General features: G+C 42.6%; 1 protein-coding gene, 2 non-coding genes and 1 pseudogene across 6 annotated transcripts; 1 reads left to right on the top strand and 3 right to left on the bottom strand.

Moving 5' to 3' along the window:
• Window positions 1–269: 269 nt before the first annotated feature.
• LOC126359375 (uncharacterized) lies at window positions 270–662,146 on the bottom strand. Of its 4 annotated transcripts, none has more exons than XM_050007626.1 (27): window positions 662,033–662,146; window positions 610,871–610,960; window positions 504,867–504,927; window positions 332,839–332,958; window positions 300,796–300,844; window positions 202,765–202,818; window positions 130,880–130,925; window positions 103,379–103,471; window positions 93,951–94,176; window positions 89,785–89,901; window positions 81,385–81,543; window positions 72,310–72,422; window positions 71,900–72,219; window positions 67,722–67,953; window positions 65,572–65,736; window positions 60,521–60,674; window positions 46,632–46,812; window positions 43,027–43,242; window positions 39,040–39,290; window positions 38,775–38,954; window positions 32,458–32,667; window positions 28,965–29,157; window positions 28,500–28,671; window positions 23,501–23,654; window positions 23,294–23,406; window positions 10,649–10,856; window positions 270–6,956 (listed from the first exon to the last, which is right to left on the bottom strand). In XM_050007626.1, the coding sequence occupies exons 7-27, from the start codon at window positions 130,893–130,895 to the stop codon at window positions 6,596–6,598; spliced, it is 3,834 nt and encodes a 1,277-aa protein (XP_049863583.1). In that variant the 5' UTR covers window positions 130,896–130,925; window positions 202,765–202,818; window positions 300,796–300,844; window positions 332,839–332,958; window positions 504,867–504,927; window positions 610,871–610,960; window positions 662,033–662,146; the 3' UTR covers window positions 270–6,595. The 4 variants fall into 4 exon arrangements, with proteins under 4 accessions (XP_049863583.1, XP_049863581.1, XP_049863582.1 ...); XM_050007624.1 differs by having other exon boundaries at window positions 504,863–504,927; window positions 662,033–662,145; XM_050007625.1 differs by having other exon boundaries at window positions 504,863–504,927; window positions 662,037–662,145.
• On the top strand, window positions 148,420–148,493 carry Trnas-cga (transfer RNA serine (anticodon CGA)). The gene has a single exon. It is a non-coding gene; the product is annotated as a tRNA-Ser (tRNA).
• On the bottom strand, window positions 586,977–587,051 carry Trnas-uga (transfer RNA serine (anticodon UGA)). The gene has a single exon. It is a non-coding gene; the product is annotated as a tRNA-Ser (tRNA).
• LOC126289332 (5S ribosomal RNA) lies at window positions 599,291–599,408 on the bottom strand (annotated as a pseudogene).
• Window positions 662,147–850,786: the final 188,640 nt, after the last annotated feature.

Genomic DNA, 850,786 nt, shown 5'->3' with positions numbered 1-850,786 from the left:
AGAGCTTGAAAAAGAATTTGTCAGAAAGTTCACAGTCTCGTCTCTTTCCCTCTTAATGACTCAGTGCCTCTAATATTCAGTAATTTGTTACTTTTAATTTTCACAGTACTTTCCATACCTCCACCCTCCCTTTTCTTTTTATAAATATACACTCTCATTTATCTAGATTCTCCCTGACCCTGCTATTTTTCTTGTGATCAATATTTTCTACAAATGGAAATGTTGGCAAGAAAAGAACACTCAACAGTGTGGCACACTGTATCATTAACTAAGGTATTACGCATTTATTTGAGCTAAGAAACAAATACTTTGGTTACCAGTCACAATATGCAATATTTGACATAAATAGAATATACATGAATATTTCTTGGTCATTTGCTAAGGATACTATACAGAAAAGGATGACAAAAATTACATCATTTACAATTTGTACAAAAAAATGCCATTAGTAAAAATCATTAACAAAATAAAAAGTATCATACCAATAATGAATTTCAGTTGTGGCAAGAACAATGAGAAGGATGAGTCATATAGTCATCCACTCATCAAACTGTATTGAAGCAAGGAAATTAATTTTCATCTGCCATAAAAATGCTGTATCTTGATGCAAAGCCACATTTGTTTTGACCACTGCAACAAGTTTTGTATGTTGACAACCACTTCGCATTATTCCTTACAGAATTATATGCTTGACTGCATGTAACCTTTTTTTCACTTAAGGACTGGTATATTAGATTAGAGGTACAGAATGTATCTATTAATTCTACTTTTGCTTAAATAATACAGGAGATTCATAATCAACTTTTCACACTTTACAGCAACACATGTGCTTTAAGCAAATTTATCAGTGTGTAAATTAGGTACAAAAATGATGACACACAGGATGAGGACATGATAATCGAGATGAAGATGACAATAATAATAATAACAATAATAATAATAATAACAATAATAATAATAGTAATGACATATTAACTACATCAGGTACTTCATTGACATACAAATACAAATGTATGCATAAACATAATTATCATACCAGTACATTTTCAGCACATTGCAACTCAGTAATGGTGCATTAGTGACAAAAAGTAAACAACATCAAAATCACATCCATATGAAACTTGACACAAACCAGTTACATATCATACAAACAAGCATACATGTATCTTTTTAAATTTTATCTTAGCTGCGCAGCAGACCAGGAGAAATAGTAATAGATACAGATTGAAGTTACTTCATCTAAATGCTAAATATAGTAATAGCCACTGAAAGCTAATGAAAAATTAGCTACCAACTATATTTTCTCATTAGAGAGAATCAGACCAGTCCCCTTAATACAAATCATTGACATGAATCACTGAAAGTACTGAATGATGCGATTATTGCAAATCTGTACTGCAGTACTGACTGGTAAGAAAGAACAGTGAATGCATGAAGTGACACTTCACTGTAAATTAAAAGCTAGAACTGAATAACAAAGATGCAATATTAATTCAGAGTGTGTATAACGTTAAAGACTATAATGAAATAATAATTCATTGTACCTTAGACTTCCATTTACACTTAAAGTGCAAAATAAAGTAAGCTTTGAAGCATTGATAATTACCAGCTTTAAAATAGTATATTAATGTGAACACTCAAATGATAAGACTGAATACAAATACGGATAACACAAATTTCAGTCACTGAAATATATCTCACAAACATTTCAAATGCATCATAATTTACTCCATTCTCACCAAGTGTTGGGAAAGGGGAGGAGGACCAATTACTAACAAAATCACAAGAAACAAGAACAACAAATAAGACTCTAATAGAGAAATAATTTTGCTATTAAAATGCCTACATTTTCAGACTAAGAACCAAAACATAGAAAAATGGACTTTCATCTAAAATTACATTTCGTCTTTTTTTTTTTAAAAAAAAAAAAAAAAAAAAGCCACTGGAACTCTGCTCAAATGAACAGTGAATAAATCAAGTGCATGATAATGTGAAGGCAACAAACCTAAACATGTTAGACAAGGAACAGATCCTTGTATTATGGAAAGAGAAAAGGAACATGACTATAAATAAACCTTTTAATGATAGCTCCACAACAACACTGCCCACAAAATGATGTGACATAAAAAATAAATACAAAATATGCAAGAAAGGAAAAGTTCATACTCAATGGAAATATTTGAGATCGTGTTAGAGTCAACAAATAACTCACAAATAGATATGAAACTTATGGGCAATAAAACTTAACATGCCTCAAATGTACACATGAAGATATAGCAAATATGAATAAGTCACTGTCTACAAAATATGAATAGGAAAGTCACTGTCCATAAAGAACTAATGCACACAAACATTCACATTTGAGTTCTAGAAACCATGCTTTGTTTCTTCCTGGCTTTCTGTGATGCTTGGGAGGGCTGGAATCTGTGAACCTTGAAGTTTAAAATGTGCTGTTTAGCACTGTTTTGGGTGTTGGGCTAACTGTGTTTTTCGGTGTGCTGATTTGTGTTGCTTTCTGTATATTGTAACTTACATCTGATAATCTCAAACTTGACTAAATTATTTCAGTATTATGAAAAAGACAGTTGCTACTCACCACATAGCAGAGATGTTGAGTCACACATAGGCATAACAAAAAGACTGAAAACAAATAAACTTTTGGCCAAAAACTCCTTAATCATAATTAGACAAAACACACACATACAATGCAGATGCAACTCACACACAAGTGACCAAAATCGCTTGCTGCCAAGGCCGTGTCTGTGTGAGATATTTGTATGTGTGTACGTTGTCTAATTCTGATGAAGAGCTTTTTGGCTGAAAGATTACTTGTTTGACAGTCCTTTTGTTGTGTCTATCTGCGAGTCAGCATCTCCACTATATGGTGGGTAGCGGCTATCTTTTTCATAGTACTGTCATTATTTCATCTGTATTTTCCATTGTTTGACTAAATTATTTATATTAAATGAAAAACCTACAGTACAGAGTCAAGTTCACTCACGTTTCCTAGATGTTTGCACCACAGATTTATATCTGACTATTATTTATAAAAAGAGAAAGAAAAAACATTAGGATTCTATCATGATGGACACAAAAATCACATTTAATCTATCACTAATGCATATATTTAGAGTCTTTACCTGAATTGTTTGCCTCTTAGGAGTACCAAAAATAACCATGATCCTGTCACAAAACATATTTGATGACAACAGAAGCTTTTTAGTACAGTCTTTTCATTTATAAGGGACAGAATTTATATTTCACAAGCTTGTCTTGAAAGGAAGATGGAATATATTTGCTGGTAGCTTATAGAGTGATTTTGACCTGTTCTAAAGTATTCTTCTGGGTAATGGCATCCAGATGTTACAAAATTTCAATAAGCTGAGCTGATGGTTGAGTCATTCATTCATCAGCCTGCTGTCATATCACAAAATCTGGATGAAATTATCCAGCAGAATACATAACAGCATGTCAAAAACAACATATGCCAGGAAAACTAAATTGAGATTTCTGTGTATAGATCTCAACAATACTTCCAAGAATTTTCACTTATTTTGTTTCCTGGTAATATATTTTCTCAGATATTAAACTGTAAGCTCTTGACAGACTTCAAATACTTAGGAAGGTGTAAATGAGGCTACCCTTTGGGCATTGAAAAGCTGACAGCAGTTAAGTTAGGGAGCAAAACTATTGGTCTACTTATCCCCAAGTCAGATAACTGCAGTTAGATTTACTTTAATTATTTCAACAGCATGAACAGAAAAAAAGTAGATTTTATCAGTTGGAATAGACCAGTAATCTAAGATTTAGATTAATGCAGTAAGTTTGGCTGATGCTGTTGAAGCTTTTAATTGATTTGTGTGACATCCCTTCATGACAGTTAAATATCTGGGTACAAATTCTGAACTGGTACACAGAGTTAATTTGTCACACACAATTTACATAATATTTTATTTAATGCAACATTGACTGTAATAGAAAATATCTTAAAACCCTCACTCTCATTGCACATGCAGAAGCCAAGCTTGTTAACACCAATACCCAGGTTCTTCGCTCCAACTGTGTACCTTCTTAGTAGAATGCTTTAGATGCTCATTTCTAGCACACTTTCTTTGCAGCACATGTATATTTATCACTTAGCTTAAAATGGATAGTTCTTTGAACTACGCTTAGAAAATCTTGTATGAGTTTCTGAGTAATCTGACAACATTATGAGTTATTGACACCTGTGGAGTAAATAATTCCTCCTAAATTAAAGGGTCTGATGGTTCATTTTGATATGAGATCTAGATCTCCAAAGCTCATACTAGTCAACCCTTATCAGTGAAAACTACATTACCCACCATTGCAATTAAATAACCAGCATTAAATACTCTTAGAGACACTTCTGTGAAATTTGAGATTTATGTGATTACATTCAATTGTGATGAAACATGCTGTTTTGTTGTTGAAAGAGAGAATAAATTTTTCTATGTACCATAAAATAAAATACAAACACATATCATCTCAATACATGAGATGTGATTCCTAAACAAATACATAAAACAAGTAAACATGGTTTCTCCAGACAAAAAAACTGAGAAACCACTTTACAAAACAATATCAGTGGATAGCAACATGGTCAATTATTTCCAGTATATAAAAATGTTTTTCAATATTTGGAGATTCAGTTAAGTGGAGAATGCAATTTTATCATATTGTCCATGAAGGACATGCACTCTAATATTTGTTGCATGTTAAAGAACAGAAAATTTAATATGGCATTTCATCTGACACGAATTTATGCAGACAACATGTCAATAGTAATAAAGATGACTTTGCAACAAGTGTCTACATCTGATGTCCTGAATTTGTAATAAGTGAACTAATATAAAAAGAACATAATGTATGATAATAGTTTGCAGTTATATAATGCAACTTGTTTGTTTTAAATCCCTTTGCACTTGACATTTATGACCCTCTGCCATTACTGTGTTATTTTAAATAAACATCTCGAGTCACATATTACAAACATATTAAAAGATTTGAAAAATGTGAAACATAATTCCTGTCAACACACACACAAAAGAACCAATAAGTGTTTTACCTTTAAAACTGTAAAACAACTCCGTTATTCTTTTCTTATGGCTAATAAAGTTTGTTAAAGCATTTATATTACATACATTTGATGAAACTGAAAGTTCACTGTAATAAGATGCAAACATTTTGAATGAGGAATTGTGGTGAGACATTATAAAAGAAAGGAAATGTCACAGATAGTGTACTGCTCAGACAGTGGGACATACATTATCCATTGTGTGCCCACATAAGCTGTTTTACAACACAATCACTTGAATATAAAAAAAAGCATGTAGCACTACAAAAGACATTGGCCTCAAAATTTTTATTATGAACTAATGTAAATGAAAACCACCTAGTGTTAGAATTAAAAAACACACATTCCTGAGCTATGTGACTCTTGAAAAGAATTAGTTCATATAATCAGTAATATGTCTCAATTGTGTGGACAAAGAGAGATGAGAGACATTAAGTACAGTATTACTACAGAACTATAACTTAACCTTCTTTTATTCTTCTGATCAAGAATCTTGTCATGGATATTGGATAAAGAAGTGATCTTCATAAACATGTGACAAATAAATGTAAGGAATGTTTACAATTTGCCATGCTTCGATACACGCATGTATTTTAACCAAAAATTCAGTAAAAAAAAACATGGTGTTTGTGCATTTTTTGAAACCTTTTTTTCTCCAAAAGACTTTTGAAATCTTTTACATCAGTATCAGATAATCCTTACTATATAAGAGGTAATGAGAATGAGAAGTGCAGAGGTTTTGGATTCTGTCATCTAATTATAGACTCTGCAAGGATTCATAAACTTAAAACTGTGAATTCATCTAGAAACTTTTGTTGATGAATGGGAACATAAGTATATAAATAAGACTAGAGGAATAATTTGGTTACAATGGTTGGAATGAAACTGGCACTTTCTTACTTGCTCATATGCATAGGGTTTTGAACCACTTTCTCCACTGAATGCCTAAAAATAAAAAATTGTGTACTCAAAGGAATCGCCAGTTAAATTCATTAGTTGTAACAAAGAGTAATTATAAATATTTTGAAATATCTCATTACAGCTTTTATCTCTGACCTGCTGAGCAGCATATTTATTTAAGAGATATTGACTCTTTTTAAATTGTTTATTAAATCAACAGTTCACTAGAGTGCTTAGCACTTTTTCACTTTCTCACTGCAGGAAAAGAAATGTGTAGCTACAATCAGCCAGAAAAACAAATTTCATATAGTGAAATGGAACCACATAATAATTAACATCTATTAGAGAGGTATTTCACACAGCTGATGGCTAGTTAAAATTTTCCTGCAGCTTTATAATGCTTATATAGTGTGGCGTCATGACCATCACCATTAAACACTACTGCAGATGCAGATTTTGTATACACAGTACGCAACCAGACCACAATTTACTACTGTGGTTAACTTCACCGGTTACTGTAGGCGATAGTGCCAAATACTATAGCTACAGGAACACAATTTCTGTGGCACAGTTGGCTGGCTGTCCACTGAGTGTATGCTGTCAAAGAATGGAGTCCACTTGCTTAATTCCACCAGGTGGGTCATGGCCACAGTATTCATCTTCAAAGTCTTCATCATCTTGATGTGCTGTGATATACTTAGAGCTCAAAAGAGGTTCACGTACACAACCATTACTTAGTTCTGAGTTACTCTGCAACAATGAAGCTGTTAAGGAACATTTGCGAAACCTTTCTGGAAGATGCATTTCTAGTTGACCTGTATCTTCCATCTGTACTGAGGCTAATGGCATATCAAGGCATGGTGATAAGAGTCGTGGATTGTTGGCAAGAAATTCCACAATCTCAGATGCATTTGGCCTTCGCTTATAATCTTTATTCCAGCAGGATCGAATAAGAGCTTCCCTGTAAATAAATTACATAGTTCAAGAGTAACACAACTGATATTCCACAGAATGAAAGTTTGTAAATTATGACACTAAGAACACCAAATTAGTAGTAAGTACAGGAAGTTGTTAACTATTTGTTCATGATCTATTGCTAGGCACATCTGCCTTTATGTGAAAGCAATTTTCACATCTATTACACAAAGAAATTTGGTCACATCTTTCCTCATTCCTATTCACCTGCATCACTGCCTGGAGCAGGACAACATACTGAACACTGTCTCCATAGAATAATTTCAGTTGCAAAATCATTATATACTCCTATGTTTCCAGTATATTAAAGGATTGGTGCTAAAATAAAATGTTTCATACATTGTTCTTTCAGCATGTCTAATTTTTAACAATTATCAGTCATCTCTGAAATGTACAGTAGGCTGTCACCTTAACCAGTGTAGTAGTGTCTCAGAACAGAACAAATGGCATATTTTTGGATACAAGTATTCTGTAGAATGCACTTGACATGATACCACATTGTACAGAGGTAAAAAATGTCAAATCATACAGAATAGGTTCCCAGAAATGAATGGCTTGAAGAGTTCCAATGCTACAGAACTCAGGACATTGTCCTCAAAGGCAAAAGGTAATCAGAGACAAGGGTATCATCAGAAGTGCCCCAGGGAAGTTTGATAGCACTGCTATTATTCTCCATACGCCAAAATGATGTGACAGATAAGGTATGCGCCAATCTGTGACAGTTTATTGATTATGTTGTAATACAGGGGAACGTACTGCCATTGAGTGACTGGAGAAGGATACAGGATGACTTAGACTGAATTTCTATTGGTGTAATGAATTGTGGCTTGCTCTAAATGCAGAAAATTGTCAGTTACTGCAGATGAATAGGAAAAAAAATACTGTAGTGTTTGAAATAGTATTAGTGGTGTGCTGCTTGACACAGTCACATCAGTTAAATATCTAGGCTTCATTGCAAAGTGATATGAAATGGAACGGATATGTAAAGACAGTACTAAGGAAGTCAAAAGACCAACTTTGGTTTATTGGGAGATTTTTAGGAAAGTGTAGCTCATCTACAATGGAGGTGACATATAGAACACTTGTGTGGCCCATTCGTAAGTACTGCTCAAGTATATGTGATCTCCACCAGATTTAATTAAAGGAAGATACTCAAGTTATTCAAGATTGTGCAGCTAAATTTGTTACTTGTAGGCTATCATATGGTGATCAACAAATTAAAAGAAGTGTAATGGAATATAGTCAGATTAAATCAGATGATATAAGACAGGAAATGAGTTTTGTTACTTGGGGAGCTAAATAACTGATATTGTCTGATTGAATGTAACCGTAGGCTTCCGCGGCCGTTGTCAATGTCAATAAAATTCTTCTGGGTTAGAGACCGCATTGTCATTTATAAAATTCCAACGTTTCGGCGTCTGTTGCAAGACGCCTTCCTCAGGGTGTGTTGCTAACTGCTGAATGAGCGCAAGTGTGGGTACATATATACTATGGAAGAGTGTTGTGATTGGATGTGAGGATGAGGAGGAAGGGTACTAGGAGTTCATTTTATTGGTGTTTGCATTGCGTCTTGTTATTGGCGGAAATAGGCGTTTTCCATTGGAGTTTCCTTTACTGCCTGCCATTGGTGGAAATCGGCCAATAGGAGACTTAGCGGCGGCTGCAGCGTAGCGTTGTTTACTAACTGCCTAGTATCGACTAGGCCGCGTCAGCGCTCTGTGAACCATCCTCCGCTGTGGCCTACCGCACGCCTGTTGCTTTGCGCGAGCAGTCCTTCCGCAAAGCTGTCACAGCAGGCAGCCAAGACGCTGGGAGTCTGTACCCGTCTTCTCTGTTCATATTATCGGGTCGCTTGGCTATTTCTATAGCCTCTCTAATCTTCCTCCTCAAACTAAACAGCTGTTTCGCCAGTACTCGGGCCTCTCGAAATTCGATGTTCATCCTGCACTGCTCATGATGTTCTGACACCGCTGATTTGCTATATTGTTTGAGGCGGATATATCTCTCATGTTCAGTTAGCCTCGTGCTTATTGGACGCCCAGTCTCACCTACATACACCAGTCCACATTCACACTCGATTTCATAAACTCCGGCGGCATGAAACTTGTCAGTTGTATCTTTTGTCGAGCCCAGAATGTCTTTTATTTTGTTGTTGGTACGAAAAATGAGCTTAATACCTGCCCGACGGAGAATTTTGCCCAGACGTTCAGTAACCCCTTGTACATACGGTAGCATGGCGGTGTTCTGTGCTTCGTTCTGTATTTCCCTGTTGCCCTCCTCCTTCAGCGCCATGGTTTTGCGTATCAGCCTCATGTCATAGCCATTAGCTCCAAAAATGGTCCTGAGGTTCTGCAGTTCAGCTTGCAGGTTGTATTCATCGCTGATCCTGTAGGCTCTCTTAGTTAAAAGTTCGCAGGGCCGAATTCTTTTGCGTAGGATGGTGGTGGGAGGATGCATGCAGGTACCTGTCCGTGTTGGTGGGCTTCCTGTAAACTCTGTGTCCAAGCTTCCCGTCTGGCTTACGATAAACTTCTACGTCGAGAAAAGGCAATACCCCGTTCTTTTCAATCTCCATGGTAAAATGAATTTTGCTGTGCTGCTGGTTAAAGTCAGACTTGTAATAGCAAGAAAAGCTTTCTGAAGGAGATAAATTTGTTAATACCGAATATAAATTTAAGTCTAAGGAAGTCTTGTTGAAAGTATTAGTTCAGATAATAGTCTTCTACATTTGTGAAATGTGGGTTATAAATGGTATGGACAAGAAGAGAGTAGAGAATCTGAAATGTGATGATTCAGAAGAATGCTGAAGAGTAGATAAGTAACTTGGTTAAAGAATGTGGAGGCACTGAATAAAATGGCAAAAAAAGAAATTGATGGCACAAGTTAACTAAATAATTGGGCTGTGGACAGGATAAATCCTAGGGCACCAAGGAATGATTAATTATATCCAACAACACACTGTTGCCTTTCTGTAAACTATATGTTCTCAAATACATACATTGTAAGTAATAGGTATGTTTTATAAAGTGATTGTATCAGTATATTTGGTGAGTGGGAATAGTTCCTCAATAATTTCAAGTATTATTTTGTAAGCAATTTGTTTCATTTCCTCCACCCACAACATTAATGTAAGTGTCGAACTTGCTGCCCCCCCCCCCCCCCCCCCCCCCCCGTTCCCCTCAATCACCAGGTTAGGGTCTCAGATATACGTTCTCACATTCTCAGTAATAGGTGAAAACTAGGTTTTACATTGCAAATTATTCTAGCTTTTGGTCTTGCAATTAATACTAGAACCAGTAAATAATTATGTGAAAATGTCTATTACAGTCAAAATTATTTCATCAAATTAACCTCTATGTGCATAATAGCAATTTTTGAAACTGCAAGGTACTAACAGTGACTACATAATAATGTTGAATGGATGAATTTGTAATTTTAGTGATTGAAATGCATCCAGCATAAACACTAAATGCTTTTTTCTCACAAATAACTATGATATATCTTCTTCCTTCCTGACTAGAGTTTTAATAATGCAATTAAAAATCTATATGTATGGACACACACACACACACACACACACACACACACACACACACACACACACAAAATGAAATAATTATGGAGTTAAAAATCTACTAAGATAAATAATAAAACAAGAAATTAAAATTATGTACTTACAGCTGAGGTTTCACACCAGTTGGGATCTGAATAGTGTTTCCAGCTTTCACATGCTCTAACACTTGATTATTGCTCAGTCCTTGGAAGGGGAAACTTCCAAATGTAATGATTTCATACAGTAGCACTCCATAGGACCACACATCAGAGCTTGGTGTAAAAATACCCAGTTCCAAACTCTCAGGTGCCATCCATCGGACAGGAAGCATTCCTTCATAATACAATACAAAACGGAAAAAAATTAGTTTATAAAAAAGCATCTACTGTATTAAAAATAAACCCACATTAAAAATTAATCTATTTTTTCTATTCTGCTTTTAGATTTTAATTCACTGTTTTAAAGATTTCCTACTTCACCATTGTTGCTGTTTGTCTCAGTGCAAACAGCCCTGTTGCAATGTAAAAGGTAACAATGAATAGCTTCATATTTACATCATTCTTGTCATATTATTTAACTGTGAGAACTTTTTGAACTCTTTGTCCCTCCTGCCCTACTGCAACCCCCATTATCCTTTCTACCTCTTCTTTGATTTTATTCCTGTATATATATATATATATATATATATATATATATATATATATATATATATATATATATATATATATATATATATATATATATAAAAGATAAATCACTACTAACTTTTCTGAAACATATTGATGCATAAATGATCTAGCTTTTACTTATTTTTAACACAGAACTGGTAACATTCATGTGTTATCTTACACATCTGTATGATGCACGTCTAGTCTCATAATATGGCACATCTCTCCCATAAGTTGCTCACTTTCAGCAAGCTACTAAAGGATTATAAATATACACTTTTACCTACAGAGGGGGGAAGGAAGGAAGGAAGGTAAGAAGGAATGTTACGACTGACATCGAGGCCACACACTAACTCAGTCATGACCTGAAAGGGATTTAAGGGAAACACAAAAAATGTAAAACTAAATGGGTCAATGGTGTTTTAAAGCCACTCAACTGTGCCATCTGTGTGTGTGGCCAGTGTACATGGTTCAACTATGCTGTGTCAGTCATAGGAACAGTTCTGTAATGAATTAGTAGATACAGGTAAACAGAGAGATTTAATCTTCCAAGATCTCCAAAAGAACTGATTATTTTATACTGAATGGTAAATGTTTAAGAAAAATGAAAGTAATGTTAAGTGTGACATATGGAAGCATATGTTTGTCAGTGTATATGAGGAATGCTTCAGATAAGGTCACCAGCACTTTCACAACAGCAGCTATATTTTTACAAATTTACTGGATTAGAATTAGATGGGATATGTCTGAATAGCATTAATCAGCATAGTGATATTTTGTTATGAATAATACAAACAGATTAAGTTTCTATGATGCTTGTTGTCTCATGTTAATATATATCTTGATTTGCTCCACATCCCTACCAATTAACACAAGGCCTTTTAATCCATTGCATTTTTTTCCGTATTTCAATAGTTAACTGTAAATGCCTTGCTTTTAGTCAAGAAACAAAATTTGTAAATCATAAACTGTTTTAGCTTGACTACAGTCTTGGTTTGAAGAAAACGTGTTTGTTTCCTGGTGTAACATCTTATTTTTGTTCAAGTTAATCAAGTTTTTGAAGTGAGTTCAATTACATCAAAGATTTTCACTTCAAAAGTGGAATGATAAAATGTGTGCCAAACAAAGATTTTCAGTATGCATAAATTTGGTGCAAGAAATTTTCATGTATGTCCGAAGGAACAGCTTCAATTAAAATGTCTACCTTGTTCGGGAATACACTTAATGGATGTACGAAACAGGATGTTGGCACATCATTCACAACATATGGAAGTCTGGGTCTGGCCATTATTCGTAAGCAAATTGTAAGGCGACCGCTCGCAATAAGCGGGAAATCCGAGTTCGAGTCCAGGGAAGGCGCAAATTATCATTGTTGTCATTCCATTATACACCTTGTGGTAGTTCATATTCGTGACTGCGAATATATTTCATGTAATAGTGTTCTAAGATGGAGAAGGAAGGCAGAAAATGTCTCCCATTATATGTCACAATTTTCAGATTCCTATGAGAAGCCTGATACATAGTCACAGTCGAGAAACTGCATGCTTTGGAAATTATTTTTTGTGTGGAGAAATTGCTGGATGCTGTTGATGGAAGTAAAGTAGGACCAGTTGAAGGCAAAAATGTACAGAACTTGTGGGATTATCTTAATGCAAAATCAATGCTTCTTATTTCAACTGGTATGAAATTTGACCAGTTGCAAACTGTTCAGTCATGTGCTACAGCAAATGGTATGTGGAATCATCTTAAGATAATTTATGAACAGCAATCTGCAATGAATAAAGTAACATTCAAACAATAGTTCCATAATAATAAAACATTGCACTATTACACTATTGTGCAACATATTAGTAAAGCCGAAGTATTATCATTGTCTCTTGCAGGTGTTGGTGAGCCAGTGGGAGATGCAACAGGACTGTCCAAGTTTTAGATAGACTTCTGGCAAAATGTGGTTTTTTTGCTACAGTCTGTGTCTCCCCCTGTGATGAAAGCAGGCAGATTTTCCACAATTTAACAGCAAAGTTACTAAAAGAAGAACAATGTTTGTCACAGACAAGAAATTGCAACTGCATTCACTGCCATTAAAATTAATCACAAAAAAGAGCTGTGAACAAGAATTGTATTGAGCACCAGTATTGTCACAAGAAAGGTCATGATAAGGCTGAGTACAGCAAAAGACTGTTTAAATTTTCTAGAGAAAGTCAAGAACCTAAATATCAAGCTCTGAGTGCAGATATTAGAAACATTTTGCCTACTAATTTTATGTCGGACTTGCTGACAGTACTGCATCACTTCAAACAAAGGATGGTTTTCAATATTTAAACGTCTATAGAAGTTCAAAGTTTGTATTGCCTTCTTATGTATGGATTTTCCTATGAATTGGGATTCACATGAACATGTTACTGCCTGAGTTAATTATGGGCAAGAACAATTTACGAAAGACTTCACTGCAGACTATAATGAGCTGTAACATTCAAGAAACAAGAAATATGGCAGCAAATCACTCACCAAATAAATGTTTGTCAGTAACAACCAGTGAACAGATACACCACTGAGAACCACATCCCCACTATGGGATACAGAAGCCACTGATACACATGTATACTTCTGGTCACTACACATCACAGGACACTCCAATAAGCACGACTATTGGAATATTGTCACTGGATACTCAAAATTCAGAAAAAGGTTGCTGGGACTGATTGTTATATGTTGGTAGGTTATGAGTAGAATGAGAACCACACAAGATAAAGTGTTGTTCTTGCCAACAGAGCACCATTATTGGCAACTTGCTTTAAATGTGCAGAAAAGTAAAATTATGCACATAAAAAAATGAAAAAACTTAGTATCCTATGACTCTAAAATCAATGATTCAATGTTGGCCAACTAATACAAATACCTGGGTGTAACACTTTGTAGGGATATGAAATGGAATGATCACATAGGCTCAGTTGTGGGTAAATTAGGCGGAAGACTTTGATTTATTGGTAGAACACTGGGGAAATGAAATTAGTCTACAATGGAGATTGCTTACAAACCACTCACATGACCATTCTAGAATATTGTGCAAGTGTCGGGGGTCCATACTAAATAGGACTAATAGGGGATATTGAATGTACACCGAAAAGGGCAGCATGAATGGTCACAGGTTTGTTTGATCTGTGGGACAGTATCACAGAGATACTTGAAGAACTGAACTGGAAGACTCTTGAAGACAGATGTAAACTACCCCCAGAAAGTCTATTAACAAAGTTTCAAGAACTGGCTTTAAATGATGAGTCTAGGAACACACTTTAATCCCCTATGTATCACTCACATTGAAATCATGAGGAGCAGATTAGAATAATTACTGCACACACATAGGCATTCAAACAAACATTCTACCTGTGCTCCAACAGGAATTGAAGAGAAAGAAACACTAATAACTGTTACGATGGGATATACCCTCTGCTAGGTGGTATGCAAAGTATAGATGTAGATGTATATTCAAGATTGCAGTGGAATCCTGTGGAAGACATTTGAATGGGGTGCTTTCTTTTATTCAGGAAGCTTATTTACTTTAAGTCCAAATTTTTGGTTGCTATTCAACAAGAGAAAAGTGAACTCTCTCTCTAGGATCCTCTGTTCTATTTACGCGCCGCTTCCTACTCCTTCGGCCATCATTGTGTTCTATATGTAACTTTCCCTGCATGAAACAGTGATGCCCCATTCTTATAGGATTCCCTTCCCTGGCTCTGGCACTCCTCCTCCTCCCCCTCCCCCACTCCCCTCCAACCATCACCTCTCCTTATTCTTCTCATCTGCTCCATCCAATACTACTCCCATCCCCACTCCCAAAAATAAGACAATTAACGTTGGCATGGCCTTCACCTCAACAGGAAAGAGAAGCGTAAACTGGCAAGGAAAATAACAGGAAAGTTAAAGGGGGAGGCACTGTCATGAGTGATAAATTACCAGTGGTTATAGGGTTCATAAAAGACCCTTTTTTAGGGTAGGGAGGACAGAAAGAAACCAGGTTTTAAGAGGGGTTAGGATTGAGACAAACCTTCAGTTTGAGAAAGAAGCCAAAAAACATAATTCAAGCTTATTACATGGGCATAAACAGCTATTAGTTAAGAATTTTCGACAATCAGCAGAAATTTCAACTCTACCCAATTATAACTCAGTCATTGTGAAATGTCAGCTATCTTTATTGCATAAGAATATAAGAGGACTGAGAAATAAAATTAAAGAATTAATTATCTGCATAGATGAATCAGAGTCCTCAAACCTAGTTCACATAATCTGTCGCTCAGTACATCATGTGACCACTGGTATTGAACTTTTAAGTGTTACAGGATGCATGTTAGCATCTCACTTTTGTAGAGCAGAAATGGAAAAAGTAGGAGTTGCCACATTCATCAGGAACTGTCATAAATTTGAGAATATAGACATTCATAAATTTTGCCTAGACCATAATACGGAACCATACAGAAGTAGAATTTCACAAAAAATCCTTCATAATATTGAGTGGATATCGAGCACCTGCAGGTAATTTTAATCTATTCATAAACCACCTTGAAGCTATACTGGCCCATATAACAACCATAAACAAAGAAATAGTGGATGCTGGTGACTTCAGTGTAGAGTTCCTTAAAGTCTCTCCCAATAAGCACTTATTTGAGTTAGTAACACTATGATTCAACTTAATTCCCACTGTAAAGTTCCCCACTAGGGTAACCTATTGCTCACAAACAGCCATAGATAATATCTTTATAGAAAAGTCCAATGAACTAAATTATATCACAAAACCAATAGTTAATAGCCTCTCAGACCATGAGATGCAGTTACTTCTGTTAAATGTTAATACTGAACAGGATAAAAAATCTGTTAAATCTGAGCTCAAGAGGGTAATCAATACGCCAAAAATTGATAATTTTAGGAGACTCCTCAGAGACATTCACTGGAGTGATGTTTACAGTGCTCATGGCATTAATGAAAAATATAACACTTTTGCTAATAAAGTGCTTACCTTATTTGAACACTGTTTTTCCTCAAAACCAACCAATGTTAGAAAACTCTACAAAATAGCCATGGATTACACAAGGAATAGAGGTAGCTTGTAAAACAAAAAAGAAAACTGTATCTGCCAGTCCACAACAGTTCTGATGTTGATGCTATAGCACATTACAAGAAATACTGCAAAATATTAAAGACTGTAATATGGACATCAAAGCAAATATATTACAAAGAAAAGATAGTCATATCAGATAACAAAATAAAGACAATATGGGATATATTGAAGGAAGAGGCCGGTAGAACCAGATATGAAGAGGGACAAATAGCATTAAGAGTGAATGATACATTGGTGACAAATGTGTATAGTGTTGCAGAAATTTTTAACAAACATTTTATAACTGTTACTGAAACGATGGGGTTCTCAGGTTCTGTAGATGCTGCTATGGAATACCTCAGACGAGACATTTCAAGTAACTTCCATAATATGAATTTGACCCTCACTGCCCCAGCAGAAGTAATGTCCTTAATAAAAACTTTAAAATCAAAAACATCTAGTGGGTATGATGAAATATCAACAATGTTAATTAATGAATGTAATTCTGAGAAGTAACATATTAAGCTGTCTGTGTAACCATTTGTTCATCAGTGGAATATTTCTTGAATGGTTGAAATATGCTGCAGTTAAGCCACTGTTTAAGAAGGGAGATAAAGAAATAGCATCAAAGTTCTGTCCATTTTCACTTTTACCAGCATTCTCAAAATTGTAGAAAAGTAATGTACAATCCCGCTTTATAATCATCTTATCACAAATAACATACTGTCAAAGTCGCAGTTCGGATTTCTAAAGGGTTCTGATACTGAGAAGGCTATACACTTACAGTGAAAATGTACTTACTTCATTAAACAAAAAATTACAGGCAACTGGTTTGTGATCTGTCAAAGGCATCTGACTGTGTAAATCACAATATCCTCTTAAGTAAATTAGAATATTACGATGTAACAGGAAATTCTGCAAAATGGCTCAAATCTTATATCTCTGACAAGAAACAAAGGGTGTTATTAGGTAAGAGACATGTATTAAGCTATTAGGCATCATCCAACTGAGAACTAATTACATGTGGGGTCCTACAAGGATCCATCTTAGGGCCCTTACTTTTTCTTGTGTATATCAATGACCTTTCATCAGTAAAATTACCAGATGCCAAGTTTGTTTTGTTTGCCGATGGTACAAACATTGCAATAAATATCAAATCAAATGTATTCTTAGAAAGATTGACTAATAAAATATTTGTGGACATAAATCACTGGTTCCTAGCCAATTCTTTGTCACTAAACTTTGGAAAAGAAAAAAAAAAAGGAACACTACATGCACTTCAGAACTTGTAAGGGGTGTCCCATGTGTATAAGCCTAACATGCGATGACAAGCAGACAGAAGAAGTGGACAGTATTAAATTCTTGGGATTACAGCTTGATAATAAATTCAACTGTGAGGAGCACATGACAGAACTGCTGAAGTGTCTAACAAATCTCTATTTGCAATGCAAATTGTGTCAAACAAAAGGGATCTAAAAATGAGAAAGCTTGCATACTATGCTTACTTTCATTCAATAATGTCATATGGGATTATTTTTTGGGGTAATTCATCAAGCCAGTCTAAAGTTTTCCGGGCACAAAAATGTGCAATAAGAGTTATATGTGGTGTGAACTCAAGAACATCCTGCAGAGGCCTGTTTAGGGAACTAGGGATACATACTACTGCTTCCCAATATATTTATTCCTTAATTAAATTTGTCATTAAAAATATATCACTTTTTCAAACGAACAGCTCAATTCATGGAATCAATACTAGAAATAAGAACAATCGTCACAAGGATTTAAAGTCACTTACTCCTGTACAAAAAGGTATGCATTATTCAAGAACACAAATACTTGCCAGCAGCCATAAAAAGCTTAACAAACAATGAAATTCAATGTAAGATTAGCCTAAAGGATTTATTGGTGGACAACTCCTTTTACTCCATTGATAAATTTCTCGGTAGAACTAGCTGATTTGTGTGTGTGTGTGTGTGTGTGTGTGTGTGTGTGTGTGTGTGTGTGTGAGTGAGGGTGAATGCAATCTAACTTCTGCATCATTTCAGTGCAGGAATGTGTACCTTGTAAATAAGTATTGTAGTAGTTTTATTACATGTTTATTACCTTATAATTTTTTTAAAAAATGTGTTTTTTTTTTAATTTTAAATTCAGTGCATTAATGGGATCTTAGTAAATGAGTGTTTGTAAAATGATTCTTTCGTATAGTGTTCATTAAAAAGAAAAAAATGATGATCATTCCACTTGGGACCTGGGAAGGTACATTAGCTTATTTGTTTCCGTTGTAAATATTTATCATGTATTATTGTTTTTCTGACATGTTCTACATCCTGGAGGAACTCCTCAATACAGATCAATTGGAATGAATGTAAATCTAATCTAATCTAAGCTGTGTCTGTGTGTGTGTTGGGGGAAGGGGGGGGGGGGGGGGGGCAAGTGCGCAAGCACACACGTATGCATTTATTTGCTAGAATTTTGCTGGACATAGTTTGAAAGATAGTTGAAGTTAATTGCCTTTCTATTGATTGACACTATACTTTCTATAGTTTGTATCTCACCCACGAATTTCCAATACTGTACGTGTAATTTTGAGTATAATTTCATATGATCTGGAAACTCTTAGCATTGAGACAGACATTCAAAGTTGAATCAAAAACAAAAATAGAGCTCCAGAATCAATTTTTACTCTGAAGCAGAGTGTGATGATGATGTTTGGTTTGTGGGGCGCTCAACTGAGTGGTCATCAGAGCCCGTACAAAGTCCCAATTTTTATACAGTCCAATTTTGTACAAAATCCAATGTACCCACTATCACGAATGATGATAATGATGAAATGATGAGGACAACACAAACACCCAGTTCCCGGGCAGAGAAAATCCCCAACCTGGCTGGGAATTGAACCCGAGATCCCATGATCCAGAAGCAGCAATGCTAGCCACTAGACCATGAGCTGTGGACATACGAGTGTGTGCTGGTCTGATTCCTAACAGATTAAAACTGTGGGTCAGTTTGGGAGTCAAACTTGGAACCTTTGTCTTTTGCGACCAAATTCTCTATTGACTGAGCCGCTTCATCTCCTCTCTCCCCATCTCCACAGTAATTCTCCTGCATGTTGTTAACATCGAATATAGATTTAAGTGTCAGGAAGTCATTTCTGAAAATATTTGTTTGGAGTGTAGCCATGTATGGAAGTGAAACATGGACGATAACTAGTTTGGACAAGAAGAGAATAGAAGCTTTCGAAATGTGGTGCTACAGAAGAATACTGAAGATAAGGTGGATAGATCACGTAACTAATGAGGAGGTATTGAATAGGATTTGGGAGTAGAGAAGTTTGTGGCACAACTTGACTAGAAGAAGGGATCGTTTGGTAGGACATGTTTTGAGGCATCAAGGGATCACAAATTTAGCATTGGAGGGCAGCGTGGAGGGTAAAAATCGTAGAGGGAGACCGAGAGATGAGTACACTAAGCAAATTCAGAAGGATGTAGGTTGCAGTAGGTACTGGGAGATGAAGCAGCTTGCACAGGATAGAGTAGCATGGAGAGCTGCATCAAACCAGTCTCAGGACTGAAGACAACAACAACAACCTTGCATGACTAGCACTCCAGGAAGAACGGATACTGCAGAAAGATGTTTTAGAAAAATTGTTTCCAGATTAGATTTTTACTCTGCAGTGGACTGTGTATAGATTTGAAACTTCCTGGCAGATTAAATCTGTGTGCCAGCCCGGGACTCAACTTTAGAAAGTTGGAGATGAGGTGCTGGTGGAAATAAAGCTGTGAGTACTGGTTGAGAGCCATGCTTCAATAGTTCTGTCAGTACAGCAACATCCCACAGAAGGCGCAGCCCCTGGTTTCAGTCCTGGTCTGACATACACAGTTTTAATCTACCAGGAAGTTTCAAATGCAGACTTTTCTTAACAGTAGTCCCATGTGCCTATCAACAATTAGCATGAAAGAAAAAGACAGTTTTTCTATTTTGAAATTTGTGTGCTAAAAAATAAGACGATGATGCTGATGTACAAATGTTTTTTTATTGTGAAGGACTTGTTAGTTAGATTATGAACATGAAGGGCAGTGCACGGGAATATAAACTCAAGTTTCTTTGGTAGCTGAGAGATGCAGCGAGGAATAGACGGAAGGAAGATGAGTGTTTAACATCCCATGAACAGTGAAGCGATTATAGATGGCTCACATGCTAGGAGTGGGAAAAGAAATTAAAACTATACGGATGAAAATTAACACAAAAGCATTACTTAATTGTTCAAATCTTATCAGGCCTTTCTAAATGAAACTAATTCTCAGTGTTTCATAGATTATAATGGGTTGCATGCATGTTCAAACTTTTCCAGAACTCAAATTTGCTATCAAAAGCTTTAAAATATAATTTTGAAAAACACTCAAGAGCATGGTGAAGCAATTGACAAAAAGTCCTTTAAAAACAGAATGTATTAAATGCAGTTCCAGAACTGAAATAGTAATAAAATGTAGAAATAATAATAATGAATGATGATGATGATGATGATGAAGCTGTTGTTGTTGTTGTTGAGGTCTTCAGTCCTGAGACTGGTTTGCTGCAGCTCTCCATGATACTCTATCCTGTGCAAGCTTCTTCATCTCCCAGTACCTATTGCAATCTACATCCTTCTGTATCTGGTTAGTGCATTCATCTCTTGGTTTCCCTCTATGATTTATACCCTCCACACTGTCCTCCAATACTAAACTGGTGATCCCTCAATGCCTCAGAACATGTCCTACCAACCGATCCCTTCTTCTAGTGAAGTTGTGCCACAAACTTCTCTTCTCCCCAATCCTATTCAATACCTCCTCATTAGTTATATGATCTACCCATCTAATCTTCAGCATTTTTCTGTAGCACCACATTTCAAAAGCTACTATTCTCTTCTTGTCCAAACTATTTATCGTCCATGTTCCACTTCCATACATGGCTACACTCCATACAAATAGTTTCAGAAATGACTTCCTAACACTTAAATCTATACTCGATGTTAACAAATTTCTCTTCTTCAGAAACGCTTTCCTTGCCATTGCCAGTCTACATTTTATATCCTCTCTACTTTGACTGTCATCAGTTATTTTGCACCCCAAATAAACTCCTTCACTACTTTAAGGGTTTCATTTCCTAATCTAATTCCCTCAGCATCACCCGACTTAATTCGACTACATTCCATTATCCTTGTTTTGTTTTTGTTGATGTTCATCTTATACCCTCCTTTCAAGACACTATCCATTCCAAACTGCTCTTCCAAGTCCTTTGCTGTCTCTGACAGAATTACAATGTCATCGGAGAACCTCAATTTTTTTTATTTCTTCTCCATGGATTTTAATACCTACTCCAAATTTTTCTTTTGTTTCCTTCACTGCTTGCTCAATATACAGATTGAATAACATTGGGGAGAGACTAGAACCCTGTCTCACTCCCTTCCCAACCACTGCTTCCCTTTCATGCCCCTCGACTCTTATAACTGCCGTCTGGTTTCTGTACAAATTGTAAATAGCATTTCGCTCCCTGTATTTTACACCTGCCACCTTCAGAATTTGAAAGAGAGTATTCCAATTAACATTGTCAAAAGCTTTCTCTAAGTCTACAAATGCTAGAAACGAAGGTTTGCCTTTCCTTAATCTAGCTCCTAAGATAAGTCGTAGGGTCAGTATTGCCTCACGTGTTCAAATATTTCTACGGAATCCAAACTGATCTTCTCTGAGGTCGGCTTCTACCAGTTTCTCCATTATTCTGTAAAGAATTCGATTTAGTATTTTGCATCCATGACTTATTGAACTGATTGTTCGGTAATTTTCACATCTGTCAGCACCTGCTTTCTTTGGGATTGGAATTATTATATTCTTCTTGAAGTCTGAGGGTATTTTGCCTGTCTCAAACACCTTGCTCACCAGATGGTAGAGTTTTGTCAGGACTGGCTCTCCTAAGGCCGTCAGTAGTTCTAATGGAATGTGGTCTACTCCCGGGGCCTCGTTTTGACTCAGGTCTTGCAGTGCTCTGTCAAACTCTTCACACAGTATCGTATCTCCCATTTCATCTTCGTCTACATCCTCTTCCATTTCCATAATATTGTTCTCAAATACATTGCCCTTCTATAGACCCTCTATATACTCCTTCCACCTTTCTGCTTTCCCTTCTTTGCTTAGTACTGGGTTTCCATTTGAGCTCTTGATATTCATACAAGTGGTTCTCTTTTCTCGAAAGGTCTCTTTAATTTTCCTGTAGGCAGTATCTTTCTTACCCCTAGTGAGATAAGCCTCTACATCCTTACATTTGTTCTCTAGCCATCCCTGGTTAGCCATTTTGGCTTCCTGTCGATCTCATTTTTGAGACGTTTGTACTCCTTTTTGCCTGCTTCATTTACTGCATTTTTATATTTTCTCCTTTCATCAATTAAATTCAATATCTCTTCTGTTATGCAAGAGTTTCTACTAGCCCTCACCTTTTTACCTACTTGATCCTCTGCTGCCTTCACTACTTCATCTCTCAAAGTTATCCATTCTTCTTCTACTGTATTTCTTTGCCCCATTCCTGTCAATTGTTCCCTTATGCTCTCCCTGAAACTCTGTACAACCTCTGGTTCTTTCAGTTTATCCAGGTCCCATCTCCTTAAATTCCCACCTATGGTAAAGTAGTCTACTTAAAATTCTTTATATAGGACTTGAGCACTCTCTCCTATGCAAGGTATACATGATTTAGTAAAAGAACTGCTTGTTTTTCCTCTCCTCTCAATTGTGAATTTCTTCCATTTATAGCTACGTGACAAAAACAGATAAATCTTCATTTTTTCAGAAGTAAACCGTATGAGAAACAGAAAGCAATGTTATGTATAGCTAAAAAACAGACAACACTACAATTTTCCACTTCTCAAAACAATCTCTAAAACAAATTTCAGGTTCCTGGAAGCTCTGAACATTTCTTATCATCCAAGAAAAGTAGATAACACTAAATTCTCATTATATAAGTGTGAATATATCACACAGTCTTACCTTTTCTGTTGAATTTATAGTAATCATTTTCAAACATTGGCCTTGTCATTCCAAAGTCTCCAAGTTTCACCACACGAGCAGCATTGACAAGACAGTTCCGTGATGCGACATCACTAGTACAAACAAACAAAGGCATTTGTTAAGCAACAATTCCAATATTTTAAAAATTACATGAAAGTTGAATACACAGTTGTTGGTTGTACACACCGATGAACGAATTTCAAATCAGCAAGGTAGCTGAGTGCTCTTGCTACATCCAGAGCCATTGAAGTCAACTTTTTGCTTGATACTTCATCTGATTCTTCAGTAAGTCTGTCGTTTACTAAATGTCGCCGAGCCAGAAGAAATGTTTTCAGATCCCCTGTAATGGAAATATATGTTGATAAACCTGTACATCATCTGCTTCTTGGAAATGCACAAAAGACTCAAGTGCACTCAGTATGTAGAGTAAGCATGTGCTACATCAGGGTTGCCACAAATTACCACAAGTGAAATTCCCTGATATTTCCCTGATTCCCAGACACTTTTTAGCATTTTTCTCTGAAAAATTTTGGGATCTCAAGGGTAAGTAAAGACATTATCTGACAAGAAAATGTATGAACTTCTGTATTTCTAACCATGTGAGCAAAAATCTTAAGTTCTATCACCAGCCTCTATTGTAATGAACTGTTTTTAGGTGGAGGAAGCAAGCCAAATGGTATGTATGTTTCATTAAGACCACTGATGTCATTTTATTTCAATAAAACGAAATACATTTGAGGACAAAAATACACATTTCCTTGGAGTCACACAGCAGATTTAAAATACCTTTGCTGATTTCAGAGATATCCCCACAAAAAAGTAGGCCTCTTGAAAGAAGTGTCTAATGTGTGGAAGAGTTGTGTAAACCAACACAGTAGGTGATCACCAATAAAATGTTGGTTTTACTACATTTGTTATTGTCGGTTATTACTCACTGTGTTATGTCTATTCTTTTACAGGTACTGTGTGATCTTTCTTTCAAGAAGTACAGACTGCCAGCAACTGCCCCAATTTTCTACTTTTTAACATCCATGCTTTCTAAAACTATTTTAAAAGTGTCAAAAATGTACTAGAATAAATGAAATTCTATAAAAATCTGCTCTGTAAAATGTACTTGTGGTGAAACAGTCACAATTCCTGTAATCCATCACCGGCGGCCTCTGACCTGGCAAGGAGCACCACATTCCACAGATAAACCTCAAAAATCCACTGCATTACACCACACACAAACAAACTCAGGCTGCGGGCATATTGGTGAGGCTAGATCTGATGGGCAGGGCTTGCACGTTAGTGGGAAATGATGGGCTTCAGATTGGCAGGCCTGATCCGTTAAGAGAGACTGAAAGAAATTGCCTGCAGTTTCGGACCATCATGGATGTCCACTTGCATAGCCAGCTATTCATGTGTCACAGACACCATGCTGATGAAATGAGACCCAATGATTAATCCATGCAATGATAACTTGCCCAAATACTTGGGCAATCAATACTCATGGAAGCAGGTATCAACTCAACATGAAGATGATTGCTGAGCTGCAGATGGGCGACAGGCAAAGTATTGCAAAGAAATATATGATATACAATAAGGGGTGCCTTATCTGGTAATAGGTAAGGCTCCAAAACCACTCCTCTCACAATTCCAGCTCACAGATTTATGCCAAAGTGTGCCCGAAAGCTTGTGTTCCGACCAATAATGGCTGTCATGAAGGTTGAAAACAATGAGTGAAGCTAGATTCTTCAGCCCATATCATGTTATTTATAAAATATTCGTTATCTTTCACTTGGTGAAAAAGCCATTCAAAAAACAGTTTCCATCGAATGCGGTCTTCTGGCAACTGGTGTTGATTTACCGTATAGCGATATGGATGCAGTTCTTCACCGTGAAATACTTAAACAATCAGTTTGAGATATTTGAAACTGCCGTGCAATATCAGGGGTACTTTGCTGTGGCAATTGGTGAGCATTTTAAGAATTGCGTCCTCTGTGGAGTACGTCTAGTCATTGGACGACCTCTGCCCCTTAGTCGTGGACGAAGGTTACCGGTTTTCCGAAGGTGTTGCTCCAGGACGAAAAACTTTCTTATCAGGCTGGTGCCTTTGAGGGTACTGTGCAGCAAATGCATGAGCATCAGCAGCAGTGGCGTCGGCTTAGTTACTGCATGCACCCAGCACCAAAAGCATATCGACATATTCATCATTTGTGTACTCCATTGGGAAGCTGCATTCCATGAATGTAATGGGACCACTCATGGATTTGCACTGCGTAGTTTATTGACACATGCATGCAGTTTAATGCACCCCGCTGTTATGTGATAGGCTATTGTCATGTGATAAAATGCTGTCCTGCTTATAAACGACGAGAAATAATAGGGAGCGGACATCTTTGTTAAAAAAAAAATAGTAATCTTACAAGGATAAGAACCATAGCTCCATGGTGAATGAGAGTTTGATGTCCCAGCAGTCTACTCAGTGAGGTACGATGGCTGGTACGGTAATGTGGGGTACACATGTTCCTCTATACATTCTGATGCTCTGCACAGCGTGACAGTGTTGAAAGCTCCTCGTTTCCATACATATGTTTTCAAAATGTTCCCGATCTGTTCTGCTATAAAACTTTTCTCTTGAATCTGGGTGGATCGCACACTGATTTCCAAGTTTCTACATGCTATATATTAGATTTGAACAAAGCAAATACCTACTTATTGATGAACTGATATTAAAATTTGCACACCCACCTACATCTCGATCTAAAATTAAATAAATTTTTAGATACATGATATCTAAAGTGTGGGAGTCGAGGTCTGGGGTAAAAAACATTGCGCACACTTGTCTCTTCTTCAAAATAGTCTGTAGAATGTCCTGTACACTCATTTAGAGATGTAATTCCATTGGGATTGGTGACACATCAACTCTGACACTACGACTCCACATCCAATACTTAACACTGACTACTCACAACTAACTGAGAGAATGCACATTGTTGCTTGCAGTAGTTAGTTCAAGGTGTCGCACTAGTTACTGCACTGTCAAGACTTGTACACCAGGAATAAAATCGGTCTCGGAACTTTTTGGTCAGACAGAGTAAGGATTACACACTGAGGTGACAAAAGTCATACGATAGCTTACACAAGGTATGAAAGGGCAGTACATTGGCGGAGCTGTCATTTGTACTCAGGTGATTCATGTGAAAAGGTGTCTGACGTGATTATGGCCCCACAACGGGATTTGGCATACTTTGAATGCGGGGTGGTAGTTGGAGCTAGACACATGGGACATTCCATTTTCGAAATCTTTAGGTAATTCGGCCTTCCTAGATACACAGTGTGAAGATTCTGTCGAGAATACCAAATTTCAGGCATTACTTCTCACCACATACAAAAGGCAGTCACACAGCCATGCTTTTATCAGAAAATTAGAGCACACACACATTCACACAATCACTCAGACACATCTCATGCTCACATGATCTCCATCTCCAGCCACTTCACCAACAGTCTCTGAGAATCAGATCCAAACAAACCATTCCTCATGCCTCCCTGTCTCTTGCCAGCAGCTGCTAGGCTAGGGACAAGAAGTGGTGGCAGCATTGGTTGCAAACTGAGGGGAGTGGTAGAAAGGGGAGAAGCAGTTAAGAGTGAGGGAGTAGGGAAGCACCACATGTACGCAGCTGCACCCAGCCAGTGATGATGCATGACATCTCAATAAACAAACATCTTCACCTACTGAGACAAATACAAGACTTTTCTGGTTTTTTTCCAATTTACCTGACATTGCCAGATTTCCCTGGCACATTTGAAATTCCCTAATATTCCCTGATTCCTAGAACTTGTGGCAATCCTGTGCATGCAGGAAACAACTAGTAACATGCTACTTCATCTAGAATACAGATTTATTTCCTTCATGCTAGACAACAAATTGTGAATTTACATGTGTTTGCAAAAGGTAAATACAATTAGTAATCCATTCCAATACAGTCACAGCAAATATCTGACAATATAATGACAGGTTGACACTAATAAATAAGTAGATCAGATAAACTGAATTATAACCACTGTAAAAACATGTCAGATGTGATTTTGCAAATGCACAATTTTAAATACATTTCTTAACAAGATAATTCTGACAGTCACTTGACACCATTGTTCTGAATACAGAAGCCCAAATAACTATAATTATCTTAATTTACTGTTTATTAAGATTTTAAAATACCAACATTAGAAAATAAAGGGAACAAATGTGCAAGCAGACAAGGAAACCATTTCCACCATTTAGCATATTGCTGGATATTAATAAACTGTGAAGGGCAAGAGAGAGGAAAGATATATGAATACTGTGGACAAGAATTGGAAGAAGCCAGTGCACTATTTTCTTCACCATTTGCCTATATTTATCCTAAATGTTCATTGACCCCTCATGATATATTTCAAACTAGATTTTAACTTGGGATTTAATGGATCCCTGAAACTGGAAACAAGTAGTCTGGTACTTGAATATGATCTGCTTTACACCACTGATACCAATGATTATTTTCTGTAACTTGTCTCTCTTTTATGTGTACTTTCTTTGTCTTCCTATTACTCATTTCTCTTTTTCTATAGAATGAAAAACGTACTAAAAAGTTCTGTAAAGCAGAAATTAAAAACTTATCTTTTCATATGACAGAACTACTCTACTTCCTCACACTTCAGCTGCTAGTTTTACTAATTCCCCTATAATGAGACTTAATTTTTTTACATAAATGTTTCACACCCAATGAAGGTTCCTTACACTCAAATGACAATCGTTTTTGTGAACTTAGCACCTTCCCCCCCCCCCCTTTTTCTCCCCCCCCCCCATTCTTTCCACTTTTTCTCTCACCCCCCCCCCCCCTTGCACACACACACACACACACACACACACACACACACACACACACACACACACACACACACACACACACACACAAAGACTCACTTTTTGTATATATTTTACACTTGAAAGGCTCTCTCACAATGTTGTGTCAAGAAGGAAGTGAACCAAGAAAAAAACATTGCTGAAATGAATACAAAAATGGCTGTAGAAAATTCTGAAATTTGTTCCAATGTGATGCAGTTGAGGTGATGACATTTCAGTTTCTTATAATTTAGTTTGTTATCTAGAACTACAACCTTAGGTTTGTAATATATTATGCTAATATATATATCTCACCATACAGCATAAACTCCATAACAGTGTAGACAGGTTCATTTTTTGTACAGACACCCAATAGTTTTACGATGTTTTTGTGTTCAAAGCGTTTCATGACTTCAGCTTCACTTAAGAAATCCAGTTTTTCTTCTGTTGAAGAACCAACCTTCAATGTTTTGACAGCAACTGCAACCTAGAACATCACATGTACTTTTAATAGCATTGTCACAATCACTTTGAAAGAATTTGTAGCTGTAAACATAGATCCAGAATACTATCCAACTTATGTAAACATGACACAACCTCTTGAAATACTAAAATCTGAACAAAATTGCATCAAACTCAAATATTCCATACTAAATTTACATGCATCTACAGCAGCATGCATATTCTGCAAACTAGTGTGAAATGTGTGACATAGGGTGCTTAACACTGAATTATTGAGTGTTTAATGAACAAGCTTACTACAGTCTAGATCAGACATACCCATCCTTTCTCAGCAAAGTGGGCTTCTCCTCCATACACAGTGCCAAATGCTCCTTCTCCAAGCTTTCGGTTGATGACTACTCTATCACGTGGAATCTCCCATTTGTCAAGAGTTCCCAGATTTGACGCTGATAGCAAATCAATGCCAAGATGCTCCATGTATCTTTTGGTCAGCTGAACTTTCTTCTCATACCTGTTTACATCAATATAATATTCATAAAAAAGGTCCAAACATATTGCACTTTGATTGGATAAATCACTGTCATTAGACCATCGATCTAAGAAACTTAAAATTCAGTGGCAGGACAAGTAAAACTAACACACACACACACACACACACACACACACACACACACACAAATGCGTGCGCGCGCGCACGCGATGCCCAGTGCCATTGGAAAACATTGGTTTGCTTCCTATTACAAACAAAATCATCTTAATGTATAATTTTACGTTCCCTTAATATAGAGTTGTCCCAAATTAGACTAGTGATGTCCATTCTGTCAATACACATTAATAGCAACTTCAAAAAATGATGTATGTGGGACCAAATGTAATCTGGATAACTGAAAGTCTGGATAATCAAAAAATATTTGATCTGCACATAACTGGCAAACAATACTAATTTATGTTTCAATGCTGTCAGATTTTCTGATTTTCATACCAACATGAGAGGGATTTTTGTGTCTTCCAAATGCACTTATACATGCCATAATTATATATTGATCTATACACCTCCTATAACCCTTTCAAGTCATGTAATTTGGAAATCAGTGTCTTAGTGAGCATCATCTGATAAAAAAATCCAGTTTCATCTCCACTATAAACCTGGTGAGGATTTAAGTTTCTGAAGGAAATACTTCTTCAAATTCTTCATGGAAGTTTCCTACATCCACTGCAACCCCCAAAAAACTTAAGTCACTGAAACCTTACATGTGGCATGAGGAGCTTTCCATCTTTCCAAGCAACCTGGGCTGGCTGTGAAATTTAGATCATCAACGAATGGCTTCCTGCTTAAGTTTCTTGCCTTTTCCTGCAGGAGTGGACCAGGTATTGGAACAATGTGATCTCTTTTCTCACTGACCAATGTTCAGTGAATAATGCTTCATACAGTGTTTGATTTCCAGCTTTCTGTGCTGTATTGTTGTTCTGCAGACTGTCTTCACCCATCATTTTGAAGCTGAATCTTCAATTTCTTTTCAGTTTTTCTCCAGTCTGACAAGTGATGTCCCTACACCATTGTCTGTAGCTATGTTTCCCAGCAGTTCTCCTTTGTCTATTCTGTTTAGCGCTTCCAACTTTTTGTGCACTGAAATGACCACTTTCTTTTGCTTTGAAGTCATTTCACTCACACACACATTGAAAACATGAAATGAAAGAACAATACCAGCACAGCTGCTGAACTCTGTAAAGAACAGAATCACACTGAGCATAGCCACAGTAGCTGGAAGCATGGGACAAGTGATCTCCCTGCTATCTGCATTCCAAATCGAACAACTGTAAATACACTGTTCCGTACCAACTACACACCACACTTTGTTGTGTTAGAAAAGTATAAGAAAACAACAAACAAATCAGGACAAACTGGAAATCTGGATTTTATGAGGTCTTACATATTACATGCATTTCTGGCATTGCCTGATGAGAATCATGTAGACAGTATTTTACAAAGTTCATTATTATGACTGTCCTTTGTTTATATTTTTACAGTAACTTGGTACCTGTTAAGAGTAAAGTTCAGCAGGTTTAAGAACTTCTCAAGAATTTCAGTGCAATAAAACCTCATTAATCTGGACTAGGTGGGACGAGGGGGGTATATATATATATATATATATATATATATATATATATATATATATATATATATATATATATATATATATATATATATATATTAAAAACAAATATTCCAAGACTTACGAAGTGGGAAAGCGCCGGTAAACAGGCACAATAAAATAACACACAAACACACACATGCACTTCCTCACACACAAAGAAAGAAAATATATTACGTGGACATGTGTCTGGAAATGCCTACTTTCCATGTCAGAGCTCATTTTATTACTTCTCTTCAAATAACATTAATCATGGAATGGAAACACACAACAACACAACGTACCAGCGTGACTTCAAACACTTTCTTACAGGAAATGTTCAAAATGTCCTCCGTTAGCGGGGATACATGCATCCACCCTCCGTCGCATGGAATCGCTGATGCAGCCCTGGGGAATGGCATATTGTATCACAGCCGTCCACAAAACGAGCACGAAGAGTCTCTACATTTGGTACCAGGGTTGTATAGACAAGAGCTTTCAAATTCCCCCATAAATGAAAGTCAAGAGGGTTGAGATCAGGAGAGCATGGAGGCCATGGAATTAGTCTGCCTCTACCAATCCATCGGTTACCGAATCTGTTGTTGAGAAGCGTATGAACACTTCGACTGAAATGTGCAGGAGCTCCATCGTACATGAACCACTTGTTGTGTCGTACTTGTAAAGGCATATGTTCTAGCAGCACAGGTAGAGTATCCCATATGAAATTATGATAACAAGCTCAATTGGGCATAGGTGGAAGAACATGGGGCCCAATGAAGACATCACCAACAATGCCTGCCCAAACGTTCACAGAAATTCTGTGTTGATGATGTGATTGCACAATTGCGTGCGGATTCTCTTCAGCCCACACATGTTGATTGTGAAAATTTACAATTTGATCATGTTGGAATGTAGCCTCATCCGTAAAGAGAACGTTTGCACTGAAATGAGGATTGACACATTGTTGAATAAACCATTCGCAGAAGTGTACCCGTGGAGGCCAATAAGCTGCTGATGGTGCCTGCACACGCTGTACATGGTATGGAAACAACTGGTTCTCCCGTAGCACTCTCCATACAGTGACGTGGTCAACATTACCTTGTACAGCAGTAACTTCTCTGACGCTGACATTAGGGTTATCGTCAACTGCATGAAGAATTGCCTCATCCGTTGCACGTGTCCTCATCGTTCTAGGTCTTCCCCAGTCATGAGTCATAGGCTGGAATGTTCCGTGCTCCCTAAGATGCCGATTAGTTGCTTCAAACGGCTATTGCCCCGTGCTAATCCATACATCAAATGGGTGTCTGCCAACTCCGCATTTGTAAACATTGCACTGAATGCAAAACCACATTCATGATGAACACTAACATGTTGATGCTACGTATTAATGTGCTTGATGCTAGTACTGTACAGCAATGAGTCGCATGTCAACACAAGCACCGAAGTCAACATTACTTTCCTCCAATTGGGCCAACTGGCAGTGAATCGAGGAAGTACAGTACTTATTAACGAAACTAAAATGAGCTGTAACATCAAAATTAATCATTTCCAGACACATGTCCACATAACATCTTTTCTGTATATGTGTATGAGGAATGTTTCCTGAATGTTTGGCCGTACCTTTTTGTAACACCCTGTATATATATAAAAATCATGATAGGGTATACTTATTAACTCACCTTCTCTTTACAAAAATAAAGGCAATTATCAGCAATATCCCAAGAATGCTGAAGCCTATGACATTTGCCACTACAACAGCTATCTCACAAGTAACTCCAAGACCATCTGCAAGACCTTGAACATAACAGACTGATGGTGGTTCTGTACCATCACTGGGCAGCTTTCCATCAGGTGAAAGCCACACTACTGCAGATTCATTGAAATGTAAACTGTCATGCAAAAAAGAAAAATGGAGTGAATGAGTAAAACAGCTTTCACATCATTATGCAAATAACACTGAATTAGATCACGCACGGTAAACAGCAGTTTTAACATAATACCATAATGAGTAACTTAAGTATAAAAAGAAACTGTTAAGCAACTAAAACAACATGAAGATATGGTAGGAGAGCAACAATATGATTGTATTTAAATAAAGGATTACAGTTACTGAGAATGGAGAAATGTTGGATAGAAAGAGCTTCAACAACAATATGAAAAGACTAGATTGCTGCTCATCACATAGAGTAGGCACTGAGTTGCAGACAGGTGTAATGAAAAAGACTGTTAAATATTTAAGCTTTTGGACAAAAAAGTCCCTTCCAAAATAGAAAAAACACACACATTCACACAAAAACTACTCCGACACACATGGGCACTGAGTCCAGGTGCTAAGGCCACTGACTGCAGACTGTGATTGACCTTCTGGGGATGGGGGGGGGGGGGGGGGGGCAGTGGTAGTAAGGAGGAGGCACAGGATGGGGAGGTGGAGGGATAGCAGGGCAGGAGTGGGAGAAGATGTTGTGCTGCCTTTGGGAGCTTGCTGGGACATGGTGGGGACAGAACAGGGTTGCTAGGTGCAGAGTTGAAAAACTATGCTGAAGGACGGTGGGAGGGGGTGGGAGGAGAGAAGAGGAGAGAAAAGGAAAAGATTGGTAGGTGTACTGGTGGGATAGAAGGTGTGTGAACATGGAAAGGGATAGGTAAGAGGAAGACAGAGGGGTAGCAAAGGTTCACACCAGGAGGCTTACAGAAACAACGGATGTCTTGTAGGGAGTGTTATAACCTGCATGCTGTGAAGCAGTCACTGAAGTGAAGCACATCATGTTGAGCAGCAGGTTCAGCAACTGATGGTCCAAGTGTCTCCTGCCCTTAGTTAGATGGTGGCCATTCACATGGACAGACACCTTGTTAGTTGTCATGTATGTATAAAGGGGCACAGTAGTTGCAGCTTAGTTTGTAGAGCTAAGGGAACCCTGCCTTTAATGATATAGGAGATGACTGTGGCCAGAATAGAGCAGTTAGTGGCGAGAAGATGTGTGAGACAGGTCTCACATCTAGGTCTATTGCAGGGTTGTGCGCCATGAGATAAGGTTTGGAGCAGGAGTGAAGCACTCCTCTCATGACTCAGTACCAACCAGGGCAGGAGCAACAGAATCACATTGTCTGCCTGGTTTTCAACTACCTCTCATTGTACTGTTGAATGAGGAATATGCTCTTTACACCACCATCCTCACCACCATCCCCAAGTGGTATTCCAACACCCACCAAACAAATCTTTTTCCATCCCTAGTCCACTTCTGTTCCAATCCCCTTCCCTCAAGGCTCATATCCATGCAATAGGCCCACTACCACCTACTCTAATCTGGTCATCAGCATCTCCTATCCAATCAAGGGCAGGGCTACCTGTGAAAGCAACCATGTGCTCTATAACTCAAGCTGCAGCCCCAGTGCTGCTTTCATGTGGTCATGACAACTATCAGGTTGTCTGACTGCATGAACAGCCACTGCCAACTGCCCAAGAGACAGTTGGACTACCCACTTACTGAACAAACTGTCCAACACAATCTGCTTCACTTTAATGACTGTTTCATAGCCCATTTCATCAGGATTTTTCCTACCAAAACCAGCTTTTCTGAATTGTGCAGGTGTGAACTCTCCCTACAAGATATCCTTTGTTCCCATAAGCCCCCTAACCTCACCTTTGCTAGTCCCTGCCCTCCATCTACGTACCCCCTTCCAAGCTTCCACACCTGCACTACACATGCCTTCTGTACCACCAACACATTGTACTATGCTATTCCACTTCCCACTATATCCCCCCTCCCTTCCCTGCCTTGCCCCAGCACAAAACTTTGCACCTAACAGCCTTATCTAGTGAGCACCACAACACTGCATGCATCCAAAGGCAGAACAGTGTCTTTCCCCAAACCTACCCTACTATTCAGTGCCACATGCTTTCTTTCACCACCCATCCCAGCAGATCCCTGCTCAGATCACATGGACTCACAGTCTGCAGTCAAGCTCCAGCATCCAGACACAGTGGCCATTTGTGAGTGAATTGACCTTGTGTGAATATGTGTGTGTTTCAGAAGATGGACTTCTACATCCAAACACTTAAAGGTTTAGCAATGTTTTTCATTGTGCCAGTCTGCAACTCAGTACCTCCAATATGTGGTGAGTAATTACCTGCCATTTTCATATTATTGTTATTGCATCTGGGCATTTCCACTGTTTGACAGGAAGTCTTTTCATTTTCTGTGAAGTGAATAATAATCAATGTGCACACAGAATAGGGAAAAAATGACAAACACTTTGAGTTTCATAGTTTTAAAGTAATGTGAAAGAAAAGAACTGCATGCACAATGCTCTTGTTCAAAAGTTTATTGTTGCAAAATAATGCAGTCACGGAAAAAAGATGAGACAGAAGAGCGGGGAAAGAAACACTGCATAAAAGAGTGAAGACAAAAGGATAGCAAATGGTAAATTTTGGACTAGGAGATGTATTGTTTCTTCTTGTGGAAAGGAAAGAAACTGGTGACATTTTGAATGTTATTAATATTGATGATGGTCAAAAGTATGCAGTAAGAAGCTGAAAAACATATTCAACAAGGAAAGAGAAGGTAGCTTCTAATCCACAGCAATGTAAACTTAGGTCAATAAGAAATAGAGAGCTGACCTACAAGGAATTGTCTTATGTATAACAATAATAACAATAGAGGGGGGGGGGGCTGTTTTGTCATTCTTGTATTTTCTGAGAAAGCATTGCTCAAAATATCACAACAGTTGTACATAAAATAGAAAGAAACTTCCACATGGGAAAAATATATTAAAAACAAAGATTCCAGGACTTACCAAGCGGGAAAGCACTGGTAGACAGGCACAATAAAACAACACACAAACACACACACACAAAATCACGACAGTTGTACAGTTATTTACATCATGGAAGGTTAGGGGCAAGCAGATAGTGCAAGCTAGGTGATGCAGAGAATACACAAAGAAGATTATCTACTTCTTAATGTGCAGAGATCAATAATGATTGATGGTGATTTCGATTCCCATAAAAATTAAATACTTCAGGTTTCTGTTCAAACTCTGCATTGTGATTTGCAACTTACTAATTTGTAAATGTGTTGGTAAAGTGTAATGCAAGAGTTACCATGCTGGCAAGTTGCTCATAGCTGTTCAAGAAACTTTTTAATAGGCTGAATGATTCCCAGACAGGAAAACCATCAACTGAATGGGAGTAAGTGTTTCAAATATTTCTATGTACATAACAGATAATTTTAAATAAATTATAGTGATATATGGAATTTTTAAGGGGGGCAAGACATGGCTAATGTTAAATTAAAACAACGAAAGTAATGGATACAAAAAATGTCAGCCAAATGACTACCCTCACAAAAGTGAAAGTATAGTCATGAACACAGGAAAACAACCCAGCAAACACTGCCACACTGATGCTAAAGTATTTTTTTTTTTTTTTAAAGTGTGCACAGTAAGTAAATGAAAGAAATGAATCGTGTAAATCTCAGGAAAAAAGAAATGCATTAAAAGATTTATTTAAAATATAAATTAGTTTCAAAGATATGTATGGAAAGCACAGGAGAGTATGAATATTAATTTCAAATATAAATCGGTTTCAAATAGCACAAAAATTAATAATGAACTGTGCACAGTTAGTCCCTCAGTTGCTTGGACAGGAGCAGTTTCTGTCCTGCCCTTCAACAGAAACATCATATGAAGTACAACAATTAAAAAACATTGATCACAGGATCAAAACAAAGAAAGTAATACAAAGACTGTGAATAAACAACGGAACTATGTATAATGAAGGTAGTGATGTGCCAGTGAAAGACAGTATTAAAGCTGAGAGTGTTACAAGAGAGAGGGTTATGGAAAGAATTCTAGTCAATTGTCACAAAAATGTCTATAATTCAGCATTGTTTTGTGGCATGAGCATGATATGAGGCAGAACAGGTGTTTTGTTTGTAGAGTACGGACTCTAACGTATTACATCTGCATCTATGTGATTACTCTGCAATTCACACTTGAGTGATTGGTACAGGGTTCTTCGAAACACTTTCAGATTATTTCTTCACTGTTCCACTCTGTAACAGTGTGTGGGGAAAATGAACACTTAAATCTTTCCATACAAGCTCTGATTTTGCTTCTTTTATTATGATCATCATTTATCCCTATGTAGGATGGTGACAATATAACAATTTCATATTTAGAGAAGAAATTTGGTGATTTAAATTTTGTGAAAACATTTCACCCCAGCAAAAAATGCCTTTGTTGTAGTGACTGCCATCCCAACTTGCTTATAATTTCCATGGCACTCCCTCCCCTATTTCATGATGATAAAAATGAACTGCCCTTCACTGAACCTTTTTGATGTCCTCCTTCAATCATATTTGGTAACAATCTCATACAGCATAGCAGTACTCTAGCAGTGGATGATCAGGTGTAGTGTAGGCAGTCTTTGTAGTAGTTCTATTGCCTCTTCTAAGTTTTACGCCATTGAACAGCAGTCTTTAGTTTGCCTTTCTCACAACATTATCTATGTGATCATTCCAGCTTAACTTGTCTGTAATTATAGTTCATATGTATTTAGTCAAATTGACAGCCTTTAAATTTGTGTGATTTATTGTGTAACTGAAATTTAATGGATTTCCTTTTGTACTTGTGTGGATGACCTCTCAGTTTTCCTTATTGAAAGACAGTTGGCACTTTTCATGCCATTTACATATTTTGTGTAAGTCATTTTTAAGTTGGTTTTGATCTTCTGATGACTTTACTGCAAACAATCAAAGAGGGTTGCTCAGATTATCTCTAAATATTTTACGTGGATTAGGAACAGCAGAAAGCCGATAACACTTCCTTGGAGAGCACCAAATATCATTTCCATTTTATTCAGTGATCTGCCATTGATTACTACACAATGAAATTGTTCTGAGAGGAAATCGTGGATCCAGTTACACAACTGAAGTGATATTGAATAGGCATACAGTTTGATTAGAAGTCTCTTGTGAGGAATGTTACCAAAAGTATATGCACACATGGCTGCCAACTCCAGCACCTTGGGCCGGAATACATCACATGAGATGCAAGCAGCAGTCTGGAGAGGGTTAGTAGCGTACTGGTGAGGAGAGAGATGAACGCTGTCTGGTGAAGTGTGCAGGGACTAGACCCCAGCAGGCACAGTGTCAGGATGCTGTGGAGCAGGGAGGTGGGGATAAAGGAACAAAAAAGGAGAGGCACAGGAAAGACAGATGGATGTGTTGGCAGAGAGCTGCAATTAAACAGTGTGCAAGACGAGAATGGGGAGGAGATGATAGGACATAGGGGGTGGAAATTGTTGGGTGGAGGGTGTGGGAACAGTATTTTATCAAAGGTTGAGGCCCTTATAATTAGGGGATTGGAGGATGTGTTGCAAAGATAACTCCTTTCTCTATAGTCTTAATATCTCCCTTTGTTTTAGTTACTTTTATGTAATCTATCTCAGTCTCTATATCATTTTCACCATCTCATCCTTCCTGTTCCCCTCTCTTTTGCCCCAATAATAACCTGTTTCCACATTATGCGTTTGCTTCCTTTTCTTTCTTCTGAACTTTCTTCTTGTCAGCTGTCTTGCCCATTACAACACCTCTTCCAACAATCAACTGTGGGCTTCTATAAATGATCTGACACCATGAGTAATTTCTTGTCTTGTGAATTCTATCTTGTGGTAACTTAATGTTGACTTAATAAATCAGTAACATCATTTGGAACCAAGTGTACCTCTCATAATTCAGAGGTATAGAAGATGCCCTTATTCTGCTCATCTTTATGTACAGTGTATCAATTACTTATTCTTCACACGTTAAAGTGTAACCTATGACAAAAACTAAAGTATGAATTTAAATTTTGTCCTCCACTGGCTAGACCTTTCTAATCTGAAAATTATGACTATTACCATCTATTTGTGATTCAAATACTTAAAAATCCAGAATGGCACAAAAATCAGTTACTTTTCATTATCAGTTTATTGTAATCATATAAAATTACTTACGTTCCACCACGTGGCTTATTGTCTTCTGAGATATTAGGTTTAAATGAGCCAACAATGTACGTTGAATAATTACGCCACTGGACAATATTAACAGTTGTTATTCGAGAAGGTCTTCCCCTAAAGTTTATATGTCCTGATACACCATTAAAATCAGTCTCCCCAATGAGGTCTACAAAACGTCTGCAAAGAAACAGATTTTGTTATGTACCTGACAAGAAACACATAAAGAACATCAACAAAATATTTAACCAAAATCACAGATTACCTTGTGGTACTATCATTATGAATGTTAGAGAAATGTGACTGGTTCTCTTTCCACAGTTTGTCTAATGCAAGAGCATAGGTCCACACTGCATCATAGGCATAGCCTCCATAGTTTGACATCCTCTCTCCATTAGTTGTATTGCATGCATTTTTATATTGTTCCATCCACTGCCCAACTGTTTTATTCTCTTGCATGATACTGTCGTTAGGTGCAAAGTATGCATGACTAAGAGCTAAATGACCATTGATGGCCTAAACATGACAGATAACAATAAGATTAATCAAAGAGAATTGATGTATGGACTTGATTCATGTGTCAAAAATCTAATATATCATTAGCAGCTGTAACATAATATTTGACACTTGGGACAAAATAAAAGTTTAATTCGTACTTTAACACTTGTCCTTAGTTCTCATTGTCTGACATTTTATCAATAGGCTATTGAAAGAATGTATGTGGAAAGTAAACAATGAAATGATTGAAAACAGCCACTCATTTAATGTTTGAAAAGTGGGTAGGCTTACAACCAAGAAACTGGGTATTGAAGCTCATCTTTCAGATTTGTGATTTTCATTACAAGCAGGTACTGGCAGACAAATTTGTCCATGCACGTACGTACACACACACACACACACACACACACACACACACACACAAGGAGAGAGGGAGGAGGGAAGGGTAAGGGAGGGGGAGAGAAAAAAAGCTACTGAGTAAATGTGACAAACTTAATTCAAGTGAAGTGCACAGAAAAAAAGGAAAGGAACTGAGGCTGAGGTTGATGCAGGCCTGGGATGGTGAAAATGGAAGCAAAGACATCAGGACTGGAGGTGTTGGACTGACATTCACCACTCACACAGTTCAGAGAAGCTTGAATCAAAAAGGATAGGATTTGGAAGACATGGATTGTCAAGTGACCAACGAATCAATCATGTTGTACAAAGCATTATGTTCTGCAACTGGGTGGTCTAAATTTACCTTGGTGAAAATTTTGCAGTGATTTTGTATGGGTTAACACCTACATGATGGTCAAGCCATTTAAAAACCCACACAATGTTGCAGTAAAGTTGGCAGTACTGGTAACAAAGACAACTCATGCCAGTCACACCACGAACAAAGAGAATCTCTCTCTCTCTCTCTCTCTCTCTCTCTCTCTCTCTCTCTCTCTCTCTCTCTGTGTGTGTGTGTGTGTGTGTGTGTGTGTGTGTAGATGTGTTCATAAGAATAAAATAAGTTCTAAATCAGAAAAAAATTTAACTACTTGTTTATGGTTCATATACACTGGTCAGTGGTTGTCTTTATCCATTACACTGAATGAGTTAATATCAATTTTGTTGTTTCAGTGATGCAGTTTCTCCACATGCTTTAAGTTCAAATAACAGAAAACTAAACACAATCTACATGTCACAAAGTTCACCAGTGACAAATCTGCAAACATAATGCTACCAGATATCCCTTAAAATTTAGAGGTACTCACTATTTTATTGAAAGGCCAAAGCAGAAAAAAATTTAAGTATAATCAAATTCTGTGGTGGATCAAATAACTTTATGGTTTGTGAGACATCTACAAAGACAAATGAACATTTCACTTCTAATACACTCCTGGAAATTGAAATAAGAACACCGTGAATTCATTGTCCCAGGAAGGGGAAACTTTATTGACACATTCCTGGGGTCAGATACATCACATGATCACACTGACAGAACCACAGGCACATAGACACAGGCAACAGAGCATGCACAATGTTGGCACTAGTACAGTGTATATCCACCTTTCGCAGCAGTGCAGGCTGCTATTCTCCCATGGAGACGATCGTAGAGATGCTGGATGTAGTCCTGTGGAACGGCTTGCCATGCCATTTCCACCTGGCGCCTCAGTTGGAACAGCGTTCGTGCTGGACGTGCAGACCGCGTGAGACAACGCTTCATCCACTCCCAAACATGCTCAATGGGGGACAGATCCGGAGATCTTGCTGGCCAGGGTAGTTGACTTACACCTTTTAGAGCACGTTGGGTGGCACGGGATACATGCGGACGTGCATTGTCCTGTTGGAACAGCAAGTTCCCTTGCCGGTCTCGGAATGGTAGAACGATGGGTTCGATGACGGTTTGGATGTACCGTGCACTATTCAGTGTCCCCTCGATGATCACCAGAGGTGTACGGCCAGTGTAGGAGATCGCTCCCCACACCATGATGCCGGGTGTTGGCCCTGTGTGCCTCGGTCGTATGCAGTCCTGGTTGTGGCGCTCACCTGCACGGCGCCAAACACGCATACGACCATCATTGGCACCAAGGCAGAAGTGACTCTCATCGCTGAAGACGACACGTCTCCATTCGTCCCTCCATTCACGCCTGTCGCGACACCACTGGAGGCGGGCTGCACGATGTTGGGGCGTGAGCGGAAGATGGCCTAACGGTGTGCGGGACCGTAGCCCATATTCATGGAGACGGTTGCGAATGGTCCTCGCTGATACCCCAGGAGCCACAGTGTCCCTAATTTACTGGGAAGTGGCGGTGCGGTCCCCTACGGCACTGCGTAGGATCCTACGGTCTTGGCGTGCATCCGTGCGTCGCTGCGGTCCGGTCTCAGGTCGACGGGCACGTGCACCTTCCGCCGACCACTGGCGGCAACATCGATGTACTGTGGAGACCTCACGCCCCACGTGTTGAGAAATTCGGCGATACGTCCACCCGGCCTCCCGCATGCCCACTATACGCCCTAGCTTAAAGTCCGTCAACTGCACATACGGTTCACGTCCACGCTGTCGCGGCATGCTACCAGTGTTAAAGACTGCGATGGAGCTCCGTATGCCACGGCAAACTGGCTGACACTGACGGCGGCGGTACAAAAATGCTGCGCAGCTAGCGCCATTCAATGGCCAACACTGCGGTTCCTGGTGTGTCCGCTGTGCCGTGCGTGTGATCATTACTTGTACAGGCCTCTCGCAGTGTCCGGAGCAAGTATGGTGGGTCTGACACACTGGTGTCAATGTGTTCTTTTTTCCATTTCCAGGAGTGTACTTGTCATGGACTGTGCGGCTGGTCCCGGCAGAGGTTCGAGTCCTCCCTAGGGCATGGGTGTGTGTGTTTGTCATTAGAATAATTTAGGTTAAGTAGTGTGTAAGCTTAGAGACTGATGACCTTAGCAGTTAAGTCCCATAAGATTTCACACAAATTTGACATTTCTAATACTTGCTCTCAATTCCTTGCCACATGGATCATATGCCTGTGCAAGATCCCATCACAAGACCTGTCCTAAGAATCCATCCAGCACATACTTTGCCAGTCTCTTTAGAGACTACACTGTCAGAGACAGTACTAGTTTGTGAAAGCAACTGTCTCATTTACTAACACTGCTATAACTTTTCTACAGCCTTTTATGTTGTGATAGCCGCCAACTGTCTGCCCAAATGCATGGCTACTGCCAAACTGTGGACAAGAACAGAGTTTGCCACTCATAGGCAGAATACACTGTTGAGCACTATATGCTCACCTTCAATGGCTGCTGCACAATCCACGTATCGAGATCCCCCCCCTTCTCTATGCTATCTTTCTCGAACTAAGTAGATAGAAATAATCTTTGCAAAAATACTCTGATCACATGGTACTCCTGGCTTCAACATCCACTAGTTTCTGTGCCACATAACCCCTCCCCCCCTCCCCACCAATCCCATGCCCCTCACATCACTCATTCTTTACAAGGTCACCTCTACCTCTGTTATCTAACCTTCCCTCCCAGTCTTCTCCTTAAATTCATTGTATGACACACACAGTTCCCCTGCCTTCATCAGAGTGAACTCACTAGTGCTACATTTCTACCCCATCACTTGATATCTCTCTTTCCATCCATCAGTTACCCTTCCTCCACCCCTCTCTCCTCATTTCTACTTCCTTCCTCCTCTTATTCACTGTACCTGATGCACTACAGTATAATTTAATACATATTAAACAATATAATAAATTTCAATGAGAGGTAACATCCTACTTACCTGAACCATTTGTTCTTTAGTGCAAGTGAGATTCTCTTTTGGGTGTCTCTCTGTATCATACCAGTCAGGATCTAGCCACAGAGGAAGAAACCAAACATATCCCTGCTTTGCTGTCATTTCTTGCCGGTAAGCTTCACACATAAGAGATCTTGCAGCATGGTCATATACGTCTCCAATTATGATGCGAACATTCTTACTTTTAAATTCCAGCAAGTACTGAAAAATAAAATTCATATTTTAACATAGTAAGCATTTGTCGGAGCTACCTCATTGACTTTATTACACATACATATAATAAAAATGTAAGATATTTTCAATATTGCTGTAAACTTAAAAGTTAGTTCATGCGTATGCCTTGAGCAAAAGAAAATAAATAAATATTGGGTTGGTGCATAAGTTTGGCATGTTCTTCCACAAATATAATAAAGTGTTTCTCCATAAGTTTAATAAACACAACAGATACACATAACAGAGACTTCAATCATCAATAACATTTTCCCATTCACTATGTACAACACACTACCAATGCTGGGATAACTTTTTGATTCCATGACTGTAGAAATCTTGCAGTTTTGAGGCAAAGAGTGTGTCAACCCATGTTTTGGAGTGCATTTTTGTCCAGGAAGGAAATTCCTTGAGGGGTGTTTTAATAGAGAGTGGAGAAGATGAAAATCAGAGAGCACAAGATCAAGTGAATAATATGGGCAACGAATGACTTCCCAACTCAATTCCTGTATAGTGTTTTTTGTCAGTGTAGCAGAATGCAGATGGACATTATCATGGATTACCATTACTTGATGCAGTCTTCCCAGTCATTTTTATTGGATTGCATCTGTAACATGTGTCATTTGTTGACAGTCAATGTCAGCAGTGATGGTAAGACCTCGGAAAGCAATTTGTAGTAACACATCACACCATCGCTGTTACGCCAGGTACACAACATTATCTTTTGTGGACACGCACAGGTCTCTGTACGGGAAGTTACTGCTTTGTTTGAACTCAAACATTCCTTTCCTTTCCTTATGTTAGCATAAAGAGATCATTTCTTATCACCATTACTGATACAGGACAGGAATGGTTGTTGCTGTTCACAACCCAATTGACAATGAGCAAGCAGAGATGCACATATGGCCATCCACTGATCTTTGTGATTTTGGCTTAGAGCATGCAGTACCCACACACCTAGTTTTTAAATGCAAGTGTTGCGCTATGGCAGAAAGATCACAGTTCATCAGATTTGCCAGTTCTTAAGTACACCAATGTGGATCACTACGGATCAATGCATTTCAACGATCTTCATCAAACCCAGAAGGTCTTCCTGAATGTGGAGTCACTGTCAGAACAGTCCGTTCTGTGCCCAATGGCATTACCTCATACAAGCCGCAAATGTTTCTGGCTGCCTCTGCTGCTGTCACCCCTCCACTACACTCTAACACAAGAATATGTCAGAAGCGTTCTGATTTCTCCACTTGGCACTCTATTTCCTAACATCCACAGTTGCATTCACTACCTCCAAATGACAAAATGACAATATATAAACTCAAATAGCAACATCTATCTACAGATGAAAATGACAGTTGATAAATTAACCCACAGCAACTGGAATACCAACATGAAAAACAAAAATGCTATGAACTTAAGCAACAACATAATAAAAAAAAAATAATAATAAAAATTTAAAAAAATATTCTTTTCATTATGTGCCCACCTGTCTTTAATTTCAAAGCAATGGCTGCCTCAATGATGATCAAATATTGACAGATATTAGCTGCAATTGTAGCACAACAGTTAAAGAAAAAGCCATTAGATGAATTATTGTTAGTTGTAAACCCCTGGTGGAACACTTCATAGTTTTGTACATGTTTAATTTTTCCTCTTTTATATTTTTTAGTCAAGGTGAAGAAATATATCTACCTGTTCCAATAAAAAGTTTTAAATATAGTGTAAAATAAAATCCAAGGAAAAATAATGACCATGGAAAAGCAGAGCTGTATAGAGTCCTGGTCGAAAGAGTTGAGAAAATAATTACTTTATTACAGAACAGGAAAACTGAAAAAGACATTTTATCTGAACAGACAATGGAATGCAAAACCTGCACCAAATAGAGAAATTTGTAGAATTTGAACTCTATTTACTGCATTGATTCTGGAGGTACTGTTTACTGTTTAGGTGATAGCTAACAATTATTGTTAGGAGCTTTACAAGATTATGAATAAATGCATTATTGTAAAATACATCGTCTTTTTGATACTTCCTGGCAGATTAAAATTGTGCTTTGGACTAGTGCTCATCTAGCTTACTAGCCTTGTTGCAATAGTCCTGGGCTGTTTCTCTCTTTTCCATACTGAATTGATCAGCACCAGTCTCTGTATATATGAAATATCTGATGCCACTTTTGGTCATTTTTGCGTGATATGTGGTTTTTGCTGGGGAACTTGGTTTATCATTGTATGTATCTGTTATTACTATTTCTTTATCCTTCTTGATATTTGTGAGAATGTTCAGCATGCGTTTTATACAAGAATATGTTTACTACAGAGGCGTAGTCATCCTGGTATTTATTAAGATCCATTTAAATAAACAAGGATAAAGTTCTAGATCATGTAAAGTAAGAATAACCTAATGAAACAAAATTATTGCATCAATATAAAATTTTGTTGACAATACTGGTAAACACACAGAACATTTGAATCAAAGTAAACATCCAAATATGTATCTTTGGTATAAATTGTCTTTGGAAATGGACATGCTTCATTATGGATTGTAATTAAACTTGATTATAAGTTGTAATAGAAGTTGGACAAATTTTAAACAGACTAGTCAAAATTATAACTGCTGTAAGTTTTTGAGAATGAGGAATGATATTTTTTGAAAATTTTGGTTGTGAAACAATTGTTAATTTTACAAGTATTTAAATGAAGGTTAACATAATAAAATGTCAAGCTATCAAAGAGAAAACAGTGTTTCAGTAATAAAAAATAAAAAAACTCAAGCCTGAGTAATTGAATCAAATGTTTCATTCTACCACCCCTACCATCACATATCTATATTATTGATAAAAAAGTAGTTTTCACTTCAAGTGCAACACAAACTTTATTTCCCAGCTTGTGGTAGCTGGTGAAGTTACATGGTGCAACACACAGCCTGCTGACATTTTCCTACTTTCTAGACTTCAAAGCTCCCATAGATGCCTTGCAGGACTTTCACTCCTGAAAGAAAGGAAAAATTCTGGCCAAGAATGGCAAAGGTTCTAGATCACACCACAGTCTGGCACATGGTTTTAATCTATCAGGAATTTCTCTACACTACACACATTGCTGAAGAGTGAAAGCTTCATTCTGCATATCTACTTCTTGATTTAAAGTACTTTAAAACAAAAATCTCGTGATTAAAGGTATTCAAGTTTAAATTCAAAGGCAATTCTGCAAGCAGCACAATGAAATCTCATGAAAGGTAAACAGATATTTGTCACCTAAAAGACACAGGTATGGCCTAAGTGAATATGTATTTTTACATTCACACTTGTCAATGCACTGAAGATGGAGGTAAAACAAAGCATACCTGTAACAGCTTCAGCAGCTCCTGACTGCAAAAATATTACTTACTTTTGCCATTGCATCCTTGTTTCTATCACGCGGGAACTTTCTGTTTGTTACAAACTGAATGTCATTAGATTGTAACAAATCCTGTAAGTGGGATATATATTCAGTGTACTTTTGGCCATCCTCAGTCAATGCAGCAACCCTTGTCCAATTCAGTCTCTTAAATAAGCTCAGATATACATCACTGTAAAATAAATGATAATGATAATAATAATAATAATAATAATAATACATCAACACCAGTTACATCAATGTAATAATCTATCTGGAATATAATGTGTGTGCATGATGGCAAGTATATTTTCAACAAATAAAAAGGATGCTGTGCAACAAATAGACGTGTAGAAATTATGCAATGTACTTAACTTTCACACAAAGTGATCTAAAAAGATCTTTCCACACCCCTCTCAAAATGTTCCTCCCTTTTTCCACTTCACACCTGTTACATTTGACTGAAACAAAAACCTGCCTAGGCAACTGCTTAGGCCTTTATTCAAAGCCAACAGTAATTTCGTACATGTTTGTGTGTGGGGTGGGGACAGGGAAAGGGAGGAGGGCACAAGGATAAGGGGGAGAGGGTTGCTTGCATGTATGTCCCTACGCTATAATAATAGACTTCATCTATAAGCTAAGCAATTTAATGTCCTTGTTCTTTTTTGTGCCTCTTTGCTACTCAGTACCTCTTCTGTTTTGGTAATAGCTCTCTGCCATCTCATATATACCTTATTTTATCTGCTAGCTCACATGGCTTTAGAGACAGTCAAACATTCAAATCACAAGTGCAGGTACCTGCCCTTGTAATAGCAGACTTTCAATCTTCAACAGATCTAAGTTAACAGAAAAATGTACTATTATCTAGGAAACTTATTTTGAAATATTTTCTTGCATTGCCAAATGATTATCTCCCCAAATGACCAATGATAGTTTGAAGATCTTTGAGCTACTTTAGACCCTAAATTTTGAAATAAACACATTGGTCACTTGGTAAACATTCCTTCATTATTGTCACATTCTATAAGTTGTCAGTATTTCTATGTTAAATTCAGTAATATCTGTCTATAATATTGGTATGTCACATCCTGTAATACTATAATTCTAGTCACTGTCTGTGTTTGCAACACACAAATATATGCCAGGATGAGTGCCTGCCTGCCACTTCGCCCAGGAACAAGGCAGTGGACCAGTGTGATCACAGCCATAAAATCCCTAAAGGCTTTTGGCATTATTAAATATAAAATACTATATGCAACTCAAGTAATTACTTTTACTTTTTGTCCTGTGTTATATGTTCTCACTGTCATCTTTACAGTACTAATTAGAATCTTAAAATAATAATATTTTCTCATGTGGACTGCCCACTTCTTGTGTCCTCCCAAATACAAATCACCTAACTGCACATTCAACTCATATGTAATGTCTTCAAAATATAAGCAATTAGGTATTAATGGGAGGTCTGTATCTAACAGATCTAGTGGCTCTGCAGCTGTGTACTGTACTTTCAACATCAACCAGCACCACAGCAACATGAGATATCACTAATAGTAACATACAGTATATCTTCAGTAATAATTTCTTAGTAATAAAAGAACATAGTGATTTACCAGACATTACTGTAAACAGTAAGTTATTAGTAATAAGAGATAAAGATAAAATGTTAGTTATAACAGAAGATATTAAATTCACAGTAGTAATTAATTATTGTAAAATCACAGTGGTTGCAGATGATAGTGGCTTCTCAGCACTACAAGATGGTTGTAATTTCTTAGTAGTAACTGAATATCGCAAATTCTCAGTAGTAAAAGATAATGATAAACTCCAGTATAACAGAATCTGCTAAATGTTCAATAACGTTCTCAGTAGTAACAAATGACAGTAAGTTCTCAGAAGGAACAAATGGTAACAACATGTCATAGTATATGAATCTATTAACTGACCAGTGTTAATAGAATAAAGTGGCTTATAATCTATAAAACTGTCATTGTAATCAGTTTCACCACTACCAGAGTATACCATAACTGCCTGCAGTTCCATCAATTATGGTTCCTTTCATTTCTAATTCCTGTCACAGTTTCTACATTCTTATCTGTAACACATTCTAAAGTACTTCCAATATCTAGTATTCGGTTTTTATTTACTGGAACACACTGTACTGAACAAATAGCATCAGAAAGTTCAACATTGTTGTCAGTCTTTTCTTCCACTAAATCAAAACTATAATTGAAATGCTAAAACAAAACAAAAAATAGTTTCTCTGCTGTTTCTATTCTGATATTGCAGTGAGAACCTACCTCAACTATTGTTTTATCCATGTGAGAAAATCTATCTATTTTGAAAAATTGTTCATCTACTTGAGCAACTTTGAAGTTCATTTCTGCTATTATGTCTGTTGGCTAATTTAAAATTTCCTCTCTTAATTCTGTTGATTGCTGTGTAGTCATCTGTCCAATTGTTCCTACAGCAATATTCCCATCTTTAAGAGACATTGTGCTAATCTCCTAATGAATATTAATGTAAAGAATCACAACTGATATCGTAAAATGTTACTAATAATAGATTATTAAGTTTTTGTTTGCTTGTTTCTGTCATTTATGAACTAAATTCAATCAATTAGTTTTCTTTCTAAGTTTGAGCAGTGTTTGACAAACTGACTTTGTAACTGGATAGTCAGATAACCACTTCAATCTATCAACTGACAAAATCAACTGCGATTAAGAAATCACTTCACAGTGCTTCATATTTTCAAGTACTTCTACATCTATAAATACACTCTGCAAACCACATTGCTGCGTGTGGTAGAGGGTAACTTGTGTAATATTGTCACCTCCCCTCTTTCCTGTTCCAGTTATTGGTTAATTCACAGAAAGAACAATTGCCAGTAAGCCTCTGCATGGGCTCAAATCTCTCACATTTATGGTATGTATCCCACACTGATGAGCAATGTTAAGTGACTGAAACCACGATTGGAATGTCTTATACAGAGAGCTGACTGCATCTACTCATCTGCCAATGTCTTTCTCCCCAATGCTGCTTCTCTTCTGCTTTGCCAGTTCACCTCTGGCTGCTGTTGCTGTTTGCTGACCGGTCGCCGGCTTGTTGTTCATTATGTGCTTGCTACATGAAGACTGCTCTCTACACCAACTCACCGCTCCATGCAGAAGTTGCCGACAGTAAAATGCTGGATGCCATCTGGCATTAATTTAGTAAAGCAAGTCTACTGCATACTCTGCTGCTGCCTTCTACAAATAATCTTGTCACAGATTTAGTTTGTGTTCCAGGAAATTGTAGTGCAACATAATTTTCAGTATTTGAAAGAAATAAACTGCATTGTCTGTACAACACTTTTTATTGAAAGTCATGAACAGTTTTGTGTCATTAGAAGATGAATCCTCAGATGATAAAGATTCTTTCTACTAGGTCATTGTCAAAAGGTAACTGCCTTGCCTGCTGCCATTCAACCATCTTCCTGCTTGTGTCGCAGTTCTGCTTCCTCTTCATTTTAAATAAGGACTGCTGATTTTAGTGTGCTATTTGTTTAAAACATGCTGTGAATGCTGGGGAGTGGCTCCAGGGCAGTTATCTTTTGGTGATGATACAGTAAAAAGAATCTTTATCACCTGAGGATGCATCTTTTAGTGCCACGGAACTCGTCTTCTAGTGCCACGGAACTGGTTGTGGCTTTGAATAAAAAATATTCTACAGTCAATGCAGATTATTTCTTTCAATATGTGGAAGTTTGTCTGTGGTTGCCTGCAATTTATAAAAACATACTTCAGTATTTGCTTTTCACATACAATTTTCGATTAAATGTTCCATGAAGTTGTAATGCATAAGAATCTTCAGTATTTGCTTTTGATGTGCAATTTTTTATTAAATTCTTGTTAAAAATGACTTATAACTGCTTCATTGTATTTAAAATCTTCTTTATGGCTGCTATTTTATGCCAAAGTTGTTTGATAATGTGTGATGGTGAGTTTGTCTTCTTGTTGATCTACTTGACAACAGCTTATTGATTAATTTTATCAACATAATTTTGCTTCTGTTTCTTCTCTGCAGATATTAATAAGCATTTAAAATTATTTTAAATTCAAATACACCAAACTTAATAACTTACTGATGCAATAAGTAAACATTTATAGCACTTTCAACTATTGTTCGCTCTTCTGTGGTGTAAATTTTATATATATGTAAACCACACCACATAATCACAGTTTTTCAGTATTAATGTCAGTCTTTTTAATTCACTTCAGGTATGATGTAAAATCGAATATTTTATTGTGTTTTTCACTTGAAGTTATCACAAAGTACTTAGTTGGTTTTATTTCATGCATTGCCTATCCAAGTTCACTGTACTGAATTGCTCACATACATAATTACATTGTTTGCACTCCTTCCACAACTAATAAAATAATCTTCAATCATTTGTGATGAAATTGCTGTTCAGTAAGTCTCACAGCAGAACTGAAGTAACTTCTTCCTCCTTAGTCTTCAAATCTAACTACTTCACCTTAGGTTTGTATTTTTCTCCTTGGCCACCGCATGACAGGGTATGTACTGACCAAAAATGAAGTAAAGTCTTGAAGTAAAAATCTTCTTAGTAAGTTTTGTCTTGTATTTTAAATTTCAAGTCAAACTTCTTTCTTTACAGATTTGCATCTTACTCCAGGATCACCACTTGGGAGGATATATGACAATGAAAACTCAGTAAATGCTTGACACAAAAATGTAGTAAATTCTTGTTGCAAAATTGATTTTAATTAGTGTCATGGTCACCACATGATAGTGTTCTTGATGGCAAAATCATAAGAAAATAATCTTGAAGTATATTTAGTTTATAATATTATTTGTTTATCTCTTCTTCTAAAGTTTTGAGATTATCTTCAACTTGTTTGAACATTTTTTACATGAACATGTTCAATACGTTGTCAGTGTGGAAGCAGCCTTAATGCTGAACTAAAGTAAAATTTTTCTATGATTTGCAAGAATCTACTCTCCACTGATGATTTACAGAATCTCTTATTATGAGGAATGAGGAACCCCTTATGCAGTCTATGGGAAGTTGGAAGTGCCATGTCATACTTGCTGTGATGTAAAGGCATCTTCTGACAACATCCAACTGCCTCATGCTTCCCAAGGAGTACCTCAAATGTACAGTAACACAACCCAAACAAATACTTGCACCAACACGTAATACTAAATGAATAAAAATAGAAAATGCAAGGGGGCACTGTACAACTGCTTAAATTTCAACATAAACAACAAAGTACTCATTTACATACTATGAAATCCAGATAACTTCATGTGTCTAGCTCTTGAAGGAAAAATCCTGAATTTAACTAAGCAAAAATTCTGGACCCTCAAGAGTCACATTGGGTATGGTGGTCAACTAGACTATTATTTTTTATATGTAAGACTTAAGTCTAGTGAAATTTCTGCAGAATGGATCCAAAAGTGCAGAAGATTCAGTTAAATCTCAAAGAACATGAAAGGCTTGCCAGGTATAGTACAAGAAAAGATATTTGGGCCACTATCACACACAGTTGTAAGTAAATTCTACATAGAAGCATGTAGCACACCCTTTTGCTCTGGAGATAGCATGATACATCATGTCATGGACTCCTCAAGACAATGATAGTACTGGAGGTGCATCCACATCTGTGACTGCTCAATTGCCATCCACAGCTCATGGGTACCGGTCAGAGCTGTGCCCAAGGCAAGCCTATTTTGCTTGATGGCATTCAAAATGTGCTCATTGGTGTACAAATTGGGTGGTACTTCATCACCTTCATGTTTATGCAGTGTTCCTCAAACCACTGTCAGAAATCTGTGGTGATGGGGTGATGCAGTGTCACATGTCACAGGTCACATGTGAAATGCTCTTAAGTGAATAAACAGATTTACATGTTATGTCAATAGGTCCCTGTACCATTCTCTACCGACAGAGGGTGATAGACCTATTTGGGGCCCAGTTTCATTCTGTATAACATTATCCATGGTAGGGTGCTGTTGACAGGCACATAAGCAAGACTACATTTGTGGCTGAACTTTGAGCCTAATCACATTATACACTGATCTGTTCCACTCATTGTGTGACAGGAGTGTTTTGTCTCCACAGGAGTAGCTGAATGTAATTCATTTACTAACAATAGTATGTAGGCTGTCTGAAATCCTAAATTTACAAAGATGATATAACAACCTAAACTGAGTACCAATAGCCAGAAATGGATAGTTACTTTTTCACTGACATAAACAAGTTATACATTATAGAAACAACTTAGGCTCACTGCAACTTTACAGAGTTACAAGTGCCAGTCTCAGTGTATACTAATGTACCTGCACTCATGACATACGCGATTTCGGAGAGCACATGCTCATACAGGCCCACTTATAGGGGCCACCTGGGTCAGCCCCCTGGTGTGCTCTGGTGAGCTGCCAAAGAAATAACATTATTTAAGCAATTCATTAAATTGTATTACTGTTGTCCACTCTATGTGTTCAGTGCTATGCATGCACAACCCGTATCTTATGTGTTTCTCTATAAAGTACTACGTTCCACACATTGTGTTTGTTCTTGCTATAACAAACTTGGTGATGAGTGAGAATTATGTTTTCTCCACATGGTCAGTGGCAGTGCTAAGTCACCTGATAAACATCTCAATGGAAGAAACACTCTAACATCTCATTCCCAGCAGCAAGCTTTTGTGGAACAACAGCAGTCTCTCTCCACAGTTTGCAATCAAGTGGTGTCTGTGTGTTCATGGCAGGTTACGCACCTATCAGTGTGACCATCGCCCTTCATGGCTTATGATGAATCAGCTGAAGATTGGGACTCCTACGAAGCACAGGTTTTTCATGTTGATGATGCAAACCTGTGTAGGGCTTTCTTTCTTTCTTTCCTGGCTTCCGCCATGCGTGTATCAGTTACTGTGCTAACTTGTACCTTTGCAAGAATTAGCCAGCTTATAATTTGATGAACTGTGCAAGCTTCTCTCAACCTATTATTGTGACAGAACACGTGATTGTGACGTGTGTAGAATTTTACCATTGTCAGAAATTCCCAAACCAATCTTACAAAGGCTGGACTGCAGAATTACATGGGTTGAGCCATAATTGTGAGTTTTTCACCAGTAACCATCACAAATCCTATGCTCAACACATGGTATGTGATGTTGTTATTCATGTGGCGCTGGATAACAAAGTCCGTGAAAAAACACTTCAGTGTGAGAATGTGACTCTTACGGATGTGTTAATATCACACAGTCCTTTGAAGTGCCTGCAGGCAAACAGATTGCTGCATGAGGGGGGAAGGGGGGGAGGGGGGGGGGGGTAGATATCAGAAGTTGCTCACCACCATTAGGCAGCATGAGGGGTAAGCTGTTGCAGCAGTACAGCCTTCAACTCAGCATCACATGGTGCAGTGTCAGTTATGGTCACAGCAGCAATAGGCCATGTCGCAGTAACAGCCACATGCCCCCTCTTATGTCTTACTCATACTCTTTCACCCAACATGATTATGCTGCATGCCATAAGCATTGGGTGGTTTGTGTTGAAAGAAAGGCCACAGTACATCGGTGTGGAACTCTCCTCTCCAAACCTGATGGGCGCAGTGGTACCAATGGACATAAACTGTATCTCTAAAATGGCTTTTTCCCTGAACAAATTGTTTATTGACTTGCATGTTTAAAATAAACCACTACAAAAACAAGTGGACACAGGAGCTGAAGTGACTTTAATAAATGCACAAATGTATGTAGACTTGGGCTTCCCTCACCTAACACAGGTTTCATTGAAGTTGGTTAACTACAATAAACAGCAGGATCCAATACTAGGTCAGTTCTCCACTCCCATCCCCAACAAATCTGTTGTTTGCTCTCTCACTTTCCTTGTGGTGGATCATTCCCATACAACAGAGCTGTTCAGGTTAGATGCATTTAACATTTTTGGTTTCTCCATTGCCGATGAGATAAATTCCTGTTTGAGTTAGACGCATTTAATGCTTTCAGTTTCTCTATTGCCAATGAGATAAATTTAGAGTCAGATTAAGTTTCGTGTCAGCAGCTGTAGTCCCTCTGCTCTGAGTTTTCATCTCTTTTTGCCCTGCACTTGGTTAAGCTAGGGTTTCAGGCCCACATTACCATGAAACAGTTCGCCCACCCTCATTTCTTTTGGGTGCAACAGGTGCCTGTCACGTTGTGCTACTCTGTCAAAGCTGAATTAGATCATTTGATGTCATGTTATGTCATTTGGCCTATTTCTTCCAGTGAAGTGATTCTTACACCAAAGACCACCTTAGCAATCTCTGATCGTAATTTTATGTTTTGCAGTCTGCGGGTCTCAAGTGCAATCTTGCCTAATCTCAATTTTTTCAGTCGGTATTTGAGTATCTACATTTTCAGGTTCCTCACACAGGGGTCAAGCTGTTGCATCATCATGTTGATGCAATTGTGGCTTTGCTGTAGCTGACCTCCATTAAGGAACTGAAAGCTTTTCTAAGTTGCATATTACCAAAGTTATTGCTGAATGCATCCACTGTTTCTCAGCCATTGCATAGGCTTTTGTGTAAAACTGTGCAACTTTTCTGGTCCTCAGCATTTGCTTTGCTTAAATCTAAGCTTCAATCTGTACTATGTCTGGCCCACTTTCCAGCTGGGTCAGCATCTCTTGTTGGCTACAGATGCCTCCCAGCATAGTCTTGGTGCGATTTTGGTGCGCAAATACATGTACAGGCCAGAAGAATCCATTGCTTATGCTCGTAAGACTTTTACTCCCACCCAGTAGCAGTATTCCCAGATTGAAAAGGAGTCTTTAGTGATTGGATTAGCTGTTAGTAAATTTCATGTCTTCTTGTATAGTTCTAAATTCCTTTTAATGATGGACCATAAGCCATTGGTTGTTCTTTTTAACCCTTTGGCTTCCATGCCAAACAAGGCACTGCACTATTTGCTGAGGTTGGCTCTCTTCCTCTCCCGTTATCATTATCAGATCCATTACCAGTCAACTGTGCAGCACACCAATGGCAATGACATATCTCACCTTCTGATTAGACCAGACAAGGTGTTCAATCAGAATGAGTTGCTTTGTTTCTATTTAGATACTGAGAACCAGAATACAGTCAATGGTTTTCTCATCACTAGTGGCACACTAGCATCGGCCATTACCATAGATACTGTACTTAGTCGGATCTGCTCTTTTGTGCAGCACAGTTGGCTGGAAAAAACCTCCTGGCCATGCCTCAGATTCCTTGTGTAATTACTTCTCCTTACAGCACCACCTTTCTGTATTTGATGGGCTTCTCCTCTTAGCTACAGAAGTTGCTCCTCTCCAGCTTTGATTCCTGCTTCCTTACATCATAATGTACAGCAGCTTCTGTATGGCAACCATTGGACAACCTCTTGCACCAAAGCTTTGGCCTGCCAGCATGTGTAATGGCCGAGCATAGATGGGGATATTATGCAGCTTATCACCACTTGCATTTAATGTGTTCAGCAACAGGCAGTCTGCAGGCACCTTTTCCCCTGGCTGATGATGTGGAACCTAGGGGAGTATCTACTTGTTGATTTTGCTGGGAATTGCTAAACCAGTATTGGTGCATTATAGTGGCATGTTGTCCATCTGTGTCTGTGATGGCCACTGTCTCAGCTCTGTCTAACATTTTTGCAACTACGGGACTTCCATATACTGTGGTTACCGATAACAGCACCCACTTTATTTCTGGAAAAATTTGCACCTTTTTGTCAGGCTAGTGGTATTTGCCACCTCACTGCTCCTTCATTTCATCCTCAATCTAATCATGAGGCTAAATGCATGGTTCAGACATTTAAAACTCAGATGCAGAAGTATATATGTGGCAGGATCCCTAAAGCTGCTTTAGACCATTTTTTTGAGTTCCTGCTGTTTCATTCAAGTGGGGACAAGGGCCAGCCACAAACTGCTATGTGGATGCCAACCATGAACCCTCCTTCACCTGCTGCATCTAACACCATACCAGCTGATGTTGCCAGCTCTATGATGGTTCTGGCTGGGTGTGTCTGTCTGGGCTTGTGGCTTCAGCTGCCAAATGAACTGCCATCACTGAGCATCACCAGGGCTGGCACCTGTGTATCATCTGCACTCCTGACAGGCAGACATCCCTTCACTTCAACCAGCTGTGGCTGTGCATGGTGAGGTGTGTTCTCAAGGGTCCACTGCCTCCCCTGCCCCCACCACAGCAGATGCCTGTTCTTGTGTCACAGATGGTCCAGTGGGTTGCTGCCTGTGAGATTGCTGTCTGAGGTTCCTGCCTCCACCTCCCACTCCTCAATTGCTGCTGTTGCCAGTGCAGCCCCCACTGCACTTGATGCTGCAGGTGCCGCGATTCTGTTGCTGGGTGCTGTGTGCCATTGTCTCCGACACCCCTGCTGATGCTTCCAGCACTGACCACTGACCTCGACAAGGACGTTACTATAGAGATGCTATCCCAGTCCTGCTCTACAGCCTTTGAAGAGAGGAGGGACAGCACACCAACCTGGTCTCTCATCACTTCTGCCCCTACTCACTGGTGCCTGCCCGCTATGTGCCACAGAAGCCACTGTCATAGGGTGATGACACGGACGTCAGCCCTGTCATTGGTATTTGCTGTGGCTCGTAATCTCAGTGACTTGTGAAACCAATGCTTTTTTTTGGTAGAGCCTGCGCAAATTACTGTGTCCAGTAGATGCACAGTTAGCAGGGCATGCATGGGGAGAGCAATAGGGGTGGGGGACGTGGCAGATGCTGTAGGGGAAAAGCCGAGTGCTAGAGGGGGAGTGCCATTCTAAACTGAAGCCTACACTAACATTTTATTGTAAATATTTCACGAAGACCCCACCACACCCACACTTGTATGGTGACCATTCAAAAAATCTGTCACCTCTGCTTTAGTTAGACAACCATTTGTAACTTTCAGAGAAGCATCATGAGTTGTGAATTATGAGTAAAACCTACTCATTTCTCTTGTTGTCATGCTAAAATTTGCTTCTTTTGCCAAAACACAGTGGAGTTCACAAAGTGTCACCTCACTAGCAGGTTAGCAGAAGCACTCATGAGAGTAATCCGAAACAGTGGTTTATTTAAGTTTATTATGTGAGGACCTGAGGAAAAGTAAGGTCACTTATGAAAAGCCACATCCTTAGTACAGAATTAACATGTCATGTCTTCACTTATGTTGTTCCATACCCCACAGCATTTCTCATTTCACGAGCTATCGATGGCCTTAAAAATTACATTCTTTCATTGGAAAACTCTGCAGTTAGTGGAATAACATAGTAGCTGCTGAAGTTTTCCATAATAGCCACATGAAAAAATACTCTCCTCTTTGTATGCTATCATTTTCCTAAACCTCGTTTTGATATCTCCAACTGTTTATGAAATATGAGGAACAAATATTTTGGATATTTTACTCTGGCTTCATCACTGGTACGGCACAATCGCAAATGAGTGCGTTACATCAAACTAATTTTCTCAATATTGATGACAGAGAGAGACCTCCACTCAAGTCTAAGGAAAAATTTGATATATCAGCCAAATTTCATATGCAGCAACATATTATGTAATATGCATCAAATCCAAAATCATAGTGCCCCTCATTCTGCACTTTTTTGAATTTTGCAGAGTGTGTTACTTCCATGTAAACATCACAATAACTATCACCATTAATGAAATGTTGGGCTCATCATCATGAACCTGACAAATAAAGCAATAAGTATTGAATTTTTTTCCTCCCCACTGGCCGACGAAAGGTAGCAAAGTACTGTTGTGTCCCCCGCCCCCCCCCCCCCCCCCCTCCGTTCTGAACAAATAGATGAACTCACTCAATGCTTTGGACAAAAACTGTGCATTGGCCACCATACACCATATCCTACAGTACTTTTTTGTACCAGTGCTTTTTTCTGTAACATGCTTTTTTCTGTGCCTCATGTGTTTTGTGCATGTATGTATGTGGTTTCCCCACCCCCCTAGAAGGATGAGTGATGTATCTTCACTCATGATGCATGTGATTTCAGAGAGCGCATGACCATACAGTTCACAGGTTTTCTTATAGAGGCCTGGGTCAGCCCTCTGGCAGGCCCCAGTGAATTGCTAAAGAAACAGCATTATTTAAGCAATTAAAAATGATTGTTTGGCCTATTGTTTACGCTGTATTACTGTTTCCAGTCAATTTGTTCAGTGCTATGTGTAACATGTATTTTACATATTGCTCTATAAAATACTATCTTCCATAAATCGTGTTTGTTCTTGCTATAACACATGTGTTATAACACAATCCATTGATGGAACTGACTCTGGGTTCATAATCATTTGGAGTCATTGACAATTTTATAAGCTGGATGTTGCTCAATTAGTACTCTCCACACTGAATTTTCCAAAGTGTGCAAGTAATGAGCCAGCAGATTGGTGCCTAATAATGAATCATCTTAGGCACTATCTGCCACCATCTCCTCAAATTCTACTGTGTGCGTAATTCTTTGATGATAACTTCTATGTAGACAGAAGGTCCTGACTTCTCACATGTTTCTATCCATATCATTACATTTCTTCCAGTTTCTTAGAATGGTGAATATATTGCAATTTTTCCCTATACATTTGTTTGGCATTCCAGGTGCTACAACTTGCTGTGCCACAAATTAAATGAAAATTAGCTAATTTTTGTTTGAGTAAAGCTCCATCATCCACAACCAATCATGAATTGTGAACAATGATAAAGTCAATCCTAGATATATTACAGAGGGTTATGAATTGTATTTCAAGGTATTGCTGCCAATGTTGGTGCAGCAAGAGACAATCATACATATAAGTAAAAGCCAGTTATTGAGATGTTCTACAAAAACATCGAGCATTATATCCAAGTAAAATATAGGAGAAGAAACAACAATTTTTGGCATCTTTGTGATTTCAGTTTGTGGTCTAACACAGAGAAGAAGAATCAAGAATAAGTGTGAGACTAAAAAATACTCATAAAGTAAATTTGTTTTACTTCATTAAGATCCTCTGCTGAGTAGGTTATGAGAGTGAATGATTTTATCATGAACTATTTTCTATGTCAAGCAATGGAAAATCCAGGATGGAATGTAACAATATTATGAGCAAGAAAGGTGCTACTCACCATATAGCAGAGATGGTGAGTCACAGATAGGCACAATAAAAAGACTCTCACAATTATAGCTTTCGGCCATTAAGGCCTATGTCAACAATACACACACATACGCACATGCACACACACTCATACAAATACGGCTCACACACAACTGCAGTCTCAGGCCAAAACTGCGGTTGTGCATGTGAGTTGCATTTGCATGAGTGTGTGTGCGTGTGTGTATGTGTGTCTATTGTTAACAGAGGTCTTAATGGCCGAAAGCTATAATTGTGAGAGTCTCTTTGTTGTGACTGACTGTGGCTCAGCATCTCTACTGTATGGTGAATAGCAAACTTTTCCTTCTCATAATATTGTTACTGTTTTCTATGTGATATTCCATAATTTTACAGTGAGACAAACAGTGTGAAGAATTTAGTTTAAATGGTGTTATTGATGTACAGGATCAGAACATTTTTCACTTTCCATTGTTGCAAAGGCATTACAGATCAATAACAATCTAAAATAAAATAAACAATAAATACATCATAAACATATTTTTTTCAGAAATAGCAAAATAAGACTTGCTATGGCAATAATGAGCAATTTTACGACTGGATTTATCAGTCTGAATAATTTTTTGCAGCCACATATGAACAAAAATTGGAAATGGTGAGTGATTCCATAGCTTACAAAAATTATAAAAGAAATCCATTACCTAAAAGTGAACATTAGACTCAACAACTTCAAATTTAAAAAAGAGAGAGAGAGAGAGAAGGTTACACTAAATGTGTAACTAATTGCTTACGTATACTGCTGATTTTCACCAATTGTTCTGAAGAAATATGGATATTTAGTTCTGTCTGAAAAACTAGAGCCTTCTGCACTGTAGCTTATTACAACTGTTTTATAATACTTTGTGACTCCTGCCAGTGGTTCAACAGTATCAGAGCACGCTGGGCCTGTAGGTAAGAGAGAAAAATACATCACTGTTTGATCAACAAATATTCTGGAAGAAACTGAAGAATCATGTTAACAAACTGCTTTTCCTCAATACATAACATAATTTTCTTTTAAATATTACTGGAAAACTTGGTTACCTATGATTGTAAAGATGTTCCTTGTCACCAAAGGTTTATAGGTTTGATTCCCACAGTGGGCATGGTGGATTTTAAACCATTTGACTTTCATCAATTTCGTGTCATGTATTGTCTTCTGCTGGTGTCTATAGGGTATTGTGAATGCCTTATGTTCCACTGTGATAAATCCCAGTCACTGTGTTTGGTCTAATGTGCTCTACAAAACAACTGTAGTTAAACACCTCACAGGGGACAGTAATATGCTCTAAAAAAGGGAGTGAGAGAGGGTTGTAGCCTTCCCTGATGTTATTCAATCTGTATATTGAGTAAGCAGTGAAGGAAACAAAAGAAAAATTCGGAGTAGGTATTAAAATCCATGGAGAAGAAATAAAAACTTTGAGGTTTGCTGATGACATTGTAATTCTGTCAGAGACAGTAAAGGACTTGGAAGAGCAGTTGAACGGAATGGACAGTGTCTTGAAAGGAGGATATAAGATGAACATCAACAAAAGCAAAACGAGGATAATGGAATGTAGTCTAATTAAGTTGGGTGATGCTGAGGGAATTGGATTAGGAAATGAGACACTTAAAGTAGTAAAGGAGTTTTGCTATTTGGGGAGCAAAATAAATGATGATGGTCGAAATAGAGAGGATGTAAAATGTAGACTGGCATATCTGAAATGCCTTGGTTTAAAAGTAATATTACTAATGATACAAAAAATGGAAACTCCAAGCAGCAAGCAGGAACACACACACACAAAAACGCGCGCGCGCAAGCACACCTCACGCACACAGGACCGTCAACTCCAGCATCTTGGGCCAGAACACAATAACACATGGGATGCAAGCAGCCATCTAGATGGGGTGGGGGTGGGGAAGAGGAAGGAGAAGGGATAGTAGTGTATGAGTGGGGGGAGACATGAATACTGTCTGGTGCAATGTTTAGGGAATAGACTGCCAACAGGTGCAGCATCAGAATGTTGTGGGGGAGGGAGGTGGAGAAAAAAAGAAACAAAAAAGGAGAGGAATGGGGAAATACAGGCAGATGCATTGGCAGAGGGCTGCACATTAATAGGGTGGGAGAATGGGGAGGAGATGATGGAACGTAGGGGGTGGAAACTGTTGGGTGGCGGGTGTGGGGACAGTCTGTTGCTATATAGGTTGAGGCCCAGATAATTATAGGAGTGGAGAATATTTTATAAGGATAACTATAACTCCCATCTGTGCTGTGCAGGAAAGCTAGTGGTGGAGGGAAGGATACAGATGGCTCAGGTAGTGTAGGAGCCATTGAAATCAAGTGTGTTATATTCAGCTGCAAGTTGCACCACAAGGTGGTCTACTTTGTTCTTGGCCACAGTTCAGCAGTGGCTGTTCATTCTGCTGGACAGCTGGTTGGTAGTCATACCAATATAAAACCTGTGCAGTGATTCCAGCAGAGCTGGTAAATTACATGGCTGCTTTCACAAGTGGACTGGCCCCTGATGGGGTAGGATAAACCTATGACAGGACTGGAATAGAAAGTGCAGGGTGGGTGGATTGGGTAGGTTTTGCACGTGCTTCTTCCACAGGGGTTGAGATTGGGAGTGGCATGGGGATGGACTAGGATGTTGTGGAGGTTGGGTGGATGATGGAATGCCACTTTAGGAGAGGCGGCAAGTATCTCAGGTAGGATTATCCTCATTTCAAGGCACAATGAGAGGCAATCAAAGCCTTGGCAAATGATGTGGTTCTGCTGTTCCAGTGATGAAGGGACACTCCTTTGTGGCTTGTTTTTAGGGGCGGTGGGAGGACTGGGATTGTTAGGGGAAACGGTACAAGAGATCTGTTTGTGGACTAGGTCTGGGGGATAGTGCCTGTCTTTGGAGGCTTTGATGAGACCTTCAGCATAGCTGAGCAAGGGAATTTTTGTCACTGCAGATACACAGTCCCCGGGTAGCCATGCTATGTGGGAGGGACTTTTTGGTGTGAAAGAGATTACAGTTGTCAAAATGCTGGTACTGTCGATGTTTGGTGGGTTTAATTGGGACAGAGGTGTATATGGAGCCATCAGAGAGTAGGGGGTCAAAATCTAGGAAGATAGCACACAGTTGAGGTAGACCACATGGAGTGGATGGGATAGAAGCTGTTTGGGATGTGAAGGAATGAAGATAAGTTGTCTTGTCCCTGGATCCAGATCATGAAGATATCGTCAATGAACCTGAACCAGCTAGGGGTCCATAAAAAAAGTTTCGATAGGAGCATGCCATGTGGAGGCCATTGATTTATTTATGTACATACCCTCTGAATGAGAAATAGTTGAGGGTTCGGATAAAGTTAGTAAGATGTCTGAGGAATAAAGTAGTGGGCTTGGAGTCTGAAGGATGTTGGGAAAAGAAGTGTTCAATAGTGGTAACACCACAGGCATGAGGGAAGTTGGTGAATAGTGAGGCAGCATCGAAAACGATGAGTAGGGATCCAGGATGTACAGAGGTGGGTATGGTGGAGAGTCGGAGAAGGAAAGGATTGGGGTCTTTGATGTGGGAGGCTAGATTACAGGCAATTGGTTGGTGGTGTTGGTCAATGAGTACCAAAATTCTTTCAGCGATGGCACTATAACCAGCCACTATGGAGTGTCCAGTATTTTTGGGTTTGTGGATTTTGGGGAGCATGTAGAAGGAGGGTGTGCAGGGAGGGTGTGATGAGGGAAATGGATTCAGGGGAGATGTTCTAGGAAGGGCCTAAGGCTTTAAGTAGGGATTGGAGTTTGTGTTGGACTTCTAGGATGGGATCACTGTGGGAAAGTTTATAGGTGGAGGAGTCAGACAGTTGGCGGAGGCCTTCTGCAGGGTAGTCACTGCAGTTCATAACAACAGTGGTGGAACATTAGGATGACTACATCAGGATTTGTTTTGAGGTTGTCTATGGCTGTCCTTTTTTCTACTGAAAGGTTGGTGTTCTGAAGAAGGGATCTGGGGAAGGATGGTGAGACTAAGTTGGAGGCAACGAATTCCTAGAAGGTGACTAGCAGATGGTTAGGTGGGAGGTGAGGGGGATCACAGTTGAATCATGGTGCAAACTAGAAGAGGCAGGGTTCAATGTTGGAATTAGGGTGGTTTTGGTGGGAGGGATTGGTGGCAAAGAAGTGGTTCCATTCAGGTATCAGGAGAAGGAGAGAAGGTCTTTAACAAGTTCAGTATGGTTAAATTTGGCTGTAGGGCTAAAGGTGAGGCTTTTGGATACAACTGCAACTTCTGTGAAGCTGAGGGTTTTGGTGGAAAGGTTAACAACAATGTTATGGAAATGTTTTGGCTCTGGATTTGGTGGAGGGTTGATAGGGAGTTTTAGGGGATGAGGCAAGTTGAGAAGGTCAGCTAAACAGGGGTTAGCCACTATCAGGGGTGGATGAGGAGGAACACTGTGGGTATGATAGGGATTGGGTGGTGGTGCCCCACGGTGGCAGTAGGATGTCAGCAAGTTTATGGAGGTGGTGTCTGGAATGCTCCTCCAGGTGCTGGAGAGCAAGGGATTCGATTCAGAGATGTGCTGTATGGAGTAGGGATTGCAGAGTAATAATATCTTGCCATAAAAACCAGCCACAAAGAAGTGTCCCCTTCGTCACCCAGTACCACACCAGACTGGAACAGCTGAACCACATCCTTTGCCAGGGGTATTGTTACCTACCATCGTGCCCTGAAATGAGGGACATCCTATCCAAGATACTTCCCACCCCTGCTAAAGCAATGCTTCATTGCCCACCCAACCTCTAAAACTTTCTAGTCTATCCCCATGCCACTCAAAATACCAACCCCTTGACACAAGGATCATATCCCTATGGATGACCCAGGTGCAAAATCTGCCCATTGAATTCCCCCTGAACTTCCTATTCCAGTCCTGTCACAGGTTTATCCTATCCCATCATGGGCTGGGCCACCTGTGAAAGTAGCCATGTCATTTACCAGCTCTGCTGGAATCACTGCACAGTTTTTTATATTGGTATGACTACCAACCAGCTGTCCACCAGAATGAACAGCCACTGCCACACTGTGGCCAAGAGCAAAGCAGATCACACAGTGACACAACATGCAGCTGAGCATAACACACTTTATTTCAATAGCTCCTTTTCTACCTGAGCCATAGGGATCCTTCCCTCCACCACCAGCTTTTCTGAACTGCGCAAATGGGAGTTATCCTTATATCACATTCTCCATTCCCGTAATTATCCAAATCTCAACCTACAGTAATATAATGTCCCAAACCCTCCAACTAACTATTTCCATCCCCTCTGTCCTACTCTCTCCTCCCCTTCTCCTTCCTTGTTCACTTGCAGCTCTCTGCCAATGAATCTGCCAGTCATTCCCCACTCCTCTCCTTTTTTGTTCTTTTCTTCCCTAACTGCAAGCCTCACAACCTCCCGACACTGCGCCTGATGGCAGTCTAATCCCTGGTCTAATCCCTGCACACTCCACCAGACAGCATTAGTCTCTTCTCTTGCCACCCACACACTACTATCACTCCCTTTCCCCACACCCTCTAGATTGCTGCTTGCGCCCCACATGATGTTACATTCCGGACCAAGATGCTGGTTTTTGGGGTCGTGTGTGCATGAGGTGTGCTTGCTTTGTGTGTGTGTGTGTGTGTGTGTGTGTGTGTGAGAATGCTGTGCATGTGTCTCTCTTTACTGATGAAGGCTGTTGCTGAAAGCTATAAGTGAGTGTCTTAAGCTTGCCTATCTGCAATGTGTCGTGTCTTGTTATTAGCTTACCTATGGAAAATGAGAGTCATTAGGATGTAGAGAACTTACCTAGAATTCCTGCAAGTGTATTGTAGCTTCCATACAAAATATAATCTATGAATATTTTCATCACCTTGTCAGCAGCACACTGACCATCATTAAGAAGAGGTTGTAACACATAGTCCCTTAGCACACTTTCATTGCGATTTATGGCAACAAATGCCAACTGTACAGCTGTAACACAAAAATATTATTACTAAATATTATTAGAATTTCATTGCAATGAACTTTACATTATTTATTTCTGTTTATAATTTTCTTGTTTAGTATTGGCAAAAAACAGTGTAAAAATTCCTAAACTCAGAAATTGTGTTTTCGATCTGTAGCTTTCATTTTATATATATATAAAATAGAAAGAAACTTCCACATGGGAAAAATATATTAAAAACAAAGATTCCAAGACTTACCAAGCGGGAAAGCGCCGGCAGACAGGCACATGAACAAAACACACAAACACACACACAGAATTACGAGCTTTCGCAACTGGCAGTTGCTTCGTCAGGAAAGAGGGAAGGAGAGGGAAAAATGAAAGGATGTGGGTTTTAAGGGAGAGGGTAAGGGTCATTCCAATCCCGGGAGCGGAAAGACTTCCCTTAGGGGACAAAAAGGACAGGTGTACACTCGCACACACACATACACACACACACACACATATCCATCCGCACATACACAGTGTGTATGTGTGGATGGATATGTGTGTGTGTGTGTGCGAGTGTACACCTGTCCTTTTTGTCCCCTAAGGGAAGTCTTTCCGCTCCCGGGATTGGAATGACCCCATACACAGTGTGTATGTGCGGATGGATATGTGTGTGTGTGTGTGCGAGTGTACACCTGTCCTTTTTTTCCCCTAAGGGAAGTCTTTCCGCTCCTGGGATTGGAATGACCCCTTACCCTCTCCCTTAAAACCCACATCCTTTCATTTTTCCCTCTCCTTCCCTCTTTCCTGACGAAGCAACTGCCAGTTGCGAAAGCTCGTAATTCTGTGTGTGTGTTTGTGTGTTTTGTTCATGTGCCTGTCTGCCGGCGCTTTCCCGCTTGGTAAGTCTTGGAATCTTTGTTGAAGGAAGACAACTAAACAGATAGCCAATACTGGCTTTAAATTTGTTGTTCCATTACTTTTGGGACATGCATCCACATAAATCCTACTTCTTATTGCAATATTTCATGTGTTTATCATTCAGCCCTCTTAGGTGTGACCGTGACTTTAATGAGTGGCACTACAGCACCCTCTCTGTCCTTTTAACCTGGCAGACTGCACCACTACACATGCTGCCATGGATACACAGGCACCAAAGACATTGATTGGTAGCAAAGAATTACACGTATGCATGAATTACAGCTTAAGCTATGCAGTTGATCCATTATGCGAAATTGACATATCACTGTGAGCTGCATAGTGGTGACATCTTTGCAAGTTTATTAAAGAAAGCACTGGGTTCCATGGCTTATCCAAATTAAATTCATCATCAAATAAATTTCCATTGCTTCTTTCACCACCATGTCCAGAGAAGATGAAGCTGGCATAAGATTTTTGACATTTTGGTAGAATACTGAGTGACCAGCATCAATACAGTTCACTGCCACAGCCAATTTATTGGGCTGTAAGAGCTGGATGTACCTATCTTTCAAGGGCTGTATGAGTAATTTTTCTGCTTATGAAAGGCCACACTCACAGGGGATCTTGTAATCTCCAGGCTTCCAAAAATGGAAGCATCCCTCCTTTTCAATTTCCACTGTGAACTGGATTTGTCCATGAATGGAATTCATGATATTTTAAACATCCTTGTAATTCATGTTCACCATAGGGTCACACTAAAAATGTGTCATCAACATCTCCAACTTCACAGAGCACACATCACTACTGACAAGAGCAGTCTACACTAAAAGAGAGTTTTTGAACCCATTGAGTATTGTCCACAGCAGATAAGTAAGTGTGTATCTGTAAGTGCATGTGCAATGGCATGGTCTGCAAGATTATAAGGACAGAGCAAATTCTGTAGCATCAATAATTCAGGTCACTCAGAAGATGGCTGAATGGTATATGGCCAAAAATTGCAAGAAGGGGAATTTATGCAGCTGTGTTCCCTGGAAATTAATACACCTGTCATTGCACCACAAAACATAAAGAATCACACTTTAAATTTGTTGTCTGAACATACCTCTGACAATTCCTTTGGCAGAACTAGATGATGATGAAGATATAGGAAATATTCCTCCAATGTGAAGCACATTCTTATCTTCCAGCCTAGGTATCCATGATTCCCAAACCTCTTCATTCTGATGCATCCAGGCACAAGCAATACTGCTTATATTATGTTTGTTGCTAGTTTTTTTGTAAATTTTAAGAAGATTCTGGTAATCCTCTCTTGAAAATGTCATCTTGAGTAGTGCCTTTGAAGATTACAATGTTTATTATTTAATGAATTAAAACAAAGAGTACAGTGCAACTGAGAAGATATGTTACTCTGCTTTAAAACTTAATTACTGTATAGGCAGGCTATTAAGGGAGTCTTTAAGTGCATTTTTCACTAAACAACATGGCTCCCCAAAAGCCAATCATAACACTTCTAAATCAATCTGATAATGAAATCTCATTTTGAATCAACTTTTTCTGGATTCTGAATTACACCTATCATCAAATTTAATTGGCATATCAGCCTCTATTTCAAGGGCCACCTTGACCATGTCCTTTTCAACAGACACCAAAATGTAATGCAGATTTAATTCATGTGGAGGCTGGTTTTGAAAGACTCTGTTCACAAGTTTTATTATCTCACTAAACATTTCAAGAGTACTCTAGATTGATGAAGTGTTTATTTACACTGGAAGCAGTATTATCAAAACAAAAGATCTAAGAGTAGCCTTACACACAATTTTATTTATAAATGTATTTTGTTTGTACAGAGAGAAGTTATTGAAGAGGAACAGTGACTACCATATGATGTTGATGCTGCTAACAGTAACAGAAGGAACTATAGGCAGAAACACTGAAAAACAAGTAGGAGAAATAAAAAGAAAGAAAGAAAGGGTATTGGAAAAGAGACCACAGGCCTACAGAAAAATGCACCAATTTAGTTGCTGAGCTTTTTACAGGAATGATTCGGGATAAAAAAATTAAAAAAAAGATTTTTCTAATAACAAATTTACATAATTAACTTTTTAAAATTATAGATAAAATAATTTCAAAAAAGATGCCTCAGAATAAGTCTTTCACTGTGGAGGAGAAATCATGCTAATTTGAAGCTTTCTGGTCAATTAAAGCTATGTGCACCCACAGAAGAAAGATACTGCAGAGAAATTGCTTTCCCAGTCTTACGGTTGTGTTCAGAATGAATCTTTCACTCTGCAACAGTGTCTGCTAACCCAGAATGGTGTTAAGGAGAGTTTCTGTGAAATTTGGAAAGTAGGAGAGAGGTAATGGTAGAATTGAAACTGTGAGAGCAGGCTGTGAACCATGTATGGGTAGTTCGGTACATAGACAACTGCCTCTGGAAACCAAGCTTGTAGGTTCAACTGCTAGCTCAGGCCACAATTCAAACCTATCAGGAAGTTTCAAGGAGCTTTGAAGTAAAATTGTAGGCATGGAAAGGAAAAATGATAATAATCTAAAGGGGAGACAAGAAAGAGTTAAAAAATAGAATTAAACATTAACCGAGTAGTAATACAAAAGGATTGTTTTCACAAAGTATTATTGGTTTTCATGTTAGTGATAAGTATTTTGACATATATAAGAATTCCTATTCATAGACCGAATATAATTTTCTTCACAAATTGTAGAGAAGTATTTTACATTTTGGCTGCTTGTTTGCTAGGAGTTATGTTAACAGATGAGACTTTACTTTAAATTAGAAATCAGATGATAATCAAAATGAAAAAGGATTTGTCATTGGGATTAAATTAGAAACTCTATGTGAGGCTGCCACAGGAGGAATACTGAGTTTTAACTACATGTGGTCTCTCAGAGGTGTTCCATCCATTGGAAGCATAGGGTTTTGATGTTTGAAATGAAGTCCTAAACAGCATGAAGTTTACATTATGTGAAGTCTATAAGTGGAACTACGTCATAAGAAACTGAAACAACTAAAGAAATTGAGTGTGATTCAGTTGCCTGAGACTGCAGTCATGTATACGAGTTGCACTTGCGTCAGTGTGTGTACGTGTGTCTGTTATTGACAAAGGCCTTAATGGCCAAAAGCTATAATTGTAAGAATCTTTTTGTTGTGACTATCTCTGGCTCAGCGTCTCTGCTATATGGTGAGTAGCAACTTTCCTTCTCTAATACTGTTCCATTCCATCCTGGATTTTCCATTGTTTGAAACTAAAGAATATATTTTAGTGATTATTGGAATAGGATCCCTCTTGTTTTCTCAGCACAGTATGTAAAATGTTTACTGATGTCGTTTAGATTACTGGAAACCTTTCTCCAAAAAAGTATTGTGTTGATATAGCACACAATGATTACAGAAACTAAGGAAATGGAGAGGTTGAAACACAATGTCAATAAATTACCTTGAATACCACCAGTATGTCACTGAACTGAACTAACTCTCAAGCAGCTAGATTACCTCCAGCGATGCCACCTGTGTTAACTCGAAGTATTGCAGGGAGTATGGGTATACCAGTTACAACATGGATGAGTAGTAGGGCACCATCAGCTAACCTCTTCCCGATTAATTGCTGGTAATGAAAATTTCCTTCACCACCAGTGGCCAAGGCAACAGCTCTGGGCTGAGAGCCATTGCTATTTATAGAACTGATTATATGTACCTCAGATAGTTGGGATTATTATTATTTCATTTTACACATTTTTAAAGTGTGACTACTTTCCCAATCCAAGAAAACATTGATAACTAAAATAACACTTTATCTCTATCTTATTCACCACCATCACCTTCAGAATAGTCACTTTGAGACTGTATATAATGACCAAAAGTTCCCTAGAATGCATTTTCCATTAGATACTTTAGTACCAGTAGCCATTCTGCTTGAATTTCCTCAACTGTCTGAAATAATCTGCCTTTTAACTTGAGTTTCATTCTGGAGAATAAAGAAAGAGTTCACTCTGCACCAGGTTGAGAGAATAAGTTGAATGAGGGACAATTGTCAGTTTGTTTTTCACCAGAAATTCCAGGATGATCAATGCAATGAGTCACAGCACACTGTCATGATGGAGAAACCAATCATCCATGTGGCAGTTTTTTGCTCATTTTCCTCTTGTGTTCTCCATCGACCACCTCAGGACATCAAAGCAGAACAGCACACTGAGGGACTGAAGAGGAGAGACAAACACTTTATGGAAAATTGCTTCCATTATGCAGAAACAGATGAGCACAGATTTTACATTACTCTTCAATTACTATAATATCTCAAGATGGGGTGATGATGGACTTCTTCTTTGTGACAACTGCTACTTCATTTCAGAATTAGGCCCAAAAATCCAGCATTCATCACCAGTAATAGCATTCAAAAGAAAGTCTGGTTCACTTTTAAGCCTCTCTTGAAGTTCTCTGGTGCATGGACACTGATGAGAATTTTCAGGACAGACTGCAGCAAACTGTTGCATGTGCAGTTCATCAGACAAAACTCATTGACACAATCCATTAGACATCTCATGATATTGTGTATCTCCTGGGTGGCTGGCCTACAATCCTACAATACCATATTCCAAATGACAATTCCAGCCATATTCCAAATGAAGACCATCCTGAATGAGGATCATTGTTCAAACAATGTTCTGCCATCTTGAAAATGTTTAAATCTGTCATAAGTTTGACTGTGAGCTAAGGAATTTTCCTGAAATACTTGCATCAACATGTTAAGCATTCCTGGAACTATTTTCCCAAGTCTCAAACAAATGTATACACTCACATGTTGCCCCTGGACACCTGCCATCATCAATTTTGCATGACACACAACATGCAACAATGAGAAATGTACATAAAAAATAACCATGACCACCTAATAACATAAAGGCACTTGAGGCACCAACTCACAAAGGGTATATGAAGCACCACCTGGTGAAAATTCATCATATTAGGTAGATTTCATGAACTACATGTATATTCAAGGAGCTTATGAGTAACACATTTTAGTTTGGTAGCAAACAATAGTTGAAAAAAGATTTTATAAATGAACAAGAATTGTAAATGCAAAATTTTAAATCCTAAAATGTGCTGCATTAAAATGCATATAAATTCTTAAAGTTTATAATCAATATTTGACAGAACATCTAGTCAATGGAAAACTTAATTTGAGTGTGCAGCATTATAAATTTTGAGTTAGCTTGGATTATTTTTTTGATTTTCATACATACTTCAAAAGAAATTCTATCTTTTACCTGATAAGCAGGTGTTGCTCCATCTTTAATTTTTGACCAAGCAAATTTAGCGAGCCTGTGTAACTCATATTTGCAGCCAATTTCAGTATGGGATGAGAATGGATTGCATTCAGGAAATGTTACAAGTGTGAAATCATCATCATCAGCTGCAGTAATCAAACTCGGTGTCCAAGATAGAATAATAAGAGATTTTTTCACACCGCTTTTAACATAACTGTTTGTTAAAGTTTCAGTTACATTTTTCAAATTTGGGCCTAACCACGCTACTTTAACATATAAACGAAGTTCTCTTATATGATCCACCACAAATGCTGTTTGACCTGAAATACAATGAGAACCATGTGATACATATTTTCCACTGTACATACATTACATACATTAAGTACTCTAGTTTTTCCTTCCTGATTTACCTGGATATCCAGCCAACAAAAGAGCACAGTTTGCTGTGTTATTCTTTGTAGAGTCAGAACACCAATCAGGTGAATATATGCCATTCTCACAGAAGTCAGTTCGGCAGTAGTAACTGTTAACAGTATCAACCCAATATTAGAAAGTCACTCAAGTATACATTTATCATTTTATTCCAGCATAAAGAAATAAACTAAAACAACTGTGATAACAAACCTGTGAATACTTGATCTTACTTGCCTTTCTGCTAATTAACAATCATATTATTATTCATTATTAATGTCTTATGAAAACAATCAGAAGAACAAATATTAAAATTCCTAATAGGACTATTAACAAAAAGAGCTTACTGATTGCAACCTGTTTTTCCAGTATTTTCATATTAAGCAGAAGAACACTAACACTCATACAGTTCCAAACACACATCAATTATTCTTTTGTTTCTATGGACTTTTAAACAGCATCATTTAACTGACTAACATACTTGAGAAATCTCTCATAAGAGGAAACATTCTTTCACAATCTCCTGGAATTCTCAAATTCTAATCAGCAGCACTTTCACTGCAACAAGTACTCTAATCCTTTTACATCTCCTAACACATAAAAACATCATTTGAAGACTGTCATTGAAGAACCACTTTCACTGCAACAAGTACTCTAATCCTTTTACATCTCCTAACACATAAAAACATCATTTGAAGACTGTCATTGAAGAACCAAGAAAATTTAATCCAATGTGAAAATTCATGGCTGTAAAAATACTCCACCTCAGGAATAAAATTTTTAGGCCTGTAGATCCATGATAACTTAAAATGGCAAACACACATCAGCAAACTTACAGTAAGATGAAGAAAGCATGCTATGCCTCACATGTTCTTGCGTACTTCACCAACCCAGAGCTGTTCACACAATGCACTATACAACATTTCATATTGTAATGCAGTAAGGTATAATATTCTGGGGAAACTCTCCAAATGGGTCACACATTTTCCTCATTTGGAAAACAGCCATAAGGGTAATACACAAAGCAAAGCCTACATACAACTGCAGACATCCTCTTAATTTTACCTCTGGGAAGAATTTACATATTGGAAATACGTAAGTTTGTTATAAGTAACATTGCTAAATTCTGCAAAAGTGTTAATTTTTGTATTCATAGTACAATACATAAAATGAAACTCCTTGTTCAAACAAAGCATATCTTTCTGCCTTTAATAGTTTATTCATTTATGGAATATTTACATACTGGAAATATGTAAGATTGTTAAAAGTAATATTACTAAATTCATCAAAACTCGTTCCATAGTGCAATGAATAAATGAAACTCCATGTTCAAAGGAAGTGTACATCTCTGCCTTTAAAAATGCACAGTTCATCAAGGTACTGAACTTTGCAACTATCTGAGAAAAAAATAAAAATACATGAATTGTTCTCCGTCTCTAATGACCTTGTTGTCAACGGGACGTTAAACACTAACCACCACCACCACATGAATTGTTCACTAGGAATGTGATAGTTTTCTTGATTGAACATTGTTTGCGCACTGTATCTAAATTTATGGTCCATATCTGTACAAATATATATGAAGCTGACAGCAGGAATTACTTTTTGTAAAATATTCATACCAATACCAATTTTGTGTGTGTGTGTGTGTGTGTGTGTGTGTGTGTGTGTGCGTGTGTGTGCGTGTGTGTGTGTGTGTGTGTGTGTGTGAGAGAGAGAGAGAAAGAGAGAGAGAGAGAGAGAGAGAGAGAGAGAGGACATCATTGGCCCATACTGTAAAGTTGGGCAGTTTCTTGTTTACTGTTGAACTGTTCGGCTGACTTGTGAAATGTGTGACTTATAATAAAGCATTACTCAGTTAAAGTGGTGTTCGGATGTTATTTCACTATGAAGGCCACCCACACCCACACCAGTGACCACATGTTACATGTTTTTGAGTAATGCTGCATAAAAGTAACAAAGGACAATGTGGCCAATGACAATGACTGCTATGACACAGCAACAGACTTCATCCACCACATCATCACCCATGTCCATTTCTCCTGCTCTGATTTGCCACTATGGAGCTTTGAATCGTGTGAAATTTCCAGGGACATTTCCCATGATATTTTACACATCAATTTGCTTCACTGAGTGGCTTTTCAGTGCATTAACATTTTGTAATGTCGGGTGACCTGTTTGTTATATTTTCTCAGCCTAACCCATGACCCAGACCACCAGCTTCCCACCACAGTACCATGTTGCTGACATACACACATAACCTTGTCCAATTCAGTGACAATTCATACATGTTCAATCCAGTGCAACAGCAGTAGTGCATGATTTTCGCTGTTTCTGCTTCATCTGGTGCTCCTACATTGAGCATTTTTAGTGCACTTGAACCTGTAAACAATCCAGTGCACTAAGTTGTGCATTCTGAATTTTTTGATAACCACAGACATTTCTGACATGCCAGTTGTGTGTGCTACCATGCCTGCCATGCCAGTTTACATGCATGTACCTCAAGGACAGTATACAGTCAAGCGCCCACCAGCCTGTACAATCTTAATGCCTTCATCAGTGTTTGCTCCATCTGTTCTGCCATCTTTCATCACATTGATTACATCTATAGACTTACCAAGCGGGAAAGCGCCGGCAGACAGGCACAATGAACAAAACACACAAACACACACACACACAGAATTACTAGCTTTCGCAACCGATGGTTGCTTCTTCAGGAAGGAGAGGGAAAGAAGAAAGGATGTGGGTTTTAAGGGAGAGGGTAAGGAGTCATTCCAATCCCGGGAGCGGAAAGACTTCCCTTAGGGGAAAAAAAGGACAGGATGGATGTGTGTGTGTGTGTGTGTGTGTGTGTGTGTGTGTGTGTGTACACCTGTCCTTTTTTTCCCCTAAGGGAAGTCTTTCCGCTCCCGGGATTGGAATGACTCCTTACCCTCTCCCTTAAAACCCACATCCTTTCGTCTTTCCCTCTCCTTCCTGAAGAAGCAACCATCGGTTGCGAAAGCTAGTAATTCTGTGTGTGTGTTTGTGTGTTTTGTTCATTGTGCCTGTCTGCCGGCGCTTTCCCGCTTGGTAAGTCTTGGAATCTTTGTTTTTAATATATTTTTCCCATGTGGAAGTTTCTTTCTATTTTATTTACATCATCATTGATTACATCTATACATGGATTAGACATCTGATCTCATACTTGCGGCACCAACAAGAGACTGATACAGATATCCAAAATTTTCAATTCTTGAGTGACTGTCAAGATTCCCCACAAGAGGCAATTCATCACATAGTGCATGAAGTATTGCTTGGCCAGCTCACACCATCTCAAATTTGGCAAAAAACTAGAGCATTAATACACACTTAATTCCCATCAGATGAAATGCTGTGGTCACTCTGGAGTTTAACTAAAATACTGAAAGACCTCTGACTAAACTCTCTTTCCCATTCTATCAATCCACTAGAAAAACATTTAAGGCTGGCAGACAACACCTAAAAATTAATAAGACACGACCAGCTCATCTCTGTGCCAAGTTCATCGACACCACCGATGGTTGGCAAGCCTGTAAACACTTCATCATGCACATGCCCACAGGAAAACACACCAGCTGACAACCTCAATGATGGTGTTACCTGGTGGTGGCAGTAGTAAGCCTGCTGGCCCCACCACTCCTGCCTTACCCAGCCTCCAATACAGCCTCAATTGGTCCACCACTGCAATGACGGATGTCCCCTCTGGTTCACAGCCACACCCATGTATCCTGTGTGTTGGTACCACATCAGCTACTGGGACGTGGCTCAGAAGTGGTACTCACCCTGCTCACAGGAACCAAACTTACACTGCAGGATGAATTAGGTGCATCATCTCATGGGTATTCTACAGAGTGCCTACTTCAGGACCAGCCATCACATCACAAACAGCCACCTCCGAGCACAATTTACGTTCATGATCTCATCAGTGACATGCTCTTCCCAGTCAACACTGGCGCAGATACTAGTGTTATACCCCTGGCAGATTAGAGATTAGATTAATACTTGTTCCATAGATCATGAATACAACACATCGTAATGATGTGGAACATGTCAGGCATCATCTACTACACCACCGACACCTTCCACCATGACTCTGCAAAGTGGCTAACAACTCATCAGTCACTGTATATGGCTCTACTAATATCAAACTTAAATTCCACCACCAGTTTGTTTTGAATGGAATTTAACGTGGCTGATATGGATGAACCTGCGTTAGGCATAGACTTTCCAAGACACTATGACTCTCTTCAGACCTTTCGATGGCCATGCTGTTACAACATTCCTCCAGCTAATGCATCAAAGGTTCCTTCATCGCAATGCCTATGCATTTGAGAGTGAGAACTTCTGACTTGGTAAATTCATTGTGCAAACTGCTCAAGCAACAACACATTCCAGCTCTGTATGCAGCAAATGTGACACTGCATGCACTCATCAACAACACATCAGTGGATTTGGTACATGCATAGACAAACATTATTGCACTCACATCAAGGACACTCATTATTACAATATATGCTGTGCAGCAAATCCCACAACTACAGTCATGGCTGTCGCTGAGAAGGTTCATGTTGAACTGGCTTCTTGCTCACATGGAGAGAAAAATTCTTCTTCCACAACAGAGAACTTCAACACACATCTACCAAAGATGTAGACAACACCCCCTTTGCAACAGTCAGGCCAATGAGCTACGCAACTATTGCTACTGCTCTCGATGAGCCTGTACAAGCCTCTGCCACCACACCCAATGCCAATGGGAACCACACTCCTCTTGCTCAGTCACTGTGGCACATGACAGCGGATAGAGCCTCTGCACCCACAGCTGGTGCTGACCATCCATGTGCTGCACTCAACAGGAGGCAGTCTTCACAGCCTTCATGCTTCTTGCAGACATCACAAGTAGTGATTGTAGAAGACCAGAGCTCCAGGTTGACAAAGCTATTCCAACAAGCACACTTTACAAGGTTGTTTCCTACTGAAGACATTGCTGTCCTGCTGTAATCAACAAGTTGAGTTCCAGTGATCAATCTAAATGCTCAGTTGAACTATGGAGGTTCTGTTGACTCCAAAAGCTACTCAGGCTTGCAAAAGAAATCTACATGCCCATGTTAAAATAAGCATTGCAAGTGGTCAGGGACAATTTAGGGTCACTAACTATCATAAGTGACAACAATTCATTTCTAAAGCTATGTGAGTAAGTACAGCAAAACCAATGCGTGATGGACCACTTAGTGCCACTGATAGAGAACCATTTGTCACTTCCACTAGATGTAGTGAAGAGGAGGAGGCTGCTATCAAATGGTACATAGAATCTGGCCTAACCAAGGAACCACATTGGTCATTATTAATCATTCTGTGTCTATTGTCAGATACCTTCAAAAGAGGAGTGGAGAAGCAAAAGAACAAATGGTCCATGGTAAAATACCATACCAACACAAACTAACCAGTGCTATTATAAATGTCATCAGCTGAACAACAGAGGAAGTGGGGATTGCAATGTGACAGCATTGAAATTTCAGAATCCTTAGTCGTCTCCTGTAGTCCCTGTGAAGAAGAATAGCATTTCTTCATTGAATGCTGACAACTGAACAAAATCAGAAATAAGATATCTACCCATTGCCAAGCACTGATGACACCCTAGACTGCTTGAAAGGAGCAATATATTTCTCAACTATGGACATGCAAACAAGCTACTGGAAAATTAAATTTGATGAGGATAACAAGGAAAAGACAATCTTTATAACTCCTGATGGTATCTAAGAGTCCAAAATTACACTGTTTGAACTGTCTAATGCTCCAGCCCCCTTCAAACATATGATGTACAACCTGTTGTGACACCTTAAGTGGATGACATGTCTTGCCTATTTTGATGAGATTGGTGTTTCTTTGATGATACCGGAAGAATATCTAGGCTATCTGACAACTGTGTTGATGTGTGTTCTGCCTGCATATCTCCACCTGAAACCAAAAATGTGCCTCTTCATTCCAACTTGATACATAGAAGATAAGAGGAGTCACAGATTTTTCCAACTCCTTGGTACATTCATGATGTGAGAGGTTTTCTTGGAATGCGTCCATACTATCAGAGATTCATAAAGGACTTCTGTACAGAGGCACATCCCTTGCAAGAACCACTAGAGACAGGCACCAATTTTTCCTGGTATGAGATGCAGGAAAGACCTTCCCCTGTCCTTTAGGAGGCACTAATATCTACATTTTGAACACTGTATGATGAGAAAGCCAAACAGAACCTCACACTGATGCTAGCAGTTATGGGATAGGTATGTTCTAGTACAAGTTCAGGAAAGTGATAGCATATGCTTGCAGAGCACTCTTCAAAGTTGAGATGACAAATTTACTTCTTGAGAAAGAGTGCCTAGTTGTTTGGGTCATCAACAAGTTCTGGTCATATTTATTTGGCAAAACGTTCTCTAGGATGATTGATGAGCCTGAAGGAATCATCAGATCAATTGGCAAGATATGGACTGAGTCTTCAGAAGTATGACATCACAGTGGTAAACAAAAATGGACACAAAGATAAGAAAGCTGACTGGTTTTCAAGGAATCCTTTGGAGAACACAGCACTGTGGATGAAATCTCAGCCCTCACTGAATTAAATAACATTGCTCCTGAACAGAAGGAAGATCCAGCATTTGTGAAAACAATAAAAACTTTTAAGGAGAAGGACCTGATCAATGGAGACACTGTATAAGAAGGACTATGATCTGATTAGGTGGAAATAGTTGCTCATCATTCCTTCTCATTATGACCAACTATCCTGAAGTTTCCTGGGCCGGAAATGGTTCTCATCATTCGATCTCACCAACAGCCAATTATCCTGAAGTTTTTTCAAGACACTCCAATATCCGGTCACCTGGGATTCCCACAGACTCTAGACAGAATCAGACAAATGGTTCACTGGACAAGTCCTTAGTGAAGCATTAGATACTAAGTGAGTTGCAGTGAGGAAAGCCAGCAATAGAAGCATGTGCCACAGTTACTTCTGGGACATTTGGTACTACTTCTGCCTGCTGAGACACCATTCCACCCAACTTGAATCTATCTCTTGGAGAGGTTCACAAAATGAAAAAATGGGAATAGATGGATAATACTGTAAACTACTGCCTTATCCATCAAGCTGACACAAAATCTATGCCAATTACCAAAGCTTCATAAATTGCAATATTCCTCGTAGAAGACATAATTTAAAGCACAGAGCACTCTGTGTGATGATTTCTCACCCCTAAATAAATAAGTGTTTAATAAATATCAACAGCAATCTGAGACTTCAACATTTGAACAAACTTTAAGTAATCATCTGGTCATTGTTTTGGAGCAGTGTTTCTCATTACCTTTTGTACATAATTCCCTTTGAGATGAAAGTAGAAGGGGAAGAGAATGAAAACAAGACAGACAGAAAAAGGTAGGTAAACTGTTTATTATTTCAACAGTAATTGTCATAACTATTAATACATTCATCCCACTGTGAGGCAAGATGCTCAGTGCTTTCATGGTAAAATGTTTGCTGTAGCCTACAGAATCATGATTGTACCCAGGTGAACACTACTTCATTGAAAGCATATCAACAGCCACAAATGTTTTCTTCAGTGCATCAAAAATATGTAAATCACAATGGGGTAGATTGAGACTGCATGAGGGATATGTAAGCACAAAAAAAACTTGGCAATATGTGAGCCCACAAACCAGAAACATTTTTCCGTGAAGGCATTGATCATCTTGTCTCATAGTGGGATAAATGTGTTAATAGTTATGGGAATTTCCTTTGAAATAATAAAACGTTCACTCACAGAATACAGTAGCATGGAGAGCTGCATCAAACTAGTCTTCAGACTGAAGATCACAACAATAACATACAAAAATAGATTATTTTATCTGTATATCTACAATAATGCTATTCATTTCACATCCCTGAGGCTCTGGTTGGTTGATTTGGGGGAGGGGCCAAACAGCGAGGTCATCGATCCCATTGGGTTGGGGAAGAATTGGGAAGAAAATCAACTGTTTCCTTTCAAAGGAACCATCCCAGCATTTGCCTGAAGTGATTTAGGGAAATCGCAGAAAACCTAAATCAGGATGTCCACATGCAGGTTTGAACCACTGTCCTCCCGAATCCAAGATGAATTTGCTAACCACTGTGCCACATTGCTTGGTCCTGAGCCTCTCTCATTATGAATGGCTTTACAGAAAATGATGTGTGACCAAGTCAACAGATGTGTTTAATATTATGGAAAGTATTTTCATTTAAAAAAGAGCTATAAACAAAATTTACTATTTATATTATACACAGAAAGAAAACCTACTGATCTTAAACTTATAGTAAAAGGAAAGTAATAATAACAGCATTGCATTTTCAGTGATCTTTCATTATAGTACACATAACAATTTACAGCAATGCAAAATGTCAAAGATAAATTCACATGTTGAAACTATGTGAAACAGAAGGATAATACCAATCCACCAACTGCAACGACAGAGGCAATCACAGTAAAGCTGACACACACACCATACCTCTCTCTCTCTCTCTCTCTCTCTCTCTCTCTCTCTGTGTGTGTGTGTGTGTGTGTGTGTGTGTGTGTGAAGATGCTAAAGATGAAAAGAGTGTAATGGATAAACAGTATTGACAAATGTAAAATAAAGCCCAGGAAAATATAACAAACCATTTTAATAACAGACAGAAAACAACAGAATGTGTGAAAGAGAAAACAATCAGGAAAAAGTAGGGGGAAATGAGGGGAAATGAGTGTAACAAAACTGAGAAGAGCATTCGGGAAGTAAACATACGAGTTGAGTCAATGTGGAGGACAATGAAGGCCAAGTGGTGAACTAAAAGGCCTAGAGCCCACATTTTTATGTACGTGTACTCCAAAGTGGTTGATCTTGTGTCTGCAGCTGATAACTAGACAATTTTTAATTATTTCATATCACATTAGTACAGTCTTATGGCATACACATTAAATTATGTGAAAAGTATTTATATTGATATGATGTGAAAAGCCTCTACATGGAAGAATAGGAGTGATTAATTTTTGTTATACCTGTTTGCTGATTTATCCTTCATATGCTTTCGGATAAAATCCATATCTTTATCACCTTTAACATCAAATATGCTAACTTCTTTATGATTTGTGAAGAATTTCCAGTGGTCCATTCCAGGTGTCATATATGAGAGCTTCGATGGAATAAACCAACCAAATCTAAAATAATTAGAAGGTAAAAAAACAGGTGAGACATTTTATTGTATTTTTTTTGGACATTGCAACCAAGTAAATTTAAGAATACGGGGGATACTTCCTAAATTAGTAACAAATGTGCTTATTTATTCTTACTGTAATTTGCACGGTACTAAAAAATATACAAAATTATAGTATGATATATATTCACAGAAATACAGGTCCCAAAAACTTATGAAAAAAACAGAAACAAGAAATCAAAATTTGCTGTGAGTTATCTCATATGTTTAAATATTCCATCTCATAATTAAATAAAATCATTGTGTATTAATCAGATACTAGACAGATAGCCTAGCTACTATCTGCCAGCCGCAGCAGGTATAACAGAGGCAAGATAAAATTGTCGGTTCATATATATATATATATATATATATATATATATATATATATATATATATATATATAATAGAAAGAAACTTCCACATGGGAAAAATATATTAAAAACAAAGATTCCAAGACTTACCAAGCGGGAAAGCGCCGGCAGACAGGCACAATGAACAAAACACACAAACACACACACAGAATTACTAGCTTTCGCAACCGATGGTTGCTTCTTCAGGAAGGAGAGGGAAAGACGAAAGGGTGTGGGTTTTAAGGGAGAGGGTAAGGAGTCATTCCAATCCCGGGAGCGGAAAGACTTCCCTTAGGGGAAAAAAACGACAGGTGTACACTCGCACACACACACACACACACACACACACACACACACGCGAGTGTACACCTGTCCTTTTTTTCCCCTAAGGGAAGTCTTTCCGCTCCCGGGATTGGAATGACTCCTTACCCTCTCCCTTAAAACCCACACCCTTTCGTCTTTCCCTCTCCTTCCTGAAGAAGCAACCATCGGTTGCGAAAGCTAGTAATTCTGTGTGTGTGTTTGTGTGTTTTGTTCATGTGCCTGTCTGCCGGTGCTTTCCCGCTTGGTAAGTCTTGGAATCTTTGTTTTTAATATATTTTTCCCATGTGGAAGTTTCTTTCTATATATGAACCGACAATTTTATCTTGCCTCTGTTATACCTGCTGCGGCTGGCAGATAGTAGCTAGGCTATCTGTCTAGTATCTGATTAATACACAATGATTTTATTTAATTATGAGATGGAATATTTAAGAGAGAGAAAGAAGAAGAAGAAGAAGAAGAAGAAGAAGAAGGGCTGTAGCATTAATCTTGCAAAAAGTTTTCTCATTATTAATTCTTCATGTTGAAATGTACCATAGTCTTTCAACTTGTAGTTTCGGGAAGTTCTTCAGATGGCTGCCCACCAAGAGAAGCACACCCTTTTTTGAATTCAGATGCACATTTCTTAAATGTTGAAAATGTATGAACAGACTCCCTAGAAACCTTTGCTTACTGTAGATGAATCCTTACTGGTGATAAACTGTCCAAAACAACAAAATTTATAACTGTACCATATCCCACTTAATTCATCTACATCTACACTCTGCAACCAGTGTGAAGTGTATGGTTGCCGATTACTAGGGTCTTTTCATTTCATCAACAAGTGAAACATGGAAGAATGATTGCTTAAATGCCTGCCTCTGTGTCTGCTGTAAGTAGTCTTGCCTTTGTTCCCTACAGTAATGGTACTTGGGGGGGGGGGGGGGGGGGCAATCATTGATTATTCCTAGATTTCTCACTTAATGCTGGTTCTTGAAACTTCATAAGTAGGCTTTTGGAGGATAGGTGGCATCTATCTTGAAGTGTTTGCCAGTTTAAGTTTTACAGCATCTTCACAATGCCCTTCCATGGGTCAAATAAACCTAACAATTTCTGCTGTCCTTATTTGTAAATGTTCAATACCCCCATTAGTCCTATTTGGTATGAGCAATATTTTGCATGGGTGGTTTTCAGACAATCTTCTCTGAAAACAGACTAAATTTTCCCAGTATCCTATTAATGAACCAATGTCTACCACATACTTTTCCTGTGACTATGTGATTCATTTGAATGAAACAGACAACATGACCACTTTAAAATGTTGCCTAAACATAACTTTCCACAGATCAAGTTGATACTTGACTAATATTATTGTTCAATATGCACCCACCAACATAACAGAAACCACATTTCTTTGAGATCAGTGGTGCCTCTATCCTATGCCAACAATTTTTCCCCTTATCCTGTAAGAAGCAAATATTTCTTATTTGCAAACAAGACAAAAGGGCATAAAGAAATAGAACTATTACGACAATGGCTGGAAACATACCTCTGGTCATGGGAGAGACGGCAGTAGGATGAGCTGGAAATCTTCAACAAAGGAACAGATTGGATACAGAAGCATAGGTGAGAAAAAGACAGAATATTAAAGAAGGTAGCAGTACTTAGGAAGAAACCAAAAGAAAGGAAAATCAAATCCATTAAAATAAAAAAAAGAGGGTGAAAACCCAACAAATTTATTAGTCCAAAGGAGGGAAACACAATCCCCAATCACAGAACAGACATGGAGAGGAAACGAAAATAGAAATAAGACAGACAGCTACATGAGGATTTTGTAATTTCAGTTCAGATGTGTCACAGAAGCCAAGAACCAGCTGTGATGTACAACATGGTTTTCTCACAGCTGGTGCTTCCTTTAATAAAATAGCATGGCAGCTGGTAATGTCACAGGAAAATTATTGCTGCAAGGATAGTCCGAAAGATGTGAACCATAGAGTGAGCAGGTGTGCTGCACAGTGACTTATTGTCTGAAAGTAATTTTATTAAGAATGAGAGGCTAACACTGGTCCTGGTAGTTTCTGGAGAATACTATGGTGTGCTTTAGTTTCTGGAGAATACTATGGTGTGCTGTATTTCAATGCCTATGGGAAAAAAAACCTTATGGAGACATCGTATGAAATATTCCAAATCATGCCAGTATCATTTTATGAAAGACACAGTCCTTTATTGTATTATAATAGTCATCAGCTGGCTAAGTTAGCAAAGGCCCACTGTGAATCAGATGGATTTCCAATAGAAGGAAGTAAATGAATTTGAGAGATTGTTGTGTATTTATACTGCATCAGTGTTTGAACAGAAACATCTCCATGTGTGTAAGGTTGTGGACAAAGGAGTATGTCACATGCATATGATGGTAAATGTGAATAAAAAAATAATACTGATTGTTTGTGGAATGAACATGTTATCAAATATGGAGCTTGCTATCAGCAAGATGGAGACCAACATTAGGGCAGTGGCAATGAGGCTCTGGAAAAAACCTGCTGACTATAACATTTAAAAATAAATTCAGATATCATACAAAAATCCACAGTTCAGCTTCATCGTGGGTCCATATGGTGAAAATGGACTTAGATGAGGAACTGATTATCACTCAGCTTCTTGATACACCAAACTGATTTATGGGAAGATATAAGTAGGTACTTATTTTATATTTATTTGTCCTTTCAGATTCTGTCTCAAAGTAATTTAGGGAAACTATGTAGAGCCTTAAATTGGATGTCTGGATGGGAGCTTGAGCCCCACTACTTCCAAGTGCTGTTTTCAATTTTGCGTGTCTTCAACTATGACTTGTCCATATATCTTCCAAGAGGAAATAGTTACTAATATAGAAAAATGATTAAACTGAGAAGGAAGTGGTTCACACATCTGCTTTCAAGCTGATGCCAGTTAAGTGTATGTCCACCAAAGGGCAAGCCATGTAGACCTATGTGAGGAATATTAATGCAGAGGGAGGTGACATTAGTGGTATCAAGCATGGAGAGGGTCAATCCATTGCATGCATGTCGTGCTCTGGCACCACAGTATCTACCAGTTGGCAACTGACTCATAATGGTACCTGTATTGCTGCTACCAGCTGAAACTTGTCTATTAATTACTGAGTCCTTATTTGAAGACATCAGAACCATGGAGGTAGTACAAACCCTGGTCTGAGGGAAACATTCCATGTAGGAAACAAATATCTAAAAACAAAGATGCTGTAACTTACCAAGTGAAAGCGTTGGTATGTTGATAGAGACAATAACAAACACACACACACAAATTTCAAGCTTTCGCAACCCGCAGTTGCTTCATCAGGAAAGATGGAAGGAGAGGTAAAGATGAAAGGATGTGGGTTTTAAGGGAGAAGGTAAGGAGTCATTCCAGTCCCGTGAGCAGAAAGACTTACCTTAGGGGGGAAAAGGGACAGGTATACACTTGCACACACATACATATCCATCCACACATATACAGACACAAGCAGACATATGTAAAGGCAAAGAGTTTGGGCAGAGATGTCAGTTGAGGCGGAAGTACAGAGGCAAAGATGTTGTTGAATGACAGGTGAGGTATGAGTGATGGCAACTTGAAATTAGCAGAGGTTGAGGTCTGTTGGAAAACGGACCGCCCCCACCCCATACGGCAAATTATCTGTAGCAACGACCAACAGCTTATTGGGGTCAAAAGTAGCCAAACAAGGTGCTGATGTGAGGAGGCCCTTCAACGAGGTGAACGCTCGCTCGCATGCAGGCGACCAATCAAAAGGAACACCCTTGCGCAGAAGGCAGTGCAGGTGGCGGGCTATGGTGGAAGCCCTGGGAATGAACCGGTGGTAATAGGCAATCTTGCCTAAAAATTCTTGTAACTCTTTCAGTGAATCGGGCTGCAGAAGGTCGATGATACCTTGGACCAAAATTCCTAGCGGCTGGACGCCATGCCGAGAGATGGTGTAGCCCACATACTCAATGGACGTTGGTGCAAACTGTGTGGAGAGCAATGCCGGAAGCACTTTTTTCATGGTTGCCATGAGCTCCATCTGCTGCTCAGTCAAAATCCACACTATATCCTCCATGCCATGGATAAGCTGCGAAACCGGAACAACGATGCAACACGTGAAAGAACGAACCCACTCGTCGCCAATTGTGTAGTAACATGATTCACGTTTCCGTCGCACTTCACCTAGTGTAGACCGGGAACTGTCTGCTAGATGTGCCTGATGTCAACTGACTGGGAAAGGCCCGTGCTGCCTGAGTTGTTGTTCCACCAGCAGAGGGCATGGCCGAATTCTCGCGTGCCCTCTGGTGGACGGGTCTTTACTTGCGGCAATTACTGTCCATGACACGCCGTGCCGATGTGCGCTTCCTACAATCTTTCTGATGGCAACTATATATATAAAAACAAGGATGATGTGACTTACCAAACAAAAATGTCTGCTTGTATCTGTGTGTGTGCGGATGGATATGTGTGTGTGTGCGAGTGTATACCTGTTCTTTTTTCCCCCTAAGGTAAGTCTTTCCGCTCCCGGGATTGGAATGACTTTCATTTGGTAAGTCACATCATCTTTGTTTTTAGATATATTTTTCCCACGTGGAATGTTTCCCTCATGACTTACCAAGCGGGAAAGCGCTGGTAGATAGGCACAATAAAAAAACACACACACTGTATTTTTTTATTGTGCCTATCTACCGGCACTTTCCCACTTGGTAAGTCATGGAATCTTTGTTTTTAATATATTTTTCCCATGTGGAATGTTTATATATATAAATTCTTATCTTCTAGAATGTTCCATTTCTGAAAAGTGTTTATTTTCAGAATTCAGTTTTCTAGCCCCAATTTTTCTTATTACAAATATGCCCACTTGTGCTAGCAAAAGATGTTATTCTGACATGGAAAATTTAGTATTTTAGGCAACTTTGTCAGGAACTAGGAAGCCCCATGGAAGTATACATATTAATCACAAAATAATACCTATAAATTTGTCAATTTTTCCAGTGCTCAATTCGTAAGTAAACTAATTTGCTCTTTTGTTCATTATAATTTCATGTTCACTAATTTTGTTACGTTCCCTGTTATAAACTAAAACATAATAACTAATTTTAACAATTATTCATATGCACTTCTATATAGTCATACAAGTAACATGACAGTGCTTCAAGTAGTTCATGACTTGCATTTATTTTGTCAGCATCTCTGTCCTGAACTTCTATGTGTAACAGCTAGGCAGTCAACACCTGGTAACCAATTTGTTAACATCTATGTACACGTATCTTTGTGAAAATCCTTTGACTGAGTCTGCATGAGCCAGTCAGTTCAATAACATCATGTAGTTACTTGCATCAGTTGGAGAGCAGCTATTATTTTATGAATATCATTTAAGCCAGTGGGAGAATTTGCTGTAGCTCAGTACAGGCTTTTGTTGAAGTTTCGAGAACATACCTTCACCGAGGAATCAAGCAGTATATTGCTCCCTCTTACGTACATCTTGCGAAGAGACCATGAGGATAAAATCAGAGAGATTAGAGCCCACACAGAGGCATACCAACAATCTTTCTTTCCACGACAACTTTGTGTCATTAAGGATCAGTTAACTGCCTTGTCTTACAATGGTGAACATTTCAATCTCAAATATTTTCTTAACATAATTCAGTCTATTGATAATGAAAATTGAACAACATTCATGTGAGTGAACACGTAAATGAATCTAGCTTCACACCATGTTTCCATCAGGACTGTATACAGAAAGTGTACCAAAAATATGTTGCCACTGTCACATACCTTGTAGCTCAGTGTACATGCTGAACTGTATGACTGCAGGGTGATTTTTTTCCATCATGTACAAACTCTAGAAATTGACCGATGAGAGGATGTTGAACAAAAAAGGTGTGGTTAACTTACATCCAGAAATTCCATGCTAAGAGACCATTTACTCAGTCATACTTTGTAACAGACTGCTGTCTAATAAGACCACGCAGTGACAGTTACAGTATACAAGGCTTCCTGCTAGAGGGTGGTACTGTCCCTCATGTCATGCTCTAACACCCTCTCTGCTATAGTCATTGGTAATGTTGTGACTGATTCACTTCTCTTGCTCACTTACCACATAGTAGTTGTGATACAGCATTGTACACAATCTTTCTGTATTCGAATTGGGAGCTTGCTGACGATGTGTTTACTTGTGGAAAGGCAAATGGCAATGGGTGGTGGGCAACAAGGTTGTATCAGGTGACCTATCCCCACTGACAACACCACAGCATTCAGTTTTTGCAACAGTATTTCACCATTTGTCTAAGACAGGGTCATTTCAGGAAGCAGGAAATCATGAAGAACATATTTGAAATTTTTAGACACCAGTTTTGGAGGAAAATGTGATTACACAGTGGAAGGTGACTGCTGTGTCAGTACCAGGCAGTTGACCTGTCAGTACAGGGTAAGCCAGACAACGGTGTGACACATTCTCCACAACAATGTAAGTGTACAGGGTGTTCAGGGCTTACTGGTAACAGACTTTCCACATCTGGAGCAGTTTTGTCAGTGGTTTCTTCACCAGGCAGCCATGATTCTGGGAGTTGTGTCATCTATCCCATTCACAGATGAGGCCACCTATACATGAAGTAGTATATTCAACTTTTATATCAGTCACCAGTGGAATAGTTTGCAGAACTCCCATGGTATTGAAAGCGAATATTCAGCATCAATATTGGAATGTGTGGTCCAGGATAACTAGGGACCATATTTTGGGACCAGCCTTCCTTTCATGATGTCTAACAGGCTCGAACTATCAGCATTTATTGTGGGTGACTTTGCCTCCCCTGCTGGAAGAAGTGCCATTGATGATTTGAAGGGTTATGTGGCTGCTTCATGATGGTGCTCCAGCCCACTTCACCATTAACATCTGGATGCATCTAAATTGTGTTGATGAATCAGATGATGGGGTCCAGTTGCATGGCCTGCTCATTCATCAGATCTCAACCAGTGCAATTTCTGGTTATGGGGCCATCTGAAAAGTATTGTGTATGCAGAGCTCATTCCAGACACTGGAGGGGCATATTTGTGCTGCCTTTAACACTGTTTGGATGCAGCCCAGCAAATGTGAATGTGTGAGACAGAACATGCTACAGCAAGTACATGAATGCATTGAGGCACATGGAAACCATTTTCAACACATACTGTTACTGTGGCTGCCTAATACATTGTGTTTTAGACTGCAGTCTCTGTAACGATATATGACTGAATAAATGGTCTCTAGCATGGAAACCACGCATTTCCAGACATAGGTTCATTAGACCTTTTTTGTTCCATACCCTCTCATTGATCAATTGCCAGAGTTTGTACACTTTGAAAAAATAACCTGTGTAATGTTTCAACTATATAAAAGCTGATCATCATGTCAACGTGTGTGTCAATAAATTTGTAAAAGTATCATACTCATCACTAATCCAAGTTACAGCAAAATAAGCAGCAAAATTTGCATGCTACCAAGGTCCAGCAAACACAGGTTAGCCACATTACAAACTCACCTTCCAGGAGGTGCAATCAGACCACAGTCTTTCACTCCATAATATTCAGAATAATTGGCAGCATTGTATTGGGCTGGTAGCCATACTTCAACATTTATCATGGATGGTGGCAGTTGTCTGCAAGCAAATAAATGCATAATGTTGAAATAGATAATTTATTAGCCATCCACATAAAATTTGAGTCACACTGCTCATATGAACAGAAGAAAGATACAAACAATACTAGGGAAACAGCAGTTGAAACCAAATTCCTTGCCCTGTTGAAAAGTGAAATATCTGCAAATGATTCACCAATCATTTATTTATTTATTTGCATGGAGCCATCACAATGATGACGTCTGCAAACATCAGAAATAACAGCATGACAACAATTACACTTACAAAACATGTTACATACTACAAATGTTGCAGCTTGCATCTACTTCATGCATTTGTTGCTTTATAACTGATACACTAATTGTTCATATCACAAGCAATGTCTTAAAATTCACTGAATTGGTATTTTAATTTTAAGTTAAAATGGTTCATATCACAAGCAATGTCTTAAAATTCACTGAATTGGTATTTTAATTTTAAGTTAAAATCACTCCCCTTACATATTCTTAGCACTCCCCTTACATGTTCTTAGAGAGTTTGGTAACTTGTTCAACCAAAGAAAAGCGTTGGTGTATGGGCTTTGAACTGTCATTTTTAATTTTGTTCTTTTGCCAGAAATATTATATTTTGTCCTAGTGTTGTGATCATGTACATCACTGTATATCACTACACTTGCTAACTTCTCTTGGTATAAATCATAAATGTATAGCAAGAGAATTTATAGTTTAGATGAGTTCCTAATTAAAATTTGTGACAGACATGTAATGTAATTATATGGAAAGCAACAGCTTGCCAAAAATTATGTGTACTGTTATTAATACAATTATAAAGTATTTGTACAAATATATGGGACTATTTCTAATTCTGAACAATATGGCAAACAGAACATTAAAATTTCTGACCAACAGAAGCTTCTTCAGCTTTAGCTATATCCAAAATCTGTAAAATGGATAAGTGTATACTGCAGTTCAGTTTTATGCATTTACACTTTCATTAAGAGAAACATACAGGGTGACACAGAAAAACGGGAAAATTTCCACAATCCAATAAAACTAGAAGTGATTAACGAAAGAAATTGCATCCATAGTAATTGAAACTTTACAATTTTGCCATTTACAAAACATTGATGGCATTTTTCATTTTTAAAAAATTACGTCCTTTAGATGGTGTCCTCCTGTATGAAAACATTTGTAAAACCTGCTGTTGAGATCCCGCATTGATTGCTGCAGCATTTCAGCTGGGATATTGTGAATTGCATCCCAAAGTCTCTGTTTTAACTCATCCAGGGCTCTCAGTCACGTTATGTAGACTTTGCTCTTGAGGTAGTCCCACAAGAAAAAATCACAAATGGATAAATCTGGTGATCTAGGGGGCCAGGGAATGTTACCGAATTGTGAGATCACACAGTCGCCAAACAATTCTTGCACATATGCCATTGATTGCCATGCAGCGTGTGATGTCGCTCAGTCCTGTTGAAGCCAGGCTTCTTGAATGTTTGGAAAGTTGTTCAATGCAGGTATAATGAAAGTTCGTAACATCTCCACGTAGCAATTGGCAATGACAGTTACTGTGTTCCCTTGTTCATTTGCAAAAAAATACGCTCCAATAATCCCATGATATGAGATACCACACCATACTGTCACTTAACTAGCATGTAAAGTGTACTCATGAATGTGATTAGAATTTGTGTTTGCCCAGTAAATGTGAGATGAAAATGTGCCTAATCTGACATCCACAACTTGTTTAGATATTCATTGTCATTGTTTATTTTTGTTATCATTTGTTGGCAGAATCCTAATTGTAACCAGTAATCGTATGAAGAATTCTGCAAACACTCTCTCAGAACATTCCGACCACTGCTGCTTCCTTACAAATTGAACATTGTGGGTTCCGTATGACAGACTCACGTACAATATGAATGTTTGCTGGAGAACACACACTTCTTGGTCATCCTGTTTGTTTCTTCTTGAGGGCAGATCCAGTCTCTTAAAGGTTATTAATCCAACATTTTATTGCATGTTTCAATGGAATGGCATCATGATGTTCTAAATTGTTGGAATCCCTCTGCACTGCTACCAGACTATCTTTGTTTTTGTAAAAGAATTTTATGGCTAACACATTCTGTTGTCCATTCCATTGATCCATGATTACTGAAATGGCGGACTGTTACTCACTAACTGCCATGAACCCACAGTGCTGCCACCTGCCCATGGCTGCCACTACTCATATCAAACATTCCTGTTATTCTGTGTCACCCTGTACTTCTGTCACATCCACAGACATTCAACAGCCAATCCACATTATTTTCTATTTGTACCAGAGTGAAAAATCATTTAAGTAGCAGTGATTAACTTATCTGGAGTCACTACAAGGGAACATAAATTCATTTTAAAAGATCTAAATATGTCTAAGTAAATCACATTGTACTATAGATAACATTAGTAGGTTCCTCAGCAACTTATCAAGTATATAATTTTGACAGCCACCATTCGTCATATCTGTAGTGATGAGCAGTTCCTCATCAAATATGCCAAAGGTCTCACTGAGTCCTTCACAGAGCGAAATTATGCCTTCCAACCTTGTCCAGAAACAGATCTCCCATGCCTTCCCTCACCAGTCAAGTAACATCCTTCACATACCAACAGTCCAGCCACAAAAGAGCACTCCTCTTGTGACTCAGTACTAGCCAGGAGTGGAGCAACTGAATCACATTCTCCACCAGGCTTCTGACTATTTCCCATCCTGCCCTAAAATGAGAAATGTCCGCCCCACCACTCCCACAGTGGTATTCTGCCACCCATCCAACCCATGCAGTATCCTTGTCCAGCTCTATTCCACCCCTAATCCCAACTCCTTGACTTCCGTATCACCTCCCTGCAATAGATCCAGTTGCAAAACCTGCCACATACATCCTCCCACTACCAAAAACTCCTGTCCTGCCACAACTACCCCTTTCCCATCCAAGATAGGAGCAGATGTGAAAGCAACCAATTATTACAGACACACAAGCATTCTGCGTGGGCATGACCACCAAAAAATTGTCAGTCCACATGAATTTCCATTGCCAATCTGTGCCCAAGAGATAGTTGCTGATGCATCTAGCAGCCCTACCCTGTCCCCAACACATCCCTGCATCCTGCCACAGGTGACACTGGCATCTTACTCCACCCCTATCCTGCAATCCCATCCCCTCCGCATGCCTCCTCCTTACTCTCATCACTGACCTCAGCAGATTGCCGTTCACTTCAGATGCAATCAGCCCTTAGTGTGAAGATAGTAGCCATGTGTCTGTGAGTTGTTGAATGAATGTGTGATACTTCTACTTCTGAGGAAGGACTTTGTCTGAAAGTTCAAATATTTCCAGTTTTCTTTTTCACTGTGCCTTTCTGTGACTCAGTGCCTTGAGTAGCAATCTATCCTTCCTACATTGTTATTCCATCCTGAGTTTTCCCTGTTTTATACAAGAGAAAAGAAATGTCTACTTTAGCGGTGACATAGCAATCTATCCTTCCTACATTGTTATTCCATCCTGGGTTTTCCACTGTTTAATACAAGAGAAAAGAAATGTTCAGTTTAGAGGCGACATAACAAGCTGAGAACATTGTGTAAAAAGTGGCCATCCAAACCAAGTAAAAGGTGGAAGACTACATTAAAGAGTAACTAGATGTAGTATATAGAATAAATATCTAAATGGATATGAAAACATGATTTCTATCTTTCAGATTAAAGAACACCATACTCCTTGCTTCAGTCAATAAAAGCACACAGCAGAAATCTTAATATTAAATTCCTGCGAGAACATACTTTTAGTTGATCAAATACTGAAGATAGTAACATATGGCTGATTTTATAATTTGCCACAAAATAATTTCAGAATTGGTATGAATTATTGTTGCATATCTAATTAAGAGTTCAGATCACACTGAAGAACAATAAGTTAAATGTTATACTTGTAGTCTTCAGTGCTCTGTGCTGTATTTTTTAAACCACTTAGTTTACAAGTTTGTGGTAGTTTACAAGTTTATTTTAATAATTTTAGTAATGCAGTAAAAGTAATTTTATCAACTTACTGAGCAGGACTGCTGCCATTCAGAGGTACAGAAAGGTGTCCCAATATCTCAGTTTCATTGCTATATTCTTTCCCTTTCACTACAGACACATAAGCATATCCAAGTACTTCTTCTAAGAATATTTTGAAGATATGACTGGCCAGTTGGTGTGTTATCCTGTCTGAAGCTTCTAAACGTATGTCTGATGTTCGTCCTTGATAATACATGAAACGTTTCGGGCTCACTTCTGAGAAAAGACATAAAATAAAAGTTAAAACAACATTAAAAGTCACATAAATGGGTTATATACTGTAAAATAGTGTGTTATAATAAATGGACATCATAAGAAAATAAATAGAAGAATTATAAACTTTTGAAACTGGAGACACCCCTTTCCACAAGAATAAGGACAAGGAAAATATACAAAAGTATAACAAATGATAAGAATAAAGAATAAGTTACACAGAGTAGAACCACAGTACAAAAATCAAATGACAAATAAATATGAAGCTGGTTAAGTAAAACACATAAATCTATTTTAGCATGAGCTACTGTGGCAACTTTGATTAAATAAATACACAAGTGTAATTTTTCAAACAATAAATTTCCAAAGATAGGTGCATAAGAAAAGTGATCACAGTCTTTAAAATATTTTCTGTATTTTAACATTAAAGATACAAACTGGAGCAACAGATCTGTTCAGACATGAGCCAAAAACTCACAAGCATACACTTAGGGTTGAGAATTGCCAAAGTATCACTGTTGCTTGAATTTAGTTCATTGCAGCACTCCTGAGAGAACACATTGCAAAGACAGAGAAACATCTTTATCCAGAATGTAGACACTAATGATAAACTGTGTTCATATAATTCAGATTATACAGTTAAACATCTACATCTAGTCAAACAGCATTCAGAAAAGCCATAGCAAGATGAGACCTGTATATGTTAACAATATATTCTCTTGCTATATATTAAAAGGAGAGGGGAGGGGGGGATTGAGTGTTCTGAAATATTTCCAAGCCTACAAAAAGTAAGAAAGCAGAATCATACACTGATGAGCAAAAATATTAAGACCATCCTCTTAATAGCCTGTTGGTTCACTGCTGGAACACAATAGAGCAGTGATTCTGCTTGGCATGGATCTGACAATTCCTTGGGATGTCTCCAGAGGTTTGTGGCACCAGACATCATCACATAATTCCCGTTTGTTATGGACCAGTAGTTTGTGAACATGGAGCTGGCCCCCAGATGTGTTCCATGTTCCATCGATTTCTGATCAGACAAATCTGGTGGCTAAAACATCAATGTGAGCTCACTGTATGCCCCTCAAATAAATGTAGCGATATGCTGGTCTGGTGACATGGACAGTTTTCCTACTGGAACATGCCATTGCCAGCATGAAGAGATGCAAATGGCGCACAATAATGTTCACATAGCCCACATCTGTTGTGTTTGATTACTACCACAGGGCCTACAGAAGTGCAGCTGAATGTGCCTCACTGCAAAACACTGCCCCTGCCAGCCTATTCCATGGTGTGGTGCATATTGCACCTGGACTTTGACATATACAGGTATGAGCATTAACCTGATGTAACAAGAAATCAGATTCATCTGACCAAGAAACGGGTTTCCATTGATCCAATCTCAATGATTCCATGCCCATTGTAATCCTACTGACAGTGTTGTTGGGAACCTGTAGGGGTTATCTGATACAGAGCCCCAAGGTCAACAATTTATATGAAATGGTATGTTTTGAAACATTGGTGCCTGCACTAGCATTTCACTCATGTCATCATAATTGCCACAGATCACCACTTATTCTGCTTTACAGACCAGTGAAGCCTTTGATAAGGTGTACCCAACCAAAACTGTATCGCCTACTTGTGGTTTCACTGTGCCTCAAACCCCTTTCTGTATATGCTCATGAAAGTAACCTGTGAATGGCAGCCCAGCTTCTCTGTTTCCAAGATCCTTGTTTCACATGTACTGGGCCATAACAATCTGTCCTTTGTCAAAGTCACTAAGTCTGTGGATTTCATCTTTGGGTCACATTATTGTTGTTACAATTATTCCTTATTCATCTCTGCTCCACTTCTATACTTTCCTCACCATATCATGTGTGCACAATGCCAGCAGGCAGCATTCACTCATGCAGTAGGCCATGGACATAAAGGTACAGCTCATTAGTGTGACACACACTTGTGTTCTAAACATTTGTTCTTTCTAATCAGCACCACCTGCTAAACACACAGCCTAGTTCCTAACTTTCTGTAAATTATATCTTAACTCTAGCTGTCCTAGGAATGGAATCTCTGATTCTTACAGAATGCATCTTAAACCACTTTGTTTTTAAGATAGTAAGAAAATTCCAATGAAGTCAAATGCATTCTTGCAAAACAAAACCAAACAGCAGGAGACAAAAATATTCATTCATTCAATTCTCATCTTTCACAGATCCCATCATGAAAGGGAATCTTCATTGCGTGGAATCAGTAAAAGTATAAACTATTATAAAAGTAAGCAGTTCTTAGACTACATTAATAATTAGCTATTATTAAACTTCTAGAAATGGTCTCTAATGTAGTAAGATTATGAGATCACTGGATAAAATACACTGGCCACTTTGGCGCACTGGTCAGTGTAGAACTGAGGCCAGATGGTTGTGTAGCCCAATGCCACTAACAGAAGTTATAGCAATGAAGTGGTGTGTATGTGCCACTCATTTGTGTGGAATCAGCTCAACAAGACAGATTGGTGTGGTGATGTGAGAAAATAGCAGAAAGGAGATACCATGTTTGGATGTGCCCATTAACAGCTGCCTGAATTGTTGGTGTATCAACATGGACTACCTAAAGTGTCTACAAGGAATGGTGTAGCACCTGGTCTAGCAACACAGTGTAAGAACAATGGTGATGGAAAGGTCCTAACTTAAAGGGACTGGAGACACAAGTCACACCTTGTCAATGACAGTCAGCTTCAAAACCTGACAGGAGTATCTGCTGAAAATGAATAGAGATCCATATCATCCAGTTTCCAAGCTAATATTGTGAATGGAACTGTATGCAATGTATATTTGGAGTCAGGTACCTTGCATAAAACCATTTCTCACAGCAGCTAATAAAACTGCACATCTTTTATGGGTCCAACAAGGAAACTGGTCAATATTTGCCTGTAAGCATGTAGAACAGTCTGATGAGTCACAATTTTGCCTCCTTTCAATGTGAGTGCATTGACAGCCCAATGAGGGTGTATTTCAGGCCAGAGTTGATTCCCTAATGTTTTGGAGTTGAGTACACTGTGAACATTCCCCCCTTCCAAGGTGATAACAGCTGTGCTCCCAGAGCTGCAAGCATATGTTCCTGGTTGGATGAAAACTCAGGCATCCTTCCTCACCATGACTGGCCAACTAAATCATGCAATTTTAATCCTACAGAACGTGTCTGGGGTTATTTGGAACAATGGGTGTAATCAACATCACTTGTAATCTGGCACCACTACAGGACTTAAGCATTGATGCATGGTTTCTGCTAGATACGGCATAGCTAAAGACACTTGCAGACCCTCTTTCTCACTCAGTTAAGAGGGACTGGCCCATGAATACCAGGAGAAACCTCGAAAAACTTGTCAGTTTTCTGAACAGTGTAACTCAAAGAATAAGATTTGTAAGCCCACATAATGCTTACTATCTTTTAAGAACATTTTTATGTATGAACTACAGCTTCAGCTCTCACACTTTCTTTGAATTGTATTTTTTCCTGCAAGTGAAATAAACCATGCTAATTACTTATGTACATCATAGGTGTACATTACTCAAAATGCAAACAAAGTACAAGGTTTAATTGTTTCTGTAATTTCTTTGCACTACTATCTTTAAAGCAGACTATTGAAAACATGGTGCTGTCATAAAATTATGGTATAAAAAATATTTAATTATCAGTATCAAAATTTTTCGAAATGAATTCAGGATTTTTCTTCAAAAAAGCATTTTATTTTCAAAGTTAAGGTACAAGAGCACTCTACTTTTTAGTTAAGCATGTTTGAAGACAGTATACAAAATTTCAGCTCTCAGTCTTTAACAGTTTTTAGCCAAAGTGTACCAGAAAATGAAATAATTTAACTTTCAGGAAATTCAAGTTAAAGTTAAAGCTTGCTTTTGCTATTAAACCTGCATGGCACTAGTGAATCCTACATCCATATTCATCTTGTTGCCTGTGTTGGTCTTCCTCCCTTCTCCTTTTCACTTCTTCTCATTCTTGCTTCTTTGGTGGCTTCCAATAATGATTTTTCTGCTTTGAAGAGTCTCATTTGGTCAATGACTATTAGAGTTCTATGCACATTTAGAGCATCAGGCACTCCCATCAGTTCCATTACATTAAGCTTTGACACTGTGTCGTCATTGATGTCTGGCACACCTATTTTCAAAGTATTTAATCCTACTATAATACTTTTTGGTATCCGTTCCCATATACAATTGTTGAAACTTTCATTTGGATTATCATTTAAACATTTCTCTAATAATCTCGTGTTGCTATGATCCCTATGTATAGGTTTTATAACTTCCATTATAGCAAATGGAAAAGAAAGTTTGTGGTTGTAGGTCTCATCTTGAGTAACAGCCCTCTGGTAGCCACACCATGAATCACTACCAGATGGGTTGTCATCTGTGAAGGATTTATGAAAGCAGGTAGCCCACATTGCTTTTTTCATTTGCTCAAGTTGATTTTTATTTTGTCTTATGGTTTGTCCATAATAATACTGCAACTTGTCTATTTCTATGTAAGCCGACTATGTCCACTAATGCACTTTCCATCAGCTAATTTCTTTCCCTTCAAATTCCTCAATATTGTACCTAACATTTTCTGGAGAAGTCCAACACATTCCATTTTGTCAATCTTTGTGTCATTCACAAACCTTTTGGTATCCTTTTGAGTCTCCATCTCCTAGGTGAGATGTATACATCATACCATATTTCTCCATTGACCTGTGAAGTATCTTCGCAACACCTTCAGATTCCATATCCGTCCGCTATAACCACTAAAATTAATCAAACATTTATGATTTTCAGTTCCACTAGTACAGCCATGACAGTACTTGGTACTACATTCCACATCAATGACTTTACCATTGTCCAAGGAGGTAGCTGTCACTACACCATTTAGTGAACTACGACCTCTTCGCTGCCAGGTTTCATCCACGGCTGCAGACATACATGAATTGCTGTCATTCATATCTACACTTTCGTGAACAGCATTTTTCATATATCATCTGCTACATCTTCTAAAGTCTGTAGAATAATTTTATTGTACCTGTGAAATCTTGTAGGGGGAGGTAAGTCCATAAGGGCAAAGAAAATTTGTGCACTGCTGTACCCTTTGCCTATACACCTCATAGCATAAGCAAGTTTAATATTTGTGTTATACACTCTCTGTTTACTTATGTCACAAGTACAACCACAATCAGTTAAATCACAAAAATTACAAACAATTCTTAATTTTGTTACACAACCTCTCCCTAACTACCTTCACACAACTATTGCCACAGTCATTATTTATAGTTCAGATAGAGCAGAGAGTTCAACAATAACACAATATGAATCAATAATTGGTATCTCTATATTATCAGCATTAATACTGTCAAGCCAACTGTCCAAATATTTCAGTTTTAGCTTCAATTCACTTGGAGTAGTTGCAGCTCGTTCAAGTGCTGAATCATGTTGTGTTTCAGTATTGCCATAGTTAATCCATTTGGTGAACCAATTTCCATAAAATTTATTTCTTAATTCTTCTCATTGTTTTCAAGTGGAATAAGAAACTAACACACACAATTAGAAACTCACGTAAACAATTACTTCGCTGTAAACACAATATTTGCACCAAAACAACAGCAAACAATGACTCAACACTCTGTATAAACAAAAGATAAGCAACTGTAAAGCTTTCACGGGTTATCTAGCTTAAGATGACTAAAAAGTCATGAAACAAATCTTTATTTTTAATAGAGCTGACTGTGTGCCATGGGGATGTCATGGTGTGTGCAGACAATTTTAAATTCCTCTGATTTTGGTACTTCCTGTGTTCCATTTTCCTGGAAGTAAAATTTTTCCCGTTCCAAAAATATGGAGAATTTCTTAAGACAAAAATTAAACAATCTCTTTTTTGTCAGTTATTCACGTACAAGCCCCTTAAGGCGGTTATCAAGGCTAACAGCCACATTTCATGATATTAGCAAGGTATGTCCGTGAAGAGAGGGTAGGTGTCTAATTTTTTGTTCAGTTCACTTACTGTTGGGTTCAGAAAAATACTTACATAAAGCTATAGCTCCTAGTTTGCAAAATCTTGAGCGTGAAAGGTATTGAGATGCTTGAAATGTAGCTGCTATGAATCAATGTATTACTTTAAAAATTAATAGTGGCCATATTAAGTGATGATTGTGTGCAAGCAGGCTGATAGCTCTAAGTAGCGATACTTAGTGTACGGGTATATCTTTGGTTCATGGAAGTAAATAGATAACACCTGCTGAACATTAAGGAAGTGTTCCAATTTTTGATGTTACTAGTTTACATTTAGCTGACATAGGCACAGATAATATTAAGTAGAATAATGATTATTTATTGTAAATACTGTGTACAGATTACATTTCTGTGAGTTGATTTTTGTTAATTTATACCTTGGCTTGTTGCACATCTCCAAAGATTAACCTTCTCAATGTGATCTACAGAATATGATGAATGAAAGTACATGGGTCTAGTTGCAATTTTCAATAATTTAAGAAAACTCCGCAGACTTGTTTTGTGTAGTTTCTAACTTCCTGTAATCAGTCTTAGTCATAGCTTGGACAACTTCCTGCCAGTACCAAATGGTTTGAGTCTGAGGAATTACTGCTTGAATACCATTTCACTTTGCACATATTTGCAACAGTAGGAAACTGAAGATCATGAGACCTGCCCTCTTGCATTCAGAATGCAGTTTTTCACCATTTTCTGAGCTCCTTATTTCATTGACAGTAACACCCACCATCAGTGAATGGAAGGCAGTGAGTAAACTTCCATGTTCTGACAAACCATCATCCTCTCTGACTCACGTCCAAATCTTCTTTTTCTGAAATCTCCTTGATACCCACATATTTCGTGTTCACTGTTTGAGCTTGTTTAGTGAGGCCTTGAAAAATACTTTGTAAGAAAAGGGTTACAGCAAATTAACTTGAGAGCTGTTTAGGTCAGTTTTATCTACCATCTTATAGAATGGGTGTAAGGTAGCAGAAAGACATACAGCTTCAGGTAGGCTATCAATACATCTAATGCAGGTAGTGCTAGTATGGTTTCCAGTGATTTATTTGTGTCCTATAACCTCCTAAATAGTTAGCATATGATGGATGATAATAATTTCATTCATAGAATAGATGGAGAAGATTACAGAAGCTTTTTGAAAATACAATAAAAAATAAGAACAAATATTGGTATGGTCAAGTGAACAGCTGTATGAAAATCTTGAGAGTTTGCAACATTCTCCAACAAATCACTTTCGAGATCTTACTCTAGTATGTAGGCCAATCACTCACCTTCATAGTCCTGCCAGGAACATTTATATTAACCAAACAACAGAAATCCAGGATGGAATAATGACATTTTATGAAAAGGATAGTTGCTACTCACTACATAGTGGAGATGCAGAGTCACAGGGCACAACAGAAAGACTGTCATCAAGTAAGCTTTCAGCCAGAAAGGCCTTCTTCAGAACTATACAATACACACACACACACACACACACACACACACACACACACACACAAATGCAACTCATACACATATGGCCACAGTCTCTGGTGTGGTGAGTATCAATTGTCCTTTTCATGTCATTACTCCATCCTGAATTTTCACTGTTTGATTTTGTCTAACGGCTTCCCTCCCATTCTGCAACCCAGTGCTGTTTTTCTCCTTTGTTACTATTTTCTGAGACATTACTATACTCAGTGCCTGTCCTTATTCCTCTTCTTTCCTGTGTTTCACTTGTCACATTCCAAAGATGCACTGCACACTCTACTTACGAGCTATGTTGCATCAACTGCTTTGACCATGCACAACAGACAGCTGCAAGCTTCTTCCATGTGCTGCTACCCACAGTGTGGCTCAACAGATGGAGACTGTGGCCATGTGTGTGTGTGTGTGTGTGTGTGTGTGTGTGTGTGTGTGTGTGTGTGTGTGTGTGTTTGTTTGTTGTCAACTTCTGATGGAGACCTTTTGGCTGAAAGCTTACTTGCTAACAGTCCTTTTGTTGTGCCTATCCGCAACTCAGCGTCTCCAGCATGTTATTTATATCAGTCATACACTTATGAGTTATCTCAAGACTGTAGGTTTTACAAGATGAAAGATCTAACATACTCCAATGTATTTCAGCACTTCTGTACTTTCTGAACCAACATTTACAACAATTATACACTCTTGAGTTGTCTGAAAGTACTGTGTTAGAAATATATCTCTGCACAGTTTGTTTGGTTTCTGAAATTTAATTTATTTTTGACACAATTCATATTTTACAACAAGTGCACCTGATTGTTGAGACATGCAAAAATGAATCAATCATCATATCTAAAAACAAAGTTGATGTGACTTACCAAACAAAAGCGCTGACAGGTCGATAGATACACAAACAAACACAAACATACACACAAAATTCAAGCTTTTGCAACCAACGGTTGCTTCTTCAGGAAAGAGGGAAGGAGAGGGAAAGACGAAAGGATGTGGGTTTCAAGGGAGAGGGTAAGGAGTCATTCCAATCCCGGTAGCGGAAAGACTTACATTAAGGGGAAAAAAGGACAGGTATACACTCGCACACACACACACATATCCATCTGCACATACACAGACACAATGTCTGCTTGGGTCTATGTATGTGCGGATGGATATGTGTGTGTGTTCGAGCGTATACCTGTCCTTTTTTCCCCTTAAGGTAAGTCTTTCCGCTCCCGGGACTGGAATGACTCCTTACCCTCTCCCTTAAAACCCACATCCTTTCGTCTTTCTCTCTCCTTCCCTCTTTCCTGAAGAAACAACTGTTGGTTCTGAAAGCTTGAATTTTGTGTGTATGTTTGTGTTTGTTTGTGTATCTATCGACCTACCAGCGCTTTTGTTTGGTAAGTCACATCAACTTTGTTTTTAGATATATTTTTCCCACGTGGAATGGTTCCCTCTATTCGATTCATTTATCAGAGAGACATATAGGGCCTATTGTAGTCAATGTGCGAAAAGGTCAAATGCCACTACACATGCGGTCTATTTCTGGCTTTATACAAATTTATTGGTATTAATTCAGAAAGTTGGATACTTTCTGACCACTCATTAAGGTTTCAATGCAGTAAGTAAAAAGACATTCAAATCTAATTTTAACAACAGCATTAATTACCAACAAAATAAAAAACACTGAGGGACACTGAAGTAAATCATTTACTTACCTTTTCTATTTGTTAGACACCAGTTGGCTTCCATGTATGGAAGCATAACAAGCAGCAAAGACAGCCTTATCAACATCATTTTGTTTGAAAAATCTGAAAAAGAAAGCAGAAAGATTTTTTAAAAAATCTAGAAGAGCTTTGTATCATGAATACTGCCATGTGGTATGATGACAATGTGTTTTTGCAGTATGGCTAAATGGAAATGAAATATAATGAAGATGGGAATATAAGAATATATAAATTAGATAAAATGGTAAAGTACTAAGCTAGTGCCTTAGACAAAATTAAGAATTTACTGAAATGATAAGTGAGGGAACAGAGGGAAAACTGGAGGCAGGGGAGCTGGTAGACAAGGAGAAAGAGAAGAGGAGTGGGAGATGAACATAGGATGAATATTACATCTATAGACATATAAAAATGAAAAAGCAGGTACAATCCAAATAATAGCAATGTAATACCATGTACAATAAATGTAGCGAAGTTGGTGAAGTTTTAAGAGATTTTTTGGAAATCAGAAGAACATTTGCTACTAAAACAGCAAAATTACACCATCATCTGAACTATGATAGTTTTTATAATCTTAGCATGCAACCCCCATACACATGCCCATACCAACAGTTACAGTTACACAGACTATTCATGAGCAGTTTCCATAGCACAAGGATAGGCGTTGTGTGTGTGTCGGGGGTGGGGGCTACTTGAAAAGGAGGAGTCAACCAGTAATAAGAGACAATAAAGAGGGAGGCAGGTGGTTCTCAGCAGCAGTGACAAAGTCAGCATGGTAAGGAGGGAATAGGAGGTTTAGACCAGGGGAAGTGCACAACTGCAGTAAGCCAGAAGAGGGGGAGTGGGAAATTCAAATGCCATAGGTACTGACACACCTACTGAACTCACTGATGTGGTGGTCCACAGCAAGTAATCAAGTTTACAGTAAGCTACTGTTTCATGGTAGCCAATCATCTGGACAACCAACTGGTTACTTGTTATTGCCACACAGAATGCTTCATAGTAACTGCAGCACTGCTGGTAAATAACATGGCTGTCTTTAAAAAATAGCCTATATTTGACTGGAAAGGAAATCTAATGGCCATATTTCAAACAGTGATCAATGTATACTGACATCTATGGGCAAAGCATGACTGTTAATGAACAATGGTGAAATTTTAGGTTCGCCTTGAAGGGATAGTGAATTTCCCTCACTGACAATGTATTCATCTCTTGCTCATCATATGCACACATCACTGTTCGCAATAACCTTAAGTACCAGATTGTTCACCGTAAGAGGGTGCACCGGGAACAGCACAAGAGTCTCAGTCAGCTCAAATTGACATGAAATATCTTTGAAGTGAAATTGTGTCACTGCTTTGACCCAGACCTGGCATTGAAACACTCAAAAACCAATACTGATCAATCTCTGAATCATTGTTGGTGAAATGTCAACTCACTACATACATACAATAATACTTGTTCCATAGCTCATGAATACGACATTTCATAATGATGTGGAATATGCTACTTTAATGTTTGTTTTCTTTACACAAAATCATTAATTATTTCATTTATTTATTAATTTATTTATTTTTAATTTTTTCCTCAGTTGCCATTCAGAAATTCTTTTAATTTGCTTTTAAATGTTGGTGGCTATCTGTAAGACTTTTAATGATATCTGGCAAATGACCAAAGATTTTGTGGCAGCATAATTCACCCCTTTCTGTGCCAAAGTAAGATTTAATCCAGAATAGTGAAGATCATCCTTTCTTCTAGTGTTGTAGCTATGCACTTCACTTTTCAAACTGGGATGAGTTATTAATAAAAAAAATTTAATGAATATATGTATTGTAAAAGTACTTTGGATATCCAGAGTTCCTTAAATAAATGTTTGCAAGGTGGTGTTGGGAGGGCTCCAACTATTATTCTCATTACACACTTTTGTGCAATGAATACTTTCTCTCTTAAGGATGAAGTGCCCCAAAATATAATGCCATATGAAAGCAGTGAAAGCAGTGAATGAAAATAGGCATAGGTGGCTCATTTACTGATGTTTATCACCAAAATGTTCAATAACCCTCATAGTGTAAGTAGCTGAACCTAACCGTTTCAGCAGATCATCTATGTGTTTCTTCCAATTCAATTTCTCACCAGTCCACACACCCATAAATTTTGAATATTCTGCCTTAGCAACAGATTTCTGTCCATAGTCTATATTTAAAAATGGTGTTATGCCATTTACTGGACAGAATTGTATAGACTGTGTTTTCTCAAAACTCCATACATTACTCTAGGAGTTATTAAATTAATTAAATATGTAATGTAATTATGATGTTATATTTATGATGTTGGGCATTTGAATTCTTTCTCCCCCTAGTGTCAGACTGTATATTTGTTCATGATACCAATGTAAAAATATAATCAAAGAATAAATAACTGCAATAACAAAATACAAATAATGCAATGGAGCTTTTAACCATTGGCTCAAGTATCAGCTGGCCTTTCTCCATGGATAAAATTCGTCATCTAGCCAAACAATCTGACACATACCTCAAAAGCTCAAGTTATTTTTTTCTATGTAGGCTAGACATTGCAGTATATCCTGCCTAGTTTATCTATTCATCAGTTTTTACTTCTTCTTAGGACTTCCTAATTTGCTTCATCTGAAGATATTCTGTATAAATAAAGATTGCAGATTATCTGAAACTCTGGTCATGCCAGTCAAGACCTGTTCTCAATACACTATACAAAATTTTGTGCTAGGATTGGTGTTAAGACACTCAAAAATCCCCCATACCCACCCTACAGGCAAGGATGAGTAGGTAGTAGTCCAACATAATTCCCTTCAATCATAGATTTTACAAACTGATATTTTTTTTAAATGTACAGAGAAGAGATATGATCAAATATTTGATGTGGCATTTGTTGGGGGTGATGTGAGTGCTCTTGGTAGTTAGGGATAAGATTGATGCAGATGCTTTCCGCAGGAGGTCATGTATGTGAATGGAAAGTATCAAATGTGTAGGATTGGTGTTAGACTGTGGGAGGGTTTGAAAAGTTTTTAGATCAATAATGCAGCTGTAATTACTAAATAAAATATGGGATATGTGGTCATGTCAAAGAGTGGACTGAGAGCTCCCTGATGAACAGAAAGCAACAGGTTTTTCCGAATGTAGAAACACTCCTAGATACAAAGGAAATTTTGGATGTACCCCATAAAAGTGTGATAGTCATTGCTCAAATCTGTTAATGATTTAGTGCTTAGTCTACATTCTTGTCTATGAAGGAGGAGACCATGACAAAATATTAGCCAATTATTGAAACTGACCACTACATCACACACCAAAAGAATTTTGTCGAAACTGTCTTTGGCAGGGAAAACTTGCATACATATTTGTCAGAAGAAGCCATTAATCTGGTTTTCCTATTTAAACGTTCAATGGACATGTAAATGGACTACTGAACTGGGCTCAACTGAAGGAGGAAACATATTGCTTGCGTATGGTAGTGTGAGTACTTTACAGTTTTTTCAATATCCACTCCACCCTCCTGCAAGACTGTAACAAGAGGTGAAAGACCTGTCAGTGGATGTAAGATTGTAGGTATCAACAGCATGCTATAAAAGATCAGCTTTCTGCACAAAATATTTGTTAGCTGAAAAACAGAATATGTGCTAGAGCAACTCTCACATACATGAAAGACTTCAGGGATTTAACTGTGCCAGAAAAAGTTTATTACAATGAATCTACAAAGCAGAACTGTCCTATGCATCTAGTTACTGACTCGTTAACATCGTAGTGCTAACAGCATCATAGCGCTAACAATGACAAGCATCATCAGCTGAGATTACCATTGTGACATTGTCACTAATAGTTAATAGTGGCCCTAAATCTATTTCATTTAGAGTGTTTGATCTCCATAATTAATTTCTTTTGTTAATGTACATACTTGGATCTGAATTATAAAATGAAATGACAAACAAGTGGACAACTGAACCACAAATGTGCAACCACAGTATTGACATATTCCAAATAAAACAGGTTCAAAATTTAAACTCGCATAAAACAACAGCCCTGCCTGGAAGATATCAATGCTGTAGGGCACAACTGCTGTGGAGTTAACTGCATATTTGTGATTACCACAAGTTATTACAAAGATCTGAGCATGTTTATCACTGAACGAAACAACGTAGGACTTTTCACAAAAAATGTAATCAAAGATTGTGAATAAAATAGTTTGAACAAGACTTTTGCTAAAAATTATAATAAGATTTAGGTAGCTTCTAAAACACTTGAAATGAGGCATTGCATCACATTATAGCATTAAATCATTAGAATTTCAAAGGTGTGAAGAGGGAGAATGTACTGAATGTTGCCCATTTAAAGGCTATGTTGAACGCATATAGAATGAAAAGTTATGAATGAACAATGATCATTCTGTATCATTGTCTTCTGCCAGCATTTAACATTGCATTGAAAGATAACTACACATAACAGATGCAAAGTTTGAGTTACAAGATGGAATCAAAGCCCCCAACTGTTGACCATTGTGAATGCTGTCCGTCATGTGAAGTTGTAGTCATTGCAAGAAGTAATTCCGTTAAGTATAAAAAGCTGGGTGTTACAGTTTTTACGGATTAAAAACAAACAATGAAAAATCATTGATGGAATGTAAAGATGGAATGTAAAGATATTATGAGAAGGAAAGTTGCCACTCACCATATAGCAGAGATGCTGAGTCGCAGCTGGGCACAGCAAAAAAAATTCACATTTAAAGCTTTCAGCCAATGGCCAATGGCCTTTTTCAACAATAGACACACACACACACACACACACACACACACACACACATACACACACACACATATTCACTCACGAAAATGCAACTCACACACACGACTGCTGTCTCAGGCAACTGTGTGGTTTTAGTTGCCTGAGATTGCAGTCGTGTCTGTGAGTTGCATTTTCGTGAATGTGTGTGTGTGTGTGTGTGTGTGTGTGTGTGTGTGTGTGTGTGTGTGTGTGTGTGTGTGTGTGTGTGTGCATCTATTGTTGACAAAGGCCATTGGCCGAAAGCTTTAAGTGTGAAATCTTTTTGTTGTGCCTATCTGCGACTCAGCATCTCCACTATATGCTGAGTGGTAACTTTCCTTCTCATAATATAGCTTTTCAGGATATGATCATATAAGCTCAGTTCATTGTCAGGATACTCTGAAAATGTAGAGTACAAAGTGGTGCTAGCAAAATACTTGTGCAACTTGTCACAGAAAAATGGATCGATGTGTTGAGACCCATATACTGGTGTTAACTTGGATATGGCGGCTGGGGTGCCATATCTCCTGAAGAGTAATTTGGTAACAGACAAAAACAAATGAGGAAGGGCAAAAGGGAAGGGAAAGAGGAAACGTGAGGTTTCAAGATGGGAGAGGGGTAAAAAAAGAAGAAGAAGATCAAGAACAAGAAGGGAATCAATTGGAGAGCACTAAACTGGGAAGGTAGCAGAAATGTATGGAAAGGAATCTTGAGGATGTTCTGAGGGTACTGTGTAAAACAACAGTTTCATGACACTTACCTTGTTTTCAGCTACTGTATGGGACTATTCTCGTCATTCCTAGTGCAAACACAACTAAAGTGTACACAATATATTTTCCATTTGTTAGGTTTTGTGTTTCATGTCCACATTGATGTAGTGAAACAATGGAAAACTAAACGCATTATTATTGTGCAAGTAGTGACAGTGTGGACTGTGTGATTTTCCATGTTTTGAACTGTTTCACATAAAAAATAATAACTGAAGTTGGTACATTTTACTTCATTATAAAATAATGTAGACCTCAATAAATGAATAAAAGTCCAAGCAGTGACAAATATTGGACAAGATATGGTGAAGTCGAAGTTACCGACATTGCACCCCTGCAAGATTATTATGCCACTGGACCCAAGTCATGTAGACATAACAGGGGATATTGGATGTACACACCATGTGATCAAAAGTATGTGGACACCTATTAGTGGACATTAAGATGTGGTGCTACCACCCTTCACCTCCATGACAGCTTGTGGTCTGCTAGGGACACTTTGCATGAGGTGCCTTAACATTGTGGAGGAATAGCAGCCCACGCTTCCTCAAGAGCCAAAACTAGAGAAGGTATTGGCACTGCAGTCTGGAGCAAAGTTAACGTTGCAGCTCATCCCAAATGTGTTCCATTGGGTTCTGATCGGGTCTCTGGCCAGGCCAGTTCATTTTAGTAATGTTGTCCACAAACCATTGCCTCACAGACGCTGCTTTATGATACGGTGCATTGTCATGCCGATACAAACAGTCGTCCTCTCCTAAGTGTTTCTCTACTGTACGTGGTACACAATACTGTTAAATGTGGTTCACATCCTGTATTTGAGATTGAATTATTTCAGTCCAAATACAGCTGACATCGGTACCTCCTTGAAATATTGTTCATATCCTTTAGCATTTACTTTTCTTAAGCACAAGGAAGAGACTACACCCTAACTGTGACAAACAGCCCTTCACCGAACCAACTTCTCCTACAAACTTCACAGCTGGCACCACATATGACGGCAGGTAACTTTATCCAGGCATTTGCCAAACCCAAAACCTTCCATCAGAGTGCCTCAGACTGAAGCGTGATCCAGCACTCCAAATCAGTCGTTTTCAATCATTCACTTTCTAGTGGCATCGCTCCTTAAAACATCTCGAGTGTTGCTCATCACTGCCCAATGTCGGCCAGTTACCGTTTGCTAATGTGCTACAGCATACTTGATCCGTCGCACTAAAATTATGCCATTTCTCTTCGTATGCATGCCAGAAATCACACTAAAATTACACCTTTCTATGCCGTAATAACTAGAAACCAGTATCGAGTGCTGAAATGATGGTCAGCCCCACTACGATCAAATGAGAGAAGTGCCGCAGCTGTCTATTTTCGACTGCACATCTTTGATGTGACATCATCGCTACCGGCACTAGGCACCGTTGTTCACAGTACCAATTTATCATTTTTTCATATTAATTGCATGTGTGCAAGCTTAGAGTACAAGGGGTATATTAGGAGTGGCTGAAGTAAAGGCTCTGTGAGCAAACAGATGCCGGCATTGTAGCTCTGCGTGTTCGGTCCGAGGGTTAGCGGCCCTTTGTTATACGAGGGTGGTTTGAAAAGTTCTCGGAATCACCACGAGAGGTCAGCGCTAGCGCAACGAGTTGTTCATGTGATATTCATTGGACTGTTGCCTGTAAACACGTGCCACTTCCCTGCTCTTGGAAGAGACTGTGGCGGTGATAACAGTATTGTTACCGCATAGTGATTTGCGAATATGGAAAAAATCGATACTCGCGCAGTGATTAAGAACTTCGTAAAAAAAGGTTTGAAAGCAAAGCACATTCATGCCGATTTCCAGAATACACTGGGAGACTGTGCTCCTTCATATTCAGCTGTTGTCAATTGACAAATGAATTTAAATTTGGTCGGTAGAGCTTAGACGATGATCTGCGCAGTGGTCAACCAGAAATTATTGCAAAAGTGCCCAAATCGGTCATGGAGGATCACAGATTCAAAGTGTGTGAAAATGCTCATGGTTGCCAGACGTCATCTGAAGGGGTATATCACATTTTAACTGAAGAATTGGAAATGAGAAAATAATCTGCAAGATGGGTGCCGTAGCTCTTGACGCTGGGTCAAAAACGCATGAGAATGGACATACAGGAACAACGATTGGCCTGTTTTACTAGAAACGAATAAGATTTGTTGTGCAGGTTTGTGACTGAAGATGAAATTTGGGTGCACTATTCCCCAGGGACAAAAAAAACTGTCAAAGCAGTGGAAACATGCTAATTCTCTGCCATTAAAGAAAGCAAACACAATTCCTTTGGTGGAAAAGCCCATGGCATCAATGTTCTGGGATGCGAAGGGGATTCTGTTTGTAGATTGTCTTCACGCTGTGCAAATAAATTACTAGACAATACTATGCCAACCTCCTGGACAAATTGCAACAAAAGACACACGGAAAAAGGCCAGGCTTAGCAAGGAAGAAAGTCATCTTCCATCACAACAATGCACAACCGCACACATGTGGAGTCGCCTTGGCAAAATTACACGAACTAAGGTGTGAATTGTTGCCACACCCACCTTATTCACCTGATATGGCACTGTCAGACCACCATCTGAAAATTTTTCTTGGTGGCCAAAGATTCACTTCAAAAGGAAAATTGATAGTCGGAGTTTACAACTATTTTGCAGGCCTGGAGGAAACTCATTTTCAAGGTGGGATCAGGGCACTGGAACATCGTTGGACCAAGTGCATTAATCTACAAGGAGACAACAATGAAAAATAAAAAAGTTTCATGATGTAAGTACTTTTTTCTATTTCTTTCCAAGAACTTTTCAAACCACCCTCGTAAACATACTGAGTGCATGGATCAACAACGAACGTCACAGGTGTCAGGGGACATCTGCACTGAACAAATGCAACAAACAATAAGAATCTAAATGACATAAAAAAGTAGTTGGCCAAGGTGACTTGTAATGCGTTGAACCAAGCTTGAGTTCTACTGTTACCAATATTTTTTTCCATCATTTTATTTTATTACTCACGATGTTAAACAATTATAAAATTGAAATATATCTAAACAGTTCAATATTTATGTGCATAAAAGTAATATATTCAGTTTCGTTACGATTATTACCCTTGTAAGTAAAAAAGCTATAGATGGTCGTAAAAAAGAGAAAATATATGAGCAGATTTAGAATGAAAGCTTTTTTCCCATAGTGATGAATGTATTAAAAGAAGGTGGTATTTTCTACTTTTACCGTATTAATTTTATTTTTCCTGTCTACCTTCAGCCTTCTAGGGCTATCTCAGATGATCTTGTGGTTCTCCTGTAGGAAACTGAAATGTCAGCTTCTTCAAATCTGTCTTTTCTATTTATTTCATTTTTTTTTATCATTCCAAACCTTGGTAAACGCCATGCTGTTAACCCAATAAGACAGCATTTGTAAATCAAAACGGATAGAAAACACAAATTTATAGGCGCTGACAGAAGGCTTAGTTATGTTCTAAACTTTGCAGTTGAGTGGTCGACTATCTTGTTCTGGATCAGTCAAACTGCTGACTGTCGTAGGGGACAGCGGGACACACTGGCACAGCAGCACGATTGCCAGTTGCTTCTATTCGTTAAACTGGCGTTAGACAATACCGTCATCTTTCCCCAAACGCATTTAGATCAGTGGTCGTCAAACTTACTTGCTCAAGAGCCAATATTGACATTGTGGGGCAGCACCTTGGGCTCCGTATGTATCAATCTTATTATTAACTGGTAACCTACATAAATTAGTATCTTATGAGCCACCAATAGACTAGCTGTAGTAACGGTGCAGTAAGTTGGCCTGAGCAGTGATCATCAGAACTTGGCAGCATTCGAACACTTCGTGTCGACTGCTCTGTTTCAGCTTCGTGCCGCCCTCACCGACACCAAAGTTGTGGCACTGTATTTGCCTGACGAAGTGTTGTTCTGTTGTCTGTGTGAGCGGATGAATAACTTATTAGTAACAATACCTGTAATTATCTTTAAATGCATTATGCGGTATGACGAGTCCCGCTCGTTCATGTGTTTTCAGCACTGGCAGACAAACAAAGCAATATCCCACCTTTCACATGCTGCAGTGGCGTCGCTACTTGCCCCTAAGTAAGCAAAATTAAGCACATATTAAAATACACGATCTAGTCATATTACTGTGACCATCGCCTGCTTTCGATGTAAGCTTGCAATAACCACTTACAGACGGCAGGTAGCAGTACAAGGGGTGAAGGGTACGTAAAGTACGCCGCTGTGATTGGGGGTTTAGTTTATTCATCGCAATGTTAAACAATTATAAAATTCAAATATATTTAAACAGTTCACTATTTATGTGCATAAAATAATATATTCAATTTAGTTACGATTACTACCCTTGTAAGTAAAAAAGCTATAGAAGGTCGTAAAAAAGAAGCAAGTATATGAGCAGATTTAGAATGAAAGTTTTTTCCCATACTGGGGACCACAGTAATGAATGTATTAAAAGAAGGAGGCATTTTCTTCTTTTACCGTATTAAGTTCATTTGTTCCCGTCTACCTTCAGCCTTCTGGGGCAATCTCAGGTGATCTTGTGCTTCTGCTGTAGGAAACTATATCTTGCACACTCAAATGTCAGCTTATTTAAATTTGTGCTTTCTGTTTGTTTTTGCTCCAAAAGTTTATGGATGTCATGCTGTCAAACCGACAGGACAGTATTTGTAGATCAAACTGAATAGAAAACACACACGATTACATATATTTACTAAATGTTTTAATGCCATTTTTCTTCTACTCTTAGCGTTGTACGGTATTATAGCAGCCTAAATGTAATTTCATATCCGTTGCTACAAATATATACAGCATTTGAGATGAATATACAGGGTGGTCCATTGATAGTGACCGGGCCAAATATCTCACGAAATAAGCATGAAAAGAAAAAATTACAAAGAACGAAACTCGTCTAGCTTGAAGGGGGAAACCAGATGGAGCTATGGTTGGCCCGCTAGATGGCGCTGCCATAGGTCATACTGATATCAACTGTGTTTTTTTTAAATAGGAACCTCCATTTTTATTACATATTCGTCTAGTGCATAAAAAATAAGAATGTTTTAGTTGGACCACTTTTTCGCTTTGTGATAGATGGCGCTGTAATAGTCACAAACGTATAAATACGTGGCATCACGTAACATTCCACCAGTGCACACGGTATTTGCTTCGTGATACATTACCCGTGTTAAAATGGACCGTTTACCAATTGCGGAAAAGGTCGATATCGTGTTGATGTATGGCAATTGTGATCAAAATGCCCAACGGTCGTGTGCTATGTATACCGCTCGGTAACATGGACGACATCATCCAAGTGTCCTGACCGTTCGCCGAATAGTTACGTTATTTAAGAAAACAGGAAGTGTTCAGCCACATGTGAAACGTCAACCACGACCTACAACAAATGATGATGCCCAAGTAGGTGTTTCAGCTGCTGTCGCGCTAATCTGCACATCTTAATTCCTTTGCGTGTTTTTGGTACTTGCATTGTTTAATTCATAAATTTCGGGCGTATTATGGTATTTGAGAGTGTAGCAACGCGTTTTAGTACCTGAATAGTGTAAAATCGCGTAGTCTCCTTCCGCCGCCGAGCAGTGTGTCAGCAGTGCGCAAGTAGCAGCATTGCAGGATCTATTAGGCAATCTTGTATTTTATTAACCGTTTAAATTTTGTGACGAATTGTTTGTGCTCTCTGTAGATTAGTTCAGACGTTCTTTGCACAACAGTTTTTAGCATGGATAGGGGCTGCAACTGCTGTGTTCGGATGCAGGCTCAGTTGGCATCCCTTCGCACCCAGCTTCATGCTGTGTTGGCTTGGGTCACACAGCTTGAGGCTGTTGCCAATGGGCATCACTGTGGGGGTCCGTATGTGGGTTTGTTGGGGACGGCCACCTCGTCCCACGCATCCCCCGATCGGACTACGACTGTGGCTGCCCGGGATACTGCCCACATTGAGGCTGATCCCTCACCTGTGTTAGAGTGGGAGGTCGTCTCAAGGTGTGGCAGGGGGCGAAAGACATTCCGGTGGGCTCAACGGAAGGCCTCTGCAGTTTGTCTGACGAACCAGTTTCAGGCTCTGTCTCAGGCTGATACTGAACTTCGGCCGTTCCAGAAGTTGCCCCTCAGTCTGCAAGATCCGGGCGGTTGCAGAGGGTGGACTTACTGGTAGTTAGGATCTCCAACGTCAGGCGCGTAATGGGGCCTCTTAGGGATATGGCAGCAAGAGAGGGGAAGAAAACCAATGTGCACTCCGTGTGCATACCGGGGGGAGTCATTCCAGATGTGGGAAGGGTCCTTCCGGATGCCATGAAGGTTACAGAGTGCACCCATCTGCAGGTGGTCGCTCATATCGACACCAATGATGTGTGTCGCTATGGATCGGAGGAATCCTCTCTGGCTTCCGCCGGCTATCTGATTTGGTGAAGACTGCCAATCTCGCTAGCGGGATGAAAGCAGAGCTCACCATCTGCAGCATCGTCGACAAGACTGACTGCGGACCTTTGGTACAGAACCGAGTGGAGGGTCTGAATCAGAGGCTGAGACGGTTCTGCGACCGTGTGGGCTGCAGATTCCTCGACTTGCGCCATAGGGTGATGGGGTTTCGGGTTCCGCTGGATAGGTCAGGAGTCCACTACACGCAGCAAGCGGCTGCACGGGTAGCAGGGGTTGTGTGGCGTGGACTGGGAGTTTTTTTTTAGGTTAGATGGCCTCGGGCAAGTACAGAAAGGGCAACAGCCTCAAAGGGTGCTGGACAAAGTCAGGACATGCGGGGACCAAGCAGCAATCGGTATTGTAATTGTAAACTGTCGAAGCTTCATTGGTAAAGTACTGGAATTTCAAGCGCTGATAGGAAGCACCGAAGCTGAAATCGTTATAGGCACAGAAAGCTGGCTGAAGCCAGAGATAAATTCTGCCGAAATTTTTACAAAGGCACAGACGGTGTTTAGAAAGGATAGATTGCATGCAACCGGTGGTGGCGTGTTTGTCGCTGTTAGTAGTAGTTTAACCTGTAGTAAAGTAGAAGTGGATAGTTCCTGTGAATTATTATGGGTGGAGGTTACACTCAACAACCGAGCAAGGTTAATAGTTGGCTCCTTTTACCGACCTCCCGACTCAGCAACATTAGTGGCAGAACAACTGAGAGAAAATTTGGAATACATTTCACACAAATTTTCTCAGCATGTTATAGTCTTATGTGGAGACTTCAATTTACCAGATATAGACTGGGACACTCAGATGTTTAGGACGAGTGGTAGGGACAGAGCATCGAGTACATTATACTGAGTGCACTATCCGAAAATTACCTCGAGGAATTAAACAGAGAACCGACTCGTGAAGATAACATCTTGGACCTACTGATAACAAACAGACTCGAACTTTTCGACTCTGTAAGTGCAGAACAGGGAATCAGCATCCCTGAATATGGGAGTTAATAGGAATATAAAAAGAGGGAGAAAGGTTTATCTGTTTAGCAAGAGTAATAGAATCAGATCTCAGATTACCTAACAGATCAAAACGAAAATTGCTGTTACGACACTGACAATGTTGAGTGTTATGGAAAAAGTTCAAGGCAATCGTAAAATGCGTTTTAGACAGGTACGTGCTGAGTAAAACAGTCAGGGACGGGAAAAACCCACCGTGGTTCAACAACAAAGTTAGGAAACTACTGCGAAAGCAAAGAGAGCTTCACTCCAAGTTTAAAGGCAGCCAAAACCTCTCAGACAAACAGAAGCTAAACAATGTCAAAGTTAGCGTAAGGAAAGCTATGCGTGAAGCGTTCAGTGAATTCGAAAGTAAAATTCTGTGTACCGACTTCACAGAAAATCCTAGGAAGTTCTGGTTTTACGTTAAATCAGTAAGTGGCTCGAAACAGCATATCCAGACACTCCGGGATGATGATGGCATTGAAACAGAGGATGACACGCGTAAAGCTGAAATACTAAACACCTTTTTCCAAAGCTGTTTCACAGAGGAAGACCGCACGGCAGTTCCTTCTCCAGATCCTCGCACAAACGAAAAAATGGCTGACATCGAAATAAGTGTCCAAGGAATAGAAAAGCAACTGGAATCACTCAACAGAGGAAAGTCCACTGGACCTGACGGGATACCAATTCGATTCTACACAGAGTACGCAAAAGAACTTGGCCCCCCTTCTAACAGCCGTGTACCGCAAGTCTCTAGAGGAACGGAAGGTTCCAAATGATTGGAAAAGAGCACATATAGTCCCAGTCTTCAAGAAGGGTCGTCGAGCAGATGCGCAAAACTATAGACCTATATCTCTGACGTCGATCTGTTGTAGAATTTTAGAACAAGTTTTTTGCTCGCGTATCATGTCGTTTTTGGAAACCCAGAATCTACTCTGTAGGAATCAACATGGATTCCGGAAACAGCGATCGTGTGAGACTCAACTCGCTTTATTTGTTCATGAGACTCAGAAAATATTAGATACAGGCTCCCAGGTAGATGCTATTTTCCTGGACTTCTGGAAGGCATTCGATACAGTTCCGCACTGTCGCCTGATAAACAAAGTAAGAGCCTACGGAATATCAGACCAGCTGTGTGGCTGGATTGAAGAGTATTTAGCAAACAGAACACAGCATGTTGTTACCAATGGAGAGACGTCTACAGACGTTAAGGTAACCTCCGGCGTGCCACAGGGGAGTGTTATGAGACCATTGCTTTCCACAGTATATATAAATGACCTAGTAGATAGTGTCGGAAGTTCCATGCGGCTTTTCGTGGATGATGCTGTAGTATACAGAGAAGTTGCAGCATTAGAAATTTGTAGCGAAATGCAGGAGCATCTGCAGCGGATAGGCACTTGGTGCAGGGAATGGCAACTGACCCTTAACATAGATAAATGGAATGTATTGCGAATACATGGAAGGAAGGATCCTTTATTGTATGATTTTATGATAGCGGAACAAACACTGGTAGCAGTTACTTCTGTAAAATAGCTGGGAGTATGCGTGCGAAACGATTTGAAGTGGAATGATCACATAAAAGTAATTGTTGGTAAGTCGGGTACCAGGTTGAGATTCATTGGGAGAGTCCATAGAAAATGTAGTCCATCAACAAAGGAGGTGGCTTACAAAACACTCGTTCGACCTATACTTGAGTATTGCTCATTAGTGTGGGATCCGTACCAGATCGGGTTGACGGAGGAGATAGAGAAGATCCAAAGAAGAGCGGCGCGTTTCGTCACAGGGTTATTTGGTAACCGTGATAGCGTTACGGAGATGTTTAGCAAACTCAAGTGGCAGACGCTGCAAGAGAGGCGCTCTGCATCGCAGTGTAGCTTGCTGTCCAGGTTTCGACAGGGTGCGCTTCTGGATGAAGTATCGAATATATTGCTTCCCCCTACTTATACCTCCCGAGGTGATCACGAATGTAAAATTAGAGAGATTCGTGCGCGCACGGAGACTTTCAGACTGTCGTTCTTCCCGCGAACCATACGCGACTTTAACAGAAAAGGGAGGTAATGACAGTGGCACGTAAAGTGCCCTCCGCCACACACCGTTGGGTGGCTTGCGGAGTATAAATGTAGATGTAGATAAATTGCGCGAGAATCGGAAATCTCAAAAACGTCGGTGTTGAGGATGCTACAACAACATCCATTGCACCCGTACCATATTTCTATGCATCAGGAATTGCATGGCGACGACTTTGAACGTCGTGTACAGTTCTGCCACTGGGCACAAGAGAAATTACGGGACGATGACAGATTTTTTGCACGCGTTCTATTTAGCGACGAAGCGTCATTCACCAACAGCGGTAACGTAAACCGGCATAATAAGCACTACTGGGCAACGGAAAATCCACGATGGCTGCGACAAATGGAACATCAGCGATCTTGGCAGGTTAATGTATCGTGCGGCATTATAGGAGGAAGGATAATTGGCCCCCATTTTATCGATGGCAATCTAAATGGTGCAATGTATGCTGATTTCCTACGTCTACATCTACATCCATACTCCGCAAGCGAAGGGTACCCTGAGTACCTCTATCGGTTCTCCCATCTATTCCAGTCTCGTATTGTACGTGGAAAGAAGGATTGTCGGTATGCTTCTGTGTGGGCTCTGATCTCTCTGATTTTATCCTCATGCTCTCTTCGCGAGATATACGTAGGAGTGAGCAATATACTGCTTGACTCTTCGGTGAAGGTATGTTCTTGAAACTTCAACAAAAGCCCGTACCGAGCTACTGAGCGTCTCTTCTGCAGTCTTCCACTGGAGTTTATCTATCATCTCTGTAACGCTTTTGCGATTACTAAATGATACTGTAATGAAGCACGCTGCTCTCCGTTGGATCTTCTCTATCTCTTCTATCAACCCTATCTGGTACGGATCCCACACTGCTGAGCAGTATTCAAGCAGTGGGCGAACAAGCGTACTGTAACCTACTTCCTTCGTTTTCGGATTGCATTTCCTTAGGATTCTTCCAATGAATCTCTGTCTGGCATCTGCTTTACCAATGATCAACTTTATATGATCATTCCATTTTAAATCACTCCTAATGCGTACTCCCAGATAATGTATGGAATTAACTGCTTCCAGTTGCTGACCTGCTATTTTGTAGCTAAATGATAAGGGACCTATCTTTCTATGTATTGGCATCACATTACACTTGTCTACATTGAGATTCAATTGCCATTCCGTGCACCATGCGTCAATTCTCTGCAGATCCTCCTGCATTTCAGTACAATTTTCCATTGTTGCAACCTCTCGATACACCACAGCATCATCTGCAAAAAGCCTCAGTGAACTTCCGATGTCATCCACCAGGTCATTTATGTATATTGTGAATAGCAACGGTCCTATGACACTCCCCTGCGGCACACCTGAAATCACGTAATGTTCTACCGATGTTCCTACAAGATGTCTCACTGCATGACAGAATGGCGATGTACTTCCAACATGATGGACGTCCGGCACATAGCTTGCATGCGGTGGAAGCGGTACTAAATAGCATATTTCATGACAGGTGGATTGGTCGTTGAAGCACCATACAATGGCCCGCACGTTCACCGGATCTGACGTACCCGGATATCTTTCTGTGGGGAAAGATGAAGGATATTGTATCGTGATCCACCGACAACGCCTGACAACACGAGTCAGCATATTGTCAATGCATGTGCGAACATTACGGAAGGCGAACTACTCGCTGTTGAGAGGAATGTCGTTACACGTATTGCCAAATGCACTGAGGTTGACGGACATAATTTGAGCAATTATTGCACTAATGTGGTACTTACAGGTAATCACGCTGTAACAGCATGCGTTCTCAGAAATAATTAGCTCACAATGGTTCATGTATCACACTGGAACAACCGAAATGAAAAGTTCAAACGTACCTACGTTCTGTATTTTAATTTTAAAAAAACCTACCTGTTACCAACTGTTCGTCTACAATTGTGAGCCATATGTTTGTGACTATTACAGCGTCATCTATCACAAAGTGAAAAAAGTGATCTAACTAAAATATTCATATTTCTTTATGTACTACACGAATATGTAATAAATAATGGGGGTTCCTATTTTAAAAAACGCAGTTGATATCCGTTTGACCTATGGCAGCGCCATCTAGCGCGCCAACCATAGCGACATCTGGTTTCCCCCTTCAAGCTAGACAATTTTCGTTCTTTGTAGTTTTTTCGTTTGACGCTAATTTCGTGAGATATTCGTCGATGAATGTCAATAGGTTTCACACCTTCACTACGGAAAAACCGAATAACAGAACGCTGTTCTTCCTTGGTGCAAGTCGCAAGTGGGGCGGCCATCTTTATACTGATACTGCCACGGTATGTGTGCATCTGCACTATGCTGCCACCTACAGGGCATTCTGCGCGCTGTTTGTAGCACGCTTACCAACTTACAGGATAACGGAGCGAAAGTTCGATTTTTATTACAAATTTAAAGTTTTCATTTGACTCACCCTCGTAGAACTAACTCTTTAAGTATATTTAAATTTTATAATTAATCATTTAACATTACGAGGAATAATAAAAAGAAAAAAATTGAGCCATTGTGAATCGACCACAGCGCCGACGCAACTGTTGTACTCACGGGCTATAGGTGACGTGGCTGAATGATGGCTGCGGAGATGAGTACGGACAAATAGACGTGCAACTGTTGAGCAACCGCCCGCCCACATGAACTAAGGGGCAACCGACAGTGTCTCCTCAACGACCGTTTAGCAAATATTGCTGCGTTTGGGCCCCGCAGCAGGCGCCTGGCTCATCGGCTGACGCCAGTACTGCAATTCGACGTCCACTAAGAGGCAACAACTAGCCTTTTCATGTGAATCATGTTTCATGCTCCGAATCGTCTGAAAACAAAGGGCCTGCAACAATCGTCTGAAGGGGTCCAAGCCCAAGGAGGGACCGTTGAGATCTGGGGAATGTTTTCGTGGCATAACCTGGGTGATTTCGTCATTCTGAAAGGCACAATAGATCAACACAAGTACGCATCTACCCTTAGGGACCATGTCCACCCCTGCATGCTACTTGTTTCCTCGGCACGACATCATCTACCTATCGTACGATGCAAATAGTTTGTAGTTTTCGTGCGCCAGGATGAGCTTACCTTACTCCCCTGGCCACCAGAGTCCCCGGATTAAAACTCAATCTACAATATGTGGAACCACCTCGATCGAGCTGAGTCCTCAGCCGAGGAACCTAGCGCAACTGACCACGGCACTGGAGTCAGTATGGCTCCACATCTATGTCCGTCTCTTCCAGAACCTGACTCACTCTCCTCCTGCACGTCTCGCATCGCAAAAGGTAATGACTATTCAGGCTTCGAACGGGTCGTTACATCAGTGTGACCCAACATGGTATTACTGTCTCTTTTGTTTCTTACTGAACAGGAAGCTGCACTCTAAACAACTTCTTAACGTTAGTTGGCGTTTTGCGATTCGACTGTTACATTCTGTGTGCATATTATTATAAACTACGGCTGATAAAAAAATGGTTCAAATGGCTCTGAGCACTATGGGACTCAACTTTTGAGGTCATCAGTCCCCTAGTACTTAGAACTACTTAAACCTAACTAACCTAAGACCATCACACACAGCCATGCCCGAGGCACGATTCGAACCTGCGACCGTAGCGGTCACGCGGTTCCAGACTGTAGCGCCTAGAACTGCTCGACCACAGCGGCCGGCAAATTTTTATGACCTAGACTTTGGCTACGCTGTGCCTGTTACGGTTAATAAGATTACATACTTACAAAATGACAGCAGGGCACGTTAGCCTCTATCGGCTCTATCGCCATACTGGAAAAAGTTTTAAACATTTATTGCATGTTGTTGTTGTTGTTGTTGTTGTTGTGGTCTTCAGTCCTGAGACTGGTTTGATGCAGCTCTCCATGCTAATCTATCTTGTGCAAGCTTCTTCATCCCCCAGTACCTACTGCAACCTACATCCTTCTGAATCTCCTTAGTGTATTCAGCTCTTTGTCTCTATCTACGATTTTTACCCTCCACGTTGCCCTCCAATACTAAATTTGTGATCCCTTGATGCCTCAGGACTTGTCTTACCAACCGATCCCTTCTTCTAGTCAAGTTGTGAAACAAACTTCTCTTCTCCCCAATCCTATTCAATACTTCCTCATTAGTTACGTGATCTATCCACCTTATCTTCAGCATTCTTCTGTAGCACCACATTTCGAAAGCTTCTATTCTCTTCTTGTCGAAACTAGTTATCGTCCATGTTTCACTTCCATACATGGCTACACTCCATATAAATACTTTCAGAAACGACTTCCTGATACATAAATCTAGATTCGATGTTAACAAATTTCTCTTCTTCAGAAATGCTTTCCTTGCCATTGCCAGTCTACATTTTATATCCTCTCTACTTCCACCATCATCAGTTATTTTACTTCCTAAATAGCAAAATTCCTTTACTACTTTAAGTGTCTCATTTCCTAATCTAATTCCCTCAGCATCACCCAATTTAATTTGACTACATTCCATTATCCTCGTTTTGCTTTTGTTGATGTTCATCTTATATCCTCCTTTCAAGACACAGTCCATTCCGTTCAACTGCTGTTCCAAGTCCTTTGCCGTCTCTGACAGAATTACCATGTCATCGGCGAACCTCATGGTTTTTACTTCTTCTCCGTGAATTTTAATACCTACTCCATATTTTTCTTTTGTTTCCTTTACTGCTTGCTCAATATACAGATTGAATAACATCGGGGAGAGGCTACAACCCTGTCTCACTCCCTTCCCAACCACTGCTTCCCTTTCGTGTCCCTCAACTCTTATAACTGCCATCTGGTTTCTGTACAAATTGTAAATAGCCTTTCGCTCCCTGCATTTTACCCCTGCCACCTTCAGAATTTGAAAGAGAGTATTCCAGTCAACATTGTCAAAAGCTTTCTCTAAGTCTACAAATGCTAGAAACGTAGGTTTGCCTTTTCTTAATCTTTCTTCTAAGATAAGTCGTAAGGTCAGTATTGCCTCACGTGTTCCAACATTTCTCCGGAATCCAAACTGATCTTCTCCGAGGTCGGCTTCTACCAGTTTTTCCATTCGTCTGTAAAGAATTCGCGTTAGTATTTTGCAGCTATGACTTATTAAACTGATAGTTCGGTAATTTTCACATCTGTCAACAACTGCTTTCTTTGGGATTGGAGCCGGCCGCGGTGGTCTAGCGGTTCTAGGCGCTCAGTCCGGAACCGCGCGACTGCTACGGTCGCAGGTTCGAATCCTGCCTCGGGCATGGATGTGTGTGATGTCCTTAGGTTAGTTAGGTTTAATTAGTTCTAAGTTCTTGGGGACTGATGACCACAGCAGTTAAGTCCCATAGTGCTCAGAGCCATTTTTTTTTGGGATTGGAATTATTATATTCTTCTTGAAGTCTGAGGGTATTTCGCCTGTCTCATACATCTTGCTCACCAGATGGTAGAGTTTTGTCAGGACTGGCTCTCCCAAGGCCGTCAGTAGTTCCAATGGAATGTTGTCTACTCCGGGGGCCTTGTCTCGACTCAGGTCTTTCAGTGCTCTGTCAAACTCTTCACGCAGTATCTTATCTCCCATTTCATCTTCATCTACATCCCCTTCCGTTTCCATAATATTGTCCTCAAGTACATCGCCCTTGTGTAGACCTTCTATATACTCCTTCCACCTTTCTGCTTTCCCTTCTTTGCTTAGAACTGGGTTTCCATCTGCGCTCTTGATATTCATACAAGTGGTTCTCTTTTCTCCAAAGGTCTCTTTAATTTTCCTGTAGGCAGTATCTATCTTACCCCTAGTGAGATAAGCTTCTACATCCTTACATTTGTCCTCTAGCCATCCCTGCTTAGCCATTTTGCACTTCCTGTCGATCTCATTTTTGAGACGTCTGTATTCCTTTTTGCCTGCTTCATTTACTGCATTTTTATATTTTCTCCTTTCATCAATTAAATTCAATATTTCTTCTGTTACCCAAGGATTTCTACTAGCCTTCATCTTTTTACCTATTTGATCCTCTGCTGCCTTCACTACTTCATCCCTCAAAGCTACCCATTCTTCTTCTACCGTATTTCTTTCCCCCATTCCTGTCAATTGCTCCCTTATGCTCTCCCTGAAACTCTGTACAACCTCTGGTTCTTTTAGTTTATGCAGGTCCCATCTCCTTAAATTCCCACCTTTTTGCAGTTTCTTTAGTTTTAATCTACAGGTCATAACCAATAGATTGTGGTCAGAGTCCACATCTGCCCCTGGAAATGTCTTACAATTTAGAACCTGGTTCCTAAATCTCTGTCTTACCATTATATAATCTATCTGAAACCTGTCAGTATCTCCAGGCTTCTTCCATGTATACAGCCTCTTTTATGGTTCTTGAACCAAGTGTTAGCTATGATTAAGTTGTGCTCTGTGCAAAATTCTACCAGGCGGCTTCCTCTTTCATTTCTTATCCCCAATCCATATTCACCTACTACGTTTCCTTCTCTCCCTTTTCCTACTACCGAATTCCAGTCACCCATGACTATAATCTTTATTGCATATACAGTGTCAAAATAATCCTTAATATATGGACTTGAGTCGCTGTAGTCCCTTCTGTAGTAAGAATATTGTCTTGGAGTACACAACAAAATATCTTGAGCAAACAAATTCGGTCGAGTTCTTGACATGATGAGGGCAGTGACCCACGAGTGGTTTTAACCGCTGTGCTAGGTGCTTGGCTACCCCATACGTCGGAGAATTTATGGTGTTCAGTATGGGACGTAGAGGGACATTCTCCTTATGAATCTTCGGGAGGCCATACAGTCGCGGTGGAGCCGGTGCCCGAGGGTAAAGCTTCCTGGTGGTGTTTCTGTCGAGTCCTGAGCTGTTGAGAAGATCAATGGTCTTGCGTGTAACAGAAGCAGTCGCATCTTTCCCCACTTCTTTGTATGCTGGATCTTGTAGTAGCGTGTCGATCTTCTGCCAGTAATCTTCTGACTTCAGAAGGACCGTCGCATTACCTTTGTCTGCTGCTAAGACCACTGTATCTTTGTCATCGCGAAGGTTCAACAGCGCCCTGCGCTCTTCTGCCGTAATGTTGTTCTTTGGCATTCTTGCTTTCTCGAGTACCCTACTGGTCTCCCTCCTCACTTCCTCGGCTGCTCTCAGAGGGAGTCCACGTATAGCTCCACAAGAAGAAAGATACCAACAAACAGTGCGATAAGTTCCTCAGACTTCCGGGCGGACGTCAACAGGAGGAGAAAGCCAGCAAGACTAAGACCGTCATCAACTTGACAGGAAGAGCACTGGATGAGCCAACGATCTCCGTGCTGTCGAAAGGTCTGAACTTTGCTCCGGTTCCTAGGACGTTACCAAAACGTGACATCATCAGCAACGTCGAGCAAGCTATACGTGGACTCCCTCTGAGAGCAGCCGAGGAAGTGAGGAGGGAGACCAGTAGGGTACTCGAGAAAGCAAGAATGCCAAAGAACAACATTACGGCAGAAGAGCGCAGGGCGCTGTTGAACCTTCGCGATGACAAAGATACAGTGGTCTTAGCAGCAGACAAAGGTAATGCGACGGTCCTTCTGAAGTCAGAAGATTACTGGCAGAAGATCGACACGCTACTACAAGATCCAGCATACAAAGAAGTGGGGAAAGATGCGACTGCTTCTGTTACACGCAAGACCATTGATCTTCTCAACAGCTCAGGACTCGACAGAAACACCACCAGGAAGCTTTACCCTCGGGCACCGGCTCCACCGCGACTGTATGGCCTCCCGAAGATTCATAAGGAGAATGTCCCTCTACGTCCCATACTGAACACCATAAATTCTCCGACGTATGGGGTAGCCAAGCACCTAGCACAGCGGTTAAAACCACTCGTGGGTCACTGCCCTCATCATGTCAAGAACTCGACCGAATTTGTTAAGGTACTCCAAGAGTTACGCCTGGAAGAGAATGATCTACTAGTCCAGCTTTGATGTCACTTCTCTCTTCACCCGGGTGCCACTAGAGGATTCCTTGGCTTTACTCGAAGATCACTTTGATGAAGACACACTCAGACTCTTTCGTCACGTGTTAACGACAACGTACTTCAAATGTGGCGGGAGATTCTATGAGCAAACAGATGGTGTTGCCATGGGTTCTCCCCTGGCCCCAGGTATTGCCAACTTATACATGGAATACTTTGAAGAGGTGGCACTGAACACCGCCTGCCACAAACCGAAGGTGTTCTACAGATACGTTGATGACACTTTTGTGGTGTGGCCTCACGGCAAGGAACATCTACAAGGGTTCCTACGCCATCTCAATGGCATACATGACAGCATCAAATTCACCATGGAGGTAGAAGAGAATGGTTGCCTCCCCTTCTTGGATATTTTGATCAAGAAAAATCCGGACGGTACGTTGGGACACTCGGTTTACAGGAAGAAGACGCACACGGATTTATATCTGAATGCTCGGAGCTGCCACCATCCGGCACAACGTAACTCGGTACTAACCACCTTAGTACAAAGAGCCAGGTCCATCTGTGACAGTGAGAGTTTGCCGCGTGAGCTAGCACATCTACGGGAAACTTTCCGTAAGAACGGCTACACCGAGACACAAATAGGACGGGCCTTGCGTGCGGACAAGAGGCGGGAGGAGACACCAGTAGAAGACGAAGAAAAACGTGTAGCTTTCCTGCCGTTTGCCGGACCGGCGACAGCCAAGATCGCGAGAATATTAAAAAAGCACGAAATAACGACCATCTTTCATGCACCGCGGAAAGTTAAAGATATTCTTGGCTCAACCAAGGACCACCTGGGCTTACAGACGCCAGGAATCTACAGTATTGGGTGCGAATGTGGGATGGAATACATCGGGCAGACACAACGATGTATCTCCCAGCGCTGTGCTGAACACATCAGAAACGTACGACTGGGACAGACTAACAAGTCCTCGGTAGCAGAACACAGCATTACCGAGGGACACACCTTCGAATTCGAAAACACGAAGAAGCTGTGTAGCGCCAACGGTTTCTGGGACTCCATCTTCAAAGAGGCAGTGGAGATTCGTCTGCACAACAATTTAGTAAACAGAGACAGCGGATTTCAGCTTAGCGCAGCGTGGAACCCCACACTTGACATGATACGTCAGGAACGCTCCGATCGGAAGGCAGCAGCGCCCGCAGACAGAATGGATAGCCACCGGGCCTCGACGCCAGGGCCGCACCGCGGCCCCCCACCACCGGCCGCGACGGGTTCCCCCACCACTGACGCGGCACTCCCTTCCGGAGAAGCGTGATTGGCCGGCCTACAGAGACGGACAACGGTCTAGCAACTATATAGATAGGTGGAACACAGCATCCCGACACTTCGCCAGAAGATGATGGGTACGAAACTCATCGAAACGTTGCGACAAGACGACGCCACCACTCGGCTGATAACCCGAGAAGATTTCATCAATCTATGGCATTACCAGTGACAGACTAGGCGCGCAGTCCGGAACCGCGCGACTGCTACGGTTGCAGGTTCGAATCCTGCTTCGGGCATGGATGTGTGTGGTGTTCTTAGGTTAGTTAGGTTTAAGTAGTTGTAAGTTCTAGGGGACTGATGACCGCAGATGTTAAGTCCCATAGTGCTCAGGGCCATTTGAACCAGTGACAGGACGCGGATAACAAAACACTACAGACGGAAAAGAAAACACTTCAAGAGGAAAATGGATGCTCTGCTACGAAACCTTTTGTCTGCAGAATGGCCGTGGTCAAACTAAATGACATGATAAAACTCCTCAAATAAGCGCAGAAAGAAAGTCGGCTTCCTAAGAAGATTCTGCAAGATCTGGATGAGGATGCCCTGTGTCTTAAGTTTCTTAAACAATTTCCTCGCAGCAATCCAGGTAACGAATGGACTCAATGCACAAGTTGTAAGTGATGGGCACATCTCTCATTTGTTAAAAATTATGTGAACCGACTTTTTTATGGTTGTCTGAAATGTGAAGGTCCTATCACGAAATCAGACAAAGACTGATAAAAATTTTGGACACACTTGTCTGTCAAACTGTTATTATAACATTGATAACACAGTTTATTATTGTAGTTTTTATGATAAAGCTGCAGGAATTTGTTTTAAAATAAACTTGTGAGTATTAAAATCGATGTATTTTCAGTTAAATAACCTATATCATGAGTAAATTAAATGATAAAATCATGTGCGTCAGTTTTCCCCAAGTGCCTCGTGGGTAGGGCAGGTCGGTCCAGTTGATCAATATAGCAACGTTTCCACATAAAGAGATCAATGGCCAACGTGATCCAGTGTCCCCAACATTCAGATACGTGGGAAAATGCGGGCCAGTTTTTATCCTATTCTATTTAAGCCTACACCGAACCATGTAGTTCGTAATTCTACCAACCTTTTCTCTTAGCCCAATGCTCTCTCATCCTGGAACTACGGGGGATTTTATGTTTCTTAACCCATTTCACTCCGATTCCCAAACCCACGCTTACTGCTGTTAGTGACCAGAAAGAATAAAAAATCCTTGTAAGCATTCTGTACTGATCTCCTCTGTGTACTTTTCTGAGGTCAATTTAAAGCTGCTCAAGGTATTTGCAAATTACGCAGTCTTATCCACTTGACCATGGTCAATTTCCTCAAGACACAGTGCTGGAGATTCTTGCCGTAAGTCTCCAGTTATCCACCATAACCACAACTGTAGAAGATTAACTTACTGTTCCTCACAGCTGTTCTAATGCTCTCTTCTAAATGTTGATAGAATCCTTGTTGTGTTTGACACCTACTTTGATGGAGCCAATGATTTTTGCTCAGAATCTTTCTATCCTTTAGTTCTAGTTTCCTCAGTTCTTCCTTCTCGGCCCTCTGGACGCATACTGTACTGAAAGTCTCACTACAGGGTTGTAGTGTCGGAGTTTTAAGTTGAGCGAAAGGGAATTATACCTGTAAACGTTCAAAAAGAGATGATATGCTCACTCAAGTTCGGCGCACATATAATTTGTGGTCATATCTTCCTTGATTTCCGTATTTATCGATTCTCCAAGGAAAGTGAAAGAGCTTATTTACCATATTATTGTGTTAGCTAATTGACTGTGTCTGGAGCAACTCTGATTAACGCTGTCTTGTTGTGGCGATCTCTTCAGTCTGCTTTAATTCTTATATTTTTATGAGAGGAGAAGTGGTAAATAATGTCTTCTACGATCGACGCTGAGAGTGTGAGGTCACCTGTGAAGGCTGAGAACTGACTAGTAATTTGTTCTTTTAATGACCAATTATCGGCCGGCCGGGGTGGCCTAGCGGTTCTAGGCGCTATAGTCTGGAAACGTGCGACCAATACGGTCGCAGGTTCGAAACCTGCCTCGGACATGGATGTGTGTGATGTCCTTAGGTTAGTTAGGTTCAAGTAGTTCTCAGATCTAGGGGAGAGATGACTTCAGAAGTTAAGTCCCATAGTGCACAGAGCCATTTAAGCCATTTGACCAATCATCAGTCCAGAGTCATCTGTGTCTTCGTCCGTTCACGAATAGCTTTCTCCCCCCAGACAGTCGTAGGGAATTGGGAATAGGCTGTCTCCTCATCTAACACCAGTTCTGACAACATGTTCTCTGACAGTTCTCCTCTGCATTCACTTTGGACGTCGGATGGGTAAGCAGCGCTTTCAAAGATACAAGGCTTGTTCAGGCTCAGATTGGTTGGTGTCTGGAAAAGGCTGTATCTCTTCTGCACATGGTCTTACTTCCTATATCCGACTTGGCACTTTTATATGCCGGATTCTAGTTGACACCCTATCCTCGTGACTGAGGCCTTGTAGAAGACCTTGTAGGTCACTGAGAAGAATGACCATTTTATAGTATGCTGTGTTCTACTTTATGTACGAAATCTTTGTTTTGACAGTTGGTGTTTGTTCCCTATAAACACGTAGTAGGGTCTCCGGTAGATACACTAATATTGTGAGCTACAAAATGGTCAATCCACGAAAGCAATGCTGGGCTAGAACGAATGAAAGTACAGTAAACAAAACAAGGCTCTCGTTAGAGGCACTTAAGAAAACTAAAATTTGCAGTCAGAATTTGTAATGTATTTTTCAAAGCCAGTTTTAACTTGATCTGTTCATAATAGCCACTATATACTGACCTAATCTAATAGTTTGCAATTACCCGAAGACTAAGTAAATATATCCTAATTTTTAAATCAATCAGGAAACCTTAAAACATTACCAGCAGACGAATTTTCACACGAGAAATATTCATGCTGAATGTGTCTCATTAGCTTAAATCGGAGAACTGTAAAAGTCTAATTAAAAGCGATGTTTTTGCTGTGAATTCTTTACATGGGACTCACAGTAGCTATACCCTTCATGCTTATGAAACCGAATTTCAAGGTCATCTGAAGTGAAAGATCACCCACTAACATTAAGTTTAAATTTGGCTAAGCTGCCATCTATAAACTACAAAAATTGTTTGAATACACCTACCGTTAATAAGCGTCATCTGCAACTATTGTCCTTGACTCCTCCGTACCTGTAAATAAACAAAATCGTGAGAGAACTCTGGAATAAAATGACACTTCAGGAGTTTGCTTAGGTTCCTCTGATTTCTCGTGTGAGAGTTAAGTACAACTCTTAAATATTGTTTTATTCAGAGACAAAAACCATTGACAGCAGGGCGGTTGGAATTTTGCTAAACATCTTAATTTGATTAAACTAGTTGGGAGACTTATTGCACAGCAAGGGGCCGGCAAGTATGCTAATTACGTAAGGCATCCTCCACGACACCCGTTTATTTACAGATTACGCCTGAGTTATCTTGCTTTGTTTTCTTTTTGTTTAACTGCCCGATGTCAGACGCACAGGCCATGCGCCAGAGAGGTTATCTGCGGTTAACTGTAATTATTCAAGAGATAAAAGTTGTTGTGAACGAGAGTGATTCTCATATTCTGGTGAGTTAGAGGAACCAGAGGGTGGCAAAGCGCACGCGATCCCTGTGCTGCGTTCTGCACTGACAGCAACGTTCTTTACTCGGAACTGTAGACCGATAAAAACGCATCTGGAAGCCGACGCGATGGTACACTGATGGGCCACCACGGTCAAGCGTCCGAGTAGCGGCCAACAACACGGCAACATCAAAGAAGAGGTATCAAGACTTTTTTTTATTTATAGGGTCGGATTTTGATGCCGTGATGGTTCAGAGTAAAAACTGTCTGGAACAAAAGCATCCTCACGACGTTCCTCTGAATGCAAAAGCACTTCGCTTTGTGTGTATGGTGGGCTCTGCAATACTAATTTCAATACAGACAAAATGTGTGTTTACATTTGAAATGTTCAAATGGTTCAAATGGCTTTGAGCACTATGGGACTTAACATATGAGGTCATCAGTCCCCTAGAACTTAGAACTACTTAAACCTAACTAACCTAAGGACATCACACACATCCATGCCCGAGGCAGGATTCCAACCTGCGACCGCAGCGGTCGCGCGGTTCCAGACTGTAGCGCCTAGAACCGCTCGGCCACCCCGGCCGGCCATTTGACAGGTTCAATAGGCATAAAACTGACAGTTTTATTTGGTTGGTGCAGAAGTTCGTAGCCTTTTTCCGTACGTTTAATAAACACATCAGATAAACATAACAGAGACTTCAGTCAGCAATAATACATTCTCCTTTACTATTTACAAAAGTCTGCCAACGCTGGGGCAACTTTTCGATTCCACGACTGCAGAAATCACATGGTTTTGAGACGATGAACTCGTCGAGGCATGTCTGAGCGCATTTTCACCCGGAAAGGAAATTCTATGAAGGTTATTTCATAGAAAATGGGAAAGGTGAAATAAGAGGGCGCAAGATGAGGTGAATTAGGTGCGCGAGTAACGACTTCCCCGCAGTGGCCGAGTTGTTCTGAGCGCTTCAGTCTGGAACCGCGCTGCTGCTACTGTCTCAGGTTCGAATCGTGCCTCGGACATGGATGTGTGTGATGTCCTTAAGTTAGTTAGGTTTAAGTAGTACTAAGTTCTAGGGGACTGATGACCGCAGATGTTAAGTCCCATAGTACTTAAAGCCACATGAACCATCTGAATGACTTTCCAACCCAACTCCTATGTCGTGCTTTTTGTCAGTCCAGTAGAATGCCGGCGGGCATTATCGTGGAGTAGCATCTTTCCACACAGTCTTCCTGGTCGTTAATCTCGCACTGCATCTGCAAGACGTCTCACTTGTTGACAATAAATGTCAGCAGCGATAGTTACACCTCGAGAAAGCAGTTCATAGCAAACTACACTGTCGCTGTTCTACCAGCTGCATAAGATTATCTTTTGTGGACGTGCGCAGGTCTTTGTACGGCGAGTTGCTACTTTGTTTGGGCTCAACCATTCATTTCTTTTCCTTATGTTACCAAAAACACACCTTTTCTCGTCGTCAGTAAAGATAAAGGATACGAATGGTCGGTTCTGTTAACGAGCCACTAATCAGGAGCAAGTAGAGATAGATACAGATACAAGTATGACCACTCATTGATTTTTGTGATTTTGCCTTAGAGCATGCGGTACTACACACCCAATGTTTGAAACTTCGCCACTGCATGCGAATGTCGCAAGATGGTGGAATGGTCACAGTTCCATCACGTTGGCCATTTCTCGACTACACTGACCTGACTCACTGTGAATTAATGCGTTTAAATTACCCTTATCAAGCCCCGAAGGTCTTCCTGAACGTGGAGAGTCACTGATGGCAAAACAATCCTCCTTAAAAGGAGAAAACTATTTTCTTGCCGTGCTGTGCCCAATGGCATTACCCCAGACACGGCGCAAATGTTTTTGCTGTCACAGCTCTACTGAACTCACAGAAGAATATATCAGATATGTTCTGATTTCTCCACTTGGCACTCCATCTTTTAGCATCCACAGCTCCACTCACTATCTCCAAATGACAAAATAACAATATTTAAACTCAAAAAGAAATATTGAATTACAAAAAAAGGGGACAACTGATAAATAAACCACCATCAATCGGAATACTAACATGCACAACTAAAACGCTACGAACTTATACACCAACTAATAATAGCGGGTATTATAGTTTTTTCCTCTAGAATTGTAGAGAAGAACAACATTGTTCTTCTCAAATTGTGATGGATTATTTATGACGAATTTCATTTGAGAATATATGTATTGTGACGATGCAGTTACAATGCCTGATTTCTTGAAGGAAGGACTATTAGAGTTTAACATTCAATCGCCATCGAGGTCATTAGAGCTCGGATTGTTTCAAGGATGGGGAAGGAAATCGGCCATGCCCTTTGGAAGGAGACATCCTGGCATTTGCCTGGAGCGATTTAGGGAAATCACGGAAAATCTAAGTCTGGATGGTCAGACGCGGATTTGAACCGTCGTCGTCCCGAATGCAACTTCAGTGTAGTAACAACTACGCCACTTCGCTCTGTAAATCCTTGAAGACGTACCTACATGACGGCAGTGGGTGAACATCACATACTATTCTTATTTCTCGCTTCTGTGCAATCAATACTTAGTTCTAAGTGGTGAGTTACACCAGAAAATTTTTCTCAAGAGATGGGCACGGAAGAAGTCGTGGTGGGCCGCATAAAATCAATCAGATAACTGACAACAATGAAAATGTGTAAATAAATAAAAATGTGTGGTGAGCATTGACTTACAGATATCTCCTACTATGCAACAGACCACAGAAGAGGCCTGGGAGCAGCGTAGTGGGCGAGGCTTGTGAGGCTGGTTCCCAAGGGAGCGACGATAAGGCTATTTGTGAGCGGTCACCCCTGCTATCTATAGCATACACGTGTGCCGGAGGGTTGTTGCCCAAGCCAGGCACACCACAGCCTACCTACCACGCCCCTCTGCCTATCACACGCGCGAACTGTAACCAGGCGGACTCACAAACACCCCCTCCACCACCCTCCTCGGTTTCACTGGAATAGATACACTTAATAGCCCCTGGATACAATCTTCATATCCTACAAGTTCATCAATACAGCAAACTGCTAACAGAACGACGAACGACGGGCACAGTAGTGGACACTTAGGTATGCCCGAAATGTGACCATAGCTTGTACACAGTTCATCCTCCTCGTGTGGACAGATGTGATAGAACAGCCAAAAAATTTCAAATAAAACTTGTTTTGTAAAAAGCTTCCAAAATAGAAGTTTTACTGTCCAGATCGCAGTTGGTACATATCCTAACTACAGGTTTCAGCAAAAATGTATTGCAATCTTCTGATCATCATCTATGTGAATTATAAAGCTACTATGTGTGGCAGATTGCCATCTGGCCATTAAAACATGCAGGTAAACTTACAGAAAAGACAATCCCATGCAACACTAAGTACATTAAAATAAAAGCCATAACTGTATCAGCAAGGCACAGGGGTGTCATATACATCAGACAGAACGCACCCACTGCTGCCAGATGTGTGCATGTTGACAACCGGCACGGTACGGCGTAGGCTCTACCAAAACTACGGCTCAGTGGTTTTCCTACAGTACATAAATGACTTAATAAATGGTACTATTACCGGTAGTATTGGGAACATTAGTAGGGAAAGAAACATAAATTATAGTGTGGAAGAGGAACTGAGAGCCAACAACTTCTCTTTGTTTATTCCTTGGTTTCTTTTGTTCATAATTAGAACGTACATCGTTAAGTGTTGGTCCATTATGTATTTTAAACCCTTTAGAAAATATTAATTACATTTTGTAATTATCTGCTCGGGCATCTTCTGCGCTTTCATGTAACCAAAGAAATTGTTTCTGATGCAAAGACAGTTTACTTTCACAAACGTAAAGAATATATATAATTATTGTCGTCATTTTATCACAATAGCACGTTCTTCAAAAATGGTTCAAATTGCTCTGAGCACTATTGGACTTAACTTCGGAGGTCATCAGCCCCCTAGAACTTATAACCACTTAAACCTAACTAACCTAAAGACAACACACACATCCATGCCCGCGGCAGGATTCGAATCTGCGACCGTAGCGGTCGCGCGGTTCCAGACTGTAGCGCCTAGAAACGCTCGGCCACTCCGGCCGACAACAGCACGTTCTTCATCACGATTAAAGGCAGATATTTGATGTTATTATTGATAAGCGTGATAGTTGTTTAGCAATAACAGAAACATTTTTATATAAGCTAGGCGAGGTAGTGATGCGATGTCTAATATGTTTCTTAGGCGTTTTTTAAATTACATTTTTTGAGGAAATTGTGTTTTCTAGCGCTGTATGATAAATCCGTATTTTTTAAAAATTTTCACTACAACAACCCTCCGTTTCATGTTGAAAATTAGCAACTTTCGAACAACACGTGTATCTCAAATCTCCATTTATTCGCTGGATGTATTCCGATCCCTGTCTTCCACTACCGTTTACCGTCTATTTTTATGGGTTATCCCTAATGTATTACATTTTACCATACTGTTCATGCTTCTTGTCAGTGTTTTCCACATGTTCCTTTCTTCGCTGATTCTCCAGTAGACCTCCCCATTCTTTATCTTTTTGTTTCACCTAATTTTCAACATCCTTCTATAGCACCACAGTTCAAACGCTTTGGTTCTGTTCCGTACAGGTTTCCTCACAGTCCATGATCTGCTACCATGCAATGCTATGCTCTAAAAGTACATTCTCAGAAATTTCTTCGTCATATTAAGCCAGATGTTTGATACTAACTGACTTCTCCTGGCCAGGAATGTAGCCTTCGTCTTTGTTAATCTGCTTTTTATGTCCTTCCATCGTCCGTCATGTGTTGTTACGGTTCCAATCTTGCAGAATTACTTAACTTCATCTACGTCGTGGTCTACAACTTAGATATTATGTTTATTGCTAATCTCATTTCTGACACTCTTCATTGCTTTCATATTTCTTCAGTTTACTCTCAGTCCATATTCTGTACTCATTACACCGAACATTGCATTCAATACGTCCTGCTATTCTTCTTCTCTTTCACTGAGGACAGCAATGTCATAAGCGAATCTTCTCACTGATAACCTTTCACCCTGAATTTATTTACACTTCTGAACCTTTCTTTTATTTTCGTCACTGTTTATTCGATGTATTCGATGTATAGATTGAACAGTACGGGCGAGGAGGGCAGGAATACTACATCCCTGGCTTAACCCTTTTTAATCTGCGTACTTCGTTCTTGGTCTTCCATTCTTATTTTTCCCTCTTGCTTCTTGTACATATTGTATATTGCCCGTCTTTCCTTTACTCCTATTTTTCTCATCATTTCGGATATCTTGTACTAATTTACATCCTTGAACTTTTTTGCGGGCTAACAAATCCTATGAACTTTTCTTGATTTTTCTACGGTCTTTCTTTCATTATTATCAAATGCGTCGTCAGAATTGTCTCTCCGTTGCCCTCACCTTTCCGAAAGCCAAAATGATCGTCTTATAACAGGTCCTTTGTTTTAATTCGGAAATCAATTATATTTTCGCCATAGCATAACTGTATCAGAGAGTAGCTCGTCGTTTTATACGGATGTTTCTGGCAGATGAAGTACATTATGAAAAAAGTACCACCAGTGAGCGCTACAGACTGAGAACTTTTTTGATAACCATAGCAATTTAGAAAATTTTCATTCTACAGAAACATTTTCAAATTAAACTAAACTTTTCTATTAAATATTAACGTTATTAATACTGATTCAAGCATGTTTGTCTAACAATAATCATGCAACTTTACACAGGGGTCCAGAAAAATGTAGACACTAGGATAGTTAATATCTTCCAAATAAAATGACACATCGCTGCGATTTTGCGCGGTAGCGTAGTCCACTGTTCCCTCAACAGATCTTGGCGCGTTTTCCAGCAAATGACAGTACAGCAATGAATGAAGCAAGATCTTCGTCTGAACAACGTAAAGTACTGGAAGCACGAAAAAATGATGAAGAAAAATGATGAAGGTGCAACAGCAATGACGTAATATGTACGGAACTCAGCTACCAATTCATATAACAATTTATAGTATTCGGGATGGTTATCTGGTCGGACGAGGCGCAGTTCAAACTGAACGGTACTATATACCGCCACAACTGCGTGTTGTGCTCCTGAAAATCCTTACGTTCACTTGGACAAGGATGTTAATCTGTCTGGTGTTAATGTGTAGTATGGCCTACCATCGTGAGGTTTGATTGGCTTATTCTTCTTTGAAGGTACCGTAACTGGTGAGGTATGTCTCCATCTGCTTCAAACATCGACTCTACCTGCCATCCGAGAGGTGTGGCCCTCCGCCTCACTACCACAGAGATATCAGAGCCTGCGTGGATGAAAATCTACCTGAACGATTAATAGGTCGAAGAGGAGCTGTTGACCACCCACCACAATCTCCAGATCTTACATGTCTTGACTTCTACCTTTGGGGGACACTGAAAAATGAAGTTTATCGACGGAAACCAGCTACAGTGGACAAGTTACGAGAAACAATCCGAATGTCCTGTGCGGCTGTAACACTGGCAACACTGGCAGCCATGGTGCGCTCAACAGTTCAGCAGTATCGACATTGTTTGGCTGCTAAAGAGAGTCACTTTGAACACATAAAATAATCTTGTCCCCGTGCAAGAATCTATGCTCGAAAACTATCATAGCTATTATCTATTCAGCTGATAAATTAGTCTCCCGCTGTCACAAAATATGGAAACAATGTTACGTGGCAACACACAGTATAAGATAAGAAGGGAGTGTCCAGTCGGTGACAGTCCGCATTTTGGGCTGTGCACAACAGCAGCGACAGAAAAATAACAAATGAATCCAGAACTTCCAAGTCACTGTTCACTCCTTACCTTTCTCCTGATAACTTTCTTTCAAACAAAATGGTACATCCTTTTAACGTTTTTCGTTCGTAGCAATTAATTGTCCATAGTTTAAGAAACGTCACGCCTGCGTCTTCCTGTACACGTTCAGTTTCTCCTGAACACTCCCCATAGTATGTCGACATGTTTTTCAAAGTCAGTAACTGTTCAGTATTTTCTTCTCTCTATAAGTAGAGACCTTGTATTTTCTGTAAACACGCGACTTGAGATTTATAATTACGATAAACAGTGCCCTTCTCCTCGTGTATCCTGTCTCAGACGTCTCTCGCGGCTTATTCAGTTGCCACTCAACAGGTTATCCTGTCGCTCTTGCCCAACTCGATTCAAGAAAAGCAACATTGTACTCGCCTCCACACTTTGCAGGTTAAAATATCTGCACTGTTCCTAACCTTTCGTTTTGTCTTCCTTATTTTGTGACTATCAGACTGTATGTAGTAACAGACGTTTCTATAAGTAGCTCCTGCTTCCATTGGGCACATAAGCCGTAAGTCTAAACAACATACTACCTTTTGAAGAAAACTGTATCATTTCTGGACGAGCTGGATACTTGAGGAAGAAAGACGTTGTTCTCAGACGCGAGAGCTTTTCCGGCCGTTTCGGGTGTCCTTTTCCCAACTGCCAACCTTAACCGCAGCCTGTCTTACGTTGGTGGTGTTTCTCCTTATTTCGCTTTAATGCACGGAATTCGGATGGCAGTCTCAGCTTGGCGTAGATTGTTCTGGAGTTGATACAAATAGCAGCGCCTTCTATGCTAATCTCGGCCTTTGTGATGGTTTCTACTCTTGTAGGTGAGTCAGGTCGTATGATTGCTCCTTTTCACGGAGAAGTTGCAATGAGAGGCGTTATCGTGGCAGTCAGGGGGGAGGCAGTACGCCAGGTGACCACATCTCCTGTCACGAAAACTGACAATGGCCGAGAAAACGATGTGCCGACCACATGCCCCTCCATGTCCGCATTCAGTGACGCATATCGCTTGAGGATGTCACGGCAGTCGGTTGGTGTTGTTGGGTCTTTCGAGGGCTGTTCGAACGGAGACAGTTTTTTTTTTTTTTTTTTTTTTTTTTTTTTTTTTTTTTTTTTATGGGAATCAATGAGGAGACTTGCTTAAGCCAGCCTTTTACATGAACAGTGACCGCTTGGAACACTTGTAATGTGTTTGTCCTCAGGTGCACATCTGCAGTTTGTACGAGTTGTTCATGTACTCAGTCGTAAAGCGTGGTATCGGGGAAACGATTGGTTTCCGCATCTAGGTTTATTAGGTTTATTTTCTTGTTTCATATTCTTCACTCGCCCTTACGTTTGTACCTATGATAAACACTCTGAATAAGAGGAACAAAGAATAATACGAGCAGCGTGTTTGAAACATCAACAGACGTAAACGATTCTGGTAAAACACAGATTGTTATTCTCTGGAGCCGGGTAGCAAGCATCTCGGACACGCGAAGCTGCTCGGCTATTCGCACGCTACTGAAGGGAGCATCTGTGGAAAGTTATTGAAGAAAGACGAAATCGTGACAAGACGGAAAAGCGTTGGACGACGCCGCCTCATCACGGGAATGTGGGAGACGTTTCTCGCCGTACATACCGATACACAAAGTGAAGCCAAATTCGCGCACTCGGTCTTCGCATCGCAACTCCTCACGTGCTAGTGATGAAAAAATGTCTCTCACACAATTTCGTCCGGTGAGTACATCCGGCAGAAAATAGACGTTAAGCAGTGGTTATCTGGTAACACTGCAACTACGTGTAAGGTAACTACTTCTGTCAGCGGACAGTCCTTGTGCTGTACAGTTGGTGCAGTGAATAGTTTTGGGTTAGCATGCAGCAGGTCGATGGTTCGATCGTCGGTTGACCCCCATGTTTTTTTATTTGGTAAATGTAGTGCAGGGTATCTGGCATCTTAATCATCAATAGAGATTGCAGCTGCTCCTCTAGAAAACACTTGCACTTACATTCTACAGTCGTACAAATGGAAGATAGGTCAGCTTTGAAAGAAGCCCTTTTGATGTCATGGAATTTCATAGTTACCTCAGTCCACGAGATACGAAACCTGTTTTCTTTGTATCCTTCCTCAATGGTCCCAGAGATTAGTAGCAACTGTTATTCTTGCCGCGTCTAGGTCCATGCATTTCGTTAGGGCCTTACGTTACCAATAGGACTATCAATGTGCTTTGCGAATAATGTTCAAACTCGGTTACTATTTGTATGTGTTAGCACCATGGTTCCATGCCTTTGAACACTAAGTCTGGTAAACGCAAGCTATTTAGTACATATTTCAATGCATTATTACAATTATTATTATTACTATTATTATTATTACTATTATTATTAGTCTATCGATGGGATTGTGGAAACATCACGTCTATTACCGTTATGGACACAGTGTAATTCGAAAGAGAACATTTCACAATTAGCGATGTTGGTATGAATCATGCAAAACCATATCTGTCAGAAGGGTAATGAGCATTACATGGAACAGGTGCATCTTTAGCATCTCGAAATTGATATTGTTTTTGTACTTATTCTGTCTCATGAGAGGTCATTTGCTTCAACTGTCTATTTCTTATTTGTCTAACCACGGATTTGTTACGTTCAGAGTTACAAAATGTTGTAAATTTAGGATAAATGTGACGTAAGAAACAGCGTATATTACAGTATGAAATGTCAGAATGAAATTAGCAAATAAAATCAAATGCGCCCCATCCCAAGATCGAACCCACGACTTCCTGCATGCTAACTCAAAACTCTATCCACTGCAGCAGCTGTGCAGAACGACTAACATGTGCTGACAAAGATAGTTACCATACATGTCGTTACAGTGTTGCCAGATTGCCACTCTTTAACGTCCATTTTCTGCTGGATGCAGTCGCCGGACGAAATTTTGCGACAAACATTTTTGTACCGCTGGCATATGAGCAATCGCGCTGCGAAGCCCGAGTGCGCGAATTTCGCTTCACCTTGTATACCCATGCTATGAAGCCGAAAAGTTGATCCAAGGCAGAATGCTACCCACCATCAAAACAGCAGCCGTCCACTCTACATACTGCAGACCATAGTCAAAACTTCTCCGATCATTGCCTGCCGTTAAAATGGGTACAGATACTATACTAATAGAGACTTCCACGCGCAGGAAGGTAAACTATTCGTGTTTATTGGGCGGTGAGCTATGTGATTGCAGCACGTCGATTGGCCTTCTAGCCCCAGAATCGTTGGTGTTTAAATCTGACATCAGAGGCACATGGAGTGTTGCTCGCAGTAGCGTCATTAGTGCACTCCCGAAAGAGGCTAGATCATGAAACTTCCTGGCAGATTAAAACTGTGTGCCCGACCGAGACTCGAACTCGGGACCTTTGCCTAGGAGAGCTTCTGCAAAGTTTGGAAGGTAGGAGACGGATACTGGCAGAAGTACAGCTGTGAGTACCGGGCGTGAGTCGTGCTTCGGTATCTCATATGGTAGAGCACTTGCCCGCGAAAGGCAAAGGTCCCGAGTTCGAGTCTCGGTCGGGCACACAGTTTTAATCTGCCAGGAACTTTCATATCAGCGCACACTCCGCTGCAGAGTGAAAATCTCATTCTGGAGGCTAGATCACTTTTCTTTCTTGTAACCGAATCGCATGCTGTCATTTAACTTATAGTATCCACAGGGAGGTATACGAAAATACTACAAACACAAATCATTACTGGGTCTAAAACGGTGCGGAAAACGGGTTGCCATTCAAAACAGCTTCCAGTCGTTGCGGAATGGACAATACTTGTCCTGTGAGGTTTTCAAGGGTGTTATACAATTCCACCTGCAAAACAGTGGCAATTTCAGATAACCACGATGAAGGCGGACAGAGGTCAGGCACCCTCTCTCAAAGACTCAATAATATTGAGATCTGGTGATTGCGGCGGCCACGGGGGATGTGACAGTTCATCCTGGTGCTCACAAAACCAGTCCTGGACGAAGCAAGCTGTGTGAACAGTGGCCCTGTCGTCTTAGAACACGGCAGTACCATCGGGGAACAAATATTGTACCATTTGATGGACCTGTTCAGTCAAAATAGTCACAAACGCCTGGCAATAATGCGACCTTTTCATAGTAACCATGGGGCCCACGGGACTCCATGACATGGCTGCCCAAACCATCACCGAAACCTCGACATGCTTCACTCTTGGGTTGCGAACTCCGCCAGAAGCTGGAAACAAAACGAAATAATAGTCACCCGACTAAAATAGTCTCTTCCACTATTCCACAGAGCATGTTTTATACACTATTGGCCATTAAAATTGATACATCACGAAGATGACGTGCTACAGACGTTAAATTTAACCGACAGGAAGAAGATGCTGTGATATACAAATGATCAGCTTTTCAGAGCTTTCACACAAGGTTGATGTCGGTGGCGACACCTACAATGTGCTGATATGAGGATAGTTTCCAACCGATTTCTCATACACAAACAGCAGTTGACCGCCGTTGGCTGGTGAAACGTTCTTGTGATGTCTCATGTAAGGAGCAGAAATGCGTACCATCACGTTTCCGACTTTGATAAAGGTCGGATTGTAGCCTATCGCGATTGCGGTTTATCGTATCGCGACATTGCTGCTCGCGTTGGTCATGATTCTATGACTGTTAGCAGAATATGGAATCGGTGGGTTCAGGAGGGTAATACGGAACGCCGTGCTGGATCCCAACGGCCTCGTATCACTAGCAGTCGAGATGACAGTCATCTTATCCGCATGGCGGTAACGGATTGTGCAGCCATGTCTCGATCGCTGAGTCAACAGATGAGACGTTTGCAAGACAACAACCATCTGCACGAACACATCGACGACGTTTGCAGCAGCTCGGAGACCATGGCTGGGTTTACCCTTGACGCTGCATCACAGACAGGAGCGCCGGCGATGGTGTACTCAACGACGAACCTAGGTGTACGAATGGCAAAACGTCATTTTTTCGGATGAATCCAGGTTCTGTTTACAGCATCATGATGGTCGCATCCGTGTTTGGTGACATCGCGGTGAACGCACATTGGAAGCGTGTATTCGTCATCGCCATACTGGCGTGTCAACCGGCGTGATGGTATGGGTGCCGCTGGTTACACGTCTCGGTCACCTCTTGTTCGCATTGACAGCACTTTGAAAAGTGGACCTTACATTTCAGATTTGGCTCTACCCTTCATTCGATCACTGCAAAACCCTACATTTCAGCAGGATAATGCACGACCGCATGTAGCAGGTCCTGTACGGGCCTTTCTGGTTACAGGAAATGTTGGACTGCTGCCCTAGCCAGCACATTCTCCAGATCTCTCACCAATTGAAAAGATCTGGTCAATGGTGACTGAGCAACTGGCTCGTCACAATACGCCAGTCACTACTCTTGATGAACTGTGGTATCGTGTTGAAGCGGCATGGACAGCTGTACCTGTACACGCCATCCAAGCTCTGTTTGACTCAATGCCCAGGTGTATCAAGGTTGTTATTACGGCCAGAGGTGGTTGTTCTGGGTACTAATTTTTCAGGATCTATGCACCCAAACTGGGTGAAAATATAATCACATTTCCGTTCTAGTATAAAATATTTCTCCAATGAATACCCGTTTGTCATCTGCATTGCTTCTTGGTGTAGCAGTTTTAATGGCCAGCAGTGTAGCTTCGGCAGCATATTTTTCAAGTTAGGGGCATTTGCATTATTGATAAGTGGCTCTGGAATTCCAGCTAGCCCTGCAGTCCCCTGCTTATGAAGCTCTATTCGTGTTATTTTCATGCTGACAGGGTTTGCGAGTGCGATATTCAGTTCTGCAGCGACTTTTGCAGCTGTCGTCCTCTTCTTTTTCGCTTCAATCCTCTTCAATTACCATTTGTCACGATCATTCGACACAAGTCCGTTTTGTGACTTAGCGGATGATGTTCTCCGCTTTCCCTGTGTGTGATATACAGGGTGTTTCAAAAATGACCGGTATATTTGAAACGGCAATACAAACTAAACGAGCAGCGATAGAAATACACCGTTTGTTGCAATATACTTGGGACAACAGTACATTTTCAGGCAGACAAACTTTCGAAATTACAGTAGTTACAATTGTCAACAACAGATGGCGCTGCGGTCTGGGAAACTCTATAGTACGATATTTTCCACATATCCACCATGCGTAGCAATAATATGGCGTAGTCTCTGAATGATATTACCCGAAACCTTTGACAACGTGTCTGGCGGAATGGCTTCACGTGCAGATGAGATGTACTGCTTCAGCTGTTCAATTGTTTCTGGATTCTGGCGGTACACCTGGTCTTTCAAGTGTCCCCACAGAAAGAAGTCACAGGGGTTCACGTCTGGCGAATAGGGAGGCCAATCCACGCCGCCTCCTGTATGTTTCGGATAGCCCAAAGCAATCACACGATCATCGAAATATTCATTCAGGAAATTAAAGACGTCGGCCGTGCGATGTGGCCGGGCACCATCTTGCATAAACCACGAGGTGTTCGCAGTGTTGTCTAAGGCAGTTTGTACCGCCACAAATTCACGAAGAATGTCCAGATGGCGTGATGCAATAATCGTTTCGGATCTGAAAAATGGGCCAATGATTCCTTTGGAAGAAATGGCGGCCCAGACCGGTACTTTTTGAGGATGCAGGGACGATGGGACTGCAACATGGGGCTTTTCGGTTCCCCGTATGCGCCAGCTCTGTTTATTGACGAAGCCGTCCAGGCAAAAATAAGCTTCGTTAGTAAACCAAATGCTGCCCACATGCATATCGCCGTCATCAATCCTGTGCACTATATCGTTAGCGAATGTCTCTCGTGCAGCAATGGTAGTGGCGCTGAGGGGTTGCCGCATTTGAATTTTGTATGGATAGAGGTGTAAACTCTGGCGCATGAGACGATATGTGGACGTTGGCGTCATTTGGACCGCAGCTACAACACGGCGAACGGAAACCCGAGGCCGCTGTTGGATCACCTGCTGCACTAGCTGCGCGTTGCCCTCTTGGTTGCCGTATGTTGTCGCCCTACCTTTCCAGCACGTTAATCCGTCATGTTCCCAGTCCGTTGAAATTTTTCAAACAGAGCCTTTATTGTATCGCTTTTCGATCCTTTGGTTACATTAAACCTCCGTTGAAAACTTCGTCTTGTTGCAACAACACTGTGTTCTAGGCGTTGGAATTCCAACACCAGAAAAATCCTCTGTTCTAAGGAATAAACCATGTTGTCCACAGCACACTTGCACGTTGTGAACAGCACACGCTTACAGCAGAAAGACGACGTAAAGAATGGCGCACCCACAGACTGCGTTGTCTTTCACATCACTTGCAGCGCCATCTGTTGTTGAAAATTGTAACTAATTTCGAAAGTTTGTCCGCCTGAAAATGTACTGTTGTCCCAAGCATATTGCAACAAACGGTGTATTTCTATCGCTGCTCGTTTAGTTTTTATTGCCGTTTCAAATATACCGGTCATTTTTAAAACACCCTGTAAATCGTCGCTACAGAGCGTCTTTACACACCAAACACTCTGGCTGCTTTGGTTCCGGAAGCGCTCACCGTACGATCATCAACAATTTGTCCGCATTGTTGTTGTTGTTGTTGTGGTCTTCAGTCCTGAGACTGGTTTGATGCAGCTCTCCATGCTACTCTATCCTGTGCAAGCTTCTTCATCTCCCAGTACCTACTGCAACCTACATCCTTCTGAATCTGTTTAGTGTACTCATCTCTCGGTCTCCCTCTACGATTTTTACCCTCCACACTGCCCTCCAATGCTAAATTTGTGATCCCTTGATGCCTCAAAACATGTCCTACCAACCGATCCCTTCTTCTAGTCAAGTTGTGCCACAAACTTCTCTTCTCCCCAATCCTATTCAATACCTCCTCATTAGTTACGTGATCTATCCACCTTATCTTCAGTATTCTTCTGTAGCACCACATTTCGAAAGCTTCTATTCTCTTCTTGTCCAAACTAGTTATCGTCCATGTTTCACTTCCATACATGGCTACACTCCAAACAAATATTTTCAGAAATGACTTCCTGACACTTAAATCTATATTCGATGTTAACAAATTTCTCTTCTTCAGAAACGCTTTCCTTGCCATTGCCAGTCTACATTTTATATCCTCTCTACTTCGACCATCATCAGTTATTTTACTTCCTAAATAGCAAAACTCCTTTACTACTTTAAGTGTCTCATTTCCTAATCTAATTCCCTCAGCATCACCCGATTTAATTGGACTACATTCCATTATCCTCGTTTTGCTTTTGTTGATGTTCATCTTATATCCTCCTTTCAAGACACTGTCCATTCCGTTCAACTGCTCTTCCAAGTCCTTTGCCGTCTCTGACAGAATTACAATGTCATCGGCGAACCTCAAAGTTTTTACTTCGTCTCCATGAATTTTAATACCTACTCCAAATTTTTCTTTTGTTTCCTTTACTGCTTGCTCAATATACAGATTGAATAACATCGGGGAGAGGCTACAACCCTGTCTCACTCCTTTCCCAACCACTGCTTCCCTTTCATGCCCCTCGAGTCTTATGACTGCCATCTGGTTTCTGTACAAATTGTAAATAGCCTTTCGCTCCCTGTATTTTACCCCTGCCACCTTTAGAATTTGAAAAAGAGTATTCCAGTCAACATTGTCAAAAGCTTTCTCTAAGTCTACAAATGCTAGAAACGTAGGTTTCCCTTTTCTTAATCTTTCTTCTAAGATAAGTCGTAAGGTCAGTATTGCCTCACGTGTTCCAACATTTCGACGGAATCCAAACTGATCCTCCCCGAGGTCCGCATCTACCAGTTTTTCCATTCGTCTGTAAAGAATTCGCGTTAGTATTTTGCAGCTGTGACTTATTAAACTTATTGTTCGGTAATTTTCACATCTGTCAGCACCTGCTTTCTTTGGGATTGGAATTATTATATTCTTCTTGAAGTCTGAGGGTATTTCGCCTGTCTCATACATCTTGCTCACCAGCTCGTAGAGTTTTGTCATGACTGGCTCTCCGCGTTAGAATTCACTAACTCCGACATAATGAACTCTTAGCTAGACACAACACTGTTTTGATCAAGACTGGTTCGTGTCCAAATTCAACAGTGTAACCTGAATTCGTGGGTAGTGTCTGTACTTATGTTCAGGTTTGCATTTATCGCGGCGATTCCATACTTTTGTCTAACTCCTGCATTTTTCCAGTGGACATCACGAGGCGTACGACGTAAACTACCTGTTACAGTAGTGTGAATTGACAGTGTTGTTGTGACGCCTCATTAGAGACAGGGCAACGAATGTTGATGTTCTGAACGAGGACGGCACCTGGAGATTCAGTGGAGAAAGGAAATGATATACTCTCGAGAGTGCCATTAATGGCGGCTGTTGCAGAAAGTGTTGGAGAGTTCTTACGGCGGAGGGGCAGAGGCATCCGTTGAGCGCGGCTGCGGCGACATCCTGTTTACTCGCTACGGTCAGAAAAACTCGGTAATTGGGCCTCGGGTGTGGTGAACACGGCTCTATTAATAGCCGCGACAGTCGCGGCGGCACGCGGCGGCCACCCTACACAGTCAGCGGCCACGCCTCGTGTCACTGAACCATGCTCAGGTGCGCCGGCGACGCACCAGTTGTCCATGGTCTGGCAGCCACAATCTAGCGTTGCAAAACTATCGTAGGTTACTGTAAAACATCACAAGTAGAGTTGTGGAACTATCGTCAGCTACTGTAGACTGTCGTAAGTAACCGTAGACTACGGTAGTTTTCATAGTAGCATTGTTCTGTTAAAGTCATGCCCACGTTACCTGCACGTTAGGACGTTACCTCAAACGATCGCTTTCTTTATGTGCACTCAGTCCCTTACTAGATTCCCCTAAGAATGAGAAGCAATGAACCACCCAGAAACGGAGTGGGGATAAATAAAGTGTCAGGTAAACTGTAACATTTCTGTTCTAGTACCGTTGACTTAAAAGTGAACGACACTTACAGCAAAATTGAATCTATCAGCTTTCAACCCAAGTTTAAATCGAAAATCGTTGATTTGTGGATGCAGAGGGATGGTGTAGTAAAAATAAAGAAAACAATACAGATGTATCATATAGTCCCGAAAATATTATTTCCTAAAAAAATGGTAAAATAATAAAAAAACGAAAATATCTTAAACAACGCTTCAGTGCTTCGTCGAACTTATGTAAAACATGTTTCTGCTTCTAGAATGAAGCTGTGAGGACGGGGCTTGAGTCGTGCTTGGTAGCTTAGTTGGTAGAGCACTTGCCCTCGAAAGGCAATGGTCCCGAGTTCGAGTCTCGGTCCGGCACACAGTTTTAATCTGCCAGGATGTTTCATGTTTCTGCTATTCATAAACAACTTCCGCATTTATCAATGACACGAAATTCTTGCTTTTGATCAGGAAGAAGAACATTCTATTGAGCACAAAATAACAATAATAATTATACATATTTTTTGTTTGTGCATATATACTGTATTTGAATCAGAAGTAGCTGCTTTCATTACACAAAAGCGCGGAAATTTCGTATCAAATAATTTTTATCTACCAATACTACCGGTAAGTCTACCATTTTGTGCCTCATTTACGCAGTGCATCAAAACCACCGAACCTGCATACGTTTCTGAACAATCACACCTTGAAGCAACTGGAGAAATGGCTTAGCCGCAGCCGGAAGATTCATCCTGTGTCTTGGTAGCTGTGCCGTTAGCGCGACGGATTGCTCACTGAAAGAGCCCGGGTTGGATTCCAGCCGGTTCGAAGATTTTCTCCGTTCGGTAACTGGCTGTTGTGTTGTTCTTACGTTCATTCATTCTGTAAATGTTATCGGTTGCTCCAGGCCACAGCCAAACCGATCCAAACATAGATGTATGAAAACCGTTAGCCACAGTAATGACTTGCTAACTAATTTCCACGATAGTTTAATATTAATATTGCCGCGTGGTGTACGTTGGCCGCTGATGATTAGGGGCTATAGTACATGGTTCGCTGACGAGGTGCAGGTTTAATATTCCTATTTCCGCATTTTCCAATTATGTATCATAAATTTGTAAATTTCTGGGACTGACTGACCCTAATAACCAGTGTGCTGGTGGCGGGAATGTGCGGCTTAACTTATTTTTTTGGTAGCTTTTTTACCACATTTGATATTAACTTTTGTTTTATGATTATGTTTCATAATCATTGGTGTAATATGTTTTTTCTTTCTTTACGTGTTTTTAGCTATAAATTAGTAACTTGTATAGCGTAACTTTTTGAAGACATTGTGTCGATTGAGCCCGTTTTAGCTATCAAGTGAACAGTTTTAATAAACACACAAACACAAAACATTTATTTATACATTATTTAATAGAATATAAGTAGAATTATGAGCATTCTCATACCTGCCACTTAAAAAAAAAATCGGGATTTACCGTTTTAGAAATCTGGAGGTACCGATGACTAGAGTCCGTAGCTCTTTTTCAGTATAATCTCGAAACAACTGATTTGAGGGTTTCCAAGTAACGCAAAGCTATATAATAACTATATAAAAAAGCAAATGAAAACCCTCGAACTACCCGAAACGTTGATTCGTAAACTAAGGTAGAGACAACCATTTACATATCGTGGGTTGCTGCATGGTGCACAGTTACACGTAAAAGAAAACATTTAACCTACGTTTTACCTCATTTATAATACTTCAAGACAGTCATTTCAACTTTATCTTCTTGAAATGGCCCCCCTCTGTAATAAGTGCCTTACTAAAGCTCCATGTTATCTGGACAGAGTGAGGATGAGTGGAGGGGAGTGGGATCTGCCCCATTTCGAACATTCAATTCCAGTAATTTTTACATTTTCTCCACTGCCGACTTGTGCTGCCCAGCTTGACTGTTAGGCGATCATCCATGTTTATTTACAACCGCACTGCACGATCGCGCATGTTTCCTTCGACTCTATAATGCACGGAAATTGTTCCGAATATTACTTCAACAAAAGAGCGTTACATTTTTTTTATTGTAATGAGAAACAAAACATCGAATCAAAACACTATGAATATGACGAGTAAGCTACATGTCCAATAACCGCTTCCACAAAAATAAAGCCTTTCAGGGATTCCGGTAATAAAGTAACATTAACTTTAACTCCAAAGATCTATCATGATAATAAAAAAAAGTTGATTAAAAAACGACATCAAAAATGGCTCTGAGCACTATGGGATTTAAGATCTGAGGTCATCAGTCGCCTAGAACTACTTAAACCTAACTAATCTAAGGACATCACGCACATCCATGCCCGAGGTAGGATTCGAGCCTGCGACCGTAGCGGTCGCGTGGTCCCAGACTGAAACGCCTTGAACCGCTTGGCCACACCGGCCGCTAAAAAGCGGCTTCACTTGAACACAACGACAAGACACAAACACGAGTCCAAACAGGGCGCAACACTGAGCAATACGAGTGAACATTCAACAAAATGCGCTGGAATGAACAAAAATAACTATCGATGTACAGGTCGCGCTCAACTCCTTGGTTTTTATAAACTTCTATATGTACATCGATTAAAAACGACTAACCAGCGAATAACTTCCGACCAGTGGTCAAAAAAACCTGAAATCGCGCGTTTCCGAAATAAACGTATTATGTTTGACGATAATTAGCTAAAAATCCGGAGAAATAATGGAATAATCGGGAGGCGGGAGAAAAAACTGGAAATCAGAAGTTCGCCTCCTATGTCTGGAGATTTGGCTGGTATACATTACAGCTGCGTCTCTACGTTCATATGTGCTCACTAAACATGCTTTAAATATTAGTTTTTGTTGAGTACCCTGCTATCGTAGGTTGTACTTGATCCCGAAATCTGCGTGACAGTATTTCGTTACACCGACATTACAGCGTACATTTTCGACGAAAGCATTATGCAGAGATGATTATTTTACCTTAGAGCAATAGATACATTTCCTTTTGGACATCCAGAAGCTGTTACGAAGCGTAGTACTCTAAGCATTTACATACGTTCCATTCTTCGTAAGTGCTCCTTTGTTTCAGCTCAGATCTGTCCTCGGTCAACAGAAATAGACACGGGTGCACTCCCGGCACAACAAGGTCATAATTTCAGGAAGACGTGACGAGAGCAGCACGAGTGCAGTGGCTCGGCGCCCTCCCGTAAACGTTCCAACAGGGCGGGCAGATGCATTATTCAGTGGCGGCCGACCTCTCGTGCTGGCCCGAGGGGCGTAAATCGCTTTGCAGGTTATTTACACCGGAGGTGTAGAGGCATCGCGCTGCGAGCGGCGATCGTCAGCTAGTGCAGGAGAACGGTCGCCGCCGGCGAGGAATGCGCGCTATTTTGGTAGAGCTGCGTGCCATTTGCCACGGGACGTCGTCCCAAGTGCGAGGTCAGCCAATAAGGGGCGAAACCAGCGCCATTTCGAATTAACATTGCTGGCTACTAGTATTTTACCGAGACCGCACGAATTAGACAGAGGTAATGACATCTAGATTCTGAATAAATTATTACCTAGTGGGTTTCTCATTCACAAACTGCATTTGAATATTAGTTGTTCGTGATATGCTTGAGTTGTGTCTCGTGTAACAAGGAGAACCGTAGATAAGTGCATTTTGTTCTCGACTGCCCGCAATTGTGATGTGTAAACTGCGGTTTATCGTTTCACGCTGTTGCCTCTCGTGTTGGTATGTCATGCTAATATGGAATCGACGGGTTCGAGAGGGTCACACGCAGCGTCACGCAGGATCCGAACAGTCCCAAGCGACTAGCGCCCGACGGGACTGCCATTCCTCGTTCTGCCATGCAGGATCTTTCACCAACGTCACATACTTTCAACTATGAAATGAGCTTGACTGCTGCAGTGCAGGTGTCCTTAAGGACAGTGTGATGACTTCTGGAGCCCCACAAACTGCCGGCAGGATGACCCCTATTCCTTCCCTTAATTTGCCAACAGTGAGAGGCACGCCAACAGCAGTTCACCTGATGCACCACCACACAGGATCTCAACGGTCTTACGCGACTAGTACCTGAAAGAACTGACATTGTTTGCTGTGATCCATGAAATGGGCTTGTCTGAGCCATTACAAGCACCCACATGGACAGTGGGACTATGTGTGGAACACCAAAGCTGTCAGAACGGCGTCCACTGTTCCTGCCCTTAACTCGGCAACAGAGAGAGATGCGTAGACAGTAGTGCATTGGACACGAGAGTGGCAGCACGTCCTCTTTGTAGACGAGTCTCATTTCTGCAGACAGCATCACAGTGGTGGATTCGAGGAGAATTGCGGTTGTCAGAGTAGGGCCCAGCACATGGTACGGGCTGTTGTTGGAAACATTGCATCGTCACCTCTGGTTCGCACTGTCAATAATTTAGACCAAGCGAGATGGCGCAGTGGTTAGCGCACAGGACTCGCGTTCAGTGAGACAACAGTCCAAATCCCGGGAAGTCCCCATCCGGCCATCGACATTTAGGTTTTCGTGATTGCCCTAAATCGCATATGGCAAATGCCAGGATGGTTTGTTTGAAAAGCGCACGGTCGATTTCCTTCCCCATCCTTTAGTAATCCGAGCTTGTGCTCCGTCTATAATGACCATGCTAACGGCGGGACGTTAAGCTTAGATCTCCCTTGCTTACCGGTATTCTGGGCTTCAAATGTTCCGTTTTTGATATGTTAAGGTCAGTGACTGTTTGGAGCATGTGTAAGGGATTTCCAGCAAAAATTCTGCAGCTTAGTTGAAACATAAGGGTGGGCTCACATGTTGCTAAGATTGTTTCGATTATGCTGCAGAAGTTTCGCTGATAATCCCTTTCACATCCTCCATACAATCCCTAATCTCTCTCTACTTGCGGATTTCCTATTTTTGGAGGCCTGAAGTAATACATTCACAGCTGTCAGTTTGCTTCGGATGAAGAGGAGCACTCTTGGGTACAATCACGGTTCCGTAGGCAACTACAAATATTTTTCTATGAAGGCATTGACCGTATTGCCTCACAGTGGTGTGAATATGTTAACACTTGTGTCGATTAATTTTGAAATAATAAACAGTTTACCTACGTTTTATGCATCCACCTCATTTCCATTTCACTGCCTCTTACAGTTTCCAAAGACAACTTGACCGGCGTTGACACTGAAGACGGTTCCTGCGGCTTGGGACAAACGACGCTGCGAGATCACCTGGCGCTAAGGTTGGAGAATCTGTCTTCGCGCCAGGACAGCGACCACGGAAGGAACTCGTCCATATACGCGACGGCGAAATTTGAACGCAGTGGATCCGCATTTTCCCGATTTACACCATCTCGTGGCTTCCTGATTGAAGGATATCAAAAGTGATCCTTTTCCATCACAGAGGGTGCAGATGTCTGAGGAAAATTGATATTGTTGTATTAATTTGCCGATTAAGTTTATAGACTTGTCAGTTAACTATGCGGTAGGCCTATGATCACTGGAATCGTCATTAACTGTAGAGTATTAACCTTTGGTGCGATTATCACACAGTTAAACTCTCTTTCTTTGTATGGAACCAACTGCACAAATGCTGAGGGTTCTCGACGAGTATCATGCATCACAGAAAAATCTCTGGGTTACAATTTCTTACGTTATTTTCGATCTGCTGGCGAAGTCAACACCTTAAGCTCACCGTCAAGATTTGTACACGATCGAGTTTCCAGGTCTTTCCTGTATATATATAACACGACTACAGAGAGGCCAACGAACAATCAGTGTGAGGGATTTCCTGTGTGTTATATGGATTAAAAACTGTTTCGGAACTCTGTAATTACGGGAGCTACCTGCCTCTAATGTGACAACGGCTTAAGTATCTTGCCATTAGTACGCGAGAATGGGGCGGCCACCAAAGAGTTCCAGTTTGCTGTCGCTGGATACTTAAATATAACATTGCTTTACCGGGGGTCTTGCACTGTAAGGCATGCGGGCTCCAGGGCAGAATTGTTTGATAAGTATTGAAATGGATATAATTTTGATTTATGATAACCAGAAACACAACGGTGCAACATTCGTATGAGAGGAATATACTGCTACCGATTTACAGCATATATCGAATTGTGATTGACCCTTTGACTTTATTGAGGTTGTTTCATTAGAGTGCTTGCTTGACTGAAGTTTTACACTTTCTTTCCTCTTTCTTACTTTCACTTGCGCCTTTGTCCCGCAATGTTCGCAGGGTCGGCGTGGTTACAACGGATTTGGCAAGTTTAATTTAAAGGGGTGGCCGGATGTCCTTCCTGCCGCCATCACATACCCTCCCAAGACGGAATCAGTGTACCCCAGCTGTCTGCGTCTAGTGTAAACCATGAAATAGTGCGGAAGTGTTACAAATGTCTGCGTGTCGTGTAACTGAAGCGGGATGTAGGGACCAGCCCGGTATTCACCTAGCGGGATGTGTAAAACCGCCTAAAAACCACAGCCAGGCTTGCCGGACACACTGGCCCACGTCGTTAATCCGCCGGGCGGATTCGATCCAGGGCCGGCGCGCCTCCCCTGTCCAGGAAGCAGCGCATTTTTAGCAATCGCGGCAATCGTGCTTTCTCGCGAGCCTGAGATGCGGAGTCAGATAATTCAAATATTTCAGGGCTTCGTTAACCAATATACACTGAGGTGACAAAACGTATGGACTATCTCCTCATATCGTGTCGGACCTCCTTTCGCCCAGCCTAGTGCTGCAACTCGACGTGGCTTGGACTAAACAAGTCGTTGAAAGTTCCCTGCAGAAATGCAGCCATGCTGCCTTTATAGAGTTCGTGATTGCGGAAGTGTTGCCAGAGCTGAATATTCTGCACGGACTGATATCTCGATTCTCCCATAAATGTTCGATGGGATTCACGTCGGGCGATATGCGTTGCCAAAGCAATCGCTCTAAATGTCCAGAATGTCCCTTAAATCAATTGAGGCCCGGTGGCATAGCACACTGTCGTCCATAAAGTTCCATCGTTGTTGGGAACATGAAGTCCATGAACGGCTGCAATTGTCTCCAAGTAGTCGAACATAGAGGACCCAATCCATTATGTGTGAGCACAGCTCAGGCCATTTTGGAGCCCCCACCGGCTTGCACAGTGCTTTGTTGGCAACCTACGCCTCTCTAACCTTACCAACTGAAATCGGGACTCATCTCACCAGGCCACGGTTTTCTTGTCGTCTACAGTCCAAACGATATGGTAACGCTCCAATGAGAGGCGCTGCGAGCTATGTCGTGCTGTTAGGAAAGGGACTTGAGTCGGTCATCTGCTGCCATAGCCCATCAACGCCAAATTTCGCCTCTCTGTCCTAACGGATACGTTCTTCGTACGTCTCATATTGATTTTTGCGGTTATTTCACGCGGTGTTGCTTGTTTGTTAGCACTGACAGCTATACGCAAACGCCGCTGCTCTCGGTCGTTGAGTGAAAGCCGTCGGCCACTGCGTTGTCCATGGTGGGAGGCAACGCCTGAAATTTGGTATTTCCGGCACACTCTTGACATTGTGGGTCTCGGAATATTGAATTCCCTGAAGATTTCCGAAATGGAATTTTACATGTGTCTAACGTATTTTAGTTCCCGTCGTGAGGCCAAAACCACGACTGTCTCCTCATCACAAGAGTCAACTGATTTCAAATGACAGTTCCACCAATGCACCGCCCTTGTAACTTGTATATACAGTACTACTGCCATCTGTAAATGTGCATGTCGCCATCCCATGACTTGTCACCTCAGTGTAGTTAGCTGTTACTAGGGGATTGAGCTCAGGTCCCTCTTGTGTGACACCTTCTCCGGTTCATGTACGCCCTTGGTGGACTAAGTTCCTAATCACCTAGAATACGGTACAGCCACTTGATACAAGATTCCCCAGATTGTTACCAGCGGCACTTCTATTGACTTTTCTTATCAATTTCCAAATTTCTCAGCTGACTTTCAGAGACCATGAAAATGGCAAGGATTTATAGAAAATTGCAAGCTATGTTTATCACAGCAGACTTCGGTTGCTTGTTTCAGGGCTTGCCCAAGTGGATGGGCTGATAGCTAAAAGATATCATTCCGGCCTGGTACAGCGGTGATTCACAGGCTCGACATACCCGCCGCCAACATCAAATCTGACAAGATTCGCGAGTCCACAGATGGAGCTGGCACGGATAGAAAGCTCCTACAACGAAAAAAAAAAGAAAAAAGAAAAAAAACAGCGGAAGGACTAAATTTTATGAACGTAGGCAGAAAGAAACTAAACTGCATTTTCCCCATTTACAAGCTCACACAGTCGTAATCTGCAAACCTATCTTCAAATGAAAGTGCTAATGCAAATAATGGTAATGGTGAGTGCACACTTTGATTTTATATATGGATTACTGCATATCAAAGTTTCTATTGTTACTACTGGCGCTATACTTTTAAAATTAATTGTATGTCACATATACTGCTCAGATTTTCGGACAATTGCTTTTCAAGTTCTCTAAGCCACTGAACTGTAATTTCTTGCAAGGTGTGCTAAAGCAATGCACTGAAATGAAATGATGGTATGGCCTCAAGGGGCCGGGAGACTCCGTCTGGGTTTGTTTCGCCGCCTGATGGGAAGTCATTCCATTTGACGACAGTTCGGCGATTTGCGCATGATGAAGATAAGGACAACAAAGACACCCAGTCCCGATGAAGAAAATCTTGATCAAGGATCGAATCCGGGTGCTCGCAAACCTAGAGGTAACGACGCTATTCACCAGACCACAGATACTGCTGTAAACAAATTATTATTATCTTAAAATTTTTATATATTTTATTGTTGTTACAACAACAGATTTATTTCAACATATTCTGAGTCCACTTGACAGGAAACAGAAAACTTGAGGGCTCCTCTTGGACTTTTCTAAAGCATTTAACTGCGTGAATCATTCTAAGCTAACGGAAAAACTTTCTCGGTACGGGATTCGAGGAAAATGCTATGACATAATTAATCGTACATTACAAATAGGAGACAGCCCACATAAATCAACCATACCAGTGATAGAAATTTAATTATAGATCTGAGTTATAAACTGTCAGGCACGGTGTGCCACAAGCTTCTCTTCCCGGACCAACTCTATTTATTCTCAGTGTAAATGATTTCCCAGATTATACAAGTCAGAAACTTATAATTTATGTCGATGACACAACAGTTACCTGTACAGCTGAGACGAAGGAGGAATTTTAAATGCAAATACGTATCTCAAACAAAATATTATTATATATATAACAGTCAAAAACAATGTGTGTAGTATATGTAAATTGAAAATGGAGAGGGGAAGAAAGGAAAGGGGAGTGCTGTCAGTTGCATCGAGACATTACGCGGAATCAGCGGCAACGAGTGAAAATATGTGCTGGACCGGGATTCGAACCCGACATCTCCTACTTCCTAGGCAGCTGCGTTAACCACTGCACCACCCGGGACACAGCGTTATCGCAACTCCACCGACTACCCCGGCACGCCTCACGGCCGGCCGGCCAGAGTGGCCGAGCGGTTCTAGACGCTACAGTCTGGAACCGCGCGACCGCTACGGTCACAGGTTCGAATTCTGCCTCGGGCATGGATGTGTGTGATGTCCTTAGGTTAGTTAGGTTTAAGTAGTTCTAAGTTCTAGGGGACTGATGACCTCAGAAGTTAAGTCCCATAGTGCTCAGAGCCATTTGAATAATTTTTTAGCCTCACGGCAGATTCACACTCCGCACCGAGCGCCACCTATTCTATCACAGCTGCGGATTCTGCGTGTTGTCTGTTATTTCCGGCATGTACGAAAGAAAAGACACCACGCATTCATGTACGTAGTGTTTCAAACAAAACACAGTGAAATGTAAATATAAAAATAAATAGAGGGGCAATTACAGACGTCAGCGGTTTATGCTGCACATTGTATTTATGACTTGATTTAACGTTACAAAACAGTACATCAATCATGAATGTACCTGTTTTTGCTCCTGTACTCCTTCTTGGAGCTATGGATAGTTTATTTAGCAAATTTTATATATCTGCCAAACTAGTGTCGAGCTCTATGTTATAACTGAAGCATTTTACCAGTAGGTCGACTAAACTGAGATGCAATTATATTTCCGGGAGACATGGGAATCTGAGGATGAGAGTTACTGTCGAAAACGGTCATGATATAAACAATTTCACGTCAAGCGAGTTTCGCTTCTAATTTTATAAATTAATTTACTACGATACGATTTACGCTATGATATTGTCAAAAACATAGAGAATAAGATTAACAAATATCAATCAATACGTAGAACGTATAACAAAACATTCCAGAACAAAATATGAAAGGAAACAAAGTTAAAATTTATAAAACCATAGATGCACTGGTATTTCTACACGGAAGTGAATCACGGATCCGTAAAAAACGTGACAGATGTAAACTATAATCAGCAGAAATGACGTTTCTGAGGAAAGTGAGAGGTGTTGCTAGGGAACACCATAAAAGAAATTAAAACAGTAGAACCCAACTAGATATGTATAGTATTAATGAAAAGATTGGAGAAAATAAACCACTGTCGAAACATCAACGATAGAGATTAAGTGTAGAGAGAATCCCACGTCAGGCAGTACTGTACCAGCGAAGAGGAAGAGGGGGCGCACGAATAGCCAGAACGAGGTGGCAATGAAAAGTGAAGACGGAACAGACGCAAATGCCTAAACCTTGAAGGAGGAGAACTAAAATCCTAAGCACTTGTGGCACAAAAGTGTTGTTGTTGTTGTGGTCTTCAGTCCTGAGACTGGTTTGATGCACCTCTCCATGCTAATCTATCCTGTGCAAGCTCCTTCATGTCCCAGTACCTACTGCAACCTACATCCTTCTGAATCTGCTTAGTGTATTCATCTCTTTGTCTCCATCTACGTTTTTTACCCTCCACGTTGCCCTCCAATACTAAATTTGTAATCCCTTTATGCCGCAGGACATGTCCTACCAACTGATCCCTTCTTCTAGTCAAACTTCTCTTCTCCCCAATCCTATTCAATACCTCCTAATTAGTTACGTGATCTACCCACCTTATGTTCAACATTTTTCTGTAGCACCACATTTCGAAAGCTTCTATTCTCTTCTTGTCCAAACTATTTATTGTCCACGTTTCACTTCCATACATGGCTACACTCCATACAAATACTTTCAGAAACGACTTCCTGACATTTAAATCTATACCCCATGTTAACAAATTTCTCTTCTTAAGAAACGCTTTCCTTGCCATTGCCAGTCTACATTTTATATCCTCTCTACTTCGACCATCATCAGTTATTTTGCTCCCCAAATAGCAAACCACATTTACTACTTTAAGTGCCTCATTTCCTAATCTAATTCCCTCAGCATCACCCGATTTAATTTGACTACATTCCATTATCCTCGTTTTACTTTTTTTGATATTCATCTTATATCCTCCTTTCCAGACACTGTCCATTCCGTTCAACTGCTCTTCCAAGTCCTTTGCTGTCTCTGACAGAATTACAATGTCATCGGCGAACCTCAAAGTTTTTATTTCTTCTCCCTGGATTTTAATACCTACTCCGAATTTTTCTTTTGTTTCCTTTACTGCTTGCTCAATATACAGATTGAATAACATTGGGGAGAGGCTACAACCCTGTCTCACTCCCTTCCCAACCACTGCTTACCTTTCATGCCCCTCGACTCTTATAACTGCCATCTGGTTTCTGTACAAATTGCAAATAGACTTTCGCTCCCTGTATTTTACCCCTGCGACCTTCAGAATTTGAAAGAGACTATTCCAGTCAACATTTTCAAAAGCTTTCTGTAAGTCTAAAAATGCTAGACACGTAGGTTTGCCTTTGCTTAATCTTTCTTCTAAGATAAGTCGTAAGGTCAGTATTGCCTCACGTGTTCCAACATTTCTACGGAATCCAAACTGATCTTTCCCGAGGTCGGCTTCTACCAGTTGTTCCATTCGTCTGTAAATAATTCGCGTTAGTATTTTGCAGCTGTGGCTTATTAAACAAAAGTAGGAATGAGAAAATTCTATATGGCGAGGAGTGAGGGGCCATAACAAACTATGCTGTCCACCAGAACTGAACCCTGGATCCTTGCCTGGTGGACAGAATGCTTGAGATTTGTAGAGGTGCAGCAAGGGAGGCGCTCCTCTTGCAGTGAGTGACGCGTCCCAGCACGCCTCCGTCTGCTCGGGCTGCCAGAATGTCGCGCCGGATTTGTAAACGGCCTTGGTGGTGGTGACTACGTGGGGAAAGCTGTGCTGGGAAGTTACTGCGCAGTTGCCACGGGGACAACGACCCCGCGCAGGAGTGGCCGTCGCCTCGTGTGCAATATCTAGACTCTGGACGGCGTGACGTCACCCTCTGCCGCCGGAAACAATTGCGAATCTGCGGGGCCCAGTATCGAAACGCTGGTGCCCATTCTGTAGAATGGTTCACTAACTGGAAATAACGTGTCCTGGTACCAATCTTCGCTATAAGTAAAGGGTGTTTGAAAAAGCACTCCATATTTTGAGAGATGGTAACGTGAATCAAACGAAGACAAAACACTCGGGTAAACACGGGTGGGCTCTTTAGATGGGTATGACTACCTGTCCTTCTTTGCTGCCGTGCAACATATCTCTTCTACTGCAAGCTCTTTGCTATTACCAGCCGCGCGGGGTTGTCGTGCGGTCTCAGGCGCCTTGCCACGGTTCCCGCAGCTCCCTCCGTCGGAGGTTCGGGTCTTCCCTCGGGCATGGGTGTGTATGTTGTACTTCTTGGCGTAAGGTAGGTTAAATAGTGTGTAAGCCTAGGGACCCACGACTCAGCAGTTTGGTCTCACAGGAACTTACCACAAATTTCCAAATGCTATTACCTTTAGAATGCAGTAAACAAATGAGTATACGAATGAAATAATGTTATCCTTTTACCGTCAAACAGCAGAGCTTCTAATGCAATCTGCTCGCTATTACATACGACCCGCACTTGTGAGTCATCGCTAAAGGAAATGCTCCGCACAGTGCCCATTCATAGTAAAGAATGCTTTCGTCCGATGTGAGAAATCACACACGCTCTCAAAAATTCCATGCTGGCCACGAATGTGGTGACAGGTCACCGATAACAGGCTCCTGTACTGTTTGTAAATCATTAATACGACTTGCAGACACCACAGTGTACAAGTGCCCCCACAGCCAAAAATCCAAGGGACGATAATCGGGGGAACGAGACAGTCAACGTATTGGACATCCTCAACCAATCGATCGATCATGTGTGAGGTTTTCTTGTACATTTCGGAGAAAATGGGTTACTGCTCCTTCACACATTAACTACATCTCCAACCGTTGCTGGTATGGTATTTCGTCTAGCAGGTCAGGCAAGTCTTTTCAGAGGAACTGAAGGTACCTTGCAGCAGCCAACCTGTTTGGTAGTGCGTAAAGTTACATTAGTCATCGCCAATAATTCGTGTCTATACATTAAATAAAATTGGGCGCTTCTTCAACTGTGTGTGGATTTGCATCAGATGATTACTGCGTGCTGTACACGTGGTCAATAAGAAGAGGGGTATGTCTTCACTTGTTTACTGTGTTATATAAGTCGTTCGTAATAGCAAAGAGTTTGCAGTAGAAGAGATGTGTTCCACAGTAGCGAAGATAATTGTTTTAGCTGTTAGGGTATGCATTTTAGACCGCATGTTTACTAGAAGTTTTTGTCGTGTTTTAGTCCGTACCTCTCAGAATACGGAATACTTCTTTTTACATCCTGTACAAGTTTATGCGGATAAGAAATATGCTATACCCATTCGCAAGCGGAACGACAAATATTTTATCCGTATCCAAGGGAAAAAATGTTCCAAACTACTTTAACCCATTCGGTATGCTGCAGTTCTGGGGGTAGGCTTGCACCTTGCCTCAATTTTGGTCTGCTGAAGTGGGACTTCATGATCACGTTCCATTTATTAATAATCTGCAGGTCGGTCATAACCACAGTTTAATACACCACTGTTTGTAGTACTACTGATAAATTTTCTTAAAAATCTGTGTCGTAAGAACTGAAATGGATTTTGTGAAATTTCTGTAGATTATTTCCTAACACTGTGAAGTCATACGCTTTTACAAGCTGTCACTACAACTTCCATGCTGTTAAAAGTTTACCATGCAGTTCTTGTATCGAATGTCCTTTAGTCCACCGTAATGCTAAATTAAGTTATCGTGCTACATTTCTCAATGTAGTAAGTCTTGAATGGGTTCTAGTAAACGATTTTAAGGGAAACGTCGATGCCATTACTGATTTTACTCTGTAAATCATTTATCTCGAATATTATACACAAATAGGAGTCAGACGATGAAGCAAAGCTTCTAATGGATGGACTTCCCTAGAACAGTCTTCGTTCGCTTCGCAACATCTTATCGTAATTACGTAAGACACCTCTGCTAATGTAAAAGAAACAGGAATGACTCAGGCATAAGGTAGCTACTGGCCCGACTGGAGCAGGATGTGCACGTAAATGCACGAAGAAACAGGAAGCCTTCGCATATGTCAATAACGCATCTGCCGTCCCGTGATTCTGTGCTTATCGTCAATATAGCGGATTTTTTTTTCCCAAACGGGCAACAGTAGTGGCTTAAAGAATCATAATTACTATCGACAGCTTGAAATTCAAAAACAGACGAAAATGTTGGTATTGACGTTGTTGTTTAACTTTTGACCACAAAGGTATTATTATTGCAGACATCTGCATAAGTACCCGAAGGCATCCACATGGACGTAGATATTCATCCGCAAAGTCGATATTACTGCTGATATATCTGCATCTGCGCAGATCTGTAGCAATAAAATGGTAACGTTTCAGACCATTTGCCTAATTCGTTAGGATTAAGGATAAACCGAAGAATCATGAAATTAAGGGGGAGCAACATTAAGTTATTAGCAATAAAGTTATCAATATCGGTGAAAATGAAATAGATTAAGATAATGAATTCTGCTACCTTGGAAGCAAAATTATACACGACGGCCCGCATCTCGTGGTCGTGCGGTAGCGTTCTCGCTTCCCACGCCCGGGTTCCCGGGCTCGATTCCCGGCGGGGTCAGGGATTTTCTCTGCCTCGTGATGGTTGGGTGTTGTGTGCTGCCCTTAGGTTAGTTAGGTTTAAGTAGTTCTAAGTTCTAGGGGACTGATGACCATAGATGTTAAGTCCCATAGTACTCAGAGCCATTTGAACCATTTTTATACACGACGGATTGAGGAAGGAGAACATGAAAAGGAGACAGCATTGCATGGAAGCGAATCATGGATTGTGTCATGTATCTCACATACCACTATCTATTATACATTTCATTAATCGCACTATCTCATCTGAAAAATGGGGAAGGAAAAGCCCGTGTCCTAATCAGAGGAACAATCTATCCGCCAGGCGTGAATTAGGTACACCACAGGGAACTGGGTGACAAGGTTTAAACCCCTCTCCTCCGAAATGCGAGTCGGATCTGTTAGTCAGAGTGACACATCATTGGGCAAAGACGTTCTACGTACAGATACTTGACGTCTGCAAGTCACATTTGTATTAACATAGACGTCACCATTAGTTTCTTCCGAAAAGAAAATTCGAATGCTCAAGAATTTATTTTGCGTGTTACTTTTGTTAGTGAAATTACAGTAACGGTGAACGGGGTGTATTTTCCGTACTGAGGACAGCTGTCTCAAAACACCACTGTAAGCAATACTGGTAGACGGTACCGGACACTCTCGCTGGGGAAGGGTAGATATATTTTCACTGGATCAGTAATACGAGGAGAGGGCTGTAAAGTGACAGAGCAGTTGCGAAATGCGGTCAGGTGACAGGACAGGCAACGCTGGCATTTTTGCACGGGGGCCTGGTAGGGTGTGCTAGTCCGCTAGTCGATTACGTAACTGTCTAGTTTACCGGCAACATAAGGAACCGACAAAACAGGTCCGCTACCTGTGCGCCCTGTTTCCGCAGCTCCGCCTTGAACTTATCAGATGATAAGGACGGTTTTGCTTCTATACCATTTTCTCTGTCGTATACTATGTCCGTTATCATTCACCGCTGCTATAGGATCTAAAAACCCAAAGTTCGGCCTGAAGATCGCAGTCATTTCTTAGGCATGCTGCTGTGGAGGAATTACGGCCTAGCCTTCCACCGATCTTCGAACTGACTTATCCAACAAGTTATAGGGTGAGCCACCTAGATTATTATGAGTAAATACGTCTGCCACACACCGTACACATGCTAGCGGTGTGTAGGATGTAGAAGACCCAGACAAAACGGCATCTTTTAGGATTCGTGTGAGGGGAAACAAGCAAATGCATTAGGTTGTGGCTGCAGAAAAAGCGTTTTTCATAAGACTTCCTTTAACGTGTGTTCCACATCCTTTACGTACATAACGAATGGCATTTAGCAGTAAAAGCGGCCATAGATTGCTATTGTAGGATATTTTATCCCGGACTAGTATCGGTTATGACTGTCACTTGGCTGACTTGTGTGTAGTAGGGTACTTACTTTGGAATGTTTCTTCGCTAGGAGTCTACATAAACTACTCCAGAAACAAAAGATTGTCCTAAAAGAGCCGTCTGTGGAGGTTTCGCGGCAAGCCGTCATTCATTAGTGTATTACATCTGGCATCGGTGGCCAAGATGGAGGTTAAGCAGGTACCCGTGTACTGCCAGGCCCGCCCTGTTACATTTGTATAAGCAGCGAGCTGCTCGCTTATGCAGCAGAGGGCTAAAATAACTCACCGAGGTAGTACGTTACGAAACAGATTCATGTAACATTCATATCTTTTTAGGATGGTTTGTCTTTCAGCTCTAACAAAAGACCTCACTCCCAGGGCCTCTGTTTCATCCCGTTTCTCAGGACAAACTTGACGCGCATACACGTTCACATCATTCTCAAGACCACAGTTCTTAAACAGGTGTTCCTGGTGTACCGAAGAAAAGATCTCGACAGTTATCTTCCCAAATCGTGAAGCAGATGTTAAAAATAATTAATACGGTAGAAGACACATGCTTACGTGGTTACCTTAGTGATAAAAGCCACGGGTGCAGTTGAACAGGCCAGACTTTGATTAGAAACGGACCTAGGAATGCGTTTAATCAACAGGTAATCAAATTAAACTTAGATAATTGTGCAGAAGTGTCCGTAGCTGGTATCTCTCTTTCGCAGTTTAACATCAGTTGCTCGCGAGTGCGTTACATGTTGAGCAGTGTCTTGGTGTCGATACGAAAACAAGTAGGAATGCAATATGAGAAGAGACAGTAATTCAGAAAACGGAAATAATGTTCTTGATACACGTCTTATACTATTTCTTGCTATGCCCACATGTAAGGCCCTCCATGAAAATTTTCATGCTGCTTGGATCATCCCATATTTCTTATTGTCATAATACCTCTTGATTGCCTATTATTTCCATTATGTCAAGGATTGACAGTTTCTGAAATACATTCCTAATTCCATCATTACAGTGACGGAAATGGCGTGTTACACCATGAACACTGACAAACCGAACGCTGACAAACTAATGCACCACTATTTCCCTGCGCGAGATTATTTTCAGTACATAAAACGTTATTCCTACGGATAAACAATCGGGTGGCGATAGTAACTTAGCATGGTCATAGGACGTCCATTTACAGCTTACCGTCATCTTTCGGGCTTTGCCCCAAGATGACTGCCGTTTGCTTCCATCTCACAATGAATGCAAGAGTGTATTCGTGCCGCCGGAGGGGCGGAGGTGGGGGGGGGGGGGGAGGGGGAGGCATCTCATACTGATGTTCATTACGAAGATTAGTTGCGGATGGAGTGAAACTTTTACTATTTCATACCCGTTACGGGATGAACATATCCCAAAGTCTGATACATATCGGACAGCTGTTTCATTACGTAACACTTTCCACCTCCGCCAATGTGTTTCTTTCTTAGGTTGTCATCTATATTGTCCCAGAAAATGAATTTCACTGCTTTATATAAGTGAAAAATTTGATTTTGCTAGCATTCCCGTCTCACTTCCATACAAAAAAATTGTGTCACCTATGATTTATTAAATTTCAGTAGGATTCTTTTCGGATTATTTTGCAGCGCTTTTTCTTCTCTTGACATCGATTACTTGCCATTTTAACTCCTATGAAGCTTTAATTAACCCGCCAGTAAAATGTTTCATTATTTTATGTGTAAATCAGACTTTCAATCATAAGAGCGAGACATATGCCTCCTTTGCTCAATGAACCACAATAAATTTGTCTCATGTTGCACGCTTCTTACCGGGAGCTTGTTTGCCTATAATGAAGTGCAAATAAAAAATAAATTAGTTGAATACAAGATCTTACGAAGAATGGACCTACATAAAACTGAAGTCGATATGCAAAAAGTTAGTTAACTGAACTTTGAACCCAGCTATCTTCGTGTGTTTTTCGCGAACACAGAAAACTGATGCCACACTGGGAGCGTATTAATTACCTATCAGTTATCAAAAACCCGCTGTGCATATTTTATGTTAATGGCATTTCCTTTTCCTTGCTACTGCAAACAGGACAATAGACGTTGCTGACACTGAAGTACGGTGACCAGCAGAACAACAGTAACAAATTTTAGTCCAGCTGCATTGTTTGACGATATATGTTTTCCGGATTTTTTTTTACGACTTGAGGTCAAATGAGGATCTCACGTGTCAGAGGTGCAAACTACAGTGATAAAAAGAATTTCTAGTAACAACACCATAACTCATTTAGCTTCCATGCAGATTCAAATATGTTGTAAGTGCGGTGTTCATTCTATCTCATAAAAAGACAGTTACTTTTCCCACGGTTGTCCTCGCTTGTTTCGTAGTTTCATCATACAACAACTTACGGCCACAGCTGTTGGTTGAAACTGCCCCTGAAGATGTTTTGCAATGTGGAAGGTAAACTCTGCAGATGCTATCCCTAGCCTCAACGTGTCAAGGAATGCGACTGGGGCCCTTTGGGAGCCAGCCATGTAACGCGGGTTGCATCAGGCTGCACTGCAGGGGACCAGACACCCAGGCGCATACGGAGTTCATGTGGCATCATTTCACCGTACAGAATTAAAGGTTTTTGCATTGCCTTATGCATGCAAATGTTGCGTTACTCTACGAGCGCAAAAAAATATTATCGAGCTGCCAGCAACTGACTCAGTTGCACCTAACGCACGAAGACTGATCGTTCAAATGCCTTATTGGTCAAATTCGATATCACTATGCCGCCAGACGTTGAAGAGAAGGTGAAACCTTCAGTTTTCACCCGTATGACACTAGAAAAAGCTGTGTGGTGTGCTGGTTGTATAAATCTACAGGTGGACTATTAATCAGAAACAACTGTCTCTTCTTATATCCCTCACATTCCATAAGCGCAGGAAAACATTGGTAGATAGCTACAGTGCTCCAGTGCAGTGCACGTATATATTTAACAGAAACTTCCATCCATAAACTACTGCTCAGCTGCTTTGCAAAATCATACTGCCTTCACGGACGGGAATACGTAACAGGATGGAAAATACCAACCGCGTAAAAAAGTAACAGGAAATCCTTAGAATCTCTTACGTGTTACTGACTCAACGACGACAATCTTATGACAGCATTTCGCCTGAATTTAATAAATTCGCAGTCGATATGAAAGTCATTACTACAGTTTCAAGTGTTAACGACAGCAGTTTCAATGCTGATTATCCATAATTAAAAAAATTACAGCTCAGGCAGAAATCCACTCAAAAAGAAGTTTCCGTTTGTCCTCAGCATCAGCTGTCTGCGACGACGTATATATGGCCACTACAGTACGTGTTCAGAAACATATCGTCACCTGTAGCACTGCACGTTTTCGAAAAACAGGCAACAACCGAAAAATCTTCGAAAGTATATTTAATTTCTAGAAAATATACGAGGTATAAAAAAATTATCACGAATTATAATCTCCAAGAATACCACCAATTTCTTGGAAATTTTAACGTCATCTCTGCCTCTAACGGTAGAAACGACGATAACAAGCCCTACGCAATTAAGGCGCGTTAATTCTGAGCAAACAGTATAGTGTAGTCTTGCAACTGTTGACCGAGTGGAAGACAGAATTGGCCTCGCCGGTTACGCAAGTCCATATTATTCGCCACTCTGTACGCGATGCTTACGTAAGGCGGACGATACTCTGCGACGATAGGCGGCGCTGTTTGTTATTTCCGTTCCTGCGCGCCCAGCAAAACGTCGCACGTCACAACTACGTCGCTGCTTTTTAATCCCGGCAACGCGTCAGAGTACGTAACGAGCGTTTCGGGAAGAAAACAGGAGCTCGTGCAGAAAAAAGTCGTCCTTAAAATACGTATTTTTCGACGTACCACGTAACGATAAAAATAGCATAATAAAAACCTTGTAGTGCTGACATCGTAAAATTAGTATTTTTATGTTCTATACGACATATTTGCGATATCTCGCTATCAAGTGGAACACATACGTGGTTAACAAACATAATACATTTTATAGACGAATGCTGTACGCAAATGTTAGTGACCTGCACGTTTATCTCTGGGGACGATCGGTCTGGATTCCAGAGAAATGTAGAACCACGAAAAGCTACACTAACACAACGACTGATCTTGCAAGATAGATTAAGGAAAGCCAAACCTGCATTTTTAAACCTTTAATTTCAGAGAAGGCTTCACTCTTTGAAATTCTGATGATAGAAGGGTTAAAATACGGGGAGCGAAATGATAGTTACAGAATGTACAGACGACAGACTGTAGTTACAAGAGTCAAAAGGAAGATGTAATTGCAGGGGAGTGAAACACGTTTGTACCCTACCTCGATGTTACAGAGTCTATATATTGAACAAAAGTAAAATAAAGGAACTAAAGTTTAGGAGGAAGAAAAAAAACAACATAAAAGACGTTTGCTGATGACATTATAATACTGTCAGACAAGGGAAAGGACTAAGAAGATCAACTGAATGGAGTGAGTAGCCTCTTGAAAAAAGGTTCTAGGGATCAAATAAAAAAGTACAACAATGGTACGACAATGTAGTCGGACGAAACCAGGTGATGCTGGCAGAAAACCCAGTTGATAAGGTTCGTCATTAGGAGCAGAAAAATAAATGAGAAGATGAAAAATACCGACTGGTATTAGCACAAAAAAAAAAAAAAGCGTTACCGCAAAGAAGTAGCTTCGACAGGCTTTAGAAAGTATTTTCCGAAGGTATAAGGTTGGTGCATAATTTTTTTAGCGTTTGTCCATTAGTTTAATAAAACAACAGATGCAGATAGCAGAGACTTCAGTCGCCAAAAATATATTCTCCTTCACTATGTACGCTAAGTGATCAAAAGTATCCGCCGGCCGCGGTGGTCTCGCGGCTCGAGGCGCACAGTCCGGAGCCGTGCGACTGCTACGGTCGCAGGTTCGAACCCTGCCTCGGGCATGGATGTATGTGATGTCCTTAGGTTAGTTAGGTTTAATTAGTTCTAAGTTCTAGGGGACTGATGACCACAGCTGTTAAGTCCCATAGTGCTCAGAGCCATTTGAACCATCAAAAGTATCCAGACACGCCCGGAAACACACGTTTTTCATGTTAGGTGCATTGAGCTGTCACCAACTGCCAGGTACTCCATATCAACGACCTCAGTATTCGTTAGACATCGTGAGAGAGTAGGGTGAGGCGCTCCGTGGAACTCACGGACTTCGAACGTGGTCAGGTGATTGAGTGTCACTTGTGTCATTCTCTGTACGCGAGATTTCCACACCCCTCAACATCTCTTGGTCCACTATTTATGATGTGATAGTGAATTGGAAACGTGAAGGGACACGTACAGCACAAAAGCGTACAAGCCGACTTCGTCTGTTGACTGACAGAGACCGCCGACAGTTGAAGAGGCTCATAATGTGTAATAGGCAGACATCTATCCAGACCATCACACATAAATTCCAAACTACATCAGGATCCATCGCAAGTACTATGACAGTCAGACGGGAGGCGAGAAAACTTGGATTTCATGGTCCAGCAGCTGCTCATAAGCCAAAACATCACGCCGGTAAATTCCAAACGACTTCTCGCTTGGTGTAAGGAGCGTAAACATTGGACAATTGAACAGTGGAAAAACGTTGTATGGAATGACGATCACGGTACACACGTGTCGATCCGATGGCAGGGTGTGGGTATGACGAATGCTCGGTGAACGTCATCTGCCAGCGTGTGTAGTGCGAAAAGTAAAATTCGGAGGCAGTGGTGTTATGGTGTGGTTGTGTTTTTCATGGAGGGGGCTTGCACCCCTTGTTGTTTTGCGTGGCACTATCAGAGCACAGGCCTCCATTGGTGTTTTAAGCACCTTATTGCTTCCCCCTGTTGAAGAGCAATTCGGGGATGGTGATTGCACCTTTCAACACGATCGAGCACCTGTCCATAATGCACGGCCTGTGGCGGAGTGGTTACACGACAATAACATCCCTGTAATGGACTGGCCTACCCACAGTCCTGACATGAATCCTATAGAACACCTCTGGGATGTTTTGGAACACCTACTTCGTGCCAGGCCTCACCGACATTGATATCTCTCGTCTGTGCAGCACTCCGTGAAGAATGGGCTGCCATTCCCCAAGAAACCTTCCAGCATCCGATTGAAAGTATGCCTGCGTGAGTGTAAGCTGTCATCAAGACTAAGGGTAGGCCAATACCATACTGAATTCCAGCAATATCTATGGAGGGCGCCACGAACTTTTAAGTCATTTTCAGTCAGGTATTCGGACACTTTTGATCAAATAGTGTACAACAGGCTGCCAAGGCTGGTCAACGTTTCGATTCCGCGACTGTAGAAATCGAGTGCTTTTAAGCCGAAGAACTCGTCGTTCGGAGACCATTTTCATCCAGAACGGAAGTTCATTGAAAGTTCGATAGAGAGTGGAGAAAGGTGAAAATCTCAGGGTGCAACGTCAGGAAAAGAAGGTGGGTGAGAAATGACTTCTCAAACCAACTGCTGTACAGTGATTTTTGTCCGTCTAGGAGAATGCGAGCGAGCGACATCGTGGAGTAGCATAACTTCTCGGAGACTTTCAGATCGTTGTTCTTGGGTTGCGTCTGCAAAACGTCTCGGTTGTTGACACCTAAGGGGCGCCCATGCCGACGCGGTGTGCTAGTTAAGAAAATGGTAATACATGAAGAGGCACGCTGGAAGAGCCGCGCGGGATGGTTCTAGCAAACGTTAACAACTACAGTGACATTCGAAACGGGCTAATACCTCTTAACCGAGGAAGGTCTGGACCGGAAGGACCGTGGGTAACTTTGCAACCTTTGATCGATGGGAAAGACAGCTTCAATGGCGCGCTTTGCGGCAAAGGAGCGCCAAAACGTCCGGGGACAGGATAGTAATGAATCGGCCTAGTAGTTCTGGCGCGCATTGCACTTTACTGCACTATTTCCACTACGCTGGACGCAGTATTCCCATTGCGTTTGTCATCAGGCTTTGTACTCCTGTAGTCAGTAGAACAGCCTCGAAAAGACGCAGGAAGGTGGCACGGAAAAAACGCGGTAGCACTCCAACGGCGACGAGCTTGGGATAAGAGTTCTGCGGTTCGCGCATATCCCGTCAAAATGTAGCATACGACGATGCAGGCCACGTGGCACTGCGAGGGCGCTCCCGAGAGCAGGGCCGGGGATGCTGCCGTGTCAGAGCGGAAGTAGAGACTGCTCCACAGAGATGGAAAAATATAACGCAACTAATAGAAATAACCGGTCTACATGTACATCTACATTTATACTCCGCAAGGCACCCAACGGTGTGTGGCGGAGGGCTCTTTACGTGCCACTGTCATTACCTCTCTTTCCTGTTCCAGTCTCCTATGGTTCGCGGGAAGAACGACTGTCTGAAAGCCTCCGTGCGCGCTCTGATCTCTCTAATTTTACATTCGTGATCTCCTCGGGAGGTATAAGTAGGGGGAAGCAATACATTCGATACCTCATCCAAAAATGCACTTTCTCGAAACCTGGCGAGCAAGCTACACCGCGATGCAGAGCGCCTCTCTTGCAGAGTTTGCCACTTGAGTTTGTTAAACATCTCCGTAACGCTATCACGGTTACCAAATAACCCTGTGACGAAACGCGCCGCTCTTCTTTGGATCTTCTCTATCTCTTCCGTCAACCCGATCTGGTACGGATCCCACACTGATGAGCAAACTCTAGTATAGGTCGAACGAGTGCTCTGTAAGCCACCTCCTTTGTTGATGGACTACATGTTCTAAGGACTCTCCCAATGAATCTCAACCTGGTACCCGCCTTACCAACAATTAATTTTATATAATCAAGGAGTAGAAATTACTATGGCAACCGCTCATCCGATTCTAGCAGTTATTTCAATAACTGCCAACAGTGCCTCGTGCCATCTGTTTACAGATGATCTTATTACGCTTTCGCCTCAACTCATCTGAGATTGAGAGGGATAGACCATCTGGAAGGTTTATATATGCCACGAAAATGTGAGACAGCGCGCCATCTGCTGATGGAACTGTGTACTATTTCGTGGCTCTTACTACTTCCAGCACAAACAATTAAATAAAATTAACGTCAGAGCGGTGGCTGATAGGAGCGACCGTAAAGGCATTGCACTTGTACGGTCGTTCCCTGGAGTCACCGCTCTGTGGCCGGCCGGTGTGGCCGTGCGGTTCTAGGCGCTTCAGTCTGGAACCGCGTGACCGCTACGATTGCAGGTTTGAATCCTGCCTCGGGCATGGATGTGTGTGATGTCCTTAGGTTAGTTAGGTATAAGTAGTTCTAAGTTCTAGGGGACTGATGACCACAGATGTTAAGTCCCATAGTGCTCAGAGCCATTTTTGAACCGCTCTGTGTGTCAAATTAGTTTGGACGGGTAGTACGAATAGTTACCATGAGGAATTCGAGCGACTATGGAAATAACTGTCAGAGGCCGGTTTTTCTTTCTGACAGTTACCGTATTCGCTCAGAGTTATTTTCCTCTGGCAGTTAACGGGCTGCCATTATAGGTAACCTGGAAGTTGATAACTTCGTTCCTGACTCCAGTTAAAGGTCTTAAAACTATGTGGTATTTCCAGAGAGGTTAGCTACTGGAGTGAACAAAATATTTTTTGTACTGCTACGGAAATAACAGCTGGCCATCGGGGGTTCCGAAGAGTTGACAAATAATGAGTTTCTATTCTCTCCATTTCTTGTAGTTCCAAAACGGGTGTCACTCTTTTTCTGGCCTTCACTCGAAAAAATTGCCTACCTAACAAATTGCAGTAAATTAACAATTCCAGTGAAATAAATTTGTACTTGCCGAGACAGATAAAGAACGGCTTGAAGACGTATTACATATGGAAACTGATACAGAAACAGAGTGAAAGACGGGATTTTTATTTGTAACAAGGATACATGTAAAGTACACAGGCAACCGCAATAAAAAATAAATAAGTATTGGAAAATGGAGAAACAGAAAGGAACCGACAGCGTGGGAAGTAATGGAAAACTGGCACGATTAAGAGAAGCTTTGTAGAAGGGAAATATTGAGCTCTGTTTGATCATTTAGTATTAAATCAGGACGGTGGGCCAGACGTTTGCTGATTTCCATGGCTTGCAATAGGCTGTGTTTTTGGCGTTTGTTTGCTAATTGAAGGACGTGGGACTATGACTGCTAGTTGTAAGCCTCACTTGGTACATTCTGAGCAAATGTGAAATCATAATTCTGCAACTGTGTTGCTATGTCTCTCCCTGATCGGCCGATATAAAAGATCACAATCAGGATAAGTAATTTTGTATACCCCACTGTTGGCTAGTTATTAGGTCTACATTTTCTACTGAAACGGCTGTGGTGTTCTTCACATAGCAGGAAATTCTATAGATGCAGGATTTCAGTGATTTTGCTACACTCTGTGCTAACTATTCTATGGTATGTACACCACTCCTGCAGGTAGTGCAAGGAACAGCAGAGGGGGCATCTGCTTTGAAATCTTCTGACATGGAAACAGGTATGAGAGGTGCGCTGCTGACTGGAAAGCTGCATGTTTGTGTGTGACTGGCTGTTGTGAGCAAGAAGATATCACTGTGTCCTCAGTGGACTTGCCATATACTAATTTATTTTATTGGGATTCTCAAATCAATGAAAATTGTAAGAAAGAAAACATTATCCACATAAGCTGTAATATATTTATTGTCCATGCTATTAGGTAATTTGGAGTGTCAGCATTTTCAGGCACTTGTGGTAAGTGCTGAAAATGACTAATAGTCGAAACTGGCTAATAGCACGAACAATAAATTAAGGACTATTTAGATCAAGTTTTCTTTCTTAAAACATAGCGAGGGTGTGAACCCTCACACGAACAAAACTGCAATGCTCATTATATTATATGTATGCTGTTTATTCGAGTTCAGTGCTAGTGTATTTCCTCGTTTGCTCCCCTTAAATTCATTTAATGTTCAACTTTTTACCTTTTAAATTGCATTACCACCGCACTGTCAAAGACAACCTTTACTGTGTGTATGTGCTTCAGTCTAGATGAGTAACACCTCTTCAAATGTCAAATGTTTACGAAGTTCCAGCACGCTGGAGTAGTTTTGGTCAGGAACTTTGTTAATCAGTAGAACGAATAAACAGTCCCCAAGTTGCAAATTTTTACTTTTTATTCATTCGATGACTGGTTTCGGGCTGAGACACATTTTCAAATCATCATAACATAGTCCGAAGATATCAAAAATGTGAAATGGACATTTACAGTGCATACAGAGTTATCTGTATCATCGAAGGAATAAAAAGTAAAAATTTGCAATTTAGACTTTTTTTCTACTGATTTTCAAATCTTGTTTACAAATATCGTAACTTCTTTACGACGATAGCCAGTTAAAGCCCGATGATGGCCTTGTACGCTGAAAACAGGTTAACTAAATAAATAAATCCTGTAGAGAGTGCATAATATTGTGCTTGTCATTTATTATTTGTTCAAGTATGTTTCTAGCCCGTTCACCTTATTTTAACCCGGTTGAGTCAATATATTGTAAACACGATGTGTATATGATCAGAACTACCAACGTCATTTGGATGCTCTAGAATATCTGCATAATTGTCGGCAGAATAGCTTAAAGTTACATTTACGCTTAACCTGAGTCGTGAGACACGCCGTAATTCTAACGCAGCGCTTGTCTGACATCATGAGAATGACATCACTGACCACTAGATTATAAGCAGCAGCCTCAGGTTAAGGGTTGGCTGTTTTTGTGAGAGTACTGGCATCCTATCGACACCTATACAAGTTCAAGATGACGCTGTACTGTCTTTCAGCGTGAGGTTAGTTTTTTTGTCATTATAAACACACTTCAATGAAAATGTAAAAGTGGTCTCCTGGATATGCAGCTCTTGACAACAAAAGGGAGTTCTCAATTTGGGGGGCCGCGGTGGTCTAGCGGTTCAGGCGCTCAGTCCGGAACCGCGCGACTGCTACGGTCGCAGGTTCGAATGCTGTCTCGGGCATGGATTTGTGTGATGTCCTTAGGTTAGTTAGGTTTAAGTAGTTCTAAGTTCTAGGGGACTGATGACCACAGATGTTAAGTCCCATAGTGCTCAGAGCCATTTGAACCATTTCAATTTGGGGATCGCCATTACTAGTGGGGGCTCGAACTAATACCATGTACATAAGCTTTATGTTGATCTGATATGCAACCAGACGACTTTTTTTTAATTTGGTGTCCTACTGACTAGTTGCAGAACCACTGCTGGTTCATCATAAGGTGGAGGTGTTATAGGACCATTACTTTCCCGATCGCGTGCAGCTAGGCGCTAGTAACATGTTGCTGGCGCAGATGACAGACTTTAGGCATGAGCTAACGAAATTTTACGAAACTAAGAAATCGTTCTGTTTTAAGGTTGTTACACTGTAATGTCTCGTGGTATCCATGGCAAAATCTAATCAGATGTACAATTATCGGAACGACTTATTTGTGATACCACGACACAGTGCAGTGTAAGTATTCTAAAACGTAACGATCTTTTCGTTTCGTAAACATTTAGTTAATTTAGTATATGCCTAAATTTCGGTTATTTCCGCGAGCCCCACGATCCCACCATCTAGCTGTACAGGGTCCAGAAAATGATGATCCTGTAGCACCCACTGCAGTGGCTCGAGAAATGCTCAATGGTTCAAAAATGGCTCTGAGCAGTATGGGACTTAACATCTGAGGTCATCAGTCCCCTAGAACTTAGAACTACTTAAACCTAACTAACCTAAGGACATCACACACATCCATGCCCGAGGCACGATTCGAACCTGCGACCGTAGCGGTCACGCGGTTCCAGACTGAAGCGCCTAGAATCGCTCGGCCACACCGGCCGGCTAAATGCTCAAAAGTACAATAAATAGCACCAAACTCAAAAAGCGACTGGTTGATTATCATACCTGCACAAAACGCCGATTTAAATCATAGCTGCAGCGCATCGCCCGCGTGATTGTGAGACCACGTGAAACTGTAGGTCCCCCTACAACTGGCTCGGTCTGTCAGTTCATAGGTCGGGGGAAGGAAACGGCATAACCACCGCTAATAGCGCCATGCCTTATAAATCACAGTCGGGTTCAAACCAGTCTTCGGGCTGATGAGAGGTTTACTTAGACTGTCTCCAGAAGGACTTACACGACCGATGCGTTCTTTCCTCGAAAGAAAAAATTTAGGAAGACACGCCCTAAACATTGGAGAAACAAGGCCGGCGCGTGAACTGGTGGTCCATTTAGTAGCGGTGCTGGCCACTCGTGAGCGCCGAGTTTTCGCGGCGGCGGTGTAGCGGGTGAAAGCACGGGCCGGCTGACATTTATCTGTTGTTTACCAGCGACGGCCTGCGCATAGTTTTTGAAGGTCACTGCAAAACTCGCGATAAACAGGCTCCGCATGTCTTCGTTACGCGTCTTATTGCTCCGCAGCACTGAATCCTGCTGTATTCACAGCTCGATACCCTGCGCGTGGTCCTGGAAGCTTATTCCTGATCGCAGACCTCTACGAATATTCCTGATCGCAGACCTCTACGAACAGAAGAGGTGCGACAAAACTGCGGTGTAGGGAGTACCGAAGTCACCGGTGCTCCGCTATAATTTACAATTACAGCTGCGTCAGGCGCCACTAAAGCGAAACTTTTGTGTGTTTAGGGTGGTTATGGACTCTGTCGGTACACTTTCAGAGACTGCTTGCGGTTGTTTCGAAGCAAAGAATATAGGGTCTTCAGGACTCATTGCCGGACAATCTAACAGCGATTTGTTGCACATATAATGACTAAGGCAGTGACAGAATTTTACATACAAAAAACTCTGTTATATCTGTGTCTCACTGTCGTTTCAACAGTATTCAGTAGCTGAAGAAGAGTATTTCCGAAGCTTATTCCAGCACCAGACCGAAACATTGAAGCGAACAATATTTGATGAACTGAGTATTGTGTAACGACGGCCGCGAGAGGTCTAACGCCATGTACATCGAACATAAACTTGGTTTTATTACGGTCTGATAATTATTCTGTTATTGCCTCAAGATTTCAAAGAGTCGACCAAGGCCGCATTGTCGATGGGCCGTTGACCTGTATCCTTTCCTCAGTGTGGTTACGAATTATGGACTGTCAACCAAGACGTATCTTTCCTGTTAAGTGCAAATCTGCGAGATGTATGTGTCAAAATACACTACTGGCGATTAAAATTGCTACACCACGAAGATGTTCTCGCTTCCCACGCCCGGGTTCCAGGGTTCGATTCCCAGCGGGGTCAGGGATTTTCTCTGCCTCGTAATTTCTGGATGTTGTGTGATGTCCTTAGGTTAGTTAAGTTTAAGTAGTTCTAAGTTCTAGGGGACTGATGACCATAGATGTTAAGTCCCATAGTGCTCAGAGCCACCACGAAGATGACGTGCTACAGACACGAAATTTAACCGACAGGAAGAAGATGCTGTGATATGCAAATGATTAGCTTTTCAGAGCATTCACACAAGGTTGAAGCCGGTGGCGACACCTACCCCGTGCTAACATGATGAAAGTTTCCAACCGATTTCTCATATACAAACAGCAATTGACCGGCGTTGCCTGGTGAAATGTTGTTGTGATGCCTCGTGTAAGGAGGAGAAATGCGTACCATCACGTTTCTGACTTTGATAAATGTCGGATTGTAGCCTATCGCGATTGCGGTTTATCGTATCGCGACATTGCCGCCCGCGTTGGTCGAGATCCAATGACTGTCAGCAGAATATGGAATCGGTGGGTTCAGGAGGGTAATACGGAACGCAGTGCTGGATCCCAACGGCCTCGTATCACTAGCAGTCGAGATGACAGGCATCTTATCCGCATGGCTGTAACGGATTGTGCAGCCATGTCTCGATCGCTGAGTCAACAGATGAGACGTTTGCAAGACAACAACCATCTGCACGAACACATCGACGACGTTCGCAGCAGCTCGGAGACCATGGCTGGGTTTACCCTTGACGCTGCATCACAGACAGGAGCACCGGCGATGGTGTACTCAACGACGAACCTGGGTGCACGAATGGCAAAACGTCATTTTTTCGGATGAATCCAGGTTCTGTTTACAGCATCATTATGGTTGCATCCGTGTTTGGCGACATGGCGGTGTACGCACATTGGAAGCGTGTATTCGTCATAGCCGTACTGACGTATCACCCGTCGAGATGGTATGGGGTGCCATTCGTTGCACGTCTCGGTCACCTCTTGTTCGCAATGACGGCACTTTGAACAGTGGACATTGCATTTCAGATGTGTTACGACCCGTGGCTCTACCCTTCATTCGATCCCTGCCAAACCCTACATTTCAGCAGGATAATGCACGACCGCATGTTGCAGGTCCTGTACGCGCCTTTCTGGATTCAGAAAATGTTCGACTGCTGCCCTGGCCAGCACATTCTCCAGATCTCTCACCAATTGAAAACGTCTGGGCAATGGTGGCCGAGCAACTGGCTCGTCACAATACTCCAGTCACTACTTTTGATGAGCTGCGGTATCGTGTTGAAGCTGCATGGGCAGCTGTACCTGTACACGTCATCCAAACTCTGTTTAACTCAATGCCTAGGCGTATCAAGGCCTTTATTACGGCCAGAGGTGGTTGTTCTGGGTACTGATTTCTCAGGATCTATGCACCCAAATTGTGTGAAAATGTAATCATATGTCAGTTCCTGTATAATATATTTGTCCAATGAATACCCGTTTATCATCTGAATTTCTTCTTGGTGTAGCAATTTTAATGGCCAGTAGTGTAAATTCCCTCTTTATCTGTTAATGACTTTTTATTCCATTTGATATCTTTCGGCTGTTGTCGTCGCTGTATTGAAAAGTAAAAAAGCATAATGAAGCTTACATGTCAAACGACTGTAACTTCCGTATCAGCCACATGTGTTAAGTCTGATGCGAAGAGTTTTCTAAGCGTGGAAAACAAAGTGCGTTTCAAGTAGCACATGTTGAAGGGGACGAAACACGTCACCCAAAAAATCGTGCAAGGAAGACTACGATATTCGGCAGTACATCCGACAACCCAAGACTCAGCGAATCGCCAGGAAAGCCTGAAGAATTACAAATTGTGTCGAGACTCATCAACACTTCGTACATTTCGGAACTTATGTTAGTTCACCTTCTCCCTTAAAATATATCGAACCGAACAACGTGCTGTAAATTTCATGCAGCATTCCATTTCTCACTGCGGATGAAAAGAACTAAAAATGTGACACATCAGGCAAAAATTAAACCCATGCATTTATGAGCTGAAAAAATAGGTGGAGAGGGAAATTAGTGGAATATGAAATTGCACAGGCAAGAAAGGCATAATAGATGAACACATGGAACCAGAATTTTTTTTTTCAAGAAAATATGTTTAGTTGTGTGATAGATGGCTCAGAAATTAAAAAGAATTCCACGAAACTGCAAATATGAAGTACAGATCTCTCTGTAAGTGAAGCGTGGAGAGTGCGGAAAAAAGGAAAGTAGAAGCTGGTTCAAATGGCTCTGAGCACTATGTCACTTAACATCTGAGGTTATCAGTCCCGTATAACTTAGAACTACTTAAACCTAACTAACCTAGGGACATCACACACATCCATGCCCGAGGCAGGATTCGAACCTGCGACCGTAGCAGTCGAGCTGTTTCGGACTGAAGCACCTAAAACCGCTCTGCCACAGCGACCGGCAAGGAAAGTAGAAGCCAACAGTACCGAAGGAAATGTGTTTGTAATATAAATAAGTAAAAAATTTATGTCTTTTGCAACTGAATGAGTTTTTTACGTCTACCAAACATACTTCGCCTATTTATGCTATTCATTGTGAGTGGTATTCATTTTTGTGTCCTTTTCATCTACCCATATGTTCTCCTATATGTACCTGATGCATATACTATAGGTTTTCTCTTGATAGGTCACATTTAGTGTACATTTCACTGTACATGGGGTCTTGTTCACTGCTGTAGAACAGCGTGAGGAATCATGGGAGCTGTAGATGGTGAGAATCCACTAGGATGTTGGAATGGAAATGAAGGGAAGGTAGGTAGAGCTGAATTATGTATAATATGAATGAAGAGAGGGTGGGTAGTGGTGAATTCCTCCTGCACTTCACTCCCATCCCATGTGTGTGTGTGTGTGTGTGTGTGTGTGTGTGTGTGTGTGTGTGTGTGTTTTATGGTGAATGTGAATTTCGAATTAATGAGAATATTGTCCTCCTGCTATGGTCTTCTTCGTCATTTAGTATATTTTCGCTTTTATTTATGGTTTTCTGTGTGAAATATTCTTCTGGCAGAGTGCTAATTCCCTTCTTTTGCTGTTAAGGTCTACACTCCGTCACGCATGTGAGCAAGCCCAAGAGCAATGTGACGTGTGGGTTAATGTATAAATGTGACCTATCAAGTGGAAACTTGTACTAAGTGCGTTTGGTGTATGCAGGAGTCTACACTGGTAAATGAAAAGAACATAAAAATGAATACCACCAAAGACGCCTACAACGAATAGGCGAAACGTATTTGGAAGACACAAATACAACATTCAATTGCAAAAGAAAATTTTTTCTTATCTATATGATGTACCATTACGGAAGCAGTAACTGAAGAAAACTGCCTACAAATACAAACAATATTTTGTAAGGTACATATGTTGTGCTGTGGGGGCGATCAATATGTTCGGCAAACCTGGGAGAGCAATGCTGGGCGCCAATGTGCATGGATGATTGTATGCCTTTTACGCTCTGATGTCATGTAATATAAGGTGGCAGTTTTATAACAAGTTCCACAAGATCAAACGATGGCAGCATAAGACGGTTGAAACCGGTCATCTTCGAACAAATAAAAATGTCTACACTGCGATCTCAGCGTACGAAGTGTATTTTCCATTTCCATTAACCGTATTAGTATTGAAGGATGTGAACATACATAATGTGAAGCGATAAGGTATTAGACTAAGGGAGAAGAATAATGTGAAGAATTCTTGGCAGAAAGATAAACAGTGTGTTGAAAAATATGCAGATGCATTCATGGATGGTTAATCTAAAGATGGCGACGCAACGAAAGGGAAAGACTGTACAGAACGGCGAAGGTTGGAATATGTAACAATGATTATTTTGTGAGCTGACAAAGAAATTGGCAAAGAATGGTAAGTAACTGTGGGCCACATGAATCCATTCGCAAGATTTATCGCAGTAGAAAGAAAATTCTTTGACTGAATATTTATTATAGTTCTCTAGTCCACTTCGTAACGGTTCATAAAGAAAGAAACTGTTGCCTTTTATCAACTGATTGCACTCCTTCGTGCCAGCGGAGAAGAAATGGTGGTATCGGTACGCCGTCGTTAGGAGGTAACCCGTCCACTGTTGGAACAGTTAGTGGCGCCATAAACATGTTGGCCGGTATCTTTTACGCTGCCGGCCTGAGCGATGTCCGCATGCAAATGTGGCGGCCGCGCTTAGGCCGCTGACGTACGACTATTTACCTGTTCTGCTCGGCCTGTGACCGTTAGCATTAAGGTCGCCCCGTCCTTGAACTAACATCGCGGAGAAAAACAGGCGACCGACTCGCTCAGTATAGTTCGACTAGTTTCAACGAATATAATCTGGAATCAATATTTACGTCTCATTAACGAGCAATGAACAGAGAAGTATACTGTACGGAAATCAAATGGTGAAACAATAGGGAAGCTCAGGTTTGCGGATGGCAATCAGTGATAACTCCAGACGAAAGATTTCCGAAGAAATAAGTAATGGATGTAAAACAAATGAATATAAAATGGAAATTAACGAAAAAAGACAAATATATTTCTGTGCTCTTCGCAAAGAGAAGAAAAGACATCGAAATTATAGAAAATAAATTAAAATAAACAACAAGGGAGTAAAATAACAGAAGACGAAAAAGCAAAGCAGGTATAAAACATAAAATTACAGAAGCAAATGAACTGTTCCTGAATAACAACATAAATACTGAAGTGATGGAAAGGTGATTACGGCTGCATTTGGAGCGTAGCATTGTATGGCTATGAAACGAGGACGATAGCCGAAAATGCCCCTCCCTCCAAGAATCATGGACCTTGCCGTTGGTGAGGAGGCTTGCGTGCCTCAGCGATACAGATAGCCGTACCGTAGGTGCAACAACAACGGAGGCGTATCTTTTGAGAGGCCAGACAAACGTGTGGTTCCTGAAGAGGGGCAGCAGCCTTTTCAGTAGTTGCAGGAGCAACGGTCTGGATGATTGACTGATCTGGCTTTGTAACACTAACCAAAACGGCCTTGCTGTGCTGGTACTGCGAACGGCTGAAAGCAAGGGGAAACTACAGCGTAATTTTTCCCGAGGGCATGCAGCTTTACTGTATGGTTAACTGATGGCGTCCTCTTGGGTAAAATATTCCGGAGGTAAAATAGTCCCCCATTCGGATCTCCGGGCGGGGACTACTCAAGAGGGTGTCGTTATCAGGAGAAAGAAAACTGGCGTTCTACGGATCGGAGCGTGGAATGTCAGATCCCTTAATCGGGCAGGTAGGTTGGAAAATTTAAAAAGGGAAATGGATAGGTTAAAGTTAGATATAGTGGGAATTAGTGAAGTTCGGTGGAAGGAGGAACAAGACTTCTGGTCAGGTGACTACAGGGTTATAAACACAAAATCAAATAGGGGTAATGCAGGAGTAGGTTTAATAATGAATAGGAAAATAGGAATGCCGGTAAGCTACTACGAACAGCATAGTGAACGCATTATTGTGGCCAAGATAGATACGAAGCCCGCGCCTACTACAGTAGTACTAGTTTATATGCCAACTAGCTCTGCATATGACGAAGAAATTGAAGAAATGTATGATGAAATAAAAGAAATTATTCAGATAGAGAAGGGAGACGAAAATTTAATAGTAATGGGTGACTGGAATTCGGCAGTAGGAAAAGGGAGAGAAGGAAACTTAGTAGGTGAATATGGATTGGGGGTAAGAAATGAAAGAGGAATTCGCCTGATAGAATTTTGCACAGAGCACAACTTAATCATAGCTAACACTTGGTTCAAGAATCATAAAAGAAGGTTGTATACATGGAAGAAGCCTGGAGATACTGACAGTTTCAGATAGATTATATAATGGTAAGACAGAGATTTAGGAACCAGGTCTTAAATTGTAGGACATTTCCAGGGGCAGATGTGGACTCTGACCACAATCTATTGGTTATGAACTGTAGATTAAAACTGAAGAAACTGCAAAAAGGTGGGAATTTAAGGAGATGGGACCTGGATAAACTGACTAAACCAGAGGTTGTACAGAGTTTCAGGAAGAGCATAAGGGAACAACTGACAGGAATGGGGGAAAGAAATACAGTAGAAGAAGAAGGGGTAGCTTTGAGAGATGAAGTAGTGTAAGCAACAGAGGATCTAGTAGGTAAAACGACGAGGGCTAGTAGAAATCCTTGGGTAACAGAAGAAATATTGAATTTAATTGATGAATCGAGCAAATATAAAAATGCAGTAAATAAAGCAGGAAAAAAGGAATACAAATGTCTCAAAAATGAGATCGACAGGAAGTGCAAAGTGGCTAAGCAGGGATGGCTAGAGGACAAACGTAAGGATGTAGAGGCTTATCTCACTAGGGGTAAGATAGATACTGCCTACAGGAAAATTAAAGAGACCTTTGGAGAAAAGGGAACCACTTGTGTGAATATCAAGAGCTCAGATGGAAACCCAGTTCTAAGCAAAGAAGGGAAAGCAGAAAGATGGAAGGAGTATATAGAGAGTCTATACAAGGGCAGTGTACTTGAGGACAATATTATGGAAATGAAAGAGGATGTAGATGAAAATGAAATTGGAGATACGATACAGCGTGAAGAGTTTGACAGAGCAATGAAAGACCTGATTCGAAACAACGCCCCGAGAGTAGACAACATTCCATTAGAACTACTGACGGCCTTGGGAGAGCCAGTGCTGACAAAACTCTACCATCTGGTGAGCAAGATGTATGAGACAGGCGAAATACCTTCAGACTTCAAGAAGAATATCATAATTCCAATCCCAAAGAAAGCATATGCTGACAGATGTGAAAATTACCAAACTATAAGTTTAATAAGTCACAGCTGCAAAATACTAACGCGAATTCTTTACAGACGAATGGAAAAACTGGAAGAAGCCGACCTCGGGGAAGATCAGTTTGGATTCCGTAGAAATATTGGAACACGTGAGGCAATACTGACCCTACGACTTATCTTCAAATGGTTCAAATGGCTCTGAGCACTATGGGACTTAACATCTATGGTCATCAGTCCCCTAGAACTTAGAACTACTTAAACCTAAGGACATCACACAACACCCAGCCATCACGAGGCAGAGAAAATCCCTTACCCCTCCGGGAATCGAACCCGGGAACCGGGGCGTGGGAAGCGAGAACGCTACCGCACGATCACAAGATGCGGGCTACTTATCTTAGAAGCTAGATTAAGGAAAGGCAAACCTACGTTTCTAGCGTTTGTAGACTTAGAGGAAGCTTTGGACAATGTTGACTGGAATACTCTATTTCAAATCTGAAGTTGACAGGAGTAAAATACAGGGAGCGAAAGGCTATTTACAATTTGTACAGAAACCAGATGGCAGTCATAAGAGTCGAGGGGCATGAAAGGGAAGCAGTGGTTGGGAAGGGAGTGACACAGGGCTGTAGCCTATCCCCGATGTTATTCCATCTGTATATTGTGCAAGCAGTGAAGGAAACAGAAGAAAAATTCGGAATAGGTACTAAAATCCATGGAGAAGAAATAAAAACTTTGAGGTTTGCTGATGACATTGTAATTCTGTCAGAGACAGCAAAGAACTTGCAAGAGCAGTTGAACGGAATGGACAGTGTCTTGAAAGGGAGGTATAAGATGAACATCAACAAAAGAAAAACGAGGATAATGGAATGTAGTCGAATTAAGTCGGGTGATGCTGAGGGAATTAGATTGGGAAATGAGACACTTAAAGTAGTAAATGAGTTTTGCTATTTGGGGAGCAAAATAACTGATGATGGCCGAAGTAGAGAGGATATAAAATGTAGACTGGCAATGGCAACGAAAGCGTTTCTGAAGAAGAGAAATTTGTTAACATGGAGTATAGATTTAAGTGTCAGGAAGTCATTTCTGAAAGTATTTGTATGGAGTGTAGCCATGTATGGAAGTGAAACATGGACCATAATTACTTTGGACAAGGAGAGAATAGAAGCTTTCGAAATGTGGTGCTACAGAAGAATGCTGAAGATTAGATGGGTAGATCATATAACTAATGAGGAGGTATTGAATAGGATTGGGGAGAAGAGAAGTTTGTGGCACAACTTGACTAGAAGAAGGGATCGGTTGGTAGGACATGTTCTGAGGCATCAAGGGATCACCATTTTAGTATTGGAGGGCAGCGTGGAGGGTAAGAATCGTAGAGGGAGACCAAGAGATGAATACTCTAAACAGATTCAGAAGGATGTAGGTTGCAGTAGGGACTGGGAGATGAAGAAGCTTGCACAGGATAGAGTAGCATGGAGATCTGCATCAAACCAGTCTCAGGACTGAAGACCACAACAACAACAACAATAGGCGAAAATGAAATGAAATGTCTGGAGGCTTTCGAGGCACGTTGCTGGAGAGGTCTGTTTCAGTGGTCGGATAAAACCACCAAACCCAGGTAGTCCTGCAAAGAATTGTGGGAGACAGGTAATTTAAGAGAACAGCAGAACGATAGGACACGAGTGGACTGTTTACATAATATGACACAATCGATTTCTTGTACACGTCCTAAAAGGAACATTACAAAGGAAAGATAACCCGTGGAAGATCTAGCCTAAACTTTTCAAACAAGTTATACAAATGCAGGTGTCTTTAATTTGGCAAAAATGAAGAAATTAGCTTTTAACAGGTCCAAGTGGAGAGCTGCCAAGTAATCGAAGGATTGATAATGAAAAATGTACAAGCACACGTTTGCAATTATTTTAATGTGATAGTTGTAAGTGAAAGCCAAAACCAAACGCGAGATTTTCATATTTTCTCGCCCGCTACCAGAACATTAGTCCTACAGAACAAATGAAAAAGACCTGTTTGTAGGAAATTTAAAGCACTTAAATTTTGTTCTGTTATACGTTTTAGCTGGTAGCCACGGTTTTCGAGTTATTCAAGAGAAACGCTCAAAAATGATCTTCGAATCACCCTCAGAGTCATCCCTCATCAGTCAGGATTGCTAATATATTTTTCGAAGTATTCCCTCCTACCACTGTCCGAAGATTTCCCACTGTACGAACTATACCCAACGTAGGATCTTTGGTGGACTATAAAATTACCGGTATAGCAGGCTACATCATTAACATCGTTAATTTAAACCTGCCTGTGAGGGTAATGATAGAAAAACGACTTTTGTAAACGTTACGCCGAAACTAATTACGGTGGCAATTCGATCCAAACCTAACCCTTACAAGCGCAGTAGTTTCGTAGTTCGAAGCTCTGTCGAATACAACGATGTAATTGTTTATTTTAAGCTGTTAAAATTCAAAAAATTGTTAGGTAAAATATACACACACGCCAGTCTTACAATTTATAAGTGCTCGACTAAGTAGGTGGCGTAAAAAGGCTGGTCAATGAAGACCGAGAAAGGTCGGCTGTGGGAAAGTAATTCGTTCAGTCGTAAATTTTTGTACAGTGGTAGGAGGAAGTGTCATGAACAACATACTAGAAATCCTGACCGTTGGGAGCTAACTGTGGGAGTGAGTGTGCGTTTGAAGGCCACTTTTGTACGTTTTTCTTGAACAACTCGTAAACTACGCTCTCTATCGAAAAGGTATCGCAGTACAAAATTTCCCTCTATGGGACTAAAATTTGCACACAACGAACGTGAAAATTTTCTGCGTTGTTTTTTAAAGCCAGCTTTGATATAGTGGGTTGCATAAATGATAAATCATCATGTATATTTGAGTTATCTGCTGTTTTTGTGATTTTACTTAATTCAAAGTTAATGTGGTTATGTGTAGATCGTTTAATTCAGTTCTCGAAATTTTCACTGAGCGTAATAATGCATGATTGTAATTTAATGCTATGTTCACGTTGTATACGTCAGAAGCGGAGTACATGTGCAGATTTGTCTTCATCTACATTTACACTCCCAAAGCCATCGCAAATGGAAATGAACTTTTGGCGCCATTAGCCGGGAGGCCAAGTTTATGGCAAAGCGTAGTTCCTTTGAACGTTAGAAATCCTTTGTCTTAACCTGCAAATGGGACGAAGGAAAAAGACGAGCTCTAATACTTCTTGAAATTTAAAAATATACTCTCAAAAGGCTGCTGTGAAACTTTATTTTGCTAGTTTTGATGCTTTCGACGAGTAGACTTTAAAGCTCAAAGTGGTATACCATATGTCCTTAATTACAAAGTGTGTTCAGTATTTGTGGACACGTGATATGTTCACTTTTGAAACTGAACACTTTGTAGGTGACATTTCGAAGGTGTCTGATGACGTTGCGTAGCAGCTGTTATACAAATTCTTTTGTCAGAACTGTGGAGCACACCTTAAAGACCTAATATTTCTTCCTATTATTTACATGAACCAAGTGTGAGATGTACAGCTAAGGTGCAATGTATCTCTAATACCGGTTTTCTATATTTACCCAATAGGTCGGTGGGAGAATAAGATCGCGGTTCACTCAGACATTTGAGGTCCCTGAGATCACACTGCTGTAGGCTATACGATCTGTGACGATTCTGCCAGCGTTTCTCAGAATTCGATGTACTTTGTTAACATGATACGGACTGCAAACGCAGCACTTGCCCAGAAGCGGAACAGCAAATCCATGTCTCCCCTTTGCCTTTCATAATACTAATTTCATACGTTTGTTTCATTTCGTATCAACTGATATTATTACGCCTACGTTTGTGATAACCGCACAGTATAGAAGCTTTGTAGTAAACTTTTGGAAGCGATAGTACTGGTAATCTTATACTCTTGATATTTAAGGAGCAACCAAAAAGTTTCCATTCGAAGGGAGTACTGTCCAGAATAGTCATGCCCATCAGGCAATCATCTGCAGACGCACCAGGTTGAAGAAACCCGTTTCATACAACACCGTGTCCTGTTGTGTGAGGAATTCTGTAACTGCCTGCTGTACGTTTCCGTCCGACCGGAATCGTTGATCCCTCAGGGCCTTTTTTTAAGGGACCGAATGCGTGATAATCGCATGGGGAGAGATCAGGACTGTAGGGCGGTTTCTCGACTGGCATAACTTCTGCGTTACATTTGCGATGTGGGGCCACGAAGCAGCACCACCCCTTGACCACAACGGCGGTTTTCGACAGACATGCTGCCCCACACACATTCTTCATTCTCCGATGGATGTCTACCGATGTTTGATCTTCGGCAGCCAAGGAAAGATCAACATCACGTTGGTCCTGTGTGCACGCATTTCGTAATAACGTCGCCATGGTTCACGTTTCCACATTTACCGCACGCACGTCGGAAGGAGACGAATACTGCACTAATCCCTTGCTTACATACATACTCTCACCGGAGTCACGCTATGTAGCATACACGCTGCAGCAACGCCCTCAAGCGGAAACTTTTTGATCGCCTCTTGTATTATAGCGTTCATTTGATTGGGTCTGGAGAAGAACATCTGCTGTCGCTTGTTTAAGAAGACGTGTGGGTATTCGCATTGAGTTACTGAAGCAAAATGCAGGAAATCGAAGTAAGGATAGAGGGACGGAATTTCTATCCCTCACTCTGCACCAATACATTATACATATGTGGTAAGTTGAGACTCGTACAAAAATTAGGGTTGACCGGGTTCCCGGGTTCGATTCCCGGCGGGGTCAGGGATTTTCTCTGCCTCGTGATGACTGGGTGTTGTGTGCTGTCCTTAGGTTAGTTAGGTTTAAGTAGTTCTAAGTTCTAGGGGACTGATGACCATAGATGTTAAGTCCCATAGTGCTCAGAGCCATTTGAACCAAAAATTAGGGTTGCCGTACAGGAAGAACACATCGCATAAAGGTCCAACACACTGGGCGCAATAATTTATGTTATCTGCTGTCACTGCTTTTATATGCCAAACTTCTTGCTCGCTTGAAAGATAAGTTGAAGAAAGTAAAAACGGATAAATCATTTATACCTGCCTTGATTGTTCGGTTTTTCACTCTGTGCGCAAGACACTCTGTGGACTCTTGAACTCATTCACGTATGTCGCACATCTGAATCTGAAATTATTTTCACATTTATCTCACTCATATTGCAATAAGTTTCTCTTGTCTGTATACGACTCGCAGTAAGCTATTGGTCTACTCGGTGTGTACATGTTGTGCCCGTAAAATTGCATATTTGTTTCAAAACAGAGACAAGATTTTCGGCAAGCGAAAGCACTCGAGAGCGTTTTGTAGTAAGGTGAACACCTTTCATTTCAACAAAAGGACAAGCTGTGAACCCTGAAATGAATTTTTTTGTAACAGATGCATTTATTTTTCAATATATCCTGCATTAAAGTCCACATAATGTTGTCCAATATTCATCTCTAGAGTTAGTTACAATCCTCAAGTACAAATTCAGCGTGAGGACGTCGCAGAAATCCTAAAAGAAGTACAGAAGGAGGCTTTACGAGATTTTTTAAAAATAGTAAGGGCTTTTTAATGCCATTATCAGGTACAATGCTGAAAGTTGTTAGACCATTATTATCTGATATCTGTTAAGGCAGTTCAAAGCAGGTACTGCCTTAACAGATGTGAAATAACAATGTTCTAACAACTTTTAGCATTGTTCTTGATAAGGGCATGAAGCCGAAATCTAGATAGTACAGAAGATAAATATAGTAATACGCAGTCAAATGGCGGTTTACTCTTTTAAAAAGTATTGCATAACTGCGGCTCAACACCAGAAAAAACTCTTTACAAGAACGGCGTTGTGCATCGCATGCAACCTTACTTACAGGATTCCAAGAGCCTATGTTCCAATATCAGTCATACATATAATAAGGCCCTCAAAACTCTGAAATGAAGCGGTTGGTACAGAAGAGGAAATCGTAGTGGGCTGCATTAAGCCAGCCACAAGACCCACGACGAAAAAATATAATTGTTTAATGGACAGTCAGAAAATTCTGTCTCATATGGAACAGAAAGTGGCATAACGACACAGACTGTGTACCATCCGCCGCTCACTGTTGCTAGCTTGCGGAGTACAGCTATAAATGCAGAGTGTATAGGATTCATCTGCTGCTGTCATAACCTCTGCAAAACAATCAAAGCATCTTCGACCTAAAAGTCCCTTAGTTCCCCCACTACATCGGCAAATTTCAAAGAAGGTGCATGGCCATGACGTATTTTTCACCTTTTCCACCCATAAAAACGCTGGCCACAACTTTTCGGACATATGAATCTACTTCGCCTTGTGTGCTGAGGGATAAAACGGATTACACCTACAGCATTGATTCTTGTTTCCCCTTGGGCTTGTGGGTCCAAGTCGCAAACTCAGAACCAAATCGGAGTACAAACTCGGTTGGATTCTTTGGAAACAGCACAAACATTGCAAGAAAATTCGTTTCTGCACTTGCATTCAATCACAAATCGGAAGATATCTTGGTCAAGCTTTATCGTATTCAATTCTTACTGAAAATGGGTTGTATTCTCGTCTTATAATTCTATTAAACCAATTATTTCATACAGTTTCCATTGCCAATCATCCATTACCGTTTATGGTTACAGTTTTGGGACGTATTTCACGTGGCGTATATTTATGAGAAATATGAAGCATTTGACTCCATTCTGAGCTGTAAAAAATGGAAATGAAGATTATTTGTAAGAGATCATAAACTTTGGAGAAATTTTCGATTATGATAAACCGTCCAAATAAAAGCTGTTATAGCGGGGTGACATTCCAGCGCATCCATTTGAATGAGACACATAACACAGCAACTTTATAAAGTCCAAACTATCTCACAGATTACATTGACATTTAATATAGCTCCGTATTTACAAACACTGAAGAACTAAATTTTATTGATATAAAAGATATCTTTACACCAGGCCGAGAATTGCTTCATATTGGCCTTGGGCCTATGCCTATTTTTTGCTTCTCCCTGAAACAAATTAATTTACTTTAAAAGTGAGTCAAAACAGAAATGTTATAGAAGATGTTCGCGTTTAAGTTGGAAAAAGCAACACAGCCAAACAGTAGCAAAAATGAACTAACAAGAAACAACGGAAACATTAAAATTAAACAGAAAAAGGGGGCAGGTGAGAAGTAAAATCATCAGCTCCAGTCAATTAGGTAAGAAGCGAGGCGACAAACAGTTACCTGCTCGTATTGTCGACGGACACGCTCATTTATTGATTGCAAGCAACCGACGCAAGAGGAAGCCGCACAGGAGGAGTGTGCACTAATTTTAACGCCAGACTACCGTAGGCCGGCAGCGTGTGCAGCCTAGATACAGGGGCGCCCGCTGTCTGGGGTGCAGGCTCCGCCCACCAGCAAGGCGTACCCCGTACCCCCACCACCTCCTTAGGTACCCGCGGATCGCTAACCCACTGCGTGAACACGATTGATTACGGCTCTCACGCTCTGGTAGTATGCACTAACGTTAGAGTCGCTTTACGGAGCTGCGCGTGTAAAACGGTCGCCAACCCAAAGTTGGACAATGTTCAGGCGTCGATACAAGGTATGGGATGTATCATAGGGATCATGGTCTGGCCCCATCTCCCAAACATTTTGTTAAAACAATTGATATTTTATTTACATTAATTACCGAGTTTTTTAACCAGCTTTCACAGAATATACTATATTAGCATGAAAACAGCGTTTCCAAACTACTAAGAAATGCTAAAAATTACAAGTCTCGTCTACGGAGGATACATCACGGTTGCTTTCCCGAGGTCTCGACCACTTTAATTGGTTAGGGGCCTGACAAGATGCTTAAAACATTGCAACCACATAGGGGCACCCATTCACTCAATGACTGTTCTTGCTGCCAACAACAAATATGAGACGGTTCAATATATGTGAATACTGACTTTACTGCACGTGAGTGGAAACCATAAAAATATTCGGAATCCTCCCATTTATATGCTGACACAGTACAGGCTGTAGATTTATGTCCACAATGTGAATTACTGATAACGCTGAGGGCAGATTTCGATTTTATGCCTCATACAGTGTGATTCGAAATTGCTATTACAGGTTTCTAAGGGTTGTAGAGGGGGATTCCTACTACTAGCTTGTAGGTGTTGTAGAGGAGACGTAGAACGTGACGTTTTGATATGGGACACATGCCCGGAAATGTGCCGTTTGGATGTGAAATCAATTTGAAGATTGGATCACTTCCAAATCTCCCGCTTCAGGGTAGGTACACAAGCTGAAAAGTGGGTGCCGCCGTCATTACGTCCTAAACTAGGGGGTTGCTGTGGCACTGCACTCTCGATATGAAGACATCCTTCGCCACGTAGCAGAGAACCCGAGGACAAGTACTGGAGACATTGCCCATGCCACGTGCTCCTGCAGCGCACAGGTCAGAGTTTATTGTCTCCGCTGTGTGCGTACCGCGAAGCGGAAGATTTGAAAGTGATCCGATCCTCAAACGGATTTCACATCCAAGCGGAACACTTCCAGACATGAGTTCCTTATCAAAACTTCACCTGTTACGTCCCCTCTACAACCCCTAGAAGCTAGTAATAGGAATTTTGAGTCATTCTGTGTGCTATAAAGTTGATGACGTTGTGAAAGATCGTTGTTATATTTCGTAGTGTTCCCCCCTGGATAAGCACTGACAGTGGTTCACTGAGTACAGTCCTATTGGAGGGAGTGGAAGGTGCCTGCTGACGGATATTGCCTTGCTTTGGCCTGTAAACCATCTGTTATTTGTCGTGAATACGACACTGAAATAATTTGAAAATGCGAAGGCAGGGATAACTAGTAACGACAAAATTTAGAATCTACGGCTCTGATCTGAGCGAAAATCTAATTAACGTCATCCAGCCATCATCTCGTAATGTATTCGCTACAAATAGCCATCCGTCGTGATGATCACTATTCCTCGATTTTCAACTGCGTTTCTCTACCTCGTGATGACTGGGTGTTGTGTGATGTCCTTAGGTTAGTTAGGTTTAAGTAGTTCTAAGTTCTAGGGGACTGATGACCATAGATGTTAAGTCCCATAGTGCTCAGAGCCATTTGAACCATTTTTTTTTTTTTCAACTGCGTTATAAAATTCGACGTGCGTGAATGTTTCGTCAATAAACGGCTGCATCATGAGGGCTGCGACTGTAGCTAATATAAATAAAAGAGTTTACTGCGTTAGTCACTTATTCGTTCTTGGAAAAAGAAGTGGCTGACGCAGTAAATTTTGTTTTAATTGAATTCAACCAACATACTTATTTCAGTTGTGGCATTTGCAGGAATTTAACGCCAACGAGCACAGGTACAGTACGCACTAAATAACTTGGGCCGTAGCTGTGCAGACGGCTCCGTGGTGAATGACTACCACTCTTTTTTTGTCTCATTTTGTTCGTTATTGGTCGCCTTATTTGTTCGGGGTGGATGTCCCACAACGCTTGTTCAAGTCCATCACTCATCCATTCACTCAGTTTTTCTTATTACAGAGGGCAGCTAACCCTCTGAGCGAACACGCTGAGTTACTGTGCCGGCACAGTTAAAGCCTACGCACAACCGCGTACCTCGCGCAACTTGTAAGTTACAGCTGACAAGTCTGCAAAAGGTCGTATTAGCAGGCGCGACTAATAATCCGACAAATACAGACGTTCATAAGTCAACAGTTTCCCAATAGAGCACCAGAAAAGAAATAGCCGCATAAAGAAAGTTCAACAAAAACAAAACAAGTCCAATCACTGGCTGCCAGAAGGAAATCTCATAAGAGAAGGATACTGAAAATCTAAAATAAAAAAAAATGTGCCACGCGGAAATTGTGTCAGTCACCTGAAAACCTATTCAGCAATGCAAGCTAAGAATAAACTTTTCTTCTTCTTCCGCGTGTTTCCAATGTAGTGAAGCCTTGGAAAACACTGTTCTTCTCCTACTTACTTTTTCTCTTTATTGTGCGATTGGAATAGGTAGTTTTTGATGATCTTTTTTTCTCGTTTGCCTCATGCGAAAATGAAACAGCATTACATATAACAGCACCTGCATGATTCTAAAGTACTTTCCCTGCTCCTGTGCTGTATCTGTCTTTTATCTGACTCGTTGAGGATCCCAAACATCCGAACAGTACCCAAGAATGGGCCGCATAATTGTTCTATACGCAGTCTCCTTTATAAACGTGTTACACTTTCCTAGAATTCTCCCAATAAACCGAAGTCGACCATTCGCCTTCCCAAATACAGACTTAAAGCGGTCGTTCCACTTAATATCACTTTGCAACTGCGTCAAACAGCACACGTCTAATACTGTATTCGAACTTTACAGGATTGTTATTCCTACTCATCTGCATTAACTTACATTTTTCTGCATTTACAGCAAGTTGCCATTGATAACAGCACATAGGTATTCCGCAAAGTCATCTTGTATCCTTCTATAATCGCTCAACAACATTTTCCCGTACGCTACAGCTCCATCAGCAAATAGCGGCAGATTGATCTTAGTCCTATCCGTCGGCTGCTTCAAGTATATAGAGACCAAGAGAGGTCCTACCACAATTCCGCGGGGAACTCCTGACGATGCCCCTGTCTCCGTGTCCAGGACAAATACTGGGTAAGTCTTCGCGCCAGTCACATACCTTGGAACATAAACGGTATGCTCGGACCTTCGTCAACAGTATGCAGCAGGGTACTGCGTCGAACTCTAACCGTAAATCTACAACTATGGAGGCTGCCTCATGCCCTTCATCCATGGTTCGGAGGATACCGTGCGAGAAATGGACGGACTGAGTTACGCACGAGCGATGCTTTCTAAAAATGTGCTGATATGCGGAAAAATTTGTCTCTGTCTAAAGGAAATTTATTATCTTAGAAATCCGAATACGAATATGTTCAAGGATTCTGCAGCAAACTGATGTTAAGGAAACTGAACTGGTCTGTACGTTTGTGGGGCTGTCCCATTATATGTTATTACATATAGGATCCATCTGCAGTTGTTTCCAGTCGCTTGGGACATTGCACCCAGCGAGAGATCAACGGTAAATGTAAGCTTACAAGACCTGACTAAATGGAGAAGGCAACAAATCAGATTCATAACTAATTAAATTGCTGCAATTACAAGTTACAACAGTTTTCGGAGATCTTAAAACAAGTGATCGTCAGACTGTGCCGCAAGAAACTAAATTGTACGATGATACCTCTAGTTAGACTACATCCACTTACAGCGAAATGAGTACCGGCCGAAACGTGACAGCAAACCGGGTCTAGATGTTGCTGACATATTGAGACTTCCGGCACAACTACTTACCCTACAGGCAAACACAATACTCTTTTTGTATTTCCTTCTGGCGATACTAGATCCCCTCCCAATGCCCTCAGCGACATGCAGCGTTACTTCAGTTAAAAAATTATCCGAAGTACAATTGTTGTACAGCTGATACCTGGTTCTACATTTCGTCACAGTCTTTGGAGAGTTTAGTTTCGTACCTCCTGGAGATTGATATAAAGATAACGTGAAGACATGGGACTTCATGGACGAGGGACAGGTCAATTTTGGATTTAGCTTGATTTAGACGACAGTGCACACGACCAAATAACAACTATGTATAGTTGGGCGTATCCAGATATTCAGAGGGGCATTGAAGAATAGTTCAGTTGGATTCAAGAGATAGTAAAAAACTGCAAAGTCTGAACACATACTAGTAAAAAGTAGGAGAAAGACAACTATTAACTTCCAAGAACTACTTACAAAGGTTAGGGATCGGGTTTGCAGTGAAGTTGCAGGCTGTGGATCATGAGAGTACACTTAGAAATCTGTTTCTAACGAGAATTCGTTTGCCGGTAGTATTTTTGCAGCCTGTGCCGGCGCTGCAGGGTGAGTGAAACTTTGGCTGGCGTCTCCCCAGCGGCGGGTCGGTGATGCAAGCGTGGAAAATTCCTCCCCGGGAGGTCCGTATGGGTCGACCTGCGACAGCGATAAATATCGAGCGCTCGGAGACAGTGACACAGTGATAATGGTGTAAACAACGGCTCGCTCAAGCTCCTTTGTATCAACCCGCGTCCATTATCACGCCAGAAGGGCAGATTTAGATACGGCGCGACGGATGGAAGAGCGGTGCGTAACGGCGGAACGGCTCGCCGACGGGACAAATTAAGCGCCCTTGCCTTCTGTGTTTTCTTCCGTTATTTACATCCGGAGACTGCCTGACTGAATCGGGTAAGATCTGACAGGGCACAGGGTGCCTTCGATGCAGCAGTGGTAAGACTGACAACTCTCGCCGAACGAGAAGTCGCTTTTAACACGGAAGGGCGTATGTTACGTCGCATCATTGGCTTCATCCAACAAGTTCACTGTTACAGTCGTAATTTGTTTTATTTCCACTACGCGGTTCTGAGTTTTAAACATACATCATCAGGTGGATTTATGTGTTCTAATACGACAGTGTATGTTGTGTGTACCACATTGGGGTGAATGCGGCCCAGGGCAGGTAGCCAGAATAATGAAGTAGACTTAATTTTACAGTAACAGTCCGCAGTGTTTAAATTGTGCGTCTATCAGCTCCATGTAGTTACTGTTTATCCAAACAGGGCTGCAACATACCGTCGGGAGTATACAAAGCCAAGGGCTGATGATTATAAGGTCGAACCTGCAGCAGCCTATGTTGTGCCACGTAATATTTGCCGAATATTACTTCTAGGCCTCAATTCAGCTACAGTCTTTCTTAGACGCTGATTAAATAACAGCATTCTGTCAAGTATAATTTCAAAGCACCCCTGATATTTGTTAAGTGCCAGGCGATTACTCTCCAAAAAGTTTCTGACAAGAATAGAATACAGAAAAATGGAAAAGAAAATTGAGGATGTGTTAGATGACGATCAGTTTGGCTTTAGGAAAGATAAAGGCATGAGAGAGGCAGTTCTGACGTCGCGGCTGATTGTGGAAGCAAGACTAAAGAAAAGTCAAGACACATTCTTAGGATCTGTCCACAAGTAAAAAGCGTTCGATAATGTAAAATGGTACAAGAAGTTCGAAATTATGAGGAAAATATGGGTAACCTATAAAGAGAGACGGGTAATGGACAACATTTAGAAGTTTAAAGAAGGAATATTAGGAGTAGAAGACCAAGAAAGGAGTGCTCGGATTAAAAAGGCTGTAAGGCAGAAATGTAGTTTTTCACCTCTACTGTTCATGTATCGAAGAAGAAATGTTGGAAATAAAAGAAAGATCGAGAGTGGAATTAAAATCAAAGGTGAAAGGATATCAGTGGTAAGATTCGCCGATGACATTACTATCCTCAGTGAAAGTGATGAATTACAAGATCTGTTGAATGCATTGAACGGTCTGTTAAGTCTGCAACGAACAGTCTGAGGCCTTGAGGAAGAATTTTCTGAAAATGTACGTTTGGAGCACAGCATTGTATAGTAGTGAAACATGGAATGTGGGGAAAACCAGAACAGAAAATAATCGAAGCATTTGAGATGGCGTGCTACAGACGAATGTTGAAAATTACGTGGACTGATAAGGTAAGGAATGAAGAGCTTCTGCGCAGAATCGGAGAGGAAAGAAATGTTGGAAAACACTCGAAGAAGAAGGAACAAGATGACAGGATATATGTTAAGATGTCAGGGAATAGGTTCCACAGTACTAGATAAAGCTGTAGAGAGAAAAACCTGTAGAGAAAGACAGAGACTGGAATATATGCAGCGAATACTTGAGGACTTACAAGTGGTACTCTGAGATGAAGAGGTTGGCACAGGAGAGGAATTCGTGGCGGGCCGCATCAAACCAGTCAGAAGACTGATGACTTAGAAAAACATCGTAGCCAACCGTGAACTTGGATGCATGAACTGTTAAGCTAATTGTACCATAATTCCCGCATTTGTCAGCTCTTGCAGTCTTGTGAGGATGATATTTTGCCGAAAGTCAGAAGGTATGTCGCGAGACTCATGTATTCTACACACCAACGTGAATGGTCGTTTGGTTTCTATTTCACCAATGATTTTAGTAATTCTGAAGGAATGTTATCTATCTCCTCTGCCTTATTTGATCTTAGGTCCTCTTAAATTCTGATCCAAATACTGGGTCCCTCATCTCTTTTACATCTACTGCGTACGAGCCCTAATTTCTCTTATCTTCGTGGTCCTTACGCGAATTGTGCGTTGGTGGCAGTACAATCGTTCTGCAGTCGACTTCAAATACAGGTTCTCTCAATTTTCTCGATAGTATTCCGCGGAAAGAACGTCGCCTTCCCTTCAGGCGTTCCTATTGGAGTTCACGAACCATCTCCGTAATACATGCGTGCTGATGAATGTAATGAATGTAGGTCACCTCTGAAGTGTTTCGATGTCTTCCTTCTTGTCAGTGTTTTCTATATTTTTCTTTCTTCTTCGATTCTGCGCTGTACCTCCTTACTTTTATATCAGTCTACCAGTCCAGTAACTTAGCACCATGTTATTTCGTCGAACATTGACATAATGAGGCCACCTCTTTTCAAACTAAAAATAATGACAACAATAGGTGCGGTAACTATGTTGTTCATTGAAAACAGTGAAAGTTTTACCTTGAGACGTCTGTTCAAACGGCTCTGAGCACTATGGGACTTAACATCTGACGTCATCAGTCCGCTAGAACTGAGAACTACTTAAACCTAACTAACCTAGGGACATTACACACTTCCATGCCCGAGGCAGGATTCGAAAATGCGACCGTAGCGGTCGCCCGGTTCCAGACTGAAGCGCCTAGAATCGAGATGTCGGTTCACATTTATATCATTTACACATTGGTGTCACGTTGGCGATGTGACGTTGGTTTCTAGCTGTGATGATAGTTTCTTAAGATGATGGTGTCCTATGGCAAAACCTGATTGTAAAACGTTTCCGTTAAAGCAGAGGTGATGCATTCCAGTAACGTCTACAGTCAGGAGTTTGTAGCTAATGTAGTAATCTCTATATTTCTTTACGAGTTTCTATCTTTTTGAAACAAGTCAAATAAATCAGCTCTCATTGTGCTGTAATGTGGATATTTGATACGATGGAAGACGAAGAGATGGTCAGACAACTTACATTTTATGTTGATATCTGGAGTAGCAGTTTGAAAGCATGTGGCTGAGATAAATTATTTCAGAATAAGCAAGACACCAGATAATGCCGTAGTTATTTTAAAAAAATGGCTCTGACCACTATGGGACTTAACATATATGTTCATCAGTCCCCTAGAACTTAGAACTACTTAAACCTAACACACACCCTGCCATCACGATGCAGAGAAAATCCTTGACCCCGCCGGGAATCGAACCCGGGAACCCGGGCGTGGGAAGAGAGAACGCTACCGCACGACCACGAGCTGCGGACGTAGTTTTTTTAGTTTCCACATACAAACTAAAGACATCTTCACTACAACTGCGTGTGTTGAATGAGCATGACGTACGCTCAAGTAAGAGGATTGTCACGAAACGTAAGAGAACGGCAGCCGTCAAAGTCACTGAAGAACTGAATGTCGCACTCGCGAACTCTGTAAGCACCAAAACAACACGAAGGGTGTTCCGGAAGCAGGGAATTGCACGGTGAGGTGGGATTCCAGAAATCACTCATCAGGTATGCAATTGTGGTCGGACGACACTGTTTCCAACTTCTGATCGAGTTTGAATCACGGAGGGAGTTCAATGATGATTGCTCAGCCATATTGTGGTATTCCATCGGCCCTATGGGTACTGCCAAAGGTTATGTGACCATTTTGGCCAATCACGTTTATCTCATGATATAATGCTTATGCTGTGTTCCAAGATGACAGGGCCCCCTTTCACACAGCTCGCTTCGTTCACGATTGGTTTTGTGAGCACGAGAATGAATTGCCGCATCTTCGCTGGCCACTAGCCACCGGATCTCCATATAACTGAATCTTTGTTGTCTACTTCGGAGAGAACGGTGCGTGATCGCTATCTTGTAGGAAGAATGGTTTTAGATGCCCTTGTAAACCGTAGGGACCTGTATTTACCCATTCCGAGAAGACTTTAAGTTGTTTTGATTGCCAACGGGTTTACCATACCGTATTACGCATGGTAATCTGTTTATGGTGTTTCCGTGTTTTTGTCCTTGCCCTGTACATACTCTAGAAACCACAGTGGAGTACATCGCATGAAACCAAGTGTTAGGATGCCCTCCACTTTGAATCGTCTACGGAGCGCACACCTGTGCGTGCTGTAATAAGTCTACACTGAGATGGCAAAAGTCATGGGATGCCTCCTAATATCGTGTCGGATCTCTTTTAGCCAGGCGTCGTGCAGCAGCTCGACGTGGCATGGCCTCAACAAGCTGTTCGAAGCCCCTGCAGAAAAACTGGACCATGCTGCCTCTACAGCCGTCCATATTTGCGAGTGTATTGCCGGTGCATGAGGCTGTGCACGAACTGACCCATAAATGTGCCATGAATGTTCAATTGGATTCATATCGGGCGATCTGGGAGACCAAATCATTCGCTCTAATTGTCGAAAATGTTCTCCAAACCGACCGTGAACAGTTGTGCCCTAGTAAGAAGTCCTTCGTTATTTGAGAACATGAAGTTCATGATGGTTGCAACCCGAACATACTCATTTCATACCCTGGACCAGGCGACTCAGTACATTTCATGTATACGTAACCAACATAAATATGGAGCCACCTGCTTGCGCAGCGTCATACTGACAACTTGAGTCCATAGCTTCTGCGCCACACCCGTATCTCACCATCGGCTCTTATCAACTGAAATCTCGACTCCTCTGACCAGGCCTCGGTTTTCCAATCATCTAGGGTCCATTTAACGTGGTCACGACCCCAGAAGAGGCGCTATAGGTGATGTGCTGTTAGCAAAAGAAATCACGTCGATCGTCTGCTGCCGTAGCCCACTAACGGCAAATTTCGCCGCACTGTCCTAACGGATACATTCGCTGTACATCCCACATTCATTTCTGCGCTCATTTCCTGCAGTGTTGCTAGTGTGTTAGCACTGACAACTGTATGCGAACGCCGCCGCTCGCAGTCGTTAAGTGAAGGCTGTCGGCTACTGCGTTTCCCAAGGTGAGAGGAATACCTAAAAATATGGTATTTTCGGCATTCTCTTGACACTCTGGATCTGGAAATATTGACTTCCCTAACAATCTCCGAAATGGAATGTTCCATGCGTGCATCTCCAACTGCCATTCCGCGTTCAACGTCTGTTAGTTCCCGTCGTCTGGCCACACGTTGGAAACCATTTCACATGCTCTACTAGGCACTGCCCCATGTACGCGATACCGCCATCCGTGTATGTGCATTTTGCTACTCTATGACTTTTATTACCTCAGTGTAATCTTGTCTTTCTCGTTGCTATGGGAGTAATACATCGATCTGAAGAATATCTCTAGATTTTTCACTTGGCACTGAGTGTTCATATTTTGCAAAGCAGATTTTCTCGCGGGATAATTTGTGTCTATCTTCAAGAGTCTGCCAGTCCATGTTTTTCGAAATTTTTATGACACACTCCCATCAGTTAAACAAATCTGTGACCATTTGTGCTGCCCTCCTTTGCATACCCTGAATGGCCCCCATTATTAGTCCTATTTGGTGTGTCTCACAAGTGTTCAGTCAGCACTATTCCTCTGGCCTCCAACGTCCACCGAGTCTGGAAGGCTACTTTTACTAGAACATTAACAAGAATGTCCAAGTGGTAGATTCTATGTTAACGTAGTGGCAGAAGGAGCCGAATTGTTCGTTGATAGACCTTTAGATTGTCCGGGAGAACTGAAGAAGCGGTACGGTTAGTCCATAGACCATATGACAGAAAATGGCGCGCATGCATTCTAATAACAGATAAGTTCTGCAAGGAGAGCAATAACATTTTGTTACAAACGGTGACCTCGACGCTAGTTTAGTGGCGTAATATCAGTTAACGCTTATTGCGCGAAATCTTTAATCGTGCCCAGTTATGTCTTTGACCATGACGCTATTTTATAAATTAATTCGACCAACGAAAGACTTTTTGAAGAAATTCCGCAAGAATTTGTCTTTGACAGTCAATAATTTGCATCATACCAATCGCAACGCGACTAATATGAAAAACAAAAAGACTTGGCTCACGCGTGGACGTGCTTGGAAGATAAAACTGTGTACACCGAAATAGTAAAACCAAGCGAGAGACTTACCTTCTCAGCGAAAAGAGACAGATGGTGATGTCCTGCTCCTGGAGCTCTGTCAACCTGAAACAACAGCCTTTGTAAGTGGTACGAAAGAAGAAAGCCAAACCACTGGAGGACATAGGAGTAACAGACAAGCTGAAAAAGTATGATTAGGCATGTTAACTACTTCTAAGGGCAAAAATTTATAGCATACATTTTGTTATTTGTATGCCTTCTTTTTGGAATAAGCAGGCACTACCAGGCTCAATTTTCATAACCTTTAAATGGTAAAGGATAAGGATTATGAAAGGATTTAATGCTCAGTTTTTGGTGTCAACTTTATAAAGTTCTATTGCTAAAAGGTTGTAGCTACTGAATCGGAATTATTCTAAAACGGCTGATATTTCCCGAAGGAAACAAAAAAACAGAACAACATTACAAAATGTAAAAAAAAGTAATTTATATTCTTCTTCTTCTTCTTCTTCTAGTACTACTGCGTCTACCTTATGATTTTGTATTACAGCACTAAGCAACGCAACATGAAAATATCAATGAAGTGCATGATTTAGGGGTGAAACATTAAGAACAAGAGTGTATGATCCATAATAAGAGGGTGTATGAAGTCGACGTTGAAATTATCCTTTCATTCTCCTAAAATTAAATAAGACACCGACAGCTTTGTTGTACAAAATGAAAGAATACTACTTCGCTGTATGCAAAATAACGCGTGACGCACGAAGCAAGGATGATATGAGAAGGAAACACACTCACCGAGAGCATTCCTAGTAAAAAGAAATCTACTGGTATCAAACATAGGGCTTAATTTGAGAAATAAAATACGTTATTGTATGGAAGTGAATTAAGGGCCACATGTGGGGTTACAGATGGATGCTGAAAATTGATCGTTGAAGTAATAAACGAGCGAGGAGAGGAATAGGAGGTAAAAAATAACGAGAGGTTGGAAGAGGATGGTAGGACACTTCTACGGCTGTGTATGGAGGCGCACAAGCAAAAACTATTAGTGAGGACAGAGATTGAAATATAAACAACAAATAACTGAGAACGTCGAATGTATGTCTACTTCGAGCTGAGCAGATTGTCAGAGGACTGAAAATTGCTGTCACCCGTATAAAATCAGACATGTGATGGACGGAAAAAAAATAAACACGGCTCATTCTAAGCCGATTTATCGCAGTACGTGAAGTTTCATCAAATAGCTTTTTTGTACATTTTTTAAAAATCTGTTTCTGACTGTTCTAATGTAGCCCGCCACGAATTCCTGTTGCGCTAAGTTCTTCGTTTCCGAGTAACACTTTCACACTACACCCTCAGTTATTTGTTGTATATTTTTCATTGCTTGTCTTCCTTTACAGATTTGACTCTCTGCAGTTTTCTCAAGTAGTACACCCTACCGCTCCCTGAAGTACTACTGTAGTTACTCCCACATGTCCCAACACGTGTGCTGTCATTCTGTCCCTTCTTCATCTCAAGTTTACAACACGTTTCTCTTCTCTCCGATTCCTCCGAGATCCTCATTTTTTTCCAGTCCAATTATTTTTCAACAACCTTCTGTAGCACCACGTCTCAAACGCGTCGACTCCCTTCTGTTCCGGTTTTCCTACAGTCCATGTTTCACTACCATGCAATTCTGTGCTCCAAACGAACAGCATCAGAATTTTTTCTCAAAATTAGGCCTATGTTACATCCTACTAGACTTCATTTTGGTCAGCAATGCCGTTTTTGCCTGCCTTGTATGCTTATCATGTAATCCTCACTTCGTCCTTCACATGTTATTTTGTTCCCAAGGCAGCAGACTTCCTTCACTTTTTCTGCTTCGTAGTGTCCCAATTTTGTTGCAAAACTTTATCACTAATCTCATTTGCGCTTCCCCTAGAGTATCGTCTTCTTCGGTTTACTCACAATGCGTAATATGTACTCCTCACACTGTTCATTCCATTCAACAGGCCCTGCATTTCTTCCTCACTTTTACTGAGTGTAACGATATCATCAACGAAACTTATCATTGATGATTTTTCACCATGAATTTTAACCCATTCCTGATCTATTTTATTATTTTCAAAATTTATTCTTTTCATTCCGTCACTGTGCCTCAAATACGAACCATGTATCACGCACTCAATATCATTGTTTCATTGATTTTCGTAATTTTCACAGGCATTAACTTCGTCTCCAGAAGAGCAGCTGACCATTAAAAAAAAAAAAAAAAAAAAAACACTGCGTGACATTCCTCCTGGGAGCTATATAAGACAAACATGTGGCGTAGCCACAAATTTATCGGCAGTTTGCCCGCCACTCGGCCAAACACTGGCAGAGATACTGGCAAGTGTGCAAATACGAGGCGACTGCGCTGCCTGGTGAACCACTTCAGTCTCGATGTGGTCCACGTGTTAAAGCAGACACGTGGAAATGAGCGATCCATGTACTGCTCTAAGTGCAAACGCCCAGAGCAGCCCAAGTAGGCGACGGCTCTCGTCAGGAACTCTGTGTGTGTGTGTGTGTGTGTGTGTGTGTGTGTGTGTGTGCGTGCGTGCGTGCGTGCGTGCGTGCGTGCGTGTTTGTAGGTCCACCGTAATCCAGAAGCGTATTTCGTCAGCCGCGAGAGCGTATATCGGCTGCGCAGCGCGTGGCACAGAAACGGCGCGAGTTAAGGCTGTTGACGCGAAGGAGAGTGGATGGCAGCGGACAGGCGACTGCGGCAGTCGCTGCACCTCACGGCCGGCCCACATTCTGCGGCACGTCGTACGAACAGGACAGTGCGGCAGAACGACGCCCAACACCATCTGCCCGGAGAGCAACTTCTGGATGCGTACACTGCCACTTCTTTTTCAGACACATTCATGGAATATGATCGCAGTCGTTACCGGTTTCGGCCATAGGTCGACCCACTTTAGACTATATACGTCACTTGACAAACAAGCCATGTCGTGACCACTTTGTTACCTAAACGCTGCCTATGACCTAGAAATGTGAATATGTTCAACGTACACTACCCGATTACCAGTATCCGGACATACTTATATAATGCGGATTTGAGTACTAATGTCACGACAGGCCGACCCGCAGGGGAAAATGATGTGAGGAGTACTGTGTTGTCAACAGAGAAACATTAACACCAGAATGAGTCGGTTAGGAGTGCTCAGTGACGTCGAACGTGGATTCGTCATTGGAAGTCACCTGAGTAACTAATCCATCAGGGACATTCCAATCCTTCTGAAGCTGCCCGACTCGACTGTTAGTTATGTGAGTGTGAAATGGAAACGAGAGAGAACAATTAAAGCTAAAGAATACCAGGCAAAAAACTCGCAGTGGCTGACAACGACCGTCGAACACTGCGGGGGGCCGTTGTAAAAAAGTCGCCATGAAAATCATTGCGAGGAGTCACTCGTGAGTTCCAAAGTGCTACCAGCAGTCCAGCTAACGCAATGGCTGTGCGTAGGGACTTAAAACAATCAGATACAGTCGTTGAACATCGAGCAGCCCCACATAATCTGCACGGAATTCAGTGTTAAGTGACGCCTGAAGTGGTGTAAACAGCGGCACCAGTGGACAGTGGATGATTGGAAACGAGTGATTTGAAAGCATGAATCACGCTGTAGCCCGTGACAAGGGAAGAGTTTGGGTTTGGAGAATGTGTTGGTTCAAATGGCTCTGAGCACTATGGGACTTAAACATCTGTGGTCATCAGTGCGCTAGAACATAGAACTACGTAAACCTAACTAATCTAAGGACATCACACACATCCATGCCCGAGGCAGAATTCGAACCTGCGACCGTAGCGGTCACGCGGTTCCAGACTGAAGCGCGTAGAACCGCAAGGCCACACCGGCCAGCGGGGAATCTGTCCTCACGTCTAGTGTGAACAGTGAAGTACAGGAAACTGGTGTTATGGTATGGATATGTTTTTCGCGGTTAAGGTGTAGTGCACTTATTGCGCTTAAAAAGACGCTGAATGTAGAAGGATAGGGACACATTTTACAGCATTCTGTACTGTTATGTAAAGAAACAATTCGGAAACGATCATTCATTGCATCAGCATTACAACGCAGCCTGTCATAAAGCACTATCTGTGAAGCAATCGTCTGTGGCCAATAATATTACTGAAGTGGACTGGCATGTCCAGAATCACAACCTAAACCCAATGGAACGTCGAGTTCGCTCCCAGACTTCTCTGGTTTCAGCACCTGAGGATGTGTCCTAATGCTCTTCGAAGGGATCAGCTAAATTTCTTTGTTTTTGTATTGCAAAATACAAAAGGAAACTTGTATCGAATCTTAAGCACTCTATATTGGTCCAATTTCTGCTGAAGCACTACAAAAGAGTAAGGACTAAAGACGTCCTGGGTAAAAACAACTTAACCCTTTGACTACCATTGGGAAGTATGTGTACCACAATAGCCGGCCGGAATGGCCGAGCGGTTCTAGGCGCTACAGTCTGGAACCGCGCGACCGCTACGGTCGCAGGTTCGAATCCTGCCTAGGGCATGGATGTGTGTGCTGTCCTTACGTTAGTTGGATTTAAGTAGTTCTAAGTTCTAGGCGACTAATGACCTCAGACGTTAAGTCCCATAGTGCTCAGAGCCATTTAAACCATTTTTTGTACCACAATACATGCTGTATATTATTGCAATGTATCAATGCCCCACTGGTAAAGGAAGCCTGGTAAGAGTTTGCAGAATTTTTTCAATTACAGCTTGCATCTATAAATTGTGCTATCTTCAATCTTCATTGTTAATCCTCTGCACCGTAATGTCGCATCGAAATAGTTTGCATATACAGATAGGTAAGCCCAGGAACAGACTTGCATAGCGGACTGTTACTACATGTTGAAGAGATGTTCTATCCGCTGGTGTATGTTCGTTTTGAGTAAGTTGGCAGTTTTTGCTCAGTCATCGTTTGAAGTCTAAGAGATACCTATGAATAATCCTGTTTGCGCCACCCCTCAGCGCGTTGGAAAACGAAACGGCGAGATTGTTCCTCATACTATTACTTCTGGCTACGACATTAAATGAAATAATATATTAATGTCGTTCATTCTAAAAAAAAAAAATAAAAAAAAAAAAAAAAAAAAAAAAAAAATTTCGAGATTCATCTCTGTCCCTCCCCTCATATACATCGTTATGTCGGCCATTACCGTTATTTTACAGCCTATCAGAGAATCTCCAAAGGCGAAATAGCTACGTTTCTTCATTACACCAACGATATGACGGCCTAAGCCTCCGACCATGACAGGGGAACCGTCATTATGCGATGTAGTGCGTTGTATCAAAATACAAGAGAAAGTTCTTGTTAAATATGTTAAACCTGGACACTGTGCCTTGAGTTTGTTAACCATGTGCGTTTTTCGTGGAAGTGACACGTCATAAATATGTCGAGATATGAAGCGCTGGGAGCCACAGTGGTGTAACTCAAGTGTTCGCATTTCTTACAAATGAAAAATATTGAGTTTCGTTGAAATGTACAAATGAAATATTATAATTAAGTTTACTAGAGACATTTTAGTTACTTGTACATTAAATTCCTTTTTATAGCATCTAAAACTTGGAGCACCACTTTTCATCTCAGAAATTTACTTACAGTGAGAGGCAAATTGGTATAAAACAAGAGTTGTATCCCTTTTGTTACAAACGTTTTGATTATGCTGAATACCTGAGAAGGCATGCGCTGTCTTTTAATCCCCACAACTGCACTTTATTTGTAAAACATAAACACAGTACGATACAGTACATAGTCTGTACGTATTGCTCCCGTTTTGCACTTTTCTCTCACAGGTTGAGTTAAAATAATTGCATTATTGTTCTTCATTGCTAGAATGCCACCTACTGAGTCGATCTAATAGTTCAGCAGTGTGTTCATCTACGTATTATAAATAAATAGTGGTTTCCTAATGTCAAAATTTCTTAAAATGCAGTTCTTGTCATGCTGATATTTCAAGAGGTTTTATAATGGTGTGTGTCTGTTTATTCTGTTTCACCATCAACGTCATCTTCCTCCGCCAAAGTGTCAACATGTCCAGGTCCGGATTTCTGAGCTGAACTTGCAGTGGTCAGTTGGTTGAAGACGGTGGTGCACCGGAGGGATGTATGGGAGAAGTGTCACCACGTCTTTCCATTTTTCCTCGGTGACAGGTCGCACACCATTGTTGAAAGGGAAGAGTTTTATGGATTATGTGTTTAATGTATGACATCACTTCCTGACTCGTGTAGGCCTTAACCCAGACTTCATCATGGAGTGCAAACTTCCCTTACAAAGACAATTTCTGCTTTAATAACACCTGGACTTCTAATGAAAGAAAACAATGCTAATATTTACTAGCACTGTTACAATAACTTTTAGATTTTAGAGCGTAAATAAACACGCAAGACATCACAGGATAAATCGACCAGCGCCGCTTGCTGCTTGGCTTATACCACTATTCCCGCGAACGCACTTCACTCTGGCGTGAGAGGGAGGATGCATTTGGAACTCTCAAGTGGCGCCAGTGGGAGTTATCGTTATGCCAATTCTCCACAACAAATTTCCGTGAAGTAAACTAGGTGGTATAACTTAAAACCTAATTTTCTTTTATATAGTAATGTCGAGATGAGATTATGCTCTGATTAAACAAGCAAGGGACTAGCTTAACGATCGTGACCTTTTTTGAAGGGAACCTCCATAGCAGTAGCCTGAACTGATATGCAGAAAACATCTGAACAGATACATTTCTAAGAACACAACGTGGTAGTTAAGCACAAAGATTTCTATGTTTAATGATGACAACTGAGAACGCTTGCGTTCTTATGTGCGAAATAAAATAAAGTGGCCTTAAAGGACGTCGTTACAGTAGGGATGCAGTTCAGTAGTAATAAAGAATATAATTAGACGTGAAACAAGCTGCTAATGAGGTTGTGCAACATTCACTGTTTTACATTAAGTTGTGCATCAGTATGCTCTCCAATTCCTTTCCGCTCTCCACAACTTTCTCCCTTTGTTCTGTAATTTATGGCGCCCATTGTTCATCCGCATTATGCGTGTTGGATGTATGGCCTAGAAACACACTGTTAGGATCACTAGCTCTTAACTAGTGTACTAAACACCCGTGTGACATCATTACAAAAAGGGTGATAATTACGTGTTTAACGACAGAAAGTGTGAGGGCCATTCGAAAAGTAGGATCCGATAGGTGCGGAATGGAGGCGACAGTGAAAATCCGATGAAGCTTTGCACATATGTATTAAGCAGTGTCTGTAGTACGCCTGTCGATCGCGTCACATCGCTCTTTTCAGTTCTGAGCACACGGTGATCACGTAAAGACGCCTAGAACAATAGCGTCTCCTGCCAAGTAAGGTGGCACAATGAGAGGTTCCACCAGATTCCATGCAGCCCCACATAACGTACCTGTCATGTAGCTGTGTTTACTTCTTCGCGACAGTTCTCGGCCGCACACCGTAGGGGTAATGAGGACGCTCCTGCAGCGTTTTCGATGATAAGTGTTTGATCACCCACCATTCAGCCTGGTCGTAGTTCCCTCTGGTGACAATCTCTGCTCAGTGAACCGCTGACTACGAAGACAACATTTCGACAAGACAACGAAGTGCAGATCAGTGTAAAGGATAGGCGGAAAGCACAGGCGGCTGCCTTCTACGACAAGGCTATTGGAAAGTTGGTACAACACTACAATGGATGTCTCACTCGGACTATGTGGAGAAGAATCTGTTGCAAATAAAACAGTTGTGATTTTTTACTGCGGCTTCCATTTCCGACCGATAGGACACAAACTGGGACGGAAGATCAAGTCGAGGCGGGTCACATTGAACCAGTCGGAACTGTGATTGGAAAAAGTTTTTGGACGCAACGATAAACCGTAGGTATCTCAACAATTGGTTCATCAACAGCCACTTCACATTCTCCGGTAGGTAAAGATTTTCATGCACTCTATCGCAGTTTTCAGTTAAGCGCATCCATGTCGCCCACGCACGTGTTCCAATGCCATTCAGCCGCCTTCCATTAGATCGGTATATTTTGTTATCTATTTGTATCCACCCAAAAACTTCATTGGTCCATCTACCATTCAGTTGTCTGGTTACACATCCCACCCTCGTCCGCTTCATATTCACTAACATCATAATTATCTCTTCCGTGCTGGTCTGCTCTCTGCTGCATTTGTTTGCGTTCCCATCTCCCCTAGTAATTCCGAACATGCAGCTCCCCATTGCTCTCTGAATGGTTTTCGCATTAAAAGTCTCTGTGTACAAGCTATAATTGGCTGCTTACATACGTTTACAGGCAGCAATAAGAAATGGGCACACGACATCCACTCGTGCCATACCTAATAAAGGTTTCTATTGCAAAGAGCCACCCTTTTATTTACGACCGCTGTTCCTGTACAGTCAGTCATTGACTTTGTCCACAGTTGATATAGTAATCTGCTCCGAAATAACTAAAGAATAGGAAAAGGTCTTGTAATACCTGATTTCTTCATGATGTCCATTATTTTAGAAGAATATTGCTGCTCTATCTAGCCCAAGAATTTTATATGTTAATACCTACCCGACTACGCCATTTTCCGGAAACAACAGTTCCACGACTACGCCTCACTGTTTTTATCTCATTTAAAATTGTACCATTGCGACTCGTCCTTGAGAGCTCCTGAAGATAATACTTAAAGAATGAGTCTCAGGGTAACGATACAAATTTCGGTAAATTACTTCATAAGAGCATTATATTGGCATTAATATATGTAATACGTATTACTGTAGCTATCTGTAACCTAAGCTATATATAATGACGGTAGGGTTTAAGGTCCTATTGGGTATTACACAAGTTACTAGCAGTAGTGTTCTGTAATGTAATTAACCAAAACTTGTATCTCTATACTGCTCATTTCATATGCAAAACTACTGGTACACTGCCTCAGTCAGTTTTATTTTTATTTTAACACCAGCATGTATTTCGACCGTCATGCCACCAGCTTCAGGAGGATTATTGTTACTTTTACGTTGTTGAATTTGTTTGTGACGTACACGTGTTATCTATTTCGTAGACAGCGCTGTGGCGGGGACGTTTTGCATCCTCTTGCACTGCCGTTGAAGCTGCGGACAACACTGAATGTATTTACGCACTTTTCTGAATGTATGTGGCTGCTGTACCTACTTAATATCCGGTCGAATATATTTCCAGCATAATCACCATGTGTTTTCACTTTATACTTCACAGTGCTACAATATTTACAAGTCTACAGTTCAAAGATGTTTGCTTTCACAAATAGTCTTGTCATAAGGCAAGACTTGCTTAGGGAATATGGAGATACGTGTATATTAACCTTACGTAAGTTTAGTTACGCAATATTTCTGTAATATAAAGTTAGATATTTTAATTTAAAAAATGAAAAAACCAGAAAATATGCAATTTTGATCCGCTGACTTTGACAAGTTCACATTAATGCATCATGAAGTTAATCTACTTATAACTTTATTTCGTGTGCATTACAAATTGAGGTGGCCTATATATTATTCGTGCAAGTACATCTTATGACCTTTCTGTGAGTTATGCATCATTAATAGGTTATTTCTATCCTTTCGAATTTGTGAGCTGTACATACAGTAACGTTAAAAGTCTCTTTATTCTAACAGTGCGATAGTATGGTAATACACCTTCATCGAAACACTTAGCCGTGTAAAAATAGAAAGTGACCGAAGCAGTATACCAATAATTTGATTGTATTAGATCAGTTGCGGCCTTTAACTAGCAGTCCATTAGGCACATATTCATTCTTTTCGTATTATTTTTATACAGGAACGTTTCTAAATGGATCTGTGATCGCGAAACCAGTCGCAAAGAAATAAATGTAAATAAATGAAACAAAAAAAACAAAAATCTAACTTTTCCTTGACGTCATGAGAAACTATAATTGTTTGGCAGACGTTTGCTTGCATCCCAATACCCATTGATTTTTCAGCATGATTTGAGTATATCTATCAAATACGGTTAAATTACACTGAACGTTGCACTTTGAGGTATTGTGAGACAACGACAACCGAAGGAATCACTCTGGTATAGACGTGAATTCATTTACGGAAAATCTGGATAGCCGGATGGGAACTTGAACCGCTGTTCTAAATATGGATCCATAGCCACAAACGCAATGAGACCTGGCTTGCTTCCACGCAGTGCAACCTTTCTCCTGCTCAGTTGGTCCTTTGAGCAGCTGTGTTTTGAGATGCTCCCCGCGATCTGGCTCTAGCACGGCCAACCAATTGCGCTGACGGGCGATATTTTATCGTCAGCCGGCGCCTAGGAGAAGCCTTACATAACGGCGTGCCTCGGTCGCCGTTTCGAAGCACAACGATGCACGGCGGTGGGTCCGCGGATCGGGTACACAGGGGAGGCCGGCAGAATGCTGGGTGTGATTCAGAGGGCTCCGAAAATAATGTGCACTTGCGCCAGCGGGCCCCGAGCCGCGTGCCAAGCTCATTAACGGCGCGCTCCTAGCCGGGACTGCGTGAGGCGACACACGCACCGGGCGCCGCCGCCGCCGCCGCTGCACACAAGCTGCCGCCCACGTGCCCGCCTTCGTAAACAAGTCCTGGCCCGGTTCCAGCAGCCTCTGAGCTCACTTTGCCGCTGCCCGTACACTCAAATGTGCACTCGTGGCAGGCCAAAACGTGCCGCCCAATCCGATTTCGTGCTCTTCCAACTGAGCCGCCCGAGTTCACCAAACAGACGAGATTCGGGAGCGCCACTACCTGTTCCCTTCTCTCAGTAGCTTCAAGTCTGCGCGGCTCCAGAAGGTTGAATGGGTTAGGCTGGGAGGGAGAAGTGGTTCATAATCTTGGCTCACTCGGAAGTAACGTCAGAATGAGGTGTACATGTCCGGCTTGGTGCCCACGAGAAGTACGTCCCCCCCTCCTCCCAGCCCAAATGAACTTCTAACGCTATACTACCCGGCTTGTCCGCCACACTTCGCCAAAGCTCGCCTACGTGTAAGGCCCAACGAAAAACAATCTTTTTTTTTTCAATCATGGCAGTTATAAGAGTCGAGGGGCATGAAAGGAAATCAGTGGTTGAGGAGGGAGTGAGACATGGTTGTAGCCTCTACCCGATGCTATTCAACCTGTATATTGAGCGAGCAGTAAAGGAAACAAAAGAAAAGTTCGGAGTAGGTATTAAAATCCTTGGAGAAGAAATAAAAACTTTTAGGTTCGCCGATGACATTGTTATTCTGTCAGAGATAGAAAAGGACTTGGAAGAGCAGTTGAACGGAATGGACAGCGCCTTGAACGGAGGGTATAAAACGAACATCAACAAAAGCAAAACGAGGATAATGGAATGTTGTCGAATTAAGTCGGGTGATGCTGAGGGAATTAGATTGGGAAATGAGACACTTAAAGTAGTGAAGGAGTTTTGCTATTTGGGGAGCAAAATAACTGATGATGGTCGAAGTAGAGAGCATATAAAATGTAGACTGGCAATGGCAAGGAAAGCGATTCTGAAGAAGAGATATTTGTTAACATGGAGTATAGATTTAAGTGTCAGGAAGTCGTTTCTGAAAGTATTTGTATGTAGTGTAGCTATGTATGGAAGTGAAACATGGACAATAAATAGTTTGGACAAGAAGAGAATAGAAGCTTTCGAAATGTGGTGCTACAGAAAAATGTTGAAGATAAGGTGGATAGATCACGTAACTAATGAGGAGGTATTGAATAGGATTGGGGAGAAGAGAAGTTTGTTTCACAACTTGACCAGAAGAAGGGATCGGTTGGTAGGACATGTCCTGCGGCATCAAGGGACCACAAATTTAGTATTGGAGGGCAGCGTGGAGGGTAAAAATCGTAGAGGGAGACCAAGAGATGAATACACTAAGCAGATTCAGAAGGATGTAGGCTGCAGTAGGTACTGGGAGATGAAGAAGCTTGCACAGGATAGAGTAGCATGGAGAGCTGCATCAAACCAGTCTCAGTACTGAAGACTACAACAACAACAACAACAACAACAACAACAGTCTTCTCTTCCGCCAACTTCTTCATCTCAGGGTAGCACTTGCAACCTACGTCCTCACTTCTTTGCTGGATGTATTCCAATCTCTGTCTTCCTCTAGAGTTTCTACCATCTACGGCTCCCTCTAGTACCTTGAAACTTATTCCCTGACGTCTTAACAGATATCCTGTCATTCTGCTTCTTCTTCTTCTTGTCAGTTTTTGCTGCGTATATACCTTTTCTTTCCGATTCTATGCATAACTTCCTCATTCCTTACCTTATCAGTCCATCTAATTTTCAAGTCTTCTGTAGCACTACATCTCAAGTGCATCCATTCTCGCCTGTTACTATTTTATCACAGTCCCTGTTTCACTACCATACAATGCAGTTCTCCAAGGGTAAATTCTTAGAAATTTCTTCCTCAAATTAAGGCCTACGTTTGATACTAGTAGATGCCCTTTTTAGATCCTCCTTCCTCCGTCCATCATGGATTATTTTGCTGCCTGTATAGAATACCTTAACTTCACCTACTTCGTGATCATCAATCCCGATGTTAAGGGGCGCGCTGTTCTCATTTCTGTAACTTTTCATTACTTACTTATTTCAATCCATATTCTGCAATCAACACTCTTCATTGCATTCAGCGGATCCTGTAATTCCTCACTTTCACTGAGGATAGCAATGTCATCAGTGAATCTTATCATTGATACCCTCTCACCTTGAATTTTAATTCCAATCTCGACCTTTCTTTCATTTCCATCACTGCTTCTTAGATATATGAACAGTAGGGGTGAAAAACAACATCCCTATCTTACATCCTTTTTAATTCGAGCACTTCGTTCTTTGTTTTCCACTCTTCTTGTTCCCTCTTGACTCTTCTACATGTTGCATATTACCCGTTTCTCGCTATAGGTTACCTCTGCTTTCCTCAGAATTCCGCACATCTTGCACCATTTTTTTGAATGTAGAAAAGTCCTACGTACGTTTCATGACTTTTCTTTAGTCTTGCTTCCACTATTAGCCGCAATGTCAGAGCTGCCTCTCTGGTGCCTTTATCTTTCCTAAAGCCAAACTGATGGTCATCTAACACGTCCTCAGTTTTCTTTTTCATTCTTCTGTGTATTATTCTCGTCAGTAATTTGGATGTATGAGCTGTTAAGCTGATTGAGCGATAATTCTCGCTCTTGTCAGCTCTTTAGTCTTCGGAATTGTGTGGATGATATTTTTCCGAAGATCGGATGGTAGGTCGCCAGACTCCTACATACTACACGCCAACGTGAATAGTGATTTGGCTGCCACTTTCCCCAATGATTTTAGTAATTCTGATGGAATCTTATCAATCCCAACTGCCTTATTTGATCTTATGTCTCCCAAACCTCTTTTAAATTCTTATTCTAATACTGGATGACCTATCTCTTTTGTATCGACTCTGGTTTCTCCTTCTATCACATCCTCCTTCCCCTTCATAGAGGCCTTCAATGTACTCTTTCCGCCTACCCCCTCTCTCCTGCATATAACCTTGGAGTTCCCATCCTCGCTTTTAATTTCACCGAAGATTGTTTATACTTCCTTGCTCGCTGAGTCAGTCGTTCCGACAATCATTCCTTTTCCGATTTCTTCACATTTTGTTTATTTATTTATTTACACGTCAAGTTCCATAGGACCAAATTGAGGAGCAAATCTCCAACGTCATGGAACGTGTCAGTACATGAAATTACAACATAAAAGTAATAACAGATAACAATAAAATGTTTATGAACCCGAGAGAAGTCAGTGAATAAGTTTCAGTAAACACAATCAACAATACAACAAGAATCAGCTTACTTTTTCAAGAAACTCCTCAACAGAACACAAGCAGTGACCGATGACGAAACTCTTCAGTTTCGATTTGAAAGCGCGTGGATTATTGCTAAGATTTTTGAATTCGGGTGGTAGCTTATTGAAAATGGGTGCAGAAGTATACTGCACTGCAAGAGTTAAGGAAGTCCGATCCAAATGCAGGTTTGATTTCTGCAGAGTATTAACTGAGTGAAAGCTGCTTATTCTTGGGAATAAGCTAATATTGTTAACAAGAAATGACAGTAAGGAATATGTATATTGAGAAGCCAATGTCACAATACCAAGACTCGTGAAGAGAGATCGACAAGCGGTTCGTGAACTTACACCACTTACTGCCCGAACCGGCCGTTTCTGAGCCAAAAATATCCTTTTAGAATGAGAAGAGTTACCCCAGAATATAATACCATACGACGAAGGCGAATGAAAATCCGCAAAGTAGACAAATTTTACTGTCGAACGATCACTCACTTCAGATACCTTTCGAATAGTAAAAATGGCAGCATTAGGTCTTAGTACAAGATCCTAAACATGGACATTCCATGTCAGTTTACTATCTGAACACCTAGAAATTTGAACTGTTCAGTTTCACTAATCATATGCCCATTCTGGGAAATTAAAACGTCAGGTTTTGTCGAATTGTGTGTTAGAAACTGTAAAAACTGAGTCTTACTGTGATTTAGCGCTAGTTTATTTTCTACAGGCCATGAACTTTGGTCACGAACTGCACTATTTGAAACCGAGCCAAAGTTCACACAACGTCCTTTACTACTGTCGTCAGCTAACAGAAATATTTTAGAGTTACCCGTGATACTAGAGGGCATATCATGTATATAAATAAGGAACAGGAGTGGCACCAACACTGATCCCTGGGGCACCTCCCACTTGACTGTACTCCACTCAGACCCCACATCGAAGCCATTCTCAACATGGAATAATGACCTTTTGCTGTCTGTTGCTAAAGTAAGAGGTGAACCAATTGTGAGGTACTCCCCGTATTTCGTAATGGTCCAACTTCTAGAGCAATATTTTGTGATCAACACAATCAAACGCCTTAGTTTAAAAAAAAATATGCCTAGCATTCGAAACATATTGTTTAACCCATCCAGTACCTCACAGAGGAAAGAGGATATAGCATTGTCAGTTGTTAAACGACTTCTAAAGCCGAACTGGACGTTTGATAGCAAATCGTGTGATATAAAATGATTGGTTATCCTTACATACACAGCCTTTTCAATAACTTTAGCAAATACTGATGGCACAGAAATAGGTCCAAAATTGTCTACATTATCTCTTTCTCCTTTTTTTAGAAAGCAGCTATGCTACTGAGTAGTTCAGTCGTTCAGGAATCTGACCATTGGTAAAGTAAATATGGCTAAATACAGGGCTAAGTACTTTAATATTCTGCTAGGCACTCCATCATAACCATGAGAGTCCTTAGTCTTTAGTGATTTAATAATTGACTCACTGTCCCCCTTGTCTGTATCAAAGAGGAGTATTTCAGACATCAATCTAGGAAAGGCATTTGCCAAGAAAGTTATATGATTCCCTGTAGAAACTAAAGTTTTGTCTAATTCACCAGCAATGCTCAGAAAATGATTGTTAAATACTGTACATATATCTGAAATCAGTAACAGAAATATTTTTATTACGAACTGTCTCTATATCGCTGATCTTGTGCTGCTGACCTGTCACTTCCTTCACAACTAACCATATGGTTTTAATTTTATCCTGTAAATTAGCTATTCTATTTGCATACCATATACTCTTTGCCTTCCTAATAACATTTTTAAGCGCCTTACAGTATCGTTTGTAATGGGCTACTGGAGCTTGATTGTGATTACTTCTAACATTTTAATATAATTTCCGCTTTGTTCTACATGATATCCTTATCACTCTAGTAAGCCACCCGGGCTGCCTTTTACTGCTAGTATCCCGTTTATCACGTTCTAATGGAAAGCAACTCTCAAACAGCATGAGAAATGTGTTAAGGAAAGCATTATATTTATCATCTACACTCCTGGAAATGGAAAAAAGAACACATTGACACCGGTGTGTCAGACCCACCATACTTGCTCCGGACACTGCGAGAGGGCTGTACAAGCAATGATCACACGCACGGCACAGCGGACACACCAGGAACCGCGGTGTTGGCCGTCGAATGGCGCTAGCTGCGCAGCATTTGTGCACCGCCGCCGTCAGTGTCAGCCAGTTTGCCGTGGCATACGGAGCTCCATCGCAGTCTTTAACACTGGTAGCATGCCGCGACAGCGTGGACGTGAACCGTATGTGCAGTTGACGGACTTTGAGCGAGGGCGCATAGTGGGCATGCGGGAGGCCGGGTGGACGTACCTCCGAATTGCTCAACACGTGGGGCGTGAGGTCTCCACAGTACATCGATGTTGTCGCCAGTGGTCGGCGGGAGGTGCACGTGCCCGTCGACCTGGGATCGGACCGCAGCGACGCACGGATGCACGCCAAGACCGTAGGATCCTACGCAGTGCCGTAGGGGACCGCACCGCCACTTCCCAGCAAATTAGGGACACTGTTGCTCCTGGGGTATCGGCGAGGACCATTCGCAACCCTCTCCATGAAGCTGGGCTACGGTCCCGCACACCGTTAGGCCGTCTTCCGCTCACGCCCCAACATCGTACAGCCCGCCTCCAGTGGTGTCGCGACAGGCGTGAATGGAGGGACGAATGGAGACGTGTCGTCTTCAGCGAGGAGAGTCGCTTCTGCCTTGGTGCCAATGATGGTCGTATGCGTGTTTGGCGCCGTGCAGGTGAGCGCCACAATCAGGACTGCATACGACCGAGGCACACAGGGCCAACATCCGGCATCATGGTGTGGGGAGCGATCTCCTACACTGGCCGTACACCTCTGGTTATCGTCGAGGGGACACTGAATAGTGCACGGTACATCCAAACAGTCATCGAACCCATCGTTCTACCATTCCTAGACCGGCAAGGGAACTTGCTGTTCCAACAGGACAATGCACGTCCGCATGTATCCCGTGCCACCCAACGTGCTCTAGAAGGTGTAAGTCAACTACCCTGGCCAGCAAGATCTCCGGATCTGTCCCCCATTGAGCATGTTTGGGACTGGATGAAGCGTCGTCTCACGCGGTCTGCACGTGCAGCACGAACGCTGGTCCAACTGAGGCGCCAGGTGGAAATGACATGGCAAGCCGTTCCACAGGACTACATCCAGCATTTCTACGATCGTCTCCATGGGAGAATAGCAGCCTGCATTGCTGCGAAAGGTGGATTTACACTGTACTAGTGCCGACATTGTGCATGCTCTGTTGCCTGTGTCTATGTGCCTGTGGTTCTGTCAGTGTGATCATGTGATGTATCTGACCCCAGGAATGTGTCAATAAAGTTTCCCCTTCCTGGGACAATGAATTCACGGTGTTCTTATTTCAATTTCCAGGAGTGTATATTATTGGCACTATAAACATTCTGCCACTCTTATTCCTTGACAAGGTTTAAAAAAACTCTCTATTGCTGTTGGATTAACTTTCCTACATAGTTTACAGTTACATGTGACATTTGTTTGAGTACAAAAACCTTTTAGTGTTAAAATTTGTGGATCATGGTCTGAAAGGCCATTCACCCTTTTACTAACAGAATACCCATCTGGTAATGAAGAATGAATAAAAATGTTGTCTATGGTTGTGCTACTGTTCCCCTGCACCGTAGTTCGAAAAAACACAGTCTGCATCAGATCATATGAATGTAGGAGATCGACCAACATCCTTTTCCTCCACCATCATACACAAAATTTATATTAAAGTCATCCCATATAATTAATTTCTGGTACTTCCTACAAAGTGAATCAAGAACCCCCTCTAGCTTGAGCAAAACTGCTCTCAAGTCAGAGTTAGGTGTCCTACAAACAGAAACAATTAGAAGTTTGGTTTCACTAAATTCAACTGTCCCTGCACAGCATTCAATTATCAGTTCAGTGCAGTGCCGTGATAGGTCTATGGACTCAAATGGAATACTGTTTTTTTACGTACATAGCCACTCTCCCAACCCGCAAGGAACTCCTTGAAAACCGGTCAGCTAATCTCTATCCGGGTAAAGGAAGCCTCTGAAATATCAAATTATTTAAGTGGTGCTCCGACATACCAATAATTTCAGAGTCAACATCTATAAGTAGTTCACTAACTTTGTCTCTAATACCTCTTATATTTTGATGAAATATGCTAATTCCTTCTCTACTTCGAAACATGGCATCCTCTGAAGGTGAGTCCATAGTTAGGGGGAATTTCCTTTAAGCAGGTATACCTATCAGCTGTCTTCAATCTAAAAAAAGGTTCACCTCTAACTCCAACTACTACAGCAATTTTTCCATGAATGATCCCACTACCACCCACTACACTGTCACCTATAAACTTTGCCAGCCTACCCTTCCCATACCTAATTGAGGTGCAGGCCATGCCTAGTAAAACTTTATCTACTGATAGACCCAACTGGCACCACTGAAGTGCCAACAATTCCCTTTGCCATCAACGCCCTCCCCAGGCCCATGTTAACGCGCCTAATAGCCTCATGAAGATGAGGCCCATCATGACGCTGAAACAGTTGCACGAAATGCATATTAGTGCCATCAGTTTGAGTAACTATCTGTTTTTCATGCAGCCATTTCGTCTTTGCTTCCCTGCACTTCCTATTTATTTCGTTCCAAAGCGACCTGGATTCCCGAATTTCTCTGAATATCATTGTACTTCCTTCTTTCATCCTCCAGCTGAAGTATTCTGTTCGTATGTGAGATATGCTAGCGGCATGACACAACCAATGCCTTTTCTGTGTGAGAGCAATGGAAATATTATCAACGACAGTACTGTGAAAGCAGAGCTACTAAACACAGACTTCCGAAATTCCTTCGCCAAAGAAGACAAAGTAAATATTCCAGAATTTGATTCAAGGGCAGCTGCCAACGTGAGTAACTTTGAAGTAGGTATCCTCGTAATAGTGAAGCAACTTAAATCACTCAATAAAAGTAAGTCTTCTGGTCCAGACTGTATATCAATTATGTTGCTTTCAGAGTACGGTGATGCGATAGCTCAATACTTAACTATTATATACAATCACTCGCTCTACGAAAGATCAGTACCCAAAAACTGAAAAGTTACGCAGGTCACATCAATATTGAAGAACGGTAGGAGTGATCCACTACATTACAGGCCCATATCATTAACGTCGATGTGCAGCAGGATTCTGGAATACATATTGTGTTCGAACATTATGAATTACCTCGAAGAGAACTGTCTATTGACACACAGTCAATACTGATTTAGAAAGCATAGTTGTTGTGAAACACAACCAGCTCTTTACACACACGAAGTGCTGAGTGTTATTGACAAGGTATTTCAGATTGATTTCGTATTTCTAGATTTCCGGAAACCTTTTGAAACTATACCATACAAGCGGCTTGAAATTGCGTGCTTATGGAATATCGTCTCAGTTACGTAACTAGATTCGTGATTTCCCGACAGAGGCGCCCAAGTTCGTAGTAACTGATGGGAAGTCTTCGAGTAAAACTGAAGTGATTCCTGGCGTTCCCCAAGGGGGTGTTATAGGCCCTCTGCTGCCCCTTATCTATGTAAACGATCTGGGTTGTTTTCAGATGATGCTGTAGTTTATCGTCTAGTGAATCATCAGAAGATCAAAACAAATTGCAATGCTATTTAGAAAAGATATCTATATGGTAAAAAAAATGGCAATTGACCCTAAATAACGGAAAGTGTGAAGTCATCCACATGAGTGCTAAAAGGAATACGTTAAACTTCGTTTATACGATAAATGAGTCAAATCTAAAGGCCGTAAATTCAACTAAATACCAAGGAATTACAATTACGAACAACGTAAACTGGAAATAACACATATAAAATGTTGTGGTGAAGGCAAACCAAAGACTGTGTTTTATTGGCAGGATACTTAGAAAATGTAACAGATATACTAAAGAGACTGTTTACACCACGCTTGTTCGGCCTCTTTTGGAATACTGCTGCGTGGTGTGGGATATTTACCAGATAGGATTATATGGAGAAACCTCATAGAAGGGCAGCACGTTTTGTATTATTGCGAAATAAGGGAGAGAGAGCCACTGACATAATACAGGATATTGGGTGGACATCATTAAAACAAAGACATTTTTCGTTGCGGTGGAGTCTTCTTACAAAATTTCAACCATCAACTTTCTCCTCGGTATGAGAAAACATTTTGTTGCCGCCGACCTAGTAGGGAGTAATAGAGAATTATTATGAAGGTGGTTCGATGAACTCTTTGCCAGGCACTTAAGTGTGATTTGCAGAGTATTCGTGTAGTGCAGATGTAGACGTGGATGTATTATGTTAGCCATGGTTTCTTCGCAGTTACCTTCTTTATGCCTATGTTTTCTTTTTAGAAATGTCCATTCCTTCTCCGACTGAGGCATTTCTTATCGCAGTCTCTATAGCCTTAAAGCGTATCTCTTCATTCCTTAGCACTTTCGTATCCCACTTTTTTGCGGATTGATCTTCCTACTAATTCTTAAACTATAGCTTGCTCTTCATCACTTCTAAATTGCGGTATGAGTCTATTCGTATATCTGCTCCTGGGTAAGCCTTACAATTCAGTGTCTGATTTCCGAATCTCTGTCTGACCATCATGTAATCTAATTGAAATCTTCCCACATCTACCTGCTTTTTATGAGTATATCTGCTCCTCTTGTGAGCATTGAACGGGGTATTCGCTATTACTAGCTCATATTTATTGCGGAATTCAATTAGTCTTTCTCCTGTCTCATTCATACTACCAAGCCCATATTCTCCCTTAACCCTTTATTTTACTCCTTTCCGTACAACAGCCTTCTAGTCCCCATGACAAATTTTCATCTCCCGTGACGTACCGGTCCTGAATTACCCGTTCAATATTCTCATATACTTTCTCTATCTCTTCATCTTCGTCTTGCGATGTCGGCATGTGCGGTCGAACTATCGTTGTCGGTGTTGGTTTGCTGTCAAGTCTGATGCGAACAATCCTATCACTGAACAGTAACTCATTCTGTCCTTCCTTCCTATTCCACTTATACCATTTTCTGCTGATTTTGATAATATGCAATGCTCATCTGACCAGAAATCCTTGTTTCCTTCACTTCACCCACCCCTACTATATCTAGATTGAGCCTTTGCACTTCCATTTTCAGGCTTTCTGGCTTCAATGCCACTTCAGACTTTCCTCTCCGCGACTCGTAGAATGTTATCCGTTCGTCGGTTACTCAATCATCAATCTTTTTGTAATTGTCACCTCCTTCTTGGCAGTCCCCTCCCGGAGATCAGAATGGTTTACCATTCCGGAATCTTTTACCAACGGAGAGGTCATCATGACACTTTTTCTGTTACAGGCCACATGTTCTGTGGATGCACGATATGTGTCTTTAATGCAATGGTTTAGATTGCCTGCTGCATCCTCGTGCCATTGATCATGCTGATTCTTCCGTCTTTAGGAACTGTTTCCCACCCCGAGGTATGTGCTTCACCTCCAACCTCTTTGACAACGCCGTAGGTGGTGATTCTGTATGAAACCACCAATGCGCATCTGACAAGCGCTGCATTCTCATGGGTATTTCGGATGCCTCTAAAGCGCCCCGATTTTTTATGTTTATCTTTCATCTGTAAACTTATTCAGGCATTAAGGGGTCAACTTTTTTCGTATTCTATCAGGAGCTTTCATGGATTTAAATGTGCAGTCGCGAATTATCGCTGGCCACTGCTTTCTCCAGTCTTTTGGACAGCATACGAATCCCGCGACGGCAGAACTGCGCTCCTTTTCAGAAGATCGATGAATCGATCTAATTTATCACTCGTGCTGGAGTTGTTCGACTAAGGTTGTAGGCTGGGAGAGCAATGTCTGGAGGGGAAGGACTTCCGATTTCAACGTTTCCAAGTATGTTTTGAGTGGTTTTGCAACACAGGGCCCAGCATTGTCATGCTGCAGAATCACCTTTTAATATCTATCGCTGTATTGTCGCCGTCTGCCTTACAGTGATCGGCTCAAACGCTTCAGTTGCTTTCGACAACGATCTCTTATGATTGTTTCCATCGGTTCTCTCTTGCACCGCTATAACGGTCTTCGATGTCAAAATCACCGTTATTGAAGCTTTGAAACCATTGTCTGAACGTTCTTTCACTAATAAGTGCCTCGACTTAGATCTTACCCAGCATTTTATGAGCCTCAGAGCAGATTTCTTCATGTTAAAGCAGAAATTAAAGCGTTCCGCAAATGAAGAGAACAGGGCTCGTAAGTTGACGTCTTCAGCCGGAAAAAGGTTTACGACATATTTACAAATTAACTAAAATATTGATCGCATTATGTTTACAAATGCCGAAGCTTATTGTATGACATTTACGTCCTACCACCTGCACCAGCACTAGCCGCTACTGCCATCTATTGCAAAACGGCGGAAGCAAAGTTTTGAACCTAATACGAGGGTTGCCCAGGAAGTAATGCATTACATTTTTTTTTCTCTGCCGAAAACAATCCTACGAACGCGAAACGTTAAGTATGTATTATTTGAAGTGTCTTGAGTGAGCGCGCCAAGTTTCCGTCACTTCCGACAGATAGCGTAGCGTAGCTGTAGGACAGTTTCAAAATGGCGTCTGTAGGTGATGTACGTTACAAGCAACGCGCCGTCATTGAATCTCTCACTGCAGAGAAAGAAACTGTGGGGAATATTCACACACGCTTGTACAAAGTTCTATGGAGCATCTGCTGTCAGCAGAAGTACAGTTAGTCGCTGGGCACGGTCGTCAGAAGATTCGTCGGAGCTCCACGATTTGCACTGGTCGGGGAGAGCATCCACGGCTATCACACCTACATGTTGCAGCGAGCTGATGTTGTCATTCATTAAATGATGCCATCCGTGGAAGGTATTTTGAGGGCGATGAGGAGATGATTCACACAGTGAAGCACTGGCTCCGCCATCAGGACAATGATTGATACTATCGAGGCATACACACCCCAGTTTCACACTGGCGGAAGGCCACCATAGAATGGAATGGAGAGTACGTGGAAAAATAGGATGTGTAGAAAAAATACCATTCTTTCGTGTGAGTAATTCTCATTATGTTCAATAAAGAATTCTCGAACAAAAAATGTGGTGCATTATTTTCTGGGCAACCCTCGTACATCGGTATAGTGGAAATGCCGGCTTTAACAATAAGTTTTCAAGTGTATTGTTGTGAAAAGACACTTTAGGCACTTTAAGAAACACATCAGAAGTAATATATATGGGAGAACTGTCAGACCCTTTTGAAATAAAATCAGTAGTAACTGCGAACTAGAGAATGTACTGAGAGAATAGAGGAACTCCAGCAATACTAAGTGGGTTCAGTTAGGGGATGAACAAAATAAAATCATCAAAGATTGTCTAGCTTTTGCAGATGTTATGGCATTAATTATGAACTCACTGGATCAAAGAACAAATAACAGAACTACAGAAACAGGCAGACAAAATAGGACTAAAAAATAGTTTGAAAAACAGATTTCATCAAATATCAATGATGGCCCTTCAAATCTTAAAATCCACAACAACACAATACCTAAAACAAACTGTTTTAAATACCTAGGAGAATGGATAAAAAGCAGCACGAAAGAAAAGATAGCCATAGAAAAAGAGCAAATAAAACGGAAAGGGCGTTCTGAATAACAAAAAAACATATGTAACAAAAGAACTTTGTCCTGGAACACAAAACTAAGACAGTATCAACCAACGATAAGGCCTGAAACACTACATGCAACAGAAACACTTAAACTAACAATATTTGGAGATCTTGAAAAATTGGAAAAAATTGAAAGATGAATTCTAAAGAAAATACTGAGACCTAGAAGCAACATAAAGTTCCATTTGAAAATGGAAAAGCTAAGTGATGTAATGAGGATAGAAAGATTACAGTTTCATGAGCACATATACTGAACCAATACTAACAGGCTAACTAAGTAGATCTTCAGTTTACTAAACAGCTATAAATCCAATTCCACATGGTTCACCGAAATTGACAAAAATACGAAAAAGACAGGAATTAGAATGGACATAATAGATAATAGAATACCTTTTAGAGAAGCAACACGAAAGGCAGAATTTCAAGAAAGAAAGTAGTGTGCAAGCAGGCAGAAACTGGACACGGGAAGAAAAGGAACGACACTCTCGAAGGATGAAGGAGGTCTGGGAGTAACGAAAGCTGATTTATCGAATCCTCCAAAAGCGTTATCCGAATAAATAAATACACCGAAGAGCCAAAGCAACTGGTACACCTGCCTAATATCGTGTAGGACCCCCGTAAGCACGCAGAAGTGGCACAACACGACGTGACATGGACTCGACTAATGTCTGAAGTAGTGCTGGAGGAAACTGACACCATGAATCCTACAGGGCTGCCGATAAATCTATAAAAGTACGAGGGTTGGAGATCTCTTCTGAACAGCACGTTGCAAGGCATCCCAGATATGCACAATAGTGTTCATGTGTGGGGAGTTTGGTGGCCAGCGGAATTGCTTAAACTCAAAAGAGTGTTCCTGGAGCCACTCTGTAGCAGTTCTGATGTGTGGGGTGTCGCATTGTCCTGCTGGAATTATCCAAGTCCGTCGGAATGCACAATGGGCATGAATGGATGCAGGTGATCAGGCAGGATGCTTACATACGTGTCACCTGTCAAAGTCTTATCTAAACGTATCACGGGTCCACATCGCTCCAACAGCACACACCTCACACCATTGCACAGTCTTCACCAGCTTGAACAGTCCCATGCTGACAAGCAGGGTCGAAGGGTATGGTCTCCGTACCCGTGGACGTCCATCCGCTCGATACAATTTGAAACGAGACTCGTCTGACCACGCAACATATTTCCAGTCATCTACAGTCCAATGTCGGTGTTTGAAGGGCTCAGGCGAGGCGTAAAGCTTTGTGTCGTGCAGTCATCGAAGGTACACGAGTGACACTTCGGATCCGAAAGCCCATATGGATGATGTTTCGTTGAATGGTTCGCACGCTGATATTTGTTGATGGCCCAGCACTGAAATCAGCAGCAATTTGCGACAGGGTTGCACTTCTGTTACGTTGAACGATTCTCTTCAGTCGTCGTCAGTCCCGTTCTTGCAGGATCTTTCTCCGGCGGCAGCGATGACGGCTATTTGATGTTTTACCGGATTCCTGATATTCACGTACACTCGTGAAATGGTCGTACGGGAAAATCCCCACTTCATCACTACCTCGGAGATTCTGTCTCCCATCGCTAGAGCGCCGGTTATAACATCACGTTCAAACTGACTTAAATCTTGATAGCCTGCCACTGTAGCAGCAGTAACCGATGTAAAAACTGCGCCCGACACTTGTTGTCTTGATGGTGTTGGGACAGCAACCAGCCACAAATTTACTTTCAGTTCTCTTATTCAAAGGGTACCGTTACCGGTTTGGAATCTTTGTGATTCATCTTCAGACGGTTTACACGCTTCCCTTATGACACGTGTTTTTTTTTTTTTTTTTTTTTTTTTTTAAAAAGATTAATTGTCGTGAAACGTCGGTTTGGAGTGTTTGTTTTCGTAACATTCGTCCAACAAAAATGGTTCAAATGGTTCTGAGCACCATAGGACTTAACTGCTGACGTCATCAGTACCCTAGAACTACTTAAACCTAACTAACCTAAGGACATCACACACATCCATGCCCAAGGCAGGATTCGAACCTGCGACCGTAATGGTCGATCGGTTCCAGACTGTAGCGCCTAGACCCGCTCGGCCACTCCGGCCGGCTTCGTCCAACAGATGTGAATACATTCCCACTACATTCTTATTGTTGCACATGTAAATTTTTCTCACTGAACACTTTAGATTTAGGAAAGCGTGTGAATCACAACGATTCGAAACCGGTACTGAAGTAAATTTGTGGTTGGTTGCTGTCCCAACACCATCAACATTTGTCTTCAGATAACAGCCACGGTCTCCATCATGTCATCATATGACAAAATTGCGCTTGTCTTATACAGGCGTTGCTGAACGCAGCATCTATTCTGCCTGTTGAAATATCTCTGAATTTCAATACGCAATCCTATGCCACTTTCTTTGACGCTTCACTTCCATAAATGCCGAAATGTGAAAGCTTCTACCGCAGACAGCCTACGAATCACCAGCGACACTGTTGCAAAATTTCAGGGGGGGAAATATGCGCCCGAAATGGGCAGGGCCGTAGCGAGCACACAAAGCGACGAGTCGTGCCCCCTAGCGGTGAATGCCGCCACGGGTGGTTCCGCCTCGCAAGTGTTTGCGCGGAGCGGCGGCAGGTTTGCCGAAGGGTGGAGGGGGGGGGGGGCGGGTCTGGCGTCGGTGGCCGGCCTTGGCGGCGACCCTGGACCCTGGCGGCCGCCGCGGCTGGCGCACTGGCGGACGGCTCATTGTCCGCTTGCAGGCCCGGCCCAGACACAAAGGACGCACCGGGCCCGTATCCGGTACGCTGCCAGTGGGGAGGGGGTCACGACCCTACGTCTCCTGCCCCCCCCCCTCCCACCGTCGTCAGTCGACGATTGAGAGAAGGCAGCAACTGTATACGAGTAATTTAAGATACCGTTATTCTCATTTATTATTCCGTCTCTTGTCGCACGCTCTTTTAATTTGATTACATGTTTCGATCTCTCTGGATCATCTTCAGGTCAAAATAGCAGCATCTGCAACCCGTCTTGTCCACTCAGAACAACATTTCTGAGTGCAGTCGTAACACATATCAGGGGTTAGTACTCTGATGCGTCGTCACGAGCAGACAAGACGCGTTGCAGATACACTTGCTTAAACTGAAGGTGGTACAGAGTGACTGAAACATATAATCGCATTAAAAGAGTGTCAGAACAACATTTCAGAGTACCGTCGTAATGTATCAGTGGGTAGTACTCTAATACGTTGTTATGAGTAGACAGCCGGCCACGGTGGCCGTGCGGTTCTAGACGCTGCAGTCCGGAATCGCGGGACTGCTACGGTCGCAGCTTCGGATTCTGCTTCGGGCATGGATGTGTGTGGTGTCCTTAGGTTAGTTAGATTTAAGTAGTTCTAAGTTCTAGGGGACTGATGACCTAAGATGTTAAGTCCCATAGTGCTCAGAGCCATTTGAACCATTTCAACCAATGAGTAGACAAGACGGGTTGCAGATGCGCTTGCTTAGACTGAAGATGCTCCAGAGAGACCGAAACATGTAACGTAATTCCTCTTACGAACTTTAAAATTTCTCAGCTATCTTTGCCCGGCCGAGGCGGGCGAGCAGTTCTAGGCGCTACAGTCTGGATCCGCGCGACCGCTACGGTCGCAGGTTCGAATCCTGCCTCGGGCATGGATGTGTGTGATGTCCTTAGGCTAGTTAGGTTTAAGTAGCTCTAAGTTCTAGGGGATTAATGACCTCAGGAGTTAAGTCCCATACTGTTGAGAGCCATTTGAACCATTTTTTGAGCTATTTTTGAGAGGATGAAATAATATGGAAACAAAGAGTCTCCAGAACCAAACCGTGAACCCGTGGCTGCCTATAGAAACAGCAAGACATTTTAACATCCTTCTGTAAGATACGACGATAACGTTTTAGTTTTATTTATTAAACAACACGTTTTTATTAGAATATTTGCTGGCGTGACACCTTTCGGCAGCATGCTGCCATCATCAGGTGTCCGTTATTTATGTAAAAGTTATCACGCTACACATTCCTGTGAAGCGCGAAACACATTTTTGAAGAAGATGGATCGACATACCTCCATCAGTTCACTTTCTTACTTTTTTTAAAAAAAATATAAGGAGCGATCAGATAGTTTTCGTTGGCGTTGCTGCAGCGTATATGCATCGTAGAGCGACTCCGATGCAGGCATACAGGGTGTTCGGAAAGCTTGTAGGACTTGTAGAGAGGAGTCAGTACAAAATATTTTGAACAGGAATCGGTATCCGGAAACTACCGTTTGAAAATATGTTTGTTAGGTAGGTACACAAGAGGTTAGGCATGGTGCGGAGTCGTACGTCGTATCGGCTGTTCTTATTTGACGCCTGTCCTACCTCTCTGGCCTGCTTCGAGCCTTACTGACGTGTCTGTGTTAGAACAACGTTTCTGAGAAAACGTTTCAGAATAAACCGACATGATCCTTCTGAATGGCGAAGCTCACGGTAATGAAAGAGCTGCTCGTCGCCTGTATCACGATAGTTCTCCACAGTGTCCGACTCCACTGCATACCTTTTTCGCCACAATTACGCAACGGCTTCCAGAAAGGGTACCTTCATAGTCAGCAGGCCTGACTGTGGTACTCCACGGGGACACCGCACACCCGTTTTGGAAGAAGACTTACTGCATTACTTTGAAGATAACCCGTCAAGAAGCGCACGAACAATTTCTTTGGCTATTAATGAGTGGAGTTGTAAAAGAAGTGATGTATTCGGTCACGCCTAATCAGTTACTTGCAAAAGTGGCTGCAATACCAACATGTTGTCAAATGGTCAGGCAGGGTTTCCAATCCAAAATATTATCTATTCACTTCCCTAAAAGTTATAAAAGTTTGGAAAAGGCGTTTCCGAATACCCTGTATAAGCACCTACACGTAGGCATTGGATCGGTGTGGCGTGGTGTTCGTGTCTTTCCGACGTGCGTACTGTAAATTCGGAAAGGTGAACTGTGGCGACCTTATTATCAAACGTGTCCAAACAGGACCCACCTGATGTTACTATTTTCTTGGCTGGCGAAGGATAAACACCTGCTAGATCCATCGCAGAATGAACCGTGTGCATGGGGCAGCATGTCTGTCGAAACCCACCGTTGTGAAATGATGCGTCAAGGTGTGCTGATGTCTCATGGCAAAGCAAGTCCGCATATCGCAAATGTCATTCGCTCCGTTCAAGAGGGCCTCGAAGAGTCGACGATCCCTTTCGAACGAGGATATACAGCAGGTAGTACAGGCTAGTTGACACAGCACGATGGGGTGTATTACGAAACTCGTATCTTCAACCTGGTGCGTCGGTGGAATGATTGCCTTAATGCTGATACGATATTGCCCGATTAGTATACCGATTCTGGACTGTACGGTCATCGAACTGAAACTGTTTGATCGCTCCTTATATATATATATATATATATATATATATATATATATATATATATATATGAGATGTTGTAAGGTTTTAATTAACACCTCGAAAAAATAAAATTGTGTGGTTAATGTTTCGTTTTTTTGCTGGTACAACTGAGCAACAACGGTGCACATAACAATCCACGCGCCATGCATTACGGTAGCAGAGCGAAAACCAACTAGCGCAGCGCATCCGCACTTTACCAATAGGCTGCGCGTGTTGTTTCAGGTTCTGCAGCGGCGTGTGAACTGTAATGTCTACTTCTCGTACATACTTCACTTAGTCAATGGGCCGTTCTTTTTTGCGCTCCTATAGAGATGTACTACACAAATGTAGTGTGAGGATTTCAATATGCGCCAGGACTGCAAACAATTAAAATTATATTTATTGACTTCGTTTTTCTTCGCGGTGACAATTAAAACTTTGAGGTAACCTCTCGGTTCTTTACTCTGGAGTGCCCTAAAGATTCTTCCACTGTTAATGTTATACTTTTACAAATGCTATGGGTACAGTTTTTTTTGTATCAGCATATTTACAGTATGACATAACTTAAAGAGTGGTTTTCAGTATTTCTTTCATTAATACGATCTGATTTTTTATTTGGTGCACACTAACATAAATTTATCTCCTTCAGTGACTTTTAACATTATTGATTCATAAAATCTACTATTGCAGTTCCATCCTTTTAGCCATTTTCAACTGGAATATAGAGAAATCTAAAATTAGAATGTACGTACAGTATGTAATCACTTACAAGTGCAAGTGCAATGTACATGGAAGTTACATTACAAAACGACACATTACTCACATTTTGTAGTGTGCCCGTTTTATAACTTTAACTGTCACGTACATTGCGCTTGCAAGTGAAACGATTCAATTATCTATGTAGACTCTGTTTTTGTATTTCGCTGTTTTTCATTTGTCATCTGGTTTCTTGATATCTGTTCAAAAATTGCTCCGAGCACTATGGGACTTAACATCTATGTTCATCAGTCCCCTAGAACTTAGAACTACTTAAACCTAACTAACCTAAGGACATCACACAACGCCCACTCATCATGAGGTAGAGAACTCCCTGACCCCGCCGGGAATCGAACCCGGGAACCCGGGCGTGGGAAGCGAGAACGCTACCGCACGACCACGAGCTGCGGACTGATATTTGTAATAAGAGAGTATTACTATGAGGGTTCAATATAATATGATACTGCCCGACTGTTTTAGGGCCAGATATTTTCAATCACAATAGGCTGCAGAGCAGAAAATGTAAGTAGTGTCCTGAAAGTCAGTCTTGAAACAACAGATACATTGAGATGGAATCTACTATTTAAATAAGCAGAATGATCACGTTTGGAAATCGTAGTCATTACTTACGTGCAGCAGAAACGAGGACTATCTCGCCAACACTCGTTGCGACAGGTATAAGTGCACACTCAGTGTGCAGGATGACATTCTTTGCGCATTAGTGTCCGTGGTCCGCGGTTTACTCACCAGGTACTATCACACTTGATTATTTAGCGATATTTGCCACGCAGAATTTTTTTTAAACATATCACTTACTAGTTTGTACAGTTATAACGAATAACACCTCACGTAGAACTAGGTTTGCTAACGAGGATTTGGAACATAGTTTTATGGTTTTTTTAAAAAAAAAATGGAAATCGACCTATAGCAACAACGGCTGCGTTTGCATAAAATAAACTATACTATCACCTCTTGTCGCTTCCACGTAACACGAAGAGTTCCAGTTGGTTCAGTTTTTAGTAAAATTCATTATCGGTATCATGTAGCTCTTGGCCTTACTTTCGTAATCCTTGTTCTACGAACCGTTGCAAGTCCCTTCTCGTCCACACGTCTCGTTTGCCTGAAGCTGCGAACAAAGTGTGTTAGGCAGGGCGGAGCAGTGCAACTGCAAGAAAGTTGACAACGCTGCGCACAGAAACGCAGGAGGGCGAAACGGGATCGGGAATGGAAACCAGTCCTCCGACGGCGGCGGTCGGTGCTATTCTGCACGGAGCCCGCCAGGATGTGCACCGACGACCTTGGGCAACGGAATCGCTCGCCGGCTGTCCCGCCTAGCCGCACGGGTTCACGGCCGACTGGACACTGGATGCGACCATCAACGCACCAACACCCTGGAGGTCCGCGGCCGGAACTGCGCGATTGGCGGCTACGTGATCCTCTGCGATGCTGCCACCTGCCGAGGACACTGCTAGTGAATCCATCGAGCCGACAACATGATCACTCAGCCGGTGACCTCGACGAGAATCAACACATCTGCAACCTGGACTCCTGGATATATTGTCACACTTGCTGGTGGGGTGATATATTATTCCGTGCAGCATACCACCCTAACTTTTTTCGCGTGTTTCAGATCAACACCAGAGAAGATGGTTAGAAGAGAAGCCGAAAGTCCCGCATCGTACATACACGGTGAGGATGTACCGATCTTTTAGGGGCTTCATGACAAGTCTACCCGCAGATACACGAGGAGGGACATTGTGGTCTTCAGCTTCTCCAAATTTATTAATTTATTATTTCTGTTTTTACCTTTAAGTCAATTTTTGAAGAATGAAGTTGGATGAAAAGAGAGTAGGCTTGACAATGGCACGGAATTCCACTTTTAAGTTGCTTATGTGAGGGCTAGCAAATGAGAATGAACTCACAGCTTAACTGGCTACAGAACACATCCCAGCCAGCTACGACCTGAGTGGCTACAGGACACATCCTAGCCAGCTAATGGCGGCCATGCACAGGCTGCCAAAAATAAATTCTGCATATTCCCGAGACCCAGTAAGTGGAATAAGGAAAGACTGGGGAATGTCACCCACTAAGAAAATAAGAACAGAAAGGCAGACCTCTCCTAAATGTACACGGAGAAGGCTGAAGAGTCAGCATTCACCACATTTACAGGCTAATATATCTACAGCCTGCAGATGTGTAAATAGTAGCGCTTACCGCCTCCATAGCCGAGGTAGCAGTGGCGTTCGACTCGGAAGTACGCAAGTTCGGTGGACGAAACTTTCAGTGTTTGGCCTGCAAGGAATGAACGGGTGGTAGCGTTTAGTTATCACCAGTCTTTGCTTCATTGTCGTGGATGAAATTTTATACCTCTCTCCAGTGTCTGATGAAGTGACCCACAGACCCACAGATGGTGAATCGTCTATCAGATGACGACGTTAAGCTCAGCGGAACGCTTGGTGCTATTCAAGAGGAGTGCGCTACGTGACGTCATTCAGTTTCCCAGTGTTCCTACTCTTATCACCTACATATAACACGAACATAACAGTGCTTAAATACTTATTCATTACGCTTACCTACACTGCGCATTTCCGGCAGGAAAGCAGCCAGCAAGAACAAATTTCCAGGTAGGCGGCTGAACTCAACCTGTGGGATTTCTCAGCTAACAATATCGTATCAGATTTAATTTTTTAATCGTTGCGATGCTTAAAGTGCTGATAATTCTGACTGTACACTTCGACTTTATATCGTGTAAATTATGATGTTGCCAAAGTTATGAAAGTTTGCTGCTATTATGGTTCTTAGATCAATTGCACAAGACATGAGTGCGTCAAATGTTGTGATGAGGGCTTGTGGAATGCTGTATTTCTCTAAAGTTATGCTATGCCGATGTTCTGAAGCCAATAACTTATTAATAACACCAATTTATATAATTTACTGTTATTCTTATCATAATAAACATGTAGGCACTTATGGCATCGTAGAACTTGGGACAACGGCAAGTTACATTTGAAGGGAAGGATTGGCGGAGGAGTGTAGATGATGAAGAGACACACGTTATGAACGTGTCTAATCTACAGTAATGATAGTAACATACACCCTGAATAGAGACAAAAATAGTCTGGAGGTGGTTTAGGCATCGCTGTCATCCCCCCTCCACCCAAAAGAGACACAAAAGATGAAACATTCTGGAAATAGCACTGAATGACGAGCAAAATGTGACCCTAGCCAGAACTGATCCTTGAATCCGCAGCTGGACACGGCGCACAAACGTTACGCGAAATGCCGCATGCTCAGACTTTTAGCCATTGGTAACAATTCGAAAGTTCAGAAATATGTTTCTTATAACTCGATGTTGTGCCAGGAGGTCGTGATCAACCGATGAACTAAAGAGACTCTTTAGTGCAAGCCCGAAAACACTCAGCCACGTGGCTTCCATGTGCGTCACTTCGCTACCATCTAAACAGTATGCTTCTGCGTGTCCCCCACCCACTTTTCGCCCCCTTCCCCCTCCACTTCATTGGTCATGATATGCCTTGGATCACCAATTAATATTTCATCCAGTGCCAGTGAATGCCCTTCCTGTCCCCCCACTCTTTCGTTTCGTGCTTTCGTTTGTAATAGGCGCGTGAGTTTTAGTTGTGTGCACAACGCCAGTCAGCCTTCGCAGTTCATTCAATCAGTGGAAACGAAGTTGGAAAGTAATGTATAGAATATGTATCTATTTATTATTTTTATTTTCATTAAGTGCATTTTGAATGAAACCACATCTAAATTACACATATTAAGGTTAAAGAAACCTGAATCATACAATTCTTTTCGTGTGTGTATTTCGAGATATTTTCTTGCAGGCGAATTGTGAGTCACTGATGATTTTTTTTTTTTTTTTTTTTTTGCAAAATTTCAACAGTAAATCCCCTGTAGCATCTGCCACTGGCATTTGTTAACCATCTCCGTTAGGCACTCCCGCCAATTATGTGATTCCGTTAACGAAACACGCCGCTCTTCGTTGGAATTTCAGTATTTCTTCTGTTAATTCAATCTGGTAAGCGTCGCAGACTGATGAGCAATACTCAATAATCGGTCGAACAAGTGTTTCCGATGAAACACATTTCCTTACTCTCCTTACTTATGGGCAACTTAATTTGTTCCTCCCACAAACGGGAAACGAATGCCACGTGAACATAGGTAAATAGTGTCCCACGATAGTAGAAGCGAAACATTGTTTGTACTAAAAATCAAAATTCTCTGCTTCCAACAGCGGGGACACAGGCTACTACTCCTTGTAGGAACAGCGCACTAATAAGGTTGTCACCAGATTGTCGCCGGCCAGAGTGGCCGAGTGGCTCTAGGCGCTACAGTCTGAAACCGCGCGACCGCTAACGTCGCAGGTTCGAATCCTGCCTCGGGCATGGATGTGTGTGATGTCCTTAGGTTAGTTAGGTTTAAGTAGTTCTAAGTTCTAGGGGACTGATGACCACAGAAGTTAAGTCCCATAGTGCTCAGAGCCATTTGAACCATTTTGAACCAGATTGTCCGCTTACGGTAGTAGCTGTAAGAACCTGAACAGATTTCTTTGGGAATCAGCTCCACAAATCGAAAATACTGCGATTTCTTCTTGCAATTCTGTTAACGCCAATGGACATTTACCTCCTCAGCTCCTAAGCCAGAACAGCCATTTCCGGTATCCAGAAAATTCCATGAGTGATGAAGCAGTAGACCATATAGCTAATTTCGTGGTATGATGTAGCAGCCACAAGGCAAATAAACAAGCGACTCTCGTGAAAAATTATTTTCGTGTCATTGCACAACAATCTGATGCAACAAGCCTGCTTATTTCACTATTTACGCATGCGGAAATTCTCTGGCATCTCTAGAACAGAAACAAGCAGGAGGTTGGGGAGGGCGGGGGTAATGTTTACATCTTTATAAACGAGAAAGAAGTAATAGGACAAATACGGAATCTCGTAAATGGAGTAATCAACTCCGAGGCTACCTGTCAGAGTGAAACTACCGCTTCCAGGGAAGACTTCATTACCAGCGCACTGGTCCACAGCAAGAAAGTCGCAGTATCCACCTACCTTTAGCGTTGAGATACGCCTATAGCTGCCTTCCAATTAAGCCATTTAAGTAACAGTAGTTATAGTGTTTCTAAGAAAAGGTAGCAGAAGACCACTCTGATTTTAACTCAAGGTAATTGCCCTTTTTGTTTTGCTACCTATATTTCAGTTCACCACCTATTCTCTATACAACCAGACAATTTTCATGTATGAAAATAAAGCATTTGATTTTTTAACGTTAGGCTTCTAATAAGCGTGATGCAGATGCCTTGCACTTCAAGGATGCATACAGGCGGATTACACGCTTGACGCTTGCTGGAGAGCACATAAATGAGGATCTGATAAAGTAAAATAATAGCACCACATATAACCGTTTGCGTAAGCGGAGTTCCAATGTATTCTTTGTCAGTAGCCAAGGTAGGAGAACAAGGTCGCGGTATACCGGGATCGTCCAGAACGTTCCTTGGCATAGTTTCCCAGTACGTCCTGTACTGTGTACATACACGTTGAATCTCATCATGTAACTGGGTACGTCAGTTAAAAGAAAACACCGTCTCCTCGGAATGCTCCTTTTGTGTAAAACACGCTTACGCATTTAACAACGTGTCACTACAGGGAAAAACAAGTATGTACTAATTAGTTGTTAAAGATATCTCCGTTTAATGACAACAATTTAAAAATTTGTAGAGGTAATTACTACAGCTGTGAGATATTCACAGAAAAGCGTTTTTATTTTTCATCAGCTATACATATTACACTTCTGGTCATTAAAATTGCTACACCACGAAGATGACGTGCTATAGATGCGAAACTTAACCATCAGGAAGAAAATGCTGTGATAGGCAAATGATTAGCTTTTCAGTGCATTCACACAAGGTTGGCGCCGGTGGCGAAACCTACAACATGCTGACATGAGGAAAGTTTCCAACTGATTTCTCATACACAAACAGCTGTTGACCGGCGTTGCCTGGTGAAACGTTGTTGTCATGCCTCGTGTAAGGACTTTGATAAATGTCGGATTGTAGCTTATCGCGATTGCGGTTTATAGCATTGCGACATTGCTGCTCGCGTTTGTCGAGATCCAATGACTGTTAGCAGAATATGGAATCGTTGGGTTCAGGAGGGTAACACGGAACGCCGTGCTGGATCCCAACGACCTCGTATCACTAGCAGTCGAAATGACAGGCATCTTATCCACATGACTGTAACAGATCGTGCAGTCAACAGATGGGGACGTTTGAAGACAACAACCATCTGCACGAACAGTTCGACGATGTTTGCAGCAGCACGGACTATCAGCTCGGAGACCATGGATGCTGTTACCTTTGACGCTGCATCACAGACAGCCTGCGATGATGTACTCAACACGAACCTGGCGGTACGAATGGCAAAAGATATTTTTTCGGATGAATCAAGGTTCTGTTTACAGCATCATGATGGTCGCATCGGTGTTTGGCGACATCGCAGTGAACGCACATTGGGAGCGTGTTTTCGTCATCGCCATACTGGCGTATCACCCGGCGCGATGGTATGGGGTGCCATTGGTTACACGTCTCGGTCACCTCTTGTTCGCATTGACGGCACTTTGAACAGTGGACGTTACATTTCAGATGTGTTACGAGACGTGGCTCCACCATTCATTCGATCTCTGCGAAACCCTACATTTCAGCAGGATAAAGCACGACTTCATGTTGCAGGTCCTGTACGGGCCTTTCTGGATACAGAAAAGTTCGAATGTTGCCCTGGCCAGCACATTCTCCAGATCTCTCAGCAATTGAAAACGTCTGGTTAATGGTGGCCGAGCAACTGGCTCGTCACAATACACCAGTCACTACTCTTGATGAGCTGTGGTATCGTGTTGAAGCTGCATGGGCAGCTGTACCTGTACACGCCATCCAAGCTCTGTTTGACTCAATGCCCAGGAGTATCAAGCCCCTTATTACGGCCAGAGCTGGTTGTTGTGGGTACTGATTTCTCAGGATCTATGCACCCAAATTGCGTGAAAATGTAATCACATGTCAGTTCTAGTATAATATATTAGTCCAATGAATACCCGTTTATCATCTGCATTTTTTCTTGGTGTAGCAATTTTAATGGCCAGTAGTGTACACATACCAAAAATTCAAAATACAAAATTTGTACTTCTGAACATCGACGTCTATGTAGCACTTCTAAAATTGTAACATACACGTTTGCCATTGCGTCAACTTGGGGGGGGGGGGGGGGGGGAGGGTTGATCTGAAACTTATATTATTCTTGAAGAATCAAATTAGACAAATCGCTAGCACTTCTTTTTTTTTATCAGATGTTCCCTGCCATGTTTTATTCGACGCAACAACACTGTATTACTTTCAGTGTTGTAACGTGCAATTAACAATGTTTCAGGATCCGATTATGACAGTTTAGATCTGTCGAAACCGGTTACGGGAATGAAAAGAATTGCCATCGGTCTTGGCTACTTGATTCTTCAAGATAAAAATAAAATTGTACCATCTGTTGGTTTAAAAATTTATATCTCTCATAGAAGACACTTTCGCATACCCAATGTAACGATGGCAAGACGAGGAATGCGATATAACCAGATTTTGTACAATATCTTGAAAAATTTCGTTAAGTTGAAGATAGCCTTCTCACAGTTAATAGGCGACTGCAGTCGCAGGTCTATGTAACCTCAGACCAAAGAGTCTCCTATGCCAGAGTAAAAGCAAAAGAAGATGTAGAACACAATCGCTGATAAAAAGTGCTCTGTAACGCTTCATTATAGGTCTTTGTCACTAACCAGCTCGTATTTCCATTTGTACACAATTTTATTCTGTTGATGTCATTTGTTTATATAATTGACACAATGATTTAGAAATGATATTTCTGCATCTATTACCACTTAGATACTTCTATTGTCATCATTAATGTTATGTGGATACTGATGTTACAGCTGTAGCCCGTGGTCTAGGTTTTATGTTATTGGTAGCCCGATATCTTATTTTCAAGTCAGTTGCCGCACTATGTCTATGTTGGCTACATTCATCTCTTATTGATTTGTAATGTATGAGTCTTATTTAATATATATTTTACTGCCTGCCCTGTTTATACAATTGAATAGTAATTTCTTGCACTATAGATACAATAGTTTGACCTCAATATTTTTGTGCACTCGATGTCTAAGATGAATACAAATATGTTTGTAACCCAGACATCTCTTCACTGAATGATAAGCTCGATTACCGTAATTACTATTTACAAGTGTCGTTTATGCAACGCCATTATTACACTATTATATGGCTCTTACAAAATATTATTTTTATACGAACATTTTACGTGACTGACGTGTTTTGCAAGTTAGGGCAGTTTAGCCTTCATTTTGCTGTTGCTACATTCAGAGAATGTTGTTTGTTGATAGAAACCACGTTGTGCCAATATTGAAATTTGTCTTGTTAACTGGTGTTCCCTCTGACTTATACTCAGTGTACAGCAATTCGGCGCATACTGATTTGTATCGAAGCGGCTAGAGTATTTGTCACCCAGTCCAGAAGAGAGCGGTTTTAAATACTTGGACACAAAGGAAAAACTGCCTCTACTGAGGACCACTTGGATTCCAAAATTAATGATCTGAAGTGCACGCTCCAAAAGAACGGCTACTGTTCACGTGATATGAAGTCTGCCTTCTGCAAAAAAATGAGACGTGAAAATGTTTAACACTCACTTGATGACCACCGGTTGTATTCTTTCCTTTCTGCGGCGTTACATCCAGCAAAATAGGTAGAGTCCTATGAAGAAGAGGTATAAGACCTATTTTCCGACCTGCTAAAAAGATAAAGCAGATACTACTCCTTGTTAAGGATAGTCTAGGACTTAGGATCCCGGAATTTATAATAGCCTTTGCGAGTGCCGAAGGAATTATAGCGGACATTCCATCCTTAACGTTCCCGGCCGCTGTGCAGAACATCAACGGTATATTAAACATCTAGAACTCGAGAAATCTGCAGTCGCTGAGCACAACCTGCGAACAAACACAAAATACTGTTTGAGGAAACAAAAGTTTGGCCCCAGGCTCTACATGCTGTGATTCTGCAATTAAAGCGGCTGTAGAAATAAGAATGACGGAGGACTTCAACCGTAACAGCGGATATAATCTCAGTATTGCATGGAAGCGAGCTCTCGACGTTTAGAAGAGACAGAGATATTCGTCGCAATGTTTACGTTACTATGCGAGCTGCGGCGGTACCAGCGCAGTCGTTGACATCATCTGCGACAGCATTATGTAGTTAGCGACCAATCAGAAAACGTTAACGGGATACGTAATGCCACCACCGCAACTGTTTTGACAGTCACGTGCTCCTGACGAAGACGATGGGGGTAATCATCAAAAGAATTGTATTTACGTGGCAATTGTCGTCGCCAAAAACTATGTTGTCATGGTCTCCCAATATCCATCAACTAAGCTAATGCTCTGCCCCTAATGATGTCGATGTTGGCGGGCCGTTAAACATTAACAATGGCTTTTATCAAGAACTTTCAAACGATTGTGTAAAATGGCCGTAAACCTCCAATACCAAATTTCTCTCCGTCGGATGATGAATGAAATGGGTAAAGTTGGGTTTTGTATTTGAGCCCCAGTGGCGCCTTTCAGTGAGCACTTTCTGCTGTTGGTAACATGCAGCCTACACAATTTGCCTCTAGCAACGAGTAATAACATAGTAAGATTGGGCGGTGCTGTACTTGGGACTTACTACGCAGTTGGCTGTGCTGCGCGCGTCCGCTGGTGCGTCTGTCGCTGTTTGGATGTGTGAGCCACTAAGCGGCCAATGACGCGCAAGCAAATGTCCGTGTCAAGGACAATAAAGGCAATTGATTCGGCTGTTGCGAATAACATTAATGGCCGACTCAATAGAGAGCAGCGCCTCTAGCGGCCGCACCGCTGCCACACTGCCCGCGCTCGGACCTACGCGTTTCAAACACTTCAGGATCGGCACACGTCTGTTATGGACTAGGCGCATAAGCTCAGATTTGGCAGGGATGGGGAAGGGAAATCTACCGCACCCTTTCAAAGGACCGATCCCGGTATTTGATTTACGGAAATCAAGGCAAACCGAAGTCTCGTCAGACGGGGTTCTGAATTGTACTTTCGAATAAGAGTACAGGTTCCTACATCGCCATCCGCGACAGTTCGTGACGAAACTGGCGAGTAAAATAATGCCGAAAGTAGAAGTATTTCGGGAGCTGCCACTAATTACAGGTTTTTGTGTATCTCTTTGAAAAGTGGTCGGCTGTAACGATGAAAAAGATGTCAACGAAGTCATTCTATAATTTCCTATACGTTGAGTTCCACTTTGCTGTCTTTTACATTATTGTTGCGTCAGCTAGTTCATATAGCACAGATAGATAAGTTTTAGACTGACAATAAAGGAACTGCCACTCGAAGCACATGTCTACTCACGTACACGTATTTACCAGTCCATTGAGGTATCAAGAAATAGTCAATTTGGTAACGTAGGGAAGTGTAGAGAGGATTAAAACTGTAGCGGGAATCACGGCTTGACCGCAGCGAGCGGTTTCAAACGAATGTAGTGTGCAGTAGGAATGCAGAGATGAAGAGGTTTGCACAGAGTAGACCAGAGCAAAGATCGGTACCGAACTTGCATTCGGACTGAGAACCCCAACAACAATAATACAGAATCCTGGTGACATGACGTACGGGTGGAAGTATAGCTATGGTCGTTCTTGGATAGCTGAGTCTGTAGCGCACTTGCTCGTGGAAGGTAAAAGTCCCAGGTTAGAGTACCAATCCGGCACAAAATTTTTATCTTCCCGGACGTTTCAACAACTGCATCCTTTCCCAATACGAACTCGTCCTCCATCTCTACTATCCTTGTCGACGGGAAATCCAGCGCATATTTCATCTTTTTTCGCAAATGAATGTCAAAGGCGTATGAAATAAATACGCACGATCTCCAGTGCTAATAAACGAAACGAACGAATTTTGAAGCGTCTCCTTACGCCCGTATCACACTGTTAAGAGTTCTTTGACAAATCGTTTATAGAAGCTAGGAACACGCTCTAACTTTTATAAAGGGTACAGTAAATGTACCACAGTTCACAATCAAAATATTGTAGAACATCTTTTGTAAAAGATGTGTGTGGCCAAGTTATTTTAAAGAGTACTGAGGGCCTTACCAGTGGGGCAGACGGGCGGTCGTTTGCGCAGCGGCTGGCTAGCCCACAGCAGTTCCATTCAGCGATATCGCCGCCGCGTGGCGCATGGCGGCGTTTGACCTTTCTTTCGGTCTGCCGCCAACCGCCGGCGGACGTCTTTAGCTCTTTACTGCCAGCTTCCGCTTATCGGTCCACACTAAACGCAGGGTGTGCGGGGGGCGTATTGTCGACAACTGAATGTGGCAGTAAGAGCCGCCAGCGAGCCACAAGCAGGAAGCTCTTCTCACGTACGAAAAATATTTCATTCATCATCTCATGCAGTGAGCCTGGTATCGCACGTTTACGGCCAGTTTACACAACTTATTGATAGCTCTTTGATAAGAGCCAAGGTTAAAGGTTAACGGCCTCTCGATTTGACGTCATTAGAGATGGAGCATAGCTCTGTTGGTGGAGACTGGGAGAAGCGTCTGCCATGAACCTTCTGAGTATCAGTCCCAGCATTCCCCTGTAGTACAGAGAACAGATTTTTATATTCTCTCCGCCGCGCGGGATTAGCCGAGCGGTCCAGGCGCTGCAGTCATGGACTGTGCGGCTCGTCCCGGCGGAGGTTCGAGCCCTCCCTCGGGCATGGGTGTGTGTGTGTTTGTCCGCAGGATAATTTAGGTTAAGCAGTGTGTAAGCTTAGCAGTTAAGTCCCATAACATTTCACACAGATTTGAACATTTTTGATTTTCTCTCCACGATTATGCTTCTTAACGAATGGTAATATTTCAATCCTGGAAACAGTTTTTCGAATTAAGAATTACTTATGTTTTGTTTAGTTAGTTACTTATTCCCCTCTGATAGGTAAAAAGCAAAAGACGTCCTTTGCTAAGCGATTGGATTGAACATTGCATTGTTTTAGTAGGCTAGGTCCAGTTCTAGGTGTTATACTCTCACATTTCTCCACCGTTTAGACTTGCGGTTCCAGCAAGTTATAGTGGGACAGTTTTTATCCACAGAAAATGTCTGCGACTATTTAGAATAACGGGTAAAACGTACCAATCATCGGCGAAGTTTGGTAGCTGTAAGGATTTATATTCATCAATTAGTAGCTTTAATTGGATATGGTATACCTGAAGAAACTTGTGAGCACTCTGCTTCGGAGAATTTAGGCTGTTAGTAAGGCCTTTTACACGGCATTAGCGTCGTGTCTCCGGGACGTGGCTAATTTCTTGATCGATGTGCTTGCAATAACCTAACACCAAACAGATATTAAGCGTTCTTGTTGATAATCTGTAAACGCAATATATTGTTTATTGCATATGACGAGGAGTGCAAGCTCGCAGCGCATTGAGCAGTTCCAAACAACAACAACAATAATAATAATAATAAAATGTTCTGACTAGTAATTTTCCTCTTGGACGCTTTTACCGGTGATAAGGGCTTCCAGAAGCGCCATTAATGTTAAAAATGGACATAGTACTAATCAAAGTTGCACTGGGGCGGATCCACAATTTTGGTCGCGGGGGAAGGGGGGGGGGGGACGCAGGGAGGGGGGTGCTGAAGATATAAAAATATTGTGTCATGTAGACGGTACTTTCGTAACCCTTTTGCTGTCTTATTTTGTAGTGGTGCGTGCTTAAAAAAGTCATATATTTTTGTACTATCACCCAGCATTCTCTTTAAATTGCCAAATACCATGCCTTACAGATCTGAAAAAGTACAACTTACCCACAAAAGAATGTAGGTAATTATGGTTTACACAGATATTTATAGTCCTTCACTTTAAATTGTTATGACACACCAACTGAAAAGTATCTCTTAGAAAATATAGATTTAATTTTTTTCCCTCTTCCTCATACTGCACTTAATTTCAAGAAGAATCACTAATGTCCATAACATCTACATAAAGTTCTGAGTAAAATGACATAAGGAAAACTGTAATTATTGTTCCCTTTTAGAGATATAATAAATACAATACCTGGAGAGTACGTTACAAACCGTCCCGAGTATGCACTTCCGTGATACATAACATTTGTGCTTAAGAAAACCTTGAATCATTAAAAATATCAGCAAGAACATCATTTTAACTGCCCGAACTGCTGCTGCTGCCGCTTTCATTAAGATGCTCTACTATTAAATTTTACAACAGCTCGTGAATTTTATTGTCTACGACCTCTACTTGAGATTGGATTGGACTCATTTTTTTTAAAAATACATATAACATAGTTAAATTAAGCCTGTTGTGACTCTGATAACAACTCATTTGATTGCTGATATTTTCAGTAGCAGTAACTACTCCGAGGTCTGCGGACTTATATACGAAAATGGTCAGAAATATTTGAAATAAAAAAATACGTGGTTGAAGCATTTAACACTGTGGTTAGGAAAGATAGTAATTGGGTATAACACACCAAATTAAATTAAATATAGTGTAATGCAATAAACATTATAGTGCTGTGGTTGACAGCAGTCGAAAACTCGAAAAGTATCGACTTCCACCGATATGGAGCTGATAAACAATAAGGGGCAGAGTACGGCCGCCTATATTGGAGGAGACCGCGGACAGAATATACTTCAAAAAATGGCTCTGATCACTATGGGACTCAACATCTTAGGTCATAAGCCCCCTAGAACTTAGAACTAATTAAACCTAACTAACCTAAGGACATCACACACACCCATGCCCGAGGCAGGATTCGAACCTGCGACCGTAGCAGCCCCGCGGTTCCGGGCTGCAGCGCCAGAACCGCACGGCCACCGCGGCCGGCACAGAGTATACTGCCCTGATACTTACTTAGCCTTAAGCAAATACATGCTCGGCAGATGATCAGCGAGCATAAGAACTTGTCATGTAAGAAAGCCATGTCAACACATTACTTTTTTTTAAGAGGTGGGGGTGGGAGATCACGTCTCTGTCGGGAGGGGCGGGGAGAAGGGATGGGGTGGTCAGCAGCCCAGCAGTTCACCCTCCCCCTTGGATATGTCACTGCAATTGCATCAACAGAAACAAAAAGAGAGATACTGTTGTTACTAAGGCGCTTCACTGATCCCTGATATAAATGTAATTTCCCCTTCTCGTTTAATATCCGACATGTGCGTGAAATGTAGAATCTCGAAGAACTTCCGATGAAATTAACGAACAAAATTCCGCGGTCTCTTAATCACACATCAGCAAAAGCGTGTTCTGAGCTATTTAGCACTGTTCATAGCTCCCCAGAACGTGGACTGGGAAATCTGCAAGATCAAACGTTACACTGTGTACGTGAACAGTTTGATTCTTGAGGCGGCTCGTATAGAATTACGTAAAGCGTGAAGTAAAAACGCAACATTGTTTCAGTATCAGAAAGGACGCTTGCCGTAAGCATTTCTGTTTATGATACCACAGTGAGGAAATATTGCCTCTTGTCACTCATAGAGGCCAGGACAGGCACTCTGATGCTAATCATTCACGAAGAAATGAGATCACTTGACGTTAAAAGACTCTGCTACAGTTGAAAAGGATAGTTTCTTTTTTTACTTTTTTTTAACTGCCACTAAGCGTCAGTTCTACCTCTGACAAAGTGTTGCGTGTGTGAAACTTACGTAGCCGCGACGTGCCTGGGAAATGCAATTTGTATGCCGATTAAGCCAGTTTTGGTTGACAGACCCTAGCAGTTTAATGATACAGTCTTTTCATCATAACCACGCGCAATGAAGTGAGGTGTGTTGCCGGGAACCAACCTTGAGAATGATTGCTGTTTTACATTTTTAGCTCTTGTTCCAAACGATACATGGCTATTACGAAAAATGCCTGCGACCTATCGGTGTGCGTTACACTAGGTCTCAAGGAGTCTCAGCTCAGAAGTGTAGCTCGACCAAGAACCTGTGGGAATAGCTGTGCTCTATGAACTATGTCCTTTTCTGGATCCGAGGAGCTGTGTGTACGAAGAATGGCTCCATAAAGCGCACACCAGGAATAACAATGCCTCATTAACTCTGCTCTTTTACTGTGCAGCGGTGTAAGAAATACCTCAATGAAGTTAGCAGCGAAAATAGCAGCTCTGGGTGAACTGCAAGCTATTTTATGGAATCCATAAATGGCTCATGAAAGCTGCACAAGTGACGTTCCTAGTAGAGACAGGTCTGTCTATTCAGCTGTTCTTCCACTTGCAAAGAAAATAAATCAAAATGGTTCAAATGGCTCTGAGCACTATGCGACTTAACTTCTGAGGTCATCAGTCGCCTAGAATCTAAGTAACCTATGGACACACACACATCCATGCCCGAGGCAGGATTCGAACCTGCGACTGTAGCGCCTAGAACCGCTCGGCCACTCCGGCCGGCAAGGAAATAATTACGCGGTTGTTGCTGGACTAGGCTTGGTGCACATACGCTAATTGCTGAACAGCGAGACACAGCTATAATTTATCTGGCAGACCACGACAGCCATAGTGAATGTCCAAGCATTCTGTACGCATTTGTAATTTGTCGTGTATCTTTGACAGATAGAAAGGTTCGGTTACTTCGCTTAAAGAGCAATGCAAACAATTTAGAAATTCGCATTTGCATCATAAAAATAATATTAAAATTATAAATAATAATTCACAGAATTAATTGAGGCCTTTCCGCATTAAATGTTTTGAGGACATTGGACAGCCTTTTTCTAAATAGCAGATTTAGCACGGTAAAGACAGTTGGAAATAATACTGACGTGGTGATTTGTTTGTCATCCTCCACAGTTATACAGAGTTACTTGAGTCTGAAAGCAGCTGCAGCAGGCTCCATCCTGTTATGGTAGCTTTTGATTTTCCTGTCCCATTCACGGACATCCACACTAGCTTGTTGCTATGTGGTAACACTCCTGTCGGATTCCTTCCCTTTTGCTGGTTTATTAAATACAGCTCTACATAGTGCAAGCCTGCTAGGTTTATTAATTGTAAAAGCTTTCCTTGAGTCTTGTTCTCTTTCCAGGCGGCTGACGATTATGCGTTGAGTACCTCTATTGTCTAGCCTAGCTTTTCTGTATTTGCGGCCGCTTCTTGTTCTATACCAGAAGGTGTGATTCCAATAAGTTGGCTACATACGAAGGCTTCGATAACTACAGCGCCATATTTTTTTTCTCGGCCGAATTTGTTGAAAAAAAATGCGGAATTTGCTGTGGGACACGGTGGAATATTCCTCCTTGAGCCCTTGTAGGTTCATGAAGTTCCGATATGTGGCAGCGCTATACGTAGACTTCAAAATGGGGTCTGTAACAGGGGTGTATTTCAAGCAGAGAGTCTTCATTGAGTTTTTTTGGAGGAAATCCAGAAAATTGCCGATATTCATAGGTGCTTCCAGAATGTCTACGGATACCTGGCAGTGAACAAAAGTATGGTGCATTATTGCAACAAGGTCACGCAAACCTGTTCGATCTCCCGCGTGCTGGCCGGCGGGACCAGCGGTGACTTCTGAAAAGTTTGAACATGTGGACACTCTCACTGGAGGTGATCACAAGCACCTCTCTGCACAAACGGACGTCTCTGTTGGTAGTGCTGACACACTTGTACTACTTGCAGTACTCAGAGGTGTGTGCCCGCTGGTAGCATGAGCGCTATACAGGTCTTCCCATTAAGGTAGCGTAGCCCTCGCCCTGAACGGAGATTATGTTTTTGTAGCCATCAGAGTGGGGAATAAAATGGTGCACTGGAACCCTGAATAAAACAAACCCGCTTTTATAAAAAAAGTTGTTGTATTTCTTATTGAGCGCACCTCGTAGATTTCGGTAAATTGATAATATAATCTACAGGTCTTAATCAAGATAACATCGATGTTCCTGTGTGTCGGCTTTTGATGAATGCAGGGAAACATCCAAAGAGTGGAAACGCAGATGATCGTAACATATGATTTATTGGAATGAAACAATGTACCAATCGTTTTTAGATCACCAGCTGGGTCCCCCACATGGAAATTAGTCGGGCTGACCACTCAGCTACAGAGGCGGAGTAACATGAGGAATACGTGATTAAATTTGTAGCTGAATTGGGATAAGCAGGGTGTGCAGTACACACAGCTGCCACCGCTGGCAACAACAATAGATCCAACACAACCGGGCCTCGGGTCGAACTGACAAAGTTAGGTGAAGATGCGTGTACGTCATTCCAAGCATCAGTTCTATGCCAGAGTTGATCAGTGGCACTGGCTGACGATAGCGGCGTGCTAGGCTCTCACCAACCAATGACCAGGTGTTTTCAGTGGGCGAGAAATATGGAGAACGTGATGGTCAGGGCAACAGTCGAACGTCCCCTGTATTGAGGTAGAACAGCAAGATTTTCCGTTTTATGTTGAAAGACATCGTCACAAGATCTTGAAAATGGGCACAAACATCGGCCTTAATACGTCGTAGACGTAATAGCTGCTGTGCGAATTATAGGCTATGTAAACCTGAGGTGATTATCTTGTGTACCGAATGGCACTCGTTCATGAAACATTGTGCTGGGCCTATGTGACAAGTCCCGATTCAAGTACGGGACGGGGATGTTCGATCCTGCAAGGCGGAGACAACAAGATGTATGTCATCTCCGGTGCTTGTCACAAGGAACTACTGAGACATTGAGTATGTCTTTTCATAACCCTTATGTCCCGGTGTTGTATGTCAGTCGCGGACCGAACCATTGTGGATAGCAATACCGCGGAACGACAAACTGTAATCTCGATAGGCTAAGATTCTGCCGCTGTCGAACTGCGCCACAGGGTGATAGATGTTTCTTATTCTTGTCCGATCGTCTCACAAATGACCAACATGCAATTGTAATTTCTGACGAGATAGCAACAGCCTGATGGTTCCTTATATACAGAATGTAGATGCTGTTCTTCCTGCCTACTTTTATGCGGTTGCAACGAAATGCTGATCATTTCCTTACTGTAGCATGTAGCTACATTTTATGCCAACTTCACGCTTGTTTTTAACACCAGCTGGGGATTTTTTTATATGTCCTACTTACAAACTGACGGGCCTGCAGTCTAGTGGTAAAGTGCGATCCCGGAAACTGCAAGGCTGCAGGATCGGGTTCCAAGCTGACTACGGAATATTTCAGTCCGTCTCTAACCAAACCTTCACCTCTCAAAGTCGTGAAGACTAGCCAGAAACGACCACTCGGTTCGGATTCCACATTAAACTGTAGGGTCGCTTTCCCCATATACTGGGGTTTCTTGGGGGCGCGCAAGTCGCCAAAGTGTCGTCCGATTCTAAGACTTGCAGCACGCCACTGAGCCACGTGGAACTATTATTATTATTATTATTATTATTATTATTATTATTACTTTTGATGCAAGTACAGTGTAAATCCACAAACATAAAAACCTGTAAATTATTGCTGTTACTTGGTGCGCAATAGAACGTTCTTCATAATGATCAAAGGTAAGAGTTTCCTTTCATTATTGACGAATACACAAGTTGTCTATGAATAACAGAAACATGTTTTATGTAAGCTCGACAAGTACTGAAGCAATGTTTGATATTGAGAAAATAGAGTTTTTTTAGCGCTATACGATAAATCGTTTAATTTTTACAACAATGTCGCTTTGTTTCACTTTACAAATCCACAATTTTCGAAATAACCACGAAAATTTTAGTTTCACTGTAAGTACTAATTGTTTTGAGTGACAGATAGGACGATAGCTATAAAGAAGAAAAATTCTCCGTAGGCCACGTGGCCCTTTACTCGGTCTCTAGACAGTTCATCGCTTTCAGGTTACAGGCGCACTCTAGTAAGACACAGATCACATATGTCAAGAAAGCGATCGATATACAGTAACAATCAATTGGTATGCAACACCACTAACGTAGAAGTAATGCAGGTACGATCTTAACTGACCAAAGCTACTAGTAAAACTACCGTAATTTACGCATACTTACTAAAGTCTAAGGTAGTTTTAAAACTCTAGCGATATCTTACTCTGTCAGAACGGGTAACGCTCAGGCGCAGGATTGCCACTGGAAATTCGTCTGCACCGGCCTCCCTCAAGAACAAGAAGGGTATAGGCGTGAGGTAGGGGCCAGCAGGAATGTACTGGCAGTTGAATAATACTGGTAATTTTGTACCTGGTAATTTTATACATTTTTAGATCACATTTACAAGGACATTGGAAATGACGCGGTATTACAGTGTACGAACAGTAAGGGTAACCAGTTCGTATATACACTCATTTACATACTTACAGGTCTAGTCTGACAAGCGTCGGACCGATAGCTCGCCATGGCCTTAAAGTAGGAATCATCCCAGCATTCGTCTGAAGTAATTTAGGGGGACATCAGAAAACGTAACCGAGTCTGGCTGAATGAAGAATGGAGCCTCCACCCTCCCGCACAAAAGGCCACTCTTTTTAAAACAGTGCTGTCCCTAGCAAATAAAGTATTTAATAAAGTAAAATGCTAGTGCTACAATTTTTATTCATTTATCATTTGCTATCGTTGCTCATACTAACTACAAATTATTTCAAAATGTAACACTCATTGCACACATTGGCTTGGAAAACTGAGTCAGTCTGCTTCTATGATGAGCTGCTGAGATCAGAAAGAGGATAAGATATTAGCATTATCGATTGCATAGTCCTGGGAGTAAAGTTTTCCAGAAAAAAGGGGAAAAGGTAAAACAGGATTTGGAAGAGTTATGTATAACGACAGATGTTTTATAATCACTATTATTATTAATTTGTGCTACGTTTTATTAACAAACGTCTTCTTTATGTTATCATAATAATTCATTGCTATATAGAATGTATTGCTTAACAGGTACTTTTCAACTGCTTTTTTAAATAAGTTACTTTTAGTAATCTCTTCAGTCTCCTTAGGCAATTGACTGTGCAGTTTTATTCCTTGGTAGGAAATGCTATTTCGAGCTTTTTGTTTGTGTTTTATTGGTTAAGAGGAAGTGCATGCAAGATTTTGTTGCCTGATGATGGGCACACATGTTTTATGTTGTCATCATCAATGTTATTTCTGATGTGTACAACTGACTTACAAAAGTACTTACATGGTGTTAAAATCTCCAGTATTTTGAACAGATATTTACAACGAGCTCGAATAATCTATTTTTTATTCTTATGATTATTTTCTGTAGTTTGAGAACTGTATTCATATAATGTGAGTAAAGACTGTTTCACCCTTGGTATCAACGGAACCGAACGGCAGGCGACTTCACCGTCAAACCGTAATGTGTTCACATTAGTCGGAACGCCGACGCAACGCCACTTAACTTGGTACCGAATGGTGAAAGATACGCTCTCAGATCTACATCTACATCATACTTCGCACGCCACTTAATGGTGTGTGGCGGAGGATACCTTTTGTACCACTAACTGAGCCCTCCAAACGTTTTCCACTGGCGAAGGGAGCAATATACTGCTTGACTCTTCGGTGAAGGTATGTTCTCGAAACTTTAACAAAAGCCCATACCGAGCTACTGAGCACCTCTCCTGCAGAATCTTCCACTGGTGTTTATCTATCAACTCCGTAACGCTTTCACGATTGCTAAATGATCCTGTAACGAAGCGCACTGCTCTCTGTTGGATCTTCTCTATCTCTTTTATCAACCCTATCTGGTACAGATCCCACACAGCTGAGCAGTATTCAAGCAGTGGGCGAACAAGCGTACTGTAACCTACTTCCTTCGTTTTCGGATTGCATTTCCTTAGGATTCTTCCAATGAATCTCAGTCTGGCATCTGCTTTACCGACGATCAACTTTATATGATCATTCCATTTTAAATCACTCCTGATGCATACTCCCAGATAATTTATGGAATTAACTGCTTCCAGTTGCTGACCTGCTATTTTGTAGCTAAATGATAAGCGACCTATCTTTCTATGTATTCGCATCACATTACACTTGTCTACATTGAGATTCAATTGCCATTCCGTGTACCATGCGTCAATTCGCTTCAGATCCTCCTGCATTTCAGTACAATTTTCCATTGTTGCAACCTCTCGATACACCACAGCATCATCTGCAAAAAGCCTCAGTGAACTTCCGATGTCATCCACCAGGTCATTTATGTATATTGTGAATAGCAACGGTCCTATGACACTCCCCTGCGGCACACCTGAAATCACTCTTACTTCGGAAGACTTCTCTCCATTGAGAATGACATGCTGCGTTCTGTTATCTAGGAACTCCTCAATCCAATCACACAATTGATCTGATAGTCCGTATGCTCTTACTTTGTTCATTAAACGACTGTGGGGAACTGTGTCAAACGCCTTGCGGAAGTCAAGAAACACGGCATCTACCTGTGAACCCGTGTCTAAGGCCCTCTGAGTCTCGTGGATGAATAGCGCGAGCTGGGTTTCACACGACCGTCTTTTTCGAAACCCATGCTGATTCCTACAGAGTAGATTTCTAGTCTCCAGAAAAGACATTATACTCGAACATAATACATGTTCCAAAATTCTACAATACGAGACTGGAATAGAAGGGAGAACCGATAGAGGTACTCAAGGTACCCTCCGCCACACACCGTCAGGTGACTTGCGGAGTATGGATGTAGATGTAGATGTAGATGGAGAAAGAATCTAATTTCCGAATTTTCTCCTCGTGGTAGACGTACGTAAGGGGAAGTGCTCTCTCGAAATTCCAGTAGTAAATCTCTCCGTGATGCACAACGCCTCTATTGGAACGTTTGCCAATGGAGTTTGTTGAGCGTCTCCGTAACACTGTCGTGCCGACAAAAGGACCCCGTGACGAAACGTGCCGTTATTCGTTGGATCTTCTCTATCTCTTCTATCAGTCGTATCTGGTAGGGTTCCCTAACAGTTGAACAATACTCAAGCACCTTATAAGCCACTTCCTTCGTGGATGAGTTACATTACCTTAAGATTTGCCCTATGAATCTGAATCCAGAATCTGCTTTTCCCACTATTTGTTTTATATGCTCATTCCACTTAAGGTCGCTCCGGATAGTTACTCCTACATATTTTGCTGCAGACACTATTTCCAGCGCTTTGTTATCAGTAGTGTAGTTATACAGGAGTAGATTTCTTTCCCTGTATGGTTCAAAAAATTGGAATATAACATCAGAATTAAGGGAGTAGCAATGATAAACTTCACTAATGGCCAACGCAAACTCCATAAAGAATGCTCTTGATAATGCTCGGAGAACAAACTGCCGAGAAGTAAAGAGCAGAAAACCATCGTCCAAACATTTCAAAATATCAATATTTATTTCCTAGCTAAAATATTTACACTCAAAGAATTCATTCCGCCAGCGCAATCTGACGATTGCGGCGAATGTCCACCGAAATATCGTGGACCTTCGACGCTTCGATCCGGCATTACAACCGAGAACCCTGGAAGTACCGGGTGATGAAAAAGTCAGTATAAATTTGAAATACTGAATAAATCACGGAATAATGTAGATAGAGAGGTACAAATTGACACACATGCTTGGAATGACATGGGGTTTTATTAGAACCAACAAAATACAAAAGTTCAAAAAATGTCCTACAGATGGCGCTTCATCTGATCAGAATAGCAATAATTAGCATAACAAAATAAGACAAAGCAAAGATAATGTTCTTTGCAGGAAATGCTCAATATGTACACCGTCATTCCTCAACAATAGCTGTAGTCGAGGAATAATGTTGTTAATAGCACTGTAAAGCATGCCCGGCGTTATGGTGAGGTATTGGCGTCGGATGTTGTCTTTCAGAATCCCTAGAGATGTTGGTCGATCACGATGCACTTGCGACTTGAGGTAACCCCAAAGCCAATAATCGCACGACTGTGGTCTGGGGACCTGGGAGGCCAAGCGTGACGAAAGTGGCGGCTGAGCACACGATCATCACCAAACGACGCTCGCAAGAGATCTTTCACGCAACAATATGGGGTGGTTCTAATAAAACCCCATTTCATTCCAAGCATGTGTGTCAAGTTTTACCTCTGTGTCAACATTATTCCGTGGTTTATTAAGTTTTCAAATTTATACTGATTCTTTGATCACCCGGTACATCAAACAGTATTTCTAAGGCGAGCGTGTTTATCTTATTGTTTATTATTTTTGCTTTCTGTGTGCCAAATAAAGTCAAAAACATTTGTAGTTTCCTCCTTCAACATATCTTTTGTGCTGTTGAAAAAGGTTATTTAATGAAATTACTTTATTATCATTTTGTGTTCTTATTTACACACTTTGTCGGTATCGTAAAAACCAAATCAGTTTTCCGTTTCAGACATCTGGCTTCTCTTTGAGAAGAGAACCCAGTGGAAAAATACATCCAACTCGTCATGGGACACTTGCATTACCTCACGAAAGCAAAACAAAATTAATAAAATAAAGATGAAAAAACGCAACAGCGTGAAGTCCACTGCTTTAGCATGAATGAGCCTTGCAAGAATAGGTTAACAACTTATTTTAGGAGACACCCTCAACGTTACAACTTTCTTCGCTGACGGTCCTGTTCCTGTTCGCCGGCCGATGTGGCAGAGCGGTTCTAGGCGCTTCAGTCTGGAATCGCGCGACCGCTACGGTCGCAGGTTCGAATCCTGCCTGGGGCATGGGTGTGTGTGATGTCCTTAGGTTAGTTAGGTGGAAGTAGTTCCAAGTTCTAGGGGTCTGATGACCTCAGATATTAAGTCGCATAGTGCTCAGAGCCGTTTGAACCATTTGTTCCTGGTCATTGACAGTCTGCACGCAGCGATTTGAAATGCCTTGAGGAATATTTTGGCGTCCCGCTCGGTTAAGTGCGAATCGTCGGAAAATTCCGGCGGGGCGGCGCGAGGCCGCTAGGCCACGCCCTGGCTGCTGCCTCCGCGCCGGCCTTGCCAGCTCGCGGCGGTGTCCGGCCTCCGTGTCCGCCTCCGCCCGCGCTACTGGAGCCGCACCGTTATACTGCCGGCCACTGGCGGGGGTTCCCCGCCTCCTGCATCAGGACTGCCAACACGCGAGTCCCACAGACTGTTTTCTCGTTCTTCACACCTCACGTTACGTGGTAGCCTCTTACACAATCTTTGGTCTTTCGCGTCTTCCATTTTCTCTTTATTTCCACTGTCCCCATATCCTTCCCCACTCAACTCTCTACCCCGTCACATGCTCTAGTGCACCGAGCCTACCCAAATGCTGCACCAATTTACGAATTTCGAGGCCAATAGCCAAGCTTACGAGGCAGTATCACATTTGAGAACCGATCAACAACTTATGAACGGTTTTGAAGAACGACTTTTTTCCACCAGACTGATTATATTTTGTTTTTATTTTCCCCACTACTGGTTTCGAACACTGCCCATTCTAAAGTGTGTCTGAAAACATAAGAACACGCCTACCAAAAAGCAGCTGAACACAAATCATGTAATTAACTGGGTGTACCATTATAAAAATGGCTCTGAGCACTATGGGACTTAACATCTTAGGTCATCAGTCCCCTATAACTTAGAACTACTTAAACCTAACTAACCGAAGGACATCACACACATCCATGCCCGAGGCAGGATTCGAACCTGCGACCGTAGCGGTCCCGCGGTTCCGACTGAAGCGCCTAGAACCGTACGGCCACCGCGGCCGGCTGTACCATTATACAAAGATAATATTTACTTGTACTAACATATATGGCAACATCGTCGTCATTAATTTAAAAATCATGTTCCATGCGTAACTGTGCACAGCAGTCGTTAACGTCCTCATAAAAATATATGCAGGTGCATGACGTGAAAGTGCTCGTGAGAACAGAGGTATTACCATTTTATTTAACTTAGTATACTAGTACTTTATTATAACTCTGGCACACTATGTTGTTTTATACTTTCATTTTTGTACCAGTACAATTTTGTGATACTGAAAGACACAAATTTCTTTTGTTTCAAAGTGACTGTATTCTTCAAGTGGGCAGACTTCTTTCAAATTTATGTTCATGCTGGGGTAAGGATTATCTCTTTTAATCATCTCAATTACATAATTTTTCAAATAATGATCATACTGTAACAGACGGTTGTTCTCTGCTACCGACGCCCATGAACAGTTACACACAAGCCCATAGACGCACACTGTGCAGTAGAAAATATATTTCATGAACAACATCGTATGCATACTTAAATCTTAACGTTATTTGTTTTCACCTTACATCCACCGTCACTAAATTATCTTAATTATACATTGTATGGGCACGGTTATTTATGTCATCTAACTTGTTTGTTTTGCCCACAATTAATTCCTAACGTCGTTTTTCCATGTTTGTCACATGTTGTAATTGTGAACACTTTATTTTGCACTAAAGATGTGAACTTTTTTTCCTTCATTGTAGGGATGCGCTGTTAGCGGATACAATCTGCCGCTCTTCAGCCACATGAGAGAAAAATAAAAAAAAGCCATAATATAAGAACTGGACATGGTGTTCGGAAAAAAACTGTATAATAAAAAATGGATAGAACGTCTGCCATGTAAGCAGGAGATCCCGGGTTCGAGTCCCGGTTGGGGCACTCATTTTCAGCTCCCCCCATCGAGGCATATCATCAACACCTGTCGGCAGCTGAGGGTTTCAATTAATTATCATTTATTCTAGAGAAGCTGCACGGTCATCGGTGGTATCTGTTCTTTCGAGAATAGTTACTATCTCCATATACAATAAAAACACAGGTCTGGAGTTGCGTAAGTTCAAACACGTAAGGTTGATTTGGTGATTAATTAAATAGAAAATGAGTGTCGCACACGAATATATAAAAAGAGACAGGCAGTTGCAGAAACTAAAACGGAAAGGCTAATGCGGAACTTATTAAAAGACGTACATGGAGGAGTGAAGACATGCGTGGAAGTAGACTGTCACGGACGTGGGTAGCAGGGGAACGTAGCATTTAAAGGTAGTGACTAGGGGGGGGGGGGGGAGGGGGGGGTAGGTGGATGTTTGGAGAATGGATAAGAATGGAGCGGGATGCGGTTCCGAACCAAGACTTAGTTGAATGGAGAGGATTAAAGGGAAAGGGAGACCTGACAAGGGGTGGGTGGTAGCGATATCCTAGATCTGGTAGTACGGATACATATCGGGGCGGATTTCATGGTCAAGTAAGGGAAAGCGATTAAAGTTTCGCTAGGAGAGGGTGTGGAGGATATGGAGGTGCACTGTTTGGGGAATGTAGTGGTAGAGGCGCCGCAGAGTACCAGGATCGGCGAGGTGGGGAAGCTAGGGGACGGGTACTGTCGAGATTACAGGTAACGTAGGATACTCAAAAAGTGTTCAAGACGAAAGTGTAGGCTGGCGAGTTTGATAATTTGATAGAGGGTGCGAGTGGTGGGAGGATACGTCGATCCGAAAAGCTAGGCGGGACGCATGGCGTTCGAGGATCTGTAGTGCGCGATAAAATGAGGGTAGAGTGGATGCCCACGCCACATTGTCATAACAGAGGATGGGTCAGATTAATAGGTGTGGAGGATTATGGAAGGGTGCAATCCCCCTGTTAAGCCGATTAGTAGTTTGATGTGGATACATTTTCACATATTTTTCTGCTTAACGTAGTAAGATACTACATTTGAGATTCGACGTTGTATTACATCGCTTAACAATACTATACTGAATATATACAATGTATAGTCTTCCGTCAGACCATGAAGAACGCCTCGACATATGTACTAAAGATTATGTAACGGTGCTTATGTTCGACACCGATTTATTATACAATACGTTTTCATATAGCTGATACTAAGGAAGAGATATTTTTGAAAACGTATTGGTAGTTGCAAGATCTTTGTATTTTTATTCTCTGACGGGCAGTTAAAAATTTCCCAAGCCAACTGCACATGTAACAGTTGGCTGAGTGAATGCATACAGAATGTTTCGTAGGAAATATTGCAAGGCTTGTTTACGTAGTGCTTCTGCCTGGATGAACGCTTCAGTAGCGTACTCATGAGAACTTTCATGTCACGCACTTTTGTGTTTTAGATGAGGAGGTTTGGCAACTGCATTTTGCACAATTACGCACGGCACGCGATGTTTAAATTACTGACGACCATGTAGCCAAGTATGTTACTAGAGGTAAACATTATCATTGTGTAATAGTACGTCCAGTTACTTGATTTGTGTTTAGCTGTTATTGCTACAGTGTATTGCTATGTTTTCAGACAAACTTGAGAATAGGCAATGCTCGAAACTGGTAGTGTGAAAAATAAACAATTCCGTCACAGTGTGGTAGAAAAATTTTGTTCTTAAATGTATTGAGTCTGTGGGACACACGCAGAAGAAAGTAACTTATGTGGCGTAGTCATTAACTCTTTACCAAATAAAAAAAAAAAATAAGCTGCAACCATGAAGCTTGGCGTTATCACATAATTTCTTACTCACCCTTCAATGCTAGATGACCGTTCCATCAGTACGAGTTGATCTGCACTTCTATCTTAAAAAAAATTATGATGATTAATTATTACTAATTTGACGTCCCCTCTTCTTTTTTCACACTCCGCAACTCTCATTTGTAATTACTTAACCTTTATATTAGAGGTGCATTCGTAAAAAGAGCTGTAGGCATTATTCACTGGAAGTAGGGGAGCATCTAGCTCGCAGCTCTTGTTTGATGCAGAAAACAACCGAAAGGATTAGATTAGTATATAGTTATTCTTACAGAAACAAATTAACAGTTCGTGCAATATAGAATACTGACACAGCCCTTGCACGCTACATAGTATGATGACACTGAATAGACATTCACGGACAATTTTGTGATAGAGTTACCAACTCTATGAAAATTTGAGGCTGTAACAATCTACATCAACGTCTACAAGGCTACTTCTATTCAACACACAATTTTGGGCAGAGGGTTCGTAGATCACTTTCAGATTATTTCTGTCCGTTCCATTATCAAATACCACGTGGAAAAAATTTGAACACTTAAATCTTTTTATGCGATCTATGATTTCCCATATGTAATAATGATGGTCAAGTCTCCTTATAAACGTGGGAGCCAACAAAATAGGTGACGTTCGGAGGAGAACTTTGGTGATAAAAATTCCGTCAAAAGATTTCGTCGCAACGAAATACGTCTTTTTTTTCATGATAACCACCTCAACCTGCTTATCAAAGCTGTGGAACTCGCTTTCCTATTGCGCTATGATGCAAATCGAGCTCCCTTCTTTGAATTTTTTCGACGTTCTCCGTCAGTTCTCGCTGGTAATAATATCATGCAACACAGCAATACTGAGGGAAGGAAAAAAAAGGCGTAGTATACGCAGTTTCTTTAGTATAAGGGGCATTCAAATGAAACCCGGTCACTAGTGTAAAGTAACGGTAACGATTTTATTAACTCAAAAATGTAGTTATACACAGTACACATACTCAAAAATAGTCGCCAAACACTGTTTGCACATTTATCCCACTGCGACACTAGCTGGTCGATTCCATCTCAGGAAAACCTAGTAGGCTGCTATCGGATCCAGGCCTGGGCCCAGTCACACATTTGGTCCGTTGCGAATCGATGTCCGCGAATAGTGTGTTTTAGAGGTCCATGCACATGCAAGTCACACAGTGAAAGGTTGGTAGTATACGGTGGATGTTCCAGCTTTTCCCACCGAAACTGCTGCAATTTCGTCTTCACCGGGCATTATCATGCAGGAGGGTAACGCCATTGGACAACATGCCTCGGCATTTCGACTTGGTGCCTCGTCTAAGGTTCTGTGAAGTGGCTTGATAACGCTCGGCATTGACGGTGGTTCCAGGAACTCCATAAACAGTGGGCCCTTATGATAAAAAAAGAAGGGCATCACGACCTTACCAGGACTGGTGTGTACGGCCTTTGATTTCTTTGGAGGGGCTGAAGTCGTAAGTTCCACTGTTTGCTCTGACGCTTGCTTTCCGGTTCAAAATGATGACACCATGTTTCGTCACCTGTGATAACACGAGACAGAAAGTCGTATTCCTTCTGATGCAGATGACTGAAAGACAGCGGCATTGGAGTATTGCGCTGTTCGGCGGTCAGTTAGTGGAGAACTCACTGCGCACAGATTTTTCGAAGGTTCAAGTGTTTATGTAATATGGTGTGAGCTGTGCCCACGCTAATACCCAGTAACCGATGAATCTCGTCCACGGTGATTCTGCGGTTTTCCAAAACTAAAGCATTCACTTCCGCTAACATTTCCGGTGTTCCACTGACTCGCGCCCCTTAAGGAACCGTCTGCACCATTCCACAACACTTGAACGACTCAGACCTTACCGTACACACCCTTCACCCTTCAATACATTCACGGCCTCTAACACCCACCGCCGCCAAAAATCGAATCACTCCTCGTTGTTCCTGCTTACTCGCCAGCATGTTCGGTAGTGGACGGTAACTTTTGTGACCAGCTTCTCTTCGGCGTGAAACCACACCGGCGCTATGCAACATCAAACGGTGCGTACGCGTCAATCTTAATACCAATGGCGCCACCATACCCGCAATTAGGTGGTGCCATCTTACTTGTAAGGCAAAGGTAGACGCACTGGCCGGGTTTCATTTGAATTAACCTCATACATTTGTTACATCTTCTGAGTGTTCAGCCAACAAAACGCTGTCTTCGGTTCGCATTCCCCACGTTATTTTCTGTGTGATGATTCAAATGGCTCTGAGCACTAAGCGAGTTAACTTCTGAGGTCGTCAGTCGCCTAGAACTTAGAACTAATTAAACCTAACCAACCTAAGGACATCACACACATCCATACCCGAGGCAGGATTCGAACCTGCGACGGTAGCGGTCGCTCGGTTCCAGACTGCAGCGCCTATAACCTTCTGTGTGATGGTTCCAACTGAAGTTGTTTATAATTGTAACCCCTAGATAATTAATTAAATCGACAACCTTTAAATCTGTGTGATTTATAGTCTCACTGAAATTTAACGGAATTTATTTAGTATTCATGTGGAGTGCCCCACGCTTTTATTGTTTAGGGTCAATTGCCACTTTTTGCAATAGGCAGATCTGTTGTCTAAATAACTGTGCAGTTGGTTTTTATCTTCTGGTGACTTTACTAGACAGTAAACAACACTATTGTCTCCTAAATCGTTTATATAGATTAAGACCAGTAAAGGGCCTACAGCACTTCTTTGGGGAACTTTGGTTTCACTAGATGACTTACCGTTAATTACTTCGAACTCTGACCTTTCTGACAGGAAATCTCAATTGCAGTCGCACAACGCATGGGCATGCAATTTGGTCAGAAATTGCTCCTTAGTAAGTGTGTCAGAAACCTTCTGGAAATCTATAAATATGGATTTAACTTGAGATCTCTTGTGTAGAACATAATAGCACACTGTGCCAATCTCCCACAATCTCCGGCGGTGTTGGAAAGCCCTCATCTATCCTACTAACGCAATGGATAAAAGTAAACTCTCAAAACGATACATCAGTAAGATTTTGAATACCTGAAATCGCGAGGCAGAATTCGGATTATCCGCAGCTGGGATAGCAGTTGTCAAGAAGGGCGGGTGGGAGCGTGGGAAGGGAGGGAGCCCGCATGTATCGCTGTCCCTTTGCCGGGGCCTACCCTAACCACTTAGGCTATTATGCCAGAGCCCCCACTTCAACGGCCGCCACAAAGGAACGCCAAACGAAACGACGCAGCGCCGCGAAACAGCATCAGCTCTGAAACTGGTGCCCTAATGTCACTTCATTCGGACTCACGACCGTTGAATAATTAATGTATTATTATGAGAAATTTCTCCAAGTAAGAAAATCTCAATATCGACAAACCGATAGAGCATCGACGAGTTACTCCCCATGTTGGGGAGTGTTTATCTGAATGACATCGAGATGAATATCGGCCTGATTGTCCAGTATCGTGGCAGGGTGTATTTACCCCATTTTCCATCTGAGCGGGGGCTCTTTAATGAAATTAGTCTCAATATAGCACTGCTTCTAAAAATAACGAGTAAAACAGCTGGCTATTGTCCCAGCGTCTCTGCTAATCAAATCGGATTGTACTTGTGAACACTTGCTGGGCGACACCTCGGAATTCTACAACTGTAGCTGTGAGCAATTGCTCGGCGATAGCTTGGAATTCTACAGTTGATCCTGCTGTGACTACCTAAGGCTGCGTTCACAGTGGCACCGACAACGTTTACCAGACACCGTCGCCAGAAGTCGCCGGATAACATCGGCCGACAGCGTGATCATAGCGCGTCCGATCTCCTTCGTCAGTTTTTGGTAGGGTCAAGAGTAAGAATCTATTTTAAGTATGAAGTAGGTTAGATTTTAACCTCTTAGGGTGATGTGGATACCACGACGCTTCTGTGTTTGGATACGAGTGCTGCATAGCGGCTTCTGCTATTAAAGAGACGCTGAACCCATCTGAATGAGCTTTCCCGTCTCGTAAAGAACGCGGCGAGTACACTCTGTCCTCAGGTATCAGAATAACGAGACATGTTTTACGAATATATGAGTTGATGGGAGAAACGTTCTGTTACATATTCGAGATACTTCTTGGTGACCTTAAAAAGCAGTATTTATTTAAATTTGTACCGACGTACGCCAGTTAACCTTAAGTGACTGACATTTAGCACACGAGTGAAAGACAAGCATAAAGTGTAGCATAATGTATTCTGAAAATCAAAAGCATTAAGTGGGAATACATACTACATTTGCAAACCACTTCATATTAACAGTATCACTACCCTACTGGCATAAAACCCGCCAGGAAGCAGTAATAATAATTTGTACACAATGACAACCTACTACCAAAAAGATCCAGTACAGTAACTATAAGCATACAAGATAGGCCACCTTCTTTATTTGAATAAATTAATTATTGAGGTTATAATCTATGCCCAAGGTTTCGAATAAACCTTTTACCTATATGAGTTTCGAATAAACTTGCGATTTCAATCCATAGATTCCGAACTATATCCCGATTATAATATTTTCATCCTAAGGATGCCACAAACTCACTATTTCTTGGATTAAACTTACCAGTTTCCCACGCTCCATGTTTCGTGTGCCAGAAAGTCAGTCGCTTTGAGCGAAAAAAAACAAACTGATTTTCACTGATTGTGTAAGTAGGCTGTTTAGGTTTTTTTTATTGGTAACGCCGCCGCCTTGTAGGGCTCTGCATGAAAATCACTGGCTGTGCCGTGTGCAGTCTGTGGCTGGTATGCATTGTTGTCCGCCACTGTAGTGTTGGGCAGCTGGATGTTAACAGCGCGTAGCGTTGCGCAGTTGGAGGTGAGCCGCCAGCAGTGGTGGATGTGGGAAGAGAGATGGCGGAGTTTTGAAATTTGTAAGACTGGGTCTCATGAACTGATATATATATATTATGACTCTTAAGGTAAATACACTGTTTGTTCTGTATTAAAATCTTTCATTCACTAACTATACCTATCAGTAGTTAGTGCCTTCCGTAGTTTGAATCTTTTATTTAGCTGGCAGTAGTGGCGCTCGCTGTATTGCGGTAGTTCGAGTAACGAAGATTTTTGGTGAGGTAAGTGATTTGTGAAAGGTATAGGTAAATGTTAGTCTGGGCCATTCTTTTGTAGGGATTTTTGAAAGTCAGATTGCGGTGCGCAAAAAAATATTGTGTGTCAGTTTAAGCATAGTCTTGTATAAATTTTTCTGAAGGGGATGTTTCAATTGTCGTCGGAAGTCTGTACGTTAGGGAGACAGGATCGGCTATAGTGTTACCACACACGTAGTGGCGAACTGATTTGGAAAAAAAAAAATTGTCCGTCTCCTGCCGATGTCGGTCGTCGGCGGAATCCACCGATATCGAAGCCACTGTCGTCGCAGCCTAAGGGTCACCAGTGTTCGCAGAGTCTTAAGGCCAAACCGTTGTCGGCAACCCGCGATGCAATGGTGTAAATAGCGCCAACACGTCTCTACCAAATTTAGATACGAGAGCCATTTGGAAAGTAAGTTCCGCCCTGTCACCAAATGGAAACCGTTGTGAAAATCAAAAATGTTTTATTTGCAATAGTTAGCTGAGCCAGGCAGGTACTTCTCTTCATAGTCGCAGCTCCGACTTACACATTTGTTGTGAAAGTGGACCAACTTTTCAGTACATTCGTCGTAGACGACAACCGTCTGCGCTTTCCTCCGATTATCCACCCTCGTCCACAGCTCGTTGTCTGTAACAAAACGTCTTCATAGCCAGCGGTTCGTGGGAGCAGAGATGAAACTCCGGACGGGCCAATTTCGGTCTGATTCGTGGGTGATCAAACACGTCCCATCGAAGACGGTGCACAAGCATCTCCATCGGCCTTTCAGAGGCGGCCAATAATTCTCATGAAGAAGGAAGTACATGACAGGTACGTTACGTGGGTTGCACGACATGACGCGAAATCTCTCACCAAGTCCTCATACTTGGCGGGAGACACTATTTTCCGTGCATCTTTAGGTGCTCACTGTGAGCTCAGAACTGTGAAGAGCAATGTGACGCGATCGACGCGCATACTAGACACACTATCCAATGCATCTGTGCAAAACCTTATCAGATTTTCATTTCGCGGCAGATCAAAACTTACTTTCCAAATACCCCTGGTATCTTGAGACAATTTATTTCACAGTCCACAGCGTGAAGTAGTTTGTTGCAATATACAGGTAATTATACAGCGTTTTAGTTTGCTTTTGCTAGCCTTCATATATTTTCCCGTTTCTATAACAACGTAACATCGTTCACGTTTGACTCCTTTCCCAGGTCAAGCCTCAAGTGTGTCTTGGAAATCCTGATAATGGCTCTTTTGCCCCGAAGTTCGTATCGAATATAAAAACCGAAATACAGACAGTAGACGGATTTTTATTCGTAAAAAGCACTATATATCTTTTACACAAAGTGCAATTACGGAAAAGTCTTGACCGCCCAATTCTTTATTAAATGTTACGCATTGCTGCACTAATAATTAAAATTATGTATGTTATAAGTGACATCCTATGTATGTATATGAATCCCATGAAGTTAAATAGTTTTTACCTATGCTGTTGCTGTTATATTAAGATGTACATTTTATTTTCATTCAACTTTTATCTGTGTCATTGTTATATTTCGATGCTCATTTTATTATTTCACTTCTATCCAACGACGGCATTTAGAATATCTTCTTTCATAAAAGTTCTTACGTCGTTTGCAGAAAAAGTGATTTAGTATATTTACTCGTTGATGCGAACTGTCTTTAGTTAATGCTTCGTGGTCGTGCGGTAGCGTTCTCCCTTCCCACGCCCGGGTTCCCGGGTTCGATTCCCGGCGGGGTCAGGGATTTTCTCTGCCTCGTGATGGCTGGGTGTTGTGTGATGTCCTGAGGTTAGTTAGGTTTAAGTAGTTCTAAGTTCTAGGGGACTGATGACCATAGATGTTAAGTCCCATAGTGCTCAGAGCCATTTGAACCATTTAGTTAATGCTTACTCCATCTCTCGGTGTGGTTTACTTCTTTGATAGCTTAACATGCTACAGCATTTGACACCAGCAGTCATTCATCAAATTCACAATTGTACTACCGTATCCAGCCTTTATGAAATGAGAATCGTACATTACATAAATGTAAATGTCGTGTGATTAGGGCCCCTCCCGTCGGTTCGACCGTTCGCCGGGTGCAGGTCTTTCGATTTGATGCCACTTCGGCGTACGCCACTTCGGCGACTAGCGTGTCGATGGGGGTGAAATTATGTTGATTAGGACAACACAACACCCAATCCTTGAGCGGAGAAAATCTCCGCCTCAGCCAGGAATCGAAGCCGGGCCCGTAGTATTGACATTCTGTCGCGCTGACCATTTTTTTTGCATTTTGTTCATTGTTGATCGTTGTGTTTGGTCGTTGTGGATGTCACATGGCATCCGTTCAAGTTCTTTGTTGATCCTTTCACTCAGTTTTTTATTACAGAGGCCAACCAGGTCTCTGACCGAACTCGCTGAGCTACCGTACCGGCACTATTCAGCTACTGAGGGCAGACATTATACATTACTGTACACAGTCGATGTGCTCAATTTGTCGAGGCTAAAACTAGATGTGCTTGCCAAGTACTGAAATAATTCCGCATAAAGTGTTTGTCACAATCATGCAATATACTGGTAAGTGTTACTTATTTTTTATGCTTCTGCTTGTAAAGAATACGATGGACGATTTCCAAAGAACAGAGTATCAGGTTCAAATGTGTTTCCATTAAATTGCATGAGACTGGTGTAGAGCAGTAAAATTTCATGTGAACGTGCAAATGAATAGAGTGTGGCTGAAGTAGAAGTCATTATTCAGTCGATAGAACGAAGCTCTTCAACAAGCACAAGCACACACAGAATTTTTATACGTATCGGTGTTTCACATACAAATATACGACGGACATTGCACATGCACGGTGCTATCGTTAACATTTACAGCAGATCCAACGACTTCGAGAAGGAGATCGAGGTAGACGATTGGAATTTTGTCGTTGGGTAGTTCCAAATCACCAAGTAATTCCATTAACATTGTTTAATGATGAAGCCATTTTCACTTGTGACGATATCAATAACACTAATAACTCAGATTGTAAAGAGTTTATTTCGTTTTGGTTTTTGTGTGTTGTCTAGAGGGAGCAAGTTACGTTACTGTTAAACAATCTTGTCGTGGCGCAGTCTTTTCCTCTGCACTATCTGATAGTCGAAGAGTGGTAGGTGATGGACGTATTCAGTAGCGCAGCGTAGACTTGTGATGGTATCTGTTAGATAAAGAAATATTTGTTGCAAAGGACAGAAAGAATGAATAAGATGTGTAAACTAGAAAGCGAAGAGAATGTAGAGAAAGTAATGTTATTAGAGAAGAAGCTTGAGGTAAGACTGCAGCACTGCACAGCCAGTTTACCGGAATGACTGTTAACGTCGTTCACTCGATCAGAGGTGAAGGAGAGGCCATCCCCCTTCTCTGAATCATGCTTTAACATATTAACTGATTACGCTGTTTGATTTTTATAGAAATTTCCTGTTAACATTGTACCCTCTTTAAAACATTGTCCATTTTGTTAAGCATAGTATTGTTAAGTGTGAAGGTCAGGCGAAGTTTCACTCTGTCACTTTTGAATATATACCTCATTCTAAAATCTTTGTCTTGGAATACCATTTCATAGGGATAGTCACTCTCCCCACCCCACTGTTTATCATTACACATTACCATGTGCAACAGGTTGAATGTGTATTTATAAACAGAAATCTAGCTTAGCCGCCGCCTACTTGCTGTTTACTGTGGTGTTTTCGAGACATCTGCAACAATTTTGTCAAGAAGCGAGGTAAGCGGAAATTTTGATTAGGGCCAGACAATTGTTTTACTTCCGTTGCGCATTTAATATAAAGACAAGCTGCATTCAGGTCAGTTAGATTTCAGTTTAAATTAGGTTCTGCTTAGTTAAACGTTTGTACACGAGTTTAAGTTGGATAACAGTTTGTGGGTACAGAGTTTTGGTTCAAATGGCTCTGAACACTATGGGACTTATCTGCTGAGGTCATCAGTCCCCTAGAACTTAGAACTACTTAAACCTAACTAACCAAAGGACATCACACACATCCATGCCCGAGGCAGGATTCGAACCTGCGAACGTAGCGGTCGCGCGGTTCCGGACTGTAGCGCATAGAACGGCTCGGCCACCCCGGCAGGCCAGAGTTTGGTAATACGAGGACTTATACAGAGTGGGGGGCAAAGTATGACTAAATTTCATACAGAAACAAATACAGGGGAAGTAGTCAATGAAAACCTGCATTGAGGAGACAAATTTTCGAGGACTCTTCTCTGTAATAATCTGGTATGATATGACAGAAAGTCAGTTGACTGGACTTCCTTCGGAACACGACTTCGGAATTTCTTAAATTACTGTGAGAAATGGCAGTCATCCGACTATTCAGGTTCGTGTATAGAATTGATGAGACTGGCGAGTGCCGTCAGACTTACGGAAAAATATCATTTACACAATTCAGAATAATCGTACATCAGCTTAATAGCTCATGCATCCAAACTGCTGACAAGAATAATATTCAAAAGAATGGAAAAGAAAATTGAGCATCTATTGATGTCAATCAGTTTGGCTTCAGGGAAGGTAAAGACACCGGAGAGGCAGTTCTCACGTTGCGCTTGATTATGGAAGCAAATCTGAAGAAAAATCAAGATACACTCATAGGAGGATTTTTCGACCTAGAAAAAGTGTTCAACAATGTAAAATGGTGCAAGGTATTCCAAATTCTGAGAAATAGAAGTAATCAAAGGGAAAGAAGACTGGCAGTATACAGTATGTACAAGAACCAAGAAGGCACGCTAAGAATGGAAGAGCAAGAACGAAGTGTTCGGATTAAGAGGAGGGGGGAGGGGGGGGGGGGGGGAGACAGAGATGTAGTCTTTCGCCCCTGCTATTCAATCTGTATGTCGAAGAAACAATGACAGAAATAAAAGAAAGCTTCAAATATACGGTTAAAATTCAGGGTCAAAGGATATCAATGATACGATGCGCTAATGACATTGCTGAGTGAAAGTGAAGAAGATTTACGGGATATATAGAACGAAATGAATAGTCTAAGACTAGAGAAGATGGACAGAGCGTAAAGTAGAAAGACGGAAGTAATGACTGGCAGCAGAAATTAGCTACAAATTCAGCTTCGAAGTCGGTGATCACAAAGTAAACAACGTTAAGGAATTCTAGTACCTGAAAACAAAACAGCACATGAGGGACGAAGAAAGGAGAACATAAAAAGCAGACAAAAATAAGGAATCACATCGTTTAAATGTGGTGTTATTGAAGGGTGTTGATATGTGGACTGAAAAAACAAGGAATGAGGAGGTTCTCCTCAGAATCAGCGAAGAAAGCGGAAAACTCTGCTAAGAACGGAATAGATGTTAGAACATAAAGGGAATAACTTCCATGGAACTAGAGAGAGCTGCAGAGGGTAAAAAGTGTAGTGGAAGATAGAGGCTGGAATACATACGACAAATAGCAGACGGTGCAGGACGCACGTGCTACTCTGAGTTGGAAAGGTTGGCACAAGAAAGGGATTAGTGGTGGGCCACATAAAATCTGTCAGAAGGCTGATGACCAAAAAAAATCTAGACTCCCTTGAAAACAATCTTCTAGTATCACTGGATGGGCGTGGTTTTTCAGCATTACGGGACGCATGCCAATTCTAGTCGTCGTTTGACGTTTTATCTAAACTTAATATTCTACGGAAGATGGAAAGGCAGAAATTTAGATTTTTGCCCATAAAGATGGTTGAAATACGAAGTGTACAAGGAGTAAATAAACACAAGATATGAATTAATAGTCCGCGTTATGAATGATGACACACTCATGAAACAACGCCAAGACGACTTCAGAAGAGCTACGTTTAGTATTGTCATTAGAATTCGAAAGTGGACTGAAGTGGATTGGGGTGAAATTCATAAAAATCTACTTGGAACTGAATCATTTGGCTTTGCTTAACAACTCCTTTGAGTATTTGTTTGGGTTACATTCTAACAGCTGTAGCTCTGAAACCAGTGAGAACTGGACACATGTTATATGGAATATTTTATTCAAATTAGTCTACATTAACATCTTCTGGAATATCTGTATAACAGGTTTACATTTTTCACCCAGAATACTTTTCGACATAATTGTAAAGTCGTCTCAGTTATCAGCGACCTGTACTTTACGCTTCATATATCGTCTCCTTTTCAATAACTTATTTCTTTTTTTTTTTTTTGTCATTGTGAACTTAACATCGTTTTAATAAATTGACATGGTTAATAGTTAAGCTTAAGTAGTGTTCACCATTCAAATGCAAAACTTTGCTAATCATTATCCACATCCTGATTCAGTTCACATTATTGATTACCTATATCACAGATTTTTGTTAACAACGAAAGCGCTATCTGCAGTCATTATGAAATGAAAAGATATCCGTATGTTGTACTTGCATGCGAAATTGTTACAGGCGTTGCTGCGATAACAATTTTTGTGTCAACTGCTTGATGATTTTGTGAGTTACAGTTTTTTATGGCTCCCCAGTGGAGAATAAGATAAATGTTCCGGGCAATGACGAAATAGCAATCTGTCCTCTTTGAAACTATAGTAGGTGTACACTACGTAAATAACTTATTTTATGTAGTGCATGAGAGTTCGAGATTCATTGCAACACATTAACACGGCTTTCATTCATCGTCCCATTCTCTCCGCATGTGGCAAAGAAGCAATCAGCACAGTACGTCAAAAAGACAGAAAAGGCAACGCGTGAGTTTTTTAGCTGATGAGATAAGTTCGCAGTCTTGCCTTGCGTAAGGGTAACTGCCCACGTGGGATCACACCACAGCTTCGTCAGTATTTGGTAAATTCGGCGCGCAGCAGAAGGCACGCACGCGTGTTTGCACCCGAGAGCTTGCATCAGCGGTACAGCCAGGAGGCACTGACCCCCAGATAAAGCCAGCGAGCACGGCCGCTGTTGTTTACGAAGGAAACAGCCGTACACCGAGGAAAACCGTGGACTGCTCTAAGCCAATTGGGAGCAATGACAATCGTCCATTACCATTGCAGTCAGTGCATTCACGTTCTTCCTCCGCATGGAATGGATAGCCTACAGGAAGGCGAAATTGGAAGATCACGACGCATTCATTCCAGCGGAAAACATAGGCTGAGTGGAGGTAAAGGAATAGGTGAGAGTTCAGATACAGACATCCAGAAAACAATATGTGCTACGTTTTGTATTTGGTGAATACCCCCGAGTGAGAACATAAGCATAAATACGCACGCAGCTGGGAAACGAAAATAAATTAAAGCCAGATACAAAAAACACGCAGTTATCGTTGTTAATTGAGCGTTTCTACGGATTAAGAGAACGAAAAACAACCTTACAGAAGGCAGCAGCAAATTGGCCGACATTTTCATTAGAAACACCCATCATTCTCACGTAGACCAAATATTGTTTCGCATTTTGTGTAAGCACACGCCGACTTCCTCAGGACTTTAAACAGTGTAACAGCATCTATTGAAATACTTTGACTTCTTAGTTTCCTATGAAATATTGCATACTTCGACGAAGGTGTTACTTTACTTTATGGAGCAATAATAAAAAGAAAAATGTTCTGAGTGGCTGAGTAATATTCTCCTGCTCAAGATAAATCATGCCAGTATGAATATTAAGTGAGACAGTGATTCTTTCTTACTGCATCTGATAGCTATTGCTTAAGCTGTAATGCAAATGTGAAATGTGGGGATGGACTAACATGCGGTCTTTCGAAAGATATGATAACAAATGAAAAAGTGTTTAGGCGAGTAACAACTGTCTAGTATTTGGTATTAAAAGCGAGTGCGAACAGCAAAGTAATCAAGTCAATTATTGATGTACAAGTAGCAAAATATGCTTCCCTAAAATTCGGAACACGTCCAAATCCATCCCCAACGACACCCATTCTCTGTTTTCACGATATTACTAAATAATTCAATACAATTTCCATTCATCGTAAATTATTCTCCGGCTTCTTCCAGCTACAGATGCAATAATTATAACTTTTCAACGGCAAAACTGGCGACATTGGCATTACATTTCTTAAAGAAAGATTTGGGTAAAGGATATTTCGGCATTTTGATTGTTGGACGATTGTTGTTAAATATTCTCATTTGATCAGATGGCCGGGGAAGACACTATTCGGAATGATAATCGCTAAGAACAAAAGGTAGACACACACACACACACACACACACACACACACACACACACACACACACACACACACACACATGCACGCATACAGCCACGCACACCAAGTTTCAAGAAATGGCTATTAAGAAGGGTAAACTTCCTCACATAAAAACTGAAGATTTAATAGAAGACTGGTGTAACCGTATGACAACAAACGAAAACGCTTGTAACATATTACGAAGAGATCGTACGCGTGTCCGAGAGTCTCAGGGACAAATATCATAGTGCAGACATTACGTTTACGCAGGTTGAACCTTCAGCCGGTCGACATTTATGTACTCGTAAAGCATTCTTATCGGGTTGCGCTAGCTAGTGTCGCAGGCCTTGTACTACAAAGTTGTCTGCCCTGGTTGAGTGCACTGTGGCTCGTGTACATGCTTCCTCGGCGTTAATTCATTTGACAGAACTTATACGTGGTACACAAAGGAATTACAGACATTGGCAGTAAGCAGCCATATATATACAGTATATGCTGCCTGTTCTTCGGGCAGAGTTGATGGTTGATGACACAACATCGTTTTTACAGGTAGTCTGCGAAGACTAGTTCATAGATGTTAGCGATTAAGGAATCGTCTATACAATTGAAATTAACCCCTTCAGTGTCAGTTAAGGCCTGAAGAGGGTGTGCTGAAAGCACCGAAACTGGTAGCCGTATAATAAATAGCATATTAAGGACGGCTGTAGGTGCTCCATTTTATTACATAGCCAACATCTTGCCGCATCAACAGCCTCCCTATCATCCAAGTACTGCTCCCCGCGGAGCCAAACAGATGGGACAGGGAAGAATGTGCGAGATCCAGCCTGTAGGCTGGATGACGAAGCACAGTCCAGTGAAGTTTGCGAGCTCCTGTCTGGTGCGCAAACTTGTGTGAGGCCTCGCGTTGGGATAGAAAAGGACGATAAGCCTCTTAACGCGCAAGCAATTCCGCACATGTGCTCCTTCTTTACTCTGTGTCGTCTTCCCTAGGTGACGAGGAACGCAGCGGTCATAAACCTTTTGAGTACCCCAACTGGTGGATGAATGTGTCAGCACTACCAACAGAAGTCCAGTTGTGCAGCGAGGCGTTTGATTGTGATTTGTCGATTGTCTCGAATGAGAGCGTTCTCACGTTCCTACATTGCAGGAGTCGCAGCTGTGTGCGGCCGTCTGGCACACGAGAGATCGGTCAAGTTTGCGCGACCTAGTTGCAGTGATAATAGATGCATCGTCCAACGACTCGCCGTGCTTTTGTTCACTGCCAGGTCTCTGTAGACATTCTGCCGGCTCAATGAATATCTGAAATGCTCTGGTTTTTCGCCAAAAGAAACGCAATTACAACTCTCTGCTTGGAACGCACTTCCGTTACAGACGCCACGCTGATGGGTATGTTTAGCGTCGCCACCGAACAGAATGTCATTAAGCTTTAGGGGCTGAAGCGGGAATATTGAACGATGTCCCACACCAAATTCCGCATTTTGTCTGAAGAAATTGGCCGGGAGAAAAGAAAGAGACGAATGGGGAAGCACTGTAGGGTTCACAAAGGAAAATCCTTGGACATAAGCGACTTAGACAAAAGGCAGCTGGTTATGGTCAGGAGCTTGGGAACGAGCATTTCGGCAGGGGCGAAGTTTGTCGGCTGTTCGCTTTCTACTGTCGTGAGCATCTATGGGAAGTGGTTGAGGGCGGTGAAACATGAGTAAGCGATGTGTTGGACGTTCGCGCCTAAGAACGTGTTGGTCGGAGTCTTTCAGGATTGGTGTCGATTCAACAACAGAGTACAATGCCGGTTCAGGCTCAAGTATTTTAAAAACCAATGTCCAACGCACATTCTTGAACGTAGGACCCTGCAGCAGACGACGCCTACGAGTTCCCATTTTCTCTTAACGACATCGTCAATTATGATTACAGTGGGATCATTGAGATTTGATCGTGAGTCAATGGGAACTTGTCACCTGGTCGAATGAATGGCGTATTTTGTTACACCATGTCAATGGTCTTGTCCAGACGAACGGCCATGGACGCAAATCTACTGTTCTATGTGGGAATTTGCCAACCAGCCATCTCTTCATGCTTGATGTCTTCCCCAACGGCTATGGCATCTTCGAGCAGGATAAATGTCCCTGTCACAAGGCCAGAGATCATGCCACAGTGGCTTCAGGTGCACAACAGTTAACTGCCGTTGATATGTTGGCCACAATTTCGTCCGATCTGAACCGGATCGTACACTTCTGGGACATCCGTGCCCACAAACCACCCATAATTTGTGTACATACGTAATGCTACACGCCTCTGGAAACCTATCGCAGGCTTGCCGAATCCATACCACGGAAAACTGTTTTACGTACTTAAAGGTGGACTAACAGGCATTTAAGCAAGAGGTCATAATGATTTGCCTCTGAAGTGTATGTGGTCTCTCTTCATCTAGATGATTATAAAGAGGTGGCGCAATGGTTGGCACACTGGGCTCGCATTCTGGAGGACGACAGTTCAAACCCGTATCCAGCCATCCAGATTTAGGTTTTCTGTGATTTCTCCAAATCGCATCAGGATGGGTCATTTGAATGGTCACAGCCGGCTTACTTCCTCACCCTCCCCTAATCCGATGGAACCGATGGCCTCGCTGTTTGGTCCCCTCCCTCGAATCAACTAACCTATAAAACACAGAAGTTGCTTAATCACTGAGATGCAGGTATTAACTTTTTTAGTGGATGTGGTATGTTTTTGCACCATAATAACATATATCTATGGAACAAATTCAGTAATATAACTCCGTTGTAGGCCTGAAAAGAAATTAGGGAGTTTGGTTTGGTTTGTGGGGGTTAAAGGGACCAGACTACTACGGTCATCGGCCCCTTTTTCCAAATACTAAAAACACCCACAGAGAATAAAAACGATCAACAGACGATAAGACAGACGACACAGAACAAGAAAAACGTAGACAAAGACCAGACAAGACGAACTAAAATCACACAGAGTGTGACGGTGGTTGGCCGAACATACAAAAAAAAGGGAAAAGCCAACCACCGAGAAACACATGAAAAAAAAAAAATCAGACAAATCGTAGGCCATAGGCCAGAATCAACACAAAAACTCACACACTTACATTAAGCGATAAAATCCCCCTGCCCGAATAGAACGTAGCACTATGTCCGCTATGGAAGAGTCGTCAGATAAAAGCGCAGAGAGCGTATCAGGCAGCGCAAAACTCTGCCTGAGCACAGTTAAAAGGGGGCACTCCAACAGAATATGGACCACCGTCAAGGACGCCCCACAACGACAAAGAGGGGGATCCTCATGACACAGTAAATAACTGTGCGTGAGTCGGGTGTGGCCAATGCGGAGTCGACAAAGGACGACTGATTCCCTGCGGTTGGCTCGTATGGATGACCGCCACACAGTAGTCGTCTCCTTGATACGGCGGAGTTTGTTTGGAACGGGTAGGTTGCGCCAATCAGTGTCCCATAAATCGAAAACTTTGCGGCGTAATAGTGCCCGCAAATCAGTCGCTGGGAGGCCAATCAGAGATGGTGCACTAGTGGCCTCTTTCGCCAGGCGGTCAACAGTTTCATTTCCGGGTATCCCAACATGGCCCGGGGTCCAAACAAAGACCACAGATCTGCCGCAACGGGCAAGAGTATGCAGGGACTCCTGGATAGCCATCACCAGACGAGAACGAGGGAAACACTGGTCGAGAGCTCGTAAACCGCTCAGGGAATCGCTACAGATAACGAAGGACTCACCTGAGCAGGAGCGGATATACTCTAGGGCACGAAAGATGGCGACCAGCTCTGCAGTGTCAGCCAGCCGGCAACGAACGTTGTTCAGAATGGTCCCCTAGAGTTAGTGCATAACCGGCCCGACCAGCAACCATCGAACCGTCTGTATAGACAACGCCAGAGCCCTGATACGTGGCCAGGATGGAATAAAAGCGGCGTCGGAAGGCCACCGGAAGGGCTGAGTCCTTCGGGCCCTGTGCCAAGTTGAGCCAAAGGCAAGGGCGAGGCACACACCATGGGGTGTACGCAGAGGGGCCCGGAAAGGAGGTGGTACAGGGAAACACCCAAGCCCGTAGAGAAGCTGTTTGACGCGTACGGCGATCGGACAACCCGACCGGGGCCGACGTTCTGGCAGACTGACGACTGACTATGGGAACAGGACACGACAATTTGGATGCCCGGGCGAGCTAAAAACATGGGCAGCATAAGCAGCCAGTAATTGTTGGCGTCGTAACCGAAGTGGAGGGACACATGCCTCCACAAGTATGCTGTCCACAGGGCTGGTCCGGAAGGCACCAGTGGCAAGGCGTATCTCGCTGTGGAGGATTGGGTCCAGCAGTCGCAACGCAGATGGGGATGCTGAGCCATAAGCCAGACTCCCATAGTCCAGACGGGACTGGATTAACGCCTGGTAAAGCCGTAGGAGAGTAGATCGGTCGGCGCCCCACCTGGTGTGACTCAGGCATCGCAGAGCATTTAGATGCCGCCAACACGCCTGTTTAAGCTGCCGAATATGAGGCAGCCAAGTCAACCGGGCATCAAACACCACCCCCAAAAACCTATGTGACTCCACCACTGTAAGAAGCTCGCCGTCAAGATAAAGCCGCGGCTCCGGGTGAACAGTGCGTCGCCGGCAGAAATGCATAACGCAGGTCTTGGCTGCCGAAAACTGAAAACCATGCGCTACAGCCCAAGACTGCGCCTTGCGGATTGCGCCCTGTAGCTGACGTTCAGCAGCTGCAATTCCAATAGAGCTGTAGTAAAGGCAGAAGTCGTCAGCATACAGGGAAGCGGAGACAGAATTTCCCACGGCCGCAGCGAGCCCGTTTACGGCTATTAAAAATAGACAGACACTTAGAACAGAACCCTGTGGCACACCTTTCTCCTGGACTTGGGAGGAACTATATGAGGCCGCGATGTGCACGCGGAAGGTACGGTACGACAGAAAATTGCGGATATAGATCGGCAGAGGGGCCCGAAGGCCCCATCCATGAAGCGTAGAAAGGATGTGATGACGCCATGTTGTATCATACGCCTTCCGCATGTCGAAAAAGACAGCGACCAAATGCTGACGGCGGGCAAAGGCAGTACGGATTGCCGACTCCAGGCTCACCAGATTGTCGGCGGCGGAGCGGCCTTTACGGAACCCACCCTGAGACGGAGCCAGAAGGCCCCGAGATTCCAGTACCCAATTCAAGCGCCGGCTCACCATCCGTTCAAGCAACTTGCAAAGAACGTTGGTGAGGCTAATGGGACGTTAGCTGTCCACCTCCAAAGGGTTCTTCCCCGGTTTCAGAATGGGGACAACAATAATTTCCCGCCATTGCGAAGGAAACTCACCCTCGACCCAAATTAGGGAGTGAAAATGTGGTGCCCAAGGGGATTTTTGTGCTGTTTTTGTGGCCATTTGAGTGGTTCGTCGTACTCTCTAGGGGAACTACTGCCAAGGAGGCAAGCCGTACTTGATGTTTGCGCCGACCTCGGCGGAATAAGGGAGATAGAGTTTTCTTCCAGACGGCGCACCACTCGAACTGCGGCAGCACCAGTACAAAGACTTCCGTACTCATGTATTTGTATTCCCTTGTTTCTCGTTCGATATCACTGAATTTGCGTGACGGAGATCTTCCTTATGATTCTCATTAACTTGAGTCTACTCTTAATCACTAAACTGGGTTATGGATACGTCCTACAGTTCAATATCTGACCTCGGAATATCTGTCTCACCATGATATAATCCATATGGTATGATTCCGTATCTCTAGGCGTTTCGCAAATACATCTCTCCGTCACCTGATTCTTGCGTAGTGTATTCGCTGTTATCATGTGAAATTTGTTGCAGAACACATCTTTCTCATTCCTACTACCGAGCCCATGTTCTCCCGCAATCTTTTGTTCTTTTCTCAACTATTGTTCCTGGATCTCGGTAATTAAAAAAGTTGTGACAGCACGTTGGCCTCTGTCTTAATTTTCTGCTTGTGACGGCCGAATGTTTTCCCGAATTACTGTTGCTTGCGTTGGTTTGTCGCCGCTTACGATTGGAATAATCCGACCACTGCACTGTTCACAGCAATTCACTCTATGCTCCATATTTCTATTCGGAACAAACCTATTCGAGTTATACCATTTCCTGCTGCTTTTGATATTATACTATATTCATCTACAAATCTTCATTGTTTCCGTTTTACTTCACTGACTTCTTCTATATCTAGATCTAGAATTTTTATCGGCCGCTGTGGCCGAGCGGTTCTAGGCGCTTCAGTCTGGAACCGCGCGATCGCTACGGTTGCAGGTTCGAATCCTGCCTCAGGCATGGATGTGTGTGATGGCCTTGGGTTAGTTACGTTTAATTGGTTCTAAGTTCAAGGGGACTGATGACCTCAGATGTTAAGTCCCATAGTGCTCAGGGCCAACTGAACCAGAGCCATCAGAATTTTCATTTCCGTTTCACTGGTTTCTCAATATTTCTCTCAAAACCCCCTCTCTCTAAGCAGTCCCCTTCGGGAGATCTGAATAGGGGACTGGCGCTAGAGAGATCATCACGACACCTTTTTAATTACAAGCCACTGGATGCACAATATGCACCTTTAATACAGGGGTTTTTCTGGACTTTGAGGCAGTAGCCCAGCGCAAGGGCACGAGGGTGCACTGAAACTCTACTCGCTCCTCCGCCCTCTGTGACAATGCCCTTTGATAGAATGAAAATAATTCCTCACACCGGTACTCTTCGGCCACTAAGGCTGACTATTTTCATTCAAAATCACTAACCAGGGTTCCAGGAGGTTTTGATTCGTAGTCAAAGTTGTTATCCCAGAACAGCAAAAGAAATTCACTTAAAAAGAAGGTTGGGCCTGGATCTCGGTGATCAAGAAACTCGCGAAAACCCGTTGGTCTTTGTCTAACGAGACGCTTGTCATTATTCGTCTACACAAGTGGTCGTCAAACTTTTTTTGCTCAAGAGCCACTACTGAATTTTGGGGAGCCACTCGGGACGCATATTAATAATTGGTAACCTATATAAATCAGTATGTAATGAGCCCCCAGTAGACCAGGCATGATAAGTTGGCCATCGGCACCCAAGTACTTATCATTAAAAGTTGGCACCATTCGGAACAGGTCTGTGTTCCAGATTGCTGCCAACCTCAGCGATCTAACAACTGTGAAATGTTGTTGGCGAAATGTTGTTGATTTTAATAAGCGTGCGAATGACATAACAGTGTTGTTTCTACTTATATTGAAATGCACTACCGAGTGTGAGACACAATCACAAAACTTTGATAAAAGATTTAAATGCCTGTTTACTTTTACTCACGTCATTGTATTAGAACAGCAGCACTTAATTTAACGTTCCTGAGCCGTGGCGGGGTTGCCGACGTCGCCTTTCGAATTCCTGGCGCCACTAGCTCTTCTGTCGTGTGATGTCCCTCTGGTTTGAGGCCACTAAGATCTTTGCTTTAGGTTGTTGACGGGGGCGGGGAGTGTTGTTTCGTGAGAGTTGAGAGACGATGAGAGGTCTGCCCGGCCAGGTGGAAGTGTGCTGGGCCCGTAACCCAGAGGACCCTGGATCGAAACCACTCTCTGCTACTAGTTGGAACCTACAATTATGGATAAAGGGACCTAAGGCGAAAGGGCCCATGTACCATCATGTGTTATTTTCTGTTACCTGTGAAGCAGGTAGGCCTTTGGTAATCACGATTCAGTTAATTACAACACAGATTGAGTAAGATATCAGATCTTCAATAACAGGGCAATAAAACAGGTAGGCCTTGATTAATAAGATTTGCAGCTAACTCACAATATGAAATAGCTCTTGATTTAATTAAAAGGGAACAGGCAGACCTTCAATAAATACAGCTTCAATTAAGTAAAATTCCCAAATAGAAAACCGGTATGCCTACTTTAATGCCATTGCAATTGCACATCTGACCAAAATCTTCAACTGGTTTGGACCCCCTAAGCCTCTTATTAGCGATAACGCTCCGCCATTTGTTTCCGATCAGTTTAAGCAGTTTTGCTTTCGTAATGCTATTAAGCACCTAATCACCACGTCATACTATCACCAGGCATCTTTTAGCGAGAGAGTGAATCGAAACCTTAAGAGAGCTTTAATCATTTACCGTCAAAAGGCTCCGAGAAAGTGGGATTCCCCCTTGCCTTGGCTCAATTTTGCGTTTAAAACCGTGCAGCACGAAGCATCCAAGCCAGGTCCTGCTGCTGTCTTGTTTGCATATCCCATCACTTCCCCTCTATCAAACTTGTGGGATATCAACAACCTCCTGCCTTCGTCCGTTACTCCTGAAGAGTTTAGGGAACATTGGAAAAGGGACAGGAATAACATTTGGTTAGCCCACCGCCGCATGGCGATATAATAGGAATAGACGCTCCTATCGGGCCAAGGTAGAGATGAGGTTTTCGTGAAGAGCTGTGCCAGTAGGGTTGAGGGGTCGTGCCAAGCTCGGGAAATTCGCTCCTCGTTTCATAGGCCCATGCTCTGTTATCAAAATTCTGGTCCCAGTTAACTTGCTTTTCAGGCATCTGGCCACTGGTAAAGCACTCAGGATGCACCTTAATCAACTTAAGCCCTTTAATTAACTTGCCCCATCTTTTCTGTAGGCTGGACTGGAGTTCATTGGTTTAAGGGGGCAGGTTGAACAAGCGGGGTTGCTGCTGTCGCGTTTCGAATTCCTGGCGCCATTAGCGCGATCTGTCGTGTGATGTCCGTCTGGTTTGAGGCCGCTAAGATCTTTGCTCGGGATTGTTGAAGGGGACGGGGCATGTTGTGACGTGAGGTTTGGGAAGTGGTAACGGAGTGAGAGGGATGATGAGGGGTCAGCCGGGAGGGTAATGCGAGCACTTGCGCATACGTCTTGGGCTCGGAGCCTGGGGAGTGATTGCTGGACACATTTGTAGGCCGATTTGAATCCGTCGCTGACTTCCGAGTGTCGTCTTCGTGCGTAACCTGGCCAGCCAGCTGTGCGACGTGACACACTGATGAGAGAGTGGAAGCCAGTTTTGTTGTGCTGAATTCGGGCCTCCTTTGGAATCGGCAAAATAGACTTCGATTCGTGAACTTCAGTGAAGTTTTGGATTTTGAGGTCTTGACTGTTATTTCCCTATTGATATCTACAGGTCTGTTGCGATCACCTGTTGGCTCCTTGGATTGTGGCTGTTGTTTGTTAACAGAATATGTTTAACTGTGTTTCCTGAGACATAGCGCTAACGTGTTTCTTTTCTTCTATGCTCTAAAAGACCCTCCCCCCCCCCCCCCCCCTTCCGACGTCAGGCAGTACCTGGGTGGGTTGGGTTTTAACCGACCTCCCTGCCAAATGTCTTCGAATACCAGATAAGTACCTTTATCTTGTAACGCGGCCGGGTGCCGGTTTCAAAATACATCTGTTAATTCCCTTATCCATAATTGTAGATTCCAGTTCCTTGTTACAAATAAGCACCTCGCTTGAAGATGGCCGTCTCTGCAATGCGCATTCACGAATCCATGTCATTTCTATGTCAAAATTTAAACCATAGCACCTGGTCGGTTCGAGTGGAACACCTCTGTGAGTTACGCAACTCACCCGACTGCCCCTAGGCTAGGCGACCACCTTTACTTACAAGGGAAACTCCCCATCACACTCTCTTCAGATTTAGTGGTAAGATGGCCCAATGAATGTCCCGACAATAACTGATAGCAGATCAAGCTTGAAAACAGGAAGGTGTACTGAACTACGAGAAAATAAACAAAAAAGGAACAGTGAACGGTCCAAACTCAAGATCTGCAACATCGACCGAAAGTGATTAGCCATGGTGGCTTGGATGTGCAGTTACTGTGTTGGACTGCGAAGGAGGAGATCCGTATTCAAACCTCCCTCGAACCTTCCTTTTTCCACAAAATTAAGTGTCCGTTCAGTCATTGACGTGTTTGTTCGCTGTATTCAAATTTGTGTTTGTGTTGTCGTGTAACGTCCGTTTGCAACAGTGAGGTGTAACAAAGGAACCTCCAGACGTACGCACTTCCTATTTGTTCTACACAAGTACCACATGTTATGACTCTTACGTTCCGTTTTGGAACTTTGGCTCTTGAATTCATTTATTGCACCTCAATTCACACCCGTATATTTGTTGTTTTCATTTCTGTGAGAGGTTTATACGGCATCTCGTCTGCCCTCACTATTCATTACATTTACTTGCGATGGTGATATATTTATGATTCACCTTCTATAACCAGTGAATAGTATAACTGCCAAGACCACAGAAGGAGAACAGACGCTTCAGTGACCGGAAGGGCAGTTCACAAATTTGTGAAACTGGGGCAGGTGGGAGATTTGAACACGGAAGTCACGCTTGGCAATCCAACACCGTGACCACACGACCATGACGCTATGGTTCTCATAATAGGCTTGATATTGCATGTCTTGAGCTCGGACAGTTCAGTGTTCCTATTTTGGTTCATTTTTCACATTTCTGCACACCTTCATATGTTCATGGTTGATCTGTGTCCAGATTTTGACGGACTATTCAATGGGCCATTTTACCACTAAATCTACGGGGTTGTGATGCGGAGTTTCCCTTCTTAGGTCATGGCCGAAATCACCAATGTGAATTAATATTAAGCACATATTACAATACTACTGTCTTTGCGTCTCTGTAAGTATTTACGAGCGAGAAAACTACACTCTTAACGTTAGTCCGGCTGTTAGTTGCTAGACGCTTGTTGTTACAACTTATAGCTGAGTACCGCGGGCCGGACGAATACGTCGGATCGCAGTTTGACTACCAACGATCTGGACGCAAAGAAATTAAACATTCTCAGTGAGCAAAATGTTACCCGAGCTGCAAACGTTAGGTACCTCACCCTGTATTACTCTTACTGGGTTATACAAACGTCTTCAGTGACAGTGTCGTAATTGGGCGGTGCTAGCCGCTTGTCTACAGTCGGCACGTGTCGGAACAGAGGACCAGGCAGCCCCTGAGGACGACGCTGGCTCTGGGGCTGCAACATTGTACGTACTGCTGCTTACAAAGAGGCGCGCGCATTTGTACAAACAAGCGGGCGCCACTCAGCGGCGTAACGGCGCTAGTGGGCGGCGCGTAAACATGTGCCCACGTTGCCTCCCAGAACACAGCGGCGGCCAGCGGGTCTCGCACGGCGACAGCTGCCGTCCGTCGTCTACGGCCTCTCTCCTCTTTGTAGCGCGGCACAGTTCGCTTTTCGAAACAGACCTTGGGGAGGAGATGAACGGCGGAAGTAATACGTCTCTGATTTCGTAAACCTGTTTCTTGCTGGATCCGGTCGAAAGAAGGCTAGTAAACACACAATATCGTGAAAGTTGAATCTCTTCTTCTTCTGACTAGGGTTGCCCCTGTTTGTCTGCTTCATTTTGTGGATGTAATGGACCAACTGCTATCCTATCTCTTGGGTTGTCGACTGGGTGCTCGTTCCCCTTGTCCTCGTCTATGTTTACAAATTTTCGCTAGTCTTGAAAGGTCCATCCTTTCTACATGATCTTTCTAAAAGTTTTGTATTCCACACTGTTCCCTTATCGACGCATTTGTTCCTTTTTCCCCACGTGGTTACTCCTTGCATCTGTCTTAGTGCCATCATTTCCACTGCCGTTAACGTATGTTTTATCTGTTTCGTTTTGTAAGTAGGCTGTTCAGGTTTTTATGCTGGTAACGCCATGTAGTGCTCTGTACGAAAATCACTGACTGTGCTGTGTGCAGTATGTGGCTGATTTGCATTGTTGTAATATTTGCTATTGTAATGTTGGGCAGCTGATTGTGAACAGCGCGAAGCGTTGCGCAGTTGGAGGTGAGCCGCCAGCAGTGGTGGATGTGGGGGGAGAGATGGCAGAATTTTGAGAGCGGAAGATCTGGACGTGTGTCCGCCAGAAAAAGGAAATTTGTAAGACTGGTTGTATATATATATATATATATATATATATATATATATATATATATATATATATATATATATATATATATATATATATAATGACTTTTGAACACTATTAACGTAAATACATTGTTTGTCCTCCATCAAAATCTTTCATTTGCTGACTATGCCTATCAGTAATTAGTGCCTTCAGTAGTTAGAATCTTTTATTTAGCTGGCAGTATTGGCGCTCACTGTATTGCAGTAGTTCGAGTAACGAAGATTTTTGTGAAGTAAGTGATTCATGAAAGGTATAGGTTATTGTTAGTCACGGCCATTCTTTTGTAGGGATTATTGAAAGTCAGACTGCGCTGCGCTAAAAGTATTGTGTGTCAGTTTAGTGATGATCAGAATAAGTAAAGAGAGAAGTGTCTGAGTACGTTCAGTTTTGCTCAGTTGTTTGAAAATCAAATAACGTAAGAGGTTTACTAGCACCGTAATTCATAAATTTTTCTAAGGGGACGTTTCAGTTCCTGCTCTAGTTTCTCCTGCCCCCTCAGTTGTCACACAGTTGTTTCTCCATACAATGTTTTTCATGCATTCGGCTACCCTTACCGCCTTTGTCACTTGATCTTTCACTTCCATGGTTACTTCTTTGTAGCTGGTGATAACAATTCCTAGATAATTAAAGCTCATCACCTGTTCAACTGACTCATCATCTACTTCTGGTTTACATCGTACATATGCTTGTGGTACTACCACACTCTTAATTCTTTTAGATGAGATTTCCTGTTTTATTAAATTGCAGAAATATCCTTTGTAAATTATCCTTATCATTTGCTATCAGTGCAGCATCAGCAGCATAACATATTTACTTCTTTATTTCTCATTTTTGACCTAGTTTCTTTCTTATGACATTAATGATGTTGTCCATCGTTAAGTCGAATAGGAGTGGGCTTAATGAGTCTCCTTGTCTCATTCCTTTATCTAGTTTAATTTCATCTGAGAATCCTTCGTGTGTTTTAATTCTACTTTTATTACCTATATATACACTGAACCACCAAGGAAACTGGTATAGGCACGCGTAATCAGGTACAGAGATATGCAAATAGGCAAAATACGGCGCTGCGATCGGAAACTCCTATATAACAAGTGTCTGGCGCAGTCGTTAGTTCGGTTACTGTTGGTACAATGGCAGGTTATCAATATTTAAGTGAGTTTGAACGTGGTGTTATTCACAGCGCACGAGTGAAGGGAACGGCATCTCCGAGGTAGCGACGAAGTGGGGATTTTCCCGTACGACCATTTCACGAATGTAACGTGAATATCAGGAATCCGTTAAAACATCAAATCTCTGAAATCGCTGCGACAGGAGAAAGCTGCTACAAGAACGGGACCAATGACGACTGAAGAGAATCGTTCAACGTGACAGAAGTGCAACCCTTCCGCAAATTGCTACTGATTTCAATGCTGGACAATCAACAAACGTCAGCGTGCGAACCATTCAACGAAACATCCTCGATATGGGCTTTTGGAGCCGAAGGCCCACTAGTGTACCCTTGATGACTGCACGACACAAAACTTACGCCTCGCCTGGGTCCGTCAGCACCGACATTGAGCTGTTGATAACTGGAAACATGTTGCCTGGTCGCCTAGTAGAACGAGTCTCGTTTCAAATTGTATCGAGCGGATGAACGTATACGGGTATGGGACAACCTCATTAATCCATGGACCCTGCATGTCAGCAGGGGACGGTTCAAGAGCTGGTGTAGGCTCTGTAATGGTGTGGAGGAGGAGGAGGAGGAAATTAGTTTTTGACGTCCTGTCGACCACGAGGTCATTAGAGACGGAGCACAACATAGGTTGAGGGAAGGATGGGGTAGGAAATCAGACGTGCCCTTTCAAAGGAACTATCCCGGCATTTGCCTGAAGCGATTTAGGGAAATCACGGAAAACCTAAATCAGGATGGCGGGAGACGGAATTGAACCGTCGTCCTCCCGAATGCGACTCCAGTGTGCTAACCACTAATGGTGTGGAGCGTGTGCAGTTGGAGTGATATGGGACCCCTGATACGTCTATATACGACTCTGACAGGCGACACGTACGTAACCATCCTGTCTGATCGCCTGCATCCACTTATGTCCAATGCGCATTCCGATGAACTTTGGCAATTCCAGCAGAACAATGCAACACCGCGCACGTCCAGAATTGCTACAGAGTGGCTCCAGGAACACTCTTCTGAGTTTAAACACTTCCGCTGGGCACCAAACTTTCTATACATGAGCATTATTGAACATATCTGGGATGCCATGCAACGTGCTGTTCAGAAAATATCTCAACCTCCGTCGTACTCTTATGGATTTATGGACAGCCCTGCAGGATTCGTGGTGTCAGTTCTCTCCATCACTACTTCAGACACTTGTTGAGTCCATGCCACGTCGTGTTGCGGCATTTCTACGTGCTCGCAGAGGTTCTACACGATATTAGGCAGGTGTAATAGTTTCTTTCGCTCTTTCAGTGAATATCTTCTACGATTTTCACTAAAACCACTGGTACTCTCGCGGAGGTTCTACACGATATTAGGCAGGTGTACCAGTACCCAGATTGAATTAGCAAGTGGCCTTATACACAGAAAGGGAGGGTTTTCCGGAAATTCTGCTTGTAATCCCTCCCTGATCAAACAACAGAGACTTAACGCCACTTGGTCACTAGCTGGTAATTTTCACTATCAATAACTTATGTTGTTTGTTCATTGGTGGTTGTCCTGTAGCGCTAGCTATTTACGGTGTGTGTTGTCTCTCCACATACGCTGTAGTATGGTTACGCTTACCAAGAGCTTAAATTTCTTCACATATCGCTCTCTCGTTGCACTCTTGCCTTGAAAATGAAGGGGACTTCACCTATCGAAATATCGGCGGTTGTCGAAGAAGTCATCCAGTTGCATTCGCGTAAGTTGTTCGAACATCTAACGTCGTATTTCACAAACCCTGACATCGAAAACATCTCGGATTATCTGCATCTATACCTACACTCCGCAATTTACTATGCAGTGTGTGGGGGAAGATAATTTTCCCACCGTTATCATTTGGTCCACTTCTCTGGTCCACTAGTGCATTGTGTGTCGGGAGAAGGACGGTAAACCTCCGTATTAGCATTAATTTTTTCGTCATGGTCATTTCGCGATACGCATCTTCTTTTGAAGGTACGTTCACGGACTTTAAACAAAAAATGCCTCAGTGATGCACGATGGCTCTGTTGTAGCCACTGTCACTGGAGTCTGTTGAGTATCTCCGTTAACTGTCTCGGGCTTACTAAACAATCTCGTGACGAACTTTGCTGCTCTTTTTTGTATGTTCTTTTCCCCCTGCATTTATATAGCAATTTAATGGTCACAGCCTGATGAGCAGTACTCAAGAACTGATCGAACGAGTGTTTTGCAAGCCACTTCTATAGTGTATGAATACATTTCCTTATCATTGACCTAATGAATCTCAGGCTGGCGTATGTTTCTCCTGCAACTAGTTTTGTGTGGTGATTTCACTTAATGTCGTTACAAAAGGTTACTCTTATATGTTTTATGCTTGATACTGTTTCCAGTAATTTCTCGCCAATAGCGTAATTGAACAGTAGTCGATCTCTCCGCCTGTTTATGCTCAATACGTTACATTATTTACGTTCAGGTTCGGTCGCCAATTCCCGCGCCAGTCATTGATCCTCTGCAGGTCTTCATGTATTTCGTTAGCATAGCGGTCCCCTCCGTTGCTGAATGGTCAGCGCAGGTGACTACCATGTGTGGGACCCGTGTTCAATTCCCAGTACTCCCAAGGATTTTTTTTATTCGTGAGAGGACTGCTACGGGGTGCAATCCGCCTCGTATGCCCACTGAGGAGCTACGTGTATGGAAAGTAGCAGCTCCAAGGCGGGGGCAGTGCTGACAACGGGACCATCCACACTGCATCCGCATTACGCCTAATGGTAGAGGATGGCACTGCAGCCAATCGACATCCCTTGGGCCTTCAGGGCCTGGTGAGGATTTCGTTAAGCTGTTTCGGCATTGCGGTTTCCATATACACAACACCACTGACTGCGATCAGACCTGCGGTGTTTCCAGCGTTATCCACTGGATAGTATTTTGCAATAAGCCTCTACTGTCAGCAAGTAGGACAGTCAGATACTGTCGGAGAGATTCAGAGGTGCACCGCTATCGTAGGTGGAGCTGTAATAGCAGGAAGCCTAAATGAGAACTACTGCAATAAATGTGACATTTTTTTCGCGAAAACGTGTTCGTTAAAGTTGAAGAATCAGCGCTCGAGATAGGTTATGCAACAGTCTTGCTGTCTCCATTACATGGATCATGAGAATAGGATAGATTAGGTAGGGTGTGGTAGTCGCAGCCGTTCCTCCCTTGCTCCACATGTGCAGAGAGTAGCACTGATAGTGGATAATATTTGTGCGCCACCAATGCACTTCACAGTAGCGCGGAAGCCAGACATGCATGCAGATCGGACTATAAATGAACAGGTTGATAGAGAAGTTTTAAGAGTAACAAAGCACGTGATTTTTAAACCTATCTGCTTGCGTTGTCTCGAAGTGGCGTTGTAGCGTCGTCAAAAGGAAGTTGGATTTAAGTCAGACGTATGGGATGGGATAATTATACAGCGACGATAACGTAGGTTCAGCTACGTCAGCTTTCTGGAAAACTGCGAATTATCTTTGCCAGAGACAGCTTATGAAATCCTTGTACGACAGCTAGAGTGCTTGGAATCAGTATCAAGTTGAACTACTAGATTACATCGAGCGTGTGGAAAAATAATAATAAAAAAAAGGTTTCACAGATGCTTATATTCACATCTGAATTACAAGACAATGACATCAGATTATTATGAAATGATGGGTAGTCTAAAAATACGCTAAATATTATTCTGTGAAAAAACTAAGAAATGATTTGCTGTGAGGAATCATAAGAAAGTAAGACTAATGGTTATCGTCGTGCAGACGACGACGCTATGTGAGAGACGAGGCCCAACAGATACGGCGTGTGATCCATCATGTCCTTTACAAAGGAACCATTGCGGAATTCACTTTGAGCGATTTGGAAGAGCGGGTTAAAACATAAATGTGAATGGCAAAAGGGGGATTTGGACTTTGTTTCCGCCGGAAGTAAGTAAAATGGCGTCAATCCTAGGAATGATAAACGAAAAATAAGGCGCAGTTCACACAGTGACGCATATAAGCAACTAGTCATCACGCTCCACTAGTGATTGTAATGGGAAAGAGTTTTATGATACAAAAAAAAAAAACAGTGGCGGTCACATACTAGTCGCTCGAGACAAGAACGGCGACGCTGGATTGTTGTGCTGGACAAGGTGCAAAATGATATGGTTCCCCGATGACTCCTGTTGTCGCGTTATGAAGTGTAAAGAATGTATTCTATCGAATGGAATACTGTTTCTGTAGTCCGTCTATGTGGTGCTCTGGATGAGAGCAGAAAAAATGGGGTAACCCGACAACACATACCCCCCTCTTCTGTGTCTTTCGCCCGACACACGGGACATCGCCGTTCGCACTGCACCAGATATCTGAATTTATTATCGCTCGAGACTCGCCAGCTAGAGCGTAATGCGGATCGTATTTCCAAGCTGCGCACGACTGTTTAAATATTCGCTTACTGATCTGTAATTGGCCAACGGCCGTGCCGCAGTGGTAACACCGGTTCCCGTCAGATCACCCAAGTTAAGCACTGCCAGGCTTAGTTACCACTTAGACAGGTGACCGTCCGGTCTGCCGAGTGCTGTTGGCAAGCAGGGTGCACTTAACCCTTGTGAGGCAAACTGAGGAGCTGCTTGTTTCAAAAGTAGCGGCTCCGGTCACGAAAACTAAGAACGGCCGGGAGAGCGGTGTGCTGACCACACGCCCCCTCCGTTTCGGCATCTGCTGACGCCTATGAGTTAAGGATGACAAGACGGTCGGCCAGTACCGTTAGGACCTTCCGACACCTATTCGGACGGAGTTTTAGCAAACCACTCAGAAACCTTAACCCATAGTACTACATTTATTGATCATCTTCATTGCAGTCGCAGAAGATGGATTAGTGATAGCTCCTGTTCTTAACCGCTAGGGCACCTCGGAGTTAAGGAAGTAATGTTGCTCAGGAAGCTCCTTTTGCGGAATTTTACTTCTATGACCTATGCTAACATTATTTCCGTCTGTGCGAGAAACTTCCCAATTGTTGGGAACAAGATACTAGCCACTAGAACGAGAATTCCAGGAAACGGGAAACACAAACCCACCGCGCGTCAGCCTTGACTAAGAACCGCGACTGAGCTAGTGCAGTCGCATTGAGGTTAACCGAGGGGTGGGGGGGGTGGGGGGGGGGGGGGTTAACGGAATGCCCCCCCCCTCCTACCCCGCCAGTGCATGTTCTTGCTGGGACGCCCAGGTAAGTCACAAGTTGCCATTAGTTCTGTAGGCTCTGCATCAGGCGCCACGTTATTGACCACATATGCTCTCATTCTGGTCGTCCTCAGAGTAGCAGTTAATTCCGGCGTCGGTGAACCTTCGGTGACACTCACAGCACTCAGAGTATTCACTTTAACACAGTCACGTACAATCGGATTTCACTTAAAGCGCCTGTATTTTCTAAATATTTTCTCATTTCTCTGCCAGATATCTTATTTGCTACTTCGTTCACCAGGTGCTATTTGTCATTTCTCTAAAAGTGATTTTTACTGGAGTCCGCAGATCTTCAGATGCAGAGCACTCTTGTGAGTTATGGTCTGGTGAACCAATGGCGTCACACGCATATACACTAACTGATCAAAGTACCGGACACCTGTTAGTGGACATTACAATGGGATGTGTCCACCGTTCGCCTTTATGAGGTCTTGAATGGTGGTACACATTCAGTGAGATGTCTGAACGTCTGTGGAGGAATAGCACCCGTTCTTCCTCACGAGTCAAAACCAGAAAAGCTACTGATGTTGGACGCTGAGGTCTGGAGTGAAGTCCTAGCTCATTCCAATGGTTTTTCACGAGCTACTGGTCGAGACTCTGTCCAGGTCAGTCCGTTTGAGCACTCTTATTGCCCATAAAACATGGTCTCACAAATGATGCTTTATGACAAAGTTGCATTGTCCTGCAGATACAATCGTTTTCTCCGGATTGTTCCTCCACTGTACGTAGTACACGGAAATATAAACTGTGTTAATTTGCTTTCACATTTAGCGTTTGCTTAAGTGTGATAGAAGGGTCCACAGCCTAACCACGGAAGACACCACCTCCACCGTACTTCACAAAACATGATAGTAAATAACGTTAGCACTCTTCCATCGGTCTGCCATAGGTACAGCAAAATAAAGCATTCCAAATCAAACGTTTCCACTTATCCTCTGTTCAGTGCCGTTGGTCGTTACACCACCTCAATCGTCGCTTAGCACTGACTATACAGATGTGGCTTACGAGGAGCGGATCGAGGTGCCTAATTGTTTTTAACTTCCCAAGTACAGTCATCGTGGTCGCTGGACTGCTGGTAGAACTTTTGAACTCATCAATGATTCCGTTCGTTGATTTCACGCGATTCTTTCCAGCTGCCGTCTGCAATGCTCGAAGGTCTCTGTTCGTTCAGGGGTGAAATGTCCCTGGCGGATTTACTGCTCAAGTGACATCCAATGTCCACATTCGAGGTCGCTGAGTTCTTGAAAAAGAGGCGTTCTACTGTTACAACTTCTCTATAGACAACCAAATATCCCACACCTCCTTTTATTTCGGTGGGCTCGCCTTTCGTAAAATCTAGTGGTAATATCACATTACACAGGATATCTGGGTACTTTTGGTCACATAGTGCACAGTCATATGCTGCTCTCGACCGCCAAATACAGCCGGCATTCGTGTCGACAACCTCAGAGGAGAACACCACTGCAGTGGTGCACGTGAAGGACTAAATACACACGGCTGGACTAGTGATATTCTCTGTGAGACACTTTCCGAAAGTGGACGTTGGTAGCACGAGAAGCGGGAAGTCAGTAGGCGCAAGCGGAGAGGAACTTACCTCCGGAGCAGCAGGGTGTTGCCGGCAGCGGCGGCAGTCCTTCTGCGAGGTCGCCGGTTGGCTCGGCGCGTGTACGCGACCGCACGTGCCGTTTACGAGCGCGCGCCGTCGGACGTGGAGTCGACGTCACAGCGGCGGCGTGTCTTGCCAGCACTTTACGACTGCGGCCAGCGGCCGCCGCCTACCGCAAGCCGTGACGTCGTGCTCCGCCGCCGGCGCGCCCACGCCCCCCCCCCCCCCCCCCCCCCCCCTCCCACAGCCACGCCGAACGGCGCCAGCTTTTAGTCTCGTCGGCTTCGGAAACTATACCGTACGAGGCACTTAGCGCTGCAGTCATAGACAGTGCGGCTGGTCCCGACGGAGGTTCGAGTCCTCCCTCGGGCATGGGTGTGTGTGTTTGTCCTTAGGATAATTTAGGTTAAGTAGTGTGTAAGCTTAGGGACTGACGATCTTAGCAGTTAAGTCCCATAATATTTCACACACATTTCGACATGATTATAAAGGCACAGGCTATGTTGAGAAATCAGCAAGAGTTCGTCTTTCTGCCAGGTATGCATTTTGCAGCTCATTTTAAACTAACTTCCCGATGAACTAGTGACTTGAAAATATAAACGAAATTCAGAACCGGTCGTCAGTGCAGTATTAACTACCTTTGTTGTCGGTCTGTTCGATAGGGGTGGGGGTGAGGAGTGAAAAAGGCTGGCAACGACTGACATCTCGACTGCCCTGCAGGACCGGCGTCTCGTGTGGGTAGTACTGCAGTGCGTGTCTGGCGGTATGCGTGTAGGCAGGCACAGCTGAGCAGAGAGAAGGGCACGAGGAGATATGTGCAAATTACGTGGGTAAAAAGCTAGTCTATATTAATATTAATTTAAATAAAAATATAACGTCATCAAAATGTTTAAAATTTAAATCTCACATATACAAGACTAAAAAGCAAAAAATAATTATTTCAATTGAAATAGGTCTTTTAAAATCAATCATGATTTTAAATTGGACTGAAAAGTATAAAATAATTTCTCCTAGTTCTATACAGAACCCCAACCTCATGCAGATAGTCGGGAAATTTGTGTTTCTGGATTTTTAATAACTACGATAAGGTTTGGGAGATTTATGAGGAAAAGCTTGGGGCCAATACAACAGACAATAGTCAAGAGATGAACTTACTCATAAATCAATTATGCATTGCATGTGCCCCACATTTTACGTTATAAATCTCACAAGTGTTGTCATAGCTATTAAAAATTCAGAAGCACAAACTTTCAGGACTATCTGCATACGTTTAAGCATCTGTACAGGGAAAGAAGATATTACTTTATCCCTTTTAGTTCGATTTAAAAACGTGTTAAGTTAAACATTTATTTTTATTACATTTATATTTATTTAAACATTTTCTGCAACAGCATCGTCCGTGACAAGCAAGTAATGTTTTTAGTCGCAACTATATACATTTCTTCGTGCTTTTGCTGCGACTAAAAACACTACATGCTGGTGTACCAGTTACCACGAGCACCCCAGCAGAAGAGACTGCGCCACGACGGAACGGAGCGAGGCAGACGGGCGAACGAGAGGGTGTTCCTTTTCCGGCTGGAGGGCAGCGCGCCGTTCACCGTTGGCGGCCTGGCGGCTTGTGCAAGGCGCGAGTGTGGCAAGGTCGGCCTATCTGCGCGCCGCGGGTTCAGGGACGGACGGCGCGTGGGGCCGCGCCACATGTCGCCACACTACCGCTGCGGCTGCGGCTGCCGTTAGCCCACCGCAAAGCAGCCGCTCTGGCCACAGCCTGCCAGCGATTGCCTATCAATACAAACCTGCCTCGTTAAGGAATACGGATCGGATAGCTGTAAGATTTTACAGGGATTAAGCAAAAGAACAAGCTTCCCTACTACCAGCACTTTATCGTAGGTCGCTGGAGCAACGAATGGTACCTTCTTCCTTTCTTTCTTTTTTATCAGTCTTCTGACTCGTTTTATGCGGTCCGCCACGAATTCCTCTCCTGTGCCAACCTCTTCATCTCAGAGTAGCACTTGCAACCTACGTCCTCAATTATTTGCTGGATGTATTCCACACTCTGTCTTCCTCTACAGATTTGGCCCTCTACAGATCCCCCAAGTACCATGGACGTCATTCCCTCTTGTCTCAACAGCTGTCCTATCATTCTGTCCCTTCTCCTTATCAGTGTTTTCCACATGTTCCTGTCCTCTCCTTTCTGCGCAGAATTTCCTAATTCCTTACCTTATCAGTCCACCCTCTTCCGTAGCGCGCGCAGACAAAAGAGGTCAGTGGTCCAGCGGCTGTATAAATATGCAGAGCACAGCATCACGACACTTCGCCTGAAGATGATGGGTACGAAACTCAACGAAATGTTGCGACAAGACGACGCCATCACTCACGTGATCACCGCAAAGATTTTATGACTTCATATTTACCTCTCATACAATTTGTAGGAGGCTGAGGTGATCTGGCGTGTATAGCACTTGATTCCTTCTACGGAGGTCGCAGGTTCATTCCCGAGTAGGGACGAGGATTTTCCTCGTTCCAGTCCCTGCTGGAAGGGCCCAGGTCCACTCAGACTCCTATGAATTGAGCACCGGAGATATCTCCCAGCGGTAATAGGCGGCCGGTGCGATGGGCTCGCTACGCTACCCCTTCTCGTGCCGCTGTGAAGGAAGCCAGTCTGTCACGTCTCTACCCGTTCGCGGGCTGCGTGCCACTGGCTTTATCTTTTCATATGGTCTTTGTTTGTGGAATGCAAGCTGATTCATACAACGCAGATTTTTGATGTCCAGAAAATTTATAATACGCCACTATAAACCATGCTGCAGAATTCTGCAACGTACATACACCGAAGCTGCGAGCGATTAGCCGAGCGGTCTCAGGCACTGCAGTCATCGACTGTCGGGTAGTTCCGGCGGACCCTCGGGCATGGGTCTGTGTGTGTTTGTCCTTAGGATAATTTAGGTTAAGTAGTGTGTAAGCTTAGGGACTGATGACCTTAGCACTTAAGTCCCATAAGATTTGACACACATTTGATTTTTGAACATACACCGAAGATGCAGGTCTGCAGTTTTGTGCGGCTTGTCGACGGCCCTTCTTGAAAAATGCGCTGGCATGTGGTTTTCATTGATCACCAGGAACGCTTTGCTCCTCTAGCACCCTGCGGTACACGGCTGCTAGAACAGGAGCAAATTCTTTTGGTTACTCTGTATAGAATCGTACTAGTATCCCAGCAGATCCAGCGGCCATTCCTCTGTCAACGATTTGGCTTGCTTTACTGTCCTGTCGCCACTTATTTCTGACACTGTCATTTTGACATTCGTGCGATGATTTAAAGGACGGGAACAGAATCTTTCTCACTAAAACAAACTGGAAAAAAGTAGTTTATTTTTCAAAAAAGTAGTATTTCCATGCGTGACAGATAGCTTCTATCCGTTTACAGTTTTAACGTGAGACCAAAAGTTTTTTTCTGTGAAGGACTATCTTGCGGATGCCGATAGCTTATATGCATTTACAATAGTAATCCGCAAGCCCCCTGAGGGTGAGCTTCGGAGAGTATTTTCGATGCTCCTATGTACTTTCGACGCCCCTATGTTATCCTCCCTTCCCTGTGCCTTTCGCGAATGGCGCGTGGGAAGAATGATTATTGGTAAACTTCTATATTAGCTCTAATTTCTGGAGAAATTCAGTAAGGGGGAAGCAACCTGTTGCGCTGCTCTTCCCGAAAAATGCTCTCTCGATATTTCAATAAGAAACTAGTGCACGATGCGCAACGCCTCTCTTGTAGCTTCTGCCACTGGCATTTGTTGAACATTTCTAAAACGCTCTTTCTGCGACTGAACAACCTTGTCACGAAACGCTAAGCCTCTTCTTTCGTGGATGAGCTACATTTCCTTAAGATTCCTCCTATGGATCTGCTTCTTTCTTTCTTTTTTTTGCTTGTGCCACTTTCCCGCAATGACGTAGGTCGGCATGGTTAATCGGATTTGGCAAGGTTAATTTAAGTGGTGGCTGGATGCACTTTCTGCCGTCCCCCCACCGTACCACCCGGGTCGGAATGAGTGTACCCCAACTGTCTGTGTCTAGTGTAATCCATGTGGAAAACTGCGAATGCGTTCAGATGTCTGCGAGCCGTGTAACTGAGGCGGGACGTGGGGACCAGCCCGGTATTCACCTAGTGGGATGTGGGAAACCACCTAAACCACATCCAGGCTGGCCGGCACAGCGGCCTCCGTCGTTAAGCCGCCTGGCGGATTCGATCCGGTGCCGGCGCGCCTACCCGAGTCCAGGAAGCAGCGCATTAGCGCTCTCAGCTAACCTGGCGGGTAGCCTAACATCATCTTCTCCTATTATTTATTTTACGTTGTGATTCCCCTTCAAGTTTCTTCGGATAGATACTCCTGGATATTTTACTGTAGATGTTGTTCCCAGGAATTTGTCATCAATTACGTAGTTGTGTAGCAGTGGATTTATTCTTCTGGGAGTTACTTTTATGTACGTTCAGGTTAAGCTGCCAGTTCCTGTAAACATTCGTCAATCCTCGGCAGGATTTTTCGCAAATAGTTACCGTCTTCTTATAGACAAACGCATCAACTGCGAGCAGCCTTAAAAAGCTGCCGACGCTTTCTATTGTATCATTTACATTCATGGTAAACAATAACTGTACTCGTAAAATTACGTTTACATTTGTCGATTTTACCCCGTTAGGAGCGACGTATTGAGTACTATACTCCAGGAAGTCTTGAATTCACACACAAGTCTTTTCACTAAACGGCAGTGTCCTCATCAAAGTGTCCCTCAAGTGACGTCGTTTACTGTTGATTTGCCAGGGCTGAGTAAGCATCGGTTGTGGCAGTCAGGGAAAGCAGCCCAGCGCGGCAGGCGCAGCACATAAACACGGCAGCCATGTGCCGCGTCGCCTGCGACCGTGACGTACGGTGACGGCGGCGCGGCGGCTCGGACAGGCGAAGCCGCTATTGTGGGCCGCGGCGGCAGTTTGGCGCTCTAAGTATAGCCCGTCCGTTGCCCAGTAGAGCCAGGCCGTACGTCTGCCAGCCGCTAACCAGCGGGACGGCGTCTGTAGGAAATACCGCGGCTCGGCGGCGAACCGTCACCCGCCCTCTGCCTCTGGTCACGAACGGACTCCACGGAAGAGGGCCGGCATGCGTCCACGCTGGACGTCACCGAATGGAATGAAACATCAAAACATACCACTTCAGCTGACCTGAAAACGATTCTAGTGCCTTTATGCCCGCTCCACCACGCACGGTAATTCTGTAACAAGAACTTCCAGCATGCTGGAGTAGCTGTGGTTCAACGATTTCTGTTAATCAGTACAGTGCAAAACCAGTCCAAAGCTGCAAATTTTTCTTTTGTTATTCGCACGATGTCTAGTTTCAGGCCGAGACCTGTTTTCCAATCATCCTGCAGGACAGAAAACCAAATTTTCACTCATGTGTAATACAGGTATTCACAATTTTTTAATCATATGCCAAAAATAAAGAACATATAGTGTCACTTACGTAATATAGTCAAATGGTTCAAATGGCTCTGAGCACTATGGGACTCATCTGAGGTTATCAGTCCCATAGACTTAGAACTACTTAAACCTAACTAACCTAAGGACAGCACACACATCCATGCCCGAGGCAGGATTGAACCTGCGACCGTAGCAGCAGCGCGGTTCCAGACTGAAGCGCCCAGAACTGCTCGGCCACAACGGGCGGCCGTAACATAGTCAAAAACGGCATTTCCGAAGATGTGAACACCACGTGAAAATCATGCCAAAAATGTGCATCGAACGGTTACAGCGCATACAGATAACTGGCAGTTTATTCCTTCTGCTGTCCAACCAGGATACAGGGAACCTTTTTTTATTTATTACAACGTCCCCAACCGCCAAGAATATAACAAGTAATACAAAATCATACAAGTCAACAGTAAAATTAATAGTTTTTAAAATCTTTACCAGAAACAGTCAAACACTTCAAATCACTATGTTACTTAAGTCTTGAAACGATATGTTCTGTATTTTTGGCATATGATTTAAAAGTACACACCTCGTGATCTAGTGGCTAGCGTTGCTACTTCTGGATCACAGGGTCCCGGATTCGATTCCCGGTGAAGTTGGGTAGTTTCTCTACCCGGGGACTGGGTGTTGGTGTTGTCCTCATCATTCCATCATCATTCATGAAAGTGGCTAGACTGGACTGTGTACAGATTAGGAACGTGTACGGGCGCTGATGGCGGCGCAGTTGAGCGCCCCACAAACCAAACATCATCATCATCATCATCATATAATTAAAAATTTGGAAATACCTATATTATACATGAGTTGAAATTTGGTTTTCTACCCTGTGGGATGATTTGAAAATGGGTCTCAACCATAAATCTCGGCCCGAAACTAGTCATCGAATGAATAAAAAAGGAAAAATTTGTAACTTTGGGTGATTTTTCTTTGTACTGATCGTGCAACAGTCCGTCCTGCAAGCGTTGTGTGCAAAACGTTAAGGTTGAAAGTAACTTTCATATCAGTGTCACTCCAAGTAACATAATAACAACGTGGCATCAGATCCTACAGAACATCAATATGTCACATTCAGAGCTAGTGACATGCATCGACGCTACCTCTGAACGTGATACTCACCTTCCAACGTTATTGTTACCCAATACTCTTTCCCCATGTATGCCTTACCAGGAGTGCATTAAGCTCTGACTCCATTCTTATGGCGAAGTCTTGAAACAAGAGAATATTAAGTAAATGGAGTGGCCTGCAAATTCCCTCCATTTAAACCCCACCTAGCACGTGTGAGATTCATTGGCGAGACGTACTGTGGCGTGTCCACACGCACTAACATGGTGTTGTAATTCTAATGAGCAGCTGTATAATAAGAAACGAACTACGGTGAGTATTGTGAATTTCACATTAATTTCCCGAGGATAATATCTAATGACAAACGATAGCGTCGTGAATAAACGGTATTCTGACTGTGTTAGCTAAACGGTAACGTTTATCACATACAACAACGGCTCTGTGACAATGTAAAGTGCATTCCTCAAAGTGGATTCCACGCATTTTTTAATTGTCATTTGATCATTACCGGGTGCATCTGAAATATCATTGTTAACAGATATACTACTAGACATTTCATTTGCCATATTATTTTAGTTCTAAAAGGAGAGTGAAGGAAACAGGATTCTCTGGAAATTGTTGTATTCGCTTCGAGCGATTAATAGAAACCACAAAACACGTAAATCTTGGTGGTATGGCAGGGATATGCACTCCTGGCGTCCCGAACGCGGTACTTTCCAGTGTACCCCAAGTTTGTTTTCTCCGGATAACAGTTATTGCAATTACTGCTACTAGCGATTACAGGTGCAAAATGCAGAGAACCCTGTTCTTCACAAGAAAAGATAAAATAATATAGTTTTGAAGGATTCGATAGAGCACAACCGGATATCAACTGTGGGACAAGAGTCTTATCTTCAAAACAGTATTTTTTATTCTTGAGTCTACAGCTTCCTTAGATGCGCTACGCCATGCATAAATGCTGAAGGCAGACAAAAATCTGTTCGGATGCCAGCACTTATTACTTAGATGAAGCACGCTTGGAAAGTATAAAAACCAGGGAAAGCAATAAGAAATCACGTTAATGCTTGTTTTTTATATCACGCCAGTAAATTTTAAACATTAATGTCGATAAAGTTAAATATAGTTGTAATTTTGATTTAAAAATTCTCAAAAGTACTCACATTTCTGGTCCATCCACCTGGGTGGCGTCCTTCTGCGGCGCTGGCACTCCTGGAACAAGATGCCACTGGTTTTAGTCGTTTCACAGTCTTGAGCATAGTATGGGTTAAGGAGTTTGCAGTCAACGCTAGCGTCGTATCAAGCACAGCTACTACCCTGTCAGGTGAGGCAGGACGGCAGTGTGCCTGTGGATGTCTGCAGGACTGCTGGTTACTGATGTGTCAGCAGGTCTTTGCCGTTAAGGCGATGTAGTGGACACCGTGTGTACACAGAAGCTACCCAAGCCCAGCAGCAGACGGAGCGCGTAAACAGTCACGCCGACAGACGACAGCAGCTGGTCGAGGGGCGGGCAACGCCCCTGCGGAAGCAAGGCCGCAACCCGCGCAACGAAGCACGCGCCTATCGAATACTGCCGCCTACTTGCACGTTTATGCTCCATGTCTGCGCTTCATTCACTACGAGGTTCATTTACATTTATCTGAGCCACAACCCCAAATTTATACCGAAGAATCAATTTGTGGCCTTCCCAGTGGCAGCAAGAAACTTTCATAATCACGTCAACAGGCTTGGACAACACAAGGTAAAATCGCTATATTAAATCGCTCAGTGCGATGGAGAAGTTAAATTATATATTCACAAGCTAGACAAACGTGTAGTTTTGAAACATCCGTACGTCATACATGTCGGATTTATTGAGTTAGGAGCACATATACAACTGAATTAAGAAAATTACAAGCAAATGTAATTCTAGCTGTTGCAATGCTCTCGCCTACAAGACTAAAATCCCATCGTTCGAGTCGGCCATCTCTTTGTTAAGGAATATTGTTGACAAAAGGGGAGGCTATACTAATTCAAGAAGCTGCATTCTTTATTCAATACTCATCCATTTAGAACGTCGCTGCAGCGCTCTCCATTCACATATATTAGAATTTTGAAATATTGTACAGATCTATCTTCAATAGAGTAGTTTGCAAACCATTCTCTTCTTAATGAGGCCTGCTTCGAATAATTATTGCTGCTAATGTTAATAATGATTACTGTTAATGTTACTAATTATTGGTGTTAATGAAATAGCATCATTACCAAAACTAAAACTGTATCTTATAGCATGCCGAGTGTTATCGATTCTAATGCACGCAATATGACACGTAATTTTAGTTCTGGCGAAAGTGCTTTATGAATTACAGTACCTTTATTCCTTATCGCATAATTAACTCTCTTTAGAAGAAACGTGAACAGTTCTGGTGACATTCTAAGATACTTAAAACAACTTCTTGGATCTTCCGTTATAAATTATTTCATCAAGGATGCTGAGCAACCGAGCTGACGTATTTTCTTCATCCAGTCACGAATCGAAACACGCTTCTTACTTTTTTCTTATGCAGCGATTCCGCGCAACAAGCTTTAACTCCATCACAAGTCGTGCGACGTTGCGACGTGCAGCTGCCAAAGCTTTAATTTCAGACACGACTCACTGAAGTGTGTACCGGTGTCGCCGTGTCTACAGTCATATACGAAATCACTTGCGTTCAACTCATTCCACGCAGCGAGTGGCGCAACCAAATGTCGTTGCGTAAACTGAGCTTAACAGCGGGCGCGCAGAATACCCGTTAACGGAGGCGCGACGTCAGAAAGACGGTCGTTGCTGTGTTTATTAGCGTAGGCCACAACGACTCTCGGTATGACAGTTGCGAGCGCACACACACACAAGCACGGACACCGGCCGAGGGAGATAAAGCTCACCTCCTTCGCATATGAGTGCCGTTTCACCGAACATACGGAAAAACAATGTATGACAGGAAATACTCCATCTTCACTTACAAGGGGTAGCGTGAACTATCCCTTCGAAAAAAATAGGATTACGTAATTAATTGTTTGTTTATTTGCAGATATGTGTCTGCAGTCCTTGTGAACAAGTTTTTCACTCGTTGCTAGCAGAGATTATAATAGAAAATGGCTATTAGGAACCTGTTTTTCCTTTTGCTGCATATGTATACACTTCACATTACTTTTGAAAAAATTCATGCAAGACGTCTTCAATGAAATTTTACTGTGACTTCACATGTACTGCGTTTAGTACTTTGTTTTTGAGTCAGATGAATGCAAAATAGATGAAGCCGTGGTAATATGCTTCGTATTTATTTTGACCACCCCGAATATCTTGTCCAGAACAAAATAAAAAATACGGGTCGGGTCAAAAGAAATTTTAGAAATTTGAAACGATATAGAAATCTATTGAGACAACTTACAGAATCGGAAGATGTGTCATTTTGTAACAAACAATCTCAACTTTCACATAAAACTGTCAAGCGTCGTTTTGGTTCCATGTGACTACCACTTATGATGCGGCAAACATCCCACCGATAGTAAATTTCGTCCCACACTCGTTGCAGCAAATCGGGAGTAAATTGTGAAATGGCAGCATAGATTCGATTTCTTAGGTCGGCTAAACTGTTTGGTAGGGGAGGAACATTCAGATTGTCTTTAATAAAATCCCGCAGAAAGAAAGTCTGGGGAGCGATGTCGCCATTTGGTTGTCCCTTCGTGGCCAGTTCATCGACCTGGGAAGAGATTATCGAGGAAACGAACTTCAGTGAGGAAATGAGGTGACGAACCGTCGTGCTGGTACTAAACCATCCCATCTCGGTCATTTTCATCGATTTGTGGAATTAAAAACTTTTCAACCTTAACCAGATACATAATACCAGTGACAGGTTTCTCCATGAAGGAGAAAAGGCCGTACACTTCCAATTTACTCTGGGCACTGTTGTGCTGGCAGAAGAGCCAACACCGTGTTACGAGTGGAGGCCGAAATGCACGCGTTTAGCTCACGAAGGCTGGCGTGAGGAGGGAAGGACTCTACTGATGTGAGGTCTGGAACATGACAAGGAATTAGAATTCAGAAAGCGGGCGTAATTAGTTTGATACTTAACTTTAATCCATTAATGATGAACGTCGCTCTTGACGGTACATGATTCACAATATTATCTGTTCAGAGTACATTCTTGAAGAACCATCGCTAGCAAAGTCGGCTGTACAACTGGGCGAGTGCTAGGAAGTCTTTCTAGACCTGTCGTGTGGAGCCGCTCGGTCTGCAATCACTGATAGTGGCGACACGCGTGTCCGACGTATACTAACGGACCGCGGCCGATTTAAAGGCTACCACCTAGCAAGTGTGGTGTCTGCCGGTGATACCACAGGCACAGAACGCATTACCTCTGAAACTGTCACGACTATGTTCCTGGGTTGCATGTGGATTGTGGCTGCCCCATGTTTACACAGAACAATTGCTGAAACCCCACACCCAGCGAGTACGCTCCGCGGCAATGTAAGTAGCCACTTTACCAGTGCACAACACTGGTGATCCTGGTGGCGGAATGTAACAAGGTTGTCTGCTACAAAACGACACGTCAACCGATTCTGTAAGCTATCTCAATAAATTTATAGATCATTCAAAAGCTGTAAAGCCCTTATTGACTCACCCTGTATATCAAGCAAATGTTGCTTAGCTGCCAGTGGGATAAGAACCCATCTTCCCGACCTCCGTGCGAGCCTTGGGCTGGAATTTCCTGTTTTCTGAAGCGTCACAACAGGACCAGACAACTTACGTCGGGAAGCTGGGTTCTTGTCAGGATTTCGCTCTCTGTAGAGTAGCATTAGGCCTACTTTCAACTACAGTACAGTAAAAATAATTATACTGCAGTTTTTTAATAAAGGGCTGAGTGGCATTACTGTACACAACATGTCATTTAAAAGTATTACAATACTTTACTACATGCATCCGCGTTGTGAACAAAAAAAAACATTATTGCAATTATTGTTCTGCTAATTTACTTTTACCATAAATGAGTAGCATTTATACCTTCTTTTCGATCGTGTGGATTGTATTCACTCGCGTCTTTAACTTAAGATGGTTGACTGAATGATTGGTGGGCATTTTTCTTGGTTTTCAATGTGTTTACTGTCAACTACGGCACGTGAATGAATTACTGTACTCTTGCTAATACGGGAGAATCAGTTTTGCGTTAGGTCTGCAATAATGTAGGGATAATCAGTTTTGTTTTACGTTTTTAATAATGTCATGTTTATGTGAATGGTACACTGTAATACCTTTCCAACACGTCTTGAGGAGAAAGTGGATTGATGTTTAAAAAAGACGTACTGCTGACCATATCTTCTTAACTAATAAAGATATAGAAAGGCAATCACGCTACTTAATGCTCTCCCGCCCCCCCCCCTCCCCGGTATAGCTAAAAAACTAACTGGTCATATTTTTTATTTTGCTTCATGGCAAGGAGTTATTTTGTGTGGTTAAGATAGATGAGACACATTGTGTATACCTACTGGATGATGGGCAGTGCAACGTGAATTTAAATGTACACTGTAGGATTACATACAAATCGTTGGTACAGAAACGAATTTGGACAGAAACGACACTTATGCTTAAAGAGAGAGAGTGAAAATCTACAAATACAATGATTGTCAGCACCCAATCAAATACTTCCTTTTCTTTCTTTCTCAGATATAACGCTTATCAATATGTTGAACATTTACTGTACTTTATCACGAGGAGCAAATTTCCAAGTATAAAGACGGAGGAACCACTAGCTCACCGGACACGCTATGAACCGTCATAGCATTAGCCTAAGTGGTTAACGGAGATTGGAAAATTATTATCAAGAAGGCTAAATCGGGTTTTGGACTAATTAAGGTGCCTCCCCCCTCCCGACCTCTCTCATAAGAATCCGTGTCGTAATCAGTTTGGTCCATATATAATATAGTTGCTTAAATTCGGTATTTCTGTTACGCAGCTTGACTTTCAACTACTCCTTAGTAATCACTCGTGTTTATGCTGTACCTTAAAAATAATCATTAATTTGCAGGCAGTTTATCATAATGTATGACAAATTAAATTTTAACATAAAAACAATGTAGATTTATTCGAGTCCGTTCACTGCAAATATAGATGCTTGTTGGAAAATCTTGTTAACTAGGCTTTAGTGGGTAACTTCCGCTAGCGTAGGCTGGCTCAGTGGCTCCATGCGCTTTACTCACTTACTGAAGTGTTCGTTGCTGATTTCAGTTTATGGAGCAAAAATAAACAGGATTAGGAACGAAGATAATGTGCGAGCGTCGTTCACGAAGTAAAGCAACATATTTTTTTCTCGTTAAATTTTGGTTGAAACAAAATGCGGAACTTTTATGGGACATCGCGAAATATTTCCGTTTCAGCCCCTATAGTTTCTCGGAGCTCCGATGTGTGGCGGCACTATACCTAGGCTTCGAAAAAAATTGTTCAAATGGCTCTGAGCACTATGGGACTTAACATCTGAGGTCATCAGTCCCCTAGAACTTAGAACTACTTAAACCTAACTAATCTAAGGACATCACACACATCCATGCCCGACGCAGGATTCGAACCTGCGACTGTAGAGGTCGCGCGATTTAAGACTGAGGCGCCGAGAACCCCTCGGCGACACCGACTGGCGTAGCCTTCGAAACGGCATCTGTAACGGAGGCGCGTTCCAAGTAAAGAGCTGTCATGGAGTTTGTTTTGGGGGAAAACCATAGCATCTCAGATACTCATACAGATTTGCTGAATGTCTACCTGTGCGGAGATCTGGCAGCGAACAAAACCATGGTCAGTCGTTGGGCGAGGCGCCCATAATTATAGGAACAAAGTCGCACAAAGCTGTTTGCCAGCCTCACACAGCTGTGATCCCCGAAGTGTGGATATGTGGGAACACTTTAATTCGAGATGATCGACGGACATCTCGCTGCTGAAGTGGACGCCGTTGCTGGCAGTGGCGGCTCACTCGTCTACCAGTTGGGGTACCTAAAGGGGTGTGGCCGCTGGGTTCCTAGTCCCCTAACAAAAGTCCATAGAGAGGAAAGAAGAAATATTTGTGCGGAGTTGCTTGCGGGATAGGTCGATGGCGATAATTTTTTGTCGAACATCGTCACAGGCGATGAAACGTGCGTTAATGACATCGAACCGGAAAGAAAACAGCAATTCATGGAGTAGCGCCACACCGCCTCTCCTCTGAAGAAAATGTTCGATGCCGCACTCTCAGCCGCTAAAGTCATGGCGACGGTGTTTTGGGGCTCTGAAGGGGTTGTTCTGTGTGATGTCCTCCCTCATGGTGCAACAATCAATTCAGAATATTGTGTTACACTCAGGAAATTGAAGAAACGACTTCAGCGTGTTCGTCGCCACAAAAATGCAAACGAATTTGTCCTTCTCAGCGACAACCAAGGCGTCAGACAAGTGTGCACACGGAAAAGGTGCTCACAAAACTTCACTGGACTGTTCTTCCGCCGGCTTGGTGGCCGAGCGGTTCTAGGTGCGAAGTCCGGAACCGCGCGACTGCTACGGTCGCAGGTTCGAATCCTGCCTTGGGCGTGGATGTGTGTGATGTCCTTAAGCTAGTTAGGTTTAAGAAGTTCTAAGTTCTGACCTCAGATGTTAAGTCCCATAGTCCTCAGAGCCATTTGAACTGTTCTTCCTCATCCTCCCTGTAGACCGGATCCCGCATTTTCCATCTGTTTAGCCCAGTGAAGAATGCACTCCGCAGAAAGCAGTACGTGGATGACTGGGAGGTTATTGATGCAGCACGACGTTGGTTCCGAGATGGACTTCTCGAGTGATCATGCGGGCATACAGGCCCTTCCAGTAAGGTGGCGTAAGGCTGTCGCACTGAACGGAGATAACGTAGAAAAACAGAGTTTTGTAGCTGGGGAATAATATAGTGTATTGGACTCGTGAATAAAAGTAACGTGCTTACAGAAAAAAATGTATTGCATTACTTATTTAACGCCCCTTGTATTAACCAAGAGAATCTAATTTAATTTTCACATCATTATAGGTAGTTTTCTATGAGAAATATTTTAAAACATGATTCCACACAGAGTGTTACTTCGTACTCTGCACACCAATAAGATGGCTCTTTTCGAAGACCTCTTTTCGAGCATACTCAACACTTCCTTGTTGGTCTTTTCCTCGTCGTGATTGGTCGAAATTCTGCACTCAGCGTGACTATAAGATGAGCCGCTTTTGGTGTTCAAGGTGGACGTTCAATTGACGTTGTCGTGGAGAGGACATGGTTAATTGTAACGTGAGACAACTCATGACTTCCAATCTTGTCTTGTATAATGCTATTGTAAAGTTGTTATTAATACACAATTGCTGCATCAGTGGCGGAATACATGTGGTTTCTACCTCCAGCTTTGCCCTCGAGCTTAGTGAGACAGCTACCCAATAGTCGTCCGCGTACGACACACCGTCTACAACGTCCTTCCAATAAGGCATGCCCAGCAAAGGGCTCAGTGGTTAGGTTTAAAAAAGAAAAACGAGAAAGAGGGCGACGTATGTAGCCTTGATGGTAGTATTTGGTAATCCATTTGATGACCTTTAGCTATTAAGCATGCCATTTAACATTACGTCCTCTACAGTACTCCACCAGACTATTGTACTCGCGTTTTGTAGTTTGGAGATCTCTTAAGCGGGCGAAGGCGCCTGCTATGACCACGCCGGCCGCTGTGGCCGAGCAGTTCTAGACGCTTCAGTTTGGAGCCGCGCGACCGCTACGGTCGCAGGTTCGAATCCTGCCTCGGGCATGGATGTGTTTAAGTTAAGTAGTTCTAAGTTCTAGGGGACTGATGACCTCAGATGTTAAGTCCCATAGTGCTCAGAGCCATTTGAGCCATTTTTTTGCTATGACCACCGCTGTAGATATCGCATTTCTTAGAGGCGCTTGTGGTTTCATTGACTGCGTAGTGCCCACTTGTTACGAGCGCAGCTGGAACATTGTGCTACTCGTTTTGCACCGCGGCTTTTGTGCAGCGTCACGGCGCTCCGACCCGACCTGCCTCACAGTGTCCCGCTGCGGGAAGGCGACGCTCAGCACTCGTGGCGCCGCAGGCGGGCCGTTAGCACAGATTAATACATTAGCTTGGCGCTGAACGCGGTACGACCGTGCACATAGAGTGCGAGACGATGTGGCCGCCCACATCACAGGTGCCGGGCTGTGCACTCGCTGCCGTAGCACTGGTTTATAGTGTGTTCGGGATGATTTGAGAAAGCCGTCACCGCTATAGTGCCGTAGGCGGCGACGTATTGATCAAAGCATACTATCTGCTTTGATCAGTTGTCTAACATGCTGGGTCGTAATTACCTGTGAGTCTACAGAGCCCTCAGACTTGATTTTATACTGTTTCTCAGAGGTGTTCCGTGCAGAAACACAGACAACCGCACCGATGACAGTAAATAAAACAAAGAACGTGAAAGCATGGCTTCTTTACTGTAGTATGTCATCGAGATCGACATTCATCCCGCTGTGCCGAGCTAACACTACCTGAACAAGCGTGTTTACGCCACATTGCGGCCATGATTTATTTTATCGCGTCAGACTCCTTACGCAACTGTAGCTATTTAGCCGGTAGTAACGAGAGGTTACAAACTCTACAAGTGACAGACGGTCATGCCATTGGGCAGGGAGTGTGGGATGGGAGAGCTGTGTGAGAACGGCGAGTTCTCCTTCGGCGTCGACAAAGAGTCCCCTATTCGATTTGGCGTCAAGGCGAAAAACTTCTAGTATTAACATTTCATTTCGAAAATACTGAAGAGTTTGTCCACACTGATTTGTATATAATTACAGTTTAAATAATTCAAAAGTAATAAGAGAATTTAATGCTGCGAATGATTGGCGGACTTAACCTAGCAATCACGAAAGCGCCCAGCGCGAGCGGGCAGAAAAAGAATAGCTCGGTACCGAATCTAAGACTAGCCTTCACGCAGGCAATGTGTGTGCACTAATTAAAAGTGAGTTTAAGTTTAACTTTGCCCCGGAAAATGTTTGTACTCAGTCTAGTACTGCAATCGAGATTGTGTATTCGCATAGGTCGCGAACGTTTATACTCGCTTATGGAAGTAGCTAACTTGAGGTTTTGTGCTGACTAGTGCGACGATTAGAACAGAAGATACAAGGATAGGGTGTATTGTTTTGTGAACACTGTGGTGCTCGAAAGGTTATATTGAGACAGTCTTATCATTACAGCGATTAATAATTTCAGACTGGATCTCAGAGAGGGTTGACTGAGAAAACGCATTTTCCTCATTTTTCAAAAATGGTTTAGATAGCTCTGAGCTCTGTGGGACTTAACATCTGAGGTCATCAGTCCCTTAGAACATAGAATTACTTAAACCTAACTAACCTAAGGACACCACACACATCCAGGATTCGAACCTGCGACCGTAGCGGTCGCTCGGTTCCAGACTGTAGCGCCTAGAACCGCTAGGCCACAGCGACCGGCTCCTCATTTTTGTTTGAATTAATAAATGAGGTGACATCTCATGTATTCACACTTTATTGTTGCGTCTTAGTCGCATTCCTGAAAGCAACTCCAAAATTCACCGTCCTTCGATGGCATTGCAAGCCGCAACCTACAAATATTAAATTCAATGGGGACATCGAGACAACTTTAGAAGAGAAGATCTAAGAAAGCTTCCCCACGATGATCTAGGGAAGAATCTAGTGAAATTTGCTAGAATTTACCTTCGCAGTTCATTTAACGTAGCCTTCCACACGCAATGTTTCGCAAACTACAACCTGCGCGTCTAAGCCAGGTTTTCCTAGGAGCAGGAATTTTGTGCCGCGCGAACAGGGCTGGGCGTTGTCTGCCGGCAGCGACGCATAAACTTAAATACGTTGCGCATTTGTGTTTTCCCAGAAAACGATGCCGCAGGCGCATTAACTACTCAATGTAGCTTGCTGTCAGACGGTTCAAACAAAGTGTTGTTATTTTAAACACGCTTTTAATGTACTGTACAGCGCTGATGGATGGCATAGGAGAAAAGAAAATGGAACTTTTGTGCTTCCTAATAGCAAAACATAATGGACGACAAAGAGGAGGATTATTTACTCCACGCTTATTCGAAGCGCAGAAAAACTGCGAGAAATACGTTTTTCACAGTGCATCAGTTAACAGTTAACCTTCCTCGGCACTGAATCGCACTTGTAGCGTTTTAGCACACTTCGTAGCCGTTTTTCACACGAACTTTACTGAACTGCAGCAGCTGCTTCTTTGGAACGCAAGCAGCGTACAACGCATTAGACTCGTCCAGAAGCAGTTGGCCTGTCAAGCCTGACGTAATGCGCTGGCGCACTGTCGGAAACCACCTTTTCTATTTTGTCATTGTCAAACGGACGACGCACTACACCGGGCGCATTACGTACTACGCGGCACAAAATTTTTGCTTGCAGGAAAATCCGATTTTAGTGTGTCCGCCAACATACTGAGTCACATTTCTTCTCGTTCTTTTATTGGACAGGATAGGAAACGCTACAAGGATCACAGTTTGAGGTATGGAGATGGTGATTGTTTCGTAGTCAGTGGTAATACACTTAGGTCAGGAACAAGTTGTTTTGGCGACGTTGTGTTGGGCTGCAGTGACTTCTGGACGCGGCTTCACGTGGCGTTGCTCTTCTCCGAGGCGCCTTGTGCTGACCGTAGCTTTGTGCTCTCTGCAACTACAGATTCCATTTTTCGCTCCAGTAGCTTTCAATTCCGTACGGCAGAGACACTCACTGCAGAGCAGAGGGTCGGCGCTGAGGCTGAAAGAAGCCATCTGAATTGCTTAGACAAGTAACACATTCAAGTAACCTAGTACGAGGAAGCAAGGTTTGGTTTTAAAGCTTGGTAGGCAGTGAGGTGTTTATAGGCAGAGCTCCGACACAGTTGAACAAGGATAGGAGTATCAGTTGGACAAAGACGAGGAAAAAAAAAACAGGCCTCAGCTTTGTTGCATATTCTTCAAATATATTTACAACGCGTCCATGTAAGATAAATGTGGAGGCCCGGTTTTGGATCCCGGCCGAAATTTGTCACAATTATTTTTCCCCCAGTTCAGTAACAGCAAAGTACATGTGGTGAAGTCGAACTCTGAACTCTGCACTGTATCCAATGGCGTTGGACGTCCACGGCTCATCTCACAACGTGGAATTCGGAGACTTGCCGGCTCTGTAAAGCAGGACAGCCGGCGATCCTTGGCACACACACTACAATGATGGTGCACGGAAAGTTGTTTCGCAGGATACCGTTCAGTGTACATTGTTGAACGGAGGTCTCCGCGACAGATGACATCTACGTGTTGCTATGTTGGCACTACGACGTGGTCAGTTATGACTGAATTGGGTACAAGATCATCGAGATTGGACCGTCGATCAACTGAAATGTGTTGCCTGGTCCGATGTATCACGTTTCTAGCTGCATCATGTCGTTGGTAGCGTCTGGATACGCCGTCGTCCGGACGAAGGGCTACTCGAAACATGTTCAGAGCCTCGACGTAGACCGTTGGTGGAATATTGTGCCATGGGAGACATAAAGATGAGATCTGTCGTTGTACTCGAAAGTAACATGAGACATGTGGACTACATGAACATATCGTGCAGTGCTCTCCAGGCCTGCACAAATGGACCTGCTACACGCCAACGGTTCCTGAATCCATCAAGGAATGTAAGATCTGACGATGATATTCAAGAAGATTGAAACCGGTCATCTGAAGATATAAACAACTTAAATGTGATCACGTCTGTGTGTACTGGAATAAGTTGCAATATTATAAAGATAGCTGTTTGTCCTATAACAATGATCCAAAATATGTTGGATCTAACATTATGCCTAGAGCAAAGAGATAGAACGGTACAGTGTCTCAGTGCAAGAGAAGCACTCACGCTGTATATTTTGGGAGTACTGCGAAGAACCGATATAAAATGGGACTATCACGTAAAATCAATATTTTGCCAGACGAGCCGAACACTTAGATTTGTTGGGCATCTCTAAACAAAATCTCATACAAAGCTGCAGTGCGGCCAATTCTGCAATACTTTTCCAGACTTTGGACACATCAGATAGACGTGATAACAGACATCGAACGAATTCAGAGACGCGTTGCTAGATCGGTGTAGCTCATACGTAAATGGTAACAGAAATGCTCGCGGAACTTACAAGGGAGTCGTTGAAAGGAAGACAACGTAATTCTCGCGGAAACATTTTGGATAATTTTAGAAAGCCTATACTGGAAGATGACTGTGTGACCATTATGCTGCCACCAACGTACTTCAAGAGTAGAGAGTAGAGGTAATAAAATAAATAAATAAATAAAAAGGAGAGAGAGAGAGAGAGAGTCATTTTTCCTTCACTCGGTGTGAGAATGGAATAAGAAAGAAGGATTCTGCAACATACAGGTACAATGGCTTGCTGAATATACGTGTAGGTGTAGAATATAGAATGTAATCTAATCAATACAATGAAACATTAGGATTCCTAGGATACCGACAGGTGTCGATATCTTCGTTTACACAAGGAGCAGTTAATATAAAAACTGTGTCGATAAAAATTATTTATTTCACACGTGAATATTTGTATTTCGTGTATTTAGAACAAAGCTGAAGTTTGAACATAAAATTTTGCAAATTCATTTATATTAAATTTTGCTAAACATGTATCAACGGTTGTCTCTGAAAAAGATGTAAACTCTTGGTTCTTCTCCATCGTGTTCAGACTTGGCGGGAAGTGGTGGTGATGTTGTCAAGCCTTTGTGTGTGGAGTGCAGAAAGCAGAGTTATTGCTCGATTTGTTAGTTCCTTGTGTGAGAAGTTTCAGAACACAAATGTTTCAGAGTTCAGATACTTTACTCCATTTTCTAATTTAAAAACTACCATATTTTCACATTCCTTTCGTGAGTTAATTTTCTATGTACTAGATCAAAATGTCGACGTTACCATGCCTCTAAAGACGACAACGAAGCCAGTATCAAGACAGTCAGCTAAGTAAAATCATTATAACCTTGAATGTGAATATGCCCTTAGATTTAGCTCACTTCAAAACATTGCATACTACGAGATGTACGAGGTGTGTGAGAAAAGTAATGAGACTGACAACAGTGTGAATGATCTAGTAATGCTATCTTCTCTACTTGTGAGGACAGGGGTGCATACCCTTTTGGAATGCCCAGTACGGCCGGCCGTTGTTGCTGAACGGTTGTAGGCGCTTCAGTCCGGAACCGCGCTACTGCCACGGTCGCAGGTTCGAATCGAGCCTCGGGCATGGGTGTGTGTGATGTCCTTAGGTTAGTTAGGTTTAAGTAGTTGTAAGTTCTAGGGGACTGGTGACCTCATATGGTAAGTCCCATAGTGCTCAGAGCCATTTGAACCATTTTTTTCTCAGTAGGGGTTTCAGCTCCGTTCAGTCATCATGTGATTTTTCGAGAGTTGCCAAGGCTGAGAATAACGACTACGCCGGTGTGTAGCTGCCGAACGGGACAAAAAATGGTTCAAATGGCTCTGAGCACTATGGGACTCAACTGGTGTGGTCATTAGTCCCCTAGAACTTAGAACTACTTAAACCTTACTAACCTAAGGACATCACACACATCCATGCCCGAGGCAGGATTCGAACCTGCGACCGTAGCAGTCGCACGGTTCCGGACTGCGCGCCTAGAACCGCGAGACCACCGCGGCCGGCCCGAAGGGGACAATTTTGCTGTTTGGAAAAAGTTTTGATACATAAAAAAGCTAAGTCTCATTACTTTCCTGGCACAACTCGTGGGCCTGAGGCGCAATTTAAGCTTGTAACAGCTGTTCATCGCAGCGTGTTCTGCTTAATGGTAGAGCTTGTAATCTCGTTCTGTGGTGGTTTTATTCGTTTGCGCTTGATGTCGCACTGAAGAAAAGTGGACGAGAGCGCGTAGCGTGGTCTGAAACGTAACGCACCAGAGCCCAGTGACAGACAGAGGTATCGATTGCAGGGCAGAGCGCGCCTGGGCGGTCAGCGGCCTGTGTTCGGCGCCCGCCTGTCGCCTACACGCACCACTGCCCTCCTGCGTGCAGCGGCAGCCCCGCGTCGCTACCCCATCGCGGGAGCTCAGCGTCCTACTGGCACACACGGCACAGATGTTAAGCAAACCTAACAAGTCAGCCTACTAGTTTGACACGCATTTGGCCGAACTTAGCAGTGACTACAGCTATCCTAACAGTATCAAATTTAATCGACTGCGGCAACAAGTTTACTGTTATTAGTCACAGTATGTTTTATTTCCACTACTCGTTTCAGAGGTTCAAATCTCCATCATCAGGTGGATTTATGTCTATTAGTACGACTTGTATGTGTTATTTCTACGACGTTGGGATAGCCCTTGGCGCTGTATAGTGGTAAAAGACAGCCGGTCGCAGTGGACGAGCGGTTCTAGGCGCTTTAGTCTGGAACCGCGCTACCGCTACGATCGCAGGTTCGAATCCTGCCTCGGTCATGGATGTGTGTGATGTCCTCAGGTTAGTTAGGTTGAAGTAGTTTCAAGTTTTAGGGGACTGATGACCTCAGCAGTTAAGTCCCATAGTGCTCAGAGCCATTTGAACTATTTGAATATCATATAAAACTCACACACACGTTTTAAACACTTAAGTAAAACATGGCAGCTAGAATCCAATGCTGCAAAGAACATGTGGCACAATAAAGTTACCTTCAGTACCAAAAACGTGAAACTATTTCAGAACAAAATTTTTGTGATCAAAAATGGCTCTGAGCACTATGGGACTTAACATCTGAGGTCATCAGTCGCCTAGAACTTAGAACTAATTAAACCTAACTAACCTAAGGACATCACACACATCCATGCCCGAGGCAGGATTCGAACCTGCGAGCGTAGCAGTCACGCGGTTCCAGACTAAAGCGCCTAGAACCGCTCGACCACAGCGGCCGGCAAATTTTTATGTTTTTTATACGTTTATGTAAGCACGGACGGCATATTAGAGGCTTTAAGCTTAAAGAATATATAAAACAATTATGTTTCCAATAATGGCAAATTTGTTTATTAATTTTACGTATTATTACTATGTTATGCTGATGGTTATGTGTGCTAATGTGTGTGGATGTGTTACGTCAATAATTTTTATAACATGTAATAGACGCAAGCTTAATAACTAGAGCTCTGTCACACCAAAAACTGAGCATTTTTATCCCCGCTCCCTTGTTCCCTTTCACCCTTTTTCTCGCAACCCTCGCCCAGACCCCTCCTCCTGCATACACATTATCTGTCTTACATAACAACAAATTAAAATTCGTATGGCCACTGTCGGCAACATAATTACTTCATAATTGCTTGCTTAAATACAAAGTATGCGATGTTTAAGCACGTCAGAAAAGTAATCTGTTATCACTGAAAATATTTAATCTCTATTCATTTTTCCTATCGAAGACCTTTAAAGCGCTTTGAAACTTATTACAAATTAGAGTTTCGCTTTTGCAATTGTTGGTAACATTATTATTTTATATGCATTTTGCACGTATTGCGTTCCTGACTCCATCTTTGCGTACATCGTTTTTTACAAACAACATGTGACGCTGTATGTAACGAAACACAGCTTAAAAAGGAAAGGGCCCCTGATCTTTTTTATATATTTTTCTCCTATTTGCAGTCAAATATCTCCATAAAACTTTCAGCAGTGGACTAAAATACTGTTCTGTTTTGCCTTCTGCTAGTAGAAAGTGCCACAGGGTACCCCAAAGTCGTTCACACAACACATACACGTCACATTAATTCACATAAATCCACCTGGTGATGGAGTGGATACAATTCATGCAACAAACAATAGTTGTATCCTTTGGGCGACTTAGCTTTCAAAAGTAGGATGTCAAAAAGCAAACACGTTATCATACTGCATTCTTCTATTATTTATCAGTTACCATTTCCTTCCTATTGTGTCAACTATATTTCTTACTGAGCTTAGAATGACACAGACTGTAGAAGGTTTCACTGAGTCGTCTTGCGCTTTTAATCTGCGAGCTGCTGTTGGCAGTAGTTTTATTTCAGCATTCTCTGTTCTCATTTCATTACATAATCACACAATTTCCAGTTTCTTACGCTCCAGTGTTCTTTTTACTGAAACTACTGCTGTGTCCGGCACTGATTCGTTATGTGTATTTTCTTGGACGGAAGAAATACTGGCACCCTTCACAACTTTTTCTGCTTTACAATATTCTGTGCAACAACTTCTCTTTTGTGGGTGTACTACAGGTAACTTTCTTTTTTGTAGTATTTTAAATATATGTTATGGTAAATAAGGACATAATCGGTGAACAACTCCGGCTTTTAGAGGCAGTCCTCTCGACCTGGAATTTCAACTTCTTTACCGCCGACGATAAACATGTCCGTTTTTGTAATAAGGTCCTCGACGAAGCTTGAGGCGTGCACTAGTCAATTTTGAGTCAGACCTCTGTATTTTAGAGGAACTGATCTCAGTAATTTTAAAAATTCTACTCCCTTTTTTGGGTATCTAAAATATATTCGCCTTTACTTCTTCTGTAACCAGGCCCGTACGCTGGGACTGACATGTGGGTTTTCTTTCTGTCTTTCTTTTTTCTTTTTTTTTCTTCTCATTTAAATACGAGTAAACAGGTACTAATACCACTTTATAACAGCAGACTGCAACTCTTCAACGTCTCCCATACAACACCGTAACCAAAGCAACAAAATAAACACACAAAATACACAGTGCTATACAGAAACGCGCCAAGCGACTGTTCTGCTCGTAGTTCGGGGCACGCCACCTGCTCTGTAACATCTGTGTTAATGAGCGGGGAGTGAACAAACTTTCACTTCTACTCGCTACGCCATCAGAAAAAAACCCTAATGGACGTAGCCTAAAGGTGTTGTTTGCTTTGAAAGTTGGTTACGAAGTTTACTTATTACAGTTCAGTTTTAATGAATTCTCTTATTCTTTGTAGGTATTTCGTCCATCTCTGTCTCTTCGAGAAGAGCTTATGGCTATTGCAGAGTGTTAGTACAAGTATTTATGGAGTAGAAATTTAAAAGTTACAGATAGTGTTTCTTGAAGCTGTAGAATGATGTGTTGTATAGTCGTAAGATGAAATTTCGTATCTTTCAATTGCTGTCATTTCGGCGATGATTGACCTTGTCTTGGCCTTACTTGCAATGTGGACAATGTCGCAAGGTAATGAATCGTTTAAAACGTACAAAATCGTTAATCTGTGTTCCACAACTTCGAGAAATCGCGTAAAACCCTTCTTCTATCACCAGAAAGCTACTATTAAATAATTATTTTCAACTAGTTTCGACACGACTGTCATCACCTGTTGAAGTCGGTCAGATGGTGTCGAGATTCGTTGCAGCTTTTTAGTTGCGTAAGAACTTCTTTCGTAAGGTCTTTTGTAGTGGTACTGCACGGCAGACGACACGCTGGCACCAATTTCACTTATATATCGAATGAAGGTGTTGTATCTCGGTCCGCTAAAGCGAGTTTTTACGATTCATCGTTGTCCATATTTACGATTATTTCGACAGTACAAGTAATTATCTAGTACTATGACTAGATACTCGGCGAATCGGATGCGCTGCATTTCTTTACGCCATGATGTCGCTGTTATGTCTGTTGCTTTTTAGATGGTGGAGCTATGCGAAATAGACAAGGCGAACGAAAAGCAGCTGGGTTGTTGAAGTGTCAAAATTCGAGAGGGTTAAGAAAACATCGAGTTACGGCATGCTTGTAAGACAATGACTCGTCAGGAAGCGCAGACTCCGGCGACACGTGGGGCCGGTGCCTCACGGGTGACATCAGTGTGCGTCAGGTGGCCGGTAGCACAAAGGCTGCCTATGTTTCCCTGGTCGCCGTGCCCTATCTCGCTAGCTTAAATGTCAAGCAGCACGGTGTCACCCTCGTGTTCACCAAAATTAAAACTATGATGTCATGCAGTGACATATGGCAACGTGAACCTTCTCGCCATCCAACAAGCTGTTCGTACATTCCGAAATACAACCTATAGGTCGTTATTGGTTTACTATAACGTGCAGTGAAACGAAATCAAAGCGACACAAATGGAAGAAATTAAGTAAACAGTTTATTACTTCAAAAGTAACCGTCATAATGTTAATACATTAGACAAGACGGTCAGTACTTTAACCCCGCATTACTACTGGTGTGTCTCCCGTACCCTGACTTGTGTGAGCGATTTGTTTTCGTTAGGTTCACAACACTGCACACGAGCAGCGTTCCTTGTAGCTTCCTACCGTACACAGCTGTGCCATTTGCTCGTCAAGTGACGGCGGAAGTCCACTGTCTAGGAGTGCTCGTAGCGTGTTTGCGTCTGCCAGACCGACCATAGCAAGTTGGGGCTGTAGGAGTCAGAGTAGCAATTATGGTATCGTTTGTCCCAACACATTCAAATTGCTGAACCAGCCTATTTCTTTCAGACGAGGGCTGTAATGGATGTAACAGAAGATCTGTGTAACGATGCACTGCGAAATGAAATCGTTAGTGACGAATCAGGTGACGGAGGTGGAGACGTGAACGTCGAACTATGTAGTGAACTCGATACGGAAAGCGAAGAAAGTGGGGATGAAAGTGATAGATATCAGAACAATAAGAAATATTTTGTTGGTAAGGACAAAAGTACTAAATGGATGAAACACACGCCTACTCCTCGTATCTGAACGAGGTCACATAATATTGTGTCACATACTCCTGGTGTGAAAGGAATGGCGAAGAATAAAAGGACAGATGTAGAAATATGGCGGCTGTTTTTCACGGATGAAATAATGGATGAAGTAGTGATACAAACTAACCAATGTATCGAATGCGCTAAGTCGAGATACTCTTCGTCTTAGACCTTCATTCATGAGACAGATAAGGCATTTCTTGGTCCGTTGTATTTGGGTGGAATCTACAAGGTTGGTAGAGTTAATTAAGAAGAACTCTGGGACAGAGATGGAACAGGATTGGAATTATTCTACTCTACAATGACCCTACAGAGATTCAGATTTCTGGCACAGTGTCTGAGATTTGACGATAAGTCAACGAGGTCCGACAGGCGAAAAGGGGATAAATTGGCTCCTATACTAAATATATTTGATTTGTTCATCAAGAACTGCATAGCACACTATTCTCTTGGAGAATATGTCACTGTAGATGAAATGCTTATCAAATTTCGAGGACGATGTATTTTCGAATGTACATTCCTTCCAAACCTGGCAAATATGGAATAAAAGTGTTCAATCTAGCCGATGCAAATTTTGAAGTTTATTTAGGTGAGCAGCCAGGTGGACCGTATAAGTGGAGTAATCGTGCACCTGATGTCGTCAAAAGGTTGTGTAATCATATTTCCAAAACGTCAAGGAACATGACGATGGATAACTGGTTTACGAGCTATGAACTGGCCCTGTCACTTCTGAAAGACCATAAATTAACACTTTTTGGAACAGTAACGAAGAACAAGACGAAAATTCCCGCAGAATTCGTGAACACAAGAGGTAAAAATGCTTTTACAACTATCTTTGGCTTTCAGAAGACGTGCACATTATTGGGTTAGGTACCAAAGAACAGCAGGTGCCTACTTCTAATGAGTAATATGCAGCACGACAACAAAATAGATGCAACAACTGGGGAAGAAATGAAGAAGGAGATGATAACTCCGTATAATGTACTAAGAGTGGGGTAGATGTACTAGATCAGATGTGTACCACCTATGATGTAGTAAGAACAACTGGAAGGTGGCCGTTGACCTTATTCTTTTGCTTACTGAAGGTAGCAGCATAAATAGTCTCGTTATCTTCAGAGCTAACAGCCAGGGGGAGACCACGAGGAGAGGCTTTCTGAAATCGCCTGGGAAGGCTCTTGTCAGAGGCCAATTACTACTCAGGGCTGGCAGTAAGTATATCAACCGACCTCTCAAAAGATCTGTCAAGAGACTGGCGAGGGTCGAACAGTAAGGCGATGGGATTGTGAACCAGAGTACGGTGCCTAAGAGAGTACGGTGCTATGGGTGGGAAGATAGCAAAACGCAATATATCTGTTACAAATGTTCTAAGTTTGTGTATCTCAAAAAACACTCAAGTTTAATTTGTAAGGACTCCATGTAGTGGCCTGGTGCGGTAAAACAACATGTGGAAACATTACGTTCAAAAGACATTCTGAAGACTCTCGATTTACTTACAACGTTTTCGTACATGTTTTCTACTTATCTGTTCATACCTGAGTTTGGTTTCCTTAGCTTTCATTGCTCTACTTTGTGCGCTATGACACAAGACAGTTACATTGTGTAAACATTTTTGTCCTGTTCGGTATGTAAATGTTAGAATCGTGTTTAATTTGCTTACGTAGTAATACAGGACAACAATTTCCTCAAACCCAGATCAAAACGTGTTTTGTTTACTTCATCTAGACAACATATGTGAATCTGAAGTCCTTTTATGCTCCCTATCCTTAACAAATCAGACTGATATGCAGGTCGGGTCTGTGAGACCCCTCTAGCAACGGTGGTACAAACGAGCACAGTAGCAACGCAGGGTTAATGGAATGTTTTTCGATTACCTACGGAACCGTATGGAGGATGTGTAACGGCTTTCCAGCGAAACTTCTGGAGCGTGCTCGAAACAACCTTGGCAACAGTCGGTGGATGAAATATTGAACTTTGGTTCTCCCAACTGCGTATTCAGTGTCTTAACAGCTGTGCCAAATATTTCGGCGACTGACCAGCAGAGGATGTCTTCAGACGGAAGAGCGATTTGATGCTGCTCTCCACTCTAGTATATCCCGTGCAAGGCTCTTTATAGCCAAATAGCTACTACAGACTGCTTCCATTTGAACCTGCTTACTGTATTCAAATCTTGATCTTCGTATACAATAATTTTTGCCTCCACACTTTCTTAATTCCTTAGGATGCGTCCAATCAAAATAGTGAATGGGTGTGTATTGTGCTCCGAGCCTCATGGGATCTATTTTTGGCCTTCGATTATATATGGCACAGAATAAAACAAGTGCACTAGTATTCCATCGTGAGGTACAAGAAACAACTTACTGCCTTTGTAAAATCATTTCGTCTCGTCACAGCATCATCAAACAGCAGAACGCAAAACACTGTCCGACGAACGATGAAAGATGGCGGTCGCTCCAGCAGGGTCAACGAACTGCGTTCAAGGGGCGTCGCTACGTTATCTGCGCTGATTTGTTTACCAGTGGCGAATTTTTATCAGCGATCAAACAACTTTCACCTATATTGTACTTTTATCAGAACAGGGACCGCATTACACGCAAGAAATCTAAAGCTGCCGCGTGGTGCAAAGCTGAGACGAGTGAAGTTTCAGGCGAGGTGCAGAAGGAATGGATGTAGCCTTCTATCATAGCGCCCGACGATGCAGACGAATGGATGCCCCAGTAACCCACCTTCGGCCTGTTCTACTTAATGAATATTTACCAGTAGTGTTTCAGAAGCCCTTCAGCAATTTACGCCTTATTGTCTATGATATTTGCATAAGAAACAAATATAGAAGATTTTCGTACAGCGCTAAAAAGGACATATAATTTATGCATTGACTCGAATCTACAGATTAAAACTTGACATGTTTATTCAGGCATCGTAAAATCGGTTTCTCATTCGCATTTAGTCGAAAATCTGAATATACGATTAAATGAAGAAGATGGCTGATCATGGATTCACGTGTAAACTACAATGTCTGTATTATATTAGGTGCGACATGGAGAAGAAAGTCCACAACGTCGGTGTCACAGATCTTTATGTCTCACGAACGGTGTTCAGGCCCTGTTTGCCAAGTCCTTCCATCCCCAAGACAATGAAGCGGCAGACCGCGGTGCAGTAAGTTTTACGTAAAAGACTTGCCACATTTTCTCGCTTTTCGAGCGACTTGTTGGGACGAATTTTTTCAGTGAATAATAAGTTACAACAAGATTAACCTGTCACCTGGTGCTCAGCACCTGAATGGATGGTAGTCAATTCGAAATCTCGGTGCGCGTTTTTACCCCATGCGGGGCTTTGCACCAACCTACCCGACGCTTTACGAATATGTAGTGCTTCTAATATCAGGCTGCACAGTTCTCGCAACATCACTGCTATAGCCTCACCCGCAGAGATTGGTAGCGGAAGTTGCAGCGTAGGAGACAGATCACCCCCCACTCAACGTCCGTCTAACAGACTGCTGCTGCCCTGCGGTAACTGGCGCTTTTGTTGCGACTGCGGTTCTCCGCGTGCACTACAAATGCAGCTCCAAGTCACCGCAGAGGCATAAATGTCGCAACTCATTCAGCGAGTAAATGGAGTACGCACATGTACCTCCATTGAGTCGGCGTTACGCTACGATCACGCCGGCTGCAGCGCGTAGCCGCTGCCGATTCCATTCATCTGTCAGACAATGGACCTCCGCCCACGAGCCGCTTATCTCGTCCGAGACGTGCGCTGATGGATGTGCTGCCAGCGCGGCTTCGCGCGCCCGCCAGAATGCAAAGTGGCCGCTCCGCGTCGCCGATAGAAGCGACCGCAGTGGGAACCAGGCAGCCGATCTGCTCGGGCTGTGCCTGCACGCGCTGTAGCGGGGTGAATCGTTTGCCTCCCGCGCACTGCTGACAAAGTGGATCTCCTGCCAGTCTGTTGAAATTGCAACGCTTATTTCACAATGGGAATAGTTCCAGCTTGGACACAACGGTGACGCTACGAACGAACGCCTCCAACGAAGGCAAAGGAAGTTAATCGAATGTTGTAATGACATGCGGCTTTTACTTACTTCCTCAGGGTACAAACTGCTTACAAATTATGTACGTCTGCCTTGGGCTACACCTATAAGTATGTTGCCAGGGCTTTGTCTTCCTCGAAAGTTCCTGTCAGCGATAAAGTACCTGTATTTGAGAAAAAGTTGTTGTCGTGGTCTTCAGTCCGAAGACTGGTTTGATGCATCTCTTCACGCCAGTGCAAAATTTTACCCACGTGCTACAATGTATTGGCCTACAGTCATCTGACTTGCAAGGGTAGTAACCGTAACTACAGTGGTGGAAATCAGTATAATGGCATGGGTATGTGAAGGAAAAACAACATTGTCGACTGGAATAGCTGTGAAGAGCGTATACGCGATAGTATGAAACCCAGTATGTAGACAAATGCATTTGTGGTCAGTAGTACAGTGTATAACAAGACATTTACGATTCGGGTGGTAGTGGATGGAACTCGGATTAAAGGCAGTCAGCTCTGAGCCGTATTAGTGTGAGCTTACGTGCCTTTACTGTAGATAGAAAACAGACACCATTAGTGACAGTGTGTGTTGTGTACATAAACCACGATTGTGACAGGGCCACGAGGAAAACTATTATCACGTGACGAAAAAGTAAAAATCGGTGCATACAAGAAAATTGGTCTGTATGACAGTCAGATCGCCGAGAGCTTGAACCGTTTAAGTACAGTGATCTATAATTTCGCTATATTGGGCCCACGATGTAGTCAGAACGGAGAATATGCTCAAAGCAGAAAATAATCTGAGGCACCGAAACGGTCACTTTCGCGCAAAGTAAATTCCACAAACAGTTACTCTCCTTAACTTGTTGCCAGTAACTGTCAGGCTTGTGCGACAAATTTTATCAAATAACAGTCACCTCATATTTAAGAAAAGACTGCAGAAACCTGATTGAACACTCAGACATGAACAGACTATATAGAAGTTTGCGGAAAAGCATATGTCATTAAATTCAGAATGGGACAAAGTGTTCTCCAGTGACGAGAAGAAGTTTAATTTGGTTGGGGCTAATGGATTTCAGCCTTATTAGCGTGATATGAGAACAGTCCAGCAGTTAAGAATGAGCATAAATTTTGGTGGTGAAAGTGTTACGATTAGCCTACCGCACTAAATGATAGAGACAGAATTGGTTAGACTAGGAGACGAAAGTCTTAATGTTGCAACACGATAATGCGCCTGTGCGTGTTTCTGCTATAACCAAAAAGTGGTTAGAAGGTAAAGATAACGACGTCTTGCCCTGGCCTGCACTTAGCCAGGATCTGAAACCCCGAGGAAAAACTTTTGGAGATACTTGCAAGGCGTGTTTATAGGGATGGAAGGCAGTCTGAGGCCGTATGTGAGCTGAAAAGAGCGACACAGGCCACCAAATCTTCAGAATTTTATCTTTTCCTACGTCTCAATCAGATGAAATATTCTACAATCGTGAAAGTGGCATTTACCTCTTCGGTTAACATAGTTTAGTCAAATCAGTGAGCCTCATCCCACGCGCTCCTGTTCTTAGATTCACATTCGGAAAAGATCTACGTAATTCTTTATATCTCATTTTCTCCTCCCGTGATGTACTGGAAAAGGACCTCTTTACCAGAACATCTATAGAAAACATTTTCTTACTAAAGGAAGGTGCCATGTCCACTTTTGCTGTTGTTCACAGCTAGTTTCAGCCTTCTAGGCCATTCTCCAGTGATTTTGCAGTTCTGCGAGAGGAAACTACACCTTATATATTGAAATGTCACATTATTTAAATTTGATTTCTATTTGTTTTGCTTCAGAGATGCTGTCTTGTTGGTTTGACCGCTTGACGTTTACAAAGGCATTTCAATATCTATGGCATGGTTTTCTATTATAGAATCACACAATCATTTGAGAATGGCCTAGAAGGCTGAAACTAGCCATGAACAAACAAAATTAATACCGGTATAGCGAAAATGGAAAATGCCAGCTTCTTTTAATAAATTCACTGCTGTGGAATCTGCTATGAAAAGAATAAACTTTCCTACCAGATTTGCTCATATAGTCTCATTTTTTACAGCCATCTATAGCCTTTTGACTTATAAACGTAGTAATGGTAACTAAATTTTACGTATGAAAATTGAACTATTGAAATATATCTAAATTTTATAATTAATTGTTTAACATTGCTAGGAATAAAAATGGAGAAAATTTAGTAGCAGCAGGAATCGAACCAGTGCCCACGAATATCAATCACCACTGCTAAACACAACCAAGGAGCCACCACGTCAACCCCTCCTCAGAGCTCTCGTGTACCTTATACTTGCACAACATGTTCTACGCTATCTGAAAGAAAATTACTGACTTGCTGCTACGGGCAATGTAGCACTCGTGGTGCAGAAAGGGATGATGTTAAACCAGAGCACGTGCAGTGGAAAACAGACAACAAGGTCACTTCTCTGAGTTGATCCCAGAGGGCTGACCGTTTCAGCGCTTCGCATTGGTTTCTACTTATCGCGGAGACAGCGTTACGAAACATGTTTTCGTCCGTTTTATTTGCAAATCGGCTCCCATTCGACGAGAAACAGTGTAATTTTAGTACGATTTTCGGCTCACACTTGAAGAGAAACGCCGTAACATTACTGCGATATTTATGTTGTAGTGCAGCACATCAGCACATGATAACCGGCCGCCACTGCTTCACGCTAGGCTCTCCTGTGCCAGAGTAGCAGCACCGCAAGTCATAAGCCGCGCGGAGTGGCCAGAGACGTCATGTCACTAATTGCTCGGCCCCTCCCGCCGGAGGTTCGAGTCCTCCTTCGAGCATGGGTGTGTATGTTGTCCATAGCGTAAGTTAGTTTAGGTTAAGTAGTGTGTAAGTCTAGAGACCGATGACCTCAGCATTTTACTCCCTTAGAAATTCACACACATTTTAACATTTTGCAGACTACACACATCAAAAAAAAGGTTTTACATCACCTCCGCTCCGAGAGTTCCGGAACCTGTACAGAAAATTGGAAAAGATATCAACATAATCAACATTTCTGCCTTTTTCAATGCTCATGAAAACCACACATTGCATTTTGTGCCTTCAGAGGTGGCAGTCCAGATTGCTGTACACAGCTACCTCTAATACCCAGCAGCACGTCTCTTGCATTAACGCATGCCTGTATTTGTCGTGGCTTTCTATCCACAAGTTCATCAAGACACTGTTGGTCCCTATTGTCCCACCCCTCAATGGCGATTCGGCGTAGATCCCTCAGAGTGGTTGGTGGGTCACGTCGTCCATAAACAGCCCTTTTTAGTCTATGCCAGGCATGTTCGATACGGTTCATGTCTGAAGAACATGCTGGCCATTCTAGTCGAGCGATGTTGTTATACTCAAGGAAGTCATTCACTAGTGTACGATGGGGACGGAATTGTCGTCCATGAAGACCAATGCCTCCCCGATATGCTGCCGATACGGTTGCACTATCGGTCGGAGGATTGCATTCACGTCTCGTACAACCGTTACGGCGCCTTCCATGACCACCAGCGGTGTACGTCGGCCCCACATAATGCCACCCCAAAACAGCAGTGAATCTCCACGTTGCTGCACTCGCTGTACAGTGTGTCTCTGGCGTTCAGCCTTATCGGGTTGCCTCCAAACACATCTTCGACGATTGTCTATTGAAGACATATGCGACACCCACTGGCATGTTGTTGGGCCCATCTGCACCGTGCTGCATGGTATCGTGGTTGCGAAGATGGACCTCGTCGTGGACGTCGGAAGTGAAGTTGTGCACCATGCAGCCTATTGCGTATAGTATCAGTCGTAACATGACGTCCTGTGGCTGCACGAAAAGCATTATTCAACATGGGAGCGTTGCTGTCAGGGTTCCTCCGAGCCATAATCCATAGGCAGCGGTCATTCACTGCAATAGTAGCCCTTGGGCGGCCTGAGAGAGGCATGTCATCGACAGTTCCTGTCTCTCTGTGTGAACAACATCGCTTTGGTTCACTTCGAGATGCCTGGACATTTCCCTTGTTGAGAGTTCTTCCTGGCACAAAGCAACAATGCGGACGCGATCGAACGGCGGTACTGACCGTCTACGGATTGTTGAACTACAGACAACACGAGCCGTGTAGCTCCATCCTGGTGGAATGACTGGAACTGATCGGCCGTTGGACCCCCTCCGACTAATAGACGCTGATCATGCATGGTTGTTTACATATTTGGGCGGGTTTAGTGATATCTCTGTACAGTCAAAGGGTTGTGTCTGTGATACAATATCCACAGTCAACGACTATCTTGAGGAGTTCTGGGGATGGGGGTGACGCAAAACTTTTTTGATGTGTGTATAACAGCTTGAACCTTCCTGGGCTCGATCTTTCTCTACAATCAGCCCCCCCCCCCCCCCCCCGTCCCTGCCTCCGCCCTCGATCTCCACCACCGACGTTTCCCACCGCTACCAATTTAACCATTCCTTGTTGCCTCTGTTTGTTTCCTTTTAACCTAACCTTTCTTCTAATCAGATTGCCCCATAAAGCTCTTTTCTCTCCAGTTTGATGCAGTACCTCTTCATTAATTATTCGGTCTTGAACAAATGCTTCATGGGGTTCTTGCTGTGTCAGATTTGTCACCCTCAAGCTTTCGACGGCTTCCTCCGTCCTGATCCTCGGAAATATTTCCGTAGATATTTTAGTTAGCCGAATTATGTCGTGGAGGCGACACAGACCCATGGAACTTCCATATGGTACAACAGATTATGTCGATGCCTGTGATTGAAGAACACTGGTAGCGATGCTGACTTCGATGGATCGACGATGATTTCACCTGATTTCTCTGCTGCCTTTCAGCATTAAGTGACTGTTCCATGCACTACTCAAGATGTAGTCACTGCCTCGGTTAAAGTTATTGTTACACACACTGATTTCAACGGCTTCTTTGATAACAGAATCCCAGTACGTAGGCGCCTTTGACACTAAAAACACAAATACACACATGCAAAAGAAGGAACTTCACAAATTCAGCAAGTCAAAACGCGGTGGGCTACCTCTGGCCGTTTATTCAAGCGGTTATTCGGCTTGTTGAATGTCATCGTGAGGGATATCGTACCAAATTCTATCCAATTGGCGAGTTAGATCGTCAAAATCCTGAAGTGGTTGCATGGTCCTACCCATAACGCATTCAACTGGGAAAAGATCCGCCAACCTTGCCGACCATAGTAGGGTTTACTAAACACGAAGACAAGCAGTAGAGATTCACAGAGTGCGGGTGAACGTTACCTTGCTGAAACGTAAGCCCAGGATGGCTTGCCGTGAACGGTAACAGAACAGGGAGTAGAAAATCGTCGACGAACCGTTGTGCTGTAAGGGAGCCACGGATAACAACCAAAGGGGTCCTTCTATGAGAAGAAATGGCAGCTCATATCATCACTCCAGGTTTTCGGGTCAGATGGAGGACAACTCCGTCGCTGGTCATCGGGACTCAGTTCGAAGCAGGACTCACCACTGAAGACAATTATACTCCAGTCGGATTCCAGACTGAAGGCAAGTCGCATAAGAGGAGCATCAAAAATTTTAATTCCGGTGGCGTGAATCGAACCTGGGCATCCCGCTTGTGTGCACAGTATGCTAGCCTCATCTTTTTCTGACTTTCCTTTTTAACGTCTCCAGCAGCTCTCCTCCTGACAATCTCCAGTTAATTACCTTTCTGGCAAGCTTCATGAGCTTAAACGAAAATTGTCGCCGTTTCTAGAGATACATATTGCCATTTCTGTAGACGCCCCGAGCGTGGCTGGCATACCAACCTGACTGTCGCCCGCCATATGGCCCGACAACCACTGCGATGGTCTGGAATGCGTTTTCCTAGGAGGGCTCATTATGTCATTCGCGGCGTCCTAACAGCACAGCGGTACGTCGACGATATTCTACTCTCCGCTTTGTTGCTCTTCATGGCAAGCCGTCCACGACTTACATTTCGGCAAGATAATGCCCGCACTGCTTGTCTTGGTGGTTGCAGTAACGTCGCCGAGTCTCATCCCAGCTGAGAACGTTTGGAGCATTTTGGGGAGGACAGTCAATCTAACGGGTGGTTTTGACAATATAGCACGCAAATTGGACATAATTTGGCACGATATCCCTCAGGAGGACGTACAACAACTCTGTCAATCAATGCCAAGCCGAATAAGTGTTTGCGTAGAGGCCAGAGATAGACAGAAGCTTTTTAACTTTCTCAATATGTGAAGCTCGTTCTCTTAAACAACTCTTCAACTTTTTATTTTTCTGTACACGTCTCATTAAACTTAACTGTATGTTTGTTTATGAGCCTGTATTTGGTAGCAGTAGAATTGTTGAAATAGCGATATTTAATGTGGCGTCTGTGCTCCGTGCAGCTTTTTGAAGTCATTTTTGTAGATTGACCGTTGTAGCAGCTACAACGTGATCAATCAGTAAGAAAGATCTCAGAAAGCTGCATGGAGCACCGATGCCATATTGAATACCGTGATTTCTGCAACTCTACAGCTGCTGAACTCAGCCTTGTGAACAATCAAACACTTGCGTTTAACGAAAGAGGTATATTATCCCATGCATCCAGGTACTGAGATTCTGTCATTAAGAAGCCTCTGAAATCATAACATGTAACAATACCTACACCGTGGAAACGGACACTTGATGCTGAGAAGCAACAGGAAATCAGCTGAATCATCCACCAACTACCGAAATCAGAATCTCTACCAATGTTCGTCAGTCACAGACCTCAACATAATCGCTAGTAGTATACGGATGTTCCCTGCTTCTATGACGTCTCCATTTCAGAATTTGGCCAACTAAAGTACCTAACGGTCTATCGAGGTATCTCCTGACGATGAGGGAAGAAGTCGTCGAACTCTCGACACTGACAACTCCATGAAGCGTTTATTCAAGACTGTCTCCGCGAAAAATTACGTTCTCAGTTATTCGATCTACCTATCTAATCTTCAGTAGTATTCCGTAACATCACATTTCAAAATCTCAAAATCTTCTATTATTTTTTTGTTTACATTGTTTATTGTCGATATTCCACTTCCATACAAGATCACACTCCAGGAAAAGACTTTCTGACACTTAAATTTATATTCAATGTTAGTAAATTTCTCTTTTGCTGAAGAGCTTTTCTTGTTACTGCCAGACCGCATTTTACATCTTCTGTATTTCGGCCAGTAACTTTGCTGCCCAAACAGTGAAACTAGTCTGTTACTTCCTGAGTCTCATTTCCTAATTTAATTCACTTCCAATCATCTGATTTTATTCGATACTCCATTACCATTGTTTGTTGATGTTATTATACTCTTTACGATACATTATTCATTTCCAAGACCACTGTATCGTACTTCATACTCTATTCTGTTTTTTTTCATGCCCTTCGTCTCATAATAGGCGTCCTTTTTTTTACCTTTTTTTATTCATTACTCCCGATTTTCAAAGAGTGTATTCCAGTCAGCCAATCACTATCCACTACATTACACTACACTGACATTCAAATGCTTTCATTATTCATTGCCATGACACGTTTCGAACATTCAGAGACCTCCTCATAAGCGTATATGAGCATATGGTGCTCCATTCGGTGTTTCAGATGAAACTTTTGTAACCGTGTGCACTAGTGGGACACTACTACGAGAGGTTTTTCGTCCTTTCATTTAAGCATTACAATATTGCAGTTTCTATGTTACATTGAGACTTTATGTACAATTACCTCAGTTTAAAACGTCTTTCAGTGCGCTCCGTGGTTCATAGCCCCAACCATTATTTTCATTTTTTGATTTCATTATTTAAAATTTTCATGCACACCACTCAAAAGCTGCCAAATATATTATTATGTTTCAACTAATTTCGACAATTTATGTCATAATCTGAAAACTTATAAAACCTGTGGAGCACAACCTTCATCATTTTATTCTTTGAATTTATTTTATTTTGCAGGGCACTGTGACACAAAATCACGTACAAGAAACGGCCAGGAATGTCGTTGCATGCTTATAGATCTATAAGAAGTCTAAACCGATGTTGACAAAGAACAATAAATCATTTCAGTATTTAGTTATTACTACAGTAATTGTTCCGGATATCAAACTACGGAACTGTAGTCACTCTCAGCATGTCACCTACTGGCAAAACAGTTTATTTTATTTCGTTTTCCTTACTTTTTTCTTCGATTTCCTCAGATATTTCCTTATCAATCATGTCAATTTTAGAGCGCGCTCATAAATAGTTCCTGAAATTTGTTATGGAACCATTACTGTACTTCGGTGGCAGAGAGAGATTTCTTTGTTCAGAGAGGGCGACGGCTAAACACCAGCTGAATCTGAGCACAGAAGACGTTCACTATCACTAAAATAACTGCTGCATCAACCACGACACTGGGCTGCCGACAACAACCAGAAATGTGCGAGAAACTACGTTAAGGCTCATTTCCTCTCTTCACTGAAGGATCACGCAGCAGGCGGAGCAAGTTAGCGGGATAATGTGCTAGTGATTAGCAAGAATCAGATTTCAAACCGCGACTTAGGTTTCCCGATGTTTTCATAAATCATCTGAGGTGAATGCGAGGATGGTCCAGACGACAAAACCACGGTAATTTTTTTTTTCATCACTGTCCATGTCGAGGCAGCACTACGCTTCTAATGAAATCGACGACAACGGAGCTTTAATCCTTTCTAAAATCATGCACTCACTAATATAAAGAAAAACTGCCGAATAAAATAACTCCTGCTTTCATTTATTCCGTGTTACGGTATGCTGTAAGAATCTGGCGGAACGCATTTATAGACTATATCGATTTCTGCATGGTTTTTGTCACTCGTATTTGTGGGAAGGGTACAGAGGTGCAAGTATCAGAAATATTATGTAGACAGTAATCTGTGTAATCTCAGGATTTGTTTTCTCATATACTGAGGAACGTTACAGTATTTTGTTAGGCTTTGCTTCTAATCTTTGTAGAATTTTGGTTGTGCTTCTGCAACGAGGGTGACTGTAACTGTGGACAAGATGAGGGAAGAGGATATCTCTCCGCCACGTATGTCGTTCATACACGTTGTCTCTGTCACTATGCGTAGGGAGAGTAAGGAATGTGGAATAGTAAGTACACTTAAAACCCAAGAGAAGAAGACACATTTCCTGCTAGTTTGTATGAGGTTACGATAGTTTAGTTTCCATGACGTGGTATTCATTAATAAGACTTTATTAATGCAGATGTACTGTCAAGGGCGGACGACCGATTTTAAAATTATCTCACCGAGCTCAAAGCGTAGAGCAGGTTTCACGATAGGTGGTATAATAGTTCATAGCTTCTCAGTATATTTTCATGCGTGTTGTGTACTATTAAATTCTACTGCAGATGAAAAGAAGCATAAGACGTTACAGAATCCACAAATTATTATTAAGCAATCGAAAATACCTGTAACCTCATCTTAAAAATATAAGCAACTGCAAGAAAATCGTAAACAAAAATCAATTTGTAATTCAAATTGTAAAAGTAACAACTCACTTCTGTATCGTTGAGTGGCGTAACTTTAGTACAGTGTCACGGTGGAAGGTAAATGAAATTCCACAGACGTCGAATTCAGATATTTTTCACACACGGCTGACGTCCGCCTACTCTGCTGAACTGGAACAGAAAGTAAACGCATTTTGTAGTCGCACAGCAGTGTAAACTATTACATTCGGTAACCGCTATCTATAAATGTAACAAACTATTGTTGGTACAACATAAATCCAATTATGATTAAATCATTAAGCGCTCTTTTGTGTGTGTGTGTGTGTGTGTGTGTGTGTGTGTGTGCGTGTCTTTGTTCGATACGAAAAACAAAACCTACTGTAAATGACAACTATTTATTTTTCTCTTTCAGCTCGAGTGCGCTATAATTACACTATTTAGATTTCAACAATTACAAAAAAAACTTAATTTTTGAAATATATAAGTGAACATATTACTATGTTACTTTAAAATAACTACAAAATATTTCTTCACCAGTAAAAGAAGGAAAATTTTTAAACGAAGAAGCAACAATTAAATTTTTCTCTACAAGAAATGTTTACAAAAGTTTTGAAGCCACTTTTCTTTGAGATACACACAATTTTTTAATCAATCACTAAAAATTGGGCTACATCTTTCGTATAGGTCTGTGGTCAAATTTTAAAATTCCTAACTAAAATAAATCTTATCAGACAGCTAATAACAGCATTCTGATTCTTTAATAAAAGGCCGGTACTGTTTGTAAGGAGCGCTACCCCAAGCTTTCTCAATTGTGCAAGGAATTATTCTCCATGTTACTTGAATCTCCAACAAACGATGCTGCAGTATGACCATAGATGGTCTGACAACACGTGTGCCTGAATTTCTTAATTGTAAGCGATACGAATAAGACTGAAATCCCATCCCAGTGACTGTAGAGATAGCTCTACGATGTAATTACACGTTACGAAACCAAGGTGAGGTTGAATGCAACCGTAATAGTTTTCTCTAGTTACGTTTGGTGTTTCCCATTCCTCTTTCCAGCGGGACCCAGCTATAAGTGACAACTATTCCGTCCTTTAATTACGTCGTCGTAGTAACTGATGAACTATTCACACAGACGTTTATTACCCACACTTCATGCTATAGACCACTAACTCAGTGCAATCGGACTAATTAATCACCGTGACGGAAGTCTGTATGTAGTTGAACGCAGTTGATGGCCACTGTTTACAAGTTTCAATTACAGTTCCCTGAAGCGAGGGAACGTCGTAAAAGTGACATCAAAACGCGCTGATGGTGTCGGGCCGACACGCCTCTGAAGCGCAAACAGAAATAAGACGTCCAAGTGGTCTGACAACTCAGGCAGTAACTCTCCCAGGGTCTGCCGCGCTGCGAGAAATCACATCGTAGCGTAGCCATCTCTTATGCTTGAATGTTAACGTTCGACCCTTCAGATCTGAGAGATTTCCTTAGCTATAAGCTAGTCAAACAGCAATGCTCTTTAACGGTTTTCGAATTTAATCTTCGTAAATCGTTCATACATTTCACAAATACCTATTTTGGCGACAGATATTCTGCTCTCTTGTGACATTCCTTCTGAAGATACGTCAATTCAGAAGACAAAAACCCTTGTTTCTCGTAATAGAGAGGAATCTAATCCAGAGAGCCTATTTCAAGCTTTCTACGATTTTCTGCGATCAATCTAAAAAAGTATCCAAATATTTTCTTTGACATTGCCGTTCTTCCATTCTTCTCGTATCTTAGTTTACCTTATCGTCTGGCTCTCGAGAGGATATAGAGCCATTATAAGATGAAAAAAAAAACAACGAATTTGATATTTTCCGTAATGTGTAATCAAGTATTGGTGAAAGCTCGTGAAACATCTTTCACGGTGACGTAAATTTTAGAGCGTTGTGGATGAACTGTTTCGCTAATACAGATACTTCTATATCCATACTTTGCAAACCACTGTCAAGTACCTGGAAGAGGGTACTTTCCTTTGTAAAACGTGCGGAACGTTGACTGTACGATCGTCAAAATGTGTGATGGCGGTTGTTGCCACATTGGTCTGTTGCACCTGTTGCATAGAATGTCCCATTTATCTTGACAATCCCAAATAATTTTTTCCCGGAAGCAAAATATATATCTCAAGTAAATGTTGCTTAGCTATCAGAGGAACATTAAGCAGCAAGACTGCCTTTCTTGTAAATATCTTTTAAACAGCAGCCTATATTTTTTACTTTCTAATCCACTTCCTCTCCTCAATACCTGTTCAAAAATATAGGTCACAGGGTATCATACTTGTAAACATAAAGTTTTAACCCTCCAGTACCACTGGGGTCAATATGACCCTTTAAGCACGTTGGAAATATGTCTCTACGTTATTTATGGGTTCTTTCGTTACTTCTTGGTAGAACGATTCCATATTTAAGGTTGAATAACAAGCAGAACAAAACAGTGTACCTGTTATTCAATCTTGTATGTATCTGCCATGCTTTCAAGAGTATTATTTTCAAAATATAAGACTTTATCCCTCGGAGTCAATTGTATCCTATTATATTTCGTTCATTTTCATATTTACAACACATTAAAACTTATTCAGGTTTTTTTCGCTAATTATTACTGGGTTCAATATGACCCAACTGAAATTTCTTTTTGTTTCTTGAACGATATATTTATGAACATAGAATCATTACTGTTGCACTGAACATGTTAGTTCATTATGAAATTACCACTATATGAAGTGCAAGTTATTTGGGGTCTGTGTGACCCCAGTGGTACCCTGTGTGAGGGGAAAAAAAAAAAAAAAAAAAAACTGGCAGTAGGAAGGTTACAGACATAACACAAAACAGAATTTCTCTTTCCTGTAATAAAACACACAGTGCATAATTCGATTTCTTGCTGGAGTTGACAGCGAAAAAAAAAAACACACACAAGGAAAATTGAAACTTACATTGTCCACAGATAGTAGCATTAATACCTTTCCTTCGTTGCTGTGCATTGCATTCATTTAAAACTTCATTCGAAGACCGTTGACTGAATGACCGGTGTACATTTTACGAATATTTGTCGAACACAGTATTACTACAACTGGGAATGAGGGCGATGCAGTGCGCTGATCGTGAGTCAGCGCGTAATCGTGGTTGACAGTACTCGTACAGCCACAACTGACCTGACAGCACTAACAGTGCCATGAGTTTTCCTTAGTCAACACTGTATCTGTTTACCGTAACGTCACCGCGTGCTTCCGATAAAGCCTAAGTGTTATAATATTGCAGCTGAGTAGCACTTGTGTTTACAGTCAACTTCAGCAAACAGACTAGTTACGTTACCTGCGGTGTGTTTTAGTACTGGAGAGTCAGAGTCAGTTTTGTTTTGCGTTTTTAACCCTTAACCGGCGTTGCGGACTCTCTGGGACAGCAGGAAAGTATGAAGTTGTAGTAACTTTCGTATTTATTGTTCCGTACCTTGCTACAGTGCGGATACACGTCGCGTACTCAGGCGACTGCAGTCTGTTATCAAGACAAGCATTGTAAACAACCAACTTACAGTAACCGGGACTGCATGACACAGTTAATGTAATGCTTTCAGATTCGTGATTATGTTCAAATGGTTCAAATGGCTCTGAGCACTATGGGACTCAACCGCTGTGGTTATCAGTCCCCTAGAACTTAGAACTACTTAAACCTAACTAACCTAAGGACATCACACACGCCCAGCCATCACGATGCAGAGAAAATCCCTGACCCCCCCCCCCCCCCCCCCCCCGGGAATCGAACCCGGGAACCCGGGCGTGGGAAGCGAGAACGCTACCGCACGACCACGAGATGCGGGCTCGTGATTATGTCTCCGAACCGAAAAAGGTTAACACTACAGATCCTAACTTCGAGGAACGTGTAGTAAGATAGGTAGATGAATGTGATGCTCACTGTTCATATCAAAATGACGATCCCGAGAGCAACATTACAATCGAAAATTCTATTCCAAGTGATCACGAAACAGCAAGTGAACTGTCCGGGGATAAATCTGATGAAGATGAGGTGTAGGTTACTGAAAGTGAATACGGAAAGTGTTCAATGCATTGTAAATCTACTACAGTCCTAAATACTACCTCTTTTTACATCCGTGTTTGGAACGTTGTCAGTGTTTTACAGTTTTCCTATAGAAGTAAATATATGTTCTTTTCTTATACTTTAGATCTTAGTAAATGTGTATTCACATATGCCTGACATTATCAAGTTAAGGGGCGATCTCGATTAATGTAGAAACAGAAGTGCATCTTCAAAGAATTAAGATCACTGTTGTACAGCATTTATTGTGATGACCCGTGTCAGCAAAATTCGTTGCCACCATCAGATCTGTAAAGCAAAGATCATCATTTTCAAGCACTCTGGTATCAGATGTAAAGGGACGTAATGCAATTTTAAATAAACATTGAATATAAGATCTCTCTTGCAGTATATTCCACTGAATCTTGATCAAATGCATATTATACCGTCTCATACCACAGACCGATACTTCATGAACATCAGAACAATAGTTTACCAGCAAATCAAGCATAAATTATTACATAAAACAGAGTGAAGACTGAGACTGTTAGTTAAACGTCATAGATGTTATAACAAAAAAATCAGTTGGCACTGTGGTAGTAATTACAAACAAGAGTACGTCGTGTCATATAAAACAAACGAGCCATCTACATCTACATCTAGATGGATACTCTGCAAATCACATTTAAGTGCCTGGCACAGGGTTCATCGAACCACCTTCACAATCGAAGAATATTACACTGCTGACGTACAATAAATAATTAATCCAATTCACAATACGTTACACTTATTTTTTTAATAATTATAATTAATACTATATAAAAGTTAAAACCATCTTAGAAAACATAATAGAAATAACTGTACCTTCAATATACAGAGATGTCCAAAAAAGTGTGTCCACTGTTTAAAAGTCCATAACTGGCAAACTAATTGACGGAGTTGTCTCATCTTTTGTGCTGTATTGGTTTGTAGTTCCGGCAATCGCCACACAAGCGTTGTATTGCGTTGTTTTGTTTCGTCAGATGACAGTCGCCAGATAGTGTTTTGTTCTTAGCTGCACCTAGTTACTCGAGCAAACGTGGCTGGCGCAAGGCTTACATTCGATGAAAGGAAGACAGTTTTGAAGTGGTATTTTAAATACGAAAACATTAATGAGATTCAACGGCAATGGCGAAATGAGTATCAAACAGAGCCATCGACACGTTTAACGATCCGTCACATTCGAGACAAATTTGAAGCCGAAGGCTGTGTGAAGGATGTACACAAACAACGATCTGGACGACTTGTAACAATAACTAGTCCAGCTAACTCCCGTAATGTGTTACAACAATTCACTCGCTCACCACAGAAGTCTATGAGACAGTGTTCCCGTGAAACTGGAGTGAGTCGCTCAAGTGTTCGCCGAATTTTGAAGACACGATTGCTACACGCAATGAACGAGGACGACCCAGACCGTAGAATGGAGTACTGCGAGTGGTTTACTAACATGGCGCACAACGATGAAGAGTTTGCAGAGATGATTGTGCGGTCTGATGAGGCACAGCTCAAACTCAATTGCATCTATTGAGCCACCAAAAATCCGAAAGTTCATGTAGACAAAGCCGTGAATTTGGCAGGAGTAAATGTGTGGTGTGGGTTGTCTTAGCGGGGCTTGATTGGGCCATTCTTCTTTGACGGCACAGTTACCCGTGAGCTGTACCTTCAGAAGCTTCAGACATCCATTTTACCGGCCATCCGAGACTTGTATGGAGACAGAGGAGTTTACTTTCAACAAGATGGTGCCCCAGCCAGCAAAATCGTGTTAGGGCGTATCTCGATGAAAATCTACCAGGAAGATGGATAGGCCGTAGAGGTGCTGTGGAGTATCCACCACGTTCCCCAGACCTAACTCCTCTGAACTTATACCTATGGGGAACACTAAAGGACGTCGTTTATCGACAAAAGCCACGCACATTGGATGAACTTCGAGAATCCATCGTACATTCATGTTCAAATATCCAACTGAACACGTTGCAGTCAGTAGTTCGTGCTGCAGTTCGGCGGCATCGTTTGTGTGTGGATGTTAATGGTGACTATTTCGAACACCTACAGTGATGTCTTTAAGTTTGACCCTAAGTTACACGTTCCCCAAAAATAAGACAACTCCCGTCAATTACTTTGCAAGTTACGGACTTTTAAACAGTGGATACAATTTTTTGGACCCCTCTGTATATACACAATAATACTCAAGTAGTGAAGCCAGACATGGGGCGCGTTCGTATTATAAAAACAAGTGGAATAAAAATATACGTGTCATAATGTTTAGGTAGCATAAAGCGTCGACAGTCACACACTTTTGTTCGGTATTTCGGTGAAGTTGAAACGTCCCCTTAGAAAAACTATACAAGATTGTGCTTTTTAGCGCAACGCAATCTGACTTTCAAACATCCCTACAAAAGAATGGCCCTGACTAACATTAACCTATACCTTTCACGAATCACTTACCTCACCAAAAATCTTCGTTACTCTAACTACTGCAATATAGCGAGCGCCACTACTGCCAGCTAAATAAAAGATTCAAACTACTGAAGGCACTAACTACTGTAGGCATAGTTAGCAAATGAAAGATTTCGATAGAGAACAAACAATATATTTACCTCAATAGCGTTCAAAAGTCATAATGTATATAGCAGTTCATGACATCCGGTCTTACAAATTTCAAAACTCCGCCATCTCTCTCCCGACATCCACCACTGCTGGCGGCTCACCTCCAACTGCGCAGCGCTACGCGCTGTTAACATCCATCTGCCCAACACTACAATGGCAGACAACAATGCAAACTAGCCACAGACTGCACACAGCACAGCCAGTGATTTTTCATAAAGAGTGCTATGTGGTGTTACCAATAAGAAAACCTAAACAGCCTACTTACAAAGTTAAGCAAACTTGAAGGAACTACAAAAGAGAACATCCAGTGTTCCACTCTTAACTACCACACACACGTCATTACAAGTACAGTAACCACACTGCTTAGCTGGCTTTATACAAATCCTGTAGCTCGACGTTTAGATACTAGCACACTGAGATCTCGAGTACGATGCTTCTAGCTCCAACTACCATTTCGCGTTCAAAGTCCGTTAATTCCCATCGTGCGGCAACAATGACTGCTGAAACCTTTTCACAGTAATTACCCGAGTACGAAAGAACAGCTCACCAGTGTCCTGCTCTTTCATACCTTGTGTAGCGATACTACCGCCTTCTGCATATTTATATATCGCTAACCAGTGACTTCTGGCACTCTGGGGGAATGTTGCTGACGATCACGTCCAGAAACTGCAGACCCTGCAAAATCGAGCCCTCCGGCTTGCACTCCACGTGGATCGCAACTTCCCTTCGGGGGTTGCACACCAGAAGGCCGGAGTACACCGACTGCGCGCGCGTTTCCGCGAGACAGCGCAACTCTTCTATCAGAAGACGCAAGTTTCTCACAATCCGAAAATACGGGCGCTTGTGAGAAAAATTCACTTTCTAGCGTCCACCCGATGGCCAGACCTGCTAGTCGACAGGATCGGTTAGCCAGTGACGACCTCCACTGAGGGACCGGCCAGAAGACAATCCTACCACGACTCCTTATCTCTCAGCAATACAGACTCGGAAGGAGAAGCAGCAAGGCTGGACTCTCCTTAAACACACAGGTTGAAGTCCACCCCCACTGAAGATCCGTGGCGAGACTTCTGGCGCCTCAGTGTGGCCGGCCGGTGTGGCCGAGCGGTTCTAGGCGCTTCAGTCTGGAACCGCGCGACCGCTACTGTCGCAGGTTCGAATCCTGCCCCGGGCATGGATGTCTGTGACGTCCTTATGTTAGTTAGGTTTAAGTAGTTCTACGTTTTAGGGGACTGATGACCTCAGATGTCCGATAGTGCTTAGAGCCATTAGAACTATTTGAGCCTCAGTGTGGTAGCCTGTGCAGTAGTCACAAGTAGCAGAATCTCTCACACGGAGAAAGGCAGTGGAGAAGGGGAGAAACAGAGTGGTGAGTCGAAATGCGGCTGGAACGTAGGTGAAGACGCAGTACCCGTGGCAGCGGTGCGCGCTGGTGGAGAGACGTCCTTGAGGCCAGGCTGCGCAGTAGCGGCGGTGCCGCCGTCTGGCCCTGGTGGCGGGCCGCGTTTTGGCAGCCCGGGGGCCTCGGCGCCGCCTGCGCCCACGCGGCCGCACTGCAGCAGGCAGCTGCGGCTGGCGCCCGGGGTCTGCGGTGGTCCCGCTCGCTCCTGGTACAGTGCGTGGCGGGCCTCGCGTAAACAGATCGAGGCACCCGTCCATGACTTACCACAATCTTTAACTTATTTAGCAACGCAGCCACTCTTAACTGTACATTTCTAGGCGGTTTCATAAGTCGTAATTTTCCACGAAGAATGCGCCTTCTTGGTTGGTAAGCTTCATTATTCCAAAGAGCATATGAGGGTTGGATTGTTTGAGGAAGGAGACCAGAGAGCAAGGTCATCGGTCTCATCGGATTAGGGAAGGACGGGGAAGGAAAGCGGCCGTGCCCTTTCAAAGGAAACATCCCGGCATTTGCCTGGAGCGATTTAGGGAATCACGGAAAACCTAAATCAAGATGGCCGGACACTGGGATTGAACCGTCGTCCTCCCGAATGCGAGTCCAGTGTCTAACCACTGCGCCGCCTCGCTCGGTCCAAAGATCATATAAGGAATTTCAACAATGCGCAGGGTATAGTTCTCACAAGCTGCGACATCGTCGCGAGAAAACACAGTGGCCCGTATATGTAATAAGATGCTCATTAAAGACCAAAACCAGTAATCTGTTAAACCATATCTGATGATGGTCATTATAGACCGAAACCGGCAAACTGTTAAACCAGATCTGATGATGTTCAATAAAGACCGAAACCGGTAATCTGTTAAACAGAAAAGATTGTGACCATAGACGTAAATTAAAGGAAACTTATTAGGGTATAGTTCTTTTTTTACTGCTGTCTGAATTGGTCAATGTGTCGACTGCCGTTACTAAACATTTTTATTTGAAGGGTTGGTGTGACGCACAAATCGGAACAGAACTAAATTAAGTTCACGCGGACTCTGCAATATTTTTCAAGACTATTTACTTTTGGATTATGGAATTTAAACGCGGTCGGACAAGCACCGAAGACGAAGCATACTCCGGCCGTCCAGTTTAGGCCACCACAAAGGAAATCATCGACAGATTTCATGATGCGGTATTGCAAGACCGCAGATATTGCTGAGACCGTAAGCATCTCGACGGTGCGAATGAATAATATCTTACACGGAAAATTGCCTATAGAGAAGCTGTGTGCGAATTGGGTGCCGCGATTGCTCTGTCAGCAAAAGGCAAATTCGGCGCAACATTCCAGCGCAATGTCTGGCGATATTTAATCGCAATCCGTAAGACTGTTTGTGCCTACTTGTCTCTGTTAATGAAACATAGATCTATGATTACACAACAGAGTCAAAACCGGCAGACAACACAATGGACAAATGTTGGTGAATGTGCAGTGAAGAAAGCAAAAGCCATTTTGCCAGCTGGTAAGGTGATGGAATTCACAAGGAATAATGCTCTTAGACTACTTGAAAAACGGCAGAACCATAACTAGACCCTATTGTACTTCATTGTTGGATCGTTGGAAACATACGGTGGGTGAAAAAAAGACTAACGTTGGCACGCGAAAAGTGCTCTTTCATCAGGGTAATGGACCATCTCACAGATAATCGAAAACACTGAACAAAGTGTAGGAAATGGGCTTCGAGATGATTCCTCATCCACCCTGTTCGTCAGATTCTGATGCAAAAAGAGACATCCCGATCTGCAACTAAGATGGATGTTAATTTGGTCGGTGACCGATTTCGAGCTACGTCTATTCTCTAACCAACCAATGTTTGCCAATTAAAATGTCTGTCCAACAAAATAGCAAACAAAGTAGGTACATATGTTTTTGGTTTCATTTTATTTATTGCTATTTTGTTAGACGGCCATTTTACTTGGCAAACATTTCTTAGTTTGAGAATGGGCGCAGCCCCAAACCAGTCACCGACTAAATGAACATCCATTGTAGTTGCAGCTCGGGATGTCTCTTTTTGCATCAGAATCTAAAATGAATTGCTGACTCAATATATCCAGCACGCTGGGAGTTATGCTACTCCTTATACTTATCCCCTAATGACTTCTTCCTATTCCAGAAATTGAAACTCTGGATTTCTGGGAAGAAATTTTCATCAAATCAGGAAGCCGCGCGGGGTAGCTACGTGGTCTAGGGCATCCTTGACATGGTTCGTGCGGCTCCCCCCGTCGGAGGTTCCGAGTCCTCCCTCGGACAAGAGTGTGTGTGTTGTCCTTAGCGTACGTTAGTTTAAGTTAAATTAAGTAGTGTGTAAGCCTAGGGACCGATGACCTCAGCAGTTTGGTCCCATAGTAATTTATCACAAATTTCCAAATTTCAAATGAGGAAACGGTAGTTGTAGTCAACGTATATTTTGCAGAGTTTGACACAACCTGTTTTTCCGAGGGAATGAAAAAGCTGTAAGATCGCAGGACCAAGTGTATACCCGTCAAAGGTGATAAGTCGAGAAGTAAGGTGAGTTGGTAACGACACAAACATATTTTTTTTTTTACCAGAGTTATCAAACCACTCTCGTACTGTACCCTCGTAAATTTTACATTTGCATTAGGGCACAAAACAGGGCATTTAGTACTTAATTTAGTATGTAATATACCATTGGAGACCTAATGATTGTAATTAACTAAAGCATAGCTTATAAATTTTAACTTCGTTTGAATAAAATGTGGAGGAGTAAACTTCGCGATGGTTTAGAAACGATGTTACATTTCACCTTCAGTGTTCTAGCGTTAAACAGTATTACTCGTGAAAGTAACAGAAGTCCTGATCTTTTGATAGCATTGGACACACGGAGCTCTGGCAGTGACAGCGCACACTCGAGTATTCACTCACGTGGAGCACTGACTGTTTACAAACGTTCTGCACACTCCTCGCACACTATCCTTTTAACAACATTAATTCATAGTGTCATGTGTACGAATAAATCACTTTCCGCTTTAATCCTCATCGTTCATTCTTTCCGCAAAAATCTAATGCAACTTGCCTTTTTATGGGTTCCATAACTCAGTGGGTGAAAACGGAACTCTTGTAGGATTACTTTGTTGTCAGTCTGGGTCCGTCTGTTAAGACCCCTTCTTCTCAGTAAAGGATAGGGTATCAAGTAGAAATTTATCTCAAATATTAAGATCTATGGTCCCTTGGCGGTGTAAAAACTTTAAGCATCCAAGCTGATGCAATAAAAAGACAAGGCCAATTATGTCACGTAGTCTGATAATCGGAAACTCACAAACCAATACTTATAGATGAAACAGCTGTAATTATACATAACTGAGTTTCTACGGTACCCTCAGAGCGCGAGTCCTGCTAATATTTTTCCACTTTTTTAAATTAGGCCGTCTCCTTCGCACAAGATAACTTGTTTATTCTTTCACCTTTTAAAATGAACTCCCATACACACAACAATTTTTCAAAAAATTTCCTCACTAATCTTAACTTTCAATTCTATTCAACTAAAGGTGTGAAGTCTGCAGAAAGCAGATGTTTTTCTGTATCGCTTATAATAAACGGAACTTGCTGCATGGCAAATCATTTATCCATATTGTCTTGAGATTTTTATTACGTTCGCTTTGCTTTTTCTTTGGTTCTAGATACTTGAATCCCACTCCGCTCTGCATCTTGCCCTCCCTCCGTAATTTCCCCCAACGTCAGTTTTAATATTTTGCTTTCATGTTCCGTCTGCTATTTCTTCATCAGTGTCACTCCTTCACCTTCTCATCGTCAATAAATGTCATGAGGTTACCAGCGAGCGTGCGCGACTGACCGTGAAAGCCTTCCGCTATCGCCTTTCTTATTTGCACTGCTAAGTAACAACGTGCACTATTTTGAACTGGAACATTTGGCTGTACTTAATGTGGCGACTGGATCTATGGTTAGCTTTGTCGACTATCAGGCACTAGCAGCGCAGTATTAAAACCTTGCTCTCTTCTTTTTCCTTTATGGATGTGGCTCTGTAGATCACTGTCAGCTACCACTCGAAAGGTTTGGGGTTCAGTGCCCAGTCAGCAAAAGGACTTTGTCACTTAAAAATTCTTTAGCATATGGCAATGAATTGTTAATATGAAATGCCAAGTTTCACCGCGGTCCCCATATAACTGGCACGATAAGTCAGTTACAAGGTCTGAGAGAAGTGAAATCAAAAAGCAAAATTCTGCCTAGTAAAAACAATACGGTGTTCAGCGCAACCTTTGGATATGAGTCATCTTTACCTTAGTATTTTGAAGCTTTCTATACAGTATTTATCGGATGATTAATGGGCTTCATTTTGTAGCCATACACGCTGGTTGTCGTAATAGATGGTATAAGGCAGTAAGCGTAAAGAGTGTGAGCTGTATTTACTTACCAGTTTCGTAATCCACTGAGGATAATAGTACCCCCCCATTGGACTTCTAAGTTAGGTAGAGCCCCATACTCTCGTTAGGAGACAAAGAGTAGTTCATTGTCACATGCGACAAATTATTCACACATTAGTATTCATACCAATGATACATTTTGCGTAATAGTCCATTACTTTAAGTTTGTATGAAGGAGTTGCATTGGTAAACGGAATCACATTTTCAGCCGCGAGCCATTGACGTTAGGTATACCATACAGGTTCTTAATGTTGATGGACTTCCAGATTATGCAAGGGAAGCCGATGAAATTGTTTTAGAAAATGGTTCAAATGGATCTGAGCACTATGGGACTCAACTGCTGTGGTCGTTAGTCCCCTAGAACTTAGAACTACTTAAACCTAACTAACCTAAGGACATCACACACATCCATGCCCGAGGCAGGATTCGAACCTGCGACCGTAGCAGTCGCACGGTTCCGGACTGCGTGCCAAGAACCGCGAGACCACCGCGGCCGGCAATTGTTTTAGAATGTGTTTGCATTTTGTGTATAATATTTTTGAGGATATGACATACTGCAAGTTGCCACTATTGGCATAAGTGTTGCTTAGTTATCTGTACTGCATAGCAGAATAATTTATCAACGGTCGACCGGTCTGTAGCCTCAAAGTGGTCCTTCGTGTGTGTAATACGACCTGCGGAGTTTTCAAAGTAAGGAATGTATGCACTCTAACGTGCCTGGATATATTTGTATTATGTGTTATTTCTGTACATCAGAATGATTCAGCTACTTTTTTACTGGGTTTTGTGCAACCCACAACGGTTTCCAAAACCACGCACAAACTTATATTCTCTCGCTCGCTACATGGGAGCTACTAGTCCTACAGAAAAAAATAAAGAGGACCTTTTTGTAGGAAATTTAATGTAGTTAAATTTTGTACTGGGATACTTTTTCGCTGGAGGCCACGGTTTCCGAGATATTCAAGGAAAACGCATTAACAGGTCACTTTGTACGTTTTTCTCGAATAATTCGAAAATGTATCACAGTACAAAATTTAAATACACTAAATTTTCTACAAGAAGGTCCTGTTAATTTCTTCTGTATGACCAATAGATTGTGTATAGCAAGCGAGAGAATACGAAAATCTCGCACGTGGTTCTCGAAGACATTGCGGGTTGCATAAAACTCAGCTGAATCACCCTAGGTATAAACATGTCAGAGCCACCTGTGACGCAAGTAACGGAGAAGTAGCAGATTTAACGGTACTCAGAATCTGTGTCAACACAGGTTTTCCATTTATTCAAATACAATATTAGCATCAGGAATATCTACAGCCAGTTAGGATTCTAGTCCGATTTGCCCTATTGTTTTTATCCGTATGGGAATCTGCAGGACTCAATTGTTTTGCTTTTAAAATTCATATGTAATTACCTCCGACAATGGAGGGTGAAGCTTTGACAATGCCAGCCACTCGTGCTGGCGAAACGTCAGCAAAATCATCACACGAACGTCGGCCGAAGAACCCGAGACAGAAGCAAATAAGCAGTTTGTCATATGTAATTACTATTTAATTTACCGTATCGTTCACTTTTACGTAAGAAAACGAATGCAAAGTTTGAAATATATCCAAATCATGTAATAAAACAAGAAATTCTGCGAAGGTATTAAAACTGGTGTAGCTTACTAAGTCGCCCGAAGTCATCCTAAATTCCACAGTTGTAGTTCGCTACAACCCCATAAGCGCATTTTCGTGTCACCGAGATCATTTCCCAAGCAGATCTAAATCCAGGTAAATACCGACGACACAACTAAAAATGAAAGTGTCCCACTACGTAAATTATTACTTCATTTTTACTTCCTTCATAAGCGGCATAGTAAGGCTTTTTCGACAGTATTCCATACACACCACATGGCGGTTAACACGTTGCCCACAACGGCCACAGAGGTTAGTCGTAAACAGCAAGAGGCCTTAAAAGCAGAAGTCTTTATATTCTGTAAAGTAAAAAGCAAGCTGCGCTTGTAGTGGAGGAATTGGCTTTTCCTGGAAGAACGCCACAACTACTATACAGTTCCACCAAGAATAAGTTTCCAGTCTCTTGTGTAAAGCCTGTCCTTGATCGTCTCTTGCGTTAGTTGTGTTTTAGTTACTAATATCTATTTTTCCTGTAGTACTCACGCATTTAGAGAAAAATAAACAGATTCCAGACACGAGTGTGCATTGCGGCGCCACTGATTTAAAAGACGCATTGCGGAAGGATCGGTATAGCCTTGTAAAACAGCCTGTTGGGTCTCCTTGTGACGTAACGGGTAGAGATAACGAGGACTTGCCTGCTCATTCTTGGGTTTACAGAAATTAAAAGATGTTTACAAGGTGGCTCTTTCTCTAGCAACGTATCATTGCTCGAGACGAAACTGCCCGGAGAAATAATTTTGTGAAAATTACTGCCGTCGGCACTGTTTACTATCGAAAAGACAAACAATGTCTTCAACGAAAGCGTCTACGAATGCAAAATAAAGCTTACAATTGTTACCTGCCAGCGTTTACGTGTTGAACCCAACGGCGGGATGTTCCAAGCAACTTTTCCAGTCATTTTCATTCCTTACGATGGCGCAAGCTGTTTATGTTGTTTGCGTTGCGTAGTGTTTGTGATAAGAGGACGGCTGCTACCTCTTAGTGGTCAGACTACGAACTGTCGCTATCTCCATATAGTCTGACGAAGTAATATAACTGGAACATGAATGCATCTTATACGAGTGGTGTTCAATTAGTAATGCAACACATTTTTTCTCGGCCAATTTCGGTTGAACAAATGAGGAATTTTTTCTGTGACACCAGGGAATATTCTTGATTCAGCTCCTACAGTTTTTATAAAACTATACGGACTGAAGCGGGGCTGTTCCACGTCGTTCCAATATGTGACGGCGCTATACTAAGCTTCAAATTGTCCCTTGTAAGAGAAGTGCGTTCCAAGCAGGGAGCTGAGTTTCTTTTGGCGAAAACCCAGAGCAGAATGTCTTCGGAGACCTGGCATTGGACAAAAGACGGTAAGTCTTTGGGCGAGGCATCTGTCATCATCGCAACGAGGTCGCGCAAACCTGTCCAACTCCCGAGAGCCGGCCGGCCGCACAGCTGTGATTCTTGCAATGGCGGAACGAGCGGACATTCTCGTGCGCTGTGATCAACGGATCACAATCAAAAACGATGCTGCCCAACTGGACGCGTCTGTTGATAGTGCTGACACACTCGTGCATCAGTTGGGGTACTCAAAGGCGTGTGCCCTTTGTGTTCCTAGGTGTAAGCGTATTGTCATATCGCTGGCTTAGTTGTGGAGTATCTTTGAGGGCAGCCGCGTCTGTGTGAGTCGAGCGCGGGACACCGAACTGTTATGTTGTGTTGTGGATAACTCTGCATGTAAGAAGCATTGTTAGTATGGAAGTTGAAGTGTTGGTACAAGTGCTATTACAGTAAAGTGATGAAATATGGAAAGCACTCAGAGGAAAGTGCGTCAAGAAGTAATTAAAAATGAGCAGTGCCGCCGATAACGTATTTGTGTATCCTTTCGTTGCGTGTCGCACCGTACAGTATCAATCATCCGCGCCGTGTTCGGTCTCCCAGAATGAACTGATGTGAATCAGTAGAAATTAGTTACCATAAAAGAGTGCAGTCAAGTGCCAGCGTCTTGTAACGAGCGTGAGAACGGTCGTTCGATCATCACGTTTCCGCATTATTAACAAACAGCCGCGCCGCGACTGTTACGCGCACGGTCGTACAAGTGAGAACTGAGAACTGAAAAATTAACTTTACGGGCATTGTTATATCATTACTAGTGTCAAGGAAGACTGGTACCAAAAGAAATCTGTGTATGCGTGGCGAGCGTAAGAACTTTCGTTCGATTACTCAGCTTTCGCATCATCAACAATCATCCGCGCCGTGCAAGTGATATTGTGGACAGATAATCGTCAAGATTGTTAATTGGGATAAGCATTTACGAATTAGAATGTAAACAGTGCAACCTACGATTCTCTTTTATCGTCTCAGAATATTGCTGTTCATACCACACGTAGTGTTGTGTTTTAACGTTGAGTCGCTCCCCTAAACCCGCTTGCGTATTTCGATAGATAATTTCAGGCAAGCCAGCAGCAATGTGGAGCAGAACAGTACGACCGCCGCGGGATTACCAGGTACGTGGTGTGGACAGCGCGCACGGTCAAGAATTGGAGAAAACAGTATAAGGTACCCCACCCATTTGTACCCCCGGGCGCGTTACATAGGTGCCTAACAGAAGATCACAAGGAGCAGCGAAGGACCACCTATGCGGAATTGCGTGCGCGTTACGAGGCTGACCGTAATAATTTTTTGTCGAACATCGTCACAGGCGACGAAATATGAGTACATCACTTCTAACCGGAAACAAAACGACACTCAATGGAGTGGCGCCACACCACCTCTCCTCCGAAGAAAAAGTTCAAAGCCGCACCTCAAGCAGCCAAAGTCATGCCGGAGGTCTTCTGGAACTCTAAAGGGGTTATTCTATTTGACGTCCTCCCTCGGGGTGCAACGATCAACTCGTAAATGTATTGTGCCACCCTCAGGAAAATGGAGAAACAACTTCATAGTGTTCGTCGCCACAAAAATGCAAACAGACTTGTCCTACTTCATGACAATGCAAGGCCTCACACACGTCTGTACACTCGACAGAAGCTCACAAAACTTCACTGGACTGTTCTTCCTCATCCACCCTACAGCCCTGATCTCGCACCTTCCGACTTCCACCTGTTTGTCTCAATGAAGGATGCCCTCCGCGGGAAGCAGGACGTGGATAATGGGGAGTTCTTGATGCAGAAAGACTTTGACTCCGACATCGAATTGTAGATTGGTGTCATGGGGCATACGGATACAGGACTCCCAATAAGGTGGCTTAAGGCCGTCCCATTGAACGGAGATTATGTTGAAAATTAGAGTATTGTAGCAAAAACGGTGGAGACAATGTGGTGTACTGGAACCCTGAATAAAAACAACCTACTTTTAGAAAAAAAGCGTCGTACTACTTATTGAAGCCCCCTCGTACTTTGTAGTGGAGTATGCACTGCGCATATGAATATTGCCTAGAAAGAACCTCTAGGCTGTGGCTACGCCATTTCTTCGGGATTTTCTTCCTTTCAAGAGTGGTTCCACAATTTAGAAAGGCGTGGGAAGGAGGGAGGGGTTGGGGCAGAGGTGTCGACAGTACTGAAATTGTGAGGATGTGTCGTGAGTGGAAGATGAATAACTCGGTAATACCTGTATGGAGGGGATATACTGGAGGGGATACTAACAAGGGAGACTGTAGACAGAGCCAAGCGATTCGGATTGGCAGGTGACATAATCGACTCAAAATTAACGAGATCCATAAATAATTGAGCATTTCTTGTCATCATATGTGGGGGCTGGAACCGCATATTTTCTTGGAAATCGGGGACAAAAACTGTTACGACTACCAGCTATGTACTCATAAGATAAACGCTGTTCAACGGAAGCGCAGCTTGAGTAGCGATCAAGAAATGGCGCCGGGGAGAAGAGGACACGTTTTCGATTCCCGAATGTATTCTGCAGTTGTGTCTCGAATGTATTTCCTACCCTATCGAAATAGAGTGTTAATAAGGCGACCATTAAGGAACAATAATAACGTGGGCAATTAAACTTTTCGAGCGACTTGGATTAATTAAGAATTAAAATGTTAGTCGTGATTGCCTAACAACGGTCTTACACTCTGTTGCATGTCCTCACTTTCCTTCGAACAGCTACATGGATGGCACGTGTCATACAATCATACGAAGAAAATATACTCGCGCCACGAATAACATCTAATGAATGTAATGTTCGTGCGACTACACGGTTTGGCGGAAAACAGCCTTGCTTCAAATTAAAAATTATTTCTTTTTCGGAAATTGCATCCTACGCAGACGATAACGTTTAACGTTAGCTGAAAAACCGTGCTTAAAGTTGATCGTGAATTATGCGATGAATTGTTGTTGCACCTGCGCGGATGTGCAATTCCCGCTGGCTTTCTAGAAGCACACTGTAATTCAAATAAACGTCTGTACCACGCCTCGCTCCATCAAGCATCGCGCGATCGGCTGTCTTCCGTTCCTCGTGACGACTTCGCAGCCATATTATCCTGAAATGATTTTATACAACGAGGCTTAAAATTTTGATTCTTTACCAATCCAAACCGATATAGTAATTTACTTGCCTACCTTGTTATTTTTCCTTGCTGATTACCTCATTAACCACCAAATTCCTACCAATTTCGATAGGGAAAAAAACGCAATTAAAAAACACTGCAGACACATGTTACCTGCTCCCCAGCCATTCAGGCGCACGGCGCTTTCTTTTAACAGCGGCTGACTACATTATGGGTACACAAGCGGCAGTCGAAAAATATGCGTATTTGGACCCCATACAAGCATACACGGTAATGAAAAATGCTCCCTTTTCAATAGCCCATCGATCCGATCAATCTTGATTCGATTGCAAGTCATGGACTTTAGGAGTGGTTTTCTAAAAACCGGAGGGGTGTTGAGCCAAAATATTTTTGAGTCTTTCATATCAGGTCGTACGCAGGTGACCTGCCAAATACGAGTATAAGCCGAATCGGATGGCTGTGTCCGAGGCGTTCGTTTGATTACTGGAGCCATTCAGGCGCTTACGTATTAATTTTAATGTGTTGCATCCAAGGTGTGTGCATTCCTAGATATCGATTTGTGCAAGGTAAGTCAAATATTTCGCTTGGTCTCTCGTCTTTTTTGAGCCCAGAGTGTGATTTCTGCTGCGTCAGAATGTTGTTCACTGTAACCACCTTTATGTCGATGCTTAAAAAATATTAGTTGTGCTTTTTAGGGGTCGTTACGATTTGGGAAAATTTCCCATTTTTAATTCTTGTAACCATATTTTCACTTTGTTGAGACAAGTGCATTGTTGCATTGGTGCTCGGCGAGTGCCACCAATACAGTGCCTTTCATTCCATCCCGTTGATTGCCGAATGTCTGCTATACACATACAGGAGGGGTGAGATTCGCCCCTTGCGGAACTCCATTTTTTTTTGGAGGGGGACATGTAAGACGACGCAACGTTCACATGCGCATAGGAACGTCTAATGTCTAAGATATTTACAATTAGACTAGAAAATGTTGGTGTAACACATCTTTTGATTAGTTCATAATACACACACCTGTCGAATGCGCTTTCCGTGTCCAAAAGTAGGCCACCTGAGTATTCTGCAATGTGAAGCGATTTCAAGATACCACTATAGACTCTTAGGATCGGGTTTACTGTTCCGTTCCTAACAGTCTCTGGTATCACAAAAGAGTTTGGCATTGCTAAATGCTCGAGTGCCCTATTTCTGGACTCAGAAAGGGAATTCGACAGGGCGTCTTGTAATGGAGAGATACTACATAAGAGTATGTCCCATATTATAAATCGGAGGGAAACAAAGTCGATGCGAGTGCCATTCCACCGTTGGCGCCAATGCAATCTCTACTCGCAGTGGGCACTGTCACATCTATATGACGGGTACCTCTGAAATTCAGCCGCTTTTCTGAGGGAGGCAATGGTGGCTTCTATCGGAAGCTCGGAATTTCATAGTGAACTAACGCAACAAGGACACTAAAATTAGTTTATAAAATTTCGGCGTACGTCACAACTAAATAATACATTTACGCTGAGTATCACACTTAAGACTTCCATTCACGCAAGAACAGCGTTCTCGATCAATGACGAAACAGCGGGAACACAACGATATGAAGATGAGAAGCTGACGGCCTGACTGAGAACTTGTGTACGAGGACTGTGCGTGAGGTGGTGAGGTGGTGCGGTGGCAAGACACTGGACGAGCATCCGGGCGGATGTCGTTTCCTAGCCCCGACCAGTCCATACAGATTTACGTTTCCCGTGGTTTCCCTAAACTGCTTCCGGCAAATGCTACAATAGTACGAAACGCATACTTTTGTGATAATAGTCCATCACAGCTGCTTTTTTTATATTTCACCTATTCCCTATCTTTCCTTAGTCCCAGTTTGAGTTCTACGTCTAATTACCTAGTCCTTGACGGCAAATTTCTTCATTTTTCTAGAATATGGTGTTTGAAATACGAATACAAAATAAATAATAAATCGGATTTCTTAGTAACTTTTAATTTGAGATGATATGCAAGGAAGATTAGCTAACTCGATCTCGGAAAATAACAAAAAACTAATCGAAGGCGTGGCGTGGCGGGCATGGTGCATTATTTGAAGTATAATTATAATGATCAGTATTAACGTTACTGACGAGTTATTCCGAAGAGAAATTAACAATCAATTTATTTATACTGAAGGATTTCGTTCCATATTAGATGCACGTGTTACGTTCACAACAAAGTTGAGCAAAACTGCAAATCAGAAAAGAAAGAGCGGCCTACGCCCACATGTGTACAGACTAAAGAGAAAGAACACCTTTGAAGAGTAAGTACAGAATGCTGTGAAGTGTTTGCAGAGTGATACAGCTGGAAATCGCAGGGACATCCCCTGCAAGCTTGCAGCGTCATCTGTGCACTCAGGTAATCAGCGATAGTATGCGAATTCTTTTCAACAGTGACTCCTGTGCTTTCCCCATCTCATTCAGTAGGCGTCCTAGCCTTCACGATAACATCTTTCCTCAAAATGTAATAAACGAAGCGCGATTTACGAAGCAGCGTGCGAGAGTAATGTGAAAAGTTTCCTGCCTCGTCGTAAACATAACAGCACTCGTCAACAATAGTTGTAGAATTTGTTTGCACATACGTAGTAAGACACACATCGAAATTTCTGCCATTTAGGACGCGCAGTTGTTGTTGATATTCTTTTTAGTGAGCTGATACGCGACTTTCTGCGAGAGCGGCCAAAATCGAGCATCGAGCTGTCATTGGATTTTTGTTTTTGAAAGATATGCCTATCCAAATTAAACACGAGTTTGACACTGTTCACGAGAACTCTGCGCCATCATTTGCCACAGCGAAATTTATGGCGCTGAATTTAAATATGGCCATACAAGCTATGGTAACGATGAACGTTCGGGACGTCCAAAAACTCTTTTACTGACAGTAACATCGCACAAGTTCACCAAAAAATGCTACAGAAACGTCGAATTAAGGTGAGAGAGATAGCACAGGCTATTAGCATATCTAAATAGCGTGTTTGTCACATACTGACTGAAAATTTTGGGATGAGAAAGCTGACCACACGCTGTGTGCCACAACTGCTCATTCTGCGCCGTCTTACACCTCAGCGGTGGCCATGGCGAGAACCCACGAATTGCGGTTTCAGCTGCTTGACTGCCCTTCTTACTCACCAGATCTTGCCTCAAGCGATATTTCATTTTCTTTTTTTCCCTTAGGCTTAAAACTGAGCTACAAGGACAGAAACATCCGTCGAATGAGAAAGACTTCGCCTTCGAAAACGACTATTTCCCAGGGAAAGACTATTTTTTTGGAGTGGCTAAAGAAATGCTAGCATCGCTGGGCGAATTGCATAGATCTACAAGGAGACTATGTCGAAAAATAAATTTAAAGAAAAAATGTATAATTTCTTTGCTAGATAGGAAGCTTTCCAGACCACCCTCGTGTACTTACCAGCAGGACCGAGACTCGTGATTTAATATTTCTGCCAGCACGCCTTTTTTTCTGAGAGTGGCAAAGGAGTTAAATAACAGGTATTTTCAGTCGATATTCCTAACTGTTATGGGCCAAGACTGAATCCGTTTCGTTAGTTCGCTTGGTTCAGTTCAGGCCCCAGTTCCGATCCTCCCCTACCTTGTCCCTTGTTTATATTTACTATATAGTTTTAGTGTTAGTTATACCTACGTTTTCTCGCATCTAAATATTTATTAACTATAAATAAGAATGAGCTTTTTCGTTTTTACAGGCCTTGTCAGATTAAAAAGCAGATAAACGCTCTTGGTGATAACAAGAATAATTTACTCGTGTTATTTAGCTTTTACACGGCATCCAAAGAAAAGTCTTGCGTTAAAACTCAGTGCGTTCAGCGTATTGTAACTAAAACATTGCATGTAAAAAGGTTCTTAGAAAAATATGCACTAAGTTTGTTCCTAAAGGTGATTCAATTTTTGTACGCAATAAAATTTTGCCTCTTATTAATTTAAAAGTGTTTCTAAGTGCACTTATTTATTGGTATTTTAACTATAAAAATACGCTATGCAGTTCATGTTCATTTGAACGTGTTCATCCATGACTTGAGTAAGGATAAGTATCTCAAAAATAATGATTCCGTAAAACGAACGACTCTGCTCAACTCTAGTGCACACGTATATTACGGCTCTACAGTACTATACGTTGTTTTGCTACTTACTGGCATCGTGAGCAAGTTATAAATTTGAAGGTTTTCAGGACTTGGACTACCTAGGTACGCCTCTGCTACTACTTCAAGATTACGTCTCTCTATCGTTCAATCGGAAGTTCTGTATTTAAACATGACAAGATAAATTCGAGCGACTCCTAAAATTTGAGTTTGGCAGTACAGAAGGAGACACGACAATTCGCAGCGCTGGTCTACAGGAAAACCGTTTCCTTCGTTGCCTGTTACGTCAGAGGAATGCAGGTTACCTCTCCTGTCCTCCATTTGCAGTCAGGTAATGCGATTTTAACGACTTGCAGGCATATGGAAAGTTGTCTTTCATTGAGTTTCCAAACCAGTCTTCTTGGATATGGGTTTACGACGACTGCTTCATGAGAAGAGGAAAACGTTTACATTTGGCAAACGCTGGAATGAAATTCTCTCTATAAGACATCACACATTCGCCAAATACGCTTCTCCAATGCTCCCTGTCCTCTAGATCTAACGCTCTTAGCCTAGAGGTGACATATATGCAACTGGAAATCGTGTAGTGTCATTTCTGAACGAAAGTTTCTGGAGTGCTGTATTCAGCGATATAAATCATATGGACAGAACAAATTGATGGTCACATCGTGAGTACTTTCTTTTAGGGAAACTCGTTCAGCAGAGGACAGCTTTTCATTTTCAGTGAGAACAGTTATGTCGCCTGCGAGCATTTTCAAAAAGTATTGTTCACCTTGTATTTTCATACCTGTTCCATCATTTTCTTCCCCTTCATTTAGTTTTATTGATGGTCTGTCTATGATCTCCCTAACACGAGAATCGGTCATCTCATGCAAGTACCTGGCTATAATAGTTTTTAGGGATATGAAATGAGAAGATGACATAGATACAGTCTAAGTAAAGCAGTGCCACACCGGTTCACTGGCAGAATATTGATGAAACGCAATCACTCTTCAAAGGAGAACCATCCTAGCATACTGCTTAAGTGTGTGGGACGAGGACAGTACAAATGCTCGCAGGTTTGTTTGACGCAGAGGAGAATGTCATGGGGATACTGCAGAACAAGTAATTGGCAATTGCTTTTAAGATACAAGCAAACTATCCTGAAAAAGCGTATTTACAAAGGCTCAAGAACTAGCTTTATGTGTTGAACCTAGGAATTAACTACTTTTCGCTCTAATGGGAATCTTGAGGACAAGGTTAGACTAATTATAGCGCATACAGAGGCTTCTAAGCAATCATTCGTATCGCACTCCGTACTTGAATGGAGCGGGAAAAATACCTCGTAACAGCTACAATGATACGCAGCCTGTGCCACGCATTTTACAGAAGTTTGCACAGTACAGATGTAGATGTAACGTCATTCTACTCTTTAGAATTCCACTTACATGTTGTAAATTTATACGTTGTCCAAACCCTAAAAAGAACATCGGACGTCCTAATGCAGGTTATATTTTCAACGGGTTTGTAAAGTTTTTCTTGTTAGCTACAAACAAACATTTATTCTGTATTTGAGTAATGTCTCTCCTCCATTACTATACGATTTATTATGTTTCACAGCTTCATAACTACCCTTGTATCTCTTCGAAGCAGAAATTTTTGAAACTTTTGACGCGTTTCATGACAGATCTGTCGTATATAATAAAAATCAGTTGGAAACGGCTTTATTACTGATGACTGTCGGAGACGCACATGGCAGATTAATGCTACGACGGAACAACTTAAAGATGCCATGCATATCGACCAAGCCGAGTTGTAAAAGGAGACAGAGGTTTCTGCTTGAACTCTGCGCAGAATCCTGCACTCTCCCTTGTCAAAAAACAGAGGGTCAGAGTTAATGCTACCTCAACCGTTGGTTAGTAATTTTCACTATCCACAGTTTCTGGCGTCGGTCATCTTTAGAATTATATTAATAACTTCAGCTGCTGCTGGGCGTTAATATATATCAAAGGGGACAGGTGAAAATGTGTGTCCCGACCGGGACTCGAACCCGGGATCTCCTGCCTACATGGCAGACGCTCTATCCAGCTGAGCCACCAAGGGCACAGAAGATAGTGTGAGTGCAGGGACTATCTTGTGCACGCTTCCCGCGAGACCCACATCCTCACCTTGTATGTCCACACACTACATTCGTAGTGTCCCACCCCAACACACCCGTTACTCGTGGAATACATTCTTACCAAGTCCCGCAAGAGTTCGGGCAATATGTGTGCTACTGCACAGAAGAAGGAGGTCATGACCGGTATTGTCAGAACTATATAGTTATATGGATATGGGAACAGACACCATATCCACATAAGTGTATCGGCCGTCTTTGGTCGTGTGGTAGCGCTACTGTTTACAATGTATGTGTGTGTGTGTGTGTGTGTGTGTGTGTGTGTGTGTGTCTTGTCTTTCCTGAATTGCTCTGCAAAATATTTTTAAATTCACTTCGACAGTGCTTAATTGTTATAGTTTTGCCTTGAAAATGACAGGGTGCTCAGCAATCGAAATATCGGCGCTTGTCGGCTACGTCACCCAATTGCATTCCCGTAAGTTATCTGAACACCTGGTTTTGAACTGCCACATCACATCTGGTCGGTTATTAAAAGAACAGTAATCAGCACTGGAAAGTGTGCCGACTCTTGGCACAAGTGGAAGAAAATCATTTCTCCAACCTGTAACTGTTGTTGTTGTTGTTGTGGTTTGCAGTCCATAGACTGGTTTGGTGCAGCTCTCCATGCTACTCTATCCTGTGCAAGCTTCTTCATCTCCCAGTACCTTTTGAATCTGCTTAGTGTATTCATATCTTGTTCTCGCTCTACGATTTTTACCCTCCACGCTGCCCTCCAGTACCAAATTGGTGATCCCTTGATGCCTCAGAACATGTCCAACCAACCGATCCCTTCTTCTACTCAAGTTGTGCCACAAACTCCTCTTCTCCCAAATTCTATTCAATACCTCCTCATTAGTTATGTGATCAACCCATCTAATCTTCAGCATTCTTCTGTAGCACCACATTTCGAAAGCTTCTGTTCTGTTCTTGTCTAAACTATTTATCGTCCGCGTTTCACTTCCATACATTGCTACACTCCATACAAATACTTTCAGAAACCACTTCCTCACACTTAAATCAATACTCGACGTTAAATTTCTCTTCTTCAGAAACGCTTTCCTTGCCATTGCCAGTCTACATTTTATATCCTCTCTACTTCAACCATCATCAGTTATTTTGCTCCCCAAATAGCAAAACTCCTTTACTACTTTAAGTGTCTCATTTCCTAATCTAATTCCCTCAGCATCGCGCGATTTAATTCGACTACGTTCCATTATCCTCGTTTTGCTTTTGTTGATGTTCATCTTATACCCTCCTTCCAAGACACTGTCCGTTCAGTTCAACTGCTCTTCCGGGTCCTTTGCTGTCTCTGGCAGAATTACAACATCATCGGCAAACCTTAAAGTTTTTATTTCTTCTCTATGGATTTTAATACCTACTCCGAACTTTTCTTTTGTTTCCTTTACTGCTTGCTCAATAAGCTGTAACAACGGCTCTGAAAAGCCGTGTGTCCGTGACGTAATTCAAGAATGTCTTTTGAGATCATCCTCTGGCGATCTTGCAGAGCGAGATCTATAGTATACAGGGTGTTACAAAAAGGTACGGCCGAACTTTCAGGAAACATTCCTCACACACAAATAAAGAAAAGATGTTATGTGGACATGTGTCCGAAAACGCTTAATTTCCATGTTAGAGCTCATTTTAGTTTCGTCAGTATGTACTGTACTTCGTCGATTCACCGCCATGATTTCATAAGGGATACTCTACCTGTGCTGCTGGAAGATGTGCCTTTACAAGTACGACACAACATGTGGTTCATGCACGATGGAGCTCCTGCACATTTCAGTCGAAGGGTTCGTACGCTTCTCAACAACAGATTGGGTGACAGATAGATTGGTAGAGTCGGACCAATTCCATGGGCTTCACGCTCTCCTGATCTCAACCTTTTCTTTTTTGGAGGCATTTGAAAGCTCTTGTTTACGCAACCCCGGTACCAAATGTAGGACTCTTCGTGCTCGTATTGTGGACGGCTGTGATACAATACGCCATTCTTCAGGGCTGAATCAGCGCATCAGGGATTCCATGCGACGGAGGGTGGATGCATGTATCTTCGCTAACGGAGGACATTTTGAACATTTCCTGTAACAAAGTGTTTGAAGCCACGCTGGTACGTTCTGTTGCTGTGTGTTTCCATTCCATGATTAATTTGATTTGAAGAGAAGTAATAAAATGAGCTCTAACATGGAAAGTAAGCGTTTCCGGACACATGTCTACATAACATATTTTCTTTCTTTGTGTGTGAGGAATGTTTCCTGAAAGTGTGGCCGTACGTTTTTGTAACAGCCTGTATAGTGGTGGCCTTGATATTAGTTTGTAGTCTGACATAATTGTAATATTATTTTTTGTGATGTGGCCATACGCTAAATAAAATAAATAAATAAGTGGATCTAACACCGAGACCAGAGGTATCTTCTGCAATAAAGTCCCCCGCACACACACGCCATTTGTCCCAGCTACAACCAGATGCACAGCCTCTTTGACGGTAAAGTAAAAAGAACTTCCTTTGGCTCTCCAGTACATATACGCAAACATAGCGAGCACCTCCCGTTATGAACCTCACGCCAGCCGGCCTACGGCTGTGATGTGCACAGCGGCGTACATAGCTGGCGCCAGCGGCGATAGCAGCGTGGAACTTTCCGAGCGGCGCGGTTTCCACACGCGGCGGGTCGCGGGGTCGCGCGCCCGCCCGAAAACAAACCTTTGGTCGTCGGCGATGCCCCTGGGCCGCCGCCGCCGCAGTCTGCCGCAGCGGCCGCCGAAGCCGCAGCCGCCATTCACGCTGCGGTGGGCGGCGCACGTAGGGGACCGCCGGCATTCCCACGGGCGCCGACCCTTGCACTTGCTCTGATTAACCTCTGACATCGGCTCCGTTTGGTACCGGGCCCGCTGCGTCGCCTCCGTGCACTGCCCACAGCAGCAGGCAAATCTTCGTCTGCGCACTCGGCTCTCGTGTCTAGCTTTACGCGTCCTGCCGTATCGGCGGACGGTCCTGACACCATTGATTTGACGACGGTAGCAGATAGATTGCTGGCGATGTAACCTGAGGATCTCCGCAGTCGAAATCAGTAACGTATTCAGGTATAGTCTGAAGTTACAAACCAGAAGTAGCTGCTCCGAAGCCTAGTGTTCAGATCAGTATTCCGGTAATGTGAGGGGAGGTAGTTTTATCAAGTAAGAATCGGTGTTAGTGTGAGACATTCACCAGCTTCAATAGAAGAGGTTGAGAAGAAAAATGGTTCAAATGGCTCTGAGCACTATGGGACTTAACATCGATGGTCATCAGTCCCCTTAGAACTACTTAAACCTAACTAACGTAAGGACATCACATAACACCCAGTCATCACGAGGCAGAGAAAATCCCTGACCCCGCCGGGAATCGAACCCGAGAACCCGGGCGTGGGCAGCGAGAACGCTACCGCACGACCACGAGCTGTGGACGGTAGAGAAGATCAAGCACATTACAAAGACAAGCGTTCTGAAGCAGGATATCATATAACTCCGTCCCACGCGGTCTCACGTAATGGCCACAACGAGGAAATCAGAAAATGTGAAACTCATAATTAGGTTTAACGCCAATCTTTATTCCCAGGAGCTATTCCCGAACGGGAAAAGAGGCAAAAGACAGTCGTACCAGAAGTACCCTCCGACTTATACCGTAAGGTGGCTGGCAGCGTACGGTTGTAGATGCAGATGTAGACACTGAAGCAGATGAGAACTTCACAATTCTCGTCATGCTATTTCAGAGTAACTGGTGAAGTGCCGCTTTTATGTACATTTCACTTGATAATGGAAGACACGTTCACCGAATTTGTTTGCCAAGAAGAAAGATCAACGATGTAAAATATTGCAAGATGTTCAAAACTCTTAGGAAAATATCTGTAAGCTATAGGGAAAAAATGAGTAATATGAGCCAAGAGTATGTTAAGTGCTCTTACTGCGCAGTATACAAGACAGGGATGTAGTCTTTCGCCCATAGTGATCAACTAAACACCGAAGAAGCAATGACGGAAATGAAGAAAAGAAGTGGGATTAAAAGAAAGTCAGGGTGGGCGTTCAATGATAAGATTCGGTGACAGCTTTGTTATCCTCTGTGAAAGTGAGGAAGAATTGCAGGACCTGCGAATGGAATCAACGGTGAAATGAGCACGCACTAAGGACTGGGAGTAGAGCGAATAAAGTAAAAAGTAATGAGTAGCACCAGGAACAGTTTTTTTTCTTATGAGTGGGCACCACAGGTTTGATAAATTTGAGGAGAAGCATCAATCCACCGGGCATTATTTTAAAATGATACTTTGTTTACCACTATCACATTGGTGTCCGAAACGTAAGGACGAAAGTACCTGTCTCGTGATGTGCCACTGCCAAGTAATATAGCTCGATGAAACTTGATACTGGTTGCATTACGTATTCCCGTCTCTCGCAAAGTGATGGTACGTCCAGCATTATCCGATAAGATCGTTTTGGTGGTCCAACTGTTACGGTGTGTGCAGGCATAATGATGCGTGGGCGTTCTGACTTTAGATCTTTGAACATGGTACACTTACCAGTCAATATTATTACGACGCTGTACTGCTACGCCATGTGCAACTTTTCAGGGGTACATCTGACCCTGACTTTGTTATTACGGATGACAATGAGTGACAGTACATGTGGTGGAGCTCTTTCAACGAGAGAATGCCCGGTGAATGGAGTGGCCTTCGCGCTCCCCTGATTTAAATCCCATCGAGCACTTGTGGAATGCGGTGGGGAGGTGTATTACAGAACGTCCAAACGGATCAACGACCAATCAACAACTGTCAGTCACACAGGTTGAGGAACGAAATGCCCTACCATAGGAACTCCCTACCAACCCTGTGTCCAGTATGGAAGCGGGTTGCAGACCATGCATTGCCGTCCGTGGTTATCACACAACCTATTAGGAAACAAGTCCCGCCTTTCGTAATGTTCAGGGGATCATCATGAATCGCGGTGACTTCACTGCGATTATTGTCTTTGAATAAAAGTGTCATTTCTGTTCGTGTCGTTGCGTATTTCTTTCGGTTGCCTTCCGTAGAATAGTGTAACACTCCTTTCTGTGTGTAGTACAAGTTTTATCGAGCTGTGTTACTTGACAGTGACACATCATGCGAACGTTGCTTTCAACCTTTAGTGTTGCACTCCTGTGTGGTTTCGGGGACGGCCCATTTTCAAGTGCATAGTTTTACGTTTCTAAATGCTGTTGACAAAGCGCCACGACCGAAAATGGCGCTGCTGAATAAGTACGATTTTAAAATACAGCTCGGTGGAATGATGTCTTTCCTCTAGTAGAAATGAGATAGCGATTAACTTATCAAAATTGGTTACATGGATATGGTGTCTGTTCTTTCGGACATGTCCGAAAAGAACAGACACCATATCCATTTAACTATACGGTTCTGGCAATACCGGCCGTGACCTTCCTCTTCTGAGCAGATGCACACATATTACCCGAACTGTTACGGGACTTGGTAAGAATGTCTTCCACGAGTAATGAATGTGTTGGGTAGGGACACTACGAATGTAGAGTGTGGCCATAAAAGGTGAGAGTGTGGATCTCGCGGGAGGCGTGCGCCAGATAGTCTCCGCAGTCGCACTATCCTCTGTGCCCTCGGTGGCTCAGATGGATTAGCCGGCACGGGAGTTCAGCGTGTTCGGTCGGAGGGTTATCATCCCTCTGTCATAAAAAAAACTGAGTGAATGGATCACTAACGAACTTCACCGGGTGTGATGGGACGCCCGCCCCCTCCCTCCCCCCCCCCCCTTAAAAAAAAAGAGAGTGTCTTGTAAGCAGGAGATCTCGGGTTCGAGTCCCGGTCGGGGCACACATTTTCACCTGTCCCCGTTGATATATATCAACGCCGGTCAGCAGCTGAAGGTGTTAATATATAATTCTAATTTATTAAAATTGGGGACAACGAAGTATAGGAAGTGAAGGGATTTTGATACCTCGGAAGCAAAATAAGACATGACTGACGAACCAATGAGAATAAAAACCAGACTATAACATAGGCAAAGATTGCATTTATGAAAAATTCGAATCTACTAGTATAAGACAACAGCTTTAATTTTAGGAAATCATTTCTGGACACCGCAGAATGTAAGTGGATCGTGGACGGTGCGAAGATCTGAACAGAAGAGGCATTTGGGACGTGGTGCTATGGAGAAACTTTGAAAATAAGGTTGACTGATAAGGTAAGGAACGAGGAGGTTTATCTCAGAATGGATGAGGGGAGGAATATATGCAAAACATCGACAAGAAGAATAGGCGGGGTAATAGGAAACGTATTAAGGCAACAAGGAGTATCTTTCATGCAAGTAGAGGGTTATGCACACGGTAAAATCTGTAGGCCAAGAAAGAGATTGGAATATAGCAAACAAATAACTGACAAGGGTGGGCGCAAGTGCTACTCTGAAACGAAAAGGAAGTCCCCTAGTGCTCAGAGCCATTTGAACCATTTTTGAAAAGGTTGGCACATGGGAGGAATTTGTGTCAAGTCGCATCAAACTAGTCAGAAGGCCGATGAACAAAAAATAGTTCACGGTTTGACGTCGTATCGATGGTGAGGGAGCTCAAACAAACACAGAAAAAAATCTATCATGCCCTTTTTAAGGAAAAATACCGGCTTCGCCTTTAGCAGTTTAGGGAAACCACGGAAAACGTAAATCTGGATGGCCGGAAGTGGCTTATAACTCCGATCGACTAGAATGCGAGTCCATTTCCTTACCAACATTGCCACCTTGCTTGCTCTTTTTGCTACAGTGAACAGCATCGACCAGCTGAATGTTTTCCCTTCCGACGCTCGGTCTGAAAGTCAACATTGTTGCTTCTCTCTGCCTTGCGGGTTGCTGCTTTTTAGCTTCCATTAAACTTGTTACTTTTGTACTATTTTTAAATTTGTATCAGATGTTATCACTTTACTCCGCACTTGTTGGTGACCACAGCATGAGGTCTTTCTTTCCCCTTCCCGTAAGTTTTTCAAAATCTGATTTCATCTTTTTGTTTTCAGCTACATGCAGTTTCATGGCCGTAGTTCTGTGTTTTTCCTATCTTTACATTTGAATTTTTTCTAATCGAAATCTCTCAATCAGCATTTTTTCTGCTACGCAAATAATGATATTCTTTATGAGAATCGCGAATGCATTTTCCGTTACGTGGCAGTTTCACCAAAGACTGTAATCAGATCGCGAACAAGAGTGTACAGTTAAAAGCTTCTTCTCTACTGTCATCTTTTTTTTTTTTTTTATTTATCAACAGCTTTTCACCTCCGTACTTGTTTTGAACACTAGCACTGTGGCATAGTGCGTGCTCCACAAACTGCTGGGGAGCTGATAGACAGCGATGATTTTCGTTGAAGGTCACTACGCAGTTGAAGCTGACGGTTAATATGTCTTTGAAATGAAATATTATAAGGCAACACGTTAACGCAACAGTCGAGTTCGAAAAGCGTCTGTTAAATTCCATCATTACTCCAGCTGCTAAATTATAGAAATATTTACTTCACGTTCGCGGGAGGCGTTTCCATTCAGCGTATATTATGTGAACGAGAACTAACAAGTTTCTGTTGCTTTTTGCTCTCTGATGTGTGTTAGTTCCAGCACCAAAGTACCTTTTTTTTCTATACGTCAGTTTTTATGCGAACTCAGATTTCCTCATTCTGTGGTTCATGCGCAGAAGCTCATTTTGTAGAAGGAAACACTTGTAAACATTGTGTGAGAACATGTTCACGTCAACGATTTAGCCGTAAGGGAACAGAAGCAACTCGTAGCGTGTAATGTCGACAGCTACTGAACACCTGCCAGTCACAGAATTTTGAACTCTGACTCGATTAGTCTGCTTATTAGACTCCATTTTATATACGAAATGAAAGTAATTAATTCTGAACCGATCTTGAATCACGGGATCAAAGCCTGATTCTTGTGTTACGCACAGGAACGCGAGAGAAGCCTTACTGCGGTATCGCCCATTTGAGACGCGGTGAAGCGGTCACACATCACGCCATTCATGCGCGACAGGAGCAGTCGGTGACTCAGAGATCTGACCTATGGGGCAAAGTCCAGCGGCTCGCGGCTGTAACAGTTTGTAGACGATAAACTTTTAATACCGAAACACTGCTAAATGACAGCCTATTCAGTTCTACGGAACTAATTCGACATTTAAGTGGGTTGTAATAATTTTTTTTGCCGCATTTTGCGCTCACGTACTTCTTGGGCAGTCCTTTGAATATCATTTGGCGCTGCTGCAGATTACGGCCGTGGGGCCGTGATTTAACGATCCCAAACGCTCCACCTGGTGTCCTCGGCTACGAGAACACTTCGATCGCGCTTTTCCGACTCTGTTGTAGATATGTGTAGTCTCCTAAAAGCTGAATAGGTCCGTCAGCCAACATCCAGTTTTGCGCCGTGGTGTCTTCGACCACAGTCTCCCCCACTACTGATTTATGCCAGTCGTTCAACAGCGTTCGCCGCCTGTTATGGTGTGCCCTCGACGGCAGCCTTCTTTCCGTGTAGTTTCGTGCGCTGCTGTACACTGTGAGTAATGGAAATAATTTGGGCGCAGTGTCTTCTGAGAGTTGGTCATCGCTAGTGGGTGCTCAGAAATGTGATAAGTATGCGAACCGATTGTGCGTTAGTTCCGAACAGAGTAAGCGCACAGGCCGTTTAAAAATTACAAGTGGCGCAATCATGGTTGAACAGCAGTATTATTTCACACCTAACGAAACAGATGAGCATATTAAAACAGGGAACGCTTAACTGTAGGAAGACTGTCCGTGAAGAAAAGACAGCGACTGTTTCCCAAATTCCAGGATTCGAAAGATAACGGTTTAGATTCCTTGCAAATGTGCCACACTCTGAGAACACCCAAGACATTGTGTAGGATAAGAAGAGGATCTCTACTCAGAACCCTGGTTCTAGTTCGGAGATTCAACTGAGTGAAGGCATTTTGAAATTACTATGTGCGTAGCGAGTCCTAATCCTGGATAAAGTGTAAATGGATGTTCTTACTGCCAGAACGGTAGGAAAATCCAGTGCTACCATAATTGTGGTCTAAAATACCACGTCGCATATGTCATGGTCGGAAAGTATACGACACCGCGTGCTCACTCTCAGATCGAAAAATCCAGTGGACCATGTAAATGAAGCACGTTTACTGTGTGATGTACATTCCAAAATTTTGTTTTTAATCTTATGCGTACGGTTCCGAGGGGCTATACGAGCCACAAGTCACGAGTCATAATCATAGGATGTGCAGAAGCTACATTTACAAAGTTGGAGGGATGGCCGGCCGGAGATGCAGTGCGGTTCTAGGCGCTACAGTTGGAACCGAGCGACCGCTACGGTCGCAGATTCTAATCCTGCCTCGGGCATGGATGTGTCTGATGTCCTTAGGTTAGTTAGGTTTAATTAGTTCTAAATGTTAAGCCGCTGATGACCTCAGAAGTTAAGTCGCAGAGTGCTCAGAGCCCTTTTTTTTGGGAGGAGTGATAGGGGAAATCGGAATATACAACTTCAGATAAGAAAGTTTCGGAAGAAAAAACTTAGTTAATCTCTATAGGCAGTACTTCTTGGATGTTAATTGGGGCTGAAAGGAGCAGATATGACATCTGTACAGAGATGCAGCAATTTAATGTAGGTGATTACTGCTTTAGCCATTATGGGCCGCCTTCAGAGTCTTTGAGATAAATTTCAGTTAAGAAGCCAACTCAGTCGCCGTCTGTGGCTACCTCAGCATTAAAATACAGAGACAGCGTCTGGTGTTTCAGCGGCTTTTGAAATTGTCAGCCGAAAATCATCAGAGGAACTTTCTGCGGAAACGCAGAAGGTTGAAATATAAACCATTACGATTTGTAACAACCTGACTACAGTGTATAGTAGTTCACCTTTGACAGTTTGGTCTGAAAATAAAATATTAAAAATTTCTGCTCCATACAAGATAGAGTAGCATGGAGAGCTGCATCAAACCAGTCTCAGAACTGAAGAACACCACAACAACAACAACTTAGATGAAGAGTTTTTCACAGGATAGACTAGTGTGGATCACTGCAAGAATCCATTCTTCGGAATGAAGACCACAATAATATCCATACCATATGTGGATCGCTTTGAGGGTTGGAGTCACTTCCTGAAGTCTGTAAAAACAGCTCTTTGCGGCATGCACGATGTTCACAGAATCCAAACACTAGTACCATTGTAGAAAATAAATCATAGGCAAATTGGTGTGCAAAACGAGGATTCTATCTGTATCTGTCTTTTCTTCCACAAACGAATACGGAAGTATTCATGGCAGATACTGAAAATTAAGTCTAAATGTTGTGAACAATTTTTTTGTGTCATGTCTCCCATCTGGCTTAATGTGGTGTGGAACGATTTCCTCTCCTTCAATTACCAAACTACTTCTCTGGTGCCTTTATCTTTTTTTAAAAGAAAACTGATCGTTATCTCATAGATCCTAAATTTTCTACTTCATTTTTCTGCATTTAATTATTGTCAGCAACTTGGTTGCATGAGAAGTTAAGCTAATAGTGCGATAGGTTGAAACTCATCTGCCCTTGCTCTCTTTAGCATTTTGTGAATGATATTCTTCCGGAAGTCTGGTGGTATATATTTCGACTATGGATTCTACAGTCGAACTTGAACAGTCGTTTGGTTACCGCTTCCCCAAATATTTTAGCAATTCCGAAGAGATGTTATCTATGATTTTCACCTTATTTGATCGCGAACAGAGCGAGGCGGCGCAGTGGTTAACACACTGGACTCGCATTCTGGAAGACGACGATTCAAACCCTCGTCCAGCCATCCATATTTAGGTTTTCCGTAATTCCTCTAAATAGTTCCAGGAAAATGCCGAGACGGTTCCTTTGAGACGGCACTGGCGATTTCCTTCCCCATCCTTGACACAACCCGAGCTTGTGCTCAGTCTCGACCTCGATGCCGACGGGACGTTAATCCCAATCTTCTCTTTCTTATTTGATCGCAAATCTTCCAACGCTCTTTCTCCAGCACTGGATCCCCCACGTCTTCCATGTCGATTTCCATTACTTCCCAGTATCTCCCGCTCGGAGAAGCCTTCCACCTAACTGGTCTCTTCTCTGTGTTTAACAGCGGAATTCCTCTTGCGAGCCGGCCAGCGTGGCCGAGCGGTTCTAGGCGCTTCACTCTGGAAACGCGCGAGCGCTACGGTCGCAGCTTCGAATCCTGCCTTAGGCATGGATGTGTGTGATGTCCGTAGGTGAGTTAGGTTTAAGTAGTTGTAAATTCTAGGGGACTGATGACCTTAGGTGTTAAGTCCCATAGCGCTCAGAGCCAGCCTCTTGCGATCTTAATATTGACGCCTTTGTTTTTAATTTCTCCCAAGCTTACTTTGACGTTCTTGTATGATGTAACGTCCTTCCGACGAGCATTTCTTTTTGGATCTGTTCGCATTTTCCCGCAGCCAAATACTAGCATTTAGTCTTGGCTTCCCTGGAATTACTATTTATGTCATTCCTAAGTGGTGTATACTGCTGTGTTCCTGTTAAATGGCTCTAAAGACTCTAAGGCTTACGGTACTTAACGTCTGAGATCATCAGTTCCCTAGACTTAGAACTACTTAAACCTAACTAATCTAAGGACATCACACACATTCATGGCCGAGGCAGGATTTGAACCTGCGACAGTAGTAGCAGCGCGGTTCCAGACTGAAGCGCCTAGAACCGCTCGGCCATTATAAATGGAAGTATTTATGCTGTACCGTATTTACACTGTAACCAGGGTTTTACGCACCTGCCTTCCTTATAGCCAAACTTGTCTGTCCAACTACAGCATTTGCCTCTTTACAGATGACCATTCCTCTTTAGCTGAAGTGCCCAGAGTAGTATTCATTATCGTAGAACATAGAGCCTTAGAGAACTTCAAACGCACATCACCCTTAGTACCCCATGTCTTTCCATTCTGATTCTTCCGGACGGTTCAGTTAAACTTCAGTCTACTTTTCGATTCAGTGCCAGGTAAGAACATCCGTGGCCCTTGGTACAAGTCTGCCACGAGCTACAACGGCGGGCTGTCACCGGTTATCTCTGTGAGACGCTACTGTGAAATACAGTTTGTATCACGGCCACGTTTCGCCACGGCTGGTGATAACAAGGCACAGCTGGCACGCGGTGTCACTGCTTAGATGGCGCTCGCGCTAGTGCTCGCGCGTGTGACACCATCTTGCCAAATGTGGATCACCTCGTCATCGTTCACGTCATTTCATCTATTACTAAATTCCTACGCTGCCATGTGAAATGAAACTGAAAATACATTGGTGAGGCAAAAGACTGACCACTGCCCACCGCATGACTGAATGCTGCCTGGTGGCGCTGCGGACACTGCACCAGCTAAGGAAAGTATGCATTGAGGTGACATATATACAGATGGCGGTAATTCGCGTACACGAGATGTAAAAAGGCAGTGCATTGTGCCATTGGCGGAACTCACGGTTGTACTCAGGTAACTTACGTGAAAAGGCTTCCAATAGGACTATGAACGCACGACGGGAAATAACAGGGTATGGTAGTTGAAGTTACATGCGTGGGAATTTCTTTTCGAAAATCGTTATGAAATTCAGTATTCCGAGATCCACACTGTCAAGAGTGTGCCGAGAGTAAAAAATCACGCAGTGGCCGAAGGCTTTCACTTAACGATCGAAAGCAGCGGCGTTAAAGTTGTCAGTGTTAACAGGCGAGCAACACTGCGTGAAATAACAGCGGAAATCAATGTAGGACGTACGACGAACGTATCAGTTGGGACCGTGCAGTGAAATTGGCGTTAATGGCAATGGCAGCAGGTGACATACGCGAGTGCCTTTGCTAACAGCACATGGCGTGGTGGCCCCTCCTGGGCTCGTGACCTTATCGGTTGGACCCTAGACGATAGGAAACCATAGCCTGGTCAGGTGAGGCACAATTTCAGTTGGTAAGAGCTGATGGTAGGGTTCGAGTGTGGCGCAGATTAGGTCCTCTGGTGCAACTGAAGCGATCTTTGACTCGAAATGGTTATGGTTGGCTGCAAGGAGACCATTCGCAGCCGTTTACGGTCTCCATGCTCCCAAACAACAGTGGAATTTTTGTGGACGACAATGCGCCATGTCACAGGCGTGATTGATTTGAAGAACATTTTGGACAATTGGGGCGAATGGTCCGGCCACCCAGGTCGCCTGATATTGATCCCATGCCACATTTATGGGACACAATCGATAGGTCAGTTCGTGTACAAAATTCTGCAGCGGAAACGTTTTCCGGATAATAGACTGCTGCAGAAGCAGCATGGCTCGGCATCTGTGCAGGGGATTTCCAACGCCTTGTCGAGTCCACGCCACGTCCAGTTGCTGCACTTTGCCGGGCAGGAGGAGCTCCGACTCGATACTGCGAGAAATCCCTTGACTTTTGTCACCTCAGTGTACTGTGTACGTGCGTATCGCTATTCCACGACTTCCACCTCAATACAAGCGGAGCAGAGACGAACGGGCAATCACTCTAGCGACGAGACGGACCAAAAATGGGAAAATGCACTGACTTATGCAAATAGAGCAATGGATAAGACTGTTACGACTCGGCGGCAGGAAGCAAGCATCTCGCCTGCTACCGTCGTGTGCAACTGTAGAACGGGATTGAAAGGTGGCAAAACCAGGAACAGGAATCAAGATGTTGGGCGTCCAAGCCAGAGGTCAAAGACTTTGTTGTTCTGTAAAGCATGATGGGCGGCGGTCTGTGGCAGATCTCGCGACAGAGTGCAGTGATAGTGCAGGCATGTTTCGGCGCACACGTTGCAGTGCATACTGCTGAAAATTGGGCTCTGCAGGAAACGACCTGTACGTGTTCCATTGCTGACCCAACGACATCGTCATTTACGATTGCGGTGGGCACAGGACATCGAGAAGGTACCGTGAATCAATTGAAACGTGTTGCCTGTTCGGGTCAATCACCTTTCTTGTTACACTCGGGACGTGGGTCATGTCTGGATAAGCCGTCACGCAGGCGAAGGGCTATTCGAAATACGTACCGTGCCACAGATGCAGACCCATGGCGGCAGTGTCACTCTGTGCGAGTCATTCGCCTGAGATTCCGTGAGATCTGTGTCGGCAATCGAAAGCACCATGACAGATGTGGACTACATGGACATTATTGCGGACCACCTGGTTCCCTATAAGCTTGATATCTTTCCCGACGGCCATGCCATTTTCCAGCAGGACAACTGCACGTCTTACGTGGCCAGAATCGCGTTGCAGTGAGTTGAGGGGTACAATAGTGAACTCAAGTTGTCTTAGCCACCAAAGTCGCGTAATACGATCTAAGTGAAATATAAGGGGGACGCTATCGAGCGCCAGTTCCGCGCCCACAAATTATCGGCCCTGACCACTGCGTAAACATCTGGTTGTACATGCCTCCGGAACCTACCACGGAAGAGTCGAATCTGTGCCACGCAGAATCGCTGTTGTATTGCGTTTCATAGATGGACCGAAACGCTATTTAACAGTTCACCAATAATGTTTTGGCTCATTGGTTTACCCTCGAAACTGGGCAATGATTTTCTTTTATGTCTACTCTTAGCAGCAGTCTGCACATTAATGTAGTATTCATTCACACTCCTTTTTCTGCAAAATGATAGCCGCAGTATACGCGGTTTACTGAGTTATTGCTCGCATCTCCGTAGAATGAGCAAAACGTTTATTTTAAAACTTCCTTCTTTTCTGTCTGTGTGTTATCGTTTCCTTTCTCTTCTAAAAGCATCCGATGTCCCGTCGGCTTCCTACTACCGTGTCTGAAACCGTCAGCATAGCGGCAGATCATACTATTTTTGTGTCACAACTGTATCCCTCATTTTACCATGTTTCTGTACTATACGGTGGCCTGCGGAATAAAAATGCAGTGTATAATCTAACAACTAATAAATAGATTAGGAAATTAATCACGTCATATTTGTCTAGGGACCAGATAGTTAATCGAAAACACATGTCACGTAATTTTTATCACTCAAAAATAAGAAGTAACTGCTACTTCCACGACGAGGTCACTGGACCCAGAGCACGAACTTGGACCGGACAAGATCGCGGAAGATATTGGTCATGTTCTTTTTAAGAAAACTATTTTGGCATTTAGTTGTTAGTCGATTTAGGGAAAGCATTGAAAAAACTAAATCTAGATGGCCAATGTGAATGCCATTCGGCCCGAATACAAGTCCAATAAGTAGTTGAGGTGCGCTCTCGTAGGTAGGAGAACAATGTTTACATTGTCACAATGTACAACTTGTAATCACTTTGATGTTCACGCGCCAAATATCATTCGCTACTACAGCTTCCCTACAACCCACAACTGAGCCATATAAAGCAGGAAATGTTGAAATTTTATCTGTGTTTGCGACACATAGTTGGCCTAACAAGCTGAAGTCGGTTCGAGACCACGAAAAGAATATTTTTCAGAACATTAGCAGAGTGTTTCCTATTTAATATTGTTGTCATGTTCTAGCAAGCACCGACGGAAAATTTAGTTAATGATACAAGCTGACATTTTAAAAATGTTTAATCCAAGACATCCAACCAAATATTATTCGTTTATCAAGAGCATGGAAGAGTTTCTATAGTGCCTGCTACCAATATATCGTATGAAACTCTTGAACGCCACGATATGGAGGCGTTAGTCAGATGGTGGAAATCCGTGAGCAAAGGAACTTAAGTTTAGAATAAAGCCAGAGGCAGTTCTTGTCGCGAGAACTGCTTGTGAAGTAGTATCCGCAGAATCAACTGCAGGGAGGCGAGCCCCGGGCACCTACACCGTCTTCTCCTGTGCTGCCTCCCGCGAACTTTAGCCGTGCAATCCACTTATGCATGAGTTCCAAGAACAATGCCAGCCCGGAATAACGACGCAGCGAATGCATGTAACAAGGACGATTGCCCGCGGGCGCGTCCGTAAGCAGCTACCCACTGTGGGCGCCGCTCTCCGCACCGGTCTGCAGTCAACATCGATACGTCTCACAGCCACGTACAGAACGCGATCACGTACTGCAAGTTTTCTCTGCAAATGAACTAGCCGTGTGCGAATGCAACATGACATCTGGATAAAACCTCAGAGGTTTATGACTGAAACAGCAACCAGGCACAAGCATAGTTTAACAAGGTTTATTTATATCAAATTTATGACCAGTTCCGGATTTTTTACAAATCCATCTTCAGATGGTTCGTTATTAGCTAGCTTTGGCCTCGTTTTATATCCGTTATTAGTTTTCTGCACCAGGACAGACAAAAATTTTGTTGTTCACTGTTTGGTCAAGTTTACGGTAGCTTTAGTTCTTACGACATCTATCAAAACGTTTTGAAAAGCTTGTAAAGTTACTGAAGCGTTGACTGTCGTGAAATCTTACATGCTGTATCACTCTGTGCGACATTTCACGTTTTAGTAACTTCAAAACCTTTTTGTAGATGCTTTGATAGAAGTCATAACTATACTGGTTGCTCTTTCGATTATAAATCGTATAGCATTACAGCCACAGTTATTAAAATGTCAATTTTCGACAAAACAACGAAAATACTCATTCAAAGCAATTCTAGCGGTGGCACCTACCACACTATAAAATTTAACTATTCGACGGGCTTTACTAGTCTGTCATTGAATATCGAGGAACTAACCTTAACGCGATGTTTCGAAACCTGCGACATAGAAATCCATCGCCGTCTTGGCTTCACATGCAAGTCAATTATCTATAAAGTTACCTTACTGCAGACAGCAAAAACAGGATGTAGGAGCGACTGTTATGCGCCTCAGTTTTAAAACATAACGGCTGCAGTCTGTTCTTTTTTTCTTCGTAGCAATGTCGGTCGGTAAGTTTGAGAATATATACGAGGTGGCACGTTCGTTTGAATGGTAATTCTGTCGCAGTAGCTGCTGAAATTATCTGCAGAATAAATTTTCTTATATGTTCTATAACGCGATACACTTTTCGTTTTGTGAACTGTGAGCTACTGCAGTAGACATTGTATACATTAACGTTCCTTATGTTTTAATTATAGTTAATGAACCCATTCATACAGAAGCACAGTAGGCGTTACACGGGTCTGCATCCTTGCCGTGTGCTGATGTCCGTTGTCTGATCAGCACAAGTGTGGGTTACCGGACATTTATAGGTAAATACTGAGTTCTTTCTCCATCTCAAGCTTGAAAACACAATACCCAAATATTTTTAATACGATTGCAGATTGAACAAGTTTTACAAGATGCTCGGTGTAACTGAAGATCGTGGTGATAATCTGGATATCCTAATACCGACTAAAAAGAAAAAAGAAAGAATCAATTCAGTTTCACTGGGCTATTTACGACTATTAGTGTGCACTGTCATCGCAAGAAATTTCTGTCGTAAAAATGAAAAGGAATTATAGTTGAAAGAAGTACTTACACTGGTTTTTCTTCCAGTAGCCTCTACTGTTGTCCTTTTACATTTGTTGTCGCACCGGCGGAATTAGAAGTCGAGTTTTCATCTCGTGACAATTTGTTATCTTGCAATTCGTGAGCCTCTTCGGTTTTCCTGTGCAAATTTGACCGAATGCTCTGGCTGCAATAGCACTGGACCTTCCACGCTGTAAACTTAAAACTGTTCTTTCTTTCGGAACTGTTATCGTCTTTTGCATTGTTGTTGACGTTGTGTGTTGTCATTTGCGTACTGTCTGCTGGTGATGCCAACTTCAAGAGCGTTTATTACCTCCACGTTTTCTCATCTCTTACGTCTTTCCTGAACTTCTTTGAATAAAACATTGAATCTGTTTTTGTATCTATAGCCGTGAACTTTTTGTGAAAAATGATGAGCTACTTATGGCGAAAATGAATCTTAAATGAAACTATTTTTCACGTTAGCCACATTTATTTTAATCTTGGTTACTTCAGTATGTAGTCTTGCCACCACAGAGGGAAAATTTCATCTAAAAGAAATGAAGGCAATGTAATATTACAAGCACACTGACGAGCACATCAACGCCATTTTTCTAAAGGGCGCCCAAATTTCGTTTTCTCCTGAAATTATGCTGGAAAACAATCTTAGTAATTCTATTCTCCTCGCTAAAAACGATCCCTTTTGTTCCATGTAAGACCTATGACACCACAACTAATTCATGTCTAATAATATCATTCTTATGATCTAGGAGTGCGTAATCGGCTATATAGCGGAAGTAAAATCATTTCAGACGATTGAATTTGTCTTATGTGGTGAGATCTTTCGCAGCCATACAACAATGGAAGAGCTACGAACTTGAATAGTTTGAGTGGAGAGTCCATTCGAAGGTCACATTATGCCACGGAAGTGCCTAAATCTTTGAAGCTTCAACATCACTTCATTTCATATATCTACATCTACATCCATACTCCGCAAGCCACCTGACGGTGTGTTTCGGAGGGTACCCTGATTACCTCTATCGGTTCTCCCTTCTATTCCAATCTAGTATTGTTCGTGGAAAGAAGGATAGTCGGTATGATTCTCTGTGGGCTCTAATCTCTCTGATTTTATCCTCATGGTCTCTTCGCGAGATATACGTAGGAGGGAGCAATATACTGCTTGACTCTTCGGTGAAGGTATGTTCTCGAAACTTTAACAAAAGCCAGTACCGAGCAACTAAGCGCCTCTCCTGCAGAGTCTTCCACTGGAGTTTATCTATCATCTCCGTAACGCTTTCGCGATTACTAAATGGTCCTGTAACGAAGCGCGCTGCTCTCCGTTGGATCTTCTCTATCTCTTCTATCAACCCTACCTGGTACGGATCCCACACTGCTGAGCAGTATTCAAGCAGTGGGTGAACAAGTGTACTGTAACCTACTTCCTTTGTTGTCGGATTGCATTTCCTTAGGATTCTTCCAATGAATCTCAGTCTGGCATCTGCTTTACCGACGATCAACTTTATATGATCATTCCATTTTAAATCACTCCTAATGCCTGCTCCCAGATAATTTATGGAATTAACTAATTCCAGTTGCTGACCTGCTATTTTGTAGCTAAATGTTAAGGGATCTATCTTTCTATGTATTCGCAGCACATTACACTTGTCTACATTGAGATTTAATTGCCATTCCCTGCACCATGCGTCAATTCGCTGCAGATCCTCCTGCGTTTCAGTACTATTTTCCATTGTTACAACCTCTCGATACACCACAGCATCATCTGCAAAAAGCCTCAGTGAACTTCCGATGTCATCCACCAGGTCATTTATGTATATTGTGAATAGCAACGGTCCTATGACACTCCCCTGCGGCACACCTGAAATCACTCTTACTTCGGAAGACTTCTCTCCATTGAGAATAACATGTTGCGTTCTGTTATCTAGGAACTCCTCAATCCAATCACACAATTGGTCTGGTAGTCCATATGCTCTTACTTTGTTCATTAAACGATTTTGGGGAACTGTATCGAACGCCCTGCGGAAGTCAAGAAACACAGCATCCACCTGTTTATGTTTGCTGTGAAGTTCCCTTTGCTTCCGCGGCAGTTTTCTAACTCGGTTATTGCTTGGCGCATACTCATCTAACGCACATTGTACGATGGTTTTGAAATTTGTCCACTGATCCTCAACACTATCTGTACTTGAGACAAAATTTTTGTGTTGAGCCATCAGGTACTCCGTAATCTGCTTTTTGTCACTTTTGCCAAACAGAAAAATCTTCCTACCTTTTTTAATATTTCTATTTACGGCTGAAATCATCGATGCAGTAACCGCTTTATGATCGCTGATCCCCTGTTCTGCATTAACTGTTTCAAATAGTTCGGGTCTGTTTGTCACCAGGTGGTCTAATATGTTATCGCCACGAGTCGGTTCTCTGTTTAACTGCTCAAGGTAGTTTTCAGATAAAGCACTAAAAAAAAATCACTGGATTCTTTGTCCCTGCCACCCGTTATGAACGTTTGAGTCTCCCAGTCTATATCCGGCAAATTAAAATCTCCACCCAGAACTATAACATGGTGGGGAAATCTACTCGAAGTATTTTCCAAATTATTCTTCAGGTGCTCAGCCACAACAGCTGCTGAGCCCGGGGGCCTATAGAGACATCCAATATACTTGATGAAGAGACTGACGGTATACCGTCAGACTTCCGGGAAAACATAATCCACAAAGTTTCGAAGTATGGAAGAGACAACAAGCTCGAGAATTATTGAACAATCAGCTTAATATTTCATACATCAATGTTGCTGACACAATTATATGCAGAAGAATGGAAAAGAAAACAGTATGTGTTAGACGACGATCAGTTTGGTTTTAAGAAAGGTAAAGGCAACAGAGATGAAGTACTCACGCTGCGGTTGATCAATGGAAGCAAGACTGAAGAAAATCAAGACACTATCATAGGATTTGTTGACCTGGATAAAGCGTCAAATGGTGCAACACATTCGAAATTCCGAGAAAATTAGTGGTAAGCTGTAGTGAAAGACAGGTGGTATATAATATGTACGGGAACAACAAGAGTGGAGACCCAATAACGAAGTGCTCGGATTAAAAAGATTGTAAGACAGGGATGTAGCCTTTCGCCCGCACTGTTCAATCTATATATCTAAGAAGCAATGACAGAAATAAAAGAAGAGTGAGATTAAAATTGAAGGTGAAAGGATATCAATGATAAGATTTGTTGATGACATTGCTACCCTCAGCGTAAATGTAGAAGAATTACAAGATGTGTTGAACAGGACGAACAGTATAATGAGCTCAAGGCCTGTGATAAAATACCGATATATGTCGTCGACATCCCTATTTTCGACACATCGATATCGAAATGGCAATTGCGAGCGCTGATATTTTTATTTTATATTACATTTTCTTCGAAGTGTTTGGTAAATATTTGTTGTTTTGAAATTGTTGTAGAACGTAATTTCATCACGTCCAGTCTTTTTCTTTGACTGTGTGAAGCAAGTATAGCAAGGAAGAAGTTTGATTACATTGTGAGGCGCGGGGGGGGGGGGGGGGGGGGGGTGGTAGGGGATGCTATTTCTTCACACTGACATTCTTCAAGAACAGTAGATGAAAATAATGAACAAAAATCTAAATGACAGGCTTGGTCTTTGCGGTAAACGGAGACATGTGAGGAGAAATGCTGACGTAATCGGCGTTCGGCGCTACTAACAGAAACTATGACATTTAACTTCACTACTCAATTTTGACACTTCAATTGCTAGGCCGCTGGCGTTGGTAGAAATGAAAAAAACAGGGAGACCGACATGAAGTGTTTCAGACAAATCGATATGACGGACCCATCAGACACCTTTTATTGTGCCAATGTCACTATTTTGACAAATTGGTTATCGCCGAGCGTGAACGTGAATTGTTTCCCCTCCAGTTCTTGATGTAAGGGGGATAGACAAGCTGCTAGCTTCTTAATGTACAGAATTTCTAATAATAAATCTATACTTAAACATACAACTCTAAAGCTGGCAGTATATTTATAAGGTACAGTCGACATTTTTAAAGTCCGGTACGTCGATACTTTATCGGTCATACATCGAATATCGATATGCCGATTGTGTATCTTACATATCGAGGGGCGACAATGATGTATGCTTAAACATCGATGTATTGGATACTCGATATTTTTTTAAAATATCAACAACCCTAATGAGTACGCAATAAAGAGTAAGAGTAAAGTGAGGCAGAAGAAGTGGGAAGAGTGAGAAACTTAAAATCAAAATGGCTCTTGACGAAGTAGATGAAGTTAAGGAATTTTGCTACCTCTGCAGCAAATTGACCCATGATTGACAGAGCAAGGAGGATATACAAAGGAGACTGGGAGGAGCAAAGGGGCATTCCTAGCCTAGAGACGTCAACTAGTACTAAACATTAATTTGAGGAAGAAATTTCTGGGAATGTACGTTTGAAGCTGCTTTGAATGGCAGCGAAACATGGACTGTGGGGAAAACGGAACGGAAGAGAATCTAAGCATTTGATAGGTGATGCTACAGAAAAAGAGTTGAAAATTAGATGGATTGATATAGTAAGGAATATGGAGGTTCTCTGCAGAACAAGCGGAAACACTGATAATAGGGGACAGGATGAGATTCCAGTAAGTGGTAAGACATCAGGGAATAACCTCCTTGGTTCTAGATGGAGTTGTGAACTACTTAAACCTAACTAACCTAAGGACATCACACACATCCATGCCCGGGGCAGGATTCGAACCTGCGACCGTAGCGGTCGCGCGGTTCCAAACTGAAGCACTTAGAACCGCTCGGCCACTTCGGCTGGCGATTGGAATATATCCCGCGAATAATTGAGTACGTAGGTCGATATGAAGAGATTGTCTCAAGAGAGGAATTCGTAGTGGGGGTCATCATACCAGTCAAAAGATTCATTAAAAAAGGTTTGAATTTGATTATTGGTTCGATTATTTGTCCACTCATTACAGTTAGTGTACTTATTGGCTCTAATCCTTGAATTGCCACCACTTCAGTTTTAATTCATATTGAGAAAACTTTGGAGCATGTGGTCAAGCTAGTAGCACCTAGTTAGGGTCTCTTGTCAAAGTTACCCCAAAGTTACTGCAATGGTCTACGAGTCGACGTGGGGCCAAGTGCTCATCAGGAGGGCAACAAACACTGCTGCGGCTGGTATCGAGAGAGGCTGTGCCCGATGTCTAAGAGGCGGAAGAGCCTCCGCAGTTATTACCTCGCGCAGCGCTCGTACCGCGGACAGAGGAAGATTAATCGAGTCTCTCAAGACACGTTTCATGTGAGATTCAATTACCCTTTAAAGAGCGATCGATAATGGACTAAATATCTGGGGCCGGAAGACCGGTGGACCGCCCGCAGAGGCCCAGCACAGGCTGGGATGAATCACCGGGAGAAAGCGCACGGTTGGTCACCTACAGACCTGTTCTGCGGTGTGGCCTACCAGCGACTTGTCTCTCTCACAGCCGCGGTCATTGGGAGTAAATATGTGACGACTTGGAGCACACAGTGTACCAGAAAAAAACCGCAGGGAGTTTGCGAAGAAATCTGCATCAGCTGCCATTTCACTCTTCTGTCTCGAGTGAACCTGTAATTGATCCACAGATATTCTCCCCTGGCGACATAAGAACAGTAAAAATTTCCAGGCTATTAATAATTGTTTTCAACTTATGCTGGAAATGCTTAACATAGGCGTGCCTACAAAACTTTGAATGTCACCCCGTTTTTCCCCTTCAAACTGTTAGGAGACACTGATTCAGTATCATTTCTATTGTAGGCTACTGTAACTCTTGCCAAGTGTTCCGGCGGTTTGAGGATACCATTTTCCTACACTATATTTCCGAATTCTGAGATCGCTGGATTCATAGGTACTAGGCTGAGTTAAATGAAAACCTTAAATTTGTAATAACAAATCGAAATATCGCGCCAATATCCTGTAAGTTGGTAAGCGTGTTACAAACAGCGTGCAGAATGGCATGTAGTTGGCAGCATAGTGCAGATTCACACATACCGTCGCAGTATCAGTATAAAGATGGCCGCCCCACTTGCGACTTGCACCAGGGAAGAACAGCGCTCTGTTATTCAGTTTTTGCGTAGTGAAGGTGTGAAACCTATTTAAATTCATCGAAAAATGAAGAATCAGTACGGTGATGCATGTTTGTCACAGTAGCAAGTCTACGAATGGAGTAGAAGTTCGCAAATGGTGTGACTTCAGTGGAAGATGCTACTCGTCCAGGTCAGACATAACGAGTTATGACTCCACAGAACATTGCAGAAGTTGAAGCCGTAGTGAAAGAAAACCGCCGTGTGACACTGAATGACATTGCAGCATGTTTACAGAGTAGTCATGGGTCAGCACACCACATTGTGCATGATGTGCTCCAGTTCCACAAAGTGTCTGTAAGATGGGTGCCACGGCAGCTGACTCCTGAAATGACAGAACGACGTGTTGATGCTTGTGAAGAACTTCTTCGGCGCTTTGAACGAGAAGGTGATGACTTCCTTGCAAGAATCATTACTGGGCACGAAACCTGGGTTCACTTCCATCAACCGGAAACGAAGAGAGTGAGCAAGAAATGGCGCCATTCCTCATCACCAAAACCAAAGAAGTTTCGAACAGAACCATCAGCAGGGAAGGTTATGCTGACTCTCTTTTTGGACGAAAAAGGCGTCATTTTGGAGCATTACATGTCTAGAGGAACCACTGTCACCAGTGCATCATACACAGATCTCATAAAAAAAAAGCATCTGCCGCCTGTAATCAAATCAAAGCGACGTGTATTGCTGTCAGCAGGTGTCCTTTTGCAACATGACAATGCAAGGCCCCACACTACCCGTACAACAGTTGCAACAATCACAGACCCGCATTTTGAGAGTCTTCCTCATCCACCATACTCACCAGACCTTGCCCCAAGTGATTTCCATATGTTTGGACCACTCAAAGACGCAGTGGGAGGAAAGAAGTTCCGTTCTGATGAAGAGGTACGCCACGAGGTCCATAGTGGTTGAGCGGACTACCAAAAGAATTTTTTTCTAGAGGAATTTATGCACTTCGTAAGAGGCGGAGGACTTGCATTGGGCGTGAGGGAGATTATTTTGAAAAGTGACACAGCTTTGTACCACTTCTGCACAATAAATAATATTTTAAAAATATTTAAGGTTTTCATTTGACTCACCCTCGACATACGTTGTGGTTCCCAGTCTGAATATATTTTTCTGCTACAGACTGTACAAAGACGGTCGATCGCAGTCACAATGAAGAAGACATGGCCGCAAGAGAGTGCGTGCGAACACGTGACTGCGCCACCACTAATGAAACTAACAACGATTAACTGAATGGTGCGATATGACACGAAATAAATCGAAAACTGTAAGAAAAATTTAGGCTTAGGTATAAACAGCTGTTCTCTGAAAACTCGGTTTACTTCACTGCAAGGAAACAAGCGATCAATAACACCATTTAGAAAGCTCAACCACATTTTATTTACTATTCACATGCGTAGATTGCACTTATTTTGAATGTACTGATCATCAGTTGGTGATATGAAACAAGCTTTCCTTTCGAAACTGAATCTTGTGGTGGCTGTGTATAATGAGCGAGCAATATTTTGAGAGCCAGTACAATTTGCTGTTTGGAATGGACTCTACTGCTTACGCCTCACAATGTGCTTTGTGACATAATTTGCATTAGGAACAGAGGATGATTCTTAGCAACTGGAACCGGTTTTCAGACTGTTTCTTATACATTACGATCGAGATAAATAAATGATAACACTGCTGACATTTGACTGTTTGCTTTTTGTTATTTCCTCTATCGCGATTTTGGCTTTTGAGATTTTGGCTTCAGAGACATTACCAAGTGCAACTGGAAAAGATACCAGAACATCTCAGACATGTCTACATCACACGTCGTCGTCGTCAAAATATTGTAATTCATATCTGTATTGTATAAACCAGACATCTAGTCATAAAATGCAGATATCATGCACAGGGGCTACATTTAGCATCGTACGCAGCAGATGCTCTTTTAGGTCCTGTAAATACCGTTGCCCAGTATTTACTAACATTAATACAGTACAGGGCGTAAAAGTGTGTCCGCTGTGTACAATTATAAAGGTAACACTTGTGTATGATTAACTGTCATATTTTTTGAGGAGACATATACTGTTATGTTACCCAGTATTATCATTTAAAAATCTCTTATCCTTTTTTCCCTGTGGGTCATTTTCCTTCTATTGTCCACACTATGGCAGTAGCAAGACTGCAGAAACGCGATATATTTGTTTAACTACGACAGTACAACAACTAAAAGTAAAATTACTTATTTATATAACGAAGTGAGTGAAATAAAACAGCTCTCGCGGACCAAACACTCAACCTCTATGGTTCACAACCATAGTTGTAATTCGGAGCTTGCTCCATCCAAGGCTCAATGCCTTCGATAGTCAAATATGGACGGAAATCTTTTAAGAAAATCTCCACCGCTTGGTACTACCCAAGGAAGACTGCACTCGGATACGGTGGGCAGTCACTTAAAAGATAAGTTGGATGAGTCGGAGCATCTAGAAATACCCAAGACAGACCAAAGACCGAAACAGAAATTAAAAATGAAACAAATAAATTATTTAGCAACATTTAACATTAACTCCCTGGCACAAGTAGGAAAATTGAAAATTCTAACTAATGAACTAGACAAACAAGGGATCCTAATAGCAGGACTACAAGAGATGAGGAATTCGGACCAGGTGCCCAGGGAATCTCAAGGTTATAGAATATACAAAGGCATCCTGGGAGAAAGAGTGATGAAAAATTGTCCACAATTTGGTACGGGATTCATAGTCAACTTAAAAATAATTGATTCGATAACAGATTTCCAGGCCCAATCTCCTAGGCTCTCGACGCTGACAGTAAAAGCATCAAATAAAATCTATACAATAATTAACACCCATGCTCCTACGAATGATAAAAACAATAGGAGAAAAACAGAGAAGAGACGGATGAATTCTGGGACCTACTAGATCAAATTGTGACAAATATAAACAAAAATCATAGTAAAATTTTAATACGTGATTTCAATGCACAACTGGGCAATGAAAAGAGATACAGAGACATAATAGGAAAATGGCCGGCTCAAAAACGAACCAATAAAAATGGTATAAGATTAGTAGAATTCTGTAGAAATCATAACATGATATCAAAATCGACCTATTTTATTAGAAAACCCAATAAACTAAAGACATGGAAACACCCAGATTGGAAAAAGGGGGAATAGCAATTGATCACGTCTGTATGGACAAAAATTACCATAAAGAAATCCAAAATGTTAAAGTATTTAGAGGAATAGACATGGGGTCAGACCATTACATGGTGAAAATCAAATGTAAATTCACACCTGCAAAGAAACCAAAATCCAAATTTAAAATGAGAAAAATATATGACCCTCATAAACTAATAAACAATGATCAATATAAAGAACTAACTCAAAAAAATTGAGAAAACTGATAAATTAGAAGAGATAGTCCTGAAACTAAAAGAAATAGCCGAAAAAATTGCCCCACCAAACCCAAGGAAAAAGCATCAATGGTGGAATGAGGAATGCGATAAAGCATTTGAAAATAGACACCAAGCATGGTTAAATCATCAAAGCCAGAAAACAGAGAAATCACATGAAGAATTGACTAAACAAAGAAAACTAACTCAAAAAACAATCAGAAGTACTAAAAGACAATATCAAAAGAGCATTATTCAACAAATAGAAATAAATCATAAAAAGACAAATTCAAGGGATTATTATAAAATATTTAGTAAACTACTTCAAAAATATGAACCACCAACACTCATGCTAAAAGATACAACCGCAAAAATAGCACACAACAATAAAGATAATGCCCAAATTCTAGCAGATGCATTCGATCAACTACTGTATGGTGAAGAACCAAAAGAACGGCTTCATATAAACACAGAAACGCCCATTAAAACTTCAACAGAATACATTGGTCCACCAAACATTAATGAAGTAAATCAAGCCATTAAAGAATTGAAAAATTATAAAGCTAGTGGCGAAGACCAAACATTTGCAGAGCTGTGGGAAAATGCATCAGAATCAAGTAAAGAATGACTTCACCAAAGTTTAATTAAAATGTGGAATGATGAAACATTGCCGGAACATTGGACAACAACAGTAATACACCCTCTACACAAGAAAGGAGATAGAACTAATCCGGACAACTATAGAGGAATCTCTCTCTTGGATTGTACATATAAAATATTTTCTAGAATAATTTATAATCGATGCAAAGGTGATCTGGAAAAAGAATTAGGGGATTACCAAGGAGGATTTCGACCATGGCGCAGCTGTCCGGAACAAATCATAACACTAAAATTGGTAATGGATATTTACAAAAGAAGACAGAAACAAATGATTATAACTTCCGAGGACTTTAAAAAAGCGTATGATAGTATTTATAGACCTTCAATGTTGAAAATACTACGAAAACTTGGATTACATCCTAAACTAGTGAAGATGATATGCTTAACTTTAACAAATACTAAATCAAAGGTGAAGTTCAGAAGCGAAATGTCTGAACCCTTCACAATTAAAACAGTACTAAGACAAGGTGATGTATTATCACTCCTTCCGTTCAACTGTTCTCTGGAATATTTAATGAGAGAATGGTATAAAGAAAGAAATATATAAATATTGGGTACAATAAAGACAGAATTAGCCTAAATTGTTTGGGATTTGCAGATGATCTGGCACTACTAGCCAACAACATTGAAGAGGCTAGGGAATATTGCAGGAAAAGTAGGATTAACAGTTTCATTTGAAAAAACAAAAATAATGGCAACAGACCCCCTTGTAGTAAATAGTGTACAGATGTGTGGGACTGATATAGAAATTGTAAAACAATTTAAGTACCTTGGAGAAAATATAACCTATAACTTAAATGAAAAAATGTCCTGAACAGGGAGAACTAATAAATTATCAAGGGCCCAAAAAGTATCCAGAAACACATACAACAAAAAATGTTTGTCAATAAATACAAAATTAAAACATTACAAGACTGTTGTCCAACCAGAAATAACCTATGGAAGTGAAACCCTGTTTAAGCTAAATCAAAAGAACAACACAGACAAAATTCTAAAAATAGAAAGAAGAATAATAAGGACATGCATCAATAAAAAGTACCAAAAAGCAGGAGAATGGCGTATTGTCCCAAATGCAGTAGTATATCAGGAGATAGAACCAGTAACGGATACCATGAGAAAGAAGAGAATATCATTTTTTGGCCATCTATTGAGAGCACCTGAAGACAGATTAATACGCAAAATATTGGAGAAACTCTGGAAACATAAACAACAACCTGTCTGGATAAAGGAAATAAAAGAAGACATGAAAGAACTAGACATAACGCTGGAGGACTTGAAAACCAAATCAAAACAAGTAAATAAATTAAAAATAGAAATATTAGATTCTTGCCAAAAATTGATAAAAGAGAAACAACTAAAAGGGTATTTTCAGAAGAGGAACGAAAATAAAGATCGGATAGAATGAAGAAATACTGGAAAGCCAAGAAGGAAAAAACAATGAGAAATCTTAGGAAGACCGGAAAGAAATTGACTGAAGTGGTCCAATGAGGCCGTAAAAGCACAATAATAATATAACGAAATATTGTAATACATAAATAACCGTAACATGAAGTAAAAAAAATTAAATACAAGACTACGAGGACAGTTACAACGCTTGGCAGAAGAAAATGGAATCATCATCCTGAATGATAAGTTTTCTGTAAATACCGGAGGGAATCTACATCACCAAACGATTAACGACCTATCACCAAATCCCAGTTGCAGGTTGCCTATCTAAGGGCTTCCAGGCTTCTGACGTCGAAGGTTTAACGCAGTGAGACAAGAATTTCAGTTAGAAACTGTGTCTACGTAGAGGATAATCAGAAACAACATGAAAAGTTTGTAAGAATGTTGCAGGGAAGTGTTTGCTGGTAAATAATTGTTTCGAAAAATATTCGATACGTTGCGCAGATTCCGAATTATGAAGCACTGAAGTCTGGCAATCACGTCATCGCTCGCCAAGTTCAAGCAGCCTGTCAGATGCGGTTTCGTCAAAAGCATTCATCGTTTGGTTTACTCAAACCGAAAGAAACGTAACTTGTGCTCACCTAACTTAAATTTATCACATCCGAAAAAGCCACATTTAACTGGCAATGAGCATTCTGTCGCTGACCCTCAACATAAATAGACGAAAAGAAAAAATATTTATCGCTTACTACAGGTTGCTGATCAAACAGCAAAATTTCAGCATTACAAACGACGTTTCAATTTATTACTTCTTCGCTGCTACACCTGTTCCAATGGCTCTGAGTACCATGGGAGTTAACTTCTGAGGTCATCAGTCCCCTAGAACTTAGAACTACTTAAACCTAACTAACCTAAGGACATCACAGACATCCACACCCGAAGCACGATTCGAACCTGCCACCGTAGCGGTCACGCGGTTCCAGACTGTAGCGTACATCTGTTCGCAACACGTTTTGCATACGGGATGGACATATACTCTACTGGCCATTAAAATTGCTACACCGAGAAGAAATGCAGATGACAAACGGGTATTCATTGGACAAATATATTGTACTAGAACTGACATGCGAATGCATTTTCACGCAATTTGGGTGCATAGATCCTGAGAAATCAGTACCCAGAACAACCACCTCTGGCCGTAATAACGGCCTTGATACGCCTAGGCATTGAGTCAAACAGAGCTTGGATGGCGTGTACAGGTACAGCTGCCCATGCAGCTTCAACACGATGCCACAGTTCATCAAGTGTAGTGACTGGCGTATTGTGACGAGTCAGTTGCTCGAGCACCATTGACCAGACGTTTTCTGATGAGAGATCTGGAGAATGTGCTGGCCAGGGCAGCAGTCGAACATTTTCTGTATCCAGAAAGGGCCGTACAAGACCTGCAACATGCGGTAGTGCTATTATCCTGCTGAAATGTAGGGTTTCGCAGGGATCGAATGAGGGGTAGATCCACGGGTCGTAACACATCTGAAATGTAAGGTCCAGTGTTCAAGTGCCGTCAATGAGATCAAGAGGTGACCGAGACGTGTAACCAATGGCACTCCATGCCATCAAAAATGACTTTGACCGCTATGGGACTTAACATCTGAGGTCATCAGTCCCCTAGACCTTAGAACTACTTAAATCTAACTAACCTAAGGACATCACACACATCCATGCCCGAGGCAGGATTCGAACCTGCGACCGTAGCGGTCGCGCGGTTCCAGACTGTAGCAGCTAGAGCCGCTCTGCCACCTCGGCCGGCCCCATACCATCACGCCGGATGACACGCCAGTATGGCGATGACTAATACACGCTTCCAATGTGCGTTCACCCCGATGTCGCCAAACAAGGACGCGACCATCATGAGGCTGTAAACAGAACCTGGAGTCATCCGAAAAAATGACTTTTTGCCATTCATGCACCCAGGTTCGTCGTTGAGTACACCATCGCAGGCGCTCCTGTCTGTGATGCAGCGTCAAGGGTAACCGTAACGATGGTCTCCGACCTGATAGTCCATGCTGCTGCAAACGTCGTATAACTGTTCGTGCAGATAGTTGTTGTCTTGCAAACGTCCCCATCTGTTGACTCAGGGATCGAGTCGTGGCTGCACGATCCTTTACAGACATGCGGATAAGATGCCTGTCATCTCGACTGCTACTGATACGAGGCCGTTGGGATCCAGCACGGCGTTCCATATTACCCTCCTGAACCCACCGATTCCACATTCTGCTAACAGTCATTGGATCTCGACCAACGGGAGCAGCAATGTCGCGATACGATAAACCGCAATCGCGATAGTCTACAATCCGACCTTTATCAATGTCGGAAACGTGATGGTACGCATTTCTCCTCCTTACACGAGGCATAACAACAACGTTTTACCAGGTAACGGCCGTCAACTGCTGTTTGTGTATGAGAAATCGGTTGGAAACTTTCCCCATGTCAGCACGTTGTAGGTGTCGCCACCGGCGCCAACCTTGTGTGAATGCTCTGAAAAGATAATCATTTGCTTATCACAGCATCTTCTTCCTGTCGGTTAAATTTCGCGTGTGTAGCACGTCATATTCGTGGTGTAGCAATTTTAATGGCCAGTAGTGTATTATGTACTGACTCCCCTCTACAAGTCCTAGAAGTTTGTAACGGGAATTTCGGAACACCCTGTACATGGCCGTTTGATTCGTTGTTGAATCAGGGGTCGGTGGTTTATTTGTACCTTGTGATCCACAGTGAAGTGTTTGCCGGGAGGGTTGGGCTGGAAGTGCAGAACGCGCACAGAGGGCAGAGCGTGGGTGCGTGTTTACCGGTGGCAGGCAGTATCAGCACTCAACGTTGGCTGCCCGGGCGTCGCGCCGCTTGCTAGACGAGCCCGCGCTCGGCTTGTTTACCGTGTTGTTGTTTTTTATTTTGTGAGGAGCGGCGGGCGCTCCTGGAGCGTGTGACGCGTGTTTACAGAGACGGCGGCACGCACCGATTGTGGCCCGCGATGGCCTACTTGCGGCCACAACTGGGACAAGACGCGGCCACGTGCCCGCCGGCCCTCTCATTCACACCGGATGCCGCCCACGCTCTCCGGAAGAGAGAGACCGTCGAAGAGCATCTGATTCACTAAGTAGCATACAAACTTCATAGGTGCGACCAGATTGGATATCAAATGAAATCTGTATTCATGAACAGAGCGAGGTAGGGCACTATTTAGACAGTGGACTCATATTCGGACTTCCAGAATTATGTTTAACGTGATTTTCATAAACTGCCAGAAAAAAAATGGTTCAAATGGCTCTGAGCACTATGGGACTCAACTGCTGTGGTCATTAGTCCCCTAGAACTTAGAACTACTTAAACCTAACTAACCTAAGGACATCACACACATCCATGCCCGAGGCAGGATTCGAACCTGCGACCGTAGCAGTCGCACGGTTCCGGACTGCGCGCCTAGAACCGCGAGACCACCGCGGCCGGCAAACTGCCAGAAGTTCTCTCGATAAGACATGGCCGATTTCCTCCGTGCCTGAGCTCTGTTTCCAATGACGTTGTCGTCGACGGCAAATTAAACCCTAATATTCCTACTGTATTGGTAATCTCTTGACGGAGAGGGTGAATCATGTTAACTTTGAATGGAGAGTCGCCAACCGAGGTAGAAGTAACTTCAGGCGTGCCCCAGGAAAATAGTTCACATATTCCACTGCCAGAGGTATCAGAACCATTTTCGCTTAAACTTCCGAGTCGCTCGTTTCCGTACCAGGGAGCCTTTGCTCAAACTGATGCCATCATTGAAAATGGCTATATTACCAGGGAGTCACCTTGTATACTAATGATCTAGCACACAGTAGTAACACACACACTTTTCGCAGGCGATGCCTTTATCTACAATGAAGTATCGTCTGAAAAACGCTACATCTACATCTACATGATTACTCTGCAATTCTCATTTAAGTGCTTGGCAGAGGGTTCATCGAACCACAATCATACTATCTCTCTACCATTCCACTTCTGAACAGCGCGCGTGGAAAACGAAAACCTAAACATTTCTGTTTGAGCTCTGATTTCTCTTATTTTATTTTGATGATCATTCATACCTATGTAGGTTTGGCTCAACAAAATATTTTCGTATTCGGAAGAGAAAGTTGGTGACTGAAATTTCGTAAATAGATCTCGCCGCGACGAAAAACGTCTTTGCTTTAATGACTTGCATCCCAACTCGCGTAACATACCTGTCTGGTAAGGATGCCACACCGCGCAGCAATATTCTAACAGAGGGCGAACGAGTGTAGTGTAAGCTGTCTCTTTAGTGAACTTGTAGCATCTTCTAAGTGTCCTGCCAATGAAACGCAACCTTTGGCCCGCCTTCCCCACAATATTATCTATGTGGTCTTTCCAACTGAAGTTGTTCGTAATTTTAACACCCCGGTACTTAGTTGAACTGACAGCTTTGAGAATTGTACTATTTATCGAGTAATCGAATTCCAACGGATTTCTTTTGGAACTCATGTGGATCACCTCACACTTTTCGTTATTTAGCGCCAACTGCCACCTGCCACACCATACAGCAATCTTTTCTAAATCGCTTTGCAACTGATACTGGTCTTCGGTTGACCGTACTAGATGGTAAATTACAGCATCATCTGTGAACAACCTAAGAGAACTGCTCAGATTATCACCCAGGTCATTTATATAGATCAGGAACAGCAGAGGTCCCAGAACGCTTCCCTGGGGAGCACCTGATATCACTTCAGTTTTACTCGATAATTTGCCGTCTATTACTACGAACTGCGACCTTCGTGACAGGAAATCACGAATCCAGTCGCACAACTGAGACGATACCCCATGGCCCGCAGCTTGATTAGAAGTCGCTTGTGAGGAACGGTGTCAAAAGCTGTCCGCAGCTCATGGTCGTGCGGTAGCGTTCTCGCTTCCCGCGCCCGGGTTCGATTCCCGGCGGGGTCAGGGATTTTCTCTGCCTCGTGATGACTGGGTGCTGTGTGATGTCCTTAGGTTACTTAGGTTTAAGTAGTTCTACGTTCTAGGGGACTTACGACCATAGACGTTGAGTCCCATAGTGCTCAGAGCCATTTGAACCATTTGTCAAAAGCTTTCCGGAAATCTATAAATACGGAATCAACTTGAGATCCCCTGTCGATAGCGGCCATTACTTCGTGCGAATAAAGAGCTAGCTGCGTTGCACAAGAACGATATTTTCTTAAACCATGCTGATTACGTATCAATAAGTCGTTCCTTCGAGGTGATTCATAATGTTTGAATACAGTATATGCCCCAAAACCCTACTGCAAACCGACGTCAATGATATAGGTCTGTATTTTGATGGATTACTCCTACTACCCTTCTTATACACTGGTGCGACCTGCGCAATTTTCCGATCTGTAGGTACAAATCTATCGGTGAGCGATCGGTTGTATATGATGGCTAAGTAGGGAGCTATTGTATCAGCGTCTGAAAAAAGTTACCCATCTCGATAAGATTTCAAAGTGATGGAAAGAGTGACAATTTGCTTTACATATCCAAACATGCAAAATTGCGGACTTGACAAAACGCACAAACATGGTATACTTTGATTACAGTATCACTGAGTCGCAACTGTAATCACTCAACTCGTATAAATACCAGGATGTAACAACTTGTATGGATCTCAAATGGCACGATCGCTTAGGTTCAGTCACAGGTAAAGCAGGTGGTAAGATACGGCAAATGCAGTTAGTGTACAAATGAAATTCCTTAACGAATATTTGTGCGATCCACCTAGAATATTCCTCAAGTGCATGACATCCATAACAAATAGGACTAACAGGGCATACTGAAGCATACTTTAAGTTCAAACATGGTAAATTAACTTGGGGGAGAAAAGTTTCTGTTCACATATAAGCACGGATTTAGAAAGTATCAGTCATGCGAAAATCAGCTTGCCATTTTTCGGACGATATATTGCGAACAATGGATAAGGCTACTAGCAAACTGTATGTTCACATATTTCCGGAAAGCACTTGACACAGCGCCACACTGCAGACTGTCAACGACGGTCCGAGCGTACGGAAAAAGTTCCCAGATATGTTAGTGGTTTGACAATTTTTTTAAGTAATACAACCCAGTACGTTGCCTTAGACGGCGAGTGTTCATCACGGAATAACATTTGAAGTCTTCGGGGGAAAGGTAACAGCACCGCTCTTATTCTCCATGTCCATAAAGGATGTGTCCGATAGGGTGAGTAGAAATGACGCTGTAGTGCACAAGAAAGAGTCGTCGCCGACTGTAGGTTAATACAGATGAGTAGGAAAAGCAATCCTGTAATGTTGAAATACAGTATTAGCGCTGTGCTACTTGAAGCATTCACGCCGTATAAATATACTGAAGCGCCAAAGAAATTGATATAAGCATACGTATTCAAATATAGAGGTATGTAAACAGGCAAAATATGGCGCAGCGTCGGCAACGCTTATTAAGACAAGTGTCCGGTGCAGTTCTTAGATTGGTTACTGCTGCTACAATGGCAAGTTATCAAGATATAAGTGAGTTTGGCGCACGGGTGATGGGACACAGCATCTCCGAGGTAGCGATGAAGTGGGGATTTTCCCGTACGACGATTTCACTGGTATACAGTGGTTATTAGGAATCCGGTAAAACATCAAATATTTGACATCGCTGCGACCGGAAAAAGCTCCTGCAAGAACGGGACCAACGAAGAGAATCGTTCAATCTCACAGAAGTGCAAGCCTTCCGCAAATTGCTGCAGATTTCAATGCTGGGTCGTCAACAAGTGTTAGCGTACGAGCCATTCAACGAACCATCGATATGGGCTTTCGGAGCCAAAGGCGTACTCGTGTACCCTTGATGACTGCACGACATTAAACTGTTGATGGCTGGAATCATGTTACGTGGTCGGACGAGCCTCATTTCTGATTATATCGAGCGGAGAAACGTGGACAGGTATGGAGACCTCCTATGAATCCATGGACCCTGCATGTCAGCAGGGGGCTGTTCAACCTGGTGGAGGCTGTGTAATGGTGTGGGGCGTGTGCAGTTGGAGTTATAAGGGACCCCTGATACGTCTGTATAGGACTCTGACACGTGATACGTACGTAAGCATCCTGCCTGTCCACTTGCATCCATTCATGTCCATTGTGCATTCCGACGGACTTGGGCAATTCCAGCAGGATAATGCGACAGACCACACGTCCAAAATTGCTACAGAGTGGCTCCAGGAACACTCTTCTGAGTTTAAACACTTCCGTTGGCCTCAAACTCCCCAAACACGAACATTTTGCGCATGTCTTGGATGCCTTGCTACGTGGTGTTCAGAAGAGATCTCCACCCTCTCGTACTCTTAAGGATTTATGGACAGCCCTGCACAATTGATGGTGTCAGTTCCTTCCAGCACTACTTCAGACATTAGTCGAGTCCATGCCACCTCGCGTTGTAGCACTTCTGCGTGCTCGCGGGGGCCGTATAAGATATTACGCCGGTGTACCACTTTCTTCCGCCCTTCAGTGTACTGGGCGTAATGCTGCAAAGCGACATGAAATGGAAAGAGCACTTACGGTCGGTAGTAAACAACGCGAATGGTTCGATTTATTGGGAGAATTCTAGGAAAGTATAGCAAAGCTATAAAGGATATCCCGTACAGAACACTTGTGCAACCGATTTTAATATACTGCTCCAGTGTTTGGGATCTCAAGTCGGAATAAAGGAATACAGCAGAGGCCTACTGCTAGATTTATTTTTTGATCAACACACGAGTATTACGAAAACGATTCGTGAACTCAAATGGGGACCCCTGCAATAATGAAGACGTTCGTTTAGCGAAACACTACTGAGAAGTATCTGCGAGAGACTGCGCTTTAATGCCGTTCAGATTTTAGCAAACACGCTCCGCAAATATCCGATGTCGCCAGGTGAATATGTGGAGAACTTGTTCGCCACGCTCTACTACCTACCTAAATACTGTTGGCTCCCAATTAATCCAGAACCTTCTTCACCCTATGATGTGCCGTGCAGAAAACAAGTCGAATCATTTTCTTCACTAAACATTATTGTGTACCGATGAAAGTGAGTTTAAGCCTCATTTATATAATATGTGTAATCTGTATAATAGTTTAAAAAAGTATCAGTCACTAATATGGAAGTTTTACGACGTCCGATTTTGTTTGTTATGTGCACCTATCATGTTCTATATGCGTTCCTTAATAGAGTTAATACACTGCAAGTCACGAATATTGGATTCAGACAGAAGTCCAGGAAAGCAGAACTCAGACTTGCAGTCCAGTGAATATCAGTACTGCTGTCAACAATATACACCAACGAGCCTCTAGTGTGTATACGTGTAAGACGACGTTAATATGGAGTAGGCCAAGAATAACTGGTTGCGCCAGAAGAGATAAAGCCGCGCGCTCCGGTTTTCTGGAGTATTCCTGGTCAAGTGCGAGCACTGAACACTCGTGCCGAAGGTGCGGGGAGGCAGTGGCATAAACCGAGTACTTGACGGTACCAAAATGGGACACCTACGATCCTTAACTCAGCGCACGCCCTACTAACCACTGACTGAATGCAGGACAGTGCAGTGGGCGCCCCGCGAAGATCAAATAAAAATTCTGGTTATAGTATTTTGAAGTCAAAGAGAGGCCGCCGTGCCCCAGCCTGTCACAAAACGTATCGTATCCACCAGCAGGATGCTACAAATGTTGTGTCGCATGAGCATCGACTTCATCGGATTCAGACTTTCGGGGCAGCTGGAGAAGTAAGACAAAAGTTACCGAATGAGACATTGTTTTATATCCCTGCAGAAATATATGTGAGGAAATCATACGCAGTAGGATATACTTATTACGGTGTCCAGGTATACAGCTGGCTCTCGATGCCAGTGGTACACTAGGTATCTTCATTCACACGTCATAAGGTAACTTTGGAGTGTAGATGTAGATCAGACTGCTATTGGATTTTGTTGAATCTTTGTTCAGTATTTGCGTAAAATAATGTGATTAACTGATCCTGCCTTCTAGCAAAACTTGACCGTCGTGGAAACCTCAGTGGGCACATACTTATTTTTCTGCAAATATAAAAAAAAGAGCATCAGTCGAGTACACATTAAACATTAACAAACAAAATCTTGAGGCAAGTATTACCCCGACTAATGCGATTTGAACTCATGTTTTTATTTAGGTTACCGGAATGATAACATTCCAAGATGACGCGAAATGTTCTTACGTAATATGAGTGTAAAGTTGCGTGTTTGATATATGACACCAGCTTATTGCTACTAAGAAGTACTATAAATTTCTATCATATTTTCAGGGAAGGTCAAGAAACATCCATTGTTTGTGACTGGGCGTAAGCTGAAAAGTGCTCTTGGTGATATCAATCAAAGAACTCCTTCAATCTAAGAACTCTTCAGTCTTTCCCGACGATCCGTTGACATTTTGAAGTGTCAAATGTTCCGCCAGATATCAGTGTGCTCGCTTATATGCACGATTTTTTGCCCGTGAAGGTAACACAGTCATGAATCAATACTTATGGATTTTATATAATTATGTCAATACAACACGCCTTTCAGTATTTAAATTTTGAATAGACGGTGTAGACGAGGATGACGCTCCATTTTAGAACCGATATTCATTTTTTTTAAAAAACTAACAAATATATTTAAAAATTTTACTTTAGACGTTTATAGTACACTCTTCAGATTGTATTTCTACTTTTCAAGTACAAAACTTGCACCCAGAAGACACTATATGATATCGACGACAAATCTTCGCGGAGTGCGTGGGCGGTTTGTGGGAGCTCTGAACGCCGTAATTTTCATCCTAGAACAAAATTTCAAAAACTGCTTTGAAATGATGATGTTGTCGATCGTAGTACGTAGGGATATCCTTAAAAAATGCTTTCTAACAAAATGGCAACAGTCTGAAATAAACGCCAATTTTTCGACAGTAAAGTCATTACAAAAGCGTGCACCAAAACTCGAAATTAAGCTATATCGAAACAGTCCTTCGTACTACAGTAGAAAACACGCCGTATCACACGCCACAAAATGATGTAACGCAACTGTATGTATATTTGAAGACTTATAGCTAGCGCCAACTTGAAAAATGTTAGTTTGAAAAAACAAGCAGTTCAGGTTTAAACTGTTATTTTTCTTTTTTTTTGTATTTAAACTGAACAAGCCTTTAACCGTAAATTCCAGTAACGGACGGTTGGCCTTTTTTTCGAAGATGTCGAAACATTCTCATTTTGATGAAAATAATATCGATTAACTGGCTTCCGGTTACCGTCGAAGCCACTTTTTCCACAAATGAGATTACTTTTCGAAACTTTTCTATCCGTATAAAAACGTTCGTTTTCAAGCGTTTATGTTACATAAAACAAGCGATGTGACAACCAGACGCGAGACAAGCACGTGTTTTCAGACTGTTCACCATAAACGAATCATGTTACGAAGAGAAATCTCGTTGAGAATTGTATTTTAGTTGATACTAATGCCCTCTGTGATACTATCCGAAACTAACAGGATGATATTCCGTCAGTAACTACACACATCAAAAATAGTTTTGCATCACCTCGGTTCCGAGAGTTCCCGAACCTGTACAGAAAATTGGAATAGAGATCAACATAAACATCATTTCCGCCCTTTTTATTGCTCATGAAAACCATACATTTCATGTTGTACGACCATACAGCGAGACCTCCAGAGTTGGTGTCCTGACTGCTGTACATACCGGTGCCTCTAATATCCAGTAGCACGTTCTATTGCGTTGATGCATGCCTGTATTCGTCGTGGCATACTATCCACAAGTTCATCAAGGCACTGTTGGTCGAGATTGTCCCACTCCTAAACGGCGATTCTGCGTAGATCCCTCAGAGTGGTTGGTGGGTCACGTCGTCCTTAAACAGCCCTTTTCAATTTATCCCAGTCATGTTCGATACGGTTGATGTCTGGAGAATATACTGGCCACTCTAATCAAGCGACGTCGTCATCCAGAAGGAAGTCATTCACAAGATCTGCACTATAGGGGCGCAAATTGTCGTCCGTGATAAGACGAATGCCTCGCCAATATGCTGCCTGTATGGTTGCACTATCGATCGGAGGATGGCATTCACGTAACGTACAGCCGTTATGTCGCCTTCCATGACCACCAGCGCGTTAAGTCAGCCCCACATAATGCCACCCCGGAACAGCAGGGAACATGCACCAAGCTGCACTCGCTGGACAGTATGTCTAAGGCGTTCAGCCCGACAGGGTTGCCTCCGAACATGTCTCCGACGATTGTCTGGTTGAAGGCACATGCGACACTCTTCGGTAAAGAGAAAGTGATGTCAATCCTGAGCAGTCCTTCGGTAAGTTGTTGGGCTCATCTGTTCCTCGCTGCATGTTGTCGTGGTTGCAAAGTTGGACGTCGCCATGGACGTCGGGAGTGAAGTTGCGCATCATGCAGCCTACTGCGCACAGTTTGAGTCGTAACAGGACGTCCTGTGGCTGCACGAAAAGCACTATTCAGCATTGTGGCGTTGCTGCCGGGGTTCCTCTGAGCCATAATCCTTAGGTAGCGGTCATCCACTGCAGTAGTAGCCCTTGGGCGGCCTGATCAAGGTACGTCATCGATACTTCCTGTCAATCTGTATCACCTCCATGTCCGAACAACATCGCTTTGGTTCACTCCGAGACGTCTAGATACTTTTGTTGAGGGCACTTCCTGGCACAAAGCAACAATGCGAACGCAATCGAACCGCAGTATTGACGCTCTAGGCATCGTTGAACTACAGACAACACGAGCCGTGCATCTCCTTCATGGTGGAATGACGAACTGATCGGCTGTCGGACCCCCTCCGTCTAATAGACGCTGCTCATGCATGGTTGTTTACATCTTTGGGCGGGATTAGCGACATCTCTGAACAGTCAAAGGGACTGTGTCTGTGATACAATATCCACAGTCAACGTCTATCTTCAGTTCTGGGAACCGGGGTGATGCTAAACTTTTTTTGATGTGTGTATTATACATTACATCGGTTGCATTCGAGCGCTCGGATGAGCCAGACACCGATGAAGTAAATCATCGTTTTAATATATTTAACATTTATGGGGCACTTTATACGAATGAATAGGTTCTCTGAGGGAATATCTTGAGCCAATACAAAAGTCGGCTAAGAAAATTTCTATCATGGTCTACCCCCCTTAACGAGTTTCGAAACGGCTTTATGGAATCATACTACCAATAAGAAATCAGTTCGCCGGAGATTCTCGTGTATCTCCACGGTACAGACAAGTAATGTAAACCATACCCTGAAATCCGTTCGGGGACTAAGCTTGAAAATGGCAATGGCATTAGTCTATTAAATCAAGTGGAGAGGGCAAATAGTGCTATCAAAAAATTATTTCTTTTCCCGGTGTAGTCATAGTCATGCTTTTCTAGTTTTCGGTAAATATTGCAACTACTAGTTGCATCCATCTAGTGTTCTCTGTCTTACTTTTAACTTACTCTGTTAACAGTAGACGTTTATGGAAATTTTTGTTTATTCCGTTGGTGGCATTTTTTCTCGATAGAAAATACTTTCAATCTCCAGGAGAAAAAAAGCATTCGTTGGTGACTGCAACGCATTCAGCAGTGGGCTGGGAAGGGCCGTTGTTAATTTCATAATTTCACTCAATAATCTGCGATTACTATCTAGGTTAGATGCATCGATAAAAGACGAAAACTTACTAGAAATAGCAGAAATTTTCGTGGAGCCGTCTACGTACCGAGTATCGATAGGGCTTTGAGCTATTATTTATTCCAATAAAAGTCAGTTTCTTTAGAGCTGTACTTTCTACTATATTTTGATGTTTACTCTTGTATGTACAGTCGATTTCAAGACAATATTGTCTTATCCTCAGATAACTGTTATGTGTACTGCAAGAATCCGATGGCGACAATTACAGTACTTACGGCATTTTTTTCATGAAGGAGTCCCAACGGGTACCTGCAAACGAGATCCTACTGTCTTGAAATCGGTTCTACGTATATGAGACAAACATCAAAATAAATAAAAAATACAGCTGTAAGGAAATTGACTTGTTGGAGTAAAGATTCGCCGAGTTTCAACGTATCAATGCCGGAATCCTCGGCTAGCAGTCTGACAGTAAGTGTACATGTAGTGGCTGCGCGTCGGTTGAATCACCGAACACGAAAGCGGCTTTCCAGTCACCGCAGCGCTGTTTCCAGGGAAAATTAAGATTGGCTGCTCAGTAAACGGCAGCTTCCTGCATTAGCGAGCGGCAGGTGGCAGAAATGGAAGCCAGGCAGCGACCCCAGGTGGGGTCACCGGCACGCAGCTCGCATTACCGCCTTCCTCACGACTTAATCAGCTCCACACTGGAGCTGGACGATCGACTGCCAACGTAAAATTCTTCAGGAGGCAGAATGTAGTCTCCTAGAACACATACACTACTGCCTAAAATCGCTTGACCGCAACATCGTAAACATTTGTATATTCTAGAATTATACCTTCAACTTTTGTAGTCCTGTCTTCTTCAGTGGCGTGTAATATCACGGTATATTGTTAATTTTTATTTGTTGACCATCTAACTACAACTGAATGAAACACAATTTTCGTGCCATACTCGTTTCACCTTCATTCTCTGCAATGCATCTTCAGTTTATAACCTATATACACATTGTCCCGAAATGTAAACCAAATAGTAAAAATGCGTACATATTCCAGGCTCCTGAAGATGCCTGGCAGAGAATAATGGCGAAACGCATGTGGCACGAAAATTGTGTTTCATTCAGTTGTAGTTAGACGGTCAAGAAATCCAGAATTATATGTTGATAAATACTGTGATGTTTATTTATTTCCTTTTTACAGTATTTAGTACGTTTACTTCTCAACAGCCGGATTAACAAGGTATTTCTCTTTTATTATAAAATTATTCTACGAAAATTTGCCTTTCTATTTACTAGTAAGTACCTCTTTTTGTACATAATTCTTTTGACTCATACCCGGTTGTCCAACACTGGTATCAAGCTGTCAGCCTCCAATTTTTAAGAAATAGCTGCACTGTTTTTTTCCAGTAGTTACTCATCATCATTCAGCGGTTCTTAATCCATATACAACCATTGTCCATCAATTTGAGTATATCTATGTTTTGTTATTGTATTGCTAATTTAAAGTTCTTTTCATGTACCTCTCTAATTTATATGCTATATCATATATACAATATTACAGTTTTGAAGGTCTAAAGATGATCATGTGAATATGGAAAAAGATGATTTTATACTAAATATGCCTTTGCGAACTTCACTGTCTTTATGTATATACAGAGAGTTTCAGAAGTGGTGGTCAATAAAAGTAGCTGAAAAGCTCCAATAAATATCAGTCCACAAATCAACCGTTGTCGAGAGGCAATATTTTTTGTTTTACGGTTCATCGGTGTCTAGAAACACATGGCACCACCAAACGTTAAAGTAAGTATTCGAAGTGTTGTCCATGCGTCCGAATGCAACATTGAACTCGTCTATGAAATGAGTTGCGAATCCTCTCAGGCAGTCCTGGGGAATTCTGTAAATGCTGAAAGGCTGCTTCAATCCGCAAGCATAATTCCTCAAGAGGGTTGACCTCGGTAGCGTAGACCAGGCTTTTGACACGACCCCATATATGGGATTTAAATGTGGAGACCTTGGAGGTCATGGCACAGTCCTTCCTCTACCTGTCCAATGTTGATCATACGTCCGAGTTAGAAGCAGGCGCACTCGTAAATGAAAATGTGTTGGAGCACTATCATGCATGAACCATATGCTCAGGTGTTAGTTCAGTGGAGCATCATCACGTATATCAGGAAGAACAGTCCGCGGAAACCGCATGTACTGCTGTCCACTTAGTCTCTGTAGTAGGAAGTGTGGTCCAATTATGCGGTCTCCGGGCAGTACTGCCCAGATATTCAGTGAGTAATGCTGCTGACGTCGTGAAACGTATGTTGCATTACGACTGACATCAGCCCAAATGTGACAGTTATGGTAGTTAAAAATATCGTCATGGGTAAATCCAGTGTCATCCGTGAACAGAATAATGCTTACAGGCAGGGGATTCAGGGTACACTGTTATTGCATCCATTGGCAGAAATTTTCTATTGGAGGGAAGTCTGCAATGTTGAGAGCTTGCACTTGCTGGAGATGATATGGATGCAGTACTTACCGATGTAAAATTTTCCAAACGCTGCTATGACTCAGAACAAGCTCTTGGGGAACAATCCTCCTTGTTGAAGTACTCGGATGTCTGTTTACAATGCGTAACACGCTTTCCTCAGCATGGGGTATTATGGATCTGGGTCGTCCTTCTCGTACATGCGTTCGAAACTCCCGGTTTCTCTAAGGAGCTGATACAACTGGTTAAGTGAACGGCTGGCGGGATGCGTGCGGAGAGGGAAAGCTTCTTCATACAATCGTGCAGCCTCAAGGGCACTGCCATTCGCTTTGCCGTACATTAAGTGCATGTCAGCGTACTTTTTATTGGTGTAACCTTTGTCCATGGTGCCTTCACGTTCGTAACTGATTTGTGAGGCGGGTACGGCGCAATGAACGGATGGGAAAGGGAAGTAGTTGCGTGTGCACAAACAGATGATCGATGCCAAATCTTGAGATACCAACGTAAATGATGCGGTATCCGGCTTGAGGGTTACTAAAACCTTTGTTCGTGCCCTTCTACATCAAGACTGGATCTATGAGGAGGCGACTCGGAACATGCTCACGGCAGATGTTGGGGGAGGGGAGGGGTGAGGGGAGAGGTTCACGACACCCCCTTCTCCAAATTGTTGTAGTGGAATCGTTTATATTTTTACATATAATAGTTTCCAAGATTTCACAGCTGACTACATTAAAAAAAAACATTGCATGGGACCGAAGAGTGTCTGGAATGGCAAGGAGTTCTAGGACGAAGCTACGTTTAGCACAGGGTACTTTTCGCTTGCGAATAGTCTTGCTGCTCGACGGACAACATAACAGTCAGGTACAGGCGCACTGTCACAAACTCACTTTACAGACAGCCAAGAAGAAATCTAACGCAGTTCATCAATCCACAGGTCAATCCGGCGTATCACAGCAATTAAAGCGATGAAAAACAGAAGAGAGGGGGAGGGGGGAGGGAGAGGAGCAGAATGCCCTCCACTAAGGGAAAAGAGAACCTGATTTCCTGAACGTAGGCAGAAACAACTGCCACCACCAGTACTTGATTGACAAGGGTAAGAGAGATGGTATACAGTTCTAGATCACCAGATTTGGTGCCAGTGTTCTTGATTAAATTCCAAATCACCCTGCAGTCTTTTGCGGAGTGAGGACATGCGAAACTTGTGAAGGGGATGCGCCGCTCAAATGGGAACGTGCAGATCGGTGTTCCCCTTGGCGCTATTCGAGGGAAGTAGGCTATCTTGTGGCACCAGCTTTCAAATTCTGCTTCCCCTCAACGATTACGACCCAAAAGCAACGCTGCACCACACTGCTTTGCTTTCATGAAAAGCCAGACGACGTAGGCACTATTTAAAACTTGCACTTTGTATCAGTTAGAGGAAGGTCGTGGCGAATTGGTCTTACCTATGATGGTCTCAAAATGGTTCAAATCGCTCTGAACACTATGGAACTTAACATCTGAGGTCTTCAGTCCTCTAGAACTTAGAACTACTCACACCTAACTAACCTAAGGACATCAGATGCATCCATGCCCGAGGCAGGATTCGAACCTGCGACCGTAGCGGTCGCGCGGTTCCAGACTGAAGCGCCTAGAACCGCTCGGCCACAGCAGCCGGCCTATGATGGCCTCACCTATGATGGCAATGCTGAAGTCGTACATCCGAACCCACCGCTCAGTTGCCGAGCAAGGGAATTTATTTTTAACAAGTGTTACAGTGAAGATGGTATATATTTCTTTACTAGGATAATTAAATAATATTATCTAACTAGTTCACATATATACATTCGATGAAGATGGGGTTGAAAAAACTAAAATTTTTGCTGCACTTATCACATCACTTTCACAGAGTGAAGTATCAACATTAAGATAATGTTTCTATCACAAATGTCTTCACATCTGATCACTAATGGAAACGTCGTAAAACCGAGTAGCTTCGTGACAGGTTTTCCGAGGTTACTAGTTTTTCGGAGAGCTTGCTGACACCTATAAACGACGTCATGCTTCCGCCAGCTTAATGCGCACAGGTGAGTGTTACGCAACAGCCGTGCGGAGGAAGGGTCATGCTGTGGATACGAGGGCACAAGCCCTCCCTTGTGTCTACGACGCACGTTCCCTAGCACGCACGTCGGCTAGTTACGCAAGCACGCACGCTCCGCAGCTGTGGCGTCTAACACAAAATTTTGAGCCCACTGCGACCGGTTGGTCTCTCTCGTTCAGGCCCCCAACATATAAATCCATTCATATGGACAGAAAAACATGTTGTATTCCAGAACAAACTTCCATGTGCAGCAGAATTTAAACTGTATTGAAGTTTGCCCGATAGGTTAATATTGTCTGCCGGATGCAACTCGAGCTTGGAGCTTGACCGTATGATTTCACGGACGAAGTTGAGTACCTAAACCTGTTTCCTTGCGAGAGGCTGAAGCCCGGATCGGAACCGCGGTCTGCTATTACTGTCTTGGGTAGTTTCAGACTTTTGCAACGTTAAATAACAGGGAGGCCGTGACAACACTGAGATTTGATTAGCTACGTCTCTTGACAGTCATCCTACGCAAAGCATTTTTACTGCTGTTAGGTGTGAATATGGCCGATCAGTATAATAAGTGATGGTTGCAAATAAACGACAGGAATTATTTCCAGAAGAATGGAATAAAGTGGTAGACGCCGACCTCGGGGAAGATCAGTCTGGGTTTCGGATAAATGAAAGAAAATGCGAGGGAGCACTAACCCTACGACTTATCTTAGAACCTACACTGAAGAAAGGCAAATTTGCAGATTCAGAGAAAACTTCTGAGAACATGTATTCCCAACACTGCGTTGGCATAAAGAACTCATTGAAATAACAGTTGACAATGTTGACTGGAATACGTTCTTTGAACTTCTGAAGGCAGCAGGATAAAAAAGAGGGAGTGAAAGGCTATTTACAACATGTGCAGCAACCAGACAGCAGATTTAGAGAGTCGAAGGACATGAAAGGGAAGCAACACTTGAGAAGTGAGTGAGGCAGGGTTGTAGCCTTTGGCCTTATATATTTTTCAATCTCATTTTGTTCGTTATTGTTCATTTCAATTGTTCGTGGCGGACGTCACCAGTCGCTCGTTGAAGTTCGTTATTGATCCATTCACTCAGTTTTTTTTTAATTACAGAGGGGAGCTAACCCTCTGACCGAACACGCTGAGCCACCGTGCCGGCAATATTAATCGTACACTGAGCAAGCAGCAATGGAAATCAAGAGGGAACTTAAGAAGCTGATTAAAGTACACGGAGAATAAATAAAAACTTATCGATTTATCGACGATAAAGCATTTCTGTCTGATACCGCTAAGGACTTGGACAAGTAGCTGTACGGAATGGATTATGGCTTGAAAAGAGTTTATGTTTTCGATATGACGACTCACTGAACATTATTTCATGATTACCCTCTCGGTAAACATTTTTTACTATGGCCGATTCATTCGTACGTCTCAGGAGGCAATTCTTGTTGTGTTCAGCAAGACGAGTGTTAACATTTCTTTTCGTGGTAACAGTATAAACCAGTCCACAATCGCAACGAATTTTACGTGGAACCGCTGTAGCCAAAGGATGTCGTATATCCTTTGGCGAACTTAAATATTCTTTTGTCTTCCTGGTGGGTCTGAAGACCACACCATGCTTGCTCAACGCCTTCCCAATGCGATCTGTAATCTTATTAATCAACGGAAATAAAACTTTCCCCTTGGGCGGCCGGTGTTCCTCGTTGACTCTGATTTTCTCCCTAGGGCGAAGTGCTCGATCTATATCCTTGTTAGATAATCATTCTTCTTGAATGTCGACCGAAGATGTGTTCAATCTCGTCTTTTAAATAAGTCGGTTCACAAATATTGTGCGCCCTGTCTACCAGGGTTTTAATGACACGTTTTGACTGGCGTGGTGGTTAGAATCCGGTTTTTCTACTTGAACACAAAAGCCACATGCGGATGAATCAGGCGAGCATCATATCGAAAACATCGCACTATCATGCGAGCGTGTGTAAAGAAGCTATTGCGATTTATAAACACCGCAATAATTTTAACAGAAAAGAGAACGGTGAAACTTCCTGGCAGATTAAAACAGTGTGCCGGAACGAGACTCGAACTCGGGACCTTTGCCTTTCGTGGGCAAGTACTTTATCAGCTGAGCTACCCAAGCACGACTCACGCCCCGTCCTCACAGTTTTACTTCTACTAGTACCTCGTCTCCTACCTTTCTAAAGAGAACGGTGTGAAATCAGATAAAAAATGGTTACCAACGTTGCGCCGTAAGAATGACGATCAATTACTTTCAGTCTAGAACGTTGAATTACCAGAGATAATCTCGTAGCCGACGTCATATGATGGACTGTGGAGTCCTCTACACCGCCTAAATATTCGGCCCTCTCTCGAGTTCTGGTTGCAGTTCGTCACTTTATCTCTGAAGATGTCTCCGGTGCCAGAGATGAAACACTAGGAGGAAGTTTTATGCATGCAGTTCGCCACTTTATCTCTGAAGATCGCTTCCGCAGGTGGGAGATGAAAAATTAGGAGAAAGTTTCATGCATCGACCACGACCTATCAGCCCATAAGTTTCAAGTAAAGTCAGTACTGACCATGAAAGCCTACATTGTGTGATCAGTAGTAGATGATATTTGCTATTTGGGTAGCAAAATAACAGATGATGGCCGAAGTAAAGAGGATACGAAATGGAGACTGCCATTAGACAGAAAACCATATTTGAAAAATAGAATTTGTTAATATCTAATAAAAATTTAAGTGTTTCGAAGACTTTTCTGAATCTTTGTGAATGGAGGTAGCCTTATACGGAAGTGAGACGTAGTTTACACGAGAAAAGAATAGAAGCTTTTGAAATATAGTGATATTGGTCAGATGGATACATCGAGGAGCTTATGAGGACATACAGAATCAAAACTGGGAAAAAAGAAATTTGTGGCAGAATTTGACTACAAGAAGGGGTCAGTTGACAGGACAAATGTCAGCCGCGGTAGCCGAGGGGTTCCAAGCGCTTCAGTCCGGAACCGCGCGACTGCTACGGTCGCAGGTTAGAATCCTGCCTCGGGCATGGATGTGTGTGATGTCCTTCGGTTAGTTAGGTTTAAGTAGTTCTAAGTTCTAGGTGACTGATGACCTCAGATGTTATGTCCCATAATGCTCAGAGCCTTTTGAACCATTTTGAACAGGACAAATCCGGAGGCGTCAAGGAATAGTCACTGTGGTAATGGAGGGGGAAAACATTGTAGAGGCAGACCATTGCGTGAATATAATAGCAGGATCAAACAGATGTAGAGTGCAATAGCTATTTGGATATGAAGAAGTTTGCACAGCATGTAATGCTGCATCAAACCAGTGTTCGGAGTGTATATGTGTACTGATCATTTCGTTGATTTAATGGGATGAAGAAGCACATTAGCACCTTGTACCAATTAGTTATTTGCTGGATGAAAATATGTTATTCAGGTTTGCCTTTGCCAGACACAATTATTTACCGTACACGGGAATCGCCTACACTGACACAGTGACCTTTAGCATGTAACATAAAGACAACCGCCACATGTGTTGACATCAAGCGACGAATATCCTAACAATTCTTGCTGGCAGAGGGCAACTAGTAATCAAAAAGCAAATTATATGCTTCCTGTAGTGGTTTGTCTTCACATTAATTGACAACTATTTCGATTCAAATGCGCCATCATCATAGAGTGGTCTGAAATTTTATTCCAGAAAACGTTTGTAAGACTACAATTGCTACTTCACGTCCGAAAACTGAATACTGCCAAAAGCTTAAGTATGTAACTATACCGGTGTCTCAGAAGTCTTTCCCTGATACAAACATTCATTAGGCATAAAATATGACAAGTAGACAAATATTTTTTATCTTGCATTTCCTGTGACATATTCAAGTTTCTGTGTACATATATACTTACTGTTGATCTGTTTGCTACATAGCCCAGTGACGTAACAACAGCGGAATCGGACACCGTTTGTGAACAACATGTACTCAAAGCAGGAGGAAACACAATGTGTCCTCTGGTGTCACGAGATGCAGCCACCAAAAACAGTCCAGAGAAAATTCCAGACAGCATAACACAGGCAGCCAACAGGTGTTAAAAACATCAAGACGTGGTATGTGAAGTTCATGAAACAGGGACGTCTATGATCTCCGGTACAACAGACAGGCCTGCACCTAGAGCAAATCAGCGAGAGGTTCCGAAGACATCAGTGCTCCATAGCATACATAAATGAATTCTTTTACGTGTGAACAAAGTCCAGATCATGGAGTCCCTCCAACCAATGGATTACAGTGTTCTTTATGACTTGGATGTTGCCGTTCTGGCTGAGACTGAGGAGATAGTGACTATCTGATAGCCGTCCTTTTTTATATGAGGCAACATTTCACTTGAGCAATGATTTTAACTGACACAAGGCTAGGACTTGGGAGTCTGAGAACCTCCGCGCTGTGTTTGAGACAATCAAAATTGGAAATTTTTGGTAAGGTCTTATGGGACCAAACTGCTGAGGTCATCGGTCCCTAAGCTTACGCACTACTTAATTTAACTTAAACTAATTTACACTAAGAACAACACACACCCACGCCCGAGGGAGGACTCTAACCTCCGCCGGGGGCAGCAGCCCGGACCGTTACATGACGCCTGAGACCGCGCGACTACCCAGCGTGAGACCGTCAGAAACAGCCCCAAATTAAACATGTGGCGCGGTCTCAAGCGCAATAAAATCATAGGACCTTTTCTTCTTCAGTGAAACAACAATCACAGTCAACACCTATCTTAATATGTTGCAGTTCCTTGTTGTACCATAGATTTAGGACATCCCGGACTTAACTTTTCAATACGATGTGCGCCACCTCATTTCAGGTTAGATGTTCGTGCCTATTTCGGTGCAACAGTTCAGAGGAGATGGATCGAGCGTGGCCGACCCGTCAACTGGCCTCCGCGATCACCGGACACAACACCACTGGATTTATTCATTTGCAGTTATTCGAGGATCGTGTTAACAGAAAACCAGTGAACAACATCGCAGCATTACGGCGCATTGTTGACGTCATAACATTCATTCCTCACGAAATGTTGATCAACACATGTGTGTAATTGGAATATCGCCAGGATATCTAAAGGACCACACGTCGAATTTTATTAAGTGTGTGTGTGTACATAAAAACTTGAATATGTTATCCGCACTTCAAGATAAAAGGTTTGTGTCCATGTGTCACGTTTTCTGCCTTACGGATGTTTGTGATCACTCTGGGAAATGCAGTATTATAAATAATGACTCAATCTCCTTTACATGTGCACGGGAACAGCTAGAACAATAACACCTACTCCAGATGACTGGATTAAAATAAAATAAACTATGAGAAAAGTTCAAAACTGGAGAATTTATACTTAGAGTTATCTCTACATTACTAACAGTATCGATGTATTGTTGTTGATTTTTGCATTAACATTTGAGAGAAAAGTTTCAAGAAGAGAGTCCTTCTGTTCGGCAAGTATGTCAGTCGACAGATGCTGTCTGCGATTTCATTTGCTTACTGAAAACATATGCTGCTTGACAGTTGCTAAGGAACAGAAACGACCATATATTGTATGTAGCCTTTTCCACAAGGCTGTTTGGAGTTTTGTACATATATGCTGCCCGTTGGTGTTCTTATCTGCATCTTCGGCCAGTGGCTGCCTGGTTCTTTCTGCAGGGCTAAATCAGCACTGGTAAGATGCGCTACTGAAAAAGCAGCCCGCAACGAGGAACATTAGAAAGAAAAATCTTGCGAAAAATTAATGGGCCCGTGAGAGAGGCAAAGGGTTGGAGAGTAAGATAGAGCCATGAAACACACGGGCTTATATAAGGTAAAAATGTAGTGAAGTTTGTTAAATCTGAAAGAATAGACTGGTTAGGACATATGGAGAGTATGAAAGATGACGGGATGCCCAAACAAATAACCAAAGGCAGATTGTATTCCACCAGAAGGAGGGGTCGACCAAGAACTAGATGGCTGGGCAATGTGTTGGCTGACCTTAGCAAGATCGAAATCTCAGGCTGGAAGAGAAAAGCAGAGAACAGAGATGTACGGAGGAAGATTGTCGAGTAGGCCAAGGCAGATCAAGGGATGTAATACGGAAGAAGAAGAAGAGAACAAATGTGGCAGCCTGGAATCAATCAGCGGCCGGGGGTTGTGTGTATCCATAGCGCTATTAACCTATCTCTAGCGATTTTTAATATTTTCGACATGTTGCTTACGATTTCGCTGCACAGGAAGAATATAGGTGGCTTTTATTTCGATGCTTTCGTTTTTCTTCTAAGAAGCCGTTGTCCTACTTGTGTATTCATTTTTTTAACTATCTACACGATGCTTTTTAACACCTACATAATCATCACCAGCAGGTGAATCGATTTGTCTAGGTCGGCAGCTGCCATGAAAGTATCTGCGTTCTTCTTTCTTCTTAAAATTTTATTATTGTTTAATTAATAGCAAGGTCATAATTTCTTCTATCGAGGTATTGACAGGGTGTTTCAAAAAGAATGATTATAGACGGTAATAATTACAAAACATGGGATGTGCCGGTAAGTAAATTTGTGTCGTTTCAATGGACTTGGCCTACAGTTTCAGAAAAATCGCCGTTAGATGTCAGTCAATGCCTCTTCTCAGTTTGCAGTCAGTCAGAAGTAAAATGGCGCCGCTCAACTGAAGGCGTTTTGTGTGCTAGAGTTTGGAAAGAGTGAGTCAGTGACTTTGCTCCAGCGTGGTTTCCGTCGGCGTTTTGGCTTTCAGCAGAACGCAAAAACATTCGTCGTTGACATCGCCAATTTGAAGGGAGAGCATGCTTCAGCGAAGTTAAGTGTGCAGGTCAACCTGGCACGGGAAAACGCAACGATTGGAATGAATAGACTTCAAATGCTGCAGAACTGGCGTTTTCCACAACTTCAGGAGGAACACCACACTAGCAGGACAACGTTCGTCTGTCTCTCAATGACACACTGCCTCAACGCTGGACGCACATGGGACCCTGATACACCGCCCTGTATTCTTGGCCTCCAAGATCGTCAGACATGATCCCACGCGATTTTTTCTGTGAGGCTATTTGAAGGAAAGTATGTTCATCTCCCCTTTACCTCATGACACAGAAGAGCTGAAGAACAAATTAACACCCGGCAAAACTAGATGTTGTTCGTGGTGCTGTTGGTGGCCACAGAGAGCATTTGTAATAGCACAGCTGAAACTTAACTATTTTGTATTTTGCAATTTATCCCAGGTTTGTAGTACGTTTGTGTCAATACACCCTGTATTTCGTGGGACCTGCCGGTAAAGACAAATGCTAGCTGCGCAAGCGAATGGTAGAAATATGCGACATTCTACTGCCTTGTCTTTTATCGTTCAGATGTTTTAACGGCTCGCTCGAGCCTGGGGCTGTGGGACGCTGATAAACTGAGCCAAGAGCCTTACAGTTTGTTTACGAGGTTCGCAAGAGAAATACACAGGAGCGTAATGCACGCCCGTCGCCAGGAGACGTGCCTCTCAGTGGAGGATAAATCTGCGATGCAAATGTGTTGGAGCTGGAGACAACGGAACGGCGCGGTGCCCGCACCCGGCGACCGTGCTGCCGTGCTGCCCCTCCCACCGGGCGCTCCTTCACCTTCGTATAAATAGTGCGCCGCTGCCGCCGACGCCCGCCAGCCGAGTTATAAACGGGCAGAGCCGGTCGCGCCCAGTATTAATAGACGACTCCGTCGATTGACCCGCCGGCGCTCAACTGTACTATTAGTCCGGACTCGGGGTAGCAGGCGAAATGCAGCCATTAACTCCACCTCTAAATTAGGGCATCCTCAAGCGGCAACGGATAAGCATCTGTCCAACTTGGTACTATCAATCAGTAGTGGTGTGTCCGCCCCCGGTAGCTGAGTGCTGCCGGCTCGGTAGCTCAGCGTGTTCGGTCAGAGGGTTAGCTACCCTCTGTAATAAAAAAAACTGACTAAATGGATCAATAACGAACTTCAATGGGCGTCAGGGGACATCCGCCACGAACAATTGCAACGAACTATAACGAACAAAATGAGATTGAAAAAAAAAATGGTCAGCGCGGCAGAATGTCAATCCTAAGGGCCCGGGTTCGATTCCCGACTGGGTCGGAGATTTTCTCCGCTCAGGGACTGGGTGTTGTGTTGTCATCATCATCATCTCATCCTCATCGTCGCGCAAGTCGCGGAAGTGGCGTCAAATCGAAAGACTTGCACCCGGCGAACGGTCTACCAGACGGGAGGCCCTAGTCACACGACGTAGTGGTGTGTAGGGTTGCGGTATACCACTTATGAGCAATTTCTATAATTAATTGATGGATCGCATCTCACACTACATTGAAAATACAGAAAGCTGCAAGAGTCACTTTTTTAAATAGTTGTTTATTCCGTACAGTCTCATTTTTATACGGTGCACATGAGATTACATGACTATTTGAAAGCGTAAATAATACTGGGTGCTTGCTTGCGACAGAATGAGCGGGTTTGATTTAAGTATCCATCTGCCAGTTCTCATTGTGATGCATAGTTGGTAGCACATTCCTCACTTTTCACAGGATATGTATGAATATACTCTGTAGTTATGAAACTTTGCCAGCATTCAACAACTGTTGAATATGCTGGATGGTGGCAAAGTTCGGAAATGTACATACACATCCTGTGAAAACTGAGTGATGTTACCAATTGTGAGTGTTAAAATTTCACTACCTCAGCTGCACCCATAACAACACACGGTTCACTATGGAACTAGAGGAAGATGATTGCGTGCCTTTCTTGGGTGTTTCGCTTAAACGAAAGAATGATGGATCTCTGCAGCACTCAGTTCATCCTAAGCCCAATCCCACTTATTTGTATCTGCAAGATCCAAGTTGTCATAGCCCGTTGCAAACTATGAGTGGGCTTAAAACACTCGTACACAGAGCTCACGCTGTCTCAGGTTTACACAATTTACCAAAACAGCTTAAAGACAGTGTTCAGAAGAAATGGCCATTCCGTCCAGCACATTACCAGAGTAATGTCAGTTAAAAACAAGAATCCCGATTTAGACAACGAGGAGAACACGTCGGCAAAGTCTTTAGCTTTTGTTCCTTTCGTGGGTAATATTTCGATTAAAACAGAAACAGTACTCTGTAAATTTCAGGTGAAAGTGATTTTCCGTCCACCATCTAAAATTGTAGACCTTTTGGGTTCAGTGAAAGACAACTTGTTATTGTGGAAGCCGGAACTTATAAAATACCTTGTCGAGGAGGTATGGCTTACGTAGGGCAGACCATACGCACTGTGAAAGAACACTGCGCTGAACGTGACAGACAACACGCAATGTGAGAAAAAGTTGCACTCAACATCAACGTTAAACTCTTCTTTTATATCCACGGAAGTCCGCTATTGCCGAACACCGTGTTTCCACTGGACATTCAACGTAGTATGATAGAACTATGATTCTGACCACACAGACATCTTTTTGGGACTCCATTATTAAAGAATCCGTGGAAGCATACAGGCGAAAAAAATCTGATGAAACGTGACAGAGGCTACCAGTTGGACAGTGCATAGAACGCTATCATCTCCACGATTTGTTGTAATTGAAGACGGCAGAGTGCGCCAAAGGCCACGGCAAGTCGTAATGTAGAGGAAACTGAGATCTGGTGTTCCATCAGCAAGGGTGCTGCCTTCGGGAAGTGTGGTCTGTCTGTCAACTTGATTTTGAAGCATTCGCGGAATAGTCGCAGAGCGCTATATTTTGCGGAACAGACCAGCTCTTCGTCGGTCTTCGAAGGCTCACTTGAAGATGAATGGCAGGTGCCCAGTCGAAAAGCGTGTGATGAAATAAACGACTACCGGCTCCAACCTGAAACTTGTTTGAACATTATTTCTTTTTTTTTAACTATGGGACTTAACTGCTGAGGTCATCAGTTCCCTAGAACTTAAAACTACTTAAACCTAACGACATCACACGCATCCATGCCCGAGACAGGATTCGAATCTGCGACCGTAGCAGCAGCGCGGTTCCAGACTGTAACACCTAGAACCGCTCGGCCACCCCGGCCAGCTGAACATTATCACCATCTGTCCGTCACAATGGAAGCTGTTAGATGGATATTAAAAACAAAGCCGCCCATACTGTAGCGAGCCAGCACCAGCATTGCGCATTGAATAATCATGTAATCATTTGAGCACCATCTGATGCTGAGCTTGAAAAGGCTCGAAACCCCGTTTATGGGATAAATAACTACTTCGGAAAAATGACGGGTTGCGGTTTTCTGTATTTATATTACATAAACAGTAGCGGGTACCAAAACATACGTAATGGACCAGCTTACACTACTTTGTGGTGCCAGGTAGTTGCTAAGGCACATCGGTATAGTGTTACAAGTGTGTTTTCACAACTTTAATTCAGCATAGAATTTCGTGAGGCGCTGACGAACCAAGTTTGAGGAATGGTCACGCTGCATCAGAGCTGCAAGGAGATGAAAATGATGAAGGTAAAATCAGTTACAGTCATCTGGAAAAAGATGAGACGACTAAATGAAGGAAAAAAAACTGTAACGATGCATCATGAAAATGTCCTTTGCATAATGGTGTTGTGGTACTTTATGTACATAAAACATATTTGTTGGTTGTAACCTCAGTTACTTCAATACAAAAGCTTGGGACACAAAAACGTTGATTTCAGGATTGAACAAATCAATATTTGTAGCTATTAAGTCACTAATAATTAATAAATAAAATTCCATTTTATTATTGTCATTGTATATTAAAAATATATAGTAACAATAACCCATAGTAGTAATTAATGACATGTGATTAAACGACTAATTTCATTGTTAAAAAATCAAAATATGAGAAAATCCATATGGAGTTAAAACCCCATATACCACTAGTGTAAGAATTCCAGGCCACACCATTGCGGCCATTTTGCAGCAACGCTCTTGGACAGGACTTTCCACTGCCGAATTCTTGTGGAGGAGAAAAACAGAGGTCGCTAGTTAGTCCTGCTTCATCACGATTTCGGCGACTGTTCACAGCAATCAGAAAAGGGAACGATACAAAAGAGTAGATACGTGTGTGAACAGTGAAAACAGGGCAACGGAGAAAAAAACAAACGAATAAAAAATAATCCTTTCAACTCAATGCGTGGATAACTTTCCAAATGCCAATTTTTAAAAACAAGAAAAAATTATTCTTGTCTTCTTCATCTCCACTTCCTTGTTTTAATTTCCAATTTTCTCTTTGTGTGCTACATTCCCATTTTTCCATTTTGATTAGATACACTTTAGCTTGCTTGGCAATCTTCTTAGACTCAGTTCATGCACCTTACAATTCATACTAGCTTCTCTGCCTTTTTCTTGCTTCTGCAACTCTTATCAATTCTTTCGTAACCCTGAGAAATTTTAATACCAACTTAAAATATATCTTTCTGGTTTTCTACTTAAAACCACCACTCTTCAGTACACAAACTGCTGACGTCGACCATTTAAGGAACAGCAAGACTAATACAAAATTTTAAACTTGTTTGTTTTCATGTATCGTTTTTATATATGCCTCCCAAACATATCACGTTACATACCTTCACTTTCTTTTGCATCTCTCAATCGTAATCGTTGCACAATCTAGGTAATTCACATATTTCTCTTGTTGTAGTCTTTAATTATTAACAAGTACAGTTAGAGCAGTATTTTGTCTCAGAAAGCTATCATAATGAGTAAAACCTGTGCTTTCGAAGACAGCTGAGTCAATTTGTCACCGTACATAAAAAATGATCATTGGTAGCAATGGATCTGTTATTTCTTCGAGAGGTCAATTTTTATCTCTTTGCTGCTTCCCAGGGTGCTTCTGGTGCGTTACTGAGTCTCCTGAGAAAACGTATTATCGGCGTCTCCCTCTTCTTGTTTTGCGTATCACGACGCCGACAGACAGCAATCTAGTGTCTCTGTGGACCGAAGTTCGGTTGTGGTACTTTACTGTAGGATCTAATGGCCGAGATTTGATGTACATGAATTATTATCAGAGATAGATACAGCAGAGTTGCTTCTTAGATGCGACCACATTATTGAACCGTTCTTGCAACACGGGTCATAGTTACGTTTCGCCTTCAACCTCACCAGCTACCATTCTTCCGATTTCTGTTATCTGGGAGATAAGACTTAGCGTGGGGCAACTCAGAAAATGACGTGACTTCTTTGTGAGGCCTAATGACCAGACAGCTGTAAAATCATTAGAGGTGAACTGACGCAACTGTAGCTGGCAGATACGTTTTTAGCTGTTCCGGTAACATGATGTAGTGTTGTGACTCGTGTCTTATATCGCGTGAATACGTAAGTGCGACAGAATGGATAGTGTAATGAAATGTGTAAACTCCCGTTAAAGGACGGTGTAATGCAAGAAAAAGTTATTTTACATTATTTTTGTGTACTGCGAAGGTGCCACACACTAACACACAATCCATTGGTTTTAATATCATCAAACTAACAAGTACGGCAGTGGAACAGACAATCATATGTTATACAATGTACCAAAACGTTAAAATATTTTAGATGTTGTATAGGAATTCAAAAGGTAGGCAGCGACTTGATGGACACTTAGAAAGCAATCTCCCAACGTCCATCTTCCGATAGATTATGAGACGACAGCTTTTGATATATCTTTGTGTAGTACAGATGACACCTTCATCTGTTTTTATAGGTCTTCTTTTAGTTTCAGTCTGTTTTCATGTTAGATATACCATAAGCAGGCCCCTATATGATAACAGGTGATCATGTGAATATTGGATAATCGTCATTACACTGTTACACCTCACAGACGCTACAAAAAGTCTGTGTTCGCTATACTGAATACCTATTCCTGCTTATGGTACAAAATTTCGTTGCAGATTCGACGATTGTGTGAAGGAAAACACTTGTGCTTGTTCATGGGAGATGATACTGTACGTGAAGAGAACAGGTTGGTAGTTTCGACAGAGCCCGAGGGACATGAAGAGGACCGATTTTAATGTAAGACAGATACTGTTTATTCTTATGCTTTAGTGACTAACGTTCGTTAACTTCCAATACGTAACGATTTAAGTGCGTCTGAGTTGAGGATAAGAACTTGAATAGCGTCGTTTGGTGCCGATTTTATCACTAGCTGTATTTGTCGAGGCTAAATACGCCCCCAATTATAAGGGAAAAATCAAACTGACTGCGTAGCCGTAAGATCTGGGAAGGGCGCGTTACTTGGCGCGGCCGACCTCCCATTGTGGCCCCCGAGGTTTTCGGAATCTGCCCCCGCTTCCGGTTCTGCGGCCGTTGCTCGCGTGGGACGCATGCGGGCGATTCGTACTGCGCGCATTTGCCAAAATTCAGCAGCGTGTGCGGAGCGTCCAGTTCGAGAATCACTTTCTGCACTAGTTATATTACAAGCAGCTGCCTGGTGGAATGCAAGGATTGACGCGATTCCGAGGCCTTCTCTACAACTGCTGTCTATATTCTACACGCTCACTGTCGGTTTTAATTTGTTTTACACTGTTAATCAAGTATTAAATATCAATGGACGTACAGGAAGGAACACAGATGAGAACCTCGATACCTTGATTGTTGGAGGAACTAGATATATCTGTTTACTCAGGTGGGGACCCAAGGGGGAAAGGGCGGGTGGGGATCAATTTTTAATTTCACAGCTGATTTTCATAGATTCAAGTAGCACAAAAACTAATAAGAAACTCGGAAATGACGAGGGATTCTCCACAACACAAGCTACGTTTAACACAGACCGCTTTTCTATTCTCTGTAAGTCCATCTTTAAACAGAGCACTTGCGGGATCTCGGCTGTTCAAAATAAAATTTCTAATCAAAACTCCTTCAGCCGTCTAAGCTTCCAGTTTTATCTTTGTCACCAGTTTTAGCGTTACACTACTCCATCTTCGGGCCCCCTGGGATGTGTAGGAAAAATCCCACCTTTTGTACAATGGAACAGGGACCAGCTTACAGTCAGTGGCATTCGCAGACTTCTTCTCAACACAGCGACGCCTACGATCATGACTTTTTTGGTCTCCCCTGCCTACGTCCCGTTCCTATTCTATTACATACGGAAATCTTTCTATACGTCCTTCTTGCATTCACAGCGCTACATTTGCACATGGTGGCGAAAATGGGAACTAAAATTTTTTCAGCGTAAATCGGTTCCGCATTAACGCATTAGAATAACTGACAAGTCTGGAAGTACAAACGTTGAAACTGTAGCAAAAATACAACAATATTGGAAATTTAGATGGCTGGACGTGTTGTGACGTGAAATTCGGTTTTTCAATTTCTTTACATGAAGGCTGGCTCATGTAGATGGACTTGCGGGCTGATGATGAGTATGAGTTAAAATATACTGAACATCTGTAGTCATCAGTACATATAAATTCAACAGATGAAGCACATAAGAACTCACATGCAGCATTCGTCAATCAGTATACCTAGTACAAACATGCAGGAACTTGAAAATAAGATATTCAAAACACATCAGTCGTCAAAAAAGTGACAGCTCCCATTGTACTTTTGCTGGTCACTTACCAGCCCACAATCACCAGCTATACACAATAGAAATATTAAACTCGAACCACAGCCGTTACTGTAAAGTAAGAATAGGAGAAAAGATCCATAGATACAGGAAAAATACAAAAAGCAAGCCGGCCGCTGTGGCTGAGTGGTTCTAGGCGTTTTAGTCCGGAACCGCGCTGCTGCTACGGTCGCAGGTTCGAGTGCTGCCTTGGGCATGGACGTGTGTGATGCACTTAGGTTACTTAGGTTTAAGTAGTTCTAAGTTTAGGGGATTGCTGACCTCAGATGTTAAGTCCCATAGTGCTTAGAGACATTTGAAACATTTGAACAAAAGGTAGACAGGCTATAGGCGAATGCACTACACTACACTCTGTAAAGGCTCGCTATTTAACACATTAAAGAAATTATACACAAAATACAACAAGAACAACTAAAAAGCGCGCGCGCGCGCACACACACACACACACACACACACACACACACACACACACACAAATTTCACAGAAAGAGAAAGGCAGAAAGTAAATAAAATCCAAATTCGGCACCAAACTCACTTGAGAATAAATGAGCGCCAAGTAGGTTGGGAAACACAACAGCAACATTTACTTTGTGTTTTGGCGACGTAAAAAGTGTACGTTATATACAAAATTCTGCAAAATATGAGTATTGTGTGAGTGTGGTTCTCAATAACTTATGAGAACGCAAAAGGAAAACGATATGCCAAAGCAGAACGCCAGTAACAGCACACATATGCGCGAGGTATCTCGATACAACAAAATTACGTTTAAATATAAAGTGATGTGGTAACTCGCCAACACAGTTCACGTTAACGTCGTTTGGTTGCAGATGCCAAGTTACCATCCTAGGATAATGTGCAAATGGTCGTGCATAACATTACGTAAAATTAAGGTAATGACAAAACAAATAGAAACTCTCTTTAGGTCTAAATTTTCGTAGATTAGTTATCACCTAAAACATGTGCACATTACAAAGACTCGAATAAAGAAATCTCGCTAATGACGGCACGATGTAGCTGTAACATGTTTCGGTCACACGAAAAACAGTGTTCTGCGTAACAGGTGGACCTTATGTCCAATAAAATAATAGACAAAATGACAAATGCAATAGCATAAAATCGAAATGATGAATATATGCCCATCAGTCTCTTATTCACTCCCACCCCATGACGGAATGTGTGTACCTAGAGATGCGCTCTACCAAAACTATGGTTCGATTGTTATAGTAAAGTACACAAAAAGCGTAGTAAAGGGTGGACTTACCGGTGATATTGATAGCATTGGTAGAGGAAGAAACATAAATATATGTGTAAGAGAGAAGCAGTGACACAACTAAGTTTTTTACACATATTTAGAACCGCACTTCATTCAGTGTTACATTTTATACGTGAACCATGCACCTTGCCGTTGGTGGGGACGCTTGAGTGCTTCAGCGATACAGATAACCGTACCGTAGGTGCAACCACAAGGAAGGGGGTCTGTTGAAAGGCTAGACAAACGCGTGGTTCCTGAAGAGGGGCAGCAACCTTTTCAGGAGTTGCAAGGGAAAGAGTCTGCATGATTGATCTGGCCATGTAATATTAACCAAAACGGCCAAAATGGCTGAAAGCATGGGGAAACTACAGCCGTAATTTTTCCCGAGGGTATGCAGCTTTACCATACGGTTAAACGATGATGGCGTCCTCTTGAGTAAAATATTCCGGAGATAAAATAGTCCCCCATTCGGATTTCCGGGCGGGGACTACTTAGGAGGACGTCGTTATCAGGAGAAACGAAAGTGTCGTTCTACGGATCGGAGAGTGGAATGTCAGATCCCTTAATTGGGCGGGTAGTCTAGAAAATTTAAAAAGGGAAATGGATAAAGTTAAGTATAGTGGGAATAAGTGAAGTGCAGTGGCAGGAGGAACTAGACATCAGGTCAGTTGAATGCAGGGTTATAAATACAAAATCAAACATGGTTAACGCAGGAGTAGGTTTAATAAAGAATAAACAATAGGAACACAGATAACCTACAACGAAGAGCATACTGAACGGATTATTGTAACCAAGATAGACACGAAGCCCACGCCTGCCTCAGTAGTACAAGTTTATATGCCGACTATTCCGCATATGATGAAGAGATGTATCATTAGATAATGGAAATTATTAAGATAGTTAAGGGAGACGAAAATTTAACAGCCTTGGGGAACTGGAATTCGATAGTAGGAAAAAGTAGAGAAGGAAAAGTAGCAGGTGAATATGGACTAGAGGTAAGGAATGAAAGGGGAGCCACCTGGTAGATTTTTGTACAGAGCATAACTTAATCACATCTAACAATTGGTTTAAGAATCATGAAAGAAGGTTGTATACATAAAAGAGGCCTGGAGGCACTGGAAGGCTTCAGACAGATTATATAATGGGAAGACAGAGATTTAGGAACCAGGTTCTAAATTGTAAAACATTTTCAGCGGCAGATGTGGACACTGACCATAATTTAATGGTTATGAACTGTACATTAAAACTGAAGAAACTGGAAAATCTAGAAACTTTAGAAGATAGAACCTGGTTAAACTGAAAGTAAGAGAGGGTGTAGGGAGTTTCAGAGAGGGCATTATAGAGCGATTGAGAAGATCAGCGGAACGAAATACGGTATACGAAGAATGGGCTTTGAGACATGAAACTGAGAAGGCAACAGAGGATCAACTAGGTAAAAACACGAGGGGTAACAGAAATGTTTGGGTAACAGAAGAGATACTGAATTTAATTGATGAAAGGAGAAAATATAAAAATGCAGTAAATGAAGCAGGTGAAAAGCAATAAAAACGTTTCAAATATGAGATCGACAGGAAATGCAAAATGGCTTAGCAGGAATGGCTGGAGAACAAATGTAAGGATGTAGAATCTTATGTCACTATGCATAAGATAGATACTACGTACAGGAAAATTACAGAGATCTTTGTAGAAAAGAGAACCACCTGTACGAATATCAAGGGCTCACAGGGACAACCAGTCCTAAGCAAAGACGGGATAGCAAAAAGGTGGAAGGAGTATGTAGAGGGTCTATAAAAGAGCGATGCACTTGAGAGCAATATTATGGAAATGGAAGAGGACGTAGATGAAGATTAAATGGGAGATATGATACTGCGCCAAGGGTTTGACAGAGCACTGAAAGACCTAAGTCGAAACAAGGCCCCGGGAGTAGTCAACATTCCGTTAGAGCTACTGACAGCTTTGGGAGAGTCAACCATGACAGATCTCTATCATCTGGTGAACAAGATGTGTGATACAGGCGAAATACCCTCAGACTTCAAGAAAAGCATAATAATTCCAATCCCAAAGAAAGCAGATGTTGACAGGTGTGAAAATTTACGAACTGTCAGTTTAATAAGTCACGGCAGCAAAATATTAACACGAATACGAAACTGGTAGGAACCGGCGTCGGGGAAGATCAGTTTGAATTTCGTAGAAATGTTGGAACACACGAGGCAATACTGACCCTACAGCTTTTCTTAGAAGATAGATTAAGGAAACGCAAACCTCCGTTTCTAGCATTTGTGGGCTTGGAGAAAGCTTTTGATAATGTTGACTGGAATACTCTCTTTCTGAAGGTGGCATGGGTAAAACGCAGGGAGTGAAAGGCTATTTACAATTTGTACAGAAACCAGATGGCAGTTATAAGAGTCGAGGGGCATGAAAGGGAGGCAGTGACTGAGAAGGGTGCCTGTCCCCGATGTTGTTGAATCCGTATATTGCGCAAGCAGTACAGGACCAAAAGAAAAATTTGTAGTAGTAATTAAAATCCATGGAGAAGAAATAAAAACTTGGAGGTTTGCCGACGACATTGTAATCCTGTCAGAGACAGCAATGGACCTGGAAGAGCACTTGAGCTATATGGACATTGCCTTGAGAGGAGGATATATGACGAACATCAACAAATGCAAAACGAGGATGATGGATTGTAGTCGAATGAAATAAGGTGATGCTGAGGTAACTAGATTGCGAAATGAGACACTGAAAGTAGTAAATGAGTTTTGCTATTTGGGACGGAAAGTAACTGACAATGGTCGAAGTAGAGAGGATATAAAATATAAATTGTCTATGGCAAGGAAATCGCTTTTGTAGAAGAGAATTTTGTTTACATCGAGTGTAGATTTTAGTGTCAGGAAGTTCTTCTGAAAGTATTTGTATAGGGTGTAGTCATCTCTGGAAGTTAAACATAGACAATAAATAGTTTAGACAAGAAGAGAACAGAAGCTTTCCAAACGTGGTGCTACAGATGAATGCTGAAGATCACATGGGTAGATCATGACGAGGTACTGAACAAAATTGGGGAGAAGAGGAATTTGCAAATTTGCAACTTAACTAGAAGAAGGGATCGGTTTGTAGAACACGTTCTCAGGCACCACGGGGTCTCCACTTTAGTACTTGAGGGAAGCGTGGAGGGTAAAAATCGTGGAGGGAGACAAGAGATGAACACAGTAAACAGATTCAGATGGATGTAGGTTGCAGTAGGTACTGGGAGATGATGAAGCTTGCGAAGGATAGAGCAGCATGTAGAGCTGCATCAAACCAGTCTCTGGACTGAAGACCACAAAAACAGCACATAAGAAAAACTAGCTGATCGCGTAACTTCTGCGCTTTTATGTAAACAAAGTAATTACTTTTGATACAAGACAGTTTACATACAGAACTACAAAAAATCTATTTAATTGTTGTTGTTATTTTGTACTCAACCGAACGTTCTTCATTATGATCAAAGGCAAGAGTTTCCTGTTATTATCGATACACGCGACAATTGTTTAGTGCTACATAAGCTCGAAGAAGTATTGATGCGATTTTTTTAGCAAATTGCGTTTCATAGCGCTATATGATAAACCTGTTAAGTTTTTTTTGTATTTTTATTAGAACATTCCTTTTCTCACTTTACAAATCAACAATTTTTGAAAAATAACGTGGATTAACTTCGACAGTTTCAATTTCGCTATAAATACTGTTTATTTTTAAGTAACAGACAGAAGGGTAAATGTGTAGAAAAAAAAATGTTCCTCCTTAGATTACGTGGTCCTTTATACTCGTATCCTCACTCAATTTCTAGCCGGTTCCCCGCTTCCGGTTCCTAGGGGACTCTAGTAAACATCTGATCGCTTACCTCAAGAAAAGGAGGACGTGAGGTAAATCCCGATTGGTATGCAACACACCCAACGTATAGATAATGCAGGTACGACCTTAAACGAGCAAAGCTACTAGGAAAACTACCATAGTGTTGGGTTCTACGCTTGCTTAGATAGTCTGGGGTACCCCACCGTAGCTGTACAGTTTTATGTGTGCTCCGTCTGTCTGCATCTAGAGTAAATGTCACTTAGAAGTGTGAGAACGCTTTCGAAATGTTTGCATATCATGTATCTGAGGCGGGACGAGGGGACCAGTGCGGCTTTCACTTAGACGGAGGTGGGGAACCGCCTAAAAACCAAATCCAGACTGGCTAACACAATAGCCCCCGTTCGATCAGGATCGGCTCCGCGTGTTCTGGAAGCGAAGCTATAACGCTCGGCTGCTGCTATCCGGATAGGTGGTTGCCAGTAACACTCTAGAAATGCAGACGACGCGTTCAGAGGCTGCTTGTGCCTGCTCGCCGACAACAAACGCTACACGGACAGAATCAGCAAACCACAGCAAGCCGAGTAAGGGAAGGCAGAAAGGGAATGACCGTCCAATACAGGAAAAAGATTCGTTTCGTAAAAGACTGAAAGTTCCAGCATTCATCTCATAAAAATGCCCAAACATGCTACTGGTTTGGGGAATACTGATAATGATGCGTGCACACTTCGATTTTATGTCGTGTAAATTATGACACTGTCGAAGTTGTGATACTCTGTTGCTGTTGTAATTCTTAAATTAATGGCATCATAGATGAAATTCTCAAATTTTTCGGTCGTAACTTTCCAAACTATAGATATATCTTAATTACATTTCTTGGGCATTATACTAAAGCGATATACTATGCACTGATGCTGGGAGCTGTTACTATTATTGCATTAAAACATTTTCTCCATTTTATTAATGATTTTATTTATTTATTTATTAATGATTCGACCCGTCCTAATAGCCTTGCATATTAAAGCGCCACTTCCGGGCTGTGGAAGCGAGCCGTTCTCAGTGAATTAACGACGAGGGCAGCCGACCCGATGACCAGGATGTGGTTGTTAGGCGGTTTCTTACATCCGACTAGCTAAATGTCGTGCTTGTACACAAGTCCAACCACAGTTACACGATTCACAAACATTTAGTAGTCTGTACACCACACGCAGACGTTTGGGGTACAGACATTCCGTCCCGAGGGTGAGAGGGGAGGGGGTAGTAAGGTAGCAACAGAAAGGGCACACAGTCACCCTTTACATGACCATTCCAAATCCGTTAACAACCATGACTACTTTGCGCCGATGCGGGACAAAGGCACTAGAAAACAGAAGATGTTAGTAAATAAATTATCAGTGTGATACTGAAACACTGTATATTTCGTTCTTGCTATCATAACCACAAACATCGGTGCCACATTGAAAGAGGAGATAACGTCTGGGTACATTTGGTGGGGTACAGGGTCGGGAGCGGGGGATGGAGATGGTTAGATACAGTGACAAACTGTGAAGTGTCCCCTCCCCATGCATCCTCAAACCGAACCCAGAATCGCCATTGGGATTGCACTTCCTACAGCACCCCATCGCGCAGATAAAAATTGTTCTTAGAAGTCCCAGCATTCTTTATATATCTTTGTGTATGTGTATGTTTTACTATCGAATCGAATGAAAATGTACATATTAATACTTTTAGTTTGCTGTTGTCAACTCAAAGATTTGTCTGTACTCCACAACGCATTATTAGGCATGACCCTATTGGATGTGATATACCCTTGCTTTCCTCCAACATTTCAACAAAGACAGCCAACTGTAGAGGGACATATATGTGGACTTCGAACCATGGGGCAGCTTGGTGTTATAAACATAGATAAATCTTTGCTAGAGGTGCAAGAAGCGATTAATGACAAGAAAAAGTCCTGTCAGGTAACTGGATTTGTAACCTGACACTTACACACTTAACTGCCGAACCATACCAAGATCAGGATGTAGAAGTTGCTTAAGAACGACGTCTTGTAATCCCCCCTCCGTACTAATTCCAGTTATATTCCACATTAAGCAAAGTCTTCTATGACAAATTTGAAAGGAGCGAAGATTAACAATAAACTTTCTAGTGTGCTTAGCTTTTCGTGTAGAGTTGGGTTCAGCTCTTCTTGTCTAGGGGTCTGATTTTTGAAGCTGAAATTCTCATGGTTGAATTAATCTAAATAAATTTGAAGATTTTTGTTGCAGAATTTTTGTTGTTACGTTAATATATTTTGTCATATTTTAGTATATCATACAGTCTTTTGAATTTTTATATTAACAAAGCCGACATTACATTGTTACTCAAAATACAAAAATACGTCCGATGACATCACAGGCATGCTTACTACTACTTCACTCTGCGGTAATAACCGTCCAAAGCCTTTACGATTTCTATTACCTGAATGAATTTCTATTAATTTCTAATATTATTTCATAAATGAATCCAGAAATAAACATAGCAAACAGTGCTAGATCGCGTAATTAATAATAGAAATTTTAAAATTGCCAAATTATTCGTAATTTCTAAAGTTTCGAAAAAGTAATTTTAACTGTACATTCAGAGCGAGTACCTGTCGATTGTAACATTGAAATTAAATTAATTGCTTTTCATAAATTTTAGTTTTAAGTATAACATGTTGTGTATGAAATTATATGAAAGTTTTCAGAAAAGCTGCTAAGATAGTACTGACCTGTCCAAAATTATCAAAATAGTACTGGTATCGACAACTACTATTGAGGAAAAGTAATGCTAGGGGAGTGTGTCCCGTTACAGTCTGAAGTACGATCCGTCATGCTGCAAGGAAAGGCTTGCTTTGGCGGAAGGTGGCTTTCATTTGTCATTATACTTTACTTAAGTTGCATAGAGAATCAATTCAACAACTTTATCACAGCAATAATGTCTTAACAAGATGAAGCATCGACAAGTGCTCAGCAATCAGTTCGTGGCCTACCTAATGCTCTGGAGTGGCTACTAAGATTAACAGCTCTGAAAAGTGGAAAAGGTTTTAAATTCGTGTTATGGTTTGAACTTAATTTCATCCATTGGCAGGATAAGAACAGTAAAAAACGTGGAAACCACTGTCCTCTATAGCTTCTGAACTCGTGATACACACAGCTTGAACAACACCCCCCACCGAGAAACTTTCAGAGATAACTTCTGAGTATTTTGGTCTCGTTGCCGCAGTCACTGCACCTCGTTTGGTTTCTTACCCCAAATTACAGTAGCTTTGTATCTGTATTGGACTGAAAATAGTGCACAAGAATCCAGATTTGTCGTGTTTTGTACATTTTGGTTAATGCATATTTCAGGTTTCTTCACTGTTGTGACAGTATTTTCACAGGAACACGTGTGACTGCGCTGACGAACCGAATAAATGGCTCTGAGCACTATGGGACTCAACTGCTGTGGTCATTAGTCCCCTAGAACTTAGAACTACTTAAACCTAACTAACCTAAGGACATCACACACATCCATGCCCGAGGCAGGATTCTAACCTGCGACCGTAGCAGTCGCACGGTTCCGGACTGCGCGCCTAGAACCGCGAGACCACCGCGGCCGGCTGAACCGAATAAATCACTGTTACATTAGTACTCTGCAACGAGCAGCCTGAGACTACTGGTCCCCGACACGAAACTGCACAAAATATATCCCCGCTCCACCTCTGAAAGTTTGGCTTCGGAGTTAGGGCGTCGTGTTGCTACTTTGAAATGTAAAGCATGGCAAGGGAGAGGAATTTCCGGTGGGCTGCTTCAAACCAGTCAGAAGACAGATGACTGAAAGAAAAAAATCCAGCCAAGCAGTTAGATAAAGTTTATTGTAGAAAGCCTTGACCAGGTTCTGTACATAGACACTGGTTGTCCCTCCTTTGCCGCGCGGGGTAATGGCGCGGCCAGGCGTCCAGTAGCGGTCCGTGCGGCTCCCTCCGTCGAGGTTCGAGTCCTCCCTCGGGCATGGGTGTGTGTGTCGTCCTTAGCGTAAGTTAGTCTAAGTTATAACAAGTAGGGTGTAAGCTTAGGGACCGATGAGTTCAGCAGTTTGGTCACATAAGACCTTATCACAAATTTCAAAATTTTTTGCTCGAACAGTCCACGGGTGTACTGCCAGTCCATAGTGTCCAACAGGCACAATATTTTGGCGATCAGACATGTCGCCATCGTCAGGTGCGCTGACTCACTGAGCTCTTGAGGGCGGGCGGCCGTCCTCAATCCCCTTCCCCCACGAGGCGTTCTCTCCGCGGTCCGCGCCCGCGTTCGCTCGTCGGCTGGCGTCGGCGTCTGTGGTGGCGTCGGTGTAACTGCCTTTTCCGCCCTGTCCGATAGCCGACATATTGTGCCCGTTGGGCACTATGGACCGGCAGTACACCAATGGACTGACGCCGGGAAAAGTTGAAGAATCACTTCGAAAGTTTTAGTTCCTCCTTTGATTCGCCAGGCGCATTTTCTCTGCAAGTTCATCTTTGCAACGTGGAGTCAGTCCAAACAAAACCTGCTCGCCATGTATTTTATGCGAAGCCCAGTATCCATAGGCAGCGCCGGTTTGTTTCCGGTTACGAACAAAATGAATTTTAAAACGCAATTTCACGTGCACGTCTCGTAGAGCGTTCCGAATTAATCTAGTGCGATATTTGTTTTATAGGTATGCATTAACGGGGACAGTAAAACAGAAGCGAGTGAGCTGCGCTGCAGTTATCATGGTCCAGGGCGGTGCCGTCACTGCTGGGGTACTGGTTATTCTTCCTGTTGTACTGTCCCTGCCAATACATATCGTTAAAACGAATGTCGCACCACACTGACTTGTACCGCTCTGCCGCACGGACAAGTAAAATTTGGCTTTAAAAATAAATTTATGAATAACGGAAAATAAACCGGCTCTGGTCATCTACACTGGACGTCGCATCGAAGACGCGATGAGCAGTATTTGTTTGACCTGACTCCAGCCACAAATTGCAAAGACTACATTGCAAATATACGCCAAAACCTCACAGAAAACTGCGCCGGACGACTCTTAGGAAAGACACGCTATAGGCTGTATGCACCTACACCATCATAAACAGTAATGTTTCCGTTTAGTTTCACGTGAGATTAAGTGTTTCATGATGATATTCCTCGGGTAGAATGCTATAAAAAAAGAAGTATTACATATATTTCGAGGCGTTATTGTTACATACTCTAAACTGTAACTTTATCTTTGAATAAATAGGTTAGTTCTTCACACAAATCCACCTTCTGCATGCCTCTGCATTTCTTAATCGAATCTCGGTATATTACTACTGTAAAAAATTTTAGAGATTAATCTCTATCACTGCTTGGTGACATCGCCATTTGGTGACGACGTTCCACAATAAAAAGAAAAGTCACACTCTAAAAGGTAGGAAAGAAATGTGTTGGCGCACGTAGGCAGACACAAATTCTGTGAACAACATAAATACCTACAGTCATGAAACTACGGGGGAAATGAGACTTTTTAGTTCTACTTTCATTCTTGCTTCACAAAAATAGTTTCCTTACAGCTTTCGACTTGAAAGCAAGCCATCATAAGATGGTCTGTTAAAAACGAAAGAAAAAGAGGTTAGCAATGTAGTATTACGTACATACCAGCAGCTTTCAGTTTCAACAATCAGAGAGCAGAGATGATCACGTTCTGAGCGCCTTTCTTGACCATTTCACCTGACAAGTTACTATTTAAGGTATCCATGTCCCTATAGATGCGTATAAAAGTAAGTTTGTCCTGTAATTTAGTTTTCCAGTATTTCACCACATCCACGTTTCTTTCGAGATTGTGATTAGTTTCAAGATGTCGAAAAAGGCAATGAAACTATTTGTCTCACACGAAGCTGAAAACTACAATTAGAAAATTTGTTACAAATCAATTACTATGTCTCTCTCAGTAGACATTCGTGTGTAAATCTGTTGTTGCACACGTTCCATACATAAACGGGTACTTGGAAACGTTACCTATGTTCCTTCCTAGTGCTGTTAGCACTGAATTCACAATTCGCATTATTTTTGTGAGAGACGAACTTGCTACATAATTTATTGAAAAGTCGTTTTCTAGGCCCTCAGTCTGGGACCGCGCCACTGCTACGGTCGCAGGTTCGAATCCTGCCTCGGGCATGGATGTGTGTGATGTCCTTAGGTTAGTTAGGTTTAAGTAGTTCTAAGTTCTAGGGGACTGATGACCACAGATGTTAAGTCCCATAGTGCTCAGAGCCATTTGAACCATTTTGAAAAGTCGTTTGTAACTAGCTTCTCACTAGAACACCTTATAAAGCGTGCGCCTACTACACACCGTCGTTCAGCGCTCCATAACCTTCTCAAGCTAGTAGGGAAGACAGGTGGGGTTTCTTCCATCGCCCTGTACGTTCCAAACTTATCTCACCCTTACACACAAGTGTTCTGACAATATTTCTGTACAATATACCGACAGACAAGTGTTTTGTTCAATGTATGTAACATTCCTGTTGTGGTTTCCAAGTATATCAATAATGAAGCGAAGTCTTGTATTTGTTTCTCGTACAGTTAAGCATAAGTGATCATTTAATGTTTTCTTTGTCTTTTTGGTACTGTTAGTATAGGTATTAACAAAGCGAACACGAACCATTTTACACTGGTAACGGCATTACAGAAAGACTGAATCGATACTTTCCAAGCTAATGAGCTCGTGTCTTCTCTCCTAAGGTTTTTCACAGACATCAGTACCAGTTGCGTTAAAAATGTCTGTTACTCTAAAAGTATCGAATAGTGAATATTGATGCAATTAGGTTGTGTAATTAACTGCAAAATTCTAAATTTTCTGTCTGAAATAAACTACACACGTCTTTCTTCGCCATATTCTCTAAAACAAGAATAATGGATCGCTCTTTTATCTTTGATGTGCCACGTTTCCCGTTTGTAAGTGTTCATTGAGGAGATTATTTCCAGTGGGATCATGAATGGTAGTACGAGCTCTTAGCCTTTTCATAAAAGCACGCCATACATCTCAAGCAGTGTCTGTTTTTGCCCCATGAAGCTGGCTTCTGCAAAAGCAGCCTGTATTAATGCGCAAGATACACCACCGTTGCACAGAATACAATTTACTTCACTCTTGAGCAATCCAGAGAAACAAAAAGTTCTCTTCCAAGTGAAAGGAGAACTTGATGGGAAAAGCTGATAACATCTTTCCTGCTTATTGAGCAGTAAGTCAGTGTCCTCAGATAATGAGTAAAATGTGCTTAGCTGACTTAGAATAACCTTTCTAACGAGAAAATTTAGTATTCAAAGCAAATTCCCGAACAGTTCCTTCAATCCAAGGCCTCAGTCGATTTTTTCGGCCATTACAGATCAACCTTAATGTCCATTGCACGTAATATTGTAGCCTAGCTAATGAAAGGGGTTTATCCGCGCTCCTTATATTTAAATGTCGAAGTACATGACCTCTTTTGTGTCGCAAGAAGACATTAAAAATATGTTAAAGTTTTAATACGGTAATTTTAAAAAATCGTTAACAATACAACAGAAATGTGTAGAAATTCTTACATACTTTTTAGAGTAAGTGTTCAAAATCGATGTTAGGAATATTATTGTCTCCTATGGATTCGGAGCAGAGTAGGAACGTTCAAACTAAATATCTCCTTCGACAGTTCACGATTTTTCCACAGATAGTAGTCTTGAACATACCAGTACACCGAGGACATTAATCGGTGCGTACATTTGCAAGACCGAGGCCGCCAGGGTCCAGTAATTACGATACAGTGTAATAGCCGGGGTGTTAGTCGGGTGTACTAATATGGCCGATCAAGGTTGAACGAGCGGCAGCATAGTTAGTGCTACGCAAAAATCGGTACGTAAAAGCCATATTCGTAATAGAGGGTGTAATTGAAGTTTCGTAAATCTAGACGTCTATATTTGAAATAGTGCATGGTAATTTTGCATCACATTTGCCAACAGAGGAATAGAAACCACGTTATTTCTTCAAGGAAAGGTGTTTTATTAACACGTAGTAGCATTCTGCTTCAGTCACACGCAATAGTATCGATTTAACGTACGCTCTAATCCTGACATCAGGTGAAGAAACTACACTGACTGACTGCACTCGATTCTCAATTTCATAAATAACTATTTCCTCAGCAATTTGGCCGGCGAAGGTGTAAGCGTTTACACATTGATGCGTATTGCCATGTGCTATGACAGTGAAGCCACATGTAATACTATTTCAAATGGTTCAAATGGCTCTAAGCACTATGGGACATAACACATGACGTCATCAGTCCCCTAGAACTTAGAACTACTTACACCCAACTAACCTAAGAACATCACACACATACATGCCCGAGGCAGGATTCCAACCTGCGACCGTAGCGGTCGCGCGGTTCCAGACTGAAGCGCCTAGAACAACTCGGCCACAACGGCCCGCAATACTACTTCGACAGTAATCGTCCAGCGCGCGCGCGCGCGTGTGTGTGCGTGTATGTGTGTGTGCGTGTGTGTGTGTGTGTGTGTGTTTATTCCGTTTTATTAGAAACTTAATTACATGTTATTTACCATTAAATACAATGTGGATTGTAAGGGTTAACTGGTCTATCTAAACGTCAACCTCATCTGCGCTTAATATACCTTGCTCCAGTCTGACAAGGCTGTGGCGACAGAATGACTCCAGGGATACGGAGACCCGCTCTACCATGCCAACGACTCTATAGGAAGTGCTGGAGAGCTGTTACCAGCTTATCTGCTAAGGCACTTTTTTGTTTTTGGGACGCGAAACTTTCCTTAAAAGCGGATTATCCACTTACAATCAACGGCATATAAACTTCCCAACGGTGAGAGGGCTCCGGTGACTAGGAGTCCTTCAATTGTCTGGCATCTGCTTCCCGTGGAACATAGTTCCTAGATCATCGAGGAAACTGCGTTTGTCGAAGTGCTGCAACACTCTCGCCCTAAAAGATCAACCACAGCAGTCTTCCAACAGTATATTGGCTCTCCTCCAAAAGCACTATATTGAGCAAGACGTTTTGACGGGGGCATGATTGTGAGGTCTGAAGTCTTTAGTGGTAGCTGGACAGGTAAGCTGTAAATGTGTAACAGGTTGCCTTTTTTAGGGACGTGTGGCTGTAGAGTAATTCGACTGATGCATATACGACTGGGCAGTTACATTTAGAGTCCACTATGCTCATCTGATACGGGGCTAAAGAAGGTGCTTTTAACATAGTTAACCAATTTTTATTAGCGATTGGATAAATGTGTCCAGTGGTACCACCTCATTGCGATTGAGCAGCTAAGACATTATATTTTGCAACATGGAATGTAAAAATACTCAATAATTACCCTGCAAATGACAGACCCGTAAAAATAATAGTCATTCCGGGTGGAGAGTTAAGAAGACCTAACAAAGACATAGCACCACTCTAGGTAACCGTCTTGCTGAAGAAGGTCAATTGAATGAACTAGGCGCGGGATATAGTTTCTTCAGTAAGGAAGAAGCTACCGATCAGCATTTAATATCTGGAGTAGGCTCTCCTATCAAGAATAAGCTGCCCATGGACATATCGGAACTTCTGAATAGGCATAATGAACGCCTCGTGACACTAAGACTTTGATTGGCTGGGAACCCGTATGCCACAGTAATCAGCGCATATGTCCCAACTCTACATTCTGATGGTGACGTCAAAGAAACACTCTAATCCGATCTGGATGACATCTTGTCAAACATCAGTCACTAAGACAAAGTTATCTTAATCGGTGATTTTGAGGAGACACCACGAAGTGTGGTGTGGCGTCATTGACGTGGAGGGAGCTGGCAGCGAAAACGCCAATGCTATCAGACTCAGAATGCGATGAACATGAATTAATAATTAGCTGTGTCATCTTTCATCAAAAGGATCACTTGAAAATATCACGCCGGCACTCTGGATCGAAGCACTGGCCACGTAACTGTCCGCAAGGAAGGTCTACAAGATGTTGATGACTGTTGGCTACATCAACGACTTATTAGATGCGTCAAGCATTTGTGACTATCCGTCCAGAGGAAAAGAAACACACATTTCATACTGCGAAGGAATGTCATCGTGATGTAATACAACGCTGGGAGAGCTTGAAGATCAATATACGTATCAACACTGGGATTACTTGAAAACCATTATTCTGGATGTCTGAAAAAAAAGCTTTACGATACTAGAACAGGAAACGTTAAGGATGGTGTGGCGAAAATGATGAAGAAACTGAAACATTTGTCTCGCAGAAGAAGAGAACTTACAAGCATGGTAAAGGGGCGTCAAGCGAATGTATAAAGGACTACCCGTGCGCTGAATAATGCCAAGTTAAAGTAGAAAATTATATGCGATAGTTCCTACAAGCCACAAAAACAATTTACGGTCCATCCACCAACTATTGATCAACGGGCATACGACGTAATAGAACAAGCACCCACCAAAGAATAACTTAGCTCCCACAAACAATAGATGAAGTTAAGTGTGCTGTCAATTTGAAACGTCCCCTTAGAAAAATTATACATAACTGTGCTTAATCAGACACAAATTATTTTTAGCGCAACGCAATCTAACTTTCAAAAATCCCTACAAAAGAATGGCCCTGACTAACATTAACCTATACGTTTCACATATCACTTACCTCACAAAAATCTTGGTTACTCGAACTATTGCAATACAGCGAGACAGCGAGCACCACTACTGCCAGCTAAATAAAAGAATCAAACTACGGAAGGCACTAACTACTGATAGGCATAGTTAGCAAATGAAAGATTTTGATAGAGAACAAACAATGTATTTACCTTAATAGTCATAATATATATATATATATATATATATATATATATATATATATATATATATATATAGCAGTTCATGACACCCAGTCTTACAAATTTCAAAACTCCGCCATCTCTCTCCCCACATCCACCACTGCTGGCGGCTCACCTCCAACTGCGCAACGCTACGCGCTGTTAACATCCAGCTGCCCAACGCTACAATAGCAGGCAACAATGCAAACTAGCCACAGACTGCACACAGCACAGCCAGTGATTTTTATACAGAGCGCTACGTGGCGTTACCAATATAAAAACCTAAACAGCCTACTTACAAATTAATAAAAGCAACACAATTGCACAGGCCTTGATCATATACCAACGGAATCACTGAAATAAGGTGGTGACGAACTCAAAAAACATACATGTGAAATGATTGTTAAAAATTGGAACACTGAAAAAGTGCCTCCAGTTCCAGAAATAGTATTGTGATTGCTGTACTTACGAAAGAGATCACATAAACTGCAACAGCTACCGCAGGATATCATTGCTGTTTAGTCATACAATGTAGGCTTTCACGGCCAGTGTTGTTAGGTGGAAATTTTATATATCGACCACGACCTCTCAGCCCGGAAGTTTCAACTGAAGGATTGCTGTTTAGCTTGGGAAAGTTCATTACTCGAATTTTAGCAAATCTTTCTATGCACTTCGTGGAGGAAAGGCTGCAGAAAGTCAGGGGGATACAGGTGTTTTAGCACAACAGATATGATATTCACATCTCGTCAGCTCAGGGAAAACTCGGGGAATGAAGCAGGCCTCATTATATTGCCTTCATTGACTTCAGTAACACATCTGACTTGGCAAACTTTGAAGCCTTGTGGAAGATTTTAGCTGTTTATGGGTTTCCACAGAAATTAATTGCCACCTCGATATTACTCTACACAGATACGACAGTAACTGGCATTGGTGATGACTCGGTTGGTGAGCCATTCCATATTAACACCGGCGTTAAGCAAGTACATGTCTTTGCCTCCACATCATTTTCACCGAATGTTGCCACTGTCAAGCAGTTAGTCACAAATAATATCCAGGAATACAATTAACTTGCTAGATCGATGAGAAACTATTTCATTTAAGCCGTTTTAAAGCAAGTTCTCCAACATTTTCTGTCTGTAACAATATTAAGTTACAGTACGCTAGCGGCAAAACACCTGTAGCCTAGTTCGAAGAAAACTAGGGTTCATCCAAAGGTCTTCTCCACAGCAAATAAAAATAGATTTTTCTCTAACTGAATACCAGTAAAACACCGATCTTTCATATCAGTAACAATAACGAAACATCAGTGTTACCGTCGACACAGTGAGTTTCAAATAGTTAACAATTTTCCGCATCAATTCTTCTCATCATGTGCAAAGATTGATTGACAAATCCAGTGCACAATTAACATTGCTGGGGCATCCATCGTCAGACTAAGGCCTCGTGTATTTGTCAGGCTTAATTTCGATGTTACAGCAAATACATTTGTATAAAGTTCACTTATAATTTTCGGCCTGCCGGCCGCGGTGGTCTCGCGGTTCTAGGCGCGCAGTCCGGAACCGTGCGACTGCTACGGTCGCAGGCTCGAATCCTGCCTCGGGCATGGATGTGTGTGATGTCCTTCGTTTAGTTACGTTTAAGTAGTTCTAAGTTATAGGAGACTAATGACCACAGTAGTTGAGTCCCATAGTGCTCAGAGCTATTTGAACCATTTTTTTTTCGCCCTGCATTATGGACCCGAAACGTGGACGTGTTACAGATGACATGTTAAAAAGCTGGAACAATATTACCAGCAATGCCTCAGGAGGATTCTGCATATAATATGTGAAGACAAATGAATCCTTGAAAAGGCATATTGATACTGTTCTCTGAATCATCAGTGTTCTGAATGGATCAATTTGGTCCGGCACGAATTCCTCTATTTGCCAATCTCTTCATCTAAGAGTAGCACTTGCTTCAATTATTTGTTGGGTGGATTCCAATCTCTGCCATTCCCTACAATTATACCTTCTACAGCTCCCTTACCTGATGTCGTAACACATGCCGTATTATCCTGAGTCACCTTATGTCAGTTTCTTCCTTATGCGCCCCTCCTCGCCTACTCTGCGGCGAACTTCCTCATTGTTTATGAGTCCACCTAATTTTCAACATTCTCCTGTAGCACCTCGTCTCAAATGCTTCGATTCTCTTCTTTTCAAGAGTACATTCTCAGGCATTTCCTTCTCAGATTACGGCATACATTTGATACCAGCAGATTTCTTCTCTTGGCTAGGAATGGCTTCTTTGCCTGTGCTGATCAGCTTTTTATGTCCTCTTTGGATCGTTCGCCATGGGTTATTTTGTATCCAAGATAACAGAATTCCTTGACTTCATGGTCACCGATTTTGATATTAACATTATTTCTGCTACTCCTCATTATTTTGGTCTTTCTTAAGTTTACTCTCAAGCCATATTACACACATAAAAAAGTTTTGCATCATCTCGGTTCCGAGAACCTGTACAGAAAATTGGAATAGAGAACAACATAAACATCATTTCTGCCCTTTTTATTGCTCATGAAAACCACACATTGCATGTAGTACCACCAAACAACGAGACCTTCAGAGGTGGTGGTCCAAGTTGCTGCACACACCGGTACCTCTAATACCCAGTAGCATGTCCTCTTGCATTGATGCATGCCTGTATTCCTCTCGGCATACTATCCACAAGTTTATCAAGCCATTGTTGATCCAGATTATCCCACTCCTCACGGCGATTCGGTGTGGATCCCTCAGAGTGGTTGGAGGGTCACGTCGTCCAGAAACAGCCCTTTTCAATCTATCCCAGGCATGTTCGATAGGGTTCATGTCCGGAGAACATGCTGGCCACACTAGTCGAGCGATGTCATTACCCTGAAGGAAGTCATTCACAAGATGCGCACGATGGGGGCGAGAATTGTCGTCCATGAAGACGAAGGTCTCGCCAATATGCTGCGATATGGTTGCACTATCGGTCGGAGGACAGCATTCACGTATAGTACAGCCGTTATAGCGGTTTCCATAACCGCCAGCTGCGTAACTCGGCCCCACATAATGCCACCCTACAACGGCAGGGGACCTTCACCTTGCTGCACACGTTGGACAGTGTGTCTAACGCGATCTGCCTGACCGGGTTGCCTCGAAACATGTCTCCGACGATAGTGTGGTTGAAGGCTTGTACGACACTCTTCGGTGAAGAGAACATGATGCCAATCCTGAGCGGCCCATTCGGCATGTTGTTGGGCCCATCTGTACCGCGTTGCATAGTGTCGTGGTTGCAAACATGGACGTTGAGCGTGAAGCATCGCATCATGCAGCCTACTGCGCACAGTTTGAGTCGTAACACGACGTCCTGTGGCTGCACGAAAAGCACTATTCAGCATTGTGGCGTGGCTGTCAGGGTTCTTCCGAGCCATAATCCGTAGGTTGCGGTCATCCACTGCAGTAGTAGGCATTGGGCTGCCTGAGCGAGGTATGTCATCGACAGTTCCTAGCTCTCTGTATCTCCTCCATGTGCGAACGACATTGCTTTGATACACCCCGAGACGCCTGGACACTTCCCTTGATGAGAGGCCTCCCTGGCACAAAGTAACAATGCGGACGGGATCGAACCGCGATACTGACCGTCTAGGCACGTTTGAACTACAGACAACACGAGCCATGTACCTCCTTCATGGCGGAGTGACGAAATGATCGGCTGTCGGGCCCCCTCCGTCTAATAGACGCTGCTTATGCATGGTTGTTCACATATTTGGGCGTTTTTAGTGACATCTCTGAACAGTCAAAGGGACTTTGTCTGTGATACAATATCCACAGTCAACGTCTATCTTCAGGAGTTCTGGGAACCAGGATGATGTAAAACTTTTTTGATGTGGGTTTTATACTCATTACATTGTTAATTCAATTTAATGTGTCATGTTATCCTTCATCTCTTTTGCTGAGTATGGCAATGTTATGAGCGAATCTTATTATTGATATCTTTCGCCCTGATTTTTAATCGCTTGTATTTTCGTAACTGCTTCTTTGATGTACAGGTTGAGCATCTTCCTCTTCCATTTTTATTGTTTCGTCTTTAGTGCATATTATATGTTGCCTTCTTTCCCTATAACTTCCTCTTATTTTTATAAGAATTTCAAACATTATGCATCGGTTTGCGCTGTCTAACGCTTTTTCGAGTTGGCAAATCCTATGAACGTGTCTTGAGACGTCTTAAGTCTGCTTTCACTCTCAGTCACAGCACCGGAACTGCCTGTCCGGTGCCTTTAATATCCCTTCCATTCTTCCACATACACCCAGAATAGAAACGATGGTTTTACGATCGCCGTTACGATGTGGCGAGCATGTAGTTCTCATGCACAATAATCGCATTCACAAATGTGTTGCTCTGAGTTAACAGTAGGCAAAAGCTGTGTGGATGATCAGAGGAAACAATCTAAAGCTGTAATTGAGGCTAACCTCATTATTTGCCACATTGATCTTAACGACTGGAAGGCCTCAGCTCTTGATCGTGCACTTGCTCACCACGGGGTACTTCTTTTTGAAGAAGGCAGGCGAGAAACAGCGATCGATAAGGGTTAGCGTAAAAAACGAAGCGATGAGACGGAATGGAAGGATAGAAGCTGCTCCTCCCGGGACCAGCTGTCATCACACCGTCAAACAATCTATGTACCTCTCGCATGGGACTATACAATCACCTGCAGACTCACAGATGGTCGGAAAACAAATCTACGTGACTACGAGTGTTTGCTATGATGATTAACGATCTCACTGAAATACGTGTTCTAAATTCCTCAGAAACTGTGGAAAAGATACATACATGCCTTGAAAGGTTTTTTTTTCTCGGGCATTTTGGTTGAGAAAATGGAGAATTGATTGTGGGACATTATGGAATATTGGCACTCCAGTCCCTATAGTTTCATGAACTTCCGATAGGCGGCAGCGCAATATAACGCCTTCTGCAACGGTGCGTTCCAAGCAGAGATCTGTTGTTGAGTTTCTTTTGGCGGAAAACCAGGGCACTGCAGATATCCACGAAGACTTGCAGAATATCTAGGAAGCCAGGTCTTGAACAAAACCACGGTGAGTCGTTAGGCGAGCCGTGTGCCATCACTGCTACAAAGAAACATGTCCCATCTCTCACGTGCCAGCCGACCGCACAAAGATGTGTCTCTCGCAATATTGGAACGTGAGGACGTTCTCGTCCGAAGTGATGAACAGAACACAACCAAACACCTCGCTACACAACTGGACGTCTCTATTGGTAGTGCTGACACACTCGTCCACCAGCTGGGATACAAGGCGCGTACCGCTGAGTTCCTCGCCGTCTAACATAAGTTCATAAAAACAACGAAGCACCATCTGTGCGGAATTGCTTGTGTGTTATGAGGATGATCGTGACAATTTATTGTCGAACATCGTCACAGTGATGAGACATGGCTTCATTACTTTGAACCGTAAATAAAACGGCAATCCATGGACTGGCGCCACACCACCTCTTCTCCGAAGAAAACGTTCAAAGCCGCAGTCAGTTGATAGCCATGGCGATGGTCTTCTGGGTTATACTGTTTGACGTCCTCTCTCATGGTGCAACGATCAGTGTACTGTGCTACACTTAAGAAAATGAAGAAAGGAGTTGAGCGTGTTCGTCGCCACAAAAATGCAAACGAACTTCCCCTTCTCCTTGACAAGGCCTCAGAAAAATCTGCGCACCCGAGATGAGGTCACAAAATTTCATTGGACCGTTCTTCCTCATCCACCCTACAACCCGGATCTCGCACCTTCCCAATTCCATCTGTTTGGCCGAATGAAGAATGCACTGCACATGAAGCAGTGCGTGGATGATGGGGAGGTTACTGATGCAGCAAGACGTTGGTTCCGACGTCGACCACTAGAGTGGTACCCTGAGGGCACATAGGTACAGGCCTCCAGTAAGGTGGCGTAAGGCCGTCGCATTGAACAGAGGTTAGGCAAAAGAGTGGGGAATAATATGGTGTATTGGATTCCTGAATCAAACGAACCTGTTTTAACGAAAAAATGTGTTGCATTAATTACTGAACGCCCCTCGTATTTGGAGTGGTTGTATTGGTGCACCTAGAGGCTAGTAAAAAAAAAAAAAGAGAAAAATTATTGTGGTTTTCCAAGAACGACAGTCTTCACACTGACATCATTTCCAGCTCCTCCGTTTGTTTGTCTGCCATATTCTGTTGTAACAACATACGCTGCAGGAAAGTTACACTTGTTATAGTCACGTCCGCGATGTAGTTAAACAGATGCGCTTTTTCTTAGCATCGGCAACCAGCCTTCACTAGAACCACTATGTGGGGTTGATCCGTCTCTCGCCGACAAGTGTTTAACTACATTATAAATTTTATACTGCCATTTTGGTTCGTGTAATCGAATCCCCGACCCTTGACACAGGTACATTCCTATGGAAGCAACCAGCCTATTACGACGTTAACCAGCTATCCCGAAACGTGCGAAGCGGCATCGTGTCAATAAAGTCGCGTTTGAAAGAGACTGTGGAGGATTACATTAACGAAAGCTGTTTCTGGTTACACAGAGGCCGCGCGGAAGGACCCGCGTTTGCAAATCGCAGAGCCTCGTTGGAACGGCAACACGTAAAGTGAGCAGCAATTCGCGGGATAAGCGCGAGCGGAACCCGTTAGCGGTGTTTATGCGGAGAAAGAACTGGTTTGGCGGCGCGGCTCGGCTCGGCGCTTTCTCACAGAGGGCCGACTTGTTTACAATGTTGCGGCCAGCACGCGCATTCCACCGCTGTGCCCAGAGGCCCCGGCGGGGCTGCGACGCACGCGCCAAACGGCTGCACGGCGCACGCACCGACCGACCTAAGCTGCCTATATTCGTCCCAAGAGAGGCGAGTGGTAAAAAAAGAAAATCAAAATCTGGCTGCTCCTCCCGACATCCGCGACAGCCGGCGTGCTTTTTGGCTAAATCTTCTTCGTGCGATCGACGTCTCACTGTAGCAAGGTCCGCTTTTCCGGATGTCAGAACGCCACTTCTCTCGATGTATCGCGTCCACTGGGTCCGGGTCAACGATCTTCAAATTTTTGAATATGACATCCTGCTACCTCAGCTTAGGCCGCCCACGTGTTCGTCAGTCACTATTTTAAGTGCGAATGTAGTTCCGGCCACTGCTTGCTGATGCTGGATGCAATTTTCTTGAAAAAAAATTAAAAAGCTACCATTGAAAATTGTTACTATGTTAAGTGCTAATGTTTCAAAAATTTCAACAAAATTCCCATTGCGATAGTTACAAGATTAAAAAAACAAACCCTTCCATACATTCTCAATATAACGTACGTAACAAAAATATTATAGTTGAAATTTACTCCTTAATAGATAGGATCTTCTTCTAATGGAAGTATCAAGAACAGACACTGGATATACTGCACATCGATTTAGAGAAAGCCTACGATAAAATAAGCTATCAGTAGGTATGGAATGTGCTGCTACACTTCTGACCATAACCTCTGTTTTCTTATGTAAACATGTTAGATGTGACTTTTTCTGAAGCTATTAACATGTACTTTATCAAAGGTATTATACGGAAGCACCAATATTTAACATGATGTGTAATGTGTGTCAAAGTGTAAAAAATCGAAGTATTTTTCTAAAAATCGTGAAGAATGTAGCGCGGGAAAGATATACTGGTAGATACTCCAGCTGTATTATCTCCAACACAGAACACTGAAACATTAACTGAATGGAAATCTACCTGAATAGGGCACAACCCTTAAACCGGTAGTGCATTAAATAAAATCACCTATTGTGACTGGCAGCGGTCATAATTCCTATACAGGAACAGTCAGGAGTTCAACTGCGTGTCTCATGGATAAAATTCGCTTAATTTCGGATTTCCACATGCAACAATAGATTTACTTGACGAAAGAGAAATTCCTACATCAGCTGCGATCGGGCACGGAAACAAATCCAATGGCGACAGGTAAAAATTTGTCCAGGAGCAAGACTCAAACCCGGATTTCCCGCTTATCGCGAGCGGTCGCCGTAACAACTTCGGCTATCCGAGCACGCTTCGCATTCGGCCCAAATTCCCTACGTCCCACAGTACATACGTAGTGTCCGCTCTGAAGGTATATCATTATTTAACGTCAAGGGCATATATTTGCACATGTGGTGTACGAACTTTTATGTTCTCAGATTACCGGTTTCGGTTTATAATGATCTGCAGCAAAATACGAGAAAAACGCAAATACAACTAGCACATTGTCTACAGCTTAAAACAATAAAATAGACCATGATGCGAAGTATTACTGATACACATGTGCTTTTATGCGCTTTAAATATGACGAGGCACACCTGTTTCATAAAAGCATGTTATATACTGGAGCCATAGTGGCATTGTCAAATGCTAAACACAAAATAAGCGCCAGCATCGTCAAACATATATAAATAATAGTACACATAAAATAGTCCTATTGACAGCAGCACTACTGTTCAAGACGAACTGCCGTACAGTAGCCACAGAATGCTTGTGTTGCAAGTTCGCCAGATGTCGCTACTGTAGGCGTACACATCTTTTTCAATAATAATTGTGCTATGTAAAATAAAGGGGGATACAATCAGTAAAGTCTGTAATGGGCTTATAAGGTGTAAAAGGCATTACTGTAACAAACAGCAGTGAAACGAAACACGACAAAAGTTAGATTGTTAAAAAGGAAAAAAAATTAGTAGACGGTAACTGTCACTCGCTCAAGTGGCGATATTTTGGATGACACAAGTAATTAATAGCTTTTCGAGTACACAGAATTATATAAACTACAAAACAAATAGTTAAAGAAGCCCAATGAATGAAAACAGACTGCCACACGTAATCAGCGCCGTCTGCTAGCGCTGACGCCATAACGTCGCATAGGTGAGAAATGGTTATAGCAGCGTGACCACCAGAGGGCCCCTCGTACCCTGAGGTACGCCATACCAAGAAAACAATTATAAAACCCCGTACCAGAGCATGAGGAAGATTATCTAGTTAATCAAGCATATCAAATAAACAGAGAAGGAACAAGAAAACACTAAAGTCGCGCACACAACTTAAGGAAACGAAGTAAATATACAAGGTGAAACTTTCACCAAGATATATGAAACATAGGTGCTAACCCAACATTCTGGCAGAGAGGGTTATCCCTTATCAATGCACCGATCGTCGTCTATTTAGAACCATCAGTCAGGACCTCCATCTCAGGATGACACGTTGGTGCAAAACGATTCACTGTTAAAGCCTACGATGGATGTTAGAATTGTAATTATAGAGCCCCCAAGACATCGTAAAAGTATCAGAAATAATGGACAACTGTAAAGCAGCAGCAGTGGTAACGATAAACAAGAACAAAACACAGTTGAGGCTAATTGCACGTGCTCATCGCATGCCATATTCTTCACCGAATTTATTGAAATGGAAGTGCCAAGAGTAAAATTACGGAGAAACACCATAGAGTTCAAACAGTTTACGGAAATGCAGCCAGGTGACGTCAGCGACAACCACCGATACTTCGACAGGTGATCAACGTATTATTTTCAAGGCAAAACTGCAGCTTGGGAATTTAAATCCTTGGTTTGCAGAAAAATTGCGGAAAGATCTCTCTCTCTCTCTCTCTCTCTCTCTCTCTCTCTCACACACACACACACACACACACACACACACACACACACACACACACACAAAAGCGCGCGTACCTTCAAAGATGATCCCCGCCAGAAGTTATCTACACTGACAATTGCTAAACAATGGGTGAGATGGCATTAACACAGTTCCTCTATTTTTGACGAGGGAGAGAGTGGGATTCCACGCAGAGTTTAAGCAAAAACCTTTATCTCTATTTACAAGGTTCCTCGCTACTTTAACCTCAACCGCTTCCTTAAAACACTACCCAAAGCACTGGAATTGTATGCCAGAATCTCCGTATCGTGCTGTAATCAATTTGCTCGGCTGTTGTAAGCTTGTGTAATGCTTATCCTCAGTACATCGGTCCTCCACGACCACGATAATCTGACCAATATAAGACATAGCTCAACTGCAGGGAATAAAATAGAGAATCCTACATTATGCAAACCAAGATCATTCTTAGCGGAACCTAAAAGGACCCTAATTTTAGTTGGAGATCGGAAAACACATTTCCGCAAAATGCACCCAGTCTTGTTGGCCATGCTCCCTGCGTAAGGTTGAAAGTTCGTAGACCTTGATGTCACCTCGGTATTATCAACACTCATGTGCTGCGCGGTTGGTCGATAGCGCAACGCACGTCTGATCTGTCTTTCACCATTTCCATTCTGTTGGAAGGTGACCTCATGATGGATTAACTCGGCATGTCATATATTGGTCAGACTATCAGGACCGTGGAGGACCGGTATATTGAGCGTAAACGTCACACACACCAACAACAACCGAGCAAATCGGCTATTGCAGAAACTGTCTTGGCACCTGTCATTCTGTGGAATAGATCAACTTGGAGATTCTGGCATGCACTTCCAGATATTGAGATAGTGTTATTAAGGAAGCAGTTGAGATCAAATTAGCGAGTACCCTTGTAAATAGAGATGGGGGCAAACTTAAATTCTGCGTGGATTCCTGCTGTCACGTTTGGTCGTGAGGTGGCGCTAGTGTGTATGTGTGTGTGTGTGTGTGTGTGTGTGTGTTTTAAATTCCTTTCACGGAGCTTACTTGCTGCAGTTTTCCTTGAAAATGATAGGGTGGTCGCCTATCGAAATTTCGACAGCTGGCGACGATGTCACCCGGCTGCATTCCCGTAAGTTATTTGAACATTGTATACGCCGGGAGAAACTCTGGTCTCACACAAACGAGTTACTTGACGTTATTGCCTAAGGAATGGTAGAAAAAGTAAGAGGTGCCCTGACAGCGAATAGTGCATGAAAATTAAACATCATTTGTCTCACACAAATCGTACCCATAGGTATAAAATATTTCGCACAAATGCGCTTTGTTTGGAAAGGCATGTATTTTTCGAGTAGACGGGTCAGATGACGAAACCGTCTATCGGCTGTGGCCTAGCCATTCCAGACTGTGAGGCAAAATTTTCAGCCTTTCTAGTGTCAAATTTCATAAATTAGCTCAAATTATCAGCAAGTTGCTCGGACTTCCTAAACGCTAGGTAGGGTTACAGAGAATAGAGGTGAGAGGAGGACGTCAGCAAGCCTAATTCCTGTCTTACCAACCGCAACATACGTTTCACAGAAGACTTCAGTGTTTGTACACGACAAAGCAAATAATCGAAACGACTGGGGAAAGAGCTCAATGTCATTCAGTAAATCAGAGGAACAGAAATACTTAAACTAGAAGACAGTCTGGCCTAATTTTCAAAACAAATCCGTAAGTCCAAGGTTGCGCTCAGCAGCCTACATGTTTATGAACGAGTTAATACCGACAGCTGCTTGACGCCACAGAATAAACCTGACTAGTCACCTGTACTACACGTACTGTATAGGACAGTACGTTACTCGAAAATTAAAGGTCTGTGGAAAAGCGTAAAATTTAAATCAGCGAGTTTCCTGTCAAAGAAATACAGAGCAATAAAGTAATGTATATGACGTCAAAGTGTGTTTCCAACACTAAGCCAACAACACTTAAATGGTTTACACATTGTTCTACGAAGTGCGCGGTCAACAAAGAATGAAAGTTTATAAACGACTTTAAACAACACGTGATGAACGAAAAACATTAAATCCATGACAATAAATGGAAAGGAGAAAAGTTGTCACCATTTATAAATTTTATGTAAGTGCTGTCTTTAAACTCAGTGTAAGCGGTTTTTAATACCGGCTATTGAATAAGTCAATATTTGTGGTAAAATGTGGGCAGCGTATAAGTTTAGTAACTGCAAAGTCACGGATTCGATTTTCGCTACTAATTTTTTTTACGTTTATTTGAATTCTACATTTATTATCAAATAGAATTATTAATTAACAACGATTGAATCAATTTTTAAAATAAAAGTAACATATGTTACATTCAATTAGCACATGAATATGCAAGTAGGCATTCACAGTAAATTAAAATTTGATAAAAATATGTGGAGCGTCAAATAGAAAATGGAATACTTTTTATTCCTGGAGACTGTACTGCACTTAATAATGAGGTACTTTGTATGCCTGATCAAATTTTAATTTCCTTGCATGCCATTGGAGTGTTTCGTATTTGAAATGGCTTGGAAATAATTTGAGTCAGTTCTTTATTATTTATTTACTGAGATTTGCGTCGCATTGTGTTAGGAAACTGATGTCCGGGCACTGCCTTCAAATCATTTAAGTACGAAGAAAACCGAAGAGACCCAGATCAGTGCTGCAAAGGGCGAACGGTCGTCATGTATATCTAGACTTTTGGGCATGTTATTATTTGAAAATAAATTATTTTGTGGTTAGATTGCGTCATATTCCTCTTCAGTTTCTTCTCCAGACTTGGCGCTACGACCCGACTGAAGCCACGCGGGATTAGCCGAGCGGTCTTAGGCGCTGCTGTAATGGACTATGCAGCTGATCCCAGTGGAGGTTCGAGTCCTCCCTCTGGCATGGGTGTGTGTGTTTGTCCTTAGGATAATTTAGGTTAAGTAGTGTGTAAGCTTAGGCGCTGATGACCTTAGCATAAGATTTCACACACATTTGAACCTTTTTGTCCCGACTAGTGGTATCTTCCGCAGGTATCTGCTGTTGTCTCTTCAGCCGGCTGACGACGCCAGAAAACTCTTGAGCTAGATCCCGCCAGAAGGATATACGTGTCGAGTTTGGGAAAGAAGATGACGGGAATGTGACGCAGCCTAATCAGCGATAAGATATTGCCTTCAATAATAACGGCCACGGAAGGCCTGCAGACTTACAGGACTCACAGAGCACATGGGTAAGCTTCTGACATAGCATCCATGCTGTTTGCAACAACGTAGTTCCTTCCTCAGCGCTGATGCTTGAATAAGGAATGAAACGCACTTCACATTCTAGTGTCCGCCTCTTTATCTTAAAGAGAACGGCGCGTTTGGCTGCCAAGCAGAGCATCCGTGTTTCACTACCGCTACTGCCCTCGGTTTTTCCTTGGTGGGAGGACTGGAATTGTTAGGTTCATGCCATTCCAGATTGCTTTCATACATTTTAGCACGCTTTTGTACCCACAATGTGTCTTGAGTCCTACTGAGGAGCTACTGGGATGAAAAGTAGGGACTCCAAGGTTCGGATCCGCAGCTCGTGGTCTCGCGGTCGCGTTCTCGCTTCCCGACCACTGGGTCCCGGGTACGATTCCCGGCGGGGTCAGGGATTTTCACCTGCCTCGAGATGACTGGGTGTTTGTGTTGTCCTCATCATTTCATTATCATTCATGAAAGTGGCGAGATTGGGCTGAGCAAAGGTTGGGAATTTAAACGGGCGCTGATAACTGCGCAGTTGAGCGCCCCACAAACCAAACATCATCATCATCATCATCATCAAAGGTTCAGAAATCTGTCAGTTATTGGGAGGCAGTGGGCTGAGAGTATGGTTGATGCTGATTGTAAGGAATTTCTGCGAAGTGCTGTGTGCCTATGTCACTTCAAACATTAAAAAAATATTTATTATTGATGAAGAAACATGTTATACAATTCACAGTAACATTGTTTACCATTTATTCACAAAACACTATTGAAAATGTACTTAAGGTCACCATGGGCAAACAAATATATTCCAATACTCACTATCTTGCATAAAAAATAGAAATACAGTTCAGAGCAATAAATAGTTTGTATTTTTCGGCGGGAGGGTGGGAAGTTTGTTTTGTAGACAACACGCAAGGGTCGTGCATTAGTTTAGTGGTACCGTCTGAAATAAATATGTTGCATAATTTGCATTTACAGGGTGTATCAAAAAGAATCATCCGGTTTTAAAAAATCATAATTATTATGTTATTTGAGACAAGTGCGTGAACAACGTAGTGTGAAAAGAGCAAGCTCTCGAATTTTACATGGTTCCCGCTAGGTAGCAGCAGTGTGCTCCCACTTTAGTTATAGTAAAAACGGTGTCGGGACAACAGAGCGCGTTTTGTGTTCTACGTTTTGCGCAGTGCGGGTCAGTAATAACTGTTCAGCATGACTTTGGTACTAGGTATGGTGTGGATCCTCCTACAGCACAGAGCATTAGATTATGGCATCAACAGTTCTGAGATACAGGCTGTTTGTGTGAAGACAAATCGCCGGGCAGTCCCCGAGTATCTGACACAGGAGTCGAAAGCATCCACCATAGTTTCACAGGGAGTCCGCAGAAATCCGTTCGTCGTGCAGATCGACAGCTCAACATTTGCCCGATGTCTTCAGTGTTTAGTGACGAGGCAACATTCCATTTAAATGGAAAAGTGAACCGTCATAATGTGAGAATATGGGGAACAACCACATACAGTTTTACAACATGAGAGGGACTCCCCAAAATTTGATGTGTTTTGTGCAGTCTCATGGTAAAAGGTGCATGGTCCATTTATGTTTGCCGAGAACGCTGTTACAGGAAGCATATATCTCGACATGCTTGTCAACTTTCTTTTCCCACAGGTGGACACTGATTCGAACGACTCGATTAACCAACAGAATGGGGCACCGCCACACTGGCATCTGGAAGTGTGGAAATTTTTAAATCAAAGCATTTCTGAATAAGAGATCGGTCGCACTGGACCAGATGATTCAGCCTTACATTACTGGCCTCCTAGGTCACCGGACCTGACTGTACGTAATTATTTCTTGTGGGGGTTTATAAAAGCCTTCGTTATGTGCCTCCGTTAGCAATAACAATGAATGAACTGAGACATCGCATAACAGCAGCTGTGGAAGCTGCATCTCAAGACATGCTCGCTTCAGTGGGAACAATTTGAATACTGCACTAATATATGCCGTGCATCAGAAGAGGGGCATATTGAATACTAACGAAAATTTATGAAAAAAACTTTTTGACTTTCCCGTTCATCAAAAAACAGTATTCATTGTATATGTTTATCAGTTTCAGGAATATAGACGTTCCAAGTCGGATGATTATTTTTGATACACCCTATACATTTCTTCGCACATTATACGCAACATTTGATCGTTTTCTCACATAATTACATCACTACATCTTATACTATAGAAAACGGTTGCGTAAGTCAGTAGTAAGGCTTTGACAAATTGTTCATGCCCACTGTGCTTACAGAGAGCGCACCAAAATAGTTGACGTGAAACGGAACATATGAAAGCATTTGTAAGGGTGGAATGATGTAGCTTTTGTGCTTAATGCTGTTACGACAACAGTTCAAGAGGCTCATAGGTCAGTCGTTTAATGAATGTATCTTTGTGCGGGTGATAGGTCGTCTGAAGACGGCGGACTGTTCTAAATACAGGTAAAGACGCCGGCACGTTTCCACCTCACACGACCAACTTTGCCGAATGAGTTAGAACAGTGCAAGGGACGGAAGCATCTCACCGCAACGAATGGTGATCGTACGAGCTGGCACTGTTGCCCTTAGTGTGTGTGGTAGCGTTTTGTTTTGCATTATGTTTACAGATACTCAAAAAGGTTTACATGTGGTGAACGAGAAGAACCTATTGCAGGTTGTATGTGTTAGGTGTTTCTTACCAGCGAGACCTGGAGGGTAAGCTGTTTGATGTTCAGAGAACTTCGGTTTTCGTACAGACCTGTTAAATATCTATTAGAATACGGCTATCGTTTATGTGACGGAAGATGCTCATCTGTCTGTCTGCAGTTCCTCACGTGATTGATGCAATTCTCCTAGCCGCTTTGTATTCTTAGTATACTACTGACCCAGTGATCAATTTAACTGGTTTCGTCGCTCTGTGATGTACAGACCTTTTTACAAAGTCCATATCACTGTGTTTGAAAGCAGTTTAGTTGCCTGGAATTTCTGTTGGACAGCAATGAAAGAAACCCAACATTCAATCGTATTCGGATTATCAATAAATCACATGAAAGCGATCCCAGCGGACAACGATTCTTAGTGGCTAGCCGCGTCTGCCTGCAACGTATATCGCGGAGCACCCATTGAAAATAAATTTACTATGAAACTTAGTGGCGGAAATAAAATGATCGCCCGATCTCGTCGTCGTGCGGTAGCGTTCTCGCTTCCCGCGTCCGGGTTCCCGGGTTCGATTCCCGGCGGGGTCAGAGATTTTCTCTGCCTCGTGATGGCTGGGTGTTGTGTGTTGTCGTTAGGTTTAAGTAGTTCTAAGTTCTAGGGACTGATGACCATAGATGTTAAGTCCCATAGTGCTCAGAGCCATTTGAACCTCTTTTTTTTTTTTTTTTTTTTTTTTTTTTTTTTTTTTTTTTTTTTTTTTTGAAATGATCGTGTGTAATGGATGTCGGCCGCCGAGTTGCAAGTCTTATTTCAGGTGACGCCACAATGGGCGAACTGCGGTCAGTTATGATGAAATGATGATGAGCACTACAGAACACGCAATCCGCGAGAGGAGAAAATCTCCACCCGGCTAGGAATTGAACCCGGGCCTGCTGCATAGTAGGCAAACACGTTACCACTCAGCTCTTTTCTTTAAGAAAATCTCATTTCATTCGTTACTGTTCATACTATTTGTGCAGGATGCACGTCCCATGACGCTTGTTCAATTTCATCGTCGACCCATTAACAGTTTTTTTTTTTTTTTTTTTTTTTTTTTTTTTTTTTTTTTTTTTTTTTTGTACTAGCTGCCCTGAGAGGAGACTGATTTATTGACAGGCTAAGACTTGCTTGGGCATAGGGAGCTTGGATTAAACATTAAGTGTAGCCTCATGGAGTGTCCAGGCAGCCTCCAGGTTCGAATTTAGCCTTACCCATTCAGATCTGCCAGTGCATCATTATTCCTAAACTGTAGTGAGTAATCAGATTAATGAAAAGTCTGAACAAACTCTTACCACATCTTGCTAAGATACTCTACCAGGCAATTCCGCTAAAAGCCTCCCAGTTCACGCCTCCTTGCGACTGGATTCAAAATTTCCTTGCAAACAGAACTGAACACATCGCTCTTAACGGAACAAAACTGACAGATGTAAATATGATTTCCGGAGTAACCCACGGAAGTGTCATAGAACAGTTACTGTTTACACTGTGTATAAACGATCACGACGGAAACACTTTAAGACTATTCGCAGATGAGGTGGTTGTCTCTAAGAAAATAGCCAAAGCCAGAAGGAGTTATCGATTTGTAGAATGACCTGAAGAGGATTGGTGAATGTAGCAGACTCTGGGAACTGACCCTGAACGTAGATAAATGTAACATATTGCCCATACAAAGGAAAAAAAAAACACAACTGCAAATTTACACTAATGACGACAAACTGCTGGAAACAGTATCTACCGCAAAATATCCAGAGCGACGAGAAGAGGAATGACTACAGAAAACAAATGCTAGTTAAAGTAGATGCCAGAATGATATTCCTAGAATAATTTTAGTAAATTGTACAGGTGAAATGTGAGCAATCAAGAGAAGCAGCTCTTAACTCGTGATACGCTAACCCAAGTGAGAGTCGACGGACGTAGGTTTAGCATCGTAACAAGAGCCTCCTCTTGTTTTGAATAACTGATTATGCAAAAATGTAACTTTGTGTAACAATGATTTATGGAAATGACGCTGAGGTCGGAGGAAGATGTCACCCCGGAACACGCTCAAGTTTCTCCATTTCCAATGGATAGTGAACGGTGACAGCTAACAGCTGCGACGTGTAACAGTTGCCGTAAGCTATACGACTACACAGGACATTTATAGTGCTAAAACCTGTGGTGTGACCAACGGCAGTCTACGGAAGAGAACTGGTTTGCAGAGGAATTCTAATAACTGAACTTGAAGAGGACGATTAGGAGGAACGGCCCAAGCTCCTCGCAATACGTTGTCGTTATGGCTAAGTGCGCGACGAGGTTCGTGGGAAACGGCCTTAGTTAATTAACATCCAATAAAGCACAAAATAGGCTTATTAAAAATTAGATTACAAATGTATTTTGCATTATTTCACACGGGTAGCAATAAATGGTGAATCTGTCTCGATACCGAAACATAAATTACAAAATATTTAGCTATAATTTGCCAAATGTGAATAAAACTTAGTGCTGTTACCGAATTTTGAACTGTGCTAACGTCGTTTTACAGCTTATGCACCGTAGTTCTCATAGGGATGCCGATGAGAACCACTTACTGCCCATTTTCGCATTAATCAGTATCGAACGACTTGTTCGGGGGCAGAAAATTGGGCCATGACGTTATTGTCAATGCTACGCCACTCGAAGAGTCTTTTATACTGTGCTCTTCTTAGAGGGTTGTTAACAAATGAAATAAATTCCCTAAATGAATCTGCGACAATTATGAATTTTAGTGAACAAAATTGTCTAGATCACTTAAAATATATTCATTTATGACGGTATTTCGGCTACTGCCAACATATCAAAACTTAGAACTTCTCAGACAACAATGTTCAGGATCAGCTCCAACAGAAACTAGGCCCCTCTTAGGGGCTAAAACTGAACTTCTGTCTTAAGAGTTATGAGTATTGATATGATGATAACAGTAGCCGAAAATCATAATAAATGAAAATATATTAAGTATCGAGGTGACTTTATGCGCATAAAGAATTTTCAGACGATATTAAATCTGGCTCCTGAGTTCGTTGCTCCAGTCGACTTTGCCAAATCGTGACCTCTCTGACTTCAGAGCTGTTTGCAATTAGATACAGAATATTATTAGGTTTTCATACAAATATAAATACAAATGGAAAAATAATACGAAAAATAGATTGAAGTATACAGTGTATCTTGTAAGGTGTCAGGCAAATCCAACACCTTCCATGAAAACCCTGACATGATAAGGAAATCCAGTAGTATGTCACATAGCTCTGAATAAATCGTGACATCAAATTAACCAAAGTAATACGAGTAACGAGTGAGCAAATGGAATACCACAGACTAACACAAGAATGCCTAAATGCATGTCATAAATTCCCACAGTGAGACAGACACAGTTCTGAGGGGAGAAACGAGAACAGAAGCCGAGAGCAGAACTGTGTTAAGCTAGAAGGCCCTACGATAAGGGACGGACTGGACACCCACTTACTCAGCTAACCACTAGGACCACCCCAGCTGTAAGTTTTAGCATGACACTTTTTCGCATCTCTGTTATGTCAGGACCACACCCCCCCCCCCAGCCCATGCTAAAAGCTAGAGCCCTCCAGAAGAACAGTAAAGATCTTACGATAACACAAAAAAGGCCAGACCCCAGCTGCAAGTTTTAGCGTGAGACTTTTTCGCGTCTCTGTTATGTCAGGACCACCCCCCAGCCCATGTTAAAAGATAGAGCACTCCAGAAGAACAGTATAGATCTTATGGTAGCACTAAAAGGACCACACCAGCTGCAAGTTTTAGCGTTGCAAACTTTAAAAAACATTGCCTCACCACGAAAAGTATAACGTTTCTCATTGGATAGACAGAATTTTTGTAGGCGGAGCTTAAGGTTAACATTCAGACCCGGATTGGTCAGATGAAAACACAGCCAGATAGTGTTTTTAAACCAACTTCGGTAAATTGTAGTAAGGATAAGTTAGGGAGGAGTTGCTTCCGAGACAGAGAGGTGAGCGGAGCTGTGCTGCCCGCCGCCCCCTGACGAACACCGACAAGGTAATGGACGCACGCGATGCCGCATAAAAGCGCATAAAGCTTCACTCAGAACTGCAGAAGACTCATGTATTACACCCCCTTTTTGCGTAATACTAGTGTCGATCGTCAATTAAAGCTCATGGTGTTCACATTTGCCACTCGAAATAAAAATCTGAAACGCGATGATTTTTCTGTTATATAGTTGTTGAGAAGCCATATCAGCCACTGTAATTTACGACAAGTTAGATAAGTAATTAAAGATAATTGAGGGTCACTGTAGACCATTTTGATAGTTTTCTCTTATGTGAAACTTCATTTAAACCTAGATTATAGATGTGATATGGCATAGGTCATCCTTCGATCCATTGTAGAGCTTGGAAACCCATTCAGGGAATATTCGTTCACATTTTTGGTGAACGCAGTTGGTTTTTACCATCCTGTATTAAAACATTTCCTTTTGTCAATAGTGCAATTTATAAACTATGTTTTTGTGAGTAGAATAAAATTTCCAATTGTAAACTTAACTGCTTTTTCGACGTTATTTTACCAGCTAACTAAAAATAGGAAAGCCTTGAATGCCTTCCACTAAATTTAGTTAGTGTTAACATTCTTTTACAGGGAGTGCAGTGGAGCTGACGTTGAAATCATTAAGTATTTGATTATATCATCGCTAGTCTCACTGAACTCTTCTGAATTCTACATGTCATGTGTGGTCTGACGTCTCCTTACCAGCAACAGGTCCCAGGTTCAAACTAGTCAATTCCCTAAAAAAAAAAAAAAAAAAACACGCTCAGAGCGTCGCTGCGCAAAAGTGGTGGGGAGACACGATATAGAGCAAACAGACACCACGCAGAATTTTAGAATCTTACAAATATAAATGGAAATGGTAAAATAATACGGAAAATACTTTGAATTATATAAAGTTGCGGACATTAACAGCGTCGGCCACTATAAAGGAACCAGGTGATTATGCTGTCTGGCACTGGCACTGGCACTGGCACTTTTTTTATCTAATTTGTCTGATAGGTGAAAGAATGAACGGCTATAGTTTAATAGCAAACATAATTCAAATGCTTATAAAAGTACAGTATACACACACTCTAAGACAAAAACAAAATGTCCCACCACTAAAGAATTATCCGAACGACACGAAAGTTGTAGATGTGATGTTCATGTACAGACAAACAAATACTTTCAGAAAAACTGGATGATTTGTTCAAGAGAAGGAACATCACAAATTTAGCAAGTCATTAACACGTTGGTCTACCTCTGGCCCTTATGCAAGCAGTTATTCGGCTTTGCATTGACTGACACAGTTGCTAGCTGTCCTCCTGAGGGATACCGTGCCGAGTTCTATTCAACCGGTGCATTATATCGTCAAAACCCCGAGCTGGATGGAGGGCCCTGCCCTTATTGCTGCAAACGTTCTCAGATGGGGAGAGATTCGGCGACGTTGCTGGTCAAGGCATGGTCTGGAAAGCACGAAGACAAGCAGCAGAAACTCTCGCTGTGTACGTGTAGGCATTGCCTTGTTGCCATGTAAGCCCAGGATGGCTTTCCAAGAAGGACTATAAAACAGAGCTTAGAATATCGTCGACCTGTCGTTGTGCTGTAAGGGTGCCGCGAATGACAGGCAAAGGGGTCCTGCTGTGGAAACAAATACACACATTACAAAAAGTTTCGCTTCACCACGGTTCCCACAACTCCTGAAGATAGACGTTGACTGTGGGTATTATATCACACACACAGTCCATTTGACTGTTCAGAGATGTCACTAAACCCGCGTAAAGGTGTGAACAACCATGCATATGAGCAGCGCCTATGGGACAGAGGGGGTCCGATAGCCGATCAGTTCCAGTCATTCCACCAAGAAGGAGGTACACGGCTCGTGTTGTCTGCAGTTCAACAATGCATAGAGGGTTAATACCGCGGTTCGATCGCGTCCGCATTGCTACTTCGTGCCAGAAGGGCTCTCAGCGAGGGAAATGTCCAGCCGTGAACCAAAGCGATGTTGCTCGGACATGGAGAAGATAAAGAGAGAGACATGAACTGTCGATAACATGCGTCGCTCAGGCCGCCCAAAGGCTACTACTGCAGTGGACGACCGCTAGCTACAGATTATTGCTCGGAGGAACCCTGACAGCAACGCCACCATGTTGAATAATGCTTTTCGTGCAGCCACAGGACGTCGTGTTACGACTCAATCTGTGCGCAGTAGGCTGCATGATGCGCAGGTTCACTCTCGACGTCCATGTTTGCAACCACGACACCATCCAGCGCGGTACAGATGGGCCCAACAACATGCCGAAGGACCGCTCAGGATTGGCATCACGTTCTCGTCACCGATGAGAGTGGCATACGCCTTCAACCAGGTCAGGCTGAACGCTTTACACACACTGTCCAACGAGTGCAGCAAGGTAGAGGTTACCTGCTGTTTAGGGGTGGCATTATGTAGAGTCGACGTACGCCGCTGGTGGTCATGGAAGGCGCCGTAACGGCTGTACGATATGTGAATGCCATCCTCCGACCGATAGTGCAACCATATCGGCAGCATACTGGCGAGGCCTTCGTCTTCATGGACGACAATTCGCGCCCCTATCTTGCACATCTTGCGAATGACTTCCTTCAGGATAACGACATCCCTCGAATAGAGTGGACAGCATGTTCTCCGGACATGAACCCTATCTAAAATGCCTGTGATGGATTGAAAAGGGCTGTTTATGGACGACGTGAGCCACCAACCATTCTGAGGGATCTACGTCAATCACTTTTGAGGGGTGGGACAATCTGGACCAACAGCGAAGTGTTGAACTTATGGACAGTATGCCACGACTAATACAGGCATGCATCAATGCAAGAGGACGTGCTGCTGGGTATTAGAGGTACCGGTGTGTATAGCAGTCTAGACCACCACCTCTTAAGGTCTCGCTGTATGGTGGTACAACATGGATTGCGTGGTTTTCATGAGCAGTAAAAAGGGCGGAATGATGTCTTGTTGATCTCTATTCCAATTTTCTGTAAAGGTTCCGGAACTCTCGGAACCGAGGTGATGTAAAACTTTTTTTGATGTGTGTAGCAATCTATACCATCGCTCCCTGGTTGTTGGGCCGTTCGGCGGGCGACATTCACGTTGGTAACCCACCGCTGTCCTGGCCGTTTCCAGACACGTCTTTGGCCAAGAATCTCACTGACTTGAGTAGAATTGACTTCAGTGATGAATCCTGCAGCGAATTAAGCCCCGATGAGCAGTCTTACAAGTATCAAGTTCGAAAGAGACTGGTACAGTCGTTCCAGAGCTATTCTGATGGGTCAAATTCTCGCACCCGCACAAGTGGGAATGCTAGGATATCTTAGCCCATTGTAATTGTCTCCGGGTACTAAGTGACATGTGTATCTAATTTGCTTGAAATTTCGTCAGACGTTCCAGTGCTATGCTTGAATACGCTGACACATAAGCACGCACACTGAAAAGTTTCTTTTAGATTCGTTTCATGTTATTTAATTTGTACTACATGTTGTCACGCTCAATCATTTGTTATTTAGTTTTGTACTTCGTGTTTGTACCAATTCAGGGGTATAGCATTACATTAAAGTATCAATTTTTTCAAGTAATGCCTAATCATATGTATAAAGATGAAGTTCCAAATTTCCTTGCTCTCTTCATCCTCTCTATGAATGAGGGAGAGAGTGTGTATGTTGAATTTGTCTTTTATATGGTGTCAGTGCAGCTTATGGCTGTCTACTGTGCTAGCAACAGTGTGGACAACGTAGCTTTCTCGGAGCTTTCGAGGTGGCGGAAACGACCCCTCTGGTCTGGGGAAGTTCGTTGGAGGGAGAACGTGCTCTCAGCACTCGGGACCGGACGTTGGGTGAGTGAAGGCGGTAGTCGTAAGAGTGACTTGGCGCCGGTGAGAATGTTAATGTGTTTTGGTGTGTAGCTGTTCTAACTGGTGTAAATGTTTGATTTGTTTCTTCATTTTTAAGGTCGGTACTCGAATACTTATGTTATTCAGGGTATAGTCACCAGTATATTTTTGTATTTAGTAAGTTTTTTCGGTCCTTGTATTGCGTAACCAAAACACGTGGTGTAGGAGGTTCATTACTCCAGCACAGGTTTAAAATTCAGCTGTCTGACTTTTCTTTTAACTGTAATATATGTGTGAACTTTTCTCATATGTATGTGTTTCATTTCGTCTGTTTTTCATTCCGTTTTAGGACTGTGTAGCTTTGCTCATACCATGTGGTGGTAATTTCACCGTGTGTAATTTCAGTACCAACTTGAATAAGGTATATTTGAAATTGATGAACAATAGTTTATTCAAAATAATCTCTATTAGCATTTATACATTTCTCCTACCTCTCCGGCAAGCTACGAATGTCACGCCAAAAAACTGTTCGTTCTTCTTTTGTAGTGAACCAGTCTCCGAGCCATTTTCGTACCTTTTCATACCAATTGAAGCGTTGTTCAGCAAGAGCGTGTCCCAGCGATGCAAATACGTAGATGATAATCGAATGGAGCCAAGTCGGGAGAATAAGCTGCCTGTCCTAGTATTTCCAAACTGAACACCTCAATCGTTTCCCCCACCCGTTTTGCTGCGTGTGAGTGTGATGGCGCGTTATCATGGAGCTATATGACTTTGTGTTGCCCTTTTTCCATATTCCCATCGTTCTTCACGTAATGCTCTATTTAAAGCTGGCATTTGCTGTTGGCATCGATCAGTGTTAACGGTTTCACCAAGTTTTAGCAGTTCATAATAGATGGCATACTTCTGATCCCACCAAACACGGAGCATTGTTCTCTTTCCAAAGCGATTTGGTCTTGCAGTGTATGTCGATGGTTTGCCTGGATTCACCCATGATTTACGATGCTAAGGATTCTCAGAATATATCAATTTTTCATCACCTGTCACTATTCGATAAAAGAACGACTTTCTTTTGTATCTGGCGAGCAGCATTTCACAAGTCGTCTTTCAATTTGCTTGCTGTCTTTCATTCAGTTCATTCGGAATCCATTTTCCCACTTTATGCACCTTTACCGTGGCTTTCAATGGAAGAGAAACGGCTTTATGCGTCACATTCAACTGTTCCCCGATTTGATGTTGAGTCTGAGTATCACCTTCATCCATTATGGCCTGGAACTCATTGTCTTCAAACTTTTTCGGTGGATTACGCGCTTATCGTTTCTCACGTCAAAATCTCCACTTCTGAACTTTTTAAACCACTCGAAACACTGTTTTTTTCCAAGATCAGTTCGCCGCAAGCTTTGCAAGCATTCGATGCGGTTCTGCAGTAGTTTTCTTCAATGATAGCAAAAAACCAATGCTGTCCGCAAATTGTAATTTGTAGGCACAAAACTCGACATGTTTACGGGTTTGAAACAAATACCAATGTATGGAACTTGTGTTACTGTGTGTTGACATTCGTCGTCAGCCGTTACGGGAAGAAGACGACGCTGCAGACGCGATCTCACGGGCCCTACACTGACTGCTAGCACCATCTATAGGGAAATTTCAGTTTCATACTCCCACACCCGGTAGTATGAAAAGCGGGAACGTGTTTTAGTGGTTCCACACCGAGCGAGGTGGCGCAGTTGTAAAGCACTAGAAGCTTATTCGGGTGGACTGCGGTTTCAATTCCCGTTCATGGATCGTGATTTGGATTTTATTTCCTGTAAATCACTTAGGCTCAAATGGTTCTGAGCACTATGGGACTTTACTTCTGAGGTCATCAGTCCCCTAGAACTTAGAACTACTTAAACCTAACTAACCTAATGACATCACACACATCCAAGCCCGAGGCAGCATTCGAACCTGCGACCGTAGCGGTCACGCGGTTCCAGACTGTAGCGCCTAGAACCGCTCGGCCACCCTGGCCGGCCATATCACTTAGGTAAATGTCAGGATGATCCGTTTGAAAGGTAACAGCCGATTCCGTTTCCTGTTCCTTCAATCCCACGTCGTGCACATTCTCTAATGACCTCGTCGTCGATGGTGCGTTAAGCCTTAATCTTCTTTCCTTTGTTTTCTTTGTGGCTGCACGGAATCTGTTACCGAGGCAGCACCTTTCGAGGAACTGACGCTCATAGCAGTTCCGAAGAGCATTTCGGTTTGACTCAGGGTTACGTCAGTGGTTTTAAGGAACACAAAGAGCAGCTCTGCTACGCTTGAAAAACACTTCCCAGAATTCTCGCTGACTTCGAATTTCGCCCAGCGTCCTCCCAACAAACAAGCAACTAGAACCTGCATGACGCGACACGGCGTGTCAACAGCAATAAAACAAAATGTGTCGAGCTGTGAGGGCTGCTCGATAGCCCACCTTCCTGCGGCGCTGAAAGAATGGAGAGGAAGCGACTTCTTATCCTGATGGCGGTTCCTATTCCGGACCCTCGCCAGGTAAGAATGGCATCTGGCATTGACGCAAGAGGCGTGTGACGTCAGAGGCACCACCAAGGCCGGCTCGGTCCCATATCTGATTGTTTATGCAGGTAGGCTCGTTGTGTTTGCGTCGCAGCAAATTCGTCATCCTCAAGGCGGCCTCCACCGGGGCACCTACAGCAACGGGGGAGCAGGCGATAGGGTAAAGAGCCCCCTCACCACTGTCTGAGGCGCACTTAACCACTGTAAATAACTTGCAACGCTTGTGTTTAATTTCAGTCCGATGTACATGTTCTGCTGAACTATTTAGACTTAACATTTTCTTTCTACTTCTGAACTGCGTATTAAGTTGCGCCTGCCTCGGTTTGCACTACATTATCTAATTTTGTTTGGTAATATATACCATCAGGACAGTAATATTTCAGAGTCTCCACGAACAATAAATAGAATATTAAATAAAACTAAGGGAACGCAAATGAAATTCTGTAAGACACTTTACGGATCTGAGGCTTGGATAGCACACAACGAAGACCTAAATCGAGTAGTGATTTCGGAAATGAAATTCTTCCGATCATTTAAAGGATGTAAGGTAGGAAATAGATTAAGAAAAGAAGATATTATAAATGAGCTTAAGATATTGGCAACAACAGGAAAAATCTATACATTAAGTAGAAATGGAAGCACCATGTAGACAGAATGCATCAAGACAGATATCCCAATAAAGTTTTGCAGTACATACCATAAGGTCGGAAACACGTAGGTCGATCCAGCTACGAAGCTGAATCTGGAACAGATTCCTCGAACTTAATCCGTCACGATTATGATCATCGTGACATATACAGTGAAGGATTAATTAGATAAATGGTTCAAATGGCTCTGAGCACTATGGGACTTAACTCCTGAGGTCATCAGTCCCCTAGAACTTTGAACTACTTAAACCTAACCAACCTAAGGACATCACACACACCCATGCCCGAGGCAGGATTCGAACCTGCGACCGTAGCGGTCGCGCAGTTCCAGACTGTAGCGCCAAGAACCGCTCAGCCACACTGGCCGGCTTAATTAGATAACACGTAGTATGAGGCTGATAAAAAATTTAGCACAAGTAAATAATAACAATGATAAAATACCTCTGCCAATTCACACAACACTTTCACACTACAACGTTCGCTTTTTCTCCGTTTCTGTAAAACCTTCCTCCCAAAAGTTTTCAATGTGTAATATTAACAACAGCCTCTTCCCGACCTCAACATCTCAATCATTATGGAGAGACGCTGGCTCAATTCCTCAGGCAAGCAAATGGGAAGTGGCGGCACACACAACTGAAACCAGATATCGTCGCTTTGGTCCTGATGTCAGCTGACATTGTGTCTAGTGTCGCACTGTGAAATACAGTCTGTCCAGTGACAGGTAGCGAGGAAAGAATGGAGAATGTAGCACTAGCTTTTTACATTATTAGGTATTTTATTTTTAAAACGCTATTGTACAGTAGGGATAAACCGAATGAGGTAGTGCTATTTTAAACATACTGACCTTGTGTTCAGGAGGATGGAGCCTCCGGTCTCCATTCGGCCATGCTTATTTACATTTCTGTGTTTCCCTAAATTACTTCAGGCTAAATCCGTCCTACTGCTTGTTCCATCTTTGTCGACGTGGACGTGTAAATATGAAAATGCCTAAATAGGGTGATTCAGCTGAACCTACCGATTCATATTATGCAACCCACGCTATGTCTGCGTCAGGAATGGTATCCATACAGGCGACAGCCACGTAACCGACATGAGTTCCCTCTCAGAACTTTGGGAGATTGTTAGCAAACGGAATCTTCACTTAAAAAATACGAGTGAGGATTGACCATGAGATACATGGTATTTTTGGACCAAGATATACCTTATTTCTGCCATGCAGATCTAAGTGTCTCCAACAAACGATTGTACTTACTACGACTTGCAGGGGCAGGGATTTTCTCTGCCTCGTGATGACTAGGTGTTGTGTGCTGTCCTTAGGTTAGTTAGGCTTAAGTAGTTCTAAGTTCTAGGGGACTGATGACCATAGATGTTAAGTCCCATAGTGCTCAGAGTCATTGATTTTTTATTAGCCTCCGCATACAGAATTTGTTCAATGCCAGCAACGGAGACGTCGACGAGGTGCTATACAGCGCCAGATTTGCACCTGGTGGCAAAACTGGGATTATTTTTTTTCCCAGCGTAAATCAATTGCACATTAACGAACTAGCGTACCAACCAAGCCTCGCGGCCGTACAACAGCCCACACTAAACACCCGTGGGTAGCTGCACTTTAATTATAAACACCTGGTACATAGCTTGCGAGAGATACACCGCATTGGACTGTCGGTACAACAACAAATTATGTCACATAATTTCCAGTGTCGTTGCCAAACAACAGCCCCGTTCAGAACCTCTGACATCCATATCGACCCATCTTTCTGAGCTGATTCCATGCAATCGACAGGCACGCTCCTCAGCCATGAATTATGACGGCAGTAGAGAGTCACGTCAGTTCTACAACACTCCTAAGCGGCCAGTGTCCTCTTTCACATAGGTTTAGCGTCGGGGACGGCGCGCTGTTTGGCCAGTGGGACACGACGGGCAGCGCAGGAGGCGTCGCCGCAACCGCCCCGTCCCGTCGGTGCCGGCCTGTGACGGCCGCGCGTTCTGCGCCGAAGGCTCTTATCGAGGCCCGCGAAACTCGACTCCCAGTTTTCGGTATCACAGGATGTGCGACGTCACACGGCTACTACCGATAGCTAAGGTCCGCTCAAGAACCACTCGGATGTGGCAAATACACGGTATCCGGTCACTAATGTGACCACCAACTACGAGGGGCGGTTGAAAAGTCCGTGCAAAAATAAAAACTACATACGTGTTTGGGATGAACCTTTTTTATTTTTCGGTATAGTCTCCTTTTGGACTTATTCACTTTGTCCAACTATGTTCTAATTTGTTGATCCCTTCCGAACGATAGGAATTGTCCAAGTCTGCAAAATAGCTGTTAGTTGCTTCAATCGCCTCCTCGTTTGAATAAAATCTTTGTTCCGCTAGCCATTTCTTCAAATTGGGAAAGAAATAGTAGTCCCAGGGAGCCAAGTCTGGAGAATTTGAAACGAATTGTAATTCTATTTCCATTAATTTCGCTACCACAACTGCTGAGGTGTGTGCTGGTGCACTGTCGTCATGGAAACGACTTTTTTGCGGTCCAATCTCCGGCGTTTTTCCTGCATCTAGGTTTTCAAACGGTCCAATAACGATGAATAATATTCACCAGTAATAGTTTTACCCTTTTCCAGATGGTTAATGAGGATTGTCCCTTGCGAATCTCAAAAGACAGTCGACATTACCTTTCCGGCCGAAGGAATGGTCTTCGCCTTTTTTGGTGGAGATTCTCCCTTGGTTACCCATTGTTTAGATTGTTGTTTGGTCTCAGGAGTATAGTAATGTATCCATGTTCCATCCACAGTGACGAAACGACGCTTAAAATCCAACGGATTATTCCTGAACAGCTGCAAACCATCTTTGCAACACTTCACACGATTCCGTTTTTGGTCAAGCGTGAACAATCGCGGAACCCATCTTGTGGATAGCTATCTCATGTCCAAATGTTTATGCAAAATATTATGTACTCATTCATTCGAGATGCCCACAGCACTAGCAATCTCACGCACTGTAACTCTTCTGTCATCCATCACCATATCGCGGCTTTTATCAATGATTTCTGGAGTCGTAATGTCCACGGGGCGTCCAGAACGTTCAGCATCACTTGTGTCCACATGGCCACTCCGAAAATTTTGAAACCACTTATAAACTATTATAATCGAAGGTGCAGAGTCACCGCAATATTTATCAAGTTTCTCTTTAGTCTCCTGGCCGGCCGGTGTGGCCGCGGGGTTCTAGGCGCTTCAGTCTGGAACCGCGAGACCACTACGGTCGCAGGTTCGAATCCTGCCTTGGGATGGATGTGTGTGATGTCCTTAGGTTAGTTAGGTTTAAGTAGTTCTAAGTTCTAGGGGACTGATGACCTCAGATGTTAAGTCCCATAGTGCTCAGAGCCATTTGACCCATTTTAGTCTTCTGATGCGTTTTGCCTTTTTTAAATTAATTTTTAATCACCACACGAAATTCTTATTCGTCCATTTTTTATTCAATCACTTGACTACCTTCATTCACGCGAATGCCAAATACAAAGAAATAGACCAATATGGCTGAAACTTGGTGTGCGTTCTTTCCAAAGATGCTACTAACTAAACATGACCTCGATACACGCCGGTGGTGCCATCTGTCGGACTTTGCACGGAATTTTCAAACGCCCCTCGTACATTAACGTCAGCATGCAATAACCACGCACAGTCGGCAGGTGACAGCACTAGGAGTAGCCGGTATACAAAGTGTGCGTGGATCGCGGGAAGCAGAGCAGTCGTCGTCGTAATGTGGAAACCAAATGCGCGTAGCGGGGAACCATTTTCGAAACGGCTAAGTTTGTACATTGTTCGCGTGCCGCCGTGGTTGAAGTTCATCGTGCATGCAAAATAACGCTGTCCAAAACTGGCGCCGAGGCTACAGGTACGGCTGCGGAGACGTGTGCGGGCGAATAGACTTGCAACTGTCGAGCAACTGACTGCTCAGAGAACCCTGGGGCTACCAACCGTGTCTCCACAACGACCTTTCAACGAACGTTGCTGCGTATATCTCTCAACACCTCGTGCCTTATTCATGCACCCATGCTGACTGCTCTTCATAGACGACGAAGGCTGGAATGTGCACGCCGATACTACGACTGGATGCCTGCTGAGTGTCGACAGGTGCCCTTTGCAGACGAATCACTTCTAATGCTCCGTCGGACAGATGGCCGTTGGCGTGCACGGTGTGAAACGTCTGAAGGCAAACACCCTTCAACGATAGTCGGCATCACCATTCTGGAAGGCACAATGAATCAACAGAAGTAAGCACCAATCCTTGGGGGGCATGTACATTCCTACATACGGTTTGTTTTTCTTCGGCACTATGGCATCTACCAGCAGGACAATGCAACGTGCCACACAGCTCGCTGTGTACGTGCGTGGTTCGTATCGTACTCCTGTGACCACCAAACTCCCCGGATTATAAACCAAATCGAGAGCATGTGGGACCATCTTGATCAGGCCTTTCGCAGCATGGATCCTCAACTCAGAAACCTAGCGCAGCTGGTCACAGCATTGTTGGTACCTCCATGTCATTGACTCTTCCTCACGTCTCGCATTGATCTGTGCTTCAAAAGTTATTCAGGTTTTTGACAGGTGGTCACATTAATGTCACTGGACTCTGTAGTAATCACCATAAAAATTTTAAAATTGAGTAGGTAGAAGATAAAGTATAATTTTAATAGCAAACGCTACTTGCATCTCTTTCGCCGATGGGTATGTTGGCAGTAGTGCCATACAGTCTTCATTAGATAGCAAGGGAAATATAGTTCCATGGCAAGTGCGATCGCCGTATCTCAGTCCTTCAGAATTGTCTCGTTGTGTCACTAGAAGTGTTCGTGTACGGAAACCCAGTACAAACTGAAGGGAAACCCGATGGTGGTATCTCGGCCACCTGTCCTATTAACTGACAGGAATATATGAGAGAGTGCGGTAAAATTTTATATACCGCTATAATGCCTACATTGAGACTTGCGTTCATTACTTTGAAAAGTTTGCTACAAAGTTAAGTTGATGCTGTGAATACAATGTGTAAGGTGTTAGACAAACCAAGGACGTTACTCCTTGATGTGGGAACACATGTTCTGTCGTCCTGTCCCTTCTTCCGGTTATATGGAGATCCTCCTCGTTTGTCACTCCACTCAGTGTTCAATATCCTTCCAAAGCACCACACCTTTTACAGTTCTCTCACCGTTAATGATTCATTTCCGTACAATACTGAGTCCAAAATGAAGATTTCCGGAAATTTCTTTATCAAATTAATGCCTATGTTTGATATTAGTAGACTTCTTTTGGCCACAAGTGCTTTCTTTGATTCTAACTGACTGCTATTTATGTCTTCCTTGCTTCGTCCCCCATGTGTTATTTTGTTTCCAGGGTAACACAGTTCCTTCACATATTCGTGTTTCCCAATTTTTATAAGATTATGGCTAATCTGCTACTCCTCACCATTCTCGTCTTTCTTCTATACTCATTAGACTGGTCATTCTATTCGACAGGTCCTGCCATTCTTCGTCACTTCAACTGAAGATAGGAATGTTATCACCGGATCCTATCACTGAAATTTTGTCCTGGATTTTAATCTCATATGTGAGCATATCCATCATTATTCCTTAGATGTACAGACTGAAGCGTTGTAGCGAAAGACTACATTCCTGCCTTTTACCGTTTCTAGTCCGAGCTCTTAATTTTCCATTTTGTTTTTTCCTATATACCGTATATTAAACGGACTTCCATATAGCATGCACCTATTTTGCTGAAGGTATGGACCATTTTGTACCGTTTTACATTGTCTACCGTATTTTCTATGGTCGATGAATGCTCTGAATGCGTCTTTATTTTTCTTGCGACTTGTTTCTATTACCAAACCCCACTTCGGAAATGCCTCTCCGCTGTACATCTGTATAATGTTGGCCCTAAATCTATGTACATCATGTTCATCAAAGGAGAATCCAACCAACAATACCTCAGATGATAACAAGCTAATCAGTGAAGGAATGGTATGTAACGATCAGTTAGGAGCCTCACTTTATAACTTTCAATTTTTTCCATCCATCATGCGTTGAGCATCCACAATATCGTATATTTGTATACTGGTACTGTTTACTGCGTTTATGGCTTAAAGAGACTAAGCTCTACATATGCAAATAACGACCAGAGAATGCTGTTGGTAGATATGTCAGGTACATTCAGCTTCAGTAGGTAAAATCTATTGCGTTTTAAAGTCGAATTAAGAACTGGTTTCGACGTATGATACTGCTCGCTCCAGCCGCTGACATACAATTCGCAACTCTGTCTTCAGTTTCATAGTGAGCACACTCAGAATACTACCAGAAGAACGCTGCTCTTCTAATAGTTTAATTAATGCGTCTATAAAAAAAACACCTAGTGGCGTCGTAACCTCTGGCCATTAACGCCTCTGTGTCTCGTTCAAGATTGTCTCTGGCAATGGAATGCGGCCAGTTAGCGCTCCACGACTCGTCAGCCAACCTTCAGTGTCGCCCACAGCCTTCTTCATTACGCTGCAACTGCCAGTTCAGGCCGTTCATTCTCTGAGTAGCTGTGTGATGTTCTTCTGAGTTTACCCACAAATAACTAACCCGTTTTAAATCTTTACTGTTCCTGTCGCTCTTGTGGATTACCCCAGAAGAATTTTGGGATAATCACTCCAGCGGAGACACGACAGTTTACGAGAGGCATTAATGCTAAAATGAGTCTAAGGCTGAATTTCTAATGACGTTGTCTATTGACCTTAAGAGCATCAAGAAAAACTCACTCATTGTTTCTGATACAGGGAATATCTCAAGTTTCTGATCGACATTAGGAATACAAATACATCGAACCAATACATAAAAATCTGTAGTTTTACTTGTTTGTGGACTAAATAGCACGAAAAGTGACTAGTGTGCCCACACAAACATAGCTGGAAGGATCCACAATAGCTAAAAACCACACGACATGACTGGGCCCAATACAGCGTACCACAAAAATTAAGATGACAAATTTAAAAGAAATACGAGCTAACGGAATGTAGATTAACAACGCAAAAGATTCCAGCTCCAAACTAGAGAATATCGAAGATTTCTATCTCGCTCTACACTAATGGAATGGAAAAATGAACGCCCTGAAGCGACGGCCAACGTGCCTAAAGTCTTTCCCACACAGAACTCATGGTATGCACCATATGTGGTCATAGATCGGTATGCAAACTGTCTGGGAAAAGCGATTTCAGCATACAGGATAGCTCCTTTAGTAACAACGCAGACTTGAATCGAGCACAGAGACTACGACGCAGGTGTCGGATGGATCTTGGAAGGTAATGTGTCATGCTACTCCCACCTGAAAATCATACCGGTCAGTGATCGTGTTGACCTGGGGATGGAAATTTAGGGATCCCATTGGGAAAAGCGAGAAACGTGCTGCAGCAAGAACGCACCAAGCTGAATTTGGTGGATCGACAACAATATGGGCATTAGATGCTCTAGATTAGGCCTGCTGTCACTTAAATCACCGACCTTCGGAAAGCCCGCACATTTGGGTCAAACCGAATTATGTTTCTGTGCACACCCTGTTTGTCGAGGCTAAGATGGCCTACGACGCCTGCGTGTGCGCGCCTCGTACCAACCGGTAGCTGTGATTTTTATGATACACTTAAGTAACAAGCCGACGACTTCAGCGTAAGAAGTGTCCCTCATTCTAGCAACGGGTTGTCAAAGAGGGCGGAGGAAATGAAAAAGGTTCCAGGCACTCTCTTGTCCTTGGTGTGGGAAACTGCCCCTAAAGGCAGTAACCATCAACAGTATGAGGATGCAGAAGGCAATGGAAACCATTGCATTAACGATACATAACGTGTGTCCAGAGGACATGTGGCCCGCAGTTGAAAAAGTGTCATGATGATCTCTCCATTGGCAAAAGATTCCGGAATAGTCCCCCATTTTGATCTCTGGGAGGGAACTGCCAAGGGGGAGGTTACCATGAGAAAAAGATTGAATAATCAACGAAAGGATAATGTTCTACGAGTCGGGGCGTGGAATGTCAGAATCTTGAAGGTGGTAGGGAAGTTAGAAAAGCTGAAAAGGAAAATGCAATGGCTCAATCTAGATACAGTAGGGGTCAGTGAAGTGAAATGAAAAGAAGACAAGGATTTCTGGTCAGATGAGTATAGGGTAATACCAACAGCAGAAGAAAATGGTATAACGGGTGCAGGATTCGTTATGAATAGGAAGGTAGGGCAGAGAATGTGTTACTGTGAACAGTTCAGTGACAGGGTTGTTTTTATCAGAACCGACAGCAAGCCAACATCGACAACGATAGTTCAGGTATACATGACAAGTCGCAAGATGAAGATGAATAGCTTGACAAGTATACTCGGGTATTGAAAGGGTAATACAATACGTAAAGGGAGGTGAATAAATAACAGTCATGGCGGACTGGAATGCAATTGTAGGGAAAGGAGTAGAAGAAAAGGTTACTCGAGAATATGGGCTTGGGACAAGGAGAGACAGAGGAGAAAGACTAATTGAGTTCTGTAATAAAGTTCAGCTAGTAATAGCGAATACTCTGTTCAAGAACCACAAGAGGAAGAGTTATACTTGGAAAAAGCCGGGTGATACGGGAAGATTTCAGTTAGATACATCATCGTCAGACAGAGATTCCAAAATCAGATACTGGATTGTAAGGCGTACCCAGGGGCAGGTATAGAATCAGATTACAATTTAGTAGTGATGACAAGTAGGCTGAATTTTATAGGATTAATGTGGAACAATCTATACACAAAGAAGTGGGATACGGAAGCACTAAGGAATGACAAGATACGCTTGAAGTTCTCTAAGGCTACAGATACAGCAATAAGGAATAGCTCAGTAGTCAGTACAGTTGAAGAGGTATGGCCATCTCAAAAAAGGACATCCACAGAAGGTGTAAAGAAAAACATAGGTAAAGAAGGTAGCTGCGAAAAAACCGTGGGTAACAGAACAAATACTTCCGTTTGTCGATGAAAGAAGTAAATACAAAATGTTCGGGGAAATTCAGGAGTGCAGAAACACAGATTGTTGAGGAATGAAATAAACATGAAGTGCAGGGAAGCCAAGACGAAATGTCTGCATGAAAAATCTGCATGAAAAATGAGAACAAATCGAAAAAGAAATGATTGTTGGAAGGACTGACTCAGCTTACAGGGGAGTCAACACTACCTTCGGTGAAACTAAAAGCAAGGACGGTAACATTAAGAGTGCAACGGGAATTCCACTGTTAAATGCAAAGTATAGAGCTGATAAGTGGAAAGAGTACATTGATGGCATCTATGAGGGAGAAGATTTGTCTAATGCGATAGAAGAAGAAACAGGGAATCCAGTATTAGAATCAGAATTTAAGACAGCTTTGGAGGACTTAAGATCAGATAAAACAGAAGGGATTCCATGAGAATTTCTAAAATCGTTAGGCGAAGTGGCAACACAATGACTATTCACATTGGTATGTAGAATGTATGAGTCTGATAATATACCGTCTGACTTTCGGAAAAATATCCACACAATGCAAGAGTTGACAAGTGTGAGAATTATCTCGCAATCAGCTTAACAACTCATGCATCCTAGTTGCTGGCTCACAAGAATAATGTACAGAAGAATGGAAAAGAAAATTGAGGATGTGTTAGATGACGAACAGTTTTGGTTTAGGAAAAGTAAAGGCCTTAAGAGGCAATTCTGACGTTGCGGTTGATAATGGAACCAGGAATAAATAAAAATCAAGACGCGTTCATAGGTTCTGTCGATGTGGAAAAAGCGTTCGACAATGTAAAATGGTGCAAGATGTTCGAAAACCTCAGAAAAACAAGGGTAAGTTATAGGGAGAGACAGGTAATATACAATATGTACAGGAGCCAAGAGGGAAAAATAAGAGTGAACTTCCAAGAACGAAGTGCTACGGTTAAAAAGGGGATAAGACAGAGATGTTTTTCGCCCCTACTGTTCAATCTGTACAGCGTAGAAGCAATGATTGAAATAAAAGAAAGGTTTAGGAGTGGAATTAAAATTCAAGGTGAAAGGATAATCAAAGATAAGATTTGCTGATGACATTGCTATCCTGAGTGAAAGTGAAGAACAATTACATAATCTGCCGAATGGAATCAACAGTCTAATGAGTACAGACTATGGATTAAGAGTAAATCGAGGAAAGACGAAAGTAATGAGAAGTAGTAGAAACGATAACAGCGAGAAACTTACCATCAGGATTGATCGTCGTCAATTAGATGAAGTTAAAGAATTCTAGTACCTAGGCAGCAAAATATACAACGATAGACGGAGCAAGGAGGACACCAAAAGTAGATTAGCATTGGCAAAAAGGGCCTTCCTGGCCAAGAGAAGTCTACTACTAGCACACGTAGGCCTTAACTGGAGGAAGAAAGTTCTGAGAATGTACGTTTCGAGAACAGCATTGTATAGTAGTGAAACATGGATTGTGGGGAAAATCAGAACAGAAGAGAATTGAAGCATTTGAAATGTGTTACTACAGACGAACGTTGAAGATTAGGTGGAGTGATAAGGTAAGGAATGAGGAGGTTCTGCGCAGAATCATAAGGAAACGAATATATATAGAACACTCAGGAGAAGGGACAGGATGAGAGGACATTTGCTAAGACATCAGGGTATGACTTCCATGGTACTAGAGGGAGCTGTAGAGGACAAAAACTGTAGAAGAAGACAGAGATTGGAATACATAATTGAGGACGTAGGTTGCAAGCGCTACTCCGAGGTGAAGAGGTTGGCATTGGAGAGAAAATCATGGCGGGACGCATCAAACCAGTCAGAAGACTGATGACTCAAGAAAAAAAAGATAACAAGCATCTGTGAAAGCGCGTTATAAACACGTTCGTGTTGATAGTCGGCGGCCTTGCATTGTTCTCCTAAGTAAAGAAGTACTGAAAATCTCAGTGTAGGAAAGCTTCTAAGTGTGCCTGCCGCTGGCTTTTTAAAACGAACGAAACTACCTCGCCAGTCCTCATTTAGTGAATTGATTCCAGATAATCGTATTTCGCGAGAAACGTAAAATTTCTGGGATTATCCCGGGCGATTGTATAAAAAGAAATACCAGGAGCCCACGACACCGTCAAAATAAGGCAAATACGGGAAAACCCGGACGTGTGGGTCCCCTACTCAGAATATATCTTGCGGTGCTCCATTAGCAAACACCAAAAGTCGCTGGTCATTGGAGGCCATTTCCGTCCACAGGATGATGCTGGGAGTTATGTCCTGTATTGAGCTTATACAGACCGGGACGGCACCGCACGTCGTTGTCGCTCATCACTGACGTCGACGCAGAATCTGGCTTCATCATACATTCTCATTGCTTCAGTGATGCCTTGCGCTACGCCATCAGAAACGGGATGTACAGTGACGTATGACGCGCAGCCCCGGTAGGGCTTGATTTTTCTGTAACCTATCATACTGCAAACGGCAAATATTTTCGTTGTACAGTTGGTCTTAACTCGAAGAGGAATTTAAGTGTGACCATCAATGGCCTCTCATCTGCTGGGCGCCACAATGTGCGTTTGTACGCCACTTATCAGAACGAACAAGGTGTGCACATTACGCGGATCACAGACACCAACAATCATGCACAGACGGCACCTTACGTGCTATGCATTTTACAGATCATCGTAAAGATACTCCAGTCTCCCACAGACCAATGATGCAACCCTGTAACAGTGTTCACTAAACAAGTACGGGGCCCGAAACAGCAGGTCATTATTTCAGCGAGGACCACACACTTGCCCTGGAATCAGAGCTATCATGCTCGGTAAGGGGTTCCTACCAAGCTTTGAATCATTGGTTATACTGTGATCTCATAACGGGATGATGGAATACCATGTTGGAGAAAGAAAGCAAATACATGCTTCAAAGGGGCTGATTTGAGTAAACGTGGTACATAGTCGGGCGAAGAGAAGAGGCGATAAAATTTGATAAAACAATTTTAGAGGCCTCAAGATACTTTTTCTTTCTTTTCCAAAAGTGGAATTAGTAGCATCAGTTTGCAACCTCCGAAATGCTACCAGCAGTGTTTTCCTTGATCGCTATAATGCTGTATCATCTTGATGTAGGCGAGTAGGCCCAATTTTGTCCTTAGGTCACACTGCGGGGAAAACGAACTAACGGAGAAGAACCAACATTACCAATATTGATATAAGAAGCTGGTAAAGACGGCACGTTTGAGGATGAATCAACGAAATCCAGATTCTCATACGTGAGGGTGGAAATCATGTTGGAGCCACACAACCTGCTTATGCGGCGATATTGAAAAGCCTCGAACCACATACTGCGTCGTAATTTATTTTCTCCGGAACGCCCGTGAACTTACCACGAAAGGGGTTCAGTGACGAAGTTGTCATTAATATTCGAGTAGCGTCGTCTGCCGTTAGCTAGTAAGTAATTTATAAGTAATTTATATTTTTCTCTAGTTTTTTCCTGAAATACTGTTTTACATGTACCTGTCTCGTAAGTATGTAAGGTTGCGATCTGATGCTACTAATTCCACTTTTGGAAAAGAAAGAAAAAGTATCTTGAGGCCCCTAAAAAATTGTTTTATCACATTTTCTCACCTCTTCTCTGCTATCGTGGAACACTTGTTAGCGATACGGGCTATCAATACCTAATTTTGCCGAGTAATTGGCGATATCTCGCTGAAGGAACACCAGTGGCACTCCCCAACTCCTGTGACGTGATCGATATCGTGTGTGACGACAGCGGAAAGCGGAACATGGTATGCACGATCTGTCTTGGTATGCAGTTTTTCTTTCTGAAGGAGAAAGGTAATATTTGGAAGCAGAAAGAGCGATGTCATGCCTGTAAGTATCTTCGCTTGCGTTACCCCTCACTTTTGGGCTCTACCAGTAATTTGGGTAAGCTCTGATGAACACCAGCTACAGCATATTCTTCTGTTGTGAGGCTGTTTGTCGCTCTAGAAGCATCAGCTGATAACTTTACTTCGCGGACTTGGCAGTCGGGCGCTGTCGCCCACAACCACGCGACCAATGGCAGCGCGCTGCGTAGTAGAATTCGGAGCCCAGCCAGTTCGAAGCGTGCGTACAAAACACAAGCACACAAATAAGTCGGCCGCCAAAATGTGATACCGCGACGTGGCTGCTATAAAGCAGCTCGTGCATTTTTAATTCAAGTACTCTTTGTCTAAGGGTTTCAGAGCACCGCAGCGTAGCAAAGTGTCTTCTTGGAAAACAAGACACAAAGAAGAGACCAACAGAACGAAAGTTGCAAATATTTTATTGTTTATTCGTGGCTAGTTTCGGTCCGAGACCCGTTTTCAAATCAACATAACAAAATCGAAAATGGCATTTACGAAGGTGTCAACAAAATGTGTAATGTACATTCACAGTGCATACAGATAACTATTCACAAAGAATAGATACAATAGAAACCGAGACTTCATAGTTTGAAAAACACAGTGCATTACTTCCGTACTCTTCACATATTTGTAACGAAATCTGGAAACTGTGCTCTTCAGGGGGCATTAGTTAATCCCATTTCTCAATGTCAATGAATACACGCAAACACCTTCTATAAGGAATAAAATCTTAGCAAACACATTTATCTGCTGGTTAAACAACTTCACTAGCTGTTTCTTTATAGATGAGAATCTTTTGGTACAAAAGTTAAGCCTCATATATGTGTGCCAGTTGGTTTTTTAAGACGCCAGTCTGTTGTTCGTGTTGATGCCGTTCTCAATTTATTCATTTCTACCGCAAATGTCTTCACTACTACTCAGCTACATACCCAACACTATCTGTAATCCGTTTTACATACTTACTTAGTTTCTGATCCAAGAGTTTCCTCCTCTACTGGGCCTTCCAGGAGCAACTTTACTGATCCCAAAGGCCGTAGCAGATAGCCCACTAACCTGTCCCTTTCCTTAGTAAGTGTTTCCCAAAGACTTCATCATGTGTCCTTTTTACTGCCTCTTCATTACGAAGTAAGTCAGTCCCCTGAATTTTAGTTTTCGTACAGAGCGAAGCAGCCTTTCAGTTTATACTCCACTAGATTTCTCACGGTACACATCTCACTCCCATTTGTACTCTGCACTTCAGACGTACCAATTCAACAGCTTCTTCTTCACTTACATTTCTGTATTTGGATCCAATGCGTTCTTTCGTAAACATTTTCTTTGCCACCATCAGTCAACTGATTTATTTTTTTCCTTCGACTGTCCTCTGCAATTTTGCTTGCTAAACAAAAGAATTCTTCACTCTGAGTCGCTTGACCGGTCATGAACGGCATTACATGCACCTACTTGAAGACGCATTGCGGAGAGGTTTGGGAATTAATTCTGGACATCGCCGCAAAGACTGGTGATCATGATCTTTACGCAACCATCTCTCCTCCTCTTGCCAAGTTCTGGCGGTGAAATTTTTGCACAACCAAAATTCGAACCGGATTACTTCGCAGTCTAGACCCCGATGTCGAAGGGGCGTTGTACCCTAATCTTCATTCCTTCATTTTCTCCGGTTGAGTGGAACCACACAGTCGTGCGTTATTGGTCTCGCTACGGAAGCAGGTAAGTACATTTAACGAAGAATCAGTTGTAAATATACCGCTCAAGAAGTGGAGTAGCTAATGCTATTTTGCAAACAATCGCTGCGGCATCCGAAATGTAGACGATTTGTTAACCTGTGCTAATTAACACACTACTGGCCATTAAAATCGCTACATCAAGAAGAAATGCAGATGATTAACAGGTATTCCTTGGACAAATATATTATACTAGAACTGACATGTAATTACATTTTAACGCAATTTGGGTGCATAGATCCTGAGAAATCAGTACCCAGAACAATCACCTCTGGCCGTAATAACGGCCTTGATACGCCTTGGATGGCGTGTACAGGTACAGCTGCCCATGCAGCTTCAAAACGATACCACAGTTCATCAAGAGCAGTGACTGGAGTATTGTGACGACCCAGTTGCTCGACCACCATAGACCAGACATTTTCGATTGGTGAGAGATCTGGAGAATGTGCTGGTCAGGGCAACAGCCGAACATTTTCTGTATCCAGAAAGGGCCGTACAGGACCTGCAACATGCGGTCGTGCATTATCCTGCTGAAATGTAGGTTTTTGCAGGGATCGAATGAAGGGTAGAGTCATGGGTCGTAACACATCTGAAATGTATCGTCCACTGTTCAATGTGCCGTCAATGCGAAAAAGAGGTGACCGAGACGTGTAACCAATGGCACCCCATACCATCACGCCGGGTGATAAGCCAGTACGGCGATGACGAATACACGCTTCCAGTGTGCGTTCACCGCGATGTCGCCAAACACGGATGCGACCATCATGATGCTGTAAACAGAACCTGGATTCATCCGAAAAAAATGACGTTTTGCCATTCGTGCACTCAGGTTCGCCGTTGAGTACACCATCGCAGGCGCTCCTGTCTGTGATGCAGCGTCAAGGGTAACCGCAGCCATGGTCTCCGAGCTGATAGTCTATGCTACTGCAAATGTCGTCGAACTGTTCGTGCAGATGGTTGTTGTATTGCAAACGTCCCCATCTGTTGACTCAGGGATCGAGACGTGGCTGCACGATCCTTTACAGACATGCGGATAAGATGCCTGTCATCTCGACTGCTAGTGATACGAGGTCGTTCGTATTACACTCCTGAACCCACCGATTCCATATTCTGCTAACATTGGATCTCGACCAGCAATGTTGCGACACGATAAACTGCAATCGCGATAGGCTACAATCCGACTTTTATCAAAGTCGGAAACGTGATGGTACGCATTTCTCCTCCTTACACGAGGCATCACAACAACGTTTCACCAGGCAACGCCGGTGAGCTGCTCTATCTGTATGAGAAATCGGTTGGAAACTTTCCTCGTGTGAGCACGTTTTAGGTGTCGCCACCGGCGCCAACCTTTTGTGAATGCTCTGAAAAGCTAATCATTTGAATATCACAACATCATCTTCCTGCCGGTTCAATTACGCGTCTGTAGCACGTCATCTTCGTGGTGTAGCAATTTTAATGGCCAGTAGTGTATTTAAAATGTATTACGTTAATTGACAAAGAGCGAAAGCAGGTAACACATACTGGGATCAATACAAATAAATAAAATGGTGTTGGTTGCTGTATTCCTTAAAGTAATATAATCCACCACCAAGGAGCAGTGCCACCAGTGAAATAGATAAACTAAGAAGCTGCAATACTAACACGTTTGCCTCCTAATTTCCACTTCCGTATTTTATTTGTCAGTGTGAGTGATGACTAATAATGTCTCTGGTCAACTTGAAATCTTTGATACTGTAGTTATATTGCAATCTTTGGCTTGTTTATAATGTGTAAATCCTGTATTCGTATCTGTGGCTAAGTGTGTTCAGCGATTATTACGAAAAACAAGATATATGTTTCCAACAGTGCCTCATAAAAGTAATATACATCCAGAGAAAGTTTTAACTTGTGAAATTGTGAAAAACAAGAACAACAATGGTTTCAAGAATACCTCCTAAAAGAGATATATATACCTGCAGAAAGATTTATCTGTAAGTAACACCTCAAAACGTAAATTAAACTGTAAATATTTCGTGTAACTGTACCACATGTAGTGATTATTTGCTCTTATACGTTAAACATAAATTATGCTGTAAATATTTCGTGTTACTGTACCACATGTAGCGATTATTTGTTCTCGTTTCTGTCTAGCCACAGATACTCAACCACCCACACAATGGGTACAAAAAAGCACTGAATGTATATACCATCTGATGATGAGTTGCTAGGCAGCTCGAAACCGGTCATGGTTAAATAAAATACATCTACATAAAAGGTGACTGGTTGCAGTAATTTCTGAAAACCTTATTTGTTTTCTGCAGATGTGGCCACTTGCCTGCCTCTGCAATTTGCCGCCACTCGTCTCGTGAACACCTTATGCTGGCTTTGTCCACGCTGTATATTCTGCCAAGGTATCTCGATTTTTTTTTTTTTTTGAGAACCCGGTGAAACGTCATTCTAACGAGTAATACTGGTGAAACACTTAAAAGGGCAGATAATCACACCGAATGCAGAGCCTACTCTCAGTCTAGAAGATAGTGATAAGAAACAAAGTGAACGAACGTCAACCAAACTGACAGACAATTATGTGATGGGCGTAACACTGACACATTGCTACATGATGGCAAGATTGGTCCGCGTCTTGCAGCTCAGCGTGGGCAGGAGAGGGTTACAGCAACTGCGGCAAGCTCGTAGCCTTTCCACGCAGCACTGTTTCGTCCGCGGAGAGATCGTTGACCGTGCGAGGAAGCACGCCAGCTGCTCTGGCAGCGAATTCCTCACGCGGCGCACATCAGCGTTCATTCACTTTCGTGAAGACCACAAAATGGTGAGCCGAGGAGTGCCCGTGCGCTACCAAATAATGTCTGTTGGTTATATTGTGCCCCACAGCTGGAAAGTATTTGGAAAACGTCATTTCTCAAACCCACTAAGAGCTTCTAATAAAATAATTCTTTATTTACAACGGGTTTCGACTTTGTGGCCATCATAAGGTATCATAAAATTGTTCACAACAGCCTACGATGCAATTTTTTTAAGGTGACAAAGTAAAAATCCTGCGCCTCTTTGTCAATGGTAAAATACTTTGTACAGTCAGAATTGCAGTAAATATTCCAAAAAATGAATCAAGAACTGCAGCAAAGAAGAGTATCTTACAAGTAGATATTCTCGTGTAGCGAAGCAACGAAGCAACTAAAATCACTTAAAAAAAGCCAAGTCTTCCTCTCGAGACTGCACACTAATTGGGTTCCTTTCAGAGTATGCTGACGTAACAGCTTCACAGTAAATGACTTACAACCGTTCGCTCGACGGAAGATACGAACCAAAAGATTGGAAAGGTGCACGGGCGACACCAATATTCAAGAAAGGAAATGAATTACAGACCCAAATCACTAACGTCGATTTGCTGTAGAATTTTGGAACATATACTGTGCTCGAACACTGTGAATTACCTCGAAGAAAACGACTTACTGACAAATACCCAACATGGAAACAGAAAATATTGCTCTTCTGAAACACATCTAATTCTTTATTCTCACGAGGTGACGAGTGCTATCGACAGTAAACGTCAAATTGCTTCCATAGTTTAGATTTTCAGAAGGCTTTTGACACCATTCCTCACAAGTTTCTTTCGCGCTCCAGTGTAAATGATTTAGGAAACAATCTGCACAGTCTTAGACCGTCATACCATCTAGTAAATTCAAGAGAACATCACAAACAATTGCAAAATGATTTAGACAAAATATCCGTATGGTGCAAAAATTGGCAATTGACCCTAAAGCATGAAAAGTGTGAGGTTATGCACATTAGTATTGAAAGGAATCCGTTAAAATTAAATTGTGGTTACATAATAAATCACACAAATCTAAAAGCAGCAAATTCGTTTGAGTACCTGGGGATAACAATAAATTACGAACAACTTAAACTGGAATTGTAACGTCGTAATATTGTGGAGAACGCGAACCAAAGACTGCGTTTTATTGGCAGAACAATTCGAAGATGCAACAGGTCTGCTAAGAGACTGCGTACACAATGCTTGTCCGTCCTCTTCTTGAGTATTGTTGCGTGGTATGGGAACCGCACTACGTAGAATTGACGGAGGACACTGAAAAATTCAAAGAAGGGTAATTCGTTTATATTTTCGCGAAATGGGAGACAGAATGTAACGGATAATGATTAGCTACTTGGGATAGCAATCATTAAAACAAAGGCGTTCTTCGTTGCGGCGAGATATTTTCACGAAATTTCAAACTAACTTTCCCACCGCATGCGAAAATATTTTTTTGACGTCCACCTTTATACGGAGTAATGATCATCACAATAACATAAGGTAATACAGTACTCGCACTATTCGTTTCTCCTGCGCGGTATGCGAGAGAGGAACGGTAGAGAAGTAGTGTGAAAGTAATTTCCATGAACCCTCTTCCGAGCACTTAATTGGTAAATGCAAAGTAGTCATGTATATGTAGATGAGTAGTCAAATGTACTAATACAGCTGATCAATCTTCATATATTGTCAACCACATTCTGCCTTCTCGTGTGAAGGCGCTTAGGAGTTACTTTACTATTTATAATTTTAGAAGTCAAGATCGTTTGATGTGAAGTAGTTTATTGCATGACCAGTTTGGACAGCAACCAGCTGTTATCCTCAGATTCTCAGATCTCCCAGAAATATAATTACATATCAGCTTCGTCGATACACTAAGAATATCCTCTAATTATACACTGGTTTGCCAAATATATAAAAATTGTTAAATAAAATAAACACAGCACAAATAACGAGTACAGGAGCAAAAACAGGTACATCAGTAAACATGATGCGTCGACAATTCAGGAAGACTCAAGAAAACTTCGCTTCTAATATTATAAATTACAAAGATAGATCTCCCAACAATGTGTGTAAATCATATTACTTTATCAGCAGATTTTGACTAATTTGAAATATGATCTACTTCATGCCTCTGTTATGCTTCATAACGATTTGCAGCTTCTACTAGACGTCCTCGTGACTGTCAATAAGATGCCAAATCAGTGTGTATGACATTCTTTCGGAGCAAATTACTTATCTCACTTGCATTTTCCATCCATAAGACGAAAATAGTGCGTTTTCCGTGCAGATTTTCGAACTGTGATGAGCAAGTGTAAGGCAGGTTTAAGAGCCCTTGTCCAACGGGTGGATTCTTAGCAATAATGTCTGTTGCACTCACCTATAGAGCACTATGGAGAGATTACAAATCTCATTCAGGACATCGATTCTCAGTCTGGAGGCCAGGAGCTGTAATTGACGTTTCCCATATCATCGCCGATATTCAGTCAGTGAGCAATCGCCACCAGTGAAGCGTAACGGCATCACAGCGTTTCTGTTAGCACGGCGGAGAAAGTGAAAAAAAAAATCTACGCTCACAATTGTCGCAATTCATTAACTGTGTTGCAGCTCCACAAAACAACCACTGACGTTATTAATGAGTACTGATAGGGGCAGAGACTTGGAAGCCCAGTTAGGAGAAATTCCAAAGTTTTTTTGCATTGGAAGACAATTTCCGAGGGAGAAGAATTACATAGGACGGGTAATGCGCGAAATAATATCATAGAGCACGTACGGGAACAGGGGCAGGGGTCGGAAATGGTACTGCCACTTGCAGAGGATATGCGAAAGTAGATTGCCGAATAGGCTTGCAAAAGGATTCCAGGGAAAGTAATCAAAGATATTCATCTAAAAGTTCGTAAGAAAACTTTGGAATGAAATGACTCTAAGCGGACTACATGACGGAGATAAACAACAGAGGGTGGAAGTAAAAATAATGTCAGTTCAGCTACCCACTGACACCGAGTTTGGCATAGGCGGATGTGTCTTAGTCAGCATGATATGAATTATTCCATTACAAAAACTACAACCGACGAAAGTCATAAACTTTTTTCTTTTTCTTTTTTTTTTTCTCAGAAGTGAGCAAATTATAGATTTATTTCTGTCATCGTACACATTATTTTAATGTTACGTGAACTCACTGTTAAATGGTTAATATGCACCTATACTTAAATAACCATTCAATTAAATACTCGGTAAACTGTTGCATAAAATAAAGCGACGTGGAATAAAGCTATATGTATAGTTTTATCTAGACAGTAAATTTGTACAAAATATCCCATTGACTCTGTATCCAAATAACTGTAAGTAGAAGGAGCGAAAATACAGACACGTTTCCCTTGTAATGATCCTCATTTTTTGAAAAGCTTTGATTGAATTTACATCTCACATTTGTCCATACAGTCAGAAAAAGTTTTCTGGCGAACTATCGCTTCTTCAACACCTTTTTGACTCACATATCAATATTTCTTGTTCACACCACTACGCAAAGTATCCCATTTATAATCGCATATATCATTAAAAATACAAAAAAATGGGTGTAGGGGAACAGCTGAAATTTATTTCGAAGTTGGCGTTTGGAGTGTGAAGTACAAGTCAGATGCATGCAATGAGATATCGCGTCAGCCTCCATCTACTTTCTAGCCTGACAAAGCAATCTACAAATACAACAGTTTGCGTAGACTGTTATACATCCGCCCCGTCGATGACCGTAATTGTTATTTACAATAACCAACAGTTTTCTAACACTTTCAATAACCTGTGACACTTCTCTCAACAAAGAGGAATGAACATGAACTCGGACAATGCTCAATAAAAGTTGACTTTTTCCATGTTACTGCTGTATCAAGTCATTGCACGCGCATGCTTGATTTCCCAGATACTGATACTGAAATTTGTATGAAAGATGTAGCTTCATGGAGGAAGATTAGTCTGTTCTTGAAATAGGTTTCCTCCATGTTGAACGGCACTGTGGGCTGAAGTTCCATTTTTCGTTTTATCTTTCCTTCAAAGTGACTACACCAACGGCAGCTAGTACCGTTGAAGGCACAAGAACAAACGCAACTCCTATCACACCTTTGTTTTTGACGTGTCTCATTCACTAATCGTTTTAGTCATTGACGTGCCGGGGATTTCATTGGAACGCCTCTGCGCTCTTACCACGATTACAGCAGGTACACGAGGTCAACCAGGACTTTTCCTCTTACACAACTGCAGCTTTCCAAAAATAGACAAATAGTCGATACCAGCTATTGTGTTATTTTTTCCGAGCTGGTTTGTTCATCCTATCGCGAAACTCACAGCCTTCGAAACTGGAATACACAAAAGAAAGAAATGTATCCTGTGCCCATCTCGATAATTAGTCCTGTAACACCAGAAGAAACGTGAGAGACAAGTTACTGCTAGCTTCTCAGAAATTCGGCATTTGCCGTAATGACAGTGTATGCTACAGCAATGTTAGACTACAAACGTTGGACTAGCTTGGGAGACGGGGAGGTGCGAAGGACCCTGCAACGAATCCACGTGCCGGATTGACGAACGTTGATCCCGTGGCCTGGCATGATTTAATAGCAGTTTTTCCCACACCCACATAGATAAAAAAAATTATGTTTTACCCTCCCGTCTAGGACAATGTCGTTATGGGTAGAACATAAGCTCGGATTTTGTCAAGGAGGGGGAGGAAATTGCTCTTGTGCTATTCCAAAAAACTATCCCGACATTCGCCATAAATGGCTTAGGAAACCGCTGAAAATCTATGTTACTGAGCGGGGATTTGAAACGAGAGTGGACCCATTGTGGTAATCAAAGCTCTATCTCGTCTTAGATGAATTACGGAATGGTTCATATCTGCCTGAAAAAATAACAACACACCTACAAATAAAACTTAAACACACGTAAAACAGACTGCTTTAATGTAACGTTGTGCCCTGATGACGATCATGTAATCGCAGAAACAACTGTCTGTCAGTCCAAGAGCAAAGACAGTTATTGTCCTGCAATAAATAAAGGAATAACCCTTAGAAGACAGGAAAGAAATTGTTATTTGAAACAGCACTATTCTTTTGTGTATGTCCTTTATGTATTTTTTTTTTTTCAGCATTACGAGAGAAAGAGCAGATTTTTCATACTAGCAGCGAAATCCATGTTTAACAAGTAAAAAGATGCACTCAATTTTCGAAAGCAGTCCCATACATTTTGTCCAGCGTTTTTCCAATGAGTAGATTAAATCTTTAACACACTATCCATGAAAGTCTGCAAATTTCCTTCTAGGGCTGCTACAACTTCTAAACATTTCCCAGCTAGAAATTTCTTTAGATGGAATATCGTTAAGTGGGGTTGATGCACTAACAATTCTCACTTGCAGGCCTTAATTTTTCCCAATGTCAAGCAAGTTTGTTGGTGGTCCAGACCGTTGGCTATAAATCGACTAAAACAAGGAAATTTCTGGCAGCACTGTACTGCAGGTTACCTATTTGAACGAAACACATTCTTTCCTTAAAAAACTGTATAAATAAGGGAATTCCACAGATCAAGTCGACTCTTGACTTATTGTGCAACATAACAAAAAAATAATAATTTAATCATAGCAGCACTATTTCTGTGCCAGACGAATAGTTTTCTCTTTGCTCTCATAGTTCAGTACTGTTTCCTTCTCTTTTTTTTTTTTATTTCATTGCAATATACAGCAACTTCGTCGCATTTCATCAACACTGGCGACTAAATACATTCGCACAACTGGCAAAGCTCATTACTGTGATCCATGAATATCATCTTTACATACTACGTGAGGACCTAATTCATTGTGATACCGAGACTAGCTTTGAAAATACGATGTTTCAGATTACAGACACCGTGACGTAGACTCGACACTTTGTCGCGCGTCTGACACCTATATTAAAGACCTCAGTGAGACACTAGACGCAGCATATCTCCGTAGAAAGCAGGTGTGTATTACGCTCTCTCTATACACGTAGTAACCTCACTGATGATGCACAATTATGCGCAATTACAATACTGTTCATTCACCGTTCGGAAGTGCACTTGATACAGCGTATTCAAAAGTAAACAAGGGTCTCCAATATTCTGAGAAGTTCTCCGACAAGACGGTCAGCTGACGTGTTGCCTTGTACAGTGCCGCTAGACGAAAAAAGCAAAACACAAAAACATGGTTAAAATTACACATAATAAGCATTTGCGAAAACCTCTGTCGACAGCCTTGCTTTATTTTCCCAGTTACGTAACACACTGGAATAACTATCTCGGTTGATGTCGCAATAACCTGTACAGACGACTCCAGTTAGGAAGGACAAGTTTAGCGATTACCGCTAAAGGCAGGACCTGAGCGATTAGTAAAACGAGACAGAGGAGAGGTCGAGTTGCTTAAATAAACGAAGCACGCTGACATGCGGATATTTGGATATATGGTAACTGCAACACAGAGGAGTGATAAGAACTCAAACTGCGTCAGAGGAAAAATAGCTTGGTGCTTCACCGTCCAGACTGAGGATTTCGCTACCTATCATATCTGACACTGATTAATTGTGAATCACCACCGAAGCTTCTTCAGTGATTGTCTAACAGTTAGCCGTCTTGTGTTACAAGCAATACGAAAATTTTCCTTTCAGTAAATCGGTCGTGAAAATACAAGCTTTATTATGCAAATGCAGCTGACATGTGATCAACTGACAACATCTGAAGATACTCAGTCTTCGAGTTAAGAATATGTTGGTCAAGTAAATGAAGTCGACATTTTCCACGATGATTTTAATACAGTACTACTGCATCAGTTTTTATCGACGACAAATGATGTGCAGTCCAGCAGTTACTAAAACTGGGAGCTCTGACGACGTATGATATTCGCTGACTCATAATGCGCATCAGTGACATTGTACAACGTAAATCACAGAATTTGATTCAGTTTTGAGGGAAGCTGAATATCAGAAGAATAAACTTGTGAAAGTAGATAATACATTTGCAGTTTGATATGACAAAACCATCGGCAGCTATGGCAATACTTTATCAAGTCCCCCCCGCCCCCCAACCTCCCCTCCCATCCTCACTTTCCTATTTATCCTCTCTAAAGCGTAATCCTAGAATCGAATGAATTTATTGGTACATGAGCTAGCACCATAATGTTCTCTTGAAATTAAACCACATAACGTGAGGTACGGAAAAATTTATCTTGGATGATTACCTCTTTTGGTAAAAATTAATTTGAAGATAAAAACGAAAGAAGTTAATTCATTCGTCTGCGCCAGTTGAGACTGTGGTTCTTCTTAGTAAGCGTAGCAAACAGCCTAACAAAATCGACGATTCTAGTTACGACGTGGTCTGGGCCGTTATGCAAGACTGTCAACCATACTGCCATGGATGCTGACATTAACGCTCCCTTCTGAAGAGGAAGACGTGCACCATTTGCAGCAGGGCATTTGCCTAACCAGAAACAAGATAAAACGACGAAGTGCTGTCCAGGGTTTGATTTCTAGATGGGCCACATACCCTTACAGAGGAATGTTTGCTGCCCAGTATCCTAAACTAAACACCCACATCGAAACAGAGAATGCTGTGGACTCATGTCATTTCTAAAGACTTCGGTAAGGACGGAACAACATTTTCTTTCAAATTTTTGTCTTCTGGCTCCTGTTACAAGATTACCTTTGGTTCCCAAGATATCTTGAAGGAACCGATGTTTTTAAGACAACACCACAACATTACCCACAACATTAATCTTACACAATATTTACAGACAAATAGGTACGCATTAGTAGCATTACCCAATGAACAAAACACTTAGACTGGAGCTACTTTGAAGACACACGCTTCACATAAAAAATCAAGTGCAGTTTCAAAAATATATGATGTGCTTCTGTCTTATACTGTAGAAAAGGAAACAATTTTTTATTATTTATCTCATTTATGCTTTCACAATTATATCTTTGCTCTTTGGTAAGTAAAGTGAGCCACTTATTTAGTCACATACGCGATATTAATACATCCACATTTACGGCATCTATATCTGCGTGATTACTCTGCTATTCACAATAAAATGCCTGGCAGAGGGTTCAATGAACCACCTTCAAGCTCTCCCTCCTGCCGTTCCACTCTCGAAAAACAAGCACTTAAATTTTTCTTTGCGAGGCCTCATTTCTCTTATTTTATCCTGATGGTCGTTTCTTCCTATGTAGGTGGGTGCCAAAAAAATGTTTTCTCAATCGAAGGAGAAAATTGGTGATTGATGGTCATGAGAAAATCCCGTCGCAACGAAAATCGCCTTTGTTTTAATGATTGCCGCTCCAATTTACAAGTCAGGTCTGTGTCACCATCTCCCGTATTTCGCGATAATACAAAACGAGCTGACCTTCTTTGTACTTTTTCGATGTAATCCGTCAGTCCCATCTGATGCGGATCGCACACCGCACTGCAGTACCCAAAATAGGGTGGACAAGTGTGGTGAAAGCAGTCTCTTTAGTAGACCTGTTGCTCCTTCTAAGTGTCCTGTCAATGAATTGCTGTCTTTGGTTTGCTCTACCCACAACATTATCTGTGAGATCGTTCCAATTTACGTTATTTGTAATTGCAACCCCTAAGTATTTACTTGAATTACAGCCTTCAGATATGTGTGACTCATCGTGTAATAGAAATTTAGCGGATTTCTTTTAGTACTCATGTGAATAACTATACACTTTTCGCATCATACTGATTTCTTATCTAAATCGTTTTGCAATTCGTTTTGGTCATCTGATGACTTTATATGACGGTAAATGACTGCATCATCTGCAAAAAAAAGTAAGACAACTACTCAGATTGTCTCCTATGTCGTTAATATAGGTAAGGAACAATAGAGGGCCTATAACGTTTCCTTGGGGAATATTACTTCTGTTTTACTCGATGACTTTCCGTCTGATACTACGAACTGTGACAGGAAACCACGAATCCATTCACACAACTGAGGCGATATTCCATAGGCACGCAGTTTGGCTAGAAGACACTTGTAAGGAACGGTGTCGAAAGACTTCTGGAAATCGACAAATATGGAATCAATTTGACATCCCCTGTCGATAGCACTCATTATTTCATGAGCATAATGAGGTAGTTGTGTTTCACAAGAAAGATATTTTCTGAATTCGTGCTATGTATCAATAAATAGTTTTCTTCGAGGTACTTCATAATGTTCGAACACAATATGTGTTCCAAACCCTGCTGCAAATCGACGTTAGTGATATGGGTCTGTATTTCAGCGGATTACTCCTACATCTCTTTGTGGATATTGTTGTGACTTGGGCAATTTTCCAGTCTTTAGGTGCGGATCTTTCTGTAAGCGAGCGGTTGTATATAACTGCTAAATATGGAGTTATTGTATCAGCATACCCTGAAAGGAACCTGACTGGTATACAATCTGGATCGGAGGCCTTGCCTTTATTAAGTGATTTAAGCTACTTTGCTACACCGAGGGCATCTACTTCTGTGTTTCTCATCTTGGCAGTTGTTCCTGATTGGAATTCAGGAATATTTACTTCGTCTTCTTTGGTAAAGGAGTTTCGGAAAACCGTGTTTAATAACTCTGTTGTAGTGGCTTCACCGTTGTTATCGCACAGTGAACGTATTGACTGCGTCTTGCCACTGGTGTGCTTTATGTATGATCAGAATCTTTTTGGGTTTTCTGGCAGATTCAGAGACAGAGTTTCGTTGTGGAAATTATTTAAAGCATCTCTCATTGAAGTACGGGCTATATTTCTAACTTCTGCAAAATTCTGCCCATCTTGGGGATTTTGCATTCTTTTAAATTTAGCATGCTTGTCTTTACGATGAAACATTACACAGACGTTCGAGGATCCTAAACTGAATGTTTTAATTTAAGAATCAAATTGTCGGAAACGAATATTTCAAACGCTACGAGGTGTTCAGTGAGCAACAAGTGTCAGAAACGTGTTTCTTAAACTTATGTTTCATCAGACATTGGTGGTACTATGTTGAAGAACAATACAAAATCGCCTCTTGTGTCCACGGCACAGCTAATCTCTGTTTACATCTCTGATCGTAGGGGATGAAGCATTACCCGAGGTGAACTTACAGAACGTACAGTGCACCAGACTGTTGTGTAAAGAAAGTAAACAGATTGTTTAGCAACAGAGGCTCTCCAAACTGCAAAATAAATTTTGTTGGGCACGAAAACTTACAACATACTTGGTCGTAGAAGCCACGGGTAGTTGGAGTAGGTTCTCGACAAAGAACTATTGACACACTATATAAACAGCCGTCAACTTGTTCATGAAATAATCTCTTCAGTTACTGTAGCGTTCAACTTTTAGAGCACTGATTGCACCCCTGTCGAAACGCGCGTATGGTCACAACGGTGCTGCATGGCTTTGAACCCAGAGTTCATCTCTTTCAACAGACTGCCCAGCGCACTACTGCAGTACAGAACTTCTTGTGGTTTGTTCACCGATGGATTATGCTGCAATGCATCCAGTAAGATTGGTTGTCGCCACTTTAAACAGTTGCTGTGACAGTAAGTTGTTGCTAGGAGATGGTTAGTTCCTTGTCTGGCAGGTACTCATTTGAGAATCCTCGGCCAAGTGTATAATTTTCGCCTGTAATGGTTTGGGACACCGTGTAAAGTTTATTACTGTTCGCTACACGCGACTACTGCTAGCATCGTTATTACTGCAACCACTAATATTCCAAGGTTTCTAGATGCCAATTAGTTTACTTAGACTATTGCAGTTTTATACCGCCACTGGGCCCTCCCTGAAAATACTCTGCCCATATCCCACTACGGGGTTTCTTGCACACGGGAGCAAACGTCGATCGCGTTTCCACCTTTTCATTCGATATGGAAGTTCAGTGCACCGCTGCCGCACCACTTAATGTCGACCGACAGCCACTAGTACATTAATCTGACACTGGACTGCATTATGGAGGGTGCATGTGGTTAGCACACCAACCTATGATCCCTAGTTCAGACTTCGGAACTGAAGCCTCTGATTCTGATTAGATCTCGTTCCTGCCATCCTCTCAACGAAACGTCCTTCGTAGCGACGAGTTCCTAGTGAGTGGAAAAATGTACAGATAGTTTCCATTTATAAGAAGGTTTATCGAACAGGAACACATTTTATGCTCGTGTATACTTTTCGGTAGGGATCAACACGGATTCCGCAAACAACGATCTCGTGAAACCCCGGTCGCTCTGTTCGTCCCTGAGGCTTAGAAGGCGGTTTTCAGACGAATATCGCGACTGTGGTGAACAGCTCCCAGTACACTGAACACAGCATGTCATTCTTGACGGGGAGAAATCTTCTTACGCGAAAGCAACTTCGGACGTACCATAAAGGAATTATTACCGTTCACCAAAAAATGACAGAGTGGATAACACAGGAAGTTCCCTGAGGATTGTCGCAGGTAATATTGTTGTGTATAGGGAAGACGAACTACTAGAAAATTCCAGCGAAATGGAGGAAGATCTGCAAATGATCGACGCTTGTTGCAGGGATCAGCAGTTGACCCTCACCATAAACAAGTGTTTCGTAATGGATAATGCCAGGTTTAATTAGTACTGTATCTACTTTACTACAAGCTACTTTCGGCTATAGCGCCATTCTCAAGTAAACATCTGGGTGGAATAGACGTCCATATTGTATCAGCGAATAAACGACTGTGTACATGTTGCCAGATTGTTCAGTAGTATAGAATCTTTTTCGTGAAACACCTTTGACAGCTAGAATAAACTGTCATTAAAGCTGCCAAAAGTATTTAACGAAAATATTCTATACAAATAGGACTTACGTGACTTACAACAATCAAGCAACATATAGACAGTCGACAGTTTAAGAGGAGGAGGGAATTAGCGTTTAACGTCCCGTCGACAACGAGGTCATTAGAGACGGAGCACAAGCTCGGATTAGGGAAGGATTGGCAAGGAAATCGGCCGTGCCCTTTCAAAGGAATCATACCGACATTTGCCTGAAACGATTTAGGGAAATCACGGAAAACCTAAATCAGGATGGCCGGAGACGGGATGGAACCGTCGTCCTCCCGAATGCGAGTCCAGCGTGCTAATCACTGCGCCACCTCGATCGGTGTCGACAGTTTATTCACAGATGCACTATGACCGTCTGTTCCAACTAGATGTTTACTTAAGAATGGCGCTGTAGCCGAAATTAGTTTACAGTACTAACTAAATTATCCGTAACTTACTTGCAATTATTCATTGTGCAATGTCATATTATGACGTATTGTGCTCTGTGGGCCCGGCCGCAAAGAAAATATACACAAATGTAACACCCAGAGGATAAATAGACGTGAATCCTCGTCATTGAATGGCTACACGATGACCGTACAATAACCGGAAGCAGTTATACCCATTATATCTATGGAGTATAAATACGGAGCGACAGAAAGTGGAACAACCACTAATCGTAGGAAAGACGGGTACCGCGCTGAGATTCATTCGAAAAATCTTTGAAAAGAGTATTCTACCAACGAAGGCAGTACCTGCAAATTTTCTATCTATCTTTATCCTTTTAAAAATACAGAGGTTCAAATTTACCCCACTTGTACACGTAAAATATGCACCTGAAATACGGCGTGAGGCGAAAACGTAGTTTACAAAGTGACATAGCACGGTGAAATATGCTGTAAAGTCTCTCTGCTCTCATTACACAGTTTGTGGGAACCGCTTGTCATAGTACTGAAGCATATGCAAAATATTGTTGCACATATAATCTGGTTTGAGCTGTAAAATTAGTTTTCAATTATTTCAGTTTCACATAAATAAATTACCAAAACTTTGCCGGCCAATAGATTTCTTTTCATACGAGTGTCACGCTCGGCTGCAGCAAGGAAAAATGGGAACCAGCGGGAAAAAGCTCTTCCTAGCGTCTTGAAAAATTTTCTCAAAACTTTTGGTATGCGAATATATTTGTGCTTTTTTATGCTGAGAGAAAAGGAGACAGTGGTGGGAATGGAACGGAAGAATAATAAATACTGGTTGTGGTATAGGAAGAGCGAAGGGGATAATGGAAGTGTGAGAAAGAGGATGACACTGTGGCAGTGCAACATAGTTGATAGTGAAAGAACAGTGTTAGGAAAAGAGTGAAGGAGGCATACCAGTGGTGGAGGAAGAAAGAGAAAGACAAAATGGATGTGATCGAGAGCCAGTGACAGTGCGAAACAATCTATGACAATGACAACGAGGAAGAGACAGGTTGTAGCAGTGGGAATGAATGAATGCGATGGTAGAGAGAGCAAGAAGGAGACAGTGATAGAGGAGACAGTATTAGTAGGACAGAACGTGTGAGAAGAGACAGTGGCGGCTGGAGACGCACATAAGAGACGACAATGAATGAGCCGAATGAGTGAGTGAGAACGGGCAGTTTGGAGTGGATGGGCAACTGGGAGTGGATGGGCATGAGAGGCGCACAGCGATGGACTCGTGAGTGTGAATAAGTAACATTTAGGAGAGCTTGGGTGAGGGGTGAGCTGCATGTTACAAAAGAGCGCGAGTATGTTCGCATTCAGACGGTACCCCCGTTTTCCAGTCAGAGCAGGAATATATGCCCATTTTTTGTGCACCAATAGGAGCATTTTTCCCACTGGTATTGTATCCTCCTAGGCCCGTATCTCACTGTAAGACCATGATGGTAAAGTCGGATGGACCTGTGCTCAAACGGACAGTTACCAACAATCGTTCTTCCAGCGCACTTTGCGGCTGGAGCAGGAAAGAGCGAAAGTGACAGTCACACACAAACAATCCTCCATCAGAAACCATAACGTGGCTTTCGACTATGGATGTAGAGAGAGGCACCTAGCTCTACCGAGTGGCAGTTATACGCTCTGACCGCGCAGCTCTTGCTTTTCTCGTCATCATCATCATCATCATCATCATCATAAGTTGAGACTGATTATGCGTTTCAGCTTTCAGTCTGGAGCATAGACCCCCTTATAAATTTCCTCCATGATCCCCTATTCAGTGCTACCATTGGTGCCTCTTCTGATGTTAAGCCTATTACTTCTAAATCAGTGTTAACCGAATCGAGGTACCTTCTCCTTGGTCTACACCGACTCCTCCTACCCTCTACTGCTGAACCCATGAGTCTCTTGGGTAACCTTGCTTCTCCCATGCGTGTAACATGACCCCACCATCTAAGCCTGTTCGCCCTGACTGCTACATCTATAGGGTTCATTCCCAGTTTTTCTTTGATTTCCTCATCGTGGACACCCTCCTGCCATTGTTCCCAGCTACTAGTACCTGCAATCATCCTAGCTACTTTCATATCCGTAAGATAAGGTAACCTGAATCCACCCAGTTTTCGCTCCCATACAACAAAGTTGGTCTAAAGATTGAACGGCGCACTGATAACTTAGTCTTGGTACTGACTTCCTTCTTGCAGAAGAGAGTAGATCGTAGCTGAGCGATCACTGCATTAGCTTTGCTACACCTCGCTTCCAGTTCTTTCACTATGTTGCCATCCTGTGAGAATATGGATCCTAAGTACTTGAAACCGTCCACCTGTTCTAACTTTGTTTCTCCTACTTGGCACTCAATCCGTTTATATCTCTTTCCCACTGACATTACTTTCGCTTTGGAAATGATAATCTCCATACCATATTCCTTACATTTCTGATATAGCTCTGAAATATTACTTTGCAAACTTTCAATCGAATCTGTCATCCGCATATGCGAGACTGCTTATTTTGTGTTAACATATCTTAATCTCACCCAGCCAGTCTATTCTTTTCAAAATATGATCCATAAATAACATGAACAACAGTGGAGATAGGTTGCAGCCTTGTCTTACCCCTGAACCATGAACTCAATTTACCGTCAACTCTAACTGCTGCCTGCCTTTTCCACGTAGAGAATCATGTACAGGGAACCGATATCGTGAACCGCAGTTCCTTCGCAACCGCTACTGCAACTTGCGCGAATTCGAATGTGGGTCAAGGCAGCGGGTCCCCGTGTCTGGCGGCGAGGACAGAGCAGGCTAGGTCGGGGAAGCCTGGAGCCGGCGCCCGCGCTGCGCCGCCTGCCGGCTTGGCCTACATTTCCCGAGCGGCGGCACGCTGACAGCTGTGGGGAGACCCGCCGCCCCTCCACACGCACCACCCACATCCAGTAGCCAGCTGCCGAGAGGCCTCACAACCCGGTGGCGGCGTTCTCGGAAGCGCGAAAGCAGGCATTCCCCATTTCGCACTCACTGAATTAGCACAGCCGGTACCCGCAGCAGAAAATATACAGTGACGCAAATGCACCACGTGGCTGCTTTCACCATCGACCGGGCGCTCGCCAGGCCCTCTGGGTTTTCCGCCTGCGCCATATGCTGCCGATGGAATGGCGGCTCCTACATCGCTGCAGTGGTCGCTGTTCACTAACTAGACACCACCCACCCACATATACAGGGTGTTACAAAAAGGTACGGCCAAACTTTCAGGAAACAGTCCTCACACACAAATATGGAAAAGATGTTATGTGGAGATGTGTCCGGAAACGCTTAATTTCCATGTTAGAGTTCATTTTACTTTCGTCAGTATGTGCTGTACTTCCTGGGTCACCGCCAGTTGGCCCAATTGAAGGAAGGTAATGTTGACTTCAATGCTTGTGTTGACATGCGACTCATTGCCCTACAGTACTAGCATCAACCACATTGGTACGTAGCATCAACAGGTTAGTGTTCATCACGAACGGGGTTTTGCAGTCAGTGCAATGTTTACAAATGCGGAGTTGGCAGATGCCCATTTGATGTATGGATTAGCACGGGGCAATAACCGTGGCGCGGTACGTTTGTATCGAGACAGATTTCCAGAACGAAGGTGTCCCGACAGGAAAACGTTCGAAGAAATTGATCGGCGTCTTAGGGAGCACGGAACATTCCAGCCTATGACTCGCGACTGGGGAAGACCTAGAACGACGAGGACATCTGCAATGGACGAGGCAATTCTTCGTGCAGTTGACGATAACCTTAAATGTCAGCCCGCAGCTCGTGGTCGTGCGGTAGCGTTCTCGCTGCCCGCGCCCGGGTTCCCGGGTTCGATTCCCGGCGGGGTCAGGGATTTTCTCTGCCTCGTGATGACTGGGTGTTGTGTGATGTCCTTCGGTGAGTTAGGTTTAAGTAGTTCTAAGTTCTAGGGGACTGATGACCATAGATGTTAAGTCCCATAGTGCTCAGAGCCATTTGAACCACTTGAACCCTAATGTCAGCGTCAGAGAAATTGCTGCTATACAAGGTAACGTTGACCACGTCACTGTATGGAGAGTGCTAAGGGAGAACCAGTTGTTTCCGTACCATGTACAGCGTGTGCAGACACTATCAGCAGCTGATTGGCCTCCACGAGTACACTTCTGCGAATGGTGCATCCAACAATGTGTCAATCCTCATTTCAGTGCAAATGTTCTCTTTACGGATGAGGCTTCATTCCAACGTGATCAAATTGTAAATTTTCACAATCAACATGTGTAGGCTGACGAGAATCCGCACGTGATTGTGCAATCACGTCATCAACATACATTTTCTGTGAACGTTTGCGCAGGCATTGTTGGTGATATCTTGAGTGGGCCCCATGTGCTTCCACCTACGCTCAATGGAGCACCTTATCATGATTTCATACCGGATACTCTACCTGTGCTGCTAGAACAAGTGCCTTTACAAGTACGACACAACATGTGGTTCATGCACGATGGAGCTCCTGCACATTTCAGTCGAAGTGTCGTACGCTTCTCAGCAACAGATTATGTGACCGATGGATTGGTAGAGGCGGACCAATCCCATGGCCTCCACGCTCTTCTGACCTCAACCCTCTTGACTTTTATTTATGGGGGCATTTGAAAGCTCTTGTCTACGCAACCCCGGTACCAAATGTAGAAACTCTTCGTGCTCGTATTGTGGACGGCTGTGATACAATACGCCATTCTCCAGGGGTGCATCAGCGCATCAGGGATTCCATGCGACGGAGGGTGGATGCATGTATCCTCGCTAGCGGAGGACATTTTGAGCATTTCCTGTAACAAAGTGTTTGAAGTCACGCTGGTACGTTCTGTTGCTCTGTGTTTCCATCCATGTTTAATGTGATTTGAAGAGAAGTAATAAAATGAGCTCTAACATGGAAAGTAAGCGTTTCTGGACACATGTCCACATAACATGTTTTCTTTCTTTGTGTGTGAGGAATGTTTCCTGAAGGTTTGGCCGTACCTTTTTGTAGCACCATATATATCCGTGGCTGCCGTGATAACCAGGGTGGTGGGCACGTATTTTGCTGCCCGAAGCGAGAATTGAGAAACGACGTTCCTTTTTTTTACTACCATCGGTCTCCCCGACACTCTGCCCCACTTTCCACCACAATCAACACCCAACAATGAAAATCTCCTATCATACTTTTAATAATTAAACTACGGCGTCCATATTTGCTCATTTTCTAGGGACGGTCGTCAGTTTTCATGTTTCGCCCCCTTTGGTTCCTTCAAAACTGACTGAAGATAACAAATATCCACAATTTTTGAAATTTCCAAAAGTAACTGAAATAGGAAGAATGCGCCGAACATTTAAAACTCAATTGAACATAACGGTGCAGCCAAATTTGGCACCAATCATAAACTCTATTTTATTTCAAGTAAATGGGCTAATAAAGGTGTGCGAATGACTTTTTCCTTGAATTTAGAAGTTATTCTGTGGTGATGGGAGACATATCGAAGCATCAAATTATGTCATTTGGATAATCCTCCTGTTATTTCGTTACTGTTTTAACTGAAATATTTTTAGAATAAGGAATAAATCACATCTTTTCCAGCATCCACTACCTTGCGATTAAATGACGCCTTGTTTGATTTTCTATTAAGAGTTATACAGTTTTTACTAGCCGCCCCGATGGCGCAATGGACTATGGGTCTTCCGTTTCGTACTCAGTAACAGGTGCTTCAGTTCTGATTTGGGCTGAGACAATGTGTTGACTGTCGTTAAACTAAGTAAGGACTTCATTAGCAGCTGCTCCACATGGTTTTGAAAACAATTCTGTGTTTTAATGTTTCTTCTTTTCCATTTTTCTCCTCATTTGCTAAATTTTTATTGCTCTGTGATTTGAAATTAAGTTTTTCCACCCTTTGCCGTCCCGAAAATTTTGCCGCCCCAGGAGCCCGCCTAGTCTCGCCTAATGGTAGGAAAGGCCCTGTTGATAACCTCAGCGTGGATACACAGCAGGGCCCGAGCCTGTTGTGGGCGTACAGGGCTCGCCGAGCAAGTAGGTGAATGGACAGAGGACGCTACTAGGGTATGTCGAGTCGACAATTTGGGTCAAACGGGTTGCGTGTCCTGATGGTCGACGCGGTTAAGGCAACGGTTCGCGTTAAGGGACAGATCCGGGTTCGAGTCCCGCTCTGGCACAAATTTTCAGCTTTCACCGAAGAATTATTTCGATGCCCGATTGCGGCTGGCGTCGGTATTCCTTTCGAAATGTAACGAGACCACTGCCTTCCAGTAGCGGCTCGTGTTTTCCGTAGTTGGAAGGCCGCGAATCTATTGTCAATGTATTCAAACTCTCGAATGCCCGGGAGTTGTTTGTCCCTTTCTATTATCAAAATACGTGTTTCAGGCATTTCCATTTATCGCATGCTTCGCAGAAATCGTCAAAATATGTCTCACGATACAAGAAGAAACTTGAAACTGTTAGCAAGCATTTCTATTTATTACCAGTTAAAAGTAAAAGATTCCAGTTTCGTGTCCTTGTTTCATTAAATGTCCGTGAAACTTTCGGTAGATAGACTGCCGTGGTAGCTGAGCGGTCAGCGCGGAAGACGGGTAAGCGGAAGGTGCCTGGTTCGCTTCCTAACCGGATCGGAGATTCTTTTTCTCCGCATGGGGACTGGGTGTTGTGTTGTCCTTACTCTCGTATCGTCATGATTGACATTACTATTGAGATGGCTCAATGGACACGGCCCGAAAGCCAATAAGCTGAACATTTCTGTCACTGTATACTAGTGCACTCTAGTGAGACATTTATTTACAAACTTAGACTGCATTTACTACAGTGGATAAAATTTCCAATGCCAGAAGGAAAAACTCTCTTTAATACCATCAAAACATTAACATTAAAAGGTCAAGTACCAGAGCATAACAGAAAGCAATTCAGGAGTAAAGATTCTACCACAATCGTATGGAAATTGGTATAATTCACTTAGTCTTCTTAATCGTCCAAGATGACTGTAAAAACTGTACTCCGTAGCAACCACTACCTCAAAGCCCTGCTACCTGGAGTTAATCGGATAAGGTTGCGCCTGCTGCCCGTAAATACGAAAATATTCCGCAGTCTCTATTGAATGTTGTAACTTAGCTGCAGAGAATTTTGCATTAACTCGAGCGTCTACGTCCTGTATGCCCTATCAAATACAAAACACTGACAACACGCCCAAGGAAAATGCTTCCTCATCGTTGGGTGGGAAGATAACTTATCAAGCCTCCGGCACTTCCACAACTCTGTAACTTACTAAATGTAAAAACACAGTCGGAGAGGCAAAGAACATGCTCGAAACGCAATACAACGCTACAAGTAAGAAATGGAAAGCTTTCCATTTTCTGTCTCTTACCTACAAGGTTCAGCCACTATTTCCGATAACTCCAAAGTTGACCACACAATGAACTCGTATGTCAACGAGCACAGTAACATAATAGCTACAACAAACAAACTACAACAGCTTCTTCAGGAATGTCTCCCACCATTACAGAAATTCTTGCAGTCCTCTGTAACACTACCTATTCTGAACTAAGGAAGAGCACGAAAATTCTTGTTTTAGAACCCAATAAATCTTCTAGTGGTACCCCTTCCCACACTCAATTAACTTCCGTCCCAACTTTTGGTCAGGCTATCAACGTCTGCGCATATTTGTAAAAGACGCATTATACAAACAAATCAACAAGCAACAAGCTCAAAATGGTTCAAATGGCTCTGAGCACTATGGGACTTAACTTCTGAGGTCATCAGTCCCCTAGAACTTAGAACTACTTAAACCTAACTAACCTAAGGACATCACACACATCCATGCCCGAGGCAGGATTCGAACCTGCGACGGTAGCGATCGCACAGTTCCAGACCGTAGCGCCTAGAACCGCTCGGCCACTCTGGCCGGCAAGCAACAAGCACTAACCTCTCTTCTTCCCATTTCTAGGCTCTGAAAAAGTCTTCGACCGTAACGGTATACGGCCTCCAACCTCCACTGGCATGCTCTTCCAATCAATTACATCCTTCCTAATTGCTTTCTACAACCACTACCTCATTTTCCACCTAATTACAGTCTTGCTCCAAGGCTCTGTCCTGTCACAACGCCTTTCTTCTGGTCCCAAAGCTACCCATTCCCGTGTAGCTACTACAGAACACTAACGATACGTCCTTTCGTGCCGACCAGCCTACCGCCAGTTCATCCCAGTGTTCCGTACAACTTTATCTCAACAATCATATCACTTAGTGTAAGCAGTGGCACCTTTCCATCAACAGTGTGGCAAACAGTGTAAGTTCCAAGACAGACTGACACCGGCAGGGTTCGTAGAGTTTGACGGTTTTTGAGCTACAAAATATAATTACCGGAAAAAAAATTAGTACACATGTAAAGACGAAGTCGAATTTGATCCAATGACGGCATATGCCACCCGGGGCATAGTAGATGTAGCGTAGTGGCATAGCTACCAGAGTGTCTAACCTTTAATAGGGAATGCTGATAGCCAAAGGTTCAGTGTGACGCAAACGTATGGAGCAAGCAGCCAGTCATACCACGGAGCCGCAGCCAAGCTTCCAACAGCCAACTGAGCGAGTTTGAAAGATATCAAATTGTGGTCCTTTCAGAAAATTTCGCAAGAATTTGACGCGTTGCATCAGTTATGCAACAGTGCTGGTATCTGTGGTCACGCGAACGTTCTGCACTTCCAAACAGCACAGACGCCCGCCAGGATCGACGTATTGTAGGGGCAGCAGTGGCAGCACGTACAGCTACCACAGCATAGGCTAGAGGGGCTGTGAACCCAGATGGGTCAACACGAACTGTTCTGAACTGGTTATTAGCAGTGGGACTACCGGCACGCACACCTCCAGCCCGCCTTCCACTCACGCCACAGCATTCGGCGTGAGCGGCTCGGCTGGTGACGTCCGAGGACCACTTGGAAGACGGGATGACGCGCCGTCGTCTTCAGCGATGAAAGCAGATCTGCCTGCACCCAGGAGACGGTCGTTTGCGCGTGCGATGTAGTTCTGCTCAGCGTTGCCGTTGTAGGGAGCATTCATCCAAGACACACTGGCCCCACACGTGGCTTAAAGGTTTGGGGAGTGACATGCTACAACTCTCGTTCACCTTTGGTGTTTCTGGAAGGGACGCTAACCATCGCTCGGTACACGCGGAATGTTGCTAGACTCGTTCTTTTGCCTTTCTTGCAACAGGAACGTCACGTGTTGTTTCAGCAGAATAATTTTCGCTCACACACTGTGCGTAAAATACAATGTGCTCTGCAAGACGTTCATCAACTTCCTTGGGAAGCACGATCTCCGGACTTGTCCCCAGTCGAGCACGAGTGGGATATGATGGGACGAGAAGTGACTCATCCCTTTTTCCCAGGAAAAGGTAGAGGTATCTAATTGGTCTCATGCTGGGGCCTACGGTCCCTTGACGGTGTTGAAAACTTAAGCTTCTAAGTCAATGCAATGAACAGATACGACCAAATATGTTACAAATTTTGGTACTCGCAGACTCAAAAAACCTATAGATTAATGCGTTATGTAGATGTGCGTCTAGCGGTAGAGCGCATGCCTGAAAACTGAGAGGCCGCGGGATCGTATCTCGGTCGGACCACGGATTTTTCTGTCTACGTTTTAACCCTGCCTTTACCTTTAAACGATGTGATGGAATCGCCAGGTACAACATGTGGTTCGAATATCACGTTATACAGTATGTTCCCTTTCCCCATTTGGATAAATGGCGTAGTTTAGGGACACGCAAGTCGCCGAAGTGGCGTCCAATAGAAATACTTCCACCAGGGCGTGAGCCACACGAAATTATTATTATCTGTGTGCATAATTAAGTTCGTGTAGACCCCTCACAACATTTTTTTCTAATAGTTTTCATGTGGCAATACTTGCGGAGATGCTGAGATTGCACAGCGTCACTTAAAATTATTATTCTTATTTGCTTTTGTCAGGTATAATTGACCAAAACTCGTAATATTATTCAACATACGAATATTTAAGCGCACAGGAGAAAAATTTGTATTTTGAAATAAATCAAATTATCGGTATGTATAATGCGTGTCTGGGGCTATTTAGTTGTTATCTATGTACTACCACACGAGAATTAAGAAACTGTTAACCACAAACGCCGTCTTGAGTCATATACAGCGACGACACGATGTATCCCGTCTATTTCTCGTATTTCCAATGTCTGACCAGTTCCCAATAAGAAGATCACTCTTTTTAGTTCTTCACTAAGAACACTTTACGAAAAATTGAATATCATCAGCTATTTTACAACAAAAATAAGAAAACCTACGATGATAACGAGAAAAGTTAAGTACAATTAGCAAAAGGGAAAATCTATTAAACGGCTGTAATGTAACTAACACTAACCGGACCCATCTAATCTATGAAAACGAAGTACCACATGTGACATTCCTGGAGTAAATAGTGCCACAAACAATTTGCTTGGGTGACTAAATAATTCATACGATAAGCTCGCGTCCTCTGGCTAAGAAGCTACTAATATCGACATGACACACGGCGTCTTATGTAGGCAGGAAACTAGCAGGTGATGTTTCCCCAGTCAGTAGTCTGTAGTCTGATTTGAAGATACGCCCATCTGCTTAACTCCTGGACAACTCCCCAGTATATGCAGAGTAAACAGTAGCAAGCGTCTTCAGTAATTTGTGCCACATGTTACTAATGTAACCCTGTTCTGGTTGACCCACCACATGTCAGTAACCAGTTTCTGTTTTACACACATTTATATCCTCAATGTATCTGACTCATCTGGGCATTTTATATGCCACTAAACTTTCGACGCTTTCCTTTAACATCACATTTCGAATGTCCTACCGTCATTTCGATCACACTGTGTAAAGGCGGTTAACAAGGGCACGCAGCCAAGTAATTATTCTTGCAAAAAATGTCAATTTTCATCGTCTAAGACTTATTGCAGTATTATAGGTTCCATCTGGGTCATCAGGCGACTGCACTCACTGTTCTACCTGCACAAAAAAAAGTTAAAATGCTTCGAATATGTGATCCCATACTTCAGTTTTATTTCGAACGAAGCAAGTTTCCTCCGTGTAATGAACATCAATGCGTGCACCATCTGTAGACTGGTAACGGCGTAATAAGTAGGTGATTTTTCGAGATTTAGACTAACTGCAGCATGGTTGTTTCCTCACATCATACGAGTAACAGTCGTTACACCCACACACACACATACAAAGTCGCAAGGTGAGAATTGGTGCTCATGGAGGACAAAAACAGTGAACAAGACACTGCTGTTAAGATAATGCCGCACTTCCGGGTGAAAGTGAGGCGGGGATGGACAAAAAATTAGAGCATTGGAATGTTCATTGAAGTTGAGAAAATTTTGCAGCAAGTCCAGGTATGACAGTCCTGTCGCCGTTTCCTCCGTAAAAAATAAATATCCATTTTACTACAAACAAACAACAGTGAAGCTGCATCAAAGCTTTGAACCTTTCTCTATCCATTGACATGTGCAATGTGTTTCTATAATTTATAGTTCGCCTGTAACAAACAGCTGAAATCTGTTCTTTCTGGAATCACCCTTTATGTAAACATATAGCTTGTTGTCGTAACATCAAGATATCCAAATAGCTGATATCTCAGATCACTATTGGTGTATAATTTTTATGTCAGGTGGTTTATTCACTTACGAAATTTTTTATCAACAATCCATCTATGTTTGAGAGTAACGGAGAGATTCAGAAGTACAATACTAGAAGGAAAAATGATCTGTATTACCCTTTAATAAACCTAACTTTGGCACAGAAAGGAGTGAAATATACAGCTATAAAACAATCTACACATGTCTGACAGATAGAAGTGTTTTCAACTGTAAATGCCGATGTTTCTCCGCAGCAATTCCTATAATATAGAGGAATTCTTGAGTAAAAGTCATTTTTAAAGAAAATAACCTGGAAATGGTCATATTTATTATTTTCTAAATTGTATATAAGTGCTGTTGAGTTCTGTTGAGACGTTGCACATCATAACGTTGATCTTGAATTTGGTCTATGGACCAAGTAGCCAATTACAGAAAAGAAAACGTCATAATTATGAGGTTGTTGGTCGGAATATCCCAAAGGGTAGGTTCATGCACCAAATGGGAATGAGTTTCCTTTCTCCGTGCACAGCGGCCTCCTACCTCGCGGCGTATGAGACTCTTTTAATTCTATTGCTGTGTCGTATTTGGATAGTATGAGAGAAGGCGAAACACGGTGCCGCCATATAGCAGACCCACGTTAACGTTCCATTACTGATAAAGAAACATTTGGTAAACAAACACGTTTTCTTGTCAGAAATATGAGGAGCCATATAACTGGTCATATTTGTTTGGTACACTGCCTTACTAAAATAGCACTGCGTGATAATGCGGGCACTGGCAACAGGTGCGCCATGCTTCAGAATCCGTCGCGACCGTACGTTTGCCGTTTTTAGCTCCAGCGGTCGTACGGCGTACTCCAAACACGCGAGCGGCCCCGGCGCCCGGGCACGCTACAACGCCCCCCACTACCTCTCCTCCTTGCGTACACGCCGCCTCCCAGGCAGGCCATTCATAAGCAAGGCCGGCCAGCGACGCCGACGGGAACCGGCATGCACTCTGCTGCGCATGCGCACAGGCGAAGCAGGGCTGCCATCAGCCGAAGAAACACCCTGACGCTTCTACTGCGGCAACCAATGAAGCGTTCTAGAAATACGAGTCAAAACTCCGCTGTAAATCATATCACCATTGACCAGCTTAACATTATAAAGAATTATACTATTTATCTGATAACCTGTCTGCTCACATCCTCTTTATACAGTGTTTTTTTTTTTTTTCCTCGCAACACTAGAGCTTTACCGTTATATAAACGCAATGTTTGTAACAAAAATGGGCCATAGAGTTACAATAGGAATATTGGTTTGTGTTCTATGTTACTGATGATGCAGTGTGTTCTACCTGATGTAGGCGCTCCAAATACTACGCCCACTCCATGAAGACTAGACGAGGTACGTGTTGAGCGTGATGAGAGTAGCTGACTCGGTAGGTAATTCTTTCCAGTTGTTACCAACATTGGTTACCAGGTAACTCACTGCTTAACCTATTTAAAATGTCAATAATTATTCAAAACGTAATTAAACGTAACAAGTCGCTTCTATAGTCGTTTATTTAGGGGTCAGTTAATCGTTGGCGGTGACCAGAAGGATTAATACCGATCGATGCCACTCCATTTTCTCCGTTCTTAATGATTCAGCTAATCCCATCGGCTAAACAGTCTTCTTGAAGTGCGTGTATAGTGTTAAACAATCTACTCGACGTACTGAAACAAGTAAGGGATGGAAAGGGCGAGATATTTTGCTGCACATTTATTTTTGTATTTAGCGATACACTGAAACAACAATTCTGAGGGGGAAAAAAAATTAAAAATTGGTTTATGTCACGACCATGCTTTGCGTCACAACCAGCCAACTGAATCGCCTACATAAAAAAAACAGATTGTTTTTATGCGCAGTTTACTAGCACAGTACTCTCTTAAAATATTACTCATTGTGACTTAACTAGCAAATCTCTTTACTACTCAACAAACTGACTTAAATACTAAGTGATAACATAACGAAAACAACAGAAATTGTCTTGCCAACTTTATGGTCTAAGGCATAAGAAAATAAGACAAATTCGGAAAGCATGGGGTCACAAGACAGTGGCTTCCTCTTTGCTCTCAATAATTAGACATAAATTTTGTCCCCAACCTTTGTCAGCATACCACACCAGCCCACCACGTGCGGTTTTCCGCGGCACGAAACTTCTGCACACTCACGGCAACGTGGAGCTGTTTAGTGACAATGCTTTTAGGAAAAAAGCGACAACCAGTTTCTCGTTTTCTTTGTTTGCCTGTCAGACTCGTGTCGCTTCTTTCCTCGACGTTGCGCCGACGAAGCGGAACAACACGATCTCATCAAATAGCTGACTCAGTCTGTCTGACCAGATGCAGCCAGGCGTGGGTAACAGCAGACATGATTACAGCAGATCCTCTGACCACATCGAGCACTAAAGAAATGGGAACCAAGGGAAAAGAAAAGGCAGTTGGACAAGAACAGAAATCTATCTGACATCTTACCTACCAAGCGAGCGTCCTCTCTGCCTGTTGGATGTCACACCGGCACTATGGGCAGGAACAGCGAACTGAAAATAGAGAAAGAAAATTGTGTGAGGTATGCATGTACACATATATATCGAGAGTAGCAACAAGTGTACACTGAGTTGTCGCTATTGTCACATTCAACAACATACGAAAATTTGTCCTTCTGTTAACATTTCCATGCGCTGGCGGTTATGTCACTCAAAAATTAACTGGATTTTCCATCGGTGCTTGGCATAACATGGGAACAACATTTCATTGGGAACACTTTCCTAATGTTCTACAAAATATTACTTATTTCATCACGAATCAGCGTTCGGCTTCATAGGCCGTCGTCAGGTGACAACTGCATGTCACAAACACAGATAAAATGGAGTGCGAATTACGCAGATATTACTTATCCAGGAAATACAAAAGTGATTCCTCATAGAAAGTTTACAAAGGAAAGTATTACTACATCACCTTTGCGGAATAGTTTTAAACAGAAAACCACCTACACGATGTACACGTAGATCGCGACCTTTTACCGTAAAGAAAGAAGAAAGTTTACCCTCCTGGAAATTCTTGAAATCAATAAATACATGGTGCAAAACGTCAGCTAAGTTTTAAATGCCTAAACTCAATTTTCGTTTCCCCACTCTGTTAAATTAAGTTTCAGTTATACAGATGCTAAATTACAATTGCAAATTCAACTTCGTTTTTCATCTGTTGTTAAATATAACGAAATCCACTTAAAAAGGTCTGTTTTTTTATTTTTAGTTTACGGTAATATTCTGTTTTTGCATGATGTAAAAACGTATGTTTTTCCTTTGTGAATACATATATCATAACTTTTTTTCTGTGTATCGTCCGTATAAGTAACATCTATGCAAGTCGCACGTCATTTGACCTGTGTATGCGACATTCACTTGTCACTTGACGATGACCTAAGAATCCTAGAGGGATTACGTTACGAAATAAATAATATTTTCCAGCACATCAGAAAAATTTTCTCAGTTAATGTCACTTTAGAATATTAACCAGCAAACAAATATTTAATTACGTTGGAGTGTATCTACAAAACATCTACTGCATCCTTACAGTTTCGTGCTAAATATCACAATATTAATAAAGATAACAACTGCTGCAAGGTCATTGACATTGCTCTTGCTGAGCGATTCAGTCCAATGGCCCTTTTCTGTAACAAAGGAAGCCCTGACTGAAGGTGAAAAAAGATGCAAACAAAAATTACATATAGAGTAACATATAGGAAGCCATCTAAAAATTACAGCCACAGTAACAGAAAGAAATAAAGATAAGAAACAAGTACTATTATACAAATTGTAAACTTAACTCGATGTTCAGAATAGAAAAAAATTAAGGAAATGTAGAATGGATTAGCATGAAACTTCACACGTATGTTATTTTATATGTAAAGGTACATAGTAATCATCATGAAAGTAGAGTATTACAAATAAACAAACAAATTATAGATAAATTACTTGGGCACGACAGTCGACAAGTCTTACGTCGCCATTGCGCCCACTATCCAAACTCCACAGACTCTCTTGCTTATTTGGACCGACTATCACCCCTGGGATAAAAGATATGGCGGTAAGTGATGTAGCCACAGTCTGTGGTTTGTTTCCAGACTGAATCTCTCACTGTACAGCTAAGTGTGCGGTATTTCGATACTTTCTGACGACTGAAATTATGTGCTGGACCAGAATGCGAGCCAGCCGCGGTGTCCGAGCGGTTCTAGGCGCTTCCGTCCGGAACCGCTCTGCTGCTACGGTCGCAGGTTCGAATCCTACCTCGGGCATAGATGTGCGTGATGTCTTTAGGTTAGTTAGGTTCAAGTAGTTCTAAGTCTAGGGGACTGATGACCTCAGATGATAAGTCCCATAGTGTTTACAGCCATTTGGACCATGTTGAACCAAAAGGCGAACACGAAACTTATATAATAAATAGAAGCAGTGGGTGTCGCGTTTCGATAGCCCATCTGTTGACCACTGCCCGTTAAATCAAGGGGCCGGATTCAAGTGACGAACGGGAACAGAGTTTTAATATATAATCTTACGTGCCATTACATAGCGAAATACCTGCCACTGATGAATAAATTTATTTGCAAATTAAGACTTACAAAATCATCTACACGACTGTAACAATATAATGTCACAAATTGATGCAAAACACCTTGTTATTCGTTTATTTCTTTATTATCCCTAACTAGTTTCGGCGACAAATATAAAATAAACTTTTTTATTTTAAATTCAGTGCATTAGTATTTGTAAAATGACTCTTTCATATAGTCTTCATTAAAAAATTATGATCATTCCACTTGGGACCTGTGGAATGGTACATTAGCTTATTTGTTTTAGTTGTAAATATTTGTCATGTATTGTTGTTTTTCTGACATGTTTAACATCCTGGAGGACCTCCTCACTACGGATCAATTGGAATGAAAGTAAATCTAATCTAATCATCATCAGTGGGGTTTTGTAATATAAAAACATGCAGAAAATAGCATGGTTATACACAAACAGTAAAACATTATTGCATTTTTACTATTCGTCTTTTTAAATACACAGGGTGTTTCAAAAATGACCGGTATGTTTGAAACGGCAATAAAAACTAAACGAGCAGCGATAGAAATACACCGTTTTTTGCAAGATGCTTGGGACAACAGTACATTTTCAGGCGGACAAACTTTCGAAATTACAGTAGTTACAATTTTCAACAACAGATGGCGCTGCAAGTGATGTGAAAGATATAGAAGACAACGCAGTCTGTGGGTGCGCCATTCTGTACGTCGTGTTTCTGCTGTAAGCGTGTGCTGTTCACAACGTGCAAGTGTGCTGTGGACAACATGGTTTATTCCTTAGAACAGAGGATTTTTCTGGTGTTGGAATTCCACCGCCTAGAACACAGTGTTGTTGCAACAAGACGAAGTTTTCAACGGAGGTTTAATGTAACCAAAGGACCGAAAAGCGACACAATAAAGGATCTGTTTGAAAAATTTCAACGGACTGGGAACGTGACAGATGAACGTGCTGGAAAGGTAGGGCGACCGCGTACGGCAACCACAGAGGGCAACGCGCAGCTAGTGCAGCAGGTGATCCAACAGCGGCCTCGGGTTTCCGTTCGCCGTGTTGCAGCTGCGGTCCAAATGACGCCAACGTCCACGTATCGTCTCATACGCCAGAGTTTACACCTCTATCCATACTAAAATTCCAACGCGGCAACCCCTCAGCGCCGCTACCATTGCTGCACGAGAGACATTCGCTAACGATATAGTGCACAGGATTGATGGCGGCGATATGCATGTGGGCGGCATTTGGTTTACTGACGAAGCTTATTTTTACCTGGACGGCTTCGTCAATAAACAGAACTGGCGCATATGGGGAACCGAAAAGCCCCATGTTGCAGTCCCATTGTCCCTGCATCCTCAAAAAGTAGTGGTCTGAGCCGCCATTTCTTCCAAAGGAATCATTGGCCCATTTTTCAGATCCGAAACGATTACTGCATCACGCTATCTGGACATTCTTCGTGAATTTGTGGCGGTACAAACTGTCTTAGACGACACTGCGAACACCTCTTGGTTTATGCAAGATGGTGCCCGGCCACATAGCACGGCCGACGTCTTTAATTTCCTGAATGAATATTTCGATGATCGTGTGATTGCTTTGGGCTATCCGAAACATACAGGAGACGGCGTGGATTGGCCTCCCTGTTCGCCAGACATGAACCCCTGTGACTTCTTTCTGTGGGGACACTTGCAAGACCAGGTGTACCGCCAGAAACAATTGAACAGGTGAAGCAGTACATCTCATCTGCATTTGAAGCCATTCCGCCAGACACGTTGTCAAAGGTTTCGGGTAATTTCATTCAGAGACTACGCCATATTATTGCTACGCATGGTGGATATGTGGAAAATATCGTACTATAGAGTTTCCCAGACCGCAGCGCCATCTGTTGTTGACAATTGTAACTACTGTAATTTCGAAAGTTTGTCTGCCTGAAAATGTACTGTTGTCCCAAGTATATTGCAACAAACGGTGTATTTCTATCGCTGCTCGTTTAGTTTGTACTGCCGTTTCAAATATACCGCTCATTTTTGAAACACCCTGTAGTTTTCTATGGATACCTTCATACTACCTTATTTATTGTATGTTACAGCATGTTTCGAGCAATTATTGGCGCTGTTTGCGACATATTTTCTGCTCTCTTTTTTTCTGTTGTCGTTTTTTACTTAGCGAACATCACGTCATCTGCAACCATGTGAGCGGCTGTTAGCAAACAAAATAGTTTGGGATAGTAAAGAAATAAACGAATAACAAGGTTTTTTGCATCAAGGGTGACTCAATTTTTGATATTACTGTTTTTTCTATGCAAACATGGACCAAATGGAAGAGTTCCAAGATAAAATCATTGTACACGACTGTAATTCACATCGTGTTTTGAAGAGAGTGCATAGAACTGCTTTCTTTTGATTGCTTCTCTACGATCCCACTTTCGAACAGACATGGAAAAATGGAACACCTAACTCTTCCGCGAGGGCTTTGTCTTTTCTTATTTATCACGGTGGTCATTGTTCCGGATGAGAGTGTGGTGCAAAGCTCCTGTAACAGTGTAATTAAGGTTCCGGAAAACTCAGTACACATGGACAGAAGCTTGAGTTCGAAGAAGGCTTCGGATCGAGCACTCAACTTATTAATATCTCGCCGGTCGTGTCATCCACCACAGCCAAAAGAATATGCGTTTCATTGGCTCTGCGTTTCACAGCGCAGTCTCTGAATAAAAAAGACCATCAAAGGGCGTAGCGGGCGCCGAGAGTTGAATTCGGGTATAAATAACACCACGATACTGTTAATATTTCACAGTCTCCTTGGAGACCAGGAAGGAATTAGACATAACAAAGTTTGCAGCATCGGAAGGAGCCGTCAAGGGGGTTGGTCGTCGAAATATTTCGCATAAAAAATGGAACCAACAGCTCGTCTGTACACCCAAAAGTGTACCATTTATCAGTCATGCCGGAAATCTCCGAGATATAATAAATGTATTCTTTATGGTTGACACAAAACGTGCAAAAGCAATGAGATCATTTCGTGGTGGGAAAAAAACTGCTGCTTTATCGACTATTCATCACTAACAGTTCAGAAGTTTTAGCAGCGTTTGCTTTTAATTTACAGACAGGAAACGAAGCAGACAGCTGTTGTAGCTCTCAAGTCAGATTACCAAGCAGTAACCTCGAGTCTGTAGCGTAGGAGTACGTCCGCGCCACCTTTAATAGCTGTAGTGTTCCATCTTAGTTTTAATGAAGGCTTTTATATTTCGACACACAAAAACGGTCAAGCGCGTCGGACAAATATTCCTAGATGTGCTGCAAGGAAGTGATATTGAATTAAGCTCGCATTAGCAAACATCAGGTTGTTAGTTACAACGTACAAAAAAGCAGGATGTGAAATTTCTGCGAAGTATGTGATGATCGTGGTTCCTGACAGTAAGTGAGACACAGTTCTGTCGATAAGCATGCAGCAGATATGTAAGAAGTGATTCGGCTGCGCCGCGGTGGCCGAGCAGTTCTAGGCGCTTCAGTCCGGAACCGCGCGATGTAGATGTAGACTGCTACGGTCGCAGGTTCGAATCCTGCCTCGGGCATGGATGTGTGTATGTCCTTAGGTTAATTAGGTTTAAGTAGTTCTAAGTTCTAGGGGACTGATGACCTCAGATGTTAAGTCCCATAGTGCTCAGAGCCATTTGAACCATTTTTTTGATTCGGCTGCACGACGCAATCATCATGTCCCCTGCTGCTATCTCTCTGTCTCTCTCACACACACACACACACACACACACACACATACACACATCTCTCTGAACTTGACACCACACCATCTGCACAAAGTGACACCCGTCATTTAAAATTAGACATCTACGATAGATGTCTTATAACCGTAAGTTTTAATTCAAATTGGTCAAATATTTGTATATTTCTTGATACACACTGAAGCCAATATTAGCCAGCTCCGATAGGGGATTGGATGTGGTCCTTATGCTCGGATCGTAGTAACTGACAAGTATATCGTCTCCATTACGTTACCGTATCGTCCTCCGATTACTCAAATGGCTGAATGAGCCCAACCTGAAAGCCAATAAATTGAATTTTTTTTAAAAATCGTGGTCAATAACGTTTCTCTTTGGGTCATCTTCCTTGTGGTTCTGTAATTGCAGCGAAGCATAATACACCCATTTCTTCTTCCTGCCCGCGAGAGCTGTTAGGTCTATGTGAGACACCAACCCAGAGGAAGTGTTTGTTCTAATATCCGTGATTCGCCTCACTTGCCTACAAGCAACACTTAGATAGAAAAATTCGAATGCCTACACAGTTTTTACAGTATTTGCCAGTGATGGTCGTCATATTGCATTTGTAGTGCAATGGTAGGTTTCAGTTCAGTTTTGTATTTTTTTTAACATCGAGATATTCCCAAACAAAAATATTTCCAAGCAACGGGTTCATGTGTTGTGTACACAAATCAGCAACCTAAATAATTGTTTATCTTTTTCAAACTTGTACTGAATCGACAAATTTTCCTTCATGACCATCCCGTCCTCATTAGTTGCTACCGGTCAAACGGGGAGCGGTTTAAAGAACATAGACGTACCAATGTCATCGATATTATTTAGTCTACCACTTGTGACAACCTACTGCTCAATGGAAATCTACCACGAAAACTTCTTAACTTTCTGTATCTCCGACACCTAAAGTTATTACGTCCCCCTGTTTTGCGAGTTAATAAGCTCTCGTGTCTTAGCACCCGTACCTCCTCATAACGGAGCTCTTCTGCAAAAATATTCCTCCCTTCGTTTCTGACTTGTCTAGTGTTCCGCAGCAGTACGCGTGAAATTCATCTCACGTTCCCAGAGTTCTGGTGTCACGCCGGTAAGGAACGCCGTCATTCAGCCACGTTGTTTCCAGACAGTGAGAAAGCAGGAGACAGCTCAGCAAATGCGTCACTGAGCCACCTGACAGCAGGTGCTGAGTCGGAAGAAAGCGTCGCCTTCTCCGATTCACGGACTCCAAGCCAGGGTCATGTCCGTTCAGTCACGCGAATCTGTCCCGTAGAAGAGGCACATTTCGCTGCAAATCTTACGACTCGATGAGTCTGGAGTCTCAGGGAAAAAATCCTCGACGAAAATGTGGAGATCGCCGTTTCGGCTCCTGGAAGCTGCGGAATTACGTTTATGAAGGGACTCCGTGAAGAACAGTCTATGTTGAATAACCCTGTGTCATACATCGTGAACGAAGTCATTGTATGCTCTACGTAAGGGCTAGCCTGTGTGGCCAGCCCTAGGCTCTGCTAGTAGCTGACAGCTTTCCAACGTATCGTCATAGAACCTCACGCGGCTCTTTGCAATCCATTCCATCCTCTCCTGATTTCAAAGTCCCTAGCGGCAGAGGGAATCAAAAAATGGTTCAAATGACTCCGAGCACTATGGGACTTAACATCTGAGGTCATCAGTCCCCTAGAACTTAGAACTACTTAAACCTAACTAACCTAAGGACATCACACATATCCATGTCCGAGGCAAGATTCTAAATTGCTACCGTAGCGGTCGCGCGGTTCCAGACTGTAGTGCCCAGAACCGCTCGGCCGTACCGGCAGGCGGGAGAGGGAATCGAACAGATGACTTGCACTGACGGATCAGCCATGCAACGAGCATGTCTACTCCCCAGATGTTTTTAATTAAATGTATAGTTAAAATGCCTTTCTTTAGAGATGAACGAGGAGGGAGGTTCAATTAGTAATACAACACATCATTTTCTCGGCCAATTTCGGTTGCAAAGATGCGGAATTTGTTGTGGAATATCGTGGAATATTTCCGCTTCAGTCCCTATAATTCATGAAGTTCCGGTATTCGCCACTATACGCGTATACGTAGTCTTCAAACTGGCGTTCGTAACGAAGATGCGTTCCAAGCAGAGCGCTGTCACTGAGTTCCTTTCGGCAGAAAACAAGAGCATCGCAGATATCTATGGGCGGGCAAACATGTCCGATTTGCCGTGCTCCGGCCAGCGGCGCACAGCTGTGACTCCTGAAATGTTGCAGCGTGCGGACACTCTCATTGGAGGTGATCGACAGATCACAATCAACAAACACATCGCTGCACGACCGGACGTCTCTGTTGGTGGTGCTGACACACGCATTCACCTGTCGTGGTACTCACAGATGTAGATGTGTGAACGCTGACTTCCTCGCTGCCTAACACAAGACCATTTAGGGCAACGAAGGACCATCAGTGGCGATTTGCTTGCGCGTTACGAGGCTGATAGTGGCAATTTTTTCTTTTTCTTTTTTTGGTCCAACATCGTCTAGCAGACGCGACGCACTGATAAATTTTACATATTCAAAGTTCATTTCTCATCCAAATGCATCTTGACGATGAAACATGGGTTAATCACCGGCAATCCATGGAGTGGCACCACACTACCACTGCTCCGAAGAAAAAGTTAAAAGCCACACTCTCAGCCGGTAGAGTAACGGCGACGGTCTTATGGGTTGATGTCCTCCTTAACATCAGACGTTTATACTAGGCAGAATTAAGTGTCTCTGAACACTCAGTGCACCGTATACTTCTCGTAACGATGGGCCTCCACAGCCGAAGATCCATGCAAGTGCCAAAGGTAATGTCAGCAGCTACGGCTGAAAGAGCACGTCACCATCGGAACTGGACGTTGGCGCAGTGGCAGAAAGTTTCATGATCTGATGAACTCCGATACCCTGTTCATCATGCCGATGGGTTCACGCGAATCCGTCGTCTTCCATGGGAACAGCTCCTTGACACATGTACTGTAGGACGAAGACAAGGTGGTGGCTGCATTATGCTCTCGGGAAAATTCACGTCTGCATCCATAGGTCGAGTGGAGCTCGTGCAAGGCACCATGAAAGCCAAGAAGTATCGTACACTGGTTGCAGACTACGCACACCCCTGTATGATGATCATGTTTTCCGCCTTCAGTGGCATTTTTAACAAGATACTGCGACATGTCACAAGGCCACGAGTATGATGGGAGTGGTTCGAGGAACACAGTGGTGAGTTCTAATTGATGATCTAGCCCCCCAACTCACCAGATCTGAACCCGATCGATCACATCTGGGCTGTGATTGAACGTGGCGCCCGAGTTCAAGGCTCCCCCTCTCCGGATTTTACGGAAATTAAATGACTTGTGTGTGCAGGTGTGGTTCCCACTTCCTCCAGTGAACAGTCAAAGCTTCATTGCTTCCACGCCACGCCGCGCCGCGCCGCCGCTACTGTCCGTGCCAAAGGAGGATATAGAGGCTACCAGGTTGGTGGTGAACATGTTCTGGCTGATATGTGTATATCCGAAAGTGTGTGGTGAAATAGAAACAAAACATCGAACATAAAGGAAAAAGTCCATATCTTTGTGCGTATTTGAAATCAAAACCTGCTCCATTTCATAGACTGTAATATGCTTGGGTCCTCCTTGACAAGTTGATCCTGCTATTCATGCATCTCCCCACTCTTCGACGGCACTTCTGAGTTTGCCAGGTATGTGATCAGACTTCCTTCCATGACGCTCTCCAAATTTTGACCCGTCCCTCAGTCACGTTTATATCAGGCAATAATGCACGCAACCACACTGAGAATGCAGGTGGGGCGTACCGAGTTTTTCTGTGGTCGAAAGAGTGTTGAGAAAATGTTTGCTTTCGGCCATAAAATTTATCTAGATGTTTTTTATCATTTCTTACGATGCTTTAATCAGATCAAAATAAGAAGGGGTATGAATATATTTATCTATTCGTAGTGTGATGGGTTGACGTGTTGCATTACCACCCTCATTACAATGATAGGTGGAATATTATCACTTACCACTGTACTGTTGATTACATTTGTTGACAATATACTTTGTATCTATCCTTTCTACATCCGATGACAGCTATGACCATAACGCCTCATAAAAAAATAAAAAATACATTGCGATCTAGACACATTTTGTGTGAACGTGCGAAGAATGATCGCGAACCTCTATAATGGTTTCCTATCCCATGTAGAAGATCCCGAAACATTTAAAAAAAAATAAAAACCGTGTAAGTAATGGGAGTGCTTGCGGTTGCGCCACTAGGGGCAGTTTCTGAAGGAAGTCACAGTTTCTCCCTCCCCCCCCCCCCCCCCCGTTTCTCCTTATCTATGCCTAAGATTTTAAAAACAATAACAGTACGTCATTATTAATATATTATAGCATTTTATATAATTTGTTTACGTCTGTAGTACACCGCTTCTTCACGACTTCGAATAAATTGCAGTTCACATAAATACTTACCCAAAAAGCGCTTGGCCATTAATTTGAGAAGTGCCTGTGTTGTGCAGTTGCTTTAAGGGTTGTAACAACAAACAAGCTTTCAGTCTTTGACAAAGTCAGAATTTATACGGATAATCGAAGGGGGGACCTGCTACTATTACGATTTCACTTAGCTCTAGTACGATGAACAAAGGTCTACAGTTATGCGAGCATATAACTGGGGGAATTGATGTATCATTCTGTAGTTTACACCTACGTAAGGGGAAGTCACTCTTCCTGTTATTTTTTTCTTAGCGGAACATCTGTCCTGCTTGCTGCTTGCATGTGGCGAAATATTTCGCAGAGACAGTGTATTTGTGGAAAGTCAAGCATGCCGAAAGTAGCCAGCTCCAACTCATTTCTGATTCGTCTGTGGTTACAAGAATTTCTTGATTTCTCTACAGACGGAAGAGTTATTCAGTGCACTGTGTGCAACGAAGACGTAAGTAAAATGTTAACCTCTTATCTACTATGCCCACTCAGAGAGCAGTGATGCCATTGTTTTTCCAGAGTTAACCTGGACCAGACACATGAAAATGCAAAAATATTGTTTCCAAACCCGTAATGGAGGTTAATTTGCTAAGTAGATCTCGTACGTAAATTCATCCACAAAGTATTTCTGATTTCTTCTTGTTTTTAGGTACGTTATGAACAGACGACGCATTTAAGTCAGCATGTTGCACGCATTAAACACTAGGGAAATAAAAAAAAAATCAAACTTGACACAAACGTTTGTAACTAAATCAAACAAAAACGAATTTCATCTTGACGTGTGTATCGAGCCATTGTTTCAGCAAACATACCATTCAGCGCAGTTGAAAATAGACAGTTCAAAAGTGTTGTACAGAAATACTATCACTGCAGCATTTCATCAGAAAACACACTGAGCAAGAACTATTTAGATACTTTATATGAATATAAATTGAGCAGGACAGAGGGAGATATAGGTGATTTATACATGTGGATCCCTGTCGATGAGACAACTGACAAACAAGGTCGGTATGTGGCTAATTCGATTGTTGGAAAGTTAGATCCTGACACTCGTTCTGTATCTCATCTCATCTGCATCAAGGAGATAAAAAAGACTAACCAGGAAACAATTGCTCGCTTTGTTAATAAAGCCCTCAAATTACTTTTCCCCTACAGTCTAAATGAAAATAAAGTACTTGTAATCTACACTGATGCAGCCACATACTTGACTGCTGCTTTTAGACTGTTGAAAGTATTTTACCCAGCCTTGCTCCATATCATATGTCTGACCCCTGCCATGAATCGTGCAGCTGAGACGATACGTCTCGAATTTCCGCATATAAATAAGCTAGTTTCAACCATCAATAATGTTTATTGTTTCTATTAAAGCACCAGCAAGAATACAGTTATTTCGAGAGGAGCTTCCCAACGTACCACCTCCACCAGAACCCATACTTACCCGCTGGGGAACGTGGCTGGAGGCCGTGGAATATTACAGCGAGCATTTTGAAGACATTAAGGACATTGTTCTTAAATTGCAGGAAGAGGAGGCAGTGAGCATTACTTCAGCTAAAGATCATCTAAAGTACCCAACAATTTCCAGCTTCACTGCATGCATAAAATCTCATTATATGTTTTTGATCCCTATTATTAAAGCTCTAGAGTGTTCAGGGAAGCCAATCTACACGCAACTGCGATTGACAGAGGAGGTGACAGATAAAGTCAACTTGTTCAAAAATGTTCAAATGCGTGTCAATTCCTAAGGGACCAAACTGCTGAGGTTATCGGTCCTTATACTGACACACTAGTTAAACTAACTTATTCTGAGAACAACACACACACCCACGCCCGAGGGAGGACTCGAACCTGCGGAGGGAGGGGCCGCGCAATCCGTGACAGCGCTTCAAACTGCGTAACCACTCCGCGCGTCGATATCAACTTGGTCTCAGTTCTATTCGTATGAAAGTTAGTACGTTGCGCCTAATACCGTCATTTAAGTAAGCACCGGTGACATCTGTTGACGTGGAAGGCCCACTCTCGGCATATATGATGCTATTAACAAACAAGAGGTACATGCAGTTTCTCATCGGAAAATCTGGAGAAAGTGTCAGTTATTTACTGTGACTGTAATAATGGACATGGACAATAATATAATGTGGGTTTTTATCAATCTATTTATCTTTCGAGACAGCAAAATGTCAGATTTTGGTCACCTATTTTATGAGTTCTATAACCTATTCTTGTAAGTTATAGAACCTATTTTAGGTATCTAATTTAATATTTTTAGAACCTAAAAGTCGCAGGTGAGTGTTCATCGGAGGTGAGGGTATCATCTGGAGTGCCCCAGGGAAGTGTGGTAGGTCCGCTGTTGTCCGCTGTTGTTTTCTATCAACATAAATGATCTTTTGGATAGGGTGGATAGCAATGTGAAGCTGTTTGCTGATGAGGCTGTGGTCTACGGGAAGGTATCGTCGTTGAGTGACTGTAGGAGGATACAAGATGACTTGGACAGAATTTGTGATTGGTGTAAAGAATGCCAGCTAACTCTAAATGCAGATAAATGTAAATTAGCCGGCCGGAGTGGCCGTGCGGTTGTAGGTGCTACAGTGTGGAGCCGTGCGACAGCAACGGTCGCAGGTTCGAATCCTGCCTCGGGCATGGATGTGGGTGATGTCCTTAGGTTAGTTAGGTTTAATGGGTTCTAAGTTCTAGGCGACTGATGACCTCAGAAGTTAAGTCGCATAGTGCTAAGATCCATTTGAACCAATGTAAATTAATGCAGATGAATAGGAAAAGAATCCTGTAATGTTTGAATTAGTAGTGTAGCGCTGGACACAGTCACGGCGATTAAATATTTGGCCGTAACAGTGCAGAGCAATATGAAGTGGGACAAGCATGTAATGGCAGCTGTGGGGAAGGCGGATGGTCGTCTTCGGTTCAGTGGTAGAATTTTGGGAATATTTGGTTCATCTGTATAGGAGACAGCTTATAGAACGCTGGTGCGACCTATTCTTGAGTACCGCTCAAGCGTTTGGGATCCCTATCAGGTCGGATTGAGCGAGGACATAGAAGAAATTCAGAGGCGGGCTGCTAGATTTGTTACTGGTAGGTGTGAACATCACGCGAGTTTTACGGAAATGCTTCAGGAACTCGGGTAGGAGCCTCTAGAGGAAAGGAGGCGTTCTTTTCGTGAATTGCTACTGACAAGGAAACCTCCCCATCGCACCCCTCTCAGATTTAGTTATAAGTTGACACAGTGGATAGGCCTTGAAAAACTGAACACAGATCAATCGAGAAAACAGGAAGAAGTTGTATGAAACCTTGAAAAAAGGAGTAAAATATACAAACTGAGTAGTCTATGCGAACATAGGCAACATCAAGGACAATGGGAGTTACGGAGGGTCGTGGCCTCGTGGTTAGCGAGAGCAGCTACGGAACGAGAGGTCCTAGGTTCAAGTCTTCCCTCCAGTGAAAAGTTTAATTTTTTATTTTCAGTTTATGTGACAAACTCTTATGTTTTCATCACTTTTTTGGGAGTGATTATCACATCCACAAGAAAACCTAAATCGGGCAAGGTAGAAGAACCTTTTTACCCATTCGCTAAGTGTACAAGTTAGATGGGTCGATAACATATTCCTGTCATGTGGCGCACATGCTTTCACCAGTGTCGTATAGAATATATCAGACGTGTTTTTCTGTGGAGGAATCGGTTGACCTATGACCTTGCGATCAAATGTTTTCGGTTCCAATTGGAGAGGCAACGTCCTTTCGTCTACTAATCGCACGGTTTTGCGGTGCGGTCGCAAAACACAGACAGTAAACTTATTACAGTGAACAGAGACGTCAATGAACGAACGGACAGATCATAACTTCGCGAAAATAAAGTTCTCAGTCGAGGGAAGACTTGAACCAAGGACCTCTCGTTCCGCATCTACTCACGCTAATCAAGGGACCACGGCGCTCCTGGGCACACAAACTCGTTTAGGTTGCTAATCTTGCGCATGGACTACACAGTTTGTATATTTTGCTTATTTTTTTCATAGTTCCACACAACTTCTTCCTGTTTTCTCGATTGATCTGTGTTCAGTTTTTCAAGGCCTATCCACTGTGGCAACTTATAACTAAATCTGAGGGGGGTGAGATGGGGAGGTTCCCTTGTGAGGAAATTTAGAGAACCAGCATTTGAGGCTGACTGCAGTACAATTTTATTGCCGCCAACTTACATTTCGCGGAAAGACCACAAAGGTAAGGAGATTAGGGCTCGTACAGAGGCATATAGGCAGTCATTTTTCCCTCGTTCTGTTTGGAAGTGGAACAGGGAGAGAAGTTGCTAGTTGTGGTACGAGGTACCCTCCGCCACGCACCGTATGGTGGATTGCGGAGTATGTATGTAGATGTAGATGTACATATCAATACGGAGAATCAGTGATGCATTTCGTTCCGAAGACGGACAAAAATTAATGGAATTGTGTAGTAGGTGATTGACTGCCCGCCATTGGTGAGCCTTGCTAGGCTGAAGAAAAAATTAAATTAGACACGCTAGGTGAGGTAAGAGAGGCAGCGGAAGACGTGGCGGAGGTAGCCAGTGGTGAATGAACGGAGCGGCGACAGTGATGACTGCGAGACGGTGACGAATGACGCAAAAAGAGCAGCGCCGGCTGGCAGCGAGTGCGCGCTGCCGGTGGAGTCGCTGCGGCAGCCTCGCAGCGGCGCGTCACGTGTTTGGGCGGCTCCTTCCGGAGGCGGCGCCACAAAAAGCGCCCGGAATGCGGCCCTGCCCGCCGCTCCCCATTCACACGACAGCGCCGAGCGCAGAGGCTGCCTCTGAGGGACGGCCGCTCTGCGAGACGAGGCTCGGCGCTGCGCCACGTGCCCCGTGCAGAGGCCCTGCAACTGCCTCACCTCTCGGCTGCTTTCCAGAGTCCCGAGCGGGCGCCGGCGGCCGTGACATTCGTGGTATGCACTCGGCACACATCCAGCAAATTTCTTCTCCGTTGGAGGGGTGCTCTTAAGAGCAGACACATCCCCAGTTTAACCACCTGGACACAGTGGTTCATCATGTTGTTGTTGTTGTTGTTGTTTTCTTCAGTCCTGAGACTGGTTTGATGTAGCTCCCCATGCTACTCTATCCTGTGGAAGCTTCTTCATCTCCCAGTACCTACTGCAACCTACATCCTTCTGAATCAGTTTAGTGTATTCATCTCTTGGTCTTCCTCTACGATTTTTACCCTCCACGCTACCCTCCAATCCCTTGCTGCCTCAGAATATATCCTACCAACCGATCCCTTCTTCTAGTCAAGTTGTGCCACAAACTCCTCCCTAATTCTGTTCAATACCTCCTCATTAGTTATGTGATCTACCCACCTAATCTTCAGAATTCTTCTGTAGCACCATATTTCGAAAGCTTCTATTCCCTTCTTGTCCAAACTATTTACCGTCCACGTTTCATACAAATACTTTCAGAAATGACTTCCTGCCACTTAAATCTATACTCGATGTTAACAAATTTATCTTCCTACATTATATATCCTCTCTACTTCGACCATCGTCAGTTATTTTGCTCCCCAAACAACAAAACTCCTTTACTACTTTAAGTGTCTCATTCCCTAATCTAATTCCCTAAGCATCACCCGAGTTAACTCGACTACATTCCATTATCCTCGTTTTGCTTTTGTTGATGTTCATCTTATATCCTCCTTTCAAGACACTGTTCATTCCGTTCAACTGCTCTTCCAAGTCCTTTGCTGTCTCTGACAGAATTACAATGTCATCGGCGAACGTCAAAATTTTAATTTCTTCTCCATGGATTTTAATACCTACTCCGGATTTTTCTTTTGTTTCCTTTATTGCTTGATCAATATACAGATTGAATAACATCGGGGAGAGGCTACAACCCTGTCTCAAACCCTTCCCAACCACTGCTTCCCTTTCATGTCCCTCGACTCTTATAACTGCCATCTGATTTCTGTAAAAATTGTAAATAGCCTTTCGCTCACTGTACTTTACCCCTGTCACCTTCAGAATTTGAAAGAAAGTATTCCAATCAACATTGTCAACAAATGCTAGAAACGTGCGGTTCATCATAAACTTAAAAAAAAAAATAAGAGGAAAGGAAAGAAAGATAGAAAAGCATCGTATTCGCCGCCTACTGTACCATTTATTCCAATTTCCACGAGTGCAATTTCTACCTTAGATGTTTAAATGTGCTCTTTCTTTCACCATTACTCATTACTGTCTCCCTATCTCTTCGTTTCAAATATTTAATTAATACGTTTTCTTTTTGCTCGCTTTTGTCTAGATGTAATGTGTAATAAGTTAAGCAGTATACCACTTTTAAATTGTGAAATGTATATTAGGCACCACATAGTGACAAAGCGGAAACACTTTTTGCTTTTCGTGCTATTAAATATCAAATGCCATTAATTGGTCCTTATGTTACCAATTTTTTTTTCTTTCACTTTCTTGTACGTCGTAAAAGGTTGCTGTGCTCAACCTAATCGTCGTTGGTTTTCAGCGTGTGCTTTTCGTTTTTGTGTGTCTGAATATAACGTGTTCTTTTTTTTTTTTGTATGGACATAATATGTAAGTAAGTAAAATAGTAGACCATTGTAAACTCTCATACTGACAGTAACATATAATGTCAAACAGAAAATATAGTGAATCCAAGCGCTAGCAAACCTTATCACAACAATGCTAAGAAGAGAAATTCGTCCATGCCACATCAGAGAAAAAAATTGAGTTTACTTCCATGTATGCATGCTGCAAAAATAAAACATAAACGCCATAAAATGTCGCTTATTCAACGTAATCATGACTGTCAATTTTTTAAAAAAAATTGCTTTTTTCCTTTCATTTCAGTGTGTCCTTCCTCCATTCTTTTGCATGTCAGAATGTAACTTCCACTCTCATAAGAACTTAAAGTAATGTAGTAGATCTCAAGAGCAAGCACCAACAAACTCAGTTAGAGGACAGCCGCAAAAGAAACAGACGTTGATAACAAAAGCTGTGGATATTACACCGAAAATAATTTTTTTTCTCAAACGTCAATTATATAAAGTGTTATTACCATTGTAATTGTTAATATATAAATAAAAGTGTATATATGCTTTTTTTTAAAAAAAAATAGGTTCGATTCCCGTTCGAAATGGGGATTCTCTGTGCTTGGGACTGGGTATGTGTGTTGTCTTTATCATCACTGACGCGCAGTTCACCGAGGCGTTAGGTAAAAAGGCATCCTCCAGGCGGCCGGACCCTACAGAAGGGCTCTCTAGGCCTAAATTGCCATTTCATTTCATTTTTCCTGAAAACACAGCAGTTGTCAACACCTTTAACCATTTGCAAACGACCTAAGGTCGAAATTCGAATCGTGGAAATTGGAATAAATAGTACACTCGACGGCCAATGTAGTACAATGCAATACGAATCAACGAAATTACTATCTCATAGCGAAAACAATTGCACCCCCTCAACAACAACAAAAATATAACAGGCGTGGGTCCAAGAGAGCGACCTGCATGTGGTTCGTGACCGTTCTCCAACAATAGTTTACTAAAACCGTTTATATCTTTGCACCCGCACTAATTAAAAGAAAACTTCCTATAACTACATGTGAGAAAGACAATAGCGGTCGATATGTAGACCGTATTACCTATGAGTGATGAGGGAGGATTCCAAAAGATGTCACAGTAAATTACCGCAATACACATACGTGGCCACATCCAAATCCTGCAACAATAGTGGAGATGAGGTGACTGGATCTCTTCAGTTTCAGTATATGGACAGGCATTATCGGTGACAGACTGATAGGCCTATACAATTAACCAAAGACATTAACAGGTGTTGTACTTCAGCGATTTCAGTGCGATGAATTACCAGCACTGTTGGAGAATGTTACCCGACGAAAAATACACTGTAATGAAAAAAAAGGAATTGGGATCACGAAGTAATTAAACGATTGTGCGAAAATCGGTGCATCACATTTATAGACAAACAAATAGTTACTGTCTCTGAAAAATTATGTGTTTTATTAAAGAGAAAGAGATTCATAAATTGAGCAAGTCAATCACGCTTAGGTCCACCTCTGGCCCTTCTACAAGCAGATATTCGGCGCGACATTTACTGATAGAGTTGTTGCATGTCCTTCTTAGCCGGCCTGTGTGGACGAGTGGTTCTAGGCGCTTCAGTCTGGAACCGCGCGACCGCTACGCTCGTAGGTTCGAATCCTGCCCCGGGCATGGATGTGTGTGATGTCCTTAGGTTAGTTAGGTATAAGTAGTTCTAAGTCTAGGGGACTGATGACCTCAAATGTTAAGTCCCGTAGTGCTCAGAACCATTTGAACTGTTGCACATCTATAAGTATTACATGTGAAAACAAAACTGTAATATTCCAGAAAATATCCACTGATGATACCTTTAATACAAAAGGCAGAACGCATCTGGAACATAAATTGTTATACTGCTGCAAGAAAAAGCTCTCTATCTTAACAGAACGAACGTTTGAATACTCCATCTCATGTGTCACATTTCGGCATTTCTAAAATTATCATTCTTTCTATTTTATGTTCGTAACAAGCTTGTTAAGGCGCGAAAGTTTCCTGATGCTTAAGATAATTTGCCCAAACTAAACATAATACAAAAAATATGAGCGTCTGGCAAGGCTTCCACTGCTAATCAGCTGATCTGCAGAGGAACTGTATACAGTACTCCCATTATAGGATGACACAACACACTGCACCACAAAAATTAGATCTCCACAAATATAAGTGGATAATGCAAAATTAAATAATGCTATGCCTTGCAACGACACACATCTCGTTTTGTTACGAACAACAGACTGTTTCCAGTGACCTCACGAGACGATTTGCAACAAAGCAGAAATTAGTACGCTCAAATAAAGCAGTTCTCTGTCCACGGTGGCAATGCAACGTACGTGCCAAACTGACCAGAGAGCACGGCGCCACACAGGGAATGCTAGCTCGCAAGCCAGGACGGTGGGTAGAACCGGATCGAAACCGTGCGCCAGCAGTTGATCTGATATACTGGACAGCGCGGGTGCGGTTTTCCGGGAATTTTCCATGCTACAGGTGACGGGCTGGTTGCCAATATGCAAACGCGCGAAAGAGAAATTATCTTATCCACGACAAATCGGTAGGAATTAGAGACTATCTCTGGATTGCGTGATGTATAATGACAACATATAGCCACCGATGCCGTGCGGGATACAGCGCCAAGATGTTTTACAAGTAACAACTGGACTATATCCGGAATGAAACTTTTACTTTGCAGCGGAGAGTTCGTTGTTTTGAAACTTTCGACAGATTGAAGCTGTGTGCTGGATAAGAACTCTAACGCGGTACCTTGGCTATCACGGGCAGTATTCTTACTGAGCCATTCAAATATATTTACATCTACATATATATTGCGTATTATAATTAAAGGCGTAAACGCAAACAGCTGAAAGTACGCGATACTAGAGATAAAGAAAAGTCTCAGTAAACAAGGGCTCTAAAAGGCGTACCATGAGAACTACAAACACTTCTTCATCTTCGATACTATGAAACAAATCTCTTCTACTGCAAAGTGCGTACCTTCAAGCTACCGTCAGTTGTTCAGTAGAAGGGAAGTCTTTCACAATAACACAGGTGAAAAAACGCTCCTGGCACTTAAGGGAGGTAGGACGTCAAACGGGCCGACTTGGAGCAGGAGAGGCACCACAGGACCTTTTTTTTCTACTGTCTATACTTTTACAAATAAATTCATAAAAATTTGTCAGCATGACGAGTCAGGATTCAGGATTCACACTCATAGCAGTGGAAGTGCAAAAACATAACAAAATAATTTTTTTTAGATATGAAATGTCATCATTTCTTCACTTACTGTTGGCTGCATTTGTTGCTATAGGTTCATTTTTCTTCACAAGTAAGAGAGATTCTTTGATGAATTTTGCACAGCATACAAACCGTACTTACAGGTGTATGAAACTCTAGAATTTTCCAAATCTATTAAAAACTGTGGTAAAAATTGAGATAATTAACTACAAAGTTTGATTTTTTTCTAAACATAAAGTTTAAAACGTAACAGCTCATTCATTTTTTCATAAATTAAATAGATTCTACAGTGTCAGACACCTGTAAGTATGTTTTTTATGGTGTGCAAAATTCATCGAACAGTTTCTCTTACTTATGAAGAAAAGTGCACCTATATCAACAAATGCAGCCAATACTAAGTGAAAAAATGATGAAATTTCACATGTAAAAAAATTTTGTTATGTTTTTGAACTTCCGCTGCTACGAGTGTGAAATTCTGAATCCTTCCTGGTCATGCTGACAAAGTTTTATGAATTTACTTGTAAAAGTATAGACAGTGAAAATTAAAATGTCCTGTGGTGCCTCTCCTGCTCCAAGCCGGCCCGTTTGACGTCATACCCCCCTTAAAGTATGCACTTTTGAGTCCATGTTTACTGGAACTTTTCCCCTTGTTTTCGTCCATACTCTACCTCTCAAAATTTGAAAGGAAATGAGCTTGCCGTTGAAGAAATTTGTTTCACAGTATCGAAGAGATGCCCGGAGATCTTCAGGTACGCACTTTAGAGCCCGTGTGTACTAAGCCATTCTTGCTTCTAGTATCGTGTACTTTCAATTGTATGGCTTTACGCCATTAATTATGATGCACCCTGTACACTCTGATCTTTTCCCGCTCTGAGCACTATGGAACTCAACTGCTGTGGTCATTAGTCCCCTAGAACTTAGAACTACTTAAACCTTACTAACCTAAGGACATCACACACATCCATGCCCGAGGCAGGATTCGAACCTGCGACCGTAGCAGTCGCACGGTTCCGGACTGCGCGCCTAGAACCGCGAGACCACCGCGGCAGCTTCCAGTCGTCTCGATATGGATAAATACAGGTCCCGTATAGTTTTCAAGGGAATCTTGTAGCATTCTTCCTACAAAATAGCAAAAAGTTCAAGTAAGGACGACGCAGGTAGATAGCGATCCCGCAACTTCCTCTCGAATGTAGAGCACAAACATTCACTTAGATTGAGATGTGATGACTGTGGTGACCAGGAGAGATGCGACAATTCACGCGCATGTTCACAAAACCAGTCGTAGTCGATGCAAACTGTGTGAACAGAGTCGCTGTCATCTTCGAACACAGCATCACCATTTTGGAACAAACATTGTAGCATGGGGTGCACCTGATCAGCCACAATGATGATCACATCATCCTTGCCAGTAATGCGAGCAATGGGACCCACGGAATACCACAATATGCCTGCAAGAATCATTTGCGAATGTCCGCATATTTCACTCTTGCGACGTAGTACCTCTCAGAAGCTGGAAACAATGTGCAGCAAGACTCATCCAACCAAACGTCGGTCTTCCACTGCTTGACAGTCCAGGTTTTATTGCTTCGGCACAACGTTTCCCAGTTATGGACTTTACCATAACAGATGAGAGGTTCTAGAATTCCAGCACGCACTGCACTTGCCTGCTTTGCAGTGACTTTTGCAGTTGTCCTCTCACTCTTTGTCACAATCTTCTTCAGTGGCTATCTGCCACGATCATTCAACGAATACTTTCGTCCGCATTGTGACTAAGCGGATGATGTTTTTCAGCTTTCACTGTATGCGGTATAAACCATCGATACGGTGCCTCTGGAAACACAAGACATTTCGGCTACCTCCTTTACGGAAGAAGCCACTGTGCGAGCACCAACAGTTTGCCCACAGTAGTATTAACTTAGTTCCGATACAACGCACTCGGAACGACACAGAAAGATGTTCTGACTTCGACTAAGACTTACAGCATATTGAGGACACTGCACAGGTGCCGTTTGTTGCCAAATACAACAGCGCAACATGCAGGCTGGACTAGGATGTGCATTTATGCTCAGGCAGGCATTTCTACGGTGTTTCCAAACTTTTGTCCACCCCTGTATACTACGATTCGCTCACTCTTTTCTTTCTAATTGTTCATGTGCAGCTGAAGAACAGAAAGTTAAATGTTAACTGATTCCCTTTAGGGCTGCAGTTACATACATGTAGAGGACTGCCTTAAGCGTCTGATCCGTATCCACAAGCGCCTTATCCGGAAGAGTTTGATCTGCATCGCTGCATATTAAAGTATAAAAACGAGCCGGAGACATAATTACAGAAACTAGTACCTGTATGTTAGAAGTATAGAAGTATCGACCCTGGCTGTTGAAACACTTGCCCCACTGTGACACAAGGCGGTGAATGGCTGCCTCATAAAATTCCCGGGGCTGCGATGTTCACCAGTTCCGCACGTACCGCTGGACGTCGTCGTACGAGGTGAATCTTTTACCCCTCAGAGCTTTTTCAAGGGGATCAAAAATGGTGTCATCACAGGGAGAGGTCCGGACTGTATGGAAGGTGACCGAGAACCTCCTATTCGAATTTCTGAAGGAGCGCCGCGACTGTGTTGGCCGTTTGAGGCTTTGCTTTGTCGTGGAGAATGATCCTACGAGTGAGATTTCGAGTAACGCTGGGCATTCACTGTTGCCCCGCGCTGCTGGAAGTGAATCAGAAGGGGGTCATCTCGGTCTCCTTATAAGATTCTGAGAGGCAAACGATCCACCTCGGACGACGAAGTCCAGCTGTACGTGCGGAACTGGTGAACATCGCAGGCTGGGAATTTTATGAGACAGCTATTCACCTCCTTGTGTCACAGTGGGGCAAGTGTTTCAATAACCAGGGTCAAAACTTCTAACATACTGATACTGGTTTCTGTAATTATGCCTCCGGTTCGTTTCTTTTTGAACGCCCCTTATATTCTGCACGATGTGAAAATTCACTTTTATACCCGCAAAACGAGCAACTACATCTCTCACTTTCTTTTTGTTATGATCGTATCTTGGTTAGTGTCGAAGATGTGTTATAGTGTGGAACGCCTTTGGCAAATCTGGGAAGACGAAGTCTACCTGTTTTACCTGTGTCTTCTGTTTGCAAGATGTTGTGTATGAGTAAAGTAAGCTGTGCTTCACAAAATTTTTTTTTTTCTTTCTCGAAATCGAACTGATACTTTGGGAGATGCATGTTTTCCTCTCCGAACGTCACGATGTTTGTGCTTAGAATATAGTTTAGGGTTCACGGCTCATCCTCACAGCTTCAAACCTGCCAGTATTCCTCTCCAAATGTAACTGACCCCTAATATTATTCTAATTCTTTTTTTTTTTTTTGAACAAGGATGTTATGGAACCTTCTCTTCTGGGTCTTCTTGAGCGTCAGCTAAAAATTCATCGCAACTGAGAGATACGTGAGCCAGTTAAACAACATGTCCGCGTTTCTTTGGATGACGGGCGAAGATTACTTCAGATATTGCCGGATAGTGAAGGACAGGAATCGCCGTAAAGTAAATTGAATCTTTACAATAACTATGACTTCAATGATATTTCGGAATTGCAGCCGAATCATGTTGACTTCTTGCCACAATATTTCGGCTGTCAATTGTCCAGTCATCTTCACCTGAAGGCTGGACGGTTGCCAGCCGAAATATTGTGGCAAGAAGTCAACATGATCCGGCTGCAATCTAGAAAACCTCACAGAATATTCAGTACGCCGGAAAACTTCAAGGATCACATTATTTCAGTCAGAAGTTAGACTTACATTCGTTAGAACAAAGGCGGCAATCGTACAGACTAGTATAAGATAAGATCAGATAAGATAATGCACTGATAATGGACGAATCATTGTCGTGTAATAGCATACAGTATTTAGAAAAACATGAAACACACCACACCGCTTGCTTATTCTTAGACAAAAATGAGACAAATTATTAACACTCGACGCTACATTTATTTTCTTATGTACGTAAAATGGCTTGTAAAATGACTATCGTCTCTAAATTTTTTAACAATTCTAAAAGATGTGCCAACATTAATTTCCAAACTTCACAGACTGGCTTTAGCATACCTGGTGGGAGTAGCACTTCTGGATCAAATAATATTACATAGAAATTTCTTAACTCGAACCGAGTGTCGGCCCGCTGTAGAGCGAGGAGTGCCACTGGGAGAAAGCTGCTGACATAGTTCAAGTCTTTACGAAGTACGATATAATTATCGTGTGGAGGCTTCAGTGTTTATCGAACTTGTTCAAACACCTCTCATTTCCTGACAAACTCACGTCTACATTTTATCATTACCGCCATCAACCCTATAACAACTACCGACACGGTCCTCAACGAGAATAAGACTATCGTACTGCTTTTTAAAGATAACCGTTTGATGACACATTGTTCAACGTTATGCGGCCCCTGGAAGGTCAATAATATTATGCAACATTATTGACGTTGTTTCTAGGCTGCCCCACAACATTGCCAATAATATTTTGGAGTAATACCGTGGTTCGGAATAATGGATGAAAAAGACGCTGCTGCTTTCATAATTGCTCTATTTTGTTGCAAGTATAAAAAATGGTGGACGAAAAATTGATTCGAGGAGTGTCAAATATGACTTTCGGAAACTTGTTGTGAGGACTAAAGTTGAACAAGAAAAAAGAGTATCATATATTTTTGTGTGTTGATGATGTAATTACTGTAAATGGTCCTTCCCATTCACTGGCGGATACGAGGCTCAGATGGATAGAGCGTCTGCCATGTAAGCAGGAGATCCCGGTTTCAATTCCCGGTCGGGGCCCACAATTTTCAACATGTCCCCAATGAAGTATATCAACGCCTCTTTGCAGCTAGGGTGTCCATTTAATTAGCTTTTAATTCTTAAATACTAGTTCGGTGAACAACGATTCCTTGGATTACATTCACAAGTAACCTGGATGTTATCAAGCCCACTTACAGGTGTCTGGCCGATTCTGAATTTCTAAAGAAGGGTATTCATGGCAATACCCAGGATCCAAATGAGCCTATAAATTCACGCGTATGGAAGCGATTCCCTAAAACCACATTGCGATCTGCTACAGTTGTCAGAAATTTCATTCAAAACGTTTTGAGAGAAACAGATTTTTGTGCGCCTCTCTGCGGCTGAGAAGTCAGTTGAAGACCTGGTAACGGGAAGAAGACAAAAAACAAAAAGCCAGAAGACTAGCCTTGAAGGGAAAGATGGCCCTGAATACAAATCTGAGACCCTCTGAAGAGGTGACACAAGAAAAACATTACGTTGAACTTTAAATTGCATTCTCTGAAAATTTTGTTTCTGGAAGTTTACGTAGGTCTACCTTTTCCTCAAAATCTATGAAGGCTAGAAATAAGAAATTTTGCACACTTATTTATATACACCCACATAAATGTTGTCCCAGGAGTAAATTACGAAATTCTGAGTGTAAACTGAGATAAGCGGTAAAGTGCTTGGAATACTGCATGAATTTTATATTGTAATTACATCATTATAATTAAAAAATTATTAAAATTTTCCCATATGCAAGAGATTAAACAGAGGAAATTTTGTTTCAATTTGTGTGTGTGTGTGTGTGTGTGTGTGTGTGTGTGTGTGTGTGTGTGTATGTGTGTGTGTGTGAGTGTTTTAATTTCATGTACGTATTTTATTGAATCAGTCAGCGTAGCTTATTCATTTTGAGAGATGTCTGCATATCGTCATCTAACATCACGTACAACGTCAGCGAACCAACAATTGAATCAATACCTCGCCCCAAGTACCGCCACCTTACACTAATTTTTCATTAACAAGGGAACCTGAAAACGACATTTCAAGCAATATCCCCCACCTTTCTAAGATTTTGTCGGGAACAGATGGCGAACCTCCAAAATGAAATACAGAACTGCGAATCGAATCTCGGCAACCTGCCCTAGTTGCATTTTGCACGGCTGCACATGGCCTGGATAAAGGCATGCCGTTACTCATGCACGTGCTTTTCTGCGGGATCCCGCATCGACCCCAAGGTCTGCAGAATGGCTGGCACACGCTACAACGCGGATATCTTTTCCGCCAGGGCTACAGAGGCCACCACTCTTAAGCGTACCAAAATTGTTTCTGTTAAAATATAGAAGTTAAAGGTAAATTTTCTTAGCGCTGTAACAGCTGATTTGCGAGGCTTTTGTGACAGTTTTTCTCAAGGAGAAGCGACGTGGAAATATTGTTCTTACACAAAACAGTCTCTTATATGTTTCATAAGGGGCAATCAAAGGAAAACAAGACAGGTGGAAAAAGTAACTGGTCAATATAATTACCATAACTGTTAACGCATTCATCTCACTGTGAGACAAGTGGGCCAATCGAAAAATGTTTGCTATTTTCGCAAACTACAAGCACTCTAGGATATACTGCAACCAGCCACAAGTTTTTTGAAATGATTTGCTTGTACCATTACTAGTTTCGGACCTGAGCCATCCTCAGACGGCAGCGTTGGCTTCTTTGCCATATTTACATTCGTGTCTTCCTGAAAAGTCCTCTTTTATAAGACAGAAGTTTGATTTTCTTTTACAATCCATTCTTATGAATGAGCTGAACTAAAAACAATGTGGCAGATATATTTTCTTACATAAAATATTTAAATCGAATGTATCTGCCATCTTGTTTTAAGTTCAATTCATTGATAAGCATGAAAAAAGAATATCAAACCTCTGTCTTATAAAGGAGAGCTTTTCAGGAAGACACAAGTGTAGAACTTGCAAAGAAGTCAATGCTACCATCTGAGGAAGGCCTCACATCTGAAACTAGCAATGGTACAATAAAATCATTTCAAAAAACTTAGGTCTGCTTGCAATATTTCCTACAGCATAATGTTCGCAATTATCTACGAAACCTTATTGTACCCAGGCGCGTACATTTTGGTCCGAAGCAAATCGAAGGCCAAAAATGTCTCTCTTCGGGGCTCCAAAACTATGGAAATCGCATAGGGGAGAGAAACTATGCTGTGCAAAAATTTAAGCGCAACATCGAATTCAAACCCCTAGAAATGTTGCAGAACGATATAATACTGTTGCAAGACAATGTCCGCCCATGTGTTGCTAATGTTGTTTCGATTGTTTGAATTTGCTTCGGACGAAGAAATGCACGCCTCGGTACAATCACGCTTCTGTAGGCAACAGCAAACATTTTTCCATGAAGTCACCCACTGTCTTCTCTCACAGTGGAATGACTATATTAAAAGTTATGGCGATTACTTTTCAAATAATAAACATTTCATTTTCCCATCCGTCTCTTTTTCATTTGACTGCCTCTTCTATTTGAAATAATGGTGTTGGCGCTTTCGGTGAGTAGACAATCATCATACAACTTTTAAGGCAGCGACCATGTGGGTTTCGGGATAAAACCGAATGGTATCAGTCACATGTAAAGCTGGATCTAAATGTTGTCTGGTGTTCGTTTGCTGACTGAAAGTGTTACCAGCATTATTAAATAAAGCCGACTGAGAATGTCTTTTACAATAAACACACAGCAGTCGCTGTAACTTCTATCGGAACTGGTCAACCATTAACTTTCAGTATTTAATGAACAACTCAATTCATGCGTAATTTGAAGACACGATCCAGTAAAACTAAACTGGCGATTTCACATTTCTTACAGTCTGAATGACATAAATAAAATAGCTGCGTGTGTTTATATACGGTACATACATTTATACAGGAGTCTAATATTTATTAACTTTTCAAAAATCTGGATTATGTATGAAAGTTATTGAAAAAATGTTATCTAACATAATTACACTAGAATTTATTGACACTGAAATTGCTAATTATGGGCAGAAAACAAGAAGCTATCTTCAGAGAAAATTATCGGTAAATAATACATTTGTTTGTATAAAAGACTTTCTTTGACATATGCTTTATCCATGTCCGTTTATCTACTCGCAAGTTGACAGAAGTGAGTTACGGAAGCCATTTCTTTTTGTGCTGTATTGAAAATTACACTGAAGTGCCAAAGAAAATGGTATACGCATGCCTATTCAAATACAGAGATATGTAAATAAATGTCGTGTGACTAGGGCCTCGGACGGATAGACCGTTCGCCGGGTGCAAGTCTAAGATTTGATGCCTCTTCGGCGACTTGCGCGTCTATGAGGATGAAATGATGATGATAAGGACAACACAATACCCAGTGCCTGAGCGGAGAAAAATCTCCGAACCAAACAGGAATCGAACTCGGGCCCTTAGGGTTGACAACTCTGTCGCGCTGACCACATTTTTTTTTTTTTAATCTCATTTTGTTCGTTTGGGTTCGTTGTATCTGCTCGGGGCGGACGTCGTAAGACACCCGCTTAAGTTCGTCGTTGATCCATTAAATCAGTTTGTTTTTTATTGCAGAGGCAGCTAACCCTCTGGCCGAACATGCTGAGCTACCATGCGGGCATAACATCAGCCTGGAATCAAACCCATGATCTTTACTGCACACGTAACTATGAACCACATACGCTACCGCTGCACCACAGCTAGCTACTGACCACTCAGCTACCGGGGGCGGAAACAAAGATATATAAACAGGCAGAACACGGCGCTGCGGTTGGCAACGCCTATGTAAGATATCAAGTGTCTGGCACAGTTGTTAGATCGGTTACTGCTGCTACAGTGGCAGGTTATCACTATTTAAGTGAGTTTGAACGTGGTGTTATACTCGGCGCACGAGCGATGATACACAGCAGCTCCAAGGTAGCGATGAAGTGGGAATTTTCCCGTGCGACCATTTCACGCGTCTACAGTGAATATCAGAAATCCGCTAAAACATTAAATCTCCGACATCGCTGCGGCCGGGAGAAGATCCTGCAAGAACGAGATCAACGACGACTGAAGAGAATCGTTCAAAGTGACAGAAGTGCAACCCTTCCGCAAATTGCTGCAGATTTCAGTGCTGGGCCTCCAACAAGTGTCAGCGTGAGAACGATTCAACGAAACATCATCCATATGGGCTTTCGGAGCCGAAGGCCCACTCGTGTACTCTTGATGACTGCACGACACAAAGCTGCGTCCGTCAACGTCAACATTGGACTGTTGATGATTGGAAACATGTTGCCTGGTCGGAAGGGTCTCGTTTCAAATTGTATCTAGCGGATAGACGTGTTTGGGTATGGAGAGAACCTCATGAATCCATGAACCCTGCATGTTAGCAGGAGACTATTCAAGCTGGTGGAGGTTGTGTAATGGTGTGTGCAATTGGAGTGATACGGGATCACTGATACATCTGGGTACGACTGTCATGTATCACGTATGTAAGCATCCTGTCTTATCACCTGCATCCATCCATGTCCATTGTGCATTCCGACGGACTTGGGCAATTCCAGCAGGACAATGCGACAGAGACACTCTTCTGAGCTTAACACTTCCGGTGATCACCAAACTCCCCAGACATGTACATTATTGAGCACATCTGGGATGCCTTACAACGTGCTATTCAGAAAAGATCTCCACCACCTCGGATTTATGGACAACCCTGCAGGATTCATGGTGTCAGTTCACTCCAGCGCTACTTCACACATTAGCCGAGTTCATGCCACGTCGTGTTGCGGCACTTCTCCGTGCTCGCGGAGGCCCTACACGATGTTAGCTAGGTGTCCCAGTTTCTTTGGCTCTTCAGTTTACATCTATTGATTTTTTGCTAAGGATATTTTCTTGAACTATGTCATCGGGAATTTGGAAATAAAACTGTTGAAAGATCTATACAAACATCTGCTACTTTTCATTCCAAGTAACACATCGGCGAGAATGAATTCAACGTCGTTTTGCTCTATTCAGGAGTAATTTACTTCAAAATGCTGTAACGACAGTGGAAAATATAACGGACATCGTCGAGCAAGATGAGTTAATATAATTATCTACAGCACTCATACTGAAATTAAAATTAAAGTTCTAGCCGTCACCTCTTTCCTTCAGTTATTCAGGCAGCTGAAGTACACTGAGTCAAACCATTTCACTGATGGGGCAAGTGAGATTTGAAAGAAACATAATTTTCAATATTACTACATGAACATAGAGAGGTGTAATGGCAATCAGAAGTTCTAGAAACATTAGGTTTAATAGGCAGGTACTAGTCCCATACTCAGGAAATGAGTGTAGATGGAGCAGGTGCACCGTCATTCATGGAAAGGTCCTAGTGGACGTTGTTCCGTTACGTTAAAAATGTTCTAATGTGTGTGAAATCTTATGGGACTTAACTGCTAAGGTTATCAGTCCCTAAGCTTACACACTACTTAACCTAAATTATCCTAAGGACAAACACACACACCCATGCCCGAGGGGGGACTCGAGCCTCCGGGAGGACCAGCCGCACAGACCATGACTGCAGCGCCTAAGACCGCTCGGCTAATCCCGCTCGGCACCGTTGCGTTCCTTCGACCTGTTATGAAGTGTTAAGTACGCAGCTGTGTTACATGGATGGCTGTGGTGAGTGTTTCTATAGTGTGGTGTTAGGTTTGTGTTGTTACAGATGAAGGGAAGGCAGAGGGTGAAAGCCGACGCCGGCACGTGGCCTGCTCGCGCGAACAGCAGCGAGGGCCGCCGAGCGTAAAGTCCCCATCCCACAGACGGATCGCCATCAACAGCTTCACATGCTCTCACTTTACCAGCTACTGGGGACAGGGCTGCAGTTGTTTAACTCAGGACCTCTCCTCTCTCAGCCGGCTAAATACTGGCAGTAAACATTTCATCCACATCTTGGATTCGAACCAACTTACCTCCGTGTCGAGTGACACCGCTCACAGGTTTCGGTTTAAATTAATGTAGAATTATTTGTTTGCTGCCGGCCGGTGTGGCCGAGCGGTTCTAGGCGCTTCAGTCTGGAACCGTGCGACTGCTACGGTCGCAGGTTCGAATCCTGCCTCGGTCATGGATGTGTGTGGTGTCCTGAGGTTAGTTAGGTTTAAGTGGTTCTAAGTTCTAGGGAACTGATGTCCTCAGCAGTTAAGTCTCATAGTGCTCAAAGCCATTTGAACCATTTGTTTGTTGCTGTCTTTAGTGACTGGTTCTCTGTGTCTCATACAAATTAATATGCTATTTTTTCTGTTCCTTGACCGTTTGTCTCGCCTTTGGTAAGGTATTACGCAGTTTTACAGTGTCAGAAATACTAAACTAAAAGATAGTTAGGTTGCGTAATAAAATTTTATTTTTGCAAAAAAAAAAATTACAACCGTATCGATCATCCGTCTTACGCAGTCTCTGCTGCATTAAATTATGGAGAAATTTCTGATCTTCATTTCCCATGTAATAAGCACAGCTCGTGTTGGGATAGCGAGACAGCAAAAAAAAATATTTATAAAGCTTTCCTTCAGATTATCTCGAAACATTTACACAGGAATAATGCGTGTATGACCTATTCTGACAAGTAGTCTTTATTTTTCTCTTTACATGATTAATATGTCTTCAAGCTGCCCAGTCAGTCACCTGTAGAGGCAACTGCCACACTCTCTATTCTTCAACGTATTCGGACTGCGCGATCACTCCCCCTCCCTCCGTTTCCCCGTAAACACATACAGACACATACACCTGGTACCTAATTGTATCAAGAGACTACGCCACCCAGCCACAAGCTTTAGCTTTATAGAGAACGCTGACGGTTGCCATGAATCAGTTTACGCCATTATTCCTTCCTTACTCACATTCTGTTCATTCTGTCATGTCTCTATAGATTGTCAAAACATACCCGTTGAATCTTCATGACACTCAGACGACAACGCCATTACCTCAAACGTATACACTTTTAGACATACTAGAGTTGGCTGTATTCTGTAAAGTTAATAATTTCCATTATATGCAGGATACACATTTAACGTAGCCACATATGTATGAAAAATGTACACTCTGATGCTTAAATTATAGCTGGGTCGTGCATAATGATCTTATAAGGAACTATGCTGACTCTGTCGGTGAAGTTAAGGGTTCTTGGTTTTGGTACTGCGGCAATCATATCAGAACCTCCAAACCCTTCATGTCGACGAGTGAAGCCAATATATCGACAAGTGCAGCCAGTACCAGGAATAAAAACTCACAAAGGAGGTCGAAATACGAATTGGAATATTCTTGCAAAAATTACGAATTACGCGGTACCAAAACCCATTTCGACTTCGACGAAAAGAAGGCCAAATGTATGGTGCTGCATTTCCGATTAAAGGTTTGCATGAAAAAAGACAATCTGACACTCCGAAGAGTTTTTTTTTTTTTTTTTTTTTTTGCAAAATATCATTTTTCAAGTTGGGGGTAGCTATAACTCATGAACTATAAACTACATTATACCTTTTTGTAAATTGGGAGTCGGTGTTTTTTCAACCGTAATACGGAGGATTTTTGCGACATATTTTAATTTCGATTTGGGATGCAAGTTTTTATGTCAAAGTTTTTGTCGAGAAAGTGACTTATTTCCGAGTACAGCCATTTTGTTACAAAACCATTTTTAAAAAATATTCCGATGTACTACGTTAGACAATATCAGTAGTTTCAAATCAGTTTCTGAAATTTTCTTCTAGGTTGAAAATTTTGGCGATCAAGGCTACCGCTAACCCCCTCGCACTCCGCGTGTAGTGTCCTCTGTGTGAAAGTTTTTTACTTAAATAGATACACAAAACAAACTGAAGTGTGTACAATAGAGGTCTAAAGTCAGCTTGTAATTTTTTGTTATTTTCTGATCTAGGTACATTTGAATTCAAATGACAAGTCCCGTTATCCAGGAAGGTTTTGAGTACAACATTTTCTAAATGTTGACAAGCTTCGTAGTCTCTACTAATACGTAACATACCATGAAGATGTATGTTTTCTTTTATGCGCTAACTCCCAGAATGCGTGAAATAATTCTCCTACGTGACGGTGAGACAAACATAATTGCTTCGTTGGTACTTTGTGTCTTCCGTGGTAGCAGTACAATGGACTGTGTTATTTCTGCCTCTCGACTAATGTACGACGGGAAAATTTGCGCAGCAGAAGCGCTGATAAATTATCACCTCTTGGTGGGAGTTTCTACTACACGCTGGCAAGTGCCCAGAAAGCTTCGCTGTGCCTTCTCAAGTGCACGCAGCACGTTACGGCTATCGTGACACAACGTAATTCGGCTACGAATTGTCAGAGCGGCCACCTGTCGAAGACACGACATGATCATAATGCTTCTGTAGGTGACTTCTCGAGTCGCCTTTCTCACGCCATCACACAATCTACTTTCCTGTACAGGATGATGATGGTCTGTATTCGTCAGGATATAGCCAGTGCCATGAAATGTGTAGTTATGGACAGGTAGAAGGTGTAGAGGGCTAAGTGAGACTGCTTATTATCCACTGTGCAAGCCTAGGAAGGAGCAATGTAGTATTTCTTTCTCTGGTCAGTTTTAAGTTCGGTGAACAATCAATCTTGTAAATGCAGTTCTCCATTCATTAGACTCTGTACATGTAACTTCTATATTAATTTTAATTATTATCTGACCCGCTCGTTCATTTCATTAATTCTGAATCACACGATTCGTTTTGTTTTTATTCATGATAAGAAAGTATAAAGATACTAAATTTGATATTTTTTGGCGTTATTATGTCCTATATAGTAGCTAGCTTCAATTTAATCATCTCAAATGTTTCCTTAATTTTGTATTTGGTTGTATGGATCATTGACTGAACCGATTAATAAGATAGAAAACGCTAAGCCTGCTATTGGCAGAGTCATTAGTGAGAAACATTTTCATATAACGGGGGCTGGGCAGCGGGAAATGTTTCAGGCGTCTGACCGACAATTTTCCGCAGAGCATATACACATTTATATATTAATGCAATCATGATATTCACTCTGTCTCCCTCCTATTCATAGCTAGTGCGGAATTGGTCTTAGAAGCTGAGAAACCTGGCACTGCTCGGGTATTTATTTACAGCTGTGCCCTAAACTTCGTACGCATGGAACTTAATTTTTACTTATGAAGCTTCTTTGTATACAACGTTTGAAGTAGTGTGATTTGATAAATGAGCGAAGAACTTGTTTGCTTCACTAACACGATAGAAATCCACGTCGAGCTTTCGTACGAAAAGCAACGTGCAACACTCAGCACCTGGCCTTGTGCTTTGTTGATGGTCATGGCATAACTTAACCTCATCGGAATTTGTTCATGTTTAAAGAGAAATGATTTGTTCACGGGATTGATCGGGTTTTGGGGTACAAAAATTCGTTTGCCTACACCGATTCCCATCAAAATTTCCACTTCTATGGTGATGTGTTGGAGGGAAGTAACTTTAATGCACTGTGAATGAAGAGGTCTGAGGAGGGACATAATGGATGACACTCTCGGCCAGAGTTACATAGCGTCTCGCTTTCAGAACGAATTTCCAAAGAGCAAATTAAAGACTGATGTTCACACATCGTAGTAAGTCTCACCTCACGAACTTCATTGAATTCTTGAGACCACGTAGTCCTCAGTCTTTTAGCCGTTCTAGTATAGTCAGGAAGACTCGACTGCTTTCGAGGCATTTTTATTCGTAAACAAAATGAAATCAAAATGAAATGAATAGACACCCACATCACAAAGAAAACTTAAGAAATTCGTTTATCTTAGCAAATAATGTAAACAAAACCCATCGAAAGAAGCAAAGCAAAGTCGTTAAATTTTTAATACACAAAGTGATATTAGTTAAATTCAGTTTTAGTTTATATCCATAATGATAAGATTGTGGCGCTTGTTTTTGTCATTGATGTAACTTCAGAAAATACAGTTGTCAAAAACTAAAACTCCGCCCGAACAGGCGGCCTTGGTAGGCCCAACGGTGCCGTCAGGCCGCCGTGTCATCCCAGCGCACAGGGCCGGCCCTGGTGGCCGAGCGGTTCTAGGCGCTTCAGTCCGGAACCGCGCGACTGCTACGGTCGCAGGTTCGATTCCTGCCTCGGGCATGGATGTGTGTGATGTCCTTAGGTTAGTTAGGTTTAAGTAGTTCTAAGTCTAGGGGACTGATGACCTCACATGTTAAGTCCCATAGTGCTCAGAGCCAGCCAGCCCACAGGCGCCACTGGATGCGCATATGGAGGGGCATGTGGTCAGCACACCACGGTCTCTGAGTTAAGAAACACTAACTGCGTCATCTATTGGATCTCTGATGTACTACGAAGCTAACGGCTCCATCTATTGGTTCTTTTGTGTATTACGCAGTGATGATTAAATACATGATCTACTAAGCTGAGCAGAGGATCTCAGATAAAACTTTGGATTAAGCAGCCGAACTACTAAGCTAAGCAGGAGATAAAACTTTAAATTAGAATATCTTTCTTTCCGTTTTCCGATTTTGATAAAATGAAGCTTATTCGTTTCACCAAGCTAAGCTCAAGTTACCTGTGGAAACCCCATGAAAATTCGTCTAGTATCCTTGGAGACTAGCGTGGAGACACATTACGATTTTACAGTTTTGTTATTAGATTATAGATATAGAAGTAGATGACTATAAACTGTTAGTGTAGTTTTCATTCTTCTCTTAAAACTTACATTTCTCGCCTTTTAGCCAATACATATGCATGCAGTCTCTCAAATAATACTGTTACTGACACGTAATGCATTTACGAATGTATACCTGCCATTACTTTATTATTATTATTATGATGAGACACAATTTTGTAATTAATCAGAAGATGTAATAACGTCAAAAAATGTTAAAGACACGACCTATCACATAAATAAGGAAGCAATAAAAATAAATAGAATAAATGAATATCCGTCGCAGGAAGACATTGCGGGCTTGTTAACTGACTTCGTAGTTCGAGTGGAGGGTCTGTAGCTGGTTGTTTGCGTAATGGTTTGTCGTTAGCGAGGCAGCCAACAGGTTAATGAGAGGGGGGGGGGGGGGGGGGGGGGGGGCAGCGAGTCACTAAGCTCGACGAATCGCAGTCAGCGAACCTCCGTGGATCCAACGAGTAGTTTGCAGCTCATTCTGTGGCCGCATCCAGCGACATATACTCCTGTTCCGCCAGAGGTAACTACAAGCTCTGCTAATCAACTGGCACTAATCTAGCTGTAGTCGATAACGTAGTGGATAACCGATGCAGAGGATAGTTCCACAACAGTACTTCTTGAGGGGTAATATGAAATTTTCTGAGAGGTAAAAAAAAAAAAAAAAAAAAAAAAAGATTTCTATTGTGTATCAGTTACTATTATCACAACTTCGTAAGATTGTAATACTGATTGCACAAGTTACTAATAACTATACATATTTTTGCCAAGTACTAGTATTTAACGGAATACTCACTATAACTATGTAATGGCTACTACATTACTATGAGGCCTACGTATTTTATTATTATTATTTTATTAGTGACAGTCTCCAGACACAAAGCATTGACAGCCTGAAGTCTTCCAATTTATGTCATTTCAGAAATAATGAATTTAGTAATCAAGTGGCTTTCAAATAGTAAGTGTAGTGCACACATGTTAACTTGGTTGATTTTAAGTGGATAAATAAGGATGTGGGTAAAGCAACTATGGAGAGGGATGGCGCAGGGGAAACATATATTGTAACAGGTGTCACTATCTTTTATGAGAAGTAGTTGCAGGTAATGCTCGCGATGCATGAAAATTGCTTCATCATTCAATAAAAAAAATTTGTTGCTATAAACAGTACGAGTTGTCTCTCTTGGTGTAGAATAATAGCCGCTACCAGCCACAATAGAATGTAAACACGTTGGATGTTGTGATTACATGTGCTTTTGAACTTCCTAACACCTAAAGTAGCACTGCTTTATCAAAAACGTAATATGGAAGCAGCAATAATTATCATGGTGACAAACATACAGTTAACGTATAAGAAATGAAATATCTTTGTAAAAAAAAAAAAAAAAAGAATGTAATAGATGTGATGTGAAAATGATGTGGATACAGCAGTTAGATGTAACTAATATAATATTTTACAAGACATGTTTCATTTGTGTGTATTTAGTCATCATCATATTAAGTGCTTTTAATTTAAACAGTGGCTCCAACACTGAGTATGGAAACATGTACATGAATGTAAACCACCTGAAGATGGGCACAAGCCCGAAACCGATCGCGTGTTAAATAAAATCACCTTCTGTTGTGATTGGTGGTAGCTGCATTAGTTCGTGGTCTAGTAAAACATCGACAAAAACTAAATGTCATTACTCTTACGTCATCTTAAAAGTAAAATTGTTTAAGGAAAATTCTATTTCATTCTGAAACTTAGTCAGGCACTAACGTTGATGATGGTGATTTGGAAGCTTACAAACAGCAAGTTTGAGAACCGCTGTTCGAAAACGTCGCCCGCAACTGAAAATGGTTCAAATGGCTCTGAGCACTATGGGACTTAACATCTGAGGTCATCAGTCCCCTAGAACTTAGAACTACTTAAACTGAAATAACCTAAGGACATCACACAACACCCAGGCAGATAACTCAAAGTAAAAACGGAGAGGACAACACACACATCCATGCCCGAGGCAGGATTCAAACCTGCGACCGTAGCGGTCGCGCGGTTCCAGACTGAAGCGCTTAGAACCGTTCGGCCACACTGGCCGACTCGCAACTGAAAGCTACGATATCAACACTGCCGAATATTAGGCGAAAACATTTTAGGAAGCACAGGTTTTGCGAAGATGTATTTTGGAACCCGCGTCTTAGCCATGGAGAGAGGAAGTAAATTAGTTGAGAAGAAATAAATTGGGCAGCGGAATTGCAGGCAGGAGAAAGAGGCCGGCGTGAGGCGCGGTGCCCGGTGTTTACGTCAACCTGTTGCTGCAGCCGCGGCTGCGTTTCACAACGGCCGAACACTGCGTGACGTAACGGGCCGCCACGACAGCCGCCTACAGTTCTCCGCCGGGGAAAAGGCTCCCAATTCGCCAAGAAACAGCGCCGTTTACCGATGTAAGCGGCTTAGTATCTGGCGGAACGACAAATCATTAACACTTTGTTACAAGCATCGGGGAAACGAGGGCGACAATAATGCAAATTTTATCGGAAACTACGCATCTAGTGGCTGCCACAAGAACTAAGTGAAAATCTTCATATACAACGCACAGACGACTTCACACTTCGTAAGAAATTTGTTTTTCAATTATAAATAAAGCTGTAAACTTCGTTTCGATGTTAACTTATCACCCTGCGGTGCATAACATTACCTTAATATTGGACCTTTTCATTCGGCGAGAATTCCAAGCGGAGGTGTTCCCCAAGGAAGCGACCTGGGACCTCTGCTGTTCCTGATCCATATAAATGACCTGGGTGACAATCTGAGCAGTTCTCTTAGGTTGTTCGCAGATGATGCTGTAATTTACCGTCTAGTAAGGACATCCGAAGACCAGTATCAGTTGCAAAGCGATTTAGAAAAGATTGTTGTATGGTGTGTCAGGTGGCAGTTGACGCTAAATAACGAAAAGTGTGAGATGATCCACATGAGTTCCAAAAGAAATCCGTTGGAATTCGATTACTCGATAAATAGTACAATTCTCAAGGCTGTCAATTCAACTAAGTACCTGGGTGTTAAAATTACGAACAACTTCAGTTGGAAGGACCACATAGATAATATTGTCGGGAAGGCGAGCCAAAGGTTGCGTTTCATTGGCAGGACACTTAGAAGATGCAACAAGTCCACTAAAGAGACAGCTTACACTACACTCGTTCGTCCTCTGTTAGAAAATTGCTGCGCGATGTGGGATCCTTACCAGGTGGGATTGACGGAGGACATCGAAAGGGTGCAAAAAAAGGGCAGCTCGTTTTCTATTATCAGCTAATAGGGGAGAGAGAGTGGCAGATATGATACGCGAGTTGGGATGCGAGTCATTAAAGCAAAGACGTTTTTCGTCGCGGCTAGATCTATTTACGAAATTTCAGTCACCAACTTTCTCTTCCGAATGCGAAAATATTTTGTTGAGGCCAATCTACATAGGTAGGAATGATTATCAAAATAAAATAAGAGAAATCAGAGCTCGTACAGAAAGGTTTAGCGGTTCGTTTTTCCCGCGCGCTGTTCAGGAGTGGAATGGTAGAGAGATAGTATGATTGTGGTTCGATGAACCCTCTGCCAAGCACTTAAACGTGAATTGCAGAGTAATCATGTAGATGTAAATGTAGAGAAGACAAAAAATAAGCCACACCTCCAACTATAGGAAAAGCTTTAGTATAAACTTTATAAACACTATTTCCCCTCGCACTGTGTGAATAAAGTACACCTGCGTGAACAGTAAACAAGGTATCTCTCCTAAGAGTAAAAAATGGTTCAAATGTCTCTGAGGACATCAGTCCCCTAGAACTTAGAACTACTTAAACCTAACTAACCTACGGACATCTCAAACATCGATGCCCGAGGCAGGATTCGAACCTGCGACCGTATCGGTCGTACGGTTCCAGACTGTAGCGCCTAGAACTCTCGGACACCCCGGCCGGCGCTAGGAGCATTTGCTCTAGGGTTTCGGCAGATATTTGCCATTTGTTTTTTGAATTGTGTAACGGGAGTCAGCCCAAACAAATAGTGCTCATCAAGTCTTTCAATCGACGGCCAGTGTCGTAGAAAGCACCCGTTTGCTTCCCGTTACAAACAAAATGATTTTTAAAATGGAATTTTACGTGTCCAAAAAAATGTTCAAATGTGTGTGAATTTCTAAGGGACCAACTGCTGAGGTCATCAGTCCTTAGACTTACACACTACTTAAAGTAACGTAAACTAACTTATGCTAAGAACAACACACACACCCATGCCCGAAGGGGGATTCCAACCTCCGGGTGAGGGACCGCGCAATACATGGCATGGCGCCTCAAACCACGCGGCTATTCCGCCCGGCTTTACGTGTCCATTCGATACCGCGGTCCACTATTAGTCTAGTAAAATATTCGGTTTATCGCTCCGTATTGACAGGGACAGTAAAACATGGAGAATAATCAGCACTCTAACAGCGCCAGCACTGGCCCAGCCCGCGCTGATTGCTGCCGCCAAACAGTAGCAGCGCTGCCCTGTCGCTGCATGATTACTGTTAATTGTTCGTGTTGTGCAATCCCTGTTAATACGTACCGATAAAACGAATATCGGACCAGACTAATTTGGGAGTGCTCTATCGAATAGACGTGCAATGTCACGATTTAAAAATCATTTTGTTTGTAATGGGAAACAAACCTACGCTTTCTGTTGACCATGGGCGTCGCATGAAAAACGTGACGAGCAGGAAATGTTTCGGCTCTCTCCAGTGACACAACGCAAAATCTCAACTGCAACCATTTGCCGAAACACGAGAGAGAGTGCGCCTGACGGCTCTTAGGCAGAGATCCGGCATAAGGCGTCCCCACCATCAAGTGTATACCCTGTTATTTTGTAAACGGATCGAAATATCCGTCAGGGACAATATGCAAATGGGTAAGTATTTAGCTATGTAGCGATTGCTTGTAGGTTTTTCTGTCTATATATCATAGCAGGTAAAATACATTTATAATAAAACGAAGCATTACCGGTGTAGGAGACTTCGTGGACAGTGCCGCCGCACGTCAGTGGTCACATTTCGCAGAAACAGTCTGGAAAAGAGCTAATTGACCACCCGAAGTCACCCATCACATTCCAGCTTTTGCCCTGTAGAACTATATTCATACATGACTTGAAATGAAGCCGAGTTAAACTTATTTCGTCTGAGAAGGACTGTTCTAGGCGCTACAGTCTGGAACCGCGCGATCACTACAGTCGCAGGTTCGAATCCTGCCTCGGGCATGGATGTGTGTGATGTCCTTAGGTTGGTTAGGTTTAAGTAGTTCTAGGTTCTAGGGGACTGATGACCTGAGAAGTTAAGTCCCATAGTGCTCAGAGTCATTTGAGTAGGACTGTTTGGAAATCCGTGACTCTTAATGATGTGAGGTAAGTAATTTGCGTCAATCGCAGTTATATTAATAGTCACTACGCATATTTGTTTTTTAGAGCAGGTAGTGGTATGATTTCATTTAACAACACAATACTATATAATACGTTCAGGCACAAGCTGTGAACAATAAGAACGGAAGACCAAGGGCGAAGAGCTCGGATTAGAAAGTGCGTCAAATAAGCTGCATGTTTCACCCCTACTGCTCAGTCTATACATCGAAGAAGGAATGAAGAAAATTGAAGAAAGATTTACGAGTGGAATTAAAATTCAGTTCGAAAGAATATGAATGATAAGATGTGCTGAAGACTTAGTGTCCTCAGTGAAAGTAATGGATTGCAGGAATTGTCGAATGGAATGGACAGTCTAATGGATACAGAATATGGACCGACAGTAAACCAAAGAAAGATGAAAGTAATGAAAAGCAGCAGAAATGAGTCAGCGAAAAACTTAACACCAATATTGGAGAACAAGAGGTAGATTCTTTCGAATCATAAGAATACATGACCGACGAAACAAGGAAAACATGAAAAGCAAATCAGCAGAGTCAAAGAGATCATTCCTGGTCAAGACTATGATCAAACATCGGCCTAATTTGGTGGACAAATCTGTGAGAATTTTCAATTGGAATACAGGCGTGTTTGGTTGTGAATCTTGGACTGTGGGAAAACTGTAAAAGAAGAGGAAGCGGTTGAGACGTGGTGCTATGAAAGGATGGGGAAGTTAAGGTGGACTGGCGAGCGAGGTGAGGAATGAAGAGATTTTTCGTAGAATCGTCGAAGACAGAAATATTTGGAAAAGACTGAGTGGTGCAAGGTTATAGGACATCTGTTAAAAAGATCGGGAGATAGTTTCCATGGTACTAGAGGGGGCTGTAGAGTGTAAAAACTGAAGCGGAAGACGGAGATTGGTATGTTGTTGTTGTGGTCTCTAGTTCAAAGACTGATTTGATGCAGCTCTCCTTGCTATTCTATCACGCGCAAGCCGCTTTATCTCCCAATAACTACTGCAACTTAGATCATTCGGAATATGCTTACTGTATTCATCTCTTGGTCTCCCTCTACAATTTTTACTCCCCACACTTCCCTCCAACAATAAATTGGTAATCTCTTGATGTTTTAGAATGTGTCCTACCAACCGATCCCTCCTCTTAGTCAACTTTTGCCGAAAATTTCTTTTCTCCCTAATTCAGTACCTCCTCTTTCGTTACCCGATCTACTCATCTAATCATCAGTATTCTTGTACAGTACCACATTTCTGAAGCTTCTCTTCTTGTTGAAACTGCTTATCATCCATGTGTCTCTTACATGCATGGCTACACTCCAGACAAATACCCAGAAAAGACTTTCTAACCTTTGAATTTTTATTAGCTGTCTCTTCCTTTACAGAAACGATATTTTCGGAATATATCCAAGAAATAAGTGATGACGTAGGGTGCAAGTGCTACTCTGAGTTGAATAGATTGGTACAAGAAAGAAATCAGTGGCGGACCGCATCCAACCGATCAGAAAACCAGCGACAAAACAAGAGAGAGAGAGAGAGAGAGAGAGAGAGAGAGAGAGAGAGGAAGAGAGAGAAGGCGGTAGGGGAGAAGGAGAGAAAAATCAATTCCACTGGTTGTTCTAAAGCAATACACGGCATGTAAGTGTCACATAAATCCACATGACGATGGTTTGTACATTAGGAACGCCTAATAGAGGATCTCCCACCAGTCGCTACTACAGAACATTTCTAACAAACCATCCCGGTAGGAAGAGTGAAGGTGCGAGTCACGCAACGGCGTGGCAGGAAGTGTGCGCCGACCGGCCTGAATACGGTGTGTAAGGTAAACAGCGGCGTGGGACGACAACACGGGCTGTGATGACGCGAGGCGCCTCGCCTGCGGCCAGCACCCATCCGTATGCATGCCACGCTTTCGCCGGTCGCGGCCGCGTGCGGAAGCTCAATGGCCGCGGAATTCTTCGGCCGCTGCCGCCCACGGCACCCGAGTCACACGCCGCGCCACTGCTCGTTCAGTTCTCAGTACAGATAGCCGCACTAGGTCACTGGGACTCGCAACAGACACTAACTACTTGCTACATTGCAAGCAGTGATTTCTTTCCATAGCTTGCTATGATAGCCGCGCTTTTGAGGTAAATTACCGATAGCAAAAAGGTAGCGAGGTTCGACGTCTGTTATATGGATATAAATGTTGCCCTTCCCTCCCACTCTCCCTCCCCCTCCACCCTCTCCCTCACCCCGACCGATAACCGAAGGGGCCCGGACTCGATTCCCGGCGGTGTCTGAGATTTTGTCTGTTCGGGGACTGGGGTTTGTGCTGTCCTCACGTTCGTATGTCGTAACTGACTTCCCACTATTGCGATGGCTGTATGGACACGCCCCGAAAGCCAATAAAATAAAAAAATGAATTGCCATGTCGAAACCAAACTGCAGTCCAATTCCGAAGGCAGGGTCGTCGATGAAGTACAAAACATACAACTGGAATCAGGTTTACCACTGACACCGTGGTATAGCGAGGACTGATCTACCTGGAGAGTGAAGTTATTAATACCAACAATGAATATTTTAGAAACCAAGTACTTATATAACCACCGTCCGCCCCCGGTAGCTCAGTGGTGCCCGCATCTCGTGGTCGTGCGGTAGTGTTCTCGCTTCCCACGCCCGGGTTCCCGGGTTCGATTCCCGGGGGGTCAGGGATTTTCTCTGCCTCGTGATGACTGGGTGTTGTGTGATGTCCTTAGGTTAGTTAGGTTTAAGTAGTTCTAAGTTCTAGGGGACTGATGACCATAGATGTTAAGTCCCATAGTGCTCAGAGCCATTTGAACCATAATATTTACAAAATGGTTCAAATGGCTCTGAGCACTATGCGACTAAACTTCTCAGGTCATCAGTCGCCTAGAACTTAGAACTAATTAAACCTAACTAACCTAAGGACATCACACACATCCATGCCTAAGGCAGGATTCGAACCTGCGACCGTAGCGGTCGCGCGGTTCCGGACTGCGCGCCTAGAACCACTAGACCACCGCGGCCGGCATATTTACATAGTACTGCATCATTTAAAAGTTCTGTCAGAGAGCTGGTTGGCCTCTGTAATAAAAAAACTGAGTGAAAAGATCAACAAACGAACTTAACCGGATGTCATGTGACGTCTGAAACGAATATACACAACGATCAACAACGATCAAAATGGAGAGAGAGAGAAACAAAATAAAGTGGTCAGCGCGACAGACTGTCAATCAAAAGGGCCCGAGTTCGATTCCCGGCTGGGTCGGAGATTTTCTCCGCTCAGAGGCTGGGTGTTGTGTTGTCCTAATCATCATCATTTCATCCCCATCGACGCGCAAGTCGCCGAAGTGACGTCAAATCGGAAGACTTGCACCAGGCGAACAGTCTATCCGACGGGAGGCCCTCGTCACACGACATTTCATTTCATTTTTATACAACCACCGAGTATTTGAGATTTACAAACGTTACAAACGTAAGATGTTTCATGGACCTTCCATAACTGATAAATGTGAAGTGACAAATAACGGCTAATGGTTGAGTTGAAACCGAGGATCTGCAGCACGCTAGTCTCTGTACCATACTGATCGTACTACAGCTCATGGCACTTTTCCAGAAAAGAGCGAAAAGTAACAAAACCCAGTTGGGTAAAAACAACGTCGAGTGACACGAACTGAGTACTTTGCTACTACACTAAATCTATACAGAAGAAATGCATGTTAGTTGTCAAGTCTTGACTACGCCTACGACGCGCAATTGCGTAGAGATAACAGCACTACAATACTATTCAAGACGACCTTATTCGACTCGGCCTTGCACGTTTTCCACGGTTTAGCTAAATCAATTGAGGTATTTACCGCAATAGTTCCGTCGATTCGGACACGCCAGATTTCCTTCCCAATCCTAGACCAAACTGAGGTTGTGCTGTCTCTGAAAAGAAGAAATATACAGGGTGACTGAGCTGCCCCTACCAAAAGCTTTTATGCATCCCACAATGCCTTCAAAAACCACGAGCAAGATTTTCATATTCTCTCGCTTGCTATGCGCAAACTATTACTCCTACACAAAAAGTGAAGAGGACCTTTCTGTAAGAAATTTAATATAGTTACATTTTGTACTGAGATATCTTGTTGCTGAAGCCAGTTTTCTAGGGATTCAAGAAAACTCGAAAACTCTGGCCTCTAGCGAAAATGTATCCCATTACTAACTTAAATTAGCCACAGAAATCCACCCGGCAGTTGTGGTCGAGCGGTTCTAGGCGCCTCAGTCTGGAACAGCGCGACTGCTACGGTCGCAGGTTCGAATCCTGCCTCGGGCATGGATGTGTGTGACGTCCTTAGGTTAGTTAGGTTTAAGTAGTTCTAAGTTCTGGGGGGCTGATGACCTCAGAAATTAAGTCGCATAGTGCTCAGAGTCATTTGAGCCAACTTCGTTTCCCAAATCCATTACCATTGCGTGATACGCGAAAGGTAGCGCGCAATGTTGTACTGCGTAGCAATCGTGGGTCCCCGTTCCCTGTCAACATCCACTCAGTGCCAGGTAGCCAGGTTCCGTACACACAGATGTATTCACTCCGCCGCAACCGCAGCTGTTGTCTCGCTGACGTCTAATTTCACACAGACGCCATGCGTTTGCCTCGCTGCAGGTGGATGTCTCCACTATAGTATAGCAGATCGCACTGAACCAGACGTTGGCCGTCGTCTACAAGGTCCCCCCCCCCCCCTCCCGTCCCTCCCACTGTCTCTCTCTCTCTCTCTCTCTCTCTCACGTACATCACAGTGGAATCTGCGTCCACATCACGCTATGCCTTTATGAGATAGGCACACCACAACCACTCCTCGAGCGGAGAAAATATCAGACTCGGTCGGGAATCGAACCCGGACCCTTCGGTTAGGATTCTGCTGTTCTGATCGTGCACCTACCAAGATGGACAGGCACCATTCCCTTTAAAATCTTCCCACTATTATGAGATTCAAAATAGCGCTGTCAGTAGGTGGCACTGATACTATGCTACTATTAGGTCTTTCGTTCTGATTGTGAAAGAATCTCTCTCCGTTAAATGTGATTAAGACAATGCTTGTTAAATCATAGACTTTTTTTAAAGCTTATTTTCTCAATAATTGCATTATTAATACAATGACAGAAAAACGAAAAACACAGAGATATTCTACAATATTTTACCAGCCGGTTTTCTACTGTTACGCCATCGTCAGATATAAAGATAAATATGTGTGGCTGCGAAATATTTGTGCGATCAAACGTTTTACACTAGATGCGTTAACAGAGCATCTCAGATGGTTTTTAGAGATGACAATGTTTGATTTGGGAGTAAAACGAGAGAAATTACTTCAGTAAAATGCGATGTAAAGCTTTTTAGCTTCGTTAAATACGTGACACATTAAATAACGAACTATATCACAAATTACGATAATTTTTCTGAGAAGAAAATTCAAACAACATATAGTATAAATTGGTGACATGTCCATAGGGGTCACTGAACAAGATAGTCATATCGTTTATAGATCCAAAAAAAATAGGTAAGTGAAAAAAACTGTAGTTATGTAAAGTAAAATAGTAAAAATTGTAGACCGAAAACTGGATCGTAAAATAATAAATATTATAGACCGAAAACAGGCATCTAAAATAATAGATATTGTAGAACATTAGACCAGTGTCGTTTTTTTCCCAAGAGACAACGAAACAATACAATGGGAGAAACTGCGCAATGTGTACAAGGATTGTACAGCCTTGTGTCATTTTGGGGTTCGCCTGGCATCATTATAAAGTCAATGAAACACAAATCAAACTTTGCAGCCTATATTCAAAACAAATTCTTCCTGTTAACAGGCCAAACAAGGTCCAAAAGCAAGGAGAAAAACATCAGGGACTATTTAAAGAACACTAGTCACTTACTCTGATTGTTGTTCGAAACCCACCCAAAACGGGTCCACCTGACGCATTGCTAGCAAATAATTATCTAGGTCATTTCTACCGTGACGGCGGAACGCAATTTAGCAGCGACAGACGTTAGATAGCACGCGGGTGTTTTCAGTACGATTGCGTCGGCCCCCTGCAATAAGAGAAAGTAGTAGCCGGTCAGGGCCCGTGGGTTTGCTGTGCTCGCAATCAAGAGAATTGGCGGCTCCTCGCGAAGGTCACCGCGAACACCAAACACGGCCGGCGTGGCGGACACGTGGCCCGGCGATGCGCGTAGTGGCTGGCCGACGTCAGCGGCGGACCGCCCCCACCAGCTCGCTGGCCGCTGTCAGCGCGAGTCGGCCGCCTCTCTCCCAAGGTCGCGGGCGCTACGGGCGGAAATCAACGCCGACGTCCTACTTTGTAAGATCTGAAACATCGTTTTTTTTGTTTTTTTTTTTTTTTCAAGACTGGACCGGTAGTTTCAATGAACTTTTGTTAACTAGTACAAAGGGACAAACGTGTGCATTGGCATTATCTATACCACCTTAAAATGCGTCACGGAAGGTGTCTCCAGTTTCTCTTATTTTACTCGTAAGTGCTACCTCCTTTGAAGGCTGGACTACTCATTCGCAGTACTCATAATCATTTCAGCATTTGTCAGATGTTAACAGGATGTTGGGCTCCAGCCCTGTTACAGTGTTGTGGTTTTGGTTGTTTCTTACTTCTCTTGTTTCTTGTTTCTCGTGGAACTCTTATGCGGTGCCTTCGTTTGGGATTGGCTGTTCGCGTATATTTCAGACGTTATGAACTTAGTCTGAGATTTTCAACTTTCTGAAGCAATTTTTTTGGTACGTTGTTTAATCGACTCGTCTATCATGAGTATGTCCGTTATGCAGGTCTCTGGTTCTAGTCCATCGGCGTGCGTTTAAAATGAGTCTCAAGCATCTGTTTTCAGTCACTCGAAGAATTTTTATGTTTGTCTGGCACGCTGTGCCCAAGGAAAAACTTCCGTACCTCATGGTCGGGATCATGAGTGCTTTATTACGTCTTACTTTTGTGCTGTCGTCCATGGTGTCGCTTCATAGTGAGGGTAACAAGGCATGAATTAGTCTGAGCAACTCCTCTTTCCTCGCTTGGCTGTGTGACTTTAAGTTTATTGTCAGGCTTCCCCGACTGGGACCTCTCGGCCATTAATGCCATACGATCATTTCATTTTTTCTGATTTTATTGTCGAGGTCGCTTCACGAGACATATGTATGAGGAAATAACAGTTGATCAACTCGTCCCCGAACGTATGCTCTCGGAATTTTGGCCATAAACTCCTTCACGTTGACACAATGCATCTCGATTGAAACAACGAGTTCACAGTTACTTCATTTCTTCCACGCGTTTCAGAAATTTAAACCTTCACCGTCAGGCAGATTAATGTCCGTATCGTGTGTATGACTTGTGGGTAATCTGTGGCGTTATCTCGAGTGGTCGTTGGCTTCTTTCTCTGTCGTTCCACACATTTACATTGTGAACATTTAAGTGAGTGCTAATTTCAGTGTGTACAAAATACGTCTGGTGTAATACGACTGGAAGGGGCCTGTGACCGTTGGTGGCAATGCCACACGTTACCCCATAGTCATACACATTACACAGACACATCATTTTAATCCACATAAATCCATCGGACGATGAATGTTTAGACTTCAGAAACGTGTAATGGAATTAAATAAATTGTGATTGGTGGCAGCATATTCGTTGTTCCAGCTGACGTCAGTAACAGTCACGGTAAAATTCTAATCCAACATGGTCGCATTTAAAACTACAATGCCTCTCTTGTAGCGTCTTCCACTAGAGTTTGTTAATCATCTACATTCACGAATTATGTTCGAGTTAACTGTTCCCGCTTCAGCGTCTTAGCTCCATCTTTTCCTGGGCCGAACTACATCCCTTAATACTTGGGTATATACTACAAAAGTATTTTTAAGCTATGTGCCTTGTCATATTCTGCCTGCATGTTGCTTCCATTTCTGCTTAAAAAACGTCGATTTTTTTCTGTTATAGCATACAGTTAATCTCATTTCTAATATCTTCATTTCTTATTGTATCTTCTAGTTTACATCCTTTAACTGATCTGAGGAATTTCATTTCTGACGTCACTATTCGATTTATTTCTTCCTTGTTTCCTATCCACGTCTCATATCCGCAAAGTAACAGTTGAAGATCTACGAATTTATAGAATTTCAGTTGCGCTTCTTTAGTTGTCGTTTTGTTTGATGATCTCTTTATTGCTCCACAAATACGCTGAAATTTTGCTGTGTTATTCTTTATACCTTTATCGTAATCACTCTTTTTGATTGCACCTTTTATTTTCCTCGGAATGCAGTTACTTTTGTCTTTTCTACAGAGATTTTGACATTATAATTTTGGCCAGTTTCGCTGGTCATCTCTGTAATGCTCTAGGGCGTACTAAAAGTACCTGTGACGAAAGTTGCCGCTGTGCGTTGTATCTTATTTATCTTAACCTATGCAATAGTACCAGACTGAAGAGCAATAACGAGAAATGGTTGAACGAATGTTTTGTAAACCACTTCTTTCGTGGACGAATTACATTTCCGCACGATTATTCCCATGAATAACATCTGGCCCAATACCGAGATATCTTATTCATCTTTGTATTTAACAAGGAATCTCTGCCATAATAATCAGTGTAGAGTGTAGTGAATAAGCTGGTCAACAGAATTATTGTTGATACGGGTTGTGGTACCCTGCGTTCGTTTCCCATTCTATGATGCCACCAGTTCTCTAACATTGTACGCTGACGTTGCTGTCCCGTAAAATAAAGTAGACCCCTCGACAGAGGTCGGAGGTTCGAGTCCCACCAGTTCTCTAACATTGTACGCTGACGTTGCTGTCCCGTAAAATAAAGTAGACCTCTCGACAGAGGTCGGAGGTTCGAGTCCCCCCTCGGGCGTGTGTATGTGTATGTGTGTGTGTGTGTGTGTGTGTGTGTGTGTGTGTGTGTGTGTGTGTGTGCGTGTGCGTGTGCGTGTGCGTGTGTGCGTGTGTGTGTGTGCGTGTGTGTGTGTGCGTGTGCGTGTGTGTGTGCGTGTGCGTGTGTGTCGTGGTCCTTAGCGTAGGTTAGTTTAAGTTACATTAAGTAGTGTATAAGCCTAGGGACCGACGACCCCAGCAGCTTCGTCCCACAGGAATTTACCACCACCATCACCATTCCGTCCACGAGCTCTCTTCATATAAGCCAACACACATAAGGCAAAGGTGATAAGTTGTTACAGTCAACAACAATTTTTTAATTAATTCGTCCGAACCTAATTAATTGTAACTATTCTGGCAAGACGAAGCTCCTCTTCCAGTAAATTAGCTTACAGGGAGCACATACTACCTGTACTTGGGTAGAAAAATGGTCCCTGCTTTCTATAAGTCAGTATGTCCTCATTCTTAACAGAGACTTGTACAAATTTGTATAGAAGCAACTGTACCCTATTTATTGAGAAACAGGATATTTCTGTACAAATGCACCTCGTGTTTAATTATGTCAAATTCCAGCAGTATTGAAGTCCAGTCCACAGTTTAGCGAAACCACAAAAGTATTTTACTGGATTTTAATTTTGCAACGTGACAGAAGATACAAGTACTTCAAGAATTGCATTTGTTCGAGGCGCTATAAATTTGAATGTGTAGAAATTAAGTGAATGAGGGAACGAACCTGTCAGAAATAACAATTCCCAGATACTCTAACGCTACGCTGCGCTATACTGAGCGTATAGTGCGGCGCTGGTTTTCTGAATGGAACCGTCCTGATCTTCAGGTGAACTGATTTAGAAAAACGTCAATTAATACGGGCGGTCGCCTATATCCTGACTGTTGTGTCACAGGCAATCTTTTTCTGGCAAAGTTAACACGTTCTTCAAATGATGTGCTTTCAAACGCACAAGCAGCCATAAAAAATTAACGGAAGAGGGTACTGCCGCAGAGAGAAATAAAGGTAAACACAAGAAAACGCTAAAGCTTCTAAGTTCCGAAACTGTGTTCAAAACCTCATTGCTCAGGTTTCAGATCGGCATTCGGCTGCGCGAAGCACGAGACGACAATGACACAGCTTGTTTCTGAGGCGAGATAAGTGACGTAGTTGTTGTTCGGCGTCTCGGCTTGGGTGAGGATTTCTTTACGAGTCTGGTTTGCAGACGTCCTTGAGTTGGCTTTCGTCACTTCCGTGAAGAACTGGAAGCGCAATGCTCCAACAACTAAGCACTTCAGGAGAATGCGATGATACAATAGCTGCCGGAGCCAAGTAATTTACGATTCATCAGCTTCTCTACATCGAAGATGAGACTGGTTTTATAAACCCTTATCTTCATCTGCACGTGACTACACATTGCAGTGCGATTTAACGATCAGGTAAGATATACTAGGCGAAACACTGGAACATCTGCATAGGTACTCGGTCACATACACAGCAAAGAGTCATCTTATGTTAGTCAAAACACCGCAGGCATTTCATACTCAATTCGATATATCATTATAGTTATTTCGGTAAATAGCGACAAACAAAAGGAAGCTCATGTCAATATCTACATCTGTACTTTAAGAATAATAAAACTGGAGCTAACTAATGTATGAAGACGAAGCCAGCTGACAGAGCTTTGTCCCTTTCCCTAGCGTCCGATCTCTAAGACAAGTTCGTTTCTAATGATCTCTACGTGGCGGAACATGAAGTGAGTTTATTCCAGTGAAAGTATTTTACTTTGTCAGTCACTATATTTGTTTCCTCTTTTTTGGTGGGATTACTAGTTTAGAGTGCACTCCAAGAGCATCACATACCTTTGCATTAAATCACAATCACACGGTTGCTATAGCTATGTTTGTTCGTGTTCAGCGGCATAACGCCATTCTGGATTGTTCATATGCGCGTCTTAGTTAATTCCTAAGCAAAGAAGTAACAACTTTCTTACAGGACTTAGGCAGACCAGACATTGCCCTTCTATGCGCAAGACTAAGTAGATATGTGGCAAATAAAGAACTGTTGAAGATAAAAGGATCGCCAGGATAACGGCGACAGCTTCTTGAGGCGTTAGCGAACGGTGCTACTGGAAAATTATAACGTCAAAACGATATAAAGAGCAGCACGAGATCGACCATTGGTGGGATGGCGGTTCACCCTCGGCATAAATAAATGTAATACTTTAAGCATAAAATATACACAAATGGGGATCAAGTAGTGGAAGGAGATGCAACCAATCGTCCGAAACGACCTGAAGTGCAATAACCACATGAAACTAGTTAAATTCATGATTTCATTGTAATTCGCCTCAACAGATGTGTGTTATAAAATTTTCGGTTCTTTTATAGTCCTCTCGGTTCAGAACTATAATCAAGTATGTTTAATATAGGAAATAGAGAAGTTGCAAAGGGTGGTGGTTAGTGTTTAACGTTCCGTCGACAACGAGGTCATTAGAGACGGAGCGCAAGCTCGGGTTAGGGAAGGATTGGGAAGGAAATCGGCCGTGCCCTTTCAAAGGAACCATCCCGGCATTTGCCTGAAACGATTTAGGGAAATCACGGAAAACCTAAATTAGGATGGCCGGAGACGGGATTGAACCGTCGTCCTCCCGAATGCGAGTCCAGTGTGCTAACCACTGCGCCACCTCGCTCGGTGAAGTTGCAAAGGGGTCAACACGTATCCGCTTAATTACGGCGATAGCGACACGGAAACGTTCGTCCACCGTCAGTGCTAGACGCTACAAGGGACAGACAAATTTACTGTTTCGAGAGCGCACATTTCAAGATGATTCATAACTACTTCCTGTCACAAGCTCCTCGCAAATGGCTTCGATGAGGAAAGCTGAGAAACTGGAGGTAATACGTACGCTTACCAGCAGTCATGCTTTCAGTGCACCTTCCGCTAATGTAACAGGAACGGGAAGAATGGATAGAGATATCCAAAGTACCCTCTACCACACAAACAAACGTTCCTTATGCTGTACGGATGTAAACAGACATGAATTACTCGTTAGAGCCAGGTACGGGATCCAGAAACTAAGCTTGGTCAGGTGACAAAGTGAAGTCACATTGGCAAGCAGTGTGCGCTTAAGTATAGTAAACGATAACAGAAAACGTGTTCGTGGGCATGTGCGATGGCATCCTCTTGACGCTACTGATGTCTCTGCAGTGTCTCAAGGAGTGAAGGCATGTGATATTGTTGACGGCAATTTTTCTGCTCTACGGGAACATACAGCTTAGCTACCCACTTGGGGCAGGCTATGTACCTGCCGCGGATTTTATCATCTCCCCATTTTGTTTAATCGACATTAAAACTCTACACGACGTACAATACACATACATTTCAATACATACATTTCACAACAACACCCACACTTCGTGAAAGTAAGGTCTCACTGCACGCAAGAGACGAAAGCCTTCCTAAAAAGGCACTCCCTGGCAACAACTTTCTCTCGTTCTGTCTTTGAATAGCTCGGAACGAGTTTAAGGCAGTGAATGTGACAGATGGTTACAAAAAACAGTCACAATATACCCGCAATTTGTAAGTTACCCACTATGTGTTTCTGTACGAAATTTAGCCAAATTTACCTCCCACTCTATAAAAAGTCTACGTATTACCAAAACTATGTATCCACAAACTGTTATCGAATTTAAATTCGTATGCTAACCTTTGACTAAACAGAACCTAATTCGAATTTAACTGTAACGGGTCATGCAACTTGCACTCCATCTTCAAGCCACAAGTGGCCTATCGGGACCATCCGACCGCCGTGTCATCCTCAGCTGAGTATGCGTATAGGAGTGGCGTGTGGTCAGCACACCGCCCTCCCGGTCGTTATGATGGTTTTCTTTGACTGGAGCCGCTACTATTCGGTCGAGTAGCTCCTCAGTTGGCATCACGAGGCTGAGTGCAACAGCGCATGGCAGCCCGGATGGTCACCCATCCAAGTGCCGGCCACGCCAGACAGCGCTTAACTTCGGTGATCTGACGGGAACCTGTGTATCCACTGCGACAAGGCCGTTGCCTGAGTACAGCTTGTTTTTATATTAAATGCGCAACTGAAGTGAGGTAATTATCTGGTTCTAATCAAAATTTCCACTTGCTTCGCGACTTGACAATCTTATTGCAGATTTCTCGATAACACAACAGCAAACAGAAGGCAGGTAGCGGGTACGCTAGATTACTCATAGTATTTTTAAATTTCATTTCCCAACAATATTCAAAATGTTGCATACCAAAGATTGCAATGTGTAATGCGTAATGATAAACATTACTTAAACAGTGAGGTGGAGAGAGTAACTATTCCTATGAAATGATATTCATAGCCAATGATTTTAGAATAAAGTATGTATTCATAAAGACAGAGTAAAACTTCGCGTGATCTTCACACGTAACATTGATCTGAACAATACTATGCGTAACAAAGTGAATAATTATTTAAAAAGGGTACAACTTTAACAAAGAATTTCTATAAAAACCAAACAGCTTAATCAGTATACATGTTAATGCATCACTCAGGGAAGTGGGATGATCTTTCTCTCCGCCCTTGTCCGACCTCTTTTGGAGTACTGCTGCGCAGTCTGGGATCCTTACCATATAGGATTAACGGAGTACATCGAGAAAGTTCAAAGAGGAGCAGCAACCTTTTGTATTATAGAGAAATAGGGGAGAGAGGGTCACTGAAATGATACAGGATTTGGGGTGGACATCATTAAAACAAAGGCGTTCTTGACTGCAGCGGAGTCTTCTCGCGAAATTTCAATCGCCAACTTTGTCCTCCTAATGAGAAAATATTTTGTTGACGCCGACACACATAGGATGAAACGATCATCATAATAAAATAAGGGAAATCAGAGCTCGCACGGAAAGATATTGGTTTTCGTTTCAGGTTGGAATAATAGGGAATTATTGTGAATGTGGTTCTATGAACCCTGTGCCAGGCACTTCAGTGTGATTAGCAGAGTATCCACGCAGATGTAGATGAGAAAGTGAACAAAGTTAACCAGCTGAGAATAATCACGCCGACAAACTAGCTGCGCAGTGCTACAGTCTAGCCTCACAAAAAAAAAAAAAAAAAAAAAACCATTTCGCCTTTCAATGTATTCATCATATTCACCCTTGCTATCCATTCCGATAAACCTTTCTTCACCTAACAGATAAAATCATAAGTCAGCACTTCGTCCATCTCCTACGATTCGCCGACCGCGGTGGCCGTGCGGTTCTAGGCCCTCCAGTCCGGAGGCGCTCTGCTGCTACGGTCGCAGGTTCGAATCCTGCCTCGGGCATGGGTGTGTGTGATGTCCTTAGGTTAGTTAGGTTTAAGTAGTTCTAAGTTCTAGGAGACTGATGACCACAGCAGTTGACTCCCATAGAGCTCAGAGCCATTTTTTTTTCCCTACGATTCTTCCACTAAGAATGTATGCGAATGCGCCGAAGCAAAGACTATGCCACAACAAGACCGCCGGCCGGGGTAGCCGAGCGGTTCTAGACGCTACAGTCTTGAACCGCGCGACCCTACGGTCGCAGGTTCGAATCCTGCCTCGGGCATGGATGTGTGTGATGTCCTTAGATTAGTTAGAGGACTTATGATCACAGCAGTTAAGTCCCATAGTGCACAGAGCCATTTGAACCATTTTTGAACAGGACCAAAGATTGTTTGCTCTCTCTAACATGCACATCGGTAAGTTACAAAAACTAAAATGACATACCCACGTTATAATTTAATGCAAATGCCTCTAAAGATTCATGATAACGATGGTTTATATCACGTAACAGATGAGCAATGTCATTAACATACATTGTCGAACCTTATGACCTCTGGCCGCTGCGAGACTGGAAGTCACTGTCTGGTGGCGTTGCAGGCACGTGACGTAAGGTACCAGAGATGAGTAGCAGAGATTAGTAGCGACGAAACGGGCTGTAGATGGGGATATCCACTGACAAAAGCGACTTTTGCAAAGAGCAGATTGTTATGGTCCAGCACCTGGGAGCGAGGAGCTCGGAAACGGCCGAAGCCCGTCTATCGCTCGCTTGCCACGGCAGCGAACATCTGTTGAAAGTGGCTGAAGGACGGCGAAACCACGAGCAGGTGACAACGTGCTGCACGGGTACGCCCCGCCGAATAACGTGGAGGTCGGACACTTGAACGCCTGCAAAGCTGCGTTTTCCTAGCTGCGGAAACGCCCCGCAATGTGCTTGCGAGACAGCGCTCCCCACTCGGACAACGTAAACAAGCCAGGCCGTTTTCCTAGTGTGCGAGCAACGCAGTACCGCTGCGAGCTCTGCCTGAGGGGAGCGCTTGCCTGCTTCTGGAGGAGTCTGGCCTGCCGGTTGCAGTGATTTGATTGGATGGAAGAGTGCGAGAAGTCGAACTGAGGGGCATGGTTTGCTAGCAGACAGCTGCAATATTTAACAATGAAATTCGTCAACAGCAGTAGCCTACAGTTGCAATGTTATCTTATTTCATTTTTACTGCCCCACATGCATCTCTCAAAAATACGCGTCGTTGGCATACTCGACCATATGTTCCTGGATGTCGTGAATTCCAAACCATATCCCGAGTGCTTCCTTCGAAGACCTGATTTCAGTGGGCCTGGAAATCGTCAATCGCTACGTCAGAATTGCCTCGCTGGTACCTTTTTACCTTTCCTACAGCCAAACTGATCATCATCTAACACATCCTCAATTTACTTTCCATTGTTCTGTATATTATTCTTGTAAGCAACTTGGGTGCATGAGCTGTTAAGGTGTTTGTGCGATAACGCTCGCATTTGTCGGCTGTTGCAGCCTTTGGAATTGTGTGGACGATGTTTTTTCGAAAGTCAGATGGTACGTCGCCAGACTCATACATACTACACACCCGACGTGAATAGTCGTTTTGTTGCCACTTCCCCCAATGCTTTTAGAAATTCTGATGAAATGTTATTACCCCTTCTGCCTTATTTGATCTTAAGTCGTCCAAACCTTTTAAATTCTGATTCTAATACTTGATCCTCTCTGTCTTCTATATCGACTCCTGTTTCTTCCTCTATCACATCATTTTCTCTGGCTCGTGATGACAGGGTGTTGTGTGATGTCCTTAGGTTAGTTAGGTTTAAGTAGTTCTAAGTTCTAGGGGACTGATGACCATGTTAAGTCCCATTTGAACCATTTTCTATCACATCAAACAACCCCCCCCCCCCTCCTCATATAGGCCTTCAATGTACCCTTTCCATCTACCAGTTCTCTCCTCTGCACTTAACAGTACAATTCCCTTTGCACTCTTAATGTCACCACCCTTGCTTTTACTTTCATCAAAGGTTGTTTTGACTTTCCTACTTGCTACGTCAGTCCTTCCGACAATTATTTCTTTTTCGGTTTCTTCACACTTTTCATGCAGACATTTCGTCTTAGCTTCCCTACACTTCCTATTTATTTCATTCCTGAGAGACTTGTATTTCTGTATTCCTGAATTTCCCTGGACAATTTTCAGACCTTCAGACTCAATAATAGCGACATTTAAATCGGAAAATCGTTCTAGGCATACCCACTGATTCAACCAACGTACTTTGTAGTAATATATGAAGTCTCCATACTTTTCGTTCAGTTCCATTGAAAACTGTTGCAACTGACAGTGGCATAAAGCGTACTGCTTCAGAAATGTTACTGCTCCTACCGTCAGTTTCTTTACGCTCTCCATGCCTGCAAACTTTTGGTGTACTGAACAATGAATCCTATCTGTCCATCGTTGCAACTTTTTTCTCTTTCATTGTCAATAAATCTTTAAATTCTTTCTGTATAGTATTGTAATGTCGTTTCATAGCAAATATACAGTACTCGAAGCTTATACGACTTGTGAACTGCCATCCTTCTCCCCTATCACTGCCATCCATTTTCTTTTTCGCGGCAGTTGTTGTTGGAACCATGCTACAGTAGCCTGTTTTTGTCGCCAGTCGCGCTGCAAACAGGAGTTTTAGTGTATTCTGGTCCGTCAATGTAATGCGTAATGAATGTTGTCGTCCCGATGGATCGTTTGGACAGCGAACTAATAACATAAATTTTCTTCTGAGTGTAACTTTGTGTCTTTCTTCTGTGAGCCAGTTTTAATGCTAAAAAAAAATTCCTTTAGAATGATACAGGCATACGGCAATACTGAAGAATTTCTCCGGATAATGCCTGAGTTTCTAGTGTAACAACAAATACTTCCCTTCCATTGGATGATGCATAATAATTGCATGAATCCACCATTTTCGTAGGCGGTAACGTCTCCTGCGAAGACGAACATAAACCTAGTGCAGCTAAATATTTATACTGTAATTACAGCTCAAGATGTGTCTCCTAGACTGGTTGTAGCACCACTGCAAAAACAAATTTTTGTTGGAAGCCAGACATCTAGTTTGGCGCAACTTCATCCGCTGCTATACCGTGATCATAATCGTTTCAAGCGTTGCACCATTCGCCGACTATTTCAACCACGAATGTTATCAAATGTGGACAATCGCTTAGTGCGACAGGATAGACGGTAATCTGTAGCACATCTGGTGACAGAGTACAATGCTGTTTCAAGCACTTTTCGGAACAGACGCCTTACGTTTTCCATGTCGGCCAAACGAAGTCGTCAGTTAAGATTGCAGTAGCTTCGGGGGTCGTCGATATTGGCCTATGGATCAATGGAAACGTCTCGTCCGTTTGGATTTATCACGTTTTCTTACACCATATCGATGGTCGTATTCGGAGAAGTTGCCATGCTGCCGGGTGTCAACTCAAAACGTGCACCGCGCCTTTGACGCAGGCCTGTAGGATAGTATTATGTTGTGAGAAACATTCATCAGGGCACTCATGGGGTCTGTGGTAATATTCGAGAACTGGGCACTACGTCAACATTATTACGAGCCACCTGCATCGTTCTCGAAAAGTGTGATCCCAAGCAAGACATGAAATGTAAAGAGGGACTGACACAGTGAAATATTTTCATTCACTGGAATACACAGCCAACACCTCATAGCCTATACACGAACAATGGATCCTATTCGAATGAGATAATCAAATTGCAGGTTCTAAACTGGAAACTGGCAGCGGTGTATCGTTTCACAGCGGCAGAGAGCAGCAGACGGCGTGCTCCAGTTGTGCCCAGCGCGCGAGCCTCTGTGTGTGTGTGTGTGTGTGTGTGTGTGTGTGTGCTGGCGGTCTCCCAGCCGCCGACGCTCGCTGTAAACAAACCACCGGTCGGCCTTGCCGCGGGTCCCGGCTGCACGCTACTCTCCGCCAGCGGCTGCTCCTCAACACTGCTCAGATAGATGCACCGACTGTAGGATGGCTACTACTGACCACTGCGTTTGCATAAACACCTTGTCCACGGTACCTCTTGCAACACTCGTTACTGTTCAACCGCTGTACACTCCTAGGTCTAATTTTGCTTACCACGTGTCTGCAGAAAACACTGTGGAGACTGCACGGCATCCTGATGTAAAGCGTTATTCCATCCTTACACGTTCCCGAAAAAGTTTCTCTTCGTTGTTGAAAAATCGATAGGATCTAGCAATTAGGAACAGTATTAATGTGCTTTACGATCACCGTAACACTAATATTGACCACCGAGTGTACAAAGTGCAGGAATTCTCCTACCTTGGAAGCAAGATTACGCATGATGGAAGCAGTAAGGAATGTGTAAGAAGCAGAATATCGAGGGCTAAGAGAGCATTTCTTGCTATCATACAGCTAATATTACCAAGTGTAGGCCTTAAATTGAGAAAGAAATGTCTGAAAATTGTGTTTGGAGCAGAGCATTGGAAAGAATTGAATCGTGCAATGAAAAAAAAAAAAAAACTGGAAAAAAGAGAAACGAAAGGTCTAATAATTGAGGAAGTGTCCTGCAGATTTGATGAGGAGAAGAATATGTGAAAAACTGTGAGTAAGAATGTGAAAGGATGACAGGACAGGCTTTATATCAGCCAATAACTCCCATGGCACTAGAAAGAGATAACTGTAGGGGGAGATGGACATTGGAATATATCCAACAAATAACTGGAGACGTTGGTGTGACTATGAGATGAAGAATTTGGCATAGGAGAGGAAGTCATGCCAGGTCGCATCAGATTTTTAAGGAGACTGGGAACCAAAAAGGAAAATGTTGTAGGACAGGCTTGGCCAAGAGATCGGCTCGCGGGCCACGTCCTGACACGAGGGCCCAAGTGCTCAGCCTTGCTGCTCATTTCCCCCACCACCATCCCAAGCTGAGTGTGAGGAGGGGGAAGAGTGAATAACTGGGAATGTGCCATATTTCAATGGCACTGTATATGACTTGGTTTTATCACATTTCCCAACGACATAGCTCATAAACAAAACAAATTTTCAGTACTATTTATTTTTGGCGTGCTGGAGACAGAAAATAATATTTATTCGGCACAAACTGTCTGCCTAGCACAGACGCAGACAGTTTCACTGAATTCTGCATTTAAGATGCAATGCAATCGTAACTTACCTAGTTTCATAATCGAAACAGTGTTCTTCACACAAATATGTCGATTGCAATATTGTATCACTTTTGCAACCTCACTATGGAGACTCAGAAACACTACCTGAGGAAAGCTATGTAAATGTTCTGGACAGTTTTAAAATAAAAAGATTTGTCAGTAAAACTAGTATTGCCTTGCAGATCAATCAGTTACATCTGCACATGCACAGGGGCGCTTTCAGCTGAAACAGCAAACGGTCTCCAAGACAGATGTAAGGATGACAAGTCCTCAAAACCTGTGTAAAACTATCCTTGTAATTTTTTCAAAGCCACAGTGAATCTTCAAACCCTGCGTTTTCTTCAACACCAGTGAGCTTAGGGAACTGGACTGACTGCCAGAAAGTGTCCCATCCATAAATCGATTTTGTATTTAAATATGTCCCCATTAAATCAGAAAGTTACATTGCAATTTCCCGCTGTGGGCAGGTGTGCAGTCAAGTCCACCTAAAATGTGAAGTCTGAAATCTGTACTGGATGTCCTATTTTTCGTTCCTGCACTCCTTTTTCCTTCATAGATTTAATAATAGCAAGCTTTAAATCGAAAAATCCTTCCAGGTATGCTCATTCATTTAACCAACGCACTTTGTAGTAATATATGAAGTCTCATCATCGTAATTTTCTGTGGGCCTTTGTCCCATTGCGACGCAGGGTCGGCCCTGTTACTATGGAGTTGGCAGTGGTGCTTGCGGAGGATGGCCGGATGCACTTCCTGTCGCCAACCTGAACCCCCCAGAACAGAATCAGAGTACCCCAATATGCGTCTAGTGTAAGCCATGAAATAGTGCGAATGTTGTCAAGTGTCTGCGAGTAAGTAACTGAGGCGGAAAGTGGGGACCAGCCCGCCATTCACCTAACGCGATGTGGAAAACCGCCAAAAACCACATCCAGGCTGGCCACCAAACCGGCCCTCGTAGTTAATCGATCGGGCCGATTCGATCCGGTGCCGGCGCGCATACCCGAGTCCAGGAAGCAGCGCATTACCTCTCTCAGCTACGCTGGCGGGTCAAATATTTGAAGTCTCCATACTCTTAATTCAGTTCCATTGAAAACTGTTGCAACTGACAGTGAAATGATACATATGACTTCAGAAATTTTTGTTTCTGTACCATTAGTTTCATCACGTGCTCCATGCTTGTAAATTTAACACAAAGTGCTTCTTGGTGCTCTTTCATTATCAACTAAATCTTTCAGTTCTTCTGTGCGGTATCGTAATGTCATTTCATAGCAAATATGCAGTACTCTCCGCTTATGCGACTCGAGAGTTGTCATCCCTCTCTTCTATCACTGCGATCCATTTTAAAACATTGTCACGATAGATCGCTAGACAGCCTCTTTTTGTGCCAACAGCCACTTGATCTGTGAAGTGTCTCATACCATGAACAAATAGCGAAGGGTAAACAGCACTGACACCACGATTCTGTCGAACTCAGAGTTGTGCCAACCAAAAAAAAAAAAAAAATGCCGCACCGCGATGCTAAACTAAATGTCGCGCTGTGCCGGGCGCCTCCGAGAAGGGCCGGGCTAAGGCGAGTGAAAGGCCGGGTCTTCCCCCGGCCACGGCCTTCACACGCTGCGCGCGTGGAGTTTGGCATGACGTGGCCGGCCCTGTTCTGGGGCATTAGCATTGCTTCCTTAACTTCTCGCATTGATTTGAAAAAACAATGTGAGTATGTGGGTAACACCAGTTTGCGGTCGCAGGTTTGAAGTCAGGTTAGTTAGGTTTAAGTAGTTCTAAGTTCTAGGGGACTGATTACCTCAGAAGTTAAGTCCCTTAGTGCTCAGAGCCATTTGAACCAACCAGTTTGCACTGTGGGTTGTAGTCTCCTGTTCGTAGGTTAGCCTAAAGGGCACCTCGGTGTTCTAGTGGTTTGCACGGAATCAATTCCCAGTGGCTACCTCATCGTTTTTTATCCTAGAAATGTCTGAAATGCGGCTCAATCAAATAAGGCCAAACGAGTAGCCACTTGTTACAACAAGAAGCAAAACTGATATCCACGACACCGAAGAAGCGTAAAGTACATACGCTTGCATCAGCCTGGTAGCCCTCTCAAAAGGCACTAGGTAAGTCTTTTTTGGAAAATTGGAAATTTGTGGCAAGGTCTTACGGGACCAAACGGCAGAGGTCATCGGTCCCTAAGACTACACACTACTTAATCTAACTTAAACCAACTTACGCTATGCATAACACACACACCCATGTCCGAGGGAGGACTCGAACCTCCGACGGGGGGAGCTCTACTGACCGTGACAAGACGCCTCAGACCGCGTGGCGTTAAGCCTTTTAACAGACGAAAGCAACGCCTACTTGCAACAGCTCATGTGCTGTAAAGCATTGTGGTTTTCTAACCACATTCGATTCTGCGTAGCGTGGATTGCACAAGTCCTTGCTACCAAGTATTTATGCACAATGGTTTGTGAGCGCGGAGCTGTCGGTGATAGCGCTCCAGATGTGTTCAGTCGGATTCAGGTCAGGCCAGTCTGGTGGAAGTCGTCAACGTGAATTCACTGTAATATTTCTTGGGCCACAGCAATACCATTATGACCGTCTAAAACGGGCTTATCCTGCTGGATGATGGCGTTGCCGTTAGAAAGGACACAAAGCATGAAGGTATGTATGTGGACCGTAATAATATTCACGTAATCCATAGCTGTCACGGTGCTACCACAGATCTCACGAAAGCCCAGATAAGTGTCCCTCATAGCATAATATTGCCCCCACCGCCCCGCGCTCTGGCACGGTTCATGTTTAGAGCAGCCTTTCGCCTATATGACGGCGTATCCGGACACGACCATCGACCTGGTGGAACAACGAACCTGATTCATCCGACGAGGGGACACGTTTCATCGATCGACTGTCCAATCTAAAACGTAAAAGAAGATGTCATTTGGTCACTATGAGAATTCGTCTGCTGCGGAGTCATGTTCAACTATGTAACGATGTGTGCTAAACAGAATGGTCCTAAACATGCTCTCATACTTCTGAACGAGGGCTACCCATTCGAAATAGATGAATGTCCTATAAAGCAAAAAAAGAAGAAAAAAACAAGGTAACAAGATCTTGCATGAAAATAAGGACGTACTGATGGTGAGACATAGCCCTATGTGTTGAAGCATGTTGGGGCACTAAGGTTAAGATGTATTTGTGTTCTGCAAAACCAGAGGAAATATAGCTCTACAGTACCCGGTGGTTCAAAAAAATTTAATCTTCTTCTTTGTCGCATGAAACAAGATAGGGCGAAAGACCTTCCATGAAAAATCTGCAAGGAAAAACTATCAAAAAGGAATGCTACCAGGTCTTTCGTCACTCTCCTGAGGCTATGGGCGTAAATGATCGGATTTGTGGGCAGCAAAAATTTGGCAGCTCCATCATGACAACGATCTCGCTCATTCTGTGCATCTGAATCAGACATTGCTCGCCGAACCCAACATTCCTGTGGTTAGTGAGCCTCCTTACTCCCTGACACCGTTGATCATCGTTCCAAATGACGCGTTCTCCAAGCTTCAACAGTGGCGGTAGCGTTAGGAGAATTGTGTGCATTACCAAGCAGACTACTTTGAAGGGGATTAGTGTTCTATATCTATAAATCGATGAATATATTTCTGACAACAAACCAAATGTTCCATACTTTTTGAACGCGCCTCATATACAACAATACCTTTAATCATTTTCATTCACTAAAGAAAACACCTTTTTAATGCAGGCGTCCTTTCTTGCCTTCTGTTCCATTTGGTTGGAACTGTAACTAGTAACACTTAGCACTACGTGTGTTCTGAATCAGTCTCTATCGTTTCTTCAAAAGGACTTCCTCCATAGAATTTAGATATTTTCCACGGACGGACTGTAAAAAGCTGGAAAAATTCACTTTGTAGTGCACAGAAGGGACCCCACCTTTCGACAACGACAAAAAAAATTGCCACGGTATTGCTAACCACAGTCGCCACTGCTATCATTAAAACTTGGATCAGTGTGGAAGATTGCACTTTATGGCCGTTTTAGTACAGCAGTTATTAATAAATGGCAGGTAGGAAAAGGAGATAAGTAGCAGTTTATTTTTATTTTTCTATCTTGCTACACCGGCATCCGTACTGTGAAACACCCTGCACTTTTTTTAAAGGCAAAAAACCTCGGGTGAAAGGAGGTGGTCAGAAAAAAAAATCAGGTAGTGGACGAGGCGGCCCTACCTGTGCCTCATGCTGGAAGCGGATCTGCAGCGATGCCGCCGATTCCTGTAAGTAGGCTATCGCTGCACGGGATCGCTGAGGCGTCCACTCGTCGCCCCGCCTCTCTCCTTTTGGGAGGTTCCGTTGGTTGCCGCCGTCTCGTCAGGCGCGTGCCTCTGTTGTTGGACGATGGTGATCCTCTGGTCCTCTTCTTTCGTATTTTGACTTTAAGACAGAGACCGGAACGCAGCCGACAAGTAATTGATGACATAGGCTGCAATGTGATACTCTGGTATGAGGAGGTTGGCATAAGAAAGTAATTGGTATGTTCGTAGGAGCCGCATCAAGCCAGTCAGAAGACTGAGGGAAATAAGGCTTCGTTGTAATAAGGTAGCACGAACGGCGATACAACAACCAAGGGATATGGTTGTACCATAACCCAGAAGTAAAACAGGTAACTGTGAATTGTTAACCTCTTATTGTGTGGAGACAACGTTTTCAGAAAAAGAAAAAAAAGAAAAATGAAACAGGTGTATGGCATCTTTGGCCGGGAGGCCCCATTCGGGGAAGTTCGGCTACCAAGTGCAAATCTTATTTCATTCGACGCCACATTGGGCGATCGTGCGCCAGCGATGAGGATGAAATGATGATGAGGACAACACAACACCCAAACCACGAGCGGGGAAAATCTCCAACCGGGCCGGGAATGGAACCCGGCCCGCTTGCATAGAAGGCAAGCACGCTAACACCCAGCGAATCAGGCGGGCTGACGTTTTGAGATAAAATATGCAATACCAGTTGCCGTTGTGGTATTTAGACATAATCTCTTTACTTCGGTTTCTGTAGGAATCTATTAATTATGATAGCACTAAAAAAGTTAAGCATACATTTTAATACTGACGGTCGCAGTTTCGAATCCTGCCTCGGGCATGGATGTGTGTGATGTCCTTAGGTTAGTTAGGTTTAAGTTCTAGGGGACTGATGACCTCAGAAGTTAAGTCCCATAGTGCTTAGAGCCTTTTGAACCATTTAATACTAACGTTTTGAGATAAAATATGCAATACCAGTTGCCGTTGTGGTGTTTAGTCATATTCTTTTTACTTCGTTTTCTCTAGGAATCTATAAATTATAATAGTACTAAAAAAAGGTGAAGCATACATTTTAATACTAGGCATACCCACTGCAGTCCACTGAGTTATGACTATCTTCTAAGAATACAGTCTATTAGACACGATGCATCGGTCAACAGTAGATCTCAATACAGACAGCAAAAGATTTGGAAGAGCAGTTGAAATGAATGGAGTTTCAAATTCACGACGTATCTCGGTTACTTTTGCGAAAGATTTTAATTCTAGTTCATAAGCGTTGTGTCGCTGTACTAGTCTTTTCAACAACTTTCAAACTACATTAAACAAGTGTATCGTTCCAGCCGGCCATTGTAGCCGAGCGGTTCTAGGCACTTCAGTCTGGAACCGCGAAGCCGTTACGGTCGCAGGTTCGAATCCTGCCTAGGGCATGGATGTGTGTGATGTCCTTGCGTTAGTTAGGTTTAAGTAGTTTTGAGTTCTAGGGGACTGATGACCTCAGATATTAAGTACCATAGTACCCAGAACCATTTTTTTGTATCGTTCCACTAAAATAGGATAAATAATTTCAGCAGCTCGGTTGATTACGTGCCCATCATATGTTGAAAACATCGATATCTTCAACCGTTCACGAAATAAACGCCTAATGCGACTCGTATAACTGGCCAAATATCTGTAGCTATGCATTACTTCAGAAGAGGTTAAGAACAAATATTCCTGTTTCGGGAGCTCTTTTGTAAGATGGTCTCATGAACTGTGCTGAGTCTATAACTGGTCTGCTGTGACGATATGGGTTGCCGTGATGTAACAAGAATTACGAGTTTCACAATAAGGGCAAACGCGGAGCTAGTCATCTGCTCTTTCGCGTTATGCATTCAATGACGGGTGAGCAAATGCCGCCCACGGTCATTTCCATGGCGGAGGGCGTTGTGAATGCTGAGGCGGCGCACCTGGGACGGCGACGGTGGCCGTGAACCGTGGCAGCGACCGCCTGTCTGCGAAACCACCGGCTCGCTTCGGCGTTGCCAAGGCGTAAGTCGCGCCAGCGGCCGGGACCACCTCGCCGCACCTCGGCAGACACGCGACTCTAAAATTACCTGCGGCCGGCCCTTACTAGAGCGTGACCGTGTTTTCGTGCCCGCGCGCCGCTCCGCGCACACATTCTGTTTGGCACAGGGGCGCAGGTGCTGTCCCCCATATCGACTCGAGTGCAAAATGTCATTCTCGTCTTACGTGCTCCGCTGCCGTCCTCGGCCTTCACAGGATGGTTCTTCGGCCTTTCTTTACTTGCAAAATTTTCGCGTCCCACTTCTCTATAACTCGCTCGGTGCGAACTTTTGCGCTGGATTTTGTTACTCGGTTGTCAGCATACCGGATATTGGACTACATTTGCGACTTGATACGGGACTTCTTCGCAGACAGGACTCAACACGTCACTGGTAATGGTACATAATCTACATCTACATCTACATCTACATCCATACTCCGCAAGCCACCTGACGGTGTGTGGCGGAGGGTACCCTGAGTACCTCTATCGGTTCTCCCTTCTATTCCAGTCTCGTATTGTACGTGGAAAGAAGGATTGTCGGTATGCTTCTGTGTGGGCTCTAATCTCTCTGATTTTATCCTCATGGTCTCTTCGCGAGATATACGTAGGAGGAAGCAATATACTGCTTGACTCTTCGGTGAAGGTATGTTCTCGAAACTTTAACAAAAGCCCGTACCGAGCTACTGAGCGTCTCTCCTGCAGAGTCTTCCACTGGAGTTTATCTATCATCTCCGTAACGCTTTCGCAATTACTAAATGATCCTGTAACGAAGCGCGCTGCTCTCCGTTGGATCTTCTCTATCTCTTCTATCAACCCTACCTGGTGCGGATCCCACACTGCTGAGCAGTATTCAAGCATTGGGCGAACAAGCGTACTGTAACCAACTTCCTTTGTTGTCGGATTGCATTTCCTTAAGATTCTTCCAATGAATCTCAGTCTGGCATCTGCTTTACCGACGATCAGCTTTATATGATCATTCCATTTTAAATCACTCCTAATGAGTACTCCCAGATAATTTATGGAATTAACTACTTCCAGTTGCTGACCTGCTATTTTGTAGCTAAATGATAAGGGACCTATCTTTCTATGTATTCGCATCACATTACACTTGTCTACATTGAGATTCAATTGCCATTCCCTGCACCATGCGTCAATTCGCTGCAGATCCTCCTGCATTTCAGTACAATTTTCCATTGTTGCAACCTCTCGATACACCACAGCATCATCTGCAAAAAGCCTCAGTGAACTTCCGATGTCATCCACCAGGTCATTTATGTATATTGTGAATAGCAACGGTCCTATGACACTCCCCTGCGGCACACCTGAAATCACTCTTACTTCGGAAGACTTCTCTCCATTGAGAATGACATGCTGAGTTCTGTTATCTAGGAACTCCTCAATCCAATCACACAATTGATCTGATAGTCCGTATGCTCTTACTTTGTTCATTAAACGACTGTGGGGAACCGTGTCAAACGCCTTGCGGAAGTCAAGAAACACGGCATCTACCTGTGAACCCGTTTCTAAGGCCCTCTGAGTCTCGTGGACGAATAGCGAGAGCTGGGTTTCACACGACCGTCTTTTTCGATACCCATGCTGATTCCTACAGAGTAGATTTCTAGTCTCCAGAAAAGACATTATACTCGAACATAATACGTGTTCCAAAATTCTACAACTGATCGACGTTAGAGATATAGGTCTATAGTTCTGCACATCTGTTTGACGTCCCTTCTTGAAAACGGGGATGACCTGTGCCCTTTTCCAATCCTTTGGAACGCTTCGCTCTTCTAGAGACCTACGGTACACCGCTGCAAGAAGGGGGGCAAGTTCCTTCGCGTACTCTGTGTAAAATCGAACTGGTATTCCATCAGGACCAGCGGCCTTTCCTCTTTTGAGCGATTTTAATTGTTTCTCTATCCCTCTGTCGTCTATTTCGATATCTACCATTTTGTCAACTGTGCGACAATCTAGAGAAGGAACTTCCTCAACAGCCGAAACCAGAGAAAGTACTGATGTTGGACGCTTGCGTCCGGAGCGAAATCAACGTTTCAACTAGGCCCATAGGTGCTCCATTGGGATGAGCTCAAGTTTATTTAAGTAACGTTATTCTCCATAAACCATTCCCTCCCAGATTCTGTTTTATAACAGGTTCAAATGGTTCAAATGGCTCTGAGCACTATGGGACTTAACATCTAATCGGCAGATCTGAAGGAAATTTCAGTATTACCCCAATGAAGTGTGACGGGACCGTTACCATTTATAACACATACACTATCTGATCAGATGTATCCGGACACCTATTACCAAACATTGATATGTTCTGTCTCCACCGCCTTTATGACGGCTTGAACTCTGCTGGGAAGGTGTCTGAATGTCTGTCGGGGAATGGCAGCCCATTCTTCCTCAACAGCCGAAACCAGAGAAAGTACTGATGTTGGACGCTTGCGTCCGGAGCGAAATCAACGTTTCAACTAGGCCCATAGGTGCTCCATTGGGATGAGCTCAAGTTTATTTAAGTAACGTTATTCTCCATAAACCATTCCCTCCCAGATTCTGTTTTATAACAGGTTCAAATGGTTCAAATGGCTCTGAGCACTATGGGACTTAACATCTATGGTCATCAGTCCCCTAGAACGTAGAACTACTTAAACCTAACTAACCTACGGACGTCACACACATCCATGCCCGAGACAGGATTCGAACCTGCGACCGTAGCAGTCGCGCGGTTCCGGGCTGAGCGCCTAGAACCGAGAGACCACCGCGGCCCGCTTTTATAACAGGGTGAATGGTCATGCTGATACAATCATCGTCTACGAACAGTTCCTCTGCTGTACGTAGAACACAATGCTGTTAATGAATGTTGATTTTCTTTTGTAAAATTTTTGTTAGCTAAGATCGCACACAGGAAAGTTTGTAACCGGTATCGACAGTTACCGGTCATCTGTAGGTCAAAATATCCACAGCAGCGTCTAAGATTGGTTATTACCAATTCAAGTCAACTGACAAAGTGGTTTGTTATATACTGCAGTGCATACTTCGATCTGGAGTTATCAAATTTTTTGTATGCGATCTTAACTAATAAAAAATTTAAAAAATAAAAAATCAACCTCAGTGAAATAATAGCTTCCGTCTGGTAACTACAGCTGTACAATGTGTCCATATCCTTCCGCATTTTGCATTTTCTTAAGCGCAATAAGAGGACCGCACCCTAGCCACTAAAAACACCTCCATACCGCAACACCATCTCCTCCGGACTTCACTGTTGGCCCCAACACATGATACAGCACTTCAAATTAATAATATTAATAAGGAGCCACCACAGCTGCATTAAGGTATATTTATTGTGTCACAATCGGTATCGTTCAATGAACCTCATCAGGTGACACTGCCAGCATTCTTCGATACGTATCCTCAAATTATTTTGCCAAAATCACGATTCAAGAAATCTAAGAGTCTCACATAACGTTGGAGATCATCAAAATAATCTCGATTATCTCGTTCAGACTCCTCATTTAATTTATGGGACAATTCTCCGTTTTACATTTTTTTTTTTTTTGAGTTATATGGTTTCCAAGTAATTGCAACATGCTGCCACTGAGTTGTAGACAAAATAATATACCCAGGGGAAGCCAGGGCTTGACACACACACAAACACACACACACACACACACACACACACACACACACACACACAGCTCATCGGAAAGCCGCCAACTGCGACCATATCCACAGAGGAGGGTAGGTGTCCGTTCTAATCTGCTTCAAGAGTTCGAAACGAATAATGACAGTCTTCACGCATAACGATTTGTCGACTTCCACGGCGAAAGCGAATTTGAAGAAATGAATACAATAATTTCTATTATTTTCTGTACAGAACTCGATTGTGAACATGTAGATTTATTGTGTGTTTGTAACCATTACCAGCTGCTTGGTGATTTTTTTTACTTGTATCATTTTTCCGCAAATAAAAAAACACATTCCCCTCATAACGCTACGATAGATACAAGCTGCGTTTAAAAATCTGAATGAATGGCATCGTGAACCAAATGAATTGGAAGTTACAAACAAAATAACATTGTTCGCTTTCATTGTAATCTCCATTAACCACAATTTTAAAAAAAATCGTATCGTTCACAATGCTAGTAAGAACCGAAAAAACATTGATCTCACACGTCATTGCCAGTAATGCAGCCAATTGTACACTGATGATTATTTAAGCAACGCCAAATCGAAATGGAAACTACAGGTCTCATCATGCCTTATAATTGTCTATAGAAAAGATTGTTGTCACACGTGATACTCGATTCTCCACCAGTTGGCAACCATGTTCCTCCTGCTCCTAAGATAATCTTTATGGCACAAATCACGGAAAAATCTCCCGCTTGCGCTAGACAATGACAGACTGACAACTGCCTTTGTTAATCCCTCGTGTCTCCCCGCTCAATTCCGTATATCCTCAATGATTCTGTGCCGGAATTCGTCTCACTTATTCTGTGTTATTACGATTGTTTAAAGTCGGTCCGGCCGTAAGATACCATTAAGAATTTTCTTTCCACAGCGAAGGACGTAAACACGTTCTCTGCTCACGGCTTCTGTTCCGGATATACGCATCAGTACCACACGAAACTGCGTCACTGTACTTTTCACAGCTCATAACAAATCTGAAGCAGAAACATTGTTTTCGTGAAATTTCTAAATGAGATGGACGCTCTGGATCATTAGAACTCTTCCTCCCCAAGTCCAGATCCATGGAGATTTCAAGGAAGATCATTAGGACACGCAGACTAAATAGTTTTAAGAGTCCATTACCACTGAAACAGTCTGAGGTAACTTTCCACCATGAGGCTCACATTAAGAATAAAACTTTGGCGCAGTTTTTTAAGACAGTACCCAGATTTTGTCTGTACTGACGGCTCCGAAACCAGTGACTGTCGGAAGCGCGTGTTGCGTACCATGTTTGCACAAGTGTGGGCAACTCAGATATTACCAGCAGAGGCAACGAAGATGACCACGAACCCATTGTGATACTAGACGCCGTTTGTTTCTGCTCGCGGATGACAGCATCTCTATACTTCCTACTCAGTGACTATTGATCTGCTCTGACAGTAGTCAAAAATTTTAGAACCTGTTCGAATGAAAACGGCACTCAATGCATGATTATAGAAGTGTTTTGAAACGATGTGTCAAGAAGGCCATTCCGTAAATTTCGAATTGGTGAAACCACACTTTGGGATTAACAGCGATGAAGCCGTTCAACACTTAGCCAAAGTAGATTATGTGAAAGGGCACACTACCTAGGCTTCAGTCCCAAGTTTGGATTACTGATATGTCCCACGCAGAAGCACGATAGAAGACTGTCAACGGGATTGGGAGGAAACAACAAGATACTGGCAAGAAGTACCCAACAATTCACCAGTCGGTCCCCTATTCCACGAAATCTCATAAGCATTCAATACCAAGCCACCTTGTCTGTTTAACAGACAGACTCAAATTTAACCACGAATGTTTCCGTAAATATCTTGACAGGCTGCTGTACACAGCACTTTCTGCTCTTGTGGAACAGAAGAGAACGCAGATAACCTTTTCTTTGACTGCCATGAAAGAACTAAAATTGTGACGTGCGCGCGATGTGTATCGATAGTGTCTATGCCATCCCATTGCTTGGAGACCAGAGGACGCTTCGCCGCAAGATTGAGCACGTAAATAGCAGCGGAGGGGATCTAAGACCGCCACGGGCAATCAAGAGCGCTGTGGTCGCCCATATTGCGTACGCACAACCGGCGATACAGAACACTACTGCTGTAAACAGAGTGTCGGCGACCCAGGCGCTTCTGAGAGTGCTGCCTCGATGTTGTGATGAAGGCTGCCTCGATGTTGTGGTGAGACAGCAGTTCGAGAAGGGCTGTTACACTCAGGGTTCGGTAATGGGTCTTTAGGGCTGCATACCCGAACCAACAAGAGGAGACCGACGCTGTTTGCCGACGCAGGGCGAAAGGCTGACGGCGCTACCGACGCCTTGCCACTGAGGAAGTTGCTGGGCTTCCCCGTGAGGGCAGGAACTTGCCCGTCCGGCGTGGGCTCTCACCCCCCCAGTGCTTCAAGTGGCAGGGCGTGGTACACGTATCGAAGTACTGCCGCAATGCAGCGCGGTGTGTCAAGTGAGAGGGCGAGCACGACACCCGCACCTGCGACCGCGGCACAGAATCTCTGCCGACCGGTGCTCAGTGCGGCGGGCCACACGTCGCCAGCTGAAGTGGCTGTCCGCTTCTGCAAACCAAAGCCGGGCAAAATGCTATTTGGTGGTCGCGGCCGCACCGATGCACTGGAGGATAAGACGGCGACGACAACGATGATCTAACACCGGTCCGGCACAGCAGAGGAACGGCACGTGGGCATCCCTCCGCCAAAAGCGGGGACGACCGCCCAAAGGCGGACAGTCTGCGACGAGAGCAGCGGCGGCGACCTTTACGATGTCGCGAAGGAAGCGACAGAGGCCCTTAGAGCCGTCATGGCGGCAGAGAGGGCCGCCTTAGCAACAATCCTGGCTGCGGAAAGGGAGGAGGCCCGGAGGCAAGTGAGTGAAGTCCTCGCCCAAGGCCTACGATCTTCAAATGCCGGCGAACGCTCCTGCACGCACGCAGAGGAGCTTCACCGACAACTAGAAGATTGTAAAGGTGATTGACCCTGCAACCGCTTCTGCAGCGACGCAGGAGTGGGGCGCCACGAGACATCCGTCGCCCCAACGGCAATGGCGGCGTCGCCGAAAGCCACAGGGGGTTACCAGCGCCAAGGCAGAAGAAAGGAAAGCAGCATTCATCACCAGAGCGCGAGAGAAAGGCCTGCAGCTCTCCCAAGAACCAACAGCACAGTTCGTGGAGCAAGCAGACCTGCTCGAGGATCAGCTGCAGCCAAACTGCGCCTTGCCGTTAACAGGAGCCGTCGCACAACAGCGAGCTGCCGCCGTTCAACGTCGGCCTGATGCCGGGCCAGTCACCACCGACACGGCGCAGCAGAAGGCTCCCAACAGCGCACTGCGCTACTGCACTTGATTTCTCTCACCAGAACGATCTTTGGCTCTGTTTCAGTGCCGAAGCATGATACCCACTACTAACATAGCGTATCTTTGCGTGATATGTCGCAGGGAGCAACAAATCCGCAACTGTTCTTATTAACGGTCCAGATTACCGCCGAGATTTTTCTCCCTTGCGCTTGCCTTGGCACCTGCCCCCCCTCCCCTTCTCCCTCCCCCCTGCCCTTAAACCCGATACCCTCCGTTCGCTTTTCGTCCACTATCTATCTCCTCGAAGCGACCATATTAATGGGTAATCCTAGCCAGACGTACAGATAACATCACGGCTCCACATCTGTATACTCCTCGGTAGTAATTAACGGAAGTGATAGTAGATCCTTTGTAATAATCACCACGTTGGCGTGGGCGTGGAGAGGCTCCACGCTTTAAAATTAAAAAATAAGATCTATAGGTGAATAGTTCGCAGCAGTGCGCCGCTTCGGCGACTTGCTCGTCGATGAGGATGATAATGGTGATTAGGACAACACAACTCTCAGTCCCTGAGCGGAGAAGATCTCCAACCCAGCCGGGAATTGAACCCGGGCTCTTAGGACTGACATTCTGTCGCGCTGACCACTTTTTTCTGATCTCATTTTGTTCTATATTGTTCGTTGAATTTTTTCGTGGCGGACGTCGTAAGACACCCGTTTAAGTTGATCGATTAACTCAGTTTTTTTATTACAAAGGGCAGCTAACCCCCTGACCGAACACGCTGAGCTGCCGTGCCGGCATCCACTCAGCTATCGCGGGCGTACAACATTACTGGAGGGCCGCCGCTTCTCCTGAGGAGTGTTATCGGCGCCGCCACGCCTGTTGGGGACTTTAGTGTCGTCTACCGAACCACTGAAGAAAGGGAGCCTGCTTAAGGACCGTGGACTGGTAAGGCCTTTTGTAACAGACGTTAAATTTGTAGCATCCTGATTTCCTCTGCGCCTACTTGGTATTTGTGTCATTATCCCGGTCGGATATTGTGAGCTAAAGGCGCTCTTTGGTGTTTCGATACTGACTGTGGCGAACGTGCATTGACTTGAAGATTTATAATCCATCCTCCTTATTATTGAGCAGCGTGGCTGTCTTTCGATGAGCGTTAACATGCGCTTTCCGTTAAATTATTTTGTAGATTACCTGCCCTGTGCTTTTGTCTTCTTTGCCACTGTTTTTAAGGCCTTTGGTATTTTGTTAGGCATTTACTATTTAGATTAGCTGTAATTTGCTTGCCTCACATATTGCCTAGTGCCTTACATTTTATGAAAATTCAGTTTATTTTACTAGTGCTTTCAGTGCTTGTTAAATTTATTTTACGCATTGGTTTTAAGACTGAATAGTGTTTAATTCTGTCTATGTGTGTACTTAACGCTTTATTTATCACGGACTTCACGGTACAGTCACCAAACAGATGTTGTAATACGTCTTTCAGAATACATTTTCATAAAACAACTGGCCAGATGAGTATATTAAATCCACATCACTTCCCAGTTGCCGTTTTTTGAACTATTCCTCTATCTGTTTATTTTTTTGCCAGTTGTTTACTTTGTCATGCTGCCCATTGGTTCATACTACCCTGCCTGTATATCTGAGCAGCCAGTTTTTTTTTTTTTTTTAACGAGCGTCTTTAAACCTTTGCGTAAATCTAAATAACGTGGCCTTTTAATATAAGTTCAGGCTACCGTTTTGTTTGGTCACTGGGCGGCAGGAAACTGTTATACAATTACTTTTGGACATCTCGTATTTTCACCACATTTCAGGGGAAATCCTAAGGCATCTTCGCCAATTATCAACTTGTAGCCGGCCGTTAATTGTGTCTATATCTTTCTTTTAAAATAATGTTTAAGTTCCTTGTAAAAACTTAAGATTTGGCTCTGGCTATAATTTTAGTTTCAATAATTAAGTTCCTAATCTGTAATCATCCTTGGCTACCACATTGCAACAGCTAATTTCCCTTGAATTTTTCTGTTACCTACATTGTACGTGATTATGTAATTTTTTTAAATGTATAAGTAAAGAAACCCTGCTTAGCGGCGACCGGTAATATAAGTTCGGCCTATTGTTTTCTCGAGCATTGTGCGCAAATCTCATTTCGACCACTAATGGACTCTTTGCATTTCAGGAGAACTTCAGACAAACCTTAAGGTGCCTTCGGCGATTGTAAACGTACTTACGAGGCCGCTTGGCGTTAATTCAGTACATATCTTTCTTTTAAAACACTGTTAAAGTTTCTCGTTACAGAAATTTTAGGATTTGATTCTGGCTATAATTTTAGTTTTGTATTTACGTTCTTAATTTGTAATTGTTCTCGGTATTCTCACTCTCATCACTTACTTCATTGTGATAAACCGTTGGTGCACTTGCTAACAACAATTTTGATTTTGTGTTGCACTGTTACTTTGTTAACTGTATTCTACTTCGCCTATGTATAACTTAAAGTTCACAGTCTTGTCAATGAAAGCTACCTTTAATTTGAGCTTAAGTTAGTTTAGCAGTTGCTACATTTGTCAAACTATTTCAGTCACTATTGAGTAACTGTGGTTTAATTGGGCTTAATTTATAATTCATTTGTACTAAATCGTGGAAACACTTGTTATTTGACGTTAAGCCGTTTTCTTTTTATTATTCTTGACTTTCGCTTTGGTGATAAGGATGTACCACAACATTTTTTAACTTAAACATTTTTCGTTTCTTGTCATTCCATTGTTGGTGTATTTTTCTATTGTAAATATTGTGACTTTTTAATACATTGTTGTTGCACTCCGAAACCAGCTTCCTATCGCTTCAACAATACTTTTACAAGAACTGCTGAAGATTTATCATCCGTTGCCAATTTGCGTTACGGCTCTGTTAGCAACAAAGGATCATAGATTTTTTCATGTGATCTACAGATTCACCGTTGCCACAGATTTCCGCATCTAAGACCAACATATCACAGACGGAATGCGCAAAAGTATTCGATAAAATTTGATTATACACTGATCATACGGAGTAGACCCATCAGTAACTATGTGTGTTCTGTGCACAGCGTGTGTGTGTGCGGGCGAACAAGCAAACATTTTGACATTAATTCTCTGTCAATACCAGTGTATTTTATGTAAGTACGAGCTGGCTGTGTGGTGTAATCTAAAGAGCAATAAATTCAAATAAAGAAAGCCGTGGAGCGAAAGAAGAATAAATTACGACAGAACGCAGCCAGATCGAAATATGAATTTATTTCCACAACAAGTGACAGCTATGCAGCAATGGAGCATGAACATAACTTACGTTGTGTGATGCTTCGTTGCAGTATGACAAAAGGATTCGGCTGGGTGCATCAGACATAATTATTCGTTGCAGGAGACTATGAGAGACGCAACGTGGTTATTTTGGAAAAATCTCTTCAAGCCCACGAGCATGCAAGCATTTTAACGCATGTTGGCATTGCTTTCCTGCATGCGTTCTGTATATGTGATAACCTACGGAATTTCTAATTCTGTGAGGTCATATATCTTCCTAATCTCGAAAACTAAAATTTGTGATATTTTCAAACGACTTATTTTATTTTTTTGGGGGGGGTGGGGGGGGGGGGGAGAGTGGGAGGTTGGAGGGTTACAATAATTAAATGTTGTGTATCGGTGAGTATCGAACGAATTGAAATTAAAAATGAACAATTCGGATGCATGAACAAAAAGATTAGAAAAGGGAGAGAAATAATCTGGTCAGTTTGTGAAGGTATTAAAAGACACATGTTGTATGTCTGTGGGCAGAAAAAATCAGCATTCGCAGAGAAGATGAGCATTTCATGTGCGAGGGCGAACACACACTCCAAAGCCTCATTTAAAAAAATGGTTTGGCAATCTTTTCCGAATATATTAGCCGAGTCAAAGCAAGTGTCATCTCACTAAGACTAGAGATCTCCATGCAAGAAACGGCACCCAGGAAGTTAAGACAACCTTGCAGTACCTTACCGACCCTGTACGTTTCGAGGATATCTTAACACGAAAGAAAAAAAATCCAGAATTCCTTTGGGTAACAGTGGAGGAGTAGGAGCAGGAGGGGGTGATTAACGTCCGTCGACAACGAGGTCATTAGAGACGGAGCACAAGCTCGGATTAGGGAAGGATGGGGAGGGAAATCGGAGTACCCTCTCGAAAGAACCATCCCAGCATTTGCCTAAAGCGATTTAGAGAAATCACGGAAAACCTAAATCAGGATGGCTGGACGCGGGTTGGAGTCCAGTGAGCTGAACGCTGCGCCATCTCGCTGGATGTAACAGTGCTGGAAGCGTCAAAGATGTGCTATTTGGAGCATCACAGCTGCAGAAGTTCCGACGCGATCAGCATCAGCTGCTGTAGCCGGACTGTGAATCAGGATGGAGCTGCTTCCTTATTCATGCAGCTTGTGCGCCGCTTCGTGGCGCTGACTGGCTCACAGTGCACCGGAAAAATCCGGCCGCTCCCTGCTCTGCTTCCAATCACAGGCAGTCAGGTGTAGCTATGGCACAAGCAACTTCTTGTGAGGGAGTTGTAACCTTCAAATTCCGTTTCAGAAACTCAACACAAGGTTTTTCTTTTCATGACAGATACGGGGTCTTGTGTTGTCTCAGGACGTCAGAATACAGGCGTAGATAAAAATATAGAAAAACCAAAAACACAACACATCACCGTGCCTAACAAGATGCATGAAACCCACTGGCATTCAAACGAGCTTCCAGTCATCTGAAAATGGATAAATATAGGTCCTGTGCGGTTTTCCAAGGGAATATTATACCATTCTTTCTGCAAAATAGTCGCAAGTTTAGATAGGACTGGCTAGCGATCACAGACCCTTCCCTCCAAAGTAGATCACAAAGGCCCAACAATAAAGCGATTTAGTGACTATAGTGGCCAGGGCACATGCAACAGTTCAGCTTTCCACTCACAAAACCAGCCCTGGACGATGTGAGATGTGTGAACAGGGGTGATCTCGGCTTGGAATGCAGCATCGCCAGTGAAGAACAAACACTGAACCATGGGATGGACTTAATCAGCCAGAATGGTTACATAATTCTTGGCACAAATTCGACTTTACAGAACACACATGGGGCCATGGAATACGGTTGTCCAACTCTTGACTGAATCCAGTCCGCAGCTCGTGGTCTAGTGGCCATCGTTGCTGCCTCTGGATCATGGGGTCCCAGGTTCGATTTCCAGTCGGGTTGGGGATTTTCTCTGTGAGGAGACTGGGTGTTTGTGTTGTCCTCATCATTTCATCAACAACATCATCATCGTCGTCATCATTATCCGTGACAGTGGCTTGATTCGACTGCGTAAAAAAAAATTGGACTGTGTAAAAATTCGGAGTTTGTATTGGCGCTGATGACCACACGCAGCTGAGCGCCCCACAAACCAAACATCATCATCATCTTGACCGAATAGCCCCCACGTTTCACTCTTAGGACGTAAACTCGGTCAGACGTTGGAGACAATATGATATAAGACTCATCCAGCCAAATGACTTTCTGGCATTGCTCGTAAGTACAAGTGCTAGGCTTCAGTACCACATCTTCCTGTTACGGACATTTGCATCACTGATGAGTGTTTTCAAATTCTAACTCGCCCTATAATTCCCTATTTATGGATCCCTCTCCATGTTATTTTGGTGCAGACTGTGTTCGCAGATGTGACATTCCGTTCTGCAGCGACTTTTGCAGCTGTCGATCTCTTATTTTTCGTCGCAATCCTCTTCAATGATCGTCTGTCAGCGTTTCCCTAGTGTTGAGACAGTGGACGATGTTTTGGCGTTTTCCATGTATGCTGTATAAATGTTTGGTACTGACCTCTCGAAACATCAAACACTTCGGTTCCCTTGGTTACAGAAGCAGCCACTATGCGAGCACCAAGAGGTTCAAAGTCAGTTACTGCCGACATAACGCACTCATAAAATAAAAAAAAAAAGAAGCACACTGTTCTGGCCACTATTGATGCTTGCAAGTGTTGAGGCCATTGCACAGTTGCCTTTCTTGGTCAAATACAACAACACAAGCTGTATGCTTGGCTACCTTGAGCATTTATATTCAAGCATATATTTCTGGAGGTGTACTGGCGTAACCTGTAGCCAGCACACCAGACGGAAAGGAGGTTGCTAGAATATCGATAGTAGGGGCAAGCAACGCCTATCAGGAGATAGGACAAAAACACACTAGCAAGCAATGTGCCGCCAACGCCTTCTCGACCGCCAGTGTTTAGATCGCTGCCGTTGATTGGAGGGCCCAGTCAGTCATCCAGTGAGTCATCGAGATGAGTCGCAGACAGCACATAGAAACCAGATTAGTGTATATAGCGGACCTGTACTTCACCAGCAGTGAGGCTAACGTGGACTATTATTGAAGAACTTGTACCACAACAACTTACCTAAAGTAAGTAACCTCTTGTTTTTGTTAATAAAGGATCCTGTTAATACATGCGTGCAGTTTTGGTACAGAAATAGGATACCAGCCACCAAACAACATCCTCTCCTTGCTTCCCATGGCACAAGCCTACAGTGACAACAAGACGACACAAAACTGGCGACGAGTGTAATTCAGTGCAGATTTTGCTTGCTTGTCTTGTGTTTCAGCTTGCAGGGGTGGTCATTTCTCCTTGCTAATTTGTTGTTGTGTTCTTGCATGTATACAAGGAGGGGAGCCGCAGAACTAATCAAATTTCTCTTTTTAGAGGCTTTGCTTGCTTTTTGCTATAACTTGTTTGTGTAAACCATGGCTACCACGTCCCCTCCACCTCCTGCACCCGCTCCTCTGCCGCAGACGGCCAATGTGATGCAAGCAAGCTTTTCAGTTCCAGAACCAACAATTTGCTGGCCTACTAACGACCGTACAACAATTACTACAAAATTGTTGAAGCTTTCGTGGCCAGTTGTTGGCAAACTGCCTATTGGCTTGTGTATTGGGTTCTTCGCCACACGTTCATCTGTTTACTGACGTTTCGCCAGCACGAGTGGCTGTCATTGTCAAATCTTCACCCTCCATTGCTGGTGGTGAACGACGACACTTCACGACAACGGTGCGTCTTTTCGGGTTGGGGGGGGGGGGGAGGGGGGGAGGGGGGGAGGAATGTGCTGGCGTAAGCTGTCGCCAGCACACCAGGAGGCAAAGTGGTTGGAGAAGATCGACACTAGGCGCATTCAACGCGGGTATCAGGAGAGAGGCCAAAGACTCGAAAGCAACACGCTGCCAATGCGCTCTCGACCGCCATTATTTAGAACGCCGCGGTGGACCGGGGGGCCCACTCAGTCACCCAGTGAGTCGCCGAGTCAAGTCACATGCAGTCGCAGACAGCTGCAGTCGCGATCAGGGTTTCAGTCTCAGGCAACACATAGAGACCACAATAGTGTACATAGAGGACTTGTACTTCACCAGCAGTGAGGCTAACGTGGACTATTACGGAAGAGCTTGTACCATAACAACTTGCCTAAGATAAATAACTTCCACTCACTTCACAGCATCAACATGCACGGGTCGACTGGTGCCGTCAGAGGATCACTTGGAAGATGGAATGACGCTCGTTGCTAACAACTATGAGAGCAGAATCTGGCTACTCGCAAGTGATTGTCGTTTTCGCGTACGACGCAGACCTGATGAGCGCTGCCCCGTAGAGTGCATTCGTCCAAGATACACTGGCCCCAACCCAGGCCATTTGGTAAGGGGTGCGATAAGGTACAACCCTCGTTCACCTTTGGTGTTTCTGGAGGAGACACTAACCAGCGCTCGGTATGTGCAGAACATAGTTAGACCCGTTCGTATGCCGTTCTTATATCATGAAGGTGATGCGTTGTTCCGACAGGCCAATGCTCGTCCACACACTGCCCGTGAAACTCAACGTGCTCTGCAACACGTGCAGCAACTTACCTGGCCAGCACCATCTCCTTTGTGTGCAATTGAGCACGTGTGGGATATGATGGGAAGATAAGTGATTCGTGCAACTCGTCAACCACAACTCTTACAGAACTACGTGAACAGGTCGAACAGGAATGCCATAACGTATCCAAAAGGGATATTCGCCATCTGTACAATCGACTGGATGCCGGAGTCAGCTCCTGCAGTATCGACCGTGACGGCTACGTCACGTACTAATACGGGTGTTTCAGCATTGGTCGATACCTGGCATCTCAGAACCGCCTATGCAACTGACATGTAATCATTTCATGAACTACATATCCACTGTTGCAACAATGAATCTTGAGTAAATTGGAAACCTCTATTTCTTTTCCTGCAGTAAAATACTTAGTTTCCGGACCTAACAAGCAATGCAGTTTCGAAACTTCCTGCCAGATTAAAACTGTGTGCCCGACCGAGACTCGAACTCGGGACCTTTGCCTTTCACGGGCAAGTGCTCTACCAACTGAGCTACCGAAGCACGACTCACGCCCGGTACTCACAGCTTTACTTCTGCCAGTACCTCGTCTCCTACCTTCCAAACTTTACAGAAGCTCTCCTGCGAGAAGTAAAGCTTTGAGTACCGGGCGTGAGTCGTGCTTCGGTAGCTCAGTTGGTAGAGCACTTGCCCGCGAAAGGCAAAGGTCCCGAGTTCGAGTCTCGGTCGGGCACACAGTTTTAATCTGCCAGGAAGTTTCATATCAGCGCACACTCCGCTGCAGAGTGAAAATCTCATTCTCGAAACATCCCCCAGGCTGTGGCTAAGCCATGTCTCCACAGTATCCTTTCTTTCAGGAGTGCTAGTTCTGCATGTCTCGCAGAAGAGCTTCTGTAAAGTTTGGAAGGTAGGAGACGGATACTGGCAGTAGTAAAGCTGTGAGTACCGGGCGTGAGTCGTGCTTCGGTAGCTCAGTTGGTAGAGCACTTGCCCGCGAAAGGCAAAGGTCCCGAGTTCGAGTCTCGGTCGGGCACACAGTTTTAATCTGCCAGGAAGTTTCATATCAGCGCACACTCCGCTGCAGAGTGAAAATCTCATTCTGGAAACATCCCCCAGGCTGTGGCTAAGCCATGTCTCCACAGTATCCTTTCTTTCAGGAGTGCTAGTTCTGCATGTCTCGCAGAAGAGCTTCTGTAAAGTTTGGAAGGTAGGAGACGGATACTGGCAGAAGTAAAGCTGTGAGTACCGGGCGTGAGTCGTGCTTCGGTAGCTCAGTTGGTAGAGCACTTGCCCGCGAAAGGCAAAGGTCCCGAGTTCGAGTCTCGGTCGGGCACACAGTTTTAATCTGCCAGGAAGTTTCATACCAGCGCGCACTCCGCTGCAGAGTGAAAATCTCATTCTGGAAACATCCCCCAGGCTGTGGCTAAGCCAGGTCTCCACAGTATCCTTTCTTTCAGGAGTGCTAGTTCTGCATGTCTCGCAGAAGAGCTTCTGTAAAGTTTGGAAGGTAGGAGACAGATACTGGCAGAAGTAAAGCTGTGAGTACTGGGCGTGAGTCGTGCTTCGGTAGCTCAGTTGGTAGAGCACTTGCCCGCGAAAGGCAAAGGTCCCGAGTTCGAGTCTCGGTCGGGCACACAGTTTTAACTGGCCAGGAAGTTTCATATCAGCGCACACTCCGCTGCAGAGTGAAAATCTCATTCTGGAAACATCCCCCAGGCTGTGGCTAAGCCATGTCTCCACAGTATCCTTTCTTTCAGGAGTGCTAGTTCTGCATGTCTCGCAGAAGAGCTTCTGTAAAGTTTGGAAGGTAGGAGACGGATACTGGCAGTAGTAAAGCTGTGAGTACCGGGCGTGAGTCGTGCTTCGGTAGCTCAGTTGGTAGAGCACTTGCCCGCGAAAGGCAAAGGTCCCGAGTTCGAGTCTCGGTCGGGCACACAGTTTTAACTGGCCAGGAAGTTTCATATCAGCGCACACTCCGCTGCAGAGTGAAAATCTCATTCTGGAAACATCCCCCAGGCTGTGGCTAAGCCATGTCTCCACAGTATCCTTTCTTTCAAGAGTGCTAGTTCTGCATGTCTCGCAGAAGAGCTTCTGTAAAGTTTGGAAGGTAGGAGACAGATACTGGCAGAAGTAAAGCTGTGAGTACCGGGCGTGAGTCGTGCTTCGGTAGCTCAGTTGGTAGACCACTTGCCCGCGAAAGGCAAAGGTCCCGAGTTCGAGTCTCGGTCAGGCACAAAGTTTTAATCTGCCAGGAAATTTCATATCAGCGCACACTCCGCTGCAGACTGAAAATCTCATTCTGGAAACATCCCCCAGGCTGTGGCTAAGCCATGTCTCCACAGTATCCTTTCTTTCAGGAGTGCTAGTTCTGCATGTCAGAGCTTCTGTAAAGTTTGGAAGGTAGGAGACGGATACTGGCAGAAGTAAAACTGTGAGTACCGGGCGTGAGTCGTGCTTCGGTAGCTCAGTTGGTAGAGCACTTGCCCGCGATAGGCAAAGGTCCCAAGTTCGAGTCTCAGTCGGGCACACAGTTTTAATCTGCCAGGAAGTTTCATATCAGCGCACACTCCGCTGCAGAGTGAAAATCTCATTCTGGAAACATCCCCCAGGCTGTGGCTAAGCCATGTCTCCACAGTATCCTTTCTTTCAGGAGTGCTAGTTCTGCATGTCTCGCAGAAGAGCTTCTGTAAAGTTTGGAAGGTAGGAGACGGGTACTGGCAGAAGTAAAGTTGTGAGTACCGGGCGTGAGTCGTGCTTCGGTAGCTCAGTTGGTAGAGCACTTGCCCGCGAAAGGCAAAGGTCCCGAGTTCGAGTCTCGGTCGGGCACACAGTTTTAATCTGCCAGGAAGTTTCATATCAGCGCACACTCCGCTGCAGAGTGAAAATCTCATTCTGGAAACATCCCCCAGGCTGTGGCTAAGCCATGTCTCCACAGTATCCTTTCTTTCAGGAGTGCTAGTTCTGCATGTCTCGCAGAAGAGCTTCTGTAAAGTTTGGAAGGTAGGAGACGGATACTGGCAGGAGTAAAGCTGTGAGTACCGGGCGTGAGTCGTGCTTCGGTAGCTCAGTTGGTAGAGCACTTGCCCGCGAAAGGCAAAGGTCCCGAGTTCGAGTCTCGGTCGGGCACACAGTTTTAACTGGCCAGGAAGTTTCATATCAGCGCACACTCCGCTGCAGAGTGAAAATCTCATTCTGGAAACATCCCCCAGGCTGTGGCTAAGCCATGTCTCCACAGTATCCTTCCTTCAGGAGTGCTAGTTCTGCATGTCTCGCAGAAGAGCTTCTGTAAAGTTTGGAAGGTAGGAGACGGATACTGGCAGAAGTAAAGCTGTGAGTACCGGGCGTGAGTCGTGCTTCGGTAGCTCAGTTGGTAGAGCACTTGCCCGCGAAAGGCAAAGGTCCCGAGTTCGAGTCTCGGTCGGGCACACAGTTTTAATCTGCTAGGAAGTTTCATATCAGCGCACACTCCGCTGCAGAGTGAAAATCTCATTCTGAATGCAGTTTCGATTCTCTGTAATCTTGAGTTTCTGCTGCTGCGTCTTTCAGAAGGCATAAGCTCTGAGGTCTATGGCACTTAACATCTGAGGTCATCAGTCCCCTAGAACCTAGAACTACTTAAACCTAACTGTCCTAAGGACATCACACACATCCATGCCCGAGACAGGATTCGACCGTAGCGGTCTTGATGTCCCAGACTGAAGCGCCTAGAACCGCTCGGCCACACCGGCCGGCAGGCGTAAGCAATTTTATATCAGCAAAAATGAGTTACAGAAAAGGTGCAGTTAACAATTGGCTGCAGCTGTACCTCCAAGAAAAAAAAAAGTAAATGGGACAGACATCAACGTCTTCCGAATGAAATAACGGCATGTATCTTCTGAATATATCACTTCTCGCGGCGAACGGCCGACACGAAATTTATAGACGGGTGCCCCTCAGAAGTTACTTTTTACCCAACCGTTGGCTCGATCTCGCAGAAGACGGGAGACGAACGCAAAGGATCGTGTCTTGAAAAGGTGGGAATTCCCAGTGGCTGGCGGCGGTCACGGAGGAGCGCGCGGGCTCACCTCCAGCGCCGCCTGCCTGCCTGAAGCAGAGGTGTCCGCAGCCATTGAGAGGGAACGGACGCGTCGCCAGGTTTCCCACAAAAAGTCGCGCTCAGGAGCGACAACCTCACTGTCTGATCATCACCACTTTATCTCGCAGTATAGTTGTATTCATACAGAGCTACACTGTCGTGCTGATTTCGTACGAATAGCAGGCTTCTGGCGCTTTCCGCCATGCACGAAAATTTGTTTCGCCCTAGGAAAAATATGTGTACCAGGCGTCGACTGAAAAGGGGGAGGGGGAGGCAGAGAGAGGTGTCTCTCCCGGAAAAAAACATTTTATTAATATGTATATCAATTTCCAAGTTTCTCAGATAATTTTAGGAAAAACAAGGTAATACGAAAACAACAAAAATGGCAAGGAGTTCTACAAAATTACAGACTGTGTTTATTGCGAGACACTTTCCAGTTAATCGGATCAGCTTGCCCGAGTGATCGGCTGTAGAGAACGTTCTAGCCAGGAAAGGGCGCACATTCGCTGACTGGCCCCGCCCGCTGTCAAAAACAAATCTGACACGTTGCGTGAGAACTGGCAGTCCATTGCAAGTTGAATGTGGCAAGTCAGAAAGGAATAGGCTTTCCACTAAGGAAAAAGTATCGGAAACACAGAATTTCCTGCCGTGGGCTGAGGTGGCTGAAAGAAACAGCATTCCTCCCATTTACATGCTGGGATAGCCACGACATGCAGCCCTAAGTAAGTGATGATACTGTTGGGCGCGCACTTAGATTTTATCTCGTGTAAGTTATTATGCTTGTTATGCTAAAGCGACGCACTAAGCGTTAATGTATGCAAGTTATTATTATTACATTAGAACATTTTATAGATGCTACTCTTATTATTGTTAAATCCTATGCCTATCTGGTACGCTGAAAGTGAAAGTGACAGCAAATCACGTTTTGGGTGAGAGGGAAGTAAGAAACTATGATTTACTGTCCGCTCCCTACCCACCTACAACAACACCTAAACGTTTAGGTTGCGCTGCCTACAACCCTGGTGGTACCCAATCCTTTATCCTCGCTGGGGATGGTAAACCAACCGATTGAAACGCATACTGGTATTCTAGTTTTGAATGGCCGGTATTTTACGATGTTGATCTCGGTTATAACAGGTGTTTCCTTACCTTTCACTAAAAACCGAGTGAAAAAACCGAAACGTTGAGTAGCCATAGCAACAGTGCTAAAAGTTTTAGTTTTTAAATAAATCTTTCCTTAAAAAAGAAGCAAATTTTATTCGTTAATTTGCGTTGGTTTGCAATGTTGCTTTAAAGTAGAAAACTGGAAAAGTGATCATTGCTATTGTAATATCAGTGCCGCCAGAAGCGAGCAACAAACCCATGGCATAACGACCGGTACAGCATTGCTGAGACAATGTGGCTATAGGTGTGTGTCGTGGCTTGAGGTGTAGGTGTACGTGTAGTACTGGAGAACGGCTCCAACCCTAGTCTGAAAATATTTTTAAGAAGTTACGTAGCAATGAAGTGCAACACTTCATTTGCTTTAAAACAGTAAAGATTTGTCTGCCATTTCTACGAAATAATAAAAGAGGAATGAAATTACGGTAACAGTAATAAATTAAAAACTTAACAATAATTCACTGATAGTACACAATAAAAAAACAAAAAATAACTGATCTGCTGCTTATGTCTCTATTTGCTTTTAGCCATTGAAGACGGACAAATTAGCACGAAAATCATAGTTCTTCAGCCTCAGGTTTCACCCTTCAGTGCTGACTACTCGTAATGTCCGAAGAATGGTATGATCACCGATTACAACATGATTTTTAAGCAGACTTTCGGAAAATTAGAGCAGTAGGAGAATACCGGCGATAATTTTTTTTTTTTTTTTGCACCCAACTACTTATCACTTTAAAAGAAATACAGTGAACGTTAGTCGGACTAAGTTTCTTTTATTTGCCTGTTTAATTTAATATTTTGATTCTATCTGGAAACTGAGAGAGTAAACGTTATTCAGTATTTCTTCGATTTCCGCGTTTATCACAGGAAATAATATGAATTTAAAAAAATCGAAAAACGGTTATTTCAGAAACCAGCTATTTTGAGCGGTATTAATAGTCAGGCAAAACTGACTCAGGAAAAAAACATATAACCGAAAACCAGTTGTTTCAGGGATAACCGCCGTCCCTAATCCATGTTTGATATGTACATTGAGTTCTTCCTGTACAGCCGTGTTGGCAAAATTTCAAGTCGGGGTGACGCTACCAGAGTTGCTATTGTAGGGTCACGTTACTTATACGCTACTTTTACAAGAAGAATAAAGAAAAAAAATCACCGGAGACCTGATGGGAGCAACTTGGGCGAGCAAGCAAATTACTGATTCCCAACTCCAAGAGAACTTACTTCTACGAGTGATGTGTTGCCTACACCACAGCAAACTACGAGGTACCATCACACCAACTAGGTTACGGACAACGACGTTTCAAGGACAACGACAGTTCAAGCTCCTTCCGAATACACAACCAGCTAACTCTGAAAACAAATTTGATGCAATTCGCCACGCTAATATAACCACTGCAAGACTCATCATCTCGGCTCCAACGTACATCCCTCTGTTGGTGCTTATTGTAGTCAAGCTTTGATTTCCCCTCTACACTCCCCACACTTCCTTCCGTTACCAAATCATCTATTTTTCTATGCATCAGAATGCGCTGTCTGACCGGCCCTTCTGTTAGGCAACTTGTGGCACTCTGCTGCTTCCTCCCTGATTCGATACAGAAACTCTTCACTAGCTCTCCGCTGCACCTATTGGATCTACAGCATTCTTCTCCAAAGTTAAAAGCTTCTACCTACTCTCTTACGACCATATATTCCTGGTATGGCCAGTCTGAGGACGATCTGCAATGTATGATTACTGAACAAAACTTTAAAATTTTTCCAGCACTGTTGGACAATATGTTGCAAAAATGTTAAAGCATTAGATCCGGTGATGACAGCGTTACTCTGCCGAAACCGGTATTCAATCAAATGCTTTTTTTTAGTGACCTTGGTTTGCGATGTTTTCTTCAGTTACCTTACGCAGATGTTAAACTGCTGTCCAAAGAATCGGTGGTTAGCAAGATCACTGCTGGCCAGAACATGTGCTGTCTATACGCATGAACTGCCTTCTAGGACTGCGTGTCTAACAACCACGTATAACATAAGAATAATGTATGAATACGTCCTCTCGTGCATGTCTGCCACGAGTGTAGGTTGTTCGACAGAGAACTTTTATTCCAGAATATACGCCATGAAAGACTAAATTACCGCCACGGAAAATCTGCTCCCAATTCATCTTAATGGAACTAAAAACTATTTATCTTCAAAAAACGCAGTGGAGCTTACAATGAAGCCCAGCGAAGACAGGCGAGTTGGAAGCACAGTTCACACAGTTCACATTCTCGTTCGGGATTAGCTTCGCCACTCTAGCCTCCTAAAGATGCCGCATTTGAAACATTTTAAGCTTCTCGTGGAAAGGACGAGTGAATCATGATTCCAGCAACGTCACTTCTCTTAGGTTCACAAAGTGTTGCAAATCACTTATTACAGTTTATAGAATCATTGTTAAGTACTCCGTTAGCCAGAAGAGCTCCTTTCATCCATCAGACTGTCCAATTCATGATGAGATGAAACTAATGTGTTTATCCAGTTTCCTCTGTTTAGGCGCATTATCGTTTTATACGTCAGTTTTAATGCATTTTGACATTCAATGCACGAAGAAAAGTTCAGAAAGTTTCTCCTCAATTCAGCCCTAATTACGTTTTGATAAAATCGTACTTTATGCAGAAGCGTTTCGATTAACGTTCCGAGCACGCTATTCATTTAGCTGTCAAGACGATAGAAAGCGTGTTCAAAATCCAAGAGGTCAACTGCAAGTGACATTTTCCTGAAGCACGAAACGTCGTCATCTGAGCAAGTGTTCCAACAAGCGGAGAACAGGTCGGCGACAGACCTTTACGTATCCGAACGAATTATGTGATCCCGTAGTTAATACTTCGCGCTTGCCGGCTTCGCTTGAAAGAACCCTAATGACATTCACTCCGACAAGGCGGTTAAGCGACTACTACTCAAACGAAGCCCCGGGGCAGTGTAACCTATTATTCGTACTCTGCTGCTATAACATTTGTGTTCCAATGGTCACAACGTCAACTCTCCACTAAAAATATATGTCGTTGCCTTTCTCTAAGGCACAGACAGTTATGTAACATGCAGCTAATTGAAGCACAGACAGCAGTCTTTTGTCTTTAGCTGCACAAATACACTTGCAGATATGCATTTTCAACTTTGAGAAAACTGTATGTATATTCAGGGATGAAGCTGCGGAGAAACAGCAGAAGCCGACAACATTTCAATGTCGCGCCTCATCGTCATCAACTGCGAAGCAAAAATTTCAACATCTGTGACGTACCTTGAAGCTACATGCAATAATAGTGGTACAGCTTTGCAACGCTGTGAATTCAAGGTGAGAGATATTGTGAGCACTAATAAATCCAGTTATTTCAGTAACAAGCACTCTAACATAGAAAGCAAAGGAGAATTAAACCAATATCAAATATATTGAAAACCGTGTTTCCTACACGCGATACGACACATGGAACGACAAAAAATTCCAGAGGTGTCATTAAGGTATAAAAACAATTTCTGTAAGTATGTGAACATTGGAGCAGTGAAGCCGATGCTAAAACCGCTATCCTCTTTTTTCTTTGAGTAATTCCTTTTCACAAGAACGTACGAGCCTATGTAAATGTAAGTGAATGAGTTTGATAAATTTTACACCATGTTTCACTTTGAAACTGACGACTAAATGAAAGTGATGATGGTCAATGGAATTAAACACTAAGAAATTTCTGCAGCATTTTTCCGCAACCCATGTACCTCAGTTTACCTGAAAATTAGTTTTGGTACGAATAAGAAGGTGCGGCGCTATGGCGCGGAATGTGGTAAAATTACAATGACAGAAATTAGAGCTAACTTCGAATCTACACAGAGAAAGGAAGTATAACAAGCTATTCCATACTTAAGACCTTCAGGATTGGTTGCCGGTCCAAGCCTAAAGTATTCAGCAAAGCGCTATGTGCGTGAGGCGAGAGAAGTTATTATCGTGTGAGTATACTGTGGGAGTCTCCCACGATGTAGGAAAGTGAAAATAAAAATCGTTTTAGATGTTGAACGATAACACGAACTGAGAAGTCTTCTGCTTGTTATTGTTTTTTAAATAATAACTAATGAAAACAGGAGCAAACGGATGAGAACTTAAAAGAAGAGAAAGAGTAGAATCGCTGAAAAGAAAAGGAGCTTCGTACGTACGTAATAACTAAAAGAAAACATATAAACCGACGTACGACCTACCCAGGGAGATTTAAACGTGGTTCTTCCACGATGTATGGTGTAGTGGGGAGCAGACATAAAAATTTTCTTGCTATTCTATAACGGAACAATCAAACGTACTGAGATATTAACGCAGCCATACGTCAAGAAAAGACAAATCGTGCTATTTTAAAATCTAATTTCGTAGTGGCTATTTACGCTTTCTCCTAAGTACAGCATGTTGTTCGCAGAATAACAGAGAAGCATGGGACTGTTGCCAACTTTTTCGAGCGTTCACAACAAGGTCATCAGATACAGACCGTTCAGAAAGGACGAAGCACAGTGAGAGATTCAGTCTAAATTCGCCTTAAGCATTGTCTTACGTAATTCATGGAAACTTCGGAGATTTGTTGTGCTTTAGTCTATCATTGCTGTTCCACACGTTTATTCGTCTGGGGCGTTGTAAATGCGGATTTCTGAGGTGAAAATTGCACGAAGTTATGAGTAAGATGAAAGATTTTATCCTTTTTGTAAAATGTCTTGGGGGTGAATCGGTTGTGAAATTCGCTTATACTGACCACGAAATGTTTGAAACCAGTTTTATGGAGATTAATCGCCGATGTCAGTGAAATATTTTAAAATTAAAACCGTCTTGATCGCAATAGAAAGTTTATTACAAATGTTCCGTTGCGATCAAAACTATTTTAATATTAATGATGTGAAAAATTTAAAAAAAAATGAGGAGCACTCTTACGTTGTACTACCCACATTTGCGAAGTCACCGCGGAAGACGCATACAGTGGATACTGTTACCACATTCAAACCGTTTTTACAATACGTGGCAAGAAAAATCTGTGTTGGACCAGGACTCATACCCGGTTACCTGCATTTTCTGCACAACGCTCAATCAATTGTACGTCGCACGATCGTGTCTCACGAACGGATCGAAGCTACAACCTGCCACAGGATTTTGCCCGTTCCTTCCAAACTCCGCTGAAGTGCTATCATAAAGATGTAACGAGCAGCACCTGCGGGGGAATCTGGCTTCTTGGCGACCTTGGTTTTGTTTCTGTGGGAATTTTCCGCTTTCCTGCTGACTGCAGCGTATTTTCATCGAGTGTGGCAGGGAAACGGAAAGAAGCCGGGGACGAAAGCTATAATTTAGTTCGTGGAGCGTTTAGGGCTAGCGCCATTGGCAGTTTGCTGTCCTCTATAGGCGTACGTTTGGCTCTTAAGAGGGGAGGGGGATTAGTTTAGCTTTCCGTCAACTTTGAGTTGGAACACTGGGCACAAGCTCGACAGGCGATCGGTTGCGACCTTTTGAGGTGAATCAGTCCACTGGTCGTATCAAGTGAACCACGGAAAACCAAAATTTGTGTGGCGGGGGTCAGTAACTCAGAAGTGTTGTACCCCCTGACGGTAAGGATTTTTATCTGTAGTTTAGAGTCTAAAGCATGTCGACAGACTTTCGGAAAAAGTGTCATCCACACAATCCTGGAGGTAATAAGTGCGAGAATCATCGCACAGTTGGTTTATGCGTCACAGTTGCTGCTGGCAAGAAAATAAACAGAAAAGAAAGAATTAAATTGAGGACCTCTTTGGTAACGATAGTTTGACTTTACGAAAGGTAAAGACATGAGAGTGACAGTTCTGATATTTGTTGTTTATAATGGCAGCAAGACTTAACGAAAATCAAGGCATACTCATAGGATATCTTGACATGGAATAAGCGATCGACAATATAATCAATAAAATAATGCAAGATGGACGAAATTCTCAGAGAAATGGTGTAAGCTCTAGGAAAAGACGTGTAACATCTACTATGCACAAGATCAAGGAAGGAATAAGAAGAATGGATGACCAAGAAAGGAGTGCAAGGACTAGAAAGGTTGTACTACAGGGATGCACTCTCTTCCGCTAACATTCAATCTGTAGATCGAAGAAGCAGTGACAGAAAAAAACATAGATTCATTATTTCAATTCACGTTGTGAGGATATCAATGACGAGAATAATGGCTGATGACAATGCTATTCTCAGTGGAAAGGAGGAAGAATCAGAGTACATATTGAATGGAGTGAGCGGTCTACTGAACACAGAACGTGGGTTGAGAGAAAACCGATGAAAGTAATCAGGAGTTCGAGAAATGAGACTGGCTGCGATTTGCATAAAAATGCTGTGAGACGAAGCGGCTATTTGGATGCATTTTAATAACTTTTCTTAGTCCTGACCAAGGCTACAAAATGCAACACAAAACTCGTGTCAGAAGATATGAAAATATGATACACTTCACAATTGGTAATAGACAACATACAACCACTCGAATATGGCGTCCTAGCTTACCAATGTTATGTCAGTCATATAAAATTGTTCATTAGATACACTGTATCACGTCAACATTCTCAATCACGAGACAAGTGCAAACTGGAACCAAGCGAAAATTTTTGGAAGCCAACTTCATTAAACCGAAGCCAAGTGGAGTAAATCGCTTGGCGGCGCTGGGTACGTGTTACACGATGCAATTTGTTTCGTTTACAACTACAATTTTCATCGTTACACAGTATAAAACAATTTCGCCACAAAACGTGGAATCACTACCAAAATTTTCCCTTGGTAGCATTTTGCACAGACAGCGTCCGTAGCGTTAATGTTATGGGGTAACGAACCGATATGAATTGCTCCCCTTTGCCAACACGTCACGCCAACAATTAATTCACCAAAACACGCGTTTTTGAGAGTACGTTTATTTTACATTCACCCCTTCTACAGATGTTTACATTTATTTACGCATCGTAAGCATTGTGTCTATACTTACGACACTTTCAAATAGCTGCTTAAAAACTTCTGTTGCAAAATTCCGCAGCCCTCGCTCTCTCCCCCTGAGAATATCTTCTACGGACCGGACTGAAACCAACTGCGGTTGCCTGCCCGTGTTATAGAGGATAAAAACTGCCGAAAGAAATACTGAAGTATACCCAACAAATAATTGAGGACGTTGAGTGTACTGGTGGCGGACCGCCTCAAACTAGCCAGAGGACTGATAAAAAAAAAAAAAAAAAACAAAAAAAAAAAACGATGTCGCTTCTTCCACCTTCGGCAATGTTTATTAATGTGAAAAATGCCAAGTTGCGCCGTCGTTCGGAATCCACGTCATAACTGTACATTTCCCCTACATCTAACTAAACTAAACTAAACTCCGTCCGAACAGACCTTGGATAGCCCAACGGTACCGACCGGCTGCCATGTTATCCTCAGACCATGTGCGTCACTGGATGTGGATTTGGAGGGGCATGAGTCATCACACCGCTCTCCCGGCCGTATGTCAGTTTACGGGAGCGGAGCCGCTACTTCTCAATCAAGTAGCTCCTCAGTGCACCCCGTTTGCCAACAGCGCTCGGTATACCGGATGGTCACCCATGCAAGTGCTAGCCCAGCCCGACAGCGCTTAACTTCGGTGATCTGATGGGAACTGGTGTTACCACTGAGGCAAGGCTTTTGCCCCTATAACTGACTAGGTACGTCTGTTCACAGGACACAACAGAGCAATGACATAGCACCTTCAACATGACCATGCATAGCAAACATTCTGGTATTCAGACACACCTTCGTGTCGATGACAACATTACTTAAATAAACAGTTCCGGGTGCAAGTCTAGTTTCCTGACCACTATATGTCCGAGTACCGGTACGGCACACCTTTCAGATTGTCGCCCCCTGTCGGCACAGTGTGTTGGTTGTTTATGGGAGTATTCTACCCCTGTATAAGAATTACAAGGGGCACTGAATAAATAATGCAACACTTCTTTTATCTGTGAGTTTCCGTTGAAAAAAATGCGGAATTCATTGCGGTACATCCTGGAACATCCCTGCTTCAGCCGCTACAGTTCCATCAAGTTCCGATAGGTGACGGTGCTATACGTAGCCTTCAAAATGGCGTCTGTGACGGAGGCGCGTTCCAAGCTGAGCGTTGTCGTTGAATCTTTTTTTGGAGGAAAACTAGAGCATCGCAGATATTGACAGGCGATTGCACAATGTCTGCGGAGACCTGGTAGTGAATAAGAGCACAGAGAGTTGTTGGGCGAGGCGTTGTCATCATCGCAACCAGGCCGCGCAAACCTCTCCGACCTCCGCGTGCCGGCCAGCCGTACGCGCATGTGACTCCTGCGTTATTGAAACGAGCGGACACGTGCATTCGAGGTGACTGGCGCATCACAATGAAATAACTCGTTACACAACTCCACGTTCTTGTTGGTAGTGCAGAAATACTCGTCCACCAGTTGGGGTACTCAAAGGTGTGTGCCCACTGGGTTCGTAGCCGCCTAACAGGAGATCACAAAGAGCAACGAAGGACCACCTGTGCCAAACTGCTTGCGCGCTACGAGGCCCATCGCGACAATTTTTTGTCGAACATCGTCACAGGCGATGAGACATGAGTTCATCTCTTGGACCGGAAACAAAACGGCAATCCATGGAGTGGTGCTACACCACTTCTCCTCCGAAGAACTATTCCAGGCCGGAAGAAGTGGCCGAGCGGTTCTAGGCGCTACAGTCTGGAACTGCGAGAGCGCTACGGTCGCAGGTTCGAATCCTGCCTCGGGCATGGATGTGTGTGATGTCCTTGGGTTAGTTAGGTTTAAGTAGTTCTAAGATCTAGGGAACTGATGACCATAGATGTTAAGTCCCATAGTGCTCAGAGCCATTTGAACCACTTTTTATTCCAAGCCTTTCCTTAACCGTTAAAGTGGTGGCTGTGATCCTCTCGAACTCTGAAGGGGATTTTCTGTTCTATTGTATTCCTCATGGTGCAATGATCACCTCTCAAGTGTATTGTGCTATCCTCAGGAAAATGAAGAAACGACTTTGCGTGTTCGTCTCCAAAGAAATGCAAATAAACTCCTTCTCCATGACAAAACAAGGCCTGAAACAAGTCTGCGAACTCCATTGGACTGTTCTTCCTCATACACCGTATACTACCTTCCGACTTCCATCCGTTTAGCCTACTGAAGGATGCACTCTGCGGGATGGAGTACTTGATGCAGCAAGACGTCGCTTTGTAGTCGATCACTAGATTAGCACCATGCGAGCATCAGGCCTTCCCAGTAAGGTGATGTAAGGTCGTAGCACTGAACGGAGATTATGTTGAAAAACAGGATTTTGTAGCCAAAAGAAAAAAAAATGGCTCTGAACACTATGAGACTTAACATCTATGGTCATCAGTCCCCTAGAACTTAGAACTACTTAAACCTAACTAACCTAAGGACATCACACAACACGTAGCCAAAAAGAGTGGAGAATAGTATGGCATATTGGAATCTTGAGTAAAACCAACCTGCGTTACTTATTGAACGCCTCCTCGTAGAAACGGTATAACTTCGGGGACACATGTGGCTAGGACGCTGCATGCTTCAACCACGCAAGTTCGTATAAGATTGGGTAAAGAAGCAGTACCGTTACTCTTCTTTGTTAGTCCTTTTGACTCGAGACAAACTATTTGCGAGAACTGTGCTAGACTGATAAGGAGCAAGCGTTGGTAGTAGTCGCGCAGGGCACATAGCGAGAGCCAGGCGGGAGGTTGTGCTAGGCGACAAGTCTGGAGCGTGCCGGCGGCGGCGCTGACCGCGTTATCGCCGGGTTCAAGGATGCCGAGCCGCTCCGGCTCCCCAGCACACCAGGCCGCCTAGCAAATCGCCGGGCCTGCTACAGTCACAACATGCGCGTCCTGCAGCGGTCTGCGAGAAACCCCTGTGACAGCGCTGCGGATCCCAGTATCGTCGCGATTATGGTGGTGAGCTCCTCTCCGTGAAAACCCTTGACATTTTCAAGGAGCGAGGGCACCAAATTAGGCGAACACCCTTACATCACCATAATGATCACTGACATAGCAAATGTGTTAGGATAGGTACCTAACACCGCGTGGGGCCTCCTCTGGTCCTGGGGACTGCAGTGCGAGGCCGTGGAAGTAAGTCTACAAGTTTCTGGTACTCCTCTGGAAGCAGCTGACACCAAATCGTTGGCAGATCAGCAGCCAATTCTGGTCTGTTCGCGGGTGCAGAACTCCTCGCACGGAACTTGCGTTCCATGACCTTGCCGATATGCTCGACGGGATTCAAATCTGGGTTCCAGGGCGACCATCCCAATCTTTGGACCTACTCTGCATGTTGTTGGAACCACTCACGGGTGACGTGAGAGCGATGTTGAGGCGTATTATCATCTTGAAACACCTATGAACCGTCACGGTGTTGGAAGATAAAAAATGAGTGTAGATGGTTCCCGAGCAGCTCAACATACCGCAGATCGCTTCCAGAATAACTAGGTAGCCCTTTCCATACCAGGAAAATGCAGCCCAGACCATAACAGAGACACAACCGCGTTTGCCCACACCTTGGTTCATATGGTCTGCGCCACACACGGCATAGGCATGTAGGAGTGAAACCGTGTTTCACCCAACCACATCACATAACGACATTGTTCCTGAGTCAATCCCTGGTGATTGGCGACAAATGCAAGCCGTTGTGCCCGACGACGTTGGGTTAACAGTGGCATCGGCGTGCGGCACCGCCTCCCACATCTCATGGAATCCATCTTCCTATGGATTGGCCACTGGGAGACGTCTCTGGCACGTCCCTGTTGAACTGAGCCGTGATTTGTTGCACTGTTGCCCTTCTATCACTATTGACGATTCGTCTCAGATGTCGCCGGCCACGGTCATCGAGGGTGGCTAGGCGGCCGGTAGTTCGTCTGTTGCGACACCCTCACTCAACCGCTCACAGTAAACCCTGGACATGGTTGTACGACTGAAGCCGATTTCCTGCACCACTGCCGACATAGAAATTCCACCACATCCCGTTCCGACGTCATCAGCTTACGATGACGTTGCATGTTACACAAATCACTTACACAAACGCTTACAGAACGTCTCCTATACAAATGTAGCTAGGATGGGGGAGTGTGGTGCGCTTACAGCACGCCTGCGCCATCTGTGGCCCCCTATCCCATGGTGCGTCAGTGTAGGTCTGCTCTAGCCATTAAAACGATAGCAATCAACGAAATTTTACTTATTGCACGTATAAGCATCCCAGACAAAAAATTAGTCACTACTACAGAAATCATAACAAGCATCATTTAAGGCCATGTGATTCCATCCATGCACTTGATAATCGCCTGGATCTGGTTAGGAAGTGAGTCCTCAAGGTTGTGCAGGCACGTCGCATCCAGGTTAGGCCACTTGCTGAGGATCTGATCGCGCAGTTCCACCAAATTGTGCGTCTGTTGGTGTTTACATGCTGCTCCATGTCCCAGAGATTTTCTGTGGGGTATAATTCAGATGAATTTACAAGCCAATCGAGATGCCATAGGGTCCTGATAAACCGGTTCAAAAAATGGTTCAAATGGCTCTGAGCACTATGGGACTTAACATCTGAGGTCATCAGTCCCCTAGACTTAGAACTACTTAAACCTAACTAACCTAAGGACATCACACACATCCATGCCCGAGGCAGGATTCGAACCTGCGACCGTAGCGCTCTCGCAGTTCCAGACTGTAGCACCTAGAACCGCTCGGCCACTTCTTCCGGCCTGGAATAGTTCTTCGGAGGAGAAGTGGTGTAGCACCACTCCATGTGCCTGTGTGAGCAATCGCCTCTTGCGAACCGACTCCAAATGTTCACTGGATGCGTTTCCTGTAGCAATGTTCTCTCGCTAAGAAACTGGGATAGACTGACCTTCATTCACTGTCTGCAGCAATCCCTGCGGGGTTTGGAAGCGATTTTAACGCACAGGCCTTGATGCACATCCCTGTCAGGATCTTTTCTTACCCGAAGTTCTGATGCCGCGCTTCGTGGCGGTGCTTGTTGACAGGCTGAACAGTGCGCCACGAAACGCCAACAAATCCAGCTACTTCACACATCGTACGGCCATGGGCACGGCAAAACACGATTGCCACTTTGTCACGGCCTCACATTTACCCATGTTTACTCCCCGTCCTCACATTTATCCACGTTTACGTACAATGACCAGTTGAAACATAAATGTCTCACCGACCGCTGCTGCCTTATGCTTACGCTAAGGCAGTGCGCGCGCGGTTGAGCACGAGATTCAATCGGTGCACCATCTGTAAAGGTTTCCCGTTTCATCTGTGCGTACACACGGGGTTGACTATTTTTTTGTCAGGTGATCCTTACCAGGGCCTGAAGATCATGCAACAATCAACCGACCGCCGTGTCATCCACAGTTATTCATCGTCGGACGCGGTGTGGAGATGCATGGTGTTAGTACACCGCACTTTCGGCCGCTGTCGACTTTTCGACATTCAAGCCGCTACCTCTCAATCACGTAGCTCCTCCACTGGCACCTCGAGGCTGAGTGTACACTGGTCCAGTGCTCCCTTTAAGAAAAAATGCCTGAAGGTACCAGGAATCGAACCCGGATCCCCCACATAAGGGTCTGATGAGGAGCTGGGGAAATGAATTTGTGTCTGATATCCAACGGGGTATCTTTTCGGATCATCTGTCTTCTTTGTGGTTAGATGCGGCCCGCCACGAATTCCTCTCCTGTTGAACCGGCTCAGCTCATGCTAGTACTTGCACCCAACGTACTCAGTTCTCTGTTGGATGCATTCCAATCCGGTCTGTTCCCCTAATTGATTGGTCAGTGCAGATGGCTGCCGTGTGAAGGACCTGGCTTCGATTCCCGCTACTGCCGAGGATTTTGCGGGGGGACTGTAAAGGGATGTACTCAGGCTCGTACTGCCAACTGAGGGCCCACTGTCTAGAAAGTCTGCAAAACACCCCTTAGAATGGTATTTTGACCACATGCCGTTCCATACCACACAAGCACGACGCCTCAAGGGCCGGCCGGAATGGCCGTGCGGTTCTAGGCGCTACAGTTTGGAACCGGGCGACCGCTACGGTCGCAGGTTCGAATCTTGCCTCGGGCATGGATGTGTGTGTGATGTCCTTAAGTTAGTTAGGCTTAATTAGTTCTAAGTTATAGGCGACTGATGACCTCAGAAGTTAAGTCGCATAGTGCTCAGAGCCATTTGACGCCTCAAGTCGGGCCGTAGATATTCTGAGTCTTGGACGGGGAGCTCGTTTTCATATATTCCAATTCCGGGCTTTCCATACAGCTCTCTTAAGCATTATGGAAGTTATTCGCTGATGTTTTAACACACATCCTATCATCCTGTCCCTTCTTCTCGTCAGTGTTCTTTTGCTCATTGATTCTACGGAGAATTTCCACTTGACGCTTGAGGAAGCTCATCACATAACGTCTGTTCTGTTCTCTCTCACCTTTCCATCAACTGAATGTCATGCCTAACGGCCCGGGTTCGATTCCAGGCTGGGTCGGAGATTTTCTCCGCTCAGGGACTGGGTGCTGTGTTGTCCTTATCATCATCATTTCATACCCATCGACACGCAAGTCGCCGAAGTGGCGTCAACTCGAAAGACTTGCACCAGGCGAACGGTCTACCCGACTGGAGGCCTCAGCCACGCGGCATTTCCAATTCCATCAACTTTCTCCAAGAAATCGTTAGAAATGACTGAAAGTTAAGAACTGTGCTTACGCAATTTTTACAGAAAGTTTAAAGTATCGAAAGTAATGCTGAGGTGGCAGATTTCTACGAGGATGGTTGTACGATGCGATAAGCGTATTGGTATTGGTAGGAATTACGTAGAAAAGTGGAGCAACGTACGGTTTTCATGTAAAAATAAAATTTCTATGAAAAGTCTACACGTTTGATTTTTATTTCAAAACATTATTTACTTAAAAAAAACACGCCTCATATACTTGCAGAACGATCAGTGATGCTTTGTAGATGACAGCAAAACGTTTCCGGTGGAAAACAGCCTACTGTACGCTTAAGATAAAAATTCCTCCAGAACAAGGCTTGGAAGCCCAATGGTTCCTCCTCAGCCGACAGGCGTCACTGGATGCAGATCTGATGTCCTGGATGTTTTCAGTTTTCGTGACTGGAGCCGCTACATCCCTGCACAACCTTGTGGACTCACTTGGCATTTATCTCATTTCAGACCCAGACGGATCGCAATGCTGACAATCAAATTCGCCACTGTCATGTGCACGGTGGTCCTTCTGTATCTCTTCCCCCAGATTCACGGATCCCGAGGGCTCAGTGCGCTTCTGTTTGCCAAAAGTGCTCGACAGATCCGGACGGTGGCCCATCCAAGTGCTGGCCAAGCCCCACGGTGCTTAACTTTGGTTATCCGACGGGCAATAATTTTGGCTTACGCTTAAGAAGGAAAATATAAACAATAATTGGGATACTGCGGTGCTTTTTCGTTTTGTTGCATATGTTATCTAGCAGACATTTTCAGTTCAAAACAACGCTGGTAAATACTGAGAACCCAGGCATACTTGGTAAATTATTCAGCTGGCACGTGTTACTGCCGGTGGGGAACGCTCGCATTATGTTCATAGGTGCTGCAGGTTTGCTGGAATGCGAGACACGGAGTGTGAGGTGGGAGGAGGGGGCGGTGCTACGGTGATTCCAGCAACCTTGGCGCGGGTCACGCGTTCCCTTGACATTCGCTCCCTGCCTCTGCAGCAAGCCGAGGATTAAAACCTCGTCGTACAATTAAGAGGTGCCCGGCAGGCGGCGCTAAAATTAGAAGCCGGCCACGGCCGGATGCGCCTAATAGAGTCCGCAGCGTAGCGCAGCTCGTCACCACACAGCAGAGCGTCGCTCCTGATTACAAGGCACGCCTGGCGGGGCGCTACGTCACAGCACGCGCCGCGCCGTACCTGGCCAACTCGCAAACCACACTGACAGGAAAACAAAATTCAGCACCAAGAAGGAATTGTGCGACATAAACGAAAGGTGGTACGCGTTTTTCTATATCCGATAGATGATGTCTATTTCAATTTCGCGCCAGTCGCCTCAACCCGTGGGCTGTCGAACGTTAACGTTGAGCGTGCCAAGTTCAAAGTGCTGCTGAACGCTGAGGAACGATGCCACTTGTGTATACGGTACGTGGGCTCCAACGTGATATATGCGATCGCAACGCACTAGTTGAGGGATGTTTCTAGTTCGTAAATCACACTGTTTGCTCAACGGGCGCGCGTAAAATGCCCACGTTGCCTCTATTAAAACGTACATTTCCTCCATCGTCCACGAAAAGGAAAGCACCATGTGCAATCAATAAGGACAGAGATATATAAACGTTCCATTACAAACAGTGCGGTACAAATTTGGAATACTTCTCCGCACAAGATAAACATTATTTCTTCATTCCCACATTTTAGTAAAACTCCAAGGTCTGTCTTATTTAATCACTGTTCCTACCCAGTGGCAGAATCTTTGCAACATGGGAATTACGAACCGAAAAGAAAAAGGAGCAAAATATCCTTATCCAAGTAGCGCAAGCTGTCCTGTAGATTAAGCCAATCGAACGAAGTCACCCCTCAAAAAAAGGTGAACTTATATTTACATAACATCAAGTATTATACTATATACTTATATATTTAATTATAACAAATTGTACAACGAACAATGCTGTGTCGCTGCCTTCAAATAGCCTACTCTCATAATACGCAAGTTATAATAATTCTTTTGCCATGAATATGGTGTTTCTCTTTATTTTATTGAAACGAATCACACAGTTAACAAGGGTTTTCCAGTGATTCTGAATTTGCTGGGGCTCAGTAACGGCATGTATACATTTAAGCTTGGAATGAATACCAATATGGCGCCTCACAACTCTGTACTGAAGGGAGACGGCGTGCGTGTGACGTAGGTGGCGCTGTGCCATCTCATTGGTCAACGCTCAGACGCACGCTCAGAATATCTGACATGCCAGATATTGATTGCTCTGCACGTTCGGAAAGACTCCCGAACGAGCTATTCCACGCTATGACGTCAGAAATTCGGCACGCTCAACGTTCGGATGCACGGTCCGTGTGCCGACGGCTTAAGAGTGGCACTACTATGAGGTTTGCTTCGTATACACGCTTAACGGTCTTGAGCGTTAGCTACAGTTGAGACTGGACCTGGTGAGTTGATGTAAGTAAGAACGTATTTATGGAGGATAATATGCCAGTATCAATACCTCACTGAATTTCAAGAAGATCGTGTAATAGGGCTACGAGAAGCTGGGTGTTCCTTCTGCTGTATTGCAGAAAGGCTTAGCAAGAATGTAGCCACCGTACATGATTTCTGGCAGCGGTGTTCACGACGTAAGAACACCGGGCTCCAGACGGCCATCAGGCACTATCGTGACGGAAGACCATCGTGTTCGGCGTTCATCTTTGGCACATCGAGCTGCACCTGCAACAGGGATCTGAGCAGCAGTTGACGCCAAGGGGAAACGACGAACTGTTACAAATAGACTACTTCAAGGACATCTCCAAGCCAGATGCCCTGTACCGTTCATTCCACTGACCCCGAACCAACGCCATTTGCGCCTTCAATGGTGTCAAACGAGAGCTCATTGGAGCGCACTGTGGACGTCTGTCGTGTTTTCTGATGAAATCTGGGTCTGCTTGGGTGCCAGTGATGGCCGTGTGATGGTTAGGAGGACGTCAATTGAGTGTCTGCAACCAACTGGTCTGCATGCTAGACACTCTGGACTTACACCTGGAGTTATAGTCTGAGATGCGATTTCGTACGACAGCAGGAGCACTCTCGTGGTTATCCCAAGCACCCTGACTGCAAAACTGTTCGTCAATCTGGTGATTCGACCTGTCGTGCTGCCATTCATGTACAGCATTCCCCGGGGTTCAAAAATGGCTCTGAGCACTATGGGACTTAACTTCTGAGGTCATCAGTCCCCTAGAACTTAAAACTACTTAAACCTAACTAACCTAGGTACAGCACACACATCCATGCCCGAGGCAAGATTCGAACCTGCGACCGTAGCGGTTGCGCGGTTCCAGACTGCAGCGCCTAGAACCGCTCGGCCACTCCGGCCGCTTCCACGGGGTGTTTTCCAACTGGATAACACTCGCCTACATACCACTGTTGTAACACGAAGTGCTCTACAGAGTGTCGACATGTTTCCTTGATCTGCATGATGATCAGATCTGTCTCCACTAGAGCACATGTGGGACACCATCGGACGAAAACTCCACCATCATCCACAAACAGCATTAACCGTCCCTGTATTGACCGACCAAGTGCAAACTACGTGGAACTTCATCCCACAAACTTACATCCGGCACCTGTACAATAAAATAAATGTATTTTTGCATGGTTGTGTTCAACAATACGGCGGTTACACCGTTATCAGTGTACCAGCATTTCACATTTGCGATGGCTTGTCTCGCGCTTACATTAATCTGTGAGCTTGCAAAGTTAATCACTTAAATATATTGCCTTGACAAATATATTCCCGAAACTTCCTTACTCTAAATTAATTTTTTGGTGTTGCGATTTTATTTCCGCCAGGGGTACCACACGGGTGAAACAGCACTGTACGTCCGGTAGCCAGAGAGGCCGACTGCTCCGACTTAGTGTGAGAAAGGTTTGGATTGGCCACTAAAACCGTATATTCCAGAAAAAAGTAGGATAGGTTGTCATCTCCTACCGGTCATCTAGAAAATCACTTGGTTCTTCATCATTCAAAATTATATCACCGCTATGGAAACACTTGCGCCACCTACTATAAGCAGTGTGTCGTGTAATGGTGCATTGTTGCTGCGTGAAAATGAAATGAAATGAAATAAACATTGAACATTCTATACCGAACACATTATAATTTTACGAAGTACGAACTTCATTAACGTCTTTCGTAATCCGTAGGCACCTGTTTTTCACCGTATGGACCCGTCAATAAATGTCGGTATATTCTCAAAAAGCTAGCTTTGTTTTTCCCCTCTGAAATATGGCTGCTGTTATGGGGTATCTTAAGACAGGGTCACAACTGGACTGGTTCACAGGAGGGACAACAGGAGTCAGTATTTTCTCTCGGTCACACAATTAGTAAACACCAAATGAATCCACGGGGAAACTTGGAATTAAAAATTCAGGGACAACAAATAAATGTACAAGTTAATAACAAATTCCGTTAACTGACTTTACTTTCGTTCGTACTACGCTAGTATGTATTTCGAAATCACAGCTTCTTCATCAGGGCTTTTCCTTTTCGGTAAGGACTTCACTGCGTTGTCGGCACGCTGTAATTTTTTACGTACAGCGTGCTTATAATTAAGCGTTCACTACCTGCGAGGGCCCCCACGAAAAACGAGTGATCGTAGGACAATGAAACTTGGTCGAAATATTTACAAGGAGATGCGGAAGAGAAATAAAGGATAACCACTGAAAGAAACGTTTGTTAATTGCGTACCATGTTACCGTTCCAGTGACGACCATCTGCAGCCACGACAGGAGATTCTCTACTGCTGGGCGAAACATCACAGGTTGTATCGCGACGCAGCTCCTCCACTGCTTGAAGGACGTTTTCAACAAAGAGGAGCTCCCCGTACTCCTTTAATGCGCCGACATTCGCGAAGAGCAGCAGCACCATTGCCGTTTTTTTTTTAATTTTTTTTTAGACAGTTATACGATTAAGGCCCTGCTCATCCTGTCCAGATCCACGTTGACTGTCTGCAGCTGTGAAGCCCACTGCTGCTTATGTTTCAAACCAGCGTCGCAGTACCAGTACCGGTGGCTAGCGGCAAGCATGCCACTAACACAAATCCTGCAGCGCACAGTCCAAACGTCATTCCAATAACACTGGGTAGCCATAAGGTAAATAGTTTTTCGTCTACACTGGGTCAACTAGCCAAAGTTTATTTATAACCTCCTTGTACATATCACCGTGCAGCAACTCCCACGTGTTCAGCATATAACGCGTGTGTTACAGAATAATACTTTTAAATTATTAGGCGAAATTCGCTACTTGGGCGGAAAAATAATTTAGAATGTTTGGAGAGGGTACAAAATGTAGACTGACAACAACAAGAAATAGACAGTTTAAGTATTCTAGAATATCAAACGCAAAATGCTTACTGTCACTGTCTTCGTCGAAGGAAAGTACAGGTGTGAAGAAGTCCAGTCTCGGAAAAGAAGAAATTAGCCGCCACAGCAGTCCTCTTCTACCTGCAACGTGCACAGAAAACATAACATTAAGTTCTGCAAGTAATGATGACACTCATAACATCCCTCTCAATGCAAGACGGTAAGTGGGAGAAGGCGCTTAAGCGGATCCTGCTTACTTTACTACGAAAGTTATCTAAGTAGGTCCGCGGCTTACGACGTACGCTTCGTTCCGATGACCTCGACGCAGCCTCCAAGGCACTGTGATCGCCCTGCGTGAAAAGAAAAACTTGAGGGTCAATACGGCCCCTGAGCTGTCATCCAAGGGCGCGTGTAGTGCCACCCTCCAGCTACAGTAATGTTGTGCAATCGCTCCTGCGCATTTGTGGCACACTGTAATCAGCTCGGAAATGCTTTTATACACGACGGGTGTCGGAGCCGTACCCCACTCAATGCCCCGAGTTCCACTTTGCGTTTCCCCTCGTAAAAGCTTCCCTGATTTCCATTGTTACACTGAGAAAAAGCTATAACTTATCACAGGCTAAGCATACTGCCTAAGTGGAATGATGCGACCGCCTTCTAAGGAAATAATTTTTTTGTTTTCTCAGCCTCGGGGTCACACAAATAGTATCGAGACCAATTTCGCTGCCTTAATAACTTATTTTCAAATGATTGTTGAAATAGAAAGATAAAACAGTAGAAAACTAAAAAGCTAAATTACAAACACAGAAAACTTTTATAAATAACATATACGTTCTTGAATCTGTTACACAGTAAATCATCAACTGAACACATCTGGAGAAGCGCTTAGAATGTCAACAAATCTGCACTCTGACTGTTGGAACTGAAGGCGACAGTTAACTGCGTATTATTGAAGGGATAAAACAAACACCGTTCGAATAGGCCTTTAACCTCCAACAGTACCGACCGACTTAAGCGTCACAGGATGAGGATACGGAGGGGCATGTGGTCAGCACACTGCCCTGCTGGCCGTTGTTATTTCTCGTGACCGGTGTCGATTCATCTCAGTCAAGTAGTTCCTTAATTGGCCTCATGAGGGCTGAGTTCGCCCCCTTGCCCACAGCATTCGGCAGATCCGGACGGTAACCATCCAAGCTTTAGCCAAGACCAACAGCGCTAAACATTTCACCAAACTGTGTCATATTATGGAACACAAAAGATGTTTAGAAGTATTATTCTGAGAGCTAGAGTTTAGCATACAGTTCTGTTCAATCGTAGCTGAGCTCGTTTCTACACCGTCCATCCAAATAGTTCCGAGATTGATTTTATTCCTGGCGTACAAGCGACGTCAGTGTGGTAAATACGATGGCAGCTTGAACTAACCGTTGCAGACAGCATCGAGAATTCGACAGTGGTGAGCAAGCAGCGTTAAGTAGAGGACGTGCGACTGACTGTAAAGTGTCAGTGCTGTTGCGGTACAAATCGCAAGGCAGCAACATCTCGAAGTCACACGTTCTGCAAAATGTTTCTGAGAACTAGGAAAGTGTGTGCGAAGTTTGTCTCACACAGCTGACCTCCGGAAAAAAAAAATAACGACTCGTGGACACCTCTCACGACTTCATTGAAATGCAAATCGCGCACGATTCTTTTGTATAAAAAAGTGGCTGGCCAGAAATTGATGTCCAGTGATGCCTTGTCCTGGTGTGGGGCTGTTGGGTTGGGTTGTTTGAGGAAAGAGACCAAACTGCGAGGTCATCGGTCTCATCGGATTAGGGAAGGACGGGAAGGAAGTCGGCCTTGCCCTTTCAAAGGAACCATCCCGGCATTTGCCTGGAGCGATTCAGGGAAATCACGGAAAACCTAAGTGAGGATGGCTGGACGCGGGATTGAACCGTCGTCCTCCCGAATGCGAGTCCTGTGGGGCTGTGTCTCGTTGTTTATGAAAACTGACACGACAGCGATTTTGACGTCTCAAATGGCCTGTCACTGCCCCCCTCCCCTCCCTCCAAATACTTCCATAGCTACAGCAGCAGCGACCAATAAACAAAAAATCTCCTGTATGTAGAAACGCCTGGTGATAAGCAGAACATGCTCGAAACGCGTTACAGTATATTAAATTAAATATAAAAACAAACAAAAGCGACTGTTAGCAAAAAATATAAATAATTAATTATTCCACCCTGCCAAGTTTCCCTAACGCAATAACTAAAGTATTAAAGCCACTGTCTTAACGTTTCTCTGTTGTTGTTTTTTTTTTTTTTTGTACTCCAGTCTCGAAACTTTTTGGACTGACGAGGTATTTCGTATAAAGCAGGACCAAGAGGGAAAATGTTTTTTTTTTTTTTGTATTAGAGGACTGTCTTCTTGCTACACATCACCGAAACTGGCAGGAGAAAACCACTTTACAATGGAACAGTCAATTTGCACTGCCTTGCGTTTCAACTTTAGCGCTGTTCTCGAATACTTTCATAAAAAGTTTCGACGGCAACATTGATAACAGTCATATCACAGTCTTGTCTACACACCGTTAAAAAACATACATCGTTCCATTTAAGAAAGCGTACTTGCTTCATATCTCGGTTCATACAAGAGTTAAAAGTATTGCCAAAGTAAAAGATTTACGTGCTACTGTCCCTATTATCCCTTGCCGAAAACCGATGTCTTGCGCCGTTCACCTGTATTGGATACATGGATTTTGGAAAGGATGACTGTAATTACCCCAAAAAATAAACAGAAACTGTTTGCAGTTGACTGCTGTTTGCCGGAAGAGGATCTACATCTTTCACAAGCTGTACCTTGAGGGGTTTATTGTCCCTGTTTATGTACGTATGTACGTGTACGTTAGCAAAGGGCACTCTTTCTCTGAAGATATGTGAAGGATCCCTCTGTTCTAGGCGCGCAGTCCGGAACCGCACGACTGCTACGGTCGCAGGTTCGAATCCTGCCTCGGTCATGGATGTGTGTGATGTCCTTAGGTTATTTAGGTTTAAGTAGTTCTAAGTTCTAGGGGACTGATGACCACAGATGTTAAGTCCCATAGTGCTCAGAGCCATTTTTGATCCCTCTGTGTTCTTGGAAATGATTTAATGAAAACGTAGGAAACGTCCTATGACAAACATATTTGACAGAAGGTTGCTGCCGTTTACTACGAAGTGTTTCGATACTAGAATGTCGCATTTGTCTCTGTGGTTGCATTAAAAATGAAGAGCGCGGCATCATCATTTTTTTTTTTAAAAAAAGAGTGGTTAATGCTAGGTCCATTCATCCATCGCTTATCAGATACAGTGAGTGGCAAATGCGTACAGACAGTCTTTCATCAGCCTTTTTCGTATCTGCAAGCGGCTTGTAAGACAAACGTAAATTGTCTCACCAAACAATACGTACATGATCAGAGATGATGGATACGGGCAACTTAGGCATGAGAACTGTCGCTACTGCGTCAGTTTTATTCGTCATAAAGAGACAGACGAGCTGATAACACAGTGCGAAGCCGCCACTACGCCTAACTGCAGTGAGATCCTACGCATTCCGGAGTAGAAAGTACTTTATGTCAGCAGCAACAGCGGCAGAGTTTTTCATGAAGTAGGTTGAAGAAATCGGCGAACTACTGTGCAGTTCCCTCCATCGTTTCCCAGTAAAGTCTCCCTGCTGTTTTCGAGCTAAAGATGTGAGAAACGCTATTCTTGCAAGGTCTTCGTTATCGCAAAATTGTTTGCCAGGAGACAATGCAGCCTTGACGAATACATTGTGCGGGGCTTTCTTTCGGCAGACAGGTCTCCGATCCACCCACGCTGCCGCTGTGTACAAAAGACGGCTCTCCTTGTGTGTATATACCTGGTGGGACCCGGCTTTGTTCAGAATACTTCCCAACGAACCCCCTCTCCCCCCCCCCCCCTCACGACGTCAACATCTTCATGTCCACTGGGTTCCACAATGAGTGCCAGCCTGGGAAGGCAGATTTTGGGTCGAGGGAGAAGGGGAGGATGGCGGAATGTCGGGCAAGGGCGGGAGAACTTTCATAGGCAGTGGACTCTCGTTCCTGCTCAGAAACAAGAAGACCCGACTGTCAAAAATTTTCTTCAGTCAACCTCAAACCGTTTCCGTTTCTTTTTTTGATAATTACAATCAGTCCTTTCAAACTTCAAGTATCCAATACAGTACAGGGCGATTCATCTACAACAAATGCCCATTTTACTTTTTGAACGGCACAAGACATCGAAACGAGGTTTTCGGCAAGTGATAGTAGGGCAGTGGCACGTAATTCTGTTATTTTGATAATACTCTTTAACTCTTACAACAATCGAGATAATGAAGTAACTACGTTTTTTAAATGGAAAAGTATTTGTTTTTTTGTCCCCACCACGTGGTCTTGCGGTAGCGTTCTCGCTTCCTGCGCACGGGGTCCCGGGTTCGATTCCCGGCGTGGTCAGGAATTTTTCCTGCCTCGAGATGACTGGGTGTTGTTGTGTCGTCTTCATCATCATCATTCATCCCCATTACGGTCGGAGGAAGGCAATGGGAAACCACCTCCACTAGGACCTTGCCTAGTACAGCGGTGCGGGTTTCCCACATCGTCCCCTACGCTCCTCGGAGTATGGGACATCATCATCATCATCATCATCATATTTTTTTAAGGGCGTATAGACGAGACTGTGATGTGACGCTTGAAAATGCTTCCGTCGAAACTTTTCGTAAAAGTACTTAAGTGAAGTTGTTAGTAGTTCACCCTGGATACTGGTTTGGAGTGTTTGAAAGTCCATTACCCAGAAGTTAACACCATCATTGTCGAGTACAACATTGCATCCCACTAATGTTCAACGCCAAAATGTATCGTTGCTAATGCGGATTTGGCATTAAAAGAAAGTATCAGCTCTGCACTCATTATTCCAACAGCGTTGAAACAGTAAGCATCGCACAGTTTTATAGAAATTACTATTTCATGGTACGATGCACTGAGGTGACAAAGGTCATGGGATACCTCCTAATATTGTATCGGGCTTCCTTTTGCTCGGAGTAGTATTGCAACTCGATGTGGCATGGACTCGACAAGTGGTTGGAAGTCCTCTGCAAAAGTATTGAGCTATACTGCCTCTACAGCAGTCCATAATTATGAAAGTGTTACCGGTTCAGGATCTCGTGCACGAACCGACCTCTCGACTATGTCACATAAATGTTCAATGGGATTCATGTCGGGCGACCTAGGTGGTCAAGTCATTCGCTCGAACTCTACAGAATATTCTTCAAAACAATCGTAAACGTTTGTGGCCTGGTGACATGGCGCATTGTCATCCATTAAAATTCCATCGTTGTTTGGGAACACGAATGGCTGCAAATGATCTCCGAGCAGACGAACATAACCATTTCCAGTCAGTGATTGGATCAGTTGGACCAGAGGACTCTGCCCATTCAATGTAAACATAGCCCACATCACTATGGAGCCACCACCAGCTTGCATACGACTTGTGAACAACATAGGTCCGTGGCTTCGCAGTGTCTGCGCCTCACTCGAACAGAACCATCAGCTGATATCGGAACTCATCTCACCAGGCCACGATTTTCCAGTCGTTTAGGTTCCAACCGATATTGTCACAAGCCCAGGAGAGGCGCTCCAGACTGCATCATTCTGTTAACAAAGGCACTCCCGTCAGTAGTGTGCTGGCTAACGGATAGTGTTAGCGCTGACAACTCTACGAAAACGCTGCTGCTCTCCGTCGTTAAGTGAAGGACATCGGCCACAGCTGTGTCCGTGGTGAGAGGCGCTGTCTGAATCTTGGTAGTCTCGGCACACTGTTAACACTGTGGATCTCGGAATGTTGAATTTGCTTACCATTTCCGAAAAGGAATGTCCCATGCGACTAATTCCAATTAACATTCCGCGTTCAAAGTCTGCTAATTTCCGTCTAACTTTTTTTCACACGAATACAGGAATCACCCGAGTGCAAACCACAGCTCTGCCAAAGCGCTGCCTTTTTTTACCTCGATTACGCGATACTACCGCCATCTGTATCGCTATCCCATGACTTTTTTCACCTCAGGATGTATTGAATGATCGTTGTCCCAGGACAGCCACATGAGAGATCCGTTGCAAGAGCCAACACGCAATAAGATGATTCCAATACTAATGACTTGCGAAATTTTGTCAAGTTCCTGAGCATGCAGGAATTTGTTTTATTTTCCTTTCAGGAAAAAAAATGATTTTGGGTGGTCAGTAACGAAAGACCTCTTTTTATCAGTTCTCTGACTGGTTTCACGCGGCCCGCAAGGAATTCCTCTCCTGTGCCAGTCTTTTCATCTCAGAGTAGCAACTGCAGCCTACGTTCTCAGTTATTTTCTCGGTGTATTGCAGTCTCATCCTCTACAGTTTTTACCCTCTACAGCTCCTTCTAGTACCATGGAAGTTATTCCCTGACGTCGTAACAGATGTCCTACCACTCTGTCCCTTCTTCTTGTTAGTATTTTCCATATATTGTTTTTCTCGTTAATTCTGCGCAGAATCTCCTCATTCCTTACCCTATCAGCTCGACAAATTTTCAACCTTCCTTGTAGTACCACATCTCAAATGCTTCGATTCTCATCCTCTCGTTTTCCCACAGTTGAACTTCTACTACCATACAATGCCGTGCTCCAAACGTGCTTTCCCAGAAATTTCTTCAAGTTAAGGCCTCTGTTTGATACTAGTAGACGTCTGTTGGCCACGAATACCAATTGCCAGCGCTAGTCTGTTTTTAACGTCCTTCTTGCTCCGTCTGTCATTGGTTACTTTGCTGCCTAAGTAGAAGAATTCCTTAATTTCGTCTGCTTCATGATCTCAAATTATGATGTTAAGTTTCTCCCTGATCTCTTTTCTGCTACATCTCATTACTTCCGTCTTCCTTCGATTTACTCATTCATTTCAAAATATCCTATAATACTTCACTTTCACTAAGGGTAGCAATGTCATCAACGAATCTAATCATTGGTATCCTGTCACTCCCAATATTAATTCCACTCTTGAACCTTTGTTTTATTTCTGTCAATGCTTCGTCGATGTATAGAGTGAACAGTGGGGGCGGAGGACCCTTTTTAATACGAGCACTGCATTCTTGGTTTCTTATCGTACGATGGCTATTCGGAAAGTGAGAAACGAACGGTAACTAAACGGAAACCACAGTGAAGATCCAACGAAGCTTTATACACACTTATTGGATAGTGTCTCTATTATCTCCATACATAGGGGCCGGCCAGGGTGGCCGTGAGGTTCTAGGCGCTTCAGTCTGGAACCGCGTGACCGCTACGGTCGCAGGTACGAATCCTGCCTCGGGCATGGATTTGTGTGATGTCCTTAGGTTAGTTGGGTTTAAGTAGTTCTAAGTTCTAGGGGACTAATGACCTCAGATGTTAAGTCCCATAGTGCTCAGAGCCAAGCCACACATAGGGTCGCGTCACTCTTCTTAGTTCTGAGGGCACACTGATCGCGTAAACATGAGTAGAAAATAGTGTCTCCCGCCAAGTATGGGCCTCTACCGAGAGCCCAATGTCATGCAACCTGACATAACATTCCTGTCCTTCTTCATGACAGATTTCGGCCGTACACTGCAGGGGCGATGAGGACGCTCCTCCAGCGTTTTCGACGGGAAATGTTTGATCACCCACCATACAGCTCGGCCTTGAATCCCTCTTCTCACATGAACCGCTGGGTATGAAAACAACATTCTGGTGCAGACAGTGGGCTGTAGTCCGGGGTAGAAAATTGTCGGAAAGCACATGAGGCTGCCTTCTACACTACTGGCCATTAAAATTGCTACACCACGAAGGTGACGTGCTACAGACGCGAAATTTAACCGACAGGAAGAAGATGCTGTGATATGCAAATGATTAGCTTTTCAGAGCATTCACACAAGGCTGGGCGCCGGTGACGACACCTACAACGTGCTGACAGGAGAAAAGTTTCCAACCGATTTCTCATACACAAACAGCAGGTGACCGGCGTTGCCTGGTGAAACGTTGTTGTGATGCCTCGTGTGAGGAGGAGAAATGCGTACCATCACGTTTCCGACTTTGATAAAAGTCGGATGGTAGCCTATCGCGACTGCAGTTTATCGTATCGCGACATTGCTGCTCGCGTTTGTCGAGATTCAATGACTGTAAGCAGATTATGGAATCGCCGCGCGGGATTAGCCGGGGGGTCTAAGGCGCTGCAGTCGTGGACTGTGCGATTGATCACGGCGGAGGTTCGAGTCCTCCCTCGGGCATGGGTATGTGTGTTTATCCTTAGGATAATTTAGGTTACGTAGTGTGTAAGCTTAGGGACTGATGACCTTGGCAGTCAAGTGTCATAAGATTTAAAAAAAAAAAATTAAAAATATGGAATCGGTGGGTTCAGGAGGGTAATACGGAACGCCGTGATGGATCACAACGGCCTCGTACCGCTAGCAGTCGAGATGACAGGCATTTTATGTGCATGGCTGTAATGGATCGTGCAGCCACGTCTCGATCCCTGAAGATGGGGACATTTGCAAGACAACAACCATCTGCACGAACAGTTCGACGACGTTTGCAGCAGCATGAACTGTCAGCTCCGAGACCATGGCTGCAGTTACCCTTGACGCTGCATCACAGACAGGAGCGCCTGCGATGGTGTACTCAACGACGAACCTGGGTCCACGAATGGCAGAACATCATTTTTTTTCGGATGAATCCAGGTTCTGTTTACAGCATCGTGGTGAACGCACGTTGGAAGCGTCTATTCGTCATCGCCATACTGGCGTATCATCCGGCTTGATGGTATGGGGTGCCATTGGTCGCACGTCTCGGTCACCTCTTTTTACATTTTTTACATTCCAGATGTGTTACGACTCGTGGCTCTACTCTTCGTTCGATCCCTGCGAAACCCTACATTTCAACAGGATAATGCACGACCGCATGTTGCAGGTCCTGTACGGGCCTTTCTGGATATAGGAAATGTTCCACTGCTGCCCTGGCCAGCACTTTCTCCGGATCTCTCACCAACTGAAAACGTCTGGTCAATTGTGGCCGAGCAACTGGCTCGTCACAATACGCCAGTCACTACTCTTGATGAACTGTGGTATCGTGTTGAAGCTGCATGGACAGCTGTACCTGTACACGCCATCCAAGCTCTGTTTGACTCAATGCCCAGGCGTATCAAGGCCGTTATTACGACCAGAGGTGGTTATTCTGGGTACTGATTTCTCAGCATCTATGCACCCAAATTGTAATCACATGTCAGTTCTAGTATAATATATTTGTCCAATGAATACCCGTTTATCACTGCATTTCTTGTTGGTGCAGCAATTTTAATGGCCAGTAGTGTATTATGTGGCTGTTGAAAAGTTGGTACAACGCTACAACAGAAGTCTAAATGCAGAGGAGTAGCTGAAAGGCGTAACTAACTGTTGCAAGTAAAACAGTTTTGACTTTCATTGTGGCTTCCATTTCGCGCATTCGTTCCTTACTTTACGAATAGCTCTAATACACTATCCACCTTTCCCTATTGCTTATCCCTAATTTTCTCAGAATTTCGAACATCTTGCACCATTTTACACTCACGAATGCTTTTCCAGATCGAGAAATCCTAGGAACGTGATTTTTCTTCAGTCTTGCTTCAGCTACCAACCGCAGCGACAGAACTGTCTTTCGGGTATCTTTACCTTTCCTAAAGCCAAACTGATTGTATCCAATACATCCTGAATTTTCATTTCCTTTCTTATGTGTATTATTCAAATGGTTCAAATGGCTCACATCTGAGGTCATCAGTCCCCTAGAACTTGGAACTACTTAAACCTAACTAACCTAAGGTCATCACATACACCCATGGGCGAGGCAGGATTAGAACCTGCGACCGTAGCGGCCGAGCGGTTCCAGACTGTACCGCCTGGAACCGCTCGGCCACCCCGGCCGGCTGTACATTATTCGTGTCAGCGACTGCTTGCGTGATTGTTTTCGCACTTATCTGCTCTTTATCTGTATACAAACATCGTCTCGGTCAGACCCGCCGAGACAGTTGAGAGCAAGGTAGTATTTGAGTGTGCGCTTACAAAAAAAAAGGCGGCTGCCGGAGATAGTACGTGTCTGCTTGCTATCGCAGCATACCGTCTTTCGGGAGAGGCGCCAGACTCACTTCCGGCGGCGACGGCGTTCTGTTTACACGGTGCGTATCACGCCGCAGATGTGGGACCCGATAAAAGACGGCGACGGCAACGCAGACGGAGCGACGGGAGCCGGTACAAGGCGGGCCTCGCTCTGAGCACGCGGTTGCCGTGACGTCACGCGTGCTGACGTGCGCACGGGCAGCTGCCGCGAGCCGAAGGGGAGGAAAGAACGAGGGGGCGCGGCGCTTCCTACACGGTCCTCTTCCACGAGACGGCGCCGCCTCAGCCGCCGATTCCGGAAGTTGAACAACTACCGTGGGCTACCGCAGACTGTCACTGATGAGCAGCGACTAGTAGTCAGTTAACATCGTAGCTGGTTCAAATGGCTCTGAGCACTATGGGACTTACATATGTGGTCATCAGTCCCCCAGAACTTAGAACTACTTAAACCTAACTAACCTAAGGACATCACACACATCCATGCCCGAGGCAGGATTCGAACCTGCGACCGTAGCGGCTGCACGGTTTCAGACTGTAACATTGTAGCCACCTTATCTGTACGTTAGGTGTGTTACATACCAATCAAGCTTTACCGCATATTGATCAATTTCTCGATGTATGCGAGCAGTGTCTTACTAGAGTTCCCGAGAAACCGGAAACGGAGAACTGTCTAGAAACTGACAGAGGATATATGTAAAGGGCCGCGAAACTTACGGAGCATTTATTTTCCTACATAGCTATTCTCGTCTCTGTTACTTAAAAATAAACAGTATTTATAGCAAAACTTAAATTTTCACTGTTCAATCAAAGCTTTATACGAAAATTGTTGATTCGCAGCGTGAAACAAAGGGATGTTGTAGTAAAAATTTGAAAAAATAATGCAGATTTATCATATAGAATTAGAAAATGCTATTTCCTAAAAAAGATAAACAATAAAGCCGCAAAACAAAAATATACGAAACATTGCTTCAATACTTCGCCGAGCCTATATAAATTATGTTTCTGTTATTCATAAGCAATTTGAAAATATCTCGACAGAAACAAGAAACTGTCGACTTTGATCATGATGAAGAATGTTCTGTTGAGTAAAAAATAATAACAATAATTATATGGATTTCTTATGTTTGTGCATGTAAACTGTACTGACATCAAAAGTTAATGTTTTGCTTACATAAAAGCGCTGAAGTTATGCGATCAACTAATTTTTGTTACTTATAAAATGCGCTTTATATTCTGTAAGGATATAAAATACACAATAGACGAACGCGGTGCTAATTATTCCTAAAACAAACAAAAACAACAACAAAAAAGAGGAGTCGTCGTTTCCCTGTTCCTGTATTACACATTTATTTATGTAGCTTTCCCTACCAATACTATCACCGGTAGTCCCACTATTTACTACGTCATTTATGTACAGTATCAAAACTACTGAACCATAGTTTCGGTAGAAGGCTAAATGGCTCTGAGAACTATGCGACTTAACTTGTGAGGTCATCAGTCGCCTAGAACTTAGAATTAATTAAACCTAACTAACCTAAGGACATCACACACATCCATGACCGAGGCAGGATTCGAACCTGCGACCGTAGCGGTCGCTCGGCTCCAGACTGTAGCGCCTAGAGCCGCACGGCCACTCCGGCCGGCGATAGAAGGCTACTCCACTACTACGCACTCCACGCACTTTAATGTCTTACGCTCTGTGAGCTCAAAAGTCAGAACACGTTACAGTCCAGATACTGACGCCAACCGTTTTTTTTTTGCTTGTTATGTTCTTCAGTCCGTAGATTCCCCCCTAGATTTTTGGAAAGTTTGGAGCAGTGCGACACTGCAGACTGTTATCGAAGGTCCGATCCTACGGAGTAGTTTCTCAACTATGTGGGTAGCTCGTTCTTAAGTGATAAAACCTACTACGCTGTCCTTGTGCCGCCCACTATTGAGTATTGTCCGAGTATTTTGGGATCCCCATCAGACCAGATTACAGGAAGACGTCGAAGCGACCAGATGTGTACTGCCAGATTTGTTGCCGGTAGGTCCGATCAACAAGCACTACAGAAATGCTCCATAAACTGAAATGAGGATTCCTGATCAGAAGAAAATTTTTTTTTGTTTTTTTTGTTTTTTCGAGAAACCCTATTGAAGAGATTTAGAGTACCGGCATTTGCGACAGACTTGCGGAACGATTCTGCAACTACCAACATAACGGTCTTGCCCCGAAAACTGTACAGGAAGACAGAGGCTGTACATTCAGACAATAATGGAGGACGAGGTTGGAATTCCTACTTAGAATGCAAAGGTTGGAACAGGAGTGGAATTCGAGGCGGGCCACATCATAACCAGTCAGAAGACTGAAGACACGTAAAAAAAAAAAAAAAAAAAAAAAAGAAATAAAATAAAACAGAGGAATAGAGACGGACCCTTTTACTTCGCACCATTTGCGAGTGGAACGGGATAGGAGGCTAGCAATGGTGCAACGCACCCACCGCTATGCAACATATGGTGTCTTCCAGACTAGTATGTTTATGTACAGAAAGGACACTGGTTTGAAACTGTTCTCCATCGCTGTCTGTCCTATACGAGGCTGTTCTGTCAACTGAAGACATGAAATTTGTAAACGAATCCACGATCATGATTGACATTTTATTCATAAATGTCCGTATCGATTACATATAACTGTATAATTCACAATTACCGGTTTCAATTTATTTCCATTAGTTTACAACGTTCTCGACAAACCTCATCTGAATTTTCCAGATTCATCCTTAGGTAACACGTGCGGACCGAATATGGTGAGTAATATCTTATAACCCTGTCTCACTCCTTTCTCAATGACTCACTCTTTTATATCCTTGTACTCTAAAAGCCTTCTGCTCACCAATAACATCTCGCTAACGTCCACAGAGGAACACTTGACACGGAACAACATGAAATTTGGAAATTTGTGGGAAGTTCGTATGGGACCAAACTGCTAAGGTCATAGGTCTCTAGCTTTACACACTAGTTAATCTAACTTCAACTAACTTACGCTAAGGACAACACACAACCATGCTCGAGGGAGGACTAACCCTCGCAACGAAACAACAGGAATGTACGGACATGTATTTGCACATTGAGAAAGACTGCCACGTTCCAAACTTACTAAAAGGCCCCTGTCAACACAAAGGACCGATTGGATAGAAGCTATCACAAAAGACGCCATTTTCAAAATTTATTGTGAGATCCATACGTATACTCTCTTTAAAACTCTCTTTATAGTATTTGATCTACTATTATGGCTATCTTAAAACTGTAGACATGAACACTTAAACAGGAGTACGAAGAGGCGTTGATTACTGTGTGCGAGCTTTTGGTGGAATGGCAACAGAAGAAAGGTGTGATGTACGAAGTTTCGGCTCGGATGTTACTGATGTTTGCTGCCTCTTGAAGTCCACAACACAGCTGCCATTTTCTGTTAATATTTCAGTCTTTTCTCATTTGTGCGACACCTCTGTATGTTCTGCTGCTGCTGCTGTTACGCCAAGTCCACGTAAGAAAACCACGTTGGATCTTCAGTAATGTTGTACGCTTTTATATGAAGACATCGAATCACCGAAACTAATGTGGCACTGCGGGACTTTATTTCTGAAGCAATTTAAATTCCTTATTCGTATTCTTCAGAAGATCCTTACACATTGATACTACACTGACTACGTATAGTTGAAGCATGCTTAGTTTACTAAACGGACTCTTTTATAATAACATCGGAAAATAGCACTATATAATTACAACACCTGATATATTCTATATTGATTTCGTTAACATCGAATACGAAGTGTATTTATTTTGCTAAAGTCTCGTGATACCATGAAAGATGGCAGCCACTCCTATGTTGCAAAGTACGTACTATAAAATAACCTGATCTGTATCATCAACGAAGTTACAAATTACTCCGATCCCAAAACTAAACCTATTGCTTGTATATTCTGAAGCAACGGTTGCTCTCCTATTATTATTTACTGAATCTATACACAATAAAATCTGCAATCTTGAGGTTGTTAGTCTCTTAAACTTGCTAGTTCCTTACCTCTCCTTTTCTTCCTTCTTTCTTTCTATGTTTTCCTCTCTTTGAAAAGTTTGATGATTTTGCGGTCACTATATTAGAAGGAAGACAGATATTATAACGTAAACAATTTATATACTGTCAAATATTGTCTTCAGTTTGTCGAATAAAAGTAAGAAAGTTTACAACATGAACTGTATACCGTCTCGTCTGGAGAAGGGAGACAGGTCTCCGGCCCTAACGTAGTTTGGGTAAGCAAGGGAAGAAACAAATCAAATAATGTCGCAGTCGCATGCAGATGAGAGTTGGATAGCCGGTCACGATTCACAGTAAACTTCTGGTGCCATACGAATCCTGTCAACATTTGGAAGAACGTGTCGATAAGAATTTACCAGGAATGCGAACACGACGCCACGTTGTTTTATTGAGCTACGTTTAAGCGACTATCGCAAGTGGCTTTCATGACGGTGGAGTATTTACACGGTTCCAAGTAGCCGGAAAGTTAGTTTAGTCTCGATAACATCGCGACCACGAGCTCACATACAAGGAAAATTTTTATCGAAGATGACAACGGCCGCGGTAGCCAACGCTCGCACATTTGCTCGCCGTGTACAGCAAGAAAAATGCTGCGTCGACCATTAGCCATACGCATACCTAGTCACGAAAGAGACGATAATTCTATTTTTGTTTCTACGCACTACGCAACACGAACTGCTGACATTAGATAACAATAAATACCATCTTAAGATACGTGCTACAATTAATCTAATCTCCATGTGACCAGCCAGTAGGTACATGAAGATACGTAAATTAATTTAGTCTCTATGTGACTGATATGTAGGTGACTACAGGGTATTCATTAAGTACTCACTAAACACCGAGTACCGAACTTCAGGTAGCAGAAGTTTTTCAAATCACAGGCGTTTTTCTTTATGTACGTGCAAATTTACGTATTCATCATTTCTTCAACACGCTGTCATTTCGGTGACATCTGCACAGCCATTTGTGCATACATTGTATGTCTACCATTAATCCAGATTCAGACCCTCTCCGTACTCACGAGTACTATTCCTATAAGACTTACCTAAGTTGTGAAGTACTCTCGGGGCAACTGGTCTTCAACAGCCTTCAACTTGCTTTAAGCTTGAACTTCCGAAAAAGTTCCTCTTATTTCTTCTATTTGTTTTTACTGCTCTTAACCGCGCATTACTTCCCGAAGAACGTATAATCCCAAAAACTGTTATACTGTGGGCGTCACTTACACGTTTAACAGAAACTGTGGTATGTGATAGCTAATGCTAACGTTTTATGATGATGGCATAATCAAGGACAGAACAAGTATCGTTCTTGCGTTCTCGGAAGGAGTGAGGTTTCGTAATGATGTAAATTCCTGCAGTACTCTTGTTTCACGCTGATCAGACAGTACATAGTAGAACGACGAGAGAGTTGTAAAAAAGAAGTTTAAACAACTTATGAATTCGAATGTAAAAACGCAGGATCAGGAGAGACAACAGCGATATACCGTGTCTTGTGACTTTCCTACAACTCCTGAGATTGTAATTATGTGGGCTGAAGGTTTCTCGTGGCTGAGTATGCAAATCCAACGTGGTATTATTCTAAGAGTGAGTTACTGTTAGACACTGTTCTCTGTAAATATATTCGCTCGATATCATAAATTGTAATTCGCAAAAACAGTATCGCTCCTTTCTATCACAAATTACAGATAACTGAAATAGTATTTTGTACTAAAAATTTCAGGATTCCGTAACTCCCACGTCGTATCGCTATGAGTTGACAAAAGTAATGCACATGTACAGATGGCAGTAGTATTGCTTACACAAGGTACAAAAGGGCAGCGGAATGGTAGATCTATCATTTGTACTCAGGTGATTCTTGTGAAAAGGTTTCCGACGTTGGAGTTAAACGTATGGGATATTCCATTTCGGAAATCTTTAGGGAATTCAATACTCAAGAGTCCACAGTGTCAAGAGTGTGACTAGGATACCAAATTTCAGGCATTACCGCTCACCATGGACAACGCAATGACTGACGGTCTTCACTTAACGACACGAGAGAAGAAGCGTTTGTGTAGAGTTGTCAATGCTAACAGACAAGCAATGAAGCGTGAAATAACGGGACGTACGGCGAATATATCCGTTAACACAGTGCGACGACGTTTGGCGTTAATAGACCATGGCAGCAAGTGCCTTTGTTGACAGAACGACATCGCCTGCAGCGCATCTCCTAGGCTCATTACAGTATCGGTTGCATTCTAGACGACTGAAAAATGGTAGCCTGACCAGATGAGTCCCAGTTTTAGTTGGTAAGAGCTGATGGTAGCATTGTCAACAAGGAGCCGTGCAAGCCAGTGGTGGCTCCATAATGGCGTGAGCTAGGTTTACAAGGAATGGGCTACGTTTTCTGGTCCAACTGAAACGATTATTGAGTGGAAATAATGAAGTTCGACTACTTGGAGACACTTTGTAGCCATTCGCGGAGTTCATGCTCCCAAACAACGATGGAATTGTAATGGATGGCAATGCGCCATGTCACCGGGCCACAATTATTCGCGGTTGGTTAGAAGAACATGCTGGACAATTCGAACGAATGATGTAGCCACGCCGGCCGCTGTGGACGAGCGGTTCTAGGAGCTTCAGTCCGGAAGCGCGCTGCTGCTGCGGTCGCAGATTCGAATCCTACCCCGGGCATGGATGTGTGTGATGTCCTTAGGTTTAAGTAGTTCTAAGTCTAGGGGACTGATGACCTCAGATGTTAAGTCCCATAGAACTCAGAGCCAGTTGAACCATTTTTTGATGTGGCCACCCAGACCACCCGACATGACTCCCATCGAACAATCATTAGACATGATCGAGAGGTCAGTTCGTGTACAAAATCCTGGACCGGCAGCACTTTCGCAATTATGGACTGCTATAGAAGCAGCATTGCTCAATATTTTTACAGGGAACTACCAACGATTTGTTGGACCATGCCGCAACAGTTTGCTGCACTATGCCGGGCAAAAGGAGGTCACATGACTTTTGTCACCTCAGTGTATGATATTTGTCTTCTCTGCGAGTTGGTTCGCTGAATAAATTAAGGGTAACCAAACTTTTATTACTTTTAAAAAATTCCTGTGCATGTCCAGCCATAAAGACGCTGGTCAGTATTTTCTATAGTCCTGTCAAGGGCTGTCCGTCTGAATTATGAATCCCATTTCGTCCTGATGACACGTAGGCTGGTGCACCCAATTCTCGTCTTGCAGATGCTTGGCACGACGTCAATTCGAACATGTTGCTCGCGTTGTAGTGTAAGTGTAGTACCGCTTCAACTTATTACTTACTGCTGCCCGCTTATTGTACTGCACGTGCAGTCTAGCCTCGTCGTACGCTTCCGCCTGATTCTGCATCGTCTGGCGCCATCAGTTCGACGCACTGCGATCCGTTTTATCTGTGGACTGCCCTGCTTGCAGCGACACAATGTTCCGCTTGAGTCCTTCATTGTTCGCCAGCATTCCTCTTCTCTCTTCTGTAGCTCGACTTAGAAATATCTTTCTAGACGAGTTATAAATTAAAACCAATATTCATAGAAGAAATTGCTGATGCTATTAGTCCATTTTGTTATATACACCGAGGAAAAAACATCTCAGCACTAAGAAGGAATTGTGTGACATAAACGAAAGTTGGTAGGAGTGTTCCTACGCCTGAAATGTGATGTCTGTTTAAATTTCACGCCTGTCGCATAAGGGTGGCGCTAGTAGCGTCAATATGGGGATGCGAAAGTGGTTAGTTTTAAATACACGCTGTAACGGTCCTGACGTCAGTTATCTTTGAGATTGGACGTGGTGAGTTGATGTTAGTCAAGAATGCCCTTAAGGCGACAAAGACGCCATCATCAGTACCTCACTGAGTTTGAACGATATTGTGTATTAGGGCTACCAGAAGCTGGACTTTCCTTCTGTGATACTGCAGAAAGTCTTGGCAGGAATGGAGCCACTGTACATGATTACTGGCAGCGGTGGAGATGAGAATCAACGGTTGCAAGAAAACTGGGCTCTGGCACTACAGAGCGGGAAAACCATCGTGTTCGGTGTATCGATCTGGCGCATCGTATTGCATCTGCAGAAGTAATATGAGCAGCAGATGACCCCGCAGTTACACAACGAACTGTTACAGATCGCTTACTGCAAGGACAGCTCCGAGCCAGACGGCTCGAAGCGTGCATTCCACTGACCGCAAACCACCACCGTTTGCGACTTCAGCTGTGCCAAGCGAGAGCTCATTGGAGGAGAGGATGGAGGTCTGTCGTGCTTTATGATGAATGCTGGTGATGCCCGTGTCTGGGTTAGAAGGAGGTCAGCTGAGGGTCTGCAACCAACCTGTCTGTATGCTAGACACGCTGCACCTACAGCTGGAGTTATGGTGTGGGGTGTATTTCGTATGACATCAGGGACGCTCTTTTGCTTATCCCACGCACCCTGACTGCAAACCTATGCGACAGTCTCGTGTTTCGACCTGCCATGTCGCCATTCATTAACAGCACTCCAGGGTGGTGTTTTCCGACAGGATAAAGCTCACTCACATAACGTTGTTTTACCCCAACATGCTCTGTCGACATGTTGCCTAGGTCTCTCGATCACAAGATCTGTCTTCAATCGAGCAAATATGGGACATCATCGGACAACAACTCGAGCGCCGTCCACATTAACCTATCCTGTATTGACCGACCAAGTGCAACAGGCGTGGAACTCCATCGCACAAACCGACATCCGGCATCACAACAACACAATGCATGCACGTTTGGGTGCTTGCATTCAACATTCAGGCAGTTACGCCGGTTGATAATGTACCATCGTTTCAGATTTTCAACTGCTTATCCCGCGCTTACATTAACTTGTAATCTTGCAATATGAATCACTTAACCCTTCCAGACCCTCTGGCTACAATTGTGTACATTAAGGATTTGCTGTGTATTAGCTGCAACAGAAATATTTTTCCTGAATGGAAACCTCACGTACACATTTGTGAATGTTCAGTCTTTTCACTATGCTCAAGTAGTGTCGCCTGTTGGGCATAACTATAAAGATATCAACAAGTGAATGTAGCAGTAGCTTGTGGGCGCCCAGAGTACACCGAACTGGTTGGTTAGTTATATTCCACTGCATAGCTGAATATTATTATTGTTATTTTGCATGGTACTTACTGAATGATCAGTTTATTTATTACAACAGTGAATATTTAAAAATTAATTATTTTAGTCCAAAAAAAACGAAGACAATTTGCAAAGCATATTTTGAAGACGATTTCGTATGTGTATAAACCTTGCATCCTAAATCATTAAAAAGTCACCTAAAAGCATTAGAGCATAAAGAAAAATTTCCCTTCCTCCAGAAAAAATTCAGGTCTGAAATGGTTAAATATGTTATCTAGACAAATGTGTTCCCAAAATTTCATCATTCTACATTAAATATTTTTTTTGCGATTTATTTTCCGTCGTAGTTTTAGACATTCAGCAGAGCCCGCGTCAACTAGTTTCGATGTTGGATTGTGTATACCCGTAACGTTTCGTGGACTGATAACAGTTAAAAACTGATTATTAGCGATGTGTGGACCACAGTCGAATATTTTTATTGCATTCAAGTAGGTCCCATGGCTAGTAATTACGTTCATTATTGTTACGGTCTTCAGTCCGAAGACTGGTTTGATGCAATCTTCCACGCCAGTCTATCCTGTGCAAGCGTCTTCATCTCTCTGTTACTCCTGGGACCTATATCCATTTTTACCTGCCATTTGCACTCAAGGCTTGGTCTCCGTCCAAATTTACCCCATACGCTCCTTTTTCAGTCAAAATAATCTCGACAGTTACGACTTCTCATTCCCAGGGATAATCACAAATGTATTGCGATAATTAAATGACCGTGATATCTTAGTAAACCAATCAGTTTGCATGCAGCCTAGATGAATGCTTATTAGATATTCCCTTGTCATTTTTTTAGAAGGTACACACCTAGCTCGTTTACGTAAAGGCAGCTCTTATTGCATTTGTGATCACTAGTAAATCACGTGCCCTGTAGACCGTGATATATGCCGTGAGAGCGCTAGAACAATGGTTTACCGGCTCGTGTCGCCGCTGCAGCCGCCGCTTGTCGAGGGAACACACTATTGTGAAGCAGCGACTAGAATCGTGGAGTCGCCTGGATTAGCCCCAACTGAGACCTAATGCTTCAATGCTACGAAATAGTTTTCTCAGTCTTTTATATAACTGCCAGAAGGTACCACTATCGTCCTCCAGAAAAATAATTTTTACTTTTAAATAATATTGTACATTTTAATGTTAGAACTGGTGATGGCAGTGACTGAAATAAGTTAATGACAAACAATGCTGCAATTCTATTAGTTTATTTCCTCACATATTCAAAGTTCGGCTGAGAAAACCAAGATAATATTGCGAGCCCGTCGATTGTTTACTCGACGCTCCGACTGTCACAGATAAACGTCGGTTGGCGCGCAGATAAAAGCAACATTCGAGGAAACACTTGCGCGTTTGTCAAGTGGTTTACAATTTATCACCCGAGGAGTGGAATTTGTGGTAGAATAACAGGAATGCGTATATCGTAACTTCGCCTGTGTGCTTACTCGCTAGGAATTTGCAAGATGTGATCATGGAGAAAAATATTGCCCAAAACTGCAACTGCGCTCTTTCCATTACTCCCTACCGTTTCTTAACCTCTTTCCTACGAATAACAAAGACCAATTCTCTTGTGGAGAATAACTAGTCGGGATGCGCAGTGCTCATAAATGCCAACTGCCCGGAGCAGTGGCCGGACTGCACACGTTTTCGATGCCAGAAGGGGAGGGCTTTCACACAGCTTCCGTGGGACTGTAGGCCGATTAGCAGCCACCCTAACCGGCCAGATGTTTCAGGCACTCACCGTAAGAATTCTGGGACCTTTTGTCCGTTTCGAAAGCAAGAATCTGCAGTACATGGAACAAAGCTTACAAGATCACACGTTAATTCCCCGACCTTATTCTCTATACGCCCGCAGCTTAATGATAAGGCCAGACTGAAGTTAAAATGAGTCAAACTTCGATACCCATTCCTATTTCCACTGATTTAAAAATAAAACAAAATGTTACCAGTCAACAGGAATGAAACTAAACTAAAGAGTAAATCATCCAGAACAGTATAATTACATCAATGCTTAGTATCAGGAAGGTATTTATGTTCGAGCTTCGAAGCTGTTTGCTGTACATAATAGACGTGTCGAAGTGGTACAGCATTAGTAATGTTAATGCCTATATATGATGCCGAACGATGGTGCCTTAAATCGTAATAGCCGGCCGCGGTGGCCGAGCTGTTCTAGGCGCTTCAGTCCGGAACCACGAGACCGCTACGGCCGCAGGTTCGAATCCTGCCTCTGGCATGGATGTATGTGATGTCCTTAGTTTGGTTAGGTTTAAGTAGTTCTAAGTTCTAGGGGACTGATGACCTCAGATGTTAAGTCTCATAGTGCTCAGAGCCATTTGAACCATTTTTTGAAATCGCATATGACACGAATGTCATTCTCATTGCAAAACTGTTTTCAGACAGGCAAGTGTCTTCTACGGGCTTTACGTCACATGATCGAACATACTACTCTGGTCGTGATTTCTTGGAGTGGTTGCTATTGAACGTAGTCATCAACTAGGCTAGCCAGTTTGGTCGAGCGATATTTTCTTGCACTGTGAAATGTTCGTCTGCTGTTTCGACTAAAAGTGGTCCATAAGCGTAGGACATATACCTTTTACACGAGAGGATATAAATGTAAACATGGAGGAATGGAGGACCACTGCTTCGTCCAATTTTCATAGCTCACTGGTGGACGGCAGTGGGTGTCGTCTTCTCCTCGTGTCAAAATATGTCTGCTGTTACTTTACGCGCTACGTAGGGATTCACGCATGACAAGGACGGTCTTCAAGTCTTGGGTAGACGAGCGTACACTTTGGAGAGGTCACTGATGAACGGTCAGCCACGTGTCGACCGCTGAGGGGTAAACGGGGATACATGTCAGTAGTTCTAGGTCGCAGGGCGCCGGCTTCGATTCTCGGCCGGGTCATAAGACTTTCCTCGCTCGGGACTGAATTAAAGAACATCGTGACTGTGTCATATATTATAGACTAACCGAAAAGTCTTTCTCAGCAATACAAAATATATCAAAAGCGCAAACCGCAACTGTTCACAGCTGTTGGGCGAACCTCGCGCAAGCAGAATTTATGCTTAGAAATTGTTACAGCAGTCCATTTGATGACAAAGCACGAAAATTATACACCTGGCAACATCTGAATTTACCCTGCCTACACATGTCTACGGTCATTCATCGTAGTTCATCTCGTAAAGGCGTAAGTTTTCTAGCTTATTCTGATATTCAATGAAAGTGATATGAACACTCGTTTAATTCGATGCGTCATACTTTATATCTGAACACCGGATATTTTTCAAACGCAAGTGTTCAATAATAGATCCACTACGTCACAGAGGTTCTGAGTGCAAGCAAAGGGATCTTTAGTTGTCAGTAGTGTTGTCGTTGGCAGTGGAGCATTCAATGAAAAGTAAGGGTGGGAGTCGGGTAATGGTCACGCTGCTGAGTGGTCTGGAAAACAGCTAGCGGAACACAGAGAGGCAAACGTTGGGGATGTTCCTTATTGGAAACAGGATCTTGTAAAGACCGGCTGGAAAAGTGTGAAGATGCTCAGGTTACGTTGTCGCTGCACTGCTTGCTTGTGCATAATTTATCGTGAGTTTGAGAAACGCAAATTTTTAGGATTATTTGTCTTTATTGGTTCGGGTTAATTAGTTTGATAGTCGAGATGTGATTAAACGAAGCTATCTGCTCACATGACCTGCAGTCAGAGCTACAGTATCATCAGTGTTTCACCATGGTATTAACTAATTTCTTGTCACAGTGATATTTGTTTGTAAGAAGTGATTTTTGTACAGATGGTTACAATTCTTAAGGTATGAACTTTGGCTGCTAGTGTCTTTTCAGTCATTCAGTAAGTTTAGTTTCTTTCTCCGTCTCCTAAAGAAAATTTAAGTTTGTGATATTGGTTTGCTGCTTTGCACTTATAAGAACACGGTTGCTCGAAACATAGAGCACGCTGTGGTTAGCATAGTTGCCTTTCCTTTCATAAAACTTGGGTAAGGTTTCTTTTCGTTAGCTGGTTTGCTGCGCTGCATATTAACATCATCAATTTCGAGCCGTACCAAGTTTCTGCTGCTACAAGGTAAGTCATGACAGTCGGTTTAACATTACAGCCAGGAAAAAGTAATATTATTCATAGTTATGCATTGCATTTCAGAATTATCTTCAGAGTCAGTTTAGGAAAAGATGAGTTTGTAATTTTATGCAGGAATTTTATTCTCTTATTTTTGTGTGTTGGAACTGCAAGACACGTACTGTGACGTCAAGTACTGTAGCACTGTGTACTGTAAAACACAATACAGAATTTCACAGGACAGCTTATTTAGTATACAGTTTAAGGTTTTCCACTTATTCTGTGTAAAAGCTAATTATAATGTAGTTACATAACTTCAGTTAGATATAGCGACTCTTTTTATCAGACAGAGTTTACGTGAGTACATCACTTGCATTGTACAGGTTCCCATTACAACACAGACATACACGAAGGTTTAGGAATAGGATACCAGTTTGTGTACACAACAAAACAGTTACAAATATTGTCTAGCTGTTATTCAAGTGATTTGCTTATCGTAGCTGCCGTGTCTAGCTCTCACAAGATGAAGAAAGTTGTAACTCTCAAAGAGGCAACTTTGGTTTGCAAACCGAGCGAGGTGGCGCAGTGGTCAGATACTGAACTGATGTCCTTACTCATTTTCAAGAGATTCACAGCGCCGTTGGTTTGTATCTAGTAATTGCTTGCAGCGCTACGGTTCCAGTAACATACATCGTTTTGCCATCAGTTGCTTTACGTGCGCCCTAGACGTTGCTGTTAGTGCAATTTTTTTTCCAAAGATTAGGATTTAGTGTCCCTTCGACAAGGAGGGCGTTAGGGATGGAGCACAAGCACCATTCCAGAACTTGAAGATTTTTTGGGGAGGTAACGGAAAATCTAAATCTAGAGGGCCTGACGTGTTTTGAATCGTCGCCCTCCCGAAAACGAATCAAATGACTTTGGACTGCTCTACCTCACTCGGTAACTAGAGCACCAGGGAGAGCTACAGTAGCGTTAGTCGTACGACCAACTAACCCACCGCAGGCAGAAATATAAAAGAAGGAAGCGTCTAGTCGGGATTGATGTCATTGCAAATTGAATCCTGTTCTGATGAACAAAGACTGGAGATGAAGTCGGCATTCCCGAATACAAGAAGTTGTAACCAGTACGTCCCATCGTCTAGTAACTGGAAAACGTGTTGCAGAGAAAGACTCCCGTGAATACAGAGGTTAAAACTACGCTGCGGCATTGATCTCTTAAATTCTCAAGGAATAGAAAAAAGACATTTTGAGCATTATCTGGAGAGGATACCAATCGAGCTAACACACTTATATACAGCAGTATGCGTACTGTGTAAGTTACTCTGGTATTTAGAGCGATCGTACATCCTACCAGAACTTCACAGTGGCGAGCACATCGAAGGACAAGTTCTCAAAACAATGTATTTTTTTCCTTCTACCTGAAGTTGTTGCTTTCATCGGCGTAGTATATATCCGTATCGGTGCTGCAGCTACGACTGGATAACATTTTTTTTTTTACAACCATTTTAGATTCTTCTAAACGAGGGACAGACTAAGTATGAGACAACGGAAACAGTTTCGTTGAATAATAATAATACAGGTGTTGTGAACTTTACTTGGCAACAGTAAAAACTGTACGTACATCTATGCAAACAGACTTACAAGCAGATATACACGCTAAAGTCTCTTAAATAATCATTATGACCCCTTTGTCTACAGCCAAAATTGTGATCCTTGATAGATCCTTGCTGATCCTTGATAGAAAACAGTAGGATCTTCTTACTTATCAGACATTCCTCCTCAAGATTTTACCATTAATGTGGTCCCTTACGAATTACCTGTTTACATGGTAACAACTGCAATTGTCGTCTACTCATATACAGACATTCAATTTTTATCTCTATGTTATACTTTTTCAAATAACCCGTGGTATGTTCTTAAATAATGTAAGAACGAATTACAGACCACTCATCATCTCCATATATATATAAAAGTAAGTGTCGTGACTGACAGACTCATCGTGGCCCAACCCAAACCAAACCAAACCAAATTTAGAGAGGGTGTTGATCTTATACTACAGGCATCGAAATTCAACCCCTAAGGGGATGAAATAAGTGGTGAAGGCACTTTTGAAGCTATAACTACGAAAATTAGTATTCGGTTTCTTCGACAAAAATTAAAACAAAAATTGTATCAAGGGCGTGAAATAGCTGAGAAATGTCTTTTTTTAAAATAAATAATCATAAAAGAACTACTAAAGCACTTTTTAAAGCTACATCGGTGAAAAATTGGTATTTGCCTCTCAGAAAACACGTGTTTCAGTGTTTTGGAAGTTCAGCACCTAAGGGGATCAAATAGGGCTGACTCATCATCGCCCAGCTAGGGACAGAAACTTGGAATCTGGAAAGCGCGTTGGTCTTATATTGAAAAAGGGTTGTTTCTAAATTCTACCTTAAGGAGTGATCCCTGAAAATAAGTCTCTATTAACGCAATTTTGAAGCTAGAACTACGAAAATTAATGTTTGGTTTTATAGTATTTGTGCACTGTGGGTTGATTTATACATGAACAATAAACTAAACTTCGTCCGAACAGACCATGAAGGCCCAACGGTACCGTCCGGTCGCCGTGTCATCCTCAGCCCACAGGCGTCACTGGATGCGGATATGGAGGAGCATGTGGTCAGCACACCGCTCTCCGGCCGTATGTCAGTTTACGACACCGGAGCCACTACTTCCCAATCAAGTAGCTCCTCAGTTTGCCTCACAAGAGCTGAGTGCAGGCCGCTTGCCAACAGCGCTCGGCAGTCTAGATGGTCACCCATCCAAGTGCTAGCCCAGTTGGACAGCGCTTAACTTCGGTGATCTGACGAGAACCGATGTTACCACTGCGGCAAGGCCATCGGCATACATGAACAATGGGCGAAACAAAAAAAAACACGATTAAATAAAAAGAAAAGAAATGTGCAGACCATAAAATCAACGCGAGCGAAGCGTCGGGCACTGAGCTAGTTTCATGTAATATCTTTCGGGGCTTAATACCTCATCATAAAATACACATCTGCTTTTCCCAATGTAGGCATGAAAGTAGGGCAGACTAGGCACGACGAGCCTCCATGTTGTCTCGTTTCAAACGATGGAAGGCGTCGAGAGCACCGACAGCACGGCTCGCAGTTTGTGGAGGGTTTGGTTCAGGTCTGAGGCTCTATTGAGATGTTTTCGGGGTACTTTTATTAACATGATTTGGACTCACTTATTTTACAGTGAGCATGAACAAACACGTTTATTTCAACCTTCTCGCTGAAGTGTTGCCGTCTCTTCTACGCCTTCATGGTGAGTAGGACCTATACCGTGGATACTCCCGTGTCCCGAGATGGCAAAAGCTGTGTTTTTAAGGCGGCTCGCATATTTTCCCGGTTTGACCGACTCTCAGGCACTCTAGCGTACCTCGACTACCCATCAAATTACCCGATCTTAGTCAGGTAAAATGCCTGCGACTATTTGGATCAGCAGATCGGCGCCGTACGGAGGACGTGGCGAGGTCCCCCTCCACCCTCCCTTTCGCCTAGAAGGGCCCGGCACAGAAGAGCGCAAAAAGATAACACAGATTTCAGGTGAATAAGCCGTAAGTTTGTGCCGAAACGTAAATTAATTTTATTACCTTTGTATGGAGTCCTGCCGGTACGACACACGCTGGTGTTGTTTTTACAGCTGCTGGGGATATTCCGGGTCGGCTTCGACAATGACACCTCGTCAGTCGCAAACTACAATAGCTACATGTAACAGTTATGTGAGTGAGTCCGCAACAAGCCAGTATATGTTCAGAACCATTATGCAACACTAGCCTCTTGTCGGAGGCTCATAATGCAACTATTAATCAGACTGGTACACTGGTTTGTCAGATTCCAATTTCATATGTTTTTAAAACATTATTTAGCCCTCAAATAATTGATTCCCACTATGTAAATACTTTCTGCTGTAATAACAGTATTGGTATCTTTTTTTATACAGAGATGCACCAGAAAGTGATATACACTCCTGGAAATTGAAATAAGAACACCGTGAATTCATTGTCCCAGGAAGAGGAAACTTTATTGACACATTCCTGGGGTCAGATACATCACATGATCACACTGACAGAACCACAGGCACACAGACACAGGCAACAGAGCATGCACAATGTCGCCACTAGTACAGTGTATATCCACCTTTCGCAGCAATGCAGGCTGCTATTCTCCCATGGAGACGATCGTAGAGATGCTGGATGTAGTCCTGTGGAACGGCTTGCCATGCCATTTCCACCTGGCGCCTCAGTTGGACCAGCGTTCGTGCTGGACGTGCAGACCGCGTGAGACGACGCTTCATCCAGTCCCAAACATGCTCAATGGGGGACAGAGCCGGAGATCTTGCTGGCCAGGGTAGTTAACTTACACCTTCTAGAGCACGTTGGGTGGCACGGGATACATGCGGACGTGCATTGTCCTGTTGGAACAGCAAGTTCCCTTGCCGGTCTAGGAATGGTAGAACGATGGGTTCGATGACGGTTTGGATGTACCGTGCACTATTCAGTGTCCCCTCGACGGTCACCAGAGGTGTACGGCCAGTGTAGGAGATAGCTCCCCACACCATGATGCCGGGTGTTGGCCCTGTGTGCCTCGGTCGTATGCAGTCCTGATTGTGGCGCTCACCTGCACGGCGCCAAACACGCGTACGACCATCATTGGCACCAAGGCAGAAGCGACTCTCGTCGCTGAAAACGACACGTCTCCATTCGTCCCTCCATTCACGCCTGTCGCGACACCACTGGAGGTGGGCTGCACGATGTTGGGGCGTGAGCGGAAGACGGCCTAACGGTGTGCGGGACCGTAGCCCAGCTTCATGGAGACGGTTGCGAATGGTCCTCGCCGATACCCCAGGAGAAACAGTGTCCCTAATTTGCTGGGAAGTGGCGGTGCGGTCCCCTACGGCACTGCGTAGGATCCTACGGTCTTGGCGTGCATCCGTGCGTCGCTGCGGTCCGGTCCCAGGTCGACGGGCACGTGCACCTTCCTCCGACCACTGGCGACAACATCGATGTACTGTGGAGACCTCACGCCCCACGTGTTGAGCAATTCGGCGGTACGTCCACCCGGCCTCCCACATGCCCACTATACGCCCTCGCTCAAAGTCCGTCAACTGCACATACGGTTCACGTCCACGCTGTCGCGGCATGCTACCAGTGTTAAAGACTGCGATGGAACTCCGTATGCCACGGCAAACTGGCTGACACTGACGGCGGCGGTGCACAAATGCTGCGCAGCTAGCGCCATTCGACGGCCTACACCCCGGTTCCTGGTGTGTCCGCTGTGCCGTGCGTGTGATCATTGCTTGTACAGCCCTCTCGCAGTGTCCGGAGCAAGTATGGTGGGCCTGACACACCGGTGTCAATGTGTTCTTTTTTCCATTTCCAGGAGTGTATGTTCATCACTTTTATTCATTTTATTTACTGCTTGAAAGTACCGAACACTATGTATAAGTATTTTAGCTGTGGTTGTTCATGGCTTAAAATTAACTTTTGACACACACTACACTGACGACACGTTGAGAACAACTGATGCTGGCGACCAATGCCAACTGCCGGTTTACAGCGCCTGTGAAATTCGCAGTGGTCGGTGAGCTAGAGGGGACAACAAGAGGCGAGGAACGTTGTTCAAATATCTGGGATTGTAACTATGAACTACAAACGTACAACACATTTAAAGAAAGTTTGTTGCTAGGCATGATTTATTGATGACATTTCTACGGCCAAATGAATATTTTTAATAAATTTTTATGACTTGTTATTTAATGATGTTCTGTACGAGTAAACTGAAAAAAACCATAATAATACACAGACACGATATGAACCCGGAACACCAGTGGGTCATTCGTGAACCTTAGCCGGCGCACGCCGCTCGCCGGCCGAAACGTGCCTGATGTTACGGGTGTAGGAGGTACGCACAAAACGTCAGCACCGATTTTCTCAGGGCCCGTCGCATGATAAGCCGCTACCACTGTACTCAGGACAAGTCCCTTTACAACATACCTAAAGCCGTGGCTAACAGGTCTGATAACACCTTGTCGGTCAGCAGTCCGTTTCGCTGTACTTCATGTTTATTAACTACATCTACATGGATACTCTGTAAATCACATTTAAGTGCCTGGAAGAGCTTCCATCGAACCACCTTCACCATAATTCTCTATTGTTCCACTCTCGAATAGAGCGCGGTAAAAACGAATACCTACATCTTTCCGTGCGAATTCTGACTTCCAATATTTTATTATGATGATCGTTTCTCTTATGTAGATCGGCGTCAACAAGATATTTTCGCATTCGGAGGAGGAAGATGATGACTGAAAATTCGTGAGGAGATCCCGCCGCAACGAGAAACGCATTTGTTTTAATGACGTCCGCCTCAAATCCAGTATCATGCCCGTGACACTCTCTCCCCTGTTTCTCCATAATATACAATGTGCCGCTCTTCTTCGAACTTTCTCGATGTACTCCATTAATCCTATCTGGTAAGGATCCCAGACCGTGCAGCAGTACTCCAAAAGAGGACCGACAATCGTAGTGTAGGCAGTCTCTAGATCTGTTGCATCTTCTACCAATAAATGGCACGTTTAGTTCACCTTCCCCACATTTTCTAAACGCTCTTTCCAGTTTAAGCTGTTCGTAATTGTAAATGGTTCAAATGGTTCAAATGGCTCTGAGCACTATGGGACTCAACTGCTATGGTCATCAGTCTCCTAGAACTTAGAACTAATTAAACCTAACTAACCTAAGGACATCACACACATCCATGCCCGAGGCAGGATTCGAACCTGCGACCGTAGCAATCGCACGGTTCCGGACTGCGCGCCTAGAACCGCGAGACCACCGCGGCCGGCTAATTGTAAATCCTAGGTATTTAGTTGAATTTACGGCCGTTACATTTGATTGCCTGCATTACAAAAATTAAGAATTGCAGAAAGAGTTTTCTCGGAGGGGAGTGCCGGGGGGGGGGGGGGGGGGGGCTAATAATTGGTAGTTCTGCCAGGATCACAAGATCTGTTGGGAACAGTTCTGTGGTGAACCGTAGCAATCAATATTCCCGCAATTTGCTAGCTCTACTAGATACAATTTTCAAATAATGTATTCAGCTAGACATGGCTGAGCTGAATAAACTTGTGGAGGCCATTATCACGGTTACGCGGCTACTGCCGGTTTTGCTCAGCATTAGTGCGATGTCTTCTGGGAGTGATTTGAATAAACAAGATCGCTGCGACTGTTAGAAATCTTTATTGGAGAACACGACCGGTTACACAGATTAAATTTGCATCTTCAGGTGCTTCACTGTATACAAAACGATAAAAGAACTTCTCAGAAATTTAGCCGTGCCAAGAAACGAACAAATAAAAGCGATAAAGTCCTTGTCTGCTTACACTCAAACGATTAAAAGCTCTCTTTAAACCGGATAAAGCAATTCCCAACATTTTTATCCAGGTATAAAAGCCTTCTGACTCACGAATATTCGAACATTTATGAAAGAATGTACTAAGAGTTAAGGCCAACCCCAACCTCTGAAAGAACCGAATAAAAACTCAAAGTAAAATTGTTCAAATGGCTCTGAGCACTATGGGACTTAACATCTATGGTCATCAGTCCTCTAGAACTTAGAACTACTTAAACCTAACTAACCTAAGGACATCACACAACACCCAGTCATCACGAGGCAGATAACTCAAAGTAAAAACGGAGAAGCTATTAAAATAATTTATAATAAAAAACAAGCAGTTGTCAATAGTGTCACACTTTACCTCCATTGTAGACAGCCTGGGAGGAAGCATAGCTACTGCCGGCGCCAACTAACCGCTATCTGTTTGGAGGCCCCCGGGGACTGGGTGTTTGTGTTGTCCTCACCATTTCTTCTTCATCATCATCCGTGACAGTGGCTAGACCGGACTGTGTAAGAAATTGGACAGCGATAAAGCTGGGACTTTGTACGGGCGCTGATGAGCGCGCAGTTGAGCGACCCACAAACAAAACATTATCAACATCATCTGTTGCGAGGCCTACGCGTAAACCCGCGCATGCGCAGTGTCGCAAACATTAAGTAACCAGATACCTCGACTGAAATGTTGGGGCTGGCTGCGCATTTTAACTTACCAAACTGTAATAATCAGAAATAATACACTCTGCTTATGAGTCGCATAAGGCATGGTTACTGTTACAACTAATTTCAAAAGGCTTGCTGATACCATCCACCGTCCTATATGCCAACAGTATCCGGTGCAGTGTCCTTACAATTAATAAAAATTGTTTTCGCAAATGAAAAGCGTTTTACATTAATAAAAACCTATGGTAAATAATCAAAATTGGGTAGGACGTATCTGTGACGTCAATCTGTCTGGGAGTTGAGCGTAAATCTCAAATTCTTGTAAAATATTCAGAACATTACCCTTATTCTTCCGGTGAAGTATTTGAAGACTGGTTGCACGAGCAAAAACTGTGTGCCCCGTCTCCGGCAAGTGAGCACTCAAAGCTGAGTTTTTACTGGAATTATCAGTACGCTCCCTAAATCTTACATTAAAACTTCTCCCCGTCTGGCCTATGTATTTTCAGGGACAGCTGTCACAAGAAATACAGTACACCTTCAGAGCTTTAAATACCTACCTTTTTGATTCCTCTCTATACCTACATTTTAGACCGCTGTTTTCGGGGATAAAATAGGCTGGTGTTGCACCCTTTACAGCTAGGTGTTTAAATATTTTCTTGGATATGCTTCCACAGTAAGGAAAGAGATAGTATTTCATATCTTTAACAACAACATCACGTAGAGCGATCTGGGTAGTATACTCGCCATGTAATCATTGCGCTACATTTGAGAGAATTCTAACAGTCGCAGCGGTCTTGTTTATTCAAATCATGGAATATTTCGGATGCTGTTGCCCTACATATAAAGTGGTGTCTTTCGGGAGTGACTCAATTTTTTGTCCGGTTTTCTAGTTTATATGTATAATTGGCTCTATCTGCCCAAACTGTCCGCGCACCTCGGATCTTCACAGAGGTCGCAACCGCAGACTGGGTGTGAGCGGGAAGACGAAGGGAGCGGTGCATATTAATGAACTTCCTAGGACCTCCGGAAAGCACAGCACAGGATGCAGGAGACAACCAGCGGGGCGGCGGCAGGTAAGGAGCCTGCGCTCCCAGCCAGCAGATGCGGCCGCGGCCGCGGCAGCTGCAGTCGGCCTGCCGTTGGTGTGCAGGTGGTGGGTGCCGTATTGCTCCACCGTGCAGAGCTCTCTGCTCAGTGCCGGTGACCCACACATCCAGCCGCCGCCACACTCCTGTCCCCATACTTGGACCACCCTCATCTCCAGATCCACGTCTGTCGGGCAGCAGGTGAGGTTCATCGTCCGCACGTTAATACCGTGTGGCTATAATTATAGCTACTCACCGGGCTCCAGCGTGGTCCGTAATTATCATAAGGCAGCGAAACGTGGCAGGTATTCTAATGCGTTACTGCAGAACCGATTTACGCTAGAAAAACTTAGTTCACATTTTCCCCACCAGGTGCATATGTGGTGCTGTACAGCATCACGTCAATGTCTCCGGTGATAATATTGAACAAATTGTGTAAGTGGCGGCTAATAATAAAATCAACATTATGCCTTTCTCACTTGTTTTGCCTTTCCTACTTACGTTCCGTTCCAAATCTATTACATATGGTAACACGTCTATACGTCTTCCTAGTATTCACAGCGCCAGATTTGCATCTGGTGGCCAAAACTGGAACTACTTTCTCCACCGTGAATCGGTTCCGCATTAACGCATTAGAATATATTTAACGTTTCGCTTACATACGATAATTATAGACCACACTGGATCTCTGTGAATAGCTGCACTTTAATAATAATCACACATTACATTTTTATATATCAGCAACAGTGCTGAAATTGTAATTCGAGGTTTTAACGAGACAAAAACTGACGTAATGTCCACGGAGAAGAGTCGCAATTATTTGTTGTAAAAACGATTTTTTATTGTCCGTCTAGACTACTTAAGACAAAAACGAGGGAAAAAGAACAAACTGTCTTCGGAAAAGGTCGCAATGGATCATCTACAGGTTGTCAACCTAGCTATAGAAACTAGAACTGAAAATCAGTTGGCACTTTGTACAGTGTTGGTGAACTACAAGTTATCGTTCCATTCTGTCACAATAAAATGTGAGCTGGCAGCAGCTGACAACCAAGGAAATGAATCATAACAAGAGAGAGCGACGTGCAAGTGCAGTATCACAGTGAATATAAAAAGGAAACCTATAAAAATGATATACAGTAAAAGAATAGTAGTATGCAAAGTACAGAATGTTGCAGAGACAACAACACGTCTAAAACAAACCCCCTGACAAAGCTGTGACTTCAGCGAAACACATCTGAGTTAAAAAAAAAAAAAAATGTGGACACAAGAGTGAGCTTCAACCTCAAGGTAACTAACTGTATCAGTTTGTTGAGGGATATATAGACTACGTCTACAGAGCGAAAAGTTCAAAATTGAGAAAACATGTGGGTAATGCGATACCATTTCCACAAAACTATTTTCTGCAATCCTGGAAGAGTCCACCAATTCATTAAGCTGATATGAAGGAGGAATAAGCATAAACAGTTCTTATCCCAAACGCCTTCAGTTTGCACATGGTATCTTTCAAAGTTTCGTTTGTTTCGGATCCAGAAGAACTTCATCAAAGGATGGAGAAACTGAACACAGAATGTACGGCAGTACGATTGAAGGTTAGTTATAACCAGACTTCGAAACTGTACAGTCAGCATGCCCATAAATAAATATTAAAGAGTAGTAATGAAGACATAGAAACACCTGACGAATTTTTATACTTAGGACAGCTGTAAACAACAAGTGGATCTTCAGTTAAGAAATAAACAGGGGGATAAAAATGGTTTCTCGAAAAAAGCTGCGATGCCCACAACCGCTCACTTTCGTAAACTGCTGCAAAATTAAATATTTCACGGAACCAGTCTGTAGCTGCTATCTGCCTACTCTGTTTACATTTTATTTTTACGCTGCTACGTTCTTCACCAAGAAACTAGGAGCAGTGCTCGAGCAGAGATAATGCCCGGGAACACGTCGAATGAAACGCTACTGTATAATACAGCCTTGTTTTACGCATGTACTTGAAAATTCAGATTTAATGTGGGATGTTTTGAAATGGAAACTGTTTATGGATCTGAATCGAAGGCCGCGTTATTTCAGGATAGGACCATGGCGCAGACTTCGGCTATGTTTGCTAGCGCTCCAGGTACGACCAAGGAATACCAGGTGACGGATTCTGTTATCTGACACACAAGTTCTATGATCGCCTTACCTATACTAATCTTTAATTCTACGAGTTATTTATTTTGTGTACTGGAAATTGCAGAAGAAAGTATCAACCAACGAGTTTCAGAACAAGTATTACAGTGAAAATAAGATCTATAACATCGCCATTAACTCCCCAACTGTTTTAATTCCATAGAATAATCGCACGAATAATAGCTACGGAAGTCCACAAACTGCAAATCACTTTCGGTGCAACAATCTTTGTGGCAAGAAACAGGAGAGAAGCCTAAGTTTTGTAGAATGTATGTAGCTTGGTGCCGATTAAGACTACTTCCGAGGTTACATCTAGCAACTACAGCACGTAGACACGACGGTTAGTTTTCTTTGCTTTCGTTAAGCATAGGCCGTATCATAACGAATCACTCCAATTCACGGGGGGGGGGGGGGGGGGGGGGGAACAAAATAGTGAAAGAATTCTGGTAAGATTATCATTGATGTAGAAGCACCCGCATTTAGCAAACTGTGACAAGCGTCCAATCCTCATCAAGAATCTGCTCAGTATTGGATTGGATTGGATTGGATTGGCGGATTAGGGAAGGACGGGGAAGGAAGTCGGCCGTGCCCTTTCAAAGGAACCATCCCGGCATTTGCCTGGAGCGATTTAGGGAAATCACGGGAAACCTAAATCAGGATGGCCGAACGCGGGATTGAATCGTCGTCCTCCCGAATACGAGTCCAGTGTGCTAGCCACTGCGCCACCTCATTTGGAATGCTTAGTATTAGTTTCCGCAGTAGCACCGTTTAATATTGTAAAATAGGTCCAAAATATAGGTCCGAAGTGTAGAATCCTCCACATATGTCTATAGACACGTCTTCGATCTGGAATATCATTGATTAGAGTGCAACAGTCTTCAGTGACGAGTACCTACCGCTTCGAATTGATCACCGATAATCAGGTTCAAATGGTTCAAATGGCTCTGAGCACTATTGGACTTAACTACTGTGGTCATCAGTCCCCTAGAACTTAGAACTACTTAAACCTAACTAACCTAAAGACATCACACAACACCCAGCCATCACGAGGCAGAGAAAATTCCTGACCCCGCCGGGAATCGAACCCGGGCGTAGGAAGCGAGAACGCTACCGCACGACCACGAGATGCGGGCGATAATCAGGGAAGACGTGCGTGGAGATGCTCCGGACAGCGACGGGATGCCAACCCGATTGTCGCCCGCCAACCAGGAGCGATGTTCTGGTTCAAATGGCTCTGAGCACTATGGGACTCAACTGCTGTGGTCATCAGTCCCCTAGAACTTAGAACTACTTAAACCTAACTAAAATAAAGACATCACACACATCCATGCCCGAGGCAGGATTCGAACCTGCGAGCGTAGCAGTCGCACTGTTCCGGACTGCGCGCCTAGAGATGTTCTGGGGTACGATTTCTTTCCATGACGCCCTTACAGCACAGCGATACTTCGACGATATTCTACACCCTGCTATGTTGTCGTTCTTGGGAGGCCACACTGGGCTTACATTTCAGCAAGATAATAACGACCCGTTCACACACGGCGAGTTTCGACTGCTTGTCCTCGTACTTGCCATACACTATCTTGGTCCGCGAGGTAGCTGTATCTTTCCCCAGCTGAGGACATTTCGAGCATTATGGACAGGGACTTCCCAACCATCTCGGCATTTGATGATCTAACGCGCCAATTGGACGGAATATCTCTCAGGAGGACATACGAAAACACCATCAATCAATGCCAATCCGAATAATTGCTTGCATAAGGACCAGAGGTGGGCCAACGCCTTACTGTCTTCTTCAATTTGTGAAGCTCTTTCCCTTGAATAAATCGTCCATTTTTAACTTGTAGTCATTTGTTTGTCTGTACATCATTTGTTTGTCTGTACATGTACATCACATCCGTCGATTTCAGTCCCATTCGGTTATTTCTTCGTGGTGCTCTATTTTTTTTATATGTGTGTCTTAGAGTGCATTTTTAAGAATCGAATTGCTCGAAGTAATTCCAAATCACACTTCTCTTAGGCTTGCGTAAAATCACTTTTAGGCTAAAGACCCACTCAAACGGAGACTGGAGTAAATGAAATGAACACGAAAGACTACACTTAAACACTGATTTTACAGACTGCCTTTACATGAAAGCCGTTTCTGAGATGTTTCCTTTTCTTTGTACCGCATTATCTGTTGCAGAAGCATCCTTAGGAGTGTGTCCACTAGCAAGTAACTTATCAAGCGACATTTGCAAGTATTTGTAGACGATTGTACATTATAACAAAAAGTTGCACGAGTTTACTTCTTCGTGTGGCTTGGGCGTACTGATTTCAGGAAGGTGCTGCAAGTACTTTGAGAGATGTTTTCGCTATAGTGGTGCAGCTTGAGATAGGCAAGTAGAAGCTTTAAGTGTTGGACTTAATAACAGCAGCTGCCACAATGATTGCAATATAATGCTTATTATTGTTATTATTATTATTATTATTATTATTATTATTACAGAAAAATAGTGAAGACAAAATGTTAAGAAAAACAAAAAACATAGAGACGAACAAATATGACTTTTCAAGAAACATTTTATTAATTTCTTGTCTTCAGTGAGCCGGAAAATTGTGAATTTTTTAGCATATTTCGGCGTATCTTATCTCAAAATATAGCGCAATATTTTCTGTTGAGTCCTGCTTTATAACCCTATTCTGAAAATCGCTGGGCCGGCCGCGGTAGCCGACCGGTCTAGACGCTTCAGTCCGGAATCGCGCGACTGATACGGTCGCAGGTTCGAATTCTGCCTCGGGCACGGATGTGTGTGATGTCCTTAGGTTAGTTAGGTTTAAGTAGTTCTATGTTCTAGGGGACTGATGACCTCAGATGTTAAGTCCCATAGTGCTCAGAGCCATTTCAACCATTCTGAAAATCAGTGTGTTTCGTGCCCCACAACAGAGGAGAGCACTCCACTTTCTGAATTAACGATTGCGTTCTTTCACTGGACCTCAAGTATTTATCTTTTCGACACTGACATTCTCGTATCGGTATTGAGCACACTGGCAAGTTCGGCTAGTAATTGCGGTAAGATGCAAAGAACTGTTAACATTAACTTGCGGAAGCTACTTCTGAAAGTAGAAATTTGCTGAAGTTAACTACCTGCGATGATTACACGTCAAATGACTTGCAAAAGCAATTTGTACAGGCGACTTGCGGAATTATACTTGATAGTGGACACACGTCTTCAGGAAATTGCATTACTATTCCTCACAGCGGATGTACTGCTCAACCATTATTGCTCTTGACTTCCCAAGTGCACTGGTGATTAAGGAAAACGCATCGCAATGTGAATGCTTTCAGTACAGTTCTGCTTATTCAGGGTGTCCTCATGAAATATCACGATAAGCCGACAAAAGTACCCTCACACCCAAGTACAATAATATTTTGGTCGACTAAGTCTAAGGCGATTGGTTATGAGTAGCATTTCTTTGTTGCGCACCGAGGCAACTCGGTAGACAACACCCCCTTTCGTCCGTCAGGGGTATGCGGGTGCCAATGTTGTTGCTATAGTCTGACGTTTTGTTTTTAAAGTCTGAACTTTACCTTCGGTAGAACGTCAAGTTTCAGAATCACCGCAGTCAGAGCTGAAATTTCAATACGAATTTACGAGCTTCCGATGTCGGAGCCCCAGCGCGGTGTAGGGATCAGTGCCTGAGGACGGAGCCGGGGGGCGGCGAGGTGCCGGGCGTACGTGTGGCGGGCGCGCACGTGGTCCCGCGTCCGGAAGCGAGTGGCCAGCCACGTGGGGCGACCTACTTCTCGGCGCGCGGTTCACGGGCAGCCAGTGTTCACCCGGACCGCCATGTTAGCGGCGTTATTTTCAGGTGGCACTGCTTTCTCCCGGGTCGCGCTCGAGACCCGGCGCTGTCTCTGCCGGTCTCGAAACTTCACCACTGGCAGAACACTTTCACACTAGCAACTTCCAAGTGGCAGCGTGGCTTCCGAGAACGCCAATCAATGCGAAACCTAACGCACACCTGGCGCGGATACAGCGTTTGGATCTGGGAAGGTTGTTAAACTTGGTTGCTATCTCCCCCCCCCCCCCCCCCCAAGTTATTACTTGCAGTCATCCGCGCTTTTAACGTAACCCCCCCACCCCTACTGAGACACACACAACGTTTAAAAACACCAGAAGCGACGTAGATAACGCTGAGACACCTTTTGTAAATGTAATCTGTTGTAAACGTAGAAGTTACAAAATTATGGGCCTGGCTGTAACAAAGTAAAAGCTGTTCTTATTTTGTGTTTCCTTCTCTTTGTCCCTTCGTTTCTTGCTTACAGGAGTTATTTAGTAACGAGAACGTAGGTCATTTACTGGCAACGACGGAGTTTGGAAGCTAAATTACTTGTAATGCAATACGATAAGTTTCTGTTATACTCTAGTTTGCAATAAACTAGCGCAGACCACGAGACCGGTAACAAAAAAAAAGATATATATGTTACCTCAATGTTAACACATAACGGTCTACCTCAATGAAAAATACGTGGCCGTGCAGTTCTAGGCGCTTCAGTCTGGAACCGCGCGACTTCTACGGTCGCAGGTTCGAATCCTGCCTCGGGCGTGGATGTGTGTGTTGTCCTTAGGTTAGTTCGGAACCATGAACCTTGCTGTTGGTGGGGAGGCTTGCGTGCCTCAGCGATACAGATAGCCGTACCGTAGGTGCAACCACAACGGAGGGGTATCTGTTGAGAGGACAGGCAAACGTGTGGTTCCTGAAGAGGGGCAGCATCCTTTTCAGTAGTTTCAGGGGCAACAGTCTGGATGATTGACTGATCTGGCCTTGTAACACTAACCACAACGGCCTTGCTGTGATGGTATTGCGAACGGCTGAAAGTAAGGGGAAACTACAGCCGTAATTTTTCCCGAGGGCATGCAGCTTTACTGTATGCTTTTCCGTAGAAATATTGGAGCACGTGACCCTACGACGTATCTTAGAAAAAAGATTAAGGAAAGCCAAACCTACGTTTCTAGTATTCGTAGACTTAGAGAAAGACTTTAAAAATGTTGACTGGAATACTCTCTTTCAAATTCTAAAGGTGGCAGAGGTAAAATACAGGGAGCGAAAGGCTATTTACAATTTGTACAGAAACGAGATGGCAGTTATAAGAGTCGAGGGACATGAAAGGGAAGCAGTGGTTGGGAAGGGAGTAAGACAGGGTTGTAGCCTATCCCCGATGTTATTCAATCTGTATATTGAGCAAGCAGTAAAGGAAACAAAAGAAAAATTCGGAGTAGGTGTTAAAATCCACAGAGAAGAAGTAAAAACTTTGAAGTTCGCCGATGACATTGTAATTCTGTCAGAGATAGCAAAGAACTTGGAAGATCAGTTGAACGGAATGAACAGTGTCTTGAAAGGAGAATATAAGATGAACATCAACAAAAGCAAAACGAGGATAATGGAATGTAGTCGAATTAAGTGGGGTGATGCTGAGGGAGTTAGATTAGGAAATGTGACACTTAAAGTAGTAAAGGAGTTTTGCTGTTTGGGGAGAAAAATAGCTGATGATGGTCGAAATAGAGAGGATGTAAAATGTAGACTGGCAATGACAAGGAAAGCGTTTCTAAAGAAGAGAAATTTGTTAACATCGAGTATAGATTTAAATGTCAGGAAGTCGTTTCTGAAAGTATTTGTATGGAGTGTAGCTATGTATGGAAGCGAAACATGGACGATAAATTGTTTGGACAAGAAGAGAATAGAAGCTTTTGAAATGTGGTGCTACAGAAGAAAGCTGAAGATTAGATGGGTATATCACATAACTAATGAGGAGGTATTGAATAGAATTGGGGAGAAGAGGAGTTTGTGGCACAAATTGACTAGAAGAAGGGATCGGTTGGTAGGACATGTTCTGAGGCATCAACGAATCATCAATTTAGTACTGGAGGGCAACATGGAGGGTAAAAATCGTAGAGGGAGACCAAGAGATGAATACACTAAGAAATTCCAAAGGATTTAGGTTGCAGTACGCACTGGGAGATGAAGAAGCTTGCACAGGATAAAGTAGCTGCATCAAACCAGTCTCAGGACTGAAGACGTCAACAACAACAACAACAACAAGTAGTTCTAAATTCTAGGGGACTGATTACCTCAGATGTTAAGTCCCATAGTGATCAGAGCCATTTGAACCATTTTTTGATAAGTATGTCTGCCAAACACGAGACTCGAACCCTGAGCCCCACGCCCTAAATTCGCGCATGTCAACCCACAGCCACACCGACGTAAATACTTGACGTGGTCAGGTGCGACAAACCGATAGGTTTAGTCTACGTTGGCCCAGGTACCATTGGGACTCCGTTCGCTGACCTGACATTGCACTTACATATGGACTCTTTACACGTTTCTGTTTTCAGTTTCCATTTGTGCTTTATCTACGTCAAGTTTGGCTTGTTGGGTTTATGATGTTCTGGGATGACCCCTTGTATATAAGAATTCTGTTGGGGAGTTTGTTGGTGTAGGCCGCTGATTTACCTTTAACACTTCAACCTTTTATTTCTGTCTTTATCTGCTGCTAGGTTTGAAATTCTCCGTGGCTTTCGTAGGGGGCAATCTTTATCCTCCTTCAATCAGCTTTAGGGCGAAAATTTTTCTTATGATTTTTCGTTCTTCTTTCCGTACGGTTTAAAATCGCTCTGAGCACTATGGGACTTAACATCTGAGGTAATCAGTCCTCTAGCCTTAGAACTACTTCATTTTTGTGCAGTAGAGCCTTCTGTGAGAAATTCTCTCCACCTGTAGGTTCAGATATTTCATCTAGGTATTTGAAATTTGCTGTTTCTCCGTTATTGCAGAATATAGATAGCTCATCTGCAAAAGGTACGTTTTTAGATTCCTTCAGAAATTAATTTGCGTGGGTTATCTATATACAGCACATGCTAGATGCCGGTAAAGTACCGCTATCACAGTGTAAATGCTTACATATTGTGTAAACGTGTGTGAAGTGATGTACCAATTGGCTACCACAATCGAAACAGACAGATGGACATTAACACAAAAAGCCGCCCATACAGTCGCAAGCCAGCTTCAGCATTACGCTGCAAATAAATATGCAACTTCCGGTAAACCATCTCGAGATGAACCTGAAAAGGCTCGAATAATGGTTCATGGAAAAAGTGACTGGTTGCAGTTTTATCGATTTACATTCTCAAATACAGTATTTTCCTGAATTAAAATTTCTTGGAAAATGATGAAGTAAGTTCTGGGCACTGGTGTAAAGAATTATTATTACTTAGTTAAAATATTTCATATTAATTAAATTTATTATTATTGTATTTAAATATTTGCAGTCATAGGTAGAAAAAAGTGGGAGTGACGGTATTTTATTTATGGGGGAGAGGAGGGAGATGTCTTAAAACTGGCGGCTCGCCCCCAACCCCAGAATCGAACACTGACATTCGTGCCTTACATCCAGTCAGGTTTCCGACTGCACTAAAAACTTCTTATTCACTGGCAGAATGTGGCACTTTGTCTTCGCCGAACGTCCATCGATATAAACGTGAGGAAATACAGGTGTTCACGAGAGACCTGTAAGACGAAACGCCCTTAGACAATTTCTGGACACTGGAAAGAGTATGACATATATGGTAGAGGATAGAGCAATAATCAGGCAGAGAAAGGCGGCTTAAAATTACTTTCGCCGCCCAACAAAATCAATTCAACATGTTGCCCAGGGAGTTTATGTGCCATGGATAACAGCGTTTGTCCTCAGAAAGCGCCGAGGCAATATACATACAATGTACAGATCCAGCCATATGCGTCTGCTAGCCCAGCATCTACGATATTTCCGAATTGCACGAAAAACCTGATAGTGTCTCCGCCCTCGCCCACCCCCCCTCGAGCATTTCAGGAAGGGCGTCAGCAATTAAAAAAAATAATTTTTCAAATTTATGTTTATTTTGTAGCACATATCTTTTGATATATAAAACATATATGTTAGAGGAAATGTAAGAATGTTATTTAGTCCTAAGTGTGCCAAAGTGCAGTGCCACGCGTCTTCACACAGCATTCTTCTGCCGCACGTCGCTGTATTTCGCTCTGTGGAATTCAAAAGGGGATATATATTTTTGGAAGCCGTCAAGGATCCTATATTCAGAACAATGGAATATGAAATGTCCTGTGGTGCCTCTCCTGCCTAGTCGGCCAGTTTGGCATCCTATACCCTTAAAAAGACTCACAATTAATACTGGATGAGATTATTTGTGACCAGGAGAATAAGAAATCTTCATAAAATTTGCACTCTTTATTACCCATTAACTAATAACTTTCTCTTTTGAGTGACACAACAATTAAATATAGGAAACATAAAACCAGAAAAGGTAAGAGACAAGCAAGACAGTACACATTTCTTCAACTCTTAGGTCCCAGCACATTTTTTTCTCTCTAATCTTGCTACAGCTTTACAGGACGTGCTTTCCTTTCTGCGAAAGAATCTATTACCACGTCAAAGTTCGTCAGACATTTTGCTACATGAAAAATCAAAATATCGTTCTCTAATTCTGAAAACGATCTTAACACGAATAGTACCCCAAGACGTGTGGTTTCTTGATTTGATTGTGTCTATTTCACCACTGTCTGCTAGATGAAACGAAATAGGGCTTTCTAATATTGCAGCAACTCTACGAGGAACACACGCCAAATAAGCGAGTCTGATTTGGCACAAACGGTCATTTTTATGCACCTCATTAACATAAATTAGGGGACAGAACATAATTCTCGAAGTATCAATATCAAATGCCTATTAGGCCTACTATAAGCAAAAAGTTTTATGTTCGAAAATAGTTTCACATTTCATTCGTAGGTTCCAGGTTCTCAAGCATGAGATCGAAAAGAACTAGTACGACATATAAATTTGGAATCGTCATATTCTCTCACATAATTTGTATGATGTATCCGTTTCTTCTCCTTCCGCGGTCTAATAACCTTGTCGTCACTAATTCTTCCTGTCACTGCCAAAACTTAATCTCCTGTTAACTTCAATGACCCTACCAGAATAACCGGTTCAGTTATCGCTCGTATACTCCCCGGTTAGGTGCTATTACGTGTTCGTACAACAGCATTCAAAAATCAACTTATGATTCGTTCAGAAACCAATTTAGAATATGTTCAAAAACCAACTGGGATGCGTTCCAAAGTCATATGAATAATCGATAGACCAATGTGCACTGGATACTAGGTGATTTGTGAAACAAAGTGTTTTTTCTTGAAGAATATGAATTTGGCGTCCCCTGAAATTGCCGCCCGGGACAGATACCCCATCGCCCCCCCCCCTCCCCCAACCCCCCCCCCCCCAAACCCCAGCGTGTCGTCCACGATGGAAGGTAGGGTGGGGGGGGGTGACACTTGCCCCCCCTCCTTTCCTCACAATCCCTATACCGGAATCATGAGTACGGAGTTCACATATTATTCATAGATTCGTCTACAGTAAATGCGATATGTTGCTGGAGTCAGCCCAAATATTGCTCAGCACCTCTTTGATGTACGGCAGGATGGAATGCCTCATGCGTCGGTTTGTTTCTATAGCAAGCAAAATGATTTTTAAAGGGGAATTTTAACATGCCCATTCGATATTGCAAACGCACCATGCACAGTCACTAATATAATGTAGTTATTATGGCATGCTATATCTCGAAACTGACCGGCTTATTTAGACCTGTATAAAAGTTACAGTTTGTAAGAGACCTTCTGTGGAAAAATTTCTGCGGACGCCCATGGGCGTTGAATCACACTGTTGAAAATATAATTCTGGGAAATATTTCTAAGATGCTATATTTCAAATTTCGGGAAGACGTAGCAGGTATAACGTTCGAGTATAGGCTCCTAAGTATCCATATAACGTTCGGAAACTCGTGCGGAATACCTCCAAGTGTGCAGAGAATCATGAGATGATAATAGGCGAAGACCATCACAATGGGTGTATCGATCGAACATGGTTTGCCACTGCTCGCACATCTGCAGTAGCACTCCTGGTCCTAACAAAGCGCTGCAATAGAGCATCGGGTGTCTGGAAGTGAGTAGCGCTTTTGACGAAACATTTCAACGGAGATGCGCCCACCACGGTCCCAGACATAGAGACCCTCGAATTTTTCTTGTAGGAGAACTACAAGTTCACATTTACGTCACAGAAATGCGTGATCGCCAGTGCCTCAGAGTGTGGCTTGCTGGACAATCACTACCATCAGTCCACAGACGTCGGAGCGAATTTGGGTGGAAACAGAAGGCAGACCAAACATCCTTCCTGCAGTCAAAGGAGCTACGAAAGTAAATGAAGTACACTTTTAGCGCCTCTGCACTGCAACGTAAGTCAATTCAGAGCTCACGAATACCTTCTAATTGCGCAGAATACGCAGCACATTCGAGAAGTCGAGGAATAGCTTCTGCCACTCAACAGGCCTGACACTACTGTAGCTGATGGAAAGTAGAACTCAGTGCCAGAAAATAAAATACCCTCTCTGTGTGACCCATGTAAATTAAAATATTCTCCCAGAATATAGCGAAGAATCACACGTTTAACTGTCCAGTTACATTAGCAAAATTTTGCTGTTGGTCGAATTTCTACATCTACATGACTACTCTGCAATTCACATTTAAGTGCTTGGCAGAGGGTTCATCGAACCACAATCATACTATCTCTCTACTATTCCACTCCCGAACAGCGAGCGGGAAAAACGAACACCTAAACCTTTCTGTTCGAGCTCTGATTTCTCTTATTTTATTTTGATGATCATTCCTACCTATGTAGGTTGGGCTCAACAAAATATTTTCGCATTCGGAAGAGAAAGTTGGTGACTGAAATTTCGTAAAAAGGTCTCGCCGCGACGAAAAACGTCTATGCTGTAATGACTTCCATCCCAACTCGTGTATCATATCTGCCACACTCTCCCCTATAACGCGATAATACAAAACGAGCTGCCCTTCTTTGCACCCTCTCGATGTCCTCCGTCAATCCCACCTGGTAAGGATCCCACACCGCGCAGCAATATTCTAACAGAGGACGAACGAGTGTAGTGTAAGCTGTCTCTTTAGTGGACTTGTTGCATCTTCTAAGTGTCCTGCCAATGAAACGCAACCTTCGGCTCGCCTTCCCGACAATATTATCTATGTGGTCCTTCCAACTGAAGTTGTTCGTAATTTTAACACCCAGGTACTTAGTTGAATTGACAGCCTTGAGAATTGTACTATTTATCGAGTAATCGAATTCCAACGGATTTCTTTTGGAACTCATGTGGATCATCTCACACTTTTCGTTATTTAGCGTCAACTGCCACCTGACACACCATACAGCAATCTTTTCTAAATCGCTTTGCAGCTGATACTGGTCTTCGGATGACCTTACTAGACGGTATTCATATCACCATATTCCGCGGTCGCGCCCAGCACACAGCCAACAAATGATAGGAATTCCAAAATGTACGCAATAAATTCCAAAATTTGATCTGGTCAATAAATGACATCAGTTTCAATTTGTTAAACATTACGAGTAAGCATTACACATTTTTGGTAGCTAGTTTCCGTGACTATATTTCAAATATAAATAAATAAAATAAAATAAATAAAAATAAAAAATAAATAAAAGCACGACGTAGCCAGTTGCTATATTTTATGTTTCTTTTATTTATGTTAAGTTTCGAAGGCTTTGCTGCACTATCATATGGCAGCTCTGGTGTTTAGCAATGTACCTGATGAAGCAATAAAGCCTCCGAAACCTGTCGCAAAAACAGGAAAATATAAATTTTTACTAACTATCACCGTTATTTTTATTTACACGTAACGACTAAGCGTCACACAGTAATTTATGCATGTATGAGATTATCTGTCAACACATTAGGTAATTTCTGATAGATGATAATGACAGGATAATGACCGCATGTAGTACAGTTAAATTCATAGGCTTCAGCAACAGGAGCCGCACTTGCACCCTCCAGGAATCATTGCTAAAATTGTGAGGATTCCTAAGAGTCGCCAGGTGCATTTTCTCTAATGTTTCGGAACTAATTTGCATTTTCGTTTTTGCAATGTGTGGCTGGAGCCAAGCCAACGCTGACAAATACTGCCCATCATGTCTTTCAAGCGACACCCATTGTCGATAAGCGTCGGTTTTTGTCCCATTACAAACAAAATAATTTTAAGGCGGAATTTTAACTGGCTGTTAGATAGAGCGGTCCCGAATTAGTTTAGTGGTGCATCCGATTTATCGATATGTGTTAACAGGGTCAGTAAAACACGAAGGAAATCTATTACCCAGGCAGCAACAGCAGGCCCTGGCCCGCGCTGAACGCTACCGCCTTTCCTCAGCGTTGCTCAACCGCTGCTGGAGTACCGGTTATTCTTCCTGTTCGACTAACGTTGTTAATGCATATCGGTAAAACAGTATCGTACTAGACAATTCAGGACCACTTTATCGAATCGGCAGGTAAAATTCCGTTTTCAAAATCATTTTGCTTGCAATGGAAAGCAAACCGAGGCATTCCGTCTTGCCGTCCATCAAAGGCGTGATGAGCAGTAGTTTGGACTGACTCCAGCTACATATCGCAAAAATGAAATTTCCAATATCTGCCGAAGCATCAGTGAACGTGTGCCTGTCCACTTTTATGGGGGACACCCGGTACGTATGCACGATGTCTCAGAGTTTTTGTATCAAATGTCTAGGGGTGATAGATCACGTCATGGGAAGCAATGTTTGTGACACAAAATGTAGCCTGACGCACCCTGCGACGTTAGGCAGCCTTTTTTACTGGTCATGTCCCCTGGACACAGCAGAACATAGGCATTCTGCAGCGTGTGTATGCCTTACGTGTTGTCTTTAATTAAGTCACCTGCTCCATGTGAAATGGAGAATTAAAGTTCCTGACTGCTTCTAAAAGATATTTCTCCCCTGAGAGACATTAATTCTTAAGATTTTCTTGTTCAAAATCACTATGAACTTGTTGGGATTGGTAGTCTGCAGCACATTTAGTTAGTAGACATTGCTAATTCGGTTAAATCGAGTATCAGCGCCTCCAAATACTAAAACACGCCTAGCGTCGTTGGGAAGCGTCAGCGAAAATTTTGTGTCTAACAATTTTTTCCCTATGACGTCATCTATCACCTCCAAATGTTAAATACCGATGGTAAGCAATGAAATATTAACGATGATTTCCTGCGTGCCTACTTTCCATGATAGGAAAGACCATAGTCGTTGTAAAATTTATTAATTTGGAATTTATTCTTGTTGTTTCTGTGTTGCGTTTTTCCTCCGTCATTTTGGGATTTACCTATTTCAGATTTTTAATTTTCAGTGACAACGTTATTAATATATTAATGAAAATATTTCTTGAATACCCTAGAATTAATCATAAGAAATGTAATTTCTGATCGTTAAAACAAATTGGTGGCTTTCATATTCACATTAATATATAGTGATGTATACCTTGCTCATACAGATAAATATGTTTACCTTTTTTGCTGTCAAAATATTCCACCTAAAAGACATAGAATGGATATCTATTAACCGTTTAAGATACAACAAGTTACGTATTTCTTGTCAAATTTAGTCCTTCGGGCAATACGCGTTGTCAAACTGTATGAGCTACAATATAAAAAGTAGCAGTTTTAGAATATTACCCTCTTGTGCAGACGCCTGTGGTGAATTTGTAATACTGGTACATTTGTCTATGTGAACTTCCGTAACAATTCTATATTGATTTGCAGGTCGACAGTCGACGTTCGCCAATTGTGTCCTTGTATGCCAACGGAGGTGAATCAGATTTTTTGCATTGAATTTATAAGCGGCACCTATTACCGCATTGTCGTATCTGTTATAAAAATATAGTGAGTTGCGAGGTGACAGTGGAAACGTACTGGTTTGTTTCATTAATTTGTGCCGTATCAACGGCAAAATATTACCCAAGGTACTGTGCAGCTTCCTGCAACACCACAATACTTCTTAGTAACCGTCGAAACTGTGTTACGTGCTGCATTATTACCAAATCCGACACCTTTCTTATATCTATTGTGTAGCTGTTTCTGTTATTTCGTCACATAACACCCTATGAAGAAGAACTTGGTCACTTTGAGTGCGATTTTCCTCTACTCATTCGATACGTTTGTCTCAGTGGCACTATTCTCCACTTTAAAAAAACCAAAGATATTGTACTTAGTTCCTGCTAGCTCTTTGAAACTGCTCTGGCCTTTGACATGATTTTCTAAGCGTTATGTATGTGAGGAAATGATAGTTAGTTGCTTGCTATAATTATCACGTCAGGCACTTAATTCTCTTGCGGTTATGATGTAAATACGATTGTACATTAGACTATGTTATCCACATAAGGTTGGCCCCGGTTGAACGGTGGTTAAATACTATACGACGGATTAAAGATATTGGGGTAGATTCCCGACCAGATTTAGGATATTTGTGTGTCATTTATCGCTTCTTTCATTCATGAAAATGTTGATTAACGAATAAAATGCCGAATTTCTCCATCGTTAGGAGCCCACATTAAACTGTTACTTCCTCTACAATTGGCTGGGTGTCAGTTCAAAGATCGGAGGAAGGTTGAGGCACACCTAGTAGAGCGATGTGGTGTTTAAACATCAATCCTCAGGTAGATGACACTTTAGCTTTAAGATTTCATCACAACTGATGACTGCCAAACGTCAAAAATCAACTAATATTGTCTGACAGATAGTTAAGACCTGATACTAACGGCAACGGTCTCGTCGTCGATACTTAACTCTCCGAAAGTCACGTTCATGTCTGTTATCATCTTTAGACATCTGTGTAAAATATTTTAATTTGTAAAATGTTCTAGACCGGTACAAAAGATCATCGTACATCTTGTGTCTTCATCCATGTGCTGGTTGCTTATCAAATTCGGAGCAAAAAAAGAAAAAAAGTGCTTCAGTTCACAAATAATACACTATTTCAGTAATTAAGATGTAAGAAAAGAATTTGGGGACAAGAGTAAACCAACTGGCTCGTACTGAATGCCGCTCGCAACCAGCATCTTCAGAGTATATAATTACGCTAGAAGCTAATTACTGCTCTTTCATTTGCCATATGCTGGCCAGTCCCAAGAGCACGAACGCTTTATAAGGACATTTTTCGCTGTTTTCTTTTTCTCCTCATTAATATGTTTCAAATGTAAACGCCGTCCCCACACGTCACACCACAAACAGCCATTTCACGTGTAAACCCACAGTCGAGGTAGAAATGAAGAGAGCACTATGTTTCTCTGTCCAAGAATCACACAGTTCTGGGTGTTGCTGTCTCACTTTCAAGTAAGATCTGATTGAGTCAGACGCACTTGAACGAAGATATAGAATTTGCTGAAAAGAACTTTTTTTTAATGTTCCTCACCATCTGTCTCCATGATGTGACACTTCGATAACAAGTTCTTCCCATCTTATTTAATACAAATCTTCAGCGATGAAAGTCGTTAAACGTACTTGATGCAGAAAGACGAATTAGAACCGAAAAAATGAAAATACTGATCAGCGAAGTGCACGCTCTCGAGAAAGAAGAAACACCAACCAAATTTCCACGGATAAAAACACAATTTCCTGTGTGCTGTGTAGCAAGTTATCTTACTTTTAGCAACAAGTATAATTTTATACATCTATAGTAGCTTTCTTTGATGGTTAATAGAATGCTTAGTTGTTTATGGTCCACGTCAAACTATATCCAAATGGTTAAGACAATTCAAAGGCTGAAGGACAATGAGGGCATATCACATCACTACGGTGTTGGGTTGGGGAGGGCTTTACTTTCTTTCTGGCTTTCTTTTTGGCTATGCCTCTTTTCATCCCGCTAATAAGCAGAAATATTGTCAGCGATATGCAGTTATTATAGGAACACAATTCTGGGAGCTCTGATAACATCATTGTTCCTGAGCATGTGAGGATGCTTCGGATGAGTAATTTGAAAAAGCAAATGTGGAAGAATGTTAATAATCATAAAATTATTCTTCGGTGTTAAGCAGTGTAGGCACCCAAAAACTGGATGTAATAAATAAGACGTGATTTTTTTTCAGTTAAAAGCGAATCAGGAGACGAAAATATAGTATATCACTATCGAATCTCAATATCATAGGTCTGCTAACGAAACGACGTAGCGCATCGGCAAGACGATGAGAAAACAGTTGTTATGCAATGTTTAAGTACACATATCAAGTCAGATACAGCAGTAACATTCATTTGGTGTCTGGAAACGAAATTTGGCACTTCTGAACAATATCTCTAACTATTTGTGAAGAGAATAGTCTGTACTGACAAATAAAAGATTTAACATCAGCATCACGAATGCAAAGCAGTTTTTACCACGATTGTAACCTGTAAATCGCGTCTACCAGAATGATGTACTCTACGCAACTTCGCTCAAAATAGGTCAAATTTAGTTGCAAGCGACTTATTACGAATGGATCGCTGGACAGAATACTAGCAAACGATATTATGCACTTACGTACGAGATGGAGCAGACCCCCGCTTGGCGCGGACGCGACGTAAACATAAAAGAGTGGCAAATCACACTGCGCACCTCTGTGAAGCGCACTCACTGGGGAACGCGAACACACTGGCCACGTCCCGCCAGCACTCGACTTGGCCGCCGCGAGCCGCCATGGCTGCCAACGTTGCAAAGGCACACGGCACTGCCGCGCCGAACGCCGCACGGGTCTGTGTCCAGATAAATGAGGGGATACGGCGTATAAATAGTAAGCTGTGATCTCGTTCTGTTTTATTCCTGCCTAACTGCTGCGGATATGGACATCTTAAGATTATTGTGTGATTGCGGTTATCAAGAAAACACGATATCATCATTTCATGGCGTGGATCTCATAGTGGTTGGTAGCAATGACACACATCATATCTCTCCCGACCGGGAAAATGTAAAGTCAGTTCCCGTTATTTATCGGTTTCTTTGTAAAGGAAATTTAATTTCTTCTCCTTTAGAGAACGCAGTAGCATACTTGGTTGTTTGCGCGCACTAAGAGAAAACCTTCTTGGCACAAGTTTGTTTGCACAAGGCCATTAAACCTATGTAAATGCAGAATTTGGGAGAGGGGAGTGAGTGCTCAGATGCACATAAAATGTGAAAAATTCATAATTCAGAAAAATCTGCCGGCAACGAAATGAAGATTTACATAATAATAAGGAAAGACATGAGATGCTCAATTGAGTTAACACTTCAAAAGCACACATCTCGTGGTCGTGCGGTAGCGTTCTCGCTTCCCGCGCCCGGGTTCCCGGGTTCGATTCCCGGCGGGGTCAGGGATTTTCTCTGCCTCGTGATGGCTGGGTGTTGTGTGTTGTCCTTAGGTTAGTTAGGTTTAAGTAGTTCTAAGTTCTAGGGGACTGATGACCATCGATGTTAAGTCCCATAGTGCTCAGAGCCATTTGAACCAACACTTCAAAATAGACATCCGATTTGTGACGGACCAATGACAGCGTGGCCTCGCAGCGAGGCCCGTCAAATAGTGGACCAATGAAAATATGACCTCACTATGAGAGGAACAAAAAATTGAGTTTACAAACTGTAACTCAAGCAATTAAAGTTCACTTCCTACCTTCCATCATCAGTTATTCTTCTTCCTACGAATGGTTTGAATGAAATATTATGTAAACATACCGTTACTGAAATGAGCAATTCTGGTTATATATCTACTATTGTTTTGTTTTGTTGTCGACTGGTAAATGAAATCAAATCACAAAATCATACACTCCTGGAAATTGAAATAAGAACACCGTGAATTCATTGTCCCAGGAAGGGGAAACTTTATTGACACATTCCTGGGGTCAGATACATCACATGATCACACTGACAGAACCACAGGCACATAGACACAGGCAACAGAGCATGCACAATGTCAGCACTAGTACAGTGTATATCCACCTTTCGCAGCAATGCAGGCTGCTATTCTCCCCTTGAGACGATCGTAGAGATGCTGTATGTAGTCCTGTGAAACGGCTTTCCATGCCATTTCCACCTGGCGCCTCAGTTGGACCAGCGTTCGTGCTGGACGTGCAGACCGCGTGAGACGACGCTTCATCCAGTCCCAAACATGCTCAATGGGGGACAGATCCGGAGATCTTGCTGGCCAGGGTAGTTGACTTACACCTTCTAGAGCACGTTGGGTGGCACAGGATACATGCGGACGTGCATTGTCCTGTTGGAACAGCAAGTTCCCTTGCCGGTCTAGGAATGGTAGAATGATGGGTTCGATGACGGTTTGGATGTACCGTGCACTATTCAGTGTCCCCTCGACGATCACCAGAGGTGTACGGCCAGTGTAGGAGATCGCTCCCCACACCATGATGCCGGGTGTTGGCCCTGTGTGCCTCGGTCGTATGCAGTCCTGATTGTGGCGCTCACCTGCACGGCGCCAAACACGCATACGACCATCATTGGCACCAAGGCAGAAGCGACTCTCATCGCTGAAGACGACACGTCTCCATTCGTCCCTCCATTCACGCCTGTCGCGACACCACTGGAGGCGGGCTGCACGATGTTGGGGCGTGAGCGGAAGACGGCCTAACGGTGTGCGGGACCGTAGCCCAGCTTCATGGAGACGGTTGCGAATGGTCGTCGCAGATGCCCCAGGAGCAACAGTGTCCCTAATTTGCTGGGAAGTGGCGGTGCGGTCCCCTACGGCACTGCGTAGGATCCTACGGTCTTGGCGTGCATCCGTGCGTCGCTGCGGTCTGGTCCCAGGTCGACGGGCACGTGCACCTTCCGCCGACCACTGGCGACAACATCGATGTACTGTGGAGACCTCACGCCCCACGTGTTGAGCAATTCGGCGGTACGTCCACCCGGCCTCCCGCATGCCCACTAAACGCCCTCGCTCAAAGTCCATCAACTGCACATACGGTTCACGTCCACGCTGTCGCGGCATGCTACCAGTGTTAAAGACTGCGATGGAGCTGCGTATGCCACGGCAAACTGGCTGACACTGGCGGCGGCGGTGCACAAATGCTGCGCAGCTAGCGCCATTCGACGGCCAACACCGCGGTTCCTGGTGTGTCCGCTGTGCCGTGCGTGTGATCATTGCTTGTACAGCCCTCTCGCAGTGTCCGGAGCAAATATGGTGGGTCTGACACACCGGTGGCAATGTGTCCTTTTTTCCATTTCCAGGAGTGTAGATGCAATGGACCACACAACAGAGCAGTGAAATACTGAAACTGTATACAGATAGACACATAGGAATTAATAACGTTAGATGCTAGTAGGCATTCATTTAAATCAATGGGAAAAGTTGAAAACTTTAGTTGCACTTGGATATAACCTCATGTCTCCTGATTATGAGGCAGATGTGCTGACTGCTGCACCACCCAGCCACAGAGCTCATTGCAACTGCACGGACTACCCTAGCACACTCCTTGTCAGACCCAAAATCTCGACTTATCCACACACTACTGGTATAATGTCCCTTTCCATTATCGGCATTACTAGCGGCATCCCATAAAAGTTCGAGGGTGGTGTGCACACGCGTCCATATGGCGCAGTGGTCAGTGCATCTGCCCAGTAAGCAGGAGACGAGGGCTCGAATCCCGGTCCTGTTTAAATTTTCAGCTTTCCCCATTAATTTAAATCAATGCCCACTGGCACCTAATGTAAATAAGTCCTTTGTGTCTTGATTCATAGTGACTGCAGGATCAAACTGGTGCCTGTTGTTTCGGGCATGTCCGAAATAACGCACACCACATACATGTATACGGGCAGCAGCGCAGAGAAAATGGTGACTCAGCCAAACAACATTAAAGGGAAAAGCATTTTTTGTAGCTGAGCATAGGCGTATGTTTCTTCCCAAGACAGAGATGCAGTAACATATACACGCCTCTGTTACGTAAAATTAATTATCTATTCCTTGTGAAAAGTAAAAAATATGCAATAATTTATAAGTTAAAATATAACACTAAACAGAAATAGTAACTTCTAACTTAGCCAGTGCCAGTCCAAAGAACCGATCCAAAATAAAGATGTACCTTAGTTCATCTCATTTGTGTCGAGTACGCGTCACCTTAGCTAAATCGCTAACACACGCTTTTGGGGTGGCGCTTAATGCGGAGGTACACCGGTTTGAATCCACATGGAGAAAGTTTTTCACTGCCATTATTAGGGGAGGAGAACTGGTCGTGTGAAGTTGCTGATCACCAGTATCTGCGACAATGTCACAGATTAAATACCAAACCTCTCCCCTGTGTGTCATGAAATGAGGTTTTCCGTTCGTCAGATGGAGACGTTATGTTCAGCTGCCGCCTTGGTGCTATGTGCCAGCACCGGGTTTCAACCTCTCCCTTCCCTTCAGCTACAAGCACTAGTCACAATCACCCTTAGGGCACAATATAGGGAAGGAACAAGAAAGGAAGGCAACGGCAAACCACTTCCACTACGACCTTGCCTAGAACGACAGCTGCTCAGACTAGTCTCGTGTCGCGTGACCGTCCCCTGACGCCTTACAGCGGAGCTAGCTCGCGCGGACGATTCCGTAGCACGTGAGACCACAGCGGCTACCACTGGCGCTCAAGGATTAAATCCACTGAAAGTAAATGAGTGCATTCTGTGGGAATGGAGTCAATGAAATGAAATGACATCAACAAAGGTTCTTCAGAAGTGCTCAACCTCATTGGGAAGAATATACACGATCCAATCAAATTAATGTGACTGTGGCCTAAGTTCGACGTCAACGTGCAATAACCACTCACAGGCTCTAGCACGAGAGTGTATGTACAGGGTGATTACAATTAAACTTTCAAACCGCTGTAGAAATAACACCACTGGTCATAATGAAGTCAAGTGCAACGCAATATTATCGGAGAAGGGGGAAAACGTATAGCAGAAGAAAAATAAATACACTCCTGAAAATTGAAATAAGAACACCGTGAATTCATTGTCCCAGGAAGGGGTAACTTTATTGACACATTCCTGGGGTCAGATACATCACATGATCACACTGACAGAACCACAGGCACATAGACACAGGCAACAGAGCATGCACAATGTCGGCACTAGTACAGTGTATATCCACCTTTCGCAGCAATGCAGGCTGCTATTCTCCCATGGAGACGATCGTAGAGATGCTGGATGTAGTCCTGTGGAACGGCTTGCCATGCCATTTCCACCTGGCGCCTCAGTTGGACCAGCGTTCGTGCTGGACGTGCAGACCGCGTGAGACGACGCTTCATCCAGTCCCAAACATGCTCAATGGGGGACAGATCCGGAGATCTTGCTGGCCAGGGTAGTTGACTTACACCTTCTAGAGCACGTTGGGTGGCACGGGATACATGCGGACGTGCATTGTCCTGTTGGAACAGCAAGTTCCCTTGCCGGTCTAGGAATGGTAGAACGATGGGTTCGGTGACGGTTTGGATGTACCGTGCACTATTCAGTGTCCCCTCGACGATCACCAGAGGTGTACGGCCAGTGTAGGAGATCGCTCCCCACACCATGATGCCGGGTGTTGGCCCTGTGTGCCTCGGTCGTATGCAATCCTGATTGTGGCGCTCACCTGCACGGCGCCAAACACGCATACGACCATCATTGGCACCAAGGCAGAAGCGACTCTCATCGCTGAAGACGACACGTCTCCATTCGTCCCTCCATTCACCCCTGTCGCGACACCACTGGAGGCGGGCTGCACGATGTTGGGGCGTGAGCGGAAGACGGCCTAACGGTGTGCGGGACCGTAGCTGAGCTTCATGGAGACGGTTGCGAATGGTCCTCGCCGATACAGTGTCCCTAATTTGCTGGGAAGTGGCGGTGCGGTCCCCTACGGCATTGCGTAGGATCCTACGGTCTTGGCGTGAATCCGTGAGGCGCTGCGGTCTGGTCCCAGGTCAACGGGCACGTGCACCTTCCGCCGACCACTGGCGACAACATCGATGTACTGTGGAGACCTCACGCCCCACGTGTTGAGCAATTCGGCGGTACGTTCACCCGGCCTCCCGCATGCCCACTATACGGCCTCGCTCAAAGTCCGTCAACTGCACATACGGTTCACGTCCACGCTGTCGCGGCATGCTACCAGTGTTAAAGACTGCGATGGAGCTCCGTATGCCACGGCAAACTGGCTGACACTGACGGCGGCGGTGCACAAATGCTGCGCAGCTAGCGCCATTCGACGGCCAACACCGCGGTTCCTGGTGTGTCCTCTGTGCCGTGCGTGTGATCATTGCTTGTACTGCCCTCTCGCAGTGTCCGGAGCAAGTATGGTGGGTCTGACACACCGGTGTCAATGTGTTCTTTTTTCCATTTCCAGAAGTGTAGTTACAAAATGTAGCAGTAGATGGTGCTGTATGCGTCATAATTTAATAGTGGTGGACTACAAATGACAAGTAAATCATACAACAATGCGTAATGTGTGCGTTTGACGTTAAACAAACTGTACTACTCAGTGTGCATGTGTGTACAGGTATGATACTGTTAGTTGCATAAGCCCATCCACCACGGCAAGGTCATATCCATCGGATGGGAAAAATCTGTTTTTAATTGTCCTGAGGCCAAAAACAGCATAAAAAGCATCAATCACATCGGTTTTTAATTGACCTGAGGCCAAAACCGCGAAAAAAGCATCAACCAAAATAACATCGGATTATTAATTTCCGTGTGACTGGTGCAAAACGTGTTCAGTATGGTGCCACTGCTTCCTGCAACAAGTTGAAATTGAGAAACACCATGTTCCACAACTGATCGAAGTGTTTCCGGAGTCACGTTCAGAATGTGTTGCGCAATGTGTGCCTTCAATGCAGTTTACAGTCGGCACAGTGAACACAACATCTTTCAGATAGCCCCACAGCCAGGAGCCACACGGATTAAGTTCAGGTGACCGGACGGGCAGGCTGTAGGGAAATGGCGACTGATAATTCTAGCATTTCCGAAATGGCACTTCAGCAGCTGCTTAACTGGATTTGCAATATGCGGAAGTGCGCCATCTTGCTGCAAAATGATCCCATCCACACATCCACGCTGTTGGAGAGCTGGAATGACGTGGTTGCGCAAAAGACACTCATAGCGCTTACCAGTGACAGTACCCGTAACAAGATCGGAAGAGCTTGTCTCTTCGAAAAAATGTGGCCCTATGATAAATGATGCCACAAACCCACAGCACACAGTGACCGTTTCAGGATGAACTCGTACTGGTTGATTTGCATGTGGATTTTCCGTTGCCCAAATTCGACCATTCGGGCTTCGTCTGTCCACAAAATCTTCCACGGCCAGTCATTGTCAACTTCAATGCGAACAAGAAATTCTAAAGCAAAGGTCTCTCTTGCTGGCAGGTCAACAAGATGCAACCTGTGCACATGGGTAATTTTGAGTGAATAGCAAAGAAGGATGTTTCGTAGGATTTTACGCACCGTGCTTACTGGTTTGTCCAATGAGCGGGTAATTCTCCGTGCACGTTTGAAAACCACCACTCATCTCCTCCTGCACTGCTGTGGCAAGTTCTTCCACTGATGTCGAATCAGTTCGTTTCCTCTGCCTACCAGGTTGCTCACCAAAAGAACCCGTCTTTTCGAATTTCCGAATCATTTTCTCCAGACCTACGGCAGTCATCGGACGAACGCCTTTTTTCAAACCCTTCACTGTCCGAAACTTCTTTACTCTTGTAATGCAGCTTTACAAGCAGAGCGCGATCCTGCATTGAGACAGTTATGGCAACGTCGCACACGATAAAGGAGAAAAAGCCGTGTTGCCGGCGTGTTTATTCCAACTTTAATTGGTCGTGCGCATGACAGGTGTTTTCATTTGTGTATTGTGACACATACAGCGCCATCTATTGTTCAATTTTCACACTTTTTTTTTCTTCTGCCATACGTTTTTCCCCTTCTTCGATAGTATTCCGTTGTAATTTGCTGTCATTCTGACCAGTGGTGTTATTTATGCAGCGTTCTGAAAGTTTTACTTTAATTATAATCACCCTGGATATAAAGCGTGTCGACCAGAAAACCTTGTAGTCGCTGTTATAATGCGCGAACGAAGCGATTTATTTGACCTCCAAAAGGGCATCACCATTATCATTAGCTTCCGTGCCAAGGAGGGAAGCACTTCCGAAAAGGCTAAGTTTGTAAGCTGTTCTCGTCCTACCGTGTTTACAGTATACCGTGCATGGCAAATTGGCGGCATCCAAAGCCAGCACCGTGGCAACTGTCGTGCACCACAGAACATAGATGACAGCAGTGAACGATGGCTGCAGAGACGTGTACTAGAAGTGCAACTTTTGAGCAACTAACTGCAGAGATGAACGAAGGGGCTACCGACAGATTCTCCTCAAAGACCGTTCGGTGAATGTTGCTGCGTATGGGCCTTTGGACAAGGTGCGCGGTTCATGCGCCCATGCTGACTCTTACTCATCGGCGACGAAGGCTGGAATTTGTACGCCAATACAACTACTGGACGTCCATTGTATGGCGCCAGGTAGTCTCTTCGGGTGAATTCCCTGGGTGATCTCGTCTTTCAGGAAGACACAATGGCTCAACACATGTAGACGCCTGTCCTTGGGGACTATGTCCACCCCTTACATGCAGTTTGATTTTTCTCGCCACGATGGTATCTACCAGCAGGGCAATGCAACAGCTTGCAGTGTATGCACGTGGTTCATTGAGCACCAGGGTGAGTTAAACGTACCCCCTTGGCCACTGAACTCGCCGGATTAAAACCCGATCGAGAATCTATAGGACCACCTCGATCATTCTCTTCGTGCCGTGGATCCTCAAAAAAAGAAACCTAGCGTAGGTGGCCACGGTAATGAAGTCGGCATGGCTCCACATCCCCGTTCATACCTTCAGAACCTCACTGACACTCTACCTGCAAGTCGCGCAGCGGTCCGTACTGAAAAATGTGCTCATTCAGGCAGTCGTCACATTAATGTGGCTGGACAGTGTCTCCTAGCCAACAAAACTTGCACAGTTTCTCTCTATAAGATAAATTCATTGCCAAATAACTTATATTCTCTATTGAAGAGTTTTTATAGTGGCGTGGTACAACTCAAAGTTAGTTGCATTCGACATTCTCTTCGTCAGTCCCCATAGTTTCCTATTCGTATCAACCGGAAATTCTGTTCAGTTGGAAGGAGGAGCAGCTTCAGAGCTATTGCACACCAAACGTCAGTTAAAACGAAAACTTTTCTATAAATTGTTAATAGTTCACTACTTAAAAGTCCCATTTCTTCATGTGCTTTTCTGCAAAACTCGCAGTACACTAATTCGAAATATTTTCAGTTACTGATTTTTCTCAACTGCAGTTCGTAAGAGGTGTCGAGAAACACCTGAACAAATATGGGCCAGTTCAGCGCAAAAGACTTATACCTAGCCAATTCTCTGTCAAAAGTGAGTAAACGTTCCTTCTCTTCTGACACAGTTGTCAACTACACATCAAAAATGTTTCGCGAAGAATAGTGTAAAGCGAGTGGCAACTCGCTGCCTTTCTTACTCAAAACGAAGACTCTTTGCGCACTGAAAGGCGCTAACGTAATTCTAAATATTACAGGTTATTTACAATTATAAAAGTTGGTTTTCAGAAGCGTGACTGTTCACCCACTTACAGTATCACAATCAACAGCTAAACAATTTTTGTAAGAAACCAGAATTATTTGTGATCGAAAAATCAAAGTCCTGTAGTAATACCGTAAATGAGATTTAGACGTCACATACGTACAAAGATCGTGATATGTACAAATTTCTGATAACAATAATTAAATATTCAAACATCTACGAGCGATTCAGTTTTACACCTGCCTGATCTGCCCGACACAGCTGTGGAAACAGAGAACTCCTTAGGAGCCATTGCTGCTTAACTAAGCTATGCAACGAAATTTGATAAAAAGCGGTTAGCTATGAGGCTCTGAGTGCTGTACCCCGAGTGGGTCTCAGTTAACTTTCTATAACTCCTACTTAAACACACGGTTTTCATTAACTGCAAGTGAAAAATCAGAAAAATAGATAGGTGATATGATTATCCAGTGCAGGAGGCGATTTATAATTTTGTACTGTAGTCTTCTTTTGAAAATCAATTCATTTACCTTGATCGCTATCCCAACACAAGTACTGGATTGATAGTTTCGGCAATATGTATTGCCATTCTCAGAACATTCTACTACTTCATTTTTTCTGCCTCGTGATGACTGGCTGTTGTGTGATGTCCTTAGGTTAGTTAGGTTTAAGTAGTTCTAAGTTCTAGGGGACTGATGACCATAGATGTTAAGTCCCATAGTGCTCAGAGCCATTTGAACCATCTTATGATCTGAGGATAGCAATGTATATTACCGAAAGTATTAATTCAGTAATTGTGTTAGCATAGAGATTTGGTAAACAAATCGACTACAGTACAAAATGCATTTATAATTTCGTCCACAGCAGCCATATTGAAAACTGAAGGGATTAGACGTTCATTGCTAACAGTTCCGATTCAAGTAGTACATAAGTCGTCACGTTAATGGCAGCAACTAATAGTTGGAAAAGTTCTGGAACGTATGGGAGCAGCAATTTGGTTACGACGATTCATTATCATTGTTATTAAACTGTATTATAAGTATGCAGTGTTTCCAAGGGGCAGCAGCTGAAGACAAGCATATTGAAACGTCTTTGTTTAATTCGTATGAATGTATGAATGAGAGAGTGATTGTTTATGTTGAATCTATCTTTTATATTGTTACAATAGAGCATCTGGGTGTCTGCTGTGGTAGCAACTGTGTAGCCTACGTAGCTCCCTCAGCCAAGGCAGAGAGTGTTGTACTCTTTCGGTTGTGATCCGACAGTAGTTAAGTTGGTGGCGGAATGGTCCTCTGGTCTCTTCCGGCTACCTGGGGGAATTTCATTGCAGGGAGAGTGCGCTATCGGCATTTGGGACTGGATCATTTTCAGTGAAGATATCTTTCGAGCGACTTGGCGCTGGTGAGTGTGTTACTGTGTGATGGTGTGTAGCTCTTCTACACGTTTGGTCTGCTAGTTCGGCAGTGGAATTCTTACATTTTTTAGAGTGTGGTCACGAACAGAGGCGTGCACCGAGCCGAGCCGCAGCGGGGCCCGCCGGGCAGTGTTCTGGCCCGCCACAACCTGAGTCAGCCCAGCCGACTGCCACGCATCTCGTTGTCGCGGTCGTGAAACGAAACCTCTGCGTCCCGTTTGCAAGCAGTTTTTTACTTCGCACAGTAATTAACGACGCAGTACTTCACCTCCGCTCTTATATTAAAGTAACTGAGACTGTAATATCAACAACAAGATGATTTCTAAAAGCTCCATTGTTGCTTGTAATTATTAACCCCTTGACTGTTGTTGACGAGTTTATTCGTCACACTGCCTGTCTCTTCCGGGCGCTAGTGACGCGTTTCGTCACGCCCGTCGGTTTTACCCTGAGCGCTGTTGATGAGCTAAGTCGCACCCGTTTGCCGGTCTCTGAGCGCTGATGACGAGTATAGACGCGCAGCTACCTTAGTGCGACATACGTTGCACGGCGGACTCCCGCCACATGTCTCAGAAGCTTTTCGCAGTTCTGGCCTCTTAGTCGTCCGATTCTTTGTATGTTGTGAGCCTAGGCTTCGCACAACAGTTCACTGTTCCACGGAATCTACAGCAGTGTTTTTTTTTTATTTTACAAAGAAAATTGAGAGATTTCGTAGATGCACTGGGGGAGAAATCAAAGATTCTTACGAGGAGCGACAATGAATTATTTGATTTTGACGAAAGTGATAGCTCCTAGACAGAATCGGAAAGCTGTAGTCATAAACCTTCCAGGTCATCAAGGCTGTCAATGCAGTCTAATGTTTCAAGAAGAGATGTATGTTGTTTTGAATCTGAAGAATCAGAAAGTGATAGTAAAACGCCTACGAGGAAATCACGCCTTAGCGATCAATCTGGCTGGAAGGAAAATGATTTTCGGCCATTTAATCACGCATTTGATGATACGCTATCGGGACATGTGTTTCAAATAGGGAATGAGCCAAGTATCCTGTCAGTTTTCGTATTATTCTTTTCGGAAGACTTGATGAATTATGTAGATGACTAAACGAATCGGTTTTATTTATTCACCAAGGAAAATACTCCGGAATGAGAGCATTCTCGTATATCAAAGTGAAAAAATACTGGGTTTGAAGAAATGTATTCTTTCATAGCTTTTTGTCTTCTGATACCTCGCGTGAAGAAATTGAAAATTAGCGGCTGCTGGACCACAAATGTTCTCCAACGTTTAGTGAATTTATGTCAAGAGACCGCTTTTTGTTGCTTACGAGAATGACACATTCTAGTGACAACTCTGCCAATACTGGAGGAGACAGATTCTTCGAAATTAGGAACATTGTCGTACAGATTTTCTTTGTGCATTTAATCCAGATCAGAAACTGTGCACTTGTCAAACTTTGCTAAGGACGCTTATCTTTCAGACAATTTATTCCATCGAAACGGAGTAGATTCGGAATAAAAACATGTGTGTTACGTGTTTTTAAGACTGGCTAAGTCTTAGACTTCATTGTTTATACAGGGACATCAAAAGAAGCTGAGCTCAGCAATTTGGGGAAACGTAGTAATGTAGTGGTACATGTATAAAGCTCTGTTTAGATCGTGGACATAACCTCTACCTCGATAACTGGTACTCAATCCCAGACTTATTTTCCTGGATTCACAGTCAAGCGATGAACGCATGTGGTACTGTCCGTAAAAACAGATGCAACATGGCGAAATTTCAGAAGAAACTGAAACGAGGTGATTTATGTTTACTAATATAATGCTTGCTATAAAGTAGTGTGACAACTTGGAAGTGTGGGTGTCGAGCACTTGTAGCTCCACGAAAATGGTTGACACAGGAAAGACTGACAGGAATACTTGAGAGAAAATTAACAAACCGCAAAGCATTGTGGACTATAACTTGTATATGGGAGCAGTTGGCTGCTCTGATGTGCTACATAGCTCCGTCGGACGTATACGGAAAACAATGAAGTTGTGTGAGAAGTTCTTTCTTCAACTTCTCGATCTGTGTGTTTTAAACGCTCATGTCACCAACACTTCGTAAAATGTCGAGCAGAGTTTCATCTGTCGCTGGTAAGGGAACATACGGAAAAAAATGCATCACAGAGCAAAAAAAGCTATCAGGAGAAGGTGTCCTGACGATAATCCTCTACGGTTTGTGTGAAGGCATTTTCCAAAAATTATAACTAGTGAGCATTTCAAGAAAAGTACGCTAACGCGTAGACGCATTGTTTGCTGGAAACAGAAAGTGGGTCGAGAAAACAGGTACGAATTTAAAACATACAAGGTACTTGAAAATTAACTAAAAAAAGGGAATTACTAATCGCAGCACAGAATGAATACAACAATGTTATAAGAAAAAAAAATTTCGAAAACTAAAAAGAAATTATAAAAAGTAAGAAAACATAATTTAAAAATACTTATAACTTCACCAGTGCCGGTGTAAAGTAGCAGATTTTGCACTTTACATGATGCTAAATCAGTTCTAATACACCGAATAATAATTGATAATTGGACCGCCGGTAGGAGAGAATGGACACAGAAAACGAAGTTGTGTGTGTGTCATGTCAGACTAACGAGATGAGCTCAGAGGCTGGAACACGGCCGGAACCCCTAAGGAAGGTGTTTATGTCACGTCAAACTAACGGGATGGCCGCGACCGGAACCCTTTGTCGGCTGGCACTTCAGACCACCAAAGACGTTCGGAGAGACTGGGCCATCACAACAAGAAGCTAGAAGGAGCTATATGCGAAAGACAGAAAGACGATTTCGCGCCATAGTGGAAAATTTGCGGAAGACTGTGACGGGACTGGCGCAGAGTGCGTAGAGATACGTGTTAAAAGTTTGGCGGCAACACTAACCGCGGGAGAATTCTGTATCGTGGTTGGGTACAAACGCGCACGGATACATGGAAGTCTGTGTCGTGATTGGCTACCAACGCATACGGATCCATGCGGCGAAGAACGGCCAGGTTTGCAAAAACTCTGAAGGATGACTCTGGGGTCGGCTGTGGAGGAGAGCAGTCGCGGTGTCTGGCTGCCCTGCTTGGAGAGCGTGGAGAGAATTAGGTTGGAGAAGTTACCGGCATTGAGTTCAGTGGTTATTGAATAGTTTGGAGCATACGACTCCACACACGTAGCATTATCTGCTCCTCTGAGGAGAGAAACAGAAGTGTACTGACTTGTAGTGTTCATATGCAATCTGAAGTGTACCTTTGCTGCCGCGCACTTGAGTCGACCAACTACTCTTGTCATATGTGCAAGTAGCTTGAGTATTGACTAGTGACGGACTCCGCAATTGAACACTTGCGTACAGGAGTTTACGGACGCAAACCACGTCCACATTGGAGATTAAAGCCAAGCTTGCTCACGGGAAAGACGGCATCACGGCCGTCGTAATCATCACGGAGAATTACGGTGATAATAGCAATCATCAGCCAAAGTAGGGCACTGTAATTCTAAATGAGTTCGTGTTCCGCTAGCTCTTTGACTGGCGCTCTCTGAGTCTGTGTCAGTTCAGGCAGAACTTCAATAGAGTCACCTGCGGGTTCAGTGTTGACTTAAGTAGTTAGAAAAAGAGGATGCATTGTGCCAATGATAGGCTAGTTAGGTTAGCGAGTGTATTGTATTGTCACGTTAGGCTAGAAATATTGCTCATCCTGTTCTGAATAAATCTTAATTTGGTATCATATGCTAATCACCGTATTATTGATTTCGTAGCTAGTAATCACCATATTTTTGTTTAATAATTAGAGTGAAATGATAATTTCGATGCAAATGATACTGGGGGCATAACCGCGCGTTTAAACAGAGCCAACTTAAGTCAGATAGCAACTCATGGTCGACTAAGACTACCAATAGATATTTTTCAATATATCGATAATTTTACAATAAACCCCCCGTACGTCGCACCGATCCAAACCTCGGATCAAAAATTATGATGGAAAAGACACTGAAGAGCATAAGAAACTGGTGCAGCTGCCAAATATCGTGTTGGGCCCCCGCGAGCAGGCAGACGCGCCGCAACACGATGTGGTATGGACTAATGTCTGAAGTAATGCTGGAAGGAACTGAGACCATGAATCCTGCAGGGCTGTCCATAAATCCGTAAGAGTAGTAGGAGATGGAGTTCTCCTCTCAACAGCATGTTGCAGAGCATCCCAGATATGTTCAATAATGTTCATGTCTGGGGAGTTGGTGGCTAGCGGAAGTGTTTAAACTCAAAAGAGTATTGTTGGAGCCACTCTGTAGCAATTTTAGACATTTGGAGTGTCGAATTGTCTTGCTAGAATTGCCAAATACGTCGGAATGCACAACTGACGTGAGTGGATGCAGGGGATCAGACGGGATCGTTCCGCACGGGTCAGCTGTCAGAGTCGTACCTAGAAGTTTCTGGGGTCCCCCATATCACACTGTAAGTAGGCTGTTTAGGTTTTTTTATTGGTAACGCCGCCGCCACGTAGCGCTCTGTATGAAAATCACTGGCTGTGCCATGTGCAGTCTGTGGCTGGTTTGCATTGTTGTCTGCCATTGTAGTGTTGGGCAGCGGCAGCTGGATGCTAACAGCGCGTAGCGTTGCGCAGTTGGAGGTGAGCCGCCAGCAGTGGTGGACGTGGGGAGAGAGATGGCGGAGTTTTGAAATTTGTAAGACTGGATGTCATGAACTGCTATATATATTTTGACTATTAAGGTAAATACATTGTTTGTTCTGTATTAAAATCTTTCATTTGCTAACTATGCCTATCAGTAGTTAGTGCCTTCCGTAGTTTGAATCTTTTATTTAGCTGGCAGTAGTGGCGCTCGCTGTATTGCAGTAGCTTGAGTAACGAAGATTTTTGTGAGGTAAGTGATTTGTGAAACGTATAGGTTAATGTTAGTCAGGGCCATTCTTTCGTAGAGATTTTTGGAAGTCAGATTGCGTTGCGCTAAAAATATTGTGTGTCAGTTTAAGCACAGTCTTGTATAATTTTTCAATGGGGACGTTTCAACACCAACTGCACACGCCTAACACTATCACAGAGTCTCCACCAGCTTGAACAGTCCCCTGCTGACATGGAGCATCAAGGAATTCATGAGGTTGCCTCCATATCCGTACACGTCCATCTGCTCGATATGATTTGACACGAGACTCGCCCAACCAGGCAACATGTTTCCAGCCATCAACAGTCCAATGTCGGTGGTTACGGGCCCAGGCGAGTCATAACGCTTTGTGTCATGCAGTCATCAAGGGTACATGAGTGGGTATTCGGCTCCGAGGGCCCATATAGATGTTTCGTTGAATGGTTCTCGCGCTGACGCATGTTGATAACCCAGCATTGAAATCTGCAGTAGTTAGTGGAAGGAATGCACTTCTCTCACGTTAAACGATTCTCTTGAGTCGTCGTTGGTCTCGTTCTTGCAGGATCTTTTTCCTGCCTCAGCGACGTCGGAGATATGATGTTATACCGGATTCCTGATATTCACAGTACACTCGTCAAACGGTCGTACGGGAAAATCCCCACTTCATCGCTACCTCGTAGATGCTGTGTCCCATCGCTCGTGCACTGAATATAACATCACTTTCAAACTCACTTAAGTCTTGATGACCTGCCATTGCTGCAGCAATAACTGATCTAACAATTGCACCAGACACTTGTTGTCTTATACGTGCGTTGGCGACTGCAGCGCCTTATTCTGCCTGTTTACGTTATCTCTGTATTTGAATACGCACACCTATACCAGTTTCTTTGGCGCTTCAGTGTATATTCATGAAATGTGAAAGGAACTCCTGAATTTGCAGTTTATGGCTTTGGATCTTCTCTATATGTGAATTTACTGTGCTAACAAAAAGACAGAGACTGCACAGCTTTCAAATATTGGAAAAACTGTTGAGTATTTATGTGCAACAATGAAAATCATGGCACAAGAAAAAAGATCTGTGGCAGACAATCAATCATTTCCGGCGATTTCAAATTTTACCAGCACTGATTACCTTCTGCAAAGGACGGCTGCATCTGTGCCTCGACGGAACACTTTACACAGTGTAGCCTACGTATTACAGGTAAGGAATCTGACTGTGGATGACTAAGCACTCAGTTTGCTGTATTCTGAGCAACACAGAGTAGGACATGTGAAATTTACAAACACATCACAAAACAAGTTTAACGAAGTGGAGAAAAATTGTTCTTATCGTTGCTCTCATTACACTCCGATACTGTAACGCGATATGAAATACGATCTGTATGTCGCGTTCTCCGACAAACGATGTAATACGACGTTCTGAACAACAAAAACAGCGTGCAGTAATCTTTAAACTAAGCCTTATTTAATTTGTTCTTCAGTCAGTACTGTGAGGTGTTATAAACGGGTATGCAAGAAAGAACAGTAAACTATTGAGGTAAATCTAACGAATCAAGTTACTTTCGGCATAAGCTACAACAATAGTGTAAAAAAGCTACTAGCAAGATGTAATTCTTAGTTGCGGAAAATATTTTTAATGATGTGATTCTTGAGTTTCTCCCGGCGTATTTGATAATCAAAATATCCACGGGTGTACTGCCGGTCTATAGTGTCCAACGGGCACAATATTTCGGCGATCAAACATGTCGCCATCATCAGGTGAACTGACGGACTGAGCTCCTGTGAACGTGCCGGCACGGAGATCCGTACGCTATGGCTGCTCAGGGGGAACTGGGTTCGGTCGCGGCGGCGGCCGATTTAAATACCCTCCGCCCGCGGCGCGCTCCCTCCGCCGTCCGCGCCCCGCGCCACGGTCTCGCGGTGGAACAGATTGCGACGGCGTCTGAGATGACGTCGGTGTGATGGCTCTGTCCGCCGTGGTCGTCACAACTATGCGTTTGCTTTTTTAATGATTCAGTTTGATTCTGCTCTAATTCGTCTACAGAGAAACTATGTAGTGAGAGCACTTATTTTGTATCAGCCGTGCGAGGGCACAGTGCTTCGCCTGGAGTTGCAGTCACACTAGAAATATTCAGCACAGGGTGGGTGGGACAGCGACTCGAGGAACCGGCACTTAGCGCAGGTACCGGATTACGCCGCAGCGCCTCAGAGCGCCAAGCATATGGTACGCCCCCAGCAGTCAAAGGGTTAGATCAACTTATTGATTAGGTACATGTGAAAAATTCCTGTATCTTACGATGCAGTGAAAATAGTTAATTTTATTAATGGTCATCCTACTGATCAGCGAGTTTATGCAGTAACAACCTAGGTATTTTTAAAGTTTTTATTGAGTGGCACAGATGTAAGATGGTTATACCACAGCGGAACTGTTTACATACTGTGTGATGTTTTGTAAATAATAGATTCCAGCTATCAGTCTTCATTTTCATCTTTTTTATTGGCAGATCTGCCGGCCGGAGCGGCCGAGAGGTTCTAGGCGCTACAGTCTAGAACCGCTCGAACACTACGGTCGCAGGTTAGAATTCTGCCTCGGGCATGGAAGTGTGTGATGTCCTTAGGTTAGTTAGGTTTAAGTAGTTCTAGGTTCTAGAGGACCGATGACCTCAGAAGTTAAGTCGCATAGTGCTGAGAGCCATTTGAACCATTGGAAGATCTAGATTTCAGCTAGAAACTAGCCATTCTCAATGCACTATCATTTTTGACAAAGCATGTAATGCAGGTTGGTCGAGCTTCATCCGCAGTTCATTGAAAATGATAGTGAACTGAGAATGGCTAGTTTCTAGCTGAAATCTAGATCTGCCAATAAGAAAGATCAAAAGGACGACTGATAGCTAGAATCTATTTTTTTACAAGTCAATAACAGTCGCTGCGTGCAACAGCCTTTGAATTGAGGATAACTTGATATATGATTATTTTTTTCTCACCAGGTAACTCTCTCCTTAGGCAAAGTCTGGCTTCCAACTGTAGCCTATTTGACGGGAATTTTGCTAAAAAATCGACCGTTTAAATTTATTGCTTCACGGACCAAACAAAGCTCTATATCGTTCAAGACCATACGAATTTTTCTTTAAAGGCCTTGCAGTTTGGGAAATCTGTCTAAATTCCTGACAAATTGAGTGCTTCGAAATCCTTCACGATTTCGTAGTAGAAATTCAACTTACTTCGGGGGAAAATGTCAAGAATAAAATTAGGGAAGATTTTTAAGGGATTTGGAAAAATTTCAACCACGATTTTCCTGCTCTATCTAGTCACAACAACTGGATTCGCAATTGCTTTGAAAAAACAATAATTTTGGAATTAATATGAAGTGTGGATTGAAACAAGCAGCTACTCGAGACTTCCAGTGACTAAGTTACAGGAAATAAATCTTTTTCCTGTCTCTGGTTAAGCTTAAACACGCAGTTTCCAATGCTACAACATAAAGTGATGACAAGTTTATAACATGTCTTGTCCATATATCTATGCGAAAAGGCTTTTCCTTGTTACACGTATATAAAAAATAAATCCAGGAACCAACTTCACAGCGAAAGCACTCTGAAACTGTCTTTACCTTTCGTTGTTCCTAATTTCAAAGTTATGTCACATGCAAAGAAGGTGGATCCTCCTCGACGAATTCCGACTAAGTGTTTGAAACGTGGGGCTTATGGAAAGGCAGGAAAGGTGTAGACGGGGCCTAATCAGTTACCGTTGGTTGTACAGAAAACACATACACTTTATTTTTTTAAAAAGCAAAATTCTCAACAACCATTCGTAAAAAGATTTCTCTACACTGGCGGCTGAAAGCCTTATTAGAAGAATTGCAGGTTATAGTCGGCTGAAGGCCACAAGCAACGCTACAAACGAACAACGGATGAATGCCAGAATTACAAGTGGGGAAGGCAATAACATGTTAAAACATGAGGGTAAAATTTAAACAGTTATGACAACTTTTGCAAATAAGACGGAGTGATTCCCAGACTGTGCCCCCTGAATCGACCTGAGGTAGGAGACTTACAGCTGTGTAATCGGTGAGACAGGCAGCCAAGAGCTGTACTCACGTAACAGGATGGCAGCTCACACTAGGGGTAGCTTAAGCGCCTACCGACCGACTAACCAATCCGCCTAACGTCCGATCACCGGTACAACGATGGAATATTTTTAGGCAAAGGTGAAGAGACGGACAGCACCACGTCTTCAGAGACACACCCAAGGCCGAAGAGCCGGCCGCGGTGGTCTAGCGGTTCTAGGCGCGCAGTCAGGACCCGCGCGACTGCTACGGTCGCAGGTTCGAATCCTGCCCCGGGCATGGCTGTGTGTGATGTCCTTAGGTTAGTTAGGTTTAAGTAGTTCTAAGTTCTAGGGGACTGATGACCAGAGTAGTTAAGTCCCATAGTGCTCAGAGCCATTTTGAACCAAGGCCGAAGGAAACACTAGAACCGAGGTAGACCTCCAAAAAACATATGCACAGTACAATTCAAGAGGCTGTCGAAGTACACCCCGTTTCGGACAGCATCAACACGACGAGGAAAAGTACACTGCCGGAAAAGTACGCTAACCTCCATGGCAGGTAACTGGGGCGTTAGCGGCCACAAAGCAGAAAATACCGCTGATTGCACTTCACTAATAAGAATAATACTAAATCCAAACTAACATCAAGAAGTAGAAGGCGGCTAATAGCTTCCGCCAAACTGACAGACTCCACTCGTTGCGGCTGGTCTCACCGACCCTGGGAGCAGCCACACACAAACAGCGAGATCTCAAACAGTCGAGGTTTCAGTACTGGACACGGTTCACTCAACTTCAAACGCCTCTTAGTCCGACAGTGCCTGACCTCGCGCTGTGGGCCTCCTCGCTGCTCCATCTGAAGCCGAGCTACTGACGCCAGAACGCAGGTAGCATTTAAGTAACGCGATGTTAAAAACCACACAAGATACACACGAACCCGCAAAGACAATTCCACCATGTCTCAAATCCAGTCACTGAGAAACAACACGGACGAATTTTAGGTCGGCATAAACACAGAGAAGCGATCGGAAAACCAAATGCACGTCGTCCGCTGCGACGACCGACCGAACGGCCAACCAACAGTCGTCGCCACTCAAGTCAGGCACGGAAAAGATCCCAATATAAATCGAGGACTGACAACTTATTGCCATGAGGGCACTTCGACGGCCCGGTCCTTGACGTGGTGGTGCACCCTCTCGACCACACCCTCCCGTCGGACAGTGCATGCGTGTCGCCAGTGGTCGAGCGAGTACTGGCTGTCCGGCCCTCACTGCCGCTCCGTCCCACCTCCACTCGCTCGACACACGACGACCCGGAAATGCTAAAGGCCGCTCCAGAGATGGTACCACAGCACGCGCTATCGATAAGCGCTAGTGCTGCTACTCACGGACAGACAAGGCGAGGAAACATAGTGTCGCCAGTGAACACACTAAGAAGACGAGACGCCACTATCGATATTACCTACAAGATGCCAAGCTATGAACGGCATCAACGCAAGCCGCAGACGGCTCAGGGTTGAGTCAGTCATTTCCACAATGAAATCTTTTAGATTAGAGAAGAGTGTACAATACGTTCATATTGCATATACGACCTAGTCATTGTACGAAAGCTTCTTCAGCCCTTTTGATGTGGTACACGTGACATGCAAAGCATTATAAAAGCATTAGGGCTACTAAACCATTGGTAGTCACGAAAAACTGCAACCAGTCACTTTTATGATACTGTTATTTACTCATTCCATGAACCGGTTTTCGAACCTTTTCAGTCTCATATTCGGATGGTATATAGGGCGTTACATGGCTATTCCAATCATAATTCTGGGTGCTAGCTCTGTCTCAGGAAGATGGAACATGCTTTAGTGCACCTTCATGAGTATTGTTTATGTGCCAACTTGCTTCCAAAATTTAGTTTTGTCTTACTGCGAGGGTATAGGTGGTTTTCATAATTAATATCCATCTGCTTTCTTCCATTGCGACGTCCAGTTGGTACCAACAAAAACCGCCCATACAGCCGCAGTTAGTACAAAACTAAATTTTGGAGCGGATTTGGCAGCTAAAAAATACTCACGGCGATGCACTAAACAATGCTCCATCTTCTTATCACAGATCCACCACCCAGCATTATGACTGAAATAGCTACACAACGTCCTTTACACCATCTGAAAATGAGCCTGAAAAGGTTCGAAAACCGTTTTATGGAATGAATGAGTAACTGTTTCAGAAAAGTGAATGGTTACAGTTTTGTGAATTTACGTTGAACAAACAGTCACGGGTTCTCTAAGTTCCGTAATGGATAAGCTTAGATAAACCATCTTCTTTGAATTCAGTTGTATTTTATCGCATTGTATGGAACTGGTGACCTACAAACGACGGAGAGGCCTCGTCCCCACTGCAGCCCGCAGTGGTACACAATCGCGCAATAGGCTACAGCAGTCAACTCACCCCACCGCAGCTCCACACCGAACCTAGGGTTAGTGTGCTGCCGCGATTTGTTTATGTTGGCTGAACGTGGACACTGCAGCAGACGCTTCGCCATAAACAGAAAGAAATCACCTTGGATCTGACTACAGTGAGGGGTCATCACTGCCTGCATATTCTTATAGTAACCAATATGAGAGTCTACATTGACCATTATGAAATGGCCACTCTGTTTGAAATAGAAACCCTCTCACAAAGTAATGTGAGGTGATATCAAAATTTATCCAACACACAAAAATTAATTGCAGAGCTTTCATGCACGCAGTAGTGGTACGCAAGGAAATATTATGTCTGGAAGCGCATACTTCATTTCCTCCTCTCACACAAACGCCCTTGTTTTAGTATGAAGTGAAAAAAAATAAACGTTTAGGGTTCTGAAGCATAATATGACACCACATTCTTATCGTAGGCCCTAATTCTGCAGTGAATTGCTTGACAAATATTACTGTCAGCTATGCAGCTGAAATGATTCACTACGCAGGTACTGTATGTTGCACTAGGTTGAGTGATCAGCTCGCTGCAATCCTGGTTTTACTGTTCGTAAATACTTGTATACTGACCATTCGTTATTTGACTAAATATGCGATGCACTCTGATTCGCATTTGTATGACATGGGTTAGCTCCATCACAAAGCAATGACTAAGGAATGGGTGCCGTTGAAGCCCCGTTACATTGATAGCAAGACAAATGCTCGCAAATCACTGTATTGCCTAAAAAAACAATTGCATCTTAATTATCGAAGGACAGACGTCCACAATGTCACAGGGCGCTGAAATACAGCAACTGCGGAAGATGGAAATTTGTGCCCGACCGGGGTTCGAACCGGGACCTCCTGCTTACTAGGCAGGCGCGCTGACTATTGTTTTTTTTTTTTTTAAGGAAACTAGGAAACTTCCCGGTGCCCAACGGGAGTTGGGGGGCCGAAGTTGGTAACCCGAGACCTGGCCACGATGTCCCATCTTCTAGAAACCAACGAAAGCCTAGGGAACGTGGTGTAGAGGTACAATTAACATCCTTTATTCATTTATTTTTCTTATCGTTATTTCATTATATGTACAGGGTGTAACAAAAAGGTACGGCCAAAGTTTCAGGAAACATTCCTCACACACAAAGAAATAAAATATGTTATGTGGACATGTATCCGGAAACGCTTACTTTCCATGTTAGAGCTCATTTTATTACTTCTCTTCAAATCACATTCATCATGGAATGGATACACACAGCAACAGAACGTACCAGCGTGACTTCAAACACTTTGTTACAGGAAATGTTCAAAATGTCCTCCGTTAACGAGGATACATGCATCCACCCTCCGTCGCATGGAATCCCTGATGCGCTGATGCACCCCTGGAGAATGGCGTATTGTATCACAGCCGTCCACAATACGAGCACGAAGAGTCTCTACATTTGGTACCGGGGTTGCGTAGACAACAGCTTTCAAATGCCCCCGTAAATGAAAGTCAAGAGGGTTGAGGTCAGGAGAACGTGGAGGCCATGGAATTGGTCCGCCTCTATCAATCCATCGGTCACCGAATCTGTTGTTGAGAAGCGTACGAACACTTCGACTGAAATGTGCAGGAGCTCCATCGTGCATGAACCACATGTTGTGTCGTACTTGTAAAGGCACAGGTTCTAGCAGCACAGGTAGAGTATCCCGTATGAAATCATGGCGGTGAATCGACGAAGTACAGTACATACTGACGAAACTAAAATGTGCTCTAACATGGAAATTAAGAATTTCCGGACACATGTCCACATAACATCTTTTCTTTATTTGTGTGTGAGGAATGTTTCCTGAAAGTTTGGTCATACCTTTTTGTAACACCCTAATATATATAATTTTATTTATTTAGTTTTGGCATTAATACCACCGAAAATATCAGGAAAGCAGCATCACGTGAAGAGGACGACGTAGCAAGACGTCAGACTAAGAAGAACATGCCGATTACCAGTGAATATATGTGGAAGAGGCGGGCATCAGCTCTTCATGCCAGGAACACCCCAGCTCTGGGATGATATACGGAAGACACTGCAAAGGAAATTGGAGAAAAATTGTCTTTTTTATGGATTGCGAACGACTGCACAGTGGCGTTCATTAAGGAACTGCCAAAAGTCAATGACACATTTCTCGCTATCGGTAAACAAGCAGCGTGCTGTGTGTGCACAAATCCACCTCACAGAGTACGTCTTTGCTTGTGGGAAGCTTCCCGCGTCGGTAAGAGGATCAGTTGAGTCGGTATATAATGAGAAGTCGTACGGGTGATTAGGCACAACATCTGTCGCACCAAGAACCAGACATCACTCGCCGATCTGCACACCAGGCGGTACTCGTCTGTGTCTATATCATCACAGTCGACACACAGCGGGGTGTCTGCGAGGTGAATCTTGTGAAGGCGTGACCGGCGTATTTGCTTCCCATTGACAGTAAGGTTGAGAGGTTCCATGCCCTCTTTTACATGTCGCCTCTCATTTTCATCAATTTTATTAATGTTCTGTGTCAGTGCACGGTGGTAACAGTGGTAACAGACCGAATACTGTACTGAGACCTCAAAAATACTTTTCACTTGATTCCTATGCATGTTGGTTTACTTCCCTTGGTGGCATGTGCGAGGCGAGCATCGGACGACGCGGCACACTGCATTTCCGGTTAGGGGATGCACTTCCCCGAATTCTAAGAGGTCCGTACAATGGGCTTAAGCGCCCGGCGGAACGACTGACGTCGGTCGAGTTTCGCCTATTGTATGCAGGGCGAAACGACCTGCAAGATATCTGAGTGTCCCTGCAGTTTATGTGTTTACCGTTCTGGCGCGTCCGGAACGAAGACTTCTGGCGCCGACTGACTGCACTGTCCTCTCGATTCTGAGAATACTTGTGGCCCATGCCCTGCTGGGTGCGACTGTCTGGGGCCGGATGCCCGGTGGTCTAGGCAGGTTGTTTTCGTAACCGATCAAACGGCAAGTTCAGTGCCCTCAGCTGAGTGGTCAGCTTAAACTGAGGCTAATTGAGGTCACAATGACCTGCTTGAAATTGGAGGGAACGGTCGCTATTGGCACCAATGATGTTCTAAGATAGTGTGGGGGAATTTTGGAATCAGCACTGAATGCTGATTTGCGGGTTTCGAGGAGAGTAGGAAGTTGAGCAATGTTGGCTTCGCTCTTGTGTTGCGCGGTCGCATGGGATTCGGGATCTGATCTTCGTCAGAGCCGGACGGTCTTGTGACTTAGTGGCACCCTTTTTCGGCAGAACTTAGAATTCTCGGAAACCTTCGAGGCCAGGGGTTAAAACAGAGTTACTGCCCACCAGAAGTAGGCGCCTACATCATCAGAAAGCTGCCTACCGACGACCTGCTACAAATTTCAGGATTTTAAAAGTATTTTGCTGCTCTGGCATGGTAGGGCCTATCAATTTTATACTGAAGTCCTCAGCAGAAAGCACGCTAGCCTTACCACAAGTCCACCTTGCTTGTTTCTTCATGTGATCCCATGTGAGCTCTCATTACTAATCACGATACTGCAATATAGTCGAGAGAGTAATATTTGATTGATTAGGACCTCCAATCATTATCGTCAAGCTATTGTATCACAGAGAGTAGGAGCCATTGTTCTTGAGCCAACTCTTATTCGCATAATAGTTCAGAATACCCTATCCTTTAACCTACTGTTGTGTCGATAATCATATGCTTTTATGTTCTGATGTATAATAAATCTCATTGTAATATCTATGCTGTATATCATTTCGTAGATATATACAGAACCTGTTATTATGATAAAGTTATCTTTTTCCCTTCTCTGAGTAGACTATGATCTTTATTAAATTGTTATGAGTGTGCACTCCTTATTCTACCAACTAGCAAGGTCCACCATCATTTCCCTTCGTTACCGTTGTGTGCATAATTAATTAGGTGATAGGTAAGGAGGGGGTCGAGTGCATGTCTCGTTCTCATGCAAAATTCGTCAGTATTAAAGAGGTACAAACCCTTCTCCACCCCGGCATCTCCCAAAGTACCATGCAGCCTGGACGTCAGTGTCAAGATAACGAGCGCACACCGATCGCCAAACGGCACGTCAGTCGACGTGGGGAAGCTTCCCCTCAACCTCATTCGGTGATTTGTGCTGCTGAAGGAAGCCATAGATAGTCTTCGTGGATGTCAACTGCGCCGCCAGTATCACAGTACGGACACAGCTTAGTTCAAGGAAAAAGTGGCGGAAGTAGAAGAAGGGCGGCGGGTCTTCCAAAAGTTGGGTAGGTGCTGCGAGAGAGTGTGGTGCAAGGGCCTCCAGGAATAGGCTTGTAAGGCACGTAGGACTACGGGGCCACAACGTCATGTGAGAGCCAACGAAAAGGGCTACTGCTCTGTTAGGCACATGGCTCTGTCAGACCTAAAACGCCGCTGCGCCGCGAAAGGGTGAGGGTTTCGTATCTTATCTTGAATAGCAAGCTGTGGCAAACAAACGAACCCAATGTTGGTAACATGCGGCGGGCCATGAATGGCGAAATAGGGAGTGTGTCTGTACCACGTGGGGGGATACGTGACGCCAAATATACTTTATATTGTGTGCGTTGCAGAAGATCGAGTGCTCGTAAACGGTGATCTAAGAGCCTAGCTCGTAGTTGGGAAAGTAGACGTCTGCAGTTGAGGGCAATTGTCTGCAGCAAGTTACTGGTGAAACCGAGGCTTAAGCATCGGAGAGATCAGGTACACGCAAAGGAGCAGCACTGTCTGCAGGAAGTCCCGCACCTACAGCCATGGCTCTCGATTTGCGGACGTTAAGGCACCAACCCACGCCAGTGACTCCCTGAACTCAGCACCGCTACGAAGAACGATGACGAGATCGTCTGCATATGCAGTGCAACTGAATACATGGTCGCTGAGAGTATCCCAGAGAGGCGTAGACGGAGGCCGCATTGAAATGGTTCCATGGTGAATGCATACAACAGTGCAGAGAGCGGGCAGCCTTGACACACTGATCGACGGATCGAGATGAGAGGAGTAAGACGGCTATTGTAGACTACACGAGATGTAGCTCCAAGAAGGACACCCATTACGACGTCGACAGTAGCATCAGAGTAGCCCATAGTGCGGAACACCCCTTCCAGGAAGTCATGATCGACGCGATCGAACGCCTGGCTGAATACGAGAGCTGACAAAAGTCCAGGCGTACGACGTGCGTGAGCAAGAGCGATTGTGTCCCGATAGCGGCAGAGGGCAGTGTGGATGTTATTGGTACCTCCCAAACAAGTTTGACTGGGGTAAATCAAGTACCGAGCTGTCCACTTAAGCCACGAAGCCAACAGCCGGATAAAGATCTTTGTACCGCTGTTGAGCAACGTCAAGAGGCAGTAATCGCATATCCGTGAAGTACTCCGAGGCTTGTGGATGGGAATAAGGAAACCACCTAGGAAATCGTCCACATTGGCGCCAGAAGGGGACGAAATATCCGATAAAACTCCAGTGGGATTCCATCGTCCTTAACAATCAGTTCCATCGTCACATCCACGGGAGCCGCGCCAAAGGAGAGTTTGGAGACCGCCGTAATGTTGGAAGGGCGGTGACGTTGTTGAGAGTACAGCTTAACATAATGTGCATGGAGGGCAGACCGGACATTCCGTTGGGTATCATACGCTGCCCGTCATCAGTCTTGAGAACATTAATCAAATTCCTCCAACAGTGGCGTCGTTCCGCTATTACATTATACATAGATGGACGCCCTTGCACTAACCTATCGTGTGTGCGAGCCCTGGCCTTAGCTCCTTCAAGGTGGCGGCGAGAGAGGGAGTGAGCTGTGCCTTAGCACGATTTGCCATCGTCTGGCGCTATGGCGAATACGGCATCATAGTACGTTCCCGGAGCACGGTGAAATAGAATTCTTGAGTGCGTCGCCGCCACGCCGCAACCTCCCTTCCATAACCAATCAAAGCCTTGCGGAGAGCAGGCTTCGCACAGAGCACCCACCATAACAGGGCAGACTGATGGGCATCACGACGTCGACGACAAGCTGCCAACGTGGTCTCGATGGGTTGCCGGCGGTCGGGTAAAGTAAGGTGGATCGTGTTCAGTTTCCATGGTCCACGGCCGCGCCACACCCTTTGGCGGTAGAGATTGATGGCCCAGTATATACGTCGTGGTCAGAGAACGCAATGGGCCATACTTCAGCAGCCTGCACCTCACTGACGATATTGCGCAGGATTTAAACACGATCGAGTCGGCTGGAAGAATGGCTAGAGAAACGTGTAAACCCCAGACGATCGCCATGAACATGATCCCAAGAATCCACTTGTCTGAAGTGCCGGAGAATTGTAGCTTGCGCCGCGCACGGAGAGTGACTTGGTAGTTGGTCTTTGGGTGCCTTCCATGATCAATGCATGCGGCCAGGCCAGGAAGAGAGGCGTGACTGTCTCTGAGAAGAAGATGGAATGCTCACGGCGGCGACCCGAACCAGAAGGCGCATAGACATTGACGACCTTACGCCACTAAACGTGAGAGCCACACCTCTGGCATCAGGGAGATAGGTAACTGCATCAGCGAGGATATCGTCACGTAAGAGTATCGCCACACTACTACCAGTAGGGGAAGCATGAGAGACATGTGCTGTAAAACCCTGGGGAGCACTGAAAGTTGCAACATGAACCTCCTGAAGCAGAGCTACGTCAACGTTCGCGGCATACAGCATGTCATGGAGTTAAGTCAGTTTGTGGCGTACGCGAATAGTGTTGACACTGACCGTGGCTATGCGATAAGTCTGGAACGTTGCCATGCCCAGGAGGACAGGCGATTCAAACATGCGGTATGCACAGGGAACTCCCTGCTAGGCCAGAACGGAAGGGCACATCACTGTGACGGGAGGGAGCCGACTCTGCAAGAGGGGTCACCGTTCTGTATACCTCCAGAATTTGCATTCTCAGCATCGACGTCGTCCGCCCAGGAGACAGACCTGTCACCGGGACAGTTCAGTGGAACATTATCAGAACTGCGCCCATTGGTAGCCTCAGACACAGAAAGGGAGGCAACCGCATCAGACGCAGGCGGGGGAAGAGCGGTGTCCGGAGGTGGACGCTGACGAGATGTAGGCAGGGCGTCAGAGGAACAAGGGACCATCAGTTGCAGGGTCGTCGTCCTGTGCACACATCCGATGGACGCAGTCATCAGAAGGGGTACGGCGTCGTCTCTTCCGTTTCCTCAGCGACCGTTGCTTCCTTACCAAGGGATCAGGACAGACAGTTTGTGCCAGCTGACGGTCGTCGTTCATTTGTACTGCCTCCGGCAAGGGTGTAGGAGAGATAGGCGAAATGTCCATCGCGTCGTCGAGAGAAACCGACACGGGTACCGACTGACTCAGAGGGGGGTGCAGCAGGCAGCGCCGCCGCAAACGCGTAAGACGGAGGTAACAGTGGGCGCTGCAGGAGGAGCGACGTCTCCGATCGGCGTCTGAACCAGCCAGTCTACGTCGGAGGCAATCAGATCGGACTTTGCCTTCCTTTCCACAACCTGAACAAGTGCGCGGCTGGACATCGTACACGACAACACCCTGCAGCCGGCAATAACCATGTAGGAAGGCTCTTGTTTCCGTAGTTCTGTTTTTATCAGACGGACACGGCACGTTTCGAACATCTTCCACGTTTCAGCCACGTGACTGACGACGTTGTCGTAAAGCTTAAAAGCGGCCACCACTGCGTCCGACGGTACTTGAAACGGGAGTTCGAAAACCCGCAAATTTCGGAGGTCAAAACCTGCGTGATCAACCACTACAGTCCCTATATGTCCGTCAGAGTATCGAAACTTGAGATCGTTGGCGTGACGCCGCACAAAGTCAGCGCACAGCTCGTCATTCGCGAGCTTTATGCACACAGTAGTGCCAAGGGTAGAAAAATGTAGTCCGAGAACGTCTTGTGGCAGGAGACGCATTTCGTCCCGTATAAAACATTTAACTTCATACGCCTTCTGTAGTTAATGATTTAATGGAAAAGTTGATTTAATTGTGGCTCGGCGGTAAGAAAACGCCATGGTGGTTAAAGCAGTCGGACTGGTGAAACAAGCCGCTGCGCGGAAGTAAACAAACGCGCGCTCGCTCGCAAAGAAGCGCAACGGGCGAGACGCAAATAGGCTTGTGCGCCTCACCACAGCCAAAGGCCGAATTGGTCATTGCACTATTATCGGGTACAACGGCCAACCTGCCTGCAGGATCTGTCTACACACGCTGCTCGTCTTTGCGCCCCACATACGCGGTAGACTCCCCGCCCATTATTCCACTCGCCGGCAGCCATACTGATACTGTATTCCCGCGACGGTTCGGGCAATGACGTGTGTCTGGCACTGAAAGCTTTCGGCGGCCTGTCGAGACCTGAATAATTATACAGGATGTTTCAGAAGGAATAGTAAATATTGCAGGAGGTGGTAGTATAATGCCACATAACATCTGTCCAATTTTTATTGAGTACGTACAGCTGGGTTCAATGCAATTTCGTTTCTTTTGTTTGTCCTTACTGGACCCCGTTGTCTACACTTCCTTGAAAATGAGCTTCCAGCATTATTGGAAGACGTTCCTTTGGCTACAAGAATGTGAATGTTCCTCCAGCATGTCGAGGCTTCTACACATTCTAGTCGTCAGGTGACACATCATCCAAACCTAACATTTCCCGGAAGGTGAGCCAGTAGATATGGGCACTTTTCTTGGCCACCAAGGCCCCGGACCTTATCCCTTTGGATTTTTGCCTGTCGGGATGGCTGAAAGGCGAAGTCTACAAAGAAAAAGTAAACCCAAGAACCGATTTGATTGTTAGAATTATGAATAGCGCAGCCCTCATAAAAGAACGCAAAGACCACCTCAGAAGAGCTACGAGTGGTGTTATCAAGAGAAGTCCAAAGTGCATTGAAGTTGGTGGGGGAATTCTTGAAAATCAACTTTGAACGTCCTCATTTGCCTTTGCTTTGAGTTCGTTAGAGTTACGTACTAACAGCTGTATCTCTGTTCTGAATAAAAAATGGACATGTTTGTATGGAATTTTTAAGCAACTCGTCTATACTATCACTTGCTAAAATATCTACTGTTCCTCCTGAAACACCCTGTATATATCCATATATGTGTGGTGTCTGTACTTTCGGATATGTCCGAAAGAAAAGACACCACGAATACGAACTTGGTGAGGCACAAATTTTCATCTGCCGCCATAGCTGTATTTTAACGCCCTGTGACAGCCTAGGCATCTGTCCTTCGATACTTAATTGATTAACAATGCTGTCTGTTTCGATACCACACACACACACACACACACACACACACACACACACACACAATTTAAGTTTGCGATATGGTTACTTTATGCGTTAATTACAGTATGTCTCATCGTTTACTTTGTAGGAATCCTGCTTCTTTCTGACCTAGCCTATACTGCAGCAATGAGTGAATACTCACATTCTTGATACCTCACTGGATGGGCTACTCCAACTGTAGCCAAAGATTCAAGTCCCAGTGGAAAGGTTTATTTCAGCATCCTCCAAACTGCTGTCGCAGCATCCAAACTGCTGTCGAGATTGTACTACTCTAGTAACTGAAGATCCATGTAATTTGCCAGCTGAAGATGGGTGCAAACCCGAAATGCATATTGGCGTAAATAAAAAAAAACGCGTCGAAAAGTGGCTGGTTGCCGTATTTTTTCAGTGAAATATCATTATCCACGGCCACGGACCTCAACAGTCCAAATAAAATGGACAAATTGTTATTGACACTACCTAGCCAGGTACTAAGAGCTTTACATGACTTCAGAAAGTACAAAATTAATTTAGAAAGAACAATTCATAGTATCAAGTTCAATAAAAAGTGTTTAAGTGCGAATGTAACTCCAAAATATGTCAAAGTGAACATCAACGGTCAAAGCAAAGCAGCGAAAATAGCTAAAGAAAGGAGTGAAATTATATGGCTCCAATCTGAAATCCGAAACCAACACAGAAAGAAGCAGTTTTTAAACCACCAGTTATATAGATTGCATTTAGAGCTAGGTAAACAACTTACTCCCATGCAATTCAACCATGCATTAGATTTTGTCACTATAATAGCTATGAAAGAATAGCATAAAGTCAGATGTAGGCATAACAATAAGTTGAAAAAGCTTATGTCACAAATTCCAAAGGTGAATGACAAATTACCTTCCACTAAACATAAATTCTCCAAACGTCTAGTAAATTCCACTAACATCATCTTCAGTGATAAAGAAGTAAGTTTGCTGAATAAAGGGCTTCAACATAATATCACCCCATCTCTGACTGAAAATAATATTAAAGAATTAATAGTCGGCACCAAAGTAGCCTGTGATACTGCAAAACTAACTCAGAATGATCAGATTGCCATAGGCCACAAATTTAACAGTTTTATCACCAAACAAATAGAGAAAGCAAATAATAATAATAGTATAAAGCACCATGACAGAACAATACTTAAAAGTGTTAATAAGAAACCCAGTGACAGTAAAGCTTTAGTAGTAAAAGCAGATAAAAGCAATGCTATTGTTGTAATGTATGAAAGTGAATATGTAAGAAAAACCATTGAATTTTTCAGTAACAATAATGTAGTAGAAATTAAGTCTGAACCCACTCTTAAGTTACAGAATAAACTTAAAAATATGCTGAAACATGTGATTTCCTCTTAAATGCAAAAGATATACATGAATGCACTGTTATGAACCCTTATGCACCACGTCTACGAGCACAACCTAAGACCCATAAAGTTAACTGTCCCATACGTCCAATTGTTAATTCTCGGAGCAGCCCAACTTATAAAATCAGCAAAGAAGCTGAATGAGGTCCTTAGCAACACATTCAAATTTGAAGAGACATACTCAGTAAAGAACAGTTATGAACTAATTAATTGTCTAAAGGAAATTCAGATTCCAGATACTGCTAGGTTTGCATCACTTGACATCACAAACCTCTACACAAACATACCGATCTATTAACACTAGTACTATCACACAACTATTTTTCTTTTAATAACAAAATGTACCAGCGAAAAGAGGGCCTGGTTATGGGTAGCTGCCTTGCCAGTTTGCTTGCAGATATTTTCATCAATAACTTAGAATGTAAATTTTTTAAAGAAAACCCCCAGATAGTAAACAAGATAATTTATTACAAAAGGTATGTTGATGATATAATAGTCTTATTTGATGGCACAGCAGAAGAAATTGATAACCTTGCAAAAGAAATGAATAAAATGCATCAGAACATCATCTTCACTGTAGCACACCAAACAGAAGTAGGTTTAAATTTTCTGGATCTCTGCATAAGTAGCTCCAACAACAAACACAAATTTCAAGTATACAGGAAACCGACATATACAGATAACACAATTAATAAGTCATCCTGCCACCCGGATAAACATAAGACGGCTTCATACAGAGCAATGCTAAACAGAATGCACAAAATAGCACTAGAACCAGCTGACCAAATAGAAGAACTAAACACCATCAAAGCAATTGCTTACAATAATGGTTACAATGCAAAATTAATAGATGAACTAAACTCTAAGATAAATCCCCACATAAGCAAATACAATAACAAAACTACATTAAAGAATACCACAACACAGCCAAAAGAAAAATATGTAAGCTTGCCATTTGTAGGTAAGCTATCATATAAAATAGCAAACTTGTTCCGAGGAACAGATATCAAAATCAGCTACTATACACAGAACAAAATAAAGGACAAAGCTATCCATAACATTAAAAATAATACCAAACCGTACAATCAATCAGGAATATACAAACTTAACTGCAACTCATGTCCAAAAACATACATAGGCCAAACAGGGAGAAACTTCAGCATACGGTTTCGAGAACACATGGATGCTCTTCGTTTAAAAAACTTAAATAAATCCACATTCGCCCAACATGTAGCAGAAGAAGAACATCAAGTAACAGACATATCCCATAACCTACAAGTTCTCCACTTAGCAAACAAAGGAAAAAGAATGAACCTCCTAGAAGAAATCGAAATTTATTCACATAAACATGCATCCCCTTCTGACATACTTAACGACCAAACAGAGCTGCCAAACCGAATATTTCTAAAAAACTTCCACACTCTACTTATCAAACCACTTACTAAACACAATCAAGAAATAACATAATCTATTACAAACCCAACAAATGCATGTAATAATATAAAACATAAAAATCTTAATTCTATCTTTGTTATGTTGTAAATGTATGAATTACTGCTTTGTATAAATGTGTTATGTTCGTTTATTATTTTCAATACTACAAAAAATACATCGTACTTAGAATACTTCTATCAGCCAAGTCAATATTTAGAAAACAATAGCTTATCTTAGAACCTAAAAACTTTCGTAAAAATATAACTCTGTCCATAGATAAACCATTTGTATGTGAACAAAAACTGTCAGTCGACAACATGGCGTATAACGCAGTGCGCCTGTGCAAAATACGCGATAAAAAGTGTTTGTGTTGTTGCAAAAAAGAAGAAAAGCCAAGAAAAAACAAGGAGAGGAGAATGTAAGTAAAATGAACAACTGATAGTGTGTGACTTCAAACTCGCGAAATTGAAGTAAATGATTGGAGTCGTTGCTTTTGCACAGGCCTGCTGCAGCATCCAAACTGCTGTCGAGATTGTACTACTCTAGTAACTGAAGATCCATGTAATTTGCCAGCTGAAGATGGGTGCAAACCCGAAATGCATATTGGCGTAAATAAAAAAAAACGCATTAAAAAGTGGCTCGTATTTTTTCAGTGAAATATTATTTCAAGTTAATGGGTTTGCTCCTCCTCTACTGTCATTGAAAACAATCACAACGAAATTAGGTGTAGTCATCATATGAAATCCTTTAATTCATACTGCGGTGCTATGCAGATGAAGAAAAGTAGTTTTTCACAACTATCAGGTGACAGATGGAGTTTGTCAGATACCGCTAATTATGACTGCATTATTAATTGTTGGTTCGCATGCGCTTTTCTGCTATGTATTGTAACTATTTTTTGAATATTAGAGCTGGAAGAATAGAAACATCAGATCTTCCTCATACAGAATATTCGAATTAATCTTAAGTCTTCACGTTTCGAACAACGGCAGAATATCCGTCAGAAAAGCTGATAACAAGAAGCCAGGTCATGTCTGTCTTCTGGCGGGTGCGCCAATGACAGTGATCTCAATAATAATATTGTATAGGAAAGATACGTTGCCAATTCAACCACTGGAGAAGCTCCAAAATTGTGAATCGAATCTGGTAAATACGCTTTCAACGTTTCGGTCCCATTAAGACAGTAAAACACAAATAATTGTCGCAGTTATTAATTTATGACGGTTTGTTTGCAATTAGTGCACCGATGTATTACAAATAATTACACTCTGCCCCCTAAACCCAGTTACAGAAATGCAAATAAGACTCATTGACATATTAAGAAGATATTCCGGTCCGTACCAACAACAACTTTGAGACGAAGCTATAGTCACTTCCGAGGTCACTCACAGAACACATCAGGTGGTATCCTTCCTGGTAGTATAACTGAAACTTGGCAACAACGCACAATATGTTTGGGAACTCTGTGACCGACGAATTACTTCCTTGATGGCACAGAACTATCCTGCTAAATTCATTAGATATTACCGTGTCTTTTCGATTGAATAATGTCAGTTATTATCTCTTGAGACGTGATATAAGGATATCAGTTAATGCTTTTGAGCCCACGAAAGTCGTTCCACATGGGAAATACAACTACTCTCGTCTCTTATGTTGCGATTTATCTGTCATAGAGCTTACTGAGCCAATAAGTAACACACATATGTCGCATCTCTCCGCTAGCTCCGAAGCACCGTGCTTGCCTATAAGGTGCGAGGTGCTTCCGTTCGCCTTTCGAGATTCGCTGAAAGGCATGTTTTTAATTCTTTTGTAGCAGAGCTACAAGCAGGCAGATAGAAAATCAGGTAGGGAGTCGTAAGACAACACTCGAGCAAAATTCGTCTTGCCACTTTTAGTACCCCTTAGTGCCAGATGCCGGCCGGTGTGGCCGTGCCGTTCTAGGCGCTTCAGTCTGGAACCGCGTGACCGCTACGGTCGCAGGTTCGAATCCTGCCTCGGGCATGATGTGTGTGATGTCCTTAGGTTAGTTAGGTTTAGGTAGTTCTAAGTTCTAGGGGACTGATGATCACAGATGTTAAGCCCCATAGTGCTCAGAGCCATTTTTTGAACCTTAGTGCCAGAGCGAGAACCTTATGGTGCTGCAAAATTCATAATGCAACTTTTTCTGCCGACATCTTTTTTATTGTCGTGAATATATAATTTTATCTATGAACTGCAACATTTTCATAATACTTGAGAATGATACCGGACCTGAAGTAAATAGAGATCTTTTCGAAGTCACAGGTCGGTAATATCCTACAACTTCGTGTTAAAATAGGCACAATCGTCTTACAGACAATTAATGGTTTATTAAGAAAGACTGCCGTCGTAATGTTTCTTTAGTAAATTGAATTTAATTTGTGTTAGAACAGTGAATATTTTACTTGCGTTTTTCATTAGTTTATTGAACACAACAGTAATCAACAAAGAGAAGTTAATCAGCAACAGTACATTCTTTCACAATATCTAAAACAATCTGACAAGCTAAAGTAGTTTACAAATTCTATGCCTGTAGGAACCTACTGGTTCTAACGATGTCATTAAACGAAAGTAGTTGGAAGACCATTTTTGTCTACAAGTGAATTACCTTGACGGTTGATCGTCAAGTGCGGGAAAGGTAAAAGTTTACGAGAATACGACCAGACGGTCAGGTGCCCGAGAGATGACTTCCATGTCAATACAACTGCTTGAGAGATGACTTCCCTATCAATCTCCTGACCGGCCGGTGTGGCCGTGCGGTTCTAAGCGCTTCAGTTTGGAACCGCGTGACCGCCACGGTCGCAGGTTCGAATCCTGCCTCGGGCATAGATGTGTGTGATGTTGTTTTGCCAGTCGATTTTCTTACACTGCGACCGAAAGGCGTCTCAGCTGTTGGCAACAAATTCCAGTTGTGATGGACACACTCTTGGGGAAGAATTCGTAGTGAAAAACGCACTTTTGAAGCTACCAGATGAAAAATATTATGTTGACGCTACTCTTTGCTCGAGTTTACGTCTTTTGGTAGGGTTCAGCCTTTCATTTCTTCTTAGGAAGTTAAGGATATAAGTACCATAACTCGTCACCAGTAACAGTACTGCGACCTGATGACGTTCAAGCAAAACTGTAATAATAGTCGTTCCGTTGATTTTTGTTTCGAATTAGCGCATGCAGTACTCTTACATCAGACTTCTGAACCTCGCCTGTTGAACGCAAATGTCGCATGATGGTTAAATGATAATCCATCACTCGTATATCAGCAGTCGATACTTCCATAATGTGGAAAACTATTCATGTCAGAACGATCTTTGTTGAAACAAGAATATCTTTTTCTGGCGTATTTTTCCCAAAAGCGCTCGCTCCATACACAGTTCAAATCTTTCGAGTTCTCTCGTCTGCAATCATCTCTCTAATATACCAAAAGTAAATATTTCCACTTGCGACCCAATTTTACAACGCTTAACCGTAGTTCATGATTTTCAAGTAAGCAAAATCCAATGCTTAACTGCTAGATATAACTAGGACTTCAGATTCGAAAATGACAGTTGATACACACACCGACAGCGTCGTTCCGCGTTCACCTGGGCGCCGCCCGGTTTCAGGCGGCGGGTGGCATCTGGCCGATGGCCGGTAGCCGATGCAGCGCCGGGAAACGCTCGAGCGTAAGCTGTTATGATCGCGACGCAGCCACGAGCTGTCCTGCGGAATTGTTTCTGGAAGTATTTGTTATTACTGGTGGGTAGAATGTGAAACAAAGACAAGGGCCGAAATGAGGTAAAAAAAAAAGAAAAATACGGTTGGACGCGAACATGCGACTTTAAGTTTAGAACGCACGACGACTACCACAACACCACCGGCTCACGGTATACGAAAAGATCTCGGAAGTAGACAACACTTCCTCCTGACACTTCCGTATCTTCCAGTGTTGCCAGATTGTGCAGATGGCCGGACTTACCGTTGTCAGGGACGGTCGGTTTTGTCGTCCAACTTTGTCTCTGTGACGGCCGGTCGGAGGTCATTTTTTATGTCTAAGACTATATAGCGTGATTGTAATTAAAGTTAAACTTTCAAAACGCTGTAGAAATAACACCACTGGTCAGAATTACGTCAAATTGCACCGGAATATTATCGGAGATGGGGGAAAACTTATGGCAGAAGAAAAAAAATAGTGTGAAAACTCATCAATAGATGGCGCTGGATGTTTCAGAATACGAAAATGAAAACACCTGTAATGCGCAACACCCATTACAGCTGTCATAAACACGCCGGTTGTACGGCTTTTCCTCCTTTCGCGACTGCGACATTCGCCATGACTGTCTCAATGCAGCATCGCGCTCTGCTTGTAAAGCTCTATTACAAGAATAAGGACTGTGCACACGTAGCTCTACAGAGGTTCCAGATACTGAAGGGTATTAAAAAAGGCGTTGATCTGATGACTGCCGTGGGTCTGGAGAAAACGATTCGGAAATTCGAAAAGACGGGTTCTTTTGGTGTGCAACCTGGTAGACTGAGGAAACGAGTTGATTCGACGTTAGTGGAAGCAGTAGCAATGCAGGAGGAGATGAGTGGTGATGTGCAAAAGTGTAGTGCACGGAGAAATGCCCGAACATTGGACATACCCGTGAGTACGGTGCGTAAAATCCTACGAAACACACTTCTTTGCTATCCATTCAAAATTACCCATGTGCACGGGTTCCTTCCAGCTACCTACTTTAGAATTTCTTGCTCACGTGGAAGTGGACAATGATTGGCCGTGGAAGATTTTGTGAACAGACGAAGCCCACTTCCATTTGACAGGATATGTCAATACACAGAATTGTCGAATATGGGCAATGGAAAATCCACACGCAAATCAACCAATACCAATTCATCCTGAAAAGGTCACTGTGTGCTATGGGTTTACGACATCATTTGTCATAAGCCCACATTTTTTCGAAGAGACAAGCGCTTCCGATCCTGTTACGAGTACTGTCACTGGTAAGCTGTATGCGTGTCTTCTGCGCAACCACGTCATTCCAGCTCTCCAGCAGCGTGGATCTGTGGATGGGATCATTTTTATGCAAGACGGCGCACCTCCGCACAATGCAAATCCAGTTAAGCAGCTGCCGAAGCGCCATTTCGGAAATGCTAAAATTATCATCCGCCATTTCCCTACAGCCTGACCGTCCCGATCACCTGATCTTAATCCGTGTGACTTCTGGCTGTCGGGCTATTTGAAAGATGTTGTGTTCAGCGTTCTGACTGCAAACTTGCACTGAAGGCAAGCATTGCGCAACACATTCTGAACATGACACAGGAAACACTTCGATCAGTTGTGGAACATGCTGTTTCTCGATTTCAGCTTGTTGCAGAAAATGGTGGATAGCATATTGAACATGTTTTGCGCCAGTCACACAGAAATTAATAATGCGTTTTGATTTTGATTGATGCTTTTTATGCGGTTTTTGGCGTCAGGACAACTGAAAACCAATGTGATTGATGCTTTTTATGCGGTTTTGGCTACAGGACAATTAAAAACCGATTTTTCCCATCCGATGTGATTTGACATTGCCATGGTTGATGGGCTTATGTAACTAACAGTATCACACCTGTACACACATGCACACTAAGTAGTACAGTTTGTTTAACGTCAAACGTACACACTGCGCATTGTTGTGTGATTTACTTGTCATTTGTAGTCTGCCACTACTAAATTATGACGCACATAGCGCCATCGACTGTTACATTTTGTAACTATTTATTTTTCTTCTGCCATGCGTTTTCCCTCTTCTCCGATAATACTCTGCTACAAATTGACTTCATTCTGACCAGTGGTGTTATTTCTGCAGCGGTTTGAAAGTTTAACTGTAATTATAATTACCCTGTATAAGTTTTATTTCTTCTACTTTTCATTTCGTTTCAATTTTAATATTGTTTAGCTTTTTTCATACCACGTGGTGATGATTTCACAGAGTGTAATTTCAGTAACATCTTGAAAATATTTTATTCTTAATTCCACATGATATTTTATTGCTGTTTGTATCCATACGATTTACGTTTGTGTTCTTGAATTTTTGTCGACTCTTAGTAATTTTTCTTTGGTCATGAATATTCAGTTGCGGGTGTTTCACGTCAGCTTACCTTAGTTTCATGTGCAAAGTGATGCAGATAAATTTATTCGTCGAAAAGATTTTGTTTCCATTTATCACCGGAGTGTACCTCATGACTCAATATAATATTAACATAAGCGAATAATTAATTAAATAATAGGCAACGACAGAACGTAGTGTGAATTTTTAATATGATGTTTTATTCTAATAAGCTATGTTAAAAGGTGATGACTGTTTCTCAGACAAACCCCTCCCCGTTTGTAAGATTATTTTTAATAAATCCCACTTGGCGTTTCTGAAGCGCCAAAGACACGCCTTATATTTGTAGACTTTTGTCTGGTTTTTGTTGCACTGAATTATTTCATTTAACGTTTGTACTTAAATTGTTCCCATATACTCATTCCATATATTCACATGGACCTTTTTATCGATATTAACACCTTAGTTATGCTTAGCAATTCAGTGATTAATTCAGTTCTTGTATTAAATTTTACCAGTTTTAATTAAAGAGGATGGAGACCCAGCAAAAATTTGTGGCACATAAAACTTATAGAAGACGGTAGAACTCCACATTGACTAACTGGGAGCCGAACCGCACAAAAACCCTGGGTTCCGTGTGGGGCGGCGGTGGTGTGAGTGGACTGCTGTAGCCTGCTGTGAGCCACTGAGGGCTACGGCGGGGACGAAGCCTCTTCGTCGTTTCTAGGTCCCCGGTTCCATAAAATGGTTCAAATGCCTCTGAGCACTATGGGACTCAACTGCTGTGGTCAACAGTCCCCTAGAACTTAGAACTACTTAAACTTAACTAACCTAAGGACATCACACACATCCATGTCCGAGGCAGGATTCGAACCTGCGACCGTAGCAGTCGCACGGTTCCGGACTGCGCGCCTAGAACCGCGAGACCACCGCGGCCGGCCGGTTCAATGCACACACAACAGCATTGAAAGTATAGCTGAGTCCCCAGTCAACCGTGTAGTAAACTATCAATTTGATAAGACAGGGCTACTAAGAATATTGTGTGAGGAGAATCGTAAGGCGTTAGCAGACAGTAATTAAAATTTATCGAGGAAAATCTGAGAACATTGATCATAAGTTGGGGGTTTCGCAGTAAAGATGAAAAACGATAGAGTTGCGGAATTTAGGGAGCAGGTCCAAATTTCCGTGTTTTCACTTTGGAAGAGGGACAGCTGTACACTAGCTAACAACTTAAGTTGCAGGAAGAGTGTCTTACGGGGATTTCCGAGCGCTATCTGAGCCGTGCCAGCACGAACACGCGGAAAGTCCGACGGCACGGGAACCGCAGCGCATCAGCGGCCGGGTGGACGCTAATGGCGAAGCGATCCAGGTATTGGAAGTCGAGGTCGCAGGAGTGGCCATTAGGTTTGGGGACTTATTCATTGGCGAAAATTGCGACTAGACTGCACCGATCAGTGTAGCTTAGACGGTGGGGAAGGGATCACCACAGAAAGCTCGACGGGGTCAGTGAGAAGCAAATATATAACATACGGACATTACAACCGAATCGTGTGAGCGGGTAGCGCCCTTAGAGAACCTTAGTTATAGTGCAGAGGCTGCCGAACGTGTCTGTAAACACAAACGGGGGAGTACAGGTCGGGACTCTGGACACGGTGCAGATTCGGACGATGATTGGGGCAGAAGAGAGCGAAATGAGAGCGTTCGCGAGCTATCTCCACGGGAGAAAATGCACTGATTTGATTTTAAACATTCCCTCTCGGTGAGAAAATTCGATTTCTTTCGGAATGCTCCCGCCGGCTGGTGTAGCCGAGCCTTTCTAGACGTTTCAGTCTGGAACAGCGCTACCGCTACGGTCGCATGTTCGATTCCTGCCTTTGACATGGATTTGTGTGATGTCCTTGGGTTAGTTAGGTTAAAGTAGTTATAAGTTCTAGGGGACTGATGACCTCATATGTTAAGTCCCATAGTGCTCAGAGCCATTTGAACCATTTTTGTTAAGTCCCATAGTGCACAGAGCCATTCGGAACGCTCCAAACGAGATTCATCCCAGAGCTTGATCACAACAGTTCCAATATTCCCGTCCTCCTGCCTGGTCGGACGCGCACAAGATTCAATACGTGTGTCGGTACTTGGAGATTGAGCCAGCTATACACACGAGGGCGACAGTACGGGACTGCAACTCAGTCAAGGAGCTGCAACAGATTTTTCTATCGGCTTACTAGTCTGAGGCGGCACAGGACCGCGTTAAACACAGGATGATTATGACGCCGAACTTGCACCATTCAGGCTTTCCAAGCTCCGCTCAGTTACTCAAAAACACTTTGTACAAAAAACAGTTTATTTATGATCCTTACGGATCGGCAGAACTAATTCGCATTTTCATTATGAAGTTACCAATGAACTTGCGCCACATCATCACTGCAGGAAGATGTAAAGATGACAGATGGGTTTAAAAGCACGCAGCAGGAACTGCAGTTCGAAGCTGGTGTCGGCGCACAGTATAGCGGATCATATTCGCACGGGCAGAGGCGTCGCGACCGAAGTAGCGGCCGCAGCGAAAACAGGAGGCAGGACCGCACGCGGAGGCGAGACAGATACGAGAGTGGAACACGTCAGCCATATCAGAGCCGGCGTAGTAATAACAGGGAACATAGGTATCGTTATGGCAATCAACAAAATTACGCTAACAAACAAAATAACTGCAACAGACAGCATCACGGGATTCGAGAAAACTGCGGCAACAATGACAGTCACGGAGATCGGGATGAACGTTGTTGCCATGAGAACCGCAGTTGATGTCGGGAAGAAAGGCGTACGAACGATGGTGTACCATGTCTTCCTCCCAGAGTGGACATCAGTCCACCACAACCTAGACACAGTCAGGCGAGCACTAGTGTACGGACTGAGCAGTAATTGTCATACACTGAGGGCGAGACACTGGAGGAGTCCGTGGCAAGAGCGAACGGACATGTACTCTGTACAGGGAAGGAATGATTATGACAGATGTGGTGGTGTTTTCCAGCAAAGGAGTTTTTGCTGTCGTCACAATAGTACAGCGAAGGAATATTCGTAATTTGGCTGTTTAAGATGAATTTGATACATGGTATGTATATTCCGTCCAGGTGAGGATGATATTATGGGTTTTGTGACTCTGTTGCGTTATTTAAGAGATGACTTGAAGCGCTGTGGATTAATGAATTCCCTATTAAGACAAATAAATGTGTTCTATCGTTAGCAGTAAAAACAAAATAAGTAAAATAGAGTACCTCCAGTGGTCAGAGGTGAAGGGAATCTGTGACCACTGGAGATACTCTATTTTACTTATTTTATTTTTATTATTAGATATACGTTTAGTTTTTGGTCAAAAGAAAACCAAAGCCATGTTGTGAGATAGTGTTTTGCTACTCCACCGGACTGTGCCACAAGTTCCTCCAAAAAATCGTAACACAACACACAAACGCACCCACCCACCCACACACACACACACACAAAGACACACACACACACACACACACACACACATGACATACTAACAAATGTGTATCCTCCTGATAATCGATGTTTAAAATGGTTCAAATGGCTCTGAGCACTATGGGTCTTAACATCTGTGGTCATCAGTCCCGTAGAACTTAGAACTACTTAAACCTAACTAACCTAAGAACACCACACACATCCATGCCAGAGGCAGGATTCGAACCAGCGACCGTAGCGGTCACGCGGTTCCAGACTGAAGAGCCTAGAACCGCACGGCCACACCGGCCGGCTATCGAGATTTAAACCTTTGAAACGTCGTGCAGGAGATAAATAAACAATGACTGGTAGCAGTAAACTTGTTTCATTTAACATGAAGGATTATACAAGACTAGTGCTTCTCTCGGATGTTATTGTAGTTGAGTCGATTAATTTTTGCCAGTGATTAATGAGAAAAATGTGCCTATATGAATTATGTTAGTGTCTAGGTTGTTTTGGTTGCCGACCTAAAAAAGTGAGGTTCGTGTCCAGTATTCATGAGGTTGTATCCTGTTCACATTACTAATCCAAGGTGCGTTGAAGAAGCGTTAGGAAAACAGGGTCGGAAATGTGTGACCTCTCCTTGATGAAGTAACTGTCTGTTCTATTTAGACTATAAGAATAATTTTATTTTATACACTTATGAGTGAAAGAAAGCTAATAATACTTGATTTTCAGTTCCGCTACATAGGAAACGATTTGAAGCTGACAGTATTGAAAGTTTGACACCACGAGCTATTAATTACGGAGCCCAGAATATGGGGAGCATGTTCTTTTGATATTTGGATATTAATTATTCCTTGATTTTGTGGGAGATGTGAAGAAAATGAGGCTGAATAGAAGAGAAGCCTTGAGAGTACGGAAAGAATTGGTCCGTATCGCGTGAAACGCATTCTACACGCTCTGGATGCGAAGGTGGAAAAGCCTGCATCACATTTCGAATGTGTAACTATTAACTGAATGAGCAGTGCGCCGATGGACGCAGAGCGTGTCAGGGTGACACTAGGATTTTGTCCGCAGTATTCGGTAGTTTTGTTTTCTTCGCCAGTTTTTGTGAATTAATTTTAGAAGTGAAGTGTCATTAATAATTTGCGATTTACTCTAAGAGCGACGTTTTAAATAGTCTTATTTTATTCTAGGTATAATGAGCAAAAAATTTTATGTTTGTTTTGTTTTATGAATAATCAGCGTTTTCTTGTTGAAGTACGTTTCAAGGGAAGGTTTCTGCACTGTTTTCCGCGGAGCAGCAAACGTGTACACAACATAGGAACTGCCGGCCGCGGAGGCCGAGCGGTTCTAGGCACTTCAGTACAGAACCGCGCGACTGCTATGGTCGCAGGTTCGAATCCTGCCTCGGGAATGGATGTGTGAGATGTCCTTAGGTTAGTTAGGTTTAACTTTGCTAAGTTCTAGGGGACTGATGACCTCAGATGTTAAGTCCCATAGTGCTCAGAGCCATTTGAACCATTTGAACATAGGAACTGTCAAATAAACCGTTGTAGCATCGGTGTTAGGTATCAAAATAATGGTTTACCTCTTTGTTTATTTGTGGCTATCATAGTGGTTACATCTCTTTGTAGTAAATTGTCCTAATTCTGTAGATCGTTATATATGTGAATGTAAGTAGTGGTAAATAACTCCCTGTGTTTGCAGATAGCAGCGACAACAAATCCACTGGATGTCCTTACCAAATCTTGTACAAGATATATCCTAACCAATTTCTCCATGTAAATAACATGTTTTATCTATACGATGAAAGAATTCACTGTATTGCCTACATGTTGAGTCTCACTTTAAGAATGTTAAAAGAGCTTATACAGGATGTTTTTTTCCACCGTGTACGAACTCTAGGGATTGATCGATGGAGGATGCGAAAAAAAGGTCTAATGAATTTATCTCCGTCCTAGATATCATTTATTCAATCATACATTGTTACAGAGACCGTGATCTAATACGTACTATACCACGTAGCCACAGTAACATTATGTGCTGAAAATGGTTTCCATGTGCCTCAACGCGTGCATGTTTGCGCGATAGCATGTTTGACTCACACGTTCACATCGGCCAGTCTGCAATTATCCCGATACTTTTGAAAAGACCCCATAACGAAAAATCGCACGGGTTGAGGTCCGATGAACGAGCAGGCCATGCAACTGGACCCTCTCGTCCAATCCATCGACCAGGGAAGACACGACTGAGATTCCTCCGGACGTTAACGGCGATGTGGGCTGGAGCACAATCATGTAGCAGCTACATAACGCTTCCAATCATCAATGACACTTCTTCCAGCAGGGGAGGCAAAGTCGCCCACAAGAAATGCCCGTAGTTCCGGCCTGTTAAGTGACGCAGAAGGAAGACTCGACCCAAAATACGGTCGCCAATTATCCCGGCCCACACATTCCGGCTGCACCGATGTCGTTAATTCGCTGTCATCATACCATGAGTGTTCTGCATACTATCTTACAGATGACTGTTACGAAAGTTGAACATACCACTCTGTGTAAATGTGGCCTCATCTGTGAATAGAATGGATAACACAAATGCCGGTATGGTGATTGCCTGGTGAAGAAACCAGTGACAAAATTTCCCCCTATTTGGAAAATCTGTCGCTAATAGGGCCTGAACACTCTGTAAGTGATAAGGGTAGTAACCATTGTCATGGGGAATGTTCCACACTGTCGTCTGGCTGACCCTATACTGGCGGGCCAAGTGCCTAGTCCTGACACGGTGGTCGCCTTACACAGTGTTAATCACATTTTCCTTCAAGTCTGGTGTCCGCACACTTCGGGTACGTCCTTAATGATTTATTGCTTTCTGAAACGATCCTGTCTCAGACAAATGGCGAAATACTGTTGCAGACATTGAATGATGTGGTTCTTGTCGGTGGTGATAGGTCTCCTGATATTACCGCGCTGCCCACCGCCCATTGCCACTTGCCTTTTCGTAAGTAAACACTATGTGGGCAAGCTCTCGATTCAAATATGGAACCATTGTGTTCAACGCTGTATCACATCCACTTCAAGGTGAGCCAGTAAGAGATGTGAATCGGACACAACATTACCGATTACTCTGGCAGGAGAGGGTGCTAGGGCATGACGCCTGAGGAACAGTACCACCCTCTAGAAGGAAACCATGCATACTGTAACTGTGGCTGCGGGTACAGCGGATATTAGAGCACAGTCTCTGTAGGAATGCATGATTGAATAAATGGTTTCTATCACAGAAACCATGCATTTCCGGACATACGTTCATTAGAACTTTTTTGTTCTGTATCCTCTCACTGATCAGTCCCTAGAGTACGTACACGGTGGAAAATTCACATTACATATGAATTTCGTTAACATTTTACTCATACAAGTAACCTTCTCAGAAGTAAATTAATTTCTTTTTATCGTTGAAATATTGTCTAAAGCTTGATAATTTAGTGATCAAGTTTTCTTATTTCTTTCTCTTCATTTTATTAATAAGGCTTACTTTGTAAAGCAATTTTTTGTGCAGTTCCTCATGTATTAGAGTTAGGTCCATAGCAGAAATTTCCTTTCTAAATTCTGTAATGCCTATATAATATTATCGTGAGATGTTTCTCAGTGCAGTTTGAAGCCAGCAGCATCTCCCGGAGGTTCCGCAGTTAAGAGCAAGGCAATTCAGCTACCGACGGATTACCCAGGTACGCTAACAGCAAGCCGGGTCTGTCCAGTGGCAAGGAAAGCAGACCAGCAAGAGGGGGCGGCTACCTGCCGAGCCAAGACCTACGGCCGATCCCGTGTCCGCAGGAGGGAATGTCAACTGGAAGACACTCCCATCCAATTCGGCGCGCTCTGTGCCATGGGAGTGTGCTCCTCAAAGGCAGCTTACGTCATAAGGCGACTGCACCTCGATCGATGTCTCTGCTACCGAGGGCGACACACAGAAGAGCCAATTCGTGTCTCCCTTGTGCTGAGATATCATAGGCGACCGACTGCGCATCACAATTCGACGTCACTGATGACGCATGGACGTTTGTGCTGGTCCCAATGGTTGCCCAAAGAGGCGTGCCGGTAACGGCGGCTTATGTCAATAGGCGTCTCTGCTACAGAGAGTGTAAGGTGTCAGGTAAATCCAACACCTTCCATGAAAACCCTGACATAATAAGCAAATCTAGTAGTATGTCACATAGCTCCGAATAAATCGTGACATTAAATTAATTAACCAATGTAATACAAGTAACGAGTGAGCAAATGGAATACCACAGACTAACACAAGTGTGAGACTTTTTCGCGAGTCTGTTACATTAGGACCACCCCCAGCCCATGTTAAAAGATAGAGCCCTCCAGAAGAACAGTATAGATCTTACGATAACGCTAAAAGGACCACACCAGCTGCAGGTTTTAGCGTGAGACCTTTTAGCGTCTCTGTTACGTTGCAAACTTTAAAAACATTGCCCCACCACGAAAAGTACAACGTTTCTCATTGGATAGACAGAATTATTGTAGGCGGAGCTTAAGGTTAACATTGAGACCCTGATTGGTCAGATGAAAACACAGCCAGATCGTTTTTTTTTTTTTAAACCAACTTCGGTAAATTGTAGCAAGGAGAAGTTAGAGTTGGTTCCGAGACGGCGAGCTGGATGGCTGCTGCGCCGGCCGCCGCCCCCCTGACGAACACCCACAAGGTAATGAACGCACGCGATGCCGCATAACAGCCCATAAGGCTTCACTCAGAACTGCAGAAGTCTCATCTGTTACACCCTCTTTTTGCGTAATACTAATGTCGATCGTCAATTAAAGCTCATGGTGTTCACATTTGCCACTTGAAGTAAAAATCTGAAACGCGATGATTTTTCTGTTATGTAGTTATTGAGAAGCCACATCAGCCACTGTAATTTGCGACAAGTTAGATAAGTAATTAAAGATAATTGAGGGTCACTGTAGACCATTTTTATAGTTTTCTGTTTTGTGAAACTTAAATTAAACCTCGATTATAGATGTGATATGGCATAGGTCATCCTTCGATCGATTGTAGAACTTGGAAACCCATTCAGGGAATATTCGTTCACATTTTTGTTGAACGCAGTTGGTTTTTACCATCCTGTATTAAAACATTTCCTTTTATCAATAGTGCAATTTATAAACGATATTTTGTGAGTAGAATACAATTTCCAATGGTAAACTTAACTGCTTTTTCGAAGTTATTTTACCAGCTAACTAAAAATAGGAAAGCCGTGAACCCCTTCCACTAAATTTAGTTAGTATTAAGATTCTTTTACAGGGAGTGCAGTGGAGCTGACGCTGAGATCATTTAGTATTTGGTTATATCATCGCTAGTCTCACTGAACTTTTCTGAATTCTACATGTGTGGTCTGGCGTCTCCTTACCAGCAACAGGTCCCAGGTTCAAACTAGTCAATTCCCTAAAAAACACGCCCAGAGCGTCGTTGCGCGAAAGTGGTAGGGAGACACGATATAGAACAATCAGGCACCACCATGAATGTTTAGAAAATGGCGACCCTACCAGGATGGTAAAATACCATGACTGAAGGTCGACCACATGCCTAACTAGGTCAGAAAAATATCCTCCTGAAAAATTTTCATAGTAAATTTTTTTTTCATAACTTATGCGTAGTCGAAAAACAGTAGCTGCAGCGATAGATAGTAAGAAAGTATTCAATAAATAGAGACAGTCTAGCAGAAACAATAGCATAATTAAGTTATGAATTTTGAAAATTGATAGAATTAAGTTTTCTCTCCAATGCAAGCGCGCAGGTGGCGGATACATCGCTGACAAGTTGGTTCTGACCCAACAAGAAAGTGAATGGTTTGTCAAGTCGTGTGTGCAAAAAGTTTATGAAACGCGTGAGATCGTATGTTGACACGAAGTAGGGCACGTGAATTGCTTTTAAAACAGAAAATAAGGGATTCGGAAAGATTAGCAATGGCAGATCGAGACCTTGACAGAATTGAGGTAGAGACCCAACATGAAAATGGACAGAGAATAGAGGACAGTACAACAGACGATGCAGTATCGCGAGAAATAGGACAGATAACGCACCATAACGAGGATAATGTACGCCAAGGCACAGAAAACCTAGGTCAGCATACGACAGAGGAGCAGGAAAGTAGAGAGACAGTCGATGAGGATTCTAACTTGCGTCTTGAATACGTAGAACCCATAGTACAAGTAATCAGAGCTCCCTCACCACAGAGTACAAGGAATGCGAGCAGAAACGTGTCACAGCAGAGGTCAATGCAATCGGTTGCGAACCAACACTTGGGCGAAAACACAGAGCGTAGGACGTCCGAACAAAACGCAATAGGACCCACCAATCTGGCAGAATTATTACAACAAATTACGGAAACCATGACAAGGCAAAATAAAGACACTACACACAGGAAGCGACTACACGGGTAGCGGGGGCTGTGTGGAAGGGACTGGGCGGTTTCTTAGGTTAGAGGGTCTCAGGAAACCACAGGTACAACACAGTAAGGTAGTTGTAGAAACGATCGGTATTGTAGTTGTAAGTTGTCGTAGCTGTGTTGGGAAAGAATCGGAGCTCCAACCCGTATAGAAAGCAGTGAAGCTCAAATAGTTATAGGTACAGAAAGCTGGCTAAATCCAGAAATAATTTCATCCCAATTTCTTTCAAATGATCTAACAGTGTTCAGAAAGTATAGATTAAATACAGTTGGTGGTGGAGTATTTATTACTGTCAGAAGTAGTTTAACTTGTAGTGAAATTGAAGTAGATAGTTCCTGCGAAATAGTAAGGGTAGATGTTGTAATTGACATTCGGACAAAACTATTAATTGGATAGTTTACCGACACCCCCCGACTTAGAAGATATAGTTTCTGAACAGTTCAAAGAAATCTTGAGTGTCATTTCAAATAGGTTCCCCACTCGTACAATTATAATCGGTAGTGGCTTCAATCTATTCCCGATATGCTGGAAAAATTATACGTTTAAAGCCGGCGGCAGGCATAAAACGTCATCCGAAATTGTACTCAATGCTTTCTCAGAACATTATTTTAACAATTAGTTTATGAGTCCACTCGAAGCGTAAATGCCGGTCGTTGTGGCCGAGAAGTTCTAGGCTCTTCAAGTCTGGAACCGCGCTGCTGCTACGCTCGCTGGATCGAATCCTGCCTCGGGCATGGATGTGTGTGATGTCCTTAGGTTGGTTCAGTTTAAGTAGTTCTAATTCTAGGGGACTGATGACCTCAGATGTTAAGTCCCATAGTGCTCAGAGCATTTTGAAGCATTTTGAAGCGTGAATGGTTGCGAAAGCATACTTGATCTCTTAGCAACAAATAATCCTGGACAAATAGGGAATATCGTGACGAATACAGGGATTAGCGACCACAAGGCAGTAGCTGCTAGGCTGAATACTGTAACTCCTAAAACCATCAAAAAGAAAGACAAAGTACATCTATTTAAAAAAGCTGATAAAAATTCTCTTAACGCCTTTTTAAGAGACGGTCTTCACTTCTTCCGATCTGATCATGTAAGAGTAGAAAAGATGTCGAATGATTTCAAAGAGATAGTATCGAAGAATATTGAGGGATATATACCGCATAAATTAACAAGTGGTGGTACTGATCCCCCATGGTACACAAAACGGGACAGATCGCTGTTGCAGAAGCAGTGAAAAAAGCATGACAAATTTAAAAGAATGCAAAATCCCCAAGATTGACAATGTTTTTCAGAAGTTCGAAATATAGCGCGTGCTTCAATACGAGATGCTTTTAATCATTTCCACAGCGAAACTCTGTCTCGGAATCTGCCAGAAAACCCAAAGAGATTATGGTCATACACAAAAAGCACACCAGTGGCAAAAAACAATCAGTTTCTTCACTGCATGATAACGAAGGTGAAGTCACTGATGACAGTGCCACTAAAATGGAGTTATTAAACACGGTTTTCCGAAATTCCTTCACCAAAGAAGGCGAAGTACATATTCTTGAATTCCAATCAAGAATAACTGCAAAGATGAGAAATATAGATGTAGATATCCTCGGTGCAGCAAAGTAGCTTAAATCACCAAATGAAGGCAAGGCCTCCGGTCTAGATTGTATACCAGTCAGGTTCCTCTCGGATTATCCTGATACAATAGCTCCATATTAAGCAACTATTACAACCCCTCGCTCACAGAAAGATCCGTACCTAAAGACCTGAAAATTGTTCAAGTCACACCAATACCCAAAAAGGGAAATAGGTGTAATCCGCTGAATTACAGGCCCATATCTCTAAAGTCGATTTGCTGTAGGGTTTTGGAACATTATAAAGCACCTCGAAGAAAACGATTTATTGACACCTAGTCAGCACGGATTCAGAAAATATCGTTCTTGTGAAACACAACTAGCTCTTTATACTCATGAAGCAATGAGTACTATCGACAGGGGGTCTCAATTTCCAGAAGGCTATCGGCACCGTTCCTCACAAGCGTCTTGTAGCCAAACTGGGTGCCCATGCAATATTGCCTCAGTTGTGCGACTGGATTCATGGTTTTCAGTTAGAAAGGTCACAGTTCGTAGTAATAGACGGAAAGTCATCAAGTAAAACAGAAGTAATATCCGGCTTTCCCCAAGGAAGTGTTGTAGGCCCTCTATTGTTCCTGAACTATATTAACGACACAGGAGACAATCTGAGTAGCCGTCTTAGATTGTTTGCAGATGATGCTGTCATTTACTGTCTTGTAAAGTCATCAGAAGACCAAACAAAATTGCAAAATGATTTAGATAAGATATCTGTATGGTACGAAAAGTGGAAATTGACCCTGAATAAGGAAGAACATGATGTTATTCACATGAGTACTAAAAGAAATACGCTAAATTTCGATTACTCGAAACGTCACACGAATCTGAAGGCTGTAAATTTAACTATATACTTAGGGATTACAATTACAAATAACCCAAACCGGATCGATCACATAGATAATGTTGTGTGTAGAGCAAACCAAAGACTGCGATTCATTGCCAGAATACTTAGAAGGTGCAACAGGTCTGCTAAAGAGACTGCTTACACCATGCTTGTCCACCCTATTCTGAAATATTGCTGTGCGGCGTGGGATCCGCATCAGGTGGGACTGACGGATGACATCGAAAAAGTTCAAAGACGGGCAGCTCGTTTTGTATTATCACGAAATAGGGGAGATAATGCCACAGACATAATACGTGAATTGGAGTGGCAATCATTAAAGCAAAGCCGTTTTTCGTTGCGACGGGATCTTCTCACGAAATTTCAATCTCCAGTTTTCTCTACATAGGGAGAAAAGAGCACACTCCCGTAGACGTTTCACGAAAAGAACTAGCTTTTGGCGCAAACCTACAGTACACTGTACAGAAGTGTCTCAACCGCCTAAGAGTGGGCGTCTCCCGATGCAAGACCACCCTGAAGAAGCGGGGGAATCCTTCCAGCGAGCTGAGACACCTCCTACGACTGCGGCACTGAAGAATATCCAAGCAACCTAGTTTTGTGCCCCCTCCTGGAAAACCTGTGCACAGAACAGGATGTTTATGAAGGAAATGACAAATCTATCACAGCTGCTATTTTTTGGAAATGCTGACCGGACACGGAAATGAATGAACATTGTGATTCTGCAGAGTCAATAAGTTCAATGGTTTCTCACGTTTTCAGAGGGCTTAAACTGTGGGACACAAGTCGATGTTCGAGATGGTTATCTCTGGTGTCTGATGTTTTCTGGAGAAACACTCAACTTTCTACATTTGGGCACTGTAAAATGTGAAAAACGTGAAACTTTCCCCTCTACTCCACTGTTTTCGCCATAGGAGGTCCCTCCGTGATCGTTCAGAACAAAGCTGGACGTCTCGTTGCGGCACTACAAAGCCGGTAGCCCTTTTGCAAAGTGGCTCTTGGGATGGGGCTAACTCTACTGTTTATGGGGATCCATATGCTTTTTCCACCGTTCAGAATTCTTTCAACGTTCTCACACTTTTCAAGGCTTGTAAAATCGAATAAAGAGTAACAGAAGAGCAAGGTTGCGTTTCTCAGTTAAGGAAAATCATTAATATTGCTGTTTATGATAATCCTCGATCATCATGTTCCGATCAAATGTGTCTTTGAGTATGGATTTGCATACATTGTGTGACTGTTTCCGGAAATACGGTCTCCTTACATGATTCATAAGGTAAGCTGCAGATAGATTCGAGTGATGTGTCGGCACTGAGTGGGGCCAACCATCGTTGCGTAAGCGGTGGCCGCGCTCTGAAGTGTGTTGGACGGCTGGCTTCAGTTGTAGCTCTGTGATAAATACATCAGACCATCGACGGAAGGAAGATCCGTTGAACTGCCCGATATTGCTATTCTTCTAACGGTGAGACTCAATGTGTCAAGCGAAGAACTGGTTTCACATGGGAGTCACCCAACGGATTCTGGTTCCATCTGTGTCCTTGTTCAGTTATTGTTCTCGTCTTAATTTCGCAGGTATTTGTGCCTGTGGAATTTCTACGAGTATAAATTTTGGTTCTTACTGTTTTGATATGCGCTCTGTCGCCTCTTGCATGCGACAGCGATACTTTGAATACAGTTTTAGTGTTGCTAAACCGCTGTTCTGTGCAAACCACAGATTTGGTCAGTTGTGATTTAAGTGTACTAATACGCCGTCTTTCTGTTAGATACCTACGCTTTGATGTACTGACATTTTTTAGTGTAAGCAATCGATGGGGCATTATTATGTGAATAATAGCTGTTCTCAGCGAACTAATGATTCGGCCGGTTGCTATTTATTGTTTGTTGTTGTGTACAAATTCCCACTATTGCAGCCAGTGATTCAAATTCAGCTTTAAATGGGCTTAAGTAAATTTTAAACATACACGTGTGTTGCAGGCCTTAACTATTCGTTGTGACCAAGATCTTTACTTGTTCTAATAAGGAATCTGTCTGAGTTTCAAACTGTACTTTATGTGTAACGCTGTCCACCCATCATCACTCAATCTTAAAGTTGCTTAGCGATTTACGGGCCTATCCATTACGTTTTGATTTCGATTAGTTTACGAATAAAAACGCCTAAGAAACAGTCGAGTCTTTCTGAACACACCAGACTCACTAAAAGAGTGAGGACTATGCAGTGTCAAGAATTCAACGGAGATCGTGAGGCGAAACTTGCTACGACACGAAACATCAGGCTTTAACTCGCTCTTTGGGAACTCCTAAAAATGAGTTGCGGCGTACCTCTGATCGAGAGCACCATACATTATTTGGCTGCTCAGAGCCCTTCACTAACAGAGCCTTAAAGTTACTTCTCTCCAATGAAACATTATAGAAGCAGGAATTTTTACGGGAAGTGGCACAGGCAAGCGAGTTTTTATACCCTGAATCCCACGTATTGCTAACAATTTACCACTTTGCTTTAGACGTGAACGATTCCCTGTGAGTTTATGTTATGCCACGACCATAAACAAAGCACAAGGCCAGACGCTTCAGTTAAACTTGCAGACGGCCAGCTGTATGTGGTTCTCTCTCGTGTTAGTGAAGCAGACAAGCTCTCTGTTGATGTCCCCAGTCGTACTACTTCCAACATTGTACACAAAGAAGCTTTATAAGTCAAAAATAAATTCCTCGCATGTGAAGTCTCAGATAGCTATGAATAAACACCCAGACAACGCCGGGCTCCTCGGTTAGTCTAATATAAATTTAAACAGAATAGAAGCTGCAGCAGAATGATGAAGATTAGATTAGACTGATGAAGAGATACGGAATCGAACACGGGAAAAAGTAATTCTAGGCGTATCTCGACTGAAGGGAGGAATTGGTTGATAGTTAAGGTGATTTTGAGAAAAGTGCGTGTGTGAGGAAGCAGGAATTTTAGAGTGACACCAGGGCTTCGCAACATTCATTAATGCTTCCAATATTTACCTTTTTATTCAGGTAGCAACAATTCAATACTGTTATGATTCCACAGGCACGAAGTTTAAATTTAGTAGCGTGTTGGAATTTTCTCATTTCATTACCCGACATCTGCTTGTTCCCCTTCGAAAAATCAGACATCTCATAGGCCAACAAAATTTCTGCTTCAACAGCAGCCCAGTCGCCTCCCACAGACCAATAACCATATTGCTTCCCTCTTACTCTCATTTTCCTACAAGCCACATACGTCCTTAGAACAGAATGAAAAAATGATAAAAACAGTTTTTATTTTTTCTACAGAGATATGAATGAAGAAGTTAATAATTATCTGTTTTCCAAATGCGAAAGAGTTAATCACGCAAAAAATTGGAAATTTGTGGTCTGTTCTATGGGACTAAACTGCTGAGGTCATCGGTCCCTAGGCTTACACACTATTTAATCTAACTTAAACTAACCTACGCTAAGGACAACACACACACCAATGCCAACGGGAGGACTCGAACCTCCGACGGGGGAGAGCCCCGCGGACCGTGGCAAGGCGCCTTCGACCGCACGGCTACCCCTCGCGGCTTATCAAGCAAAAAGTAACTGAGGCAGCTAAATCTAGTATATGAAACTGAGCTGGTCACACTTCCGTGTAGTCGGAAAGCCCGCCTACGTGTGATGTCTGTCTGACAATTGCGTAAATTTTTTCTGTGTATGTTCGTTTTTTAAATGTTTGTGCATCGTATTTTCTGAAGCGCAGATTTGGGACCAGCCCATTATTCGCCTGTACGAGCTGAGAAACCGCCTAATAGCACACTCAGGCTGGCCGGTGCACCAGCCACGGCCGCTATCTGCCACACGGGTCCGATCCATGCCTAGCTCACGATCCCGTCTCGCAGGCAGGCGTGCTGCGCGTTACCGAAGCACGAGCACGTGTAAAACAAGTTTTCATGCGTTTATAAAAAACTTTCATTTCATCGGAAAATCAGAACTGTCCACCAAGTTTCAGCTTCGGTTGTGAAGGGTTAATTAGTATACCATTTTCATCTTTGCACTGTTGTTGCCTTCTTGTTTCGAAAAAATTGCTTCATTAGTTCGATGGTGGAAGAGAATGAGACAGGGAGTGTTTATTAACACTTTTTTTTTTAATTTCAGGAAGTACGGGTTGAAAGCAATACTTGTAATCCTATTGGTTGCGTTCAGTGCCAAAGAAGCGTCACTAATATACCAGATCTTAAAAAATATAGTTTCTTCTACTGAACAGTCACGGAAGAAGTATGATAGTAGCAGGCAAGATACATGCTCAACGAACGAAAACTGCGGTTATTTGGATGTGAATGAAAGAATACCCTCAGGGTCAAGGTGTCTGTACTCACTAATCAACCCACTCAAAAGTAAAGCTTTGTCAATCACCACAAAGATGAAGATATGCAACACTATTATCTGCCCCATAGTACTGTACGTTCAGAAAGCTGGACGCTTACAAATAGTCAAAGAGAAAAACTGAATGTTTTCGACAGAAAAGTAATGAGAAAAATCTGGAGACCTGTGTTGGAGAATGGCGTACGGAGAATTCGAAAGAACAACGAAATTTATCAGTTAATGAAGCAACCCACTATCATCCAGAAATTAAAAAGTAGGAGACTGCAATGCGCTGGACATGTGGCCAGAATGGAAAGCAACAGAATCACCAAGAAAATATTTGAAGGAACTCTCCAGGCAACAAGATCATTGGGCCGACCTCGTACAAGGTGGAAAAGGTGGAAAGATGACATAGAGAAGGACATCGCAGCATTAGGAATTTCCGCAGGGTGGAGAGAGGCTGCGAGAGATAGAAGGCGGTGGAAGCAGATCGTTGATGCAGCGCGTGGTGTACAGTGCTTGTGATCGCTGAGAAAGGAGAGATATTTGTAAGCGAGAGGGGAGCGAAACGCAAAGATGAAAATGGTATGATAATTAAACAATATGTTCATTAAACGAGCCAACGGCCTTGCCGTAGTATCCGTGCCGGTTCCCGTCAGATCACTGAAGTTGAAACGTTCCCTTAGAAAAATTGTACACGACTGGTCTATGTGAAACGTCCTCTTTGAACAATTATACACGAATGTGCTTAAACTGACACACAATATCTTTAGCGCAACGCAATCTGACTTCCAAAAATCCCTACTAAAGAATGGCCCTGACTATCATTAACCTATACGTTTCACAAATCACTTACCTCACAAAAATCTTCGTTGCTCAAGCTACTGCAGTACAGCGAGCGCCACTACTGCCAGCTAAATAAAAGATTCAAACTACTGAAGGCACTAACTACTGATAGGCATAGTTAGCAAATGAAAGATTTTAATAGAGAACAAACAATGTATTTACCTCACTAGTCATAATATATATAGCAGTTCATGACACCAACTCTTTACAAATTTCAAAACTCCGCCATCTCTCTCCCCACGTCCACCACTGCTGGCGGCTCACCTTCAACTGCGCAACGCTACGCGCTGTTAGCATCCAGCTGCCGCTGCCCAACACTACAATGGCAGACAACAATGCAAACTAAACACAGACTGCGCACAGCACAGCCAGTGATTTTTCATACCGAGCGCTAAGCGGCGTTACCAATAAGAAAACCTAAACAGCCTACTTACATAGCCAGTTGAGAGAATTTGTACTAACTTATGAAATGTCGCATGACTATTGAATGATATTTTTATGCTTTGTACATAGTTGCTTATTTCATTTGATATCTGTTTTCCAGCTGTGTTGCAGCATTGGTTTTATAAAATAAAATTAAATGCATTTGCTAATGTGAACACTTTCTGTCGACAGATCTATTAAATAATTATTTTATGATCCACATTCTGCGAAAAAGGAGCTCTTGGAATAGAAAGAGCAATAAGAAGCGACTAATAACAGTAACTGTATATATAATTTTCTTTTCAAGTACTTGGTAATTTATTTCATTGAATAAGTAGTGGTGCACCATTTTAATTATGTAGACATTAAGATGTGAATATACATTTCCCTTATCTGCATTGTTGTCTTTAGCGTAATATTTTTTCTGCTTGAGCTTTGTCATGTTTAGGTATCTGGTGGAAAAAATATCCTACCGATCACACAAGCTAGCGATCTTGAGGCGCGCCCCGTTCTCCGTCTGCAAGGTAGCCCCCTTCCGCACCGGCTGGGAACGAGATTCATACCCGTGCAGGCCATACCCGCCCGTACCGAACGCATGCTGCACGCAATACAACTATCGGAAACAATAAATTGTTCAATCAGAAATTTGACGTTGCGATTTGGTTGTTAAAGCACTATACAATTACGAAGTTGGTTCTCTCCGCTTAATCGGAAGGAGGGAGTAAGGTTCAACTGCATGGTACAAAGCAAATACCACTGCAAGACGAAGTCCACTGAGATGTATAAGAAGCAGTAAACACGATACACTTAAAGCAGGCTCCAGTCCGTAGCAACTAGTTGTCATCGCCGTCAATCGGGAATCTGATGTCGCGATTGGGTTTTTCAAGCACTATAGGATTCCTAAATTGGTACTCTCTGCTGCATTCGGCAGGAGGAAGGCCTACTAAATGACAGAGCAGAGACAACAGCAAACGCCACAGCAAGACAAGAGTCCACTGCGATATAGTGAGAAGCACTGAACACAACACATTTAAAACATAGTCCACTCTGTAGTAGTAGTAGTAGTAGTAGTAGTATTGTCATGGGAATAGGTCGGAGATCGCTGTCAGTCGGGAATTTCACGTCGCGATTGGATTTTTCAAGCACTGTAGTCTTTCTAAATTGGATCTCCCTGCTAAATTCTAAGAAGGAAGACCTACTATATGTTAGGATAGAGACAACAGTAAATAACATTGCAAGACAGAGTCCACTGCAATGTATTGAGAAGCACTAAACACGACACATTTAAACCACGATCCAGTCCGTAGCAGTAGTTGTCATGACTAGATGTCGGAGGTAGCTGAAAACACTTACAGATCCCGCGCTGTCATGTCTGAGGTCCATACGTCGCGCACCTGTCCAATAGGACATCACCAGCGCTGTCGTAGGAGCACGGTGAAAATTACAGCCGCGGTCGCAGACGCACTCGTGGACGTGTGTGTATGCCAGAGAGCACTACCCTCGGCCATGGAGGGCATCCGGGGATGATTGAAGTGTAGGAATTTGGATGTTATCAATACGGCCAGTGCAAACGTCCATCATTTTGAAACTTCTCTCATGCGCTACACACACACACACACACACACACACACACACACACACACACACACACACACAATTCTGCTTCTGTCACGTAGGACAATACACGTTTTTGTGTCGCAAAATTATCGTTACTTGTGAAAATCTTGTACGGGGCTATGGCATAGGCTCTCTTCCCCCTAAGTATTCTTTCATCAGGTAGAAAAATATTTTATCTTATCTGTCACGTCCTGCATTACAGAACTAAAATTTAAAGCTCATTTTTGGCTCATGATGCAGTGCAAAGATCTACTACAATCACAGGACGCCTTCTCACTTTCGGACACTCTCATAAGGTAACAACATAGAGAATTTGTAGTTAAAGTTTAATTCTACGCACTACTTTATAAATTCGGTAATACATCTGATTTTATTACGATGGTCGTCTCTCCCTGTGCAGGTGAGAGATTAAAATGTCGTTAAAAAATATAGTCGCAATCAAGAATATATGCGTGGTGCCCTAGTCATCGATTCCACCCGCCAGGCGGCATGTCGCTGATTTCAAATTGATAGGCTAATTAATTAAATTGATCATTAGAGTCACTTTGCAACGTAGGGGGGTTTATTGTGAAATTATCGATATATTGAAAAATATCTATTGGTAGTGTTAGTCGACCTTAAGTTGCCATCTGACTTAAGTTGACTCTGTTTAAACGCGCGGTTATGCCCCCAGTATCATTTGCATCGAAATTATCATTTCACTCTAATTATTAAACAAAAATATGGTGATTGCTAGCTACGAAATCAATAATGCGGCGATTAAGATTTATTCAGAACAGGATGAGCAATATTTCTAGCCTAACATGACAATACAATACACTCGCTAACCTAACTAGCCTATCATTGGCACAATGTATCTTCTTTTCCTAACTACTTAAGTCAACACTGAACCCGCAGGTGACTCTATTGAAGTTCTGCCTGAACGGACACAGACTCAGAGAGCGCCAGTCAAAGAGCTAGCGGAACACGAACTCATTTAGAATTACAGTGCCCTACTTTGGCTGATGATTGCTAATATCACCGTAATTTTCCGTGATGATTACGACGGCCGTGATGCCGTCTTTCCCGTGAGCAAGCTTGGCTTTAATCTCCAATGTGGACGTGGTTTGCGTCCGTAAACTCCTGTACGCAAGTGTTCAATTGCGGAGTCCGTCACTAGTCAATACTCGAGCTACTTGCACATATGACAAGAGTAGTTGGTCGACTCAAGTGCGCGGCAGCAAAGGTACACTTCAGATTGCATATGAACACAACAAGTCAGTACACTTCTGTTTCTCTCCTCAGAGGAGCAGATAATGCTACGTGCGTGGAGTCGTATGCTCCAAACTATTCAGTAACCACTGAACTCAATGCCGGTAACTTCTCCAACCTAATTCTCTCCACGCTCTCCAAGCAGGGCAGCCAGACACCGCGACTGCTCTCCTCCACAGCCGACCCCAGTCATCCTTCAGAGTTTTTGCAAACCTGGCCGTTCTTCGCCGCATGGATCCGTATGCGTTGGTAGCCAATCACGACACAGACTTCCATGTATCCGTGCGCGTTTGTACCCAACCACGACACAGAATTCTCCCGAGGTTAGTGTTGCCACCAAACTTTTAACACGTATCTCTACGCACTCTGCGCCAGTCCCGTCACAGTCTTCCGCAAATTTTCCACTATGGCGCGAAATCGTCTTTCTGTCTTTCGCATATAGCTCCTTCTAGCTTCTTGTTGTGATGGCCCAGTCTCTCCGAACGTCTTTGGTGGTCTGAAGTTTTCCACTGTTTTCCATGTGTATAAGTGGTCATGTTGCTGACAGATCAATGTGCTCTTCGATTTTCTACGATAACATCTGCGCTTTTTATACACCAACCTACTAAAAGTCCTAAGACTTGTCCTCTCCCCATGCATTTAGGATAGGACGAATAAGAAAAGTATGGTAACGGTCGTTTCGTACCTATGTGAAAACTCGATTTACACCCAAGATGTGACAGAGAAATGACCTCCTTCGCATACACCTTTGTACCAAAACAGGTTTTCGATCGATGGACATGTTTCATCACACATGAGTTGGAAGTCCTCTGATGGCAGTGTTTGGAAAGGTTTGCTGTTAACCATTACATGCAGATTGTGTTCTAAGTCGCACACAGAACAGGCAGTGGCATACGGGTCGATCACAGATTATACTACACAACCGGGAGAATACAGGAAAAAAATGTAATATGCATGATAAATGACCCACAGCGACATCTCCCTCTCTTCATCTCAACTGATCACTTCACCTATTTCCCATGGTGCTTTACCACAGATCATTATAGGTTTAGAGGCACATGGCTTTCTCGTCCAGGAAAGTTCAAAGATGGCAGTCATCTTGCATGTATCATTATTACCCCAATAGACATACAGTAGAACGTTTCCATATAGCAACTGTTTGTTAGCTGACGTCGCAAGGTTGTGATTGACGGAGAGTACAGAGAAGAAAATTTAAAATATTGTTTGTTAGGGTTTAAAACATCTAAACAACCTTGCACAGGGGCACTCATGCGATCCATTCTGCAGTTGCATACCGCAGTCATCCCAGACAATAATACAGAGCTCTTTAACTAAGGACACTTTATAAAAATACATAAGGTGTTTGCCGATAAGTTTGGGGTCACACCTCAACTTGTGATCCGACATATATAAATATATTACTCTGCATGTGGTGGCGATAAACTCAAGGAATCTACATTTCGCAAAAAAAATTTGAGTTTTATGGTCAACAACTACGCTGCCAAGGATTGGGTAAAGTAGATTTTTCAAACAGGTGGGTCTATGCCAGAACTGCTGTGTACGTCGAAGCTGCAGCTGCTAGTTTCGCAATACACGGCGGCTGTCTGCAAGGGCGGTCACGAGGAGTCTGCAAACTTAAGTAATGGATTAGCTCAGCCTATCTTATCTTGCCGACGGCAGCGAGGGCTGGCGAAGTGATCAGTGTTCAAATGGGTCAAATGACTCTGAGCACCATGGGACTTAACATCTGAGGTCATCAGTCCCCTAGACATAGAACTACTTAAACCTAACTAACCTAAGGACATCACACATATCCATTCCCGAGGCAGGATGCGAACCTGCGACCGCAGCAGCAGCGCGGTTCCGGACTGAAGCGCCTAGAACCGCTCGGTCACAACGGCCGGAGAAGTGACCAGTGTGCTGGATGAGCACGACAGAAGTGAACGAGTGTGTGCTGCATGAGAGAAGACTCAAAATGATGGACGTTTGCCCTGGATATACCGATAGCATCCGAATTCCTACGCTGCAGTCGTCCCCGGATGACCTCCACGGCCGGGGGTGGTACAGTCTGACACACACGCGCGTCCACGTGTGCGGCTGCGAGCGCGGCGGCTCTGATGGTGTAGGACGGGCCTGGTGCACTGCGTGTGGACCTCGGGTCATGAGCGTGCAGGACGTGCGAGTTTTTTCGGCTACCTACGACATTTAGTAATAAGAACTATAACTACAGACTGGATCGTGGCTTAAGTGTGTCGTGTTCAGTGCTTCTCAGTACATTGTGGTGGACTCTGTCTTGCAGTGGTATGCTGTTGTCTCTGTTCTATCATCTGATTCCGAATGTAGCAGAGAGAACCAATTTAGGAATCCTATAGTGCTTGAAAAACCCAGTCGCGACATCAGATTCCCGATTGATGGCGATCTTCGACATCTAACCATGACAACTTGTTACTACAGACTGGATAAAGGTTTAAGTGCTTCGTGTTTAGTGCTTCTTATACATCGCAGCGGACTCCGCCTTTCAGTGGTATTTGCAGTTGTATCACGCAGTGTAACCCGCCTCCCTCCTAACGCATATAGCGGAAAGAACCAATTTAGGAATTCTATAGAGCATTTAAAACACAACCGCAACGTCTGATTTCTAACTGATTAATTTATTGTTTCCTATAGTTGTATTGCGTGCAACATGCGTTCAGTACAGGTGGGCATGGAGTGCACGGGTGTGAGTCTCTCTCCTGGCCGGTGCGGACGGGGCCCACCTTGCAGAAGGCGGAAGGCGCGCGCCTAATGATCGCTAGTTTGTGTGATCGGTAGTGTATTTTTCCACCAGATATGTATAGTGGAACATTGTGGTGGAGGAGGGTGCTTGTGCTCTCAGACATTGATGCATACAAGACCTGGGATGTATTTAGTGCTATGATCTATTTGTAGTGGAAATTTCAATACATTATCTGCATAATGTTTCGTGTGTGATACTCAAAATTGAAAATATGTTTTATTACGATGAAGAATCATGTTAAGGTGAAGGTGAGTGTTTCAATCGATATATTTGAGTCCTATAAATTGTCAAATAATTAATTTGACAAGGTATTGCAAACAGATTAATTCATTCTATTTTTATCTCCAAATTGCGACAGCTGTCCCTTCGTCTCCAGGAACACTGTATTCTCAGGAGGGATGAAAAAACTCCATACGTTGTTTGGGGTCCACGAGATCAAAGGAGATCGATATGCGATCCGTGGTCGATGATATTTAGTAGCGTTATCTGTAATTAGTACATTGGTTGATTTTGACCTTCGTGGAAGCACCCTTACGATAGACACCTTTGCGGGAGACCCCAAACGGTGGCTATTATACCGCACTTCATTCCATTCATGATCTGTAGATCACTATTGCAGGGTTTAACTGTCAGTACAGTATGACTGCTGTATATTCCTCGATCTGTACAAAAAAAAAAGATTCTAGTAATTTGTTCATCTGCAGAAAGTGGCCGTGGGTTTCGAAATATGTCATGATCTTTTAGATATGTATTTGTTCTGATTTTTCCGTTTGTGCTTAAACACCACCTTGTATCGCGTAAATTGCCTCACATTGTCTAATTGTTTAAACAACATTCCAAACACTACAATCGATTTCCTACCAAATTCTTTAAATAAATATACTCTTTTCATACACAGTCTTGCATCCCATAATTTTTTGAAATAAATAATATTCCACAATATTCTACATACTGCAATCGATTTCCTGCCAAATGGCCAATCAATTGAATCTTTTTCCCGCCAAATGGCCTATCAACTGAGCGTTTTCCCCCGCCAGTTTCCAGGTGGGGGAGGTGCAGGTGTGGGCTGGGGTTTTCCCAGAGGTGAGGGATTAGTTAATTGATCGATTTAATTAATCAGCCAATCAAATTGACATAAAAGTGTGCTTGTGTCAGCGAGGGGGGACCCATAGGGATGGGGGAGGAGGAGGTGGTGGACGAAGAGGTGGAAGGGAGAGGGAACAATAGGTTAAGGAACTGTCAGTCAAAAGAGAGCAATAGGTTTGCCTCTGAATGTATACTTGCTCCTCAAGTAAGTAACCCGCAATGTGTGAGAAGATGGTCTTGTCCCCCAACTGTGGTGGTCCATGAATCCCTCCTGTGCACAACATATATGATACGTGCATTTCATGTCTTCCATGATACAGTGGTATTTTGGACAAGTGAAACACTAGTGGTTACAAATACTTCACAGAAGACAGCATTGTCATACTGATCGTGCATTCACCTACATAGAATGAAATGCTCCGTTACTTTAATGTAAACGTATCATGAATGATTCAGGCACCATTACCTGAGATACACTGTAACACTACCGACATGTAGAGGTGTCTATACTATTTTCCTCATAACGATCACGAACATTCTCTACGTGCTAACTGCTTGTTCTTGCTATACACTGAAGTGACAAAAGTCGTGGGCTACCACTTAATATCTACCTTTAATCTGGTATAGTACAGCAACTCGACATGGAATGGACTCAACAAGTCGTTCGAAGTCCTCTGCAGAAATGTTGAGCCATGCTGCCTCTACAGCCGTCCATAATTGCCAAATTTCTGCCAGTACAGTCCCATAAATGTTCGATGGGATTCACGTCGGGTGATCTGGGCGAGCAAACAGTTCACTCGACTTGTCCAGAATGTTCTTCAAACCAACCGCGGACAGCTGTCGCCCAGTGGCATGGCACATTGTCATCCATAAAAATTTCGTCGTTGTTTGAGAACATGAAACCCATGAATGGCTGCAAATAGCCTCCAAGTAGCCGAACTTCCAGAGGACCCACATTATTATATAGACACCACCAGCTTGCACAGAGCCTTCTCGACAACTTGGGTCAGTGGCTTAGTAGGGTCTGTGCCATGCTCGAACCCTACCATCAGCTCTTACCAACTGAAATTGGGACACATCTGATCAGGCCACGGTTTTCCACTCGTTTAGAGTCCAACCCATGTTGTCACTAGCCCAAGATAGACGCTGCAGGTGAGGTCGTACTACTAATAAAAGACTCTCGCGTCGGTCATTTGCTCCTACAGCCCCTTAACGCAAAATTTCGCCGCACTGTCCCAACGGATACTTTCGTCGTACATTCCACACTGATTTCTGCTGTTATTTGACACAGTTTTGCTTGTCTGTTAGCACTGACAGCTCTACGCAAAGTCCGCAGCTAGTGGTCGCGCGGTAGCGTTCTCGCTTCCCGCTCCCGGGTTCGATTACCGGCGGGGTCAGAGATTTTCTCTGCCTCGTGATGACTGGGTGTTGTGTGATGTCCTTAGGTTAGTTAGGTTTAAGTAGTTCTAAGTCCTAGGGGACTGATGACCGCAGATGTTAAGTTCCATAGTGCTCAGAGCCATTTGAACTCTATGCAAATGCAGCCGCTCTCGATCGTTAAGCGATGGCAGTCGTTCGCTGCGTTGTCCATGGTGAGAGGTAATGGCTGAAATTTGGTATTCTCGACACACTCTTGATACTGTGGATCTGGGAATATTGAATTTCATAACGATTTCCGAAGTGAAATGTCCCATGCATCTAACTCCAACTACCATTCCGCGTTCAAAGACTGTTAATTGCCGTCGTGCATCCATAATCACGTCGGAAACCTTTTCACAGGAATCACCTGAGTACAAATTAGAGCTCCGCCAGTGCACTGCACTACTGTACTTGGTGTAAGCGATATTACCGCTATCTGTGTATTTAAATATAGATATCCCATGATTTTTGTTAACTCAGTGTTTGTATCTTAAGATTGTTTGTCCAATTATCGCAGGAGTAAGTGTTTCAACATATTGACACACAAGAGCGCACTATATTTCTTAAAACTGTTTAAAAATACAGATGTGAACGATGGAATTCGCCATTAGTAGGCAGGACAGGTTCAGAGCATTACTGCGATATGTTGTAACGTCCCCTTAGAACAATTTATACACGACTGTGCTTAAACTGACACACAATAGTGTTTTTGCGCAACGCAATCTGACTTTCAGTAATCCCTACAAGACAAGGGCCCTGACTAACATTAATCTACATGTTTCACAAATCACTTACCTCACAAAAATCTTCGTTACTCGAACTACTGCAATACAGCGAGCACCACTACTGCCAGCTAACTAAAAGATTCAAACTACGGAAGTCACTAACTACTGATAGGCATAGTTAGCAAATGAAAGATTTTAATAGGGAACAAACAATGTATTTACCTTTATAGTCATAATATATATATCAGTTCATGACACCAATTCTTACAAATTTCAAAACTCCGCCATCTCTCTCCCCATGTCCACCACTGCTGGCGGCTCACCCCCAACTGCACAACGCTACGCGCTGTTAGCATCCAGCTGCCGCTGCCCAACACTACAATGGCAGACAACAATGCAAACCAGCCACAGACTGCACACGGCACAGCCAGTGATTTTTATACAGAGCGTTACGTGGCGGCGGCGTTACCAATAAAAAAACCTAAACAGCCTACTTACAATGTCAGATCCTGACATTCACGGCACAGAAGAAAAGTGGGCGACATGTTGCCTACCGTATGTCACTGCAGCTCATTGAACGCTCTATTCTGGTCATAATTAGCTGTGTCGAACAAAGTTGATGCTTTACAGACATATTCCAAACTCTGTTTCAAGTGTTGTGAGTATCCCATCTTTAAAACATATTTAAAAAGTTCTTTTATAGTTTTAGAAATACCTAATTGCGTTTTCTATGCCACTTTCTGGGGAAAAAATTCATCTGCTGCCTGCGAAGAAGACGATTCGCCAACTAAAACACCCGCTTTTGTAAAGAGGAGAATCCTTCACAGAAGTCACTTGCGAATATATAGTATCTCTGACGAAAAATGGACACTGTGTTGGATGTCCCCAAGTATCAGAGTCCACTGGGACTTTAGAAACACCTTTCTGCTGTGGAACTGGAGAATATTTTCTGTAGACTGATTTTCCAAGGGTCACATGCGATAAGAAGAATTCCAGGAAAGTCTATCGGTCAAGCAAAGTATTTAGCAGATTTCTTTTAAGCTGAAGGAATAGTTGGAATAAAGATAGAGGTAATCAAGTATGCAGTTACTTTCTACCATCTCAGATATCTATATGAAATGGTACTGCCAAAAGTGTAAAATACCAGCTTCGTGGAAGAAGGAAAATTTTTTCAAAAACTGCAATAGAAACGAATATGTTACTTACAGAAACATTAGCCAGGTGAATATTAGATACTTGTTCTACTCAAAATTCTTGAACTGTAGAACGACAGTGCTAGTTGATATCCTTCCGCACAAAGATCAATGTGGACTCAGTAAACTTGTTTTTGAGTAGCAACAATATTTTTAAAGAAAGTGTCTCATAGGGAAAACAATCTAAATCAAAATCAGCTGTTTTTACAGATTTCAAGAAAACCATTGATTCAGTCGATAGAAATGTATTACGGGCAGCAATGGCCTGGCTATGGCTACCTACCATACCTCATAAGGTTAATCAAAAAAGTATCTCGTGAAACAATAAAAAGGAATACGTATAGGGAAGAAAAGAACGCATAAGACAAAGATCACTCCTTTCGTTTTATTGCACCTATACTTTTTAACATCTGTTGAAGATGTTTTTATCAACTGCAATTAAAGAATTTTGTGGAAATTAAGTTACATGTACTACTGTATGTAGATAATAAATTAAAAATACAAAAAAGTTAAAATAACCTCTAGTTAGCAGTTCGGTAGCTAAAGAAACCCTTCGTAAAACAGAATCGAAAAAAATGTTATTTAATAAGTGACAAGTTACAGTTTTTCAAGGTAAATACCCAGTAAGACTTACGGTAATTAACAACGATATAATTTCTAGACTGCGATACGAGTTACGATCTACATCCATACTCCATGTGTAGTGGAGAGTACTTATAGCTACTTAATGCTGTCGTTTCCTCCTTTCCTGATTGATCCACAAATGGGTCTGGGGAAAGCGACTGCTGGCAAGCCTCGTTATGAGTTCTCTCTGATTCTCCAGTTATGGTCACTTGGTGAGAGGAGGCGTTATGTCACCCCACTCTTCTTGGAACGAACGCCCTCGGGATTTGAACAGTAAACCTCTCCGTGGTGCGCAGAGCTTCTCTTGTAGCATCTGCCACTGGAGGTTGATGAATGTCTCCGTAGCGCTCTAGCGCATACTACAAGAGCCCGAGACGAAAAGAACCTCTCTTCTTTTGATATTCTCGGTCTCCTCTAACAATCTTACATGGTCGGCGTTCCATACTAACGAGTGGGTGTTTTGTAAAGCACTACTCAATCAAATTTATGTTTTCTTAGGATTCCTCCAGTAAGTCTACTATTGGTTTTGTTTTGTCATTCCACTATAAGTCGCTCTAGAAGGCAACACTTGGATATTTCGCGGATGTTACTGATTCCAGTGACATATCACATATAGTGCGATCGAATAGTGACAGGTCTTTCCTCCTGTTTAAGCGTTGTACCTTATGTTTATGTACGTTGATTGTCACTTGCCAATCTGTACAGCAATAGTCGATTCACTGCTCGGCTTCCTGCACTTCGCTATAGTTTTCAGGCGTTGAAGCTTTATTATACGTATACAAGGGCCACGTGTACATCACCGAACAACTATATGGAGCTTTCGATGTTATCCACTGGATCATTTATGTGGGGGTTGTTAGATCCCTCAACGGGCGCCTCCCCGAGTGGCGGATTGCGGAGGTACTTGGGGGGGAGGGGGGGGGGGGAGGGGGGGGGATGAAATACCAAAGGCGCACCGATTATGTCCTAAAACCCATCAGCGTCTGATTTGGTATCCAGCGGGTATTAGTCAGCGTTTGTTCCCCTAGTTGGTCCGGCAGTTAGCCATACGGCTTGATCTCAACAACTCAACTAAGTCTTACACTGATTTATTACTATGGATATTGAAAGTCCTCCCCCCATGAACCATGGACCTTGCCGTTGGTGGGGAGGCTTGCGTGCCTCAGAGATACAGATGGCCGTACCGTAGGTGCAACCACAACGGAGGGGTATCTGTTGAGAGGCCAGACAAACGTGTGGTTCCTGAAGAGGGGCAGCAGCCTTTTCAGTAGTTGCAGGGGCAACAATCTGGATGATTGACTGATCTGGCCTTGCAACATTAACCAAAACGGCCTAGCTGTGCTGGTACTGCGAACGGCTGAAAGCAAGGGGAAACTACAGCCGTAATTTTTCCCGAGGACATGCAGCTTTACTGTATGATTAAATGATGATGGCATCCTCTTGGGTAAAATATTCCGGAGGTAAAATAGTCCCCCATTCGGATCTCCGGGCGGGGACTACTCAGGAGGATGTCGTTATCAGGACAAAGAAAACTGGCGTTCTACGGATCGGAGCGTGGAATGTTAGATCCCTTAATCGGGCAGGTAGGTTAGAAAATTTAAAAAGGGAAATGGATAGGTTAAAGTTAGATATAGTGGGAATTAGTGAAGTTCGGTGGCAGGAGGAACAAGACTTCTGGTCAGGTGACTACAGGGTTATAAACACAAAATCAAATAGGGGTAATGCAGGAGTAGGTTTAATAATGAATAGGAAAATAGGAATGCGGGTAAGCTACTACAAACAGCATAGTGAACGCATTATTGTGGCCAAGATAGATACGAAGCCCACACCTACTACAGTAGTACAAGTTTATATGCCAACTAGCTCTGCAGATGATGAAGAAATTGAAGAAATGTACGATGAAATAAAAGAAATTATTCAGATAGTGAAGGGAGACGAAAATTTAATAGTAATGGGTGACTGGAATTCGAGTGTAGGAAAAGGGAGAGAAGGAAACATAGTAGGTGAATATGGATTGGGGCTAAGAAATGAAAGAGGAAGCCGCCTAGTAGAATTTTGCACAGAGCACAACTTAATCATAGCTAACACTTGGTTTAAGAATCATGAAAGAAGGTTGTATACGTGGAAGAACCCTGGAGATACTAAAAGGTATCAGATAGATTATATAATGGTAAGACAGAGATTTAGGAACCAGGTTTTAAGTTGTAAGACATTTCCAGGGGCAGATGTGGACTCTGACCACAATCTATTGGTTATGACCTGTAGATTAAAACTGAAGAAACTGCAAAAATGTGGGAAATTAAGGAGATGGGACCTGGATAAACTGAAAGAACCAGAGGTTGTCCAGAGTTTCAGAGAGAGCATAAGGGAACAATTGACAGGAATAGGGGAAAGAAATACAGTAGAAGAAGAATGGGTAGCTCTGAGGGATGTAGTAGTGAAGGCAGCAGAGGATCAAGTAGGTACAAAGACGAGGGCTGCTAGAAATCCTTGGGTAACAGAAGAAATATTGAATTTAATTGATGAAAGGAGAAAATATAAAAATGCAGTAAATGAAGCAGGCAAAAAGGAATACAAACGTCTCAAAAATGAGATCGACAGGAAGTGCAAAATGGCTAAACAGGGATGGCTAGAGGACAAATGTAAGGATGTAGAAGCTTATCTCACTAGGGGTAAGATAGATACTGCCTACAGGAAAATTAAAGAGACCTTTGGAGAGAAGAGAACCACGTGTATGAATATCAAGAGCTCAGATGGCAGCCCAGTTCTAAGCAAAGAAGGGAAGGCAGAAAGGTGGAAGGAGTATATAGAAGGTTTATACAAGGGCGATGTACTTGAGGACAATATTATGGAAATAGAAGAGGATGTAGATGAAGACGAAATGGGAGATACGATACTGCGTGAAGAGTTTGACAGAGCACTGAAAGACCTGAGTCGAAACAAGGCCCCCGGAGTAGACAACATCCCATTAGAACTACTGACGGCCTTGGGAGAACCAGTCATGACAAAACTCTACCAGCTGGTGAGCAAGATGTATGAGACAGGCGAAATACCCTAAGACTTCAAGAAGAATATAATAATTCCAATCCCAAAGAAAGCAGGTGCTGACAGATGTGAAAATTACCGAACTATCAGTTTAATAAGCCACAGCTGCAAAATACTAACGCGAATTCTTTACAGACGAATGGAAAAACTGGTAGATGCGGACCTCGGGGAGGATCAGTTTGGATTCCGTCGAAATGTTGGAACACGTGAGGCAATACTGACCTTAAGACTTATCTTAGAAGAAAGATTAAGAAAAGGCAAACCTACGTTTCTAGCATTTGTAGACTTAGAGAAAGCTTTTGACAATGTTGACTGGAATACTCTTTTTCAAATTCTAAAGATGGCAGGGGTAAAATACAGGGAGCGAAAGGCTATTTATAATTTGTACAGAAACCAGATGGCAGTAATAAGAGTCGAGGGGCATGAAAGGGAAGCAGCGGTTGGGAAAGGAGTGAGACAGGGTTGTAACCTCTCCCCGATGTTATTCAATCTTTATATTGAGCAAGCAGTAAAGGAAACAAAAGAAAAATTTGGAGTAGGTATTAAAATTCATGGAGACGAAGTAAAAACTTTGAGGTTCGCCGATGACATTGTAATTCTGTCAGAGACGGCAAAGGACTTGGAAGAGCAGTTGAACGGAATGGACAGTGTCTTGAAAGGAGGATATAAGATGAACATTAACAAAAGCAAAACGAGGATAATGGAATGTAGTCAAATTAAATCGGGTGATGCTGAGGGAATTAGATTAGGAAATGAGACACTTAAAGTAGTAAAGGAGTTTTGCTATTTAGGAAGTAAAATAACTGATGATGGTCGAAGTAGAGAGGATATAAAATGTAGACTGGCAATGGCAAGGAAAGCGTTTCTGAAGAAGAGAAATTTGTTAACATCGAATATAGATTTATGTATCAGGAAGTCGTTTCTGAAAGTATTTGTTTGGAGTGTAGCCATGTATGGAAGTGAAACATGGACGATAACTAGTTTGGACAAGAAGAGAATAGAAGCTTTCGAAATGTGGTGCTACAGAAGAATACTGAAGATAAGGTGGATAGATCACGTAACTAATGAGGAGGTATTGAATAGGATTGGGGAGAAGAGAAGTTTGTGGCACAACTTGACTAGAAGAAGGGATCGGTTGGTAGGACATGTTCTGAGGCATCAAGGGATCACAAATTTAGCACTGGAGGGCAGCGTGGAGGGGAAAAATCGTAGAGGGAGACCGAGAGATGAGTACACTAAGCAGATTCAGAAGGATGTAGGTTGCAGTAGGTACTGGGAGATGAAGCAGCTTGCACAGGATAGAGTAGCATGGAGAGCTGCATCAAACCAGTCTCAGGACTGAAGACAACAACAACAACAACATATTGAAAGTGATGGTAAACTTCCATTTCTTGATGTTTTCGTTCAAAGAAAGGACGATGGGACTTTTGGACACAGTATATATCGGAAACCTACTCACACTGACCGCTATTTTCATGCTTCCAGCTGTCGTACATTACACCATCGTAGTGGAGTTTTTTGGACTCTGGTGAAAAGAGCTTATGCCATTTCTGACGAGGAACATTTGAAAGAAGAACTTGATCATTTGAAGATTGTTTTTAAACAGAATGGATATACGGATATGCCGTGCTCTTCAGTTTTGTCCGTCACGCGAGTTAATACAGGATACTTGCGAAGCTGTTGCTTATTTACCCTTTGCGGCAAGTATATCATCCAAAATTTCAAGAATTTTACGAAAATATTATATTAAAAGTGTTTTTACGCCGGTGGCCAAGATTAGAGACCTTCTTGACTCAGTTAAAGATAATTTGGGCTTGAGGAAGCCCGGGGTTTATGAAATTCCGAGTCACTGTGGAAAGAAGGTCAAACTATTCGAACTATTCAGGACAGGTGTGTGGAACATCATCGGCACACTCGGTTGTTCCAAACTGAGAAGTCGGCAGTGGCGGAACGCTGCCTTAACGAAAGGCACAGGATGATGGATGACAAGACACAATTGATCACTCCTGCTTCTCGCTATTGGGAATGTGTTCTTAAAGAATCCATTGAAATTAAATTATCAAGTAATATTATTAACAGGGATAAAGGTTTTCCTATAAGTAAGAAATGGAATCCGAGTTTGTCCGACATTAAACAACAACGGTCTTCTTTTCGATCATTGGATTCTTCCAACTAGTGCTGTTGCGATTTATCGTTTCTGCCGTCTTCTCCCACCGGCGCGCTGCTTGTCTATTTGCCGCCAGGAGGCGCTGCCCATCATCTCGCGCACGCGCGGTGCTCTGTCCGTGGTGTATGAAGGTTTCCGTCGTTGTGGCTGGAATTCAGTTCCGGCGAGGCACTGCAAAAGCATTAACTCACCTGAAATTGGCGGCCAGCTCGTTCGACGGAAATATTGTGTCTAGACGACGACATGATTCGGCTGCAAACCCGTGAAGAATATCAGTAAGTCTTACACTCTCATGAGCTCCCGCGAAGAGAAACCAAGAAAATTCTTCAACATGAAGCAACCACGGCAGAACACAGAAAAGAATTCCCTTGCCCCCGATCCCGGCAACAGGCCGGATTACTGTACTGGTCATAGGATTCTGGGGGAACAGACGTCCTATGTAGAGAAGGATCAAAGCTTCTCAGAATATCTTCAAACAAAACAAAACCTTTTCGTTGGTGGCTGGTTCAGATGCCTCTGAGCACTATGGGACTTAACATCTCAGGTCATCAGTCCCTTAGACTTAGAACCACTAAAACCTAACTAACCTAAGGACATCACACACATCCATACCCGAAGCAAGATTTGAACCTGCAACCGTAGCAGTCGCGCGGTTCCGGACTGAAGCGCCTAGAACTGCTCGGCCACACCGGCCGGCTCTTTTCATAGGTACACTGCATGTAAAGACTTTAATGAAACCAAGGAAATTGAAACACCTAACGAATATGCTGGAAAGATTCAGCATCGAAATTGTGCCAATGCAAGAAACCTGGTTTACAGATGTAAATCTCTCCAACTGTGAGAGTTGTTCTATGAAAGAAAACAGGACCAAAACACTTTGGTGCAGGTTTTGTAATTCAATTCACCAATCCATCATAGGTTCAGTCACGTAACCTTCACAAAGACTCTCAGCACCCTCAATAAAACAAGGCGCGCATACTGATTAAAGAGAACGCACCGATAAATGGCTACAACAGGAAACACCCTCGGGTGTTAGAAGACTTCTTGGAACTTCTGGAAGAAATCACGATCAAAATTCCTAAACATCACATCAAGATTCCATTAGGTGACTTTAATGTGCATATCGCAAAAGAAAAGAAACACAAGAGAATCACAGTTCCATACAACGTTCAGGACAGCACCTATAAAAATGATGTACACCTCATAACCTTTTGCCAAAATTTTATCTCAAAATTATGTCAATCAGTTCGAGAAATTCACATAAAAACGAAAGACGTAGAAATCCCACAATAAAACAAACAATTCTGTTGGAGGAACATCTGCAGCTCAGCATTATAGCAGAGGTTGAAAATACCGCTTCAGTTGAGAGTTTCTTTTCATTTAAAACACCACCGGTTTCGGCCTCTTATGTGCCCATCATCAGGCTTTATAACTTTATGCTGTGATCCTGAGCGCAGCGGCGGACCGCGGCGCTCGGGGTCACAGCATAAACACCTGATGATAGGCACATACGAGTTCCGAACCGGTCGTGTTTTAAATAAAAAGACCCTTAACAACTGAAGTGGTATTTTCACCCTCTGCCTCAAAAAAACACTTGGAGAATTTCAGATTGACCATATTGTTGTCTCCAGGAGTGACTCGAAAGAAGTCCTCAATGTAAAAACCAGGAGAGGGTTCTTCGAGCCAGATCACCACTTATTCCAAATCAAAGTAAAATTTTCGCCCAGCAGAAAACGAATAAGAGTAACCAAGAGTTTCCGGACTGATGCCGAATACCAAGAAGAAGAGAATTATTGGGGAAGTCCGTAAGGTGGATACCACAAACTGGTCTGAACTCATGAAGAAAGTGAAGCATACAAAAAAGTTAGATCGACCCCCAAGAAGGTGAAAAAGCAGTTGGTGGAACATCACGAAGATGTCGAATATAGGATTACAGCATGGAATGATTTCAATAGTAATAAACAACAGAAAAGTAGCAGGTATTTTTGTGGTATGGGTAAGAGATTGTTTTAAACAAAGGACTTTACTAAGAACAACGCCGGAAATTTTTCAAGATCTTCAGAGAAAATTTAGCTGGCTCTCAATCTCCTACATTATGTTTCCAACGATCTGACAGGTCCCTGGAAACTAATACAAAGAATATTTGTGAAATTCGAGCCAAATATTTTAGTACACTCCTCAGCTAAGAAGAGCCATCTGAAAAACTCCGTTTTGTAGAACCAGCAACAACTCCTGATTCGCTTCCACCTTCACGAGAAGAAATAGTGAAAGTAATCAAATCATTAAGAAACAGTAGAGTATCTGGCGAAGATGGAACTAACGCAGAATAATGAAAATTGGACGTCAAATACATAACACCAAAATTCAAAAAATAATGTCATAAGTCTGAAAAACAGAAAAATCCAAAAGAATGGAAGAGCGTCTTTATATCCACTTCACAATTACGGAGGCAAAGCAAATTCGAACAATTACAGAAGAACGTCACTTCATATAGTAACTTATAAAATCCTTTCTAAAGTTTTGCCGAACCGACTTGAGCCAGAGCGGACCAACAGATTGGCGAGTGTCAAGAGGGATCTAAGAAAGTGAGGTACTGGAATCTCATAAACATACTACTCATCAGGTGATGCTGGAACACTACAGTCACTCACATTTGTGGATTTCAAAAAAGCTTACGATTCTGTTAATAGACAAACGCTGTTTTATAGCCTAGAAGAATTAGGAGTGGACAGAAAGACCAAAGCCATCATCCAGAAACTTTTTGAGGAACGACATCAAAAGTGAAATTCATTCGAAAATCTCAAACACATTCGAAATTCACACGAACCCGACAAGGAGACGGCTTGTTGGCACTCTTGTGCAACACTGTACTGAAAAAATAATCAGAGAATGGGAAAAGCGTGTCAAAGGTATCCAAATTGGCAAGGAGATATGAGAAAGATTCACCGTGAAATGCCCAGCCTATGCCGATGATCTGGCTGTATTAACAAACAACAGAGATGTAGCCAAACTAGAGGTGGATAGCTACATGAAATCTCTTGTAAAACAGGACTCCAAGTTGCCTACAAAAAAAAAAAAAAAACTCATTATATCGACACCAAATTATCCGGAAAACTTCCACTGAAAACATAATACGGAAAAATCTCACAGGTCACTCACTTCAAGCACTTAGGAGAAACAATCCTACCCGGAGGACTGAACACAATCTCCGACATCGAAAGAATATTCAAACTGCAAAAGACGTACTAATTGACGTCACTACACAAAGGAACAATACCCCAAAAAATGCAAAACTACGGCACTACAGCACGGTTGTTTTACCAGAAGTCTTGTATTCGGTGGAAATCACAGTAGAGGGATGATAAAAAGTTCACGACATAGAGACATAAGAAGGAAAATTCTTAGAAAAATCTAAGGCGCTGTGCTCCGAGAGAGAACGTGGGTCAGACGACCTACAAAGGAACACGATGACCACACGGACAACATCACAGATAAATGTAGGAAACGACACCTACAGGTCTAGTGACACCGACCTAGAATGGTTGAAAGCAGACACACAAAGAAAATTTATGACGTCGTTAATGCAAATATATTAAAGACCCTTGGATAAAAGAAACACAAGAAGACCTAAAATAAACGAAAATTTCAGAAAAAACGGAGGACAGAAAACAGTTCAGAACCAAAGTCAAAAACAAGAAACTTGAACAAGTCTCAAAGGAAGAAACAGCAGGGAAAAGTGGAGAGACGAAAGAAAGAAAAAATACAGTGAAGAGGTTTTTGGAAGAAAAGGAAGTTGAATAATAATAACGGTCCTATCACACTTTCTCGAGTACTTCTGAGTTCTATCCACGAGTAAGTTCTAAATCAAGGCGCAAAGCTGATCCGGTACTCGGAAAGCTCATGTTTTATTCAGTAACCGGCAGTACGGTACTCTATCCGGAAGTCAAGGAAAGCAGCCTCTACCTGGACGCCGTTGCGGATCTCGTGGGCGAACAGAGCAAACTAAGTTTCACAACATTTGTATTTGCGGCTTCCAACATTTTTCCTATAGAGTACATTTTTTTGCGACATAAAAGTGTACGTGTGTGAGCAGAAAACGTCTTCCGCAACATAACAAAACGACGTGTGCGACATTGTGCTACCAATACATATATCTGTCAACAACCCCTCTCGAAAACTGGATTGACTGGCATCTTTTCATAATCACTTGGTGCCTTTGTTACTCACATCCAAACCTCCAGATGCCAGATACTCAGATCGGTGCCAAAAGTTGTATGTGGATAGAGCATCAACAAACACACCGATTTAGTTCGTTCTATGTGCTTCATGAGAGAAGGTTGTATACATGGAAGAACCCTGGAGATACTGAAAGGTATCAGATAGATTATATAATTGTAAGACAGAGATTTAGGAGCCAGGTTTTAAATTGTAAGACATTTCCAGGGGCAGATGTGGACTCTGACCACAATATATTGGTTATGACCTGTAGATTAAAACTGAAGAAACTGCAAAAATTTGGGAAATTAAGGAGATGGGACCTGGATTAACTGAAAGAACCAGAGGTTGTACCGAGTTTCAGGGACATCATAATCGAACAATTGTCAGGAATGAGGGAAAGAAATACAGTAGAAGAAGAATGGGTAGCTTTGAGGGATGAAGTAGTGAAGCCAGCAGAGGATCAAGTAGGTCAAAAGACGAGGGCTAGTAGAAATCCTTGGGTAACAGAAAAAATATTGAATTTAATTGATGAAAGGAGAAAATATAAAAATGCAGTAAATGAAGCAGGCAAAAAGGAATACAAACGTCTCAAAAATGAGATCGACAGGAAGTGCAAAATGGCTAAGCAGGGATGGCTAGAGGACAAATGTAAGGATGTAGAGGCACATCTCACTAGGGGTAAGATAGATACTGCCTATAGGAAAATTAAAGAGACCTTTGGAGATAAGAGAACCACTTGTATGAACATCAAGAGCTCAGATGGAAACCCAGTTCTAAGCAAAAAAGGGAAAACAGAAAGGTGGAAGGAGTATATAGAGGGTCTATACAAGGGCGATACACTTGAGGACCATATTATGGAAATGGAAGAGGATGTAGATGCAGATGAAATGAGAGATACGATACTGCGTGAAGAGTTTGACAGAGCACTGAAAGACCTGAGTCGAAACAAGGCCCCCGGAGTAGACAACATTCCATTGGAACTACTGACGGCCTTGATAGAGCCAGTCCTGACAAAACTCTACCATCTGGTGAGCAAGATGTATGAAACAGGCGAAATACCGTCAGACTTCAAGAAGAATATAATAATTCCAATCCCAAAGAAAGCACTTGTTGACGGATGTGAAAATTACCGAACTATCAGTTTAATAAGCCATAGCGGCAAAACACTAACACGAATACAGGGAGCGAAAGGCTATTTACAATTTGTACAGAAACCAAATGGCAGTTTTAAGAGTCGAGGGGCATGAAAGGGAAGCAGCGGTTGGGAAGGGAGTGAGACAGGGTTGTAGCCTCTCCCCTATGTTATTCAATCTGTATATTGAGCAAGCAGTAAAGGAAACAAAAGAAAAATTCGGAGTAGGTATTAAAATCCATGGAGAAGAAATAAAAACTTTGAGGTTCATCGATGACATTGTAATTGTCAGAGACAGCAAGGGACTTTTAAGAGCAGTTGAATGGAATGGACAGTGTCTTGAGAGGAGTATATAAGATGAACATCAACAAAAGCAAAACGAGGATAATGGAATGTAGTCGAATTAAGTCGGGTGATGCTGAGGGAATTAGATTAGGAAATGAGACACTTAAAGTAGTAAAGGAGCTTTCCTATTTGGGGAGCAAAATAACTGATGATGGTCGAAGTAGAGAGGATTTAAAATGTAGACTGGCAATGGCAAGGAAAGCGTTTCTAAAGAAGAGAAATTTGCTAACATCGATTATAGATTTAAGTGTCAGGAAATCGTTTCTGAAAGTATTTGTATGGAGTGCAGACATGTATGGAAGTGAAACATGGGCGATAAATAGTTTAGACAAGAAGAGAATAGAAGCTTTCGAAATGTGGTGCTACAGAATAATGCTGAAGATTAGATGGGTAGATCACATAACTAATGAGGAAGTATTGAATAGGATTGGGGAGAAGAGAAGTTTGTGGCACAACTTGACTAGAAGAAGGGATCGGTTGGTAGGACATGTTCTGAGGCATCAAGGGATCACCAATTTAGTATTGGAGGGCAGCGTGGAGGGTAAAAATCGTAGAGGGAGGCCAAGAGATGAATACACTAAGCAGATTCAGAAGGATGTAGGTTGCAGTAGGTACTGGGAGATGAAGCAGCTTGCACAGGATAGAGCAGCATGGAGAGGTGCATCAAACCAGTCTCGGGACTGAAGACTACAACAACATGTGCTGTCGTCCAGTACAATACACGTGAATTGAAATTAAAAGTAACATCAGAACTACAGAGCATAGGAAAAGCTTATCTGCGAGATAACACTGCACCTATCTATACAAATTACGTGGCAGGCAAATGTTCTCCCATATAACCGTTTCAAACGTGAACGGTTAAACAAACTTTGTCATCAGTGAGGTTTGAATGTGGAATCTTTGGTACGATGACCTCACGCCCTACAAACTTACCAGCGAAGATCTTCAAACAGTTACTCACAGATAAGCTTTTCCTGAAGTCCGTGGTTCTGGTGTTACATTTAATTACCTTTTACGCAGCACGAATTAAATAAGTACTTTGGTTGATACTCTACCGACATACAACTTTTGGTACCGATATGAATGCCTAACATCTGGAAGTCAGGGTGTCAGTGACCTACGATAAGCTGATGCTAGAAGGACAGCGAATTCTTTCACGAAATCACAGAGTAGCATATCTTTGCCTGTGACATAACCTAAGCTCACCAGACGAAATACTGATCGCCTCCGTAAAAGCGCATACTGGGCGCTTTGGTGCGCCGCTGATGGTCCGGATCTGGTGCGACCCTACACTACTGGCATGTTTTTGCCCTAAAGCGGTGTGTACCTGCCGGCCGGTTGTATGTAATCAGGACAGCAGGATGAGTCGACGTGAACAAGTGACAAAATACCAGCAAGCAGCTGTAGTCTTTGGACACGCACAGGACTGCACCGTGAATAACGGTGCCCGATTTGGTGTATCTTCGCAGACTGTGCAACGTATCTACTGGCAACCATGGAACAAACCGTAAGAGCAGTGGTGGTAAACAGCTCCTATCCGACGAGGACCAGATGAGGCTCTCCTTGTCAATGACAATACAGGTCTATCTCAACCAGTTTCAAGGCGAACACTGCGAAGAGAACTGCATTTAACGGACATTTGGAGCTAGTAAACGTAGCTCCATCCTGCGTTCAGGAGCGTGGTACAGCTACTGGTCGATGAAATGAAATAATGCCTTACTAACAGTCTTTTTTTGGTTTGTTTTATTAAGAAACCAGTTTCGACGTTCCAATCACGTCATCTTCAAGACAGCAGAGAAACACACCGTAGGATGTAACACATAGTGTAACATAAACGAAACAATTGATACATATTAATGTATGTATGTGAAATAAACCAGCGATGAAGTAAAATATGAAGGTTATAATGAACGTACAACACAGTATGCATCCTTAAAATAAGCACATCAATCACCTGACAGAAACAACAATAAAACATTAAAGTCAGTGTAATGCAAACAATAGTACCATACATTCACTGTCTACAAATATGTGATGGTATAAGTGACAAGGATCTTTTTTCTTTCTTTTTTTCTTTTTATTACGTAGAATATATATTAAGAATAGCGCCAGACATTTAATATAAAACTGTAAGAAACGGTAAATGTGCTAGAAATAACGTGACAAATTAAGTGTTGGAAAAATAACTATGATGGCTAATAACCGACCAAAGTCGCATGGCAAGGCTGACAGTCGGGAGCTGACGGGAGGCATGTACTGTGTACCGATGATTGGTGATGTGGGCTCTTTTCAAATGATGCAAGGCGTCGACAGCAGCGACGTGACGCGTTTAACCACAGTGTGTGGAAGGTGAAGCTCAGGCCGGAGGTCTTTCTGTGACGTTCACGCGTCTTTTTCGTATCACGACTTTTGTTCACTCATTCAAGCTACCGTGAAAATGACAGGAACAGCGATATGGCTAAGGAGAAACTACTAGAGGACAAATGTAGACATTTAGAAGCATATTATCACCGCGTGCAGTAACATTAAAGAGGTCTTTGGAGAAAAGTAAAGCTGCTGTATGAATATCAAGAGCTCAGTTCGAAAACCAGTCCTAAGCAAAGAAACGGAAGCTGAGAGATGGAATATATAGAAGGTCTATACAAGGCAGATATATTCGAAGGCAATATTATAGAAATGGAAGAGGGCATTGATGAGGCTCAAGTGGGCGAAAGGATACTCCGAGAAGAATTTGATAGAGCACTGAAAGACCTAAGTTGAAACAAAACCCGAGGAGTATTCCGTCAGAAATGCTGATAGAAGAGGCAGCCATGACAGAACTGTTACATCTGGTGAGCAATATTTATGAGACAGTTGAAATGCACGCATACTTGAAAAAAATATATAATAATTACAGTCCCAAAGAAAGCAGGTTTTCATAGGTGTGAATATTATGAACTATCAGATTAACAAGTCGTGGATGCAAAAGCCTAACACGAATTCTTTACAGAAGAGTGGAAAAACTGGCAGAACCGACCTCGGGAAAAATCTGTTACGATTCCGGAGAAATGTAGGAACACTTGAGGCAACACTGATCCAACGACTTATCTTGGAAAATAGGTTAAGGAATGGAAAACCTATGTACTATTTTTATGCCAGACGGCAGTTATTAGAGTCGAGAAGCGTGAAAGAGAAACAGAGGTTGAGAAGGGAGTGAGGAGAGATTGTAGCCTATCACTGATTTTATTCAATCTGTACAACGCGCAAGCAGTAAAGAAAAACAAAAAACAAAAATTGGAGAAGGAATTATAAAGTTCAGGGAGAAGAAACAAAATCTTTGAGATTCGCCTATGACATTGTTATTCTGTCAGAGACAACAAAGGACTTAGAAGAGCAGGTGAACGGAATGGACAGTGTCTTGAAAGAGGGATATAAGATGAACATAAACAAAAGCAAAACAAGGATAATGGAATGTAGTTGAATTAAATGAGGTGATGCTGAGGAAATTAGATTAGGAAACGAGGCACTTAAAGTAATAGATGAGCTTTGCTATTTGGGCAGCAAATTAACTGATAACTGTAGGAGTATAAAATGTAGACTGGAAATGTCAGAAAAGCGCTTCTGAAGAAAACTTTACTAACGTCGAATGTAGATTTCAGAATTAGTAACACTTTTCTGAAAGTATTTCTTTGGAATGTAGCATGTATGGGTGTGAATTATGGACGGCAAACGATTTAGACAAGAAGAGAATAGAGGTATTTGAAATCTGGTAGTACAGAAGAATGCTGAAGACTGGGTGGGTAGATCACGTAAGTAGTGAGGAAAGATTGAAGAGAATTGGAGTGAATAGAAATTTTTGGCACAACCTAACTATAAAGAAGAAATCGCTTGATAGGACACGTTCTGAAACATCATGGTATAACTGGTTTAATATAGAAGGGAAGTGTGGGGGTAAAAATTGTAGGAGGCCTAGAGATAAACACAGTGAACAGATTCAGAAGAAGGTAGGTTGCAGTAGTTATTCGCAGATGGAGAGGTTTTCGCAGGATCGACTAGCATGTAGAGATGCATCAAACCATTCTTCGGACTGTAGACCATAAAAACAACAGCAACGACGACGACAGGCTATGGACACTACCAAGACGACAAGAGCCGCACTCACAGAGCACTACAACAGTTCTGTTGCGCCCCTCGCCGTCTTACGTTCTCGCCGTTCCGCTGTACGTCGCTTCCCGAGGTGCTCAGCTCTGTTGCTTCATATCTCCACAGGATTTTATTTTCGTTAACACCCTAGATTCATGCCGTCGGGATTTTATTTTCTTCGCCGTCCTTAATTCATCTTAGCCTGCTGCCCACCAGCCACTCGCTGTCCGTTCTACCTCCATCAGTTACATCGTACTCTGCTTCAATCTATCCACTGTCGTATCGTCGTGGACACCCCTGTCACTAAGCTGCCTTTATGCCCTCTCCACACGTCCAACAGTTGACTCTAGGGCTTTTAGATCCCATATCCAGCATCTCCACATCGTCGCCACCGCTGCAACCGTGCCGGTCGGATCATCTGCTTGAGGCCGTTCCTTAGCACCATTGACATCACGGACGCCACCAGCACTGAAATATCAGCTTCAGCACCCGCTGTCCTACAGTCGCCACCACACTATTTTGACACAAAAGAAAAATTGCACGCCTAAGCACCGTTGCTCCCCCCATCTCAGACGGACTCCAAAAAGCAACAAAATTAGCAGTTTTGAACCACATTATTTTTACATGGTCAGGACATGTAGCAGTGCAGGAGATAGAAGACTGTGAAGGTGGGTATTGTACAGCCGAAACCTTCCTATAAAGACAAGTAGATAAAAAATTACGTACTTACATGGTCGCTCATCAGATTGTTATTTTACGACAAATTCTACTTACAATAAAAAAAGACAATACTAAATATATTAATACCTCACCTTCAATTCTCAGACCCAGTCCACTATGGACAGTCCTTCCTTTTATCGCTACTGGGCGAAATCTAGAACTGCAAAACATTCGAAATTAAGAACTACCTTCAGTCCTTAATGTGCATAATTCTCCAGTAAATATTCTGTCTTAATCAAACCGGTCGCTACAGAAAACCTGCTGTCGCCTTTGACTCGAAAGATTTCGTTGTCCTTCTTATGTAATCCTGTTCTAAATAAGCACCGCTTCCTGCCTCCCCCCCCCCCCCCCCCCCCCCCCCCGATACGGCCTGTTGCGATCAAAAGGACACCTAGGAGGAATCTGACCTAGTGTAATCGACAACCGCATCACAGACAGATTCATGATCTTCCATCACCGTCACAGCGTCGAACCATCGAACCATCCAGTTCTCAACGACGGGTACCTATGCTACAAATGACTAATCCATCAGGATTACCAAATACCGAAAAATCGGACTTCCTCTCAAAGTTGTAAAACCCACCATATACTTAAAAGCTGTTTCTTAGTATAAATAAATTCTTAATAACTACTATTTGCCTTCAGACAAGTACCTCATTCGTACAAAATTTTTGAAACGTTATTTCCAAGGAGAAAACAAAAAAACAAAGGAATGAAACTAGATAAGGACCGTTATATAAAAATATTAATGTATGCTGAAGACCAGACTGCAGTAGTCAGTTCAGAAGAAGAATTGCAAGTAAATATTTTCAGATTAAACCAAAGTGGTCATAATAATTTCAAAATTACTTGCATTTCGTGGAAAATAACAGGTGCGATCAAAAATGGAGATATACCTGTAAAGCAAAATAATCGAGCAAATTGTAATTTTAAATATGTGAGTTGCGACCTTTTTTTTCATTATGATTAAGATACGATCAAAGAGTAATACACCAAAATTTCAGTGTGTCTGTGGCATAATAAAGAGAGTACAAAACAAAAGATAAGTGAAGAAACGGAACTGAAATTCTATAAAACACTAGTTGATCCACTGTTAGTTTACGGATCTGAGGCCTCGACAGCAAACAAGGAATACAGAAATCGAATAGTGACGTCGGAAATGAAATTCCTTAGATGGGTTGAAGGATGCAAACTAGAAGGTGGATTAAGAAACAAATGTAATAGAGCTGACCTTAAAATATTTGAAACACCGAAAGAAGTTACACATATAAGCAGAAATGGAAGCAACATAGAAAGAGAATGCAACAAGGCAGATATCCTAAAAAAAAAAAAAAAAAAAACTCCGCAAAATAGACTCAGAGGGGTAGATCGATACAGGAAACGATGGAGCTAAGAAGCTGAAGCCGGAACAGCTTTCTCGAACTCAATCCATAAATGTAGATGATTATGACATTTCCACAATCGACTGCGACTATTGTTTATTTTCCTCTGTTGGCCAATTTCTGCTGTGTTGCCATTGTCAACTGGTTGCTTTCGTGCATAACGACATGCCACTAAGGGGCACAGCCATCAGTATACGGCGGGCAAACATAAAAATAATGACAAGTAGCCATGCTTAAAACTGCCACGAAAACGGTTTGAAAGCAGTAGTCTAAACGAGAACACTGCACTGTTCGATCAACTGTAATAAAAAAAAATTGCCGGTGCTATGACTACTTAATGATTTCATATTTCACAACAGCGGTTTACTGCACAGTAAACAACTTTGCCTCAAGACAGTTCTTCCTTTTAATCAAGTTTTGAGGATATCTAACAGAAAAGAGTCAGGTCGTAATAGCCATCATACAGACCGAGATCCGGCAAAGGCCTTGCCGCAGTGATAACACCGGCGAAGTTTAAGCTCTGTCGGGCTTGGCCAGGGGTGGCCGTCCGGATCTGCCGAGCGCTGTTGGCAAGCGGGGTGCACTCAGCCCTTTTCTTCTTTTTTTTCTGAGTCATTAGTCTTCTGACTGGTTCATGCGACACGCCACGAATTCTTCTCCTGTGCCAACCTCTTCCACTCAGAGTAGCGCTTTCAACCTACGTCCTCAATTATTTGCTGTGTGTATTCCAATCTCTGTCTGCCTCTGCAGTTTTTGTCCTCTACAGCTCTCTCTAGTCCCATGGAAGTTATTCCCTGATGTCTTAACATATGTGCTATCATTCCTTTCTTCCCCGACTCTGCTCAGAACCTCCTCATTCCCTACTTTATCAGTCCACCTAATTTTCAACATTCTCAAATGCTTCGATTCTCTTCTGTTCCGGTTTTCCCATAGCCCGTGTTTCACTACCAAATAATGCTGTGCTCCAAACATACATTCTTAGAAATTTCTTCCTCAAATTAAGGTCTATGTTTGACACTAGTAGACTTCCTTTGGTCAGGATTGCCATTTTTGCCAGTGGTAGTCGTTTCGATGCCTTCCTGGTTCCGTCCGTCATTAGTTATTTTCCTGCCTAGGTAGCAGAATTCCTTTCATCTACATCGTGACCATCAATCCAGATGTTAAGTTTGTCGCTATTCTCATTTCTGCTACTTCTCATTTCTTTCGTCTTTTTTCACTTTCACTCAGGATAGCGATGTCATCAGCCAACCATATCATTGATATCCTTTCACCTTAAGCATTAATCCCACTCCTGAACCTTTCTTTTATTTCCATGATTGCTTCTTCGATGTACAGATTGAACAGTAGCGGCAAAGACTACACCCGTGTCTTACACCCTTTTCAATTTCAGCACTTCGTTCTTGGTCGCCCACGCTTATTATTCCCTCTTGACTTCTGTACATATTGTATATTACCCATCTCTCCCTATAGCTTACCCCTATTTTTCTCAGAATTTCGAACATCTTGCACCATTTTACATTGTCGAACGCTTTTTCCAGGTCGACAAATCCTATGAACTTGTCTTGATTCTTCTTTAGTCTTGCTTCCATTATCAACAGCAACGCAAGAATTGCCTTTCTGGTGCCTTTTCCTTTTACAAAGCCAAACTGATCGTCATCTAGCACATCCTCAATTTTCTTTTCCATTCTTCTGTACTTTTCTTGTCAGCAAGTTGTATTCATGAGCTGTTAAGTTGATTAGGCGATAATTCTCGTAGTTGTCAGCTCTTGCAGCCTTCGGCATTGTGTGAATGATATTTTTCCGGAAGTTAGATGCTATGTCACCGGACTTCCACGTTCTAAACACCAACGTGAATAGTCGATTTGTTGCCACTTTCCCCAATGATTTAGAAACTCTTATGGTATTTTATCTATCTCTTCTGTCTTATTTGATGTTCGCTCCCCCAAAGCTCTCTTAAATTCTGATTCTAATAGTGGATCTCCTAAATCGTATTTTCTTTTTTTTCACATCTGACAAATCTTCCCCCTCATAGAGGCCTTCAATGTGTTCTTTCCACATGTTCTCTCTCCTCTGCATTTAACAGTGAAATTCCCATTGCACTATTAATGTTACCAATCTTGTTTTTAATTTCAGCCAAGATTGTTTTGACTTTCCTATATGCTGAGTCAGTCCTTCCGAGTATCATTTCTTTTTCGATTTCTTCACATATTTCATGCAGCCATTTCGTGTTAGCTCCCCTGCACTTCATATTTATTTCATTCCTCAGCGATTTGTATTTCTCTATTCCTGAATTTCCCTGAACAGTTTTGTACTTCTTCTTTCATCGATCAACTAAAGTATTTCTTCTGTTACCCATGGTTTCTTCACCGTTACCTTGTTTGTACCTATGTTTTTCTTTCCAACTTCTGTGATGGTCCTTTTTGAGATGTCCATCCCTCTTCAACTGTACCGCCTACTGAGCTTATTTCTGTATTCTAGCCTTAGAGAACTTCAAGAGTATGTCGTCTTTCTTTAGTACTTCCGTATTCCACTTCTCTGCGTACTGATTCTTCCTGACTAATCCTTTAAACATCAGCCTACTGTTCCATCTCTATTAAGTTGTGATCCGAGTCAATTTCTGCTCCTGGGTGCGCCTTACAAGTCAGTATCTGATTTCGGGATCTCTGCCTGACCATTATGTAATCAAATAGAAGTTTTCCCTTATCACCCGGCCTTTTCCAAGTATACTTTCTCCTATTGTGATTCTTGAACAGAGTATTCGCTATTACTAGCTGGAATTTATTACACAACACAACTAGTCTTTTTCCTCTCTCACTCCTTGTCCCAAACCCATATTCTTCTGTAATCTTTTCTTCTACTCATTCCCCTAGAACTGCATTCCAGTCCCCAGTGACTATTAGATTTTCATCTGCCTTTACGTACTGTATTACACTTTCTATAACCTTGTTTACTTTCTCTATCTCTTCATCTTCAACTTACAACGTCAGCATGTATACCTGAACTATAGTTGTCGGTGTTGGTCTGCTGACGATTCTGAACAGCCCTATCACTGCCCTTACACTGAACTGTTCACAGTAACACACTCTCTGCCCTATCTCCCTATTCGTAAAGAATCCTTCTCCCCGTATACCATTTGCTGCTGCTGTTGATCTTTCCTTATACTCATCTGACCAGAAGTTCTTCTCTTCTTTCCATTTCACTTCACTAACTTCCTCTGTATCTAGATTAAGCCTTAGCAGTTCTCTTTTCAGATTTTCTAGTTTCCCTTCCTCGTTCAAGCTTCTGACATTCCACGCCCCGACTCGCAGAAAGTTATCCTTTCGTTGGGTATTCATGCTTTCTCTCATGGTCACTTCCTCTCATGGTCACCTCTCCCCTGGCAATCCTCTCCTGGATATCCGAATGGGGGACTACTCTGTAGTCTTTTGCGAATGGAGAGATCATCACGACACCATTTTCATTACAGGCCATATGTCTTGTGGATCACGTTATGTGTGTTTAATGCAATGGTTTCCATTGCCTTCGGCATCCTCACGCCGTTGATCGTTGCTGAGTCTTCTGCCTTTAGAGAGCGCCCTCAACCTCTGTATGCTCCCCCGCCCTCTTTGACAAGGCCGTTGGCAGAATAAGGGTGACTTCTTATGTTGGATTATAGAACACATTCTAAGCACGAGTATGTTTCGATTACCAGTAAAAGACGCTACCCATAGACCACGGGCTACTTAAGGAGAAGCAGGGGCTGCTGTGTTGAAAAGTGACAACGGCCAGGAGAGCGGTGCGCTGACCACGAGCCACTCCATAGCCTCATCCAGTGACATCTATCGGCTGACGACAACACGGTGGCCAACCGGTTACGTTGGGCCTTCCGAGACCTTTTTAGACGGAGTTTAGTTTTAGCAGACAGAGATTGCGCATCTGCCTGTTCCGATTTCATTATGTTCACTGTTGGTACGTCTTCCTTCCTTTTGTATGCTAGCATACTTTTTTTTTGTCCACCTGCTTAGGTGGGTGGTAACATGCTCGCCTCCTATGCAAGCTGGCCCGGGTCCGATTCCCGGCCAGGTTGGAGATTTTCTCCGCTCAGGGACTGGGTGTTCTGTTGTCCCCATCATCCTTTCATCCTCAGCACCGGCGCGAAAGTCGTCCAATGTGACGTCGACTGAAATAAGACTTTCACTTGGCGGCCGAACTTCCTCGTATGAGACCTCTCGGCCAACGATGTCACATGTTCATTTCCATCCTTTTTTAGTATTCATTCTAGTTCAGTTCAAGCATTGTTTCAACATACCTTTGCATTACTTTGCTTTTTCTTGTATTCGACTCGTTAGTGATGTTCTCATTATGTTATAAGGCACAGTAAAATGAAAACTCGAATACCCCACAACGGGACCACGGAATGTATCCATTCCAAGGTAATCACAACACACATTAAAATATTTATACCACTGGGAAGTGAGACGATCGATTCTTGTTTCGTAGAACGCTGCCGACCGCTGACGGATCCATAACCACATCCACTTCTTCGTCCAACTGAAGCCTACGTCTAGGCATGACTTTCTTCAGGTCATCAAAGAAGTGAAAATCTCACGATGAAAGAACCGGGCCGTACGGTGGATGTTGCAGTGTTTCCCAATCAAAACGATGAAACATAGCCTTCGTTCAATTGGCAGTGCAGGGGCGGTTGTTATCGTGCAACAAGATTATTCTGTATTACAGAATTCCTGAGCGTTTTGACATAATGGCGCTTTGCTGTTGCTGAGAAGTGTATTATTAATGGTGCGCAATGATTGCGGTTTCACACTCGAGGAACTCGACGATGACCCCCTGCTTTTCAAGAAGAACAACTTGTGTACACAGCTTTGGATTTCTTTGGCGGGGAACTGTGGAAGTTTCTACTGTTGACACCACGTAAGGTCATGGTAGCGTCTTCGACTGCAAGGTCTTGTGCTCGCCGAGTTCCTGGACGTTGGAATCACAATGAGTGCGAAACGCTATGTAGATACTTTCCAGGAACTGCGACGCGCCATAAAGTCCAAACGCCCAGGAGTGCTGTCGGACAGAATCATACTGTCGCGCGAAAGCACTCAGCGTCCACACCGCCAATCGTATGAAGGCCGCACTTCAGAGGAGTGGCTGGGAAACGCTGCAACATCCGCCATACACCCCGGGCCTTTCACTCAGTGATTTTTCACTTCTCTGGGGGCCTGAAGAAAGACACGCCTAGACGTCGGTTCCAGTGGGACGAGGAAGTGCAAGAGTGGTTGTGCTTGTGGATCCGTCAGCGGCCTACCGCGTTCTACAAAACAGAAACTGAGAGTCTCGTCTCCCTTTGGGATGAATGCCTTAACGCGTGTGCTAATTAGTTTTAAAGGAAACCATTGCACGGTCCCGTTGTGGCGGGTGGTCGATTTTCATTTGACTGCCCCTCATACAGCTTTCCTTCTGCAGTTCTTCATCCTGCTCAGTTATCTTCTCTCTGATGTTAGTATTTAAGTACCATCATTATTTACATTTATTCATCTGTGGCCTCTGCACATCAGTAAAAATATGGCTACAGCTTTAAAATAATTCGTTTTTTATATTTTCTGTGTATTAATCCAAATACCGTTTTAAATTTTTAAATTAATGCATATTTACATTTACCTGATTTGGAAATAAATCCTAAGGAACTGTAATCTTTAACAAAGTTGGTTTACGAATCCAAATCATCTATTCAGTCACTCGAGACCATAATAACACAAAAAGTTAAAATAATGGAAAGAAGGCCGAAACAATGAATTCTGTTTTCCTATACAGTTTCAATGCGGAATATCGCAATACGCTTTCTTCTTTCATTAGTCGCATGGACGGCGAAATGCAAACATTGAGGAAAGTGGTCGCAGGACAGAACCTTAACGAAAACCACTTGGTTATACCTGAAATACAAGCATAGCACATCACGCTAATAAATGTGAGAGAGCCTCTAGCGACATGAACGGTAAAGACAACAGAATTCCTGCGGGTGATGAGGCGGAAGCGATGAGCAGCCTGGATTTCAATGAGCTTTATATGTCACCATTTCGATGACATCGTGTGTAAAACTATACGGTTGATATCGATAGGCCAATATTTCCGTGGTATCAGAGTGAATCACTTTTCTAATTACATAATACGGAAGTTCTGTTGAACGATTTGGCAATGACTGTACAAATGCTTCTACCACGAGAAGTTGTTTCACCAATCTTTAAGCCGGCCGGAGTGGCCGAACGGTTCTATGCGCTACAGTCTGGAACCGCGCGACCGCTACGGTCGCACGTTCGAATCCTGCCTCGGGCATGGAAGTGTCTGATGTCCTTGGGTTAGTTAGTTGTAAGTAGTTCTAAGTTCTAAGGGACTGATGACCACAGAAATTAAGTCCCATAGTGCTCAGAGCCATTTGAACCATTTTTTTGGACAGTCAACTGATATAGTTTTCCTCGCAGTCGATGGTTCCGTAGTTAATGTATGTCTCACTGTCTGTGTGGTGTAGATCGTGTGAAGTTTGTGTCTGTTTTGATGCGCCACTGTCATACATAATGGTTGTTCTTGCGCACAGTTCGATTAAAATTAGATAGTGGAACATAGTACAGATATGAATGTACATGTTATTTCAGTTTCTTACTAATGTTTTCCCGCTGCTTTACTTCCGTAGATTAAACACAAAAGTAAACACCACTCAGGGATTAGCTCTTAGGCCCATTCCCGCTGACCGTCTGGTGCCTCCAAGGCTATACGAGCAGCGATCTATGATCGTAGGAGACGTGATCGGCATGTCGACAATTCCTCCAGCCGTTATTGACAGCAGATGAATGTTGATGATGCCACTGCTTCTTCATTCAAGCAGGTCCTCATTTGGCTGTCAGTAGAGTAAATGACTTACTTATCGGCAAGAAAATGTCAATCATTAACGTACAGCTAAGAACAATGATATCACCTTTTTTTCTGAACACATTCGCAACAATTCTACTGAGTAAATATGGTCGTAACAACAGTCAAAGTAATTTCACCTGCAAGAGTGCTGCAAGCTAATTAATACCGAGTGTCCAACTAACCTATCACTGCTTATGTTAAGGAGCTGGTCCTTTATGTCTTTATTTCGTAAGTTATCAGTCGAGTTATTTTTCTTACGCATCATTCTGTAGCACCAAACTGTACGAGTTCCAGGTTGTTCTCAGTATTCTCACCGTGCATGTGACACTTTCACATTATAAAATATTATAATGCAGTGACGCAGACGTACAACTTCAGAAACTGTAAGGGGCGCCAAATGCAACCCGAACAGCCGACGCAGCACACTTTCCGCATGACAGCTGGCCCCGTTGCTGTAACTTTTCGATACCGTCAACGCTGTAGCGCGACTACACTGGTGAACGCAACTGTTAGGTTATTATCTTCATTGTTGGCGCACTGCTCTAGTGCGGTCGTCCAGTTGTCACAGTATCGTACGGCTAACACCTATGACGTGACTACCCTTCAGACTGCTGCGTAACAGACATGGTCTGCATTCCCCTCTCGCTTCGCTACACGGAGTCCGGCGATCACCGCCTCGGTGTTTAATGGTAAACAATATCTTTTCATGAAGAACTTTCTTTTCAGCTCCCCCGGTCTATTTCTAACTTCGCCCTTGTATCATCTACCACGTGTGATTTTCTGATGAGAAACAGGACGTCTTTCACTTCTTCAACATCGCACATGATAGCTAATATTTATATGTGGTAAACTGCAGTCCTGTTATCCTTCCGACTGCTCATTACCATTGTCGTCCAGCCTTTTTTTATTGTTAACGAGTTTTCTGTGCTGTATAGGCTTTTCAGGCCATTTTGAAAGTTATCATCACTTCTGATCAGATGCATCTTATTTTGCGAATGACGACGAATGTTGTTGAAGTGTGTGCCTTTGAAACGTCCCCTTAGAAGAATTATACAAGACTGTGCTTAAACTGACACACAATATTTTTTTTGCGCAACGCAATCTGACTTTCAGTAATCCCTACAACAGAATGGCCCTGACTAACATTAATCTATATGTTTCACAAATCACTTACCTCACAAAAATCTTCGTTACTCGAACTACTGCAATACAGCAAGCGCCACTACTGCCAGCTAACTAAAAAGATTCAAACTACGGAAGTCACTAACTACTGATAGGCATAGTTAGCAAATGAAAGATTTTAATAGAGAACAAACAATGTATTACCTCACTAGTCATAATATATATAGCAGTTCATGACACCAATTCTTACAAATTTCAAAACTCCGCCATCTCTCTCCCCATGTCCACCACTGCTGGCGGCTCACCTCCAACTGCGCAACGCTACGCGCTGTTAGCATCCAGCTGCCGCTGCCCAACACTACAATGGCAGACAACAATGCAAACTAAACACAGACTGCGCACAGCACAGCCAGTGATTTTTCATACCGAGCGCTAAGCGGCGTTACCAATAAGAAAACCTAAACAGCCTACTTACATAGCCCCCATGCTCCCTACAAAAAAATTTACAAATTGTTTTGGGCAGTGGCCAATACAGATTTGAAAAATTTTTTCATAATTACAATAACAAAGATATCAAATGCACACACTTATTGATACAATGTTGGTCAAAAGCTAAAATTTTCTCACAGTCCACAAAGACAGTCCTGATCGTTCATCACAGTAAAATTGCAGTGTTTTTCTCAGAGTCTGAGCAATAAAAGAAATTGCACTTGGAAGTAGTGGATTTCTAAGCAGTCTTGAAGAAGTAGTGTTGTCCTTCCAACGGAAAGACTGTGCTGACTCTTGACATGCAGACAGGTAATGGGCCACAGCAGAGTCAGTCGACGTTGAAGACTATCGGTAGGTAGGTCATCACAGAGCAGACCCACTGTAGTCCTGGTAGAGATTACGGTATTGGTGGGCCACCAGGTGTGCAGACCCATTGCAGTCCTTGTAGAAATAATGGTATTGGTGGGTCATCAAAGGTGTAGACCCACTGTAGTCCTTGTAGAGATGGCCAGCAGCCATCTGTTTGACTGTGCAGGCGCACAATCACCACTGAAGAGTCTTGCGGATAATATAACAAGTCCATAACCACCACTTGTGCACTCAGAAAAATTGTTTTTGAAATGTCCTTAGAACTAGCAATGCTGTTATCCAGTCCCTTACTGAGTTATTAACACATGTGCAAACACTACCAGTCCCTACTTCTCACATATTGTCCATATACTATGACCAACAGAAACGCGTGCAGTGAAATGTAATTTACAAGTTACTTAATTTGATGAACTGGTGTCAATTACAATTTTATAACATAAGAATGCAATAACAAAGGTACAAAATACATCTTTAAAGAACATAAGACTACAGATATCATTTGCAGTAGTACAGGCTTTACAATAGAATCGAAATAGCAAATACATCAGTGTTACAAAAATTATGACTTAAGTACATACATAAAAGATCAGAATAACTTTTGAAACATCAACTTCACTCATGAGCATTAGAACAAAACAGAATAAATAATGTGTAAACATCTTTACAAAGTAAATAGCATGTTATTAATGCAAATTATATTTGAGGATAACAGTATTCCTCATCATAGTGAATGTAGCTTAGTATTAGAAAAATTCTGCAACATAAGTCTTATCAGATAAACATTTAAAGACAGGAAGAACATAAATACACAAGGGTACACAAACACATAGTGGGATAACACAAGGAAAGGGCAGGGTTTGTTTTACTGCAGTATTTTGCAAACAAAACTTTCTTTACTTCTCGAAGATCTCCCTTCGTTCTTCATTATTTCCAAAAGTCCTATCTATATCTGCTTTCTGTACTTTTCTCATCCTCTTTCAAAAATAGTTTTTCTCCACTATACACTACTTTTTTTGGCCAAATCATTTTCATATAGCTTCTCAATGCTTCTCTTCCAATTCATCATAGTTAGTTTCTTATATAGTCTACCCCCTCTTAAGCTAACTTAAAATTACTGAGCTCAGATGCTAAACTAAGGGACGACGCAATGCAGCAGCACAAAACGATTAACACAAACAGAAATGAATAAAAAATGCAAGTAACCATAGCAAGCAGCAGTAAATGTAATAACTTATACCTAAACATGACAAACCCACAAGCAGAAAAAATAGTACACTAAAGACAACAATGCAGATAAGGGAAAGTTATAATCACATCTTAATGACTATGACTATGTAATTAAAGTGGTGCACCACAACTTATTCTATTAAATAAATTACCAAGTACTTGAAAAGAAAATTATGTATGCAGTTCCTGTTACTAGTCCCTTCTTATTGTTCTTTCCTTTCCAAGTGCTCCTTTTTTTTTTTAAGAATGTGGATCATAAAATTATTATTTAACAGATCTGTTGACAGAAAGTTTTCACATTAGCAAATGCATTTACTTTTATTTTATAAAACCAATGCTGTAACACAGCTGGAAAACAGATATCAAATGAAACAAGCAACTATGAAAGGCAAAGCATAAAAATATCATTCAATAGTCATGTGACATTTCATAAGTTAGTACAAATTCTCTCAACTCTCTTAGAAAGACGCTTGTCATTGTCAGGTATGCATACGTAAGAAAATATCTTTCCAAGTAATGAGCGTGTCGTTTTTGCGATGCTTTCTACAAAGAAATTTCAATAGAGAGGGTAATGGCCTCTTTATTTTTTTCTCCACCTGTGCCTCTGACAGGCACACACTAATGGCTTTCTTTTGTCAGGTGGTTGTCGCGCAGCTGGGTGCCCACGACGCATTACATGCAGGTGGTCACTTAACTGTCTTATCGAAATATTTCGACACCAGTTTCCGCTACAGTGGCAGTCTCATATAAAAAAAATTCACAGGTCAAGAATTTGCGTTACAAATCTGTAGAAATAAAATCATTTAAATTGAATAGTGTCCAAAAAATTTTCGCCAGAATAGTGATACATTCACGCATATACACTCATTTCATAACTCTTAAAGTACGATTCTCGGTTTCCAACATCCTTTTTCACAAATCTGAGTCCCTAACCACTACTCATTATTTCTTACCTTATTACACACACACACACACACACACACACACACATATATATATATATATATATATATATATATATATATATATATATATATTCGTCGACACTTCTTCAATATTTCATCATAACAGATACGTAGCATAACCAAATAACTCATATAGCATCAGCTTACACATACCTCAGCAGCATAATTCACATCGTCGTCGTAATAATAACACCATAACACCACAGTCAAATTCTCAAAATCTCCGTAGCTTCCTCCAATAATTTCAAAACCTAAAAAAAAATTCTCTGCTCATGTCAAAAGTGTCATCTGCCTCAAACGTACTTTAAAAATCGTGATCCCATACCAAATATGTCATTCAAAGCTCTCATGGTATCACAATGGTTCCGAAAAAATATGAACAGTTCACAAAGTACAGACAAAATACAACTTCGTAAGTGTGAAGTTATCCAATGGTGTAATTACGTAAACATCTGTCACTGATGTAGTAAAGTAAATGTTTGTCTCTCTCAGTTAAATGATCAGATATCTGTGTAATTTATGTGTTAGAGAAATATGGTACCGATGTGTAAAGTTGTATAAACAAATACCATATTAGCTAGGGCTCCTTGTGCTTGCCAAACACATGGTACACAAAGTAAGCGTGTACCCCCCTGAGGATTAATGTAATTATATCCTCAGGTGTTACAGATTACAGCAATGGAATGGAATGTATCACGGAAAACTTTCTTTGTAATTCAAATATGTTGAAAAATAAATAGTTTAATGCGTGTCCTGTAGCGCTAAATGTGCGTCTTGCTGTAAGACAATCTCTGTGGAAGTGTCGTAGTTATTGTCCTCCGAAAGCTAAGTTCTCCAGAAGTCAATGTACTTACCTCATGATAAACGAAATTGAAATGCTTTGCGTATAGATATCGTAGTTACTACGCTTATTGCCGTGATGAAGTAAGTACTGTACTGTAACGTATTGTTGTGCTACAGAAAAGGCTGTCTCATTGTAACTATACCACAAAAGTTACTACTAAAACATGTTTTACTTTCCAGAAAAATTCAGAAAAACTGTGCAGATATAAAACAGATAAACTGCAAAAGCAACATTGTAAATTGTCACTCATTAGTAGCGTCGTGATAAAATCGTGTAGCTGTCACATAAACTAACCACTGTATCATCTGGTATCTCACAGAAAGTACTTTAAATCCAGAATGTATTTTCAAGTAAACCAAAATGTTGCATTAAAATCTCATTAGCAATACTGGTAAATGTTCTAAGCATGTGAGCCTTATAGTCGTTACGTAATCGTGCAACTAACAAGCAAGAATGTACACACGAAATAACACAGTGATGTCTGTTCACTATAACAATGCACTCGTAAATATTGTCTAAATATGTTCCGTAGGTTCTAGACTGGATAGTGAACTTCAAAACATTGTTGCATCTTAACAGTTTCTAAGTGTGACAAAGCATACTAGAAATGTGAAGTGAAATGTTTTATGGCAAAGACAAAGTTAAAAAGCAGATTATCTTTCAATAAACGGTTTTACATGTGAAATGTGGTTTAAACCTTTATTCTTCCTAGTACACAGAGTTTCAACTTCAACGCAATTATCATGTGGTATACGTCGGATTCTGTAAGGTCCATTGTAAACAAGAAAGAATTTGTGACTCAAGTGTTTCTTCTTATGTGACAATGGATGAGCTTTAATGAGAACTTTCTGACCAATATATAATTTCTTTGCATTTGGTTTACCTTGTAATTTTTTCCTTTTGTCTGCAGCAGAATTTATATTTTTAATAGCCAAATCAATTATGTCTTTGTGTCGAAGTTTACGTGTATTCGGAAAAGGTACAAGCTCTCTGATTCTGTTTGGTGGTTCTTTATTCTTCAGTACAAGAACAGGTGGTAAAGCAGTGGAGTCATGAGGCATTTCATTCAGCACGTTTTGAAATAAGTGTAAATATCTGTCCTAATGCTCATGGTTTCTGTGACAATAAAGTCTGCAAAGCTTATTGATTTCTTTCATAATCCGTTCAGACGGGTTACAATGTGGTGAGTACAATGAAATAAAAACAGATTTGATTTTATGGTTACGAAGCATGCGTGACCAAACAGCAGATCTGAATTGCGGTCCGTTATCTGAAATTACTTTACTAACGTGTCCAACTTCACGTAAGAAATTTTTAACAAAGGCGTTGGATGCAGACCGTCCAGTGGCTTTACGTAACGGAGTGAAAGAAACAAATTTTGAAGTAAGTTCAACAGCGATTAGAACGTACGAAAATCCATTAGATGTTCTAACAAGCTGTCCCAAGAGATCAACAGCAGCAAATTCTTGTAATTTAGAAGGAATGATAGGAAACAATGGAGCACGATGCGAGACAGTAGATTGTTTCACCTTTTAACAAAGTTTACAAATAGACAAGACTCTTCGAATTCTCTTTTCCATATTGTTATAATAACAAGTCGTTCGAAGAATATGATAACATTTTCGTGGACCAAAATGTGCATAGCTGAAATGAATGTACCAAATGAGCTTATTAACGAAATCGTCTGGAATGCAAAGTACCCATAGGTTGTCATCAACAGTGCATCGTTTGAACAGTATGTTGTTTCTAACCAGATAATAATGCCGAATCTGTGTGTGTGTCTTTTCATGCCATTTACTTTTGATGTCTTTCCAAATCGGATCTTTATCTTGTTCATGAGCAATGTCTTTTAAAGATGTGGTGATGAAGTTTTCAAAGGCGACTTTCTGGATGTAAAGAAAACTGAAATTTCTCTCGAGGTTGCTTTCTGTGTTACTTTTCTCAAGCCCAGCCGGTGCGCGTGACAGTGCGTCCGCAACAATGTTCTCCTTGCCGGGAATGTAGACTATTGTGAAGTGGAATTCTTGCAGAAACAATGTCCAACGTTTTAACCTGTCATGATTTAATTTTGAAGACATAAGAAATTGTAATGCACGATGGTCACTGTATACTTTTACGTGCTTACCATAAAGAAAGAAACGGAATTTGTTAAATGCCCAAACGATAGCTAAAGCTTCTAATTCAGTAACGGAATATTTTTTTCAGATTTTGTTAGCACTCAGCTAGCAAAATCAATTGTTTTCTGAACAGTAATGTCATTTTCTGTGGCTTCTTGAAATAAATGGGCACCAAGACCGACTTTAGAAGAATCCGTGCTAAGGCAAAAATCTTGTGAGAGATCTGGATGAGCTAGTATTGGCGCGTTAAGTAACGATTCTTTCAAAGAATTGAATTCCAACTGTGCTTGTTCGTCCCAGTTCCAAATAGTATTTTTTTCCAGTGAGAGAACAAAGTTTTGGTGTAACTAGAATTTGCATATTCAGAAAACGACGGTAAAAATTTACGAGACCTAGAAAACTGCGGACTTGTTTTTTTGTGGATGGAATTGGAATAGCTCTGATTGCTTCTAACTTTCAGGATCCGGCTGGATGCCTTCAGAAGAAATAATATGTCCCAAAAACTTCACTTTTGTCCTACCGAATTCAGACTTTTCCAAGTTAACTGTAATTCCGGATTCTGCAAAAATATGTAACACGCTGTTGAGGATGCGATTATGTTGTTCCCATGAGGCTTCTGCTATCAGAATATCGTCCACATATAAGGTGATGTGACGTTTTAAGAGCTCAGGTAATATGGAATTTAGCCCGCGAATGAATGCTGCCGAGGAAAAGTTCAAACCAAAAGGAAGTTTCCGAAACTGATAACAAACGCCGAAACAAAGGAAAGCTGTGTATTTTCTACATTCTGGATGAAGTTCGATCTGATAAAAGCTGGATCTGAGATCAATGGAAGACAACACCTTTACACCATTAAAGTTTTGAAGAAGTTCTTCCAACGTTTGCGGCCTGTCTGTTTCAGGAATAATGATAGTATTGATTTGTCTCGAATCTAAGACAAGCCTGATCGATTCATTTTTCTTCTCAACAACATGTAATGGATTGTTGTATGAGCTTACTGCAGGCTCAATAATGCCGTCGTCAAGCATGGATTGTATTTCTGTTCTAACACGGTCCCTATAATGTGCTGGAATTACGTATGGTCTAACACAAAATTTAGTATGCTCACGAACACGAAATTGGTATTGAAATCCCTTGATTGTTCCTGTTTTGTGAGTAAAAACTGTGGAATGTGCTTGTAAAATCTCAAAAAGGTCCTGCCTATCAGTGTCATTACAATTCTCAATTGTTTGAATTTTATTCTGAATTAACTCATTAGTTTCAATTGTGCCGTCGATATCATCCCGGTCAGTACTTGCAGAGCGACTGTTAGTGTCTAGTTCCGTAGTAAATTCCGAACTGTTGTCTAACAGAAGGTAAAGCCGATTAATTTCCTCGTCATGGTTTGAGAGCCAATCTTCAAATTTCAAAGCTATTGACTTACCTTCTTTCTCTAAACTTATTTCAGCATCGTGAAAGTTTAAGATTGCTTTGTTTTCATTCAAAAAGTCTACTCCCAGTATAATTTCCGTCGACAATAATGGAACAATAAGAAAATTCACAGAGAAGCTGTGGCTTTGACAAAAGAATTCTAAGTTGGTTTGTTGGCGTACATCTACACTTTTTCCAATGACTGCACCTTGTAATTTAATCTTGCGTATTTACTAAAAGCTGATTCACTAATTACTGAAATGGGACTGCCTGAGTCAAGTACTGCCGTAAATTTTACGTCATTTACTGTAATGTGAATCACAGGATATGCAATGTTGTTATGTTTTACGTCCTGTTCCTGGAGTAAGATGTCCCTAATGTCTTCCATTTTTACGTAATTCCTAGCTACGGCAGCTGCGTCGTCAGTTTCATGCGTACGTTTTGTGGCTGCCAGCGGTATGAGTCATTGCCTATTGTGTCTTTGTTGGCGCGGATCGTTAATGGGATTAGGAGACCTAACTTCTACAAATTCACCTTGTCGAGAGGGCCCTGCTCTGTTTGTATCCCGCCAGTTCTGCTGCAATTCAGGTCTGTAGTTACGATCATATCGTGTGTCGTCATGTCGGTAGATTCCATAGTTTCTTTCTTGTCGGTCACGTGGTGGAGAATTTCTCCCTGAATCGTAACTGCGCGCTGCACCGTTGCGTCTTAAGTTATTCCGTCTCCCTTGATAAAACTCCGCCATCTCTCTCCCCACGTCCACCACTGCTGGCGGCTCACCTCCAACTGCGCAACGCTACGCGCTGTTAACATCCAGCTGCCGCTGCCCAACACTACAATGGCGAGTATTACAACAATGCCAACCAGCCACAGACTGCACACGGCACAGCCAGTGATTTTCATACAGAGCGCTACGTGGCGGCGGCGTTACCAATAAAAAAACCTAAACAGCCTACTTACACCTTATCTATTAAGGCGTTTATAGTAAGTGTCATGTTATGATTAGGTATTTGCACATCGGATAACTTTATGGCATTGACTATAATTAGTTGATAATTAATTAGTAAGACGGTTACATGATGCACATCGCTATAATGATGTAAAACTAGCTGATATTCACACTATTTGACTAAATTTGTACTGCATGCTGAACATATACTGATGAGTTTATGTAACAAAAATAATAGTTTTCTAACAAAAGCTAGAACATAATCATCTATACTACATAAACTGCAAGTTTCTTAACATAAACTTCTCTGTTAAATAGAAGTAATTCTCCAATAAAAAACTGATTCAATTTGCTTCCAGATTTAAACCACCACCTGTTAGGCATTTTATATTATTAGGTAAATGATCAAAGATTTTATATTTTTCATATCATTTCGAACTAAAGTAATGAAGGATATTCTTTCTTTTAGAATGTTAATTGTTTACATTGCTCCACCTTCAGGACTGCAGTGGATTATTCATAACAAACTTCAAGAGATGAAGTAAGTACCCTGTATTTAAAATACCAGAATCCTTCGACAGTTGGTGTATGAGAGGATTGTGAGTGAACATAAAATATTTTGTTATGGTAGGCTTTCGCGCTTCCTTCTTGTTGATGAGTTATCGTTGAACATTAGTGGTTGGAATTAAGCAAAGTACATTCACCGACTATTTTGTTCCTCTACGAAAATTCCTTTGTTAGCAACAAGAGATCTGTAAAACGCTCAAGAATATACATATTTTGAAATTATGTTGTCGTTAGAATGTATAGTCGAGCATTTTGAATATATAGGTGGGTTATACATGGTCTTACACATTGACCTACGAACAAAGATTTATTTTCCCTGTGTCTCTGAATCAAGTGAATAACAGCAGAAATGAATTTCATAAAATCGAGAAATATAAAGGGAGTTAAAAGATTTGTATGAGGATGGAGTTTTTGCGAGCAAGTATTCCTGTGCGCCGCAAAAGTCTTGAGCGGCAAAACTGTACAACTCGTGTGCATTGTATGTAGCCTACGCTGTAGGCTGTTGTGCAGGCGATACGATGTTACGTGACATCAAATGCTAGTTACATCATCTCTCTCTCTTTCTTTCTTTCTTCAGTTGGTAATGCGTGTCTATGGTAGTTGATACGCCAAAGAAAATTCAGAAGACACGGCACTGTATTGAGTGTATTTAATTTCGTTGGCGTTTCAAAGAAATGGTAGAAAGACTTACAACGCAAAGTACTAGTACCGATTAACGTCTCAATTAAGCCAAACAAGAAGGAACCTGAAGGTAGCACAGAAATACGAGTGAATGGTGTAACCTCCTGAAAGTAAAAAGAAAAATATAAGTATATATATCATTCATATTCTAGTGTAACCTCCTAAGTGTTAAAAATATATAATAACCTCCCAACAGTAAAAAATATAATTATATAATTCACATTCAGCGTATTCTCGCAACAGATAAATATAATTATACGTATAGCATTCAATGTTACCTCCCAACAGTAAAAAAATCATTATAGCATTGACAATTAGTGTAACCTAGCAACAGTTTATTATTCTGTAATCTCACAATAATAACGTGACTAACCTCTCAATAAAATTGTGGCTCATATATAACCTTTCAGTAATTAACTGTCTGTGAATCTAAACTGGTAAATTTGGACGTCAGCAGTGCTGCGTTATGGCCCTGAAAGATCATACTGACTAAATTGAAAATTCTTACCTCAATAAGGTCGCCGGATAACGCGTATATATCTGCTCCTATAAGAAATTTTTCTCTTACAGCCCAGTGCAACGCTGGCCGATAGATTTCTCATGTATAAAAAGAAACAACTGATTTTTCTTTACAATAATCAGGATGACCATGGATTTGAGAAATTAGAAAATTCTTTAAATTGTGATGAATGATTGTCAAAAGTTAATTTTTATAAGAAAGATTATTATTAAGAGATATTTTAAAAACATTCACATGCAACTTGATATAATAATAGTACATATGCGCCAGGCTGCTTTTACCTTATACTACATCGCTCAGGCACCGCCATCGCTCCCCACGACCGGCCCAGCCAACTCGATGCACCAGACTGCTAGCTACTACTTACTTCTACTGCCACACAGTTCCTACTGCATACAACACTGCTCTCTGATATGAGATTCTCTTATAGCTTACATATCGCAGGCAGCGCGTGAGCAATCCATCGAAATTACATCTGCTCGAGTGCGCTAGCAATAAATTCCTTAGTCATGGACCTCTTACAATGGCTTTGTTCAAAATGACTGACATGGTGCGTAGGGCAAACTTCGACACTTCACTGAAACTATTATTGAATGTGATTCATTATACCTGTGTCCCTTACATATTGCTATAGACTTGTTGTACTATTCGTAGCAAATTGATAATATTCCCAATCTCCTATCCATAAAGTGGAGATTTCTGGAGGCATCATAAAACGAAATCAAGGGGATTATTTTGCAACGTAGTTTGATATGCTACAGTACGTCCACTAAGCGCACTACGTCCATTCAGTGGAGATATACGTGGGTGTCCGTCAGGTATGGTGTGCCATAATGGACACGACACCGTCCCAGTGGAGCCGACGGATGCTGGTGAGTTTGAATATGCCTGCGGTTGTGTTTAGCGACGCCACCTGAGCCATACAGTGGGCGTGGTTGCCCCTACACTGAAGAGGCGGAAGGACACTCTCCGTGGACGGCCAGTTAAAATGAATATCGCACAGGTCAGAATTTCTAAAATCATTGTGAGAAGTGGCAACAAAACGACCATTCGCGTCGGTTTGAAGAAAGTAAGTCTGGCGAATATCCATCTGACTTTCGGAAAAACATCAACCACACAATTCCGAAGATAGCAAGAGCCGACAAGTCCGGTACTTATCACACAGTCAGCTTAACAGTTCAGTTGCTGATGAGAATAATATGCAGAAGAACGGAAAAGAAAACTGATGAACTGTTAGATGCCTATCAGGAAAGGTAAAGGCAGCAGAGAGGCAGTTCTGACGTTGCGGTTGATAATGGGAGCACGAATGAGGAAAAATCAAGACACAGCGTTCGATAATGTTCGAAATTGCGAGGGAAATAGGGGCCAGCTGCAGGGAAAGATGGGTAATATACAGTATTTAACATATCCAAGAGGTAACAATAAGGCTTGAAGACCAAGAACGAAGTGATCAGATGAAAAAGGGTGTAAAACAGGGGTGTAGTCTTTGGCCCCTACTGTTCAGCCTGTACATAGAAGAAGCAATGACGGAAATAAAAAAAAGCTTCAAGACCGGGATTAAAATTCAAGATTCACTGATGACATTTCTCTTCTTAGCGAAACTGAAGAAGAATTACAGGATGTGTTGAATGGTATGAATAGTCTGAGGAGTACAGAATATGGACTGACAAAAAACCGAAGAAATGTAAAAGTAAAGAGGAATATCAGAAATGAGATTTGTGATAGATCTAACATTAAAGTTGGAGACGCCCAACATAGATGAAGTTGATGAATTCTGCTAGACTCGACGCAAAACAATCCATGACGAACGAAGCAAGGAGGACATAACAAGCAGACTAGCACTGGAAAAAGGGTATTTCTGGCCAAGAGAAGTCTACTAGTAACAAACATAGGCCTTAATTGCAGGAAGTGATTTCTGAGAGTGTACGTTTGGAGTACAGCATTATGTGAAAGTGAAACGTGGACTGAGGGAAATCGGAACAGAAGAGAATCTAAGAATTTGACATGTCGTGCTACAGAAGAACGTTGAAACTTAGGTGGAGTGATAAGGTAAGAAATGGCGTTGTTCTCCACAGATTCGGCGAGGAAAGAAATATATGAAACACAGTGACAAGAAGAAGGGACAGGACGATAGTAAATCTTTTAAAACATCAGGGAATTACTTTCATGCTACTGCAGAGAACTGTGGAGGTTAAAACTGCAGAGCAAGACAGCGATTGGAATACATCCCTCAAATAATTGAGGACATAGATTGTAAGAGCTGCTCTGAGATGAAGAAGTTGGCACAGGAGAGGAATCGGTGGAGGGGCGAATCAAACCAGCAGAAGTCCGCGAAGACTTCATGAAATAATTAACTACAGCGACCCGACGTGAGCAATGTACTTCACTTCGTAAAGTAACCAATCCATGGCATTTTATGTGTGAACTGATGCGTTCTTTGGTCTTATATTATAATACATATTTGTAAGTTACACAAACAACTTATCGCCTAATGTGTAAGCGTTTTCATAAAGGATTTTCACAGCTTTTACTTTTATAATCGTTTATAATTAAGGGGAGACGTTGATGAAAAACACACACTATCCAAAAATGCACCAAATCCACAGTTTTGGAGATATGGCAATGAAATTTTGTACCACGCTTTACATGAAAGTAACGCATTTACATATAAAATCCTTTGATTATATACATTCAACTTCTTTAAAACGAAATTTGAAGTTTTATTTTGAAAAAATAATGTATGTTCCTTTTTCTCAGAAAGTATTCAAGAGATCTCTACAAAAATTTCTCTGTTTCATCTCTCTATATGTTGTAAGCTTCTCTCATAAGGTTTTTGGAATAGGTCAAATAGGAGAATTTTAAATTTTAAAATTATAATACCACAATTACAATCTTAAATTCATGCAAAATTGTCTCCTATCTCAGCTTGCAATCAGAATTTCAAAATTTGCTCTTGAGACAACGTTTATTAGGTTTACAGAAATATGTGTACAAAATTTCATAATTCTAGCATTCATAGAATCTGAGGAAAAGTTACATAAACTTTAAAAAAACAAACTTTTCGGGAAACTTAATTTAATTTAAAGTCCAACCTAACTTTTTTCCTTATGTCACTACTTCAGAAGGCACCACATTTGTACTCTGGGTCGTCTTTCCCTCCAAGGCTTCTCTTCTGGTTTCTCGTTGTCTATCTTCTTTTCTTTACCAGGTCTTCAACTGACTTTTCAGCTGCAGAGACGCGCTGTAAATCTATTTTTCTCAGGATGTCTTGACTAAAATTTCCTATCGTGAAGCCCATTCTTTCTAATACCTCCATCTTCCCAACGTTCTCATCATTAAATACAATAACTGCATCATAAGATACAATTCTGACAACTGTAGCAGATGCAAATGTATATTTAGTACATCGTTTCCGTATGAGTGAATTTAGAGACTCATTTGGACTTTGGGTTTTGCCATGAATACACTTTTTGAAAAGTGCAGCATCGGCCAAAGATGATCTATAAAACCAAAGAGTGTGTATCACAGCCATCTAGATGTATCCCGCATATGTTTGTTTGAAAGTAATACACAGAATCGTTGTTCACTGAGCTGATATTGAAGTGCTGCTTCAAAACGTGGGCGTGGCAAGGAGGCCTCGTCACACTTTTAATTAATTTTCAGGCTCTTCGGATGCGATTTCAACATTGAAACTCTGGGACCTTATTTTCCATGAGTTGTACTAACAAAAACTAAATCGAAAGTTGATATTTTTGGTCAATTTCATCAACGCCCCCCCTTAATGTACAGAACTTTATTCTGTAACGTTATTCATTAAATTTATTGAAAAAAGTACTAGTTATCTGGATTGTGGACCATGTGCGTAATTTGTATGAGTGTATTCTATTTTATTTATTTTATTAGTACATTCCATGTAAGCCACGCAAAATAATGGCGCTTGACTCCCATATCTGTGTCCCAATGCCCTCTAGCGGGCACCTTGTCTTCGTCTGCAGTGCGGACAGTTCTGCTTGACATTACATTTCTAGTCTTGTGCAAGTTACGTTTCTCGTTGGTATTCAGTTTTTAGCTGAGGAAGCTTGAACTTCAATTAACGATAGAAGACTGGTAGGTCGCAGTAGTGTTGTACATATGTATTCTGTGGCATGTACCGAAGGTTTACATTTCATTGCTCTTGACTGATGTTTTATTGTGAGGACCATTATGAGATTTCTGTAACATCTATCACATCTCCATCCAAGAGTTTTCAAAGACTACTCCCGCGCCAACTACACTCCTGGAAATTGAAATAAGAACACCGTGAATTCATTGTCCCAGGAAGAAGAAACTTTATTGAGACATTCCTGGGGTCAGATACATCACATGATCACACTGACAGAACCACAGGCACATAGACACAGGCAACAGAGCATGCACAATGTCGGCACTAGTACAGTGTATATCCACCTTTCGCAGCAATGCAGGCTGCTATTCTCCCATGGAGACGATCGTAGAGATGCTGGATGTAGTCCTGTGGAACGGCTTGCCATGCCACTTCCACCTGGCGCCTCAGTTGGACCAGAGTTCGTGCTGGACGTGCAGACCGCGTGAGACGACGCTTCAGCCAGTCCCAAACATGCTCAATGGGGGACAGATCCGGAGATCTTGCTGGCCAGGATAGTTGACTTACTCCTTCTAGAGCACGTTGGGTGGCACGGGATACATGCGGACGTGCATTGTCCTGTTGGAACAGCAAGTTCCCTTGTCGGTCTAGGAATGGTAGAACGATGGGTTCGATGACGGTTTGGATGTACCGTGCACTGTTCAGTGTCCCCTCGACGATCACCAGAGGTGTACGGCCAGTGTAGGAGATCGCTCCCCACACCATGATGCCGGGTGTTGGCCCTGTGTGCCTCGGTCGTATGCAGTCCTGATTGTGGCGCTCACCTGCTCGGCGCCAAACACGCATACGACCATCATTGGCACCAAGGCAGAAGCGACTCTCATCGCTGAAGACGACACGTCTCCATTTGTCCCTCCATTCACGCCTGTCGCGACACCACTGGAGGCGGGCTGCACGATGTTGGGGCGTGAGCGGAAGACGGCCTAACGGTGTGCGGGACCGTAGCCCAGCTTCATGGAGACGGTTGCGAATGGTCTTCGCCGATACCCCAGGAGCGACAGTGTCCCTAATTTGCTGGGAAGTGGCGGTGCGGTCCCCTACGGCACTGCGTAGGATCCTACGGTCTTGGCGTGCATCCGTGCGTCGCTGCGGTCCGGTTCCAGGACGACGGGCACGTGCACCTTCCGCCGACCACTGGCGACAACATCGATGTACTGTGGAGACCTCACGCCCCACGTGTTGAGCAATTCGGCGGTACGTCTACCCGGCCTCCCGCATGCCCACTATACGCCCTCGCTCAAAGTCCGTCAACTGCACATACGGTTCACGTCCACGCTGTCGCAGCATGCTACCAGTGTTAAAGACTGCGATGGAGCTCCGTATGCCACGGCAACCTGGCTGACACTGACGGCGGCGGTGCACAAATGCTGCGCAGCTAGCGCCATTCGACGGCCAACACCGCGGTTCCTGGTGTGTCCGCTGTGCCGTGCGTGTGATCATTATTTGTGCAGCCCTCTCGCAGTGTCCGGAGCAAGTATGGTGGGTCTGACACACCGGTGTCAATGTGTTCTTTTTTCCATTTCCAGGAGTGTAGAACGCCTATCGGGAATCCATAGAAAGCCAGAATGGACGTCACCTCCTATCCTTCCAATAACCTGACGATATCCTGAATGCCACACCTTTCCTGCAGCAGACCTTGCCAGACGCCATATCCATCCACATTCCTATGAAGACCATACATCCAAGCCTAACTACTTTTCCGAGAATAGTGTAGCAGGTGCCACTCCTTCTTGTAGACGCCTGACTGGGATACACTCACACGCCACCGGAAAATACAGAAACAATGCAGGAATTTATTAAATGCAAAAATAAAGAAGAAAACCAGGACTGGCGCCAGACATGCACCAGACTCAACGCTACACTTCCATTAACTCTTCTAAGTGCTGGAAGGCATTCCATAGACTCACCGGCAATAACCTCATACCTCACAATCCGTTTCTCCTCGATAACATCCCTCTTATCTGACAACCCGAATAAAACTAACTATTTTGCATCATATCTATCTAACATCGTCTTCATTTGATGACCAAATACCGCTTTCCTAGCCTAGCTTACAGATCTTGGACGACGTCCACAAACAGAATTAGATACACCAACTGCAACAAGCGACATAAAACAAATACTCTACAAAAAACACAACACTTTTCCTGGTTACGACTGTGGGGTGATGGCGATGAAACAACGATAAAGAAACAAAAATCTATTGTATGTAAAAACAAATTACATTTATTGATCAGGTCATCAGATAATGGAATGATCTCGACACGCGCCAAGACAAGAAACAATAAAGAAATTCACAAGAAACCAGTGCATATTTTTAGCAAACTTTCAGCATTTTAAAAGTCTGTTACATACACTACTGGATATTAAAATTGCTACACCAAGAAGAAATGCAGATGATAAACGGGCATGCAATGGACAAATATATTATACTAGAACTGACATTTGATTACATTTTCACGCAATTTGGATGCATAGATCCTGAGAAATCAGTACGCAAAACAACCACCTGTGGCCGTAATAACGGCCTTGATACGCCTGGGCATTGAGTCAAACAGAGCTTGGATGGCGTGTACAGGTACAGCTGCCCATGCAGCTTCCACACGATACCACAGTTCATCAAGAGTAGTGACTGGCGTATTGTGACGAGCCAGTTGCTCGGCCACCATTGACCAGACGTTTTCAATTGGTGAGAGATCTAGAGAATGTGTTGACCAGGGCAGCAGTCGAACATTTTCTGTATCCAGAAAGGCCCGTACAGGGCCTGCAACATACGGTCGTGCACTATCCTGCTGAAATGTAGGGTTTCGCAGGGATCGAATGAAGGGTAGAGCCACGGGTCACAACACATCTGAAATGTAACGTCCACTGCTCAAAGTGCCAGTCAATGCGAACAAGAGGAGACCGAGACGTGTAACCAATGGCACCCCATACCATCACGCCGAGTGATACGCCAGTATGGCGATGACGAATACACGCTTCCAATGTGCGCTCACCGCGATGCCGCCAAATACGAATGCGACCATCATGATGCTGTAAACAGAACCTGGATTCATCCGAAAAAATGACGTTTTGCCATTCGTGCATCCAGGTTCGTCGTTGAGTAACCACTCCAGGCGCTCCTGTCTGTGATGCATCGTCAAGGGTAACCGCAGCCATGGTCTACTGAGCTGATAGTCCATGCTGCTGCAAACGTCGTCGAACTGTGCAGATGGTTGTTGTCTTGCAAACGTCCCCATCTGTTGACTCAGGGATCGAGACGTGGCTGCACGATCCGTTATAGCCATGCGGATAAGATGCCTGTCATCTCGACTGCTAGTGATACGAGGCCGTTGGGATACATCACGGCGTTCCGTATTACCCTCCTGAACCCACCGATACCATATTCTGCTAACACTCACGGGATCTCGACCAACGCGAGCAGAAATGTCGCGATACGATAAACCGCAATCGCGTTGGGCTACAATCCGACCTTTATCAAAGTCGCAAACGTGATGGTACGCATTCCTCCTCCTTACACGAGGCATCACAACAACGTTTCACCAGGCAACGCCCGTCAACTGCTGTTTGTGTATGAGAAATCGGTTGGAAACTTTCCTCATGTCAGCACGTTGTAGGTGTCGCCACCGGCGCCAACCTAGTGTGAGTGGTCTGAAAAGCAAATCATTTGCATATGACAGCATCTTCTTCCTGTCGGTTAAATTTCGCAACTGTAGCACGTCATCTTCGTGGTGTAGCAATTTTAATGGCCAGTCGCGTAATTAGTGTGATCATGATTGCATTCCCTTTAGATAGTGCAGGTGTTCTCGGAATGCGGAAACGGAGCGATTTATCTGAAGTCCAAACGAGCGCGATCATTGGCTTTCGGACGAAACGTGGAAGCACTTCCGAAACGGCTAATTTTGTAAAACGTTCGAGTGCCCCATGTGTACGGTGCTGACCAGAACTGACGCTAAGGCAACTATGGGTGCACGAGGGACCATAGATGACAGGGGGAATGAATGATGCTGAAATGTGTACTGGAGAACAGACGGGTAACTACTGAGCAACTGACCGCCCAAATGAACCAAGGGGCTACCAACAGTGTGTCTTCAACAATCGTTCACCGAATGTTGCAGCCACCTGCTTCAAGCATCTATGATGTCTGTTATTCATCGGCGACGAAGGCTGGAATTTGTACGCCAATATCACAACTGGACGTCTCCTGAGCGGTGACATGTGGCTTTTCGGATTAATCATGTTCTATGCTCCATTGAACAGATGGCTGCTAGTAACTACGGAGTGAAACGTCTGAAAGCAAACACACTGCAACCAGGAGAGAGCGTTATGGCGTGGGGAACGTTTTCGTGGTATTTCATCGCTAATCCCGTCATTGTGGAAGGCACAACACAATTATGCATCTATCCATAGGGACCATGTCCACCCCGAGATGTAGTTTGTTGTTCCTCGGCATGATAGCATCTTCGAGCAGTACGATGCAACGTGTCACATAGCTGGTAGTGTCGCGTCAAGTTAGAGCAATACCAGGATGAGTTTCCCGTACTCCCCTGGCCAGCAAACTTCCCGGATCGTTGGGACCACGTCGATGGGGCTGTTTGCACCAAGGATCCACAAGAGAGAAACCTACCGCAGTTGGCCAAGTCCTGTCGGTAACACCCACAATTTCACTGACTCTCTTCCTGCACGTTTTGCTGCAAAACGTGGTTAATAATCTTTTTAACAGGTGACTGGACAATGTATTATTGCCGCCAATGCCGCTGTTCCCCCTCTCGCCCATAGTCTACTCTTGGCGCGCCAATCAGTCCTCCCATTTCGTGACCGCCCCTCCGGTCCGTTCATTTGCTCGTTCTATGACTTCGATTGTGACACAGCGAATCACTCATTCAGTTACTTATAGCACGGACTGAACATCGAGTCCTAGGGGGCAGGTGTCTAAGCAGTGAAGCTATTCCTCCATGGTAGGCAACGGCCTCTGGTACGGATGGTTCTCATGCTACTTTCGACAGCCAATCAAAATGTAAAACCAGTTTTGTAAACAAGGCCCAGTGAACGTGGAATGGCTAGGCAAGGCTCAGAGAAAACATTTTCACCCCTTGTTTACACGCTTTATTTAAACAAGACACAAACATTTTTTATAAGGAACATATCTAGCATTTTAATAAATATAGTAACAGGGTTTAAAAATGTAAATAAAAAAGATGCAGCGTAAATTACAGAGCTACTCAAGCGGTTCAGAAAGATTTACAATTGCACAGTTCTTAAAGGAAGTGTTAAACAATTAAGAGAAAAAACAATTTAAGGGGCTCCGTAAAAATGTGATTTCAAATCCTAAATTCCCAATGAGTCCAGAATGTTTAGCGATAAACAAGCAACAGGATTTATTTCTTTCTTTAAAAAAAAAAAGAAAGGTGTCAACCATTTAAGATAAACAGCCACTTAAAGGGCACCACCAGGTATCCAATTATGTATAACTGATTTAAAGTAATAAAGTGTCTGTGATTCCACCACACTTGATAGAATCTTACAATCTCTTTAAATTGAACAAACAGGAAAATTCTTATGGTAAAAACAGTTTAAGAAGAAAATGGACTATATGAGAAACTATTTTGCAAACGAGTGCAAAATTCACGCGTGGTCTAGGGGCAGCGTCTTTGATAAGTTATCAGAAAGTCCTCGGTTCCGGCCTCGAAAACCCACCACCGCTTAAATTTTCATTAATAATCAGCTTTAGTGGCCGAAGACTTGTGGCATAAGAAGTCACCCTCATTCTGCCAACGTTCAAGGAAGACGGAGTAGTGGACAGAGGTTCAGTGCACTCTCTACTCCTTGGGGTAGGAACTGAGCCTAAAGGCAGAACAACCAGAAATGATCAGCGACATGAGGATGCAGAAGGCAATGGAAACCACTGCATTAAACACGCATAAAGTGTATCCACAAGACATATGACCTGTAACTGAAAAATAATCCGGAATAGTCTCTGTATGCCCATCTTTTTAGTGATGGTTGCTGGATTTAGCTGTTTGATACAGGATGTCAAATGAAACACCTTTCAGCCGCCTACTTTCCGAACTTATTTTATTTGACTACCAGTTTCGGCGATTTACTACGCCATCTTCAGGCCCCTAACCGACGTGTAATAAGATTCCACCTCGGTTCTGGTCAAACCAGGAGCCAGCAATACTGGTATTAGTAGATATCTGCTTGCTATAGCGATCACTTCAACCATCATCTCATGACATTTCGTTTGACATCCTGATTCCGGAATAGTCCCCAGTTCTGATCTCCGGGAGGGGACTGCCAAGGGCGAGGTGACCGTGAGAAAAATATTGAAAAGCAATGAAAGGATAACTTTCTCCGAGTCGGGGATGGAAGGTCAGAAGCTTAAACGTGGTAGGGAAGCTAGAAAACCTGAAAATAAAAAATACGAAGGCTCAGTCTAGACACAGAGGAGGTTAGTGAAGTGAAGTGGAAAGAAGACAAGGATTTCTGTTCAGATGACTATAGGATAATATCAACAGCAGCAGAAAATGGTATAACGGGAGTAGAATTCGTTATGAATAAGAAGATAGGGCAGAGAATGTGTTACTGTGAGCAGCTCAGTGATAGGGTTGTTCTTATTAGAATCGACAGCAAACCAACGCCGACAACTATAGTTCAGGTATACATACATACGAAGCAAGTTAAGACTGAACAGATAGAGGAAGTACATGAGGATGTTGGAATGGTAATACAGTACGAAAACGGAGATGAAAATCTAATAGTCATGGGAGACTGGAATGCGGTTGTAGGGGAGTTGAAGAATGGGTTACAGGAGAATATGGGCTTGTGACATGGAATGATAGAGGAGAAAAACTAGTTGAGTTCTGTAATAAATTTCGGCTAATAGTATTAGCGAATACTCTCTTGAAGAATCACAAGAGGAAGAGGTATACTTGGAAAAGGCCGGGTGGTTCGGGAAGAATTTGGTTAAATTACATCATGGTCAGATAAAGATCCCGAAATCAGATACTGTATTGTAAGACATACCCAAGAGAAGATACATACTCAGATAAAAAATTAGTTGTAACGAGAAGTAGGCTGAAGTTTAAGAGATTAGTCAGGAAGAATCAATATGCAAAGAGGTTGGAATGACTACTAAGGAATGACGAGATACGGTTGAAGTTCTCTAAGGCAATAAGGAATAGTTTAGTACGCAGTACAGTTGAAGAGAAATGAACGCCTCTAAATAGGACCATCACAGAAGTTGGAAAGAAAAATATAGCTACAAAGAAGATAGCTGCGAAGAAACCATGGATAACAGAAAAAATACTTCGATAAAAGAAGGAAATATCAAAAATGTTCAGGAAAATTCAAGAATAGAGTAATACAAGTCGCTGAGGGATAAAATAAATAGAAAGTGCAGGGAAGCTAAAACGAAATGGCTGCATGAAAAATGTGAAGAAATAGAAAAAGAAATGATAGTCGGAAAGAGAGACTCAGCATATAGGGAAGTCAAAACAACTTTCGGTGAAATTAAAACCAGGGGTGGTAACACTAATACTGCAATGGGAATTCCGTTTTTAAATTCAGAAGAGAGAGGCGGATAGGTGAAAGGAGGACTTGAGGGCTTCTAGGAGTCGCAAGACTTGTCTAATGGTTTGATTGAAGAAACAGTAGTCGGTATAAATAAGACAGTGGATTTAGTATTACAATCAGAATTAAAAGAAGCTTTTGAAGAATTACAATCGAATAATGCAGAAGGAATAAGTAACATCCCATCAGAATTTCTAAAATCATTGGGGGAAGTGGCTACAAAACGACTATTCAATTTGGTGTGTAGAATGTATGAGACTGGCGACAAACCATCTGTCTTTCAGAAAAATATCATCCACACTATTCCGAAGACTGCAAGAGCTGAAAAGTGCGAGAATTATGGCACAATCAGCTTAACAACTCATGCATCCAAGTTGGTTACAAGAATAATATAGAAGACTGGAAAATAAAATTGAGAATCTGTTAGATGACGATCAGTTTGGCTTAAAGAGTAAAGGCACCAGAGGGGCAATTCTGACGTTGCGGTTGATAATAAAAGCAATCTTCACTTAAAACTTCCGGGCTGACAGGCCGTGGTCGCTGTATTAAACTCATCCCTGACGTTTCGTCTCCGACTGAGGGAGACATCCTCGGAGGTAATCCTCGGAGAATATCTCCCGCAGTCGGAAACGAAACGTCAGGGGAGAGTGTTATACTTCGACCACGGCCTATCAGCCCGGAAGTTTTAAATGAAGACTACACCGGCCGTGAAAGCCTACATTGTATGATCAATGAAAGCAATACTAACGAAAAATAAAGACGCGTTCATAGAATTTGTTGACCTGACAAAAGCGTTCGACAATGTAAAATGGTGCAAGGTGTTCGAAATTCTGAGAAAAGTAGGGTTAATCTATTGAGAGAGACGGGGAATGCACAATATGTACAAGAGCCGACAGGGAATAATAAGAATGGACGACCAAGAACGTAGTGCTCGGATTAAAAAACGTGTAACGCAGGGATGTAGTCTTTTGTCCCTACTGTTCAATCTGTACATCGAAGAAGCAATGATGGAAATAAAAGAAAGGTTCAGGAGTGGGATTAATATTCAAGGTGAAAGGATGCTAGTGATACGATTCGCTGATGACATTGCTAAACTGAGTGAAAGTGAAGAAGAACTACATGATTTGCAGAATGGAATGAACAGTCTAATGAGTAGAGAATATGGATTGACAGTAAATCGAAGAAAGACGAAAGTAACGAGAAGTAGCAGACATGACAACAGCGAGAGCCTAAATATCGAGACTGATGACCACAAAGTAGATCGAATTACCAACCTAGGCACAGAAATGACCAATGACGGACGGAGCGAGGAGGACATCAAAAGCAGACTAGCACTGGCCAAAACAAAAATAAAATGGCATTCCTGGCCAAGAGAAGTCAACTAGTCCAGGAAAAGATTAGTGAGAATGGACGTCATGAACGGTGCGAAAACCGGAACAGAAGAGAATCGAAGCGTTTGAGATATGGTACTACAGAAGAACCTTGAAAATGAGGTGGACTGATAGGTTAAGGAATGAGGAGGTTCTGCGCACATTCGGAGAGGAAAGGAATATGTGGAAAACACTGACAAGGAGAAGGGAAGGGATGATAGGACATTTGTTAAGACATCAGGCAATGACTTCCATGGTAGTATAGGGAGCTACAGAGGGCAAAAACTGTAGAGGAAGGCAGAGAGTGTAATACATCCAGCAAATAATTGAGGACTTAGGTTGCAAGTGCTACTCTGTGATGAAGAGGTTGGCACAGGACAGAAATTCGTGCCGGGTCGCATCAAACCAACCAGAAGACTGATGACAAAAAAAAAATCAGGTGCTTTTCATAACTCTTGATTCGATCAGTCGTTTGAAAAGCCGTCGTCCCTAGATTGTCGCTTGTCCGGGCGTCCTTCCACCCCGTCAGACCGCTGCCGTCTTCTGCAAGGCGTGGCTCTCCCGCTGGGAAAACTAGAACACACTAAGGCTTGTATTAACGGCCGGTTCCATACCACTTGGCGAGAAGTAGTCGCAATAAACAGACACAAGAGGTGAATGTATGTCCGGTGCGAAATAGCACAGTGTCTTTGAGAAGGCGCAGTCAATATACTGGGTGATCAAAAAGTCAGCATAAATTTGAAAACTTAATAAACCACGGAATAATGTATATAGAGAGGTAAAAATTGACACACATGCTTGGAACGACGGGGTTTTATTAGAACAAAAAATAGTTCACAAAATGTCCGACAGATGGCGCTGGACAGCAAAACTGCTACCGTGACGTGTGAGAGGTACGCCGATATGTTACAGAATCGCATTATCCCCAGCCTGGCTGATAAACACCTGCTGGAACGTACGCTGTTTATGCAGGATGGCGCTCCATCCCATATTGCTAGACGCGTGAAAGATCTCTTGCGCTCGTCGTTAGGTGATGATCGTGTGCTCAGCCGCCACTTTTGTCATGCTTGGCCTCCCAGGTCCCCAGACCTCAGTTCGTGCGATTATTGGCTTTGGGGTTACCTGAAGTCGCAAGTGTATCGTGATCGACTGACATCTCTAGGGATACAGAAAGACAACATCCGACGCCAATGCCTCACCATAACTCCGGATATGCTTTACAGTGCTGTCACAACATTATTCCTCGACTACAGCTATTGTTGAGAAATGATGGTAGACATATTGAGCATTTCCTGTAAAGAACATCATCTTTGTTTTGTCTTACTTTCTTATGTTAATTATTGCTATTCTGATCAGATGAAGCGCCATCTGTCGGACATTTTTCGAACTTTTGTATTTTTTTTTTTTTTTTTTTTGTTCTAATAAAAATCCATGTCATGCCAAGCATGTGTGTCAATTTGTACCTCTCTATCTACATTAATTCGTGATTTATTCAGTTTTCAAATTTATACTGACTTTTTGATCACCCGGTAGAAGCACCGAGCTACTAGGTGCTCAAAAGGCAACAGCCAGAAACCGAGGCCCGCAACCCTACGCGGATGTATCGACCATAACACAAGAGAGACGCGACGGAGAGCCAGAACAGCTCAATAGGTGTCCGTCAGACACAAACGTTAATTGAAATAGCCTCCCAACTTAAGTCAACTCCGGAGAAACAGCAACTTGCATATTTCAAGGGTGGGTTTAATAATACACACCCATTTCTACGAAGATGTCAGGAAATATCTGGAATAGAACACAGTGTGGACCTTCAGATTATTTTAATAAATTCGAAACAACTCCCACCAAGGCACACTGTCCAAGCTCATTCTTTCATGAACACACTTGAGCAAACAGCTAAGTCATCAGTCAGAGTTTGTAACTAGGATCAATTTTCGTGTCCGGTATCTCAGCACTAAGACCACTCACCAAATAACAGAAGTTAAAGAAAGTCACTAAAGAGAGGGAAAACGACCATAGTGAAAGACGATCCCCTTCAACCCAACGCAACACCTGTGGGCCTCTAGTACTGGAAAACGATGCGGCCTCCTCCTGTCCGTTCTGGCGATCGCGTCCTGACTGACGCTCCCACCTGAGTCCGGCCAGACTCGTTCCACACGACTGCCCTGCATCGATCACTCCGTCCGCCTGTTCAGCCGGTTACGCTCTTGCGGCCACCATCACTGAAATCGAGCTGCCGCCGCGAGCCTAACGTCTGCGCCAGAACAAGAACATATTTGTGATGGCTAAAAAGTATGTATGCTAGAAACCAATAAAAAAAAGAACATGAGCATCTCAGAAACGAAGAAACAAAGGACAGACAAACCCCGGCAATTCGAAGGGAAGCTGAGCCGCACCGCTCAGTTTGCAATGAGAAACAAAACGCAGGAGACAGGTGACTTTTTGGTGTTTGCACAATTCCCGTCATTTCATTCACCGAGTACAAATACGACTAGTAATATAGCCCCTCGATTATGTATATATTTCGAAACACAGTAAATACAGGGAATTTGGTTGGCTCTGAGTACTATGGGACTTAACATCTTAGGTCATCAGTCCCCTAGCACTTAGAACTACTTAAACCTAACTAACCTAAGGACATCACACACATCCATGCCCGAAGCTGCATTCGAACCTGCGACCGTAGCAGCAGCGCGGTTCCAGACTGTAGCGCGTAGAATTGCTCGGCCACTCTGGCCGGCCATCGCACATGATAGCTAATTTTTATATGTGGTAAACTGCAGTTCTGTTCTCCTTCCAACTGCTCTTTACCATTGTCGTCCTGCCTTTTTTTTCATTGTTAACGAGTTTTCTGTGCTGTATAGGCTCTTCAGGGCATTTGAATGAAGCTACATGATAGTTATTTATATTTCATATCCATACTGAGAAACCTAAACATCAACCGGCCTTACGCCTTAAATTATGTTGGTGTTCTTTATCAAGCAGCCTTTCACATCTGTTTAACCCTTTAACGCCCTTTTTTGTGTTGAGGATTCTTTGGAAACGAGCTTATGAGTAAGATGTCAGGACGACTAGCTAGAAACCCAATTCTCTTTTTTGAAAATTATTTTTTAGTATCAATGCTTAGCTGGTTCTTTTTTATCTACATAACAATACTTTTAGTACATCTCTACCAGCGTTCCAATTTTGTTCATGACGTAAGAAAATACATATTTAATGCTTGAAAATTTACGTTCTTTTTTGCATTCCGAGTTTTAGGTCCTTGTCACGCCGATTTTTTTAAATCGTCCATCCCTAAGCAGCGATTTTCTGCAAACTGGATCTGGCAACACTAACTTGAGTAACAGCAGCTGCCTGTAGAAGAGACAGAAATGCAGCACAAGAAGTCGTAGGACTTCATTTTACAAAGAAAGCACCCTCTGTTACTACGGAAAGCTACCAGAATTTAGGCACATCCTGCAATTTTACCATCTGCATTCCCAGCGTTAAATAAACATAAACAGAACAGGGAATCCTTCATCAAACGACTAAAACAGCTCTCCGCAGCATTTAAGGTAAACGATGTGGAAAGCGGAAGATCATTCTTACTCTCTTGAAGTGATTCGGATATACTCGTATTGTCATTTACTGTGAATGATGTCCGCAGCAGCAGATCCCGATTCGCTGTCATTTGAAAAAACGTGAGAATTGCTAACGGTATACTACCGAAACCAAACCCGTATCGTAGCTATAGACTGCGTTTTGATCAGTCACGATAAAAGGCTTATCACTTATGTAATGGCTGCTTAGTGAATCTTCACGGCTTAGGTTGCAAATGCTCGTCTCAGTGCACTCGCTTCACTGATTCATAGTCCAGAACGCGGCAAACAGAGAAATCCGACACAAAGCACTGATCACTGTTTTTGTGACGTACAGCATATTTTTTTTAATTGAGAAGAACCACAGCTTCTACTCACAGTTGTAGCTCGTGTAGCACTGTCACAACTACGAAATGTTTATTCAGCTTCATTTATCAGTGATAGGTTCCTCCTCCATGAAACTGAAATAAATTTTGTCAACTTGTACCTACTCACGTCGTGTATACACTGAAAATGAACAAGTGACCACCATGTTCCTGACTGACTGGGAAGAATAAGGAAATCACCGTTGCAGGTTTTTTAAATAAGTCGAATTACAACTGACAGTTGTCCACCGTTGTACAGACTGTCCAGAAACAGATAATAAATTATGACGGCCCACGTTAAGAAGCAAAATGCATCTTGTTTTAGCTTACTAAGTTTAGAGCTACGATAAAACAAAATTTTGCGGAACACGCCGCCGGACTGTACCACAGAGTAACACATCGCAACACAACAATAGGCGAAGCCTGAGGTACGTTCTGAATGATGGAAACCGGACACTGCAACATGTGACGAAAGGCGATTGACACACTGACGTCTCTGAATGCGTTAAACATTAAAGGATGCTGGTAATTTTACGGAAAGTAGTCGAAACATGATAGGCAAACACGCTGTATAGGCATACCGTGACTGAATTTAAAATCAGTGGGAGGAAAATAAAGCTGGATCGCAGAAACATCACAGAGTGGCTACAGTACCACTGAACTTTACTGACACGAACAACTGTCGGCTTTTGGGAGTATTATGACTGCCGACTGTTTAATTTAGCGGCGTTCGTCGTTTTATGAGAGAGTTTATAAATAAACTATTTTAATAGCCGTCTTGTGGTGGTGTAGTTCTTGTTATGTCCGCGATTGCTACGAAAATAGGACGAGGAATTCCACCTTATGCAAGACACCTTTTTCTGTTTTGTTTCACCTAGACATGATTCAGCATTTTTTGTGCTACCTTCAGTGGGTCATTTTCTGTTTTCTAACTGTAAAACTGTTGTTACATATTAACATTTAGCGAAACTTCTGGTACATAATATTTACAGTTGTGAATGAATAATTATTGTAAAATATTATACATCATTTGTTCATAGTCCACGGTTGAGATATGTACTAACGACTTGATACAGTGTGTGCTGTTTATAACATTATGTCAAAGTTCTATTTATAGCTTAATTGGCAAAAAGAGTCGATGTATGCAATAGTTTACATACCTTACACATGATGATAATGGCCATTTATTTTGGTAGCTATTCTGCTACACAATCTACAACTTCTTATTTGCAAACAGCAAAACGTAATTTGGTATTTTTCTGTTTATTATGCATTTATATGCATAATAAAAAAACTTGGAACGCAAAAAAGGACGTAAATTTTCAAGCATTAGACGTGTATTTTCTTACATCATGAATAAAATTGGAACACTAGTAGAGATGTACTAAAAGTATTGTTCCGTAGATAAAAAAGAACCAGCTAAGCATTGATACTAAAAAATAATTTTCAAAAATGAAATTGGGTTTCTCGCTAGTCTTCCTGACATCTCACTCATTAGCTCGTATACAAAGAATCCTCAACACAAAAAAGGGCATGAAAGGGTTAAACAGATGAAAAAGCTACTTGATAAAGAACTGTAGTGTCTGCGATTCTTAACACCAACAAACTTCAAGGCGTAAGGCTTGTCGATGTTTAGGCTTCTCAGTATGGATATGAAATATAAATAACTATCATGTAGCTTCATTCAAATTCCCTGTGTTTCCTATGTTTCGGAATATATGCATATTCGAAGGGATATGTTACTAGTCGTATTTGCGGCTCAATTTCCTTCGAGTTGCCGGGGTTTGTCTGTCCTTTGTTTGTTCGCTTCTGAGATGTTGTTATGAATGACGAGTCTCAGAAGACAGTGGCCGGTGGTGAGTGGTGGCTGCACACGGCGGCGGCTTGGTAGCTCGAAGACTGTAATTTGTAGTCCCAGGTGTGGCTATGTGTACGGAACTGACCCACTAACCACCGGCGTCCACTTCTGAACAGGCCGGCGCATGGTTACTTGCTCCGCGCTCAGGTGAACGTTAAACAGATACACCGAAGAACCAAAAAACTGGTAAAGGCATGCGTATTCAAATAGATGGATATATAAACAGACAGAATACGGCGATGCGATCGGCAAAGCGTATTTAAGACAACAAGTGTCTGGTACAGTCGCTAGATCTGTTACAGCAACTACAATGACAGCTTATCAAGTTTTGAATGAGTTTGAACGTGACGTTATAGTCAGTGCACGAGCGATGGGACACATTATCTCCCATGTAGCGATGAAGTGGGGATTTTCTCGTACGACCATTTCATGAGTGTGCAGTGAATATCAGGAATCCGGTGAAACATCAAATCTCCGACATCGCTGCGGCCGGGAAAAGATACTGCAAGAACGGGACCAACGACGACTGAAGAGAATCGCTCAACGTAAGTGCAACCCTTCCGAAAATTGCTGCACATTTAAATGCAAAGACCCTTGATGACTGCATGACACAAAGCCTTACGCTTCGCCTGAGCCTGTCAACACAGACATTGGACTGTCGATGACTGGAAACATCTTGCCTCGTCAGGCGATTCACGTTTCAATTTGTATCGAGCGGACGGACGTGTGTGGGTATGGAGACAATCTCACGAATCCATGGACCCTGTACGTCAGCAGGGGACTGTTCGAGCTGGTGGAGTCTCTGTAATGGTGTGGGACGGGTGCAGTCGGTGTCATATGGGTTCCTTGATACGTGTAGATACGACTCTTGACAGGTGACACGCACGTAAGCGTACTGTCTGATCACCTGCATCCATTCATGTCCGTTCTGCATGCCGACGGACTTGGGCAATTCCTGCAGGACAATGTGACACCCCACACGTTCAGAATTGCTACAATGTGACTCCAGGGACACTTTTCTGAGTTTAAACACTTCCTCTGGCCACCAAACTCCCCAGACATGAACATTATTGCGCATATCTGGGATGCTTTGCAACGTGCTGTTCAGAAGAAGAGATCTCCCACCCCTACCCCCACCCCCTCACCCCCCATCGTACTCTTACAGATTTCTGGACAGTCCTGTGTGATTAGGGCTGTCAATTCCCTCCGGTAAAACTTCAAACATTAGTCGAGTCCATGCCACGTCCTGTTGCGGCACTTCTGCGTGCTCGTTGGGGCCCTACACGATATTAGGCAGGTATACCAGTTTATTTGGCTCTTCAGTGTAGTTCTGCGACTGCAGTTCCATCTGCAGCGGTGCACACGCTATTAGTTTCAGTGGATCCATCAATAGGCTGGCGTGTTTGCTACCTGACCTTGATAATACTGCACTTGGCCTCGCGTTGCCGTTATGAAAAGCAGCCGTGACGATACGATAGAGAAGTACCGGGCGCATTAATGTTGTGATCGTCTATGTCGGGCGAAGTGTTCGCAGAAGTGTTCGCTGACCGCTGTGTTGGTGCCTCTGGTGGACGCATGTGGTCTGGGAACCAGCCATTCTTAGCTATATTGCTGCGAAGCTGCGAACCTGTGAGAGGCGCGGGTTACAGCACAGCAGACCAGAGTGGAAAAAAATATGGAAATAACACTGCTGTATCAGTCTGAATTATGTAAAACGTGGTTTAATCAAGTAAAATTAAGTTGAATTTATTTTTCAAATGTTCGAGAATACTCATGCGCACAAAGAGATCTATTATTTCGAAAGCTGCACAATCGTGTGTATTTAATCTGAACAATACTATTATTTTCAGATCAAAATTACTAATGGTTAATTTTTCTAGAAAATACTGCTAAGTCCACACTGCACGATCCTTAGCATGTGCTACAAGTATGTGGGTAAACCACCTCTGCCAGAAAGGTGTCCATTGTATAAAAACACTTATTTTCAATAGCTTGCTAGCAACAATAAGAAAATTTAACTACTACTGACATACCGAGTAAGAGTTGCCAACAGGATTTATTGGTGGCAACTCCTATTCCATCAATGAATTTCTTTGCAGAACTACCCCATGAACTTGTTATTAATTATATGTCGTATCATTATTAACTCTTGTTGGTCTGGCTACTGTGCCAGCCTCTCCAACTCAGAGCAGCAATTGCACTCAACATCCTCAATAAGCTGTTGGACGTTTTCCAATCTCTGGCACCTCTCTCAATTTTTACCCTGTACAAGTTCCCTCTAGTAACAACAAAGTTATTCCCAAGTGTCTTAATGCATGTCCTATTGCCCATAATTTTTTCCATATGTCTCTAACTACACCGATTCAGCGGAGAACTCCCTCATTTCTTTTCAAGTCCAACTACTTTTCAACACCCTTCTTTAGTAACAAATTTTAAACAGTGTAGTTTTTTCTCCGGTGCTCCAGAAATACATCATCGAAAATGTCTTCCTCAAATCATGGCGATACTTGATACTAGTAGAATTCCTTTGGACAGCAAAGCAATCTTGGTCTGTGCTAGTTTACGTTTTGTGTCCTTATTGCTTTGTCCATCACATGTTACTTTGCTTCTTTCACTTCTTGGACCTCAAGTGTGATAAGTTTATCGCTATCCTCATTTCTGCTGCTCTTTGTTACTGAAGTCTTCTTTTGGTTTTCCCTCAATCCATATTCTGTACTCATAAGACTAGTCACTCCATTTAACTGGTTCAGTAATTCTTCTTTACTTTCCCTGAGGGCCAAAAAGTTATGACCGAAAGTTATCAGTGATATCATTTCAACATGAATTTTAACCTCACACTTGAACCTTTCTTTTACTTATGCAATTGCTTCATTGTTGTTGGCCTTCCATTCGTATAGTTTCCTCTCCCTATTGTAGATGTTGCACGTTACCCGTCTTTCCTTACAGTATATACCTGTTTTTCCAGAAATTTCGAACATTTTGCATCCATTTTACATTGCCGTACGCGTTTTCCAGGTCTACAAATCCTATGAAGGTGTCCTAATTATTCTTAAGTATAGTTTCTGTTTTCAAGCCCAACGTCAGAAATAGCTTTCTAGAGCGAGTTCGCGAGATCTGAGTCTCGGTCGGACACACAGTTTTAATCTGCCAGGAAGTTTCATATCAGCGCACACTCCGCTGCAGAGTGAAAATCTCATTCTAGCTTTCTAGAGCCTTTTCCTAAAGGCAAATTGATCTTATACGACAATCTACACTTTTCTTTTAAGTTCTTCTGCATATTGTTATCGTTTGCAACTTTGATGGATAATGGTTCAGCTAGTTGTGCGCTAGTTTTCGCTCTTATCTGCCATTGCTACCTTCGGTATTGAGTGGATATGTTTCTGAAACTCTGATGATGTGCTTTCAGTGTCATGGATTCTACGCACTAACTTGAACGTACGTTTTGTTAACACTTTCTCCCACGACTTGAGGAACTCCGAAGGAATGTTATCTACGTCTTTCGCCTTGTTTTAACACGAGTCTTTCAAAGCTCTGTTACACTCTGAAACACCCTCAAGGGTTGTGTGTGGTGGCACCAAGGTATCATATGTGCATACTGAAGTGTTGTAGTGTTAGTGGTTCATGGTTCAAATGGCTCTGAGCACTGTGGGACTTAACATCTGAGGCATCAGTCCCCTAGAACTTAGAACGACTTAAACCTAACACAACACCCAGCCATCACGAGGCAGAGAAAATCCTAGACCCCGCCAGGAATCGAACCCGGGAACCCGGGCGCGGGAAACGAGAACGCTACCACACGACCACGAGATGCGGGCTTAGTGGTTAATCTGTCACGGTCATCGGTCATGAGATGACGCTCAGAAGGCCTGTCGGTGAACCAGAGTTTCCACTCTGCAGGCAGCACGTGCGCTGAATTTACAGGTGAACAGTGTTTGTAACAAACCATTCTAGAGTACAATGACGCCTCACTTTCGAGTAGATACTCCTGCTGCACAGCTTAGGCCATTTGAGCGCGATCACACTGAGGGTCTGTGGGACGCTGGTTGGACGTTTCGATGGATTGCTGAATATGTTGCGCATAATGTATCGATGACGTGTCGCTGCTTACAACATGATATGTCGAACATTTCAACACTTGTGAGACCTGAGTTTTTCCTGGCGTATACAACATTCAAATAACTTCCGGAAATTCAGCCAGCTAACAATTTCAGCGACCGCCGATATTTCGGTGGGTGTATATCGTATTCCTTGTAGCTGCGGCATGACATATATTGGTCAAACTATCAGGACTGTGGAGGACCGATGTACTGAGCATAAACGGCACACACGATTACAGCAGCCAAATAGATCTGCTATTGCCGAACATTGCTTGGATACTGGTCACCCTATGTTATATAATAACACCGAGATATTGGCATGCGCGTCCAGCTATTGGGACAGTGTTATTAGGGAGGTAGTTGAGATTAAATTAGCGAGCAACCTCGTTAATAGGGATGGAGGTTTGTTTAAACTCTGTTTGGACTCCTTCTCTCTCCCTTGTCAAAGAACAGAGGGACAGAGTCAATGCTACCTCACCTGCGAATTCATAGCCTAACTATCGATAGCTCTGGCTTCGGTCATCTTCGGTGGCACCAGTGTTCAGTGTGTGTGTTATCTTTCCTGCTTCAGTCCGAGAACGGAGGTTTTAAATTTGCATGTACGCCGCATGTCCGTTGCAGTTTGCCTTGAAAATGGCGGGGTGTTCTCCCGTCGAAATATCGGCGGTCGCTGAAAGTGTTAGCTGGCTGAATTCACGGAAGTTATTTGAAAATTTTCACACTTGCAGACCAGTTTTTGGACGCCTGCGAAGTACAGGCGCACGTCAAGAGCGAGCAGCGGTAGCCGACCAGACAACATCCAGGGGCAAACTCCGGGCACATGTCGCACCTGTTGTGCCATCATGGACTTTTGCAGCAGGGTTAAGATCACGCGTGCCTTGGCCAGGTTGCCGGTGAAAATGGCACTGCTAAGCACGACTACTCTGGCGTCGTGAAAGGGTTAACAGGGAAGTAGAATGTTGCCTGCAGTGCAGAGAGTAGGTTTAGAGAGTATGTTCTCTGTAAGCTCGTCTTCATACAGACAGTTGCGGGGTCACGGCTGTTCAAATCAAAATGTCGAATCAAACCCCCTTCAGCCGTCTAGATTTCCAGTTATTATTTTGAGCAGGTAGTTGCGACGCTCATTACGCCATCTTCATGCCCAAGTGTACAGGCAACAATGGTAACCAAGTGGTATACATAACAAAAAGGTCGGTGTAAGTATTATATAAGTGGTAATATGTAGTAATATTTAACAATACCGAACTGTACGGGGTAACATAAAAGTTAAAGATAAATTAAGAAATGAAGTAAGAGAACAGCTGCACACTGTATTAATATAAACTACGAAACAAAATATATGTACCTTATAACTGTAAAAAATAACCTACTAATATTGCATGTTAAGTAGAGATGGCCAAATTCGTTCATCCTTGGGAACTAGTTTACTGCTGATCGTTCTTTTTTGGGAACCGTTCATTTTTACTCGTTCATCGTTCGTTTGTGCTTGGTATATGGTTCTTATGAAAAACTGAAAACTAGTAGTGTAGGTGACTGAAGGATGGAGGGCACCAAGAGGGGGCACTTGCATCCCTCCTGGAGTATAAAGTTTTTATTCATTACAGAATTCTTACACACTTTTAGAAGTAATTTCTTTGATTCTGCAGAACCTCTCGTTTAGCCAACTGTAGCGTTGTGTGGCTGATCGCAGGGAAATAATATAGTGTAAGTAGGCTGTTTAGGTTTTCTTATTGGTAACGCCACGTAGCGCTCTGTATGAAAATCACTGGCTGTGCCGTGTGCAGTCTGTGGCTGGTTGGCATTGTTGTAATACTCGCCATTGTAGTGTTGGGCAGCGGCAGCTGGATGTGAACAGCGCGTAGCGTTGGGCAGTTGGAGGTGAGCCGCCAGCAGTGGTGGACGTGGGGAGAGAGATGGCGGAGTTATGAAATTTGTAAGAATTAGTGTCATGAACTGATATATATATTATGACTATAAAGGTAAATACATTGTTCTCTATTAAAATCTTTCATTTGTAACTATGCCTGTGAGTAGTTAGTGTCTTCCGTAGTTTGAATCTTTTAGTTAGCTGGCAGTAGTGGCGCTCCCTGTATTGCAGTAGTTCGAGTAACGAAGATTTTTGTGAGGTAAGTGATTTGTGAAACATATAGGTTAATGTTAGTGAGGGCCATTCTTTCGTAGGGATTTTTGAAAATCAGATTGCGTTGCGCTAAAAATATTGTGTATCAGTGTAAGCACAGTCGTGTATAATTTTTCTAAGGGAACGTTTCAATAGGGTGGAGCACGGAAAACCGGCCCCGAATACAGACTGCTCGCTAGTTACGGACGATGTGTTGCCTGTTACGAGTAGATAAAATAAACAGACAAACATGTAATAACTAGGCAGTGAAGAAATAACAAGCTAATGCAAGCAACAATTGCGAAACAATCGATGACGATGTGTAGAGAGCTGAAGGAGAGAACATGAAAATCTCACACGACGCGCATGGGTTATAGCTCATGTAGTCTTGTAAACCTGTTGGTGGCTGTTTCCCAACTTAATAGACCACAAGTGTCTTGCATAAAATTCTTCTTTTCGACTTCCACTACATAGCTATGCTACGTTGTAAACAATAATCGTCAATAATCGTTTGCGCCCTATATATACTTCACGTTGTCTCTGAGTTCGTAGGCGAAGTAAAGACTTTATAGAAGCATAAAATAAAATGTGGTTTTCTCATCATACTTGCGTCACACGCTTAGTAAAAATTAGTTAATGCAGCAGTAATAATAATTATTAAGTTCGCAGTAATAAAGTTTTTGGTTTGAAAGCTCCTTCCGAACAAATGTTTTTGTGATAATAAGTAAATACGATTTTATGGCAATCTATGTCTTTTCAAATGGAGAGGCACCGCTTTTCTTACTGAGCCAAAATGACCCACAACCCACTTTTTTTTTTCAAAGAAACCAAACTAGCAGGTAATGCAAATTGGAAACAACCTAACTTAAAAATAATTAGAGCCTCCGTAAATGTAATGTTTTGTGTATGAAAAAAACACGAAAATCGTTTTATATAAATTTTCTTACACTAAAAATTAAGCAAATTATTGAAAGTTAGTTGCTAAATCAAGTCGATGAAACCAAAAAATATATGAATAACAAAAAAAACTTGCCTTGTTATAAGTATGACTTCTGCTGTTCATCGATATAATGAAGTGAGATGATATGCCCTTTTGTTACCTGAAAAGACGTACCTATTACATACAACGTAATTTTATGTAATTTACGTAACTATAAAATACTTTTTGGTTACCGGTCGTGGACGCTGAATGGCCGGAGCCAAGGGCAAGAACAGTTTGGAACACATGTAAAATGGGCAAGCGCAGTGAACGAAACGAACAACTGGATACTGAACTACCTAGGAGCAGTCGGAAGTGGAACTGAGACAGGTGGTCATGCGAAGAACGAGTGCGGCCGAGGGAGACCGAGACTGAGATGAGCACGCGACCGAGGCTGGAACGAGAATTGCCAAAGTGACCGCCGCGACCGAAGTGAACTAGTGAACTATAAACCGTTCGTTCCTCGTTCCCGGGAGCTATAAGTAGACCGCCGCGACCGAAGTGAACTTTGAACCGATCGTTCCTCGTTCCCGGGAACTATAAGTAGACCGCCGCGACCGAAGTGAACTATGAACCGGTCGTTCCTTGGAATTCGTTCATCGGTCCTTTCGTTCATCTTGATGAACCGTTCCTTTGCACTCGCTCGTTCGCGAACTACTCATCTCTAATGTTAAGCATTTATCATCACGGCGTAATGCAAATGTCAATGCCCGTAAAGCAGCTGGACCAAACCGTCAATCATATACTGATGTGTGAAAACTGGAGATAAAACATTTTTATATGTTGTCATATACACCGGCAAGCCAAAACGTTATGACCACTGTCCACCGCAACGTTCGATGGCGGCTGGTGGCATTGTGGGCATGTGACGCGGTAACAAAAGTATGTAAGGTGAGCAGACACGGACGGGGATCACCCCAGCGAAGATATGGGCTGGAAATGAGGAAATCCATTGTGATAAGCGACGTTGTGCGTGACGCATTACCAGTGTATGTAGGCGGAGCAGACACGGACGGGGGATCACCCTAGCGAAGATATGGGTTGGACAAGGGAAAATCCATAAAGACAAGCGGCGTTTTGATTCGTTTTCTTGCGTTGGATGTTCCTCAGTTTTGTTGTGTAACCCCAAATATAAGGTCATGTTTTATTTCGTGCGTGTCCCCCCACCCCCCGGCCATCTTCCCTGCTTTACAGAGATTAATTAGTCATCACTCGGGTTTCTACAGGTTTTATTGAGTTAGAATTTTTCTCCTACACAACACTGCGATATTTTCAACACTTAAGGTGTTGATGACATTAGGCTCAACGACTTTTTTTTTAACCTTTTCACACTGCTACGGTTTATTTATTATTAGTCGTTTCTAATACGGGTATCCTGTTTATATGCTTATACGTGTTGTTCTCAATCTGATATGGATGCACATTCTTTTTCTGGTTCTCCTTCCCCCCCCCCCCCCTCCCCCTCCACACATCGTTAGTTTGTGTCAGTCTGTTACGCATTCATTCACATAAGATGTTTCTATACTAAGACCGCTGCTGATAGCTTGTGGAACATGCTTCTTTCTTTTAAGATTGGTCTACTTGAAACACATATGTTTGGTTTCCCCAATATGGTTGTAGATCAATGCACAACAGATTGGAAGTTTTACAGATCTGACACGTTAATTCATTGATAATGCAATGGGGTTCTATTCCACGTTTGTATTTCCTTTATATTAGAATACATTAACATAATTTTCTGGTCATGACTCAGTGCTGGCTGCAACGGTTTCATGTGTACTGTATATAAGGGACATCACTTTACGAGGGATACATAATTGTAGATTGTGATTGTTGTACTTCTCGCTTGCAGTTTCGTACACTAGTCGAGTAATTGCACATGTTACTGTTTTACTCGTCTTCACTATGAACAGGAACATTTCTTTACAGAAATTTCTTACTTGGTTTGTAACGTCATTTTTCTAGGCTGCACTACAATTGTGCAATTGCTGTTCATGAGATAGCATTGCTGCTTTTAGGTTTTAGTACCTTTTTAATTTTTTCACGAGTCCTATATGCCGCAAGTTAACATTGCTTTTGACCTACTCACTTGCTTATCTTCACTTTGGCTGCTGCACTACATTTGTTGACATTATGGTACTAATGTTCTGAGTTCTCCCCTCAATATATTGTGTTGATGGTACATGGCTGGTGTTCGTTTTCACGCGCCTACAACTTTTATTTGTTCGCATGGGTATGTTGTTCAGATTGCACTCCTGCAGCTCTAATACCCGACATAGTGTTTTATTATATTCGTTGGCGTCCATATTCTCAATTAAACACTTACTCATGAAGGTACCAATTAACATATTACACATTGTATACTATACCCTGACACATATTTTCTGTTATTTTTCCGTAGTAGTCAATTTTCCTTTGTCTTCCCCTGCTTGACGTCTACGTTTAATTGGAACAAATGTCTTCCTAACATGTTGCATTTGTATTGTTGTATTCTTTAGACTTACTTCGTAGTTTATAGTTTGCCATATCACTCAGCCACACGCCTGCTTACCAACAGATTTTTCATTTTCATGATAACGTTGGTTATGACCTTTTCCATAGATTTCAGAAGTTACTGCTTAGTGGGAATTCGTTACGGTATATTACATTAGATACACAGTTTGGTACCCTAAAAATATTTTATTTAATGAGTGGCACTTTATGAATCTGTGCTTGAAAGGGTTGTAATAATATAACTTTATACACTGAAGAGCCAAACAAACTGGTACACCTGCCTAATATCGTGTAGGGCCCAGCGCGCACGCAGAAGTGTCCAACACGAAGTGGCATGAACTCGACTACTGTCTGAAGTAGTGCTACAGAAAACTAACACCATGAATCCTGCACGGCTGTCCATAAATCCGTAAGAGCACGAGGGGGTAGAGATCTCTTCTGAACAGCACGTTGCAAGGCTCCGAAAGCCCATATCGATGTCGTTTCGTTGAATAGCTCGCACGCAGACACTTGTTGATGGCCCAGCATTGAAATCTGCAGTAATTTGCGGAAGGGGTTGCACTTCTGTCACTTTGACGATTGTCTTCAGTTGTCGTTGGTCCCGTTCTTGCAGGATCTTTTTCCTGGAAGCAGCGATGCGGAGATTTGATGTTTTACCGGATTCCTGATATTCACGGTACACTCGTGTACGGAAAAATCCCCACTTCGCTACCTCGGAGATCCTGCGTCCTATCGCTCCTGCGCTGACTATAACACCACGTTCAAACTCATTTAAATCTTGATAACCTGCTATTGTAACAGCGGTAACCGATCTAACAAGTGCACCAGACACTTGTCTAATATAGGCGTTGCCGACCGCAACGCCGTATTATGCCTGTTTACATGTCTCTGTATTTGAATACGCATGCCTATACCAGTTTCTTTGGCGCTTCAGTGTACCTTTTTTTTTAGTTATCATTAGTATAAGGATCATCATGATACATATAGTTGAGGGGCTGTCCTCCAGTAAGTGGTTTATGTTTTTCCCGGTATATGACAGAATATAAAAAAAATTTAACCTTCAGTTTGAGCTCAACTGTATATTTTTGACTGTTTTGCTCTAGATGTTTCACGGGCATTGATATTAGCACTACACCGTATTTTTTATGCCCAAAATGTAATATTGACCTCCATTTGCCAGCTGCTGTGGCCGAGCGGTTCTAGGCGCTTCAGTCCAGAACAGCCCGCCTGCTACGGTCGCAGGTTCGAATCCTGACTCGGGCATGGATGTATGTGATGTCCTTAGGTTAGTTACGTTTAAGAAGTTCTAAGTATAGGGGACTGATGACCTCAAATGTTAAGTCCTATAGTGCTTGGAGCCATTTGAACCATTTGACCTCCATTTAGTAGGGTTTTTTACTATTATACGGGATATATATTTTGTTCCCTAATTTATATTAATACAGTACGCTACTATTCTCTTATTTAATTACTTAATTTATCTTTAACTTAGATCTTACTCCCTGTACAGTTTGGCATTGCTATGCACCACTGTACATAATACGTACACCTCCTTTTATATTATGTATTTCACACTGTTACATTGTTGCTTACGCAAAGCTCTGAAGATGGCGCAATATAATGCCGAAGCTGGTTGCTCAGATAAAATAACATTTGGAAATTTAGGCTGAAGGTGTTTTGATTCGACATTTTAGAAAAGTTTTGTCTGTATGCGAATGTTGATCGTAAGTCGGCCCCACATAATGCCACCCAAAACATCAGGAAACCTTTACCTACCTGCACTCGCTGGACAGTGGGTCTAAGGTGTTCAGCCTGACCGGGTTGCCCCCAAACACGTCTCCGACGATTCTCTGGCTGAAGGCATATGCATTACTCATCGGTGAAGAGAACATGTTGCCAATCCTGAGCGGTCCAATCGGCATGTTGTTGGGCCCATCTGTACTGCGCTGCATGGTGTCGTGGTTGCAAAGATGGACCTCGCCATAGACGTCGGGAGTGAAGTTGCGCATCATGCAGCCTACTGCTCACAGTTTGAGTCGTAACACGACGTCCTGTGGCTGCACGAAAAGCATTATTCAATTCGGTGGCGTAGCTGTCAGGGTTCCTCCGAGTCATAATCTGTAGGTAGCGGTTATCCACAGCAGTAGTAGCACTTGGGCGGCCTGAGCGAGGCATGTCAGCGACATTTGCTGTCTCTCTGTATCTCCTCCATGTCTGAACAACATCGCTTTGGTTCACTGCGAGACGCCTGGACACTTCCCTTGTTGAGAGCCCTTCCTGGCACAAAGTAACAATGCGGATGTGATTGAACCGTGGTATTGGCCTTCTAGTCATGGTTGAACTACAGACAACACCAGCCGTGTACCTCCATCCTGGTAGAATGACTGGAACTGATTGGCTGTCGAACCCCTCCGTCTAATAGGAGCTACTCATGCCTGGTTGTTTACAACTTCGGGCGGGTTTAGTGACATCTCTGAACAGTGAAAGGGACTGTGTCTGTGGTACAATATTCACAGTCAACGTCTCTCTTGAAGAGTTCTGGGAACCGGGTGATGCAAACTTTTTTGATGTGTGTAGGTCCCATCCCAGGCTTCATAGGGTGGGGTGGGGGTGGGGGCATCAGTTACAGCTCGCGGTCGACTTCGGTGTTTGTATAGGGTAAAGTAACCAGTCTCGCTATATTCCACAGGCTGTAACTATCGTGCTACTGCCATTTCTTCGATAGGAAGATTATATGTGTGGCCATAAAGTCACGACATCTCTCGGTAGCTGAACATGTTTAGGACACGATGAAGCGGATATTTATACGTTCTCCAGGGCATGCAAGAACCGTTGCCGATTTGCAACTAAAGGCGCAAGATCTTTGGGACAGTCTATCGTAGCATGCCATTCGGTACCTCTGTGATCGTCTGCATGAGAGAATACACGTTTGTGTTGCCGCCAAAGGGGAGAACACTGCGTATTGATGCGACTCTTTGGGCACACTGTACTGTGAGTGTATGTTCCAATTGGTCTGAATTTGTTATCATATCCGTAGAAAATTAGGAGTCTGTAGGAGTATGGTGGGAGATAGAGACATCGGGGAAAGAAAAACAGCAGGGCGAAGTACTGGAGTACTCAAAATAATAGTGAAGGAGCTATGCCATGCGCTTGATGGTAGCTTACGGATAAGTTACTCCAGAGAAGAGACGTTATACCAGGTTCAAGTGGACCCAAGGAAGGGAGGACCACAACCAGCTTATGGGTAGGGAGGCACATCACTTTAGCTAGGATACGAAGTTAGAGGAAAGAGTAATTAATCCATGGAAGGGCAGCGATGAGAAATGTTTACGAGTATTATTATTAGCACAAGGGTAGAAACCGTGGATCATGGAGACTAATGAAAGAAAATTATTAAAGCTACGTAATTTACTTGTTTCCGAGGCCACAATGTAATCTCAGGGTGCTCTGACGTTTGATCCTAGAATTATAGACGACATTTATCTTCTCCAAGAAAGAAAGATTTTCGTGATAAAGTATAATGTAATATGTGTTAATGGTGAAAACAAACATAAAGATATACTTACTGCAATGATAAACTTAAAGAAAAACTGAAATTGATAGCGAAGCTATCGTGTCTGGTTACAGTATCGCAATCATTGAACTACATGAAAAAAACGTAAATTAGTTATACATTACGACTTGCACACACTTTAGTCAACATGTAACTAATGACGTGTATCGCTATGGATCGGAAGAGATTCTCTCTGGCGGCTATCTGAGTTGGTGAAGACTGCCAGTCTTGCTAGCGAGATGAAGGCAGAGTTCACTATCTGCAGCATCGTCGACAGGACCGATTTCGGACCTTGGGTACAGAGCCTAGTAGAAGGTCTGAATCAGAGGCTCAGACGGTTCTGCGACCGTGTAGGCTGCAGATTTCTCGACTTACGCCATAGGGTGGTGGGGTTTCGGGTTCCGCTAAATATGTCAGGTGTCCACTACACACAGGAGGCGGCTAAACGGGTAGCAGCGGCTGTGTGGCGTGGACTGGGTGGTTTTTTTAGGTTTGACAGTCTCGGGAAAGATCAAAAAAGGGCTCCAGTCTCAAAGGGTACAGGGCAAAGAAACGACGAGACTCGACGAAGCAACAGTCAGTATTGCAGTTGTAAATTGTCGTAGCTGTGTTGGAAAAGTACCAGAGCTTCAAGCACTGATAGAAGGTAATGAAGCTGAAATCGTTATAGGCAGAAAGTTGGCTAAAACCGGAGATAAATTCTATCGAAATTTTTACAAAGGCGAAAACCGTGTTCGGAAAGGATAGATTAAATAAAGTAGGTGGTGGCGTGTTTATGTCTGTTGGTGGTAGTTCATCTTGTACTGCGGTTGAAATAGATAGTTCCTGCGAATTACTATGGATACAGGTTATACTCAACAGCCGTACCAAAATAATAATTGGCTCCTTCTGTCGACCCCCCGACTCACATGATATAATAGCTGAACGGTGCAAAGAAAACTTCAGCCTCATTACAAACAAGTAGACCCCACTCATACAGTTATAATTAGTGGAGACTTCAATCTACCCTCAATTTGTTGGGGAAAATACATTTTCAAAGCCGGTGGTAGACAGAAAACATCTTCCGAAATTGTACTAAATGCTTTCTCTGTGAATTACTTTGAACAATTAGTTCATGAGCACACACGAATTATAAATAGTTGTGAAAACACACTTGACCTCTTAGTCACAAATAATCCTGATCTAATAGAGAACGTCATGATGGATACAGGGATTAGTGAACACAAGGTCATTGTAGCGAGGCTCAAAACCATATCAACCAAAACCACTAAAAATAAACGCAAAACATATCTATTTCAAACAGCAACGTCATGATGGATACAGGGATTAGTGAACTCAAGGTCATTGTAGCAAGGCTCAAAACCATATAAACCAAAACCACTAAAAATAAACGCAAAACATATCTATTTCAAACAGCAGATAAAAATTCGCTTGATGCCATCCTAAGAGAGTGTCTCCATTCCTTCCAGACTAATTATTTAAGTGTAGACCAGATATGGCTCAAATTCAAAGATACAGTATCGATAGCGATATATACATAAGGCATATGTTAATAAGAGACGGGACTGATCCACCATGGTACACAAAACACGTCAGAACACTGTTGCAGAAGCAACGAAAAGACATGCCAAATTCAGAAGAACGCAAAATCCCCAAGACTGGCTAAGTTTCACGGAAGCTCTGAAATTTAGTGCGGACGTCAATGCGAGATGCTTGTAATAGTTTACACATTGAAACGTTGTCTCAAAATATGGTAGAAAACCCAAAGAGATTCTGGTAGTATGTAAAGTACACCAGTGGCAAAAAACAGTCAATACCGTCACTACGCGATAGTGATGGAAATGATACGATGATGGTGCCACTAAAGCGGAGTTACTAAATTCAGTTTTCCGTAATTACTTCACGAAAGAAGACTAAGTAAATATTCCAGAATTCGAAATCAGAACAGCTGTTAGCATGAGTGACATAAAAGTAAATATCTTAGGTGTTGCGAAACAACTCAAATCACTGAAGAAAGTCAAGTCTTCCGGTCCAGATGGTGTACCAATCAGGTTCCTTTCAGAGTATGCAGACAAAATAGCACCTTTCTTAGAAATCATATACAACCGCTCACTTGATGAAAGGTCTGTTCCTAAAGACTGGAAAGTATCACAGGTCACACCAATATTCACGAAAGGAAATTGGAGTAACCCATTGAATTATAGACCCATATCACTGACCCAAATTTTCAGTAGGACTGCCGGCCGCGATGGTCTCGCGGTTCTAGGCGCGCAGTCCGGAACCGTGCGACTGCTACGGTCGCAGGTTCGAATCCTGCCTCAGGCATGGATGTGTGTCATGTCCTTAGGTTAGTTAGGTTTAAGTAGTTCTAAGTTCTAGGGGACTAATGACCAAAGCAGTTGAGTACCATAGTGCTCAGAGCCATTTGAACCATTTTTCTGCAGTAGGATTTTGAAGCATATACCGTACTCGAATATTATGAATCACCTTGAAGAAAATGACTTATTGATACATAACCAACGCGGATTCAGAAAATATCGGTCTCGTGTAATACCGAGCGAGGTGGCGCAGTGGTTCGACACTGGACTCGCATTCGAGGGGACGACGGTTCAATCCCTCGTCCGGCCATCCTGATTTAGGTTTTCCGTGATTTCCCTAAATCGCTCCAGGCAAATTCCGGGATGGTTCCTTTGAAAGGGCACAGCCGACTTCCTTCCCCATCCTTCCCTGATCCGACGAGACCGGTGTCCTCGCTGTCTGGTCTCCTTCTCCACACAATCCAACCCAATCTTTATTCCCATGAAGTAATGAGTGTTGTCGACAAGGGATCTCAGATCGATTCCATATTCCTAGATTTCCAGAAGGCTTTTGATGCTGTTCCCCACAAGAGACTATTAATCAAATTGCGTGCATATGGAGTATCGTCTCAGTTGTGTGAATGGATTCGTGATTTCCGTCAGAGAGGTCACAGTTAGTAGTGATAGATGGTAAGTCATCGAATAGAACAGAAGTGATGTCTGGCGTTCCACAAGGTAGTGTCATAGGCCCTCTGCTGTTCCTGATTTACATAAATGATCTAGGTGATAATCTGAGCAGCCCCCTTAGATTGCTTGCAGATGACGCTGTAATTTACCGTCTAGTAAAATCATCAGACGATCAATTCCAATTACAAAATGATCTAGAGAGAATTTCTGTATGGTGCGAAAAGTGGCAATTGGTACTAAACAAAGAAAAGTGCGAGGTCATCCACATGGGTACTAAAAGAAATCCGATAAATTTTGGTTGTACGATAAATCGCACAAATCTAAGAGCTGTCAATTTGACTAAATACCTAGGAATTATAAGTACGAGCAACTTAAATTGGAGAGACCACACAGATAATATTGTGGGGAAGGTGAAACAAAAACTACCTTTGTTGGGATAACACTTAGAAGGTGCGACAAACCCACTAAAGAGACAGCCTACATTACACTTGTCCGACCTCTGCTGGAAAACTGCTGCGTGGTGTGGGATCCTTACCAGGTAGGATTGACGGAGGATATCGAAAAAGTGCAAAGAAGGGCAGCTCGTTTCGTGTTATCGCCAATAGGAATGACAGCGTCACTGATATGATACGCGAGTTGGGGTGGCAGTCACTGAAACAAAGGCGGTTTTCTTTGCGGCGAGATCTATTTACTAAATTTCAATCACCAATTTTCTCTTCCGAACGCAAAAATATTTTGTTGACACCCGCCTACGTAGGGAGAAATGATCATCATACTAAAATAAGAGAAATCAGACCTCTTACGGAAAGATTTAATTGTTCCTTTTTCCCATGCACCATTAGAGGGTGGAATGGTACAGAAATAGTATGAAAATGGTTCGATGAGCCCTCTGCCAGGCACTTGAGCGTGAATTGCAGAGTAACCATGTAGATATAGATGTAAACGTCAGTACAGATATTCGGATTTAGGTTCTGACATGTTCAATATGCCTGCCATCATTGGCGATGATGAGGCGCAGACGGATAGAAAAATTCTGCATTACCCGCTGAAGTGTCGGAAAATCTATGCTGTCGATAACCTTCTGAATGGCTGTTTTCACCTCAACAACGGTTGTGCGATTATTGCTGTACACCTTGTCTTTAATATAGCCCCACAAAAAGGAGTCGCCTGTGTTCAGATCCGGAGAATATGGCAGCCAATCGAGGCCTATGTCAGTGGCCTCTGTGTACGCCAGAGACAGAATGCAGTCCCCGAAGTGCTTCTCCAGGACATCAAACACTCTCCTACTTCGATGGATCGAGCTCTGTCTTGCACGAACCACATCCTATCGAAATCAGGGTCACTTTGGCTGATGGAGTTTAAATCAGCTTCCAAAAGCTTCACGTACTGTCCGGAGGTCAGCTTGCCATCAAGGATCCATTATTCTGTGACTGGACATTGCACACCAAACAGTTACTCGTTGAGGGTGAAGAGACTTCTCGGTCACGAAATGCGGTTTCTCAGTCCCCCAAATGCTCCATTTTGCTTATTGACGAGCCCATTCAAATGAAAGTGGGCTTCGTCGCTAAACTAAACCATACAGGTGCATACTAATTCCCGTCATGCCACGCGGCCAACCTTGCAGTTTGAACGTCCTAATGCAAACCGTTCAGAATTTATGACGATTTTATTTCGTATAGTTCAACAAGTATCAGCCTGCGTGTAACACTTGTATAAAATTAAAGCTGAATGTGTGGTCACGACATCTTCTCTTTTAATAGAGGAACATTCAGTGATACATCCCGTCCCTGGAATGAGAGGTATCATGTTCTGAAATACATATGTCAGAGAAAAGATGTTTGTGAGAGAGTAGTCGATAAGCAGCGAGTACCCTAGTCCTGGGAGGTGTTTTAAATCGTAGGTGCTGATACCAAAGCTAACAATCCAGTGACTGTACAGAAGTGGATAGCAGTCAGACGACCCTACCTGGCGAGTTGCAGGTAGGAGTGCCACAGAGCGAGCGGTACAGAGGAAAGAGCTCCATCAAATCTAAGAACGCAAAATATCAAAGATAATAAATGTATTGCAATTGTTAATTATCAAAATGAATATCAGTTCTATTATGCACGTAGTACAGAGAAGATGTATACGAGTTAGCTGTATTCATTTATCATGTATTGAGTTGTAATTTTGAAGACAATATAAGAAGGTGAATTGCACCTCACTTCTTATGTATATTTGTCGTAAGGAGGGTGACCATACTGTAACTTAAATGTTTATTTGACACTACAATAGTGAAGCCATAGTCAAAGTACATAAAACTAATTATTTAAAAAAAAGGGGGGTTACGTTACCGATTTCAATTATCTACATCCTCACTTTCAAATGTAAAACATTAGTTGGAGAATATATAATGGGAATTACAACCATACATCTGACAACAATTACGAGAAATAATGAGACCAGGCAACTGAGGCAATAGTGTCACAACAAAGTCACTATAAGTTATGCCCATGCTTGCCCAAATGTTCGTTCCATGTCTTAATGTAGTATAGCTAAAAACTACGCCAGGGTAAAAGTTGCCAAGAATTCTTGCAAATGTGTCCTGCTGTGACACAATGATTGTATGGCTGATATAAATTCACAAGTCTGAAAATTAAAGATATATATGTATATTTAATCATTATCAAACTCCCATGAGATAAACACATATAATAACCTGACTGTAAGTGTATCACGTACAGCAAGCTTCCATAATTTTGCTATGTTCCACAAAAAAAATCTCAGAACACACTGTACTCTCATGTAGAACTGACACACTACTAACATTGTTCCATTTGCCTGATAATGCATTGTGTCATCAGAGAGCTAGGACGAAGTACAGAAACACAAGAAAGAAAACAGGACCTACATAATGTACAATTACAGATGCTACATGGCGCCACTGTCAAGTCTTAACGAAACTAGTCTCTGTTGACATATAAACACAAACCGAACAGTGGTATACAAACCAAAACATCACTACACATTCTTTGCAGCTATAAAATTATATAGCACAGCATAGTCGATAAGGTATGATAACAAAGAAACAAAGTTATGTCTGAATATAGTTTTATAATAACAAAAATATTGTTGTACACACATTACAAAATGGCGGTCCCATGCTTCCCATTAAGATGTCGTTTGTTACAGTCTTTCACACAAACAATTACAAAAACAAATTAAAATTCTATTTACTAGATGTAATAACTATGTATCAGGTCAAAACACTATACATCACTAGCATAAAAGGCTGGATGTGTTGTGTATTTGAAGGGGGAGGGAAAAATGAGGTGGGGAAAGAATTATATATATATATATATTATATATATATATATATATATATATATATATATATATATATATGAGCCATCAATATATTTGAGGGCAGTATCAGTGGACAGCAATAACATCTTAGTTACAGCAAAACTAAACTACATTCTACACACTAATTCCAGCAATCTTAATGATAAAAAGCAACCTATGATAATAGGTACAGAGGGTGTACAAGATATTAACTAATACAACAGATACATGTAAAAGTAATTTATCGCATTGCTATCGACATACAGTAGTCAATCGCTGCATCTAACATGGTAGGCTATACAATCTGTAATATATATATATATATATATATATATATATATATATATATATATATGTGTGTGTGTGTGAAATCAACCTGTTCATTTAAAATTTTAACAGGCTGTTTTTCTAGAAACTGCATGTATTAATATTCTCTAGAAAGTCCAGTCTATGTCGCTTTTCTCCCCTGTGTAATATGCTCATATTGTGTCTGATGTTACTCACTGTGTGTTTAGTACTTTTTAAATGCAACCCAAAGGCAACCTTGTTTTGCCCATACATAAGCTCTCTAAATCTAGTTTTGAATGCTATACCTGTCTGACCTATAGACACTGAATTGCAATCTGAACGTTCCAATTCTCATGACCTAGTATTATGTATTAACTTGTGTATCAATAATTATCAGTCTTAAAAGCTATTTTGATATTATGCTTTCTAAACTGCCTATCAGTTTTCTCAGAAGCCTTGCCTCTATAAGTCAATGAAACATAAGAACTTTCTTTTTTATTCTGTTTATTCCCCTCTTTCTTTCAAGTAACCCTTCATTTTTATTATATATTTTATCTACAAAATCTCTTTCATTTCTATTACCACTGGCAATCTGTCTCAATACTTGCAATTCTTTTTTAATCTCTACTTTTGGAGGTGGTGGTCTTAGTAAACTGTATGTCATAGAGTTAAAAAAGCTTCTTTTGTCATTTTCAATGTGACAGTATGTTCCATTCATAATTGCTCCATTTTCCTGTAGATACTGTATGAATGGAAATCATCTACTTTCTTAATAGTCATCTCAACAAAATTCAAAGAATTACCTTTTTCTGACGAAAGTAAACTGCATATTTTTGTACATTTTATTAATACTCTCTTTAACTCTTACCATGTCTTATTCTGTACCATTTATCATAATTATAATATTATCTACATATCTTTTACAGTACATTATTTTCTATGCTATTTCTTTATATTGCTCAAAGAAGGCATTTTCAACATGGTTCACAAAAATATCTGCAAGGGTTCCAGCTAGATAGTTACCCATTGCTAACCCTTCTTTTTGATGATAAATTTTCTTATTAAATTGAAAATAATAGTACTGTAATAACTTTTGTAGAAGTTCAATTAATTCAATAATCTCCCTGGGTGCCGCTTTCTTACACTTAACAAGATTTTTCTTAATAATTTCAACTGTCTCTGCAATTCAAAGGTTAGTATATAAATTGGTAACATCCAGAAAGGCATGACATGACTGCTGAGTAATTTTAATACTGTTCAAAACTTGCATTAATTCGAAATATTTTTCACATTAGTAGGACATTGCACTTTTCATCTTTTATTCAGTACTTTATTTAACTCAAAGTTTGGTGGTGTCATATTGTTCACAATCAGCCTGGTCGTTTTGTTTAATTTGTATTTTGTAACCTGTGATCTTAACTTAGGGAGTAGCACTTCAATTACCTTCATGTATCTTTTCTTCCTGCCAGTTAAAAGGAAAGATGTGCTATCAGTTTTCTTTTTAAGCATTGTATAAAACTTAATAGATCGATCTTTGTTAATTTCTACAATGTTATTTCTTGAAAAGAATCCTTCTGATTTTTAACTTAATCATCATCACTAATCAAAACAATCATGTTGCTTTTGTCTGCTCTGGTCGCTAATATTTTATTTTCATGAAGCTATTTATTAATAGTTTTTAAAACCTATTTTCCTGTATTTCTGTTCTGGAAATTTTTACTTTCAGTATTAATTGCTGTAGCTACCTTTGCAGCAATAATAGCTGTTTTAGGATTATTCATTTTAGTCATTTCCGTTGCGATTTCTAGCTCTGCAATTATCCCTTTAATACTGTTTTTGTCTAATTTTTTTGGGAAATTATATTGTAAACCTTTATTAAGTAGCTTCAACTCTTCTTCAGTAAAAGTAACTCTATCTTCAAACTTATATTTATCTTCCTGCTGTGTGTCATGTGTGCAATTATTTACTAACTACAAAGATTTAATTTTGTTATCATGTCTTTCCTGTATTGGTATGTGTGACTTATTCACTTTGGTGCACATAACCTGCTGTGCTTCAATAATTTTTCATTTATCAGTATGACGCTGTACCTCCTCTGGTGGGATGCAAGCACTGAGTCAGTTACGAAGGGTATCTCAAAGTCACTGAATCCCCTTATCTTATCATGAGGCAAGTTGGTGCACAGCTTCTGCAACTGGTCCTTACTAACCTGGACATTGGCACTGGGTATGAGTCGACATTTCCACATATGTTCTGCCAGAGGCAGATCTGGTGGTACTGCTGGGTACAAGAATACATCAACATCAACTACACAGTTCGTAGAGTCATATGCCATGGGTGAATGGCCAATGTCTTGTCGAAAACTGTCATCATGATACTGTATCATGAGAAGTAATACATGAGGACGCAAGATGTCCATGACCTACGGTTGTGATCTCAAGGTCTGAGGTCATACCCGATGGCTCCCTGCACCATGATGCCAAGAGTGATACTGCTGTGCCTCTCCAAAACATCGCAAGCATGGGGATCTCTCCACAGGTCGCTGCCATACTCGCCCACATCGGTTATCTGGAGAAGTGCAGAAAAGCGATTGATCGCTGAACACAGGGAGACGCCTCTCATCACCAGTCCATACTTCCCAGTCACAATACCACTCCAGATGCATCAGTTTGTGTTGTGGTGTAGATGGCAGCCCATCCATGAGACGGTAATTCTCTAGTCTGTTTGTTGCCAACCTCTGACCAATGAGGGGCATGGCGTAGAAAGTTGTAAGTCGTCTATTACCGGTTGACAGGCACAGACGTGAAGGCATTAAAATGTGTTTGGTCAGACGTGGTCGACGGGAACCTTGAGAAGTATACCTGCCCTTACGTTCTCGTACAATCCAACAGGTGTTACTGACACGTCTGGATGCCCCACAAATCTGGTTATTGAATGATTCAACCAGATGGCCAAATGGAGATCCATAATGGTGTCCAGTACAACTTCTATCAGACACTGATATGCTGTCTCACACGTGAATGCGGCATCTCCATATTCTGTACAGTGACCACTCAAGGTCTGACACTGTCCTCTCCCCTTGTATCCCCACCAGGTTTGGTAACAATACTGAACGCGAACAGTACTAATATACTCTGGTGGTCGTTCTACTTGTCACACAGAATTGTAGCTTTAACCATTTACATACCCACTACTGGTGTGTACATTTACCACGTCTTCTGGGTGGTTCACTTACTTATTCAGGTAACATTTTGGATCGTATCTCCTGGGATCTGTGGAAGGAACTTACCAAATCAGCTCTTGTGTAAAAATGTATTACGTGTTTGTGTTTTCTGACATACTCCACATTTTTAAAGATCTGCTCAGTATTGTTCACGAAATCGTGCACCTTGTCTAATCAGGTGTAACTGCGTCTCTCTGATTTATTGAGTAAAATGTGTAAGTTTCGGTTTATGTTTGCAAATCGCGTAATTTCTGTCCTGTTCGTTTCCATGTTTCTAATACAGCTTCTTGTGTTGTATTTTGTTGTTTTATTACTGTCACCGAGATGGAGAATCAAACCGGTATTTAATAGGTGTATGAAACTGCTTAAAATCTGCACCTAGGCTGGGTGGTGTGCCGCACCAACAGTCGTCAATCCGCAGTGCTTGGGAAAAATGCCGTCACTTACCAGATAAATGTCCTACGAAGCGAGAAATGTTTCCTGTACTCCATTATGTATACTGTCGAAATCTTTCCGTCATTTTCGAAATATCAGTTACTGAACTTTAGTTCTGAAAGAAAATGTTCACTAACTGAAACTGTGTCCTCCCTTTCTTAACGAATTGATATAAATGTGTTGTTTATTACTATCCACATAGTCCTCATGGAAACAGATCCAAAACTTTGTTTTTATAATCCCATTTACAACTTACCAATAGTCCATCCTGCTATACCGCCTTCCTAAACTAGGTTTCTTTTCTGTCCCCTCTTTTATTTATCTAATCTTAGGTAGAATTTTGGTAAAAAATCTTATGAGTGATCTAGGACTAATGAGAATCTAGCTTTTTATATTTACCACCAAAAAATTACACTATTGATGCGAATGAGCAGTTCGTGACATACAAATCTAACTCTGTTAACTGGCTAGTAGTGGGAAGTCTCAACTGCAAATAATACCGCGCAGTATCATTCTAAAGCAATGTCAGTCGCGCTTCTGTGACTGATAGCGTGTACTGCTCTGTAATAAAGGATTGTAAGGCATTTTCAAACGTTATTGACGGACACAATTCGAGAATTTATGCAAGTTCTCGATAGCAGAGGTATCCGTAAACGGATGCAGCCACAAATCTTCTCGCTGCCTAACAAAGTAATATGCTTACATTGAGTGGCTAATTAATTTGTTTAAGAGCGAAACGTACCTTTTCTAACAAGAACTGATCCATTATAAATGACTGCGCTGAGACAACGTCTCACGAAAGACTCTTTATATCAAAGGACTGTGAAGCATACAAGCTTTGCGTGCAGCTGCAGCTGTCGCTTGCAACTATTCATTCATTTAGTAACGCCTCTGTGTATATATCATGCACTTTTGTTTGATGACTGCGTCATGACTCGTGTGATTGTATCCGACTTCAGTGGCACAACATGAAAACAGTAGCACCATGGACGAAGTCCCCACAATCAGGTCCAAATCCAAAAGCAGTGTCGTCAATGAAGTACAATACTCAGCAGTGGCAGCACGTCACGAGCAACAACGTACAGCCAGAACAAAACTGACCTCCTCGGCGGAGAGTGCAATTATTTATACAAACATCAAATATTACAGATTGCTGTTAATCATGTAAATATCCAATATTCCAGAACGTACAAACGTTACAAACAAAAGATATTTCTAGAAACTTCCAGAAATTAAAAATACTAGGTAACAAATAATTTTACAAAATGCAAAACAATGTGCTGTTTGTGATAATGTTATTTATTCTGGTGCCAGCTTCGCTCTTAAACCATCATCAACGGCAGCTGTACAACATACAAAAGTGGACAATGTGACAATGTGAAACGAAATAAGATCTAAATAGGACAAATCTTTAAATCAATCGAAATTATCACAAAAATTATCGCAGATGTCTCACATGTCGTATATGCTTTGACATACGTTACCACTGAAAACCATAATTGCCAATAAAAGTAAAAATTGTAGCAAGATTAAAATGTAATCGAAATTCCATTTGTCATACAGATAAAAATTAATAAAGATAGGATAAAAAATGGAATTTCAGTTACAGTTTCTGATTGTGTAGACGTTGGATGACATGTTCTTCTAACTATTGTGTATCAATTAACTAATGTGTGTCACAAAAATAAGTTTGTTGGATTGTGGCCTACGCATAAAATTTTAGATGTTTTACAGCTACTACATATTCTACATTCCTTTTGTTTTTTCCTTCACTCCTAAAAATTGTATTTCCTTACAATATGTATATTTACTTTAAAGTGTATTTTCGTCAGATGTGGCTTTACTAGTTGTAATTTCATCCACTGCTCTGTAAATTGTGTTTTACATGCCTACATTTTGGACTGGATTGTAAAATATTGTTTATTATTACACTCATCAGTCCTGTTATTCTTTTACTTTTTGTTTATTTTATAAATGTTTTTATGTAATATCAATCAAGTATAGCATTATTAATACTTCAGTTTTATAATCTGATTAACGCAGAAGTGTTTAATGGCAACTCCTTTAGGTTTGGTCAAGACTAATCTTTGACTTTGAAGTTTTTTTAATTGTATTGCTATACATCACATGTTGTTCTTTTGTCAATTGGCCATCATATTTTAATCTTGCTACAATTTTTCATTTTTATTGCCAATTACGTTTTCAGTGGCAACGTATGTCAAAGCATGTATGATATGTGATACATATGCGATAATTTTTGTGGTAATTTCGATTGATTTAACGATTTTTCCAATTTTGATCTTATTTCGTTTCGCATTATCACCTTGTCCACTTTTGTATGTTGTACAGCTGGCTTTGATGATGGTTTAAGACCGAAATTGGTAGCAGAATAAATAACATTATCACAGACAACACAGTGTTATGCATTTTGTAAAATTCGTACATGCTGTTGACCAGCGCCTAAACAAGATACCAAATAACTGCTGGTGGTCGGATTTCAACCAGCGACCCACAGTACTCCACCCAGTGGCGCTACCCACTGAGCAAAGCTGCTTACACCACAGCTCGCGGCACTGCTCACTCTCCTGGAGAAACAGCTACACGCTGTTTAGGCTGTTTCAGAAGTTCTCACTGGGGCCGACTACAGCGCCCTGGGTATCGATCTTGTCAATCGTCCTCTGAATGGCGGCGCTGGCAGATCATCGTGTCCTGTTCATGTTGTAAACCTCTTCACTACTATGAGCATCAAAGGCATCCTCTCCCGTCGAACCTTCGCGACTGTCGAGTGGGTCCTGTTTCCTTGAAATCTCATCGTCGATCTGTGCCTCTGGATTGTAGTAAGTCTTCACACAGAGTACACGGACGTCTCTGGGCTTTGGTCTTCTTGATGGTCATAATCTTAGACTTCATTTTAGATGTCCGACTAGTGACGAAGAATACGAGTGACCCAAAGTACTGCTTTAGTAACTTTTCCGATAGCCCTACTTTACCAAGTCTCCCGGCTGTATCTCACAGACCGCTTCTTGTCGATACAGAACTCTCAGTCTTTCTCCTGGGCGTCCAGGGTCCATATGCGAGCTAGTTGCTTTGCTTCTTCGGTTTTGGTGATTAGGTCTTTCACGTAGTCATCCTGAGTATTGTTCGCATGAAACAGGAACAGTGTACCCGTTATCGTTTCGGCCTCACGACTGTGGGGAAGAAAGCATGGTGTGGTGAATGTAGTGCCTTACTTTGAGGTGTAGTATGAGAATGTCACGACAGGCAGTACCGTAAACCAATCTCTCTGTTCGGCATCAGCTTATATCGAGAGAGCATCTGTCATCGTCTCGTGCTCTGTGACGCCGTTCGTCCATAGATTGTAGGCTTTTGTCATCCTGTGGGTGATGTCGCAAGGAGAAATTATCTCTGATACTGGTCTCGACTGAAAAATTTTTCCACAACCAGAGATCGTCACAAGGGGAGCTCTGTGATTCAAAATAGTGACTTCTACAAGAAACTTTAACATTTCCGGATCTTCAGCAGTTGACACAGCGTTGCTGATATGTAGTCAGTGCAGAATATTCGTCTATTTACGCTTTTCGATTTCGGGAACCAATCCAAGTGGCCGATTCCAATTCGGTGAAATGGCTCCGCTGCGGGCAGGATTGGTATCAGTTGCGTAGAGGTAACTTTGTCTTGTATTTACATACTTGGCATTTCTTACAGAGGCTCACATATTATCTAATGGATCAGTATAGATCGGTAGAGTCTTGGCCAGTGATACCTGCGTCCTATTCTGTCTACAGCCTTCTTGAGTCTCACGTGACCAGATGCTGGAGCATGGAAATACTTCAGGATGAAGTGAGACGACGAGAGACCATTTCCACCCCAATGGATCATAGTTACTCTTATACAGTATTCCGTTTATTAATTGGAATTCTCCTTTGGTTGGTTTTCCTTCTTCAAGGATTCTGTGGTTTACAGCATTGGTGGATCTTCTCTCTGTTCAGCAGCAATGTCATTTAATGAAGCAATGATTATGATTTCATCCACACTGCTGAGTTCCGTCGAAGGATTCTTGAAAGGCAGTCGGCATCCTTGTATTTGAGTTCACTTTTGTATATCTCTTCGACGTTGCGCTCCTAAAGCCTCAGTGGCCATCTCACATGTTGACCTGATGGATGCTTCAGGCTAGTCAACCAACATAGCGAATGGTGGTCTGTCACAACAGTGAATGGTTTGCCTAATGAATAAGCCAGAACTTGTTGGTGGTCCAAACAAGTGCAAGACACTCTTTCTCAGTTGTAGAGTAGTTTATTTCGGAATTGGAGAGTGTCTGGAAGTATAAACTGTCATAAGCATAAACTATCACCTTTTCAGCACCTTTCTAGTTTTTCACTAGAACTGCACATGATGTCAAATCAAACACATTTCGGTCATTTAATTTCCAAATTTCTTTTATTTGGCTACCAGTTTTGGCGATTTACTATGCCTTCTTCAGGCCCCTGACTGGCGTATAGGAAGATTCTACCTCGATTCCGATCAAAATGGGGGCCAGCATTCAAATACTGATATCTGTAGATTTCTGCTTGCTATAGCGATCAATTCAACCATCATCTCCCGACAGAAAAAATAAGTTTGGGAATTAGACGGGTGAAGGGTGTTTGATTTGACATCCTGTAGCGAACAGCCAAGTCCCGCAACCATCTCTGAAAAGAAGGGCATACAGAGAACGGCTTGTATTCAAAACCGCTTGCGTCAATGTGAAGTTCTGTCTCGTAATTCTCATTACACAATGCTAGTACTGGAAAAGATGTTAGCGCCTCCTTAAGGACATGAAAAGATCTTTCTCGCACCTTACCACGGGAAAATTTGGCATACTCCTACTGTAGTTCTTGCAAGAGACGCGCCTTGGCCCATAAGTCCTTTATAAATCACTAGCTGAACGAGCACATTCCGCAAAAATCCTCACATCATGAATACGCCGACAAGCTGGAAAATTTTGACTGCTCTTATTTTCTTTGGACCGGGACTGACAATCGGCTTTCACTAGATGACCTAACACTTTAATTTATTGGGCAACAAATACACACTTTTTTGGATTCCAGTGAAGGTCTCCAGTCTGAACTCATTTAAACCCGGTTGTCAGGTGGTTTAGATGTTGTCTTCAAAGAAACGACAACGTCATCCAGGCAGCAAAGACAGGACGTCCATTTGAGGCTACGAAGCAGGTCATTCATCATACGTTCGAATCTTGTTGAAGGATTACACAGTCCACTTTAAACTCATAGAGGTCATCATGAGTTACGAAGGGAGTCTTCTCCTGGTCATCCTCGTCAACCTCGATTTGTCAGTAGCCTGTCTCGTTTGCATGTCCACATTTGAGAAATACTTTGGTCCTTTCAAGGAATTTAGGGTGTCATCAGTGTTGTTGTCGTTGTTAGTCCACGTAGAAAAACTATGAGCCATTCTTCTTCTTCACTAGGATCACAGGTCAGGACCAAGCTCTCTCTGAAGGTCCAATGATGTCATGTTGTAGATCTTCTCCACTTCCTTTCGGATTATACGTCGTTCAGCCAGCGACCCTCTACATGAGCGCTAGCTAATTGGCTAATTGGTAAATGATTCCCAGTGTTGATACGGTGTTTTATTATGGACCACTTAATCTGTCTTTTCTCCACCCGCCGATGTTGATCCTCGGTCAAGTCTGATCCTATTGACAATTCGACAGCAGCTTTCTACCTGGCATTGTCTTTATTGGAAGCAGAGCACGTTTCTTCGTCGATTTTATTAACTTGCCCTTATGGTGGTGGTGGTTAGTGTTAACGTCCCGTCGACAACGAGGTCATTAGAGACTGGCGCAAGCTCGGGTTAGGGAAGGATTGGAAAGGAAATTGGCCGTGCCCTTTCAAAGGAACCATCCCGGCATTTGCCTGAAGCGATTTAGGGAAATCACGGAAAACCTAAATCAGGATGGCCGGAGACGGGATTGAACCGTCGTCCTCCCGAATGCGAGTCCAGTGTGCTAACCACTGCGCCACCTCGCTCGATTTGCCCTTATGGGCTGGTTCGTTTATGCCTACACACATACCTTTCAGAACGAAGTGTGGCTGCCCATAGTTCTACATCTACTTATATACTCCGCTAGCCACTCTGTTCCACTCGCGGATCGCACGAGGTTAAAAACGACTGTCTGAGTGCCTCAGTACGAGCTCTTATTTCGCTTATCTTTGAATGGTGATCATTGCTCGATTTGAAAGTTGGTGGTAATAATATATGCTCGACATCCTCAGTGAAGATCGGATTTCGGAATTTAGTGGGTAGTCCCTTCTGTTTAGCGCGCCGTCTATCTGCAAGTGTGTCCCATTTCAAACTTTCTATGAGATTTGTAACGCTCTCGCGATGGCTAAATGTACCAGCACGAATCTTGCCGCACTTCTTTGGACCTTCTCAATTTCTTGAATCAGATCCAACTAGTAAGGGTCCCACACAGACGAACGATACTCCAAGACTGGAAAAACAAATGTATTGTAAGCAATTTCCTTTGTTGAAGGACTGCATCGCTTCAGGATTTCTCCAATAAACTGCAACCTAGAGTTCGCCTTACCCGTTACTTGTGTAATCTGATCATTTCATTTGGGATCATTTCGAATAGTCACACCCAGATACTTGACGGATGTTACCTCTTCTAAAGACTGGGCATTTATTTTGGGGATTTTCGTCTTGTTACACCCAGGAGGTTACACTTACTAATATTGAGAGATAACTGCCAGCCATTACACCACGCATTTGCTTTCTGCAAGTCCTCATTGATTCGTTCACAACTTTTGTGTGATAGTACTTTCCTCTAGACTACAGCAACATCGGCAAACAGTCTAATGCCGCTGTCAATACCATCAACCAGATCGTTTATGTAAATCGTAAAAAGCAGCGGGCCAATTACGCTGCCCTGGGGCACACCTGATGTTACGCTTGTTTCTGTTGAAGTCATCCCGTTCAGGACGACATACTGCTCCCTGTCTGTTAGAAAACTTTCTATCCAACCGCATATGTCATCGGATAGACCATAAACACACACTTTTTGGAGCAAGCGGCAGTGCGGAACTGAGTCGAACGCCTTTCGAAAGTCCAGAAATATGGCATCAGTCTGGGAACCGGTATCTAGAACCTGTTGTATATCACGCACAAAGAGGGCTGCGTCTCGCAGGACCGCTGTTTCCCAAAACCGTGTTGGTTTCTGCAGATGAGCTTCTCAGAGTCTAGAAAGGTCATTATGTCTGAACAAAAAATATGTTCCATGGTTCCACAACAAATCGATGTCAGTGAAACTGGCCGGTAATTATGTGCATCCGATTTTCTACCCTTTTTATAAATTGCTATGGCATGGACCTTCTTCCAGTCCGTGGAACTTTCCGCTGTTCCAGTCATCTCTGATAGATGATGGATAAGGATGGTGCTATATTTGTAGCATAGTCAACATAAAATCTTATGGGGATACCGTCTGGGCCAGATGCCTTCCTGGCGTCTAAGAATCTTAATTGTTTTACAATCCCAGGTACACGAAACACTATGTCAGCCATCCTTTCGTTTGTTCGATAATTGAAAGGGGGAATGGTGCTGCAGTCCTCTACCGTAAACGAGTTTTTAAAAGCTATGTTTAGAATTTCGGCCTTCTGTTTATCATCATGAGTTACATTACCCGTACTGTCAGCAAGAGAAGGTATTGAATTATTTGTAGCGTTTATAGATTTTACGTACGATCACAATTTTTTGGCGTTATATTTAGAATCTGCAGATAAAATACTGCTTTCAAATTCGTTAAAAGAATCCCTCACTGTCCTTCTGACAGCTGCTTTCGTTTCGAATAATTTCTGTTTGTCAGCGGGGCAGTGACGACGTTTAAAATGACTGAAAATACTCTGCTTTCTCAGCAACTTCCTAATATGTTTGTTGTATCAAGGTGGATCCTTTCCCTCTCCTATCCTTTTGCTAGGCACATACTTCTCTAGCACATGGTGGACAATATCTTTAAATTCCGACCAAAGATGCTCAGTATCTTTGTGTACCGCGGTGAATGTTTGGAGCTGACTATGAAGATATTCATTAATGACACTTTTCTTTGTTTTCCCAAACAAGAAAACTCAACGCTGTTTCTTTGGTTTTTTTTACAACTTCCACTAACATAGAAGCTACAACGACATTATGGTCGCTAATGCCTTCTTCTAGATTAACTTCCTCAAGAAGATCAGGTCTGTTTGTCGACAAGATATCTAATATGTTCCCATCTCGATTTGGTTTTCTAAGCAATTACTCAAGGTTGTATGTTGAGAGCGCTCCTAGAATGACTTCACACGAATCTTTGCTTCTGCCCCCCGTGATAAACGTGTAATTTTCCCAGTCAAGGTCTGCTTGATTAAAGTCTCCACCTATAGCTAATGGATAATTTGAATATTTACTTCCTATGTACTCAAGACTTCCTCTGAAACGTTCTGCACAAGTTTGTTGCGGATGCTGGTGGTCTATAAAAACGTCCTAATACAATGGTCAGTCTTGTCTGATTGACAGCTTTATCCAGACTATTTCACAGTCTGACCCATGTGGCGTTCGCTGGGTTATTCAGTGGTTTGGTATTTAACTAATTTGTAAATGGAAATGATAATCTTAATTTATTACATTGAGTAATTACTAAATAAATTTTCTCCCGGCTAAAGAATTGGTCAAGTTGCTTAAGAACTCCAAGTTAACGTTGTGTTAAAGTGTTGTCTGTAAGTTGTGTAAGTGTCACTAAATCACAGTTCATACAACAGATTCAATACAACTAATGATTAAGATGGACGCAGTTATTTTCAGCAAAATGATCATTAAAACCACCGAATATCAGCCGCGCACAACACTGACGTATGTTACCTGGAACAATATTCTTCGCAACTCGTGCGTAATTAATTTCGGCTCCATACATCAGCTAGAAAAGTTTCTTATAAGAATCGTGCTATGAGCACTGTTTTTAAAGAACCAATCTAATTCGAATCATTTTCATTAAAATTAGTTCGGGACCACCGGTGCACATTTATTTTTACACATTATTCTGCAGAGTTGCGTAATTTGAATTTGCCGCTGAGATAATTGTTAAGATGGCGGCAGACGATTGATAGAGACTTTCTATTGTTAGAGCAAATAAGTAAATATTTAAAATGCTTTTAAACGCTATAAAATATACTTTCGTATTGTGCTCTATTTAGACTTCATCAAGCAAACATTTGATTTGTTTCTAAGGAAAACACAGACAAAAACGCGATACAAATCGCTATCATCAATGGCTGCGCTCCTTGCAGCGGAAAGAAATAATTAACACAGATAATGCTTACTGAGAGAGGAATTAAAGTTACAAATAATTATTCACTCATATTTATAACAATAATAATGAACTCTATTTTCAAGTAATAATTAACAAATAATTACAATTTCTTAACAGACCTCAGTTTGATACGCGTCCGCAACCTACAAAAGCCAACCAACAAAAGATAAAAACAAAGGAAGACAAATGCAGATCATAAAAGGAATTTACAATTATTGTCTTTGTATGATACACATCGATATGTCCAATTACATCATAGAATATTATATAAATGAATAATATTTATCATCGTTTTTATTCGTTTTCACTGTGTTTCTCATACTTTGAATAGATAATGTTTTAACTGTTAGAGGCATAATTTCTCTCGTCGCACTGTAGCTAAAATTTATCTCGTGGATGTTACACCCAGTATCGATCTCAACTGCGTTTAAACAGCTTTTAACTACAATGAACACACTACCTCTGATAGCATCAGTACTATCCTTCCTAAACATTTTTCAATCCGAGTTTAAAATTTCACAGCTTTTAATGTCTGGTTTCAACCAGCTTTCGCTACCTGATACAATAAGGCGATTGCTACTGTTTATTTCGGAGATTAACTCGGGGATCTTGCTACGGACACTTCGACAATTTACTAACATGAGATTAAGCATATTTAAATCCTTTGGAACGACCTGTTTAGGTGAACTAACAATTTTTACAGTTGGCACACGCACATCAGTGTCATGAAATGAACTGGTAATTTTTCAGGCCAGCGGTTTGTTTCCAGTGGGGAGGAACCTAATGTAAAAAAAAAACCATGTGCACGCCACAAGCACTGTGCTACCCATGTAGCTGCTTCCTGTGTGTAGTGCACCCCTGATCTATCGAGGGGCGTCCTACGACCTTCCACCTCATAGCGTAGGTCGAGGAATATAAACCATTTTCGTCACAGAGTCGATGTAGCCTCTGGTTTAGATTCTCCACTCGACTCCAAACCAGAGGACCCCAGTCCACCCTGGATACGATGCTGTAGATCGTCATCTTGGCTTCCACTTGCCGAGAGATGGAGGCCGTCTTGACCAAATTAGCCAGCCGTCGAAAGGACCCAAGGATTTCCTCGGAACCCCGACGACTGGCGTAATTGATGCCGACATGTGTAACATTCTGCAGCTGGCTGCACCCTGCACGCGCTACAGCCGCCGGAAGAGCCTCTTCCGCATCCCGGACAAGGCCCCCCGACAAGCACACCGAGTGAACGTTGGACTCCTTCCCCACCCTAGCCGCCATGTTCCTGAAGGGCTCCATGACCCGCCTAACATCGCAGCTCTTAACAATTAACAAACCACTATCCCCACGTGCCTGTCCTGGCCTTGCTGAAGGAGCTGCCATTACCCTGGCAGAAGGTGCATTGTGATCCGGCTCAGCCTCCCCCCGCCCCCCCCCCCCCTCACACCAACATCAGATAGCACACTGAATCTATTAGCAAAGTGTACGGGATTTGGTAGTTGCCTGCGTACCCTATGCAGTTTCGCCTAGAGGCTCCAGACCTCGGCACAGTCTGCCACCCACACTGAGGTGAAAGTGGGCTGGCCGGCTCAGTCGCACCTGAGGTCGGCTCAGTGGCATCCGCCCTGCACATCTAGTACAGCAGAGGCTACCCCAGGCCCCCCATCCCCACCGCCCTTCAAGGTGGCACTCTCGAGCTTGTTGACTGCGGCCTACAAAGCTTCCAGCTGCGTTTGGACTGTTGCCAACTACTCCTGCATCCGCACACAACAGACACAGTGCCGGCTCAGTCGCACATGAGTTCGGCTCAGTGGCATCCGCCCTGCACATCTAGTACAGCAGAGGCTACCCCAGGCCCCCCATCCCCACCGCCCTTCAAGGTGGCACTCTCGAGCTTGTTGACTGTGGCCAACAAAGCTTCCAGCTGCGTTTGGACTGTTGCCAACTACTCCTGCATCCGCACACAACAGACACAGTGCCGGCTCAGTCGCACCTGAGGTCGGCTCAGTGGCATCCGCCCTGCACATCTAGTACAGCAGAGGCTACCCCAGGCCCCCCATCCCCACCGCCCTTCAAGGTGGCACTCTCGAGCTTGTTGACTGTGGCCTACAAAGCTTCCAGCTGCGTTTATACTGTTGCCAACTACTCCTGCATCCGCACACAACAGACACAGTGCCGGCTCAGTCGCACCTGAGGTCGGCTCAGTGGCATCCGCCCTGCACATCTAGTACAGCAGAGACTACCCCAGGCCCCCCATCCCCACCGCCCTTCAAGGTGGCACTCTCGAGCTTGTTGACTGTGGCCTACAAAGCTTCCAGCTGCGTTTGGACTGTTGCCAACTACTCCTGCATCCGCACACAACAGACACAGTGCCGGCTCAGTCGCACCTGAGGTCGGCTCAGTGGCATCCGCCCTGCACATCTAGTACAGCAGAGGCTACCCCAGGCCCCCCATCCCCACCGCCCTTCAAGGTGGCACTCTCGAGCTTGTTGACTGTGGCCTACAAAGCTTCCAGCTGCGTTTGGACTGTTGCCAACTACTCCTGCATCCGCACACAACAGACACAGTGCCGGCTCACTCGCACCTGAGGTCGGCTCAGTGGCATCCGCCCTGCACATCTAGTACAGCAGAGGCTACCCCAGGCCCCCCATCCCCACCGCCCTTCAAGGTGGCACTCTCGAGCTTGTTGACTGTGGCCTACAAAGCTTCCAGCTGCGTTTATACTGTTGCCAACTACTCCTGCATCCGCACACAACAGACACAGTGCCGGCTCAGTCGCACCTGAGGTCGGCTCAGTGGCATCCGCCCTGCACATCTAGTACAGCAGAGACTACCCCAGGCCCCCCATCCCCACCGCCCTTCAAGGTGGCACTCTCGAGCTTGTTGACTGTGGCCTACAAAGCTTCCAGCTGCGTTTATACTGTTGCCAACTACTCCTGCATCCGCACACAACAGACACAGTGCCGGCTCAGTCGCACCTGAGGTCGGCTCAGTGGCATCCGCCCTGCACATCTAGTACAGCAGAGGCTACCCCAGGCCCCCCATCCCCACCGCCCTTCAAGGTGGCACTCTCGAGCTTGTTGACTGTGGCCTACAAAGCTTCCAGCTGCGTTTATACTGTTGCCAACTACTCCTGCATCCGCACACAACAGACACAGTGCCGGCTCAGTCGCACATGAGGTCGGCTCAGTGGCATCCGCCCTGCACATCTAGTACAGCAGAGGCTACCCCAGGCCCCCCATCCCCACCGCCCTTCAAGGTGGCACTCTCGAGCTTGTTGACTGTGGCCTACAAAGCTTCCAGCTGCGTTTGGACTGTTGCCAACTACTCCTGCATCCGCACACAACAGACACAGTGCCGGCTCAGTCGCACATGAGGTCGGCTCAGTGGCATCCGCCCTGCACATCTAGTACAGCAGAGGCTACCCCAGGCCCCCCATCCCCACCGCCCTCCAAGGTGGCACTCTCGAGCTTGTTGACTGTGGCCTACAAAGCTTCCAGCTGCGTTTATACTGTTGCCAACTACTCCTGCATCCGCACACAACAGACACAGTGCCGGCTCAGTCGCACCCGAGGTCGGCTCAGTGGCATCCGCCCTGCACATCTAGTACAGCAGAGGCTACCCCAGGCCCCCCATCCCCACCGCCCTTCAAGGTGGCACTCTCGAGCTTGTTGACTGTGGCCTACAAAGCTTCCAGCTGCGTTTATACTGTTGCCAACTACTCCTGCATCCGCAGACAACAGACACAGTGCCGGCTCAGTCGCACCTGAGGTCGGCTCAGTGGCATCCGCCCTGCACATCTAGTACAGCAGAGGCTACCCCAGGCCCCCCATCCCCACCGCCCTTCAAGGTGGCACTCTCGAGCTTGTTGACTGTGGCCTACAAAGCTTCCAGCTGCGTTTATACTGTTGCCAACTACTCCTGCATCCGCACACAACAGACACAGTGCCGGCTCAGTCGCACCTGAGGTCGGCTCAGTGGCATCCGCCCTGCACATCTAGTACAGCAGAGGCTACCCCAGGCCCCCCATCCCCACCGCACTTCAAGGTGGCACTCTCGAGCTTGTTGACTGTGGCCTACAAAGCTTCCAGCTGCGTTTGGACTGTTGCCAACTACTCCTGCATCCGCACACAACAGACACAGTGCCGGCTCAGTCGCATCTGAGGTCGGCTCAGTGGCATCCGCCCTGCACATCTAGTACAGCAGAGGCTACCCCAGGCCCCCCATCCCCACCGCCCTTCAAGGTGGTACTCTCGAGCTTGTTGACTGTGGCCTACAAAGCTTCCAGTTGCGTTTGGACTGTTGCCAACTACTCCTGCATCCGCACACAACAGACACAGTGCCGGCTCAGTCGCACCTGAGGTCGGCTCAGTGGCATCCGCCCTGCACATCTAGTACAGCAGAGGCTACCCCAGGCCCCCCATCCCCACCGCACTTCAAGGTGGCACTCTCGAGCTTGTTGACTGTGGCCTACAAAGCTTCCAGCTGCGTTTGGACTGTTGCCAACTACTCCTGCGTCCGCACACAACAGACACAGTCCCTAACCATCTAGCTAATAACTGATTTACTGTAACAAAACTTAAGGAAACCTACTGCCACACAAGGTTTACAGCTACACTATAGTTGGCAGAAAGGACACTCAATAATGAAAATAAGCAAGATCACCACAATAATCGGAAGCTATAACCACAGAACTTCTCGCCTCAGCGAGATAATAGCAAAATTGTACTTCACCAAAATTTTTACAGCCGAACACGTCCGTCGACTGCCCTGCACCTCCACGACGACTCTTCTGCTCCACGACCCCTCAATGACTCTCTCTTTCCTTCTCTCCTCTCTTCGCTGCTCAAAATCTTTTCTCCCCTTTAAATTTGGATGGCGAATCATCTTTCCAGAAGGCGCTCGTTTCTGAACGCCGACCAATCGCAGTTTAGAATCCAGATCGAAGTTTCTGGAAGTTCTTTCTATATCCGTAGGAAAGTATGCGAATACCTGCTGCGATGTGTTTTTGGCCGACCAGGCCGCCTTCTCACACCTGCCCGCCGGTCATGCGTTCCCATTTTGCAGGTGGTCCAGCTCACGGGCGGGGCCCGGGATTAGCACCGGAAGCGGCTGTGCCGTCCTATTGTCCGAAGGAATGTGTGAGCTTCCTGTGTACTTCCCTTCTACCACAAACTTCACAGCTCTGCTTCTTCCCCACTTCCCCAACATGCAGACATTATACAATAAATTAAGTGTACTGTACGATGTCAGTCACAAACATGTTTTTAATGAACGAGCACAAACCTGTCTTTTCTATCATTGAATCTGCTTACTTATGTCGTATTGGATGTAAACGCGGTTTGTAAGTTCTAAGATAACGCCACCTTACAAATGTATACTTTTAATTGGACAACCCAGTAAATGTTCGATAACAATAGCTGGGATAAATTCCAAACTGAACTGAAGAAAATATTTGGTGACAATCCACAACAAGTCCGTTTAGTGGAAGAACAATTGAAGAATTGGGCTCATGCTCATGGAAAACGATACCGTGCTACATAAAGAATATTTTGGCCCTGTGGCATAGTGTGATCCGAATATGACAGAAGCTGACAAACTCTCACACTTGATAAAAGGATTTGTAGAAGACATTTACCATGCTCTTCTGGAAATGGATGTCGCAACAAAGGAGCAATTCATCAAGCGTTGCCAGCACATCGAAGGCATGCAACAGAAAAGAATCGGACGAAAGAAGTGTGACCGACTCCTCAAGTCGATGCCTATGGCAGTTATGCAAGATCACCACGACCTGGCTTCCCTTACTCGTCAGGTAACTGAGAAGAGTTACAGCATTTTATAGCAATTAGAGCTGTCGGCTCGAGTAACTAAAAAGTAGCAGCCATGAATGTCTATCCCATACGTCAGAAGGTACACAGAATGTTGAAGGAGAGGTGAATCAATATTTAGCACGTTTCAGTCACCAGCCGAACTCGATCAATTCTTGCTCATGCTACAGCCATCGAACGACAACATTTGACCGGCGCTGATAGAACCAACTCCTACGCCAAGTATAACGCTCCGTAAATGACAGAGGACAACAACCCGGTGTGCTCCACTGTGGGCGCCGTGGACATGTTGTATGCAACTGCAGTGTAATAAGACGAACTTTCTGCGACTGCTAAGCCGCCAGACGTCAACCATCACACCTGTTCTACTTACGCCAGTCAACTGCAGGCGGTTGTAGTTAACCTGTGGAACGAAGTCCGTCGCCATACGAGATCACTCTTCAACATACCATAACTGTTCCCCGTCGCTGTATTGATGTGCGTGTTGCTCGTCTAGCGGTCGAACTGAGGAAAACTAAGCGAGGCGTCCATTTACAAAGGTCAGGTCACCACAGGCGCAAATCCTCCATGGACAATAGTCTTTAAGATGTCAGGAAATCTCATTGACATCACCGAACGCCAACCTTCCTGGGCACTAGTCGACTCAGGAGATTCCTTTTCTCTAACGTCAGGTGCTTTGCGTCGTAACTAAAGAAACTATGTTCCGTGACGTGAAAGCTATTATGCTGAAACTGGGAAATGGGAAATACGGCCAGCTAACAGGAACATATATTGCTAGAATACGTAACAATGAACACAATCATTCGAATTTTTTGTTTTAATGGAATGTAATCATAACTTTATTCTCGGATAGGGCTTCTTGCTTTCATCAGAAGAAGCCATAGACTGTGGAAGATCAGATCTCCAAATTGATGAAGTTATTCTAACAAGCACACATTACAAATATGGCTCTAAGTGTTTGTTTGCCGATGAACACATTTTTATCCCACCTTCACTCATCGTCAACCGAGATGCAGTTAATGCAAAGCTTTTATCAACTACTTTAATCTGGAACCGCGCACCCGCTACGGTCGCAGGGTCGAATCCTGCCTCGGGCATGGATGTGTGTGGTGTCCTTAGGTTAGTTAGGTTTAAGTAGTTCTAAGTTCTAGGGGACTGATGACCTCAGATGTTAAGTCCCATAGTTCTCAGGGCCATTTTTGTCGACTGCAAAAACTACTCAGACTCACGAAAATATTGTACATGCTAGCGACTATCATAAGTTTTAAGGAGAAGTTTGGGTCCGTAATAATCACAGATCGCGACTACATTATAGGGCAGAGCCAGACAGTTTAAAGTCCAGTATTAATACAGGGAGAACCTGAGATTTGTAATCCTTACTTAGTTTCTTTAAATTGTTTTTATGATGAATAAATGTATTAAAATCACAGCATTTATTCTTTACTACATAGTACTTTTCTGTACCACTTAATCTTGGCTCTTGTGTACATTTTATAAATTATTCATTGGGTTTTGTCATCTTATCCTGACACTCTACGTGTCCACAGGATAAGATTAGGAAACGGGTAGGTTATCACATGACAATTTACATTATTACTGAGAATAACGTAGTCCTACTGGGGGACATATAAGTGTCAGGGCGACATCAGTAGCGTTAAAATATCCATTGCGCAAATTATCACTTGTACGTACTCATGGCAAGTCTCCGTCATCAATAGCCAGTAGAGGAAGTGGATTTACGTTATATATGGCCGTTCCTACAAGGATGAGTTTCTGTTAATCCTGAGAAACTGAGAAATCTCAGTGCGAATAAAATATTTGCAGATTAATTGTGATTTCAGCTTGGTTGAATAATTTATGCACACATGCCTAGAGTCACGCGTTTTATTATAGAAAATTTAATAATGATTGCATCTGCTGCCGCGCTTGGGCGTCTGTTCGCTGGCTATAATCGTTAAGGAGGGTTTCATATATGTGTTTGTACATATCACTCCAATCACGACGTTGTTTTAGCAAAATTAAGTGATTATTAAATTATTTTCTTTTATGTGTGCTAGTGACAATTTAATAATTATTGGTGTGAGGGAAATTTGCACATGAGGGATAATATCGAGTAGGCCTACTCCTGTGCCCGCCCGGTTAGCCGTGCGGTCTACCGCACGGCTTTCCGGGCGGGAAGGAGCGCCTGGTCCCTGGCACGAATCCGCCCGACGGATTTGTGTCGAGGTCCGGTGAACCGGCCAGTCTGTGGATGGCTTTTAGGCGGCTTTCCATCTGCCTCGGCGAATGCGCGCTGGGTCCTCTTATTCCGCCTCAGTTACACTATGTCGGCGATTGCTGCGCAAATAAGTTCTCCACGTACGCGTATACCACCATTACTCTACCACGTAAACATAGGGGTTACACTCTCGGCAGGGCAGCAGCGCGCACCGCGCTCTGCCGTCCACGCCGCTGCGCGCGCGGAGTGTTTTGTTGACTTCCTCGTCACGGCGCTTCTCAGTCGAACACGCTCTAACGGCCAACTCTTACAGGAAGAACACTCTTAAGTTCACCTTCTCAAATGAATACGCACGACCCAAAGCACTGGCCATCGAAAGCTTCCTACGCGAAGACGTGAAGATCCCCCGTGACGAACTCATCGGCATACACCTATCGATCATTACCAGCGTCGTTTATATTAAGATGACTTCCGACGCTGCCTGCAATGAGACTATTCAAAGGACGCGACATGGATTAAAATTTCGACACTCCGACGGAAACGTCGGGCCTGTGGATGTCGACCATCCAGGACTTGGCCTTCGGACGATCCGTGTATTCGAACTGCCTTTCGAGGTGAATGAAGATAAAGTCATCGCGGCGCTAAGCCCGTTCGGAAAAGTCCAGAGCCACGTAGCCGAGACATGGGCACAGTTTACGACGTATCCGGTGCTTAATGGTGTGAGACAAGTCCGAATCGATCTCAAACGGCACGTTCTATCGTACATTTCTATCGGCGGCTGCCGTGCGGTGGTCATTTACGACGGACAACCTCGAACATGTTCCGGTTGTGGCAAAGAAGGCCACGTCCGTAATGAATGCCTGCAACTCCGCATCACACAACTAAGGCCCGACGATACGAACACCGACAGAACCACGACCCCTTCCAGTCACGTATGCGGCGACACTGCACGTCCAGCCCACACAAGACGCCGGTCATGAGCGTCTCTATGATCCGATACACCCGGAGGCGTCCCAGCACCTTGACACCTACGATGCCGCCCGTGAACATGTCCAACAGCCGGACACACCCACGCTAGAAGATCACAAGGATGACAGTGAGAGTGTTCTGGAGAATGACGACCGCATCATAGCACCCGTGGCCTTTGTAACCGAACGACGTGAATCTCTTCCTCCCTCAGACACCGAAACTCATTGCCGAAAGCAGAAGCCGCCCAAACGACGAAAAAAAACGCCGCCATTGAGCCCCCTCCGCAGGACGAAGAGATGGCACATCACTCTGACGGAGAACACGATAACACTTTCTCCTCTGCCACGGAGACGCGTCATCCACAAGACGGTGAACAGTCCAACAGAGATCGTGCGCAAGCCGCGCGCCCAGAAGCCATGGAACTTAGCACGCCTGTTGTCACCGACGCAATTGAGCCGACTCGGCCGGCGCTGCCACCTCTCGCCGATGTCAAACCTGTCGGACATTTTTCATGGGCGGATGACACGGATTTCCGACCTCCATCTGATGTGGAAATGAGATCTGTTCCTCCGTTAGACCAACACTAAAATGGGAGAAGTTTCTACGGCGACTCCTGCGACTTCTATGGACTTCCAGCATCCACCACAACAATCTTCACCAGCTACGAACCTATCGGCAGCACGGATCTCCCATCAGGCATACCGAATAGCTACTATCAATACTAATAATATCGGCTACCACGCTAAACTTCAACTGCTCCGTGACACGCTAAGAGCAGCGGTCATCGACGTCGCCCTGTTACAAGAACTGAGGACAGCAACTTGGACTGGGTGTTATGGATATGAGACGCACGCCGCCCCTGCAGCTATGGAACACACAGGCGCAGCCATCCTCCTCCGAGAAGGGATTGCAGTTTCCGATGTCGCATACCTCCCAACAGCGCGAGGGGTGGCCATAACAGTTAAATGACTCAAAATCATAAATCTCTACGCCCCATCGGACACTGATAAACGGAGGGATCGCTCCCAGTTCTACGCAGAAGATATCACACCTTTATTCCTCGGCCGATACGACCAGCTCATCGTGGGTGGAGATTTCAACTGTGTTCTCGAGCGCACAGGCCAATACCCCCATTTCACCACATGTCCGGAACTTCGCTTCCTCGTCCGCTGCCTTCGTCTCCTAGACACTTGCCGAGTGGTACACGGCGACCGCTCTGAAATCAGTTCTCCTCGACGCGAAACGTTGGCCGTCTGCCTTTTCGGATCATGACATCTACATCTGTACCATGAACCTATGTCGACAATCTATATGGCGCAGTGCAGGACCTAGGAAACTCAATGTCGCGCTACTGCGGGACCCTGAATGTCGACAACAGGTCACCGACACGTGGCACACCTATGTTCAACGAATTATGCGTTACGAGACCACACTGCAATGGTGGTTGCTGTGCGCCAAACCGGCCATCCGACGTACATTGACACATTATGGCAGAGCCAAAGCCAGGTGGAATCACCATACAACTGATTTCTACTACAGCGCTCTACGTGAACTCATGGATCAATCTCCCTCCCCGGATCGACTAAAAGAAGCTCAACGCATTAAGGCAAAGATTTTAACTTTGGCCAGATGCCGTCTAGAGGGATCTATTGTACGAGCACGCAGCCAAGATAGGATTAACGGTGAAGAACCTTCTATGCATCATATTATTCAAAATGTTCGTCGACGCCGCCAGGCTTTAATGACAACTTTAGACTTACCTGATGGACGCCGGCTGACTTCGCAAGCTACCATTGCGGATGCATTCACAACGCACTGTAGAATTTTCTATCAAGAGGTACCTGCCGGTGCAGAGGCCATTGCTGAGGTTGCCCAGGAGACACTTGGTACTCTAAACGCAGCAGCTGCAACCCTCCTGACTTCTGAAGTGACCACCGACGACGTCCAAGGCGCTGTGGCCAAAGGGTCTCTGAATCGATCTCCCGGCCCGGATGGTTTACCTCTCGAATTTTACAGAACCTTCCAAGATTTGATGATGTCACGATGGAGGGACATGTACAGAGAACTTTTGTCCGGCGCGGCGAACCCGCCACCAATGTTCATGGAAGGCTCACTTGTACCAGTCCCGAAACCCGCAGGAGGAACACGACTCGACAGTTATCGGCCGATCACGTTACTCAATTCCGACTCCAAGATTTTCACACGCTTTCTAGAAGTGCGACTCAAACATGTCTTACGAGACATTTTTCCCCACGAACAAACATCTTTAGGCAGCGATCGTAATATACAGACAGCCCTCAGTGAATATCGAGATGTGATCGCTGTGGCAACACACTCGCGACTGCCAGGCGCTTTAATCTCCATCGACTTCAAACAAGTGTTTGACCGCGTCAATCATGCATTCCTCAACGCAGTGATGAACCGAATGGCAATTCCCCCGACGTTCACGCAAGTGATTATGCGGCTCCTTCGTGGAGCAACGTCCAGACTTCTCGTCAACGGAAGACTTACAGAACCTATACGGATTGAACGCTCAGTACGGCAGGGTTGCTCCTTGTCGACGGTGCTTTATGCCATTGCGTTGGAACCACTCATTTGCGGATTACGGCGACGTTTGACAGGTATTCCACTCCGGGATCATATGTTCCGAGCTTACGCGGACGACTTGGCCTTCGTCGTACGTTCAACGGCCGACGTACAAGCTGCGATGCAGTGGATTACCCGTTACAGTGCAGGAGCAGGGAGCGTTATGAACGTGGCAAAATCATGCGCCATGAAGATCAGCCGCGGCCTTTCCGCAGACAGCGTAGTCCCATTTCAACTGGTGGACACCCTTCGCTGTCTCGGGTTGGTGTACACGCGAGACATTCGCCGCACCTCGGCGATCACTTATCGGGCGCTGCTGCAACGCATCCGGGCCAACATACAAAATCACATACTACGTCCGCTGAATATGTGCCAGAGAGTCACCTTCGTCAATACCCATCTGGCAGCCCGGATACCCCATATAGCGCAGATTCTGCCCATCACTGCGACAATGGCGGCCAGATTACAGGCGGCTTTCGGCTATTTCATTTGTTCTGGACACATATTCAAAGTCCAATATGAAGCTCTCACCTTACCGAAGCGGGATGGTGGCCTCGACCTGGTTAATGTGAGAGCCAGGACTACGGCACTTTACACCAATACTATGCTCCGGTTATGGAAAAGCCAAAATGCTAGTTTTACTGGAATGTTGACCACCGAGCTCGCACCTGTTTCGAGACGCCCACCGACGTGTTTGGCACACATCCCACCTCCGATGTCACATATCGCCTTCTCCGAAAGTCTCCACCCCGCAACCCCGTCGAAACACGTCACCCCCAGGTTTCATGGCCTACAGTTTGGAAAACGATCCACCAACCATATCACACCACTGACACCACCTCTATGTGGTACCTTCTCGTCAACGGCAAGTATACTACAAGACAGAAACTGCATCGTATCGCACTGGTGGACTCCCCCCTGTGCCTCAAATGCAATGTCGAAGATACAGATTTACATCGTTTTGAGTGTGGGCCAGCAGCAGCTGTCTGGACCCTTGTACAGAAGATTGTGGCTTTCTACCTCCGAGTACCACCACATCACGTTTCTCCTACTATGATGATATATCCCGACACGACCTACTTTCAACAGGCTAAGTGGCACGCCATCACATGGATCAGTGGCATGGCTGCCAACTACCTCTTCCGGGACGACATCGTCGATTCCACCGACTTTTGGAGACGCCTCCAAGTATATCACCACTCCCTTCGCCGACAACGACACTATCGGGCCACTTTCGCGAACTATTTCCAGAGTATTTTCACCATCCTGCCTCAAAGCTGGAATCTCAACGAACAGTGCCAGCCAAGACTGGACGATCCCACGTTCCCCTTCAATGGTCAATGATAGAATGCATTTTGTTCTGATGGCGAGCCAAAGTGGAGCATGGCGCGGAAAGTATTCCTATTTTATTTCACTTCTCTTTCCTCCTCCTCTTCTACTTCTAAGTTTTTTTCTCCTTACACATGTTTGTCCCTTTCACACATAGCTCTCTATCTGCATCTGCAGCCTATTTCTTTTCTTTCTCCTGTGCTCCCCCCCCCCCCCCCCCCCCCCGCCAAAAAAAAAGTTTGCTGCTGATGGTGAGACTGTATACTCATTTATGTTAACAAAAAAATAACAATTAAAATAAACGCACAATAACCCTGGGTTCGGTGTGGGGCGGCGGAGGGGTGAAGTGGACTGCGGTAGTCGTCGTGGCGTTGTGGACCACTGCGGCTGCGGCGGGGACGGAGCCTGTCCGCCGTTTCTAGGTCCCCGGTTAACAAACAATACAATACAATACAAGCCGACTCCTCATACTAACGAGAGACAAAGCCCGTTTAGAGAAACAAACAAATACTGTAGACAGGACTAATAGTGAAATGGCGGAAGTATATAGGAATAACGAAAATCTGTAGGACGAGGCAGAATTGAAAATGCTAGGTGCGCACGCAACCGATGAGATAAACGCGGATCACAGGGAATTTCTGGAGGAAGGTAGATTCAGGCAAGCCAGGGGAGGAGAATCTGATACATAGGAAGAAACTCGGGAACACGTGGATGCAGTAGTAAACATCAGAAACTACGGTGTAGTTAGCCGACGCGAGCACAAAAGCTTCAGTAATTACTACAATCTACCACAATCGAATGCGTCGGCACGCAGTAACGCATCAGGTTATAGTAGTTATAGTAGACACGATGAGATCGATAGGACACTATACCGGTACGTCCGCGCTTATTCAAATCCAATTGTGTCAAAAACGTGTAAGGTGCTGACGCGGCAGGAATGGCAAATATACTCGCGTTTCTCAAAGAAGGTAGAAAAGCAATAGATGAGGCAATGGAAAATATGAAAAACGAAATGCAAAATAACATGACAAAAATCTAAACTAGTATGAAAACCGAAATTAAAAAGAACATGACGGGAATTCACAACAGGATGGACATAGCTATTATGGTTATTAATACAATTAAGATGGAAACAAAAGACGCCAAAGACGAGGTAGTTACATTGCAAACCAAATTGGCACGCGAAGTAGCAGAGATAAAAAGAACTGATAATGAAGGTAAACTAATAGCAAGAAACGTGAGATGTATTGCTAATTTTACTAAAGAGGAGACACTTCAAACGGAAAATTAGGAAAAGGGGCAATATATAAATTGCAGAGTAGTATAAGGGGCATCAAAGAGACGCAACTGCGTGCGAAAGACACCGCCGAATGAAGTGAATAATGAGGAATTAGAGCAACTCCCAGTAAGCATGAAAAGGGAAATTAAACAACTAGTTCAAGAGATTAAGTATCAATGCAAAAGTTCAGAAAATACGGAAACCCCGAGTGATGCTAGAGTAAGAACAGCGAGAACGATAGGAACCAGACCAAATTCGGTGCAGCACAATCTTGTACAAACAGAAAGTAGCGTGTCAGATCGTAGTGGGATATGGTGTTGCCAACTTTGGCATGGAACAGTCAACCACCCAACATCCAACAGCCCCTCATGTTCCAAACCACGCGAATAATAACGCCATATTCGACACGGACAACTGCAGCCCGTTAACTCGTACTACCGCACACATGTCGAATAATACTGAGTGCGCTGTAGCGGTAGTTCCGTCTCCCGTCCTTTTAGTGAATGACATCCGATCAGTGACACCATACCGCAGTTATAATACTCAGTGATTACAGTCGCCTTTGAGAAGGAAATTTCGTTCATGAGGATCGAGAATCCAACAGGAGGATACCGTAACCCTATTGGTTTTCTAAGGGCATGCCTTCCTGTCATGGAAAGGGAGCTCCTCAAGGTAGTTCAATGAAGGCAGTCAATGATCCGCGGTATCCCGCCATTAAATGCAGATCGGTGGTCTGCACTGAACTGTCGCACCCCCGCAAAGTTGTATCCCGCATCCAAAATATACATCTTCATTGTCTGTGGGAGGAACATGGCGTGATAACACGGAGCACGCCAATGGCCGAGTGGTTTCGTAAATCGACCTTGAGACAGTCAGCTAAAGCACTCAGCCGAATACTACAGCTGGACATCCATACACATGTCAATGATCCGGTAAATGGAAGTTCTAACTATATCAAGCTCAGCTTCCTGAGGATAAACTGTAACTAACAAGCATGCATGCATTAATGTCGAAAATAGATAGGATCAGGCTTGTTTTGCACGATCAATCTAGGCCTGCAAAAGAAATTACAATCGTAGGGATCACCCTGAGAGTCCAAGTACATACATCTAGGTGATAATAATCGTATTACAGGTTTGATGGTTTCGAGTTCCCTATCAAGATCCAGGACATACCTAAATTTGAGGTCCAGAATACAAGAATATCAGTTGATGTATATGGTCTAGAGAAGAAAAGCAAGGCAGATGACCAGGACAAGCATAGTGTCATCGGCTATCTCCATTTCTCAAAATTTTCTGGTGAGGTGAGTTGCATGTAAACATGCTCCTCTTCTCTGAAGGTGATAATTATCACTATCTTTGGATCAAACATGTCCCATCTCCGTTCATCCCAACCGTCAACTGATCATTGTGAAAAGAATATTTCTTTAAGGTGCCGGAATTATTTTTCCTCAGACAAGTTATTAGCTGCATATCTACTAGATTGTGCTTCCAAGGAGCCAGTGCATGTTATTATGCCGACTGAGGAAAATAAATTCATAAAGTTTAAAAATCCACACCACCCATTATTAGTTTACACTGATTTTGAATGCCTCCTCGCTCCTGTGACCCACTTTGAAGGTGACCCACGACCTCACACACCACATTTACCAAAGAGCACATACCATATGCAGCAGCGCACCAATATTGGGGAAGGTAGGTTCTGGCCCAAAGTACCATTATCCAAGATGGCGAGGATGACGTCATCCAAGGTGGCGGCTTGTAGACTCGGCTACAGTGCATGACCTCATACAAGATGGTGTCCATGACGTCTTGAAGTTGGAATTTTGGCAGGAAGAAGATCAATTGGGTTACCTCCACTAACCGAACCACCCCTCCTCTCCTCCCCTCCCCAGAAAAATGGCGGGGTGTTCAAATTCCAACAGCACAATGAACACACCTCTACTAACCTAAGATAATTGTGGGAAGATAATTTACTTGGGCTACCTTCACTAACCTAAGTCACCTGACTGTCACCTAACCCTAGAAACTGGTGGTAAAGAAAGGTCACTTGAGGTTTCTCTACCAACCTAAGAAAATCGTGGGAAGACAGGTCACTTGGAATACCTCCACTAACCTAAGTCACCTAACCGCCACCTCTTCCTAGGGATTGGTGGGAAAAGTACTCAGCCTGCACTGGGCTGGTGGAGAGAGGAAGGACAGTACTTTATTTATTTTGAAACAATTTATTTAGGGATGGAATATATTTATCACAGTGATACAGAACACACGCTCTGTCATGCCACACAATATACAGACCTGCAAGCTACTCCTAAATCACTCATGTATAATGCTCTGCACATGCTCTTGCTAATTGTAAACTGTCAAAGTAACGCATTGCACAGCCTACAGACCTGCAAACCACTCATTAATAATGCAAGACCTTCATGTCCAGAGAGCCAAACAATCCACAAATTGTCAAAATAATAATCCGTCTTAAAGACTCTGTGGTCGAAATCATGCACCTGTCTTTATTTAAATAGTTAGAGGCAGTACCACCATCCTGTTTGTTCGCCACAAGGTCCAGACTCCAACTAACCCAGTACACAGTACCACCACCAGGGGGTGCTGTTGTCTGTTCCGTGACATAATCCAAGATGGCAGCCATGACGCTTATGACGCAAATATCGTTATCCAAGATGGTGACAAACAGTGTGTTCACCATGACATCTGAACCTAGACCACACTACTACTACCAGAGAGTGCTGACATAATCCAAGATGGTGGGGGGAAGTAGCAGGAAAATGACTCTGCCTGTGCCGGACATAAGTTTTTATTTTGAAGGCAGTGTTTCCACCATGAGATCTAGACTACAACTGACCTAGTACACTGCAATGCTACCAGAGGGAGCTGACATCCCTCCTATGATGTAACCCAAGCTGATCGTATGGAGGGGGAAAATGGGATGAAAACGACTCAGCCTGTGCTAGGCTGCTGGAGTGAGTAAGGAAGGAGTGTACTTTATTTATTTTGAAGCCATTTATTTAGTTCAAATAGTTTAAATGGCTCTGACCACTATGGAACTTAACTTCTGAGGACATCAGTCGCCTAGAACCTAGAACTACTTAAACCTAACTAACCTAAGGACATCACAAACCTCCATGCCCGAGGCAGGATTTGAACCTGCGACTGTGGCAGTCACGCGGATCCAGACTGTAGCGCCTAGAACCGCTCGGCCACCCCGGCCGGCTATTTGTTTAGTGATGGAGTATATTTATCACACTGATACAAAATACATGCTTGGGGTCACACCACACAACCCACAAACCTGTGAACTACTCCTAAATAACGCTGTGCAGACATGCAAACAACTCCTAAATTACTGAAATAATTTCAGTACAGACACTCAGACACCTCCTAAATAATGCAGTATACTTATGTGTAGATATCCTCAGTACTCGTAAAATGTCCAAATAGTGCATAACACAGCCTACAGACCTCCACGCAAAATAGTGCCACAGACACGCCATCAACACGCACGAGCACTGTCCACCACCCACTGTCCAGTAGACGGCACAGGAGGCTACCTGCAGCCCTGCAAAGTGACTCAGCCGTCAGCTGTTAAACCACACAGCATGCCTTCAAGCATGAGGTGGCAACATCTTTTTCATACTTGGTACCAGAGAAATTCCTCTGGAAACACATGTTGCCGACGCGACTGGGTGGGAGCGCAGACGGTCCTGGGGCGCTTGTACCATCACAGCCATGCGCCATCACATACACGAGCCGCCACCGCTGTAGGTGAAAGTTGTTTCTATTTTCGAGTATACAGTCAGTGTTATGCTGATGTCACAGAACTCCAAGGCATGCTCACGCAGCTCCCATATGCGAGACACCTCCACGCAGCACGTGTCTTTTACCTTTGATGACAGAGTAGCACAGGGTGCATTGTTCCTAGCGCGACATGAGAGACGCACCTAACCGTGCTTAACTGCCCAGCCTGACTGACGCAATGCAGCGAAGTGTGTGCGCATAGCTACAAATCTTCACAAGCGCATCTAACAAGGTTCTCAATCTTGTATTGATATCATATGACTATGTAAAAAATAAGAACTGAGTTAACTTCGCAGAAATTGTATAGTGTCCCAGAAATAGTTAGCGCTCGTTTTCTTGATGTCTCAGCTGGTATGCACGGAAATTCTTACCCTAACAGAACCTGTTTACGAAAATAGCACAGAATAACGTCGAATGCAGTCTACCTCACGGTCCTAGCATGGTACCCCGTCCATCACATGTTACCCTTCCTGCTTTCAACACACAGAAACGTCTCCACTATGTAGAGGCTCTTATATGCCAGCAAAAAATAATGTGAATGAATCGAGCTTTATGATTGACTCTTATCGAATTTACCCATCCGAATTACTGATGGCACTGGTATTGAGCCACCATCGGCCTTTTTTCCTTCTGCAGAAGAAACTTTGATTGGTTATTTTACACAGATCGCCATATTGCACTGGCAATTAAATCTTACAAACTACCGTACATATCGTCAAATACGGTAAGACTTTTACTCATTTACACTGCCTCCCAGTGAGGACATGAGCTTGAATTTTAGAACCTGAAACTGACCTGTGACCCATCAATATATCACCACATACCCTACATAACGTCAAATATGGGAAGACTCCTATTCAATTACACTGCTCTCCCATCAAGGACAGGAATTAGAATATTAGTGTGTGAAACCGATAACTGACCCAGCAATAAATATCACTGCATACCGTGTCAATGTAGTAAACATACAATTCGTATCCTGCACCAAACAAAATCATCCCATTTACATCATTTGTACATATACCGCAAAGACAGACAGTACCGCACAGCACTAGATATTTTCCTGCAGCCGACGATCACAAGTCATCCACCCACAACGCGTGACCAAAGCACCCTCAGTGGACTGAAGTCGCTGTCAGAAATGTTCTACAAATTCGGGCTCGTTTCCCCTCAGCACAAACACGTTACTGTTTCTGCTCCGAACCTGCTTCCTTGCTCGCTTTTCTACACACATCCCCAGACTCGGGATTACAAGAAGACATATTTTCGCATGGTTGACCATAATATTCTACGATTCTCTTTCTTGGACACGGTGGTAGCAGTCGCAAGAAAAACTTATGAGGCATTTTCACCCATGGTTGAGTTTATTTCAGTTTTATTTCGTATCACCAGCGATCAGTTATTGACGAACAATTACACTTAGTAGTAGGGGGTGCGTGATATGTTCGCATTTGAGCATCCGGCTTATAAAGTATGTGTTTGTGTTCCAACACGTGCAAAGGAAATGACTATGTCCAGTCATAATGAAGGTATGGATTTGGCGTGGAGTACTGTGATAGCATGGGAAGAGTATGTCATGTCATAAGAATGGTACTGATATTTCTATTTCCAGAGCCACAGCTGTCAAGAGAGTGTATTTCCAATACTTCACTCATTGTCGAACGTCGTTCAACTGAGACTGTGATCGTAACGTTCAGTTGTATGTACAGGGATAAAATATACATGTGACCGTTTTCTTTGGATAAACATTCTACCTGTGCATGGTCGACCTGCGGCGTCGATGACCTGTGTGAAGGGGGGATTCACGTTTCCCCTTAACAGTAGGAGCTGTCAGGATGGAGATTCCTATTGGAGTGTAGGAATGTAGACGAATTAACCGTGTTGCCCTCTAGATGACCGAATAGCAAACAAATATTTAGTATGTGTTGGATAGCTTTCGTGATTGCTGGAAATTTGAGAAGACTGAATATGGAGGCGTGTTTGGACTGTATCGTTATTCCCCACCATGTAATTTGTTCGGTTGACTTATTCTGCACTTTTCGCTCCTTTATCAATTGTGGTGTGTGCATCTAGTGTTTGGAAGACACGTTTGCCAGATCTCTAGACATGACAGACACTTCAGTTGACCTTATAAATCATAGGGATGATTTGGAATCTACTACATCACCACCATTGGTATTCGCAAGTGGAAATAACAGTTCCCTCTATTTGTTTCGAGTTGCCGAGTCAATGTCTTTGCAGACGTGACAAGTTTCTAGTTAGTCAGTGGTTTACAGCATGCCCCACCTACCTAAAGTTTTGGGTTTGTAGAAAAATAATTTCTAGTCTATATCTTGGGAATTATGTTGTGCTAGCGATCGGTAGGATGCCACCTAGTGCTTGACATCGAGAAGAACCGCGAAAATCGTATACTGTTATGGTCAACCTTGCGAAGATACGTGTGTTCTTGTAATCCCTGAGTCTGGAGATGTGTGTAGAGAAGCGAGCAAGGTAGCAGATTCGGAGCACAAAGAGTAACACGCCCGATTTTGTAGAACATTTCTGAGAGCGACTTTGGTCCACAGAGGGTGCTCTGGTCGCGTATTGTGGGTGGATGACTTGTGATCGTCAGCTGTGGGGAAATATCAAATGCTGTGAGGAGTACATATGGTGCTGTCCGGGAGAGCAGTGTAATTGAGTAGGAGTCTTTCTGTATTTGACATTGCGTATGGTACGCTGTGATATATTGATGGGTTGCAGGTCAGTTTCACATTCTATTATTGAAGCTCTTGTCCTCGTTGGGAGAGCAGTGTAAATGAATAAGGGTCTTTCTATATTTGACAATATGTATGGTAGTTTGTAAGATTTAATTGCCAGTGCAATATGGCGATCTGTGTAAAATAATCAATCAAAGTCTCATCTGCAGAAGGAAAAAAGGCAGACGGTGCTTTGATACCGGCGGCATCAGTAATTTGGGTGGGTAAATTCGATAAGAGCCAATCATAATGCTCGATTCATTCACATCCTTTGTGCTGGGATATAGGAGCCTCTACATAGCGAAGAAGACGTTTGTGTATGTTGAAAGCAGGAAGGGTAACATGTGATGGATGGGGTACCACGTTAGGACCGCAAGGAAGACTGCATTCGACGTTATTCTGTGCTATTTTCGTAAACAGGTTCTGTTAGGGTAAGAATTTCCGTGCATACAAGCTGAGACATCAAGAAAGTGAGCGTTAACTATTTCTGGGACACTATACAATTTCCACGAGGTCAACTCGGTTCTTATTTTTTACAGTCATGTGAGATCAGTATAAGATTGAGAACCTTGTTAGATGTGCTTCCGAAGGTTAGCAGCTATGCGCGGACACTTCGCGGCATGTATCAGTCACGCTGGACAGTTAAACAAATTCCGCAATTCGTGGTCACGCGGTAGCGTTCTCGCTTCCCATGCCCGGTTTCCTGGGTTCGATTCCCGGTGGGGTCAGGGATTTTTTTCTGCCTCGTGATGACTGGGTGTTGTGTGATGTCCTTAGGTTAGTTAGGTTTAAGTAGTTCTAAGTTCTAGGGGACTGATGACCGTAGATGTTAAGTTCCATAGTGCTCAGAGCCATTTGAACCATTTGAACCAAGTTAAGCACAATTAGGCGCATCTCTCATTTCATGCTATGAAACACGCGCCCGGTGCTACTCTGTCATCAAAGGTAAAGACACGTGCCGCCCGGAGGTGTCTCACATATACGAGCTGCGTGAGATTTCTGTGACATCAGTATAACACTGACTGTATACTCGAAAATAGAAACAATTTTCCCCTACAGCGGTGGTGGCTCTTGGCTGTGAGGGCGTGCGTGCCTCTGGAGCATCTGTGATCCCATCCGGTTGCATTGGCAACAGTACCTAGGTGAATAGGTCACTCGAGAGGAATTTCTCAGGTACCAAGGGCTGTCGCTGCATTATGCTTGAGGGCATCTGTGCGTGGTTTGACAGCTGACGGCTGATTCACTTGGCAGGGCTGCAGGTAGCCTCGTGACTACTGGACAGGGAGTGTCGGACAATGCTTGTGTGTGTTGATTGTGTGTCTGTGGCTTTATTTTGCGAGCAGGTCTGTAGGCTGCACTATGCATTATTTGGACATTTTACAAGTAGCATATCTACACATCAGTGTACTACATTGATTAGGAGGAGACTGTGTGTCTGTACTGAAATTATTTCAGTAAATTAGGAGTTGTTCGCGTGTCTGCTGAGCGTTATTTAGGAGTAATTTACAGGTCTACGGGCTGTGTGACATGACCCCAAGCATGTGTTTTGTATCAGTGTGATAATTATACTCCATCCATAACAAAATTGCTCCAAAATAAATAAAGTACATTCCTTCCTTACTCTCTCCAGTAGCCCAGCGCAGGTTGAGTTATTTTCGTGCCATTTTCCCCCTCCAGACCATCATCTTGGATTACGTCACAGGAGGGATGACAGTGTCCAGCACATGCAGAGTCGTTATCCCGCCATTTCCCCCCACCATCTTGGTTATGTCACGGAATGGATTATGGCACCTCTGGTGGTGGTACTGTGTTCTAGGTCAGTTGGAGTCCGGCCCTCGTGGTGAACACACTGGATGGTGGTGCTGCCTCTAATTGTTTAAATAAAGTCAGGTGACGATTTCGACAGTTGATGATTAGCAAGCATGTTTCCAGAGTCTTTTAGATGGATTATTATTTTGACAATTTATGGATTGTTTGGCTCTCTGGACATAAAGGTATTCCATTATTTATGAGTGGTTTGCAAGTCTGTAGGCTGTGCAATGCGTTATTTTGACAGTTTACAATTAGCATGAGCAAGTGCAGAGCATTATACCTGAGTTATTTAGGAGTAGTTTACAGGTCTGTATCCTGTGTGGCATGTCAGAGCGTGTGTTCTGTGTCACTGTGATAAATATATTCCATCCCTAAATAAATTGTTTCAAAATAAATAAGGTACACTCCTTCCTCTCTCCACCAGCCCAGTGCAGGCCGAGTACGTTTCCCACCAATCCCTAGGAAGAGGTGGCGGTCAGGTGACTTAGGCTAGTGGAGGTATTCCAAGTGGTCTATCTTCCCGCAATTTTGTTAGGTTGGCAGAGAAACCCCACGTGATCTTTCTTTACCGTAAAACTTCAAACTTGGCGCCAGTTCCTAGGGTGAGGTGGCGGTTGGGTGGCTTAGGTTAGTGGAGGTAGCCCAAGTGACTTAACTTCCGGCGTTTTTCTTAGGTTAGTAGAAGCGTGTTGCATTGTCCTGTTTTAATTTGAACTTCCCACCACTTTTCTTGGGGGAGAGGAATGTAAGAGGTGGTTAGGTTTGTGTAGGTAACCCAACTGACCTTACCACCAAAATTCAAACCCCCTGTCAAAAGCCACCATCTTGAATGATGTCTTGGCCACAATATTGGAAGACGTCATGTGCTGTCTACACACCGCCATCTTTGATGACGTCATCGCCGCCATCTTGGATAATGGTGCTTTGGGCCAGAACCTCCCTTGCCCCAATGCTCGCATCAAATTGTGTCATCTTATGGTCCCAGTCTTAACAGCTACAAATCTTATGACAGGGATAATCCTGCAGTTTGGCTGCTCACTAAGCTCAGAAAACTTTGATAGGAGGTTGATAAGCTTTACAGCAGCAACGTTCCCATGGCCAGATGGAAAGACAGTGTAGATTAGTATACTAACTCCGTTGACTGCCATATAAAGTGGAACTCGTGTCATTATATGGGGAAGTTTCGTCGCATAGCTGCTATTTGAAGTGCTAGCTACCAAGACAAATATCCGTTTTCTTCCATAATTCAAGTGGGTATGATGTTCACTTTCAAGGTGAGCACTTGGCTCATTTCTGTTGGGGGAAAAATCAGGTCCCTGTTCTACATGAGAGCGTCCAAATACATTTCATTCTCCAAATGAATGACGCCAAGAATTACGCTGCACTTCCTTGAAACACTACGTTTTACGCAGGCGCCACTCCAGAAATTCGTTGAAACTCTACCTGAGGATGTGCATATCACTCAAGCTGCATTTCCTGATGAGGAAAAGTTTCAACTTGTGGCTAGGAAGGGGCGTTTCCTTATACGAGTATGTGAGTAGTATGACAAAAACGCAACGAAATCAGGCTACGAGACATAACTGTATTCTCCAGCAACAATACTGGCCATGCCATAACAGATGCAGACTATGAGCATGCCGTGTATTTCTGACGGGAATTCAACATCTCCACTTTAGTAGAGTATGCACGGCTTTGCATGGACACAGATGTATGCTTGTTTACGGACATTTTCGAGAAATTCTGTAGTCTATGAATGACCACATATTCTCTGGATCCCGTATTTTATAACACGGCATCTGGTTTGCCTTACAGCTCAAGAAAACGAAATGCAGTATCGAATTATTGACCGATGCTGACATGCTTCTTTTCTTTGAGCAAGGGATCCGTGGAGGACTTTTCTAATGTGTCAATAGTCATTTGAAGGCAAATAACCCACCGGTGGGTGACAGATTCAACGCATCCCTTGATTCTACTTACATAATGTACCCAGATGTACATAACTTATAAGGGCAAGCCATGCAGCAATCACAGCCAATTAATGAATTTCGATGGGTGACTGAAGACGAATGCAAGAGATTAGGGATTAGGTGGAAAAATCATGGGGGGGGTGGGGGGGGGGGGTGGCAACTGATTCTGATGTAGTGCATGTGGTGGGTACATAACTCAGATACCCTTTTAGTTTGCATGACACCCATGCCAATTTGCCACTGTGTCCAGAGCAACTAGTTCTGCGAGGAGGCTTCATCCCAAAACTGTTGACAATGCTGGGGAATAAGCGGAAATACGTTATTCATTGTAATAATCTCCAGCTTGGGGATGAAGTTGGTTAGAATCACCTGGGCTATCTCCTTCAAGCAGTCTGCCTGGCTGAAGGAGAATATTGATTTGGATACGAGACAGAGAGCTTCCATTATATGTGACTTCAAGAAAGATTTTTACAAATTAATCAATAATTCAATTTTCGGTAAATCAATGGAGAATTTGACCGGATGATGTGAAATATCGGTTAGTACCGAATGGGATGGGCGCTATGGCGTAAGAAAATGCATTGACAGGCCAAATTTTAAGTGAGTCACCATATTCAATAAGAACTTTGTTGCTGTGGAGATGGCGAAGACTGCAGTAGAGTTTACGAAACCTATTTATGTGAAACCTATTTCAAACTCTGCATGTACCGCTTTCATTATGAAATTGCGAAAATTAATTTTGCAGATTCTAAATTACATTATATGGATACACATAGCTTCCTCTATTGGGTGAAGAACTGCAATACATATGAAGTAATGAGATACCAAGGTAATGAATTCAACACATCCTCGTACACTGCCGATAATCCTTGTGGCTTTGTTCCACAGAACAAGAAGGTTATCACTCTTGTGAAGGACGAGGGTAATGGATTACTGATTGTGGAGTTTGTATGTCTGCGATCAAAAATATATGCCTATCACACATTGGAAGGCGCCACCCAGAGGCCAGCTAAGGGTGTGCATCGTATGGCATCGAGAGCCCTCTCTATTGAAGACTATTTGCGGTGCCTGTTCAAATTGTCACGGATGTGGGCATTACATTCATTTCAGGCATATGAAATACCGATACAGACTAGTATCTATGCAGTCATTTATTATGTTCAAGAGCATTGCTCTTGACTATTTTGCAACATCCGGAGTAAATAAAAAACTATGAACGATCTGCATCGAAACTATAACCTGCCATACCAATTTCTGTAATGAACGTCCTAATGTCACCCTATAACAATTTACTGTATCTCTCTTCAGATATATCAAAAACCAAATACCGTCAGCATGTTAACATCGCCCGTATTTGCTCCACAAAATGCTTTCATAGGCCTACATGTGTGTGTAAAGTTTTATCACCTGTGCAGGAAAGAAGACCATATACTGCAGGCTATCACTCGCAATAGATGATTCTTGTGTTACAGTAACAGGTAACAGATATTCAGGTGTTCCATATTAAAGACGCTAGGAACACTGCCTTCTCATACTACAGACATGTATGTGATCACTATTCCGGTGTTGACCATCCACAGAAGATGCTGCTCACAACACACGTGGGCAGTGGAAATAAAAGAGAAGTGCCGTTGTCTTATTGGTAAAAAAAAAAAAGAAAAAAGATGTGCCAGGCATCACAGCATACAGAAACAGGACGAGTCTGCAGCGTCGAAGAACATCTGCAAACAGCTTTCAGTGATAAGCATTAGATATTCGGTGTTCCACAAAGGCTATCCCCATCTCAAACAAGCGGTGTCAGTCAGTCACTATGCGTTAATCAACAGCTTACCAGTAGATGGATGAGACAGAAAAGACACCATTGATATGGTAAGATGTGCTATAATAAGCACCTAAGTTGATAGTGTGATCAGTTTTAGCAATTTTACCACTTTTTCCATAATTTCAACCGCAGTCATTGACACAGCATACAATGCACTCTGTGGCATTGTAACGAGAAGGAAGCGACTCTGCCTTACTCCTCTGGTTTCTGTATTACTAACCTGGTGTCTTGCTGCTTCGGCAGTCCCTCATCGCATAGCAGCAGCGTTCAGGCGCCAGGTTCAATGTAGGTTTGTGGTCCTGCTAAAGTGGGGTGTGTCAGGACGACAGTTGAAACTTCCTGGCAGATTAAAACTGTGTGCCGAACCGAGACTCGAACTCGGGACCTTTGCCTTTCGCGGCCAAGTGCTCTACCGACTGAGCTACGCAAGCACAACTCACGCCCCGTCGTCACAGCTTTAATTCCGCCAGTACCTCGTCTCCTACCTTCCAAACTTCACAGAAGCTCTCCTGCGAAGTTCGAGTCTCGGTCCGGCACACAGTTTTAATCTTCCAGGAAGTTTCATATCAGCGCACACTCCGCTGTAGAGTGAAAATTTCATTCTAGGATGACAGTTGTTAAATGTTAACAACGTTTTGTAATATACTCGTTTTCATGAAGGCTCATTTGAAACACGTCACAGAATTTCCAATACGGCGGCTCTTGGCTATGCCATTATATTCAACCCTTTCCAACACATTTATCACTTTCCGTACTCGTGTTAGATACTGCCCACGAAACGTGGCGTTCGCTAATAACTAATACCTTCACTTTAACTTTATATATTGTTTAATAGCTGGAATATCTACTCGCAACCGTTATTTAGGATCCGTCCCCAGTTACTCGACCGTGCGTTTTGAGCGGCGCTTCGCTACTAATTCGCCCTGTCTTCCCGACATATAAGAGAGAGCCCACCTTTCTCCCTCAGCCAGTAGGCACATCTCACTCGTCTCCTACGGCCAATGGGCGTTTAGATCGCTGCTGCCAGCCGGATTTGTCGTCACGTTTGCGGACATTGTGACGGAAGTTTGTCTCAGAACACTGTCTCAGATTGTAAGATCCTACTCCCGAATTGTCCCTACTAAGGTTGCACAACATTGCCTTTTATGATATTACCGTTAATGCTCCTTGATGACGCATAATCGTCGGATGTACATGTAGCCTGAGTGCTACTGAGCATTCCCGATCGAATAAATGTGCGTAATACTTAGCATAAATAAGCGAAGGGAATTCACAGATGCATTACAAGCAGAATGCTTCCCAATTTCTATAACATCGTTAAACCTCCCCTCTACTGCTTTGCGATTATCATATACTAGAGCGCAAATGTATGTAGATGACTGAACAGTATGTCCATTCAGTCATATATACCAAAATATAATAGACAGTGTCCTATACCGATGCAGTTAGGTTATCTACATATTTCTAGCACATCGATCACAGTGCGGAATTTTCGATTATGACTGGCCATCTTCCCCTACGTGGAAGAGAGTCACAGAGTATTTTCGCATTCATAGGATAAAGTCGGGGGTTGAAAGATCTCCTCATATTGTCCTTGACTAGCCCTCCCTGCGACTCTGTCGACAATTTAATTTGCAACTGACCTGAAGTAGGAGGGCGCTATACATGCTACATTCCATGTCTCATGAAGGAACAGAGTGAGCTGAATTCATAACAGCTGTTCTACAAAAACTTCCACACCAATCTTATTCACGGCACCCGTCCAAGTGCACAAAATCTCTCCAGAAGCATGCATGTCGAGGAGGTTACACCCCTTGTCGTTGTATAGTAGACATAAGAGTGTTGTGGTGATAATAGACATTTAAGAACAAACATGCATGATGGAGCTCCCGAGATATGGGGTTTGAAACATTTTATGTAAATAAACTGTGCTATAAATTCTGAAGTATTATTCCAGTGCCTGAAGTCAGCTCTAAGAAGATGCTCGTAGGAGAGAAACGATTTTAGAACATAAACTTGTGCACTCCTAAGACAACACGATTGTACAATTAAAAACGCTGTAATGTAAAAGCCATATGGTTTCCAAAGTATTAGTTGTGCGGAACGCAGCGCTGTTAATGCTCTAATGCAGGACATATACGTCCAACACCTGACTTACAACCACCCTACATGTTTCTTACTCCAATCACTACAGTGACAAACTTAAAGATAAAACTACTTCCTTCTACACTATTCTGGTGACCGAGCTGTTCATCACTACAAACGTATCGTCGGTGTATATCCGTCGCTTGAACTGCTTATAAACCAACTAGAACAAAGTCGGGAGACTGCTGTTCTGTCTCTTAAGAAACTGACGGATTTTACACGTATTTTTTAAGTCGGAAACATACGTATCCTCGATACATAAGTATCCAGTCGTGCTTGTTGGTAGTATAAGCGCTTTTGACAGATGAGGCTACGCCTCACTACGAAATAGAGCAAGAAAAAACGACATGAATATTTTCGTTAGTTGATACATTGAGCTACCACCCACGCCCAGCACCATGAAAATGCACTTGAAGAAACAGCGACGTTTACAGTAGCATCACCACGGACCTGGTAGCCTTCCTCTTGCATACAGTATTCCTGGTCTGCTGTTAGCTATTTTTTCTCACATGTAGGATAATATATACTCCTGGAAATGAAAAAAAGAACACATTGACACCGGTGTGTCAGACCCACCATACTTGCTCCGGACACTGCGAGAGGGCTGTACAAGCAATGATCACGCACACGGCACAGCGGACACACCAGGAACCGCGGTGTTGGCCGTCGAATGGCGACACTGTTGCTCCTGGGGTATCGGCGAGGACCATTCGCAACCGTCTCCATGAAGCTGGGCTACGGTCCCGCACACCGTTAGGCCGTCTTCCGCTCACGCCCCAACATCGTGCAGCCCGCCTCCAGTGGTGTCGCGACAGGCGTGAATGGAGGGACGAATGGAGACGTGTCGTCTTCAGCGATGAGAGTCGCTTCTGCCTTGGTGCCAATGATGGTCGTATGCGTGTTTGGCGCCGTGCAGGTGAGCGCCACAATCAGGACTGCATACGACCGAGGCACACAGGGCCAACACCCGGCATCATGGTGTGTGGAGCTATCTCATACACTGGCCGTACACCTCTGGTGATCGTCGAGGGGACACTGAATAGTGCACGGTACATCCAAACCGTCATCGAACCCATCGTTCTACCATTCCTAGACCGGCAAGGGAACTTGCTGTTCCAACAGGACAATGCACGTCCGCATGTATCCCGTGCCACCCAACGTGCTCTAGAAGGTGTAATTCAACTACCCTGGCCAGCAAGATCTCCGGATCTGTCCCCCATTGAGCATGTTTGGGACTGGATGAAGCGTCGTCTCACACGGTCTGCACGTCCAGCACGAACTCTGGTCCAACTGAGGCGCCAGGTGGAAATGGCATGGCAAGCCGTTCCACAGGACTACATCCAGCATCTCTACGATCGTCTCCATGGGAGAATAGCAGCCTGCATTGCTGCGAAAGGTGGATATACACTGTACTAGTGCCGACATTGTGCATGCTCTGTTGCCTGTGTCTAAGTGCCTGTGGTTCTGTCAGTGTGATCATGTGATGTATCTGACCCCAGGAATGTGTCAATAAAGTTTCCCCTTCCTGGGACAATGAATTCACGGTGTTCTTATTTCAATTTCCAGGAGTGTAGCAATTTCGTCCTAACATCGTGTCTCCAAGAGTACTCCCTCCTCGCACTGTTAAGGCAGATATATTTGGCTTCAGTCCACCCTCGCTAGGAAATTGCTTCAGTCTGTTAACACATTCATTGCCATGATGAAATTTGGACCATGCGTTGCTCTGCTACACTGAAATCGCAAATATTACTTCTGAAGCCAAATTGATTTCGTGCATCAGGTGTCTTCTTTTGAACATGTATAATTAAGTTACTTGATAAAATGTCAATTTATGAGTGATCTAGACTGATAAAAAAGCGTGAGCCATATATGACTCACATGGCCCAACAACAACAACACTTTAACACAATTAAAATCTGTGGCCACATGAGCCACATGTTGCTCACATGATTTAAAACCACAATAGGTATAAAAAACATCTTTTATCACGAAATGATTCAAACATTTAGTTTTTTTGACAATATTAGCTACATATAATACTGTATTATTTACAAATTTTTTACTTGTTCTGACAATAATGTTCATGAATAAAGATCTTAGAATATTCTACTTCTTCAACACAGCATTGTGAATGCCACTAAAACACTCATTGCACATAAAACTGCCTCATTTATTGCACACCCTCTTCACTTTCTTAGCAGTATCCTTTCTTTCTTTTGTTCTTCGCAGGCGCTTATAACAGCCCGAACATCATCTTCGACTGCTCTGCTTTGGTCCCTCTACAGTCACAAGGTGATTGCTGTTATCTTCGTAGAACGGTTGTAGTGTTGCTAGTGGTTATGTATCTTTGGCATTCAATAGCAGTAGAGTCAAGCGCTCACTGAAAGAAATTATTTGTATGCGAGACTTGGATCCTTTGTCTGCCAAGTTGTACAGCACTTGAGCATTTACAACGGATGTTTCAAAAACGATTTTAAAAACGATCTTTCTGTATCATTTAACCGTACGCCAAAGTGTCTTTGTGTATGAGCTCATCTGATTGGGTACATCAATAAATGATTTGGGGGCATTGTAGCCCATGACAGCTTTGGGTTTCAAAACTTCCATGCCATTTTTACGTTTTGCAGGCACCATATCATCGTTATATTTATATGTATGTCTGACGGTTGCTGTTAGGAATCACCATGGCTACCAACTGCAACAATATTGAGTGCTACGAACATGAGAGAGTTCAGTGGAGCCATCACTTTTAAACCCATAGTTGAAGTCCTATAAGGCTCACGGACTCACAAGGCCTCTAAACACAACTCTGCATGTGAGCCATTTATGCCTCATGCGGCCCCCAGAACAATGTATACATGAACCAATTATGGCTCACGTGACGTCACAAACGTTGTAACTGTGAGCCAACACTGGCTCACGAGGCAGTCAATGTGTTAAACAAATCGATTCTTCTCCTTAATACTTATGGAATAACATTGCTTATGAGAACCAACACTATTTCCGTAATATCTATATTCGACTGCATGTATGAAGCACTTTCCTGGATTGGGATTCATTTCTTTTCCTGCTTTAATGCAGCGCTTCTCTGTAATACTTGTTTCGGCTTTGTTGAAGTATGTGCTACGAACACCCATGTAGTTTATAGGGGAGGAGGGGAGGGGGAATAAAAACTGAATGCAGACAGAGCTTAATTTTGAACCTTTCTTGGTCTTGAACGTTTGTTACTACCAACCTGTCTCACTTCTCTGCCTTTTATGGTTTTTTCCCTAATTTTATGTATTTTCAGTCAGTTTACGTAATTTTGCTAGATTTTCGTGATTTTAAATTGTTTCGTCGTATTTCCCTCAATTATACGCATTTCCCATCAATTTGTTGTAATTATGCCAGGTTTTCCTCGAATTTTACCGATCTTATATTATTTTCATAATTTTCGATAATTTTCCATATGTATTTGGTCATATTACTGACGTACCCACGCGTTGCTTGATTTTATATGAGTATATATACGTGTCTTATACACTAGCCCGCAAAAAAATCCTGACTTCTGCCTTTCCTGATGATCTACATGCATGCATTTTGGATATAACACTCATGAAAAGTATAGTAACACTCGCTTCGTACTTAGATGATGCTTAATGAATGGCGCAGATGATGGATACATTGGATACTCGAAGTCTGGAAACAATTCCGTGTACTGCTACGACACTTCAGGGATCTTGTCCACAGACTTGTGTACTGAGCACCTACTGAAAATTTAAAGTCTGGAAACAGTACTACATGTTCATTTCACTTCCACGCCATTGTTTAGGAATCTACAACAAGGAGTTGACTTGTGTACAGAACTGACTTCTATTGCTGCTCAGATATTCTTCCCATAAGCATATGCTCTTATTGCTTACCAGATGAGCTTCACGTCTCGTGATTATACTATCCAACTGTGATTCATACCTATAATCCTGTGAGAACATCTACAATCCATAGATTTCGGGTGTATAATATATATATTACCCTAGTTATTTGTTAGTTGACAGTGTGTAGACTGCACTTAGCATCGTGGGCTGTAACAGTTTCCCTTCTCCCTACCTACAGAGTACATCTCTCCAGCACTGTCATTGTCACTGGCAGCGTCCCACGTAGTTAACAGTTAGCTCGTTAGGGGTTCAAACTGCAACCACCCACCACTGATAGCTCTACACACATACAAATAGAGACTCTGCATGCATATTATCAATCTCGAAGTCTCGAATTCTACGGCTTTTACCTTTTACCAATGTTCCAACATGTGAACAGAGAGCATGAAAGTCTGTATTCTGTAATGTTATTTCACATGTCTGCAATAAACACATGCATGATCATTTGTTTACAGACACTCATTTTAATGCCAGGAACACTCTGAAACCACGTAATTTTGCGCATCAAACTGAAATAAACTGGTTAATGTAGATGTTTCGTTAGACTATAAGTCTTTTTTTCTTCAGAGTTTAAGTTCTCATTTTTTCTTTAATACACTGAAAATTTCGAAATAACAAGGACATTCTGCAGTGATCGGTAGTTTTTGCAGCAAAGTAGTGGATTTTT

This window comes from Schistocerca gregaria, chromosome 1 (assembly GCF_023897955.1).
Source record: "Schistocerca gregaria isolate iqSchGreg1 chromosome 1, iqSchGreg1.2, whole genome shotgun sequence".
Lineage (NCBI taxonomy): Eukaryota > Metazoa > Arthropoda > Insecta > Orthoptera > Acrididae > Schistocerca > Schistocerca gregaria.
The sequence above is the reverse complement of the archived record's forward strand: the minus strand, read 5'-3'. Positions and strand labels throughout refer to the sequence as shown.

Coding starts and splice junctions, on each gene's coding strand:
- LOC126359375 (XM_050007626.1), bottom strand. Junction 29,158..32,457: donor TTTATTTTTGTAAAGAGAAG/GTGAGTTAATAA, acceptor TGATGTAAACAG/GTATGAGAAGAAAGTTCAGC. Junction 6,957..10,648: donor ACTGGTGTGAAACCTCAGCT/GTAAGTACATAA, acceptor ATTTATTTACAG/GGAAGCTCTTATTCGATCCT.